Source organism: Topomyia yanbarensis, chromosome 2, assembly GCF_030247195.1.
Source record: "Topomyia yanbarensis strain Yona2022 chromosome 2, ASM3024719v1, whole genome shotgun sequence".
In the NCBI taxonomy this organism is placed as follows: domain Eukaryota; kingdom Metazoa; phylum Arthropoda; class Insecta; order Diptera; family Culicidae; genus Topomyia; species Topomyia yanbarensis.
This window is the reverse complement of record NC_080671.1, coordinates 366,659,129-367,466,702: the sequence shown is the minus strand read 5'-3', so window position 1 is coordinate 367,466,702 and position 807,574 is coordinate 366,659,129. Positions and strand designations below refer to the sequence as shown.

The 807,574-nt window shown below is 37.7% G+C and overlaps 12 protein-coding genes and 1 long non-coding RNA gene across 23 annotated transcripts; 7 read left to right on the top strand and 6 right to left on the bottom strand.

The window, feature by feature from the left end:
* Window positions 1-73,005: 73,005 nt before the first annotated feature.
* Window positions 73,006-73,549, top strand: LOC131681535 (uncharacterized). Its single transcript, XM_058962357.1, has 2 exons — window positions 73,006-73,165; window positions 73,225-73,549. The coding sequence occupies exons 1-2, from the start codon at window positions 73,159-73,161 to the stop codon at window positions 73,503-73,505; spliced, it is 288 nt and encodes a 95-aa protein (XP_058818340.1). The 5' UTR covers window positions 73,006-73,158; the 3' UTR covers window positions 73,506-73,549.
* Window positions 73,550-85,769: 12,220 nt separating this feature from the next.
* On the top strand, window positions 85,770-98,010 carry LOC131684459 (hormone-sensitive lipase). Its single transcript, XM_058967363.1, has 6 exons — window positions 85,770-88,187; window positions 88,284-88,555; window positions 88,621-88,758; window positions 88,824-89,061; window positions 89,125-89,250; window positions 96,617-98,010. Exons 1-6 carry the CDS (start codon window positions 86,406-86,408, stop codon window positions 96,725-96,727), a joined length of 2,667 nt encoding a protein of 888 aa, XP_058823346.1. The 5' UTR covers window positions 85,770-86,405; the 3' UTR covers window positions 96,728-98,010.
* Window positions 98,011-99,308: 1,298 nt separating this feature from the next.
* LOC131684458 (probable N-acetyltransferase san) lies at window positions 99,309-100,539 on the bottom strand. Its single transcript, XM_058967361.1, has 2 exons — window positions 100,357-100,539; window positions 99,309-100,217 (listed from the first exon to the last, which is right to left on the bottom strand). Exons 1-2 carry the CDS (start codon window positions 100,362-100,364, stop codon window positions 99,608-99,610), a joined length of 618 nt encoding a protein of 205 aa, XP_058823344.1. The 5' UTR covers window positions 100,365-100,539; the 3' UTR covers window positions 99,309-99,607.
* Window positions 100,540-112,466: 11,927 nt separating this feature from the next.
* LOC131684456 (probable glutamate--tRNA ligase, mitochondrial) lies at window positions 112,467-114,270 on the top strand. Its single transcript, XM_058967358.1, has 3 exons — window positions 112,467-112,727; window positions 112,786-113,967; window positions 114,026-114,270. The coding sequence occupies exons 1-3, from the start codon at window positions 112,577-112,579 to the stop codon at window positions 114,268-114,270; spliced, it is 1,578 nt and encodes a 525-aa protein (XP_058823341.1). The 5' UTR covers window positions 112,467-112,576.
* On the bottom strand, window positions 114,245-116,825 carry LOC131684457 (serine incorporator 1). Of its 2 annotated transcripts, none has more exons than XM_058967359.1 (4): window positions 116,614-116,825; window positions 115,361-116,375; window positions 114,793-114,967; window positions 114,245-114,728 (listed from the first exon to the last, which is right to left on the bottom strand). In XM_058967359.1, the coding sequence occupies exons 1-4, from the start codon at window positions 116,647-116,649 to the stop codon at window positions 114,590-114,592; spliced, it is 1,365 nt and encodes a 454-aa protein (XP_058823342.1). In that variant the 5' UTR covers window positions 116,650-116,825; the 3' UTR covers window positions 114,245-114,589. The 2 variants fall into 2 exon arrangements, with proteins under 2 accessions (XP_058823342.1, XP_058823343.1); XM_058967360.1 differs by having other exon boundaries at window positions 114,793-114,958.
* Window positions 116,826-124,553: 7,728 nt separating this feature from the next.
* On the top strand, window positions 124,554-126,418 carry LOC131681534 (uncharacterized). Its single transcript, XR_009303952.1, has 3 exons — window positions 124,554-125,449; window positions 125,508-125,780; window positions 125,848-126,418. It is a non-coding gene; the product is annotated as an uncharacterized LOC131681534 (long non-coding RNA).
* Window positions 126,419-130,949: 4,531 nt separating this feature from the next.
* Window positions 130,950-135,145, top strand: LOC131684454 (adenosine 3'-phospho 5'-phosphosulfate transporter 1). The gene is made up of 2 exons (XM_058967357.1): window positions 130,950-131,562; window positions 131,624-135,145. The coding sequence occupies exons 1-2, from the start codon at window positions 131,531-131,533 to the stop codon at window positions 132,999-133,001; spliced, it is 1,410 nt and encodes a 469-aa protein (XP_058823340.1). The 5' UTR covers window positions 130,950-131,530; the 3' UTR covers window positions 133,002-135,145.
* A 72,612-nt stretch (window positions 135,146-207,757) lies between these two features.
* LOC131684449 (GTPase-activating Rap/Ran-GAP domain-like protein 3) lies at window positions 207,758-653,887 on the top strand. Of its 8 annotated transcripts, none has more exons than XM_058967345.1 (14): window positions 207,758-207,773; window positions 212,759-213,195; window positions 517,466-517,535; window positions 542,366-542,452; window positions 556,442-556,523; window positions 556,588-556,706; window positions 557,170-557,401; window positions 557,721-557,819; window positions 572,668-572,771; window positions 573,129-573,243; window positions 581,547-581,656; window positions 582,033-582,185; window positions 627,097-628,012; window positions 638,536-653,887. In XM_058967345.1, exons 2-14 carry the CDS (start codon window positions 212,897-212,899, stop codon window positions 639,723-639,725), a joined length of 3,576 nt encoding a protein of 1,191 aa, XP_058823328.1. In that variant the 5' UTR covers window positions 207,758-207,773; window positions 212,759-212,896; the 3' UTR covers window positions 639,726-653,887. The 8 variants fall into 8 exon arrangements, with proteins under 8 accessions (XP_058823328.1, XP_058823327.1, XP_058823325.1 ...); XM_058967344.1 differs by lacking the exon at window positions 207,758-207,773 and having other exon boundaries at window positions 212,479-213,195; window positions 638,536-639,525; window positions 639,609-653,887; XM_058967347.1 differs by lacking the exons at window positions 207,758-207,773; window positions 212,759-213,195 and adding exons at window positions 416,108-416,534; window positions 491,489-491,892.
* Window positions 506,671-508,550, bottom strand: LOC131684450 (uncharacterized). Its single transcript, XM_058967351.1, has 4 exons — window positions 508,414-508,550; window positions 507,628-508,333; window positions 507,367-507,565; window positions 506,671-507,044 (listed from the first exon to the last, which is right to left on the bottom strand). Exons 1-4 carry the CDS (start codon window positions 508,505-508,507, stop codon window positions 506,793-506,795), a joined length of 1,251 nt encoding a protein of 416 aa, XP_058823334.1. The 5' UTR covers window positions 508,508-508,550; the 3' UTR covers window positions 506,671-506,792.
* On the top strand, window positions 597,815-599,292 carry LOC131684451 (uncharacterized). The gene is made up of 3 exons (XM_058967352.1): window positions 597,815-598,864; window positions 598,947-599,102; window positions 599,161-599,292. The coding sequence occupies exons 1-3, from the start codon at window positions 597,920-597,922 to the stop codon at window positions 599,212-599,214; spliced, it is 1,155 nt and encodes a 384-aa protein (XP_058823335.1). The 5' UTR covers window positions 597,815-597,919; the 3' UTR covers window positions 599,215-599,292.
* Window positions 617,761-618,226, bottom strand: LOC131684453 (cecropin-B1-like). Its single transcript, XM_058967356.1, has 2 exons — window positions 618,119-618,226; window positions 617,761-617,971 (listed from the first exon to the last, which is right to left on the bottom strand). Exons 1-2 carry the CDS (start codon window positions 618,215-618,217, stop codon window positions 617,828-617,830), a joined length of 243 nt encoding a protein of 80 aa, XP_058823339.1. The 5' UTR covers window positions 618,218-618,226; the 3' UTR covers window positions 617,761-617,827.
* A 32-nt stretch (window positions 653,888-653,919) lies between the features above and the next one.
* LOC131684452 (leucine-rich repeat-containing protein 20) lies at window positions 653,920-697,252 on the bottom strand. Of its 3 annotated transcripts, none has more exons than XM_058967353.1 (3): window positions 696,685-697,252; window positions 655,044-655,187; window positions 653,920-654,983 (listed from the first exon to the last, which is right to left on the bottom strand). In XM_058967353.1, exons 1-3 carry the CDS (start codon window positions 696,920-696,922, stop codon window positions 654,649-654,651), a joined length of 717 nt encoding a protein of 238 aa, XP_058823336.1. In that variant the 5' UTR covers window positions 696,923-697,252; the 3' UTR covers window positions 653,920-654,648. The 3 variants fall into 3 exon arrangements, with proteins under 3 accessions (XP_058823336.1, XP_058823338.1, XP_058823337.1); XM_058967355.1 differs by lacking the exon at window positions 696,685-697,252 and adding an exon at window positions 687,053-687,204; XM_058967354.1 differs by lacking the exon at window positions 696,685-697,252 and adding an exon at window positions 655,351-655,770.
* A 47,620-nt stretch (window positions 697,253-744,872) lies between these two features.
* Window positions 744,873-806,841, bottom strand: LOC131684448 (PDZ domain-containing protein 8). Its single transcript, XM_058967341.1, has 8 exons — window positions 805,873-806,841; window positions 762,714-762,911; window positions 762,381-762,573; window positions 750,975-751,185; window positions 749,899-750,909; window positions 748,911-749,838; window positions 748,756-748,837; window positions 744,873-746,346 (listed from the first exon to the last, which is right to left on the bottom strand). Exons 1-8 carry the CDS (start codon window positions 806,044-806,046, stop codon window positions 746,186-746,188), a joined length of 2,958 nt encoding a protein of 985 aa, XP_058823324.1. The 5' UTR covers window positions 806,047-806,841; the 3' UTR covers window positions 744,873-746,185.
* Window positions 806,842-807,574: the final 733 nt, after the last annotated feature.

The window sequence follows — 807,574 nt, the reverse complement described above, 5'->3', positions numbered from 1 at the left end:
GGTCACTTCTTTTCTAAATGCTTTGCTGCATGTTACCGATATCAAATGGCAAAACCGATAGCAATATGGCAGAATTTTTTTACCTCGCTTGTGCAATAAGCACGCCTTGAGAGCATTTGGACTGGTAAATCAACTCTTAGTATTTTTACATCGTAGCAATCCACCAATCAGGTCACAACTTCTGAAAATTGTGTCCTCAGTATACTGGTCTCAGTAGGAAGTCTACTGAATATAAGCTCCTTCCGTGTCCTTCAAATATTACACTCAAGCAGTCATTTGCAAATTGGATTTTTCGGAGATTTTTACCCATTTTTTGTGAAACAATAAACATTCAAGCAAAAAACATTTAAAACAATCTACAATTTTTTCTATAATAGGGGTTAGTCGAATTCCCCAATAAATCTGCATTTAGTCTTTCGAAACAATACTCCGTCCGTCGCCTTCAACCACCTAGCGTCAACTGATTTCGCAAATACTTGCGAGGAAATATTCCGCCCGTCGTCAGTCACCACAATGATGATATTATAAACAACTCTGCAGTGAACTGATATTCAAAATTGTGCTGTGAGTGCAAAGGCCAAAATAAATAGAAACTATACAAATCGTTTCGAATATATCCAATAGCTTAGATCATTAGATCGAACTACAACCTGTCAGCCCGCGGTGGAAGACAAAGAGCAGGTCGACGTTATCTGACTTCGGTTGACTTGAAACTTGATAGAATTGTTCTTAAATGTCGTGGTTATCATCGGACAGCTGAGCTCACCTCCGTTCACTAGCACATCTTGTGCTCACAGGGAAGCAACTTAGACCCACTAATATTTGTTATATTTTTCAACGAATTGGTAGCTGTATCAGGTTTTCGGGAAAACCGTTTAGGCCAATGACTTGAAGTTATAAGTGATGCATTCTGTGATTGACTGTAGCCAGTTGTAAGCGTTGCTCGTTACGTTTATCGGCCAATATCAACAGAATAGGATAGTCTGTAAGGACCCAATGAATATCGACTACCATATCAATCATGCTATTCTGGGCAGATTTGACCAAATGACGAATGGGCCTAAGGTGTTCTATGAGGTCCAAAAAACACTGGGGTATCCTCTCTCATTATTCGATTATTTCTAAAGATAATCGTCAGCTTGGCTTCTAAAAATAACCAAGGATTCACATTGTCTATCCAATCTTGAAATATTCGGCGGTTGTCTGGGCGCCAAATGAAGTGACAAGGAACCAAAGAACTAACGGGTCCAAAAAAAAGTTCATTCGATTTGATTTCAGAAATGTACCGTGTTGTGATCCTTTGAATTTTCTAGGCTATCCCAATAGATGTCGGCTGATTGGCCTACAAAACCTTGAACGAAGGTGTAAGGGACAACAAGCAACCTTCGGTTTCCAACTGATAAACGGCTACCTATGTCGACTTCTCTCACCTCCTATTGTTGCTTGCTTTCCGTGCATCAAGCAGGATGCCAAGACAGAGGTCTCTGCTGCCACCAGGAACGGTTCGTCAGTTTTGTGTTAGTAGAATCTTCATTTTTTGCATATCCACGTCTCAATTCCAGAATAAAGTCAGGAGATTGAACACATTTGTGTGTTTCTCCATTAAGACTATTTTTAGCTAAGATACAAACATTAAACAAAAATGTCATAAAATATACGGAAATATAGCTCGCGTAACAAAAAAATATGTAAGGATTCTACTAAAACATTAGTGTAAAAACATTTACTGTGCTTGTATCGGGGGGTACAGGATTTTTTGCGACTTTCCTGGGGTTTTACTCGCCTGCTCTGGTCACCCTACTGAAAAGAACAAATATTTCAACAATACATAGTTCGCTTGAAACACGAGTTGTTTAATCTATTGTCACAAGAGTGTAGTCGAACAGCATTTACGATTTCCACTTCAGCTACTTGATAAGCGATTTTATACCCGCTATCTACAGTGCTATTAGTCCTGCCCCTTTTTGTGACTTCCTTATTTCGTTAAGTCAGTTCCACTGCCGCTCATATCAAGCAGTACGCCTTTCCGTGCCAAAGGCTCTGTTGCTACCTAGCAGGCAAAATATTAAAATTAGCAGAAAACGGCGTTTGTAGCAATACGATCAGAATCATTCCCTCACGCAGAAAAAAGATTTGTAGGTTCAATAAAATTATGCATTAAATTCAATAAATTAAATTATTGGTCGGGAGACAATAAAATTATTTATTGAATTCAATAAAATTTATTTATTGTTTCAATAAAACAAAATTATCGTTCCGTTTTTCAATAATTATTTTATTGAAATTAAAAGAAAATTATTGATACTAAAAATGTATTTATTGAAAGCTAAAATTTGTTGTTGTTCTAATAAAAAAATATTTTCAAACCAATAAGTTTGTTTGTTAAAGTGATAAACAATAAATGATTGGATTCAATAACACATATTTTTGGTTTAAATATGCTAATTTTTTCTGCGTGCTGTCAAAAAGGTTTAACCAGCCTACTGATATCGCTATCTTTCTAATCTCTATAACTTTACAGTAGGCAACATCGTTTTCCATCCAAGCGACTGGTGTCGCTTTAACAACTTTAAAATGACATCAAATTGAGGGAATCAAATTCATTGGCAACAGTAAAGTAAATACTCAGGTAGTCGATTGTTCACTTTAGCTCCCCACGATAGGTTAGCCTAGGAATGGCTGCTTAAGGTTTTCAACATTTTACATATACACGTTATTATGGTTGACTACGACAGAATGACCTCATGTCACCCTCGACAGTTTATCAAGTTATTTCTTGGTGTGTTGCTAAATGTCTGTCAAATGATAATGCTGCCCAAAAAGAACCAGAAAGTTTGATTTGAACGATAGCTTCCAGTATATCATTATTTTCGAAGCGAAATAATTTTTGCAAGACCATTGACATTAATTCAAATTCAATGCCCATTACTTAATTAATGAAAAAATTTACTTGAGGATTTAAACAAACTTCTAAATATCATAAATATTTCGACAAATTTTTGAAAACTAAGTTTTTATAGCAATATAATATTTGGTTCTTATTCTTCACAGTCATTTGACGTTTCTCTAAAGTAAGCAAGTGAAAAGGTTCAGAATAATCGTCCGGCACGCTTGAAATCCTGGTAATTCCGGTACGCTTTTATGCAGTTTTGATTGTGATGCTCACAAAACTAACAAAACATGTTTTCAAATACTGAATGAATTGACCACATCATGAAGACCCCGCTCAGCTTAATCCAAGATGCCACACGGCAAAAAAAGTAAATAATTGTCGAACAAACGAGTTTCCACCAAAGTGGTCATGGCCGTCACGACGGCATTTGTTTTGCTTACTTTCAAAAACTTCCCCCATCTACCAAGCGGATCCTGAACGTGCAAATTCAGTTTTGTTCAATGCGTAGTTTCATAATATGGTAAAATATCGGCGATAATAATTGGGACCAAGCACAACTACTCGATCATAAACCCATATCATTCCAATCGATTAAATAGTTCAAACTAATTGACCTGAATCGGAAAGAGCTGAACCTAACATTCCAATCCCACTGTCTGCAAGTCCCGAAAACCTGTAACCTTATCGGTAGATCGTTCCCGGCTGATCGCGGAAAACAAAACTCGGGACACCGATAACATGACGAGAGACATGAACTTTGTAAAAACAAAATACCGATACAATTCGAATGGTGACTAAACTGTAGCTATATGATAAAGTGGCCAAAATAGATCAGTGTTTTTTTTTTCTAAATTTAAAACGATTAACAATAAAATAAACAGGATTCTCCTAGGGCCTCTAAGGACAACAATAATTGTTAGTGATAGAAGTTTCAAATTGAAAACTAAACTGAGCACATTTCGTAGAAACGCGCAAAACTGTCTGAAAGCTTTACCATTATGTTTCGGGGATGAGCCGAGCAAAACTGTTGTTTACCTAACGATATCATTAGCTAGCGTCTACTTTTAAGCATGATCTGTTGAGAACAATTCGAAATCGGAAACATGTTAGAAATGGTGCTTAAATGTTTGCATTTAAGTTAAGTTCTACAGGAAAACTATATACAAATCTACCGAAACAAAAATTAACTAAACGTATATTTGAATAAAGTTAGAAATGTATCAATTAAACATCGGTGTATTTACATATTTGCAAAGTAAATATTTACAATAAGAAAGTGAATACAAAACTAAGATTCATAAGCAGGGTGACCGAATAAAAACATTATCCTAGATAAACTACACACACACATAAATACGATGGAAACCGAAATCAAAATCAAAGCCACAACAGAACGTTTTAAAATCTAGATGTACCGCCTGAAGGCAAAAACTGGAGTAAATAACATAAACACACATAGGCATTTGCAAAAACCAAAATGAAAACAGGTGGCTGTCCAAACAAAGCAACATGAGCATGCTATATTGCTAGTGTTTCGAGCACGGGAGCAAGGCTGTTACATAAAAGCACAAGTCAAGGGTTAATTTAAACAGTGAACAAACAACACTGGCGAAATTCAAACAAAACAAGGACGCGTAGGCAACGCAGAGGTATGCTAACTCAGCAGGCGGAACGTTTCTGCCATTTTTATTGTCGTTTCGTGAATGCAACAATGCAGAAACGTCGCCTACTGAGGATTGGCCGATGCTGCAAACTTAGGTTTCCACAAAATTGTGTTCATTTTTTCGGTTTTAAATTCATGAGCAAATTCGGTGCCATTTGTACAGGGGTATGCATAGATGTCCACTATATCTACGACTCTGAGACCCGTGGTTGTCTCTTGAGTAAATCAGTTATGTTTGCAAAACAAAAATTTTTAGAACATTTTTGCACTCATTATATTACATCCATAAGCGAAATAGTCTCTCTAAATGAAGCACATACGCTCGAAAGTCATTGTAAATATCAGACCCTTTCCATTCAACTCCTTTTTAATTTATTTCCTGTAGCGTTAAGGACATTTTCAGTTTAGGACGGATATATTTCTATGAGAACTAGGAATCTTAATTTCCACCAAACGCAAAAATAATCGAACTACCTATGTGAAGCAAAAACAATGACACTTTTTTCCAAAAAAAAAATTAGTCACAAATAACGGAATGGGAAGAAAACTGAAAGCAAGTTGAGTAGTTTTATGCTCGCTAACTAATTTACTGATACAAAAATCAAGAAATCCAGCAAATATATTCACAGATCGAAAGCTTTTCAACCAAGTAGAACATAAAAGAAAACTCCATACTGATGTTATTTCCGCTGCGTGCATGGTATCTTATTGAAGCTAAATTATGGTCCATGGAAGTGCATACACCCCCAAAAATACGACCCCAGACAGAACATAAAACTTACTGTTCTTGCAAACGATAGAAAAGATTTAAAATTTACGAAGTTACAAGACGATGTCCGGCTGATTACTTAGATAGTAACACTTTCATACTGCCTGCAGTATTTGCCGAGAAGTGATCAAAATTGTTTACTTAGTTTTCAATTCTGTCAAGTGGAAAGTAGGTGACGATATTGGTGCATCGTCCTCGTTTAAGGTTCAAGTTACCTTTTTTAAGCATGTGTTAGAATTGAACGCTTGGTAGTGTGCGTAGGAAAAATTGTGTTCAGCTTTGCCACCGGATTATCCATTTAAACCTTTTTAAAACTCTAAAATAAGAATATCAGTCGATTTATTAGATCATCAGGATTCAATTCATGCAAAATACCTGCTGGAAAAACCATCGGCTTAGCTAAATGGTGCTTTTGAAAAAGTGGCTGTGGTTTTTTCATTGCGCAGTTGTGTTGCGTACCCCAGCTCGGTGTGGTAGTGTGATAAAAAATCACAGTCACTTTTTCAAAAGCACCATCCAGCTAAGCCGATGGTTTTTCCAGCAGGTATTTTGCATGAATTGAATCGTGATGATCTAATAAATCGACTGATATTCTTCTTTTAGAGTTTTGAAAAGGTTTAAATGGATAATTTGGTGGCAAAGCTGAACACAATTTTTCTTACGCATACTACCAAGCCTTGAGGTAACTTGAGCCTTAACAGCAGTTATTCGGCATTAGCTATATCACACTCGTCTGCACACGAATAAGTTTCACAGCCCATATTGAAAGTTTCTAGAAATTTTAATGTTTTACTTTCAATTCACTGCAAAACTTTTCAAGATGTCGGAATTTTTTAATAAGGATATATCGGTAACTTTCGAAAAAATTTCCACAGGCATAATCGCTTCCTTCGCCAAAGTGATACGGTAAACAATCCAAAAATCTAATTTTACGACGAAGTTTGTCATTTGCTCAATTATCAACAAGCAGATTTGCATAACTTGTGGTTTAAATTAGTCGGCGATACTTGTCTTGCGGCGACCACAACCATTGATTTATTCAAAGTGCAGTTTGCTGACAACAGCTTTACGCAAAAATTGACTTACAAGAAAATATGATCTAACGCCATCCGACTTTTTTGTTTGGGAATATATAAAGTGGAATATGTCAGTGCGCGCTCACAACAACGTAAAAATCAACGCCTGAATCAAAAACTTTTGAATCTCGAAGGTCGAAGTGTTGATTGAATGGTAAAATCCATTTCACAGCTTTCTTAAAACGCTGACAGCCATTTACGGTGGTTCTAGGGTTCCCAAAAAATGAGAACGATATCAGCGAATGACCCAGCGGTTAAACTGCAACAAAACAAACAAACAAAATGAAGATAAGAAACTGAAGAGACTAGCATGCGAAAATTCATGCTTTTTCCTAGAAGCTCCAACTAGCATTCTCTATCTATATGTGTATTGTTTTAAGGGGTTATATACAAAGTTGTGGCGAAAAACTGAGCTAAGTTCGTGATTTTTAAAAAGTGTTTTATGCATATATTATATATTTCCTGATTGTACATCATATTATCATGATTTAATCTGTTCCACAATATTCCACCACGTCACTCGGTCAGTTGCTGCTTGTCTCCAACTTCTCAAGTGCTCGATATTCGCCAGGTTCTGCTCCATTTGGTCCAGCCACCGGGAACGCTGCGCTCCTCTCCGTCTTGTACCTGCCGGGTTGGAGGTACAACTTGGTGGGGTTGTTGTCCGGCATCCTCACAACATGCGAAAATTACCCCTTCCAGCTTAGGCTACTTTCCGGATACTTGGCTCACCATAGGGTAGCGCAAGTTCGTGGTTCATCCTTCTCCTCTACACGCCATCCACCGAAGATCGTTCTCAGCACCCTTCCTTCGAAGACTTCGAGTGCTTACAGATCCTCCTCGAGCATTGTCCACGTTTCGTGCCCGTAGAGAACCACCGGTCTAATTGTACATCGCGCATTTCGTGCGGTGGTGAAGCTTCCTGGATCTCCAAGTTTTGGGGAGCCCATAGTAAGCACGACTTCCAGAGATAATACGCCTTCTGATCTCCCGGCTGGTGTTATTGTCCGCAGTCACCAATGAGCCTAGATAGATGAACTCGTCAACCACCTCGAACTCGTCACCGTCGATCGTAATACTACTGCCCAAGCGTTCCCTACCGCGATCGGTTCCTTGTTTCTACCGATTATGTCCACGTCGTCAGCGAAGCACACGAACTGTCCGGACCTCGTGAATATCGTGCCCCGCATGTTGAACCCCGCTCTTCGCATTACACCTTCCAGTGCTATATTGAACAGCAGGCAAGACATCCCATCGCCTTGTCATAGTCCCCTGCGTGTTTCAAACGGACCCGAAAGGCCGCCCGAAATTTTGACACAACACCTTACACCATCCATCGTAGCCTTAATCAGTCTTGTCAGCTTCCCAGGGAAGCCGTTCTCGTCCATCATTTTCCATAGCTCCACACGGTCCACCGTGTCATATGTGGCTTTAAAGTCGATGAACAGGTGATGTGTCGGGACCTGGTATTCACGGCATTTTTGGAGAATTTGCCGTATAGTAAAGATTTGGTCGTTTGTTGATCTGCCGTTGATGGAACCGGCCTGGTAACTCCCGACAAAACAAATTTACCAGCGGTGATAGGCGTCGGAACAGAATCTGGGATAGCACTTTGTAAGCGGCATTTGTCACCGTGATCGCTCTGTAGTTTTCACAGTCCAATTTGTCGCCTTTCTTGTATATCGGGGTGATGACGCCTTCCTTCTACTCCTCCGGTAGCTGTTCCCTGTCCCTGATTCTTTCGATTATTCGGTGCATGCATTCCGTCAGTTTCTCCGGACCCACCTTGAAGAGTTCCGCTCCTAAACTATCCTTAATAGCTGCCTTGTTGTTCTTGAGCTGTTGAATAGCATCGTTAACCTCGTTCATAGTGGGCGCCGGTACATCCCCGTCGGCTGCGACACTGACATAATCGTCCTCCTCAAACGCCCGATAGTCCGCCTGCGCACCATTCAGATGTTCATTGTAGTGCTCGAAGGACCACCTTTCGACCACCTCACGTTCGTCCGTCAAGATGCCACCTTCCTTGTCTCTACACATTTCGGCCCGCGGCACAAAACTGTGCGAGAGTCATTCAGCTTCTTGAAGAACGCCCGCGTTTCCTGAGAGCGATACAGTAGCTCCATCTCCTCTCTCTCTCAGACTCTTCCAAGCGGCGCTTTTTGTCCTCAAAAGGACGAGTCTGCTGTTTTCGCTTCCGTCGATATGACTCCACGTTCTGACGAATGGATTGAGGCAACATCGCTGCGCGTGCTGCATTCTTCTCGTCCAATATCTCTTGGCACTCGCCATCGAACCAATCGTTCCGTCGACTCCTCTGTACGTATCCCAGCACGCTCTCCGCAGTGCTGCTTACGGCTGCTTTAGTCCTGGTCCAGCAGTCCCCAAAGGGAGCATCGATGAGCTCCTCCTCCGGTGGCAGCGCTGCTTCAAGATGTTGCGCGTACGTTGTCGCGACGTTGGTTTCCCTCAGTCGGTCCAGGTTATCTTACACTGTTCACTACGGATAGTTTTGGACGCAGTTTAACCATCACCAGATAGTGGCCAGAGTCGATGTTAGCGCCCTGATAGGTCCTTACGTCGATAATGTCCGAGAAGTGCCGTCCATCAATCAGAACATGATCAATGTGCGTCTCTGTTTGCTGCGGTGATCTCCAGGTGTATCGGTGCAGGAGGTGGTGCTGGAAGAAGATGCTCCTTATGGTCATGTTCATGGAGGTGGCGAAATCGATTAGTCTTAGGCCGTTCTCGTTCGTCTGCTGGTGGGCGCTGAACCTTCCAATTACCGGTCTGTATTCCACCTCCTGGCCAACCTGAGCATTAAGGTCGCCGATGACGATCTTGACATCATGTCTTGGGCAGCGATCGTATTCACGCTGCAGCTGCGCGTAGAATTCGTCCTTGTCGTCATCGCTACTTCCGAGGTGCCCTTGATCCTTAGCCTGCATATTCTGTCGCTGACCAGCCACCATCCGATCACACGCTTTTGCATCTCCCCCACCACCATTAAGGCTGTTCCCAGCTCGTGTGTATTTCCGCAGCTCTGGAATATGGTGTTGTTCCCGCGAAAGACCCGCAGCGTAGACCCCTTCCAACACACCTCCTACAGCGCCACAGTGTCGAACTTGCGGTCTTTCACTATATCGGCAAGTATGCGAGTGCTCCCGATAAAGTTAAGCAACCTGCAGTTCCATGTCCCAAGTTTCCAGTCTCTTGTCCGTTTCCGCTGCGTCTGTGCCATTTTTGTCCATCCGAAACTTCTTGTTGAACCTCCTGAACATGCTATTTTTATGGGTGGCTATCTAGGCATGCGCCAACTTTGCAGTAACGCTGAAGGATCACGGGAGGAGAGGGATTTGGGCTAAGCGCTTATTTAAAGGCGGCGCTGATTTGCCTTGTCAGGGCTGCTTTAGGGTATGTGGTATTTAGGCCTAGAAAGTGTAGAGTCCGCTACCTCGTCCTACCACACCCGCAGTCAGTTGCTATCGCGACTAAGCATTATCCACCACCTAGGACCCGCCCGGTTGCTTGCAGCTCAGCTTCCCACATAGCGTTCCTCTACCACCATAGGGCCCGGCCTACGGTGGTCATAGGGTTCCCAAAAAATGAGAACGATATCAGCGAATGACCCAGCGGTTAAAGCTGCAACAAAACAATCAAACAAAATGAAGATGAGAAACTGAAGAGACTAGCATGCGAAAATTCATGCATTTTCCTAGAAGCTTTAACTAGCATCCTCTGTCTATATGTGTATTGTTTTAAGGGGTTATATACAAAGTTGTGGCGAAAAAGCGAACTAAGCTCGTGATTTTTTAAAAGTGTTTTGTGAATATTTTATTTGAAAAAGCGAATGATAGTTCGTTGACAGCAATAACGAAGATAAAAAAAACAAGTTGATTTAAAAAAAAATATTCAAGGTTGTCGGCATTATGGCCCATCTCCCGAATCGTGTTTTTGGCAGAAGTTTACGGTGAACGCTCTCCAAGCCGCTAACTGCTAACTGAATTCCAAAAACTAAAAAGATTATTGAAGAAAAATGTATTGTAGTGTACATGATTGGATAGGCTTCCCAAAACAAAAATTTCGTAGAAGAAAAACATGTTGACCAAAAAAATTAATATTGTTGTGCTCAAAATTTTATACAAAATGCAAAGAATCGAAATTTAAAAAAATTTTAAAATCTGATGAACAGTTTTTGAGATATCACGTTCACCGCAGCGGAACTTTTCAAAAAAATATTCCAGGATAATTGCGTTCAAACTTTTGTATTAATTTTATTCGTGGAAGAACCAGCGCGCTGCAAACGGCTGTAATTTGAAATCTAGTGCTCCGATCTGGATGAAATTGTGCACAGATATTTTCAAAAGTATGTTGTTTCAGAATATGCAACAATTTTTTTCGATTTTTTGAGTTCCAACATAAGCAACGCGACTGAGATTTCTTCTCTTCTTCACAACGGGTTAGTAAAACCATTTACCATTTTGTTATTTTAATGGTTGGACATATATTGAATTTCAATGCAAGCTCGCTACAACCATTTATGATTTAGCACAGTGGCTCTCAACCTTTTTTGTACCACGGACACCTTAGAAATCATCCTGGATTGCCGCGGACCCCCACGGATAAACATCGATTTTGTGTGCTATCACAATGTTATCTTCAGTTTGTTAGGAAGCAGGATCTGAAACTTTAATATGCACTCGGAAAATATATTTTTCTTCGCGGACCCCCAGCAACGACTTCGTGGCCCCCTAGGGGTCCGCGGACCCCAGGTTGAGAATCATTGATTTAGTAGAACAAGTAGTACAGTCACAATTTTGAACAGTAGGGCAATCGATTTACCAACTACTCTACGCCCACCCCTGAAACTGATATGAGTTTGCTAGTTTTGAAAGAATGCCGCTTTTCCCGGGCACTTCCGGAACCGTCTATGGTGGTCAATGTAGTCAACGAAAGTTCGGTTGACTGCCAGTGACCTAGAACTGCAAATTTAAGTTGTTTGAGAGACATTTTAGCGAAATTTTTATCTTTTTTGCTTTCATCGGAGTATCGGTTTGAATCGAAATTTGCTTTGTGACCGCACGCTACAACTCGTAATTTCGGGACCGCAAGTCGAATCAGGACGAAATTTAATAACCATTTACGGGGATAAAACACCTTTCAATTAAGACTAAGTTTGGTTGAATCGAGAAACCGATTTGACTGTTATTCTGCATTTGGATACCTCCGCTGGGGCTACCGGAACCGATGATGGTGGACAATGTGACCAAAGAGACTTTGAATGGCTGTTAGTGACCTAGTACTACAAATCCAAGCAAATGTGCCCACACTTTGGAAAAATTTTCACCTTTATACATTCATTGCAGAATTTGTTAAAATCGACATTTTCTATGTGATCGTACTCATCACCCTGTAATTCCGGAACCGGAAGTCTGATCCATTAGAAATTCAACGTTCAATATTCAATAGCTATGGGAACGTTGCACCTTTCATTTGAGTCTAAGTTTGTGAAAATGGGTTCAGCCATCTCTGAGAAAAGTGAATGAGATTGTGTTCGCGTACACACACAGAAGCACATACACACACATACATACACACAGACATTTGCCGAACTCGACGAGCTGAATCGAATGGTATATGTCACTCGGCCGTCCGGGCCTCCGTTAAAAAGTCGGTTTTCAGAGCAATTGCAATTTACCTTTCTATTGAGAAAGGGAAAAATAGAATGAATATGAAATATGAATTCAGCGTCACAGTTATCCCAAGGTTAAGTTTTCAACCCAACTTTTGTGATTTTGCCCAGGGTGATCACTGTGCGATGTGCACAGTTTTTCTTGGCTATATTCAATATTCGCTCCTTAATCTGACGTGAAACCTATTCGGCTTCTGGTACGGTTTTCCTATCCTCTGGCACACAACGTCGAACTAGCTATTGTGCTGGTTCTTGGTGCACATCGCCCTACGAGAGCATAGGCTAGCCGTTGATTTGCTTGCTCCGCCCGCAATGGCGTGCTTGTGCGATACCGCTGCACTGAGGAAAAAGCACTTAAGAATTTTATAAGTTACGACTTATGAACCTGCGCAATTGTGATTTCATTAGACGCTTATGCATTCCATAAGCAAATACATAAATTTCATAAGTTCACATTATTGAATCCATAGACGAGTCTTAAGATTATTATAAACATTAGTATTGTCAAAATGTCATAAGTTAAAACAAAATTTATGGGATTAGCTTCAAGTTAGGTGTGTTGCTATTGAACTAAACTAGCTGTTTCAAACGAATGGAAAGTTAATGTGAGTATTGATTTTGTGTTCATTGACTATTGTCTCATATTCTTTGTATATATTTGACAGCACCTAAGCAATATTGTGGCATGACTGAAACTTTTACGATGGATGCTTAGCCGAACCATAGTGCTTCAGAAACTAAGGGATTCCACGTAGGTGAACTGGAGACTTGTTTGCAAACGTATGATTTTAAAAATATATGACCAGAAAAAAAAATATAAAAGGTGTTCTTATTTACAATCTCTTACCATGATGAATAATACAAGTATAATGGCATGAAAATCATAAGAGCATCCTCAGAATTTCATAAGTATGGCTTATGAAATTCGTAAGTGAACCAATGGCCAACTTCCCCTCTAAATCATAAGACACACTTATGATTTCTATATGGGATCCTTGTGGCGCAAATTCATAAGTAGTTCTTATGGATTTTGATAGTTATTTTATCTCGGTGTAGACTCAAGCGTTAAATAGAAAGTCTAGCCAAACATTAGAAAAGGGCCGAATTGCAAAATGCAAACAAATCGATTTTATCACAAAATTTAAAAGGGCCTTATTGCTTTTTATAATAATATTGATTATGAAAGCACCAGGGCCGGCGGAAAGCGTGGGTAGTATAGGTAGTACTACACACTCAAAAATAACCGAGTGGGTAATTACCCACTCGAAATTTTGAACCATTTCAAAAAATTTAGATGCGCAACGCATGTATCTCGCACTACACACATTTGAAAACATCGATGTACCACAATTCCATTTACATAAACGAACGTGATTTAATGTGAATGTGATGTAAGCGTGTGCATTGCGAAAAGGAAAACAATCTTTACTAATGGACCCCTCACCCTATGCTTTCTACCCACTCGGACATAAAGTGTTTCGCCGCCCCTGGAAAGCACCTAACTGGGGTCTAACGTCTAACTGATTTCAAAGGGGCCTGACTAGTAATACATCAATTATGAAAGGATTATAAGGGATTATTATATTATTACTGTATATAATGGGATTATTCTTTTTTTTTCAGCAGCGATGAATTAATAAAAACTAAAATTGCTCTAATCACAATTTTTCCATTATTTGCATACAGAGCAATCTGATTTTACAATGTTGGATAGGGCCAACGTAGTCATCAAGCTAGATTTAACTTATTCTTCAAACTTTCGGTTTAATATCATACATGAAAAGTATTTACTTGTGTACCCCAAGTAGAAACAATATGATCATCGGTCAAAGATCCTAATCGTTAGTTTGAAACCTCAGCTAAGTTTTGGAGTCATAAAAATTAATTTGGCAGCGGTAGGCAATGATATGCAAAACTACTTTTTCCACCTTTTTGCAATTCAGGGGCAATTCAGACCTCCCTACGGGGCAATTCAGACCGTCAAATTTTTATTTACAACGGAATTTTGTTTTTCTATGAAATATTTATTACTCCTTAAGAGGCAAAAAAATAATCTGCTTAGTCACAGCTGTCGTTTGGCGCATCATTTATTTTCTTTGCTGTGGCGTGCGCAATCTTGTGCGTAGCCGCAAGCCGCTGAACGGTGGTTGATGATATAGGGGGTCCAAATAGCCCCGTACTCTCATTTCGCACAAAAGTGGTGAGCGTCTTGAAAATATCAGTGTTTTCGCCCGAACCAAAATCATTCCATAAAATAGGAGCCTCAAGCTTTCCAAAATACTTACCTGTTATTTTTTCACTTTTATTTGTTGCTTAAATCACGGTTTTTTGAGGATGGCAAAAACATGAATCAAGACTTCCCAAAATAACCAAAGAATTAGATTCAGCTGTCAAAATTATTGTTTTAGAATAGCGGTTCCACGAATATGTACGCCAAACAGAAAGTCTTTCGATTTTCTGAGAAATCGAAGGGGTCTAAATTACCCCCACGGTCTTAATAGCCCCGGGTCCCCCTATACATTCAAAAGTATGTGCGTTAACTTTGAAGTTAAAATTGGCAACTATAACAGAAGATGTAATTATAGAATTCTATAGTGCGCGGCAATGCCTTACTAACTCCTTAAGAGTTCATGCAAGTTTCCAACTTGGATTTTTTTAACTTTGCCATTTTCAACCGATTTTGATGATAAATAGGTCGTTAGATGCGGAATCAAATATTCACTCTAAATTTCTATAGAAACAGATACACTTTCTAAGAAGAGTGTTGAGTAATTTTCTGAATTTTTATAAAAAAATCGCAAAATGATGGTGATTTTCATATTTTTGTCCCAATACCGCATAGTATTTTTAACAAATGCGCACAACATAGCATACCGATGGAAAGGCTATTTCCTTTCCTTTCCAAAACACTAAAAAAAATAACAGCGCAGAAATTTTTTAGTGCCAAAAGTCCCGAAAAATAGGTCTTTTTGCTGTAAATCAAGATTTTGAGGGTATACAAAAATGTTCATACATTATTTTGTGTTCAATTTAATGAGATCCACAGCCTATGAAAAGTAAAAAATCACTGTAATACCGTGTTATTAACTAAATGAGGGCGAATTTGTAATGAATAAATAAGGAAAACTTTTAAACAGGCCGTGTTTTTACGAATTATTTCTGTTTGATGAAAGCATTTGATGAAAATTTAAAACATGAAAACTACTTAATTTTGAAGATTTTTGTCATAAGCTAAACTGTGTTTAGTCGATTGAAATATAAGAACACATTGAAGTTTCAAATCCAGTCTGGTTCAGATCTTTAGACTTTCTCGCAGGCGATTCTTACTGCTCGTGAGTTTGTTTGTTTTGTGCCGCTTTGTGTCCAACATTTACAATTTTAATTCGTCTTCTTTCTATCTGCTTTTACTCCTATCAAGACAAAAATTACGGTGAACGTTTCTTTTAAACCAATTTATTTTTATTCCTAAAGTATAGTTGCAGAAAACACTTAGGCCTTATGGTATATAAAATAACATTACCAATTTTGTAGTCGGAAATTCAAACTGATGTCGGCACTACAATTCCATTATCCTGGTAATAGGAAATATTACGAATTACACCGTGTACAATCTACCATCAGCAAGCAAAATTAAATGCACTCATACGCATCAGCGTACTTCTACTTCAACGGTGATTATTAATATTCCGCGGGATATATAGACAGCTATAATCATCACCATATGCTGAATTATAGCGATAAATTATGTAAATAGAATATTTTCCACATGCTTCATCCATCCGGCGTTTTTATACCACAAATTGCCAATCAGATCAAGGTTTGGCACATATCGAGTAGAATTCGATAACGACGTAAAAATGTTTATTATTATCGCAGACAACTTTCCTTGGAGTCTTAATCAATTTTGTGTTGATAAAAGTGCAGGTTGTAAGAAATTCGGCAACAGAATAATCTGCGCTATTTGATTCGAAAGCTTATCGCAACGTTTGCAGAATTAGATAATATTTTCGCGCATTGTTCATTTTCAATGGAACCGCACAAAAGATAATGGCGCAGTAAGCTATCGCGTTGATTAAAGTCCCTTAGATGATGGTGAAGACTGAAAAAATGACATGTACTCAAAATACTACAAACACTGCTAACGAGAGGAAGTAGCCTTTATTCAACTGGTAAATTGTTTCGTTTAATCTATTGCTTAATACACCGGAAGTCGCGCGGTGCACAACATTTTGAAATTCAGGCGAAATCGACTTAGCACTACAGGGTGTCGCCCAAATGTAGATAATTATGCGAGTGCTGGAGAGTTAACTACATACTAAAAAATAACAAAATTGAAACGACATGTAAACTAATACGGTTGAAAACTTTGCTTGAATCTAATATTTGAATAACAATCAATTAAACAACTAAAAAATTTAATCAATGCGCATAATTATGTTATTTTATTACACGATGCATTAAAAGTGTGTAACGTTGCCTATAAAATAAAAAATACAATTTACTCAATGGGTGAAACTATAACAATTATTTGTTGGAGAATGTAGGACAAGTAGTACGTAATTGTAGAACGATTTCATTTTACATCTATTTTCATGCTATAAATATGACCATCCAAACAAATGTCAAATTTCAAAATATCTATATATTTTAGCAATAGGTTGGGTGTCACTAACAAAAACTATAACACCAATCTCACACTCAACGTGCCGTTTAGAATAAACACAGGCATTGAATAAAAAAATCAATCTTCCACGCACTTTCATCTAGCTACAAGATTTGTAAACATTCTACAAGTTAGGAGACTCCTACTGAGTTGCATCTCGTATTGGCGCGTAGAGTTAGTTGCATCGAGCTTAACAGTACAGTACGATTCGCTCAAATTCACGTCATCTGAACTACCACGCTTGAATCAATAAATCGTGCCGGAACATCACAAACAATAGTAGGTATCTACTTTATATCAAAAACCAACCAACCAGCCAGCCAACGCGCGATTCCATTCAAAAGCGTATTCGTAGCGAACGTGCTTACGCGAAAGTGCTGCTATTTTTAGATCAAACAGAATATATCGGCGAGCAAGTTTTTAGAAGAACACAAAAAAATCGCGACATCCACAATAAACATTCTTTTCGATTTTCCGCACACGCGTTGATCCACTTCAATTTCTTGACATTGACTAGCGTTCAGTTCGTTCGGATCCAGTACACGATGTGAACGGGATCGAAATCAACTGGAACGGACAGCACTACATCCATTGAGCAGGTTCAAGGTGGCTGAACGAGCCAATTTATTTGTTTAAAATTACACGGAATCAATTTTCAACAGGTTTTTGTTTGTCAAGGATAAAAATAAATATACAATCATGATTCTAATACTTGTCGAAAAACACAACTACAAACAGTTTATGTCATTGCACTAGGATGCTGACGAGTTTTACCTGTCCTACCTTTTCATTCTGTTGGCACTAATGAATGTAAATTGCATTTTCATAACTTCTCCAGAATCACAAAATAAATTCCACTTAGGTGGCGAAAATGCTTCGCAAGGTGTTCGCAAAACTTATAACAATAATTTAAAACAGTCAAAAGGTCCTCGAAACTACCTTTAAAGCAGAGATGAAAAGTGTCACTGGATGCACCTTTCGACCAACATTGTTATTCCAATCTAGTAAAATTGAAATTCTTTTTCCTGTGGAAACTCTTCATTAAATATACAAACTTGATTTTGATCAAATCTCGACTCAACAGTGCACTCAGGAGCAGAGTTACAAATAATCGAAGCTCTATTTTGACTGCTGAAAATGAACCTGATGCGACCCGCGGTGAATAGAAGAAATATTCATTCAAATATCCATTTTAATCATTCAGTTGAATATCGTACAATATATTCATTTCACTAATTATCAAGGAAAATGTTTTCAAATGCCGGTAAAGCATATGAAACAACAATCATCATCGCTTACATTGTGCCAGGGCCTACTTTGATGCGTTTGATTCGTTGCTGCACGGTCGCTTCATATAATAATCGGAGACGAATGAAAATCTGCATGGATGAATGGGCGGTTTGTTCGTTTGACGTTTTCAGCTGCGTCACTGAATATTGAAAATGAATGTGGCTGAATATGATCAATTTTCATTCAATGAATTTGAATATTTTTAACTCTGCTCAGGAGTAAATGTGATCAAAATATGAACTGTTGCTATTGATGTTAACTTGTTCTGATATGAATAAGAAAAGGTAATAACTAAATCTGAAAGACAATTGTTTACACATGCCATTTCGGACGCAGTCCATTAGACATAACTATGGTAGGTATTCGATTGTTTTAGGAAATAAGAATCAAAACTTATTGACTCGATTGGTACGTTCCGCATGATATTCGGAGATTTGTGCCTTGCCACGTCGCACAGTGGCGGGTCTTCAAACAAAAGTCGGACAAAACCTCGAATGTTACCTAATTTGGCTGAAAATCACAATTCTAATTCTGAGGTGCTGAGCTCATTTTTGATGTCAAAAGTCGTAAAATATTCAATGCATTTTTCCATACAGTGTCATTGAACCTTTCTTATAAATATGATACCGTTTTCATGATAGATTTTCCGTTACTGTTCACCAATGTCAGCAATATCATAAAAAATGAAGAACACTACTTCGAAACCGGTGTATAACGTGTTGGTTTACTGTAGATTGTCTAACTTTTTTACACAAAACACCATGCGCCTCCATATCAGCAACAAAGCTTCAAAATCACCCTAAACCTTTTTGCGCACCTAGGACCATGATATTCGAAAAGTAGAGGTTATTTCCCATAGAATGTATACTATGTGACCGTTCCGAAATGATTCCGAAATTTGTACAGAATACATTAGTGAAAAAAGTATTTTTGATCTAACCACCGCAAACATATGTAAACTAAAAAGTCATAGTTCCAAGCAAATTTACCTAATGTATTTTATTCACTAACCAAGTTCTTTCGTTCCTCTAAACAATGAAACAAGTTGTGCTAAAATCGGACCGAAATCAAAAGAGCAACATGCATTTGAAGTGAACATTTAACAACTCATGTTAAAAATCGTGCTCTTATTCAATGATCATAAAATTTTGAATATACATTATTCAATACATGAGAAATTTAGGAAAAATATAAAATATCAATATTTCAAAAACAAATTTTTGAGGTTATGGCCAGCCTCCAGCCACTGTGCGCCGGCATGAATCGTGCGGGCACCAGGGAATCGCTGGACTGACCTCGGCATTCTGCCGGACTGCATCGAATCAAGAATAACGCGTCGGTTCCGACAGCATGAAGTAAAAAGTTACTTTACTCTTGTCCAGACATGCCGTAGACTCAGGTGATTCGCATTTCGAATGCCAAAAGATCTTGACTCCTACGGTAGCAGACAAAAAGTTAAGTCGCCGGTAAGCTCTTAGCTTGCATATATGATCCCTCCACGCTTTTCTAAACTTTCTCCCTTCAACTCCTTGCTCTCCCTGGAGTACTATGGCTCTTAATGTTGAAAAATATACTTCACCTTCCAGTCCCTGGCTAATTAAATATATGGGTAAGGATCAAAAATTTGTTCAAACAAGTGTAAAATATGGCATCAGAGCTTACTTTGATAATTATCACATTATGAAGGGGGAGGGGAGAGAAATTTAAAAAAAGGTTTTAGTGCCCGTTGATGTGGCTCATATTGAAGTAGCCCTCTGTCACTTAATAATGCATTGTTTAAAGTTGCTCGACACTATCAAGACAGCCCCTAACATACTGATTATGCTACAGTTCAATATTCGTTTCTTCACACTCTAAATCCCGTCCAGCAAAGTTCCTAGAATCTCCCAATATTGACGCGGTATTTCATTAATTCTGCCTCATGGATAGGTATGAAACTACCCCATCCAGTTTCATCATTTGGCGTCCTTTCGTCGGTGTGAAACAGATTTCGTAAAAGTTAAATAAATATGAGAGGTTTGATTTCAAAGAGATTCCTAGTGAAAATAAGTTATAGTCTGTACTTAATTTGAAACAAACAAATAGTTTCGAGCTCGTTAGCAAATTCGTCTAACAACTTCGTGATCGGTTCAAACACTATAAAAAATAAAGTTTGCGCTTCTCACTTCCCTTTAAAAATTCAAACCATACAGATAAAGCAGATAAAAGTTCAGATTCAGTCTTCCACTTTCGATCGTCATTGTGCCCTCGTACCCGCAAGCATTACTATTTGCTTTCAAGGTATGCAATCAACCATGTTGACATAACTACATTCCATCGAAGTATTATCGAAAAGGGGATTTTTTCCACGCATTGTTTACATGACTTTTCCAGTCATCGAAAGAAATATGACATACTGCAAATGATTCATAGGCAAACACTTTATGCACCTGAACAGTTTACGAAACGTGGCAGAAGTGACACTTAAAAATAAGCTGCATTTTCATGGATTAGCATTGAAGAAAACTGACTCCATACATTGTTTTAAAGTTACGATTTTAAATTTCGAAAATCATTATAACGAGAGAATTCAGGGTACATTCCTATTTCGCACTACAGAAATATTGTTTGATGGGTGATTTCGAAAAAAATAAATATGACCATCATAGCAATTGATTGTGGAAAACTGAATAACCCAGTATCTACCATCGCAACCATTGACGCAATGTACAGATTTGACAATTTTATTATTATTTTCCGAGCCGTACTTGCACTGCTCATGGTAGTTGCGCTCTGCGTCCTGCCATAAGCTATATATGAACAGAAATATCCATTTAATTCGTGTCACGTATCGTCACTATCAAAGTTTTAACCCTTTCAGGCACAACTTTTCCCCTTGAAACTCTTGCAAGCAAAGAAATAACCTGTGTTAACTAATTTGGTGCTACCAATACCTTTTAATGCTCAGTACAGTTCTCCTAGTTTATTCACAATAATCCAATGGCATGAAAATAATTGTCAATATGATTCAATACTATATCAAAATTTCATTTCAATTTGTTAGTCTTGTAAGCTAAACTTGACTAAACTAAGAAAAATAATATTTTTTAAACTATGTTGCTTGTAAAACACATAGGCATGAAGAGGTTAAAAGCATAATAAACAGATAGGCCACTTTTCCAAATTTATGAGTCGATTTGCTTGTATTATTTATTGCATTTTTCTTCGCGGTCGAAAGCCTCGTTTCATATTTGCTGGGTGTAATACGCATCACGACAGTTTCTCGGAGCGTCTGATATACTAGCAGGTGTTTGAAATAAATAATGACCTGCGGACAGTTTGTATATTCAACTATACAAATTCGTCATCTGAACCTACTGAAACGTTCAATGATAGAATAAGACTAAAGATTGTAAAAATCTTGAGGTAATGAAATGTGGATTTCATGTTTTCTCATTTCGGTCTGTTATGCAAATTAATCATTCGCCAGTGGTACGAATACACAATTTAGGAATTTGAAACCTGAAATTTTCGTACCTATTAAATTGATACATTCGTGATGAATAATCTGCGTCACAAGAGGCATGTTTTGAGATAAGTGACAATAAACATATTAGAACTAACCGATACCGACAACAAAGTAAGACCTAAGGTTATTGGCGCCCACAGAAGATTCTGCACGTGATATCAAAACTGTCGGGAGTATCAGTAAAGAAGGTATAGAAGAAATGCATAAAGTCAATCTCACCTAAAGACAACCAGCCAAAGGAGTTACAGGTAGTGAATGCACTCAAAATAAGCTTGTCTGCTCCGGAGAAAGAAAGACACAATAACAACTGAGTCAGAATTTCCCAAAGGGAGCACCCAAATTTGGTAAAATTACAATTTCGATGGAAGATGCAATTTTACAGAAGTATTTGACCATAATATTGATATATGAAGTTTTTGGACTGTTTATTTCAAAAAATTACTACAAATGATTTAATAAACCGATTTTAACAAAATAGCCAGCAATAAAATTATCATAAAACAGGATTGTTTGTGTTTTCCGATATGAAAAATTACAATTTTTATATTTTTTAATAATTATTTAAAAATGTCCAGCACTTTGATAAAAAAAATCACATGAACTACTTTTAATACCTAACAACTTTCCGCCGAGAAAAAAATATTTTTCCACACTGAACGTCACCGCGCCCAGATTCTGAACAACGGACTGAAGGCGCTAACAGTTTGCGTATCCGCGTCATACGTTTGCGTATGGGGTAAACGGCAGTCATGCCAATTAGTCCACCACCTGTGAAATCTAAAAATGGGAGTAGTTAAATTTTTATTATATTTAAAATGTATCATTTCCTTCATTGTCTAAAACTTTTACAGCCGGTCACAATAAACGAATGTACCTAACGAATGCGATAACGAAATGACCGACCACAAAAATTCATGAAAAAATGACAAATATTTCAAAGAACCGTTATTTCTATTCCTACAGCGAGGATGGATCATGAATGATCTCAAAGACGATATACGAACTTAGATTCAACATTATATCGATTGGTTTAAAAGGTGTGATGGAAATATATAGCTTTTCGCGAAGTTAGATGTCGACTCTGACCAGTTTTATCACATCAGAAATATTGTACCCCTCAGAAATTCCACACAAATCCTAAAACTATTAAACTTTATTTGACGTTAAAATTTATTACAGTAGGATTCCGTTTTTGCCAACAATATTTTTTTTCAGTTGCCAAAACTGGAACCGTGCCAAAAATGGAACTTTACCTTAAAAATTTTCAATTTGTGACATCATAAATGTTACAAGAACATTAATTATATAAGAATATGTGAAATGGAATGAAATAATAGAGAAAAATCAACAAATTTAACTTTATTCGCTATGCCTGCCCCCATAAAATATAGTAAATATGACTCCTATGTTTGGAAATAAAGCCAAAAGCGATATCCATTATTACAACAAAATGATTATTGAGCATTTTTCAAAGGATTTACTATGAACAAAAATAATGTTGCCAAAAACGGAACCCATTTGTTGCTAAAAACGGAACCTTTTTGTTGCCAAAAATGGAGCATGCCAAAAACGGAATGTGCCAAAAACGGAATCTTACTGTATTCCCATCTATTTCGCGATCATACACTGATCAGAGCGTGTCCCGTGTATACGGCAAATGCATTTCCAATTTCGGTTAGTTCAGTTCGGAGCAAAATGCATCATTTCTTATGGAATAGAGCTCTGAAAAATTTAACGGCAATACAAACGATCAATGGTCAAAACCATCAACAACCACTTGTTTCTATATTTTGTCAGTATTGTGAGCAGGGATGCGAACGGTACCGGTAAACTACATTTTTTCGGTGCATTTACATTTGCGCAAGCCGCCACAGCGACACATCACTACTGCTCTTGCTAGAACGGTAGCCAAACCGAGTACACTTTTCCGTACAGCAGTAAAATACATTTTTGTTTTGCTGCTGTACTCCGACTGCTCGGTGAGAGTGTGGTGCAGTAAAGTTTGCCCTCTCGCTTTGTACACTTTTCTCTTCACAGTCAAAACCTTGATGCCGATTGTGGCGTAAATAAACCGCATTCATTGTCGTCGTTTGTGATTAAAAATATTGAATGGATTAAAAATATTAAAAATTGTAAAATAAGGAAAGAGAAGCTGTACCGCTCGCGTTTGGTGGCTGTACTGGGGGCAGTACTTTTTTGTCAGGTTACTGCTTTGCTTACAGGCTGCCGTACAGCGCTCGGTGTCCTGCACTAGCGAACGACAGCAGCGTAGTATGAGAAAGGAGAATGTAGACAGAAAAAATACAGCCGTAGAAAAGGTAGGCATTTTTCATCCTTCATTGTGAGCATTGAAATGTGTGATACTTTACCTAGTCCTTTAAAATATGAACGTTTACTCATCAACGATGAAACTATTGGCATAAATTAGCCTCGATGTTAACAAGTTCAGTTTGAACATGTTAAAGCCGTACAATAAAAATATTCAAGACATATGAAACTTCGCGCTTATTTTGTTAAAGCCACCTTACTCATCACGGGATTCGAAGATTCTTTTTTCTGGTCTAGACAACGTTCAAATGGAGGACGGCAAATTCGCACTACTTCAGCATTCCCTCTTGGTCAACGCACTCTTCATCCTCAAACAACGCCATTCAACTATGAAGGTCAGATTACCACATGTCAATTGTGTCAATTTTCAGCTACACTGGGAAGTCTGGCATTGGAAGCAACGGGCAACGCAAACAATATGATCGTCACTGTTAAGGACGTCGATGAATTCCCGTTTTCGGTTCGATTTCAAACTATTTTAAACGATGATGATATAAACGAGAGAACGTTTCTATAAATTCCCGAGAAAACACAGCATTTACAAAAAAGGAAAGTCAGCGTGAACGCAGCACTATCGAATTTGCCACGGAGGTGAACGATCTTTTTACGAGAGTTGTCCTACTGAAGCTATAGAGCTAGGTTCTCGGAGAGGCTCCCCGTCAGAATCACTCAGCGCAATTTCAGACGAGACAGGAAAAGTCATCCACTAAAATACTGCTTAATATCAATTGCGGCGGGCCGTGATTCTGAATGTGGTATTCATTGTACGGTTCAATTATGTGCGGGTGCATGCACTTCGCGATCGCATGTATCATTGCATATGGCTAGAGTGTTTGTATGTAAATGAGTTCGATCGCGTGTGCGTTTGTATGTTGCGTGTGCTAACGTGTATAAATTCTATTTTATAACCGTGTGTCCTTTCGCATATTTGCGTGTGTTGTTGGATAATCGCACGGACCGTGAATCTGATACTTATTTTAAGTGTGCGGTGCAGATGCTATAAGAAAGTGAGTTCTTCCATATTACTAAAGTTCCCGGTTATGTCGCCATGGAATCTGTTGTAGATATGATCATTAGTTTTTGTTTGGTACAATATATGGACATAGTTGCAACGACAGAGACAAAGGGTACGGGAGAGTAAGGACACTTGATCCTTGGGGATATTTGATTCCCTGGTCATATCTCATAATATATACGCATAAAGTTATCACTATGTTAAAAGAAAATATTTGGTCGTTTATGATGTTTGAATATTTGGTCGTTTATGATCAGGAATCAGAATATATTGGCTTAAATGGCACGTTCCCCGTATGTAGTCGGGGATGTGTGCCTTATTGTGTTTGGAAAAGTTATATATTTTAAAATATATGTGTTCAAATTCCTCTCGAAGATCTGTTTACAAATTTTTTGAACGATTGTATGTGTTCGTCGAACTAATTATACACGAATATTTTCAAGTACGATTCATTTTTGAGAGTTTTTGTCGAGAAAAACTCGTTTTTCGAATAAAAAGTTTCACAACACATACAAAAAATTTAAACTTTGTTCGATTTATACAATAGGTATCTTTGATCCCTGTAACACTGTGTATTCTTGAACCCTATTATTAGTTCTCTCAAACACTTTCAAAATGTATAGAAATAGACAAACATCATCTCCATAAAATACCTGGCGCCAATAATTTATCTAAAATGTTTTTTTTCCGTGAACAAATATGCTATAAGTTATTGAAGATTGGAAAAGCAAGTTAAACAGCACTGATTTACCGCAAATACTTGTCTTGACTTTCTACTTTGGTTAAAGTTGATCAGGATAGGTGGTTAGCTGAACTTTCGTGCCTATAAGTCAAAGTGTGCTTTGTTTCTTTAGCCCTAGTAGGCGGGGGATCAAGTTACCACACGTTTTACAAAAGACTCGTTTTGACATGATTTTCAAAACTGTTCATATTACTGACAGGACATAGTAGTCGGATTTAAATATTATTCATAGCTCTTGCAATTCGAATTGACTACAAGCTGGCGAACTTTGCAATTAAAATTTTTATTTCATTGAAAAGTTATGAGAAAAAAACAAAAGTGGGATCAAGCGTACCCACTCTCCCCTACAAATTTCCGGACGTGACCGATTTAACATGGAACGCGAACGCTTGTGGGTTCGCGTTTGAGACCGCGTTTGTAACTTCGTAAGTACTAACACGTTCATCTTATTACCGGAGTGTTATCAAGTTTGCGCGATCGCGGGTGTAGGTGTGGATTATCGCGAACGACTTAAGCGTTTCTGTGTTAACCTGTTTGTCGCATGTGCTTGCGTGTATGTAACTTTGCGTGTATAATTTCGATTTTGAAACTACGTAACCACTCAGATATTCGCGTCATTCTGATATTTAGTTTTCGGTGTACGGTTCTGATTCTGACAAAGAGTAAGTTACCCCATAGCACTAGAGTTTCCGGTAATGTCGCCATGGAACGTTTATGAGCATAGGCCTGGACTGCTAGTAACGAGGATAGAGACTTCCGGATGTGACCGATTCATGAGCGTTTATAGGTTCCCGCTTGAGACCGCGTTTATAAATTTATTAGTCTCAAACATTCACTTAATCACCGGGGTGTTTTCATGTTTGCGAGATCGCGGGTGTAATTGTGCATGGACGAAGCTTTTATTCTATTAATTCCATTTCATAACCGTGAGGTCATTCGCATATTCGCATGGGTTTTTGAATGATCGCGCGAATCGTGAATCTGATGCTTCATTTTCAGTGTAAGATTCAGATACTAGAAGAGTTCCCACATATTATCAAAGTAATGTAATGGAACGTGTTGTCTAGTGAATCAGAGGATCATTTTTTTATTGGCCCAACTGAAAGCATGAGGCTAGGCTGCTATGATGAAGGGTAGACTTCCATACGATTCGTTATCCCGCGAGCGGTGGGTTAATGCTTGAGACTGCGTTTGTAAATTTATAGGTGCTAAAATGTTCACTTAATTACCGAGGTGTTGGCAAAAGTATGTATGGACGAATGCAGTTGCATATTCGCCTTTGTGACTAGGGTTGTGTTATCGCGAAGGCCGCGAGCGTTTGTACGTTTGGAATGAGAGAGATTGTGAATGTATTTGAGAGAATATATTATTTATTGTATTAATGAGTGTTAGTATGAATCCAATTTTAGATATAGTAATAAAAGGAAACAGAACATGTTGAATAAAAAAAGGATGCAAAGAGAGTGATTAGAGATGTATAAATTGACCGATGTTATTGTTGATATACATGAGAAGTGAAAAAGCAAACTACGAAAAATATAACAAAAACAGACTATTCCACTAGAAGTAAGAACATATGTAATATACAATCAAACTACTTGAACTCACCAAAATGCCAGTAAATGATACTTATTTACCATTAACAATAATTTAAAGCTGTTTGAATTATGGATGATTCACAGGCGCCCGTAAATTCATCGTACCTTAATTTATCCAATACGATTTCCCGAAAAAATCGAATCGAATGCACAAATTTAACAGCGAAAAAAAGTAATGAATGAACCCTAAGAAGGGTTACTCACTATTCTATCGTATACGCCAGTTCTGCATCTATTCCCTGAACCAGCTGTCACAAATAATCAGACGAGCACATACACAGATAGGCAACTAGCACATAACCATTATACAGTAGCAGTGATGTCCCTATCCTCTGTGCAGTAAAGAGAAATTGAAATTACTCCCCACACTCTGGCAAGCAAAACGAGAGCGCTTCTCTTTCGTTCATATACACCACCGTATTTGATATGTGTAAGCGCACGTTGATGGCAGAGGTAAATTTTCATACACCCAACAGTGGAACGAGCTAAGCGGTGGAAAAGAGCTCTTGAAATTCTCTGTGGCGCGCTCAGATAAATTCGCCACAGCGCGCGCCCCAGAGTCGCTGTGGTGTATTCACTGGCGTGGTTTCACTGGCGTGTATTCACTGGCGTGTGATCTTTGGTTTGTTTTCGTTTTACAAGCGACATTGCGAGTGAGATTGATTTGATTTACACAGGTTGTTGCGTTGTATTGTGTGGATGTCGGTGGCTTATTTCAAGCTTATATGATTTTCTACTGAAGATTTCATAGTTGCTTGGTAAAGCTTGCGAGTTTATAGAGTGTTGTTACACTACCGTGGGAAACCTGAAGTATTCGAGCCTAGGGGCAAACAAGGAAAACGTTTTACGTATCAATGTATCGGCTGGTATAAACAAAGTTTTATAATGATCTGTAGTATCAGATTAATCGTATAACAGATGTAAGACGGGATTTGTACATCCACATTAGGTACGGCCTATTTTTTGTTCGACTGAATAACTCAATGGTAAGTTAACTTATTTTGATTGCGAATTTGGCGACGCCAAAAAGTAAAGTGATCCATTACAGGTAATGTCCTGGTATTACACACGTTTGCGATTATTATCATACGCAGGCATTGTAATTCTCTCTCACTCACGCGAGAAGAGGCTTATCCGATGTCCAACTTTTCCGAGATAAAGTCCACATAAAACAAGATAACGTTCACGAGAATTCACATTGTTACTTGTTTTTTACATTTCTTATAAAAGAAATGTATAGAATTCGCTCAAACTTTCAAGATTTTTTCCGAGGCCCGGAGGGCCGAGTCTTATAAACCAATCGACTCAGCTCGACGATTTGAGACAATGTCTGTGTGTGTGTGTGTATGTAACGGACAAATTCTCATTCGAGTTTCTCAGCAATGGCTGAACCGATCTTATCCAAACCAATTTTAAATGAAAGAACTAAAAAACAGTATGAACGTTATTAATTTGTTTTTGATTCTGATGTTTAGTTTCCAAGATATGAATGTTTGAATGCGTAAAAATGGCGTTTTTTGCAGTTTTTTTTTAATTATCTGCCGAAATTGACAATATAGATTAACACTTTATATGTTTTTTGGCAGCTTTAACGAATACCTTTAGAAAAAGCTATAGATTGTTGAAATCGAACTATTATCAAAAGAGATATTTAACATAAAATGCGGGCGAAAGATTTTTATCATTTCCCATTGCCAGAAATATGACCAAAAACATGTAATCTATTATTAACGCCAAAACGGCTTATTTTAGGTCAATAGTATCTTCGGAGAATTTAATGCAGGCAATATGCCCTTTCTTTTGGTATTGTGCTTTTGCTGATTAATCCCCCTATGAGTGAGATATTTTCACAAATTTTCTTGGAAGTGATTATATCGAAATGATGTCTTCAGCAAATTTGTAGCTCTTACTTTTGCGAATAACTTTACTGAAGACTTCAAATATCTATTTTGAATACTTTGAAAGTTATGGCTTGTTGTTTGTGGATTACTCTTTGTCGCCTATTTATTGTTCAATATAGTAATAATCCATTGAACCAAGCCAAACATTATTTCAATAAAACAAATTTTGTATTTCATTTTTCTATCTACAACCGCTAGAAATAATCACCGAACACTTCCAAGTTGTCTGGAAGGAACTTGATAACTTATCAGTGCAAAAATGTTCATTTGTACGAACCTTCTGACTGCAATTTTTCTAACTTATAACCATCGGATCGATCTGAAAAATATCGGAAAATAAAAAGCGAAATAAATAGCTACAAGCAACGGCATAGCCAAGAGAAAGTTTTGGGGTTTACCACCATACAACACCCCCCCCCCCCACCACACCCAACAAAAAAAATTGGATTGAAGTTGAAAATTTATTGATGCTGACTGATTTAATTCAATATTACAATAACAATTATCTGATCCGTAGATTGATAACCTGTTGTTGTAAACATCATGAGGACTTTTGATAAATTGTCGGAATGGGGTCCTGATATGTAACTGATCTATTGGTCCTGATTTCACAGTTGTCTAATAGCATCAATATCAAATTCCTGCCTGAAAACATTCCAATAGAAAATTCCAGAGTTCTGTAATCAATCATAATCCTCAGATTAATTTTCAAATTGAGCTCGTTTTTGTAGAGATGTACTATAATAAGGGTCTTTATTTAATAGGAAGCGAAGTTAAAATTGATTTAATGAAACATAGTACTGCTCACCAAAAAAATGCATAACTTTCAACATTTTCTAAAAATGTTTTTGCCTTTCTCATTCACTCTAAAATTCGTCAATCTAATCCCGTCCCGGAGGGCCGAGTGTCATATGCCAATCGACTGAGTTCGTCGAGATCGGAAAATGTCTGTGTGTGTATGTATGTGTGTATGTGGAAAAAAATGTGACCTCTGTTTCTCAGAGATGGCTGGACCGATTTGCACAAAGTTAGTCTCAAATGAAAGGTACAACCTTCCCATCGGCTGCTATTGAATTTTTTATTGATTGGACTTCCGGTTCCGGAGTTACGAGTTGAAAAGTGCAATCACACAGCAAATTCCCATATAAACTGAAATGAAAAATTTTCAAATCAAATTTGTATTTTTGATTCCAAAAGCCTTTAAAATTCATGAAACATTGAGAAGTTTGGCAAAAATGGACTTTTTTGGACTTTAGTACAGTTTTGCCTTTCTCATATAGAAAAGTTATGCAATTACTCTAAAAATCGTCAATCATACCAGCCCGGAGGGAGTATGCAGTGAGGGGTTGCTACTTTAAAATTAAAACTAGTTTAAAATTTCTTAACAAGTTGAAAATTTTCGGCAGGACCTGGACCTCCCGGATCTTTCTCCATGATCCGCCGCTGGTTTCAAGCGATGTTTCAGTATCACATAGTATCTCAAGATCGTGGCTGTCGATCCATTGTATGTATGTGCAAATCATACTGAACATGTAATATTAATTTCCACTATTGTATTGAACATAACCAGCCAAGGAATCGTAGTCTGGACAAATGAGAAAAGCACAATTGCACCACTAGGTGGATTAAAACAGGTTTTTATTTTAGGAATGCGTCGAGTTGAGACGAAAACGTAATATGATTATTAACGAGGATAACACTTTCCGAATGTAGAGAGAAATTTATGAAAAATGACGATTTCCATTCGACTCTAGCAGGTTCTGATCAATTTTGATGAGCATTTGATTTTTGTTGTATGACCAATTATAAGTATAATTCAAATGTTTAAAAACAGTAATTTAAGGTCAAGATAGCATCATTTTGAAACCGTCAATTTCGGAAGTTTAGTATCTTCAATGAGTTTTACAAACGTTGAACAGCGCATCATTTGATAAAATAATTTTGACGGTATATCGTCCAAGAAGTATTTATGGTGAATTTTCTCAGGTTAATATTCATGACTACAATAAAGTCTCAACAAGTTCTCTAAAGACACGAACCTTGTTACTATTTTCTGGAAAATAATTCTGCATAATTTTAAAACTTTAAAAATTATGGTTTCGGAATTATGCCGTTTGGACAGTAAGATCGATTTTCACCAAACCGAATTTCTGGCTACGCCGCTGACTTCAAGTAAGTAGAAACAAAGTCGTTCTACACTCGTTCACAAGAAACTTCTTCGAATGCTGAATATCTATTATAATACATTGACACCCCAATTTTATCAGCGAAATATGAATTGCCAAATATGATTTTTTTATTGCACCGAACTACAACAATTTTTAGGTAGCTTTCAAGGGGTTATTTTATAGACTTCTTCCAAAATTTGGCGAACCTATTCCAATTCGTATACCAATTAATTGGAATACTTAAGGGTTTATATTTTGCAGATAGAGAAAATACTGAAATTTTCAGCTTTTTTCCTACACAATATTACGAAAGCTTATTAAACAATTTTTCCTAATAAGTTTGTGAAAATTATAAACTATTTGAAATTTTTTAATACTTTAATTTTTTATTTAACCGTGATTTTTTAATAAATAGTGACCATCGCTTCACAACGTAGTCTATTTTTCATGGCTAGCGGTGAGCACGATCTCTCGAATTGCTGAACTGAAAATTAATAATAGAAATTAATTTTTAGTGTTCTTTACAGATTTAACTCGCCGCGCAGATAGCTCTGAATTAGACCCGCTGGTGCCCTAAGATGATTTCGCTAGATTTTCGGAGCACTGTGCACCCAGTGCATTAACGCAAGTGACGGAAGGCTATCGAAAAGTTTCGTGAAAATGAAAATTCCAGTAATGATGATGATTTCCCCAAACGGTTCGTTTTCGAGAGGTTTTTATTTGTTCTTTGGCATTAGGATTAACGATAATAATTCAAATCAAGGATACTACTGGGAAGTCATCTTAAGAAAAAGTCGATGTCGAAGTAAAATTTGGAACTATGCACGCATGCACTTCAGAGATAGCGTGATATCACTTCAACGCTTTTTTGTGAAAAGGGCGATACTCACAAATGTAAACATAAGGCTTTTTACATACATGCGAATGATTAATAAATAATCCCTTTAGGAAAATTCAGTTTCCCACCACAATATAGATATTTTATTAACAGAGCATTAACAATAATTCGATGGTATGTCTATTTTATGGGCCATTTTTTCGCTTTCCTATTGATTTGGTTTGAGATTTCTAGCACTGATGTTGTCCTATGCTGATTTGAGCGATTCTCTGAGTCCTGCCACTATCCCATGTAGTATGTGTTATCAAAAACATCGCGAAGCATCAAGTTCTAAATGTTCTCAAACGATATAATATCCGAAGCGAGTGATAAGAGTTATAAGAAATGTCTCATCACACTGTTAGGTGGATTAAAAGCGTTTTTTTTCTGTAGCGCGTTATTAAAAATAATGACGTGCCAATTTAGAAGCGCTTCTATTTGACCGGTACATTGCTTTCAAGGGGTTACAGCTGCTAAGCTGTAAGTCGCATTTTAGTCATGCTTGGGTCAGTAAAAGCCAAATATTTTACGCTTTTTTGGCTATTCTCGAGCGACGTAGAGATACAAAAAAATATTTCGTTCTAATTCTAATATAAAATTTTTGAAAATCTACACTTGTACTGCATTACAACGATAGCATTAGTTAGACTAATAATATAGTGCAATAAAAGCAGAATGTTGAAAGTTGTTCTACGTGTCTTATGAACTGCCCTAGAATTTTAATTGCAAATATGGGAAATCGTTCAACGTATCTTTGGTATGTGTGCAAAGGACTAGAATATTTGAGTGAAAATTCTGCTAAAAAATCGATGAAAAGTTCTATGGGCGATGTCAATATATTAAACGTTTAATCCCAAAAATGATAAAAAATGTTAAGATTGTTTATTAACCAATTTATGTATGTGAAACTTCTTGTACCATTACCACTACCATGTATCATTAATATAGCCATTGCTAATTACGGCTCCTATGGGACATGCAACTATAGATACATTAGCTCAACTATATATAACTTTCATACTCGGTCATACAAACAACGGGTTGTTAAGAACCGGCCACCATACCAGAATCTGCTTTTTTCCATGTATATATTTTGACAACATACCATTCAAGCACCATTTTAATTCTTTCCCATTTTAATTCTTTCCCATTTTAATTCTGTCGATTGATGAAATTTTTTTTTATACGATGGCTTCTGAAGAAAGCTTCGTTGACACTAAAGTAGCCTGACGCTTTATCCTATTGAGCTATCGCCGTAATATTATAGAACGTAGTTTTTTATATCATGTTAATCTACAGGTTTTTGGAATCTTTGAAAATCCCTCGGAAATCCCCTGTTCGAAGATCGTGCAAGATGTTTTCATAAGGCGAATTTTTTTCTATATATTCGTTGATATAAAAGTTCGCAAGCGATCTTTTCTTCTTCCGATATTTTCTTGAACCGAATAATGTTCCCAAACATCGGCACTCTTGAAGTTCACTGACGATTTTTTCCGTAGCGATATTTTATATCAGTGAACTTTTTATTAGAAAATCGGCGATGAAAAGATTCTGTTGTGAACATTGATATTTTGATATTTTCCCAACACTACCTTTTTGATAAAACACCTCATTCAAGAAAGTTATAATGAGGAATAATTTATCACACAAAAATCGCTTGTTTAAACTTGAGGAAACACCTTACTTGTTACTTGAAAATACGAAAATTTCATAGAGATTGACAGAGATTCCGACAGATACTACCAGATACCTAATATTTTGTTTTGCTGTTGATATTACGTGCAATGAATCCGTGCATTATAATTACGGTCTAAAATACTAACTGACGCAAAAATCTAGAATACGTATAATAAACATTGTTGCTGCTGACCCATTTATAACATACTTTTATGGAACACAAGATTCATTGTTCATTTAAAATAAGCGTGAACACTAGTGGCCTTTTTTCTTGACCCCGAAACTGAGCCAATTTATTGCGCTCATTGACGCGCAGAATCCCGGTCCTAGCTCCCATGCTCTTGAAACATTCGCTTTCGCCTGCTGTTTAAACGATTTCCACGCAAAATAATAGACAAATAAACAAATGCATAACGGTGTAATTGTGATGTTGTATGTAAATTAATTATCGTATACCTAATTTTACTGAATATGTCAAGCCTGTCGACGAAATCTAAGATTTCGTTTAAACTTGTAGGATTAAGTTATAATAAAACTATTAATACTTATAACACGAGTTTGCATATCAGGTGCCTCTGGTCATTATAAAACTCTCTAAACGATGATACGTAAAAAGTTTTCCCAATTTGCTCCGAGGACCGAGTACTTTTAGTTTTGCAGGTAGTGTAACAATATTTTATAAACTCGTTCGATTTACCAAGCAACTTGTATGAAATCTTCAGTAGAAAATAATATAAGCTTGAAATAAACCACCACCATCCACACAATACAACGCAACAACCTGTGCAAATCAAATCAATCTCACTCGCAATGTCGCTTGTAAGACGAAAACAAACCAAAGATCACACGCCAGTGAATACACGCCAGTGAAACCACGCCAGTGAATACACCACAGCGACACTGGGGCGCGCGCGGTGGTGACTTTATCTGAGCGCGCCACAGAGAATTTCAAGAGCAAGAGAGCACGGTTATCTCGCACCCAGCTACCTCAACACCAGCGCACACTTGAAATCGGTCTATACAGCTCCGAAAGAAAGAGCGTTCTGCTTTTTTCTGTGGTGTGTGATCATTGTATCCTCTGTGTAGGCATCACACTTACGCGCCAGTGCATCACTAGGGTGAAATGCCATCACTGTACAGTAGTACTAAAAACTACAATTATTACTCGCTTCTTGTGATTATTTTTAATGTGGACATACTGAAATAGCTAAAACGTTTTACAAAGTACCACATCCTATTCCATATTGAAATTTTATTCGCGACGAAATATTAAGAAACCGTTAAACTCGGGGGAATTTAAAAAAAATGGGAATGTCAAAACAAAGCCTCGGTCAGATTGATTCGAATTCAATTAAAACTGGAGCTCTACTGAGCTCAACAATAATATGTATTCAGTTATGCCAATTCTATGAAAAAGCAAATTAAACAGCACATTTTTTGTAATTTTCATTATACTGTTACGATTGAGCGACAACACGATCACGATGAAAATGGTTTTCCTACTTTCCCAATGCTCCAGCAAACACAGCAAGAATCCATCGATGGAAAACAAACAGTTTGGATCCAGTCAGTACAAGTCCTCCGCCAATACAGCAGTACTTACGCTGTACAAGGACTATGGTGTGAATAAACAGGAAAAGAACGGACGAAGGACGCAATTTTCTCGAGTATTTTTCATGATTAACGTTCTATTAGTAGGTAACTGCTTTGTTCTGCGTTCATTCCATCAGTTAGGTTCCTGTCTTTTCTTGCCACATGCAAGACTGCACACCTAGAAAAAATAGTGTAAATTTACGTCTCCTGACCCTGACATATACGAGCATCAAAATGACTTAGTTTTACGGTTGACTTTAATTTTACATGACGTTTAATTTCGTAAATCATGTAATTTTACTCCACATACAGCGTTTGTTCTGAATGGTAGGAAGTGCAATTTTATGTCATTGCGTATGTAAAGTATATGTTTCATGTAAAATTAAACGGAACACGGTAATGTTACGTCATTTCGTAAATTACGGTTTGTTGAATTGTGTCATGTTTGCAATTACGTCAACGATAAAATTCAGATTTTTTTGGTGTGTATATTCAATGGGTGAACTCTGGTTGTTGATGCGGTTTGGGAAACTAAGATTGATTACTCATTTACTTTTGAGAGCATAAAATTGAGGAGACATTGTTCATCCCTAATGAAAATTTCTATCACAATCACTGACGGTGCTCTGCTTCCGACTGCACTTCGAACAAATTCGACCGTTTGTGTAAGAAAACGGTTCTCGAATTTATCTTAAACCCTTTATTTATATGAATCTATATATTAGTTTTACTCCAGTTGTTTTAGTATAGAGTAGAACGAGACGAGGCAGTCTGTGTGATGAGGTGACCGATTGTTATTCGCTTGCTCAGTGTTTGTTTAAAGCACTCGAGCTAAGCTTTCCCTGGTCTATCACTAGGAGAGTCTATTCATTTTATCGAACCAGAAACCATTCAAAATCCGGAGTCAAACCAGTATGGTGCCAAACAGTACATATAAGAAGAACGAGTGCTGCGATTTATTTTATAAAGGTGTATTTTAATGATCAAAATAGACTTCAGTTTTCTTGTCCTTGTTTGTATTTCGCATTGCTACTGAGAAAGAAATCATCGCATTGTGTTTTACATAATTGCATAGAAAGCATATCATTGCTCCTTTTTATTAACCTTCCAACACTCGCTCCATTATATTTAGTGCAACATCAGAAGACTCCAGTCAAATTTTCAAATTAGTTTTGTGCCTTATATCATATCAGATAATTCTATATAATTTTTACTTCTTATTAATCAGTAGAGGGAGCTGGGCCAATTCGGACCTAGTAAGGGTTTATGAGCTATAGAACTGGAACGTGTCAACCGATTCACAAATAAATATTTTTTCCTGAAAGTCTGATCAATTGCGCACATTTTTTCTAAGACTACTTTTTTCTATCTTTTACCGTATTGTATATAAACGGTTCTGCGCAAAAGTACATGAAAGGTCCGCCAATCTTGTTCCTATTCGGACCACTCATTTCTTATCGATTTTTTGTAATAGAAATGAAATCCTATTTTGGCCTAAGTTATTCCAATTTGATTTTCACTAAAGATCGAATCGTGAAAACAAACGTTTTCTTTGATATATAAAACTTTGCAGTAAATATACAATAAAAAGTAAGAGCTGGTGCAAATTACGCACACTTTCCCCTCAAAAGGCTTTTCGCGATCGCGTTTCAGATTGCATATACGGCAAAAGTCCGAATTGGACCAAGCCATATTCTATTATTCACACACCGATTAAACAAAAACAGTTGATAGTCTTGCCCAAAACAGGATATTAAATAAAAGATATTGTCCGGCAGATCCAAAATCACGATAATGCATTTGGCCTAATATATTGTTGTTGCCAACAAAATCTTGTTTTTTGGCTTACACATTTTTCAAGGAAAGCGCTCCAAAACAACATTCGTCCCTAGCGCACGTACACGAAAACTGAGAACCGCAAAATTTTGTAAGATAAAACAGAGCTACACTGCCGTTATAAGCATATTTGTCCCATGTTCTATGGGATTCCCTATATACATGGGACAATTATGCCTAGAACAGCAGTACATGACAGCCATGAAAATAATATATACGCTTTTCATAGTATTACCATAACTGAGAAACACCTGGGGGTCCGAATTGGCCAGCGCAGATCTAGTACACCGATAGAGGTGGGCGTAGCATAGTTGGTAAATAGATTGCCTTGTACGCAACGCACCTGGGTTCGAGTCCCGACCCCGCACATAGGGTTAGAAATTTTTCATAAGAGATTTTTCTATCCCGAAGAGGCGAATGACCTTAAGGTTTAAACCTCTATAATCGAAATAAAAAAAATAGTACACCGATTGTTAGAGAATCTGATTCCCTAATTTCATAAATCAGAGAATTTCCGCCGAAGGAAAGTACTCCGTTATCGGAAAATGCGAAAAATCTTTTGGTCGGGCAAGGTGACAACACGGTGACACAAATGGGTGAAAGCGACAGAAGTGAAAATGAAGACATTTTATTATAATTTCAATCCAAACTAAAATATTTTAGGATTGAAAAAATATTGATTTGATTTTGTAGTTGGGCAGCTATGTTAACCCACTTCCCTTCCCTCCTTCCTCTTCCCATGTAACAACATGCTTCATACTTCCTTCTTTTACCCTTAAATGTGTGATGTAATTTTTGAATGGCCTTATAAAAGAGTTTTATAGTCGTTTTTTGAATATATGTTTTTGTATGCAAGAGACAACATGCGACAAACGGTTATCTCTTGATGCAATAGCACTTGCTTTATAGATACGAATGAATAGGCTTTGTCTGCGGAAATTTGGGAATTGAAATGTTATTTCATACCAAAATGTTGCTTTTTTGGGATTAAAACTTTCGATCACTTCACAGATACAAGAGATAAAAATAAACTTACATAACAAAAATTGTGTATCTTTTTATGTCGGACAAAATCTTGAAAATTTTTGAAATTCTAAAAAATCACCCACAAAAGCTATTTTGAAAAAGGTGATTTTCTGGGGTGTATCAAAGAAAACTCCACAAATGTCTATTAAAACCAAAAGATAGATACACAGTCTCTTCAGCAAAGTTGTTTCTTATTAAATTTACTGCAACTTTGCTGAATACAGTTTTTTATTATTTTCATAAATGACCAAACAAAAATGTACTTCTCAGCTTTAGCGGAATTAATCACCAAACTAATACTTTAAAAAAATAGGGAACATTTTACACATAAACTCTGCCGAAGACACTATAGCTCGAAAATCGTTTTTTCGTGGTAAAAGCAATTTCGATCACGTTTTGGCCTACTTGGAAACACTGTGCAGCGGTCCGAATGGGGCCACTTCCCCTATTAATTCGATAGAATATTCTATAAAAACTGAGTATCGAGATTTCAAATTATTAAGCGGAAAAAAGTGTTATGCCGAGAATCTATTATTATTATTATTAACAATAATAAAGCAAACCAATGCAAATGACAATACAACATTTATTCTTCTTGTGAATTGCCAATTCTCAACCCTCATACATAATTCAAAAGTCATCATTCACTCAGACAAGACCATGCGTATTCCCCAGGTGCATTAAATTCCCAGTGCATTGATTTTCCAGTTGGTAAAATAAACATCATTTAAAATTACATGCGACAAAATCCCCCACAACAGGTCGCAATTTGTTATACTCCCCTAAAAGTGTTACGTAATTTAGAAATGGTACCTATTTCTTATTAATTCTTGCGAGGGTATTGGTTAGTAATGCAGAACCAAAGGTTCCACTTTATTCCCTCTATAAACTACCAATCCGGATCCGACTCTGTTTTTAACTACTCTATACATGAAGCAGTCGTACGTGATGAGGATTCCCATATCATTAAAGTAACAAGACACAATCGATTTATTGTTTTTCTTAGATTTGCAATATCTCGAGGACATAAATATCCAATGGCATTCGTTCAGACTATCCGACGTCCGACATAATTCAACGATAGAATTTTCCAGAACCATGTACTGGAAAGCAGTATCAAAGCAGTGAATGATTCCCGATGGAGTACACAAAAACGATTTTACCGTTTTAATATTTGATTACTGTTCCGCGGTGGAAATCAATTTGCCAGTATGGAAACTTATCCGTCTTCCAATGCATTGTAAGGCGAAAACGTTCCTGGTTCATTTCAGCATTTTCACCAAGCTGCATTGCGTTCCTCTTCCCAACGCTGTAAATAGTAGCGTACTTGCATATCGAGCAAACAATCAGCAGCCGGCAGTGGTATTTTCTGGTGCATAATTTACGAGCCGCAAGGGAAAACCGCAGAAAACATCTATTTAGCTAGACAATCAATTTCCTTATAAATGATCCGATTCACATCGGCGACGGCTGTTGGATGCAAGTGCACCTTCTATACCCACCGGCCGCCCGGTAACTTTTTATGTTAGTTTTGAACTTGACCTTGCAGAAGGTTTCACGCGATCGTTACTGTATATTCTGCAGTTGGTCTTGCATGCAGGCACAATTACCTACAGCTGGTTCACATCAGATCGATGGGTTCCCCATTTGTTTCGGTTGAGTGAAGCTACCCTTCTACACTACAATGACTGAGCACCATTGTCATCGGCCAGCGTTCAATGACTAGTTGTCTCCACAGAAAAATGAAGTCCAGCTGGACGGTTTTCTTTGTCTTCGATGTCATGCACCGGCCTCCGGTCGGGGGTAATGACTGCCACCTTAGGGGAAAACTTTTTCCTCTGAGAAATGTTATATCGAGGCTAAAGAAATTAGTGCCACGATGAGGTCAACTCGCCTGCCTCCTAAGCGATGCAGAGGGGGTTACAATTCAGCCTGCCGGAACGGATGGCGTGGAGTCTGTTCAGTAACATAACTTTGTCTATTGCGGGATGAGTCGCACATCCCCTTAGGAGAAAAAGTGCACGTATCGTTCAATCAATCATTCCGTTCGACCCGTTCCTCGATCCACTTGCAGAAAGTTTCTAAAAGGAATATAAAACTATTACGAAAGGAAATAAATATAGCTGATGATGACTGGGCACGATAGACACCCTATGGCACTGGGGGTGCTTCATGTGAACCAATCAACTGCTGCGGTCTAAGGCATAGTTCCAACTGGGCGATAGACAATTGCGGTTTTGTGTTAATGGAGGTTGTTTTTTTGCTGTTTAAAATTAGAATGGTATGAAAAATTCAATCATATGTTACCCTTTCACGCCCTCGTTTTAGCTTTAGTGGACAATAAATTTCAAAACTGATGCGCGCCAAAGTGATTTGAGATCAAGGAAATATTTTTTTTTTCATGGGTAACAATTATTTAGTAAACAAATTTAATACTAGACATTACAAATTTATCAAAACATAATATTAAAATACGTTACTTATCTAGATTATCGATTACTGGCGGAGAGTCCTACTTTTAAAACTAGACAAACACATCCGTGAAAACAATCAACAAGAACAAACTTTGAAAAGATGTTAAAATTGCTCTAGCAGTACTAGGAATAGACACCAATCGAACCAGCTTGCCAATTCCTTCGTCCGCGTCGGATTGTCGTCGTTGTCGAGCGAGATTGGGGAACGAATATTTATCCTTCATAATGCAAAAATCTTGTGCTTAACGCTGTTTTAGAAAGCGAAAAAGGAAAACTATAACCCTCGGTAAAGCTAAATACCTAGGATGCGCCTATTTTCGCCATGTTTCTATTATCACTCTACCCATTTGAAGCCGTTGCGACGTTGGTTAGAGCAACGTCTGCCATCTTTGTTCAACGCATTGAGTCAAATGGATACGCAACAATAGCGGCACTCGATTCGAGTTTTCGCTGCGCTCAAACACGTGAATTTTACTGCTTTCAGCGTATTTCTTGAGCGTTTTTTCAAAACGTCATATCTGCAATGAGTTACTCTCTTTGTTTACTTTCTCTTCTGTTAATAATTCGGTCACTTTAACATTTATCCCTCAGCTCTTTGCATAATATGCTAGCTAAAACCACCGTCTTTCGATCTGTACTGTAAAATAAGTGAAAAGTGTTATAGTGACGCCGTAAAAATCGAAAGAGAAAGTATAAACAGAGAGTAACTCATTGCAGATATGACGTTTTGAAAAAACGCTCAAGATTTGTGTTGTTATCTTGGTTCTTAGCAACGAAGCAAAGCTGTTGATGCCAATTTGTACGCATTTCATTGATTGTATTGTCTATCCCGAGATAAACTAGCATTTCGTCGATTTGTTGCTATATGTTTCACACATGAGTGCGAACGAAACAAAAATAAATGTTAAATCGTTTTTTTTCGCTTGCACTAATACAAAGTGAATAGGCGCGTGATTCGGCGCACGGCTTGGCGGCGCATGGCTGATATGTCACGATGTGGATTTTAGAAAAGATTCGCAATAGGTCCAGTAATTAATGAATTAGTGAGGCACCTTCCTTAGTATGATGAAAATAGGCACTTTACCCTGCATAACTTTGGCGCCACGTTTCGACTGGAGACCAAGAGGACCGATGATGATGATGATGGCGATAATGATGATGGCATGATACTTTTGAGATTTGGAATCAATTAAAGTCAAGGATTGGCTTTTATTATTTTCATTTCGATGTTAATGAATGTTTGATTCGTTCGAATATCACCAGGAAGCAAGATATAGTAATGAAGCGGGAAAAATCGCATGCATATTTCTGAATTGCATTGGAAAATTATTGGTCAATGTGTTTCCAGCTTATGTACATTACGACTAGTAGGAACAACTAAATCCAAAAACGATTCAATCTACCAAAATTATTAGATGAGTTTTTTGAGTTAAATGTTAAGTATTATTATGCATATTTAAGTTTTTTTTAAATTAGTATATTCTATCGGCGAAAATTTTTCAGCCAGTAATTTCATATTTTCTCCATACTAACGAAGACGACACACCGTCTATAATACCTGGTGTGCTTATGACAATATATCCAGTGTTCGAGATGCACTTTGTGCTTGGAAATAAAACTTGCCAAAATGGTTGCGGACTTTTCCAGTTTTTATTCATACTCTTATTCATGAAACTATTTCTGTCTCCAAAAAAGTAGTTCGTGCCAAAAATATACAGAGCGTTACATTCTAACGTTTTGGTTGAGTCATTGTGGTTGAGCATGATTAGTTATTTCAATTAAAAAGTCAACAGTTAAACGCCGCTCATGATTTCAGGTGGTTGGTCACGATTTTTGTAATTTCTCAGTACGTTACGATGATATTTTATTCATGAGTTTAGGACCTTAGTCACAATTTTCGTAATTTCTATTCACGTTATCTTGATATTTTAGTCACGGGATTCGTACCAGATTTTTTTGGCAGAGTAGTAAAATTCATACAAAATTCCCAAACGGGAATTACATAAAGTATGGTTTTTTAGTATTTCGGATCCTCCTCGTCAGTAACTAACACCAACGTAATGCTAGTTAAATAAGTCCAAACCAGAACTAAATTGGAGCTGGCAGATAGTGTCTAATTAGCGCCGATTTGGTAAATTAGTTATGAAATTTGTGAATTTGCGACTTCGTCTCATCAGAATCCTACATTAAGTTAGTGACAGGACTAGGCTAGCGCCGGATAGAGCTCCAAAAAAACAGAGACACAATTTGTGTTCCTGAGCAAACACCTGGTCAAGCGTGGTGTCCCACAAAAAAAGGAACTCATTTTAAGCTGATGAGAATCAATGAGATGGAAACATTTAATTTGGCTTAGCAAGCCAATGCCAAATGCACTATGCTATATTTCTCTTAATGGAGAACAATTTTGGTCTTATGAGCTGCTTTTTTGTGGGACATCACGCTTGGCTAGGGGTTTGCTCAGAAACACAAATTGTATCTCCTTTTCTGGAGCTAGCATCAATCCGTCTTTAGCTTAGTTCTGTGACTAAGTTAGTGTCGGATTCTGATGCGACAAGGTCGAAACGCAAATTACATAACTAATTTAGGTATAGGTTTTGTGCCCTTCACGCGCAAAGATGGTTAACAATTTTCTCTTTAATAGAGAAAAAATAGTTTTAAAAAAAAATGGTCTCCACTAAGGAGAAATATAGCATAGTGCCAATTTGGTGCTGCTTATCTAACTAGTATTAAGTTGGTGTTAGTTCCTGACGAGGAGAATCCGAAATTCTGAAAAACCATACTTTAAGGAGGGTAAGGATTTCAGCGTGAAAAAAACACTTTTTTGGCGATTTTTTTAGAAATTTGGGTGAAACAAGTTGATCAAAACTTTTGTATATTATAATGTATCACTTCAATAACATTCTGTAATTTTTCTATGCAAAAATATCGAGAAGCAACTCGGTGACGAAGTTTTTTGACGTAGGACTACGTCTTTGTTTTCGATATGGGGGTGCCCTTTGTAAATTCTACTAAAATGTTATGTAACGAAAAGTGGTTCAATTTTAAACGCTTATAATTCAGCCATCTCACGATAAATTTTCAATTTTATTGCACATATCGCCCCGAAATACTTCTAAGAATAGATTCGAATAGATAAACCAAAAGATTTTTGATATCATGGCATTAAAAATTTAAATAATGTACAACCTAGTCAAAATATCGCGCATTTACACACAGAAGATAGCACTTCCCAAGTCCGGCACGACATATTTGTGTACCTAGCGGGCTACGCTTCTATGAATGACGTCATCATGGACTATTTAAAGAACGGATTTGGCCGGACAAGTTCAGTTGCCTGTTGAACGGCAGGCTGAGCGGATCACTACGCTGTGTGTTGACGTTCCGTTGACGTTGACGGTAGCTGCTGTATCGTCTGAATCGTCCTTTATTCGTAATCAAAATCGTTTGTACATTCGAGCTCCATTTCCAAACACGGTTAACATAGTGTCGTGGTACTAGTTGTCTCTTTCACTGTACCCATCATCATTACCGTTCATTCATTTTGCTTTGTGCGCTTGGGTTTGATGTTTGAGGCGAATGTGTAGGTAGGTAGATCTAATTTGTTACTAAATTGCACAACGAAAGTTTATTATTTACGTTCGATCAATTCATTGATTCATTTCCCCATCACGTGATTCATTTCCACTCAGCCTATCATATTTTGATTCTGCTAATAGGTACAGTTTACAAAACAAAAACTAATATTTTCACTTATAAAAGCGTTATGCAGGCTTTACTGAAGAGAAATTGAATATAATTATAGCACACATATTTTTTCGTCCTGTTTTCGTAACTTGAAAACGTGATTGTTCCAAAATTCATGACACTTTATTTACGATTTTGGGAGCAATTGTTTTCCGTGTGATAATAAACATCAATGTGATTCGTATGCTGACGTATCTACAAAGTTACGCTCGAATCATGGATGGTCGAGTTTTGTGGTCTGCTATTTTCTCATGGAATCTCTGCACGTGTTTAACATGGATCTGTCACTGAATCAGAAAAGTGAAAATCGTTTCCAATGATATATCAAAAGAATTGTGCCGCTATCGGGCGTTTCATATTTGTAACTCGAAGAAGAAATTGAAATCTTATCTTATCTAGAAGGCGAAACTGGAATGCCTCTTGAAAGATAGACGTGACGTGGGTAGATTGCGGATTTGAAGCACTAAACACGTGTAAGTGGAACTATTTGTTCACAATCAGATGATTTATTTGCACCTTGAATACACTTCGACAGCAAAGCCACCACATCCCGGTTCTCAGATCTCTTAAGTATGTTTTTCACGCACCTTTTTGGATTTATCCAGATTTAGATGTGAACTAAATGTTTACTTTTTTAACGACATTCAATTAGCTAGAGATTAGGCCATTGCAAATCTTTTTTAAAAATTATGTCACCCCCCCTTCAAAATCGCTGAAAAAAATCAGGGGGCAAATAATTTTTTTAAAATAACCGAAATTCAAAAAATTGTCACGTTTTATAGAGCAACAATAGCTTCCATAGAGTTTTGCTTTTCGTAACTGAAAACTATTATTCTAGTTTTAGAAATTACCATCCCATGATAATTTTTATTTTGACCATTCTCGGGTAAATGTGAATTTTACATGAGATTATCGATCCAGTCCAACATCAAATGAAACGTTTACTGATCGCGCAAGGAAGGACCCATCTGTGTATTATCAAACGAAAATCTCATGGAAAGGGTAATTCAGACCGACTTCTGAATCGATTCCATTTTAAACGCAACAGTCGATAGAGACATAATCGATCGTTGCATTCGAAAATAATTTCGATAAGGAAACAATCTGAATTCAAATCAGACTCCTGGCGATTTATATGTGGTTCAATATTCAATATACATGAGCTTTACCGAAAAGTTTTTGACAATTAAAGATTTCATATGGGATCGTAGTGTTCATACCGTATTTCCGGAGCCATATGTGCGATTCTTATGAACTTGATCAGATCAAAATCTGCTACCAAACCTTCCATTTAAGGCTAAGCTTGTGAAAATCGAATTAGTCGTTTTCCAAGAAGCCGAAGAGACATTAATTCTGAAATATTCCAAGAACCAGAAACATGCGAAATTTTCGAGATAGACGCTGGAATCAAAAGAACTTTGTCTGGCCATCAGCGATCAAGAATACTCTAGCAAAGCTAAATATAGATCTTACAAATAATGGTATCATCGGCACTTACCGCAGGGGGAACCGGCAATCCATTATCGATGTCAATTTTTGTAGCCTTGGAGTAACCGGAAAGATGGACTGAAAAGTGTGCGAGGATATATCCACAGCGACCACCAAGCGATCTGGTACAGCATTGATAACAGGACTATGAACTACAGATGAATATGAATATGTGGGAAATATATAAACGAGTGAAGATGGAAAACAGCGATTTTTCACAGGAACGTGTCCGTCGAAGAACTTGAATTTGAGGGTATCCTCTTCAACCTAAATGCGAACGAGTTCACGGCACTACTAACAAGGGCGTGTAATGCGACCATACCAAGGGATGGGAAACCGAGAAACGGTCGCCGGGTGCAATACGACGATTATCGATCTACGTATAAGTTGCCTCCGAGCTTGGAGAAGAAGTCGGAGATCACTTCGGTTTTTCATCTCGCTCAGTTCAGAAGCTAGAAATCGCTCCGCTGCAATAGCAGGGCAAATAATCAAATTTACCCGCGCGACGCTTGGTCTATTTGCAAAGGCAAAAATTGAGAACAAACAATGAGTGACAATGCAAAGCAAAAGTATATCACGATGCGGGCAAACTGTGTTGCTGTTGATTACACGAAATATCCGGTAATACCATCAATTCATGAAGGGGAGCAAATGTTGAAGGTGAACTTGAAGTTCAACGTAGCTTGCGGTACTTTATGCAGTGCAATTCCACCATTTACGTCATGCGGTACTGAATACGTTAAAAAACATTAGTCAAGCAGAATCATTCGCTTCCCAGAACAACATGAAACACGTCATCGAATGTAATGACATTTTATACAGTATCCCAACGTGTATAGATGTTGACAGTATTGAAATAAAGATACATGACCTGGCACCACGTAGTAGTTCCTTCGCTATCAAACAAATCCTGTCAAAATACGGAGAGGTGAATAGTGTTAAGGAAGATACTTGGAGGAACTTCTTCCCAAGACTCCACAACGGCGTTCGTGTGGTGAGAATGCGTCCGACAAAACCTATTCCCTCTTACTTGACTTTCACATGCAAATCACCTCATGGTGTTGAATATTCTCAACGAATACTAGTCACGCACCCAGGACAGATTCCTACTTGTCAATATTGTGATCATCCGCTACACCACGGGAAACCTTGCGCAGAGAATGCTAAAGAAATTCCACCTGATACGACCAAAGCCGGTATACAATCATCGTATGTTAAACCACAACCAGTTGGTAAACCAACGACTGCAGACCGGGCATTCACAAGCACCAGCTCAACAACGATCGGCCCCAATACCACTAAACCAACTGCCATTACCAACATCGAAGTAACAACGATTACAGCAAATGTTTCCAAACCAACAACCAACACCACCAATAAGGAATCTTATACCGATGAAGAAGGATTTACAATAGCGACCCGTAAGCACAAACAACAAATAAGAACATCCGACGATGAGCAAGATGAATGCAGTACCGATGATGACATGGACGTAAACGAAAACGCGAGAGAAGACGGACCAAATGACCCCCAAGGTACGCTCCACGGCTCGGTTGTGCTAACGCATTGAGCCGTGTCAAATATATTTAAAATTAAAACAGAAGTCAGAAAGCTCAAGGGAAGCGAGCTGCAAGAACCGCTCTCAATAAAGCAGTCAAGCTGTACAAGAAAGCCTTGCCACAAAGCCAACGCGAATTTCCTTAGGAGAGACCTACAAAGTTGGCATAACCAAGATAAAAGGCTCAGCTGCACCACCTGAAAGGTGCCCGAAAAAAATGGAGGTCACCATCGAAAGGTTTTCCCCACAACATGAATCTATTTTCGCCGTACAGTGAGGAGGATGATCACAAAGATGAAGATCGATTTATCAACAAACAGCTTATCGAGATGGCGAAAGCCATAAAAGTGAAGTGATACATGAGAGCCCGGATATGTTCAAAACGATCCGATAATTGGAAGCGACAAAAGCTGATGTTGCTTCCGATGCCGGGACAACATGGAGATCTTTCAGCGTAGTCAATATATCCCTTGGTAATGTTAGAGAGAAGGAGTAATCCTGGACAAACTAACGAAGTACGCGGACCGTGAGAACGGCATCTCATGTAATTCGGCTTTCTTATAGGCAGGTCTATAGTGAAATCCATCCAAACGGTTGTGGGAGCTTTGGAGACAGCAGAGATAACGATATCGTTTTTGCGTGGTGGTTCCCTTAGACGTGAAGAATGCTTCAATAGTACTAGCTGGGAAGCAGTCGCCCATTCGCTGTACAGCATGAGTAACTCTGCAGGATATTATAGAGCTACTTTCAGTACCGAACACTGATCTACGAGACAGACAAGGGAGAATCACAACTACAACTGACGTTCCTCGACTCGACGCTGTGGAACGCAGTGTACGATGGAGTATTGAAGCTGAACCTTCCCAGAGTTATAACGATTTTCGACTTCACGGATGATGTGGTGTTCCAAGCAATCGGACAATCGCTAGAAGAGGAGACACTCGACACGGAGACGATTGCCCATCATAAAACAGAGTTGGTGATGACTAGCAGCCGAAAGACAGCGCAGTCGGAAAATATATCATCGATTTGAACTTTTAAAGTTACGATGATTTTGTTAAGGGGAAGGCTGTGAGAGCAACCACAGCTTTGCTTGGGGCGCCAGTGTACTGGGCACCACGAACCAGCTGGAATCGCCGGACCGAAGCATGTGAGCAGACTAGTTTCACCGTCAGGGACAAGATCGAGTAGGTCGAGTGAAGCACCAGCGGTGAGTCGTCGAGTTTTCAACGAACCGGAAGCAGCGAACCAGAAGGTACGCTCCATTCGGTATCGCCGAACCGTCCTCGCCAAGTACTGGTTGGCCCTTTCAGTAGGATTTATGGACTATGCGAGAAGATTGCGACAAAACTGGGAGCTAAATGACTCACGCAACAGGCATCGGTATCGGGAGAACTTCCGACGAGGAATTGAGATGGCTCGCGAAAACAGGAACTAAATGGTTCACAGAAACGGGAGCCAAATGGCTAACAGAAGTTCACCACTGCGATTAGCCGGATATGTGTTCTGAGCTAAACCGCTCTAATGTATCATTTTGTCTTAAGACTGAATCAGCCTCCCCACGACATAACACTTCGATGCAGTCTCGTGGAACAAAAGGAAGGAAGAGAAGTAAGGACTATTAGTAGCGGTTACGCACAAAAGTGAATCCCACCTAGAAGCTATTTAACCATACTATAAAACATACAGACATTTTCAGCTACCGACAAACTGAATCTAGTGGTATATGACACTCGACACTCCGGGTGTAGCTTAAAAAGTCGAATTTCAGAGTGATTGCACAGTCTTCCTTATATGAAAAAGGCAAAAAATGAACTGATGATTTCTATACATTTCATAAATCCGTACGACTATCAAATGAATTTATCTGATGTGGCTACCTACTGCGCAACAAGATGGAGAAAAATGCAAAGATTTCGAAGATGTACACGCAACCGAGCCGAATTACTATCATGTACCAAACAAACAAATCTACAAGTCCATAAGTGAAATATTGCAATCCTGTTTCTGTACATTGTTATCAAGCAGGTTCACCTTTGACCGATTTTCATGCCTTGTGTGTACAGTCGGTCCATGTGCCGCCACAACGGAACGAAAACTATTCAAGCAACCAAAAGTTAATACCTTAAAGTACTCTTAAATGTTTACATTAAGTTCTTAGAGAACTTTCAAGCTTTTATTGGGAATTTAAAAATTGCACTGTTGGGAAAATTATTTAAAACGAAAACTATAGCATCCCTTTCCTATGTGAACTTTTGATTGATTCAGTAATGTTTGCTTGAATTTTTCTAGTAAAACAAAAAGCTCAACCCCGCTGTACGAAATCACCCTGCGGAAACGTCCACGAGAAAAATCGAAAGAAAATGCAAAAAGAAAAAAAAATTGTGTTTATTAAAATAAATATTTATTTTTTGTTTGCCCCCCCCCCCCCTTCAGAAAAAAAATTGTACTTGGACATAATTTTTAAAAAAGATTTGTAATGGCCTTACTGGGTAGGGAAAGTTATGAAGATTAGAGCCATAGTACTCAAGTGAGAGCAAGGATGTGAAGTAAACAGATCGGAGAACTAGAAGTGGCTCAGTGGCGTAGCCAGCGGGGGGGGGGGGGGGGTTTGGGGGTTAAACCCCCCCCCCCCAAACCAAAATCAAAATTGAAAAAAAAATTGATGCTGACCAATTTAATTTAATATTCCACAAAATATTTTTGGAAAAATATTCTCTGATCACTACATTGAGAACTGTGTTTAAAGCGTCATGAGAACTTTTGGAAAATTGTGGGAAAGGGATCATGTAACTATCTCTTAGCGAAAATACCATAGTTGTCAAATTACTTCAATGTAAAATAAAATAACTGTCTGAATTATTATGAGCTTTTTTTTGGAAAGATGCTTCAAAATATGGATTAGAGACAATTTTTCGAATGGGAATCTAAATTTGAATAGGTTGATTGCATATAAAACATAAGCTTGTTTACCGAAAACTTACATACATTTCAACATTTGCTGAAAATGTATTGTATTTAAATTTTTAACGGTCACGATCACATTCATTCGAAACTGCCAAATTTCGATGTTAAGTAACATTGAAGAATTTCAAAACGTAAACTGTTCATCTGCTGATAAAATAATTTTGACGGTTAATCCTCCTAGAAGTAATTATAGACAAGAATTACTCTTCAACCAAATTTGGGTCGAGACTTAATGTCTCCAGCAAAGTTTTCGAAAGTGCTATTACAAACAACTTTGTCAAAGACATAATTATCCCACATATTCAGAGTATCGAAATATAGTAGTAGAAAACCTTTACAACAAGCTATTCTGAAATTACTGTATTTGATAAATCTCTTCTGCGGTAATTAAATAATAAATTCACATTGCGTTCAAGGTGCCTTTGAAGCTTACAAAAAATAAGGGAACTGGATTTAAAACAAATAATTCCCAGATATTAAAAGGACTCAAAAACACAAAGAGTGATTCCATTTTCAGGAGCTAGCATCAATTCGGCGCTAGCTTAGTCCGTTAGATGAAGTCGAAACGCAAGTTTCAGTTCCATCCATCCATAATTTAGTTATAGGTTTTGTGTTCTCAACTCGCAATGATTGTTTCAAACAATTTTATCCGTAGCGCAGAAAAAAATAGTTCACCTAAATTTTTCTTCACTAAGAAGAAATATAGCAGGCCCAGTCAATTTAAATCCTTATATGTTGAATTCATGTAGCCTTCATATTTTCAACAAAATTGTTTGAAATGACATTATCAAAAACTTTGCTGAAGGCACCATGTCTCTTAATATTTTTGAAAAATTAATTCTCCATAATTACCTCTATGAGAGTTAATCACTAAAATTTCTATATCAAAGCAGGCGCTATTTTATGTTGATAACTTCCCGAAGTTGTCAAACCTTCAAAGTCAAGGATTATTAGATTAGGTGATCTTGAACGTTGAAAATTTTTTAGATCATTTATCCCACTTTAAAAGATCGCAATTTTTGACTTCATTGACATATTATACAAGAAAATAATCTATAGAGGTTTAAAAACTGTTCCATGTTGATCCTTCTTGTGTGTAGACTGGAATGACATCTGTTAGACTACTTATGTTTTTGAGTTTTCAATAATTTATCAAACTCATATTAAATTTTAGCATTTTTTCAAAAAAATTGCGATTTTCATCAAAACCCCCTCCAAACCAAATTTCTGGCTACGCCACTGAAGTGGCTAGGTTATTAGGAACAGGCTTAATATCGTTCGGCCTTAATTTTTGTCTTCTGCTAATGAGGGTCGAGCTAAGGCAGCATAACTACGAGTCACCCGAGTTCACTAGCATGTGTCTTGGTATAGACAGACAAGTCCATCTTTACCGTGTCGGTTGTGATAGAGAAGTTTAGCAGCAAAACTCAAATTAATTGTTGAAATGATATTCATAATACTACATTGTGATGAAAGTACATTGATGCATATTTCATGTCCAGGTGGAACTAACACAGAATATAATATCATCAAAATGATAAAACAACAGTTCAGCTTCTAGTACGAATCCTTATCATTTCACTTCAAGTGTATCGAAAGATACGCGTGTTTCGATCACGATCATTAGTGCCACTTTCAAGAGCATGGTCGTGATGGTTGATGGCATGGTTGATACAAAGGAAGTGATGGTGACGTTTATAGGTTCTTCAAAATACTTTGTTTGAGATTACATACTGAATTCTTCCACTTATTAACCCAAAAGCAAACAATAAAACTTTTTATAGAATCATATTCATTTTATCTTCTGCATTTTTAAATGAATATTAACGCATGGCTCAAAGGAACCCGATCAGAAGGGCATAACTGATTTATAACAACTGGCGTTATTTATTTTAAAAGTACTTTGAAACAGAACCTGTTATAAATCCGGCTGGTTAGTTGTTAAAATAACAAAAAACTGGCTAATGATAACAAAACTGTAACAAAATTTGATATGATTTTATCAAAGTTAAAATTAACCGAGACTCATTTTTTCCAAAAGTATATATCTTTATTGCAACCTCTGCGAGAGATTAGATAGCAACTGTATTAGATATAATCATCTAATGACAGTGATCTAGTAACAAATTATCAATTCACAAATTAATCGTTTCATGACCAATTATGTTATAATATTGATAGTATAGAAAACTGTCCGCAATCCACTTTCAATTCCATTATCTGAATATAACTCCAGTTGCTATAAATATCAACCATTGTATTAATAGTGTTATTGCTTTGTTATGTTCTTCTGATCGGGAATACTCAAGCAAAATTATGCACGCATCAATTTATCGTTCTAAATAAAGTGGAAAGTAAACTGAACTTTGCGTTATAGGATGCTACAATACTAGTATACTACCCGACCGTGATTTAAACGAAACTAACCCTGAAATCGAATAGTAGTCATAGCACAGCCATCGATGCCAATTATCAAAATATCTTATCAGGACAAAAGCTGTCTATTTTGATTAGAATGCCCCGTGGAATGTGTACGGCACAACCTTTTATTGACACAAATCACTCTCACATTACCTTACCACGTAAGTGATGTGACGTGACGCACTTCTTTCCTTTGGTGATGTCATTTCTAAAAGGAAAGCTCTGTTGCGTAGCATATGGCAAATTACCTTACGATATTGATTAAGTTGTTCAATTTGCTCGAATGCATCTAACAGTTGGTGAAGGTCAATTTAATATGAAGGAAAAGATAAAGAATAAACGTTTTTGCCAATCTCCGATATTGGAACACCTGTGTATCGTACCGTACTCGATAGCCGCGGTCCACCCCCATCGCCGTTAGTGTTGTTTCATTAAAAATTAATGCAATTCGAAATCCACACAGCTCGGGAACTGGTTAAAAGCACTATAACGCTATAACGGCCACCCGTGTATTGTGCGGATGAACCTAGATTCAAATGTCATGTTTGAGTAGTATGGAATATTAAATATGAAATTTTCATCGAAATAAATAAACAACATTTTACGCAATAACTTTTTACGCCTGTCCTCATTTTCTTTTCTCTTTTTTGTTTTTTTTTTATTTCCTTTTGCTAACATTTTATCAAGTATGGTGTAACTTTGGTACTATTGCAATTCATTTGAAAGTATGTGACCTTCTGTTCCGACAGACTTAAATGTCGATTCTCAGCTGCAGAGGAAACCCTTCAGTCGTAGAACAAGTCTGATTCTTACATACATGTCTCAATACATAGAAGCTGTCTTCTTAGATTTTTTGTTAAAATTTCAGATTTTTGTAAGTTCTTTTTGTACACTCAAGTTTTTTTTACGCGTTTTTTTTTTGCGCGGTATTTTTTACGCGTTTTTTTACGCGGATTTTGAAATTTACGCGGTTTTCATTTACGCGGATTTTGAAATTTACGCGGTTTTCATTTACGCGGTTTTTGAAATTTACGCGGTTTTCATTTACGCGGTTTTTGAAATTTACGCGGTTTTCATTTACGCGGTATCCATCAATGAGGTTCCCTTTATCGCGGATTTTTAAATTTAAGTGGTCTTCATTTACGCGGATTTTGAAATTTACGCGGTTTTCATTTACGCGGATTTTGAAATTTACGCGGTTTTCATTTACGCGGATTTTGAAATTTACGCGGTTTTCATTTACGCGGCTCGTATCCCCCGCGTAAAAAAAACCTGAGTGTACTAGTTTTTCAATTACATTACACATAGATGAATGTAAATTTCAAATCTCTTTTCGAGCCAGAAAAAAAAACAAAATTTTTACCGGCCTTTGAAAACAAGGACGCTCATTTCTCCTTACATTGCAATCGTTCCCTACATGTTTGGTTTATTAATATACACCACCAGTTGTTAGCACTAAACGAAATTCAAAGTTTAACAATTGCTGTATCTTAGAGTAAGGTGGGGTAAAAGTGTGCGTGGGGCAAAAGTGCGCATAGGACTTTTAGAAGCACACAAGCGCTAGAACCTGGCAACTCTGTATAGATTTAGTATATCATTAAGTCAACTAATCGCACATATAAGCATGAAAGGTTTGAATATAGTGGTTTGAAATTAAGGGGAAGTACCATTTTTCGCTGCTTTGATGTAATTTTTTGAATTTTGGGAATCAAAAATTGGCTGTTTGAATAAACCAGGATCTATAAAACTACAGTACCCTAAAAATCTTCAATATATGTTCGTTGCGCGATATATTTGATTTGATGAAAAAAAAATCAGTAATTTTCGTAACAATTTAATAAGTTCAAAAACTATACCACAATAAATCTGAATACTGGTCGCAGTGGTTCGTCTCCAACAAAAAAAAAGATGGGTGGGTAATGTCAGAGACATAACCGGAGTTAAGTAGAATACACTTTAGACCGGTAAATTCTGCTCTGGAATAAGCAATTTCTATGCGATTTTGTCGTCTTTTGCACATTTATAGTTTATTTGGAGTATTTTTGGAATTATCAAGTTGACAATTTGCAACATTCTTTGAAAATATTGTTGAACTTTTATGAATGAAGGCACGCAAATGAGCGTTTAACCAGCATCAGAGAAGTAGCAGATCAGCATTTTTCGCTACATGGCCTGTACCAAACAGACCGCTCGTAAGTCCACCGGAGGAAAGGCTCACCGCAAGCAGTTGGCAACAGCCCCCTGGCAACCCTATACTATCATATGGAGTTTGACAGCGACCGACATATATGGGGCGTTATAGCTATAAAGCCCCAAACAAAGAATTATGTTCGGCACTATGCTCGATATTCAAGCATTCCACACGACGTTTTGCATCTTGTGGGATGATTTAATATCATATCATTCAGAAAATCGACATTTTGTAACTAAATACAGCTTCTAATCATTCGGTTCAAAATCAATGTTTTGCCTTTCATGGCAGTGATGCTGGCTGTACAGAGACGTCGTCCTTGACATGGAGCTGGTTGGCAACGAAGACCGTGTAAAAGTGCCCCAGTCACGGTTGACGTTAAGAAGCCTCATCGCTACCGAACAGAAACTGTCGCCCTGCGAAAAATTCACAGCTATCAGAAATCGAGCGGGCCTAAATTGTGACCCAAAATAAACCAAAAACCAACAAGTTGTTTTCAGGACCAGCCAATTATAAAGTATTATTATTATACATGAAATTTTCCATTGCCTTACAACCTCCCTCCCCCTTTCTTCCCGGCTTGAATAACTATCAATCTTGATGATGCTGTGCGGTGGGGGCACTAGTTTTGATTATAGTGGAAAATTTAGGTTTGCGCGTTTTTTCCAAAAGTTTTTTAGCTGTGCTGTTTTCAAGGAAGTTGTAGTTGAATTCAAAATAAAATAGTTTATTTCTATTGTCTATTTCTATTGTTCCAACGAAAACTAGTCTGGCTCGCTTGGAATCGAATTGTATGGACCAACCACTGCTTTCACAAAATCTGTTATTTTCAGTAATTGAACATTCTACACAACTAGTCACAACTATTTCCAATCAGCGCAAAAATCGAAGGTTTTCATTCAGTAAAATAGCAGATTTTCACTTTTAGAAAAACAGGCAACATTCTGGCCGAAATTTTTGAAACGGAGCACCTATATCGAAACGTTAGAAAACGTTCGGTTTTTGTAAATTGAATCATTACACTAACCTGTCTACAAATCACAAATAACTTTTGATTTTGTGCCATTCCACGTGAAAGCGACGGTATTGTTCACAAGTGGCTCACTTACCATCCAACGCTCTTGGCAAGCCACTTTCGGATGCTTGTAATAACAAAACTTCAATTCGATTCTTTGTCGATAAATTGATGGCCCTGAAAAGGGCCTTTTGTTTGGGCAGTGTTCGAAATTTACTTGGAGCTGGTGTATATAGTAACAGTTTTGGTGCCATGGAAGACGGCGTGCTTGGCCAACTCTTCTAACAGCAGCAAACGGACGGCGGTTTGAATTTTGCGGGAGATGCTGCAAACGAACTGCTGCATGCTGATGCTGGAAACGAACTGAGCGTGAGCAACAGCATGCTGAGTTTTTATACCTGACTGCAGCACAATGTAAGCTCGTCCTTTTTTGTGTTGTCCTCAATATGTGTTCTTCGTAGCTCCACCCTTTCGTTGGTCGACCACATATTTTTGATAAAGAACAAAATTGAAATTGTGTTTCCAATACGGAGATTATCGAACACTCAGGGTAAAGAGAGTAATGTAATACGGCACTTTGGTAAAATGTTTGAGAATTGAAACCTTTTTTGAATGCGCCTAGTAAAAATATTTTCCACTTCACTCCAGTTTCTTTCTGACCATATTTGCAAATTGCTCTCCAGGGAGAAACAGTCCATGAAACAGAAAATGCAAACTTATTCTTTGAAATAATTCTGGTGGCCCTGAAAAGGGCCTTTTTTTATAATGATACAAGTGAGTTCTACCTTTTCAACTTCCAAAGCCATACAAAGTGCGTCCCTGCCGCTTCAGAGTATAGACGACATTCATTGCGGTTTTGCGCGTGGCGTGTTCAGTATAGGTCACGGCATCTCGGGTGACATTTTCCTGCACACCCTCAGCATTCGTATATTAAATCGGAGATGCATTTTACACCACCACGACGAGCCAGACGCCGAATGGCAGATTTGGTGATTCCCTGGATTTTATCACGAAGAACCTTGCGATGACGCTTGGTACGGGAACGCAAACATGATACCGCTCATTGTACCGTCCGGACGAGCATGTTGCTCGTGTGGTAAGCGAGCACCCACTGATACAAAACAAGCTCGCGTGACCTGTATATATAACATTCCCGTATGTAATGAAACGCTTACATGCTCCTTTTTGACGACTCTGCGTGGGATATGCTGGCAAATTGCGCATTTTCCTCGCTGTTTTCGAAGGATTTTCTGAAAATCCTTGTTTTGGTTTATCTATAGTAGTCGCAGTAATTCCGAAATTTAATACGAAATACGTGCACAAATTTCCGATCAGATAGTGCAAAAATATTGCGATTTCGTCCAGTAGAACGGAAGATATTCGCATTTCAAATCTGAGAAAATTTCTCAACTGAAATTTTTGAAACGGCACCCCATATTGAAACGTTAGAAGTATTCTACTTAAAAAAAGATCGGATTAGCTTTTGCTCGGTACCAGGTATGGAAGTTGTCGCTTGTCAAATCCGAATCAAAGGCAAAGGCTTATTGACATTGTTCCGATATACATTGCAGCTCAGTTAGTTCTGGAAGACTTCAACTCCCACGGAATGCCGTCGAGTTGTCTTCACGATGATAACCGATCTATCTTACTACATGATATACGCGACAATTTCAATACGATCATCCGGAATACGGTGGAAATGACACAAATGCCTACTCCATTAGCGCGGTCAAGCACGTTGGATTAATCGTTATACTCGATCTCGCTACAATTAGTGTGCCTATTGATTGAAAGAGCTATGCGTCCACTACATCCGAAACAAACGAATTAAAACAAGAAATTCCTCCGATGGAAGCGCCCAACGTTTTGACTGGCTTGATTCTCTACACTGCGATTAAATATCAGCTGAAACGAGTACCCGGCGCAAAGATCCATGGATAGTCTCCCACTCCATGGTGAGCAAAGAGTGCTCAGAATTGTATGCGAAAAGGTCCTATCAGCAATTCATATAAATACGCGAAGTTAGAAACGCAAATGAAAAACTTGATGAAGGCTGAAAACGCGGTTATTGGCACCGGTTCGTCGACGCAATAAGAGAAACAATATTTCGTCTGGTGGCGGTTCTATATTTTGTACTTGATTCAACCTTTGATCGGAATACACGGAACCAGGATCTACATTCAAACGTTAGACGTTCACGATGAAATGGTAATACTGTATATAAACGTCATGGTTGTTTATTAATCAAACAAATTTAACTGAGAGCAAAGATGCTCACCCAAAGCATTGTGGTGCGAATATCGCCGTAACGTTTGTCAGATGATGAGAGCTATGAATAGCTTCTATGCTAATTATTATGACAGTAGTGGCGAGGGCAATCATAAAAGAGGCTGTGCTGCAAACAGTTTTCCCCACAAAACTTATGGTTTTATTTACTTATCAACGACAATGCCCACATCGTTCCAGTTTCAAGTAGGCTCTTCGTTCGATGAAGCATGGAAAGCACTTGTTTTTCGTGGCTGAAATATGGTAGTTCCTGAGTGCCTTATCTGAAAAATCGTATCAGATTACCAGATACAAATATTAGTTTGAGTTCTTTCGTATTACTTCAGTCTGGGTAATGAGAAAGGGGACATTTAGATTAGAATTGCAATGAGAAGGCAGGCACTTAGGCATTAGGAGGGAGTATTTATGAGAGATCACGTAGCCTCAACGATTTTTACAGCAATTTTTGTCAGAGGGCGCTCAAAAATTGGCAAATTTTGTGGGAGAATGGAAGTTTAGGAATCCCAAAGGCATCAACAAACTTTAGTTAAAGAGAATTGATGAAGATCGTGTCTTCCTTCGGGTGATATCTCGGGTCTTGTCCTATCATTATACATTGAATGCGCATCTCCGGCGTATTGGGGCCGTGGAGAGCGGTCTCTGCGCTTTTGGTAACGGTTATCGCGACATTAAACATGTTGTCTGGTCGTGCGCCTAGTATTCCAGCGCCAGATCTCCGTTAGACGAATCCCTTTGGCCTCGTTCCAGTTCGAGATGGACTGGCTATCCTCAATATCTCCTATATGTCTCTCATATACATATTTTTTAAAGCGACAATTATTAAAATTTTTAATTTCTTCTCTTTCGGTTGACATGCTAACAGGTACCTGGAAATCTGATCCCAAGAATTACCAGCGGATCTACGTGATCTTCCGTTTGCTAAAAAGCAGCAAGTTGCATTTCTTTTTTCCCTATCATTGTTGTCCGCCCTCTCGTTACTTTCCCTGTTACGGTCTCTGCTACTGATGTTGGAATCAATCGTGTGTCGTTTGCCTTCCTTATTAAAAGCATACTAGTGCTTCTACTTGTTTCATTTTGTAATCAAATAATTGTTCTTCTTAAAAACTTATAATCTAGTCTTTAAAACTTCATCCTTTAGTCTGAATAAAATTGCATTTTGTGTGTATCGATCTGAACTCCCTTAGTAAAAATATTGAAAATAATTTCAAACAAATTCTAATTATTATACCATATTTTCAAAAAATTTAAAGTGTAAAGCAAAGAAATTCAGACGCATTAATTTTGTGCGCGAGACACAAACATGGTTAATCTCAGGTTTTGGTATGTTCCAAACTTTCGGGTGGGTAATTCCCCCTCGGAAATTTTCGAGTGGGTAGTACTACCTATACTACCCACGTATTCCGCCGGCCCTGCGGATGATAATAATTTGCAATTATAATCTCGCAATGTACTCATCCCAGCATTACAATTCATGAAAAAAATATATTGTCCAAATTTGAGTGATCAGTTGACTCTAATCAACGGCCTAAAAAGCTTTAAGTTTGTATGGATATTTTTGTCAAAATGTATGGAAGAAACACTCTTAGTTCACGAAATCGCCGCTAGGACATAAGAGCGAAGTAAGCTTTGGAAAATGTGCCAAACAAATTTGTCGAAGACTGCAAGCCAATCGGGTCAACCATTAAAAAGTTGTTAACGTTTAAAGTAAAAGCTTTTAAACACTATTTGCAAAGGGCGTGTTCCGCTAGTTTAAAAAATGTGATCTACGTGCAAGTGTGGAACTATATGAGGGAAAACTCGTATATCCAAAATTATAAAAGATTGTGAATTTTAATGTTCTACAAAGTAGAAGATGAATGAATAAACATTCACTATTTGTTTTCCGCTTAGTGGCACTTGTTAGGACGGCACCGGTGGTTGAGTGCTAAGCGTGACCGCCACTCATTCCAGTTGATCTGGGTTCAATCCCAGCCGAGGTCGTTGAGATTTTTCAGAGGTGAAAAAATCTGTGGTCACGTCTTCCTTCGGAAGGGAAGTGAAGCCGTTAGTTCCCAGTCCACGAGTTGATGGCCCGTTTACATTAGTGCTGGTTGCCATCTGCTGATGCCAGCATGCTGGCAACCAGCACGCTACCAGCATAATGTAAACGTTTGCCAGCAGCTGGTACCAGCAGACGGCATGCGTTGACATCATGCTGGTAGCGTGCTGGTTGCCAGCATGCTGGCATCAGCAGATGGCAACCAGCACTAATGTCAACGCTACATGATGGATCGATATCTAGTCCAGATAGTGGAGTCACCTCTCTGGCGTCGATCAAGAAGAAGTAGAATCCTACTTCTATACTTACTAAGTATCGGACTAACATTCCTTCCCTTTCCTTCCGCGATCTACGTTCGGGCCCGGCTGGCGCAGGTATTGATCACTAAGCACTTTAGGATTACTAGGAGTTGCATATTGAAAAATATTTCGCTACTCCCAAGCATAATTATCTACTGATTCCCTGTGCAACTTCAGCTAGTCCAGATCGATAACGGAGTAACAGCCAGGCGTTATCACACAAGCTCAAGCTCCGCATAAAGGCACTTGTTAGGTAACATAATTAAACCAACCCACCTATTTCCGAATCGACGAGAGACGAGATAGAGAGTTGTGTTGTTGGAGAAGGTAAAACGAGCCTACATTTGATCCAGGATTTGATAAGAATTTAAGAAGCCCGCTTCAAGATGTTGATTACAATACGCCTCGATAGTGGTGTATCGAGGAGGCCGCGAGGGCTGATATGAGCCTTTTTTCTGTTCTGCCAGAGTTTTAACCGCACACCGAAAATTTGATATCAGACTCACGGTCAGCGTACAAACGTTAGAGCCCCTCGCGATTTTCCAAGCAACCTACTCCCTCTCAGAATGTGATCCGTACACCGAAAACTAAATGAATGACAGTCCGCGAATATGTGAATGGCCGCATGGTTTCAAAATCGGATTTATACAAGCAAAGTCACATACACGCGAGAACACGCGACAAACACGTCGACATACGAACGCTTAAGCCCTTCGCGATCATCCACGCACACCTATGGCCGCGATCGCGCATACTTGATAACACTCTGGTAATTATTTGAATGTTTTAATACATCCGAAGCTATAAACGCGGTCTCTAACGCGAACCTGCAAACGCGCAAAATCACGAATCGGTCACGTCCGGAAATCTTTACTTTTCATTCTAGCAACTTAGGTACATACATCTAGTCGGACCAATCAAAAAATAAAGCTCATATCCACTAGACCACACGTTCTACTGCGACATAACTGGGAACTCTAGTGATATGTAAGAACCCACTTTCTTCTATAATCTGAACCGTACACAAAAATAAGTATCTGATTCACGGTCCGCGCGTGGTCATTCTAGAATACACACGAATATGCGAAAGGCACAAGGATATAAAATAGAATTTATACACGCGAAGTTACATACACGTTAGCACACGCGACATACAAACGCACACGCGATCGAACACGGTAACGTAGAAATGCTCGAGCCCTTCGCGATGATACATGCTATCGCGAGTCTCTACGCCCGCACATACCTGACGCGTACAATGAATATCACATTCAGAATCATGGCCCGCTGCAATTGGCCTAAAGCAGTGTTTTAGTGGGTGCCATTCGCCTGTCTCGTCTGCCAATTGTAATATGTGATTCTGACGGGGAGCCCTTCCGAGAACCTAGCTCTACTGCTCCAGTTGGACAACTCTCGAAAAAAAATCAAGCAATATATTTGTCTTACATGGAAATACGCGGATAATATTGATTACATTGCCATGTTTAACATTTGTTGGTGCTTTTATAGGATCTGAAATATAATGCACGACTTTATACTTTTCTACATTTTGTACTTTTCTTACATTTTTTACCTTTACTATCTTTTTTACACTTTCTGCCTATTTTATTGTTTCTACATTTTTTACCTTCTTTCACCTTTTTACATTTTGACCTTTCCTACAGTTTTACCTTTTTACATTTTTTATCTTTTTTTACATTTTTTCTACCACTTTTACTTTTTAAATTTTTTTTACTTTCTTTACCTGTTCTACATTTTTTAACCTTTTTACAGCTTTTTACCTTTTCGTTTTTTTATATTTTTAACCTTTTTTGCATTTTTTATCTTTTTCATCATTATTACATATTCAACATGTTATGCCTTTTTTACCTTTTCACATTTTTGACCTTCATGATTTTTTTCCCTTTGTAACGTTTTTTATTATATTACCTTTTTACTTTTTATTACTCTAACTATACTATTTTTACATTTGCTAGCTATATTACATTTTTACTTTTTTGCCTTTTGTACAGTTTAAGGTTAACGCTTTTACATTTTTACCGTTTTTGCATTTGATACTATTTTCATCTTTTTTAAATTTTTATTCTTTTTTACATTGTCTACACTTTAACCTTTTCTAACTTTTTACAAATTTTAAATTTTTTACCGTTTCTACATTTTCACCTTTTTATATTTTTTACCCTTTAACATTTTAACCATGTTTACCTTTTCACCCTTTTTACTTTGATAATATTTTTAACTTTTTAATATTTTTAAGTTTTACCTCTTTTAGTTTTTTTTACATTTTTTACCTTTTTTGCAGTTTTGACCGTTTCTAACTTTTTACAATTTTTCACCCTTTTTCACTTCGAACCTTTAACTATATATATATATATATATATATATATATATATATATATATATATATATATATATATATATATATATATATATATATATATATATATATATATATATATATATATATATATATATATATATATATATATATATATATATATATATATATATATATATATATATATATACATATATATATATATATATATATATATATATATATATATATATATATACGTTACGAGAAAACCTTCCGAAGCTAGAGCAGACATCGCAACCATATCCGCTGACCGATCATAATCGATCCAAACGATCGGTGCAACGCTGGTATGCTGAGCCAGCTGAATGCCACGCGCGATGCCAACGTGGAAGCGGCCAACGTGGACAACGTGGACATCGGACGATACTGGAGCAGACTATTGCTGACTAGGTTAAACATAGTTTATAAGAGGCAGTTGATAGAAAAATTAAATTAGTCTTAGCTGCGAGTTGTAACATAACGATCATAAGTGAATAAATATTTTTTTTATAAAACTCTGACACATCAGAGCATTACTGGCGCAGTCTCGGAAAAAGTGGTGTTGGTTCGCGAGTGAAGTGGAAATTTAGTGAAAATAAATTGAAAAGACTTCTCAGAATTCAACGTAAAGATCAGAGATTTAAGTTCGTGTACAGAACAACCAATCAGCCGGCAAGAAGCCATCATTGAGTGAATATCAAGCGATTCGCGCTGATTGCAAATTGAAGATCGCCACCGGACCTCAACTCTCAACGCACACTAGGACTCCAGATGAAGCTCAACAGTGCTCTTCTGTAAGTAACAAAAACCTTTTATTAATTAACATTGTGACTAAGCAAATACTAATCAGTGGTTCAAAGTGAACATTTGAAAAACTACGGTATATTGAAATTAGATACATTGCATGAGACGTGCTAATACGTTTGACAAAAATAGAAACATGGCACAAGAAGTTAACGCCCAAGAGCTGTTGGACCAAATCCGCGAGCTCAAGGAAAATCAAAACGCGTTAGTGCACACAATTAATGCCATGCGCGATAGGGCGGAAGATCCATTCTTAAATTTCCGGACTCCCGACCCAATTAAAAATCTTGCCACATTCAGTGGAAATAAAAAAGAAACTCAAGCTTGGCTTGAGGATACTGAGAACACGCTCGACTTGTTTGAGAGTTACGCGGGATCACCGTATTACGAACAAATAATAAGAGCGATCAAAAATAAAATAACAGGCGAAGCGAAAGAAGTATTGATCGCAGCAGGCAACCCAAAAGATTGGCAATCAATCAAAGAGGCGCTGCTTAATTCCTATGGAGACAGCGGGATTTAACGTCGCATATCCAGTCACTCTTTTACGTACGGCAAGGGAAAAAGACCCTTAGCGAAATTTACAATAAAGTCAAAACGATAGATACAGCAATAAAAAGCACCGCAGCCGTGATGGACGACTATAAATCCTCCACCAAAGCGATTAACAGCTTAATCAGTTTGATGTCGGTAACCCGATTCATAGACGGTTTAAACGACACGCTTAGCATGTATGTGCGAAGCTACCGGCCGGAGTCGCTGGAAGAAGCATATAATATTACTGTACAATACGCTAATGCAGCGTACAGAATGAAGCTAGACAATAAGTCAACAGCCCCCACCTCTAAGCCAAACTCTTTTAACAAACCAAATAAACCGTACCAAAACTCAAATTCGGCAGACAACCAAAATTATAATGCAGGGTACCCCCAAAACTTTAACAAGCCTGGACCCTCAGGAAAATTTAAATCGCATAGACAAAACCTAGACGAAGACGTTTCGATGCGAACAGTGAGGTCAAAAACCCAGAATCTAAACAACCACGAGGGAGAAACCAAACATCATGAGCCAGAAAATGACACCCCTCCACAAGAAGAGTTCACGTTAGATTCAGATGATGACGACTATTTTCTAGCCGACGAACTAAATTTTCAAATAGTTCAAGAAAAAAATCAAGGGCCATAGCCAACAACAATTTCATTCCTTATATAACGATAATGACTAGCAAAGGAGAAATGAAATTTTTGATCGACACAGGCGCGAACAAAAATTACATTTCGCCAATGCACGTAAATCTAGAAAACTGCAAATCAGAAACCGGTATCCAAGTAACTAACATACAAGGCACGCACAATATTGAAAAATCAACCTCATTTGACATTTTTCAGATAAAGAAAAAATTAAAATTTTACATATTCAAATTTCACGATTTCTTTGACGGACTAATTGGTTACGAGTCATTACGGGACATCAAAGCACAAATTGACATTTCCAAAAACAAACTTAAAGTTGGTAGAAAGGAATTTACTATGCAGAAAAGATTCCCACTTCAAAATAAAATTAATCTAACCGAGCAGAATTTTCAATATATTCCGGTACAGACAATAAAAGATGGAGACTTTTCCATTCAAAACGAATTGCATCTAGGCAAATTTTCAATACTACCCGGGCTATATCGAAGCACAAATAAAGTAGCGATATAAGCAATGAACAACCACTCGGAAACACCATTGGAAATTAACCTAAACGAAATAAAAATCAAGACAGATCAATACCAAGTGCTACAAGAACCACTCAGCCAGGAAGAAAATCAGAAATATCATTTTCGAGAGGACCACATGAATGAAGAAGAAAAGAAGGCATTGAAATACATCATTAACCAGAACAAGGAAATACTCTACACAGATTCTGAAAAGCTCACATTTACCCATAAAATCAAACATAATATCAGGACCGCTGACAACATCCCAATATACACGAAATCCTATAAATATCCACAAATTTTTGAAAAAGAAATTCAAACGCAAGTGCGTAAGATGCTAAACGACGGCATTATTAAAGAATCGATATCGCCATACACTTCCCCCGTATGGATTGTACCGAAGAAAGCCGATGCATCCGGACAAAAGAAATCTCGTCTAGTCATCGATTATCGAAAATTAAACGAGAAAACCATTAACGACAAATATCCGATTCCGGATATAACAGACATACTGGACAAATTAGGTAGGGCTCGATATTTTTCAACAATTGATTTAGTGTCAGGTTTTCACCAGATACAATTAGCAGAAGAAGATACCGAAAAAACTGCGTTTTCTGTAAATTCAGGGAAATACGAATTTACCAGAATGCCTTTTGGTTTAAAAAACGCACCCGCCACCTTTCAGCGAGTAATGGACTGCATACTGCGCGAGCTAATAGGAGTGTGTTGTTTCGTCTACATGGACGACATTATCATTTTCTCTAGTTCACTGCAGGAGCACCAAAACGATCTGATCCGAGTAATGAAAAAGCTGAAAGATGCTGGTCTGAAAATTCAATTAGACAAATGCGAATTCTTCAGAAAAGAGGTTCAATTTCTCGGGCACACCGTGTCAGAAGACGGAGTAAAACCCAACGCTGATAAAATCGAAAGCATAAAAATCTGGCCAATGCCAAAATGTGAAAGAGAAGTTAGACAATTTCTCGGTACACTAGGCTACTACCGGAGGTTTATAAAAGATTTTGCCAAAGTGGTAAAACCAATGACCAAACTATTGAGGAAGGATACTGAGTTCAAAATAACGACCGAAATCGAAGAATGTTTTCATAAATGCAAAAAGATTCTTTCAATGGACCCTGTGTTAATGTACCCAGATTTTACTAAAGAATTTACATTAACAACAGATGCGAGCGACTATGCTATAGGAGCCGTTCTCTCCCAGGGACCAATTGGCAAAGATAGACCGATTGCATACGCCTCACGTACTCTAAGCAAAACAGAAGAGAACTATTGCACTACAGAAAAAGAGCTATTGGCAATCGTGTGGGCCGTGAAACATTTTCGACCATATCTGTATGGGAGAAAATTTAAATTAGTAACGGATCACCAACCATTGACCTATTCTCTAACAAACGCAAACAGTAAGATCGTTCGTTGGAAACTTGATCTAGACGAGTTTGACTACGAAATTATGTACAAACCCGGTAAGCAAAACGTCGTTGCCGACGCTCTTTCAAGAATAAATCCTACAATAGAAAACCAGACAATAAACGCAAACTCTCAAGATAGCATAGAGGTAGAACCATCCTCAAGCGAAAGCGACGACCTGGAAACAATTCATTCGGCAGACACGAGCGACGACTATTTTATACCATGCACTGAAAAATCCATTAATTCTTTTAGGAACCAAATAATTTTAAAAATTGGTCCCAAAGACATAACATCCTACGAGCAAATATTTCCTAAGTATCATCGTCACATAATAACAAAACAAGATTATACAGAAAAAGATGTAATTGATATCTTCAAAAAATTTCTTAACACCAAAGGTTCAAACTGTCTGAAAATGCCAATTTCACTCATCCAAATGGTTCAAGAAACATACAGAAAATACTTTTCAATTAATAAAACACATAAGATTCTCATTTCAGAATTACTACTAGAAGACAAGAGGATGAAAGACCAGCAGGACGAAATTATCCGAGAAACCCATTACTATGGCCATAGAGGCACAAAGGAAAATAAAAACCAAATATTACAAAAATTCTTTTTTCCACAGCTCGACAGAAAACTTAAAATTTTCGTAAGCACCTGTGATATTTGCAAAAAAGCAAAATATGACAGATCACCGCCAAAATTAATTAGAAAAAGTACTTTCGGCCAAACCCCGTTTGATAGAGTCCACATCGACGTCTTTTTCTTACAAGGTCAAAAGTGGTTAACTATAGTAGATTCCTTCTCTAAATTTGCAAACGCAATTCATTTGCAAGCAAGAACAATAATCGACATGAAAAACGCCATAACTGAGCATATACGCCAATTTGGAAGACCGAACACTATAGTCAGCGACCAAGAACCTTCTTTCCGGTCAATCGATTTCATTGGATTTTTGAACGATCTCGGGATCGAAATACACTTCGCTAGCAACTCAAACGCTAACGGAATAGTAGAACGATTTCATTCTACGCTCATTGAGATTTTTAGAACGACAAAAACCAAATTCACCCATCTCACACTTAAAGAACACGTAAACGTCGCGATCGATATCTATAACAATAGTTTTCACGAATCAACCAAAGCTAAACCGCGGGAATTAATCTTTAACACCCTAAATACAACAAACACCGGAGAAATAACTGAAAATTTCCATAAACTCCAGTCCAAAGCCAAAATCGAACTAGATAAACGAAAAGCCAGATACGAGGAAAAATACGAGAACAAACAAATACCGAAATCATTAAATCCAGGGGATGAAAAATATGTTAAAATAACCCAACGACTAACAAAAGACAAAAACCTGTATAAAATATCAAAAGTAAAACAAGACAATGAACTAACTTTCGAAGATAATAACGAGGTTAAGATCCATAAAAATCGACTAAGAAAATAAACAAATTAAATCTATTTTTATCTTACAGAATAATTACACTCAACCTCAACCTGATAAACGCTACCACCTATAAAGAAATAACAAACAGTAATGGGCTACTGGCAGTAAAAATCGATTCAGTCAGAATTAAAATAGGATATAATAGGATAGTGCACAAAATAGACCTGAAAACACTCGAAAATAATCTCGATTATATTGAAAAAATAGGAAAATCCGTTAAAATTATTGATCATTTAGAAAGCACACTTGAAGCCAAAATCCAGTTAGCTAAAGATAAACTTCATAGCCTTCTACCACGAAGACGGAGGAGAGGACTAGTAGACGCTCTAGGGACAGCAATAAAATTTATCTCTGGAAACCCAGACAACAACGATTTGAATATTATAAACCAAAGCCTAGGGATATTAGGAGAACAAGAAAACAAACTCGCTAAAAATCAAATGATGCAAATTAAAATTAATGAGATTTTTCAAAACAGAATAAACAATATTACAACCATTCTGAAAAGAATTAATATAAAGATGGCCAGATAATTTAATTCATCACAAGGAATTAAAGCAGATTTAGAATTCACAAATCTTATTTGGAAAACAGAGGAGATAATCCAGTTGATTGGCGACATAGAAGATCAAATAGAACTCTCTAAACTCAATCTTATCAACAAAAACATACTGTCTTTAGAAGAAAAGAATTTCATTTATAGCAAACTTAGGAGTCAAGGAATCAAGATAAATTACGTAGACGAAATCTTTCGTTACTGTACAGCTAGCTTAGGAATTAGCAACAACCAAGTAGCCATCCTTACAAAAATCCCCGTACTGGACGACAAACACTACGATCTACTGGAACTTCATACGCTCAATCTCAATGGAACACGCATCAATACGCACATTCAGCTGGTAGCCAAACACAGAAACCACATATACTCGCAAACAACAAAATGCGATATTTGCAGTAACAATTCTCCATTAGAAGACGAATGCATCTTCAACCTTCTTGTACATCAAGCCCCAAAATGCACAGTCTCTCGAGTCAGAGAGACCACACAAATCAAAGAAATCTTAAAAGGTATCATCCTAATAGACACCAACATCGACATTGAAGTGTCTGACTCATGCGGAGGACCTAAAGTAATTGCAGGAACAACGCTAATCGAAATAGAAAATTGCACAATCAAAATAAGCAATTTAACATTCTACGGGAAGCCGGAACTAATCCATAAAGACAATTATCTCATACCAATATACAGCAAAAACCTTCAGATCGCAAGCAATATAACCAGCGAAGAGGAAAACGTTATGACCAGAATCCACAACTTGGAAGAAGTCAGCGAAATCTACCTATCACTGCACCAAACACAAAACAGGGTAACATTAGGAGGCTCTATCCTCCTGGTACTAACAATTCTTTGTTTCTCCACTTATCTCTATAGAAGAAAACCACATTCGGGAAAACATACAGTTGACAGGTCTCCAGAATCGTTTTCAACAACCCAACTAGAAGACACAGCAACCGAACCAACTGCAGAGATAACCGAAGAGAAAACAGAGAGAAACAAATCACGAGTCATTCCGATACCGAGATTCGAACTCCTGAAAAATCAACCGAGGACGCTTGATGCTTGAGGAGGGAGACGTTACGAGGAAACCTTCCGAAGCTAGAGCAGACATCGCAACCATATCCGCTGACCGATCATAATCGATCCAAACGATCGGTGCAACGCTGATATGCTGAGCCAGCTGAATGCCACGCGCGATGCCAACGTGGAAGCGGCCAACGTGGACAACGTGGACATCGGACGATACTGGAGCAGACTTGGTATTGCTGACTAGGTTAAACATAGTTTATAAGAGGCAGTTGATAGAAAAATTAAATTAGTCTTAGCTGTGAGTTGTAACATAACGATCATAAGTGAATAAATATTTTTTTATAAAACTCTGACACATCAGAGCATTACTTATATATATATATATATATATATATATATATATATATATATATATATATATATATATATATATATATATATATATATATATATATATATATATATATATATATATATATATATATATATATATATATATATATATATATATATATATATATATATATATATATATATATATATATATATATATATATATATATATATAAAAGTCAAAGTTTGTATGTATATGATTTATAGACTCCTAAACGGCTTAACCGATTTCCGTGAAAATTTACATACAGTTTGTTATGGAGCGTATTTGTGTGCTATTGGTTGGAGATTATCTTACCACCATATGGCGCTTTGGAACAAATTATGTTTTCCTCCTATTTCGTTGAAAATCGCAGCAACGCGCGATGGGTGTTAGCTAGTATATATATAAAAGTCAATGTTTGTATGTATATGATATATAGACTCCCAAACGGCCTTACCGATTACCGTAAAAATTTATACATGGTAGGCATTTGTTATGGAGCGTGTTTGTGTGCTATTGGTTGGTGTTTAACTTCCCGCCAGATGGCGCTTCGGAACAAATTGTGTTTTACTCCTATTTCGTTGAAAGTCGCAGCAATGCTCGATGGGTATTAGCAACTACATTATATTAGAATGTTAAACAATGTAAGCATAGACGGCAAAAATCAGGTCGTTGAAAACATTATGGCCTGGTAAACTAAAACCCTGTTTTAATCCACCTAGTGGTGCAATTGTGCTTTTATCATTTACCCAAACTATGATTTAATGGCTAATGGTTCAATATAACATTATCGAACCGTCTATTACATTCTTATTACATTTGATGAGCCGTCATAGGTGCATATATAAGCGCACGACTGTCACGAACCTGATAAGCAACATGTCGATACTGACACACTTGAAACAAACTAAATATAATATTTATATAGCTTAATCAGCGTGACTTCAATATTGTCTTCATGTTGACTTCATGGTGGAGAAGAGAATGGATATAATTAGTGGGAGGGGGAGGATGCGTCGGGAATCATCCAACTTATTTTAGTATCCGGGGTGAATGAAGAGAATGCATGTGGATGGTTGGTCTGGAGGGTTGGGTGTAAAAGAAGGGAGGGGGGTTGAAAGGCAGGAGGTGGAGGGGTATAACGAACATTATATTATACCTTCCATTTGAGACTAGGTTATTGAAATTTGGATCAGTCATCACTGAACTGGCTTTAGATCTGGAATTTGCCTGGAACCCCAGGACGTCCGGAATTATCGATAGTGGACAACACATTCCAATAATTTTTGATTCGCCATCAGTGATCTAGGCCTAAGAATCGTAGTAATTTGATATTCATTTCAATAAATTTTAAACCTATGAGGTATTGCGATTGTACCGGTTTATATGAGAAATATGTCACATAGGAATGACCGCAATAACCAACCTGTAACTCCGGAACCAAAAGTCAGAACTGAATGAAATTCAATAGCAGTCAATGGGAGTATTATATCTTTCATTTGAAATCAAGCTTGTAAACATCGGTTAAGAGTTTCCTGGAAAATAGGTGTGACATTAGCTCGGGAACTTGGTGAGTTCCCAGGGGGCATCAAGAACCGCCATAGGTAACCAATGTGGTCAAAACTACTTTAATTGGTCATTAGTCATCTAGACCCGCAAATCCAAGTAATGTTGAACGTATTTGAATATGTATTTCATTATTCGGACATCATAGGTTTACCAGTTTATATGGGAATTTGCTGTGTGACCACACTCTTCAATCCATAACTCCGGAACCGGAAACCCGATCAACTAAAATTTCAATAGCGTCTTATGGGAGCGTTATGCCGTTCATTTGAAACTAAGTTTGTGCAAATCGGTTTAGTTATCTCTGAGAAAATTGAGTGAAATTTTTTGACACACACATACATACACACACATACATTTTGCGATCTCGACGAACTGAATCGAATGGGATATGAGACTCAGCCCTCCGGGTCTCGGTTAGAAAATCGATTTTTGGAGTGATTGCATAACCTTACTTTATATGAGAAAGGCAAAAAAGGCCTTTTCGGAGCAATGGTGGCTTTGTTGATTTTCATTATTTCTTCATAATATTTCTCTGCACCACATTGATATATATTTTTTTACGAAATGCCGTAGATGATTTATATGGGACTTTAACAATATACTGCAACAAAGTCACTAAAACATCAACTTTTAAAGAGCGTATAGGTATAATTACATAAAAGGAAAAATAGCGGATGTTCTGAACAACCGCATTGAGTGAACGTGCGTGGGTTATTCAAACCAGATTCATTATCTATATTTTTCAGCTAATTAAAAACGTAATTGTGAAAATAATGCAGTTTTACCCTTTCATTCTACGATCAATGAACGATAAAATATCCTCGACGTAATAACAACATGTTATTGGTGACACCGGGAACATCAGTTGATTTTTATCACTTAATGCATTTTCGCAACATTTAGATTACAACTGGTTCTACATGAGTTGTTATCGGAATTTGCCAAATTTTTGGGCAGCAACGGGAAGTATAAAACTTGTGCCCCAAATCAGACTCATTCATTCGGTTGAAAGACTCGTAGTTTTGAACATTCATCTATACAGAGAAGCCATCGTATCCAAAAAATCCGCTCAAGATGAAAAGTTCGTTATCTCATTTAACAGATGGTATTTACCTCTAACTAATACTTCTCCTTCGACAGCCTTCATTCTACTTGCTTTCCTGATTGCCGCAGCTGCCGCTCAGGCTTGTGTCCGTGACGATACCGATGGACGCCCGGCATGCAATGCTGCAGAGGTGACACAGGGTCGATGGAGGAACCATTGGGACCCTACCGCTTACTGGCAGTGCACAACCGCAGGACAAGCCGCCGCTGCCGTGCGATGCCCGACCGAAGGTATGTTCGATCCAATCTCCTTGCAATGCATCAACTGGTTCGACTGGGTCTGGCAGCCAACCTGCAAACCACCAAGTGCACTGTAAGCGTTAATTATGTTCTCGGCAATAATAAAGTGTTTTAATTGAAAGGAGTAGTTATTTGTTCTACATTGATACAGATGAGAAGAATGGGGAAAGAAACTGTCTGGAAAAGTATTTGACTTACTAGTTTAGTCGACTCCAGAAACCCTGGAAAAGCGTGATATTTCCTCTTACAGGTTACGGCACACAAAACGGAACAGAGAAAGAGTGACGCCTTAATACCGAAGAAACTACCTCAAAGTCGCCACTATAAATGGGAAAAACAAATCAATTCGAAGAACCAAATAGAGAAAAGTGCCTATTTTCACCATACTAAGGAGAGTGCTTCACTAATTCATTAATTAATCGGCCTACAATCAATGAAATGCGAAGAAATTGGTATCAATAGCTTTGATTCGTTGTTCGGAAGCAAGATAATAACACAAATGCGCTGAAAACGGTAAAATTATCGTGTTTGAGTGTAACGAAAACTCGAATCGAGTGCCCCTATTGTTGCGCTACCATTTGACTTAATGCGTTGAACAAAGATGGCAGACGCTACTCTAACCAACGGCTTCAAATGGATAGGGTGAAAATAGAAACATGGCGAAAATAGGCTTAACACCCTAGATACAATATAATTTCTGAGCTCGTAGAAAGTTCCCTACCTAAACTATTATATGTTGCACGGATTTGACAAGAGGTGACTGATATTCGGGCTGACTAAACCTCCTGAACTGAAACTGAAAATCCAACGAAATCGTCATTAAGCATTGGCGACTGATAGTTCAGTAAGCCTGCCAAATACTTCTAGAATATGACAGCCGAATAAAGTTGATCCGCATAAAATGATTACGTATGAAGAAGTTGGTTTGTACGGAACCATTCTTACCACAAGAACAACGTTAGAAGCACCCGGGAGAATGCCATATTTCAGTTGTTATGGAATCCATTTCTCCTAATCTTGACATAAATTTGTTAATCACGATGTCAGGAGTGCGAGGAGATAATTCATGTAAGCGCACCACTATAGAGTCGTTACCTATACATACGGGGATGGTGTTGTTTACATTGCAACTTTCGTTGGTATGCTGCATGTTGTTCCGCGAAACGAACGACTGTGCTTCTTAATGTTTGATATGGTGCATTTGCATGGCGGTAATTTCTCCCTGATTGAGCACAACCGTACATGTAATAATTGTGTCACTTCTCGAGCAGCTGGTCTTATAGGACATATCCAAAAATCAATTGCAACACAATTCGTCTGTAGTGGGGCTTGTTTTTGTCGTGTATCTATTGCGGAACAATTTTTAGCTTCTACTCTGGGCGAGATGAGAAGGTAGACTGACCTTAACCAGTAATGAAAATGAATATTTTTATAGTACATTAAAGGAAGTTTTCCCTTAAAAATGCATTTTGTTGAAATAGAACGGTGAATTTGGCCCTCGCCAAAGATGCTTGTGATTTCTATAAGAACCCAATTATTGTGTGCGCATATCATATCAAAACCATTATTTATCAAAATCACATTGTTTATCAAAAACCTGCATGAAATTTCAATTCGTGTATCGTTTGGTCTGCACAGTAGTAGTGTTCCGACCTACTGTGTCGAAAATGTACTCCTGTTTACTTTTCGAGACATTCCTTAAGATCTTTTGGAACTAAAAATGACCAATGATTACACCCTACAATTTCACCATGTACTAGAGTACATAGTATGTTCCAGACCATCAATCAAGCAGAAGCGAAATATATCGTGTAATGTATATATATAGGCAACGACACAATCGAGGTACGAATACACGAATTAGCACCCTGCACCTCTACGAGAAGCTGAACAGTTCGCGCAAAGGCTACGTTCCGCAAGCCGATATGTGCAGGGACTTAGACGGCAACCTTCTTAAGAACGAGTGTGAGGTGATTGAGAGGTGAAAGCAGTACTATGACGAGCACCTCAACGGTGAAGCAGCAGAGGATGAAGGCGGTATGGCAACGGAGCTTGGAGCACGCGCAGAAGACGATAGGCTGCCGGCTCCTGATCTCCAAGAAGTCAAGGAGATGTTCGGTCGGCTGAAAAACAACAAAGCTGCACGTGTAGATAATCGACCCAGCGAGTTATAAAAAACGGTGGTGAAACACTGGCAAGAACGCTGCACTGGGTAATCACCAAAATTTAGGAGGAGGAGAATCTTCTAGAGGAGTGGATGGAGGGTGTCGTTTGCCCAATCTACAAAAAGGGTGACTAGTTGGATTGCTGTAACTATTGCGCGATCACACTACTTAGCGCCGCTTGCAAGGTCCTTTCCCAATTTTTTTGCCGCCGATTGTCACCATTTGCAAGGGAGTTCATGGAGCACTACCAAGCGGGACTCATGGGTTCCTGCGCCACCATGGACCAGATATTCGCGATTCGGCAGGTTCTGCAGAAGTGCCGCGAATACAACGTGCCCGCACATCATTTGTTCATCGATTTCAAATCGGCATATGACACAATCGATCTAGATCAGCTATGGCAGATAATGCACTTGTACGGTTTTCCGGAACAGCTAACACGATTAGTCAAAGCGACAATGGATCGGGTGATGTACGTTGTTCGAGTATCAGGGACACTCTCGACTCCCTTTGGATCTCGAAGAGGGCTCCGGCAAGGTGATGGTCTATCGTGTCTGCTGTTCAACGTTGCGTTAGAAGGTGTAATAAGGAGAGCGGGGATAGACACGAGTGGCACGATCTTCAGGAAGTCCGTCCAGCTTCTTGGCTTCGCCGACGACATTGACATAATGGCACGGAACTTTGAGGCGATGTCGGAAACGTACATGAAACTGAAGGCTGAAACCAGCAGGATTGGTTTTGCCATCAACGTTTCGAAGACAAAATATATGAGAGTAAGAGGTTCTAGAAAGGACAATGTGGACCTCCCATTTCGAGTTCGGATTGACGGTGACGAAATTGAGATGGTCAATGAATTCGTGTATTTGGGCGCACTGGTAGTCGCCGACAATGATAGAAATTCAGAGAAGGATCTTGGCGGGAAATCGTGCCTACTTTGGACTCCGGAGGACGCTCCGGTCGAACAAAATTCGCCGCCGGACGAAGTTGATTATCTACAAGACGGTGGTCCTCTACGGCCACGAGACCTGGACTACGCTCGTCGAGGACCAACGCGCCCTTGGAGTTTTCGAACGAAAGGTGTTGCGTGCCATCTATGATGGTGGCGTGCAGATGGAAGACTGAACGTGGCGCAGGCGAATGAACCATGAGTTGCATCAGCTGCTGGAAGAACCATCCATCGCGTATACCGCAAAAATAGGACGTTTGCGGTGGGCTGGACACGTCATAAGAATGTCGGACGATGACCCAGTGAAGATGGTTCTTGAGGGCGACCCTACAGGAACAAGAAGACAAGACACACAGCGAGCACGGTGGATCGACCAGATAGAGGACGACCTGTGGACCCTTCGAAGACGGCGAGGCTGGCGACAAGCAGCAACGGACCGAGTGGAGTGGAGACGGCTTCTGCATACAGCAAGAGGCAACAAGGCTCTTGCCTGAACGGTAAGGCAAGTGAACCACTTCGGCGAATCTTCGTGCTATCACTCACTACTGGAATATTTCCTTCCTGCTGGAAAGCAGCGCACATGTTTCCATTTCTAAAAAAGGCAACAAATCGAATATTGACAATTATCGGGGAATCTCATTCTTAAGTCCTGTATCAAAACTATTCCAGCTGGTTGTTTTAGACCCTCTTTTCTTTCACTGTAAACACTACATTACAGACAACCAACACGGTTTTATTCCTAAACGATCGACAACGACTAACTTGCTCTCTTTCACGTCACATGTACTCGATGGATTCGCTGACGGGTTGCAAACCGATGCTTTACATGGATATATCTGCGGCCTTCGACAAAATCAACCATGATATTGCAATAGCGAAGCTGTACAAACACGATATTCATGGACAACTTCTGCACTGGTTTCGCTCCAACCTCGATGGAAGGCAACTCCAAATCAGCATTAAGGACTGTCTCTGTGCACCATTCTTCGCTACATTCAGCATCCCACAAGGAAGCCATCTCGGTCCAGTAATATTCCTCCTCTACTTTAATGACGTCAATATCAATTTACAAGGGCCTTTCAATCGCTGACGACATGAAGATTTTTCGATGAATACGGGATAAAACCGATGCCGAGTCTCTTCAGAGTGAACTCGAGAGCTTTAGTAAGTGGTGAAAACTAAACCCGAGTAAATGCTCAATCGTTACGTTCACGCGGAAATGCCATCCGATTCAATTTAACTACCATTTCTTCGACTCGAGCATTCCAAGACACTGTCACGCCAAGGCTCTCGGAGTCATCATGGATTAGGCACTAACGTTCAACCCACATACTTCATACATCGTGGATAAGGCATCAAGACAGCTTGAGTTCATCCTCCGAATAGCGAAAAACTTTAGAGACGTATACTGTTTAAAATCACTCTATTGTGCACTGGTTCGCTCGACACTAGAATATTGTTCTGCTGTTTGGAATCCGTACTACCAAAATGGCGTTGACAGAATCGAGGCGCCGATATCTCCCTTGGCAAAACAGATTTCAGCTACCGAGCTATGAAAACCGCTGTACAGCTCGACACTCTAGGCATCTGAAGGGATTGCTCTCGAGCCCTGTTCGTCTCGGACTTGCTGTCTGCCAGGGTGGATTGCCCCACAATCCTCGGACGTCTGGATCTTCAAGCCCGTGTTCGAGCTCTACGCAATAACTCTCTTTTGCGAGTTGGAGAACCAACTATGGTCGCCAAAGCAATTCGATAAAAGCGAAAATATTAACTATTTTGAAAGGTAATTAATTTAAGCAACCACCATTGGAGCCAAGGGGTCTGTTGGTGAAGGTAATGAACATAAACATAAACCGCGGTCATCACAAAATGCAAGTGTTGCTTGGGAGGCTCTCGAAATTCACCTGTTTGGCACGCTATCTGTGGATGTGACAATATGAGTGAACCGGAGACTTATATTATTCTGTACACAGCTAGATATTTTTCTGGCTGGTGCTAGTTCGTATTCCGGCTCCAGTGACACGACCGATTCTAGTTAAAATCGGTTGTGTCACTGAAACCGGAATACGAATTAGAACCATCCAGAACTCCGGCTCATTTCCGGTTGAACTTTACTGGGTTAGAGTTAAACGACGTAAATATTATTGACAGATCACAGTAAAGATGGTTTTACGATTTCAAAAGTAGATAGAGCAACTGTGCCTAGGACGGACACCTTAAGATTAAATAGCAAATTCGACTCATCTATGGATGCATTGCTCGCAAATTGCGTGTAAACCGTGCATCAATGTAAGAACTTATACTAATAAACTTTTAAGCAGAAATATGTTTTAAATGCACTTTGCTATATTCTTTCTCCCTAAGACGAAAATTTTTGGTGAAACCGTTCATCGTACGTAAAAAGCACTAATCCTAACTTAACCCATTCATGCCCATGTTGTTTGTGGACAACAACGTTTTTAAACAGCTATAACTTTTAATTGAGGCAAGCTTTTCTCACAAAAACAAACGCTAATAAACGTGACTCTTGCCTTTCATTTGTGTATTAACAGTTACAAGGATCAGCTCTAGAACTGAAGTTATTGCAATTAGTCTGATTGGTTTCCGATGAAGCAGTTTACGTTATGTTGCAATATTATTGAAAACTGACAAAACTTATTAATTTAGACTATCTTTGGCTACGTTTTTCACGCAATTGAACTGTTGTAAATATTATAGGAGGAGCGCACTGAGCTTTGGAAGGTAAAAATTGAGCAGCTTCTAGCACTACGAGGGAAGCACCTATCTTTATGAAAAAAGGTTTTTCGTATTTCTTGAGCCCACCGTTTTCACGGAAAAATAGTTTTGAAACCCTACTTGCACTAGAAAAAAGTTGGGCATGAAAGGGTTAATAAAGTCAGGGAAGCGTTCCAACTTCGTCTCATCAGAAACCGACACTAACTTATTATCGGAATAGATTAGCGCCGGCTTGACGCTACATCTCAAAGCGTAAACACTTTATGTTTCCAATCAAATGACTAGTCAAACGTCAATGTTTCGTTAGACTGGAAATTCCTGTTAAGCCGATGAGATACAGTGAAACCGAAACTTATTTTGGTTTAACAGGCCAATGCGAAAGCACTATGCTATATTTCTCCCAAAAGAGCAAAAATTGGGTAAACACCAATCTCGCTCCCGGCAAAAACGCTGGATAACTTTATTAAGTTAGGATTTGTGTCCTTCACGCACAAACAGTGGTTTCACCAAAAATTTCACAAACCCACACATATTTTTCCAGAAAAGGAATTTTTCTAACCCAAAAAAGAGGCAAATGACCGTAAGGTTAAAACCTCTATAATCGAAACAAAAAACGCTGTTGAACGGTTGATTCAAATATCTTCCAGTCTTTGGCAAAGCTTTTGGATACATCTTTAAAAGCTTAGCACCTTACTAGGGTCGTGTTCAGATGTTTACAACATCTAGCGACAATTTTGTGAACTAATACTTTTTGACGAAAATTCTTGGAGCTCTTTAGGCCGCTGGTTAGAGCTAATAATAATAAGCAATAAGTAACAGAAAAGCAAACCGTCAAGTCAGGGGCGGCGAAACACTTTACGCCCGAGTGGGTAGAAAGCATATGATGAGGGGTCCATTAGTAAGGATTTTTTCCCTTTTCGCAATACACACGCTTACATTACATTCACATTAAATCTCGTTCGTTTATGCAAATGGAATTTTAGTACATCGATGTTTTCAAATGTGTGTAGTGCGAGATACATGCGTTGCGCATCTAAATTTTTTGAAATGGTTCAAAATTTCGAGTGGGTAATTACCCACTCGGTTATTTTCGAGTGGGTAGTACTACCCACGCTTTCCGCCGGCCATGCGTCAAGTCATGAAAAGTTACAGTTCCATTGTCCAACAGACTACGTTAAAAAAATATGTTCACCATTATTGCAGACGTATTCGTAAAGAATTTGAAAAAACATGCAAAGTACTACATAGTTTCGTTCTTATGCGAGAATGTTGCTGTAATTTAAAGAAGCAATGATCGAAACTAAGACAACTATCACGGGTAACGTCTATTCCGAACAGCTTAACTCAGATACTCAGTACAGATCCGTTTAAATCATGCGTCACTCAAAAACGATTGTATATTTTTACGAAGCACAAAGGGCAAACTATTTTACAACGCACTCGGTGGCTTGCATGTTGGCTGCCAGACCCAGTCGAACCAGTTGATACATGCCAGCGTGATGGGGTCGAACATGCCTTCGGTTGGGCAACGCACGGCAGTGGCAGCTTGTCCAGCGGTTGTGCACTGCCAGTAAGCGGTAGGATCCCAATTGTTCCTCCATCTACCCTGGGATACTTCAGCAGCATTGCATGCCGGACGACCGTCGGTATCGTCACGGACACAAGCTTGGCCGGCGACTGCCGCAATCAGGAAGGCGAGTAGAACGAAGGCTATTGATTGAAATTTTCGTTAGTACAAAACTCATGAAACTAACATTAATTACGTGAACTTACATTTCATTCTAAATTTGAGCGAAATGTTACTTGAACTCTTGTTGGATGAATGTTTGAAACTGAAAATCTTACACCTGAATGGATACCTGGACAGACCCAAGAAACACTTTTATACTTTACTGTATCGCAGGTACGGTATCGCAATTTTAGATAAAAAATCAATTAAAACGTGTCTCCCAAAATGTCTTCCGTTATCAGCGATATAAGTATTGACAGAAATAATCTGATACTATAGCAATTTCAATGCGGACTCGTGGAGAAAGCCGAATCAATGTGTACGGTTTCGATACACATGTTCTTGTAGGAAACCGTCCTCTCCGATCAACAAGTGCATCTGCTGTTCAACTACGTTTATCATCAAGCAACGAGCCGAAAGATGAAACGTTGATGTCACCGGTAAGTATATTATCGATTATGTTAACCATCCTAGACACTACCAGAAAACATCCAGAGTCTGGGATACTGCACGTTCTTTCTAAAAAATCGGAAAGAAATTCCAAGTTTTTAGGAATCTTATGATACGGCATATTATCGGCGAGCATATTCATTGTACCATAATGAACAACGACATTTGAGTTATTAGTTAGTTTGATCGAATGATTGCCCAACATCCAGAATAACACCTACAACTCAATTAATAACGCAAAACGGACGTTACAAATGAGTTATTAATGTGCATATAGTTCAATTTATCCTGGAGGGGTTATAAACTAACTAATTCTAAAAGGTTTTATGTTGAGGTAAATTGCGGCGAAATTCCATGAAGACTTAAGTTAGAGATATCAGGAATCAGCAGCGACTGACTCAAATGGCACGTTCCCCATGTTGATCGGAGATTCGTACCTTGCCAAGTTTGCCTTTTCATCACTTCCCTGATGGGAAGGATTGGGAAAGTGCTAAGGTTAGGGGTAAGGAAAATAACGACATAGAACAAATAAAACAGAGTATTATGCACACCCGGAAGGTTGCTGAACGATCTGCAGGTGCTACAATAGCAAAAATAAAACCTCCAACCACTGGGAGGATTTAGCATTTTTATTTAAACAGTAAGCGGGTATATCAACAGCCCCGAGGGGATACGTCGTAATAATAGCATATCCTTGAGTTTCAGCTATCTATGTATGGAGAACCAAAAATCCGGATACGCATCAAATGGTATGAAGTTCCGTGATCGGATTCACAAAGATCACACGATTAATACTCAGCACGCTGAGTAGCCCTTTGATAATTGAGTTTACAATGTCCATTCAGTGCTCTGTCTAGAATACTGCAATTGTGCTTAGAAAAATGCAGCGAATTATAAAACTTTTTGGGACTCACATCCGGCAGAGAAGTCTATTTAAACACAAGTTCAAGAGCGAATTTTATGCTTTATCGAACTTATCGACAACGGTGGAACTGGTTCTGGACCAACGAAGTCAGTCGCAGCTCCAGCTCTAGCCAATTCGTCCGCCCATTCGTTTTCAGTAATACCGGAATTACCGGGTACCCAAAAAAGATAGATAGCATTTGAAATGTAAAGTTGTTCGACTTGAGCTTGACATGCGATTACTAATTTCGATCTCAAATCGGTCGAATATCACAACTCTCAACGAGACTAGCAAAATAAATAAGATACTTTCGAAATCGAAAGACTTTCATGTCAGTTCAATTAGAGCTTGAAATGGGGTACAATTATAATGCTTATTGGTTACTTGGGTACAACCCAAGTAACCAATAAGCATTATAACGTAGCCTAATATCTGCTTTAGATCCACATATAAAGCTGTCCAATAAAGCCGTGAAGCCCTAAATACTTATATAATGCTGATATTATGCCAGAAAAGGCGAAATATAGTGCTATTACTGTGCAGAGATTGATAGCTCGTTTCTGCAGTACTAATGCTATTATATAGCAAAAGCGTACAAATGTCAAATTTGAAAGCCTTATATTGGCACTACTAATGCTATTAAAAAGCTTCAGTTGGTTGTCATTGTCCGCCATGGTTTTGAAACCATTTCTTATGTTTCCTTTCGGTATAATGAGCAAAAAGGAAAAATTTTAAAATAAAATATTCTGTTTAAAACCGTAATTGACTCTGTTCTAATGCATTGTAATAAATATCCTTAATGGGTTTTCGTTCTCACATGATATGAATGTTTACGAAAATTACCTTTAGTAAGTCTCGAACTGAGGTACCTTGCCTCGTCCTTCACGGTAAGTGCGCTGCGTTTGCTTCCTGGGCTATATTGCATATGTTTGATTGAAATGAAATATGCCGAATATAATCTTCAAGAAGAGTTGCATAACAAATAAACCCACAGCATTACAATGGCATTATATCAGCTTCTTATTTGCTCTATAATGGCATTAAATGCGCTTGTAAAGCTTACAAGCTTTAAAGATCCTTGAAGCATGTACGCGTTATATCAGCTTTATATACGCATATAGAGCAAGCTATAATGCTATATGTCGGCTGTGCAGTTATGCATTATTGATGCTAATATAGAGCTTTGTTGCGTTGTTAATGCTGTAATAGAGTTTCAATGCAACATTAGTGCAAATGTATAGCCAATATAGTGCAATGGCTTAATGCTTATGGTTACTTGGGAACATTGAAAAAGCTTTTTCTCAAAAGCAATCAAGTTTAGGAGTTTTTCTCGATATTGAAGGTGCTTTTGATAACGTGTCTTTCGAATCCATTTTGGAAGCAATACGAGGTCATGGAGTACCTTCATATATCACGAACTGGATACACGCAATGCTTAGCAACCAACATCTGTGCTCATCGTTAAGACGAGTAGAGATAAGGAAACTGAGTGCATTGCAGTTTTTTGGCTCTGAAATTGTTATCGCAAGTCAAGTTAAGTATGTTGGGGTAATTCTTGACTCAAAACATAATTGGACAACTCACGCTTGCATGACCTTTGACAAATCTTGAAGACTCAAACCCAAGTACATTCAGTGGATCTACACAACAATTGTTAGACCAATACTGATGATAATCCGTGCACGATAAAAATTTTTTACCTATTTTATGATTTTATGTATTCAAATTGCCCATTTTCGGAAGTTATTCGAGCTGTCAAAAAATGGGTATTTTTTGTTTCTAACAATGAGTACTTTTTATCCATTTCACAACTACTCGATGAGGTAATGTCAATGGATATATTGATCTTAACAATGAGTGAAAAATCCTTAAGAATTATTTCAAGCGAGTTAACCTGCAAACTAAGGAACGTAGCGGAACCTGCAAATTACCCAAGTAACCAATAAGCATTATAACGTAGCCTAATATCTGCTTTAGATCCACATATAAAGCTGTCCAATAAAGCCGTGAAGCCCTAAATACTTATATAATGCTGATATTATGCCAGAAAAGGCGAAATATAGTGCTATTACTGTGCAGAGATTGATAGCTCGTTTCTGCAGTACTAATGCTATTATATAGCAAAAGCGTACAAATGTCAAATTTGAAAGCCTTATATTGGCACTACTAATGCTATTAAAAAGCTTCAGTTGGTTGTCATTGTCCGCCATGGTTTTGAAACCATTTCTTATGTTTCCTTTCGGTATAATGAGCAAAAAGGAAAAATTTTAAAATAAAATATTCTGTTTAAAACCGTAATTGACTCTGTTCTAATGCATTGTAATAAATATCCTTAATGGGTTTTCGTTCTCACATGATATGAATGTTTACGAAAATTACCTTTAGTAAGTCTCGAACTGAGGTACCTTGCCTCGTCCTTCACGGTAAGTGCGCTGTGTTTGCTTCCTGGGCTATATTGCATATGTTTGATTGAAATGAAATATGCCGAATATAATCTTCAAGAAGAGTTGCATAACAAATAAACCCACAGCATTACAATGGCATTATATCAGCTTCTTATTTGCTCTATAATGGCATTAAATGCGCTTGTAAAGCTTACAAGCTTTAAAGATCCTTGAAGCATGTACGCGTTATATCAGCTTTATATACGCATATAGAGCAAGCTATAATGCTATATGTCGGCTGTGCAGTTATGCATTATTGATGCTAATATAGAGCTTTGTTGCGTTGTTAATGCTGTAATAGAGTTTCAATGCAACATTAGTGCAAATGTATAGCCAATATAGTGCAATGGCTTAATGCTTATGGTTACTTGGGTATCGGCCTGCATCGGAGTCCGTGGCGGAAACGGAACATTTCGGCAATGCTCCGACAACAGCTGCTGTTTAGACTGCTGAGGATGTTGCAAATATGCACCAATTCGGCATTTTTGAGCAGCCAAAAGATCCAGTCATCAAAAATATATATTCAGTTGGCGGTTTTATTTTGTTAAGGAGTTTTGGAATAGGATCTCTATCCAGATTCCTATACTTTTAAGGAGACAATAATTTGAAATGAATGTAATTTTATTTTTTTTTAAATTCAGAAATAAGTCTATTGACAGTATTCTGGTGCGATTTTCATGAATGGGTATTTTTTACGCATTTTGTTGTAACAGTTCTGCGAAAAATAATGGGTAAACCATACCCAAGTTGACGTACAAGGTTTGTACTAATTTACGGGTACAAACTCTTTACCCATTTAATGGGTTATTCCACTTTTATTGAAAATGCGTAGTTTTCTACGCATTAATGGGTATTTTATTTTATCAGTGTGTAGCAAACCGTATAATCTGTCACACCTATTTATACAACATTGAATACCGAGTACTGACATTATGACATTCAAACTGGCCACCCTGCTGTTGACACGAAACACTTATTTTTTGTTTTCTTTGCGGACCGTCGTGGGCGAAATCAAAAAAGTTCCGACATTCCATCACACAGCTACAAAATTTGCTCCGCTTAAATAAATCAGTAAAACTATAAAACTTATTTGCAAATCAAAGAATATATTGCATAGCAAACTAGTGGGAATCAGTGTAAGACAAAGTGGAAGTTTTGTGGCATTCCGCCGAGTATACTATGAACAATAGAACTGAATTATAGCCGCTGGTGTTGTTTGTTACCAACTTTAAGAAACCGCCGTAAGAAGCTTTGAACAAGCATAAAAAATTATTTTAGACGAGCGGCGCCAATGATATAATAAACATATGTCTGACAAAGTGAGTCAGACGACCCACAAACGACCGTCACTTTCGTTTGCTTGTTATCAACAGCACTGTCAGACAATTTGGAAACAGAAGAGCCGGAACTCAAGGTATGATATCAGGATGCATTTGAATCAGTAATCCGGTATCAAAGTGCATGACCGTACGCGCCCCGAGTTGTCACGAGTGACGTGATAAGATAGAACGCGAGCAGCAGTAGAATTTGGAGCCCACAATCATTCACCGTCTTATCGCTGTTCAGTTAGTTGCTGCAAGTGAAGTTGGTTGGTTTAAAGTTGATGCGAACAAAGAAATTAGACATGCCAAAGCAACCTGAAACAATAGCAATGGAATGCAGCAGTGGAACTGACGCCAACGACGCCATTCTTCAGATAGACTCGGAGGTTGAGACGGACTGCTTGGTTACGGAATCGAAACCCAATTCCGATGAGTTGTATCTTTTCGATACCTTGATTGAGTTATGTAGGAACAATATCAACTATTTCAAAGATGATGAAACGGAGAATGGACTTCGAATTCATGGTGCCTTTGTGGGACTGATTGATCACATCGAGACTGCCAAGCCGTTGGTGAAGGAGATCAAAAATTTTGCGCATGAGTATGACTACGATGAGGCCAGTCCAGGGAATGGATTCAGGAGTTTTATTTATGTAATGAATAGCTGCGTCAAGAATACTTTGAAACTCGCAAGGTATGTTATGGAAAATAGAGGTAGCATGCTGTTCAGGAAGACTGTCTATGTGAAGGAAGTTGAAGCGTATAATCATCTGATGGCTAGTCTTTGCACGTGTCTTAAACATTGTTGTACACTTCGTCAGTGGAGTAAGTCAGGAGAGCTTTTCCCTGATGCACATTCCGTTGAAGAACTGCTCGGCAGAGCAGAAACGATCAATCAGTTTTGTTTTTATGGAAGATGTCTTGGTTTCCAATTTTGTGAGTCCATGAGATCGTTACTGAAATTTATTTCAATTGGAATGGCAGGCTTTTCCGAGGGTTACTACTCGGAAGGCGGGAGAATATCCAAGGCCACTAATCTAATGTTCACGAGCACAAAGTATTTGTTGGATCCGGAGCTAAGAGCGCGTCGAATTGTCAACATTTCTCAGCATTCTAATGTAGACTTTTGTAAAGCCTTTTGGTTTTTAGCTGAATCCGAATTGATGCAATCGCTTCCGTCTATCGTTGGGTTTAAAATCAAGGTTAGCCGTGCCATAACCATCCCTCCGGAACCAATCGCTTTGAAGGCTGAAAACTTAGACGAAATCATTAACATTCCAATACCCAAAGCTTACAGTGGAGCAGGTCCAGTCAAAGCCCGCCTCATTAGTGCCGTGAAACGGAGAGGTATGATTGGCCAGAAAGTCAACCCCCGCAGTACAATCCACCCACCGTCTCCAGCATTGCTGTTTCACTGCCATGGCGGAGGATTCGTAGCGCAAAGCTCTAAGTCGCATGAGAGTTATCTGCGCGAATGGGCCATCTCTCTGAACATTCCTATCTTTTCAATCGATTACAGTCTTGCTCCGGAAGCACCATTTCCGCGGGCTTTGGAGGAAGTGTTCTATGCTTACTGCTGGGCACTGAAAAACTGTGAACTGCTCGGGACAACCGCTGAAAAAATCATCTTTGCAGGTGATTCCGCTGGGGCAAATTTAAACTTAGGTTGTGTTATGCGGTGTATCGAAACGGGAGTACGGAGACCGAACGGAATATTCTTGGCGTACTGTCCGGTGCTAATTAGTTTCGTTCCAAGTCCTGCTCGAATGCTATGTCTGATGGATCCACTGCTACCATTTGGATTCATGATGCGCTGCTTGAAGGCTTACGCATGTCCGAGTAAGGAAGTGTTGGAGCACAACCAGCGACGGTTGGAAGAACGGAATGCTATAGTAAACGCTGGCAGTTCCACCAACAATTCCACGTCTTCGTATGTGGTTATTCAGAAGGAAGTCGAAACAGCCGGCAAAAGTGACGCTAAGTTTGATGACGATAAGTCAGACAATTCGGCGTCTCCGGAAAATTCCGCCTGGGATCAGCTTAACAGCATTGAAACTGTACAGGTAAGACTAATTACTGGGATCCAAGATAAAAAAAACATGCTTCATTTGTCGCTTCGATGTAGTTTTAATTGGTGTTATTTATTTTTCTCTACTCAGAATCAACACCTGAGTCCGGTTAGTGATACCATTAGTGACACGCTGGCACTGAAAAGTCAAACCATCGGAAACACCATAGATCAGATGAGTCCGGATGAGAGTAACACGATCACATCGTTGGAGGAGGATTCTCAACCGATTACGCTCCAACAGGTGAACCTCGGAACCGAACAGAGCAACGTTACAGTGATAGATGACCTTGATATGGAACTGCCAAGTGATATGAGCTCTGAACAAAACACCAACAAAAATGTATCCGATTTCATCGAAAGGTTTCCCATTAGAGATTATGTTGCCGTTGAAAAGGTCAAATACAAATAGATTTTTCTTCCACTAGGTACGTGCTGGACACTACGACGAATGCTGCCGGTCAGATAGAACCTATACTGAGACCGGCTTCGCGTTCCGCTTCTGAAGAAAACGTAGTTTTGGATATTGGCAGAGAAACGCTCAGTGTTCAAAATCTGCAAGAAAAGTACGAATGATGTGGTGGACAGTATAATTATTGCTAAAGTTTTGACTTTTCCTCTTATTCCATAGAGTTGCAAACGTGGCCACTAGTTTGGTGAATCGTGTTTCGTCCACATTTAGCGCTATCACCACTTCAAACCCAATTGCCAGCAGTAGTTCCCAGTCTGATTTTCAGAGCAATCTGGATGCTTTAATCGCGCGTAGTCCTTCGGATGAATTCATTTTTGATGTACCGAAAGATTCCCATCTGTCTCCGTACTGGGCAACGGATGAGGTTCTACGTCAGTTCCCTCCAACGAAAATATTAGTAAGCCGTTTTTGTTTTGTTTTTTTTTTAAATCTTCAAATAATTTCCTTTGTCCTATTTTAGTCGGTGGTGTTGGATCCATGTTTGGACGATTGTGTGATGTTTGCGAAAAGACTGAAAAATTTAAACAAACCTGTTTCGTTGGATATACTACCGGGGCTTCCGCATGGTTTTCTCAATTTCGCTTCTGTAAGTATTACTTGTATGCGCTTTTTGAATATGATTTCTAATGAATTCAAAGAACGCATTTAGGGTTTATGATCAGATCGCAATAGTTGTGAGTTCTTGTGAGACATTTAGAAAAAAAAACCGTTAAAATGGTTATCCGATTTGGCCAACAAATATGGCATATGAAATCACGATCATTTGTAGGTGGTTTAGTTGAAATTAGTGAAAGCTGGTATCGTCGTCGATGTCGATGTGGAGACAATACATAGGTTGAATTCGGAAGTGGCATGGATTATTAGAACGAATTATCGTCCGATCATTCAGAATCACCTCCAACCGCCATTTATGCGAGAAGCGATCGGCGGAATCAAGTGAGATCTATTTAGGAGGTCAATATAACCACTTTGGCTGTTTCTTGACATAATCAGTTTCGACGCTTAAACCAAAGAACTCTGAAAGATAGTAAATCTCTTAGAGACAAAAAGTGACAGGCCGGCTTATCCCTCATTATCAACCGTACGAAATGGATCCCTCTGCGGTCACCAATAAAATCGGCCAATGTTATTAGCGGCTTTGGGTGGACGAGGCATGGAATGGACGTTCCATGGAAGGGCTTCATTGATGCCATCCAAGTATATAATTGCGGATTCACCATCGAACTCGTCGCCGGTTTTGCACTGCGCTATTAAAGTTCGCTTGCAATGCCGACGTCTGCCACTTTTCGTCATTAACTAAGAGAGTCATGTAAGAAAGTTTCAACAGACTTGGGAAGGACCGATCCTTCACAGAGTCCCTTCGTAGAGTGCTCGTTACCTCCATCACCAAGAACAGGAAAAAGGAGAACCAAAAGGGTCTCGTCCTATGCAGATAAAACAGAGCGATTGTTTTTTCGGCGTTCAATCACATTGCTGTAAGATGGAAATTTTATCGATCGACAGCAGTTTACTTTTAGGACGGGGCTTGGCCTTGATATCCATCTGGGGTGTTTCGGGGAAGCGGTCAGTTAAACCTATAACACTGTTTAGTGGAAAAGTGTACTCCGCTCCGCTAGAGTATCCGCGGCAGTTTAGATCGATTCATCGAGGAATTCGTCAGCAACCTTAATTTTCAAGTCTCACACCTGTTAGTTCTTTTTACAACGAAACGGGTTGACTGGTATAGCTCTTTGGCGACGTCATCCCATTCAAAAGTAACAACTGATCCTTGGTGAAATGCCGCGGTATACTTAGTAGAAACAAAGACGGCAACAGATTAGCTTAACTTGTTCGATGCTCCCGAACGTCACTAACGCGAGAATATCCGTTTTCCGATACTTGAAAGGCATCAAAAGCAAAATCACCGGTCGTGTGTTGGGGAGATTCTCCACAGCTTAAGCTCAAATCAAATCCATCGCATTCTATCGGTTCAACTCTCTCCACAGTGCAGAATGGTCCAGAATGTGAATTTAGCTGGTATTTTAACTTTTTGCCAAAATTAAATGACTCAGCCTTACAATATGTTTGGCTGTTGTACTTTGCAAGGCCCTTCTTTTTGTTTAAACAGAAGCTAGGGTGGTTCTAATTTTAGCAAGATTTAAAATTGAACTTTTTAACGGTTCAAGATAGAGCTTAACTGTCTGTTGTAGAGCAACACATTTTAGACAAATTTGCTGAAGACATGCAAGCTCTAGCTTTTATACTTTTCATTGCACGAGAAATCCAAATGGAAGTTTTACAGTGATCCTTGAAAAAACGGTTTTATTTCAATAACTTTTGTACGTTTTGTTTTACATTGAAATATCCTTTAGACAATTTGAAGACTGTGTTAGGGCACGTAATTTGCTTTAAAACACCAACTACTAAACTTTTTTCATTTCAAAGTTATGAAAAATTTTATATAAACATTAACTTTTTCGGGCACTTAACATTAAATACCGTTACTCTCATGTGAAATAGCATACTTTGTAGTATAGATCACCAAAAAACGGCAAATGCGATTTTTTTATATGTTTCTTGCAATATTTACTGAAAAAATAGTTAATTTTTAGTAAAAAGTATATATAACTAACAAGAGAAGTTAGAGGTTCGGTATATTGCGACAAATTGTTCTCCTTAAAAATATCTGAAAGTATGCCTAAAGTGATCTTAATGAAAAATCAAAACTGCAAAAGTTATATAAAGAAAACCATTTTGTAAGAAACACCCTAATTTCTTTTTGGTAAATTTCTTGTAAAATGAAAAGTACACGACGTAGAGTTCCAGTACCTTTGACAAAGTTTTTTAAAATTTTATTTTATTTAATTTTCTAGAAGACTGCGAAACTATCTCGAACCATTAAAAAGTTAATTTCCTGATTTAAAACAAAATTAGAACCACTCTACCCACTATTTGAAATAATAGAAAAGTATTGTAAAACGCAATATTTTACCATGAAAATGAAACTATATTTTTATATTGTCTACCGTGAAGGTAATTTAAACATACTACAAAGGGTCAATTCATGAAAAAAAAACTTTAGTATAATTTTTTCAGCTTTCATTTTTTTTCCAACCAATTCTTTAGATGCTTTTCAGTGTTTTTGAAGACGAACATTTTCTTCTAGCACATCAAAACTAGCTTCTACTATTCAAAAGATAGAAGCATTTTTTAGTTAATCAAAAACAGATTTTTTTAAATCAATCTCATGAAATTTTAAAAAATATCGCTTTCGCCATTTTTTGCTCAATGATAACTCTAATGTTGATCTTTTTAACGTTTGCAATTTTCAGGATCCCTATATATATTGGCTGTGTATGTGCAGACTAGACTAGAATGATAACTCTAATGATGATCTTATTTATAATTAAAAAATAGTTATCTTTTGTTTGCCGCAATAAGTGATATTGTTCGCTCCCCTAGGTTGACAGGTTTGACGGTATTGCAAATATCATCAAGCATATTAGAGCATCAGTTTTAAAGAAGCTCTGGCAGACAACTACTTTAAGATGGTTATTGCATTACGCCTCGGTAGTGGTGCATCGAGGAGACCGAGAGGGCTTATGGCCTTTTTTATGTTTTGTGTTTTTTTCATACTCTGCGCCAGCCCAAACGAACAGTCAGCTAAGAGCCTGTGCACACTGGCGTGGCCGATTGGCGGGTCGCCGTGGATTGACTTTTGCTGTGGGCTGTATTGGCAGGCATTGTTCAACAGCTTAACGACAGTTTTTGTGAGCACGGCTTGCAGTGGGAGTCATTGTGTGTCGATTTATCGGTCGACCTCGTCAACGTGCACAGGTGCATTAAAAAATAACAGTTGAACTTTATTAGTTATGTTGTGTTGTGTTGTAATAATTGTCGCTTTACTGCCTATAATCGCATAGACCCATTTAGATATGGAATCCCTTAGACAGAGCCGTAGCGTGCGGTTGGGCAGGTTGGTTCCCGCCAAAGGTGCCAGCTTCAGAGGAACGCTGAAATCATGACCGGCTTTTTAATTTTTGTGAGTATAAATCATGAAATAAGTCAAGTTAATGTGCCATGTCCAAGTGAACTGAAGACTAAAAAAGAAGAGAATGTAAATTCCACAGGGTTGCAAAACTAATGCAATTTTGGGTCGAGGAGAAACTGAGTCGGGTGCTAATTCCACTGAAAACCTAATTTATTTTTTTGGTTTTGGCCAGCTTTGCATCACTTTGTCGTGGTGAATAGCATAGCTCTTTTTAGTTTTTCTGCAAGAATGTTTAGATCGTCTTTTACCCTCCGGCACTCGCGCCGTTGTATTTTGAGCAACACCTTCAGAAACTCTAGCGAAATCTTCTTTCAGCACCAGCGGCTGCTCATACGGGGAGCCATTCGCGCGAGTGTCGGAGGGTTAAAGGGACCCAAGTAACTATAAGCACTTTAAAACTCTAGATTGACTATAAGTTAGCATTTGTAATGCTAACTAGCCGTATACAAATATTTTTAAAGCATCAATGCATCTAAAATGTTAAGCATTAAATCTAGCACTATATCGACATACAGAACATAGACATCGTGCCAAAAAGCTTTTGAAGATAAATGCTATGAAGCTTTTATAGAAAACTCTAAGTACTAGTATAGTATCTTCTTTAATTCTTTGAGACACCGAACAATAACAAATTACCTTTGGATTTCAAAAGTCACCTAAACTCGTATATCTTCATGTAATAAATTTTGATGCAATAAGCGTTAAATCAAAATGGAAATTCTGCACAATTCTTCGAAAAAAATATAACGGCAAATATAATCCACAACAGACGTTTGCATACTTTCAACCAAACATCTAGGTAGAGTTTAGATTAAACCAAGTATACAAGAAAATCTTGTCACAGATTAGCGATCAAACGCGTATACCAAATTGAGACGAGCTTTACGAATGCGAATTGTTCCCTATTTCTATACCCACTAAATCGTCAATTTAAACAGTCGGCAAGCCAAACGAAAGAAGAGAGAAAGGGTGGGTACTAGACCGGCAACAATTTTGACTTTTTTTGGGAACACTGCTAATTCAAATGGTAATTGGATGCACAAACCATGTGCAAAATATGAGCTTTTTCCAATAACTCTAGTTCACCCACAAGATATTTTAAGATTCTATATATGGAAACTCGGAAATAAAAACTTAAAATCAAAAAAAAAAACTCCACAATAGCTCTGCATACCTCAAAACTTATGCTCACATAGCTTATTTTATAACGAACAGCTTTGTTGAACGTTGCATATTGATTGGAGGTTCCCCGACAAAGTTATTTAACTTTGAAAACCAACCGATTTTTTTAAATTTCCTATTCTAAGCATGTGCGAGAAAGAGGCAACACAAAACTTTTAAAAAAAGAATATCTTTTTACTACAAAATCAGACCAATTTGCAGTTTTCGACAATGTTGATCCTTACACCTTAAGCTATATATCTGCAGGTTATGGGATGCATAATATGATACTGGCATTTTTACTGAATTTATTGTTTCTTTTGCCTATATTTCATATATTTTCACATACAAACTTGAAAACTCTTGTGAGTGACAAATGGTATGTGAGGCCAATTACCGTTCGATTTAACAGTGTTACAAAAAAAATTGTTGTCGGTCTAGTGGGTACGTTGTCGAATGTTTATTTTTTCTTTTGTTGTATCGATAAAGAGGGGCTCTATATTAACATTGCTGACAGCCATTAAGGTGCTTCTGAACTAGCTCTATTCTTGCACACTATTTCGCCTTTTCCCGCGCTAAGTGTGCTTTAATGATCTCTATAGAACTATGAAGATGTAAAGAATATGTTTTGTATGCGAAAATAAAACATATCTAAAGCCTTTAAAAATGCTTCGTGGTTACTTGGGGAACGCTTTAGATTCCCACGACCCTAGATCGTATGAACTCTCTTATAATAGGCATACCTATTTTTCAGCATTATCAATGCAAGAGTCATCCTCACGCTTCTTGGTACAGCAGTCGAACAGGTAGACGATTCCTGTGTGTCCAATCGTGTCTCGTCCAATGCGATTTCCATTCAAAAACCTTCGCTCAATGAAGCAAAATGACCTTGAAACATCCAACTCCGTGTTTCAGTAGATCCACGCACAATATCGAATCGGTGGCCGCACTGTCGATCTCAATTCTGTAAGCGGATATTTAGATGCGGTAGTCCTTCATACAAGCCTTGTCGCCATTAACGTCATTTGCTTGCTTCAGACAGAATATTACAATTCTGAACGTATCTGGACGACCTTTCAGGGTAACTGTCACCTATGTCTGCGTTAGTTCTTTGAAAATCTTTGCAATTCTTAGCGAATTATCTTTGATACGAAACAAGTTCAAATATGGTCCCATCGAGTTCAATCAATGTTTTTAAACGGGATGTCGGAATCTGGGTCTTTTTAGCAGAGTTTATTTATGCCCGGGCCTAAATCCTGACGCGAAGTGAAAACTTAAAGAATGCAAAAGCAGAGACAGAAATTACCAGGAGATTTAATAAATTGAAAGACAAGCCAAATGATAGTATTGCAAACGTGGTAAGTCTAGGGGCCCGCAAGGGATGACATTTCCAACGGTTTTTAACCGAAACTATTTTGGCAAGTCAGCAAACTTTTATGTGATTATTTATAAATGAGGAAACATCGGACTGCGTTGTAACATTGCTTTGACCATCCCCATTCACGAAAGAACCGAAATACCTGTTCCTCGAGTTTGTGTCAGTGGAATGTTATACAACGTATATTGCATACACATGCCTATGTGAAGTTCTTTAAACCTTTACATCTGAAGTCTTTCTTCGGAGGGATTCATGTTCACCGCGGCATATTCACTGACAATACTGCTAGCATGGCAAATGCCTTCATGGCTACCGCCTTAGGAGAGCGGAGCCATCTCCATGTACACACGAAATCATTGTTCGAAAGTCGAACAAAAAAGAAAGACAAAATTACCACCAAACTGACACTTCGCCAAGGGCGCCAGAAGGTTATGTGGTGCTTTATAGACTTCACTGCTACTTCCCATATCTCACCAAAATGTGGACTACGAGGAGGGATAAATATCAATCGGTCGAAACATTTTCGGTACATCGTAAAGAAAGCAGCAGAAGTTCACCAATCTCGCACACCTATTCTTCCAGCACTATGGGACCCGGAATCAATGCTCCCTTTATGCTTACCCCACAAGATCAATCAAACACAACTCTTAATTTTGTCGTTGTGCTCGGCGGTTTTATAACGCAGTGATGCGAAAGATAGAAAGTTTCTGCGTCGTTCGATTGAATCATATAAATGAAATTAACCCCCCGGACGATGAAGAAGCACAGACTAACAGACATAACGTTCGAAAACAATTCTGCGACCACTTTAACGGTTATTTTAAATATATGTTTAGTTGGGACTGTGGCTGCATTTGAGATTATGGCGGCACTGATATATGCGCAAGTATACGGGGGAAAAATTGAACCCGAGCCTGAGGGATAATCCTTTTGCTAATGTGTGGTTAGGACCGTGTAAAGGTGGAGCTAGTGTTCTAGTAGAATTGACAGATTGATATTTTCTGAAGGAATGTCCTCATAATGTTATGTCTGTTAGTCTGTGGTTAAAGCTTATTGTTAGACATTACTGTTTCAACAATTACAGAAAATTGTTGAACTAATCGTGTTCTCATCATTCGATCAATAACACAGTGTCAATCGTTTCAACAATTTTATTGTTGATTGAACCGATCATGTAATTTAATCTAGGAACGTCAAAACCAGAATTTATTGTAGAAATAATATTATGGATTGAGGCAATTATTGGATATTATTAGACCTGAGACAATAATAATTATTATTGAGTTTGAACCAGAATATTGTTATATCTACAGTACATATATTTTTCTGCATGTGCACTATATTTGAGGTCGTTACTAACTCTATCATACTACTTTCTTTTAGATCTCCAAAGAAGCACACGAGGGCTCCAAAATGTGCATCCGTCGCATAGCCGAGCTGCTGGAGCAGGCCGATCTTCCGACCGACGAGAGAACCGCCGCCGACTGCTGTTAGCGATTCGGGAGCTGCCTAGCCGAATCAAAGCTATTGTTTCGCAAAGGTAGTGAACACATCGCCAGGGTCTAGTCAGCTGGCTGCTTGAATATTAATATTCTCAAAACATACGGTGTTGAGGCAAAAATATAGAGGCTGTAGGTTATTTTTGACTGTTACTGCATCTTGGCGCTCAAGGTTGCAATTCTACTAGCATGGCATTGTGCAATCGCTTTTTTATTCTTGTAAGCTGCCCATGATGCTACATGGCAGTTATGGATATGTTGTAGGAAAAGCAAAACTAAACTTAGTACATTACATTTGAAAAATACATATTTTGGCAACTGAAAATATCGAAAGAAAATTTTCACGATGAAAATAATCATTGGCCTTCGCTAAGGGTCCAAAACTGATTCCAAACCAAATAAATCGTATGTAGACAAACAGGTCTTACTGTAGATTACATTACAACGCAAGCACTCATAGCTCAGCTCAACGCAGTTTTTATTAGCAGCAAAGCAATATTAATAATTTCAATGGAGAAATTAACTCTGGAAGCAATCACATTTCATTTTTTTTTCTTTAACTCTGAAGTCTGGAAAGCAATGTACTCTTTTCAATATTTTCATTATTCCAATATTTGAATTAAACTGGCAGATTTTGCTAGTGGCAATCACATTCTATAGCAGGGAAAATTGCTTGATCATATTAATTGAGAAATTAGACATTCCTAAAACGAACTAGTGAAGATATTGAAAAGACAACACCTAGATCAAATGTACCTCTGAACAAGTATTAAACTGCAATCAAAAACACTGAAACCGAACCACTAAACTACTGAGTTGTGCTTATAATTGCGGTCAATAGTTACCGTGCGCTGTTTGATATTGCAACATTGTGTGAAATTGGCTGTTATTTATACAAAAAAAATCTCATTGCTTTAAATCCGTATGCATACGTTTGGAAACCAAAGACTTGTACTGTTCCGATATTTATACATGTTGTTTTGTTGGAAAGCATTTATAACAAGTAAGAAAGCGTTTCTTTTACGAAAAACTTTCGTTTTGTCTATGAGATGCAAGAGATGCGAAATATATTTACCTACATACATATTAACTACTTTGATACACCGACAGCAAACGCGTCACCAAAAGAATGGGTGTACCTATAAAATAAACATCTCAGAACCGAAACTGTTGTTAAAAAAAATGATGCAAGTTATATTTCAAACTCAAATGTTAATTAAATTTACATACATTATTGTATAACACAAGGTGTAAAGTTAATAAAATTATTACAATAAATTGGTCTATTTTTCCGTTCGATATGAAAAGAAATGAGCATTGCGTTGCAAATTTGCTGTAGCACAGATAACCATTCTGAACCATCATCATTCGAAAAAGACTTGCAATGGTAAAATTATTTTCATAATAAACACGACACGAAGCCATCTAAAATTGACTTAACGTTGATCGATCAAAGCAAAGTTTTAATTGCTAACTTTATCGCCCACATATTAAAGAAATTTGGCGGACATTGACAAAGTCTTTAAAAGTTTCTCTACCGTAAATTTCTTTTATTTATAAAGATATGCATTTCTTTTTGATTCCACATTCTAAAAAGCCGAATAATTGCAGAAGTATCAACAAATGGTAGAAATTGTATTGAACGATTAGTACACAAAAAATATTTTTTTTAGGTGAAAGTAGGCTAAGACGGACACTGTGGGTAAGATCGATACCAAGGAGCTTTTATTCTCAGGTGATACGATCCTTGAAATCGCCGATCAGCCATGTTGGTGATGGAAACGACAGCTAACAACATTGTTTACCACATCTCCATGCGTGGTTGCTTGGATTTCCGTGTGTAAACAAAGTTGTTCGCTGTCACTTTTCTTCCCGCAGCTTGCTGCACGTTTACCTCACTCCTCACCTAGTTACTGCCAAAGACGAATCACCTTAGAACTCTAAGCACCTTGATCGATACTGCGTTACTAGAAACTTTAAAAATCAGTTAAGATGTACTGATACTATATCTTTTTAGAAGATTTCAATTGATTCTGAATGATACTGATCCGATTTAAGAATTATCAAATATTTAAGCAAAACGATTTTTTTTTTGTCGAATGCACGCTGATGGATGTTTTTGACGCCAGAAAATAACGATTTGAACGTGAAAATTGTTGATCTCGGCTCGGCAAATCTTTCTAGCTTGACATGATGTACTGGTTATTTGGCACTTGACAGGTGAGAAAACAGAAATGCTGTTAAATTTCATACTTTTAGGCTATTTTTTATTATCGTGTCATTGTGATGTACCGACAGAAAACAAAATGTATTGATCGAGAAGTGTCTCACTCTGCCCTTGTCCAATGTTTATCTTTACCAATACCGCACGTCCATCTTACCAGGTGTCCGTCTTTCCATCCCAGTTTTGAAATGACGATTTTGCGCCTCTTTCAGAACCACTTCAAAAATCTTGCAAATCACGGTTTGCGTACAATTTGCTATTTAGCCTTAAGGTGTCCGTCTTAGGCACAGTTCCCCTATGTAAATGCAACAAAATACGGTTTGTGATATTGAACTTTCCGAAAACCGCGAAATCCACTGCTACGCTTACCTTTATTCGATTTCTAATAAACATTTTGACGTATTGATTTTGACAAACACTGCCCAAGTTCATGCCAGTACAGCAAACATGATTCTTACACGATCTAATGTAACCATCCCCACCAGAGCGAGGTATCGATGAGAGAGAGAATGATGCTTCGGTCGGTCGTAACGACGGTGCATGGTTGTACATTTTCATCATCGTCGACAAAGCATCGAATCAATAGGCAATAAATTAACAAAACCGAACAAACTTCCTACAACATAAGAACTCCTGCGACCGGATCGATATTTATCGGTTCTTCTCCGGAGCCTGCTGCTGAGATGTTGAATTTTGGATACTCTGACTGCTCTGGTTCACCTGGTTGTTGTTGTTGTTATTATTGTTTCCTGCTATTCCGTTATGATGGTTATGCAGCATCTGCTGCTGATTTCCTGATCGCTTGACCAGAGTTTTCTGCAATACGTGAGCATCCGCCGGCTCGATCCGCTTATAATAGTGTTGCTTCGTTTCCACAATTTCGAATCCAAACTTTTTGTAAAACTCAATAGCCCCATCATTATCCACCTTGACATGTAAAAATATACTATCGAAGTTTCCGTCCTTCTCCACGTAGTTCAGTATGTGCTTGACCATCACTGTTCCGATCCCGAGGCGCCGGTATGGATACAGACATCCCAGTGTCATGATGTACAACCGTCGCATGTTCTCAGTGGTGTCAATTCGGGAACAGACTGCCCCTACCACCACATCGTTATAATAGGCAAGTTTGGCGAGCTCTCCCGATTCCAGCACATCCAAATAAAATTTATCATTATACAAAACCGGCAGGACGACGGTGTTGATCTTTTTCAGCTGTTTTAGGTTGTGATGGGTTACATCTCCCAACTCGATGCTTGCTCTGAAAAATGTAAACTTTTTAAACAAATATCGCACATATCGTCCACCGAGCAAACAAAAGAAAATCTCTCAAATTGAGGTTAGATTCTAAGCTCGAACCATTCACCTGTGCAATCGTTCGAAAAGATCATCTCGCTTACCTGGTCATAGTGTCTTGAGGCTACACGTACAGCTTTGAGTTTAATCTGTTTGAGAAACACAATATGGGCACAGAAGAACTGCGTTTTATGGCAAAATTTTAAAAAATAAGGTGCTTAACTTCCACTTTAAAATTTCTTCACTGTCTGGTGAAAGAATAATCGAAATCTGTTTCAAACGTCAACGAGTTTGACAGTTTAGTATATGCTTCATGGGATGTGCACATTGCAACAAATGTGAATACGGTGACCAACTATTCTTCAGTGGGAAACAAACGAAATGATAGCAAGGGATGGCTTCCTGAATAGAAATTATCAATAGCAAACAAATAATTACCAATAACTATAGAATAATAAATATAATGGTTTTCACTGTAGTTTATCGCGGAGTTCAACCAATGCATTCACAATAAAATTTAATGTAACTTAATGTTTGCTGTCCAACAAAAAATGATGAAGTGAATTAATATCAGATGTCAAATGATTAAAAAATATCGAGTTTTTTAATGCAAAGATGCATAACCACCCCCAATTTTTCACTGTACATGTCAATTTTGTAATGAAATATGCCGCAGGAACGTGCAGCACAGACTAATAGACAAAACACGCGAAAATATTCTTCGCCAGCTTTAACGGTCATTTTAAATTCAGCCGTGATTCACTGGTTGGTCACTTTTTAACTGGACCCCTTTTTAGTTGGACCTCCGCTAGTTGGACAATTATTGTCCAACTAAATACAAATTACTGCAACAACATTCTACATAAGCTGATTGATTTTTATGAAGATCTAACACACGGTGTGGAAAAAACTGCTCTTTTCGTTTTCAATTTTTGCGCTTTCTCTGTCCAACCTTAAAAGAGAGAAAAGAACGAGTTTCACCTCGGATCTTTAGCGGCCCTTACACGTTCAATAGTGTTGTCAATACTAGAGAGTATTGACAAAAGTATTCCACGTGTAATGGAAAAAAATTGTATTGACGATGTGGATTTCAAATGGGATTGAAATATTGTAACAATATCGCCAATACTGTGCATTGACAAAAATATTGAAGTTTAGAGATAAAATGTGTACCTAAGTGTTTCGTTTCGAACACTTAGGTACACATTTTATCTCTAAACTTCCGATAAATAATAATTATGGCCGAGCCGAAATAACACTTATCGTTTACAACACTCAAAAAAATGTAAACGTTATGCCTGTTGGTTTACACATGGATTTTTGCAGATGGACACTATTTGCTGGCACATAAACCTACACACAGAAAAAAAATATTGGTAAAAATAAGTTTTTCATTCTTAGCAAAAAACAACCAACGCATACTCTTAGCTTGAAAATAAAACTGTTATTTTGATTACTATTCCTCATTAGCTTAAAAGGAAAATTTTTATTTTGATTATTATTCTTGATTAATTTAAATGTTTTACTTTCATCCTAGTCGTTGGTTGTTTTTTGCTAAGAGCGGATCACTCTTATTTATACCAATTTTTTCTGTGTGTAAGACTATCAGCACCGGGCGTGGGTATAAGCTATTTACTAACCGTCATCATAACACGACACCGCACCGGCAGTTGGTAAACAGGTTGGGAAATGGAAACTTACCGTTTCGGTTTACAGCGAGTGTCTATATTTGGTAACTTCTTCCAACCGACGCCAACGTTGCTATTCGCAGAAAGGAGGCAAAACAAAGGAAAATGTAAAAAATAGGATCTCGCGATAAATGTTATGCAGAAGTGTGCTGCGTGAATTTTGATTCGACTCGTGAAAGATTTTTAATTTAAATAAAATTATGGATTGAGCTCAATAAATAAAACTATCGGTTGTGAGACAATAAATTATTTGATTGAATTCAATAACATTTTTTTAAAGTTTACAGAAATTAAAACAATTATTGAAATTAAAAGTTGTAACTTTAATGAAAATATACTTTCAAACCTCGATTCACACCAATTATTTTGTCGTTTGATACAATGAACAGTATTTGTTTGTATTCAATTACCCACAGTCTTGATTATGCTGTTTGTTTTATGCGTGGAAGTAAAAATTAGTGCATCTAAGCAGCTTGGATTGAACTGGAAGATGTAGCATTATGTCAAGTTGGGCATGATGTGTCCCAGGATCCGATTGATGGGATGCTAGCAAGAAGCGGAATTTCATTGGCTTTGAAGCTTGTAAAAGCCCGAAAATTTTTATATGTGGAGGCCAATACGAAAGCTAATGATAGTGTCCAACGAAAATCGAAAATCGCTGCGAACAAATGGTGATGATTGTTGGGGACTGTGGAAACTAAGATTCGAGAAGAAAGAAAATGCGTGTATTTTTCTCGCGCCAAGTTTTTAATTCAGGACCAGTAGTAAAAAGATCACAACGATAATGGTTTATCACGCACACTGCAGCGCTTAGTTCAAAAACGCTGGATTTAATTGCTAATAGGTACGCATGGCAAGACACAGATCACACCTGTTACATCATCACCATCTCATTTCATCCGGTGGTTCATCATATTTTCGAGGGATAATATTGTGTTGTGGTGAACAGTCGTGATTCGCTGGCTGGATACTTTTTAACTGGACCGCTTTTTAGTTGGACCTCCGCTAGTTGGATGTCCAACTAAAAAGCATCTGAACGTCAAAATCTCGTGCCAAATTTACTTTGACAATCAATCTGACAATATTTAGAGATAAGAACAGATGCATTTACACTGCCAACATCTTCTTTGGAGAGTTTTTGACATTTGTCAGTCGGTCCAACTAGCGAATCAAATTCGTTAGTTGGACAACGCTGTGGCCCAACCAGCGAATCACGACTGTATACTACCCAAGATCGCTTATTTGCCCCGTTTTCTATGGGATTTCCTATCTTCATGGGACTGACTTGCGATCATAGGCAGTATAGTGAAATGCATGAACGTGAATGCACTTGGAATTCAATTCACTTAGTCTGTAAATAAGGGGAGGGCGGGAGTAGACGGGGTTGGGTTGTTGTACTTAACTTATAAAAATGATATTTTTAATACATTTTAACATTTCTAATATTGTTCTTAGAAATAGTAACACGAAATGTTAATTAACTTTTTGGTTCAGTGTATTCCTACCGATTAGTTGTTTACATCAATCGCTCCAACTATTTTTACTTTTTGACGAGATTTGTGAAGTTTTTATCGTTGTTTGTCGTGTTAATCGGCTCAGTGTTTTGTTTTTAACATTGTTATTGTGCAGTGTGAAAGTGTCTCCTGTTTGCTTTTGTGTTGCGAAAAAATCAGCGAAGAACGTAACTGAGTGAACTTCTGTGACTTAACCACCAAAACTTTCCACCGAACGCAGCACCATCTATATTTCATTGTTCGCATTCTCAGATCGGCACGCATTGCATGCGATCACTGCGTGAAAACCATCAAATCGGATGACGACTTTATTGAATGTATGGGTTTTTGCAAAAATGTGGTACATATGCAATGTGGGAAACAACTTAACAAGCCGTTTTTGAAAAAACTTGCGGAAAACCCAAACTTATTTTGGATGTGCAATGAATGTGTCAAGCTGATGAAGTTTGCTCGCTTTCGCGACACCGTTTCTTCACTACGATGTGTTATCGCTGCTATCGCTGGGAAAACGGATGACGTCTGTGCTTAACTAAAGGCCGAGTTATCCAAAAATAACCAGCAAATTTCGCGCCTGGCTAGAAAGGTTTCAACAGCTACTCCAGTCCGGCCAAACTCCGGTACCTCTCGACCACCTCAGAAACGTCGTCGCGAGGATGGCCCTGATCCGAGCAATATTCTTGTTGGTGGTCGAAAGCTAGTCGATAATAGCAACATTGTTGCGGTTCCACCTCCCGCGCCGTTGCTCTGGATGTATCTTTCCCGCTTTCATCCTAGCGTTAGCAAAGAGACTGTCGAAAAAATGTCAAAAGAAGGACTAAATCACAGAGAACAGACATCCATGATCGAACAAAAATATTTAAAAAAACGTGTGTAAACATTTGAATTAATATACTAAAGCACTAGCGCCGCCACACCAACCTATCCCAACTATCCGTCAAATCAATTCCGGAACCGGTTCGAAATCCTGGATGGATTCTGCATGGAATGTAGCTCAAAGAAAACAACCGATTCCGACTCTATCGGTTGACGCATTTGAGCTGGAATTCATGCTGGAAGTCCGAATCGGTTCCGGACTAGTTTGACTGGGTAGAGGAATAACCGCTGTCAATTCTGTCGCACTCAGCCACAAAAACATGACGACAGTAGCGCACCTGGTTTAGATATCCAAACTACCTTCGAAACCGTTAGAGATTTTACACAAGTTGAATGCTGAAGATATACGTCTGTTCTCTGTGACTAAATTGTAACGAGGAGATAAAGGTTATTCCGCTTGTTAAAAAAGGCATAGACGTCAGTACTTTGAACTTCATATCCTTCAAAGTTGGAGTTCACCCAAAGTACCGTGATGCAGCTCTTAATCCTGACACATGGCCGCAAGGCATACTGTTCAGGGAATTCGAAGACAGCCGTACCCAGAACATTTGGAGCCCGCCGACTGATTTTCCACCGCCTCCAGAAGAAGCATGTACCTCTCTAATGCAACCCGGCCCATCAATGGTCCTGCAGAGGACTCCGCAACGATTGACCATGCCACTATACCAAGCCACACCGCCCTTGTGAAGGAGTATCGATGCCGATCGCATACTGGGATGCAACGCAGTTGGTACTATGGAAGCCCTCGATCCCCCCGCTACAGTCGAGCCCTTGCCGCCAGCGTTCATCAGTCGTCCCGGTCCTGTATGTGTGGGTGGGGAAAAAGTCTTCCAAGCCGCCTTTCTCGGCAAGTATTATAAAAATAGTAACGATACAACGGTTGAACCGATTCACGCTTCTAGCTCATCGTACGACTCTCGCCGCAAGCTGCTACCACCCCGTTCCTGCTCTCCGCATTCCGCCATCGGGTTCCAACGCATACTGGGACGCACCGCAGTTGGCACTATGGAAGCCCTCGATCCCCCCGCCACAGTCGAGCACTTGCAGCCAGCGATCATCAGTCGTCCCGGTCCTGTGTGTGGGATGGGTGAAAGGGTCTTCCAACCTGCCGCAAATGGCAAGTATACATCTGTTCCGAACACTTCAAGCGCTGATGTATTCTTCGCTTCCAGTTTTTTGCCTTTTGCTCCGACATCTTGTTATCAGATGCCAACCATTTATCTCGACGACGACGATAGTCGTATTTAGGGGCGCGACGCAGTTGATTCGGGGTGCCTCGAATCCCTCACCACAGTCGACCAGGCGACCGTGAACCATTCCGATACTGTTCGTGGGATTGACGAAAGGATCTTCCTACATGGCAACATGGCTTCGCTCTCTTCTGTACCTGATCCGTCCTCCAACAACATCGAGGTTTACTACCAGAATGTTGGTGGCTTAATTCATCAACGGACAGCTATTTGCTCGCGACCACGGGTTGCTGTTACGACATTATCGCCTTGACCGAGACGTGGCTCGACAACCGTACTATGTCTCGCCAGGTCTTTGGTTCAACATTCGATGTCTACCTCTGTGACCGCAATGCCCTCAACAGCCACAAGACATCAGGCGGTGGTGTTCTTATCGCCGTTCGCCGTGGTATAAAAGCCCGAGTGATCAACGATGAGCGGTGGGCGAGCTCAGAGCAAGTGTGGATATCAGTGAAACTTGCCGATCGCAATCTGTTCCTGTGTGTTGTGTATTTTCCACCTGACAGAATTCGTGATTCCAGCCTGATCGATGTACATCTTTCCTCCGTTTCTTTTATCGCCTCGATCGCCGCCCCGTCTGATGATATTGTTATACTGGGCGACTTCAACTTACCTGGCTTGACGTGGTGCCAAGCAAGTAATGGTTTTCTACGATTGGATATCGAAAAATCTGCGCTTATTAACAATGCCAGTTGTATTTTGGACAACTACAGTAGCGCAACTCTTCGGCAAATCAATAATGTCTCCAACGAGAATGGACGTACATTGGACCTCTGCTTTGTAAGTGCCCGGGACTGCGCTCCCTACTGCTGCACTGCACCGACTCCTTTAGTCAAGCAGGTGCGTCATCATCCCCCACTACATCTTGTATTCGCTGGTAACCTAGGAGTTAATTTTGAAGACGTCTCAAGCTCTATCGTCTACGATTTTAAAAACGCTGACTACGACAGCATCGTTAGCACGCTGTTGGATATAAACTGGGACGAAAATATTAACAATGACGACGCGAACGAAGCAGCGATGACGTTTTCTAGTATTCTTAACTACCTTATCGACCGTCATGTACCAAAACGAACAATTAGTACCGATGAACACCCTCCCTGGCAATCAACCGTCCTTAGACGTTTAAAATCTGCCAAACGAGCTGCATTTAAAAAATTCTCGAAGCATAAGACTCTTGCATTACGAAATCACTACTTTCAACTCAACCACGAATACAAACAACAAAGCAGACGCGCCTTTTTTAGACACCTGCGAAACGTCGAGCGTCAACTGAAATCCAAGCCCAAGTCGTTCTGGAAGTATGTTAACGAGCAGCGAAAAGAATCCGGTTTGCCATCTTGTATGTCGTTTAATGGAGTTTTAGGCACTGACACTAAGGAAATTTGCCAACTGTTCTCCGACAAATTTTCAAGCGTTTTTTCCAACGAGCACCTGCCACCACAACAAGTCGCTGCCGCCGCTAATTTAACTCCTTCTCTAGGACGAACCATCAACCGAATTTGTGTCGATAATGCCGCCATTCTTGCAGCAAATGCCAAACTGAAAGCATCTTGTTCCCCGGGTCCAGATGGTGTTCCCTCGATTTTTGTCAAAAAGTGCATCAGCGGGCTTCTTGAACCACTTCGGCGAGTCTTCGAGCTATCACTCACTACTGGTACATTCCCTTCCTGCTGGAAAGCAGCGCACATGTTTCCAGTTCATAAAAAAGGAAACAAATCGAACATTGACAATTATCGGGGAATTTCGTGCTTAAGTGCTGTATCAAAACTGTTCGAGTTGGTTGTGTTAGATCCTATTTTCTTTCACTGCAAACACTACATTGCAGATGACCAACATGGTTTCATGCCTAAACGATCGACAACGACAAACCTGCTCTCGTTCACAACATATGTAATGGATGAATTCGCTGACGGATTGCAAACCGATGCTATTTATATGGATCTATCTGCGGCCTTCGACAAAATCAACCATGATATCGCAATAGCGAAGTTGGACAAACTCGGCATTCATGGACAACTTCTGCGCTGGTTTCGTTCCTACCTCGATGGAAGGCAACTCCAAATCAGCATTAAGGACTGTCTATCTGCACCATTCTTCGCTACATCCGGCATACCACAAGGAAGCCTCCTCTACTTTAATGACGTCAATTTCACATTACAAGGACCCCGCCTTTCTTTCGCCGACGACATGAAAATTTTTCAACAAATACGGGATAAAACCGATGCCGAGCTTCTTCAGAGGGAACTGAACAGCTTTAGTACGTGGTGTGATCTAAACAGAATGGTTTTAAACCCGAGCAAATGCTCAATCGTTACGTTCACGCGGAAACGCCAACCGACTCAGTTTAACTACCATTTCTTCGGCTCGAGCATTCCAAGACACTCTCACATCAAAGATCTCGGAGTCATCATGGATTCGGAATTAACATTCAAACCACATACGTCATACATCGTGGATAAGGCATCACGACAGCTTGGGTTCATCTTCCGAATAGCGAAAAACTTCAGGGACGTATATTGTCTTAAATCGCTTTACTGCGCGTTGGTCCGCTCAACGTTAGAATATTGTTCAGCTGTTTGGAATCCGTACTACCAGAACGGGATTGACAGAATCGAGGCTGTCCAACGCAGGTTCATACGCTTCGCCCTTCGTCATCTCCCATGGCGAAACAGATTTCAGCTGCCGAGCTATGAAAACCGTTGCCAGCTAATACACCTCGATAAACTCAGCATTCGGAGGGACTGCTCTCGAGCCCTGTTCGTCTCGGACTTACTCTCTGCCAGAGTGGATTGCCTTACAATCCTCGGACGTCTGGATCTTCAAGCCCGCGTTAGAGCTCTACGCAATAACTCCCTTCTGCGAGTTCCGTTCAGGAGAACCAACTATGGTTGCCAGAGCGCTGTTACCGGACTCCAACGAATTTTTAACAGTGTGGCGACGGCCTTTGACTTCAACAGGACGCGGAATGCGATAAAAGTGAAAATGTTGTCAATACTAAAATGTTTTTAGTTTAAGCAACCACCATTGGGGCCAAGGGGCCTGTTGGTGAAGGTAATAAACAACATAACATAACTTTATAATTTATTGTTGGACAATGAAATTGCTTGTTTCAAGACGTTTATTATAAATTTACTAGAAGTATTCCGCGTCGAACAATGTGGAAATGTCCTATAATTCTAGGATAGCCACTTTTGTTGGTTAAGCTTTTTCGGGAAATCGGCCGGAATACGAATTACGAATACGAATTAGAACCAACCAGAATTTCCGATTGAACTTTACTTTATCCATAGGTGCACGCAAAGTTCATATATCGATTACTGGAAGCCTATTGGCCGATAGTAGCGCCGGCTAGCGGCTACTTGTTGCCAAAGGCCTTGTTTATGTTATAAAGGCTCGCACAGAGTGAACCCAAATCTACTTATCGAACAGTCAGATGGCTACCTATCGTGCAAAGTAAATAAATATTCTTCTTTCGGAGAACATGCAAAAAATGTATTAGTTAGTTAATATCATGGCGAAATATTTCAATCGTCGAAACAAGACACTGTATTCAGTTTATTATGCTTTTTTGTAACAATGTAAAATAAATTACATGGAATAGTATCAAGAATAAAGTGCTATAAACCACGAAACAGTGGGTTTTCAATTTACTCCATATTAATTTATTGTGTAACTCGGTTGAAGTCACTCAAAATTACAGCAAAAATTATGGGTACCAGAAACAAAGAAGATGGCATCATTTTAGGCAGCGTTGCGCATTCCTCTGTACGGGACTCTATAATACCACAGACACTAATTGTTGTTTGCTTAAAAATGATAGTTATATGTTTTACACATACAATCTGAATTGGATATCATTTATTAATAGCAAAAGTAAAATTACTTTTGGTATGGGTCAAAATCCACATTGAGGGGAAATTCCGGAGAAACTATTGTTGGTTCAGCGCAATTCACAGCAGTCACGAAAGAGTTGACGATACTCCTTTTGTTCACGAGCACTAGATGTGTTTGGTGAATATTGGTTTGGAACTTCCTCTCAACGTGAATTTTGATAATTGTCTTTTAAGCACAAATCTCCGATCAACATGGGGAACGTGCTATTTGAACCAGTCGCTACTGATTCCTGATTCTAGTTCTAGGTTAGTTAGATGAGATATGATTACTATAACAACGTGCTCCGCGTATCAACCTAGGAAAACAACGCATTTTACGCAAGTTAATATTATTATTGAAGCCACACATAAAATACTATCACTTAATTACTTTTGTTTTACTGTATACTGTTCTGCCCAAGTTGTACAGTAATGTTTTCATTTCGAATGGTTACAGTCCAGCGTACCAAGTATTCACGAATAAGCCCACTATTCTGCGATTCAAAATTGCCTTTGAATATACTTAAAACCCAGATATGTTTACCCGGCTATGCTGTGTACAATATGACCACAGCTGATGGACATTTGGGCTACAAAATTTATGTAAAAAATAAGTGTAAACGTCTATTACCTGGGGTATGGCAGTATTCTCACATACATTAACGCGCAATTTTTCTCCCATCCGAATATATTTGACTGCAGCGTCTGAAGGACGTCCGTCAGATGGCTTCCGTATAATTTGGTAAAACCCAACTTTCTCTGGCTTTTCAATATAGTATTAGCTCCTCTTCAAAGGCTTCGAAATACAAAAAAACGAAAGCGTATTCGAAACTGATCGTTCGTATAAACTGTTTCCGCAAAACAATCGATGAATGATCGTAAAGGCTCCTTCTCCGCAAGTTTGTTTGTAATATCTAGCATGAGATCCTTTTCATTACACTCCTGATTCAGAGCGGCCCAAGGAGCGGCCGTAGTATGTGCTTCAGACAATAACTTCTGGGTAAACATTAGTTATTAGAATTCATTGTCCGTTCCGAACCCATAACATTTCTTAGAATTTTTATTACATAGAGAATTTTAGCATATTTCTCGACAAACGTATGATTACGGCCTAAAAGCCAACTGTTAAAATCCACTTTGAATGGAAATTCCGGACAAACCGTTACACGCCAATCACAAATGTTGGTAGTAAACGAAAGAGAAAAGTTTTCTCTTTCCGTATCTGTTGTGAACTGTGTTCAGCTAGTAACGGTTTGTCTGGAATTTCCATTCAAAGTGGATTTTGACAGTTGGCTTTTAGGCCGTAATCATATGTTTGTCGAGATTTGAACAAAAAATGTCTTATTCAATTCAATAATACAATGTTTATTGCTCCAAACGGCAAAATTGATGGTATGAGCATTTTTTTCATTGAAGCAATAATTAACTTTTAATCTCAATAAACATTTCCAGTTTGAATAATTTTACAATCATTGCAATAAAATATTTTTAGAAAAGAGAACGATGTTTGTTACTGAAATGGTTTTATTAAATTCAATAAATAAATGTATTTTCTTTCTAGCAATATTTTTTCACTGAATAAAGTCCATATCATTGAAAAAACGAATATTTTATTGCATGATTGCAAAAAAGTGTAACGTAACTATAATAACTACCGGTGTAAAAACAGATTATTATTTTGGCAACCTATTTACCAACGAACGGTGCGAAAACGGGTGTCTAAATAAAATATTATCGTTTAGCGTAATCAAAATACACACGCATTTGCTTACGCACCGGTGCTGATAGTCTAATGTATGTATTTACAAGACATATTAATCTTACATTCGTATTTCATAACGATTCAATAACAATACGCACATATAACTTATGTGTGCGCATACATAGTTTATACAGTTGACACATAGAAGGTATGTGTGCGCGTGATAACATTAGCATTTCTTCTTCATATGGATTTTGAGTAGTTTGAAGCAGATAGAATTAACGTTACCGTCGTATTCGAGGCCATAATTTAACATTTTAGTTGAAATTTCTTGTCGATTTCAAATATCTTTAACGATTTTATTGAACACGTCCGTTCTTGCCAAATCTAGAACAGTGAATGCATGAGGTAGCTTTCTATTTCCGCTCCCCTCCTTTATTGCGTACACTTCGTTGCGAGTGTCTTCCGGGATCGTGTATGCGTTTATATGCGTTTTCGAACCCTCATTGTTACCTACATTGGATTTACTGTGTATTTTCATGAACCAACTAAGCCACTTGGGTTTCATTGGAAATCTTTCCTCGTTTGTGGCACAGACCTGTTGGTCCAGGTTGGGGGAAATGTTTCAAAGCTTTTTAATTCTGTTTTCTTATTTACTTTCTGTCAACTACCTATGTCATGTCATTGTCATTTATTCACTCAGCATTATTTACTTGTGGTGTTCGAGAGATACTTTTTTTATTTTGCTGTGCCTATTTACTACAGTTACCAGAACTGGACACACCCTCACCAAAGAGCGCCTGTACCATTGGCGACGAACTCTGTGATATTTGTGAGCAAACAGAAGACCTACAGCACACTTCTGCACAAAGTACAACAACCAAAGAGTGAATTACCCAATCATAGAGTATTGCAAACCACTGCGAGATATACTAAAAGAAAACATTGGATGCGATTTGAAGGAAATAGTCCACTACCTGTAGAAAATTAACATACATCTCTAACATGAACAACCAACGCAACATACACCAACCACCCAAACACAATCCCACTGATGCATACCCTGACTACAAACGGCGAGATGGACCGTGAACGGTCTTAGCTGTCAAGCTCACTTGACACAGCAAAGGAAAAAAAAGAATTGACGTTTCAATTTTATTCAGTGAACGGCACGAGCAAACAGAAATGACAACTGCACTCGTTCATAGAAAAAAATGTGCACACCTGTTCCGTCTTGAACTCATCCGACATATTTTTTGCTGCATGGCGTTTCAGCATAAAAATAAATCACTACATGCAAATCGAGCATAATGTTTGTTTTCTGTCGATACTGACTTTAATGCTTTTGTTTTGCTGTTGAATGTCAGTAAATCTGAAAACAGTAAATGGTGTGCACGAAGTTACCAAATTGATACAAATACCATGAATATTTTTCGGAAAACAGCTAAAATATTGTATATTAATCAACCGTACTATGTACCAGCAATTCTGCCCAGCCTGACCCGACGGTTATGTAGTAATATTCCGGAATCAAACGATAAAGTGCGAGTTCGTTTTGCACCCAGCCCAACCGGTTTGCTTATGTTTTGTTTTTGATTACCGTTGATCCAAGAAAAATGCTTTTTTTACAGGTTTTATGCACCTTGGGGGACTAAGGACTGCCCTGTTCAACTATTTGTTTGCTAAATCTCACGGAGGGAAATTTATTTTACGGATAGAAGACACCGATCAGGAAAGATTAGTGGAAGGTGCAATGGAACGTATCTATCAGGACTTGAAATGGGCGGGTATCATACCAGACGAGAGTCCGTGGAACGAAGGACCGCACGGACCGTATGTTCAGAGTTTGCGCTACGACATTTACAAACAAGAAGTCAAAAAGCTGATGGAGGATGGGCGAGCATATTATTGCTTCTGTTCTGAACGACGGTTGGACCTTTTGAGGAAGGAAGCCGTTCGGCTTCGTCAGATACCAAAGTACGACAATAAATGTAGAGACTTGACGCCGGCTCAAATTGCCGAACGACTGGCTAAGAATGATAAATTTTGTATTCGTTTCAAACTGGATTCAAAGGCAGATGAATTTCAGGATATGATCTACGGAAAGATTGTCTACTTCTTGGCACAAAACGAGGGCGATCCGGTTATAATCAAATCGGACGGTTTTCCGACGTATCATTTTGCCAACGTAGTGGATGATCACTACATGAGAATAACGCACGTGTTACGCGGGGTAGAATGGCAGATATCGACTCCGAAGCACATACAAATATTTCATGCATTTGGCTGGAGACCGCCACAGTATGCGCACCTGCCACTAGTGATGAATCCGAACGGGTCCAAGTTGAGCAAACGACAAGGCGATGTTCAGTTGGATTACTACCGCAAAAGGGGAATATTTCCGCAGGCACTGCTGAATTTTATCACTCAAAGTGGTGGCGGTTTTGACCGAGAACTGATAGATGTTGCTGGAGCGCAGATGAGCGATCTTATAAAGCATTTCGATATCGGCAAAATAAATGCTCATTCTAGTCGGTTGAACGCGGATCTGTTGACACAATGCAATCGGGAAGAGATCATGTATCAGTTGAAGAATTCGCCCGGCCAGGCGGAAGCGCTGGTGCAGGAAGTTATTCGTTTGGTGCGAACTGAATTCAAAGATAATGGAAGTTTAGATCTAGACGAGAAGCATGTTCGAGATGTGCTGGAATGGTCCGTCACGAGAATCGATGCCTTGCAGGACTTGGTGAAGGGAAAGTTGTCCTTTATTTGGGTATTGCCGCAAAGGTCAAAAGATGCATCGGTCGATAATGGTGAGAAATATTTTCATTTTTAATATAGAAATTCACATTAATTATCTGTTTTTTCCAGATACACTTAAGGTTTTAGCGAAAAATCTTGGTTCCGAAGAAGACATCGAATTTACCAAAGCTGAAATTAGTGTGTTCCTTAAAGCTTTTGCTGAACGCAACCGGATTGCGTTTGAGCTTCTGATGAAATCATTGCGCAACTGTCTTAGTGGACTCAAAGAGGGCCCGGGTGTTGCGGAAATGATGGAAATATTGGGACGTGACAAAACAGTAGAACGCATTCTTTTGGCCACCAAGAGGAAATAGGCATTCCGCTTGGATTGAAATTTATTATCTTTCAAAGGTTGGGATAATGGTTGCATTTTCTGTTTGGATTAAGACCAACATGTTTTGAGTTGCTCTTGTATAGATAGTTGTAATAAAGATAAATTTAAACTACCGTTCCTATTTCAGTTTACGATCTTATCTGTTCATTCGGTTCAAATATTCTGAGAAACGAGTCCTATCACATAACATTCACTGTTGTAGCTAAAACTAATTCTAGTCTACTGATTCAACATTGACTTTGGAAAGATTTTTATCTGGTTGAAGGTGTGTTCTCCCGAAGGATGACAAAATTTCTTATTTAGTTGAATTCGCGATCAGTTAGAACCATGGGAGCTACAAGAGTCCAAGCGTACAATCCCACGCAGAACCAGCTGGAAATAATTTTCACCCACATAGAGGCGGCATTGGCATTCAGAGTCTCCAGAGATGAGTTTGGCCTATGAAAATAAAGATTGGTCAATTTTGAATACATGATACTTAACACATTGACCAGCTACTTACTGATACCAATTGGTGAGCGTCATCATTACATATAGCGTAGCCGTAATAAATACCACATGGAACAGGGACCACGAATAGGCGACCGCTTCTTCTTCGTTATCACGAACTTCATTCGATGCACCGTGGGTACCTCCGCTGCTGGATCCAACGTCGTCACTTAAAGTTGCTGCCAAGACTGAATGTGTTAGCGTATAATTGTACACAGAATAAAACAACAGCAATTTGAAAAGTGCAAATTTACCACCAACCACCGCAAAAGTAGTTCGCCAGATTAAGTGTAGAAAGTTACCGGAAATTTGAGAATATATTAGTTACTTGTTAGTCAAAATTATAGTCAGATTCGATGTAATTAGATCGCTTAGATTTCAATGAATGTATGTTGCGTAATTTATTAATTAAAAAGAGAATCGATGAATCATATGTTGTAAAGGGGCAACATTTTCAAGTGAAATTTTATACGAGACTGTCAAAAATGCATTGTGGGTGACCATGAAATACCTACTGCTGATGCTTGATGGACTAAGAAACTACCTTTACCGTGCTACCGAAACAGCAAATGTCCACCTACCTTGCTTCTCCGGATCAGCCAGTCTGGATACGTTGTTAGCTGAGCGCAGTGTCGAGTACAAAATGCACAACATCCAGATGACTAAACCAATGATGCTCGTCTTGTCGAATTGTACCTTGTTCTGCTTATCTCCGATGATACCCATGAAACCTGGATTACACTCTGCATCCGGATTATTAGCAACTGCAGACCAGGTCAGATAAATTGTGTACAGCGTCACCATCGAGCTCTGCAGCAGTCCGGACTTTGGTGCGTATTCCTGCACTTTCGGCCAAATCGACAGGATGCTGACTCCCAAGCAGATGATCATGTTGAATGTGATGAAGAACTTATTCAGCGAACAATCATCAGCTTGCGTGTAGTAGACATAGAGCAAAGAGATGCCAGTTAAAGATAGGGCAAATTGAAGTCCAGTGACACAACACAGAGCCGCGAACCATCCTCGGGATTCCTCCTCTTCGTAGTTGCTGACCCAAGCCTCAGCCCATTGGTGAGCGAAATCAACAATATAAACCAGTTGGACTAGAATGAAAGCAAATCCACCGATGAGACCAACCCACATCCAGGCCGGACCAAATCCACTTTCCGGAATGAAAAACGCTCCGATGGCAATTCCAGTCACCAGCATAAACTTAATACCCCAGAATCCATTCTGCAGAGCTGCTCGTGGATCTTTGGATGAGCGAACTCCCAACATCATTACTGCCCAAAGTGCGAAGAAACAACACAGCGCGAAGCAAATACGGTAAACGGCCAGATATCCTACTGCGTGACTGCAATCAATGGTGTCGCCTCCTGGTATGAGGTGTCCGGCGGTGGACGTAGAGTTGGTACAAAACGGAACTTTTTGCAGGAAGTCTTGCAATCCGGGAGCGAGCATTATAGCCGCCACGACAGCTCCCAACAACAGCATTAAGGCATACATGAACCTGGTAGCCGTTGAGTTGGACTTGAGCGACGACGGACATAGTGAACAGCAGAGGGAACAAGCTGTTCCGGTGCAGCAGCAAGCGAGCTAAATGATACAAAGAAATACATTATTTCGCACGATTGTAAGGATTATTGATTTTTCATTCAACGACGTAACAAAATAGGACACGTTCTGTCCCGATGACATTGTTCTAAGCACATCGAATCATTTGCCTTTTTTTCGATCGCTAATCAAATTTAAAAAGCAGATGACTGATTTTGCAATTTTTGCTTCGTCCTTCAGATTCATATAGGCCTTAAAATAAAACTCTCAAATGACTCACATTGGCCGCTGAAACCAGGCCCAAAACGGCACCCATTATGAGATTTTGTAACTTGCAACTCTTGGTTTAGCTTTGAATAAGAATTTTCTTCGAGGTATGACCAAAAATTAGCTTATCTATTTGTTTTGCGTTTTTAGTATAGATTTTTTTCACTTTCACAACAAAGAGCTAATTACATCCAATCAGCGCAGCAACGTAAAAACGAATAAGGTGGAAGGGAGTGCAGCATAAAACTATTGACGTTCCTTTTTCATTCGTGCCGCAACATAACAGTAACAGCCAGGGTTGTGTGTTGCTACTTCGAATCGGTTTTCACATAAGAATTTAGAACGTATTTCGATGGTTTCGATTATTATACAATAATGAGCTAGTTGTATATTTTACTTACTATAATTTTACTGTTTTCGAGAAAAAATGTATGGAGAAAAAATGGTTTTTTAATGTTAAGATACATAACCACCCCCCTTTATTACTGTTAAAGTCGATTTCACAATGAAATTTACTAAAGTTTATTGTTTTTGTATTGTAGAATAACACTGGAATTTATTGTAAATTACTGTAAAATTACTGTACTGCCACAGTGAAAATTATGGTTTTGTTATTGTACATTTCTATTCGGGTAGGCTGTATTGTCGCGCTTATAATAAAATCTCACATTGCGGGCGTCTAAAAGGCGCATCAAATATAGCCGCAGTTGCTCCGCAAGCAGATTTCAGTAAAGCTTTATTTTTCTGCCAGCTGTGTGCTTTTCGAAAGCTTCAAGGAAAAAGCTACATATAAATTTATATAGGCGGCTGTCATGCGCCTATCTCAATTGAGCTTTCATATATATGCATATCGAGCGATTATCCTGCAAGGTACAATAGTGCATCTAGTTCTATACGTGCCATAACGGCATGCTCAGTGTTTGAGTTCTAGATTCATAATTTTTCACAGTTCAATAAGTTAAAGCGGTGAATTTTAAAACTAGAACTTGCCTCTACCCAGCAGCAGTATTTCAGTATTTGTTTAAATTTACTATCCTTATATCTTTGGGGCTATTTGCGAGCTACTTGAATCAAAATTATTTTTTATCAGTCTATCTGCTTCTGTCTATGTGCCGAATACTCTCTATGTATTTTAAATACAGTTCCAAACGGGTTTTAAATTAGGCAATAATAGAACGGCGGCGTACACCTGATTTAAATTTTAAAACAAATTTCTACTTTGTGACTCCTATACAAAATAAAATGCTGCTGAACATGCTGTTCGATTTCAATTTGTTCGTAATCTTCCAGATTCATTTATGCCAGCGTTGTTTAACAAACGCCCAACGTATCTCACGTATAACGACTACATCTTACCGGGCGGATGGCGTAAACGACTTTTGTTAAAATTAGTGTCCTTAACATAGTACAAATGTATTTTGCGTTGGCTGTAAGATATTAAAGCCCTGCAAGAAATTAGTTGTACATCCAACAAAACATCAAGCGAAGTGCATCAGCGTAAAATGTTTGTTAAACAGATTTTAAGGGAGACGTCTTGTGTAGTGGGCAAAAATAAACGACTTCTTTTTTATTCGCTTAATAGGGATCTTTAATTTGGAAAAATTGTGTCAGTTTTTCAGATATATTGATAGCGGGTGTCCTTACACTCATATCATTCTTAAACCTTAATTATTCTCTTCTTATGTTTATATTTAAAAAAAAACAAATTAAATTCAACCAACCAACTGACAGTCGTCCTACTAAATGAAGTATCTGCAAAAATCTCGTTCGCCTCATTGTTAACCGGGACAGCACCCCACACAGCATGATCCGGTACTTTTTCAATCCGCTAGCAGCCTGCCATTCCAAGTTTCATATGCAAACTATGGTAGATCTGATAAGGCAACCTACAGAGTCGTGCAAGTCGCATGGGTTTGGACGTGTTATTGTCCTAAAAGGAAACAAACTAAAAAATATTTTTTTAATAGTTTCGGGCCTAAAAATTACAAAAAGACTGAGATATTAACTATTCTGCATCAGGATATGCCTTAACCCACACACCCCTAAAAATCCCTATTGTTGGTATTAAACCTCTAAAATAGTCTCCCAAAATCTCGGTGCCCATGCTGAAGTTCTTTTGTTTTAAACAGCCATCCATTCCTCGCGCGTATTTGCTATAACACACGCATCAGCAACAATTTTCGAAAAAGCTGACAGCGATAAAAATACAGTGTAAACAATGCACTCTAAACTACTTCTACCCAAATTTTCAAGAGAAAATACCCAATGGGTCATTTTATAGCGTTTTTTTTCCGCGATGAAATTTGATGTGGGACACCCTTAAATAGCGTTTTTCTCGAAAACTCGTTTTTAAAATTGGCGAACACAATAACTCAAAAAGTAATCAACGAATTGATTTGATTTTTTTTTATGGGAATGCCCAATGAGTAGCCTGTCGATGAACCACAGAAAACTGAATAACAAATTTTTTTCCCTATTATTTTGTTAGCGAATTTAACAGTAAAATATGAGATTTTTCGGTTTTCATGAAGCCATTATCCGAAATTTGAACTTTTTCCTGTTTTTTTTTGGTTCATCAAGTGACTACAAGTCTAAGCTTTACAAATCTTATTGAATCTCCTTGACGTGGAAATGGTTGGACGTCTACTCTTGGCGTGCAAAGTTGATGCAAAACTGGAAATAAAATGCATTTTTTTTTAACTTGATGCAAAGTTGTTACACAATACCTAGAGGGATTTACCCAAGGGCGTGACACTCTTTTATAAAAATATTTTGCCTGGTTTTATATTTTTTATATCCCTCTATATTTATTTATAATTGTCTATAAAAGTTATACTGTATTCGAATTGTTATAAGTTCGAAAATAAGATTCGAACCGCCGTTACCATAGTAGACATAACTTAGTTACGCGTATATGAGTGAAAACAATGAAAAAATGGTGTTGAATAAACAAGAAATGGTAAGTACCCAAATATTTATACATAATTCGGGCTGGTTCTAGTTACTCCAGTGATTAGAGCTGGTTGTATCACTGGATCCGGGTACTAACTAGAGTCAGCCGGAATTTTAGCCCATTTCCGGTAGGACTTACTAAGAGGCGGTGCCACAATTCCAACCTACGGAGGATCTTCTGGTGTAGTAACGCACCTTCGTCAGATATCAGCCTTGATTCCTACCAGTTCCTTACATTAAAATGTGTCTATCTTAACACGGATAGTAATTCAACCATTTCAACAACAGCAAACAACCTCTTCCAGCGCTTATCACCAACATTTCTCAGCAGCAGCCGCAAATTGAGATTTTTGATCGTTCGACCACGACGATTCTGTATCTGGGTTCGACGCAAGCCTATCAGAACCAAACGCAGATGATCATAGGCTAACAACTATCATCACCCAGATTCCGCATCAGCAGATACAGCAACGGCTCCTTCAGGCACAACAGGAATAGTATACAATACAGTTCCAAGCACTGGGAGCACTACAAGTAGCAGCCGTAGCAAAGTGAGTCATTTTAGATTATTATTTTTTCATTTTCGAATGGATCGGTGCCGTGTAATTGTAATTTAGAATTCTATTATTTAAAAAAGGCACGTTCTAGAAAAAAATCACATCACTTTCAGATTGAGTTGGCCACAAATCGCTCAACAGCACTAACAGGACACAGCCGATCAATCGCCAACAACAACTACAAGGTGCTCGGAAGGGACTTTTTTGAAGTAGAATACTTCTAACGTTTCAATATGGGGTCCCGTTTCAAAAATTTCAGTTGAGAAATTTTCCCAGGTTTGAAATGCGAGTATCTTCCGTTCTACTGGACGAAATCGCAATATTTTTGCACTATCTGATCGGAAATTTGTGCACGTATTTCGTATTAAATTTCGGAATTACAGCGACTACTATAAATAAACCAAAACAAGGATTTTCAGAAAATCCTTCGGAAACAGCGAGGAAAATGCGCAATTTGCCAGCATATCCCACGCAGAGCCGTCAAAAAGGAGCATGTAAGCGTTTCATTACATACGGGAATGTTATATATACAGGTCACACGAGCTTGTTTTGTATCAGTGGGTGCTCGCTTACCACACGAGCAACATGCTCGTCCGGACGGTACAATGAGCGGTATCATGTTTGCGTTCCCGTACCAAGCGTCATCGCAAGGTTCTTCGTGATAAAATCCAGGGAATCGCCAAATTCGGCGTCTGGCTCGTCGTGGTGGTGTAAAATGCATCTCCAATTTAATCTACGAATGCTGATGGTGTGCAGAAAAATGTCATCCGAGATGCCGTGACCTACACTGAACACGCCAAGCGCAAAACCGCAATGAATGTCGTCTATACTCTGAAGCGGCAGGGACGCACTTTGTATGGATTTGGAAGTTGAAAAGGTAGAACTCACTTGTATCATTATAAAAAAGGCCCTTTTCAGGGCCACCAAAACCATTTCGAAGAATAAGTTTGCATTTTCTGTTTCATGGACTGTTTCTCCCTGGAGAGCAATTTGGGTTAAACCCTAAATTATGATTTATTTCAGTACGTAAATTGCAAATATGGTCAGAAACAAACTGGAGTGAAGTGGAAAACATTTTTACTAGGCGCATTCAAAAAAGGTTCCAATTCTCAAACATTTTACCAAGGTGCCGTATTACATTACTCTCTTTACCCTGAGTGTTCGATAATCTCCGTAGTGGAAACACAATTTCAATTTTGTTCTTTATCAAAAATATGTGGTCGACCAACGAAGGGGTGGAGCTTCGAAGAACACATATTGAGGACAACACAAAAAAGGACGAGCTTACATTGTGCTGTAGTCAGGTATAAAAACTCAGCATGCTGTTGCTCACGCTCAGTTCGTTTCCAGCATCAGCATGCAGCAGTTCGTTTGCAGCATCTCCCGCAAAATTCAAACCGCCGTTCGTTTGCTGCTGTCAGAAGAGTTGGCCAAGCACGCCGTCTTCGATGGCACCAAAACTGTTACCATATACACCAGCACCAAGTAAATTTCGAACACTGCCCAAAGAAAAGGCCCTTTTCAGGGCCATCAATTTATCGACAAAGAATGAAATTGAAGTTTTGTTATTACAAGCATCAGCTTGTCAAGAGCGTTGGATGGTAAGTGAGCCACTTGTGAACAATACCGTCGCTTTCACGAGAATGGCACAAAATCAAAAGTTATTTGTGATTTATAGACATTTTAGTGTAATGATTCAATTTACAAAAATCGAACGTTTTCTAACGTTTTGATATAGGTGCTCCGTTTCAAAATTTTCGGCCAGAATGCTGCCTGTTTTTTCAAACGTGAAAATCTGCTGTTGTATTGAATGAAAACCTTCGATTTTTGCGCTGATTGGAAATAGTTGTGACTAATTCTGTAGAATGTACAATTACTGAAATAACGGATTTTGTGAAAGCAGTGGTTGGTCCGTACAATTCGATTCCAAGCGAGCCAGACTAGTTTTCGTTGGAAGGTCCACCTCTGACAATAGAAGTAAACTATTTTATTTTGAATTCAACTACAACTTCCTTGAAAACAGCACAGCTAAAAAACTTTTGGGAAAAACGCGCAAACCTAAATTTTCCACTATAATGGAAACTGCCTGTGCCCAGCCGCACTGCATCATCAAGATTGATAGTAATTCAAGCCGGGAGGAAAGAGGTTGTAAGGCAATGGAAAACGAAAATTTCATTTATATCTTACTGGAATATAATTGGCTGGTCCTGAAAAGAACTTGTTGGTTTGTGGTTTATATTGGGTCACAATTTAGGCCTGCTCGATTGCTGATAGCTGTGAATTTCTCGCAGGGCGACAGTTTCTGTTCAGTAGTGATGAGGCTTCCTAACGCCAACCGTGACTGGGGCACTTTTTCACGGCCTTCGTTGCTTACTGCTTGCGGGGAGGCTTTCCTCCGGTGGACTTACGAGCGGTATGTTTGGTACGGGCCATTTATCAACAAAGAATCGAATTGACATTTTGTTATTACAAGCATCCGAAAGTAGCTTGCCAAGAGCGTTCGATGGCAAGTGAGCTACTTGTGAACAATATAGTAGATTTCACGTAGAATGACACAAAATAAAAAGTTTGTGTGTTTGTTTACAGTTTCGTGTTTACTAGGCGCATTCAAAAACGGTTTCAATTCTCAAACATTTTACCAAAGTGCCGTATTACATTACTCTTTTTACCCTGAGTGTTCGATAACCTCCGTATTGGAAACACAATTTCAATTTTGTTCTTTATCAAAAATATGTGGTCGACCAACAAAGGGGTGGAGCTACGAAGAACACATATTGATGACAACACAAAAAAGGACGAGCTTACATTGTGCTGTAGTCAGGTATAAAAACTCAGCATGCTGCTGTTCACGATCAGTTCGTTTGCAGCATCAGCATGCAGCAGTTTGTTTGCAGCATCTCCCGCAAAATTCAAACCGCAGTCCGTTTGCTGCTGTCAGAAGAGTTGGCCAAGCACGCCGTCTTCGATGGCACCAAGTAAATTTCGAACACTGCCCAAAGAAAAGGCCCTTTTCAGGGCCATCAATTTATCGACAAAGAATCGAATTGAAATTTTATTACAAGCATCAGAAAGTGGCTTGCCAAGAGCGTTGGATGGTAAGTGAGCCACTTGTGAACAATATCGTCGCTTTCAAGTCGAATGGCACAAAATAAAAAAGTTATTTGTGTGATTTGTAGACAGGTTAGTGTAATGATTCAATTTACCAAAATGTAGAATGTTCAATTACTGAAAATAACAGTTTTTGTGAAAGCAGTGGTTGGTCCATACAATTCGATTCCAAGCGAGCCAGACTAGTTTTCGTTGGAAGGTGCATCTCTGACAATAAAAATAAACTATTTTATTTTGAATTCAACTACAACTTCTTTGAAAACAACACAGCTAAAAACTTTTGGGAAAAACGCGCAAACCTAAATTTTCCACCATAATAAAAACTAGTGCCCCCGCCGCACAGCATCATCAAGATTGATAGTTATTCAAGCCGGGAGGAAAGGGAGAGGGAGGTTGTAAGGCAATGGAAAATTTCATTTATAATAATAATACTTTATAATTGGCTGGTTCTGAAAACAACTTGTTGGTTTGTGGTTTATTTTGGGTCACAATTTAGGCCCGCTCGATTTCTGATAGCTGTGAATTTTTCGCAGGGCGACTGTTTCTGTTCGGTAGCGATGAGGTTCTTAACGCCAACCGTGACTGGGGCACTTTTACACGACCTTCGTTGCCAACCAGCCCCCTGTCAAGGACGACGTCTCTGTACAGCCAGCATCACTGCCATGAAAGGCAAAACATTGATTTTGAACCGAATGATTTGAAGCTGTATTTAGTTACAAAATGTCGATTAAATTAAATTATTAAATCATCCCACAAGATGCAAAACGTCGTGTGGAATGCTTGAATATCGAGCATAGTGCCGAATATAATTCTTTGTTTGGGGCTTTATAGCTATAACGCCCCATATATGTCGGTCGCTGTCAAACTCCATATGATGGTATAGGGTTGCCAGGGGGTTGTTGCCAACTGCTTGCGGGGAGCCTTTCCTCCGGTGGACTTACGAGCGGTTTGTTTGGTACAGGCCATGTAGCGAAAAATGCTGATCTGCTACTTCTCTGATGCTGGTAGTAGGACGACGGTCAAACGCTCGTTTGCGTGCCTTCATTCATAAAAGTTCAACAATATTTTCAAAGAATGTTGCAAATTGTCAACTTGATAATTCCAAAAATACTCCAAATAAACTATGAATGTGCTAAAGTCGACAAAATCGCATAGAAATTGCTTATTCCAGAGCAGAATTTACCGGTCTAAAGTGTATTCTACTTCACTCCGGTTATGTCTCTGACATTACCCACCCATCTTTTTTCTTTCGGTAAGATTCACCTACAAATGACTTTTCCCCAATCGTTCCTTTTAATATTTAAATTACTTTGCTGATTTACAGAACAAACAGGTGTTGGAAGCGCACCATGTTATCAAGATATTTTGGATACATCTCTCATATGCGCATTTACACGTTCTGAACATCAAAACTTTCGATGCCGATGATGTTGTGCAGGAACTTCTCCAAAGGAAATCCGTACAACTAATATTGACGTTCTGTATCAGAAATGACGGATTGTGTCAATCGTACTTTATAGGTTCAGTGGTCATAACGTACTTATAAAGGAACACTAAGCATGGATTCCTGGTGCATGGTTCCGTAAATTTGATCGGAACACTGCCTTCACGGTATGCCAGAAAAAGGTGATACTGACAGGGTAGTCTACGACCGAAAAGCAAAAATTATTTGAAGAGCTTCTACGAACGAGAATTTCATGTTGATGGATGTTATTCGAAAGGAAACAGACCATTCCATTCTCAAAGATGAAGAAAACTCGCAGCCCTAAAATATCTCATTTGGCTCCGACAGCTAAAGGAATGCAACGAATATTGAAAACATTAAAAGGTGGTAAACTAGTGTGCGATATGAAGAAGTTGAAATGAATTGAAAGAGAAGTCAGGTGAAAGATTAGTACATGGATTTGCTGGTACAGCTTTCTTTTCAAATGGCGTTTTTGCTTGAACCCGAAACTGAGTCAGGTTCTAACCCCAACCGCTGTCAGTTCATACATTTTGACAGCAGTTGGGGTTAGGAACTGACTCAGTTTCGCTTCAAGCAAAAACGACATAATCCTGCTTACGGTGATCTGGAGTGTGAGTTTTTCTATGTTCTTTGAAACAACGGCCACTGAAATGTACCTTTCTGGATAAGATACAATCTGAGGGCCCTTTTCGTGCTGAACGGGAACTTACAATTGTACGGATTATCTTCTACTCGTACTGTACGACTTTTACAGTACCGCGTGGCAGGTGTAAATATTAGAGATAAAATATACTGATATTTATTCATTCAATCTTTGGATAGTAGATCAGTACATAGGCGACTAGTCCAGTATGGATTCCATCAAGTCACATTACGTCGAGCTTCCACGTTTATCCCTGTTGACCAGAGTAACCAGTGCAGCGTACTTCGCCTGTCCAAAGATTTTGGCCACATGGAAACCGTGTATTCAACAGCAGCAGGAAATACTCCTCTAATATGAACCAGCATTGTCAGCAACTAATTAGCTTGATCTGAAACATCATCCCACGTGTCATAAATGCAGTCACATGATTATTAGTACCTAGGACATTAGTATTGGTAACAATAACAGGTATAGCCAGTTTGGCGAATTCTCTAATTTTCGTATTTTCACTCCTTTTTTCAGTACAATGCAGATCTCCAATCGAAATGCTGGCACACAATATTGGAAGAGAACAAATCGTTTGTCAAGATAAAGAATCCATCATTGTTCAGCAGTGATGGTTAGTTAAGATTAGTGTCTCATCCAAGACTCGCGAAATTTTAAGAATGGTTAAGATCATTCCTCACGTGTTATTTGAAAAGGGCCAATGAGCAAGCTATCTGTTAAAAGTCACTACCTAAGAGGTCACTACTACTCAGAAAAGTTCAGCCGGAAATGAACTGGAATCAAACTAGAATCGGTTGTGTCACTGGATCCGGAATACGAACTGTAACCAGCCAGAACCAGGAAAATCGGTATTGCTCATTTCACTCCAAATTAGGCTATCATACAAGTGTGCATCTTCTTTCAGAGAATAATAAAAATGCACATTTTCGTCGGATCGCTTGGAAGTCGTCGATGCACTTATTCTTTTGTTTATAATATTCTAGTTTTTACAGGCGGATTGTAGCTTATGTTCATTGTAAAAATATTAAAAAGGACAAACTTTAGCTTTCAGTAAAATAGATAAAATAAATTAATCAGCACATGCGATTGGCGGTTTAATAAATATATTGCACATTATGCTAGCTTAATTTTTATCCCTTATATGCATACTGGTACATTTGGCAATATACAGAATTCTGTGATACACGCAGAATTTTATTTATGCATCGATAGCATACTTTTTTATCTGCCTCTCGTTTCTTCTACTGTAAATTTTAAGCATTGGACATATTAGGTCTATCCACTCATTGAATGCTTACTAGAAGTATATGCATGAAAAAGCATAAAAACCACAGCAGAAAAGAAGAGAAAAGGGACAGGAATAGAAAGTATGCTACCTATGCATATTTTTGTTTCTCAGTGTATAAAGTCTCAATATATATATCGTATCCATCTCGAAGAGTGAGTACCAAGGAAAAATGAATCATACATTTGATCAGTTCCGAAAACGACTCTTATAGCGTTTTCGTTTTTTCCTGGTGCTACACCGGTGTAGTGCAAAAAAAAAGACAGACTGATTACACCCAAGTTTTAATGAGTGTAGCACCGACTACACTCTGTAGTGCACAGTCAAAAACGAAAACAAACGACTGTAAATGATGCATACGATACCCGTTTTAATATCGTTTGAGGTGTTTCGATATTCAAGGATTATAGACTCTTGAATATCTCCAATGAATCTTCAGTGTTCTCCATTAAAACCAGGATACAGAAGTTTTTTAGCAGCATAGAATTTGGAAGATATATGTAGAAATATTTAAAGGTAATTTCTCAAATTATTGCGGACTAATATAAATATGATTAAGCACTATGGTAATGACGGCCGAATGCACAGGGAACTCGTAGTCCCAGCCAAGCAACCACTACTGCTCGATTAGTTGCTTCAGATTAGGTCTTTGGTCCTCATTAATTACCCCGTTTAAACTGGAACTACCTTGTTCTAAAGCAGCGGATGTTGTCGCAATAATTTAATAGTTTTGAGATTGGTTGAATTGCCTGTATGATCGACATTGTCAACAATAAAAAATGACAACTCATAAATTCACCGCACACTGAAAACATGTTCGAAAGCAAGTTCGAAAATTCTTGATTGTATATGCTTATAAAGGATATAAAAATTATAATGTTGCTCTATAATTCTACAAAAACATTATAATTTTATAACATTTTATAATTTATTGGAAGTGTCACGCCCCTTGGATTTACCCCTAGTTTATAGCTATTCAGCTTTTTGCTGGTGACTGCGTTTTCAGATGCGCGCTCTATTTTGACAAGTCGTCTGTACAGTGTCAACACCTCGTCAGCAGTGTCAATTTTGACAAGCCTTGAGTTTCATGGCTATCATGTACTTTGCTTACTTATGTCACAGACAAACAGACATAACACTCTAGAGTTCACCATCGCCCATGTTGAAAACAGTAATTTTTAAAATATGTTAGTGTGCAGGAATGCCACACTTAGTGTGGTGGCGCTACGGCGCATTGTTATAAGCTTTCACGTAGTAGTCGGGTAAATAACTTTGTAAAAATGGGTCGCCGGTGGAGTTTGTGATGTGTCAAAACAGAGAAGGTGCAACAATTGGAAAATCGTTTTTCCGGTTTCCACGCAAACCACAAATCTCGACAAACATATGATTACGGCCTAAAAGCCAACTGTCAAAATCCACTTTGAATGGAAATTCCGGACAAACCGTTACACGCCAATCACAAATGTTGTAGTAAACGAAAGAGAAAAGTTTTCTCTTTCATAAACTCTTGCGAACTGTGTTCGACTAGTAACGGTTTGTCCGGAATTTCCAATCAAAGTGGATTTTGACAGTTGGCTTTTAGGCCGTAATCATATGTTTGTCGAGAAATGTATGTAATTTATATAGTTTTTCTAATGTTTCAAAATACAATAGGCTTGTTTTCAGCTGTGTGCTTTGGGTGCAACTTTGTTGCTCGGAAGAACTGTTGGAACGGTTCAATCTCGAAGGAATTCAATATGTAAAAAATTGTTTATTGTGTTCCGATCACTTCCAGTCGCTAGCGTACAAAAATCCTTCACATCCTCGACAAGGGTAAGCTAGATTCGTTAGATTAAATTAACAGTGATCAACTCCTGCTATTTTAGATTACGGGATGGTGTGCTTCCGAGCATCTTTACTTCGCCCATATGCAACGAATTTTATTTGAAAGTTTTGTATTTAGAACGAAGCGGGGAGGATGGTTCTAAGGGCGATCCAATGCGTGGGCCGAAAACGACTTCAAAATATTGTTTCGTGGATGAGATGGAGCGTTTAGATGAGATCGCAGAAATTTCTGCAGATGAACCACACGATGCTAATGTGTTCAATAACGTGGAGCTAAACACGGAGGCAGATGGCCAGATCGATTTTATAACAAATGATGGTCAATCTGTAGCAGAAGTTTATCGCCTAGTCGAAACTGACCATAATTTCAATACAGAGGCATATGTTACAGGTGAGTCACAAAATTATGGCATGCGACACTAATTGCGAAATTTGACATTATGATGACATAACAGCAGAGGTGACTGCAGAATAATATAAGTCGCTTTTCATTTTCGAAAAGAACAAATGTTCGAAATTACGTTCAAAAGTAAAACATCTGAACAGAGAAGTACGTGAAGCAAAACGCAAATGTGCGTGGCGTTGAAGACGGAAGTTACTCTTTTGAAAAAGAAAACAGGGAAAGATGCGAAACTGTTGGATCATCTTAAAAGGAATAAGGTAGCCTTCAAAATACTTCTAAGAAGTCAAAAGGGCGCCGTTATAACCAGGAGACCAAAAAATTTACCTTTGGAGCATATTTGGCAGGACCTGCTGCATTTAGGTACATTAAACGGTCGGAAGTATTGAAGCTACCTTGCGAAATGACCGTCAATCGTTGGAACTCGAGCATTCCTCTAGAACCTGGATTGAACATGCAAATCTTGCGTCGGATTACGACAAAATTAGAAACATGCTCAAAAAAAGAAAAGGCTACTGTTGTTTCTTTTGATGGCATGGCTATCAAGCAAGAGTTGGTGTACAACGCCAAAACTGACACATTTGTTGGTTTTCCCTGCGACGGGGCCAAGAAAAAAATTGAAACAAAAACCATTGATTCTTGCAACTGAGGCCATAGCTATAATGATATCTGGGATTAGCACTTTGGAGCCTAACCGTTGGTCAACAACAAGAATCGGAAAAGAGCGAGGCAAACGGTTCAAGCAGGTAAATGGTTTGTTAAAAATTATGCATTTTTGCAATAATGTCTAAAGTTACAGGGTATTGGTTTCTTGTTGGCGCATAATACTCTGGGCAGTGACAAACAGCTTCTTGTTGTTGAGAAGATCGTAAAATCGCTCAATATTGACGGTCTACACCCATTAGTAGTGGTCATGGATCAGTGCAGTACAAACGTAAAGATGGCTAAGGAAGCAGGAGTAACACGAACGAAGCCAATAATGAACGTAGATGGATACAATATAGCAGTTATGTTCGACTCACCACATTTAATTAAAAGTTCAAAAAACATGCTTCTTAAACACAACGCAGTTTTCGAAAGCAAAATCGCATTTTTCACCAATATAGCGAAATTGTATGAAATAGATCGAGTTTCTACACCGAGGATGGTTCCAAAACTTGTGGAAAGATATATAAAACTCGCGCCTTTTACGGCAATGAACGTTGCTCAAGCAACAAGAACCTTGAGCGAATCTATAGCAAAAGGGATAGAGTTTTAGGTGCAAATGGGAAATCTTCCGAAATCGGCTCTTGTAACAGCATCATTTAGTATTCACCTCATTTATTATTGTATAACTTAATTTAAACATAAATAAAGACCTATTTACATTTATATAAACATGCATTTGTATTTATCTAACCAACTTATATCATAGCATAGTCATATTGTCAAATACGTTTACCGTCAAATATATGTGTATATGTTGCAGGAACCTACCCTAAAAACGGAGAAAAAAATCACTGTTACGTAAATCATACTCGATTTGATTTTAAGTCGAATCGACGCCCGGATAGAATTTTACAATAGCATTTACCCTACAAACAATCATAAAACAATAAATATTATAGTTATTACTGTTTCAACATTGCTCGATGCCAAGTTCTCACAGTAGATTTACAATAAAATTTCATGTAACAATAAATTTCACTGTTCAGCAAAAAACTGATACAGTGCATTCACATTAAATTTTACTGTTTTCGAGAAAAAAATGTATGGAGAAAAATTCATTTTTTTAATGCTAAGATACATAACCACCCCCCTTTTTCACTGTAAAAGTCTATTTTACATTGAAATTTATTGTAAAAACGTTAAAGTTTATTGTTTTTCTATTGTAGCATAATACTAAAACTTACTGTAAATTATTGTAAAATTACTGTACTGTCACAGTGAAAGTCATGGTTTTGTTAGTGTATATTTCTATTCGGGCGATTTGGTCGGACGACGCAAATTACCAACCGCTTCCGAGAAAATTGGGAACCCTATACTGTTTGACAGACTTAAAAAGAGATCGACACCCCTGTTTAAGCTGAGCATAGCTAATGTAAATAAAAACATAAATCAGCATAAATTCAGGTTACTCCTTGCTCTGACTGTTCATGTATATAACAGCTGTTTTGCTACAATTTTGTGTCGGTAATTATCATAGTGCAAAATCTTTGTTAGATTTGCACAATATTGATCTGGCTAGATGGATCGTAAGCAGCGTTAGATGTCAAACGGCAGTGTAAATAAAAAATTTAATTACACGTTGCGTGGCTGTTTCGCGGGCTTGAAAAGGCCTACGGTTGCAGTTTTATTATCCATACGTGTGAAGCAGCGAACGAAAACTTGAAAAAGTGAAGGTCTGCTGACAGAATACGGAAAAGTGACAGAAACGCGCGCACTGAATTCTCATACAATCTCGAACACAGTAGCAACTCAACCTCACTACTATAATTTTTTAGAATCTGTGATAACTACAAGGTTAGCATTACCAAATCGATCTGGCGTGCGGTACGAATAATTAGATTTTAGTTTATTATGTACTTTTTACTCGCGTTTAAGTAACGACTTAAGAATAACTAGTTATGCACAATTGAGTGTAACTTCAGCGACTCCTCCAACTGATGCCGAATATAGTTTGTTGATTTTTCACTTCGAATTTCGATAAAATGAGGAACTTTGTTCCTGATTTGATAATATGGTATGTATGTTGTATTTGGAATCGGCGAAAGGCCTAATAAACCGGTTATTAAAAATTTCAGCTTCATCATAATCGTGACAGTGACAGCGGTGCGATTGATTTCAAACATCCTACATGAGAGTCTCGGTGGAGGACCTGTAATTCCGTCTATTGTTGAGACGGTAGTAGCTCAGACAGAGGAACTCACTCTGTCGCAGTTGATAGATAGGACATCGAAAGAGTACTCCTGGTTGTTAAGGCTGTCCGTTAATACTCTAGGGTATTTGTGCATTTTCGTTCCAGGAGTGGTGATTTATAAGTATACTCGAAAGATAAAATATTTGGATCGATCGGACAAGACATTCTTCGGTAACTTGGTACGAGTTTGCTTTGGCAGTTCAACCGATGGAGAACGAGGAATCGATGGTCGTATATCGGATAAAGGTGCCGTTGGCAAGAGAAGCTCGTGGCAGGAGTGCATTCTGCTTTTTTACTGCTTAGCTGGACTGATGGGATCGTACTTGACCTGGGGCGTTCTTCAGGAGAAAATAATGACTCAGGAGTATGAGAATGCAGATAAAAAGAAAGTACACTTCAAAGATTCACAATTTTTAGTTTTCACCAACCGCGTTTTAGGATTTTTGATAACTGTCGTGTATCTAGGAGCAAAAAGTCAGCTGAAGCAGAGAGCTCCTCTTTACAAGTACTCTTTTGCATCGTTTTCGAACATTATGAGTGCATGGTTCCAATATGAAGCGCTAAAGTTTGTTAACTTCCCCACGCAAGTGCTGGCGAAATCATGCAAGATCATCCCGGTGATGATCATGGGCAAAATCGTTTCCCGTAACAAATACGAGTTCTATGAATACCTAACCGCTATTATGATATCGGTGGGGATGATCTTTTTTCTGACTGGATCAACGGACGAATCCAAAACGACGGCCATGACAACGCTGACCGGTGTTTTACTGCTCACGTTCTATATGATATTCGATAGCTTTACCTCAAACTGGCAGGGTGAACTGTTCAAAACCTATTCCATGAGCTCAATCCAGATGATGTGCGGTGTTAATCTATTCAGTACTTTGTTCACTGCTGCATCGCTTTACATGCAGGGTGGCTTCTACAGTTCACTTCAATTTGCAGCCGAGCATCCAAAGTTTGTCATGGACTGTGTCGTCCTTTCGATATCCTCGGCAATCGGTCAGTTGTTCATTTTCTATACGATAGCTACTTTCGGACCGGTGGTTTTTACAATCATCATGACTCTGCGACAAGCGATTGCCATTCTGCTGTCTTGTTTGATTTATAAGCATAGTATTTCGCGTCTTGGTATTTTAGGTGTTATGATTGTGTTTTTGGCAATCTCTCTTAGGGTCTATTGCAATCATAGGCTGAAGGCGATTAAGCGACGGCACGCGACCGATACTGCTGCGGGGAAGTTGAGGTTGAATGTATGAATTATCGAAACGCTTGAGGGTTTGAAGCTTGTTTTATAAAGTTGTTCATTTAATAAAAGCACAAGCTCATGCATACCAGCGAGTAGACTTAAAACGGAGAATGCAAGTGATCGACATGCTAGGTTTAAATAAGATTTGAAAGTTGTAAGAAACTTATGAATGATGTTAATGTCATCACGGTGTATTTATTAGAACAATTTTATGCAAAAAAATTCAGCATCTCTGAAACTTCGGAATATGAAAGAATGGGCTTTCCCCTTTCATTTGAAACCAAAATCAAAATAATCCGTCGGGGGGTCTAGAGCAACTTTTTTTTTGAAGTTTTTTTTCGTGAAAACATAGATTTTACAATGGAACTAGTTCATATTCCTGCCCCCAGATGGTGCTTTATAATTCGAACAACACTAAAAGTGAGAAATTGATAGAAAATTCAATTGTCTACAAGTTTGTCGACCACTATAAATTGATCTGAAATCATCCGGAAAAGTTGTTTAAGATTTTAACAAAGTTATATCTAAGATAGTTTCACACGAGGCCTAGTGGTTTGGAAATATGTTTTCTCGCACTTATTACATTACCAAAAAAAAAAATAATTGGGTTTAGTGGCATGAAAATATTAGACGGGATTCATTACGTTGACAATTCTAATTGAACTTCTGAAAATAAGGATGTTTGACAGAGTCAGAGAACTATTTGTGCTTTTGGTTTGTAATCCTTCCCGATAGATTCGAAGGGATTACCATTCATCGGAAGGTATTGCTTGGTTACAAGGGTTTGCTTACATTTATGTTTTAGAAAGGACCATACGTCGTATAACTTAGGTTATGATCGCTTAAGTCAGCTATTATTATTCCTTTGAAGACGAAATTTTGGGACACACCGTTTCTAATTTAACGCAACCCACAGTAGTAACTGTCCAAATTAGTGGTTAGCGTGAAACGATTTATTCAAGTTTTCTCCGAAAAGCATATTGTGGCAGTTGTATTTTACGGCCATTTCCTATCAATTATGCGAGATATCGTTACCAAATTGATCCTAAATTATGCGATATGTATTACTTTTGAAAACAAAATATGATTTGAGTACAACAATAACCTTATATACATAGAAGTCCTCGAATATATCCCAAAAAAAATCTTGATCCAAAAACTCAAAGTTTTTTGTTCACTCTTTGTCACATTGAGTTAATTTTGAAAACGGATAATCAGCGTTTTAACCAATCGTTGCAATGAAATCCGCGAAATATTGCAATGGTGCGTTAAAAGTTTCATTGAGTTTGTTCAAATATAAATGTTGAAGTTCAGGACAAGTCAATTTTATACGAAGATGCTAACAGAGTAGGAGATTCACGTAAGAATAGTTATCAGTCATCCCTGAGAACAATCGAATAAATGAAAAAGAAGGCATACATAATTGAAAAAGCTGTTTCTGTGGGAGGAATCACTTACCATCATGAAAAAGAATATTAATATCATACTAGTTTGGTCAACACTTATCTAAAACTTCTCATCCCAAAAATATGAATGGTGCCCTGTATCAGGGAATTATAATTTTCAGCTAAAAGATGAGACTTTCCAAGCTCTCAAATTCCGCTGAATTCACTATTGAACTAAACACAACTATTTGGCAAATAAAAAAAGTGCTTGTGAATTGACAAACCACTAGGTCTTCTGTGAAACTAACTTAGACTTAGAATTCGTTAAAATATTAAACTACTTTTCGGGATAATTTCAAATCGGTTTTTAGTTGGTAACAAAGTTGTAGACAATTAAATAATCTATCAGATTCTTACTTTTAGTGTTGTTCGAATGTCTAAAGCACCATCTGGGGGCAGAAATATGAACTTGTTCCATTGTAAAATCTATGTTTCCACAAAAAAAAACTTCAAAAAAAAAGTTGCTCTAGACCCCCCGACGGATTATTTTGATTTTGGTTTCAAATGAAAGGGGAAAGCCCATTCTTTCATATCCTGAAGTTTTAGAGATGCTGAATTTTTTTGCATAAAGTTGTTAAAAAAAGACACCGTGTCATACTATGCGTTAAACTGAGCAATGCGATATAATATTAGTAGCGAATATATTTTAGCTTGAGTTTAAAAGAAAAGCATTAATTATACGAGGAAATGAAACGTATCAAATGCAAAAGCTGATTCATGAATAATCCGAAACCCAAATTTCAGGTCACTTGGCATTTTATGCAAATATAAACAAATATATACACTTAAACGAAGACCATGGTATAAACTACTATATTAGAGGTTTAAATTAAAAAGGCTGTACCTGTAAATTTTTGTAGAAAATATATCATGTCCGACTGGAATGTTATTCCCGTCATTTGTACCATGTCTATTCAGACAACGATACGTTATTTGTTACTATTTTGTAGTAGTGTTATGACTAATTTTACTATGCCTCTAATTGCAACCAATGGTTCACTTAATTACAACCAAAAGCATAGTTGTTTTGAAAAATGCTATTGGTTGGAATTACTATAGTTTACTATGTTATAGTAACAGTAATATAGCTGTCCAGCTGCGCCGCCGGTTTCAGGTAAAAATCGGCGGCGCGCCGGCGTCACGCCGATGTGCTTACTATTTTTACAAGCAATCGTCGGCGCGACGCACACCTTTAGTGTTTACCGGTTCATTTCATTTCTTTTAGTTAATAAAGTTTTTTCGATTTTATTTATAAAATTTTTCGTCAGAATTCACCTTTATTCAATGATCGTGAAATTTTTATTTCCTGCCGTCTCCAGACCTCCAACTTTTCATCGACAAACAGAGGGAAAATGTTACAATAAACGTTTTTACCATTTTTTGAGGTCTAACTCATTAGTATTTTGATCCGAGCATTAAAAAAGTTTCTACAGGTCGTTGTTTGAAGCGGCGTCCCGGCCGCCATGCTCTCGGCTCGAGACACGCGCCTCAGGTAGAACCTTTCCCAGAATACTTCGCGTTGCACTGTACATACGTACAGTGTCGTGTCCGGAGGAGAAGGCCATTTCGTAATTGCTGATTGGAGCGTTCTAAATTCGCTGTTCTTCCTACAACGTCAATCACAAGACTGAGGAAACTTGTTTTCTTGTTTATTTTCCTTAGCAACTAGTAACAATATTAAATTTATTTCGCATCTATTTTATTTAGCAACTAGCTACCTATTCGTTCTATTTCAGTTATCCATAGATACTAGTTACCCACGTTTACCGGGAAACCAATACGCCTACTGAATCCCTACTTACAGGTCTTGTGAACGAATTTCACTGCTTGATCTGTGGAGTGCACTACTGCTACATCAGCTGGACAGCGTCTGCTTAAAGCGTATCTGAATAGTTAGTATTCCGGCAATACCCAGAATTCCAATGACTGCACTATAGAGATTGGCTCCGAAACGTTAGCATTCTGCTTCTCAAACCATGGAAAGTGTCACCTGTATAGCCGCAAACTTGCTCATTGAAGGAAGCTCGTCATTACCGACCAATATGAACGCGCTGCGAGTTGCTGTTGGGTCTGAAGCAGTCCTTTTCGTCCGGACCTCTGATAATCGACGTGTGCAAGCTGCACAACGTAGTGTGTTCGGCTACACGAAAACGGCTTATCTGGAGAAGCAAACTCGAGCCATTTCTCTCCAGGAGCAATTCGAGGTGGAGGAATACGGATCTGGCATCGCAGACTAATCGTGAGTTATCAAACAACCACAGGAAAACGGCGAAAAACAAAAAAAATGGTCAAAATTGTTAAAGTCACATTGTAGTCCGCCATATTGGAATGGCCATTTTAATTTTTTTATTTTTATTTTTCATATTCGTTATTCGATGTCTAAAACTGCGTACAATCTCATTTGGAACGATTCAATTTAGACTTCATCTTTCGACTTATCTTACAAATTCTTTATATTCACTAATTTAATGAAGCCTTTAAGTGGAAAAAAGAGCTAATAAATCGATATGAAAGTTTGAGATCGCATCATTACGTCAAATTTGAAGTTCTTTACTCCAATGAATTTAGTTTATTTTAGACCACTATTTTTAGTTTTTTGTTTCAGGTTGATCCTGAAGTAGCCGGCTGTACGCAGTTTTGGAATTCCACGTGTACCTAGAAGGTCACCAAGGGCGTCATTTTCTTTTTTTTGTCTCAAAAAAATTTGTAAATGAACACGAAAATATATGCTTTTTGAATCCTAAAACTGTTTTTTCATTGGCCCACAAAAAATTCAAAATTTTGCTTAATTTTTTGTCGTTTGAACGAGAGCCTCCCTTTAAGGTGTGCGCACAGCGAAATATAGTTAGTGCAATTTTTTTTTTGGCGAATGTATACTTTTTACCAACACAGATAACGAACGTTTATAGTTTATAGCGTGTGTAACATCTTAAAAATATGTTTTGTTCACATTTCGACATAGTTTTGGTAATGGAATTTATGGAAGCCATGTTGAAAATCTGTCTATATGATATCATGACATATCGAATTCACTCGGAATTTCTCGTTCGAACTTACTGTCGAATGTAGCGCAGCGTTTTTGAAGCTTTCGAGATCGGTTCACTGTTGAGCGGAAACAAGCAGCCGAAGGTAAACGAAATGACAACTTAAGCGGACCCTACACGAGCAGAAATATTGACAATAAACCAATTATTGATCAATATATTGATCGTGTAAGGACATTTTGAAAATATTGATTCTGTAGGATTCAAATGGCATTGACAGTCTTGACAATATTTTTATTGACAATATTCTTGTCTCGTGTAGGGTCCGCTTTAAAGACGCTACGGATGGCAGTGCTCAGGATTTAGGGGGTGGGCGTAGCGTAGTTAGTAAATCGAATGCCTTGTACGCAGTACACCTGGGTTCGAGTTCCGACCCCGCACATAGGGTTAGAAATTTTTCATAAGAGATTTTTCTAATCCGAAGAGGCGAATGACTTTAAGGTTAAAACCTCTATAATCGAAATAAAAAAAAGTGCTCAGGATGATTAAGACTAACTTTAAAAATCTGAGATGTGGGTAAAGTGGTAAAAATGTTGCGTTTTTTTCAACCATTTCAAATAACTAAAACTAGTGCAAAAACACGAGTACGGAAGTTATGCGATAGAATACTAATCACATACGACAATGTGATAATGGATGACGAAACGAATGTCAAAACTGATTTCAATTAGCAAGCCCATGTTTTTAGTTTTATACCGCATTACAATGTTGCAAGGTCGACGGTCATTTTGATACCAAAAAGTTTGCTAAAAGTACATCGTCGCTGTTGTGCTATCTTATGACAAACGCCATTTTGGGGTGAACTGAGTTAGATATGCCATGTTACTAAGTTTTAAAATCTCCATAAAGTCGCGTTTTCAGAATTTTGAAATTCTGCTGGGTTACTGAGATATAGCGAAATACGATTATGACAAGCGCCAATTTCTTGAGTGATCGAGTTGTGCTATCTTATGACAAAGAAAAAAGAGACAACATTCTTAGTTTGTTGGCTTGCTATAAGCCGAAAAGCTTATAGCAAGCCAACAGATGTCTCTGATGACATAGGTAATTCCTATACAGATCAACCATAAGCATTAGCTAGGTTCTTGTCTCGGGAGCAAAACTTTTCCTACCATAGTTTTTTTCTGGGAACGGTTGGCTTGTATATTCATGATTATTGAACAAATTTCCTTTTGAGATTTCTACTTGTTTTGGGAAGTATACCGAAATATAGTGATGGATTATGCAAGAAGAACATTTGTTTCGTCTAGTCACCTGTCAACAATAACATTGTTTGATATACATTGTCTCTAAATTGTCAATGAAACCAATTTTTGTTAATTGTTTTTCCTGAATAAAGGAGGACAATTGGAAAAACTTTGTGTTCTAATACCATCATTTTGTAACCTGATATTGCTGTTATCGCATGGAAAAGTATAATATTGGACATAGTGATCTATAAAGCATAGTTTTACGAATCAGTTATAATTCATTTTTATATGAATTCTTCTATACACATTTGTGTCACGTCATACATATTTTATCATCAATACACACTTATGACACGTATGTGAGCGACTTTGGTTTACATTTTAAGCAAAAAACTGTAAATATAGTCAACCGATCTTCGCACAAATCGAGAGATTACTTCAGAAAAGATAGAACCATCGAATGCCTTCTCCGAAAAGTTTCTAACATTTATAAATTTTAAGATATTCAATCTCAAACTTTAAAAATCGTTTTTCTCGAAAAGTGCTAAATGGCGCTTGTCATAAGATAGCACAACAGCGACGACATGGTGTGACAAGTCTTGTGCAGGTGTAGATTGAAGAATCTAGTCTTTGTAACTACAAGTTCAATCAATCAACAAGTTTACGTCGAATAATGGCTGCAAAATGACTGCTACCTTTTATTCGATGGAACACAAGTTCTGTGTAGTTCTAGCACAGAGAACAGACATATAAGCTAGAACAACCTTGCCCGAAACCTTTGTAAACATTTAAATGAAAATACGTTGAAAATCACCATCGCATACAGGTTCGCATGTGTGAGTCACCATTGTATCCAAGTTTGAATACAAGTCCCGTATAGCCATTGCTGGCCGATTGAAGCGCCGACCAGAGGCAAGTTGCTATTTGCTTTTGTCATTTCAAAGCGACAGTTTAATTTCTTACACAAGTTGAAAACTTTACTTGTATGTCAGTTCTCAGTGGCTAGATCACGGCACGCTATCAGACTCGTTTTTCCCCAATTCCCCTTTCGTTTTTTTGTTTCAATTCCACATACATAACTTGAAAGAAATTTGAATGCGGCTAACGGAAGTTAGTAGTTCTTATGTAAAAAAGTCCAGAAAATTGATTGAAGAAAGTTATAATAATCTCACGAAACATTCCTATTTTACACCATTTCTCAGCACAACTTATGTTTAAAGTTAATCCTAGCTATATCTTTCGGTATAAGACTAAATGCGGCTGATCAAACATGATTATTCTTATATGAAAACGTCCCGGTTATCGTTTGAATATATTTGGAACGTGTGTACCCGTTTTACCCCAATTACTCCCGTAAATCAAATATAAAGTTAAATAGGAAGAAGCTGAATGCGGTAGATCAAAAGCAATAATTCATATGAAAAAAGGTCCAAGGAATCGATTGAAGTTAGTTAGAATGACCGCATGAATCGGGTGTACCCATTTTACCCCATTTCTTCCCCTTAATAAATCCTCTCTTGAAAAATTCAGTGTGTACAATCAATATTTCAATTTTCAAGAAAGGCTGAAAGCGGCTGATCAAAAGCAGTTTTTCTTGGGTAAAATAGTACAGAGTATCGATTGAAAATACTTAAAAAGACCGTAAGAAGCATGTGTAGCCATTAGACCCCAATTCTTCTCATAATACAAGTGTGAAGTTGAACCTTACTCAACATTTCAGAAAAAAAGGATTGAAAGTGTCTGATCAAAAGTATTTTGAAGTAGAATATTTCTAACGTTTCAATATAGGGGTCCCGTTTCAAAATTTTCTGCCGCAATTTTACCCGATTTTTTAAACGTGAATATCTGCCGTTGTACTGAAAACTAAGATTATTACGCTATCGAATTGGAAATACGTACAACAATTTTGTATCCAATTCAGTAGGATGTAGGGGTGACTGAAGAGACTTGATCCCCGGGGAGACTTGATTCCATCATCGTAACCCAAAGCCGGATCAGAAAACTCGAATATACTAGAAAATTACGTAGTTCTATCTAAACATAAATTTCTGTTATGCAATAAAAAGAAATTGGAAATGCGTAACCAAATTTTCACCGATTTAAAAAAAGAAGTCAGAAAAACTGAAAAAGATTTATTTAGTGAATTTTCAAACTTTTATAGAATTGATAAAATCACCCACTACAACTATACTTTTACATACAGAATTCCAGGAGAATGTCAATTATATGAACACGTTATAATAATGATAGATTTGTTCAACTATATTTTTACTAAAATTTGCTGAAATAGATGCTATTGGTTCACTTGATCCCTTCAAATCCCCTTCGCTATGATTCATACACACCACTGAACATAACAAAATTAACCCCATAACAATAATTATATAGGAAGGTCCTAGTATGCGTCAAAACGAAAACTGCCTCAGTGCTCGTATGTGACAGTTTCTACGGCGAATGCCCGGTCAAACCATTCGGAATTTGATTCGGAATCCTGAATGGAATCAGTATGGATTGCAATTCAAATGCAACAACCGATTCTGAGTCGGAATCGGTTGTTGCATTTGATTTGGAATCCATAATGACTCCATTCAGAAATCCGAACCGGTTCCGGAATGAGTTTAACTGGGAGTAACAGCAGGCAGCTTTGAAATAATTGAGTTCTTTGCGACCGGTCTCACGAACACTAATGAAGTTTCCTGGTTGAAAACAATCCCATTTACTTTTGCCGTCTTTGTTTATTATTTTCCACCAGCTTGTGATGTAGTATTTGTGTCATGTGGCGTGTACGTACATGAGCCGTAGAAAAGTCTATTGAACGGAGTTTTGGGGCATTCGTAATAAAGTCAGCGCAATATTGCGCACTTCCCACCAACCTGGACTCCGCACTTTCGAAGTGTGAGTGATCAAACTGCTACTGAAAACTGAGAGCTGTCAAATCACATGTATTTCAAGTGATAGAGATGGTACTTTCATAGACAGACCAGTCGAACTAACCAGTCTATGAGAAGAATTCAATAGAAGTGCGCAGTGTGGTTAGAATCCAGTTTTTAGTGCACAAGCAATATTTAGTAACAAAAATAACAATATTTAATTACAATAATCTAATCAATACGATGGCAGACGTTGCTCTAACCAAAAGCTTCGGATGGAAACCTGGCAAAAATATTATCATAACCCTACATGCTTTTTTAAACATGTTTTCAAGAGGAATCAAGTATCCCCAAATTAGGAATCGAGTCTCCACTAATCTTTGAATTTTCCATTTTTTTGTTGTTTTCCAGAAATGTTGATAATTCTTGTACAGTGTAATATGTCCATGTAATTTTTTTACGATTATCGGCCATCCCTAGAAATTATATAAAACTACCAAAAATACTTAGATTTGTTATCGTTCCACGGAGTTTGATTAAAAAATAAAAAGTGGATTAAATGGTTTTTATTAAAGTAGTAATTATCTGATCCATGATTGGTCGATACAATTCGCTCAAGTAGCAAGCGTTGCTAGGACTGCCTCTTTTTCATCAAATGAACTGCTACAGATATAAAAATCGGAACATAAGAAAAATTCGTTAGTTTGTGTTCTGACGTTGTGAGCGTAGTAGCTCTTGCCTTTGATGTCAGCACGTCGGTGGTAGGTAATTAATCCAGTGACTGCCGCCAAGCGCTGATAGCATTTCATTCTAATGATGCACTGGCGTGCTAGTTGCATGCATACACGGAAGATACAATGATGGCACACCACATAAAAAGCAGAAAGCTCCAAGGGGTGAGTCGCTTAGCACAATTCGAATTGTGCTCACAAATAAAAAGCGTGGTAGCTTGTGCCGCAATGTGCCACGATGTGCCATGGTGTTGATTAAAACAAGCAATGGTTGCTATGACTATTTAACTACACTTTGTTGACAGTTTTTGAGTTGTCAGAAGTGTGCCTCATTGTGCCACACATTGTGGTAACGAGTGATATGAGCGTGTTTTACTGTGAATCATAATCTTAGGGACCATTCATAAATTACGTAACGCAAAAAGTGCCCAAAATTGACTCCCCCCTCCCCCTATGTAACAAATTGTCACAAATTTTTCCATCCCTCCTCCCCTGTTAAATAACAAATTCCAAGAATTTTTTTTTCTTCGATGAAAACATGTTACGTAACGATCTAGTTAACACCCCCTCCCCCCTATGTCACAACTTGTCACAACTTGTCGTACCCCCCTTCTCCCCCTAAACGCGTTACGTAATTTATGAATGGTCCCTTATATCGTGTTATCGTAGGTGATACAGTAGGTATGGCACATTGTTCTAAGCGACTCACCCCTTGGAAAGCTCTTTCTTCTGGAGCTGAATGAATGGATTAACGATGGGGTGGTTTAGTGCGAGACAACCACGCTCCCTTGCTCTTTAAATTATATGTGGTGCGTGTACAGATAAACGCACCACGGCGCGCGTTCCAGAGAGCACTGTGGTGTATACAATGAAGTTGGAACTGACGAGTGCTCTTTGGTAGGTTTTTCTCTGGCAAGCGGTAGTGCGGGTGCGATTGACGATTAGATAAGCACTGGTTGTTTCGTTGTGTAAAGGAGATGGTGTTGACTTATTGGATGATGATATGTCCTGGTACTGAATTTGTTGTCGATTATCACACGTGACAATTGCAGGGTTATTGTCAAAATTCCACTCTAAAATACCTGCTTCGTTAAGGCTTGAGCATATTATTATTTATGAAAACATGGGATAAAATGCGCCTCCTAAGGAAATATGATCATAGTTTAGCTATAGAACATTAATTGAGAGAATTTGATATATATGATTCAGCCAACATTTCCCCCTGTAATTGCAATCATAACACTTTGCAAAATGTTCAAAAACAAGTAAAATATGCAATGTTTCAAAATCATTATAAATTACGCTTTGAAAAATGGGCAGGGCGAAACGCACTTCAATGAAAACAATATATTGTAAGTATGTGACTTTTTGGATTTTAGTGTCTAACTAGTGCTAATTTGGGTACTGGTTTAGATACATCTTCTAACTAGACACCCAGTTGGTGCTAGTTACTGACGAGGAGAATCCGAAACACTAAAACAAAAACCATACTTAATGTAAGGTATTGTGTCCTTATGCACAAAAAATTTGGCATAGTCTAAAAATTTTCCCACTTGGGAATATGCATAATTCCAGGCGTTTGGGTCTTCAGACCATAAGACAGTTTCGGTTCATATTCCTCGTCGGCAAACAGAGCTTCTGTGCTTACTATCGAGACATCACTCGGTATAAGCCAGTTGTTTAGTGTTCACGCAAGACGTGTGACTTTTTGGATTTTAGTGTCTAACTAGTGCTAATTTGGGTACTGGTTTAGATACATCGTCTAACTAGACACCCAGTTGGTGCTAGTTACTGACGAGGAGAATCCGAAGCATTAAAACAAAAACCATACTTAATGTAAGGTATTGTGTCCTTATGCACAAAAAATTTGGCATAGTCCAAAAATGTTCCCACTTGGGAATTTGCATAATATATTGTAATTTTAAATCAATTTTCATGTACATATTTGAAGCATGAATATAAATGTAGAATTAAGTTCCACCACAAATATACGCGACTTTTCGTGCTTTCATCAACGAATTTTGTTGTATTTTTATACGTCGATTTAAAATTAAAGCCTCATTAAGCTACATTACCGAAAAGAAGTAGCATACATTTCAAGCTGTTAATACGAATGCTGCAATTTTTACTAATTTTACTAGGTTTTATTAAAATAAGTTATTTCGGTATTTCTAATGGAAATAGCGAAATAACGGTACAAGCATAACCGATTCTCTGCTGTTGCCAAATGAATTGTTTCACCCTCACTAAATGCTAAAAAATTCAGCCACTATATGAAAGTAAAAAGCTAGTACTTTCACTATCTTATGATGTTGCTTGCTCCTAAACGGGTTATTTAAGGTTAAAGTTATTCTTAGAATATCGCGAAAATTTTAATATCTTTTTGGATTCAGCAAATGGAAAGTTATTTTATTCCACAAAAATACGTGTTCCAATACCACAAACAAACTTCCTGGAAAGTTATTAGGACGTGGGAGAATGGCTCAAAAAGAGTCTTCCTTTTAAAATGTAGCTTGAAAACTATTATTACTTTGCTGAAAAAGCACAATGTGTGTGTGTGTGTGTGTGTTAACCATCCTAACTCCCACTAGCTGGTAGTGATTTACAGAAAAAAGTTGTTTGCATGTATTTTAACATATGCATGCAAATAACTTGGTTCAAGGATTTAGGTAGGTGTTAGCTCAATTGACTTTCCGATGACCCATTTCGTGTACAGAGCCAGACATGTTCCGAGGTCATCGTTCCATCAACCAGCCCCGCCTTACTGTAATGTTTATATCAAATGGATTATAACATTACAATAAGACTTTCGATTTCTTACATGAGGTAAGAAATCGACGAGTATTTAGTGTATTTATTTGATTTTTGTACATATAAATTAGAATATCTGTAGAAAAATATACCAGTTTTTCTATTTCCTTCCTCATCTCCTACTTACGCGAGTGACTGATACTTGCTTATCCATTTTTCGTCCCATTCCAAACCTCCAGATATCCTCAAAATCTCCAGCTTCTTTCTCACGCATCAAACAGCCCGAGCAATCCTTTCTCTTTCTCACGTTTGCAAGTACAGCGCTATTTATCAACAACAGTATGCATGCAGCAGATACAGAAGACTCCACTGGCCACGCACGTGGTCCTGACCCGAAAAAGGCTTGGAAAATGTCGAAAAAAAAAGAAAAACTGACCTGCAGGTTTCCGAATGTGGAACTAAGAAATTGGTGCGACACCTATCTGGCGATAGCTACGGGTGACGCGCTGATAATTTGGAATCGCCACTTTTTTCACCAAGTGACGCCGTAAAATTTTCACTTTTTGGGAAAGATTTATCGCTGGGAAAAAACACTTTTTTGTGAGTTTTTGATCTCCACTATTATTATTTACGTTGTTAAAACACTTTTTTCTTTCCCGCATCGGGAATAGCGGGCCGTATTGCGGGGGGAGCACTTTTGACACTAATGCTGTGTGGCTTTGAATCACTTTACGCCGGGATGAAACTCCAAAAAAATCACTGAATTCCACTTCCGATTTACGAAAACTGTTCACCGAGTCGTTCTTTGTATTTAAAAACACTTTTGTTTGATAATCCGTACCGAAAAACTACGATTTTGGACCGACTAGCGAGGAGCTCCAAAACAGTCGACCGATCGCGGCTAAGGTACACACTCAATCACTTTGCTGAAAAAGCACAATGTCTATCTAAATTAGTTTGGACAATAAATTTTGTATATCACTCACTGGTGAATTAATCACTAAAAGGAACTGATGCGCAATCATAAAAGCAAGAACTTCTACGTGAGAAATTTCAAATTACAACCTTTTTCAGCCCGCTGGTTCCAACCACGAATGAAGTTAAGACAGAACTTTGAACGCGATTATCTCGGAATGGAGTTTTTTTTTGAAAAGTACCCTTGCGGTGAACGTGACTTACGATTTACTTTTCAATATAGGGGCCCCTATTCAAAATTTCGGTAGAAAAGTCGTGAAAGTTATGGAACACTTATCTTTTGTTGTACAGCATGGATTCAATTTTGTCGAAAATATGTTCAGCAATCTTGTATTACATTTTGGAGTATGTATGACATGCATAAATAACATTGTCACAGTTTTTGTTCGAAGATCCCCCTCTTTGACGATGGAAGTATACTGATTTCACTCGATGGACAGCCCATTTGGCTTCGAATGTAAGCTGAACCGAGTAGAAAACCGGGGATCGCATGCGAGTGCGGCATCATTCGTGTGTTACATTCGTGCTATGTCTGGATGCGGTAAAAGAGGAAAGTGGGAAAACCAAAATCTCGCTCGTTTCGTGCTGGTCTCCAGTTTCCTGTCGGTCAAATCCACCATCTGCTGAGAAAGGGCTAACTGTCCTAAAGACTGGCGACTCTTACTATTTTTGAAGATATAATCACAGAGAAAAGACATCCATGATCGAACAAAAATATTTAAAAAACGTGTGTAAACATTTGAAATAATATACGAAAAACACTAGCGCCGCCACACCAACCTATCCCAACTATCCGTCAAATCGATTCCGGAACCGGTTCGAAATCCTGGATGGATTCAGCATGGAATCTAGCTCAAAGAAAACAACCGATTCCGACTCTATCGGTTGACGCATTTGAGCTGGAGTTCATGCTGGAAGTCCGAATCGGTTCCGGACTAGTTTGACTGGGTATAGGAATAACCGCTGTCAATTCTGTCGCACTCAGCCACAAAAAAAACATGACGACAGTAGCGCACCTGGTTTAGATATCCAAACTACCTTCGAAACCGTTAGAGATTTTACACAAGTTGAATGCTGAAGATGGACGTCTGTTCTCTGTGATATAATTATCCATAATAACTTCTAGGAGATTTAATTCCTAAAATTATTAAATCAGAAGATGGGATGTTTTATGTTGGTAAAAATCTTTCAAGCCACAGCACCAGGTTAAAATTTTTCTGAAAGTTTTGTTTTAATGTTGCTCTCATTTCGTCAATTTTTGACCGAATTGGATAGAACCGGCTCTAAAAGATCTGATTTAGTTCAGTTTATATGTACCAAGTAGCGTTCTAATCCGTAGACCGGTTCCGGAATTAATCCGAATTCCCGTGGGGTATATCCGGCATCCCAGTGGGGTGACGGACGAGTTTTGAAGAAACATTTCAAAACACAATTACTTAAATTTATGAATTTAAGTAATTGTGTTTTGAAATGTGCTACATATGACTATTTACCATTGATCCTTCACAATAGACATGAATTGGACCAATCTTGGCCACCGGAGAACTGTTCCGAGAGAACCTAAGAAAATGTATATATTCTTCTATCATTCCAGCGATTTGGGTTCATAGCTTTATACGAAATGCGAAGTTCTTCCAATCATACGGTTCTACAGTTCCCTCAAGCTATGGCCATTCCGGCACCGGTTCCGGACGGATGGACATTTGACGCCATTTTGAAAACCAAGATTACGGCTTCCGGTTACCACAAAACAGTGAAAACCACCATCAATATGGGTGTTATTTGAAAGAGGATGGTCAGCAAAAGCCGTAAATTGATAATTGACGCCATTTTGAAAACCAAGATGGCGATTTCCGGTTGCCACAAAATCGTGAAAAGCATCATCAATATGGGTGTCATTCGAAAGGGAGTGGTCAATAGAAGACAGAAATTGATTTTTGAACCAATTTTCAAAACCAAGATGGCGGCTTCCGGTTATCACAGTGCAGTGTAAACCATCACCAATAATAGCGTAATTGTAAAGCGCTAGCAGTCAGCAAAAGCCGGAAATTGGTTTTTTGACGCCAATTCGAAAACCAAAATGGCGGGTTCCTGTTCCAAACAAACAGTGAAAACTGTCATCAATATGGGTGTCATTTGAAAGGGAGTTGTCAATAGAAGACAGAAATTGATTTTTGATGTCATTTTGGTTTTAAAAATTCCAGTTATCACGATGCAGTGCAAACCACCATCAATAATGGCGTCATTGTAAAGCGCTGGTGGTCAGCAGGAAATTGGTTTTTTGATACCAATCCGAAAACCAAAATGGCGGGTTCCTGTTCCAAAGAAACAGTAAAAACCGTCATCAATATGGGTGTCATTAGAAAGGAGATGGTCACTTGAAAACCAAGATGGCGGTTTCCGGTTACCACAAAACAGTCAAAAGTATTGTCAATATGGGTGTCATTTGAAAGGGGGGGGGGTCAATAGAAGACAGAAATTGATTTTTTCGCCATTTTCAAAGCAAAGGTAGCGGCTTCCGGTTACCACAAAGCAGTGAAAAACACCGTCAATAATGGTGTCATTGTAAAGCGGGTGGTCAGCAAAAGCCGAAAATTGGTTGTTTACGCCATTTTGAAAACCAAGATAGTAAAGTTGACGAATTCGAAATAATGTGATCTTGACCGCAAGAAAAATTTCCGACCATTTATGAATGATGGATTGTGTTTGAATCTGAACTTTCAATTTTTTTTATCAAAGTTACATTAAATTCAATCATTTTCGAAAAATTAACGATATTAAAACAACCAGCCCCCTCCCCCCTCCAACAGAATTTATGATTACGCCATTGCATCAAATATTTAGTAGAATTCATGTTGGCTGGAATTGAAATGAAAACGTTAACAACTGATTTGAATTTAAGGTTTTAATAACGTACTTTCCTTTATCTTCGACTTTTTAACATGGCTGGTATCGCGTGCATTAAAACGGAATCGAAAATATGAAAAAGGAGGCGAAAATCATCACGTGTTACCCTTGGACGCTATCTGCTAACAATAGCTGCTTCTCCGAATTCTGTGAATCGGTAGCAAGGTCGAAAAACAAACTCCCAGCCTAGCAGTGGCCACCCATTTGACGAGGTTTCCATCCAAAATGGATAGGGACAGGCGTCGAACAAAGGAGAATTTATTACGCTCGGTGTTTCCACCGAGCCAGCATAGCGTACCTAATGGCTTTCAGATGGGTTTGTGGCTTTCCGGTTTTGTTTTTGCATCTCGCCGTGTCTGTAGCAGATTCGAATTTCAGACGCACACGCCCGCAGACCGGAACTTTATGTGAAATTGTTTGCATTGCGCGCTACATGTGTTATAGATGGCTCATGTCAGACACATAACTTCCCTGTTTTACGAGTTTTCCCATATGAGACATGGGGGCTCACCAGGTTACTTTCCGCTGCACTCTGATCCTTCAATATAGTTGCTTTGGGAGTTTGTTTCAACGCAACACTCTTGCTAGCAGTCGGCACGGTGCTGATTTATCAACCGACAAATTGGAATTGCGATAGACTAAATTTGTATAACGGGTGGTGATTGTTGCTGCAAACATTACGATTCTGTTGTTTGCCTATTCAATGGGAGTCATTCTTGAGAAAAATGTTAATGGGGGCACAATTGGAAACTCATCAACATTGAAAATTCTAATTAATCAAAATGACGTTGTATCTACAATCGACATACAATGTACGGTACGGAAACACATATTTCAAATTTTCTTAAATAGTGGATACCAGTTAACGACTCATGAACAATATTCTGAATTTTGTGGAATATTTCAAGAAATACTATTCCTAAAAATCTGTTATATAAAGAACAAAGCATACAGCACCAATGGTGAAAGAAAAAAATCGGATGAAGTGGAGAGCTTTTTAACAAAATAAACCAATTACAGCTTACTTCGCATGGATATGCTTACCTGAATAGTACATCCTACCAAACACGAAGTAGCTATTGATGATACTGAACACGTTCCTGTGAGGTCACTTCACAACTTGATCCATCCTCTCGGAATGTGAAGAGGCCCTTCTACGTCATCTCAACGTTCCGATTGTTTGCAACTAATGTGTCACGGCTGGAGCTGTACTTACATAAGAATTTTCGTCTTCCACTCTGTGGGCCTGTTCAATCGCACACCGAAGAGATAGATGAAAATAGGACACTTCTCTGCAGCACGAAAAATCGGCACCACTTGGGCACACTTGACATTCATTCCGCAAAACGAGCCAACAATGACGAATGGCAACTGACGAACGAGGATAACTTCGAACGGAATGGGTGCCTTCTATCTTACCAGGCCCGTAGCCAGGATTTTGTTTCGGGAGGGGCTTAAAAAAATTTGCATAAAGCTTTTAATTCTGACAATTTGATATAGTCACTAGAAACTAAATTAAATTTTGAAAAGTTCATAATGAAATCAATTCCAAATCAAAGACAATCCTAAAAATATGTTCATTGTCACAAGAAAGGTTATAGTACTTACTCTCGTTACAACAAAGTATATTCTAGAGTTCACAGTATTTATGCGCTAACCGAATATGACAATGCTTGACGGTGCTGGAAAACACTAGGTGTTCCAAGCTACACCTTTAAAAGGCGTAGAAGATGCTAAACCGAAATGAGTAGAAAAATATCCATAAAATGTTCGAACGAAGAGAATGTCGAAATTCGTACAAAATCTTCTGATTTAGCAAGCGATTTGTAGATGCGCAGAGACGGTTCAACTTCTATTTTCTTTGTCTGGTGTTCTGCGAGTATTATCAGTTCCAAGGCATCATGCTAACACAATTTTTTGATATATTCTATTTAAACGAAACTATTTTCAAGACTAGCCTTGGTCGGGTAGATTAGAACCCCAGTTAGGAAGGATTTTTGGTAATCAATAGGATCAAAATATTAATTTAAATGATTAAATCAACTGAAGGAAACTGCCCACAATTTAATTGATTAAAGAAAATTGTCTACAAATCGAATGAAAACACTGATTACTAATATCTTCTAATTTTCCTTCAAATCGCCAGTCGCCGTGCATGTGTCGTTCACCGTGCAGTTTCAAAATCACGAAATTTAAAGAACTAGCTCCCTAAATCCATCGGAGAGATCCAGATCCTAAATCCTTTCGTTTCATCGTTTTATTGAAACATTCCAACTAAAGTTGAATCAAAATTTTAAATACACCGTAAGTTGATCATATAACGTGCACTGGTGCCAAACAAATGTCCTCAACTACTTATTCTCGTTTTGTTGGTAATAGTTTTATATTATTTCTAAATTGTGACGTATTTAGATAGGTATTTTTACGGTGACTATGAGGGCGGTTTTCATTTTGATAAAAAAAACAGGATTTGAAGTCACGTCAAATCCACCTAAACGCACGGTAACTGGGGACTTGACGGTACGTGAAATTTGTTAAATGTATTACCAAAAGAACTAGAAGGTCTACCTTCTGATGTCGCAAAAAGCAGAAGCAAAAAAAATTGCTACGCTATAGCAGGCTACAGGCACCAGTGAATCAAGCTAGCTATTGTTCTATATCAGTGCACATACAAATTGTATCGTTGCCCCCGGCTGCGGAGTAAAATGAGTTTGCCAAATGAAGCAAAAGTGCCTGTGCTACGGGATAACACGAACAGTTAAGGAAGTGGAACAATTAGTTAAAGTGAAAATGGAGCTTAATCTCGCTGAAGTTACCTACATTCAGCTACATCACGTAAAAACTGTGTTTTGATCACGTTTAGAAGCTTAGCACAGGCCGAAAACTTTATTGCAAAGAACAACATGCAACACGAGGTCGAATTTAATAACACCAGAATCAAGATCCCCGTGCATATGGAAAACGACATGGTGGACGTGCGTATCCATGATTTGGCCCCGCGCACGAAGGAGGATTTCATCAAACAAATCATGTCGCAATATGGAGAAGTAGAATCTATTACGAATGACACCTGGAGAAATTTTTTCTCCGGCATTCCCAATGGCGTTCGTATTGTGAGAATGCGAGTGACTAAACCAATACCTTCTTACATGACTATCGAATGCAAATCACCGAAGGATGGCGTGACCTATAAGCAAACAACGCTAATTACATATCCCGGGCAGACCCCAACATGCCAATTCTGTAACTATACAGCCTACTACGGAAAAACATGCGCCGAAGCAACTAGTCAAAACTCATCTACTACAGCCAACTCTAACAAGCAGCCACCGATACCTTCAGATAAACCTAAAACAACGATCCAATTACCCAATAATGCAGGTACAACGACCACGACAACCGCTCCCAAACCAACAACTAGCATCGCCAATAAAGAAGCAAATACCGATGAAGACGGATATACAACAGCGACCCATAAGAACAAGAAACAAATAAGAACCTCTGATCGTGAACAGGAAGAAAGCAGTACCGATGACGACATGGACGGGAACGATAACGCGAGAGAAGGCAAACTGAATGACCACCAAGCGGCCTCACCGCCAAGGAAAAAGATCTCAACACGCAGCAGCAAACTGCGTCAACAAGATCTGGCAGACCGACATTCTTAGATTTTTTTTATTTTTACTTATTGTAAAAAAAATTAAAAGACCCACGGATCAGTTGTGCTAACGCATTGAGCCGTTTCAAATAAAATTTTAGATTGAAAAAAAAAGAAATATTATAAATATGAACAAGCTCAATAATTTCAGCATCTCTTTATTCCGACATATGGACGGGTATACATCGCACTTACTTCACCTCTGTCGAAGAGTAACGTAGGTGTAAGGCCAACTTTCTTTGATGATTTCTGTTGTTCTGTAGTTGAGTGCCCAGAAAATATAGAACAGCTGCTCTTGGGTCGATTTCAATTTATTTATTATTTTTTCTCTCTTTTTCTTCGTGACCTCTGCTAATCTCTCTCATTTTATTCCATAACGAACACAAATAAAACGAAAACATGAAATCGAAACATTAATCCCAATTTATTGACTGTAGACTCAACTAGTTACAACATTTTAGTCGCTATCCGTGATAGGCTACTGATGTTTGTTCACTGTATCGTCACGTCGTTTTTAGACTTACATGGACATTAATTGGAAACCATCGAAAGAGACAGAAATGCTGCTGCTTACAACATTAAGTTTATTATGATTGATTGACTAACATGTGGTTTAGCATCTATTGACATCCGTTGAAAAGTAAGGATAAAATCACAACAGATAGTCCTACCGCTACTATGTACGTTTCTGTATGTGAACAACATTAGTAATATACGACGGTATACAATTCTTGGGTTGATGAACACCTCAGAAAAACCGCTGTTTTGCCACTTTTTGGCTTGTTTATTTTTTGGCATTTTTCTTGCTTATTGTTCGATTGTTTAAAATATCACTACTTTGCGGACTAATAATGTTTAAATACGGACCGCATTCTCCGCATAAAATGAAATTGAGTGTCAACAGAAATACTATTGCATTAAAATGACGCGAAAACAAAAACTGTCTTCTCGACTATATTGTCATCAACTAACGGAAATGTTTTTGTCTAGCACGCTTGAGTGAGATGCCTGATGTTTCTACTAAGCGTACAGTGCACTAACCTATTACAGAAATTCAATCTGCTTATGCTTTAACTAACTTTATTCTGGCTAATATATAACATAATATCTGAGTTTTGTTAGACACAACCACTAGCGATAAAGTTCTCATTTTGGGACAGTTTTTGAGCTCACTTTTCTATAAAACTTCTGCAATTTTATTATATATTTCGTTTATTTTATTCGGTTCAATGCATTAGCTAAATGAAGCCTTGTGTCTTCAATATATTTCCATGATGTGAACAATGAAAGTGATAAAACGTAAATGGTTGTCCTACAGATCTCGTGCGAACAACTAGCGATTGCATGTGGAGAACTATTTACTAGGCTGAGAAATATTTTTCCTAACCAACAGTGTCGCGGTGGTGTTCATTTCTATCTCGTACACTTCCTTATCATCATAGTGGTTACTGCCATGTCCATGTTCGCGAATTTCTGACGGGTCACGAGTGTCGACTTCCTCAATGATGGTGCCGACCGTTGATTTTGAGATACTAGACGCAGTTTTTGCCTTCAATATTATCCGAACAGCAGCCAAAATTTGGCAAATGTTTGTTTCTCAGGAAATGGTTTTGGAGACTATGTATATGCAAAGATATAATGTGTAAAATAATACTATCGCATTCAGTTTTTACGTGCAGGGTCAGGTTGGAGGAAATATGTCTGTTCACCTAGATTTTCACCACAAAAACACCATTTAATACACTTCCTAGATGTGTCCTTTATAATGAATACCATTTTTTCCAAATATGACAGGAATCTTTTAATAGCTACGGTGCAAGTAAGTGGTATCAGATCTTGTAGCCGAGCATTGATTTTCTCATCGTCCATATATATGAGGATCAACCACATGTTACAAGTTGTTATGCAAAATGACTGGTTTCGCCTGGGCTAATTTGTTAAATGGCATCAGCACTGAACGCCTGACATGGTTAAACTCGTTAAAGGCGATGTTCGTAAGCATAACCTCCATAATCACCTTCAGCAAATATTTCACATCATTAATGTTGCTCCAGCCAAATACGGAGGCTATTGACTTCAGGTCTTTTCGCATAAGATCGATCTTATGCGAAAAGACCTGAAGTCAATAGCCTCCGTATTTGGCTGGAGCACTACTTCTTGCTTCTGCGACTCAATCATTCGACAGATCCCCACAGCAAGAATTAAAGTAACAGTTTCGTTTGTCTTCCGACGAGTCACACAATATGAAGGGAACTGTTTTATCACACTCAGCATACTGAGTAGATATCCTGACCGCTGTCTTCGGTGGTTCGAAATAGCAATCTTCCTCACAATTCTCGCATTAATTTGTTGAAACCAAACAAGATACAATTTTTTTAAGAGTCACCGAAAAACATGTTGTTTCTTAAATTTATTTTTGAAAATTTTCGGGGGGGGCTTTAGCCCCCTAGCCCCCCCTCTGGCTACGTGCCTGTATCTTACATCGGGAGTTAAAGTTGAAATGCTGTTCTGCCATTAAACCAATGATGTATATAGATAACTCGAGGCTTAAAGCTACCAGTTTTGATTGTGGGTTATCTCGGGCGTGGAAGGATATTACCAACATATGGCTCGTATGGAACTGCAAGAAAGCGTTATAAGGAGAGAAAGCGGCTGACGATGGAATGTATGAATCTGGAGCTGTACATATGGCTGGAAGAGCGTTCCTTAGATAATAATGGTGATTATGGCCTATGTGGCGAATTAAAGTTTTTATGTTGCAGTAAACTTTTCCCCTGAATAGAGAGTTCGAATCGAGATGCCGAAGGAGGCGGTTCAGATTTTGTTTGGCTCTTGTGCATGGTGATGTGGCTGGGTGGCGTACCTCTAGCCTCAGTTGGTACTCTGTGTGTGTGATTACGGCGGAACTGAGTTGCATACGACTAGTATGGGAGGTTAATCTTTTGCCTTGGTGGATTAGCGTTGAGTCTGCGCTAGTGTTTAGTGACATCGTCGATCGGAGAAATTACCACTAGAAAAGTTTCACGATATTGAAAATCGAATTCCTTCATGTGTAGCAAAAGTGTTGATTGTGGAAGAATAGTGAAGGAAATAACATGATAATGTGTGTGCACTACTAAATTCCGTTTGGTGTAAATACCACTACAACTACAAGGCATATGTGTTGTCATGGGAATGGCATTGTGTGTCGTGCTATGGCATCGTTCATGTATTCGGGTGAGAAATTTCCAATAGGATTTTTATATAATGCCAAATATATCTCGACAAACATATGATTGCGGGCCGACTGTCGGAATTCACTTTGAATGGGGATTCCGGACGAGCCGCTGCTCGCTAATCGCAGATATTTAAAGTAAACAAAAGAGAAAAGTTTTCTCTTTCATAAACTGATGGGAACTGTATTCAAGCAGTAATATGCTTGTTTCGTTTTTGGATCGGAGTCGCTATGGGTTCGCTCGGAGCTGTCATTTTTATATGGATTTTGTAAATATTAGAGCAAACCTAGAGCGGCTCCGGTCTGGAAACGGGATCGGCAATGGTTTCTCCGGGGTTCCCCTTCGGGGGGAGTTTTGGCGGATGGCTTTTACGTAGTTTGTCGAGATATGATTTAATTAGTTCAGTGCGGGTAGGACAGGTTTCAACAAAATCTAATGCGTCAAGGCACCGTCACGCGCACAACCTCGATGGAATATACACTGGAGTTCAATTTGTTCTGATTGAGATAATTATTATGGGCATAATTTCGATGCTTATTATTAACGTTTTTGTTGATATTGGATTACATCATAGGGGCAATGCGAGTAACAACTATACTATGCATAATCATCATTTTCTAAAAATTTCAGCCAATATTACTATGTTCTCCACGTAGCAAGCTTCTCTTAAATATTTCTCAACAAATCATGCTTTGTTAGTTCGGAGTTGGAAGATGGTTCGGAGTTGTTTGTTGGAAAATAGTTCGGAGGACTTCTATAGTTTCTTTATACATGCATACAAGTTTTTAAAGCATCATTTTAAAAGTACCAAACACTGGTCAGTAGCGGAGTGGCACGACACGGCCGGTCTCTTTATGCTCACATTTAATTGGCAAATTGGTTTCTTGTCGTTCTTCTTGTCTCTAGTTTTGTTTCTATTTCTAGTGGTAGGCTGAGAAATAAAACACGCGTGTGTCGTCGGTTGTGTGTCCGACATACAGGGTCGCTCGGTTCAGACACATCGGTTATACTTATTTTATACCTCGCAGGATGCACTCCGGTTAGCATAACGGCGCGTGCGATTATTGTTATATTAGCTATATTACGAAGACTTTAACTACATGGTTCCTACCATAAAAAACTCATGAGTCAGAAAAAATAGTCGCTTTTCGTTGTATTCTATAGTTCATTGAATGTCGTGTATAGAAACAAGGTGAAAGCTCACGTTCCGTTATACAATTAATAGCTCTTCAGGATCGGTCATAGATCGAGGACCCATATTCTGTACAGCGCTGCAGCGATGGCTTCTCATCTGGCGCTGTTAAACGCGTATGGGTATATATGTATATGTGCAAATATGTGTGTGTACAAATATATGTGTGTGAATGTGTGCATGAGTGCGTATGTATGCATGTATACATGCGTCTTTTCATATGTATGTTTACAGACATACACACATGTGTGTATATATGTGCATACACTGGATATTTGAAAGTAGATCGCGATCGGTGGTCCGACGAAACTTTGCCTTAGAGGTTGGAGGTAGGTTCAGCCCGCGGTGGCTATGACTCGATATGAGGATAGACTAAGTTGTGGTTTTATTTGAAAGTGCACATTAAAAATACTCTTGACTTGTGTTCCTACTACCCAATTCTCAAACGAATATTTATATCAGACTAGCTCGCGCTTTTAGCAATACTCCTACGGCCGGCTGTTTGGAGTTCAAATTGCTGTAGTTTAGGGAAAAACTAAATCACTCTTGATGGCCGGCTATCCTGAGTTTAAATACAAGAAAAATCATAACTAAATATCTTTTTGCTCTGAGTATACGTGTACTCGGAGATTAACCATCCCACCGCATAAAACATATTCATTTTGTGGTCGCATTGCCTGCTTGTGGCGAATCCTAGACCTGTACCTGTCCTTCAATCCAACTCCGTAATATCTATGGAAGCGTCGCTGAGTCGGGGGCCTTCCTTAAGTAGGTATTACATCAACATTTCCTACCCTATCCTAAGTATCGGTGAAGATGGTCGTGGCCGGCAATAACGATTCTCATGCTATTGGTTTACTGAACTCATAAGAGATAAAGTTCATTCCCGATCATTTATCTCACAAGCAAGATGAGTTGAGCTACCTATAGGCAACATGATAATCGTTAGTATGCAATCTACGAATAGCACCGTGCTTCGCAACGCAACGCAACGCAGTAAACTTTTCCCCTGAATAGCAAACATATACTAAATTCAGTATCACTTACCAACCAATTCCGAACCTTTCAAATCCTAAGACAAAGAGTTGGCGCGTTTTTCTATACCTTCCATTAATGAGGTCGGTAGGAACAATTGCTCTGAATAGGTTGCAATTAAAAGAAGAATGAATTGATAATATGAACATAATTATTTATTTAATTTGAAATCATTTCCATGTTCGAATCACTACCTGTTTCATCAAAAGTTTCATATTAGTGGAAAACACTTATAGAAACAAAATTTGTCAAATCGAAGCCAATTCCAACGTCAGCACTACGAGCAATAATTCCAATTCCAAGAAGTGAAATCTAGTGTACATGGTATGCTACACTGATGCACTAAAGCTGACGAAGCATCAAGTTATTTCCCCAGCACTTTGTAATCACAGCTTAATCCTGCGCATAATCTCACTGATATTAATGAACTTATAATGAAGAGTGTCCCGTCCCACGGTAACTTGGTTCGACACATCGTCACAGTCGTTTTATTATCTCTCGTGTCTGGCTATCTTTAATCTTTCTTTCCCTCACACGACAGTAGCACAAATCCCGGTCGCTGTTGTTTATCATGGTCATAAATCAAATTTATTATAAAAATGATCAATAATGATGACTTAATCGAAAGGTTGACTGTCATTGATGAAACTTGAGCTCGTTCGGGACTATATTTAAGTATAAAACTGATACTTGAGTGATGGCTTGGAAATCGTGTTTTATTATTCAGTTCGTTTATGTGGTAATGATTCTGGTTATGAAACAGCCCCGGTTATTACATAGCGTTGTGAAAATTCTGTCATCGTCTACTCTCAGTTGAATAACTCTTGCAAGTAGTCAGAGATTTGGTAGGTGGGGGATGTGTTTTGTGCAATTCGTCGATTTTTTGTTTAAAAGTGATAAAATTTAATGCATCTTTGAAAAAATATTGAAAGTTTAGAAACAAAAACCTTTATAACTATTTAAGCATTATCTATAAATCTGAGACATCATTATTGATTAGTTTTCACATCCTTTAAAACACTTTATTCACAAATATATTATAAAAAATCGAATAATTTGTTTTCAGTTACTGCATTCCAGTTTTACAATTCTTAAAGCATTACTCCAACATTCATTAAACAGTAAACTTAAATCTAAAATATCTTGCAAACAAATCATTGTTCAAGTTGTACAGCATATTTTCAGATGAGGAATCGTGATTTTAACGTAAGCATAAAAAACAAGGCCTTAGTTTCGACAGGCTTCGCAATCGATTTTTAGTGTACAGGATAATTGCAAAGTTAGTCTAAGACGATTTTGAGGTAAGACCATACGAAAAATAAAATCTAGTACATATGTGTCATGGAAAGTTTTCCTGGCAGTCACAACGAATTTCAAGTGGAGGAAATGCAGTTTACCTTAGCTATTCCATCTTTCTGAATCCTGGTGTTTGGTGATTCTTATGCTCAGACTACTCGGTGCACTTATGAAAATCAGATTGATGTGAAAATTCAGTCATCCACTACTCTCCCGTTCTCACCGCAGATTCCAATAAGAAAATGTGACATCTTATTCATCATTATTAAAAGTTGCATTTCGTCGCTGTTGTACTATCTTATGACAAACGCCATTTTGGGGTAAACTGATTTAGATATGCCACATTACGTGTCCAAAAAATCTCTACAAAGCGGCGTTTTCAGAATTTTGGCATTCTGCTGGGATACTGAGATATAGCGAGACTCGTGCTGATTTTTATTTTCATTTTTATTTATTTACAAATTATCTTGATGTATAAGATGTTTTTATATGTAAAACTATCTGAGAAACACAATCGCATAATCATTTTCAAAACAAAAATGTACGAATTGTGAGAAAAATGCAATTTAAGTTTTTAATTGGAAATATAGCATATTTGGCAACACTGTAACCAAAAATAATTATTTTTTCTAGATTCCCTGACTCATTTCCTTCAAAATGCATCTCACCGATTGTTTACCACCAAACCAAATGAAACCCAAAGATATGAATAAAAGTTAATAATTGATGTTTTTTTCTATGTAAAATTTTCCATGTACGATTATGACACGTCATACAAATTTTGTCATCAATTTACACCTATGACACCTATGGGGAACTGGGGGTAAGACGGACATATTAAGGATATACTAAAATATAACATAGGTAGAGCATGTTTTTGTCGGCTGCGCGACGTTTGGCATAAATACGTTGTGCATAAGTACGTTAGGCATAATGGACGATTGGCATAATATACGTTAGGCATAATGGACGATTGGCATAATATACGTTAGGCATAATGGACGATTGGCATAATTCACAAAAATATAAAAATAATCGTAAGGCCAAGGAGTTTTTATTCTCAGGTGATGCGATCCTCAAAAACGCCGATCAGCCATGTTGGTTTTAGAAACGACAGCTAACAACATTGTTTACTAGTTCTCTCCATATGTTTGCTTGGATTCCAGTGGGCAAACAAAGTTGTTCGCTGTCATTTTTCTTCCCCGCAGTCTGTTGCACGCTTACCTCACTCCTTTACTGCCAAAGACGAATCACCTTAGAACTCTAATCACCTTGCGTAAGGCTTTCGTTAAAGATTTCGATTGTTTTTTGGGTTAGGAAAAAATGACGCATTGATATACCATATCTTCGCATAACTCTAGCAAGAGACTCCAAAATGAAAAATACCATACGAGATACTTAACCCTTACAAGTGTACAGCTTTTTTTTTCTCTTTTCTGTAGACGAGATGAAGAAAACATTCCTTCAGTTTTGATACAAGCAAATTCTTAGCCTTTTAGATGAAGTACCAATATAGCTGCAAAAGCAAAATAATGAACCGACTGTTGTGACGGCATTTAATTTGCAAGGGATTTGAAGGTGAAGTACATTTTTCAATATTAAGAGCCAGAGTACTCAAGGGAGAGCAAGGAATTGAAGATCGGTTCTGACAGCATGAAATACAAAGTTACTTTACGCTCGTCCGGGCATACCGCAGACTCATGTGATTCGCATTTCTAATGCCAAAAGATCCTGACTCCTGCGGTAGCAGACAAAGGGTTAAGTCGCCGGGAAACTCTAAGCTTGCTAATATGACCCTTTCCATGCTTTTTAAACTTTCTTCCTTCAACTCCTTGCTCTATCTTGAGTACTAAAGCTCTTAATATTAAAAAATATACTTCACCTTCGAGTCCCTTGCTAATTAAATGCCGTTACAACATTTAACAAATTGACTCAATAAGTTGTTAACAAAAAAAGGGAAAAAATAATGAATAGACATTAATTTTGGATCCAATGGAAACTGGCAGTGTTGTGTACAGGATCCACATTAGGCTACGGATTCTACGTTTGTGACGATACCTTTTTTGTTTCGGTAACTCATCACTGTACAGGAATAAACTCTCTCTCACATCAAAGAGTTTCCGTAGTTCTATTTGTGATGGCCTCGAGAATACAGCCACTGTGCTTAAGGATATGGGAGATAATCAATATAGAACCAGCAATATTCGTATATTCGTTGAATGAATTAGTAAATTGCATCATTCTTTCTTTCTTGAGCTGTTCTTCAAGGTTATATGTTTTCTTTTTGGACAATTACACCATGCATGCATGAACAACTAATCTAAGTTAATCCTTACATGCCCAACTTTTTTCTAGCGTTCACAGGGTTCAAGAAACACGAAAAAGTCGCTTTGAAAGATGCTTCTTTCGCAGTGCTGGAAGCTGCTCAATATTTACCTTCCGGTGCTAAGCACAATTCTCCTAGAAAATTTTCAATATTCTATATGCTAAGAAAAGATCGTTTAAGATACGCTTTAGCAGTTTTCAATATAAATTGAAAATAATGAAGATATATCAAAATTTCATTTATCAACGCTAACTGTCAATATCTCTGGTGGTACTGCTCCAGCAGAGTTAAATCAGACTAATAGCAATAACTTCAGTTCTAAGTTCTAATAGTCCCAGTTACTGGTCTTCCTTGTTTTTGTGAGTAAATTCTGCCTAAATCAAAAGTTTTAGAAGCTTAAAAACGTTTTTGTTTACAAACATGGGGGGTTGATGTGTTTCATTCATACAAAATAGACTGATTTTAAACAAGAGTATTTAGCCTATTTTAGAGATGTACAATTTGTTTATTCGTTCAATCGATGTTCATTCGTTATTTTTTTAAAGGATACTTCAATATGATAATTTATGCCTAACGTCCATTATGCCAATCGTCCATTATGCCAAACGTCTTTATGCCTAACGTCCATTATGCCTAACGTACGTATGCCTAACGTCCGTATGCCTAATGTCCGCATGCCTAACGTATTTATGCCTAATGGGGTACACCCGTTTATATCAACATGTAATACTCTATGTTGTAGCTACTTATGTTGGCTTTCGAGTGCCCAGAGGGATTACGTTACAAAAATCATTAAGTATCATTTTTTAAAGAACTAGAAAACGAAGATATATCTGCACTTTTTCCAGACTGTGGGTGAAACGGACATATGGTGGGGGTAAGACGGTCATTTTGCAGAAATGATGATCCCAACACAAAATATCAAAATTTACTGTTTCTAATGTATATTTTGAATAGATTGTGGTTCTTCCTAATATATATGTTCAATTCGAGGTGAAGAATAACGTTTTGGGGCTCGATTTAGAGTTAAAGCAAATGGTGTATTTTCTGGTATAGTTTTTGACGTTGTCATAAAGAGAGCTATATAATCAGTTCCAATGAGCAGTCTCAATCACTTGTACAAAACGAGAAAATTATAAACTAAATGCATAATTGGCATCATCAATTCCTCGATTATACACAGTCAGAATATGGGACCTGCACAAAGTCTACCTTTTCCACGTTCTAGGAATTCCGTATTTAGCCTCGATCGCATTAACATACATTCTGCCGTCTACTGTATGTGAGACTTCAGCTAACTGGATAGTTCTCCACGTTTGACTACTAGATCTTCGTTTCTACATGCAATCACCAGAATTAATCAAGACCATCCGTCTTGCCCCACCAGAACACATATTTTTAAACGTTTGTACTTATACGCACATAAATCAACTTACCTGTTATTTTCCACGAAGATGTTACTTAAGAGTTACTTTATCGAAATAAAGGAAAAATTCCGCGAAAAAATTGATTTTTTTCTCGATAAACCTTAAAATCGGAAATTTGAAAATTACCTCCGCACGAAACGGCACTACTAATTATCAATATTTGCTTAAATTGTACACGTTTAGCAGTATTCAAGTCCTACTAAGTGTTTCATAATTCAAGGTTATCCATAATGATAGGTTACAAATACAATACAATTGAAGTTTTATTGTTATATCCCTAAAATAATCATGTGTCCGTCTTGCCCCACCTGTCCGTCTTACCCACCTTCCCCTATTAATGCGTCCTGGATATGTGAATTGTTGGCTTTGGTTTTTGGAAACAGGCTGATTACTATTTGATGTCTCTCTGCTCTTTTATCGCACATCTACATGCACATAACCAATCATGTAAAGCAACTAAAACGTTGCTACTGGTTGCAGCATTAAGGATAAGGTTAATTCGGTGAAAAAGGCGCATTTAAAAAAATGCTATGGGGATACAGAGAGTGTTACTATGTTCATCCAATTTCCGCATAAAAATGCCACAATTGAACAATATTTTCTATAATTTTCATGGTAATATACTGAAAATTGAGCGAATGACAGTCAAAAAACCCGGGATCTAAAGTTTGTTTTGCGGTGCACACCATATCTCATAATATACTGAACCAATCGTTTTGAAATTGCTTGGCGGAGCCAAATGCTTTTGTTTTTACATTTTGGATATCTTAAAACTAGGAGCTTACTATGTTGAAATATTTTTTTTACAAAGGAAAAGAAAGTTTACAGCTATCTTAAGAATAGAAATAAGATTCAATATACAAGAGAGGGCCAAAAGATTTTTTTATGAAAAAATTTAAAACAAGGGATTTACTTTGATATACAAGAGGGGGAGTAATAGTATTTTACGAAATATTTTACGGTTATCTTAAAACTAACAATATAGTTTATTACACAAAAGGGGGAACAAATATTTATGAGAAATTTCACAGAAATCTTAAAACTAGGGATTCAATTCTATTTACAAGATGGAGGACAAGAGTTTCAATAAAGAGTAAAAATTATAGCTATCTTAAAACTAGGAATACAGAATACTAATACTTATGCTTGGTCAAGATATTCAGAGGGTGGCTTATTTCCGCATTAGTGTAGCAGCAGTTGTATCAAGGACAGGGGAGAGACAGGGAAAGAAGAGCAAAACTTGCAACTTTCGCTCGGAGGGGGGGGGGGGGAGGGGGGATCAGCGAAACAAATTTGCGCCTCAGTCTAGTAAGTCGTCGAGTACCGGATTGGCGGATGGTATTCTTCGGACCCGCGGGCAATCCTTCAAAAGTCATCGGACCTCGAGTCGCTCTCGCTTCAGTTTCCTTCTATGCAGGCGTAGTGGTAAGGGCGACGGCGGTTACATAGTGGCACTCTGGAGCTGATCGGTTTCACAAGGCAGGAGGAAACTCTAAAAACGAGAAATAAAAGAGAGGGGCTAAATTGGGATATTTATCGTTTTTATGAAGGTATAAATAAGGGACATATAGGGGAAATCACGAGTTGCCAGCATATCTCGAACTGGTACATTGGGTGGTCTACCTCTGGCCCGAAGGGATTCCTTTAACTGAGACCTGGCGTCACAATACCCGGCGCATACCCAGACAACGTGTTCGATGTCGTGATAGCCCTCGTCACAAGCGCACAGACTACTCTCCGCAAGTCCAATACGCCGCAAATGCGCATCCATGGTGTAGTGATTGGAGGTTAACATGTTATTGTAAAAATAATAATAATAATTTTTTTTAACATATTGCAATGAATATTTGGGAAAATCTTGCTCAAATAATGTATTTATGTATGGAAATTGACTATACACTTTCTATATAGCCTCCTCTTAAGGAACATCATTGTTTTAGAGCGAACAATTGAAGCAAATATTGATTTATACTTATGTGATTGAGTAACATGTATGTATTGGGCATCCGACCAAAAGAGAGGATAAAATGATCTAGCTGAATCTGAACATTTTGTCCTATACTACTGTATATGTGCTAAATTCTCGCTAAAATGAAAACATCCTATGTCCTCGTCACTTGAATGGCATTATTAAATACCTAAATAAGTACAATGTTCATAAATGACAGTTTATTGATTTGTAAAAAATGCATTTTTTTCTGAAAATTATCGGGGATAGGATCCCTGGCTACCTACCTCCTCGTGAGGAAACAGAAAGCTTTATGATGACAGCTTTAAACAACCTTACTCGTTGTACTCAACCTTAATTTCTATCTATTTCGAAAACGATTCCTGCATGTGAAGTTTTGTATAAGTTATTGCATTTTTTAGTTATGGCAATCATCAATTTAAATTCGATAGTTTACACGACGTCACCCACGTTACGGGTTGGTGCGGCCAAACTTGTGTGGAAAGATGTCAATTAAGGTTCTACGTGCACTAGAAGTCATATCAATAGCGTTAGGATATTCATTTGTGATGGGGTATAAATAAATTAATGCTTCAAATAATACGGTATACGCGTCAGTGAATATATTTCTACTACTTCACACAGTATCTTTGATAAATGCTTAAAGATAATGGGAATCAATGAATTTTCATGAAGGAACCCGGCTAAAGCAATGGCCTTTGTAGTCAATGGTTAAAAGCATACTAATGCTAAGAATTTACTAATCGTGTTGAATTTAAATTGACTTTTAATTTTAATTAATGTTCCAGATAACAATAAATACTTTTCACATATTACTCTTGTAAACAATTGGGCGTCTCCTCGACAGATTGTTCGGGGGAGACGCCTAGTCTTTTAACATGTAATGTGCTTGGCAATTTATTGAATCACTCTCTGTCTGACAATGATGACAATGATGGCGTTATATATTCATCAACTGAATGGCATTTACGCATCTTCTGCCTGGTTTGTTTTAGTATGTTGATTTTGCATTCGTAGTTCTCTTGGTGTTTTGCAGTCAATATATTGTACCCAATGCATTACACTTGTTTTTTTTTTTTCAAACTTTGATTTCAAGTGATGACAGGCGACAGTTTTTTAGCACAAGCAACCAGTTCTTCCGACGAAGTTTAACAACAAAACGAAATCAGTAAATCAGAAATTCATTATCTTTTCGAAAATGTATATTGATAAAACTCTATTACGAATTTCGGGTTTAGAATTAACTGAAAATTGCTCGTTATAATCCACATCACAAGAGCCTCCCCAATTTCAGCTCCCAAATTATTCCCAGCATCTGTCGGTTATTCATCCTATTCAACAACCTGACAAGATCAAAGAAAGAAAAATAAATGGTTAGGATGCCAAATTGGAACCCGATTGGTAGGAAACGAGGAGATAGGTATTTAACACTCTTTTCTTGCTTGTGATACTCTCGTGAACAATGAATGACAATTTGTAGCGACTTGGTGTTTTTCAGAATGAATTAGTTCAATAAACAAATTAAAAATTCATTTAATATGATTAAAAATATGTGGCGTTTTCGATTAATTTTAATGCTCTTTATTTTGGAATATAAAGTACAATATTTTTAGTATGAACAGTATGTCGAAGTCTTTAAAATTGTACAGCAAAATTTTCTATTTTAGTGTCACGTCTGTGGGAATGCTAGGAGCTAAATGAGTGCTTAGGTAATTTTGAAAAACAATTTTTGCCATAAATAACAAAATCTTTAGCCCGTTCAATCGAGCTAGAATGCAAAATTTCAATTCTAAATATTGACAAATTATTCGACTTTATCGAGTGCAGGATTTTTGACCAACGCCATGGTCTATTTTTATCTTGGAATTATTAGAATAACGCTTTTTTATTAAATCAACACCAGAAGCATCATTGGCCGCACCACATTGAATCTGTTGTCTACTATGCAATACTGTTCGATAACAGGAATTATCACACCTTGAATTTGGCTAGTAAAAGGCGTGTTTCATCATTCTTCAATACTGTCGCTCCAAAATCAAACATTTGAAAAAAGGCAATTTGAGCTCCAAAAAAGCCGGCCGTGGGAGTATTGCTTTTTCAGTTTTTAGTGGAAAATGATTGGATTCGATTGATATACTGTGCTCTATTTCTATCTACGTGCCGCGCAGGAATAGACACCGCATGTTGATGTTTTTTTTTCAAATTTCCGCCACTCAATTCGTGCTAGAATTGAGAGGTTTACCTATCATGACATCCGAAAAATGTGCGCTCGAATAGTAGGGGCCTTTTTGGTTTGGCAGATAGGATTATTCCTTTCAATTTAATTTTAATTTACGAAGCGAAGGATACTTTTATGATAAGGTTTGATTCAATTTTCTATAATCAACATTGCCTATGTTCCGGGAGTTTATGTTTGCTTGTGCTATTACGTGGAAGTAACATCCTCTGGCCGGTAGTTGAGAATCCAGTACAGTACATCTAGGCATCTAGCAAATTAGACTCCTTCGAATATCTTCAAGATTTTGAACTTTTTCTGCATGTTAGATAGGGCATCGCAATTTTTTTTAATTCTTAAAGTCCCCCCCCAATCCCCCCCCCCTCATATTGTGACAAATATCAAAGTAAACTCAGATGCCAAATTTCACATCACTTGGACAATTCTAGACCCCCGCCCCCGCTTCACTAATCTTCTGACAATTTTCCTAATCTATTTAACGATCTGATTTATCCCAATCTCGGTAGCGTTGCATGATTTAAAAGCCTTTATACAATTTTGCTCGTAAAAAATAACAGATGCATGTAGCAACGATCCTAGAAACAAACTTAGCAACGAACAATAAACAATTGCTACCAATTTTACGAACCTGATAGAAAGTTCGATCATCAGATTTATTTGTTAAGGTTGGCAAAACTAAAGGGACCCTTCTTCCTCTATTACTTCAAAAGATCACGATGTACCATGAAATTTGGAATACTTCTTCGTGAGTTGGTAGTCTCGATTAGTCTCTGGTGCTAAGGAACACGTTTCTAATTGAAAAATTATTGTCAAACACGTGAAAAGGGCCTAAGTGCAAATGAGAGCCTCTCTGTGTTTACTTTCTCTTTCGATTATTATGGCGTTATCTTAAAACTTTCAAAACATTGTTCAGTACATTTTGAAAGACTAAGATTTCTTCTAACATAGTATGCCAAGACTTGAGCGGCAAACATAAAAGCGGCCGAGTTGTCGGAGGAGAAAATAAACAAAGAGAAACTTTCATTTCCACTTAGGCCCTTTTCACATGTTTTTTTTTCTAGAATTATGGTTTACATACAATTGAAGATCTTTTTTTCTGACAGGTTAATGATGCACACATTATTTTTCATAAATTAAAAGTGTAAATTTTATTTCGATTCTTGATTATTTTAAAAGTTTTACTTTCAACCTAACAGTAGGCGTTGGTTGCTTTTTTTTTGCTAAAAGCGAAACACTCTCACTTTTACTAATATTTTCAGTGCGTGGTAAGTAATTTTCAGAAAGAGGCACATCATGGGGATCAATATTCGTAAAGGGGTACATGGAACGGAAAAGGTTGAAAACCACTGGATGTACAAAAAAGTGACAATTAAGATAACTATCGGGGAATAACTTTACTAGGAGTAGAGTCGAAAGTTTTCGAAACACTTTTACACCGGGGCAGGGATGGGAATTATCATTCATTCGCATGATTCTTGGCGAATCGGCTCATTGCTTTGACAGCAGCCAGTCGTTCATTCACGATCCGACTAAAACTCTCCAAAAGAACACAACTGAACGTAGGTAGAGATGAACTTCCGAAGATGTGAGCCAAGTAAAAGAATGACACGTACTATGTTGAATGAAGAAGATCGTGTTCTTCATTCGCGGATTGAATCGGAAGATTGTACTGTAAACATTCACAAGTGAATCAACTTTTAGTTCACAAATGAATGTGACATTGTATTCTCTGGTTGGGTTAGGTCAACTTTATAGTGCAAATATACACTATAATCAATGTTGAGAAGTAGATTGCACTACAATCCACTTGAAATTGATATTGTGATATGCACGGAATCGTTTTAAGTTATTTTTTCCACCAGCACATTGCAAACTACTTACTCAACAATAAGAGATCACCAAGTGAAAATTTCATAGGTCTATAAACAAGAACGACAAGTTTTTTTTTATTAGAACGATCCGGTGAATGTTTTGAAATGAATCTTTGTGAATGAAAGAATGCATTCATTTGCGATCCTTTCTGCTTTCATTCAAAACACTACGTATGCGATGGAGAAAAAATCATAGCCGGGCGCTGTCACTTTTTTCAGTTCTGTGTTTTGCTTCTCGCTTTCGCACGAACGCGTAACTCTGCACAAGAAGGGTTGCCGAGATCGGGTTTCACAGTAAGAGCATGTTGGTGAATGATTTCAAATTGATCGTTTCGTGAAATGATTTTTCCCATGCCTGCACCGGGGTATTGTTCTCAGCTGGCCGATACTATCAGCACTTGCAGGCACGGTATCATTTTGCATTGTACAAATGTCCAACAACTTCAAATGGACACGATCTACACAGGTGTTAAGGCTGCCTTTACCGGCGTAGGCGGTAAAACATGATGATGAGATATCTTCTATCAATAACCATGCGGTAGACTTGGGTGCAACGCCCAACTCCTACTTAGCAGAAGGCAAAGCATTCTTCACATTTCCTTTCGATCATGTCCATATGGGCTTGCCTAGTCCTTGTTTTCCGTTCTAAGTTTATAACTGATTCGCTCTAGAATACCTATCCGCCTTTCAATTTCGTTGCTTTCGTTTCTCTTAGTCATACATTTGCCGAAAATAACCAACAAAATCGATACAGTAACATTCAAGTGTTTTTAGATTTTCTCGTACTCATTATTTTTAAGAGCTGTAATATTTTCAGTTAAAGAGGTCCTCTTATAAAATTGTGCGAAAATTACCTAATGTTTCATTTTTTTGAAAATATAAAATAACTTAGACATGTCGTCGCTGTTGTGCAATCTTATGACAAACGCCATTTTGGGGTAAACTGAGTTAGATATGCCACATTACTTGTCTAAAAAATCTCTACAAAGTGGCGTTTACAGAATTTTGATATTCTGCTTGGTTACTGAGATATAGCGAGAAACGTGCTGAGAAATTTTTAATTTTTTGCTTCAAATGACTGTGTCTGGGGATTCGTTCAAATTATCTTTATATATAAGATGTTTTGATATGTAAAACTATCTGATAAACACAATGGCATAATCATTTTCGAAACAAAAATGCACGAACTGTGACAAAAATGCAACTTATGTTTTAAACTGGAAATATAGCATATTTGGCAATACTGTAACCAAAAATAACTATTTTTTCTAGATTCCCTGACTCATTTCCTTCAAAATGCATCTCACCGATTGTTTATAGACCAAATGAAGCCAAAGATATGAATAAAAGTTAATAATTGATGATTTTTTTCTATGGAAAATTTTCCATGCACGATTATGACACGCCATACAAATTTTGTCATCAATACACACCTATGACACGTGTGAGACCGACTTTTGTTTGCATTTTTAAAGAAAACTCGCAATGTAGTTAACCGATTTTCGTAATATTAGAGAGATTAATGCAGAATAGATAGAAGCATCATTAGTTTTCTTTGAATTGTTTATACCATTTATAAGTTTCAAGATATTCAATCTCAAACTTTAAAAATCGTTTATCTCGAAATGTGCAAAATGGCGCTTGTCATACGATAGCACAACAGCGACGATGTGCGCTATTCTGCAAAATGTTTATTAGGCTTTTATCTATAAAATCAAAATTTTCGAGTGCAGCTGGAAGATTATCATCCAGTTCATGACACCTTAGACTCGAAAATTTGGATTTTGCAGATGCCAAAGTCATTTTACTTCTTCAAGAAAAATTATCAAACATTAGGTACTTTTTGTACAATTATATAAGAGGACCCCCTTAACTCTTTCATGTGCAACTTTTTTTCTGGTGAAAACGGTTGGGTTAAGAAACACTAAAAACCTTTTTGCATAAAGATAAGTGCTTTCTTCGCAGTGCTAGAAGCTGCTCAATTTTCACCTTCCAATGGTCAATACAATTCTCCTAGAATATTTACAATAGTTCAATTGCGTGGAAAACGTAACCAAAGGCAGTCTAAATTGATAAGTTTTATCAGTTTTTAATAATATTGCAACATAACAAAAATATATGAAAAATTCACTTTCCGTTGCTAACCCATTCATGTCCATGTTGTTTGTGGATAACAACCTTTTTAAACTGCTATAACTTTTGATTGAGGCAAGATTTGCTCGCAAAACCAATTAAAGCTAATAAATGTGACTATTGCCTTTCATTTGAGCATTAAAAGTAACAAGGATCAGCTCAAGATCTGAAGTTATTGCAATTAGCCTGATAGGATTCTGATGGAGCAGTGCTGCCAGTGACAGTTTACGTTGACGACGGAAAATTAATTTTTCATATATCTTCGCTATGGTGCAATATTTTTGAAAACTGATAAAACTTATCAATTTAGACTGTCTTTAGCTACGTTTTCCATGTAATTAGACTATTGTAAATGTTTTTGGAGGCATTGGAAGGTAAAAATTGAGCAGCTTCTAGCGCTGTAAGTGAAGCACCTATCTTTAGATCGCAAAGACTTGTTCAATCTGACAATTGCAAAAATCGGTTTAGCGACCCTCGTCTGACCAAGTGGTCTACCTCGGTGTGATTCTAGACGGACATCTGATCTTCAGGTCCCATGTTGACAAAATCATCAACAAATTCAAACTGAGTCTGATGAATCAGATGGCTGTCATCTAGAACAGCCTCAATCTTTTTCATACCACGGACCCCGTAGAAATCGCCCTGGGTTGTTGCGGACCCCCACGGATAAGCATCGATTTTGTATGCTATCAATATGTTATTTTTAGTTTGTTAGGAAACAAACCTTAAAATTTCAAACTGTGCTCAGAAAATATATTTTTCTTCGCGGACCCCCAGCAACGACTTCGCAGCCACCTAGAGGTCCGCGGACCCCAGGATGAGAATCATTCATCAAGAACATCCAAACTGACTCTGATGAATTGGATGGCGTTTACAAACAAATATAATGTATCCTGCCATTGAGTATTCGGTACTCGTATGGAAAGCTTGTGCCCGGCACATACAAGATTGAGGTTCTACTGCATATAAAATAAGATCTGAATGATGATCCCAAATTTGCCCCCTTATACGAGAATTAGTGAGAAACATTAATTACCACCCCCCCCCCCTCCTCCCCGAATATCTTTGAAGTAAAATTGTAACAATATTGCGAAACATTTGGAGAGAGGTGCCCAACCTCAGAAATTGAAATGACTTGAAACCTAAACGTCTTAGATTAAGTTTAGTTTTGAAGTTGGTATTGAGTAGGTAGGAAATTTTTAATTATGCAAGTAACACCTTGCTTCATAAGCAGCACAAGAAATTACTAAAAAACTGCACAAAAAATTATAAACCTAAAATAACAGTGATGATCAAAGATGGAGAGCCAAAGGAATGATCACCTGCAATGTAACAACATGTAAGACAAACACAAAACACACAATTAAATAAGCAAACAGCAGCAGTAGGCAGGCATCCCGAGTAGCATTTTTAGTTTTAATGCACACTACAAGTGCGATCTGAGTTTTAAGGAGGGCTTCAAGAGTTCCATAAAATCCAAACTGTTACTAGGGATGTTTATACACTGCACTGTATTCTGTATTTGAACACCGCAACCGTATGTATGTATTGAAAATGGCACTCTGTACCGGTTCGCTAGTTGAGAAGCATGCACCAGCATTATAGAGTTACAGGAAAAAAATTTCCCTATCGGCCCACCCCTGAGTCAATTCCTAGTCCCACCAGGAGTACTTGTTCCAAATTTGAAGCAAATCGGACAAGTCTAGCTACCGGACCAACGCACAGTGGCCGGAGGCTGGCCAAAACCTCAAAAATTTATTTTTGAAATATTGATATTTTATATTTTTCCTAAATTTCTCATGTATTGAATGATGTATATTCGAAATTTTATGGTCATTGGATAAGAACAAGATTTTTAACACGAGTTTAAACGTACCAAAGTCCGGATTTTTAAATGATTTTCATTTCCGAAACCACCATTGCTCTGTTCACTTCAAATGCATGTTGCTCTTTTGATTTTGGTCCGATTTTAGCACAACTAGTTTCATTGTGTAGAGGAACGAAAAAACTTGGTTAGTGAATAAAATACATTTGGTAAATTTGCTTGGAACTATGACTTTTTAGTCCAAATATGTTTGAGGTGGTCAGATCAAAATTACTTTTTTCACTAATGTAGTCTGTACAAATTTCGGAATCATTTCGGAACGGTCACATAGTATACATTCTATGGGAAATAACCTCTGCTTTTCGAATATCATGGTCTCGTTCTGCGCCTAGGTGCGCAAAAGGGTTTAAGGAGATTTTGAAGCTTTGTTGCTGATATGGAGGCGCATGGTGTTTTGTGTAAAATAGTTAGACAATCTACAGTAAACCAACACGTTCAACAATGGTTTTTAAGTAGTGTTCTTCATTTTTTATGATATTGCTGACATTGGTGAACAGTAACGGAAAATCTATCATGAAAACGGGATCATAGTTATAAGAAAGGTTCAATGACACTGTATGGAAAAATGCATTCAATATTTTACGACTTTTAACATCAAAAATGAGCTCAGCACCTCAAAATTAGCTTAATTTGTGATTTTCAGCCAAATTAGGTAACATTTGAGGTTTTGTCCGACTTTTGTTTGAAGAGCCGCCACTGTGCAACGTGCCTGAAGTTTGTATGGGATTTTTCGACAATTTACATGAAGAAACCCCACTAACTCGCATTTTCGCCGCTAGATGGCACTGTATGCATCGTACTATCACTGCAAGTGAAAATAAGAAAGATAATTTAATTGCCTACAACTTTTTAAAAGACTGCTAGTAAATCCGGCTTTATTAAAAGAAGTTGTTAATCTTTTAACGAAGTGATGTCTGAGTCAGTTTTGCATGGGGCGTAGCAGTGCTTGGTTGTGTATCAGTACTTGATTTTTGTGAAATAATGGTTTAGGTCATTAGTATGTACAGAAGATTTATAGTAAATAATACGAGTCATGTTTTGGTTAGACATTTTTAGTTCCACATTTGACCGCATAGAGGGCGCCAACACTAACTTTTTACCGGAAAGAGATAGAGATTAGGTGTCTTCCACAAAGTTGTAGAACAGGCATTTTTAAATAATTCTTCCCAACATCTCGATATTTTATCTCACTTCTATAAAAAGTTAGTGTTGGCGCCCTCTATGCGGTCACAGGTGTAACTAAAATTTTTCAACCAAAGCATAGCTTGTATTATGTACTACACTTCTTCTGAACATTCTATTCAGCTAAATCTAGCCATTAACTCACAAAAATGTATAGTTGGTGGGAATCGAGTACCGATACACAACCATGCACTGCTAGGCAGGGCAGGAAATATTCGAACCGAACCTATGTTCGAATACTTTCAAAGCGCGAAGCTTTGCGTTACTGGTTCGTATTCACAAGCTTCGCATCACAATCGCTTACCATCGTAATTGCGGACATTTGGGCGATACTTTTGCATGCTCTTCGGCGAGGACAAAGGAAGCTTCTTGTTCATTTCATTGATGTTCGGAAAGATATGTAAAAGCTTTTGCGTAGTTTTCGACGAACACGAGCTAAGCTCTTGGTTCGTGTGATCGATATTTTTGAAACAGTTACACGGAGCTTCGAAGCGATGTTCGCGAACACAAAAGAAAGATTACCTCGAAGTATTTCAGAATCGCGAACACCGAAGGATTATATCAATTTAGCATCGCGAGGGCCATCGCTAACATGTTCGCCGGACGATATTAGTTTTCTTTATTCAAATACCTACCTACTAGTTATGCAAAAAAAGTATATTCTAGACAGAGGCCTTGTATTAAGGGTGGAATACACAGAAAAAAATATTTTGTAATTTTAAGTTTATTGTCATGCACATATTTGGAGCATGAATATAAATGTAAAATTAAGTTCCACTAAAAATCCACCCGACTTGTCGTGCTTTATTCAACGAATTTTATTATAATTCTACACGTGGATTGAAAATTACAGTTTCTTCAAACGGAAAACCAATGCACTTCAATGTATTTTTCACACGCTTATTGCTGTAAAATGAATGACATGTAATATTACACGAATGAAAGTGTAACATTGAATGCTTTCAGATGCTCCAATTGAGTGCATTGATTTTTACGTAATTTTCAATCATAGTTTTGATTCAATCTTTGTATGTTTACATTCGTATTGATTTACATGTCGTTTAAATTTCATTATTTTTTTGTGTGTAGGTGAAAAATAATTGTGACAATGTGTAACTTATGGATGCTGGGGTTAACTGAAAAGTGACGTAACAAGTTTATTTAAGATACCCTACTGATATATTACCAGTAGGGATAAAATCAAGATTTCGTGACAGGGCGGGGATAAATTTTCAAATGAAATAAATTAGGGCTAGAAAATGAAGTTAAACACAATGTATACAACGTATTGAGTGGCTCGCTTATCTTAGTCATGTTCCTATGTCAGTTTCTTGAGGATCCAGTTATGTCAGTTTCTTGAGGATAAAGATATCGATATCCATTCAAAGGAAAAAATCGATTATCAGTTAAATAAATAACGTCATGATGTGTATGATGAATCCTAGAAATAAATAGGGAATGTCAATAAACTCGACCATTCCCGATTCATATATGGCGGTTCTGGTCGTTTTGTAAATCTTGTTTTCGACTAACAGTAAAACCATTTTGATTCAGAAGTATGTTTTAGAAGGGCGCATGTTTTTTCGTGCACTTATTTAAAAAAACGCTTTGAATCCATCTACCAGTGTGATGAGACATTTTTATAACTGTTTTCGAATATTATATCGGTTGAGAACTTTTAGAACGCGATATTTCGAGAAATTTTGAAAGTGAAATTAAATCAGTTGTAAAGTTATAGAAAATAGCCTTTTAAAATGAACGGACAATCGAATTATTACTAATACTTTATGAATACATTATCTAAGTTCTTCATTCAATGCAATATGTATGCAAAAAGTTAAAAACTGGATTTCCCTTGAGAACTGGGCCAAAAAATCGAAAAAAATGTGTTGGAGATCCGAGAACTAGAACAGAAATTGTAACCCTTGGACCTCTGAAGTGCATGCGTACAAAATGCTATAGTCTAATGTTTGTTTTCATTCATTTCATTTAATAATTTTCAGTTGAGCAATTCTGTCGTAAACTGCATTGTGGAGCGAGGGTCATAACTTCCTAAATTTAAGTGTTCCTATTAATTTAGTACACTCTCTTTAACATAAACTACTCTAACGAATGAACGAATGGGAGTAGGTTCGATAAATTTTGAAAGAAGCCGTTAAATCAACCACTTAAGGGATTACACCACCGCAAAATTAAAAAAAAAATCGAAATTGATCTTGATTGATTTTATTATTCCATATCAACATTTGAATAGGGCTAATAAGATTTGTGAACAAACTTTTGTTTTGCTGATTTCTCTTAATTTGTTATCATTTCAACACAGAAAACATTTGAAATCGATTCTACCAAGGACAAAGATGTTGATTCATGTGTATTTTTCATAAAATTCAACTCTGTAGCGGAAAAATGAGCGAAATAAGTTTGTTTACAAAAGTCTCATTAGCCCTTTTGAAGAATTACTATTGTATTGATCTTAAATATGGGTCTTCAAAATAATATATCAAAATATGGAATGCGACAAAAAGCGAATAATAATGGAAAGACAGTATTCGAAAAAGTTCGAGTTTAGAACGACTTTCATTCTACTTGGAGTTATTTATTTCGCTTCTCATTTTCCGAGATTTCCCTTACATAAAGCATTTCGGCTATAACTGATTCAAAAAAAAAAAAAAAATACGGGGGGCCCTAATGATTTCTTTCTTTTATTTTTTATTAGTAAAAGTCAAATAAGGGAAGATTACATCATGGAGAAGATAAACCAAATTTTGTCCTTTTCAGAATTGTTTTTGGATTTCCAACAAAAAAAAAATCACTAGAACATTGTTTGTAGGTTCTTTGCGTTTCTCCATCAGTAATTAGTTAACAAATACAATACAAACAAGTTGGAATATCCTTCTCATTATTTATCACAAAACACATGTACAGGAGTCAGGAAATAAATTTCATAGAAGTGGAACATGTAATAAGTTTGACACTTCATTTATTAAGTGAACAGATTCTGTCGAAAATGTTTGAAAATAAATATTTTGTCTCTTGTGATTAGGTAATCAACCAATAAACTTTCAATAAAACAATATTATAAAAATCATTTGGAAGCTTTCCTCTTGGTTTGGTACAGATGCCAAGAAATTATAATTCAATTAATGACAATAATAATGGATTCAAGTATGTAGGTATTTGTTAATAAATTCATTTGGTAAAATTAAAAATAACGTTTAACACCCAAATCATCGCATATTATTGAGTGAATATGACTAGCCGATTTAGGAATGTTGCGCAAGAACGTTAGAAACCGCAACAAGTTGAAAACAAAGGCCAACGGACTACGCCTAACTACCCCTCAGTGGATGCATTGCGATTTTTTTTAGAAATTTGGGCGAAGCGAATTGATCAAAACTTTTGTACATTATAATGTATCATTTCATCCAAAAGAGTCATTTCACCAAAAAACATTTTTTCACGCTGAAACCCTTACCCCCTTAAACATACTTTATACATCTTCACCTTGGCAGGGAAAATATATTCCGATTGAAGAAGAAAAGACGAGTTTGCAATCAAAGCAGCTAGTAAACATAATTGTATTCCGAAAAAAAAGAATTTGAATTTCACTACCACTACGCTCATTCAAACTCGTGGCTCATAAATTGGTAAGGTATGCGACGCACCTAATCGGTAAATCCTAAATTATAATCTTAAAATAATCCATTTTATTTATACTCAAAATAAGATTTACAGTTTATGATTTTAAGACAGATAGTCACGTAGCGAACATGTTCGCGGTGGCTTCATGATGCTGATGCTTGAAGCGATATAAAACTTCGATGTTCGCGATTCTCAAATAAACGAGGCATTCGCTTTATATGTGTTCACCGAATATCGCTTCGAAACTCTGTGGAAATGTTCCAAAAACGCAAAAACCACGAGCCAAGAGCTTACCTCGTGTTCGACGATGTGTGCTTCTAAGGTTAATGTGAACTTTTTCGAACATTGTAAAGAGCGAACTAGATGCGAAGCTCGCTTCGTCCGAGCAGAGATAAGTTTTACCCCTAAATGTTCGCAGCGATTGTGTCAAACTCATCGATTGCATGTGGTATGCTTGAGAAGGTGCTTCGTGAAGCTTCGAACAGCAATCAATTCATTTTTCGAAATTTTCCTGCCCTGCTGCTAGGCCCCATGCAAAGCTGAGTCAGACATCTCTTCGTTAAAAGTTTAATAACTTCTTTTAACAAAACCGGATTCACTAGCAGTCTTCGACAAAGTTGTAGGCAATTAAATTATCTTTCTTATTTTCACTTACAGTGATAGTACGATGCATATAGTGCCACCTAGCGGCGAAAATGCGAGTTAGTGGGGTTTCTCCATGTCGTCTCCAATTGTCGAAAAATCCCATACAAACTTCATCCACGTTGGTCCGGTAGCTAGATTTGTCCGATTTGCTTCAAATTTGGAGCAAGTAGCCCTAGTGGGACTAGGAATCGACTCAGGGGTGGGCCGACAGAGTTTTCAAAAAATTCATCATTTTTCTGGGCACTCTAACCAGCAACCACCTGAACCGACTGTTATTAAATGTGGAAAGCATCTCAGTCTACTGCTTTCATTTTGAAGCATGCACACGTATCCCAGCGACTGGATTTACTCCCGCTTGTTTTGTGTAAAAGTAAATCACGTCTATTTAGTTTGTACCTGTATAAAAATTTGAGTCATAGTTAACACGTAACTTATCGCAACTGTACCCATTTGAAGCTGTTGTTTAAGGGAGTAAGGGTTTCAGCGTGAAAAAATGCGTTTTTTTAGAACTTTGGGTGAAGCGAATTGACCAAAACTTTTGTGCATTGTAATGTATCATTTCAATAAAATTCTAGAATATTTTCATGCAAAAATTTCGAAAAGCGACTCGGTGGCGAAGCTTTTTGTAGAGCGTCTCTGGAAAAATACGATTTGCGGTGTTACCTGCCATTCAAAAACGAAAATAAAATGCTATAAAAATTGCTAAATTCTCGAAAAATTCTGGCATTTTTTGAGTAAAAAACTTCCTTAATCGAAAAATTATCTCAAATACTCAACGTAGGAGTTAGGTATTTGTTACATAGAATGTGTATGCTAAATTTGAAGTGAATCGTTTAAGTAGTTTTTTAACGGCAGGTAACACCACAAATCATGTTTTTTCCAGATGTTCTACAAAAAGCTTCGTCACCGAGTCGCTTGTCGATATTTTTGCATGAAAAAATTACAGAATATTTTTGAAATGATACATCATAATACACAAAAGTTTTGGTCAATTCGCTTCACACAAAATTCTAAAAAAATTATAAAAAAGTGATTTTTTGCACGCTGAAACCTTTACTCCCCCTTAAAACGGTGTGTGCTTTTTATGTTCATCGCATTCAGTCAAATCAGTAAGTTTATAATATTGACCAGCGATGTAAAAATGTATTTTTCAGTAATGAAGCATTTCCAAAATATTTTTTATCCATTTCTTTTCGTCTCATCCATATGTTAGTGTGACGGTTAAGCTTAAATTAAATAAAAGTCTTTAAAGTTGGTTTAAACTTTCTGTACGCATACATTCTCATTCCATCTACGTATATTTGAAAGCACACAAAATAAGCGTTAATTTCATTCGCGTTAAATAGCTCACTAGACCTTTTGGAGAACAGAGCCGTGTGCTTCAAGAGATTAAACGCAAAATATTTAGATCATTATTATACATACAAATTTACTAACTAGTTAATTAATGTTAAAATCAAAATATTATGTATCTAGAAGTGTTGTTCTACGTTAACAGTTCGCACAACTTCATTGGGCCATCCTTTATAGTATTTCATTATAAAATTTTGCAAGATCCCTCAATTTAAGATGTATTTCATATGATTTATAAGAAAATTGTGCCTTCCTGTGACGCACTATTATTTAGTTTATGAACAACTTCAGGAGACTTTTTCCGATCCTTACTAAGTCATTAAATTTGCGTGTCGGATGATAGTGCAAAGAATAAAAATAATAACACCTATTTATTATAAAAAAATTAAAAATGTACGCAAAACGTACACGCTAGATCAAATTGATGGGAAATCGCAATAACGGTTCATTTCTGTCGTATGTAGTTGTCATTGAAAACCAACGAAGCGATGAATTACGCTGGAATTGTGTTTTTGAGTAGAAGTGAAAATAAGTCATATCCAGTGATATGTTCTTTAGCTCGAAAATGCAACACCAGTGTAATGCACTGCCTCGACGGCTTTCGCTAAGTTACTTGAATCTTCACACAAATGGATGAAAGCCTTCTAACCCATATTGTAGAACTATGCCACATCGTCGCTGTTGTGCTATCTCATGACAAGCGCCATTTTGCAGAAAAACGATTTTTAAAGTTTGAGATTGAGTATCTTGAATCTTATAAATGGAATAAACAATTCAAAGAAGACAATTGATGCTTTTATCTATTCTATATTGAGATGCTCGAAAAATAGTATTTCGTGGAAGTTTTCAATCCATTATAAACATCAAGCTCCATCAATCCCGAGTCCTTGATATCCAGGTGCTTCTGAAGCTGACCTTGTGACCACAGGCATAAATATCAAAATCCCTTTAGATCAGTTTTGATTTATTCCGTTGAAATGCGTTTGAATGGTTGTTCACATTTCTGACAAGGTAAGTCCTCTTCTGCTGAGTGCCAATGCCGCAACAATAATTTTTTATGGAAGTGAATTACTGTGAGTAGTGTTCAGCGAAGCGGAAAAATGTGGAATGATCAATGGAACGTTTTTTTGCAGATCAGGTACATTTTTGAATAAAGCTATCCAAATATTTCCGAAAGTGTTTATAGTTATGAAAATACATGAGAATTGTTAAATAAGCTGTCTGCATACCAAACAACTGTAATTAAACAACAGTTCACCTGATACAACACGTGGTCATGTCGATACATTTGGAGTTTGGGCACATAAACATTGAGAGTGAGTTCCAGATCCAATTGACAGCATATCTGGCCGGAATTCATTCGTCGAATTGAGCACCATGGTACGTCACTCTGCGTTCATCCTGGCTGGGGACAGCAACAGGCTCCAAGACATACACGTGCTCGACGTTTGCTCCGGCGGTAGGTGATAAATTGATTCAGTGTAATACTAGAACAGCTCTTTTCGTTTGCGGGTTTTCTCCAAATGGACCTCCTCTGACCAGGTTGCTATAGGGAGGCTGGTGGATTGGATGAAGTTTATTCACATTTCATGCTGTATCTGGTGGAATTCTGGTGCTGAAAAAACCCGCGTGGTTTGCAGTCAGGGCTGGCATTCGTGTTCGTTTGCGCGGTGAGGCTTGTCGTATTTTGGGTGGTGTTCCAAAGAGGCTGTAGCTTCGCTTGGGGAAAAATAAGCGTCGTTATTCATTCCGTTTCCCGTGGCAGTGGTTAGTTTGTGCTAGTTGTGAATGGAAATAGTTTGTTGCTCACTGCACCGTAGTTGGTGTTGCGCTATGTGGATATCGTACGGAAAGTTTTTCTCTGTCTGCTGTGCAACGCGCGAGGAAATTTGTGTAGTGGCGTAGACGATGCAGACAAAAAAATAATCTGCTACTGTGGGAGTATTAGTTAGCCGGAAACTGTTTGCGGTTGTGTGAAGCAGTTGCCTAAATTGTTGAATGTGGGATAATATTGAGATAAAGCAGAAACACTTGAAACAAACAGTGGTCCTTTGTGATTCAACAGTGTATTTAAGACTGTTGAATTATGTACAACAGCCCACAGTGAAAAGAAGCTGGCAGTGTTTTTTGTGATTTTTATGATAGAAGGATCTCAAAACATGTTCTATTTTTAAATGTTAGCAAAGGTGTGCTCTGGTAGCCCGAAAATAATATTGAGCTCACCTGTTAAGTAACCGAAAATTGTCTAAGACGTACCGTATTCAACAAAACACAAATCTAGTGTGAGTTTGCTTAACGCTGCATTTGCATATTTATTTTTGCTGAAGCGCAACAGTTAGCATTCTCTGCCGCATTTGTGATGTGGTATATCCTTTATTCAAATACAGTAGGAAAAATAAATAGAAAAACCTTCCAAGCAGACGAAGCCAGGTTTAAGTGCCAATTGTTTTTGCTGCTGATATTTTTTCTTTCTTGTTGCCCGGCATAAGTAATGGAAAATCCCAACTCATCACATCCGCTGAATGCGGCCTCCTCGCCATGCTACCGTCCCGTGCGATGGTCTTCATCCTCATCATCGTCGCTACCGTCGAATGCTAGTGCTCCTAGAGGTGGTCCAACGATACCCCACCAAGTAATCTGCCAACAGCAGCAGCATCAGGTTTCGTTGTCCCCGAGACGTCGGGCACGCCTGCAGCGCTCCGAACGGTTACAGTCGGAAAATTCACAGACTTCGTCGTCGTCGTCCTCTTCGTCGCCGTCAAGTTATTCAGCGTGGGAAACTTTGATTAGAGATAGCTTCGGTCAAATTGCTTGGCCAATTAGAATCACCAGCTGGGATCTGACTAGTAGCAATAGTAAGTCAAGGTAAGTCGTTATTATTGATAGAGAAAGGTTCTTGTTTTGACATGTATTCAAGCCTACTTTTGATACGACATATTTATTTAGACAGTAGCGTATTGGGTGTACCTGCCATGGACGGTAAGATCGTTCTTAACTGAATAAATCACGCTCCGTTTACTTACTAGGTACTTTAGAGCCACATTGCTGCAGAAGGTAAATTCAATTATCCGAGGTATTTCTTATTCATGCGCCTCGCACTGGTAATAAAAATATGTGATGTTACCGGATTCAAAAACGAACTCATGGGAGCTGTTACTTGAGAATTCGAAAAAGGTTCGCTCTACATTGTTTAGCCTGATGGGAATTTACATCAGTCATGATATGGCGAGATCCGCCATATCCAACGACTCCACATAAAACCATATGAAAGCTAGGGCAGTGTTCCCGGTTGTAGGCCAACCGACATTTTTGGGGTCAATATAAACTACGTTTTAATTCTTGGTTACACCACTTTCGATTAGGGTCAACCTAACCCAGTGGTATAGCAAGGTTTAAGTACACTACAAACCAAGAGCATCTATTCGTATTTTCGGTGCTAAAAAGAGTGTTGACAAATCAGCAGAAAAGTGATTTTCTTAATGTCAGTGATTGATTTCCCCTTGTCAAATTATCAAATGATTATGATAAAATTATGCGTAAACGTATAGGATGTGTAGTTTATCGTACAACGATGATTTTTAGAGAATTGTTTAGGAAAAGAAAAACGCGATATTATTGATAACGTGCCATCATGCCTGGTTATGTGCTCTTTTTACCCGGGGTAGCGCCATGTTGTAAAAACTATTGTTCTGAGTGAGAATGGGACAAAATCAATATGTAATATGACTTGAAATAAATAACTGATTTTGATGGTATGCTCTCGTTTGCTGTCTTCACAGCTTTTTCAGATGGAGCAAAAAGTTTATTTTCCGATTACACATTGACACAGTAAATATAATTTTATACAGTAAATATAATTTCATAAAAAATAAAGTATCTCTTGTCGGCAAAAAAACGTAAGGCCGTCATAAGAGCTCAAAAGAACAAGTAGTCATTTTTAATAGCATTCTATCAAGTATACCTGTCCATTGGCCGTTCCGATTGTTACAAACGGGGTGCTCCACTTTCCATATGCGCAAATTGCTTGCCAAATCATATATTTTTTTAGCAAATTTGAACATCTTTTGCTTTCTAATATTTTTAGGGATGTAGCAGTTATTAAGAGCATTGAAGAAATGAGCCCGGGAAGCTGCTTTCACCTAAGTCTCATCATCCATGATGAGAAAATGCGGTTTCGTGAACAACTAAGTGAGAGCCTCTGCACACGTAACTTTCTTTATCGAGACTCGAAAAATCGAAAAAAAACTCTTTCAAAATCGAAAGCTCCTAAAATGAACTCTATGAAGGTGAGGTGGCGAGACGAACGAAAAAAAATGTTCTCAATTGTCTCTTCGACACAAACGTTCCAGGTTGTTTCGAGCCTGAACTGGACAATATTCACAGACCCATTCTGGTGATTCGCACATTGATTACCGGTCGAGTGGGCAGTTGACAGCTTTGCTCTACACAAATCGCCTGGAAAAGATGAAATCTCTCCCGTACTGCTGGAAAAAGGATTTGATAGTCTCAAACATGTCTTGAAAAAGATTAACGAATAACGACCGGGATCGTCCTTTCAAGTTCTTTGACTCTGAACTACTGTGTGTTGATCAAGTCCAGTACGTTAAAGTTATATTGGATTCTAAACTGAGTTGGTCTGCTCATGTTGAGTTCAGAGTCAAGAAAGTGCCTTCGGGCAGTGCAGACTAGGTTTTAGAAACACCTGAAGTCTTAAACCCATATGCATCTACTGAAGTTACACTCCACATGAGGATTCCCGGGAGTGGTGGTTGTCTGGCTATAGGGAAATACAATAACAAGCGCAAGTCAGTGTAACAGATGGTCTTCTGATGGAGGGACGTGCTGTTAGACTGGACAAATGTGCCTGAAGTTTGTATGGGAGTTTTCGCCGCTAGGTGGCACTGTATGCATCGTATTATCACTGTAAGTGAAAATTAGAAAGATAATTTAATTATCAACAACTTTTTCGAAGATTGCTAGTCAATGCGGCTTTGTTGAAATAAGTTATTAAACTTTTAGCGAAGTGATATCTGAGTCAATTTTGCATGGGGCCTAGCAGTGCATGGTTGTGTATCAGTACTCGATTCCCACGAACTTTACATTTTTGTGAAATAATGGTTGAAAGCTACCTGTGACCGCATAGAGGGCGCCAACACTAACTTTTCATAGAAAAGAGATAGAATATCGGGATATCCAGAAGAATTACTGAACCATACTTGTTCTACAATTTTGTAGAAGACACCTAATTTCTATCTCTCTCCGTTCAAAAGTTAGTGTTGGCGCTCTCTATGCGGTAACGTGAGGAACTAAAATGTTTTAACCAAAACATGTCTCGTATTATTTATTATAATTCTTTCGAACTTGCTATTGAGGTAAACATAACCATTATTTCACATAAACGTATACATAGTTCGTAGGAATCGAGTACTGATACAAAACCATGCATTGCTAGCAGTGATGTACCAAATCGGGTTTTTATTATTTTGGGGAAAAAACCCAAGGTTTTTTCCCGGTTAAAACGGTTTTTTCGCGGGAATATTGGGTTTTTTGCGATTTTTGATATTTTAGTAATTGAACATTGATGTATTGTTATCCAAACATTTTTATTTTATTTATGAGCATTATTGTCATAAAGTTACTCGCTTTCTGCATATTACTCACTTTTACTTTTCACAGAACTAAATAGGTATTTTCTAAATTTTGTTTCGCTAAAAGTATAGCAACCCCTAAAATGAGTAACAAGCAGAATAAAAGTAGTTGGGCATCACACGATTATTCTAATTTTCACTAGTCAGAGTAACAATGACTATTGTTCCCAGTATTATGTGAAACAAGTTGGAATATGGAATGGACCGAAATCAAAGTCGCAGGAACAGAAATTGCTTCGTAAAACCCGTTATAAATATACTAGAATGTGAGAATTGGATTTGAACTTCAAGTTTCAAAATCGGACAGGAGCTTTTCGGTTATGTCCTATAGAATAAAAACCGTAAAAAAGTATATCCGGTTCTTACAAAGGACTTTTCTTTATCCAACTTTTAATCTCGAATGTAACGTTGTATGGAATTTCCTGTGAGCGAATTATACTGGAGGTTCATACTTGCCAACCTTTTCGCGTGAGAATATTCTAAGCGATTCTCATGCTCAAGGATCTCTGTCCGATTTTTACGCTTGATGTTTATATTCGATTTTTACATGCTAAGATATCTGGAGTGGGTTCTAGAAAGCATGTTTTATCCTTGTGACTTTTATTTTCGGTCTCTCAAATGTAAATGCAAGATTCTTTAACCCTCCGGAAGTCGCACTTATGGCCCACTGAACGAGCAGCCGCTGGTGCCCTAAGACGATTTCGCTAGATTTTCAGAGCAGCGTGCACTCAGTGCACTGCCGAAAGGTTAAAAAAACATTAAATGAACATCATACATTCGATAAAACGAAAAAAACCCATATTTCGTCCGGGTTAAAATGATTTGGGAAAAAACCCGGTTAAAACCCAAAAATAAAAACCCGGGAAGATGGAATTTTTCCCATCGGTACATCACTGATTGCTAGGCCCCATGGAAAACTGACTGAGACATCACTTCGTTGACAGTTTAATAACTTCTTTCACCAAAGCCGAATAGTCTAGTAGTCTTCGACAAAGTTGTAGACAATTAAATTATCTTTCTTATGTTCACTCACAGTGATAATGCGATGGATACAGTGCCACCTAGTGGTGAAAATGCGATGTAGTGAGTTTTCTCCATGTAAATTATCGAAAAATCCCACGCAACCTTTGGGTACGTTGGTCCGGTAGCTATACTTTTCCGATTTGCTTCAAATTTGAAGCAAGTACTCATGGTGGGACTAGGAATCGACTCAGGGGCTGGCCAATAGGGGTAATTTTTTTCTTGTCACTCTAGTGCTAGTGTAGAGCTTATCCGACAAAGTTATAAACTTCTGCTACGATGGTCAGGCTGTAATAAAGACAAATCACGATTCAAGCGAGTGATTGCATTCCGAATTCAAATAGAAGAAGTTAAATGCAAATTGCAATTAATTTGATTGTATTTTGCTCAGCAGTGCTGCCAGGAACATTATCAGTAAACGGTGAAAATGAAAATGGGATATATCTTCGCTATCTCACAATATTACTGAAAACTGATAAACCTTCCAATTTAGATTGTCTTCGGCAATCTCTTTCATGTAAATGGACTACTGTAAATACTCTAGAAGAAGAGTATTGAGCCTAGGATGGTGAAAATTGAGCAACTTCCAGAACTGCGTCAGAGGCACATATCATTTTTTTTTAAATATAGAGGTTTTAGTCTTAGGGTTAGAGAAATCTCTTTAGAAATATCTCTAACCCTATTTGCGGGGTTGGGATTTGCACCAAGTTGAGCTGCGTACAAGGCAATCAGTTTACCAACTACGCAATGCCCGCCTCAAGCACATATCTTAATCAAAACAGGTTTCTCGTGTTTCTTGATCTCGGCAGTCTTACCGAAAAGTTGTTTTAGAACCCTATAAGCGCTGGAAAAAGGTGGGCATGAAAGAGGTAAGGATTTGAACGATTGAAAGCTTCGAAAACCCGCTAGTGATCCATCACACTAGATGGAGATACGTTTGGGCCATTTATTTCATTCCTATCGATGGTAAAACGCTCGTTGTATCGTTTCAAAACACTAGGGTAACCAACCAATTTTGGACCCCTAGAGGAAGTGAAATTACGTTAACGTCAATAAAATTTGTTTACCTATGTTTTTTTAATGCAATACATGCACGAGCCTGCTCCAAAATTACTGTTCTTGAAAGGAAACTGTCAATGGATTTGTTATATTTATTAATTATATTTCTTTACAACATGAATTTCTTACATTTCCGACCCTCCCACAATAGTTTAGATAAAACATTACAAAAAAACGTTTTCAAACACGTAACGTACATAATACCAAATCAGACAAACTAATTGAATCAATATAAAATATTACAATAAATACTATATTTAAATCACTTCCACCGATTCCTCTTGGCTAAAGTTAAAATATGAAAGGTTTTCGGTGATATTTTTTAAAACTGTGACTTCTGTTTCATTTCAAATAATTAAAGAAGAACTAATGATATTGAAACTGCATAGACAACCTATGGAATGTAATTTTTGCATCAAACCAAACAAACGCAGAAAAACCTGGCAGTGCAGGAGACAAATACATTAACATGGTCCAAAATATGCAAGGGTCCAAATTAGGTTAGTTACCCTACTTACCATAGGTTGCACCATACACAGCTTCTTATTAACGGTACGGTGAGAGATTTTCGAGGTAGCTAATATTAAAAAAGCTCAGCTATTTGAAAGTTATGCAATTTGATTACGTACGAAAGGGTTGTTCCTAACATGGAACCAGTAAACTTTTTGAACTTCTAACATAAGTTGTATATAGTTCAGCAACAAAATCCTCTTACTGTGCACAACAAAATTTTCTTTCTAGGAAATAAAAAGAATCAAGCAAAGAGTTCAAAATGAATGACGATCAAAACAACAGTTGCATTAGCTGGTTATGTATGCTTTATTGTACAATCATTATAGAGTCTGGGAGTGGGACTGGGGCTACAGAGCTACTCTGCTGATGCACAAACTGTTGGGAAAGTTATCTAAACTTTAAACCAAGTTATGAAATACTTGTGTTGGCTCGGTGTCTGTTGCTTGTATTCTTCATCCAGAGGCGATTGATGTATCCTTAGCAGCTATATTTAGCAAAATGGTGAAATTGAAATTGGACTCAACAATAAGCTAATTTCATTCGTTATCGAGAACTCAGTCGAGATAGAAGTCTTTTGTCATCGGTCCGTACACTCTATAGCGACAAATAGTGTTAATCCGCGTTCAAGGTTATTTGCACACTCTGCGCCTAGTTGAGGTTTCAGTATTTTTTCCCTTCTTTTGTGTTTCTGTTCCTGAGTACCGTTAGCCGGTCAGTGAAGTGAAACAGTGTTCTTCTAGTAAGCCGTCTGGATACCGTTACATACACAAGCTAAGTATTAGTTTTCGTTTCCCCTTCTTGGTTGTCTTAATAACGTGCACTGGGCAATAGGCCCGTGCAAAAATGACTTCCCCTGACGGCGGTTCATCTCAAGGTGAGATGGACGTCGAAATAAAATCGGCTCCCCGGCTCAAGGTATATCCGAGCTCGGCCACCGGGCCATTTGTGATCTTCTTTCGGACCAAAGAAAAAAAGTGTTTGAATCTGTTGCAGATTTCTCGAGTTCTGACGGATCGGTATTCGGCCGTGACAGAAATATCGAAAATTCGCCCTGATAAGCTTCGGGTGGTGGTTAACAGTTCAACTCAGGCAAACGATATTGCTGGCTACGAGCCCTTTACGAGGGAGTACAGGGTGTATATTCCAGCTAGCAGGGTTGAAGTCAGTGGGGTCGTTTCCGATTCGAGTCTGAATTGCGAGGACCTGCTAAAATATGGGACTGGCTGTTTCAAAGACCCCATGCTTAAGCCAGTGAAGATACTGGAATGCAAACGTTTGCATTCAGCATCAGTCGCAGCTGACGGGAAGAAAACCTACGTCAACTCAGACTCTTATCGGGTGACCTTCGCCGGCTCTGCCCTGCCCAATTACCTCCTTTTTGACAAGTTTCGTCTACCTGTTCGCCTCTTTGTGCCGCGGGTCATGAACTGTACTAATTGCAAACAATTGGGACACACAGCCTCCCATTGTAGCAATAAAGCCCGCTGTGGGAAATGCGGTGGGAATCATGCGGATGATTCCTGTGGTAGAGATGTCGAAAAGTGCCTCTACTGTGGGGGAAACCCACATGATCTCCCTTCATGTCCCGCGTACAAACAGCGCGAGGAAAATCTTAAGCGTTCCCTTCAGGAACGCTCTAAGCGATCTTTTGCAGAAATGCTTAAGATAGCTACGCCACCTGTCTCTACGAACATCTTTACCAACTTGTCTACTGACGAAGGCGACTGTGATGAACCCCAGGAGGGAACATCTTCTGCTGTGCCTAGAAGTAGTAGAAAAAGGAAGAACATTTCCTCTTCCAAGCTTCGTCGTAAAGGCCAGAAGGTGTCTCTTCATGGTCCCCCTAAAATAACTACTCACGGAAGTACTGGTGCAAAACCGAAGCAAGTCGCTCCCGGTCTCAGTAACCTGAGCTCAGAAAAGGAGTTCCCAGCACTTCCAGGAACATCAAAAACCCCAAGTGTTCCCATATCTCAGCCAGAGAAAGAAAACAGTGCTGGCTTAATAAATTTCTCTGACATTGTGGACCGTATTCTTACAGCGTTAAACATTTCTGACCCCCTTAAAAGTATCTTGATAAGCTTTCTCCCCGCAGTAAAAACATTCTTGATGCAGTTCACTGCGAAATGGCCCCTCCTTTCAGCGATTGTATCCTTCGATGGCTAATTCATCGAACGAGGTCAAGGATTTAATCACTGTTCTACAGTGGAATTGCAGAAGCATTATCCCGAAAATCGATTCGTTTAAAATCTTACTAAATAATTTGAAATGCGATGCATTTGCCCTATGCGAGACATGGCTCACTTCAGAAATAACCCTACACTTCCACGATTTTAATATTATTCGCTTGGATCGAGAAGACTCTTACGGAGGAGTACTTTTGGGGATCAAAAAGTGCTATTCTTTCAATCGGATCGACCTCCCCTCGACACCAGGCATTGAAGTTGTCGCTTGCCAAACCAGAATTAAAGGCAAAGACCTTTGCATTGCTTCCACATACATCCCCCCTAGAGCCTCAGTTAGCCACCGACGGCTTTGCGATATTGCGGAACTCCTCCCCGCACCGAGGCTAGTTTTAGGTGACTTCAGATCCCACGGCACGGCATGGGGTTGCCTTCATGACGATAATCGATCTACCCTACTCCATGAGCTTTGCGACAACTTCAATATGACCATTTTGAATACGGGTGAAATGACACGGATTCCTGCCCCTCCAGCGCGTCCGAGCGCCTTAGACCTGTCCCTCTGCTCGACATCGCCGCGGTTAGATTGCATGTGGAAGGTAGTCTCTGATCCCCACGGCAGCGACCATCTGCCAATCGTAATTAATATTGCTAACGGTTCAGGGCCACCGAATACAATCAATGTTTCGTATGACCTCACACGAAATATTGATTGGAAGAGCTACGCGTCCGCGATATCCGAAAAAGTAGAATCGACACAAGAGCTTCCTCCGGAGGAAGAGTACGGGTTCCTGGCTGGCTTGATTCTCGATACCGCGATTCAAGCTCAGACTAAACGCGTACCAGACGCGAATTCACGCGGGCGTCCTCCCAATCCATGGTGGGACAAAGAGTGCTCAGACGTGTACGCGGAGAAGGCCGCTGCGTATAAGACCTTCCGGGACGACGGGCTGCCAGCTAGCTACCGACAGTACGCGATGGCGGAAACGCGCATGAAGAGTTTGATAAAAGCCAAAAAACGTAGCTACTGGCGCCGGTTCGTCGACGGACTAACGAGAGAAACATCGATGAGCACTCTTTGGAGTACGGCCCGGCGCTTACGAAACCGAAACAGTACCAATGAGAGCGTGGAATATTCAAACCGTTGGATATTCGATTTTGCCAAGAAGGTTTGTCCGGATTCCGCCCCGGCACAGAAGATCTACCGCGCCGCGTCCCCTCACAATAATGCGAACGAAACACCGTTTTCGATGGTGGAGTTCTCTCTTGCTCTCTTATCATGTAACAATAAAGCCCCAGGGCCAGACAGAATCAAATTTAACTTGTTAAAGAATCTGCCAGATTCTGCCAAGAGACGCTTGTTGAATTTATTTAATAAGTTTCTTGAGGGTAATATTGTCCCTCATGACTGGAGGCAAGTGAAGGTCATCGCCATTCAAAAACCAGGAAAACCAGCCTCCGACCACAACTCGTATCGACCGATTGCAATGCTGTCCTGTATCCGAAAGTTGTTCGAGAAAATGATCTTGTTTGCCTCGATAATTGGGTTGAAGCAAATGGCTTACTGTCAGATACACAATTTGGTTTCCGCAAAGGCAAAGGGACGAACGATTGTCTTGCGTTGCTCTCAACAGAAATTCAAATGGCTTATGCTAGCAAAGAGCAGATGGCATCAGTTTTCCTAGATATAAAGTGGGCTTTTGATTCAGTTTCTATCAAAATTCTTTCTGAGAAGCTGCACCAGCATGGTCTTTCACCGACTCTAAACAACTTTTTGCTAAACTTGCTGTCTGAAAAACATATGCATTTTTCCCATGGTGATTTATCGACATCACGAATTAGCTACATGGGTCTTCCCCAGGGCTCATGTCTAAGCCCCCTTCTCTATAACTTTTACGTGAATGACATTGACGAATGTCTTGTCAATTCCTGCACGCTAAGGCAGCTTGCAGATGACGGTGTGGTCTCTATTACAGGTCCCAAAGCCGTCGATCTGCAAGGACCATTGCAAGATACCTTGGACAATTTGTCTGCTTGGGCCCTCCAGCTAGGTATCGAGTTCTCCACGGAGAAAACTGAGCTAGTCATATTTTCAAGGAAGCGTGAACCAGCGCAACTACAGCTTCAATTAATGGGTCAAACTATTGCTCAGGTTTCAACTTTCAAATATCTCGGGGTCTGGTTCGACTCTAAAGGAACCTGGGGATGTCACATTAGGTATCTGAAACAGAAGTGCCAGCAAAGGATCAACTTTCTCCGTACAATAACCGGAACATGGTGGGGTGCCCACCCAGGAGACCTGATCAGGCTGTACCAAACAACAATATTGTCGGTGATGGAGTACGGGAGTTTCTGTTTCCGCTCCGCTGCGAACATACATTTCATCAAACTAGAGCGAATCCAATATTGTTGTTTGCGTATTGCTTTGGGTTGCATGCACTCGACACATACGATGAGTTTAGAAGTGCTGGCGGGCGTCCTTCCGCTGAAAAATCGATTTTGGGACCTCTCATATCGATTGCTCATCCGATGCGATATCTTGAACCCGTTAGTAATTGCAAATTTCGAAAGGCTTGTCGAGCTCAATTCTCAAACCCGATTTATGTCCTTGTACTTCGATTACATGGCACAAAATATCAATCCTTCTTCATACTATCCCAACCGTGTCAATTTCTTTCATGCGTCTGATTCAACTGTATTCTTCGACACATCCATGAAAGACGAGATTCGTGGAATCCCGGATCACATACGTCCGCAAGTGATCCCAAGCATCTTTCATAGTAAATTTCGAGAAGTCGACTGCAACAAGATGTTTTACACCGACGGGTCAAGCCTCGACGGCTCCACTGGCTTCGGTATATTCAATCAAAACCTCACCGCCTCATTCAAACTCAATGATCCTGCTTCAGTTTACGTCGCAGAACTTGCTGCTATTCAGTATACCCTTGGGATCATTGATACTTTGCCCACCGATCATTACTTTATTGTCTCGGATAGCCTCAGCTCAATCGAGGCTCTCCGTTCAATGAAACCTAGAAAGCACATTCCATATTTTCTGGGGAAAATCTGGGAGCGCCTGCGTGCTTTGTCTGTAAGATCGTACAAGATTACCTTAGTTTGGGTTCCCTCGCATTGCTCCATTCCAGGTAATGAAGAAGCGGACTCTTTAGCTAAGGCGGGCGCTTTACAAGGTGACATATATGAAAGACCAATTAGCTTCAGCGAATTTTTCAGTATTACTCTTCAGAGAACCCTCGAAAGTTGGCAAACTTCATGGAGCAATGGTGAACTGGGAAGGTGGCTACATTCGATAATCCCTAAGGTATCGACGAAACCTTGGTTCAGAGGGATGGATGTGGGTCGGGATTTCATTCGCGTGATGTCTCGGCTCATGTCCAATCACTACACGCTGGACGCACATCTCCGGCGTATTGGGCTCGTGGATAGCGGTATCTGCGCTTGTGGCAACGGTTATCACGAAATCGAACATGTTGTCTGGGCATGCGCCGAGTACTGTTCTGCCAGATCTCAACTATTCGATTCCCTTCGGGCCCGAGGAAGATCACCCAATGTCCCGGTTCGAGATGTACTAGCAAGCCGCGATATTCTCTACATGTCCCTTATATACACGTTCCTCAAAACCATCAATATCCAAATTTAAATGCCCCTATCTTTCTCTTATCATTCCCAGAAGTGCCCTCTTCCGCCTATCGTACCCCAACGATGGTTTGATACGACTCCAAGACGAGACAAAACATCTGTCGAATGAACCAACAACACGAGATCTACAGTACAATATCACACGCGCAACGCGGTGTGTTTCCGATCCGTATCTGAGCCGTACTACGGAATCGTCTGGAGGAACCCCTGCTCGAGGAAAACCGCCCGGCGTCCCAATACTTGATACATCCGTTCGAATATGTAATCCTGGCCGTTGATTCCTGATGCCGGAAACTGAAAGTTTATATCCCCCCCCCCCCGTTTAGCCTTGTCCACCCTCTCTCCCATGTCTCTGATACACAGATGTATGACTTCACCCCTCCTCCCCTTGAATATCTTCCCAAAACTTATGTGCCCCCCTGTCTTCTAGTGTTAGTTGATCAATCCGTTCGAATCTGTAATCCTGGCCGTTAATTCCTGATGCCGGAAACTGAAAGTTTATATCTCACCCCCCCCCCCCCCCCTTCAGCCTTGTCCACCCACCCTCCCATGTCTCTGATACACAGATGTATGACTTCACCCCCTTCTCCCCTTGAATATCTTCCCAAAATTTATGTGCCCCCCTATCTTCTAGTTTTAGTTGAACAATATTTAATCTCGTTAAGAAATGCACAACAGTACCACTACTTTAAAATAGCCCTAATTAATTCCCCTTAATCTTGAACCACTCTTTCTAGTTATCTCTAGTTAATAAGCTTGTAAAACGTTCCGCTTAGTTAATAATTAATTTCTCCTACAATCTCCCTTCTAAAAATCATAAAGTGAATTACTATACAAAGAACACACAAAATGACCCGTCCCCCAAATCTTACGAATATTATATTATACCCTCTTTTATATGCATAAGATAGCTGTAAAGTTTTTTTTTAGTTTCATTATATAAAACAAAATAATATTGAAATGTGTAACCCCCTAGTTTTAAGAAATTCAAAATGTAAAACAATGAAAAAATGGCACCTTTAAGCTAACGCATACGTGCCTTATCAAATAAACAAATTGAAAAAAAATAAGCTAATTTCTAACTTCCTGTTTAATCACATGCATGTAGGATTAGGGGTGGAAATACTTTCAATAAAATCGTATGATAATGATCCATTACGAATTAATTGTTTAAAGTTTTGAATTTTTATTAAATATGGTTCAGCAGAATTCCAAATGTTCAAATCTTAGCTTACCTGGGTTCAATTCCCAACCACGTACATAGGGATAGAGATTTTTTAAAAAGAATTTTTTCAAATCCGAAAAGAGAGGATGACCCTAAGATTAATTCCTTTAAAATAAAAAAAATCTTAGAATTTATAATAGAGATATTATATACACTCAAAGCAGAAATCTCTTGGATCCACCTTTTCATTCATTTCCGACCACAATCACAAAGCAGTATAGAAGAGAAATATTCCATATAGGCTACTCAATACAGGCTAAAGCTTTTGGATAAATTGGCACAACTTTTAATGCAGTGATGCCATATGCTGAAATAGTATAATGAAGCAATCAGTTACAGGCGATGTTGAAGAAGGCAACTTCGAGCCAGGGACAGATTATTATCGAAAATTGACCAACATCCTTTTGTTTTTGCTGTTCTTTATTTCGCTTGAAAGATATTGTTTTGAGAATGACTCTTCATTGTTGTCTATATTCCGTTCGATATTTCATTTTATTCCTCATCTCATTTCTTTTTTTCCTTTTATCGCATTGTCTGAGTACTTGAACCGGATTAGTTTTGGATTCACTGAACCTTCTTTTATTTTGATGACGAATGGCACTGAATTAGGAAACAAATAATTTTATTTATTACTAAGTTCATTGTTTTAGCAATACTTCATATAACACAGGGGTTGAATAAATCAAATTTGGAGAAATTTGAATCGATGATTTTTGGATTAAAGTTTTGGTACGATTGATCTTTGTTATGTGCTGTTTAACTACCAGGGGCGGATCCAGAAAAAAATTTCGGGTGGGTCCGAAATTTCGATTTTGAAATATACATTGTACAGTATGTAATGTGTAATAACTTCATTTAATTAAAATCATTTTTTTGTGGTCGAATCCGATTTGGAATGATATTGAGTTTAGAACGAAATAAAATAGAAACTATTTTAAAATTTCACAACAAGTTTAAAAATCTGGAGGGGGTCCGGACCCCCAAGATCCTCCCCCTGGATCCGCCACTGTCAACTACAAACAAATTTTATTTTTCAAGTATGGGTTAGTATTCTGTTAACAGGTAAATTACAATTCCTAATACTCTTTGCCTTCAACAAAAATATAAATTTACCCTTATCTTTCATCAGTCTACAAATTTCAATACTTGATAATACAATGGACTTATTTGGATTCTCGACAACTTTACACTATTCTACCTGATTTAAATCAAATTCTGTTTTGACTCCTCGCTGTTTTCTGTTATTTTTCTAATTTATATGCTCCCACACCTCTAATCATTTCAGCTGGAAAGTGATGAGCAACGAAACAATAAGGTTATTTTGGGTAAAGTTTATGCTTCAAAGCTGCTCTAACTAGTTTTCTATCCATGTTGAACAGCTACCAGTCGGTAACAAAAAATTTCATATTAGCACAGCCGGTTGTTAGCCGTAAACAAAGATAAAGCCTGAACCGTTCCCTATTTGTGATATCAAGGAAGCTTGAATTCGACAAAGGGAGAAGTGGGAAGTTGGGAATCTGGTTTTGTTTTTGTGGTTTATGTACCATGATTGTCAATATCTGAATTGGTGATTTATTGTACATTGTACTATTGTGGATTGCATTAAAGGTATGGTTTATTTGATAGGTTCCACTGCGTTAGCTTTGCGGAGCCGTGATACTTTTATATATACATAATACGTAAACAATAAAAAATAACATTAGTGCGTTACCGTCGGATAGCGTACACGTTACTTGCTACCATATTTCGCGGCGGAGAACGATTTTGTTAACACGCCACAGGTAATTCACTTCTCTCTCGTTGTCGAATAAATTCGCCCATATTGTCATCGTTAATGGTGCTTTCAATCAGATGTTCTGCCTTGCTTCTTACACTTGCGGGTCACGAGTGTGTAATATACCTGTCAACTTTCGCAGTTCCCTATGGTACTGGTTGTTGATTTTGAGCTATCGGATGCGGCTTTTGCAGTCGGAAATGCCTGAACAGCAACCATTTGATAACTATTTGTGATACGCAAGCATGTAACCAAAAATTGGATTCGGAGGGAATTATTGCATAAATGTATTAATTCTGGTGACTAGTCACTAGAAAATGAATGAAGGTTTGAAAAATTCTTGATTAGTTTTAAAATTAAGACAATTGACACTAAAAGTCGTAAAAATATGTTATCTGTTGCAAAAATATTGTTACAATTTTCTCTAGTTACGAAAATGACAATTCAAATGTTCAAAGCATTGAAGAGGGCAAGAAAATGAAAGTATTCTAGAGAAATCCCTCATGGTGCTAGAAAATGCAAGGTATTCTAGACTACATGTTTACAAAGTGGAGAGAGCAGAAAAATATTATCCAAAAAACTTTACGCGCATTTGCTGATCAAATCGTGTCCCGTCGTGATGGAGGACGAAACCTACGTCAAGATTATTCCCATGGATAGAAATATATCAGCGTGAAATCCAAGTTTACAGTTACAGAGAATGTTCGTACAACGAGAATTTCGAAATCCAAATCTTCTGATCTAGCAGGCGATTTGTAGATGCAGAGAAACAGTTCAGCTTCTGTTTCTCCGTCTTGCTACTATTACTAGTTCTGTGGCATCACCATGCGTTAACTCAACTTTATGATATTTTCAATTTATATGATACTACTTTGAAGACTCTCTTCGGCAATATTATCATACAGGTGAGAACAACAATTTATTTATCTGTTTAAGTATTCTGATTCATTCATGGATCATAATTTTTTATGACATTGATACTTTTTATATCATTTCACTCACGAATCAAAAATATCGCAGATTGATTTTCCAAATTCAAAAAAATTCCAAGATCCCTGAGGCTATGGCAAAATGTAGACCAGTGATTTTCTTTGTCAAAACGTAAAGTATGTGCAAAAAATTGCTGATTTGTCTATAAAGCAAGAATAAGAAGAGAGTGGGCGTAGCGTATTGGTAAATCGATTGCCTTGTACGCAGCGTACCTGGGTTCGAGTCCCGACCAAGCACATAGGGTTAGAAATTTTTTCTAAGAGATTTTTCTAACCCGAAGAGGCGAATGACCTTAAGGTTAAAACCTCTATAATTGAAATAAAAAAAAGAATAAGAACTTGAGATTTATTGAGCTTCAGAAATTTTGCAAAACCGTTGTGACTTGAAAAAATAACCTTCTAAAGTACTGCAATTTATCCGATTTTTGTGAAACTTTTGCCTGCGGTAGTGTGTATGGCCTACTATCTACCCCATAGAAAATTTAACAGTTGATAAATTTCCCAGTCGACCGACGAAATCGGATGTTTCGAGGTCAACCAATTAATCAACCAACTAAGTTGGGTTTTGTCGGTGAACAATTTTCGTCAACATATTAATCGCCAGATTTAATCCGTGATAATTTGGTTCCAGCCGATTTAGTTGGTTGAAATAGACCGATCTCAACAGATTTCGTCAGTGTTATTTAATCGGTTGTCGCGTTCATAGTCGCCCATATTAAACTCCCATAAGAGTAGATGCAACCATCGACCGATTAATTGGTGGCATAGTCGGCTGATTGTGCCGACGCAAAACCGATTTAGTCGGTGGGAAGATCGGGAGGATTTTCTATGGGGAAGTTCCTTCTGGTAGTTAGATTTGCTATGATGCTTGCGGTTACACTTTTTAAGTAATTTCGTAAAATTGTTAAGGAAATATGTAGATACTAATCTGCCCAATAATTGGTTTGTTTTTTTTTCAAATTAAAAATAATAAGTTCGTTATTTTTACAATTTTTCAGTATGGAAGAGATGTATAATAGTTGTATTTTTTTGTTCGCAGAATTCTTTTGCCTTCTGCTAAGTAGGAGTTGGGCGTTGCACCCAAGTCTACCGCATGGTCTTTGATAGAACATAACGGCGTCGGCGGTAAACCATGATGATGAGTTATGTTCTATCAAAGACCATGCGGTAGACTTGGGTGCAACATTCAACTCCTTCTTAGCAGAAGGCAAAGGACTCTTCACATTTCCTTTCGATCATGTCCATATGAACCTGCCTAGTCCTAGTTTTCGGTTCTAACTTTATAACTGATTCGCTCTAGAATACCTATCCGTCTTTCAATTTCATTGCTTTCGTTTCTCTTAGTCTTAAATTTTGCGAAAATAGCCAACAAAATCGATACAGTAGAGCTTGCGGCAATTGAAACATAGTAACATTATCTATCTTGATTGATTAATATGTGATTTACCAGAAAGAAACAAAAATGAAATCATGAACATTGGTTCTATTGCTACTGTGTACGTTTCTTCATATTAGCAAAGTTAATAATACATGAGTGTATTCGTGAGTAAATCTCAGTAAATCACTGTTTTACTACTTTTAGCAATATTTTCTTTTACACGAATTGTTCTTTTATACTTTATTATGGTCGAAGGTTTATAAAACAACATTAAGATTGGCGACAGGGTTTTATAGTGGCTTTGGATATATAATTTTTTGAGCACTTCAAAGCTGCAATACAGCAATTAATAAGGCAAAAGGGATTTTTATTATTATATTCTTCTATATGATTTATCGTGATCTTAAAGATTGCCTTAAGATATTAATAAGAGCGGATTTATCGGGGAATTTTTAGTACTTTTATAAAACCGATAGCAATGGTATCAACTGCAATAAAATCATTATAAATTTACTTAAAACCTTAAAGCATTCGAATTGTTGCTTGGGTTGCGTCCAGATTTTTTTTGGCATAATGGCTAGGTGCCAGATTAGACGTTTGCTGCCTTTTTTATTTACATGGTATCTCCTGACGGAAATCCCCCATCTTGTAAATAGAATTGTAGCCTTAGTTTTAAAACATCTGTGAAATATCTCATAAATATTTGTTCCCTTTTTGTGTACCAAACTATATTGTTAGTTTTAAGATAACTGTAAATATTTCCTAAAAAATTAAAAATTAAAAATCGAGTTTTATGATTGCTTACAACAATAGACGAACTCGCTAAGCGTATACAACAATTTCAAAATCTAAGTTGTAGATCCGAACGCATAGAAACTACGTACAGTAATGCAAATCGATTTTTTTTATTTTAATAATAGGAGTTTATTAAAATAAAAAATAGTCGGCCTTTAAGCTACCGAGAGAATCTCGAGATTCATAGAAGGACTGAAAACATTTAATTGAAATGTAGTTGTAACATTTTACCATTCACCGCATAACGGACATTGACGTGGTACAAAACTCCCCACCGTTCCCTATTCCTCAAACACACGCTGATACATTCTTTTGTTAGGCTTCGAACAACAGTTGATCCAAATCCGATGCCAGAAAACAGGCCTGCAAATCTTTTATTTACGCGAATGCCTTAAATTTGGGTTGTTTTTATTGTTTCTTTGTGCTTTTCTTTGATCCTCCAAAGCTCTCACGTTCGAGCGGAATAGGGACTTAGTTACGATAAAGAATCACTTGAGTTTTAGAAATGCTTAGTCGAAAGCGGTTTTTACTGATGACTTGTCATAATATCATTGTTGTTTCTGCTTTCTGGAAAAGATAGAGAAATAAGAAGAATAAGTTTCCAGCTCAGACTGTACGACGAAAGTTTTCGCATTTTACGAAATTGAAAAGGGGATGCTTTTTTTATTTGCATGCATTGTACTAGGTCCTCTGCTATAGAATAAATATTGCGAGCCTTTTGTGCTTTGCATAATCTATTTTTACGGTATGGCGACGGCTGGAGTCCATTTTGCAATTAGATGCAAGCTGCTGGAGCTTAAAGGTTTGTTTTCAAAATGAATTCGTATAGCTAGGTGGGTTTATTTCCATCGGTAGATGGGATACTTACATACAATTAAAACTCCCTGAAAGTACAGTTGTAAATAATTCGTAGTGCAAGGTAAATTTTCTCAAGTAAATATTTGTTTTGCTATTGAAATGGGTAATCCATTTCTGTTAGATGATGACAAATTATGATCGGTAGACACGTTGTTCAGCAACGTAAGGGCAACCGAATCATCCAAACTATGTACTCTCAATGTGTGGAGGTGGTTTTAGATTAAGAATTGAACAAACCGAAGTTAGATTTAGCAACTAATTCAGTTTCAACATAAAAATTTCGAGAACTGCATTGAGTTAATAAACGTCGTGTTGGGAGATACGAACATTTCGACGCGGTGGCGGTGTACGATTCCAATTAATGAAATAATATTATATTTTATCCTTGAAAACCTTTTCATTTCGAAAAGTTTAATACCAGTGCAATTCACTACCAGCAACCGCTTTTTTGCGGGAGAATACATAAAGTACGGGAATCCTTCAGAAGTTCAATGAAACAACGTCCACATGTAGAGGAAGCCACTCGACCAATTCACTTCCGCTAATGAAACGGGTCACTGAATCTTCGTAGCTGGTCATGCATGATAGACAACATTGCTAGAGCTGTATATAGCAGAGCTACTTGGGTAGCTTGATATGGCAGCTAAGATAGGATGCTCATGGCATAGACTAGCTTCATCTCTCGTGGTGTTAGGAAATGAAGCAAATTGCTGAAGTTGAAACGTATCCCTTCTGAACTTGATTCTACTTCAAGTGGTATGGAAGTCATCTGATAATTGATTTGAAAAAAAAATCCGACAAAGTACTTCGAAAGGAAAGTGAATCACAATTGTATTTATTCACACATTCATTTATTCTATACAAAATAGCATACTATCTGATAGACAGTAAGATGGGAGATCAAAAGAAACTCGCATTCGACTTATCCCCATGCATGGAGCAATTTAATTCCGTCAATAGCCGATGTGACTGAAGTAGTAAGATTATTCAAAATATATTATTTTATTATGATGATTATTCGTAAACATAACACTGTATTGGTGACAGACCCCAGTGGACATCGGTTCCAATCTTTAAGAAATTTCCGAATTTCGCAGTAAGAATCGATTATATGCATCTAACAGTGTGATATGATCTTTCTTCTTACACTAATCAAGTGCATTATATTTTAAATTTGTTTTACATATCTATATATCTTTGGAGCATGAAATAGAACAAATTTTAATTTAAACTACTGGAACCTACGCTATTCGATCGATCTGATATTTTGGAATGTTGCTCGTGATTATAATACTTTCTGTTATAATTTTTCCTGCTTCCTGAAAGAAATTTGAAATAATTGAAGTCTTTTTCCTAAAAGAAATGGTGTCTTTTAAGGGGTTATATACAAAGTTGGAACACAAAAATTAAAGAAAAATTACTGAATATTCTGAAAGTATATACTTTTGAAAATATCTGTATGAAATTTCATCCAGACCGGAGCACTAGAGTTTAAATTACAGCCGTTTGAAGCGCGCTAGTTCATTCACCAATGAAGTTAACACAAAAGTTTAAACGCAGTTATCTCTGAATGAAGTTTTTTGAAAAGTACCGTTGCGGTGAACGTGATATCTCAAAAACTATTCATCCGATTTTCAAACATTTTTTTGAATTCTCGTGTACTTGAACGGTTCATTTTTCATCAAAAATTTTTCGATTCTTTGCAATGAATTTTTGTTTAAAATTTTGAGGACTTCAAAACTCATTTTTGGTCAACCTGTTTTTCTGGCAAGAAAATTTTTTTTTGGGGATACCGATCCATTCCAGTACACCACAATACATTTTTCTTCAAATATTTTCACTTTTTGGATTTCAGTTGAGCGGTTCGGCTTGGAGAGCGTTAACCGCAAACCTCTGCCAAAAAATACGCCTTGGGGAACGGGCCATAACTCCGACAATCTAGAATATGTTTTTTAATTCAATTTGTTTATTCTATCTTCGATAGTGCGACCAACGGACAGCGGTAACTGTAGCGTTGCGTGTTACCAATGTACTACCGGTCAGAAATATTTTTTTCATTCCATCTCTAGGTATTTTCCATAACCCGATTTCACGATTTTCACTCTTCCAAATAATTGCACTTTTTCGAAAAAAATCGGAATTCCATTTCATTCCGTTATTAGAGCATTCTTTCTACTTTTAGAATTAAATTTTTTCAAATTGGTTTAAAATTCGAAGTTATAGTAATTTTTATGAAAAATGTCAAAACCGCGATTTTCTCGCTTCATTTTTTGTTCAACTCAATTTATGTACCATTGATTCAATGAATTCTGTAATTTCACCTACACAGTTGTATACGCAATTAAAAAACAAAGAAAATATATAGACCCGTTTTTATCAGCCCCTTGGCGAAATTTAAGCTGTTAAAACAGGGACATTGATAAAATCGGGACATATATTTTTCTGTCTTTTTAATAAACCGAAGCTCTTAAAATATTCTATACATTAAGTTTCTCTTAAGGGGGTCTGATAGTACAAAATTTAAAAAGAATAATATTTTTCTTTTTGCATTTTTCAGATAGATTTATAAGATAAGAAATATATGCCCAAGAAAGCATTAACTCGAAAACAACTTGGTTCGTCAGCTAGAGCCCATCAAACTACCAACTATCAATTTTCATAAGAAGCTGATAAAATCAGGTCAAAACCTGATAAAATCGGGGGTAGATAGTATCGGGGGCTGATAAAATCGGGTGCTGATCTTTTGTTTCCAGTCTTACATGCGAAAATTGCGATCAAGCGCGTAGGGTACGTATGTACCCCAGTGTAATGTTCAAGGGTAGAAAAAGTAAGTGTAACGTGCTAGGGTTAAGATACAGTGAAAACTTTCAGACTGGTGAAAAAAGTGCGGCGAATTTTTTTTGGACCATTTTGGCTTGATTTTGAAAAAATGCTCTAAGCATGTAGATTTGTAAAAACAACTATTTTTCATCCGAAAACTTATTTTATTAGTGGAAAAAATCACAAAGAAAACAATAAACTTGAATTAAAATAGGTGACAATATAGTTGCCACTGCCCGTTAAAAAACGTCAGTTTTTCTAATGTTTGATGTATTTCAAACGAGATCAGTGCGAGCATAGAAGAAAATACAGTTGGATCAGAAATTCAAAGAGAAATTAAGGTACTTTATTTCTTATTGTTTGATTAGCAGTAAATCATCCTGGGATTCTGATGATGAGTTGAAAAATGAGACAATAGATTTTAGGCGTATAGTTTAGAATGAAATTTATGTAAAATCTGAAATAAAGACTCAAACCGATATGCTTTGGAAATTGGTAGACACTTTATTACATAGAGGTGCATGTAAAAGCAGAACAGCTAGCAATTATAAAAATGATTACATAAGAACTAACATGACAGTAGCTCGCATAAGTTTCCGATTGGGTTTCTCCCTATACCTTCCTTCAGAAACAGAGTGTCATGAAATGATTTCACCGGGCGGTGGCAACTATATTGCCACCTTCTCAAAAAAATATTACGAGGTAAATTTAAATATGTTCAAAACTAAGTGAAAGAACTGCATCTTCATTAATATACCATTCATTGCTTGCCCTGAATTTTGGCCTTATATAGGGTCAAAAATTCTTATAAATATAAAACAAATCTTTTTGCTCAAAAAAGAAATTCTTATGCTACGAGAAAAATTATTTACGAGCTAAATGAAAAAATAAGTAGTTTTTCGGCAATCGTCATCACGAAAACGCCATTTTCGAAAAAAAATGACATTTCGATATAATCGCTTTTAAAATTTCAAGTGATCACTGCTTTTGGTATACGAAACGCGCTTTGAAGCGCTGTAACTTTCGATCTGTTGCTCGGCTTTTTTTGAGAATTTGGGAAAATATTTTCAAGGAGTTGTACGTAATATGCCATTCATTACTTACCCTGAATTTTGGCCTTTTATATGGGGTTAAAAATTCTTATACATAAAACAAAATTTTTTGCTCAAAAAATAAATTATTATGGTACGAGAACAATTATTCACGAACTATTGAAAAAAAAATGACGAAAATCGGCTGAGTAGTTTTTCGGCAATCGTGATCACGAAAACGCCATTTTTGGAAAAAACGACATTTCGATATAATCGTTTTTAACATTTCAAGTGATCACTGCTTTTGGTAGACGAAACGCGCTTTGAAGCGCTGTAACTTTCGATTTGTTGCTCGGATTTTTTTGAGAATTTGGGAAAATATTCTCAAGGAGTTGTACTTTCGGATAAAGTAATAATTTTTTCTTTCGATTTTTTGAAAATAAAAGGGTACACACTTAATTTAAATTACTGGGTACAGTAAAATTTTGCTGGGGTTTTGAACAGCAAACCGTTCGGTAATCAATTCAGTAAAACAATTTGGTACCGAACTCTCCGCAATCCGTTCTATCCAAACGTCAAAAAACACTGGTCAGTCAGCAGTTTCCTATGAAAATGGCGACTTGACAGATGATTTGCTGTACCTGTTTTGTAAGTTTTTGACGAGGTTCGGTAACGTTGGTACAATTTTGCCGAACAATCAGTCAGTATTTTACTGGATAATGTTTATGTACCGAAAAAAACAGAAGAGCTGATAAATTCAGTGAAAAATATTGCGAGTTTCAGTAAATTATTCGAAAAATTACTGAAAATCTCTAAAAAATGAAAACTATTCTGCAAATTTTTAAACAATTTGCTGACAGCTCCTTAAAAATATCACTTTACTGAGCAAGTCGTCAAAAGAAATTACTGAACAAGTTTGGGCTGGGTTAGTGTGTATGTAACCACTTAAATTTATTTTAAATATTAACGATAAAAAGTATCGTCGATCACAGTATGATAACCTCTCGCGTGTTTTTTGAGAAGGGCCAATAAGCATACTGTGCTTTGAGAGGAAATTCTGGACAAACCATTAATCGCCGATTAAAAATCACTGCAACAGACGAAAGGAAAAACTTTTCTCTTCATAAAATGTTAACATTCATTCTCGGCGAGTTACGATTGTTCCGGAATTTTCTGTCAAAGTGAATTTTTGACAGCATGCTTATAGGTCTTTCGCAAAAAACAGGCGAGACCTATAAATATTTTAAATCCATTTGTGCCATTGTCTAGGTCTAATATATATATATATATATATATATATATATATATATATATATATATATATATATATATATATATATATATATATATATATATATATATATATATATATATATATATATATATATATATATATATATATATATATATATATATATATATATATATATATATATATATATATATATATATATATATAATCGAGATATTTTTGCGTTGACTAAACTACCTCTCGGTCCAAGGGAACATCTCCCTACACCCCACCGTTTTGATGAATTATTAAAAACCTTTATCTGCTCTGGAATCAATTCGCTAGATGGAGGTGTTCACGAAATGTAAAAACACTTGTTGCCAAATATACAATTTTTCTAGTTCAAAATTCAGAGTTTTTTTAAATTTTGTGAATTCTAACGTGTCCCTCCGACATTTTTACAAAAATATAAAACAATCATAACATCAATTTAATTCAATCCAATCTCGAGATACAGCAAATTGAAAAAAGTGCCCATTTTGTCACATAAAATAGAATTTTCATAGGCCAGTATTGAATAAATTTTCTAATTTTTATTAAATAGGACCCTGCTCGATATGAACGAAAAACGAATTTTTTATACTGCGCTATGCTTTCCCCCTTTCAGTTTTCTTAATCATTACGTTAGCTTTTTGGTTTCAAATGACAATGAACGATATCCATTGAATATTACTAACGCATTATATACTTTGATTGGTTATCATGCTTCCACTTTTGACTCTATCGCCATCGGTTACTTTTTCCGAGCCTTAACTGAAAGTGATTCGTTGGGTTAATAGCATCGATGTAATTTATCCTGCAGTTCTCTCGTTCAATCAGGATCGCCGGCAATTTTTGTCGGCATACAATTTTTGTCGGTCAAGCTTCGGGACAGGATGTAGTACCAACTCCGTGCTTTCCCTGCCATGTTGCTCATGGCATTTCCGTATAGATTATATTTTTATGATCCTCTTTTTCATCGCATCCACAGTACCTTCGTCGGGATCATTTTATTTATATAAAAGGAATATATCGTCATCAGATGCTTCGAATCCTGTAGAATATTAAAAGTAAATAATAAAAAAACAGGTTCTGTGGCAGTTTCCAGCCATATGCTACATCCTGTCTAGTGAACTGACTGTTGCTTCGTTCGTTGTTTCCGTCACCAGCGACAGTGAGTCGGTGGTCATTGGTATCTGCAGCAAGGATGGGGCGGAAGCTAGATATAGGATGGTAGGAAACGAAATCAAACTAGTGGAAAAACGAAAATTATCATCCGGCTGGAATGTCACTCAGAGCAGACCTGTGCAGAATGGTAAGTAAGCATAGGGCAGGTAGGAAGATTGTTGAGCAAAATTTCCAGCTCAGCGTATACTTATAGCACATAGGTATATTTATATTTATGCTAGACGCGGTTGATGTGCATTAGCTAGATTCGCTGTACCATGGATATTATATCAAGTTTAGCTCAACTCAGTGTGCTACGAAAGTTGGCCGCGACAAGTTTGTTCCGCTATTCGGTCTTTGTTACATTGTAAGCTTATTACGGCGATACAAGAATAATTTAACCATTTGTCGAAGGTGAGGATTAGGTGCTAGTGTTTGATAGTGTAATTTATAAACTCGTTCGTATCATTCCTCAGGAATATTAGTGAAAATACAACAGTTATGAAAGATACTTTTGAATTATGGTGGTGTGAGTACAATACCAAACTATAATCTTCTTGCATTCGTTATCAGATAAGATAATTACACAGTGATTTTGAACTTTTCAAAAGGCCTAGTACAGGTTGTAGAACTCATCAATACAAAAAATGTTGTATATCCCCAATCATGATTTATAGAATACAATCCATTTTTTGGGATATTTGGAACTAAAAAATGAGCTGTGCTGTCATTTTTGACCCGATTTTCGATTTGTTAACAGTTCTCGAAAAAACCGACTTTTCCAATGGTATTCTATATGATGCTATTTTGTTGGTTTGGTTTGCAATGAAAAGTATGCGAACGGCTCAACATTTTCCCATGGGCACGTCCTAGTTCTAATGATAATTCAAAAGAACGTTTACGCGTCGAATGACATTTTGATCATAAAAATCATACAAATAGCGAAGTTATCCAATATTCCCCAAATTAGAAACTGTTGCGCATGGATTCTTAACCCATTCCCCGCGCGTGATGCCATATCGTCGCTGTTGTGCTATCTCATTACAAACACCATTTTGGTGTAAACCGAGTTAGACATGCCATGTTACTGAATTGTAAATCTCTACAATGTGGCGTTTTCAGAATTTTCATTTCAATGGCGGATCGTGAAAGAGGTAGGAGAGGATCTATGAATAATATTCCGATTTTTGTGTAATAGTTCACGAGCAAATATCAAAACTGTTCTAATTTTGTGAACAAATTCACAGCCACGAAAATCAGATTATTATACACAATGATTGAGTTTAAGTCGAAAATTGAACCGCAAACTAGCAAGTCAACATTTGGTTTATGAAATAAGTATTGCTAATGATAGCTGAAACAGTGACTGAAGTTCACAAAAACAAATAGCCTCGCAAGTAAACGCAGGCGATACGGACAAGAAATTGATATCATTTACAAAACACACGACTTCTATACACGGTCTTGTTTTCGTAACGAAAAAAACGTCTCACTAGATTTCTGTCTTCACATACTCAACACATTTTTCAAGCATTTATAATAGTTCAATAGCATGAAAAAGTCGGGTAAATTGATATAGCATATCAGCAATTCCATGTAAAAAATGTTATACGATCTCTCAGAATTCTGTAATATTTGGTATAGTCGTTCCTTACCGAAAAATATTAAATACATATTTTTTATTTCGTCATTAGGGTGTCCCTTTGCACGTTAGACGGGTTCAAAAAATCGTGATTTTTCAAAAGTTGATTTTTTTTTTAAATTCATAACTTTTGAACCACTGAACCGATTTTCATGGGTTATAGGTCAAGTGAAAGGTATTTATGTGTAATTTCAAGAAAAAATTACTATTTTTAAAAAAATATTGAGTTTTATACGAACAAAATATGCATTAAATGGTTTTTCTTGATTTTCATTGCGAGGGTCCTTGAATACTCCATACTTTTATATTTTTATTTGAAAGATTATTCAACTCTACACAACATCTCCAAACATATTGTTGAACCAGATCTAGAGATTTCGGAGATATAATTTTTTGAAAATTAAAAAATCTATGTATACACCCCACATGCATGGAAACGATGTAACCGCATGGTAGTTCACCATACACTTCCAGCGAGTCACAGCAGCTGTGAATGAAGAAATCTATGATTTACTTACAAGCTGGGTGCAACATTCGTTTCAACCTGGGGTTGTGCATTAACCATGTAGAAAAACATTCAGACATTGCAGATCCTGCCCTCTCCTCGCGTTCAAAATATTTTACCGAGCGTCCACTTTGGCTAGATTGGGAGTGTTGCTCGGATTTGAAAAAAAGAGTATTCAACCTATTTGCTGAGACAAATGACATGGTTGGTATGACTAGCAGATAGTTTTTGGGTAGGTAGGAAATTTTTACCTGTATTTCGGGTTTGTTTCAATAGCTTTTGTTGCAAGCAAGTTGAAGAAATAGGTAAAATTTGCTTTTGCTGGTACTACATCACTAGCACGTAGGTTCGAATATATTACATAAAAACAGGAATTTTTTGAACCACTGAACCGATTTTCATGGGTTATAGGTCAAATGAAAGTTATTTAAGTGTAGTTTCAAGAAAAAAATTACTAATTTTAAAATATATTGAGTTTTATACGAACAAAATATGCATTAAAATGTTTTTCTTGATTTTCACTGTGAGGGTTCTTGAATACTCCATACTTTTATATTTTTATTTGAAAGATCATTCAACTGTAACCGCATGGTAGTTCACCATTCACTTCCAGCGAGTCACAGCAGCTGTGAATGAAGAAATCTATGATTTACTTACAAGCTGGGTGCAACATTCGTTTCATCCTGGGGGTTGTCCATTAACCACGTAGAAAAAAATTCAGGCATTGCAGACCGTTGCGTTCAAATATTTTTAGCGGGCGTCATCTTTTGTTAGAAATTCCACTTCAATAAACATCCAGGTGGGGGGGGGGTCATATAGCGAACACGGAAAATCTTATTTTAATATCAGGATAAGTATTTTTGAAGATAGAATACGCCTCGTGCAAGTTACACAAAACCAATCTTCTCTGTATGTAAATTTTGCCTTCTTCGTTGTTAGAAATTAAATAATCCCTTTTCCCTGCACAGACGCGGCTTACATCGTCACTATTATAAAAATTCGTAACACATGTTATCGTTTCTATTCCTATTGCCACAGAGCTTAAACTCTTTTCAGGCACCACCATTATTCCTTTCTCTTGCTGCAATGCTTTTGCTTTGTTGGCCATATATTGAGAAACATTGAACTCCTGCATAATTCTATATGTAGTCCAACTTTTGGGAAGTGTAGTTAAAATCCTGTTTCGCTCATTGCTGTCTCTTGTTTTTTCATATTTCTTTCTATTTTGTGTAAGAATTTCATTATCGTCCGACAAAGGTGCGTTGTAAGTGGTAACGATTGATTCAGAACTGGGTGCTTCTAACGACTCTGAAAATACATATGATAGATTAATTATCAGAAAAAAATCGTGCAAATGATTTCTTTTTTATTATTTATCTTGGTAGGAAAGTGGAACGAATCCGGAAGGTCCTGCAATGGCGGTCAATGTTTCGAAAGACTCTGAAAAAAGATTTCAAAGAACAAGAGTTCGTTTTAGTAGTTTCAAGAAAAGAATTGAAATTTAAAAATCAATCATATCATATTTTCGATAATATACCTGGATCAGTGATTCTCGATGGTCCTGCAACGGCTTCTTCGGTCTCGGGATCATTTGGTTCATATAGTTTATTGTAGCAACGAAAACAAATGAAGGAGCTGCTCTCATCTTTTTTTCATTGCACAATCGTACAATTTATTGGTGAGTTTTCTGATACGCGTACTCAACATCCGAATACCACAAACTGAGCACCCTACATTTCATTTTAAGAGATTCTTCAACTGAACTGTTGTTGTAGGAAACTCTGTTTTCTAACTGATAATTTCTTTCAAAACATTCCTGGTTTTATGTAATATATTCGAACCTACGAGCTAGTGATGTAGTACCACCAAAAGCAAAATTGAAGTATTTCTTTAAGTTGATTGCGACAAAAGCTATTGAAACAAACCCGAAATACAGGTAAAAATTGTCTACCTACCTAAAACTATCTACTAGTCATACCAACCATGTCCTTTGTCTCAGAAAATAGGTAAAATACAGGTAAAAATATTTTGAACGCGAAGAGAGGGCATGATCTGCAATGTCTGAGTGTTTTTCTACTGGGTTATGGACAGTCCCCAGGTTGAAACGAATGTTGCACCCAGCTTGTAAGTAAATCATAGATTTCTTCATTCACAGCTGCTGTGACTCGCTGGAAATGTATGGTGAACTACCATGCGGTTACATCGTTTCCATGCAAGTGGGGTGTATACATAGATTTTTTATTTTAAAAAAATTATATCTCCGAAATCTATAGATCTGGTTCAAAATATGTTTGGAGATGTTGTGTAGAGTTGAATGATCTTTCAAATAAAAATTTAAAAGTATGGAGTATTCAAGGACCCTCGCAGTGAAAATAAAAAAAAAACCATTTAATGCATATTTTGTTCGTACAAAACTCAATATTTTTTAAAGTTAGTATTTTTTTCTTAAAATTACACTTAAATACATTTCATTTGACCTATAACTCATGAAAATCGGTTCAGTGGTTCAAAAATTATGAATTAAAAAAAAATCAACTTTTGAAAAATGACGATTTTTTGAACCCGTCTAGCGTGGAAAGAGACACCCTAATGACGAAATAAAAAAATATGTATCTAATATTTTTTGGTAAGGAACGATAATACCAAATATTGCAGAATTCTGAGAGATCCTATATCTTTTTTTCATGGAATTGCTAATATAGCATAATTTAAATTTCGCCGTTCACTTCTTGGCAGTATTGTTCTAGTGGAATGCTAAATTTGTTAAAAAGTGCAAAAAATCGATTATTTGCATTTTTGTAGATTTAGGTAGGTTCTAACAGCAAGAAGAAATATGACTCGATTTTGTCAGAGTCCCCGCTTTAAATACACTATGGGGTTGACAAAATCGGATAATAACAGTAAAACATGTTATCTCAACCGTTACAAGCATATCTAAAGTTAGCGCATAAAAAACTTTCTAAGTTAGCATATTTCCTGTGTCAACGTAATTAATCGGTACAGACGGCAAAAAACGTTCAACTTGTGATTTCTATCCGATACGGCATCATAAAGCACAACCATCGTAAACTTTTGCCGAAACTCTTTCATTGTACGGTGATTTCTTCGAAAAAGTGAATGCTCTAGCTCTGGCTGTAATCAACAAGCTAAAATCACCTAAAGCCTGTCATCAACTTTTGGAAGTGAAAAATGACCGAGAAGAAAAGTGCTCTTGGAAACGTTCGAGAGAAGCGTCGAGCTTCCATTTTACAGGGGACGAGTTTGGATGAAGCAGGCCTACGGTTTGTGGCTAGGAATACCATCCTTTATAGTTCGCCAGTGTTGCCCGGCAGTAGAAGTGTGGAAGAGGATGATGATGGGGGTGGTGGTGGTGCAAAAGTCGGTGAAAAAATGTTGAAGCTTTCTCGTGCTCAAAGGTTTAGTGATAAATTGTTGATGGCGGCCTCGTCGCCGAGACTTGTCAAGTCCAAAAAAACGCTCCATGTCGCCAGCTCGCAAGTGGGAGCGAACAGCTTGGATGAGCTCATGGCTGAGGCACGTAGATGCTCTACAGCATCGGTTGGGAGTGTAGCAATTCTAGATACGGTCCATTGCAATGAAATGCTCAAGCGAAACCAGCGGAACCGATTGCTGCGGAAACGGAGTACCAGTGTTTGCGTGGAGAAGCTAGCTGCGTGCGGGGATAGAAGGTAAGGTTAGGTAAAATTGGTTTAATACGATCAGGGTTTTAATTTAGCCATCCCGCTGCTGTAAGCGAGTAGCAGAAAAAAAATCTTCCACTGGGACGGCGAATCTACCGTCGCTTTTATAACATGAAAGCTATTAGCTCAATTCACTGGTATAGTATTAATTATCAGGACCTTGGGAATTTGGTTCGGAATGGATTATATCGACAGCTTAAAAGGAAAAATGGATGAAATCAATCACAGCAGAGTGTGGTTTTTCGTGTAGGCTCGTTCGGCGTTAGTCGGAACATGAAGCTATACAGCACAATACACTCAAATCAATGCAACTAGTAGTGCCTCTGGGATTTAATTTGGGGTCGAATCAGCGGTGAAATAATAAATGCTTCGTGAAATAATCGTTGCATGGATTGAAATCATAAAGTTCGCGCTAACTGATGCGTCAGTACCCAAAAGTAAAATCCAGCGAATAGAGAAAATCGTTGCTTCATCCATCATTCATGGCATGATTCGCAAAACCCATTCGGTATTCTTCCAGCAGCATCAACTTCGAATGTGTCGCATCAAGCTCACTCAGCTATGTGAGTTGCAAGCGAGCATAAAGTTGTGGAAAAGATAGTCTTATCGAATTTGCTACATTAAAACACGGACTAGTAGACTTAACACTTTCTTTCTCCAGTTCACCTATATGCACAACCAAAATTTACTACTTTGTCGAAATGGCTTAAATTACCGTGCGTTTAACAAAGCACTCAATTTGGTACTAAATTATCAAACCGGTGAGGCCATGAAGAAAGACAGTATCCACTACAGATATTGTTCAAGTAAAAATCAAGATGTTCCGTCTGTTTGTCGGTGGCTATATGAATAAACGTCTACTTCACAATTGGTTAGGGCTGACAGTTGACTCTGAAAGGAGTCTTATATTTTACGTTGAAACTGTATGGCAATCCCTTTCTCCCCCGGCACACCCATACACAAACGTGCTCAATGGAGAAAGGTAGGGGATTGTTCAGCTGAATTCCTTTTCATCCCTCGAAAATTGATAGAAATTGCTGAGGGAAAAATTTCGTTAGAAAGCTAATTCATAAATATTCGAAACTTTTGCATGCCTTTCCATAAAACAACACACTAGCTAATGGAAGAGAAAATTTTCGTCTTTGTCAGTCGATGACTAACCAAATTTAGCGGGGAGCGAAAGATAAACTTCAATGAGGAAAATGTGTGATTCAATGTTTGATTCCTGAGAATAGGGATAAAATAAATAATAATAAATTATCAAGCAAGTATTTGACATACGTTTGAAAGATTGTTTTTTGATTTAATCACTTGAACGTCGTAGGATTCTATAGATTGTCTGTATCTAGAGGTAACTGTAGATTACCTTACAAAAATATTTGGTTGCATAACTGATGAATGGCTTATAGCTTCTGGCACATACTAGTCATTGTCAAATCATAGCGATACAACATTTTTTCCGTTTTCTTCATTACGATTACATACACTTCTCACTCAAAGGGAAAAGCTAATGGATAAGCTTGACAGTGATGAAAGGATTTTAGGTTTCGTGTCGCACAAATTGAAAACAATATTTTTGGAGAAATAGTTTGCAGTGGAAAAGATTTGAAATAATGAAATAACTTTATTCTGCAGATGAAATTTGTAATTTTGTAATTTATTGTCAACTATTGTACACGGTAACCTGTTGTTATATTAACATTGATTCAGGTCAAGGAAAATAAAGGATAATATGACAGTGGAAAACAAGATGTACAACAAACGTAGAAGTATAGATTAGTTGCTTATTCTCTTAACTGCTTTCTTGAAGCTTGTTGCTGAAGGCATCGATTTAACGGCAAGCGGCAGACGATTCCCAGGAGAAGCACCTTCTATCAGCACGCTTCTCCTGGTGTTCGATGCATGTTGTGGAATTACGAAGGTTTTGGCTCGCTCCATTCTTCCTCGCTGCAGATGCTTTTGTAGATATTCGGGGAGCTGATGGAGGTCGCATCCCATAATTGTATTTCTGAGGCGTTTTTTTTGGGGTTGGGGAATAGTCCATTTCGTTTGGCCCACTGTTCAATCGCTAGGAAATCCCTGTTGATTGCCTGAATGAGTAGATGAATATCCTCAATGCAACCAGTAGTGTAGATTTGCAGATCATCTGCGTAAAGCTGATATTGACATCAAAGGACAGCAGGGAGACTGTTCACGTAAAGGCTGAAGAGCAGGGAGCTGAGGCACGAGCCTTGTGGGGTTCCGTCATGAAGAGTTAGTTCGTTGGAAAGGTTGTCACCTATTTTCACCATCTGGCTCCGATCACTAAGGAAAGATTTTACTAGGTTGCATGCGCCTTCCGAAAACTTAAATTCACTGCGCACCTTGGTATGAAGTACTGGATGTATCACCGAATTGAAAGCTAGTGAGAAATCCACCAAGATCATAACCGTACACATATGACCATCGAGCCCAGTTAGGAAGTCGTGTGTCACTTTGGCGAGGGCAGTGGTTGTACTATGTCGCTTACGATAACCACTCTGATTTACAGCCAACATGGGCGGTTCTGAAGAGTTGAGGTGTTCGGAAATTTGAGCAAGGAGTATTTTTTCTAAAATTTTAGACGTCGCTGGTAGGACACTAATGGGTCTGAAATCCTTCGGCTTCGTTGGATGTCAGTTCATGGGGATCGGATGTACAATAGCCTTCGAATCGCTTGCGCTATCTCGTTTGTGATCCACGGTGTGCGCTTATCTCGAACAGTTATAGTTTTTTTTTCGGTGCCTGACTATCGAGGAGTGTTCGCAGTTCTGTGGTTAACATTTCAGTCTTTGCATCTACGTTACTACAGTGGTAAAAGTCCGTTCTGTCTCTACTGATGAAATCAGCCTGAAGCCGTATAGGATTGATGCGGCGTAGATTGCGTATTTTGACTTTTTGTGGTTCAGGTTTGGGGACTCTCACGTTCGAGATCAGATAGATCGCTTCATGGTCGGAGATTGTGCTGGCACAAGAAGTTCGACAGGTCGTGATTGTATCAGGGGCGTTTGTGATCATTAGATCTATGGTCGTTGCGCCCCGTTCAGTAATTCGAGTTGCTGATGTGGGGAGCATTGCTAAGTCAAAAGCCTGATGGGTTTGATTGAGAGCCGTCAAGTTTGGACTCTGCTGTGTTGCTGCCACATTGATGTTGAAATCATCGACGATAAACAGACGGTCAGGTGTGAAGTCTTGCAGGTCAAGCAGAAGGCGTTCGTAGCATTGAGCAAATTGTTGATTGCTGGCTGTTGGGTTGTAGAGCACAACTATGCAGATGCTCAGATCATTCAGTTTCGCCCGTACTGCCAGATACTCAACACGATTGGCGATAGGAAGGTTGGGATCAAATGCAGATTTCAGGATGGTCGTGGGTTTGATTCCTTTCCGTATATACAGTCCAACGCCTCCGCAGGTTTTCGCACCGCGTCCGCGTTTAGATGGAAGCGAGTGTCGGACAAAGTTGTATCCGGGAATGCGAATAGGTCCTACGGAAGATGATCCTTTCAATTTTGTTTCTGATAGTCCGAAGAAGTGATAAGTGGTCTGATCCAGTATGATTTTCACGCCATTTATGTGGCGTTCCAATCCTCGAACATTTAAGTGTCCAATGCGGAGTTTGTTTCGATAGTTGCTTGTTATATTTGGATAGTTATGTCAGCGGCATAGTGGCGGGATTGATTATTGAGAGGAAGCGAAACCCGAAGATTCGGCGTCGAAAAATACTGAAGACTCTTTTCCAGCGGGTTCGGGTCCAACCAAAGCGAGAAGATGGTGTAGGTCTTTCACGGGGGTGTAGCGTACATGTCCTGGAAGTTTGATTGATACGTGATCATTCTTGACGTACACAGATGATATTTGGTGTTTAATTTTCAGTCGAAGCGCGAGGTTCCGGATCCTGAAGGCTTGAATGGACAGGACTTCGTTCACTGTGTAGCGGTACTCTAATGAAAAACTGGATTTCAGTGTACAAAGATTCGCTGCTTTATGTTTGTTTTATGTAACCAAAGGGTTCTGTGCGTAAGATAAGAGCGAAGCCACGTCGTAAGTTTGTCCGACGCTCCGAATTTTGAGAACTACTTGAGAAGACTCTCATGGTTGATTCGGTCAAAAGCTGCTTTCAAATCCGTCTATATAACGTCTACCTGTGTTTTCTTCTCCATGCAATTGATACAAGTTGACGAAATTCAAGCAGGTTCGTTAAAATGGATCGCCTAAGAATATATATTGACAGTGAAGGTCAACTATTGTTTGAGGCAGTCTTTGTTCGCCGGTGCCCAGGCTGGTGAAGTGAATACCAGAATTGCCGGACACGCCGCTATATAAGCTAAGTATTATTTTTCTTTCTTTCGTTTCCTTTTCCCCGATCGGTCTACTTTTCCCTTTCCCCTGAATACAAGTTTCATCTCTCGTTTACACCACGTGCTATCCTCGTGCCTAAATGGCCGAGGGCGAAGGAACATTGGATGGGAATGATATTCCCATGGATTTACCGGATAAACCCGATATTACTCCCTCCCCTGATTCCCCCAGTCCTCCCCGTATTAAAACATACCCAGCCAATTCAAATGGACCCTGGGTGGTGTATTTCCGGCCCAACACGAAATCGCCCAATATTCTAGAAATATCACGGGAGCTGACTGCTAACTACCCGGCCGTAGCTCAGATAACACGTGTTCGAGCTAATAAGATACGCGTTATAGTAAATGACCTCGATCAGGCGAACCAGATTGCTCGCAGCGAGCGTTTTACGAAACAATTCAGAGTGTATGTGCCTTGTAGGGCAGTGGAGATCGATGGAATAGTCGCCGAACCGGGTCTAAAGTGCGAAGACCTGTTGAAGTACGGGGTTGGCTGCTTTAAGGACCCTTCACTTCAAAAGGTGAAGATTCTGGAATGCAAGCAATTGTATTCCGCAAAAACAGAAAATGATAAGACAACTTATTCTCCGTCAGACTCGATTCGATGACTTTCTCCGGGTCTGCTCTTCCCAACTATGTCCTCCTGGATAGGGTTCGCTTACCCGTTCGCCTGTTTGTACCGCGGGTAATGAACTGCAGCAATTGCAAGCAACTGGGCCACACAGCCACTTATTGTGGCAATAAAAAACGGTGCGGCAAATGCGAGGGAGAGCATGAGGATGACGCTTGCGGTGGAGAAACTGAGAAGTGTATTTACTGCGGGGGCCCTCCGCATGCTCTTAAGTCATGCCCGGTGTACAAGCAGCGCGGGGATAAAATTAAGCGCTCGCTTAAGGATCGCTCGAGGCACTCTTATGCAGAAATGCTAAAGAATGCTTCGCCATCTGTCCCTTCCGAAAATTCCTTTGCTCTTTTGGCTGGCGTTGAGCAAGAATCTGACGATCCACAAGAGGGAACATCATTGGTTAACCCAGGGGAATCAAGGAAGAGGAGAAATCTAGCCTCCCCTACATTGCCTCGTAAGGGTGCCAAGGTGTCGTCCACTCAGAGTGCGCCATCTACAACCAATAAATCCAACGGAAGTGATGCACAAAAGCCGAAGCAATTTGCTCCAGGACTTGGAAATATTAATTCTAACAAGGAGTACCCACCACTTCCAGGGACACCAAAAACCCCAAGTGTCCCCGTTTTTCAAACAGATACTCAGTCCAGTAACGGACTAATGAAATTTTCTGACATAGTGGACTTAATTTTCACAGCTTTCAATGTTACTGATCCTCTTAAAAGCCTTCTGATACGTTTTCTCCCTATAGTGCAAACATTTTTGAAGCAGTTGACTACTAAATGGCCCCTCCTTGCAGCGATCGTATCCTTCGATGGCTAAGTCATCGAACGAGGTCACCGATTCGATCACTGTTCTACAGTGGAATTGCAGAAGTATCCTCCCGAAAATCGATTCCTTCAAATTCTTACTAAACAGTTTAAAATGTGATGCTTTCGCATTATGTGAAACCTGGTTAACTTCTGATATAAATCTCAACTTCCACGACTTTAATATAATCCGTCTGGATCGAGAAAACCCTTATGGAGGAGTACTTTTGGGGATCAAAAAGTGCTATTCTTTCAACCGAATTAACCTCCCTTCGACACCAGGCATTGAAATTGTCGCTTGTCAAGTTTTAATCAAAGGTAAAGACCTTTGCATTGCTTCCATCTACATTCCTCCTAGAGCCTCGGTAGGGCACCGAACGCTTTGTAATATCACGGAATCCTTACCGGCACCGCGGCTAGTTCTGGGAGACTTTAACTCGCACGGTACGGTATGGGGTTGTCTTCATGATGATAATAGATCAACATTAATCCAAGATCTTTGCGACAATTTCAACATGACCATCTTAAACACGGGAGAAATGACGCGGATTCCTACACCACCAGCACGCGCAAGCGCGTTGGATTTATCGCTTTGCTCGACATCGCTACAGTTAGATTGCATGTGGAAGGTGATCCCTGATCCCCACGGTAGCGATCATTTGCCTATCGTGATTTCAATTGCTAACGGTTCAAGACCATCGAAAACAATCAATGCCTCGTATGACCTCACACGGAACATTGATTGGAAGAGTTACGCGACCGCGATATCCGTTAAAATCGAATCCACTCAAGAACTTCCTCCGGAGGAAGAGTACAGGTTTTTGGCTGGCTTGATTCTCGACAGTGCGAATCAAGCTCAGACTAAACCAGTACCCAGCGCGAATACCCATGGACGGTCTCCCACACTGTGGTGGGATAAAGAGTGCTCAGAGCTGTACGCGGAGAAGTCCACTGCATATAAGGCCTTCCGGGAAGACGGGTTACCCGCTAGCTATCAACAGTACGCGTCGCTAGAAAGGCGAATGAAGAGTTTAATAAAAGCCAAAAAACGCAGTTATTGGCGCCGGTTCGTCGACGGGTTAACGAGAGAAACAGCGATGAGCACTCTTTGGGGTACGGCTCGACGTATGCGTAACCGTAATAGTACCAACGAGAACGTGGAATATTCAAACCGTTGGATATTCGCTTTCGCCAAGAAGATCTGTCCGGACTCTGTCCCGGTACAGAAAACGTGCCGCGCCGCGTCTCCTCCCGATACCGCGAACGAAACACCGTTTTCGATGGTGGAGTTTTCACTTGCTCTCTTATCATGCAACAATAACACCCCAGGGTTAGACAGAATCAAATTCAACTTGCTGAAAAATCTGCCTGACACTGCAAAAAGGCGCTTGCTGAACTTATTTAACAAGTTTCTTGAGGGTAACATTGTCCCTCATGACTGGAGGCAAGTGAAGGTCATCGCCATTCAAAAACCAGGAAAACCAGCCTCCGACCACAACTCGTATCGGCCGATTGCAATGCTGTCCTGTATTAGGAAGTTGTTCGAGAAAATGATCTTGTTTCGCCTCGACAATTGGGTTGAAGCAAATGGCTTACTGTCAGATACACAATTTGGCTTCCGCAAAGGCAAAGGGACGAACGATTGCCTTGCGTTGCTTTCTACAGAAATCCAAATGGCCTATGCTAACAAAGAGCAGATGGCATCAGTCTTCTTGGATATTAAGGGGGCTTTTGACTCAGTTTCTATCAACATTCTGTCAGAGAAGCTGCACCAGCATGGTCTTTCACCAATTTTAAATAACTTTTTGCTAAACCTGTTGTCTGAAAAGCACATGCACTTTTCGCATGGCGATTTAACAACATCGCGATTTAGCTACATGGGTCTTCCCCAGGGCTCATGTCTAAGTCCCCTGCTCTACAATTTTTACGTGAATGACATTGACGATTGTCTTGCCAATTCATGCACTCTAAGGCAACTTGCAGACGACGGGGTGGTCTCTGTTACAGGGCCCAAAGCTGCCGACTTGCAAGGACCATTACAAAATACCTTGGACAATTTGTCTGCTTGGGCTCTTCAGCTGGGTATTGAGTTCTCCACGGAGAAAACTGAGTTGGTTGTTTTTTCTAGGAAGCGTGAGCCGGCGCAACTCCAGCTTCTATTAATGGGTGCAACGATCAACCAGGTTTTCACATTTAAATATCTCGGGGTCTGGTTCGACTCTAAAGGTACCTGGGGATGTCACATTAGGTATCTGAAACAGAAATGCCAACAAAGGATCAATTTTCTCCGAACAATAACTGGAACATGGTGGGGTGCTCACCCAGGAGACCTGATCAGGCTGTACAAAACAACGATATTGTCGGTGATGGAGTACGGGTGTTTCTGTTTCCGCTCCGCTGCGAACATACACTCCATCAAACTGGAGAGAATCCAGTATCGTTGCTTGCGCATTGCCTTGGGTTGCATGCATTCGACCCATACGATGAGTCTCGAAGTGCTGGCGGGCGTTCTTCCGCTAAAAAATCGATTTTGGGAACTCTCATATCGATTGCTCATCCGATGCGACATTCTGAACCCGTTGGTGATTGAAAACTTCGAGAGGCTCGTCGAGCTTAATTCTCAAACCCGATTTATGTCCTTGTACTTCGACTACATGGCACAGAGCATTAATCCTTCTACGTATACTCCCAACCGTGTTCGTTTCCTAGATACTTCTGATTCTACTGTATTCTTCGACACATCCATGAAGGAAGAGATTCGTGGAATCCCGGACCATATACGCCCTCAAGTGATCCCCAATATATTTTATAATAAATTCCGAGAAGTCGACTGTGACAAAATGTTCTACACTGACGGATCAAATCTCGATGGGTCCACTGGCTTCGGTATCTTCAACAATACTATCACCGCTTCATTCAAGCTCAATGATCCTGCTTCAGTTTACGTCGCAGAGTTAGCTGCAATTCAGTACACCCTTGGGATCATCGACACTCTGCCCACAGATCACTACTTCATCATTTCGGACAGCCTCAGCTCCATCGAGGCTCTTCGTGCGGTGAAGCCTAAAAAGCAATTCCCGTATTTTCTGGGGAAGATACAGGAGTCCTTGTGTACGTTATCTGAAAAATCTTATCAGATTACCTTTGTTTGGGTCCCCTCTCATTGTTCTATCCCGGGCAATGAAAAGGCCGACTCATTAGCAAAGGTGGGCGCATTAAATGGTGACATATACGAAAGACCAATCTGCTTCAACGAATTTTTTAGTATTTGTCGTCAGAGGACACTCAACAGTTGGCAAACCTCGTGGAGCAATGGTGAACTTGGACGATGGCTATATTCGATTATCCCAAAGGTATCAACGAAACCTTGGTTCAGGGGGATGGATGTGGGTCGGGATTTTATTCGTGTAATGTCCCGACTTATGTCCAACCACTACACCTTAGATGCACATTTGCGGCGTATTGGGCTTGCGGAGAGTAGTCTGTGCGCTTGTGACGAGGGCTATCATGACATCGAGCACGTTGTCTGGGTATGCGCCGGGTATTTGGACGCCAGGTCTCAGTTAAAGGATTCCCTTCGGGCCCGAGGTAGACCACCCAATGTCCCAGTCCGAGATATGCTGGCAAATCGTGATTTCCCCTATATGTCCCTTATTTATACTTTCATAAAAACGATAAATATCCCAATTTAGCCCCTCTCTTTTTATTTCTCGTTTTTAGAAGTTTCTTCTTGCCGTGTGGAACCGATATGCTTCAGACTGCCACTATGTAACCGCCGTCGCCCTTATCACTACGGAATCTGAAGCGAGAGCGACTCGAGGTCCGAAGGATTCCCTTTGAAGGATCCCCCGCGGGTCCGAAGAATACCATCCGCCAATCCGACCTACTAGACTGAGGCGCAAATTTGTTTCGCTGATCTCCCGTTTGCCTGAAAGTTGCAAGTTTTGCTCTTCTCTACCGGTCACCATCTACGCCTTCTCTCCCCTGTCCTTGATACAACTACTTCTACACCGATTTTGGAAATGACCAAGCATAAGTATCCGATAAAAAATCAAATTTGTATTCCGTATTCCTAGTTTTAAGATAGTTGTAATTTCTACTCTTTGTTAAAACTATTGTCCCCCATCTTGTAAATAGAATTGTATCCCTAGTTTTAAAACATCTGTGAAATTTTTCATAAATATTTGTTCCCCCTTTTGTGTACCAAACTATATTGTTAGTTTTAAGATAACTGTAAATATTTCCTAAAAAACTGTTACTATTGAATTCCTTGTTTTAAAATTTTTCATAAAAAAAAATCTTTTGCCCCCTCTCTTATATATAGAATTTTTTTTTCTAGTCTTAAGATAGCTGTAAATTTTTTCTCTTTTATAAACAAAAATATTTCAACATTGTAACCTCCTAGTTTTAAGATATTCAAAATGTAAAAACAAAAGAATTCGGCACCGCCAAGCTAACGCATTTGTGCCTATCAAATAAACGAAATGAAAAAAAAAAAAATGGATCGCCTGGTCATGAAGCTTAGATCCAGTAGAAAGATTCGTTTTTACGTGGTACTGCTTGATTTTCGTTTATCTCTGGCTTTGAACACCGAGAACATGAAGGTTTGCTTCCAAACGTCGGGAAACTTAACCTGGTCAAATTATTGACTGAAGATGCTTAAAAAGGTTCAGCGAAAGTGATTGCATAGCGACAATAAACAGCAGCTAGAATCCTTAGGGAGAAAGACCGTTTTAGCTATCTTGCAGCTGCAATGTTGGACGAAACAATAAAAGTACTTAACCTTCCGGCAGTGACGCTAGTGCACTGAGTGCATGATGCTCTGAAAATCAAGCTAAATCGCCTTAGGGCACCAGCGGCTGCTCGTCCAGTGGGCCATAAGAGTGACTTCCAGAGGGTTAAGCAAGTGTAATCTCGCGGAATAGTTACTAATGCGATATCTGTGCGCTGATCAAGTGATGAATAGAGAGCGAAACCGGAGGCGAAACGATTTGCAACCAATTCACAACCTGTTGCAATGGACCAGAATCCTTTGGGGTTACTTCGTATGCTTCACTTGAATTCATTGTACAGCGTTGAGATTCCGATATATTCACTGGAAACGTGAAAACAGTGACTCGTGGCTGACGATCGTTTGCAGCGAAGTTTGCGTTGGCATGTATTTCGTTATCGACAAAGGGCTCGCGGGCTGTCATTTTACTGGGAGATTATCCTTTAGCCAGTCCCGAATTATTTTGCAGAAGATTATTTGTCGCATCGGTGATTTCTAGGTGTGATATTGCTTTAACGACTGGTTAAAAATTGATTTTTCATCCGATTATCGCAAAATTTAGAGATAATTTAAGTCAAACTTTGAGAAAAATAAATTAAATATTTGTAAAAGAATACAAGAAATTCATTTTTTGAGTGTGGTCACGCGTCGTGCCACTCTAGAACGTGGTGTATGGTATTACGTGTCGGTGCTCGTTGGTTGCATCTCGCAATAGAGACACACTCAATGCGGTTTGAACCCAACAGATCCGGTATTGGTTGTACGACGGTGCGGATATGTCGATGATAAGCAAAGGCAACTTGGCTCATTCGAATGCCGAAAAGTGACTTCGATTAAGCTAAAAAAATGCTTTGGCTCGGCACAATAAACATTTTCTATATTGTTTGGTGGTATAATAAATATGACCGTTTCCTTTAGTATCTTCGCTATTGAACATTCCTAGTTCTCCTTACAAACGTTTAAACTGGGAATCCCCGTTCCATTTTTTTCAATTTCTCACCAATGGTTTTTGGAGACCCTCAAACTTCAGGTAGTTTTGGTTCTTTCTTTTTTTTTTTTTCGAAAAGCATGCACAAAAGATTGGAGTAGAAAAGATTTCTACGGTTTTCTTAGGTTAAATATGAATTTAACTTATGAATTGAAAACATTCTTGGTTTTATATTTTGAAACAGAAATTGCGAGTTGCATCTCATCTTACTCACACCAGAAGCTAAAAATTGCTCCTTCGCAGCCAGAAATTAACTCTACCAGTGTGTAGCTTTGTCTGCTAATTATGTTTCAGACCATTATCTAAGCAGAATCGTTCGTTTGCGAAACAAAATGCAGCTTCTCCTTCAATATGGCAACGTAAAGTTAGTACCCCTCTGAATATAGAAGATGATACAATGGAGGTACGAATTCATGATTTGGCACCGCGTATCTCTATCTATGTCCATCAAAAATTTTGTTAGCTACAGAAAACCCCGCGCACCCACAATAATTAAAACAAATATAGCGATTTCATCATCCTCATAGAATTCACATAGGTACTGTTATTTTTCTATTTGTTATAGTGTCTACAATTATTTGTAGCAGGGAATTCTGTGGCGAATTCGCCATTACACAACTTTATGATCACGAGTTTCTACCCATAATTATATTTTATCTATCAGCATCAGCAATTGCATAAGTCAAGGGGTTTGCGTTTCGGATTCGCCTTTTCAGAATCATGGTACTTGACTACTGCACTAGACTGAAGCTAGTCAAAAATTGGAAACACTACTTGTAAACACACTAAACAATTCCAAACTTACGATGTTTGGTAGGGGAAACAGTTCTGTTTGCTGATGAGACATATTGAAACCGAAACTTGGTTTTAGTCAGCAAGCCAATACATGTGATATATAGAAGGGCAGTAGGCTTTCTAAAAAAATTATTTTCTGTTTTGTATCATACTATGATTAATCGCTTTTTACAAAAACAAACCCTACCATTTGAGATAATTCGTTAAACAAAGATGGTGGGCACTTCTCTAACCAACGGCTTCAAATTGGTAGTACGATGATAGAAACGGGCCCGCTCATTCTATATGGTTCATTCACGATTTAAAACATAATGAGTGGAGTAAGATGAGATGTCGAACTACGTCCTTTCAAAGGCACCATCAATTCCATCCAGGGCATGTCAGTTACACAGTGCCAGCAGTTTAATTATCACGATGAAACATAAAATAGAGCTGCTTTCATGGACAGGAGAGATAAAGTGATTGAAGGTTCAAATGTCGATGTTTACAAGCTGAATGATCAGTTGGAGTAGGTATGGGGAAATTTATGGGAGTAAATGGGAATGATAACTTAGCGAAAGTCGAATTGATGAGCAAAGGTATAGATAATGTATCTAATCACTTGTTTAATTGTGAATTAAATATGCGCAATTCGTTGTCATTTTTCCCACAAAGCTTAATTTTGTTGCTACTTTACAGAAAACTGTTTTACCAAATTACTATTGAATTGAACTCCAGGTCTTTTCGATTTTAATTATGTTTAGTGCAAACTTTAATAGGGAAATGTGCCTATTTGGGCAATAGAGCCTACTGTGACCCTACTTCGCACCTCTTGATTTCGAACCAAGTATATGACATAATACCAATATAAATTTGGCTAAAAAAGGTGTGCAACAATAAGTTCAAGTTGTATTTTTCATGCACATATTTATTCAGAACTAAGCTAAATTTAATGAAAATAAAATTACCTTCTTGAAATATCTGCTAATTGGCCTCATTAATATAGTGAACCGAAACAGGACGCAACGGCGCTTAGCAAAACCAAAAATGTAAGCCGTGATTACCGCCTTATATCCTGTTATTACGCCATAAATGTGTTAAATATTGCGCTGATATATACCTTTATTTTAGCTGGAGAATTCATTTATGATTGATTCACTATAAAACACGTCTAAAACGCTAGGATAGGCCAAGTATTATAATATGTGATTTAAAAATACGACTGTACGAATTTCGCCATGTTTGTTTTAGATATACTATCACAATCAAAACAACCTTTCTGCATCTGCATCTGGACACAAAATGTAGCTCGGGACAATGCTTTGTTTGATGTAAAACTAATCATCACCTGTTGTTAGCCTTCGGATGATTATTTGCTGCGAGTGCGAGGGCCAAAATAGACTCATTCCCATGCTACCTTTAAACTAACGGACTCAGTCGTTGCCTCACCGGAATTAAACATTTTCTAGAACGTCCAATTGGAAATGTTTCTCTCTCTCTTTCTTAAGAAAAGCGTAACTAGCCATCAGAAGGTCAATTTTGTAGCAAACACCACATCAAATCAAATTTCAGTTATGGCTCGTCGAAGTTAAAGATTTTTGACTGATGGAAATGTCTGAATGAGGAAGCATCGTTGAAATTCCAACATAGGTGCGAAGTCGACCCTACCCGGCAAATCGCAACCGCTGCAATAAAAAACTAAAATGTACGTGACCGTTTCCAGTTTTCTCTTTTCGTTCCGCATCGGCCTGTTTGCTTAGGGAAAAATGTGCCGCATTTCTGCCGGCCTATCCCAATTGCCCTGGTGCTTTGAATTCCAAGCGATCACGGTTCGCCTACAGGGTACGTATATACTTATAGGATGCGATTTGTGATACCGGAAGAGTGTTGTGCCATCAGAACGGTGCGGTACGTCCTTTTGACAACCGCTCTGCGCTCTGAGGGGGCTGTTTTTACTCTTTCTATACATACATTGCCACTGTTTTGATGAGTCATGAACAGAGGAAACCTTTCCGAATTTTGAAGTGTTAATTTTGTTAGAAGAAAATGATCATTTTTTCCATTTCGTTTATTTGATAGGCACAAATGCGTTAGCTTGGCGGTGCCAAATTCTTTTGTTTTTACATTTTGGATATTTTAAAACTAGGAGGTTACAATGTTGAAATATTTTTTTTTATGAAAGAGAAAAATTTAACAGCTATCTTAAGACTAGAAATAAGATTCTATATACAAGAGAGGGGGCAAAAAAATTTTTTTTATGAAAAATTTTAAAACAAGGAATTCAATAGTAATAGTTTTTAGGAAATATTTACAGTTATCTTAAAACTAACAATATAGTTTGGTACACAAAAGGGGGAACAAATATTTATGAAAAATTTCACCGGTGTTTTAAAACTAGGGATACAATTCTATTTACAAGATGGGGGACAATAGTTTTAACAAAGGTAAAATTACAAATATCTTAAAAATAGGAATACGGAATACAAATTTGATTTTTTATCGGAGACTTATGCTTGGTCAAAATATTCAGAGGGGGGCTTATTTCCAAAATCGATGTAGAAGCAGTTGTATCAAGGACAGGGGAGAGAATGCGTAGATGGTGACCGAGAGAGAGAGAGCAAAACTTGCAACTTTCGGACAAACGGGAGATCAGCAGAAAATGATCATGATTAGCAGATGATTTACTTTTTGAAAATATTTTACTAGAGTATATAAGGTTCCAACATTTATTTTTCTTAGAGACAATAAACGTGAAAACTAAATAATAAAGGCACAATTGCATCACTTAGTGGATTACAACAGGTTTATCTTAATTGTTCTACGATCAAGAATATACGGTTTGTTTCTCGCTGAAGACTGCTGCGTTATGAAAATCGATTAAAAGTTAATCAGGATCAACGATAGCGTTTTAGCTTGAGGTAATTAATCAGCATCTTAGCCCTGTTATTATCCTGCACGGTACGGGACGTATCTCCAGTACTCATTTCTTCGTCTGAAATTATACGAACGAAATGTTTGAAGCGATACACCGTTTTCATTGCTAGCCGGTGACTGCAAAGTTAAGAAATTTCCATTCGCACAACGAATTCTTACAGTCGAAAAGCTTACATACACTATGAAAATAACACAATACGGAAATAACTCATTTAATTTGGCAGATTTTAGGAGAACAGTGCTCGCTTGTTATCCTGAGTTTTAGTAGGATAATAACAGTTTTTATCAGTATCTTTGAAACAAAAACGTTAGACACCGGTAATAAAACTTTTTTTGCAATGATGACAAAATGCATTTGGACAGCGAATAATAAAGACCCTCAAAAAGTACACTACGAAGCAGGGGGTAATTTCCAGCCTGCATTGAAAACCAATTGAAGTCCCACCGTCTAGTTTATGCCATTCGCAGGCCCGTAGCCAGGATTTTGTTTCGGGAGGGGCTTGAAAATTATTGCATAAATGTATAAATTCTGATGACTTGAGATAGTCACAGTAAACTGAATGTAATTATGAAATGTTCTTAGTAAAAACAATTCCATAACTAAGACAATAGACACTAAAAACCCTAAAAATATGTTGTCTGTTACAAGAAAAGCTATAGTGCATCGACGAATTAAATTTGATTATTATTAGTTTATAAGTTAGAAATTTCTCTCAAGATTCATCAAGAGATCAAAGTATTTAGGGCTGATTGAAAATGCTACGCATTCTAGACTACACGTTTACAAGGTGTAGAAGACGCTAAATTGGAATGAGTACAAAAATATCCAAAAACCCGCCTAACGAAACTTTACACGCATTTGCTAAACAGGAGAACGAAACCAACGTCAAGGTTGTCTCCATGGATAGGAATATATCAGTGTGAAATCCAAGTTTATCGTTGCAAAGAATGTCCGAACAAAGTGAACTTCAACTCCTATTTTCATGATCAGGCTACTATTACTAGTTCTGTGACTTCATCCGAAGTATGCGTAATTATAATCCTGAGAAAAACACATGTTTTTTCATTTGACTCTCGTGGGGAATGGGTTAAACGCAAGGGGTGAGTCGCTTAGCACAAATCGAATTGTGCTCACAAACAAACAGCGTGGTAGCTTGTGCCGCAATGTGCCACGATGTGCCACGGTGTGCCATGGTGTTCAGTAAAACAAAAGCAATGGTTGCTATGAGCATTCAACTACAGTTTGTTGACAGTTTTTGAGTTGTCAAAAGTGTGCCTCATTGTGCCACACATTGTGGCAACGAGTGAAATGATCGTGTATTACTGTGAATCGTTATCATATATCGTGTTATCGTAGGTTATACAATGTGTATGGCACATTGTTCTAAGCGACTCACCCCTTGGTTAAACGCTATCTTCGACAATATTATCAGGCAACTGAGAATAACTATCTATTTATTTATTTAAGTAGATTCTTTTTAGATACTTTCATATCATTGGACTTACGAATTAAAAATATCGTAGACTGATTTTCCTAGATCTCTGAAACTATAGTAAAAGTCAAAATGTAAAGTGAGTGCAAAAAACTACTGATTCCACCACAATGCAAGAATAAGTTCATTAGCTCATTGACGTTCAGAATTTTGCAAAACCGTTGGAACTTGAGAAGATTACCTAGATTAAGTAAATATTATATTTAAACATTTGAAGGTATTATTTCGGATTTCATGGGTTTTTGGACAATGTTAAATATATATTTCAATGGTTTAATCTACTAATGAAAACTACCCAGAATTTAATCTACTGAGCGAAATTGCTCAGAACTTGTTCACTAATCGAAAGAAAATTACTTAGCACTGATTCTGAATGCTTCTAATTTACGTAAAATTAGGTAAATATATCACCACCAAAATAACTAGAAACTATAAACACAAGTGAGCTTAATAATTTCAGCATCACTTGCTTCCGACACATGGAAGAGAACACATCGCACTTACATCTAATTTTCAAAAGAGGCTTTCTTTTAGAGTTGTCTGTTTTCAAATCACAGCAAATTATCCGTTTCCTGTGAAACTTTTGCAAAACTTTATGTCAATTCGTCAATTTTGACTTTATGTTTGCGAATGTCTGATTTGTTCCTTGCTTCTCGCTCTCAATAATTATCCTTCCGAATGGATTCCATTTCTCCCAAATAAATGCCTGACATTGTAGAACTCGCTTCCGAAAGTCCAACCTCCATTTACACCTTCAGGAAATGTTCCACATTATGAATACTCGGTCCTAAGCGAATCATCAATAATTTTATAATCACCGTATTTGGCTGGAGCACCACTTCTTGCTTCTCGACAGATTACTACAGCAACAATTATAGTAACAGTTTCTTTTATTCTTTAGGCAAGACACACAATATAAAAGTTACTATTTTTATCGTTCGCGTCGTACTGGCTCGAGCAAAAGCATAAAGTGACTGAATTTCGGGACCATTGCCTTTGGTGGTTAGAAATAGCCTTCTTCAACTTTTTCTCAAAGATTTGTTCAAACCAAATGAGCAACAAATTTTGTTAAACATCGCCGGTTTTTGAAATTCATTTTTGAAAAATTTCGGGAGGGGCTTTAGCCCCCTAGCCCCCCCTCTGGCTACGTGCCTGGCCATTCGTTATTTTTCTGTCTAAGCATCGCGTCAAAGAATAAACTTCACATTATGGCTGACAATAAAAGCTTACGTGCGCAGACAAGCTGTGATACCGAAGTATGGCTTAGTAAATAGTTCCTGTGGACCAGGAAAACCGCCACTGCTCCAGAGCGTGAAGGTAACGATTACTCATAAAACAATTTAGCTTCAACTGGTAAGCAGAGTATAACAGGTAAAAGTTAGTGCAATGGTTGCGGAAAGCTTAAAACATTTTCAAGATGGTACGCTTGCTCCCTTGGGCGAACAAAAGTGGAAGGTAATCTTCAGTAGCTAAGAAACAGGTGCAATTTCGGCTGAATGAGAACTTTTGTTTTTCTGTCTATGCAGCAGAAAAAAATTCCGGTGGAATATAATGCAGAAGACATTTTTTCTTTCGTACGATTCGAGTTTATAGTTTTGTTTTCACGATTATGTGAATTACATGTACATAATGTTGTAATGATTCTTTGTTTCAGAAGAGTATTTGTGCTAGATCTGTAATGATAGAAACCTCTCGGCATTATAGGTAAAATCCCGGAACGGGATGAAGTAGGAATGCTTTACTTTTAAATTAATTTATAACATGGAATGACACAAACTAAAAAAAAATTCAGAGAATTCGAGGGGTTTCTGGGAAATGATTCAGAAAGCAAAGGCCTATTTATTTTGGTTCTCTATTCTTAAAGTGTGGTCGAGATAATGCTTCCAGATTCGCTCTCTAACAATCTAGTGAGTAGTCGGAATTTTAAAGTGAGCGGTAAAATTCCAATGCGTTGTCGAGGCAATTTTCGAATTGATGAAAGGTGTTTTAAAATTCTTTATAAATTTATTTTAATATTGCCGAACTGAAAATTTTGATTACCGTGTCGATACGAGTCGAATAATTTTCAGATTATGATTTGGTTTTCGAACGTGAGACGGGGTCAAATAGATATAGGGATACAAAGAGTACACGGAAAAAATCCGTTCATAAATTCATGAACAAAAGTTCACGATTTCGTGAACTGAACGATTTACGAAAACCGTGACCAAATTCCTGAAATTATGAATATTAAACCTCGCATTCATGAAACTATTTGTGTTTTCTAAAAACAGTTCGCCCCGAATATATACATGGCGTTACATTAGAATGTTTAGTTGGGTTACTGTTGTTGTTCCCTGGACATGTTTGGTTTTTGCTGGGAATCTTGTTCATGATTTGGAAATACACAGTCGACAGTCAAACGTTGTTCATGATTTATAGATCTTAGTCGCGATGTTTGTAATTTCCATTCACGTTATGGTGATATTTTAGTCATGAGTAGAGTGATTCATGTTCATGATTTCAGAATTTCAGGATCTACTGCTCGTACCTATTACTGGTTGCTAGCAGCTCGGTATTTTATAATAAAATGCATGGAACAAAAATGATTCCACGAAGAATACTCCAACTTTTGTGATAGAGTTCACGTAAAAAATTCATTACAATGTTGCATGAAGTTGTAAATGATTAGGGATATCTTCTAAATATAACAAGCACGCAAATAGATATTAAGTAGTTCGTAAATCATATACTAAGAATCCTGAACCAGTTCACGAATACATGAATAATATTCCATGATTTCGTGAACTATTTCAGGAGTACAGATATCGGATCGTGACTAGTATGTTAGGAATCATGAACCAGTTCACGAATACATGAATATTTTATGATTTCGTGAACTTTTTCACGAAAACGAATGATAAGTTGTGACTATTAAATTAGGTATCATGAACCAGTTCACAGTTCCAGAATACATGAATAAAATTTTATGATTTCGTGAACTATTTCACGAGCACGGATATTGAATTGCAACTAATATATTAGGAATCATGAACCAGTTCACGAATATATGAATAATATTTCATGATTTCGTGAACTATTTCACGAGTACGGATATTGGATCGTGACTAGTATGTTAAGAATAATGAACCAGTTCACGAATACATGAAATACTTTATAATTTGGTGAACTATTTCATGAAAACGAAATGTAAGTTGTGACTATTATACATGATATCATGAACCAGTTCACGAATACATGAATAATATGTTATGATGTCGTGAACTATTTTACGAGCACGGATATTGGATCGTAACTAATATATTAGGAATCATGAACCAGTTCACGAATGCATGAATAATATTTCATAATTTTGTGAACTATTTCACGAGCACGGATATTGGATCGTGACTAATATTTTAGGGATCATGAATTAGTTCCCGAGTATTGAATGGATTTATTAATAATTCCGAATTTCGTGAAATAGTTCACGAAAAATTAGCCAGAATATTTTGATTTTGTGAACTATTATTTCTATAACTATGAAAAAATCATGTGTCAACCTTTGGTTTTATGAATAATTTTCATAAAGTTGTGAACTAGTTCTTGGCGGAAACCGTGACTGAAGTCCAATAAACAAAATCAAATATTTCCACTAATGAGGGCGTTACTGAAGGGAAATTGAACATAAATGTAAAAGCCATGGCGTTTCGGCATGTACCACATGCGTACCACAGCGTACCTGCGAGGATTTTTGAGGTACTTCAAAGTTTTTATTGATTTTCATGTGCCTGCTGGATCGATACATGATTTGGAGAAAAACTCGCCCCTAAGGCTTTTCATAAATTACGTAACGCTTTTAGGGGGAGGGGGTACGACAAATTGTGATATGTTGTGACATATGGGGGAGGGAGAGTAAGCTAGATCGTTACGTAACATGTTTCTACCGAAGAAAAAAAAATTTAGGGGAGGCGGGTATAGAGAAATTTGTGACATATTGTTACATGGGGGAGGGGGGGGGGGTAAATTTTCGGCAATTTTCGCGTTACGTACTTTATGAATGGTCCCTTATGAAATGCGGTGTTCGCGAAAACGAACCTGTGGTCAGTTTTCAACGTACCAAAAATAGTAGTATAAATAGAAGGTAATAAACTTTTTTCAAGTATATGCTAGCAACGCAGTTCGATTAGTTGGGAAATTCTACACCGATTTCATACACAACACTTTACACTTAAGTAATCTTCGCTTAATTTTTCAGAAAATAATTATTTTATTTAATCCACATTCGACACCGCGTCTCCATCGAAATAATCATCATGATCAAGTAAACACAGTATTAAATACAACGTTATAATCACAAACATTACAAAAAATATGGAATTAACAAAATTAACTCGATATTACTTAGAACTACTTCCTTTGAAACATTACGAATATTTCGTAACCAATGACAATAACAATAATTGAGTTTCATTCGAAATGCACTTTAGATGCATTTTTGTACTTAGAAATGAAATGTACCGAAATAGTTTTGGAATTTTCCAGTTTTTAAACATTTTTCAGGAAATATTCAATGTTTTTCAAAAAATCGTACGTACTTCACTCAAAAGCTAACCAATGACAATAACAACCATTGATCTTTATTCGAGATGCACTTTAGCTGTCTTCTTTTACTTGGAAATGAAACGTTCCAAAATGGTATTGGACTATTCCAGTTTCTAAACATTCTTTGGAAACTATTCGTAATTTTTCAAAGGAAGTAGTTTGGAGTATGTCTGGGCCTAATATCGAGTTAATTTTTTTAATTCCATGTTTGTTGTAATGTTTGTGATTGTTTATAAATTTGTAGTGCGTTTATTTGATCATCATCATTATTTCGATGAAGACGCGTGGTCGATGGTGGTTTAAAAAAAATCATTATTTTCTAAAAAATTAAGTCAAAATTACTTAAGTGTGAAGTTTTATATATGAACTCGGTACAGAATTTCCCAAGTAATCGAACTGCGTTTATTTGATCATCATCATTATTTCGATGGAGACGCGTGGTCGATGGCGGTTTAAATAAAATCATGATTTTCTGAAAAATTAAGTCAAAATTACTTAAGTGTGAAGTTTTATATATGAAATCGGTGTAGAATATCCCAAGTAATCAAACTGCGTTGGTGAAAGTAGCATACACTATACTTGAAATCAAGGCACAAATTCCCGACTACATACGGGAAACGTGCCATTTAAGCCAATATATTCTGATTCCTGATACATGAAATATGTTTTATAACGGAGTTGGTACATCACTTTTTCGCGAACACCGCATTTCTTACGTAAGTTTTTCTCAAAATTATGCATCTATCCAGCAGACACATGAAAATCTTAAAAACTTTGAAGTACATCAAAAACACTCGCATGTACGCTATGGTATGCGCGAGGGACATGCTGAAACGCCTATCGCCATTTTGATTCGCCATGTTGTGCCTGTTGGATAGATTGACATTTGGTAAAGAGAAGGAAAAGGAATCCAAAAAATGCTCCGAAGCGCAAACGTGATCGTTGCACAGTTAACCACGAGACCCGCAAGGCACAGCTTCAATTCCACACTCTGATGATGACGAGGACACTGAAGAAGTCATTCACACGTACAGTAGGGGGAAGTGGGCCAATTCAGATCGCTGACCATAAAAAAAAATTGAAAATAAAAGCTTTTAAAGCAATGTTCCATTTTTGGCACGGTTACAATTTTGGCAACCGAAAAAAATATATTGTTGCCAAAAATGGAATCCTACTGTATTATGAAAAGCGCATATATAATTTTCATGGCTGTCATGTAGCTCTGTTCTATCTCACAAAATTTTGCCGTTCTCAGTTTTCGTGTGCGAACGCTAGGGACGAATATTGTTTCGGAGTTCTTTCTTTTTTTGAAAAATTTGTAAGCCGAAAAACAAGATGTTTGATGGCAACAGCAATTAATCAAATCAAGTGCATTATCGTGATTTTGGATCTGCCGGATAATATCTTTCATTTAATATCTTGTTTTGGGCGAGACTATCAGCTGTTCTCGTTTAATTGGTATTTGAAAAATAGAATATGGGTTGGTCCAATTCGGACCCTTTGCAGTATATATGATCTGATACACGATCGCGAAAAATTGTTTAAGTAGAAAGTGTGCACAGTCTGTCGAGCTTTCAGAAAAACCAGTTTTCGCAAATCGGTTAATAGATTTCGACGTTTTTGGTCATGACCTATTTTTAGGTAATTTGGCCCAGCTCTTACTTTTTAATGTATATTTTGTACAATGTTTTATATATCAAAGAGAAGTTTTCATTTCACAATTCGACATTTAATAAAAATCAAATAGGAATAACTTAGGTCAAAATAATATTTAGCCAGGCATAAAATCATTAAAAATAATATTTAGCCAGGCATAAAATCAGATTGTGATCCCATGTTCCCGATGAGAATAATGTACCACCAAAAGTCAAGAAATTGCTGTAACTGCTCCAACACCATTGACAATTAAGCCGCTCCTGACGTTGGCAGCAATTTACAGAATTCTATAATTAATATAATAATCATATTCTGCCGCTGCAACACACTGCAATTCGAGATCCGCCCTTTCATGACCATAGTTTCTTTTCTTATGAAAAGAATATTTTTCTTATTTGTTTAATGATATTTCGTAAGAAATATCATTAAACAAATTTTCTTATGAAAAGAATATTTTTCATACTTGTTTAATGATATTTCGTAAGAAAGGACGAACTCTCCATCCCCCTCAGATAAGAATTTGTAAGATATTTTGAAACTTCCCCTCGCCCCATATGCCCTTTCGTAATTAGTGTATGGCCCCTAGCGGGTTTTCTCCATGTAAATTGTCGAAAAATCCCATACAAACTTCAGATACGTTTGTCCGGTAGCTAGACTTGTCCGATTTGCTTCAAATTTTGTGCAAGTGGCACTAGCAATCGATTCAGGGGTGGGCCTATCGGCTTTTTGGATCATTCTTTTCTTGTCACTCTAGTGACCAGTTGTTTCTGTTTTGGAGTCAGCATCTATCTGCTGACCAAGTCAGTCTGCCAGGTACTGAGGAGACGCAGTCGAAACGAAAACCTATGAATTAAATAAAATATCATCCCTGTTATCGAAATTCCGTAGTACATAAAATTATACGAGTTTAAATAAATACTTTGAAAAAAGTACACCCGTAGCTCCAGCACTTGTGTGGTTGGCAAAGAAACAAGTACACCTACATCAACAATAAAGCATTATCGTTTCTCACTGGAAGCTAATCGAATTTCCTGTTACGCTATGAGCACGAGTGCATTATCCACCCGTTGATACCGTATAGTGGGACCGACAGTGTTCAGAGATAATCTAGTAAAAATTCATGAAGGGGCAGCCAATTTTATCCTAATGCTAGTCAAACGAACCATATCGGTTGTAGCCAGCCCAGATAGATACCAACCCGCAGCGAAAGGGAACTAGACAACGTTCGGCAGTAGCATGTATTTTGTACATACGTAGGTGGGTTATTGGACGGTGGTTTGCACAAGCTGGTGTGAAAAGCGTACAGTATCCCATCATTAGCCGGAAATGGTCCAACTCAAGCCAAGTCCATGTGGCAAAAAAGACATCAGTGGGTATCGAAAGAACTGAAACGGGAATGCATGTACAGTCCATTTGCGTGTACGGACAAGCTGGATACTAAATTAGATTTCCTGTGGTAAATCGGGTCACTGGTTCACCGAAGTTGAGATGTGAGAATCCAATCAATGATTGGGTTTGTTTGCATGTAGTTAGTGATGGCGTGCGAAGATCGTATGAGGTGATCTGGAAGGTTTCTCGCAATGGTAGTGTACCTACATAAAATCGGTTATCATTTTCAATACCCTCCGAAGATATTTTATGCGTGTTTCACTACAACAATGTAATTAGCATGAACATGATTTAAACATTTTGGGGACGCAGAAGGAGCGTATCTGCGTTGAAAATGGAAATTTTATCACAGCAAATATTTTAACATTATTCCACATGACTCGTTTTTCAATGACAGGGATGTTAGTCGGTCGATGGGTAGGATACGATCTGTTTATATCCGTTCATAGAGTTTTTCGATATTATATGAAGTCATTCACATGATAAGTGATGATGCTTAGTGTAAAACTGAGAATTGTGTAGTCTGAATAGATTTTATTGACGCTTCAACTGTACAAAAAGTCAAAGAACATTCCAGTTCTCAAATATAAACGAAAATTTTATAGCGCATGATGTTTTTGCATCGAAAGCAGTGCTGTGTGAGTTTCAGCTGTGTTTGCAGTTCTGCCATGTCGCTGTATCTATAATGCTCACAAAAAGTGCCGATGATTGATTGAAATCATCTAGTCAACCGTATATCATCCATCGATGCGACATTCAATAGGGCGAGTATATTTCCCTATCATGTTGAGTTTGAGTTGTGCTTCGTAGTTGGGCGGATAGATTTTGTCCGCCGCAGGTGTTTCGCAAGGCATAATTCCTGGGGCGGAAAGGTTATTTAAATTGGATTTACAGTTCCATTGTCGCCATTGGAAATCGACACATTTGAAATGTGATTCTGGAAAATAAATGAAGTTTGTTGACAGCCGAATTTTCAAGGGTAAAAATAATAGGTCGAATTAAATTATTGATGAGTTTTGATGAAGCCTATGAAACACTTTCGCTTATGTAATACACTTCAAGATCCTATTAGAAATACGAAATTTTTATAATTTAAAGCTTTAGTTTAATGGAAAGTAATGCACCTGAAGTGGAAATCATATACATATCTGGCAACTTACGAAACATTAATTCCTGCTCTGACGCTTCATTGATTGTTGTTCTGAAATTGTGCTCTCGAGTTGATACAATCCGGTCACGTGTGCACACTCCCAATCAGACCTGGTCAGTTGGAATACGAAATTAGCAGCAAACGAATGTTACATAGCTGGGGCTTGTTAGTCGTGTTACGAGTCACTATTGTGTGAATGGTATGATCTAACAGGATCGCATTGATGTTGTCAATGTTTTATGTCCATTCCGATAGTTGATTACCTGTAGGTAAAAGTTTGCTGCTGGAATAATCGCGTGATGCTGTCGCGTTGATTGCATCCAATTCGATTAACGCAATCATCATGCATTTGGTCTAGTGAATTTTGAGTTGTGATGAACACCGCAAAACAAGTTCTAGACAGGGCGGTTCCGGAGTCCGGAGATGTATATTCATCAGTTTTCTCAAGGCGCGATGCGCTTACTCAGGATTTTGCGTGTGGGTGAACAAAATCCTTTCGCGAACGGTTAGTTGATTTTCGTCCATCTCGATCGGAATCTCAATAACAACTGCACAATTTGTTCAATTTCAGTCAAATATGAAAAAATCCGCAAGTTTGAAAGTATCTCAATAATTATCAACACTAGTGGGAAAAATGCTACAACCAGTTGTAAGTGCTGTAATAATTTGGTCAACAATTTAGGTTTAGAAAGTTTTGAAGCTGATATCTCTCCCCGCATTTCCCAGATCATCTAGAGATTAGATCTTCCCCCCATTCTTTGTGAATATTCCAGGTGTGACTCGAAAGTACACTCTGCGTTTTTGTACTGTGCCTTTTTTGGATTCATTATGTGTCTGTCATCCGACAGATTAGGTTCGTCGGAAGGGGGCCTGCTTTTTATTTTTTTAGTTATTTGAGCACTGCATATCGTCCTGTACTTCACACTTAACTGCTCATTTCTCTTATTGCCCCGCGTTTAGAATAGATATAAAAGCATACCATCTAGTCTATACTGGCGGCTCTAATGAAACCACAAAATGACGCACACCTATTCTTTCGTTATGAAGAAAAAGATTGGTGTGCAATGTCAGATACCAAACCGAAATGAAGCAGATTATCAATTCCAATGCAGCATTTTCACGGGCTTCTTAAAGATAGTATTCAAATATTTTTTTCGGAATCTATGCATTTTTCGGCAGCGATTCCATTCTCGTATGCTAGTCATAGAAAGAGCTTTTGTTGTCAAGAAAGGAATTGATTTGCAACACGAGAAAATGCTGCATACTATTGGCACTTCAAATGCCGTCTGCTATCGGCTCGGATCAAAACAAATTATTTGAATTCTTCATAACAGCAAACAATCCACCGACGCCGAGTCTCTTATTATTGTCTTTCACTAAACCACGTTAAAGGTAGGGGAGAGTGGGCACGCTTGATCTCACTTTTGTTTTTTCTCATAACTTTTCAATGAAATAAAATTTTTAGTTGCACTATCTTGTAGTCAATTTGAATTGTAAGAGCTATGAATAATGTGTAAATCCGAATACTATGTCCTGTCAGTAATATGAACAGTTTTGAAAATCATGCCAAAACGAGGTTTTTGCAAAAACGTGTGGTAATTTGATCCCCCGCCTACTATGGCTAAAGAAACAAAGCACACTATGACCTATAGACACGAAAGTTCAGCTAACCACCTATCCTGACAAATTAACCAATAAGACTACCTTTTTAGATGCACGACAAACTTTAACCACAGTAGAAAGTCAAGACAAGTATTTGCGATAAATCAATGCTGTTTAACTGGTTTTTCCAATATTCAATAACTTATAACATCATTTGTTCACGGAAAAAAACATTTTAGCTCAATTAATAGTACCCGGTACGTTATGAAAATTATGTTTTTCTATTTCTATATATTTCGAAAGTGTTTGAGAGAACTAACGATAGGGATCAAGAATACCCAGCACTACAGGGATCAAAGATGCCTGTTGTGTGAGGTGAACAAAATTATTTTTTTTTGTATGTGTTGTGAAACTTTTTATTCGAAAAACGTCTTTTTCTAGGCAAATGCCCTTAGAAAGAAATTGTACTTGAAAATATTCATCAATAATTAGTTCGACGATCTCATACAACCGTTCAAAAAATTTGTAAAAAGATGTTCGGGTTTTCTAAAATAATATACAACTTTTCCAAACCAAATGTAATACACCATATTTGTTTTTTAATCATCATAAACGACCAAACACTTCATTTTCTTTTTATATTGTGTTAACTTTAAGCATATAGATTAGGAGATATGGCCAGGGAATCAAATATTCCCAAGGATCAAGTGTCCTCACTCTCCCCTACAGTTCTACAGTAGAAGTTCGTTGCGCTCAAACAACTAGAATGGTTTGGTGATACAGACAAATAACCACATGGCCTAAAACTAGATGGACGGTTTTGAGTACTTCAAAGCATGTCGATGAAATTGATCGTTGCGTAAGCCACATCCGTAGGGGGAACTGGGCCAATTGGGACCTAGTAAGTGTTTATGAGCTATAGAACAGGAACGTGTCGACCGATTCACAAATAAATATATTTCCTCAAAGCCTGATCAATTGCGCAAATTTTTGTCTAAGGCAACTTTTTTCGATCGAATTACCCCAACCCTGTTCCAATTCGGATCATCCATTTTTTATCGATTTTTTGTAATAGAAATGAATTCCTATTTTGGCCTAAGTTATTCCTATTCGACTTTTACTAAATTTCGAATTTGCCGACATGTGCAGAGATACAAACGGGAATCTTCTCACGGACCAGTGTGAGGTGATCTAAAGGTGGCGGCAGCACTACGAAGAACACCTGAACGGCGATGCAGCAGACGACGAGGATGGCACGGTAACGCACCTGGGAGCACGCGCGGAAGACATTACACTACCGGCTCCGTATCTCCAAGAAATCCAGGAGGAGATCAGCCGGCTCAAAAATAATAAAGCCGCAGGGGTTGACCAAATACCAAGCGAGGTACTAAAACACGGTGGCGAGCCACTGGCTAAAGCGCTGCACTGGGTGATTACCAAGATTTGGGAGGAGGAGATTTTACCGGAGCAGTGGATGGAAGGTGTCATGTGTCCTATCTACAAAAAGGGCGACAAGCTGGATTGCTGTAATTACCGAGCAATCACCCTGCTGAAAGCCGCCTACAAGGTACTCTCCCAAATACTATGCCGTCGACTATCACCAATTGCAAGCGAGTTCGTGGGGCAGTACCAGGTGGGTTTCATGAGCGAACGATCTACCACGGACCAGGTGTTCGCTCTTCGTCAAGTACTGCAGAAATGCCGCGAGTACAATGTGCCCACACATCATTTGTTCATCGACTTCAAAGCCGCATACGACACTATCGATCGAGATCAGCTATGGCAGATTATGCACGAGTACGGATTCCCGGACAAACTGACGCGATTAGTGAAGGCGACGATGGATCGGGTGATGTGCGTAGTACGTGTCTCAGGGACGCTCTCGAGTCCCTTCGAATCACGCAGAGGGTTACGGCAAGGTGATGGTCTCTCGTGTCTGTTATTCAACATCGCGCTGGAAGGTGTAATAAGAAGAGCAGGGATCGACACGAGTGGTACGATTTTCACAAAGTCCGTTCAGCTACTTGGCTTCGCCGATGACGTTGATATTATTGCACGAAACTTTGAGAAGATGGAGGAAGCCTACATCAGACTGGAAAGAGAAGCCAAGCGCGTCGGACTTGCCATCAACACGTCGAAGACAAAGTACATGATAGGAAGAGGTTCACGAGAAGAGAATGAGAACCGCCCGCTTCGAGTTTGCATCGGTGGCGACGAAATCGAGGTGGTTGAAGAGTTCGTGTACTTGGGCTCACTGGTGACCGCCGACAATGATACCAGCAGAGAGATTCGTAGACGCATCGTGGCAGGAAATCGTGCTTACTTTGGCCTCCGCAAGACACTTCGGTCGAACAGAGTTCGCCGTCGTACGAAGTTGACCATCTACAAGACGCTGATTAGACCGGTAGTTCTCTACGGGCACGAGACCTGGACCATGCTCGTGGAGGACCAACGCGCACTTGGTGTCTTCGAACGGAAAGTGCTGCGTACCATCTACGGTGGAGTGCAGATGGAAGACGGCACATGGAGACGGCGAATGAACCATGAGTTGCATCAGCTGTTGGGGGAGCCGCCCATCTGTCATACCGCGAAAATCGGACGACTACGGTGGGCCGGGCACGTAGCCAGAATGTCGGACAATAGCCCGGTGAAAACGGTTCTCAATTGCAATCCGACCGGTACAAGAAGCCGTGGCGCGCAGCGAGCACGATGGATCGACCAGGTGGAAGACGATTTGCGGACCCTTCGCAGACTGCGTGGCTGGCGACGCGCGGCCATGGACCGAGTGGAATGGAGGAATCTTTTGTATACGGCACAGGCCACTTCGGCCTTAATCTGTTAATAAATAAATAAATAAATTTCGAATTGTGAAATGAAAAGTTCTCTATAATATATAAAACTTTGTAGAATAAAAAGTAAGAGCTGGGCCAAATTACCCAACTGAGTTATAACGCCGAAATCTGTCAACCGAGTTGCGAAAACTTATGTTTTCCTGAAAGCTCTACCGACTGTGCACACTTTCCTCTCAAACGATTTTTCGCGATCGCGTATCAGATCGTATATATGGCAAAAGGTCCGATTTGGACCAACCCATATTCCCATAATTCACATACCGATTAAACGAAAACAGTTGATAGTCTCGCCCAAAACAAGATATTAAATAAAAGATATTATCCGGCAGATCCAACACCACGATAATGCATTTGATTTAATTAATTGTTGTTGCCAACAAAAATCTTTTTTTTTTCGGCTTACAAATTTTTAAAAAAGCGCTCAAAACAATATTCGCCCATAGCGCACGTACACGAAAACTGAGAACCGCAAGATTTTGTGAGATAGAACAGAGCTACATGATAGCCATGAAAATGATATATACGCTTTTCATAATATTACCATAGCTGAGAAACAGCTGGAGGTCTGAGTTGTCCAGCGGTCCGAATTAGCCCACTTCGCCCTATTCGATTGATTATTAACAAGGTGTCTACAATTCGAATTTTCTTAGCAACCCTGGCAGGATCTGAACATGAGTAGGGTTGGTGCTCCTATAGTTTAGGTGCACCAATAGTTGCAGCAGTGGGTTTTACGCCTAACTAAGGTACCAACCATCAACAAATATTTTTTTATCGATTCATCGCACTGAAAGAAATCAATGGGATTTGCAACAATAGGAACCGAAATTAGCGATTGCTCCACTATTGGTACATGTGTTCCTATAGTTGTACAAGCGGTTTTGAATACATGAAATGGTTGCTAAACCATCTTTATTTTTTTCTATGAAGTAGGGATGTAGTTTTCGTTTAGTGTTTTAACATTGCCCATAGGTCTATTCGTCGATTTTTTAGCAAAAGTTTTCCTTAAGTATGCGACTATTGGTACATCCGCCCTATACGAAACGATTTGAATTACAGCCGTATTAGGATATAGGTGTAGCTTATTCGACAAAATATATGTACACTAAGGTTTTTTACACGGCTTTTTTACACGTTTTGTTGCAACGAGCACGGTTTTTTTTGCACGGTTTTCGCATTTAACATGGTGTTTGGCAAAAATATTCTAAGTCCTCTTGAAGGCAAAAGACGCTTTTTGATCAAGTTTTCCATGTCCATGTCTGAAGCGATTTGGAAAATCAAGATGGCGACTTCCAATTCAGTGGAATGTGGACATCAGATATCGATCTTTAAGGCCATTTGAAAGCCAAAATGGCGACTTTCGGTTAAGCGGAACTTTCAAAAACCCCATCAAAATGGGTGTTTTTGGAACGGGATTGATGAGTGGACGTCACATGTTAAGGGCCTGTTAGAAAAGTAAGGGCTTGACGAGTAGATGCGAGATATCAATGCTTGAGGCCATTTAGAAAACCCAAAATGGCGACTTCCGGTTCAGTGGAATTCTCTAAAATCCATCACTATGAACATTTTTGCAACGGTTTTGACGAGTAGGCGCCGAATACGGATGAGGCCATTTTGAATACCAAAATGGCGACTTCCAGCCTAACGGAATTTTCTATAGTCCAATCAGTATGCATATGTTCAGAGCCGGCCTAATGAGCGCATGATAGAGATCAATGTCTGAGGTCATTTTGAAATTCAAAATGGCAACTATTGGCTTAGCGATATTCTATATAATTCAGTCAACGTGGAGTGTTTTGGAACTTGATTGTCAAATATGCAATTGCCAGAAATCTGACGTTATTTGCTTTCATAAGAAAGAAGAATGTGCTCATGATTGGATTTACTCGAATATGAGCTGGTTCGTATGCAACAGCTCATCGAGCGTATTTTCGAGGCTCATAATCGAATAAAAAACTTGCAAAATCTGGGGGAATAATAAAATTAGGTCTTCGTTGTATAGAGATGAATGAGATCTCCACTTAATTAGAAGTCACCATCTTAGATTAAAACACGACTTCCGGAATTGACATCCGGTATTTATTAGCCAAACCTATTCAAAAAATTCTTACATTGTTTTGGTAATTGAAAATTATACTAAAACGAACTGGACATCTTGGTTTTCGAAATAGCAACAGACATCGATATTTGACATCTACTTGTCAATTCCGTTCCAAAAATACCCATATTGATGACGCATCGTCATCTTGGTTTTCAAAATGGCCCTAAACATAGATATCTGACGTCCACTCATCAATCCCGGCCCAAAAAAAACCATATTGATGTGGTTTTAGAGAACTCCGCTGAACCGGAACTCGTCATCTTGATTTTCAAAACAGCTTCACACATCGATATCTGGCGCCTACTCGCCAAGCCCGTTCCAAAAATTCCCATATCGATTGGTTCATAGAGAATTCCACTGAACCGGAAGACGCTATCTTGGTTTTCAAAAAGGTCACAGCCTTCGATATTTGTCGTCTACTCATCCAGCCCGTTACAAAACTACCCATATTGATGAGATTTTAGAGAATTCCGCGAAGCCGGATCTCGCCATCTTGATTTTTAAAATGGTTTCAGATATCCATATTTGGTGTCTACTCGTTAATACTCTTCCGAAAAAAACCCATTTTGTTGAAAAAAAAAATTCTCACGATCCGACTTTTCCAAAACTCTTCTAAGGAATTAGAAGAAAAGCAGAAACCGTGCTACTTGCAAAATCCGTGCAAAAAAAAACTTGTTCAAAAATCGTCTTTTGCCTTCAAAACGACATTTCTAGTCTAGTCTAGTCTACACAAACACAGCTAATACATGTAGGGATCCTGGAAAATTGCAGACGTTCGCCCACAATTTTTCTTGTCATTATTAATGTTTGTGGCACGGCTTACATATACTAGGCTAGCTCGTTAGAGTGTAAACATTTGACGAGAGCGCGTCATAGAAATCGTCGGCGAAAACAATTACATGAAATTCATATATTGTTTGCTGCTAACGAATGATCGGCACCTGGTAAATCACAAGGAAGTTATGCGGATGTCCAAAACCTTTGCCATGACCAGAAAATTACGGTGGGATATGTTTTCTATGGCATGCATCCAAATTCCCGATTTACGCTAATAATCACATAGATGCACTGATTATCCACTGTGTCTAGTGTAATTATGGCGTAATTTACATCAAAAATCCATTGCACACTATTTTTTCCACCGTAAGAGCTCAAATATTGTCAATTAACAACTTTCGAGAAATCCGTTTGTTTATCTCAACGATTTCTCTGACGTCACCGAAAACTGTCAATTCGCGGAATAGCAAGCCTCCTTTCTGTGAGCCGTGGTTTGTGGCACATATTGAATATGACACAAGCATTAAAGCGGCCAGGCCAACTGTGCAGCGTACAAAATAAAGATGATTCAAAATAATACGGCAATCATATTATTCAGTTAATGAATAATTTAATCAACGGATTATTTTGAACCTTGAATAAGGAAGAAACGTGGACAACCGTACGCAACCGTTTCAATTTGATGGGGGTTTGGTAAATCGGTGGGAGTGACTTTGCTAAGAAGGTTATAATGTCACTCCTTTGGTCTTCCTTCCTGGGATGGGACAGAGGTATTTAGACCTGTCCTGGCTAATGCGCCTAGCTTATAGCGCCTTTACTCGCTCTCTGAAATGAAACATAAAACATAAAGAGTCTAACTCAATTAGATACATCATCAAGCGACAAGCAATATAGGATCGTGAAAACAGATACCTCGATATCCTCTATAAATACTATTTTACACTGAAGCAAAACTGCCAAGAGAAGTGTAATATACTAATCAAAGCAGCTTTCATGTCAGCCAATGAACCCGAATAAGGACACCAAATCTTCCGCAAAACGACTAGACACCACAATCCCCTGTCCGTATCGCCCTTACTCGAGCACAGGACTTGTTGACAGCATTGAAATTTAGGAAAATTCCTTCGAAACCCTCTCGAATGAGGCATTGATATTTCTCGCGCTCGACCGGAACGCCACAGACAGACAAATGGCATACGGAGGACTTAGCTTTAATCTAGAACAGCTAATCTAATAATGCAGATCACGCTACGTTAATGACGGTATCTAAGCTATAAATATAAATAAATAAAAAACAGCTCAATGAATAAATATTATTGATATGCAAACTAGCAGATTAGGTCAAGATCAAGATAATCAGAACGAGCTCACCGGATATAAATGCGACATCCAACTCTGCCAAGCAGTTACTCTGCCGGGGTAACACTGGCAGAAAATCTGCTGGAGCAGAATGAAACTATAGATATTTAGTTCCTGGCAGCGATGATCAGGACGTACGAGGAATGTCGCCTCTGCTGCCGATGGTGGTTGCGGGGCGGGCTCATACAGCCGATCAACACTCGTTCTTTGTTGATCGGATTTGACTCCACCATTGTAGAAATATAGATACCGGAAACCACAAAACAAGTTTGATCCTCTGAATGGGAATTTACAACACCCAGGTCCTACATTTTGTCCGCCAACTTTAACATATTTTGTGGATTAGGTACCCTCAGCACTTTCTGCGCGCCTAACCCGTATTTTATTTTATTATCACAGTAAAACCGCAGCAAAATTAATCAAATTCACTCATACTTTAGGAACATTAACATTTTGATTCACTTTTTTTTTAAATTTTTCGCAAAATTTAATCCCGATACAATTGACAGCGAAAAATTTGCACCTCTTGCGTCGACGATTGCTACGATCGGACTCCTTTTTCCCTTCAAAACGACATTTTTGATAAAACTCCGAAATCACCCCTTTTTCTAAAATCGTCTAAGTCTTTTACATTGACTGCAACGCGGTTTTTTGCAAGGTTTTCGTAATTAACGTGGTTTTTTACACGGATTTCGCAATTAATGCCGTTTTTTTACACGGATTTCGCAATTAACACGGTTTTGTTGTACAGTTTTTTTACACGGTACGTATCCCCCGTGTAAAAAAATCCTTAGTGTATTGTCTAAACGTAAGGTGCTATAAACCATCAGCATTCTTATGGAAATAAATATGTATCCACTAATTTTAAAGGACATTTTTTCCTGTGTTTTACTAATTGACACCGCTATATTGAATTACGAGGAATTCGCAATTAAAATACCGAGCATATGTAGAACATGTGCTGCTGAAATAAAATGATTAAAATATTAGAATCCAGTTGTACCATAAAGGGGATCCATCGTCGCAGCTTTGGGTAAAATCTGCCGACACCGTGTGAATCAGCAACACATGTGACCATATGACGCAGGTGCTAATGCAGTCTCAATAATCGATCAAATAAAATACTCAGGCAGGCAATTGGTGAGGGACAAAAAAACAAAAAAAATTGCTCATTCAAGAGTTTTAACGTCGCTAAGGCTTAGTGTGGAAGACATGCCGCAGACTCAGGTAATTCGCATTTCTAATGCCAAAACATCATAACTCCTGCGGTAGCAGACAAAGAGTTAAGTCGCCGGGAAACCCTAAACTTGCTCATATGACCCTATTCCACGCTTTTCTAATCTTTCTTTCTTCAGCTCCTTGCTCTCCCTTGAATACTATGGCTCTTAATATTGAAAAATGTACTTCACCCTCCAGTCCCTTGCTAATTAAATGCCGTTGCAGCAGTTAGACTGCTTTCGGCACCATTTTCTGCTCAATTAACAATTGAAATTTTTACCGATGTGTGCTAAGGACCGGTTTGTCACAATAGAGCAGCTTACAATACTGCTGGAGAAGCACCTATTTTGATCAAAACAGGTTTTTCGTGTTTCTTTACTCCAATACTAAGAAAAACGGTTTTGGAACCCTATACGTGCTATAAAAATATTAGGTATTTTTATCCATATTATTCATATTATTTGTCTTAATAATTCAGTTAATTGATTTTTTGTTTTGTTCATATTATTAATTTAATTTATTTTAATCATTTTATTGAATTGTAATTTTTTCCCAGTTCACATATTTTATTCAGTTTCTTCATTTTATTAATTCGATTTAGTAAGTTCTGTTTATTATTGGATGGCAGTTTGTTAGCTTGAAACAATTTAGTTAACTCTCTTAATTTTATAACTTTTTTCATATTGTCTAATTTTCTTTTGAGCTAATTTGATTTATTTATTTCAATAATTTGATTTATATTTACCATTCTACCCATTTCATGAATAACTTTTTTTTAATTTTTTTTCTTTTGCTGTTTTATTATTATTCTATAATTTATTCAGTTTATTCGGACTCGAAACTGTGCTTATCTCACATCTAGTTGCTTGCCAACTTCGCGTGAGTTTGGCAAACTAATGAATGATGTCACAGTGATATGTGTAAGAAATGTCTCATCTCACTGATAGGTGGATTAACTCGGTTTTATTCATTAATAAAGTAGTTATTCGATGTTTAGAGTTAAACCTCAATTTGTTTATTTCACAACCCAGTTTAGTTAAGTGATAGTACCCTGCACGGTTGTTCGCGAAGCCCCGCCGATTACCCAGTAGTAAGCCAATCCTGAGACCCAGTTCGAGGGGGCTCTTGCTGCTGAGTTTTACCGGGATACACAGTAGAAGAGTTCCAACTCGGCACGGAGAAACACCTTGAATTGAGGACTCCTGTCATCAGTTGCCCAGGAGCAGGAACCCAGTGGATCAATTCTTGGTTGTAATACTTCGACCCGCCGGATGCCACACAGCATCTAGACTAGTTTTATACAGAGAATGATAATAGACTGTTATCAACCTCCTAGTGGACCTCATCCGTATCCAGTACGGCATGAACCTTCGTTTGAAACGGTCACAAAACTGAACATTTTTACAAATGAAATAGTCGATGGGCAGTTGAAAATAAGTAAATATAACAGACGAAGCAGTCCGCATACGTTTGGCGGTCTTTGTTTCTGGGACAAAAGCCGCCTCGCTTAAAACTATTTAGAATGTGAACAATCCTACTGTCTTTCTTATTTTCAAAGCCCCCTGTGGCTTCACATTTTCGGCATTTTTGCAGATTTCGTTCTCCACTGCTCATTGAGTATGTAGCTGTAAGGCACGATTCTTCTCCATATCTGATCGTTGTTTTTTATGAAAATTTATGAATTTTTGTGTCCTCGTGGTATTTTGATTCAAAGTTTCACTTGCTGTATGCACAGCTCCTTAGCAAGCCACTCTAGCAATATTTCTTTTTATATTGACTCCCCGCTTCCCAGGCTGGCTGCGCTGTCTGAAATAATACCGACGAGCTATGAGTACAAAAATCAACGCAATTCATGAAGAGTGTCATTGTCCTTGGGGAAGGTTTGAGATTTGCTAAAAGTGACTCTCTGGGATCATGTTTCAGATTCACCGGAACTGATCATCGCGGCAAATGTAATCTAAGATTGTTTTGAAAGCCTTCAACCATCTTGTGAAGCTAAGTGGATTTTTTGATATGTCGTATGATGTAGATTTGCGATATGGTACAGGTCCATATTTTGGATTTACCGGAACTGGCCATAGCCGCAAAACAGTCTTCAAATTTATTTTGAATGCTTTCAACCATCTAAACTAAACAATGTAAAAAATATCAGTATTCTCTCTAGTTCACCTGTTTGCTGTCCTGTGAACAATTCACAAACATCAACAGCAACGCAATGGAAAACAAACACCTACGCATTTAATTGCGAATCGATCCTGATGCCAAATCCAAACATTGCATGAATTTTCTACCACCCAGTGAGCGCCCGCCATGCTGTCAGTTGGTGGTTATCATGTTCATTGATGACCACCTTTTGCCTGCGCGCCTGAATGTGCTCCACATAGAAGCGCGTAAGAGCAACAGGAGCAACACGTGACCTTCCTTCGAGCTACCAACCGGCTGCCAGAGTGGCATCATCTCTCCCGACGCGGGCTGACAGCGGCATTCGTTTAGGTTTGGGAGCATCAGCCAAACTGTGTGTATGTACAACGACGGCAGAGGGGACAGGAGAGGATCAGCCTACCGCCACCCACCGACCCGGTAATCGGAGCGAAGTTACGCTTTTGGAAGGAAGTTTTCCACTGCGCTTTGCCATTCTCGTCCGGTCGCGCGATAGCGGTTGGCGTGTTTTGGTTGCTTGCTTGATGTTGTGATTCCTAGTCGACTGGAAGGAGTGTGCATGTTCCTAAGTGCGATTACCCGAACGATGTATGTTCTTGTCTTGTTTTCCGGAGAATTCCGGTATAATTGTGCGATTATAGTGCTGTACGGACATTATTTGAAGTTTTTATTGTTCAGTGCGTAGTGTTTCGTTTCTCACTGGTGGTACTGTATTGAGGATAAAATGGAACGGTGTCCTTTTTAAGTGAGTTTTTCGTTATTGTGCATACAATAGGATGTGACGTGCCATCTACAAATTGCTGTGGGTAGGAAAATGCACAAGTGCATATGTTATAGACGGCACGAAGACGACGTTTAAAGTGAATTGTGTTCTATTCTAGTGAGGCATCCAAACTGAAGAAATGAAATTGTTTTTTCATCATTAGGAATTAGCAAGAATCGGATAAGATGAAAAACACAGATAGAGTTGATACTATCGATTCTGCTGAAGCACGTCGTTTGCTACTGTTGTCTCCGCAGCAGAATGTTCAATCATCATCATCATCGTCGTCTGCGCCCTCCTCGACACCAGCTGCCGCAATATCAACGATTTGTTCCAGCCAGTCGATGGGATTAACGACAGTTTCCCAGCAATCTTCCTCAGCGTCTGCGAGCACCTCCGCTGCTCGTCAAGTTCCGATTCCTTGCAGACACCGGCCTCGACTGCAGCGTTCCGAACGGCTTCAATCGGACGGTTCCTCACAGCAGCAATCCTACTCAAGCCTGGGGACACTGATTAGAGATAGCTTCGGGCAAATTGTGTGGCCCATTCGTATCACCAGTTGGGATCTACTGAGCGGTACTGCTGCCACGGGAGTGCAACATGAACTTGCAAATACAAGGTAAGACCGACGGGACTGAGCTTTGTTCAGTGGAAGCAATTAAATTGTATTTGTTTCCTCCGAATGTCGTCGAAAGATGAATAAGCACGTCAGCCATGCACAAAAACGGTATTGTGGTGGCGTAGAGTAATTCAAGTTAACAATATGTTTCATATAATTGAATCGGAAGTGCACACGTGGATGGCAAATAATGGTGGACCCGCACGGTACGCACGTACACGTCGCACAATAACGGCGAGAGATTACGATATTTCCAAATGCTAACTCGAGATTAGCGAATGCAACTGAATGCTAATAATGTACAACGATGGGTAAATTTTAGAATGCGCTAAATAGTGTGAAGGTGCATAAATTTCTTGTAATTTGTTTATTTGAAACGGCTGCGTTAGCTTAAATGAGTCGGTGGATCTTTTACTCATTCATAATTCAAGAAGGTTATTAAAAATTAATTTGGGTAAGAACAAAAATTCGATGCATCCGGGTTTAGTTCGCTCGAAGAACTATTTCCTATGTGAGGGTACATAATCTTCGGCACGTTAATCTTGAAGCTAGAAGATTATCGCAAATGTCGCTCGTGGTCTGTGTTATTGCCACATCACCTTACTGGTTTCCGTAAGGATTTATCCTTTGATTTAGCGTTATTGTTTGCTACTAGTAATCTGCTACGATGATTAAGCCGTCTTTTGTGCTATTATTTTATCATCACAATTACTGTATTACAGCTGGCCTTGAATTCACAGATTAAGGGTGTACGGAATTAAATTGCATCACGAGAAAAGGTATGTTAAAGTTCATCCATTTAACCGATCGTTTTCAAACTTTCAGACAACGAAATAAAACATATCACCAAAGTTTTCCCATGTTCGTTTTATTCAATTTAATAGCCATATCCAAATGCACGTTCTTTGCTCTTCACACACTACCCATAAGATCCTGTACCACGTTTGGGCCAACTTGTTGTTGTGTGGGAATCTATTTTTTCTGTTTTCTGCTTTCTAATTTACTTCCCTAGGAAGCTTCTGGAGTTCCGATAGATTGGAACATTCCCAGTTTCTTGCTAATGGTGCGACGAGTGAGACGTCGCTGCTGTTCATCTGATCCCATTTTCGCAACGGTTGAACAATTCCTAGTGAAGCTTACAACATATTAACTAACGAGTGTTCAATAAAAATGACAATTTTTTGTCATGTAGTTAAAAACCAAAATAAAAAAATTCGTCGAATTCAGTATTTTTATTAAAAACATAATGTTTATTCTTAAAAAAATAACATCAATGAATATTGGAGAAGGGGCCCTGGTCAGCCGTACGACGCAACTTAGTCGCGATGCTCTCACAAGAGCGCTGAACGGCACTGATGTTCATCTTCTGGATACAATTCTGGATCCTGGTGGTCAACTGCTTCGTATTCTTGGCCCGCCAATTATTTTTGTACACTAGGGCACTGAGTGAGCCGAAAAAATTCTCAGGGACTGGGGCAAGTCGATCCTTTCTTTCAGCATTTACGGTATCTTTTTCTGCTCAAGATACTCCAGCATCTTCTTGGCAAAATGGGTGTGTGGCCGACTTGTCGGAATAATATAGTAGCTGTCATTTCCTGGAATGTGGGTCTTCGAGAGCGGAAAGTAACTTTCGTCGTCGACGTCCCGCGGTAGTTCTTCGGCATCCACCGGTACTGCGATTTCACGATCGCTATCTGCACATCCGTGTACTCGGGACCAAGTTATCTCCCGACAGATGATGCCCTCCATCTCGAGGGTTCGGAGAATCAAGGTATGGGAGCAATGATATTTTCGGTCGGCGCCACGCAAACTTGTTCCGTCCTTGTTGTCGAACAGCTTTTTCAACGCTTCCTTTTTCGTCATTATCTTCGTCGGACGGCCGCAACCGGCCTTCTGCTCCATGCTCAGGGATGGCAGGATCTTGTAAACTGTACTCACGGGGCACGTTTTCGCCTTGAAAGTGGTCTACCGTAAACTTTTTTCCACCATGACCATGCATTTCGGAAAACCGAACAACACGCTCACGGAGTGCTTGCTGTTTCTACGCCATCTTCAATTGAACTGACAGAGGGTTGCCACTATTTTTCAAAGAATATCTGGCAGTTCAACTAAAAATGTCTGGCAAAATCTGTCACTTAACAGCGACCTCAAAGTCATCAAAATTTATCAATAGATTTTTAATAAATTTGGGAAAATATTTCCAAAATGTGAGCGCACTTCTATAATTCAAAAATCTGGCAGAATGAGAGGTTTGTCTTATTGTCTGGAAGCTGCAAAAGACTCTGGCTGTGCAAGATAAATCTGGAATAATGGCATCCCTGCTGACAGCACCCGAGCGAAAGGAAACATGCCACGCATTTCTAGGCAGTCCAGTGAGCAATTCTCTTGGAGAGGAAAAAATTACGCTCTTTGCATGAATTCCAGAAAGGTATTGAAATAATTCTCATTCTCGTCAGTAATTCGTTATGCCCTAGGCAGACATAACTGGACGCGAATATTTCAGGTTCGAGTGATTCTATAATTCTTAGGTGTGCCATGGATCCAGTTCAGGTGCCTAAAATTAAATTTTCGGGAGCGGGTCGGGCTCGGGTTTCAAAAATTTCATTCACGGGTTCGGGTTGGGTTCGGGTTTTCTAATTTTAAAATGTCCGGGCTAGGGTTGGGTCGGGTTCGAGTTTTTAAAATTTCGAGCTTGGGTCGGTTTCGGATTTTTTTTTCAATTTTTAAGCTTTCGGGTTCGGGTCGGGTTTGGGTTTGAACAAATTTGAAACCCGTTGGGTGTTGGGTTCGTCTGATGTTGCGAGGTTCTTGTTCTCTTTTGAGTCATGGACGTGTTCTCCTCTGCAACCAGATTTTCATGTGTTCTTCTCTCCAACCAGATTCTCTCTGATTCGTGAGAGCTAATAAAACAATAGATCCACTTGACGCCAATGCACTCTCAGCTATATCAGCTCTCAGTGTTACCGTGTCGTACTCCTTCACAGCAGATGTTAGCGCCTCTCGGGCTCTGGGAACCATCTCCTTAATGTCCTTATGTACATTGTTTCTCGCGTCCCCAAACTTGTAAAGCTACTCTACTGAGCACTTCGCTGTCACTACTTTCGGCTTCTGTGAGGTATTGCGCACCACGCTCTACTCTGGCTGTTGCTAGTGCTGCTGTTGCTTTTAAGATCTTTAATAGGATCTAAGCTGAAACGGCAAAGATTCGCTTCGTCGCAGCTGCTTTAGGAATTATAGCTTTTTAGAGAGGCTTCAGAGATGCCCAACGCTGCGCGAATCCCTCGCTTATATGAAATCAAGAACCGTCGTAGGTGGCCAATGTGGTGAAAAAGACTTTGGGTAGACATTATTGATCTAGACTGGTAAATCAAAGTAATTTTGCACCCATTTTAAAAAGTTTTGCATCGTTTTGATATCATCGTGGTACCAGTTTATATGAGAATTTGCTGTGTGTCCGCACTCTTCATACATACACACTAGACCTCTCCACATTTTGAAAAAGTTTTGAAATATACATGGGTCAGCTCAGATTTTTGTTGTAGGTGTGAGTTTAAGAATTTTCGCCAAAAATGACTTAATTTGGACATGATTCAGAGGTGTCTCCAATCAAAAATCGTGTTTTTGCTATGTTTCCATGGGGAGATCACTTACATTCTGATTTTCTAGGCCCTACATGCCCACATATCATCAAAGGTTGTTCTTTACACGTATCTTAATATGTTTTAGCAGGTGATCATAGCTCTAATCGCAATAGAAAATTTGTTAGCTGGATTTTTATGCAGAAAAGAATATCAAAACCAAGAAAAATTAGTAGTATTTTTCTTGGTTTTGATATTCTTTTCTATATAAAATCCAGCTAACAAAGTTTCCATTGCAATTAGAACTATATTCACCTGTTAAAATATGGTATGATACTTGTAAAGAACAACCTTTGATGATATGTGGGCATGTAGGGCCTATAAAATCAGAGTGTAAGTGATTTGCCTATGGAAACATAGCAAAAACACGATTTTTAATTGGAGACACCTCTAAATCATATCAAAATTGATTTATTTTTGGCGAAAGTTCTTAAATTCACACCTAGAACCAAAATCTGAGCTGGCCCACGTATATTTCAAAACTTTTTTAAAATGTGGAGAGGTCTAATACACACACAGACATTTTCCGATCTCGACGAACTGAGTCGAACGGTATATGACAAACGGCCTTCCGGGCCGAGCTTGATGATGTTCAGAATGATTGCATAACCTTTCTATATGAGAAAGGCAAAAATAAGCTAGAAATCTTGCTACTCTCCATGGTTGACATGCTTACAAAATATATTCATGTACGTTTCATATAAAATTCAGCTTGCTTTTAAAGAAAATGATGCTCGTTTTTCTTGCGTTTTCTTAATGTTCAATGATTTTTTTCCAAATTTCAGTAGAATTTGATTCTTTGAACTAAAGGTACAACACTAAACAGCCGAAAGTGTCCTGCGCCCCGAGTGACTGTTTGGTTTTTGCACGTAGGAGTTTTCCGCAAAAGAAAAACGCGCATATAGTTGAAATGCATACCGAATGCTTGTTCATAGCGGTAGTCATATTTATTAGAATGTACATAAATGCATTTTGATACATCTGCTACTTTTCAAAGTATCTAAGGCAATTGCACCGTGGCTTTTTAATAGGGAGCATCGTGAGCATATTATTTCTGCAGTTGAAATAGCATCTTTCATCTCCACTTGCGTTTTTCACGAAGGAATCGTTCCAGTTTTGAAGATTTTTCAAGCATTGAAGATATCTTTTGGTCCTAATGGCCAACAGTTTGTCGCGTAGGAGGACGAAAAACGCGTGTCCAACGCTGAGCAGCGCGTGCAAGAGGTTACTATAGTGAGGCAAATGGCCCGTCGACAACATCGAATTGACATTCTTGGCGTGGCACAGTGGGGCGAAACTGAAAAAAGACGGTCAAAAGTCTTTCCTGAGTTTCACAGATGTTTTCATGCTTTTATGTCTTCAGGAAAGTTTCCTAGGACTACATCTCACATCCTTTAGGATAAGCACCTTAAAATTTTCTTAAGGTGCAAGTGTCACTTAAAAAAGAAATTTTTTAGCTCGACAACCAAAAAATTTTTTTTGCACGGAATCTTGTAGAGCAATTTATTTTAAACAACTTTGAAGAACATGTCTGCCATCTATATATTTTTCCTTAAGAGATATGTACGTTGCACCTTAAAATCAATTTTTCAACTTTCTCTTCTACAACTTAATTTTTTCTACATTTGTATATTCTAGAAAGTTTTAGATACCGTCAAAACACACAACTTTTCTGAAGACTCCAATGATGTATAACATGTGTATTGGAATTTAAATCGATTTTTCCTTAAAAAATACTCTTTTTCATTACAAAATTTCTCAAAATTGTGAAACTTTGTGAACCAAAACTCAGCATGATTAGATTCGTCATGTTATGTAGTAAATGTAAGCGAAGTATAACAATCCGGACTTTTCGGGTTTTTTAGTTTTCCTACATTTTTATACTGTATAATGTATGGATATTTCGCAGAATCTATAGAGCGGGCGTTAGTAAATCAACACGTAATAATACAGAATACTACACTCAATGCAAAATATATCTTCTATTAGCAACAATCAACATGTAAAAACAATGAAAGTGTATGAAGCACTTATTATACATTAGAAATATTTTATATTGAACTAGCCAATACCCGCCGCGTGTTGCTGCGACTTTCAACGAAATAGGAGTAAACACAATTTGTTCCGAAGCGCCATGGCAGATAATCCCCAACTAATAGCACACAAACACGCTCCATAACAAATGTCTATTACGTATAAATTTTTAGGGCAATCGGTTAAGCCTTTTGGGAGTCCATAAATCACATACATACAAACATTGACTTTTATATATATAGAAGAAGATGACTAAAACGATTAATCTTGGAAAGATTACATAATTTTGGTATTATCCCTCTCATTCTTCGTTCCAGTTACTCAAAAATCCACAAAACGCAAGCTCTGAGAGTGATTCAGAATGATATGTGCTTTGATGTGTGTTTTATTTTATTTTCAATAATTCACAACAAAATATTCATATTACTAATGCTATAAATAATTGGATTGCTGTTAAGTGTGTAATGTACCCGCGTAAAAAGCAATTTGGGCGTCCTTCTAATGTATAATTAGTGCTTCATACACTTCATTGTTTTTACATGTTGATTGTTGATAATAGAAGAAATATTTTGCATTGAGTTTAGTATTCTGTATTATGACGTGTTGATTTACTAACCCCCGCTCTATAGATACTGTGAAATATCCATGCATTATACAGTATAAAAATGTAGGAAAACTAAAAAACTCGAAAAGTCCGGATTGTTATACTTCGCTTACATTTACTACATAACATGGCGAATTTAATCATGTTGAGTTTTGGTTCACAAAGTTTCACAATTTTGAGAAATTTATTAATGAAAAAGAGTATTTTTTAAAGAAAAATCGATTTAAATCCCGGTACACATGTCATACATCATTGGAGTCTTCAGAAAAGTTGTGTGTTTCGACGGTATCTAAAACTTTCTAGAATATATGAATGTAGAAAAAAATTAAGTTGTAGAAGAGAAAGTTGAAAAATTGATTTTAAGGTGCAACGTACATATCACTTAAGGAAAAATATATAGATGGCAGATATGTTCTTAAAGTTGTTCAAAATAAATTTTTCTTCAAGATTCCGCGCAAAAAATAATTTTTGGTTGCCGAGCTAAAAAAAATTTTTTTTAGGTGACACTTGCACCTTAAGAAAAATTAAGGTGCTTATCCTAAAAGATGTGGGATGTAGTCCTAGGAAACTTTCCTGAAGACATCAAATCATGAAAACATCGGTGAAACTCAGGAAAGACTTTTGACCGTCTTTTTTCAGTTTCGCCCCACTGTGCGTGGCCTCAGAAGATAGTATAGCTCCAGAATAGATGACTTTATTTAGGTGGTCTATAACGCATTTTAACATTGCCCAATATTGCACAATATTAACTGGAAACTTCAAACGCTATTAACTCTAAATCTCTAAACTTTTCTAATAAGATTTAGCGGTGGCCACTTTTGTTGGATGAACCGATAGATTTGATACTCTCACCCTTTCGATTCTTTTTAGTATGACTTCTACGTGAACGATGGAATTTTTATTTTGAGTATATTTCACCACTATTTTAGACAAATCATCACAAAAACAAAACAGAATTTTGTAATTCACGAAGTTATGTAGGTTACTAAAGAAAAAGTTTTGGTTTTCCATTGCCTATGAGCCGTTATTGATTTATCGTGGCCACAGTGCATGAGGTGAACCGTGGCAACAGCTAAATCACGGTCATTTTGCAAGGTTTTTCACTGTAAAAATTACTACAAATAGCTTAAAATATGTGCTAAAATATATGGAAAAAGTATCAATAACCGATATATTAACTATAAAATAAATAATCGCGAATGTAACCTATTTTTTGAGATCCATAAAAAATAAACTACCCCTTGAAGTATTGTGTACATATATGATAGATCGAGTGCTACGTAAACCAACGACGGGGACAATTCTGTTGCATAGACTAGTATATAGCAAACCTTTGAACATATGGTCGGTGTTAAGTCAGACCGGACTAAGTGACAATATATTAATTTCGAGAAAAACGAGTTTAAAGTTTGAATCGCAGCATCTTTTACGTTATAATTGGAAATCAATTTTCGACATAATTCTTGTTTATTGTTACATGTTTCAAATCGGGTAACAGTCGAATGTAGCTGAAGGATTTTTTTATCCAGCGCTATCATTATCTCATTTTTTGCTGTTTTGCGACTTAGTCCGTTCTGACTTAACACCGATCATATAAAAGTTATGAGCCTAAAGTATTGCAATCTTTTCAATGAGTAATGTTCCGACAAATTGTTTTTCCATGGCGAGTGAAGGATGATATATTTTATTTTTATCAGCTTCAAAGGGGATGCTCTTAAAATATTCGATGAAGCTCAGATTCATTCTATTTGGAGATTGACTGAACATTGTAATAGAAATAGAACATGCTGTTTCGTTAACAAAAAGTCATGGATATCCCATGTAGTTTCGAATTCCGTAAATCATTGTCGAAAATCAAGAATTGTAGAGAACCTTTGTTACTCGCTTGAGGGGCTCCTATATTTTATTCATTAGCTTACTATCGGATTTCTCTGGCAGAGTCATGTGATTCATGTCCATGATTTCAGAATCTTGGTTACGACTTTCGTAACTTATATGCATCTTATCGTGATATTTTATTTGTGAACTTACTATCTAGTTTGACACGTGGAGCAATGTGACTCCTGTTGATGATACCAAAAGGTTTTCATGTTAATTCTCTTCGCGTTATCGTCAGAAACCCGCCAAGAAAATTCCAATGAACTTCAATGGGCTAGAATCAAACTCTGCAAAAAACTTTTTATCCTCAAAGCAAAACTTTGTTATTCTCAGACACCGCATAGTTGAAGTATATCTTCTACGGCAAGTAAATATACAATGATGCAAATTATTTCCGCCAGCGCTTACAAAATCATTATTGCCTTGGGAACTGATTACATATCAACCCAACATGGCACGTGCTAACTACTCTGTCTAGCTCGTGACGTACATATTACAAAAACATAGCTGATAGCACAAAGAACTAGAAATATCTTTTTATAAGTAGTTATCTTGACGAAAAATCATCTACACATGGAGGAGCTTATTTCTGTGATTTCTGTATCACCAGATTAGATTGTTGTTTATGTTGCAATTTAATTTCCCTCTCTGATTGAATTGTCACATAGCATCTACCTACAGCTCATAGTGAATGCGGCAAAAGCAACATCATATTGATTGGAATGCGGAAATATGATTACATCGGGGAACATTTGATCCATGGATCATTGGGTTTGAAGTAGCGATATACCGGTATTGGAAGAAGACAGGGATGAGAATATGATAACACTTGAGAAGTCAAGAAGTGAGCATGCGTTTAAATCTTCTAGCTAAATTGAAAAGAACTTGTAATTAGAAATACGTAGGAAGGGACCTTTTTGGTACTCCAATTACATTATTAGTAAAGTGGATTCTTCTGCCCTCATAAAGGTCAAATGCAAAATCTAATGATGCTTCGTAGGAGTTGAATCTATTTGTCATGAGATTGTTATTGATTTTACTATTTGAAGGAGATGCGTGGTAGTTTGATAACCAAAAGCACTATCATTCTCCATCGAAATGTAACACTTGTGAACGACAGTTCATTGACCGAATCAATCATTTATTTAGATGACAATTTGTTCATGCGAACTATTTTTTGTAAACTTTTCAGAAGAAGAATTGACGAATCCATTGAACCCAATTAATTTAACTACTAGAACTTTCGTGACCAGAAGTATATGTCAAATGGTATGTTAGCATGAATCATTTATAAGCACCGTGAACATCTAATTTTCGTGTTGATAAACGCTTCTTTGAGTAACTGATTAGACTGACTCTAGAACGTGCTCCTATATGCAGTAACGTTTATGGGTATAATAGGGTATGGAGCCCATTTTGGACCTACTTATTAGGGAGGGCTCCGCACTATTTCATTAATTATGCGGCCTACAATCAAAAAAATGCGTTTAAATTCACATGAACATCATTGCTTCGTTGTTAAGAACCAATATAACGTTAAAAATTGCTTAAGAATTGTAAAATACTTCTACTATCTCCGTTCAATGCACTGAACAAAGATGATAGACACTACTGTAATTAATGACTACAAATGGGTAGGATGATAATAAAATTAGGGCTAAAGCTTTCATTACCTCATGTTCTTTTTCAAGATACGCATCATCGTATATGGTGAAATAGTGTATGTAGTGTATGGTTATTGGAATTGGAAATAGCGTTCGATTTAAATTGATTTATTCAGTAGCTTTATTCTTAACGCAAATTTTCAAAATTTTGTCACAATTTATAAAGTTGGATGAATCTTCCTATTCTACTATATTGCCAAACCAATCATCACCGTTGTGAAATCTTGTGACAAACGCTACTTTTGAGTGAACTGAGATCAATGTAGTAGGCGGAGTTCTCGAGATGTTTTGTCTTGAATCTTCACGTTTGACAAAAAATATTTTTTTCAATCGCAAGTACTGTAATAACAAGGGATTTACAAAAAGTTATCCAAGACAGCTTTCTTAGCTTTCTGATAAATCATATTACCTCATTCTTCGCGAGACAAACGAAAAAACATGGATTTTTCTCTGCTTTTTTTATAATTGTGCTATTACGCTATTACGGTAAAATTGCACAAATCATGTCTATTGATGCCATATGCCATCACACAGGGGAATATGTTAAAATTTAATCGTATTACATATTTCCTCAAATATATTGAAAAGTTATTAATAAAAATCTGGGTGGGTCATTAAATGAGTTTATTTCGTAGTACGTATTGTAAAATGTTCATTTCAAAATCCTGATTTCAGACCCCCCCTTTTTTCTGTATCCACTCCTGTAAAATACTTTTTTTCCCAAGCTTTTTTTTAATTGGATGAATCAATTAATACATTTTTCTTGAAACTGTTAAAATTTTGGAGTGGTCAAATGAATACTTAGAGAAGTATGAATGTTTAAATGACGCATTGCGCGCAAAGCATACCGCAACCAGCTTCGCTTGCCCTTGGGTTTACCTTTAAGCATCTTTACAGCATCTTTACAAACACAACTGCAATTCACTTTACTATTTATTACATTTTGAGTTACGCTCGATTTCTGATTTTATAATCCTAATGGTTGAAATGTGTCACATGAAGAAAAGATCTTCATGTTTAATATGAAGTCTTCGTTGGGAGTAACATAGTGCAATGATTGTTCTCCATATATGGTTTTGATTTTTCTCTGCTGTTGCATAGCCCTCCGAACAACTATATATACCTGAAATATTTACCGACTAGGTGAACATTCAAGACGAAAAATTTCGAAAATTCCGCCCGCTATATTGAAATAATAAATGCGTGTCGATTTCTTGACAGCTGAACCAATACTATTTTTTTTGAAAAATAAAAATGTTGGTGACAAATTTGGGTTTCAATGCACTCTGTAGTGTGTTTTCAGAATTACTATATACTAAATTCTCGATTAAAAGAGACGAATAACCATAATATTAAAACCTCTATAATCGAAACAGAAAAACTAATGGAAAAATAACTAGATGCTCTATTTTTTGGAAAGTATTTCAAATTTCATTAAAACGACGAATAGTTTGATCACGCGAAAGCGAAGGTTCAATATGCGGGACCGTTACCTCGCCGTACCGACCGTTAAACTCAATTATTCTGGATTTTTTTAATAGTTCCTTTGCGACTACCACGAAATCTGAGGAACCTATTCACTGAGCCCAACTCATTCTTTAGCGTTCCTTACTGTTTATTATTTTCAAAAGTACAATTAATTCCACTATTTAAAAAAAATGTTTCTAAAAGATTATTTACATTTAAGTCCGCTTCACATTGAAATCAACAACAGCATTTTTGAATTGTGAACAGAAAAAAATCCGTTCATGAATTCATAAAAAAGTTCCTGAGATAATGAATAAAATATGCATGACAAATTTATTTCTCTTGAGAAAGCCCATCACCAAAGGCCGAAACGTCGGGAAGTAAGAAAGTGTTTTGATTTTTTAAAGACTGAGACAGCCAACTTCAAAATCTCCATTATCGTGATATTCTAGTCACAAGTAGCTATTTGCGTTCATTATTTCAGGATCTTAGTTTCGATTTTTGATATTATTTTCATGAGTAGTGTGATTTATGTTCATGATTTCGGCATATGATTCACGATTTTCGTAATTCTTATTTACGTTATAGTGATATATTATTCTTGAGCTCATTTTTAAATTTGATACGTGGCGTAATGTGACTCATGTTCATGATATCAGAAGTTTTCTCATGATATTCGTAATTTTTCGTTGCCTTATCGTGATATTCTATTTTTACTATCGGATACTTTACTCGGAGTAACTTGGCCATATAAACTGAATTATAAAAGTGTGACTGATCTGCGGTAGCTTGTTTTGTAAACTCTCTATAACGTATTTTAGGTGCTTAGCGCTCCTTTTCAAATGAATAACGATATTCGAGGTCCTAATAGTTTTCTTAAAACTGCTGTTCGCAGTTGCTAGCAGCTGGACATGACTACATGACTTTTCATGAAAAATCCAAATTTTGTGAAATAGTTACGTGAAATTTCATGATCATATGTAGTGTGGCATGAAATTGAAAATGAGTAAGAATATCTTCTAAACATCACAAGCACCCAAGATAGAATCACGTACTAGGAATTAAGAATTTGTTCACGTATCCATGAGTAGCATTTTACGATTTTGTAAACTATTTCGTGATCACGAATGGTCAGTCGTCTATGTTACACTAGGAATGATGAACCAGTTCACGAATACATGAATAATATTTCATGATTTTGTGAACTATTTTACAAGACTAATTCGCAGTGAATCATAAATCAGTTCACGTATTCATGAATAGTATTTACCGATTTAGTGAATTATGTCATGAGCATGAATGGTCAATCGAGACTATTATAGTAGGAACATTGAACTAGTTCACGTACATGTCTTCGTAAAACGTAAATTGTAACTACTCTATTATCATGAACTAGTTCACAATGATTGAAAGAATTCATGAATAATTTGGCATCAATTTTAATAAGTTTTGTATCATTTTGATATCACGGTGTACCTGTTTATATGGAAATTGGCTGTGTTACCGAATTGTTGAACCCATAACACCAGAACCATAAATCCGATTCAGATGAAATTTAATAGTAAGTTCTTCAACCATTCTTCCATATCCAATAAAGAAGAGCAAAGTGTTTTTTGCGCGGATTTTTGAATTAACACGATTTTACGCGTTTTTATGTGGGTTAAAAGCCTTGGTGGATAAGTGTCTTCGGAGAACGTACAAAAATTTGAAGGACCTAATCTAGATCAGTTTCAAGTTATCTTGATCAAAATCAAAGTTTGTAAAGTATGGCTAAATTATACTCGAGATAGTTTACCGAAGACTTCAAACTGACGATATGCATAGTATTGCATTGCATACCCGGAGTACTAAGGGTTGAGTTAGTCAAAGGTAGCTTTCTGTCCTTTTGTTCATTACCTACATTTATAGCTGAAGACAATTAATAAAACTGGTCGAACCAGTAAGATAGGTTGGGTAAACGTAAGCATCCCTAAACCAGATCAAATTAGATCACTTTCAACATCTCTCAATACTCTCAATATCTCTCACCAAGCACACCCGATACCGGGTAGATAAGCGCAATCATGTTGAGCAATAAAGTCAGTTATCTATCGATTATCAAGCAGTACACATGGGTTGAATTTCTACCACAACTTATACGGCAAATAAAGGTTAAGTTCAGTGAACCCGTGCTGTGTGTGAAGATCACCAAAAGAAAGCCAGTGATCGAAGGTAAAGTCTGGGCGAAGATAGTAGTTATACAGTCCACTATTCGTTTCCCCCTTCGTGCCAGAACATGGTCCTTCGAACCGGATTCGCCGGACCAGAAGATTAAAGTGAACAGTTCTGAACATAATTAGTGATTTGTTCGATCACAGTAGTTGCCCGCGATTCGGCGGCGTCATAAAGTTGCCTCAGAAAGGCAGTGTGATAACGTGGTCACAGTGCTATATAAAAAACGAACAATAGTACATGTGACAATTGATCGTCGTGATCCTCGTGTGGTTTTGGCGCGTTCATCCAGTGGCATTGTGCTGCTACTACCAATTGTTCTGCTGGTAGCGTCACCACGGAGGGAAAAACGTGTGAAGCGTTGGATGCTGTTTCGGATCAACCGTCGGTGGAAGTGAATTCGTTCTGTTGTTGGACTATCGGATCGGCAGGCTGCTGATTACCTCATCGTGTCATCAGAAATTGGAAAAATTGCTTCTGTTAAGTATACTGCATGTGGGTAGTGCATGTTTGTGTGGCTTGGGTTGCATGTATTGGGTTGAGATTATGTGTGAGATTGGTCGATAAAGATTGGAAAAATGATTTTTGAGTTTTTTTCCGGAAATTGTGATCTGGGTTGAGTTCGATTTCCTTTGAAGTTATAACTGGTTTCGCCATTGCGATTTTTCGAAGGTTTGTTGTATTTCTCCGTTACAAGCTTGCTCTCGGCTGTCAATCAGATGATATTCGGCTGTCAATCGCGCGTTGTGGGACGTCGAGTTGATTAATTACGATACGAAAAATGCCAGTTCCAGCGTCCAAGGCAGTGAATAGTGAATGAAAAGTGCAAAAGTGAAATTAAAAATACTAAAGCCAAGTTTTCAGTACCGCGGTGTGATCTCATAATTGACAGTGGCGTGCATAAACTGAATCTAAATCAAGGTGAACATTCATAAACTTATTCTAGTTATTTAGTGAATTTATAAGCAGTACTGTAAACTTGCAAGTGATTCTTATCAAGTGTGTGCGAAAATGGATGAGCTCAAGGAGCTGAAGAAGCAAGAAAAGCAGTTGCATGGATCCATCAAGGCTTTGGCGCGTTTCGTCGAAAGATTCCAGAGGGATAGGCAGGAAAACCAAATCGATGTTCGGCTGGAGACTCTGGAGAACGCTATGCGTAAATTCTACACCGTTCGCCGAAAAATAGAACTGGTCATCGAGGAGGAGGATGAAAAACCCGAAGTGAAAGGTTCCGTCGAGGACCGAGCGCTGCGAATGGAGGCGCTAGCAGTGAAACGTGAAGACGAGTTCGATGAAGCTATACGTGTTGTTGAGGAGCAATATTACGAAATAAAGTCAGCTTTGATTGCATTGCGTCCGAAGAAAGTTGATCCTATTAGGCAGCCAAATGCAGTTGATAATGCAATTGCTGATCAGCCAGTTTCCCGAGTAAAACTCCCGGACATCAAGCTTCCGTCATTCAATGGGAAAATCAAGGATTGGACAAGCTTTCGCGATACTTTTCGCAGTCTGATCCACAACAATCGACAATTGACAGACATTGACAAGTTCACATACTTGCGATCATCGGTTTCAGGCGAAGCATTCCAGGTGATAAACTCGGTTGACCTGTCGGCCGATAACTATGAGGTGGCCTGGAAGGTGCTGGAGAAAAGGTACGAGAACAAGAAACTGATCGTCAAGGCCCATCTGGATGCGCTTTTTGCTATTGAACCGATGAGGAAAGAAAACTGCGAGTCACTAAATCATCTGATCAGTGAATTTGACAAGAATCTGCTTATGTTACAGAAAATTGGAGAGCAAACAGATAATTGATCGACTATTCTCGCACATATGGTATACACTCGTTTGGATTCGATGACTCTTCGACAGTGGGAGTCACACCATAACTCCAAGGACGTTCCCAAGTATGAGAGTTTGATGGAGTTCCTGAGGGACCAATGCTCGGTTCTTCAGTCGATTGCTCCTAATAAATCCAACGACGGTGAAGGAAGACGACCAAGGTTATCCGTCACGCATACTTCGTTGCAATATCAACGTCGGTGCTTATTTTGTGATGAATCGTTCCATTTACCTTTCAAGTGCAACAAACTACAAGGAATGTCCATAGCTCAACGTGTTGAAGAGGTCAACAAAAAGCGTCTATGTAGAAACTGCTTGACGGTGGGTCATTTCGCTGAAGGCTGTACTAGAGGCTGCTGCAATCGCTGTGGTAAACGACATCATACTATGCTTCATTTCGAGAGTTCAGCATATGTTGTTCGCCAGTCTAAGCCCTCCCATCCACAAGCTAATCCTCCCTCCGTCCCACAGCCGCCTGTTCGGACACAAGCAACAAACCAACAACAACAAAAACACAGCCGTTCGAAATCGCAAAACCAGACACAAACATCACTCACTCAACCAGACGCACAAGCACAACCAACAACTTCATACCCCGTGATCCAATCTCGCTCACAACACACTCACCCACAACCCCCCACACAACAAAACACAGTCGCCCTTAAAGCAGTGGAACTCCCACGCTCCAATTTTGAACCAACAGTGCTGATGTCAACAGCAATCGTTCGAGTCATAGATCAGCGGGGAAATACTGCGTTCGCCAGAACACTGCTGGATTCATGTTCGGAGTTTTGTTACATGACCAGCAGCTTTACCAAGAAGTTAAAGTGCCGCGAAACTCCTGATTTTCTGAAGGTGCAAGGAATTGGTAACAGCAGCATAATGTCGACCAAGTTTGTGGAGGCTAACGTTCAACCAAGAAGCCCGTCTGTATCGTCGTATGAAGCAAAAATGCAGTTCCACGTGTTGCCGAGAATCTCACCAACACTTCCGCTCAAGCCAGTTCAGGCCGATCTGCTGAAGTTTCCTGCGCAGCTGTTGTTGGCGGATCCAAGATTCTGGGAGCCCGGTCCGATCGATATGATAATTGGAGCGGAATTCTACTTCGACCTACTGTTGGAAGGAAAGCAGAAGGTGTCTGAAAATGGTCCAACGTTACAAGAGACAGTATTCGGTTGGGTAGTGTCAGGCAAGGTTCCAAATCGGTCAAATAGTATACCCACAACGACAAGCTACGTCAGCTCAACTATTGACCTACAGGAGATGATCGCAAAGTTTTGGGAACTGGAGACATGCCATGTGAATAGAACTCACTCTGTTGAGGAGACAGCTTGCGAAGATCTGTTCAACAAAACGACGTTTCGCGATCAAAATGGCAAGTTCGTGGTGACTCTCCCCAGGAAAGAACATGTAATCGAACGGTTGGGAGATTCCCGCAATATCGCTATGAAACGGTTCATCGGACTGGAGAAGCGTTTCAGTATCAATTCGGCTCTGAAGGCGATGTACAAAGAATTCATCCACGAGTACATCCTGATGGGCCACATGAAGGAGGTAAATGCGGAGCAAAGCTGCACCGATCCTGTGTATTATATGCCGCACCATGCAGTATTGCGACCCGACAGTACAACTACCAAGCTGCGAGTTGTCTTTGACGCATCATGCCGCACTTCGACTGGAGTCTCACTTAATGATGCACTGATGGTGGGACCAGTTGTCCAGGACGATCTGATGAGCACTATTCTACGATTCCGTCGTCATCGCATCGCAGTCATTGCTGACGTTGCTAAAATGTATAGGATGGTTCAGGTCCAAGAGGTAGACAAACATCTGCAACGCATCCTTTGGCGAGACACGCCGGAAGAACCGATCAAAACTTTCGAACTGCAAACCGTCACCTACGGCACCGCCAGTGCACCATATCTAGCTACGAGATGTTTGAAGAAGCTTGGAGAAGACAGTGTATCGACACATCCGATCGCAGCTCGAGTTGTACAGGAGGATTTTTATGTCGACGATATGTTGTCGGGAGCCGACAGCACTTCCGAAGCAAAAATGTTGGTGACTGAGGTCATGCAGCTAACCGACTCAGCTGGATTCATTTTAAGGAAGTGGAACTCTAATTCTACAGCGCTTCTGTCAAACCTTCCAAGGCATCTATGCGATGAACGCTCTGTATTAGAGTTAGATTCGTCGACCTCAACTGTGAAGACATTGGGGCTTCGCTGGGATACGAGTACAGATGAATTCTGCTTCACTTTCCCAGAATGGAGGTCAAGCTCAACGGCAATCACTAAGCGCAGCATTCACTCCGACGCTGCGTGCTTATTCGACCCGCTAGGATTAGTAGGTCCTGTGGTGGTGCAAGCAAAGATATTTATTCAAAAGCTGTGGTTGCTGAAATGTGACTGGGACGAGCCACTGAATGAATCGCTACAAAATTTATGGAATGAATACAAGCAGAATTTGATGGCGTTAGAGTCATTAGTAATTCCCCGGTGGATTGGATTTAGCAAAGAGTGTTTGTCAGTTCAGCTACATGGTTTTTGTGACGCTTCAGAAGTTGCATATGGTGCCTGCTTGTATCTTCGTTGCATCTCATCCGACGGTACCATCTCCGTTCGGTTGATCATGTCAAAGTCGAGGGTGGCCCCTCTAGAAAATCTCAAGCGGAAAAAGAAGAAAATGACTATCCCGCGGCTGGAGCTGTCCTCGGCTCTCTTGCTGAGTCATTTATATGAGAAGAACAACCAAGTTCACTCTGGGCTTGATGCGTATTTCTGGACTGATTCGATGATAGTAAAGCATTGGTTGGAATCGTCACCTTCTCGCTGGCAGGTCTTCGTAGCGAATCGGGTATCGGAGATCCAGCACCTTACCAAAGATGGAGTATGGGGTCACGTAGCAGGGAGCGAGAATCCTGCTGACCTGATATCTCGTGGAATGTCACCAGCTCAGCTCCAGTATCAAACGCTCTGGTTTGAAGGTCCGATTTGGTTATCTCAAGAACAAGGTTTCTGGCGACATTCAGAAGAGGTACTCACGGAGAAGTTTGATTCATCGTTGTTAGAAGAACGTTCGTCAGTAGCACTTCCGGCACAAGCGCTACCTCCTAGTGAGATATTTGCATTGCGATCCTCGTTTCCGGACCTAGTAAGGCTCGTAGCGTACCTTCTTCGGTTCAAGCACAACGCGCAGTGCAGCAATAAACAGTCCAGGAGAATTGGATTCCTTTCCCTCCAGGAACAGGAGGACGCTACGTTAAATTTGGTTCGTGTATCCCAGCAAGAAAGCTTCTCAGCAGAATTGCAAGATCTTGCAAAGAAAAGATTCGTGAAAGATTCGTCTTCAATAATATCACTCAACCCTCAACTAATCGACGGCGTGATGCGCGTCGGCGGCCGGCTTGCTAAGGCAGTCATGTCACAAGAGCGAAAACACCCGTACATCCTACACCACAGCCATCCGCTAGCAACGATGATCGTCAGGTACTACCACCAAAGGCTGTTTCATGCGGGACAGCAATTACTCATCTCGTCAGTGCGGGGCAAGTTCTGGCCAGTTCACATACACAGTTTGGCGAGGAAGGTGATTCACGACTGCATTCCGTGTTTCAGAAACAAACCAAAAATCTCTGAGCAAATTATGGCAGACCTTCCTTCGGCAAGAGTCAACCCCGCGCCACCGTTCCTGAAGGTCGGAGTAGACTACTGCGGTCCTTTCCAGATTAGTTATCCAAATCGACGAGCGCGTCCTGTAAAATGCTATGTGGCGATATTTGTTTGCCTAGTCGTGAAGGCTGTCCATTTGGAGTTGGTTTCGGACCTAACAACGCAAGCGTTTCTAGCGGCACTGAAACGTTTCGCTGCTCGGCGCGGCAGGCCTCAACTGATAATGTGTGACAATGCAACAACATTTGTCGGAGCTAAACGTGAGCTCACAGAGCTGCATCGACTCTTCCACAGTCAACAATTCCAGGAAACTATAGTCAAGGACACGAGCGATGACGGCATCGAGTTTCGTTTCATCCCCCCACGCACACCAAACTTCGGCGGCCTGTGGGAAGCGCAGGTCAAAAGTTTCAAGAGTCATTTTCGGAAAACAATCGGAATCAGAGTGCTAAACGTAGATGAAATGACTACTGCATTGACGCAGATAGAAGCGGTTTTGAACTCCCGACCACTCACGCTGGTCAGTAGTGACCCCACCGATTATGAAGCATTGACGCCTGGTCACTTCCTGGTGCAGCGTCCACTAACAGCTATCCCAGAGCCAGATTTGCAGGAAGTACCAAGCAACCGCTTGACCATATGGCAGAAAGCCCAATGTTTAACACAGCAGATTTGGAAGAAGTGGTCTACGCAGTATCTCTCTGATCTACACAACCGCACAAAGTGGACCAAAGAACGAAATAATATATCAAATGGTTCAATGGTCCTACTTAAAGAAGAAAACGCACCCCCTCTGAAATGGCATTTGGGTAGGGTCATCAAAATATTTAGCGGTTCTGATGGCAACATTCGCGTTGTCACCATACGCACTAAAGACGGATGCTTCGATAGAGGAATCTCGAAGGTCTGTCCGCTTCCCATCCGGGACAACGAAGTAAATAATCAAAATTCTGACCAATAAACACTCGCTGAGTGTGTATCGATGCAACTGCGTCAAAAAGTTAGGCAAAGGCTGATATCGTCAGCTGAGTATCATCATTATGAAGGCATAAATATACAGTTGGTAAAAGGTCTGTTCGGTATGGTCTGTCTGTACTTGTTTGTAATCGTCTCTACAAGTTATCACTGTGAACGTCTCGGCGTACAAGCGTCGGCGTTGACCAAAGGGGTCATCGCATGGTTTAAGGCATATTAATCACATCGTTGTCGTTGGTAGCACAACAGTTCTCGCAAGGTCACTACTATTTCACTTGGAGGAAGCCATGGAAACCCTCCAACACCTTAGGCAGTTCGGTTGGCAATGAGCTTGGCCAGCTCATCACATCGATCGACATTCCTAAGGCAAGGCAACAAGGGTGGTCACTCGACCACAATCGCATCTACGCAGCTGGATAACTACGACCCAGGTTCACACTCTACGGAGAATTCTCAGGCGCCAGCATTGCCTGGGTCGGTAAGTTGTTCCGGTTTACACAAATTTCTATTCAGTTCACTACATCCAGTCCTTTTCGAGGAAATCATCACCACCTAAAAATTTGCATCTACAATGAGCCAAGTAACAAGGAAGGAAGATAAGCATCAACCGATGCACCAGCATGTCCAAAACCATATCCGATCAGAGGAGCAGATCCACACACAACGATTCAGAATCAACTCAGCGACCCATTGACGTCATCCGAAAGAACGTGTATTCTACGAAACCAATCGACGAAGAAGTATTCAGCACTGCACGCAGCAGCATATCAACATCCCAATCATCACGAAGCAGCACAATCAGGCATCTAGTAGCAGCATAACCATGCGAACAAGCGTGGTATTACGCATCACCGTCAGGAGGCGGTACAGAATCGGTATCATCGAGCAGCAGTACAGTGTTTCGATCTAAAGATCAATCAAAAAATGAATTAAATTGTGAATTGAAACAACATTTTTAGTAACATTAAGTAAATAGTAGCAGCTAGTTTAGACAACATTAAGCAAGTTCAGTTTTCTATTGAAACTCGTCTGGTTTCAAGGCGGCCGGCATGGTCGAACCAGTAAGATAGGTTGGGTAAACGTAAGCATCCCTAAACCAGATCAAATTAGATCACTTTCAACATCTCTCAATACTCTCAATATCTCTCACCAAGCACACCCGATACCGGGTAGATAAGCGCAATCATGTTGAGCAATAAAGTCAGTTATCTATCGATTATCAAGCAGTACACATGGGTTGAATTTCTACCACAACTTATACGGCAAATAAAGGTTAAGTTCAGTGAACCCGTGCTGTGTGTGAAGATCACCAAAAGAAAGCCAGTGATCGAAGGTAAAGTCTGGGCGAAGATAGTAGTTATACAGTCCACTATTCGTTTCCCCCTTCGTGCCAGAACAAAAACTCTTTGATAAAATCTGAAATTAAGCCAACCCTTTTATGAAAATTGTTTTAATTACTCCGATCAATTAAAATTTAAAACAAACATCAGAATTGAATCTAGTACTGCATTGTATCGGACTCCCCTATCATTTCAGTTTTCCTTCTTATTCTTGTTTGATGCAGTGATGTTTTCACAGCGACTCAACTTTACACATTTTGTCTTCTTATTTGTAAATAAAGCCCACCAAAAATATGAATTTTATTTTGCCCCTAATTCCAAATTTGGCATAATTTATCAAACTAATTCTCGAAGTTACAATATAGTGATGGCTCGTTTTTATCAGCCTTGTATTTTAAATGCATTTTTGGCTGAAAATATGTGGACAGTGACAAAATATTTTTTCATTCTTTTTAATGATTCGATGCTGCTAAAATATTGTTCTTTAGTCTCCAAACATAGCCTCAAAAACACTTCTTATTATCTAATATAAATTATTCTCAAAGGGTTCCTTCAGTGAAAAATTAAATAAAAAATCGGTGGTTTTATTTTGGCATATTTTGCATCCATAAAATATGAAAGATATGTCTAAGAAAGGATATAGCTTGGTTCGTCTGCTGAAGGCCATCAGACGGATTTTCATGCGAGTTTGATAAAATCTAGTCAAAAAGCTGACAAAATCTAGGCCAGACAACTGTATTACTGTGTAATTCTTCTGCGCAGTGTCATAGACTCAACATTTTAAAAACGCAATCGCGGGCTAAAATTACGTGATTTATGAATTTCCACCTCAAAAAATTTAAAATTCAAATAAATTAAAATTAAATGTTTAAGTATATTATTTCTTATGCTCATAAATGTTGGGGTCGTGTAATTGATTTTTCCAGGTGCGACAAATGTTTTATTAGAGGCTTTGGCTACAAACAAACATTTGTTGTACAATAAATTTAATGCCATTAATGAAAGCTGTTCGTAAGAGCTTTCATTTGGTAGCCACCCTAGTCGCGATAGGGAAAGCTAATTTTCGCCACGGCGGCGATTCCGCTTTCGAAATGAGCTCCAAACCAGCTGACTGCTGAGTGCCGTTCAATTATAATCTACGGTGCGCAGTAACTGTCTCAGGCTGTGAGAGCAACCGAGCCAACAGCAACAACGGTGTAACGCATTATCAGCGGAACCGAGTGCCAGTCAGTGTGGTGTGAAAAATCACATGATACGGTTCGGTTCGGCTGTAGCTTTGGTTGTAGAGCGTAGCGTACGGCGCTTTTCCAGTGCTAATGTGACAAATGTTGCCGCATGGTGTTTTGTCGATAAGAACGGCGCAAGAGAATAGGAAAACAACTGATGTTAGCGTAATGCAGTCGCGGCGAGGAAGCTGTTGTTTCCGTGGATAGGATAGACGGTAAACACAATACATTGTACGGTTTGATATGTTACGCGATTGGCGAATAACGAGTGCTAAGTATTGACCCAATTTTCCACGCCTAAGTGAAATGTCAACAATGGGTTATCCATACAAGTGTATTGATTGAGAAAGTCCTGTGGGTGGAGTGCTGTCGGAAATTATGTCAAGTGATTAGTACAATGTAGTAGCGTTAGGTGCATTGGTGTAGAAAGCAATCGCAATAATTTGTTCTGGGGGTTTGAATAGACACACGAGCATTGTTGATTCATCATGGATAAGGACCCGCTAATAATTCCGGCAAACAGGTACAAATTTATTGTAATGCGATTTCCATGTATTGAAAGCCATATGTGTGGTTTTCAATAAACTTTCAGAACGATTGTAAAACAAATGGATAAATGTGGAAAATATTGTATTGAGGAATTAATGGGCCAATGTTAATGGATTAAAATAAATTACCAACGCTGCAAATGTTTGCGGTCGTTTTAGGATTCAAATGGAAAGAGTCAATTCTGCCGGTACCGTAGTCATCGTGTTATCTAGTTCGCTATTTCTGCAACAGCAAATGGAGTGCTCTTCAGAAGGCTAGTGTTACCAAGCGAATTGTTGGTATCATTACCAGAGGGGAGTTTGTTAGCATATTGTATACCACAGTAATAATTATGGCATTAGTTCGATGCTGTTCGGTTCAGAATATGAGTGTGTTCTTTATTTTACCGTTCGGTGTTTTATTCATTCTAGGTGGTACTTTAAAACGTATCTATTTTCCAAACGAACATCTGCTGAGATTAAGAAAGTGATTACAAATTTAAATTGGAGCTAAAAATTTTCTTTAATTTTTATTTAAATTAATAGTAAAAGTCCACAACCAGGTCTGCTGGCCAGTTAGCACGTTGGAAATTTTTGGGAAGTTTTAAGTCTAACAAAAAATATTTGTTAAATTTCGAACATGCATATTTTTATCTGTTTTACATAGGGTGATGAGCCTATTTTCACCATACTAAGCAAGGTGCCTCACTAATTCGGTAATTTCTTGTCTTACAATCAATGGAATGCGTAAAAATTGACATGAACCGCTTTGCTTCGTTGTTAAGAACCAATACAATAACACAAATGCGTTGAAAACAGTAAAATTCTCGTGTTTGAGCACAATGAAAACTCGAATCGAGTGCCCCTATTGTTGCGCTACCATTTGACTCAATGCGTTGAACAAAGATGGCAGACACTGCTCTAACCAACGGCTTCAAATGGGTAGGGTGATAATAGAACCATGGTGCAAATAGGCTCATCACCCCATTAAAGATTATACAATTGCTTGGTGGTCAAATATATTTTTGATAGAAGTTGATGACTGGATCTCAGTAGGCGCAAATCAGGTTGAGTCCGTTCCACGTATATTCGAAATCTGAAGCGTGTGTGTCAATAGGCTCATTACCATACGTACCTACAAATAGCCGAAAACATATCGTGAGCCCAGTCGTGAGTAGACTAGATCCACCGCCGGGGAATAGACCGAGTAGATCGCGTCTAATAGCTAGCAATGGGCCGTTGGGGCGCCAGTGAACAGGAAGCTACGCTCCACCTGGAATCGCTGGATGGACCACAGCACTTACTGGCTGGCCTGTTATGTAGGCTAGGTCCACCGCCGAGGACTAGATCGACTAGATCGGAACGAAGCGGGGATCTAAATGACTCACAAAAACGAACATCGGTATCGGGAGCAAGCCACCGCTGGGGAATTTACAGTACTGTAGATTCGCCGCCAAGGACTGTATCGTAACAAAAATGGTAGCTGATTGGCTTACGAATCAAACTCCGGTAACGAGAAAAATTCCGCGGCCGGGTAACTCTCAGTAGGAGTAGTGGTAAATCACCTCCGAATAATATCCGAGTAAATCTCGATAAAGCTGGTAGCTAAATGGCTCAAGGAAGCTGTTGTCGGTTTTGGGAGGAACTCCTCCGTCGGGGAACTATCGATCGGAGCAGGATGAGTTCACCGTCGGGGACTATCCAAGTAGATCATGATAAGGCCGGGAGCTGAATGACTTACGAAAACATGGAGTAAATGGCTCACGGAGTCAGCACCTACACGGCTCACGGGGACGAGAGCTAAATGGCGCCGTTACAGATGGAGACAAGAAGCAAGAGAAGAGTCGAGAGTTAAATCAAAGGTCGAGCCATTCCATGACCCAAATTAGTCTCCGAGATAGAGTAGAAGAAAGAGGAAGCTTTTCTATTCTATTCTACTATATTCTAACCCTTACGCAGCCAGTATTGAAAAGCATCCTGGAAAACACTGCAGTTATTCTGTAGTGTTTTTCTTGTCAATATTAATATTTGAAGCATATTTTATGTCGCAAATATTAAAACGGCCAGGCCTACTGTGCAGAGTTGGGTTTGAAGATGTTTCAAAATTAGACGGCAATTAAATTATTTATTTGATGAATAAGTCAATTAACGAATTGTTTTGAATCTTAAAGGAGGAAGAAACGAGGACAACCGTACCGACCGTTTCAGTTTGAAGGGGAAATGATAATAATAATAATCATAAAAATCGTTGGGAGTGACTTGGCTAAGAAGGTTAATGTCATTCCTTTGGTCCTTTGTGATGGGACAGAGGTATTTACACCTTGTCCTGGCTAATAAGCCTTCGTTAAAGCGCCTTTACTCGCTCTTAATTTGCGGCCGAGGAATCCGGATGTTTTTCCGAACTATTCTGGCTACTGTTGAAAACTGGAAAATCTGACCATCTGCGCTATAATACGCACTATCTCCGACATGAGGGATTAGCACTAAACAAGCGAAAAAACGACTGCCGCTGGTCGAACCCTCCAGCGCTCAACTGCCATAATAATATTAACGAACGAACCAACAATCTTTTAGAAAATGGCAAATAAATCTGACTTACGTGTAATAAGATCATCCAGAATGCTGTTATCTGCATCTATCGTGATGGCGGCCTTGATCCCCACAAACAGAATACTCACGATTTTCTGGATTCCAGTTGTAGTTGATGTTGCACTCAATCGAGCTCAGGAGATCTCTTATCATGCCAGCCATCGCTTCAAACATTTGTTTGAATGTCAAACACTCCGGAGTGAACGGCTTTGTCGGGTTCAACAACACCTGTAGGAGGTCACCGGAATGAACCAGTTCCGGGTTTGCCAATTTTGAGAGGATTGCCTGAGGTTGGGCCGCTTGCGAGTGGTCTGTGGTCGTATCTCCTCGAACTCAGTTCGCTTTGGGCACGAACTTCTAAATTCAAAATGGTTCTCTTCATCAGCTGAGTTGTTGAAGAGCAGCGAACGGAAAACTTTATATTCTCAAAAACGTGTCAGGAGCCACAGAAGAAAGAGGAAACTTTTTAAACCTTACTATATAAAAAAACTCCGTCACCCCTGAATTTTTCCACAAGCATGAAAATAATTTAATCTTTCCCAATTCGCACACTCATGAGCAGTACACAAATGTCGTAACCTGCAGTATATAGCTCAATTCAAACTCACCCTACCAACCAATCCTTCCCAGCCACATTGCTAATCATTGAGTGTACACGACTCTAACATATCGCACACACTAAGGAAACGGGTGCAAGTTGTACACGGTTTAACTGTGTGCGGTGCAGAAATACCATAGCGTCTTCCGCTTATTGTGCTGTCCGGACGACATAGTCATGGTGTTGCTCGTTTGGAATGCAACCATCGGCTCATTCAAACAGACATGTGGCACCACTATTGATAATCATTTGTTTGAATCGCTAGGTGTTCTGCTCGGAATATGTGAGTTTTAACTTTTTCCGATATCTATGCATTTTCACGGCTTTTTCAATAGTGTACTATTGAAATAAATAAAATCTATAGCAATAGAGCCCAATTTCATGTGATCTCGATTTGTTTGGTGGTTAGAAGACGTCCATTAATAACAAAGATATTAGCGTTCAAAATAGTGACGCAAAAACTAGCCATCGTTTGATTTTGGATATTAGCTCCTAATACTGCAGTAAGACTTCTCAAAGTCAAAAAATGAAACGAATACATGACAGAAAAAAGCTATGTCTGCATTATTAATCATCCAGTGCCCCGAAAAGGGTACCGATATCGTACAAGTTCCGTTAACAATTTACTATTTATAGCTCCACGTACAAAAGATATCGTATTCGATCATTATCACATGGATTTTGGATTTACATTTTTTTCGGCTAAAAAATGAGACTTTGTAGGAGCTCAAATTCATCGCTACACACTGTGAATCTACACCCAAAAATATTCCTGCAAATGAAACAAGTTCGAGGAAATTGATTTCTTAACCACTGAAAATATAAACTCGTAAATATAAATGTAATGAAATTGATCGTGTAATTCACGAGTTCATTCGTAGTTTTTTTGCAACGAAGTATTTTCGTGCATTAGGAAATATGCATGGGTCAGCTCAGATTATTGTTCTAGGTGTGAATTTGAATGTCGTCAAAAGTGACTTCATTTGGACATGAGGTGTATCCAATCAAAAATCATGTGTTTACTATGTTTCCATAGTATATCACTTACACTCTGGTTTAATAGACCCTACATGCCCACAAATCATCGAAGGTTGTTCCTTTGACATATCTTAACATGTTTTAACCGGTGAACATAGCTCTAATCGAAATAGAAAATTTGTTAACCTAATTTTTATATAGAAAAAATATCAAAACAAAGAAAGAATACTACTAATTTTCCTTGGTTTTATAATCAGAAGAGAATGGAAGTGTGCATTTAGTGCATCCGAAATTCATACTATGCTGCTTTCCAGACTTCCCATGAACATTGACACTTTTGTACCTGTGCACAAAATTTCATGCACTTGTTCAATCTCAAATATGCTTCGTCTCGATGTACAGATTCGCCTCGAACATCGAACCCAAGCGAACGGTGTACAAACTCTAGTTCCCACATCCTTGAACAAACAGCGGGTGCGTATACGAGAACGATTTGCACAAGGCAAAAAGAGTCAACGCTAGTGATGATGAGAGTGAAAAAGAGAAAACTAGTGCCTCGAACCTACGTGTACGCACATGGGGCTCGGTTGTTCAGGTGAACATGTGCATACGTTTATATACGAAATAGCGTGTTTGAATACGTACACGAAGTGTGGGTTTAATATGAGCACAGAACCAGAGCGTACATTGTGTGCGATGTTCATATGGGAAGACTGCTGCTTTCTAAGTGGCTTATGCCCAGTAGCCTTTGTAGGCAAATGAATCAGGTTTGAGGTAATGACACGCAGCTCGTTGTGGTTAAAAAACTGCTTATTGCGAATATCATACCCTAATCAAAGTACTTTCTTCGCCGGGATATTATGGCAGGGATGTCGATCCCTAGGAGGTATGTCGGGAGCTTCAACTACTCGTCTGAGAGAGCCAGCTCGGATTGTCGCATCGAAACAGTCTCCTGTTTCGGAAATTTCACGTAGAAATTGGATGATAATTGCGGCGGTTCAAACCATCAAAACCATCGACACCACCCGCACGACATGGTTAGTTCCTGGAATAATAACAGCGTGACCGGCACCGTTGCGAGTTAAGCAAAAATTAGAAGCTCTGCAATTCATTACTCGAAAACGCCACTACTTGATGACGTACACAAGCTTTCTAGTTCCAGCTGTAGAAAACCGTTAATAAGTGGACGCTATATATTTTGATTTCGCGAAAGCATTCGTGCTCCCAACATTGCTGTTTTGAAGCTGGAGCGACTAGCTTTTCCTGGATGGGTAACTAAATGGCTGCAATCTTACCTCTCACAACGATCCGCCTTCGTTAGAATAGGCTCCATACGCTCAAGTGCATTCAAAAAGCCAATCGGTGTGCCTCAAGGAATTCAGCTTAGGCCTCTGATCTTTCTTTTATTCATGAACGACTGCTGCACCCGAATCAAGTCTGAAAAATGACTCTATGCTGACGATCTGAAAATCTTTCATCCAATTGCCTCAGTACTCGACTCGGTTGTGCTCCAAGACGATACATCCAGTATAGAGGAATGGTGCTTGATGAACGGCACGTAGATCAACGTCGGTAAATGTAAGGTGATAAGTTTCGGACGCTCAGCAACTCTAAGGCGCTGCGAATATACCCTGCACACTGGTCTGGTGCAGCTTGAAGTATGCTATACAAGTATGGGTGCCATACAACGCAGTTCAAATTAACCGGTTCGAGCGCTTTCAGGGAAGCCTTATACGATGTGCTCTCAGAAAATTGCATTGGAGGTTCGTTCCGCCGTATAATAATAGATGCATGTTGCTAGATTTGCTAACGCTGAAATCTCGCCGCACTTTCTTACAAAGAATTCGATATGTTGTCGAACAATATTGACCGTCCCTACATTCTCTCAAGGATTGATTCGTTTGGTCCTCCTCGTGGTATACGGAATCGTCCGCTTCTATGGATTCCTAGATACCGTGCAGCATATGGCCAGAATAACCCGAGCAAACGGACTGGTCCGGTAGATCCCATATAAAAACCATATTTCGGTCTATTTATGGGTTATTGAGACCTTTTTATGGTGTTTTGATGGTCGTGAAAATTGGCATGGACCATATTTATTGTTTTTTTTTCAAGGGGTTGTATGGTGTCTGAACCCATGAGAATTTGCTCGGGAATCTGGTAGACAGGTGTTGTAGCAAATTCAACGAAACTGCTTCAGTTTATGACTTCCATACCGCTAAATCTAGGTTTAAGTTAGCAATTGGACATTTTTAACATTGCAACTAGCAATAGCATGAAATGTAATCTGTACGGTATATACCGAAGGCGTAATAATAATAATAAATTCATTATAGAAAAATTTTCAACCATGAATTATATATTCAGTAGTCATAGTAAAATATAAGAAAAAAAAAATTTAATTTTCTATTTCGTTTATTTAACACATCTCGGTACGTTAGTTTAACTCAGTCTTGGTACAGTGCCTTTCGTGCCGCTTTTTTAGAACCATCAATGTGTAAGACTATCAAGTGTTTCAAAAGACCAATCATAAACTAAAGCATTCTGTTTTAATACAAGGTCACAATTTCTTAAAGTTGAAAATATGTTTTTCGTGAACAGCTTCCCCAAGTTTGCATGTTTTTCTGAACTACATAACTCTTCGAAGATCGATATTGTTTTTCATTATTATGAACAGCCCTTCCAGATCCGTCCTATCGGTTGTATCTTATTCCAAATCACTATAATCTCGTAATCGGGCTGGTTCGAAAAATTCGATTCACCGAAACCTATTAATTAAGGTTCATCTACATTACGCAATTAGTTTGCTAGGTGGCATGACGACCGACGGAGCTTGGCACAAAAATAGTGAGAAGCTTTTTGCGATTAAGTAAAACGTTCAACAAATTGACATTCATCAATCAATTCAGGAGCCACAAATAGTACCTACACAATGACGACGTTAGGAAAAGATTACTCTTCTTCTACTATGGGTGGGTGTACCTATATAATGAATATTCACCGTAACCCCTATATATGTGGGAGACTCGTCTAGCCTGTGTTAGCTTTTTTGTAGGTTATATAAAAAGATCAGCTCTTACTATATCACAGACCAGTAGGCACTAAAGAACTCGTGACGAGCACTGCAAAGAAATTCCCTGCCAAGTGTCAATGAAACTGACATTGCATATAGGGGGGATTTTCAGCCCATCTTTCACGAGATGTTGTGTGCTTTTGTCATTTTTGTTTCTGTTGTCTCGACTGTCGGTTTGCGGGAACTGTTTTCAAGGATGTTTCTGACAAAAGAATCCTTTTTGCGCTGACCGAATAGGAGTATTCACTTCATGTATGCCGTTGAAAGCTCAGTACCATTTGTTTGACAATACTGGTTACAGTTCCACACTGCCTTTGATTTTGAGTTGCTAGTAACGGTGACCGTGACACAGATGGAACAGTAATCATGAAGTACTTTGCTTTTAAATATGAATTTGCCCTGAATTTTTTTCCATGTATTTTTAAATTAGAATATTTGAATACTATTCATCGAAGAACATGGCTGATCAAAGATGTTTCGTTAATAGCGACGATCTGATAACTGTGGATCACAAGGTAGCCAAAACTTTGTGCTCACCCATGAATAACCATGAATGTAATACTCTATTCTGTTTCACGAACAACTTAACGAAACTAAGCATCACGTAAAAATTTCAAGACCATGTGCAGAGTTACATGAAAGTGATAATGATTAGGGATAATTTGTTCGCTTATCCAAGAGCACGCCAGAGCCGTTCGTCCGAAGTTCACAAAAACAAATTCCTTAAGGTATGAAAGCCTTATGAAGGCGTCACGAAAGAAACATTGAACTCAATTTTAAAACACTTGATTGTTATTCTCGGTCCTGCTTTCGTAACGTAAAATCGTGATTGTTCCAGTATTCATGGCATTCACGAGTTTGGGCACACATTTCGTACGAACACTAACGAGATCTATGGTATAACAAAAATTGCAAATTGTATTTTGCTTTATATTTATTTTTTTCAGTTGATCGGAATCCGTCACCAGTAGTTTGCTCGTGAACACATTTTTTTTTATTCAGTTTGTTTATTTCATAGGCACAAATGCGTTAGCTTGGAGGTGCCAAATTCTTTTTTTTTTTTTTTTTAATTTTGAATATCTTAAAACTAAGAGGCTACAATGCACAAATATTTTTTAATATTGAGCGGAACATTATTTACAACTATCTCAAACTAAAAATACGATTCGATGTACAAGATTGAACAATAATTATTTTTTACAAAGAGTTTTTTATAGGTATCTTAAGACTACAAGACTACAAGAAAGGGAACACACTTTTAGGAGAAATTTCACAGCTATCTTAAAACTAGGAATACAATTAGATATATAAGATGGGAAATGAAAAAAAAAATGAAAAGGTTCAAGGCTAACTTAAAACTAGGAATGTAGAACAAATTGGTTTTTGTAACAGCAGCAGGAGTTGTATCAGGAACAAGGGGAAGTAGGCGAGCACGATGACAGGGAAAGAAGAACAAAACTTGCAACTTTCAGGCAAAGAGAAGAACAGTGACATGAGTTAGAGCCTCAGGCTGGTAGATGGTAGATGCCTACCCAAGTAGCAATTCTGGTTTTATAGCACACTACAAGTACATTCTAAGTTTTAAGAAAGTCTTCAAGAGTACCATAAAACCACAATTTTTACTAGGGTAGGATCGGGTTGACGGCGGAGAATCCTTCAAGAGTGATCAGACCATCGACTTGCTCTCGCTTTGACTTCATCTTTTGCAGGCGTGGTAAACGTGACGGCAGTCACATAGTGACACTCTGGTGCTCCAAAAGGAAGGACAGGGAACTTCTAAAAACGAGAAATACAGGATATGTGCTAGATTAGGATATTTGTCGTATTAATAAAAAGGTAGATGAGAGACATATAGGGAAGATCGCGACTTGCAAGAATATCCTGAACTGGAACATCGGGCGGCCTACCTCAGGCCCGGAGGGAATCCTTTAACTGTGATCTGGCACCACAATACCCGGCGCACACCCAGACAATGTGATCGATGTCGTGATAACCTTCATTACAAGGGCACCGACTACTCTCCATGAGCCCAATACGCCGCCAATATGCCGCAAATGCACATCTAATGTGTAGTGGTTGGACATAAGACGGGACATTACGCATATGAATTCCCGACCCACATCCACCCCCCCCCCCACCCCCCCTGAACCAAGGCTTCGTTGATACCTTTGGAATAATCAAATGTAACCATCGTCCAAGTTCCCCATTGTTCCACGAGTTTTGCCAACTGTCGAGTGTCCTCTGATGACAAATACTGAAAAATTTGTTGAAGAAAATTGATGTTTTGTAGATGTCACCTTCTAATGCGCCCACCTTTGCTAAAGAGTCAATGAGAAGGGACCAAAACAAAGGTAATCTGGTAAGATTTTTCAGATAACTTGCGCAGAGACCCCCGTATCTTCCCCAGAAAATACGGGAATTGCTTTTTAGGCTTTACCGCAGGAAGAGCCTCGATAGAGCTGAGGCTGTCCGAAATGATGAAGTAGTGATCTATGGACAGAGTCTCGATGATTCCAAGCAGCTGAATAGCAGCTAACTCTGCGACGTAAACTGAAGCGGGATCATTGAGCTTGAATGAAGCGGTGATAGTATTGTTGAAGATACCGAAGCCAGTGGACCCATCGAGATTTGATTCGTCAGTGTGGAACATTTTGTCACAGTCGACTTCTCGGAATTTATCATAAAATATATTGGGGATCACTTGTGGGCGTATATGATCCGGGATTCCACGAATTTCTTCCTTCATGGATGTGTCGAAGAACACAGTAGAATCAGAAGTATCTAGGAAACGGACACGGTTGGGGTTGTACGAAGAAGGATTGATGCTCTGTGCCATGTAGTCGAATATTGATAGAAATTGAGTCAAAAGCCCTCTTAATATCTAAGAAGACTGATGCCATCTGCTCCCTGTTAGCATAGGCCATTTGGATTTCTGTTGAAAGCAACGCAAGGCAATCGTTCGTCCCTTTGCCTTTGCGGAAGCCAAATTGTGTATCAGACAGTAAGCCATTTGCTTCAACCCAATTGTCGAGGCGAAACATGGTAATTTTTTCCGAACAACTTCCGAATACAGGACAGCACTGAAATCGGTCGATACGAGTTGTGGTCGGAGGCTGGTTTTCCTGGTTTTTGGATGGCGATGATCTTCTCTTGCCTCCAGTCATGAGGGGCAATGTCACCCTCAAGAAACTTGTTAAATATGTTCAACAAGCGCCTTTTTGCAGTGTCAGGCAGATTCTTCAGCAAGTTGAATTTTATTCTGTCTAACCCTGGGGCGTTATTGTATGTATCTTTCATTTGAAATCAAGTTTGTAAAAATCGGTAGAGAATTCGTTGGGAAATTTGTGTGATATTAGCTTAGGAACTTGGCGGGTTCCCCTGGGGCGTCATGAACCGTCATATGTGGCCAATGTGGTCAAATCTGCTTTAATTGATTATTAGTGATCCAGACCCGCAAACTAGAGTAATGTTACATCAATTTTAATATGTTTTACATCATTTTATCATCATGGTGGTACCAGTTTATATGGAAATTTGCTGTGTGACCGCACTCTTCAACCCGTAACTCCGGAACCGGAAGTCGGACCAACTAAAAATTCAATAGCAGCTTATGGGAGCATTATACCTTTCAGATGAAACTATGTTTGCGAAAATCGGTTCAGCCATCTCTGAGAAAATTGTGTGAGTTTAAATGACACACACACACACACATACACACAGACATTTGCCGATCTCGACGAACTGAATCGAATGGTGTATGACACTCGGCCCTCCGGGCCTCGGTTAAAAAGTCGATTTTTACAGTGATTGCATAGCCTTTCTTTATATGAGAATGGTAAAAACATCACGTAAAAATTTCAAGACCATGAGCAGAGTTACATGAAAGTGATTTCTAATTTGTTCGCTTATCCACGAGCACGTCATACAGTTCGTTCGAAATTAACAAAAAACAACTTCTTTCAGGTATGAAAGCCTTATGAAGGCGTCACGAAAGAAATATTGAACACGATTTTAAATCACTTGATTGTTATTCTCGGTCCTGTTTTCGTAACGTAAAATCGTAATTGTTCCAGTATTCATGGCAAGTTATTCGCGAGTTTGGGAATATATTTGGCGCTAACACTAATGAGATTCATTTTATAACAAAAATTGCAAACAAATTGTATTTTGCTTTATATTTATTCTGTTGATCGGGATCCGTCACCAGTAGTTTGCTCGTGAACACATTTTGTATAGAGGTCTGCTGAAGACCGATGGTGTGCTCTTCATGCGCGAAATGGTTTAAATCCAGTGTTTCCATTTAGCAATATGGTAAAGTACAACTTTCCGCGTTAAAGCAAATTGTTCGCTCTGTCCGCACCATGTTATCTGATCAATTTTCCGATAACAACAAATGTCATAAAAACTAATAAATGTGTACGTATTTCAATATATTTAGTTTATCAGCATTCGTTGAAGGGGAAATGGATCGTTTCCAGATGCAAAAGAAATACAAATTCCTGATAATTTTTTCAACAGCCGTTTCCCAAAGCGAGGATTATCCAGTTTTGTTATCGTTACAAACATTTGGTTAACTTTATCTGCTCAGTGTGATCAGATTTCGTTGTTGAATCAAAATGAATTTATGTTGTAATTCGAGCTAGCATTTTGAAATTAAATGTGATTTAAAAGATCTAATGCTTTAATTATCCCACTTTTTGGAATCTTGCGACTTAGTTCATTCAGATTTAATAGCGTCTAGGAAAAGCTTCATTCTCACATTAAAGAACAACGGTTCGTTGCACAGCGGTTTTTCGTATTGTATGTTGGAGCACTTTTTGGGTAACAAATTAAAGAGTGCATCGATTGTCCAATCCTTCTAACTTTGCTAACAAATCGGATATCTCAGGCTGTTTTGAGTCTTTTGTCATGTGTTTTGGTTTATTATTAATTTTTGTCACTTTACGAGGGTCACGAGAAATGACCAAAAAACCTATTTTATATCATATACATATAGTCGGTGTTAAGTCAGACCGGACTAGGTGACAAAATATTGATTTCTAGAAAAACGAGTTTAAAGTTTGAATCGCAGCATCCTTTACATTATGATTGGCAATTAATTTGTGCCATAATTATTGTTTATTGTTACATATTTCAAATCTGACAAAAGGCAAATGTAGCTGACGAAATTTTTTATCCAGTGATATCATTATCTCATTTTTTGATGTTTTGCGACTTGGTCTGGTCTGACTCAACACCGACCATATGATATACTCTTAGTAACAATATTTATTAATTTATTATTATTGTTATTTCAACCAAAATTGTTATTGGGGTCCGCTAAATTGTTCATACTTTCAAAGGACTGCATTCAACAACCCGTATTTAAAAAAAAAAAATAAGAAATAGCACGGCGACATTTGTGAGAAACATGTACGTCATGTTAGTAATTAGGTTTTGGTAAATCGGTTCAGAACGTGTTTCCTTAATAAATACCCCCACACACAACAAATATTCGGGGGTACATTACAAACCTGTCTAAAAAAAGGTCATTGCTTGAATGAATATCCGCTGAGGAAGGCAAATGATTTTTTTTGTCGGCATCAGTTTTTCCCATGCATAACATCACATGCAAAAAATCCTTATCGAAACGACAGCAAACCCAATTATAGTTCTGATTTTCCCCTGTCATAACTGTTCCACCAGTATAACTTGGTTCATTAAATTAAACACCATCGGCATTCGCCGTATCATTAGCCGTCCACAGGGGGCACACTCTGCCCGTCCCTTCGTGCGTGACACACGCCCATGCGGTCGTTTGTTGCTCGCCATTGAATTAATTCCGCCTCATTTGCATCGTTTTTATACGTTTCAGCCGGGTTCCAACCCTTGCCCCGAGGGTATCCCGGTTATGGTGCCGATGTCAAACGATGGGAGATGGATCCAATCGGTACAACAAGACGGCGAATGACTTTCGACATGCCGACATCCTGACTGGCCGTTATTTTGTTGTTGACATCGCCATCGGTGAAGGGCCATCCAAATTGTTCTACCACCACCACCAGTAGCTCCGCCAGCATACCGCCAAAAACGAAGAAAAATGGCAAAATGTAACCGGAGTTTGTCCTCCGGATCCGGTTCTACAGACGTGTCGATATGAGAAAAGGGTCATGACACAACACGGAAAGTGTTTTCCTGTTGTCCTTCCGACTGATAACGGGAAGATTGATATTCTGGCTAGCCAAGTTATCAATGGAGCTGCTGGTTCGGTGGCGTTTCCCAATATGTCAACAGTGGAGAAAGAATGTGTCGGATAGATGACATTGCTATTATACCGTTAGATGATTTATTTTTTTAGAGTGAAACACCACGTTTATTCAAGTACGATAATCCTTTGCATTGGTGTGGAATGCTTAGGTCAAAAATACTCGTGCCATAACAGCAAATCGTCCGTGATTATTTTTTGTACACTTACATTGAAAATATAGGCACTTTTCATCGGATCACCAATAAGCTTGGGATCATGCGTAGAACTAGAGCGTCTGACTATCGAAAGTCATCGAATTCACGCGCCAACTTCAAAAAGAGACATTCTCAGGCCCGAATATAATTGAAAAATAACACAATATCTGAAGAGTGAACCACAGCGAATGAATGTAATCTTTTGTACACTGATTTCAGCACTTTTGGACACTGAGCTGGTGACGACGATATGTCACAATTCGCGTTAAATCTTCTATCGCATTACAAGTTCCGGGCGAGCAAGATCATCACAATAGTTCTTCGCTGGTCTAATATTTTTCTTTTTGCTTTATCTTTGCTGGAGTGACATTCCGGATCTCGAAATGAAAGGATTTTTGTAAACACTAAGGTTTATTACACGGTTTTTTATCACGGTTTTTTTTGCACGGTTTTTTGACGTAGGGCTTACATCTTTCTTTATTAGCGGGAAAGGGTATAATACGCCCCACCGGGGCAAAATGCCTCTCTTCAATTCCCAGGACTTTTGAATCTGTAACATTGTCAATTTTAATCACGTTGTTGCATAGTTGAAAACAGTTCGCATCAACTAAATTCAGGTCAATGCAATGGTACCCTCGTAGGATTTTATGGGCGTAACGAGCTTTTTTTCAGAATATATGTGAACACAGTGTCATCCCCCTAGAATGCAGGTATTGTTTTAAAATTTATGAGTTCATATTCAGCGAACAACTGCGTGCGTGGTATAAAATAAACACAGATAACTTTTTTTTATTTATTAATTGTAAATCAACAAAATATCCTACGACTCCATCCACCTCACGCATTGAGCCGTATCAAATAAACCAATCAAAATCCAGATGACTGTTCGCTAAACCCGATAACTACACGTGGGACCCGCCCGCTTGTTGCCAAAGATCTGTTTGCTGACATGCAATTATGGTATGTTTTTCTTTTTGTAAAACCGGAAAACCGACGCTCGTGACAAAGTCAACTTTGTTTCATCACTTTGAACACATCGCATCCCTGTCTGTCCTAAGCCATACCAGGCTCGAAGGCAAACATCGTATCGGTGGCGTGTACCTAAATGACCCAATTTTCTGATGCAGAGCAGAAGCAATAAAATGCAAATTAGCGTCTAGTGCTGCACTAGGGTGGCTGTATCGGGATTGGAGTGAGTTGGATGGATAGTACGAGAGTTTTGTTGATTTTTAATCTAACACAGATAAAAACGTTTGTAGAGAGAAAAGATATGGAATGACACGAAAATATTTAAGAACCACCCTGTGCTACACGACAGACATTGCGGATTGCTCACGCTGCTGTTGCATACATAAAGGGTTCGGTTTTTCCTAGAGAGGGTTTATGCGCTTGAATTCCATCTGGACTATAGATTATGCCGGGAGGGATTTTGGGTTTTTGTGATAATATCATGATACGAAGGCTTAGTTTGTCAAAGGTTAGCTTCTGGTCTATCAGAGGGCATTGTTTGCTATGTTCATTGTGAACGGGTAACGCAATTGTTGCAATCAGGATCTTTGCAAAATCAGAATGTAAATTGGATGCAATAGTAAATATTAGAGGCTTGAGTTTCGTATCATAAGCCGTTCATCATATGGGATTCGAATTTGCAAATGGAGAACCCAGTAGAATACATTAACAATCTTTCAATTGATGATAAGGTTTTAGTGTTTATCTATGTTAACCTCGTTTATGGCGTGAAAGTTACTTTCATATTTATTTCTAATCTTTTTTAGTTATAAATATTTAGTTATAAATGTACAGACACCTTTTAAAACTATATATTTCTTATTAATAACTTATATCTATGCTAGGAAATGTTAAAATCAAACAGTGAAGAGATTTCGTTAAATCTGCGGCAACATCTTTCCAGTGGATTCTTTTAGTATCTTCCTGGATTCTTTTAGTATCTTCCTGGTGAATAAAACTTCCCGAACTTCAAGTGGCAGAACCATAAGCCCCTTGTTCTCCCGAATCAGTTAGCAATTCGTCGCACAGCATCTACACAGCTATCCCGGTTCTGATGTCAGTGATAGGTTGGGAGTGTTCCAGACCACTCTCTCAGGCAAGTACCGTCTAGCTAAAGAACCAACATGCGCTGATCGATTTTCGACCCACAGAACGGTCCACAAAGCACTATTGTTGATTTAACCCATGCTCGCGACGATGTTGTGTCACAGTTTCCAGTTGATGATGTGGAAAATAACTCCATAAGGCATTTATCTCACGAGGGCGAGAGTTTTAATACCCCCGTCACAAGCGAGTACACCACGATTGACCTTATCGATTCTGTTTCTACTCCTTCGCAATTTCAGTATCCGCATCCGACATGTTGAACTGAAAATGAGTTCTTCCAAAATTGTTTCTCGAATACCGATCCACGCCCTCACAATTCGAACACACCTAGTCTAAACTCTACCGCGCGACAGCAAATCGCGCCGGGTTCTGGAACAAGACGTCTAGTTCGATGATCTACTACTGGAACGTGGGTGGAATGACCTTCACAATTGATATCTATAAGTTAGCTGTAATGGATCACTGTTACTATGTCGTTACGCTGGTTGAGACATGGCTCGACTGCCGCGCACTATCGTTTCTAATATATGGAACGGAATATTTCACTGCGACCGAAATCCACCGAATTTATTCAGCATTCTTTTTATTCATTTTGTTAATTTGAGTTAATTTTATTCCTTTCATTATTTGAATGCCTTCTGATCAGTTCATTCATTTCAGTACAACGGCAGATATTCACGTTTAAAAACCCGGGTAAAATTCCTGCAGAAATTTTTGAAGCGGACCCCTATATTGAAACATTAGAAGTTTTTTACTTCAAAAATAACATTTATTTATAATGACAAAATTTATAATGTTAATTGTTTATTCAACTTCAGAAATGATAGTTTTTTTCTGAACCGAGGACATTCCATGACAATCACGTTAACCCTTAAATGCGCAAACCAATTTTTTTGAAATTTTCTGAAAATTTTCTCACAGCTTTCATACGTTACTATGATAATTTTGAGATGGTTTTCGTAATGTTGTTTTAAAACAACATTGCGCATTTAAGGGTTAAACTTCGTTTGTTGGACATGAAATCTTCATATGCTCTCTTAAGGCTCAAGTTACCTCAAGGCTTGGTAGTATGCGTAAGAAAAATTGTGTTCAGCTTTGCCACCAGATTATCCATTTAAACCTTTTCAAAACTCCAAAAGAAGAATATCAGTCGATTTATTAGATCATCACGATTCAATTCATGCAAAATACCTGCTGGAAAAACCATCGGCTTAGCTGGATGGTGCTTTTGAAAAAGTGGCTGTGATTTTTTATCACACTACCACACCGAGCTGGGGTACGCAACACAACTGCGCAATGAAAAAACCACAGCCACTTTTTCAAAAGCACCATTTAGCTAAGCCGATGGTTTTTCCAGCAGGTATTTTGCATGAATTGAATCGTGATGATCTAATAAATCGACTGATATTCTTCTTTTAGAGTTTTAAAAAGGTTTAAATGGATAATCCGGTGGCAAAGCAGAACACAAATTTTCCTACGCACACTACCAAGCATCCAATTCTAACACATGCTTAAAAAAGGTAACTTGAACCTTAAATACGTGAGTAAGATGACACACCATATAACGAAGGGATCGCAATGTGTACACAATCCAATGACCCAAAATATCTACATATATAAAAAGCAATGTATGTTTGTATGTATGTCCGCTAACTACTTCTAAACTACAAGTGCGATCTTGATGAAATTTGGCATACGTATTCTTTCCCCCAAGAAGATGTTCATGGTATGGTTTTGTTTTTGGTGGGGGGGGGGGGGGGTACACTGAGCTTAAGGGGGGGGATTGTTTTTTAGGCAAATTATAATTTATATCTCCATATTTATTAGTATTTGACATATGTATTTCTCCTACTGAGCCAATGGATGATGGGATTGGACCAAGGGAGGGGGGAGGAGGGGAAGTGGGTTCTGAAGTAATCCTTATCTATTCATTCAATGTGATTATTACCGATGAGTTCAATTTTGACATAAGTATTCCTTCCACTAAGGAGATGGTAATGGGGTGGTTTTTGTGCACGATGGGAAGAAGTATTTAAGTTGAGGAAAGGGAGAGAGGGGGAGGGGGTTACTGAAGAACTTTTTTAGCTATATATATATATATATATATATATATATATATATATATATATATATATATATATATATATATATATATATATATATATATATATATATATATATATATATATATATATATATATATATATATATATATATATATATATATATATATATATATATATATATATATATATATATATATATATATATATATATATATATATATATATATATATATATATATATATATATATATATATATATATATATATATATATATATATATATATATATATATATATATATATATGATGAATTGCATGAATTTGTCGAAAATCAAATTGAAAATTGCACTTGCGATCGCTTCATCTGAAGTTAAATCAACATTGCTGGATTATGAACGAACAGCTCTGCCCTAAAATAGCCACTAAATCTTGCGCTTGCGGAAAACGTTACTTACAATATCAATCAAAATTCGGATGTAAGCAAAATGCTAAAAGAATGCAACACTGTTATATCGGACGAATTCACGATGATTCATAAAAGGAACTAATCGAATATTTGGTGGCGTGGTCCGCGTTTTTCGTCAAATTTTATCCGTTAGTCGACACCTACTGATGAAATCAGTTCTTGCTTAAGAGGGTACGATTATTGTTGAAAAAAATATCGTGCTTAAAAAAAATTGACGATACCGAGAGTGTTAGTCTATTCAGACAATATTGCAACATTTAAGCAATATTTTCCTTAATGTTCACCGCAAAATATTGAAAATCTTCAGAAGACACTTCCAATAAATACGATGAACAGCATAACTCTAATACTGAACCAAATTGTCATCATAACTTTGTTCACGAAAATAAGTTTCATGATTTTTTTAGCGAAAATTGCATTTTTAGCTGCAGAATGCTATGAAAAATTCAAATATCAAGAAAAAAATAAAAGCTTCGATCAATACCTGGGGATATGTAGAAGAACTGTGCAAACCTTGAAAACGATTGGTCCAATATATTTTGATTTATGATGTACACCACAAAGCAAGTTTTCAACGAGATGCCTCTAGAGATTCTCTGTCACTGGTTCAATTTTCAGTATTTTGGTATGATATTTGAAGAAATATTGTTCAATTGTGCAGTTATTATATGGAAAGTGAATGAATATACTATCACTCTCTGTATCGCCAAAATATTTTTTTAAATGTGCCATTTTTTATGAATTAACTTTACCCACGTCCACCAACACTCTGTTATGTCTTCGTATCATTGGAAATATGTTTCGAAAACAGAACTTTTCACTATATGTGCATACTTTTACTGAATGATTCTTATAGTCAGGGTAATTCGCCAAAAAAAAGTTAGATATATGGGTTGGGAAAATGTTAATCGATGCAACAATAACTTGCACCACATTTCCACATGATTTTGTAAATTAATACAATCTGTTGAAGAATTAATCGATTGCGTATATTGACTTCAATTTCAAACACTACTCCATCCAAAATAAAATCGATGGAAATTCTGTTACGCATATAAATCTATGGATTATCGTGCTGAATTATTTAGTTCAGTCGATCCACCATGCTTTCAGGAGTATTGATTTTATACGTAACCTACCCAGCAGTCTCCGTCAGACGAGGGTTTTTATATTTAATCGAAAGCAAAAAGTTTTTTCTACGAATTTTTGCGACTAAGGAAGTTGCTTAAGGTGTAAATTGCTAAAAAAAATATTCGAAAATTGACAATAACTATGTTGAGAGCTACGGATTCAACGTTGTTATAAAAAATGTGTATTTTATCGCTTTTAACAACTTTGTCGAAGACACTTTTGATAATAAAAAGTAATCGTGAAAAGTTATATTGGAAAAACTGTTTTGAAGGGGTCTATCCCAAGCAAACCTACATATCTCGCTACTGTTACTATATAGAGCTTAAGTATCTTCAGTAAAGATTTTCACGATAATATTTTCTAGAACTTTACTGAAGACAGTGAGCTTCTAGCTAAATTGTTTGGGGAAATAAATGTTCTATGTCACTTTTAGGGGATTAATCACTTAATTCATTATATCAAAAGATGCATCTATATCCAGAAACTTCTTCGAAAAAATCCATTCCCCAAAACCAATGGTTCAGAAGTTATTGAATTTTGATCATGAAAACGTCGTTTTGCAACACTGTGTACCGCATGTGTTGCAATTGAAATTTTGTGTGCCTATTATATTAGTTACTGCGCAACATCAACCCACCACAACTGTGCTTTGGTTGAAAAATTTCATTTAGGCGACCATTGTAACTAGAAAATATAAAGGAGCAAATGTACTGCTACCTCGAATTCGAATGATATCAAGGGATTTGTGTGTAGAAAAACAGAGCAATTAATTTAATTGTGCTCCAGGTGGTCAAACTAAGAACATTGTCTATCCACGAGCAAAAATATTTGTTATTTTTAGTATTTTTAAAATATTTCGTTTAGTCCTGATGGGTGCAGCGAAGCGCACCAGGGTACAGCTAGTTTATTATATTTGCAAATATAGAACATAACATTTTATTTACTACAATGAGACCCTGATGAATTCATTTGCATAGTGACGCTTCAACCCATTAATATTCATTCAGCGGTGTTTTGATAGAACACTATGAATTCGTGCTAACCCTATTGTAAGGTGTCCTGCAAAGGATTGCTAACTTCATTAAATGCAATGTCGAATAACTTTTTGCCTTCTCAAAAGTCCCTACAGTAATTTCATAGTCAGTAACACCAGCGTCCGTTATGGGCTTCGCCTGGAGCATTCATGGACCATGGCTATCGGTGGAAGATTGAAGTAATCCATCCGTAGTCTGGCTGAGATCGCTCATGCACATAATTATCTCCGTTGCAATACATCAAATGGATGGCTGCTTTTGGATGCTGAGACATTTCCGGAATAGTAAATTTTCTTTCTCGTTACTACGGTGTATATGAATAAGTTTGCTCTTTTTGATGGCGAAAATACGAAGTATTTAATGGAAGACGGAATAATTGTCAGTGACAGCAGGTATTGGTTGAATGCTAAGAGAGAAGTTTAACTTGCTACAGAAACTTGTGGGTGTTGCTGAAAGGTTGCAGAGCAGATTTGCGCGTTTATGACACGAACTTTTGCGTCCATCGCATAAGCTGTGAGGTTGCTACGGCAGGAGTCCGGGGGAAATACGGAAACTACTATATTAATACACAAAACATATTGCGGCAATGGAGAGTTTAGTTCACAGCACCCATACACAAACACAATTCGTTTTGTTCTCATTGAACTTCGAACAAGAGAATATTATCTCGGAATCAAGCGTTTAATCAGTGCTTTCAATTTAATTTTTAGGTAGGCGGTAAGTAGAGGGCTGAGTTTTGGTGTTCTATTAGGAATTATACGTTATACGGCTGTTTTAGATGAATTCTTTACATAGACAATAAAGTTAAGCTTAATTTTGACTGTTCGATGGCTGTTGGAGTGAGTTTCAATTTTTGAAATAAATGTTTGCCTGTAAGACCGTGCTTGTTCAACGCAGAAACTGTTCGACAATTTCAATAATATATTAGAAATAGAAATACTTTTCGGTGAACTAATGCGCTGCTCTGGAATGATGGTTGGTAGTATTTGTTTTTGGTTTGAATTATGATTTTAAATATTACATATTTCATTAAATATTCGTTGAATTCCAACATTTCAGCGAATTCTACTAATGATCGTTTTGGAAGTTGAATAATTGTTTCAAACCATCTTAGCGCGTGAAGAGCACAAAATCTTTAAATAATTCTAATGAGTCGAAACGCAAATTCAATGACTAATTTAGTTATAATAGGCTTTGTGCTCTTCACGCGCAAATATGGTTTTAAACAATTTTTTTCTTAATGGAGAAAAAATAGTTTTTACCAAAATTGTTGTCCACTGAGGAGAAATATAGCATTGTGCGTAAAATATTATTCATGTATTCGTGAACTAGTTCATCATTCCTAGTACAATTGTCACAAATGACCATTCGTGCACGTAAAACAGTTCACAAAATCATTAAATATAAGCCATAGATTCGTGAACTAGTTCATGATTCCTAGTACATGACTTACGATCTATCTTGCGTTTTTGTGATATTTAGAAGATACCCTAATCATTTTCAATTTCATGTAACATGGCCAAGAAATTTTCACGTTAACTATTTCACAAAATTTGTAGTAAAGGGCGAACATGAAATTATTGCGACACCGAAAATGTCATGCCAATTTTCTTATAATGTTTAAAATCAAACCAAAATTTTAGGGTAGTTTTATACATATATTTACTTCAAAAATCAAAAGAAAAGTTAATCGATGGAGCCTTGACTGTAAAATTGAACGCATTTTCGCTTGATGCCCTCCATCAAAGTCTTTACAGTGTCATCCGGTACCAATTTCTCAGTTTTCTTAATTTTCTTAACATGTCCTTCTCGTCTTTGACTGTCTTCTTGCTCTTCCGAAGTTCCCGCTTCATCATTGCCCAGTACTGCTCCACCGGGCGCAGCTCCGGACAGTTTGGCGGATTCATGTCTTTTGGAACAAAATGAACAGACTTGGCCTCATACCACTCCAGGGCACTTTTAGAATAGTGGCATGATGCCAAATCTGACCAAACTAGCGGAGCTTCGTCGTGCTGCTGCAAGAACGGCAAAAGGCGCTTCTCGAGGCACTCAGATTTGTAGACCTCGCCATTTACTGTGCCCTTTGTCACGAAAGGCTCACTCCTCAGTCCGCAAGAGCAGATGGCCTGCCAAATGAGATATTTGGAGGCGAACTTCGACATTCTCTTCTTCTTAAATTTGTCGTCCACATAGAACTTGCTCTTACCGGTGAAAAACTCCAACCCCGGAATTTGCTTAAAATCGGCTTTTATATACGTTTCGTCGTCCATCACACAGCAGCCATATTTTGTCAGCATCTTCTCGTAGAGCTTTCGTGCCCGAGTTTTAGCCGTCGATTGTTGCCGCTCATCGCGGTTTGGGAAGTTCTTTACCTTTTATGTATGTAGTCCAGCTCTCTTCTTTGCATTCTGGACGTAGCTCTGCGACATGCCGATCTTTTTAGCCAAATCACGGCTTGAGACGTTGGGATTTGCTTTAATCATCCGCTTCACATTTCCCTCCGTCTTTTTGTTCTCCGGTCCCGGTTTTCTTCCAGCTCCTTTGCCGTGGTCCAACGTCAACCGCTCCTGGAACCGCTTCAACACTCTGGAGACGGTTGAATGGTGAATGTTCAACATTTTTCCCAACTGCCGGTGCGACAAGTCAGGAAATTCCAGATGTTTGGAAAGAATTTGTTCTCTCGACTCGCGTTGGTTCACCTCCATTTTCGTTGAATCGAAAAACACGACTTCGAGTTTGACAGCATATAAACAATACACATCAATGAGAAAGTGTGCAAAATTTGGTTGATTTTTACCTAATGGTGAAAAAGTTATGCCCTGTTGAATGTGTCGCAATAATTTCGTTTTCGCCCTTTATTATTCGTAGAATCATTTTAATTGCATGTACTATTCCATGCAATGTCATATATGTCCAGCCGCTAGCGACCAGTAAGAGGCACGAGCAGTAGTCACAAGAAAACTATTAGAATTTTTGAAGGTTGTAGCTCATTCAGCAACGTAAAGGTGTGTAATACACTCAGGTTCGTACCCAACAAACGCATCGCTGTGCCCCACTCCAAGAAACGTTAATTGTAAAGTTTGGTAATTCTCCAAAAAAATCGACAGCTACATTCGGTTGACTTAATGCATTTAACATTATATATCAATAAAATTTCCATTGAATGAAGAATAAAATTATTCTTCCATTATTCATATCGATATAGCTCAACTTTCAGAATGTTAATTATCAGAAAGATTTCTATTGATTTTTACGAACATGTAATGGTTCTTGTTTGACCGATTTTAAACACAGAAGTGAGTATCTTCAATAGATAATCCAGTCAAAGATTTAACAACTTAATCGATATAGATTCGATATAGATTTCGACACATATTTTTCGAAAAGAAAATACAGATTTTTTAGGATAAAATTCAGATTTCCTTTTGACAGCCCTGTCTAGAAAATCGTTATCCATTTGATAAGATTCAGTGTGATGTCAGGGCAGAACAAAAAACTGCGCTGTACACTAAAAATACATTATACATTATACAGCCACAAATCGTGTTCGTGATATAGTTCACAAACAAGATACCGTGAAGAGAAATTTGAAATATCACAATAAAACGCCCGACATCATAAACATGTGTCACATCACTCCACGTGCCAAATTCGAATAAACTCTAGGATAAAATATCAACAGAACATTCAAATAAATTACAAAAATTGTAACTAAGATCCTGAAATCATGAATATAAATTACATTAGTCCTGATTAAAATATAAAAAATCGTGACTAAGATCCTGAAATTATGAAGTAAAAACAAGGGGTGAGTCGCTTAGAACAATGTGCCATACACATTGTATCACCTACGATAACACGATATAAGATTACGATTCACAGTAATACACGATCATTTCACTCGTTACCACAATGTGTGGCACAATGAGGCACACTTTTGACAACTCAAAAATTGTCAACAAAGTGTAGTTGAATACTCATAGCAACCATTGCTTTTGTTTTACTGAACACCATGGCACACCGTGGCACATCGTGGCACATTGCAACACAAGCTACCACGCTATTTGTTTGTGAGCACAATTCGATTTGTGCTAAGCGACTCACCCCTTGAGTAAAAATCACTCTATTCATGACTAAAATATCACGATAACGTGAATTGAAATTGCGAAAATCGTGACTAAGATCCTGCAATCGTCAACATAAATAACGCTACTCTGGCAGAAAAATTCTGCGTTTATGTGTCGGCTGTGTATTTCTAAATTATGAACAAGGACCATAACAAAAACTAAACCTGTCCAGGAATCAACCATAGTAACCCTACCAAACATTATAATGTAACGCCATGTATATATTCGGCGGGAATTAGTTTTCTGTAAACACAAAAAGTTTCATGAATACGAGGTTTATAATTCATAGTTTCAGGAACCTGGTCACTTTCGTAAATAGTTGTATTCACGAAAACGTGATTTTTTTTCGTGAATTTATGAACGGATTTTTTCGGTGTATGTTTCGTTATTTTATTAAAAATACTTTGCCATTTTGGGACAATAATATGAGAGTAACCATTATTTGACCATTTTTTCATGAAAAATAAATGCTCAGTATTTTTATTAAGAAGCATGTTTGTTCAAATAAAAATTTAAAGTGAACAATTAATTTCGAATCTAACGACCAATGGTCAAAATCGGTTGGAAATGGTATAATTATTATTTCTTTTCCCAATTAGAAACATGCTCGCTTGAACTTTTAAGGGGACCGTCTCATAAAATTTAAAAAAAAATGTATTTTTTGCTCGAATACGTATACATTTAAAAGTATGTGTGTAAAATTTAAAATTGGACAAAATAACGGAAGATATAATTGGAGAATTCCATAGTGCGCGATAATGCCTTAAGAATTCATGCGAGCAGGTTTCTAATTTGGAAAAAGGATTAATGTCTCTACCATTGTCCAAACGATTTTGATAATAAACAGGTCGTTAGATGTGGAATTAAATGTTCTATCTTCTTGTAAAAATGTTGAGCACTTCTCATAATTTTCAAGGAAAAAATGCAAAATAATGGTTAGGGGAGTCCAGGGCTAGTTCGCGGTTGGGGTAAGTTGGCGGAACCCCCTTTTCTCCGTTTCTATTAGACATAAAGCGCTGTCTCTCGTTGTGTACCTCAAGTAATGTGAAACGCATTATCCAATGTGTTTTTGTTGCTAAACATTATGTTTTGTAGAAGCTGTGGGCGATATTGTGTTTTTGAGCATACTTTGTAAATTTTCTCAATTTTGAACATTTTGTGTTATTTAAGGTGGTTTTCAATCTATTGCCCGAACGATTATATTTTTCGATAGAGCGTGAAAAGAGCTTTCAGCATCCGCTTAGATATTATACCTATTCATATCCAAAAGTAATTTTTTAAATCCTTTTCTGTAAAATATGCGGTTGGGCTAAGTTGGCGGTAACGCACACGGGGCAAGTTGGCGGTACTATTTACAGTGCAAAAAAGTCATCAAATATTTTCATTTGAGGAATTCACTCCAAAGTAAGAGAAACTTTTTCTCGTGTCTCTCGTCAATGCAAGAGACAATTATTTCAGCCAATCGCCTGAAGAATTTCGAAAACTTGCTTTTGAATATGGAGTACGCGTCGAAGTCAAAATGCCGGAGTATTGAGACTGAAATATAATTAAAAATTGTCGAATACTATACAGTTTTATTGAAAAGACAATCGGCATATTTCATATGGACCACTTATGTAATTGTATTTCCATTGGATTGCTTATTTTCTGGCAGTCCGCCAACTTACCCCAGATATACCACCACTTTACCCCTAGGATGGGGTATGTTGGCGGCTTTTCCGCGTCACATATTTTTGTCTCTAGAAATGAAGAGAACGTATCAAACATTTTAATAAAATTCAGAGATGTTGCCAACAGTCTACTCTTTCGTGTAACGTGTTCTATTTTGCAAGATCTACCAAAATCAAAGCGGTAAAAAATGAAAACTGAAAACACCGCCAACTAGCCCCGGTCTCCCTTACGTTTATATTTCAGTCCCAAAACTACATAGTATTTATAATAAAAGAACATAAAATAGCATACAATTGGAGTGGTAATTTCTTCTTCTTTCCAGGCCTCTCAACTTGAAAATTGGTTGAAAATTTTATAATAAAAAGTTAGTTTGCTATCAAGATTTTTATAACATTTTTCACACCTTAATTTGTGTTACATTGGATGAAATCTACAATCCATACAAAATCAGCGTAACACCGTGTAATCCCAGATGGAGAAGTTCTTCATTATTTCTAAAAAATCAAAATGTCAACTTCTTTTTGTAGTATTTTCAAATACCATCGTTCTTGTGTGCTATATTCTAACCTAAGGAGAATGTTGAATTAAAATCATTTTATGCATGAAGGGCACAACACATATCTTAGCAAGTCAAAAAATTGCGTTTTCGATCCTTTATTCTTCCCTGTGAACGATGGAGATAGGGTGCCGGACATGGTGGTACAATTCGCCAAAAACTTCGTCACAACACAGCACAACGTAACACAAGTCATTTGCATGTCGACTTCGTCTTAGTGTTTTTTACAATGTTTTAGAAGTTTTCGATTGCCTGAATAGAAATAATTTGCTTCAAAACACAAAACCTTTCGTCTATATTCTTTGTATTTCTTAAATGCCTTTTGTACTAGCTTATACTAATCTTCCATGTAACCAATATTGAAATTATTTCTCATATTTACTTCCGAGATATTGTAACTGTTAAAATTGCAATATTTTGAGGAAAATAAATTTTCTTTGCCGTTGAAAATAGATTCTGTAGATATTTAAATGAAGCAAATATCCGGATCGATCTCCCCAATTTTAATACCACCTCATGACATAATATGCAGAGATAGCAGAGGCTGCTCTAATGAGTTCATATGGATGTGATGAGAAAAGGAATAGGATGAAAATTCATCCCATCCAATATGGTAGGATTATTCATATTGGAAAGTGCGTGCTGTAGGGAAAATTTAATATATTCAAAGTATCAGTAGGCACATGCGTGGAGGGAATTATTGCATTATCGACGCAAATTTACATAGATTGATAACACAAATTGAATTATATTGCCATGCGTTCGCTCCAGCTCTTTCAGAAAATTGCAACCAAAGGGCAAACGAGACGACGTTGATACTGTTTAGCGTCACATTTTACGTTGAGATCACTGGATATAACATCTTACACTTTCATCTTTCGCAGGTCACTTCTTTATTTGACAACATATAGCACGGGCCATAAAACTTAATATCTAAAGGCGTGGGAAGAAAAATCTTTTTGCTATCTATCTAGGACTCGGGAACGCATAAAATTGTCCGAGATTGGATGTAGTAGCTCAAGTGTCAGCGAGCGGCTTTCCTAGCAATAACTTGGAATTATTGTGCTGACAGTACCGACTGCTTCATTACTCTGTTCGCCGGTCAGCTTCATTGGATAGGAGACACTTGCGACAGGTTGCTCGATTACGTTTGAGCGGGAGTAATATGCATTATTTTTTGTCTTATGAAATTGGAGTTTTATTGGTGGGCTGAAAGTAGTAAGCTTAAAAAATTCATGTTATAGTTACAAAGCTCATTTTTATTCGAATTCATTTTGATTTTCATTTCAATATTCATTTTGCGCCATTTGAAGAGGTAAACAAAGTTAACCCGAACCCGATTATGGGAAGCCATAATCCCATTGCCTATTCAAAACCATAATTATTTCCAGCGTCACACCGGGATTGCCTATACGTGCTCAATGTCATCATATTGACCATAGTTTTCCATAGAAGCGAAAATAAAAAAGGTCATAATATTAATGAATATTAGTATAAATCTGATTATAATATAATGAGGAAAAATTCAATAAATGATAGTAAGTATATTTAGTATAACGAATGAGTATATGAAAAAGATAGTAGAGATAATGATGATGATAGTGAAAAAGATGAGAAGAAAGGTGAAGTGGCAATAATTTTTTGTATTTAGGAAAAATGAAAAAACTAACTAAATTAATTCATGGACTTAGAGGAAAGAACACATGTCGAACTATCTTCTGATATTTGTACTCGTCTAGGTGCAAAGACCTGATCACAGTGCTATGAAAATATTTTTTTTGTTTTTCTACCTCTAATGCAAATTGCACTCTATTATAATTTTGTCATCTCCGCTAGATTGAGGGTGGATGGTTCACGTTTAACATATAAAATACATCAATTAAGATTCCCCTGACTTTACGATGAGGCAGTTGAGATGAAATGCAATGAAACGCTTATAACCATCTCAGGTAATGATTAGGCTTGAAGCGAGAAGCATTATGTTTGGTGATTTTTTTCTGATTTTCAAATTAAATGAATATTTATTGTGAAGTAGTAGTATTTCCTACTTCCAATCTTTCTTGATGATGTTTACACTACCGTTAAACCCGTCAATCATCAGTAGACATTTTTACGCGAGTTATTTTTGAAAAAGCGTATAGAATCCACTTAGAAAAACAGATTCCATCAATTACTGTAATTAGGACAAAATATCTCAGGAAATCTCTGCTCAATTTACCTTACAAAGACATCCAATGTTGACAAAGAATAAAAAACTCGAATTAATTCGCCCAAACAGACGAACGTTGGTAACGTTCGATCGATTATAATCAGACTGAACTTGAAATGGACCAAATCCAATATAGCACGTCCCATTCCACATACAAAGAAACAGCAAACTTCAGCGAACGTGATGATGTTTCCAATTCCTTCCGTTTCCGTGGTGTAAATATTACATAAGAGCCGGTTTAAAGCGAGATACACGACTCGTCCCTAGGGGGAAGTTGAGCTGCCAGCGCTAGAAAAATGGATTCGAAGGGATTAAATAGAAATCATCGAACCGAATTGTGATTGTTATGAAACGAACTTACGGCTATTGTTGTTGGTGGATGGGACAGGCGGTGCACTGGAAGCTCCTATCGGTGTTCGATTTCCACCGGGTGGAAAGAGCAACGGATGGGACAGTAACTCGGCTGAATTGATTCTTTTTAACGAGCAGTAACATGGACGATGAGATAGAAACTTGCTGATACGAGAATATCGTAAAAATCGTTTCCATCAGCAAGGCATCGGTTCTATTTGTTGCAATGTCGAATGAGTGTATTTTGTTCTTGCAGATTAATGGATGAGAAAGGCCGATGGTTTTCTGGCCCCTGGGTTGCTATACAAAGTGTGAATTTCTTCAGAATGATGTTTAAATTTCATTGAGGTTTATAGGTCTATTATTTTGTCTTCATTGAATAAAAGGTTATAGACGTGATGACTATTAAACCATTCTCTCTTACAGGATCATTCAAGACAGTGGACAACTGTTAAAAATTGTCGTTTAGCTGTTGTACTACGTGAATAAATAAAAATAAAGCTTTACTTTACTTAGTTTAACGAATATCGTTGAAAATCTAATTTGTTCTTCTATGTTCCTAGCGCCATTAAATAATGCACAAGGCACTCGCAGTTTTCCACATTTTTCGAGTTTTAAGGGTATATTAAAGTACTGTACGAATCTAAGCTGAAAAGCTTCCTAGTTGAAGAGTTGAACGAAAGCGAAAAAATCACCCCCCTCTGCCTCTGGGGTGATTTTCTTTCACCGAATTGCTTTCGTTTAACTCACCATTTCGATCTGTTTAGACCGTTGGTTACCAATAAAAAGTTTTAGATAACGCTTTGGCACATACGTCAAAACCTAAACAAATGAATTAATTGCCTATACAATGGTTTTTTCAGTAGATATTTGTTTTTGTTTTGTGAACTTCAAGCTATGGCATTACCCAATCGATTTTCTGTACGTGAACTAGTTCATAATCTAATGAACATTATTCTTAAAATCAAAGTTTGACCCGTGATTTTTTCTCACTGATTTAGAAACATTATTCCGTAGGGCATAACATGATTTCATTTTAGATCTCAAAATTATTGTGACAAATGTCAAGGTTAACTCATTTGGACAATTTTAGACCCCCGCCTACTTTGCTTGAAGTAATATAGAAATATATTAATTGCTATAACTTTTGAAGTAGCACTCAGAAAATTATGATTTATACTTTTTTGTAAAGAAAGAATCCTTAACACTTTAATAAAAGTGTCTCTGTTTCTCAAAAAATAAGGAAAGCTGGAGCTTTGAAACATTTTGCCCAAAAAATTCCTTTTCTTAATAACCAATCTGCTCTATGCTGCAAATCATAGGGTAAGGTGGGGCAAATCCGACCTAGTAAACGGTTTTGGCTGTAAAATGCTCATTTTACGTCGGATCAAGTGGCTTTGTATACCAAATAAAAGGTTAGACTTCTGGACAACCCTATATTTATAGTATTTTATTCTTATCTTGGGAAAATTTTGAGATACAAGCGTTTTACGCAAAAGTTCATTTTTGCTGTTTTCAAAATGGTGGGGTAAACCCGACCGCCTATGTTTTTGGTTGATTTAGTTCAGATATTACCCAAATTTAATGGTTTTCAATGATAAATCAATGAATGTTATGTTATTGAATTGTAACATGAAGAAAATGGAATTCAATGTCAATCTTGGAATGTCAAAATCACGAGCAGTAACACGTAGAGATATTCCCATTCGCATCGGAGCAATTGCTCGACGAATACTATATACATCACGTTTTTGTGTCTTTCGTTTGTAATTATGAACCATCGTGCAAATAAAAGCACATTGCCATTGTGCTAAGGAATAATAAAAATATATTTCAATACATTTTATTAGCAAAAATAACGGTCGGATTTACCCCACTAGGTGAGATTTGCCCCACCGCGTCATTTTTCATTACTATGCAATTAAAAAATATGCAAAAAGTTGAACTAAATTCATCTATGCACTTTGTAGGGCTTTAATTAAAGAATTTAAATCCACTTACAATTTTTATTCAATCACTTTAACAATCAGAAATATCTTGTAGGCAATGATGTACAAAAATCAAATCAAAAGTTGTAAAAACACATTTATTGTTGTTTGAGCATCTCAATGTAGATGAATAATAAGCTGTCATGCCACCATTATGATCATTTTCGATGCTCTACACGACAACATTGATATTAGTTCGCATAGTGCTTCCGATTTTCGATAACAGAGGGGGGTCGGGTTTACCCAACGGTCGAATTTGCCCTACCTTACCCTACATATTATGCTGTTTTTCAAATGTGAAAAAGTGTCAGAAGTCGAACGGAACTTTATTCGTTTTACCATGTCAGAATACGAAAAGTTGGGGTTCTGGAGCATTTCGTTATTCAAATTAAATTTAATAATTTGCTCGTGCATACTTCTGTAATATTCTTTAATAAAAAATTTATTAAAGGTACTTTGTTGAACGTGAAAAATCTTAAGGGACAAAATAGAAGAAGATTTACCATCGGTAAAATTCAGATACATCAGATTTTTTGACATTTAGTCTCGATTCCATATTTATTCATTAAATAGCACATAACAACTCCATTCAGCAACATTTTACTATTGAATTTACTATTTGTAGTATGAATATGGTTGGGAATCACGTGGTAAATGCTTCATATCAGGAAAAATACAAGAAATTGGAATATTGGGGCATTTGATAAAAAAATGGTTTCTAGCCTAAATGTGAAAAATTCTGATGTTTCTTAATTTTTCCATCAACGAATCTATTTCCATTTTGTTCCAGAGAATTTTCCTCGTTCAACAAGGTACTTTTAATGAAAATTGAATGGAGAATAATAGAGATATATGCACAAGAAAATGATAAAATTTTATACGGTTGACAAAATGCCCTTGAACTCTAACTTCTCGTACTATGAAACAAGTCGGAAGGGTCCCGTTCAATTTTTGAGATATTTTCACCTTAGAAAACTGCAAAAAATGCATGATTTGCAGCATAAAGCAGAACTGGTATTAAGAATAAAGAATTTTTTGGACAAAATGCCCCAAAACTCCAGCTTCCCCTATTTCTTGGGAAACGAAGATGCTTCCATTATAATGCTAAGAACTTTTTCTTTTGAAAAAAAGGTATAAATTTTCATTTTGCTTACTAGTGCTACTTTACGCTTGTCCGGACTTGCCGTAGACTCGGGTGATTCGCATTTCTAATGCCAAAAGACCCTGACTCCTACGGTAGCAGACAAAGGGTTAAGTAGCCGGTAAACTCTAAGCTTGCTCATATGACCCTTCCACACTTTTCTAAAACTTCAACCCCTTGCTCTCCCTTGAGTACTATGGCTCTTAATATTGAAAAATATACTTCACCTTCCAGTCCCTTGCTAATTAAATGCCGTAACAACGGTTGACAAATTGACTCAATAGGTCGTTAACAAAAAAAATGGTTAACAAAAAAATGGTAAAAATATCGTATTGGTGATATATTTCACAGAACAAAATACCGCGAATTAGTCACACTTTTTAATTTAGTTCATATTGACACTGCGAAAAAGAATCCGATAGTAATTAAACACAAACATGAGTTATCTTACTTCACATGTCAAATTCGAAAGTAAGCTCAAGAACAAAATATCACGATAATTTGCATATCAATTACGAACGTCGCAACAAAGATCCTGAAATTACGAGCATAAATCGTGCTGCTCGTGACTAAAATATTTGCATAAGCTTGAGCATGAGCATGATGACCGTACAATTCGTAGTTGCTACTCCGTGCTTGACGAACGGAACGTATGGAACCTAGGAGTAGCTATCCATTCTCAATGTGCACGTTTCGAGAGTTCTATACTTTGAAGTGCCAATAACTGCGCCGGCCGCTTCCTTACTGTCATCGGGGAAGAAAAGGATTGTTAGTGTAACAAACGGTATTGTGGAGACCGTGCATACCTCTACATATCCATGTTTGCTACAGGAAGGAGTTTTAGTTAGTTGGATGGGGTTAAGAATTACACAAATTTGGATCTTGATCTTGATAAGTGAAACGATCTATGCAACTCGCAGAAGTGTTATCATGTTTTTAATGCTCTGGGAAGCCGGCTGCCGAGAATTTATAATAGATTTATCGTTTGTTGAATTAATTTGCAAATGATCGGTTTGTAAAAAAAGCAGATTAACATAAGCAAGAAGCTTCGCACAGTCGATAATCGGGAGTGTTGCCTATGTTTACTTGAATGAAACGGCGTGTGAACAATTTCATTATTCCTTGTTTCTTTATTCCGACGAAGCACGACATTCCAAGAACAAAACAATTTAATGAAAAGCGATTACCGTTACTGTCTTAGGACATTTGTCGTAATATATGTGATAATGTCTATGTAATTAAAAATTTCAAAATATAGGTATTATTTATCGTGTATTACTTAACTTTTCAATTATTATTATGTTATTCTCCACGAACGTTTGAATAAGGTGTTGATTCCTATATTATCATTATTCGCGCGCGTTGTTATGCTAACTGAAGCGTATTTAAACCGCTATAGAATAAGCACTACTGAAATACCTGAAACGAATAATTTTGTAAGCCGTGTAAGTTCAATTGATGACATACTATTATACTATTATACAACTGATGACATAATATTATACTAATTCCTAGAACAATATTGGATACAATAAGAACGAAAAGAAACTAATTTATTTATTACTACAATGTGCCCATAAAATGGAGCAGATGTAAGGAATAAAGAAGGGACTCCTGGTTTAGTTCACTTTTACGCTGATAATCAAGCTATAATATTGTGAAGACATATGTTCAACTTGGCACTTAATAATATAGTGCATGTAATACTCAAATGTATATGAAAGTACTCAATACAATGAGAATAATTATTATAATTGATTGATGATTCCATGGATTAAAATAAACCAATGAATTTGACAACAATACATTTGTTCTACGTTCTGATATGACTGCCGCAAATTGGTAACTGGTTCTCGATTCTCCTCGCGAGTTGTCAATTCAATCCTCATACATGATTACCCAGTCATCATTCCACTCAGTCAAAACCATGCGTATTTCCTAAGCACATTAAACACCCAGTTGATTAGTTCCTTAGTTGATCAAATAAACACTAAACAAACAAATAAATTAGTTTGCTCAGTCCAAAGAAATGTCAGCTCAATCGGCATCAACGAACGGATACGTGTTCCCTTTTAATACCATGAAATCAATTACCATTAAACCCCTTCATACCAATGTTGTTTGTGTACAACAATGTTTTTAAACAGTTATAACTTTTGATTGGGACAAAATTTGCCCACAAAAACAAGTAAGGTTAATAAATGTGACTATTACCTTTTATTTGAGCATTGCGGTTAAGGCGGTTAAAGGAACAGAAGTTATGGCAATTAGTCTGATTGGATTCCCATGGAGCAGTGCTGCCAGGCACAGTTTACGTTGACGACGGAAAATGAATGTTTCGTATATCTTCGTTATGGTGCAATATTATTGCAAACTTATAAAACTTATCAATTTAGAACGTCTTTGGCTACTTTTCCGCGCAATTGGACTATTGTAAATATTCTAAGAGAATTGTATAGAACAATGGAAGGTAAAAAATGAGCAGGTTTTAGCACTGCAAGGGATCTCTATCTTTATGGAAAAAGGCTTTTCGTGTTTCTCGATCCCACCGTTTTTAAGGAAAAATAGTTTTAAAATCGTATATGCACTGGAAAAAAAGTTGGATATGAAAGGGTTAAAATTACATTCAACAAAATATATACAATTCTGAATATAATAAAATGAAAACTGTTTAGTTGTCTGCAATAAAATAAGATCAGAAAAAAATATTTGCATAGCCGAGGTAGTTTATTTTCAAAGATAGTACTGTTGATGAATCACCCAATAAAATAGGTGATAAGAGACGCGGACGAAAATAGCTGACCATCGCTTTTTGCTACTCGTGACTAAAATATCACGATGAACTGAATAGAAGTTACGGAAATCTCGGTTAGGATCCTGAAGTCATGAACACAAATAACTCTACTCTGCTAGCAAAATCCGATGCGAAAATCAAGAATAAAACGTCTTGATCACGTGAATATAAATTACGAAAATCGTGACCAAGATCCGGAAATCTTGAACATAACTCGCGCTGCTCTTCCAGAAAAATCCGATAATAAACTCATGAATAAAACATAACGGTAACGTGTCAAGAAATTACGAAAATCGCGACATTGTTCTTGAAATCATGAACATCGTTTGAATGTTGGTTCTTTTAGTTCATATACTTTATACAAAACAATGTATCCCTAAATTATACACAAGAATCATTAGATACAAAAATTAAACATGGCCAGTAGAGTGGGACATGGTTATATAAAAAAATTACATTTTGCTCCGAGTAACTTTTTGGGTCCCATTTAGGCTCCTAGAACAACTCTGCATATTTTTAGCTCGATCGGTGAAACTATATTTTTGTGTCCAGGGTTTAAAGTTCACATGGGATTTTGTATGAGAAAATCGTCTTTTGGAAAATAATTCTTCTAAGAGTCGCCCTTTACCTCCTAAAAGTAAATAGATGTCTGATTTTTATAGAAAATTTGTCAAGGAAACACAGTCTAGAAGACCGTGAAACGATCTGATGCTTGTGGAAAAAGTTATTAAGAAAAAACTGGTTGATATCCTGAAGATTGATGAAAATTTCATTTTTCATAGCATCACTGTTGCTGATGGTCGAATTATATACAAATTTTTTAAGTTTCTCTTATTATGTACAAAAGAAGCCTCAATTTATCCCTCAAAATTCTTGCGAAGTGGCAAAACAGTATAGATAAAAGATTTAGACACATTAAGATAAAATTAAAATAAAATTGCGTATGATTGGAGAACCAAAAGCAGTGGTGCTAGAAAAAATGAATATTTTATCAATCGTCAGAGCATCAATCGGTTTCTGCTTAATAACATTTTTCTCAAGCGTCAAATCGTTTCGTGGTTTTCGAGACTTTGTTTCCTTGTTAAATTTCCTATAAATGCCACCAAAAGATTTATTTTTAGGAAGTTATGGGCAACCCCTGGAGGAATTATCTTGTAAAAGTTAAATTTCCCATTCAAAATCCCATGTAAATTTCAAACAGCGGGCGCAAAAATATAGTTTCAGGGATGGAGCTAAAATTTGCACAGTTGTTCTAGGACCCAAATGGAACCTAAAAAGTTGCTCGGAGGGAAATCTAATTTTTATCACACCCTAATGGCCAGGGAACAACCACTGTAACCCCACCGACCATTCGAATGTAAAACCATGTATTTTTTGGAACGAATGTATTTTTTTGGTTTTTGAAAATACTAACAGTTTGATGAATATGGTCACGATTTTCGTAAATCGTTCAGTTCACGAAATCGTTATTTTTTCATGAATTTATGAGAGGAATTTTTTTCCGTGTATGCAATGGACCTTTTTGTTTTGAATTTATCAATTTCCTGAGTTTTGAAACATAATTTCAGAGGTTACTTAATAGTTGTATTTCAAAAATCTACGTATTATGTTATTCAGACCCAGATTTGGCACAAAACCTTCGACAGTCGTGTGTAACCATATTTCTTTGCACCAATCAAAATGCCATGCACTCCGTCTTGTTGCATGGAAGGCAATCAAGTATAATCTAATCATGGGACACAGGATTGATGACCTCAGGGGTAGCGGTCAAATGCTATGACATTTTGGTAATCACTACCTGTAGGTTGGTGAGGATGCTTGCCACACTGGTTCCATGATACCAGTCGGCTGTGACTGCCGGTTTCCGAAAGGTAGTACAAAAGCTGCTCCTCCCTTAGTTGCAATGGGAAAACTTTTAACTGCAAAGATGTTTTATCTCGGGGTGAGCGATCGTTTATATTACAACCGACTCTTCGCCACTGTTGTAGTATTGAGGTGGTAGTAATCATGACGTGACTCAAGGGAACGCTAAGCTGGCGGGAAAGGATTAGACAACAGTTTAACAGCAAGAAGAGCTTCCATTTAAAAAGAATAATGTTCAAATCTGGTTTTTCCAAAGTGCCACAAGTTTTTTTAAATTGATTGATGAATAAATAATTAAACATATACTGTTTTGGGTGTGTGAAGTTTTCATATGTTCTTAATTGCAAATTTCTTGTTGAATATTTGCAGTAAACAAATTTCTTGTTTTTCTTTTTTGTATTATTTTTGGTTAAAAACAATAAAAATATTTTTGAATTGATCTGTAGCCAAAGTTAGAATTTTTTTTAAACTAAGCAAGATTTAAAAAAAAACTCAACAGCAATAAAAAATTATGAAGAGATTGAATTATCCTACATTTTTATTAATTTTCGAAAGAGCCGAAGAGATTTTTGTAAATAAACTTATTTTGCTAATTATTCCGCTGCCAAGTGGAATTTCATTAAAAATATACTTTAATCCACATGTTTACACTTCGTAGAAGCAATTACAAATATTTTCTTCGTTGAAATTACAACAAATGAAGAGAAATCAGCAAAACAACAGTTTGTTCAAAATTTTATTAGCTATTCTGGAAAGTTAATATGGATTTGGTATCAATATAATGAAAGTCGATCAAGCTGTTCTGTTCCAATCCAGGACACCAACTAGAAAAAAACATGTCGACTTTGCATGCCAAATGAACGAATATATTTTAACGAGAAAAAAAATTACATGTTTATAACAAAGCTTTCAAAAAAAGTTTGAGTCTTGAGAACATGGAAACTTTTTTTTAAACCACGCGACAAAAAAGATTAAGCCTATGTTTTTAATCATTTATACGATAACCAACCCTCAATTGTTACTTCTTTGGCACGTATGTATTCGCAAAATCAGGTTCCTGTGCTTCATTTTCTATGCAAGCGCGATGCTTCACAGTAGATGAAAGCTTTCTTTCTTTCGCTCGTGATGCGATTCTTCCCGTGCTCTTTCAGTAGAACAACATAATTTAAACAAGTAAAATATATTTTCTAATATTATCTTCATTTCTCTTTACAGGTAATCACATTATCGCTGTTCATAATTTGTATGAGTAAGTATTTTCTGTATTTTATGTAGTGTAGGGGCATTTTTTGCTGACCAACTATGGTATTTCACCGGAAACTTATAAGTAATATGCCTTAGAAAGTACGGTCCGATTCAGTATCCTGTTTCAATACTTCTAAATATAAAAAGAACACCAACCATGTCGCGGTATGATCTTTTGGTTGATACCAAGGCTCGCTTCTATTGTTCCTAATTCTTCTAGACTGCGGCTAATTTGATTAGAACTGCTTCATGCCAGTTTCCATTGGATCCAAAACTTAATGCCTATTCATTATTTTGCTTTTTTTTAACTATTTGGATGCAACTGTATTGGTAATACATCTTAAAGGGTAGAAATTTGCTTGTATTAAAACTAAAGGGATATTTTGTTCGTCTCGTGTACAGAAAAAATAGAAAAAAAAACTCTACACTTGCAAGAATTAAATATCTTGCAAGGTATTTTTCATTTTGGAGTCTTTCGCTAAAGATATGCGAAGGTATCGTATAGCAAAGCGTCATTTTTTCCTAACCTGAAAAATCAAGGGAAATCTCTAGCGAAAGTCTTGCATTTATTTTTATATTTTTGTGAATTATGCCTATCGTCTATTATGCCTAACGTAGATTATGCCAATCGTCCATTATGCCTCATGTATTTTATGCCAATCGTCCATTATGCCTATCGTCCAGTATGCCTAACGTACTTATGCCTAACGTATTTATGCCAAACGTCGCGAACCCTATTTGTACACCTTGGCCACACATTTAAAAAAATGGGAACACACCAAAAGATGAGTTTAAAATTTCTGATATAATGAAAAGAAAGATTAATCCGTTGCGAAGTTTCTTGAAATACGGATTTGTTCAAAATAGTACAGTGTTGGACCTTGTTGTGTTTTGTCATTTAAAATACAGGTATGACGTGCGTCTAATACTTAAGTTCCGAAAGGAAAGTGGTGGACCAGCACGGATCGGATTGGCCAATTGGAATCCGAAATATTTCAGTGAACACGACACTGCGATAGGGCTCGGTGTAACTTATGTAAATTGGAAATCTTTGTTGTTTCATTGATTTTAACCAGAACTTCCAGCTGCACTTTTCCAACAACGAAATATTTCCCAACTCTGCATTTGTGAAGTTTTTCATGGAAAATTTTTATTTTAAATTTCCAAATGTGTGCTCAAGTGTACATAAATTTTCAAAAAGATAGGACTTTTCTTTTCCTTGAAAAAATTACGAAAGCAAGCCTTTTTTGTCTCCTAAATAACATGCTATAAATTTTAAAGCATACAAGATAGACACTTGGTCTTCAGTAAAGTTATTCACAAGAGCTATAAATTTGCAGAAGACATCATCTCAATATAATTACGTAAGAAAAAGTAATGAAAATATCTCACTCACAGGGGGATTAATCTATGAAGACACAATGTCAAAAGAAAGAGCATATTAAATCCAATAAATTCCCCGAAGATGCTATTGACCTAAACTTAGCCGTTTTGGCGTTAATAGTTGATTGGTGGTTTTTAGTCATATTTCCAGATTTTGGGAAACAGTAAGAATCCGTCGTCCGTAACAGACACACACACACATTGTTCCAAATCGTCGAGCTGAATCTATTGCTATATAAAACTTGGCCTTCCGGGCCTCGGAGACAATCGAGCGAATTCTGTACATTTCTTTTATAAAAAAAATCCTGAGAATGGTGAAATATTTCTGTTTAACCTCGCTCTAGCGCACTGAGTGCACGCCGCCCTGAAATTCTAGCGAAATCGTCTTAGGAGAATAGCGGCTGCTCGTTTAATGAGCCATTCGCGCGACCTCCGACGAGTTAAGCGCAACGAAAACTCAAATCATATGACTGAATTGTCGCTCTCCCATTTGCGTTGAATAAAGATGGTGGGCGCTTTATTAACCAATGTCTTCAAATACGTGGTAATAAAAACAGAACGAATATAGGCACATTACCGTATATGTGAGTCAATTTGATAATCTTAACGGTAAAATCAAATGCTTCATGCGAAATGCTAGAACGACCTGTCGCATAGTGGTACGACGTATGTCTCCTAATGCTAATCAAATTAGGCAGTCGGATGAAAATTCGATTCTTGATGTTCTTAAACATGTGGGGTCTAATAATTTCATACATATTAAATTTCTATGCTATTCTTATCTCGATTCTCGATACATACGATTGGGAAATCACGATTTTCGCTTAAGTTCTTACCGGCTTCTTGCATTGGCGTTGCAATGGCGTTGATCATTCGTTTCTCTTATTTCCCGCGGGCCACACCCTGTGAGTTAGTCATATCTGTGTCGACTGGCAGATTGACGCGAGCTGAGTTCATTAAGTTATCTTCCAGATTCGATTTTTTTCAATTTTACTTTTTATACTAAATGGCGTGTCTATGTTCTTAGAATCAAAACGTTTGCAGTTGAAGAAATGATTGAACGAAGTTTTACTACGTGTCTGGTATGATGCATTTGAATAGAAGATATTTCCGTTTTACCCTTTATTTTTAGTTTCACCCCAACATGGGAAGGGTTATTCCTAAACAATATTCTTACAAAAATCTGTGCAAGGAAATCAATTGATAAAAATAACCATCAATGTGAAATCCACAATAAGAACCAATACTTTGCAACGTATTGTCGTAAATTAACGTCAGTTTTTAATAGAATTTAATATTCATTATGTAGGTGTGATTTTGATCTAGATTAGAAAACAGGTTCTGTTGTCAAAGTATTCCCACAATTTCTGCCCCTTCGATTAAGTGTTCATCGATGCTCAATAAATCACACAAGTTGTAGCACAAGAGTCAGGCTTTCTCTGTGATCTCCATGTTTCACACCGAGAAAAAGCGATCCTTTGGTTCTTGGGCGCATATTAGATAGATTCAAATATCATGACATTTACGAGATTATTTTGAATTGCCAACAAACTTGTACTTGTTTTTAGGACCGTTCTGTGCATTTCAAGATTTTTTCTAGAACTTAGATAGCTTCCAAGAAACAGTCAAATTGGTCCAGGTGTAGTTTGTCAAAAATAATTGATGAAAATCCGATTATTTACTTATTGCAGGTATGAAGCTGCCGTTTCGGTACTCTTGGCATTTTTACTCTCGTCCAAAACCAGCGAGGTTGAAGCAATCCAGGCAAATCGTGGCATGCAGAACGTGAAAACGACTCTTGTACCGTTCCATGCTCTAATATAATTAAATTTCTGCACATGAGCCTCATGGGAAGTGGACTTGGTTGTGGAACGTTGTTGGGTCGAGTGGATTAAATATTCCAGTCAGGTCATTAGTAGGTTTGGGGAACGTTCAAAATTAAAAAGGGGTTAAAATACGTGTGCTCTCGTTCTATATCGGTGGATATACAGTGCTGAAAAACGATGGTATGATTTATTGCCGGCTCCTGAATACTAAATGGAGAACGGATCTGTGTTCAACCACGAGCTAATAAAACTTACAAATCAAAATTTAAAAAAAGTTTACATCGACTATTATGGAAAATTGCATGTTGTTTTCCCGTTTTGTAATGTCATTCCAATTGGCTGCAATTTTTTGCCAGGTCCGCTTGCAGTTGCACAATTCACGAACTCTATTTTTTGTAGAAGAAATAAGGCAATACATCCACCATTGATTTTTAAGGTACATTTTACTAGTACCGTAATGCATTACGATAAGCGCTGGCTGTAGAAAACTCGACAGGGAAAACACCGCAAATTAACGATTAACAAATTATCCTTTTATTGCTAAAAATTTCGAGCGCAGACGAAGTGCTCTTAATGAGAAAAATTTCGTATATCCCGCAACGGTCGCTAAAGCGTGATTTTCGGTTGGCATGTCACCCCGGAATATAGCAGCTAATTAGGCTAGCGCAGCGGTTTCGGTTTCTGGCATGACTGAATCATCCGAAACTAGGGCTGGACAGAGTTTCTCTGGCAGTCGACTGGGGTTGAAAGCCAACCGGGCGAAAATTATTGCAGACCTCAAATTTGTTATGCGAAGGATTGAAGGATATGGCTCATTACATGCACCCTATCATATTTCATTCTGATTAACACTGTCTTGCTGACTGATGCAAAGCGTGAGCTCTCTTCGTAAAAGGCGAATAAAATGGTGAATATTATTTAAGTACGTTTAAAACCACATAATTATAATGAGGTTCTGTATTTCTTTCCTTTCATTATGAGAAAGGCATACAATTTGGCAAAATATGCACATTAATACAAAATTAAATTTCGAGTTATCAGATATGGTGGTGTACAGTTAGACAATGCCCATCGCATTTGAAAGCAATTGCCATGGTATTAGCTTAGCTAGAGGTTGTAATCGTCATCGATGTTGCCGAACAAACCGGGTATGCCGAATCTAATATATTTTATATTTACAGGTTACTCGAACTGAATCAAACACTCTTACACTCTAGTATCTTTGAATGGCCGCCGCACGCGCATCTTGCTCAATTGCACACAGCAAGCGAGTACGGGGTCTGCCGTGAAATTGACGACCTTTACCAGGTTCTCTCCTAAGCAGAACTTTAGTTGTATCCCTCTTGACATTTGCGCTACATGTCTAGTCTGCTGTGTTTAATGAGTTTAACGACGCTTCTAAAACCAGCATGTGTATATACTTTGTACAGTGCATGGTTAATGCGTCTGTTCAAATTTTTACTACGCCACCAAGCATTGAGCGCAGATATCTCTTCTCAAACACACCGAGTAGTAGATAATCTGCTTCACTCACCTCATGGTCGTACGCTTAAGCTACGGGATTTTCGTTGACTACGAAAACCATAGAAATTCTGTAATACGCCTTTTACCTCTCAGCCAACATAGTTATCACTTGTTACTAGCGATCCGATATATAATATATGAATTCGTCGGCAACCTCGTACCGTACCCCATCGATTTGCATCTCAAAACCAACCATGTACTTTGTCTCGTCCAAGTTTATGGTTAGTCCGATTCTCGAAGCCACCCTTTTAAAAAGCACAAATTGCTCTTCCACTGCTTTACGGTCAACGCCAACGACATCGCTGTCACCCACGAAGCCTAGAAGCATATGAGATCCCAAGATGATAGTTATCGCACATTCGAGCGTTATGTTGGACAGATGCTTCAATCCATTTAAGTTTACAAACGAATCGGTTGTCTCTCCGTATATTTCGATGCTTGATTTGGATTCATCCAGCATCATACAAATCGACTAAATCTGCTTTATCGAAAAGCCATGTTGAAGCATTATATGCACATAGTTCGACTAGTTTAATTGAATACTACGCCGCATTGAAATCCACAAACAGATGGTGACTTGACAAGTTGTATTTCCGGTATGAATCTATGATCTATCACAAAATAAATATCTGGTCAATCGTTAATCGTCCTTCTCGAAACCCGCTTTGGTATATGTCGACGAAGGGATCAGGCGACGGGAGCAGTTTGCTAAGCCAACGGGTACAGCCTGCTGCACTCGTTGCCTTTCTGCCTCGATAGTTTTTACACTCGAATTTGTGGCCCTTCTTGGAGACGGCATATGGGGCCATCCAATCAATACGAGAGTATTTCATGTTTCACCCAGAACATCTCGATCTCGCAGTGAACTGATTTATACATTAAGTTTTATTTTTTATGTTTCGAATTCATCTCGTCAGTAACTAGCACCATCTGGGTATCTAGTTAGACGATGTATCTAAATTAGTACCCAAATTAGCACTAGTTAGACACAAAAAAATCCAAACAGTTCACACGACACATGTGAACGTTCGTTTTCGCTTTCTCGTTAGCAAATCTGAGCCTCTGTGCTTGCTTCCCGGGACATCACTCGGGACAAATCAGTTGCTTTAAACGTTCATATGTGTCGTGTGGACTGTTTTTTTGTGTCTAACTATTGCTAATTTTGGGTACTAGTTTAGATACATCGTCTAACTAGACAGATGGTGCTAGTTACTGACTAGATGAATTCGAAACACAAAAAAAACTTAATTTAAGTTAGATTTTGTACCCTTAACGCGCAAAGTTGTTTAATACAATTTTACCTTATGGGAATTAATATTGCATGATTCATACAGCCGGTAACTTCCAAGTTTCAGTAATTCGACCGCAATTCCGCCCTTCCCAGCCGCCTTGCCTAAATAACAATCCAAATGCTAATTGGTAAAATTTGTGTTTTATGTCAGTTTTATTAAAGCATGTCTGAGTAAATTTGGTTTTAAGAGCGTGTCACCAACACTTGACAAATTTTCAATAACATTCCATTTAAATTTATGATCAGTTTTATAAGACTCTTGAGGCCATTTTTAAGACATCAATTTTCTACTTCCATCGGGCGTGGATCCGGGAAGAGGGTCCTGGGGGCCCGGACCCTCTCCCAGAAAATTTTCAACTTGTTGAGAAATTTTAAATTAGCTTCAATTTTAAATTAGTTTCTAACACAAAATAATTTCTACGCAACTCAAAATGTTTTCTGACTAAATTGTTCATCGATTTTCATTAAAGGAGGCTATTACATATTACGCCTTGTGCAATATTAATTTCAAAGCTAAATTTTTTTTGGATCCTGACTTCCATAGACATAGACAAGGTACTTTTAGGACATTCTTGTTGAAACTAAATGTATTATGAGAATGGGAATTCTTAAAACTGTATACCGTCATCGGGGGCAATTGCACGCCAAAATTAAAAAACGATACTTGAATTTGTCGTTAAGATGTAAAGTAAAACACTGAACCAACGATTGTCGCACTTTTAGCACCGAACCAGCCGTTCCGCCAGGGCCGTTTTAAGATCAGTCGGGCCCCCGGCCAATACGAAGCTAAAAGGCCACCATAATTGAACAGGTAAAGTATGATGATAAAAAATGAGCTCCAGCATCCCGCGCCATTTCTACTTCTTGCAACCCTGAGATCATACTATGAATAAATTCATTTCAACCGTCATGTCGGAATACGAAACGATGGAATCCGTTAAGTTTGAAACCTGGAGAATTTTTTCAGGTATTAACGTGCCGAGAGGATGCGAGTGACAAAACCTATTCCTTTCTACCTGAACTTTCAATACGAAGTAGAAGGCGAAACCAAATCTCGAATCGCGCTGTGCACAAACGAAGGACAGACCGTTATGTGCCAGTTTTGTACCAAGAAGACACACTACGGGAAACCATGTTCTAAAAGCCCTAACGAAACCACATCAACTGTAAGCCACCCATCACAAAGCCTTCATCGACATCAATTAAGACACAAACTACCGGAGTTGCTGCTCAGGCACCAACGAAATCTGAAACAACGGAACCTATGCGCTGCGTGTCCGATCATTGTGATGCGCCTATTACTTATCAATCAACTTCCAGCACCAACAACAATAAAGTAAATGTCAAAAACACGGATACACGATCGTGACCCGCAGGTCCCTCAAACAACTCAAACCAGCTAATAGTGAAAACCCACATAACATCAATAGCGAGAGTAGCACGGACAAAAGCGCTTAACCAAGAGAAAGCGGACTAAGTGATGCTCAAGCAACAGCAGGCGATGTAGCTATTGGATCTCCAACGCGAAGTAACAAATCGTGTACACAAGATCCGATGGATATACAATAGGGTGTCCCAAAATGAAATCATGTTAAAAAAGTCATCGGGCTCACTTCTTAAATGAAAGGTTAGGGTATCAGGACCACTTTCTTCTTCGGAGTGAATTTGCTAAAACGTTCCCTACTGGTGGCGAATTTTGATTTTTCGAAAAATGGGCCATATTTGGGTAAAATTTCAAATTCATGCTTGTTGAAGTGCTTCTGAAATGTCTTACATTTTTTTTCAGCATTTTTTTATTTTTCTGGAGATCAAAATGGAAAAGTTTGGTTAGTTAGTTTGAACAAATTTTGAAGTATAAGAGCGGCTGAGCACTTAAATCTCAGTAAAACGAGTAAGTTTTGTTGTTTTTCATTAATTGTTCTTCAAAACTGGGTATCTACAAATTTTTAAAAGTATAGAGAACACTTTAAATAGTTGAGCCGAATAAAAGGGCGTAATTTTGCTGAAGAAAGTGTATTGCTACGGCTAGTGGGGTATGAGTTATTTAAGTTTTTACTAGATAACCTTTTGACATTTTACGCTATTCATGAAAAATAACACTGTTCTACAAAATAAAACAATTTCACTGTGCTCAGTCCGCATTTTGTTTTTAGTAAAATAGGAGGAAAATGATGAAAAATGGCATTTTCTTCTTGTCTCTACTACATCAGAATCAGTTTTTATGAGCATTTGACGATTTTTTTTAAAATTATTTTGTATATTAATAACCACCTAGCGGGGTTAAAAATCATGAAAATTAAACAAATATGTCGAGTTAGTGGCAAGTTATGGCATATATTTGTATGCCGAATAGAATAACGCATTCAGATTTTGTATATACAGTCCCATTCCCATGTTAGGTACCTTAGAGTGAAGAAAAATGCAGAAGGGTAGGGTGAATGTTGAAAAACTGATCTTTACTTTTTAGATCACACAATTCCGAAATAGTCAATTTTGAAGGCTTTGTATTTTCGAAAAAGTTTTACAACAGAATACAGCGCATCTTCTAGTACATTAATTTTGGTGAATAAGCTTCCAAGAAGTAACTATGGAGAATTAACTTTTCTAAAAATAATTAGAGACTTGACATCATTAGTAAAGTTATCATTATTTTTAATTGATGGTACAAAAATCATCAAATTCTTATTAAACCCGATCCTGTCGAACTAAAGACAAACAGTAAACGATCTCCAGAAAAATAAAAAAATGCTGAAAAAAATCCAAGACAGTTCGAAAGCATTTCAACAAGCATGAATTGGAAATTGGTCGATTTATTTATTTTTAATTGCACATTGCAAACTTATTAATTAAGTCAGTTGAGCTAACGCATTGAGCCGTGTCAAATCAACGATATATATATATATATATATATATATATATATATATATATATATATATATATATATATATATATATATATATATATATATATATATATATATATATATATATATATATATATATATATATATATATATATATATATATATATATATATATATATATATATATATATATACATAAAAAATAATAATATCAGTTCGATTCCCAACCCCGCACACTGGGTTAGAGAGGTTAAAAGCTCTATAACTAAAAAAAAAAGTTCACCTATTCTACAAATTGGTATTTTGAAGGTAGCGTCGATGGTTAGGTATCAAGCCTTGGGTTAAAATGGTGCTGTCGCCTTTGTACTGAGTACGGAATGAGACCGGCAGAAAATAAATTTGAATAATAGTAATAATTAGCCTTTTCACCATTTCGATATTTTCGTTTGAAAATGTGTTCATAACGAAATATCGAAATTATTCGAATCTATTAATATGAGCGGTACAATTAATTCCCATGCCAGTTACGTTAAGCAGTCGAGATACAAATCATAATAGTAAATTTTGATTACTTACTTAATTTTTATTATAATGCCTTTAAAAATAATTTTAAATTCATCACGCATCATGTACATTACATTTTTCCGTTGCGTCTCTGGTGATTGACCATAACTAACAATATTTTAAGCAATGCAATGAAAATTTATGAATTTGAATAACTAAAATGTTGCATTATTGTATGAAAATTGACTGAATAGAGCCTCTTTGCGCAGCAAAATTTAAGACTCTTTTTTAACCATAAAAACACTTCGATTGAAAATATCCCGCAATATAGGAATGTCCATAGAAATATTTCGTGGCAAAAATAATGGGACCAAGCGGGAAAAAAATTGGACACGCAATATATCCCACAAAATATTTACCCTTAAAGGTGTACATTTAATCAGATTTAATGTAAAGGTAGGGTCGATTTGTGTAGACACTTTCAATCATATCTTCGCAAGTGAATTGTGAAACTTTTATGAGATTTTACGAAAATAATATAATATTTTAATTTTTCTGTTGGCGGTCCCAGATGTAATGAACAACTGGATATTTGCCACATCTACGAATCGTTTGCCAAACAAGGATTTTGTAGTGAATTTCCGCTTGCACTTTTTGTACCGTTTGAATTGGTCCAATACCATCACATTATAAATTATATAGCCTTTAGAATGCTTTTATATTCATCCTAAGTTCGGGGCCCTCAAAATCCCGGGGTCCTTGGCCTAGTGTGCCCATGCGTTCAGACGGTATTGCGCTCCGTTGGTTTCCACGTTCGGTACCCAACAGTTCTGTGGCTGTTGTTCTGACAGCTTTATGGACCTGTTGCCACGCTGCATCCAGGTTATATCTTGTTAGCCGATCTTCGATCCATTCGTCGAGCTATCGGACATAATCTTCGGCAGCACCCCCTGCCGACAGTCGTTTTTTCACTCCTGAAACCGACTATATTAGAGCCTTGCGCGAATTCTTTGGCGTGTAATTCCACTGCATCTGTTGTAAGACTATATATTGAGACCGGTATGCTGAGAAGGCAATTACAATTCGATTCTATACTCGTAGTAGACGTCATTTCAAATGTCAAAAGAATCTAGCATTTCCACATGTTACCTAATTAATGCTTCAATGCCCTTTGCAGGGATAGCAATAATATAAGCTAATAGATAATAATGTTCGATTATTTTCTATTTTCGTAACCTATTTTAATTTACGATGTTTGTAGACTTACAAAAATACCGACCAAGAACTGATATTATTACAAAGTTTCAGAAACTTGAAAATTTATGGAATGCATAGGTTATAATTTATTTTACATAATTCCCTTTATGTGTCTCATTCACTATTGGTTCATTGATCGATGATTTATTTTAGAATAGTCAATTCAAAAATCTCACAAAATGTACATATGTACCTACGCCCACACATTTTCAATCTTTCTTCCACGCGATTGGCACAACAGGAAGCCAAAATGCTGTCCCCCCGCTTCGGCCACTATGTAATAGGCTGCCACGTTCCAAGTCAGCTACTGAGCAAGAGTCTCAGTTTACATCATAAGAAATCTCACGTTGAGATTGCTTGTGGCATTTCTACCCTCCGAATTCGCACATTTTTTTGTAGGAAAGAAACTCGGTTCGCACTAAGTAAATGTTGTTTTCCTGAACAAGTTCTTGCTGTTTCCGTTTCATCGCCAACACCGCTAGCTGTCGTAATGTTTTTAGACACTAGCACTCAAAGTTATACCATTTTTCATACCGTGGGAAAGCAAATCGTTGGAAGCGTTTCTTCCAAAGTAGCAACAGTTGTTACTATACATGTGTGTTAAACACAGTTAGTTAAAACAAGGATCATGCAAACAGCGTAATAATGTAAAATTGTAGAACGAGGGTTGCGTTTTTAATTTTAATTCGGTTTGCTTTCCAGTTTTGAATGCTGAACGTAGAATTACAACGTCGGAAACGGTAGTAGCTAGATAATTAATGGCCCGTTCTAATCCCGGAATAAAACTTGTTTATACTTTGAGAAGGAGCAATATAATTTTGTTCCCCCGAAAAGGTATTGGTCGTAATTTGATTGATTGATTTATCGTTTTATTGCCATTGGTGTAATTACATTGCGTGTGCTACTACTTGCAAGTCATCGGCAATATTCCGGCAAACAACTAGTGGACATTGCCTTTTTCAATTTTGCATATGTACTATCAACGTTACCGCTGTTCACTCAAACCTACGGCAGCCCAATGAAATAATAACCAAATTGAAAATCAGCATCTAAATAAAATACGAAGCAGTTGATTAATTTGTTCTACTCGGAAACTGACAAAAATAATAACAGGTCTAAGGAGCAAACGATAATAATGTGTAAAGTTTGTGTTTATGTAGACTTGGAAGCTAATTGTTCAAAAACAGCAGCGGTAAATTTTGGAAACATCTGCAGTTTATGTAATGAAGTTTTCATGTTCCATCCACACGCCACTCAGTTAGAACTCACAATCGTACACATTAAGCGAGAGAGTGAGAGCCCCCATGTTGTATGTACAAACCTGCCTGGCAAAAGGAGTTCATCTATAGAACTGGATCAAGGGCGGCTCCCAACCATGTACAACTGGGTCGGAAAGCGCAACAGGACCGACAGGCTCGCTGTGAAACACGTGACCGGTAGGTAGTAGCAGAATAGACAAAGAAAGAAACAAACCAACACCCATCTCGATGTGTGCCAGCGGGTTCTTGTTTGGATCATCCTCTCCGTTTTCGATAGACCGTAGAGGAACTGGGGGTACGTTCGACACTGTTGGAGGGCCACGGTTTTCCTCCGAAATCCAATTTTAAATCTTTTAACACAGACAGGATATTATTTGTTTGATTTTTTCAGCATTAAGGGACATATCTATCTTATATAGGGTAATGATTAGGAAAATATCACTATCGATTTGAAGTTGTTGGTTAGAGTAGCGTCTGCCATCTTTGTTCAACTCATTGACCTAAACGGCAGGGGCATAATTGCGACACCCCCACTTGAATTTTTGTTGCGCTCAAACACGAATATGTCAATATTTCCAGGTAATTTCCGTTATTATATTAGTTCTTTGGTACGGAACAAAAATGTTGGAACCAATTTATACGCATTCTATGAATTGTAGGCCGAGTTATTAATGGGATAGTGTGGCATTCCTAATATAGTTAAAATCAGCACTTTACCCTCCTAGGTGCACCAAACGCAAAAAAATAAACAAAACATACGTAATCAAAGTTGAAGCACACTTTGATGTTATCTTTAGGTGGATAATGTTTTACTAATAGTGTTTTCGTTTTTTCCTGGTGCTGCACCGGTGTAGTGCATAAAAGAGATAGACTGATTACACCCAAGTTTGAATGAGTGTAGCATCGATTACACCGGTGTAGTGCACTGTGAAAAACGAAAATGCCATAGTGCACTAAAGTTTAGAAAATCACTTATCTATTTCTCCATGTCATCGACTGGATGCGTTGAGGATGAGTTAGAACAATTCAATATTATTATTTGGGGTTTTGACACATTTTTGCTCTTGAGATAAGTATGACAGTCGTTGGGTTGGGTAAGACCGACACGCTGCTTAATTTTTTTATTTAATATGAATAACTGGGAATGTTTGTAGTGTTTCAGTTACGCTATCGTAACATTATTTTAATACAGGAAATACATGGAAACTCATTTATTGTATTGATTTCGTGTCAGTATTGTTCTAAGCTGTAAAAAAATGAAGTTTAATTGAACTTTATCTATAGATACATTACAAAACAAAACGGAAAAGCATAATCTAATAAAACTTTCTGAAATTATATAGAAGAACAATATTCATTGACCATCGGATTGTTGGTTTAATTCACCTTAGAGAAAAGAAAGAGAAAAATAAAAATGCTCTTTACACTTTTCATGCGAACCACCGCTCTTCTCTTTCACAATGAACCTCTTCACTCTGTTGTGTGTTGCTCCCATGTGTGCATTCAACTCCATGGCACATCAAAGAGTGGAAATATAGAGGCTCTTTAGTGTACGCCTTGGTTCCACGCGCACAGAAGCAGAGCAGGCAACCAAAAACATTTCTTCCGATCCATCTTTATCTCAATTGTAGCTTGATTCACCATTCTCCCTGTTTGTCAGTGAGGGGAGGCACAAAAAGGGGCTCTTCAAGGTGACTTTTTGTGCGAAATTCTGCTTCTCTCGATGTACAGTTCTTTTTCTGTTTTCGTTTTCAAGTTTCTCTTTGGGCGGGTGATCTGAACATCGCAGTGTTTCTATGCTGCATTTTTTTCATCGGTGTATTTCGATCTTTAGGCACATGGTGTGCGCAAATAACTAGCTGGTGGAAAACCATAATACGAGCCGGATAGGTAGCTACGAAGCGTTCGTCACTTTTAAGTGAATGAACCTTAGTAACAGAGAATGGATGACACTTGCCAAATTGCTCGTACTGCTTAGAATGGCCTTAAAAGTGGCGATGGTGCTCTAAAGATTATTTGAGAATATTCATAATTTGGTAAAAATCGAGCGTTAAACATTATTTATTCAGAACACCACCCTAATAAAAAAATTATTAACTAGCGGGTAATCCGTCATCCCTGAAGGTGTAACACGCGGTGTTCTTCTCTGCTTACACGTCTGAGCACTCTTTGTCCCATTATGGATTGGGAGGCTGTCCACGAGAATTCACGTCTGGTGCTCGCTTATTCTGAGCTTGAATTGTGGTGTCGAGAGTCAAGCCAGCGAAGAACCCGTACTTTTCCTCCGGAGGAAGTTTTTGTATGGACTCGATTTTGCCGTGTATCGCGGATGTAATTACCTTTCATATACAATCAAACCGCAATGTTGTTGGGCAGATAAGGTGCTCGGGCTCGCTGGGTGAGCCGGAATCCGTGTCATTTCACCCGTGTTCAAAATGGTAATATAGAAGTTGCCACAAAAGGGCGAGGAAAGATGTATCGCGTTAGTTTAAATCGCAATCGGTGCGGGAGGAGTTCCGCAATATTGCAAAGCTGTCGGTGGCTAACTGAACCTCTAGGAAGAATGTGGATGGAAGCAACTCAAAGGTCTTTGCCTAGTTTGGAAAGTAACAACTTCAATGCCTGGTTTCGGTTGATTCGATTGACAGAATAGCACCTTTTGATCCCCAAAAGTACTCCACCATAAGAGCCTTCTCGATCCAAGCGAATAATATTTAAATCGTGAAAGTTGAGATTATTTATTAGAGATTTATTTCTGAAGTATGTCATATTGCGCATAATGCTTACGGTCCAAATATCAGAAAATTTTATTAGCGCTGATTTCTTTCACTGGTTGAGATATGGGAACACTTGGAGTTTTTGATGTCCCAGGAAGTGCAGGGAACTTTTTTCTGAGCTCAGATTTTTGAATCTGCTAGTTACTTCAATTTTGCACCAGGGCTTCCTCGAGTAGTTATTCTTAGGGAACCCGAAAATTTTCCCTTTTGAGGTTCATTACAGTTGCCCTCGTCAGTAGACAAGTTAGTATAGATGTTCATGGGGTTTGCTGGCGTAGCTATCTTAAGCATTTAGATCGCTTAGAATATCCCTAAAGGGAACGTTTAAGTTTCTCCTCGCGCTGTTTGTGCGCTGGACCTGTAAGGAGATCATATGGATTTCCCCCACAGCAGAGAGAGGGTAGTTAGGTAGAACAGAACCGGCGAAGGTCACCCGATAAGGATCTGAGTTGACAAATGTCACATTCCCGCCAGCTGTTACTGATGCTGAATTCAAACGTATGCACTCCAGGGTCTTCACTGGCTGAAGCTTGGGGTCAGTCAACTCCATGTACCAGCGGATCCGTGCAATTTAAACGCGAATTGGCGACCCCCGTCACATTCAACCCGATTCGATAGTACATATACTCTGCACTCCTTCGTAAAGGTCCCGTAGCCAACGATTTTATTTGCGTGCTTCAAAATATTTACCACCACACGAAGCTTATCAGGGAAAATTTTAGATATTTCGGTTATAATTGGATATCGCTCCGTTTGGACCCGAGGAAATATGCAATATATTAAAAAATTTCGTGGCTTTGGTAGAAGATCCTAAATGGCCCGGCTGCGAAGGGTGGGTACATTTTCAGTCGGGGAGGCAATTTTATTTCTACATCCATTCTGCCTTAAGGTTAATCATCACCAGGAAAGTAATTTTTGCATTGGTATTGGAGACATGAATGGAAAATACTTCGGTATTTAGCTTTACCGTCATCGGTATCCAGGCAGCTTACTAGAAAGAAACACTGTTGCTTCACCGCTCTACTGCCGATAACGGTAAACGTGCAAAAACCAAAAGAAGGGAAACTGCTCAAACCTCGACAAGACGGAGAATGCGTAAGATAACCTTGACAACGGATTAGCACTATTCTTTACAATATTACACTCCACGGACTGGAAAGGTCGATCTATCGGTCCGACAGTCACCGAACGAATGAAAGGGCCCTTTCATCGCTAAAAAACTAGAATCGATCTCTCACTGGATTTATCAGTTTATGGGGGAATTTCACAACTAAAATATTTTAATTATACATTTGTTACTAGCAACGACGGACTATTGACGGGGGTACGCATTTAGGTTTAGCTCAGTTTAAATGTAGGTCAGGTAGTTCATTTAAATTTCTAGGATAGAATAATGCATCAACAAATAGCAAACTTAATACGCTGGATGCGAATACCGCGTATAGATATTTACCCAAAATTATGCTCAGTGGTGATCCTGGAGGAGGTCGTCGACTTCAGGGCAGACCTTGCACTCACGGGTTGTGAGCAATCTAGAAAGATGCACATGTGGCGGGGAATTAGGGAGAATGGAATCTTAAGCGGCTTGGACTGGAAATCTAAAACATATTTGGTCACGATTCGAACTACTCGGACCGTTTAAGCGCGATGATGATGCTGGTTTCAACTGAAAAATGCGCTAACAAACATTTATAACTTATGTAAAACAATCAATTCTACATACGTTGAAAAAAATCCAAAGCTCCTGTACGAAAGTATATATCCATAATTACATGCAAAATGTTGTCGAAGTTTATTTACACTAATATTTTTAATTGGTTTTCATTTATATTTCGAAACAATGAAATTGTAACTGGCAGCACTATCCAGCGGAATCAAATCAGACTAGCGTATCAACTATAGTTTTAATTAGAATGCTAATAACTTTTAGTACTCAATTAAATGATAATGTCTTTCCTCAGCGTGTCCAATAAAAGGTAAATTGTCCTGTTCCAATCATTCTTTCTCTGTATATTTTCCATTGGACATGTTCGTACAAACCTTGAAAAAGGAAAAAAAAACATCACTCACGTCAAAACAAGAAATGTATCAAATGTTATCATCTACCGATGAGGGCAGACCAGACTTGTTATAAACACTTCAACACACGATGAGGGCTAATATCCCTCCCTCAGGATGAGGTAGAAAAGAATGAAGCAACGGGAGCATCTCTACCGTTGTGTGTGAGGAACCGAAAAATGAGAGAGTTCCTCTCTTGCTCAACGAAATGATGTAGATAAATATTTTCTTACGCATGGGATATTTGCTCCGTGGAGGAGAGTGTGCTACACCTCATGATGATTCAAGAGGAGTTTGTGATGTCCTCACACGCCTTGTGAGGAGGTAATGATTGGTTGCTATGAGGTTTTGTTATATGGGTTTGATGCGTGTCTAAAGTTTATTTCTGATGTATATTTTTGTATTTGAAATGAATGTATAGTTAAGCGTTGCATGAAGCAATGCAACTATCTAAATATATACATAGTTTTCAAATATGTATAGAGTCATGAGCCTCTTTTCACCTTATTACAATTAGCACCTTACCCATTTGAAACCATTGGTTAGAGTTGTGTCTGCCATATATTTGTACTATCTTTTGACTTAAATGGTAGTGCGATATTTTGGGCATCCGATTAGAGTTTTAGTTGCACTCAAACAGAAGTATTCCACCATTCTCGGGCCATTTATTATTTTACTAGTGGTTCTTAGGAACGAAGCAAACGTGTTGGTGCCAATTAATAGAAATTTCATCGATTGTAGGCCTTGTAAGTGATACAATAGTCCAGTACCCTCCTTAAAGGGCCAAAATTTGCCAAGCGATCTGTTATTAAAATATAATACTCGTTGAGGAAGAAGTAGTTACGTATCAAAGATTGCGACCTTTTTTGACGTTTGGCACCCATAGCTAAGCTAAAACGTGACATACATGTTTATATTGAAGCAAACCGTTTATTCGTTACGCACTGTCCAGGTGGATAACCGGATGACATCATAACTCTTTTCACGGCGCTATAGTGATTTTTTTTAACTTTTCAAGTGAACTAGCATAGGTTATAGTGCAACACAAAAAGTTTTGAAAAATGTTGCATGCCCCTAAATTGATTTATAGCAGAATTAAATGCTCTTCCGAATTATTATTACATAGAACCATGACGTGCCCTTGGAAGAATGTTGAACCATTTGCATATTTGTCATGAAAAAATGCAAAAAATGACAATTTTCTTATTATTGTCGCAATTTAGTACAATATTTATAACAGAATAATACAGCATACCTTTGGAAAGGTGTATTTTTTCTCTTTCTAGAACTTGCTAGAAATCGGCGCTAAGACTGGACAACGTAATTAATGTTTTGGTGCCAAAGGTCCCAGAAAATGTTTTTGCTATAAGTGAAGATGATAAGGAGTAATGAGAGCAGCCTTCATTTTTTCGAATTTTTCATAGCACGTTGATGCCAATACATTCGTTAAAAAATCGGTTAAAATGTGACTTGAAAAATAATAATGATGTTGTAAAGCGCTCCCATAGGAACCTGGGCAATGATGTGAGAAAGAACTCTGCGAAATTTCTAAACGATTAGTATAGGAGGTTTTAGGTTAGTGTGCACACCGCATTTTTTCGATTTTCCTCCTGAAAATTCAATGTCACTCACAAAATTTTAATATTTTGCAATGAAAATTTAAGAAAATATTGTACAAATGTTGGATTCTTGTAATGGAATTGATTGAATAGGCAAAGGCTAACGTATATCCTACATAATTCATGAACTCATCTTTTCATTATATTTGCTAAACAATCTGTTCAAAAAATTATTTCACTTGTAGGGGATTATTTAGTGAAATCAGTATCAAAATAAGAAGCTTCGTGTTCTCCTCCGAATATAGGGTAAAGAGGTAAGCCCCTTACATAAAATAAACCCTATTATGGTGGGTGTACCACTAATTTCTAGGCCTACAATTGATACAATGCGTATACATTGGCATCAGTAGCTTTACTTTGCTCTTAAGAACCAATATAATAACACAATTGGCATTATGCTATATTTATCCGTAGTGGAGAAAAATTTTAATTAAAAACTATTTTCCTTCACTAACGAGAACATGGTTTGAAACCACCTTTGCGCATAAAGGACACAAAACCTATAACTAAACTATTTATGGAGATGCGTTTCGAGTTCGAAAACAAAATTTGTGCTTCTGATTGAGTTGGTATGAAAGCTGTAAAATGTTCGTATTTAAGCGCAACGAAAACTCGATTCGAGTGTTCCAATTATTGCCTTACCTTTTAAACCAAAGCGTTGAACAAAGATGGGAAAAGCTGCTCTAACCAGCGGCTACAAATTAGTAGGGTGATAATAGAAACAAGACGAAAATAGGCTTATTACCCTAGCGTTGAAAGTAGATAATCAGGATAGTATACAATTTTCGACTATGCATAATTTTAAATATCGCTGTCGATAATTATCTCATTTTAAAAATGTATTGCCCATTGGAAATTTATCCGCATAAACTTTCTACTTTGACATTTAGTAACAAACTTCATTGTCCATATCTTGGAAACTAACCAGCCAAAACAGTCTATAATAGAGATAGAAACGAACTATTTGATAACAACTTTTTTTAAAAAATTTATTGAGAAAGAACACTAGAATAGAATCGAATATTATGCACCCATTTTACTTGGAAGCGATGTCATGTTGTATTAGATATCAAAATTAAAATATTTCTAGAGAAAATTTTCAATAGGATGTAACATCGAGAGCCTCTCTTTGTTTACTTTCTTACGACGTCATTACAACACTTTGCACTAATTTTCCAGTACATATCGAAAGCCGACGGTTTTTACTAGAATATTATGCAAAGAGTAGAGTAGTAAATGTTGAAATGGCCGAGTAATGAACAGATGAAAAAGTTACTTACGTCCTACACACCAAAAAATAATGAAATTTAAACGACATGTAAATCAATACGAATGTAAACATACAACAATTGAATCTAAAATTTGATTGAAAATTACGTTAACATCAATTGGAGCATCAAACAGCATACAATTTTACACTTTCATTCGTGTAATATTACATGTCAATCATTTTACAACAGTATTCGAGTAAAAATACATTGAAGTGCATGTGTTTTCTGTTTAAAGAAACTGTAATTTTCAATCCACGTGTAAAATTATAATAAAATTCGTTGAAGAAAGCGCGACAAGTCGTGTGTATTTGTGGTGGAGCTTAATTTTACATTTATATTCATGCTCCAAATATGTGCATGAAAATAATCTTAAAATTACAAAATATTTTTATCTGTGTATTCTAAATTTTCTCTAGATTTATCTTCTATTATGGTGTTATTAAGTTTGACGAATAGGATTGATTTTAAATTTTCCGAGCTGAGGTTTATCTGATCGTTAGTTAGTATTTTCCCAAAGCCACTGAATCCTCGCTCAATTGAAACCTGTGTACAAGAAGTGCTCAAGCCTCAAGGTCGTTTGGCACAGTAGAGTCAAGTCTGGGTCCTCCAGTCTCTTGGATTCCCACCACATGATGATATCCGTATTCCACGAAGCACTGATCTACACCACGAAAATTATACTTATATCCGCATCCTACGCAGCAGACAAAATCCCATTAAAACAAGAGAGGGAAACAATCACTCTCGCGCTCCACACTCTCAGCATTTTTGAAGAGGAATTCCAACCCATCTTCAATCAGTTTTGCGCTCTCGCCTTTCCTGTGTGATGCACATAACATCCTCTAATCATTGAACAAGTCATCACCTCTGATGATGAGTTTGCTTGTTGAGTGGGAGAAGAGTTTTTTTTCTGCTATTGGCGAGGTGTGTGAAGTCCTCCTCAGAATGTTGATACCTCACCTCATTTTAGCATCATGAGTGATGCTCCAGCAAGCCTGGGGCAGACTTCAAAATGCTTCTTCATAGCTTTATTCACCACCAAAGTCTGGCAGTGTCTGAGCTAGCTAATGGGACGCAAACAGTGATAATAATATCTCAAGCCTGGATATCAACTGGAGCTAAACATAGATAACGAGTGAGTTCTACCTGAGAAGGGGCGTTGACGATTTGCTTATTTATAAGAGGCATTGCTTGAGGACATATCATTTCTCAGTGTTTCCAATGAAAGGTGAATTGTCATTATTTAAATATTATAATGTTAATATTTCACGAATTTCTTCAATTTTGTTAGGTTCATGAAGAAAATAAATTTGATTAAATGGGAAATCGTTTTGATTTTATTATTTTGAACAGGATTTACGAGATGTTCTTTCCACACAAATTAGGTATAGTGACGTAAAGACTTTTAAATGTTAAAACTTAGAAGACTATTTTGAATTTAGAATTGATTCATGTTCCGATTTACGATAATTCCCACACAAATTATTCCGATAACCACAAATTCCCCAAGTTAAATTAGCACATCCGGTATCTACTCTAACGCTTCCACTTCACACCATCTAAATACTGCCCGCGGGAACCGACAAATTCGCAGCTTTACAAAAAGTTGATTCATGCCCAGTGGCGAGAATAAATTATGAGTAGGGAACCGTTGCGAGTTCTCATTCGCTGTGCTACCGGCATATACTTTTCCCGTACCCGTACCCGGGTGGTCTATATCGCTGGGAAGGGAAGGAAAGTAATCCACCCACTGTATTGTCGCATATGAAAGGTATGTTATAATTCACCTTGTGGCAATCCCACACTATTTAGTGGAAAGTGCAAATCTCGAGTAATCCATACAAAAGGCCAGAAAATCAACTGTCGAAATCAAGTTTGAGGTTATGCTCCAGATAAACTGTCAGTCGTTAAGTCCATATACATCACTAGACATGAGAAAAAACTTTTCTTTGATGAATGACAACTATGCTTGAGTAACAGTTGGTTCGGAATTCCTTTTCAAACTGTATTCTGACCGCTGGCTTCCGGCCCTTATCGCAGTTTATTCGAGAAATATAGCGTGCGGGAGGATTGTGTCTTTATTTTCCATGTGAAAAGGGTAAAATCACGTCACGTCATGCATTGTTCTAAAAATTGACGAGAACATAGATGTATTGAAATTATTCCTAGGCACCGAATCCGACCTGCTGCAAAGTTCAAGATAAAAATAATACTAGGTCTGCTAGTGCACTGACCTGTTGCATGTTATGCAGGTTTGTTAGCGCAGTTTGCTTTCTCTCCTGTAGAACAAAAAATATAGTGACCCAGTTGAAAGATCCAAACGTTCAAGAAAAAAGGAGCCCTTATTTAAACTTAGGTACTGGTACAATGTAGCGAGTGAAAATGTGGCATTTGTTTTATGTAATAATTATACGACTCGTTCAAATAGGTACGAATTGCAAATCTCAATGTGACATCAAAGGACTGGAATAAATTTTCAAGCGCGCTTCGTTCTGATTTTATAACTTCCGAGTTCACGACATGTCACTTCTATATTTATAGCTACTAGCGAAAATGAACCTCATGTTGGCTTTGCCTAAACTGTCACTTTCAAAGTGATAGGGTGACAACATGTCAAAATGAGTGCATCATTCATGTAGCGATTTCGGAAAAGATCAAACCTCAGCGCAATTCAGCTCGCAGCAGATTTTATACTGAACTGACACTTGTTGTATGATATGCGTTTGATTTATGTGTGCTTCCAAGGCTAGCGATAAATGAAAAGTGTAGAAAGAGTCCTAGAATGGAGGTGTGGATTTGGAGCACGGCAAAAGGATTGCATGCAACTTCTGCTATAGTCCATGGTAGTATAGCAGCTGCTGGAAATCCACCGTCCTCTGCAATAGCAGTGTTGTTATGTTTTAATTAATGCACACGTTTTGCTTTCAGTAAGCCACGAGAACGTATTTGTTCTCGCCTGGAAAAACAATCATATCGCGCTATTCATTCTGCTGCATGCTCCAGTAGTTTTCCAAACCTTAATTTGCACCTATTCATTTTTGAATAATAATTTGATGTTTTTGTTTACATTACATTTCTATAACAATTTATTGGAAGCTTCGTGACGGATTTTCATAGCATAGCTGTTTACATGACTCGGTCTTTGCCGTTACGATAAAATTTGATTTCGTAATTTATTGAGACTTATTGGGGGATTAATTGTTTATCATGAGATTTTTCACATTGATGTTTTTATGTTTGTAGGTACAATAGTTCAGTTCAAACAGTTTTCCAACCATTGCGCAGTGGTCTAGGAAGCGAAATTGACAGAAGACAATTGCTTAGGTTTTATTTTTGGATTTAGAGATTTAAGTTTTTATGAAATATTTTTTGTGCGGTATAAAGTGCTTTATTTGGTTTAGGCTAAGTTCCACAAAATTATTTTAAAATATTTTGCTTTATTCTTTTACCGAAAATCCTTTGTTGAAGTGCCGATTGTACACCACGCAGAATCGCGAAGATTTCTGTTTGGAATACATTACAGTATCTGCCCAGCGAATGAGACTGGTTTAATCTACAGTGACAACAGTGCTGGCTCGACCCTTCAACAAAGAACCGTCAACCGTAACAAACTACGTATTATTCAAGTTTTCGCTCCATTCAGCCACACAGCCATTCCCCGCGAGGAGAAATTTTTAGAATGAAAGTTTTAAAAGGAAAGCTACATGTGAGTGTAAGGTCACTGGGAGTAAGTATGTACTCACCCCAAGTAATCATTTGGGGTCACAATCTTATGAGGCTGGGTTACTGTTCCACAACCCAGTAATATTAAGACGGTATGCACAAAAAAGTGCTTAATGTATCAGAAACACATACAATGATTTTATGTTCAAGAGTGCCTCTAGAGCAGCAGTAGGTATTGCTGTGAACGCACCAGTCAAGACCATCATCTGAAGATGGTTTAACTTTGATTGGATTGTCATGACTTCTCCCTTCTGCCGCTACACAAGGCACTCGCATGCCAATATTGGTCTAACAATCGTTGTGTAGATCCACTGAATGTACTTGTGCTTGAATCCCCAAGATTTGCCGAAGGTCCGTATACATCGAACGAAGGTTATGTAAGCTTTCTTGATTTAAGTCCAATTAAGTTTTGAGACAAGAATTACCCCAACGTACTTAACTTGTTATGTGACAATAATTTCAGAGTCAAAGAACTGCAACGGACGAGCTCCGATTGTAATACTTCGTTCCGTAAAGAGCGCTATTGATGTTTTATTTGGATTAGTTAATAGTCCAACATGACCCCATTGCTCAACAACTTATAAGGCTTGCTGCTTCAAATCAAAAACCGTGTTAATGCAATCACCGATGATCAATATATGATAATCATCGGCGAAACCATATGTCGGAAACCCAAACTCATTAAGTTCCCTAACAAGCCATCGGCGACAAGGTTCCATAGGAGTGGTAACAGCACACCACCTTCAGGACTTCCGCAGACACTAATTTTCCTTATCTATACTTGTCTTGACGGTGAGCATAGATGTCGGTTGCTAAGCATTGCGTGTATCCAGTTCGTGATATATGAAGATACTCCATGACCTCGTGCTGCTTCCATCATTCAAGTCACTTGGCGATTCATTCGTTCGAAGATACCCATGAAACCTAGTCGCCCAGCCCTCTTTGTAAAGGCCCTTTTATTTGGGATTGCGATATGTGACGATATCTAGCCCGACGTTTAAGTGATCAAAGACGATGCAGTTATGATCAGATTACGACGGTTCGAGCGCGTTTGGTACGAGCCAGTTTGCCAGGTCATGTGTAATACCGTTAGAGCAGTGTGTTACATCTAACACCTTGGGTGATTTCCTACATCAAGTATATGCAGATTTGTACTTCTTAAGTATTTCAACAATTCGGTGCCTCTCAAATTGATATCTGAGCTGCTCCAAATTATGTAGTATATTTGAAACACTGTCGATTATGAGGAGAAACCCATTTCTGCTACAATATGATACAACACATTTGAAATCATCAGAAGGCGATGGTTCATTATGCGGCAAATATTCCGAAAAATAGACGTATTTCTTTTTTATATGTTCATCAGTCATGTTGACTGTGACAGCACAAATATCGCGAGTTGTGAGGTCGGATATAAGACTTGCCTCAATAGCACTATTCGCAAGTGTTTATGCACGAGGCATTTAACGTGGATTTGTCATGCCATTTGAAATACGGGTTTTGAACCACATCAATAGAAGCTTTTTCTTCCTGCACAAGGCGGGACAGATTCATAGTTGCTGTACGATTACGCTTAAGATTAATTTGTGCTACTCTAACCATACTCAATCACTGCACTACACATTTCATCTTCAGCACTTGTTGTATAGAAAACAGAAGATACTCACACGTTGGCTTATAATCGCCTATAGCGAACCCCGAAATGGGTATTTTGGACATGGTCACCATTTAAATCTCACAATTTGCAAGGAAACTCAAAAGGAAACGATACTCCATGCGCGATTGGCTTGGCTTGAGGACTCTTGTTTTCAATCCCTCTTATGGCATGGGAGCAGGAACCCGGTGGAGCGATTCTTGGCTGAGATGCTTCCACCTACCGGCAGGGCTTGGAATTTGAAGCACTGAATAAAAGCAGGCATAGTTCATTCTCTCAAACACTCACGAGTGTATGCATGCTTACAACTGCTCTCAAATCCACGCATCGTTTGTAGTCTGTATTCGGCTATTTTTACCTTCGTGAATGTGTATAATATACACATTTGGTTCAACATTTGATGTCTTCCGAGGTGATCGCAATGCCCTCAACAGCCACAAGACATCAGGTGGTGGTGTACTCATCACCATTCGCCATGGTATAAAAGCCCGAGTGATCAACGATGAGCGGTGGGAGAGCTCCGAGCAAGTGTGGATATCAGTGAAACTTGCCGATCGCAATCTCTTCCTGTGTGTGGTGTATTTTCCACCTGACCGAATTCGTGATTACAGCCTGATCGATGTACATCTTTCCTCCGTTTCTTTCATCACCTCGATCGCTGCCCCGTCTGATGATATTGTTATACTGGGCGACTTCAACTTACCTGGCTTGACCTGGTGCCCGGCAAGTAATGGATTTCTACGATTGGATATCGAAAAGTCTGTGCTTATCAACAATGCCAGTTGTATCTTGGACAACTACAGTAGCGCAACTCTTCGGCAAATTAACAATTTCATCAACGAGAATGGACGTACATTTGACCTCTGCTTTGTAAGTGCCCGGGACTACTGCTGTGCCGCTCCGACACCTTTAGTCCAGCATGTGCGCCATCATCCCCCACTACATCTTGTACTCGCTGCTAACCTAGGAGTGAATTTTGAAGACGTCTCAAGCTCTATCGTCTACGATTTTAAAAACGCTGACTACGACAGCATCGTTAGCACGCTGTTGCATATAAACTGGGACGAAAATCTTAACAATGATGACGCGAACGAAGCAGCGATGAAGTTTTCTAATATTCTTAACTACCTAATCGACCGTCATGTGCCAAAACAAACAGTCAGCACAAATCAACACCCTCCCTGGCAATCAACAGTGCTTAGACGATTAAAAACTGCCAAACGAGCCGCATTTAAAAAGTTCTCGAAGCATAAGACACTTGCATTACGAAACCACTACTTTCAACTCAACCACGAATACAAACAGAAAAGCAGACGTGCCTTTTTTAGATACCAGCGAAACGTCGAACGTCAACTGAAATCCAAGCCCAAGTCGTTTTGGAAATATGTGAACGAGCAGCGAAAAGAATCCGGGTTACCATCTTGTATGTCATTGAATGGAGTTTTAAGAACCGACACTAAGGAAATTTGCCAATTGTTTTCCGACAAATTTTCAAGCGTTTTTTTTCGACGAGAACCTTTCCCCACAACAAGTCGCTGCCGCTTCAAATCTAACTCCTTCTCTAGGACGAACCATCAACCGAATTTGTGTCGATAATGCTGCCATTCTTGCAGCAAATTCCAAGCTGAAAGCATCTAGTTCCCCGGGCCCAGATGGCGTTCCCTCGATTTTTGTCAAAAAGTGCATCAGCGGGCTTCTTGAACCACTTCGGCGAGTCTTTGTGCTATCACTCAATACTGGAACATTCCCTTCCTGCTGGAAAGCAGCGCACATGTTTCCAGTTCACAAAAAAAGGAAACAAATCGAACATTGACAATTATCGGGGAATCTCGTGTTTAAGTGCAGTATCAAAACTATTCGAGCTGGTTGTCTTAGACCCTCTTTTTTATCACTGCAAACACTACATTGTAGACGATCAACACGACTTTATGCCTAAACGATCGACAACGACTAACCTGCTCTCGTTCACAACATATGTACTCGATGGATTTGCTGACGGATTGCAAACCGATGCTATTTACATGGATTTATCTGCGGCCTTCGACAAAATCAATCATGATATCGCAATAGCGAAGCTCTCGAGCCCTGTTCGTCGCGGACTTACTGTCTGCCAGGGTGGATTGCCCTACTATCCTCGGACGCCTCGATCTTCAAGCTCGCGTTCGAGCTCTGCGCAATAACTCTCTTCTGCGAGCCCCGTTCAGGAGAACTAACTATGGGCGCCAGAGCGCTGTTACCGGACTCCAGCGTGTGTTTAACAGTGTGGCGACGGCGTTTGACTTCAACCTGACAAGGAATTCGATAAAAACTAAAATAATGCGTATTCTGAAATGTAATTAGTTTAAGAAACCACCATTGGTGACGGTACAACAAATAAACAAATAAACTCAACAATATTCACTTTAATATTCATTGTACAAAACCAATAATAGACACATCTTTGGTAACGCAACTTTACAATATTCCTTCAATTCATCATTCTCAATTTGCTGAAACCTTTTTAAATCAGAAAATTAGTAATATAAACGAAAAAAATATTTATTTCACGGATGGATCAATTCAATTTATAATTTGCATATCAATTTTTTTTTCGCTTGCGCTCTCCATGTTCAATTTTTATTACAGAATTAACAGCTTTATATTTTACATGTTCAGTTATTGAAAAATTAGTGCCACAATCTCATTTGTTCTGATAGTCTTAGTTCTTTATTAGCTCTAGATTATATAAATTTCAATAACAAAACACATCACTTTATATGGATGATTCGAGATCATATTAAAAAAATGAACTCAGAAGGTTTCACAATAACATTTATTTGGGTTCCATCACATTGTGAAATATATGGGAATGAACAAGCAGACAGGTTGGCTAAAATAGGAGAATCAAGAGGTATTTTTTTATGATCGTGGAATTCTTGGTAACGAATACTTTCCTTTAATTCGCCATAAAATTAATATACTTTGGCAACAAGCATGGGATACTAGTGAGTTGGGACATATGTGTCATTCTATTTTACCAAAAGATAAACGTAAACCTTGGTTTTATAGACTAAATGTTAGAAGATTATTTATTCAAACATTTTCTCGTATAATATCAAATCACTATGTATGTAGAAGCCATTTTTACCGCCTTAATATAATCGATTCTTTATTTTCTGAAATAAGACTGAATCTTTTTTCTGCCCTTTCTTCCGTAGGAAAACCAATCTTTCATTCTGTTAGAGATGTACTAAGTAATAGAGATTTTGTTGTCCTTAAAATCATCTTTGTATTTCTAATCAGATCCAATCTTAAACTTTGTTACTTCATAAATTTAATATATTTTCAGTTATTTCAATACGACAACTCATTTATCAAGACAACAACGCTAGCATCACTTGAACTTTATATACATGTGGATAATGAAGCCTAGCTCTGTTATGGTTTTATTTAATTGAGTGAGCTAAATTAGTTTAAGGATTTATTGAATTTATATATTTTGAAAAGAAAAGTAGGTTTTGATGCCTTTTTGAGAAGAGATTACAAAAGCAAATTTTACTCAAAGGGGCTTTTAAATAAATAAATAAAATAAATAAATGACTCCAAAGTAGGCCAAATCAACCGTTTTTGATCGTGCTACGTTTATATCGACAAGAGCCGTGTTTGGAGACACTCAGTTTTGTAAATCTTATATTTCATGGAGCTTTTTGTCACGACCTGCATAATCAGGTACTTCGAAGCGAATTTCGACAGAATTTTGCGTTTCAAATGGTCATCGGTTGGTCTCATCATCAATGACGCAGTACCAGTATTTCGTTAGTGGCGTCGTGTAAAGTTTTTGGTCGCGCGTTTTGGTAACACGTTGCTGGTGTTCGTCCCTATTTGAGAAGTCCTGCATCTTATACGGTTTCTTGGCCCACTAGACGAAACCTTGTGAAACATCTAGTTTTCTGGCCATGTTCCGTTTCGAAATATTCGAATTCCGCTTGAAATGAGCAGTCAATGCTCTGTCTGTTTTTAGGCGTTATTCCTGGTTTTCGCCCTGCTCTTGATTTATGGTCCACTGTCATCCGTTCCAGGAACCTTAAGAGAACATTCGAGACGGTCGAATAATGTAAATCCATCATTTTTCCTAAGACGCGATGCAAAAACTCAGGATTTTGCATGCGGGTGGTAAGATTCCTTCGCGAACGTTTTGCGGATTTTCTTCTGCTAAACTTAGCAGATGTTACACTCTGAAGATAAACTGACCATTTTGTTTAATTTCGGTTAAGGATGAGAAAAGTTACGCAAGTTTTTTCTACACATCCTTTATTCGTTAATTCCTTTCTATTTTTTCATCTTTTAAATTTATATAATACTCAAGGTTCTGTTAAGCTAACACATTTGGCCGTATCAAATAAACAATTTGTATATTTGTCATTATTTCTATTATATAGGTTTTAACCTTAAGATCATTCACTTTTTCAAGTGAATGACCTTAAGGTTAAAACCTCTATAATAGAAAGGGTTAACCAGGGTTAACAGCAAATCTCGCGAAACATCGCGCTTGACTAGGAGTTTGGCCAGAAACGCAAATTGTGCCCCCGTTTTTAGAACTGACAATCCGGCGCTAGTGTAGGCTTTATGTTAGTGTCGGTTGCTGATAAGCCGAAATCGAAACGCAAATTTAATTACTAATTTAGATTTATTAACAGATTCTCATGCTTCCTGAAACCGGAACCTTTTATCGTGATAATACATCAACAAAACCGGAAAACGCTACACACAATTGAGCTATCGGTGTTACCGTCGTAATCATAATAATATAAAACTTTCTTTATCTGAGGTGTTGGTAATGATTTCCAGACGCCAAAGCATTGCAGTATCAAAAACTACGACTTTTCTATCTAATCATAACACCGAACTGAAAGCTTAGAAGCTTTTTGCACCCATGAGTGACCAGACGCTGGGGCTCTGAGAAACTGAGCGTCGTCTGTCGTATGCATATCCGCTCTTCGGCACGTTTGCTCTTCGATCACGCGGTCGGCCCTACCCGGCTAGATATGTAACGCCTTGGATGCTAGATTTTCCGCCACTTTGGAAATCGTTGCTGAAGCAAGCGCGCGCCAGAATACGTAACGGTCGGGCCAAAACAAAGAGTCAGTTCGACGTGAAAAATCACATGATGCGGTTCGCTTTTCTTAGTTCTCTGTTCTGTTCCGCGGGTGATAGTGTTGGTGTTGACTTCGTCGTTGGAGGCTCGTTTGAGTGAGTGAGTCTGTTCTGGATTGATACAATTCTAACGAGATTCGCGTCGGGCCAGACGTCGTTGAACCTCGACCGACAGTTTTGTGAATGGGATGTGTCTGAATTATTAATCCCACCCCAGTACGGAGGATAGTGAAATCGTGCATGTTTATGACGCTTCCCGAATGGGACACCACTCGAAAGGGATTGGAGCTGAGGGCTTTTTTGTGTGCTAAAGAGAACGCATCACATTTACCTTCCAAATATAAGTGCTCATAAAAACCCTAAATAAATGGCGAATTTTGCTGGAAACAGGAGGGATTATATATTTTATTGCTACAGGCTGTGCTTGTTGAAGTGAACGGAGTGCGTCCTTTTCAGTGTCAACGGGAGTCTGGATGCCAGTGGCCTACATTCGTTCCGAAGTTTCCGCCCACATCGACAGCCAGAAGTCAATATATTGATTATCAATGAGTGGTACTTGAATTCTCATGTATAAAACATAATGCCAATGTCAGCATCTCGACCGTGGGTTAGTGCCGCTTGTGTCAACGGTTCACAATAATAATACACAACAGCGGTTCACATTGTTGGTGGTTGGTCTGCACCGGAAGTCACATCGGATAGAAGTGGTGTTATTTCAGCGTACGAAGGGGCATGGACAAGGATTTATTGAGCGCTGCCATCGCGGAGGAAAGGTAAATTTATTACACATTGAGCTTTCATCTCTGCAACAGCGAACGGAGTTGTTTGCTTAGTCGCACCCTTTCTTTGCCATTTTCTCGTTTTCCTCAGGTGGCTTTTCACGGCACTGAATCGAGTACACTAATTTTACGGCACCGTCGCGTCGTTAGTCCGGTGTTTGTTGAACACTTTTTTTTCGGTAGCGATAAATTTTGCTTAGGAGATAATCAACTTTACGTTGATATTTCCTTCCGATCTACTAAATTGTTCGGTGGAGGGTGTGTCTGCTAGGCAGACGGCTGTAGCCCTTTTAGGGTTATTTGTACATAATTTCGGCAAATAGGTGGCAACTTTTCACATGATGCTCCGTAAACTATGGTTTATTAATTAAAAGGATGATAGGTTGCCATTTCGTGTTTCATAATCACTTTAGTCTATAAGCTGTTGGTTGGGACGAGCTCCTACCAAACTACGAAGCGTGGCCCAACGGTCTTGCTAATCAACTGTGAAAACAGTAAACAAAGTTTCAACAAGCTAGAGAAGGTTCGATTTTTTTCAATAAGACGAATATCGGGTGTGGCTTATGAGACTACATGAAAGGTGGTTTAAACTGTCGATTTTGTTTGGAAATACTAAAAATCGTTGATCGAAATCAACGTACACAACTGCTTGGTGCTAGTTATTATATGCGATGTTAGCAATTACATGAAAAAAAATTATACGATTTCGCAGAATTTCGTAATATTTGGTAAAATCGTTCCTCATAGAATAATATTAGGCACATGTTCTTTTATTTCGTGTTTACGGTACCGTTTTCCACATTTGTTCAACAAATCCTGATTTTTCAAATATTGATTTTTCTAAATTCATTACTACTGAACTGCCGAACCGATTTTTATTGTCAATGGCTCAAATAATAGGTCTTTTAATCTTGTTTCAAGATTTCTGAACTTTCAAATATATATGATTTTGCATGAAAAATATGCGTATTAATTAGGTTTTCTTAATTTTCACTGCGGTAGTTCTTGGAAACTCCATTCTTCTATATTTTTTTTGAAAGATCATTTAATTCTGCATAACATACCGGAAAATTAGGCTGGGTGGGTGAGCTAGACGTTTCAGAGACACAATTTTTAACCATCAAACAGGCAAGGTTAAATTGTGATTTCAAGAAGCATCGCTGCCAAGACCCAATGAAATCAAAAACTTCTTTTTTGTCGTTTTATCAGTGAGAGAATCGAAAGCCTGAAAATGTTCGATCATTTGTATTTCAAATTACAAGTTCATTGAAACTAGAGAACTGTAACTGTAAAGGGTCTTTGAGACCCCTTACCTTTTTAACCCTTTCATGCCCAACTTTTTTCTAGTGCATGTAGGGTTTCAAAAATATTTTTCCTTGAAAACGGTTGGCTCAAGAAATACGAAAAGCCTATTTTCATAAAGATAGGTGCTTCCATGGCAGTGCTAGAAGCTGGTCAATTTTTACCTTCTAATGCTCAATAAAATTCTACTAGAATAATTACAATAGTCCAATTACGTGGAAAACATAGCCAACGACAGTCTAAATTGATAAGTTTTATCAGTTTTCAATAATATTGCACCATAACGAAGATATATGAAAAAATCATTTTTCGTCGTCAACGTAAATTGTCCCTGGCAGCACTGCTCCCTCGGAATCCAATCAGACTAATTACAATAATTTCTGTTCTAGAGCTGATCCTTGTGACTATTTATACTCAAATTAAAGACAATAATCACATTAATGAGCCTTACTTGTTTTTGTGAGCAAATCTCGCCTCAATCAAAAGTTGCAGCTGTTTAAAAACGTTGTTGTCCACAAACAACTTGGGCATGAATGGGTTAAGGGATATGAAGAAAAACAATGTTGCACCTCCATACTCCCACATACATGAAGACGCATGATAGTTAACCATATATCTCCATCTCCGAAACGTCTAGCGCCGCTAGCCCAATTTTTCGCTATGTTATTCATAGTTAATAATAAATAAGTATGGAGTTTCCAAGGAACATTGCAGTGAAAATCAAGAAAAACCAAAACGCTATTGTTTCATACATAATATTGTTTCATTTCATAATAATATATCTTTGAAAGTTTTCTATGTTTTCTTAAAATTACAAACCATTTATTTGAGCTATGAACAATGAAAATCAGTTCAGTGGTCCAGAGCCTATAAATGTTGAATAAATTAAACTTTTGAAAAAACCACGATTTTTTCGAACGTGGAAAGCGGCAACCTAATAACGAAATAAAAAAAAAATCGTTTCTAATATTTTTCGATGAGGAACGATTCTACTAAATATTACGATTATTATAAGAGATCGCATACCTTTTTTTCATGCATGAAAAATATTCATAAATCGAAGCGTCACTTTTGTCGGATTTTCTGGAAATCATTTATTTTGCTATTTAGGCAAATTAAAAGAAAACAAGAGAAATTTATATAAATGTTAGTATTTAAAGATATTGCTTAGTCTCTCGTTTGCGAGTTTTAGAAAGGGGTAAATTTCTGCAACTGGTTATCTTTGACAGCGCGAGAGAATGGACAGTGAGAGAAAATATTAACTTTCAGTTTCAGGCAAACGGGGAATCAACGGCATCGATTACACACTCGAACGATCCTCATCAGGCAAGATAATGAAGTCGGGTTGTCCTCCTCGAACCAGCAAGGGGTTCTTGCAGACAGTTTCGTCCCAGCTGCGCGTCGGCAACACACCGAGTTTTGCGCGTGATGTTTGTGCTGTAGGTCACGTGTTTGTTAACTCCTTCGTAAAATATGTTTCGTGGCACCTTGAAGCCGCAACAAACCATCGATGGTGTACCGTACAGTCGGAAGGGGGCACTTCTGAGAATGATAAGAAAAATAAAAGGGGCAGTTAAATCTGTATATTGATAGCTTTTAGGCAGGCGTATACGAGTGACATTTAGAGGAGATCGTGGCTTGCCAGTATATCCCGAACTGGGACATTGGGTGATCTTCCTCGGGCCTGAAGCGAATCCAATATCTAAGATCTGCAGGAAAAATACTTGGAGCATGCCCAGACAATATGTTCGATATCGTGATAACCGTCGCTACAAGGGTAGATACAGTTATTTTCGAGCTCGATGAGTCGGAGATGAGCGTCTATCGTATGATTATTGGACATGAGTCAAACATCACACGAATGAAATCCCACATCCACTCCTCTGAACCAAGGTTTTGTTGATATCTTCGGGATAATGGAATGTAGCCAACTAGATGAAGAATCCGGTAGTCAATGTAGCCATTATTATCTTCTGACAAGGAATAGGCAGTCCACGTATCCTCAGTGGCGTCGTAAAGGGGGGGGGGGTGACGGGGGCAACCGCCCCGAGTAGGAAAATCAGCGAGCGGCATTTCCTACTCAACAAATTTCTATTTCATTTTTTTAGTAATTGTTCAAGTTTCATTAATTACGATAACATCAGTCTATTCTCAACCACCAAAGGCATCAGTCACAATACCAGTGTGTCCTCGGCTGCTACCCAAGCCAGCGTAAACAGTTGCTTTTTCTTCTTTGCATTATCTGAAGAACAAAGAGAACCGTTACTATTATTCTTGTGTGGTGATCTATCAAGATGACTGAGTCTCATTAACAAAATGTGATTCTTCAGGCTAACACGGTGGCCATTGACTTCCGGTATTTTCGCAAAAGACCAAGTATTGGTGATGTGGAACATTTGCTGAAGGTGAAAATGCAGCTTCGGTTTTCAGAAGTCAGCTTCATCCAGTTGGAGTACGTCAGGCACGCGGTGCTGATAACGTTCAACAAATTCGTCTAGGCGAAAAGATTCATTTCGCAAAACAACTTGAAACACGTGCTGGATTGTGACACCGCTAAAATCAAGATCCCTGTGTATATGGATAATGGCAACGTGGAAGTCAAATTACATGATTTGGCACCACGTACTTACAAAGTGGCCATTAAAAGATTCATGTCGTATTTCGGAGAAGTGGAATCCATTACGGAGGACACGTGGAGGAACTACTTTTCAGGTATCTCAAATTGTGTTTTTGTGGTAAGAATGCGGGTAAACCAACCCATTCCCTCCTACCTTATCCTGCAGTACACCATTATACAGTGAACTCTATGTACATATCAAGGACAAATTAACACGTGCCAGGTCTGTGAACAAACGGCACATTATGGACAACCCTGTCCAGAAACCGCTAAGAAAAGCTCATCTACAGAAAAAATGCCAACACTCAGTCCCCAATATCATTCCCTGAGCCACAAACGGTAGCCAAATTTGTGGCTGCTGTTCAAGCAATAATGACAACTGCGAAAGCCGCGTCAAGTACAACAAACTCCTCAGCTAATACAACCAATGAGGGTGCTACTAGCAATGACGGAGGTTTCATGCTCGTGACCCGAAAGGGAAAGAAGTTAGGAACGACACCTGATCGCGAATATCAAGGCAGTAACCCCGATGATGATCCGGACATGTGCGAGTTGACGTAGCTGCAAATATTGCCCCGACACGAAAACGGATCCTCGCGCGCAATGGTAAGTCGCGCGCATGGGATCGGATAGATTAATATTGTATTATTCATTGTTTTTATTTTTTGCATCATGTAAATATATAAAAGACCCACGGCTCTGTGAAGCTGTGAAAAATTAATAGCGATAAAAATCAAGTGCTTGAATTTATATTATTTTGACGACTGTTGATGATTAAAATGGTTGAGAATCAGAACGATGGATGCGATCGAACAAAACTATGTACATAGTGCTCAGTAGTAGTGGGAGTATGCAGATTAATTTGTTGGGATTAAACCAGGGAGCTTTATCATATACAAGGTTTTTGGTCCATTGTTAAGAATCTCTCGACGATCATATTTGGGGAACTGTTGAACTTTTTCTGTAAACATTTTTTTATGGCGGTTTGTCTTTAAATGCCTCTAACTCAAAAAGTATACGTTGTATTTTCAATCTTAGTGCCATTGGAAAGGTGTTTTCTTTTTTTTTAATTGCGGGTACGTTGATACAGCATAGTCAATAAGATAAATGTTCTAATAAGTGTTAGTTTCGTGCGGTAGCGAACGTTGTTCGACCGAAGAGTTTTTTTTGCGGTAAATGGACCCGGCGATTAGCGAGGGGTAAACAAATCTGCAATTTTTTTGTTCACTGGTTTCTAGACGGAAGGTTATCCGAGAGCTTAAAAACGATAAGACCGTTGGGAAGGGCTGAATCCCGGGTGAACTTCTAAAAGTTCTGTGAAGTAATCCACTGCGTGATCGGGATGATCTGTGTGGAAGAAAAAATGCCTTCGGATTGGTTGAATGGCCTCATATACCCTATTTTGAAGAAGGGCTTCAAACTTTTAATTTTGTTTATTGGGGGGCTTTAACCAAATGGTCATTCACCCAAGGGGGCTACAAACTCGAGCTTAATGATTTTCAAGGCATAACAATCCTCAATGCCGCCTGAAAGCTGGTCTCTCGTGTTCTGTTGGGGAGATTGCGCCTGTTGGCTGAATGCTTTGTCGGCGAATATCAAAGCGAGTTTCGAGAAGGATAATCAACGACGGACCAAATGTTTACCCAGCAACAAATTCATGATTTCACATGTGGATTGAAATCATGAATCGGCATATGATACAGTAAAACAATACAAACTGTGGCAGATGGTGCTTGTCCATGGTTTCCCGACAAAACTGATTAATCTGATTAGTATGATGCTGGATAGGATAAAATCAAGCGATACTAAGATCTGATGTTCAAAGTAACGGAACCATCATCACGAGATCTCACATGCTTCTTGACTTTGCAAAAAACTTCGACATCGTAGGCGTTGATCGCAGAGCAGTGGAAAAAAAGGAAGCTGCAAGAATTGGAGCTGCAAGAATTGGTTTCGAGGTGACAATCGATGGGGTACGGTACAACGAATTCATATATCTTAGAACACTAGTGACCAGAGCTAAAAATATTCAAATTCATTGAATGAAAATTCAAAATATTCAGCCGCATTCATTTTCAATATTCAGTGACGCAGCTGAAAACGTCAAACGAACATACCGTCCATTCATCCATGCAGATTTTCATTCGTTTCCGATTATTACACGAAGCGACCGTAAAACAACGAATCAAACGCATCAAAGTAGGTCGTGGCACAATGTAAGCGACGATGATTGTTGTTTTATTCGCTTTACCGGCATTTGAAAACATTTTCCTAGATAATTAGTGAAATGAATATATTGTACGATATTCAACTGAATGAATAGCATGGATATTTGAATGAATATTTTTTCTATTCGCCGCGAGTCGCATCAGGTTCATTTTCAGCCGTCAAAAAAGAGCTTCGATTATTTTTAACTCTGCTAGTAACACATGATAACGATGTTAGCCGCGAAGGATAAAGGCATGTTGCTGCTACGAATATGGTTTACGCTGTCAGCTAAAAACCCATAGCCTAAGGATGCGCGCAAAACTTGCTCTGTTCAAATCACTGATACTCCCAGTTGCTCTATACGGCCATGAGGCATGGATGTTGAAGGATTGTTTGAGAGAAGAATTCTGCGTTCAATACGCGGCAGCACTGTAGAAAGGCGCAGATGCGTGAACCCCCAACGATATCAAGTATACAGCCATGCTGACACTGGAAGGCTGATAAAATGCGGCAGACTACAGTGGGCTGGACTTGAAGTGCGAAATGACAGAAGAGAAACCAGCTAAAGTTATGATCAGTAGAGTACATGGAAGATGACTTCGGGGCAACCCCCGCTCTCGCTGATTGTGCACAATTATGGAAGATGCGGTGGGCGTCCATAGAAGCTGGGGATTGGCGGTCCAAGATCGAGTAACCGGGAAATCTAAAATACATTAAATTATGATTCGGATTACCCGGATTGTTCGGCCACTAAAATAATGATGACGACTGTTAGTTTGTTAACGCAAATCTGAAATTGTGGCAGATGCATCTTGGGCGCCCTATACATATAGGGTCGTTTGGGCGCATATACATATAGGACCCTAAAAATTTGCTACGCGGTCATTTTACATCCGATTTTTAATTTTATGAGTATTCTGTAGTTATTATATCACAATCAGTTGAAAAATTTCAGAGTTATTTATTTACAAATTAGGAATTTGCTCGCATGAACTTTTGAGGGGACGGTTTCATATAAAATTTTCGGAAAATTGATTTTTTTGTTCGATTACGTATACATTTAAAAATATATATGTAAACTTTGAAGCTAAAATTAGAAAAAATAGCGGAAGATACAATTATAGAATCCCTTAATGCGTGACAATGACTCAATAAGGCCTTAAGAGTTAATACGAGCAAGTTTCTAATTTGAAAAATTAATTATAACTCTGCCATTTTCAACCAAATTTGGAGATAAAAAGGTCGTTAGATGCAGAATTAAGTGTTCTATCTAAATTTTCAATAAAATATGAATGTTGAGTAATTTTCCTAATTTGTATGAAAAAAATCACTAAATATTTTGAACAAAAGAACTAATGTCAGTTGGGAAGCTCATTTATTTTTCTGCTGGAAACACAGAAATTTAAAATCGGTTTTAAAAATGACCGGGTAGAAATAATTTTAGCGCTGAAGGTCCCGCAAAACACAAAATTTTTTGTTAGAAATCAAGATTTTGAGGGTATACATCGTTTTTCATGCATTATTTTGTGTTGCATTTGATGAGATCTACATCCACCTATACTGGGTCACTTGAAAAATACTTAAGCACCGTGTTATTTGTAATACTCCAAAAGCACGAAGAAAGACAACGTTGTGATACTTTAGTATGAAGAGTTAATATTTATGTAATATACATTAACCCATTCTTGTCCTACTTTCCCAGGCGTAGATACTGCCAATTAAAGTGTAAGAATCTTATAAGAATTTTTGTCGGAAATAAGTTATAAGTTATAAGTATTCGATATCACCATTGAATCACGATGCACAAATAAAATTACCAGGTGTGTTTAGAAAATATAGAAAAGATACGAAAACATGGTTATTCCACCCATAAGGCTCAATGAAAATGTAAATATTGAACAGCGTTTTTCTCGGCTTGCCGTTTTCAATATGGGACTCTTATGCTTTCATGGGCAGTATAGGGCTCTCAAACAATTCTGTATTAACACTTTGGTGATCAAGTAGCACGAAAAACCTGTTTTGATTAAGATAGGTTTCTCTTTTGCAGTGCTACAATCTGCTCCAATTTGCCGGCCGATACTCAACAAAATTTCCCTACAATGTTTACAATAATCAAATTGTATGGAAAAGGTCTTCGAAGACAGTCTAAATTGATAGGGTTTATCAGTTTTGAACAATAATTCGATTCATAATAGATATTTAAAAAAAATATTTTATACCCATAACAGAAACTGTCCCTGGCAGCCCTGCTGCAGCGGGATCCAGCCATACAAATTACATTTACTTCGGGACTACGGATAATACTTACATACGCTAGTGCTTAAATATATGTATTGAGAGAAAAAAACTTTTAATATTTCACTGAAAAAATCACATAGTTGGCAGCACTGCCGCTAAAAATTAATATTTTTTCTAGACTTTTTTAATAATTTTCTTCAAAAGTTATCTTGCGGTTTTATTCTAGAGTTAATAGAACCGGAGATATGATCAAAAGAAAATCAAGGGTTTTGACAATTTGACAAAACGAGGGGTGCTCCCATGATCTGAAGGGTGGTTCAATTGACACAAAAATTTTGGTTTTTATACATTGGCCCTAAATGAACAATTCCTCCAAATTTGGCTCAAATCCGTGAAGGTCGATTTCAAGTTTGAATCTTTTTTTGATCATTTCGCGTGGAATGACCCATATCCTAATTTAATGTATTATTTGTTTTATTTTTAGAATAATAGAGTACCGGAATAGCCAAAATTTGGCTACCGAAAGGTGCCTATGAAAACAAGGATCTTCCCGACCAGGAGGAAATAACCCAATTATAACTCATGCTGATATTTTGTTACGAAAAATTTCCTATCAAATTTTGTTATAAAGCAGAAACCGTTAGGTGTTAAAATAACAAAAATTCTAACAAAAAATTCTCTACGAATATCACATTTATAACAAACGTTGATAGCAATATAACACGATCATAACAACATGAGATAGCATAATTGACCCCAACATAGCCTGTATTACTTATTGTATAATATCAACGATTTTTGCATGCACGTCTAAAAATAGAATACGAGAAAAATAAAGCATACATTAAGGCGCTTTTTGCTTTGGGAGCAAAAAGATTCATGCATCAAAAGCTTTTATAGCATTGCCAAATACTTGCATACCTGCTGGCTGATTGTTATTGTGAATTTATGACATGCAGATTATTATTTGTCGATATTGCCGCTTTGAACCCGGGTATTCTGAGTTTGATGGGGAAGTTTCCTGCATGAACCAACGACGTTGTTTTCGACTGATGTTTAAAGTTAGCAAAATATTCCACGCTTCCGTCAAGGGCGAAACGATTATAGATGCAGAAGACGTTTCCAGAACGCACACATTGAACTTTGCCCAAGCCTAATTGCTCTTTGTTTTCCTGGTGCCATACGCTTTGTTTTTATGAAGTTTTACTCACCAATACAGCTATCTATATGACGATAGACTGAATAGCTTTATAATATCTTTTCAGATTAGGAAAGAGGGGCTATTTTTAGATTCTAAATAGTGCGCTTTGGCGCTTCTCTTGTACGTTAACGTGTTTTACGTGGTTTTTAGAAATAATGTCGATGCGACATGGTAACATTGAGCGGATATTTTACGTACATTATTTTACGGAGAATACGAGAAATCTTATTTAGGATTCCGCATAGATTCAAAGCAACAAATGTGTTTTCAGGTTTCAAAATAAGTCTCTTTTGGGGATTTGTTATTGGCATTTTTGATATGGGAAAGACTAAACAAACCAGTACAATTATCTCGCACCCAATAAATTGCTAGAAATGCAAATCTTTCACAGAAGTTATATCTATCAACTGCGAATATAACAGATTTATGAGAAAATTCGAGAAATTGTTGATGTTTGTTCGATGGGACGGATTCTTGAATATTTCATGTTATTTCTGTTACACATATTTTTTCCAAATTTGATTAAATTTTAAGGAGAAAATTAACAATATTTTTGCATGAAAGTTTTTAGATATTTCAAGGATTATCTAAAACGCATTCAAATCACTTGCCAGTTCAACCATTAAATATACTCATGTAAACTCAAACACTTTTTATGCGGAGGATAAAATAAAAAAGTCGCGATAGTTTAAAAATTTAAAAAACGCACAAACTAGAAAGCCACAAACTGGATAAGGTTTAAGTGTTCATAAAAACTTGCATAAATTGGAGAAATCGCACTGAAAGTCTTAACAAGATCCTCAAAATACACTACGAAAATTTTGGAGATCAGTATAATATATCAGATAGTTTTTTGTAACCCGAAAATACGTTTTCGCAATATGCAGCATAGATTAGAGGAAAATTAATTATATACTCATTAGACTAAGCCATGAAAACTAGTTTTAAGATGCTTTTTGATTTCAATTCGCGTATCTTTATTTCATCTGGACTGCTTGATACTTCCTGCATATTTTTCGAAATAAGTTTTATAGGAAAATTATAATCTTTAGAAGAGTTCTTTGATAACTTCACGATTCCAAAGCTTGCTATGATAATGGCTTTAACATTTAAATCGTACGCCTCCTACTCGAAGTTATGTGTCAGACGAGTGTCTCAGAAAATAGGCAATGTCATCTCTTAATCCAACTGTAACCAAGTAAGTCAATCAAACACCTCACTGACAAGTTCTCCGACCAGGAGCGGATCCGGAAAAAAATTTCGGAGGGGGTCCAAAATTTCGACTTTAAAATGTTCATTGTACAATACGTAATATGTAATATCCTCATTTAATTAAAATCAGTTTTGGTAATCGAATCTGGTTTGCAAAAATTTTGAACTTAGAATGAATTTAAAAAAGAAACTTTTTTGAAAATTATCAAGATGTTAAAAATTTTCGGGGGGGGGGGGTCCGGAACCCCAAGACCCTCCCCCTGGATCCGCCACTGTCTCCGACCAATTGCATCTAAAACTTGTCCATACTCAAAACGCGAAATTTTGAAAATCCAAATCAAAAAAATCAAAAACTTAGAAAATTCGCGTTAAAAAGTTGAATTACGACGCATAAAAAGAGACCTCAGTGTATAAGCAAATATACTGTCATTTGTGTAACCGTTAGCGTTCAAAGATAACTGTGAAAGAATATATAACTTACAGTAACATCATCGTTGTACGCGTACATTAATATCATATTATTAATCCAATGATAGCACCAGAAAATATAATCTTGATATAAGCTTTCTTGCATTCCTGATCGGTATATCATAAAGATAACACAGCGAGTAATTTATATCAACATGAGATATAAATTTGATAGCTTTCTGTTATGATGTTCTGATCGGGTTTTCTTTGAAATTTAGATGGAAAATAGTTTTCGAACTCAAAACATGGATTTTACAGTACTGGTTCCTTCAACAAAAAGTTGTATTTTTGTAATATCTTCAAGTTTGTAGAACATATTAACTTAATTGAATAATGTTTAAACATGGAAACGAACTACCGATTTTTAGGTATATTTACAAAAAACACAAAACGAGAATTAGGTTTGATGTCTGTAGTATCTTCGACGAAGTTATTCAAAACATGATATTTCACAACTTTACTGAATACACCTATCCTCTTATTTTTTTTTATTTTTTACTTTGGTACTTTACCTACATTTGTCCTACATTTTTTGGATTGGTCCCACTGTGCAGTGTATCTCCAAATTATGAACAAGAATCATAACAAAAACTAAACATGTCCAGGGAACAACCACAGTAATCTAACCAAACATTGCAATGTAACGCCATGTATATTTTTGGCACGTACTAGTTTTTTGAAAACACAGTTTCATGGATACGAAGTTTAATTTAGTAGGTTTTCGAAAATTGCTCAGTTCACGAAATCGTGACTTTTTGTGCATGAATTGATTAACTGATTTTTTCCGTATTGACAACAGTGCTCGTAAAAAGCTGAACGTGGCTGAATAAAATTAATATTTCTTATTTAGAAGAGCCCAAAGAATCTCTAGAACATAGTTAGAATTATCACACGATACGTTTTAACACGTTTCACAACAATTATTCCGATAACGGTAGATTGAATTACTTCAGACGCTCCGAGTCATAAAACGTTGCGACCATGAAGGCCCGGAAAAAGTTTCTCAAAGTATCATTCGTAACATATTCCACTTCCCCGTATTTCAACTTGATTCTATGAATTAATTTTAAATCCTTGCCGGATGCTAAATGGTGTAAGCGATTTAGATTTTATCGTACTCCGTGTATACAGCCATCTTGGTTTTAGCGTTGTTATCGACGTTATGATGCATGTTGTTCTTCACTATGAACCTTTCTGTCGCCACCAAACTACGGAACTTATCAGTACCAGATTACGCGTACCATGAAGTTGGATTTGAGACACTTCCGCAAGCTTAAGCTCCGTCTTTCATCAAAATATTTGGCACGATAATAAAAAGGAGCCTTATTCCATCGGATCATTTATTTCATTCTGTTATCTGTTCATTTCCTTTTGTAATATATGCTTATACCCTCAAAAGAAGATGTATGGAAGGCAATCATGCAAAAAATCTCTTTTTCTATTTGCCCAGGCTCTGGAAGGAGATATAGAAGAAAGTTTCGTTGTTTTCAAGGGGAGAGTTTGAAAGTGATATACTGAACCCCTTTTGAAGTTTTTCTACTGTTTGTGATCATATAGTCGTGTCTCGACTGTTTTTTGTTTTCTTCTAAATAAGGTTTCCTGTTCTGCACTATGTATTTTCGGTTTCAACAAATGTTTCACTTCGCGATCGGATGAAAATCCTATTATTCTATCACTGTGTTAATTTGAACATTGGATTTAGCCAGCACAATCGCGTGTCTTCACACGTTTCACTTAATACGAATACAGCAGGAATATCCCTTGCTAAAGGTTTCAAGCATCGCATCGTCACGTTTCATTTTGTATTTATTTATTGTTTGCAGACGACTCGGACAAAGGTTGTGATATATGCAGAGTTTATGTCTAGGTAAATTAAGGTAAATTACCCTACAATTCTGAATAACAACAATTGTTTCTCGGGCTTGAGTAATACTATTCGTATCCTCAAGTCTGCGAACCTTCCGCGCGTTTTTTTAAAACATATATATAAACATACCAGCCGTATCCACCCCAACAGCTCAGCTGGGGATAAGTATTATCGGTGCTCAAAGTAAAATCCCAACAGGAGATTGTTAGAGCGCTAACAATAATGCGCTTACTGGTACGATAATTACTTAAAGATCGACGAGAAGCATTGAAGGCCAAAACAATGCCAGCGATGTTTATCGTCTTTTGATGTGTTGTGTAATTAAGCTCTCGTCGCTAATGACTGGTCGGAGTGGTGGTACCGAATAAAAACACTATATGGCTCTTTCAAGTATAAGAATTTTCTACGTCCTACATTTGCACCAGTTTGAAGTAATGACGTATGTACTTGCCTTCTCAATTGGTTGATGTTATTGCTTATTTTCCATTAGCTTCAAACTGTGAGAATAAAATAAATTTTTTGCACTGAGTTGTAGCACGTGAGTGGATCATCTTCAAACACGTGATTTTCCTCAATTTTGCTCCACGCTATATGCCAATGCCTGATACGTACAGCATAGAGTATATCGAACATAAACATGTGGTCCCGTTTATTTTCTTCTAAGGTATTACGTTTTCAATTGGAACTTGCCCCAAGACTTATCTTTGTGTTATCTTCTGTATTTCTACTCTAGCGCAACTTTATCGTTTAGTACAAATTCGTGAAGAGTACATTCTCAAGTAGTACACTCAAAATTGATTCAAAATAGATCACATTTATCTTATTTATATCCACTTAAAATGTTATAGTCCATCAGATCTGTAAAACGAAGAAGGCCGATTCATAAAATTACTGCACCGACCCGATATTCAACCCACGACCGGTATCAGTACCCATCATTCCAACATTCCCCCAAAACAATAATAAGAAACAGAGAAATATATATATATATATATATATATATATATATATATATATATATATATATATATATATATATATATATATATATATATATATATATATATATATATATATATATATATATATATATATATATATATATATATATATATATATATATATATATATATATATATATATATATATATATATATATATATATATATATATATATATATATATATATATATATATATATATATATATATATATATATATATATATATATATATATGAAACATGCAAGTCGATGTTTTTCGGTTGTCAGTTTGGAGCAATAAAACGAGATTGGTGGGGTGGGAATAAAATAAGAAATAGTTGAGGGATGATTTCCAACGAGCGCTCACTCTCATATTCAGTACGGCACTGGCTGTTACGTGTGGATTGTGTGAAGATGGCTTTTGCATGTGCTTTTGTGTAGAATTTCGGAAGTTGTTAGGGAGCATTAGAAATAGCTTACTCCACAATAAGAAATAGAAATCAAATCTAGAAACCAATCAGCACCATTTTGAACGTAAAACTGTCAATTTTGTGTCAACTCAGTTGTCAATTAATTCCAATTGAAAATATGCTAAAACACACCCTTTATAAACAAACATTATTGTTTATCTGGGTAATTTGAGTGGAAATACGTTTTGAGTAAGTTATTGATTATTATAGATTGTATCTCAGCTTCAATTAACGCTTTTTTAGTCATAAATCAAGTTTTCAACAATGGAATACTATAGAAGACTTGTTTTTTCGCTGGAATTTTTTCAGATTTTTTTTCGGTTGGTTGAATACAGCCAAAAAATGGTGGACAATTTTTTTAAAGTTTTGAAACATGTTCAAGTAAGGTACTTGATAAAAACGGCCATGTTTAGTGAAAACAGTGACAAAATATGGTAAAAATTTACAGTTGTGTACAGGACACGACCACGGTGACATTGAAAATGTAGTGTACAATATAATTCGCGGCGTCGGCGGTAAAACATAATGATGAGTTATGTTCTATCAACGACCATGCGGTAAACTTTGGTGAAAAGCTAAACTCCTACCAGCAGAAGGCAATGGATTATTCACATTTCGTTTCAATCTTGTCCATATGAACCTGCCTAGTCCTAGTTTTCTGTGTCATGTTTATAACTGATTCGCTCTATAATACCTATCTTCCATTTTCATTGCTTTCGTTTCTCTGAGTCTTAAATTTGCCGAAAACAGCCAAAAATCGATACAATAATCGAAATATCGCACGTTTACTTTCTTCACGGATATGGTCGGACAAAGTATTCATTTTGTCGAGTAGTCGTTGACAACCGGATTGTCAGACATCAATTGAGTTATATACAATCATACGTGGATTAATCTATATGAAATGAAAAAACACCGTTAAATTTTACGAATACTTCAAACATTTTAGATCGTTTGTCATCATATTAAAAGTATGTACAGTTTTTCCGCACATATATGAAAGCTAAAAAGAACTACTTAGACAGTGCGAAACAATGCATATGATATGTATTTATTTAAAAATTTATTTATTGCGTATTTAAACCTACTTTTGTTGAGTCGATAAGGTTCAACTTCGAGTTAAATTACAATATATTTCTTTCATTTTATTTAAATGACTTAAAATTAGCGAATATTTTAGTCACGCTTCGATTTTCGCTTTACCATTTCGATCAATGCATACCGTTTGAAACAACAGCCAGTACGGTGCCAGGGGCCATGCATAAATCACGTAGCACTTTAGGGGGTAGATGGGTGTAGCAAATTTGTGACGATATGTGACGAGGGGGAATATTGTGACAAAATATTACGAGGGAGAGGGAGGGGTCGAAATTCGCCAGAAAAATGCTACGTCATTTGTGTACGGCCCCAATGGGTAGAGTTATGATATGGGTCAAGCTAATTAGGACTCAACATTTTCGATACGCACAAATTTTAATCTTTTATGTTGAACGAGTACCTAAATAAACCGAAATGAGCAAGACAGTGTGCCGGTGTAAATACATCGAGTTTCTAGGTGTTCCACGAAGCTTAAAACAATCGGCTTTCCAAATTTAAGAACCGTCGATTTGGTTTTTGTCAGTTTATAAACTCTAGTGTCGCAAAAAGCAACGCGGTACTAGATTCATCGCAACGGCATGCTCTTAACTAGCACTGAGTGCCGTAACTCTCAAGTTGTGGTGTGCAAAGCAGTACACGGCGCACTGCATAATTTAAATATATCTGTCGGCTACTGCTATCGTCTCCGCTCCGACCTTCGACCAGAGAATGAGCTCGCCCGAGCAATGCTGAAAGTTATATATCCGAGGATGACGTCATCCGAGGATGACGTCATCACAAGTGCTTGGCCGCTGGATGCCTAGACCTGTCGTTGTCCCCACCCCCAGCGGTATCAGTGATCAAATGCAGCACTCATCGCAGCGAATTGTCAACATGCCTGATTGCCACTGCTGTTCTTTACAACCCGACGTTCGACGGTAGAATGAACTCGCTCAGAGAATGATATTGTTTAAGTAGTCGAGGATGACGTCATTCATAGAAGCGTAGTGTGCTGGGTGCTCAAATCTGTCGTACGAGGCGCTATAGGCATGATGTTACTTATCTGGCAAAAAAGCAATAACTGATTCAAACAGGCACCTGGTTCTTTTATTTATAACTTTTCGTGTTCGTTTGAGTCACTAAGGCGCTCCTTATTGACGGCTCTGCCGGGGATAGATTGACTGATGTATGGGAGTTTTCACGTTTTCCGAGATCTATTCATTTTTGCTTGTTTTTTACAATGGTGTGCTATTGAAATACAAAAACACTATAGCAATAAAACATAATTTCAGTTAATTCCGGATTGTTTGGTGATAGCCAGACCGAAATCCGTTCATAAATAACTAAGTTATTAACGTTCAAAATAGTGACGCAAAAACGTGCCATCGTTTGATTTTAGATTTTAGATTGACACCCTGCCCCAAATAGTGCTGTAAGACATTTTCAATGTCAAAAGGCCGAATCATTCAAGACCATAAAATACTCAAAATTCAACTTTTAATCGCCATAAATGAAGTGTGACCTATTCGCCACCCACTTTAAAAGCACATTCAATGAAACAATTTCATCTGCTGATCAAATTGCGCGCGCTTGTAGAGACACTCCATTGAATATTTGTCCTTTGAGAAGCTTCACTGTTACGTATCGTCAGGTTACAGCAGCAATCAGCAAGCTGAAATATTTAGTCACTCTTGGTCTTGACGGCATACCTTCATGTGTTCTCAAGAAATGCGTGCATGCATTAATTTTGCCGTTGACAACTCAATTCAACAATTACCGTAAAACGGGGTATCTTTGATCAAGTGAGACTTTTTTCAGTAACGTACGATAAGATGATTCCCTCTAACAAAATCATCAAAACAAAATAAAAACCATATTCTAAACATGTTCAGCATCTACCGGCAACGATTATTTTGTCGTTTAGTGTACCTTTTATGAACAGAAATTGAAATTGAAAATGATACAACTTTCATGCATCGTTTCAATCTGTTCAAACAATTCTTTGTATATAAATAAAATCAACCAACTTCAACTGAACTGATCACTTTTTTAGAAACCGTAAATATTTTTGTCAAATAATTCATTTAAAAAATCCGAGATTTTTAATGCTAACTATTTTATTTCGACTATTTTCCTGAAAAAGTGCGATAAAAGTCGGCCGTATCCTTCCAATAAATTTTGTTTTCTTACGATACGACACAATAATGGGTCAAAAATCGCCTGCTGATATGCAATCTACACAGCATTTGGAGCGTTATTTCGATACACATATTTTGCTGATCATAGTTACCCCGAAAACAACGAATGAAAATTTACAACAAATTTATTTTATTTTAATGGTAAAACGAAATAAATTACCAAAAAATTTGGACGTTTTCAATCTATGGGTACCAGTACTTCTTTTAAAAATGCAAACAATTAATTTACATCTACCTAATTTGAAGAGAGTTATTCGAAAAAATGCAGAAAAATTGATCAATGTTCCCCCGTTTTACGGTACTTTAGGCAGTACTGTTATCCTTCCAGCTGGAAAAGGTCAGTTATGTTATGAGATCGGCGAAATGTTAGAAATTACAGAGGAATTACATCGTTGTGTGCCTGCTCCAAACATTTTGAGATCCTAATGAACAATGTGCTCTCTGCATCATGCCAAAGCTACATTTCTCCTGATAAACATGGATTCATCCCAAAAAGATCAACCTCCACGAATTTCGCTCAGTTCATTTCATTCTGCTTGTGTAACATAGACGCTGGTGCTCAGATCGACACTGTATATACCGACTTGAAATCAGCATGCGACAGAGTTGTTCATGCAATACTTCTGGGACGGTTGAAATTAATAGGAGTGTCTTTTGATATGATTCGTTGGCTCGAATCATATCTGAGAGATTGAACGCTTGTAGTATAAATTGGATGTGTGTTCTCTGACCCATTTGCGAACAACTCGGGTGCTCCTCAAGGAAGTAATTTGGGCCCACTTTTGTACACTCTCTTTATCAATGATCTAGCTACAGTATTACCACCGGGATGTCGTATTTTCTACGCTGATGACGTTAGATTATACATGATCGTCAAGTACATCAGGGATTGCTCAGCTTTAACACAGCTCTTGGACACTTTCAATGACTGGTGCTCCTTAAACTCGCTTACAATTAGTATTAACAAGTGCAGTGTAACATCGTATCATCGCAAGCACAAGCCGATTTCATACGACTACTGTATTGGAGATCGGAATCTTGAGCGTGTACTACAAGTGTGTGACCTTGGATTCTGCACTCACTTTCCGACCTCATTTCGACTATATTATTAACAAGGCAAACCGCCAGATGGGTTCAGGTTTACAATTTCTATTGAAGTTAAGGACCCTCTCTGTCTCCGCGCACTGTACTGCGCATTGGTACGGTCGATATTGGAATCTAACTCCATAATATGGTGTCCGTATCAAGCAACATGGATAGCAAGAATTGAAGTCATTCAAAGAAAATTCGTTCGATATGCATTAAGACGCCTTCTGTGGTAGGACCCTATTAATCTTCCGCCATACGAAGACCGCTGTAGATTATTAGGTTTACACACGCTTGAAACGAGAAGAAGAGTAGCCCAAGCTGTTTTCGTCGCTAAGAACCTTCTAGGAGAGTTAGATACGTCGGAATTATTGGCTCAAATGCACATCTATACACCGGAAGGTGTGCTGCATCAACGAAGCTTTTTGCTGTTGGAACATTGGAACTCCCTGTATGGTGGTCATGAACCGATTCGCTTCATGTCTGCCACATTCAACGAAGTGTTTGCGTATTTCGACTTCAACGTGTAATATACTACCTTCAAGAATCGGCTCTTAGGGACTTTCTGACTTGCCAGATATTTACTGACGTTTTTAAGCCAATTTGAGAAGTGTTAATGTTTCACTCATATTGGATTTTCCCCATCCCATCCCCATTCATTAAGACCAACTAGGTCAGATGAAAAAAATAAAATAAAAATAAATGAATAATAGTAATAGTCTATATGTACTCTTCGGAAAAGCCTTCCGAATAAGGGAGTATTTCAGTTTTTTCTTTGCTTCATGTAGAAAATACGGGTTGAATCCTAAACGGAGTTTGAGCCACTGATGAGGGGAGCCCCTTAATGGAACTTGAAATTTGCTTAAAACGCTTTTGGACATTGCACTGTTCGGAAAATTATTTAAAACGAGAAGCTCAAGCAGCTCTCTCTGAGCTTGAGCTTGTGCGACCACCCCTGGGCTGCTACTCCGTTATCGATCTGGACTAGCTGAAGTTGCACAGAGAATAAGTAGATAATTATGCTTGGGAACAGCGAAACATCTTTCAATGTGCAACTACTCCTGGTAATCCTAAAGTATTAATCAATACCGGCGCCGGCCAGGCACGAACGTAGATCGCGGAAGGAAAGGGGGAAGGAATGGTTAGTCCGATACTTGCTTTTGCTAGAGGCCGAATTTACTACTGCGCACTCCACAACTATCACAGGAGGAGGATATTTTTGTTAGTAAGAGTATTAAAGTTGGATCACTTCTTCTTTACCGACGCCAGAGAGGTGACTTCACTAATCTGGACTAGATATCGATCCACCAAAACTCATAGACCGGGGACCAACGGCGTTACTTCCCTTCCGAAGGAAGACGTGACCACAGATTTTTTCACCACAGAAAAATCTCAACGACCTCGGCTGGAATGGAACCCAGGCAAATTGGAATGAGTGGCGGTCACGCTTACAACTCAACCACCGGCGCCGTCAAGAAGCTCAAGCAGCTCTTTCTGTTATACGAACTTTCGTTTGATGTATTTCATGTTGCATGTTTAGCAAGAATTGCTTCGTTAAAACAAACAGCCCAAGTCCGCCGTCTGAAGCCGCCCTGCAGGTTCACGAGTACAGTCGACGAAAAATGTAAGGGGTCAAAGTAATTGTATTTTTCAAAAAACGAAATTGGAATAGAGTACCTTAAATGACTAAATGAACCCCCCCCCCCCCACGCCTTTGAAAAACAGTAGTGCTAGGACATATTGTTTTTAATATATTTGTAATGACCTAGAATATTATATAGAAATTTAACGATTTTACTAATGCTCTCTGTAGCGCCACAATCAATTTACGAAAAATGATTTTTACCGAATCAAACTTAGCCCTCAACCCCCACTATATTCCGGAAAACTTCATTTGCATCTGCTACACACTGAACATAAGTTTGCATCGTTCTGCCTCGAATTCAAATTCGTTTGTTTTCTTCGTTGTAGTTGTTATGCTTTGCACTAGAAAAATATTCCGTTCTGGCTTCCATGTGCCGTTCTACATAAATACAATATTATTCTCGATCCTATATGGTTGCAAAGGCAGGAAAAAAGCCACCCAGGTGGTTCCGTTCGCGAAAATAAAACGACAGATACAGTGTCCCGATGTCAAGCAATCTCTAAAATACAAATGAAATCAGCGGATATTTTTGCCGCATGCAAAACACGCCGGAAAAAGAGAATGGCAATATTGTTGATAAAACATCTGTCGTATAATTTGCACTCCCATGTTTATACTTCAGCCAACGTAGAATCGCATTCGGTCGGTTATTATTCGATCAGGCTGATACGATACCATTCACTGATCGCGGAGCTCACGCATTCAAATCCGGAACAAAGGAAGTATTCCCCTAAGGAATTCAGTGAATTTGGATCTTTGACCAAGGATGTAGTTTCCAGGCAAAAGCAAATCGTATTATGCCTACTTTTTTGTATCGAAAAAGAGCCTTATTACAGTTTTTCGGGGCGGAACTCGGCTTTTTATTTAGACAGACCTTGCGCTCGAATATTAGCATCGGCAAAATTAAATAACATTCCTTATTGGAGTACGAATCTAAGACATCGTGGTACTTAACTCTAACACTTCATAAAACTCTGTACTATAGAACAATTTAATATAGCATTTAATTTAAATAAAATTCATGTACCCAAATTAACCCTAGAACGATTTTCTGGGGGTACGTTTGTACCCAAGCCTAGCTCTTTTATTTTGTTACGATTTATTTTAGCTGTAAGCCTCCTTTATCATAAATCAATTTGATGTTTAGATTTCCATTCAAGCAGATGCATCCTATTTGTTTCACTCTACAAATTTAACAGTGGTCGCTTAAAGTTTATCTGGAGTACAAATATGCCCCAGAAACCCGTTTACGTTAGTGTTTTGTTATGTGTGCATAATCTGGAAATCAACTTTCCATATTATGCACACATGACAAAACACTAACGTAAACGGGTTTCTGGGGCATATTTGTACCCCAGATAAACTTTAAGCGACCACTGTTAAATTTGTAGAGTGAAACAAATATTTATTATTATTAGTAAAATATCGAAGCATAGTAAGCGAGAAACTTCTGTAGAATTGCCTAAACTTTAACATTGTTGGTCAATTGTAATAATTATATCGCACGTAGAATAAAATATTTGCTTAGAACTATAGTAACGTAGTAGCAAATGCGGTTCGATCGTTATCGTGACCTTTGCTTTTGTGGATGAAGGAGGTAAAACATAATAGTCGTTGTTAAGGTTAAGATGCTACTGAGAATTGCCACCTTGAATTTTTCTAACCGAAGCCAAAATGTGTGGAAACGGTTATGCAATATCTGCACTATTATGCAAGCAATAGCCGGTTTCTTTGGAACCAGCTCTCACAGCACAAACGATCCTATGCATTTGAAGCCGAAACGTGTGGAACAGCAAATTTCGAATAACTTCCATTATTCGTTCCGAATATTGCTCTGCTTTATTTTGAATAGAGTAGGCTGGGGCAAGGCGGACAACTGGGTGAGGCAGCTTATTGATTTTCATTTTGTACCTATACCAAATTCGATTTATCAGTGCGCAATATATATTAAACACTTATCTTGGATGTGCCGTCTTGACCACGTATATGGCACCCATATCCCAGTTGTATTGAACTGACATAAGTCAACATCTCAGCGGGCACACAAATTATGGGCCCCACTGACAGTTCAAATTGTTCTGCTTGCTTTGCTTGAAGCTCGATTTTCACTAGTCGGATACCGTACGGCATGACTCAATTTTTCGACATTTGTTAAAAAGTGAAAATATTGGATAACTAATTGAAGAAATGTGTTGTTTTGCACAGGTCGGTGAATAACAAAAGCTTTACTCCATGCTGCACCAACAAATTAAACGAACTCGACTATCGCAAAGTTGTGTCGAATGAAATTGATTATGTTTATTGTGGATCGACCCTAACGCGATGTTTCAGATGTTGGCATAGAAATTATGGCGGCGTAGCAGATACCTGGTCTTGACTGTCTCGACCCCTTTAACTCTATAGCATGTAGAATAAAACTAACGTCACCCCGATCAGAACATCATAACAGAAAGCTATCAAATTTATATCTCATGTTGATATAAATTACTCGCTGTGTTATCTTTATGATATACCGATCAGGAATGCAAGAAAGCTTATATCAAGATTATATTTTCTGGTGCTATCATTGGATTAATAATATGATATTAATGTACGCGTACAACGATGATGTTACTGTAAGTTATATAGGGTGATGAGCCTATTTTGGCACCATTAGGGAGAGGGTCGCACTATTTTTTGAACAACTTTAAAAGAAGCCATATTATCTATAACCTTTCTCAGAATAAAGTATCAGTGTACTGTTTCTTAAACATCTATATAATGCTTATTTAGCAGAATTGCCTCAATTTTCGGCATAAATGAAAATAAATGTTCCATTCTATGCTTCTATTCCCACCTCAATGATTCAATTATCGCCTCATGGGTGTGCCAATTTTCACCTCATCGAAAAACAATCTAGTTGAAACGCAATGCCTCATATTCCATTTGCGTCGATTCTAACTAGATATCCAGATCATGGACGCCAACGTGTGATTTGTAAAACGAATCATTCTGCTTTTTTCAGCCGATCAAAACAAACGTAAACATCACGCACATCAATGAAATTCATCAGCTGTTAGTAGAAGAGCGCCCAGAATTGCGCACGCAGAAAAAAACCATTCGAAGGTTAGCAACTGGAATGACAAGTTTCACATCACACATTGCTTTCTTTCGATCCGAATTGTATGTGCAGATAAAAATAAAATATCTGCAATCAACAATTAGTTGAATAACTTGAAATAATTTATTACTTATACCTGAAATTGCATTACATCATATTTACAAGTTCATGTTTTGGTTTGGCCGCACTGGTGATTCTTTTCTGTATGATGGATGCAAAAAGTTGGTTTTGATTGTGGTAGTGTATCAGCAAAACATGCCAATAATAGGAACCCCCGTATTTAGTTTTATCCTATTATAACACTAGGCCTATTCTAGTGTTTGACGAGTGATTTTAAAGTGAAATTATCGTAAAAAGTTTTCCAGCTAAAATAAAGGTATGTATCAATGCAATGTTTAGTATATTTGTGCAGGAATAACGAGATATGAGGCGGTAAATGCTGGCTCGTAAGTGTTTATTTTGCTAAGCGCCGTTGCATCCAGTTTCGGTTCACTACGGGAGTGAGGCGGATTAGTAGATATTTCAATAAGGTTATTTTGTTTTAATTAAAAGTTGGATTTAGAGGATAGTTCTAAATACATATGTGCACAACAAATAAAGAATATAACTATAGCTTATTTTTTCACACCTGTTTTAGCCAAATCGATAGTGTCATTATCTCATATGCTTGGTTCGAAACCAAGGGGTACGAAATAGGGTCACAATAGGCTCTACTGCCATAATAGGCACATCACCCTATTCTTTCACAGTTATCTTTGAACGCTAACGGTTACACAAATGACAGTATATTTGCTTATACACTGAGGTCTCTTTTTATGCGTCGTAATTCAACTTTTTAACGCGAATTTTCTAAGTTTTTGATTTTTTTGATTTGGATTTTCAAAATTTCGCGTTTTGAGTATGGACAAGTTTTAGATGCAATTGGTCGGAGACAGTGGCGGATCCAGGGGGAGGGTCTTGGGGTTCCGGACCCCCCCCCCCGAAAATTTTTAACATCTTGATAATTTTCAAAAAAGTTTCTTTTTTAAATTCATTCTAAGTTCAAAATTTTTGCAAACCAGATTCGATTACCAAAACTGATTTTAATTAAATGAGGATATTACATATTACGTATTGTACAATGAACATTTTAAAGTCGAAATTTTGGACCCCCTCCGAAATTTTTTTCCGGATCCGCTCCTGGTCGGAGAACTTGTCAGTGAGGTGTTTGATTGACTTACTTGGTTACAGTTGGATTAAGAGATGACATTGCCTATTTTCTGAGACACTCGTCTGACACATAACTTCGAGTAGGAGGCGTACGATTTAAATGTTAAAGCCATTATCATAGCAAGCTTTGGAATCGTGAAGTTATCAAAGAACTCTTCTAAAGATTATAATTTTCCTATAAAACTTATTTCGAAAAATATGCAGGAAGTATCAAGCAGTCCAGATGAAATAAAGATACGCGAATTGAAATCAAAAAGCATCTTAAAACTAGTTTTCATGGCTTAGTCTAATGAGTATATAATTAATTTTCCTCTAATCTATGCTGCATATTGCGAAAACGTATTTTCGGGTTACAAAAAACTATCTGATATATTATACTGATCTCCAAAATTTTCGTAGTGTATTTTGAGGATCTTGTTAAGACTTTCAGTGCGATTTCTCCAATTTATGCAAGTTTTTATGAACACTTAAACCTTATCCAGTTTGTGGCTTTCTAGTTTGTGCGTTTTTTAAATTTCTAAACTATCGCGACTTTTTTATTTTATCCTCCGCATAAAAAGTGTTTGAGTTTACATGAGTATATTTAATGGTTGAACTGGCAAGTGATTTGAATGCGTTTTAGATAATCCTTGAAATATCTAAAAACTTTCATGCAAAAATATTGTTAATTTCCTCTTTAAAATTTAATCAAATTTGGAAAAAAATGTGTAACAGAAATAACATGAAATATTCAAGAATCCGTCCCATCGAACAAACATCAACAATTTCTCGAATTTTCTCATAAATCTGTTATATTTGCAGTTGATAGATATAACTTCTGTGAAAGATTTGCATTTCTAGCAATTTATTGGGTGCGAGATAATTGTACTGGTTTGTTTAGTCTTTCCCATATCAAAAATGCCAATAACAAATCCCCAAAAGAGACTTATTTTGAAACCTGAAAACACATTTGTTGCTTTGAATCTATGCGGAATCCTAAATAAGATTTCTCGTATTCTCCGTAAAATAATGTACGTAAAATATCCGCTCAATGTTACCATGTCGCATCGACATTATTTCTAAAAACCACGTAAAACACGTTAACGTACAAGAGAAGCGCCAAAGCGCACTATTTAGAATCTAAAAATAGCCCCTCTTTCCTAATCTGAAAAGATATTATAAAGCTATTCAGTCTATCGTCATATAGATAGCTGTATTGGTGAGTAAAACTTCATAAAAACAAAGCGTATGGCACCAGGATAACAAAGAGCAATTAGGCTTGGGCAAAGTTCAATGTGTGCGTTCTGGAAACGTCTTCTGCATCTATAATCGTTTCGCCCTTGACGGAAGCGTGGAATATTTTGCTAACTTTAAACATCAGTCGAAAACAACGTCGTTGGTTTATGCAGGAAACTTCCCCATCAAACTCAGAATACCCGGGTTCAAAGCGGCAATATCGACAAATAATAATCTGCATGTCATAAATTCACAATAACAATCAGCCAGCAGCAGGTATGCAAGTATTTGGCAATGCTATAAAAGCTTTTGATGCATGAAGCTTTTTGCTCCCAAAGCAAAAAGCGCCTTAATGTATGCTTTATTTTTCTCGTATTCTATTTTTAGACGTGCATGCAAAAATCGTTGATATTATACAATAAGTAATACAGGCTATGTTGGGGTCAATTATGCTATCTCATGTTGTTATGATCGTGTTATATTGCTATCAACGTTTGTTATAAATGTGATATTCGTAGAGAATTTTTTGTTAGAATTTTTGTTATTTTAACACCTAACGGTTTCTGCTTTATAACAAAATTTGATAGGAAATTTTTCGTAACAAAATATCAGCATGAGTTATAATTGGGTTATTTCCTCCTGGTCGGGACAGAGCACCTTTTGTTTCGCATGATGTCGAACTCGCTAGGCAGATACGTGACAACATGAAAGATGAAACTAATTTTCTTGCTCTGTGTAAATTATGTCTTCAATAACGCAAATGGTTTCCGTGTAGCACGTAGATTATTTTATCTAGATATTTCAGCGGAACAGACAGATACTTATACTATTGGTTGGTCTTGGGTATCGGATGGTTCGATTTTGATATCCATAAATATTGCTGCTCATTGTGCAACAGATACATAAATGTAGGGCACAGGTGGGGACGGATGAAGTAGAGATATAGCTTTTCAATTTGAGTGTTTCACCATCTCTGTAGAAGCATCCGTCCGTAATATTTTCGGCTTCGAAGAAGTAATATAGTCTTGCCACGTGGCAATGGTGGAAGATAGATGACAGAGGATAAAGATAAACGACAGGCCAGACGAGAGAGCAAGGTTAATCGCGGATCTTGGATGAGCCGAGTTAAATAATGTATATGGGTGGATTGAAGGAGTTGGAGAATGTGCATAGGCTATGTATGTTTCCCGACTTTTTCTCGTTACTCGACGTTACAATAAACCAGGTTAAACGTAAATAAGGACTCCGGTCGCTTGCCACTAGCACGCCTCTAGTGATAAGAACTGAAAGCAAATTTTTTACATTTCTATAAAGATCAATTTATGCAACTTTGATCGCAGTAAGCATACGTGTCCGACGCGTATATTTTTTCCACTCGCGTCAAACATTTTTTCTTAGAAATTGTATCGATCGAGATGAACTTACAATGATTGTTTTTCGACCAATATAAGGCTTATACGATTCTATTTCAACATGTACAAATTTTTGTAGGTGAAAGGCTGGGCTATTAACTGGACTGGGTTGTGAACTACCAGGACTTTTTCACCTGATTGACCAGTATCGTCACCAGCCTGTATAAGTTTGTCTTTTATCATGAGCCAGTTTCGGTCCTAACACAGAACCCTACAGTTGTAATGCTTGTGCCAACTGCAGACGTCCTATTGACAATTGGGTCGTTAAACGAAGAATACAATTTTCTTTTTATTTTATAATCCTATAGAGCTTATCTTTCTAAATTTAAAAATATATAGGATCGATCTTCAAAACTCCAGACGCATTTTTAATTGATTTTACATTTTTAAACACGTCCTCGTTTGACACTATCCATCTTCCTTGAATTTGGCCACATGGGTTAGCATTTTTGACTGTTATACCAGCAATAGGATATGGATCATGGTAGTTCAATGGAAGGTGTGGTCGTAACAGTTCAATTTAGAAAAAATCATTTTTATTTTGCATTAAAAAAAGTGAAAAAGTTCATTTAAGTATCTTTAACGTTAGCTGCATCGGAAAAAATAAAAAAAAACAGCATATTGCTTAACGACCTAACTGATAGCAACTATTTCTTGAGTGTTTTGATTCTATTTTTCGATCCAATATTGATTTATTTTGTATTGAGGTTGTATGTGATGTTGCTTTTGACGTGTCCAAAATTGCGTAACGGCTGAGTTATGAACCCTTCGCTATATTTGTACCTGAAGTGTCAAACTTCATCAAATATGCGGTTTTTTCCTTACTCCTCTTATATAGATGTGACAAAAAGTAGGGTAAGGTGGGGCAAATCCGATCGTTGGGTAAATCCGGCCCCCACTGTTACCGAAAATCAGAAGCACTACGTGAACTAATATCAATGTTGTCGTATAGAGTATCGAAAATAATCATAATGGTGGCATGACAGCAATTTACTAGTCTACATTGAGATGCTCAAACGACAAAAAGTGTGTTTTTACAACTTTTGATTTGACTTTTGTGCTTCATTGACTACAGGATATTTGGTCGGTGTTAAGTCAGACCGGACTAAGTGACAAAATATTGATTTCGAGAAAAACGGGTTTAAAGTTTGAATCGCAGCATCCTCTACGTTATAATTGGAAATTATTTTTTGCCATAATTCGTGTTTATAGTTACATATTTCAAATCTGGCAAAAGCCGGATGTAGCTGAAGAAATTCTTTATCCAAAGTTATCATTTTCTCCTATTTTGATGTTTTGCGACATAGTCCGGTCTGACCTAACACCGACCATTTCTGATTGTTAAAATGATTGCATAATAAATGTAAGTGGATTTAAATCCTTTGATTAAAGTCCTACAAAGTGCATAGATGAATTTAGTTCAACCTTTTTCATATTTTTTTTAATTGCATCGTAATGAAAAATGACGCGGTGGGGCAAATCCGACCTCTAAATATTGGGGTAAATCCGACCGCTTTTTTGCTATGAAAATTTTAGTCTCTCTGTGTTTACTTTCTCTTTCGATTATTATGGCGTCAACAAGGGAGTTAAGGAGTAAACGTAGAAGCGGTCGAGTTATTGACAGAAGAGAGTAAAGAAAGAGAGACTCTCATTTGGCCTTCCGCCCTTTTCTCATGTTGGTCTAGATTTCTCCTTCCGTTCGATGCTCAGAGTTTTGTTGTAACGTCTAATCACACGACTCACTGTTGACTGAACGATTCCGAGTTGTTTTCCGATGTCCCGATGAGTGAGTTGAAGATTTTCAGGTGCTTGCTTTTCGGGTGACGCCATATTTTCCCATGTTTGAAAGCTGAAAGCGATAAAAATACAGTGTAAACAATATACTTTAAACTACATCTACCCAAGTTTTCTAGAGAAAATACCCAATGGGTTATTTTCTACAGCGTTTTTTTCCGTGAAGCAATTTGATTTGGGGCACCATTTAATACTAATACTGATACGTTCCATGAATTTTCAAATGTGGGATTGCGTAAGTTTCTAATAATAGCAGCATAATGCATTTTTGTGTCGGATCACTTTATATGAATTATACCAGTTATAATGCATTTCATTCCCATTAGAATTATACATATTTGCAAGTAAATTATACGGCTCACGTTTTGGGAGTATATTCTAAAATTTAGATCATTTTATTTCGGGATCATAAGATTTCTACATAATAAAAGAAAGGTCATAACAATATCCACCGTAACACTTGCACTTTTATAGCATTTTATAATGTTCGAGTTAGTTTTAAATTCCATAGGAATTTTACCGGACAAAACTTCCTGAATAGGGCGAGGTTCTGGAATACTTGAAGGTTTATTTTTTTTGGTAGAGAATTAAAATTATTGGTTCTGTACCAGTCTAAGGCGCACAGTGGGACCAACCCAAAAAAAATGGGACAAAATCTATTTGAGGCCTTAGATGTCATTTTAGAGCCAGCATTTCTTTGTAGGATATGTTCACAATATTATTTTGCAACTTTTTAAAAGGAATTTTTTTTGGTTGGACTAAAGTAGAGTAAACGAGAAAAACAAATTTAAAAAAATTTATTTTGAGGGTCGATGTTTTCGACAAAGTTGTAGAACATTATGTTTTGAATAACTTCTTCTAAGATACCACAGACATCAGACCTCATTTTTGAGGCAAAATTGTTGTTTTTTGTAAATATGACCAAAAAATCAGTTTTTCGACTTTTTCATGATAAAAGCCTCAATTGATTGATTTAATATTTTCTATAAACTTACTGGTATCACTTAAATACAACTTTTTGTTGAAGGAACTAATAACGTACAATCAATTGTTGAAGAAACTAATAACGTAAAATCAATGGCTTCGAAAAACTATTTTCCATATAAATTTGCTGTATTTTCTTAAAAGATTTTTATTTTTTTTGTGCACTTTTGTGTAGCCAAACTTTGGCTATTCCGCTACTATATTATTCCTAGAATACATTTAATATTACATGGAAACAGGATATAGTCGGACGCATTGTTTGGGTAACCATTCATGTACGACGGTTTATAATGTAAAATGTGTTTATATTATTTTTAATGTATATACATTATTAGCTATTCCCAAAATCTTATATTTCACACGGTGCCTACCAGCATATAGAACATATCTAGATAATCGATTACGGTTACAATATGGAAAAGATACTTTAGTTTAACCAATAAGGTTCTACAAATTCATAAAAGTTGAACAATACCTATTTGAGGCTTTAGATATTATAGAACCTAGGCGTCTTTGGAAAAACATTCACAATATAATTCAATCATTTCTATTTTTTTTAGATGGTTGAGGACTTAAGCAAAGTTGTATAATATTCAATTTCGAACATTTTTGTTGAAAATACCTTACACATACTATAGATTGATTTTTTAAGCCGAAATCGTTGTTCTTTGGTAGTTTAATCACAAAATTTGTATTTTTCTTAATTTTTACATGTTGTAACCGTAATTGATCATCTCAATATGTTCTTCATGCTTGTAAGTGCGTGTAAAATATAAGATTTTGGGAATAGCTAATCTATCTATCTATCTACATAAAAATCAATGTTTGTATGTATATGATTTAAGGACTCCCAAGCGGCTTAATTGATTGCCGTAAAAAATTATACATAGTAGGCATTTGTTATGGAGCGTGTTTGTGTCCTATTGTTTGGGGATTATCTGCCCGCCAGATGGCGCTTCAGAACAAATTGTGTTTTTCTACTATTTCGTTGAAAGTCGCAGCAACGCGCGATTGGTATTAGCTAGTAATGTATATAAATTAAAAATAATATAAACACATTTTATGTTATAAACCGTCGTACATGAATGGTTACCCACGCAATGCGTCCAACTATATCCTGTTTCTGTGTAATATTAAATCTATTCTAGGAATAAAGGAGTTTCGGAATAGCCAAAGTTTGGCAGTACAAAAGTTCCCAAAAAACAGAAATCTTTGATGAAAATAGAGCAAACTTGTATGAAAAATAGTTTTAGAAACCAAAATATTAATTTGACGTTATTAATCCCTTCAACAAAAAGTTGTATTTTAGTGATACCTGCAAGTTCGTAGAATATATTGAATCAATCAATTGAGGTTTTTAGCATGGAAAAGTCGAAAAACTGATTTTTGGTCATATTTACAAAAAACAACAAGTTTACCTCAAAAATGAGGTCTGATGTCTATGGTATCTTAGAAGAAGTTATTCAAAACATGATGTTCTACAACTTTGTCGAAGACATCGACCCTCGAAATAAATTTCTTGATTTTTTTTACTCGGGTACTCTACTTTAGTCCAACCAAAAAATTTCCTTTTGAAAAGTTGCAGGATAATATTGTGAACATATCCTACAAACAAATGCTGGCTCTAAAATGACATCTAAGGCCTCAAATAGGTTTTGTCCCACCTTTTTTGGATTGGTCCCACTGTGAGGCGGTTCGGGCATAGTAGAAACTGCTAAATACGGCCATAACAATTTCGAACATTCGCGAGACCTTAAAAGATCAGATTTTGGAAGGATTTGTTTTCTTTGATTTATTCGTTGACGGTCCCAAATGTTATAAAGAGCTGAACCATTTTGCCACATACGCAGAATGCTTGCCAGATACAGATTTGTTGACCATCACTGTTCGTCGCAACGATGCGGTACTTTCCGATCTTTGTATATGTGTAGCCCAGAAAAAATCATAGTTTTTGCTCAAAATAGATTGAAATTTCCATCGAATCTTCCTGACCTTGTTGGGCCGTATTTCCTGCCGAATCAATGCGCAATTTCGACGCGCTTTGCTACCGATCCATCTATAAGAGTCGATGCCAATCGAAACTTTGAACTATTAATGAATTTCAATACAAATTTCTGCCAATCTTAGCAAAGCAATAAAGAGTTACAAAAAATCGAGTGTTCCTTTTGTCGAATACAGGCGTTAGTATGGATTTTTATTCATCCTCATTGTGGGGCCCCCAAAAACTCGGAGCCCCTAACCTGGATCCAATATGCTCATGCGTGTGTGTGTATGTTGGTAAACATCGAAATCTGGCTCTTATTTTCGAATGAGTCTTTATAAAATTCAGTGGGTGTATTTTAACGGATAACAAAACCTACTTGAAATGGACTTCAAGCAAATCTCCGGTCAAAAATTTTCTTCTGACTGGTCATGGCGATGTTCCGGTAGATATACGTTCGAATTCGCTAACAAATTTTCGAAGAAGTTTGTGACTTGCCAAAGAATATGTAGCTGTGGGCTCAAGATACACCCTTTTATCATATCCTAAATTATGCCGCAAAATATGGAAGAATTTTAGAAGAAACAAGTTTTACTCTTCATATGTTAGTACGAGGACAAGATTCAGCCAATTGTCACTACTCGAAACTGTCGAATTCGAATTGAACCCTTCAAATCGTCCCGAGTATCGTTCCATTGAAAAATTCGTAGTTGTTGTCAAGTATCGCTACTTCATGTCATGTGACAGAGCTATCAACCGCGGTCATGAAATGCGCTAGAAGTTGAGGAAATAATAGTCAACAGTCAACTGTCACTCATTTTTCCCAGAGATGACTGGGCCGATTTGAACAGTGCTGGTCTCAAATGATAGATGTAATATAGTAATATGTTTCGATCGGAGTTCTGGTTCCGGAGCTACGAGTTAAACAGTGCACATGGAATTCCCATATAAACCATGTCATCATAATTATACCGCAAATGTTCTTAATTGCTTGGATCCATAGTTTCAGTTAACTAATATTCAATTAAACCCGTTTTGACCATATTGGCTACCTTCGATGGAACCGGAATATTCAGTGAAGAGGCTAAGTTCTTGAATTGAATTCACATCTGCGCACAGGGGGAGTATACCGACAGAACGTGAGACACCATCGTGGCTCTCGCTTATTGGACTTTTGAACATTGACAAATTGGTTGTCGTCTTTTGAAAATGAGATTTATAGCAACTAGGGGGAAGAAAAGCTATAGCGATACACTGAATCAAAAAAAAAGTTGAAACTTTTCAACTGTCCGCATCGTTGAATAAGTATAACTAATACGTAGTTTGAATGCCGATGAGCTGTAACAAAAAGTTGCGAATGCCTATTAGACCGGCAACAATTTTGACATTTTTTCGGAACACTGTTAAATCAAACTGCAATTGGCTTTACATGCCATTTGTCAAATATGAGCTGAAAACTCTAGTTCACTCACAAGAGTTTTCAAGTTTGTATGTGAAATATATGAAAAATAGTCAAAAGAGACATTAAACTCAGTAAAAAATGCCAATATCACCTTGTGCATCCCATATCCTGCAGATATATAGCTTAAGGTGTAAGGATCAACATTGCCGAAGACTGCAAATTGATCCGATTTGGCAGTAGAAAGATATTCTCATATAAAGTTATGTGTTGCCTCTTTTTCTCGCACATGCTTAGAATAGGAAATTTCAAAAAAATCGGTTGGTCTTCAATGTTAAATAACTTTGTCGGGGAACCTCCAATCAATATGCAACCTTCGACAAAGCTGTTCGTTATGAAATAAGCTATGTGACCAAAAGTTTTGAGGTATGCAGAGTTATTTCTGAATTTTTCATGTGGTTTTAAATTTTTATTTCCGAGTTTCCATATATATTACCCTAGAAACTTGAAACATTTTGTGGGTGAAGTAGAGCTATTAGTAAGAGCTCATATTTTGCATATGATTTTTGCTTCCAATTACCATCTGAATTATCAGTGTTCCGAAAAAGCCAAAATTGTTGCCGGTCTAATACCTATATCACCATGAAATCTCACATTTCCATTGAATAAAATGAATGGGAAATTCAGAATAGACTACGATTCGGTGAGCTGCTGTATAAAATTATTCATTAGAAAAGGAAAAGCAACATCCCAAAGGGAAAAAAACTTCAAAACTCAATTTAAAGTCCGCAGCCTTCTCGGAATTAACGCAGTAAAATGTTTTGACTTTTTTTCCGATGTTGATGGCGCAAATATTTTTACATCAATTATCGAAATCCAACTTCATTTGGGGTGCGGATCCCCTACCTTTTCAAAACATTTGCCGCTCATTCAGATAAAAGCATTTTTTTACTATTTTTTTCAAGGGTGCGATGCAGAAACTTAAGATGTAAAGAAAATATATTTGTGTCATAAGTTGTGCCGTATGTGCGTTGATGTTTGCGAAATTCCGCCATTTGTGGTACACTCTTAGAAAAAATGAAAATTACATCTGACGTAAATAACTTAACGACCTATTTTTTTTACAATTTCACATGTTATGATACGTAAAATTAAATAATGTGACTCTTTTGATGTAAAACTCAGACTAAATAGCCCAGTAAAAGCCGAACAACTCACATTTTCATATGTCATTAAATGTGAATTTATGTGAATTGGGACGCTCCTTTTATGTGCATCTGGCAAGACGTAAAGTTACAAGACTTATTTTTTTTTGCTGTGCAACTATTTCATACTACTTCGGTAAAATGATTTGAATCTTCATTTAAATCAATATTAATTCGTCAAAAGGGTGAAACTGTTTTTTGTAAACAAACTTGTTTCGCTCATTAGTCTGCTGCAGAGTAGAATTTCATGAAAAATATGCGTTAATCTAAATTTTTACCCTTCGTAGAAGTAATTTCAATTGTTTTCTGCTTTGAAATTATAGTAAATTAAGAGAAACCATCAAAATAAAAGTTTGTTTTCAAATCTTATTCGCCCTTTTGTAAATTTAATATGGAAATAGTACAATTGTTTTGAAAATTTCCACCTTCCCTTACAGACATTTAATAATTGCATTTAGTAATTCCGAAACTTCTTAGATGCAAAAAAACTATATTTCTGTCTTATTTAGAAATAGGTGAGATACGTAAAAAAATCAATGCTTTTGTACTACAGTCCATTACGGAACATGACAGACAGACAGAGTTGGCAGTCGATTCTTTTTGTATTGAGCACTACGAATCCTTCCTAACTGCGAGTACATAAAACGCTTTATTTTCTGTAGCCCAACCATCATAAAACATACGGTAGCTCGCTGGAAGTGAAATAAAAAACGCGACCGTTTTGCTATTACACAAAAGCCTTGTCCTATGGTTGAACGAATCGGAAGTCATTCATCATCGACGAAGGAAGGGAAAAAATGTGGTGCCCTTTGAGTTTCATTAAAATCAAAAGGCAACGCAGCAAAGCTGAACTAATTGGAATTTTTTTTTTAATTTACCAAGTTGTTTTACCAATTTACCCAAAAATGTTGATGTATGTGGGATCAAATTTACAAACATAGCCGAACACTAGCTTCTCGTTAAAACACGAACTTCCGATACTGACGACGGTATTTCACTGGAAATTCAATTAGGTATAGAAACCAAAGGAACCAAGCGTCTCCTGTGATGGTAGTAGTTAACCATTCCACTCCATTTTCATCGAAAGTTTTCCACCCGGTCCGCCTAATTGTTATCCATCTCTGGTGCTTCTATTCCCACTTCGCCTGCGGGTAGACGTGTAAGCGGTTGCTGCTGTGGTATGTCTATATGAACCAGAAACGAAAGGAGAGTAGGAATCCGTTGTAAATGGTGCAGTAGGTGTGTGTGGATTAATTTTAAAATCCAGATGGGAAAAGTTTCCCCCGACACCGTTGATCTCGTTTAGCAAAAGTTTGTGTGAACTGTGTCGTCCGCATTCGGTGCGACAATGGGAGATGCCTGAAAATGGTCGCATAATGAAGATGATATTTTTATTGCAGTTCGTGATATACTGGAATGCACACAAATAGTTCAAGCAATGTGGAAGTGTTGATTGCTTAATCCTTTTTATTTTTAGAGCATTGTTCATTGTTGTTCAGAGAATCGTTGATGCAAGATACAAATATTCCAAGCTTGATATGGTGACGTATGGATCGAATACATATCTGTAAAATGGTTACAGTGAACACTCGTTTTTATCAGCCCCTTAGTGAATTTTAGGCTGATTAAACGGGGACATTGATAAAATCGGGACATATATTTTTCTTTCTATTTAATAAATCGAAGCTCTTAAAATATTATTCTTTAGTCTCTAGATATAACCTCAAGACCCTTTCTGATTATTTGGTTCAAATTTCTCTTAAGGGAAAAAATTCAAAATTTTTGCATATTTCGGATCTCTAAGATATGAAAAATATTATCAAGAAAACATTTACTCGAAATTAACTATTCGTCTGCTAGAACCCATCAAACTACCAAAAAATCAGATCTTTACTGTATCGAACCGAAGATTCTTCTAAGAAGAAAGATATCAAAATCTTCATTAGTTAGAATTTCACTCACCGCAGTGCATAACCTAAACTCCAGATCAGGTGACTTGACATGTAGGAGCCAAAGGAGCGATTTTTTGCTAGGTCATAGAGAAATAGTCCACTAGTAGGATTTTAACTTTACCTGAGGTACTGATGAACGATAAAGTGTGGAATGTATGGAAATTATCTGAGTTGGGTATTTTTCTCCTATTGAAAGCTTTGATCGAACCAAGCAGCGGTAGCAAAGTTCGTTGGAAAGGGTGGTAATGTTTCGCAGCGCAATATAGCACCAGGGCTTTTGTATTGCTTTAATTTACTGTAGTTGGTTATTGTACTCTTGCAATTTTATAGCTTCTTGTATCACTGTAACTAACAAGGAAATCATCTTTTGATGAAGAATGACGACGTGACGGCGAACTTTTCAACTTCGTTGCCAACAGATGCGTTTAACATTGAAAAGCTGCTATACTGCTGCTATGGAAGGTTAGTTGTTCTGGGTTTTAATTTTGGTGAGCATTTTAAATATCTGATTTAAACCAGTCATTCTCATAGGAGCAAAAGTAACAAAATTATATAAGGATCCAACAGCGATTTCAAACCACGCCAATTAAAATCATGCATCGTCACAGGGCACATTGTTATCATGCATGAACAGTAGAGTGACATGAAAAAACCTATTTTAATCCACATAGGGCCGATTTCTTCACCCTCGCATAACTTTTAAACCAGGTTCACCAGTACGTGTAAACCTGGCTTAAGCGAAAAGCGAAAGTGAAGAAATCGGCCCATAATGGTGCAATTGTGTCTTTCTCATTTATCAATACTATGATTTAATAGCCGATTACGTTCAATATAACATTGTGGAAATGTCTATTACATTCCTACTACTCTTGGCAAGTAAATGTAAGTGCACGACTGCTCGTGGCATGACCTGATGAGCAACATGTCGACGCTGACATACTTGAAACAAATAAAAAATTAATTAGCTTAATCAGCATGAGCTCAATGTTTTCTTCATGTTAGCATATTTAGGATAATTAGTGGGAGGATGCGTCGGGAACCATCTAGCTTATTTTGGTATACGAGGTGGATGGAGAGAATGCGGGTGTGAAGTTGATCTGAGAGAGAGAGAGTGCGAGGAGGGAGGAGTGAATGAAGGGTGAAATATAAAACTGCATATTATACCTTCCATTTGGGACTAAGTTAGTGAACAATAGTTCAGTCATCACCGAAGTAGCTTTAGTTCTGGAATATGCGCGGATCCCAGGACTTTCAAAATTATCGATAGTGGACAATATATTGTTTAGACCGGTAATCGGGCCAAACAGCTTGCACACCGTATCGAATGACAACGGCCAACGATACGTGAACTTCGCAGCCTCCCGCAGCATGATACTCCAAAGTACCTTCTTCTCCCGCAAAGATATCCATCCACAAAGCCACCTGGAGATCACCTGACCAACGCACCGAAAACTAAATGGATCACGTTCTAATCAACGGGCGATTTTTCTCTGATATCACCAACGTTCGTACCTACCGCAGTGCGAATATAGATTCGGGTCATTATCCAGTTGCAGTATGCATGCGCTCAAAACTCTCGACGGTGTACAACACTCGTCGTAGTTGGACGCCAAGGCTCAACATCGCGCAACTTCGGGACGCCGGGATTGTCCAAGACTACGCACAGCGGCTGGAAGCAGCACTACCCACGGAAGAACAACTGGGCGCAGCTACTCTTGAAGATGGCTGGAGGGAGATCCGTTCCGCCATAGGAAGTACTGCTATAGCGGCACTAGGTACAGCAATTCCGAATCGAGAAAACGACTGGTTCGATGACGAATGTAAGTAGTTAATAGAGGAGAAGAATGCAGCACGGGCGAGGATGCTGCAGCACGGAACGAGACAGAATGTGGAGCGATACAAACAAGCACGGAATAGGCAACCCGATCAGAAAGAAATAACAAAATTATTACAGACTGTGTTACTTTGTTATGATAACGAGTTGTGTAATAACTCTGGTCTCGTTAGTTGGTAAAATAACAGAAACATAACAGAAATTCTTCTAGTATATATCAAAAATATGACAACCTGTGATAGGCTTCTATCAGAATTATAACAAATTTTGTTTGGTTCTCCCACGGCTAATATAGCTTGTATTACCTATTGTACAGTATCAACAAATTTAGCGTGCAGGTCTAAAAATAGAAAAAGATAGAAAACTATAGCATACTTTAAGGCGTTTTCGTTTGGCAGCAAAAAGCTTCATGTAGCAAAAGCTTTTTATAGTTTGGTCAAATGATTGCATACATGCTGGCTGATGGTTATTACGAATATATGACACGCTGATGGTGGTTATTTGTGGATTATAGCGATTTGAACCTGGGTATTCTGAGTTTTATGTGGATGTTTCCTGCATGAACCAACGACGTTGCTGTCGACTGATGTTTAATGTTAGCATTATATTCCTCGCATCCGTCGAGGGCAAAACGATTATAGATGCATCTTTTTTCCAGCACGCACACATTGAACTTTGCCAAAGCCTAAGGACTGTTTGTTTTCCTTGTGTCATACGCTTTGTTTTCATGCAGTTTTACTCACTACTACAGCTGCCTATATTACGATAGACTGAATAGCTTTATAGTATCTTTGCAGATTAGGAAAGTGGGGCTATTTTTAGATTCTGAATAGTGCACTTCGGTGCTTCTCTTGTACGCTAACATGTTTTACACGATTTCTAGTAATAATGTCGATGCGATATGGTAACATTGAGCGGATAATTTACGTACATTATTTAACGGAGAATACGACAAATGTTATTTATGATTCCGAATAGATTCAAAGAAACAAATACCATAGTTTTAAGGTTTGCTTTTTGAAATTTCAAGAGGTTTTGTTATTAGCACTTTTAATATGGGGGAAGATTAAGCAAACCAGTATAATTAACTCAACTTAATAAATTCCTCGAAATACAAATCTTTTACGGTAGTGCAATCTATCAACTGCGAATATTATAACAGGTAATCAGAAAATATTGTTGAGGATTCTTCGGTGTGACGAATTCTAGAATATTTCATGTTTTTCTAAAATGCATTTTCCATTCTAAATTTTATTTTATTTTAAGGGGAATTATTCAATATTTTTACATTAAAGTTTTTAGCTACTTTAAGCATTATTTAAAACACATTTTAATTGTAACAGCGAATAATAATACCAGCTGGGATATGTATATAATCAGAGCTTTCCAGGCCATTTTCAAATATTAATAGCTTTATGCAGCATACTCACAAATATTAATCTTTCAACAATTTGAACAGGTCGCCTTATTTTGTTTTAACTTTTTACAAAATGAATCAAGTATCTTGATTATTACGAAAATTTGTTAGCTCGATGATTTTTTTAAGAGGAACCAAAACCATCGAATACAGCGGAAACATTAGAACATTGCGCATTCAAAGCAATTATCAGTTCAACCGTAAAATGTCAAACTTATCTTACGTGGAATGAAAAGATACAACAATCAAGTAAACTCAAACATTTTTGCGAAGTTTAAATAAAAAATGCAATGCTTTGGTAGTTCGGAGAACGCACAAGCTGGCCAATTTTAATTGTTTATGAAAAATCCGCATAAATTGGAGAAATCGGACTGAAGATCCTCAAAATACATAAATATCGTTATGTAGAAATCAGTATACATCAGAAAGTTTTTAAGCTCTGAAAATTCGTTTTCGCAATATGCACAATCGATTAAAAGAAAATTAATTATATAACCATTTAACTAAACCATAACAAATAGTTTAAAAATGCTTTTTTATTTCAATTCGCGTTTTATTATTTCATCTGGAGTGCTTGATACTTCCTGCATCTTTTTCAAAATAACGTTTATATGCAAATTACAATCTTTAGAATATCTTATTGATAACTTTACGATTCCAAAAATTTTTGAACGATGGCATTGAAATCATTAGCCCCATATTCGAAATTGTGTGTTATCTCTTGGTCAAAATGCAACCAAGTAAGTCAAACACCTTACTGATAAGTTTTCCAACCTCTTACATCTAAAACTTCGAAAATTTGCTTTAAAAAGTTGAATAACGACGCATGAAAAGAGACTTCAGCGTATTAGTAAATGGACGGTCATTTGTGTAATGTAACGATCATTCACAGTTGATTGTTTGATTTGTTTATTGGGGCTTTAACCATATGGTCATTTGCCCGCTTTACAATTTACCGTTAGCGTTCAAAGATAATTGTGAAAGCACATATATATATATATATAATTTATTATAACATCATCGTTATATGCGTACATTAATAAGTTCTACGAGAAGCTGAACAGTTCACGACTTAGACGGCAACCTTCTTACGAACGAGTGTGAAGTGATTGAAAGGTGGAAGCAGTACTATGACGAGCACCTCAACGGTGAAGCAGCAGAGGACGAAGGCGGTATGGCAACGGATCTTGGAGCACGCGCGGAAGACGATAGGCTGTCGGTCCCTGATCTCCAAGAAGTCAAGGCGGAGATCGGTTGGCTGAAAAACAACAAAATCAACTTTTCACAGATAAATATTGTTTGTTTTCGTGAGTTACTAGAAGTTGAAAAACGATTGTTTTGAACATTTTAAATGCACATTGGGAAGTAAACACGTCAAAATGGAAAAGTTTTCAACTTTCACAGATAAACACAGGTTTTTTGTTAATGCGAGTTGCTAGGACTTGAAAATTAATAGTTGTAATCATTTTAAACGCACATTGCGAACTAAAGGCGTCAAAATGAAAAAAATCACCGTTTCACAGATAAATATTGTTTGTTTTTGCGAGTTACTGGGAGTTGAAAATCACTAGTTTTGAACATTTTAAACGCACATTGGGAAATAAATGTGTCAAAATCGTAAAATTTAAACCATTCACAGATAAATGTAGTTTGTTTTTCCGAGTTATCAGAACTGGAAAATTAATAGTTTTCAACATTTCAAATGCACATTGGGATGTAAATATGACAAAATGGAAAAAAAAAATCAACTTTCACAGATAAATGTTGTTTGTTAGTGCGAGTTACCTGGACTTGAGAATCAGTAGTTGTAAACATTTTAAGCGCACATTGGGAAGTAAACGCCTCGTAGGGGAACTGTGGGTAAGACGGACAGGTGGAGTAAGACGGACACATCGTTATTTTAGGGATATAACATTAAAATTTCGATTGCATTGTATATGTACGCTATCATTATGGGTAACCTTGAATTATGAAACACTTAGTAGGCCTTGAATACTGCTAAACGTGTACAATTGAAGCAAATATTGATAATCAGTAGTGCAGTTTCGTGCGGATGTAATTTTCAAGTTTCCGATTTTAAGGTTTAGCTATGAAAAAATCAGTTCTTTCGCAGATTTTTTCCTTTATTTCGATAAAGTAACTCTTAAGTGACACCTTCGTGGAAAATAACAGGTAAGATTATTTATGCGTGAATAAGTACAAACGTTTAAAAAATATGTGTACTGGTGGGGCAAGACGGACAGTCTTGATTAATTCTATTGATTCATCCTTTTATGAATGTCTCACCCGTAGAAACGAAATTAAAGCAGTCAAACGTGGAAAACCATCAAGTTAGCTGAAGTCTCACATGCAGTAAACTGCAGGATGTACGTTAATGTGAACGAGGCTCAATACGGAATTCCTAGAACCTGGTAGACGATTTTGTGCAGGTCCCATATTCTGGCTGTGTGTAATCGAGGAACTAATGTTACCAATTACGCATTTAATATATAACATTCCAGTTTTGTTGGCTGATCATTGGAACTGATTGTCTAGCTCTCTTTATGACGACGGCAAAAACGATATTAGAAAATACATCATTTGCTTCAACTCTAAATCGAACCCCAAAACGTCATTTTTCACCTCGAATTGAACATAACATAAGTAAGAAGAACCACAATCTATTCTAAACATCCGCCAGAAACAGTAAATTTTAATATTTTGCATTGTGATCATCCTTCTTGCAACATGTCCGTCTTACCTCCACAATATGTCCGTTTCACCCGCAGTCTGGAAAAAGTGCAGATATTTCCTTATTTTCCAGTTCTTTAAAAAATGCTACTTATTGATTTTTGTAATATAATTCCTCTGGGCACTCCAAAGCCAACATATGGAGCTACAACATAGAGTATTACATGTTTTTTGTTTTTTTTTTATATTTCGATTATAGAGGTTTTAACCTTATGGTCATTCGCCTCTTCGGGTTAGAAAAATCGTATGGAAAATTTCTAACCCTATGTGCGGGGTCGGGACTCGAACCCAGGTGCGCTGTGTACAAGGCAATCGATTTACCAACTACGCTACGCCCACCCCTAAGACTTTATTTCTTATTGCGAGTCACGAGGAATTGAAAATCAACAGTTTTGGACTTTCTTGTCGCACATTGGGAAGTAAATGCGCCAAATGGATTTTTTTCCAACTTTCACAGATAAATGTTGTTTGTTTTTGCAAGTTATTAGGACGGGAAAATCGTGAACATTTTAAAAGGATATTGGGAAGTAAATGCGTCAAAGTGAAAAAAAATCAACTTTTCACATAAGAATGTTGTTTGTTATTGCGAAATACTAGAAGCTGAAAATAAATAATTTTGTAGATTTTAAAAGCACATAAGGAAATAAATTTTGACAGGTTTTTAGCCACGGAACAAATGTATATAACAGCCTTCATATCTGTGTTGAATATATCCGAATTTTTGTTTTTTTTTTGTGTTTCTAATTCATCTCGTCAGTAAGCACCATCTGGGTATCTAGTTAGACGATGTATCTAAACTAGTACCCAAATTAGCACTAGTTAGACACAAAAAATTCCAAACAGTTCACACGACATATGTGAACGCCTAAAGCCACATGTCCCGAGTTATGTCCCCGGAAGCAAATATAGCTCTGGTTTGCTGACGAGAAAGCGAAGACGAACTCTTGTCTTTTGGTTCAAGAAACCAAACGCCTGGTATTATGCAATAGACACCCAGATGGTGCTAGTTACTGACGAGATGAATTCGAAACACAAAAAAAAACAAAACTTAATTAAAATTAGGTCTTGTGCCCTTAACGAGGTTTAGTCCAATTTTTATTGCATAATATCCGAATTGTTGGTGGGAGATATTAAGGATTACGTTACACTATTTTCAGACGTGTTTCCATGCGCTTCTGCGTTCCTACTCACAACACCGGTCGCATCAACGAGTGTGCATCCGGTATTTTTTTGATTTTCTGACATATTTGCTTCGCTTTGTTGTTTGTATTGTCAAGTGCATGATTTCGCCGGACATTATATTTTGAACAGCAAGACTTTTCAAGGATAATTATGTATCCTTGTTAATCACAACGTGAACGCTTCAGTTCGAGAATTCATTAAAATATTGGAACGTTATAATTAGAAAATTTCTTTCTGCGAACAGTCCACTAGTGAAGTAGCGTCCGTTATCAAACAACACGCAGACTAACATGCTCAGGCATAACAAACAATATTTATCTGTGAAAAGTTGAAAATTTGACGTATTTGCTTCACAATGTACGTTTAAAATGTCTAAAACTATTGATTTTCAACTCCTCGTAGCTCGCAATAACAAACAATATTTATCTGTGAAAAGTTGAAATTTGTTTGATTTTGACGCATTTTTGGATTTTGATGCGTGTAAAATGTCTAAAACTGCTGATTTTCAATTCATCATAACTCGCAACAACAAACAATATTTATCTGTGAAATGTTGAAAAATTTCGATTTTGACGCATTTACTGCTCAATATGCGTTTAAAATGTCCAAAACAATCGATCTTCAACTCCTCGTAACTCGCAATAACAAACAGTATTTATCTGTGAAAAGATGAAGGAAATTCAATTATCTCATTTTCTATATTTCCAATCATCTGCCAAAGCACGGTATTAATTATTTTACCCATTTTCAATAACGGTTCTTTGTCGACATGTCACATAACAAGCAAACCTGTTTTTCTATTGTCGCGACCGTTCGCAAACGAACATACATGTCACAGCTCAGTAAATGTACATCCGGTTGATAAACCAGTTTTGTTTTGAAACATGTACAAATTTTATGACATGTCCCGGGCAAAATATATCGTGTCATAGTACACGCGCTTGTGTCACATTTCGCAAGAATCTGCAACTTGTACTTGTCACGAGTAAATATGCGACCAGTCTCCAGATGACTGGTCATAACCATGACATTTTCCAGCTATGCTCTCGAGTCCGTTTGAATCTCGAAGAGATATGGCAAGGTGATGGTTTATCGTGCCTGTTGTTCAACGTTGCGCCAGAAGGTGTAATAAGGAGAGCGGGAATAGACACGAGTGGCACGATCTTCAGGAAGTCCGTCCAGCTTCTTGGCTTCGCCGACGACATTGACATAATGACACGAAACTTTGAGGCGATGTCGGAAACGTACATCAGACTGAAGGCTGAAGCCAGCAGGATTGGACTTGCCATCAACGTTTCGAAGACAAAATACATGAGAGGAAGAGGTTCTAGAGACGACGATGTGAACCTCCCATCCCGAGTTCGGATTGACGGTGACGAAATCGAGATGGTCGACGAATTCGTGTATTTGGGCTCACTGGTAACTGCCGACAATGATACCAGCAGAGAAATTTAGAGACGGATCTTGGCGGGAAATCGTGCTTATTTTGGACTCCGGAGGACGCTCCGGTCGAACTAAATTCGCCGCCGCACGAAGTTGATTATCTACAAGACGCTGATTAGACCGGTGGTCCTCTACGGTCACGAGACCTGGACTATGCTCGTGGAGGACCAACGTGCCCTTGGAGTTTTCGAGTTTCGGTACGATGGACACGTCGTAAGAATGTCGGACGACGACCCGGTGAAGATGATTCTTGAGGGCGGCCCTACAGGAATAAGAAGACCGCAGTAAGCACGATGGATCCATCAAATAGAGGACGACCTGCGGACCCTTCGAAGACTGCGCAGTTGGCGACAAGCAGCAATGGACCGAGTGGATTGGAGACGGCTTCTGCATACAGCAAGAGACAACAAGGCTCTAGCCTGAACGGTAACTGTAGACGCCCGGACAGCTCTGGTATGTGTAAAAAATGTGGGGAGAACGAACACATTACTAGAGACTACACAGATCAGATTTGCTCGGACATCTACAGTTTCTTGCCTGATGCCGAAACCCAGCCACCTGAAACACCTGGAGGAAAGGACCACGTTACGGGGGCTTATTATGCCCAGAGTATAAAAAGGCAAAGGCAGGCCAATGATGTTTGGGATAACCTAGCTTAACCTTAATCGTTGCGACGCTGTACAACATCTGTTGCGGCAATCAATAAAAGAAACGAAGTGTGACGTTGCAATTATTGCAGAGCCTTATCGTGTTCCTCCTGGTAACGGTAATTGGACGTTTGATCGTGCAATGATGACGGCAATCCAAGTGATAGGCGGTTTTCCTGTCCAAGAGGAGGCGGGTAGCATACACGAAAGCTTCGTGATCACAAGGATCAATGCCGAATTCGTATGTAGCTGTTATACTCCCCACGGTGGGCACCAGAGCAGTAAAATCCAAAAATAATCCAGCGCATCGTGTTCAGCGTCGGGAGACACTCAATCCCATCAATGCGTGCGCTGAAGCACCTGGGTGTAATGGTAGACGATCGGTTAAATGTCGACCATGCATGTGAGAAAAACACAAAGCGAAAAACGAACAACAAGCAACGAACAACGAAAATGAACAACGAACAACGAACAACGAACAACGAACAACGAACAACGGACAATGAACAATGAACAACGAGCTACGAACAACGAACAACGAACAACAAAAAACGAGCAACAAACAACGAACAACGAGCAACAAACAACGAACAACGGACAACGAACAACGAACAACGGACAACGGACAACGGACAACGAACAACGAACAACGAACAACGAACAACGAGCAACAAACAACGGACATCGAACAACGCGCAACGAGCAACGAACAACGAACAACGAACAACAAACAACGAAACACGAAAACCAAAAACGAAACGCGCATTGCAGAGTCTGAGAAATTGCGGTGCCGTAATTATCATAACCCTCATGAATTCAAAGCTGCAGTGCCGTTCTACCCTCAATTTTACAACAAAACTAAAATATCATTATTACTGACACAACTCTAAATGTAGTGAACGTAAGATAATACTGTCACAAACGAAGATGTGATCGAGTATGTCAGTATTCCATGGCAACTGCTATCTTTAATTGAAATACTTGTCAGAATAGACTGAAGTTAAACCACCTATCATCGATCACCATTACAATTTAGTCCCAAATGATACTGCAAAAGTTCGAATTGAAACTTTTTTGTTCGAATCAACCCACAGCTGGAAGGGATCAATTCATCACCACAGTGAACCATCCTAGAAGTACAAACTTTTTCAATAAAACACAGAAGCGAACTGGGGAACTGGAGAACGAAACTTTTTTTTAAAGAGCTGTTCACAAATGTAGATACAGCAGGAGGTTGACTCATTTGTGAACAAAGCAAAGTTTTCGCTATGCTTGTGTAAATATGTAGTTGAAAAGTTTCTACCACTTTGGTAGCTCCTGTCGTCACTTTGACGCTGGGTAAATTTATGCTCCCACTAATGTCACCTAAGAGCATCAAGTGATTGAATAATAAACCAGAATTCAGTGGACTACCTTCTCAACTTAGGTGGACCGTATGTGTTTCTAGTGCAATAAAAATGGTCGTCGTCCTGCATACAATTTCCCCTAAATGGTGCTTTAACAGCCGTCGTTTCCACTGAACACTCCATGCCACTCCTGTTGAGGGAAAAAAGCGTACCGATCCTGTCACATAAAATACACAACATGTTGGCACCGACATGTGTAGACGGGCAGAAAATCATCATGTTCTGTTCTCGTATTATTTTTCTCCTGCCACAGAGATATGTTAAAAAACAGTAGTCCGACTTGGTGTTAGAGTTTTCTGATGTCACCCACTTTGTCAACTGTACTCATTTAGTGGAAGGGAAACAGGAACATTAGTGCAACTATAAGACACCATTGCCATTGCTGAAGGTGTCTAGCATTTGACTGCTTTGGACATTGATAAGAAGTTGATTTGCGTGATTTCTGATTGCCACAGGTGACATACATATAATAGTGATGAATGGTTGGATAATCAAATCTTTATAGCAATAGAGGTAAAACCTGAGAATACTTTACGTCACGCCACTGTGGGTGGATCATATTTCAGAGTACAGGATAATCTAGAAACTTTGTTCTTGTATCTATGGATTCGGAAGAGGGCAATAGTTTGCAAAGTTTGTAATTTCCAAGATTCGGAGATTAAAAGTTTGTCATCGGTGGCACATGTATGGCGGGTAACGGAATTATTTCAGACCTATTAGACAGAGACTGACGTCTGCTGCTCACGCTTGAGCAATCTAAATTTGTTTACAAAATAACTCAAGTTTCATGCCGTTTGTGAAGCGGTCTTGTACTGTGAGAAAGATACACGCTTGTTTTATCCAAGCTTTGAGCGGAAGTAACATCCGAACCTAGCAAAGCAGGTGCTACTCGCATTCGAAGGAATAGCGTGATAATAGAATCGCTCCCGTTTCAATATAACAACCAGATACGAGAGGGAAGGAACACTTGAAACTTTTCGAAATTCGACTTCAAATGGTTTGATAGCACGAGGAATTTACTTTGAGCGTAGGTACGTATTGAATCACATGTGATATAAACGGCAAATGGAAACAGCACGCAACAGTCGAGATGTTCGTAAAGATGATAGGAGCTTTAGATGTATTGCACCGGAAACGTGAGTACATTTTGTTGTAGCATCCTTTCCAGGAAATCCATTCGTATGGAACGAAGTAAATAACTTGGCGGAACCTTAATGTAAAAGTTTTTGAATAATGTCGTTAAGCTAGCATGAAATAATGGCAATGATTACACCGCATACTGTCGTTTTGAATTCATCTCTGCTGCTGAATTCAGTGACAGAGTATAGTAACTTCGACAGTTTAGTAAGAATTTATTGCAGTTGGAAAGTAGGTGAGCTTTTATTTCGCATCTCAATTATCTTCGCTTCTCGTCTCAGAAAATTTTCAAGATATCGATTTTTTTAATTCGATGGCATATACATTCTATAGTTCGTTCATAAAATTGGAGGTTTAAAACCCAATTTTCTCCAACAGTTGTTTGTGAAACGGTATACACAATAGCGCAAGAACCTTATCCACTAGAGGGCGCTGAAACCCGAAAAATGCTCTGTACTCTTTGCTAGATTCCATTTCCAATGCGCCAGGATGACACCTTGCACGTTCCCGTTGAATGAAATATGTTTTATATTTCGTACCAATTTCAAAGCGATCTTTGACAAAAATTGTTTTCTTACTTGATACAATGCTAATGTGTTAAGCGCATCCCTATTCAAACGCCGTTCAGCGTCGAGTGGATCATCCCTCTCTGTATGCTCCTGCATTCATAGCTCTTGGCAGATGCTAGAAAGTGGAATATGTAATAGTTTCCCACTTCGATGCACACCTGGCAGCAATGTTCCCGACAGCATTACTTAGTGGCTTAATGGGTGCATTTTACGCACTGATGTGTGGCTAATTCCGTACGTAATCTGATTTGGCATGCTGCAACTGATAGCATATGATTGTGGGGTTTTGCATGGATCAATTATCGTTTTATGCAACGATTGGTGCAAAATCGTTTTGCGGTACCTGCATGAATTCCAACATAAACTATACACTTAGATGAATTTTAATCGATCTTTTAATACATTGCTCAATTTTGCATAAGATGGTAATATTTATTCTCTCTTTTTTCAGGTACGTCAGTAAAGAATTTGGAATAACTAATGCGTGTAAGTACATGTCACTATCAGTGTTCTAATGTTTGTAAAGACGAATGATAGTAAGACCCCTCGTTACAAAATTAAATGTTAGGATATTAAAACCTGTCCGCGTTAAATTTTGGAAATTGCTGATTCAGTGTAGTTTTTTAAATCTTTCTCGAATCAATACAACAGTTCACTTGTATGACAGCTTAAGTTCTTCACTTTATGAACCCCAAATATGGCGAATATATAACACACTTCTTAATAATCACTATAGTCCCACAACAGCACAAAAATTTAATCATTACGCTCTAGTTAACACCAAACATGACAAAATGGAACAATTTTCCGATACAATGCAAACAAAGGGGAATTTTCTTTGCACACACCATGAACTCACTCTGTTTCACTCATCAACTGCTTGTAGAAGCGTATATCTGAAAGGACAAAAAAATCGTGTTAAATTTTGACATAGTACGCTATGTTTAACATGGTGGAATTGCAAAGTGTAAACGTCTGCCATCTTAAGTTTCATTTGCACTTTCATTATTCAATAGTCGTACGGAACATTTTGACAAGTCTTTCCAGAATAGTTCGCCCTAATGGGTCTATGTTTTGCTTTGGATGGTCGTCATTCATTTTTTACACTAATGCCTGGAGGTTAGCGAGATTTTGAGATAACAGAGTAGAAAAATTGAAATTTTAGATTTAATAAACTTGTCGCGACTCTCATGCGCCGTACCTCCATCTATCACCTTGACTCGAAAAACAGTTCACGATTTGGTTCAGTGCTAATATGATAACATTAAAATTTTACCTGAAAGCAAGAAGCGTAACATAGTATGCAAATGAATTGTCACAGACTAGAATCGTCATTAATCGTGCTTAGATCGAGCAAGTTAGTTAGTTTGTTCTTGAGATGTACGAAGAATTCGCTGTATAATAGTACCATCCCCTTCTGTTTTGTACTGCAGGGTAAGGTAGGTGGGAATGGGTTGGTCTACCGCATTCTCATCACAAAAACGCCATTTGAAATGCCTGGAAAGTAGTTCCTCCACGTGTCCTCCGTAATGGATTCTACTTCTCCGAAATATGACATGAATCTTTTAATGGCCGTTTTGCAAGTACGTGGTGCCAAATTATGTAATTTGATTTCCACGTTTCCGTTATCTATCTATCTATATATATATATATATATATATATATATATATATATATATATATATATATATATATATATATATATATATATATATATATATATATATATATATATATATATATATATATATATATATATATATATATATATATATATATATATATATATATATATATATATATATATATATATATATATATATATATATATATATATTGATTTTAGCGGTGTTACAATCAAACCTGTGTTTTGAGTTGTTTTGTGAAATGAATCTTTTTGTCTGGGCGAATTTGTTGAACGTTATCAAAACCGCGTGTCTGACGTGCTCCAATTGGATGAAGCTGACTTCGGAAACCCGAAGCTGCATTTTCAACTTCAGCAAATGTTCCACATCACCAATACTCGGTCTTATGCGGAAATACCGGAAGTCAATGGCCACCGTGTTAGGCCGAAGAATCACACTTTATTGATGAGACTCAGTCATCTTGATGTATCACAAGAATAATAGTAACGGTTCCCTTTGTTCTTCAGACAATGCACACAAGTAAAAAGCAACTATTTGCGCTGACTTGGGTGGCGGCAGTGAGCACGTATTGTGACTGATGCCTTCGATAGTTGATACTTGGGAGTAGTACATCATACTCAACGTGCAACTTAAAGAGACTAAGACTATGGTATGATCAATAACGTAGATGGCCACGCCCATACCGGTTAATTTTGGGATGGGAAGGCATGTTAGTTCAACACTTGTGACTATTATGACCGAGGAATTCTCTGCATCATCCACAAGTATCTCAGGATAGAATTGGTGTTAGTAGGTAGGGAAATGAATCAGGATATATCTTGGTAGATATTGTGATTTAGCTAAGTACTCACGCGTTTGTCTTTTCATTTTAGATCAAAGTTTTCAGGAGTTCGACCTCCAGTAGAAATATGAATGCCGTTTAAATGGGCAGTTTAATAATTATTCTTCAGCGGAGCGTTACATAAAAGGACAAAGCCGCCTGAAATATAATAGAGGTAATCTTCAATTTCGGATAATTCGAAATGAGCATTTTTTTCCGAACAACCGACCATCGAACAGAGGAGTAATTGGGGTCGAATCCTGGCCAAAATTATTTGCTGCTGCAATTGTTGTTATTATGCTTTAATATGAACTAAAAATAGACATCTACTAGTTTTTGGGACAATTTGGCATCTACCCACCTACCAGTGCAGAGGCCAATTTTCTATATCCTTTCTAATACTAGTAATTTCTAGGTGATCTTTGTAAATACATTTGTTTTTCCAGTTGCATAAACATTTGATCAGTGGGAAAGGGAGAAGAAAAGGGACGCCTGTGCATATTTTAATAGAGATACATTTTGGCAAACATAATATTTGGCCCTACAGCATTTCGGTGTACCTCAAATTAGTAAAAGTTTCAATATTTTCAAATCGCTTGGGATTGGTGGATCGGACAAGATCGGAAGAGTTCGAATATTTTTTGTATAGCTAAAATCTTGTTTTGTAATTCTGCTTCAGCAACTATGCCGGATCTAGTCGTATAATGTAACTTTTTTATCATTCAAATTTTGAATAAAATGTTTAAAATAGGTATTTTTTAAAGTTGGTGCAAGTTAAACAAACGGTTGTGTTGAACTACGTTTGTAATAATATTGTCTTATTTAATACAGTCATCATCACTAGAAAGCTGAATATATAACGAAAACGATTAAAATATCCCTTAAAATATCACTATTGGGCATGCAAAAATTCTTTAACAATTTTTGATATACTCCTAATTTTGCCACGTTATACAGTAGGTTCTTAGGTATACAAAAAAAATATAACGAAACAAAAAAATCGAAAAAAAATATTTTGGTTTTTGGCCAAGAATTTGTTCTAGTTACTCCTCTGTGCATCGGGAGTATTACTTTTATTAACACTTCAATGATCATTTCCAAAGTTTACAAAGCAACAGATTCAATGTGAAATGTTAATGACAAGTTGGCAACTCCACTGTCCCTCTCAGACACATTTACATTATTGGGTTAAATGCCAAACTGCAAACGACATGTTTATTATGCGTAATAAATATAATAAATATAACGACAAGCGCTTTTGATGGCCCTACATTTTTCGGTAAAGTGAAGTTCTGGAGTGTTGAAATGTTTACCACTGTTTAGAAAAGCAAAAGTAGTACAAAGGTAGTGTAGCCATCCAAAAACCAGTCTCCGACCACAATTCGTATCGACCGATTGCAATGCTGTCCTGTAGGTGTTCGAGAAAATGATCTTGTTTCGCGTCAACAATTGGGTCAAAGCAAATGGCTTACTGTCAGATGCACAATTTGGCTTCCGCAAAGGCAAAGGAACGAACGATTACCTTGCGTTTCTTTCTACTGAATTTCAATGGGCCTATTCTAAAAAAGAGCAGATGGCATCAGTCTTCTTTGATTTGATTTGATTTAGGTTTAGGAAGGTTCAGTCTTCTTTGATATTAAGGGGGCTTTTGACTCAGTTTATATCAACATTCTGTCAGAGAAGCTGCATCAGCATGGTCTTTCGCCAATTTTAAATAACTTTTTGCTAAACCTGTTGTCTGAAAAGTACACTTTTCGTACGGCGATTCAACAACATCGCGATTTAGCTACATCCCCAGGGCTCATGTCCAAGTCCCCTGCTCTACAATTTTGTAAATGTAAATGACATTGACGATTATCTTGCCAATTCCTACGGGATGGTCTGGATTAGGTATCTGGAACAGAAATGCCAACAAAGGATCAATTTTCTCCCAACAATAACTGGAACATGGCGGGGTGCCTACCCAGGAGACCTGAGCCGGTTGTACCAAACAACGATATTGTCAGTGATGAAGTACGGGTGTTTCAGTTTCCGCTCCGCTGCGAACCTACATTTCATGAAACTGGAGAGAATCCAGTATTGTTGTTTGCGCATTGCCTTGGGTTGCATGCACTCGACCCATGCGATGAGTCTTGTGCTGAGTGCTGGCGGGCGTTCTACAGCTGAAAAATCGATTTTGGGAACTTTCATATCGATTACTCATACGATGCGGCATCTTGAACCCATTAGTGATTGCAAACTTCGAGAAGCTCGTCGAGCTCAATTATCAAACCCGTTTTATGTCCTTGTACTTCGACTGTATGGCACAGAGCAGAGTGACCCCAATATATTTTATAATAAATTTAGAGAAGTCGTCTGTGACAAAATGTTCTATTCTGACGGATCAAATCTCGATGGGTCCACTGGCTTCGGTATCTTCAATGATAATATCACCGCTTCATACAAGCTCAATGATCATGCTTCAGTTTACGTCGCAGAATTAGTTGTGATTCAATACAACCTTGGGATCATCGACACTTTGCCCACAGCACACCGATTTCATAATTTCGGACAGCCTCAGCTCTATCGAGGCTCTTCGTGCAATGAAGCCCCAAAAACAATTTCCGTATTTTCTGGGGAAGATACGAGAGTCTTTGTGTACGTTATATGAAAAACCTTACCAGATTACTTTTGTTTGGGTCCCCTCTCATTGCAACATACCGGGCAATGAGAAGGCCGACTCTCCCGAAGGTTCCACCGAAGCCTTGGTTCAGTGGGATGGATGTGGATCGGTATTTCGTGTAATGTCTCGATTCATGTCTAACCACTACACGTTGGACACGCATTTACGGCGTATTAGGCTTACGGAGAGTAATCTGTGCGCTTGTGATGAGGGGTATCACGACATCGAGCACGTTGTCTGGGCACAGCTAAAGGATTCCATTTCCCTATTGTTCCCCCTTTTGTATACCAAACTATATTTTTAGTTTTAAGATAAGTGTAAATATTTCGTTAAAAGCTTTTACTCCCCCTCAAACTGGATTCCTTGTTTTTCAAATTTATCAAAAAAAATGTTTTGCCCTACTCTTGTATATCGAATTATATTTCTAGTCTTAAGATAGCTGCAGAATTCTTCCTCTCAATGTAAAAAAAATATCTGAACATTGTAACATTCTAGTTTTAAGTATTTAAAATGTAAAAATAATTTGGTACCGCCAAGCTGACGCCTTTATGCCTATCAAATAAACGAACTGAATATAAAAACGTTTCCTTAGTAAGAAATGTAAAAAGTTATTCTTGGCCGTAGAGTCGAAAAATGTTGAGAAGTTTTGATAACCTGCATGACCACGCGAGCCGTACATTTGAAGTTAGCTGACTCAATTTCATTGGCGCAATTCGGGTTCTGAAAGAATCCTTGAAAAATATCGACAAAGAGAAACTGATGAAGTATTTCGTGAGCGTAGACACAAAGTGGTTGTTTAATCCGCCTGCATAGCCGCATTTCGGAGGTTGTTGGGAGAGTCTAATTGAGTTATTTAAAAGGGCTCTGGATGAAATTGAGCCGACGCGCCTGCCAACCGACGAACTATTTCGAAATATACTCGTTGAAATTTGCTCATCTATCGGTTTAAAGGCTAAGATTGCGTTTACCGCTAGCGGTGCCACAGTAGAAGTTGTCACAAATGTACGCCAATGAGTTTTGGAAACATTGGGTTGCAGAATAGCTTCCAACGCTTACTCGAGGAGCCAACCAGTAAGACCAATAGTTGTGCGGGACATCGTAGTGATCGTTGATATTGATTTGCTCAGGAACTGCTGGACTATGCAGACATCGACTGGGGTACTGGATGTCGGTTCAATCAATAGCACGTCGGATTAGTAATCGCGACGTACTGAGGGGGAGTGTCGCGACTCTCATGCACCGAAGCTATCACAATTACTCGAGAGGCAGTCCATAATTTGGTTCAGTGCCGACAAGATAACAATAATATTTCACCTAAATGAAAGAAGCTTAGCTTTAGTATGCAGATGAATTGCCATGGATTAGAAGCGAGACACTAAAGGTGAGAATTGATCGGATAGGCCTAAAGTAATTATAATTATATGCTAAATTTAAAATATAGTAATATTGCAGGTTTGATATTTTTGTGATTTTGAGACACTATAATTGGAAACCAGGTCTTGTAATACTAGTTACGAAACACGAGTGGTTGAGATTGATTTAACGGAACTTTAATTATTTTCGATTATCAACTTTCTTAAAAATAAGAATAATGCCCAGACAACGAAAATAAAATTACCCACGTGGAAGCTCAATTTAAATTTCTGCAAACATGGATTAAACCATACCATACATTTTCACTCCACAAACTTAAAGCGGGAAATTGAATATCCTGTCCCAGTAAAATTTTCACCCTGCCAGAAACGCTATTAAAAACCTTAACATAAGAGCAGAAACATTCACTTAAAACAGTTTGATGATATTGCCGTTGGCAAATAATTAATTCCTGCCGATCTCGAATGAAAGCGGTTTGATCTCCAATAAGCACACCGAGGTGCGTACAAAGCAAAGCGTCAGAGGAAAGCACTATAGCAGTACGCCAGGACCAGACCAAATCAACATAATCCCTTGCCTGAACGCAGAATTTCAACGAGTTGACAAGCACGATACATTTTCGGATGGTATAGATGATAGCAAAAATGTGTGAAGACAACGATTTCTGGTGCGCTCGTCGTTGTCAATATTTTTGCTTACTTCCACGAAGAAAGGTTTCGAACTGGTTGCAAAATAGGAATAGAAAAATATAATACAACCAGCTTATAAAGGAACAGCTTTGCTGCACTGCCGCGTGAACCACGTATAAGGGTACAGGAGCTCCGGTGTAGTCACTGGAAATAAATCTTTCTTTCAACCAACGACGCTGTTCCGAGAGGATTATATTGAAAATACGGTTTATCGTCTTTTTTGACACCGGCTCATTTTTATCCGTTCGGTGCAGGGTGTTATTGGAAATAAGAAAATTAGATGCTTTCCAGGAATGTAAAATGACAATCTGCTACAAATAGGTGTTGTACCATTTTTCTTCCGCCATTCGCGCTTATTTAATTTGGAAAATCAATTATCCGCTGCTTTGTACAGTGTAGATGAAGTTCTACTGAGCTATATTGCAGCAGTTTTGCGGCAAATAGTGTGGATTCCAAACAAAAACCACTTATAACATGAAGAAGTAGCACGAACTATAGTCGAAAACTTTTTGTTCATGCTTGTGGGAAGTACATAAAGTTATGAACAGTTTCGAAGGAAAGAATTGTGATAATTGGAAACTGCGCGGAAAGTCGTGCGATGAGAAAAAAGAAATTAAAACCGATTTTTGTTCTGTCACTTAGTTACACGTTTCTATCTGAAATGTAACTATACTTTCATATCGTTTTCTGTTCTTTTATAGAAACTTATTCCTGGAATAGGTCTGCTTGTCTTGTTGAAGACACACATCATTCCGAGAGACTCCATTATAGGGAAAATTACTCAACTCTAACATTTTTTTCAACTTTTTTACTTGTCTTGTATTTGCTAGAAGAGCATTATAGGCATATCAGTAATTTCTTGTAGAGTCCGCTTCAAGTATTCGTTAAATTCGGTCATAACACCTAATGGCTCCTAGAGTAGCAATAATTTTTCAATTACAACAATGGTTTATATTTTTTCCTTAACCCACATCCCTAGGTCCTCACGTCAATGGCTTTCCAAGTGAACAGCAGCTGATGCTCAAAGAGGACTTCGCTAGAGTTTCGGAAAAGTTCTTCCCAGTGGAATGGCACAAGTGCTGGAAGGTTAATTAGTCATTTTCAAGATTAGTGAAGGTGTACTATCTAGCGAAAAAAGTATTCAGTTTAGCACTGCCCTTTATCGCAAATCAGTCCCACGAAGATAGGAAAACTCACATAAAATGCTACAAATATGTGATGATGGGCAGTATAGTGTTTCAAATTTCAGTTGTTTCAGCAGTTTATTTCGGCCCTAACCTGTAATTTCCCAGAAAGGTCATAGGATAAACAATGAAAATATTAGAAGCAGGCGACTTCTTCGCCCGAATGATTATTTGCTTGTAGAAATAAATTCGATGTTTTGTCATTGCGAAAAAGTGTCGGGACCTAATAGATGGGTTGGATAGTCACAAAAATATTCTTATGACAACAAGACAGACAGGTCATTCGATGATTAAAATCCGGATAAAATATCCAACGAATAAAAGGTTTGACTAGGTTTTTTCTCCTTTTTATAGGATAATTATGAAGAAAGCTTTAACCCTTTCCGACGTAGTGGGACGAATACGTCCCACCTACTTCTCCTAAGTTTTTATTGGATTTCTAGTTAGAGTTGACATAACAGTACATTTTTTCCTTTTAACCAACTCTTAGGGATGTAAGGAGTACAACTAGTACAAAAAATTATATGACTTTGTTAATTACTTATTAGTGAACAGCCCCACAATTGTAAACACATAAAATTGCCAACCAACAATTCTGAGGTTGACCTGAAAGAACTCGCCACTAGCGAATTTGCAAACGCAGCGGCTTAAGTCCCGGTGCACATAGCATAACGAATGTGAGTCATTATGTTGCTCGTAGATTTAATGATTGTTAATAGGTATCCGCGGGAAATAATTGATTTCCAATGACACCGGCTGCAGGTGTTTTTATGATTGTATAGAATTTGGCTGTGCCAATATTAATTAAAGTAATTATTTACATAGGCGTGGCGCTTTCACGATTGTGAGCCCATCGATACAAATGCATAATGTATCTTAGTAAGATTATGTATGTTCGGGAAATAGAGCGTTCAACTACTGACGAATAGCTTTAGTTAGAACAGGAGAACACAAGGTTCTAGCGAGAGCCGAAGGCTCACTAACACTAAACCAATTAGGAAGTACTCACGTTCGGGGAACCTTCGGAAAATAATAGAAGACAGCAAGAGTTACCTTAGGATAGAGGAGAATAGGAATACATTAACACAAAAGTTACATACGAAGGAGAAAGATAGAAAGCCATGCGATACTAATACAATATAATGTCAATCGCATGCGGAACAGGGATAGATAGTTCATAATTGTAATTTTTGCTGAAGTACCCAGCCAACATTTTGATTCACTTTAATAAGTTGCAATTTGATTAACTGTACTCTTCTACGATATGAATTGATTGTATAAAATGCACAGATCTCTTCTATGTGAACAAAAGTGGAGGCCATATACGTACAACAAATCGGTATAGTAGAACTATGTGATTTACGACGAATTTTGATCTCATCAGAAGCATTATACAATCATCTAGCTTATTATTTTGAGTTTATATATGATCAATTTTACAATCACACATGAAGGTTTATGCAGCTTAAGGCCCCAGTGTGGTAACAAGAAATATTTAAAAAAATAATATTATGAAAATAAAAAATCAGGATGAAATTTCCATAATTCTGTTATAAGACACAGTTACGCCCACACACACTGGTAGATATGTTTTTCATGGATGAGGTTGGAGTTACTGGAACATCAATTATCAAAATTACCTGCTTCGATTTACTTCCAGTTTCGAACCTGAGATCTTCGTATTCCCAGCATAGCCGCTATGTACTCATCTATTTATACACTGTCAAGCAACGATTACATTTGATCGTTTTTATCGCTTTGTGATTACGATCTAAAAATACCATAATCCAACCTAAATATGGCACTCCAATGATACCTTCTATACCTGTCAAATCACAACCTACATTCTGTACTCAAGCCATTTTTATTGCTCAAATATTGAACTAGTCTGGCAGAGAATTTGCGAAGTGCTAGAAGGAGGTGACTATTTTTTGAACGATTTTGCAGTTTAATCCAATTGCAAATTAATTTCTGTACAATGTTTCAAAATTGTCTTTATTAATCCGCATGTACAATTTTGTTTTAAGTTATAGTGGACTAATAAATAACTTCAAGTCAACATTGTATTTCGATCACAGATTTGCATTTTATGTGAACTTTTTACAACAAAACATAATTTTTGCTTGCACTATTTGTAATTTTGATTTAGTCTGTCATTATTTGTAATTTATTGTAAACTTTTATATACGATTGCTGGTTTGCTGGGTAATCAAGAAATTTACTATATAAACTTCAGAAGATTTAGAATCGAGGCTTTTTCCCTTTTTCCAATTAACACGATCGAGGCTGGGCCCCATGTACTATGCGTACCTCTGGCTGCCAACAACCGAGATCAATTCAAGTGGTAGATGAAGTAGGCGTGAAAGAATCGCACAGTAGGGTAGTTTAGGAAGTGAGATCGTGTAAGAAAAAGTAGGGAAAATATATAGTGTTCGTTTTTTTAAAATCCGTTGTGTTTTTTCTGTATTTCCGCGGATCCATTAACTAATTGTGCCGGGTTGCGTAAGCGTTACGCCGCATTAGTTATAAACAATTAAAAGTAAAAAATCTCGTTTTTTTTTTTCAAAAAATTCGGCTGTGTTTGAACTAATGATCTTGACTCCTACGGTAGCAGGCAAAGGGTTAAGTCGCCGGTAAACTCTAAGCTTGCACACATGACCCTTCCACGCTTTTCTAAACTTTCTCCTTTCAACTACTTGCTCTCCCTTGAGTACTATGGCTCTTAATATTGAAAAATATACTTCACCTTCCAGTCGCTTGCTAATAAAATGGCGTAACAATAGTTAATGACAAATTATATAATTTATGGAACAAAGTTTGTGCAAATCAGTTCAGCTATCTCGGAGAAAATGCTATTGTTAGATGTTATTTATTTATGATAATTAATATAATATGATAAATCTTTTGAAAATACATTCAAATACGACCTCAAAAAACAAATTAATGCTGCTTTTCAAACTTCTTTGCTCGACATTTCACGTATGAAGCCGAATAGGTCGAATGTTTTACGAAGTTCGTCCTAGATGGGGAGGTGGAATGTGGTTGTCCGTCGGCGGACTAGGCACAGCCCATATTCCGAGGGCTCGACTATTTTGGAGCGAAGCCTCTGTGATGCGGGCATTGTCGACGCGTGGTTTGTCCAATACCCGTTGTTCTCCTCGGATTTTCCTGGCATTCCAGTTTTCGATGATTAAGAATCCTCGGCGGTGGAGTATTTTCTGCATCCGTTAGGGGTTATTCACTATGTATTCTTGATAGTCGCATTCGTCCATGCTGTCGTCACCGCAGGTGTCAGGAAACCACGTTATTCGTTTCTTGTCATCTCACTGGTGGTGCTGGTAGCTTTTTCCAATGCGCTGGAGGACTATGGTACTTATTTAGCTTTAGCTAATGATTTAGAAGGTGTTATTGGTTGGGTGACACGTTGTGTAGAAGTTTCTGTATTTAATTTCGTCGTGACAATTGCTACCACGCAGGGTTTTTCGTAGTGTGCTTATCATTTACAGCACTGACACGTGAGAGACGGTTTGTTATAGGTACACAGAGTAGTTTGAGAATAGACAGATCCAGACTCTAGGGTAGCGAAGGAAGAAATGGGATGTTTCAACCGTATTCTCACCACTTGAACACAGTTTAAAATGCCTGGGAAAAAATCTTCGATCTATTGTCCTTAACAAGAGAATCTCACCACATTGCCACATACATTTTATAATAGTCACATCGAGTATTTCCGGAAACAGATCGTTTTACTTCGATTTTGTTATTCTCATAGCACACGAGGTCCTAACCTATTACACTCAACGAAGCGTTTCATGTTGTCACGCGAAACAAAGGATTGTGCTGCACCGGGACTATCTATCAGTGCAACATTCGTACAAGTTGTACTCAGTTCGTTGAGATCGGAAACTGTATGTGTGTATGTGTGTGTCATTTTAACTCACACAATTTTCTCATAGATGGCTTAACCGATTAACGCAAACTTAGGTTCATCTGAAAGGTATAACGCTCCCATAAGCTGCCATTGAATTTTTAGTTGATCCGACTTCCGGTTCCGGAGTTACGGGTTGATGAATGCCACCATAATGTCCAAATTACCCGCATTCCCTTCATCCCGTATACCAAAATAAGATGAAGAATTTCTGACGCATCATCCACTCTCACTGTGCTAACCCTTCGGCCCTCCCTTTCCAAATCCATTACCCCAGCATTTCAAAATATGATCACTTAAAAATAACATTGAACTCATGCTGATTAAGCCTATTAAATATTTTTGTTTAAAGTGTGTTAGCGTCGACTTTCATGGTAGTCGTGGAATACGTGCTAAGTATAATAAGAATGCAGTAGACATTCCCACAATTATATTGAACATAACCAGCTAATGAATCATGGTTTGAATAAATGAAAAAGGCCCAATTGCACCACTAGGTGGATTAAAACAGGTTTTTTATTCTACTTCATAGTCTGATTTGTGGTACTTCTATTAGTTTGCTTTTCCATTACTCAAGTGTGCCAAAAATAATATCGTCAATCTATAAACTTTCAATTAATCTCTTTGAATCTTTCCTCTATTCTGCATGTTATGTTTCCTTTTATTACAATATCTTAAATTAGATTCATGCTAACACTTACTAACACAATAAATTACACTCTCTTATTCGAAACCTACAATCTCTCTCATTCAAAACGCATAAACGTGGCCTATGCTATAACACAAACCTGGTCACAAACGCAAACATGCAATGGTAGTCATCCACACGTACTTAGCCGCACGATATCACCAACAAGAAAACACTCCCGTAATTAAGTGAACGTTTAGCATTTACAAATTTACAAACGTGGTTGCAAGCATCAGCCCACCGCTCGCGCTATCATGAATCGGTCACGTCTGGAAGTCTCTACTCCCGATCCTTGCAACTTAAACTCATGCATTCAGTTGCACAAATAAAAAAAATGACGCTCATAATCATTAAATAACACGTTCTACGGCGCCAAGATCAAGAACTCAATCTCTTATAGCATCTAGGTTATAAACAATACTGTATACACGCGAAGTAACATACCCACTAGCGCACGCGACGTTAACATATAAACGCTCGAGTCTTTCGCGACCATCCACGCACACCTACGCTCGCGATCTCGAGAACAGGATAATACCATGATGACTAAGTGAAAATTGTAGTACTTATAAATTCACATACGTGGTCTCAGGACAAACGCCCTTGTTCGCGCGATCATGAATTAGTGACATTCGGAAGTTCCTATCCTCGGCCCTAATAGCATAGGTCTAATGCCTTCAGGTGGAGTATGCAAAAAATTACGCTCATATCCACAATAAAACACGTTCCATGGTGACAGAAAAACCGAATTTATACACGCCAAGTCACACACACGTGACAAATACGTTAACATACAAATGCTTGAGCCCTTCGCGATTATCCACGCAACCTACACCGGGTTCTCACAAACATGGTGACATCCCGGTGATAAGGTGCACGTTTCAGTACTTATGAATTTTCAAACGCGGTCTCAAGCGTGAACCTAAAATCTCCCGTGCTCGCGCGACCATGAAATAGGCCCGTCCGGAAGCCTCTATCCTCCGGTACCAGAAGTCTAGGTCAGTGCCTTCTATTGGACCAATTAGCTCTCATATCCACTAGATAACACGTTCAAGGCGACTTGACCGGGAAGTCTAGTGACATGGGGTAACTCACTCCCTGTCAGAATCTGAACCGTACACCGCAAATTAAATACACGGTGCTACAGTGATTTTGAACTTTTCAAGAGACTTAGTATAGGTTGTAGATCTCATCAAATACAATACAAAACATTGTATGAAAAATGTTGTATACCTTCAAAATCTTGATTTATAGCAAAAAAAACGATGTTTCGAAACTTTTGGCACTAAATTTTTTTTTGCGTTATCATATTTCAGCCGATTTTTAATGTTTTGAGTGTTTTGGAAAGAAGAAGAAAAATTGTTCTTTCCAACGCTATGCTATGTTATGTTCTTTTGTTAAAAGTACTATGCGGTTTTGGGACAACAATATGAAAGTTACTATTATTTTGCTCTTTTTTCATTAAAAATTTAAAAATTGCTCAACATTTTTATTAGGACTTTGTTTTAATGATATTTAAGGAGCATTTAATTTCGCATCCAATGATCTATTTTTAATCAAAATCGGTTGAAAAATGGCTGAGCTATTATTTTTTCCAAATTAGAAACCTGCTCGCATGAACGCTTGAGGGGTTAGTGAGGTATTGTCTCGCACTATAAGATGCTATAATTATATCATCCTTTATTTTATCCAATTTCATGTTCAATTTTCACACACATACTTTAGAATGCATACGTAATGGAGCAAACAAATTGTTTTGTCTCCTTAATAGTTCATGATAGCAAGTTTCTAATTTGGGAAAAAATAATAACTCTGCCATTTTTCAACTGATTTTGGCCATAAAAAGGTCGTTGGATACGGGATTAAATGTTCTACTAAATTTTTTATTAAAACGATGACGCTTTCTAATAAAAATGTTGAGCAATTATATTTTTAATAAAAAAATAGCAAGATAATGGTAATTTTCATATTGTTGTCCCAAAACCGCATAGTACTTTTAACATAAGAACATAATATAGCATATCGCCGGAAAGGTCATTTCTTCTTCTTTCCAAAACACCAAATTTAAATCGGATGAAAAATAACAGCGTAAAATAAAATTTTGTGCCGAAAGCTCCGAAAAATCTTTTTTTTTTTGTTATAAATCAAGATTTGGAGGGTATTCTAAATTGATCAAACATGGTTTTGTGTTGTATTTGACCAGACCTACAACCTTTGCTATATCACTTTAAAAGTACATTCAATTATTTTTATGTATGTGTAGCACCGTAATATCAGAATGATGGTCCGTGTGACCATCCAAGAATACACGCCAATATGTGACTGGTCACAAGGTTGTAAACTCGAATTTATGCACGCGAAGTCATGCGAGCACATGCGGCAAACACGTTAACATACGAACGCTTAAGCCATTCCCAATCATCCACGCACACCTACGCCCGTGATCACACAAACTTGGTAACACCCCGGTAATAAGGTGGACGTTTTAGTACTTACGAAGTCACAAACGACCCTAGCTCTACAATTCCAGTAGAGGTGTGCGCCGATGCCTTTTTAATCGGCGGCGGCGTAAGCGACATATTTGGCCGGCGGCGGTGGCGTTGGCGGAGTCACGCCGTTGGACCCCATCGGCGGCGGCACGCGGGCGTGTGTTGGCGTGACGAATATTGACGCCTATGTAACTAAAAAAAATTCTTGGCAGTACAATTCATTTCCCAAATTTTCGGTGTCTCTTGTAACAGACTTTGCAGCACATACAAACAGACGTTACAGCTTGAAGAAAATTCTAAAAAAACGTCACATGCGATGTACTACCGACATCTGTTTTTTTTTCAACTGAAGCTCCAAAAGTGCACACCCTGCTTGCCAAATGCAAGATAATAAATGAAAGGTGGAACCTCGTATTGAAAATAATTTTTGTGTTTCCACAAAACTAGTTCACGTAAAAAAAGATGGCATCATACTCAAATGTTTAGTAGATGGTTGTGTCTAAGTATGTTTAATATTTTTATGATTCAAGTTTATAACTTGATGATACATTGATTTGTATTAACTTTATTGACTAAAAAAGTCAAGAATTGAACGATGTGCAACGATTTTCGTAAATTCTCGTCGTGTTATCGTGATATATTAGTCTTGAGCTTACCGTCGGATTTTTTACACAGAGTCACGTGTCTTATAGTTTTCTTAATTATTTCACGGACATGAATTGTGGCTAGGTAATGTATTTTTGGTGCTCAGCGCAGTTTCATTTAATTCCGAACATTACACCGAATCTTAACAAAAGAATAACAGGGTTACAGGTCCTAGTAGTTTCCTTGTATCTAATGTTCGCGCCTATGAGACTGGTTGCTAGCAGTTGTACACAATAGCTCACTTAGAAATTTCAAAACCAAAGAGCAGAGCGAATAATCCATTAATAATAGCCTGCGTTCCTTGTAATTGTTTGCGTAAGTATATTAAGATTATGTGGAAAATAATTACTTTATGAACTATATCATGAACAGTTTCACGAGCTCGACTGGTGAATCGTGTCTAGTACACGAGTTCGAGTGTCATGAATCGGTTAAAAAATCGATGAATAATAAACTACGTTCCAGTGAAATTGATTATGTGCAAAGATTCGTAAATTGATTACGTGCAAAGATTCGCACAAAATTGTAAATTTCATTAACTATATCTTGAAAGTGGAAGTGTTTTTTTTTTTGAATTTGTGGACCATTCCACGCGCACGAATAGTGAATTGTAACTTATATGCTGGCAACTATAACCAGTTGACGAAGCAAGAATGGATCCATGAATTATATTCCGAGTGTCGTATAATGATTTTCGAGAAAATATCAATACTTTGTTAATTTCGTGATCTAAAGCACAACCAATAAAAATCAATATGTGATAAATCATGAAACAGTTAATGTCGTATATTCGGACCATAAACAATGTTCCTAGATTTGTGGATAAAATTATGAGTCAACAATTTTCGAGTTCGCGAATTGTCGGCATGAAAAAAAGGCATCGGCGGCGCTCCGCCTGTCTACCTTTCGGCGTCGGCGTTTGTTAAAATTTACCGGCGGCGGCGGCGTGGCGCGGCGGCGCACAAGTCTAAACTCCAGTAGATAACCCTTCGAATAAAAAATTCTTTCTTGAATTTCTGGGGAATTATGATTAGTAATCTTTTGAACGAAAAGTGAATTATTGCGATTTCCCAATTCAACTTTACGACGTCCTGAAAGAAAAAAAGTATGCATGGAAAGGATACATATACATGACTTTTATCGACTGATTACGCTCGATCTTTATGCTGTCGGTTTCCCATAGGTTTTTCTTCGTGCTTATAGCTTGCGGCGAAATAGAGTCTGATTGCACATGAAACACAATACTACTCGGTGGAGCTAATCATAATTTCGCGATAAGAACGGTGACGATGTTTCGGAACGAAATGTAAAACACAATTTTTGCGATTTCGCGGTTGCGGCCTTTTCCACCTTCTATTTGTTTCATTCCTTTCCGTGTCAATCAATAATCTAGACTGTCTCACTATAAACATGTGTGTGTGTGTTCAATGATTATTTAACGCACAGAGTGTAAAACATTATTTTTAGGGTTCAAACTTAAAAATTTAGATGATTATATTTATGTACTGCATATGGCGCCAACATTCCGGCCACCTTGAACCAATTGTTTCAATGTATCACGTTCATCTTGACGAAAACGAACTCCTACTTAATATTCAACAGAAATAAGAATACAACAGATTCGTGGTTGCTGTTTTACAAGATACAGTTGGTTCAAAAGCGCTGGTTGTACGAATTACTATGAATTAATTGGGTTATTAAGCTATATATAGTTTTCCGTTCCATTCGATAAATTTTAGGTTCAATATATATAATATAACATCATTTCAAAAAAAAAATCGTTGTAATACGCAAAAACGATTTTTTTTGTTTTTAAAGAAAATCTTATGTAATCATAGACAACCATACATAGGAAAACTGCAGTTGTTTACATCTGGCCTATCAAGACAACCCCCAGAATGAAAAAAACTATATACATTGGATGGTGTTTATCAGGGTGGCCAGACGTACCGATTAATCGGTAGTCCTATCGATTTTAAGCGTCCCTACAGATTCACAGACGACCAAGGTAAAACTACCGATATTTTCTTATCCCTACCGAAAGTACCGAATTTTATTGATTTTGGATACATCCTACTCACCATTCATTTTTGAGTTGGATTTGGTCTGAGATCTGTGTTTTCAGTATTTTACAATTCTATGTCAACACTACGTTTTTGGGACAATAACCCGGCCTACCGATAACTACCGATAAACTTTTAGTGATCCTACCGATATTAGGGAATTCTATCTGGCCACCCTGGTGTTTATTTCAAATAAAAATAACCTTGCGGGAAAACCAGGAAAACATGTGGGGTGGGGAGGGTAGGGGAATAATTATTGGGAGGAGAGGATGCGTTGGGAACAACCCAACAAATTTTGGTATACGGATGGGTGAAGGGAATGTGGGTGTGAGGTTGGTCTGCTATGAAGGGAGTGAGTAAGAGATTTGCGAGGGGTGTGGGAGGAAGAAGTGGGAGGGCAGGATGGGATGGTACAACATCCAAATGCATATTATACCTTCCATTTGAGACTAGGTTAGTGAAAATTGGTTCAGTCACCTCCGAAGTGGCTTTAGTTCTACAATATGTTTGGAACCAGGGACTTCCGAAATTATCGATATTGGACAATTTATTTCAAGAATCTTTAATTTACCATCAGTGATCTAGGCCACTTGAGCTTGTGCGACCACCTCTGGCTGCCAATCCGTTATCGATCTGGACTAGCTGAAGTTGCACAGGGAATCAGTAGATAATTATGCTTGGGAGTAGCGAAACATCTTTCAATGTGCAACTCCTGGTAATCCTAGTGTTTATTGATCAATACTGGCACCGGCCAGGCCCAAACGTAGATCGTGGAAGGAAAGGGAAGGAATTGTTAGTTCGATACTTTTTTTTTTGCTAGAGGCCGTATATACTACTGCGCACTCCATAAGTATCACGGGAGGAGGATATTTGTTAGTAAGTATAGAAGGGATTCTACTTCATCTTAACCGACGCCAGAGAGGTAACTCTACTATCTGGACTAGATATCGATCCATCAACTTATGTACCGGAGACCAACGGCTTTACTTCCCTTCCGAAGGAAGACGTTACCACAGATTTTTTCACCTCAGAAAAATCTCAGCGACCTCGGCTGGGATTGAACCCAGACCAATTGGAACGAATGGCGGTCAAGCTTTCCACTTTACCACCGGCGCCGTCCTAAAGGTGGCCGTGTCACTTATGAGGAGGCAAAACTGTTTCAGACCGATCAGTCTGACCGCTTTCCTTCTCAGTGGAACGTTTATTCGACCACTACATTCGGGACGTTAGCTTAGGCGAGCACCCGCTGTATATCAGCGGGGAAAGTCAGCCACCACCCTGTTATACAATGCTGCCTACAAAATTGAAAAAGCTTTTTCGGAAATGCAATCAAGTTTTTTCTTGATATTTAAGGTGCTTTTGACAACCTGTCTTTCTAATATGAGTAACTTTATGTCACAAGCTAAACGCAATGCTTAGCAACCGACATCCGTGCTCATAGTTAAGACAAGTAGATATAAGGAAACTATGTATCTGCGGATATTCTCAACGTGGTATGCTGTCATCACTTCTATGGAACCTTGTCGCTGACGGCCTGTTAGGAAACTTAATGAGTTTGGTTTCCGACGTATGGTGTCGCCGATGATTATCGTATAATGATCACCGGTATTTGTATTAACACAATTTTTGATTTGATGCAGCAAGCCGTATATGTTGTTGAGCAATGATGTTTTCATATTGGACTATGAGTTAATCCAAATAAAACATAAATGATGCTTTTTACGCAACGAAGGATTACAACCGGTGCTCGTCCATTGCAGTTCTTTTAATCTGACATTATTGTCGCAGATTAAGTTAAGTACGTTGGGGTAATTCATGACCTAAAACTCAATTGGACAGCTCACTTCGATTTCAGAATCAAGAAAGCTTGCATAGACTTCGGCCAATGTAGACAGGCTTTCGGCCAATCTTAGGCACTCAAACCCAAGAACGTTCAGTGGATCTACACAACAATTGTTAGACCAATACTGGTCTTGTTTGGTGGCAGTTGGGAAAGTCATGACAATCTTATCAAAGTTAAATACATGATAAATGATTACGTATTAGGACCCTCCTTTAATTTTGTATTTCTGATTAGCTTTTGAGCGCCAATCCATGGTACCGTAGTTCATCTAATTTTTGGGTTGGTAATTTAATGGAGAAAGGGGAATGGTAAAGGGGTTTTCACTTGCCGATAGAAATTCTTTTTCAAAACTAAAGTGTATTTGGTAATATGCGCAAAACCTCATTATTTTCTCCCATTCTATTTAGAGAAAATCCCATGAAAATGAGATAGAAAACATGACAATAACTCCTTGACCATGTTGTTTATTATTGAAATGGAAATGCACGGTGGCTTACGGTCGAATAATATGGAATCGCATTTTAATATGGGTAGATCGTAGTACACAACTTCCAGTGTTTTAAAAACAGCAGGTAAACATGTGTAAATAATCGTTTAAAGTGAAGGATGATATACGGTCTTTGGTTTTATCCTCCCACCACATTCCAATGACTAGGCGTCCTCTTTGAACATTGTTCGCTTTATGGTAACCAGAGGGGGAACAACTTGACAGCTCCTCTACAAATCGTTGAAACCACTTTTTTGGGGTCTGTGGGTCTAAAATTGCGGATCAAGCTTTTTTCAAGACCGATTTCTAAACAAACTTGTTAACAGTAAAAATTCTCTCGTTAGTTTTGTTACATTCGATAATTCATTTTTGAAGACTTTGGTTTGGTGTTGTTCTAAAAATAATGTATCAGTACTCCGATCATTTTTTTTTTAATCATCGGCATACAAACCAGTAGCACGCATACTAGTTAGTGAATTCCTTCATTTAGTTTTAAGATATTATGGTATTAATATTTGTATTGCAATGTAAACATAGTACACAATGATACGCAACTGTTTTTCTTCCTCTCCGACAAAAAAACGAGCTTGTGAAATTCGTGGTAAATTTGAAACTGTAAATGTTAGTATCTATCAGTTAGATGACATGCGGTCAGAGATAAACAAACTACGTCACTCCCGCCTTCGTTAAATGCGTAGTTAAATATGACAATCACAAGACTAAATATATTTAAGGATTAACGATAAACTTTCGAGAATAGTCATATGCGAAAGTTGTTTCAAGGGCGGCGGGGAAGAAAGGCTCACACTAGAAACGCAATAAATAAAATCATGCATTTTGCATTTTTCATTCGGCACTATTTGTAATCATTTTATGAAACACCAAAATGACGAATTGAGTTATTTGTATTTGCATTAAATTTTTACGCTATTTTGAAATGATTATCCTGATTATCTCCTCCGAATGTAAATAAAGAAATAACGTTCGTAAAAGACGCCACGAAATTTTTTTCTCGCATAGAAATCTACAGTATCACGATTAGTGGACGGCACTCTATGGTGACGACATTCATCCTAAACACGGTGGTTTCAAACAACTTAGGCTAACCGTCAAGTTGCAGGAGGGTTGATTGTAACCTAATCATAATGATACATTTTCACGTGTGCTTTCAGCTCATTTTGTGAAAATAATTCACTTTTAGGTATGTCCTGAACAAAATTCGCTAGTGAGAACATTCTAAATAATAACTCCCGTTTGTTTATCAACTTCCAATATATACATATACGGAAATTTGTAAAAAGTAGGAACATGAAATATTTCCGTGCCTATGATAAGCATGTGCTTTTATTGGTTAAGCTGTGCTTTTATCTGTTAAGTTGTAAGCACCGGTTACCCTCTGAAAGCACATTTCTGTGAAACTCTCCGGAAAAGCTACTACGAACAGAATGAAAATATCTACACGTACCTAGGTAAACATTCGACAAGTTCTCTATCGAATGCGCATGTACCCTTTCCGTCACAATGAGCAAAGAGCTTTTACGCATCGAAAGCTCTCCGACCACGTGCTCCGAGTGCAACCCGAATCCTTTGTTTACATTGTACGAAACGAATCTAATGTGTTCGCATTCGTTAGCAACTAGTCCTAGGTACCGAATTTCCAGAGATGAATGAAGTTTCCGGACAACAGCGTAGAAAGAAAGAAAATACCAACAAGCGTGCTCGCGTGAATCGACCAAAAAAGCAGTATCACGCAAATAGAACTTTTGTTTAGTATTCTTCGAGCTTTCGTCCGGTTCGGTCGCAACTAGTGTGTCGAAGTACCGACGCGTGCTGTGGCTTTCCGTCGAATTATGGATATTATCAATTTGTAATCGTGAAGCGGAAAAAAAGTTTATCACTAAGCAACTGGTGTGGATGGCGTTTCGGGGGAATCGAAACTCGTTCCGAATCACAACGAGGATCCTTTTTTTCCTCCTAATTGTTGGTGGCACGCGATGACGGGTTTAGTGTGACGTGATTTCGCTGTGTTTTGCGGACGGTTCGCATGATAAAGGATGGTTTCGGCATTATCTTCTAATTAGGATCTGCGGTTAGAAGCGGAAGTTTTGGCAGAATTATCGATGTGGTCTTGAAACGGTGGAAAATAGTGCAATTGAGTGGTGGTAGAGCTGGAATAGTGATAGACCGTTTTCGGTAGGTGCTGAGAATTGACTACAGCGGTGGCTCATATGGATATAGTTGAATGTAAATCATTTTTGTTACCGCACGACGGGATTACAGTAAGCAACTTAGTAGTTAACAAAAGAAATGTTGAGCTCTTCAACTGCAGAATAACACTATTGTAGTTTTGGGTTTATAATATTGTTGTTGAAGTTATCGAGTAATGTTGCTGTATTGAGTTTGCTAATGATTTTATTTAACGGCATATCATTAACACATTTTGAATTTTTGTTTTTAAAATATTAAGCAATATGTGATATGCTCAGTAGCTTTCAGTAGCTCAATTTTTTTTCAGTGCATGCAGGTAGACATATCGTGGCCCCGAATTGATTCATCTAATACAATTCAAGTGATTGTCTGTTCTTGATAGGAGATCTAATAAGGGTGAGCGAACAATCTCCCGCACTACAAAGGAAGAAAAGAATCTCTTCAGACAATATCACTTCAAAGATAAAAAATCGCCGAATGGCGATCGAAGAACCAAAATTGCCCGTTATAGATAAGAGAAGTGTAGGCATGCAAATTTCTTTCTGCTAATGGCCAATCAGAAACATTCGAGTCAAAATATTTGTTTGCTGAAGATGGCAAATCAGAAAAAAACACTATTTGCAATTGCAGCATTCCTTCACATTGTTGTATAAACCAACATAGAAAGATACTGTACGTAATTGTCAAATAAGTATTTGAAAGTGTGATGTTTTTGGCACTCCCCCTGTATTATAAATCTGGTATGATTGTAATTTTTCGAAACAATTTTAGATCTGAATATTTGGATATCGTTCTCGCTCATTTCGAAATTAATATAGATTGGATCGGACGAGCAGGTTGATTAAAATTGACTCAAACTGACGCTGATAGTATTTCCGATTAAAAACTGTATTGCAAGCCATTTCTCCATTCTCTCAAATTGTTATACATTTTCAACAGGTTAGCTCTGTTTAGTTCGAAATAAAAGTAATTTGTTATCTGGCCCAATTTTTGTTTTGATTTTAGTTCACACCTGTAACATTCGAAAATATTGATAGTTCTTTCGTTCTGAATCAAAATGAAAACAATTTTGAAATTAGTAAAACAATCGAACGCTGATATCTATGAAAACTAAAAATAATCAATTAATTTCGCGTCTTTAAATGAATTCGAACGGCTAACATTTGTCTATTTGTGTTGGGTGCAGGTAAAGGGGTCTGGATTATGTCCGTGAAAATATTTCGAAGCGATGTGCAAATTCTTCGAAAAATATTAACATAGACTAGGATTTGGGCATCTGATCTCTGACATTTGAACACATGTTTCAATTTCTACATGGCATAAACCTTGCCGATATTTGGGGGATTCGACAAAAAATCAAGTTCTTCGATTTACTGAGCCCACTGAGCCACTCCCATGGAGTTAATGTATATATTTTGGAAGATTTTGAAATCTTTAAAATCGTGACCGACCTTCTTAGATTCCGATGAAACTTTACACGTTTCACCGGCATGGAAGACTAAACATTTTCCACATTCAATAAGATTATTTCGACTCAAGAGCAACATTTTAAAAGGGCGTAAATGTTTTTACATGTAGCATTTTTGGAAAAAAATATTGTTCCATTGCGGTATTATATACAACAAAACTATCTAAGAACGACTTACAGGGAATGAATACTTCTGTACAAAAAAAACTATGTACTAAAAATGTATCATTTTTCACAAGAACAAAAATTTATGTTCAAAATTTAAAATACAAAAAACCCATTTTTCTAAATTTATATTTGGTCAACAAAAACCTAAAGAGACAAGAAACATTTTGAATGTGATGGAGAACTTAGAGGTAATTTTTTTTTCTAGCAATAACTTTATATATGTTTTTAAATTTCATACTAATCGATGCGTAAAACTGTAATTTTATCATAGAATATAATTCTAAGTATCATTCTAATCCTAAATGCATTTAACAAAGATCTTTCAAAATGTGATAGTTATCGAGATATCTGGAATTTTGCTCCAACAAAAACAATAAATTCGCGTAATTATGTCCTTTTTAAAAGTTATTCGCTTTATTGGCCCTTTGTAAAGCTATTGTTGGTGGAGAATCGAGAATATCTCATGAAAAGGTAGTAATAAAACTAAATAATTGTGTTGTTAAAAAAAATTAAAATATCTCGAGAAATACTACATTTCAGGAAATTTATGTTATGAGTATTTTTAATTAAAATGCCGCTCAGAATCACATTTAAAAACAATGTATTTTTGACTGCAATTAGTATGAATTATAAAGATATATCAGAAGTTGTTGTACGAAAACCTTTATATTGAAAGCTTCTCCAACGGCATAAGCGATAAACATTAGATTGTTGACATTTTATGCTGGTGTAACGAGAATAACCTTTGGCCAATATGCATGTTCCATTAGCTGTCAAGAAAGTTTCGGTATCATCTCGTATCCGAATATGATTTTTTTTTGAATTTTGTAACAATGAACGGCAAACCATGGATTTTAATTTTCTTAAAAATTTTGAAGTTATTTCGAATTATTTTGGTATATCAAGAGTTTCGGATGATTCATTTGACCAATTTAGCTCTCAAATAGAGGAAGGGTTACCGTATCTAGTGCTACTTTGATCAGGAGAATTTTACTGACCAGAGGATAGACTTCAAGAGACACATGGGTATGCGCTGAAATCAATTAGAATTTCGAATTATAGATTACTCGACATTGAATTTTATTATATGAAAGGTTAAGAATAAAGAAATTTGGTCTACTCTATTTGTTATGTAGCTCGTAGTACTAAAAGGAAAAATATCATATTTTCTTCACTTTCACCGGATGGTGTAATATTTTGGTAGAACACACCACTTTTCTTTACCATTTATGTGTCTTTTTTCGCATTTTTTCGTCTTTGTTAACAGTTTTGTTGATTTAATTAGGTATAGTACTTCGCTTCCTCGAATATCCACAATTAATTAAAAAGCTCCAGTCACAATGACAACCTGAGAATGATATGCTCTGCTCTACAGTAAACAAACACGAAGCGTGAAATCACACTTCAGTGTTTTTTGAGAATATTTGTAAGGAGCATATAATCCGCTGATCCATTGAAGCGATGGTTCTGTGGGGTAAAGTTAATCTGAACCCATATATATTTTACATATATTGACTAACATCGAGAGGGGCCCTCCTTATGGATTAGGGCCTTTGCTGGACGATTTATAAAATGATGCTGAGAGTTCCTGGTGAAGAAAAGGGCTACGCAAAATCATTTATTTATTTATTTCTTTGTTGTATAAACATCAACAGACCCCTTGACCCCAATGGTGGTTCTTAGCCTAGTGACACTTAAGGATAGACAAAAAAATATTCTTGATCATTTCTCTAGTCCAGTGAAAGTCGAAACATGTGGCAACTCTATTGAAGAGTCGCAGAAAAGAGTTAGTACGCAGTGAATGCGGTTTTGAAGATTAGGCGTTCTAGAATTGTAGTGCAATCCACTCTGGCAGAGAATGCTGAGTGTATCGACGTGTATTAGCTGGCAACGGTTTTCGTAGCTCGGCAGCTATGGGAGATGCCGAAGGGTGAAGCGTATGAACCGGCGTTGGACAGCCTCGATTTTGTCAATCCCGTTCTGGTAGCATAATTTCCAAACAGCAGAACAATATTTTAACGTTGAGCGGACCAACGCGCAGTAAAGCGATTTAAGACAGTATACGCCCCAGAAGTTGACTCCCAGTGATGACTCCGAGATCCTTGATGTGAGAGCGTCTTGGATTGCTCGAGTCGAAGAAATGGAAGTTATAATGAATCGGATGGCGTTTCCGCGTGAACGTAACGAGTGAGAACGTACTGAAGCTGTCCCTCTGAAGAAGTTCGGAATCGGTTTTATCCCGCATTTGTCGAAAAATTTTCATGTCGTCGGCAAAAGAAAGGCGGGGTCCTTGTAATGTGATATTGACGTCATAAAAGAAGAGGAGGAATATTACTGGACCAAGATGGCTTCGTTGTGGTATGTAGCGAAGAATGGTGCAGATAGACAGTCCTTAATGCTGATATGGAGTTGCCTTCCATCGAGCTAAGAACAAAACCAGCGCAGAAGTTGTCCATGAATGCCGAGTTTGTCTAGCTTCGCTGTTGCGATATCATGGATGTAAATAGCAACGGTTTGCAATCCGTCAGCGGATCAATCGATTATATACGTTGTGAAGGAGAACAGGTTGGTCGTTGTCGATCGTTTAGGCACAAAACCGTCTTAGTCATTTGCAATGTAATGTTTGCAGTGAAAGAAAATAAAGTCTAAAACAACCAGCTCGAATAGTTTTGATACAGCATTTAAACACTAGATTCCCCGATAATTGTCAGTGTTTGATTTGTTTCCTTTTTATGAACTGGAAACATGTGCGCTGCTTTCCAGCAGGAAGGGAATGTTCCAGTAGTGAGTGATAGCTCGAAGACTCGCCGAAATGGTTCAAGAAACCCGCTGATGCACTTTTTGACAAAAATCGAAGGAACGCCATCTGTACCTAAGGAACAAGATGCTTTCAATTTGGAATTTGCTGCAAGAATGTCAGTATTATCGACACAAATTCGGTTGATGGTTCGTCCTAGAGAAGGAGTTAAATTGGCGACCGCAGTCATTTGTTGTGGTGGAAGGGGCTCGTTGGAAAAAAAACGCATACGGAGTGTAGTCACAGGCACTTACAAAGCAGAGGTTCACATTCTAGTTAAGTCACCATTAATTTGCCGATGAGTTGCGCTGCTGTAGTACAACTGGCATTGTCAATAAGCCCAGATTTTTCGAGTTGTAAGTTGAAGTCGCCCAGTATAACAATATTATCAGACGGGGCGGCATTCGAGGCGATAAAAAAACGGAAGAAAGATGTACATCGATCAGGCTGGAATCACGAATTCTGTCAGGTGGAAAATACACAATACACAGGTACAGATTGCGATCGGCAAGTTTCACTGATGATCCCACACTTGCTCGGAGCTCGCCCACCGGTCATCGATGATTACTCGGGCTTTTATACCATGGTGAACGGTGATAAGCACACCACCGCCTGATGTCTTGTGGCTGTTGAGGGCGTTGCGGTCACAGCGGTAGACATCAAATGTTGAACCATACACCCGGCGAGACAGAGTACGGTTGTCGAGCCACGTCTCAGTCAAGGCGATAACGTCGTAACAGCAACCCGTGGTTGCGAGCAAATAGCTGTCCGTTGATGAATTTAAGCCACCAACATTCCTAAGTAAACCTCGATGTTTTTGGAGGACGGATCAGGTACAGCAGAGAGCGAAGCCACACCAACCAACCGACTACCAACAAGAATACTGCCCGGATCATGGCCATCCTCGCGACGAACGTCGTCGTGAGGTACCGGGTGGTGAGGTGGTCGAGAGGTACCGGAGTTTGGCCGGACTGGAGTAGCTGTTGAAACCTTTCTAGCGTGGCGCGAAATTTGCTGGTTATTTTTAGATAACTCGGCCTTTAGTTCAGCACAGACGTCATCCGTTTTCTCAGCGATAGCAGCGATAACACATCCAAGCGAAGAAACGGTGTCGCGAAAGCGAGCAAACTTCAGTAGATTGACAGATTCATTGCACATCCAAAATAAATTTGGGTTTTCCGCATAGGCATATGCATATGCACCACATTTTTGCAAAAACCCATGCATTCGATAAAGTCGCCACCCGATTTGACGGTTTTCGCGCAGTGATCGCATGCACTTGCCATAATACGTGCCGATCTGAGAATGCGAACAATGAAATATAGATGGCGCTGCGTTCGGTGGAAAGTATTGGTGGTTTTCCTTAACTCAATATTGCGACATTTTCATAATGATTTATCATCAGGAAGTTAGCAATATGGGTATGTTTGGTATGGGAAACTGCCCAAAAATCGAAAGTAAAAGGAAATTTAATAGCCTCCGCTATTTTAAACCCTATGATCAAAATTTAAGATGACGGTATATTCAAGATATTCTGTCATCTAGAATCACGCGTTATGGACATTTTAAATATAAGAAATATGTCAAAAGATCGCAAATTGATGCCTGCCGTCATTTAAAATCTGAAATGGCGAGCTATATTCAATACTACTGGTACTCAATAACGTTTTAATGGTAAAAAATATCATGAAACAAGGGTATTTTTGATACCAAAAAGTTGTGTAGAGATTAAAAATTGTTATTGGTCGTCATTTTGGTGTTATTTTCACGACGATTTAGCATTTAAAAGCATGCATATTTAAATAGGCATATATTTACAAGGGAACGAAACTTGAATTGCGTCGTAAATTAGAAATTCAAAATGGCGGCCTATTCATGATGATTTAACAACTAGCATGGTTACATTGTAGACCAATATCCACATTAATGATTGAAGGTCGTTTTACATGTTTTGTTGTAATGAGACAGACAACTTCGTGAATGGACACAATGTGAACAATTTTTTTTATTCAAATTATTGCGCAACATTTTTTTAAAAATTTAATTGTTCTGCAGCAGATTTACAAAAACACATCGACTGGTATCGCCGGAAGTATTTATTCCTTAAAGAGACTTAGTTTTTAACGGCGGTCTATAAAATGAATGTGTTTTTGCTATTCGTTAGTTGGTTGCTGTTCTCAATGAATTAAGTTTTTCAGTAATTAAATAATTTTGTGGTAGTTTTCTCTAAACTCGAATGTTCGCGACCAAACTTTCTAGATGTTTCAAAACGATGTACAGTAACAGCAAAAATAACAGAAATACGTATTACCAGCACTCAGTAAATAAGGACCTAATCGTGAGTTTCCCCCCACTTGCGTATGAGTTGCTTACCATATGTGAATAACACACACATACACGCAATTATCTCTGTGCAAGGATAGATGTATCAATACGATACGCCGTAGCAGTAATAATAAGGATATATGTATACAAAATGCGAGTGTGTGCTCGAGATTATTCGAGAATCGCCTAACCAGCGCAACCAAACGTGGATTAGATCTCATTGATACGACTATTGGCAATATAAATACAGATCACTTTGAATGCATTGAGTGTTAATGTGAAGTTTCATGTGATTCAAGTCATGTTTAATTGATTTCATTAATTTTATTGTTTTTGTTATTTTCTTGACATCGCTGATTTCATTGTTTTCTTTAATTTCAATTTAAACATTTTGACATTAACATCAATTTGTATGCTCTAGACAACTTTGCCAAATCAAACATATCTACATTTCATGGTTCAGCATTAAAACAAACATCAATTGTTGAACTTTTAACAACTGCTCAGAACCAGTCATTTCGATATTACCTCATTGACTCTCAACAACTAATTGAACTCAATTCAGTTGTCTATTCGGCAGCACTACAGACGAATTTACTGCTTCTTCTTGCAACCGAAGCACCGTGTACAGAAAAAAAACCAGGCTCGGTTTTCTAAAGCCAAACCGAAACCGCTGCTGAGAATACATCAACACAAGTTGAAATCCGTACACACATGTAAACGGTGCTGAGTGGCTCGGTTTGGTTTTAGAAACAGACTCGGTGGAGGTTTTTCTTTCATTTACCGTGTGAACGAAATCCAAACCGAATAAAATGTACATCACTCGTTTACACGTGTTGAGATTTTGGGAACCATACCAGTGAATGTACGTACCGGTTGGTTTTCTTACCCACCTCTGATAACAATGTTAAAAACAAAATTCTCAGTCGATTAACACGATAAACAACGATAAAAAGTTCACAAATCTCGTCAAAAGTTAAAAATAGTTAGAGCGATTTATGTAAACAACTAATCGGTAGGAATACACTGAACCAAAAAAGTAATTTTAAATCGCAAAATAATCTACAGTATTCTTCCGGGCGAAATCCAAATTACCAGAACGAAGATCCGTAATTCGCCTTTAAAACCAGGCGTGGCAACCCAAGTAACAATCCAAATGTTAATTGGTTTTATTTAAGTTTTGTGGTAGTTTTATCAACGCATTACTGAGTGAATCTGATTTTAACATTGCCTATGAAAAGGGCATTTAGTTTTATATGCTTGACGGGATTTAAAAGTGCTTCAAGAGCACTTGAAGAAATATCCATAAAACTACATTTTCATAAGAGTAATTAATCTTATGAGCAGTTTTAAGAAACCCTTGAGCCCCTTCTTAAGACATTGTTTTCCAACCTCCTTAAAACCAAAAGATAGTTTTATGACATTCTTGCTGAAGCTAAATGTATTTTTAAAATGCTACCATAAAACCTTCTTAAAACATTAACGAAGTGAAAACACTCTTGCATAAGAGCGTTCTATAATAAACAAACAAACTGTTACGACTGACGGGATAGTTGACGTATTCCAAAGGAGAAGACGTGAAAGCTAAGTCATGAATAAACACCAAACTCGACGATTATAATTAAATTATTTAACTTTGCAAATCTGTAGGTGCTGTACATATAGCGTAATGTCGTTAGTTGTTCGTATAGCTCTATTTAACATGCATTGTTGAAATAAATCATCAACTTTTAGATGGAATTATGATTACCATTATAATTAATCATAGGCATTTTGACTTCAACATTGACATTTTCAATGTAAAATAGACTGGATTTATGGCGATCTTCTATCAAACCTTTCTGTCTTCAAAAATTCTAATTAGTTTTATTCAAGTGCAACAGTTCTTCTTCAAGTGTATCATAAGTAAAAATCAATTTATTACGATCTTGAAAAACTCCTATTACTCTTGAGGAAGAATAGTTAGTTTTAATAAGATCTCATGGTGGTTTCAGTTAAATCCGATGACAAGTAAGTGAGCACTTCGAAATGGTAGCCATTACCATGAGAATCAAAATAATAACCTTTTTTATATATACTGAACTGATTCTCACTGATGGAAATACGTTTCTGAACAAGAAAAATGTTTATGCATGCGTTTTATCCAACATTTGACAATTAGGAAAATTTTCGTACATTATTGAATTTTCGAAACGATTAAATATTTCCTATAAAATTCAATGTTTTAGAAATTGTTCCACGGCGCGTTGAATTTTTCGCACTTTCATATTGCATATCATCGGAAAACTTGCAGTCGCATGTAAATTTTCTCAATCTTTAGCTTAAAAACCTCGCCACTTCTATTATCGATTTTCATTCGTATCCATTTTGGTAAAGTAATATCATACGATGGATAGATTTTTTCCAAGCAGATTTTTTTCGACTATACACCGAGTCTGTCTAACAAAGCAGTTTCATAGCGCACTAGCAGTGATCTTGAAGAAGAAAATCATAAAACTATTAAGGCTTATGGTAGTCTTATAATAGTTTTAAGCAGCTCTTGAATACCACTCTAAGAATGTATGGATAAGACCTTAAAGTTTTAAGAAAACCTTGGAAAATGCTCTTGAAAACCCTCATAAGTATGGGCTTTTTTCGTTTTAAGAAGGGTTTATGGTTGTCTTGAAGCAGTGTTGTAGAGTAATTGGCTCTAAATTCGGTTTTATGAAACTAATATTGAAGATATCTTCAAGTGTACCATAAAACTAAATTTGTTACTTGGGAACCCTAAACAGAAGGTTGAGAAGTTTTCTATCAATAATTAATAATTACCAGCGGTTGCGAAGACAGGAAATTCAATAAATCAAAAAAAATCGATTTCATATTGGCGAAATTTGAAGACAACCTCATGACCTTTAATCAAACCATTTAATTTTTTTAACCCCAACAAGCCTGGTCTTATTTTTGTTTCAATTTTAAAAATTTTAACCTTATGGTCATTCACTTCTTCATTCAGGTTAGAAAATTTTCTTTAAGAAATTCTCTATTCCTGTGTGTGGGGTTAGTAATCGAACCCAGGTGAGCTATGGTAATCGATGTACCAACTACGCTTTGCTCGCCCAGGTCTGATATTCTGATTGGTTACAAATATATATTTGATATCAATTATGCAGTAGTTTAGTAGTTTAGAATATTCTAGTTACATCATACCCAATATATAAAATTATCAGATTTCTTCAGTTGTGACCAGCTTAGAAGTATGTGTCATATGGAAGGATTATTCAAGTGTATCAGGTTTTATTGAAACAAAATGTCGCTTTCAAGTAAAAATACCAAATCACTAAGGAAAATTTCACAAATATTCGCTATCTGGTTTGTTTGGGTGGTGTATTTTAACGTGTTAAGATTTTTCTTTGAACGGAATGGCTCTTTTTAGCAAAACTTGAAACACTTTATAAAGACTTTGTTGAGTGTTATTTAAATTTTTGCTGATAAATATTACTAAATTTTCCACAGATTTCAAGGAGTGCATTCATTTGACATTGTTTTTGCATTATATTCTACCATAAATCTTTAACGACATGCCTCCAAATAAGCGTATTAGGGTTTAAAACAAAAAAAAAATTTGTATATTCAATATTCTGAGAAAAGCTTATACAGTGGAGACCCGATTTTATCAGCCCCCGATTTCATCTACCCCTGATTTTATCAGATTTTTGACCCGATTTTATCAGCTTCGTATGAAAATTGATAGTTGGTAGTTTGATGGGCTCTAGCAGACAAACCAAGTTGAATTCAAGTAAATCCTTTCTTGGGCATATATTTCTTATCTTAGACAACCGAAATATGCAAAAATAAAAATATTATTTTTATTTTAAATTTTGCACTATCAGACCCCCTTAAGGGGAACTTAAAGCAAATAATCAGAAAGGGTTTCGAGGCTATATCTAAGGACTAAAGAAGAATATTTTTAGAACTTCGTTTTATTAAAAAGCCATAAAAATATATGTCCCGATTTTATCAATGTCCCTGTTTTAACAGCCTAAAATTCGCGAAGGAGGTGTTAAAAACGGGTATTAACTGTATATCTAACAGTCTACCATTTCTTTCGATGATTGGAATCCTACGGCATTAAGAAATAAAATAAGGAGTGGAGAAAAGCGAATTTTAAACTGGAAACCGTAACATGGAAAGCATAAGTGATTTTATATACTTTTTCAGGAATGGTTTACACTGTTGTATGGTATTTTCATAGCGCTCATGTATTGGTTCTCAAAACTGCTAGGTCAGAAGGTTAATTGCTGTAGGTTTAGTATTTCACTTGAAAAGCACTCTTAGTCATAAATTTGCCGCAAATAGTCAACAAAATCGATACAGTGGAACTTTGCGGCTATTAAAACAAAGCATTTTTTTCAGTTTTCCTTAAAAGCTAATCAAAATAATATCAGACAATTGCTCTGCAAGTTTTACTCCGACATTTTTTTGCATGAAATAAGCGCATTTCGGCAATTCCAAAAATATCTGATCTAGCTTGGTACCAAACGGCCATTCCCCTTACTGAACCGAAGGGCATCGTTTCAGGCCATAAAACGAAACAGGGAGTTACCCAATGTCCCGATGCAAAAACCTTAGACAATTAGATTCAGGCTCGATTTGATTCTCGTAAGCACCTTATCATAATGAGAAATCTTCTGCATAACCCTCCTTCCAGGATGTTGCCGACTACAGGAAACTCTTTGGTGTCTTGCGCTATAGTTGCGGAGCGGTATTCGTTCGAGACATTCGTTAAGGGGAAAAGGGCCAAGAAGGATAAGGTCGACACAATTATGTTATATACCAACTCGATCTTTGCACAACATGGCCATAATTTTCTGCTAGAGATAGCAGATGAAGAGTACTTGATGGTTAAAGGGTCAAACAGATTGTTCCATCACTGACGTAGCGTCATGCCCAATTTAAAAAAGATTCAAAACTGTTGTGACAAGCTTGCTTTCCTCCCAGAAAGCAGTCTATGGTTTGGCAGATTTTTCAAACTGAGGATTGACGCTCCGTTAGTGGCGGAGCATTCTGGTTGTTCCTTAAAATGTTTGCTAGCTTTTTTATTGACAGAATATCAAATTCATTCGTCACGACAAACATAAAATCGACAGAATGTAACCTTTACATTTAAAAACGAAACTTCTGCTTCCAGCCATATTTTTAATTAGAATTACCTACCTCAGCCTATTTGAACATAACTACTAGCATTACAGCAAACTACTTTCAACAATTATAATTAGCAAGATAAGGAAAATGCCCCGAACAATTCAGCAGTCACCGTTTAGTGGCACCAGCAGAGCTTTTCACATCAAGTGAACAAGCGGCTTTCGCTTCTGAGGTTAGGAATTTCATTTTCCCACTCCTAGCCCAATAACCTTCAAGCATTTTTATTGCTACTTTTGCTTTGTACCGTTTGTATACTTTATTAGCTCAGGTTTGCCACATTCTGTGCGCCAAGAATAGACCCGAATAATACGGGAAGTATTCAATTTGTCCGTACCGGCGAAGTGGAGGAAGTTTTTGACTGGGGTTCGTTTAGTAGAGCATAACACGAATAGACCGCTGAATGGTGAATTGATGTAGGGTGATTATCCGAGACGGAGTTGTTACTTCGTTGATATCGTAGCACGGTGTTCCTAAAACCGTTATTAACAAAAAATGACCATAAATTTGTCATACGGCATTCGAAAGATACAGTATCCAAGCATCTTCTCAGTGAATTTCAAAATGATCCATCGAGGGATTCGAGAGAAATTGCAATTTGAAGTTTTATGACACGTTTCATAAGGCTACCAGCAAACACCCACGGGTTTGGTCCTATCTCTACAAACAATTTTTTTTGTCTACTTATTTAGTACATGGCATTCGAAAGATATAGTAATCGAGTATATCTCCTGCAAGTTTGAAAATATTTCATTACCGGAATCGAAATTTATAACAGTTTGGATGTGGTATACGGTCATAGATGGGTTTTCTACCAGACTTCAAGGGTGAATCCATGTTTGTCCATTGACTATTTAGATCGTTTATACGAGCCGCGGTTTTTAAAGGAAAACCTGACCATTCAATTACATAAATATAATGTAAAAAAGGTGTTATTTATATGGTACACTGAAAAAATATGAAAATAGGGTTGTCTACCAAACGTTAAATATAATGTGTAAATTAAAAAAATGGATAAAAGTCGGAATGTTTACTTCAAAAGGCCATATCTCAATGATTTGTTGACCGATTCCAATTATTTTTTCATTATTGAACAGATAGACGTTTCAGCGTTAATTTTCATTAAGAAGAATATAAAATAGAGTTGCCTACTTCAAACAATAGACAGCAAATTTATCCTCAATTATATGTATTATCACTATTTAGTGAATATCTTTGTATTCAAAACGATGACTTATATATTAGTTGAATGCAACGAACGCAAACTACAAATGATGGAAAAATAAAAGCATGAATTTAAAAAATATGAAGGTATATGCTGATTCAGATCAATTTATGTTATGATAGGTTTTTGTTGGAAATTTTGTACAATCGCTGGTTGGGTTGAAAGATGTTAAAACTGGTCAAAGGGGATGTTATTAGTACAAGTTCATCTGCTCATATCTCTAACTATTGTCAGTTTTATTGTCGAATTTAACTTATCATGAGAATTTGACATTCAGATGTTTATACAGCAATTGCAATCAACTAGTATATAAAAATGGATAGGCAGCTATTTTTAAAACAAAAATATTTACTAAATAATGATAATACATATAGTTGAGATCAACTATATCGCCTATTTATTGATGTAGATGACTCTGTTTTTTATTCTTCCTAATGTAAATTAACAATGAAACGTTTACCTGTTCAATAATGAAAAAAATAATTAGAATCGGTCAACAAACCATTGAGATATGGCCTTTTGAAGTAAACATTCCAGCTTTTATTCATTTTTTAGTTTTCACATTATATTTAACGTTTGGTAGACAACCCTATTTTCATATTTTTTCAGTGCACCGTATAAATAACACCTTTTGTACATTATATTTATGTAATTAAATGGTATGGTTTTCCTTAAAAAACCGCGACACGTGTAAACGATCTAAATAGTCAATGGACAAACATGGATTCACGCTTGAAGTCGGGTAGAAAACCCATCTATGACCGCGTACCACATCCAAACCGTTATAAATTTCGATTCCGTCAATGAAATATTTTCAAACGTGCGGGGGATATACTTGATTACTATATCTTTCGAATGCCATGTACTAAATAAGTAGACAAAAAAAATTTGTTTGTAGAGATAGGACCAAACCCGTGGGTGTTTGCTGGTAGCCTCATGAAACGTGTCATGAAACTTCAAATTGCAATTTCTCTCGAATCCCTCGATGGATCATTTTGAAATTCACTGAGAAGATGCTTGGATACTGAATCTTTCGAATGCCGTATGACAAATTTATGGTCATTTTTGCCTTTCTCATATAGAAAGGTTATGCAATCACTCTGAAAAACGTCAACCTAATCCCGGCCCGGAGGGCCGAGTGTCATATCCCATTCGACTCAGTTCGTCGAGATCGGAAAAAGTCTGTATGTGTGTGTATGTATGTATGTGTGTGTGTATGTGTGTGTGTATGTGTGTGTGTGTGTGTGTATGTATGTGCGTATGTGTCAAATAATGTCACTCATTTTTCTCAGAGATGGCTGGACCGATTTGCCCAAACTTAGTCTCAAATGAAAGGTGCAACCTTCCCATCGGCTGCTATTGAATTTTGGATCGATCGGAATTCTGGTTCCGGAATTACGGGTTTCAGAGTGCGGCCACACAGAAATTTCTCATATAAACTATAGGAAAAATTAAAAATAGAATTTTTATTTTTGATGCTAAATGTGTTCAAGGTGCATGAAACGTCGAGATTTGATGCAAACTCGAAAAAAAAATTTGACTACGATTCACTTTTTTGGATTTTGGCACATTTTTGCCTTTCTCATATAGAAAGGTTATGCAATCACTCTGAAAAACGTCAACCTAATCCTGGCCAAATTTTTTTTCGACTCTCATAAGGTTTCTGGATTTTAACAGGGGCGTAGTTGATTGTTTACGGAGAGGGGTTACACCCCCCCTCTACTGTTCACTTCCCTCCTTTAAAAATCTCCTTAAATCACCCCTCAGACCACCACCCCATCCAGCCCTCATACCCCTCCCTTTCAACCTCATCATCTTTAAATCACCACTATATCACAAAGCATACCAATTTAAGCTCGGGAGTAGGCTTCGCAGTACCGACCCTTTTTGGCGAGAACCGGTACTACGGTACTAAAGCTCTCAGTACCGGTAGTACCGGTAAAGTACCGGTACTCGAATATTTTTTTAAAAAAATCGAAAAAAGTGTCAAACTGAAATTGAATGCTCAAACCGAAAACCTTATTCTCAGATGATTAATTTGTGCTGATCAAAAAAGTATATTTATTGTTTTCAATTGCACCTGCTTTTATTTCGAAATTTAGGCTACTTTGAAATCAATAACTGCTACGCGGTGCGACTTTCGTCGACTTCAACAGATGGTATATATAAGAAACCCTATTAACAATCGTAAACCAAAGCGAGAATGGCAGTGAATCCGTGCAGGTTGCACGCATTTCATCTCTTGCTTTTCTGTAAATTGGTTTCGACCTTTATGCCGTTTGTCTACTATTCTCTAATGCAGAACAATGCTCCTTGCTTTTCTGTAAACTATGGAGTTGTGCTGAATTTTCCGATCACTAGAAATAACAAATTGCCACATTTGAAGCAGTTCACCAAGTCTAAAATTTTTTAGCTTCTAAATCGCTGTTCGTTCTTTTATAGATAAAGGTTTAAGAGCAAACCAAATACCGACATGACATAGACCATAGTCTTATTACGCGCCACCCAGTGAATAATGGAAAACAATCAGAATGTTGCTAATAAAAAAAATCATAGAAAATTTTACGTCTCTAACGTGTGTGAATATTTTGAAATTTAGTAAAAGATCGTTAAAATTTATTTTCGACAACATAGTGCAGGAATTTAAACAAGCCGTTCAGTACAACGGGTGCTAGTAATGTTTAACTTCTAGAACTATTATGATGATGGCCCCACCTGATTTCCCCACAAAGGTATTAGCTCAACGATTTATTTAGAAGATATTTAATATAATTAACTCATTTTGCAGTCATTTTCAAATAGGTCCACCTAGAGAGTCCACACATTTTCCATGAAAATATTGCATGGTACCGAAAATACCGGTACTGGCTTTTGTTCAGTACCGGTATTACGGTACCAAAAATGGGTCGGTATTCCCGGGATTTTCGGTACCGGTATTACCGGTACCACAACCCTACTCGGGAGTCGTTCGTTCATGGGACTTTCGCCCTCCTCACATACCCACCCCCGCATGACAAAATGAGTTAGCAAGCAGATAACATTGATCTAATGCTGATTAGGCTAATGGAGTATTATATTTTTTTATTTCAAGTGTTTCACCGTCAACTCAAGTTCGTGGCTGGCATGCCATTGTGTATAAGTGCAAAGTGTACTAAGAATGTAATGGACATTTCCACAATAATGTTGAACATAAAAAGCCTCCGTGCAATAGTTTAGAGAAATGAGAAAGGCACAATTGCACCGCTAGGTGGATTAAAACAGGTTTTTTTTTGTTAATAACGGTTTTAGGAACACCGTGGTAGTAACATGAAATAGAATGCTTGAATCCTTGAAAATGTGCTAGATGAATATTTGATATGTAGTGTATATGTTTGGTCTGGTAGTTTAACTTAAACCCATGCTTTTTTGACAGAATGGTTTATCCAGTTTAAAATTTCTAAATATTTGATTTTCAAATGTCTTGGTTCAGTAGTTTGGTCAAGTTCGAGAACTGCTGTTTTTTGTTTCAAAAGAATATATCATTGATACATTAAAATAATGCAAATCATATTTGGATGTCCTTTTATTTGCATGAGCCACTGACTTATATATTAAAAAAATCTTGTAGATTTAGTATCAGTTTTCTCCAATCGTCGTAAGTCCTTACTTAATTTCAAAAAACTACCGGTACTTTTGAGTGCACGCAGATATATGAAAATATAGGATATATGAAAATATGGAAGAAATAACTAATCCTTGGGAAGTCATGTACAACGTTCTCAAATTTAAGCGAAATCGTCTGAGAGCTGTGCACGGTCGCCTGAATGTAGCCTGAAACTAGTCAAAATGTAATTTTATTTATGCATTGCATTATTTTGTACTCAAAGAACTCTATGTCTAAAATGATTACAAATTTGATTTGCTACAAATGTCAAAACAAAAATATTTTCGATGTAATTTTGATGTGATTTTCCAATCGGGATAAGAGTTGATTCGAAGTAAATCGTTCCTCCATTCCAATTATTATGACACTATTTTTAAATAAGCTTCCGGTTGCGAATCTGATTGCATTTTTTTTTTCTCACAACTCACCTAGCACGTCCAGCAGAAAACACACGAGGCCTGCCTGCGTTTTTTTTTTTACAGAATGTCAAGCTAATTGCTTTGGGTGGAGAAAATTGTGATCGGAGCTAGTTGCAAATAAGTATTCATCGCAAAAAAACAGGACTACACTGGCTTCATCGCTCCTGACTGTACACGGCGTAATTTATTCATGACATTCGTACTGGGTATTACGACCGCTGTTGACATTTTTCGCTTTCGCCTGGTGGTCAGCTGTAATATCAAACCAAACCACTCTGCGTGTTCGTTCCGGCAAAGGATCTTTTTTTTGCACGAATACAAATTGAGTGAATAGAGTGAAATAATTTATTTCTAATCAAAAAATCCATTATATTGATGTGTATGCTGTTCCATACCGCACGCAATGAGTGGGTTTTGGGAGAATCCAGTTGATCAAGCACAATTTCAATTTGATAGCATCCAATCTGGTGAATGGAGATGCTAAAATTAGTTGGAGAAGAATGGGGCATTGTTCTGTAGGCACTTTACAGCGGTGAAATGTGGTGGCATAACAATTAGGTTGACACCTTCAAATATTTAATGAACTTTGCAGTTCACATATCCCAAGTAACAATTAAAATTCCTCGGGGATTTATCATTGTTTTATCCTGGTTTTATGAAGGAATCCTTGAAACCGGTGCTTTTATTATGATTTTATGCAGCTATCATTTCATTTGTTCCTGAATTTCACTATAAAACTATGTTATAACTTCCGCGATAAAGCTTTAAGTTACAAGTTTATATAGGGTGATGAGCCTATTTTGGCACCATTAGGGAGAGGGTCGCACTATTTTTTGTACAACTTTAAAAGAAGCCATATTATCTATAACCTTTCTCAGCATAAAGTATCAGTGTACTGTTTCTTAAACATCTATATAATGCTTATTTAGCAGAATTGCCTCAATTTTCAGCATAAATGAAAATAAATGTTCCATTCTGTGCATCTATTCCCACCTCAACGATCCAATTATCGCCTCATGGGTGTGCCAATTTCCACCTCATCGAAAAACAATTTAGTTGAAACGCAATGCCTCATATTCCATTTGCGTCGATTCTAACTAGCTATCCAGATCATGGACGCCAACGTGTGATTTGTAAAACGAATCATTCTGCTTTTTTCAGCCGATCAAAACAAACGTAAACATCACGCACATCAATGAAACTCATCAGCTGTTAGTAGAAGAGCGCCCAGAATTGCGCACGCAGAAAAAACCATTCGAAGGTTAGCAACTGGAATGACAAGTTTCACATCACACATTGCTTTCTCACGATCCGAATTGTATGTGCAGATGAAAATAAAATATCTGCAATCAACAATTAGTTGAATAACTTGAAGTAATTGATTACTTATACCTGAAATTGCACTACATTATATTTATAAGTTCATGTTTTGGTTTGGCCGCACTGGTGATTCTTTTCTGTATGATGGATACAAAAAGTTGGTTTTGATTGTGGTAGTGTATCAGCAAAACATGCCAGTAATAGGAACCCCCGTATTTAGTTTTATCCTATTATAACACTAGGCCTATTCTAGTGTTTGACGAGTGATTTTAAAGTGAAATTATCGTAAAAAGATTCTCCAGCTAAAATAAAGGTATGTATCAGTGCAATGTTTAGTATATTTGTGCTGGAATAACGAGATATGAGGCGGTAAATGCTGGCTCGTAAGTGTTTATTTTGCTAAGCGCCGTTGCATCCAGTTGCGGTTCACTACGTGAGTGAGGCGGATTAGTAGATATTTCTATAAGGTGATTTTGTTTTAATTAAAAGTTGGATTTAGAGGATAGTTCTAAATACATATGTGCACAACAAATAAAGAACATAACTTGAGCTTATTTTTTCTCACCTGCTTTAGCCAAATCGATAGTGTCATTATCTCATATGCTTGGTTCGAAACCAAGGGGTACGAAATAGGGTAACAATAGGCTCTACTGCCATAATAGGCACATCACCCTAGTGGTTGTGAAATGGTTCTATATACTTTGTTAAAAATGGAATAAAACTAACATACAACAAGAAATTAAGTTATAGGACAGTTTTATCGTAGATTATTGCACGCATTCAGGTTTTGTAATGTCTATATTTACACCTCTTTAAAATAATTACTCTTATGAAAGGCTAATACTAAGGAGTTATAAAATGGTCTTTAGAAGCTCGAATCTTTGTTTACTTGCATGTAATATAGTAACTGTAGCGCAAATAAGTTACTTCAAAAATACCATTCGGAAATGGAATTTTCCCTCAATTTCTTTTGACCCAAAGCAGAAGACGAATCAAGACAGGATCATTTCGTCTTTGCAGGTTAATAACTCATTAGAATTTCTGAACAACCGCTGACAGGAGGATTGGTTTGTTTTTCTCGTTTATCCAGGATAATTATCAAGATAGTAAATAAAGGTTAAAACCTTTTTTGTGCGTACTGATGCAGTTGTCAATCACGAGAAGCTCATTAATCATTAATTGTGTTATTTTTAAAACGATTTACGATTTGGTGACTTATGTTGATGCTAGAAAACACATTAAACAAAATAACATTCGTATGAAAAATAAGTAAATATCGAAATTAGATCATTTGTGAAAATTATGTCATTATTGATAATTAAATGAAAGCTAGTAGTTGATTCAAAGGGCATGGTAATTTTTAATATTGAAAGGAGCAACGTAATAAATGTACTTTCATTATTTGTAGGTGTGATGAAGAACTTACAGTGGCTATATTACCTGTTAGGGTTGCAATGATTTGTTTTTTGACTGTTTACAAAAATTGACTTTGCGAACAAAAACAGCCGTTGCAACAATTTTAAGAACCACCTCTCGCATTATATTACAAAAAGAAAGTCCATCTCTGGGAGTGGGCGTAGCGTATTGGTAAATCGATTGCCTTGTACGCAGCGCACCTGGGTTCGAGTCCCGACCCCCGCACATAGGGTTAGAAATTTTTCCTAAGAGATTTTTCTAACCCGAAGAGGCGAATGACCTTAAGGTTAAAACCTCTATAATTGAAATAAAAAAAGTCCATCTGCGTTTTAGTACTATAAACAATAAGCTCATACAAATGCATTTCGGTCTAGGGTCAGATCACTCTAGAAACACTGACGGTAAGATGTAAACACGCTATAGAGATGGCGAGTATTCAGTGTGTTTATTTTAAACTATTGCGCTACTCAAATTTGAAAACCGCACCGTTACATAGTAAAAACCCCCACCTTTCATTTATCATCGTGGACAAAGTCACTGTCAAAATAATCAAAACCAGCAAGCTGTGATTTAGTCCAGCATAAAACTTGTCACTCTCAACATAGATGCAGAAGTGCAATGATAAATACGCTTGCTATATGAATTGCTCAGTTATGACCGTTTTAGAAGGAATTGTCTTATGAAAGAATTATTCAAGTATACCAAGTTTTATTAACAAAAATGTCGCCTTGAAGCAAAAATAGCAAAATGCAAAGTAAAATTTCTCAAATATACGCCTTCTTGTTCGTATGAAGGGTGGAATCAAACATTTTGAGACATTTTTTGAAAGAATCTGCACTTTTTAACAAAACCTTTAACATTTTTTTTCCAAAACTTGGTTAAGTGTTATTTCAATATTTGCAGAAAAATATTACCGAATGCTTTTTTTAGTAGAGTTCATGGGGCGCATTTATTTTGCGTTGCTCTTTCATGATGTTTTACCATAAATGCTTAACGCATGCTTTCAAACACGCATGGATGTGTTATGAACAATAATAAAGTTCTTTTATTTACTATTCTGAAAAAATGTATTCCTTACAATATGACATTTTGTTCGATGATTGGCATCACGCGATGTCAAGGAATAAAACCACGATAAAATTTTATTGAATACAACTAATCAGCGAAAAAACTCAGGTTAAAACTGAAAGTTCTAACATGGATAGCATAAGAAGTTTTATGGACTTCTTCAGGAAGACTTTACACAGTTTTATGATGGTTTAATAGCGCTCATATAGTGGTTTTCCACACTGCTAGGTCAGGAGAAGGTTTTATGCTGTTGGTTTAATATCACACCCAAAGAGTAGAATAGAACTGTAATAAAACAATTACTCCTATGATAGTTTGCATAACAAGTTCTACTGATTACAATAAAACTGGGCCAATTTGTCATAACATGGGTTTATAGCAGCCTGTAGGAAGTATTTAAGATCATAAGGTTAGCATTGGGGGGTTTTAAATATTAGTTTTATTAAACACTATAAAACTTCAATATAACCAAAATTGATATTTGGGATTTCGAGGCGACAAACCATTCATGCTGAGCTAGTTCTAGTTCTTCAGGTAACACGACCATTATTGGAATTCGACGAGTAGATGATTCACGGTTTCTAAACTATACTAAGCTAAAATCGTAGTTTTTCGACAAAGAAAGGACATCCCTAGCAACTACAATATACAAGGCATTTCCTTAAAATTGCTACTAAAGGTAACCCGACCAGAAGGAAATAACACAATTATAACTCATGCTGATATTTTGTTATGAAAAAATTCCTATCAAATTATGTTATAAAGTAGAAACCGTTAGGTGTTAAAATAACAAAAATTCTAACAAAAAAATCTACGAATATCACATTTATAACAAATGTTGATAGCAATATAACACGATCATAACAACTTGAGATAGCATAACTGACCCCAACATAGCTTGTATTACTTATTGTATAATATCAATGATTTTAGCGTGCACGTCTAAAAATAGAATATGAGAAAAATATAGCATACATTAGGGCGCTTTTCGCTTTGAAGAAAAAAGCTTCATGCAGCAAAAGCTTTTATAGCATTGCCATATGATTGCATACCTGCTGGGTAATTGTTATTGTGAGTATATGACAAGCAGATTATTATTTGTCGATATTGCCGCTTTGAACCTGGGCATTCTGAGTTTGATGGGGAAGTTTCCTGCATGAACCAACGACGTTGTTTTCGACTGAGGTTTAATGTTAGCATAATATTCCACGCATCCATCAAGGGCAAAACGATTATAGATGCAGGAGACGTTTCCAGAACGCACACATTGAACCTTGCCCAAGCCTAAGTGCTGTTTGTTTTCCTGGTGTCAGACGCTTTGTTTTTATTCAGTTTCACTCACTAATACAGCTGTCTGTATGACGATAGACTGAATAGATTTATAATATCTTTTCAGATTAGAAAGAGGGGCTATTTTTAGATTCTAAATAGTGCGCTTTGGCGCTTCTCTTGTACGTTAACATGTTTTACATGGTTTTTAGAAATAATGTCGATGCGACATGGTAATATTGAGAGGATATTTTACGTAAATTATTTTACAAAGAATACAACAAATCTTATTTAGGATTCCGCATAGATTCAAAGCAACAAATGAGTTTTAAGGTTTCAAAATAAGTCTCTTTTGGGGATTTGTTATTGGCATTTTTGAAATGAGGAAGACTAAACAAACCAGTACAATTTGATTTCAATTCGCGTTTCTTTATTTCATTTGAATTGCTTGATACTTCCTGCATATTCTTCGATATAAATTTTATAGGAAAATTATTGTTAACATTTAAATCATACGCCTCCTACTCGAAGTTATGTGTCAGCAGAGTATCTCAGAAAATAGGAAATGTCATCTCTTAATCCAACTGCAACCAAGTATGTCAATCAAACACCTCACCGACAAGTTCTCCGACCACTTGCATCTAAAACTTGTCTGTACTCAAAATGCGGAATTTTCAAAATCCAAATAAAAAATCAAAAGCTTCGAAAATTCGCTTTAAAAGTTTAATTACGACGCATAAAAAGAGACTTCAGTGTATAAGCAAATAGACTGTCATTTGTGTAACCGTTAGCATTCAAAGATAATTGTGAAAGAATATAACTTACTGTAACATCATCGTTGTATGCGTATATTAATATCATATTATTAATCCAATGATAGCACCAGAAGATATAATCTTGATATAAGTTTTCTTGCATTCCTGATCGGTATATCATAAAGATAACACAGAGAGTAATAAATATCAACATGAGATATAACTTTGATAGTTTTCTGTTATGATGTTCTGATCGGGAAGCGCTTGGTAGTTAACTATTTTAGCTTCCTGTACAATCTACCAAGCGTTCTCTTGCTGATGGTTTTTCACGAGGGTCACTTGGTATTTGAATAGTTGATAAATATTTCCATAATAAAATGGTTGATGTTAAGAAGGAACAGTACTCAAATGGTTCGCATTCATCAATAAGGGCGCTAAAATATTGTTTATCTACATAAAAGAAGAAAAAGTTAACAAACGGCAAGCGCTCTCGGCGACAGTTTGTGTTCAATTCGAATTTAAGAAGAAAAAACTCCAAAAATATCACTCTGTCGTTCCCAGAGGAACGCTCTTATATAAGTCAATGCCAAGGGAATCTAATTTGATTCGTGCCTCAAAAGTCCAATCATTTCACGTGAAGTATGCTTTCGTGTCAAAATGAGGGCAACCCACTAACCAATTCCCTTTGCTGCATGTAATTGCACGACCCGTTCGCTGTGTACTTGTACCTTCTTCCCAGTTCTCGTTATTTCAATTGTGTTCATTGCGTAGCTTTTTTTTCTGTCATTTTCATACTTGCTTACAAAAAAATTCTAATGCATGAGGAATCAGAAATAGGGTATTGCTTTACTACCTTCTTAAACGATTGTTAGTGTCTTCTACGAAGGTTGTATAATAAGAGCGTATTTCTTTGGAAAAATATCAAGGCATTTGCCATGCTGCCACGAGAAGGTTGAAGTTTACTAGATTGGAAGAGCGGTTACTCTCACTGAATCGGGTAATTACACTTTTGATGTTTTAATGGAACCGAAATGAATGAAGATTTTTTCGACAGCTATTGCAGTTTTTTCCCAAACCTTTGATAAATTTTGATTTGAGTGCTCTTTCGTGTACCTTCGTTTTTCTATGTTTTAGCTGAACAATCGACCCACGAAGTTCTGTCTTGCTCAAAAATAGCATCTCCAAAGCTGGCTCTTATTCTTATTTACAACGTAAGACTCTGCCTAATGTTGACAATAAAACCAATCATGTCTACCGGTGTAATGTATAACGGTGATTTTAAATTTTATGTTCACTGAGATATCTGCAGTGTTCTCGTTGCTAATAAAATCCGCTCTTGGTTCTGAAGGTCTTTAAATATGCTGTGTATATTGGTAGGTAAACTTTCGCGGATGTTTTGTCAGCGGATGTTGAAACTTGAGCAAAGGCTGAAAGTTTAGCAGAAAAATCCCAAACAAACGAATCCTTCGAGCTCAGTAATTGCTTTAGTGTGTATTTCGACACCTGGCACGTGGCAGGTGATTTTGTTTTGTAGGCCGCACTCCTTATAATTCCAATCGAAGAGAATAGAAAGAATGCGTTGTGTTCAGATTTAAAGCTATGACAGCTTCTTTCTAACCTTTAAAATATCTTTGGGGTTGCTAAAATAACTTCACGATAGAATAAATGTGTGTTGTCGGTATAGTAGTCAATTTATTACTAAAATATAAAATCAGAATCGATCATATGTGTAGCTACTGTGTGGTATAATACAGCATGAGTCCTTAAGGTTGCCCAGAGAATGCGTAAAATTCGCAAACGAAAAAAGCAGTTTTTTTCCACACCGTATGTCAGATCTTCATAAAAATCAATCAGCGTATGTAGAATGTTGTTACTGTACTGCTGATTGATTTTTATGAAGATCTGACATACGGTGTGGAAAAAAAACTGCTTTTTTCGTTTGCGAATTTTACGCATTCTCTGTGCAACCTTAACACACAGGATAGGATTCGATGTGTGACCATCAGGGTGCCGCCACACTGCTCCCCCTTCACCAAAATCTGCGGGAAATCTTAACGTGCCGTCCAGCTCTAATCTTGTATGGCGATGGTTCGGTGTCATTTCGACTATTTGATGGAGACGCTGCATTCTTTGTAGGCTGCATGGACAACTGGGTGGTTTCGATGTGTGCTGCTTTAAAACGATCGACGGAGATGGCCTGTTTCCTGTTCGTGATGTCAATGACAAACACCTTCTTATTGCGTCGTAATACTCTGTAGGGGCCTTCGTACGATGGTGTTAGGGATGGTTAGCTTGCACCAACTCTGACAAAAACGTGTGAGCAAACAGCTAATTCCTTCTGGATGTAGGGTTGATGCTTGGAGTGGTTGCTCATGTGTCGGTCGAATTTTGGGCATGATCTTCTTGACATCCAACTCGCGTTTTAGGTGTATGGTGGGAGCTTCTGCGAAGAACTCACAAGGCAAACGAACTGTCGTCCCGTAAGAAGCTTCGGCCAACGAAGCTTGCAATTCTTCTGTCCGAGAGGATCTCATTCCCAGAAGAACGATAGGTAGCGATTCTGTCCACTTGTGAGTGACACATAATCGCGGTCTTTAGCTGTCGATGTGTTCTCTCTATTTACCCGTTGGCTTGCGGGTGATAATGAGTCGTCTTTAGGTGTGTGATGCTAAACACTCAGGTCAACTCTCGAAATAAATCGGACTCAAATTGTTGTCTGAGATCGGTGGTGATTTGGATGAGTACTCCGATGCGCGCTACCCAACCACTAATGAAAGCTCGGACTACTGTGGCTGCAGTCATATTTGCGATGGAGATGACTTCTGGCCAGGCATTGTAATTCTCTCTCACTCACGCGAGAAGGAGCTTATCCGATGTCCAACTTTTCCGAGATAAGATGAGTCGCAAAATTCTCCGTCTCCACAAATACCGTGAGAATGATTTTCCGGATAAAATTTATTTGACTTTTTCCTTCTCACCGGAGAAGGTGATAAAATTTTAATTTCGTGGAAATCAATAAAAACTTCAAAAAATACACTTAATTACAAAGAAAAACGGGAAAGAAATATGATAGACTTGTTTTTTCGTGTTTTGGAATAACGACAGGAAAGCAGCGAACGAAAAAAGGATACCGTGATAAACTCATTCACTCATTCTCCAGCTGTTTTATTTATCCGGAGAAATAACACGTTGTATTTATCCGGAGAAGTTGTGTGAGTGCCGATAACTTTTCGTGTGAAAATGTGAGTTTTTATTGTCGCAGTAGCAAACTATCCGGGCGCATTTACTCATGAGCGATAAATGCAATGCCTGCTTCTGGCCAACAAGAGATTTTGTCTATTAGTGTTAGGCAGTATACGAACCCATGAGCTGGTGGATGGGGCCCGATCAAGTCCATGTGCACATGAGCGAATCTCTCGCTTGGGGTGGTGATCTGCAGTATTGTTGATTTATTGTTCCCGTGTACTTTTGATATTTGTCACGGGATGCAATGGATAACGGAGTTCTTGCAATCCTACCGGAGAGATGGCCAGTGCGTAAATTTACGATGATCGTAGCTCGAATGTCTCTAGGGACGAATGGTCTGATCACTGTGGTTGATATGTCGCAATGCATAGACGAGGAAGACAGTGGAGATTTAAGCGCCTTGAGAACCAAGCCTGGTGGTGGTGATTTCAAATACTGATGTAGCTCATGCTCGTTGGTGCCGCTTTGCCTTGAGAGCGAAGTCGATGGTGGTTGTGATCGATGTAATGCGGCTCAGCATATCAGGAACCTAGTTAGCTTTGCCGAGAACATGGTTAATGTCGGTAGTGAACTCGCTGATATAGATGAGATGACGTTGCTGTGTTGGTGTCGCTCAGTCTGAGCGCTGCAGGAAAGCGGTAACCAGAGGCTTATGGTCTGTATAGATACAGAATCCTTCACCGGTTATCATACCTTTAAAGTATTTGACCGCCGTATGCATAGCCAGAAGTTCTGGGTCGTAGGTGCCGGCTCTTTGCTTGGCATCACTTAGTTTGCGAGAGAAGAAAATCAACGGTAGTAGTCCATTGTCGTCGAATTGGTGCAGAACGGCGCCTATCGCAGTACCAGAGACATCGACTTCAAGCGCCAGTTTTGGTTCTTGAGGTGGATATGCCAGCAGAGCTGCATTTCCAAGGTCGTTTTTGCATTATTTAAATGTCTGGTTTGTAGATTAGCCCCATTGCCCAGTGATTTTTTTTGGTCAAAAACCTGCGAAAAATTATTCACGCGAAAACGGTAAAGGGTACAGCAATGATGTCTGTTAGGATTTTTAAGAAGATTCAAGACCTTTAGTTTGATGATACAGTTATGGTGATTAATTCCCCTTGAAGTAAGATATTTGGAACAAAATTTTTCAAAGTGCGACATATAGAATGAAGTCTTCAGAAAGGTTGTATAACTCGTTTTTATGAACATCTCTATTTATAATACACTCGATATTATTGATTATCTTTAATGTCGTAGATAGTGCTTAAGCATGTTCGAAAAAGTTGTTCGTCTTGTTAAGATAATACCTTTCTAGAAAAGATCATTGGTCTATATCTTGCGACTTAGAAGTTATTGGGTAATTTTTGGTAAAATTTGCAACAGTTATGAAAACAATATCTTTTAAACGGGAAAAAACAGGCAGCCATATCTAGTTACCATGTGAAATGCTACATAAAAACCATAAAACTCAAAACAGTTTACTTGTCTCTCGTTGTCTCCAGTAGAGTTACATATGATTTGAAAAAACTATTGTTTTTTTAAAATGTCCAATATCTTCGAAAATACTCCATATATGAAAAATTATGCGATATTAAAAATTGCGTATGTTGATGATTGAAATAACTTCGTAGAATGTGTGAAACCCGTACGAATGATTATTGAAAAGAAAATTTGAAAAGTATTTTTTTGGGTCATCCAAATATAACGAGCTATAATTTATTAAGCATTATAAGAAAAGACTTCATGTATTAAGAAAAAATATTCATGAAAGCAATCTCCACAACTCTTCTAAAGACATTAGCTCATTTTTGTGCCGAAAAAATTGAGTTGGAAAATCTCACTTGTAGGAGGAAAATCATAGCAGCAAATGACAGACCTAGCAATTTTTGATAAGTAGTCCGAAAACACTATTCACGTAAACCCAGTCGTTTCTACGCTAACAACCAATCACCATTTGAAACACTATATTTTTAAAAACTTACAAAATAATTTAGAAATACACGAGATAAACCGTTTTCGTAATATAGAAAGTTGTCCATTTTGATAATTCAAATCTTTTTACAGAACATACCAAACTTATCAGAATAACATTTAAAATGAACTTGCTTTAAAGGGTTCATCCACAAACAACCAGCAATAATGTTGAAGATTTTAAAAATGAAGACTGTGTCTTCAGCAAAGTTGTTGACAAAAGCTTGCTCTATAACTTTGCCGAAGACATAATTTTAATATTTGCACTTGCAAGAAAGTTGGTAAATATATATCTCACTTTTAGGAAGATTAATCATCAAAATAACAACACTATGTGAAAGGGCTTCTAATGCTCACAAATTCCTCCGAAGACATTGGCCCAAATCTAACGATTTAGGCGTAATTAATAGAGCGTACGATTTAGTCGAAAAAAATCACTGTACATTGGAGCGGTATTCGGTCGTTTTTGCGTTCCCATGGATCATATTCTGTAGGATTTGTTGATGTTTTGCAGCGTGCCGAATGAATCGTCTATAAATGTTTATAGTTCCGAGGAAACCCTTCAGCTGTATTACTGTGGCAGGTCGGGGAAAATTCAGCACGCCTTTTTTAGGAGTTGGTCGAATGCCGTCGGCGCTGATCAGGTGTCCTGCGAATCCCTCTTTCGACAGTCCGATCTGACGCTTGCTTGGATTGATGATCAACCTGTCAGTGAGTTTGGAGATTACCCACCGAAATTGAAAAAGACTGTTGATCCCCAGTTTTGCGTTAACACAGTTCTAAGTTGAAACTTGGAAAACTAAAAAAGTTTTAAATATTGTTTACCTGAAGTATTTTTTTTCGATATTATGGAATGTTCGTGAGCATTCTGAATTGAAATAATATTTTGAAATACATTCTATAAATAAATTGCAAATTGAATGGATTTTTAAAATGTGTTTAATGGTTTTGGATAGAAGATCTTTTACTGTTATCTATTGATTGGGATAGTGTACCTTGACACGGTGCCGGAGAGTGGTCTTCTGGCGCCCCTGGTGGCGTCTCAGTTTCTCGCCCTTTTGTTGTTTACTTTGGCTTTCTTTTTTTAATTAGAGTTGATATTTTTTAGTATATACTTGGAAATGGCACACTTTTTTATTTCGATTGTACAAGTTTCAACCTTAGAGTCACTCACCTCTTTTTCGGTTTAGAAAAATTCTCTTTTTAGAGCAATCTCTAAATGAGCGGGGTAGGGAATCGAATCCAGTTGGGTTCTTGATTATTGTGCATATCGTTAGATTTGAATTCTCAGTTCAAGTTCCGTCACGACATTCCAGTTATGTCCCACCTATCTTTTTGCACATGCGAATGAAACAAAGGAGCTTTTGTGATCTGTTGCTGATCAGACAATCTGCTTGCATCACTTCTGACTTGTCTTTCTGTTTATTATAGTTCGCGTAATTTCTGTCTCTTCTTCGTATTCTTAACATTTTCATTTTGCGCCGGGATCTGGCTCGTGAATGTATGACTTTCCTTACAAAACCCAGGTAATAGTAGAATAGATGTCGAACGAAATTCGCCATTAAAGACTCCGACTTTTTACCATATACCTTCTTTCGGATCTAAAATAATCTATTATTTTTTTCAAAGATATAAAATAAAACTGACCAAAAGATATCCAACCGGGACAGATATCTTGACAGTTTACCCAGATATGTTCAGAATTGTGATACATATTCGGTTTAAAGCAAGTAAATGTTCTTGCTGGCGACATATCTTTTATGAGGAACTATTGCGTCTAGATGCCCGCTGTTAAAGTTGAGATCGATAGTGAGGCCATCGATTCGAGTTTATCATGCGCAGATCTAGTGAAGCACAGAGTTGGCTGTTTTAAAGACCGTTTGTCCCAGTGAGCGAAGATTTTGAATGGCAGCCGTAGTTGATGAAGCTAAATTGTGTGTCGCTTCAAACTTGTATCGGGTGAACTTCGGCAGAACTGTTTTGGATTTAATTATGACATCTACGACAAGTACCGCCTACCTAAAACATCAAATGGCATGTCCAACATCAAATTGCAACAATGAAAAAAACGCTATAGAAAATAACCCATTGGGTATTTTCTTTCGAAAATGTGGGTAGAAGTAGTTTAGAGTGTATTATTTACACTGTATTTTATCACTGTTAATTTTTCGAAAATTGAAAAAAAAATGGCATCACCCGAAAAGCAACGTCGCGAGTCGATTTTGCTCAACCCCCGAACGCACCGAAACTAAGGCTCACTGAAAAATACTGGGCAATTGTGGAGCAGGCACTACGGTAACATCGCAAGGGGATCAAATCTGAGGAAGACATGAAGGGGGTTTCCGCACTGATGAAGCTGCAGCATTTATTCATTTTTTTAATTTATTTTATTCAATTAATCTCATTATTTAATCATTTTATTATTCTATTCATTTGAGTAATTTTTATTAATTTTATTAATTTTACTTGTTTTGTTAATTTTATTACTTTTGATAATTTAATGAATTTTATTCCTTTTCATTCTGCACATATTATGAATTTAATAATATTTATTATTTTTATAAAATTATTATTTTTTTTAAATTTAATGTGTTTTCTTGTTTATTGCATTAATTTATTTAATTTTTCGAGATTTTATTCGTGCAGAACTAGAAGCTTTGATCATCCCATCTCTAGTCGGGAGCATGAGTTCTGCAAACTAATGATGGATTCAATAGTGATATGTGAATGAATTGTCTCATCTCACTGATAGGTGTATTAAGTTGGTTTTTCCTGTTGTATGTACATGCTTCTGGATACCGTCACTTCTTAATTCAGTTTAGTTTTGTGGTTCCGTTCTGGTTCTTGGGTCTTCATCAGCTTCCAAGTCTTACGTCGGAATTAAACAGGAACATCCGGAAATGTGTATACTCGAGCACCCTTGTTTCTTCAGCTTCCAACATCAATGCACACAAATGGTTATACCAAGGCAAACGTTAGCTGATTACATGAGCAAGAATAATTAATTCGCACCGAGCCATGTTTTAGTGTTGACTAGCAGCAAACTTATGTTCATTCAACACTGTCGGCTATGTTTACCTTACTCGTTATGTACAATTAATGAATCACAAAAAGTCGATCGAATCGCATACGCATAGAACGCGGAAACATCTGCCTTCGACCCGGGTCGCCGCACTACCGTTTCCCTTCCCAGCTAGAAGTACAGAGCTCCCACGGGTATAACAATCGTCGTTATCGCATAAAAACTTCCGTCGTTGTTCCTCGTTCACGTCAAGCCCTAGCTGTCAGGCCAGAAGCAATGGCAGCGTCAAAACCAGAGCACGGATTCGAGCCACGCCACAGCCTATGTATATGTAACAGGCTCTCGCTATGTTGGCTAACAGTCAACGACAGTCATTTGTAACATTTACCATTGACTGCACTGACGGGACGACGGGGATGCTCCGAAGAAATTAGATTCCCCTATTTGTATGCATTGGATATGTGCATCTGCGTCACTGAACGATTCATGGATCCTTTTTGCGATGGTACTACAGTAATTCGCCACCAGGTGCGACAATGGCTGGAGTATGTGTAGGTAGTGGAAATGTCTCACTGCGGGTAATGAGAAGTGTGATGCAATTTACAGATGATGAGGCACATCCCGGTGATTTTCTGAAAGGCATCGTCTGTTCGCGATGACGGCGGTGACGAAGTCAACGATGAGGATTCCTCGATTTTCTTGTTCAGAATTATACTGGCTTTGTTTCGATTTCTGTCTTTAAATTAGCCGTTTTGCATGTGTTGATTTTTATCACAGAACACGGTAAAAGAGAGAAACGATATCTATGCAACTGGAAAACGATCAGATATTGTGGAGTGAATTTGTTAAAAACTTATAATGAGTAATTCTAGTGAGCACTTGATTGTACTTAGCCCAAAATATGCGGGAAATCCGAGAAAATCGATGAATTATTTTTACATCGTTAATGTTACAGAACCCATTGTGTTAGTTAGAAGGTGCCAATTTAGTTTGTTTTGCATTTAAAATGTCTTAAAACAAGCTTTTAAGATATTAAATTCATTTTTGGCACAATGATAAAGTACTTGCAGTTTGGTAAGAGATTCATGCATTACTATCTCCAAAATTAGAACCAATGACATGGGGAACGTCTATCAAATCTATTCTCGTTAATGATCCGACCCAGAACACATTTTAAATGAATGATGAAAAAGTAAAAATTAAATCAACATGCCACAAAGTTGAAACCGTTCCAACAATCGAATGCAAAGAGCAATTGAAAAGGGTTGGAATTGGTGAAGCAATTTGCCCGCTACCTAGGTTTATTTTTCCCTATTCTAAACTATTAAAATATGATTTCTACGGGAACGTACAAGTTTTCGGTAATCAAAGCTTCCATCACTACAGACGGATTTTACGCACGTGTAAATGAAGGATGAAACTGAGCGACAAATTGCATACCATCGAAGCTGAACTAAGACTTAAATCTGTTGTGAAACCAAACATAATCGACATGTGTGTGCTCCAAGCATCCGGCTGTTTATTCATCATCTTCTCTTTTGGGCCACGGTATACTCAATACAAAATTTCACCTCTCTACCCGTTTTCCTGTAAAACACAGCACTCAACAGTTTATTTAACATCCCACTCAACTTTGACGTGTGAACTTTACCATACACTAATAATATACGTACGCTGCTTGGCTATCAACGGGAAAGTTCTAAGCGCTTGTGAGTTGAGTCCTACACAACATCGCAACATCCACAGCAAACCTTAGACGTCTAGTCGATTTGTCAGTAGCTATGATCCTTTGGCAAAATATCTCCATCCAGCTGGCAGACTGTGGCGAAATGTAGTGCTTTTACGTACAATAAAGTATGGCCCGGTTAGAATCGATACTCGTACTTTTATTCGCCGCGGCGTCTTTATTGGGCGATTCTGGATTATGGTGACAATAAAAAAGATACTGTTAAAGTACTGAAAGCTCCAGCGGTAAGATATGTACAACGAATTAGATGATCAACTTTAAGCTACGGGAAAACTAACTGTCCTTGTGAGCGTATTCTCTCATTCATCAGTGGGTTTAGGGTGTTTTTGAGATTCGTGTAGTTATCAAGCAATAATCGAGAAGTTGATCTAAACCTATACCTGACGATTGAACGGGTCAAGTCGGTTGCGATTCAGAGGTTCAAGAAGGTCAGTATAGGATCGGGCTCCAGATGCTATTGCAGCTACCATGATTAGATGCGGAATGAAGGTATAGTACATGAATAATACACTCTACCTCAATCAAGTTTCATGCTTCAGATTCTAACTCGGCCACACTTTAAGTATAAATGCAAACATGGGTGTCGTCGGCAGACTGAAACTACAACGGTGATGTACGTCAACTTTGTGTTTTGATTTATTTTCAATTACTTTCACTTGAGCCAACTCTGAACGGTTGGGAGGAATTTAAACGGTTGCTCAGTTCATTTTTGGATGACTAAAAATCTATTTTGGATGTCTCTGATATATGCTAATCTGAGTTTTATAAGAAGCTTAAATGCTTCGCGTATATTTGTAACAAAAAAGGTATGATATGTAATATGTTCCTTCAGTTTTTGCTTCTGTAATATATGGAAAGAGAGAAATTTTAGCACACGCTTAAGAATATATAGACGGTATGGTGTGATAAGTTGAAAAAGCCAAGGGAAACAAGGAGAAAAACAAAATCCCTCCGATAATCAAAATAAAAAACTTTCGTTTTTCTTCTTTTCAGAGCGGGAAACTAATGCGCCTCTTTATTTATTTATTTATTTATTTGTAATAATAAAAGTCAACATATGGTCTTAACGATAGTTAGTATATTAATAAAATTTAACTGTATTCGCGGTACTGTTGGCTCCATGGTTAGTACAGCGCACAGTGGCACCTCTCCGTATAAAGCTGTGACAAAATCATAAAACTTGGTTAAATGGCTAAAAATTGAGTTTTCAACTATCGCTGGATCACTGAATCCATTTCCGGTTTTGAAATTCCATGATTCCGATAATTTTGATTTTTTATGTATACCCATTTGAACGCGGTTCCGCGCGTCTCCATAATGGTATTTTCAAAAACATGCATAAAAATTTTTTGACGCAAAAATGTGCAAGATGAGGCTCATATGTCTTCAAACTACTTTAAATTTTGAGCTAAAATCATAGTTGCCCGTGGGATGTCATCCCAAAAACTATAAGGGATATAAGGATAAATTACTAATATAACACTCAATTTCTTACTACTACAATTGGCGTAATTCTTGAGATATCGCCTTCGGACAGTAAATGCCCGTGAAGTGCTTAGATGTTCTTATTACGAAGCCCAAGCAGCGATATGCTTTGAAGACAATGTAGCTAATGAGGTGTTTAAAAGTCAATTGCTCGTCAATAAAACCCCAAAATCTTTTTCACAAGACATTCCATTAATCATTTTTCCACCATCTCGACAGGCAAATCGGATGGGAACATTGGTCCGTGTGAAGGTAATAATCGGGAATTTCCAAGGTTCAACATCATTCGATTGATTTGACACCATCCTGCAAAAATTGTCGTTGGAGGAATACAGCGTCCTCTGCACTCCGGATTCTTTAGTAGATCTTTAGCTCGTCAGCGAACGATAGCCGTCGATCTTTCAGGCCAAAATTGTCATCGTTGAAGTACAGTAGAGAAATCAATGGACCGAGATGACTGCTTAGCGGAATGCGGATGAGGCGATGAAATTTTTCGGTAACAAAATCACTTATCTTAACAGGAGGACGGCTGTAGCTGAGCGATAATTGGATCCAGCGATTAACATTGGTACCGAGGCCAATTCTTTCCGTCTTAGCAACATTATATAAGTCGCAGAGAAAGCAGTGTAGATAGCGTCCTTCTGAAGGACGCTGGGTAATTTGTCTGTCCATAAGACGTAAAAGACAGAAAATTAGTAGCCATGGATCGTTTCGGCATGAATCCGTACTGATATATTGCTGTGGTAGGATCCATAGCAACCTTTTTAAATAGTTTGGCTACGGCGCGACCCTTATTAATGTAATTCCATATTAATTGTCATTTTGTTTATCACTTTTCTTACTCGAACCAGTACAATCTCCATAGTCCATAGGTGAAGGCAACCCAGACTTCTTTCTTCGTTCGTTTACATACTTCCACAATATTTTGGGATCAGACTTCAACCTGCGTTAGTAATTGGTATGCCAGTGCTTAACTCTAATTTGCACAACATTAATACAATTATTACGAATCCGTACGTATATGTGATAATACATACCAATACATACGTCGAGTATTGTAAAACTAATACTTAATTTCTCTACTAGAACATCTATTTGAGTTCTTATTTTGAAATTATGTAGGATATTGAACAGGACTTATTTTAAATTTAAAACCTCAAAGTCTGAATTGATTTGAAGAACGTAGAATATTTTGCAATTACACCTAGATGTCTTACATAATGAACTCAGCATTGAAGTTTTGTGGGCCAGGACAGTAAAATCGGTACATCGTAGAATCCAACGACATGTACATCCAATATTATTTCAAAATATAAACTTCTAGATATTTTAATAACGTAAAATAAATTGTTAGTAGAACAAATCGTGACGAAAAGAGGGGATAAGCATTTGTGAAACTAGTGAGAGCATTTAACATTTTGTTCCGTCATAAGTTTATGATATGTAGGGTAAGCGTTAGGTGGGGCAAATTTGACCTAGTAAATGGTTTTGGCTGTAAAATGCTCATTTCACATCAGATCAAGTCGTTATATATACCAAATAAAAGGTTAGGCTTCTTTCTGTGCATAGTATTTTGTTCATATATTGAAAAAAAAAAAAATGAAATACAAGCGCTTTACGAAAAAGTTCGTTTTTGCTTCTTTAAAAATGGTGGAATAAACCAGACCGCCTATGTTCTTGGTTGATTTAGTACAGATATTTGCCAAATTTTATGGTTTTTCTATGATAAAATAATGAATGTTATGTTATTGAATGTTAATGGAAGAAAATGGAATTATATGTCAATCTCGGAATGTCAAAATCACCAGAAGCAGCTCGTAATGATATTCCCATTTGCATCGCAGAAACTGCTCGACGAATACCAGATTAATCTAGGCACTTTGTAAGACTTTAATCAAAGAATCTAAATCCACTTACTTTTTTATGCGATCACTTTAGCAATCAGAAATATCTTTTAGTCAATTATGCATAAAAATCAAATCAAAAGTTGTAAAAACACACTTGTTGTCGTTTGAGCTTCTTAATGTAGACTAATAAAATGCTGTCATGCCACCATTACGGTTATTTTCGATGCTCTACACAACACTGATATTAGTTTGGGTAGGGCTTCCGATTTTCGATAGCAGAGGGGGGTCGGGTTTACCCAGTCGGTTGGATTTGGCCCACCTTACTTTATATCAGGACATTATGGAAAGTGCAGTTTACTCATGTTTGTACATATACGATTCTGTATGACACATAGGTGTCAATATCATGCGTATTATTTGATACCAATTTTTTGTTGACTTATCACTTTACGGAACCTGAAATTATTATTATCAGAATACTTGAATCATTTGGATGAACGAAGTCGAATACTACCCTAGAATAAAATCTCTCAAAGTTCTTCTTTTTATTTATTTTAGAGAGTTCTAACATAGAATTCCTCATATATTATGAAAAAACCCTAGAAAAAATTAGGATCTAGACAGTTTAATAAATTGACCCCGAGAAACTCAAAAATTTCTATTTCGCAAAAAAAAATGAAAAACTTTCACAATTTTCATCCGATTTAAACTGATAAGGGATTATTTTCATTGTTTTTTAGCAGACTTAAAGTTCCACTAGAGGTACGATTTTTAGAATTGCTTTATCATGCCCAAAATATTGACTAAAATTTAAATTTCTTTAAAATGGGGAAAAATTAGGAAAAAAAGACCAAACTTGTAACGAACGTCAGAACCATTAGTCACACCAAACAAAATGTTCAGACGACCAAAAGTACATTCATTCACGTTTAATTCAACATTTTATTTCGTATCGATGTGCTAGAAACGAAGATATATGGATTTTACTAAACGTACTTTTATTTTAAAAATGAAACTCAATTTTTTTAGTATAACTTGAAAACTGTTCTACTGTAGATTTTTTGAACTTCATTTTGGGATTCTGCACACGATTTTATATTGCAAATGACCACCACCTTGTTGAGTTCAGAAATGCTGTAAACTAGTGTAATTGGTTATATGGTCTTATAATTAAATTGAAAAATCAAGTGAACTTTACCGACGCCGAAAAAAGTCAGATGAAAACACCAATGTGCTAAGAAATGGGATGGAAGTACTGACAAGTTTATTGCCACTCAATGTACCCACTTTTTCAAATGATTGTAAACCAACATTCAAAAAATAGTTTTATTACTCATCTTTAGAGCTTTTCGAAATGACGACAATCAATTTCATCTCGTTCGATTAATGTATATTATTTCTATAAATGACTTATTTTTTTATTAAAAAACTGATTATTATATTATTTATTACTGCCTTATTTATTTTAATCATCTTCATTATTGTTCTTATTTTATTCATCTTATTTATTTAATTTATTTCCTTGTTCCATTTGTTTTTGGCTCATTTTCATAATTTAATATATATCCTTTACTTTATTAGTTTTATTCATTAAAATAATTTAATTATTTAAAGCAATTTTATATATTTTATTCTATAAATTTTCTTTCTATTTAAATTAGTCTTGGGGCAAAAATTCTTTGTTTACTTTCTCTTCCGTCGACAAGTCAGCCGTTTTTTGTTTGCTCCGTACCTCTTCACATTATATGCTAGTCGAAAGCAAAGTCTTCCGATATACAGTCGCTGCATGGGCCACCAGCTCCGTCCAAGTAACAAATTTGGTTGGAACGTTGGAACGACTGACACGTGCCAAAGAATCTCCAAAGAAGATGTTAGTGGTGTACATACTTCTGTAACAGTTCTCAGATTGAATGTCAAATTAAATTTGACATGGGATTTTCGAGTTCAGATGCTTTTTGGTTGACCAATGGTCCAACTAGCAGAGGTCCGACCAGAGAACGGTTCAGAAAAAAAGTGTCCAACTAGTGAATCGTAACTCTATACTGAAACAATGTTGAAAAGTTTTCTGATGACACTGTCAAAATCTAAAAAGATAGTAAGCAAGGAGAGTCTTCGACATGTTTGTTTAGAATTATTCGTTTTATTAATTTTATTACATCATCGCGTTTTATTTATTTTATTCTTGCATTCATTTTATTCATATATTCATTTTGTTCGCATGTCCATTTAATTCATACACTCATTTTATTCATTTATTCATTCTATTCACAACTTTATTAATTTGGGTTTATTTGATTCATTTTATACATTTTTTGTTTTTATTCATTCAATATCACTAATTTTATTTATGTGTTTCATGATATTCATTTTATTCTATTGTTTCATATGTTTATTCGTGTTATTTTTGCTATATTATAGTCTTATTACACTTTGTATTCATGTTATTTGTTTCAATGTAAAATTTCATTCGCTTCATTAATTTTTTTGATTTAATTCATTTATTTTATTGCAAAATCTCATTCGTTTCATTCATTTCATTCATTTGATACATTTCATTTTTATTTGTGATTTTATGTTGTTCAGCTGGTTAATTTTTCTTACCTCCTTCATTTGATTCGTCTTGTTATTTTTTGCGTTTTGTTCATATTATTAACCCTACGGCACTCGCGCTAGATTATGTAACACGACAACTTGCGAGTTGTGTTTTGTACAATACAGATAGTCTTCAGAATACCTAGGGATCCGTATCATTTAGAACACTAGTTTCTTCTGCAAACTTGGGCAGTAGATAATGGACTTTCGGATGGACGAATGAATATGACGGAATTCTACCACCAGGCGGAGCTAGCAAACATTATTCTTTTCAATCCATTGTATCTAAAGTGTTTGATTTTTTGGCAGCTATGTGTCTTTGGCAATGGTGTTCTAATGATCAAAACCTACGAGGTGGTATGCGAACTATATTATGCCACTAAGTGGCGCTAGTGACCATGCCATTTTTGGCCTATTGATCTAGAATTCCTGATTTGTTAGCGGGACAGTGTCTTAGATATAGATGCACAAGAGATAAAAACCTACGAAGTGATACACTGAATAGTTCTAGGTAGCGCTAGTGAACATGCACAATGCATTGCACATGCATGATTTTTGAATCTCAAGATTGCGACTATTTAGAAATGCAGTCTTTGCCGGGAGTGTTCATTCAAGAATGTTGAAATTGTGGCACCATACGAAACCTGTGACAGAACGCGCGATGCGTCTTATGAAAATATTTTGGACATTTTTTCGGACGTATTTGGCAACCAAATAAGTAAAAGGAAAGGATACAGGTAAAAATATTTTATTGCATGAAATAGTTATATTCATCTTGCTCTACACAGTATGATAGTATAATTCATGTCATAAGTGAGCTATACGATTTTCGAATCAAATCAGTACGTTGAACAAATTGAAGAACAATTGTGTTTGTATAGTATTATTTCGCATTTAAAAGGGTGGTGTCATTATTTCTATCCATGTCGTAAGGAGCCCCTTTCACCGATCACCATCGTGAATGTTCGAATTGTGTTACAGAAATGATACACAGGAGTTTTACGACTTCCAAATCTTAATTTCTTTGCGTACATATTCAAAAATCATGGATGAAAAAAATAGTTTATTTGAGTAACAACGTCATCTGACAATTTAGTGAACTTATTTTCGGAATATCATCGATTTATACTTTCCCTTGGTGACATTCACTATTTTCGGGTTTAGTTCGAAGAAAACAGAGAGCAACAACCTTCCAAAAAGTCAGGAAACGGAGATACAGTAGGTCGAAAAAATTACATGTTTAAGTTCACTAGCGCCTCCTAGTGGAAGAATCTCATACTATTCGATATACCACCTCGAAGATTTTGATCTCGTGAGCAACTTTGCCAACAGAACTGACTCGCTAAAAAAATCAGGAAATTGAGATACATTGGGTTGAAAAACTTTCTGATGCTCACTAGCGCCGCCTAACGGTAATTTTCTGACCGTTATACCACCTCATAGGTTTTGATTTGCTTAGCAACGTTGTCGAAGATACTGACTTTCTAAATTATCTAGATCTTGAGATATAGAAAGCTGAAAAAATAACATGCTCACTGGCGCCACCTAGCGACAGAATTTTTTTAAACTATTTTATCTTCCATTGACTAGCTGTTGATCTTCTGAACAAGTTTTCCGAAGGAAGTAACCCTCCACATGATCGAGATCGCGCGATATAATGAACAGAATATTGTTTGGTCGAACGTCCCACATCCCGCGTTAACAAAAATCAACCAATAGTTTTATCAAACAATTTCAGATTGTATTGTTGCACTTGAGGTATATCGGTGCACAACAATGATTGCATCTTGTTCAAAACATGTTATCTGAGGAATACATAGTGGTTTGGCATTGATAAATGTCTTTGCACCAAAATGATAACGATAAATCCCAAAGTGTTGTACAAAGTACAACAGCGCGTGTGCTCGAGGGTTAAATATTTAGTTATTTCATTTATTTTATCCATTTTTTCATTTAATTTTTTTTTCGCTCTATGTATTATATTCATTTTGTTCATGTCATTCATTTTAAAATGAATTATTTTCTTTATTTGGTTATATTATTCGATTTATAAATTTTGTTCAGTTACTTCCTTTTGTTCGTTTAATTCATATTGTTCATTTTATTCATTTTGTCTATCTTATTTTTATTCGTTTTGTTCATTAATTTCTTTTAGATAATTTATTACGTTCTTCTAGTTGTGCGCGTATTTTGCATCAATTTAAAAAAAATAAAAAAATATTTTGAGAGAGGGCTACTGGTGCGCACTCTGTGTACTTTGTAGAGCACCTAATGTGCACTAATTGCGCCTAAGTTGCGCACTCTGAAAATAGAAGAAAAAATGAAAGAGGCAACTTCATTATTTAGATTTTCAACTGTAACCAGAATAAAATAAAATACAAGCAACGAGCAATAAAAATCTAGTTCGTGTAATCATGGTTTATATACAACATACAACAATTGTTGAACAACTTCAACAATGCTCACATATGATTCAAAGCTAAAGTGCTCTATTATGAAGGGAGGTTTCTTTGGCAGTAACTAAGTAGTGAGCTATGGTTTGATTAGATTTCAAGGAAAGAACAAGCTTTAGTAATTTTGTGAACTGATTAAATCCAAGCAATTTCAGGTTATGATGGATTCCTATCGTTAGCTGTTATTCCTAGTTATAATAGAAAGTTACGAGGAATTCACTCAACTACTCCGAGATATGAATAGCAGCACACCAAACAGATTTTTTCCAGTCAAAAGGTTTGTTCGTTCATCAAACAAATCCAACAAGTGGTTAAATCAAGCTTTACTCGGTACACTTACTTCAGGTTCCGACAAATAAGGGATAGCACAATAAGGCGACGATCGAAAACGAAAACGATAACAAAGAATCTTTTGCTCCTACCTCGGGCTCGTGCACTGTTGAATTCAAGACCAGCCGATTCAAGTGAGCACAGTAACAATGATGAGTAAGGTTAAAACCTCTATAATCGAAATAAAAAAATAGAGCATACTCGGTATGACTTTGTTTTTTTTACTCTACTAGAAGAGTGATGTACGCAAAGAGTGAAACCAAAATAAGTTAATCAATCGAGCACAGAGTCCAGGGGCATCGCTCTTTGAGTTGCTATTCTTTATAACCTGTGCTGCAAACCACTCGCAGGCAGGCGATAGTTACAGCGTGGACAATGTGACGCACTCATAGTGTCGGATAATTCTTGGCTGAGATATTTCAACCCACCGGACCCCTAGGCTGGTTTTGTCCGGGGAAAGACAGTATACTACATATTATCAACCTCCTAGTAAAAACAGCCACGGCACTGAGTCGAATGGTGTATGGAAGACACCAGGTCCACCGGGCCCCGGTTTTAAAATCGAGTTTTAGAGTAACAGTGTAAAGCCTTTTTTATGTGGTAATGATGAAATATAATACTTTTTGTCGCGACGATTATCCTTTTCATATAGCGGCCCCCAAAAAATAGTAGTTCATGTTTTTAACGTTTGTAGCTTTTATTCTACTGAATGGAATTATACAATTTTCGCGCAAATTAATCGGAGAAATGTTCACCAATTTTGTATTAAATTTTGAAGTACATATGACTTCTATTAAAAACGCAAAAACCGATTTTCAGAAATTATTTCGGATGCTTCCCGGAAAGTACCTGAAATGTTCATGCCTATCTCGGGCAGGGCCATCAATATGGTGCAAATTATTTTTTTTGTGAAATTTGAAATAAAATTGCAGGTTTGTCTTCAATATCATTCAAAGCCAGGTGCTTGAAGGTGACGGATAGAGCATCTGTTCAGGAATTTTTTTATCAAAACTGGTTTACTGACAAGAGGAGTTGCGACTGGTAGGTGAATTTATGATTCCGTTGAATATTTTCAATTAATAGCGCTAAGTGCAGTAACGGCACTCCGGTTATGTCCCAGACATTACCCTCCCATCTTCTCTTTATTCTGTTTAAGTCTATAAGCATTCAAAAAGATTTGGTTTACAAACTGTGTGTTTGTTTAATATGCATTATTATTAATATTTTCCCGCTTTAACAGAGTGACAACTAAACCTTCAACATCACGTTTAACGCAAAACTTTTCCCTTCCATTTAAACGAACACCATGTACCGAGATACATATAACATTATGCGTCGAGGCGTACACGTCCCCAAAACGTTTCCATTAGACGAAGGCATTTCCGCTTGTGACTCCCGGGAAAGCTTTTTGTCGTACCGTGTCGTGGAATATATTCAATGCACAATATGCGGTTGCTCAATTTTGAACAAAGTCGCTTCAAACTGCATTATGGCAAAATGCGCTTGCCACTCTCAAAATGCGCTGGTTTTTATTGAGCTTTGTTGCAAACTTTTGTCCAGACATTTGCTAATGAATATTAAATACGGTCCGTATGCTGGGAGGATAAAATCGATTCACGAAGGAAAACCCCTAAATTATGGCACAAAACATTATTTGATGGCATGTTTCCATTTTTTGGTAATTAGAAAATTGAATGATTCATTGTCCTTCGGGATACAATTCCGAATACCTTTTTTAGGAATCAACTCTACCGATCTTCAGCTCCAGAACCTGCTGTCGGCCATTCGCGATCTAAATTCGCGTTTCATAAATCGTGAACTTTTGATATGAAAAAAATACAAATCATAAGCATCCCCACTGGGCTTGGCGTAATGTTTCGAAGGACCATTTATTATACGTGGATTCATCACAGAACGTTCTATGGTGGTGCAGCTTGATAACTGTGCCCACAGGGGACCGGAGCGAAAATCAGAAGCAAAACACGAAATTTAGAGTACGGCCCGAGACGCGGCCGTAAATCAGTACATAAGCTGACCGTAAAATCTGTTGTGATGTACAGCGATGACCCGATTTTGTCAGTACCCTATTTTAGTTCCAATGGCGTCATCCTATTTATTCTGACCTTACTAGATTATTGAATTTTTTTATCTATTGAATACAGTCTGAATATTGACTTCTACTTTGGTTTTGAAAGATTGATTGCGTGTGAATCCTCTCTTGACCACACTTTCTAATTTTATGAAGGAGGACGGAAATTTAAAATTTCAGTGTAATTTATTCAAAAAATAGGTTTTGATTTTGTTGGTGTACCTATATTTTCAGCCCAAAGTGCACCACATGTCGACAAAATCGGGTCTTCACTATATGTATATTCTATCGGACTTTCTGGCCATCCGAAAGAGTAGGGACCAACACACGTACCGTCTGACATATATTCATTAGAAAGGCCGAAGTGTGTTTGAAACTTTAAAGTGCGAACATTAAAGAGTTTATATGCTGTTCGCCTTCATTGACATGTTATGGAACACTAACATAAGATGGACCGAGACACATTCTCATTCAGTTAAAGACCCACTGCTACTAGTTGAAATCAGCTAGAAATGTGTTAATATCAACGCGATTTAAGGACCATAGACTACTTACTTACCCAAACTATTTATTTTCGTTAAAGCTAGCCGGAATTTTAAACTCTTGTATCATAGAATTAATCCTTCAACTGGCGCGAAGTGCACTGAGTGCACCACGTTCATAAATTCTAGTGACATTTTCTCAGAGCACCATATGGTCGCCTATTAGTAGACATTGACGCGACATCCGGATTGTTAACGAACCCGGTAGAGACGCTCGCTAGAGTTGAACAACAGATGTCGTCACTGAGTGTGAAAACGAGCTTGTTGACCACCCTAACGGGCATGCAATTGTCCCATTTACTCGAGAGACAGCAAAATATAGGCAAAGTGCTACCGACTATATATGTAACGAGAAGCAGAACGATACAGCGATCAATACGACCGAGAACGGCTCGCTTTCAATGCTTGGAGGATAGCAGCGATGTGACCTCTTAGGTGCAGATTGTGGTCCAAAATCGTACCCGTTCTGAGCAGTAGAAATACCAGTGTACCTCTGCATAGATAATTAACGTTTCACAGTGAACTTGGTTGGCCTTCGGGTTCATTGCAGAACATTTCATTCGATAATTGGTAGCAGGAAGGAGGATGGGAAGCTATTACTAGGATTCAACACAGCAAAAAGCAGTTGTGTGTCACGGAATGGATGTTTAATCTCAGTGAAAAGAATAGAGCCTACATCTGAATATATAGGTATGCAGGTTGCAGTGTGAATGCACGGAAGACACTTGACCTAGTTCACAGCATACCGGATTGACAACTTCTGGTTTGAACAGTACCAAGCAATCAACATACCTAGCAAACAATCTGTTCTTACCATGTGCTGGCAATTTCGTGAAACGTATCCTCTAACCCATAATGCAATTGGATGTTAGACATGTATGTACAGTGGAGTGGTCCAAAAATAAAAGCAAACATTTTTTGTGCCACTCTAATATATTGTACCTCTTGGTCCTTCGTCTCAGTTTGTTCAAGAGGCTTGCAAAGAAATGACATTCTGGATATTCAACAGAGTGTCACTAAAATGTATATATTGCATAACTTCCACCCCTTTTTTAAGGTTTTGTTTGTTACCTCTAGAAATTGCTAGGCGATTCCACAGAAAAAAAAAAACTCCTAGACATCATCCATTTTTTATTTTGATCTTGGTCACTCTTTATCTTTGTCATTTAATGCTTCACTGCTGTCCAAACGTTCCATATTTTTAACTTTCCAACAGTCGCCTAATTATCTACATTTAGGCGATCGCCCAAAGCTCTAAGATGATTTCACCTGATGTTTAGAAGGATGAGCATCAGACAAGCAAAAATTTTAATCTTTTTGCGGATCACTGCTGATTCAAATGGCAATTGGCTTCACAAATCCTTTGCCAAATGTGAGCTTTGTCCGATTCACGTGTGTTTTAAGTTTTTATGGTAATCTCCATATATGGAAGATCATTTTAAATTCAGTAAAAATTCCCACCTCAAAAAATATAGCTGCGCAGCTTATGGTATTACGAACCACTTTATTGAAGGTTGAATTGCCTTGCCAGTACATTTCGAACCGGGACATTGAGCGATCTTCTTCGGACCCGAAGTGACTCCAATAGTTTAGCTCTGGCAGAACAGCGATCGGAGCATGCCCGGACAATATGTTTGATATTGTAGTAACCGTCGTCACAAGCGCAGATACCACTATTTACGAGCCCAACACGTCGAAGATGAGCGTCGAATGAATTAAAAAGCACATGTATGAAATCCCAACCCACATCCATTCCTCTGAACCAAGGTTTCGTTGATACCTTCGGGATGATAGAATAGAGCCACCGTCCTAACTCCCCATTGCTTTCTAGCGTCCTCTGACGAGAGATATTGAAAAATCATTGAAGCAGATTGGTCTTTCGTATATTTTAACCTTCTAAAACGCCCGCCTTAGCTAGAGAGTCCGCTTCTTCATTACCTGTGATGGAGAAATACGATGGAACCCAAACTAAGGTAATTTTGTACGATCTTACAGACAAAGAACACAAAGAACGGTTTCATTGTATTAGCTTGAAAGCCATTATCCCTAAATTTTTCAGATTGCTGAAAAACTAATTACCCAAAGTCAATATATAAATCAAAATCTTGCTTTTCATAGCAAACCCCAGCAACTGCAATCAATTTGGGGTCAATTTTAGCTTTTCTTTGTCATTTTGGGTAGGTTTTATAAAAGTGCTCACTTTTATCAATTTTCCACATGTTCGTTAGTAAAAACGTACCTTGTCGGGCAATGTCGGGTAAATCTGTTAAAAGGAGATGATTATTTGGAGTGTCCTCTCACTGTTCCACGAAGAAAACATTCCCAATGAATCCCATTCTGTGTTTTACGGGTTCGACGTTAGGCATACATACGTTAGGCATAAGTACGTTAGGCATAACTACGTTAGGCAAAGTGGACGTCAGGCATAATGGACGGTTGGCATAATATACGTTATGCATAATGGACGATTGGTATAATGTACGTTAGGCATAATGGACGATTGGCATAATTCACAAAAATATAAAAATAATCGCAAGGCTTTCGTTAGAGATTTCGTTTGTTTTTTTAGGTTAGGAAAAAATGACGCATTGCTATACCATACCTTCGCATAACTCTTGCGAGTGACTCCAAAATGAAAAATACCATGCGAGATGTTTAACCCTTACAAATGTAGAGCTTTTTTTTCTATTTTTCTGTAGACGAGATGAAGAAAACATCCCTTCAGTTCTGATACAAGCAAATTCTTAGCCTTTTAGATGTATTACCAATATATCTGCATCCAAATATTAAAAAAAGCAAAATAATGAGCAGACTGTTTTAATGGCATTTAATTGGTAAGGGACTGAAAGGTGAAGTATATTTTTCAATATTAAGAGCAAGGGAGTACTCCTGCGGTAGCAGACAAAGGATTAAGTCGCCGGGAAACTCTAAGCTTGCTCATATGACCCTTTCCACGCTTTTTTAAACTTTCTTTCTTCAACTCCTTGCTCTATCTTGAGTACTAAGGCTCTTAATATTGAAAAAATATACTTCACCTTCCAGTCCCTTGCTAATTAAATGCCGTTACAACATTTAACAAATTGACTCAATAAGTTGTTAACAAAAAAATGGGAAAAAATAATGAATAGACATTAATTTTTTATCCAATGGAAACTGGCAGTGCTATGTACAGGATCCACATTGGGTTACGGATTCTACGTTTGTGGCGATACCTTTTTCGTTTCGGTAACTCATCACAGTACAGGAATAAACTCTCTCTCACATCAAAGAGTTTCCGTAGTTCTATTTGTGATGGCCTCGAGCATACAGCCACTCTGCTTAAGAATATGGGAGATAATCAATATAGAACCAGCAATATTCGTATATTCGTTGAATGAATTAGTAAATTGCCCCATTCTTTCTTTCATGAGCTGTTCTTCTAGGTTATATATTTTCTTCTTGGACAATTACACCATGCATGTATGAACAACTAATCTAAGTTACTCCTGACATGCCCAACTTTTTTCTAGCGTTCACATGGTTCAAGAAACACTAAAAGGTCGCTTTGAAAGATGCTTCTTTCGCAGTGCTGGAAGCTGCTCAATATTTACCTTGCAGTGCTAAGCACAATTTCCTAGAAAATTTTCAATATTCTATATGCTAAGAAAAGATTGTCGAAGATACGCTTTAGCAGTTTTCAATACTAATGGAAAATAATGAAAATATATCAAAATTTCATTTATCAACGCTAATTGTCAACATCTCTGGTGATACTGCTCCAGCAGAGTTATATCAGACTAATAGCAATAACTTCAGTTCTAAGTTCTAATAGTCCCAGTTAATGGTCTTCTTGGTTTTTGTGAGTAAATTCTGCCTAAATCAAAAGTTTTAGAAGCTTTTTGTTTACAAACAACATGGGCGGTTGATGTGTTTCATTCATACAAAATAGACTGATTTTAAACAAGAGTATTTAGCCTATTTTAGAGATGTTCAATTTGTTTATTCGTTCAATCGATGTTCATTCGTTCTGCATCTTTTATTTGAGTGTAGCTTTATTGAGGTATATACAATAGAATAAAATGTTGATCTAGTTTTGTCAGCTTCCAAAGTAATTCAAAAAATTTTAAACTTTTGCGCTCTTACCACCCGAGGCTGTCACCACCAAACAGTTATTTCCTTAAAGGATATTTCAATATGATAATTTATGCCTAACGTCCATAAGGCCAATCGTCCATTATGCCTAACGTCCATTATGCCTAACGTATATTATGCCTAACGTCCATTATGCCAAACGTCTTTATGCCTAACGTCCATTATGCCTAACGTACGTATACCTAACGTATTTATGCCTAATGGGGCACACCCGTTTTTTACAGCTGTTTGAAAATGTCGTGTTTTTTGTTTAAATTTAATAGAATACATTTAAAAAAATCAGTATTGGGGCTATTTAATAGATCTTATATGAAAAGAATAATTTGAGACGGCGCCGGTGGTTGAGCGGTAAGCGTGACCGCCACTCATTCCAGCTGGGCTGGGTTCAATTCCTGCCAAGGTCATTGAGATTTTTCTGAAGTGAAAAAATCTGTGGTGACGTCTTCCTACGGAAGAGAAGTAAAGCGGTTGGTCCCCGGTCCATAAGTTGATGGATCGATATCTAGTCCAGAAGTGAAGTCACCTCTCTGGCGTCGGTAAAGAAGAAGTAGTATCCAACTTCTATACTTACTAACAAATATCCTCCTCCCGTGATACTTGTGGAGTGCGTAGTAATGCGGCCTCTAGCAAAAGCAAGTATCGGACTAACCATTCCTTCACTTCCCTTCTACGTTAGGGCATGGCCGGCGCCAGTGTTGATCAATTAACCAATTTAGGATTTCCAGGAGTTGCACATTGAAAGATGTTTCGCTACTCCAAGCCTAATTATCTACTTATTCCCTGTGCAACTTCAGCTAGTCCAGATCGATAACGGAGTAGCGCCTAGGGGTGGTCGCACAAGCTCAAGCTCAAGCTCAAGCTTATATGACAAGAATGATTTGATTGAGTCTTCCATATTATTTTTTGTTAGATTGCGTCCATTAACCAAATTGAGCTATTATGACCACGATAGCCATATAAAAGAGTATGAAATATAACTTTCATTAACCTTGCTATATGAAACGTAATGTACACAAGATTCCTTGGAAACGTAAACGAAGCATAAAACAAATTATGCAATCTTCTCATTCCAGTTCCTTGTCTCCGGATTGCAAGCGTTAACGTGAATAATCCAGATTGAATACGATAATCACTTGGATAGATTTCTATTACCGAATTTACAAAAACTTGAATTTTTTCTTCTATAAGAAAACCAGAAAAGCAAAATAAACATATGAACTTGAAACAAAATGTTTTAATTTACGAAAACAGTTGAAACAGACTAAATCCCAATGCGAGGTTTCCTCAAACTGATATATTACTCTAAAAAAGACGTCTACATTGAAAAATAATAATGCTCGTGAAATTCGTTTATTTTTAGCTTTGCATCACACTGCAAGGAGGTTTAATATTTTCATATTTTGGTCATAAATTGTTTAAAACCATTAAAAACCATTTTCAATCACTTGTTATCGTATAAAAAAGCTTAAAAACATGTGAAATAATTTTGGCCATGGATTTGACATAGTTACGCCATTGCGAGTCGGAGTAAAACATTTTGTTGCAGTCAACTTCTCGAAATGTACTATGAAAAATGCTTGGGATCACTTGAGGACGCATGTGATCTGGGATTCTACGAATGACGTCTTTCATAAATGTGTCGAAGAATACAGTTGGATTACGTGCAGGGAGATTGACACTGTTGAATAAATATGGAAAGGGATTGATATTTTGGGTCATGTAATCGAAGTACAAGGAAATCAATCGGGTTTGAGAATACGCAAACAACGAAATTGTCGGTGATGGAGTACGGGAGGTAAAAAGGTCTGCGAAAATCATAGAAACAGACTCCATTATCGACAATATCGTTGTTTGGTACGGCCTGATCAGTAGATATGGTCGGCTCCGGGTTTTTGAAATTTTAAACTTTTGGGTTCGGGTTGGGTTCACATCACACCAAACCATTTCTTGAAGCTGTTTACGTCTATACCCAACACAGTATCTTTTTATAGTAGTTAACTTTACAGTGTGATACAAAGGGTTGACTCATATAATCGCAATAAATTTTACCACCTTTCAATCGATAGAATTATTTTATTTTTTAAACGAGCACTCATGAGATAGCATTCAACAATAAGTGTTTCGCATCTAAAATCTCTATGCGATTCATTTTTCATGATAATCATCAATACACCAAGTGAAAGAAAATTTGTCGGAAAAGTTTGTCAAGCGAGTAGAAATCTACGGAAAGTAAAGCCAATACAAAATTATCTATAGATCCAGTCCAGATTTGACAGTCGCATTTGAAAATGCTTTCAAATTATCGTGAGGGCTCTGAATAGCAGTACTTATTGATATCGAACATAAATTGTACATTAAGATTTAACTATGTATATTGTTAACAGAAAGATTTATTAAAATGATAATTAAATTTAAGTGCAGCACGATTTGTATATTCTTAGAATATATGCGATTCACGAGATGCTTTCAAACCATTGACTACAAAGATCGTTGCAACTTGGGACAATTTGACAATTCGCATACATTGAACTCACAAATTTGGTGACATCATGGCGGCTCAAATTGAGCAATATTTGAAAAAGACACGTCCTATTTATTTTTGAAAAGCAGATTATTTAAGCAGTTTTATCCTAAAATTATTTTGTAGAAGCTGTCTTTGTTCCGCCAGTCTTAAACAATAAACATAGTAGATTCCATTTAGAATAAAAAAAAAATAAATAAAATAAAATAAATCGATGTTAGAAAAGACGAAAAACTTTGGAGGCTGAGTGCAAATGAAGGACATGTTAAATCTCTACCGAGATAAATTTGAATGATGTAGCACAGGTGCTAGATGCACTGACGGCATTCATAACATAAACATGAACAACGATGGCACTTATATGGTAATGGTATACTAGCGCGCCATCATCAAATCAGTGGTACATATATGAAACAAGCACCTTCTGTCAGATTGTCCCCGGACTAGGGCGTTGCATGATTCGGATTTCTTCATGAAAATACATGAATTTCAACGATCTTAAGGAATTGATCGTAAAAATATTGTGTGTTTTGTTCAAGCCATTAGCGGATTTGTAGAAGTTTGGAGTCGTTCCAAGAACATCCGATGTCGAAGCATCTCTACTAGCGCGCATACCGGATAAGTAAATAATGTGACATCAAGAACGCGTTGGAGAATCTTGATTGACACCCTTCGACACAAGTTTTACCATACCAACCAGTAACGCGGGTGACGTCGTGTAAACTGTTGCCAATTGACGTTGTTTAATTTAATACATGTAATAAATTATATAAAACAACTCTTGCAGGAATGGTTTTCGATAAAAAATTAGAAACTTTGGTTAAGTACGACGGGCAAGGTTGTCTGAATCTGTCATCATTACACCTTTTATTTCCCCATGCATTAGCCGCCGATTTATCCTTCTTTCCGGTTAAGATATCGACGATTTGGAAGTTTCTCGGAACATTAAAAATTTGACGTTCAATAATAGTAAATATAAATGCGTATTCTATTTGTCAGTAATACGTTTTGCATACGACTGGATGCGTAGGGTGCTACTTCAGGTTCAGGTGATTCCATAATTTTTAGATGAGTCTTGGATCCAGCCAGGGTGCTTAAAAATTTTCGGGATCTTTGGTTGATTATCCGTATTAACAAGTCTGATTCAGATCGGGTTTCTCAAATTATTAATTTTCTGGTTCGGGTTTTTAAATTTTGAAATTATCGGGTTCGGGTCGAATTCGGGTCGGGTTCGGGTTTTCAAATTTTAAAATTGAAATTCTACTAATCAGGTCTCCTCTGTGGGCTCTTAACCATGTTACGGTTGTTGTGCGGAGAAAGTTGATCCTTTGTTGGGTTGGGACTTCTGTTTAGATACCTAATGTGTAGTACCTTTCGAGTCAAGCCAGACCTCTAGATATTTTACTGTGATGACCTGAGCGATAGTTTGACCCATTAATAGAAGCTGTAGTCGTGCTGGTTCACGCTTCCTTGAAAATACGACTAGTTTCTTGGAGAACCAAGCAGCCAAATTGTCCAAGGTATCTTGCAATGGTCCTTGCAAATCGATAGCTTTGGTATCTGGAACAGAGACCACACCGTAATCTGCAAGCTGCCTTGGCGTACAGGAATTAACAAGACATTCGGCAATGTCATTTACGTAAAAGTTGTAGAGATGGGCTAAGACATAAGCCCTGGGGAAGACCCATGGAGCTAATTCGTGATGTTGATAAATTACCTTGCGAAAATGTATGTATTTCAGACAACAATTTTAGCAAAAAGTTGTTTAAAGTCGGTGATAGATCATGCTGGTGCAGCTTCTCAGAAAGAATTTTAACAAAACTGATGCCATCTGCTTTTTGCTAGCCTTTTCAATTTCTGTTGAGAGCAACGCAAGCCAATCGTTCGTCCCTTTGCCTTTGCGGAAACCAAATTGTGTATCTGACAGTAAGACATTTGCTTCAACCCAATTGTCGAGGCGAAACAAGATCATTTTCTCGAACAACTTTCGGATACAGGACAGCATTTCAATCGATCGATACGAGTTGTGACTTGCCTCTAGTCGTGAGGGACAGTGTTACCCTCAAGAAACTTATTAAATAAATTCAACAAGCGTCTGTTGGCAGAGTCTGGGAGATTCTTTAACTAGTTAAGCTATATTGTTCCATGATGAAAGAGCAAGTGAGAACTCCACCATCGAAAGCAGTGCTTCGTTCGCGTTATCGTTGGGGGACACGGTGCGGTAGATCTTCTGTGCCGGGGAAGAATCCTGATAAACTTGGTGAAATCGACTATCCAACGGTTTGAATATTCCACGCTCTCGTTAGTACTGTTTCGGTTTTGTAAGTGCCGGGCCGTCACAAAAAAGTCCTCATCTATTTTTTCTCTCGTTAGCGTTTCTTGGTTTTCATCAAACTATTTATTCGTATTTCTAACATCGCGTACTGTCGAGAGCTAGCGGGTAGCCCGTGGTCCCTGAAGGTCTTATACGTGGCGGCCTTTTCCGTGTATACGCTGGGAGAACGCCCGCAAGAGTTCGCTTCTGGTATACATTTAATCTGAGCTTGAATCGCGGTATCGAGAATCAAGCCAGCGAGGAACCCGTACTCTTCCTCCGGAGGAAGTTCTTGTATGGACTCGATTTTACCGGATATCAATATTTCGTGTGAGGTCATACGAAACATTGGTTGTATTCGGTGGCCCTGAGCCGTTAGCAATATTAATGGCGATTGGCAGATGGTCGCTGCCATGGGGATCAGAGACTACCTTCCACATGCAATCTAACCACAGCGATGTCGAGCAGAGGAACAAGTCTAAGGCGCTAGAACGCGCTGGAGGGGCAGGGATCTGTGTCTTTTCTCCCGGGTTCAAAATGGTAATATTGAACTTGCTCATGCTCATGGAGTAAGGTACATCGATTATCGTCATGAAGGCAACACCGTCGGTGGCCTACTGATGCTTTGAGGGGGTGTAGGAGGAAGCAAGTCATAGGTCTTTGACTTTAATTCTAGTTTGGCGAGCAACTACTTCAATGTCTAATGCCGGAAGGAATTCGATTCGATTGAAAGAATAACACTCCTTCGTAAAAGTCTCTCGATCCAGGCGAATAATATTATAATCGTGAACGTTGAGATGTATTTCTGAAGTAATGTTTAGTGTAATGCAAATGCAAAGAATCGATTTTCGGAATGGTGCTTCTGCAATGCCACTGTAGAACAATGATCAGATCCGCGACCTCGTTCGATAAATAAACCATCGAAGGATACTATCGCTGAAAGGAGGGGCCATTGCAGTCAACTGTATCAGTAATGTTTTTACTGCGGGTAGAAAGCTTATCCGGATGCTTTTAAGTGGGTCAGAAATATTTAAAGCTGTAAATAAACGGTCTACAACAATGTCAGCAAATTCTATTAATCCAGCGCTGATTTCTTTCTCCGGCTGAGGCTTGGGAACATTTGGGGTTTTTGATGTCCCAGGAAGTGCTGAGAACTCCTTTTCTGGGCTCAGGTTTCTGAGACCGAAAGCGAGCTGCTTTGGTTTTGCACTAGCACTTCGTCGAGCTATTATTTTTTGAGAACCTTGAAGAGACACCATAGAACGAAGCTTAGGAGAAGGATTGTTCCTCCTTTTTCTATTGCTTCTAGGCACAGCAGAAGATGTTTCATCCTGGGGTTCATCATAATCGTCTTCGTCAGTGAATAAGTTGGTATAGATATTCGTACAAATTGGTGACGTAGCTATCTTTAGCATTTAGACAAAGGTCGCTTAGAGGGTCCCTATAGAGAGCATTTAGTTTCCTTCTCGCGCTGTTTGTACGCGGGATATGTCGAGAGATCATGTGGATTTCCTCCATAGTAGAGACATTTTTCAGCATCCCTTCCACAAGAAGCATCCACATGATTCTCACTGCATTTCCCACAACGAACTTATTGCTAAAATAGGAGGCTATGTATCGCAATGGTTTGTAATTAGTGTAGTTCAGACTCGCCGCATAAAAAGCCGCATAGGTAGACAAACCTTGACAAAGAGGAGGTAATTAGGCAGGATAGACTCGACGAAGGTGACCAGATCAAACGTTTGTACTCCATCATTTCCATGGCTAAGGAATTGGGTCTTTATAAGAGCCAACCCCATATTCCAGCAGATTCGCACAATTTAAACTCAAATCAGTGACGATCCCGTCACATTCAACCCGATTAGCGAGTACATATACTTTTTACTTCTTCGTAAAAGACCCGTAGCCAGCAATATCATTTGCGTGCTTCAAGCTATTGTTCACCGGTACGTACGTACCGAAATGATTTTCATAAACAAACGGCCAATAATCGCCGCTTTACTGAACGGAACAAACAGATTCTTGCATGATTTAGGAAATAATCATAACAATTGTGTAGCAGATTCCGTAGAGGATACGATTACCGTAAATTTTGATAGAAATGATTTTGTAAAAGCATTAATTAGCCGTGCTTTGATTGGTGGTTTACTTGTTAGCGCTGCCTGTTTGACGATGAACCACATCTGAGATAGGTAAAACGAATTGTCTACAGCAAAATGTTTTCAGTTTGCATTTGATCATCGTTGAAATCAGTTCGTTTGTCGCCGGCGACCCGCTTCGTTAGTTCCTGGAAGGAATACTCCCCGTTAGCAGCAGCAAACAAAGGCGCTCTCAAAATTGCCTCCATCACCAGACGTGTGCAGAAGTCGCATTGTTTTTGCAAGGAAGCGGCGATATAATATTCACAACAAACGGTCCTTATTAGGACCACAAAATCGTTCTCAGAAGAATTACAAATGAAATTTCCATTTCGTGCTTTGGAAAATAACTTCCCTCGGGTTAGTTATTTTCTATAATAATATCCGAAAAATATGCGATAAAACAAATAAACTGACCAATTGGACGGAAGCAAGAAAATACCTACAAAAATTTGAATCAGAAAAGTGACATTGACGGAAAAATGCTTCGATCGTTTCTAAGTGTTTGGCAACTGAAGTTGCCGATTTGTTTTCCAACGTCAATTATTTGCGCGGTGCTGTACGGAACAAACAGATTTTTGCGCGATTTGTTGGGAAATAATCAAAACAATTGTGTAGTAGATTTTGTAGAGGATATGATTTGTTACCTTTTGTGTGTAGTCCTAAATAAGTCAATGGCATTACAGAATGTATCCAGGAATAATATGGCTGGCTCACAAAAATGGTCGCATTTTTAATGTCATCGTGGTCGTGTCTTGTACACAACCCTTTATTTTTTTGTCTTTGGTCCGGAAGAGAATTATGAGCAGCCCGGTTGCGGAGGGGGAGCGGGGTTCAATTTTAGTCAGTGAGACGATTTTTTTTCGATATCCATCTTAGTTTGAGGCAAATCTTTGTCAGGGAGAGTCATTCTTGCACGGAAGCGGATTAGCACTATTCTGTATTGCGCTGCACTGCACGGACCGGGATGATCGGTTTATCTGAGAGTCACTGAACGAATGATCGATTAATAATTTTTTGGGATATATTACAATTTGCCATGAATTGAAAGCTTGTACACTCACTAGTGCTGCGTAGTGAGAGTATCCTAAACTAGGGTTACCAAATGGGCTGAAGGCGAAATAAGGACATCTTGAATTTTGACCGAGACTAACAAATTTTATTCATCTTTGACTAAAATGTATTTGGTTGAGTGGTGTTACGAAAAGATTTCCAATAGTTTTTTTAGAACAGTGCTTTTTTGTTCTTCTGGGGTCTTAAGAAACTATGCAGAATATTAGGTCTTAGCATCCCGTGTTACATTTGAAATTTGTATGGATATTAGTACGATAAATCCTATTTTTTTCATTTTCATTTCCAAAAATCAAAGTTTTTCCTTGTGTATAGAACTTATTGATTAAAGTCCATGGAGTAACTAAGATATTTGCCGACTGTGCTAGAAAGTGATAGCTGTTCAGAATTCGATGGTTCGAATTAGAGGACAAATCGTTTTTTTTCTGTCAGCGCTCAACAAGATGAGAAACATGAAAAGTATTAGTTTGTAACTTTTCTTCAAGCAATAAAATTAATCTATGTTTTTGAATCATTAATCTGAACATAACAAATCAAAAGACCATACTGAATTTAATCTAATTAATTTCAAATACAACATGGATTGAGATTAAAACTAAGGACATTTGAAGTAAAATTAAGGACGCTTTCCCAAATCATCAAAATTAAGGACATGTCCTTTAAAATAAGGACGGTTGGTAACCCTACTTAAACTAATCTGTCACCATCGCACAGTTCTTGACATCTCGAGCAACTTTGCTGAAGACATCACCCTTCTAAATTGTCATCAAGAGATACTGCAATAAAAAGATGTATGCTCACTAGCACCGTCTAGTGGGTGATATCCAATTTAATCATTACATTATCCAACAGCCCTTGTCGTCCTCAGAAACATTACAGAAAACATCATTCTCTAAAATTATTAAAATTTCATTACAAACCATCACCTAACATGTTGTATTCTCCCTAGCGCCGCCTACTGGCTAAATTCTGAAGTTGTCTATTCGGCTTCCGGTAGCACTCGACTCACAGATGAATATTGCCGAAGACACCACAATTTATCATGATCTCGAGATATAGTATTTGAAAAATAGTACATGCTCACTAGCACCACCTGACGGATCCATTTCAAATTTATTTGTCTATAATCGTGTAGACCTTGACCTCCTCTAGAACTTTGCCGAAAACACCATCTTTCTAAGTTATTAGACTTTTGAGATGTATCATATTCTATATTGTACTGAAAGGTGGTACGCTCACTAGCGCCACATAGTGAGAGTATCCCATACTAAGTTGTCACCATCTGGTGTTCTTTGATTTCTCAAGCAACTTTACCGACGACAGTACCCCTCTAAATATTCTCGTTATTGAGATAAACATTAGTTGATTATTTGCATTCGTACTAGCGTCGCCTGGTGGGACAATTCCGAATTAGTATTTTAACCATTCAGAAGCTCTTGACTTTCTAGACAAATCTTCATGAGACACCCCCTTTCAAAATAATCAAGGTTTCGATATATTTCATGTTAAACTTATTCAATGATAGTCACATTCACGACGAGAGGTTCGATTTATTTACTCTCTTTTAAAGCACCCCTGGCGACACAGATCTCAACTACTTGTAGGTCTAAGTAAGCACAACAACATTGTCAAAGATAGTATTGCACTAAAGGTTAACGCAGACGAAATATCCCGCCACAGCCCCAATCAGTCAAAATCCCATAAGCTATGGGATTGCTTTTATGCGGATTCCTTTTTCACGCTCCCAGTAATTCGCATAGTAGGAGATCCGACTGTACTTCGTTTGTTGCTTGCTACCGAAGTATTCCTCCCTTTTGAAGATTTAATTAACAGGTTACTATAAATTTCTCGCATTCTATTCTTTAAACAGCTTAAAACAATCAAACCTGCTATAACGTTCATTTCATCTAAAACAGCACAGCTCGGCGTGGGAAGAATTTGAAAACATCCTTGAATGAATTCTCCCCCAGCTCACTACCAAGAAGATAAAAAGTTGTCTAGCGTGCGACCTAAACTAATAGTCAGCAACCGGATGTAAAGAGTTCTCGTCTCAATTTCCTGTCTACGTCCTGTCAAAGCACAGTTCACAGAGGGGAAGGAAACAGATGAAATCGTTTAACTTTTCAACCGTTTCTCGATTTGCATGTTCACAGCTGCATTCGTCTTGAATAAAGTCTGGCACATTTCGGGTGACATTGGTACGACACCACGATGCCAGCAATAAAGAATCCCGAAAGAAAGCATATTGCACCTACGTTGATGGAATTGAGCAGAATGGGCTCGTAAGAACCGTTTTCGGATCAATTGGTTTATTTTCCTTTGTCGTCTATAACGTTCTCTTTGTTTACTATAGTTCTGCCGGATGTGTGCGGAAAGCGTAGTTTCATTCACTTGTCGGAATAAATCGCTGCATAAAGCGCCCGGAAAATTGGTTTGTTTGGCATTGCTATTGCAAGCAAAGTTAGTTGGGAGGAATATCCGGGTGATTTTCGCAGATCAATCGAACAATACGTTTCATTCGGAAATAGTCATAGGAGCCATGTATTCCCACTAAAATATAATCACACTATTATAGTTAAGAAAATAATATAACTACATCAATGGATGGAGATATTTTCTGAATTTTTATACTTTCCAGACAAAGATAATAATTAGCTGTCCTTTGGCGAATATCTATCGAATTTCACACTTTTGAAAGTAAACATTTGTACATCTTTCTACCAATACGGCGTCTTATTTTCAAATTCCAAACAGCTCTTATCGCAAGCCTCAAGTGCAGCCACCATCGACAAGAGCTACTCAACAATCCACTCTGATTTACATAATATTCTTAACCCTTTCATTGTCATCGACTATTTAAAATACAAAAATATTGCTGATGACAATAGTGCTTGGTTTTACGATCTTTACGTGCATCTATTTTCGGAACCAGTAATAATTTTAGTGTTTGTAGATTAGTATATAAAAATAAGTATATAAAAATAAAAATATTGCTGTGAATTTAAATATATATATTAAAATTAACATTGGTTCAAATATATATTAAAATTAACATTGGTTCAAATTAAATTTTTTGATGCAAGGAACACATTTTTGTACATGCGATAATCTTTGGTTTTAAAAGATATAAAGTCATAAAACCCGATGAAGGACGTGTTGAAACACCTACGCATTTTCAGGATCTGAAAAATATATATTTAGAACAAATATAACAAAATCCTATAAAATTGAAGACTTGAAAGGGTGTACTGTAGTAAGCCAAAGTTGAAAGAAATATTCTGCCGCAAAGTAAATCAATGTTATTTTTTATCGATTGCCCATCTGGGACGATGCTTTTGCCATTTACTAGTGTGGGTGGGATGTTTTGTAACGCAAGATTCAGAAATGGATAAAGAAGAACAGTTGAGCACCTCTTGGAGTGACGACCGTTGCCAGTGCCTTCTGATGCGAAAACGTTCGATTAGGAGTGCTGTAGGTAAGGGGAAAACCGATGAAATATGGCAGAATCAAATTTATTCTTCAGTAAGCTGAGGTCTCCCTCAGATTATCTAGATAGCGCAGATAAATCAGAATCAAGTCGTTTGTAAATTGAAACTATTAAATGTGTTTGAGTGTATTTATTGCGGAGAAAAGTGAATTAACGAACGACTTGGGAATGTCGCCGGGCTGGATGAAATATGGGGACACAATGCTATTTACCATGAATGTACACAAACAAAGACACGTTATAGCAGAACGTGCTTCAGACGCGAAAGTTTGGAGTTATCGTTTTGTTTTAAAAGCAATTTAATATGGGCTATCAATTTAACGTCATAGCATGACATGGAATGAATTTCAGGATTAATTCTCAGAAGAGCTAATAATTTTGAGTGAAGTACATATTATGTATTGCTCTGTTCCACAAAAAAGCAAACTTGCAATTGCTTAGGGAGTTTTCCCACCTTCACGTACACTTGAATATATTTTGGAAAAGGGCAATTTTTCCACATTTCTAGATTAAAAAAACATTTCTGATACGGGCATGCATTTATATAAAGCAAAATATTTTGGCAAATTGAACGTAAAGATCGAAAAATAACATAAAACAGTCTCACCCGCGTTCGACTCCCAATCAATTATTTCGGTAAATATCTCCTCTATTATCGATCAACCAACTTTTCAAAATAAATAGAAAGGGACGCTACATTCTCTATACAAAACAGCGCCATTTTCGCGATAATTTCTCAAACAAACACCAACCAAACAGAAGAAAAAATCTGGCAAACGACTGATTCCTATTTCCGAATAATTATACTTAACCTGACCAGTCCGGTGACGGACCCAGATATAATTAAAAGCCGAATTGCCACGTGCGCAGATCGCTTGCCAGTTAAAGAGTTATTTAACAATCTTCGACCACTTATGATTCCGTGCACTCTCAGAAATGACCAACTTAGAGAAGGCATCCAGCACAATGCGGAACGATTTATTTTATTTTAGAGGTAACACTATATGACCCATCACCGCGTATCTCGTCTTATCTCAGGAATTGCAGAATGCATTTCACAATACGAAGAATTATACACCTAGAAAAAATAGTGTAAATTTACGTCTCCTGACCCTGACATATACGAGCATCAAAAATGACTTAGTTTTACGGTTGACTTTAATTTTACATGACGTTTAATTTCGTAAATCATGTAATTTTACTCCACATACAGCGTTTGTTCTGAATGGTAGGAAGTGCAATTTTATGTCATTGCGCATGTAAAGTATATGTTCCATGTAAAATTAAACGGAACACGGTAATGTTACGTAATTTCGCAAATTACGGTTTGTTGAATTGTGTCATGTTTGCAATTACGTCAACGATAAAATTCAGATTTTTTTGTGTGTAGAATCATTTACATCTGCTACTTGGCTCACAAACTCAAAACTCACGGTACTGCAAACTACATTATGCACCAATGAAGGGCAAACTCCTGCAAGATTAATAATCAGACACTACACCATGGATAACATTGCGTTGAACAAGTTGAGGAGAATGCGACTCATCTACGGCAAATCAATCCAAAACAGAATTTTTTAATTCTCATGCCTGAACTACAACCGGTTGCCAAAGATGTTCAGATAATAATTACAACCAGCATCCAAAAATCAACGGTAAACAACAACAGTGAGGAAGTTAACAACAATGACAACGGGTTTACGTTGGTTACCCGTTAGTGCAAGAAGCAGGGAAGAACATCTAATCGCGGGGCTTCTGAGCTTATTGCATAAATCTTTGATTCTGATCTGAGGAAATTTTGACAAATTCTTTATGAAAACAATTCCAAATGTACGACACTAGAAACTAAAAATCCAAAAAATGTGTTCTTTGTCACAAGATAGGCTACAGTACATCGACGGATTATTGATGTTGAATTTGTTTTGGATTATTTATAATTACAAGTTACAATTTACTCTCTATACAACAACGGATATCCAAAAGTTCAAAGTATTTAAATGCTAACCGAAAATGAGCTAGAAAATGAAAGGTACAATGTTCAAACGAAGAGAATGACGAATTTGCACTAAAGCTTCTGATTTAGCAGGCGATTTGTAGATGCGCAGAAACGGTTCAACTTCTATTTTCTTTATCTGGTGTCTATTGCCACTATCACCAGTTCCATGGCATAATGCTAATACATTTTTTATTCTATTTAAATAATATTATTTTCAAGGCTAGCACTGGCCTGGGAAAGAGCCCCGGTCAGGAAAGATTTTTAGGAGGATTAAAACTTATATTTTAATGATTTCAGCAACGAAAAAAAAAATGAATTTGATCTAGTAAAGAAAATTGTCCACAAATCGAAAGAAAATCACTTAACACTGATTACTACTATCTTCTAATTTACGTAAAGTTTGATAAATGTATCATTGTTGACCATCAAAATAATTAGCACCTACAAATATGAATTAGCTCAATAATTTCAGCATCTCTTGCTTCCAACACATGGAAGGGAATACATCGCATTTTATTCCCCTTTTCCGGAAGAGTATGTATCAGTAAGTTGTAAGGTCAACTTTCTATAAGGATTTTGGTTACACTTCTAAAATAGAGGGTGTTTTTTTTTTGAATTAAGTTAATAGAAAAATTATAAATTGTAAAATGTTCGACTACTTGAACAAAGCTGTAGTGTCTGTATGGTCACTTTACCACAATTTGAGAAACAGTTTCTATTAAAGCTGTTGCACCTAACGCATCCAAGTCCCACGGATAACGAAGGTGTAAGCGTCTTTCGAAAATGAGAGGACCAGAACGAAATTCCAAAAGCACTCGTGTTGAGTGTATAGAAAACATAGAAGATGTGCTCTTGACTCAATTTCAATTGTTTGGTACTTTTTTCTCTCTTTTCTCCGTGATTTTGGAACATCTCTCTTATTTTATTCCATAGCGAACAAAAATAAAACAAAAGCCTGTCATACACTGAACACATGAACTCGAAACAATAATCCCAACTTATTGACCCTCAGATTAAACCAGTTGCAACATTTTAGTCGTTCTCCGTGACAGCCTACCGATGCCTGTTCACTGTATCGTCACTTCGTTTTCAAACTTTCATAGACATTAATTGGAAACCATCGAAAACGGCTAAAATGCTGCTGCTGGTTGCAACATTAAGTTTATTATGATTGAATGACTAATATGTGGTTTAGCATCAATTGACATCTGATGGAAAGTAAATATAAAATTGCTACAGTTACGCCTACTGTGTACGTTTCTGCATGTCAGGGAGTTTAGTAGTATACGAGTGTATATAATTCGTGGGTATATGTTCATCTCCGGAATACCTCTATTCTACCACTTTTTGCTTTGTTTATTTTTACATGTTTACCTGGCTTATTGATCGATTGTTAAATATATCACGGTTTTTTCGGAGTAACAGTGTTTTTAATGTGGAATGCATTCTCTGCGTAAACATGAGATTGAGTGTCAATAGAAATACTGTTACACTAAAATCGCACGATACAAAAACCGTCTTCTTGGCAATATTGTTATCAGTAAATTCAATTTTTTTGCCTAGCACGTTGAGTGAAATTGCTGGTGTTTATACTACTACAGACATTCAACTATCGTATAACTAACTTTATTCTGGCCAATATCTAGCATCTAAGTTTTGTTAAACGTGGAACTCATTTTTGAAGCGCTTTTGTGCTCAGTTTTCTGTAAAACTTTTTTATTTTATAATTCGTTTATTCGATTCGGTTCATTGCGTTAGCTCAACGGAGCTGCGGGTCTTTTATAAATTTCTATGATGTAAACAATAAAAATGATTACACGTTAAAGGTTGTCCAACAGATCTCGTGCGAGCGACTAGCGATTGTGCGTGCATAGCTGTTCACTAGACTGGGAAAAAAAATTCCTAATATTTTTCGTTTTGGTGGTCGTTCATTTCTATCTCGTACACTTCCGTGTCATCATCGTGGTTACTGCCATGTTCATGTTCACGAATATCCGATTCCATCCTTGTTTCATACCTTACGGGTCATGCATTTGGACTTCCTTAATGATGGTGTTGGCAGCTAATTTTGAGATACTTGACGCAGCTTTTGCCGTCAATATTACCTGTAGAGTAGCAAATTTACTATTTGTTTGTGGTTCAGGTAGTGATATTGGAGGCTAAGGATATACATAAAAATGTAATGTGTGTAGTGATACTATCGCATTATGTTTTGTACGTGCAGGGTCAGGTAGTGGATAATGGGTCAGTTCACCTAAATTCTCACCAAAAAAACACCATTTGAAATACAGGAAATTACTTCCTAGATTAATAAATAATGAATTCCATTACTTCCAAATGTTATATGAATCTTGCAATGGTCCCGGTGCAAGTAAAAAAACCTCGAAGCCTTCTAACTGATACTCGTTATCCCCAATAACATCGTAGGATTTGAAGAAATCAAAATTAAAGTGTAATTGATTTTTGTCTTACTTTGGCTCTGTATTACACTACTATGAGGATTAATACTCTAATTATTTATTCGTATACTATCCAAAACTGGAAGGAATCACTCTTTACTACTCTTTGACATATAACAAGGCTTAAAATCGTGCAAAATAATTTTGACGAGGAAGTTACTATTATTTTTAGTTTTATATAGGTTTTCGGGGTCGCTGATTCTGATTCTAACGTGAGAACCCTACTCAGCGACCCCAAAAACTCTCGTGAATCGTGAAATTGTAAAAAAATTCGCAGATTTGGTAAAAAATGGCTAACATTGTGTAGCAACCATTTTGAATTTTGAAATTTTGTTATCAATATCGTTATCAGCGACCTCAAAACCACATAATCTATTTTTATGCTGGTTGGGAAGTTATCCCTGTCTCTCAGAATCTTTTATAGACCAACATAATAATAAACTCCATTTTTGCATATTTTGATAATTTTTACATTTCTAACAAAGGAAATGTACAGCATTCGCTCAAACTTTGAAAACTTTTTCCGAGGCCCAGAGGGCCGAGTCTTATATACCAATCGACTCAGCTCGACAAATTGGGACAATGTCTGTATATGTGTGTGGGTATGTATGTATGTGCACTAATGTCATGTAATTATCTCAGCAACCGCTGAACCCATCTTAACGAAATTAGATTCAAATGAAAGGCCTAACGTTGCCATTTGACACTATTATTTTTGTTTTTCGATATGTTATTTACTTTCTGAGATATGAATGATATTGTCAAAACACAAAGGGTTTAAAGCAAATAACTTTCGAACAAAGCAGGGGCGGCGAAACACTTTACGCCCGAGTGGGTAGAAAGCATAGGGTGAGGGGTCCGTTAGAAAGGATTTTTTCCCTTTTCGCAATGCACACGCTTACATTACATTCACATTAAATCACATTCGTTTATTCAAATGGAATTGTGATACATCGATGTTTTCAAATGTGTGTAGTGCGAGATACATGCGTTGTACATCAAATTTTTTTGAAATGGTTCAAAATTTCGAGTGGGTATTTACCCACTCGGTTATTTTCGAGTGGGTAGTGCTACCCATACTACCCACGCTTTCCGCCGGCCATGGAACAAAGTAATGTAGTCGTGACACCTGCACATGATCAGAAAGTTTGAAAAATACCTAGAGCTATAGATTGTCAAAATCCGTTATCGAACGGCGGAGACATTAAACATTTTGTAGTTTTATTCGTCGCTTACCAATTTCCACTAATTAAAATTGAGATCGTTATATACAGAGTATTGCTTTACGAGTGTTTTAGGGCAAAACTAAACCGATTTTGAATATCGTGGTAAGAAAACACATATGTGTGATTCAAGGAATTCGATTCCAAAAACATTTTGTGAATCTCCTTAATATTTAATTAACAATTTCTTAAAATTAATAGTCAAGTTTACTTCAAAGACAAAACAATGTGTAAATTCATTTCAAAGCGAAAATTTGCCCAGAGTTGATGTATTTATCCGTTGGATTAAGCATTGCGTTCAGTCAGTCGTGAGATAGACGTAGGATGGTATATGAATACACATATCACCAAGTAATCCACCTAGTAGTGAGAAAATATATTTCTAATATAATTCATATTCATATTATACTCGTAGCATCACCGAGAGCAACTGTATTTTTGAATAACAAAATTGTAGTGAAAATTTATCTTCTTTTGCAAGATTTATGTTATACCAATTATGGCGTCAAAAATATCAGTTGCTTTATGTAAAATAAAGATGTAAGGAATCAAAATTTCGCACTATACACAAAAATAATGTCACAGCACTAACCATCATTTACCATTCCTCACTTCTCCCCCCTCCCCACCAGCGATCACTCCCAATCGTGTTCGTGGCAACTGTCACGACTCAGATCTATCCTTATATTTCCAAATCCATTTCTAAAATGTGTCATAAGATCTTCAACTAATCTGAAATATTTGTTAGTATGCAAGCTAATTTAATCTTGCGATGTATTTGTTCAGGTTCAAAAAAATAAACCTATTTTTGTCCTATGTTTCCCTATAAATAGTTTTCCATTTTAGTGTAGAACAGAGCTACTTGCGGAAACAAGCTAAATAGTACATTCTACTTGAAAAAGAAAATGTTTGTGGTACTGGCAAAACTTGCAAAATATTTGTATTATGAGAAAACCATAACTAATTTATGTTCAAACCCTGCTTTCCTCTGAAGATGAGGGGCTATTCCTTCGAAACGTTGCACTAAGTGTCATATGACCTAAAACCGAAAACAACACCAACTCCAATTTAATTGAATTCTATACTGAGCGTTTGTATATACTATAATTATGGAAATCCTTGGGTATTTCAAATTGGAAAATATGGTTGTTTGAAGACAAAAATGTTGAAAAGAGACATCCCACGTGCACTTTTTTAAACTTTTCGTACCTCTTCGGAATTTCGGATGAAACATATGCTGAAATGTGTCATTTGAAAATTAAGAACATCTGTTTTGGGTTGATATTATTGAAATTGCAGATTCATTGTACTGGAATGCACCTTTATGAAAAATAACAGATAAAATTCCAAAAATATCCACATATTAGATCCGGAAAAAATGGCGAACAAAGACCTCTAAACAATCGAACTATACTTGCATCCTAGTAAACGGATACTTTTCACTTATAGCAATGGTGTCAATTGCCCAAATTTGCCTTATGCTCCAGAATTCCGGAATTAGTCTAGAATTGGACAATTCAATAGACGTTTCGTTTGAGTGCTCCGTATTCTACACGAAAATTAGCGAGAATTACAATCACAGTTTATGCATTGGACAGATAGTTGATCTCACTGAATTTATGTCATACATATTACAGTGTAACAACAACTGATACTGAATTGTACTGAAAACCCCAAGATACATTTTTCAGGATCAATGTGACTAAAAACATATTTATTTGCAAAAAATGCGACTTGTAATTGAGGAATTCCACGAAGATCCGTCCGAAAATCTTTAAAATCGTGACCGACCATCTTCGATTCCGATGAAACTTTACACGTTTCACCGGCATGGAAGACTAAACATCTACCACAGGCAGTGGTGCAAATTTTCATTTTCAAATGCCAACTTTCAGTTCAATCAAACCCAACCATGATTCAAATTCAAAGCCTCCCTCAATCATTCACTTTCAAGTTGGCGGGATTTTCATAACTGAATCGTACGTCTTCATTTCAAATTCACCAACCAAAGCTGTCATCTGCTCTGCAGAGGCCAGTTTAGGTTAAATGTCGTCATGTTTTGCGTTTTCAACCTTACATGGACAGTAAGAACTATGTTCAGAGTAGTTTTGCTTGAAAAACCTAGTTAATACCCAGTAAAGAGATATTCACAGAGTCAATGAAATTGAAAATGAATGGAAAATGATTGAGCAGGTCGGCTGTTTGAATGAATAATGGAAACGAACAACTGCGAATTGAACATAGTAGGACATGATTTGAGAATTTTTTCTCCTTCAAGTTCAAAACAAACTGTTGAAAATTTGCAGCTCTGACCACAGGTAATAAGATTACTTTGCCTCAAGAGCAACTTTTCAAAAGCACGTAAAGGTTTCCACGTGTATGAATTTCAAAAATTTTTTGTTCGATTACTGTATTTTATACAGCAAAACTATCGGAGAACGAGTTACAGGGAATGAATACTTCTGTTCGAAAAAAATATACACTGAAAATTTTTTTGTCATTTTTCAAAAAAATTAAAATTTATTTTAAAAATTTAAATTGCGAAAAAACCCATTTTTTTAATTTATTATATTTTATCAACAAAAACCTAAAGAGAAAAGAAACATTTTGAATGTGATTGCATGATGGAGAACTTATCGGTAAAAAAGTTTTTCTAACAATAACTTTATACATGTTTTTAAATTTACTACTAATTGACATACAAAACTGTAATTTTAAGCTAAGCTTCATTTAAAATCAAAATGCATTTAACAAAAATCTTCCAAAATGCGATAGTTTTCGAGATATTTGGAATTTTGCACCAACAAAAACAATTAATTCGGGTAATTATGCTCTTTTTAAAAGTTATACGCATTACCCCATCATTAAATGTCAACAACCTAATGTTTATCATTTTAAAGACGTAAATGCAACTTTTTTAGTGTATTCGGATCATAGAGAAGCTTTCAATAAAAAAGTTTTCCTACTGTTTACATAAAGCAGTTGTTGTACTTTTGACACATTTTTATAATTCATACTATTTGCAGTCAAAAATAAAATTTTCTTTTTGAATATGATTCTAAACGCCATTTTAAATCGAAATGCTTATAACAAAAATTTTCTTCTTTTGTAATAAAATTACAATTTTGTATGCCAATTAACATGAAATTTAAAGACATGTATAAAGTTATTGTTAGAAAAACTTTTTTACCGATAAGTTCTCCATCATGCGATTACATTCAAAATGTTTCTTTTCTCTTTAGGTTTTTGTTGACAAAATATGAAAAATAAAAAAATGGGTTTTTTCGCAATTTGAAGTTTTAACATAAATTTTTGTTTTTTGAAAAATGACAACATTTTTTTCAGTGTATATTTTTTTCGGGCAGAAGTATTCATTCCCTGTAACTCGTTCTCCGATAGTTTTGCTGTATAAAATACAGTAATCGAACAAAAAAATTTTGAAATTCATGCACGTAGAAACGTTTACGCCCTTTTGAAAAATTGCTCTTGAATCAAAATAGTCCAATTGCCAGAGAATATCATGGAGATTCATAAACCGAACACACCTGCAAAGTTTCGTTCGAATCGACGATGGTCATATTTTGCGGTCGGCCGGTTTCTCATGGAATCCCTCAATTTCAAGAACGTTCGTGTCTCAAAAGCAGTCCAGGAACACTTTCAATGGCCACTGGCTTTTAAATAAATTTAAATGCTAAGTCTGGTAGTTTGAACCATTCCTTTGTCATGTTATTGTTTTATGTAGGATTCATAAACCCATATCTCCAGAACGAGAATTCCGAACGAAACAATTCGCAAGTGATAAGGATGGGTGGAAAGAGACTGCATTGTAATCGACTGAATGTACGGCTTCTGTGCCATCGACAATAATATGCATAATTGCCAACATAACCTAGACACTCCTTTTTGTATAATTCAATGCTAATGAATACTATTTACAGGTGGCCTTATCTCAGTTTACTATTTCCAATTACGCGTTAAAATACTGGACCTGAAAATTCTATTCTGTACAAAAGTCATTTTTCAGATATCTGTGATAAAAAAGACATTTTTTAATTCCAAGACAAATTTCTGGTTTACTCATTTTTTCATTTCCGGATTATATTCGATTTGTTTATTTTTTTCATTTTAAATATTTGCCTTATTTTAAATTTATGATCATTTCATTTTAATGATTTTTTGCATTTAGCATTCTTTTGATTCATTTTGTTTATTCGACTTCATTTTATCTATTGTATTCATTTTATTCTTTGTATGCATTCCGATAAGTTTTTTTATCTCATGCATCTTATTTGTATAAATTTAATTTATATTAATCATTCTATCCATTTTATGAATAACTTTTTTTTGCTTCATACTTATTTTAAATTTGTATTTGTTTTATTATTTTTCTTCAATTTATTCAGTTTATTCGAAGTGTTATTCGTGCAAGACTCGAACCAGTGCTTATCTAACATCTAGTTGCTTGCTAACTTTGCGCGTGTTCGGCAAACTAATGAATAATCTAACAGTGATGATGTGTAAGAAATGTCTCATCTCATTGATAGGTGAAAAATTCTGCAGAAAAATTATTATTTAGTTCAATGTTTGAGATACCTACAATAAAACATTTAGGTCTCTAGGACTTTTAGTTCAAACACAGCCGAAGCACATAAAAGGGCTAAGCTCAGAAACACATTCCATACAAATTGCCAAAAGTGTTCTTACACTCTATAAAACGAAACGTATCCTAGAGAAATGCTATTTCAAAGCAAGAAAATATCGGTTTGAAGAATTCTTCACGGCCTCATATAGTTTACTCATTTCCATTAACATAAATTTGTAGTCTTTTAATATTTTCGTGTATTGCAAATCAGAACGCAGCCATACAATTGACAGCATCATCTGGTTTAAACAGCCTCCTGGCAACCCTATACCAACATATGGAGTTTGCCAGCGACCTATATATATATATATATATATATATATATATATATATATATATATATATATATATATATATATATATATATATATATATATATATATATATATATATATATATATATATATATATATATATATATATATATATATATATATATATATATATATATATATATATATATATATATATATATATATATATATATATATATATATATATATATATATATATATATATATATATATATATATATATATATATATATATATATATATATATATATATATATATATATATATATATATATATATATATATATATATATATATATATATATATATATATATATATATATATATATATATATATATATATACATATGGGGCGTTATAGCTATAAAGCCCCAAACAAAGAATTTTGTTCGGCGCTATGCGCAATATTGAAGCATTCCACACGACGTTTTGCATCTTTCGGGATGATTAGATACCATATCATTCAGAAAATCGGCACTTAGTAACCAAATACAGCTTTTAATGATTGATGATAAAATTATTGTTTTGATTTTCATGGCAGTGATGCTGGCTGTACAGGGACGCCATTCTTGACAGGAGGCTGGGTTTAAACCTTGTCGGAGCATACCAAATCTAACCGAACATGTCAAATAGTCCTAAGTGCAAATGACAGTTTCTTTTTGTTTATTTTCTTTTTTACTTATAACTCGGCCGTTTATACGTTTGTTCATTAGCTCTTAGCATAATGTGCTAGTCGAAATCAGAGTTTTTAATATATCCTGAAACAATATTGAAAAGTTTTATGATGACGCCGTAATAATCGAAAGAGAAAGTAAACAAAGAGAGGCTCTCATTTACACTTAGGGCCATTTAACATGTTTCTCGAGAAATATTTTGGACCGGTTTAAAAATTAAACTAGTTTAACAAGAGCTAGTACGCCTTGGAGCTCAATACAAATATAGTATAATTAAACTGCAATACATACATAATAGTTTTTTTTTGCTGAAAATGGATTAATCGAAACTGAACAGATTCTGATATACATCCGATTGAATGCGAACCGATTCCAAATTGGCAGGATTTTATATTCATTTTGAAAGTTTGAAACATGTTCCTATCATATATTACCATAGCGGTAATAGTAAAAATCTGAATGGAAATGAATGGGAAATAATCGTTCCGATGATGTGAAATTTAGTATTTGAGCTTGCTTTGGTATTTGTTCTCGCATTAAAAAGGGGCAGTTAATCCTCCGGTAGTCATTATCTACAATTAGGCGAACCCTGAATTCCAGAACGTGCTACACTTATTGCACTACGTGACTTCCGAAGGGTTAAGGAATTAAAAAAAAAACAATTATTTGCAATATTCTCTCCGCTTGCTCATTGCACGGATAATGCGAGGGTTTAAGAATCAACTGAGAACATCTAAAAAAGCAGCCATTTTTGAAAACGACAAAGTAGTTTTTTATCACACTGTTGAAAATTTTTTAATGAAAATGAATCAATGTAATCGAGGCATTAGTAGAGTACCATTGATTGATTTTCATGAAGTTTTATGTAACGATGTGACAAAAAACTGCCCTTTTCGTTTTTCAGAATGGCCGCTATTCCAAACTTTCTCAGTTGAACATTTAGCGATGTTTCTTTGAATGGGTATCCTCTTCCTCTGGTTTCCTGAAAGTGTGGTTAAAATTATGTCTACAACCATTTGAATTATTTTTTCGTTTCAATTGTAGAGGTTTTGATATTGAGGTTGGGAATCGAACTCACGTGAGCGTATACGGGAATCAGTTTACAATACGCTTTGCCCTTTCATTTAAAAATAAAGTTTTGATTTCTTCTTTCAAAGTTGCGTAAAATAGTACCACGAGAGCAGTTGCACCTTAGAGTGAAAACTTTTGACGAGTGGGCGTCATAGAATTCGTCGGAGAAAACAATTTGATGATAATAAAATATTTTGTTCGCTGCAGTATTGTGCAACATGAAGATGGTCTTTGAATTCTGACGGTAAATGTGAAATAACCGTGTCACACCACAAAAGACCTTCATTTCATTTCCATTTTCTTCTCATAGTGATTCAGCTAGCCATCTCTCACAGAAGCCGTGCGAGAAAGAGAGCGCATTGAAATGACAGATAGATTGATATATTTGTTTTGTATTAGAATGGTAAGCGAAATACTACTAGTGTATAGTATTCAGACCGCCTTCGCGCTTTGTTGGGTTTTTCTCCATCATTCTGTTTCTTTTGTGCAATATGTACTATTTGTAGGAATCCACCCGTACATTAATACTAGTTCATTGTTCGTAATAAAATGACCGTCATAACCGTATTTATAGGGGGACCCGGGGCTATTAAGACAGTGGGGGTAATTCGGACCTCTTCGATTTGTTAGAAAATAGCAGAATATATTGGCTCAAATGGCACGTTCCCCGTACATAGTCGGGGATTTGTGCCTAAAAAATAGCAAGACTTTCTGACTATCGTACATATTCGTGAAACCGCTATTCTGAAACATTAATATTTCGTTTTTTTGCCATTCTCAAAACAAAAATCATTTTAATGGAAAATTCGTGATTAAATCAACGAACAAAAGTGAAACAATAAATTGTAAATGTTTTGGAAAGCTTCCCGAGCACAAGAAAATAATTTCTGAATTCCAAATTCAGGTATGCTGTACCCCATACTTGAACACCACAATAAGGTATTGAGGAGCGTTGCATAAGAGGTAAAATACCTAAAATAATAACTGAGACATGTACTAGGAATAACTAGTTAATAATGAAACAAGTTTTTATAATACCTGAATAATAACAAAACCTTTTCAACCTTCCAACAACAAAATTCGCTGTATTCAATAAGGTATTTTCGAGACGCTCTCCACTTTAGTGCGAAATGAGCGTACGGGGCTATTCGGACCCCCTATTCCATCAACCACTGTTCAGCGGCTTGCGGCTGCGCACACCATTGCACACGCCACAGCTGTGGACAGCTGTGACTTACCAGATTAAGTTTTTGTATAGCAATTTTTTTTTTTGCTTCTTAAGGAGTGTCTCTTATAAATATTTCATAGGTAACATAATTCCAATGTAAACAAATTAAATAAAAGTGACGGCGAATTGCCCCGTAGGGAGGTCCGAATTACCACTACATTGTAAAAGGATGGAAAAACGCGCTATCACTGAGTGGTGCAAATGAACTTTTGATGGCACCAAAATGTAGCTGAGGTTTAAAACTAACAATTAAGACCTTTGACCGGTAATTTTTATCACATCTATCCACCTAAAAAGGCGATTTGCTTAAGTAGGTCGGAATAGCCCCGGGTTCCCCTACTGTCAATAAAAAGATGGTCATTTTCAATTCGTTTCTTAAGTGTCTACAGATATGATCAAGTAGGCTAAGGAACGGATTGCGTAAAACCGTCATTCAGTGAGGTATTCTCGGTCGTATCTGACGTCATGAGGTTTTCTCGGTCGTATCTGACGTCATGAGTCTGGCTGTTACACTTTCAATGATGATTCCAATAAGTGAGACATTTACGGGAGAACCGTCTTATTGTTGGCATTTCTTTGGAGTGAGAACCGGAACTCAATATAAGCATCGCTTACTGTGTTGACTGCGATCCGGTTTATTCTCATTTGTCTAGTAGATAAGCCATTACTACGGCGATGGAGCTCAGTACTGGTTCTCTGCTAACTGATTGGCATCTGGTAGATCGCATGAAAGTTATCCACAACCTTTGTTGGGGAGAGGAAATCACGGTTAGATATGTTTTTATGGTATTCCGCTAAATTCCCAATTGGCAGTGATAATCATAGATGCACTGATTATCCACTGTGTCTAGTGTAATTATGGCATAATTCACGTGAACAGTTATTGCACATTTTTTCCGCCGTCAGAGCTTAAATATTGTCAATTATAAATTTTGTTTATCATCGAAAACTGATATTCGCGGAGTATCAGCCGCGTTTATGTGCGGCCGTGCTCTTTTAAAAAGAATGTTGTCAACTCCTACCCAGTAATTTTAAACACAGCTCTCTTAAAAAAAATCAAGATAAACTGAACAGGCAGTCCATGGTGATGTGTTCTAGATAACCAAATAACCTTTTACAGAAAAGATAACAAGTGAAAGCTGTATCCGTGAGTCACTGATGTAGCCAATTGTAGTTAAATACGGTTAATCCCCAATGAGAATATGTCGCAGAAGGAAATCCAAAACCGGATGGAATATTTTAGTTAGCACAAGGATTGAGTTTTTCATTTCATTTGCTTCCACCAACCACCCAACTAAACATAGTGTCATGTAGTGCAGCGAAAAATTGGAATTCGATATCGGTGACCGAAAAAGAAAATATCAAGCATAAAACCACCACCGCCAGAGCACCGAGAATGGTTTCGTCCGGTGCTTGAATGCAAACAACGCCGCCCCGTTGGACCATACCCCACCGTAGGGAAAATACAAAAAAAAATCTCGATCCGAACAGAACTAACCATCAGTGCACTAACTGGAGCTGCGGCAGTGCCCGTTGACCACGTCGCCATGCTGTGCTTCAATCTGAAAATAGCCACCATCTTCCGGAACTACCGAGAGACGGATCCAGTTCGTGACCGGAGTCAGAGTTTGTTCACCCCTCCACCGAGGGCGCCCCATCGGGACATTGGGGCGCTACGAGGTCTGCAGCGACGGGCGTCCAGTGTAATGTAAGTTGATTTTGATGTTGTTTCTGTGCGATGTTTCCCCCAGACGTGATAAGTAGGTACCGGATGCAACATGCGGGATAGCAATGCAATGTACACGTTTGATATGGAATAGATTAACTACGTGATATAAACGTCCTCTTATGTAGTGGAAGTCTTTTCCATAAATTCATTTTGTTTTTTATTTAAGTCAACTTCGTATTATGTACTAGAATCTTATCTTTCAGATTTGTTTTCGCATGAATCAGATCCGAAATGAATGCTTCGTTTTATGGTAGTCAATTATTCAAACAGTACTGCGAAAGTGAATAATTGTTGCTTGTTCAAATCTCTCGGACAACGTTCGAGTGTTGCATCGATGCAGAAATAATTGAATTGCGTGATTCGAAAATAATGGTTAAATGCGATTGTAAATATTTTTTCTCTGGAGAAGGTTACTTTTAATGAACAGAATCCTTGTTGACATATCGAACAAATAACCGGCGGCATCAGTCACAAAAATAAACAGTTTGATTCAATGTTGGGTTCCCGGAAGTGATTTCTATAATATTTTTATTTATTCTATGCGTCGTTCTGTTTTCCTACAGTTGGATGCCCCATGCATGTCTGAACCTGGATAATAATTATATTGAACTTCTTTGAAATGAAGACATTTTGTACTGAGGGATTGCATAAGAAAGCGCCCATGTTTCCCTCTGGAAATGAGAACATTTTAAAACTGGAGCAATTTTTGAAAAGGGCGTAGTAGTTTTGCATGCCTTACTTAAAAAAATTGTCAAAAACAAGAGCCATTTTTCAAAAGAGCATAGGAGTTTTGCATTTCTTACTTTAATTTTGTTCAGAAAAACTATCTGAGAATAAATTGAAGGGAATGAAAAGCTTTGTTCGAAAAATATGCACTCTAAAAAGTTTTTCCTACAAAAACAAATATTTATGTTAAAAAATAAAATTAAAAAACATTTTAATTGTTTTTGTTAACAAAAGCCCTAAACGAAATGAAACATTTTATATGTCATTGCATCACATGGAGACACTATCAGTAAAAAGGTTTTCCTGACAGACAAAACGGTATTTTATTATAGGATATGATTATAAATGTCATTTCAAATCAAATTGCTTTTAACTATAACCTTCCAAGATGTGATAGTTTTCGAGCTATTTGGAATTTTCTTCCAACAAAAACAATTAGTAAAATTGTGCCCTTTTTATAAGTCATTCTACTTTCTCTGTCAACAAATAACAACAATCAAATGATTATCGTTTTAAACATGAAAAAGGTTTCTTTAGTGGATGCAAGCAAAAACTTTTTCCCCCCTTTGAAAAATTGTTCTTGAGGTGAATTGATCTGACTGGTAGTGGAAGTCTTCCAAACCGGTGAAACGTGTAAAGTTTCGTCGGAATCGAAGATAGTCGGTCACGATTTTAAAGATTTTCGGACATATCTTGGTTGAATTTTTCTACAAGCCATTCCGCGATGTCATTATATTCCCAAATTAGGTTGATTGACGTTGGAAGTGAAATAAGATAAAATTTGTTTTTTTTTTGCTTCTGAGATTAGGAGAAATCTGGGACTAACTCCAGGATCGACGACTCGTGGATTCAGAGCCACAGCGTGGTCTTTTGGCGGAATCTTATAAGATTCCGCCATAGTTTTGTGTCCCTTTGCTGTTTATTTTGGCTTATTTTCAGTTCGATTTTCTATACTAATGTCTGTACATGGAAATGGTCTGTCTTATTTTATGACTTATCCTCACTAAGTTAATTAAACCAATCATGATTTCAGTGCTCTCGGTAACCTGATGTCCTTTGCCCTTTCTCAGCTCGTGTAGCTGCATGTTACTGGCCTGCACATGTGAAATGAAATAGTTGAAAGTTGTGGTATTCGAAGATAAGCTCAGCATTGTAATATCCTATCAAATGACATTACTGGCGACAAATATTTTATAAAAACTACCGCATCTACATGCCCGCCCGCAGAGTTGAGATCGACGGTATGGTCACCGATTTGAGTTTGGCGTAAACGAAAATAGTATTTATGTTTCTGAGAAAACCCCTAGTCGTGCGTGATATCCCGCATATTATAGTAAGAACATAGAAGGCGCCGTTATTGGCATTTCAAAGTATAGATATCTCGAAACGTGCACATTGAGGATGGATAGCTACTCCCAGGGCCCATTCGTTGGTTCGTTGTGCAATTTCGCTTGTTCTGGTCAATCAAGTCGCAGCTATGTACGGTCATCATGCTCAGCTCACTTTTGTGAACAGATTTTTTCCTTGTAATATCGAATTAAACCGTTTCTAATCTCTAGCAGGACTCTAAATGAACATATCGTTTCAACTTAACAAAACTAGTACTAAGGTATGCCAAGCATATTCCACGTAATAATGCCACTGTGGAAAAGAACTGTATATTAAAACTCATCTTTCTAATTTCGCCGTTGTTTCAGTAGTCGTTCCACAAGAATGACCTATGAGAAAACTTTCGAAGCCGGCGGGAGCTTTGGATCTGAAATTGGACTGCCTTGTTTGACTGCGTTTAGCTGTTTCTATAAGGGAAAAATCATCCGATTCGATGTTGAATTCTTGATAGCTGCAATTCCAATAGCGCTGTACCTGCTCCATGTGCCTAGTTCGTTGCACCGCGGTTGATGTACTAACGAGTTATCATACAAAACAGCGGGTAATAATGTAAATGGTTTGATTTATTGAACCTAATCAATATTCAATGAGGGGTGATTGAAGCTATTATAAAATTGCATGTTCATTACGTGTTATACTGACTAATGTTAAGGCTTCATGAGCATTCTTAGCTGATAGTTCGAACAAGAAACGTCACAAGTCACAATTTGCGATACAGCGACACGGAACTAAATTGTTCCCAAAACCGTGAATTAAGGGCCATGAACTCTGGAACAATCATGTTTTTACGTTACGAAAACAGGACCGTGAACAAAAATCATTCGTTTTATAATTATGTTCAATTTCCCTTCAGTAACGCCCGCATAACGTTTTTATTAGTGGAAACCGTTGTTTTTGTTTGGTGAACTTCAGTGACGGTTTCCGTCATCTTATTACCGAATCCTGTACGTGTACTAGTTCACAACTTTATAAATATCATTCATAAAACCGAAGGTTGACCTATGTTTTATTCATATATTTCGGAACATTAGTTCACAAAATTAAAACCGTCGAAATATTTTCTAGTGAACTATTTTACGAAACTCGGAATATAATTCATGAATCCATTCAATCCTCGTGAACTAATTCTATATTACTAATATATTAGTAACAATTTAATATCCATGCTCGTAAAGTAGTTCACAAAAGCATCAATTATTATTCATGTATTCATCAACTTATTCATGACTTATTGTATAATAGTCACGAGTGACCATTTGTTTTAGTTTGTACATTGTGAAATCAATTGATTCGCAATAGTGGTTATAAATTGTCATCATTCGATTTATGGGACCATATTTTGCATAGTTTGTACGATGTGGAGTTATTGAAAATTATGCTTCGATTTCGTAGCTATCGAGAAGGTGCATAAAAGTTCATTTTGGATAAAATTTCGAATTTTGAATCGGACCGATGCGAGACGATATTATTAATGAACGAAAGCATTGCAAATTCACTAGTTCCTTCAATGCTTGTATATTGACAAGCATGCAGCGTGCTTCATAAGATGGCACGGGGAATGCTGTCCGGCCTAGTTTACGAAGGGCAAATAATATGAAGCGTTTTTGTACAGATTCTATTCGTTCTTAATTTGTGCTTGAAAAAGGGCACCAAATGACTTTATAGGAAATTGTCTGATTTTAATTTAGTTTTGACGTAGTTAAAAAAGTTCTTTGTACTGGATTCAATCTGCTGTTCAGTTTTAGAATTATAATCCGTAAGTGCAGAATCTATGGCCATATTTAGTTTATCAGATGTCGAGATATTGTTGCAAGTGCTCTTTGTTCTGATTTTTCTTGTATAGCTTGTAGGCTTATTGTTTCCTATTTTGCAGATTTATAATTTGCCTGTTATACCAATTAGGATGCTTCGAGCCACCGTGTCGTCTTTTCTTCTTAATAGGCACCTCTTCATGAATAATTTTGAAAATTATTTTGTAAAATCGGTCCAGGGCGGTTTCAATATTCGTTTCATTTCTGAGAGTATTTTGCCAGTCTACATTACCTACCTTCCGTCTAAGTCATAGTTGGCTTTATGGTATTCAAAGACTTCCTCACAGGTACTTGATTTTCATGGATGGACAAAGAAAACTCAATAGCAGTATGAAAGGCTTCATTTTTCCACAAAGGAGCTAAAGATTCAGATACACAGAAATCTTCCTGAGTGTTTGTATTTACAAGGTCAAGATAGCAATTCTGTTGATTTTTTACATGATTTATTTGATTTAATCCTATGCTATTTGTCAAAGATGAAATGTAATGTTCCGTTTTCTCCTACGACTGGGATGAAAATATTTTCATTTTCAGAATCCGGAATAAAATCGGCATTGCGCTGGTTAAAGTCTCCGTAAATGTGAACTTTAACCTCGACTGGAAGTTCAAATAAAAGTTGTTCGGCAATTTATAAAAAAGGCTTCGTACGATGTTATATTAGCATGCCCTGGTGAGAAATATACAGAGGCGAAAACATGCATTTCGCCTGAAATGTTCGCTTTAACCCACACATGCTCAAATTCCTTGACTTCACTGTGGTAAGAATTTCAGAATTAAATTGAGCCGAAACGCCTATAACAACTTTGTGTATCTCGAAACATTTGTCTATATGCCTATGTAATCAAAGGTTATGTAATACACGCATTATTTATCGTGTATAAATTTTGGTGTATTATCAATGACAATTATATATAGGATTATTTCTCCGCGGACGATTTATTTTTATGTTAAAATTATTCGCGCGCGTTCTTATACTATTTAACGCACATTTCAAACGGTATGAAATAAGCCCTACCGAAATACCTGAAACGACTAACTTTTTTATGTCAAATATACAACCAATGACATGTGCACGGTTTTTTACGATAATTACTAGAACAAAATTTAAAACAATAAGAACGAAAAGAAACTATCGTGTCACTTTTTGCAACAATCATCAAGCTACAATATTTTTATACTCATGAAGAAATATGGTTAACGTGGTAGTAATATAGTGTATGTACTATTTCAAGGCATGTGCAAGTACTCAATACAATAAGAACAATTAATATAATTTTGTTGATGATCCAATGGGCTAAAAGTAAACCAATGAATATGACAATAAAGCATTTGTTCTTCGTGCTGATATGACTGCCAACAATTCACGCAAAATGTTAATGTTGAAAAGACCATGCGTATTCCCCACGCGTATTAAATACCCAGTGTATTAGTTTCCTAGTTGATTAAATAACACTAAACAAACAAATAAATTAGATTGTTCAGTTTAAAGAAATGTGAGCTCGATTGGCATCAACCGGCGGATACGTGTTCCCTTACAATGCCATTACATCAAAGAACATTTAAAATTACATACGACCAAAAATGTGCAAATCAGAATATAACGAAATGAAGACGGCTTATTTATTTGCACTAATAAGATCGGAAAAAATAGTTGCATAACTGAGATGACACTGCTGATAAATCACTTTATAAAAATAAGTGATTAGGGATGCGGACGAAAATAGCTGACCACTGCCAATTGTCTCTAGACGAAATTATCAAAACAAACTATGATGAGATCAAATCCATCATGAATAAGTTAAAAAAACCTGTTTAATCCACCTAGTGGTGCAATTGTGCCTTTCTCATAATATTTAATTAGTTTAATCAGCGTGAGTTCAATGTTGTCTTTATGTTAACATATTTTGAAATGAAGGATGGTGGGGGAGAGTAGGTGGATAATTAGTGGGAGGGGAGGATGCGTTGGGAACAACCTAACATATTTTGGTATACGGGTGGGAGAAGGAAATGCAGGTGTGAGGTTGGTCTGTGATGAGGGGCGAGGGGGGGGGGGAGTGAGAGAAGTGTGGAGGGGTGCGGGAGTAAGGAGGGGGAGAGGTGGATGGGAGGATTGGTCATTTGTGATCTAGACCCGCAAATCCAAGTAATGTTGGGCATATTTGAATATGTATTATATTATTCGGACACCATGGTGTGGCCAGTTTATAAGGGAATTTGCTATGTGACCGTGCTCTTTAATTCGTAACTCCGAAACTGGAAGTCGGTTCAACTAAAACTTCAATAACAGCTTATGGGAGCGTTATATCGTTCATTTAAAACTAAGCTTGTGCAAATCGGTTCAGCCATCTCTAAGAAAATTGAGTAACACTGTTTGACACACACATACACACGCATGCATACACACATAAATATACACAGACATTTTACGTACTAGACAAACTGAATCGAATAGAATAAGAGACTCGGCCCTACGGGTCTCGGTTAAACGGTCGAGCATAACCTTTCTAGAAATGAAATGCAAAAAAGAGTGAAATCAGCAAACTTAAAAGTCTGTTTTCTCAAAATAATTTGTTTCGGTCTATCATTAAAACTCGTCGTTTCATGCATTTGAGGGGTATTTGACATGAAAAATACGAATTTGATTTCGGAAATTTCAGGGGGCCCCTTTGAAATTAAATTTTTAGTTTCTGCTTATATAGGAATTTCTTAGGTGACCGGATGATTCATACTACATTTCCGGAACCATAAAACCGATCTGTACCAAAGTTCGTAGCAGTCTATAAGAATAATATACCTTTCGTTTGAGACTAATTTTGTGAAAATCGGCCTAACCATCTGATGTGAAACTGAGGTGAGTTTTTTTTTTAATTTTAAATGGAGATTTTTCCGGGCACTTCCAGAACCGTCTATGGTGGTCAATGTGGCCCACAAGATTTCGATGGGCCGTCCGTAACCTAGAACTCCAAAGGCAAACTTTAGCAAAAACAAATCCTTTTTGCATTCATCGCGGTATCGGTTTGAATAGGAGTTTTCTCTGTGACTACACTCCACAACCCGTAACTCCGCAACAGGAGATCGGATCGAAATAAAGTTTAATCATAGTTTTTCGGGACGCAACACCGTTGCGACTAATTTTGGTCAAATCGGTCAAGTTATCACTGAGAAATCAATGTAACTGTTATTTTGAATTTGGGTACTTCCGCCGAGGTTTCCGGAACCGTCGGTGGTGGCAAATGGGGCCAAAGAGATTATGAATGACTGTTAGTGACCTAGAACTACAAATCCAAGCAGTTGTGGTCACATTTTGAAAAAAAAATCATCTTTTTACATTCATCGCCATATACGTTGAAAACGGGATTTGCTGCATGCTCGAACTCATAACCCTGTAATTCTGGTACCGGAAGTTCGCTCAATTAGAAATTCAATATCAGCCAGTCGCAACGCTGTACCTTTCATTTGAGACCACATTTGTAAAAATCGGAAAATTATTCGCTGAGAAATAGGTATAAATTAACTTAGGGACTTGGCAACTTCTCTGTGGGGCATTAAGAACCGTCATAGGTGGCCAATGTGGTCAAAGTGACTTCGATAGGTCATTAATGATTTAAACACGCAAATCCAACTAAGGTTTCACATATTTCAATATATATTGCATCATTTGGACATCATGGTGGTGTCAGTTTATATGGGAATTTGCTGTGTGATATTACTCTTCAACCCGTAACTCCGGAAGTCGGATCAATAAAAAATTCAACAGCGACCGTAGGTTGTACCTTTCATTTGAATCTAAATTCGTGTTTTGAATTAGCATAGTTTCCTGAAAGATGGAAAAATGTCAAGGTTATTCATAGTCTGAAGCCAGATAAAATTCCAGCAGAAACGTTTATCTATCGACCTATTAGTTTCCTCTTTTCTAATATTAAATTATTTGAAAAAAATTATCCTAACTAGAATGATGTCATATCAATGGCAATTCTATTTTCCTCTCCGAACAGTTTGGATTTTGTATTGGACATTCAACTACTCATCAACTTGTTAGAGTAACTACATGATAAAGGCAAACATCTCAGAGTGCTACTCCACTGGAGTTGCTCTTCTAGACATAGAAAAAGTTTTCAAGAGTTTTTGACACAAACAGTTTCCAAAATGTGGGATTCCAATTTTCTAATTCACATAATAAAGATGATCAAAAATTATCGTACTCGCCGTACCTTACAAATATATTATCACGCGTTTGATTGCAATTTTCGCAGGTAAAAATGCAAACAAAATAAATGTATAATAAACCATTTTCTTCGTTTTTTAATAGCGAAAACAGCTGTGTAATTGAAAGTAAGGAATTTATTGAATTAATGATAAATAAATTGGTTTGAACAAAATAAAAAGTGAAAAAATCGCGGTTTTGACTTTTTTCTATGAGAAACCGGCCGACCGCAAATGTGACCATCGTTGATTCGAACGAAACTTTACATTTGTGTTCGGTTTATGAATCTCCGTGATTTTTTCTGGCAATTTCAATATTCTGATACAAGAGCAATTGTTCAAAAGGGCGTAGACGTTTCTACGTGCAATAATTTAATTTTTTTTGTTCGATTACACCTTTTTTACAGTAAAACTATCTGAGAACGAAATACAGGTAATGAATACTTCTGCACGAAAAAACACGCGCTGAAAAAATGTAATTTTATTACAGAATATAATTCTAAGTATCATTTTAAATCAACATGCATTCAACAAATATCTTCCAAAATGCGGTAGTTTTCGAGATATTTGGAATTTGGTCCAACAAAAACAATTAATTCGTGTAATTATGTCCTTTTTAAAATTTATTCGCGTTACCCCATCATAAATTGTCAAAAGTCTAATGTTTGTCGTTTTAAAGACATAAAAGAAGCTTTTTCAGTGTATCAGGAGCATGGAGAAGCTTTTAATAAAAAAGTTTTCCTAACAACAACTTTTGACAAATTTTTATAATTCATACTATTTGCAGTCAAAAGTACAATTTTGTTTTTGAATATGATTCTAATCGCCATTTTCAATCAAAATGCTCACAACAGAAGTTTTCTGAAATGTAGTAGTTATCGAGATATTTTAAATTTTGTTTTAACAACGCAATTATTTTGTTTTATTACGACCTTTTCAGAAGTTGTTCGCGTTTCTCCATCAACAACAATTAGTTTTTCGTAAGGCCCATAATATTTCCTATAACTTTCCCATTGACATCAAGGCGATATTGTTAACCGTTTGAAAGCTATACAAAAACAATCAAAATATGATTCAACCATAGGATGAAAACTATATAATTGAATTATATTTTGGTTGTTTTTGTATGGTTTTCAAATGGTTTACAATATCGCCTCGATAATAATGGGAAAGTTATAGGAAATGTTATGGGCCTTACGATAAACTAATTGTTGTTGATGGAGAAACGCGATTAACTTCTGAAAAGGTCGTAACAAAGCAAAACAATTGTGTTTTTAAAACAAAATTTAAAATATCTCGAGAACTACTACATTTCAGAATTTTTTTTGTTATAAGCATTTTGATTTAAAATGGCGTTTAGAATCATATTCAATAATAAAATTGTGCTTTTGACTGCAAATTATAGAAAAAAGTTAAAAGTTGTTAGGAAAACTTTTTATTAAAAGCTTCTCCATGATCCAAATACACTGAAAAAGCTTATTTTATGTCTTTAAAACGATAAACGTTAGACTTTTGATGATTTATGATGGGATAACGCGAATAACTTTTAAAAAGGACGTAATTACATGAATTAATTGTTTTTGCTGGACCAAATTCCAAATATCTCGAAAATTACCGCATTTTGGAAGATATTTGTTAATTGCATTTTGATTTAAAATGATACTTAGAATTATATTCTGTAATAAAATTACAGTTTTGTATGTCATTAGTATGAAATTTAAAAGCATGTATGAAGTTATTGTTAGAAAAACTTTTTTGCTGATAATTTCTCCATCATGAAGCCACATTCAAAATGTTTTTTTTCTTTTTAGATTTTTGTTGACAAAATATAAAAAATAGAAAAAAATGGTTTTTTTGTGATTCAAATTTTTATCATAAATTTTGTTTTTGTCAAAAATGACACAACATTTTTTTCGTGCAGAAGTATTCATTACCTGTAACTTGTTCTCAGATAGTTTTACTGTATAAAATAGTGTAATAGAACAAAAAAAAATTTAAATTATTGCACGTAGAAACGTTTACGCCCTTTTAAAAAAATACGCTTGAGTCAAAATAATCTTATTGACTGTGGAAAATGTTTAGTCTTCCATGCTGGTTGAAACTGTAAAGTTTTATAGGAATCTAAGATTTTCGGACGGACCTTTGTGGAATTCCAAGTCGAGCGCAATGAAGCTTGAATATTTTCAATGATTATCCGAAAAAAATGGAAAGTTTTTCCTAATGCGGGAAAAAATCAATTGATTGTTCTCTTAAACCAAATTATAATTATATCATTAAATTTTATGGTTTGAATTTTACGTGGTCCCATCAATTTAAATACCTGGGTTTGATTTACGATAAAAACATACTTTTAAGGATCACATTGAGGGAATCCAAGTAAAATGCAACAAATATAATAAATGTGTATACCCTCTTATAAACAGGAATTGTAGTCCTTGAGGCAGTATTATAAGCAATTTCCGACAAAATTGCAGCAGATTTGTTTAGTTCCTTTTTCACATAACAAGCAGGCTTAAAACTTGGGGCATATAGTCGATGCAACTGGCTCTTACGAGCTATATGAAAGCTCAATCAAAAAGAAGAAGAAGAATAATTAACTGAATCATGTAAACAATAGGGATGAAAAGTCACCACTTGTGTCTGAATACCCAATATAACAGATTAGAAATGTAATTCTACCGTACTCTTTCAGGAACGAAATTTTTAGCCGATGCTCGAGTTTGTTAAATGCCTACCTGAGCTAGTGTCAATCAGTGAACTGCTTTTTAGTTCACCAGTCTCTAATAAAACATATTCAACAATACACAGTAAAAATGAACGCGGTTTAGATTGTGTATCTATTTGGTAGAAGAATCGAAGAAAACGAAATCTTGAAAAGCTCCTCCTATCTGATGAAGGCTAGACATTGAATATAGTATAGGGTAAAACGGTATAATACGCCCCACCGGGGCTAAATGCCCCTCTTCGATTCCCAGGATTCCTGAATTATCTGAAAAGTAAAAATGACTGATAACAATATCATTTCATGAAATCAACGTACTAAGTTAGTTTGGTATTTTTAATATGTTGCAAAACAACAATAAACACAAAAGTTTCAAAAGAACTACTTTTATGTAAGCTTCCACTTTTCCAATAGCATTACAACCAGGGTTGTTAATACGATACATTTTTCGCGATAATTTATCGGCGTTACTCGTTAACGATAATGTATCGTCATCGAAAACTCCGTTAACGATAATGTATCGTCGCCTTCATCGTCATCGTCGATAATTGTATCGTCGTATTCATCGTCATCGTCGGTTCATCGGTTATCGCGATACATTTTGCGTTACTTTCCCGTTTACTGGAGTTGAAGTTGATGCGGTTAACTTTCCGTAAATACCTATTGAAGGACATGTTGTTGGCAGTTGAAAATCAATAGTTTTGGACATTTTCTATGCACAGCGGAGAATTTTTTTTTTCAACTTTTCGGGAAAGTGTATTATACTGAAGGGAAAGTTGTTGGCAGTGGAAAATCAATATTTTTGGACATTTTCAATACGAAGAAGGGTCCGACGATGTGTCAAAATGGATTTTTTTTAACTTTTCGAGTAAGTTGGTGCACAGAAGAGTCCCAGGTGCACAGTGCGGTAAAAAGGTGATCAAAATTGTTTTGACCACGAAGAAAACAAATTTTGAGCTATTGTGTAATTAGTAATTTTTATCACGCAAAGACATATATTGAAAAAAACTACTAAACCACTATTATTAGGCCATTCACAAATTATACTACACATTTAAGTGGTGTGGTGATTAACAGATTTTATTATAATTTTAATTTAAACTAGAAGATTTTGAATTTTAAAAAGGAGAATATACATATTTCCAATGTATATTTTTTTCTAGTTGGGAAGCTTTTATCCTCTCCTCCGTTTCTTCTCTCCACTATGTAACAAGATGCTTCATGCTTCCTTCTTTTACCTTCAAATATGTAGTGTAATTTATGAACGGCCTCATAATAGAGTTTCAGTCGTTTTTGAATACAGTGAAGACCCGTTTTTATCAGCCATTGGTGAATTGACATTGACAAAATCAGCACATATCTTTTCTGATTCTGAAGAGACGATGTCGAAACGCAAACACCAAGACTAATATATTTTTTCCTTTCTTTTTAATAAACCGCAGTGGTTAAAATAATCTTCTTTAGTCCCTTGACAAAGCCTTATAACCCGTTCTGATTATTTAGTAAAAAATTTCCCTTAGGAGGTCTTGCAGTACAGTAGTATTATTTTTATATATTTTGCATCTCTCAGATAAGAAAGATATGCTAAAGAAGGAATTTACTCGAATTTGACTTGAACGTAGACTAGAGACCACCAAACGGTTTTGATAGTGTTTGTTTTACAGATTCGTCTTGGTGAAGCTATACCTGCGGAAATTTGTAACTTCCATACCAAAACATTACTTTTTGCCTACTAAATCATTCGATAACTTCTAAGTTGTAAGAGATACAAATAAACTAACATTACAAAAATTCTGTATTTTCTTATGCTGAACGAAATCTTTGAACATTTTGAAATTCTACAAAATTACCAGGAAAAGTATTTTGAAATAAGCAATTTTGTGGGGTATATTACAGAAATCTTCACAAACGTATAATTAAATCGACAGATAGACACATAGTCTCTTCAGCGAAGTTAATACTAAATATATTCTCAACAACTTTGCCAAAAAAAGTTTTTTTTTATTTTTATAAATGACCAAACAAACACTTGCTTCTCAGCTTTAGAGGGATTAATCACCTAACTAATACTTTTTAAATGCAAAAAATATAAATAAACTTTGCTGAAGACACTATAGCTAAAAGATGTTTTTCATGGTTCAAAGAATTTCTTTAACCTTTTTGCCATTTTGGAAACACTGTGCACTGGTGGATTCTACTGTTATTTGAAAATGTCCAAAACTATCGATTTTCAACTGCCAACAACCTGCCCTTCGATATAAAAAGTTCGTGAAAGTTGAAAAAATTTCTATTTTGACGCACCGACGGTACATGCCCAAAACTATTGATTTTCACTTATTAATAACTTCTTCAATATAATAAACTTTCCCTAAAAGTTGAAAAAAAAAATCCATTTTGACACATCGTCGAACCCCCTGTGTATTGAAAATGTCCAAAACTATTCATTGTCAACTGCCAATAACTTACCCTTCAATATAAAACACTCCCGAAAAGTTGACAAAAAATTCCATTTTGACACATCGTCGAACCCTTCCATGCATAGAAAATGTCCAATACTATTTATTTTCAACTACCAACATGTTCTTTAACAGTTATTTATTTCTAAACAATTGAAAGTTAGCCGCATCAACTTCAACTCAAATAAACGGGAAAGTAACGCAAAATGTATCGCGATAACCACCGATGAATTATCGACGATGACGATGAATCTGACGATACATTATCGTTAACGGTGTTTCCGATGACGTTGACGGGTGGTTAACGTTATCGACGATGACGATTAATTATCGATTAACAACCCTGATTACACCCAATTAAAAATAGTCGGATTCGATAGAACTATTTCAAGTAGCTTACTAGAATGTTATAGTTACTATCTTAGTTTATAGCTTGGCTTAAAACTATGTGTGTGTGTGTAAAACCAAAACGCCCCACCCATTGTTGTGGGGCATACTCACCGACTGCTGTGGGCCATACCGTCCTCTTGTTGTGGGGGGCACATTACACTTTCACCGGGGGCATTTTGCCCTGGGTGAAAGAAAAAACTAGAATTTAGGCATCTTTGAAAAATGTTTAATTGTACTTGTATCAGGATGTTTTTAATAAAAAATGAAATGGGTACTAACTTCTAACTAATATAACAATAAATTAGAGTAGTTAGTGAGAAGATCATAGCGTCGAATGGTGAAATATAGCTATTTTTGCTTAAGGGGGTCGTATTTGACCTGTTTACCCTATTATGTTGTAAAAGTAAGATAGACATATCATCTTAGTGTTTCGCAAGTAAACCTCTTTTCGCGTCTTGAATGAACCCGAATCCGCCTGGAAGGATTTTGAATTAATAAACTTTTTCGATTCTACGGAACTACTTCTGTGGTGGGCCACGGTTAAATAGAATTGCACATTGAAACTTTCTGTAAATCTATTGGGTGCTTAGCGATGCTTTTCCATGGTTGAACAGCGAAGCAGCTGTACACAAAAGTTGAAAGTGTCTTGAATGGAAACCAATTGATTCTAGTTTTCCACGATGCCGGAAGAGGTCTTTGTTTTGTATGTGGATTAGGTTAGTAAAAGATAACCGGAAAAATTCATGCCATTATTTCAAACCGCAGATCAATGGAGTCCAGTGAACAAAATAATCCGGATCAAATTTATACTCTCTAAACCTGTGGGAAAGTTAAATTGAACAGATGTGTTAAGTAGGTGATTATTTTTTATTTGCCAAACAATTGTATTGTAGGCTACAGTAACATAGATAGCTGTTGGTACACTTTGGGTTATTGGTTTTCTTCGAATATTTCAAAAATCCACCACCAAATAGTGCTAAAGACGTTTGTCAAAAACTAGAAATCGATTCGGCTATAAATAGAAGGTTGTGCACCTTTTAAGTACAAGTTAAAAACAACATTCAATATTTTGAATCAGTTATATTTCCAGTGCGATTTTCTACGTCTATGACAAAGAACAACTACAACAGTGCGAAAAAATCTTTTAAAATGCTTGGTGCCAGATGTATCAGATTCAACATTTTATTCACTGCCAAGATCCATTTGAGACATACACGTCAACAGTGTGTGTATTAATTTTACCATTCCCGCGAAGGTCTCGATGTTCAGTTCGAACATTCCGCCCGCCCGAACAGTAAACCCGCCATGAACTTGTCGCTGCAGAATCAATGCATTTTGGCGGATAGATTTGTAACATTTAAAATCGATGTCGCTGGACCGTGGAACCATTGAAAGCCAATCGATGGCGTACACGTAGCTTGCAATTTGATCATTCTGAAAACAATCATTTCCGTCAACAGCTATAAACTATTTCTAGAGAAAATTTTCAATAGGACGTAAGTAACATTGAGAGTCTCTCTTTGAGTACTTTCTCTTTCGTTTATTACGACGTCATTACAACACTTTGTACTAATTTTCCAGTACATATCGAAAGCCGACGGTTTTTACTACAATATTTTGCAAAGAAAAGAGTAGTAAATGTTGAAATGGCCGAGTAATGAACAGAAGAGAAAGACCTCAAAGAGAATCTCTCATTGTTACTTACGTCCCATTGAAAATTTTCTCTAGATTTTAGCTTCCAAATAAGAGAACTTACTACTTCCTCCAGCGAGGTAAACATTGAACAGCATAAATAAGTTTCGAACAGACACTGGACGGCGAAAAGTTGCATCGGCAAGCGATCAAACGACGGTCTCAGAAGTGTCAAAAACATACTGATTGAAATCATTAGCCCTGCTGAAGTCAGCAATACAAAAAAATTGATGCTCGCAATTGTTCGAAGCCGTTGATAGTTACTGGAAAAAATCGAATTTTTTTTGTAGAAATCCTACTTAAAACTTACACATTTGCATATTACTTTATGAATGACGAATGATGTGAAATGGCACTGCTGAATGAAGACTCCAATTGAGCCCAGTATTGCTTTTGTTGAAAAACTGACACCGGACTGGAGTCGGTTATTTCCAATCTTTCAGTGACATTACGGAACAGGGGGTCAAACTGGCGCACAACAATTGCCAGTTCCACACGCATAACCCTTAAAATTACCATGAACTCCTTGAAACTTAACCAGCCAGTGTAGCTCCACGGTACGGTGATTAGCACGAATGCTACATCAATTAGCCAATGAAGGGCGGTCGGTAGCATGTCCAACGAGAATGGGATTTTGAAGAGTTCGTCATATAAACCGGTGGTAAAGCACCAGATGAACATGTTGGTCGTGTTGTAGCAATACATCATAACTAGAAACTTGTTGTTCCAGATAAAAATATTTTTTCTCATCTCGTACGCATCTGCATCGTCTCGCTGGCAAGATTTTTCATTGATTTCTTGCTTCAACTTTATTAGCGTATCTCTGTGATAGGCGAGGGCGGCCGCCCGGAATATTGAAACGGTGAGAAAGAAATGCATATTCAGTATTGTCGCAAACTTTTCAATATCCTGAGCAATGATGGTACGGCAGAGGTGAACTGTGAAGCAAAGGTACTGTAGCATCAGCAAAACTTTCAACACTGCCCAGGCAATTCGCAGACTGGTTCGCTTCGACAACGGTGGTTTGAATTCTAGAAGTGAAGCAAACAAAACAAAAACAACAACTTTTATGTAGAGACCTTATGTGGGATGCAAACAGTTTTCCCCCTACCGAGCATAACACATGCTATATCCAAGGAGTAGAAATAGTCCCCATCGAGGCTAAACTCTGGAAATGGGTTGATATATTTTTTCAACTTTTCCATGCTCGACCCGCTGGTTTCCAGTGCCGACTAACTTGGTTGTTGGTTTTCCTCACATTAAGCATGCTCGTCAGTGGCGAGCTCTATTATAATGATATTTATGTAGGGTACAATCACTTTCTTTGAGCTGGTTCGATTATCTCAACGATTCTGTACTTTGCTATCGCCACAGGGATTAAATAAGCTGGCTCGTTTAGAGACTCTTTTTGCCTTAAGAAAAATTTTAATCCCTTGTGACATTTTATTTATTAACCTTTCTACAGACAAGAACGAGGCGTTCATATGTACGTTGGATATGAATGAGATGTAGTCCGTTTTCAATACAATTTGGCAACCGATTCCAGTTGGGGACCAAACTCTGGCCGATATCAATGTCGATGAAACGAGCTTCTTCTCTGCTTAATTCGTCGTTCAATCCGGGACCTGAAGAATTGCCTTTGGTTTCTGAGAAGACACATCGACGTTTTGGTGACTCATCTTCTGCTACAGTTATCTGACCAATGGCATTTTTTCGTTTTTGCTGGAAATCCACGAACATGCTTCCAATCCATAAAACGGGAAATGGTGAAATATCAATAACTATCGTGGAATAACTTCATTGAGCGCTCTCTCGAGATGGCGATTATGGAGTTACTTCAGGATCAGTGCAAGCAGTACCTAATCTATGACTAACATGGCTTTATATCTGGACGCTGAACAGCGACTAACCTGCCAAGTCTAGCATCCTACATAACAGGGAGTAGGGAATGTCGCGCTTAAACTGATTTGATTTAGACCAACTTATCCCATGTTTGACATATAACAATCGATAAAAATTGAAATTTGGATTAAACGGTTGATTTGCAGTTGTTTCGGTGCTAGCTCTCCGATCGAGTGATGAAGATTGCCACGTACTTAGTTTCACATAAGGAATTGCAGATGGAAGCTACTTGAGACCGTTGATGTTTCTGCCTTACTTCAATGACGTGTATTTAGTGCTGAAAACTCCTCGCCGGTTCAGTACAGACGATCTCAAAATATTTGGTCTCATCCGTTAATTTCAGGTTTGCCGATTTTTCCAAAAATAGCATGAAACCTTTGCTGAAGGTGGTGTAGCAAGCACTGGTGTGTGTGTACATCCGAAAAAGTGCCCACCTTACCTCAGAACTTTAAAACTGCCGAAAACTTATGGAGAAGGAAAGTCGATTGAGAGATAACGGGGGGAGGCAGTCCCTTTTCTACTGTCCTGGTTTTTTACTCGTCTGATGTGGTCACCCTGAATACCTGTGTACGAAAAAAATACACAATGAAAAAAATGTTATGTTATTGTTCAATAAAACAAAAAATTATGTTTGAAATTTAAATTCCAATAAAACCCATTTCTTTATTTTTTGTGTTTTGTCATTATTTGTCTATTCTTCATGAGTGAAGAAATAAAAAAGAAGTAACAAATATATCTGTGACTGAAAAAAAACTATTTCTTTTTGCTGTATTACACAGCATCTTTGAAAAGAATACTAAATTTGTTTAAATGTTATCTACTCTTCTATATATCTCCTTTTTCATAAAATAACATCGGTGCGCATAAACCAGTAGAATCTGAAATTATGTTTTCCGCTTAATGGTGTGACTTTATTAGCACTCAAGTTCTACTGCAGACACTGTTAAAATATGTCATTTTTTTACACAAGAAAATGTTTTTGGAAATCGACTTTCAGTAGGCCCCGTGCGAATCTAGAAACTTTGATGAAATTTTAATAGCTTTCTCTGACGTTTTTAGATCGATTTGTAGCTTTCAACAAAGCTGTAAACAATGAAATTGTCCATCAGATTCTCACTTTTGGTAATTTTTCAATGTCTATAGTACTACCTAGGGGCAAAAAGGTGAACCAGTTTCATTGAAAAACCTTAGTTTATAAATATAAAACTTTAAAATAAAAAGTTGTTCTGGAGCCCCCGACAGAATATTTTAATTTTTCTTTCAAATGAAAGGGAAAAGCCCATTCTATCACATGCTGAAGTTTTAACGACGCCGATTTTTTTTAATAAATTTATTCTACCAAACACACCGTGACAATATTTGGAAGACGCAAATTGCGATAGAAAACACAATACTGTAGGGAAATCACGTGCGCGGAAGATCTACATTCAACTATCTTGTCGTCATGGATGACGAGATTTATGTGAAAGCAGATTTGCGGTAGCTTCTTTTTCTTTACAGCGCGTCATAAGGTCATCTTGAAGTAAGCTGGAAAGCAGAAAAGGTCTAAGTTTGCTAAAAATCCATGATTTGGCAGGCAATTTGATTATGTAGAAAGTGGATTCGTGATAGCCGAAACGGTCAATTGGCAGAAGTACTTGATAAAAATGCTCCCAAATTCGCCTACTTCAACTTCTGAGATCTCACGATGGCTTTACGGTTTTCTGGCCGAATTTAATCTCAAATCATTACTGGAAACATGCTCTGGTGTGATGCAAGTCTAAGAAGGTCAATTTCGTGCCAATGGATCTTCATTCACTGAGCACACTGGAATTGAAAAATACTGGGCCATCAAGAAACATTTTAAGGAAGTGAAATCGAAAGTAAATCTGAGGAAAAAATCGATCTACACTCAATACAAGTTAGCCCAAATGTTGTACAATACCTTATGAGCAGTGTTAAAAGAAATTTTTGTATGCATTTGCATTTAAATATTGCTATGAAATTAACCAATAACCAAAAAATGACAGATCGCGATAAGGCGAAGAGAAATTATGAATATCATAATAAAAATGCTGATGTCATGAACATCGGTCACATCACTCCACGTATCAAATTCGAATGTAAATTCTAGAATATAATATCAAGATAACGTGCAAATAATTTACGAAAATCGTGACTAAGATTCTAAAATCACGAAAATCGTAACTAGGATGCTGAAATCATGAATATAACTCGTGAATCAATTATCATAAATCTTAACTAAGATCCTAAATTCATGAACATAAATCACTCTACTCGTGACTAAAATATCACGATAACGTTAATAGAAATTATGAAGATCTTTAAATCATGAATATAAATCACATTACTCACACATAAATCGTGACTAGTATCTTGAAATCATAAGCATGAATCACTGTACTTATGATCATAATGCCACGAAATAGAAATTACGAAAATCGTAACTACGATCCTGCAACCATGAACATAAATCACGCTATACTGACAGAAAAATCTGATAACAAACTCATGAATGAAATATCACGGTAACTTGATGAGAATCCACCAAAATCGCGAATAAGCTCCTGCAATCATGAACATCGTTTAACTGACGGCTGTGCATTTCCAAATTGTAAACAAAGATCACAACAAAAACTAAACATGTACAGGGAATAACCACAAAAACCCTATCAAACATTCGTATGTAACGCCATGTATATATTCGACGCGAACTAGTTTTTTGGAAACACAATTAATTTCATGAATACGAGATTCATTATTCATAATCTCAGTAACTTGGTCACGGTTTTTGTAAATCCTTCAGTTCACGGAATCGTGATATTGTTTTCATGGATTTATGAAAAACGCTCCAAAATTCCAAATATTTGACATGTTTGCACACCCAATCAGTTTGAACTGCGTTTTGATCAAGGTTTTCCTCGAGCGTCCGAAATATCAGTATTATTCAAGTGTAGCTGGATTTTGATAAAAGTGCCGGTTTCGAATTTGGAATAATACAAAGTTATGCTGACGGTATGTGCTCTATTTGTATTTATTGATATCAAAAGATATTATTTTGTTTGTTTATGGAAAATGTCAATAACTTCACACTTTTGTAACAGACAGTTTCAACACACGTTTTTGATAAATTATTGAAATACTTTTCTTGTTCACGTATGTCCACTATGATTCGAGACAATTTGTGTTCCTCGAACATTATACAAATCTTGACCGAATTTGCCCGTTTTTGATTAAGTGGAGACGGAGACGAATTATAAGATTTTCAGTTTAAAATTTGAATTTGAACTAAAAAGGGAATGCATAAGACGTAAATAATTTTGGTCGTTCATATTGAAAACCAACGAGGTGAACAGAAGTGATTGTCAAAGGTTCCAAATTTCAAAAAATAGATTATGAATGCCATGCTTTAGTGTTACCGGGAAGCTATTTTGATCATGCAAAGCAAAATAAATCTAGAGATGAAATATATGACTGGATACTGCGAGCGAAAATTAGTAGTGTAGTGCAAAAGAATACTGGAATCTTATGGCTTTGGCCAAAAAGCCGTGATTTGGCCAAAAAGCTCACTTTGGCGAACACTCCAGCTTGGCGAATTTGTTTGTGAGAAGGTTGTCAGTCGTAGTATGTCAGCAAGCAAGACAACACAACGTGGTTGCTCAAAACTATACCAGGAAGCAGTACAAGCATGTTCTGACCAAGTATGACGCATGTATTTGAATGGACGCTTCATCATAATAATAAACTTTGGACAAATCCTCAGTCTAACAATTTAAATAAAACTATGAATCTGTGGATTTCACTTGTTTTCGTATTTTTGTCATATTCATTTTTAGTCACTGCAATTTGCAAGCAAACTTGTCACTTTTCACTCCAAGGATTTCATCGCATAATCAGTTTATTTTTTATAACTTAGAAATATACTATTTTTGCTCTTTGGGAAATATGTGCATCGGACAATAATTGAACAATAATTGTACAGAGAGTTTAAAAGTTTTGTTACTATGTTGCATAATATTTCAAAATACATAGTTTGAAATGACTAATAGCATCAATTCTCATAAAAGCTTACCATCTAGACACCCAAACATCTCAATGCGAACAAACCAACAAATTCTATCATTTAACTACACACCGTTTAAAATTCGATACATTATAAACGTTATTGTCACACACTGGAACCATTAAATCTTCACTTATATTTAGATTCAAATGTCGGCCATTTTGTATCCGCCAATTGCATTTTGAAAATCTGATATCAAAATCGTAATCTGCGCTACAAAAAAAAACCGTGGTGTTACCTTTGCAGGTCAATCAAAACCAATTTCGACTTTTGGTCAGGTTTTTAGGGAAATCCGTCACTGTGCAATGTAGAGCCATTTGCTATTTGATTCCGTACACCATTTAACTCTCTAGTACGATGATTTCGCTTGCACAAGCGCTCCCACCCTATGTTTGTACCCACTCGGGTTAAATAGAAACGTCGGCCCTATCTATCACTTTGCCATAGCACCTTCCGAGTTTCGGAAAGACTTGAAAATATCTCTGACACTCATCACGCATCACTGGATCCATTGCATTATATGCCATATTGTCATACGAACTTCTTTACCAACGATTATAGGCAGCGACAAAGAATTTAGATGAACGAATTGTACAGCAATGTGATTGCTCTGTAACTAGGTGCAACAAGCCTGCTTAACACCGATTTAAAGATGGGACATACCACTCCCTCCACCCAATCCTCCGGGAAAATATCTTCCTCCCAGGACCAATACTCCTCCTCTTTTTCCTTGCAGCTCACAAAGTAGTTGATCATTACCCCAAGCAGCTCCATCATTCCTCAAGCGCCGATGTCCTTATAAATCTTAGGCAGATCCAGTGCTGGGAATCTGTCGTCAACTGTCCGCGTGTCCAGAGTCCAGACTCCAGACTGATTGTCCACTGCTTCGCTATTGAGATGCTCGCAATATATATACTTATACACCTTTTTTTAATAACTGGAAGAACGACCACATTATACAAATATTGTAATTATTTGGTTATTGACGTAAGTGCCAATACCCTATTTAAGACTTTTTTGGTGCTACCCAACGGAGAAATGGTGGGTGAAGCGAAAGCAATTATGTGAAAAAAAATCCTCCAGAGGGAGGATTCGAACCTGCAACCTGTGAGACTCCGGCCCTCTGAACAAACCCTTATTATGATGCCATCCTAGAAAGAACATTAAATTATCGCATTGGAGACTGAGATCGTGCCCTGCCTCCAAACCGAGATCACACACAACCGCAGCAACCTTGATCTAAAAAAATAGAAAAAGAAATACGACCACATTGTTATCAACAGAAGAAGATGGCATTACGGTTTTAACAAATATTATTGTATTTTGTCTATCGCCTGCGTTTCATCATCATCAGGCCGAAAAACAATTTCAATAATATCATAGTCAATTGATTTTGAACATTGAATCTCAGCACGCAACACGCTGCTCTACAATAGAAGAACCCCGCGCACATCACTACCAGACTGAGCATAAATTTGAGTAGAAAAGTGCTGAATTATATGCTTTTAAACAGCTTTGGAGAATAATAAATAATACGATAGCTACCTTTTTCAAACATTGGTCCATTCAAGCTGCCGTGATGCCACAAAACTTCCATAATTTTTTTTACAAATTCAATATATTGGAAGGGTTAAATTGGCCCCCAGGTTGGTATTTATCGAGTTATTGATATTAACAATCTTTTGGTTGATTTAACAATCTTTTAATGCCACTACATTGACTACAGAATCCATTTAACGAATCACAATAAAACATGCGAATTGCAATGCGCAATGTTTAAATATCGCCTAAATTTTCAGCGATAATTGCCCAAAAAAGTACCCAGAAAGTAGAAGCATTCCACATAAAGCAGTACTTTGGAAGTTACGTATAAGGCAAAGAAAACATTGGGTTAGAGTATTTTATTATTATTTGTCTTATCGTCTTCGAGCAAGCTCGTACAGACTAGGTAGTAATTTATATACTAATATTCAATACGGTGCAACATTACATTATACTAACAACAAAACATAACATAGTCAACATCAATTATTACGAATCTCTAACACAATTCTATACTAGTAGTTGTTGAAACTCTCGAAAGTAAATTCCTTTCGGCCAAGTTGATGGATTCAGCGCTATATCACGTAATTCCAGATCAATGCCTACTTTGAACGACACATACGGCATCGTCGATGTATCCTTCCACGGTGGTGCAAGTTTCTGCGCAGTAATCGTATCTTCTGTCTCTCCAATGCATTGTGAAACCATATCAATTACCTCTTTTTCGGTGACGGTGTTTTTTAATCTGGTAAGGAAAATCCAGCATTTCGTCGATGGTAAGACTTTTCTACTGTTCTCTAGAAGATTTCTCGAGCCTTGTACTAGCTTTGTCGATGACAGTGGGGATGATTGAGACGACACTGAAACATTGAATGAGCCGGAAAAACCGGCCAGCGTTTGATGGATTCCAGCGATTTCATTCTTCAGCGCCGAAATTTCATCGTGCAAATCTGTTTCGCACTTTTTAGCTCTTGTGTCAGTGTGGGTTTCGGTAGTTGCGGTGGCAGCAGTGATGTTGGGAGCGGCGGTAGCAGCAACGGTGGATCGAGATGAAAAACTGGCGATATCAATTAGCTTGCGTCTATCCCGAAATACCTCCATGTCGCGAACATTACACATTATTTCGCCACATGCAGTGCATAACCAGTAGATATTGAAATTATTGTTGCAGCTGATCGCCTCAGAACCAGTGATAGAAGCGCATTTTAGATGATAAACATCTGATCCGTCAGAACAAAAACCTTTACACACGATTGTTTCTTCATCGGGTGCGATCTTTGTGAAGCATTTGTTGCAAATCATTTTGACTCAACTGCGATTTCAAGAATAATAAAAACTTTTTGTAAATGCTCTTCTCTGCCACTAATGTATAATCACTTCATTGAACTTCAGAGAAATAGCAAACAGTAACAGAGTTAATTTAACAAGTAATTTTCAACAAAATTCACAGCGCGGAACAGAAGCAAAACAAACGGGTACGAGTGATTATACGATAAGGTTGTACTTGATAAAAGAAATCCTTTTATTAGTTCTGATGTTCTTTATACCATTCCCGAGAAATATTAGTTTGTTTGTAATTTGCTTATTTTTTTTAAATATCACTAGCTCTGCACAGGAAATCGATGATTTTTTGATCTGGTTAGCAGGGATCGTAGTGTCATAAAATATTGTTTCTTATATTCAACTGAAGTGCCTCATACCTACGTGCACATAAAAATGGCGATAAAAAGTGCTTTCACTCTGCGGCTATAAAATTGCACGGCCAGCTGTGAGTGCTATCGATTCCCAGAGTTATTGTTCATAATCGCTCACTAGGTGCTGAACGTTCTGAATATTATATTTAATCACAATAAGGTGTACCGTATTCATAATTTATGATTTGTCATTTTCTAAGCCAAGTTCAAATCTATCACAGTGCAAAACAGGGTCCTGCTTTGGTTTAGACTAATGAGATTACAATCGAAATGAGCCCGGCTTGATCGTAATTTATTATTTATTGTTATCAATTTTATTATTATCAATTTTTAAATAATAATTTTTACAATGGCATGTTCAGTCCCTGCCGGAAAAGTTAACTACATGGGTCACTAAATTTTCGATTGCAAATTTTTCAGTTATTGAATGAATATCGTATACCTATGAAAACATAGGTTTTGGTAACAAATTGAAATATTAATAGTAAAATGTGGTCATCAAGACAAAATTAGCAAATCCCTATCTATATTAGGGGGCAGGTATATTTGCGATGTTAAAATGCTGTTTATCACCAGATATAAAATAAACCAAAGTATAAAAAAGTGCTACAATGAAGCGAAATCGGATAATATTAACACGTGCCACAGATCGATTGAAATTTTATATAGAAAATATATGTAAATATATGTAGATTGATTAAACATTGAATATACGTAAATTGATTAAACATTTAAATACGGAGAAGTTTATAAATCCCCCGCTGCCCTATTTTGGCGCACCTATTTAATCGAAAATATTTAAGTGGTATCAACAGCTGCAGTATATAAAAATTACAGATCAAGTTACCCTGTCGAGTCACACTGGAGGCGATTAACGCGAACCGGATGTAACCGTGTTGTTCAGCGACCGTATCCAACGAAAATTTTAATTTGTATTTTCTCGTTTGCTCTCCTCTTTCCAGTACATCCGCCACAGAGCTCATATCGAGGAGAGGTGTATTTTCACGCCGGCACTATGGATCCGTGGATCAGGTAAGCTAGCTGGGATGGGTGCAGCGGGGCTTGGAAAAGCTCATTAACGGGGCGGTTGTAAATTGCTACAGCAGGTTTTTAACTATTGATGATCACATATTTAAAAAGTTTGGTAGCTATTCAACAAAAACTTGTTTTATTTCACCTAGCGATTTGCCCATAGTGAAGTTATAAAAGGTTCAAAAATAGACTAAATAAATCTAAAGTCAGTCAAAACTCGTTACAAAGTATTCAACGCTGTTTGGTCTCTTCGAAAAAGTTGTGTGTTTTTTAATGATAAAGAATACCTTCGAACATTGTTAAAGCGGAAAATCAAAAACAAAAAAGTTAAAAGTAATAATAATAATTTTAGGAGTTTATCATAGAAAACGTCTCATAACTCTACTGTGAGTGACAAAGACAATTTGCGTTCTGCAAAATACATAAAAATACTCTTCACCACATTTTTTTTCAAGGACGGCCAAGCGCTATCAATTTAAAAATAATATTCAATTTAAAAATAATATTGCAACAAAAAGCGCCTTTTATACGCCTTTTACACAAACAAACATATATAATTGCTAATATGGTCATTTTTGACTCCAATGAATTAAGTACCTTGAAAAGCTGTTTTTAACCGCTGTGCATTGGTAATGTATGGCTTTATTCTTTTTTGTAGTTCAGTTGTTTCGGAAAATTCGATGGTCGATGACGAAATTAGATTTAGGCAGAATTTCTGCGGATCATTACACTGTTCAACACAAGTTCGGAGAGCAGAACCAAAAAAATGGCAAAAGTCTGGGTCCCAGGAAACCCCTTGTGAAAACATTTGTGAAAAATGGAATGGGGCTTCACAGTTTAAAACTAAAGTTTGTATGAAGAACTAGGGGTGTTCAATAGGAAAAATATCAATGAAAATGTCCATCTTAAATTTTCGCATAAAATCTCACATAAAATGCTTATTACATCGAAAAAGGAATCTTTGAATATTGATTTCAAAATATTCGAAAAAATCCAAAAGGGAGAGTACATAAAATGTTAAAAATCGAAAAAAAGTCGGAATATGTCTAAAAATAGCGTGAAACATCAGCATTTAGTGTCAAAATAAACAAAAACCGCTATAAACAAATGGCAGCCCTAAGTTTGCACCGCTAAAACAACAAAAATGATCCATAAAAAATTGAAAAACGATCCATAAAAAAGTTGTCCATGTTCCATAAAACAAAACTGAAAACCATAAAACAGTGTGAATGATCCATAAAAAGGGTGATTTGATCCATAGATTATGTAAAATTGAACCATAAAATGGTCGTAAAAGAGCACTAAAATAGTATTAAAAGAGCAATTAAAATCAACCAATGCCCCATGAAAATATTGGAAATGTTCCATAAAATGATACATTTTGCGCCATAAATTAACTGACATTGATCCATAGAATATTAACAATGTACATTAAAACACGTCGATATGTTCCATAATATCGACCAAAATGTTCCACGGTATTACAAAATGGAGCAATAAAATGTTAGAAAAAGTTCCATAAATTTGATGAAAATGTTTGCTAAATAATTTTTCTTGGTCCATAGAAGATGTAAAAATGAATGATTCATATATCGAATGTTAAATTATGGTTCATGGATATTTACAAAACGATCCATAAGAAAAGAAAATGTTAAAATCCATTAATATGTGCTTATGTACTAGAAAAATTAAATTTAATGAATTCATGCGATATTTTTGCTATTCGAACTAATAATAAAATTTTTTACATTTGGTTGTAATGTCAAACTACAACAAACAATGCATACATTATAGTTCCCTATCCCACTAGTCAGGTAACTGACCTTAGCTAACCTGAAATCATTATGGCAACTCTTTAAACGGCAGGGTATCTATGATATTAGCGCGCTGAGAGTTATTAGACCACTGACACAGGCTGGCATGAGTCGCAAATACCAACTATCTGAAGCGAAAACGGACACTTTATACACGAACACTGACTAATGTGGCTACGCCACATCGCTTTCTAGTGCACTGTCCGACTTCGCTGCCGCTCAGTCGGCTTTTAACTAGCTATAGCACCTATGTTTAAGTAAACCGGGCAAACGAGAGGACCACAGGTTCGCTTGCAATTCCACCTACGGGCCAAGCCGCATCACACTAGCTCCCAGTATAAGCTCATTTGTTAAAACACTGTCACTGTTATGAGTATTATTAAGCACAACTTATTTTTTCAGTTTACCATAAAATTTCGCATGAATTCATTAAATTTAATTTTTCTAGTGCATAAAGCACATATTAATGGATTTTTACATTTTCTTTTTTTATGGATCGTTTTGTAAATATCCATGAACCATAATTTACCGTTCGATATATGAATCATTTCTAATGTTCATTTTTACATCTTCTATGGACCAAGAAAAATTATTTAGCAAACATTTTCATCAAATTTATTGAACTTTTTCTAACATTTTATTGCTCCATTTTGTAATACCGTGGAACATTTTTGTCGATATTATGGAACATATCGACGTGTTTTAATGTACATTGTTAATATTCTATGGATCAATGTCAGTTAATTTATGGCGCAAAATGTATCATTTTATGGAACATTTCCAATATTTGTATGGGGCATTGGTTGATTTTAATTGCTCTTTTATTACTATTTTAGTGCTCTTTTGCGACCATTTTATGGTTCAATTTTACATAATCTATGGATCAAATCACCCTTTTTTATGGATCATTCACACTGTTTTATGGATTTTCAGTTTTGTTTTATGGAACATGGACAACTTTTTTATGGATCGTTTAACAATTCTTTATGGATTATTTTAAATATTTTATATGCAAAAGTACGAACGTTAAATTATGGTTCATGGATATTTACAAAACGATCCATAAGAAAAAAAAATGTAAAACGATCCATTAATTTGTGCTTATGAACTAGAAAAAATAAATTTAATGAATTCAAGCGAAATTTTATGGTAAACTGAAAAAATAAGTTGTGCTTAACAATTCTCATAACAGTGACAGTGTTTTAACAAGTGAGCTTATACTGGGAGCTAGTGTGATGCGGCTTGGCCGTTGGACGAGGCATTGATTAACCCGTAGCTGGAATTGCAAGCAAACCTGTGGTCCTCTCGTTTGCCCGGTTTACTTAAACATAGGTGCTATAGCTAGTTAAAAGCCGACTGAGCGGCAGCGAAGTCGGACAGTGCACTAGAAAGCGATGTGGCGTAGCCACATTAGTCAGTGTTCGTGTATAAAGTGTCCGTTTTCGCTTCAGATAGTTATTCAGATAGTATTTGCGACTCATGCCAGCCTGTATCAGTGGTCTAATAACTCTCAGCGCTCTAATATCATAAATACCCTGCCGTTTAAAGAGTTGCCATAATGATTTCAGGTTAGCTAAGGTCAGTTAGCTGACTAGTGGGATACGGAAGCTGGAGTTTAACTATAATGTATGCATTGTTTGTTGTACTTTGACATTACAACCAAATGTAATAAACTTTATTATTAGTTCGAATAGCAACAATTTCGCATGAATTCATTAAATTTAATTTTTCTGGTGCATAAGCACATATTAATGGATCGTTTTACATTTTCTTTTCCTATGGATCGTTTTGTAAATATCCATGAACCATAATTTAACGTTCGATATATGAATCATTTCTAATGTTCATTTCTACATCTTCTATGGAGCAAGAAAAATTATTTAGCAAACATTTTTATCAAATTTATGGAACTTTATCTGACATTTTATTGCTCCATTTTGTAATATCGTGGAACATTTTGGTCGATATTATGGAACATATCGACGTGTTTTAAAGTACATTGATAATATTCTATGGATCAATGTCAGTAAATTTATGGCGCAAAATATATCATTTTATGGAACATTTCCAATATTTTCATGGGGCATTAGTTGATTTTAATTGCTCTTTTATTACTATTTTAGTGCTCTTTTGCGACCATTTTATGGTTCAATTTTACATAATCTATGGATCAAATCACCCCTTTTTATGGATTATTCACATTGTTTTATGGATTTTCAGTTTTGTTTTATGGAACATGGACAACTTTTTTATGGATCGTTTTTCAATTTTTTATGGATCATTTTTGTTGTTTTAGCGGCGCAAAATTAGGGCTGCCTTTTCAATACGCTCGGTGTATACATAAGAGGCGTTGCGGCAGTAATGAAAATTTGAACATTTAGCAATTATTGTCACCTGTGGTTTTTTGGTATATCATTTTCAATATCCTAAAGCAGATTTTAGATCAATAAAAAATCGATTTTTTCTAATTCTACTGTGGTGTAACCCCTTAATTAAGGGTAAAATCTGTTTGTTATGTCACCCAATTCTCAACACTTTCAAACTAGTAGGTTGATCGGTCACAAAAACGCTGGTTTTCTTGCCACAGGAACAGATTCCTTGCCACACCACAATTTTTTTCTTAAAAGCAAACTTGAATCTGTCGTGAGTAGAAAGAAGCCTTGTAGAATTTGAGCTCCAGGATTCATTCAAAATTGGGTTTTCGCATAAGGTTCATCGTCGTTCAAGACACATCAATTGAGCTTTATCATTACCTGGTCGCACAGCACACGTGCTCGGACATTGACCGCTGTTTATTGATTGGGGATTCGGTTGGGTTGTTTATTTTCTTTTATTATTGCTACTATCTAACCTGGGCGTACTTCTTTTTGTTTCTTGGGTGGAATCATTGTCAGGTTTGCCTTTGCTACTGGTTGATTTGTTCAGCTTACCTTCTCCCTCGCTCGTAGTTGCGTCTATGTGGTCGTTGCTAGAGCAGCTCTGGATATCACTGTTAGATGCTTGGTGCTTTTTGTGTTCTCGAGTGACTCTTATATAACCGTCTTCTTTATTGTTTAAAACTTCTCGGTAATTAAGTGAATGTTTTAGCATTTATAGATTTTCAAACGCGGTCTCAAGTATTAACCCACCGTTCGCGCGATCATGAATCGGTCCCGTCTGGAAATCTCTACCCTCGAACCTAGCAGTCTAGCCTCATGCCTTCACTGGACCAATAAAAATGACGCTAATATACACTAGATAACATGTTCCATGGCGACATTACCGGGAACTCTAATGATATGGGAGAACTCAATCTCTTCTTGCATCTGAATCGTACACTGAAAATTATTAAAAGATTCACGGTCCGTGCGCGATCATCTATGAACACACGCGAATATGTGAATAGACACACGATTACAAAATCGAATTTACACACGCGAAGTAACATACAGGCGATAAACACGTTAACATACAAATGCTTGAGTTCTTCGCGATCCTCCACACAACCTTCACCTGTGATCTCGTCAATATGATAACATCCCAGTGATAAGGTGAACGTCTCAGCACTTTTCCTTTTCAAACGTGGTCTCAAGTGTGAACCTACAAACTCACGCGCTCGCGCGATCATGACTCGGTCACTTCCGGAAGTCTCTATCCTCGATATCAGAAGTCTAGGTCCATGCCTTCAATTGGAGCAATTAAAAAAGAAAGCTCTCATATCCACTGGACAACACGTTCCGTGGCGGAATAACCGGGAAGCTCTAGTGGCATGGGGTGACTTACTCCCTGTCAGAATATACACCGAAAACTAAATATCAGAATGATGGTCCGCGTGACCATCAAAGAACACACGCGAATATGTGGATGGCCACGCGGTTACAAAATCGAATTTAAACACGCGAAGTCACATAGACGCGAGCACACAATAACATACGAACGCTGAAGCATTTCGCGATCATACACGTACACTTATGCCCGCAATCACGCAAACTTTGATAACACCCCGGTAATAAGGTGAACGTTTTAGTACTGTAGAAGTTCAAAACGCGGTCCTAAACGCAAACTCACAAACGTTCGTGTTCGCGCCATCATGAATCGGTCACGCCCGAAAATCAAGTTTCAGATTCGCGCGCGGTCATCCAAAAACACGCGAATACGCTAAAGGCTCACGGTTATAAAATAGAATTTATACACTCGAAGTTGAATACACGTTAGCACACGTGACATACAAACCCACACGTGATCGAACACGTTAGCGTACAAATGCTCAAGTCCTTCGCGATGATACACGCGATCGCGAGGTCTCTTCGACAGCACATATCTGAACCGTACAATGAATATTACATTCAGAATCACGGCTCGCTGCGATTGGCTTTAAGCAGTGTTTGAGTGGGCGACATTGCTTGTCTCGTCTGCAATTGTAGTGTGTGATTCTGACGGGGAGCCCTTCCGAGAACCTAGCTCCTGCTGGAGTAGGACAACTATCGAAAGAATATAATTGATACCATTTTAGTTGTAGTCTCAGTTTGGTTACTGTTATCAAGTTTTTTCGAGAATCATTGCTGCTTTTCCCTTTGCTTGTTTGTCGTCTGTAAGAACAATATTTGAATTAAGTATAGGTCAATTTAGACCTATACTTAACATTTTCTTAATTTTTCGACTGGAAGACTGGAAGACTGGAAGACTGGAAGACTGGAAGACTGGAAGACTGGAAGATTGGAAGATTGGAAGACTGGTAAACTAGAAGACTGGAAGAGTGGAAGACTGGACGACTGGAAGTCTGGAAGACTGGAAGACTGGAAGACTGGAAGACTGGAAGACTTGAAGACTAAAAGACTGGAAGACTGGAAGACTGGAAGACTGGAAGACTGGAAGACTGGAAGACTGGAAGACTGGACGACTGGAAGACTGGAAGACTGGAAGACTGGAAGACTGGAAGACTGGAAGACTGGAAGACTGGAAGACTGGAAGACTGGAAGACTGGAAGACTGGAAGACTGGAAGCCTGGAAGACTGGAAGACTGGAAGACTGGAAGACTGGAAGACTGGAAGACTGGAAGAATGGAAGAGTGGATGAGTGGAAGACTGGAAGACTGGAAGAATGGAAGAGTTGATGAGTGGAAGACTGGAAGACTGGAAGACTGGAAGACTGGAAGACTGGAAGACTGGAAGACTGGAAGACTGGAAGACTGGAAGACTGGAAGACTGGAAGACTGGAAGACTGGAAGACTGGAAGACTGGAAGACTGGAAGACTGGAAGACTGGAAGACTGGAAGACTGGAAGACTGGAATACTGGAAGACTGGAAGACTGGAAGACTGGAAGACTGGAAGACTGGAAGACTGGAAGACTGGAAGACTGGAAGACTAGAAGACTGGAAGACTGGAAGACTGGAAGACTGGAAGACTGGAAGACTGGAAGATTGGAAGACTGGAAGACTGGAAGACTTGAAGTCTGGAAGACTGGAAGACCTCCTTCTCATCTCAGGAAATTCGAACCAAAGGAGTGAAATGAACTTTCTTCACCAAGTCGCTCCCAATTACTTATAAAAACCCCCTTCAAACTAAAACGGTTGGTACAGTTGTTCACGTTTCTTCCTTATTCAAGGTTCGAAATGATTTATTGATTAAATTCTTCGTAAACTGAATAATTTGATTGCCGTATAATTCTGAATCATCTTCTATATTGTATACTCCACAGTTGGCCTGGTCGCTTTAATGGTCGTGTCACATACAATATGTGCCACAAAAATCAATATTGACAAGAAAAATTATAGACGAACGTCCGCAAATTTCCAAGATCCCTACATGTGTTGGCTGTGTAGACTAGACTAGACTAAAAACCGGTGTTTTACTTCAACTCTGGTTACGTTCTTTACCATCGCGTTACCCTGCCCTGTCTGATCAGGACCGAAATGCTTGTCTATATTAAAAACATTTCAAGTTTTTCTGATGTCAACTCTTTTCATAAATATTTTGCAAGTGGTGTGTAGGGTATTTTACAGTGGTTGTTTCAGGGGCTGGGGCGTACTTGGGTCAGGACACCACACCCCGGAGTTTTTCAACTTGTTGAGAAATTTTAAATTAGTATTGAACTCAATTTCAAACCTTTTATTTCTTCTTAAATTTTCATTAAATGAGGTTATTATGTATTACGCATTGTATAATATTCATTTCAACATCGAAATTTCAGACCCCCTCTGAGTTTCTTTCCGGATCCGCCCCTGTTCTTTTACTACGATTTAGACTTTGGGTGCAATCAGTACGCAAATTGATGCAAAATGCATTTCTCACCGAAATCGCTTCGATTCAACAAATAACAGTTACAACAAGTTTAGTACTAGAATTTTTTATGTATTTCAACTAATATATTGATTTAACATGTAAAAATCTAAATGCCAATAAGGACTGCATTCATTGCCGAGATGTTTATATATCGATGATACTCGACAATAGTTTTACAGTATAGCTCAAAATATTCCTGAAACGAAATTATTTACATTATTCTGGTGCCCGTATTATTTCTTCAAACTTAGTCGTCATATGCTGAAAACAATATGATTAAAAAATGATCAGGCGAGATCGATAAAATTAAATTATTAGGATAATAATCATAAATCTATTCTAAATGAGCTCGAAGTGGTAAAGGTTGGATTCCTGCGAAATATAAGAAAATAAGAGAAAGACAATTCAATTAGTAACTCACGATTAGGAAAAATATAGATTTTATTCGTAATCTGGTAGTAATCGTAATCCTCCTCGATCTCATCCAACTGGTCGTGGATGTTCGGATCATCACCCATATACTGACTATCACTGGCTTCCCTCATGCGCGAGTGTTGACTGTTGCTGATCTTCTCGTTGAAACTCCTCAAAATATCGTCGGGAACTTTGGGGTAGTTGGTCTGGTTCGGTGGATACTCAAAACCTAGCTTCAGCAGCACGTGAGCTTTGATCGATTTGAGCGAAGCTTTGGCAAACACGCTCCGAAACTGGCACGCCGAGCAGTGGAACGGATGCTGTTCAAATCTCGGATGACTATTCGAGGAACTGTAGCTGGCTTTCAAATCATCCGGATCGTAGTTCCGTCGGTGGACTCCGGCAATTTTGTCACTCATTGTTCTGTAATGAGTACCGTTCAGGTGGTTGTCGTGTTTGATGACAGTCTCTTCCGAGGATGAACTCGCATCACTGCTGTCATAGCAGTCGGTAACCGGAAGGATTCCCATGGTAAATTTTAACAACAGCATCAAATAAACGCCCCCCGTTAGTGACCGAACAATGTTCCGATTGTTTGTGCACCCAAACATTTTGCGTTTCACGTAAATGACTTCACACTGCCGTTCTTTTCGAAAAGCTGTCCACAACATCCTTTCGTTCAGTACACTACCGATATGTGACCTTTCATGTCGTTTTCTTCCGATACAGGAACAGGATCCGAACGACCAATAACCCAAACACCTTGCCGCTTCGGTTATCACAGACAATGGAATATATAATCTAACTCACAGTACTAGATTTGTTTCAGCCACTGCACTCAACTTGTTATATTTTTCCCCGTGGAACAGTCAACACACCCGACACGATTCAGTTGCTGTTGAGAATGAAAGCGAAGCTGGTCGGCCGATGCGCCTTTTATAATTGTAGATCTGAGGGCGAATGGAATCAAGATTGAATCAATTGCGATTAATGGACGCAGTGAACCAATTGATGATGCTGTCTCTGTTCGAGGGTGCGAATTTCGTGGCTGCTGGAAATTCTGGGAACTTCGCTTGCCAGACTATGCGCCGGATAAGGTCAAATCAATTAGTAGCGAGAGCTCTTTCGTTCACTGCTATATAGAATAAACGAGAAACATGTGGGAACTTTCTTTTACATACCGTTCCGTTTCTAACAATGTACATCAAGTGCTTGCCACTTAGTTCATGTTTGATCGGCAAGGGTCAATCAGTGTTCTCTTTCAATTTTGCTTTATTTGTTGTCACGTTCGGCAAGAGTCAGTACTTTGCATATAAGAGAAAAATGAATGAATGTTTACTATTCTTTGACAAATATTTCAACCAGCATGAATGCAAGCATTGATTGGACTTCTGCCATCAGCTCTATTTTCACCTCCGCGATTGGAAAGTGTGGCTGGTGATATCAATACAAAACATCCAGTGAATATAATGAAGTTGAAATTCAGGATTGATGAGGTCTGATGAATATTATTGTTTTCAATAAATTATAACGCTTCATTCACGGTGAAATTGCGATATATATAGTTGCATTTGTTTATGTTTCTGCTAGGTATTTACCTATCAAAATAACTCTGAATCAATGATTTTAATTGGAGATTTTTTTTAATCTATTCTCATGAACTCGTTTTAGTAGGACATACATATTGATCGACCCTATTCAGGATCAATCATATCTGAAAGGGGTGGATGACAGCACTTTGTTTCATAATCGCCTCATAACAGCGACTTGGAATAGGATTAAATACTGATCGAAGAGTGAATCTATTATTTCGGGACAATTATAGTTACTAGTGCTTGATATGGCAATCACAATAAAATAAATATAATAATAAATAATAAATTCTGCGAATATTATGATTTATTCAAGATGCTGATAGAATCATGTTCCTTTTAAATGACATCCGGAGTAATGGTCTCATGAATATTCTGCTCTGAGTACTAGTGGACTTTGACACAATATTGCTCTTCTTCCATTGTCCCCTTCAACAATTGATTCTTGCTCAGAATTCCAGCGGCATATTGTTGATAACAAATCACGAAGAAAAGAAAAGTGTAGGTGCTAGCCGATTTACAGGTATAATCAAACTTAAAGAAATTCAGCTGGACACGTAATCACAAAAAACTTCACCGAGAGCTAAAAAACACTTTTGTTCGTCATTTTCAGTTTGTGACCACGGTGCGGCGTCTCACCCGCACATGCGGCATCTCTCCCGCAATGACATTTTTTTAAAAAATGTTCGTGAAAATTTGATGAATTTTTTGTCATGACGGATACCATTTCACAGTATTTTAGAAACTTGTCGCAATTGACAAAAATAATTTCTGTGAATATTGAATGGTTTACTTTGATGCAGGATCGATTTTTTAGAAATGTGCGGCATCTCTCCCCAATTTACCCTACTTTTTCTCTACTACACGAGAGGAATTCCACGAAGATCCATCCGAAAGTATTTAAAATCTTGACCGACCATCTTAGATTCCTACGAAATTTTATACGTTTTACCGGCCTGGAAGACTAAACATCTTTCACGATTATTTTGGCTCAAGAGCAACTTTTTAAAAGGGCGTAGACATTTCTACGTGCTATAATTACAAAAATTGTTTATTCAATTACTGTATTTTATACAGCAAAATTTTCTTGGAATGAGTTACTGGGAATGAACATTTCGGTACGAAAAAATAAGCACTTAATAAATAATATTGTGTAATTTTTCACAAAAATAAAAATTTAAACAAAAATTTGAACTGCAAAAAACCCATTTTTTCTATTTTTTTTATATTTTGTCAACAAAAATTTTAAGAGGAAAGAAACTTTTTGAATGTGATTAAATGATGGAATTTTTCTAACAATATTACTTTACACATTTTTTTAAATTTCATACTAATTAACATACAAAACTGTAATTTTATTACAGAATATAATTCTAAGTATCGTTTTGAATCAAAATGCATTTAACAAAAGACTTTCAAAATGCGATAATTTTCGAGATATTTGGACTTTTGTTCTAACAAAAATGGTTAATTCGTGTGATTATGCTCTTTTTAAAAGTTATTCGTGTTATCCTATCATGAAATGTGAAAATTCTGATGTTTATCGTTTTAAAGACGTAAAAAGACTTTTTCAGTGTATTTGGATCATGGAGAAGCTTTCAGTAAAAAAGTTTTTCTAACAACAACTTTTGACATATTTTCATAATTCATACTATTTGCAGTCAAAAATACAATTTTCTTTTTTACATTTCAACGACATTCAATTAGCTAGAGATTACTGGGTAGGAAAAGTTATGAAACTTTGAGCCATAGTACTCAAGTGAGAACAAGGATGTGAAGTAAACAGATCGGAAAACTAGAAGTGGCAGGGTCATTAGAACAGGCTTAATATCGTACGGGCCTAATCTTTGTCTTCTGTTAATGAGGGTCGAGCTTAGGCAGAATAACTACGAATCACCCGAGTTCACTAACATGTGTCCTGATAAAGGTAGACGTGTCTATCTTTACCGTGATAACCGACAATTTTCTTTTTGAATATCCAAACGCCATTTTTAATCAAAATGCTCATAACAAAAAATTTATGAAATGAAGCAGTTCTTGAGATATTTTAAATTTTGTTTTAGCAACACAATTGTTTTATTTTATTATGACCTTCTCATAAGTTATACGCGTTTCTCCATCAACAACAATCGGTTTTTCGAAAGGCCCATAACATTTCCTGAAACTTTTCCTTTGACATCAAGGCGATATTGTAACTCATTTCAAAGCTACATGAAAACATGATCGAACTATTAAGTTTAATCATCACTCATCAGACCCTTTAATTGAAGAGAATTTTGATTTTTTTCGTATTGCTTTCAAATGGTTTAAAATATCGCCTTGATGTTAAAGAGAAAGTTACGGAAAATATTACGGGCATTTTGAAAAACTTATTGTTGTTCATGGATAAACGCGAATAACTTATGAAAAGGTCGCAATAAAACAAAAGAATTGTGTTGTTAAAACAAAATTTAAAATATCTTGACAACTACTACATTTCAGAAAATTTCTGTTATGAGCATTTTGATTTAAAATGGCATTTAGAATCATAGTCACAAAGAAAATTGTATTTTTGACTGCAAAGAGTATGAATTATAAAAATATGTTCAAAGTTGTTTTTAGGAAAACTTTTTTATTGAAAGTTTTTCCATGATCCAAATACACTGAAAAAGCTTCTTTTACACACTTAATTTTTTCTGCCGAATCTCAGCTTTTTTCGCAACTTTTGCCGAAATCTCAACAGCTGAGGTCTCAGTAAACAATTTTTTGGCTGAGATCTCAGTAAAAGTGATGTTTCATAGCTGATAGTCGGAAAATATTTCACCGAAAATCAGCTAACAAATCTCACTCTACTGAGATATCAGTTTCTAAATTTACTGATTACACGGCTGTTGAGAAGTTGCCGAGCCGAATTGAGTGTGTACGTCTTTAAACGATAATCATTAGATTTTTGACGTTTTATCATAGGGTAACGCGAATAACTTTTGAAAAGGACATAATCAAACGAATTAACTGTTTTTGTTGGAACAAAATTACGAATATCTCGAAAACTATCGCATTTTGGAAGATTTTTGTTAAATGCATTTTGATTTAAAACGACACATAGAATTATATTCTGTGATAAAATTATAGTTTTGTATGCCAATTAGTATGAAATTTAAAAATATGTATAAAGTTATTGTTAGAAAAACTTTTTTACCGATAAGTTCTCCATCATCATCCATCTCCATCATATCATCATCACATTCAAAATGTTTCTTTTCTCTTTAGGTTTTGTTGACAAATTATAAAAAATTAGAAAAAATGGGTTTTTTCGCAATTTAAATTTTTATTTTTATTTTGGTAAAAACGGCACAACATTTTTTCATATTTTTTTTCGAACAGAAATATTCATCCCCTATAACTCGTTCTCAGAAAGTTTTGCTGTATAAAATACAGTAGTCGAACAAAAAAAAATTGAATTTAATGCACGTAGAAGCGTCTACGCCCTATTGAAAAATTGCTCTTGTATCAAAATATTGCAATTTTCAGAGAAAATCATGAAGAGTCATAAACCGAACATAACTTGAAAGTTTCGTTCGAATCGACGATGGTCATATTTTGTGGTTGGCCGGTTTCTCATGGAATTCCTCGCGAGTAATCGAATCATTTATCCCAGAAATTCGAAACCCCGGGTAATCGAGTTGAACCTGTGTTGCAGAAGACACCCCTAAATAAAAAGTTTCAGTTAGAATTCTTGCACAAATAGCTGTAAACAATGTTTTACTAATATACATAATAAATGAAAACCAACGGAAAATACAAATCATACCTTGAAATTCTGAAAAATCGACTAGGACGAAAATAGGTACATTTAATCTGTACACACACGAGGCGACACGACTGTTGCCTAGGTAGGTAGAACAAAATCTAGTGAAAAATATTCACTAGATTTTGTTCTTTTGTTCTGTGGCGTGTCTCCTGTCGCCTCGTGTGCGTACAGCTTTACATTTACCATAATAGGAAAATCTACTTTGATCATTTTATTTCCATTTTCTTCGCGAATGAAGCTTAAATTCATAAAATAACCCAAAAATGTTTGTCTCGATTATCCGGGTGATTCGGTTATCCCAGGATAATTTTTTTTAAATCGCCGGGTAATCTAGTCCGACTTGTATTACAATACGTTACATAAGTTTTTTAAAAATGGAAAAAACTCTGTTTTTTTTAGAAATTTTCTTTTTTATTTCTCCACATAATATCTTCAGCTCTGCACACTTTTACAACCGTTTTTCCAAAAATTTTATTCCGTCCTTTTGGAACAGGATTTTGAAAGTTCTACAAAATACTCATACGTATTGAGCAATGGTGTCCACTTTGAAAGTGAACCGTCGTCCGCCAAGCCTTCGATTCTGGAGTGTAGTAGTGTATCCAGGTTTCGTCAACAGTGACATATCGATGAAGGAATTCGGTTGGATTGCGATGGAAGAGCGTCAACATAACCACTACACTTTGTGCTTATTCACCCATCTTGCCGAATTTTTTTCACAGACAATTATTCATGCAAAGGTTTACTTTGTGATATGCCTGCCTGTGGCCTCAACAAGTTTCAGCACTTTGATGCGCTGATCGCTGAAAATCAAATCGTGGATTTTATCGACGATTTTAGCAGTAGACATCTCAAATGGGCATCCAAAACGAAGTTAATCTTTTATAGGTGAATGACCACGGTTAAATTCATTCACTCAATTGCAAACCGTCGCAAACACAGGTGCAGACCACCATCAAATTCAAGTTGGGCACTTTCAAGCAAAAAAAGTTATTTAAAAAAACTTTTCCTTGTCCAAACTGAATTTTTTTCTTCAGTGTATTTTTATAGAAAACTAAACCAATAAAAGTCATCAGCATCACAGAATCCAAAAAAAACTCAGTTTGTGAGAACATATTGTCTAATCTAGCAACCAAGCATATTTTTATTAAGGGGTTAATACTTTTTCATCTTCATATAATCGAAATTTTTGCCTTTCTCAATAGAAAGGTATTGCAATTGCTCTGAAAACCGACTTTCTAACGGAGGCCCGGAGGGCCTAGTGACATATACCATTCGATTCAGTTCGTCGAGTTCGGCAAATGTCTGTGCGTGTGTATGTATGTGTGTATGTATGTATGTGTGTATGTGCGTCTGTGTGTGTATGTGACCAGTCTCAAATGAAAGGTGCAATGTTCCCATAGGCTGCTATTGAATTTCTAATGGATCCGACTTCCGGTTCCGGCATTACAGGGTGGTGAACACGATCACGCAGAAAATGTCGATTTTAATAAATTCTGTAATAAATGTATAAAGGAGAAAATTTTTACAAAATATGACCACAACTGCTTCGATTTGTAGTATTAGGTCACTAACATCCATCTCTTTGGTCACATTGGGCACCATCATCGGTTCCGGAAGCCCCGGCGGAATTATTTAAATTCAGAATAACAGTCACATCGGTTTCTCGGAGATGACTAGACCGATTCAACCAAACTTGGTCTCAAATGAAAGAAATTGCGCTTTCGTAAATGGCTATTAAATTTCATCCTGATCTGACTACCGGTTCGGGAGTTACGGGTTGTGGCGTGCGATCAGATAGCAAATTGCGATTCAAACCGATACTCCGATGAAAGCAAAAAAGGTAAAAATTTCGCTAAAATGTCTCTCAAACAACTTAAATTTGCAGTTCTAGGACACCGACGGCCAAACAAACTTTCGTTGACTACATTGACCACCATAGACGGTTCCGGAAGTGCCCGGGAAAAGCGGCCATCTTTCAAAACTAGCAAACTCATATCTGTTTCTCGGAAATGGTTGGGCCGATTTTCACAAACTTAGTGAGAGCTATAATATCCCCACAGATGTGTATAAAATTTTGTACGGATCGCTTATATGGTTCCGGAAATATAGACTAAACCGTCCGGTCACATATGAAATTCCCATGTAAGCCGGATTTAAAAAAACTTTCAAAGGGGGGACCCCATGAAATTTCAGAAATCGAATTCATATTTTTGATGTCAAACATCTTTAAAATGCATGAAACGTCGAGATTTTATGTTATATCGAAAATTTTGTTTTTATGAAAATCGAATTTTTGTGACAACCAATTTCGCTCCTTTTTTCAATTCAATATTACCATGGCTGATTTTTCTTTTGCAAAATTTTAGAACTCGAATAATGATTTCTTTTCTTGTTTATAGTTGTCATGTCGTGTATAATAAAATTGTAATGTATACATTTGAAAGCTTTTAATAAATGTAAGTAACTGAAAAATTCTCGTGTTCATGATTGAGAAAAGCACAATTGCACCGCTAGGTGGATTAAAACAGGTTTTTTATTACTTTATCTGAAAGTACAACTCCTTGAGAATATTTTCCCAAATTTTTATAGAGATCCGAGAAATAGATCGAAAGTTACAGCGCTTCCAAGCGCGCTTCGTCTACCAAGAGCAATAGTAATTTGAAATTTTAAACTCGATTATCTCGAAATGTCGTCTTACTAAGAATGGTTTTTCCGTGATCACAATTGCCGAAAAACTGCTCCATCAATTTTCTTATTTTTTTTCAATTGATCGTAATTAATTTTTCTCGTACTTTGATTCCTTTTTTATTCATAAATTTTTGCTTCATGGATAAGAATTTTTTAATGCAATTTTTAGAGCTTAAAACAGCGATTTTTTTACTGCAAACGTTCTTGAAAGCAGGAAAAAATTATACGAGTACGAGGAATACTCATATACTAATTTTTTTAATTTTGGGATTTTAGTTGATCTATTGGTCTTCAATCGTGATCACCGCAAACCTCTTAAATAAAAAGGGTTTCGGGTAGTAAAAAGCCATAACTCCGCCAATTATAAATTTATTTTTATAAACTTATGCTTGTTTATTTCACTGAAAAATGTACTACTAAAATATTATAAGTTTGATGTAATGAAATCATTGCTTTATTCCTTTACTTATAAATTCAAACTTTCTTGATATTTGTTTCATTTGAATTTTACATAATTATCTATTTATTTTTATATACAACATTTGTCTTAAAACTATCTTCATGCATGCTATTTTGTATTATTTCTCTACAAGGAAAATATTTTTGGTTCATCTTCTGAATTAGAATACCTTTTCGTCTCTACTTTGCCACCAGGAATAGGCACAAAACTGTGGAATTTTTGTGTTTCAGATATTGTTGGCGTTATTATACAGCTCTTCGAGTTCTTCTGACATTTTGTTTTACTGTTCAATGAATATGCAGCAGAAAATAAATTTTGAGGTCCTTTTCCATGGGATGCTGCACCATCCTACGCTTAACTCATACTTTGACTGGAATCTACACAACCTTGCGAAGTTTTGCTTATTTTTGTATTGTGCTGCTGCTCCATCAGACATAAAATAAATTTTAGAAAAGTTTGTCAATTATTTCAAATCTATTTCATAAAATATAAGTTTTGAGAGGAACAAATGAACTGCAGTCTTCAAGTCTTCCAGTCTTCCCGTCTTCCGAACTTCCAATCTTCCAGTCATTCAGGTTTGTTATGAATATATACCAAATTCGTTACTGATACTTTTTGCATGTATCAGACAACTAGCAGCTGGGAAAATGGATCCTGACATGATAATGACATTCATTGGTTTAGTTTTCGATAAAAATACACTGAAAAAAAAATTCAGTTTGACAAGGAAAAGTTTTTTTCAAATAACTTTTTTTCCTTGAAAGTGTCCAACTTGCACTTTTGACGATAGGTAGGGAACATAATTGTCTATCTTGGAACAAAATTTCATCAAAATACAATTTTTTTTTTTGCAAATCGACTTTAAATTTTTAAAATCGATTTTTTCAGTGTACGAGTCAATGAAGAATTTTTTCAATATTTTTATTTGAAAATTTGACTAATTTTGTGAAAATCACTCCTACAACATTTTTTTGTAGGACTTGTCATTTTTAGACTAGAGCCATGTGAAAAACGTTTTTAATCCACCTAACAGTGTGATGAGACATTTCTTATAACTTTTATAACTCTCTTCGGATATTATATCGTTTGAGAACATTTAGAACTTGATGCTTCGCGATGTACTACATGGGATAGTGGCAGGACTTAGAGAATCGCTCAAATCAGCCTAGGACAACATCAGTGCTAGAAATCTCAAACCAAATCAATGGGAAAGCGAAAAAATGGCCCATAAAATAGACATACAAACGAATTATTGTTAATGCTCTGTTAATAAAATATCTAAATTGTGGTGGGAAAACTGAATTTTCCTGAAGGGGTTATTTATTGTACTGAGCCAAAAAATCGAATTTTTTTTGAATCGTTTGAAGTTTATACTTTACTCAAATTTCTAACGCGACTGAGAACTAAGAAATCAACGCTTTTTATTGAAAAGGGCGATACTAGCAGTGGTACCATTCAAAGAAAATCAACAGTGAATATTTCCAGACTTGGTTTTATTTCCTATTTAAAAACTATTGTGTTTTTTACATCCTAGATTGCATGATTCAGTGATCGAAACCCAAAACTTCATAAAGTATTTGAAATTATAGAATTAAAATTTGTTTTTGCTATTGAAATTGACAAAATGATAGAATCGCCTTTTTGACGATTCTTTACTTTTTCGGTCCCACCTATCAGCATTGAAGTATCGCCCTTACGTTTTTATACAATAACTACCGTTCTACACCACCGATTTCGTCCGTGTTTTTTCAATAGCGATCATTGTTACTATTTACAGCTGGTATCAACTTGATAATCCTAAAAAAATACTAAAATAACAGTTTCGCCTCTAAACTGCTAGCAAAAAAAGTATTGCCCTGTTTGTTTGCATAGAGCGTGGAGGGCGAAAGTTTAAATAAACAAACAAAAATATAGTTTCGCCCGTTGTATTGTTTGCTGTAGTTTAAGAAAGCAATATCGTACAATCCAAATTTTGAGGTTAATTTGTTGCGTTTCAAAGCCCTCATTCGCATGTATGAAAAAAGCCTTATGTTTACATTCGTAAGTATCGCTCTTTTCACAAAAAAGCGTTGAAATGAAATCGCAGCTCCTGATATCGCTATCTCTGAAGTGCATGCGTGCATAGTTCCAAATTTTACTTCGACATCGACTTTTTCTAAAGGTGACTTCCCAGTAGTATCCTTGATTTGAATTATTATCGCTAATCCTAATGCCAAAGAACAAATAAAAACCTCACGAAAACGAACCGTTTGGGAAAATCATCATCATTACTGAAATTTTCATTTTCACGAATCTTTTCGATAACCTTCCGCCACTTGCGTTAATGCACTGGGTGCACAGTGTTCTGAAAATCTAGCGAACTCGTCTTAGGGCACTAGCGGGTCTAATTCAGAGCTATCTGCGCGGCGAGTTAAATCTGTAAAGAATACTAAAAATTAATTTCTATTCCATAATTTTCAGTTCAGCAATTCGAGAAATCGTGCTCACCGCAAGCCATGAAAAATAGACTACGTTAAGAAGCGATGGTCACTATTTATAAAAAAATCACGGTTAAATAAAAAATGAAAGTATTAAAAAATTTCAAATAGTTTATAATTTTCACAAACTTATTAGGAAAAATTGTTTAATAAGCTTTCGTATTATTGTGTAGGAAAAAAGCTGAAAATTTCATTATTTTTTCTATCTGCAACATATAAACCCTTAAGTATACCAATTAATTGGAATAGGTTCGCCAAATTTTGGAAGATGCCTATAAAATAACCCCTTGAAAACTACCTAAAAATTGCTGTAGTTCGATGCAATAAAAAAATCTCCAAAAATGAAATGTACCTATTAATGTGAAACACAGTGAATAATACATACAATAAAGACCCATTTTTATCAGTCTCATGGCGTATTTTAGGCTGACAAAATGGGAACGTTGACTAAATCGGGCAATTTTTTTTCTTTTTAATAAACTGAAGCTGTTAAAATATGCTTCCCGTTCCTTGATGTAGTCTGATAACTATTTCTGATTATGATGAACTTTTTATTTTTGCATATTTCCATCTTCATGATAAGGAAAACATGCTCAAGAAAGGATTTACTCGAATTCAGTCTTGTTCGTCTGCTGGAGCCCATCAAACATATGTTCATATTTGGCTGATAAAATCGGGGTTTCAATGTATTATAATAGATATTCAGCATTCGAAAAAGTTTCTGGTGAACGAGTGTAGAACGACTTTGTTTCTACTTACTTGAAAGCAGCGGCGTAGCCAGAAATTCCGTTTGGTGGGGGTTTGGTGAAAATCGATCTTACTGTCCAAACGGCATAATTCCGAAATCGTAATTTTTGAAGTTTTAAAATTATGCAGAATTAATTTTTCAGAAAATAGTAACAGAGTTCGTGTCTTTAGCGAATTTGTTGAGACTTTATTGTAGTCATGAATATTAACCTGAGAAAATTCACCATAAATACTTCCTGGACGATATACCGTCAAAATTATTTTATCAAATGATGCGCTGTTTAATGTTTGTAAAACTCATAGAAGATACTAAACCTCCGAAATTGGCGGTTTCAAAATGATGCTATCTTGACCTTAAATTACTTTTTTAAAACATTTGACCTATACATATAATTGGTCATACAACAAAAATCAAATGCTCATCAAAATCGATCAGGACCTGCTAGAGTCGAATGGAAATCGTCATTTTTCATAAATTTCTCTTTATGTTCGGAAAGTGTTATACTCGTTATTAATCATATTACGTTTTCGTCTCAACTCGACGCATTCCCAAAATAAAAACCTGTTTTAATCCACCTAGTGGTGCAATTGTGCTTGTCTCGTTTGTTCCATTGCTGGTTATGTTCAATACAATGGTGGAAATGAATATTACATGTTCAGTACGATTTGCACATACATACAATGGATCGACAGCCACGATCTTGAAATACTATGTGATACTGAAACATCGCTTGAAACCAGCGGCGGATCATGGATAAAGATCTGGGAGGTCCAGGTCCCGCCGAAAATTTTCAACTTGTTAAGAAATTTTAAACTAGTTTTAATTTTAAAGTAGCAACCCCTCACTGCATACTCCCTCCGGGCCGGTATGATTGTCGGTTTTTAGAGTGATTGGTTGAAAGTTATGCATTTTTTTGGTGAGCAGTTCTATGTTTCATAGACATTAAATCAATTTTAACTTCGCTTCCTATTAAATAAAGACCCTTATTACAGTACATCTCTACAAAAACGAGATCAATTTGAAAATAAATCTGAGAATTATGATTGATTACAGAACTCTGGAATTTTCTATTGGAATGTTTTCAGGCAGGAATTTGATATTGATGCTATTAGACAACTGTGAAATCAAGACCAATAGATCAGTTACATATCAGGACCCCATTCCGACAATTTATCAAAAGTCCTCATGACGTTTACAACAACAGGTTATCAATCTACGGATCAGATAATTGTTATTGTAGTATTGAATTAAATCAGTCAGCATCAATAAATTTTCAACTTCAATCCAATAATTTTTTTGGTGTGGTGGGGGGGGGGGGTGTAGTACGGTTTTAAACCCCAAAACCTTCTCTTAGCTACGCCGTTGCTTGGAGTTATTTATTTCGCTTTTCATTTTCCGATATGTTTCAGATCGATCCGATGGTTATAAGTTAGAAAAATTGCAGTCAGAAGGTTCGCACAAATGAACATTTTTGTACTGATAAGTTATCAAGTTCCTTCCATACAACTTGGAAGCGTTCGGTGATTATTTCTAGCGGTTGTAAATAGTAAAATGAAATACAAAATTCGTTTTATCGAAATAATGTTTAGCTTATTTCAATGGATTATTACTATATTGAACAATAAATAGGCGACAAAGAGTAATCAACAAACAACAAGCCATAACTTTTAAAGTATTCAAAATAGATATTTAAAGTCATTAGTAAAGTTATTCGCAAAAGTAAGAGCTACAAATTTTCTGAAGGCATCATTTCGATATAATCACTTCCAAGAAAATTTGTGAAAATATCTCACTCATAGGGGGATTAATCAGCAAAACCACAATACCAAACGAAAGCGCATATTACCTCCATTAAATTCTCTGAAGATACTATTGACCTAAAATAAGCCGTTTTGGCGATAATAATAGATTACATGTTTTTGGTCATATTTCTGGCAATGGGAAATGATAAAAATCTTTCGTTCGCATTTAATGTTAAATATCTCTTTTGATAATAGTCCGATTTCAACAATCTATAGCTTGTTCGAAAGGTATTCGTTAAAGCTGTCTAAAAACATATAAATTGGTAACCTATATAGTCAATTTCGGCAGATAATTTAAAAAAAACTGCAAAAAACGCCATTTTTACGCATTCAAACATTCATATCTTGGAAACTAAACATCAGAATCAAAAACAAATTAATAACATTCATACTGTTTTTTAGTTCTTTCATTTAAAATTGGTTTGGATAAGATCGGTTCAGCCATTGCTGAGAAACACGAATGAGAATTTGTCCGTTACATACACACACACAGACACACACACACAGACATTGTCCCAAATCGTCGAGCTGAGTCGATTGGTATATAAGACTCGGCCCTCCGGGCCTCGGAAAAAATCTTGAAAGTTTGAGCGAATTCTATACATTTCTTTTATAAGAAATGTAAAAAATTGGTAATAAAAGTTAGGCCCTTTTCAAAAGACAGGCTAGATCATTTTTGGAAAAACAAAGTATGCAAAGTGGCTTTTTGTGACAAAGTCTTCATATACAGAAAGTTTCATTAAAATCTGAGAAGGTGCTGCCAACATTTGTTCGAGTTGGCGCGAAATTCGTCACAAACAGTACCGCATGCGGTAAATAAGAAGTGTAATAGCAATGCATGACATTTTCAAGCTTATATTGAACATAACAAGTCATTAATCAATAAATGAGAAAAGTTCATTTGCACTTCTAGCTGGATTAAAACAGGGTTTGCAATGTCCCAAAAATACATACATAGATAATTTTTACCAATAATTGACAATGAGCTCGTATTAACTCCACTTCTTTTATTTTGAATTATTCAAACTGACTTGCTTACCATACTATTTTTATGTGATCTTTTCTCATCTAGCATGTAGAAGCTCTTCTAGAATAAGTGGGTGGGAACGTTTATGCTTCATTCGTTCACATCGAATTGGTCCAACCTATCAAATATTCCATTTTTTTTTTTGATAGAATGTTCCTCCGTTTTCCCAAGGTGTTGCCAGCATTCGCTAGTGTGTACAGTGGGCGAAAACTGTAACAATAGTTACGTACTAGTTGTTTGGACTTTGACAGTCCGTTTCGTGCTGCTGGCTACCATATTGGTGTTCAGTGCAGCGACGTGGGAAGTGCACTTGCTGCTGTTCGCGAGAAGAATTTTAAACGAGCTTGTTCTGTTGATTTTGGCTCATGGATATTCAAAGAAAGCGAGCTGGAGGACACAGCGGATGCAGTCATTAAAAATTCATACAAGAGTTCGTGCTTCTATCGGTGAGGTAGACGATTGATGCAATCGTTGGGTAAACTTGACGAAGAATGAAACGCTTTTAAGTGAACGTGTATAACATTTATTAGTGGGATTATCGTAGTATGCAAAATTAAGTCGAACTTAATTTATCTTGCCAAAGCAAGATAGCGACTCCATACGCAATATGGTCACAAAATTCAAGGAAAATTTGGAATGCATGGGTTGTTCCATTTTTATGATAGGATAATTTATTTTTGAATATATACATTTCGAATGTCATTATGTTTAAATAAGGGGAAATTTAGAAAAATTGTTTTAAAAAATCGTATTTGTCCAGGCCCATATTACTTAAAAAATCGACTTTGAAGCTAGCGTCACTCCCGCGCTAGCTTAGTCCTGTCACTTAGTGAGTGTCGGATTCTGATGAGACGAAGTTGAAACGCAAACTCCATAACTAATTTAAAAATATGCCTCGAAATGCCGAGTGGATTCCTTCTTCTGTTATTTACAATTTATACGGTGCATGTAAGATCCACCAAAAGATATTTTTTCACTTTGTTTATGGAGGTTTTAACCTTAGGGTCATTCTCCTCAGTTTTCAGGTTATAAAAAATCTCTGATAGAAAAAAAAAAAAAAAATTCTAACTCTATGCACGGGATTGGGAATCGAATCCAGGTTGGTTACGTTCAAAGCAATCGATTTACCAATTACACTATGCCTGCTCCGAGCCATGGCCTATACCTACAAATGAATGATAAAGTAGCCTGAAACTAGCAACGAAAGCTGTTCTTCCTAGTAGGGACCAAAGTTAACGATAATTGCAATTGAAAAGATTGTCCGTGTAAATTAAATATTAAACTCAAAGGTCTCACGGTTTGTATCACCTCTCATGAAATTAATTTAGAGCAACCTGTCAGTTTTTCATGTGAAACGAACCACACTTTTCCGGAACGAAAAAGCAGCACAATTACGACAATGTTTTAAATTATTCACATTCCTCTGCAGATGCTTTCCCATCTACCTAGTCATTAGAAATCAGGAAGGGGGATCTGCCTCATGTGTATTTGCTACCCGTTGGGTCGGTTTCTTTATTGCACTGTGTTGGGGGAACTTAACGATGATCTATGCTGTAATTGCGACATTAGAGGAGATGATGATTTCTAGCTTATGCTATGAATCGTCGTTCATGTACTCATTTGTTCCGTGGCACAATCGGTTCCGCAAATATCGAACATTTTATTACACAGGAGCACAATCGAACGACGATATCGTTTAGTGTTACAACACAAGAAGCAGTAAGGTTTCATTGTCTTCTTGTGCTTATTTCTTCCAGCTTCCACAATCGGAAATCAACGGGCTGGACCCAAATTGTCGACGGTTTCGGCTAGAAAACGGTGAATCGTTAGCGGAGAAGGATGAGGTAAGACATTTTTTAAAGTTTATGAGTGTAACTAAATGAACCCAGTGAAATCGTATTTTCATGTATGATTCTATTCTGATGTGGTGGTCAGGGCAGTCTGGGGGTTCCTCAGTGCCCCTTTGCACCATTGAACTAAGATAACCTTCAAACTGAATAGGTGTTTCGATAAATATTATTAAACATTACATCACAGATATAATTAATTCAACATACCGTGTTTGCAATGAATGAAATATCAATAATGGAGTTGAATGGGTAGAATTGTTAACAACAATTAGAACTCCATCGTTCAGACCAGTGAAAATTTCACTCCGTGTTTCAGTAACTCAATACAGCCCAAACTACTATATATAGTAGGTGGTTCTAATAAATAAGTAAAAAATACTACAGAATAATTTCGAAGGGCGGGCACAACGGAAACTCGGACCAGAACCGAACCCGACGCACAGTGATCACCTTCCAAGTTGGACAAAACCTCAAAAGTGGTCCGAATTTGATAAAAACTTCACATTAGGGTAGTGTTGTGACGCTGAATTCATATTTCTTGTTTATCTTTTGTTTTTTTTATTGCCTCAAAATTTTGGCACTTAGGGTGGTTCGAAAATTCAACATTTACGAATATAAAGTGCACTATTTCCGAAAATTAATTTTCAAAAAATTAGGCGCGGTGAATTTTTTAGCAGAATACACATTTTTTCAATTGTTGATAATGATAAGACACATCTATAAATTATATTACGAACCCTGGGTAGTCAAAGGCTACCATGCGTCTCCTTCAGACGTATCATGAAAAATCACCTTTTTCATACCTCGGGGCAAAAAGGGGCAAAACAAGATATTCATTTTCGGAAAGTACACTAAATTTCAAGTATCGTGAACAACAAGCGATCTTTCCGAACAGTTTCAAAAAAAAGTACAGCAACTTTGAATATTTTAACTTTAAATAATTGCACGGTTTATTATTTGATTTTCATGTCTGTACGAGAAGAAAGGCTTGTATCGACTAAATCGAATGGCAGCTATAAGTCCAGCGAATAACCTTTCAAATGAAATCAGTTTGACCCCAATAGGAATCTTAACTAAAAAGATATATTCATTTGAATAACTTAGGTTTGAAAATAGTTTTCCTCAGAATTCATCATCTATTTCACACTTGAAGTTCTGTAAAAAATCGAACTCTCGTCCTCGGGACTTAATATTTTGAGAAGACTCTATTCAACCTGTTAAGAAACAGAAAAAAGGGTAAATCATGAAAAATCTAAAATAAAATTTTGAGGTTTTGTCCGACTAGGCGACACTGTGCGACGGGTTGTCGGGTCGGGTTGGGATTCTGTAAATTTAAACTTTTCGGGTTCGGGTAGAGTTCCGGGTTTTCAAATTTGAATTTCTAAGGTTCGGGTCGGGTCCGGGTTTTTGAAATTTTAAATTTTCGGGTTCGGGTCGGGTTCGTATTTTTCGAATTTGGAATTATCGGATTAGGGTCGAGTTCGGGCTTTGGACAGATCATACCCAACAGTGTCTTGACCTGTTGTCTATGCGCAACATCCTGTCTCTTTTTATAGTCTTTAACTTTACTTCGTTATACGAATGGATGACACATATAACCGTACTAAATTTTACCACCTTTGAAACGCAAAAATTCTCGTGTTCATTATGCTATATTTCACCCTAAGGAGGAAAATTTGGTAAAAATCAAAATTTCTCACTAGGGTGAAAATTTGTTGGTAAAAACCAGTCTTTGTACAGGAGGGCACAAATCCTTATTTCATACTATGTTGCGTTTCGGCTTCGCCTTATCAGAAACCGTGTTCATGTTTGAGAAAGGCACAATTGCACCGCTAGGTGGATTAAAACAGGTTTTTCATGTATAACATTATTTCAATCTTCAGATTCGCAAACTGTTCGAATTGTTTTCTTTTTTTAAACGAGTACTCATAAGAGAGCATTCAACAAGAAGTGCATCGCATCTAAAATCTCTATGCGATTTAATACATATAATAAATTATACAAAACTACTCCTGCAGGAATGGTTTTCGATGAAAAAATATTTTTTTTGTTAAGTACGACGGGCAAGGTTGTTTGAATCTCTCATCATCTTGCGTTCCAATGCGTTAGCCATTGATTTATCCTACTTTCAGGTCACGATATCGACGATTTATAAGTTTTCCAGAATATTACAAATTCGACGGTAAATATAAATGCCAATTCCTTTCGACAGTAATTCGTTTTGCCATAGGCAGATGTAACGGAACGCATATGGTCCTACTGCTGATTCGAGTGATTCTATAATTCATTTGGAAGATTCTTTTGGATGAACCTTGGATCCAGCTCGGGTGCCAATAATTAAAAATCTTCGGAATATTTGGTTGATTCTCCCTATTAACCCTTAAATGCATACTGTTGCCATTTGGCAACATACCGAATTCTGTGATATAAAGCCTCAACAAGAGGTAAATATTATATCCATACCGAAGAATGAGTACTAAAGTAAAAAGGAATTTAATGCATTTAAGGGTTAACAAGTCCGGTTCAGATCAAGTTTCCCAAATTATAAATTTTCTGCTTCGGGTTGGGTTCAGGTTTTTAAATTTCGAAATTATCGGGTTCGGGTCGGGCTCGGGTTTTACAAACTTTTCATTCACGGGTTCGGGTTTTGCTATTTTACAGTGATCGGGCTCGGGTCGGATTCGGGTTTTTCAATTTCGGGCTCGGGTCGGGTTCGGGTTTTTCAATATTCAAGCTCTCGGGTTCGGGTCGGGTTTGGGTTCGAAAATTGAATTTGACTAATAAAGATAGGGTAACTTATCCCAGTGCGATCTTTGGCAATGAAGAAATCGAGTGGCGTCTGTTTTCCTCGTTAGAAGTGGCTTTTAATAGTGCCTGTTCAGGAATGAGCAACTCGAGAAGGATTGTGGTGTTTATTGTTAGCCTTACACCCAGGTTTTTTTACGCGGGGGGTACGTATCACGTAAAAAACGCGTAAAAACCGCGGTAATTGGAAAATCAGCGCATATAACCTCATTAATTGGAATACCGCGTAAAAACTATGTCAATTGGAAAATCTGCGTGAAAGACCCCGTTAAATCCGCGTAAAGATGTCGTGGTAATTGGAAAATTCGCGTACAAAACCCACTGCAAAGATCTTGGATATTTTTTTGAAGATTTCGCAATTAACAAGATTTTTGCAAAAAGTTCTTTTGACTTAGAAGGCTTTTGCAAAGATGGAAGAGTTGGGTCTGGAAGACTCCTTATAACCCGCACCTCAACAGTATGGGTATTTACGGAACAAACTTGACGAGTAGCTGTCAGAAAAAGAAATGAGTAAAAAACCCGCTTAATTGAAAATGTATCTCAAAAACTCAAAGTAGGAGTTAGGTATTTTTAACATAGAATATGTATGCAAAGTTTGAAAGAAATCGGTTCAGTAGTTTTGGAATGGCACTGAACACCGCAAATCATGTTTTTCCAGATACGTTCTACAAAAAGCTTCGTCGCTAAGTCGTTTGTCAATATTTTTGCATAAAAAAATTACAGCATATTATTGAAATGATATACTATAATGTACAAAAGTTTTGATCAATTCGCTTTACGCAAAGTTCTGAAAAAAATCGCAAAAGAATTGTTTTTTTTCACGCTGAAAACTTTGCACCCCCCTCCCCCCCCTTAAGAAAGATTTTAACAGATTCAAAAATATTAAAGATGATTTCAGATGAAATTCTGATTGGTGGTGAAATGCAACTGTTTTTCATTATTATTATAGTGGAATTAAACTGAAGGCATCTGTCTTAAGGGGTTATATATGTTGAGATGCGGGAAAAAAGGGAAAAGTTTGAAATTTTGTAAAGGTGCGTAGCCAAATTTTGATGAAATACTTGTTATACGTCTAGCGTAGTACTATGTTCAATTTGCAAAATCTACTTGAGAACATAAAAAATATCAATAATTGTCGAAGTTATAGCAATTTCTGCAAAACTCGTTTTTTCAAAGAGTTTTTCCGTGACTACGATTCCAGTCCAACAGCTCAACTGAAAGCATCAAACTAAAAAAAAAATCATTGGTATATGTACCTGTGGTGTCCTTGAACGATTGATTTAAAAAAATTATCTTCTTTTTGGAAACAGGGACGATTTAAAAAAATACTATTTTCACCTGAAAAAAATTATCAAAAAATTCATAACATTAATACAAAAATTTTAACGAAAAAATGAAATCGTTCAAGGACACGGCAGTTAAATTACGAACAAGCAAAAAAAAGTTTTGAAATCGGTTGAAAACTTTTTCGGTAATCGTAGCCACCGCGAAGACGTTTTTGGGAAAATAATCGCGTTAAAAGTTTCAAGTATATGCCACGCTTCCGTAAGGGAGGAAAATGAAAAACGCTATAACTTAGCGTCTACTGCTCCGATCTCTATAAAATTTTTAGATAACATTTTAAAAAGCCTGAACTTTACGATAGAAGGATACTTTTTTGATTTTTTGGCCGACCTCAACATATATAACCCATTAAGAGGATTAATTGGGTTTCAGAAGATTTAAGGAGAAGTAGAAGACAGAAGATTTCAGAGGATTCAGAAGATTTCAGAAGATTTAAGAAAATTCCATAAGATTTCAAAATAATTCAGAAGATTTCAGATAATTTCAGAAGATTTGAGAAGATTTAAAATGATTTCAGAAAATTTAAAACAATTAGAGAATGTATGAGATGATGCTAGCTGATTTCAATCAATCGAGGGTGCTTTCAGAAAATTTTAAAGAATCAGAATATTTCATTAATTTCAGAATAATTAAAATGCTTTCGGAAGATTTTAGATGCACACGGAAAGCTCAGCGGATTTAAAAAAAATAATAGATTTTTGAATTAAAATGAAGATTTCTGCAAAAATTCAGTAGACTACAGAAGTTAAAAAAAAATTATGGGATTCAATATTTTTGGAAATTTCTGAAACGCTTTGAAACATATTTTACTTTTAACTTTTTGAATGCTTATTATTGCAAAATTTTAATTATTTTGAAGTGTTTTAATAATTTATTATATATTTTGTAAAATATATGAAATTCGAAGATTGTTAAAAATTTGAATAATTTTGAAAAATATTCTGAAATTTTGAAAGATTTCGGAAATATTTGACAGATCATACAAAATTTTGGAAAATTATGAAATATTTTATTAGATTCCGATAGAAATTCAAAGTTTAGATATTTTTTTATTGTTCTGGAAGTTTGTCAATGATTTTGAAATGTTTAGGGATGTCTATTTTCTTTGTAAAATGATTTTAAATGGTTTTGAAATGTTTTAACGGTGCCATACGATTTTTCAAAATTTCAAATAATTTAAGTAAATTTGAAAGAATTTGAAAAAATCCAAGGTTTTCCGAGAACCTCAAAAATCAAGAATTTGAAATATTTTTTCATATTCATGACATCATGACCACAAGTATTTACCCCTTCATACCCATGTTTTTATAAACAAAAACTTTTTTCCATTAGGCACTATTTGCTCACCAACACAAGTAAGACCAACAATTGCGATTATTATCTTTCATTTAAGCATTAACAGTTATATCCACCTCCACATAACTGAAGATATTGCAATTAATATGGTTGGATTCCTTTTGTGCAGTGCTGCCAGGGACAATGTAAGTTAACAGGGCAAAATTAAATTTTGGTATATCGTCGTTGTCTTGATATATCTTTGAAAACTGATACAACCTATCAATTTCGACTGTTTTTTATTACCTTTCCCAAGTAATTGGATTATTGCAAGGATAATTGTATTGAATATCAGAAGGTAAAAATTGGACAGCTTCTAGCACTGCAAAAAAGCTACAATCTTGATCAAAACAAGTTTTTCGTGTTTCGATACCGCAACAGTTTTAAGGATAAATAGTTTTGAAACCCCACTTATGCTAGGAAAAAGTTAGGCATGAAAGGGTTAAACTGTAATTATAAACCAAAAAATGCTTAATAACTTTCCAACTGTGCAAGAATGTCTTTAAAAAGGTTATAGCTGTTCTTCCAATCTGATTGTTTATCCACATAGCTAGTAATGTCTCACCGGGAAAATTCCATCTTTCTGAATATTCAATTCGAAGTTTCACCCTGCCAAAAAAGGTTTTGTCGTTTCATCAACTTTATTTACTAAATATTCTGCTTCATGTATTGCGCATTTACCGTACATTGGTACTTTCTAAAAAACGACATTGTTCGCAAATTGTGCTTTAGATCGTCGGATTGTTTATTTGCTGTCCCGTGTAGTTTGATGTGAGAAAATTTATTCTAACGAATTTGAGTATGTAATAAAATGACAGGAACAAATGACCCCTATCGGCTCACCCCTGAGTCGATTCCGGGTCCTACCAGGAGTATTTGGACCAATTTTTAAGCAAATCGGATAAGTCTAGCTACCGGACCAACGTGCCTGAAGTTTGTATGGGATTTTTCGACAATTTACATAAAGAAAACCCACTAGCTTGCATTTTTGCCGCTGGGTGGCACTGTATGCATCGTATTATCGCTATAAATGAAAACAAGAAAGATAATTTAATTGTCTACAACTTTATCGAAGACTGCTAGTCAATCCGGCTTTGTTAAAAGAAGTTATTAAACTTTTAACGAAGTGATGTCTGAGTCAGTTTTCTATGGGGCCTAATTGTGCATGGTTGTGTATAAGTACTCGATTTTCGCGAACTATACATTTTTGTGAAATAATGGTTAGGTTTAGCTCAATAGTATGTCCAGAAGAATTGTAACAAATGATACGAGTTATGTTTTGGTTAGAAAATTTTAGTTCCACCTGTGACCACATAGATGGCGCCAACACTAACTTTTCAACGGAAAGAGATAGAAATTAGGTGTCTTCCACAAAGTTGTAGAACAGATATTTTTCAATAATTCTTCCGATCATTTCGCTATTCTATCTCTCTTCTACGAAAAGTTAGTGTTGGCGCCCTTTATACAGTCACAGGTGGAACTAAAATTATCTAACGAAAACATACCTCGTATTATATGCTATAATTCTTCTGAACATACTATTGAGCTAAACCTAAGGATTAGTTCGCGAAAATCGAGTACTGATACACAACCATGCAAAGCTAGGCCCCATGCAAAACTGACTCAGACATCACTTCGGTTAAAGTTTAATAACTTCTTTTAACAAAGCCGGATTCGCTAGTAGTCTTCGACAAAGTTGTAGACAATTAAATTATCTTTCTTGTTTTCATTTATAGCGATAATACGATGCGTACAGTGCCACCTAACGGCGAAAATGCAAGCTAGTGGGTTTTCTCCTTGTAATTTGTCGAAAAATCTCATACAAACTTCAGGCACGCTGGTCCGGTAGCTTGAATTATCCGATTTGCTTCAAGTGCTGCTGGTGGGACTCGAAATCGACTGAGGTGTGGGCCGACTGAGTTTTCAAAAATTCTTTATTTTTTTGGGCAGTCTAGTATGTAATTATATACTCATAATTTAATGATAACCTACTCACGGATGAAAGTAGAAAAACTTTTACAGAGAATAATTTTAAAAACGAGTAACGTGTTGAAAGAAAGTGATTTTGGCATTCTTCAATTGTCCCATACAATGTTTACAATAATGTTAGAATATTAAAATATCAAACAATTGCAATCATAACCCACTCTTCCATTGAAAAGAATATTGTTGCCGGGAAACAACCATATATTTTTTCACAATATTGTGAAATATCCGATTTGGTACATCACTACACATTTTATAGCGGTGCTTACAATATAAAAATAAAATGGAAAAAAGAATTTTCCTTAATAATTCCCATAGAAATTTGAAATGCAATGCAGGTTGTCGGTTCTTAGTCAATTGGCCTAAAATCTCCCTGATCCCCACGGTAGCGACCATTTGCCTATCGTGATTTTAATTGCTAACGGTTCAAGACCATCGGAAACAATCAATGTATCGTATGACCTCACACGGAACATTGATTGGAAGAGTTACGCGACCGCGATATCCGTTAAAATCGAATCCACTCAAGAACTTCCTCCGGAGGAAGAGTACAGGTTTTTGGCTGGCTTGATTCTCGACAGTGCGAATCAAGCTCAGACTAAACCAGTACCCAGCGCGAATACCCATGGACGGTCTCCCACCCTGTGGTGGGATAAAGAGTGCTCAGAGCTGTACGCGGAAAAGTCCACTGCATATAAGGCCTTCCGGGAAGACGGGTTACCCGCTAGCTATCTACAGTACGCGTCGTTAGAAAGGCGAATGAAGAGTCTAATGAAAGCCAAAAAACGTAGTTATTGGCGCCGGTTCGTCGACGGGTTAACGAGAGAAACAGCGATGAGCACTCTTTGGGGTACGGCTCGACGTATGCGTAACCGTAATAGTACCAACGAGAACGTGGAATATTCAAACCGTTGGATATTTGCTTTCGCCAAGAAGATCTGTCCGGACTCTGTCCCGGTACAGAAAACGTACCGCGCCGCGTCTCCTCACGATACCGCGAACGAAACACCGTTTTCGATGGTGGAGTTTTCACTTGCTCTCTTATCATGCAACAATAACGCCCCAGGGTTAGACAGAATCAAATTCAACTTGCTGAAGAATCTACCTGACACTGCAAAAAGGCGCTTGTTGAATTTATTTAACAAGTTTCTTGAGGGTAACATTGTCCCTCATGACTGGAGGCAAGTGAAGGTCATCGCCATCCAAAAACCAGGAAAACCAGCCTCCGACCACAACTCATATCGGCCGATTGCAATGCTGTCCTGTATTCGGAAGTTGTTCGAGAAAATGATCTTGTTTCGCCTCGACAATTGGGTTGAAGCAAATGGCTTACTGTCAGATACACAATTTGGCTTCCGCAAAGGCAAAGGGACGAACGATTGCCTTGCGTTGCTTTCTACAGAAATCCAAATAGCCTATGCTAACAAAGAGCAGATGGCATCAGTCTTCTTGGATATTAAGGGGGCTTTTGACTCAGTTTCTATCAACATTCTGTCAGAGAAGCTGCACCAGCATGGTCTTTCGCCAATTTTAAATAACTTTTTGCTAAACCTGTTGTGTGAAAAGCACATGCACTTTTCGCATGGCGATTTAACAACATCGCGATTTAGCTACATGGGTCTTCCCCAGGGCTCATGTCTAAGTCCCCTGCTCTACAATTTCTACGTGAATGACATTGACGATTGTCTTGCCAATTCATGCACGCTAAGGCAACTTGCAGACGACGGCGTGGTCTCTGTTACAGGGCCCAAAGCTGCCGACTTGCAAGGACCATTACAAAATACCTTGGACAATTTGTCTGCTTGGGCTCTTCAGCTGGGTATTGAGTTCTCCACGGAGAAAACTGAGTTGGTTGTTTTTTCTAGGAAGCGTGAGCCGGCGCAACTCCAGCTTCTATTAATGGGTGCAACGATCAACCAGGTTTTCACATTTAAATATCTCGGGGTCTGGTTCGACTCTAAAGGTACCTGGGGATGTCACATTAGGTATCTGAAACAGAAATGCCAACAAAGGATCAATTTTCTCCGAACAATAACTGGAACATGGTGGGGTGCTCACCCAGGAGACCTGATCAGGTTATACCAAACAACGATATTGTCGGTGATGGAGTACGGGTGTTTCTGTTTCCGCTCCGCTGCGAACATACACTTCATCAAACTGGAGAGAATCCAGTATCGTTGCTTGCGCGTTGCCTTGGGTTGCATGCACTCGACCCATACGATGAGTCTCGAAGTGCTGGCGGGCGTTCTTCCGCTAAAAAATCGATTTTGGGAACTCTCATCTCGATTGCTCATCCGATGCGACATTCTGAACCCGTTGGTGATTGAAAACTTCGAGAGGCTCGTCGAGCTTAATTCTCAAACCCGATTTATGGCCTTGTACTTCGACTACATGGCACAGAGCATTAATCCTTCTTCATATACTCCCAGCCGTGTTCGTTTCCTAGATACTTCTGATTCTACTGTATTCTTCGACACATCCATGAAGGAAGAGATTCGTGGAATCCCGGACCATATACGCCCGCAAGTGATCCCCAATATATTTTATAATAAATTCCGAGAAGTCGACTGTGACAAAATGTTCTACACTGACGGATCAAATCTCGATGGGTCCACTGGCTTCGGTATCTTCAACAATACTATCACCGCTTCATTCAAGCTCAATGATCCCGCTTCAGTTTACGTCGCAGAGTTAGCTGCAATTCAGTACACCCTTGGGATCATCGACACTCTGCCCACAGATCACTACTTCATCATTTCGGACAGCCTCAGCTCCATCGAGGCTCTTCGTGCGATGAAGCCCAAAAAGCAATTCCCATATTTCCTGGGGAAGATACGGGAGTCCTTGTGTACGTTATCTGAAAAATCTTATCAAATTACCTTTGTTTGGGTCCCCTCTCATTGTTCTATCCCGGGCAATGAAAAGGCCGACTCATTAGCAAAGGTGGGCGCATTAAATGGTGACATATACGAAAGACCAATCTGCTTCAACGAATTTTTTAGTATTTGTCGTCAGAGGACACTCAACAGTTGGCAAACCTCGTGGAGCAATGGTGAACTTGGACGATGGCTACATTCCATTATCCCAAAGGTATCAACGAAGCCTTGGTTCAGGGGGATGGATGTGGGTCGGGATTTTATTCGTGTAATGTCCCGACTTATGTCCAACCACTACACCTTGGATGCGCATCTGCGGCGTATTGGGCTTGCGGAGAGTAGTCTGTGCGCTTGTGACGAGGGCTATCACGACATCGAGCACGTTGTCTGGGTATGCGCCGGGTACTTGGACGCCAGGTCTCAGTTAAAGGATTCCCTTCGGGCCCGAGGTAGACCACCCAATGTCCCAGTCCGAGATATACTGGCAAATCGTGATTTCCCCTATATGTCCCTTATTTATACTTTCATAAAAACGACAAATATCCCAATTTAGCCCCTCTCTTTTTATTTCTCGTTTTAGAAGCTTTCTCTTGCCTTGTGGGACCGATCAGCTCCAGACTGCAACTATGTAACCGCCGTCGCACTTACCACTACGGAAACTGAAGCGAGAGCGACTCAAGGTCCGATGACTTTTGAAGGATTCCCCGCGGGTCCGAAGAATACCATCCGCCAATCCGACCTACTAGACTGAGGCGGTAATCTTTCGCTGATCTCCCGTTTGAGCGAAAGTTGCAAGTTTTGCTCTTCTCTCCCGGTCACCATCTACGCTTTCTCTCCCCTGTCCTTGATACAACTGCTTCTACAGCCGCCCTCTGAATATCTTGACCAAGCATAAGTCTCCGCTAAAAAAGTTCAAATTTGTATTCTGTATTCCTAGTTTTAAGATAGTTGTAATTTTACCTCTTTGTTAAAACTATTGTCCCCCATCTTGTAAATAGAATTGTATCCCTAGTCTTAAAACACATGCGAATTTTCTCATAAATATTTGTTCCCCCTTTTGTGTACCAAACTATATTGTTAGTTTTAAGATAAGTGTAAATATTTCCTAAAAATTATTACTATTGAATTCCTTGTTTTAAATTTTTTTCATAAAAAAAATCTTTCGCCCCCTCTCTTGTATATAGAATCTTATTTCTAGTCTTAAGATAGCTGTAAAATTTTTCTTTTTAAAAAAAATATTTCAACATTGTAACCTCCTAGTTTTAAAATATACAAAATGTAAAAACAAAAGAATTTGGCACCGCCAAGCTAACGCATTTGTGCCTATCAAATAAACGAAATGAATAAAAAAAAAAAAATTGGCCTAAAATGTTGTACAATGGAACCATAAATAGAACCCATTATGATATGTTGTTACCTTTTACTTTTTTCATAGTGTAGTGTCTTATCCTAATAATTATTCTGATAAAAAATGTTTTGTATTTCTTTATCTCAACATTTTCAAGAGATATATAGTTTTAAATCTTCTATATACGTACCCTGAAAATAAGACAACCGACATGAAAGGGGTAAGCAAAATCGCGACGAATGTTGGGGTTTTCATTTCAACAGCAACAATCCGCTAAACAAATGCGAAAATTCGTTTTCAGTAGCATAAAACTCGTCATGTTCGCTGAAAGCTCTGCAGAAAGATAACAGATCTGTCAGCATGCTATCGCAAAACCACCACAACCCGCCACCATAAGTTCACCACATCACGTTCCAATTTGGCCGCGCACTATTGCCGAACTATATGTACACTGATGTTGCCACCGGCTGTTGAAAGCTGCCCGCAGATTGGTTTCCATAGCACGTGCTTATTTGTTGGTATATAGAATCTAATTTCCGTCCGTCTCCCGGTACACCGCAATCATGTGTGTTCTGCGCTGCGTCGTATCAGTCGCAATTAATGTAAACACAATCAGGCTTCACGATCTCTGGCCGAGTGCTAGTTGAATTCCAGATGGCCGCCGCTTTACGGATGGCTCGAAGAATTGGGGTTCACTTAGGGAAGCTACAGATATACGGTTTAGGTGTGAGAGTGAGTGATGCTTGATCGTGACAGCCACCCACAACCAATGAAGCAGCACGATGGTGGCTGTTGAATATTTAGAAGTAGCTCAGACGGGTGAAAGTTGTTGGAAGCTGATTATTCATGCATTAGGTGGCCTCACTGGATGCGGGAAGACGCAATTAATTTAGCAGAATTTAGCTTGAAAGGAGGTAAATTATGTAAGCTTCGTTGGCTCAGAAGATATATGGGAAAATCTGGTCGGTGCTCAATACAATATAAATAGTTAAGGAGGTAACACTGTTCCGCAGAAAAAAAAACCAATTGGATTTCGGGAAAATAGAAGCAAACTGATGAAAAATTACGTTTTTCGTTTGTCTCTAGTACGTCAGGTTCGGATTATATGAGCATTTATTGTTTTGTTCTGTCACTGAATGGGATTTAAAATCAGGAAAAATAAAAAAAGTCGAGTCAAGTAGCTATTTATCGTGCTCATTGGGTTGCTTAAATAAATTGCGAAATAAGATTATGTATACATGGTGGCGTTCCTGAGTTATGCTCTTTTAAGATCAAGAAAACTGAAATAAATATTGTAATACACTTTTTACCGTCACTATCACATAATTTCGAAACCGCCGCTTACTTGTCTCTTTATTGTTTTATTGTTTATTATGGGGTTTCAGCAAGCAAGCACTCCGCAAGCGTGTTGTACTGTTTTACGAAACGCATGGTCATCGTGGAAAAAAGTTTACGGTAGACACCTTTCGAGACGAAAACGTGGCCGTGAGTACAGTGTACCGGATCATGGCATCCCTGACCGTGGAGCGGAAGGCCGGTAGCATCCGTCCGGCGAAGATAATGACGGAGAAGAAGAGGAAAGCGTTGAAAAAGCTGTTCGACAGCAAGGACAAATTTGAAAAAAAGTTATGCTGTACATCGCCATATCGGACAGAGGGATTTCAAAACCGTGGTTCAAGCCGAGCCATCAATCAACAAGTGTACCAGAAGGAGTGTCTTGAGAAAATTCTGCTGCCGTTCATGCATCATGCGGATGGGAAGTACGTCTTCTGGTCGGACAAGGCGTTTTCCCATTAGGCCAAGAAGACACTGTAGTATCTCGAGCAGAAAAGGAGGCCGTACGTGCCGAAAGACAGGAACCCGATCAACTTTGTCCCAATGCCGTCCCATTGAGGATGTAGTGTACAAAAATAATTGGCGGGCCAAGAATACGAAGCAGTTGACCACCAGGATCCGGAATTGTATCCGGAAGATGGACGTCAGTGCCGTCTAGCACTCTTGTGAGAACATCGCGACTAAGTTGCGTCGTACGGCTGACCAGGGCCCCTTGTTCACTATTTATTGACGTTTTTTTTGAAGAATAATAAATTTTATAAAAAATACTGAATTCATTGAAAAAAAAATTGTTTTTTAACTAAATGACTGAAAAAATTCTCATTTTTTATTGAACACCCGTTACAGTAATGATCGACCGACACAATTCTAAATAGAAAAAAAATATTGTAATTGATGATTAACTCTCACCATTATCTATTTCATTACATGCTTTCCGATCCTTACGTCGTTCAGGTCTTCGGGTCACCCAGTACACCAATCCTGGAGAATCCGGAACATCAAACGAGATGGTATTTCAAATATTTCCTAGGGAAACGTAAGTAAACCGTAGCCGCGACTGTGTCAATGTGAAAAAAAAATGATTGACTTCTCATTTGCAGTTCATCAAAACTATGTGGGGATGGACACGGAGAAAAATCCATACTTTTTGTCGATAGTGTCACAGGATTCCGGTAGTAAATGTATGCCACTCTACCGAGTGATGCTGTTCCGAAAGCAGGTTAGTAATGCATAAATTACCATATTTATCCCCATTTTTTCGTTTGGGTTTCTACTGTTTTTTAATCCATGTAACACTTTGAAGGATTCGTATATAGCAAACCTATGTATAGTTTAAATTTGAAATGCTGCCTAGTTTAAAACTCAATTAAATTACGCACTTGGAGACCAACTTTCTTTTAAAAAATTTCTATTACGTACCTAATATTAACTACAAATTATTCTGATCATAAATTGTGATGTATGAGAGCCTCAGTTAAAGGAAAACAATTAAGAAATAAAGATGGACTAGTTATGGAAACCATAAACCAATCAGAATACAATCAACGTTCCTAAATTTCACAACCTATCTGAAGAGATGATTCTTATGTTTTGGAGTTACGCTTGCGATTTCTACCTGGACCGTTATCAAAACTTATTAAAATTATGCTCATCATTCCGCTTGTTTCATGAATACCCAAAAGGGAGCTCAGAAGCTGGCCTTATCGTACAACCCACAGCAGAAGCTAACGGTCAAGCAGATACTTTCGAACTTTTCCCTAATGGATGCCAGCAAATCCCCGAAGGAAGTCTTCTCCGCCGACATTCAAAAGGATTTACTGCTGCTGGAGGAGCAGGAAGGTTCGGTAAACTTCAAATTTGGCGTCGTATATACGAAGGTTGGCCAAAAGCTGGACGACGAGATGCTGAGTAACGGTAAGATTTCCGGGATGGGATAATCGAATTGGAAATTAGTCAAGTGCGCTTGGATTGTTGATTGGTCCTCTGGTATATGCTGTAATTTTAAAGCTATCCGCAATAAACATCAGAAAGAAAGCTCAGCTTTAAGCCTAAAGGCACGCGAGGCGGACAGTTTAAAAATATGAAAATTGAAAATAAATACCAAGGCTTGAGGGAAGTCCGGCATCATTAGCTTGTATTGCTAGCTCTGCGGGTACAGCAAAAAAAAAAACGTAGCGATAAAACTCTAATCAATATTCAATTTATTTATTCCTGTTCTTCCATCCTCATCCAGAGCATGGTAGTGCTGACTTTGACGAGTTCCTGGAACTGTTAGGAGAAAAAATTCGCCTGAAGGACTGGGAACGCTATCGAGGCGGACTGGATGTAAAAGGTAGGTGAAGTGTTGCCGCATGCTTATCAGAGATGGTTTTGATTATTTTACTCTTTCTGCTAGAGATTCTGTATGGCACAGGTCATAGATTTTTGATGAAATTTACCTTTTTTCACTATGCTATATTTCTCCTTAGTTAGGAGAACAATTGGTCGGTGTTAAGTCAGACTGGACAAAGTGACATTGTATTGATTTCGAGAAAAACGAGTTTAAAGTTTGAATCGTAGCATCCTTTACGTTGTAATTCGAGATTAATTTTTGCCACAATTCTTGCTAATTGTAACATATTTCAAATCTGGTAAGTGTCGAATGTCACTGAAGAAATTCTTTATCCAATGCTATCATTATCTCATTTTTGAGGTTTTGGCGACTTGGTCCGGTCTGACTTAACACCGATCCATTTAGGTAAAAAATATTTTTTCTCCGTTAAGGTGAAATTTTTTTAAAACCATATTTGCGCGTGAAGAGCACAAAATTTATAACTAAATTAGTTATGGAATTTGCGTTTCGACTTGGTCTCATCAGAATCCGACAATAACTTAGTGACAGGACTAAGCTAGCGCCGGATTGACGCTAGTTCCAAAAATAGGAGATACAATTTGTGTTCCTGAGCAAACCCCTAGTCAAGCGTGATGTTCCGCATATAGCATAGTGCATCCTGCATTGGCTTGCTAAGTTAAACCAAATGTTTTAGTTTCATTAGTTTAATTTCATTAGTTCAGTTTAAAATGAGCTCTTTTTTGTAGATGTGGTTCTAATTTTAAAAAGATCTTCCTTTTCGATATTGTGCTTGACTACCATCTATGCAGTTGTAGAACAACGCATTAACAAGAAATTGAAAAGTAAACTTTACCACAATATATCTAAATACTGGTCGCAGTGGTTTGTCTCCAACAAAAAAAGGTTTAGGATGTTCCTTCCTTTCATGCCCATCTTTTTGCCTTTCTCATATAAAGAAAGGCTATGCAATCACTGTAAAAATCGACTTTTCAACCGAGGCCCGGAGGGCCGAGTGTCATACACCATTCGATTCAGTTCGTCGAGATCGGCAAATGTCTGTGTGTGTGTATGTATGTGTGTGTGTATGTGTGTGTGTATGTGTGTGTGTGTCATTTAAACTCACACAATTTTCTCAGAGATGGCTGAACCGATTTTCGCAAACTTAGTTTCATCTGAAAGGTATAACGCTCCCATAAGCTGCTATTGAATTTTTAGTTGATCCGACTTCCGGTTCCGGAGTTACGGGTTGAAGAGTGCGGTCACACAGCAAATTCCCATATAAACTGGTACCACCATGATGTTCAAATGATGTAAAACATATTAAAATTGATGTAACATTACTCTAGTTTGCGGGTCTGGATCACTAATGATCAATCAAAGCAGCTTTGACCACATTGGCCACCTATGACGGTTCATGACGCCCCCGGGGAACCCGCCAAGTTCCTAAGCTAATATCACACCCATTGAAAGGTGGGAATTCTCTACCGATTTTTACAAACTTGATTTCAAATGAAAGATACAGTAATGCCATTGACTGCTGCTGAATTTCATTCTGTTCTGACTCTTGCTTCCGGAGTTACAGGGGTGTTAGTAAGGATACACTGGAATTTCCCATATAAATCGGTACAATCGTAATACCTCAGAGGCTAAAAACTATTGAAATGGTCACCAAATTACTTCTAATGGTAGATCTAGATCACTGATTGCCAATCAAACATTCTTTGAATATATTGTCCACTATCGACGATTCCGGAAGTCCGGAATTCCGGGCATATTCCACAATTAAAGTCACATCGGTTCATCGGTGATGACTGAACCGATTTTCTCAAACCAAGTCTCAAATGGAAGGCAAAATATGCAGTTGAGTATTGCGTAGCCGCCCCTTCCCCCCCTCCCCACCTTGCCCTTACACCTCCCTCCTTCATCACTCTCCTCTTCTTGGATCACCCTCACGCCCAGATTTCCTTCATCCACCCCGTATACCGAAATAAGATGAAGGATTTCTGACGCATCCTCCACACCCACTCTACTAAACCCCCATTCCCTACACGTTCAAACGCATTCCACCAACCTTTGCAAATTATAATCACATGAAGATAACATTGAACTCATGCTTATTAAGCTAATTAAATATTATTCTTTTGCCTTTCTTATATAGAAAGGTTATGCAATTGCTCCAAAAACCGACTTTCTAACCGAGGCCCGGAGGGCAGAGTCTCATATAACATTCGACTCAGTTCGCCGAGATCGCAAAATATCTGTGTGTATGTATGTGTGTATGTATGTATGTGTGTATGTGTATGTGTGTATGTATGTGTGTGTATGTGCGGATTTGTTAACAAAATGTCCACATCGGTTACTCGGAGATGGCTGAACCGATTTTTACAAACTAAGATTCAAATGAAAGGTATAATATTCCCATAGGTTGCTATTGAATTTCATTTTCAACCGACATCTTGTTCCGAATTACGAGTTGAAGAGTATGGTTACAAAACAAAATTTGTTGATTTTTCCAAATCGGTTTCTCGGAATTTTCTGAACCGATTTTGACAAACTTAATTTTAAATGAAAGGTCCATCAGCTGCTGTTGAATTTTGTGTGGATCCGAGTTCTGGTTCCTGAATTACAGGGTGATACGTACGATCACGCAGCAAATCCTGATTCTAACGAATTCTGCGATGAATGTAAAAAGGTGATTTTTTTCCAAAATGTAAACACAACTGTTGAATTTGTAGATCTAGGTCCCCAACAGTCATTCAAAGTCTCTTTGGCCACACTGGCCACCATCGACGGATCCGGAAGCATCCAAAGTCAGAATAACGGTTATATTGGTTTCTCGAAAATGGCTAGATTTGCTCAACTTAGTCTCAAATGAAAGGTGTTGCGTCCCCAGAAACTGATATTAAATTCCATCTCCATCCGACTTCCAGCACCGGAGTTACGGGTTGTGGAGGTCGATCACATAGAAAACTCCGATTCAAACCGATACCGCGATGAATGCAAAAAGGTGCTCTTATATATACTTACCAAGTGTAATAAGAATGAAAGACATTTCCATAAAGTTATATTGTACGAACCAGCTATTAAATCATAGTTTGGAGAAATGAGAAAGGCACAATTGCACCTCTAGGTGGATTAAAACAGGTTTTCTAGTGCAGAGTGCATAACTATTTTTCCTTGAAAAGGGTGGGGTCCAAAACCACGAAAATCCTTTTTTCATGAAGATAGGTGCATACCTCGCAATTCTAGAAGCTGCTCAATTTTTACTTTCAAATGCTCAATACAATTCTCCTAAAATATTTGCAATAGTCCAATTGCGTGGAAAACATAGCCAATGACAGTCTAAATTTATAAGATCTGTTAGTTTTCTATAATATTACATCATAACGAAGTTATATTTTATTTTCCGTCGTCAACGCAAACTCCCTGGTAGCACTGCTCCATCGGAATGCAATCAGACTAATTGCAATAACTTCAGTGCTAGAGATGATCCTTGTAACCGTTAGTGTAACATTTATTAGCTTTACTTGTTTTTTTTTCTGAACAAATTTTGCCTAGATCAGTAGCTATAGATGTTTAAAAACGTTATTGTTTATAAACAACATGAGCATGAAGGGGTTAAAAACGGTTTTCCTGATATAACTTTTATTGTTTTTACTATACATTAAAGCGTCATTTGACTATTTTAAGGCGCATAATTGGTTCCAGTATACCAACCATAATACTATACTATTTTCGATTCAAACTTATGAGAACAATCGTCACGAGATCTCCCGTGCGCTAATTTTTAAAATGGCTTTCGCAATATTGCTTTAAAATAACATTGCGTATTTAAGGGCTGAAAATGGTCTGTTTAAAAATCTCAACGGGTGTCTCTTTTCAATCCCTTCTAACTCATTCATCCCCAGTTTCAGTGGGTTTGGCTTAAATACCATACCGTATTGTTTGGTTTAGAGGTGTGCGCCGATGCATTTTTAATCGGCGGCGGCGTAAGCGACATATTTGGCCGGCGGCGGCGGCGTTGGCGGCGTCACGCCGTTGGACCCTATCGGCGGCGGCGCGCCGGCGTGGCGAATATTGACGCCTATGTAACTAAAAAATTAAAGGGTTGTGTACAGGACACGACTACGGTGACATTAAAAATGTAGCTTTTTTCAAGAGTGTGCAAATGAATTTTATCTATCACACATATCGACTCGCGTTCTTGTTCACTCGCCCCTCCCCATCAAAACATAATTTACCCTCCCCATCAAAACATAATTTATTGAAGGTCTTTTAACGGTAATCTATTAATTAATCAAGTATCTCACTAGGTGATTGGCATTATTTGGCTGATCCATCTAGTAAAAATAGGCAGGTCTGTCCAGAAAATATACAAAAGAAAAGTTCCATATTGAGAGCTGTGATGAGGAAGCCCACGCCCGCCAACGGAAATATACAGATTCTCCATGAAATATGATATTTTATTTTCCATTTAAATTTTCAATAATGTACTAATGAACATAAGTAAACAATCTTAAGTTTAAGTATTTCTTGATCGATTAGTGGTGGAAAAAATGAAATTATTTGATAAATTACATTGTTATGCAACGTTCGCACTACCAGTTAAAACGGGTTTTTATGCTATCTTGGTGACATTTTTCTTGTTGCTAATTATTAAAACGTGTTATAACTCTGTAGTGTAAACATTGTATTATTAAACCAATTCTGCAGCGTTTTATGTTATATAGGTGTTTTATGTGGTAATAGGACTGACATAATTATATCTTCAGTACAGCGGTTTCTTTCATAATTTAAAACAGATTTATTTTAAAATTTAAATTAGTATACCCAACCGTTCTATTTGTTGTATACTTTAAAACGCAATTAGAACTGTGTTTTAAATACATAGTGTAGGACAGATATTCTGACTGGATAAACTGGGAAAACAATTTTGAGTCCAGTAACGCTTAAGACATGGCTTGAATTTGAATCGAAAAAGAACACCCGCTTAAACTGCTGCTGGGACGGTAAGTTCTGTTTTAAAATTTTTCGTTGTGTGCAGTACGAAACAAAAGTGTTTGAAATTAGAAAACAAAAAGTTCTGCTGGGAATTTGATTGTTTCCGATGCAATTACGCTCAGATTTTTCACGCAGGGGATACAGGCCGTGTAAATGAAAACCGCGTAAATTTAAAAAAAACGCGTTGATGAAAACCGCGTAAATTTCAAAATACGCGTAAAGAAACCTGAGTGTACTTTCCTATATAAAATACTACGCTGCTGAACAGTGCAATAACTACAGAAGCACGTTGTCAGATGCCTTACTGATAAAAAACATATCACCGTAATATGAAACATGAAAACCAATAGGCTCTTTACCCTACGCAGCTACAAAGCGCCGTAAACAAGGATTAACAAGTTATAACGCACACGCATGCATAAAAATAAATATTTTTTTCAAACGCAACACTCTTAAGCAGCACACACCGTATTGAATTAAATCCAAAGCACCCCACCCACCTACTTTGCAAATCATTCTGTGACACCGCGCTGGTAGCCGAAAAATCCGCACACGGCCACCGCTGCCGAAAATGCATAGCGTCTACCGCTTAGCGTCCAGACGCTGCAGCCATGATCTTACCCGTTCGACATCAGAACAAAAACTGATTCAAACGTGTACGCGTCACCTCTATTTATAAACTAACCGTATATGGTTTAGTCACTTAGGTGCGAGTGTGTGCAAATGTCAACGTTGCTGAAAATCGATAGCGCTTATTGCATCGCCCGGAGACGATGTTGCTCGTATGGGATAAGAGCAACAACTGATTTAAACGGACATGCGTCGCTTCTATTTATGACTTTTCGTGTGTGATTGAGCGGCTAAGGTGCCCTCTAATGACGGCTGTATCTGAGAAATCTGCCTCACGAATGGTAATTTTCCCGTGAACTTTTTAATTTTATCAATTTCCAAAAGTCTACTTTTATTGGGGAGATATTAAATTATTACCAATATTTAAGTTAGGTGTTTCTGAATCGGTTGGTGTATGAATGATTAAAATCCATCTAGTAATATCGGAGTTATAAGCGTGCAAACCTTACATAGTTTCGTTACATGGGAGATAGTTTAGATTTTAGAATGACACCTAGCCCCAGATAGTGGAGTAAGACATTTTTAATGTCAAAACAATTCTTGGCAGTAAAATTCCTTTCCCAAATTGGTAACAGACTTCGCAGCACATACAAACAGACGTTACCAGCTTGAAGAAAATTCTAAAAAAAAATCATCGCTCACGATGTACTAGCGACATCTGTTGAACACATTGCACAAAATGGAATTCTAGCAATCATATCAAGTAATTTTTTTTTCAACTGAAGCTTCAATAGTGCCCACCTAGGGCAGATCACTTTCAGAATGTATTACAAATTTGCTTCAAATTAGAAAAAATGCATTTAATTTCCATTTTTGCAGCAACTTTGCACTCCTTCGCAGAGAAGATTGTTTAACAATCGTCCTACGCTGATCCACTTTGTTAGATGTTTTGTTGAATGTAGGGCTGGTTTTTTGTAGGGTTTTGACGTCTTACACGCAACGCAAAATGCATTATGAATTTCTATTTTGGTGGAAAGAAATGCATTTAATTTCGCTGATGCGTCACAAGTGCCCACCCTGCTTGCCAAATGCAAGATAATAAATGAATGGCGGGACTATTTTTACAGTTGCAAAATTTAAAGAACGAAATAGAAAAATTGTCGATGTCGCATACTACGACTTCGCATGAAATAATGATTGCAATGGACAAATATAAAGAATGCAGAGTAACGACTGTATTTCAATGACACATAATAATTATTTTTTGTTCTATGTTTGGGAAATTAAAACGGTAAAATAGTTTTTGTTTTGTTTGAGGAAATTAATTCTAGTTGTCGTTTCATTGTTTTTTGTTTCATTTTAGTCTTCTTTACCGTCGCTCTTTAAGAATCCCACAGATATCGGGTACCCTAACACGAGGCGTTCCTAATGGCATTAATGGCATTACTGCGCAGAAATGTCACTTTTAATGGTCATGTAAGGACTTTTCAAGGTATACACATTACTTCATTTTCCTGGTTGGCATTTACTTTTACTTCTTGTAAGTACAAAATAACGCATACGATTCCGTGGCACCACATTTTCTTTCAACTTAAGATTTGCTTCTATCTAGAGTGCAAAGTATGCTCGATGTGCTGGAGTCATACAGATCTACACCATAACGAAACCTAAATATACAGTTACTATCATTCATAATAATTCCACGACTTGATGTTGGGTTGAAACTGATTACTAAACAAGTCTGATTGAAAATGGTCTGAGCGTATCTCTAGTTTTCGTAGCACCTGCACTCCGCCAATTGCTCCAGCAGATCCGGGGACCAACAAATTCGAATCCATTGCATACATCTAGTCAGATTCGATACACCGAATCAATTAAATTACTAACATCCTATTAAGTGCTTACTCGGCGATCGGCATCGTGTTGTAACTTAAGAAATAATTGTGAATAACTCCCGCCTTGGGCACTTCGACAAGAATGAATTTCACATTTCCGGCCCATTTTGTTTGTTTTGGTTTGCATGAGATTAAAAAGACGGTAACGTTTTTGGGTGGGTGCGGAAACTAAGTAACGCATTTAGCTCTGTGTCAAAATCTCTTCACTAACACCACGCTCGCTGATATGGCGCATTTTTTTGTAATTTAAAAGGACCGTTTTTTCTACGAGTGATGAAAATTCATCTCGTGTTACGTCTTTTTTGTCTGTGATACCGGGTTGATGCAACTGACACTGAAAATCTTTCCTGAGTGGGGCTAGATCACACGATGAATAATTTTTGAGACCAGAAATCTTACCCTCTGCATCGCCACATCAGTGCACCAGCGTCGCGAAAAGTCAAGATCATTCTGTCCAACTATTCTTCGAGAAATTTTTTTTAAAATAGGTCACGATTCAATCAATGATAAGTAAACCTCGCATTGAAAATAATTTTTGTGTTTTCAAAAAACTAGTTCATGCAAAAAGATGGCATTATACTCAAATGTTTAGTAGGTGGTTGTGTCTGAATATGCCTAATATTTTTATGATTCTAGTTCATAACTTGATGATACATTGATTTGTATTAACTTTATTGACTAAAAAAATCAAGAATTGAATGATGTGCAACGATTTTCGTAAATTAATATCACGTGTTAACGTGATATTTTAGTCTTGAGTTTATCGTCGGATTTTTTACACAGAGTCACGTGTCTTATAGTTTTCTTAATTATTTCACGGACTTGAATTGTGGCTAAGTAATGTATTTTTGATGCTTAGCGCAGTTTCATTTAATTCCGAACATTACACTGAATCTTAACAAAAGAATAATAGGGTTATAGGTCCTGGTAGTTTCCTTGTATCTAATGCTCGCGCCTATGAGACTAGTTGCTAGCATTTGTACACAATATCTCACATAGAAATTTCAAAACCAAAGAGCAGAGCGAATAATCCATGAATAATAGTCTGAGTTCCTTGAAATTGTTTTCGTAAGTATATTAAGATTATGTGGAAAGTTGATTACTTCATGAACTATATCATGATCAGTTTCACGAGCTCGACGGGTAATCGTGTCTAGCATACTAGGAATCATGAATCGCTTAAAAAATCGATGAATAATACACTGTATTCCAGTGAAATTGATTACGTGCAAAGATTAAGATCAGACACATTATCGTAAATATCATTACTTATATCTTGAAAGTGGAAGTGTTTTTTTTTTAATTTGTGGACATTTCCACGCGCACGAATGGTGAATTGTAACTTATATGCTCGCAATCATAACCAGTTGACGAAGCAAGAATGGATCCATGAGTTGTATTCCGAGTGTCGTGTAATGATTTGCGAGAAAATATCAAGACTTTGTTAATTTTGTGATCTAATTCACAACCACTAATACCAAATAAACATCAATATGTGATTAATCATGAATCAGTTAACGTCGTATATTCGAACCATAGACAATGTTTCTAGATTTGTGGTTAATATTATGAGCCAACGATTTTCGAGTTCGCGAATTGTGGGCGTGGGAAAAAAGCGTCGGCGGCACGCCGCCGGTCTACCTTTCGACGTCGGCGTTTGTTAAAATTTACCGGCGGCGGCGGCGTGGCGCGGCGGCGCACAGGTCTAAGTTTGGTTCTCTTCGGATAATGATCAAAGCTTGTTACTTGTACTTTATTTAATTATTTGGTAACACCGAAGAACTTCCAAAATTACTATACAAATACACTGAAATGCTGAAAACCAAGATGCCAAGGAAATACAGAAATGTCTTACTCACGGATAGTTAAATGCGTCCTCGAGCGGGTTTTGCGCAGTTTCTTCGGCCTTTACTACGGTCAGGATTCGGAACTGGGCGAAAATCCATTTCTTGGATCCACATCTTCACCCTCAGAAACCGATAAACCTAGACCAACATGTGAAATGGGCGGAAGTCCAAATGAAAGTCTCTATGTGTTTACTTTCTCTTTCGATTATTATGGCGCCAACATAAAACTTTCCAACAATGTTTCAATAAATATTGAAAGACTCTGATGTCGTCTAGCATATTATGCTAAGAGTTAAGGAGCAAACATATAAGCGACAGAGTCAGCGGCGTAGCCAAAGGGGAGAGGGGGGGTATGAGGGTTCACCCTATCCGTTTTTTGGAGATAACATCAAATCGGCCCAAGCTTATTCCTGTCACTAAATTAGCATCGGATTTTGATGAGAAGTCTGTCGAAACGCAAATTCCATAACTAATTTAGTTATCAACTCGCAATGATGGTTTCAATCAAATTTCTTTTAAGTTCAGAAAAAATAGTTTTTGCCTAAATTATTCTTCACTAAGTAGAAATAAAGCATGTTGTTTTATATCTCGATATGCTGCATTCATGTAGCCTTCATATTTTCAACAAAATTGTTTAAAATGGCATTATCAATAACTTTACTGAAGGCGCAAAGTCTCTTGCTATTTTTGAAGAATTACTTCTCCATAATTACCTCAATGCGAATTAATCACTAAAATGTTTATATCAAAGTATGCGCTATTTTATGTTGGAAAACTTCTCGCACGTGTCACACCTTCAATGTTAAGGATTTTTAAATTAGGTGATCTTGAACGTTGAATTTTTTTTCGAACATTAATCCTACTTTAAAAGATCGCATTCTTTGACATCATTGACATATTGTCTAAGAAAATAATCTATAGAGGTTTGAAAACTGTTCCATGCTGATTCTCCTTGTTTGTAGCCTCGAACGACATCTGTTAGACTGCTTATGTTTCTGAATTTTCAATAATTTATCAAACTTATATTAAATTTTAGCATATTCCAAAAAAAAATCCGATTTTCATCAAAACGACGCACAAAGCAACTAGAAAAATGAAGATTTTCTTGCACTTTTAAGCTCGATTCACTCTTCACGGTATTACGCGGGTATCAAACGGACTTTAACTGGCCATTAGCGATCAAGAAGGCTCTAGCAATGCTAAATGTAGATCTTACAAAGACACCATCAGTACTTACCTCAGGGAGAGCCGGAAATTCTTTATCGATGTCAATTTGGAGTGACAGGCAAGATGAACTGAAAAGTGTGCGAGGAGATACCCACAACGACCATCAGCGATCTGGCACAGCATTGCTAACAACAACTTGAATAATGTGGGAGGCATATAAACGTGGGAAGGTGAAAAACAGCATTTTTTCCACAAGGACGTGTCTGTCGAAGAAGTCAAATTTGAGGGCATCTTCTTCAACCGAGTTAACGGTAGTACTAACAAGGACGTGCAGTGCTACCATACCGAGGAATGGGAAACCGAGAAACGGATACCTGGTGCAATACAACGATTATCGATCTGCGTATAAGTTGCCTCCGAGCTTGGAGAAGAAGTCATAATGACACCGAAAGAGAGAAACGAGCTGCAAGAACTGATCTCAACAAAGCAGTCAAGTTGGGCAAGAAAGCCTGCGTTGAGGAGCTTTGCCACAAAGCCAACGTGAATTCTCGAAGCTTGCCATGGCAAAGATAACAGACTACGCTGCCCTGCCTAAAATGTTCCCGGAGAAGATGGAGGTCATCATCGAAAGGTTGTCCCGTAACATGAACCAATTTTCACAGTACAGTGAGGAGGATGATTATTAAGAAGAAGCTCCAATTACCGACAAACAGCTGATCGAGATGGCGAAAGCCATGAAAGTGAAGAAGAACCCTGGAACAGTTGGTTCTGAAAGCTGCGATGCAGAAGCTGATGTTGTTGCCGATGCCGGGAAAACCTTCTGGAGAACTTTTCGCATATAGGTACAGTCGGAAACTGTTAGAGAGAATAATCCTGAACAGGCTAACCAAGTACACGGAGCGTGAGTATGGCCTGTCATGGAATTCGATTTCCTTATAAGTAGGACTACAGTGGATGTCACCCGAACGGTTGTGAAAGCTGCGGAGGCGGCAGAAAAAAAATATATCGCTATTGCGTGGTGGTTCCCTTAGACGTTAAGAAGCAATCGCTCATTTGCTGTAGAACATGAGGGTTCCTGAGTAACTCTGTAGGATATTGAAGAGCTACTTTCAGAACCGAACACTGATATGCGAGACCGACATCATCGTAGAAAAGAGATGGTGTTGATTAGAAGCCAAAAGACAGCAACAGGCGAAAAGTGTGGTCGGAGGATTTGTCAACGACACGAACTTTTTGTGGCAGGGGTCCACTAGGAGGTTGATAACAGTCTATTATCTTTCTCCAGACAAAACCAGCCTAGAGGTCGCGTGGTATCCGGCGGGTTGAAGTATCTCAACCAAGAGTTGATTCACTGGGTCCCTGCTCCCATGTCGTAAGAGACGACTTAAAACAGGAGTCCGCAAGCCAAGGTGCTTTTCCGTGCCTAGGACTAAATGGCTGGCAGGACTAAAATATGCCAGTCGCGCACGGAGTGTCGTGGGTCTTACCCTTGCTGTGTCACGCGAATTTCTGATACAGTGGATGTTTGTTTCTTCGCAAATCGTGCGATTGGGGTCATGTGCCTACTACCCATTTAGGAGTTCGCTACAGGCGATTATAAGGTAACGGATGATGAAATGTGTAGTGCTGTGATCGAGTATGGTTAGAGTAGCACAAATTAATCTTCAGAATAAACGTACAGGAAGGAAAAGCTTCTGTTGCTTTGGTTCAAGAACCGTATTTCCGTAAAGGTAACTTCTATGTTGGAAAGCTACTTAACCCCGTCTTCGTAGCTTTCAACAAACATGGCATGACAAATCTACGCGAAATGCCTCACAACTCGCGATATTTGTGCTGTTACCGTCAATATGACATTACCTTCTCATGATTTAAAAATGGTTGTATCATACTGTGGCAGAAATGGGTTTCCCCTCATAATCGGCAATAATTTGGAACAGCTCAGTTATCATTTTGAGAGGCACTGAATTGATGGAATACTTAAGCAGTACAAATCTGCACATTCTTAATGTAGTAAATCGCCCAACATTTGCACGATCTGGCAAAGAAGAGGTTTTAGATATAACTCTCTGCTATGACAATATTACGCATGTGTTGGCAAACGTGCCGAATGCGCTCGAACTGTCGATATCTGATCATAAGTACATCGTATTTGATCATTTAAACGTCTCGCTAGATGTCGTCACATGTCGTAATCGCAAATCTACAAACTGGGACCTCTACGATGAGGGCTTGGCGACTAGGTTTCATAGGTATCTTCTCACAATCGAATCTCCACGTGACTTGGATGAGGTCGTTGATAAAACAAACTCACTCATAGTAGCAGCATACCAAGAGGCTTGTCTGCTTCGAGTTGTGCGTGCTTCTAGAGTAACATCTTGGTGGAATACCAAACTTGCTCGACTCTAAAAATTATGTAGAAGAGCTTGGTATCGCATACTCAGGAACGTGTCGGAAGCTTTTAAGTTGGCACGCAAAGCATATAGAAATGTTCATTGATCGTCATTGCAAACTCAACTATCACATGGCTACTATTCAGCGTGCTGAGTATTATCCGTCTGTTCTTTGTAAATCCGATTACGTAACTTCATATCATTTGATATGTAACTGCCCAGCAGTAATGTAATTGCGTATCCGGATTTTTGGTTCTCCATATATAGATGAACCTATATACAGAGAGCTGAAACTCAAGGAAATGCTATTGTTCCTAACTCAGTGTGGTAAAGAGCTATAGTTTAAGCCATATTAGAATGACAATATCTCTTCGGGGGTGTTGTTATTCTGTTATCTCAATCTCTCCTCGGGGGTGTTGATATATCCGCTTATTGTTAAATAAGAATTCTTAATCTCTCCGGTGGTGGAAGTTTTATTTCTGTTATTGTAGCACCTATAACTCGTTCAGCATCTTTCAGGGGTTGCAGAATGCTCTGTTTTAATTGTTCTGTGTCGTTATTTTCCTTACCCCATAACCATACCACTTCCCCAATCCTTCCCATCAGGGAAATGCAGATCATGACAAGGAACAAATCTCCGATCACAATGGGGAACGTGCCATTTGAGCCAGTCGCTACTGATTCCTGATTCCTGACTCCAACCCAGTGCCAATGCACTTTTGGAACATTTTTCCATTTTTTAAAATCGTTACAATCCTGTTTCTGTGCATTGAAAATGAAATGAAAAACTTAAGCATCCATTTCTTATGTGAGCTTTCGATTGGTTGAGTAATTTTTGATTGAATTGCTTAAGTAAAACAAACAGCTCAACCCCGCTATCTGAAATCGGCCTGCGGAAACGTCCATGAAAACGATCGAAGGTAAAATGAAAAAACATTTTTTTTGTTGTAATAAAAATTAATATTTATATTTTGTTTGCACCAACCCTCCCCCCCCCCCACCCCCTTTCAAAAAAAAATATGCTGGACATAATTTTTAAAAAATATTCTCATCGGCCTCATTTCATGCATTTCCCGTTGTAACGCAACAAGCTGTACCTGTCTGAAAGATCCTTTCCGTTTTGTTGTCGAACCAGAATAAAGTATTCCTTTATATTCCATGGTATCACAAGGAGTCTTTGAAGAGATCTGATGTTTTGATGAGGCCAGATATCTATAATCCTTATTCGCGAGCAGTTTGATTACGAGGATAATTCAGTAGTATGTTTGCAGTATCAATGACGTATCTTTGCAATTTCTGGCGAAAAAGGGGATTTCAATGATAAGCAAGCGTTATTCACGAACAGCGTAAATATGAGCGGTACAAGGATACTACCTTGCGGTACTCAGGACGTTATGTCAAATATCCTTGGGTGGGAACTATTGCGCTTGACAGAAGCTTTTCGGTTGGCGATGTATGAATGAAATCTTGAATTTCGTGATCCATGCCGAAATAATCTTTCTATTTTTCTCGACTGTTTTTAAAAAATCAACGCGTGACGCGCATGATTTGTCGGTTGTATTTAGCAGATACAATCAATAGCCAAAAGCATTGATTTATTAGTGCACTCAGTACTTTTTTGTAGTGATTAGTTTTGATAAAATTTGACCTGTGTGTCCTAGCTTTCCTGATCAGGCATAATTTCACTAGTTCTATTAGATTTTGATTCAAATAAATCTACAACATGATTCGGATTTTCATTAACTCTTACATTGTGCCACTCTTATCTGACAGCGATTTTTAAGCATCCAAATCCGTGATACTAATTCGACAGTAACTGCTTAACACTCGACTGGAGATCAAACAAATATCCAACAATCATGAGTGCACTAAAGTGAGCAACAGTTTCGACATACAAAATCCCTCGTTCTGCTTCCGATAGCTTATCCTTGTTGTATGGTGCCAATCCAACGAAATTTACCCTTCGATATATTTACAGGTGACATGACGGGGAAGCACTCGATCTACACCCTGTACGAGGGCCACGAGATTATGTTCCACGTTTCCACGCTGCTCCCGTTCAGTCGTGATAATCGGCAGCAGGTAAGAAAATTAATTTACTTTGTTACATCTCACCTGTGCATTCCCGTGTTGTTCCATAAAATTTCCGCTCCATTATGCGAGTAAGCGCTTTCCAATCTACTACCAGTCAGTGCTTGGCTGCTACCAATTCGCTGCTGTGATGCGTGGCAGCAGGTGGTCTGGTGGTATAGTTAGAAATCCTCTCTGTTGGCGCAATAAAGCCTTTGTTTGTTACCTATGTCAGAATCAGCTCGAAGGTATTGACAAAGCAGAACTAACATGGAATATTGTTATATTTTCACTATGCTGCTTCGGTTCCTGCTGGCTGGCTGACAATTGGATTCCATGATTCCATATCCGATTGGACCCGGGTGGCAGGTTGAGCGTAAACGGCACATCGGAAACGACATTGTAAACATTATATTCATCGACGAGAGCACCGACGGCGAGGAAACCGAATTCAATCCGAACAACATCAAAAGTCAATTTACACGTAAGTAGTGCGTAGGAATAAGTAGATGTTACCCAGCGGGAGAAAGGATTTGAAGGTGATGTTAGTGGCAAGTTACCAATCATTTTTTATTTACCTCGATTATTTGATACGGTTCGATGTGTGAGGTTAACTGTGCCCTGTGGCTTATAAATATATTTAGGGGAATTATGGTTAAAACCGACACCTTAAGCTTAACACTTTTTCTGGGTTGCCACAAAACCCATCAAATTATAATTTCTACACAGAATTCTTCTTCAGAAAATTCTTAACAAGGCTTAATTTTGTCAGCGCTTCAAAAAATTAATTTTATTAAAATTATTGGTTGCAAAACTTGGAAAACAAAGTGACTTTTTGTAGACACTGCGGGTAAAACCGACATCCCATAGGGGTAAGATCCACATCTCCTTTAATTTATTTATTTTCTCTCCACTTTAATAAAAGGTTTGTATTTTTTAAAAATGTGATGTATGCCTGAGTAATAAAGTGTGAGTATGTGAGATACAAATATGTACTTTTTGTAGCTTCATTATGTTGTGAGGAGAAAAGAGTTCGAAGGCGTAGTGCTATAAACATGAGTATTTTATGTTATAGGATTATTTCTTGATAAGGGTATTTCCAAATAATCCTTATGGACATCATTGCAACCTTCAGTCTCATTTTATTTCGTAAGAGAAGATTTGCAAGTGTTCTACATTCTGCTAATCGGATTCATTCACTTATGAGTGATGCACACTTCTTAGTAAAACTACCTTTTCCATCCTCGATTTTTCGAATTCTGATCATGATCAACGATCTACCAGGTTATACAAAAGATCATTGTCTCATTGTGATAAAGTACATCTATGACAAACCAAGAGACCACTACAACTTCGGAGGAGTTTTTTGTAGAAATAGCAAAAGCTTCTATAGAATCTGATAAGCAAAAATACTAATTTTTGATTTTCAAAGAGACTTAAAATAAAATAAACACAATAAAAGTATTTCTGTGTATTTCTGCTCATACTATAGTGTGCTAATAGTGTAATTGAACTGTCACAAAGATCCCCAGCCTTTTGTAATGAACCGCATTTAAACACAACCGTCTTAGCAGCGTGTCGGTTTTATCTCACCAAAAGATGTCGGTTTTACCCTAACAGCACACATTTTTAAAAAAAGCGATTAAAAATATTGAATTTCTCAAACTCGTCTTCAATGCACCCAGTTGATCATAGGAAAGGCCTATAATAAAAGGTACTGAAAAATGTGGTGATTTGAAAAGCTTTTGTTCGGTTAAAACCTTAAAATCTACCAACAAAATTTTACATCCAGACGAGTATGAAAACTGCTGTCGTATGTTTTGTTTATTTTTATGACATTCGGCGTACTAACGTAAATCCAATTTGTCTTCAAATGCTCTACATAATCATACTAATAATAAAATTCATTATGAAATGAATAAAAATTTGATTTCTAGGGAAAGTTGTGGGGTGTCGGTTTTACCTACAGTGTCGATTTTTCCCACAATTCCCCTACTACACATATTGTCACTTTCGTCCATATATTTGTTACTGCTGCTGTCTAGAAGATTATTGATAGCTTCAATTACTCTCTTAGGTTTGCGAAGTACGGCTGTGAATCAATATTCCATGTATCTTGTCTTCTCGTCGGTGGTGCACTTTTCACTACTCGAACACAATTCGTAATGCCTGAAAAAATGCCTCCATCCATTCTCCTTAAGGGGTCACATACCTTTTTATTTTTCAAAAAATCGAAATTTGTTTTATTACATTATCGGAAAGTACAACTCCTTGAGAATTGTTTCCCAAATTTTTATAGAGTTCCGAGAAATATATTGAAAGTTACAGCACTTACAAGTGCACTTCGTCTACCAAGAGCAGTGGTAACTTTAAACTTTGAACCCGATTATCTCGAAATGTCGTTTTTCTAAAAATGGTTGTTCGGTGATCACGATTGTCGAAAACCGCTCAACAAATTTTCTTCAATTTTTTTTTAATTGATCGTAATTAATTTTTCTCGTACCTTAACGACTCTTTTTTATGCATAAATTTTTGTTTTGTGGGTGAGAATTTTTCAATACAATTTTTAGAGTTTAAACAGCGATTTTTTAGGAAAAACGTACCCGAATGCAGGAAGAAAATATTATTTATTCAACTAATCGTTAAGGTACAATTAACCCTAGAACGTTGCACTGGAGTACAAATGTACCCCACGCCTTCTTTGGGGCCGTGTAAAAACGAGAATTCGGCATTTACCGACCTAGAACTGTAACCATAATGCAATTTAGAGTTCCTAGTAAGAGTAGGAAAATATGGTATAGCCAGCTTGCTTGTAGTCTTCGTGGAAGCAGGTTTCAAAGTTGGCGTGAGGTACATATGTACCCCAGTGTACGGTTGCCGATAGTGTTTCGTCAGGTTTCGTGCTGTCAGTGGAAATGTGATTCGTGACAATACCAGTTTAAATACTGGTTGTTTTACTACGATAAAGTGCGAACGCGAAATTATTGCGACACCGAAAATGTCATGCCAATTTTCTTATAGTGTTTAAAATCAAACCAAAATTTTAGGGTAGTTTTATACATATATTTACTTCAAAAATCAAAAAAAAAGTTAATCGATGGAGCCTTGAGTGTAAAATTGAACGCATTTTCGCTTGATGCCCTCCATCAAAGTCTTTACAGTGTCATCCGGTACCAGTTTCTCAGTTTTTTTCCATTTTCTTAACATGTCCTTCTCGTCTTTGACTGTCTTCTTACTCTTCCGAAGTTCCCGTTTCATCATTGCCCAGTACTGCTCCACCGGGCGCAGCTCCGGACAGTTTGGCGGATTCATGTCCTTTGGAACAAAATGGACAGAATTAGTCTTATACCACTCCAGGACACTTTTAGAATAGTGGCATGATGCCAAATCTGGCCAAAATAGCGGAGCTTCGTCGTGCTGCAAGAATGGCAAAAGGCGCTTCTCGAGGCACTCAGATTTGTAGATCTCGCCATTTACTGTGCCCTTTGTCACGAAAGGCTCACTCCTCAGTCCGCAAGAGCAGATGGCCTGCCAAATGAGATATTTGGAGGCGAACTTTGACATTTTCTTATTCTTAAATTTGTCGTCCACATAGAACTTGTTCTTGCCGGTGAAAAACTCCAACCCCGGAATTTGCTTAAAATCGGCTTTTATATACGTTTCGTCATCCATCACACAGCAGCCATATTTTGTCAGTATCTTCTCGTAGAGCTTCCGTGCCCGAGTTTTAGCCGTCGATTGTTGCCGCTCATCGCGGTTTGGGAAGTTCTGCACCTTGTATGTATGTAGTGCAGCTCTCTTCTTTGCATTCTGGACGTAGCTCTGCGACATGCCGATCTTTTTAGCCAAATCACGGCTTGAGACGTTGGGATTTGCTTTAATCATCCGCTTCACCATTCCCTCCGTCCTTTTGTTCTCCGGTCCCGGTTTTCTTCCAGCTCCTTTACCGTGGTCCAACGTCAACCGCTCCTGGAACAGCTTCAACACTCTGGAGACGGTTGAATGGTGAATGTTCAACATTTTTCCCAACTGCCGGTGCGACAGGTCAGGAAATTCCAGGTGTTTGGAAAGAATTTGTTCTCTCGACTCGTGTTGGTTCACCTTCATTTTCGTTGAATCGAAAAACACGACTTCGAGTTTGACAGAATGTAAACAAAACACATCAATGAGAAAGTGTGCAAAATTTGGTTGATTTTTACCCAATGGTAAAAAAGTTATGCCATGTTGAATGTGTCGCAATAATTTCGTGTTCGCCCTTTAGTAACAATTAGTATAATATAATCGTTTTCAATCCTTGATTTAATTAATTTAATTTAATTTTGAAGCGGAGCAAAAAGTCATTCTCATATTTGCTGTTTTTAATTGTTTTTCGTTAATTTTTTATAGTTTTTCAAAGCAATGGCTCTCAAGTATAATTTGCACACAATAATAGCTGTAACAGTAACATTGCGTGTTACCAATGTATTACTGGTCAGAAATATTTTTTTCATTTCAATTTCCACCCCATTTCGTGATATTTTTCAAACCCCGATTTTTAAACTTTCACTCTTCAAAATAATTGCAGTTTTTCAAGAATATGGAAATTCCATTTTATACCGTATCAAGATCATTCTTTTAACTTTTAGAATCATTTGATTTTTTTTTCAAATCGGTTGTAAATTCGCAAAATATAGTAATTTTGTGAAAAAAAGTCAAAACAGCGATTTTTTCACTTTTTGTTTTGTTCAATCCAATGTAGGGTGATGAGCCTATTTTCACCATACTAAGCAAGGTGCCTCACTAATTCGGTAATTTATTGCCTTACAATCAATAGAATGCGTAAAAATTGACATCAACCGCTTTGCTTCGTTATTAAGAACCAATATTATAACACAAATGCGTTGAAAACAGTAAAATTCTCGTGTTTGAGCACAATGAAAACTCGAATCGAGTGCCCCTATTGTTGCGCTACCATTTGACTCAATGCGTTGAACAAAGATGGCAGACACTGCTCTAACCAACGGCTTCAAATGGGTAGGGTGATAATAGAAACATGCCGCAAATAGGCTCATCACCCTATGTATCATTCCGTACTTTCACCTACACTGCTATTTTCGCAATTAAAAAACGAAGATAATGGTGTATTATACATTTCTTTTGTTTGTAGTTTTACCTGCGAAAATTGCGATCAAACGCGTGGGGTATATTTGTGCCCCAGTGCAACGTTCTAGGATGGAAAACGCAAGTGCAACGTTCTAGGGTTAATACTCATATACTAATGCAATTTATTGAATTTTGAGTTTTATTTAGTTGATATGTATATTGGTCTTCAATCGTGATCACCGCAAACTTCTTAAATAAAAACCTGTTTTAATCCACCTAGAGGTGCAATTGTGCCTTTCTCATTTCTCCAAACTATGATTTAGTAGCTGGTTCGTACAATATAACATTATGGTAATGTTTTTCATTCTTATAACACTTGGTAAGTATATATAAGAGCACCTTTTTGCATTCATCGCGGTATCGGTTTGAATCGGAGTTTTCTATGTGATCGCACTCCACAACCCGTAACTCCGGAACCGGAAGTCGGATGGAGATGGAATTTAATATCGGTTTCCGGGGACGCAACACCTTTCATTTGAGACTAAGTTGATCAAATCGGTCTAGCCATTTTTGAGAAACCAATATAACCGTTATTCTGAATTTGGATGCTTCCGGATCCGTCGATGGTGGCTAGTGTGGCCAAAAAGACTTTGAATGACTGTTGGTGACCTAGATCTACAAATTCAACAGTTGTGTTTACATTTTGGAAAAAAAAATCACCTTTTTACATTCATCGCAGAATTCGTTAGAATCGGGATTTGCTGCGTGATCGTACGTATCACCCTGTAATTCAGGAACCAGAACTCGTATCCACACAAAATTCAACAGCAGCTGATGGACCTTTCATTTAAAATCAAGTTTGTCAAAATCGGTTCAGAAAATTCCGAGAAACCGATGTGGACAAATCAACAAATTTTGTTTTGTAACCATACTCTTCAACTCGTAATCCGGAACAAGATGTCGGTTGAAAATGAAATTCAATAGCAACCTATGGGAATATTATACCTTTCATTTGAATCTTAGTTTGTAAAAATCGGTTCAGTCATCTCCGAGAAACCGATGTGGACATTTTGTTAACAAATCCGCACATACACACATACATACATACATACATACATACATATATACATACATACATACATACATACATACATACACACATACACACACATACATACACACAGATATTTTGCGATCTCGGCGAACTGAGTCGAATGTTATGAGTCGGTTAGAAAGTCGGTTTTTGGAGCAATTGCATAACCTTTCTATATGAGAAAGGCACTAGAATAATATTTAGCTTAATCAGCATGAGTTCAATAGTATTTTCATGAAATGATGGTGGAATGGGTTTGAAAGTGGAGGGAATGGGGGGTTAGTAGAGTGGGAGTGGAGGATGCGTCAGAAATCCTTCATCTTATTTCGGTATACGGGATGGATGCAGGAAATGCGGGCGTGAGGGTGGTCCAAGGGGAGGGGAGTGATGAAGGATGGAGGTGAAAGGGCAAGACGGAGGGGGGGAGGGGGGCGGCGACGCAATACTCAACTGCATATTTTGTCTTCCATTTGAGACTTGGTTTGAGAAAATCGGTTCAGTCATCACCGAAGAACCGATTTGACTTTAATTGTGGAATATGCCCGGAATTCCGGACTTCCGGAATCGTCGATAGTAGGCAATATATTCAAAGAATGTTTGATTGGCAATCAGTGATCTAGATCTGCGATTAGAAGTTATTTGGTGACCATTTCAATAGTTTTTAGCCTCTGAGGTATTACGATTGTACCGATTTATATGGGAAATTCCAGTGTATCCTTACTAACACCCCTGTAACTCCGGAAGCAAGAGTCAGAACCGAATGAAATTCAGCAGCAGTCAATGGCATTACTGTATCTTTCAGTTGAAATCAAGTTTGTAAAAATCGGTAGAGAATTCGTTGGGGAATGGGTGTGATATTAGCTTAGGAACTTGGCGAGTTCCCCGGGGGCGTCATGACCTGTCATAGGTGGCCAATTTGGTCAAAGCTGCTTTGATTGGTCATTAGTGATCCAGACCCGCAAACTAGAGTAATGTTACATCTATTTTAATATGTTTTACATCATTTGAACATCATGGTGGTACCAGTTTATATGGGAATTTGCTGTGTGACCGCACTCTTCAACCCGTAACTCCGGAACCGGAAGTCGGATCAACTAAAAATTCAATAGCAGCTTATGGGAGCGTTATACCTTTCAGATGAAACTAAGTTTGCGAAAATCGGTTCAGCCATCTCTGAGAAAATTGTGTGAGTTTAAATGACACACACACACATACACACACATACACACACACACATACATACACACACACAGACATTTGCCGATCTCGACGAACTGAATCGAATGGTGTATGACACTCGGCCCTCCGGGCCTCGGTTAAAAAGTCGATTTTTACAGTGATTGCATAGCCTTTCTTTATATGAGAAAGGCAAAAAAAAGGTTTCGGGAAAAAGCCATAACTCCGCCAATTATCAATATATTTTCATAAACTTATGCTATACTTCACTGAAAAATGTACTGCCGAAATACTATAAGTTTGATGTTATGAAATCATTGCTTTATGCATTTACGCAAATTCAAATTTTCCCACAAAAAGTTAACCCTTAAAGACGCAAACCAATTTTTTTTAAATTTTTCGAAAATTGTCGCAGAGTTTTAATACTTACTATGATAATTTTGAGATGATTTTCGCAATGTTGTTTTAAAACAACATTGCGCATTTAAGGTGTAACGGAAAGAATCTCTTTCTTCATTGCGAATAGTGGCCTCGGGTATATCCCGATACAGGTCGCGTAGCTTTACCTCGACTGTGTTGTTATTTAACCGAAGAACAATATGTTTCATGTTATTGCTGACCACAAAGAGCTTGTGTTCTTCCTTGAATTCTATCAGTACAACATTGTTAACATGGTGGCACTGAGATATATAAACTTTATGTCCGTCGATTCGCATATCATCGTTCAGCAAGCGCTCCACTTCTTGAATAGAGGGTCCAATGTTTACGCTCCTAAAGTCAATAACGTTCGTACAGTGAAAACTCAAGGCCACCTCGATCTATACAATCTGCACAGTCAGCGCGAAAATAACGGCAGTTTCTTTGGATTTCTATAGTGAATTGCTCATATATTTAACGCGGCTGAATAATTCTCCAGTAATAGACGTATCTAATATTGAGTACTCTTTGTTTACTTTCTATTATGATCAAAACGGCACCATTAGAAAACTTTTCAATTATTTTCTAGAGGAGGATCGAGTGATGATTGATTTTGCTAGTATATCATGCAAAGAGCTGAGAGGCAAACACGTAAATAGGACTGAATAATGAACAGAACAGGAAGTAACGAAAAAGTGTGTATTATTGGATGGTGTCTTTTTGAAAAAATTTCTCGAGAGTGGTATATATTTTCACGTTTGCTTTGTGAGTGTTTCGTGATTGATGTCTTCGTTGTTGGAAGCTGACTGATAATTTGTAATTTGAAAACTTATTGCTGCACTATTTAGTCCTAATCTCATTTTACTTACTTGGGGATTTCAGATAAGCATTGTTAAACCATTTTACTGTCCATCATCTCCAGTTATTTATTTATTATATAGTTATGAGACGAAATTGTGTTTTCGGATAGCTAAGTGGTGTGGTGAAACTACAGTACGCATTTTATTCTATCGTTTCAGATGTGTTTGCGGTCGTTACTAAACGGAGTAGAAAGTATCAGCTCTCGGTATACTGTGACGAAACTGTTCCACCGTTTGGACCAACCTTGCCCAATCCACCTGAATTTGATGTAAGTTATAAGCATTATTAGTCTATCGATATAAGGCAACGAGTTTCAGCTTTTCTATTTCCTAGATTCAAATGATATAACAATCGTATAATATCAATCTAGAATGTTATTGCTATTAGAGCGAGAAATTTCCGGCCCCGTATATAACATACCAAGCAACCCCCGCTCGTGATATACTCGTTTCCAATTATTTTCGTCGCACGTATCCGTGATTGACACATGCTCCCAAATCAGCTGACACATCTTCTCATTACGCAAGTCTTGTCACCTGCTATTGCTCCTTTCTATATATTTACATATAACATTCGTACATATTGAGCAGCAGTCTATAACTAAAATCGTGATTGCATAATATCATTTAATTTGTAAACTTCAGGATCCTGCCATTTTCCGGGACTTTTTGCTGGTCAAACTGATAAATGGAGAGAAGGCCACCTTCCAGACGCCTACGTTTTCGCGGAAGCGCGAACGAACACTCGAGATGCTGATCAAAGACCTGTACGAAGAGTACGTGCACGATAATAAAATGGTGAGTAACTACTACAATTACAAATACATACTTTTCTCGTTATACGTAATCGGAATTGTCTTTACTTGGTTTTATTAAATCTGGTACAGTATGGACAGCTGATGGCGCTGTTACATTTTGTATTCTAGTTCCATTATTTAACGTGCCTATTATGGTGACTGTTGACGCACATCAATGTCTGTAGAGCTGTTGTATTTGTGGTGACGGGGAAAATTGTTCGCTATGCGGTACAGTAAAACTCGTGGTCACGTTAACTAAATTTACTGTGTTTATTCAGCAGAACTGGGCACTTATTGTAAGCTTAAACTGTTCAGTATAAAATGTTGACTGTTCTGTATGTAATTCAATTTCTTCTATCTCGTCATTTGTGTAGCATTATAAGGTGTGTTACTAACTAACTTAAGGTTCTGTTCGTCATTGGAAGTATGTATAGGCCGCTGCACCTTTTATTTGAATACAACTGTTCTCTTCAGAAAGTCATAACTAACTGTAGTATAAATAACGAAACACAACAAACGCCTATCTACACGAATAATGAAGTGATATATAATAGTCCTGCACCACAGCTAAGTCTCACTATCTCGAATAAATGTAGTTCAAAAGCTGGCGCAAACCGTGACAATCACTTATATAAAAAATATCGCAACCTATACACCCCAGCGAGCGCCGTTGCAAATCCAAATTTGATGACAACGGCTTCAAGAGTACATTCACAACGTCTTAGAGTTGCCGAGCACCCGAAACATGTCAGCATACATTTTCGACGTTGAACTGCGTGTCATATAGCAAACACCATTCCTACCATCTTGAAGCACAGAAGAGTCGAGATTTTCAGATCATTAACGTAGAGTAATTTCCCAGACTTGATGCGGGTGCAGAGATCGTTGATGAATAAGAGAAAGATATGTGGCCCTAGGTGACATCCTTGAGACACACCGGTTGGCATTTCAAACGCGTTTGAGCGCGTGGTACCAGTTCCGATAAAAGGATCGTTCGGGGTATTAAGAATGCAGCCATCTGGTAAGCCATCCAGGAAAACCTAGTCGCTGCAGTTTCAAAACTGATTGTCGAAAGCTTTCGCGAAATCAAAATATATTGCGTTCACTTGTTGGAGCTTCTTGACAGGTAGAACTAGAAAATTTGTGTAAGTAAACAAGTTCGAAGTGGCGGAACGTTTTTTTTTTCAAATTCATGCTGACGTTCATTATTTATATTGAAAAATGAAGCGTACAACCTATTGAAGATAAAAAATTTCCAGAACTTTAGCTAGACAATTCAGTAACAAGCTTCCTATGTAATTTTCAATACTGTGGATGTTTCCAGGCTTAGGGATAGGATCTATAACGCCTTCTTTCCATACACTTGGGACAAAATTTCCCAGATTGAAGCTGGAAAGTTATGCTTATTGGTGCAGAGAGCGCTCGGGCACAACGTTTTAGGAAAAGAAAGAGTCAAGCGCTGGACAGAGCACTGAATACATCGGCATCATTTACGTTAGGACAATGTTTCAAGGTACTGTTGCGATGGATAGACAGGAGGACTGGTAAATACCATATATGGCCTCGTAGAATGCCGCGATTGAACTTACCTATGTTAAAAAAAATGTGAAACTAGTTCGCAATTATTTCAAATTTTTTCAAGCTTAAAATTGCAATATTTTTTAATATTCAGTGCTCCAGCATGTTAAAATGGATGAAACTCTTATTGATAAACCGCTAAAATAAAACAAATTTGGCAGCTGAATAAATTTTCAGATACTTTTACTCAAATTGAACTCGAATTATACGAATTTCATTCACTAGAATTTTACAGTATACTGAAATACATTGTATAACACCAATAAACATCTATTTAGCAACGAGTATGTTTTCAGAAATATTTTAAACAAACATTTAAATGAAAAACATTTACATCAAGAGTTTAATGTGGGTGAACATACAGGTTATCAAAGTCACCCCGGAATACGGAAACGGACCTAATTATAATGACAAATTATAATGATTTGTGAAAAAATAGTAGTAAGCGGAAAATTTCAGGTAGAAACTTCCAACTTTGTTCTTCATACATCAGTACATGATTTAAAAATATTAACCTTGAAAATAATGTGTTGCGCCGAAAAATATATAGGGGAACCCGGGGCTATTCTGACCTGCTTAAGAAAATCGCCCTTTTAGGTGGATAGATGTGAAAAACGTTACCGGTCAAAAGTCCTAATTGTTAGTTGGAAACCTCAGCTACATTTTGGTGCCATAAAAGGTTCATGTACACCACTCAATGGCAGCGCTAGGCGACGATTTGTAAACCTCTACGTTTTTCCATCCTTTTACAATGTAGGGGTAATTTGGACCTCCCTACGGTGCAATTCAGATTGTCATTTTCCTTTAATTTTTTTACAATGGAATTATGTTTACCTATGAATTAGTTACTCATTAAGAAGCAAAAAAAATTGCTATACAAAAACTTAATCTGGTATGTCACAGCTGCCGATTGGCGGCCCAAGTATTTTCTTTGCTGTGGCGTGTACAATGGTGTGCGCAGCCGCAAGCCGCTAAACGGTAGATGACGGAATAGGGGGTCCGAATAGCCCCGCAAGCTCATATTGCACAAAAGTGGTGAGCGCCTCGAAAATATCTCAGTTTTCACCCAAACAAAAATCATTCCATAAAATAGGAGCCTCAAGCTTTCCGCAACATTAACCTTTTATGTTTTCACTTTTATTTGTTGCTGTAATCCCGGTTTTTCCATTATATTGATTTTTGTTTTGAGAATGGCAAAACAACGAAACACCTTGTATCTCCTTCCTACAAAGAACAAAGAATCAACTTCAGCTCTCAAAATTAATGTTTCAGAATAGCGGTTCCACGAATAAATACGAATAAATACGATAGTCAGAAAGTCTTGCTATTTTCTGAGAAAACGAGGGGGTCCGAATTACCCCCACTGTCTTAATAGCCCCGGGTTCCCCTAATGATTACGTCGAAAAGTGATCTATGTCACCCCGGTTTATGGTATCTTTAGTATAGTCAATTAATTTTTTATTGCTATAAGAACACCACCACCACGGCTTAGATGACTAGTAGAAGAGTCGTAATCATGTATAGTGTGGTATCGGTTCGCCTAAAGGAGTTAGCTAATTACAAAGGAGTTCTTTCGCTACCCCGGTTAATTAACAAGGAACCGAACACCGACCGTTCTCACTGTGGAGGATCCTTCGAACGTACCTAGCTCTCCTCCACATTTAATCGCCAAGAAGAACGAAGCAGGGCGGACAAAGGTTCCCCCTGGGAAGATCACTCGGGTGACTTCCGGGATCGTTTGAGTAGGCGATTCGATGATTTATCGCCACCGTTGCTAGGGAGCTTCCAACAAAGGAGGCAAGCTCACCCCCTTGCTAAGAGCCAAGGTCCGGTGCCGGAGCAGTGAACAAAACAACGAAGGTGAACACGGCCGTGAGCACCCTGGCCGATCGGAAGGAACCTCTCGCCCACCTACCTGTAACAGCATCCAGCGATAGAAGCGTTGACAGCAGAGAAAGTGACGGACCACGGTAACAACCAGACGTCCAGAAAATTGTTTTTTTTCGGGACAATATCCCGCCACCGTAACAAAGGTTAAGTGCGCGCGTGCGACGGTAGATTCCCGTCGAAAGAGCCGCCCCGTGGTCTGAGTGCTCAGTGTACCGTGGTTTTGGGACGCCGGATAAAGGAAGCTAATTTCCAAGGAGCCACTCGCTTCTCCGGCTAAATACAAAGGACCCAGTGGTACAACGCCGCCCTTACTGTGGAGGATCAACCGAACGAGCATAGCTCTCCTCCACTGTTAATCACGAAGAAGGGCGACACAACGAATCCACATGAGGTAGGTCACAGCGGCGTCTACCTGGACCATTCACGGGGAGTGAGTGATCCCGGCGATTATTCATCCAGTCGCTAGGGAGGTCACTACAAAAGAGCCTTGCTCACCTCCCTTGCCAATCGCTAAGGACTGCTGCCAGAGCAGCCAGCAGTAATCCCGGCAGAACTCGGTAGTTGTTGTCCCGGCCAGTCGGATGAGACCACCCGCCTTTCTACCTGCAGCAGTGAGTCAACAGCGGTAGCAGCAGGGAAGTGGAGAATACCAGAGAATAAAAGTCGGCAAATTTATTAATTTATTTTGTTTGTTTACCTCTTTGTTTATGTGCGAATGTCCGAAAGCCGCCCTGACAAGAAGGAACCGCCGGGCTAACAAGAACCCGAGTAGTGGTCAATTGCTACTTACAAATGGTAGTAAAGTCGATAATGATATCGATGTCTAGGATATTTTCTATGCCGATCAATCACCTTGATGTGGCTGAACGAGGCGAGAAACTATTTTCCGATGTCAACAATAAATTCACAGTAATATTTGTTTCGGTTGATCAAACAGCATCGAAATGATCATCCTATCAAATCATAACAGCGAACGTTTTTGGATAATTCATCTGACCATTCCAACTCGATAATGTCGTCTGAACGTACAAATCCGGTAAAACGAAACAAATCTACGATGTTATTTCGCTATGAAATTTACCTTCCATTGGTAGTGTAGACATAAAACTGAGATATTGCATTCAGTTCGTTCCATCGGACTTTGAACAACCATAAAATTTTTCAGGAACATGTAAGCACCATACTTCCATACGGTAAAGTTGTTAGGCATATCCTGGACTATTCATTTACACTATAGGTTGCATTCTTTAGAGTAATCTGGGGTCTCTAGAAATGAAAATGCAAAAAAGTAGGCTTGCCTATACGAATTCCTATAAAAATTTCAAAGGCAATGCGCTACGCTGGGTCATAACCAATCAATCCTAATATTTGAACAGTTGTTTTTTGAGCCAAAATAGAACCAAAACAAGTTGTGCAGGCTTGATGCGGCCAAATGTGGGATTTTCCATACAACTGCACCCCACCCAAGTAGCCAAGTTTCTGTGAGAATGATAATGTCGTAGTCGCAGGATGTGACGGCAAACAACAAAGCCTGCACTTATGTTCTCAATCCACGAACGTTCTGGTAGTAGACGAACAGGAAATCATGTGCTGTATGGGACGGCATGCTATGAATTAAAAGATTTTCAGGACCGGATTATCATGTATAGCCAAAAAGTCGCCTGCGATAGGAGTTCGAAAGACCCGCTCACGACCTCCGAACGTAGGGCCGAGACGACTGAGCTGATCACTGGCCTGAAGCGCGACTGCGTCGGAGCGCTCGGAGGCTTTCGTAATACTCTGTGACGGACGTCCCGGTGATGACAGCGCAACGTGATATGAAGACGTAATCTCGACGATGGCATGGAAATGATGCTTTGTTCAATTATCGGCCGTTTGCACGAAGAAACCTTGGCAAATTCGTTAGGAAAACGTTATATACAAAAACAATTCATTCAAAATACCAACATAAACACTCACGGTATGCATTTTTTATTTTTATTATCTGCATTCTAGCAAACAGTATATTCAACCTATAACAGTAATAAGTATCGCAAGAAATGTGTAAATTGAGTTGAGTATCTAGAAAATTGGAAAAAAATTAGAAATATTTCCTGTCGTATGCATGCTATACAAGTCGTTTTCTATTACTACTGTTCCATTACCTGCACATATGTAGTCATGTTTAATGGTGCGAATCCACCCGCGGTGAGATCTTTTGCGTTCTGTGCCTGATGTAGCATGAAAGCAACCATTTGCTGCTGAGGTTTCTTCAACAAGTGCCAACTGATGGTATAGATATCAATGCACATTTTGTCGTTCTGAAAATGTGAAAACCACCAACATTAGGAAAACTGGAATTACTCTAAAATTCACAATTCAATTTCAGCATTTTTACATGAACAGCTGCCTCTCACCTTTGCTGTTACAATTGTTCCTAGCGCACAGAATTGGGTCAATTGGAAGAAAACGGCAAACATAATGCAGAATCCCTGTACATATCGATAGACGTAACCAAGAAAAACAGTAGCCAATATAGCAAAGGCTTGAAAAACTATCTGTATTAGACTACTGAGCTTGAAGTGCTGAATGGCATATTCTTCGTATCTCACGATCATTTGATGCAGCTGACAGATATGCACAAGTTGGTCAACAATATAAGTTTCGTTTCGTTTGGGTGCTTGAAGCAGTAGATTAAAATTATTGATTTCGTTTTCCAAAGAATTCGCATACCCAATTATCGGCACTACAGTGGCGATGAACAATGAATCTGAAGCCAGATATCCATTGACACAATACGCTATCAGTAACATATGGACGCCAGTCGTAATAACGTAACCAGTGGTTGTGGTGTGATCCACAAATGGAACCAGAATGGTGATTAGCAGAAATTTTTCACCAGTTATCATCGTCACTAAAATTATCATGACTACAATGAATGAACCGGTAATAACATAAAGAACCGCCAATATCTTGAGCATTGTAGCCAATCCATCGGCGGTTTTTTTCAAAATTAGATGATTTTTCTCATTCGCATCAAAATATTCATAAATTTCTGCCGAATCCTGAAATAATTGTGAATATCGAGCCTTATGAACGAATCCCGTCCAAATTTTGTTGGTACCCTGAACATTTAGAAGCAGAACGAGCAATGCTTCTGCGGCTTTCCTCCAGTCTGATCGTAGTATCCACATGGTATAGAAACACAAGAGATAGATAACGAACATCAACAGGGCAGAGAAGATGAAAAGTGCCGTCACTTGACGCCTTGGGATGAACGGATTAACTCCCACCATTCGGGCTGCTTTGCGTATCACTTCGAACGATTTGTACAGCGCTTCAGAAGATCCTTTCTTTTCCATTTTGACACTGCTGGCTCTGCACACTGACATGACCGTTGTACTATTGATCTTCAATGGAAAGTGTAATCATAATATAAGCGTAGAGGTAACTGAAAACAATAACAATCGAAATATATTATTAACGGCGATATGGTGAAAAATTAATGCGACAATTTGCATGCGCTTTGATGTCGGAAAAAATCAAAGCTCTGGTACCACAACTGTGGCGGAACTTGACTTTTCACTTCAACAGGCTTCGCATTCTATTCTTAGTATACACACCAATTACAATGGTAGTTGAGCGATGAGATTTCTATAACAACGTAGTGTTGTAATACTATAGCAATACTGTTGAGGTCGAAATTGTTTTTGAATTCATTATTTATTTTCTTTATTGCCATTCAATACTAAAAAACCACAAGGGACAGCCCGATGGAGTTGCACGAACTTTTGACGTAGGACTACACTACTAAATATACGATCAGCGTGCGGTTGGCTGGGTTGGCAACTGCCAAGGTCACCAACCGAGGGGGGGGGGCGCTGAAATCTTGAGCTAGATTTTAAAATTTTAAAATGTAAGAAGTTCAAATTGAATAAATAGCGAAAACTATTGCAAACTTTATCGCACTTTTTCTCAATTTCATAGAAATATAAATGGGAAAGACTAGCTATAGCTAAGATCGTTGTAAAATCGTTTGCCTTGTACGCAGCTCACCGGGGTTCGATTCCCAATCCTGCTCGAAGGGTTTGAGATTTTCTTACAGAAAAAAACCCGAAAAAGAGCAGAATGACATCAAAGTTTAAATTTCTATAATCGGAATCAAAAAAAGATCAAGTAGATAGTTCTCCATGTCATACCGTGAGATTTCAAGTTTCCTCTGTGCCGGGAGGAGTTCCGCGAAAACACAAACCAGTGCCCAACCTAAGCCTAATCGAGTTCTGCGCTAAGTTGAATTTCTGGTTTAAATTTTTAACCACTTTAGGTATTCCTGGAAGCGCTACTTCTTGTTTGACCGCGAATTGCTACCAACAGAGGCGGTTTGGTTAGGCTTTTTTATCAGTGCGTCCACAAGCTGTTAAATTTGGAGGTCCCTCAAGAAAAATTGTTTGGCCTTTTCAAGGAATCTTATTTGCCTATGGATTTTTGGTGAAGTAACAACCATCACTTCCCCAGGGTTTATGGGTTTGACGGTATTGCAAACATCATCAAGCATATTTGTGCATCAGTTTTAAAGAACCTCTAGCAGACAATTGCTTTAACATTACGCCTCGATAGTGGCGCATCGAGGAGACCGAGAGGGCTTATGGGCCTTTCTTATGTTTTATGTTTTTTCATACCCTGTACCTGCACCTGTAAGACTGTGCGTGCTGGCGTGGACGATTGGCCGGTCGACTTGGATTCCAGTCGTTTCTGCAGGCCTTCCTTGGATCTGTCGGTGTCTTCGGAGTCTGCGTTACACCGCTCGACCACAGTAGGAGAAAGTGGTTCGGTGTTAGCTTTATAAAACTATAGCTCAAACCTTAGTTAACAACTTTGTCGAAGACAAATTGTAAATATTGTGAATGTTATTTCCCACAACAAAGATTGTAGTATGATTCATATTTGGGTCTATCAAAATATTAAGAAAATTCAGTCGTTGACATTTACAAGGACGTAATGATCCTTTGTCGTATATAAAACAATCTAAAAAGGGACTGGGGAGTACACATGCCCCCCCCCCTCTTCTTTTCATTTTCTGACTACGTGTATGTTATACAGCAATTCATTCTCAGCATTTCATTCAAAGGTACCAAGTCTCTGCGATGAATATATTCTCATTTATTTTAGTTTTTAATGTCGATGTCGGTGGGCAAACAGTGATAATAAATATCTCAAGCCTTGAGCGCAGTCCACTGGACCTAAAAATAGATAACGAGAGAGATTTGGCCCGATCGCGAGTGCTTCCATTCCTTAAGAGAGGCGGTCATAAATCTATTCAATGCAAATTTTGATGTAACACTACATTTCTATAGTAAATTTGGTTCGTTGAATTCAAATTTCGCAATAAAAATTTATTATATCCACCTAACAGTGTGGTACGGCCTTTCTTATTACATTAAGGTTCGCATTAATTTTTGTTTGTTCCAGAATTTCTCTTAGTATCGAATAGTACAAGTTGTGCTGCGCTGGTAAAAAAATGAATAGTTATTCATTGGAAGTTCTCCAAATTGTAACTTTTGCACCAGAACGCATATATTATTATATCGTTTTCGGTGAGCATGATATCTCGTGAACCAACCCACAGACCAATCTGCAAATGTTGTTCGTAATTATTATAGCAAGTTAACGAAAGAATTTTAAATAAATCGTATTTTTTTTCCTTTAAAATTATGGTTTTCGGGATTAAAACTTGGGTTTTCCTACAATAAAAATTATCCCATAATAAAAAACCTCCGTTAGAGTACCAGCTATTTTAAAATGGAGAAACGAGAAAAAGTTTATGATTTCAAGTTTATTCGTAAATATAAATTGCATTGGGCTTTTTAACGCACTTGAGAACGTAGTTGTAATACGAAGTGGAATGAGACATTTGCTTTGTACATTGAATATTCCGTAACGACATGTATTTCAAAGAAAAATATCAAATAAATTAATATAACTCAAGTTCTAATGATTCGATTGATAAGAAATTTTGGGAAAATAAATATTAAGCTATATAGTTTCGATATCAGTAGTAATTATTAACGTAATATAATTTGACAATGTGATATAAAGTTTTTCGTCTTGCATTATCCCGTTAAACATATGCAACGTCTTAGATTCTCTAGGCAGTCTGGGCGCAGAGATGCGCAGCTGAATCTTAGTTTAAGTGGAACTGGACAGCCTAACGACCATTTTGAAAAGAAGATCGGGAAGGATATCGAGGGACAAAGTTAGTTAAAGTCATATTGAAAATTTTTAAGTTAATTTTTCTATTACATATGCAAACAAACCCATTTTTCTGCTCTCCTTATACTCCAAAAATCGAAATTTATCACTCATTACACAGCTAATAGTAGTGCTATCTGAACAAAATATGAATATTAAATATTACAGATGGATAAAAACATTTTTCTGGCAAGCAATCGATTATCTATATTAATTACATTATCGGTAAATAACGAACCACCCTATGCATTCTTCTATATACTAAAAAACTAGTTCATTTTTCGCAAAATTCATCATGAAACTATAAAATATACATCCAGAACGATGTAATCACAAGATAAAAACACGCCTTCGCCGAAATATTTTTTTTTGTTTTGTTGGCCTATGCACAGTGGGAGAGCCCGGACTTAAGTCCATATATGAAGGTTATGCGATATTCTCACTAGTATTTTTCTCGTATCAGCTGATCCATCAGAGACATTTTCGCGAGCTTTTAGATGATTTGAATGTAAAATGAATTTTTGACAGCTTTTTGAAGGGCATAACTCAAGTGTTTTTTGCAATATTTGACCATAGGAACTACATACGGTTATTTTCGTTTTTCAAAGATACGGTTGATTTTATGCATTGCATTACTTCGCCAAAATTATCCGTGTGATAAAATTACATCGTAAAATCGCCAAAAATAAGTCACTAGTTGGTTTAGTTAGTGTTTGGATAACTGTTTGTCATGAATTTTTATTGAATTCGAACTTCTAATGCGATATCAACAACGACGCCCGCAATCACACTATACTCATTCGAAAGCTTTTAATTTTCTCTTTAAAATGAGCCTATGCTAGTTTTGCGAAAACTTGCGATAAGCAGTCAAAATTTAAAAATAAATTTCTTGCTAACTTACGCAATAACTGTCAAATTGAGTGAACACAGTTCTAGTCATTTGGTAAGACTATTTTTATTCGAATTTGCATAGCACTGATATAGCTTAAGGTTATGCAACATTATCCAAATAAAATTAGACCATTTTTAATTGTACCATATACGCGAAAAAGGGTTTTGGATTTATTTGGATTTAAAGATAAGAAATAAGCAACCTAAGTAACTTAAAACACACCTGCGAAAAAAATCGTTAACCATCTTGTTGATTAGTGAATGTAATTAAACATTCCACTAAGACGCTCAAAATGTTTGTTTTGAAAATGAAAGAATTTAGTTTTCATATCAAGTAATCCACTAATGAATTAAACGTTTCAATATTAGTCAAACACATATTATTTGATCCGTAGAAACGAAATAGTCATTTCTGAAGCCCCATAATGAGATGTCAGTCAATTCGTTTCAATATGAAAAATAAATTCCAAAATTACTATTGAAAAAATCATTACAAAAGACAAAATACTTACTTTTGAGTCACTCTAATAAGTAGTAAAGTTAATTTCTATTTTTATAACCAAAAAAGAAATTCAGCGTATAAAAATGTACTTTTTTATGAACTTTCACAACAAAATAATTATTTTTGAGCCACCCTAATTCATAATGACTTTTTTTACAAGTGTTAATATCAAAACCGATTTAGCACACGAAAATCATATACACAAATTTTAAGAACGATATCGAAAAAAAATATTTTTGAGACACCCAAATGAACAGTAAATGTTTATATTTTAAATGTTTTAATACCTAAAACGAATTCAGCGTACAAAAATTACATAAAACCGCCTTGTTTGAACCGATAAAGCAAAGTTTGGACTTTAGACCACCTTTGGTTCTCAGTCGTGCCACTATGCTATGGGGGGAACGCTGTGGATCGGTGAGAAGAAGATGTGACGATCTGCTTATAGGAGACATTGGGGGTCGATAGGTCAATTAGGAGGTATTGGAGGCTGCATCAGCGGTGATCACAAAAACTGTTGGGAACATGTGATGGCATCATCACAGTTCCTCGATGGCGGAGTGGTTAACACACCCAACTAGAGACTGGGAGATCGCAGGTTCGATTCCTGCTTGACGACATATCTTTTCTCAGTGTTTCCAATAAAGGTGAATTTTCACCGTTTTTTTTCATTCTTACTGTTCCGGTCATTCTATCTCTGTCTGTTTTCCAGTGGACACGTTTATAAAAAAATCCTTAAGAAAGGAAAAAACAAAGACTCACGTCCAAACAAGGAGTATATTTAATTCATAAAATATCGGAATCACCTTTTTTATAAACAATTTCCAACTTTTAATGATTCTTATCTATTATTTATATTTGGTAATAATTTTAAATTATTTTTATTACTTATTTCTCGTGCATATTTTTCCTTATAATCATCAATATTAGCATAATATCAAATTTTGCTTTGAAAATAGTTGGCAATGCACATTACTCTACACTAAATTTACAACTCGGCCAACCAGTCCCGCACAGTACTCGGCCAGCCTACCCCAATGTATATTTTCGAGAACAATCACGATTTACACAAACAAATGTAAGGTTACACTGATATCCGTTATACCATTTTGTTGGGTTTTGAATACCCTTTCCAGCAGCACCAAGTTATTGGAAATCGGATGTAAATTGATTCGCGTTACACATATTATTCTTCAGAAACAGAAATTTACCCACCAGTGCCGAAAAAAGAATAAACGTGCCCCTGTACAAACGACACCACCAAAACACCTTAAATTACGTCGGTACATTGGTGACCTAATACCCCACCAAAATCACTATAGATGTTTCTACTGCGCATAATAACCTTTTCATAAAAGGCATTCGGCCAACCTGCCCCTTCGGTCAACCAGCCCCGGTCACCCCTTCAATGAATGAAATGCATCAAACTTCTACATATAATGAATATAATGCATGTTATCTATTGATCGAATCTGAAATAAAAAGAAGAAATACTTATAACTTTTCTGGAAATAATGTTGGAGAGAACTGTACTCATCGCAAACGATGGACACCTTTCCTTCTTAGCTCCGATTGGTTTCTCATTTCTTGTCCAGTTGTAATTTCAATGGTGCTCTGATGCACCTTCCTTCCCCGTAATTAGTATGTTATTTCACTATATTTCATAATTACAATATGAAAGGGTACATGATATTCAATATGAGAGAATGCATGAATGCATGATACTAAAATAATAATATTGCATATAATTGCTACGTTTATTGCATATAATTGCTACGTTTCTTATAAATTATTATTATGAAGAATAATATTTCAACTCTTCGTTAAAATAACATATTTCTTCTGTACATTCCAGTATTGCATATAATATAACTTCGTAACGAATTATGCAAAATGTGGTTCATGAAGCAATTATATAATCAGCAAAATGCATGTTACTCATACGATGAATATAAGGAATATGATCTCAAAATACCTATAATGTGATTATATAATGTTGACTATTATGCCCAAGTTCATAAGAATGAAACCTGACAAAGAATACACCGATAATAAATAGTGCATGTGATGAATATAGTAATTGCAATGAAGTTATCGAAATATTCCTAGACTTATTAACCAATTGTTGCCCAACCTATTTTTTATGCGCAGCACAAATTGAGCTTGCCGTTCGAAAATATTAGCGGTCATCCGAATAATAATAATTTGTGTACGCAAAGTTGTTGATCTAATAAGGAAAAACTGGTGCAAATTTCAGCATGATCTAGCGAGTCAACGATCTCGCGTATCGAACATCTTGCGCCGCCCTCGAGCGGTCAACAGGCATTAGTCTATAAATGGCTGTAACTCAAGTTGTAGTGTTCCGAACATAGTTAAATTTGGAGAAAACTTTCTTTTCAGAATAATACACAATTTGAAAAAAATCGGTTTTCAGACCAACAAAAACTTGTAACCCCCTACGGGAAAATCGAATCAAAACTAAACATAAACACCGGTTTAACGACTGTAACTTATCAAACCGTATTCTGCAGGTATATATTAACTCATTGCTACTTTATTACTTGTGTAATAAGAGTTAATCTTATTACCTACTATACTTAATAGGTTGGGCATTAATGGGTTAATAAATACATGATTACCTTGAACGCCTCCACTCTTCTCCTCAATATGGTTATAATTAGGTTTTACACCAACCGACATAACCCCACAAAACGAGCCGGATGAACTTCTTTTGACAATTCTCGGTGGTTTGTTTACATGGAAGTTACGTGAGTTCGAATGTAACAGATGAGCACCCGTTGCGCTCGCACTCACGCATCTGACAAAGTAAACAAAACACCGAGAATTGTCAAACATGAACTTCAATCATTATGAGTTCATTCATGTCGTCAGCTTGTAGAGCTCAATTTACGAATGAAATGCAAATATGCTATGTAATAATTAACAGTGTTAATGTCCACTTATACTAAAGTTTGGAGGAAATTATATTGGATGGCCCTCACCGCATATGTTACTTCTCCTAATTGGTCTTCTCTTCATGTAGTACTTTTATTTCTCATTTCTGATTGTCAAAATTTTCTTCCAGAACACTTTTCACCCAAACTTTCTAGAATCAGATTCCAAATTGGGGGCGGTTCTACGCCTTCCGGCCTACAATTTAAATCCTTCTTGGCAACCCTTGATTCAAACTAAGGATTTTACTTTCCACACGCGAAGTACATACACAAATTAACATTTTTAGTTGATCACTAGCATCGATTCGTAATGCGCAATAATAACATTTTAAGAAATGATTACGAAGAAAAATTACGGTCGCGAAAAAAGTCACCTTCATCGATGGTTGCTGTGATCGAACTTTGATGAGTTTTGCATCATTTAGTTATAAAAAAATATAATATTAGATATAATAAGAACCGCATGTGACAGCATACTTCAACCCGTAACACGGAGAACATAACTCCGATTCCAATGAAATTTAATAGCAGTCAATAGGGATACTGCAGCTTTCATTTGAGATTAAATTTGAGAAAACAGAGTCCGTCAAGAAACATGCTGGTACCAATTTGTATGGGAATTTCATGCGTGATCGCACTCTTCAACCCGTAGCTCCGGAAGTCGGAATTAAATGAAATTCAATAGCAGCCTATGGGAACGTTGTACCTTTCATTTGAGGCTAAGTTTGCGATAATCGGTCAACTTCTAGCAACCGCTGTGCACACACAAGGACATTTGCCGAACTTAACGCACTGAGTCGAATAGTATAAGAGACTCAGCCCTCCGGACCTTGGTTAAAAAGATTTTCAGAGTGATTGCATAGCATTTCTATAAGAGAATGGCAAAAAGTTACGTAAATTGAATATTACGTAAAAAAGAGATCGTAAAAGGAGGTTTCAGTGTAATGAGCGGAAATCACCGTACTGCATTGAGTGTGTGGATCATGGTATAATGTCTATGATTGTTGTAAACACAAAAAATCATCTACATTTTTTTCAAATTCGCTGCTCACCATTCCTGACAGGGTAGTAATACTAATTTGAAAATTGGAAATTGATTCAAGAATATCCACGAAGGCAAACGATACTAAAATAAAAATATTCTTTCATACTAACATATTTTTGTTCTCCTAAAGGGTGAAGTGTGGAGGGACCGGGATTAACCAAGAACTCACCTGATTCGCGAATATCAAAGTGCCGGAAAACCGACTTTCGTCAAAAACAAATTTTGGTCCTCGGTTAGGCAGTCGATTATCAAAATGATTACGTAGCCATTCTATACGTGAAAGTCAAAAAAGCGCAAATGTCATGTGTGTTGCACTCTTTCAATCACATCTTCAGGAATACAGCTTCGATTCTAATGAAATTCGGCAGCACTTAATAGGGATTCTCTTACCGTTCATTTGAGGCGAAGTTTGAAAAAATCCAGTCAATTATGTTTTTCTTTGAAGTATAGTAGGTAAATGTAAGTACTGTAAAAAAAAATTAATGAGCTGCCATATTAAAAATAATATATTATAATCACTATTTTTTACATATTTGTTTTAATTATCGAATTTGCTATTAATAAGTCTTCGCTTAATTGCCAGCGATAATAGCTAATCAGCGCTGAGGGCTACATTCACTCTGCTTCTTGCGTTCAGAACAGCGAGAATGGCCTCTAAAGGATCATCGGAAGCACTAGACAAATCCTTCGATATAGCCCGCAAGAGAACCTTTATGGTAGGAATAAATCCATTTATACCGGAACGCGAGGTCAACGTGCGATTCGTGTGTTCCGCGTTACTGATGGTAATCGTTTATATTTTGTGTTTTTACACCATATGGGAGCTGCGTTCGGATCTGGCAAAAGTTGCAGAAGTATGCCTGGCTTTGCTATTGGTTATGCAGGGCAGCAATAAGATCTGGGTCGGATTCGTACACAAATCGAGGTACTACCAGTTGTTTCATGATACCGCTATTATCTACGAAAACTTCGATGCAGATGAGAGAAATCGACCAATTCTGAAAGATACCGTGGACAAGTTAGCTCTAGCGCTCAAGGGAATGGTTCTCCTGTACGGCACAGCCGGCTCACTGATGATGATATTAGTTGTTTTAGTGTCGGTGGTAACAGGCGAAAAATTTTATTTTCTGACACTGTATATTCCATCGGTTGATTACACAACGACGCTCGGTTTCGTGATTACTACATGTATGCATATGATACTTATCTCGTATTGGCTCAATGGTTATCTAGCATCGGATACAACATTTATGTCAAATATAATGCCTATAATCGGATATGCAAATTCGTTTCGAAACGAGATCATAAATTTCAACCAGATGCTACAAGTACCTGATCGGAACGAAAAAGAGATTGCTGCTAAACTTGTGCATATTTGTCAACTGCATCAACTCATCGTCACGTATGAAGAGAATGCCATACAACATTTCAAGAGTGGTAACCTGATTCAAGTGGGGTTACAGGCCTGTACTATTTTGGGTACTGTTTTCATGTTTTATATATATCGCTATTTGCCTGCCCTGAGCATGATGGTCGCCGTACTATTTGAATTAACACAGTTCTGTGCACTGGGAACAATCGTAACAGCAAAGGTGAGGCTGTTAGTTGTAAACGTAACAGTTTTGGTCCCAAGCACGAAAAAAATTTCAACGCTAAATCCTTATGAATTTTCAGAACGATCAAATGCTAATTGATATTTACGAAATAAATTGGCACTTGTTAAAGAAACCTCAGCAACAAATTGTAGCCTTCATGCTATTCAAGTCACAGAATGCAAAGGACCTCACTGCGGGAGGATTTGCTCCACTGAACATGGTAACCTATGTGCAGGTACGAAGGTGGGTGAAAGTACGAAAAGATGTATTAATAACTGAATCTCTGTTTTAAGGTTTTGAAAACAATTTATACCTTTCTTGCAATGCTTCTCACTGTACTGGAATAAGAGATTATATAACTCGAAACGTATGTTTTAGCAAGTTTGTAGTAAGCACATTTTTTAGGGAGCACTAAGCGCAATAAAGCAAATGTTATGAAAAATGAATTTTGATATGTTGTTGATTTTTGTTGTCGTGTTTTGACAAAATCACCCATATTTTTGAAACTAAAAATTTCAAAACGGAAAGCTGACTTTATCTCAATATGTTAAACTATCGAGAAACCCGCCAGATACCAAATTGAACACCAATATTCGTTTCAGGTGATCGAGCAGAAAATATCATTTTCACATATATTAAATAGATAAATAAACCATTGCGATTCTCCGACCAATTAACTCGATATCGAACGAATTCAATACATTTCTTATAAAAGAAATGTAAAACATAGAAACACCTAAAAATAATACATCAATTTCTTGAAACGACTGCAAATGCCAGAGCCGTAGCAACCTAAGGGGCAAGAGGGGGCTTTGCCCCCCCCCCCCCCACATGTTTTGCGCCGAGCGAAATTATAGATTAATCAAACAAAAAGCAAGAGGACTATTTGTATATTGTATACTGTGTTAATTAGTATCGACCCGAAATTTCATCGCCGCAAATGGCCGCGCTTCATGAAACACCGCGCCTAGACGATCTGTCATAATATAGCAAATTGCACAATGAAGGGCCGAATGAGAACACAAATTGTTCAAAAATTAGATGCAGTCCTGTCGATGTACGGCTGCTCCAACTGGTGTGGATGGGCACCTTGCACAGCTAGCCACTTCCACTCTGCACAATGTTTTAAAACGTCGTTTTTGTGCTCAAAATTAATAGCGTCCTAAACCCTTTAACTTTAGAAGTATAGATTGTTCGGAGAAGTTCTTGCCCTTATGAATGCGCATCTCCAGAAGTATATCGTTTAGTTAATTCACCTAAAAGTAATATAATGGAACGTTATTTCGGAGCTTAAGGCAGATGTCGGTGTGGCGAATCCCGGGGAGCTGCCGGAATCCGATATAATAATATGATTCGCCTCGAATCGTGTCCCGAATCATCTCACCTTCGTCGATCTCGCAGTCTCCAGTCTCGGTGAGCTTTCTCTATACCTTATCTGATAGTCATTGAGGTGTCCTACTGTGCGGGATAAAAGAATCGTCTTGAAAGGTCCCCCTCAAGATGCGAAGCATTCTAGACCGCAACACGTCTTTTCCACTTCTGAGCTGAGCAGTTTTGTCGTTCCTCTCTCCATCACCTGCCGTAGGAACCTTAGACTACAGGATCAGCTTTATACATCTTTAACCCTTTCATGCCCAACTTTTTTCTAGTGCATGTAGGATTTTAAAACTATTTTTCCTTGAAAACGGTGGGGTCAAGAAATACGAAAAGCCATTTTTCATAAAGATAAGTGCTTCCCTCGCAGTGCTAGAAGCTGCTCAATTTTTACCTTTCAATGCTCAATACAATTCTCCTAGAATATTTACAATAGCCCACTTGTGTGGAAAACGTAGCCAAAGCACTCTAAATTGATAAGTTTTGCCAGTTTTCAATAATATTGCAACATAACGAAAATATATGAAATATTCATTTTTCGTCGTCAACGTAAACTGTCCCTGGCAGCACTGCTCCTATGGAATGCAATCAGACTAGCTGCAATAACTTGAGTTCTAGAGCTGATCCTTGTAACTGTTAGTACTCAAATGAAAGACAATAGTCACATTTACTAGCCTTACTTATTTTTGTGAGCAAATCTTGCCTCAATCAAAAGTTATAGCTGTTTTAAAACGTTGTTGTCCACAAACAACATGGGCATGAATGGGTTAATACCTTGATGAGGAGCGAGTGCGATATGGAGTTGTATGTTTTCTTGTAATCGGTATACTAATGTTCCGTTGGTTACACACTACTTCTCCAACAACATCGCAGACCTCTTCTCCATTCTAGATTGGCTAAATTTTCTGGACCCCGAAGATGTTGATACGGCAGTTCAAACATTTTCCAACGTTTTGGGTTATGTTATTGACAGGCACGTCCCGAAATTCATCATCAACAAATTGGCCATCCTTGGCAAACGAGCACGATGCGACGGCTGAAGTCCATCTGCGGAGGTTGACCAAGTATCGCACAATTCCACTTAGAAACTTTTACGTCAGTCTCAACCATGCTTATAAACGAGCTAGCCAGGATTGTTTCTTTCGATATCAGCAAAACATTCAGCGTATTCTCAAGTTGCACCCAAAACGTTTCTGGAAATATGTGAGTGAGCAGCGCAAGGAATCCGGACTGCCGTCGTCTATGACTTTCAACGGCCGCACAGCTATCACATCCCAAGATATGTGCAGAATTTTTTCGGAGAGATTCGCGAATGTGTTCATATATGAGGCCTTAACAGTTGATCAAATTGAACTCGCTGTTAGTCAAGTTCCGGTTGTGAGCCAAACTCTATTGATGTCAATGAAACGATGATTACCAGAGCTTGTTCTCGGTTAAAATCGTCTTTCAATCCGGGACCCGATGGTTTCCCTTCAGTACTTTAAAAAGGCACATCGACGTTTTAGCACTTCCCCTTCTTCGCATCTTTAGAGCATCTATTGCCATTAGGCAATCCATGAGGCATTTCTGATCAGATGATTATTTCTTCTGACGTAACTCGGGTGGGTGCGATATCTGACAAAATCGCCGATTTGATCCAACATCAAACGTATTGGGCTAACGAAGTATGGTCGCCGGACGGGTTTTTCTGTTCGCTGGAGTAAACTTGTTGACAAAACCACTCGCTGAATTGTCAGGTGGTGGATTGCCTAATTGGCATCTTTCCATCCTGCTGGAAGTCCGCGAACATGTTCCCAGTCCATAAAAAGGGTAATAAGCGAGACGTCAATAATTACCGGGGAATTACTTCATTGAGTGCTGTCTCGAAGTTGTTCGAGAGTTGGTGATTATGGAACCTCTTCAGGCTCACTGCAAGCAGTACCTAAGTGACGATCAACATGGCTTCATGTCTGGCCGTTCGACAACGACTAACGTGCTTTGCCTAACATCATACATAACAAAGAATATGGAACGTCGCGCTCAAACCGATTTTATCTATACAGACCTATCTGCCGCTTTTGACAAAGTGAACTATGAAATAACAATCGCTAAAATGGAGAGATTTGGAATTAACGGTAGTCTGTTTCAGTTGTTTCGATCCTACCTCTTAGGTCGAGAAATAGTGGTTGTCATTGGAGATTGTCAGGCACCCACATTTATTTCTACGTCAGGAGTACCCCAGGGAAGTCATTTGGGACCGCTGATGTTTCTGCTTTACTTCAACGACGTTCATCTAGTTTTGAAGATTCCACGCCTGTCCTTCGCAGACGATCTCAAGATGTATATTCTCATCAGCTCTACTGAAGATTGCAGATTACTCCAACCACAGTATGAAACCTTCGCTGACTGGTGTAACACAAACCGTATGTGTGTAAATCCAAAAACGTGCTAGGTGACATGGTTCTCACGAAAAAAAAGACCCGGTTTGTTTTAACTACTGTCTACCTGATACTGAAATTGAACGCGTTAGTCAGGTGAAGGATCTAGGAGTGTCTAGGAGACTCGCAACTTGCGTTTAAACAGCACGTCTGCTATACAGTTAGCAAAGCATATCGAATGCTGGGATGCATCTTCAGGATAGCGAAAAATTTTACTGACATGTATTGTCTCAAAGCGCTGTACTGCTCTTTATCGTGGCCAATCCTGAAGTACTGCTGCGAAGTTTGGAGCCCAAACTATAACAACGGTATTGAGAGAATTGAGTCCGTGCAACGACGCTTTTTACGTTTTGCGCTTCGTAGTTTGCCGTAGAGAGATCCCGTCCGTCTGCCAAGTTACGAAAGCCGGTGCCAGCTGATTAGTTTGGAACCCCTGCTTGTTCGATGGAATACAGCAAGGGCTTTGTTTGATGCTGATATTACGGGCCTACAAAGGATCGTCAACCGAGTCGCATCAGCTTTCGACTTTAATTTGCCTCGCCCAACGCCAATGATTTTACCTAGCCTTTAATGGACCCGTTAATTTCGGCTGATTCCTTCATTGTTGATTTTTTCACTGTATTGTTATTATTTTTATCAAAGTTTGTAACGATTTGACTGTTAGCAATAAGTTTAGCATTAAGATATCATTGTGGCTTTGAATTGCCTGTTGGTGTATATATGATAAATACAAATACAAATACAAACGATTGTTGCATGGAGGATAACTTGATCTTTTCAGTCTTGTGTATTTTTTTACATCCCTTCTGCTCCTCTGGTCCTTCTGGTGCTATTCTTCTCATAGTGGGCTGTATGTAGTGATGAAGGTGCTCATGATCTTGTGCAGACTTGTTAGATAGGTAATTGGTATGTCCTTGGGGATGAGAATTGTGGTACCACGGGTGATGAAATCCGGCGATAAACGGGGTTCGCGTAACGCCCAATTTCTAAGATACTGTGTACCCTCGCATACATCATTGGTTTCGACGGAGACAGCTGACATCTCGTCGATTTCTTCACCTGGTCATTTCTCCACGCGCCTCAGCCACTGTTGTCCTTCGCGATATTGTACGGGGACCTCCCAAATACTGATTCAAAGCTATAACATCGCTGATATCCGGTAGACCTTCGCTGAAATTGGGCTTCTTGTGGCTGATTTGGTCATAGAAGTGTAACGCCTTAGCCGTTTCGATAAAACACTCCATTACTGAATTAGTGTGTTGTGTTTTTTCGTCAGCTGGCGAGCTCCCAGCATGCGAAGCTCAGTATGTGAAATGATAGCGGCAGAGTTGTTCGAGATCCGACTCTGCAATCTCCGCTACCTTGTAGGTAGGGACGGGTTGCCTCTAGGTGTAAGTCGGTATCGTAAACATCTTACGGTTGCCACTGTAGTAAGTTCTGCACAAATTCCAGGTGAATTGGGAGCACGTTACCATTCATGACCTGAAGTTCGCAAGTCAACTTAAAAGAATACTTCAGCTTCGGGATCCTGGGGCGTGACATTGGATCCGTGTCGCGACATTGCGCAATTGCTTCATCCACATTAAACACCAAATCGTCTTGAGTACTGTGGTTCTAAATATTTAAAAAAAATTCTTCCAGTCCCTTGCTTTAAATATACGTTAAGTTTAATAAAAAAATTTTGCCCCCTCACGCAAAACAGGATTGCTACGGCTCTGGCAAATGCTGTGACAATGTGTAGCCAAAAAATTATTGCAAAAATGCATTTAATGTGATGGCTTTGTGTAGACACTAAAAGCTATATGAAATTCGGAAAACAAATCTTAGGGCCAATTTCTTCTCCCTCGTTTAACTTTTAAACCAGTTTCACCAGTACGTTTAAGCCTGGCTTAAGCGCTAAGCGGGTGAAGAAATCGACCCCTAGTGAAAATAATTCCAAATATAAGACAATCGAAATTAAAAAAATATGATAAATATGATGCCAGTTACAAGACCGACCAGAGTATATCTTCAAATTACACGGCACTACAAAATTGAATTACTTTTCAAGTGATCTGTTAAAAGTTGTAGGTCTAGTCAAATACAACACAAAACCACGGCTGATCAACAACTATTTTCAGGACTTTCGGCACAAAAAATTTTTCTGGGCGGTCATTTACCAACTGATTTTCAATTAAGTGTTCTGTAAAGAAAAAAAGAATTGACCTTTCCAACAGTGTACTATGTTATGTTCTTTTGTCAAAAATACTACCGTGCAGGAACTTAATTCGCGCATCTAAGGCACAAATGAATCTAAATTTGTTATGAAAAATCAAAATTGATATAGTTATGCAATTGGGCCCACCAACTAACAATTTTATCATGTTTCTATGATAAATTATAAAAGCAGAAGAATTTAAACAGAATTCTACAGAAAATGCAAAAATCGAAGATGTGATGCTGTGCCCAAGGATGCAAAATGCCTACCTTTTCTGCGGCTGTAATTTTTCTGCCTACATTCTCATTTCTCTCTCGATGCTGCTGTCATTCGCTAGTGCAGGACGCCCAGCGCTGTACGGCTGCCTGTGTGCAAAGCAGTAACATGACAAAAAACTACTGTCCCCGGTACTGCCACCAGACGCGAGCGGTACAGCTTCTCTTTCCTTATTTTACATTTTTTAATATTTCCAATCTTTTTAATATTTTTATTCAAAAATTACGACAATGAATGCGGCTTATTTATGCCACGGCCGGCATCAACGCTTTCGTGTGCGGGCCTCTCCCTTTGACTATGGAGAGAAAAATGTACAAAGCGAGAGAACAAACTTTACTATGCCACACTCTCACCGAGCAGTCGGAGTACAGCAGGAAAACAAAAATGTATTCTACTGCTGTACGGGAAAATGTACTCGGTGTGGCTACCGTTCTGACAAGAGCTGTAGTGATGCGTCGCTGTAGCGGGCTGTACGGCTTGTACAAATGTAAATATACCGAAATAAATGTAGTTTATCGGTACCGTTGGCATCCCTGCATGGGAGTCATATTAATCCTCAAAGACGCAAATCATTTTTTTTAATATAGTGAGAATTGTCTCATAGCTTCAATACATTACTGTGATAATTTTGAGATGTTTTTCACAATGTTGTTTTAAAACAGTGTTATGTATTTAAGGGTTACCTATATTTTCCACTATACATGTTATAGAGCAGATATTTTGACTTTTAATGAAATACGCTGAAGGTTCTAATTTGTGACGAGTTACATTTATGGTCATAAACAACCCTCTTTCAGTTTATTTAGTTTATGTCGATTGAATCTTTCGTGAAATTTTGTCTACTTTCTGAATATTTAATAAGTTTTGATGTAGGCGTTCATTTGATAAAGTTATAACATATTTATGGAATGAAGATTCGTCAAATCGTTGTAACGTCACGAAAGAATGTGTCTATTACATTCTTAATACACTTTGCACCTACACACGCTCGCCAGCCACGGACCTGATAAGCTACGTGTCGGGGAGAGGGGTCACCCTTACTTCCCTAGCTAAAATTCATAAATCTTATTTCAGTCGAACAAAAATTAGGTTGACGATTTTTAGAGTGATTGCATAACCTTGGTTTGTGAGAAAGGCAAAAATGTGTCAAAATACAAAAAAGTTAATCTTTGTCAAAAATATTTTCGAGATATCATTAAAGCTCGACCTTTCATACATTTTGAAGACATTTGGTTTCAAAAATAAATATTCGATTTTTGATTTTTCCTTTGCTACCCCCATTGAACATTTTTCAGTTCCTACTTCTATGAACTCTGGAACCGTTGGTCGGCAATGTCAAAGCGACTTTGGGGTTTCATTAATGATCAAGACAAATCCAAATAATTTTGCACCCATTTTAAAAAGTTTTGCATAATTTTGATGTCATAGTGGTATCAGTGTATGTATTTATGTATTTAACAATTTACGTCCAACTGACATTGAGTCTTAATGAACCAAATTACAAATAATTAACCTAAAGTGATAACAAACGATTTCGAAACTGTGCAGAACTAATGACGAAGTCGAAGATGTCGGTAAAATCGTTGAAGCGAAGCATTGCTAGTAACGGGCTGTTCGCAGCGTAGTTAGTGTTACACATTTCAGTCTGCAGCAGTGTACGAGGACGAAGGACACGGGTTGGTGCGCAGAGGTTAATTTGTGATAGGAGATCGGGAACATCATATTCGGCGAGAAGAAGCTTAGATACGAAGGTAGCTTGCGACGCGTGTCTACGATCTTCTAAAGTGTGCAGTCCTAGTAATCGACAACGGTCTTCGTATGGTGCAAGTTGGCAATTGACGTAACGCATATCTTATGAATCTGCGCTGGACGGCTTCAATTATTTGGCTCCAAGTTGCATGGTAGGGGCACCAGACGACGTTTGCGAATTCCAGCTGTGAGCGCACCAGTGAACAATACAACGCTTTGAAGCACAAAGGGTCCCGGATTCGTTGGATATTTTGAACATAAAACCTAGTAGACGATTAGCTTTGTCAATTATCGCTGAGAAGTGAAGGGTGTACGTTAGCCTTTCATCAAGGACGCCCAATTCTTTTACATGATCACCGCATTGCAGCTGAGTTCCAGCGATGTTGTAGTTGAAAGTAAACAAGTTCCTCGTTCGATGCAAGCTGATAACAAAGTATTTAGCAACACTAAGAACCATCATGTTTCTTGAACACCAACTATAAAAGGTATCAACGCGATACTGTAGCTCACGGCAATCGGTTTCTTTCCTTATAACTAGAAATATTTTCAAGTCGTCGGCGAAGAACAGTTTTCCTCCACGCATTAAGACGAAAAGCACATCATTCCGAAAAGTGAAAACAGTAGCGGACCAAGCGTACTACCTTGAGGAACTCCAGAATGGTTGGAAAAGGACTCAGATTCATTGTCACCAATTTGAACAAACACTTTACGGTGAACAAGGTATGATCGAAGCCAACGGCAGAATCGGATAGTGCATCCAAGTTTATCAAGCTTCGTTAGCAGTACTTCATGGTTAATAGTGTCGAAAGCAGCCTTAAGATCTGTGTAGATGTGGACACCTCCAGTTGTTTGGACATTTGTTCACTACAGAATGATGTGAAGGAGACCAGGTTCGTCTCCACCGATCGACCGGGAAAGAATCCGTGCTGACAAGTGCTTTTGTAATGTTTACTAGCTGAGAACAGCACCTCGTTGATAAGCGATTCGAATTTTTTTGACTTGACTCTCAGCGAAGTGATTCCCCCGGTAGTTCTCGATGTTGCTTTTGTCACCTTTCTTGTGTACCGGAAACATGACTGAACACTTTCAATCATCGGGAAATTTTTGCTGCTGAAGTGACACATTGAAAAGGTGCGTCAGTGGAATCGCTAAAATATCCGAACATTTTTTCAGAACAGCTGTAGGCATAGTCCTAGAGCATAAGACGATTTCGTTTTTTTGTATTGCAGAGAAAACCGATTGTTTTGATATGGTGAATACATCCATATCCACCGCACCAACGGGAACATCACGGGACGCGTTGTCGAGCTCGATAGCAGTTGGCGCATCAGTCGTAAAGACATTCGAGAAGTAGCTGGCAAATAGGGAGCATTTTGTCGCCGTCGTAGTCGCTACTTCGCCATTGTAGACCATCCTAGACGGAAGACCCGTTTCCTATTTCTCCGTAATAACAACAGTCCAGAAGCCCTTCGGATTTCGTCGAAAGTTTGGTTGGATGCGGTTCACATATCCTTTGTACAGCAATTTATTGTAACAGTGGTACTCATTACTGGCTATTGCGAAAAAGCATTTGAGAATAGGGCATCGTCGATTTGTGTACGCACGTAGAGCTTTGGCACGGATGCGTTTCAGATTCCGAAGGATTCCTGGGAGGTTGATTATTTGGAACAGATTTTTCAACACAGTTAAGGAGTAACCGATTATAGAGATCAACTGCAACATCTACATCCACTTGATCAAGTAGTACACTCCATACGTCTCCCAACCTTTGAACGGAACGGATCGTTATATTTCACAGTGGTGCTCGGTGTGTAAATTTTAGTGAGTCAAGGTCATCCTTTGTTCGTTCGTTAGCAGCCGTTCTGCTGGTGCCGACAGTAAATCCAGTACATTGTTTTCGCTGGTGCGGAACAATCGACGTTGTTTGCAGATAAGTTTTGCTTTATTTTTTTTCCTCGTTTGCTTTCTTTCCTTTTCCCTACTTTTACTCTACCTTGTAATCAAATAATAAGACACATTCCCGTTTATATAACGCTCTGCCCTCGTGCTTAAATGGCCGAGGGCGAAATACCATCTGATGCAATCATGGAAGTCCCTGATCCCCCTAATACTCGCATTGCTCCCCGTATAAAGCAGTACCCAGAAGGTTCCTCTGGGCCATGGGTGGTATATTTTCGGACCGGAGAGAAACCGGTTAATATATTAAAACTTCCTCGAGATCTGACTGCTAATTACCCGGCCGTAACTCAGATAACACGTGTTCGGGCAAACAAGATACGTGTTCTAGTGAGTGATCTCGGCCAGGCAAACGCGATTGCTTGCTGTGAGCGCTTTACGCGGGAATTTAAAGCGTACGTGCCTTGTGTGGCCTGTGAAATCGATGGGGTAGTGTCCGAACCGGGCCTGAAATGCGAAGAACTGTTGGAGCACGGGGTTGGCTGCTTTAAGGACCCCTCTCTTGAACAGATTAAGATCTTAGAATGCAAACAATTGTATACCGCAAACACCGAGGGAGGTAAGACTACCTACTCTCTATCAGGCTCGCTTCGGGTGACATTCGCCGGGTCCTCTCTTCCCAACTACATCCTCCTTGACAGGGTTCGCCTACCAGTTCGCCTGTTTGTACCGCGGGTCATGAGCTGCAGCAATTGCAAGCAGTTGGGCCACACAGCCACATATTGTGGAAATAAGAAACGATGCGGCAAATGCGAAGGAGAGCATGAGGATGACTCTTGCGACAAAGAAACTGAAAAGTGTATTTGCTGCGGGGGCCCTTCACATGCTCTTAAATCATGCCCTGCGTACAAGCAGCGCGGGGATAAAATTAAGCGCTCCCTTAAGGAACGCTCAAGGCGTTCTTATGCAGAAATGCTAAAGAATGCTTCGCCATCTGTCCTGTCCGAAAATCCCTATGCTGGTTTGGCTAACGTTGAGCAAGAATCTGACGACCCACGAGAGGGAACATCTTTGGTTAACCCAGGGGAATCCAGGAAGAGGAGAAATCCAGCCTCCCCTACATTGCCTCGTAAGGGTGCCAAGGTGTCGTCCACTCAGAGTGCGCCATCTACAACCAATAAATCCAACGGAAGTGATGCACAAAAGCCGAAGCAATTTGCTCCAGGACTTGGAAATATTAATTCTAACAAGGAGTACCCACCACTTCCAGGGACATCCAAAACCCCAAGTGTCCCCTTTTTTCAAACAGATACTCAGTCCAGTAGCGGACTAATGAAATTTTCTGACATAGTGGACTTAATTTTCACAGCTTTCAATGTTACTGATCCTCTTAAAAGCCTTCTGATACGTTTTCTCCCTATAGTGCAAACATTTTTGAAGCAGTTGACTACTAAATGGCCCCTCCTTGCAGCGATCGTATCCTTCGATGGCTAAGTCATCGAACAAGGTCACCGATTCGATCACTGTTCTACAGTGGAACAGCAGAAGTATCCTCCCGAAAATCGATTCCTTTAAATTTTTACTAAATAGTTTAAAATGTGATGCTTTCGCATTATGTGGAACTTGGTTAACTTCCGATATAAATCTCAACTTCCACGACTTTAATATAATTCGTCTGGATCGAGAAAACCCCTATGGAGGAGTACTTTTGGGGATCAAAAAGTGCTATTCTTTCAACCGAATTAACCTCCCTTCGACACCAGGCATTGAAATTGTCGCTTGTCAAGTTTTAATCAAAGGTAAAGACCTTTGCATTGCTTCCATCTACATTCCTCCTAGAGCCTCGGTAGGGCACCGAACGCTTTGTAATATCACGGAATCCTTACCGGCACCGCGGCTAGTTCTGGGAGACTTTAACTCGCACGGTACGGTATGGGGCTGTCTTCATGATGATAATAGATCAACATTAATCCAAGATCTTTGCGATAATTTCAACATGACCATCTTAAACACGGGAGAAATGACGCGGATTCCTACACCACCAGCACGCGCAAGCGCGTTGGATTTATCGCTTTGCTCGACATCGTTACAGTTAGATTGCATGTGGAAGGTGATCCCTGATCCCCACGGTAGCGATCATTTGCCTATCGTGATTTCAATTGCTAACGGTTCAAGACCATCGGAAACAATCAATGTATCGTATGACCTCACACGGAACATTGATTGGAAGAGTTACGCGACCGCGATATCCGTTAAAATCGAATCCACTCAAGAACTTCCTCCGGAGGAAGAGTACAGGTTTTTGGCTGGCTTGATTCTCGACAGTGCGAATCAAGCTCAGACTAAACCAGTACCCAGCGCGAATACCCATAGACGGTCTCCCACCCTGTGGTGGGATAAAGAGTGCTCAGAGCTGTACGCGGAAAAGTCCACTGCATATAAGGCCTTCCGGGAAGACGGGTTACCCGCTAGCTATCAACAGTACGCGTCGTTAGAAAGGCGAATGAAGAGTCTAATGAAAGCCAAAAAACGCAGTTATTGGCGCCGGTTCGTCGACGGGTTAACGAGAGAAACAGCGATGAGCACTCTTTGGGGTACGGCTCGACGTATGCGTAAACATAATAGTACCAACGAGAACGTGGAATATTCAAACCGTTGGATATTCGCTTTCGCCAAGAAGATCTGTCCGGACTCTGTCCCGGTACAGAAAACGTACCGCGCCGCGTCTTCTCACGATACCGCGAACGAAACACCGTTTTCGATGGTGGAGTTCTCACTTGCTCTCTTATCGTGCAACAATAACGCCCCAGGGTTAGACAGAATCAAATTCAACTTGCTGAAGAATCTGCCTGACACTGCAAAAAGGCGCCTGTTGAATTTATTTAACAAGTTTCTTGAGGGTAACATTGTCCCTTATGAATGGAGGCAAGTGAAGGTCATCGCCATCCAAAAACCAGGAAAACCAGCCTCCGACCACAACTCGTATCGGCCGATTGCAATGCTGTCCTGTATTCGGAAGTTGTTCGAGAAAATGATCATGTTTCGCCTCGACAATTGGGTTGAAGCAAATGGCTTACTGTCAGATACACAATTTGGCTTCCGCAAAGGCAAAGGGACGAACGATTGCCTTGCGTTGCTTTCTACAGAAATCCAAATGGCCTATGCTAACAAAGAGCAGATGGCATCAGTCTTCTTGGATATTAAGGGGGCTTTTGACTCAGTTTCTATCAACACTCTGTCAGAGAAGCTGCACCAGCATGGTCTTTCGCCAATTTTAAATAACTTTTTGCTAAACCTGTTGTCTGAAAAGCACATGCACTTTTCGCATGGCGATTTAACAACATCGCGATTTAGCTACATGGGTCTTCCCCAGGGCTCATGTCTAAGTCCCCTGCTCTACAATTTCTACGTGAATGACATTGACGATTGTCTTGCCAATTCATGCACGCTAAGGCAACTTGCAGACGACGGGGTGGTCTCTGTTACAGGGCCCAAAGCTGCCGACTTGCAAGGACCATTACAAAATACCTTGGACAATTTGTCTGCTTGGGCTCTTCAGCTGGGTATTGAGTTCTCCACGGAGAAAACTGAGTTGGTTGTTTTTTCTAGGAAACGTGAGCCGGCGCAACTCCAGCTTTTAATAATGGGTGCAACGATCAACCAGGTTTTCACATTTAAATATCTCGGGGTCTGGTTCGACTCTAAAGGTACCTGGGGATGTCACATTAGGTATCTGAAACAGAAATGCCAACAAAGGATCAATTTTCTCCGAACAATAACTGGAACATGGTGGGGTGCTCACCCAGGAGACCTGATCAGGTTGTACCAAACAACGATATTGTCGGTGATGGAGTACGGGTGTTTCTGTTTCCGCTCCGCTGCGAACATACACTTCATCAAACTAGAGAGAATCCAGTATCGTTGCTTGCGCATTGCCTTGGGTTGCATGCACTCGACCCATACGATGAGTCTCGAAGTGCTGGCGGGCGTTCTTCCGCTAAAAAATCGATTTTGGGAACTCTCATATCGATTGCTCATCCGATGCGACATTCTGAACCCGTTGGTAATTGAAAACTTCGAGAGGCTCGTCGAGCTTAATTCTCAAACCCGATTTATGGCCTTGTACTTCGACTACATGGCACAGAGCATTAATCCTTCTGCATATACTCCCAACCGTGTTCGTTTGCTAGATACTTCTGATTCTACTGTATTCTTCGACACATCCATGAAGGAAGAGATTCGTGGAATCCCGGACCATATACGCCCGCAGGTGATCCCCAATATATTTTATAATAAATTCCGAGAAGTCGACTGCGACAAAATGTTTTACACTGACGGATCAAATCTCGATGGGTCCACTGGCTTCGGTATCTTCAACAATACTATCACCGCTTCATTCAAGCTCAATGATCCCGCTTCAGTTTACGTCGCAGAGTTAGCTGCAATTCAGTACACCCTTGGGATCATCGACACTCTGCCCACAGATCACTACTTCATCGTTTCGGACAGCCTCAGCTCTATCGAGGCTCTTCGTGCGGTGAAGCCTAAAAAGCAATTACCGTATTTTCTGGGGAAGATACAGGAGTCCTTGTGTACGTTATCTGAAAAATCTTATAAGATTACCTTTGTTTGGGTCCCCTCTCATTGTTCTATCCCGGGCAATGAAAAGGCCGACTCATTAGCAAAGGTGGGCGCATTAAATGGTGACATATACGAAAGACCAATCTGCTTCAATGAATTTTTTAGTATTTGTCGTCAGAGGACGCTCAACAGTTGGCAAACCTCGTGGAGCAATGGGGAACTTGGACGATGGCTACATTCGATTATCCCAAAGGTATCAACGAAGCCTTGGTTCGGGGGGATGGATGTGGGTCGGGATTTTATTCGTGTAATGTCCCGACTTATGTCCAATCACTACACCATGGATGCGCATTTGCGGCGTATTGGGCTTGCGGAGAGTAGTCTGTGCGCTAGTGACGAGGGCTATCACGACATCGAACACGTTGTCTGGGTGTGCGCCGGGTATTGTGACGCCAGGTCTCAGTTAAAGGAATCCCTTCGGGCCCGAGGTAGACCACCCAATGTACCAGTCCGAGATATGCTGGCAACTCGTGATTTCCCCTATATGTCCCTTATTTATACCTTCATAAAAACGATAAATATCCCAATTTAGCCCCTCTCTTTTATTTCTCGTTTTTAGAGTTTCCTCCTGCCTTGTGGAACCGATCAGCTCCAGAGTGCCACTATGTAACCGCCGTCGCCCTTACCACTACGGCTGCATAGAAGGAAACTGAAGCGAGAGCGACTCGAGGTCCGATGACTTTTGAAGGATTCCCCGCGGGTCCGAAGAATACCATCCGCCAATCCGGTACTCGACGACTTACTAGACTGAGGCGCAAATTTGATACGCTGATCTCCCTCCCCCCCCCCCGCCGTTCGAGCGAAAGTTGCAAGTTTTGCTCTTCTTTCCCTGTCTCTCCCCTGTCTTTGATACAACTGCTGCTACACTGATGCGGAAATAAGCCACCCTTTGAATATCTTGACCAAGCATAAGTTTTAGTTAAAAAATTCAAATTAGTATTCTGTATTCCTAGTTTTAAGATAGCTATAATTTTTACTCTTTATTGAAACTCTTGTCCTCCATCTTGTAAATAGAATTGAATCCCTAGTTTTAAGATTTCTGTGAAATTTCTCATAAATATTTGTTCCCCCTTTTGTGTACTAAACTATATTGTTAGTTTTAAGATAACCGTAAAATATTTCGTAAAATACTATTACTCCCCCTCTTGTATATCAAAGTGAATCCCTTGTTTTAAATTTTTTTCATAAAAAAATCTTTTGGCCCTCTTTTGTATATTGAATCTTATTTCTAGTCTTAAGATAGCTGTAAACTTTCTTTTCCTTTGTAAAAAAAAATATTTCAACATTGTAACCTCCTAGTTTTAAGATATCCAAAATGTAAAAACAAAAGCATTTGGCACCGCCAAGCTAACGCATTTGTGCCTATCAAATAAACGAAATGAATAAAAAAAAAAAAAAAGTAGTACACTCCAGTCAATCAGCAACAGTGAGCGACGTAGAGATACTAGATCAGTTTTACGACGATTCGCAACTAAAGCTTCTTCATATAGTGGTGAACTAATGGTGGTGTTCGCGCACATTCAAGCGTCTGTAGAGCTGTCGGATATTTATGGCGAGGAAAGCTGTTCGGTTCGCGGTGCAGTATTATTAAAGTCAGTGGGTTTATTGAGGAGAAGTAATTATGTGTACATGCACTGAAAGAACTGTACTGTTCTGTAGATAACACAATGTATTTTACTACAACATGATAGCTTCTAGCTGTTGGTGGTAACCTTAAATAGTGACTGACTATAGATAATAACTCTTGATACTAACTAACCTTGTATGATGACTGACTGTTCTGATTGTAATTTGTACTATATATAGGTTGCTACCACTATTAGATGAACACAACTGTTCTGTTCAGGAAGTAAGACTCTTCTAGAATCTAGCTGTAGTATGGGTAACGAAACGCAACAAACTGTTCCGTAACGCCTATCTACTCGATTCATTATGCTATACCTAACTGTCCTGTACTACAGTGAAGTCTCACTACCTCGTATGAAACTAATTCAAAAGCTGGCGCAAACAGGTGGAAATGGATATTTCTAAAGCGGGATGATAGTTATACAAAGGAACGATCACATTGGAAGCTTCACTCACAGAACACCCAGGCAAAGCATTCTCATTGACGAAGACAAGGTCAAGAAAACGAGATTGATAGTAGGGAATCGTGCTTACTTGACTTAGTCCGTGAAAAGTCATCCCGTTCAGAAGTAAGCGGCTAGCAGGATTTGTTGTCGAGGATAACGGGTTAAGGTAAGCGTCCCACGTCCAGAAGAAACCCACATGAGTGCTGGTTGGTTGAAATCGCCAAGGACTATCATCACATCGTTTGTATCTGCCTGAGAAGAAGCGCGCTCTATGGAGTCTAGGTGGAACTGCGTAATAGAGCAATCAAGTCGTTTTTCCGGAGGAACGTAAACAGCTCCAGTAGTTCTTCGTTTGCGTAGTAATCTTCGTCCAAACTGCTTCAATGCTTGATAAACTATCCACACCAAACTCACAGGAGGCAAGTGCGGAAGAAACAGCAATCAAAACTCCCCCGCCGCGAACATGGATACTGTTACGAGCACCTCGATCTGCACGATAAACCGCGTAAGAATCCCCGAAAAGCTGCATCAATGTAATACGATCATCAAGCCAAGTTTCCGTTAGAACGTAAATATCATAGCCGCCGTTAAGAGCAGCCAAGTACAAGTCCTCGATTTTCGTCCTTAGCCCTCTGACGTTTTGGTAGTACAACCGCAAACCATCGACGCCACGTGCCAAGCGTCCCGACATATTGCAAGGACGTGATGTACCCGATGGCAAGCTGGAAACCAGAAGGTTTTCAGGAAGCGGATCGTCATTTAAAGCAAAATACTCGCCTGAGAAGGGAGTTGGGAAGACGACCTCCGAACGCAGGGCCGGGACGACTAAGCTGCAAAAATTCCTGTGTGATCGTACTCTTAAACCCGTAACTCCGGAACGGATCAATAGCAGCCGATGGGAAGGTTGTACTTTTAATTTGAAACTAAGTTTGGGCAAAGCCTTCTCTGGGAAAAACGAGTGACATTTTTGACACATTCGCACATACATACGCACACACACATACTCACGCACATACACACATAAGGCTTTTTTCCGAAAGGCAAAAAGATGCAAAATCCCTAACAACCGATTTAAGTAAAAAAAAATTTTCGACGTAACATAAAATTTAATGTTTTTAATGCATTTTGGAATTATTGGCAACAAAAGTAGGAATTCGATTGCTGAAATTTCATGTGGTCCCCCTAAGAAAAACCTGTTTTAATCCACCTAGTGGTGCAATTGTGTCTTTCTCATTTATCCAGACTATGCTTTAACGGCTGGTTATGTTCAATATAACATTGTGGAAATGTCTATTTCATTCTTATTACACTTGATGAGTATATATAAGTGCACGACTGTCACTAACCTGATAAGCAACATGTCGATACTGACACACTTGAAACAAACAAAAATATAATATTTATATAGCTTAATCAGCGTGAGTTCAATGTTGTCTTCATATTAACTTCATGGTGGAGAAGGTACGGGATATAATTAGTAGGAGCGGGAGGATGTGTCGGGAATCATCTAACTTATTTTAGTGTTCCGGTATGGATGAAGGGGATGCATGTGGGAGGTTCGTCTGAGAGGGTGGGGGGTTGAGAGGTAAGAGGTGGAGGGGTAGATGGAGGGTTCAATACCGAACTTACCTTCTTACCATATTATACCTTCCATTTGAGACTAGGTTAGTGAAATTTGGTTCAGTCGCCACCGAAGTGGCTATAGATCTGGAATTTGCCCGGAACCCCGGGACTTCCGGAATTATCGATAGTGGACAAAATTATTGGAATATAATAATTTTTGTTTGCCATCAGTAATCTAGGCCTGCGAATCGAAGTAATTTGATGTTCATTTCAATAGATTTTAAACTTATGTGATATTACGATTGTACCGGTTTATATGAGAAATTCCTATGAGACCGAAATAACCAACCTGTAACTCCGGAACCAAAAGTCAGAACTGAATGAAATTCAATAGTAGTCAATGGGAGTATTATATCTTTCATTTGAAATCAAGTTTGTAAACATCGGTTAAGGGTTTGCTGGTGTGACATTAGCTCGGGAACTTGGCGAGTTCCCAGGGGGCATCAAGATCCGTCGTAGGTGACCAATGTGGTCAAAACTACTTTAATTGGTCATTAGTGAGCTAGACCCGCAAATCCAAGTAAAGTTGAACGTATTTGAATATATATTACATCATTCGGACATCATGGGGTTACCAGTTTATATGGGAATTTGCTGTGTGACCACACTCTTCAACCTGTAACTCCGGAAACTGGTCCAAAAGACATATTTAACTCTTCTTGAATCAGGTGACAAATTTATTCAACATTACAACTGAGAAAATTTATTTTTCATTTCACCCCCTTGACCGACCATATTCATCGTCGGGGATGGGGGAGTTTCGGGGTGACTTTTTGAGATATTGTCCTAGAGACAGTGTTGAGAGGACAACCGGAACGGCTTTTTCGACAGCTTTAAAAACTCGCTTGCCCGTTTTCTCCTGCAAGAAAGTACAAAGAACATCACGAAACATCGATTAACTTTTTTTTACTTCTGTGAATCGTACGTTCTTGAAAACAAGTGGGACAAACGCACCAAAATAATGGAGGAAGGAAAATAGTCCCGGTTTAAACAATTTGTCACTTACAATCTCCTTGCCGAACTTTTTCCATTTTCCTGCCTCTGTCAGACCCGACAGCAGCAGAGCAGCCAACACAACGATCAGGAACAATTTGTTGAACTTCATGTCTTTGGATACTTAATTGATGGATTCGATGCTTGCTGGCGATGGGCTTTTATAGTACCCGACAATTCAGTTTGAGTTCAAGGGAATTCCCCGATGTTTGTTGAATTAGCGTGGGTTGTCTGATAAAATTCTCCCAGTCAATGAACGTTCTTACTGCTGAGGGTGCGTAAATATTTGGTTCACTTTTATCAAATAATGTAAACATTTTATATTGAAAATAAACAATTTGATATCTTCCCGGCAGAAAACAATGTTCAATATTTATCAATCGGATTTTCGAAGGAATAATCTTTATAACCGTGAAGTAATCTAGGTATTTTTTTCGAAAGTGATATGTAATCAATGCTGTTGGAAGCCCCTTGCTTTTTACCAATATAGCTTTTGGCTGGATATGTTTATGTTTATTTGCAGGTTTTAACCGTATCGGTCATCCGCCTTTTCTGGATGGATAGGGGAAGGGAGCACGTGCCTCTCACTGGAGCCTCCAGTCAGGAATAGTTAAACACTCATTGATTAATTTAAAAATGTGATTGTACTCTTCTTTCAATGTGTCAACAATTTAAAATAATAAAATAATATTGGATCTAGATTGCTCTTTCCAGCGTTCATATAATTACACGACATTGCAATAATTTATGTTTGCTCATTTGCACCGGCCGATCCGTAAAAGTGAAACAATGCCACTTTACTAGTTGTTGTGCTCCAATTGATTTTATTATTTACGCAGGGCGCTTCACCATTTCATTGATAGCGCGGCCTATGCGGTCTATGGATTGCACTTGAATTTGAAACTTCGCTTCGTATCAAATGCAATATTTTTTAGAACCTGCCGCATGAGCCAATGTGTTAAACAACGATAATGTACTATAACGTGTAGGATTAATATGGGAGTTGAAACTTATGTATCGTACAATGAATCTGAAAATAATACGATCATATAGACAGTACGGTATAATTCTGTTTGCCATCACCCCTTTTCCTACTAACAGATCCCTGATTGTTTGAACAAACTACATACAACTAGGAACAATACGGCATAAGATATATTGCAATAAACTGGGCCAAACTGCTGCCAAGCGTATATGTCGTCGTCATACTGACTGCCATCCTGCTGGTCAGACCAACCGAAGCGAATGAAAGCTGAACTGGAAAGTTGTAGGTCACACGCTGAACCCTTTGGATTTCGCGTACATTGTAACTATCCAAACCTAATTTCGTGGTACGCTCTATCGCTCAGCCAACGGCAATAGGAAAAAGCCGGAAGCAGCTGACCCAGTCGCTGCTGGATTGGTGGTAATAGTTTGGAAGATATACGTCTGATATCAACGTATGGGAATATAGCATTACCTCAGCGTATAACTAAATCATCAAATAGATTTATAGTACAATTTATGTGCACGGCGTGGAACCGTTAGTGTTTTTTGTCGTTTGGAGCAATTTATGAATGTGGACCAATATAATACTATATTAAGGTATAAAAGTATTCTTATGAATATTTAATGACAACAGCTTATATAAACGTTTTCTCAGCTGTTAGGCATTATTAATTTGAATACGTGCTAATGCCGTCGCACAGTGATTCCTCTTCATGCAAAAGTCGGAAAAAATTAAAAAAGTGTATTAAATATTTTCAAACAATGGTTTCTTGGGTAATTTTGGGTCGCTGATTACGAATATGATGTCTACATAGCCCTAATACCTGAAGATATCATGATAGGGAGGTAAATGGGGGTGGCTGTATGACGGTCAAGACGGCTGTTATGTGCTGAAGAGCGGAACGCGAAACGTTAAAAACAATTTCAAATAATTTAAAGGAAATTTCACGTGGTTACATGGGTCCAGGAAGGATTGTATACAATCTCTAAACAATTGGTCCAGTACATTTTGAGTTATGATGGACACTGCATTTTTTCAAAGTGCCCGCTCAATTTCTAGCACTTTGCTATGCAAACTAATGAAATTATTCTTCAAATGTTGCCATATACAGTGGAAATTGGTTGACTATTACCACTCTCTGTATCGCAAAGAAATCTAAAAATTATTCCTTTTTTAACCAATTTACTTGAAAACTTAAAATTGTGAAATTTGCTTGAAATAAGGTGTTTGGATAAATCAATGTATCGACTATAGTAGTTTTGAATCGAAAGGACACTGAACCGTCAATAAAATGCACAGAACTTTTTTTCATAATTTTAAATTTATGTTCATGCACATATTTGGAGCATGAATATTTATGTAAAATTAAGTCCCACCACACACACACCACTTGTCGTGCTTTCTTCAACGATTTTTTTTATAAATTTACACGTTGATTGAAAATTACAGCTTCATTAAACGGGATACCAATGCACTTTAATGTATTTTTAAACCAATATTGCTGTAAAATAAATGACATGTAATATCACAAGAACGAAACTGTAAAATCGTATGTTTTTTGATGCTCCCATTTAGTACATCGCATTCAACTTAATTTTCAATCAAATTTTTGATTCAAGCTGTGTATGTTTACATTCGTATTGATTTACATGTCGTTTGAATTTCATTATTTTCTGGTGTGTGGTGAAACACATAACTTTATTTAAATAAAATAGACTCGCATGAATATTCATTTTCTCTTTCGGTAGTACTCCCATTTCAATATGTTTGATTCATTAACTTTTTACGGTTCTAAAATGAAAAAAATTCTTCTGGTTTTTGAAATTATCCAAATTAGATTTGGAATGATGCCAAATTGTAGATCCTTTATTTTACTCGATTTTACAATAAAAAAGTTGAGAGAAAAAAACAATTTTGAACTAAAGTCACACAGATAAAAAAACGCTTTTAATCCACCTAACAGTGTGATGAGACATTTCTTTTAAGCACTCTCTTCGAATATTATTTCGATTGAGAACATTTAGAACTTGATGTTTCGTGATGCTTTTGATAACACATACTCAGAGAAACGCTCAAATCAGCATAGGACAACATCATTGTTAGAAATCTCAAAGGCTGAACCAAATCATTGGAAAAGCGGAAAAATGGCTCATAAAATAGACGGACAAACGAATTATTACTAATGCTCTGTTAATAACATATCTAAATTCTTCAATCAATGCATTGTGTAGGAAAAACTGAATTTTCCTAAAGTGCTGGGCCAAAAAAATCGATTTTTTTTAATCTATTTGAATTTCATACTCTCAATTGCGCTTACTCAAGTTTCCAACACGATTGTGAACTAAGAACTGAAATTGCAGCTCTTGATATCAGGCTACTTCTGAAGTCCATGCGTGAATAGTTCAAACTTTACTTCGATATCGACTTTTTTAAAAGTGACTTCCCAGTAATATCTTTGATTTGAATTAATGTTACTAATCCTAATGTCAAAGAACATATTATAAAAAAAACTCTCATAACATTTTTTTCGCGAAACTCTTCGACAAACTTCTGTCACCCGCGCTAGTGCACTGTTCACGCTGCTCTGAAAATGTAGTGAAATCGTCTTAGGGGTCTGATTCAGAGCCATTTGCGCGATTTAAATCTGGGTGAGTAAAATCTGTAAAGAATATTAAAAACTAACGCCTATTCTATAATATTAAGTTCAGCAATTGGAGAGATCGTGCTCACCGCAAGCCATGAAAAATAAACGTTGTGGAGCGACGGTCATTACTCAGTTTATTAAAAAATAATACTCAATTCGCAACATATAAGCCCTTAAGCATACCAAATAATTTAGGATATCCTTTTAACATAAACTATCGCACGAATGAGAGTAATCGGCGACAGGTTTTTAGTGGTGATCTTACTTGACTTCTCTTTTATCGGTTCTCACGTTAAAGAGGGACAAGTCTGTTTTTGCCGTTGAGACATGTTGGTAGACTTGAGCGATTCGTAGTAATTCTGCCTAAGCTCAACTGCTAGCAGCAGAAGACAAAAGATTAGACCGTAAGATTTGAAGCCTGTTTCTAATGACCTTGCCACTTCTATTTTCCCGATCTGTATATTTCACATCCTTGCTCTCACTTGAGTGCAATGGCTCTAGTTTTTCATCACTTTCCCTATTCAGCTAGAGAGCTAACTGAATATCGTTAAAAAGTAAAAAAGAAAATTTGACTACATAATAGTCGAAATAAAGAAGGGAAAAAGAATGGGAGTAGGTTCGCCAAATTTTGGAAGAAGTCGATAAAATAACTCCTTGAAAACTACTAAAAGATTAGTGTAGTTCGTTGCAATTGAAAAAATTATCCTCAAAAAAGAATGTACCAATAAATGTGGGACACAGTGAGTAATAAATACAGTAAAGACCCATTTTTATCAGCCCCATGGTGTATTTTAGGCTGACGAAACGGGGACTAAATCGGGACATATTTCTTTCTCTCTTTAGAATAAACCGAAGCTGTTAGAATATTCTTCTTTAGTTCCTGAAGCCTCATAACTATTTCTGATTATTTAATATAAATTTCGCTTAGAGGGAAAATTTAAAGTAGATTGATCTTTTTATTTTTGCATCTTTGCATCTTTAAGATAAGAAAAATATGCTCAAGAAAGGATTTACTCGGATTCAGCCTTGTTTGTCTGCTAGAGCCTATAGAACATAGTTTGATATGAAGCTGACAAAATCGGGGGCTGATCGAATCGGGGGCTGACAAAATCGGGGGCAGACTGAATCGGGGGCTGATCAAATCGTGGGCTGATTAAATCGGGTCTTCACCGAATTATAATAGATAAGCAGTATTCGAAGAAGTTTCTTGTGGACGAGTGTAGAACGAATTTGTTTCTACTTACTTGGAGTCAGCGGCCAGAAATTTGGTTTGGTGAAAACTTACTGTCAAAATGGCATTCCGAAACCGTGATCTTTGAAGTTTTAAAAATGTGCAGAATAAATTTTTCAAAAACAATAGTAGCAGACTTCGTGTCTTTAGCGAATTTGTTGAGGCTGTCATTTGAAACAACCTTGTTGAAGGCATGAATACTTCGTGTGGGGAGTATATCGAGCTATAAAATGATATCTTTCAAAAATAACTTATTATTGGGAGCTTCACAAACTCAAGCTATGGATAAAATTTAAATTTTATTGTTTATAAAAAGTAGAAGAGATTTATCATAAACAGTAAAATCATAATAGTTCATTTTAAGGGTAGATTCAAATAGCCTAAATATTTTAATACCCTGAACACATAGAGCCTTCATGTCTTCAACAAAGTGGTTTATAATAGCACTCTCAAAAACTTTGCTGAAGACATTAACTCTCGAACTAAATTAGTTGGAACAGTGAATTCTCCATAACTACTTCTAGAGCCTGATCGTTCATCATTCTGACTCGAATCTATGAAATACACCAAGTTTAAAATAATCGAACTACTGACACGAAATAGGTATATCTCAAATCAGAAGTAAAATTATCATTTGAAACATTATTTTACGCCTTGATCTCAACCCGGTCATGCCTAATACGAACCTTGTTTCGATTCATCAACATATTTGCAGCTTCAACCTCTCCATCGGCTCTGAGACTGATTTGTGCTGCAAATACAAGCTCTTCTGTTGTATACTTGCTTCTCAGCTCTGCCGTTTTCAACCGCTTACTTCTGTCACAAAGCTCGTCAAACTTCTTCTCAGGTCTTCCGGGTTTGACTTGCCCGCCATTAGAGGTTACTGGTAGCTCAAATATTAAATATTCTTCCAACCAATCGGCATTTTCCTTGTTAAACTTTTCAACCTTCCGCTGCGTTTTTTTTTCCAACGACGATCATAATCTAGCCAGAAACATTTAATAATCCGTTGAGCATCTTCACATCTCTCCTCCAGAATTTGATCAAAAATAATATTTTCTATTTTGCTTCTTTTGCTATCAGCATTTTTTATGCTACCAGTAGCATCCAATAGACTTTTTCTTTTGAATGATTTTTAAATAAAACAAAAATAAAGCTTCAAATTTAATGAGACAAAACCTCGAACAAAACTTACCATTAACTGGTGCATTCATGATGTATGCACAGAATTGAGGAGAATAACAAGTGGTTAGTATATCAAGTGATAATCTTCATAAAGAAAATATGTTTTTTGAACCATAAACATAACGTAGCACTTGTGAGTTAATACGAACTGATTAGTTTAGATGGCCAATTTTAAGTGATTCAACCAGATACAAGTAGGTAAGATCACTCATAGATGCAAAATGTCGATGACTACTTGATCAAAATTTGTCATCTGTGTCAATAAACAACAACCATATATCAAAAACTGCTATTTAAAACACAAACCAAATTAAAAACGTTAAAAACAAATATTACGAGCAAAATGCCACTAAAGCACCGAACCTCTCCCTCCTCCCTTCTCACTCTTCATATGTGAACTCCCACTCGCCATATTTTATCAAAGTAATATATTAACCACCAGAACGCAGACTGTCAATAGCGCATGTTGGATGAAATCTTCTAAAAAATGTTCTTTGTTTGCCCTATGAACTAAAAACCTCATATGATACACATGCTATTACAACCTATACATATTAAGGAGGGGATAAGATTAATTTGGTACAAAGACACGTTTTCTTTAAATTTGGAGATACAGAGTGTGTTAGTAGATTAGTTTGTATAGTTTTAGCTTATATTATCCACCAGTAACGACCAGTAACGACCACTCGCTCATTTGAAAGTTTACATTCAAGTTTATTATGAATATATACCAAATTCGTAATTGATACTTTTTGCATGTATCCGGCCAATAGGCAGTTGGGAAATTGGATTCTGAGATGATTATGACTTTCATTGGTTTAGTTTTCGATAAAAATACACTAAAAAAAATTCAGTTTGGACAAGAAAAAGTTTTTTTCAAATAACTTTTTTTCCTTGAAAGTGCCCAACTTGAAATTTTGACGGTAGGTAGGGAACTTAATTACCTATCTTGAAAAAAAAATTCATCCGAGTCAAAAATGGGGTTTTTTTGCAAATCGATTTTAAATTTTTAAAATCGATTTTTTTCAATGTAGGAGTCGATGGAGAATTTTTTCAATATTTTTATTAAAAATTTAACTAATTTTGTGAAAATCACTCCTATAACATTTTTTTTGTAGGATTTCTCATTTTTAGACTATAGTCAAATGAAAAAAATTGGTAAAAAAAGTTTGGCCCTTTTCAAAAGACAGTCTAGATCATTTTTGGAAAAACAAAGTATGCAAAGTGGCTTTTTGTGACAAAATCTTCATGTACAGAAAGTTTCATTAAAATCTGAGAGGGTGCTGGCAACTCTGAATACGATTTGGCGCGAAATTCGTCATCGCACTACTAGGTGAATTCAATCGATTTCGTCTCACATACATGTATCTAGATATTTTATGAAAACATTTTTCTTTGAGTTTTGGTTTTATTTTGGAGTTTACAAACTCTTATTTAATTTAATTTAAACTCTTCTTGATCGAAAAGAAAAAAGAAAGTTTTCTTAACAACTTTTAGCATATTATTAAAATTCATACTCCTTTCAATAAAGAATACTATTTTATTATTGAATATAATTCCAAATACTATTTCAAATCAAAATGCTCATAACAAATAATTTCGAAAATGCATTAGTTTTCGATATATTTTAAATTTTATTTTAACCAAAACTACTGTTTTGTTTGATTACGACCTTTCCATAAGATGTGCGCGTTTCTCTTTCAAAAATAGTAGGTTTATGAAAATGCTCATTGAATTTCCTGTGGCTTTTCTTTTGACATCAAGGTGTTAAGGTAAACCTTTTGAAAGCTATCAGAAAACAACAAAAATATGATTCAACTATATAGTTTGATCATCTGATCCTATAGCTGAATCATATATTCATTGTTTTCTTGTAGCTTTCAACTTGTTCCCAATATCGCCTTGATGTCAACGGGAAAGTTGCAGGATATTTTATGAGCATTTTGCAAAACCTTCTGTTCTTGATGGAGAAACACAAATAACTTATGAAAAGGTCGTAAACAAAAATATTTCCAAAACTGCAATATTTAAAAAAATCAGTGTATATTTTTTCGTGTAGAAGTTTCCATTCCCTGCAACTATTTCTCAGATAGTTTTCAGTAGCGTCTGGCTCAAATGGCACGTTCCCCATGTTGATCGGAGATTTGTGCCTTTGCTAGTTTTGCTGTATAAAATACGGTAACCGAGAAATTTTTATTTTCATGCTGCATGCAAAAATTTCTACGCCCTTTTAAAAAATGCTCTTGTATCAAAATTGACAGAGAAAATCATGGAGATTCATGATCCGAACACAACTGCAAAGTTTTGTTCGATTCGGAGATGGTCATATTTTATGGTCAGCCACTTTCCCATGGAATCCCTCAAGTACGTTAAATCGATGTATACCTGTACACTGTTAATACCAAAAAGATGTGGTTTGCGCAAAATTGCGCAAGATGTCATAGAGATTTTCGAAAAGCTGATAAAAAAATCTTCAAAATGGACCTAGTGTGACATGCGAGAAAGTGTGTGCTCCTATCTGAAAATCGAGATAAAGTTTGTTTCAGTTTCTCATATATTTTACAAGGGAAGAAAAAATCGAACAATGAGCGCACTGAACTTTGAAATACTGTAGCGGGCCAACCACTCATCCAAACGTCCTGAAATTTTGGCAAATCATTTCTCATATACTGTACAATAATAGAAAAATAACCTTGGAACAAAATTAAAAGGTGCATTTTTTGACTTTTTTCCGCCTCGGCATCACTGTGCGTCGGTGTGAATTAACAATATCCACATAATTTATCATTTTATTAAATATGCTGTTTCAACTGTCATTGGGCGGGGTCACGTGTTTTAGCGGGTTAACTACTTGCGCCCCTTATCTACCCTAACTAATAATTTTATCATGAGAATCACTCCATTACTGACTACACTCACGGGGACTTTTCCTTCCTTCCACAGAACATGCTGAACCGGCGAGCCTTCTCGGAGGTATTGTACGACGCACCGAGAACGTCCAAGCTGAAGGAAGATGCTCGTCAGGTCGAATTCGTGCGCATCGGCCAGGCACTTAAGCTGGAGGCTATCGTCCGAGGGGACGCTCCCACCAGTATAGCATCTGCTGGGTCCGTATTCAAACGGCCGCCATGGGAACCTCAGTGTTTCTATCCGACGTTTCAACCACGCAACGATCTGGTTGGTGACAGTTGGGGCCAGGATCAGCTGTTTCTGGCTTCCGACGAGGGCACATATCTGATCAAGGAAGACCAAACGCACCGAGTCGTGTTTGACAAGACACTCTGTGTGAAGCAGCTTAGTGTGGTTGAGGATCATGGTATTCTGCTCCTGCGAGGTGGATCTGCAGTGCAGAAAGACGGCCACCGGGTGCATGTGTTCAGGCTGAATGAATTTGCAGACGATCGGCTAGGGCAGCGGTCGAGAATTGACGTGAAGGACCGTAGAATAGATAAAACGCGAGGTTGTCATTTGTACGCGATTTCGAGAGCAGGTGAAGCTCACCTCAGGATGGCGGTGGCGGTTGGTCGAAAACTACTGATTTTTCAATGGAAACATACGGCTGCGTGGACCTCGTGGTGTCCCAATAGTGACAACGATACGGTGGATGGTTTCATATTTCTGAAGGAAATCACTCTCCACGAACTGCCCTCGATAATGACCATACTGGAAGGAGCTTGCCCAAATTCTGGCTTACTGATATGCATCGGATTTAGGAATTGCTTCGAAGTTGTTTCGGAGCTCACCGGACATTCGACAAAGTTGCACGAGGCTGATAATAGGAAACAAACCGCTATCCATTTAGTGGCGGCTTTGGATTTGTACGACGGTCAGGATACTGAGCTGCTGCTGTGTTACAATCGTAAGTAATGATGTTATTACATATTTAAGGGACTTAAGTATACCTACAGTACACAGAAAAAAATAGTTTGTAATTTTAAATTTATTTTCGTGCACATATTTGGAGCATGAATAGAAATTTAATTCAAGTTCCACCACAAATACACACAACTTGTCGTGCTTTCTTCAACGAATTTTAATATAATTTTACACGTTGATTGAAAATTACAGTTTCATTAAACAGGATACCTATGCACTTTAATGTATTTTTAATACAATATTGCTGTAAAATAAATGAATGTAATATCACACGAACGAATTTGTAGCATCATATGCTTATTGATGCTTCCATTAAGTGCATCGAATTCAACTTAATTTTTTATCAATATTTGATTCAAGCTTTGTATGTTTACATTCGTATTGATTTACATGTCATGTAAATTTCATTATTTTTCGGTGCGTACGTTTTATATTTTTCAACTATTCAAGAATGTTTCCTATTTTTTTTTTCAAAACAATATTTTTACGGAATGTTGTGCTAACTTCAATGGTCATTTGCTAATAATTTTCTTGGAATGGGAAGTTTTCTTGGTTACTTGCTCCTACATTGATGATGCATTTGATGAGAAAGGGTGAACCGTCAACAGTGAGATGCTTAGCTGATACCCTGGTTAAAAAAGATGTAATGGGTGCAGTGGCTGTCCGAAAATATTTCTGAATTTTTTACCGTTACAGTTGGATGGTATTTTTTTATTTTGATCATTATTTTTTTCACGGTTCCAGGGCATCCTATTGTGTCTGCTATTCGGGAATAAAAAAAATGGCTCAATTTGCACGTCCCCCATGTTATCTGGATATTTGTGCTTTGCCATATCGTCTTATTTTTTTCCTGATTGGAAATAAAAGGAAGGTGAAAGAAGAAGGTAGGCAAATGCCAAATGGGAATACAATACAATCACTATACATAACAATAAATAGTGTGGATTATTCACTCCCGATGGAAGTACTACGACCAATGCTTGTGGTTCTTTACCACACAGGGTTAGGAACCATAATATATCCTTGAGCTTTAGCTTCCTGAACATATATGGAGCCAAAAATCCGGTGCATAATTGTATTACCGCAGGAAAGTGACATATCATGTAATATGAGCGTAATCGAATTCACAAAGATCACACGAATAATATTCAGCACGCTGAATAGTAGCATTGTGATAATTGAGTTTGGAATGTCCAATCAATGGCCTGATCAATATGATGCTTGGAAGAAAATGCAACGAATTCTTTGACATCTTCGCATTTTAAGAAGTCTTTGTTTGAACGCAAATTTGCAAGATACAGATTCGGAAGCAGTATAAGAGCAAATCTTGTGGTTTATCCAACAGTGATAAACCTTGTTCTGGACAAATGTAGTCAGTCGCAGTGCCTGCTCTAGCTAATTTGTCCAACAATGAATTTCCAGTAATACCGAAAGGACCTGATATCTACAAAAGGTAGATAAAATTTGAAATGCTGAGTTCTTTAAGTTATCATGCGGTAACTAGTTTCAACCTCGAATCCACCGAACTAAGTGCTTTTAGCCTGACTGTCAGAGCAAAAATAATCTTTTGTCCACAAATTGTTGAAGTTCCGATTGTACACCACAAGGAATCGCAAAGAGTGTCGCTTGGAATACTGTCAGTAAAGCCATGCCAAGTGAATCTCTAAAATTTCGCAAAATCACCAATCTTCGTGAAATTTTTTTTTAAACTAGTAAAAAGGATTATAAATTAATTAAATCGCGAAATCTTTATTAGTAAAACAGGCCGTCTTTTGAAGGCTGCAGAATATAACCTCATGCCGTGCAATGAAAATTGTAGTCTCCTCGATGTCGGAAGGAGTTCCGCAATATCACAAAGTTGCCATTTCCCAATCTAGGTCAAACCATATTTTTGTAAGAGACGCGACCTAGATTTAGATCTCTTGTAGTAAACCCTGCACTAAGTTGAATCTCTGGTTGAAATATTACATGAGATTACATTTTTCTTGCTGGTATATTTAGCGACAAAGTCATTGGTGCGTTTCGACATCGTCTCATCAGAAGCCTACACTAACTTATTTTTGGAACAGATTAGCGCCGGCTTGTCGCTAAATTCCTAAAAACGGAAACACACTTTGTGTTTTTAAATCGAACGTCCGGTCTGAAACGTGATGCCACATATTTAGTAGCCTTTCAAGAGAGAAAAAATTTATTGTTATTAGAACCCATTTGCTTGTAATTAACGTGCAATACTACATGCATGACGCGTGACACATAAAACCGTTCATGCAAACTATTCTTGTCGAAGAAAACGCTAAGCAGTCTCGCTAAAGGTCACCCGACACCAGTTTGAAGTCTTCGCTCACTGGAGCAAGGTCGTTGAAACAGACAATCCCGTCCTTCAGTAGATCCGCGCATGCCAAGTTCGAATCGATAGCTATACCATCGATCTCAACTTTGTGAGCGGGCATGTAAACGCGTTAGTTCTTCCTGAAAGTCTTGTCGCCAGCAACGTCATTTATTTGCTTTAGATAAAATATCACAATTCTTAGCTTATCTAGGCGAACTTTCGAGATATCTGGTACAGCTGAATATTTCTGCGTCTTGCGGAATATTAAAATACTTCGCGGACTATCTTTGATCCGAGAGAAGATCGGATATAATCGAACCTACTTCATTATGTTGGATTTCAAATGGATGCTCGGAGATATCCATTTTAAGTTCGTTTGGATCAATTTAGGAAAGTTTATTTATTCATAAACCTAGAGCCTGTCGAAAACTGAAAACCGAAGAATAGGAAGGAAGGACAGAAATTAAGAAGGGTATAATTTAAAAGACAAGTCTGGATTTGATAGTAAAGGCATGACGTGGTCATCTATCTTCACATGATATATGGCTTAGACCTGTCCACATTTTTAAAAAGTTTGAAAATTTATATGGGTCATCCATATAACTTCCTGTTCTAAGTATAAATTCGGAAGCTTTCGCCAAAAATGACTTAATTTGGATATGGTTAAGAGGCGTCTCCAATTAAAAATCATATTTTTACTATGTTTCCGTAGTAAGATATTACACTTACACTCTGGCTTAATAGACCCTACATGCCCACAAACCATCAAAGGTTGTTTCTTAGCAGCGGCGTAGCCAGAAATTCGGTTTGGTGGGGGTTTGGTGAAAATCGATCATACTGTCCAAACGGCATAATTCCGAAACCGTAATTTTTGAAGTTTTAAAATTATGCAGAATTATTTTTTCAGAAAATAGTAACAGAGTTCGTGTCTTTAGCGAATTTGTTGAGACTTTATTGTAGTCATGAATATTAACCTGAGAAAATTCACCATAAATACATCTTGGGCGATATACCGTCAAAATTATTTTATCAAATGATGCGCTGTTTAACGTTTGTAAATCTCATCGAACATACTAAACCTCCGAAATTGGCGGTTTCAAAATGATGCTATCTTGACCTTAAATTAATGTTTTAAACATTTGACCTATACATATAATTGGTCATACAACAAAAATTAAATGCTCATCAAAAACGATCAGGAACTGCTAGAGTCGAATGGAAATCGTCATTTTACATAAATTTCTACATTCGGAAAGTGTTATCCTCGTTATTAATCATATTACGTTTTCGTCTCAACTCGACGCATTCCCAAAATAAAAACCTGTTTAACCTAGTGGTGCAATTGTGCTTGTCTCATTTGTCCAGACTACGTTTCCATGGCTTGTTATGTTCAATATGTGGAAATGAATATTACATGTTCAGTACGATTTGCACATACATACAATGGATCGACAGCCGCGATCTTGAGATACTATGTGATACTGAAACATCGCTTGAAACCAGCGGCGGATCATGGAGAAAGATTCGGGAGGTCAAGGTCCTGCCGAAATTTTTCAACTTGTTAAGAAATTTTAAACTAGTTTTAATTTTAAAGTTGCAACCCCTCACTGCATACCCCCCTCGGGCCGGTATGATTGACGATTTTTAGAGTGATTGCATAACCTTTCTATATGAGAAAGGCAAAAATGTACCAAAGTCCAAAAAAGTCAATTTTTGTCAAACATCTAAATGTTTCATGCATTTTAAAGTCTTTTGGTATCAAAAATACAAATTTGGTTTTGAAAATTTTTCATTTCAGTTTATAGGGGAATTTTCTGTGTGATTGCACTCTTCAACTCGTAACTCCGGAACCGGAAGTTCAATCAATAGAAAATTCAATAGCAGCCGATGGGAAGGTTGTACCTTTCATTTGAGACTAACTTTGTGCAAATCGGTCCAGCCATCTCTGAGAAACAGAGGTCACATTTTTTCCACATACACACATACACACACACATACACACAGAGACATTTTCCGATCTCGACGAACTTAGTCGATTGGCATATGACACTCGACCCTCCGTCGGGATTAAATTGACGAATTTTATAGTGAATGAGAAAAACAAAAACGTTTTTAGCAAATGTTGAAAGTTATGCATTTTTTTTGGTGAGCAGTTCTATGTTTCATAGACATAATTTGTTGAATGTGTGAAACGCCACAGAATATACCTCGTCATTATTTGTTACGGTGAAAAATGTCTGATTTCGAAACTGATTCGAGTGTAGAAGTGAGTGGAGTTGACTTTGATCTGGAGGAAGAATTGGATGAAGAGCTCCCATTCGATTTTCGTGAAGCAGAAGGTGATCGTGAACCGGAAGCTTCTTTCACTAACAAAGCTGGCGATTTTGTTTGGCCGGCGAAGAAGCCACCAAGAATACAGTCCAGTTCAGTGGCGTAGCCAGAAATTTGGTTTGCAGGGGTTTTTGACGAAAATCTTAGATTTTTCAAAAATGTTGGCGGGTCTATTGATGACATTTAATCTGTTGGCCGCGATCGACTGGGTACTACCGTGTTCTGCAGTAATAGCGAAATGGGATGGTGTGAGCGGGCATGGGCGCTATAACCCTACCGTAGGCAGAACTAAATACCTGTCGCAGGTATCAGTTATGTTGGGTGGCGGACTACGAGACAGGTTAGGTCAAGTTCAACGAGCGGCCCAAAAATGCCACTTTACTAACAATCAAGCATGAAAGGATGAGCTGAAAACTCGCAACTTCTAAACCGTAGCATTGGAGGAGCTTTGATAGACGGGGCAGAAGGTGTGGAAATGCGGGGATCGAGCGAAGTCACAAGAACTGGGCAAAATGCGCCAACGCGTGATCAAGTGGCAGGCGATCAGCGAAAGGATGTGTGTAGTGTGGATCAAAGGCCATTTCTTCGACTAGAGCATTATCAATGTGCACTGAACTCACGAAGCCGAGAAAGATGCATTTTATGCGCAGCTGGAGCATGCCTATGGCGGAATGTTAAGCTCGTCATTTGTGACATAAACATCCTGATAGGCCGGGAGCATTGTATGAACCGGTTATCGCACAAGATAGTCTGTACACCTTATAAATAATGTGCAGAAATTCTCACGATTGATAAGTATATTATGACGAACACCCAAATAGCGAAGCAGTAGAAGACAAGATTATTGCAAGAATCAGCTTGGAGACGCGCGCAGTCGACGACCGATTCCGGATCTACCTAAGATTCATGAAAAAATAGAACGGTTGGACCGCTGATCAACTGTCATGTGAGCTACTCAAACACAGAGTAGAGCAATTGGCTAGAGCACTCCACTGGGTGCTTTTAAAGATCTGAAAGGAGGAGATTTTACCGAAGTATAGGATGTAGGGAGTAATATGTCCCATCTATAAAAATGGTGTTACTGAACTGCCCTTGTGTGCAAAGGTGATATAAATGCCATCGAGTATATTTTTCAGGAAATCAATTTTCAAATCTTGCATGGTGCGGATAAAATCATGCTTTCGCCACTTTTTTTTCGCATTTCAACAGGTTATTTTTTTATTTGAAGTCGTTTGCACTGAAAGATGCAAATTTTCGTAGTGAGCTTAAAAATACGAAAAAGTTAACTTTGACCAAAGTGGCGTTGAAGCCACTTTTGCATACTAGGATAGTAAACGTCATCTACAAGGTGTTCTCCCAAATTCTTTGTTGCCGCCTATAACCGTTAGTAAGGGAATTAGTAGTGAAATATGGCCTATATTGCACAAATACGGGTTGCATTCATATCTTCAACCAAGCTATTTGCAATAACATTCTTGAAAACTTTGCTGAAGCCACTAAGTCTCGAACTAAATTTGATTGGAATTAGCAATGCTGGAAAAATTAATCAACAAAATTATGCTACTAAATACTAAACTTTCAAATCTGCTGATGGTTTCCAAATTATGGAATCTTGGCGTAATTCAATTCGAAACCCAAATGTACGTCATAAATAGCGAAAAACGTGACAAATTTTCAATTTTTTTTATTGCCAATCTTAGCTAGTGGCACTTTATATAAGTGATAACCCAAAAAAAATCAAAAGTACATCAAAGCCAATTCTGACCTGTTAGATACAAGCGTAAAACGCCATTTTTCATCAGTTCCTATAAATACGTTTTCGTTGAGCTATTTTGTTTGATATTTACATGATTTATCAAGTATATCCTCACTAAAATATTAGTTACAAGATCCCATTCTCACAATTTACAAAAAGTCCCTATAACGTTTAAAACATTAAGCTCTCAATGTAATGAACATATAATAAACTTCCAAAATTATTATTTGAATATTTAAATAAACTAGTATGCATCAAACTTTTTTTTCGTTTTAAGCCCCAAAACCCCCCTTGGCTACGCCACTGGTGGTTAAACACAGTTAATCATGTTCACATTTGCACTGGTTTCTTTGCTGTGTGTAAAGCTCATCACGCGCGTGATTTGAAACGAATGAGTATAGTAATGCTATGGCATGGTTCGAGTTTTGTACACTCGATGTTTTGCAAAATGATGTTCATAGACTGGATTTGGATTGAGTTCAGCACACTGCAAGGTTGAACGTGCGTGTGCTGCTTATTAGTTAGCGTTGGGAAATTTTTTTTTGGTTAGTACCTAGGGTAATGAACTTATTGGCCTATATTTCATATTTCGGATATACGTGATGCGTTTTTATCACTAAGGCATCTAATAACATACTTCTGTAGGCATTTCTAAAGCACGGGCGAACTCAACTTGGTTTGTGCTTATTTAAAGGCGGCGGTTAGTTGGAGATTTTGGGTGGGTGAGGATATGGAATGGAAACGATCACATCCCCAGCAGAGCGTTTTGATTTATTATTTCAAACAGCTTTTTTCTGAATTCTGTTTGTTGTTTTTATTGAAACATATTTACACATACTACACTCAGCTTCGATCGACTTGGAAAAATAATCTTAACCCGCGCTTAAATGCGCAATGTTGTTTTAAAACAACATTACGAAAACCATCTCAAAATAATCATTGTAACGTATTAAAACTGTTAGACAATTTTCAGAAAATTTGAAAAAAATTGCTTTGCGCCTTTAAGGGTTAATGTTAAAATCTTATGTCAAATTTACTTTGACAATCAATCTGACAATCATTAGAGATGTGAATAGATGCAATTACATTACTAACGTCTCCTTGGGAGAATTTTTGACATCTGTCAGTCGGTCCAACTAACGAATTAAATTAGTTGGACAGGGGTGTGGCCAAACCAGCGAATTACGACTGTATTCCTTATTCCTTTGCCATTGTAAATCAGGCTATCTCCTTTCTAGATTTGAGATTTGATTTTTTCCTCTTTGTTATTCCTTTTTCTGATCTGTTAGCTTACCTTCTGTGTCTACGATTTCATGAATTATTCCGCTCGTACACGAAAAAGAGATTAGTAGATACGAAGATTTCTTTAATCAATATTTCTTTTATGGGACTGTAGATGTGAATTCTTCTAGAATGTTTAAGTTGATTTGTACCCAGTTGTTAATATAGCAACTGGTTGATAGTATGAATTCATATATACATACACATTTACACTTTTTTTCGAGAGTTGTCCTATGATTGTGATATTCATTGTACGGTTCAGGTATGTGCGGGCATAGGGACTTCGCGATCGTGTGTATCATTGCGAAGGACTCGAGCACCTGTACGCTAACGTGTTTGATCGCGTGTGCGTTTGTATGTCGCGTGTACTAACATGTATGTAATTTCGCGTGCATAAATTCTACTTCACAACCGTGTGCCCTTCGGATATTCGGGTGTGTCCCTGGATGATCGCACGCGGATCGTGACTCTAATACTTTATTTTTGGTATACGGCTCAGATGCTAGAAGAAAGTGAGATCTTCCATATCACTAGAGTTCCCGGTCATGTCGCCATGGACCTTGTTGTCCAGTGGATATGAGAACTTTCTTTTAGATTGATTCAATTGAAGGACGTAACTGATTCATGATCGCGCGAGTGCGGCGGACGGTAGGTTCTCGCTTGAGACCGCGTTTGAATGTTTATAAGTGCTGAGACGTTCATATTATCACCGGGATGTTATCATGTCTGCGCCATGGTTGCGTGGATGATCGCGAACAGCATTTGTATGTTTGTTTGCCGCGTGTATGTAACTTCGTGTGTATAAATTCGACTTTTATGTAACATATAGTTTAGTGGATATGAACATTATCTTTTTTATTGGTCCACCTGAAGGCATTGGACTTATGCTACTAAGGCCGAGAATAGAGGTTTCCGGACGAAACTGATTCATCAATCCATGATCGTGCGAACACGGGCATTTGGGGGTTAACTCTTGAGACACCGCGTTTGTGAATTTATAAGTGCTAAACCGTTCACTTAGTCACCGAGGTGTTATCCTGTTTGCGAAATCGTGCGTATGGTTGTGCGTGTATGATCGCGAAGGAATCGAGTGTTTGTATGTTGACGTTTGTGTCATGTGTATGTAACTTCGCGTACATACATTATTTTTATAAGCATGTGGCCATTCGCATGTTCGCGTGTTCCTGAATGATCGCGCGCAGAAGTCTTGTCTAGTTTTTATTTCTATTGGTCCAACTGAAGGCATGAGTTTGGGCTGCTAGGATTGAGGGTAGTGACTGATTCATGATCGGTGGGTTGATGATTGAGGCAGCGTTAGTTATTTTTAGGTGCAAATGTTCGCTTAATTACCGGGGTGTTTGAATGTACGTTTGGAATGAGATATTGTGAGTTTATATGAGAAAATAAGCAAATTGTGTTAGTGAGTGTCGGCATGGATCCAATTTAAAATAAAGCAATAAAAGAAAGGTGCCTCCAGAGACAACTTGGCCCTAAACCCACATTGTATATTATTTGACCATTGCAGTGGATAATAAAGGCGGCCAAGTTAAGTACTAAAATTGATCACAAGGTAGCTTAACTAAAAAGAAAATAATCGTATCCCAAGTTTCTGTGATATAATCATTGTAATACTGCTTTGGTTGAAAAGCCCCCGGACCACATCAAGGTACAGTATCATGCCGAGGGCTCAATAATTCTGATAAGTTTCTGACGAATTAATTCTCCTCAGATATTTGATGTAGTTCTTTTAAGGATTTTGATGGAATCCTGCTATTTGAATGTTATCTTCTTAATCAGAATCCTGAAAAATTACAACAGCATTCTGAATAGGATTCCATGAACATCGAGTTCAAATTTTTGTGTAGTGTCTTTTGACAGAAAAAATTAAGTTGATATACTGAACAGAATCCCGCCAAAGTTCCAGCAGGATTGTCATCATAATATTTTATTAAAAACTTGAGCCTGATTCAATCCTGAGCATATAATAATGTTCAGCAGAATTTCATCTCCAGAAAGGTTCTTCCAGAACTCTGAGAACCTTTCCCTAGTAATCCTGGTAAGAATACAACGGACTACCTGCGAGGATACCAACGGAATCCATCTGAATTCTGAGTAGAATTACACAAGAATTTTAAGATACAAGTCACCAGGAAGGTGAAAGGGATTTCATCGGAATTTTGTGTTGAAATTTCATTTATTTACGAAAGAGAATTTCATCGGAATGCTAAGAAGGATTCTAACAGAAAACTGAAAATATTGAAACAGAATCCTAGGAAGGATTATATCAGAATCTTACACAAAATTCGGCAGAAAACTGAGAAGTATGTATGTCGTCCAAGTACCGAAAACCGATGTCAGGATGATCGAACTGGATCAAGTGGCATTGGACATGTCAGAACGGCTCGACAGTATTTAAATTATCTTTTATAGAGAAGAAATTTTCAAAAGTAGTTTTACATCCTTTCGGTGGAGGGGGAAGGAATTGAATCTAAAACCCAGCCACATTGCGCGATGGCTCGTGTGATGGCTTATATGGGTTAACATCTATACTACCAGGTTAAATTCAATTTTACAAACAGTATCCCAGTACTGGAATACGGATTTATGGGGACCAGATGTGTTAATGTGGTCTGTGGACTGGTAAAGTTATCGATTTAATTTTTAAGCCGACTGTAGATGAAGTTCTTGTCAATTTTCGTTCGAAATGGAACAACAATCGGGAAACAGCGTCAGAACTAAACTGTTACTACTATTGACGGAAGCAACCTTATTCAAGCAGTTATACTAACTTTTTGTTTTTTCTTTTCAGACACCTGTCACTTCCAGAAACTTTCCGATGAAACTACCAACAGCACTGATTTTGATTTCCAGTTCAACACACCTCCCACGTCGGTTGTTTGCGCGTTCCCATACATTATAGCTTTCACGCCAGACTCCATGGAAATTCGACTGCTCGTAAATGGTAATTTGGTCCATACCGTTATGATGGCTGAACTGAAACTGATTACTGCAAAGAAAGATATTTACTTTGTGACAACCGCTCCGGAGTTCATCCCGAAAGGTGCCAAACTACGAGGTCCGGATTCCGAGGACCATGAACTAGTAAAACCACGAATCGAAGAAAGTAAAGTATCACAAGAATCTGATCGCTCCACGAGCCCCGCAAGAAGTCGTCTAAGCTCAGACGAAGATAATAATGGCGCACAAAGTACTGATAATCAGGATAGTGGTTCAACTGATAGCAAAAGTTCTGTGCTTTCGACTCCGCAAATACAGCGAGCAAAGTCACTGCAGAGTTCCAAACCGGACCTGGAGAAAAGCAAAGAAGCTACTCTTTCCGTGGATGATCTGAAAAAAACTATATCGAAAAGTAATTCATACGGTGAAGCTGGTTCCTCATTCTCGATACCAACCACTACGTGTAGTAAAGACCTGGCCAAACACTTTGGTGCTCAACCTCAACCCAACACAAAGAACCTATGCAAACATTTCGGAGAAGCGTCCGTCCCTCCGAATTCACCCCAAAACAGTACCATCGTCAAAGGTAGCTCGCCAAGTTCTCCCACCAGGAAATCCTTCATCCGACAGCCAACCCTTAATCTGAGCAAGTCTCAGCAAAACGAAGGCGAAACGTCCCCTTCGAACGGAAGTTCCAACAAACCGCTTAGAATATATCGAATTCCGTTGACGAACCTTACCGGAACGCACGTACAATCGCATCATTACCACTATCCAAGTACGGATTCTTCCAAAAAACCAATGGCAGTCGCCACCAAGATGCAGCACGTGGCAGCATCTAGTGAAACGAAAGTACTCACCTCATCCAACGAGGAAGACGAACAGGATCATCCACTCGAAAAGGTCGATTCCGGCGAAGATGAGGTGAAACCCAAAATAAGCATATTCGATCAAATTCAGCAGGATCTGCAAGAACTGAGTATGAAGGATAAGACGGAACCACCGGGTGATCTGCCTAGTTCATTTTTAGCACCACTGTAGGGCCTCCTGGAAGCAATAGTGAAAACAATAGTGTTGACAGCTTCCAATATATCAGCTCAAACTTTTGCAGCCCTCCAAGTGAAATGAACTATCGTGCCGCTTTACACTGAAGCCTGTTACACACATAGAATGGACTATATCGCTAGCGAGTGTTATGTTACGAGATAAAGTGTTAAAAAGTAAAAAAAAGGTTTCAACATTGGAGACGATTTTTTCCTGAAATTTTAGCAAGTTAGCAATAGCAGTTAGTTCGCTTTGACGGGATGTTAGAATAGGGTGGAGCTGCGGTTTCTGTTCCTGGGTGAAAATTAGAACATTTTTGACGTTTTTGGTATGTTTTCGTATTGTATTCGTTGCCGCTCTTAAGCAGTTAGCTGGCATTAATTTACCTTGACACCAAAGATAAAACAAAGTGGAAAAAAAAGAAAGCAACTGTAGTTCTGTTTCTTTGTAGTCTAAAAAACAATTAAAACTCATAGTATATTTGAAGAAAACGCGACAAAAAATGTTTTCGTAACCCTTGAACTGGACTATGATAAGCCTGTTTGGAATGTTCACAAATGAGTATGACCAACTAAACGGTTGTTGATTAGAAATATGTTGCCGAAGTGCATCAAGTAGAATTGTCAGGGGATCAAGGGAGATAAACACGTATCAGATGAAAATAAAGTGATAACGTAGCATTTTTGCGAGCAAGCAACCATAGCTTAGGGCTGATTTACAAATTTGATGCTTGGATAGAAAAAGAGAGATGCGCTTTCTCATCATAGGTTTTTTTTCTGTATGTTTCGATTATTCGATAAAAATAGTTAAGAGTAAAATATAAAAGCCTCCAAACGACATTTCGTGAGATGTGAACTGAATTTAGAAAAAAAATCATGTACATTTAGATTCTCTTATAATGACAAAAGAGCGTTCAAAATGATTCAAAAGCGAACCGAATATCACTGGTGTTGCTTAAAAATATAAAGTGTTCTGAATGTTTACAAGGCATAGAAAACACCACAACGGAATGAACAGAAAAATGTATTAGGAAAAACTTATTTGAGGAAATTTTCCACAGTTGCATCAGTTGCATTTTGCATCGTTACAGATGACGAATCTTACGGCAAGGCCAACTTTTCCCAAATCCCAACTTTCGGGACCTAGTTTAAGTTTAGCGTCACGGAGGCCCGAGACAAGTACATGTCAAATTTTGCTGTAAAATTTTTGATCTGGCAGGCGATTTGTTTATGTGGTGAAATGAAGTCCCTGTTGGGCGTCCATTTTGTCCTAGCCCTAAATCAAAACAATCCAATGCAATAGCATGGGCGACATGGGCAAAGAAGCGGCTAGGCCCATCATTTGTTGACTACTGTCAAAGTCTGTATATCTCCATTGCAGATGACAGGGATGACACCCCCTTGGGTGAAACAGTTCAAGTTCCTTTTGGCCTGATTTGACATTCTTTCATTGCGGCATTCCACGCATTTGGCGCTGAATCAATTTCATGATACTTAAAAGGTAATAAAACTTAATTTATAACTTGAGGCGGTGGCTAGAGGCAGATCCCTTGCAAAATACATTGCAATGCGTTGCCTGCAATGTATTTTGCGGTGCGTGTAAGACGTCAAAACCCTACCAAAAACTAGCCCCACATTCAACAAAACTTCGAATAAAGTGGATCAGCGTAGGACATTTGTTAGACAAACTTTTCTGCGAGGGAGTGCAAAGTTTCTGCAATAATGGAAATTACATGCATTTTTCTAATTAAATACAAATTTGTTATACATTCCAAGAGTAACATGCCCCTAGGGCGGTGGTCAGCTATTTTCGTTCTGGCCCCTTATCACCTATTTCTATAGGAGCGGGCCATTTGGCATAAAATCATTTGACGGAAGGTTATTTGGCGTAATGGACATTTGGCATAACGGTTATTTGGAATAGTTTTGAGAATTGATCACACTGAAGGTCGTTTGACATAACGGACATTTGGAATAATCTCCGGGATAACGGTCATTTGGCATAATTTCTAATTTTGCGTAAAGTTAAAGTCATTTGACATAACAAACATTTGGCATACCGGTGTTTTTACATTCAGCAAATGGGTGTTTATTGGTTATACATAGTTTTGGACACGTTTAGTTCATTCATCACTATTTTACATCTTTTACCTTTACAATTTTGAACACTTCTAATGAAAATTTACCATATATAGAATATTAAATTAGTCAGTTAGTCGCAATTGCTACTAAATAATCATTGAGCTCGCATTTTTTTTAAATTTTATTGACAATATTCATTATATTTCTATAATTTTCTTCTGCTCCAGATTTCCGCTTCCGACTAGAATTCGCAGACATAAATTTGCCCGCAAGTTTTCTTTTCCCCAAGATGGACTTCGTCCAGCATTTTGCAGCTTCCAACTAAACCGTTCCAACGTCTATACCAGACCTCGATCTGGTTTGTTGTTCTGGGAATTTCATTAACAATATATTCGTTTCGTTGCATTGTGACGATGATTTTGGCGGATTGCACACTGTCTTCATCATGTATGACTGCTGATTATCTAATAAGAGTTGCTTAGGAAGTGGCAAGTAGGAATTCATAGCAATCTGACCCATAACCCTTAACACATGATGGCCATCATTGCTGGCCGCCCCCATTTCCATCGTTCATAGGAAAGAATCCACCTACTTACCTACAGACTCTTCCATAGGTGTCGTGGAGTTGGTGGTTTGGAAGGGTATAACATCTAGGATTTGCTCCAAGCAAGCGATGCGACCTGTAAAGAATATTTTATTATGTAGTTGTTTAGTTAGTCTTCGAGTACACGATGACTCGATAAGGAAAAGATCTTGTTTACTTTTTGGTTCTTTTTAAACTCTGAGCAGCCGGCTACCGAGAGTATCCTATGTTTCCTAAACAAAAGCAATTTGAACTCCACACAGCCGACCGTGGGAGTATTGCCTAGAACAGCTAATCTTATCCGCGTAATGGGCCGGATCACTATCTATTGTAACAGTATTTAGACAGAATTCGCCACTTCTCTACGGTATATTTATTTGGTTGAAAACTACCGAGTGATAACACGTTATACAGACAAAGAGTTATTATAGTGCAAGATGTTATAAATCAAGGTATGTATTTCCTATTTTACGTATCGGATGATTTTCCAAAACACGTATACGAGCGATAATAACGACCATTGAAGAGAAATCCAAAGAATTGTTAACCTGATAGACGGGTTGGTTAGCAATAACGGAACTTGAAATTAGATTCATAAAAACAGGCGCGGCGAATTTTCAGAACGTATTGACCCGCGCTCATCGATACTAATCAGATTAAAGTCTTGTTGCGGCTGATTCATGATCAGATATTCATTTTTACGGTAGTGTTTCTTTGATTAGATCTGTTCGCACCCTCTCGTTCTGCTACTATCGGCAGAAGGCTGATAGCATCCAGCCGCCGCTGCGGGTCTAAGGACCAAATGTCATCAATAGACTTAGACTCGCATGGTGGCATAAGATAGGAGACTTGTGAGAACTGAAGAGATTAAAAAAACAAAGAAACGACATGCTCCGTCCTGAATCCGAACTCAGCTATAAGCTTCTACAGCTGAACGGAACAGGGCATCTCCTTACCATTCCAAACCCTTTAGTGAAGACTACCCAAGCAACCAGAAGTTCGGATAATACTTAAAAAGCACACTTTAAAGTTCACGTAAAGTTCTTAGCGAACTTTTAAGCTGCTTAAGCTTTAATGGAACTTGAAAGCTGCTTAAGCCGCTATTAGAACACAAAACGTACTGAAAAATTATTTAAAACGAGAAGCTTATGCAGCTCCCTTATACGAACTTTTGGTTGCTTGGGTACGTTATCTCGCCGTTTGACGACCTGGGAATTTCATTAACAATATAGGAGAGAGTGAGGACACTTGTTCCTTGGGGACGTGTGATCCCATGGCCATATCTCTTAATCTATTGACATAAAAGTATTTCAATATATATAAAAAATGACACATTTGGGATTATATGATGTTTCAAAAACAATTTACAAGCTTACCAACAGTTTTTGAGAAGATATTTTATGTTTTAAAAAAAAATAATGATTTGCGTTCCTCTCATAAATCTTTTTACGAACTTTTCAAATATTTTATAAGACAAAATAACGATTTTCCGCAAAGGTTTTGAAAAGAAAATTGCTTTTTGGTGATTTATATTAGCGTCAGTAGTATGTTTGAGTGCAAAAACAGGAAACATTTACTTAAATACCATATTTTATAAAATCCTATCAACGAGAACACTTGATACCTGTAATCGTGGGTACAAATGATCCCCATCATTATTACAAACGCACATATTCGAGCCATTCAAAGATCTACAAAATACATTTAAGCAGATTGCCTGCTAGTTTTCATTGAAGAATAATTTATTTTTCTAGACAAAATAACGAACGAAATCATTTAGAGAAAGATATACTAGCAGCACTGGCGGTTTTCGGTTTCCTGTCATAATATTATTTTGCGCGCATTGTTTTGATTGCCGTTTTTTGCTGCCGGAAAATTTAGTATTTATTTGTTATCCTGTTATTTCACTGGACCTCAGGTGAGCAAATGCACTTTCGCATCTCTTAGTCACATTTTCAATGTTTTGATGATATATTTTTCAGAATGACAAGAGTGCACAAATCCTCGGGGAAAAAGCGCGTTCTCATAAACCCGGAAAATCTGAAACGGGCGGCGAAACACTTTACGCCCGAGTGGGTAGAAAGAATAGGGTGAGGGGTCCATTAGTAAGGAATTTTTCGCTTTTCGCAATGCACACGCTTACATTACATTCACATTAAATCACGTTCGTTTATGCAAATGGAATTGTGGTACATCGATGTTTTCAAATGTATGTAGTACGAGATACATGCGTTGCGCATCTAAATTTTTTGAAATGGTTCAAAATTTCGAGTGGGTAATTACCCACCCGGTTATTTTCGAGTGGGTAGTACTACCCATACTACCCACACTTTCCGCCGGCCCTGGTTTCACAATTGCCAATTGTAATAGAACCATCGCCTTTTTCCACTTGCCCTAGGCCATTTGTGTGATCCTTTGATGAGGCGAACTGCCTCTAGAAAGTGTCCGATGTTTTTACAAAACTCGCGCATTGATAGTTTTTTGGCCTTCCTCAACTCGGTGTTGTATTTGGTACGAGCGGTCCTGTAGTTTGACCAGTTACCAGTAATCTTCGCTTTATTGAAAAGGCGCCTAGCTTCCTTCCTAAGTGTTGTCAGATTTTCGTTCCACCAAGGAACATCACGAGATACAGACCTCGTTACAAGAGGACAACTGTCATTATAGGCGGTTATGATCCTCTTTTGTAGGTCGTTTGCCACATTATCCAGATCTGTCGGAGATTGCATCTTACTCTCCGTTCTTTTTGATTGTTCCAGGTGTGAGCGGAATACACACCAATTTGTTTTCCTTATTTCCCTGTGTTTTTGCATTGTGAGTTTATTGGATTCTATGGCGAATGTGTCTGTGATCCAACAAACTAGGTTCGTCAGAAACGTGCCAACTCTTTATCTTTCCCGTTATTTGAGCGCTGCATACCGTAAGGTCCAGTACTTCGCTCCTAACTGCGTTCATAAATGTAGGTACAGCTCCCTCGTTACATATACTGACATCATTTGACAAAAGGTATTCTAGTAGGTACTCACCTCTGGTATTTATATCAGTGCTACCCCATTTTGTGTGATGTGCATTGGCATCACATCCAATGATAAAGTTCTTGTTTATGCTTCTGCAGTACCTTATTAGGGCATCGATTTCAGAAGGTGGTGCTGTATCCGCATCGCCAGGGAAGTAGGCAGATGCGATCACAATCTCCTGCTTTCCTCTAGCCGTCGGTGCTTCCACTGTTATTGCAACGATGTCTCGTTGAATGAATTCTGTAATTGGAAAGAATTTTATTGCTCTGTTTATCAAAACTGCAGCTCTTGGAGTTGGCTGGTCGATACAATATACCAACCTGTGAGCTGAGGAATTTAAGCCAAAGATTTTGTGCTTGTTTGCCCACGGATCCTGTAGAAGAGCGATGTCTAGGCGCTCTTTGGTGAACCTCCGGGCAAGGACGCTTGTGGCACCTTTTGCATGGTGGAGGTTCACTTGAATGCAGCGAATGTTGCTTATTTTTTGGGTGTTACTTTACCGTCGTTTTGTGGGGCCAATTCTTCGCCTCCATCATTGTACCGACGGCTAGTCACAGGCTGAGTGCTGGTCAACGTTCTAGCGGCCTTTTTTGGCCCAGTATTTGCTTCGGCTCTTGCCGTTTGCGCACCTTCGTCTGCAGCGGGTTTTCGATCCTCTTCTTGCGTATCAGTTCGTGAGCCGCATACAGTAGGGGGCTTTTGTGTTTTGCTCGTAAGACGGGCTGCCACCGATGCACTCGTTACCGTTGCTGCAGGCTTGCTATGATCAGAAGTCCGTTGTGAGGTGCTCCGTGTTGGGTCACCCACAGGAGCTTTTACAGACCATGCTTGCCTAGAACTTCCACGTTCGGCGAAGGCCGGGCTCCCCTTCAGCTGGCGCATTCTAGCCTTTCCGAATACGTAGTTCAGCTGGATGTGTTGGGAGGTTATCAGTTTCACTAAAGCCTCATCATCCACCATTTTGAGGACCGTAGTTCTCTTCACGACCTTCCAGCGTTCTGTGCAGAAATTGTCGTTCTGATTCTGCACCAGGCTGAGGATGTTCCCATCGAACCTGTCGATGCTGTCGGCGAAATACCCGATGTAAAATGCTTGTTTTGGAATCTGCGACGCTTCAACAGCTTCCAATGAAGCGCCTTCCCAGGGCTTGATTACAGCTGTGGCATCCTTCAGCCACAGCTGTATCTTTGTCTACACAGGCGATTTCGTTTGTAGGTGCACTTCCTAAACTTGGGTCTCGTATTGCTTGAGCTCTGCTCCATGACGCTATCGATCAGCGCGCTTCGAGTAGCATTCAGTTGTTCATGGCTGAGGGTATTTGCAGGGTACCCAACCGGAATGATGGCCATCGAGTACGACTTGGCCATTTCGTTGAAAGTTGGGCGCTGCTCAGTTTCCAGTGTCTGTCTAGGATCCTGATTCTTGATCTTTTTCGGTTGCGGTTCCTTCCTGCACCGACTGTTGTTCGGTGCCTCCATGTCCGTCGAACGCAGTCGCTTAGATGGCGCCTTCCCTATTGGGATTTTTGCCAATTCTAGCGCTTCAGTGTGTTTGTGGTCGTTTCTCAGCAGCCACCCACAGCGTTTCTTCGCCGCTCCGCTTAAGTGATGAGTTCTACCTGTTCCTCTTGTTTTGTTCTCGGAGACCTTCAACCCACCGGTTGCTCCGCCGGACTGGTCTGTGTCCTTCTTGGCCACTATCCGATCCTCGTCTCTATCTGGAGAGTTGAGAATAGACGAAATGCAGGATACAACACGAACAAACCACTATTCAGCAGCTCTCTAAGTTTGGTTTCCGCGCAATCCTTCTCCTCTTCCACTTCCATCGCCGCAATCTCCTCCAAACTAATGTTTACAGTGTTCTTAGTGTTTTCTGTTTTGTTCCCACGAATAGCTAGGGAAAGAATGTCAACCCTGTCAGAGCCCCGCTTAACAGGGTAAGGGAATAATACTGTGGGGTGCGCCCTTGTGCCCCACAGGCTCCGTGCGCGGTTTGGTAATTGTCATCACTTCGGATCCCAGTCCTAGTTTTACGTAGGGCTGGGGTGCGAAGTGTTGATGCCCTCGGCTATTCATCCTTCGGCACGCGTCGCTTCACACCTTGGATTGGGGCATAAATTCTACGGTACGGGTTTTGAGGCCCGCCCGTTGGCACCCTCTCATTTCGATGCTACAGCAGAAGGCTGATAGTATCCAGCCGACGCCGGTCTAACGATCACATGTCCTCGATAGACTCACGTGGAGATATGAGATAGGAAACTTGTGAGTACTATGTTATCTTACCATGTGACGGCACAGCTGTTATTAGTCGCCTCTTACGACATGGGGAACAGAAACCCAGTGGGTCAATTCTTCGCTGAAATACAGCGAGAGATTTCAGCCACCGCCGGATACCACACGGCTGTTCAAATGTGTGTAGTGCGAGATACATGCGTTGCACATCTAAATTTTTTGAAATGGTTCAAAATTTCGAGTGGGTAATTCGGTAATTTTCTAGTGGGTAGTACTATCCACGCTTTCTGCCGGCCCTGGTCTTGTGATTAATGAAAACGATAGATATACGAAGAAAGTTATCTAGATAAGTTCAGCGAGCTAATGGAGTTCTTTATTCCGCAAAATTGAAGGGTTACTGTGCCCCAGTTCATCTTAGCTCCTGTATTCATCCCACCCATTTGAATATATTAGTTAGAGCAGTGTCTGCCCTCTCTATTCAAAGCATTATATCAAATGGAATGATGAATAAGGGTGCGATGTACTCGACTTTTCATTTCGCTCAAACGCGAGTATTTTACATTTTGTAAACCAGATTTTTTTATGTTACTGCTCCTTAAGAACGAAGCAAGCATGCTGACAACTATTTATGCGCCATATTTGACTAATGAGATGAATAAGGACTCGTCTTACCCTATATTAAAAATATAATAATTTAAAAACCTTATGTGACTGTTAATTTTCTGTTCATCGGCATTTCTGTATGATCAAAGTAATTGTATATTTATTTTCCATCATTGATGATTAAATATCAGATATTTGCCATTGGTTTATTTTTGCTTTTCTTTGGACGTAGTTGACAAAAGATGAATACGTGTATACGTTCGATTCAGTATCAGATCATTAAGCCAGTATATGAGCTACATTGATTATATTTTGGAGTACGAAAAAGCCTAAACCCTATTAGGATTAGTTAGTTCATAGTGGAGTGTTCTACTACAGATAACAGACGTTTAGGTTTGATTCAAAATGTGTGTGAACTAGAAAAACTCTAGAAAGAGAACTGCGGAGACTCCATTTTGGATTGATTGGATTCGCGTTTAGCCGTCAAAAAACGAATCCAAACGAACGTTGCCTATCCTTATAACATTGGCCGTGTTGCCATACAATGCCGGGGCATGCGTTGCCAAAAATGCTGTTTTTCTCTCCGCAGTTCTCTTACTAGTTTTTCTAGTGTGAACGTGTGGCCGCTGTCCCGCTGTCGGAAGCGGCGGCCCCTCGCAAGCAAACCTGTCATCCACTCGTTTGCTCGGATTACTCAAACATAGGGGCGATACAATAGTTCCGGACGGAGCGACAGCGATGTCGAAAAGCACACGAGTTGAAGCGATGTGACGTTGTCACGTTAGGCGTAAATATTATTTGTTAAATTGTGAAAAAGAATAAACTAATTAATTTTGGTTCAAGTTAAATATTAGAACTATTGGCAAACAAACTCTGTTCCATTTAAATATTTGGGTAGTTGCCGTTATGCTCAAACATTTGAGCTATATGCTTACAACTGCATAAGTAACTTTCCCTCCGACGGTGAGCATTGTTGTCAACATATAATCAAAATACGTGATACATACAGGATAGGATTTACCAAGGGGTGAGTCACTTAGCACAAATCAAATTGTGCTCACAAACAAACAGCGTGGTAGCCTGTGCCGCAATGTGCCACGATGTGCCATGGTGTTCAGTAAAACAAAAGCAATGATTGCTATGATTATTTAACTACACTTTGTTGACAGTTTTTGAGTTGTCAGAAGTGTGCCTCATTGTGCCACACATTGTGGTAACGAGTGAAATGATCGTGTATTACTGTGAATCGTATTCTTATATCGTGTTATCGTAGGTGCAATACAGTGTGGATGGCACATTGTTCTAAGTGACTCACCTCATGGAATTTACTCAAAAAACACCTATGCCGAACGACCGTTATGCGAAATTACTTTATTTTTTCTTGACATAAAAGCATTTATAAGCAAAAACCTTCAGCAATAGCATGGCTCAAAATTATACTGAATGACCTGATTCTTCGCACAGTCTTAAATTATGTATGTGACCCTGCAGTTAAAAAAATGGCAAATGACCTCCAGTGTGAGCACTTCTCAAAATTAAGCCAATGGTCAGTTATGCCAAATGTCTGTCACGCCAGATGGCCCTCACTAGGGCATTGCAAAAAAGCACTCATTTTTTAAATATAACCACAGACTAACAGACATAACACTCGAAAATAATGCTTCGCCCACTTTAACGGTCATTTTAAATATATTTGTAGTTGGGACTGTGGCCGCTTTTGAAATTATGGCGCCACTGATATATGAACAAGCATATGGGGGATAGACCACTAGTGAAAAATTGTTCCCAAGCCTGAGGGGTAACCCACCAGCAAATAAGCGTTTGGGACCGTGAATAAAAGTTGGAGCTAGTGTTCTTGGAAAATTGCCGGACCGATATTTTTTTAGGGAATTCCCCCCATTTTTTAAGTATCACTCGGAAAATTATAATTTATAAAATAAAAGCCGTGTGGTGTCCGGCGGGCTGAAATCTTTTTGCACTATTTCCACCAAGAATAGAACCTCTGGGAACTGCTCCCATGTCGTAAGAGGCGACTAACAACATGCTAGGAGTTCCTAGGCCGAGGTTTTGTTCCGTACCGAAGACTTAATCTGGGCGGACCTTAAGGTTTTCCATATTACCCTCTTTCCAGTCTGTATTTAGTGAATCACTGACATATACCTTTTCTGATTCGCCTTTCTTGATTGTGTACCAACGTTTTAAGTTTCTTCTGGCGGTTGTATATTAGCCGTAAATGACGAAATCTAATTCTACACTAAGTAACAGAATATATTAATATACCGGCACTTCCACGCCAAGGTTTAACTTCCAAAGCTTTGGCTTAAAAACCGTTTTTAAAAAATGGAAACTTTCATGCAGGAAATTTATTGAATTGGCCTAAGATGGAGCTGTCGAATTTCACAAAAAGCTTTTTATGTTGCAAGTGATCTGTAGTTGTGTTAAATTAGGTATTTTTCTATTATATTTGGAACCGTCTACCGACAAATCTACATTTACGAATACCTCCAAAAGTGACTTCTTGAGGTCTCATGAAGGCCTGACACTAGCTTTATGATACTTTTGCTTTTCTAAACAGTAATAAAAATCTCAACATTCAAGAACTTCACTTTGTCAGAAAATGTAGGGCCATCGGAAGCTAAAACTTCGTAAAATCGCACTCCTGGTCCTTTTTTCAGTGCAGTACTCTACGTCACTCGTTCAAATTTGCACCGCTCTTATGGTAGTCGGTATTTGCTAGTATTACTGTTCTCCCATCCATTCTGGTAGTCAAACGGTGGGATAGCAAAATTCTTACAAGTTTCCTATCTCATGCCTCCACGCGATTCTAAGTCTATTGATGACATTTGGTCCTTAGACCGCAGAATGAGAGGGTGCGAACAGAATGAGAGGGTGCGAACAGATCTAGTCGAGAAAACATTGCCGTAAAAATGAATAGTTGATCGGAAATTAGCCCCAATACGACTAATCTGACTAGTATCTATGAACACGGCTCAATACGTATTGAAAATTCGCCGCGTCTGTTTTTATGAACCTAATTTAAAGCTCCGTTATTGCTAACAAGCCCGTGCATCAGATTAACAATCCTTTATATTTCCCTTCAGTGTTCGGTATTATCGCTCGTATACTTGTATTCCACAAACAATCCGATATGGAAAATAAGAAATACTTTCCTTGATTTATAACATCTCGCGCTATTTTTGCCAGTATAATATGCTGTCACTTGGTAGTTTTCAAGCCAATAAATATATCGTAGAGAAGAAGTAGCGAGTTCTGTCCAAATACTGTTGCAATAAATAGTGATCCGGCCCATTACGCAGATAAGATTAGCTTTTCCAGGCAATACTCCCACGATCGGCTGTGTGGAGTTCAAATTGTTTTTGTTTAGGGAACATAGTATACTCTCGGTAGCCGGCTGCCCAGAGTTTAAAAATAACCAAAAACTAAACAAGATCATCTCTTTTTCGAGTGATCGTGCACTCGAAGACTAACTAAACAACTACCTAATAAAATATGCTTTACAGGTCGCATCGTTTGCTTGGAGCGAATCCTAGACCTGATACCCTTCCAAACCACCAACTCCGCGACACCTATGGAAGAGTCTGATGAATCGTCGTCCTTCCGTTAAGTAGGTGGAGCATCAACACTTCCTGTCTACCTTATCCTTTATCCTTCCCCGTGAACGATGGAGATGGGGGCGGCCGGCAATGATGGCTATCATGCTGTTGAGGTTTTAATATGGGTCGGATTGGTATGAATTCCTACTTACCACTTCCTAAGCAACTCTTATTAGATAATCAGCAGTCAAACATGATGAAGTCAGTGTGCAATCCACCAAAATCATCGTCACAACGCAACGCAACGCAACGCAACGCAACGCAACGAAAATTATAATTTATAAAATATTTTTGAAGAAAAAAATCTTAGCATTGTATTGAAGTTACCTTTGTTTCCCAAAAAATTGGGGAAGCTAGAGTTTTGGGGAATTTTGTTCAAAAATGCCTTATTCTTAATAACCATTCTGCTCTATGTTGCAAATCATGCATTTTTTGCAGTTTTTCTAATGTGAAAAATTCTCAGAATTCAAACGACACCTTTGTCAGAATACAGGGTTTTAGGACATATTGTCATTCATATCAAATTTAATCATTTTTTCGGGCATATATCTCTAGTATTTTCCAATCAAATTTTATTAAAAGTACCTTGTTAAATGTGGAAAGTTCTCAGGAACTAAATGGAAATAGATTCGTTCCATTAAAGTTCAGAAGCATCAGATTTTTTACATTTAGGCTGGAAACCAATTAATTTTTAAATTACAATTTGAACTGTCTGTGGGGACCATAATTCGTGTACCCGCTGAGATGTTGACTCATGTCAGTTCAATACGAATGGGAATATACGTGGCTCTGAAGCTGTCCATTCTAGCTGTCATTTTGTTATGCTAGATACGATATCCTTAAACCGTCGCAGATCAGGTGGAATGCGACCCCATGTTGTATTGGTTGTAGACTGCATGCGTGGAGAGGGGGAACGGCTTTTTGTTTCCGGTAACCTTGAAGGAGGTAAATTTGAACTATAGAAAATAAATTGATAAAAAAATGTTTCTCTCTACTTAACTAAAAACAATGTTTAAATATTAATAAATGAGTTCTTGTGCTTTAGATAATTTGGAGTCCGATATGACCTCACCTTGTTTCGACATCTTTGATTCTCACCTGGTCTGCGGAGGGTATTCACTTCTTGTACGACGAGAGATATATTGTAATTAAGGTAGAAAGCGTCCTTTGGTCAAGCCCGCAGTCAGGAAGGATACCTAGTAGTCAGTAGTATGATCGTTGCAATAACCCTTCGATTAAACTGAAAACTAAGAATCAACCTTCTGATCAACAAGACTTTGGTTAACCGGGAAAAAGTCACGCAAACAAAGTACTAGTTATTTTACTACATATTACTATAGCATATTAATTCAATACCAATGCACAATAAAGAAAGCGCATCTCCATTCACAATCCACGTTTAAATCAAATCGAGAATCAAAGACAAAAATTTGGAAACAATTTTCAAATGCCAATAAATCGTCAAACAACTGGCATCTATTTGCCCAACGTAACCCGCGAAGAATGTCGAATCATTTGAATAGTCTGCTGTCGTTCGTTTCTTATCAATCGATTGAGCCCCTTTACGTGATTGATCTAGAAAACAACATTCCATTCTTCTCGGATGTTTGGTATTAGTTGCACCAGTAGCGGCCAAATAGATGAACAGTATGACTAATTTGTTTGAAGAGATTGGTTCATTTAATCAGAATTCAAGTAAATAGAAAAAAAACATTGTTCATTACTGTAGCATAATGTTATCATTCAATAAAACCGTAAGTGTTTGAAGAAAACTGAAACTCTAGTAGCATATTTACATACAGTATTCGCTTAGATGAGAATTTGGAACCAGATATTGAGACAAAGTTTGTTGACATTTTACAAGGTATGACAAGAAATATCATTAGATTGAATTAGATACGGAAGCGCGACGTTATAGAAAGATGGTCCTAATTTATCTGAACAAACTGTAAATACACAAGCCCTAGCGTTGAATTGTGAATCTAGCGATTTGAGTTAATAAAGTTTTTCGATGCTTGAAGCAATCAGACAAAGGAGCTTTCTTTCCTACTGACACGGTGTGAAATCCATCAACGTATTCTTTATTCAACATTCTATGAAAATTTCGTCCAAAACTATCATCCGATACGCTATTGCACATCTTTACATTTTTTGCTTCTTCTTGATAAACGCGCACATTTGATGGACTGCCTGTTCGGCAGCCGTATAAACTTACTGCTCTAATAAGTAATATCACTCACATTATTTCATAAATTACACATTACGACAATACGAGTGCGCTGGCCGTGGTTACGGTTTTCAAATTTCGCCTCTAGTGCCAATAATTTTGATCGTTGCAACCACATCTGAATGACTAGATCAAAATTTTACCTCAGTCCCAAGAAAAAATTTTCTATCTCTTGCCTCGCACTGGCCTTTGCAAGCAACGCTCTAGGTCAACGGTGATTGAAAGGTGTATAATACAGTACAGGTTAGTAACACTAAATACAGTAGGTATCCTCTATACAGTTGTGGGATGTGGCCTTAGACTAAGAAAGTGGTTATGTTCACGATGTCGCCCTTCATCAACTTATTTGGTAGTCCGTTATCAGTAGACACACAAATCTCACTAAATTAAGTAACTTCTGAGCAAGTTCACGTATGAATAAGTGTTGAGAAAAGCTCCATTCCTAAAGCTAGAAAGATTTCTGGTACGATCTTTGTAAAACGAATACAAAAGTATACGAAATGAAACCGAATACTCTTAAACATTGGCTACACTATCTGATTGCAGGTATTCGCTGGCTGGGAAGACTCAGATCGTTAGGTCTTCCCATTCCTCTTTTTCCCGCTCCGACAGTAAGATCCGGAAGGCCACGTTGGCATTCTTCAGCAGTTCGTGACACATGGGCGTCAGTGGGTTGTGTTTCAGGTCGACCAACTCCAGCGAGTCGGACGTGATGATCTCATCCCGATCGATGTCGATGATTGCATTGTTGTTTGCCCGTAGTTCGCGCAGCTTCGGCATCTTGAACACGACGGCGGGCAGCGTGATGAAGGAATTGTGTGCGATATCCAGCATCTGCAGCGAGTGCAGATCGGCCAGTTCGTCTGGTAGTTTGGCCATTTGATTGTGCGACAGGTTAAGATCTGGAACGATAGGAAACGTTAGCGTACGCATTTCTGAAGAAACTAATCATTCGTTTTTACCTGTGATTAAGTTGAACTTGAGCGCAAATTTAGGTGAAATTTTGGTTATGACATTACCACTAAGATCACAGGTTTTCAGCTCAGTGTGTCTCATTAGGTGGTAAACTGCATCTGGGACCTGAATCAGTTCACACTCGGAGAGATCTGCAAATAGTTACAGAAATAGAAAAACAAAACTTAATTAACATGCGGACGATAAATATCTCTAAAAATTATATAGTTTATGCTTCAAAACCAATAACCAAACTCCCAAGTACAACATTCGCAACGGTTTCGAGACCACCCGAGTGAGGTCATTCAAGCTTACTTAATTTTTTCGTTTCTGACGCCTCTTCGCAGCGGGTCACCACTTTTGCTACGATTGAAGCCATCCTTCATAAAGGAAAGCCGCTCAGACACTGACCGTCAGCGATGAACTCGCACGCACAGACAATTCCACCGGCAGCGGCTAATTATAGAGATGACTAAACACCTTTGTATTAACTTCTTAGCCAGCAGTAAGATTAACCGTCCAGTTAATCGAATTACCGTAGTGATGTTCTATGGCACACATTGTCAGTTTGCCCCAACACACGCGATTACGGTGGAAAACGATATTTGAGCGATTGATAGACAGTTATTGCGTATATTTTATACAAAAATCACCCAAAAACAACCGAAACTACGCGTCGAGCAACTAAATACGATGGATAAAAATAAAGTATTGGTAATGTCAAATTGTATTCCCATGAACAGACCGACCAGACGATGATGTGCGGCACAGCGTGTAACATTTACATGTAACGGTTATCGCTCGAACAAAGCAACGGATGCAAGAAATGTTTTGTATCGTCCACTTTAGTCAGTATGTATCAGTGCGGGCTATGTTGCGCGACATACATGTTTGTTTACCTCGTTTTCATTACAGGTTTTGGTGTATGTTTCACAACTAACACACTTCCACTCTCACGGATGGAGAACAGCTGATCTGTTCTTTCCGACATGGCAACTGCACGAGACACAGGGTGTGTAGCAAGTTGCTACAGCCTAGCAGCGGGAGAAACAGTAGCGGCTATCTTTCTATATGGTATCACAGTATCCGCCTTCGGACACGATGTAGAATAAAATTTAATAGCGTATGAACGGTTCAATTCATATTTTTGTTCACAATAAATTGCAAATGTGTACCGTATGGCAACCGTATTATCAAAGATCCATCTTCTTCGAAAAAACACTTTCTAGTAGGGTGATGTCCAAGCCAATTTGTATCTTGCTTGTGATTTTTATTTTTAATGAAATTAGGTAGGTATTCACTGAAAAATTAGTAAATAACTACATAATTCGGTGAAAAGTAAAAGTGAGTAATATGCAGAAAGAGAGTGGCCTGGACATTCGTCATTCGTATGCTCCGGAATCAGAACTCTCACGCATTACAATCCAACTTTATTCGGCATCAACTACATTAGCAACAGTAGAATAATTTTTAGTACGTGAAGGTGGGTTTAGCGTAAGAAACGCAATCGGATTAGCTTGGAACATGTTGAACAGCTAACATATCACTTATGCAAATACAAAATTCTATAAAGAAATGTGGGATCAGACAATGATTCAATCGACCAAGACTTAATTTTCAGATTCAAGCAAAACTTAAGAACAATAATGCTCATAAATCAACAAAAAAGTTTGGACAACAAAGTATTAAAGTTCAATTGAAGGGCGCAATGCAAGAACGGTCCAAGTCAAAAAATATCAAAAGTGGGTTAATCATAAATTATTGTATGTGATTGCCCCGTCTTATGATCCAAGAGCCTAACGACCTGTTCAGGGTATAATCCAAACAATATGTGGAATCGTTGGATTATACGGGTTAAAGTTCGTGTATATTTTTATTAGGGTATGTAATGAATGCAATGACACCGACTTCTGACCCAAAAACTTAATTTGAAAGTATTTATTTGAATAATAATACTGTTTAGAATTCGAAAAAAGCTTCGAAAATTAATTAACACAATAATTTGTGATTAACCCACTTCTAATTTATTTTTTTGACTGGGCCACAGAGCCCTTCAATTATTAAAATATCGAAAAGGGCAAAAACCTAATCTTCCCATAAAAAACCGTTTTAACCGGGAAAAATCTTGAATTTTTCCCCAAAAATAAAAATACATGCTATATGAAATATGTCTTTTTCCCATTCATATTTTTAACAAATACACGGAGAATCGATTCATCATAATTTCAACCAAAAAAATTGTTGATTGTTTTTATTTCGTATAGTTGATATATGAGCGAACTAAATTTTTAGGGGAAAGGGGTCGGTTACCGAAACTGGTCGGTTATCGGCACCCCTATTAGGACGTTCACACGACGAATGATGAGAAAAGCTGAGAGATGACAAATTTTTTTCTTTACTTCAGGGTAGTTGTCGATGGCTAACATGTCAATATTTTTTCAAGTGATGCAAAAAATATACATCTTTACATCTTGGGAGCTAGGTAATTTAAGATAATAATTTACATTCGTAGACGAGATTGTCTTAAGCAAGATGAACCACCTTGGTGGAATTGGTTTGGTTGGTGAGATGAGAAAAGCAGACCAACCGATATTTTTATAGTCGCGAATACATGCTACTATCGCTCTCTCATTCATGTCCGTACAATATGCTTTTCCGTTCTCTATACGGTTCCGTTCGGCTACTAACTTAACCGAAAAGAATATGTCTGGAAAAATTTAAAATAGGATGTAAGTATAATTGAGAGCCTTTCGATTATTTCGACATCATTATACTGCCCATGATCGCATATCAGTCCCATAAAGATAGGAAAACCCATAGAAAACGGGACAAATATGCGATCATGGGCAGTATAACATTTTGCTCTAATTTTCCGGTACATATCGAAAGTCGACGGTATTTACGAGAATATTATGCAAAGAGTTAAGTAGTGCATGTTGAAACGATTGAGTAATGAACAGAAGAGAAAGACCCCAAAGAGAATTTCTCATTATTACCAAAGAGAATATGGAGAGAGAGAGAGAGAGAGAGAGAGAGAGAGACGAACAGTAAAAATCAGTCAAAACAGCAACACCCCTTTATGATGATTTCAACACCAGCATTTTGGCAACCGCTTCCACAGACAACATGCATTTCGAGATAAATTAATACTAAAGCTTGATTTCAATTAAACATATACCATAGAATGGACCTTTCTACCACGATGTGACTAAATTCTGACGAAATTTAAACCTTCTTTTTTGATGAGTGTACAATACTTACAATGTATCTCTTGCAAATTAGGCATGAGTAATGTTTATTTACTTTGCTTGATTGGTCTGCTCAATAAGGTATGTTTGACTTCGCACTATTCGTCTCTATTTCCTCTCTGATTTTCCTCATCATCCATCCAGTGGACAGTGTTGCCACACTTTCTGTTTTCAATTTTTCATCAATAACATTTCCAATAATATTTCCAAAGAATTTTTCAGATGTGAAAAAAAGAAAAACCACATGGGAATTCCAAAAATGGTTTGTTCCATTCGAAATCATTAAAATTCCAACAATATTTCCGCAGAAAATATCATACAGAAATATTATGTTCAATCGTAAACAGTAATCAAATTTATTAAAAAATCGTTGTTGAAGTGCCACAGAAGCCGTTATATCATACTATGTAGATGGGTTTACATAATATAATGAAGAATTCATTAGAAGACAATACTTTTTTTCCGAAAAATCCTATTGAGTACCTACGTACTCAAATAATAATCCTAACTGTATTCTGTTCACTCTGGTTATGTCTCTGACATTACTCACCCATCTTTTCATAGATCATATCATTTATCAAGCTGAATCCAGATTTGTGTAACTCTTTACCCCATCCCTCTAACAAAAACTACTTCCCGTAACAAACGCGGAGACGCAGAGCCATATACTGTCTTCATACCGACGTGGCAATATTGGAATTTATAAATATGGAACTCTCGAAACGTGTTCATTGAGAACTGATGGATACTCCCAGATCTCTTTCGTTGATTCTCTGTACAAATTTGCTTGCCAATCACGGATTAGCAAATACAAATTGTATGGCCATCATGCTTCTGCTCATGCTCAAATGAGTTGTACACAATGCTACCATCATTCTAATACCCAATATACGGAAAAAATAAAAAATATAGTTTCTGATTCCTAGTATAATTGTCACGACTTACCATTCGAACTCGTGCAATAGCTCGTAAAATCGAAAAATATTATTCAAGTATACGTGAATTGATTCACGATTTCTAGCGACTGACCATTCGTACTTGTGAAATAGTTCACAAAACCATGAAATCTTATTCATAGAAACGTGAACTGTTTCATGATTCCTAGTGTAATAGCCACACCGGGTGCGTACACGAGAACGATTCGCACGTGGCATAAATTGTCTGCGCTGGTGATAATGAGAGTGAGAAAGAGAAAACGTGCCACGAACCGATGGCTACGCACACCGTGTACGTACATGAGGTTCAGTTGTGCAGGCGAACATGTGCACGTGTTTAGGTACGAAATAGCGTGTTTGAGTTCGTACATGAAGTGTGGGTTTAATATGAGCACAGAACCAGAGCGAACATTGTGTGCGATGTGCATATGGGAAGACTGATTGGCATGTTAAAATACAAAAACTTCCGTTCAATGGACGAAAATGAAATCGCACGTACGTTTCTTTTGATTCACGAACAATAATTTCGTCATCGACGATAACTTTCATGTGAAATTAAAAAAAAAATGTTCATTAGGTCGTCATTTTTCCAGTTCGTGAAATGAATGAAACCAATTATTTACAATGCAGGAAAATGCTTCATTGCACAAAAAGGCGAAAGAATTCGTGCATTGTATTATCGTTTTCGTTCTATTCTATAAGTAATCAGAGAAGACAGATCTTCATTTTATTTTTTGATCCTCTCACATTGAGGTATCACAACATACAGGACGTTGGGTTCATTACTAAAAATCTCTGAGGGGTATTTGGATCATCTATTCGTTTTCTGGTTCACTTTCGGTAAACAATATAATTCCACACAATCTAATAAATTTCCAATCTGAGTCACAAATGAATTTCAGTCTGGAACTGCGCTAGTAATTTCTACATAATTGAGTCTAAATGATTTTGTAAGGACGGCAAATTAATCACCGATTTACAAATTTTCCATTTATTCTTTTGCTGAAATACATGCTTATGAAAATATATGTACAACAATAACTGCCATAGCCATTATGGCCTTATTATTTGGTCCCCAAGTGAAATTCGATTATAAGGTTTAGTTGTTGAGAAATTAAAATAAAAAAAAAGTTTCCTTATAGACACTATGAGGTGTTCTGAGCTAAACACTGTTCCTATAGGTAATTGACCGCCGCAAGTAAGACGAAAATGTATCAACAATGACGATCACAATGCTCAAAAGCAATAGGCTTATCCTATGAATTGCAACAATTCATCGAAAATATAGAAAACCCGGCGTACGTATTGAGTACGTAATAATTGTACGGAACAATTTGTGTTCAATCCTATGGTATCAGCGGAGAACGTGACATACCAAATTGATTTCTGTCTATTTTCGAAACAGCACGGTGACAATAATAGCTTTGAAAGTGCAAAAATTATATTCTGTCAAGAGCTTGTTTGCCAACTACTGCTGAGCGACTGGGTGAATTGATTAGTAATTATTCATCGATCAGATCAGATCCCAGATACCTACATGCCAACTGAACGATGTAGGGTAAAGTGCCTGTTTTCACCATATTAGGAAAGGTACCTCACTAGTTCATTAATTACTCGAACTACAATCAATGGAATGCGTACAAATTGCCAACAACAGCTTTGCTTCGTTGTTAAGAACCAAGATAATAACACAAGTACCCTGAAAACGGCGAAATGCTCGTATTTACGCGCAACGAGAACTCGAATCGAGTGTTGCGCTACCATTTGACTTAATGCGTTGAAGAAAGATGGCAGTCGCTGCTCTAACCAACGGCTTCGAATGGTTAGGGTGACGATAGAAACATGACGAAAAGAGGCTCATCGCCCTATGTATAAACACAGTCAGTATCGATGTGCATTGCACTATACAGCTAACCAGTTGAGTAAAAGCGAAATCACAAACAAACCGCCAGTCAGCGCCACCACCACAGCCGTCACCGCTGAAAACATCGAACCACGAATACACACGATATCTCATTCAGCTGATCCATCTCGGTAATCAATCTGCTTTGTTTCCATTTGATTCACGAGACTGCAGAGAAGATACTTTATGGCGCTCATAGTACATTCGTCCCGCTCACCATGCAGCCATTTATTGCTTCGAATTAAGAAATTATGTTTTTGATTCGAAGCCGTTGCCCTTGAATCGCTGGACCGTTAAATTTTTATCAGACCTTCAATGACATGATGTGGAACGCGTTGCCTGGTGCTCAGTGGCTAATGTTCCAGCTCCTACTACTGGTACTTTTTGTAGGGTTTCGAAAACGGGAGTTTTTAAAGTTAATTGATGTAGTTCGAAGATTATGTTTGTGATATACAGCGTTATTTGTTTCAGCAATTCACCAACAGCTTATGAGCTTAACATAACTGTCTGTTTCCTATCACATGTGATTGTTTCAGCGAATTAGTTTCTTGATTAAAAAACTTCATTTGAGAAATAAAAACAATTAAATCTGGAATTGTGTGACGTACAATCAACGATCTGCTCATCGTTCCTGCAATAGTTTCGTTTTTTTTTCAATGTCCCAATAGAGATTCTAAGAAACCTCCTGCACATGGGTCAAAGCTCTGATCACACGCGACAAACGCCACGAGACCAAACAAGAGCTCGTTCCACATTATAGAGTGACAAATGACAATATTTCTACCAAACCGACTCAACACGGGAACCGTGCAGCGGAAAATTCATAAAACAAATATAGTTTGGTAGCGTTCCAATTTGCGCCATATTTTTCGGCCCGACCCAGTATTTTCCCTTTCCGTCGTCACATGTTTCACGTAGAATCTGCGCAGTTTCCCTAGCGAACCACGCAAACGCAATCGGGCCTGGTAGCGGTGGGGAGGTGAGGTAGTAAAGTCGGTTAGCGTCCTCATTTGGCCCAGGCGCGTCATTGACTCGAGACAAGGAAAAGCGTAATACCGCAATTGGAAAATACGCTGACTTGTTCTGCGCTGTAGCAGTTTTCCCAGAAGTTACTTTCCGATTTCCCTGCCAGCATCGCACGCTGTTTACCTTATTTTTGCCATCATGAGGGTAAGAAGGAAAACAACCAGGAAGTAGCCGCGCAAATTCAATTTTTTACACGCCTGTCTGAACACAAAGACTGTGGCGTTCCGGGGAGAACGCGAATAACGTGGCCTGGATAAGTCAACCTGTGACAATCTTATTGCGAACCAAGGGATTTTGTTTCGGAAACGATGTAGTTCACAGACAAACGGTTCAACGGACAAATGACCGAAGCGAAGGTCTTTGCTATGTATGTTAAGTGATATAAGTTGTCATGTCGCTTCAGGGATTTTTCCACCTTTGTCCGAATTGTTGTTGTTGGCTACAGCGGAACGAAGATTATTACGTGACTTTCTAGGAATATTTTTTTTCAATTTTTCAATTCGAGATGCTCCCAGCTTCTCATCCACGTTTTCATAGCACACCAATTCATCCAGTAGGTTCCTACATCCAGTAGCATTGCAAAACTTCCTCTATTACATGATGAATGACATCGCCGCCGCGGCCGTCAGAAGCATGCGATTGTAATTATCTCTTCGTTAGTTTTATGCCGTTGTTATTAGGTACCTAGGTATACAAACCCGTTGACAGTGAGGTCTGAATTAGCTGCATGTCTACAGCATGCATGGTGAAAATTACTTAACCACTTTCCACGGATTCGAAGCAAAAGCGTGATCAGGTGACTGGTTCGTTCGTGCTCGTTTCGCTACCGTGAGTTCAGCACTTTTGCCGACCTAATAGTGCATAATTTCCGCGATTTTCACCATCATAAGATCGCCGCTATTCCCACCGCAACTCTTTTGTATCTTTATTTCAACCAAATGGCGCTTCCAATTTACAAGATTATAGTAACATTGGTTGTGATCAGTGAATTAATTTCGACAAATCTAAAAAATATGTTATTGGACAAAGATTCCCCCGACATGTTCAGAACCACTTGACCGCAATATTGAAACCTAAACAATAGGAGAAAGCTAGGTGGCAATCTGCTCGCGCTCGTGCCATCAGCCTTCAACACCCACACCGCCAACGGATTCACGAACAAAATGCTGCTACGTCAACGAAAGCCTTATCGCACTTATCGTACATCAGACTGAATTGCGATGCACAATTATCGTTCAATTACATTTTACCGAGTATATTGTGCGCGATGATTCGAATACAGACAAGATGCTGAATCGCTTACTGATTTGGCGTTTAAAACGAATGCGGTAGTGATCCGGAGAGTTTGAAAAAATCGAACTGCTTTTTATCTACTATAGTTACATGCGGATATATTTCAAGAAGGATGTTCTAATTGAAGTACTAATATAAATTTAACACATCAGTTCAAAAATTGGTAGACAAATAATTATCACCAATCCATTCATACATAAAAAATTGGCTTGAATTTCGATCCCGTGGTCGCAGGAACAAGAATAATTTTAATTGCCGACCTACATTGTGGTGCAAAATAAGTAAAACTTAATCCTTTCGAATAACTATTATAGCAAAAACAAACATTTTTGGGAGTGTGTGTATAAGGGGTTTAGAAATCAATAGAATCCATCTAGAATTACTCACAATACGATCTCTATCCACTATGCAAAATGTTGATTTGATAGGTTGCACTACATTTTCGCACAAATGGTTTAAAATTAGTATGCGTTTTAACACACGGTGTGTTTGGTAGAACAATTTTATTCGAAAAAAATCAACATCGCTAAAACTTCAGCACGTGATAGAATGCGCTTTTCCCTTTCATTTGAAAGTAACATTAAAATATTCTATCGGGGGCTCCAGAACAACTTTTTATTTTCAAGTTTTTTTGTTTGAAAACTTAAGTTTTTCAATGAAACTGGTTCACATTTTTGCCCCTAGGTAGTATTTTAGACATTCAAATATTAGCAAAAGTGAGTATCTGATGGACAATTTCATTGTGTACAACTTAACTAAAATCGCTAGAGAAAGATATTAAATTTTTATCAAAGTTTCTAGATTCGCACGGGGCCTATTGGTTAAGAAGCTTTGTTCCAAAAACATTTTTATTTGTAAAAAAAATGGATTGCCTTATTCTAACAGTGTGCTCAGAAGAACTTGAATGCTAGCAAAGTCCCACCTTGAAGGTTAAAAAAACATAATTCCACCATTTTATGCGCACCAATGATATTTTAGGAGCATGGAGATATAGAGAAGAGTAGATAAAATTTGAACGAAATTAGTACTGTTTTGAAAGATGCTGGGCAATGCAGCAAAATGAAACATTTTTTTTCTGTCACAGATATACAGTAAAGACCCGTTTTTATCAGCCCCTTGGCGAATTTTAAGCTGATAAAACAGGGACGGACATTGATAAAATCGGGACATATATTTTTCTGTCTTTTTATTAAACTGAAGCTCATAAAATATTCTTCCTTGTTCCTTAGATATAGCCTTGCAATCTTTTTTGATTATTTACTTTAAGTTCCCCTTAAGGTAGACCCCCCGCAAAATTTAAAAAAAAATCAATATTTTTATTTTTGCATTTTTCGGATCTCTAAGGTAAGAAATATATGCCTAAGAAAGAATTTATTCGAATTCAACTTGGTTCGTTTGCTAGAGCCCATTAAACTACCAACTATCAATTTTCATATGAAGCTGATTAAATCGGGTGCTGATAAAATCGGGTCTCCACTGTATTTGTTTCTTCTTTTTTTCTTCACTCATTCTGGAGTAACCTTGAATCCACCTTTTTGCTCGTTAGCATCTTGTGGGATATCTATATTTGGCCTAAATTAAAATGATCAAACTCAATTATATATGCAGTCATTTGATTTGATTTCGATTGAGAATCCTGATTGACACTGAACTGAACTGGCAACTCTGTCTTCTTGATATGTTGTCTTTGCTCTTATCCCATATTATGAGGGAAATCTTCAATAAACAGACTTTTATTACTTGAATGTATGGTACAGCCTGATATTTTCTTGTTCGTTTTCTGTAGTGATCCGTGTACAACGAGTAACGACTCCGGAATTTCTTCTTAAAGGAAATTATGAAACATGGCTTTATTCTTTTTTCTAAGATTATGTGCTCGATTTGGAAATAAAATTTGAGGACAAGCAAAATTTGCATCTACACCCAAAACAAAAACCTCTTGCAATAATTGTAAGCGACAATCACTTGCAAATAATGTTCGCATCGCTTGCAATTTTGCAGTTAAAGCCGCTTGCAATGTTTGCAAGCATATAAAACACTTCATCTCTTGCTATATCTACATACGTTTCTTCAACACACTGTCACAAGATTGCCACCACATTCACGTGCCTATGCCGGTTTGTATGGCAACGCACGCCGAGTTCTTATTTACCGTCTGCTTTTTATTCATTTCTCACCAACATCTTTAAACGCAATATTGTGGCTTATTCATTACACACGAGGCAGCATCGAATTCCGGATGTGCTAATTGTACGAGTTTTAACGCTTGACTTTTATGTGTAAGAATAGATCAGTGCCTATAGTCCGTGCTACGATACTCAATTGGCATGAGTTCAAATCTGGGTGCGTGCTTTACTTTTTTCATTAATCGTGAATTCATCCAAATGTTTATATATGACCTTTATCCACTTATAATTATCTGATAGCATGGTTGGATGGATAAAGTATTGATTAGTGATCTGTTCGTGCAGGGTTTGTTTTTCAATACCAGCTGTCTTTTTTATCTAGCGCATATTGGTCACCAATACACATACATCGCTAATACATAGGCAAAACTCGTTTTTTCTGTTTCTTGCATTACATGCAAGGAAGCTTCTTGCAATTTTTGCACATTACCAGAACGCTTGCAATTGTCGCACGCATTTATTGCAATAATGTAAGCGAATCTTACCGGGTACGTTTTGGGTGTTACAATGCACAGTGGTCCAGGAAGCGAAATTAGCGGGAAACAATTGTTAACGCATTCATCTTTAGGTTTAGAGATTTGGTGTCTTAGAAACATTTATTGTGCGTGACAAATTGCATCTTATGGCTGAAACGGTTTTAGGGTGGCCCTTAAAGTGTCAAAGTTGTAGACATTATTTCAAATTATAGTTCAGAGAGAATGATACTTTCTTCTGCAATATTCTAGAACAATTAATTCTGAGTAACTTTGTTGAAGATACTAACTTTGTATCTCAAACCGTTTTCATTTTATAGTGAGTTCCGTATCATAACTTAGGGTGTCTCTCAAAAAAGCAGTTTTCTCCGTACAATTTTTTAATATGATTTTTCTCACAAAAGTACCTTGCAGTGTACTTTTAGAGCATGATTAGAGGCAACTTTTGCTGAAGAAATAAAATTTTCATCTTGTCTGGTTCAAAAGTTATGCTTAATTTTCACTTAAAAATACGCCCTTTTCAAATGACGATATCTCAAAAGGGGGCAAACTAAAATCGATAATTTTGATTGCATTTGAAAGGCTGTACTTTAGCCTACAATATATTGAAAAATTGGAGAACGCTTTTTTGTCTTTCTCAAATAAATCAAATTTAAGTAAAAGCATTTTTGCGTATAATCCTACTGCGCTCATATTAAAAAATATTTGTTTTACGCTGATTCTGTGAATTCTTCTAAAGACTTTTCAAGGATCACATACATTTGCAGGCTTTTCATAATGCAGATAGGGTAAAGACCACCAATCACCAATGACTTGACCTATAATTTGCTTCCAATTATTGCCAAGATTTCCCAAAATCTACACAAATTTTCAATCGATTTCGTTCATTTGCAGGAACGGTTTTAGCAGGTAGCAGTATCAAGATCTGCAATCTACTAACCTCAAACCAAAAAACAAAATTGTACTTCATATAACAGTATTGTTCAAGTAAAAAAATCTGATATCCTTCTGTTATATAAACGCAACAAATTATTCAACATAGTTTTTAATATTTTTAAATGAAATAAGAGAATCATTCAAGTACTTTACAACGACTGTCGTATATTTGGTAGACCACTCTGCAAAGCGCTTAATTGAGTACATCAAGTGCAATACTGAAACCCAGAAACTAAGCATGATTTTGATTATCAAATGGGGAACTGCTGAGAGTTCGACTCATTGCAGCTAAGATGTTTGGTAACGATTTCCAATATTACACACTAGCAGTAATCTTTAAAAGACGCGCTTATTGTGGTTTTTAAATCATCAAACTAATCTTCTACTACATGATCAAAGATTCATCGACGAAGATGAAAACAGAGAATTGCGCGAATGCAACAATTCCTATATACAGTATGTAAAAAATTAAAGCCACCCCTTTATCGTTTCAGTAGTTTTGGTCATATTGTACGATGAGCATTCCTTTAAAATTTTTGATTTATCGTTTCACAGCCAACAAATAAAAAACTGAATAAGTTAGTCGTCGTAATAAAGTGTGGCAGTCTAGTAGTGGTAATGGGATTAAATAGAAAAGAACGAGGGTGTCTTTAATTATTTTACATACTGTACACTTAGGCTTCTTTATGTAGGGGATGCACCATAAAAACGCCTAAAAAGACTTCAGTGTATATTTGCATTTTCGATAGCTTCATTATGTTTGTTGGTGGTATGGTAGGGTGGAAGTAAGAGGAAAGCGTTTCTATTGCACTCGTATACAAGTTATTTAATATACTGGTTCTCAGGAATTAAGCAAATATATTGACCCTAACGCATTGATCATAATTTATATGTATTTCAACGATTGTACATAGGTCGAGTAATTAATAATAGAGTGCGCCACCCTAACGAGTGAGCCCAAAATAGGGTCATCGCCCTATTTGCAATATGAAAAGCCTGCAAATGTATGTGATCCTTGAAAAGTCTTGACAAGAATTCACAGAATCAGCGTAAAACAAATATTTTTTAATATGAGCGCTGTAGGATTATACGCAAAAATGCTTTTACTTAAATTTGATTTATTTGAGAAAGACAAAAAAGCGTTCTCCAATTTTTCAATATATTGTAGGCAAAAGTACAGCCTTTCAAATTCAATCAAAATTATCGATTTTAGTTTGCCCCCTTTTGAGATATCGTCATTTGAAAAGGGCGTATTTTTAAGTGGAAATTAAGCATAACTTTCGAACCAGACAAGATGAAAATTTTCTTTCTTCAGCAAAAGTTGCCTCTAATCATGCTCTAAAAGTACACTGCAAGGTACTTTTGTGAGAAAAATCATATTAAAAAACTGTACGGAGAAAACCGCTTTTTTGAGAGACACCCTATGTTATGATATGGAACTCACTATAAAATGAAAACGGTTTGAGATACAAAGTTAGTATCTTCAACAAAGCTGCTCAGAATTGATTGTCATAGAATATTGCAGAAAAAAGCATCATTCTATCTGAACTATAATTTTAAATAATGTCTACAACTTTGACATTTTAAGGACCACCCTAAAATCGTTTCAGCCAAAAGATGCAGTTTGTCACGCATAATAAATATTTCTAAGACACCAAATCTCTAAACCTAAAGATGAAAGCGTTAACAATTGTTTCCCGCTAATTTCGCTTCCTGGACCACTGTGCAATGACTCGAACTGTCTACTTTAGTTCATTCAAATATAAAGCTTTGAATTTAAGCTAATTGTATTTTACCAGTCAAGATAGGATCAGGAAGAAGGATCATTTTAGTTTACATTAGCTATCCCCTAGAGCGAGAAAAGTAATGAAAAAGGCATGATAAAATCCGTAACTACATTAATCAACATCTTGAAAAAGTATAAGATTATCGAATAAATTTGGTCAACACCTTACCACACCTCATAAAGTGTCATTTTCGCCCAAGACCCGGAGAAATCTGATAATATATTTTTTCTGCTGAGAATGGGACTTTGTATACATTGAAATTTATCTGAATTTACTGTTCATTTAAACCCAACTTTTTTTTGTAAGTCCTTGTTAATCGACTTCTTAATCCATAGGCCCCGCGCACACCTAAAAATTGATTAAATTTTAGTAACTTTCTCGGGTGATTTTATATCGATTTATAGCATTCTACGAAGTTGTAGATAATGGGATTGTTCATCAGATTCTCACTTTTAGTATTTTTTGAATGTCTATGGTACCAATTAGTAGCAAAAATGCGAATTAATTTCATTAAAAAGCTTAAGTTTTCAATCAAAAAACTTTAAAATAAAAAGTTGTTCTAGACCCCCCGACAGAATATTTTAATTTTACTTTCAAATGAAAGGGAAAAGTCCATTCTTTCATATTCCGAAGTTTTACAGATGCCGCATTTTTTTGAATAAAGTTGTTCAACAAAGACACCGCGAACATGGATAAACATTAAATATTACTTAAATTCTTGTAGAAATGTTCCCCAAAGAGAGTAAGAGGCTGCGAAATTTGGTTCAAATGTTATATTTTGGTATATATAATGTTTGACTGTCTACATCGTTGATGAAAATTGTGACAGCGCTGGTGGCTGAGTGGTAAGCGTGACCGCCCCTCACCCCAGTTGGTCTCGGTTCAATCCCAGCCGAGGTCGTTGAGATTTTTCTAAGATGAAATAAATCCTTTGTGTAATGCTTTCCTTTTTTATATATTACTAGCTAATACCCATCGCGCGTTGCTGCGATTTTCAACGAAATAGTTGGAAAACACAATTTGTTCCAAAGCGCCATCTGGCGGCCATATAATCTCCAACTAATTGCACACAAACACGCCCCATAACAAATACCTACTGTGTATAAATTTTCACGGAAATCGGTTAAGCCGTTTGGGAGTCTATAAATCATATACATACAAACTTTGACTTTTATATATAGATAGATTTTCTATTTGATTATATTGTTTTGTTTGCATTACATTTCTAATTTAGTATATTGGGTGTTCTGCCACAAGTGGTGACTTTTCATCCCTATTGTTTACATGATTCAGTTAATTATTATTAAGCTATAATATGCTTTCGCAGTTAATTTTTTTTTCAGTAGGATGTTTTAAACCTACACCCAAAACGTACCCGGTAAGATTCGCTTACATTATTGCAATAAATGCGTGCGACAATTGCAAGCGTTCTGGTAATGTGCAAAAATTGCAAGAAGCTTCCTTGCATGTAATGCAAGAAACAGAAAAAACGAGTTTTGCCTATGTATTAGCGATGTATGTGTATTGGTGACCAATATGCGCTAGATAAAAAAGACAGCTGGTATTGAAAAACAAACCCTGCACGAACAGATCACTAATCAATACTTTATCCATCCAACCATGCTATCAGATAATTATAAGTGGATAAAGGTCATATATAAACATTTGGATGAATTCACGATTAATGAAAAAAGTAAAGCACGCACCCAGATTTGAACTCATGCCAATTGAGTATCGTAGCACGGACTATAGGCACTGATCTATTCTTACACATAAAAGTCAAGCGTTAAAACTCGTACAATTAGCACATCCGGAATTCGATGCTGCCTCGTGTGTAATGAATAAGCCACAATATTGCGTTTAAAGATGTTGGTGAGAAATGAATAAAAAGCAGACGGTAAATAAGAACTCGGCGTGCGTTGCCATACAAACCGGCATAGGCACGTGAATGTGGTGGCAATCTTGTGACAGTGTGTTGAAGAAACGTATGTAGATATAGCAAGAGATGAAGTGTTTTATATGCTTGCAAACATTGCAAGCGGCTTTAACTGCAAAATTGCAAGCGATGCGAACATTATTTGCAAGTGATTGTCGCTTACAATTATTGCAAGAGGTTTTTGTTTTGGGTGTACTTGTCTCGTGAATAAGGAGCTAAACAAATCTTATAAACTAACTTATAAACTATAAAGAGAGCTAATCGTTGCAATTGAAGATTGCAACGATTTTTGTCGGAAGTTGCTTATAATACTGTTCGTCATAATTTCTAATGTTTCTATGTTTGCGAGCCTGTGCAACTCATTTGTGCTAAACCAGTGAGGACGCTTCAAAATCATTTTTTTTTAATTCTTTGAAGCGTTTTCTTCCTAGTAGCACAACAACTTGCCCAGATTGGAACTGCCTATAGCATTGCCGGTCTAAATATTTGTTTATAAATTAAAAGTTTGTTCTTTAGGCAGAGCCTAGAAATCCTATTTATAAGAGGGTATAAACATTTTATATATTTGTTGCATTTTGTTTGGATTCCTTCTATGTGATCCTTAAAAGTGAGTTTTTTATCGTAAATCAAACCCAAGTATTGAACTTGATCTGACCACGTTAAATTCAAACCATTAAATTTAATAATATGGTTAATATTTGGTTTAAGAGAAGAAGCTTTTGGCTTATGCGGAAACACAATCAATTGTGTTTTTGCCGAATTAGTGGAAATTTTCCATTTTTTCAGGTAATCATTGAAAACATTCAAGCTTCGTCGCAGTCGACTGCAAATAATACGAAGACGCCTACCAGTGGCTGAGATGCTAGTATCATCACAGAAAAGTGACTTTTTACAGCCTGTAGGTAGATTTGGAAGATCAGAGGTAAAAATTTTGTATAGGATTGGTGCGACGCTTGATCCTTGAGGGACGCCTGCTTTAACGGGTAGCTTATTAGATTTACAATTCTGATAAGAAACCTGTAGTGTACGGTTAGTAAGATAATTTTTAATTATCTTTATTATGTAAATTGAAAAATTGAAATCCCACATTTTGGCAATTAAACCTTTGTGCCAAACACTGTCGAAAGCTTTTTCGATGTCTAGAAGAGCAACTCCAGTGGAATAGCCCTCTGAGATATTTGCCTTTATCATGTTAGTTACTGTCACAAGTTGATGAGTAGCTGTATGTCCAATACGAAATCCAAACTGCTCAGGAAGAAAAAAGGAATTCTCATTGATATGTGACATCATTCTAGTTAGGATGATTTTTTCAAATAATTTACTAATAGAAAAGACTAAACTAATTGGTCGATAGCTAGATGCTTCTGCTGTGTTTTTATCTGGCTTCGAAATAGGAATAACCTTGGCATTTTTCCATCTTTCAGGGAAGTATGCTAATTCAAAACATTTGTTGAATATTTTGACCAAGTATCTCAAGGTGATTTCGGGAAGGTTTTTAAGAAGAATGTTAAAAATCCCATCATGACCTGGAGCTTTCATATTTTTTAATTTTTTCATGATGGATTTGATCTCATCATAGTTTGTTTCAACATTATCGTCTAGAGACAGTACTTGATTTGAAACGTTTTCATATTTTTGTAAGACTTCGGTTTCAATAGGACTCATAACGTTGAGATTAAAATTATGGACGCTTTCAAACTGCTGAGCAAGTTTTTGAGCTTTTTCTTCGTTTGTAAGAAGTATGTGGTCACCTTCCTTCAAAGCTGGAATTGGTTTCTGAGGTTTCTTAAGAACCTTAAAAAGTTTCCAGAAAGGTTTAGAATTTGGCTTGCTTTGTTCAACCTCTTTCGCGAAATTTTCATTTCTTAAGAGTGTGAATCTATGCATAATTTCTTTTTGTAGATCCTGATAGATACATTTCATAGCCGGATCACGAGAACGTTGATATTGACGTCTTCGAACATTCTCCAAGTGAATCAGAATTTGAAGATCGTCGTCAATAATAGGAGTATTAAATTTTTTCTTTGTTGTTGGTACTGATACATTTCTAGCATCAACTATAGAATTACTTAAATTTTGTAATGCCGTATCAATGTCAGCTTTATTTTGTAAATCAAGGTCATGATTAAAATTATTCTCAATATAAGTTTTGTACCTTTCCCAATTCGCTTTGTGATAATTGAACACTGAGCTAATGGGATTGGAAACAGCTTCTTGAGAAAGTGAAAAAGTTACTGGAAGATGATCAGAATCAAAGTCAGCATGTGTAATCAATTCGCTACAAAGGTGACTTTGATCTGTCAAAACCAAATCAATTGTTGATGGATTCCTTACAGACGAATAGCATGTAGGACCATTCGGCAACAAAATTGAATAATAACCAGCAGAGCAATCATTAAAAAGTAGTTTACCGTTGGAATTACTTTGAGCATTATTGCGATTCCTCCGCCGAATCCAACAATTCGATCAAATCAATGAATAACAAAATTAGAGTTACTCTTCAATTAAATGTTTGGTTTTAAAAATGTTTCGGTCACAACGACTATATGCACATTATGTATCCTCAAGAAGTTGAAAAATTCGTCTTCGCACGTTTTTAATGAACTGCTCGTTCCAATTTAATAAATTTAAATGATTATTTAAAGTCATTGTTAAACTTTAATTTCATTACAATTTTGTTAGCAAACTCCCACCCCGCTTGAAAAGCTTCAAACATGGAGGTAAAATTTAACATAGCAATCATCATAGGTAACATAGAGTCTTGCAGGTATTTTAATTTTTCTTCCGTTACGCTACCTAGATCCATTGGACTAAAGGAAGCGTTGGGTGCAAACGAGTTTGTAGGCGTGGTAACGGTAGCCGTTATTTTGGCCTTGTTACCTGCCACTGAAGCATAATTTTAGGATGGTGTGACGGAGGTAGAAGAAGTTGTTAATCTATTTTGAATCGGATTAACAGGTTTGGACGTGTTTTCTTGAAGTGTACCTAAAGAAGTAGGTACATTTTTTATTTGTTGTTTTTGTTGTCTAGAACGAGAATTTATAATTTTTTCTCGAACAGGACAACCCCAGACATTCGATTTATGATTTTCGCTACAATGAGCGCATTTGAAACTTTTTGTGGTTTTTTCACTGGACAAGTATCTTTCGTGTGCGATTTATCTCCACTGACCATGCATTTGGAATCCAAATGACAATTTTTTTTGTGCCGTGCCCAATGCCTTGGCATCTACGACACTGAGCCAGATTTTGAATTCTGCCCCCATGTCATCTATAATGTTTCCACTTTACTCGCACGTGGAATATAAAACGTGCTTAAAATGAATTAATTAAAGCTCCTGGATAATTCCAGAGCGTACTGGCGTGTTATCACCGCTAGCCTTTCTCTTCATAAGAATAACTTGTAAAGGAGAAAAGCCAAGTATTTTTCAATTCGTTGGATATTTCATCCAAACTTTGACCTTGAGGTAGCCCTTTCAAGACAGCCTTGAATGGTCTATCTGTCTTGAAATCATATGAATAAAATTTATATAACTTCTCCGTAAGATACTGGAGTAGTTGTTTGTGGCCAATCAATTCCTCCGCTGTAACACGACATTCTCCTCTTCGGCCCATCTTAAAAGAGACTTTCACGTCCGGAAGGAACGTCGAAAGCTCAGTTCGAAAGGCTTTGAAGTCGGAGATCATCACTGTTATAGGCGAAGGTGATTGCGTTTTCTTCTCATTGGCATTATGCACAATACGAGGAAATTTAGAAATTTCATCAGCTTCACATTCGGATAAAACATCGAATGAGTTGCTGCAGTCAATTGAATGTTTGGGTGGAGAAGATCCCCTTTTCCGTTTAGCTTTAATATTTGGCACACGGCCTTTCTTGGAGGACCCAGGCATGTTGGAAGAATTAAATATTTCTTTAGGCTGAATTGTTCTTAAAAAATGTTTTAGTCTTGAAAAAGACTGATTGAGTAGAAAAAGTAGGTAGTCTTGAGAAAGACTAATTGTCGAAAAAATATATGGAAAATCTTGAGAAAGACTGATCCAGCGAAAATATAGGTAGCCTTGAGAAAGACTGTTGCTGTTGAAAAACTCTAGGTAAACCAGGAGCTATCAAGATTTGTGACCGGTTCGAACAAAGGTTCAAGTCGGTATGATAATGCTTTCCTTCGGAAGGGGAAGTAAAGCCGTTGCTCCCCGGTCTATGAGTTGATCGGTCAATATCTAGTCCAGATAGTGGAGTCACCTCTCTGGTATCGGTGTTTGGCCTCGCACAGAGGTGTAACTAGAACAAATTCCAGGCCAACAACCAAAATTTTTTCCGATATTTTATTTAGTTATATTTTCTTTACATACTTAAAAGCATACTGCATAATGAGGCAAAATGAAGAGTATGTCAAAAATTGCTAAAGAATTTGTACATGGATATTTCAAGGGTGCTTTAATCGTTTTCATACGGCGAGATCCAGCAAAGTTACTGAAGCTGTATTACAAAGCAAGATTTCGGAGCAATCAAACTCTTCCGATCTTGTCCGATCCACAAAGTACAAGCGATTTGAAAATATTGAAATTTTTACTAATTTTAGGTACACCGAAATGTTGTAGTCTAGGTTGGGAAGGGTTTGTTTAGAGGGTGATATCTTGTTTCCATAACAATATTTTTTAGCTTGTAGTACACCATTTTGTAGATATATTATGTGGCTTAATGTCTGCAAATGGAAGATGTTTACTTGCAATTTTAAATAAGACTCAGGTTCAATTTTCTGCATGACGGCAAAATGGCCAAAATTGTGTCGTATAGGTTGGGACACTTCAAACAATTTAAATAATTAAAGACAATTTAAACATTAATGCATTATATTTATTTTTTGGTTAATATTTGTTTGTTAATTGGTATTTTAGAATAAGAATAAGTAACTGAAAGACTTATTTACTTCCATTTGACAAAGTTAATCTGACTCTCAATTTTTACATGTAAAACTTGTACGCAATCTTGTACGCATGCGTAACTGCATGGTGTCCCAACCTATACGACACGTTTGTTCCAACCTATTTTTCGAAGAAAAAAATCCAATGAAGCAAATGCAAAACCCTGATCTGTAATAAAATTTCATTTACTTCTTAACACTTTAAAATTATTTATTTCGATGAAAAACATTCAATTTAAGATGGTCCAAAAATCAGAGCAACAAAAGATTTTTCGCTCGTTTTTGACACTGCTCAGTGCAGCTGTGACAAGAATGAACAATAACTTTAACTTGGCATAAAAAGTGAGCTACGACCGAGTCTAGTATGTGCTAAAAACAACAGATGGCAACACTGACTAGGAACGAAAATATCGAGCTGTCCCAACCTATACGACAATCCCTTACATATCTCTATGAAAATAAGCGCAGATGTCCCTTATCTTTTCCATTGATCAACTGTTTATGCAACTGGAAAAACAATATCGACGCAGCTCACTTCGAAATTACTAGTATTCCAAAGGCTATAGAAAATAAACGTCCACACTGGAAGGATCATAGATGCCAAATTGTTAAAAACACTAGTTATTGTCTATGTTTAGTTAATATTAGGCATAATAGCGGCAATAGCAGCCTAACTGCTGGTAAACCGTTTGTTTGAAGCCAGTCTCGAACTAACAAACCGGGTTGGGTTCTAACCTGAAATGTATTTCGGGATCGCTCACACCACCGCTGTTTTGCGAGAACCTAACCCAGTTTCATTAAAAAAAACATTTATTTGAAGCAGCTAACCTGGGTTAGTTTCTAGTTTGTCAATCGAAAATGACACTAGAATCTCCGTGATTTTGCTTTTTCGGAAATCCAGCGCTTGATAGAGACACTTGCCAACAGATATTCAAATCCAATCAGATCATCTTGTGTATGTAATACCATCTGGCGGGGTTAAGTCAGACCGGAATAAGTCGCAAAACATCAAAAAATGAGATAATGATAGCACTGGATAAAGAATATCGTCAGCTACATTCCAATTTTGCAGATTTGAAATATGTAACAATAAACAAGAATATTGGCAAAAATTAATTTCCAATCCTAATGTAAAGGATGCTGCGATTCAAACTTTAAACTCGTTTTTCTCGAAATCAACATTTTGTCTCTTAGTCCGGTCTGACCTAACACCGACCATCTGGTGGTGGACTCTGTAACTATGTATTTTTCCATATATAGTGATGGTTTTTTCCAATTGGCTCAGGTTTGGAAGAGTCTTAGAGTGGCATGGAGAACCATGTTACATGCATTTATTTACACCTGTTCAACGATAGGGGCCCTTTAGATCAATAGTGCCCTGGGGCCCCGAGTGATCTTGAGACGGCCCTGCGCATCTGTCATTTTTCGTCAAAACACGTACCTTACCTAATACTGCGAAAGCGAACAAAAATTCTAGAGAAAATATATTATGCAAAGAGTAGAGTAGTAAATCTTGAAATGGCCGAGTAATGCACAGAAGAGAAAGACCCCAAAGGGAATATCTCATTGTTACTTACGTCCTATTCTAAATTTTCTCTAGAATTCTAAAGTTATTACTACATGTTTACAAGCCCGAAGGTCCGCGGTCACTGGCCAATGCAGACAGACGGTACTGAAATTGTCGCTCTTGCCGGGTTGGACATACAATTTCGAGCAATGATTCACGACGTACACCATTATGATGCAATTAAACAGAAACTTCCCGGGTTGTAAGCAAAAAACCTAAACCCCGCAGCATTCTTCAACCTGATTCATCCTACTTGTAAGAGAATATCCCAGTCGGAAATCACAAACGGCCTGTACGGCAGATCTATAGGCAGCCGCAACATACAATAAATCATAGGTGATTTTCCCACGAAAATTAGTTCGCAACCATGGCTCGTTTTGTTTCCCCCTTCGTTGTTTCCAATGATGAGCTAATCCCCGGGCGCATAAATTCCATACCGATTGGCAACAGTTTAGTGAGATTTAATTTTTGCGCGTACGTTGGAACACACGAACAACAACACGGCATAAAAATGAGTTACATAACATTCCATTTATTGTTGAGAGTTAGTTTCAAAAGCGAAACTTTTTTTCATTGAGCAGTACAAAGCTCGAACATGGGTAAAAACAACTGCACTATTTGCATCATACCTGTAACTGGCAGCGGGGCCACCAAAGCGAGGAGCTGTTCAATGAGCTATACTCAGCCCCTGAGTGGGATTCGCGGTGTTGGTTCCAATTAACAAAAACATGCGCTAAGGCACTGCCGTGAACTGGCCAGGGGATTTCGTTGAACGATCAATCAGCAGAGCCTGAAACCGACAGTGGAGAGTCCTTCACTAATCACCACCACCACCCACGGAATAGAAAAAATCGAAGCCCGATTGGACCTTTCGAAAACAGAATGTTTGCTGTATGTATATGTGGATTAGGACACAACCACGGCAGCAAAGGCCAGATTGAGAAAACAATAAACATTTCCCTCCGAAATTATCAATCAAGCGAAAAACAATGACAACATTTATCGCCACAGACAAGCGAGTGGGTGACCTTTAAATTTTCAACATCGCGTCGCGCTGTTGTACACCACAGTTCGCAAGCACAATCTTCTTATCTTGGCGGTCGATGGGTGTGCGGGGCGAGTGAGAAACGAAGCAGTAGATGGCAAGACGTCGAATGTAGAGGCAATTAATTTTCCACTTTTTGTGGGTTAGATGTTCGGGTAGGTCAGGGTTTGAGCGTCGGATTGGGGCAGCTTGTATGGATGGTTGTGTGCAGTATGGTGTAAAGAATAATTCGAATTGATTGTTGATTTCGGATGAAATGACAGTTCCGAGCGTTGTTCAATTGTAAACGATGCAATACTGTACTGAGAATTACTTCTATTTAACGCGTCATTTCAAAAGACACTTGGATAAAATATTTTATTTTACACATCATTTAATTAAATTATATTTTTACTTAACATTGTACAAACTTGCAGGTCCGTTGAGAGCCGCGCCGGGCCCCGGGATTTGGAGTACTGACGGGCTCTACCATATAAGACTTCTTATTTCAATATCAATTAGAGAAACTATACGGGTGCAACCGTTCCAATTAAACTATTTTTATGAAAATTGTTTATTTGACACGATCAGGTATTGCATTTATCGCTCATATGAGTAAATGCGTCCGGGTTATTTGCTACTGCAACAATAAAAACTTACATTTTCGCACGAAAAGTTATTGGCACTCATACAGCTTCTCCGGATAAATACAACGTGTTATTTTTCCGGATAATTAAAACCGCCGGAGAATGAGCGAATGAGTTTATCACGGTATCCTTTTTGCGCTCGCTGCCTTACTGTCGCTATTCCAAAACACGAACAAAGTCTATCCTACTTCTTCGCCGCTTTTCTTTGAAATTAAATGTATATTTTGACGTTTTTATTGATTTCCACGAAATTCAAATATTATCACCTTCTCCGCTGAGAAGGAAAAAACCAAATAAATTTTATCCGAAAAATTAATCTCACGCTATTTGTGGAGACGGAGAATTTTGCGACTCATCTTATCTCGGAAAAGTTGGACATCGGATAAGCTTCTTCTCGCGTGAGTGAGAGGGAATTACAATGCCTGGACACGATTCAACGCGTTAGCTTAACAGAGTCGTCAGTATTTTAAACATGTAATAGATGGAAAAAATAGAAAAAAGGAATATTTGTGGCTGGCCATTAGAATGACTTGCGTCCGACTTGCCATTGTAATTGGAAACCTTTTTTGCGGCATTGTCATACAGTCCATATCGCCATCGTTCATGCTCCCTTGACGACGCACATTAATGCTACCATCGCTAATGCTGCCCAAAATCAGAGCTTAGAAAAATTGACATCCCTTCGTGAGCTTGAAAGAGAAACAAATGTATGTTCGGTTTCAGGAACAAACTGAATCTTGTTTCTATGCTAGCTCTGAGAAGGATTATCAAGCAAAAGTGCACCAAATATAGATTACGCAGTTCAGTTATGCTCGAAAATATAAAAGAACTTCTGTCTTCAAACTGTCCACATAATAACAAATGAATGCGTTGGTTGGTGAATGAATTTATATTTCCTCTGCACTCAACCATTCGATTCTGCATAAAATTTCAGTCAGTTTGGAAGTGAATGAATGAGGGAAGCGTTGAAACTGAATATTGGTTTCAGCAAATTAATCAGAAATAGGCAACTGAATGTGAAATCCCGCACCACTGATGCTGCCTTGTTTCTTGTTGTTGGTACATGTTGTTGATTTTGAGGTACTGGATGCAGCTATTGCAATTGTCACTATGACCTGAACGAATTTTCTTAATCGGTTTCTGAACTTGGTAAAATCGGTTTTGGAATCAGTTGTTACATTTGCTCTGACATTCAGAGAGAAAACATTGGGATCTAACAGCGAAATCTGCTGTTAAAAAGACTGAGACAGAGAGTTGTGAGAGGAAGAGTTTCAACTTTTGGTGGAAACTATTGGGTAGATTAAGTATCTAGTTAAATTCCCATATTTTTCTGCATCAAATGTGTACACTGCAACCTGCATTTACGAACCAAACCAAGGGTTCGTAAATTGAATTAGTTCGTTTTTTGGGATTTATTTCGTAAAAAAGTTCGCTTCACATTCTTATTAAAATTCGTTGATTGAGCAACATTATCGATAACCCTAGCAATATGGGTATTTTCGAGCTTGACAAGTACATGATGAAAATGGATATTTGATACCTTTTTGACATCCAGGAAGGAGACTTCCGATTGAACAATAATCTCGATAACCCTAACAATTTGGGAATTTTTGAAACGGGCTTGATAGTAGTAGATGATAGAAATGGTAGCTTGGAGCTATTTCGAACAATATCTGTATAAACTATGAGGGTATTTTTAAGCGGGTTTGACGAGTAGATGAGCGATGCCCTTTTGAAGGCCAATATAGCGTTTTCTGGTTGAGAAAAGTTTTCTATAATCATATCATTCGCATCACAAATCACTATACCTATATCTATTCTATGATTATCTTATTTCGAAAACGTCAATATTTTGGGTAATAATGATGTCTTAACTGAAATTCGCCATCTTGATTTTCAAAATGGCTTCATAAATTGATTTTCGTCATCTACTCGTCAACCCCATTCCGAAAATGTCCAGCTTTTATTAGTAACAGTTAGCTACGAATATGATAAATTGTATGCCACTTCATACTGCACACTTTGAAAAACACTTGCGATAAATGAAACCAGAATGGTTCAATTGCACTGTTAAATGAATCTAATTGGGTTACGTTCACCTACTTCAGAAAACCATTGGAACGATTGGAACGTATTTGATTGTAATATATTTGCAGTGTCAACAGAAACAATAAACATCAACCATTAAATTAAAATAAATTTAATTCAGTTACGAATGCGGGCCCCCAAAACAGACGTGGACCCCACGGTAGTTACCCCCCCCCCCCCCCTGACCCCATCCTCTCCACGGGTCTGCAATCTTGAGCATACCATATGCATGTTTGTAAATAACGGTTGTATCCTGAGGTACTTTGAACAATTAAAACTACCGGCTTTAACTAGAAAATATTAAGAAAAATACCGCTACGTGGTTTTCCATACACAATCATCAATGATAATTAAAATCTTGAACAGCGACTTATATGCATTTATAGACAATTAAATAAATAAATAAATACGTCAATATCAAACCGAGTAGATTAATGGAAGTTTCCATTAACATGGAATCGTTGCGATATTTATGATAGTCTTAGTTATGACACAGACTAACAGACATAACACTTAAAAACAAAGCTTCGCCCGCTTTAACGGTCATTTCAAATATATTTGTAGTTGGGACTGTGGCCACATTTGAAATTATGGCGCTACTGTCATATGAACAAGCATACGGGGGATAGCCTACTAGTGAAAAATTGTTCCCAAACCTGAGGGGTAACCCACCAGTAAATGAGTGATTGGGACTTTGAATAAAAAGTGGAGCTAGTGTTCTGGGAAAATTGTCGGATCGATGTTTTTTGAGGGAATTCCCGTATAGTGTTATGTCTGTTAGTCTGTGGTTATGAGTCAAACAACAAATGCGCCTCTAATTGCAACAAAATCACATGTAAAACAAAGTCTAATTACTTTTCTGATGTTTGTATTCAAACCAACAATGTATTGTCAAAACTAAATTAGTTTTCTCATCATACGGTCATCCCAACCGGCCTATCTTAAAAAACGAGTTGGAACTCATTAGATTTGGCTTGGGTAGTATCTAAATTTAAACTCCACAAATCACGTCTCAAAAACGGTGCGTGAATTCAGCGCGTACGGAACTTTGTTTACTGTCCGCTATAGACAAAGTCGTAGCTTCGAACCGCTTTGGCTTCCTGGTTTCCAAAAGTGCTCATTTAGCATCTATCAATGCTGCCGGAGGAGTCGTAGTATAGTTGTGGTTAGCTCTAATAAAAATAATAGCATCTCCTGCCTGTCGGTGTATGAACGACTCTTTCGTAGTAGTCAGTTCCATAAATGGTCGAGAATTATATCTTAACACATTAATTTATGCGGTGCTCGCTAGGGTGGCTATTGGGTTGGTGAAATGCATGCAAATAAGAAAATGAAGCAACAACACGTGTAAAGCGGCCCGCTTCGATGGTCCTAAAATGTTCCACCTCAAGCAACAGTGAACAAATCAAGCGCAAAAACACCCTCCGGACTGGATGGCGCCTACCAATGAAACCGTTGACCGAGCCCTGTGAATGCTGGCAGTAATACCATATCGGTACAACTAAACACCTCGCAAAACACAAACACACACACCACTACCAGCCATCGGTGAGCAGGAAGCTAAACGGGCTCGTAGCATCTGGGTGTCCTCCGAGGTGCCTTGTATGGAAATGTGGCATGGTGTTCACATCATCAGTTTGTATGGCTCACAGGTCAACGAAATCGTACGATTTATGATGGGAGGGGGTGGCGTTTGTGCTGATCGAGACTACAGTCCATGAGGTTGTTGGTTGGCGATGAAAAATGACATAGGAATTAGATCGGTTGATTGAGTCCGGTTGAAAATGAGTATCTGCGTATTGGGAATTTGAAGGACTAAAATACTATTCGGAAATTTTTGCACTTGGTATTAAAATTCTTAAATATGTGAAAGAAACATTCCAATATAATGCACAACTCCACAGAAAAAAGGGTTGAATCGATAAAATTGGGAAATATTTCTCAGCAGTGAGAGTGTCAACGAACAATCGTTTTGCTTTGGCGATTATATGTAGCTGAACGGTGCAGATTGAACGCGAGTTAAGCATCCAATGCTTCTCAATCTGCCAACTGAATTTAGGTTGCGGAAGAAAGTGTACGACTTGATATTTCACCCTGCGATACCAATAAACTAATGAATCCGGAAGCTCTTCAAGACGGAGGTAATCTTCAACCAATTCATATACAACATTTGGTTATTTGAAATGGTATTTACCGCATTTTACTGTCAAAACACATCTCGTTCCAGGAAAATAAGTACGTTTGAGATTATTATTTGAGTACGAATCCCTAGGAAAATCACAAAAAAAGAAGTCTGTCTATCGAGAAGTGACAACAGATTGACACAATGTGGGTACAGGACCCTTATTCATCAAAGCACATTTGCGGAAAAGTATGATTGTTCTGTTTTATATTTAACAACTAACGAAAATTTTACGTAAATATTGGATTTCGATTCGGAAAAGTATCCCTTCCCGTTATCCACTCGCTCAAACGTGCTTTTCTTGTGAACTCGATCACCGAGCCCATTTCCGGGTTTACAGAAACGCGGTTCTTGCTATGTCACAATCTGCGACAGTTTCCAGTTATTGTTGGAGAAATCTGCAATTCGCAAATGAACGGATGAGATGAAATATATTGAGATTATCTGCGAAGAATCGCTGAGGAGTATTCAGTATTATATATGCGTCATTTTAGTAAATTAGAAACATCCACGGTTCCAAGTAGCTTCCCTGGGCTATACCTGAAGTAGAAATAAATAGCGGTGCCTAATGTGGCGAAAGCATTGAAGTAACTAGGTTCGATGGTTCATAATCACCGCCGGCTTCACACCGAAGCGAAGAAGAACATCAGTGTTGGCCGGATACAGCGAGGCGTCCAAGGTCAAGATCCTGGCGCTTCTTGAGATGCGAGAGTATCGCGTGCAATCCGGATTCTGGCCGTCCTACGGTTTTGAGTGACCGGCAGGTGTAGCAGGCGCTGAGGCGGAAGATGGAAGATGGTGAAATCCTTCTGCACATTGGGCATAGAGGCCGGTTCGACCAGACGGACGGTCAATAAGTATTTGGCTAACATGCACATCGCTATTAGGAAGCGAAATTCGAGACCGTCTGTGTCAGAAGCGCAAGCGACCCCCCGAAAGCAGCGACTGATGGTGCTAGTAAAGGATGGCTTCCCTGCGAAGCGAAACGTGGTTGTTATTATGGACAACAAGACTTACATGACAGTCGACGGAATGACTGGCAGCCCTGTTAAAAAAATGCGGAAGAACATGGTCAGGCAATTTAAAAAATTTGACGTTTGACTCAACTCGCGTATGCTAATTGCCCCTCGGAACAAATGCATTTTGCGAATGCGATTTAAAGGCAATTTCAATACTTAGACAAATTTTCTAGCGGCTGAAATGGACTTGGTTGTTTTTCGCGTTTTTTCAAACATGGCGGTTCATGTTTGATTTAAGCTTAAAATTGTTTTTTGAACAATTGGTGTGTTTTCACTTGTACTTTGTTTGTCCAGTGCACTTCATTTAGCCAACGAATGTGGGAAATTGTGGAATCGTGTGTATGTATAGTAGAACAAGATCTCTGACCTACAGTCTTAATGAACGTCAGATTGTGATAAGTTTTGAAGTGCAATACCAATTTCACCATTGATTCTTCCTATAATTTGGTGGTGATTACTTAGTATACTGGTAAGTATATGTGAGTAGATAATGAATTCGAAAATAAGCAATATTTTTAATTTTAATATTAGGCAATTAAGGGCGATTAAATGGCGCGTTCCGTGGGCGATTTGGGAGCGATTTAAGGGCGGGTTGGGCGGCAAAAATATGACGGCGGCAAATCGCCAAAATGTTGCATTTGAAATAGCCCCCTAATTGCCAGCAAATTGCTGGAAAATTGAAGGGCAATTAGCGCATCCGAGTTGGCAAGTAGCCCACCGTTAGCCAGCAACTTGCCCTTTTTGACTGGGAGGGGACTGGCTATTTCACGTCCCCTACACACTTAATGTTTTCTGCCGAATCTCAGTTTTTTCGAATCTTTTGCCGAAATCTCAATAAATAACTTTTTTGCTGATATCTCAACAAAAGTGACGTTTAATAGCTGAAACTCGGAATATATTTCACCGGAAATCAGCAAACAAATCTCACTTTGCCGAGATATCAGTTTCTAAATTTGCTGAGGGATTCGAGTGTGTATCTTCGTCACGAGCGGTTGACTCTTGTAGAGCTCCCTTCGAGTCGGTTAATTTTCATCATTTTTGGCACATTTTACTGCCTCCCGGTTATCGAAAGTGTGAATAACGGTGCAATTTAACGGTTATACAATGTGAAGTGGCTTATAAAAGCATTTTTCGGCATATTTTCGACTGACGCGAGTGGTGACAGTTTGTGAAAATCGAATTGCGGCAAACAAAAAAAATCTTTTCCTCGCATTACAAGGACAATAAAAGTGCAAACAAAAAATATCTAGAAACACAATGTGCATTCTAAAAATAGTGAAAAATTGTTTTTCAGAGAAAAAATTCGACCCGAAAAGTGAAAAAATACGGCAATAAGAAAAATTGGCATATTCAAATAATTGGCGTTTCACCAGCGACACCTGGTAGTCGCCACAAAATTCTTCAACTGTTTTTTTTTTACTTTCTTATTTTATTGCAAATAAGCAGAGGTTTTGATTCTTTTTTATTCGGGATTGCAGATATTTTGTCGCATGTAAATTTTGGGTGTTCATTGATGCGATGGCACTGTACGGGAACACATATCTGCAGGTCGGCCAACTTTTCTTTGGACTGAGCAAACTAATTTCTATGTTTGTTTAGGGTTTGTTTTACCAACGGGGAAACTAATTCACAGAGCATTGGATATGCTTATGGAAAAACACATGGCTTTAATTAGGGATTGGGGACCGGTCGGCAATTACCTTCAGTTATGTCAGCACGAAGAATAAGTGTTTCGCTGTCATATTCATTGGTTAGCTTTCAATTCTATCTCATGCCCCCACGCGAGTCTAGGTCTATTGATGACATTTGGTCCTCAGACCGGCGACGACTGGGTGCTGTTGGCCTTCTGCCGATAGTGGCAGAGAGGGTGCGAACGGATCTAGCCGAAAAGACAATACCGTAAAAATGAATAGTTGTTCGGAGGTCGGCTCCAATGGGACATTGATTTGACTGGTATCGATGATCGCGGGTCAATACGTACTGAAAATTCGCCGCGTCTGTTTTAATGAATCTAATTTCAAGTTCCGTTACTGGTAACAAGCCCGTGCATCAGGTTAACGATCCTTTGTATTTCCCTTCAATGTTCAATATAACCCTTCGTATACGTTTATTTCACAAACAATCCGATATGGAAAATAGGAAACACTTTGGTTGATTTATAACATCTCGAGCTATCATAACTCTTTGTCTGTATTATCACTTGGTAGTTTGCAACCCAAATATATATCGTAGAGAAGGAATAGCGAAATTAAACTAAATAATGTCACAATAAATAGTGATCCGGCCCATTACGCAAATAAGATTAGCTTTTATAGGCAATACTCCCACGGTCAGCTGTGTAGAATTGCAATTGCTTTTGTTTAGAAAACATAGGATACTCTCAGTGCCCGGCTACCCAGAGTTTAGAAAGAACCAAAGACTAAATAAGATCTTTTTCGAGCGATCGTGTTCTCGAGGACTAACTGAACTACTGCCTAATAGACTATGCTTTGCAGGTCGCATCGCTTGCTTGGAGCGGATCCTGGACCCTGTTCCCTTCCCTTCCGAACCACTAACTCCGCGACACCTATGGAAGAGTCTGATGAACCTTCTGTATAAGATTCCTCATTTTATTCAAACAATCGTCGGGTAAAATCAGCACCGACACGATAGAAACCACGAAAAAATTCGCGTTATTGAAAATTATTAAAAAAATATATAAGCAGTGCTCCTTATAGCCGGCTATCCGGAGTTCAAGTTGCTTATTTTGCTAATAGTATCAATACAACAAATGATAAATTTCCCAAATTCTCGGCAGCCGGGTGCCCAGAGCAATTATTACATGATAACGCAATTGGCACACTTACTAACAACTCTCCCCTTCCCGTGATATATGTGGTGATGCAGAGGATTCATCGGTGTCTAGTAGCAGCATGTATCGGACTAACATTTCTTCCTTTCCCAGAAGATCTACATTCGGACGTGGCCGGCGTCGGTATTGATCAGCATGCAGGGATCGGATTGTGGCTCATCATTTTATTTCCAAGCATGTTGTTCCCATGAACATTTTGCAACCTAATTCGGCTCTGGTCAATAACGGAGTAGCAACTACGGGCGATCTCTTTATGCTTATGCTTATATCAGTTTCTAAATTTGCTGAGTACACGGCTGTTGGAAAATTGCCGAGTCGAACTGAGTGTATAGGAAGGCAGTGAGCAATGGCGTCAAGCGGTAGGATTACACAGTACTCACAAATTTTTAATCTCACGCCGAGAGTCTATTGATGAAATTTGATCGATAGAACGGGGTCGGATGGGTGCTATCAGCCTTCTGCTGTAGCAGCGGAATGATAGGGTGCCAACAGACAGGCCTCAAAACCAGGGTGGCCACGTGAAGATCTGTAATTTAGTAACGAAGAAGTAATTTTTCGTGAAAAAATCTGAAAATCTGCATCGCGGGAAAAAAATCTATATCGAAAATGTGTATTTAAAAATTAACTAGAAGCTTCCCAAAAATAAAATTGTCAATGAAAAATTAAGTAATCTTTGTCTGGAGAACAAATGATATCAAAATTTGGCACTTTTGTTCCACGGTTTAGTGGTTTCTTAAAATCTGAACTGTACAGGGTGTATTTTAAGTGTTATTCGAAATTCTGATAGGCTGGGTGCTACATATCTATAATGAAAAACTGTAAAATCTGTATTTTAGCCAAAAATCTGTAATCTGTATATACAGAATCTTAGTCGTAAATTATCTATAAAAATCTATAAAATGCAGAATAATCTATATATGTGGTAACCCTGCTCAAATCTTGAACCGTAAAATAATGCCCCAATCCAAGGTTTAAGGCCACTCATCCGGGAGAAGAATGGGGGGCTCAACACTTCGAACCCCAGCCCTACGCAAAACTATGATTGGAATTCGAAGTGATGACAAATACCAGGCCACGCAGGAGCTTGTGGGGCATCAGGGCGTACCCCGCAATATTTCTGTTCTTATCCTGTAAGCGGCGTTCTAATAGGATTGACTTTCTTTTCCTAGATATGTATTCGGGGAAACAAAACGGAAAATACATAATACTGTTAATATAATATTGGAGGAGATTGTGACAATGGAGATGGAAGAGGAGAAAGATTGCGCGGAAAACCAAGCTGCAAAATAGTGGCTCGTTGGGGGATTTTGTGTCCTGCACTTCGTTCATTTTCAATTCTCCAGCTAGAGACGAGAATTGGACACTGGTCAAGAAGGGCACAGACCAGCTCAGCTGAGCAACCGGTGGGTCGGAGGACTCCGAGCATAATACAAAAGAAACACAGATAACTCGTCACTTAAGTGGAGCGGTGAATAAATTCTGTGGGTGGCTGGTGAGGTAATTACCACAAACCCGTTAGTAGGTGTGGGAAGGAGTCCCAACCGAAAAAGATCAAGGGGCAGGATCCTGAACTGCCACAGAAAACTGAGCAGTCTTCAAAGAAATTAACAAATCGAGCTCGATGGCCATCAATTCGCTTGACCACCCTGCGAATACCTTCAGCCAGGAACAGCTAAATACTACTTGATGCACACTGATCGATAGTGTAATGAAGAATCCGTTTCGTGATCGAGATCATCTGGGTGGAAGAGGAAATGATTTCGGCTTGGTTGGATGGGATCATATGTTAATCCTACAAGTAGTGCCAAAAACTATCGAAGCATAATGATCTCCAATGCTGCCAATCAGGTGCCTAGTCTCTTGTATTCCATATCTCAAACTGGTACCGTTGGCTGAATATCAACGCTTCTCGTGAGAAGAGCGGTAAACAACGGAATAGATGTTAACCTTGCGACAAATCGTGGATAAATTACAGAAACACAACTTTCGGACTCGGACCATTTTTTGTGGATTTCAAGGCGACATACAATTCACTAAAGCGACAATAACGGTGGCAGATAGTGTCTGAGTATGTGGTTTTCCGACGAAATTAACAATCTGATTCGAATGACGCAAGATGGGTCAAAATAACATGCACATTTGACTCGTTCGTGACGTTAGATAGCTAGAAGCAGGGCGATGTACTCTCCAATCCATTGCTCTAAATTGTGCTCGAAGGAGCGATACGAAGATATGAAACTTCATAAAATCAGGAGATCGGCTCTAGTTACGAAGTCCTGTGATGATGGCAGAAAAATGTATTTTTTTTCATTTTCCAAAATCAGGCGAAAACGACGAAGGAACGAAGCTTCTTTCAATACCACAAGAAAATAAGACAACGACCTAGAACAAAGCATTTTGTAAGACTGAAGCCTAATAGGTGTGCATATTTCTAGTTTTTATTGTGTTCTAGTTGTATTTTTAATGTATATTGCTGTGATTTAATTTAATGAACAATAAAATGAGAATCGAAAATTACTGAGCCATCATCGAAACGAAATTAAACATTCGGATTGTCATAGGAAACCGAATGTAACTGCTACTGCTACTCGTTTTCGTAGAATTGGGAGAGAAGGGGTCATTGTCTTAATATTTTGTATGTATTTAGTAACAAAGAAGGCAATGAAAAAACGAAGGTGAATCCTTTGAATTTCATCTCCGTAAAACCTCAGGTGGAGGTGTTTTATTAGCTGTGCGTGTTGGGGTCAAAGTTAAACACATCGACGAATGTAACAGTGTCGCACAAGTGTGGGGTTTTTTTGTTAAAAAACTAACCTATTATTTTTATTATTTATTTGCGAGGCTTAATCTTAGAGGTTATTCGCCTCGAACTCCTCAATTCGCCTATATAGAGGAGAGTGGGGATAGCTAATCCACGGCGATAGGTAAACCACTAAGTATACTGCGTCATATCGTGATAATTTTTAGGCCCATATTATTTTCTTGTTAGCTCTAACAGTAACTCCTGTGGTGTTATTGATTCGTTCTAATTCGTTGATTCGTTCGTACCGCCGCGTTGTAAATCTGTGTGTTCCGACTAAATTACTTTGTTCTCGCTGTAAAACCGCTTGCTTCGGTTGATAAACTATACCAAATCGTAGTTGTACTATCAACGTTTTGACTGCATTGATTAGTTTCTTCGCAAAATTGTGCGCAACCCAAATAATTCGATTTCATCTCGCCGCCGAAACAAAACTCTCCATTGTTTGGTCATTTTGTGTTGGAAATACTACTTCGTGATCATGAACCAGCTAGTGGATAAACCATGCGGAAAGTGTAGAATGGCACTGGGTAAATCTGACCCAGCAGTGTGTGACGGCTTCTGCGATGGATTTCGTTATTTTCACAAACACTGCACCGGCCTAACAGAAGATGAACTGTCTGCGTGTAGTGGCTCAAATGTGCTATGGATGTGTGACGATTGCCGTAGCCTACTGGAAGACGCAAAATTTCGTAATTCGATCAGCTCGGTTAAAGCCGCCCATGAGATACGAGAGAAACAGCGCGATAATGAAATTGGATGTTTAAGGAAAAGTATCGAATCATTGAACTCTACGATGGCTAAGCTTATAAACTGCACAAAACCGAGTTCATCTGTGCAATGCAACGAAAGTGCCGTGGTCAATGTAGAACACCACCATTCTTCTCCAATATCATTAAACTGCTCAGAGACAATGCATCCTGAAGGAGCTGCTAACGATAGTTTCACGCTATTCCTATCGAATATCAAAAACGACGTCAGCGAGCAGGAAATCTCGATTCTGGTAAAAGAATGCTTAAAAGTAAATGGTTCTGCAAAGGTCAAAAAACTCGTCTCGAATAGGCAAGACGTTAGTACGTTAGACTACGTTTCATTTAAAGTGGAGCTAGACACAAGTTTGAAAAAACACGCTCTTTCATCCAGTACATGGCCACACGGAGTACGATTCAGGGAATTTCGGGATCTTCGCCATAATGAACCTTGGATGCCAACCGTTCGAATGGATTCTTCTAGATCTTAAACCGATTTCCATGTAATGTTGTCGAAATTGTTTCACTGTTCAAAAATGTTACTGATTGTGCATTTGATATGAATTCTTGTGGTAGTTGTTATAATTATGTTTCTTGTTGATTTAGAGTGCTACACATTAGTTTTAAGTTTTCAATTAGACTGTAAATGTCCGTTGAATATACAAATATACAAATGAAACTTAACCTCACACGAGTGCGCGATAGTGTCAAACGTTTCTTGACGCTTTCAAAAAAAAAAAAAACAAACAAAAAGACAAAGTTTTTTGTCGTTATATTATCCCCATATAACTAGGGGATAGGTGAACTACTATGAATGTTTTTCATTTTGGAATACTTACTACAGTATACACATTAAATGATATTTCGTACTTTCAAAACAAAGGACAAGGTGTAAAGCGATATTTTTTCATGTGGGTCTACGTGTTTTTATATTTGTCGGAAGAATATTCTACTTTGTTTCTGGGGTGGCTCAAGTATCTCCACTTGTAGGGATATATGAACCATTTGACATACCACATGACCACACGTAAATTTTCATTGCCATCTGTATTATATATGGTAATGCATATTTTGTTCTTTCAAATTCGTACACAAAGAATACTGCATCTCAGAAGGCATAAGAATTATTGCAGGTAACAAAAAAGTGATTAATATATCCCCACCCACCCCTATGTGCGCTGCCTGCTTTTCGCCAGACAGGATTTGCGAACCCTCGCTGATTGACTTATATTCGCAGTCATTAGCCTCCATTGCTGAATGAATTATAGTCCTAGGCGAACATCCGGGGTCCCACAGGGCAACCTTCGTTTTTCTACTTTACTTCAAGGATGTGAATTACAGACTCAGAGAACCACGCTTGTCGTACGCCGACGACCTCAAGATATTCAACCGTATCAAGACTTTAGCAGATACGCAAGTTCTACAGAAACAATTCGATGTCTTTAGTGAGTAGTGTAACGATAATCGAATGGTTCGAAATCCCGCAAAATGTTCTCACCTTTTCGAGGAAAATAGAATCTATTAACTTCGCAAATAATCTATCAGGGCTGCTTATTCCGTGAGAATGTTCCATGAAGGATCTTACAACGATGTAAGATTCTAAACTCACTTTCAAGCAACACGTCTCATATATTGTTGGTAGGGCATCGCGAAACCTGGGGTTCATCTTGCGTACTGCCACATCATTCACGGATATATTCTGCCCAAAAAGTCTGTACTCTTCCTTAGTCCGGTCATCTGTAGAGTACTGTTCGACGATCTGGAGCCCGCACTGTACGAACAGTTCCAACCGAATTGAAAAGATCCAACACAAATTTATAAGATTCCATCTGAGATAGCTAAGGGATCGTTTTCGGCTACCTAGCTACGAGACCCGCTGTCAACTATTTCAACTCGGCATCTTCCAGCACCATAAGCATTAAGCCATTGCACTATATTGGTTATACATTTGCAGTAATGTTGCATTAAAACTCTATTACAGCATTAACAATGCAATAAAGTTCTATATTAGCATCAATAATGCATAACTGCACAGCCGACATATAGCATTATCGCTTGCTCTATATGAGTATACAAGGATGCAAAATGCCTACCTTTTCTGCGGCTGTAATTTTTCTGCCTACATTCTCATTTCTCTTTTGACGCTGCTATCGTGCGCTAGTGCAGGACGCCCAGCGCTGTACGGCAGTCTGTAAGCAAAGCAGTAACATGACAAAAAATACTGCTCCCAGTGCAGCCACCAGACGCGAGCGGTACAGCTTCTTTTTCCTTTTTTCCTTATTTTACACTTTTTAATATTTTTAATCTATTCAATATTTTTAATCATAAACGACGACAATGAATGCTGTTCGTTTACGCCACGACCGGCATCAACGCTTTCGTGTGCGGGCCTCCTCTTTTGACTATGCAGAATAAAGTGTACAAAGCGAGAGAACAAACCTAACTACGCCACACTCTCACCGTGCAGTCAGAGTACAGCAGCAAAACAAAAATGTATTCTACTGCTGTACGGAAAAATGTACTCGGTTTGGCTACTGTTCTGGCAATAGCTGTAGTGATGCGTCGTTGCAGCGGGCTGTACGGCTTGTGCGAACGTAAATATACCGAAAAAAATGTAGTTTACCGGTACCGTTGGCATCCCTGTGAGTATATAAAGCTGATATAACGCGTACATGCTTCAAGGATCCTTAAAGCATGTAAGCTTTACAAGTGCATTTAGTGTCATTATAGAGCAAATAAAAAACCGATATAATGCTATTGTAATGTTGTGGGTTTATTTGTTATGCAAACTCTTCTTGAAGATTATATTCGGCATATTTCATTTCAATCGAACAAATGCAATATAGTCCAGGGAGCAAACGCAGCGCACTTACCGTGAAGGACAAGGTAAGGTACCTCAGTTCGAGGCTTACTAAAGGTAATTTTCATAAAACATTCATATCATGTGAGAACAAAAACCCATTAAAGATATTCATTACAATGCATTAGAAGAGAGTCAATTACGGTTTTAAACAGAACATTTTATTTTAAAATTTTTCCTTTTTGCTCATCATACCGAAAGGAAACATAAGAAATGGTTTAAAAACCATGGCGGACAATGACAGCCAACTGAAGCTTTTTAATAGCATTAGTAGTGCCAATATTAGGCTTTCAAATTTGACATTCCACGCTGGTGCTATATAATAGCATTAGTACTGCAGAAACGAGCTGTCAATCTCTGCACAGTAATAGCACTATATTTCGCCTTTTCTGGCATAATACCAGCATTATATTAGTATTTAGGGCTTAACGGCTCTTTAAGACAGCTTTATATGTGGATCTAAAGCAGATATTAGGCTACGTTATAATGCTTATTGGTTACTTGGGTATATCAAGTAAACTAGTTGCTACTGATCTGTTGTCAGCGCGCATCGATTCTGCAGCCTTGATGGAACAAGTACACGCCCAAGCTAGTGCTAGGGAGTTGCACATTAATATTCTTCTGAGAGCACCTATTCATCGGTTCAACCACACAGCGAATGCGACCATCACGGGATTACCAGGAATTTTTTTATTGTGTGACACACCTGTTCGACTTCCATTTGTCTGGTAATGCGATAGATAGAAGGCTTATGATTATTTTTAAAAACATTTTAGATCAGGACTTCATTATTGAGCCCGATTGCGGCCCGTTAATGATTTACGTTTATTAAGAGATCAATAAATGGTCGAATAATTTATGTCCGAATGTATTTCAGACTTCATGTTTCTCGATCGTGGTCCGCCGGCTTTCATAATCCTTATACGCCTGTAGTACGTTCACCATCCTAGATCGCATATATCAAGCGTGTGCGGTATCTGTCCGACATAGACAACCTTAGCAAAGAAGCCTGTGTCCCTGGATCCGCCACTGTTCGTAATGGTAGTTCATTTTCAAACCAAATAATTGTATCGCACTTCCGAGTACTTTGTTGAACAATCAATCTTGAAGCGAGTCTGTATGTCTCTCGGGATATTTAGATGTTGAATAGCAAACACAAAATACAACAAACAGGTTGAAATCGATTGAAAATAGAGGTGCTGTTTTTCGTACCGTGATAAGATGAAATTGCTTTTCAATCAGGACATCAAACACGGAAGTTTGAGTTGGGATCCACATATATAAACAGAAGGTCCAAATACATAGGGTAAAGACCTAATTTTGTCCCCATTAGGGAGGGTGCCACACTATTCTATTAATTACGCAGCCTATAATTGCTGAAATGCGCATAAATTGGCATCAGTATCCTTGCTTCGTTCCCAAGAACCAATATAATAACACAAATGTCCTGAAAATGGGGAAATACTTCTATTTGAGTGCCACTAAAACTCGAATCGTATGCTTCTATTTTCGCACTACCATTTGAGCCAATGCGTTGAACAAAGATGACAGACGCTGCTCTAACTAACGGCTTCAAATGGGCAGGGCGATAATGGAAATAGAGCGAAAATAGTCTACACACCCTACATTTGTCTAGATCCAGTGATTCAGATTTGGTCCGTTGAATTGACATGGTTCTGATGGGCCGATGGTTCAGATGCTGTCATGGCGAGGGTCGGAACCGAGTAACCGGGTACAGAAGACGACAACTTAGTTCAATGAATACCAGTCCAATCTGTTAATATAATCACCGAATTATCCAACATATGATTAGAGCCAAAGTTGGCAAATACTGAAATTATGCTAGGTTGTTTGATATGTACTTCCAAAGTTCGTCTTCCACCGTGATTAGGTAATATGAATTTTTGTCGGACTATGCAATTGCATAGTATATTATCGACAAGATAATGAAATTGTCTTGGAATGTAATAGAATCTTAGATAGGTTCATCTCGGTATGAGTGGGAATTATGTGATAGTGGAATGGAGTAAATGTTGCTTCTGAATCATGTTCTATATGGCAGTGAACAATATTTTTTGCCATTTTCGTATAATCAGTTTCAAATGCGGTTCGTGAATATGAATTTGGGATATTACATAGAGTTTTTGCAAGCTTGTTGCATTTCAAATAACTCCTACGAGTGAAATGAAAATTATCCATAGCAAATAATTAATTTTTTTGAAATTAGCAAGGAAAATATTAGAATGTTCAAATACTACTTAAAAATCAGATTGTATTCAAATTGGTTGAAAAAGAACAAGAGAGGCAGGATTTAAAAAAAATATAATCAGATTTGAAATTTATTCCAGTTGAACGCAAACTGCAAAATTCAGTTCAGCTAGATCATAAACGATAAAAAATATACAATTCAAGTATTGATAGTTTCGATGTCAACGTACATATTAAATAACCAGACTAAGATAAAAAAATCATTCATTTTAGCCACCAGTTTTACACATCAAGGAAGGCCTATGCATCTGCTCTCAAGATTATATGGCAACTGTGTTCGATCGACGAGCAATACCTTCAACCGGAAGACATAACAACCCTTTACTCTTCCACCGGCCGTATCTAAACATCTATGAAAATATTATCGATATGCAAAGCAACGCTGTCTGTTTAGAGCACGCCATTATTCCCAGCTGTTTGGAGCCCGATCTGTGGATACCCCATACGAATAACACAGTTTTCAATCACCTTCGCTAAACAATAACTTAATAAGCCATTTCCAACCCTCCAAGAGCCTTTTTTCGAAACCTGCTCATAGCAACGACGGTGCTTTAAGTCGAACCGACTTTGTTTAGAAACAGGGGGGGGGGGGGGGGTAAGCCGTCTCAAGTAATCACCACAGTACGACCTCGACGTTTGAGCTGTTCTCCGTTTTCTTTCGGGCACACAGCTACGGTTGGAGCAATGTTTTTGGGGTTTCGCTTTTTCACAATACACTTCACTTTCAATTCCTTCGTCTCAACGGTGGTGTCGTTCGTGATGCCAATTCTTGCATTACCTCAACGGTCTGACTTGCACATGCTGATCGTGGACAAGTCCATAGTGGATAGCCTAACCGCGCCCGGGGTCTATGAGTTTGCACAATTTCCTGCACGAGCTTTTGAAACTAATTATCTGCGCACGAGTTAGCGTGCCAAACTTTTGTATCACATATGTCGGTATATAGTTACCTAGATTGTTGTTCTCTTTGGCATCATCGCATCGCTCCACGACCCGTATGATACCGCGCCCAGCTATCTTGGGGAACATCATTGTTGCTCCCATCTCCGTTAGTCTGGCCATGATTATGTTTCTGTTGTTGTTATTGTTGTCATCGCCACTTCCGTTGTTGTGATTATTATTATTATTGTTGCCATCATTGGAGGCAGTGTTGGTAATATCGTTACCGAAATGCGATGGAGGCCTCATTTTGATTTGTATGACTTTTTTCAAACTCGTTCTCGAAAAACTCAAGTACTTGATCGCACTTTAGGACTCACTAAAGTTAGATAAATATCCCACTAGGCACTTCTAATCGATCGTACAGACAAATTCGTACAACTTTCCACTAACTGCACACTACTATGAAACAAAGAAAATTCTCACTACTGTTTTGGCAAACTTTTCCACGGCAGACAGTTTTCCAAAACCCGTATCCTCCGAAACCGCGGGAAGGTTTTCACTGCTTCACTGTTCACAGGCGAATGATTGCACGTTTGCTGGTAAACTGCTCGAAGCAACCACGCTCCAAAGCAAAGCAAAGCTTGCTATGTTTCTACTTGTCCGCTACACCACCAAGCAGCATGTGTATCTTTTCCGCTGTCTGTGTTGTAGTAAGTAGTAGAACCGCGTGTGTACTATGAAAACAACAACATCACCTTACTTTTAGTGGACCGACGGCCGCTTTGTCTGCTACAGTCGTGCTACTGGTAAACCATCCACCATCGCTGCCTTGGCTTTTCCTTCCTCCCCGCTTCGGCGCAATCATATGGTTGAAGTGTGTACAAACAAAGAAACCCAACTCTAACGGCGTGGCGGCTGCTTGCTTGCTTCTGTTTCGAAGCGCAATGACGCTGCTGGTATGTGACTGTGTGCGCGCGATTCGGTGGAGAAACAACGCGCAATAACGGTACACTCACGATATTCACGCCGCAACGCCCCCGCGCTATTTTCATTTTGTTTAATTTTCCGTCGCGGGTTTTCCGCACACCATAAATTTGCCCCCTCTCTTCACGGTCGAAAATCGACGTTCCAGTCTTTCTTCCGGGGCGGGAAAATGAACTTTACCGGCAGTGAAATTGCGTTGTATGCAAGGTTCAAATTGTAAATATTTTTTTTTAATTTCCTCGAATCGTTGGGATTTTTCATGTTCACAAAAAAAATCAACACGTTAGTCCGACGTAAAAAACCGAAGCAAAACGCAAATAAAGCGAGGGCATTTAAATATTAATGATAGCACGTCAACTCAGCTGTTCGCGAATAAAGAGGAAAGAGACGATGGTTGGTGATCTGAAGTGCGCTTGAACGGGATGGAACGAAAACAAAGAGCGTTCGCGTCGCGTGCACTCGAAACTAGTTTTCCGGCTGGCGTTGTGTTTGTGCTCAACTTTGTTTATGAGCTTCAGCAAGGGAACAGTGTTGCCGAGCATTCGTTTGAGTGTTTTGCTAGCTTCGGAAAACAATCAATGAGTGTTGAAACTGGAGACTTGTACATTCGGATAGTAATGAATGTAGATTGCTTTCAGTAAAGTTAGTTACTCTGTAAACCATATTAGTTAACTCAGCTGTTTAACCTTTGTGTCCAAAAAAGCTCTTGAATATGGTAAATTTTTAATCGATCTTTTGAACTCTGTGAGAATCAATCGGATGAATTAATTTGGTTTCCCGAAATCCGGATTTCCGGTGACATATCCCAGAACTGGGAAAAACAGTTAGTGGAATTCAGTAGAATCCTTGGAATAAACTCTAGGCACAGAAATCGTCTGTACAGGGAATGGTTTAAAAACAGATGCTAGTTAAACGCATAACTTTTTCGATATTGAATTCAAAGTTCATCTTTATTACTTCACCGACAACACAAACTTTCGAGTCTCTGACAGATTTTTGCCATTCCTCCATGATGACTACTTTTAATTGATTCTTGCTAGTAATTGTAGGCTTCTGAATATTTCGCACAAAATAGTCCCAATGCTCGATTGTGTTTAAATTCGCAGATTGGGGAGAATGAGGATGCATCGATTAATCGATATACAAGAACCATTCTTTCTCCACCATCGAACTATGATTCACATCATTATCATGGATGTAACGAAAACTGTTTTCCATATCCTTATTTTCCTGTGCTGGCCTTCAAATTTGACTTCGAAATGTTCAGATAATCAAAACTATGCTCTATGCTATTTTGCCCCCAAGAAGAAAACTTTGGGTAAAGCTCAATTATTCTCCATTGGGGAAAAAATTGGGCAAAACTAGTCCTAACTAGTCCTAAAACCTATAACTAAATTAGTTATGGAATTTGCGTTTCGACTTCGTCTCACCAGAACCCAATACTAACTTAGTGACAGGACAGGACTAAGCTAGCGCCGGATTGTCGATAGCTCCAAAAACGAAGACATAATTTGTATTCCTGACAGAGGGGGAACAACTTGACAGCTCCTATACAAATCGTTGAAACCACTTTATTTGGGTCTGTGGGTCTAAAATGGCGGATCAATTTTTATTCAAGAACAATTTCTAAAAAAAGCGTAAACTTGTTTACAGTGAAAATTTTCTTGTTCATTTTTTTTTACTTTCGATAATTCCTTTTTGAAGACTTTTTGGGCGTTTGGTGTTGTTTTGTTATAAAAATGCATCTTTATTCCGATGCATTATTTTCAAATGATTCATGATTTTTTGGAATCATCCGCATACAAACAAGCGGCGCTTATACTAGTTAGTGAGCACCTTTATTTAGTCTTAAGATATTAGGTAGTAATATTTGTATTGCAATGTAAAAAACACACACAATGATACTGGACTATTTTGCTCCCTAGAGTGACAGGAAAAAAATTACCCCTATCGGCCCACCCCTGATTCGATTCCTAGTCCCACCAGGAGTACATGAACCAAATTTGAAGCAAATCGGACAAGTCTAGCTACCGGACCAACGTTCCTGAAGTTTGTATGGGATTTTTCGACAATTTACATGGAGAAAACCCACTAACTCGCATTTTTGCCGCTAGGTGGCACTGTATGTATCGTATTATCACTGTAAGTGAAAATAAGAAAGATAATTTAATTGCCTACAACTTTGCCGAAGACTGCTAGTGAATTCGGCTTTGTTAAAAGCAGTTATTAAACTTCTAGTGAAGTGATGTCTGAGTCAGTTTTGCATGGGGCCTAGCAGTGCATGGTTGTGCAATTTTTGTGAAATAACCGTAAGATTTAGCTCTATGATATGTTCAGAATAATTGTAGTAAATAATACGAGCCATGTTTTGGTTAGAACATTTTAGTTCCACATTTTACCACATAGAGGGCGCCAACACTAACATTTCAACAGAAAGAGATAGAAATTAGGTGTCTTCCACAAAGTTGTAGAACAGGCATTTTGCAATAATTCTTCTGAACATCTATCTCTCTTCTATGAAAAGTTAGTGTTGGCGCCCTCTATGCGGTCACAGTTGGAACTAAAGTTTTCCAACCAAAACATAACTCGTATTATGTGTTATAATTCTTCTAAACATACCATTGGGCTAAACCTATCGATTATTTCACAAAATTGCATTTTTCGTAGGAATCGAGTACTGATACACAACCATGCACTGCTAGACCCCATGCAAAACTGACTCAGACATCACTTCGTTAAAAGTTTAATAACTTCTTTTAACAAAGCCGGATTCACTAGCAGTCTTCGACAAAGTTGTAGATAATTAAATTATCTTTCTTATTTTCTCTTACAGTGATAATACGACACATACAGTGCTATCTAGCGGCAAAAATGCGAGTTAGTAGGTTTTCTCCATGTAAATTGTCGAAAAATCCCATACAAACTTCAGGCACGTTGGTCCGGTAGCTAGACTAGTCCGATTTGCTTTAAATTTGGTGCAAGTACTCCAGGTGGGACTAGGAATCGAATAAGGGGTGGGCCGATTGAGTTTTCAAAAAATCATTATTTTTCTGGGCAGTCTATTGCTCCCTCTCCGATAAAAAATGAACTGTCATCATTTCTGATTTTTGTGGAAACCTTTGCACCGTACATGTCGCAGCACCTATCAGTTGGATGCTATACTGTCAGAAATAAACAGTCGAAGTCAATCCTGCCTTTGTTAAATGCGAAGTGAAAAATGATAATCACAAAACTAAATGTATTTAAAGATTAACGACAAACTTTCGAGAATTGTCATATGCGAAAGACATTTCAAGGGCAATGGGCAAATCATGCATTTTATATTTTACATTCGGCACAATTTGTAATCCTTAACTTGTTTGTATTTATTTTAAATTATTACGCTGTTTTGAAATGATCATCTTGTTTATCTCTTCCGAATGTAAATAAAGAAAACAAGTTCGCAAAAGACGTCACGAAATTATTTTCTCGCATAGAAGTTTACAGTATCGCAATTAGTGGACGGCGTTCTATGGTGGCGACATCATTCGAAACACGGTGGTTTCAAGCAACTTAGGCTAAACGTCAAGTTGCGGGAGGGTTGATTCCTGAGCAAACCCCTAGTCCAGCGTGATGTCCAGTAAGAAAAGGAGCTCATTTTAAGCTGATGAGAACTAATGAAATCGAAACATTTGGTTTGGTTAAGCAAGGCAATGCAAGATGTTCTGTTTTATTTTTTCTTAGTGGAGAACAATTTAGGTAAAAGCTATTTTTTCTCCATTAAGAAAAAAATGGTTTAAAAGCATCTTTGTGCGTGAAGAGCGCAATACAAACAATTAAATTAGTTAGGGAATTTGTGTTTTGACAGAGAAATGCAAATCTATAGGCGGTGGTCAGCTATTTTCGTCCGCGACCCTTATCACCCATTTTATAATTTTTCAACATTTTTTTTTTTCAATTCATCAACAGTGCTATCTTTGAGAATCTTGGTTAAGCAACTAATTTTTCCGATCCTATTTTATTGCATATAATTAAGTAGTTTTTATATCAGTATTGCACATATTTTGTCGTATGTAACATTAAATATTCTTTGATTTGATGGCATTGTAAGGGAACACGTATCCGCCGGTTGATGCCAAAAGATGCTGATATTTCATTAGACTGATAAAAGTAATTTTTTTGTTTGTTTAGTGTTTATTTGACCAACTAGAAAACTAATCCACTGGCCATTTTATGTGCGTGGGGAATATGCATAGTCTTGTCTGAGTGAAGTGATGACTATTGAATCTTGTATGAGCCAGTTACTAGTTTTAGTAATTAGTGCAAAAATTAGCGTCATCGGTTGTATATTTGACATACAAGGCTAGTCGTTTCCTGTATTTCGGTAGTACTGATTTTATACTGTTTAAAATACGCTTTAGTTAGCTTAAATACTCGCGCAAATAACAAATCAATCGGCCCCTTATTCAATTGTTCGCGGACAAAGAAATTAATACATAATTGTCGTTTTATTTGCTCTAAAATACCAACTTTTATACACGATAAATAATACTTGTATTACGAAATCGATTTCGACAAATGTCTCGAGACGCTAAAGGTAATCGCTTTCCATGATATTGTATTGTTTTGGGAATGTCGTGTTTCGTCGGAATAATAAAATCGTTCACATATCGTTTGATTAAATTAAACATAAGCAACACTCGCGACTGTCGGCAATCCGGAGCTGAAGTTGCTTTTTTACAAACTGAGCATTTCCAAATTAATTCAACAAACGATCAATTTATCAAAAATGCTCGGCAGCTGGCTACCCAGAGCAATGAACACATGATAATACTTCTACGAATTGCATAGATCGTATCACTTATCAAGGTGAATCCAGATTTATGTAACTCTTTACCCCATCCTACTAACAAAAACTCTTTCCCGTGACAAACGTGGAGATGCAGAGGTATACACGGTCCCCATAAAGACGTTTGTTACACTTGTTTTCCTTCTCGATGAGTGTAAGGACGTGGCCGACGCCGATATTGGCATTTCAAAGTATGGAACTCTCGAAACGTGCACATTGAGAATGGATAGCTACTCCCAGGCCCCATTCGTTGATTCTCTGTGCAATTTCGCTTGTTCTGGTCAATCACGGAGTAGCAACTACGAATTGTACGGTCATCATGCTCATACTCATGACAGAGAAATACAAATTTATCTATCTATCTATCTATCTATCTATCTATCTATCAATATAAAAGTCAATGTTTGTATGTATATGATTTATAGATTCCCAAACGGTTTAACCAATTGCTGCAAAAATTTATACATAGTAGGCATTTGTTAAGGAGCGTGTTTGTGTGCTTCGGAACAAATTGTATTTTCCTCCTATTTCGTTGAAATGCGCGATGGATATTAGCTAGTTATAATATAAAATAAGAATATGTTAAAAGTTATTGTTAAGAAAACTTTTGTGTTGAAGGCTTCTCTATGATTCAAATACACAAAAAAAGTTTTTTACGTCTTTAAGGTTGAACAGAGAATGGGCAAAAATCAGAAACGAAAAAAGCAGTTTTTTCCACATAGTTTGAAAGATCTTTATAAAAATCAATCAGCTTACGTAGAATGTTGCTACAGTACTGCTGATTAATTTTTATGAAGATCTAACACACGGTGTGCAAAAACTGCTTTTTTGTCATTTTCGATTTTTGTTCTTTCTCTGTTTAACCTTAAAACGATAAATATTTGATTATTTATAGTTCATTATTGAGTAACGCGAATAACTTATATAAAGGGAATAAGTTCACGAATTAATAATCTTTGTTACAGTAAGACTCCGAATATCTCGACAATTATCACCTCTTGGAATTTTTTTAAATTGTATTTTGGAAAGGAAAAGAAATGACCTTTCCAATGATATGATATGTTATGTTATTTTTTAAAAGCACCATGCGGTTTCGGGACAACAATATGAAAGTTACCATTATTTTAAAATTTTTCGTGAAAAATATGAAAATTGCTCAATATTTTTATTTGGAAGCGTCTTTGCTTTAATAAAAATTTAAGGAGAACATTTAATTCCGTATTCACCGATTTATTTATGATAAAAATCGGTTGAAAAATGGCAGCCTTTAAAACATTTTTCCAAATTAGAAACTTGCTCGCGTAAACTTTTAAAGGGACAAATGTCATTTGTGACAAATGATACAACATTTTTTTTCGGAGTATATTTTCTTCGCGCAGAACCAGTGGTGGGTTTAGGCGGTCCGGACCTCTCCCGAATATTTTAAATTTGTTGAGAAATTTTAAATTAGTTTGAATTTTGTATTAGTCTCAAACTCAATTTTTTTTCAAACCAAACTTGACCACCAATAACGAAATTCATTTAATGCTGTTTTTACGTATTACGTATTTAACAATTTAAAATTTATTAATTTTAATCAAAATTTCGAGCCCCTCCCGAAATTTTTTTCTGGATCCGCCCCTGTGATTCCCTGTATGTTTGCTGGACAAAATATGGTTTCGAAAGTAATATATGCAATACGTCTACGCCCTTTTGCTCTTGTGTAAAAATATTGTAATTACCAAACATGGAAATTCCGAACGCAACTGCATTTTCGTCGAATTCATTCGGATCTCACTTTGCGCTCGTATCCAAATCCGTCATCAAGGACACCGACTTTATACTTAAAATCATACACATTGAACACGGTCGAACCATATCTGATTCTTCGCTAAGTATTCTTAAGATTTTTACAGAACTGACAGAGAAATATTCAACCGTGTCAGATGTCTCGGAAATTCGTCCAAATATGCAAAGAATTCGTCCGCTGGCAAAGTTGAGATCAATGATCACTGAAGTACGGGGTTGGCTGTTTTAGGGACCACTTGTTCCAGTGACCTATGATTTTGAACGGCAATCGCATTGAACAGGACAAAATTGCCTGTCCCTTAAAATTTGTATCGGGTGACGCGCGGCATGTACAATTGCCACCGCTACGGGTTTGACCCGGAGACTCCGGTTTTTGGAGCCGAACTCCGCGCCTCCGGATTTTATATCAATTTCTCCGGGACTAGTGAGACGAGGAATAATTTTAACTGAAATTTAACTGAAATTGTATGTTTTAAACGAGTTCTTCTAGTGTAAATCGGGGTTACCAAAAATACAGAATAATCTGCATTTATACAGATTTTTCAGCCATTTTCAGACCAAGAATCTGTATGTGCAGATATACAGATTATTGTGTGTATGTCCAGATATACAGATTTTTGAGAAATTATGTTAAAAAAAACTATTTTTTGAAATATTTTTTTCAGTTTCAGTAATACATCCTCTGTGTCTCTCTCAGCTTAGCCCTCAATATTAAAATATATTTTTTCTTTTTGAGAGTGGTCGCACATTCTGAAAGGTAAAGGTTTATAATACACTCAGGTTAGCACCCAGCAAACGCCTGGCTGAAGTCTATTTCCAGAAACGTTAATTGTAATGCTCTGTGACTTTGGTAATTCTCAATTTTTTGTCCGAAAATTCGATAGCTACATGGGTCGACCTAATTTATATAACATTATATATCAACAAAAGTATTTAAATGAAGAAGAAAATTATTTTTCCATTGTGCACATCGGTAAAGTTCAAGTTTCTGGATGTAAAATATCAGAACGATTTGTGGTTTTTTTATGAAGACATAGACAGGTTGCTTGACTGATTTAAACCACAGGAAATAATATCTTCGATAGATAATCCAGCAAAATCCAGGTTAAACGACTCAACTGATTCGATACAGATATCGACACAGATTTTTCGAAGAATAAATACAGATGAAAAGATTTTTAAGGACAAAAATACAGATTTAATTTTGGCAACCCTGTTCAGCTTCACGAAATTAATGTGAAGTTTTCATCAAATTCGGGCCACGTTTGAGGTTTTGTCCGACTTTTGTATGGAAGGTGATCACTGTGCGGCGCACAGTGGCGGGTCTTCAAACAAAAGTTGGACAAAACCTCAAATGTTACCTAATTTGGCTGAAAATCACAATTTAAGCTAATTTTGAGGTGCTGAGCTCATTTTTGATGTCAAAAGTCGTAAAATATTAAATGCATTTTTCCATACAGTGTCATTGAACCTTTCTTATAACTATGATCCCGTTTTCATGATAGATTTTCCATTACTGTTCACCAATGTTAGCAATATCATAAAAAATGAAGAATACTACTTTAAATCCATTGTATAACATATTGGTTTACTGTAGATTGTCTAACAATTTTAAACAAAACACCATGCGCCTCCATATCAGCAACAAAGCTTCAAAATCTCCTTAAAAAATTTTGCGCACCTAGGCGCAGAACGAGACCATGATATTCGAAAAGTTGAGGTTATTTCCCATAGAATGTATACTATGTGACCGTTCCGAAATGATTCCGAAATTTGTACAGAATACATTAGTAAAAAAAGTATTTTTGATCTGACCACCTCAAACATATTTAAACTTTTTAGTCATAGTTCCAAGCAAATTTACCAAATGTATTTTATTCACTAACCAAGTTCTTTCGTTCCTCTACATAATGAAACTAGTTGTGCTAAAATCGGACCAAAATCAAAAGAGCAACATGCATTTGAAGTGAACAGAGCAATGATGGTTTCGGGAATGAAAATCAATAAAAAGTCCGGACTTTGCTACGTTTAAACTCATGTTAAAAATCGTGTTCTTATCCAATGATCATAAAATTTTGAATATACATCATTCAATATATGAGAAATCTAGAAAAAATATAAAATATCAATATTTCAAAAATAAATTTTTGAGGTTTTGGCCAGCCTCCAGCCACTGTGCGGCGGGCTGAAATCTCTCGAAGTATTTCAGCCAAGAATTGACCCCCTGGTTTCTGTTCCCATGTCGTAAGATACGACTAATAAGAGGGCTATGATAACAGTCTAATATCTTTCTCCTGACTAAACCAGCCTAGATGCCGTGTGGCATCCGGCGGGTTCTAAATCCCATATCGTAAGAGGCGACTGAAAACAGGAGTCCTCGAGTCGAAGTGTTTCTCCATGCCAACGACTGAATGGCTGGTATGATTAAAATATGCCAATCGCGCAAGGAGTGCCGAGGGACAGTAAGGACAATGTGTTAAGCGAATCTCTTACTCAGTTGACGTTTGTTTCTTCGCATATCGTGAGATTCAAATGATGGTCATGTCACTAATGCCCACTTCAGGGTCCGCTATACTGCCCATAAAAGGATAAGAGTTCCATATGGATTTTTGTCGAAAATGAGTTATCTATTGGATTGTATTCTGTATCACCACTAAAACACAATGCACAAATAAGATTACCAGGTTTGCTTAGAAAATATCGAGAAAAATAACAAAACGTGGTTGGCCCATCCATAAGACTCAATGAAAATATAAATCTTCAACGGCGTTTTTCTTGGCTTGCTGCTTTTCAATATGGGACTCTTATGCTTTTATGGGAAGTATAGGTGATTATAAGCCGACGTGTTTGGTATCTTCTGGTAGCTGTACAATGAGTGCCGGTGATGAAATATGCAATGCTCTGATCGACCATGGTTCGAGTAGCCCAATCTTCAGCATAGACGTACAGCAACTTTGAATCTATCCCGCCTTTTGCAGGAAGCTAAAGCTTTCATAGGTTCAAGACCCGTATTTCCATGAAAGAAACTTCTATATTGGAAAGCTACTTAACCCTGTCTGACAAATCCACACTGAATGCCTCGTGCATGTAAACTTGTGAATAGTGGTATCGACGCATATCTTTTATCCGACCTCATACTAGTGATATTTGTGCCGTCACAGTCAATTTGACTGTTGAAAACATAAACAGGAATTACGTTTATTCTTCGGCATATTCGCCGCATCACCTTCTGATGACTTCAAATGGGTTGTATCATACTGTGGCAGAAATGGGTTGCCACTCATAATCGACAGTGATGCAAATACCCACCACATAATTTAGTTGGTTAGTTGGTTATGCAGCACAAATTTGCACGTACTTAATGTAGAAAATCACCCAACATTTGCACAACCTGGCAGAGAAGAGGCGTCAGATGTAACTCTCTGCTTTGACTGTATTATGCATGAGTTGGGAAACTGGCTCGCACCCAACGAGCTTTAACCGTCGTTATCCGATCAAAAGTATGTCGACTTTGCTTATTTGAACGCCTAGATGTAGCACTCTCTTGCGGTTCTACTGTGTGATAATTCAATTTTGAATAAGTGGTAAAAAAATGGATGTAATTGTGTGGACTTTGTTAGATTGTAAGTTCCCACTTGTATTGATGAAGATACGTGAAGATCCTTTTTGGATTTTCGGGGAATCGTAAATTAAGTCACTTCCCACAACATCAGGCGTGAATACTGGTAGTTGCGAGAAACGTGCTCTTTCTAATACCTTAACATGGGAAACATTTGATCAAAATCAAAGTAAAGAAGCACAGCCGCAGAGGTGATCTTTTCAACAATGCTTCGGCTCATTGTATAGTCTTCGAGTCTCAATACTCATCCAGTGCAAGCAAGGTTGAAGAAAGGTCACTTTTCGATTGCGCTGAAGGATGATCTGTTAAAAGATCTTCACCTTGTGTCAATCCCTCCTAACTCATTCATCCCCGGTTTCAGTGAGTTTGCCTAGGTATGATATTGTTTGGTTCTCTCCGGATAACGAACAAAGCTGTACCTGGCTGATATAGAAATTAAAGGAGATAAGTGAGAGGGCAGGGGACTTCCGTTTTATTGTCGAACCATATAGCTTTCACTAGAATAAGGTATTCCTTTACATTCCGTGGAATCCCAAGAAATGTTTGGAAGAGTACTGATGTTTTGATGAGGCTAGAGTTCCATAATCTTGGTTCGTGGGCAGTTTGATGGGAAGTTTTGAGAACGAAGTCGCTTACAGAGAAAATACAGTACTATTTTTACAGTATCGACGACCGTTCTCGAAAATTTCTAGCGAAAAAGAGCGATAAACTGTATTATGGCTTCCAAATGTCACGACGACAATTTATAAACCTAAATAGCACGGAGCATAGTTACGTATTTTCTATGTTCTCTATGTCGTTATTTTCCTTATCCCTTACCTTACTACTTCCTGCACAAAAGGGAAATGAGGAAAAGACAAATTATGGCAAGGTACAAATCTCCGATTAACTCGGGGAACGTGTCATTTGAGTCAGTCGCTACTGATTCCTAATTTCTGGCTCAGGAAGAGTGTGACTAATGATCTCCATGTGGGGGCATCTTTTACTGCTTTAAAAATCCATAAGCAATCCCTGTAATAGTTTAAATTTTTTCTCGAGTGGCTGCTAAATATAGCAGCTCAAGGAAGCTCTGACACAAAGCCTAAGAAAATCTTCTCCTGGTTTTAGAAATTTGAGATCAAATAAGGAGTTTCCAGTACTTCCTGGAACACTAAAAAAATCTCATGTAACACTTTAACCAGAGATTCAACTTACTGCAGAAGTGGTTGGGCATCAGCAACATTGTGATAAAGCAGAACTTCTCCCCCATCGAGGAGGCTTGAATTCTCGTGGTACGGCGTCTCAGCTGCAGCTTTAAGGAAGTGGCCTGCTCTACTGCTTATGATCCACTTGTGCTTGTACGAAATTGTAAAAAATGAGCAATTTGTAATAATTTTTGCTATATTTTTCAGTCTTTGCAGTTGAAATTTTCATGTCTTATTCTATCATTATTTACATTTGAGATCAACACCATTGTGAATGAATCTAAATGGTCTGATAGGGAACCTTTGGTGGAAATTAGCTTGCTCAGTTTACAGAAATGTCAGCTCGATTTGCATCAACCGGCGGATACGTGTACGCTTACAAACATTGAAAATCACATACAACTAAAATGAGCAATTTTTGAAATTTTAAAATGAAGACTACTGCTTACTAGTAATAGAATTAAAAAGAATTCTTACAGAATAATATTTTCGTAAGAAGTTTTGTTATATGTCAAGTCTAGTTATGGTATTTAAAAGATAAAAAAGTATCAACGGGAGAAATTATTTTGATATTAATTGTAAAGAGAATCTGATCGGGAAGATAAACTTGCTGTTGTTACATTTTCTTTGCCCCAACACTTTTGGTACGATCCCTGGAAATAAGATAGACATTGAAAGGTTAAACAATATATTGACACAGTCCGGAAGCTGAAGGGTTATTTATGTTCACTCAAAATGCGAAACAACAATCACCTCAATCTCGCTCTATTATCAGCTGATTAATCGCTAGGCGCAAACACGCACGCACGTCGTCATCCTCCGCCGCTGTGTAGCAATTCAACGACACACATCGCCATCAGCACGTTTGGTTTGGTCTCGTCATAGTACTTACCTATTGCGCTTTAGGTTCGTTGGCAAGAGGTACCTGCCCGCGGCTGCTGCTGTGACGATCTACAAACACATGCATGGCTAAGTCCATTCGACCAGGGCACCGATGGATGGTCGAGATTTAATGCGTAGATCGAACGAACCGACAACTAACAAACCAAACCAGAGGTAGCTGCGAGCTAGCCGATTGCGCAGATGTGGGAACTTTGTTTATTTTTCGATCAATGTCTGATGGTTATGGCTGTGCCATAAAGAAGATCATCGGATACGAAATCACGCTTTACAGGCTACGCAACGTGAATCAGCTGGGGCGGAAGCGTGGCAATGATATTGTTTTGGAGGCCTATGAACCACCCTTGGTGTAGGGTTTTAAATGCGAAACGAAAATGTTTGTTTTGGGTTAGTAGCAAAATGAAGTTGCACTAGCGTCTGAAGTGAACGCTCAAGTGGTTATTAAAAGATTGTTTAAAATGCTTTCAATCATATGTACCTAAATCAAAGTACAGTCGAGTCTCCTACTACGCGGATTCCTACAACGCGGCTTCCTACTGCGCGGATTCCTACTGCGCGGTACCCGCGTTGTAGGATACCCGTATCTTATGGGATTTCGACTAATTGGGGCTGTGGCCGATTATTTCGTCCGTGTCAACATGTAGCGCCATACTTTCTTCGGCAAAGTTGTTGTACTCACTTGGGCCTACAACTTAGAGTAATTGGGTATCCAATTAGTTGAGAACTATGCCACCAGGGGTGCTATGAAGAAAGAGTAAATAAATCGAAATTCTCGTCGTAAACTCGACTATCATCAAATGGATTCAATGTCAAATATATCAAGACCCTTATTATTCTGAAAGGTAGTGTCTTCGGGAAATTTATAAAAAAAAGTCCAGAGCTTCTGGATGGTAGAAAGTATAACTCGCAATTACCCCACCAGGCGGCGGTAGTGCTAATGCAGATATTCAACACATGTTAAAATAATTCTATATCTCAACATCGTGATTAGATAGAGTAGTACTGTCTTCAGCAAAGTTGCTCGAGAGGTCGAGGACTACCCAACGGTAACAGATTAGTTTGGAATACTCTCACTATGCGGCGCTAGTGAGCGTAGAAGCTTTCAACATTTATAATATATCTCAAAACTCTAATAACTTGGAAAAATGGTGTTTTCGGAAAAGTTTTCGAGGAGGTCAAAAGGTACTAGATTATAAATAGATTAAACTGGAATGGACCCACCAGGCGGCGCTAGTGAGCATTTTCTTTCAAAGCATGTATCTCGAGATCATGATCATTTGGAAGGGTGGTGTCTTTGGCAATATTTATAGGCAGGTCGACCTCTGTCATACGGCGAACAAATTAGTTCAGAACTCGCCCACTAGATGGCGCTAATGAGAATTAAAACTTTCTTAACATTATAGATATATTTCTAAAGTCTGATAATTTAGGAATACGCTGTTTTTGGTAAAGTTCTCCAGGGGGACAAGTGCTGTTTGATAATGTATAGGAAAATTTCGATTTTACCCACTAGGTGACGCTTGTGAGCATGAATTTTTCCTTTAAATTTCTGCATCTCAATATAAAGGCAATTTAGAAGGGTGGTGTCTTCAGCAAAGTTTCTCGAGAGGTCGAGGACTACCCGACGGTAACTGATTAGTTTAGAATACTCTCACTATGTGGCGCTAGTGAGCGTAGAATCTTTCAGCATGTGGTAGATTGTGATATATCTCAAAAGTCTAATAACTTAAAAAGATGGTGTTTTCGGCAAAGTTCTTTAGGAGATCAAAGGCTACTCGATTATGGATAGGTTAAGGTTGAATGGACCCGCCAGTTGGCGCTAGTGAGCATTATTTTTCATACCCTGTATCTCGAGATCATGATTATTTGGAAGGGTGGTGTCCTTTGGCAATATTCATAGACAGGTCGAGCTTTGTCTTAAGGCGAATAAATTAGTTCTGAACTTGGCCACTAGGCGTCGCTAATGAGAATGCAACTTTCTCAACATTATAGATATATTCCTAAAGTCCGATAATTTAGGAAAACGCTGTTTTTGATAAAGTTCTCCAGGGGCACAAGTGCTGTATTTTGGATTAACCCGGTAGATGACACTAGTGAGCACGCATTTTTTCTTTCAATTTTTGCATCTCAACATAAAGGCAGTTTAGAAGGGTGGTATCTTCCACAAAGTTGGTCGAGAACTACCCAACGATTAATTTAGAATACTCTCACTATGCGGCGCTAGTGAGCGCAGAAACTTTTAAGACCTGATAAATTATGGTATATCTCAAGAGTGTCACTTAGAAAGATGGTGTTTTCGGCAAAGTTCTTGAGGAAATCAAGGGCTGCTCGATTATAGACAGACTGAATTGGAATGGACCCGCCAGGCGGCGCTAGTGAGCAAGCTTTTCATATTTTATTTCTCGGGATAAGGATAATTTGGATAAGTGGTATCTTCGACAAAATTCATCGACAGGTTGAGTTATATCGTACTGTGATCAGATTAGTTCAGAACTCACTCATTGCTAGGGAGAATATAACTTCTAGTACGTAGTAGCTTAAGTCAAAAGTTTGATAATTCATGAAAATGGTGTTATCAGATTAACGTGGATTTCAGTTACTATGTGGCATTAGAGAGAAAAAAATGTTTACGAATTTTAGCACCTCAAAATCATGACAGTTTAAAAGAAGGCTTCCTTCAGTGAAATTCATCGGTAGTTCTAGAGCTGTCTGAAGATGGCAGATTGGTTTTGAATACTCTCATAATGCGCCAGAGAATGGGTTGATGAATTTATCTTCTTATCCGTTTTGAGGCTACTTCAGAAATTTAAATCAACTTAACAAAAATCAGAGCAGTAAATAATCTATTCATAATCGAGTAGCCCTTATTCTTCCTCAAAAACTTTTCCGAAAACACCATCTTTCTAATTTATTAGACTTCTGAGATAATTCATAATCAATCATATGCTGAAAGCTTCAACGCCCACTAACACCGCATAGTGAGAGTATATCAAACTAATCGGTTACCATTGGGTAGTCCTTGACCTGTCAAACAATTTTTTTGAAGACACCACCTTTCTAAACTGCCTCAATATTGAAATGATGAAATTGAAAAAATGCGTGCTTACTAGTGTCACCCAGAACACGTGCTTACTCGCGTAACCTAGTATTTACCAGACTTTTAAAAAAGATCTACAATATTCTGAAAGTTTTATCCTCCTTAGCGCCGCCTAATTAGTGAGTTCTAAACTAATCTGTTCACCGTAAGGCAGAACTCGACCTGCCGATGAATATTACCAAAGACATCACCGTTGAAAATTATTAAGATCTCGAGATACAGAATATAATATATACTGGCTCACTATCGTAACCTTGCGGGTCCATTCCAATTTAATCTATCCATGATCGAGTAGTCCTAGAACTCTTCAAGAACTTTGCCGAAAGCGCAATCATTAGACATTTGAGATATAGCACAATCTACCGCATGCTGAAAGCATCTACGCTCACTAGCGCCACATAGTGAGAGTATTCTAAACTAATCTGTTACCGTCGGGAAGCCCTCGACCTCTCGAGAAACTTTGCTGAAGACACCACCCTTCTAAACTGCCTTTATATTGAGATGCAGAAATTTAAAGAAAAAAATCGTGCTCACTAGCGTCACCTAGTGGGTAAAATCGAAATTTTTCTATACATTGTCAAACAGCACTTGTCCCCCTGGAGAACTTTACCAAAAACAGCGTTTTCCTAAATTATCAGACTTTAGAAATATATCTATAATGTTAAGAAAGTTTTATTCTCATTAGCGCCATTTAGTGGGCGAGTTCTGAACTAATTTGTTCGCCGTACGACAGAGGTCGACCTGCCTATAAATCATCGGCGAAACCATACTTCCGAAACCCAAGCTCATTAAATTTTCTCAACAAGCCATCGGCGACAAGGTTCCATAGAAGCACACAAGCTTGTGGGCAACCGCAGACACTCAGTTTCCTTATCTCTACAAAATTCAACGATGTGCACAGATATCGGTTGCGAAGCATTGGGTGTACCCAGAGCTATAACGTGCAATTGGCCAGGTTAGCTCCCGCCAAGGGAACCAACCTGAGGGGGCGCTAAAATTTTGATCTGCATTATAAAATAAGTGAGGTTAAGTCATAAAATAATTCAGAATAGGAGTATCATTCCCAGGTTCACACAAAATTATTGTTTGAAAGCCGAACTGAAAAAGAAAGCCAAAGTAGACTATGCTACGGTCCTGTTAGTCAAGAATAAACAACGAACAAGACTAAGAGTTCAAATTTCAACAGAAATTGAGAAACTTAACATGAAAATTTAAGTCTCCTCTATCACAAAGTTGCCGGTTCCTAACCAAGGTCCAACCAATCCTGCACTAAGTTGAATCTCTGGTTGAAATGTCACATGAGATTGTTGGTGTCTGAAGAAGCGTTAGAAACTCCTTGTTTCTTCTCAAATGTCTACGAGCAGGGCTTTGGATTTCTGGCAGAGTTCCCTCTTGCTCGTATATTTGGCAGCCTCTCAAGAGAGAAAAAATTGGTGTAGCAAAGACCAATTTGCTTGTAATTAATGCATGCATGACGCGCGCCATAAACAATCATTCTCGCAGACGAAAAAGACGCAAAGCAGTCTCGGCAAAGCCGACACTAGTGTGAAGGGACACACCATTTTGTCTCATCTGGTTCGATTGTCATTCCAAATCTTCGCTCACTGGAGCAAGAAGTCCTTGAAACAGCCAATCCCGTCCTCCAGTAGATCCACGCATGTCAAGTTCGAATAGATAGCTACACCATCGATCTCAACTTTGTGAGCGGGCATGTGAACGCGTTAGTTCTTCTTAAAAATCTTGTCGCCAGTAACGTGATTTGTTTGCTTTAGACAAAATATCACAATTTTGAGCTTATCTAGGCAAACTTTCGAGATATCTGGAACAGCTGAATATTTCTGCGTCTTGCGGAATATTAGAATACTTAGCGGCCTACCTTTGATAAGAAAGAAGGTAAGATATGGTCGAATGTGTTTGATTTTAAATGGAAACTCGGAGTCTTTGATAACGAATCTTGTTCGACTTCCATTTTAGGATCAATTGGGTCATTTCAGGAGAATTTATTTATGTACAGATCTAGAGCCAGACGCAAAGTAAAAACTGAAGGATATGAAGGAAGAGACAGGAATCATGGGGGATAAAATTTGAAAGTCAAGTCTGAATCTGATAGTAAATGATAGTCTATCTTCACACGATATAGGGCATCTTTTATTAGAAACTGGAACGAAGAATATATGAAGAACTAAATCAGTAATGGATCATAAAAGCATCTTTGTTTCATTTGCTTGTGCAAAAATATTTGATGGGTGCTGTCTACAATATAACCGGAATGCTGCGGCGGCCCTTGGACTGGTAATACAAATCTAATGATACACTGATAATATAAATTCGTAAATATAATGAAATCGATCATGCAATGCACGAATTCATTCGTCGTTTTCTGCAACGAATTATTTTCGTGCTTTGTAAATAGTAGGATTCGTTCATTACATGTACAAGAATAGCCGCTTGCTGAACGAAAGCTTTCATAAATTTTACACATTTAATGTACACTGCACGAATGTTATCGTTGATAACGACATTATTTTTCGTGAATGAAACGAAATCTTTTGTTCATTCTAATAAACGTGTGTGTATATTACGAACGATTTCGTTAGTCGTACGAATTCATTTCGTTTATTTTAGAAAAGTTTGCGTATTTTTTAGCCTGTTGTTGTTTTCAGTCGATCTTTTTGGATCGATGTTTGACAACATCGATTTTTTTAATTTAAAGCAGTCGATGTGGCCAAATCGATTTTATTGTGGTACGAAGAAATGGCCGCTTGATGAACGAAAGTTTTCGTAAATTTTACTTATTCAGTTTACATTGCACGAATTTAATCGTTGATAACGATATTATTTTTCGTGAGTGAAACGAAATGTTTCGTTTATTTTAATAAACGTTTTTGTATATTACGAACGATTTCATTGCTCACACGAATTTATTTCGTTCATCTTAGGAAAGTTTTCGTATTCATTAGCATATTATTTTTTCAATCGATGAGTTAAGATCGATGTTTAACACCAGCGATTTTTTTAACTAACTAAAAGGATCGATCTGGAAAAATCGATTTTATTTCAACTTGTTCACCTCTATTGGGGAAAGATTGTGGTGTGAAGTAATAGCCGCTTGATGAACATTGCAGGAATGTTATCGTTGATAACGACATTATTTATTGTGAATGAAACGAAATGTTTCTTTGATGATAAATGTTTTTGTATATGATGAACGATTTCGTTGGTCGCACGAATTTATTTCGTTTATCTTAGAAAAGTTTTCGTATTTATTAGTCTCTTATTGTTTTCAGTCGATCCTTTGGGATCGATGTTTGATAACATCGATTTTTTTTATTTTAAAAAATCGATGTGGACAAATCGATTTTATTGTGGTACGAACAAATGGCCGCTTGATGAACGAAAGTTTTCGTAAATTTTGCTTACTTAGTTTACATTGCACGAATGTAATCGTTGATAACGACATTATTTTTCGTAAATGAATCGAAATGTTTCGTTTATTTTAATAAACGTTTATGAATATTACAAACGATTTCGTTGGTCGCATTCGATCCTTTAGGATCGATGTTTGACAGCACCGATTTTTTTTAATTTTACGGGATCGATCTGGCGAATACGATTCTATTTCAACCTGCTCATCATTATTGAGGACTAGAAAGATTGTGGTGTGAAGTAATGGCCGCTTGATGAACGAAAGTTTTCATAAATTTAACTTATTTAGTGTACAGTGCACGTATGTTATCGTTGATAACAACATCATTTTTCGTGAATAAAACGAAATGTTTCGTTTATTTTAATAAACGTTTATGTATATTATGAACGATTTCGTTGGTCGCACGAATTCTTTTCGTTCATCTTAGAAAAGTTTTCGTATTTATCATCCTCTTATTTTTTCATTCGATCTTTTGGAATCTTTGTTTGACAACACCGATTCAGATCTGGCAAAATCGATTTTATTGTGGTATAAAGAAATGACCGCATGATGAACGAAAGTTTTCGTAAATTTTACTTGTTTAGTGTACATTGCACGAATGTCGTCGTTGAAAACGACATTATTTTTCGTGAATGAAACGAAATGTTTTGTTTATTTTAATAAACGCTTGTGTATGTTACGAACAATCTCGTTGGTCGCATGAATTCATTTCGTTCATCTAAGAGAATTTATCGTATTTAATAGCATATTATTTTGACATTGCTCCTGCAGACAAAACTCAAACTTATTCATACAAAACCAGTGAGCAGCTCGCGATGGCTCAACTGAATCCGCACCGCTCCGGATTCTAGATCAACCGAAAGAGGTTCAGGAAATCTACGGATACGGATACGGCTACTAAATAGTCAGACCGAAACCGTCGTGATGATCAACAATTATCTGACGTGTACCAACAATGACTCCATATTATACCTCCATTGAACATCTGTTGACGTTAACGGTTTGACGAATGGTGCTCGTAAATATTATAAAAACTTTCGTATATAGCAGCGAAGAATTCGTTTGCCTAATGAAGCCGTTTTGTAATAAGCCAACGAAAGTCCTTTCGTGGTTTTCACGAAAAACTCGTAATAAAAAATAAAAGTGTTTCAGTAGATTCATTATATGTACGAAAAATTCGTATATTTTATGAAAATTTTCTGTACGAATCTAATTTCTAACGATTTACGAATATATTCTATCAGTGTATGCACCGTAATCAACAATCTACCAATCAGTTCATAAAATAGTTTCCTCAGTATATTTGATATACGGTAGACTGCCAATATTTATGGACATCCTGAATTTTCAAACCGGACACACCTCAAAAGTAATGGCACTTCGAAAAAAGTCCCCGTGCAAAATTTGAGTGCAATCAAAAACAACGTCTTGAAGCGTCGAAATCTGGTGTAATGGTGAATAAATGCTTTTGTAACACAAGAAAAAAATTGAATTAAGGTGGAACTTGGAAATTCAGCTTTAATTTTTTTTGTATGAATATTTTAGAAATCCATGAAATATTGCAATCTGGCGTCAATTCGAAAAAAACAATTTTTCAAATTTTTGTTTAAAAATCTCAGTTTAAAAATTGAAAGTACCATAGACGCAACTTTTGTGCAAAACGATTTTTTTGAGAGAAGATGCAAGATCCGTTGTTTCAAGCTTTTCAAAGACATTTGGCATAGAAAATAATAAAAAATCCTTTTGTGTTTTTCACGGGTGAAACTATTGCACTTTGGCCGTTTTGCGCAACCTCTTATCTTTCTGATTATCGATAAATAGCGAATAAAAGATCAATAGCAGAAGTTCGTATGTCTGTTCATTTTTCCCCCAAAAAATATTGCTTGATTTTCCGCCGAATCCAGGAGAAGGTCCCCTTAAAGTTGAGGGCTTCGTAAATAATTATAAGGTATGGTTTTTTTGTGTTTCTAATTCACCTCGTCAGTAACTAACACCAACATAATGCTAGTTAGATAAGTCCAAACCAACACCAAATTGGCACTAGTTGGGCTCTAAAATCCAAAAAGTCACACGTCTTGCGTGAACGCTAAACAACTTGCTTGTACCGAGTGATGTCTTTGTAATTTTATGTTAGGTTTTGTATGCTTATGCACAAAAAGTTTGGTCTCATCCAAAAGTTTTCTCGTTTGGGAATTTTGCATAATACCTAACCTAGCATTAAGTTGGTGTTAGTTACTGACGAGGAGAATCCGAAACATAATAAAACCATATTAATATTGTGATTAGGGATCATTTTTGTTGTAACCAGACAACTTGTAACTATCATTTGATTCCTTAGAATTATTACTTATTGCTCTACTTTGCATTTCAGATTAGCTAAATCATCACTACTTTCACAATTCGTGTAGTTAACGTCACTTACATATTTCCTTTTGGCCATTTCGTAGGTAGGAAAAAAGCAATGATTCCCTTATCAAGCGGAGGCATAATAAACCACTCCAATTTACAGCAGAAATAGGAATATAATGGATTTAAACAGGAAGTTCCATCATTTTTTCATAATATTTAAAACTATATATTAGATCAATTCAATAACAAGTAATTGGACAATCAGGGTTATTTAAAAATTATTTAGCTCTTCTCTAAAAGTCCTAATAGAATATGTTAAACACATATCAAATCGCTCCTAAAATTCACTGATTATTTTGCCTTATTTGTTAGTTAATCATTCACCGAACATGAGTGAGTCTTTTTTGCCTGTCGATTCGCTCTAGTTTTTAAGTCAATGAATTCAACCGTGACATAGCAATAGTTTCTTAACGATACAGTATCGCATCTTAATTGATGTAGCCATCAGTGTAACCACTGAGAACTGACATACAAGTAAAGTTTTCAACTTGTGTAAGAAATAAAACTGTCGCTTTGAAATGACAACAGCAAGTAGCAACTTGCCACAGGTCGGCGCTTCGATCGGCCAGCAATCGCTATACGGGACTTGTGTGCAAACTTGGATACAATAGTGATTCACGCATGCGAACCTGTATGCGATGGTGATTTTCAACGTATTTTCATTTGAATGTTTACACAGGTTTTTCAGGAAAGTTTGTTCTAGCTTATATGTCTGTTCTCTGTGGTGTAACTGAGCAGTGGCATGGTCTGGTAATTGTGCGAGTAAAGTTCAATTTTTAGCTCAAGAAAAAAAAATAGAAAGAATCGGGCAATTAAGCGTTACGTTACGGGCTGTAAAGAAATGAACTGTAACTTGCTCGATTTGCTTGCAATTATGTCATTTCTAATTTAATCTTTGGATGGTTTAAGTTCACTTTCGCTGAGTTTTGTAGTTCACAGCATGTAATCATGTATTTTCGAAGGGTTATTTCAATAAAAAAGCAATACTCTGATCAGAATACGAATTATTAAATTTTTGTTGTTGGATTCCAGAACAAAGAAGGAAATCAAACCATTTTAAATGGCTTTAAATATTCTGTCATGTTAAATTTTTGTTTCCAATCCTCTACACACTCTACAAACTGGGCATCAAAGTTAATTGTTTACAGAACAAAGTTTTCCATTCGCAGCTGTAAACATCATAAAGAAGCACCCGTCATTTCACATCGCGTTGGTGGTGGCCAAATGAAATATCCATATATTTTCCGCCAGACAAACAAACCGGGACTGATTTCCTTGTCTGAGCTCAATCGTCACGTTCGCTCATTATTCGCACGAGGGACGACTGAACGCATCCGGCGGATATTCCGCTGAGACAAAGTCTCGCAAGGTCGTTGTCGGTAGAGCTGGAGAAAGAAATTTTGAGATGCTCGGGAAATTCATGTGACACGAGAGCAAGGCGAAGGCTGTCGTGTGAATGAAATAGATTGTGTCTGCGGGATAAACGTGCAGATTGAGGACAAAGGGTGCACAATGCGCATATTTGCGAAAAAGGTTTTGTTGTTTGAAGAAAAATTACTTTACGGAGAATTGGATCAAAGATTTATAATGTATATTTTAAGTATTTTTTTTGACACATTTAAAATTTCGTTTAACTTACAAGTTTGCATACCAATTTAAATTTTAATAATTTAGAATACAACGGCACAACTCGTTGAAGTTCTAAACTAGTACAAAGATAACTAAAAATACTGTAGAATGGATTAAGGAAATAAAAAAAAAACTAGGAATATCGTTCAATAATTGTTTAACAAGACTTTATCGAATTGATTTAACACTATGTGAAGTACATTGCAGACACACAAGAGAGAGGTAAGTAAACGATGAAGGGGAAGAAGAATATTCAATTTACAGTTCGGTTGCAGTCGGAATATCAATAACACCAATGATAGTCTTGAAACCAAAGCAGAATGGACCGGGGTCCTAAGGTGACTTCAGCTTTCGAATACCACTTAATATAGGAATAGAGCGGAGTGTTAAATGAACTCAAAACAGCGGATTGGCAACACGCCGAGTTGGTAAGATGATGCTGCATTAATCCGTGGTTGATGCATTAACCCGTGGTTTACCTAATTCTGTTCTACGGACCTATATTCGCTTCGCCGTTAGAGCAACTGTTGCAACGGCTCTAGAGGATGCAGAGTCTAGTATCTGCTATTAACCATCGATGACACGATAACTGAAGGCAGAGAACCTCTGAAAATAAATACTAGAAAGAGAGAAGTGAACTGAATTTCAATTGATTTTTCAATTGATATCAAGAACCGACAGATAAGGGACATAACTATAGCGTACACCACATACATGCCAGTATATCCAGCACTAGCGGAACTTATGGTTATTAAATACACACTAATTAGGCCACCTCACCATATTATTGGTTGTCGTGCGAAGAAAATTGATTGTGGCTTCGTGGCACTCCAGGACAACATTTAAATAGTGGCACTAAGCTAGATCCGGCCAAAAGATCTTAGAGCCCTCATGTTGACTCAACAGAGGAAGCAGCCGCTTCTATAGATACTCCTTAATGTAGATCTCCCTGTTTACAATCCCAGCAGTCATGAACGGCGGACTCCGTTTGCTACATGAGCAGATCGCTTGCCAAAACATACATTTATTGGACTTTGAAAATTACTGCTTCTTTATTTCTACTACTTACTTACTTACTTTTTGGCAACATCCCTGACCGAAGCATTGGGATTCCGCTTTAATGCTTTCACTACATGCTTGTGATCCTGATCACTAATAGAAAATCCATTCTGACCGCATTTTTCCTTCCGTACGATACTTAGAGTTTGGTAGTAATGTTTAATCACACGACTCACCGGTAACTGCACTATTCCGAGTTAATGTTAAATGTGCTAAATGGCGCTTGTCAGAAGATAGCACAACAGCAACGCCGACGAGCGATTAGTTTGTGGATAGAAAAAAGTTTGAATATTTTGATCGCTATGAATACATAAGTAAAAGTTCATAGTATGACATTTAAACTCCTAAATATGAAGCTTCATTGATCACAGTTAACCTTCGACCATTCGCACCGTTATATTTAATACCTTGAGAAACACTAGCGAAATTTGAATAACACAATTTTAAATGTTGGGCTCTCGAACAAAATGCATTGTTGATGCTGTGAATCAATCCAATAACTCTAAAATCATTGATGTGTCATCGATATCCAAATTGACTTGGCAAATATTTTAAATATCTTCTAAATGTCCGTTTCTATCGAACCGTAATTCTTTGTTGTTTGGAACAAATACTTCAACACCAGGAGGTGTACACGTTTCGACACAAAAAATAGATAATTTATGGTTGTAGTTCAATCGTTCGCACATTTACGCCAAATGTAGGTGAAGTTAAAACCGAAAATCAAAGCAATGTGGAAACCCAGCAGAAGCACCCGCTCAACACGTGTTGGTTGAATACCTACCCGAGACTTTCAATTTCCGCTAGTTCACCGCGCAAAGCTTCACCATCCACCAGCCCGTCGATACTCAGGTGTACATAAGTGATGGCAATACCATTCAGTCAGTGACTCTGGGCATGCAACAAATCGTTCATCAATTCAATCACTCGTCCGAGGGTAGCTTATGGGGTGCCATCGCATGCCCCATACCAGCGAGGCTTGGGCAAACGGACTCCGTTGATGCGGGGTGCAGTCAGCCAGTCAGTACTAATGCGATGAGCATGTACGTCATGTTACCACGACTAGCCACGCGATGTGGTTTTGCGTAATGCGGAATCTGCTTGAATTTGACAATAACAGTTATAAATCAGCAAACGAGTGCTTGATGGGGTGAAGTCAATGCACCAGTTCAAATTTATGGCCGGTTCGAAGGGACCATAGTAGTATTATTGAATGTGAAACCGTCACACTAGTTTCACCATGGCAGTTGATTATGTTGGTTGAAAAGAACGCATCCATATACAAATAATAGGATACGACGTTCAGTTCTCGAAGTCACTATATTTCACTGTCCTCAAGCATTTAGGAGCACTTGTTAGCAGAACATCGTTTCCGAAGATGGTGTCCTGGAATTAGTGGCGAATAACCAATATAATACAAGTTACGGTTACCCCCTCTCTTGGGTGCAACGCCTAACTCCTACTCTGCAGAAGGCAAAGAATTCTTCACATTTCCTTTCGATCATGCCCATATGAGCCTGCCTAGTTCTAGTTTTCCGTTCTAAGTTTATAACTGATTCGCTCTAGAATACCTATCCGTCTTTCAATTTCATTGCTTTCGTTTCTCTTAGTCTCAAATTTGCCGAAAATAGCCAAAAAATCGATACAGTAGAAAATCATTTTATATTGCAAATTTCATGAAATTCGAATTTTTGAAAAGTAATACAGTAATACCTTAATATCAGTCGTTCCAGGAAATTAAAGGACATACTTTATACGTAGTATAAAGTTTATACCTTATGTTTGGTATTTATTTCTAGTAGTATTGGTCTCACCGAAACGGACTGAAATTAAAGTACAAAAAAGAACGGCTCTGATGAAGAATCGAAAGCGAACAAAACCATCCGAAAGAATAGAAAACAATTTCAATCTCGCTGTGCGTTATTTGCGAAAGTGGCAGTTTTGTGTCAGAATATTTATTTTTATCGTCTGCACGTGATGGGTGTCAATGCCCAACAAAAAGTAACCCAGTTGTGGGGAACTGTGTTGCTGTTAATGTTACGAAATTTTCCGAAAGACCAAATATTTAGGAAGTGAAAGAATTACTTAAGGGGGGCTAAGGTTTACATTATAAAGCATCATTTCGATAACATTCTGCTGTTCTATGCAAAAATATCGACAAGCGACTCTGTGCACAGTGACAGGAGACCGTACAAAACCTATGTTTCAAATATTGATACTTTTTAAATTTCCTAGATTTCTTATATATTGAATGACATCCGAATGAGAATCAGATTATTACAAATATATCTTAAGTGGGTTGATAGCAAATTCTTTTTTCACAAATCTATGCTGTACAATTAAGTGAAACAGTTCGGAATGGTTACTTATTATACATTCTATGGGAAATTATCTCTACTGTTCGAATTTCAAGGTCTAGTCAGCATGCTATCGCAAAACCACCACTAGAGTTCGTCGCGGTTGCGCTAATTACCGCAAACGCGCGGTATTTACCGCACCCGCACCGCAAAATCTGCGGTGCAGTGAGACACTTTTTCCCGAAGATGCGGTGCGGGAAAGAGCTTTTACCGTGCGGTTTTATCGCAACCGCGCCGCAAAAAAAATTGATAAAGTGATAGTTTTGATTATTCTAAATTGATAAACAGACTGCTATTACGAAAGAAAATGTTGCTGCGTCGAAAATATTTTGACGCTATTATTTTCACGACATATTTTGGACTAGTTATTTTATACTTCTAAGTAAAACTTCACAAACTAACCATTTCAAATACATAAAATGCAAGATCCAAATAGAGACAAAATTATTAGATCATTTAAAAATAATAAATTTGTACTCTTAAATCGAATTTTAAAGTGCATCACTTCTCCCGATTTCTGTTGGAAATCGGGAGAAGTGATGCACTTTAAACTGTTGAATCGTTTTCGATATCAATTTTTCAACTGTGAATTTTGAGTAATATAAAGGAATTAGAGATGAACTAATTATGCTGGGACTTAAACACAACCCAAAGAATATAATTATCTGCACCAAACCAAACGAATTTGGAGTAATTGGCAGTAAAGGATATAAATGTATCAAAGCGTCCAAAATAAGGAGGGGTTCAAATTAGGATGATTATTCTATTTGTATTTGTATGTTTATTTGTGACAATAGCCTGTTAGCGTATTTGGCTGATATCAGGCCAAGGAAATAAATATCATTCGTTCATCACCATCGTATTTCAGGCCCGTGCGCAGAAAATTCTCAAGGGGGGGGGGGGGGGGGGTTTGATTTTTTAACGTTTATTTTAAAAGAAACGTATAGAAACCCTCAAACTTTGAAGATTTTTCAGAGACCTGGACCTAGTCTTGCAAACCAAACGACTCTGTCCAACAAATTGGGTAAATGTTTGTTATCGAGAAGGAGTCATCAAAATACAGCGCTGCATAGTGGTCGAAAACCCCAAAAACGTGAACTTAATTCACTACATGCCAAACCATCGAATGTATTCACAGGGTATCTTTGGACGAATTGTTCGTAAAAATATTCCCCACAACCTTTTTAAAAATTAAAATTAGGCATGGCTTACTACAATCAAATTAAAAAATTATCTTTTTATGCAGACGAGGTAGAATGTTTATGTCTTCGACAAAGTTTTAGAAATGCTCGTAATAAAGAATTTCGTTGAACTAATTGAACTTATGTTTAATGTTATCGATTTGTAAAGCGTTTTCTATGGCAACACCCTCAAATTTAGTTTTTTTTTTAAATAACTATTTCCACTGTGACTTTTCGTGCAAACCGTGCTCCAGACAAATGTGAAGGCATTAAAACTACAGAATATTGTTGAAGACTGTAAGTAAAAATACCCAAGTAAAAAACATTGCAAAATGAGCTTACCTTTATTATGCGTAGTCCGGACATTGAAAATAGTATCTGCTCGTCCATTTTGGTTTGCACCTTTTTCTCTCTTACACGCAGTTGAACATGGTGTAAAAAATTTAAAATTCTTCTATAACTCTAAAACGAATGAGTATTTTTACAAGAGGTGAGCGCCGCGCCGCCGATTTCAGGTACAATTTTCATATGCAGTCTTCAACAATAATTTAATTTTTACATGTAGTCTTCAAGAATATTACGTGATTTTAATAGCTCAACATTTGTCTGGAACATCGTTTGCACGAAAAGTCACAGCAAAAAAGCTATATTAAAAAGCTAAATTTAAAGGGTTTGCCTTAGAAAACGCTTTATAAATCGATAACATTAAGTTCTACAAGCTTGTTCAACAAAATTCTTCATTAAAAAAAATTAAAACTTCGTCGAAGAAAAAAAAAGATGGGTGGGTAATGTCAGAGACATAACCGGAGTGAAGTAGAATACACTTTAGACCGGTAAATTTTGCTCTGGAATAAGCAATTTCTATGCGATTTTGTCGTCTTTTGCACATTCATAGTTTATTTGGAGTATTTTTGGAATTATCAAGTTGACAATTTGCAATATTCTTTGAAAATATTGTTGAACTTTTATGAATGAAGGCACGAAAACGAGCGTTTGACCGTCGTCCTACTACCAGAATCAGAGAAGTAGCAGCTCAGCATTTTTCGCTACATGGCCTGTACCAAACAAACCGCTCGTAAGTCCACCAGAGGAAAGGCTCCCCGCAAGCAGTTGGCAACGAAGGCCGTGTAAAAGTGCCCCAGTCACGGTTGGCGTTAGCTATCAGAAATCGAGAAGGCCTAAATTGTGACCCAAAATAAACCAGAAACCAACAAGTTCTTTTCAGGACCAGCCAATTATAAAGTAAGATATAAATGAAATTTTCCATTGCCTTGCAACCTCCCTCCCCCTTTCCTCCCGGCTTGAATTACTATCAATCTTGATAATGCTGTGCGGCGGGGGCACTAGTTTTTATTATAGTGGAAAATTTAGGTTTGCGCGTTTTCCCCAAAAGTTTTTTAGCTGTGCTGTTTTCAAGGAAGTTGTAGTTGAATTCAAAATAAAATAGTTTATTTCTATTGTCAGAGATGGACCTTCAACGAAAACTAGTCTGGCTCGCTTGGAATCGAATTGTACGGGCCAACCACTGCTTTCACAAAATCTGTTATTTTCAGTAATTGTACATTCTACACAACTAATCAGCGCAAAAGTCGAAGGTTTTCATTCAGTACAACAGTAGATTTTCACGTTTGAAAAAACAGGCAGCATTCTGGCCGAAAATTTTGAAACGGAGCACCTATATCGAAACGTTAGAAAACGTTCGATTTTTGTAAATTGAATCATTACACTAACCCGTCTACAAATCACACAAATAACTTTATTTTGTGCCATTCTACATGAAAGTGACGATATTGTACACAAGTGGCTCACTTACCATCCAACGCTCTTGGCAAGCCACTTTCTGATGCTTGTAATAACAAAACTTCAATTTCATTCTTTGTCGATAAATTGATGGCCCTGAAAAGGGCCTTTTGTTTGGGCAGTGTTCGAAATTTACTTGGAGCTGGTGTATATGGCAACAGTTTTGGTGCCATCTGAGACGGTGTGCTTGGCCAACTCTTCCGACAGCAGCAAACGTACGGCGGTTTGAATTTTGCGGGAGATGCTGCAAGCGAACTGATCGTGAACAACAGCATGCTGAGTTTTTATACCTGACTACAGCACAATGTAAGCTCGTCCTTTTTTGTGTTGTCCTCAATATGTGTTCTTCGTAGCTCCACCCCTTTGTTGGTCGACCACATATTTTTGATCTAGAACAAAATTGAAATTGTGTTTCCAATACGGAGATTATCGAACACTCAGGGTAAAGAGAGTAATGTAATACGGCACCTTGGTAAAATGTTTGAGAATTGAAACCTTTTTTGAATGTGCGTAGTAAAAATGTTTTCCACTTCACTCCAGTTTGTTTCTGACCATATTTGCAATTTGCGTACTGAAATAAATCATAATTTAGGGTTTAACCCAAATTGCTCTCCAGGGAGAAACAGTCCATGAAACAGAAAATGCAAACTTATTCTTTGAAATGGTTTTGGTGGCCCTGAAAAGGGCCTTTTTTATAATGATACAATTGAGTTCTACCTTTTCAACTTCCAAATCCATACAAAGTGCGTCCCTGCCGCTTCAGAGTATAGACGACGTTCATTGCGGTTTTGCGCTTGACGTGTTCAGTGTAGGTCAAGGCATCTCGGATGACATTTTTCTGCACACCATCAGCATTCGTAGATTAAATTGGAGATGCATTTTACACCACCACGACGAGCCAGACGCCGAATTTGGTGATTCCCTGGATTTTATCACAAAGAACCTTGCGATGACGCTTGGTACGGGAACGCAAATATGATACCGCTCATTGTACCGTCCGGACAAGCATGTTGCTCGTGTGGTAAGCGACCCACTGATACAAAACAAGCTCGCGTGACCTGTATATATAACATTCCCATATGTAATGAAACGCTTACATGCTCCTTTTTGACGGCTCTGCGTGGGATATGCTGGCAAATTGCGCATTTTCCTCGCTGTTTCCGAAGGATTTTCTAAAAATCCTTGTTTTGGTTCATTTGTAGTAGACGCATCAATTCCGAAATTTAATACGAAATACGTGCACAAATTTCCGATCAGACAGTGCAAAAATATTGCGATTTCGTCCAGTAGAACGGAAGATATTCGCATTTCAAACCTGGGAAAATCTCTCAACTGAAATTTTTGAAACGGGGCCCCATATTGAAACGTTAGAAGTATTCTACTTCAAAAAATAAAACTTTGTCGAAGACACCATCTTTCTACCTCGTCAGGATAAAAGGTTAATTTTTCTAGTTCAATCATAGTAAGCCATGACTCAATTTAATTTTTATCAGATTGTGGGGAATATTCTTACGAACAATTCCTCCAAAGATACCCTACGAATATATTCAATGGTTTGGTCTCTAGTGACGTTTTTGGCATTTCCGACCACTGCGCGTTGCTTGCTGGCTCGTGGTGGATTCGGATTGGTTTGTAGTAGTTGTTAAGCCAACCGACTAAACTTAAACCTCTTGTATCTCGTAATCCTCATCCATCCGGGGCAACCGTTAAGTACTGCTTTAGTAAGGATTGTGTTCTTGCTTATTTTGTTTTGTGTTAATCGTCATGTTTTTATCCATAGCTCACGGTGTTCCTAAAACCGTTATTAACAACAAATGACCATAAATTTGTCATACGGCATTCGAAAGATACAGTATCCAAGCATCTTCTCAGTGAATTTAAAAATGATCCATCGAGGGATTCGAGAGAAATTGCAATTTGAAGTTTTATGACACGTTTCATAAGGCTACCAGCAAACACCCACGGGTTTGGTCCTATCTCTACAAACAAATTTTTTTGTCTACTTATTTAGCGTATAGCATTCGAAAGATATAGTAATCAAGTATATCTCCTGCAAGTTTGAAAATATTTCATTGACGGAATCGAAATTTATAACGGTTTGGATGTGGTATGCGGTCATAGATGGGTTTTCTACCAGATTTCAAGCGTGAATTCATATTTGTCCATTGACTATTTAGATCGTTTATACGTGTCGCGGTTTTTAAAGGAAAACCTTACCATTTAATTACATAAATATAATGTACAAAAGGTGTTATTTATATGGTGCGCTGAAAAAATATGAAAATTGGGTTGTCTACCAAACGTTAAATATAATGTGTAAATTAAAAAAATGGATAAAAGTCGGAATATTTACTTCAAAAGGCCATATTTCAATGGCTTGTTGACCGATTCTAATTATTTTTTCATTATTGAGCAAGTAGACGTTTCATCGTTAATTTTCATTAAGAAGAATACTTCAAACAATAGACAACATAATTATCCTCAATTACACGTATTATCACTATTTAGTGAATATTTTTGTATTCAAAACGATGACCTATACATTAGTTGAATGCAACAAACGCAAACTACAAATGATGGAAAAATAAAACCATAAATTTAAAAAATATGAAGGTATTTGCTGATTCAGATCAATTTATGTTATGATACGGTTTTTGTTGGAAATTTTGTACAATCGCTGGTTGGGTTGACAGATGTTAAAACTGGTCAAAGGGGATGTTATTAGTACAAGTTCATCTGCTCATATCTCTAACTATTGTCAGTTTTATTGTCGAATTTAACTTATCATGAGAATTTGATATTCAGATGTTTATACAGCAATCAACTAGTATATAAAAATGGATAAGCAGCTATTTTTAAAACAAAAATATTTATTAATAATGATAATACATATAGTTGAGATCAACTATATCGCCTATTTATTGATGTAGATAACTCTGTTTTATATTCTTCTTAATGTAAATTAACAATGAAACGTTTACCTGTTCAATAATGAAAAAAATAATTAAAATCGGTCAACAAACCATTGAGATATGGCCATTTGAAGTAAACATTCCAACTTTTATTCATTTTTTTAGTTTTCACATTATATTTAACGTTTGGTAGACAACCCTATTTTCAATGGGGTGGGCTTAGCGTAGTTGGTAAGTCGATTGCCTTGTACGCAGCGCACCTGGGTTCGAGTCCCGACCCCGCACATAGGGTTAGAAATTTTTCATACGATTTTTCTAACCCGAAGAGGCGAATGACCTTAAGGTTAAAACCTCTATAATCGAAATAAAAAAACCCTATTTTCATATTTTTTCAGTGCACCATATAAATAACACATTTTGTACATTATATTTATGTAATTAAATTGTAAGGTTTTCGCACGTATAAACGATCTAAATAGTCAATGGACAAACATGGATTCACGCTTGAAGTCTGGTAGAAAACCCATCTATGACCGCATACCACATCCAAGCCGTTATAAATTTCGATTCCGTCAATGAAATATTTTCAAACTTGCAGTGGATATACTTGATTACTATATCTTTCGAATGCCATGTACTAAATAAGTAGACAAAAAAAAATTGTTTGTAGAGATAGGACCAAACCCGTGGGTGTTTGCTGGTAGCCTTATGAAACGTGTCATAAAACTTCAAATTGAAATTTCTCTCGAATCCCACGATGGATCATTTTAAAATTCACTGAAAAGATGCTTGGATACTTTATCTTTCGAATGCCGTATGACAAATTTATGGTCATTTTTTTGTTAATAACGATTTTAAGAACACCGTGAGCTACTTTTCCTTACTTTCTTTCAAACTTTCGCGATATACCTCACCAGCCCAGGTCTGCTGCAAATATCGTACCCTGATGAGACATGAATCGATCCGGGGGTGTCGACCATAAGGATTTACATCTGTTTACAACCACCTTCGCCAGGTTTCTTATCCTTCTTGATGCTAGTCGTTCCTATTTATCTGCTAGCTGGTGCTGAGAACTTCTTGGCGGCAGTATTTCACCCTATACCGATGCCCATTTTCGCGATTCATTTCTCTGCCACTCTAATGGAATAATCATCGGCGGTAAAATTTCTCTAGGCAACGATATCCCGATTTTCTCCAACTTCGTGTTTTTCCTCCTTGACTGCTGTTGCTAGCCCGCTGACCGACATTTACTGTCTACTCACTACTTTTGCTAACATCGAAGCTTGTTGAAACGTTAACCAATCCTTCAGAGTAGCCGTCCAACTTGACAACCATCCCTTTCCAGCCACCCTCGCAAAGTTTCGTCCTTGGTTTCTTCATTGACTTGTTTCTAGAGTGACCAAGCCCAAATGACCTTTTATGTATCCAAACGGTTTGCAGTATATTTTTCCTGGACAGGAAGATAATAAATTCTTAAAAGTTATTCAAAACGCTTATGGGGGGTTTGAACCACCAACCCCCCCCCCCCCCCCCGTGCGCACGGTCCTGTCGTATTTCTATCTACTTTGATTGCTGTGTAAATTCAATGTGAATTTTTCTGCAGTCAATTTTATTGGACTCTTTCTCAAAAAGTATGCTACATAACTTTTCTTCGCGTACTTCCATTCATATTTACTATAATTTTTCACCAAATTAAGTCCTAATATTTTTCAGTTAAGATTTATTTGTAGCTTTTTTGCCAAATATCACATAGTTTGACTCCCGTTCACTGCAATTGAAGTTTTTGCCATTGGCTCTTTGGGAAAATATTAGAGGAAAATATATTAAATGCTAGAACTTTCGAACTAGCCTTTAGAAAATTACACTTCATACATTTTCAAAGGGACCAATCTTAGTTTTTGAATGAGAATACATCTGTTTCTTGAAGAATGCGGAAGTTAGAGTTTTGGGATATTTTGTCCGTAAAACTCCCTATTTTTAAAAATTATTTCTGCTGTATTGTACAAATCATACATTTTTTGCAGTTTTTCTAATGTTCAATAATTCTGTACCGGTTGAGACCGGACTCCCGATTAGATGTTATGTATAAAGCATTTTTTTGGTCAAATATAGCGTCGTTCTTATTGATGAAATACAATATGTTTTTATTTGACTGTATTGGAATATATGCGCTACAATATAGAAGTACTGGTATTTCGACTTTAATTTTTTTTTTGGTGAAATTCCTTTAGGAATGAAATGCGAATGCGAAAATCATCCATTTCATTATCATATGTCAAAAACATTGAAAATATGAAAATTTAAAAAAAATATGCAGTTTCATTTCTTACTACAATTTTATTCCACTTTTTCCAATTAACTGAAGGGTTGTTAAAATAAAAGTTTTCCCATTACTGCAGTAGAACGTTTTTGAATGTATAATGTTTGCCTTAAAATGTACGGAATTTTATTAATAGAAAATGCAAAGGTTGACTTTTTTCATAAACATTACATTCTGAGGACCCTCTTAAAGCCAAAATTTCATGTTAATAAGAATAATATTTTATTATATATGGTTACACAAATGAACAATTTTTCGACACTATTTTTAAAAATATAAAAATTCTACCGCATCAACGCGCGGTGCGGTGCGGTAAATAAAGTGCGGTTGCGGTAAGCGGTGCGGTTTTATTATTTTTTGCGGTGGCGGTGCGGACAACCCATTTACCGCCCACATCCGCACCGCGACGAACCCTATTTGTGTGAATGTAGAAATTTTTCTACCTACCTCCATCCAACCATTTTCATTTTCAGGAAATAACGCTTGTCTCCAAATTGGTTTCGGTCCCAGGGGCAGTTGGCCCTACTTATCCGCCCCCTTCCTCTCTCGACGGGTCCGATATTGATTTATTGATTTTGTGTTTGTTGTCTTCGATTAAAAATATTAAACAGACCAAATAACTAAAATCTAACTATCAACTATTTTTAATTTGAATGATTGTTTGCTTATACTAATATCAAAGAGATGATGTTGTTGAAGAGCTGGCAGCAAACATCCAGTGCATTAGTCTGGCCGTATAGCGTGCGATGTGTTGAGCGCCGGAAAAATCATTTCTTTCCCGGAACGTTGAAATCAAGTTTTGCTAAAAGCGCAGGGGAATCTATGTTGTCTGTAAGCAAGTCGAAGATGGAGAGTCGTAGCAGAGAAATTCACCTATTTCGCAGCGTAGAGACTAGTGATAGTGCAGCGATTTTCGTATAGAGGTAGCAGTAATTGATTTTGCCAGAGTAGGTGACGAAGGACAAACCTGATGTATTCCTTCTGTACCCATTCGAGACGATCAATGTGGACTCTGGCCCAAACGATTGCTCCATATTCCAGAATATTGCGAACCAGTGCGATGTATAGAGGTTTTAGACAGTAAACATCGTTGAAATCACGAGTGTTACGCTTGATGCGTCCATGTACAGCATAGGATTTAGCTATGACGGGAGAAACATTTTCGATGAACCGTAGTTCACGATCAAGAATGATATTTAGATCCTTGACTGATGCGACTCGTTGTACAGGAAAAGAACACATCAGGTGTCAGGTAATCAATGGGCGATCGTACTCGTACCAAAGTGATTATGCTGCATTTCTGAATGTTCACACGGCTGGCAGTACCGTCTATCCGCTTGGGCACACTGGCCAGGGGCCCCGGGATTTTGGGGGTCCCGTACTGAGGGTTGATATAAATCTATATTCGAAAAAAAAACTTATGCTCGATTACACACCACGAAAAAATCGCATAAATTTACGTCTCCTGACAATAACGTATACGAGCATCAAAAATGACATAGTTTTACGTTTGATTTGTATGTCGTTCAATTTCGCAATTCACTTAATTTTACTCCACATATGGCGTTTGTTTAGAATGTTGAAAAGTGTAATTTTATGGCACTGCGCATAGAAAGTACATCTATCATGTAAAATTAAACAGAAAACGGTTATATTTCGTCATTTCATCAATTACGGTTTGTCAGGTTGTGGCAAATTTGGAATTACGTTAGCGATAAAATCCAAATTTTTTGGTGTAATATTTATAGCTCCTTAGTGCGATGCTAAAAATAGCTCTAATTGCAAATGAAAGTTCTTTTATCATTCCAATTATATTTTGGCATTGTTTCATCATTATGCCAATGCGTGAGTTACTGACCAAAATTGGAATTCGTTGTTCTGATACGATGGAATGTGATCAATTTAATGCAAAGCACCTTCTTTGGTAATCTTGAATGAAAAGATTGAGCTGCTTCAGTGTATTGTGCAGTTATTTCTGATCAAATGAGAAAATGTGATATATGGAATCCATTTCCGTCGCAGTAGGACCAGCAGCATTCCGAATTAAGTGTGAATCAAAATCTACCATCGATTTCCTGTTACGGGCGAGTATCTGGATTGCTTGATCTTATCCCTTCAAAATCCTGCCAGCATCCTTGAAATCGACATTCAAAGAGTTTGGATGCGAATGATATTGGACAGCTACAGCGTTATGCATTTCTTTTCATGCATCCAAAAATTTACAGATATTACAGTTACGGTATACCAAATTAGACGAAATATGCATTTGATGAATCGATAAAATATTTCTGCAGACGTTCTAGAAACATTTCTTATTTTAAATAGCGTTTGCGTTAAGCATGATATCACTACAAACCATCCCAAGTTTTGAAACAAAACCTCATTGATTTTTTAAGAAATTACCGCTATTTCAATTACTAATTTGATTGCAAGCCTTTTCATTCAAGATATAATTATTAAAATAAACTATTAAAAGCACTGTAAAAAAAATCTGATTATTCAGCTCAACGGTTGCAGAGATATCGCATCACTAACGCTGCTGCAAGGAAATGCTTTGGTACAACGGCCGGCAAATTGATCCATTTTTGCATGAAAATATCAACATTTTTAGCAGTGTTTTGAGTAAGGCTTGGACTATATACATAAAAAAAATCACGAAAACATATCAGCGAGCCTAGGGATATTTAGTCCATTGAATTGCAAATCAGTTGGAAAAGCACAATCTGCATTCATTGCTCACTCCAAATATTTGCCGGTAAAGATATTTCCTACAGAATTTCTTTCGCAGAACCGAAGCCTTTTGGAATAAATTAAAAATTGTTTTTCCCGGGATTCCCGAATCCCGGGAATGAGAAAACCCAATTTCCCGGGAATCGGGAATCCCGGGAAATCCAAAAATCCCGGGATTCCCGGGAAATAAATTCCCGGGATGGAAGCTCTACATGCGAGAACATCTCACACTCCCCCAGTTTACCCAAATGGACCTTCTCGATGCAATGTGTCAAAAGGAAACTCGTAAACAGCACGAATGATATTACCAAAACGGCACCATTCTTACATCCTGAACGAAAATGACTTTGCGGCGTCAAGCGAGAATCGTACTCTATGGAAACAAAACGACACACTCTCCCGCACAAATGACTCACAACACAAACTGACCCCAGCTAACTGCACTTCATATACACCAAAAATGCAATTCCTAGCAATTAACAAACGTCACACTGTATCATAGACAAGTATTCTCCAGTCAAAAAAGGACTGCTTTAAGTTATTTGTCAAAGTTTGGTGATCAGAGAACGGGAGGAGCCCGACAAAGTCAGTAACATATTTATTACCATAATGCAATGGAAAATAAAAAAAAATACTTCCTTTGGCACTTTGGGGATGTAGCACCCTTTATCAATTTTTGCGAACACACATCCACCACTTGGTTACGTGATGACACTACCCACACTAATCCATTTTTCAAATTTACATCGCACATCTACCACTATAACACACAAATATCTTGTAACACAAATGTTAAAACCATTGTGTTATTAAAACACCATAGAAACTCATATCATCCACTACAATTCACTGTTTTATTATTAAATAACACTTAGGAACACTTTATTTGTGCATATATCTTCTGTATTTGAAATATTGTAAAGAAAAACACTACAAAATAACAGGATTTACGCGGAGCTAAAAAATCACGACCGGCCGATAGCAGTGTTGCCTGAATCCTCCTCGGCTGAATGAGAACAAAAGATGTTCCAAAAATTAGCCCTGCGTTATGCAAGGCTTTGTGCTGGTTGAGTATACCAAATGCAAGCGGTGCCAAATTCAACACATTCAGTAAAATTCTTTTTAGATCACAGAATTGACGAAATCGGTTTAATGAGCTATACTTATCAATCAAAATTGTATTGCGTTTAAACCAAAATGGGAGGCCTATTACTACCGCAAATAGCAAATACAGGTACTAGATACACCAAAAACTTGCTGGCAACCTTAGAGCGGCCTTTTGTAAGTAGTTGGGGCGGCGTGTACGTTTCGGAGGATAACTCAATATTTAACTCATTTTTTATGTCTTTCCAAGCTGGTCACAATAAACAAATGTACAAAATGTCTATTGAATTCTACAGGGTGTTTGGTTCATGAGTAAGAATCTCTCGAGGGGTGATTTACTGTCATATTTGGAGCAAAAAATTGTTCTACACATACCATCAAATCTCAACCGTTACAGAGTTATTGAACTTTTTGTATAAAAAACTTGTTTATCTTAAAACATCTCTAACTCAAAAAGTATACCGCGTATTTTTAATCTTTTAGTGCCATTGGAAAGGTGAGAAAATTTTCTGTTGAATAATTTTCTCATGTCTTTCAGATAATTAGTTTTAATTACCTTTTAGTTGTAAAGTAATTAAAAGTTAGTGTTTTTGATGAGGTTTTTGTTAATTTTCTCAGAATAATGAATTATGATTGTAGCAATATCTATTATCCAAAAGTTGGGTTTGAGGACGATTCATAATTTGTTCTTCAACATAATATTCCTATCTCTTCTCGTTTCCTTGTAATTTGACTTCTAAACTTTTCCTGTAATTGACTTGCAAGTTCTTAAAAGACTCTAATCTAAAAAATTTGCTTTATATCGCTATTATCAGGGATTCATTGGAAAGCTGAGAAAAATTCGTTTCGATTTATGTACAAATATCTTTTAGTTAAGTGTACTGCATGAATTTTTACTAGTAAAATAACTCAAAATTTACGTTTTTTGGTGATTTTTGTAATTATTCTAATTATTAATCAACTAAATTTATCGTCACTATTGTTCATTTGGTGCCCCTTGATATTTTCCACAACTTGTTATTTGAAACTTTATCCCTATCGCTTTTCATTTCGCTGCAATTTAATAGTTAACACAGCATGACCTTATCACAAATGCAGTGGGTTCGAAATCGTTGTTTTTGCATATGAAACGAGAAGATAAAAATGATTTTTCTTCGAAACTAAAAGAGATAATTGAATGGAGTCAAAGGAAGAATTGTAGAAATTGCTGAGATGCATTGATTCTATGATAATTATGGTGAAGTTTATTATTTACTGTTTTAAGAAAATAACGAAAATGCTAATAATAACACTAACTTTAAACTAATTAACCTTTAAAAGAATACTAAATTCACTTAACTGAAAGTTATTAATACATTTTTCTCTGCCAAATTTTCCTGGCTTTCGAATAAAAATAAGAAAAGGTACAATAAGTGCCATACTTTTTCAATAAGAGCTAGTATTAGTGAATATGAGATAAAAATATCCAAGTTCAATAACCCAAACAGATGAAAATAAGACAAGATAAGTGTATCATGTCAAAGAACAAATTATACAACTTTTCAAGACTAACAATTTGAATTATTAAAATAGTGATGTTAACTATTAATATTTTCGCGAAGTGAACGAAAAATCGATCAAAATTGTTAAATTTTAAATAGATTACTGTGAAAAGATTACTTAACCTCCTTAGCTGAAACATTTGAGGACATTTTTCAGTGGAAAATTTTCTCACCTATCCAACGGATCTAAAAGATTTGAAATACAAAGTATATTTTTTGAGTTAGAGCTATTTTAAGACAACCAAGCTTTCAACACAAAAAGTTCAATAACTCTGTAACGGTTGAGATTTGATGGTATGTGTAGAACGATTTTTTGCTCCAAATATGACAGTAAATCACCCCTCGAGAGATTCTTACTCATGAACCAAACACCCTGTATAACAACAAAAAACCTATCCCAACAAAAATTCATATAAAAAGGGAAAATATTACAAAGAACCGTTATGCAACATAAGTGAGCCTCAAGGTGATTTGTACGCTTAGGATCAGTATTACCTCGATTGATCATTGGAAGAGAATATGTGGCTTTTCCTTAAGATGGGTGCCGACTCAAATGTCCTGTTATCATTCCAACTGCCATTACAATATCTCTCTTTTTGGAAATGTTGGATTGAAACGCGAATCTTCTTTTTGATGATGCTTTTTCATTTTCATCGCTAGGAACTCAACTGTAAGATGCCCGGCACTTTCATATTCTTAGGAATTTTACGCATGACGGAGTCACCGAAAACTTTTCTGGATCTAATCAGATCATCTTACGTGTATAATTCCATATGGAGGCGAAACCAAAAATCATGTCTTTCTTCATATATTTGATGAATTTTCCCATATAAATTTAATTCTAGGCATACTTGGCTCAAATTTGGAAAAGTTTTAGAGTGGTATGGAGAACCATCCTACTATAGATCTGTTTACACCTTTTCAATGGTAGGGGCCCCTTAATTCAATTGTGTTCAGGGGCCCCGAGTGGTCTTAAGACGGCCCTGACGGCTGGACCGTTTCTGTCACACCAATCCATAATCCTTTCGAGGTCCATTTGCAATGCGCAACAGTCCACCATAGTTGTTATAACACGATACGTTTTCAAATCATCTGCATACATGACTTTAGACGACGACAGTTCACTGCAGAGCTCGTTCACGAAGAGTACAAAAAGAAGAGGTCTAAGATGACTTCTTTGAGGAACGCCAGATGTAATGTATCTGACAGTGTAGTTCCAAGTCACACGGAAGCACTGCGATTTGAAAGGTACGATGAGATCCAATTTGTCAGCCAGTTCTGAAATCCATTGCGCCTTAGTTTTGAAGTAGAATACTTCTAACGTTTCAATATGGGGTCCCGTTTCAAAAATTTCAGTTGAGAAATTTTCCCAGGTTTGAAATGCGAATATCTTCCGTTCTACTGGACGAAATCGCAATATTTTCGCGCTATCTGATCGGAAATTTGTGCACGTATTTCGTATTAAATTTCGGAATTACTGAGACTACTATAAATAAACCAAAACAAGGATTTTCAGGAAATCCTTCGAAAACAGCGAGGAAAATGCGCAATTTGCCAGCATATCCCACGCAGAGTCGTCAAAAAGGAGCATGTAAACGTTTCATTACATACGGGAATGTTATATATACAGGTCACGCGAGCTTGTTTTGTATCAGTGGGTGCTTGCTTACCACACGAGCAACATACTCGTCCGGACGGTACAATGAGCGGTATCATGTTTGCGTTCCCGTACCAAGCGTCATCGCAAGTAGGGTTCGTCGCGGTTGCGGTATTTACCGCAACCGCGCGGTATTTACCGCACCCGCACCGCAAAAACTGCGGTGCGGTAAGACACTTTTTCTTGCGGATGCGGAGCGGGAAATGAGCATTTACCGCGCGGTATTACCGCAACCGCACTAAGAAATAAAATCTATAAGCTGTGTCCAATATAATTTGGCATCATTATTTTTACGACATATTTTGAACACTTTGAAAAATTTACAAACCAAATGCTTTCAAATATATAAAATGCACAATACAATCATTGAAAAACAATTGAATTGCACTGTCAAATCCAATTTAAAAATGCATCATTTCTCCCGATTCCTCTTGGCAATCGTGGAATTATGAATCGTTTACGATGATATTTTCTCAACTGTGAATTTTGATTAATTTGGAGAACTTAAAAGTTTTCCTATTGATTACTGCGGAAGAACGTTTTTGTATGTATAATGATGAAGTACAGATAGGGTTCGCAGTACCGACCCTTTTTGACGAGAACCGGTACTACGGTACTGAAGCCCTTTTTTTCAAATTCGAAAAGAGCTTCAAAATGAAATTGAATACTCAAACTGATGACCTTATTCTCAGATGATTGATTTGTGCTGATCAAAAAAACATGTTTATTGTTTTTAATTGATTCGGAATGGCATGACTCATTTCAGCAGAAATTATTTTTCGTATGCGGCACCTTCTTTTATTTCGAAATCAATATGAAATCAATAACTGCTAAGCGGTGCGACTTTTATCGACTTTAACAGATGGTAAAACTAAGAAACACTATTAATAACAGTAAATCAAAGCGAGAATGGCAGTAAATCCGAGCAGGTTGCTCGCTTTTCCTCTCTTGATTTTCTGTAAATTGGTTTCGACCTGCATACCAAGGTTATTTGCTTTCCTGTAAACTATGGAGTTTTGCTGAATTTTCCTATCACTAATAATCACAAATCGCCCCATTTGGAGTAGCTCACCAAGTCTAAAATTGTTAGCTGCTAAATCGCTGTTCTTTATTTTATAAATAAGGTTTAAGAGCAAACCAAAGACATGACTTAGACAATAGTCTTATTGCGTGTCACCCAGTAAAAAATGGAATCCAATCAGAATGTCGCTCATAAAAAAATCATAGCAAATTTTTACGTCTCTTACGCTAGATGTGAATATTATGAAATTTTGCACAAGATCGTTAAAATTTAATAAAAACAATATAAAGAATTTAAACATACCGTTCAGTACAACGGGAGCTAGTAATGTTTAACTTATAGAAGGTAATTAATATAATTAAAAGTCATCTTGCAGACAGATATTTTGAAACAGGTCCCCCTAGAGAGTCCACATATTTTTCATAAAAAAATTGCATGGTACCGAAAATACCGGTACCGGCTTTTCTTCAGTAACGGTATTACGGTACCAAAAATGGGTCGGTATTCCCGGGATTTTCGGTACTGGTATTACCGGTACCACAACCCTAAGTACAGCTACATTTCATATGACTTCAGCGCTATGCTAAGATTTAGCTTGTTTCAAAAGTATTTATCTCAAAATGTACGGCATTAATAAAACTTGCAAAGTTGACATTTTTTAATAAATGTTACATTCTGAGGAGTCCGTCAAAGTTAATGTACGTGTAAATAAGAGTAATATTTTATTATATTTGGTTATTAAAAAAAAATAACTATTTTTCAACACACTTTTCAAAAATACAGAATTTTACCGCATTACCGCGCGGTGCGGTGCGGTAAATGTAGTGCGGTTGCGGTAAGCGGTGCGGTTTTATTATTTTTTTGCGGTTGCGGTGCGGACTATCCATTTACCGCCCACATTCGCACCGCGACGAACCCTAATCGCAAGGTTCTTCGTGATAAAATCCAGGGAATCACCAAATCTGCCATTCGGCGTCTGCCTCGTCGTGGTGGTGTAAAATGCATCTCCGATTTAATCTACGAATGCTGATGGTGTACAGGAAAATGTCATCCGAGATGCCGTGACCTACACTGAACACGCCAAGCGCAAAACCGCAATGAATGTCGTCTATACTCTGAAACGGCAGGGACGCACTTTGTATGGATTTGGAAGTTGAAAAGGTAGAACTCACTTGTATCATTATAAAAAAGGCCCTTTTCAGGGCCACCAAAATCATTTCAAAGAATAAGTTTGCATTTTCTGTTTCATGGACTGTTTCTCCTTGGAGAGCAATTTGGGTTAAACCCTAAACGATGATTTATTTCAGTACGCAAATTGCAAATATGGTCAGAAAGAAACTGGAGTGAAGTGGAAAACATTTTTACTAGGCGCATTCGAAAAAGGTTTCAATTCTCAAACATTTTACCAAAGTGCCGTATTACATTACTTTCTTTACCCTGAGTGTTCGATAATCTCCGTATTGGAAACACAATTTCAATTTTGTTCTATATCAAAAATATGTGGTCGACCAACGAAAGGGTGGAGCTACGAAGAACACATATTGAGGACAACACAAAAAAGGACGAGCTTATATTGTGCTGTAGTCAGGTATAAAAACTCAGCAGACTGTTGTTTACGATCAGTTCGTTTGAAGCTTCAGCATGCAGCAGTTCGTTTGCAGCATCTCCCGCAAAATTCAAACCGCCGTCCGTTTGCTGCTGTCAGAAGAGTTGGCCAAGCAAACCGTCTCAGATGGCACCAAAACTGTTACCATATACACCAGCTCCAAGTAAATTCCGAACACTGTCCAAACAAAAGGCCCTTTTCATGGCCATCAATTTATCGACAAAGAATCGAATTGAATTTTTGTTATTACAAGCATCAGAAAGTGGCTTGCCAAGAGCGTTGGATGGTAAGTGAGCCACTTGTGAACAATATCGTCGCTTTCAAGTAGAATGACACAAAATAAAAAAGTTATAGGGTGATGAGCCTATTTTCACCATACTAAGCAAGGTGCCTCACTAATTCGGTAATTTCTTGCCTTACAATCAATGAAATGCGTAAAAATTGTCATCAATCGCTTTGCTTCGTTGTTGAGAACCAATATAAAAACACAAATGCGCTGAAAACAGTAAAATTCTCGTGTTTGAACACAATGAAAACTCGAATCGAGTGCCCCTATTGTTGCGCTACCATTTGACTCAATGCGTTGAACAAAGATGGCAGACACTGCTCTAACCAACGGCTTCAAATGGGTAGGGTGATAATAGAAACGTGGCGCAAATAGGCTCATCACCCTAAGTGTGATTTGTAGACAGGTGATTCAATTTACAAAAATCGAACGTTTTCTAACGTTTCGATATAGGTGCTCCGTTTCAAAATTTTCGGCCAGAATGTTGCCTGTTTTTCTAAAAGTGAAAATCTGCTATTGTACTGAATGAAAACCTTCGATTTTTGCGCTGATTGGAAATAGTTGTGACTAGTTGTGTAGAATGTTCAATTACTGAAAATAACAGATTTTGTGAAAGCAGTGGTTGGTCCATACAATTCGATTCCAAGCGAGCCAGACTAGTTTTCGTTGGAAGGTCCATCTCTGACAATAGAAATAAATTATTTTATTTTGAATTCAACTACAACTTCCTTGAAAACAGCACAGCTAAAAAACTTTTGGGAAAAACGCGCAAACCTAAATTTTCCACTATAATCAAAACTAGTGCCGCCGCCGCACAGCATCATCAAGATTGATAGGGGTGGGTGTGGCGTAGTTGGTAAATCGATTGCTTTGTACGCAGCGCACCTGGGTTCGATTCCCGATCCCGCACATAGGGTTAGAAATTTTTCATAAGAGATTTTTCTAACCCGAAGAGGCGAATGACCTTAAGGTTAAAACCTCTATAATCAAAATAAAAAAAAAATCAAGATTGATAGTAATTCAAGCCGGGAGGAAACGGGGAGGGAGGTTGTAAGGCAATGGAAAATTTCATGTATAATAATAATACTTTATAATTGGCTGGTCCTGAAAACAACTTGTTGGTTTGTGGTTTATTTTGGGTCACAATTTAGGCCCGCTCGATTTCTGATAGCTGTGAATTTTTCGCAGGGCGACAGTTTCTGTTCGGTAGCGATGAGGCTTCTTAACGCCAACCGTGACTGGGGCACTTTTACACGGCCTTCGTTGCCAACCAGCTCCCTGTCAAAGACGACGTCTCTGTACAGCCAGCATCACTGCCATGAAAGGCAAAACATTGATTTTGAACCGAATGATTAGAAGCTGTATTTAGTTACAAAATGTCGATTTTCTGAATGATATGATATTAAATCATCCCACAAGATGCAAAACGTCGTGTGGAATGCTTGAATATCGAGCATAGTGCCGAACATAATTCTTTGTTTGGGGCTTTATAGCTATAATGCCCCATATATGTCGGTCGCTGTCAAACTCCATATGATGGTATAGGGTTGCCAGGGGGCTGTTGCCAACTGCTTACGGGGAGCCTTTCCTCCGGTGGACTTACGAGCGGTCTGTTTGGTACAGGCCATGTAGCGAAAAATGCTGATCTGCTACTTCTCTGATGCTGGTAGTAGGACGACGGTTAAACGCTCGTTTGCGTGCCTTCATTCATAAAAGTTCAACAATATTTTCAAAGAATGTTGCAAATTGTCAACTTGATAATTCCAAAAATACTCCAAATAAACTATGAATGTGCTAAAGTCGACAAAATCGCATAGAAATTGCTTATTCCAGAGCAGAATTTACCGGTCTAAAGTGTATTCTACTTCACTCCGGTTATGTCTCTGACATTACCCACCCATCTTTTTTCCACAGCAAGTTGATGAGGAACACGATCGAAAGCATTTGAAAAAATCTACATACACCACACCAATCTGTTGCCATTTTTCCTCCTTATCAATCAGCGTCGATACATAGCTCATGAGCTTAGTAGTTGTCGAGCGATTTGACACAAAATCATGCTGGTCCGAGCTGATGATGTCTTTTACTGCGGGATAGATAACATGCTCTCGAAGATTTTTGGGAGGCAGCTTAGAATTGAAATTCCTCTGTAATTTATGACATCATGTACATTACCGGGTTTGGGGATAGGGCTAATCAGAACTTCTTTCCACTTAGTGGGAAAACTATTCTCAGCAAGGGAACGATTGAAAAGTACTAATGTAGGTAGAGCCAGCCATTGGAGAGTATTCCTTGATAAGCGATGGTTGAAGCCCGTCCGATCTCGGTCCTTTCGAACTATCAATACCGCGTAGCTTGATATATTGATAAATCTGTGAAGTAGAACTGAAGATATTTACAATTAAGTGAAGACACATTTTATTAAAACGCGCAAAATGGTTTTATCGCAATATCGCAAAAAACGTTATGTAGATTTCTGAACATGATAGAAGGACAGCTTGCAGAGGCGCAAATATTGTCAAGTACAATGAATAGACGGTAGAGATTAGGGTAATTCATATTCTCCGTTCACATTGCCAAAAACTAATAATCGTTTAACTTGTCAGCTGTAAAGGCATCGGTACACGGTGTAGGTGACAGATTATTGTGACCGCAAACATTTAGGAGCGGAACTATGCAATCCTTCAAGCCTTGAGAATTTTAAATTATTTACCGCAAAGCTTACGGAACGATACGCATACAAAGTATGTATTGAAGTGATAACTGTTATACGAAAAAACCAATAGCGACCATCAATCGCACGGTGATTCGACCAAGTAGTTTTCATAAAATTTTTATTGTAATTTTCAATATGCTTTTGCCACCAATAATGTAACTTAGTCTAATCATGCTAACACTACTGTATTTTTCAAATGTCAATGTATATTTGTATAATTCTAATTCTATCAATTTGAATAAAGTCATGTATATTGACTAGTTTTGTAAATTATCTTTCTGTGTTTGTGTAGTGTATTTTGTGACCGGGTTTACTTGCTGATGGGACTCAATGTTTTAAAACTATGTCGTTATGTACTATTTAAAAACCTTTAGCCTTAATACAACTCAATAGTTTCGTTAAGTACATATAATTTCAATATTTTAAGCGCTATTCGCTGCTGATGAGAACAGGGGTTCCCCGTAGACCGATATCAACGTAGTAGATATATTTGATTGTAGTCGGATTGAAGTTAGATATACAAAAGAAGACTTTACTCTCTAGAAGAACGATTTACACCGTAATCCTGCACTCATTCTTCGGTACAATCCATTATCCCATAGGGGTGAGACAGATCCTACAAAAAGCAGTGTTAGTTCCAATTGCGTCGAATATCTTATTTATCCTAGATTGTTAGGATCACATGCCTTGCTTTTACATTGGTATCTTTGCAGCAAGTACTACCAAGGGTGGGATACAGGAAATGCTGGTTGTTCAACACACTATCACCTATACTAAAACACAGTTGTTACTATTCTATAGAAAGGGCGCACAGTGAAACTAACACGTAGCATGGATGTGGCAAAAGTAGATTAGCAGAACTAGATCTGGGAAGCGGCGGAGGTTTTAAGCCTTATACTTGGTGTTATGCTTGGTAAACAACAATAATCAATTTGTGTTACGGGTAAATCACTTGGAACTGTGTGTTTCACTAATATGCTGTGCACAATTTGACATTGTTTTAGGCGCGGGGCTACGATCAGTCTGTCGATTGACTGCTTAATTCCTTAGCGAGTGCGTTAGCGGTATGTGTACTTTACCGGGTTGGGTTGATACTTCAAGTGTCCTGGAACTTGGGAGTGAGCCATCTATTAAGGGTTGTATTAGAGCTTCCACTTCTAGCACTACTGACACTAGCCGAACGTTGAAAAAGACCCATCGCACGTTTGCGACAGGAAGTGAGCCGCCGTGATCGGAAGGGACTTTTTCGGCCGTTACTACCGCTGCCAGCACTGCTAAAATCACCAGTATATGACCGCCCGAATCGTTCATCTGCTTCGATCTCCCCGTGTAAAAGCTCCTCTGGTAGAAGTCCAACCAAAGCGGAGGGTTCTAGCAGGGAACCAAGCGAGAGCTGCCGAAGCAGTCGCTAGTCTCATTGATTTAGATTACCCTGAGCGTGCTGCAAGCCGGAGCAGAGATGAAGCATGATGACACTTAGCGCCTGGACTCGTTCCTCCGATTGACCCGCTAGAAATGCGGACCGGGTGGCATCCGCAGGAGGCTGGGTTGAGTTCTTGGGTTTATTTTCGTCTGCTAAAATGAGGGAATGAAAATGCCAGGAATCATTATTGCAATACATTTTACTGGCGATATTTGAGAAAAGGAATGAAGGGATAATAGTTTTAAACAATTACAGTTAAAACTACCAACAGGTAATTATAACCCCACTAAAAAGGGGACATCATAAGGGTTAGCACATTGGGCCGGAGTCTCGAAGGTTTCAAGTTCGAATCCTGCCACTTTTTTCACATAATTGTTGTCGCTTCACTCACCATTTCGATCAGTTTTCCCCGTTGGTTACCACCAAAGAAGTCTTAAATACGTCAAAAACCAAATAAATGAATAGTAGCTTTGGGACCATCCGTAAATGACGTAGCATTTTTTGAGCGATTTTTAACACCCCCTCCCCCATCGTAGCATTTCGTCACAAACTTCTAAATACCCCCTGGTAATTACGTAGCTTGACGGTAACTCTACCCCCCCCCCCCCCTTGTCCCCGCAAAATCTTTAAAAAAAAATAAAAAAAAACGATGATAGTTATTCCCCTTTAAAAAAGCTACGTAGTATGACAAGACCACCTACCCCCCTGTCGTCACACATCATCACAAAATACAAAACTCCTCCCTCCCCGTATAATGCTACGTCATTTATGGATGGTCCCTTTCGTGAATGAAACGAAAGGATTACTAAATGTTTATATACAGCATTTCGTTTTAATTTGTTTTCGTCAGTCGCACGATTTCATTTCATTCATCGAACAAAATGTACTTATATTTTTTCATTCGTTCTTTTAGGTTTGATGTTCGAAAATATCAATTTTTATATGAAAGCGATCGATCTGGAAATATCGACATTTACTAATATATTATCACAGAATAAAACCAATTTTAGGGACTCATGCATAGGGTGACCATACGTCCTGGTTACCCAGGACATGTCCTGGTTTTTCACTGACTGTCCTGGGAAGTTAAGGAAAACGCTTGATTTGTCCTTGTTTTTGTCCTGTAAGCCTAAAATATTTTTCTTTACTGAGTCTTCGCTTTATTTTCTCTGGTTCAGATTGCTGGTATGACCGATCGCAACCATAATTGCAACTTAAATTCACCCTCAAGCAAAATACGACAAACTAAATTTTAAATACTCGAATCCCTCAATTGTACCATCTGATGTCTTTTTTAATCTCTCGCCTTTCTTCTCTTACATGGAAAATGAAAAGAAAAAGCATGAGGTGTTTGTACATAACATGTGAATGACCTGTACTACCGTGATAAGCAGATAGTATAGAAAATCGATAGTAAATGGGACTCTTATGCGTATCACGGCAGTGTGATCCGTTTTCAAGGAAATTTGGCAGCCGAACAAATCGAAACTAGAGCTTCTTCCCGGCTTAAATTGCCTTTCAATCCAGGATCCAAAGAATTCCTTTTGGCGCCCCTGAGAATACAAATAGAAGACGTTTTAGTGACTTTGCTTTTACTTGGGTTCTCTTTCAAGTGGCATTTTTTCGTCTTACTGGAAATCCGCGAATATTTTTCCAATCCATGAAAAGGGAAATGACGAAACATCAATAACTATAGTGGGAAAATTTCATTGAGTGCTTTATCTAGCTGGTGATTATGGAACCACTTCAGGGTCAATGTTAGCAGTACCTAATCTACGATTGACATGGCCTCACTGGACGCTGAACAGCGACTATCCTGCCGAGTCTAGCATCCTACATAACAGGGAGTATGGAAGGTCGCGTTCAAACTGATATTATTTACACCAACCAATCCGCTAGTTTTCATATAACAATTGATAAACTGGAGGTATTTCTAATCAATGGTAGTTTTTGCAGCTGTTTCGATCATAGTTCTCAGATCGAGAGATAATGATTGTCATTGGAGGTTGCCAGCTACTTAACTTAAAATCAAGAATGGTGTAGGTAAGTTACTTTGGACCGTTGATGTTTCTACTTTTCTTCAATGACCCCTCGCCGGTGCTGCACAGATGATTTCAGAATATTTCGTATCATCCGCTAAGTTGATGATAGCCGATGTATCCAACAACATCATGTTACCTTTGCTGATGGTAATGTAACAAGCACTGCGTGTGTGTAAATCCGAAAAAAGAGCTCGGTGATCGAATTCTCATGCAAGACTTTTTGGTTGAGCTATGTCTGTTAGACCCCTGAACTGTTTTACTGCTGAGAAGAACGTTTTAGCTGTCAAACACGTGGGGAGAAGGCACAATCGATTGAAAGGTGATGGACGGTGGTAGTCCCTTTTGGACTGTCCTGGTTTTCCACTCGCTTGATATGGTCACCCTACTCATGCATGTAACAGCAAAATGCTATAAACATGATCTACATATTGAAAAAAAACTTCAACTTTAAAAATAGTCTCGTAAGAAAGTACAGTGCCCTTCCTCCTTCCTCCCCTCCTCAGCAAACAATCGACATACCTTTACCTCCACCGTCCTTACTCGCGCTCAACAACGTTTGATTTAGCGTTTCGCAATCCAGTGCAATGTGCAGCTTGGAAAGCTGGAAAGAGATTACCGAAAAGAGACACGTGAGACGCAACCGGGGCGATGGTCTGCCGTCGTGATTCCCTCACCAGTTTGTTGATCTTATCGGTTCGCAAATCCGGCTCATGTTCGGCATAGATTGTCTTGCTTGAACTCTTCGCAAGGGCCATCAGTGTGTCGGAGGAACCGTACTCAATGAGTGGAGCAGTCAGATCCACAATTTGATCCATCTGAAGCTGTTTGAGATCTTCCGGAAGGCTCTCGAGTCGTTGAGTGACCACGACGAACGGGTTGGTGCTTGCGTTCGCCAGCGACTGTTTTCGCGGCGTATGCTGTGGAGTGGGTGGTAAGCTTTTACTACTTTGATTCATCGAGGACACCATCGGGATTGCTAGGTTGTTGACAGAGTTGACACGTTTGAGTCCTTGTGTCAGCAAATCACTGAAACTCTGCCGATGCGACTCCAATCTCGATTTGGCCTGCTGCTCTTCGGCCACAATATCCACAAAGTCTTCGACCTCGATGGTCGGTGATTCGGCCTCCGTCAAGCGAAACTCCGGCTGCGACCCAGTCGTTGATGGTGGTTGCGCGGAATCACCTACGTTGCAAACCGTGGAACTTTGACATTTGCTGATGCATTTTTTGTGACAGCACATGGCACAGTCTCGACACTGTACGGCATCCTTCAGCCAAATTTTTCTACCACAATAATCGCATTGTGTAGACCGATGAAAGTGAGTCCGAATGAAGTCGTGCTGTTGCGATGTTTGCGAGCTCGGCTGTGTCGTTGATTTTATATCGGAGGAGGAATCGGTTTTGTCTTCATCAAACTTGTCGCCCGAACCCTTGCTAATACTGATAAGTTTGTGCTTCTTAATGTTTTCAGTGCTGCTCTTGATGGAGGTGGCACTGTTCGTTGATGGTACCGACGAACCGCTCCATACGAATGAGAGAAGAATGTCACCGTAGCAGTAGTTTTGATCGAATCCTGACTGCATAGAGAGCGGATGGTTGGATCTGAAACGGTGAAAAATTATGAGTTTGAAATTTTATCTAGGGTAATTCTTTAAAACTTACACATCAATTGCTTCCGGAGGCAGCAAAGGATACTTTTTTAAGTGATGCCCCAGAAGTGATTCGTTACATTCCATCAGAATACTGTTTATCGGTATATTCAAATATCCTAGCAGTCGATGTTCATCACTGCTTTTACCAAACACATTTACATTCAGATAGGTGAATTGTTCCATAAGTTGGAAGCAGCATAAATCGTCCATCCGAATGAAGGAATTGAACTCGCAATCCACTGAAGAGTGTTGTGGGAAGCCATCGTTTTGAGAAATTTTACTAGCATTTGTAGACGATTCGTTGCTAGAAGACTTTGCGGAGGAAGAATCTTCCTTCTTAGGTTCTTTGGACGCATCTGCACGTTTGACCGGTGTCGTTCCGGGAGTATTGGAATGACTGGATTCTCCCGCACTGTCTTTTGAATTCCGTCGAGACAATCGAACTTTTTCCTTCGGGGTACCAACACTTCCTATCTGTACGTTATCAACATTTTTCGTGAAGGTGATATTCAAATTAGGATCAATTTCCTCATACTCTTCCAAATCATCTAACAAGCCATCGTTCTTGATCACTCCCGGAACGGTTCGCTCGATACGCATTATAAACATCGGTCTGTTCAGAGATTTTATAATTTTAGCAATTTGATTGATGGTCGTAACTCGTTTTCCCTGAATCGAAAGCAGAAGATCGCCACGTTTTAATTCCGCTTTGGACGCCGGCGTGTTCGGAATAACCGCTTCGATAGCGACCAGTTGTTCCGTTTGCTTGAAAACGATTCCAATTTGTTGGTTTTTCGCTTTATGAATTTCGAGATCCAACGAAACGATCAAGTTGTTGTCATCTTGCTGCCTCACGATCACCCACGGTATGTTGGCTAACGTCAGGGTGCAGTACACGTGGGATAATCGGGTAGCGGTGTTTAAACGGGTGATTTCCTCTACAATAACTTCCAATGATCCATTAGGTGAAATTTCGTTCAGATCGTAATCTTCTTCCACGCGGTGGAAGAAAGGTTTGTATCTGTAATAAGAGTAACAACATTTTAGAGGAGACTATAGACGATAAGGTGAATTGTTTGCTCTTACCTTAGCTTATAGTTTGGCAATGTGTGTTTTCGTCGGATCGCCTTACGGATCTGGTTCGAAATTAGGCTCGATACGTTGGATTGCATCTGACGGCCTTGGAACTGCGATTGGACAGCCAGATCAACCTTCGGATCACCGACGAAGCTAAGTGACCAGTGGGTGTATGGTTTACGAGTGAATTGCAACCGAGCGATCCCTGATACTTGCACGACTGAAAAGAAAAAGGAAAAACTGAAATTAAACTAGCACGTACGGAGTTATCACAACATATTTTATTTCTTGAAGAATGATTCAAACTACTTCAAAGTGATTATTTTTCGAAGCACAGCTCCACCGAAAGGTAATTCATTTTTTTTTCTTTTTTAGTATGTAGAACAAATTTGAACCGTCATTGGTATAAGCGCTTGATATTTGCCTTCCAAATTTTTTCTCCATGGTAAGAAACACTTACATCGCACATGCAATTCTGTAATTGACATCACACAATTTAGCTGTCGGAGGCAGTTGATCTAATCGTCTGTAATTTCGCCTTAATTTTATTTTGGATTTGGCATGATTGGCTTGTATTCAAGTTGCATAGATACATTTTCCCTATGTATGTTATTTCAGATAAATCATCCATCCCTGCAGGTTTATCCCATGGAACTATCCTTGGGCCATGTGTGTACAACGTCTTCACTTCCGACATCCTACCACTATCGGGAGGTGGAGTCCTGACTCCTGTCACAGTTCGCTGATGATACAGCAATCCTGTACAAGGGTCGCATCGCTCTGAAGAACAAATTGCAGAGAGGCCCGGATTCCCTAACAGAGTATTTCACGATCTTTAAAATTGTAATAAATGCGGCGAAATCTCAGGTCGTCCTATTTCTGCATTAGAGATCAGAAAGGCTTGTTTCGTCTGACAATTACAAAATTCGGCTTGGCGACGCCCTCATCCAATAGTTCGACAAAGTGGTCTTCCCGAGGCTGACTAGTCTAGACAGATATTTGATCATCAGGTCTAATGTTGACAAAAACATCAACAAACGCAACATACTCATCCGGTCGTTGTATCCGCTTATATGTAAAACATCTAAACTGAAGAATCAGATAGCTGTTTACAAACAAATAATCTACCCAGCCATCGTGTATCTAGTACTCGTATAGAGGGGTTGTACTAGGCTACATAGATTGAGGCTTCAACGCATACAAAATCTAAAGATCCTAAATCAAAAACCGTACAACACTCCGCGAGCGTGTTGTACGGTTTTACGAAACGCATGGTCTTCGCGGAAAAAAGTTTACGGTAGACAACTTTCGAGGCGAAAACGTGCCCGTGAGTACAGTTAACCGGATCCTGACATCCCTGAGTGTGGAGCGCAAGGCCGGTAGCGGTAGTTCGGCGATGATAATGATGAAGAAAATATCACTGTTCCGATACCTTGATTCGCCGAACTCTGAAGATGAAGGACATCATCTGTCGGAAGAAGACTCGGTCTTCCGAGTACACAGACGAGCAGATAGCGATAGTGAAATCGCAGTGCCGGTGGATGACGAAGAACTACCGCGGGACGTCGTTCGCGCTGGATAACAAAAGTTACTTTCCGCTGTCGAAGACCAACATTCCAGGAAATAACAGCTACTATTCCAACGATAAGTCGGCCACATACCCTGGGTTTAAATATAAGTTTAAGCATAAATTTGAAAACAAAAGCTATGCAGTACACCGCCATATCGGGCAGAGGAATTTCAAAGCCGTGGTTCAAGCCGAGCGATCTGGCCATCAATCAACAAGTGTACCAGGAGGAGTGCCTTGAGAAAATTCTTCTGTCGTTCTTAAAGGAGCATGATGCGGATAAAAAGTACGTCTTCTGGCCGGACAACACGTCTTCCCATTACACCAAGAAGACGCTGGAGTATCTTGAGCAGAAAAGGATACCGCACGTGCACAAAGAAAGGAACCCGACTAACTTGCCTCGGTGTCGTCCCATTGAGGATTTTTTCGGCTTCCTCAGTGCCATAGTGTACAAAAATAATTGGCGGGCTAAGGATACGAAACGTTAACTACCAGGATCCGGATTTGTATATGGAAAATGGACTTCAGTGGCGTCCAGTGCTCTTGTGAGAGCATCGCGACTAAGTTGCGTCGTACGGCTGACAAGAGCCCCTTCTTCAATATTCATTGACGTTTTTTTGAAGAATAAACATTATGTTTTAATAAAAAAAAAACTGAATTCGTTGTATTTTTTTTTTGTTTTTGGGCTATATGACTGAAAAAATTCTCATTTTTATTGAACACCCGTTATGTATAAAAATTACGTGTATTTAGTGCACATTTAATAGGACTGAGATCATGATGTTGGTCTTTAGAATTTTTTGATCTACTTATAATTGAACAGTCTGTTTGAATACAATACATATGTACAACATTTAATCTTTGGATAACCTATTATCGAGCTATGTTTTGTTATAAACATCTTTACTTCCAGACAGCCGACCGCCAGGACGGGAGTGTTGTCTACAATTAAGATTAGCTTTAAATTCAAAATGAATGTAAATTTAAGAACGCGAGATTTCATCAGGAAACAAAATTTTAATTTCTCTCAACCCTATATTAGTCATACTGACTACCGTATGAATAGTTAAACAATATACTCTATTATCTGAAATGATAATCAAAAGGTAGAATCTCTCGATGGATCAATTTGAAATTCACTGAGAAGATGCTTGGATACTGTATCTTTCGAATGCCGTATGCCAAATTTATGGTAATTTTTTGTTAATAATGGTTTTAGACACACCGTGTAAGCACTTTTTGGGAATAAATTGTAAAACATCTATTCAATGGATTTTAAAACTTTTTTTTTTTATTTTGAAGATACATGTTTTGATTTTTAAATTTTACTTTTGAAGACGACAAGAAAAATCTCTCGCGACCTTTGAAACTTCATTTGTGATATTGATGTTGAAACTGGCAAATTGGAGAAAAAAATTATTGAAATCTGACCAGTACTTCTATGAAAACTCTTACTTGAGCGCTTAAAAAAACACTTCTTTCAGGAAAACTCGTTTAAAGATAAAATACGGTGTATAACTCGATTGTAATACCTTACTAGCTAATCTGCTATACCAGGGCCGTAGAGTTCACCTTCCTCATCATGAAAATGTTCTTGGTTGTCCACATTTTGCTCCCTCTGTTGAATTTGTGCCTGTTTTGCCGCGACACCCACTTTGCGTTCAGAGCGAGTAATATGTTCACCATCGAGTCGAATAGCACATCTTTCAACTTCATTCCCCAAGGTAATTCCCATCACTTCTATAGCTTGTAATATCGATGAAAATTCTGACTGACAAATAAGTCGAAACATTGACCACTTGCCTGCCAGAATTTGTGCAAGTGTTTTGGCGCGAAGGCACAGATTCCACTATTCAGAGACTCACTGATGTTTTGGGTGTGAGCTCCTAAGGATCTTTCTAATAAATCATTCGATGATAGAATTTCGTAGATCCTGACATGTTCGAAAGTTTCTAATGTTCCTTTTGCTTTGTCCTCGCCGAGTGAACACTTTGAGTGTTGTGGATTTTTGTTCGATGACGAACAGTGTTCGAGGGAAGCCCAGCTCATAAACTTTTGTTATCTCGCCAATTGATTTGTCCACCAACTTTCCCTTTCCTTTCCCCACGATACCTTTGTATTCTTTCTTCAGTTTTCGTAATTTTGTTCTCATACGCTTCTCAACATGTCCGACGCATTCTTTCTTCCGTACGTTTTTCTTGTCCAAAAAACAAGAAACCATTAACAGATGTTCACATATACATAAACCGTCATGAACAGACCGGTGAATTCTTCACAATGATTTTTTCATAGACGATCGCTATCGTGGTGCGCCACGCTTAGTATCTCAGAGACGGCCGGAGATGGGTACCTTTCGGTTCCTAGAAACATGCCAAGAAATATGATTCTCACCAAATCCTTTACATGGCGTATTCTCAGATACATATCGATTGAAATTAAACAAAGAAAAAAATCGTTTTTTTGAAACCGTGAGAGTAGAAGACCCCCTTAAGCTTATGAGAATTAATGAAATCGAAACATTTGGTTTAGCTTAGCAACTTAAAATGGCAGTTCTCATCATCAGCTTTAACCGTCTTACTATTAGAGCATTTTTTCTTATTACCGTAAAGGTATTACGGCCTAGTTTTGGATGATAAGAGATAACGTTTCAATCCGCAAATTTCCGCAGACAATGCCATATTTATGCGAGTTTGTAAAGCAAACGCTATCAAATTCAGAGATAATCATTTGTCACATGTTGTCTCTTGCATGTAAAAACATATTTTCAGAAAGTGACCATAAAACTCTATTATAAAGAAAATTTGAAAATTACATTATACATTTAAGATTAAAAGGAGAGAGTATGAAGCAAGTTGTTACATAGTGGACAGTGGGAGAAGGCCTTTAACATGGCTTACCAACTAGAAAAGCTAATTAAACATTTGAAATAGGGGAACATGGGGAGGCTTGACCAAGCGTAGAATTATATTATTGGCTATGTGTTCTATTAAGTTGTTAAATTTTTTTTCAAAAATACTTTTTTACTTGTTTCGGTAATATTTTAAAAGTTTGGAATGAAAAATCCTTTCCTTATAGAAAAATATTCCGTAATTAATGAATTTGCGTTAATTTTTTTTTACCAAACTTTGTATGTACATATCTACTTGACTAATAGTTACTTTTAAAGTACTCATACATTATTTTATTCTTTATGAACTAGTGAAATGAATTTTCATAAATTGGAGCATTGTAATAGTTAGGGGAATATGTTCGGTTGTCGGCACACTTTTGTTTTTGGCTCACAACATTACTCCAATTGCACAATTTAGGGGAATAAGCATACCAATGGAAAGCTAGAGGCCTTAGCTGATAACTGATGAAAGAATTTAATTTATTTTGTCAACATGAAAAAAAATATTAACAATTTCGTAAAATGATATTTTTTCACCATTTTGAAAAATGTGGTCGGTTGTGGGCACCTTAAAAAAATTTACTAAAAATGGAAAAATATGAATGAAATTCATCAAGATTCAAAAGGAAAAGGAAATTTTCTTCATTTCAACAACCATCAAAGGCAATTTGAACATCATTTTGCATCAGAACCACAATATATGCATGCGAAAAACTGGTGCGAATATTACGTACTGCTAATGTACTGACGGATCGCATTCACTGCAATTGAGCGAGTTTCAGGCGGCCCATTTTTTGACCAAAGTTTCAGACAAATCAGTTAGAAGCCAAAGGAGGAGGAGGCTACAGGGTAACCCAGATATACCCCCCTCCAAACCCAAAAAACGAAAAAAAGCTGAAAACCTGGTCAAGTTGCCCCATGTTCCCCTATATCAATTAATTTTATTTTTTAGCCCGAAAATCATAGATTGAAATTAAAATAAAATGTGTTCATCTTCACTTGTGTCGCTTTCAACGACTGTGTTGTCATTCGACCTGTCCAAAAGATTTTTCGTATCCTCCGACAACGGAGTATTGATCTTCTACGAAAGTCCTCTGAGTGATGAAATTAGGGGATCAGGTGTCTCCAGCAATCAGTGTATTAGATCTGTATTGGATTGTACCCTGGAAAACTTTCGAGTATCATCTTCTTTGTAATTGCGTATGTATTTGTTCCTAGATTCCGGGGTTTTTTCTGACAATTGACCAATTGGAAAGCCGAAATCATTTTGGCCTCGTGAATTAGGATTTTGTTGACCGACGCTGGCAGAAATTTACAAAGCATATTCAAAATTGTTTTCTCCAGCGATTTACGTGGATTTTTTTACATCGCCATTGCCAATGAGATCAACTAACAAGCTCAGGTGCCCAGTTTAAAATAAGGGAATCAATTAACCACTTTTTATGATTAGTTCAGGTGTTTGCGTTTCGACTACGTATCTTCAGAACCATGATACTTCTCCAATGCACCGGGCTGACGCTAAGTCCAAAATTGGAAACACTACTTGTGAACACACTAAACGACTTCTAACTTACGATGTCATGTAAGTGAAGAAGTTATGTTTGCTGATGAGACATACTGGAATCGAACCTTGTGCATCGGTCAAGTGCTGTGGTTCTGAAGAGACCAAGTCAAAATGCAAACGCCTGGACTAATTTTAGTTAGGTTTTGTGTCCTTCATGCATAAAGACGGTTTCAATCCAATTTTCTCCTTAGACAGTGATATAGCACTTTTTCCTTTCTCACATTGCCTTTCTCAAATAGAAAGGACAGGGGAACATAGGGAGACTAGACCAGGACCACTACGGGGAGACTTGACCAATGCCTGCGGAGACTTGACGAAGAGAATTTTGAAAAATCAGAACAAAAAATACTGACATAAAATATACTGTAGGGAGAAATGGGTCGATTGCGACCTAGTAAGGGTTTATGAGCTATAGAACTGGAACGTGTCAACCGATTCACAAATAAATATTTTTTCCTGAAAGCCTGATCGATTGCGCACATTTTTTTCTAAGGCGACTTTTTCTGATCTTTTACCGTATTACACTGATAGAATATATTCGTAAATCGCTGCGAATTAGATTCGTACAGAGAATTTTCATAAAATATACGATTTTTTCGTACATATGATGAATCATTCGTAGTTCAATTGAAACACTTTTATTTTTTATTGCGAGTTTTTCGTGAAAACCACGAAACGACTTTCGTTGGCTTATTACGAAACGGCTTCATTAGGCAAACGAATTGTTCACTGCTATATACGAAAGCCTTCGTAATATTTACAAGCATCATTCGTCAAACCGTCAACGTCAAAAGAGAGGTAGAATATGGGTCAATAATTGTTGATCATCACGGCGATCTCTGTCTGACTATTTAGTAACCGTATTCGTGTCTTCCGGTTTCAGGAAGATTTCCTGAACCTCTTTCGCCTCCAGTTGATGCATAATCCAGAGCAGTACGGATCCAGTTGAGCCATCGCGAACTCGTTGCTCGTTGGTTTTGTATGAAGAAGTTTGAGTTTTTCTCTGCTGGAGCAATGTAAAAATAATATGCTATTAAATACGAAAACTTTTCTAAGATAGACGAAATGAATTCGTGCGACCAACAAAATCGTTCGTAATATACACAACCGTTTATTAAAATAAACGAAACATTTCGTTTCATTCCGGAAAAATATTGCCGTTTTCAACAATAACATTCGTGCAATGTACACTAAATATGTCAAATTTACGAAAACCTTCGTACATCAAGTGGCCATTACTTCACACTACAATCTTTCTAGTCCTCTATAGAGGTGAGCAGGTTGAAATAAAATCGATTTTGCCAGTTAAAAAAAATAAAAAAATCGTTTTTGTCATGAATCATTGTTGTGTCCTAAAAGAACGATTGAAAAAATATGGTAATAAATGCGAAAACTTTTCTAAGATAAACGAAATGAATTCGTGCAACCAACAAAATCGTCCGTATTATACGAAAACATTTATTTAAAAAAAACGAATCATTTCGTTTCATTTACCAAAATGATGTTGTTACCAACGACAACAATCGTACAATGTACACTAAATAAGTAAATATTACGAAAACTTTCGTTCATCAAGCGGCCATTTCTTCATACCACAATAAAATCGATTTTGCCAGATCGGTTTTCTAAATAAAAAAATCGGTGTTGTCAAATATCGATCCCAAAAGATCGAATGAAAAAAATATGCTAAAAAATACGAAAACTTTTCTGAGACGAACGAAATGAATTCGTGAGACAAACGAAATCGTTCGTAATATACACAAACATTTATTAAAATAAACATAACATTTCGCTTCATTCACGAAAAATAATGTCGTTATCAATGGTAACATTCGTGCAGTGTACACTAAATAAGTAAAATTTACGAAAACTTTCGTTCATCAAGCGGCCATTTCTTTACATCACAATCTTTCTAGTTCTCAATAATGATGAGCAGGTTGAAATAAAATCGATGATACCATATCGATCCCTTTAATTAAAAAAATCGGCACTGTCAAACATCGATCCTAAAAGATCGAATGCGACCAAAGAAATCGTTCGTAATATTCACAACCGTTTATTAAAATAAACGAAACCTTTCGTTTCATTCCCGAAAAATAACATCGTTTTCAACAATAACATTCGTGCAACGTATACTAAATATGTAAAATTTACGAAAACTTTCGTTCATCAAGCGGCCATTACTTCACACCACAAACTTTCTAGTCCTCTATAGAGGCGAGCAGGTTGAAATAAAATCGATTTTGCCAGATCGATCCTTTTAGTTTAAAAAATCGTTTAAATCGATCCTAAAAGATCGATTGAAAAAAAAAATATTCCAACGAATACGAAAACTTTTCTAAGATGAATGAAATGAATTCGTGTGACCAACGAAATCGTTCGTAATATACATAAACGAAACTATTCGCTTCATTCACGAAAAATAATGTCGCTATCAACGATAACATTCGCTCAATGTACACTAAATAAGTAGCATTTACGAAAACTTTCGTTCATCAAACGACCATTTCTTCACACCACAATAAAATCGATTTGGCCAGATCGATTTTTTTAAATTAAAAAAAATCTGTGTTGTCAAATATCGATCCCAAAAGATCGATTGACAAAAATAATATGCTAATAAATACGAAAACTTTTCTAAGATAAACGAAATGAATTCGTGCGACCAACGAAATCGTTCGTAGTATACACACACGTTTATTAAAATAAACAAAACATTTCATTTCATTCACGAAAAATAAATTCGATATCAACAATAACATTCGTGCAGTGTATACCAAATATGTAAAATTTACGAAAGCTTTCGTTCACCAAGCAGCCATTCTTGTTCATGAAATGAACGAAACCTTCGTTGCAGAAAACAACGAATGAATTCGTATATTTCAGGTTCAATTTCATAATATTTACGAATTTATATTATCAGTGTGTGTGTATAGACGTTTCTGCGCAAAAGTACATAAAAGGTTCGAATTACCCCAACCCTGTTCCAATTCGGACCACCCATTTCTTATCGATTTTTTGCAATGGAGATGAAATCCTATTTCGGCCAAAGTTATTCCTATTTCATTTTCACCAAATTTCGAAATGTGAAAGAAAAAGTTCTCTTTGATAGATAAAACTTTAAAGTAAATATACATTAAAAGTAATTGCTAGACCAATTACCTAATTGCCTAAAAGTAGGTTATGAGTTACAACGTCGAAATCTGTCAATTGATTTGCAAAAAACTTATATTTTCCCAAAAGCCCAACCGACTGCGCACATTTTCCTCTCAAAGGGTTTTTCGCGATCGCGTATCAGATCGTATATACGTCAAAAGGTCCGAATTGGACCAACCCATATTCTATTATTCACACACCGATTAAACGAAAACAGTTGATAATCTCGCCCAAAACAAGATGTTAAATAAAAGATATTATCCGGCAGATCCAAAACCACGATACCAAGATTTGACTTATTATATTGTTGTTGCCAACAAAAATCTTGTTTTTTGGCTTACACATTTTTCAAAAAAAGTGCTTCGAAACAACATTCGCCCCTAGCGCACGCACACGAAAACTGAAAGCCGCAGAATTTTGTGAGATAAAACAGAGCTAGATGACAGCCATGAAAATGATATACACGCTTTTAATATTTAATATTACCATGGCTGAGAAATAGCTGGGGGTCCGAATTGCCAGCGGACCGAATTGGGCCACTTCCCCCTAATCCTTTTTGCGTTTCTCTTATACAAAGGTTATGCAATTGCTCCAAAAATCGTCTTCCTAACCGAGGCTCGGAGGGGCGAGTTTCATATACCATTCGACTCAGTTCGTCGTGATCGGAAAATGTATGTGTGTGTATGCGCGGATACAAAATGTCCACATCGTTTTCTCGGAGATGGCTCAACCGATTTTCACAAACTTAATCGCGAGTGGAAGGTGCAAGGTTCCCATCGGCTGCTATTGAATATCATTTGATTCCGATTTCCGGTTCCGGAGTTACGAATTGAAACGTACAGTCACATCGAAAATCTAGTTATAGTTTTGTCCACATCGGTTTCTTGAAATTTTCTGAACCAATTTTCATAAACTTAGTCAACGTTTCCATCGGCTGCTATTGATTTTTTTGTGTATCCGACTTCCGGTGGCTGAACCGAATTGCTCAAACTTAGTTTAAAATGAACGGTATAACGCTCCCATAAGCTGCTATTGAATTTTTAGTTGATCTGACTTCCGGTTCCGAAGTTACGGTTTTAAGAGTGCGCCTCCTCAGAAATGTTTGCCTTTCTCATATAGAATGGATATGCAATCACTCTGAAAATCGTCAACCTAATCCCGGCTGATTACAGGGGCTAGGGGTGCACGGAGAGGCGTTACACGCCCCCTCCCCCTCACTGGTCACCACCTTTTTAAATTCCCCTAAGATCACACCTCATTGCACCACTCTCAGACCTCTCAACCCCATCAGCTTCATACCACCGCTATATCACAAGGCATCCTAAATTAAACTGGTGGTGTTCGTTCGTGGGTTTTTCACCCTCATCACACATCCACCCCCGCATGACAAAATTAGTTAGCAGCAAGACAACATTGAACTGATGCTGATTAGGCTAATTAAGTACTATATTTTTTGTATGAAGTGATTTACCGTCGACACGAAGTTCATCAGCGGCGGCGAAACACTTTACGCCCGAGTGGGTAGAAAGCATAGGGTGAGGGGTCCATTAGTAAGAATTTTTTCCCTTTGGGCAATGCACACGCTTACATAACATTCATATTAAATCACGTTCGTTTATGCAAATGGAATTGTGGTACATCGATGTTTTCAAATGTGTGTAGTGCGAGATACATGCGTTACGCATCTAAATTTTTTAAAATGGTTCAAAATACCGAGTGGGTAATTACCCACTCGGTTATTTTCGAGTGGGTAATACTACCCATACTACCCACGCTTTCCGCCGGCCCTGAGGCTCATCAAGGTCGTGGCTCGCAAGCCATTGCATTATGTGTAGGTGCGAAGTGTACTAAGTATGTACTAAAAATTTCCACCATTGAAACGAACATAACCAGCCACGGAATCATAGTTTGGAGAAATGAGAAAGGCACAATTGCACTACTAGATGGATTAAAAGATATGTTTATGGTGTCTTCCGTTTTAATTCCATTATATTATAAAAAACATCACAGATACGTATTTCGGTTACGATTTGCAGACTGCATGAGTGTTTGAAAAGGAAGCATATTTTATTTTTCTGTTGAAATCAACTAATTAGCGAACCAAGAATAATGGATTATGGAAATCTGAACAAAGTAAGGAAAATAAAAAAAAAAGATATCGTCTGTTCAAATATTACCAATCATTAAATGATGAAGATTTAAAGAATTTACATAACCAACAACTTCTTACTTAGATACCTTTCAATGTCAGCGATCCTTTCTTGCCGAGCACCATATCGGCATCGATGGACAACCGAAAGTGGCCCTCGTAGTGAAGATCCAGCAGCACGTCCAAACTTTCAATGTGTCCCTCGTCTGGATGAAGCTCCACGTTATGCAGCCGAAAGTTCTTAATCTCCGGAAACTGGTAGCCCAAGTCGAGATCCCGTATCTAAAAATAGAGTGTGATGGAAAGAGAAAAGGATTGCTGCTGGACTAACGAGTTACCATCGGTTGCATATTTTATGCAAAATATTCCCAGCTAGTAGGAATTCTTAATTTTCTTTGGTAATGTTCAGAGACGATACTCACCGACAGTTTATCGAACAGCCTTCCAGTGGTGGTTTTACTAATCAGTTCATCCAGCTCCAAAGACAGCTTTCGGTGAAACCACTTGCGTACTTGATTGGAGTGGCGAAGTTCAAAGTACAGAAACTGTAGAATCATGTTGATGGCCATTATGGTCGATTTGCTTTCAGCGTCTGGGGCTTTGATGCTGGCCAAAAGAGTCTGTTGGGTAGAAGAATAGAAAAAAGAGTGTAATCAGGTGAGATAAACTTGCTTTGTAGGTTTTAAGAACATCATGTGCTTCAATCCTTTCTCGCTGGGTGGAAAGCGGCTCGCGTTCCGAGTAGTTGAAGACAATTTACAAATATTTGTTCAGGTTCAGCAGAAAAGAGCCCCACAATAACAGAAAGCTCTTTTGCGTGCTTTGTTTGCGAGCAATTAGTGAAAGGAAAATGGAACGAAGAATTTCGTGGGCGAAATGAAAAGCTGCCACGTGTGAGATTCACCTTGCCGTTGCCTAGCGCTACACAGAGTGGTTCAGATCTGTGAAAAACTGGTCAAAAATAATTATTTCATTTTAGGCGATTGGTGTCTTGGGAGATGTTTCTGGACATGAAAAGTCGCAGCTGTTGACATCGAGTGAAATCCGAACTTTATTATTTCAAATCTTTTTTTATTAGTGTGCTTTCTGTAATTTTAATTTTTCGTGCGCGTATTTTACGGTTTTTACTTCATAAATAATTCTAAAATTTATACAACATATTGTACAACACTTTTTAAGCACAAATATAAAAAAATTGCTAATCTTCATAACACACTATATTGCAAAATAGGTATGCCACTATAAGTTTAATCATTTTTTTTCAAATTAGTCACAATTAAGGACCATTTTATATAACATCCTATAACAAACAGAATTATTTAAGAGTGTTTTGTTCTATACAATATATAGTTTTTGCGAATTTTTTCACCAGCATATAATATATATGAAATACTGCATTATAGGGGATGCAGGTTGTGAATGAAAAAATAATACTAATTTTACAATAGGTCTGCATTTAGACATCGACCAAAATTGATACCAAGGAGACGATTAAATAATTGAAATCTTAAAATTAGCATGAAAAACGGTTATTTTGCCTTCTGTTTAGATTTAAGTGATTTTAGAAAAGACTTCATCTCTTCAGAAAAGTGATTGCTTATAACCTGTTATACTACTAATGATCGCATAGTTGTCCCGTCTTCTATTAGATTTGCTATCTTTGTGGGTCTGACATGCGATCATAGGCAGTATACAGGATTATAATGGCTAATTTTTAACTGCTTGAAATTTTAGTAATAGGGTGTGCAATACAGTCTGACAAAGTACATGAAAACGTAAGCGAGAGTCAAACATCATTCATGTCAGCTATTTTCCAATTCGAAGCCACTGTGCGCCGCTGGATAGACAACCAGTAAAATCCATGGAATATTCCCTGTGGCGATGTGCCGTAAATAACGGAAGAATTCCTTGCTTCTGCTATAACAGGAAAAATATTATTTGCATGAAGGTTGGAGACAGCAGCGATGTGGGTTTGAAATAGAATTGAGACCCCCCTCCCTCCTAAAGTTAGGCTGGAAGAAAGGCATCCGGGTCGAAGCTTTTCCACAGTGTCTTACATATGTACGTACGCTGTTAAAATTCTATCGGCTCTAGATTTGATAAACAATTTTGCCACATGAAGAAAACCACTATGGACTACAGGCCAGTTTCAACAAATGTCTGTGAATGTCAAGCAAAAACGTTATACCACATGTGCTCACCTCCCGGGTGGGAGTATACACTTGTCAGTATGATGACATGGCGAGACGGACAAGAGTGAGTGCTGGTAATGTAATTGGAAAGACAAATACAGACAGTGGATAATTTGTACAGCCACTGATTGAAGCGCTGGGCAAAGCTATTATTTTGTTTTGATTTCGGATAAGAACATTTTTTGCCGCTTGTTAAACAGGCACGTGTCACAACAATCAGTGTTTGGTGCGAAGTGCTCCTTCAGCTGTCCGACCTGATAAATCAGACATTCGCGTAAATTGGACCTTTTCGTGGAAAATCTTTTGCTTCATTGCCTTTTCTGAGCCGAAATTAGACCATTCAGGTCCCTAGACACTTTTGTAAATATAAAGAGAGGTGGAATATGAAAGCATTTAAAGAGGTGGGGGAGGTATAAATGTGATGAAAAAAGTGTGCATCGGTGCTCCAGCTCCAGGCTTAATTCCTTGGAACTAAAACAGTCTATATTCAGAATAGTCTGGTGCGGAAAATGGTTCGTAGCATAATTAACCCTTTTTTCACATCTTATGATAACAAAAATGTCCTGAGAATGATGAAATTCTTCTGTTTAAGCGCAACGAAAACTCGAATCGAATGCTCCAATTCTCGCACTACCATTTGAGCCAATACGTTCAACAAAGATGGCAGACGCTGTTCTAACTAACGGCTTCGAATGGGTAAAGCGATAATAGAAACAGGGCGAAAATAGAATCAACACCCTATATAAGTTTTTGTGTCGTTAGAACCCCTCCCTCTGTCCGAGAGAGTACCTAACACTTTGATAAATTGTTAGAACCCTTGATTTTCTTTTCCTTACGTCTTTAGTACTATGTACTCTAGAATCAATCCGCTAAATTTAATATTTTTGTTCAGAGTTGTCCTACTGGAGCTGTAGTGCTAGGGTCTCGGCAGGGCTCCCCGTAAGAATCGCTCACTACAATTGCAGACGAGACGCGAAATGTCACCCACTAAAACACTGCTTAAGGTCAATTGCAGCGAGCCGTGATTCTGAATGTGATATTCATTGTACAGTTCAGAAATGTGCGGGCGTAGTATTTCTTGTTTGTTTATTTGTTTATTAAGGTTTTAACCCCAAGGGTCATTCGCCTTTTTGATTTCGTATAGAATTCAAAGATTACAAGTCATAAAATAATAGTAAAAAAAATAATCAAATATTATTTCTGCCTTTCTGGGCGCACTGCTTTCCGCTTCTCGTGTTTATCTTCTTTCTTGGTGGTGAGCAATGGTCAGGTTTACCTACTGTCGCTTGCTGCTCAATCCGTCTGCCCTCTCCCTCGCTCGTGTTTACGTCCATGTCTTCATCGTTGGAGCTTTGTTCGTCGCTGTTAGATTATTGGTGCTTTTTGTGTTTTCGTGTGACTCTGGTATAGCTGTCTTCCTTCTTGTTTATTTTTTCCTTGCGTGCGTTAACTATTGGCTTTGGGATACCGTGGAATATTGTTTGTCCGGCATGCATTTTTTGACCGGCTGTCTGTGGTGTATCAGTAGATGTCCAAGGCTGTTTGGTGGTGTGGGTTGTGGTAGATGCATTTTCTTTAGTTGATTTGGCACATGGCTTTCCGTAGTGTGCCGTTTTGTTACAAAACAGGCACGTGGGCGTCTGTCCAGGGTATGCGCAAAGGGTTCTTTGTATGTAGTTAACACCTTGCGATGATCTGGACTCGAAAGTTAAATAAGACGGTATAGGTTAGTTCAGTCGCATTCGCACAACCCGAACACCGTTGGGAATGCCAGGGAAAAAGTTTCTCCATGTGTCATTAGAGACTGATTCCACTTCTCCATACTTCGACATGAATCTTTTAATATATTCCGCGCCAGTACGAAGTGCCAGATCACGGAGTTTTATTTCAGTTAGATCGAGATCCATATACACGGGGATCTTGGTTTTGACGTTTTCATATTCGACGTCATGTTGCATGTTGTTTTTTGCTACGGAGCTTTCTGCCTCGGCTAAGGAGTTGAACGTTATTAGCACTACATTCCTGGTGTGGTGAAGCTGGACGTGTGAAACCTCTGTAAGATCAAGTTCCATTTTCACCTTGACCAACTGTTCCACCTCGCGCACTGAAGGTCCAAGACGGGATTGCGAAAAATCAATCGCGATTGTGTTCTCCCGCAATGGGCGAAATTTATTTTGTTGCTCACTCATTTCACTCGAAGTTAGGTTCAACGGAACTTTCCTGTGTCTATATGTTACACGTACACTTTAGAACGGCGCGCCGCGGATAGTATTTTTTGTTTGTGTGCTGTTCGCAAGCGGTGCGCTATTTGGCTTCTGATCTGTACGAGATGAGGAAGCAGACTGAAAGTATTTCTTTTCTATCACGATCGCTTGTATCTTCGCGAACAGCTCGGGCGTTCGTACGTTAACGTGATCAATAGAGTGGCTCGCGGTTGTATGGGAAAACTTCAAAATGATTTAAACTAGCGGGCACAGCACTTTTTTAAAGGGTCCCAAATGCCTGTGCAAAATTTGGTAGCGGTTGGTTGCTTCCTGGGTTTGCGTATTGCGTTCATAGTTTGTATGGGATTTTATATGTGGAAATCAATTATTTTGCATTTACGCTATTTCACTCAATATGAAAAAACCAGCTTTATAAAACTATAGCTCAAACCTTGGTTAACAACTTTGTCGAAGACGGTATTTAGCTACGAGTTTTCAAAAAATAGTTATAACGATTTTGAAACTTATGGTAAAATCCAAATGCAGAAATTGATTACTTCTTCCAACACTGCCGGTGCACCACCGACATCGACATTAAAAACTTAAATAAATGAGAATATATTCATCGCAGAGACTTGGTACCTTTGAATTAAATGTTCAGAATGAATTGCTGAATAACATAGATGTAGTCAGAAAATGAAAAAAAAGAGGGGGAGGATTGTGTACTCTCTAGTCCCTTTCTAGATTGTTTTGCATAAGACAAAGAATCATTATGTCCTTGTAAATGTCAACGACTGAACTTTCTTAATATTTTGATAGGCCCAAATATGAATCAGACTACAATCTTTGTTCTGGGAAATAATATTTACAATATTTAGAATTAACACCTACAAATTTATGTGTTGTTTTTGCTTGGGGCAAAAGCTAACTCAGGTCTGGAAATCGCGTTGGGTTCTAAACTGAAGTATATTTCTGGTTCACCAAGATTACCTCTGTTTTGTGTGAACCTAATTCAATTTCATCCAAAAACGCTTGTTTGAAGTAACTATCCTGGTTTCGTTCCTAGATTCTCAAACGAAAACTTCAATAGAAACAATTCCGAGACTTCAAGGAATCTAAGGAAATGCTTTTTTTTTTAAATTCTGACTATGTACCATTTTAAATGAGATAACAGTAGAGCCCTTAAATAGTAGCACTCAAAGACGTAAGATTAATTTTTAATTCGGCGGTATAAACCTGCGTTGAAGATTATGTTATACTACACTATCTAAAAACGGAACTGGGGAGTACACAAGCCACACCCCCTCTTTTCATTTTCTTACTACGTCTATGTTATTCAGCAATTCATTCTGAAAATTCCATTCAAAGGTACCAAGTCTCTGCGATGACTATATTCTCATTTATTTAAGTTTAAAGTATCGGTGTCGTGGTGTACTGACAGTGTTGGAAGAAATAATGAATTTCTGCATTTGGATTGTACCACCAGTTTTAAAATCGTTATAACTATTTCTTGAAAACTCGTAGCTAGTTACTGTCTTCGACAAAGTTGTTAACCAAGGATTGAATTATAGTTTTATAAAGCTGGTTTGTCATATTGAGCGAAATAGCCATCTTTATTAACGTAAATGCAAAATAATTGATTTCCCCATATAAAATCCCATACAAACTTTGAACGCAATGCGCAAACCCGGGAAGCAACCGACCGCTCCCACACTTTGCACAGGCATTTGGGACCACAAAAAGAACTCAAAAAGTGCTGTTCTGAAAAATGTCATATTCGAGCCACTCTAGTGTTCAATCGCGTGGGCGTTTGTATGTTGCATGTGCTAGCGTGTGTGTAACTTCGCGTGTATAAGTTCGATTTTATAACTATGTGTCCATTCGCATATTCGCGTGAGTTGTTGGATGATAGCGCGCGGACCGTTAATTTGATACTTAATTTTCGGTGTACGGTTTAGGTGCTAGCACACAGTGGGTCCTTCCATATCACTAGAATTCCCGATCATGTCACCAGATAATGTGTTGTCTAGTGGATATGAGTGTGATTTTTATTGGTTTTCTAACATGTGTCTAGGCTGCTAGGGTCGAGAGTACGCCCAAAACTCGACCGTAATACCTTTACGGTAATAAGAAAAAATGCTCTAATAGCAAGACGTTTAATATTAAAACGGTCCTAATAAAAAATTCCCCAAACGGCAATGCCAACATATTCAAATCTTATCTGCGTCGCACTCATGTTTCTTCAATTTATATAAAATAAATATTAATGCGTCGGATTGTCTGGACGTGTGTAGTGCTTCGCTTAACATTGTATTGCGCATCAAGATGAGCAAACACAATGTGGATAAAGACGAGTTTCGGTTTTCTCTGCACGACACATTCTGTATTTGAAGATCGGCTCACGCTCGGCTAGCTTCAAAACAGTCAGAAAAAACCGATGTGGAATAGTGGTGGGTTATTTCGGTCGGTGTTAAATTTAAATTTATTTTCTATCACAACCGTCGACAGTATGGCAGCGACTGAACAAAACATGAACAGTTACCTACAGTTTGGATCCATGTATCCGGATCCGGAGAGTTCGGATCCAGACACTTGTCTGTATCTAAGCACCAAGTCTGGGTCTGGTTCAGGTCCGGACCTGGGAAGGGGATAGGCTAGATCCAGAGACCAGTCCGGATCCGGGTACTGGTCCAGATTCGGGAACTGATCCGGATCCGGGTACTGCCCAAGATCCGGGAATTGGTCCGGATCGGGAAGAGTGCTGGAACCGAGAACTAGGCTGGATCCGGAAGCTGGTTAAACTTTTCATTTCACTATCCAACCTACCCAGTAGAAAAATCCGTTATTCCTGCTGGTTTCTACTAATATAGGGGCAGATCCCAGATTGAATTCGGGCAGAAATCTACCAGAATTTCGATTGGCTTGACTCGATACTAATGTGGCCCATACACGATACGATCTGTCGTACAACGTGTTGTACGACCAGTCGGATAGACTGTTGAAACGATATGTCGTACGACCGATTCGCCACACACGGTTGTAACTGCAGTACGATAAGTCGTCCAACCAGTTTGACATTTTTTTTCTTTCATTGTAAAAAAGTAATGCAATCACTATGAAAATCGACTTCCTAACCAAGGCCCAGCAGAACGAGTCTCATATACCACTCGATTCAGTCCGCCGAGTTCGGCTAATGTCTGTGTGTGCGTGTATTTGAGAGTGTATCCTAAGTAGCACTTGCAACATGTTCTAGAAAAACAACCAAAGTTATTTATTGCATTATAATCACAACATAATTGCAAAAACGTGACTGTTGCATGTGTGAAACACAGCTGCTACACATTACATCGTAGTTATTTATTTGTATTGCTAATGTTTTCTGAAACAATATAATTTGACACATATTACGGGTGTTTTTTGCAACGCCTGTGTGACTCTACTACACAGCTAAAACAATTTTGTTGCAAGCATCATCGCGAAAACTGGTGATGACATTAGTATTCAACTTGTCAGCAAACTTTATTCCGGCATATTTCAATTTTTTATTGCTCTCGAAAAAAGCATATTTGAACACAGTGCTTTGCGTATGATAAATAATTCACGAAATAAGTATAAAATTTATTGAGTTTATATCAACGATGTCTAAAGGCCGTTAAAAATATAAAAGTATTATCAAAAATTACTCGATTCATTTTATTGGTTAAACATTTTTACACACATAAATATTGTCATATTTCAATGTGGACATAATATTTATGCTTTGCATAACAATTTTATGAAACACATTAAGTTTCATTTCATTTCCACACAGTTGTTTTCAAAGCACTCGCTAGCATTATTGCAACAATCTCTGTTGTTAGTATGATTCTTGGTACATTCGTAACAATCGAACATGTTGTCTATAAGCTCCACCTCTTGCGCTTTTTTAATTTAATAATAGTTGAATAACGTTTGCTGCACGAATATTTTCACAAATTAATGTTTGACATTGGTGTTGTAAAAAAAGGTTATCAACATACCGTGTTGCTTGGTAGGTGTGCATGTATGACCAACAAGCTAACATCGCACTATGCGGTAACTAGGCCAAAAAGCTTGCTGGATTTTGACAGGGGAGTGGCTAGGGCTGTACTGCAAGAGGTTCCCCCAAATATCTCCATATTATCCACTTAAGCCGATACTCCATGCTACCCCCTCAGCCAGACTTCTCTCTCGCCTCTCATCACCTTCAACCACCAGACACACCAAAATAAACCGGGGGCAAATAGAGTTGTCGAAAGACAACCTTCGTAAATTGAAATTTTCATTTCTTCCAAGATCTCGAAAGGCTAATCCAAAGATGATATACTCGCAAGGAACAGGTAAAATACGGAAATCTAAAAAACCTGTCATTCTATTAAAATAATGTTGAGCGTACACATTCAGTTTTCGGGCCCCTTCCTAAAATATTTTGATTATAACCCAAAAACGCTTTTAATCCACCTAACAGTGTGATGAGACATTTCACATAAATATTAGAACACCCTCATCGGATATTACATTGATCAAATTAGCATGGGACAATATCATTGCAAGAAATTTCGAAAATCAAATCAAATCAAAGGTAATGTAAAAAACCTGTTTTAATCCACCTAGCGGTGCAATTGTGCCTTTCTCATTTCTCTAAACTATGGCACGGAGGCTTTTTATGTTCAACATAATTGTGGAAATGTCCATTACATTCTTAGTACACTTTGCACTTATACACAATGGCATGCCAGCCACGAACTTGATAAGCTACGCGTCGACGGTGAAACACTTGAAACAAAAATTAAAGGGTTGTGTACAGGACACGACCACGGTGACATTAAAAATGTAGCTTTTTTCAAGAGCGTGCAAATGAATTTTATCTATCACACATATCGACTCACGTTCTTGTTCACTCGCCTGTTTTCATATGTTACAATTTGCTATATATCCTCCCCATTAAAACATCATTTATTGAAGGTCTTTTAACGATAATCTATTATTACAATTAATCAAGTATCTCACTAGGTGATTGGCATTATTTGGCTGATCCATCTAGTAAAAATAGGCTGGTCTGTCCAGAAAATATATTCAAAAGAAAAGTTCCATATTGAGAGCTGTGATGAGGAAGCCCACGCCCGCCAACGGAAATATACAGATTCTCCATGAAATATGAAATTTCATTTTCCATTTAAATTTCCAATAATGTACTAATGAACTTTAGTAAACAATCTTAAGATTAAGTATTTCTTGATCGATTAGTGGTTGAACAAATGAAATTATTTGATAAATTATATTGTTATACAACGTTCGCACTACCAGTTAAAACGGGTTTTTATGCTATCTTGGTGACATTTTTCTTGTTATTAATTATTAAAACGTGTTATAACTCTGTAGTGTAAACATTGTATTATTAAACCAATTCTGCAGCGTTTTATGTTATATAGGTGTTTTATGTGGTAATAGGACTGACATAATTATATCTTCAGTACAGCGGTTTGTTTCATAATTTAAAACAGATTTATTTTAAAATTTAAATTAGTATACCCAACCGTTCTATTTGTTGTCTACTTTAAAACGCAATTAGAACTGTGTTTTAAATACATAGGGTAGGACAGATATTCTGACTGGATAAACTGGGAAAACAATTTTAAGTCCAGTAACGCTTAAACTGCTGCTGGGACGGTAAGTTCTGTTTTAAAATTTTCCGTTGTGTGCAGTACGAAACAAAAGTGTTTGAAATTAGAAAACAAAAAGTTCTGCTGGGAATGCAATTACACTCAGATTTTTCACGCAGGGGATACAGGCCGTGTAAATGAAAACCGCGTAAATTTAAAAAAGAAACGCGTTAATGAAAACCGCGTAAATTTCAAAATCCGCGTAAAAAACCTGAGTGTACTTTCCTATATAAATACTACGCTGCTGAACAGTGCAATAACTACAGAAGCACGTTGTCAGATGCCTTACTCATAAAAAACATATAACCGAAATATGAAACATGAAAACCAATAGGCTCTTTACCCTACGCAGCTACAAAGCGCCCTAAACATGGATTAACAAGTTACAACGCACACGCATGAATAAAAATAAATATATTTTTTTCAAACGCAACACTCTTAAGCAGCACACACCGTATTGAATTAAATCCAAACCACCCCACCCACCCACACTTTGCAAATCATTCTGTGACACCGTGCTGGTACCCGAAAAATCCGCACACGGCCACCGCTGCCAAAAATGCATAGCGTCTACCGCTTAGTGTAGTGCCCAGACGCTGCAGCCATGATCTTACCCGTTCGACATAAGAACAAAAACTGATTCAAACGGGTACGCGTTACCTCTATTTATAAACTAACCGTATATGGTTTAGTCACTTAGGTGCGAGTGTGTGCGAATGCCAACGTTACCGAAAATCGATAGCGCTTATTGCATCGCCCGGAGACGATTTTGCTCGTATGGGATAAGAGCAACAACTGATTTAAACGGACATGCGTCGCTTCTATTTATGACTTTTCGTGTGTGATTGAGCGGCTAAGGTGCCCTCTAATGACGGCTGTGTCTGAGAAATCTGCCTCACGAATGGTAATTTTCCCGTTTTTCGTGAACTTTTTAATTTTACCAATTTCCAAACGTCTACTTTTATTGGGGAGATATTAAATTATTACCAATATTTAAGTTAGGTGTTTCTGAATCGGTTGGTGTATGAATGATTAAAATCCATCTAGTAATATCGGAGTTATAAGCGTGCAAACCTTACATAGTTTCGTTACATGGGAGATAGTTTAGATTTTAGAATGACACCTAGCCCCAGATAGTAGAGTAAGACATTTTTAATGTCAAAAAAATATCATACTCAATAGCCTAATCAGCATTAGATCAATGTTATCTGCTTGCTAACTCATTTTGTCATGCGGCGATGGGTATGTGAGGAGGGCGAAAGTCCCATGAACGAACGACTCCCCAGCTTAAATTGGTATGCTTTGTAATATAGTGGTGGTTTAAAGATGATGGGTGGTCTGAGGGGTGATTTAAGGAGATTTTTAAAGGAGGGGAGTGAACAGTAGAGGGGGGTGTAACCCCTCTCCGTAAACCATCAACTACGCTTCTGTTAAAATCCAGAAACCTTATGCGAGTCGAAAAAAATTAGGTTGACGTTTTTCAGAGTGATTGCATAACCTTTCTATATGAGAAAGGCAAAAATGTGCAAAATCCAAAAAAGTGAATCTTCGTCAAATTTTTTTCGTGTTTGCATCAAATCTCGACGTTTTATGCACCTTGAATACATTTAGCATCAAAAATAAAAATTCTATTTTTAATTTTTCCTATAGTTTTTATGAGAAATTTCTGTGTGGCCGCACTCTGAAACCCGTAATTCCGGAACCAGAATTCCGATCGATCCAAAATTCAATAGCAGCCGATGCGAAGGTTCCACCTTTCATTTGAGACTAAGTTTGGGCAAATCGGTCCAGCCATCTCTGAGAAAAATGAGTGACATTATTTGACACATACGCACATACATACACACACACATACACACACATACACACACACATACATACACACACACATACGGACTTTTTCCGATCTCGACGAACTGAGTCGAATGGGATATGACACTCGGCCCTCCGGGCCGGGATTAGGTTGACGTTTTTCAGAGTGATTGCATAACCTTTCTATATGAGAAAGGCAAAAAAATCCCATTAAAATAAGCGGACAATCAACTTATTACTTTTACTTTATGAATAACATGTTTATGTTCTTCATTCAATTCAATATAAATGGAAAACTCAATTCTCTTCAGGGACTATAGGGTAATTTGGGGAGAGATGCCGCACATTTCTTAAAATCGATCCTGCATCGAAGTTAACCATTAAATATTTGATAAAATCATTTTAATCAATTGCGAGTTTCGAAAATACTGTGAAATGGTTTATTTCATGAAAAAAAAATTATCAAATTTCCATGAACATTTAAAAAAAGGTCATTGCTGGAGAGATGCCGTACCATGGTCACAAACTGAAAAATGGTGAACAAAAATATTTTTAGCTATTATTGATGTTTTTGTGATTAGGGGTCTTCAGCTGAGTTTAATGAAGTTTGATTGCACCTATAAATCGGCCAGCACCTTCATTTTTCTTAAGGGGGTAATACCATTTCTAGAAACATTTTTTATTCAACATTTTAATAATATTTTATTTCTACAACTTTGTGTAACGGTTTAGTTGGAGTAACTTAATTAAGGGTACTGTTTATTTATATGTTTGTACGAGCGATATATTGGCAGGGGTTCCTTAAAAGCAGTTTTTGCTTGTAATGTATTTAGATATCTTTGGTTTGTTCTTGAAAGATTCATTTTAAAAAGCATCAATTCATCGAAATTTTCATTTTTATGCCAAGATTGACATCACTACAAATCAATTCCGTTTACTAAAATTAGTGCCTGAAACTTTAAAGAATAAACCGAAGTAACTAATACTTAGATACATATCACCCGTTCAAATATATAAATAAATGGACTCATATTCCTTTATGCCGCTGTTTTAGGTTTGTTAATTTGTAGATATACCTTATTAATAATCTATACCTGACGCAAATGATCATTTAATGACATTTTGAGGTGAAAAAAAAATACATTTTAGCTACGTATCCTCGAAAAATTAAAAAAAAAGAAATTTTAATGTGGTAATGAAAAACTTTGGACACTCCGTGATGCAACTGGACGCACATAATCATTATTAAAAAAAATTGTAAGATTATTTTACATCTCCAGTGTTGTAATTCTTCAAAAGACAAATTCATAATAACATATTACCGTATAAAAGTGACCCTATATACGAGATATAGAATGGCCGCACTTTCTATATGTCGTGTATAGGGTCATGACGCGGCATCTCTTCCGAAATTACCCTATATATTGCGCTTGGGCAAAAAATCAAAAAAAATATATTGCGTATATTTGAAGTACATATCATTGATTGCGTTTATTCAAATGTTCCTGCCGATCTGAGAACTAGAACTAAAATTGCAGCTTTTGATAACACGCTACCTCAGCGCGATTATTTCGATATGGACTTTTTCTAAACGTGACCTAGCAGTGAGCAACATATTTCGGATACCGTTGGACTCACAATAGCTAGTGATTGAACAAAGGATTTTGATTTGCATCATTATTACTAATCCTAATTCCAAAAAACAAATTAGAAAGGTCCCTGGTAACAATTTTAGTTTTATGATAGTTTTATAGCCCCTCAAAAAACATACATTGCACTTGTAGCGTGCTATAGAACTTCAATTGTTACTTGGGTTATCAATAACGGATTTTTTAAGGAAAATCGCTACCATTACTGAGTGTAATGAAAAATACAACTCGAATAAATAATTTTCTACCGTTCTGAAATATTCAGTGTGTTCTAAATGGCTTGTCAGTATCGCACGTAGGGGTTTTTTGAACAATTTTTATGACATTTTCTAATAAAAAGGGTGCATTTTGTTGGAAAATAGAAATGTCTAAAAAACCCTACGTACGTCGATATCTATTGTTCTAAGGAATCGAAAAATCTTTTGTTTTTTGCTCTAGATCAAAGATTACGGGAGACAGATTTCCGGCCATGGACCAAAAGAACTCGCATGTTGGAAAATACTATCCAACCGATGTTGAAAATAGTTGACAAATTAATTATTTGTACATCAGAACTGGTATTATAAATCGTAATTTACGGGTACTCGATTCCTCGTTACAATGCGTCAAGTGAAATTTCTGAAACATGCCTATTTTTTCGTGCCCTACACTGGTGTAACCCCTTATTAAAATTTTACAATCTTGGTTAGAGAAAATAACAATTTTTCAGATAGCCTTTTGAAGATTCCAACAAACAATATCACCAGAAAACCCGTTTTAACCATTTCTGTAGCACGCTAAAATAAAAAATGTATACCGAAAACACATTTTTTTAGAAAACCGCAGAAAAAAGTTACGGAAAATAAAATCTTTATTGTTTCATTAATTTCAACAAGAATTACGAACTGCACTTTTTCCGCCAATTAGGTATTACAGAAACTAAATAGTCTTTGACTTCGCCTTTTTGTGAAGATTTCCAAGGAAAATTTTTATTTTAGCGTTTCCAATGTGATTACAAAAAACACATACATTTTCAAATAACTAGAACTTTTCCTATCCAAAAATCACGAAAACATGTTTTTTTTGTCTGCTAAAGCAGTCCACCCCCTTACTTGTATCTATTAATTTAGGACACTTTTTAACACAAACTACCCAAACAAACGAACGAATGAGAGAAGAATGGTTAACAATCAAAGTGGTTTATGTATTGTCACCAATACAAAGACAAATAAAATTTGTGAGACAATGGTCCTACAAATGTAACTATAGCCTCCAATCAATAGATTTTCATTAAGGTTGGCTCTTAAAGAAATATTAGAAGAAAAATTTCACACTGTTAGGTGGGTTTTTTATGGAAAATGTGCTCAACATCAATTATTTAAGCTTCCAAAATATGTTCTGATCTCATCCTTTTACGTTTCCGAAATAAAATTCGAATGGTGCATTAAAACTATATTGAACAATAAAAAACATGCTGTAACTTTTAACGCATACAAGACAGACACTTGGTGTCTTCAGTAAAGATGTTGGCAGAAAAGCTATAAATTTGCAGAAGACATCATCTCAATATAATCACAAAGGCATTTTTTTAAATATTTCGCTTATAGGGGGATTAATATGTGAAAACACAATACCAAAAGAAAGACCATATTACATCTAACAAATTGTCCGAAGATGCCATTAAGCTCAACTTAGCCAACTCCATTTTTACTCATTCAAACAATATCTTAGAAACTAAACATCAGAATCAAAAACAAATCAATAGCGTGCTGTCTGGGTGTTAGGCCTTTTAGTTGAAATTGGTTTGGATAAGATCGGTTCAGCCAATGCTAAGAAACACGAATGAGAGTTTGCAATCTACTTACTCTTGCACATACACACATACACACACAGTCAGAGTAGATGTTGATAAAACTGGGAGTTAAACGGCTCGAGAAAGCGGGTATCAGTGTCGGGAGAAATTCCTCCGTCGAAAAACTCAGTGAGGTAGGGTGAGTTCACCGCTGTGGACTATCCTAGAAGATCGTAATAACGCTGGCAGCTTATTGACAATCGGAAATCAGCAGCTAAACGGCTTACTAAGACAAGACCAAAATGGTGACGTAATAGATGGAGAAGAAAAACAAAAGAAGAGTCGAGAGCTAAATGGACTCAAAGGACGAGCCATTTCATGCATCAAGTGAGGTTCCGAGATAGCTGCGGAAAACTCGTGAGCAAAAGAAATAGGTGCGAAGAAAGCACAACGCCCTCTCTCCCACAAAATAATACCTTGATGCAGTTCCGTGGGGAAGAAGGGCGAACAAAGAGTAAGGAGTGTTGTAGTGGTAAGATACGAAAGAGAGCCTCACACAGCACCAATACACTACAGGCCAAGCTTTTGAATCTTTTTAAACCTTACTATAATAAACACAGAGAGAGCGAAACATTGACCCAAATCTTCGAGCTAAGTCGATTTGTAATATAAGGAAAAAGTCTTGAAAGTTTGAGCGAGTTTTATGCATTTCTTTTATGAGAAATGCAAAACAACATAAATAATAACATGAGGAACGTGCCAATCGAGCCTATATATTCTAATAATAGTAGGCTGGCTGACAAATTACAAGATTTTCTATGCCGAATATTATGATTAGTCAACGTACAGATCTTCTCAATCGCAACTATTACCGACTTTCCTCTGTCATCGATTTGTTCTGAACTGTTTTACGATTGATGAATTATAATTATCAGCTCTTTAAAAAAGTGTTTTTTCGGTTTCTCATAAATTACATGTAGTACAGCAAATTAGCCTTTTCATGTTGCTAGTGGTCTTTGAAAAACGTCCAAATAACACTCAAATGGAAACAGTTTTGCGCTTATATTTACACGTTTACACGTAACGATGAAAAATTGAGAACTAATTCTAAAGTCTCACTTGTCGAGAAGAATAGATATTAATTATATAAAGCACTATATCAAATCTGCCTAAAATACTATCATCAGGATGTTTACATTGAAGCTAGGTGCATCAAGGATCAATTTTATATATAATTTTGAGTATAACCTACCATGATAATAGTAAAAGAAATGCACAATTACATCACTAGGTGAATGAATCTGCACGACAAACGAAACAGATTCTCTGGCGAATTTGGCAGAAAAAACATATACCTACAAATTTTCACTCATACATACAACTGGTCGTACGACCAGTTTTTAAGCATGTCAAACTACCATACGACTCGACCGGGTTGTACGACAGAGGCGAAAATTGTTCAGACGGTCAAATCGTACGACCGGTCGTACGATCGGTCGTACGACCCGTCGTACGACCAATCGTATCGTGTATGGCCTGTTTAAGTTTACATATACTGAAAGCGTTTGGTTCTGTGATGCACATACATGAACAGTTACCGAAATTCGTCATTCGACCGTTTACTACCTTTGCGGTAATATGAGTTTTATACCGCAATGTGCAATTGCGTGGTCTGTTGCCAAAATGACAATAGAATCTTACCCAAAAGTAACAGAAACGTACCCGTCGGTTTTTGAGTGTAGGGAGTTCCGGAAGTAATCGATTCATGCTCGCGCGAACACGGGCGTTTGTAGGTTCACTTTTAAGACCGCGTTTGTAAATTTATAAGTGCTAAAACATTCACTTAGTCATCAGGGCGTTATCCTGTTTGAAATTGCGGGCGCAGGTGTGCGTGGATGATCACGAAGGTTCGAGCGTTTGTATGTTAACGTGTTTGTCGCATGTGCTAGTGTGTATGTAACCTCAAGTGCATAAATTCGGTTTTATAACCGTGTGGTGGACCGTGAATCTGATACTAGATTTAAAGTATATGATTCAAAAGCTAGAAGAAAGTAATTTTCTCCATATCACTAGAGCTCCCTGTCATGTCGCCATGGAACGTGTTGTCTAGCGAATATGAGCGCATTTGTTTTTGGTTCAACTGAAGCCATGGGCCTCGGCTGCTTAGACCGAAGGTAGAGATTTCCGGAGGTGACCGACGCAGCATCGCGCAAACATGTGCGTTTGGAGGATCCCGCTTGAGAACACGTTTTAAGATTAATAGTGCTAAAACATTCACTTCATCATCGGGGTGTTTTCATGTTTGCGAGACCACGGGCTTTGATGTGTGTGGATGATCGCGAAGGTCTTAAGCGTTTGTATGTTAACGTGCTAAATGCTAGAAGAGAGTGGGATTTGTTGAGTGGATGTGAGCGTTTTTTTAATTGGTTCAGCTGAAGGCATGGATCTATGCTATTAAGGGCGAGAATAGGGACTTTCGGACGTGACCGATTCATGATAACACGAACAAATGTGTTTGTAGGTTTGCGCTTGAGACCGCCTTGAAAAATACTAAACAGTTACGAACCAGTTTTGATCTAAATGAAAATTAACAGTAATTTTTAAATATGTGCTAAATCTGTGTCCAGGCCCTATTTAGTGTTCTTGTTAATTTCATTCATATAATTACAGATTTCTTCTAATACCATGCCATACGATTTATTTTCATGTATCCACTAACAGTACACTGCCTGTCGCGAAAGAATTAGTTAATGATCTATAAGTGTTGGGGATATGAGTGTGCTAATTCTGTGTCCACCACTGTAGTTGCTTTGCCAGCTTTTGATAACATTTACCCAGATATTTAGTGATAGAAATATTGTTGTACGATATTCAAGTGAATTAAAACAATGGATTTTTGAATGAATATTTTTATATTCGTCACGTTTCGCAACAGGTTAATTTTCAGCCGTCAAATAAGAGCTTCGAGTACTTTTAACTCTTGTCGGACCACATCTGACCTTCTTTCGGATCAAAGATTATCAAAGATTTAAAATGAAACTGACACAGAAATATTCAACCATGACATATATTTAGAAAGCTCGCCTGGATAATCAGGAATCAGAATATATTGGCTCAAATGGCACGTTCCCCGTACATAGTCGGGGATTTGTGCCTTGCCGTGTGTTTTCATCATTTCCTGAGCGGAAGGAAAGGACAAGGAGGTGTGGGGAAGTAGACTTGGAAGGGTGGGAAAAACAGCACAAAACAAAAAATAAACAACAGGTAAATTAAACTCACAAGTAGTTCAACTTGCCTGCGAATAAGCCTAAAGCTATTTACCACATTGGATAAGAAACTTTAGTATGTCTCTGAGTTTCAGTCGACCAAACATGGTTTCGTCTATATAAGGACGGCTGAAGACTCGTAATCGCAATTGCGCTAGCGCTGGGCAGTTGCATATCAGATGATATGAAGTTCCGTAGTCGGATTCACAAAGATCACATGAAAAAGACTCAGCGCGCTGAATAGTTGCCATGTGATAATTGAGTTTGCAGTGGCCGGTTAAAGCCCTGGTCAGCATGCCGCAGTAGAGCTTCGAAAAATGTAAGAGATTTTTCGAAACCACTGGGCATGGTTGTTCTAGAAACGCCTTTGTTTGGCGACACGTTTGTAGATTTCTCCAATAATTGCGGTGCTCGGACGAAGCCCAGGACCGTATTTTTTCCCTTATCCAACTTGTCGAAATTGGCAGCGCGGGCTCAGGACCAACGAAGTCAATCGCTGAACCTGCCCTGGCCAATTCGTCAGCCCATTCATTTCCAGTAATACCGCAATGTCCGGGCACCCAGACAAGGTAGATAGTGTTGACAATGCTTAGTTCTTCGATTTGGGTTCGGCACGCGATCACTAGCTTGGACCGGGATTTGTCTGAGCTAAGGGCCTTGATTGCAGCCTGACTATCGGAGCAGAAGTTTATAACTCTGCCGGACAAACTCAGTTGAAGGGCCGATTGCACCCCGCACATAATCGCAAAGATTTCTGCTTGGAATACAGTACAGTATCTACCTAGTGAGTGAGATTGTTCCAGTCTCATTTCACGACAGTAGACACCAGCACCAGCACGTCCCTCCATCAGAGAACCGTCAGTGTAACAAACCACTTGCGTTTGTTGTTGTCTTTCCATAAAGCCAGACAACCACTCCTCTCGAGAGGGAATCTTAACATGGAATGTCCTGTAAGGAAAACTACAAGTGAGTGTAATATCGCTGGGAGCAAGAATATCTTCACCCCATGTAACCATTTGTGACCACAATCGTGTATGACTGGTAGCAAGATCAACATGATTACTGTTCCAAAGCCCAGTAACCTGCAGTCTGTATGCACATGATAGTGCTTCTTGTTTTAAGTGTATGTGTAATGGTTTGATATTTAGAAGTGCCTCAAGAGCAGCAGTCGGAGTCGTGGTGAAAGCACCAGTCAACGCCATGAGCGCCATTCTTTGCAGATGGTTTAGCTTTGACTGGACTGTCACCACCTCTCCCCTCTGCCACCACACAAGGCATCCGTATGACAGTATTGGACGTACAATTGTCGTGTAAATCCAATAGATGTATTTAGGTTTGAGACCCCAGGTCTTTCCAAAAGTTCGTCTGCACTGCCCGAAGGCCATGCACGCTTTCTTGACTCTGAACTCAATGTGAGCAGACCAATTCAGTTTGGAATCCAATATGACTCCAACGTATTTGACTTGATCTGCACACAGCAGCTCAGAATCAAAGAACTGCAAGGGACGAACCCCGGTTGTTATTCGCTTCTTCGTGAAAAGAACCATTGAAGTTTTGCTTGGGTTAACTGATAGTTTAACTTGTCGACACCACTGTTCGACAGCTCTTAATGCCTGTTGCATCAAGTCAAAGATTGTTCCGATGCAAAATCCAGTAATTAGTATTTGGTAATCGTCAGCAAACCCGTAGGTTGGAAATCCAAGCTCATTGAGTTTCTTCAACAAGCCGTCAGCTACTAAGTTCCATAACAAAGGTGACAGAACGCCGCCCTGAGGACAACCGCAAATACTCAACTTCCGTATCTCAGCCTGTCGCAGTGACGAGCAAAGTATGCGGTTACTAAGCATTGCGTTTATCCAACCTGAGATACATGCAGGTATCCCATGACCGCGCGTCGCTTCCAGAATAGACTGGAAGGACACATTGTCAAAAGCACCCTCAATATCTAGGAATACACCCAAGCTAGATTGCTTGAGCGAGAAGGCTTTCTCAATGTTGTAAACAACATCGTGAAGCAGAGTAATCGTGGATTTCCCACACTGATATGCATGTTGCATTTTGTGCAGAGGATATTCAACTAAACTAACGTTCCTGATGTGATGATCGATTATCCGTTCCAAAGCTTTCAGAAGAAAAGAACTTAAGCTGATAGGCCTAAAACTCTTGGCTTCTTCATAGCTTGAGCGCCCCCCTTTGGGAATAAATCTAACAGTTATTTCTCGCCATGCTTTCGGGATATACCCGGTAGCAAGACTGGAAAGCAAAATCTTTTTCAAGACATGTTTAAGAATATCAAATCCCTTTTGCAGTAGCACGGGAAGTATTCCATCTTTTCCGGGTGATTTGTATGGAGCAAAGCTGTCAACTACCCACTTGACCGATTCAGTGGAAACCAATGTGCGTGCTAGCGCCCACGAGTCCGAATCACCAGAATTAGATCTGTGAACATTGATCAACTCCGGATCGATACAACCTGGAAAGTGTGTGTCGAAGAGACAATTAAGAACATCTTTTTCGTCTGTCACATAAACACCATCTCTGGTTTTCAAGGAGTTCATCTGAAAATCATTCGATTTGGAGAGAATTTTATTTAATCTGCTAGCCTCGTTCAGACTAGAGACATTAGTGCATAGGCTTTGCCAGCCAGCCCGTTCTGCAGATCTAAGACATTTCTTATATGCACTACGAGCTGACCTGAAAGCCCTGGAGTCATCACGCTGACGCCGGTTCCAAGCTCTTCTCATAACTTTCTTCATTCTATCAAGCTCAGCCCTCCACCAAGGGGTTCCCCTAGTCGATTTAACAGTACGAAGTGGACAAGCTTCTTCGTAGGATGCTAATATGAATGAGTTTGTCGTATCCACGACGTCATCTAAGTCGTCTAGTTGACTAATTGTTGGAAAATATCCATGAAATTTAGTCGCTAAGTTTTCCAAAAAGAGGTCCCAGTTTGTAGACTTAGGATTACGATATGTCACCACATTGAAGGTGACGATTTAAAAAAGATTTAAAATGAAACTGAAATGAAACTGACACAGAAATATTCAACCATGACATATATTTAGAAAGCTCGCCTGGATAAGCTCAGCATTGTAAAGAGCCTTCTAAGCAAGTGAATGACATTACAAATGACTAGTCTTTTATAAATCTGCATACTTTCTCATAAAGTTGAGATTGATGGTGTGGTCACCGATTCTCGTTTGTCTGGTGTACATCTACTGATGCACGAGGTTTGTTGTTTCTTTTGCTCCAGTTAGCGAAGATTTTGAATGACAAGGGCCCAGTGTGCCATGTGCACAGAGAATTTTTTTAATGACTCATGCATTAGGAATGCTGGCAGGCTTGCCTATTGTGGAGAGAGTACACATGATCTATTACTATGCCCCGCGTCTACACAGTGCCCGGAAAATCGATTGCTTTCCCTTAAAAGACGTTCTAAGCATTCAGTCGCAGAAAAACTGAAGATCCATTCATCACGACAAAATGTTATGATGACTTTGCTCAGGAAGATTCCTACTCTGAGATCCCCTTACGGGGACAAGTTACTGCACCCAAAAATAAGATATGATTTCTTCCGAGGAATGCATGGCTGTTTAAAACAAAAAAGGTTCAGCGTGGCCACCGAGTTTGCAGGAGACTATTTTAGAGTTTCGATATAAACAATTAAGCTGACAAAAAAGACCATAATCTAATATCCAGGTCTCATGGTCCAATAAAACTTTTTTTTAATTTATCCGGCCATCTTGTCAAATCAAACATCTATGCTGTAACCAAACAAGACCAAAACTGATACAAATAGAATTAGCAAAGTTATAGACTTATGGGCATCCCTTTGAGTGATGGTGTAGCAGTTCATCATCTCTTGAAGAATTTCTCGACCCGGTAAACTTGTTAGGAAAAAATATAACACGAGATAAACCACCCACGATTTCAGACAGCTAGACGTTCCCGCCATGGACATAATAGAATGATGGAAACGCCATGTATTTTATCTCAAAACAGCAACATGATTTTGTTCTCCACTGGAATGCAATCAGCGCTCTCTTTTGAAGGGTAAAAAACAAATCGTCTTCATTATTTACAACCCGGAGGGAGACTGCGGTTTTTTTCTACTGTCATTTTCGACCCAGGAAACATAATATGGAAACGTTATTTATAAACTCCATCAGCAAAATAGCGTCCGACTGAAAATGTTCCAAAATGTTTGTTGTTCATTTTTCCTGTATGATGAAAGGTTATACAATTCTATCTTTTTTAAAAGCGGTGATTGTTCTTAAAATATTTTTCAAAGTGGATAATGATATGGTACAGATTAAAACAAATATCCTTAGTAATTCACATACAGATTGGGATGATCAATTTCACTTCATCAGGTCAATCAATTTATTCTGCTTCAGCAAGTATTGTTTCATCTTAAATCAATTTGTGCTCCTCAGCAGGATACATCAAGAATTTCATCGACAGCCGTTGTGTGCTTTTGAGCATAGTCTGAACAATAAGGTTTACATCTTAACACCAGCTCATTGATTAGTGTATCTTAGCAAAATTAAGCGCCGCAACTGGTCTTCAGCATTGAACAGCTTTTTCATAAGAAGAGAAAAACTAGTTTTCAACGAGAATCTGTTCTAGAATATACTCATGCAACTTTAAACAGCTTACTGGAAGCTTTCTGTAGCTGTAGGTAGTTCTTTCTTCTTTTTCCTTTGAGATATTATTTTCATGCCACGTGGGTAGTACTTTCGGCATTCGATGATATGCACTGCCACGGGTTTGTTCATCTCCCTACTTCCCACATACCAACTGCCGCCTTTCATTAAGCTACTCGTAAATTCCTATGAGCAACAAGCTTTTTTCAGCTGCTGCGTGGGTATTTCCTCTTGACACAACCATCTACTCATGACGTCAAATCTGCCTACCAGCTTACCGGTGGAGTTCTGTCGTTGCACGTGGGATTGTTTTGACGAAAAAGCTGACTGAAATTTTTTCATCAAAATAAAATCTGAAAAATAATACACATATGTACCTATCATTAATCTCGCTTAAATTGGATAGCTTGGAAATGGCATATAAAAAGGAGTTTTCTCTTATTGAATAATAACAAATGTTTTCATGGCCCTTACCACTACGGAAACTGAAGCGAGAGCGACTCGAGGTCCGATGACTTTTGAAAGATTCCCCGCGGGTTCGAAGAATACCATCCGCCAATTCGACCTACTAGACTGAGGCGCTAATTTGTGTCGCTGATCTCCCGTTTGCCCGAGAGTTGCAAGTTTTGCTCTTCTCTCCCGGTCTACATCTACGCCTTCTCTCCCCTGTCCTTGATACAACTGCTACTACACCGATTTTGGAAATAAGCCCCCCTCTGAATATCTTGACCAAGCATAAGTCTCCGATAAAAAATCAAATTTGTAATCCGTATTCCTAGTTTTAAGATAGTTGTAATTTTACTTCCTTGTTAAAACTATTGTCCCCCATCTGTGAAATTTTTCATAAATATTTGTTCCCCCTTTTGTGTACCAAACTATATTGTTAGTTTTAAGATAACTGTAAATATTTCCTAAAAAACTATTACTATTGAATTCCTTGTTTTAAAATTTTTCATAAAAAACAACTTTTGCCCCCTCTCTTGCATATAGAATCTAATTTCTAGTTTTAAGATAGCCGTAAATTTTTCTCTTTTATAAAAAAATATTTCAACATTGTAACCTCCTAGTTTTAAAATATCCAAAATGTAAAAACAAAAGAATTTGGCACCGCCAAGCTAACGCATTTGTGCCTATCAAATAAACAAAATGAATAAAAAAATGTTTTTATGAGGAATTTTTGATAGTATTCCTGATAAGTCGTTCCAGAATGTGACTAGAAGGGTACAAGACTATTTTATGTTTTGAAAAGCGTTAGTTGCGGTTTTTCACTATTTATGCGCTTTAGTATTGAAGGTAAGTACCATACAGGACAGATTGAAACCTTCAAACAATAAATGATTATAAAGGCTTAGCTTCTTTAAACGTATAGTATCTAAATGGGCATTAAAGGGCGAACACGAAATTATTGCAACACCGAAAATGTCATGCCAATTTTCTTATAATGTCATTATAATCATATAATTATAATCAAACCAAAATTCTAGGGTAGTTTTATACATATATTTACTTCAAAAATCAAAAGAAAAGTTAATCGATGGATTAATAAGCCTTGAGTGAAAAATTGAACGCATTTTCGCTTGATGCCCTCCATCAAAGTCTTTACAGTGTCATCCGGTAGCAGTTTCTCAGTTTTTTTCCATTTTCTTAACATGTCCTTCTCGTCTTTGACTGTCTTCTTGCTCTTCCGAAGTTCCCGCTTCATCATTGTCCATACTGCTCCATCGGGTGCAGCTCCGGACAGTTTGGTGGATTCATGTCTTTTGGAACAAAATGGACAGAATTGTCCTCATACCACTCCAGGACACTTTTAGAATAGTGGCATGATGCCAAATCTGGCCAAAATAGCGGAGCTACGTCGTGCTGCTGCAAGAACGGCAAAAGGCGCTTCTCGAGGCACTCAGATTTGTAGATCTCGCCATTTACTGTGTCCTTTGTCACGAAAGGCTCACTCTTCAGTCCGCAAAAGCAGATGGCCTGCCAAATGAGATATTTGGAGGCGAACTTCGACATTTTCTTCTTCTTAAATTTGTCGTCTACATAAAACTTGCTCTTGTCGGTGAACAACTCCAACCCCGGAATTTGCTTAAAATCGGCCATATTTTGTCAGCATCTTCTCGTAGAGCTTCCATGCCCGAGTTTTAGCCGTCGTTTGTTGCCGCTCATCGCGGTTTGGGAAGTTCTGTACCTTGTATGTATGTAGTCCAGCTCTCTTCTTTGCATTCTGGACGTAGCTCTGCGACATGCCGATCTTTTTAGCCAAATCATGGCTGAGACGTTGGGATTTGCTTTAATCATCCGCTTCACCTTTCCCTCCGTCTTTTTGTTCTCCGGTCCCGGTTTTCTTCCAGCTCCTTTGCCGTGGTCCAACGTCAACCGCTCCTGGAACCGCTTCAACACTCTGGAGACGGTTGAATGGTGAATGTTTAACATTTTTCCCAACTGCCGGTGCGACAGTTTAGGAAATTCCAGGTGTTTGGAAAGAATTTGTTCTCTCGACTCGCGTTGGCTCACCTCCATTTTCGTTGAATCGAAAAACACGACTTCGAGTTTGACAGCATGTAAACAATACACATCAATGATAAAGTGTGCAAAATTTGGTTGATTTTTACCCTATGGTAAAAAAGTTATGCCCTGTTGAATGTGTCGCACTAATTTCGTGTTCGCCCTTTACTCTGACAGTAAGGCTTATGTGCATCACATTGAGTAATGGTGTAGCAGTTCATCATCTCTTGAATAATTTCTTAACCCGGTAAACTGGTTAGGAAAAAAATAACACGAGATAAACCACCCACGATTTCAGACAGTTAGACATTCCCGCCATTGAAGTGCAATCAGGCCTCTCTTTCGAATTGTAGAAACAAATCGACTTCATTATTTACAACTCTGAGGGAGACGGCGGTTTTTTTTCTACTACCATTATGTTTAAAAATTAGTGTAAATTTCAATCTGGAAAAAATCCTTTTCGATTGGCAACTATTCTTGCTAAGCGCTTTTCTTTTCATTGGTGCCTTCCGACTCTCATTCGGTAATGGCGTCTATTTAGGAAAGAAAAATAACACATAAAATAAGTAATGAAAATTTCAGACGTTAGGCCAGTTTTTTACCCAAATGCTCGCCTTTGAAAAAAATATGAAATCATAGTAGCTACCAGCACCAGCGACACCCTAATACAATTACGAAAAAAGGCCATTCCCATTCTTTTTTTTTGAGAGTTGTTCTACTGGAGCTGTAGAGCAAGGGTCACGGAAGGGCTCACCTTCAGAATATCTCACTATAATTGCAGACGCGACGGGAAATGTCACCCACTAAAACACTGCTTAAGGCCAATTGCAGTGGGCCGAGATTCTGATTGTGATATTAAGTGTACGGTTCAGATGTGCGGGCGTAGGGACTTTACTATCGCGTGGGAATGAACGTTTATGTGTGTGCGCTTGAGACCGCGTTAATCAGCTTATGAGTATTGTAGCGTTCACTTGATTATCGCAATGTTTTTTGTGATTGCGAAATTTTGGGCGTATTTGTGCGATTGCATGTTCGTCTTTGTGTATAATCGCGAAAGGCGAGGGCGTTTGTAAGTATGTCTCGTGAACTGTGAATCTGATACTTTTACTTTATTTTCAGTGTACGGTTTAAATGCTAGAAGAGGAGTTCTTCCATATCACTAAAGTTCCCGGTCCACGAAACGTGTTTTCTTGTGTATATGAGCGTCATTTTTCAGAGGCGACACGTGGTACCACCGCCAACCTATTCAATATACCACAAAGACCCTCAAAACGTCCCAGTCATCTCTAATTCGACTCCATGGTACGTTTTTAGAGCAGCTGATTATTTCTTAACTATCTCTTTCGACGTTACTCGAGTGAATTCGACGTCCCACAAAATCGTCGATTACATCCAACATCTAAAGGATAGGATTAAGGGGTTATATACAAAGTTGGAACTCACAAAACCGAAATTTTTTATTGAATATTCTGAAAGTACATACTTTGCGAAATTTCATCCAGATCGGAGCATCATATTTCAAACTACAGCCGTTCGCAGCGCGCAGGTTCTTCCACGAGTGAAGTTAACACAAAACTTTAAACGCAATTATATCGGAACTATGTTTTTTGAAAAGTACCGTTGCGGTGAACGGATATCTCAAAAACTATTCATCCGATCTTCATAAATTTTTTTTTGAATTGTTTGTATTAATATTCTCGTGTACTTGAACGGTTTCTTTTTCACCCAATAATTTTAGATTCTTCGCAATGAATTTTTGTTTAAAATTTTAAACACCAAAAAACTCAATTTTTTGGTCAACATGTTTCTTTTATCGGAAACAAATTTTTATTGGGAAACCGATCCGTTGAAGTACACCACAATTCATTTTTCTTCAATAATCTTTTTACTTTTTTGATTTTTGTTGAGCGGTTCGGCTTGGAGAGCGTTCACCTCTGCCAAAAAAACACGTTTCCGGGGATAGGCCATAACTTCACCAACCTTGAATATTTTTTTAATTCAATCTGTTTTTTTTCGAACTTCGATAATACTACTAACGAACTGTCTTTCCCTTTTTCAAATAAAATTTGAATAAAACACTTTAAAAAAAATCACGAACTTAGCTCACTTTTTTGCCACAACTTTTTATATAACCCCTTAATGAAAGATGTTAGTCGACGGGTTTTTCTGTTCGCAAGAGCTGATCAAAACAAATTTGTTGTCAAAACCCACCGGTAAATTATTAAACAATCGTCTGGTAGAAAGCTTAAAAGAGTAAAAAGTATTTAACATGTCCGAGAAGCGAACAACTTAAAAAGATTTTTGAACTGAAATTTAAGCAAAACAATCATCACGCTTAGAAAAATGAAAACTATATTTGACGTAAACAACATTGCAATGTATTTTGCTGTTTAATAATGGAGTTTTACATGTTTTGAAATGTGAAATAAAATATTGTGTCTCTTTTTGATGTAAAACTCGGTAGAATGGAGATGGAGAATTGTGAACAAAACGCATTTTTACATGTTCTTGAACGTAAATTTAAGTGAATTGTGTCGCTCCTTTTATGTGCATCTAGCGAGATGTAAATATTTTTAAGGGCGTGTGTAAAAAATCATTGTACAGAGTTAAAATAGTTTTGGGCGGCTGAAAATGAACCTGATGTGACTCGTTATGAATAAAAAAAATTCATTCAAAAATAACATGGATTTCATTCAGTTGAATATCGTACAATAATATTTAATTCACTAATTATGTAGGCAATTGTTTTCAAATGTTAGTAAAACATGTAAAATAATATTTATCTTTGCTTACATTGTGCCAGGGACTGCTTTGACACGTTTTATTCGTTGCTGCACCTTCACTTCGTGCAATAATCGGAGACAAACGTAAACCTGCACTAAATGAATGGGTAGTTTGTTCGTTTGCGGTTTCCGGTGCGTAATCGAATATTGAAAAAGAAAGCGATTGAATATGATAAATTTTCATTCCATGAATTCGAATATTTGTAACTCTGTCATTGAATACTTATAAATCATAGCATGATATGAATTAATTTGGAATGTAAAATCTTTTGTTCTACACATCAAGAAAAAATCGTCGTGGTTGAAAGTTTTGGCAACCGGTTTAAAGTCATCCATCAATCCTTTCAAATGGGCTAGAGGCACATTATTACAATAGAACGGGAGATCATTCGAATAACCCCTGATTTGTATTTATGTCCATTTTCCACTCTCAGGCAAGAGCAAACAATTTCTTTGAAGCAAAAGTAGACGGTTCATTATTATCGTTGAACCCACGGAATACATACGCGCCTAAAACCACTATGCCCAAAGTACAGCAACATTTGTTCAGGCTACCAAAAAACAAGCGTTCGACCGACTGTTATAAACGTACGGCGACATGCGCTCAAAATCATAAATCGCTCTCGTTTGCACACAACTGTAACGCCCATATGGATATCGCACCAATGCACACTGGTTCAAAATTGAACTTGAACAGGTGCAAAAGGAAAATAGAAAAAACCGACGCCCATGCCACTCAGGCTGCTGTGCATAAGGAGGACCTAAGCCTATTGAAGCCATTGACGTTACATTTGTAGATTATTTTCTAGCTGATTTAATTTAATTTATCTCGGAATTGGGACAAACTACCTTGTTTGATTGTTAACTATTCCAAACCTTGTTATATTATTTATCTCAAAGCGAAAGTTGGTATTCTCAAAAGAGATAATCTTCAACTGAATATGTAGACACTACAGCTTTGTATGCATGCATTCACTATTACAGTCACATAAATGCTGTTCGTCATTGTGTATGTATATTTTGTTCTAAGATTGAGGTAAGGGTGTCTGGATTGTTGGATTGTCTTACAGATACTTAACTTCGCATTCAAAGCGGCAGTTAGACGGGTTGGCAACCTCGAAAAATGCTAGCTTTAGTAGAAGGCTTTATAAATTTTGTGAGGACAAGTCATAAAATAAGTCAGAACAAGTGTGCCATTTCCATGTACAAACTAAATTATTGTTCAAAAGTTATCAAGAAATTGAGCCAAAGTAAACACAGAAGAGACGCAAAACAAGACTTTTCCGCCAAGAGCACCAGAAGACACGGCTACAGCTCTGGACATGAATGCCCTACAGTTGACAAGGAAAGGAATATTTTCCCGACACGAAGAAAGATTTCCGCTCGCAACAGCAAGTCTTGCGCATGGGATCTGATAGATTCCCATTAATAAATCGTTTTTTTATTGTTTTCCATCTTGCAGATCTTTTAAAGACCCACGGTTCCGTTAAGCTAATGCATTGAGCTGTGTCAAATAAACAAATTATAAAAAATGATATATTTAATCGGAAAGACAGAGAATTGTGCGCTTCATCTTATTCAGATATCAGCGTGAGTTAGCAAGAATTTCAATACTTGATTATGTTACTCATACAAAAGGGGTGCAAATTCAGAGAGTTGATAAACGATTTTTTTTTTCGAGAAATGCAAACCAATAGATCTGCTCGAAAATATCGTGGTGCGTGCCTTTGAATAACGAATCAGTTTTGCCTCTTCACTGCACCATAATTGCAGAAAGAACACCACCAGGCAAACTGAAAATGCTGTATGATGCTTGTAATGTATTCCGAACTGGAATCAGTTCTATAAAAAAGTATGATTAAAAACACATAGAAATCGTTCAAAGCTTTTTTGTTCCAATGTTAGCGTATGTATCTACAAGCTATCCAACGAATAGTAATTATCAATCCCCGATCCAAGAGCTCACAGTTATCAATTATACGTATGATAATTGACTCCGTGTGCCGTCCAATAAATCCCCGCAGCTCACATGTTGGCTGTGTTACTAACCAGTTTCAATCCGTCTAACTCGCGAAAATGCACTACTATCTCAGGCTGTAGCTAGTCACAGGCTTATTTAAGCAAGCAATGCGCGAACGAGAAATAACTAATTCAATACGCGTTATATATGTACATACACGCTTTTTGCGGGTGATGTCACTCCTTAACCAATATCAGTGCTCCATGGTCCCGTTTTTTTTTCTATAGAAATGGATGATGCAAGTTTGGCCGTTCCAATGCTTTACTGCTCTTGTTTAGTGAATAACTTTTGGACCTATTTGAACTTTTCACTTTAATAGACTCTAGCGGGCAGTAGGTTTACTCTGTTCTCTTTCGCCGCTTCTTCGAGTTTGTGATGATAAAATAATTGACCTAATTTTTTGATTAATTTCCAAATGATTATCGAATGTGTAATTTTGAAAATATCAGCAAGGAGAAAGCGCGATGAAATAAATAACCTATTTATTCTCGCTCATAAATGTTTCTCAATTTTCATACGTTTCCAAAAAAAAAACGTATAGAAACCCTCAAGCTTTGAAGATTTTTTCAGAGGCCTGGACCTAGTCTTGTGAACCAAACGACTCTGCTCAACAAATTGGGTAAATGTTTGTTACCGAGAAGAAGTCATCAGAAGACACCGCTGCATAGTGGTCAGAAACCCCAAAAACGTGAACTGAATTCACTAGAGGCCAAACCATCGAATATATTCACAGGGTATCTGTGGACGAATTGTTCATAAGAATATTCCCCACAACCTTTTTCAAAATTAAAATTAGGCATGGCTTACTACGATCAAATTAAAAAAAAATAACTTTTTATTCTGACGAGGTAGAAAGTTGGTGTCTTTGACAAAATTTTAGAAATCCTCGTAATAAAGAATTTTGTTAAACTAATTGAACTTGTAGGATTTAATGTTATTGATTTGTAAAGCGTTTTCTATGGCGACACTCTCAAATTTAGTTTTTTTAAATAAGTATTTCCACTGTGACTTTTCGTGCAAACCGTGCTCCAGACAAATGTGGAGGAATTAAAACCACATAACATTGTTGAAGAAAAAATACCCAAGCAAAAAACATTACAAAATGAGCTTAAGACTTTCTTACCTTTATTATGCGTAGTCTGGACACTGAAAATAGTGCCTGCACGTCCATTTTGGTTCGCACCTTTCTCTCTTATACGCAGTTGAACTTATATATAATTCTTCAATAACTCTAAAACGAATTAGTATTTTTAGAAGAGGTGTGCGCCGCGCCGCCGATTTCAGGTACAATTTTTATATGCAGTGTTCAACAATATTTTTACATGCAGTCTTCAACCATAATTTAATTTTTACGTGTAGTCTTCAACAATATACACTAAGGTTTTTTTTTACACGGGGGATACGTACCGTGTAAAAAAAACCGTGCAAAAAAAAACCGCGTTAATTGCGAAATCCGTGTAAAAAAAAACCGCGTTAATTGCGAAATCCGTGTAAAAAAAACCGCGTTAATTGCGAAATCCGTGTAAAAAAAAACCGTGTTAATTCAGAAAACCGTGCAAAAAAAACCGCGTTAATTCCGAAAATCGTGCAAAAAAAACCGCGTTACATTCAATGCAAAAGACTTAGACGATTTTAGGAAAAGGGATGATTTCGGAGTTTTATCAAAAATGTTCTAAGTCCTTTTGAAGGCAAAAGACTTAGACGATTTTTGAACAGATTTTTTTGCACGGATTATGCAAGTAGCACGGTTTTTGCTTTTTGCAATTCCTTAGGTTTTTGGAAAAATGGAAACGTCGGATCTTGAGGTTTCCTTTTGTCCCGCACTTTAACAATATGGTTGTTTTCGGTACAGTGTTAACGATTAGGCACCAAATATCGATGCCTGAGGCCATTTGGAATACCAAGATGACGACTTCCGGTCTAACAGAATTTTCAATAACCCAATCAGTATGCATATTTTCCGAGCGGGCCTAATGAGCGCATGATAGAGATCAATGTCTGAGGCCATTTTGAAATACAACATTGAGACTATCGGCTTAGTGATATTCTGTATAAGTCACAACATGGAGTGTTATTAAGGGGGCGTCTGGTGTAAAGTGCTCAAACCGAAAGTTATTGTGTTTTACGATTTTGAAGGCAAGGAAACAATGCATCTTTTATGTAATGTTAAGCTTTAAATTTGTACGTTTATTCTGTACGAAAAAATTTTTTGCACGGCCTTATTCTGCGCGGCGTGTGACGTGAGACGACGAAACTCACCTCACTTTACGTGACTTTTCTCACCCGATTCTGAGAGTCGACTCGGGTGAGGTGAGATTCCTCATTGCGGTTAAATGGGAGTCTCACGTCACCCGAAGTGACTCTTCAGAATTGGGTGCAGTCACGTAGAGTGAGGTGAGATTAGTCGTATCACGTCTGACGCCGCGCAGAATAGGGTCGGCAGCCACGCAGAGCCACACATACGAGCGTTCCAAGAGTAGACGTCCAACCATTTCCACGTCGAGGAGCGCCGCGGCTAACACGATGACTCTTGATAAAATTGTTTGACACAGCAAATTAAGTAAAATTTGTAAAGCTTAGACTTGTAGTTACTCGATGAACCCAAAAAAAAGTTCGAGTTTAGGAAAATGGCTTCATGTAAACCGAAAAATCTCATATTTTTCTGTAAAATTCGTGCACTTTTCTTCAAAATAATAGAGAGAACAATTTTTTCATTCTGTTTTCTGTTGTTCACCGACAGGCTACACATATTGTGCATTTTCATAAAAAAATCAAGTCAATTCTTTGATTAGTTTTTGAGTTATTGTGTTCACCAATTTGAAAAACGCGGTTTCGAAAAAACGCTATTAAAGGATACTCCATAGCAAATTGCATCACGGAAAAAATGACGTGGAAAACAATCCATTTGGTATTTTCTCTTAAAAATTTGGGTGGAAGTAGTTTAAAGTGTATGTTCACACTGTATTTTTATCGTTGTCAGTCTTAAGAAAATTGTTGCCGATAGATTGAAATCTGCGTGTGTCACAGCAAATACGCGCGAGGAATGCATGGCTGTTTAAAACAAAAGAAGTTCAGCGTGGTCACCGAGATTGCGGGAGACTATTCTAGAGGCTCAATACTAACAATTAAGCGGATAGAAAAGAAGTCGATTTTTTTGCCCACTACATCAGACGCCCCCTTAAGATGAATGAGATGTACACTAAAGCAGAGATGATGCTTATAGAGATGCGCGAAGACTGAAGCCAAAAGTTCCAATCGAACCCAAAACAACGGTTCCAAACTAGCAATGTAAACAAATATGGCGGATTTAGGAAGTAATGCGTGGGGAGTATCGAGATTGAAATGAAAAGAAATGCATGTCTGCATCCTGCATCCTCGATACATTTTTTCTAGTGCAACGAAAAACATGTAGACAGGCTCAGTAACGTAAATCAATGCGTTTCCAAGTTACATGATTGAGTATTGTGGGAAATATTTCAAAAAAGGAATTCGCCAAGCATTCATTAAAACTACAAGTCACTCGCTGTTTACACAATATTCCTGGTTGCCAAAACTAGCAGACAAATAATTTGTAAAACCGTGCAGCCAAATTTACTGTTTTTCTCGCCGCGTGTCTTTATATTTAAAACATCGTCTTGGCACTAAAATAGAAGTCACCATCTTAGATGAAAACATGAAATGATGAAATTTTACTAAACCGAAGTAGCCATCTTGATTTTCGAAATGGTCTCAGACATTGATATTTGGCACCTACTCGTCAATTCCGTTCCAAAAATACTCATATTGATTGGGCTTTGGAGAATTCCACAGAACTGGAAGTCGCCATCTTGAATTTCAATATGGCACCAGACACCGATATCTAGCGTCTATTCGTCAATTCCATTCCAAAAATACCCATATTGATTCGATTTTAGAGAATTCCAATGAACCTGAAGTCGCCATCTTGGTTTTCCAAATGGCCTCTGACACTGATCTCTATCATGCGCTCTATTAGGCCCGCTCTGAAAATATGCATGCTGATTGGGTTATAGAGAATTCCACTAAACCGGAAGTCGCCTTCTTGATTTTTAAAATGGCCTTAAACATCGATATCTGACGTCCACTCATCAATCCCGTTCCAAAAATATCCATATTGATGGGGTTTCAGAGAATTCCACTGAACCGGAAGTCGCCATCTTGGTTTTCAAAATGGCCTTAAACATCGATATCTGACGTCCACTCATCAATCGCGTTCCAAAAATATCTATATTGATGGGGTTTCAGAGAATTCCACTGAACCGGAAGTCGCCATCTTGGTTTTCAAAATGGCCTTAAACATCGATATCTGACGTCCACTCATCAATCGCGTTCCAAAAATATCTATATTGATGGGGTTTCAGAGAATTCCACTGAACCGGAAGTCGCCATCTTGGTTTTCAAAATGGCCTTAAACATCGATATCTGACGTCCACTCATCAATCCCGTTCCAAAAATACCCATATTTATGGGGTTTCAGAGAATTCCACTGAACCGGAAGTCGCCATCTTGGTTTTCAAAATGGCCTTAAACATCGATATCTGACGTCCACTCATCAATCCCGTTCCAAAAATATCTATATTGATGGGGTTTCAGAGAATTCCACTGAACCGGAAGTCGCCATCTTGGTTTTCAAAATGGCCTTAAACATCGATATCTGAAGGCCACTCATCAATCCCGTTCCAAAAATACCCATATTAATGGGGTTTCAGAGACTTCCACTGGACCGGAAGTCGCCATCTTGGTTTCCAAAATGGCTTTAAACATCGATATCTGACGTCCACTCATCAATCCCGTTCCAAAAATATCCATATTTATGTGGTTTCAGAGAATTCCACTGAACCGGAAGTCGCCATCTTGGTTTTCAAAATGGCCTTAAACATCGATATCTGACGTCCACTCATCAATCCCGTTCCAAAAATATCCATATTGATGGGGTTTCAGAGAATTCCACTGAACCGGAAGTCGCCATCTTGGTTTTCAAAATGGCCTTAAACATTGATATCTGACGTCCACTCATCAATCCCGTTCCAAAAATACCCATATTTATGGGGTTTCAGAGAATTCTACTGAACCGGAAGTCGCCATCTTGGTTTTCAAAATGGCCTTAAACATCGATATCTGACGTCCACTCATCAATCCCGTTCCAAAAATACCCATATTTATGGGGTTTCAGAGAATTCCACTGCACCGGAAGTCGCCATCTTGGTTTTCAAAATGGCCTTAAACATCGATATCTGAAGGCCACTCATCAGTCCCGTTCCAAAAATAGCCATATTGATGGGGTTTCACAGAATTCCACTGAACCGGAAGTCGCCATCTTGGTTTTCTAAATGGTCTCAGACATGAACATTTGGCATCTACTCGTTAATGCTGTTCCAAAAGCAATCACTTCCACTTTTCCAAAAATCTTCGAAATTCTTTGCATTCAAAATGGAAAAGCAGACACCGTGTAAATTTCAAAATCCGTGCAAAAAAAAACTTGGTCAAAAACCGTCTAAGTTTTTTGCCTTCTTAAGGATTTTTGCTAAAACCGTGTTAATTGCGAAATCCGCGCAAAAAAACAATTGATCAAAAATCGTCTAAGTTTTTTGCCTCCAAAAGGACTTAGACCATTTTTGCGAAACCCGTGCAAAAAAATGGTTGAGAAATCGTCTGTCTTTTGCCTTTAAAAGGACTTAGAATATTTTTGCGAAAAACCGTGTTAATTGCGAAAACCGTGCAAAAAAAAACCGTGCTAATTGCGAAAACCGTGTAAAAAAAGCCGTGTAAAAAAAAACCGCGCAAAAAAAAACCGTGTAAAAAAAACCTTAGTGTAATGTGGTTTTAATACCTCAACATTTGTCTGGAACATTGTTTGCACGAAAAGTCACAGCGAAAAAAGCTATATTAAAAAGCTAAATTTAAGGGGTTTGCCTTTGAAAACGCTTTATAAATCGATAACATTCAGTCCTAAAAGCTCAAGTTGTTCAACAAAATTCTTCATTATGAGCATTCCTAAAACTTTATCGAAGACATGGTGTCTTGGTGTCTTTCTATCTCGTCAGTATAAAAAGTTAATTTTTCTAGTTCAATCATAGTAAGCCATGCCTCAATTTAATATTTATCAGATTGTGGGGAATTTTGGCCTCTAGTGACGTTTTTGGCATTTCCGACCACTGTGCGTTGCCTGCTGGCTCGTGGTGGATTCGGTTTATTTTGTAGTAGTTGTTTAGCCAACCGACTGAACATAAACCTCTTGTATCTCGTAATCCTCATCCATCCGGGGCAACCGTTAAGTACTGCTTTAGTAAGGATTGTGTTCTTGCTTATTTTGTTTTGTGTTAATCGTCATGTTTTTATCCATAGCTACTTTTCCTTACTTGCTGTCAAACCTTCGCGATATATCTCACGTACTCAGGTCTGCTGCAAATATCGTACCCTGTTGAGACATGAACCGATCCGTAGGGTGTCGACCATAAGGATTTGCATCTGTTTACAACCACATTCGCCGGGTTTCTTATCCTTATTGATGCTAGTCGTTCCTATTTATCTGATAGCTGGTGCTGAGAACTTCTTGGCGGCAGTATTTCACCCTATACCGATGCCCATTTTCGCGATCCATTTCGCTGCCACTCTAACGGAATAATCATTGGCGGTAAAATTTCTCTAGACAACGATATCCCGATTTTCTCCAACTTCGTGTTTTTCCTCTTTGACTGCCGTTGCTAGCCTGCTGACCGACATCTGCTGTCTACTCACTACTTTTGCTAATATCGAAGCTTGTCGAAACGTTAACCGATCCTTCAGAGTAGCCGTCCAACTTGACATACATCCCTTTCCAGCCACCCTCGCAAAGTTTCGTCCTTGGTTTCTTCATTGACTTGTTTCTAGAGTGACCGAACTCAAATGACATTTTATGTGTCCAAACGGTTTGCAGTATATTTTTTATCCTGGACAGTAAGATAATACATTTTTAAAAGTAATTCAAAACGCTCATGGGGGGGGGGGTCTTGAACCCCCAAACGCCCCCCCCCCGTGCGCACGGGCCTGCGTTTCCAAAATAGGTCAATGGTGATGAGCGACAATAGTTTATCTGTACCTTGTCTGGCGGTTCAGAGGATACGATGGTGCAATAAGTCAGTGGTCAGTCGTAATATATTCAAGTCCCAGAATTCTTAGCGGTCAGCAGGATCGTAATACTAGCCCTGTAACTGTCAATTACGCTAAGAATGAAATAAAATATTTCGAAATAGAAGGGCAATTTCAAAGTGACCAGGCTTTGTGGTTGGACAGGATAGTCCTACATACAATATTGGACACAAGTTCAAAAGTGTCCCTAGTTTCCCAACAGGTGTAGGGGAGACTGAGGAGACTTGATCAAGTTTTTTTATTTGTCAATCCAGCTCCGTTAAATGATAAAAAAACTAAGTATTTTTCGTAGTTTTATAAAGTTTCTAGAGATAATTGATAGTCATATAATTTTTTTTCGAGAGTTGTCCTACTGGAGCTGTAGAGCTAGGTTCTCGGAAGGGCTCCCCGTCAGAATCACATACTACAATTTGCAGACGAGACAGGCAATGTCGCACACTAAAACACTGCATTAGGCCAATTGTAGCGGGCCGTGATTCTGAATGTGATATTCATTGTACGGTTCAGATATGTGCGGGCGTAGGGACTCGCGATCGCGGGTATCATCGCCAAGGGCTCGAGCATTTGTAGTTAACGTGTTCGATCGCGTGTGCGTTTGTATATCTCGTGTGCCAACGTGTATGTAGCTTCGCGTGTATAAATTCTATTTTATAAACGTGTGCCTTTCGCATGTTCGCATGTGTTCTTGGATAATCGCGCGCGGACCGTGAGCTAAAAGAGTGTGAGATCTTCCATATCACTAGAGTGCCTGGTGATGTCGCCATGGAACGTATTGTCTGGTGGATATGTGCTTTATTTTTTGATTGGTCCTACTGAATGTATGGACCTAAGTTATTAGGGCAGAGAGTAATGGTTTCCGGACGTGACCGATTCATGAGCGCGCGAAAACGGACGTTTGTAGGTTCGCGTTTGAAACTTCGTGAGTGCTTAAACGTTCTCCTTATTACCGGGGTGTTATTAAGTTTGCGCGATCGCGAACGTAGGTGTGCGTTGTTAATCGCGAAGGGCTTAAGCGTTCGTATGTTAACGTGTTTGTCACGTGTGTTCGCGTTCATGTGACTTCGCGTGTACAAGCCTGGATTTTGTAACCGCGGCATTTCCTATATACGCGTGCGTTCTTGGATGGTCACGCGGACCTTCATTCTGATAGTTAGTTTTTGGTGTACAATTCACATTCTGACAGGGAGTAAGTTACCCCATATCACTAGAGTCCTCGGTCATGTCGCCATGTAACGTGGTGTCCATGATTCATGATCGTGCGAGTGCGGGAGTTTTTAGGTTCACGCTTGAGACTGCGTTTGAAAATTTATAGGAGCTGAGACATTTACTTTATCACCGGGATGTTATTATGTTTACGAGGTCGCGGGTGTAGGTGCCGGGGATGGTCGCGAAGGGCTCAAGCATTTGTATATTAACGTGTTTGCCACGTGTATGTTACTTCGCGTGTATAATTTTGATTTTATAATGATGTAGCGTGTATTCTTATTTGATCGCGCGCGGACCGTGAATCTGATGCTTAATTTTTAGTGTATGTTACAGATGGTAGTCCGTTTCCCTATGGAGAAACTTGAGTTCCAGGTCTTGTCACCATGGAACGTGTTGTTTCACTTTTTTGATTGGTTCAACTGAAGGCATTAGTCCAGACTGGTAAAACTTTCGGACGTGACCGTTTCATGATCGCGCGAGTGGTGGGTTAATGTTTGAGACCACATTTTAAAGTTTAAAGATGCCACGTTTACTTAACTGCCGGGGAGTCTTCATGTAGGCGAAATCGCGGGCGCAAGTATACGTGGATTATTGCAATTGCATGGTCGCGCCCGAGGCCAGGTTTGTGTTATCACGAAGGCCACGAGCGTCCGTACCTATATGAGTATAGATTGCGTATAGTAGAGGTATACTAATAAAATGAATCATAACATGCCGAACAAAGAAAAAAAGATGTAAAGAGCTTGAATAGAAGTGTATAAATTGAACAATACTATTCTGGTATACATAAATAATGGAAAAGCAAACTAATAGATGTACAAAAGAAACAGACTAATCAAAAACACATTCAACATGCAATCAAACTCGTCTAAATGCATCAAATGTTAATATTATTATATTAACGACAATTGTTATGCTGGCCGAGAATGGATGACTCACGTGCGTCGGTAAATTCATTGCACCCTAATTTAGCCAACCCGACTGTCCCGAATGAATAGAACCAAATGCTCAGATTGATCACCAGAAGTATCAGCCACTATTCTATCATATACGTCAGTTCTGCATCCATTCCGTGACCCAACTGTCACAAATACTCAGACGAATACATACATAGATAGACATACGACTAGCACATAATAGTTGTACACTAGTACAAAAAACTACGATTATCACAAAGCTACAACTAATAGGTTTCTACTTATTCTACTTTATTAAATTAATTTAATTATTAAATTAATTTAATTAGTATATGCATGATGACGAACTCCCTCCGTGAGCCCCGTCCACGAATACCACCAATAGAACAATATTTGCAAACATGGCACACAGCAAAAGTCAATCTACGTCGATCATCCAGTCGGCCACGACACCGAGCATAGACCAGTGCACTATGGTCCCAAAGCTGTATTTAGGAAGACAAAACTGTTTGCGCCAAAACTGTTGGTTTTAGATATATAGTATCTTCGGCAAACTTTGTTGGTTTTTATATTAGTTGAATTAGGGTGGTCCTTGTGGTTAGGGTATTCAAAGTATCAACTTCTTAGATATGTAAAGTTCAGCTACATAATGTACTACAAAGTTATAAATCAATCAAATTGAAGCAACTTTCCTTAAGAAACTATGTGGCTATCTCTAATGGTTCATGTGCTATGATTTTTGCAATATTTAAGGTAGGGTGGCTCTTTAAAAATTGGTTTTCTATTAATATCTTTTTATGTGTTAATTTCTCGCTAATACTTTATTCTAGAGGTTTTTAGAACTTTTGTAAATACACATTTTTGCCGAAGCAATGAAGTTTCTATCTCTTTTGGTTGCATAGTTACAGGCGATTTTCAAAACAAAAATGGTTTTTTTTAAAGCTATATATCTCCCAAATTTGCAAATGGATTTTCAATCTTTTAATTTCATTTGAAAGATCGAAACTTTTGTAGTTATTGGTGAAAAATCTACGGGAGCGTTATTTCTGTAAAATAAAAAATTAACTTTTGAAAATGGCGTATTTTTCAACAAACAAATCGTTCATAACTTTTCAAATAGACGAGATAATAACTTTGTTACTTCAGCAAAAATATTCGCCATACAAAGTTCTAAAAGTGTTGCAAACAAACTGTTTACGATAAATCAATGTATCAAGTGACAAATGAGAAATAGTGTGAGAAATAGTCATTGAGTGTGATAATACCGAATGTCATGGCAATTCTATTGGATTTGTAAACGATTTTGAAAGAACAATCTACCGTACATCTAAATAGTACAGTGGATTTACAGTAATGTTAGCTGCAAACTATCGTTAATTCTACATTGGCCAACAAAAGTTATCTATGCTCACTTAAGTAAATCCTTTTTGGTTTGGACTAGTGCTCAAAACGAGTGCTAGAAAGAAAATGTTTTAGTTCTCGTCTTGTTATCCTAAAATAAAATCTTGAAACGAGTTTTTTATTCATAGCAGCGAAAATTACTGTATGCTTTTCCAACATTTATGCAATGTTTGAAAGTATAAATTAATTATCGACTATAATGACGGCTGTGGGTAAGTTAAGGGAAAATTCTCAATTTTTGTTACTTTAAAACAAATAAAAGTAAGAGGTCTGAAAATCGCTAGCCGCGAACTGGTAAAATAATTCATAAAGCATAATTCCCTAGCATCTATATAATGCATGATGACGGTACCTTCATTTATCCAATCCGAATGAGTCGAATCGAATGCACGATTTTAAAACCGGTAAAAAGTGATCCAAAGAAGGATTACCCACTATTCTATCATATAAGCCAGTTCTGCATCCATTCCCTGACCCATATGTCACAAATACTCAGAGGAACACATACACAGATAGACATACGACCAGCACATAACAATTTTACACTAGTACTAAAAACTACAATTATTACAACACAACAGAACGAATAGGGCTCAACTGTTATTTTTTTTAATGCACCTGTGCACGTTGATGCGGTCGACCGACAAATCGACACGCAATGACTCCCACTGCGAGCCGTGCTCAAAAAGAGAGCCGTTAAGCTGTTGAACAATGTCTGCAAACACAGCCCACAGAAAAAGTCAATCCACGGCGACCTGCCAATCGGACACGCCAGTGTGCACAGGCTCTTAGCTGACTGTTAGTTTGGGCTGGTGCAGAGTATGAAATAACAAAAAACATAAAAAAGGCCCATAAGCCCTCTCGGTCTCCTCGATGCACCATTATCGAGGCGTAATGCAATAACCATCTTAAAGTAGGTGTCTGCTCAAATATGCTTGAAGATGTTGGCAATACCGTCAAACCCGTCAACCTAGGAGAGGGATTATCGTGATTAGATATTATTTTTGTTACTAAATGTTATTAAATGTTCTATCTGACTTTTTTACGAATTCCCCTAAACTCCATTATTTCAAAACTGTCTGTTGAGGTTGGGGAACGTCAAATGTGAGATGCATGGTTGCTACTTATATTGTAGTTAACAATTACAGTTAAATTTCTGCATGACGAAGCGCTCATTTTCGACACATTATTTTTGTTATTTTCTGGCAACAATTACTTCAATTGTTTCGGGGTGAATTTTGTTATGTTCAATGGTGAGTATGCATCATGGCGAAGGGGATCAAATCTCCACAAATTTGAAGGGATCAAGTGAATCCATAGCATCTTTTTCAGTAAACTTCAGTAAAAATATAGTTGAACAAAAAAAAGCAGGTCAATCATAACGAGTTCCTATAATCGTTTCCCTGGGATTTTGTATGTAAAAGTATAGCATGTAGTGAGTGATTTTATCATTTCTTTAAAAATTTGAAAATTAAGAAAATAAATCTTTAGTTTTTCTGAGACTTTATTTTTAATTCAGTGAAAATTTAGTTAGACATGCCCAATATCTCTTTTATTGTAGAAAATAAATTTATGTTCAGATGAAACAACACAACACACATCAAGTCTCCCCGGAGATGAAGTCTCCTCAATCTCCCTTACTTTTTGCAAAATAGCACCACATAGAGATCTGAGAAATGCATTTGCAATTTAAAATTACCACTACTTTTACTACCGGGAATGAGCGTTAGTTAAAAAAGTCTGAATTTGTATTTTTTTAGCTTTTTATGATTGTTATTTGTAAACTTTCAATGTATAGAATATCTTGGGTATGTGTATCTTTAGGTATTATTGAACGAGTCTAACCGTTATCTTGCAAACGTTTAGCCACTTTATATTAATTAATTCTATTGGAAATTTGCCGCTAAGAGTTTTCAAAAACTACTGACCCCGTTATGTTTTACATCAGTGAAATGCCTGATTAATTTAAGAGCTATATATCTAACTAAAACAAGTACAGAATTCTTTTAAATGATATTGTTTATACTGAAAATATCCTTACTATGGAAGGTGCAAGCACAGTACGTTCTCCGTACAGTGAATTCGATGAGACAAGTAATCGCTTCTGCAAGGAACAAGGGTGTACTTTATATAGAACCATCGATGTTATCGTAATGTATTAGTTTGAATATAAAATTACGAAAATTATGTAAACAGGCATACACTATAATTCAGTATACAGGTTGTTTACAATGCCGTATGACCACTGTAATTTACGCATGGTTCACACATTACTATCCACATTCTAATCATAGAACAAGGACAGTGCAAACATAAAACTTCTACCATCTGAGCGCAAACCGTAAAATTTCCCGCACTAGACCAACTTTCCCAATCAACACTTACATCCGGTAGCACGTAGGGCTCGCTCAGCGCCGACTGCCGACACTGCTCCTGCTCCGCGTCCAGTTCAGGTAGGTGAAAGTACCGCACGAAAGCATAATACTGGATCAGCAGCATCAGCACGGCACCTATCACGCAGGACATCAGACAAAGCAGAAACAGATTAGCCAGATCCATTGCTGACCTGGTAGTCTCCCTCTAAATCTGCGCTTGGCCTAGTTTTCAAATTATCTGCCCGGTGTCACTTGTTCGCTTCAAAAAAACTAATTAGGTAAACACTTTTATCGCTACTTTCTTTGTCGGGCTTGCTGGTTCTTTCCGCCCGCCTTAAATTTTCGGGGTGCAGCACCACCGGGCGATGATGCCTTTACTTTTCACTCACAAAAACTAACACAGACTAGGCCACAAAATGCTGGTCGTACGGAAGTACGGCACCGTTTTCACGCCTCGATTTTTTTTTCAACGAGGAAACATAAATTTCACGCAGAGGCCATCCTTATCAGTCTAAAACAATACAAACACTTTTTGCTTTTCATCGATTTTGACATTTTCGTAGCGCACAATCTTACGACGGGGTAATATAACTTCGACCAGCGAAGCAGGACAGGAACTACTGTGGCAGTAGCATCAACATAACAGCAACATAAACTGCTTCTTTGTAGCTTCCCACTAATTTCATCTTGTTTGCATGAAGTGTCAACAATAATGCTCGTTTAGCAACATAGCTATAGTAATTGTTTCGTGAGTCGCACTAACCGATTCACCGTAAATAAAATTACCACTGAGTGATGAAAATAGCACAAATGCATAACAAATTATCACGGCACAAATTAACTACTGCTAGTCGTTGTTTGAATAAAATACCCACAACCCGTCCGAACCGCAAAGCCAAGGCAAGAAAAAATATGTGATTGAACTTCTACTGTCAAAGAGCACTTGGATCGGACTGATGTTGAGATGAGACTGTGTGCAGCGAGTGACACTTGCCGTCAGGCAGGTTGCCACTACACAACAGAATCGCAAAAAGATGTTGCCTGAGTCGCTCGATATGTGCTGTGACATGTTCGCAACGCAGCATGCATCATAGTCTCCCACCGGGTGCGCAGGCCTGACTAATGGGTGGGTAGCATATAGTGTAGGTAGGCGGATTGCGACAATACTATGTAGAGTCGCAATCGCTTGGGTAGCTCATGCTGCACGGTGTTGTAGTGAGCAGATGGGATACGAATAAAATGGATAGAGACGTAAGCAAGACACATACACTGAGTGAGTTATGTTGAATATGTAACTCCAAATTCGTTTTCAAATTGAGTGTTTCAGTTGATATTTAGGAATATAATCGCAAAATCCCTAGTTGATACTCTAGGTATTGTGCCCTTCATATACAAAGCGGTTCTAATCCATTCATTGTGAGAGACAAACGTGTATATTTATGATTACGACACGACAGTTGAACAAATTGTGATGTTTTATAAATCAAAAACGGTTCAATCTGGGCTGTATTCATTAGGTACAAGGGCCAGTTCAAGCAAGCTATTGCGATACAATTGCACATGTCATGCCGGGTAATGCCGGAAGGAAGTGTTCATTCAATTTCTTTTCTTATGTCGTTTGCGCATGAGTGCCTAGAAACGAACCCAGGTTAGTTGCTTCAAACAAACATTTTCGATGTAACTGAGTTGGTTTCTCACAAAAAAGTGCTGGA

Excerpts from the sequence above, each read along its gene's own strand:
- LOC131684459 (XM_058967363.1), top strand. The coding sequence starts at position 86,406 with ATGCGAACAAAGAAATTAGACATGCCAAAGCAACCTGAAACAATAGCA. Across the intron at positions 88,556-88,620 it reads GTATCCGATTTCATCGAAAG|GTACGTGCTGGACACTACGA; the intron begins GTTTCCCATTAG and ends TTCTTCCACTAG. Across the intron at positions 88,759-88,823 it reads GTTCAAAATCTGCAAGAAAA|AGTTGCAAACGTGGCCACTA; the intron begins GTACGAATGATG and ends CTTATTCCATAG.
- LOC131684456 (XM_058967358.1), top strand. The coding sequence starts at position 112,577 with ATGAATATTTTTCGGAAAACAGCTAAAATATTGTATATTAATCAACCG. Across the intron at positions 112,728-112,785 it reads TTTTGCACCCAGCCCAACCG|GTTTTATGCACCTTGGGGGA; the intron begins GTTTGCTTATGT and ends CTTTTTTTACAG. Across the intron at positions 113,968-114,025 it reads AGATGCATCGGTCGATAATG|ATACACTTAAGGTTTTAGCG; the intron begins GTGAGAAATATT and ends TGTTTTTTCCAG.
- LOC131684457 (XM_058967359.1), bottom strand. The coding sequence starts at position 116,649 with ATGGGTGCCGTTTTGGGCCTGGTTTCAGCGGCCAAT. Across the intron at positions 116,376-116,613 it reads GCCTGGTTTCAGCGGCCAAT|CTCGCTTGCTGCTGCACCGG; the intron begins GTGAGTCATTTG and ends TGTATCATTTAG. Across the intron at positions 114,968-115,360 it reads GGCTGATCCGGAGAAGCAAG|TCTTGGCAGCAACTTTAAGT; the intron begins GTAGGTGGACAT and ends TAACACATTCAG.
- LOC131684454 (XM_058967357.1), top strand. The coding sequence starts at position 131,531 with ATGAGGAACTTTGTTCCTGATTTGATAATATG. Across the intron at positions 131,563-131,623 it reads GTTCCTGATTTGATAATATG|CTTCATCATAATCGTGACAG; the intron begins GTATGTATGTTG and ends TAAAAATTTCAG.
- LOC131684449 (XM_058967342.1), top strand. The coding sequence starts at position 212,696 with ATGACCGAGAAGAAAAGTGCTCTTGGAAACGTTCGAGAGAAGCGTCGA. Across the intron at positions 542,453-556,441 it reads CGTTAGCGGAGAAGGATGAG|GTCTTCGGGTCACCCAGTAC; the intron begins GTAAGACATTTT and ends TACGTCGTTCAG. Across the intron at positions 582,186-627,096 it reads ACGTGCACGATAATAAAATG|AACATGCTGAACCGGCGAGC; the intron begins GTGAGTAACTAC and ends TTCCTTCCACAG.
- LOC131684450 (XM_058967351.1), bottom strand. The coding sequence starts at position 508,507 with ATGGAAAAGTTGAAAAAATATATCAACCCATTTCCAGAGTTTAGCCTC. Across the intron at positions 508,334-508,413 it reads TATAGCATGTGTTATGCTCG|AATTCAAACCACCGTTGTCG; the intron begins GTAGGGGGAAAA and ends CTTCACTTCTAG. Across the intron at positions 507,045-507,366 it reads TTACCTCGCTGGAGGAAGTA|AATGATCAAATTGCAAGCTA; the intron begins GTAAGTTCTCTT and ends GATTGTTTTCAG.
- LOC131684451 (XM_058967352.1), top strand. The coding sequence starts at position 597,920 with ATGGCCTCTAAAGGATCATCGGAAGCACTAGACAAATCCTTCGATATA. Across the intron at positions 598,865-598,946 it reads GAACAATCGTAACAGCAAAG|AACGATCAAATGCTAATTGA; the intron begins GTGAGGCTGTTA and ends ATGAATTTTCAG. Across the intron at positions 599,103-599,160 it reads ACATGGTAACCTATGTGCAG|GTTTTGAAAACAATTTATAC; the intron begins GTACGAAGGTGG and ends CTCTGTTTTAAG.
- LOC131684453 (XM_058967356.1), bottom strand. The coding sequence starts at position 618,217 with ATGAAGTTCAACAAATTGTTCCTGATCGTTGTGTTGGCTGCTCTGCTG. Across the intron at positions 617,972-618,118 it reads AAAAGTTCGGCAAGGAGATT|GAGAAAACGGGCAAGCGAGT; the intron begins GTAAGTGACAAA and ends ACTTTCTTGCAG.
- LOC131684452 (XM_058967353.1), bottom strand. The coding sequence starts at position 696,922 with ATGAGGCCTCCATCGCATTTCGGTAACGATATTACCAACACTGCCTCC. Across the intron at positions 655,188-696,684 it reads CAAAGAGAACAACAATCTAG|ATCTCTCCGAGTGTGAACTG; the intron begins GTAACTATATAC and ends AACTATTTGCAG. Across the intron at positions 654,984-655,043 it reads CAAGTTCAACTTAATCACAG|ATCTTAACCTGTCGCACAAT; the intron begins GTAAAAACGAAT and ends CTATCGTTCCAG.
- LOC131684448 (XM_058967341.1), bottom strand. The coding sequence starts at position 806,046 with ATGGATCTGGCTAATCTGTTTCTGCTTTGTCTGATGTCCTGCGTGATA. Across the intron at positions 762,912-805,872 it reads AGCCCTACGTGCTACCGGAT|ACTCTTTTGGCCAGCATCAA; the intron begins GTAAGTGTTGAT and ends TCTACCCAACAG. Across the intron at positions 746,347-748,755 it reads TAAGGACGGTGGAGGTAAAG|CAGACGAAAATAAACCCAAG; the intron begins GTATGTCGATTG and ends CCCTCATTTTAG.